Here is a 1,153,433-nt window from a genome sequence, read left to right on the forward strand (position 1 = left end):
TATACTTACATGATAGAAGAATACGTTGTATTTGTGGTTTAGGAGTTCGATAGCCGTGTGAATGTCGAACATGAAGAATTTGGGTATCTTTGCAAGGATTAGCCTAAATAGTCCAAGCCGTTATGATTTACTTTGTTTTTCTCATCTTAGAAATGGACATTAAATTTAATTAATGACCACAAAAATAATATAGAAATACTTACCATGAAATAGTATTATTGTAAACGTCATGTCAAAATTGAAAACAAAGCCATGTCTGCTACAGTTACATATAAATTGTACGTATTAAATTTCACCGTAGCCCAGTTTGCCGTCAGCCTTATTATCGGAAAGAGATTACTGTATACTATACGGTCTGATCTGATTTTGACAAAACTCATGAATTCAAGAATGAAAACCTAACCTAACATAACGTAATCTAACCTAACCTAACAAATGATCCAGAATATCGGCTATTTTCCAAAGCTGTTTACCGCTAGCCTGTAAACCGACAAGAACCGTGATTTATTTAGACATCGATTTAATCTCAGTATTATACGGCCCAAAAAGGTTGGACGGTATTTAATATACGACCATATTATATTTCCGATACAAAATTCCATAGTGTAGTGTGACGGCGAACTGCATACGTACAAATTCCCGGACACTTTCTGTTACATCAGATGTCCGTAGTTATAGCACCTTTTCGCATTATTATTTTATCATTAACATTCTATAGTAAAATATATTCTATTCGTTTTCAAAATTGTTTGTAATTGACTCGTAATTTTGCAGAAATTTGAACATTTTTACAAAGTATTTATTAGCTTGTATTCTTGTTTGTCCTGTGGTTGTTTGTCCAGTACAAATCTTGCAATCGATTTTTAACTAACTTTCCGACTAGATTGACATTTGAAACTTTTAGAATGTATCAGAACACGATGCCAATGCATTCTTTTAATACTTTTAGCCGTCTTAAGCAGAATTGAATTCATTTTCAGTTAATTCTCTTTGGTATGGAAAATTATTTCAGAAACATCCGTAAAAAGTAAAAGATTATTATTGGTTGCTAAGAGGGTGGTCATAGCAAGTAAATTATTAATATATACGTGCGTTACTATGGAAATCAAAATGAAATGTCAAAATAATATTTCAGTATTCTATATTTGTTTGATTTTTATTTACTTCATATCAAGTACAAGTTTGAGCATATTGAGCATAATAATTCAACAGAAAATTTAAAAACGTTGTATTTAAAAAGTTCCTTTGATCTTGTAATTATTTGTTCTGTATTCTCTTATTCAAAATAATAAAATTACAATTAAGTAATTATTTCTATTATAAAATGGGGTGTAATAATGGAACATGATTTTACATGTCTGAAAGTATCCAATTGTCGACAGATCACCGATTAAAACTATTTCAAACTATATCTCAAAATATTATTTAACTAAATATAACATCTCTCGGAGACTTCAGTGTGGCGTTGCTATAAAGAGAAGACTACGCGAGACTGTTTTGCCGTCGTTTGCAACTTGACACCAAATGAAGTGAAGAGTTAACAAATGGACTGGTCGGAGTACTCAGTCATACGAACCGAACCGTTTATTGCCTCGGAGAAAATGTAGAAACAGAGGTGTCTTGAGTTTCATATTTACTCACTCGGATAAAATTAGTTGACGTTAATGCCATACTTAACTATCGTGCAGATATCATTTTTTTTTTATTATAAAAATAAATTTAGTTTCCAAATAATGTTATCTTTCAATAAAGAATAAGAATTTAGGGTATTTTTGAGAGAATAATCTAAAGAATCTGTAGACGCTGTAGAAAATATTCATATGTCATTGTGATGCTCAATCATAGAGGTATTAAAAATAAATGCCCAATCTTTTTTAAATAAAGAAATCAATACCTCATGATCGCATAAGACATATTAATACTATCCAAAAGTATTATAGTACACGTTGCCGTTTTAAAATTGAGTATGTTAAAATTAAAAGTGCTTCTCTCCAAATGTTCAAATCAGATCAAGTAACCAATAAAACTTATACTGTACGTAAAAACCCCTTAAAATTGTGTAATTATTTTTATACGCATATCTTAATGTGTAAGTGGTATAATAAATAAGCCGTTTTCCCGATAAGCCGATATCCATGGTTATAGTACTATTTGAAAATATTATTTTATCAACGCATGCATTACACATTTAATTTAATTTTAAACAGTAAAATATATTTGGTAAACCTTCTATTATAGTTTGCAATTTGCAATTAATTTTAGAAAAAATATAACATTTTGTAAACTGTCTCGTATATTATTTATTAAGTAAGTATATAATTTTTTTTATCTCGATATCAACTAATCTTTATATACCTAAGCCACAGTCTACGAGCATTGAAAATATATGAATGTAAAAATTCACGTTTCACGGTGTTTTAAATAATAAGTATTTCTCATCTAATAAATCCAAACTTATCATGGGTTCGTTTTTGTGTAAATATTTTAACTAGTCAATATTTTATTTTATAGTACGTAAGCTATTGTAAAGCTCTCCGCACATTACGATGACTAGAGATTACCACAAATACCAGGAAGTCATTATATGTGTATTCAGATGAAACGTTGGCTATACCGATCGTGGTCCGTGCATCTCTTTGCCACCAGACAAACGAGCGTGTCACCCCACTTGATGTCCGCATACTCAAATCTTTCCTGCATAGAACATAAAACTTGCAATTCTATTGTTTTTGGTAATATATAGTCTGTCTATCTGCGGGGAGTCTAACATATAAAAAGTGTCCAATTATATTTCGTAACGAATTATTTTACGTATCATAATTTGATAAACATATAGATCATACTTTGTAAATTACACTTTATAATATGGTACCTACTTATATTATTTAGATATAAAGGTACTTTGGGTATGTGATTTGCGGCAGGGTGAGCTCGGCAGCTGTCACCGTGAGATATCGGGAATCGTTTTATTATCGTTTCCCTCGAGAGCGATCATTTGGAAAAGTCACGAGTTTTACAATACCAACTGGATTCTGTGCACGCATGCACGTTCGCGTCATATGCCAACATACTGTCGCAGTATTTGCAACATCGTCTGATTCATGTTATATTCGCAAACACAAGTAAAATTTTATCACTGTAATATGACTCATAGATGAAAAGAAATCACAATGCAATATAATCATACGCAGTGGCGGCTCTAGCATATTTTAGTAAGTGGGGTCAGATGGGGTGAAATATATAATACTTATAGGCCACGGATTCCAATTTCGCACGAACCACAAGGAAAACAAAACAGTCTTTTTAAGGATACACTTGCAGTCGACCACGTTTTTTTAGTAAATCATTCCGATTTAAATATTTTTTTTTTTTTGGTTTCACTAGTTCATACACAATAACTAAATCACTAGGTTGGTGAGGTCCTAATCGTTTCATTTCTAGTTTATCTTCAAATGTCAATGTACTGAACTTATATTTCAATAAATAATCCACCTCATTCATCATAGTACCTACTTAATATTATTTATCAAAATTATTTTACTAACGTGACTATCTACAAATAGTACTTCACAATACATATAGAGAGTGTATAGCTATTAACAAATATAATTTAAAACTTATTTTAATAGATGAATGACCGTTGATCACTATTCACTGACGTCTGACTGGCAAACTAAAACAACTTGTGACAGGATATGCCCCGACCAACAAGATAATATAATAATAAAATGTACGTCAACTTTTACCTAGGTACTAACATTTATGCAGGGGTGGGTATAATGAATCGCATCCCCGGACCACCACCAATACATGTAAAGCTAAACGTGTATATGACGTGCTTAATGTTCTACACAGTTATAGCGATAGAGAATTTTGAGAATCATAACTGACAATCGCATATAGCGTCTCATAATTGCTTTGCTAGCATAAATATTTGCTTTGATTTGAACGGGTACGTCTCAGAAGGTCCCGGCCACAGGGAACTCGGTTCTCAGAAGTCACAATCCGACATTATCATTGTACGTATAACTGCTATGTAGGTAGACTGAAGCATTAACAGGGTTGCGCTAAGAAACAAGAATCAAGGATGGGTAAACGGTACAAATAAAATTCATAATTAATTTATACTTAACAAAGTCAATGTATTGTGGCAGGCATGTGTAACATGAATATTTAATTGAATATTAATTAAAGAATGATGGGGGGGACTGTCCCCTTGGTCTCTTAAGGTAGAGCCGCCCCTGATCATACGTATCTACTCTTGTAAATATTTATAATAATTTATTATTTACATTACAATCTAAACGTAGGTGTTTTCTAATGTATGTGGCGAAAACTAATTTTAAGGCGATTATTTAGACTTTAGAGCATGGGTGGCCAACCTTTTAAGCAGCCGAGCCAGATTCTAAAAATGAGATTTCTTCCCGGGCCGCACAACCTATTTTTTTATTATACAAAACAAAAACGAAATATATATTATATATATTAATAAAATAAAACAAAAATGAGAATCAAACATATTTATTAGATTAGACTTTTTTTAAATTCAATTTGAACAAAATAATATAAAAATAAATCCAGGATATTTCTACTTGTCCAAATATGTTTTGTAAAACTCTTCCAAACCAACCTGATGGAGTTTCCCCTTTAACTGTTCATCGCAACATATTTCACTATGTTTCAATAGCGTTACAAATGCAGAAAAAGCACATCTGGAGCCAATATCGAATCTCAATTTGTGAAATTAGCACAAGCGGCAGCATTATTTGATATAATTTTTATTTTCTCACTGCTCCACGGACCACAAGTTGACACCCAGTGGGCCGCGAGTTGGCCAACCATGCTTTAGACTTTAGAGCCTACTTTAATGCTAATAAATTCCGTCCGTTACCTTGGAGTACCGTGCGGATAGGGAATCCAATCCCGAGCCAAAATTATGATCCCGGGATTTCGGGATTACAATTTGACAATCCCGGGATTAGCATTTTTCCATAGTTAATATATTTTTTTTATATTTAAAAAATAACATTGATAAAATCAGTCAAAAATATATCTAGTATAATTTATACTATTTAAGACATTTTTATTGTTAAAATTGTGTACGTTTAATCTTGAAAATACATAAGTTTAATGCAGTAAATAATATTGTAATATAAATAATAATATTAATTTAATATGAGATTGCTGTTTCTGATAGTAAAGACCGAATGAATGGGTTAGCGAGATTTAAAATAGTAAAGCAAATCGTGGTGTATGGCCTTTCCGCTTCATAAATCTAATTAGTCAGCCAAATATGAAACTGCCGTAAAGCGTATGAGATAACGGTGGAATTACTTTGTTAAAAGTGCAAAGCATTGTTTTTTCCAATCTTTCTCATTTTTATTAATTTATGTGAAATAATAAAATGAATCGGCAACTTACATATGGGTATAAATCAAACTTCATTCAAACTCAGTTTAATTCTAATTTAGTTATTTGTTATCAAAAGTATTTTTTCTGTTATATTTTCGTTTTTATTTTATTTTCCATAAAAATTGATAAAAAAATCAATCCCGAAATCTTCGGGATTATGTTTACCAATCCCGGGATTCATAGGTATCGAAAATAGCTCGGTATCCCAGGATTGGAATCCCTACGTGCGGATTATCTTTAAAATTATCAACATGGCATTAAAACCTAATTGTAATCATATGAGTATTTCTATACATTTTTACAACTTACAATTCGCAATACTATCATGATCTCATTATTTTCATATCTTTTTCTCACAATTAAGTACTTATATCTCTTATTGTCGTATATATATTTAGATCTATCTCTTTTGTTTTTAATGGACTGTGACGCTCTGTTTGCAATGTGCATTTATGTTAGGTAAATGAAATCTGGCGGATATCTATAAATTATTATGTATTATATATTGACAGAATTTGAAAGTAATAATAATAACATTTTACTTAGATGCAATATTGACGATTCTAGAAATAGATGCACATGAATATAACGAAGTGCAAAGTAACTGAAATATTTGCAGTTTAATGGGTTAGGTAGCATAATGTGACGTCATTACAGTAACAGGAGTAAAAATTAAAAATAAATTTTATATTAAATTATATCAGTAACCAACTAACAGAGGTATATCAACATAATATACAACAGATACTCATGCATTTGAAGGCTGTAATAATACACACGTAAATTTATCATGTTTTGTATAGAATATCGTCTATCGAAAAATTATCGAAACAGATTGTATCTGATACGAATTATTTTAAGATGCGAAGGTAAATATCGAGGGTACTAAACCGAAAAGCGTTATATACGTTCAGGTAAATAATATTTATTTATGGATAGGTATAAATTATACAATACCTGGTTTTTAGTAAAAAATAACACAAATATCTTTTTTCAAATGACGTTCTTGTAAAAATATCAATAATCACTAATTTGGTTCGGCACTGCCTTGAAGATTGAATGATTGAAGAAATAATATATTATTACACTGAAAGAAGAGAAGAAATCTATGAAATATGTCTTTAATACTTATATAGGTATATTGATACTAATGAATTGTTATCGGCGGATGATATTATGCAGCGGCGATTTTTTTTTTATGCAAATGATGCAACCAATTCGTCAAATAATTTAAAAATGGGCCTCTAAACAGTTTAAAGTCAAAGTTTAAAAAAAATACGTATTTAGTTATAATAAATTCATGTTTTTTTTTTTTTTTAATTATTTTATAATACTTAGATTTCACAGAACAAACTATCAACTATCATTCAAGAATGTAAAAATGGTGACGTCTCGTGGGAGTAGGATGATCATGCGTTGCTAACAAACTGCAAATTAAGGCAGAGATTGCGAATATTATAATCATACTAACTACAAATTATTTGATGTGGACCGTGGACCTATTTTTCCATGTTTGTATAAATTTTACAAAATAAAAATAAGCTCATGGCTCATGGATTAAATTGGAAAATTAAAATTCGATTGTTATTATTTATCCTAGACGGCCTCAAAACAGTGCGTCGGGTTTCTACGTTACTAAGCGCGTAATTGTGATAATGACACCCTGAATAAAATATCATGAAGGAAAACTTATTTGAAATAAATACTTGTATCCATTTGCAAGGTAATGTAACATGATCAAAATCGATAGGCATCCATTAAGACCCCAGAAACATCTGGAATTACCGCAATAATCGTTCCATTCCCTCCCCATGATATTTAATACAATTTCAATTTTCCCTCAATATTTAAAACATCATTTCGCGGCGCGGCGGCTCCCAGGGAAATGCTCGCAGAAAACAATATATTTGCATACAATCTCCCAGTCCGTCTTGGCACTTAGTGTTTAAAATTTAAATCTATTTAATTCATAATTCCCACCATCCATTTCCTTTCCCGTCAAACTGTTTGAAGTTTGTCTCGCTTCGTGGACCGTACATTGTTTGAAATTTACTTTGAAGCCAGTGTTTGACTTGTTTCATAAAGAAGTGTGTCTATTATCTGTTAGGTTTATCTTTGGATCATTTGGAATTGGAATTGCTATATTGTATAAAATACCGGTTATATAAGTATACACAAATGTAGGTGCACATAATAACCGGTTATAAACATAGTTTTATATCGGTAATAGTTATCGGTTATAGTTTAAATAATTCGAATAATGAGGAAAAACAAGATACAATTAAAATTCAAATAAAAATTGAATTAGTAACCTTCGTTTTTACTTTATATGTTTCTTGATTATAATTCTTAGAGGACTTTTCCAACCTGTATTCATAAAATATCAAATACAGCTCCATTTTGTTCGTTTGATAAATTTAAACTAAAAGGTTATTGCAAAATTGTTTATTATTCTCATGTTTTATATTTTTACGACTGAAAGCATTTTTTTTAAATAATTTTAATGACATTTTATTTTGCTACTCGTTTTTTCTAAATAAAATATTCTACTTGCAGTCATAAATGTGCTTACGGTTTTTTCAAATATATTAAAATGGCGGAATATAGAGTTTTCCGACTTTGAAATTAACAACCTCATAATATATAAAATGATAATGACCCGACGTAAAATAAAAAAAAAAAATCATAATATATAAAACAGTATTAGGTTTATTATATTTTATTACTCGAACCCATTATGAAAAATCCACGTGGATTTACTTAACTTATAAATAATATTGAATACGCACTTGAATCCTATGTATTCTGAGCAGCGCAATTGATATTTATTTAAAAATATATATTATAATATAATTTTACTTAGATATAATTATTTAACTATTTTTTTTGTTTGTAAATATAATTGTGTACGTAGTATTTCGAGCATATCTAGGTATGTCATAAAATATATTCGTAATGTTTACATAACGTATAACCGATTTTTATGAAAACCGAAAACCGGTCGAGATTTCCTTTAAATTAAGCTATCGTACTTATAACAAACTAACGTGTTTGAACAGACGAGGTCAAGAACATGATCTGATTTAATTAGTCTAAAATGAATTATTCTCTAAATGTTAATTGGTATGCATAGTTGTAGTGATTTCAATTAATAAAAAAAATTAATCAACTCTCTGAGAACAATGCATAAATTACAATAAATAAATTAAATTTGATTAGATTTTGTTTGCATTCCAAAGACATACCTACACATAGTTTTATTTAAATACGTAAAGATTTTATTAGTGTATTAATGTCAACATTATTTTTTGAACTATTCAACGTAGCGAATTTTATATTTAATAAGTTGACATTTTTGAGAAATTAACATGTTAGTATTTATATAATTAAAAAAAGAATCCTACAACTAAAAACATGTTTCGTAGAGTTCAAACACTTAGTAAATTCAAACTGTGTATTGTTTAATTTTCAATACTATATTAGAGATATGCTAATAATGAAAATATTACTAAGTAAAGATATGTTTAGAAACATGAATGAACATAATAATAATTAGAGTATCGGTCAATCTTCTTCTTTTGTGACGACAGGTTGTAGAGTACAACACAGAAATCAAACCTCATACACCAATATACGCGCAGAATATCTCTCGATGCGGTCGTTATTTTGTTATTATTAATAATATTGTCAAGTTTAATTTTTCTTCTATAATAATGGTTTGGCAATCATTTTACTGGCAAAAATGCTGCCGAAACTGAGAGATTTAAATAATATATTATATTCCATTTGGCGGCAATAAATAAATTAATGTCGTTCGTCAAATTTTTTCAACACACCACCACAACAAATGGTTAAAGCCAAAGTAGGTATACCTCTAATAACCTTAAAAATACCAAACATTCTGTGGCTTTTAGTCAATATACTATAATGCAAAGTGATATTTTTCATCAGAAGAATTTTAACTTTTAATACGACCGAGAAAAATAATAATCTATATAATAGCACGATTTGGCCCCTCCGACTTGAATGTGTCAATTAGACCACAATGGCTATCTGAGCATACATATGAATAAAATGCGTGAAGAAATACAATACGTACCTACTGATTTGATAATTATACATTAGGACATCAGGTTCTAATATAGTTTTTAGTGATTTTCGGAAACTATTGGTATATTTTATTCTTCTTCTTATTGTGCCATCCCCTAGCGGAGGTCGGCCACCATTAAGGCGATCTTATGTTTGTCGTCTGCTACCCGGAACAGTTCAGTGGAGCTGCACTCGTACCAATCACGGAGGTTCTTAAGCCACGAAATGCGGCGCCGTCCTCTGCTACGCTTCCCATTGATATCCTTGAGTTGGGAAATGCTGTATTTTTGTCCTCTAATAATGTGGCATATTATATGGTATATTTTATATTGGATTGATATCAACTTACTGTTTCCTACTGCGTGGATTTCATTGATCTGCGCGATGCTTAGATGTCCAGTTTTCCACCATCTAGTCAATACCGGTCAGTCGGCAGCGCCTTATCGTCCTAGACCCTAATCACCATACAGCAGTAGGTAAATACAGTCACAGTTTTTACTCATATTATAATATTTGATTATATTAATGGGGTTTTGTTATTTTATTTTTATAATAATTGGTTATTTCACTTACTTGGCCGTAGTTGGTAGTATAGGTAAATCGTTTTACAGTGGCACCATGGGTACGGCAAATGCGGCTTGCAGTTGTAGTGGTATTGTTTGCTAGCATTGAAACAGGCATTGTCGCAAGCAATTCAATACACGCGCGAATCGCCTATGGTGCCACTGTAGAATGATTAACCTATACCTGGAAGTAGTTTTAGTAAATTAGTTTATTTTTCTGTTTCTTGTATTTGTTTTTTTTATATATATAAGTAATACAATTAGTATTTACAATAAAACTTGAGAAGCATTGGAAGTCGAATGATTTCAATATGAGAAATGCCATAAACTTCTCCCTCCTCCATTAGGGAAAATTCTAAAGCAACCCTTTTAAGATCTCCTTTGGTGGGGTCAAAGTCATCTTACCAAGTTCCAATGTCTGGAAATGTTAAGTCTACGAGAACTTCTACGAGTGCAATATTAACACTTGTAAGATTTCTGCATCAAAAGTTAGCCTAGCAGGACAAACGAGGGATTATTAATTAGTACGAATTATTTTGAGTCGATTTATATAAGTGAAGTACCTAATAATAATAAATACGTCCATGAACGCACAATATAATATTATCTGATTGTGTTGGTAATTAGAAATAACCGAATGATATGATTTCCTATTGTTATAACTTGCAGTACAGTAAGAATGCTGGTACAATTTTGACTATTAGTTTATAAATGACTTGTCCATATTGTGATGGAAACACTTTGAAACAGTGTGTCATATCATTAACGACTACCCAATACTATAAAACGAGCTATTTGTAGACAAAATTACTATACTGACCTCCAAACACGTACCTACTAAACAACAAAAAATATAGAAACATTGCACAGAATATCTATTTTGGCTATTCAAGAAAATATAGAAATAATGATATTACTCTAGCAACTTTTGATGACAATATAGTGATTAATTGAATATTTCTAGAGATGCTCCCGTATTTAGAGCATCCCTTTGATGGCAATTTTTTCAAATTTATTTATTACAAAACATACATATATATTAGATATAGTTAAATACATATTTGCATAGATAGGTACCTACAAAATTTGCGAGAAATACCAAGATTTTGGTATGATTTATTTATTTGCTAACACTGGTAAAGCCTCAATTACATTGAGCTTCTTTACGAGCTGTTTATTGGCGAATTTATAATCTGCCTGTAATGTCGCCCAGTGTAATCATCGAATAAGCTAACATGTTCGATGATTACACTGGGCGACATTACAGGCAGATTATAAATTCGCCAACAAACAGCTCGTAAACAAGCTCAATGTAATTGACGCTTAAGGAAGCAGACGAGAGTACGCGATGTGATAGAGGTCGCTAAGCAGATGAAATATCAATGTGCTGCATATGCTGCTCGGCGACTGGACAACGCTGGACAAATTCCATCAAACAGTGGTACCCTAGTGGCACTAAACGTCCACAGGGACGCCGTAAAACCCGATTGATGGACGAACTCATAAAATTCGGTGGAATTACGTGAGAGCGAAGAACTAAGGACTGAAAAGAGTAGAGATAGCTGGAGGAGGCTTTCATCCAGAACTGGATCGACCCCGGCTGATGATAATGATCAAAGAATGTTGCTATTGACAGGTAGTACCTACATCTGTATTTTATTAAGTATTATTATTACATTACTAATTATTCAAAGATCCCGACAGGTCTTATATATTTCAAAATAAAGCTTTTACTAAGCTATGAAGATAACTATGCATAAAAGTATTTATATGAATTGTATTTAATATTTTATATGAATATAATATTATTATGAAAAATATAAGAGTAAGATTGTGTAGGTACACAAAAACAATACACCAAGAAATAAGTGAAGAGTTAGAGAAATATCCACTTTGAAGTAGGCAAAAGCTCTTTGTTTCAGTGTAAATCTCCCTAATTCCTCTTGCCAGTCAATTATCCCCGTTTAAATCCAATTGTAATGCACAAACATAGCGGCCGCCACCACCGAGCACCCTTCCGCCCTCCCAGCGTCTAAGCCACCCACCCCGAGAGGCCAACGTCTTTCTGTGATCTGTAACAAAGCAAGGGTTGTTTTAAGATAACACATTAACACTGATTTTATTCAACTCCTTCATTCCATTTAGTACAATAATAAATGGCTCAATAAAACGCGTTGGGGCTGACGGAAGGCATTACTTCTGTTTCGCGGATTTCAATGATGTAAAGAAACATCAAAGTCCATTTTTAATTTTAAAATGCCATAAAATTATTCATCGTTATATTATAATTCTTGTATTAATTTATTTATGACCATGTTTTAGTTGTAAAGTTTCTAAAATAATGTAGTCCATTTTATAATTAAATTGATGGGTGGTGATTATTATTATTACCTATAGTCTATACCAAATTACGTTAAATACTTATATATACATATTTAAGCTTAGATAATCTAGAGTGTTTTTGACTTCGGTTATAATAATATATTGACGATTTTTTTAAATTCATAATGGCTTACCAAGCAATAAAGGTCAACAAGACCATTTCCAAATATAATATGCAATAGTGACAAAATAGTATTCAATTAAATTACGGTATGATGGTTCCAATAACAGGCAGGCACACCTTTTGATTCATATCAAGAATTATAGGTATCTATATTGATTATATTTTTAATGGCTGGAAATTATTATGATATTTAATTGAAGTGATTTTATTAAACATCAATCATAAATAATAAAGGTTGAATAACAATTGGTGCTCAGAAAATAAATTTCTTAAAATTTGCAGATGATACGACGCTAATTGCTGTTGATGAACGAGAACTTTTAGAGTTGCTACACCGGGTAGAGGAATACAATCACAGATACGGCCTCTTTATTAATTTGAATATGACCAAAAAACTTTTCGATCAGGCTAATCTTCTACAAGCAGCAAGAATACTCCAAAATCTAAAAACAGTAGACGTGTGTGTATATCTTAAATCGACAATTAGTGGAAAAAGCGGATGTGAAGCAGAGATAAGAGGGCTGTGGGCAAGGAAGCGGAAAGTAATTGATGCGAAATGTGTTATTGGCATCAAATGCTTCTTATTTCTTAGACAGAGCATAAAACGAACCAGTACGAACGTAGGATACCAAACCAACCCGCCCGCACCACACTCTTTCTTAAAATCAACCCAATCACGAGGCCCCACGTTTGTGTTTGAAGCATTAATCAGAAATAGTTACAAGAGACTAAGGTTGCCACGCGGTCAAGTATGCTTCGACTGAGTTAAAATTGATTTTTAAAAATAAGAATGCCCATGGATGAAAGGATTACAGAGAATTAATAAAAAATAAAAGTAACACAAAACAAAGCTATATGAAGAGATCTTCACGTGTGCAGTAGGTTTTTAACTTTAAAGAAAATAAAATTGGCCTTTATTGGAACTAGGTCGGATGACGTCTTTATAGTTCCAACCGCTGTTTTGACTGACTTGAGCAACTCGTCAATCGTCCAGACACTCCAGATAGAGGAACATATTTATGGCTTAGTTATGGGGCAATTTTCAACTTCTCAAATCTTAATCTACATCTACTATATATTTATTATAAAAAAGATTATATAGATACTACAAAAAAATTCTGTCAAGGCTTTGTTACAGAAGGTTTTGGATTCTAGAAAACAGCCATGTGGCGTAACCCTACTATCGTCAATATTAAAAAGTATCAATTTGGGGGAAATTACTTTAATTTTATCTGTATTGAGAGTATTTACATATTATTCAACAACTCAATTTCAAACGAATGATTATGTAGGTGAATATGTATGTTTAAGAATGTATCGTCTCTGTTCTGGCAGAATACACTAACTGGGGAATACTAGTTTTGAGTAATTTGACTTTGAAGTTGTTAAAATGTCTGAAATGGTCTATCATGTGAGTTTATCAAGTAATTGTAAAAAGGATGACTTTAAAATAAAGACTGTTTATTTATTAAGAAGGTTTCCAGACGGTAAAGTTTGAAATAAGGAACATTTTGGTATAACTAACTCAATATGTCATTTTTCGAAATAGTGTCTTCTGCCAGAACAGTGACGGTATATTGTATATTATTATAATATTATATATTATAAAAATATCTATGGGGCAGGGATCAATAATATCTTTAATACCAATACCAAGTAAAAGTAAACATTTTGAAAAGCGAACATTTTTATTAACATCTAAACAAAAGATTTAAAATTTTCTTGCGGTCATCTGAAACAGTTGTTTTCATATTATAGTGTGGCATACTGATAATAAAAATATCCGAAACATTTCGTTTTTTAGGTCACTATGAGGTTCCCGAAACCGCAAAGTGGTACCTGCAGTAATTGGTTGAGAACCTTTTTATTAGTGCCATTATAAAACCAACTAATAAAAAAGGTAGGCTATTTTTTTTATTTTTATCGACTATCGATTTTTCGCTCGATCGCAAGGAGCGCCTTTCTCAAAATGAGACGCCTCCTTAGCAATCGAGATCTTAACCTACGTCTGAGACTGCGTATGGTACGATGTTATGTGCTCTCAATTCTTGTCTATGGTATGGAAGTATGGATGCTAAACCAAGAGATGTCACGGAGACTTGAAGCTTTCGAGATGTGGCTGTATAGACGCATCCTCAAAATTCCTTGGACTGACCGGGTGACAAATGTTGAAGTTCTCAATCGAATGGGGAAGGACCGAGAAGTTCTACGTAGTATCAAAACCAGGAAACTACAATACCTCGGCCACATTATGAGAGGACAAAAATACAGCATTCCCCAACTTGTCATTCAAGAATGGGAAACGTAGCAGAGGACGGCGCCGCATTTCGTGGCTTAAGAACCTCCGTGATTGGTACGAGTGCAGCTCCACTGAACTGTTCCGGGTAGCAGACGACAAAGATAAGATCGCCTTGATGGTGGCCGACCTCCGCTAGGGGGTGGCACAATAAGAAGAAGATCGATTTTTATGTGTTAGGTGCTTTAAAAATATTATTAAGAGGACGTTCTACAGAATTGGCCTTGAGAATTGAAAATATGATTTTTTAACATGTGGTCCATAATATCTGGTCTACTAGTTAATATAAAAAGGTCCTGTCAAAGTTGTTTGTGTTAATAAATTTGCTCTGTGACTGATCCGACTCATATTTCACATTTATTTCATCAGGGCTGTCGAAGACATAAATCATAATATATATTTATAATTTTAAATTTTTATTTATAATATATATTATTTAAGTTTTGTGCATCTAATGCCGGGTCCACACTGGCAACAAGTTAATTTGCTGGCAACCTCGTTAGATTTTACGATAATTATTGTAAAATTTCTTAAGCAATTATGGTAAGTATCGTAAAATTTAATGAGGTTGCCAGCAACTTGTTGCCAGTGTGGAAATGGCTTAATATCCACTGTAGTTCACGTAGTGGCATGGACCTGGGGTTAGCTAATTCAGGAAGTCAACACCCATGATAGAATTTTTTTCCAGTTTTGGTTGCATTATATTCCAAAACTCTTCTGTAAAAATCGTTTCCGAGTTTATAAATGGAAATTTCTCGGTGTACATAGTAAACAAACCTACGAATAAAAAAAGACAAAAAGGAACATACTGATTCATCGCAGTAAAATCTGGTAATCAAATTCGCCATTTTGAAAAGCGACGATTTTGCGTAAACAAATATCACGTGGTCTGTACGTGTGCGGCAAACTTCGAATGTGTTTGTAATTTTGTGCAAAGTGCGAATGTAATGTTTTCAAATAATTGATATGGATTAATTATACCATCGTATTATTACTCTACTATTACTCGAAATCATAAACATACTATAATAGTATTTGAGTATCAACCTATGTTCAATTTGAATTGGGTTATAATAATAATATACCCGTATATATATCAATAGTATGTTTGCTACAAAATCCACCCAAGTTATCAGTACGTACTTGCACAGGTTTGATTAAAAACTATGATGAAATTAACATTTAAAAAATATGAATGCTTAATATTATTTTGACAGCCCTGTTTTCTGATCGGCTTCATCTCGCAGGTGTTCATAAAATAATAATAATTCTCCGCGCGGCAGAAATTATCAGTAATAATAATAATATTTCTTGAAATAAAATCTCCGATGATTAGTGATTTTTGCGAAAAGATCGATTTAAATTGACGTAGTTACGACGCCGAGGTCCTTTTTATACTGAATTATATTTGAACGGCGGGCTCTTCAGCGGGCCCTTAATCGTGCTAAAATGATACAGAATGTTTTAAATACAATTCTTGAAGTCCACCAGAAAGTTTCTCCATCCTGTCTCCACTTTTCAATTACTTTGGCGGACCATCCTCAAATCCCACACGGCGCATTTCAGTCTTGATCGTTTCTTTCTGTAAATGGATGCGTACATAGCCCACCTTACTGGTAGCTCCTGCAGCATACCATATACGTGGCCGATTTATCACAGTCATTGAATTTATACACCTACAATTCAAATGGTAATTTTTTTTATTCGATATATCGAATTTACAAAATAATAAACTTAGCATGAATCAATATTAACTATGTCATCAATAATGGACTGTTACAAGAAAAAAATTGTAAATATTTTTTGAGTTTATAAATGTGACAAGCAATGGAATTAAAACTGAAATATGTAATAATATCTTTTGTAAGATTAAAAGCTGGGAGAATCATAATAAAAACTTATATACTACCTACAACTTTAATTAAAGCCAGGTAGGTACTTTGTTTCTCAGGTTTTCGTGTAGGTACACATCAATGGCGTGCGGTATCTTTAGAGATCAGGCATGCTCTTAAAAAGCACACACATATTATTATAAAAATAACATGTAATTAATAAATAATAGTATTTTGAGATACCCATAACATTTTTTTATCACGCTAGATGTTCCAATTTTGAAAAAAAAAATCTACTGAATACTCGATAACTGATTTTCAGAACGAATTAATGTAATGATGATGTCATTATATCCTCATTAAATTATACATGGACAACGCTATCTTAAACATATAATGAGCTACTGTTTGCAAAGCACGAAGAAGGTACTACCAAATAGCATAATTATCCCACATAAAAAAACACATTTACTATCATAGTGAGCAGTACCTGGAGCAGTATTGGTTTTATGAATACTTATGCTTTCATAATATTATCTTGGAAATATTAAGCCATGCGCCGTATTCACGGCATCTATGGACCGCACGCCACTGGCACTAACACACACATATAATTTTACATAGTGTATCATAGAATCTGAAATAAGAAAAAATAAATTATATCAGCATTTTATTTCCAAAATCAGAGTACCTTTATCCCAAGGTGTTTAAAATTTCATTATTATGTTAAATGTTTTAGTTTCACTTGCATATCTTATAATATATATATCAATATAAAAATATAACTTTTTGTGGAATAGTAATTTTTAATATAGGATAGTCATTTAGCGAATATAAGTTTATTTAAAAATAGTTACAAAGTTAAATAATATATTATATTATGTAGACTTCACGTTCGCATATTTTACTTGGAAGCTAATTTACCCAATTTGGTCACCAGTGTAATATTGTATTAGTTCAATCGTCCACAAGTTATAATATTGGGATCTTGTTATTAGCAAATAAAAATTTCATTTTTATTATTTTGGTAAAGTTCGGTTATGAGGAATACAGCGGTAAACACATTTTGAAAATAACCGATATACTTACTGGATTATTTGTTAGGTCAACCTAACCAAACCTAACCTAACCCAACCTAACCTAACCTAAACTAACCCAAACTAACAAATAATCCAGTATATCGGGTATTTTCAAAATGTGTTTTCCGCTGTATTCCTCATAAACGAACTGTACCATTAATTTTTGTCAGATTTAATGAGCGAGTCAGGATAAGTAAGTTACAGTCCATACAGGCATGAATATAAAAAAAATGTTTGGGGAGGTCCATTTTGAAAATATGTCCATACTTAATTATGTTTACCTATTGAACTTTAAGGTGGCGGCAGGGGGCGGGGTTAATAAAATAGCAGATATCACTGACATGCCTCATATCCAGACACTCCGCATTTTGAATGTGTTAACCTACGAGTTATTGTGAGCTGTCGCACCCACAAGTGCCTATTAAATGCGCTTATCTTAACGATCATAATTAATAGAATTTGTTAGTGTCCATTTGTGTCGTCGGCGCTGTTTAGTCTTTTAGACACGCCGCATCGGAATATTATAGAACACATTGGATGCCCAGATAATTAATTGAACCAATTCACATGTGCCACGGTTCTTTAAGTGGCCATAGGCCTTGTGTGACTTAGAATGCCTAATGAGAAGGCTGTTTGATAGTCAAACTATACGGGACATAATTCTCAGTCATGAGGTCCTGACGAAGAAGAAGGATAACTAATATGGGATTTACCTAAATATTTTGTATCATTTTTGCGTTTCTAGGAAATTTTATGCTCAAAACAATTGAGCAAATAAATGGATCATAATAATTTCACACTTAGATGTACGTGTATAATATATTAATGCAAAATCATACCTAATCATTTTCGTGTGTATAAGTAAATCATTGTAATATAAAATAAAGTTATTCTTGGCTGGTGTAACTTAAAAAAATCATCCCACTATTGTTCCTAAAACGTTAACACAAATAACCGTCCATTACAATCTCTCAAATTACTGTTTTGGAAAACGTTCACTTTTTATAATTCTAACTATTAAACTAAATGAATAGATTCTCTCGTCATTATTATTTTTGAACCCTTGTGAATCGGTCGGTCGCATCGTGTTGAAAAAAAGGTTTCTTGGCTTATTTATAGCAATCATCTCGGAAAGAGTTTCGATACAATTTTCGGGCATCAAATAGGTTCGATTTGAGTATTTCAATACGTTTGACTGCAGTTTTTTTAAATGTTAAAGTAACATTATAATTATTCACAATACAATAACATGGTGACTAAACTAGTCCATCATACGGCGTAGACTTAGTGGTTTTTGTAATGCAGTGACTTTTGCATACTGAATACACACAGGTTTTAGAATGTAAGATTCTTTATTTTAAGAATTAATAATTACAAGATAAAAAGAACTTTTTATATACAACGTTGTTAAATTTTCTGTTGAATCATATAAAAATCAAAATCAAATCAAAAAAATTGAACTTGATAGAAATAATGCTGAAATGTCATATTGATTTCCATAGTAACGCACGTAGGTATATATTAATATTAATAATTTAGTTGCTAGGACCCACTTAGCAACCAATAATAATTTTACTTTTTACGGATTTATTCCGAAATAACCTTTCATACAAAACCGAATTAACTGAAAATGAAATCAACTCTACTTCAAGATGGCTAAAAGTATTAAAAAAATGCATTGGCATCGTGTTCTGATTGATATATTCTAAAAGTTTCAAATGTTTAGCTAGTTGGGAAGTTAGTTAAAAATCGTTTGCAAGATTTGTACCGGACAAACAACCACCGGACAAATAAGAATACGAGCTAAGAAAAACGTTGTAAAATAACAGTATTGAACACATTATAATTATTATAATGCATATCCATGGCCGACTGCGTAATTCAAAAATCTCTTTACCGAGCTCTCTCTTTCTCCTCCTCTCTCCTGTCTCCAATCGGTCACGCTCAGCCTCTCTGCGTGCTTATTGATGTTATCCGCCAGTCTTCTCCAGGGGAGGACCCAAGGGCCGAGTGGCTATAGGAGTTCCTCCATAAACTTTAGAGAGTTCTAGATCCATCGCATCTAACAACGTCACCGACCCACCTTTATCTTCACACACCCAAGACATTGAGTATATTGGGCTTCAATTGTTCGCAGAGCTCAGCATCTGTAAGGATCTTTTATTTTCCTTAATCGGTCCTAGTGTTCTTCGAAGATTTTATATTTTAATACTTGGATAGCCTTCTCTTGTTTCTTCGTTAGGCTCCAAGTTTCACACCAATGCAGAGCGATTGGTTTCAAGTAGAGATTGTAATACCGAATGAAAATGTCAATACCGGTTTTACGGTATTTCTTATTGAATACCGGTATTAATACCGGTATTTCTTGAACATTAAAAACAGAACGAGGTTCTTATCAATGAATATAGCTGTTAAAATCTTTTGAAAATATTATTTTATAGCAAAAACCTACATACTTACCTACATTTATTATGTTGACATTTAAAAATATGTATTGATCATAATTGCTAACATAATTTTCTACAACTAATTTGAATATATTGATAATTTTAACTAAAGCCCTAAAAAGTTCATCTAGTACAAATAAGTCCAGCTGCAGGAAAAGCTTCTTAAATTCAACACTTGTACAGTCATCAATAATTATAGAATAATTGAACGTTTTTGTCACGGATGTTTTTTATTTGGAAATAATATTATGATAATTCATTGCGACAATTACTTACATAAATATATTTGATGAAATTTGTTTTATTATTTTTTCACCTCTGTTGGATTCACTCAATATATTTGCACGTTAGCAGCACATAACTTATAATTCATTTACAAAAACGTAAACGAATGTGGTTTCTTAATACCGAAAATTCCGGTATTTCGGTATTGATAAATACTGGAATACCGGTTTTGAAATACCGGTATTGCAATCCCTAGTTTCACGGTCATTTTGTATATCGGGAATTTTGTCTTTTTCGACAATAGTTTGGACCTGAATAGATTCATTAGTGCGAAAAACTCTACATTTCCACTCTTGAGTCTCAAGATTCATCTTGATCTTTTGGGAGATGTTGATTTTCAAGTACCTACTTACATAACCAAAATAAATATTTATTAATTTGTAAAACTATACGATTAAGCACAAATAATTTTCTTATTGAATGTAGTTTTATATAGTGGGTATCTACTTAATGATTTCTTATGCAAGTGAACCGTTTGATGTGATCAAGTCTAGGCGTGAACATGTTTTATTGCCCCTAATCACTCTTACATTGACGATAAGTTATTTCAACAAGAAACTGTTGCAAAACTCACTAAATGTTACCTTCCACGCAACGCATACCGATATTATAATGATAAAACATTCTCACTCGGTTAAACTGCATTTAGATGGATTGCGAATAGTAACTAAATACCCGCAAGCGACGATCTATCACTTCGATTATCAAGTACCTCGTTGTAGACAACACTGATCGCGAGGATAGAATAAATGAGTCGCTTAGAATCATAGCTCATATATTCCAAAAATCGAGTTTTTAGATAATCGCAAAAAACCACCAGAGCACTATTTTTTGTAATAAGAAGAAAAGTATTGAACTCCCTTGAATATTAATGAGTGAGTGAGTCGGTTTACATTATTAAAAATATATATATAATACTCTTAAGGTTACGGGAAACTGTGTATATATATGAGTTATGATCACAAGGTGTAGGAATAATGTGACTTGATTCCAAGCTACACAAATATTAATACATGTAGATTGTAGATGCATCATATTTTTTATACAAATTTGATAGGAATGATTGGATTTTTGAAGAAAACTAATTATTGTAGGACATTCTGTCATTTTTTATTTTGTTCTCACATACTTATTAGCAGTAATTTTAAATTATTGTATTCTAATTAATATTAGATCATTGTCCTAATGTGACTCCACACACTGAATTGTATTGATATCACATTTTTATGATCAAATTCTTGGATTCTTCTGATTGACAACGATTTGCAAAGATTGCCTCCTTTCTGGTGTATACATAAGGGATTTAAAGGCATTCCACTCGCCTTATATCTGAAACCAAAATAAAACAAACCAACTTAATAAACCTTTAGAAGTATTTACCCTTTATTGTGGAACAAAAGGAATACGTAGATACATACTAAAATATAATTAGCTCTTGGAAAAAATAAGTCTCACTCATTGCAAAGTTTATTTTGATTTCAATTTTTTTAACTCAATGGAATCTTTTATAGGTATTCATGGTTATAATTAATATATCATTAAAGCACTGAGCTGAATTTATTTGACAGTGTCATTGTGCAAAGTAATAAAATAACTAATAATAGGTACATACCAAAGTATTTTAACATAATATTATAACTTCAATCAATATGTATACTAGTTGAAAACAATTTTTACAAACTCATGTGAGTCATGTCATGTCAAACAATAGAGCCTATAGATCCAGAGCAAATTGGCTGGCAACAGCCAATGACAAATTCTTTAAAAGGCTTAATTAAGTTACTAAGACTGCTAAGAATAATTATTAAACTTTATATTTTATACAGAAGGTATAAGTAATGACGAAACACAAGTTATTATCAATAGAAATTCAATATCACATTTTGGTACTGACCTGTCAGTCTTGGCTTATTTTTCTTCCAGTTTCATGTACTTTCCTCACTTTCTTACGATTCCACCTGTGACTGGGGATACACTTATATACATATTGAATAATTCTTTATTATTTTTCAACTTTTCAACTTTTAACAAATGACGTCGAAATTATCAAAAACAATGATTACATAAGTTAACAGGAACTTCTTTTTGAGATGCGAAATCCGCCATGACACTTTAAGGAATAGAGTTCCCTGATTGGTTAGAAAGGCCTTGGAGTCAAAACTCACATTATTCTTTGAAGTATGTGAGTTTTGACCCCAACAGTGAACTTTGTCAACGATTTTCACATAGTTTAAAGTGATTTTTGATACTCAACTATTTTCTGAATATAGATTAATGCATTTAGAATCACTTGGCATACTTAACTCAAAAACGACAAAATTGCAAAATGTGAGTTATGATTCTAAGCGACTCAAATATATTATACCAGATTTGAATCTATGTTCCAGATTCAAATTATTTTTTATTTTTATTGGAATTTGTAAGTATGTTTTTATTTTGTGGTGTTAACTGATTTGGTAGAAATACATTCTATTAATAAACTACTTATTTATTTTTATTCAACAAATAATTTACAATATTTCAGAATGTAACATTATTTATTTAACATAATTCTCAGACAACTGTACTAGAAAAAATCTTTTAAAATAATACGATACCACGCGCGAATTGAACTCGTGCTTTAACAATTGAGTACGTCATATCTAATTACGGGAAAATTAAATAGTAGTTGTTAAATTTTTGAAGCGCTTCACAAAATGTGCTATTTTGGCAGTCGTTTTTAATACACTATTTATTTTGTTCAACGAATAATTCACAAGATTTGAGAATGTAACAACATTAAAACTTCATGAATTCGTCAAAAATCTCTAAATTACAGCATAGAAAACTTAATAAATTAAATGTTAATAATAAATATGACCATAAAATATATGTACCTAATAATAACATTTTATAAAGTTTATCTATGACTCAAAATAAAAAATATTATTCTTTTTAATGTTTTCAGATACCTACATATTTATTAATTAATACAATTGAATTTGTAAATTATAAAAAAAATATCTCAAATTCCTAGCATCGTATTTTTCCGCTAGGTGCCTCTGGTAGGTATAGACATCACCTTAAACAAATGGTTTAACCAATTGAATTTCGAATACAAGATTAGCTACATTACTATTTTGATGTGTAAACAACAAACCTACCGAGGTCGCCATTATCTTTTGTGAATTTAATTATTACACTGACACAATAACATCACGTTGATGGATTATACGCATCGTCAGTTGCCTGGACAATATGCTAATAGGCTATATTAAAATTTGCTACCTATTTACATTGTTACAATGTAAATTTTATAGGCAAGGACCACGGCGAGTCTCAAGATATTCTCCGAAGAAATTTCCATTTGATGAAGGTACTACGTTAGCGGTAATATCAAGAGCGAGCGAGACGGTGGCGATATTATTATTTACATTTTCCAGCATAAATCATTCCGGCGAGTGAGACAGCAAGCTTTCACCTGAGTTGTATACCGGTACTTGCATTTCCACGTGAATTATTGCCACGTTAATTACGTAACTTTACATGCGACGATGCTCACAATTAAACTTCCATTCCGCCAAACCTTACTTGCCTATGTGTCTCTTTATTAAAATATTCCTAGTAATAAGTCAGTCTTTTTATTGAAATATTGCCAGTAAATTTATCTGTCTCCCCATTTACCTTTCTAAGTTATTCGTGTATCGCGCAATATCATTTATATTATATACCTTTAAAATGCTCACGTCAGCTTTGTTTACTCATGTCGGGGTCATCACTAAAGAGATGATGAGGTGTGGAGATAAATTCGTAGTTGCTTGGAAGTTTCGAGGAGAGAGTTTATTTATCGATACAAGAATAAATAAATACAATGATAAAAATGACAGTGTGGTGTTATGCGACTGATATCATCGAGAGCTTAATAGGACTACGAGATTGGGCTCGAGTGAATGACGATGTACTGTGTCGAGTAACCAGACTCGTGATGAGTAATGAGCCGAGTGACGAGTTATGGATCGTCCTTGCTATTTATAAAAATGCAGTCCAGTCATTACAAGATACATTTTTTCAATTAAACAAATCATAATGGACACTATTGATCTATGTTATGATTGAGGAAATATTGACAAACGCTTCCGTCACTTTGTTTTGTTTTGACAACTAAACAAAAAATATTGAAATGTGTCACACTTGTGATGATCATAGTGGTATGATCGCTATATACTTAATAAATGAGTAAAAGTAAATTACCGTTTATGGTATGGTTTATCGTATGCTCAAATAACGTTATTTTTTTCAAAAAACGTCATTTCGTCATTTTTGGTAATCAAAATTTTGGCAAAACTATGAAGACTGCACAATATAAATTTAATATTTCTACATTGATGAGAATATTTTCGATCCTAATAAAATCATATGGGCCTCGACAGATTTTTATTTTTACGAGAAATGGATGTTAGCCAATTACTCAACGTATTAGGTTACAAATTGAAAAACAATATGTGTATTCTGCAAGAACCAGGATTCGAACCTGGGACACGACATTATAAACCGAAGCATTGATGGTTAATATAAAATTGAGTTCTAATTGATTTTATTTGGGTTATTTTTTTGCTACCCGGGTTTTGTCTATCGTTATCTTCAAGCACTGTGTGCACTCACCAATGACAAATGCACACTGACACAATAACCTCTTGTTTATATAACAAATAAATATAATAAAATAATGTGAAAACCTTATAACTAATAAAAAAGTTAGTATGAAACTAATATTGGAAAAAGTGTTTAGAAATACCCAAGTGGGTACATTGAAGTGTATAGATAATATTATAATATGCAATTTACTTCAATTGCGCGTGTGAAGGTGTTTTAAGACTAACTTTGTAAGACGACTTAAATACTCTTCTTACATGCCAAGGTGTTAATTATTGCAGTTTTCATATCCCTTACCAGAAGACAACACCGTGCATTTCTTCGGAATTTATTGCTCTGCAAGATTAATTTCATTATAACTACTGCGATATTAAATGTCTCATTTTAACAAACGCAGAAGAATTATTGCAAAATTTTCCAAACACACACAATCATGCCTACGCATACATAGACATAGTATCTGTATAATATACATTCCGAGAAAATATAACCACTTCTCAACGTGAGGTATTTTAACGAACGTTCTCAACATTTTTTGTTTTATATTTATATAAACTATTTTACTCATATTATACCTATTATATAGAATGAGCAAAATAAGGATATATTCCAAATTGATAACTATTTTTATTGATAATTATTACAATAAATAATAACTATTTTGTAATTACAGAACGTTTTTAATTTAAAAAATAATAATTGGTCACTATTTAATAATTCCTTCAAAACCAATCCACCCAAACTACACTCAGAGTATTACGGGGACCTAGGTTTGATGTGAAGCATCAGCAATTGTTGGTAAAGATATTATCACTATTTTTAGCAAAGCATTATTTGTAATTAAAAATAAAATTACGAGTAGCTTAACGTAGCTTGAAATGTTGGGCATAACGTGAAAAGACAACAAACTGGATATTGTGGCAGACAAGATTATGCGATGTGATAGATGTTGCCAAGCATATGAAAGGCTGGAGATATCGCTTGGCGATTGGACAAATGCCGCCACACAGAGGTACCAAGGGGCAGTAAATGACTACAGGAATTCCCTAAAACTCGTTGGATCGAGGCTCTCATTAAGTTCGGTAGATATAGGTACGTGATATCAAAGAATTAGAGACCGAAAAGAATGCAAAGATATATGGGAGGCCTTCATCGAGCAGTGCATCAATAATGACATGTAATATTTAATTAACCAATCAACGGTTACAATCTGAATTGTTTTGTTAATTATTTATATCTTAAACGATGGCCGAGCGCGTAACGTGTCGGTCTGTAATGTCGTGAGTCTCAGGTTTGAATCAAGGTTTGGTGAAAAAATTCACACGTTGTCTTTCATGTGTGTTTAGACCATTGGGTGTTTAGATGCTAAGAAATCTAAAAATAACAAATAGACCGTTCGCAAATACCAACAAATTGGGAAATACTGAGTTTCACACCCCCTTACTTGAACATGGGGATATTTTCAGCACATAGTATTTTCATTAAAGGTGACACATGTAGTGAGTTAATATAAGGCACATAAATATCGAAACGCTTACCTCTGGATGTTTCAGTACCTTCGTATTATTATTATTTGGTATGTAAGGTGTGTTTCAAACAAGGGGATTCACCGTACAGGGGTATATCTATGACTTACTTACCTGTTATATTATGATGTGTAGTAGGAAATTAAAAATTGCAGTCTTTACTTAAATTATCTATGCAATCAATGCTTTTACTTATTCTATGCAATATAATAATACAGAAATGATTACTTTACAATCTTTTATAAAGAAGAATTATGGATCTGTAAAGGTATTTGTTTACTATATGCTGGGTCGTATTTACGCATGCATTGTTATTGGGTTCATTCATCATTGCCAACTCAACGTGTTTCTTGCTAGATCTAGCGTTTTTTAATAGGAATCTGCTTTAAAAAAATATATCTGGCATATTGCTTTCAATCTAGCGTTTTATTACCCCGGAAATAGCTTAAAACTTCTCAAAATAACATACAAAATGATTATTTTTTAGCTGCATTAAGGGGGCACATGCTCATCGTACGTTAAAATGGAGCTTTTATGCTATTTTCAAAGCATGATCCTGGACATTCCTTAAACGTTGTAGATAATCTATTTACATAATTTTGAAGCTTTATTATTCTTTAAATTTATTTTAAACATTTGATGACTGCATAAAGTACTTTTATTACATAAAATAGTATTCTTTAAACCTCTCGATCAAATGTTTTAGAATATAGTCATATTTCAGTACGTCCATGTGAAGTGGTGTTAAGATTTTTTTATATTTATTAATTTTTAAAGTTGAATTTTGAGTAAATTTAATGTTTCTTTCTGTCTTATTTTGTTACACTATCCAGTATATATTTGTGAATGATGGTTGGCAACACTGCTTGTGTTAATAATTAGACGCCAGGTTGTTTTTTTTATTACAGCGACACTATATTTTTTTTAGTAGTCCTCCTGCTTTTTTGCTGTATAATCGTACGTTTTTGAAACATAAATGTTCTGGCTGATTTGAAAAAATGATGATTCTACGTTTAAGCTTCTTAAGTCTGTCCGACCCTACAGTTGGGCCAGTCGGCCATTGCGACTTGGTATCTTTGAGGGACAAAAAGTTTGCGGCATTTAAGCGCGAGCGAGAAGGTCTATTCTCGACGACGTTGACCATAATTATTTACATCAAAATAGTAACCACGCACACCAACCAAGGTCTTGAAAAGTTGCTCCTGAGAGAATATTGGACAGTGTTTTACGTTCGTTGTGGCATGGTATATGCCTGCATAACGGATGTGTGGACGTGGCGGGTGATGGACTGAAACAAAAGTGTCTTAATGTCTAAACTGTACGGTAGATTCTGATAAACAAGTTTGTGTCTAGTGAGCATTTATTCCGATGGCTTATGTTTTTAATTGATTGCAATAATAGTATATTTTTATTGACGAAAGTTACCATATTATTTTGTCAAATTATTAATTACACTATTAATTTATCTACACGTGGGACAGCGGCTACGATTGCCTCAAGTATTTTTATTTTTTAGACCCCAAAAATTATGCGCTAAAGTCTTTTTAGCTCATTGGTGAATCTGGGCTGAGATATACAGAGACAATTAATATAAAGAGACAACAACAGAAATTGGATGTTTTATATGATAATTTAAAGCTGAAAAAAAACAAACATTAAATACAACGTACCACGTTTCTAGGTTTTGTTAGGTTTAAGTGATTTTTTTTAAAATAACTACGCACAACTACAAATATATATTATTCGAATGCATAAAAGTGGCCAAGAGTACATATTGAAGGAATGTGGTCTATGGTAAGTAGATAATTGAAAAAAAAGTCCTAGGGCATCCATATTTATGTGACATGTAATTTACTGAACATAAAACATTATATTTTTTTATATAAGGCATATTTAATTAAAATAAATATTTTATTAACGAATTCTACAAATTAGTATGTGGGACTTATTGTCTGCTAAGTTAACCAACTGTGCGCAAAATAACATTGCCAATACGGAAAGATATGTCGGCATTAAGTATTACCCAATTCATATAATGAAGTAGACAGGCGGCTCTCGTGGTGCAGTGCCTAAGGCACTGGCTTTCCACCCGACATTTCTCTGTTCGATTCCCGGTGAGGATTGTTCAAAATTACTAACAGTTCTACCTTGTATGAAAAAACATGGGTACGGATATTAAATTTAAAAAAAAAATGAAGTAGACAGTTCACATATTTCAAGTATCAAAGTAAGTAAGTATCAAAAATCATAAAAAAAAACTTTGGATTATACCAAGCCTTCGATGCAAGTGTTAGTAGAAGATTCTTTTGAGTTGTGTATAGTATAATATATATATATATATATATATATACATACTAATATATATGAATCATAAATTTGAGATGGGTAGCTATGTTGCTTTGAGAATAAATATATGTATGTTCATTTTATATTTATAAAGAATGAAGGCTATAAATAATCGCTTGGTGTGAAGTTTTCACTACTGACGTATATTTTGAGAAGTAATGAATTCGGTAAATACGCGAGGTCAAACACATTAAAAACATCAATGAAATGTTTTGATAATAATTAAACTTTAATAGTATAATTCATTGTCTTCGGTTACTTACCCCTAATAATTATAAAGAGACAGTTTCTTGGTAAGTACCTACCCAGTTTGGCATTAAGTCTATTTCTCCCGGAGCAAATATCTATATCACTCTACACGTAGATACTAATAGTACAGCGACAACATATCGGATCAGAGAGAGTTTGTGTAGTCGCACACCGTTTTCTCACGGCAATAATTCACATTGCAGACATAATTGGAATTTTCCCATCACTCTGTGTGACTAACATCCTCATTCTTCGTTTCCTCACACCTCAAACGGTATGTTTTGGTATGTTTAATTCCTCGTAGATTCGAATAATTCAGCACTATGTTTGTAATTAAATTATTTTTTTATTTAAAATACACAAGATTTAAAAATTTGAATACACATTTCCACTACACACATTATTATAATACCACCTCAAATATATATGTCTAACAGAAAAAATATACCGCATTGAACCTGTAGGTATATATTTAGTAATATAAAGTCAAACCGTTATAAAATCATATAGTAGGTACCTAACTACATAATAACAAAACAGTTAAATATTTGAAATTTATTAAACCTGTGGTTACGGAGTAAAAGTAAGTCAGTTTGCAACTGAGATAATCGATTTTGAAATATATCACAGTTTTAAAAAATAAATACCTACTCTTGCTCAGAGGTTAATTATTATTGGTGTTTTTTTTTTATTTATTTCATATTATTTATTTATAATTAAGTTTTTGATTTTGTGTTTTATTCTATGTTATAAATAAGTAATTCTACAGTTTTAAAATGATTTTCTCAATCTAAGTTATTTCTAAAAATTATAATATTTAATTATTTGGCTGAGATGTGACAAAATCATACACAAAAAAAGCACAACTATTTACACGTCATATTGACATTAAAATATTAATTTTGTAAAAAACGCGACTTTATAACTTTTACCCCTTTACCACAGAAACGTAGAAAACTTATGATGTATTTAGTTGCCTATATTTTATTTAGTATAATGGAGTCGAAAGCGTTGTAAATATTTTTTTTTCTTTTATTTCATTTTGTGTTTTTATCCTAATCACAAATATTTAGGTACATTTAGTCGATAACTTGCTTTACAAATTATTTATAATCGCACATTCTGTTGAGTGACCACTTAAAAGAATGTCAATTTATAACGTCTTCATATTTAATTGAAATAATATTTTATTACAAAATAAAAAATATGAAGCTCTCAGATAGTGTACGTTTTAATAATAATTCACAAGAAACACAATTGGTTAGTAACTTTATATTTAAAATCATTAGATGGGAAATAAAATATGTGAGTTTGGAATCCACTAGAAGGGTTTATAAAATTATGTTTTCTCTAAAATAAGAATAACACATTCTTAAAATTTGTGTACATTCAGACTTTAATAAAAAAAATAATTCAATCAACGGTAAGCTACTATTTTGATTTGTGTAGTAATAAAAATGACTATTTCACATAACACATTTTTATAGCGTTAGATTTTAATCATTTTTCTAAAATGTATTCTACTTCTTCTTTTAAGTAATTGTAATAAATTATACGTAGAGAATTAATAACTTTATGCAATAATTTTATTGTTAAAATAATATAAATGAGCTACGTCAAAAATTCAAATACAGTTTGATATAACTACTAAACTTGTATTCCTTATAACAATAGCAAAGTGAAACCAATTATTATTCTAATCAATATACTAAAATAGATAGGCGACTTTTATTTAACGAAGCTCTTACCGACCTGTCATATTGTATATGCTTCCAAGCTTACGTATAGCGGCTTCGTAGAGCGCTACGTCGCTACGGCGTAGCGCTAGTATATGCAGTTCGTTGTGTAATGCCACCATACTTCCCGTCCTCTTCCCTTCTCCGCCGACCAGCTTCCGTTCATCTTCGACTAATCGCTTTAGCAAAAATAGTTAATTTACTTTTCACCGGCGGCTGTCGCACAGGTATTTCTACCGTACACACCTGAGAAAATACACAGACGGTTAAAATTTTTATCGCTTAATATATTTCTCATTGGATATTAAATTAGATTTATATTAAATTTCATTATAATATATTTATTGATGATACACAATTCTCATATTGCGATAAACAAAATTAGTAGAAAAAAAATATGGTTTTTTTTTGGTTTTAGTTTTAGATTTATAAATGTTTATGCTACATCTCTATACAAGAAGCTTTGGTATAAGTCCGAAAACTAAGCAGGAACAGCGGTAATTATCATAGCTGATTTTGGCAAAATTCATGAGTTCAAGAATGTTAACCTAACCTAACCTAATTTAATAAATAATCCAGTATATCGATTGTTTTCAAAATTTGTTTAACGCTGGCTTCCACTAAATATACAAGAACTGATAGTTTTTATTATTAAATCGTGCCATTAAGCCTAGTTATAATAATTATCATCAGTATTTTGAAAATTCAACAAAAGTAGTTGAGATAGTATGTTGAGACTAAAATTTGGAGAGATTCTGGCATCAGCTAAGAGTGAAGGTAAGTACTGTTGCCATGGTAATAATAGTGGCAAAAGGTGCCTGTTGAAAGTAGGAGGGCTGTGGGTAGGTAACTTAAAGAAAGTCATAGGACAGTCATATTTGCAGGACTTGAATTAAGTTTTTTTTCATCATCAGTATTTTACTGAACTAAAAATATTATATTCACGAAAAAAGACAACAGGCACTAAATTAGATTTAGGCTAGAAAAATTCAACTGTCTAGAGTTCAGCGTTTTGTCGAAGGGACCGTTTTGCGCGAAAAAATAATGAATATATACAAAAGACATAAGAAAGAGAAAGAAATAGGCTTTTGTATCTATAGCGTCAGGTTTTCACATTGTGTGCGTGTGTTTTTTACAATATATTATGTCTAATCGTTTGTATGACGTGTTATATACTTGTACCAAGTTAGTTGAAGCCTTTATTAGATTGTGTTATAGTTCGTATGTTCGTATAGTAGCCGATTCAAAATGTAACTTCCCGAGGCTTGTTTTTTTGGGCTAAGAGAGTATGTTGCGATCTCGGCCAAATAGTTAGAAATCAATTCTATAACCGTGTATAATTGTCATATAAACGTATTTTAATTCACATTAGTATCAAAATACATGTATTTGGTCAGGCCCAACTGCAAGTAAAGTATACGTTGTCAATTACTTACCCCTCAAATAATAACTGCACCCAGATTTCTGTCATTCTTCGTGAACTACCGTAAGTTCCAGTACCACAATATTTATTATTAGTACCTTGATTTAAACTATAAATGCTGGTAAGTAAGCAATATTAATTAAATTGGAGAAATACTTCAGTTAGGTACATCAGTTGCATGACTATTAGTAAATTTCGTCGTGATTAGGTAGGTTGTTGCTGGATAAATTATTAAAGCACATTGTTTCCGTAGATAAATAAGGATCTCTTCTAAATTGTAGACTGCAGTATGTAAGCATACCTAAGATAAAGTCAGTTGGATAAAGAATGTTATATTCAGAAGAATTATTATTCATTGAATAAAAAAATGGTAAAAAATGTTTATTAAACAGAAACACTCCAAACATACTCAAAATAAATCACAGTGGCATCCTGAAATTCGCAAATCGTTGCTGTAAAAATGACCATTCGATATGACATGCCATTAAATTTGTTTACGCTTCTTTAAACAGCAAGTCCCATCGAAACTCGGACCGGCATTTCATATTAAAGTCAATAGCCTAAGGGTGTTTTTATACATATGTCAATAAAATCCACCCCATCCGTGCGGCGATATGTAAACCCAATATCCATTGAAATCCACTCACAATTCCATTTCGATACAGGACATAGGTACAGCGTACAAACTTACGTACCTTTTCACGATCACGCCGGTGGCGGCGGGTCAATGGTATACATCTGTAAACTTCACTGATTGTAAAACTTTAAAATAAAACGAAATTACAAAAAATAACATTTTCATATTAAAATCATTTTTTTCCGCCATTATCTACTTACATTATAAGACCATTTTATTTGCGGACAGTTTCGCTAAGATATAAATTATAAAAGATAACATGATTGCGTGTATTTGTAGCGATCATGCTACTCTGCATTAAATTAGTGACACACTTTAATATGTAGGTTTTGTTATTAAAACAAAACATTAGCAATAATAATTGTCAGCATTTCCTCAATCATAACTAGATCAGTAGTATCTGTTTTTGATTGAGAATTACAACAATATCTATTGTACTATATGTACTGCATTACTATAAATAAGAAGAACAATCTATGAATCCTCACTCAATTCATCGAGTCCGTTACAAGACGTGGGTACTGCTATTGTCACGAGTTCTTCAATCGACATATTACATCCGTTACAGTGATGCCAACCGTATTATAATTATAGTACAATACTATAATTTTGATTCCGCAAAAAATTTAAAATACTACAATTTTACGCCAAATATACCAAAATACTATAATTTTAAAGGATTCAAGACGAAAAATGTTCCTGTACTATATATTTTTCCGAAATACTATAGTTTTTACGCCTTTGTACTATAATCAGCATATATAAAGATGGCAACACTGATCCGTTATTCCATTCGAATTTTTCGATAATATCGATCAGATAAGTACATCTTTACCTCTAGATTATAATCTCACATCATTATCCTTATTATTGTATTCAGTGTAATCTTGTAACAACTAATAAACTTTCATCTCAACAACCAGGCAACAACGACCTTTACTACCAATACATCATCAAATCTCGAAACATTTGTACATGAGTTCTAAGAATGCGACTCATTAAATTCAACTTGCATTACATTGATATATGAAGCCTAGACTAATTATTAATATTATATTGATTTAACTGTTGTTATCATGATACAAATCGATTATAAAATAATTAATTGCGTAAACCATACACACTAAGTTTATATTTTATATTATGTCATCTTCATTGTCAAGTGGGTTCAATGTACAGTTAGGTGACGGCCTCGGTATGTATTTAGTTATTCCAAAAAAATGTTACGGACGTGGAATGTTCCAACAATTTCCGTATGGTCCTTTGTCTCAAGGTGTGTAGTGGTTAATAACCAAGCGAGTTCGAATAAATACTGATTTCACTTCATGGGAATTTTAAAGTAATGATTTTATTCAGTTTCAGATTCGAAATTTAGACATCTCTAAAATATTGTGATTGGTTGTGTTTCTATAATATATTCAAGTAATTGTCATATTTAGGTTTCCACAATACAGAGCGGTTTATTTAATATTAAAAATATTGACACTGTTAACAATAATTAGATATATTATATTATTTAATAATAAAAATATCTAGACATTCAAAAATATTTGACAAGCGTTTGGTGGTTTGCGGGGGTGAGATATTCACGACCCTTTCACACTGGACACGATCATCATTCTAGGACCTGAAGCGAAATGTCAATTGATTGTCAATAAGTTGATTTGGGGAACCAACTCCATCCATTGGATACAAGCCCTTCCAAAGAACACTGCATAGTGTACATACCTACTTATTTGAACAGTTTATAAAAAAAGATTAAGGAACACATTTCACGTCTTTTAGAGAGATATATGAAATTTTAATTAATATTATCTTCTTCTTATTTCGGTCCATTTTTGAAGGTTATCGACCAAATTGCAGTACATCTCTCTATCCAAGATCAGTCGTATCCAATCACCAATACTTTAGAGTTTGGACATTGGATCACTTACCTAATATTATATTGGTCTTTTTGTGTCGAAGATATTAATTAAATAAATTAATACCAGATTATTGCATAATATGTAGCTTGCTGTGATTATTATACTTACTTAACCATCCGATATCAGTATAAGCCAAACACAGGGTCGTGGTATTTCCTTCGGTCCATCACCACTTTCTGCACCTCTTGCCATGCGTGAAGATGACGAAGTGCATATTAATTTTAATATTTTCAGTTTAATGGGCTGGGTAACCCAAGGTGACATTGCAGTAGCGGTATTTTTAAATAATCCACTTCAGTGTTTAAATCAGGGCGAGTAGTTGCAGTTTCATATTTGAAGTTATTCCGTTGTTTTGCAAATACCCAGTGGGCAGTGCATCGAAAATTTTATTCATATTTTATGCCCTTCATCCCTTTTATGCGGATTTTATAGGATTCGAGCCATTCGTATAACTAGTAAAAAAATACGAAAAATCACTACCTACATACAATAAAATTTCCCTCAATATACAAAAGAGTATTTCATTTTACACAAAACCAACCCCAACCAAGGAAGGAGTAGATATGGCGGAATCCGCGAAACGGCCGTAACATACCGATTTAGTCGATGGAATTAAATGAAAATTCCACGATTTATGTTATTTTATTTGGCTTTGATGTTGTGGGTGAGGTTTAGTGGTATTTTTTTAATATCATATCCTCTATGAACATGTACCAGTTCTGTATTATCCCAATTTCTCATAATGTTATTACGTATCATCATTTATTACAATGCATAAAAAATAATATGTTTACTTTATCTATAGTATAGTATAAGATTTAGGACGATTGGGTGCCACTCATTGGGCGACAGGACGACATCCGGGCGCCGCGTATTGAATATAATGCGAGAAAAAATACTCATACACTACGTCTTGAACCATTAAGTCTAAGCATGCCTATATTATTATCGTGCTATCCGCTATTGAAGGTTGATAATCATTAGGGCAGTATTTGCTATATTTTTTGCTACCCGGAATAGATCGGTGAAGAAGCACTAATACCAATTACGGAGGAGGTTCTTAACCGACGAAATGTCATGTCAGATGACATCCTACGTAATCTTATTTATAATTTTAAGCAATTGTTAATCTAATCAAGATTCTGATGTTTTATAGTATTTAAAAACTTTTGTAGGTATGTAGACAATCAATAAGATACATACGTGTAAGTAAGCTTCTAAGATTCATCATGCGACAAGCCAAACCATTCAAGAATCCAAATGTCATACGTACATTCTACGTCTCGTTAGTGGGTAGTATTCTTGAATATGGGTCTATTATCTGGAATCATTATGAAGTTTCCTACAAACTTATTTTTGAGAGCGTCTAGAAGAAATTTCTTCAATGTCTTAAAAATATATAATTATTTTCCCATAAATAATTAGTCAAACGATTTTACTTTCCGACTGCCTTTCTACAAAGCATGCTCACTTTTCACTCTCTTGAATCTCGTAGGTCACTTTTGCTCTTGAGACATTTTTTCCTGTTATCACAAGAGATGGTTTCCAATCCTGGCGTCATAAAGAATTTAAATGTATATGCGCCTGTCAATCACCTACGTGGTCAAGGCCATGACCTATTTTGGGTTAGAACTGTTTCCGCAAGTAAAGCCTATCAGAAAACACTAGTGAGGGGTGAGAGACTAAGAAATACGCTCCCTAAAGACATAGATATTTTCAATGATGGGCTGTGCATTTTGTCTTTGAAACTTAATTTAAATGTTTTTTTTCTTCTCTCTTGCGAGAGTAATATTTGTTATAATGCAAATCTCATGTTGTAAACGTCCTGAACGTTTCTTAAATAAATAAAAAAATCTCAGATTTTCAGAGTACACGTGTGTCTCATGTTACAAATATGTTTGGAACTTAAAATGATTTCCAGGTAATTTACTTGTTCAGCTTAGAATCCTTTTCTCGGTTTCACTTTTAATATATTTTAGGATGTATCAAAGAAAAATATGTTGATGATAAATAAAATAAACATTGTTACGATTTAAAATTGATTTTTAATTTTTGTCTTTTCATCTACGATACAAGGCACACACACATAATTTATTTACATTGAAGAAATAAAAACCTTGCTGAGATAGATACATAATAATTTAAAAAATAAAACAATCATGAAGCGTCTCACAATAACTTTAAAGCAAATATTCATGACGGGAAATATTACAAACGAAATAATATTATTCATGATTCACGCGATTCGGAACACATTTTATTTTGCACAATTTCAGCACGATATTTTCTAAGTACGCAATACCATTAAAAATTAAAATTTATTACCTACGAATTTAGAAGAAAACATATATAATTAACTTTCATTCGTAAACCTCATTCACACTGATCGATCCTAAGACATATAACAACTATTCAATTGATATCGGTAGTGTGGTTTAGGATATCACTTATTTAAAAATCTATATTATATTTTATTACTGATTACATAATTTGATCATTATGATAGAAGTAGTTGTTCTTCAATTTTAGACATTGATTGCATAATAAAAGTAGCTAAATGATTCAGTTAAAATGGTTTCAATGTCATTTCTAAATTATTACAATTTCGCTAATTGCAATTTACTGTGTCTACTCTACCATTCATTATAATAAAGTACAATATTAAATCAGTCAATGCTGCGAGTTCATTGTTTATTAAACTAAAAAAACACCTTTGAAAAAATTTCATTTCACTTCTTCCTGCATTGCTTAATTAAATAAACAATTCCAATCAGTTTTACACAATTTCCGTCCACTAAAACCGAAAGAGTTATTACAATTAATAATGACAATGCGATTAAATTATTTATTTGTGCAATTTTTACGATACGATACAGTAAAGTAAAATTAATAAGACATATTTGTCTACTGTAATTTTGTGACAATTAGTTAGGATTGCACAGTTAATATTTTATATTAATATTTATATCGATAAGAATCGATATAAAAAAACTCTTCATTAAACTATCAATATACCTAATCGTATACAAAAAATATATTGATTATCAACAATACATTGATAGGATAATGGAAATATTATATCTATATGTTTCGTATCATATATAATTTATCAATTGTTAGTAGCGATGAATTGTAAAAAATATCAAAAATTCGCCTGCGGCGCAATTACTTATTGCAATAAAAAATATTACATTAATTTCTTTAACATAGAATTTTGAAACCATATTTGTAGGTTATGTATTTCTAAGAATTTATTTGGCGTTTACTATAATATAATACTGAATTATACTAAGTTTGTTTTGTATGCAGTACAAAATTTCAATGCAAAAGTGTTTTTTTAGCGTTTCAACTCAGTAATGGCAACATCGAATGACTCACGTCTATAATAATAATGCTTTACAAACTATATATGGCATAGACAAATGAATCATGGATATAAGAAATTATGATAGTAGTAATTACACTTGTGTTTTATTCATTTTATTCACAATATCCTAACAATAATAATTTGTACAGTCAACATATTATTCACTAATTTATATCGCAATTATTTAGTTCTACTACCAAAAAGATGGTAAATATTATTTTTAATCTTCACTTTTATATCAAAAGATTCATTTTTTTTAATCAAGTGGAAGAAAATTGTTTTTTTTTCATTGTCTTTCATCATTCAATGACACATTTTATAATTATTATTTTCGTATTTGTTGCAAGCACTTGACAATATTTCTTTAAAACTCATATCATGCTAAAGAATTCAATTTAGATTTTTTTAACAATACAATAATAGTTAATGACTGACCCAATATTGTTTCATTTTTCGATTTTATTTTAAATTGAAACAACTATCGACTCGGTCATAGGTAGGTACTTGATACAAAAGATAAATACATACATAAATTTTAAATAAAAAAAATATAAATAAATACTTGGCTTTTGGATGAACTTTTTATAAGAATATGCGTTTAAAAGCAGTCTTATACTTTTATGTATTATAAATAAAATATATTTGAATTAAAATATCTAAACATTTTTTATCAATATATTATTTTGAAATGACGACATTAAATTTAATTTTAAAAGGTACCTTTCTAACACTTTTGCAGTGATATGTCTTTTAGTTTTGCAGGTAAGTATTAAAAAATAATGTATGAAACTTCAAAAAACAAAACTTTCATTGAAATTACTTATATAAAAATAAAACATTATGACATTCAATCATCCTCGAGTTGGGGTGTTATGAAATTAGTAACAATTTTAAACAGCTATAACTCAGCAACTAATTAATTAATGGACAGTAACAAATGATATATTCTTGGAGATTCAAATATCCAAAAGTGTCAATATGGTACAAGGCTAATTAATGTCCACAAAGTGCGGGGCGCGTAGGGAGGGGACGTACCTACGATTATTTTGAAAATTGCTTTCTATTTAGGACTTAGGTTAATTCAAAGTTTATGTAATAGTATAATAAATAATGCTTGGTACCTATTTCAATTATATTTCATGAATGTGTATATACGTTTTCAATCGATCTAATATTGTTGTGATTGATTTTTTTTTATGAAGACAAGTAAATGAATATTGAATATTCGTTTCGCTTTCCTCTCTTTTTCTTTTAAACGATATTATAAATAATTTTATATGATCGAATTATTTTTGTAAATACTGCGATTGAAAATATATTAAAGTTAAAATCATATTATGTTTATAAAAAATCGTGAATAACTGATGTAAAAGGTAAATATATAGAATAATACTACTTCAAATTTGTACAATTTATGATAAAAATATTCGGTATACCTATTGAAATTCAATATCATCATTTCATTAAAATTACCTACAAATACATGACAATGAACCACTAAGCAACTTCATTCGGAGCGATGAAAAAGTTTAATAATCGTACGAATATGTTGATATAATATTAATTCAGCTAATTGAATACAAATCTCATGAGAGAGAAAACGAATACATTGAAATGAATATTTACAAGATGTTCATATTACTAATTGTCTAATAATAATAATACACATTTCGCGAATTTGCTCACACGTTTTCCCTTTTCAAGACGATGGGGCTAAAACTTCACAAGGATATCATAAGAGACGTCGTTGTATTGTATTTCAAAACTGCTTAGAATTATATTTTATTTCTATCTAAGATTTAAATTTATGAAAAATAATTATAAACAAAATCACAGTAAAATTAGTTTACGTGAATATCAGTGGCGAGCGGTCCATATATGTGGCGCATACTTAATAAGTATTTCAAGCTATAAATTTATTGACATACTAGCTACTCGGTATTGCTCCCTATGGGATCAAACGTGAGGTTGCTATTCGATAGTATCTTACAATTTCTCATTACTTTAAGACAGCAACGTCAAAGTATACTTTAATTTGAAACCAATGACAATTTTTTTTGAAAAAATGTCATCAATATATAATAGAAATTTCAAAATACATGATTTATAAGAAGCATGCCCGATCTCATTTGACACCGCACGCCATTGGTGAATATATACAAAATACTACGAGAAGAAATTTGTACAAATTTAATTAAATAACTATAAACAAAAAAAAATACACGTAGTTTTATATTATATTTTATTATTGAATGTATTTTTAGTGAATAAACTCAAAACCCATGGAATCTCATGAACTATTTAGTCATTCTATCGTGTGTATTTTTTTTAAATAACTTTGGTCAGGATTTTCGATAATAGAAAAAAAAATATAATTTCGTTTTATAGTACCATGTAATTGGTCGATTTCTGAGATAAATTTTATTTTTCGACCAATGCTAGATTGAATGCTATTGTCACGCTGCTGGAATCACTCGCACATCAACAACAATGTTTGTCATTCAAACAACGTGACGCATTTTAGCAAAGCACGATGGGCAATTATACGTGAATCACATTGATTTTAACTACTTCCGTTAAAAATCGATGTTTTTTTCAGAAATCACGCCGAATGGCCAATGACGTTTGAATTTAATTCGACAAATCACGTAGCTGCCCTAACAATACCTTGAAGGTTTGACCAATTGAGAGAAGTTATTGATTGGCTATTAGGAGATAGGTTTCTCTCTATAGTTATAAAAATAGTTTAAGAGATTCCCAGTGAATGAAAAAGTGTGTCTTTTGATCCTGTTAAATGCCATTTTAATTTAATGCAAAATACGCCTATTATGTAATCTTTTTTTTTATTTAGTACTACACACAAGATTTGATAATATTGTTGGTACATATTTTTTATTATAGAAAATACATAATATTAAAAAAAAACTCGGAAATACACATCTTAGAAAAAAAATGAGTAGGTATCACTACAATTGTTGCAATTGTACCATAGGTAAAGTTGCTCATCTTTCGATTGGCGGAATTTTAAGTACTTCAGATACACCAAGTTATTTCCTACTTTTCCTACTTACTTTTTTCTAAGATTTTTTTGATAGGTATAGTTCTAAGGTCAATCAAAATTATGTATTTTCAATTTGAAATGTGAGATCACATAAGTTTTAAATGTGAGGTCTATGTAAGAAGGGACGTATTTATACATAATTGAAAAATTGTCAGCGTACATTTCAGATTACCCATTATTTACTGAAAAAAAAATGACTGTGGTACTAATTTGGCAGTCTTTCAATTTACATTTATGTAATCTTAAAGAATGTAATGAACATATTGAATTTTGCCTTGTTTATTTTTTTTTGTACACCGGTATTCGTTAAAATTAATATGTATGATGAAATATCTAAGCAGTTTGAATTACAAGTACTAAGTTATTAGAGAAAAAACCTTATGTGTTCTATTCCCTTAATGTCATCGAAGATTTAAGTCTGAAACTGTCACGCAAACACGAAAAGTGTCACCAGAATCGATATAGATCACGATACGCATCGACTCGAGAATGGCGGAGGTGTCCTCAGTTGGGCGCCTCTCTGAACTCAGGTTTGACGCTGATGAGAGGCTTCCTGGGCGATTCGGGCGCGGGGGGGTGATGATCAATCGTACCCCCCTGGTGGGTGGGGGCGTTGGGCTGGGCGGGGGCGCGCGGGGGGCTCCCCGCGTCCCTGGGTGCCGCGAGCTAAGTGGCGCTGCTGAACAGTACGGAGCTTTTGTAGTAGCCCGCGCGGTCTCCCAGCGGCGATTTCACGTCGCGTTCCATTGCCTGCGCACGAGACTTTCGCTCCAGCTCGATCTCTTGCGCCAAGGATTCTGTTGGCAAACAAAAAAAAACAAATAAGTTATACTGTAATATACAAACACCATTTTACATAACATTTTTATGCGATAACAAACGACTGTTTGTCCAACATTATTATTTTGCTCCACGATAGAAGAAAAGTCAGGGTATACAACATTAATGTGAACAGGTTTAACTCCCCTTTGGGTGTGGTTAAACGTGGTATGATTGTCGACTGTGGAAAATGTAGGATTAACTAAAGGATATGTTATTTTCAATAATTAAGGCAGTCTCATAATAATATGCATTACAGTTTGTCACGTGAGATTTATTTGGTAAATGGAAATTTTGGCATAATAGTATGCATTTTGGTACAATTATTTAATAATTTATGACTGTTTTAACTGTTTCAAGGATAAATTAAAAATATTTTGACGGATTGATTACATCATCTGCGTCAAATGAAATTGCTGGTACTGATATCGAGGTGGTATTGGGCTGATATTGAGAAAACGATTTTTTTTCGCTTCGGTACATGTTCAAACACGCGCGTTAACATGATCTTAATTTTATAGGCGTATTTAAAAAAATACTACCTTATTCTTAGGTCAATAATTATTATAAAACAATCATTATTCATAGGATGTTTATCACATTTGAATGTTCAAAGACATAGCTTATAATCAGTATCTTTAGAATTATCTTCAACTGTGTAAATTGTGCCCATTTTTTGAATAATACAATGCCTAATTCTTGTCAAATTTGGAATCACAGAGATTATAAAATATAATTTTTTTATCGTAAATATTTCACCATAATGTTAACATTAATTTTACTAATGGTTTTATAAATGCGTTTAAAAATTAATAAAACTAAAAATCTTAACATCACTGCACATGAATGTACTAAAATATGACTATATTCTAAAACATTTGATCGAGAGGTTTAAAAGAATACAATTTTATGTAATAAAAATATTTTATGCGTCATCAAATGTTTAAAATAAATATAAGGGATAATAAGGCTTCAAAATTATAAAAGTAGATTATCTACAACGCTTATGGAATATTCAGGATTATGCTCTGAAAATACCATAAAAGCTCCATTTTGATCTACGTGGCGCACGTCAGCCCTTAAAAATGTATCCCCTTTTGTGCTAACTTGATAATTTAATAATTAAAAATAATAAGAACTTATCTTTGCTAAAATTCTGTTAGAAAAACTTCCTTTTGTGGTTGTTTTTTGAGTATAAATTGTATTTTTTTAAAACGACGAATTACTACAATTTTCCTAAAAAAAATAGGAGGTTGTTTATTTAAATATTCATCTATGTCCTTGTACAAGTTTTCAAAACGGTCATAAGTTTTTTAATAACATTTCGCAAACGCAAATAAGCTATGTTTTGAAAGCATGCAAATATATTTCAGGCATATTCTACATCGCGAGAGAGAATAAATGACGATATTGAAAAAGTTGTCTTCGAGCAAAGGTTTATTAGGTATGCCAAAGACACGAAAGCAACATCCGCGGTGTTGTTTACGACTTTCCAGGCAACAACTTTAAAATTAAACACGACCCCAATACGAGGACAGGTAATAGAAATGTAAAAGAAAAATATATATTAAACGGCTGAAGGCTAGGGAAAACTTTGTTTCTCAAATTTAAATTGCAAGACTCTTCTGCGTCCCTTGTGAAGCAAAGGGGGTGAATATTATAATTTCGCAGCAAGCAGGCAATAAATACGAGGAAAAAACATTAAGATACACAAAGAAAAAGATCATTTTATTCCGATTGAGTTGTAACATACAAAGGGGCAATTTTGACGTTCAAAAGGTAAGCGCAAATCTTGTCAAAACGACTCCAAGTTGCCTTTTACTGAGAATTGCTCAAAGGTTTTCTCATTTGTTCAGCTATTTCACAATTATTATTATATTACATTACATATAATACTTAGCGGAATATAGTATCATAGACAATTCCTGGAAATAAGTTAACTATTTATATGTAAGTTTTTTTTTCTAACAGTAAAAAAGTCTCTTTGATTGCATATTTGATGGACCTAGTAAACCATTAACAATATTTCTAGCAAGGTTTCCAGCCAATATCTACTGTTACTTAATCATTAAATAAACATTTATCTGTATATTACTCACACACACGAGCGCTTCGAAAAGTATGTTGACAGGTGGCACTGCCATCTGGGAATATTTATACTCATCGAATAAATATTTATCTCTCTACTAATTTAAAATGGATGTACCTATTATCATCTAGTTTTTAACATTGTTTAAATTAAATGTTACCATCAGTAGTTATCATATATATATATATATGTGTATATTTTTGTCTTTATTCAATAAATATTGCAAAATTTTAATCAATTGGCATATGTTTTTTCTACACTGAAATAATATTGTATTATATTCTACTGTATATACCAATATCTTATATATTTTGATTTGATATTCAAATTTGAGTAACAAAAAAATAATGAATTGCGCTTACAGCAAGTTCCAACTAATATGACAATATTTTTGTTTATACTACCTATAAGTAAACAGTAAAAATAAAAGTTTTAGTGAAAAAACTAATTGGCCTATATACCTATTAAAGTATTAACGAAATACAATCTTGATATATATAAAAATAATACAAATTTATTCAAAAGAGAATCAAAAACAGAGGTATGAACGAAAACGAGAATCGTTATAAAAAAAACATAAAAATGTTTCGCTTTTGTACTAAATTGTAAATTGTAATAAGCAGCCATCGTAGCGTGAAATTGAATAAAGTTCTGCAAAGCAAGACGACGACGCTGGTTCAGCGCCTGGCTAAGAAGGTCTAAGAGGTGGGGGGGAGGGTTTGAAAGCCGACTAGGGCGCAAACTCCCCTGTCACCGTGATACAGTAATTTTTTTTGCATCGAGGTACACATTTTTCTTCTTCTAAAAAAGCCGATTTAAAAGAAACACCATTATCAATTCAATTTTTGGTGTAGAAACGCCTGGCGATTGTCTGCGAATGAATAATACGACAGTAAGTTTTGTTTTTATTTGATCGTTGCAGAAGGAATAATCGAAAGCTTCTTTCAATATAAAATATCATCACGATGCCAAGTTGATAACACCTAATTTATTTAATTATTACATTAGCACTTTAAAATAAATAATAAGATAATAAACGTTTTAAATGTTAAAAATTGACAACACTTACATCCATATCCCGCCCATGACCCGAACCTTCTATTACTACGTAAAAAACGCCAATGTACAGTAATGCAATCTTTAATTTATATTATATCGAAAAGTAAATCGAAAATACTCATGATTTTTACATTCTATCTAGAAACTCTCCACGAGGAATATATTAACGAAGGTTTCAGATCGATGGCGTTATTAAAAAAAATAGTTTTTTTGACAAAGATTAAGAACCGGACCGCCCCCAAATTTGAATATAACATATTTTCAACTGTGTTTTTAATTATATGGGAACATTGAGCGTGATGACAATACTTAACCGTAGGGCATTGTCAATTTTCCTTAAGTGCAAAAATATGTAGGTACCTCTTATGTATTATGTGGATAATATTTATAGGATAGGAATTAATTTTGTTTATAATAGAATCGTCATCTTGAAGAAATTAATCGAAAGATTTTACTATTATCGATGGAAATTTAAGACCCATTAAGTGCCTGAAGCGGAAATAGTGAGTGTCTTTGTTGTCAATCGTTCTCACTTTCAGCTGTCATTTATTACTGGAACCACCCATAATACCAAAACTTCCATGTCAATGAAATTAAATGGTAGAAAATAATATGTGTTAAATTTATTGTAGATCTTTATGAATATTATGTATGTACTTACTTGTATATATTGCAAGTTATAGATCGCATAAGCGTAGACTTACAGGGTTTGTTCTTTAGTAACTACTAATTAAATCTTTTATTGTGTGGAAGAATATTCCCAAAAAATAAAACACGGAACTATATTTTCATATATTATTCATGTTCAACTGGCTCTGCTAATTCATGTTTAATGATGGAATAAAAAGGTGAAAAAATAATTCATTTGTTTTAAAACAAATGAAAATGCAGTAAACTGCATTACCGATCGAGCTTTTATTTATTATTTTCGCCAATTGATGTCACTTTGTGCGTAATATACCGTGATTTGTTGAATGTTAGGCATCACGTGACAGTCCACAAAATATACCTATGAGTAAGGTTGCAAATAAAAGTACGCGATGTAATAGCGATCGCCATTGTGATGAAATGACAATGTAGGTACCTATCGGACGTGTCTCTTGGCAAGTAGATAACCGTTGAAAAAATATAGTCATTCAATAGGACGTACTTAACGATCGCAAGTCTGGCCTTAAACCATGCGATAGAAGTAAACGGAAGAGGATAACGAGGGAGGAGTTGAGTGGTAGAAACTGAAGAAAAACTTCATCCATATAATGGATGAAAATATAATATATAAAAATTGGATTAATAAGATAATATGCATAAATGGTGTCAGATATTTGTCATATTTTTACTTTGCTGTGAGAGAAAAAGAAAATCACTTATCCAACGATAACGTCTACCGTTACAGCGATATGTACTCGCGTACTTGTATAATATCACGAAACAAACAAACATGGGGGTGACAATAATTCGAAACGTCACCAAATTCGTTCTGTGTCTAGCGCCTCTGGCGGTGAGGAGGCGAAATGCAAACGAGATATTTGAGCTAAAACACTTTATACAATAAACAACAAGAAATTCTGGAAAGGTTTCCAACACTTTGCTCGTAAACGTTAAGCGCGGCTCTCAAAAGAACACGGGGAATATTTTGCTGATGTTTTTAAATACATATTATATATATATATGATATATTATATAAGTATATCGTATATATTTTTTATATAAAACTTCATAAGTAGTGTTTATAAGATCATGTGAACAAGTGCAGGTCTAACCGAAATAATTAAAATATTTATACCTGTCACCTTGATGAGTTTTCGTTCAAATAATATGATATCAAAGATTTTTCATATAAAATAATATGTAAACATGTTGTATCCTTAACAAAATCAATGAAATATTTTCGAGTTTAATGTACCTACCTAACTAAATGATACTTTTATATTATATAATATTATTCGAAATTAGCCAAACTAGTTTACTAAGTTTGTATGAAAAATACTTCGCTTTTATAATATGCTCAGGATTATATTTTCATTGAAGAAGATTTTACTCAATATATTAGGTAATTGTTGAATATAATATAATAAATAATTTAACAAAAAAAACGAAGTAGGTATGATAGGCTGTAGTTTATATTAAGTCTCCGTACAGTATTGATTTACTAATGTACTTACACTATAATGAAGTCTGTATGGTAATGGGTTCGAATCCTGTATCTGACAGTGACGCTATAATAAGTATGTTAATTTATAAATATGTATTTTTAAGCGCAATATATTATGTTGAGTGGGTGGTCAATAACAAATTCTCGGAAAACCAACTAAATAAAATATAATTTAATATTATCAGTAACAGACTTATAGAGCATCGATATACGTAAAATAATGCAATGCTTGGCGTAATATATATACATACAGATGCGCTGGGTTGTAATAAATTTATACATAAATTACGTACCGAAAAATTATCATACTAAATTGGCAAATAAAATTGCAGTAGCGTTCGAGAGCTTTTTATTATAAGCTTTCAAACATGTAATTAAAAATTAGATAATTTTACCATATTTCATAATTTTAAAATATTATTCTCCATTGATGTCAGTAGTACTATCTCATTATTATTATTATTATATTTTTAAGACTTGTGAATAAGATTGATAAGTAGATAACTTCCAAAAGTAACTTTTAGCCAGTATAAGATGCCTCTTCGGAAGGCAAGATTCATATAGGATCGTAGAAGAAATTAAGTTTTTTTTTATGTATTTTACATTGCTATCGTAATTTTAACGAAAATAATATAATCCTGACAAAATGAGTTCGACTCGCGTCCCCTGTTTCGGGAGAGGGCGGGTACCCTAAGTGGTGCATCCACCCCGTAAGCGATTCGGAATTATGAACAGTCGAGTTGAAATAAGATTTAATATACACACAGCCCCCAATGTAAATGCAAATAGACACCGCTTGCTTTCGTGCCTATTATTTGCGAGGAGAGGCAGAGGAACGAGATGAGTGAAACCAAGGACGTGAGACAGACACCACGGTCTACTTCATTTAAGGGTTCGCGGTGAGGATGACCACGGCGCGATTTACTGGCAACACCGGTTAGAATAATTTATATTATACAATAGTGCCAGAAAATCTTTAGCTATAATTGAGGTGATGTGGGTTAAAAGAGAACAGACTACAAGTACCTATATGTGAAATAATAGTTCAAATTCAAGTTTATTTATTTATATACCTAATAAACGTGACAAATTACAAATTAAAAACATTCAGGACATGACATAAAAATATTTAAATAAACATACAGGGTAATAAGAATAAAAAAAGTAAATATAAGTACACCAGGTGAACTAAGTATACCTACTTTTATCTCAAAAGCTTATAAAACAGCGTTCATCTAAATTGACCTCACGTTAGTGGAATATATCAATATTCAAAGCGACATTTAAAAAAAGATTGTTAAGGTTAAAATAATAATTAATCCATAATAATTATATTTTAAAAACGATCAAAAATGGGTTCATCAAAATCGATATCAAAATTATCTGCATTATATTATAAAATATTCTTACAATCCACGGATAATAAACATAATAATAGACAAAATATTGTCTTAAGTACTTATATCGTAATAATATCAAACTAAGAATAATAATAATACTCACGTCATGATAATAGTGAGTGAATATTTACTTTATATATAAAGTTTAAATATGTTGTGTAACAACAGGATAATAGCGTTAAACATAATAAAGTTCCAAATAAACTGATAATTACTATTACATCCTATTCTACAATAATTTGCTAAATGGTGCGTTCCAAGAACGCCGAAGCTAATAGACCACAATCGCACTGCCAAAACGGTCTAATGGCCACCCTATTCACGGCTACGGAGAGTGAAATGCCATTATCTTTGGCGGGATTATCACCGCGGGGCATCACAATTAAATGTACGGCTTGAATGAAGGCTGTGTTGGTCTAATATGCAATATTGCTATCCTACCACAAATACTAACGAAACATATCGTGTACGTACGATGCTAGAAGATATTGAATGATCTATACTTCTCGATGCTCAGTTTTAATTCAATAATAAAGTGGTACTAAAAGGCTGTACTCAGTGCAGTCAATCTAATCGCCCACCACTATTTAATATGAACCTTATAATTTTGTCTTTAAATAAATATTTGAGCGATGCAGTATTTAGACACTTAAAATAAGATTATAATATATTATTTGATATCTAAATAACTCACTACGCATAAAAGACCTTTAACTAGTATATTTTGTGCCTATCAAGTTATAGATAATATATGAATATATTACCATAAACTAAACGCTTAAAAAAATTAATAAGATTATATGTGTTCTTCTTTTATGCCATTGGCTACTGACCTAAATTCTGCAGTTGTGGTTAATGCACATATTATATTATATTGTTATATATATATAATATATATAATATATATTTCAGAAATGTAAAAACAAGAAAATGTAAATGCCAAATTACTAGATCTCAGTAGGTAAATAAATAATATAGTTATATAAACATATACATGTTAATTATATTATTAAATCATAAGATTTAGCTCTTCAGTATGACCCAGTCGTGTAAGTATATATTTGACAAAAAAAAATAGTGAACCATTTTACGTTGATTTTAATAAATAATGTTTGAAATAGAATGTATATATTATATTTCTTTCTAGTAATGTGTCTATTGGCATGTTCAATACCTCTGTTAATACACTCAAGCACTACCATCTGCATAGAGTAATAATATATATATATTTATTTGAAAGTTTATTGTTTATTCTCTACTTATTTTGTGGGTACTGTATTCATGTACCTATGGTTTTTTTAACATTATTATAAGTTTATGTATGTAATTCTCATTTATACTTATATGAATCTATATAAATTGTGATTTTAAAGTGCATTTTTTGTTTATAAAAAAATTAATAATATAATTTATATTGTAACAAAATTATTCATCAAAACACATTGGTCAAAACACAACCATTCATTAATTATTACTTCTCTACTTAAGACTGCGTATGGTAGGATTAGTATTAACTCCACAAGGATTTTGGCACAAACACAATTCTAAATCCTCATTCAGAGTTATTATCAATTCATTCGGATTAAATTGCCAAGGTCTGAAATCGTGTAGGCCGTTTGGTGAGTTATGTTGCAAATAATAGATGGAACAGTGGTCGCAAGGCGGATAAATAATTTTAGTACTGGCGTCGCGAAGGAAACTGCGTCGGTTTATGTTGAGATTCACGAGTATGCCTTTTGAATTATGAAGTGCAAGGTATTATTCTAGATTAGAAGAGAGCGACATTTTGTATAAAAAAATAATGAAACTATTCCGTACCTAACAAAAACTGATGCACTTTTGAAAAGTTTGTTGATTTTACCACGTTTTTATTAGCTCGTATTCTTGTTTGTCCAGTATAATTTTTTTCTTGTTTGTCCAATTCTTGCAATCGATTTTTAACCGGTTAAGTGCCCAAAGCGTCTTTGGACGCCCTAATTACACCAATTCTTATGTTAATTACTATCAATTAACTAATTGCGGCATAGAAAGGATTAACTAACTTTCCGACTAGATAGACATTTGAAACTTTTAGAATATATCAGAACACGAGGCCAATGCATTCTTTTAATACTTTTAGCGATCTTTAAGTAGAATTGAATTCATTTTCAGTTGATTCTGTTTTGTATGAAAAGTTATTTCGGAAGAAATCCGTAAAAAGTAAAACACTACTATTGGTTGCTAGGGGTCTGGAGTCCTAGCAACTAAATTATTAATATATACGTGCGTTACTATGAAAGTCAAAATGAAATGTCAAAATGACATTTCAGTATTCTATATTTATTTAGTATTTCTATCAAGTACAAAAAAAGTATTTATTAATAGGTACATAGACTTGTCAAGTTTATATGATTCAACAGAATTAAAAACGTGGTATATAAAAAGTTTTTTATCTTGTCATTATTTTATTACGACGTTTTTATTAGCTCGTATTCTTGTGTGTCCAGTCCTAGCAACTAAATTATTAATATATACACGTGCGTTACTATGGAAATCAATATGAAATGTCAAAATGACATTTCAGTATTTTATTTATGTAAGTATTCAATATTTCTATCAAGTACAAAAAATGTATTTATTAATACATAGAATTGTCAAGTTTATATGATTCAACAGGAAATATAAAAACGTGGTATATAAAAAGTTCTTTTTATCTTGTAATTATTTATCATTATATTAATAATAGTTTCAGTATATATAATAATATAATTATTTTTAATACTGTGAAGGGCAAGGGATTGAAAATTAGAAAAAAATGTATTAAGAGTAATACCATCAATAATTAACAACATTTTACATCAAAATTACTCCCACCCCAAACGATTTTAATCAAATTAACCCATTAAAAAATCCCAACCCTCGACTCAATTGCAACTTGAAAATTTTATCAGATATCTTTTTCTTACATTACATACTACTATATTATACATTGCATATTGTTTTCCACACCACTGCCAACAAAAAGAATAAGTAAATTAAAAGGTTAAATTTAGTAGTCATAATTGATAACTCAGGCACAGTGCACTCTTACCAATGACAAATGCACACTGACACGTCGTGATCCCTCTTCAGATTCATCACTTTCAACTCCTCAGTCCTTTGTTCTGTTATTGAAGATTTTTATGTTATATACTCTTTCTTTAATACTTTGGACGCGGAAGACGCACACGGCGCGTAATGACCAGGCGGCCGATCGATGTAATTAACGTGCATTTTACAGGGGGCAATTAAAATCTCATTATCTATTCAGCAGCGAATGCGTTAAGCACCAAGGAGCATGGTTGCTACATTAATCCCGTAGAGCTTCGTTTTAGGACAAGGAAATGTGGCATTAAAATCTTTGAATTATTCTGACACGTTTATAGCGTATTATAAGGCGGTAGTGCACAAATGGGATGAATCACACATGACATGTGTAGATGGGTAATTCAGATCATAGAGACATATTACAGGTAATTCTCGTTGATATAATAAATTTAATAAAAAATACACAATTAATACAATAAAAAAACTATCGTAAAAACTTAAATCAATTAGGATTTAAATTCCTTCATTTATCTTCAGTATTGGTGTTTATAATATGTTGTAAATATCAATTAATGATAGATAATCGTACACTTTATAAATATTAAGCAAATATAGTTAAAGTTTTTAATGTATTTAAAAAAATCATATGTACGCATGTATACCTATACTTACGCCAATAAAAGGTTTAACAATTAATTTAATTTAATCATTTTGGATTTTAACCATTTCAAAAAAATCAATCGCATCCAAAAGGTCTGTATGATATCTATTAGTGAGTGGCCGTAGCGGTCTGGTGTCTGTCGAAGGGTCGAGCTTTTCAATCGGATTGTGAAGCCTTATTTGTCACGCTACGGCGAATGGAAAAATAAAACCCGACAGTGCCTTGTTCTCGGAAAGATATCCTTGATAGAGTGCTGGTGTATGCAAACCGTTTACTGCGTCACAATGAAATAGTTTATCGGGCCACTTGAATTGTTTACAAATCGTTTCAATGATACTCAAAATGCACTGTGGCTACTGTGCGGCTCGGCGTCATTACTAAAGTAAGATTACAATTTTAAAATAAATTAATATAATTTAATTATTATACTTAAAAAAAAAACGTGCACATTCTAGGGCAGATAGAACAATATTATTATATAAGCAGGAATCCATAGACGGGAAGCGTAGATTCGGGTCACTGTTTTTTCAAATTACTTAATAATAATAATAACCATTTTTATACAATATGTATTATCTAAGTATCCTAAACGCTTTTATCTTAATTTCTTTTTGTGCGCAATTTTTGTTTATATATTATTATGAAATATTATTCAAATTTCAAATTCCAAATTCACACTAATTTATTTACATAGTATTTAAGTGAAATTTACAAATTAAAAATTCAAGACGTGCACAATATGACATAAAAAATCAATGAAATAGAAACAGTTTAGGTAAAAAGTAAAATACAAAACATATAAAAAGGTAGTTACATGGAAGTAAGCCGAATGAGCAAACTAGACCCTAATTTAAGAACTTATAAAACAACGTCTACCTATAAATACTCATCCTTACGTAAGTGGAATATATCAATATCCGAAGCAATTTGGTTGGACAGAGTTATTGCTCTTCCAATTGGTATCACCAAGTATAGGTTAGTTCTGCATCTTGGGAGAACAAAAATAACTTTAGCTCCCAATTTCTAAGAGTGACCAGATACACAATTATTATACTATGGTATATTGCTATATATTAATTAATTTATAATGAATGCTATTTACCTAAAAATACGATGATGAAAAAACGAGAATTAGCTTTGTTCTGTGTCAGTGTGTGTTTGATGAGTGCGCATAGTACCAGAAGATGATGAAAGGCGAAACAAAGTTACTTAAACGCAACAGTACCAAACTTGAATCAATTAGAGTAGGTAATTAAATGTAATACCTCACTATTTAGGTATATGAATTTATAAATATTTGATCCAATTTATGATATTTGATAACGTTACACTATACATTAGGAAGCCGATTTACCGAAAACTGCTTGAAATCCATAAATATATACTAAAAATGAATTTTAAATATAAACGATGGTAGGTATAATGAATAGGAAGTTTATGATAAATATTTTATAATCTTATTCCTCGTAACTTCACCATGAATTGAATTCTTTCAAATCATGCATCTACCTATCCATATAAATACCCGATTAAAAAAAAGCGAATGATCTCAACAATGTGTTAACAGCTTAGATGTGGGACAGTGGAATCAATTTGCCGACAGGGAACAGTGGCAAAATAAATGAAAACCAATTCGGTAGGCAGTCAAAAGCTTTGATTGGAAGCGGGATACGATCACACGAGTACGATTATATCTCGGTCTGCCACACAATGGTGAGAGCTTTTAAGTTTCGTAAAAGAGATGCAACAATGCGACGATCTTGAACGCAGCGAGGCCTTGGGGTTCAAATCGATCCAAGCCATTATCGAAGCCTTACTGACTATTATTAGTGATTTGTCAGGGTAAATCTGGCGTCAACTGCAATCTGAATTATTCAAAAAATGGTTATTTAAAATTATATTGTAATAATTTACGTAGTAAATTCATTTTAATAATATTAATCTAATTTTATATAATAATCATTTGTGATGTCTAATATGATTGTTGCACATGTTTTACTACAAAAAACATGTGAAATGAATGAGTGGCAATCGATATTTTTAAAAAAAAAGTTCACTATCATATCGTTTATTTATATATGAAAACGTGAATATATTTTGATGATACTGTTGTAGTAAGGATGTAGCATATTTTTGTGTTATTTTATTGGTTAGACTTATGAGGAATATTTTAATTTAAACACTTATAACAGACCATGCACCCAAATTAAAGTATTATAGTGGGAGTGGATAAAACACAACAAGGCTTTGAAAAAATCATAAATGTATTGTAGTCTCACCTGGATTCGAATCTGGAACCCGGAAGAGAAACCAAATCATTACGTATTAGTTAATATTAACAGGGGCACTTATACAGCTGAAAAGTATAGAAGAGGTTATCAAAGTATGCACCCCACGATACTGGATTCCATGAGCAAATTCCGCGGTCAGATATTCTAAAATTTTAATTATTATAGCCAATCTTATCATGGTCACAATTATTATAATTTCGTATTCTACAGTGGTTCTTTTCTTGTATTAAATTTAAACATATTATACTTATAGTATATGTAATACAAATAAAACGTTTGACAGAAAATATGTGAAAACATTGTCTAAACTTTGATTCTAAGATTTCAGGAATATCACTCGTTCCACTAATTTTAGAACACAATGAAAAATATCGACATAAGAACACTAAAGGTGCGGTGAATCAAAAATATTGAAAAGCGCTGATGTATAAATTTTTGTAAATAATGTTTTTAATAAAAAAAAAAATACTTTAAATACTGATGATTGATAATCTAAAAAACCTCCCCAACGCTTGGGTGAATAATAAAATTATTTCATCTAACATTAAATCTGTAGTAAAATAATATTTCACCATTTTGTATGTGGTATAAAAGTAACAATAATTACCTGCATCTGTTGCAGAGATAAACAGAAGGTGGGGGAGATGCGCTTTATATCCATTCTTTCTCGTCAACTTTTTAATGCACCTTCTTCGTCCGCCGTGTTTCAAAATTTTATTACAGAACCATGACAGTAAATTTTCAACACAGCTATGCTGTTGTATACAAAATAACACTAAAAAGTTTATTAGTTTGCCATTATTGATCTTTCATGCATCAAAAATGCATAGGTTGATTGTTATTGTCGATTTTTTTTGCAATGAATTGGCATTCCAGTTTATAAAAAAAATACACTAAAGATACAGTAGCCAGTTAATTTAGTTTTTTTTGTACCTATTTTATATGAATTTAATAAGCGTAGGTATATATTTTAAAGTCTTATATTAATATTATAATATAAACGGATTGTTATCAATCGATTAGGTATATATTATTAATTGTATTAAGTAAAGCATATTATGCCTAGTAGGGGAGATATCATGGTTTCAAAGCAGGTGATTGTGTCACTGAATATGATTAGTTTTATTGTACGGCTTATAACATTGTGTAGCTAAAAATCCATGGTATCTAAACAGTAATATTAATGTAGTGCTGAATAAAAAGCCCCGTAGCATTTAATATTTATAATATTTTAGATACCCTCTCCCCAAATTAAAGTGTTGTATTTTATGAAATTTAGAACAACGTCAGTCAAAAGTTAGCCATGTGGTCAGTGGATCAACATACGATGAGAGTGAATGGTCAAATTGTCAACAAATACTTACAACTTTTCCGATACTCATTTCAGAATTGAACTGTTGGGTTAGAATATACCTATGTAAGTTCCCGATTTGTTTCCTAAGTTAAAAATAGCAACAGGAAAATTTTCTATATTCACATGGTTCAACATTATTATGTGTAACGTAATATTGATTATAACTATTTGAAGAAGTGCCCGAGTGTTCACCGGGCGCACTCCAACACCACTACATCACGGTATATTAGATGCACTAGCCCACCATAGAGCAAAGGTAGTTCATTACGATGATTGGCTAGTGAGTGATAAATTTACCAACACGTTAAAGGTCATAATAGATTTTTTTTTTAAATTATTAATGTGTATTCTATTTTCATGACGTAGACCCAACACGGTGGGAAAATGGCTTATAACAAAACCTCGTTCAATACACAAAATATAATAATACTGTATATTATGTTATACCTTGAAGCCCAATTGTAATGTAGGTATATGTTTATTTATATTGTGTAAAAATTCAAATGAATATTATAGTAACAATGCACAACTGAAAATGTTCTAAATTTAAAAAAATATGTTTATTACTTTACAGAAAAAATCGCGACAGCTTTATTAAAAATGACCGATACGTATTTCTAGTTATTTTCTCCGCTTTTTTTCTTTTTGGCAGGCAGCAAAAAAAACGTCTTGTCTCCCTCGAACGAAAAAAATCCCTGCTTTCTGGCAAGCTCAATTATCCCCAACGGACGGCGGATTAAATTCGGCATTTTATAAATTCCTTGTTTTTGATCGCTTTCGTCTGGTAAATATGTGTGGAGGGCATTTGCCAATCATCTGGATGCTCTGGGACCCTCGCAAGTCTAGCCGTGGTTCAATTATAACCCTGAAATCAATTTCAACTTACCGAGCTATAAAATGAGCACTTTTCGCCGCCCAGCCGTGTTTCTGAACGGGCGGTTACTTGGTGTATAAGTGAGCAACTAGCATTTAAAGCCATTTTCAGACACAGAGACTTATGGACATAATATTATATCGATTGGGTTATGAAAACGTTTTCTAGTTTATGAGACCATCGTCAATTCACACTTCGGTACACCATTTCCTAAAATCCTTTAACATTAGATTTAGATATACAGAAGAACGGTTTAAGCTCGTCAAGACGCATGGTGATTGTAGGGCGACTAACGAAATTCATTCCCTTAACTGTGTAATACAACTCCTGCCCTCACACCATTTTTGGTGACGCATGCATTACTACATGAAACTTTAATCTGTTATATTATATTATTATACAATGTCATATAGCGGTGGCGAAGGGTGGAGGTAGGCTGTTAAGCTTCGCCATAAATAGTGAACACTAAACTTTCTCATTCATACGTATTTGTTTTTATTGAAATAAAATTACACTTTCCAAACGGTGTTGGTTAGTTTTTAAAATGCAATTAAACCCTGCGAAATCCAAGCCGTAATTAATAGATAATAGTAAAAAAAATACTCGTCTATCTATGAAATATCAAAACTATGCAAATAAATCATACACAACTTTGGATATTTTATAGATAGAATAATATTTTTGGTTTAGGCAGGGCTTAATGAATTTAAAAAATAAACAACAATATGTGTAATAATGTGTATTCTTAATCCAACGAAAACAATTTTGTCGTATCGCCCAAAGTATACCAAAACTATTATGGGTTTGGTTTAGGTAGGGTTTAATTGATTTTTAAGAACTAACGAACACCAACTGTAAATTCGAGTGCTTAAAGTCAGACAACGTTATCTACAAAAAAGTTTTTTTTTTTTTTTTTGAGATAACGTTATTTTACATTTACGGCTAAATGATAGGCAAACAACGTTATGTCAATCTTTTCTAATTTCTTATTAAATCGTCAGTAAAGTTTAACGCTAATTACATAAGTTACCCTTGTTTTCATATTTTTTTAAAACTATCCCTATAAATTTTAACATCATCATAAGCAAGATAAATATACAATACACAATAAAATATAAAATATTAACATTAGGTTTTAAATAAACATTTCCCTTGTTAAGTTACAAGAATCTAAAATAACGATTTTTGGCTCTCCTGTAAAGTTGCACTTTTGTAGATAGTGTTGTTTGACACTAAGCCCTCGAATTGTGGTCTTAGTTCAATAAAAAAAATAATACCAACGTATTACTAACACAGTTTAATGTGCACTATTTATGGCGGATCTTAACAGCCTACCTTCACCCTTCTCTACTGCCATATAGTTATTGTGATATCTTGAATAGTTTTTAAATTACTTCTAAATTCATTTCACTAGTAATAACATCTCTTACGTACCGCAAAAATATGCATTTAGACTGTTATATGTCAAAAACTAAATACTTATAAATGTATACAATTTGTATTTAGAAATGAACAAGTCTTGCGCAATGTAATTCCATCACCGTCACTAAAAGTACCGTATTGCCTACGATAATGAATATAATATAAAAAGAAAAATAATTTTCATTGGTAAACCTGTTATAATATTATGTAGGTACTGCGGTACAAAAATGTATGGTAAGTTACATTTTGGTCATACCACAGAAAAAAAATCAATGCATACCTAATTGTTTTGTAAAACTCACTGGCAGCAAATAATTAGAGATGAAGAAGAGTAAAAAGAGCTAAGGGAGGCATGGAGATTGATAATGAAGGTTATTATTGTGGCTTTATTGCTTTTGACATTACCTAATATTATATCGAAATGCAAAAACAATCATTAGATATTTTTCTTGAATTCAATTTAATGAATATTTTATAATATTCGTTATAATTTTACATCACGTTCCTTTAAAAGGACTATGAGCAAGCATTTACGATGTATGAGCCCATAGAGGTTTACTTATATATCTAGTCTTTTTCTCTCTCTATATGGGATCTGTATGAGAAACGAATGAAATTTTTAATAAAATTCCTGAGATCTGTGTATGTGTATAATATGTACGTAATGAAAATATGTTTGAACGTTTTATGGATTAGGGGAATTATAATATTTTCATAAGCAAAAAATATGGAACTTTAATAGTATTTTATAATATGTTATATTCATGTAGCAATGTGAAATGTTTGATTTACTTTTAATAATAGTAGTATAAGAACACATATCAGTGAAGGTTATATGAATAGTATTTGAGAATAAATAGAACGTTACCATTTTAACTGTGCTTAAATTTAATATTATGAAAAAAAATATTACGACTGTAATATTTGAATGATTATTTATTAAGTGCCAGTGGTGATTTTTGGTATCCCCATACTACCTAATAGTTCCTTTCAAACTAAACCGCCCCACATCACACTCGGTCTTAATCGAGCGTATTACGAGGCCCTACGTTTGGGTGTGAAGCGCCAGCAGTTGTTTGTGCCTGGGAATGTCTCACGCACTCAAGTGTACTTTGACTGAGTTTATTAATATATAATTTAATAATAGTGAGAGGAGCACGGGGAATTAATAAAAATAAATGATTTTAAATAATTTACATAATTATACTAAATGTAAAAACAAAGAAAGATTTGGAAGCCGTCTTGTGAAACAAAATCTTTGTAATAAATAGTCCTTAGATATTTAAAACTATTAGTTATGCTGCCAGGATTGAAAAGAAAATTATGACAATACTAAATACCTATGCATATATATTGGTACTTTCCATGAAGTAATCGACTCATCTGTTTCATGGAAAACCTCCCAAGTAATTTTCTATTTAGGATATTCAAGTGTGACAACGTCACTATGTTATACTCGTAGTTGGAAAAACTAAATCTGCATACATGTTAACACGAAGACGTAGTTTCAAAATCACTCGATAGTTCATAATATGTAAGAATCAATGACGTCGTAATTTAATGTTCTCACCTGAATAATTTTGCCAGAAAGCAGCCCCCGTCGTCATAAGGTCCAGGGTTGTTGCGGGGTAGTTCCATTGTTTGTCCGCGTGGACAGGTACCGCGGGCGGGGGAGCGCCTTCTCGGGGCGCAGCGCACGAGGGGGGACTCCCGGGTCTTGCGCCCCCGCCACCACCCCCTACGCTGACGCCGTTGCCCCCTCCGGGCTGAGCCGCCTGCTGGCCCTCGCCGCAACTGCCCGTCTCGCGCTGGTTCGATGACTCTGAACTGCTTATCGTATCTGATTGGAAAAGAAGAAAAATATTATTGAATTAAATTCCCTTTAAAAAATCACTATGAGTATATTATATTATGAGTTGCAAGTAATTCCAGGTGTAATATGAATAAAAGACCAATATAGCATGGAGTACATTTGGGCGCCTGAATAGTATCGTCAAAAGTGGCCTTTTATTGAGTCTTAAGCGTTAAGTGTTAAACCAATGTGTGCTACCAACGCTCACGTATGCATGTGAAACATGAACTTTTAATGTTAGAAAATTACGACTTGTGGAACGTGGCATGGAACGGTGTACGATGGTTATAACGCGTAAATATCACAGAATAAACCAATGTGTAAGGAAGCAGACAAGAGTACGTGATATGGTAGGTGTTGCTAAGCAAATGGCAATGTGCTGGACATATCGCTCGGCGAATGGACAACCTCTGGTCTACTTAACTGTGTGGACAGATGAACTCATAAATGTCTGTGGATGTATATTACAGCAAAGAATTAAGGAACTAGAAAAGTGGATGAAACTAGAGGAGGCCTTCATCCATCAGTCGATCGTCCCTGACTGATGATGACATTTTGTACGATTGAAAATGATTTGATGATTCCTAGCATTCTTTATTATCTTATAGGTAATTTTACATTTACCAAAAAATGAAACCTTAAATTTTCATAGGTTTTCTGCGCATTTACAATACTTATATATTATATAATAGTTTTTTTAAAGCAAAGACGGCCAACTGAAACAGATGAAAATAGCATTGCTGTCATTCAACTTTTTTTATACCATGTCCGATCGTAAGAAGATCATATGGCACTCCGCAGAGTGAAAGTTGTATAACCGGTTTTTGTTTTTACAAAAAAATGGATGTCAGCCCCTTGCTCAACATATGGATCTAATACACATTGTAAGACAATATGTGAATTTTCCAGAAATGTATTCAAACCTGGGACCCATGACATTATAAGCCTAACGCGTAACAACATCGTGGGTGTCAAACGTATTTTAACGAAGCACGAAAAAGATTTATTCGAAAATTTTAAAATATAAATTCTGATCATCTGAATGATTTCATTAATTATTAATACCTACATATTGTGGAAATAATACTTTTATATGATATGTAAGACATTTTTCTTGGTATTGGTCAAACAACATCACCAACGGTATAGGGGAATTGTCTGTTATTTTACATGAAACACGTTCATATAATTATATGTAGACGTTACATAGCATAAAGTTTATAATAATTTAGATTTTTCTTCGAAATATACCTGAATGAGTTTTCCACTTTGTAAATAATGTTTTTTATTTATATAGTATTTTTTACAAAGGCTTTTTTATATTTATTGTTATTTAAATGTATTATATATATATATATATATATATATATATATAATATGTATATATTATTTCCTTACAGGATTTTCTTATGCGAGACAATTGAAATGTTACGCATTATGGAATAAATCTTCCTACACGTTTTGTAAATTTAAATGTAATTGAAGGCAATTATTATTCAGGTGGAATCAATTTTCCGGAAAATTTCTCTCAAATTGCAAACGACCGCGAATTAAAATAATGATAATGGTACTCGGGAGCAGTAGGGCATAGTTCTTAGTGCTAAGCACAGGTGTCTATGGCAGAACATAATATATTTATATAATAATAGCTGACGCAGGCCTTGCATAATGTCAGTACTGCGAATCTATCAGTAAGTTGGTAACAAACATGGGTAGTGATTTAGCCGTCGACATGTGGGATCAGATTTTAAACCCATTTGGAACCGAATACTGCATTAGATAATATTTTTAAAATTAATAGGAGATTGTTTGTAGCGAATATGGAATTGGTCCTTAATACTAAATATTCAAATTACGGGAGAAATTTCCAGTGAAAAAAATCATATAAAATGCGTGTAATAATAGAAAATTGATACGCCTTATAAAAATCTATGGTACTGTTCTGAGAAATTTAAATGGGGAGTGGATTAGTTTGTCATCTGCTGAGTTATGTTTGAGATAATACTATTTGGCATGAAAATACTTATATTAGAAAATCAATTGTTTACATGAAACATTTTATTCCTTACTTTTTATACTTACTAATAAATATCTATTATTATAACAAAAATCCACCATTCTTATTTACGTTTTAACGTGATAAAATTATTGCATATTACCATGTTTGTAAAATATCAATCTTAATTAGTAACCGTACTACTATTTTAAATATTTTGTTTAACAAAAAGTTACCAGTAATTGGTACTGTTCCCTTACTATTGACAATGTAATGTATTATTGATAAGAGGTTTGAACTATACTATAATATATACCAACATAAATATAATAATATAATATATATATATATATATTACACACATTTAAGTTTGTAACTAAATAAACTATATAAGTAATATTTACTTGATTTATAAGTATAAAAGAATTACGCGATGACATATAGAATAATAATTCTCGGTGTATCATTCTGACAAAATAAATAAAGCTTAAAACATCTTCCTAAGGACAGATTTTTGAATATTCAAAAACAATAAACGAATTGTTTTTTTAAGAGTGAATTTTAAGAGTGAAGTAAGAGTACTTAAATTAACATACTACAACGATGTGGTTTGGAATCTAATCAAATATATAATTGTTATGGAAATTACATTTTTTTTTACCAAAATAATGCTCATTTTAGATTATAAGTAATAATTACGCGGCTTATTAAATAATTTAATGTTTATTCTATATTGATTATCTCGCATTGAAAGGGTTTAATCCTGAGACGTTCATCATCTTAAAGAGAAGGGGGTAAGGCACCCGGGGCTCTCGGGTTAATGATTGGCATTCACTGCACAACTTATGGAAATGTCTTAAACAGGCGTTTCAGCGACGGGTTCGAAATCTCGATTAGAAATGCATTAAAATTTAAGAACACGTCTGCATTTACTCCAATTATTAATAATACGTAGATGTATGTACAAAAGTAGGTACACCTCATAATTTCCTTTTTTAATTATAGTCAAAAAAACATTAAGAGTATTATCAAATGATAATAATAAGAATTTAATAATGTCATAAGACACATAAGACTCGTAAGTCATAATAAGCATTAAACATTCTGTAGATTTATATAAATTAAACTATCTGAAAAATGATACATCTGACATATCTTTTACACCCATAGTGTCAATATAACAGTTCTTTCAGTCCTGGTAAATATTTAATTTAAGCGCCCACGGTGGCCGCGTGGCTTAAGCGTTGTACTATTACGACGTGGGTCCCAGATTCAAATCCTGGGTCTGGTAAGTACACATATTGTTTTTCAATTTGTGCGTCAAAAAAGTCAGGGCATGGACCTAATAGGTTGAGCAAGTGGCTGACATCCATTTCTCGTAAAAAAATAAAATCTGTTAATACAAACCTCTACTCTATGGAGGCCCATATGATCATATTAGGATCGGAAAAGGTCGGAAAAAAAAATAATATTCATTATTAACATCAACCAGGATCGATTCATCGCTAAATGAATGACTCCCCTATCTCCTTCTACTCTTATTGGTCAATAGTTCTTCTGCCTCGTATATTAAATTTATGAATTCGTTTGAGTTTTTTGCAGCGTATATGTGGTCATTTACTACCAATTGGGGACCGAATTAATGGTACAGAGATTCTCCACTTACCGATAGACATATCAAAACTATTGCAATTTCATCTGCATAGATATTTGATATTATTTTCTGTATGTTTTACAAAAAATCATATCCTACACGTTTGTGTAGGTTAGATTTATTTAAATATGTACATAACAAATATAAATACAAATGCGTTATCTGATCTATATAAACTGTTTATACTAATAAATATGTACCTAAGATTTCTCCCGTGACAATGCGCAGAACCTCTGCGGGCGCACCGGAAGCCTTGAGGGCCTCTTCAATCTTTGTTCTTCGCTTCATTTCCGCTTCCAGTTGTTCCTGTGCACGTTGCCGCGCTCGTCGTTCTTTCTTTAATCTCTTCTGGTATATCACTGAAAATAAGAAGAAAGAAATCGATTAATTTAAAAAAAAAACAATGTTCTCTATATCACAGGGTCAACGGTAAAGTGGATTGAATTATTATGTATTTATGAAGAACGGTTTGGGACTATGCACCTAAACCATGAGATAATCGAAATGTATCAAACACACATTTTAAAACATAAAGTGTATTTTTTTCCAGTAACCCACAGTTTTAAAAGTAGAGACGATGTTCCAAAAACACCACAAAACCACGGGTATCTCGCATAGACCTACATATTTATAACTTTATTCATATGACATAATAATAACTAAATAGCAGTGAGATGTGGTGATTTTAACTTGTAGAGATTCTGTCACTATTTGCTACAATATAGTATCTACTTTGGGTTTGTAACTAATTGAATATTGGCTAGCGGCCAATTAAGTAATACGTATTGCAGAGTGGTAGCTTTTCTATGTTCTAATAGTATTTATGTAATTTTAATAACGTGGAATATTTTTAGAAAAAGTTAGTAAAAAAAAGTAAAATAGTTAAAATGCTTATTATTTTATAACTATCAAACAGTCAATAGATATAGTTTATTTTTTTTTATTTTACTGTTACAATACAGGGTCAAAAAAATTTGGTTTTAGGTGGACGAAGAACCTAAACGTTAAAATCATATTGCTGTGACAAAAATGCGTATGAGTATTTAGATGTGTTTTTTTAAATACGTACGGCATAACAAAGTGCTTACATTTCGACCAAGTAGTAAGTACCCTACAATTATTGAGAATTATATATACCAGAATTATATCACCAGATTAGAACGATTCACTTTTATGTAGATCCCTCCGGTAATAATCTAAATAATGTTTTGTAGGGTCACAACTTTATATGAGATCGATATTGAAAATAATAGACAGTAAGTGATTACTTTTTATTTAAATCTCTAATTTATTGTTGTCTCGCTTGAAGGGTTAAAAGGACTGATGATAATATTATACTAGAATATGAATAGACTTGTTTCTATTCAATCATATTTAAAAAGTTCTCGGAACGCATTTGCTACCAAATCAAACTGACAATACGTTTCATTGATTATCGATTCTCTTTTTTATAACTGCATTGTCTTGAATATAATATTAATTTGTTCATATTTAAATTACACCGTATTATACGAGCTGTTAATCACGCTTCAACAAAAGAGTCGAAACAATAGTAATCCCGAAATGATTTGATTCTTTCTAGGAGCGTGATCCTTTATGTAAGCAAACAAGCCGACTCCTCGATTCGTTTGAACATTTCAAATAATCAAAGTGAACCGAAACAATACTCTTTCATATTGAGTGAGTGGACTGTTCTTCGATTGAAAGCAAAGCACCACATTTTTTTACTCAACACTAGTAATGCGCAGAGGTGACAGGTGAGTAGTAAAATATCTTTAATGAGAATAACTGTAGGTACCTAGTCTTACCCAAGTATTTATTGATAACTGGACATAGTCACGATTCGAGCGTTAGGTTACTAGGCACTTCATTTACAGTAGGATCTGACTAAACACATTTATATTGATACTAATTTTATGATAGCTATGGAATTGTTTCTTTACCTTATTGGTGGGGCTAGAGATAACACACTCTCTGTATCCGAAATAAAAACATGCTTATTTTTCAGGTAGGTAGAAGACAACGCATCTTGCTAAAATGGCGTCAATTTTAAACAAAATTATGATAAATGATGGTTACAATACCTACGTACAGTTCTATAGTGTCAAAAAATACATAGTAGGTATTTAAAAAAAATCGATACTCCATAATACTTGTATAAAATATAATCATAGTAAAAGTTGTATTAAATTCTACGGATGAGTTTATAACCTGTATCAAAATAGCAATCGACTAATAAACCAACCCGTAAATTTGAATAAAATTAATATTATTATATTCTAAAATGTCAATCAACATACTTGAATAAATAAATTAAACCAATGAGTTATGGTCAAATGCAGAGATGCTGGCATTAAGTTAGCCTTAACTAATAAGTAGGTAGGCACCTATACTAAAATGAAGCTTTATTTTCTCACTTCCACTAACTCACCAACTTCCCTGTCGTTGACGTAAAATATATTGTAGATGAATTCAAATAAATCGCAATTTATTTTTATAAGTATATATAAATTGACTAATTTAAAAATATCAATTTTACAGTTATTTTGATATATAGAACAGCCATCGACCGGGGATCCTCCTAAAAGCTCTAAACAATATGCGTTCTTATCTCTAAGTAACTGTCAAAAATGGCAATGCTATATTGGGTGTAGTTATTTTTTAAACTTTGCATCTGATGTTAGTAATTTAAAAAGAGTATGGAGCACGATGACCGCGCAGCTTAAGTGTCGGCCTATAATTTCGTTGGTCTCAGGCTCGAATCCTGGGTCTGGCAGGTATACATATTGATTTTCAATTCGTGTATGAGTTAGAGTATGGACCTAATAGGTTGAGCAAGTGGCTGACATCCATTTCTCGTAAAAACAAAATTTGTTAATACCCTCTACTCTGTGGAAGCCCATTATGATCTAAGGATCTTATTCTTAGGATCGGAAATGGTCGAATATAATATACCTATTGAAATTAAAGTTAGAGAAATAGTTGAAGGCGATGTGTTATTTTTTTAAATCGCAAAAAACCATACACCACTGGCATAATATACATTACCAAAAGAAGAGAAATAACGCAAATCGTAAATAAAAGCAAAAATAAGCCGCGAAAGCTAATATGTGGTGAGGGAAAAAAACTAATAACATCCCAGCGCATCGTTTGGCGGCGGCTTACAATATAAAATATAATATCTATCCACCTCAAAGTGGTATGCGGGAGTTCCCCCAAATATTGACTCTGAGAAACAATGGGCAAAGGCAAGATGCACCGCTCTTCGGATGCTGTGAACTTTTTTAATCTGGCCGGCATCGGGTGCAGAAACCGTGACTTCGCATATTGTCATGGAGTCGATTGGCAGACGGTTTTAATGTTTGGAACATAACGCGGGTGCCCAGACACAGGTGTATGACAAGATAAGCATGACTGGAGTTGTCTAACCAATGCTATGATGAAATAATAATAATTACGAATACATTTTATGTTACCTGTGGTATTCAAAACGATACCTTTATCTTTACCTTTAGATAGAGACTTGTGTAAAATCATACACTGTGCAAGGAAACAAATAGGTACCCTATTTTAGTAGAATTAATTCAATAAACAACATTATACTATTTAGAAAAATATATAAAACATACTTATTAATTAATAAATCTAACATTAATACTATCGATTGAAAGTACCTGATGGAATTTAAATTTAAATTCTAATGTATTTAAGTGTTGTACTATTCCATTTGAGTCATTTTTTGCGACCCGGGTTTTGCTTTTCGGCATCTTCAGGCACTATGTGCACTCACCAAAAGGTAAATATATACTGACAATGAAACCAATTAATTCTAACTTATATTTATTGTGATCTTTGACTTCATAGGTGAGTGATAAAGTTTTTACCTACTTTATTGTATTAATTTATTATACAAATTAGAATTAATTGTATTCTTTTTCAGTGTGTATATTTACCTTTTAGTGAGTTCACAAAGTGCTTGAAAATGCCGAAAGGCGAAACCCGGGTCACAAAAACGACTCAAATGGAATAGTACAAAACTTAAATCCATTAGAATTTTATTAAATTTATAATTATTTTTCTACAAAACTATCATTTTTTTCTTTATTATTTCCTTATATCGAATAATAGGTAATTAATTGGTATTACAATAATACTGAGAGTAGATAGGTCCTCAAAACGTAGGTACATATTTTTTAGGATACCATGCATAAAAACGTTATACATAAGTATACGAAGGGTGCCGTTAAATAAAAAAAAAATACAATCACTGATCTATTTAATAACAATATTACATTAAAAGAGAAAAAAATCCAGCTGTAAATCTCTAATCGAAATAGCATGTCTTGAACGAAAACGGATCTACGGTTTCCATTTAATAAAATCATACATCATAAAATAAGGCAAAGAAATAAAAAGCCGTAATAGATATTTCTAAGGGCTCCGACAGTGTTCAGAATGGACCCCTATCGTCTTATGACGGTGGGGGTCCAATATTATGAGGTCTGCGATTGCTGTCTGCCATAGTTATCGTTAAGGATTCGCGATTGTAGTTTTTATATTGTAAACAATGCTTAGAAAAAAATGTTCATTGAAGCTTTTTTCATTCGTTTGACTAATTAGAGAGCTTTCAATTCACATTTTTTATACTTTATTTAATTCTAATAGATACACTTTTCTAACTAGTTAATAGTTAATCCTATTCCATATTACAATAGCCTTTGCAACTGTGAATTCTACTACTAACACCATCATTGCATGTTGTCATCAGACACGGTAGATGCACTGCTGGATGAAAACGTCTCTTCGCTCTCTTCACTCGTTCCTTAGTTATTTGCTGCCATATCAGTCGAACTAAATGAGTTCATCAAACTACAAGGTTTTAAGGCATTACTGTATGACTACATTTCAGTTGTCTACTCAACGAACGTCATGTCATTAGTTTGGCGACTTCTATCGTATCGCGTATTCTTATCTGCTTCATTGCTTCAGGAGTATATATTGTTCGGACACTTTAAATTTTAGGCACAATAGGGGTTATTTTTGGCGACTTCTATCGTATCGCGTATTGTTATCTGCTTCATTGCTTCGGGAGTATATATTGTTCGGACGGTTATAATGCAGAAAAGTTTGAATTAGGAATATTATTAACAATAAATTATTCACAAAATCAGGCCATACGGGAAAAGTTTAAATATACAACTAAATAAAATTAAAACTAAGCGGTACCTATTTTGAAGTTGAATAGCAAAATAAATTCACATAAACAAAAACAGACACGCGCGCATTCCGTCCGCCATCGGTCATTATGGAAATATTACAATTATTACCCCTTCCCTTTCTCCGGTTCGCCGCCCCACGTGGGAGGGACGCCCTTGCACCCCTGGCCTTTTCCACCTCACCTTCCTCTCGGCAGTGGCATGGCCCGTCGATCAACCATCAATCCAAAAAAAGTGCTGCCATCTTGTGGGCAGAAAGAAAGCGAAGAGGTGCGGGAGGGCCGGGGCAACCTGAGACAGGTGGCAACCTCCTTATCTAGATCCTTCCGTCCTTCACTCGCGAACGCAGCGCCCGCCGGCGTGTCGGGTGCTTATTCAGGGATCGTGAAACTTTTTCATAGCCATTATTATACTTCAAATAAAATTACTGATACGGTGATAATACATAAGCAATAAGAATTAGAAATATCTGATAATACACTAACGCTGAGACCTTATTTCGTTGGTTGGTTCTATAGATGATTGCTTGACTTTATTTGGTAAAAATTTTTGCTTTTATGTATGACCCTTTTTTCAGTAGAAATGTAGGTACATTCATGGAGTTACTGCCAAAAGTTGGTCTCGTCTCGAAATCATGATAAGTTGTTTGAAGTTTGGTATGTCCTCTAAAATCAGGCATAATGATAATTTCTTTGTTCTTTATGTGCATGTTCTATATATCAGATGACCTTGATATTTTTCTAGAGTACATATTTATATATATATATATATATATACATAATCTGTTATTGACTCTAAATACCTAAATTATTGATTTAGTATTTTTTACAGCTAGCCCACGATATTTACTCGTAAATAGACGAAATACGACAAAAAATCAATACACAAAACACAATAATATTATGCTACGTTAAAATTGCATTATAAAGATTTAAATATCTGTATAATATGCATGATCTATCTTTAATAATATACGACTGTGAAGTACTTATTACCGATTGATTGGTATTTAACAACTTCAATTATTTTCAGTTGAGGGTGTATCAATCAATGCGGTAACGTTCAATCGATGAGGACACAATATTATGTTATGCATATATTTTTTTTACACCAAAACGGACGAGTGAGTGATTATGTATTTGGTTTTATTAATTAATTATTATATAAGTCTGACAACTCAATTACGATATAATATCATACCTACGCCGTTTTTTAAAGTGCATTTACGTTTCCATTTAAGAAAAAAGGTGGTTGACCAATGATTGTTTCGTTTAATTTTTATTGGAATCCTGTTGTTTGGCGTGTGTGTATGGAGTGGTCAGAAAGGGAGAGCGTTTTACAGTTCGCTGTTTGAGTTTCTCGTATTACTCACTTCAACTCGAATGTTTTGATTTGACTTGCCGATTGGATGCTGACGCGTCACGGCATTTTCAGGGCGTTACACTCATTTATTATAAAAAGCGTGTACCTATACTCAATTAGTGCATGTATTAATAGTGTCAATATAAGAGCAACGCTACATACAGGTTGTGATGTGACGTAGAAAAACATCCTTCTTTGCGGAACGTATATAGTGTTGTCACCATCAAGGCCACATTACGAATTTGAAGTAATTTATAATTATAACGTTGACAATTTCAAAACTATTAAAGATATCGAAATTAGTAATGTGGTGTTATGTAGATAAGATATTGTTTCTTCTCTCTCACATTGTTTTAATTTAATATAAATGTAATAATAAATGTAGAAACCCATTATTGGTCCTTGTATATTATGTAAAATGTTGTAATATGTACTTGAAATGTCGACTGTTAGGTTTCCCAAATAAAAAAAAATAAATAAAAAAAAAAAATAAGAAATACAAATAAGTTATATAATAATAAATTGTTTATCGCAAACGGTGCAAAGGAGTGGATTATGTTACATGATTGAGAGCATAAATGTCATCAGTCGCCCAACAATCACAGAAAGTTACACCCCCACCATGTATCCCAACAGAATTAGTGACTAGTGAAACAATTTATCTTGACAATATGTAATAATGTTAACTTACCTAATATAAGATAATGCATTTATAAGTAAACCAATTGTACTTATAAATAAATTTATTGGCAACTATTAAATTTGTTCTTTGTTCAAAATAATCGTATGCAGTAAAAAATATTTAATCGCTATAAAAAAAATCCTAATAAAAATATCCTCAATATCACTTGTCGCACAGTCATGTGGTTGATAGAGAACCCGTCCCTGAAACCGTAGGTCTAAGTTTGGATCTACGTCATGTTTTTTCAATGAGTGTTTGATATAGTGTACAAACTCAATAAGTTAGACGAATGGTCAAGAACCCCTTATTCACTCTTTCGAGGCCCATATGTAATAATTAAAAAGGGTAATAAAATATAACATTTTTTTGTGAATTTATTGTATAATAAATAACTCCATAAATTCTGTTTTTCCGCAAATTTGAGGAAGATGCTTGGTTTATCAGACTTGTACATGCAAATTGAGTTTAGTAAACATTTCACAGTGAAAAAAGTCGACTTTGTTACAATTCATTTTTCATTTCGCTCTCCCCCCTTATTTCGTTGCGTTACTAGCCAAAAAGAACACAATAGAAAAATTTCTTCAGGGCATATATAACCCGCACCTACTCTGAATTATTTCCACAAGGCGGGATTCATATTGTTATGAAAACGGTTTTTAAAAATATATGAAAACTCCACTATAAACTGTATTATTGATATAGTCGTGGAAATACTTACTAACTATTACGTACAACTAAAAACCTATTACGTAGATACACCATATATTTTCATCAAGCTAGATGACGATAAAATAATGTTCTCATAATTACTAGGTATATTCTGTTGCATTTAGGTATGAACATTAAACCAAGAGATGTCACATAGAGATCGATATGTTGCTGTATTCAAAATTCATAGGACTGACAGGGTGACAAAATAATGTTGACATTCTTAAACATATTGGAGAAGACCTTTAAGTTGTGCGTAGTAAATACCTCGATTACATTAAAAGTGGATAAAAGTAAAGAATTTCCAAACTCGTTTTCAAAGGGAAGATTAAAGGTATACGTGGAAAATGATGATGCTGGGCTAAGAACATCTATTTACCACACTATTTCGTGGTGCAAACAATAGAGCGAAGATTGCTCTGATGGTGGCTGACTTCCTATGAGGATGACAGGAGAAAAAGAAGAACTTTTAAAAATGACAACCCTTTGAATAATAATATGTTGGTTATATTTTATTTATCTTACTTGTTTGTATAATTATTATATTAAAACAGAAATTTTCAATTGATAACGATTTCAATTCTAATATTTTTATTAATTCATACAAATTTACATACTTATTCTAATTATTGATAATTACCTAACACACATGGTTAGATCTTGTGCATTTTGCACCGTATATATATATGGTTCCTAATGGATCGTCCAAGAGAGCAATGTCGAAAGATCATACTGCGCGACGGCAAAAATAAACTACGGCCAAGTTTCAATTGTAGGGATTTTCACGTTCTCTTTCTTGTTGACTCCTGGCATATGCCGTGAATGGTACAATACGAATTAAGTTTCATGATTAATTTGAGAAAGTCATCAAAATAACAACGGTTAGTGCATACCCTTAAAAATGCAATGAAATTATATTTTATTAGAATTTAATGTTTTATTACAGTGAACTTATAGTGTGACCGACCAAAATCATTCGCGCGATAGACCCGTCGATACTACTTCATCATAATAATATCTCATAGTAGTTTTCTATATCATTGAATTTTTCAAAGCAAACGTACAAGTAAAAACCACCGCACACCATTGGAGGGAGAGTTATGAACCCAGGAATCATCACGAGTCTCTGATGATGATTATTGTAAATAAATCATCCCTTATACAAAATAAAAGATTCAGTTGTCTCTCTGTATCCTTATGAATTCATCCTGTGCAAAAGGAAGAAAAACGTTTCTTTTGCCTAACTCGCCCCGTCTCCTGCCCGCGGCTGCCGCCCCCCAAGCATTCTTCCCAGGCATATAATAAGATGGAGAGCAAATTTTCATCGGGTAATATTTACAAAAAGGATTTGCGAAATGGAATGAAAGATCGTTTTCATTTTTTATGCCCGTTCTTTATCTGCTCTATGTTGTTCCCTTTCATTCTATGCCACCGCCATTGGCCCATGGGAAGGGATTTTTTTTTAAAGAGAGTGAGTAGGTTTTGCCTATACTGGCTTTTCCACGAGCATGGTTTGAGAAATATTAATATGAGAAAAGGTTTATTGTGACCGATCCACATACATATTTACCTGGTGTGCTCGTATTCACTGATTGAAATAAATTTAAATACGACATTAACTTCTATTTTCATCGAACAATATGAACTTTTCAATTATTTATTCATATTCAACATTAAGATTTAAAGAATGGAGCATTATTTGAAGAACAAATATACATATATTAGAATAGAAGAGAGCGCCCGTCGTAGTTCAGTGAGTAAAGCGAATTTCTTTCATGCGAGGACTCCGGATTCAATTCAGAGTGAGGTCACAATATTTATGTATTTTTCTCAAACCCTGGGTGTTTATGATTATTTTACTTATATTACTGAATAGTGTCATCAGGTATCATGGCCTGTTGTTGTGTTAAGATTATGTAGGTATATATATATATTATTTATTTTAATTTTATAATCCGGACCGAATGAGATTCGAACACTGAACAACTAATTGATCGCCAGTTATGTAGTTTTACCAATTAACCTCTCGACTAATAAAGATAAAATAAAACCACTGAGAGTATTTTCAAATTTTGAGATATATGGCTACCATTTTAGTTATTTAAATCAAAGATTTTTATAGTTAAATATTATTTTTATATATAAAGATTTGACAGAGTAAAGAGTAAGTATTATAGGTACTTAATATACAATTTTATATATAATGATTCGTATTTTTGCGTATGTTACTTGACATAAAAAAAAGAAAACTGAAGAAAAATTTCAATATTAATATTAATAGATAATATGAAGACTTATGTTATTATAATTGACGTCTAATTATGCATGGACAAAATAATGAGACGTGAATGATTTCCACCTTTTATGATATTGTAAAAAAAAGTAGGTCGAAGAAATAATTATTCTTTACGTGAGTAAAGAAATTGAATGTACTTAGATTATGACAGTTGCTTAGATAAAATAATCGGTAACTATTAGGAATTACCCACAACATAACATTTGGTTATTTTTTTTAAATATAATTCTGTTAAAAAATATATGAATACATAACCGGTAAATGGGAATCGCATACCCTTCTGTTAAGCAAGAAGCTACCAGTATTTTATACTGAGCTACCGTCTGGGGGTTGTAAATTCGATTCCTTTCCAATGATGATTTTTATTTAATGTCAGACAAGAGGGAGGAGGTATCGAGTGACGCAGTAATGGGAACAATGACAATGGGAGGACATCTTGTGTGGGCAAAGCCTCTTCAACTAAAATAATAATATTTTTGTCCTTTTGATCAGGCTCGCATTTCAAAGTGAATATGTTAATAATTCGTATATTATTTTTGAAATAAGAATTACGTTTTTGATTCATGGAATTTACGTACACTCTATATTATTTTCTCTATATTTTAATGATACAACACTATTTTGATCCAATATTTTCCAAACCGGAATCTAAAAATACGCAATTATTTGAACAATTTAGGCATATTATATAGTTAATAATATCACGTTGTGATTTGAACAAGAATACTTAAATAGATTTAAAAAAAAATACATATCAGCGATATTTCAAATTCCATTTTTTTAATATCTTTTCAAATTATTGGTATTTTACAACATGTCTATCGAATGAAATAATAACAATATACGTAAGTCTGTGTTCTATATTAAAAAAATATATTAAAATCGTTAGCCACATATAGGTACCTTGTTACTAGGCCCGTTAAAATATAACTATTGGTTACAACTAGGTTTCTCTTTATTTCTTTATTCAATAAATTTTAATAATTTCACACATCATCCATCATATTCGATCCTAAAAGAACAATAATATTGTGTGCACAGAGTAGAGGTTGTATTATTTTTTTTACGAGAAATGGATATTACACTCTTGTTCAAGTGATTAGATTTAAATACACATTGAAAAAACAACGCGCAAATTTGCCAGACCTGGTATTCAAAACCGGAATCCACGACATTATAAACCGACAAAATAAATAATATATAATATTTAATAATGTATAATAATTCATCATAGAGTATACGTCATTTAAAACACCTCATAACTATTTTTGATTAGATTGAGCGTAATTATTTTGTATATGCAGATTAAAATGTAACTATGTAATACTTTGTTTGGTCCATGGCCAGCAAATGATGACTGTACTTCTACGCGGTGTTGGTGTTTCTTTTATCTAATGTTTATTGTATCTTTATGTCAATGACATTAATATGGACGAAGCATCTAGAAAATAAAATGACACTCACTTTGTGTCGGGTCTGCCGGATGGCGAAATTCATATTTTAATATCGGTATCCTACGCTCAAACGAACATTCTGCTTGCAAGCGGTCTGGCGACACCGCTGGGTTTGCCCATACAAAATTTCTGACTGTCAGGTTTCAACTCCACCGTTATTGTTGTATTACAAAATGCCAATGTGCTTAGTTAAAAATTGTAAAAAAAATCTACTAAGCACTCCAAGAAAGATGGGATATCACTTTTCATGTGTTAGTATTATTTATTATTGATAAAATGCCATTTTAAGATATTGATGAATGTTTATTTAATGCAATTGAATGACAGAAACCATTGGACAGACGCGTGTGATGCGCTGGGCTCACATGCGTCTAATCTCCGAGAAGTCGTAAGTAACCTGGAATCTGTTTCTAACGTAATGAGTAATGACACTAATACGCCATTACAATAAAGGTTATATTACTATAAATTCTCGAAGCTTGTATCGCATAATGGAAACGGATACGTCATATGGTCACGTGACGTCTACCTATACATCTGAAAATGATTTTCATGCACAATTTCTCGTGCGCGCCGATATGAAGTGAGTTGTCCATTTAATATGTCATTGCTTTATGTATTGAATAAGTTGTAAGTGGAGAATTATTATGGACTCCACTATTCCAAGAAATGTCAATACAAATATATTTATTTTAGAGCGTTTTAGTAGGTGATATTTTCAAATATAGTCACAAGAAAATTGATGTAAATAAATGGTAAATGATGGTACCTATGACTATAAGTATAGGTTATAAAAAGCACCCGTTGGGTTTTCAATGTTTTTGTATATGTAGTTATAAGCGATGGTAGTGCCCAAATATACTTAAGCGTACGGAATATAATCATGTGTTTTGTGGATAAAAAGCAAAAATCCAAACACATTCCGCGTTAATGGCATTTCAATATCAGAAAAAGCTTTGAACGGAAAACAAGCTTTTCGCTTTACGGTAAGATCGAGGCATATTTTTATACGCTAAACCGCAGAAAAAATATACAGGTTGTTATGTTACCAACCAAAATAAAGGCATAATTTTATTACAGAATGTATTCTTATAAATGTAACATATAAATATTTTGTGCAAAAAAAATGTTTTTATAAAAATAAAAAAACACAAGGAAAAGTCTAAATATATTAATATGTAGGAATATTATTAAAATATATATAATTTTTCACATATTTTGTTGATATAACTACCGCAATCAAATATTACTTTGAAATAATCGATATTTTGCCGAATTTTAGGGGTACACTGATATGACCACGTTACAAAATTTCGAGTTCGTGATCGGACTCAATGGTACTTAGTGATCTACGTAGTCACAAAGAAGCGCTTTATGTGGCTTGCGCATGTGTTCCGGATATCGTAAGATATTCAAATACTCTGTACCATGTAGCACAGCCGAAAGGATTCCGTCGTCGTGGTTTACCTCATTCTTTAGCGGTGACTCAAGTCACCGCTCGACATTACTATGAAAGATTATGAACATACATACTCGTAACTTAAAAATACCTCAGATATAATAAGTCAATAATAACGCAATTTTCATGTTCGTTTCATGTTAGACCTACTAGTTAAAATTATCGCAAATAAGTATGAGGCTCGTAACTTAATTGGTTGAAACATATTGGAGCGATACCAGTGGATTATACGGGCTCAAATCTCGTCGAGCATCGTTTGTGATTTTTTTATCTAGTGGGTACCTATATATCTGAGGTATTTTCAAGTTATGTATGTTCAATATATGGAATGTCACATTCTCAAATCTTGTGAAATATTCGTTGAATTAAAGAAATGGTTTATTAAAGAATATGAATTATTTAGCATAATTGAGTAGGACGTACTCATATTTTTTAATGTGATTCGTATCATTTCTATTATATTAGCTGCAAAATATTTGTTAATAAAATGTCAATGTTTTGAATAAGAAATATTTAATATTTTGTTCACTCTGTAGGCGAGTGTAAAAACGTTCGTCCCCCACCGAGAACTTCCCTTACATGAGCGCCTCCATTGACATTGAGCTTTTATGACGCGCGCCGGCATCGAATCAATCGACAGTCGTCACCGATTTAGATAAAAGCCCGCGCATAAAGATAAATAAACCAGAAAAATAGCGAATGCAACATATTCTCCGGTTCGGCTCCTTCCACTCCAAAAGCGCGGGAAATCGCTTCCTCCGCTCTGCGAAATGCTTTCTCAAAATGTGGAGAGGTGATGGTTATTTTTTATCTATCATTCCATTTTTGGGCGGGGAGTTGGTCTCTCGGTGGATCTGGGGCAGTATCGGCAGTTATTGTTTTATTTGCTAACCAACGTTAATAAATAAATTTGATTGATTTACCAAGTAGTTATATCCCACCACTGTTTTTATTAATTATGATAACCAGCGAAAGTTATATTATAAAGGTTTTAGGAAACAATCTTTCATTTGATCAAAAGTAATGATTTTTATTTGATTATTATAATAGTAATAACGTTACCAATACCAGATTATATTATACAAACAAGTGCTCAGAAAATGTATTTAATTTTTTTAATTTACAAAAAAATATTTATTATATGGCCAAGTAATTAGTTTTACTCAACTTAATATATTTTTGTCAATATATTTTAATGTATTTTTTTTACAAAATATAATATTTTCTTTATTTAAAAATAACTATAACATCTTACACAAAGCCGGTATTTTAATTTATAAAATGAACAAAAAATAATTTTGTTAATTTAATATTTTAAAGTGACTAAGATATTGAATTTAAATGTAGGAATTTACTAGTAATAGAAAATAGAGCTTTTAAAATAATACAAACTATATCCAATATTTATTTTAATTATTTAATATAGAAAAATTATCATTATAATCTTATAAATCAATATAATTATAGTACTACCTGTAATATTATTGACATGATAATGCAAATAATGTCAGTAAAACTAAAAAAATAGTTATTACAAAATCTAAAATACTTTGAAATGGGGTTGAATTTAGCGCCATTACAATATTTATTGCTAAGTTACAAATTAAAAGAAAATAAAGTCGTATATATCAGTTGTGCACAAGAATCTTATTTTAAATAAACTGCATCATAATATTAAAAAATCCGGTAAAAATGTGAGCAATGGATAAAATAGTATATTCAAGAAAAGCTCGTGTTACGATAATACCCCTCCCCTGACATGACGCCATTTCATGGATATCAATAGATTTTTAATGGGTCACCAGATATGATATCTGCTTAATGGTAACGCAGTTATACTAAGTCATATGTTTAGTGACATGACATAAATATTTTTTATTTGACATACGGTGAATGGTTTTTCTTATTTTGGGGGAATGGAATAAGCACATTTACAGCCATGATATTTTCTGTGTGTTACAATGATATTTGATATCTATTGGTTGTAAGCAAATCTTTACACTTGGATAAATATATGGGTTTTGTGATAGATAACGAACATTCATTTTATTCATTATATCGTCAAATTTTGTAAAAGCGTATATTTTATGGGTAGCTATGAATATTAAGCAGAGTTATAATCATGATAACATAAAGTTAATCCACATCTTTCTTGATTTATCTCCAGGTCACTTCTCCTGATGGAAATTTGGTCAGTGCGAGTTGAGAGATTTTATGCATTTTTTCAACCTAATATTCTGCTAATATCTTCTTCGTTCTGGATTTTGTATTGTATATAAAAAATACTTTTTGAGACAGTGTTTTCATGATTATTAAACACAATTACCTCGTAATTTTGGAAGGTCTAAAACATTCAGATCTCAGTTACTGTATCATTTCCAGTTATAATAAATTTGTTCAAATTTTATTTACCAGCCATTGACTACTTAAATAAAAAGGACTCCAATAACGATTTTTTTTTACAGAAAACTATTGTTTTTTTTTTAATTAATAAATATGAATATTCAAAATGAAATCCTGCGATAACAGTCCATATTAAAAATTCGCTTTCATATTAATACTGTATTATTATTGTCCTATCATTGAAATGTGTTCTCACCTTTTTGGTTAAATAATACCACCATCTATATCGGATTTTGAATGTGGTTAAAAAATATAATACTATAACTCATATTTTACAATAAGTCAACGTATTACAAATTCGTGTTCACATCTTTGACCTTTTTTTCTAATTTTATTATATATATATATAGCAATATTACCTGCACATTTAAATTAATTAGTGAAAATTAATACTTATACCTACATAATGTTTATAAAAAAACTGTGTTATAAATCATAAAATACCACTGATATTAAAAATCATATGTCAATAAATATAATTTTATTTTCCTATCTTATTTACTGACATAAAACGATGATAATAAATACCACAATTTGCAAAGAATATAAGTAGTACCTATATTTTATATTACAATGTAATTGAGAAAATCTAATTTTAATAGAGTATTAAGGTAGTTTTTTTTAATATAGAAGTAGATTATGTTAAGTTGGGTCACGTTGAAATATTTGAAATTATATTTTACGTAAGAACAATACATTTGTTTGCTGCGTGATTTTCTACCCATAAAATATGGATATTATTACATGACATTAAAGATGTGTTGGTACGTGTGTGTGTGTGAGTGGTTCGATTATTTTTTTATCAGTGTTACGCCAGTCGCGTCATAAATACCGTCATTTGGGAGAAGGAAACAACAAATCCCTCGGATCGTGTTTTATTGCGCGAAAACTCACAGATATTCCCGTTTTCCTGCGATAGCGCACTTCTTTGCTTCTTTACGCTCTTGCTATATTAAAGTCAACGCTACAAAACTTGAGCTGTGATAGAAAACTAAAATACTAAGAGCCACCTGAGAATAACAATATAGATTAACTTGGCAATAAACACACCATCCAGAATCGATGATTTATCTCAACTTACTTAGGCGTGTTTTGACCGTGGTTTATTCTGGACCACTGCCTTTTCCCATAGATTTACTACCTGATATAGTATGATGTATTATTATATATGGATACTGTAGTCAACGCAATCTAAGTTGCCGATATTGACTTAGTATAGATAGGCACGTTTCTTAAGGAATTATGCTCCCAAGTATGGTTCTGTGCAACTATTCTGTACACAAGGCTGCTATCGGCGGCTATCAAGGGTACTTTACATATTTATATATTGAGGCGGTTAATTGTTATAATAAGTTAACCGTCTAAACTGTGAAAAAAGTGATGTGTTTTAACAGCATCTCTCTTGGCTGTGTTAACTTTTAAAGCTAGATAGACAGTTTTGACAGCTTAGGCGGCTAACTTATTGTAACTATTAGAATACCTAAATACATAAATATGATAAGCTACTCTCGATAGCCGCCGATGACAGCATTGTGTATGAATAGATTTATGTATCGCACTTTAAGTTTGGGATAGATATACATAATATTATGTAATTACAACAAACTAGATATAGCCTTATCAATTGCTATCACTATATCAGACGATTCATATATTCCATATGAACGTTTTTAATACGGTTGAATTCGTAGCGATAATTTGTTTTATTACGTTACAGTATTGAAACACGACATGATCTTTAGCAGTAATGAATTATGACATGTTACGCATTTTTGTAAACGTTCATCTAAATATTCAAATTTAGCTGCCAATTTTATTTAAAGCGCATAATTATATACTTGAATTCAATATTCGTAATAAAAGACGTTTTTGTGCGATCGACTTTTATTTTAAAATTAGACAAATGGCCTTGTTGCAATAGCTATAGGTATGAACACTCGACAAACCTAACATAAAAAGTGGTTCTTTATATTTATATCTTGTCAATGTGTAATCGATGAACATATACCTAAAAATTTTGATCACATTTGGGACTTATTATTTTTTGTTATATCATGCCTTATTTCGTATTTTTCTACATTAATAATTAACTAAAAATTGGTTTCGTCTTGAAGAAATTTTCAATAAGTGGTAAAAATCATTCGAGGAACGTATTCCAATGTTTTATGACCATATTATCGGTAATACATTTTGTATATTGTTCACAATAATTTTTTTCAAGAATATAAACAATATTATAGAATGTTAGTTTATTTGTATTGAAAACACTACTAGACAAAATTTAAAAAAATTCAGAAAGTGTAGTTAGAAATAATTCACGTAGAAGAAATAGCATTAGAATAGTGTAATGAAGAAAAAAATATATGCAGTATCACAAAATCAGTATAAAAAGTAAATAGGTAGGTACAAAAATTATAAAAAATCTACAAAATTATAAAGCATGAGAGCACACCGAATGAGCTAAGTGAACCCTTTTTAAGAATATATAAATATATATAATAGCCCAAGCTGGAAACAATGTAAGTTCAAATCCCACTTCGTCAAAAAAATCTAATTATGAATACATTACACAAATATATAGTTTTCAATCGCTCTCCCGTAGTGATAAGAGTAAAAGTCAGTTCAACCAAGCCACTGGTTTTTAGCGTAGGTACGTATGTTTAATATTTCGCAAACAATTCTTTGTTAAGTTGAAACATTGTTTCATATAACAACGGCAGCATTTCGATTTCGCTAAACATTGTTTCAATGCGTGCTTATTATTTATATGTGGGTGGGTAATATATTGCTCATAAAATATGGTGCTAATTAACGAAAACACTGCATGAATATTATTCTAGAACAAACAATCTATCGACGTGTAATATTTTTAATAGTTTTAAGTATTTACAACGTGCCATAGCATTAATTGTCTATTATAACTGTATTTTCTCTCTAATGAATGGGTTATTTCATACAAATAGACATTGAAGATAACTTTTTTTAGGAAAATGAAGCTAAAAAGGACTACTATGGTGTAATAGCTTAACTATTAATATGCGCAGTTGCGATTTTTTCCTGTGCGCAGGATGTAGGCGATAGTTATCTGTTAACGGTTACTTGACTTTGGCTATGTTTGATTCGCATCGCCATGGCAACGCTTGCACTGTCTTTTGTTTCCTACCCAGATTATTGGAAACTACTGGTAATGCGGTTCATACGCTTGTTGATTTTATTTCAAACTTAAATGTTCCGCATACCAGTGGGTCGATTCTATACAATGATGTTAATATAATATCATTGATTATATACACAAGGCGGCTATCGATGGTAGTTTACCATATTTATTTATTGAGGTATTATCATTATTACAATAAATTAGCCGTCTAAACTGTCAAAACTGTCTATCTCGCTATAAAAGTTAACACAGCCAATAAAGGACCTGATAAAACATAGCACTTTTTGACAGTTCAGACGGTTAACTTATTATAACAACTAACTGCCTCAATACAAAAATATGATAAACTACCGTCGATAACCGCCGATACCGCCTTGTGTGAATAATTTATAATATATGGGCCTCTACAGAATAGTGGTTGTATTAATAGATTTGTATTCTTTATAAGAAATGGATGTTGATGACTTGCTCAACCAAGTATGTCCGTACTCTGGGTTTAGAAAAACATTGAAAAACAACATGAGAACTTGTTAGTTATTATAAGCCTGACGCATAACCACTCGCCCATCATTAACGTGCCCGGTATCGGTAGAAATGTGTCGTCTAATGGGTAAACAGCACTATTTTTTTAAGTATCTAGCTGTCAAAAATTAATATTATTTTAACAGTATAGGTATACAAAATAAAGTAATGCTTATAAGTTTTATGTTGCGTTTATACTAGAATAAAAACATTTAAACTTCGTGGTATCTAAAATAAATAAAGCTCCGGCTAATTGTGTAATGAATAATATATTTTTTAGATGTGGGTATATTGAGTGAGTTACTAGTTACATATACACATGGGTTTCAATCAAGGGTTTCTATTTAAGAGCGTCTATGAAGTGAATTTATATTTGTAATAAATATATCAGACAATGAACGAAGGAGAAATTTCATATCTTCAGAGAGATAGTTGCCCGGCAAAGAACATAAATGTTCAGAAAGCTTAGAGAGCTTTAGCTATATACGTGCACTTGGTCCGATTATTGCCATAACATATCTATAAAAATTCTTCATAAAAATCTGAAGGGTGCCCTGAGAAAGACTGCACATAATATAACGTACGTTATTTATATGTATTATTACTATTTTTACCATTACATTATCAAAATAAAATTTTACATACATTCAACATTAAACGTGCTTGTCAATAAGTCAAGCGAAGTTAGTTAAATAATAAGTCGAAGAGTCCGTTACTACTTAAATGTTTTTTATTCGATAGTAAAACTTTTACCATTTTAACAATAATTGATATTATTTGTCAAGCTGTAATTTGCAACGGATATTTTTTGAATAAAAACCTTCTGGGAAACCAAGAACAAGTATTTATTATACACAATTAAAATATACCTCAGATACATATAGCATTAGAAATAATTTTGAAACAAAATACCTACATGGCGCCGGACAGAACTCGAACCAGAATTCATCTGATTCGTGACACGTGAAAAAAAATATTCATATATAGAACATATCCAGAAATATTCTTTTTAATACAACAGACCATGAACCCCAATAAAAGTACTGTAGCTAAACAATAATATAAGTGAAACAATCATAAACTCCCAAGCTTTAAGAAAGTCATATAAATCTTTTGTGATCTCACCGGAAATCGAAACCAGTGCCCCCGGATGAAAGTTACCCACCTTACCCACCAGTGCCATATTTTTTTAAAGATTTTTTCTATTAAGCTTATGTAGGTACCTTTCTAAAGTGTTAATAATCAATATGGAAAATTTCCAGAGTTTTATTTTTGCCCCTCCAATTGGAATAACCTCTTGGTCATCAACTTTGGAGCCACACGAAAAGCATTTTAAAGTAATAATTTTCTGCTATATTTGCTATAAATATAATTAATATATTCTGAAAAACTATTAAAATAATATCATCTTTCTCTGTTAGTAATTCTACTCCAAGTCAATTCAATATTAAATTGACATATGACAAACACGCCATGAAAATGTAAGCAAAAAATACGAATACACTTATATCTTTATTTTATTTTAAATGCGGACCACCCATTTCATATTTAATATTTATATTAATTTTATAATCTCATCGTATATATTTAGCACGAGCCAAAAATGATACGAAGAAATAAACCAATACTTTTAATGAGCTTAAAGTTTTTTGTGAATGGAATAATAGCTTATTTTATTGTAAAGCTCATAATACATTGTTTTACCTCAGTTAGCTTTACCAACTGTTGTAAAGTAAAGATTAGCACTTTACCCACCAGTGCCATATTTTTTTCAAGATTTTTTTCTATTAAGCTTATGTAGGTACCTTTCTAAAGTGTTAATAATCAATATGGAAAATTATTACATTTTCAAATCTTGTGAATTAGTTATTGAACACCTACTAATATTAAATTAAATTAAATTATTAATATTGTTATACAGTTCAATATTCAATTTGACAGTTATCTTCAATAAAATTAACAATAATATAAATTCTTATTTTTCTCCTTTTAAACAAGTTTTTAATTGAATCCATATTTTGAATATAATAAAGTAGTCCAAAGATTTTTATTACATATTATGTCTATTATAAAAATTAACGAGAGAATAATGATTAAGACACTTACTAAAAACAATATTATAATAATATGTTTTACTGTATTGTACATACTTTTGTTTAGTTTTTTGTGGAAAATGTTGGGAGTTTTTTGGTTTTTAATTCACGTGAAGTGATTTTTCCGATCACCCGTTCAAAGTGATCTATCGCTTAAGAGCACCATCTCTTAAGACGTATTGCCTGCAAAGAGTCGTCTCACTATTGTTTCTTTACTTCGTCTTGCTTTGTCATAAAACAGGGAAACGATGTCGCTGCATATAAAAAGGCGTTCGGAAATGATGATTGAAATAATAAATCTTTATTGTGACATAAGATCCCAAATAGATAATATCATAGGAAAACTTATGACGACATATTCGAACGGCGCGAAGCTTTATTCTCTTTGCTTTGGATATTGTTGATTTAGTTTCTAATAAGTAAAACCGATATAACATGGCGAGAAAATTTAATCATAGCCCACATAATTTTGGCAATTTGGTATTGAGGCTGTTAGTTTCAAAGTCAGTGACTTTCATATTCCGCTATTTTGAGATAATCGCAAAAAAACCACCAAGTCGGTAAATAGCAGTAGTGAAGGTCGGCTGTTAAGATTCGACATAAATAGTGCACACTAAGCTTTGTCAGTCATACTTATTTGCTTTCATTGAACTAATAATACAATTTGCAGATGGTGATGACTAAACCAAACCATAATCGATAAAAAGTATTCTTTTATCTATAAACTATCTAAAATAATGTATGGGTTAATGGCATAATTTCAAATATTTCATAGACAAATGAATATTTTTTGACTATTATCTACTATGGTTTAAATTAGGCGGGGTTAAATTGAATTTTAAAAACAAACAAACACTGTCTACATATTCTAGCATGAGTTCAATGAAAACAAATACGTTTGACTGACAAAGTTTAGTATGCACTATTTATGTCGAATCTTAACAGCCCACCTCCACCCTTCACCATTGGAAAATAGAATATTTTTTACAAACATAATAATATTAGTACCTAAGTATACAATTAGAAAATGTGAATCGCGAAATAAAGTATGTATTTTAAATTCATAAAAAAAACATGTAATTTTTTTTAAATGAGTTTACAATACATCTTCGGCTTAATTCTATTTAAAATAAAAACAGATCTTAATGAAAAATTACTTACAGAATCAAAATCAAGACAAATATGAAAATAAGTAAAAATGGAGGTTACCGACTTTACAATTGATGGCTCTATTATTATTAGTGTGGATTAATAAAAAATATAAACTATCATTGTAGGTACATTAGTAAATTTATAATCTATTCATATACTGCCTATTTACAAAAATAATAAATATTATTAACTCAACATACACAACGATTTTTTTTAATAAAGTGATCATGACTATTGTTATTATATTGAGATATAGTAATATTCGCTTTGATACAATAATCATCTGAAGTACAAAGTTTTTTATAATGTCACTTAGTGGGTTTTAATTTTTAAATGACAATATTAGGTATATACAGACTAAGAACGCGTAGGTGTTTGAGAGGTTTCAAGGTTAATCGGAGTCAAAAAAGTTGTCACTGTCAAACGAGGTATTAATAAGTCGAAGAATGATGTTATATAGTTCACTGACCATCGTATCAAACCTTACAAAATTACACTTTTAAATATATACATTATGAGAATATAATAATAAGTTTCATAATATATTTTTTTAAATTTGAAATCAATAAAGACTAACAAGACAATTAAAAACTAATGCTATGATTTGTTTATTTACTTTATTGAATCCTAACTCAACATTTTACTTTATACTCGTAGAATCGTTTCCAATTTTACACTATTATAATATGCATTCTTCAATTTCAATGTTTCATTCTCATTCTAATAATTCAAACATTGGCATGTTCTACAGCATGCAAATAAATAACATTACAAATGACCTTTTAAATACAGTACTAACTGTTACTGTATTTTAAAAAAATATAAATGTAATTATTTGTTTATTTTTTACGTATATTTAAGCTCATTGTAATATTTTATTTAAATTTCAAATTATTCTTTTTATACACTTTTATTTACAGTTATATTATAATGATTATCTATCGCTTGTTTATATTCGTGGGGTTAATGCCTCTAAATCATGTTATGGAGTAATTGAAATTTGAAGTTTGAGATGCCTTCTAAAATCGGGCATAATGCTAATTTCTCTGTGTATTTTCTATATTTTTGATGACCTTGATTTTTTTTCTAGCATACCTACATATTTATATATATAGACACAAACCCCGTTGTTGACTATAAATGCCTACATTATTGACTTACCAACTTTTGGCAGCAATATGTATGTATTTTCATTTTGAACTAAAAATTTATTCTAATATGCATTCACCATTCATAATCAAATAAAAAAAATCAGGATAATATTTAATATTCAGAAATAAAGATCCTTATAATATGTTTTTTTTTATTTAAACAAATAAAGTCACTTTATATTATTAAAATTATAATACCCAAGTAGTGTATTATTTAATTAATAAATTACACCTACATATTTTTTGAATATTAGAGTCTGATACACTGGTGTATTTTTTTTTCTTCTAAGATATGCGAGGAGAATATATTTATGTGGCTTCCCGGTCACAAATGACAGTTGTTGATCAAGTCAGAAGTATGTGTGCGGCTCGTGATATTCGATACAGACAAAACACAATACCTGTCACGGAATGGACTCCGTCTTGTAATATTATGTTGTTCACATCGCAGATAGAATTTCGATAAACAACACGGCGTATGATGCATAGCACCATATTGCATATTTCGCAGCGCAAACAGGCGTAACCACGCTACTTTGGGGTTTGAGAAGCAGATTCAGATTCGACGCTCGTATACAGTGTAATTTTGGAACAAAATAAACGAATCATTGACAGGTGGTAAGCTACCGTGATTTAAAACAACCACTCACCTTTATAACACGTTATATCTTATAATTTATAACTATTATTAAGTATATTAACAAAACCCATATTGGGTGTTGAAAAATAATTTACATTTTAGTATCTAAGTATAAGAATAAAGATATTTTGATTGACTGTATAGTGAGACCTACAAGGTTATTTTACGTTTATGTTATCACATTTTATACTTAGTGATTATGACTACGATGCAATTATAATAACTGCCTAATCACTACAACATAATCACAGTGATACGAATACCATAACACACACGTTTCAACATACTGTGTTATGATAATATTCCTTGAATTTATTTGATAACTGAGGATATATACTAATTAACTCGTATTTACTTGTTTACAACTATTAAAGTAGTTCTGCGTGAATTAAACTTGCTGGGATTGTGGCTGTATAGAGAGTTACAATGGTGGATGGTAGTGTTAGTTATTTATTATCTTCAAAATATGCAATGCGATAAACTGTTCGCATTAAATTAAGATTTTTGATTGCATATTCCGTTCAAATTATTGCCATTTATTTCAATATGTAACAGTCATTATTTTCTATAAATAGTTTACCATAATATGGTATATTATTGCATTCGAAGTGTGAACGATAACTGTCACTAAGTTTATAGTGTCGTGTCACAGTCTGGCTCTAGTGGGCCTTGGATTGTAGGAAGGATCATGTACTTCCCTCACTTTATATATTAATATACATTCAATGTTCTTCTTTATTTCTTGGTGCTGTAAACTAATGACGATTTATTGTCTCCGAAGCCTCATTATTTTTATACAATATTAATGGCGCAATCACTTAATATCTTCCTGAGTTTTACTTTTGCCCCTCCAATTGGAATAACCTCTTGGTCATCAACTTTGGAGCCACACGAAAAGCATTTTAAAGTATATAAGGTTCAGCTATATTTGCTATAAATATAATTAATATATTCTAAAAACTAATAAAATAATATCATCTTTCTCTGTTAGTAATTCTACTTTAAGTCAGTTTAATATTGAATTGACATGTGACAAACACGCCATGAAAATGTGAGCAAAAAATACGAATACACTTTATAGGTATATATCTTTATTTTATTTTAAATGCGGACCACCCATTTTATATTTAATATCTGTATTAATTTTATAATCTCATCGTATTTATTTAAGTTTTTTTAGCACGAGCCAAAAATGATACGAAATAATAAAACAATACTTTTAATGAGCTTAAAGTTTTTTGCGAATGGAATAATAGCTTATTTTATTGTAAAGCTCATAATATATTGTTTTACCTCAGTAAGCTTTACCAACTGTTGTAAAGTAAGGATTTATTATCATTTTTGATAGTGTTTGCCTAAAATTCTGAATATTAAAATTGAATATAGGTATTACATGACATATACAAGAAGAGTTAATTAAGTATGATAAAACGAAATATTTTTATATACAGAAAAAAATGATATGGTAATACAAGTAGATGTGTTCAGCCTAGTCAAGGTTAATAAATAATATGTGGACAAAAGGGGTAAAAATAAAAGTACTATTTTATATAATATGTAATTTAGATTATCTTAGAAATATACATATTAGATACTTATTTAATAAGAAAGTATTGCTAGGTAGCTGGATAAATGTTTTATTTTAAATTATGCATATTCAATAACGAATGCTACATTTTGAAATCGTGTGAGTAATTTATTGATTTAAAAAAATAGTTGAATAGAATGCATTACATATTGAATGCACATATAAAACCTTTAGACACTTGTATCAATGTGCTAATTTGTGAAGTGAACGCAACTTTTTTGTTGAATATCGTTTATATTCGTAAAGTATGTTGACAATCTTCATTATGGACTATATAAATGCAGCTAATCTAAGCAAATACTGTACTGTAATACAGTAAAAGATTTGTATGTTTTAAACAATGAATTTATTACTTAGTGTTCACTACGTCATAATATTATTATATAGTATGACTTGATAAAAGTTCAACACGTCAAGTACCTAATGCTGAGTATATATAATATATGTGATATAGTCAACCCCTTTACGTTAGTATAAGTTACTTAGTAGTATTATTCGGCAAATATTTTATGGAATTATGTGGTAATAAATAACAATTAACCAATAGAGAGAGTTTGATGAAGCTTTCGTCTAGCAGTGTATTGAAACAGGCTGATGATGACTAGTATAAAATATTAATATAGGTATAAGCACAATATTTTCATTTAATAAAAAATAAACTTCACTCTACTTAAAGTACGCGAGGTTGTAAAGATGGTAGGCGATATTAATTAGACTTTTTCCATGAAAAGCTCGATTGTACGTGCGGCATGGAAGCAAGTTTGCGGAGGGGCGAAGGGTAAAAAGCTCTCAAATTTCATGCGACCACCGCCGCGTGGTCGCTTGTTTCAGGAAGCACACTTCATTAAGTAATTAATACAGAATGTAACCCATCATAAGAATAATGCATCGCAACAAAGGACATTAAGACGTGAACACGATATGTTGTGTCGTTTTATTTTAGTGTTTTAATTTTTGTTTAAAACTGTGCGTATTTTTATTAATTACTTTGCGATGTATAAATTCCAATATTTTCCTACTAATGACAACTATTTTACAATATTTTTGACAGAATTAATATGTTTCGTAAATTTATATGAATATTTATTTAGTTTTAATAATTGCTGTACCAGTTTCGAAGTTAATACTTAATAATATCATGTCTTTCTATCACGAAATTACAATGCTTTCGAGGCAGTATTAGCGCATCATGAAGATAATAATATCTTGGGCTAATCACATTACCAATGAGGTGGAGCAAAATAATTTAATAAATCAAGAGCACTAATAGCTTTTATCAAGTGCAGGAATGCAGCATACTTCGTTCATATTTTCCGCAATGAGAAGAATAATAATTAAACTTCAAAAGTAGGAGTAAATATTATTTACTCCAACTCATAATGCAGGGGAAGAGAGAAAGCAGCAGAAGCGTAGGTAAAAATGATTCTATTGATTACACAACCCTTGTAACTAGCTCAATATCCAATACCTTGGAGATCTAATATGATTAATTCAGGATAGGGTGTTGTATTGCAAGTTGCTTGCAAACCTTCGGAAAATGACGGCGCCAAAAGACGAAGAAGAATTAAGTAGTAGATACCTACATTATGTGCACGCGTGATAGATGAGTAGTATTATCTGCTTAGTAAGTCATGTGTCTTTTTTTTGAATCCCATTTGTGACACAACATTGAATTGGAAACAATAAACTAATATGTTGATAAAATGGTTGACATTCATAACTCGTAAAAACTGTTCTTAAAAGAAATCACTTGGTGAGGCGATTGAAAATATATTTGTATAAATATGGGTATATAATAATATAGTTTATTTTTAATCTTGCAAGAACACTATAAAAGTTAAAATAATTGTCGTTTGAAATATACGAAGGACTTCTATAATAATTTTAAATATAAGCCTAGCTTCAATCCAGTTAAATAACATTGTAATGTTCTATTTTTTTTTATTAATATAATATTATAAGAGGTCATATTAATGTTGGTACCACGCATATTAATTTTTAAGAGAAGATTAATAAGTCATTGAACATATTAACATCGATGGATATTGTTTCACTGTATTTGACATCAACAGACGCATTATTACCGAGGAAATAAAATAACAAAGAAATAAACCCCGTCCTTAAAGTTTATAAGAACATTTGAAATTTGATACATTTATTAAACCAGTCACCTGTGGTTATCTGGCAGTCAGTCATGTAAGAAAAATGTCTTATTTAATATTATCTACATGCAATACAGACGTAAAATTTAAACCGATTATTGGTTGAATGCATTTTATTCTGATTATCAAAAAGAGAATTTTGACAAATCCTTTGTGTAGGATGCGACTGCTAACATGAAAATATGAGTATGCGTGGGTGCTCTAAAATTAAGATAAAAAAAGAAATTTCTTATTAATTAGTATTTTTTACATATACTTTGTGAACATTACAAATTATTAATTTAAGACGTTCACAACATGACATTTAGAAACAAAGAAATATTATTAAAACAGTATTATAAAAAAAATAGATCAATATTAATAAGTTATTGAACAGTAGAAAAATATAAATAAAAAAAATATAAATAAGATAATATAAGGAAGTAAACAGAATGAGCTAAGCAGACCTAGCTAAGAATCAGCCAATTACTATTGATTTGTAATTCGTACATAATCAAATTATATTCCTTATTCAGTTATTACTCATATTAATATTTTAATACCACCTTCTATGATATATGTCACTTTTAATTTTGATTTGTTTACATCTGCATGGGCTTTCGATCGATTGATACATATTATTTTACAATGAGTAAACACATTAAAACTATCGACTGTATACTTCTATGCATTCTTCTATCAATATATTATGTTGATTAATACATAATGTGTACTAATGTTTATTTACAGTTTTAAATATAAGTTTTCATTACATTACTAGTAAGTGTTCTTAAAAGATACTAATGCATACTTCATTTTATAAACTTTACAATGTTTAAATTGACACAAGTATTTAAGTTAATGGAAGTATATATTTAATGCCATTCGGTTAATTTTAAAGCTCATTAAAGCGCACAATAAAAGATTAAATTCGATTTAAATCATTAAAATGTTTGTCCGAGAAGAGCTGTCAAAGCCTTCTAGATGCGCTCTACACTGTTGATTGCATTTTACCTGTTCAAACACTACCCGTCTACCGGACGAAGGTAAAATACGTCGCGCAATATAAAAAAGCTCTCTCTCATTATTTCGTAATTAACAATATGCGGACATAATGCTCAGCGATAAGACTTAAATTTAAAATGAAAATAGAAACATAAATAGCTCACGAAGGGGTGGATGTAAATGAAAAGGATGAAGTATAGACAAATAGACTGTCGCACATTCAAATAGAACAATAAGACTTCACTATGTAGGTATTCATTATATTTCAAAATTATAACATTGTATATAAATCTTGAAATAATAAAAAAATATGCTGCAATAAATAAATTCAAGAATTCGAAAATGAAAAATTTAATCGATTTATAAATTTGTGATCACAAATTTTCAATTTTTAAGTTTTGTAGTTATACAGATGTAAAATGGTTTATATTTATTTTAATATGATAAATATTTGGTACTGTTCGGTTATTAGGAATACAGCGGAAAACACATTTTGAAAATACCCGATATACTGGATTATTTGTTAGTTTGGGTTAGTTTAGGTTAGGTTAGGATGGGTTAGGTTGGGTTAGGTTAGGTTAGGTTAGGTTTGGTCAGGTTAACCTAACAAATAATCTAGTTTATCGGCTATTTTCAAAATGTGTTTTCCGCTGTATTCCTGATAACCGAACAGTACCAAATATTTTCCAAATTAATATTATTGATTAGATAAGCTCAATTATTTACGACAATTTTTTTTTGCCACACAGCTCTTATGGAGGAATTCAGTATAATATAGAAAATTATTGGTATTTGCGGGTTAGAGAACTGTCGAAGAAGAGCTCGTGTAGATGAACAATAAGTATTGCCCCAGGTGTTTGATGAACAAGGGTGATGTATGCAGTTGAATGGCAAAAAAAGCTAAGGACGTGGAGAAGACTGTTCAACGGCCGAATCATCAAGGTTACAATACATGTCCCAAGAAAAAGAGGAACACAATATAATATATTTTATTGAGTATGGAATATAATGCATTTTGTTTTTTCATTCTAGGTATATCTTTTCATCTAGTACAATTACTAATGAGCCGGGCGAATTGCTAAGTTTTCCTAATAAAAAGTCTGCCAAAGAAACATCCCCCCTGTGAAAATCCATATTATTCTGTATTTAGTTTTGAACATGGTAATTTATTTTTAATTTTATAATGTGCTTTTAAATTAAAAATATCATCCTAAGATATAAATGTGTTACTTTATTTTTTATTTAATTGTAACAAATAAATATATAACTGAATATAATATAAGAAAGTTCAGGCCAAATTGTCATGTTTTGAGTAAAAGCTCACAGAATGAGAGATATGTCGTCAGAGTAAAATTAACATTTGCACTGACAGACATTCAAAGAAAACAGTCATACCGTTCAGTTGCTGTACAAACATTTCTTACGTCGTTTCTGACTAAATAACATGGAATGATTCGTCCTGGAATGCGGAATGTCAAATAAACGAGACTGGAAGTCATTAGCGAAGGCAAACATGGAGGAAAAAATACTGGCGAGCCTCTTTTCAGTAAGGACGCAGGCATTTGTTCACCATTATGCGTCGCGGCGCCACTATTTGTATGGGAAGTTAAACGAGCGCCAGTTAGCCATGGAATAGAGATGCAGATGAGGTTTTGCCATGGTAAATACGCTCAGACAAATACGGTGCGGTGCGGTGATGTTTCTCAAAACTGCAAACATTTCAAATATAAATATTCAACTTTCATAATCTTATACTTAACCGAAAAATTATGATCATATTCACAAAGTAATACATCTAAATTATTTAAATCTACTTTGTTATGGAAAAAAACGTGAAGTCAAAACAATATATTTAAATGCAATGCCACAAAGTAACTTAGTATACCCATTTTATGATCAAAACAGTACATTTTAAATTAATAATATTTTTTAGTTGGGATGCGATTGTCCCTACTTCACAGACATTGAATTAAACTTTTAATTTATGATTTTATAACAATTCTATAAAAGGCGATTTTACAATCCTACTTTCTCATTTTTGCAGGCATATAACAAATTATTGAATATACGAGGAGGGTATTTTCAAAGTGAACTTATTCTACTACAACAAAATTTTTGGCAAATACCAAAAAACTGATTACATGTGGTGTTAACTAACACCGTGTTGAAATAGATTATTCTACTGGATTTAATGCTTTTAAATTCTTCTATACAAAAAATACTTATTCAAAATTGTATCCTTTAAATTCTGGCATTCATTTTCGTCAAGTAGCGCAATATGTTCACTTTGAAAATACATCTCTCATATTCTTTTTAATACTGTAATAGGCCATGAGGCTCAGTGACAGCAGTGTAGTGAAATAGTAGTAATATAGGTGAAACAATTATAAATACTGAGGCTTTGAGAAAATCACATAAATATATTATTGTGATCTCACCTGGAAACAAACACGGAGCCCGCGAATGCACTGTACTACGATAGTTGATTATGAGTTCTGTGACATAACATGTAATATAAATAGGTATCTACATGTTGTCGTAGTTAAAAATTATAAAGTCTGAATATTCAGATTAGCGACAGAAAGTCAACTTAAACGAGATTTTTATTTAAAAAATGGAAAAATATTTAAATCAGAATTTGATGCTACATTTATATTGAAGATAACATTTATTTTATAACGCTTTAAATTAAAACTTAGCCTATTTTGTAATGTATTTTTTGTATATCATTAGAAATAGATACTTTAAAGGCAATACAAGATAATATCACAAATCAAAATCTGTTTCTAATGCATAGTTGTGAATCTGATTTCGAAATACGCTATTATGTATATTTTTTATTGTACCAAAATAATTGACTGAGAAACACTGTTTCCTCGGGATCGTCTTTTCATTGTCTCATGATGGTATGTTGGCTTCAGCCTGAAGCCCACGGAATAGTGCCTGCCTCGTCCTCGTCTATATTATAAGTCGAGTTTTTGTTTAGCAGATTCTATAGAGGGGTTGATTAAAGGAGATAGAAAAATTAACAGTGAAGATGAGCCTACTTGACAAATCCACTTGGGAATAAGGGAGGGTATATAAAGCTCCAATTGGAGTATCACCCGGAACGAGTTGCTCGAAAAAGAGTATATGAGTACGTATGTAAATGAAGGGACATTGAAAGGTAATATTGCATTTTTGTAAAGTTTATAATAATAACAACTTGTTTATACCTACATAATTAATTTTCAAGGTATTTTTTACATCTTTATATTCATCTACCTCTAAGGTATGAAAATAAAATATATACTTAGGTATTACTGAATACAATAAAAGTACTTTCATAATTTTAATAAATTTATAACAATTGTGGTTTTGTAGATAAATATAATTATAGTTAGGTAATATATAAATTTTGAATTAAATAAAGATCGTTATTTAGTTACTTATTTTCTAACTTAAACATGTTCTAAGTGAGAACTCTGACATATTTGCTAATATAATATATATCACTTATAACTATCTCAACATCGAGAAAATTAGCTATTTTATCTCAAACCGTATCCTAATTATATGTACTAACTTGTCATTGATGATGCCAATTGGTAAAGTAATAGTTATGTACAACCAAATTTCTTCGACTGTAGATAAATTTCGATAACACAACGGTGAATTCAGGTGAACGGTGTTTGAGTCATTAATGCTGAAGAGGCGATCTCAATCTGTATCAGCGTGTTTATATCAGTTTGGTGGATGGCAAAAGTAATATAAAAATAAGGACTACCATCTTCGATTCAGAAAAGTAGATCGCATAGAATATAAAACTGTATTGTATGAAAAAAATATTGAAATCAAGTTAAATAAATAATTCAATCAAGCGGTGACGCAGACAGTATAAAAAGATTGCAAATCAAAACAGCTATTGCTGTGCTTAAAACACACATCATATTGTGGTTTATTGAATGGGTAGATTTTTCCAAGGTGATCTCCAAACCCTGTCAGCGTGTCGTCTCAGCCACTGAGTGTAGGTTATTCAATCATGGGTAAACTTTTGTATAATAAAGATATTACATAAATATTATCGCCAGACACTGTTTGGTTTTAGCTGTAAATTAGTTTAATAGTGAAAATATATTATGTTGGAGAATTTAAAGTTTGCGGTAGGTAGGTACGAGTTTTATTAGACTGTGAAGGTAAGTAAGTCCTAATAATTTATAATAATTTAACTATTAATCCAAGGATCAATTTGTAAATCCAGTCCACGTAAGGGTTCAATTTCGTAGCATGTGGTGTGTTGTGTTTTCAGTTTCTATAACAATTTACGTGCTTTAATGTTCCCACACATTGTTCTGTGTGTAACATAAATAAGGTGGCCGGTCTGAATATGATTATGCCCACGTAACGCAACAACGGTATGCAAATAGTTTCGCAGAAGTGAAATCTTCCTTTAATCTTATAACAAATCTGTGTCTAAATGACCGTACACGCCGCCACTGTTACCTCGTGCCTAATAAAAAGGGTTTTAAGTCAGTGCCGTATAAAAATTAAAAAGTATCAATAATTATAAGAATTCAATCTATAGTCTAAATGTTATTTGGTGAAATGCTATAAAGATTTGATGGAAATTGAATTGGTTTAAATGAACCAGGTTTTGTATTTCCCGAGAAAATCTCAATCTCGAAATTCGGAATTTTCAGAAAAGAATTCTTGAGATATCGATAAAATTAAAAAAAACCTGTAAAAATCTTAAAATCAGTGTAAAAACAGACAAATTCCAAAAATATATGATTTTTTTTATTTAAGTAAGAAAAAAAATAGAAGGAAAACAAAAATAATTCAAAACAAAACTTATTAAAATAGAATTTCAAAAAACACAGACTGTCAATGGCTGCGTTTGATAATCGCGTACGCTTTTGAAACACAAAATTCCCTGATGTTGAAAAATTGCGCTCATTTTGAGTCGACTTTGGCATAATTGTTTTAAATGCCCCGATCAGTCTTCCAACGTTTGTATTTTCTGTCCACTTTTTTCATATATAAAAATCGTTTTTTCAATTAATATTTGATAATAAAGAAATCCCGAATCCCGAGAAAAGATTCTCGAGATCCGGGATTTCCCGAAATGTTAAAAATTTAAATTCTCGAGATTCGGGATAGAGAATCTCGAAAATATCTCGATGATTCCCGTCGGGAAGTCCTTAAGTAGTCTTTTTGCTAAATGTTATTTAGATACCTGCAGATAAATTAAAACTCGTATAATTAAAATCATATGTTTTCTAAAATGTATCTAAGACGTCTTTTAAATATCTCATTTAAAACGTTTAGCACATAGCACACGTCACTGTGCTAAGTTTCTATTAGGAGGGCCAACCCTCACATTTGAATATCCTAAAACAATAAGGGTAGGGAAAGGTGAATACGTCCAAACTATCCTGTATATGGGGGGGCCGTTAAGTCCAAGAAAAGTTTAGTGTTGGCCGGTTTCTTACTGGGACGGTTATTATGCAAAATCCAATCCCACTGATGTTGTCTATGCACATATTGCAGAAAATTAGTTTTGAGAAAGGGGTTATAAGAACGATTTAGGCATGCTGACGAATGCAATATTTAGATATTAAGAAATACATTTAGAGACGTTGTGCTGTGAAGACATTCTATGATAGTGTATTATTAATTAATTTATCATATAACACAAACGTCGTTACTGTCACTTATCTGATTTTTTTTTATACATATTACCATTAAAAAGATTTACTGGTAATTTTGTGATTAATTAATATTGTACATGTATATTAACGTATTTACAATGCGTTACGTGATTGTACCACACTAATATTCGCCAGATATGTATATCCATTCTCAAAGCTCAAAAGTTAAGACCCTTAGGCCACGTTTCATAGTCATACATTAGCATAGGTACAGCTTGAGACCTGCAGCGATGCTATAAAAGCAATCTACGCATTGCAATTTTCACCAATGGACCAAAATAAATGGCACATTCTATTTTGAATAAAATAAAAATTAAATTACTAGTTATTAGGGAGTAAGTCAAAATAAAATTCGTTGTAAACCGGATGCAATCTATAAAGAAGTATTGTTGCGCGGATACTAATCGGGTTATATTTTTATATTTTAAATATATATATCCTTTTTAACACTCCATTAAAGTTAATGGCTCCACCAAACCACACCCGCCCCGCATTACACCCGGTCTTAATCGAGCATATCACGGGACTCTACGTTTGATGTGAAGCATCATTTTTTTTATGACTGAGAATGTATCAGGAGCAGTTACCCAAGACTAAGGTCGCCATGCATTCAAATGTGTTTTGACTTTATTTACATGACTTTAAGTTAAGGTACCCATGGGAGAGATGAGCACGTAGAGGCAATATTAAAAATTGTAGTGAGTAACAAATAGGTTACGAAGCCCAATGATAGAAGTGTTGTTAGTAATAAAAAACTTAGACTTAAATGTATTGTGACCTCACCAGGTATTGAACCGGCAGCCCCCGGATGAAAGGCCAGTGCCGTAAGCCCTTGGCTAACTTGCAACAAACGTGTGTTGTAATCATAATAGGTTTAAGATTTAATACCTACTCAATATTCTTCTAATGATTCTGGAGACTTTCGGGAGAATAATTATTTATTTTGTTAACCAAAATAAATCATTAATATTGTTATCACTATAAGCGACAATAATGCGTAGTTTGTATTTTTATAAGTGAATAATAGTTATGATTAATTATTATCTAGTATTAGACATAGATGCAGCTATGAGAAAGGCGTGTACCTACTATTTGGTCCAAAAACTAATATAAAATCTCCTTTGTAAGTATGCGAGTGTTTCAAATGATTTCAACTCTTCCCAAGTCCACGGACGTGGCCTGAAAGTCGTTAGGGCAGAGACGGCGAAGGGTGGGAGGCTGGGTGTTGGGCTCGAAAGACAAAGGGTGGCAATATTCGGCAGTTTGTATGTATATGAGCGGTCGTAAGCAAGCAATCTAACCAGATGCACAGCTGGCCTTTACGTTCATTAAGATGCTTTATGTATTTACCTTGTAGGTAAGCCCGAGCGGCGGGATGCTTCTTAATTTCTGCGCAACACATTGTTATATGTTGTCGGGGGTGATTCTATTGCCTCAATTAAGGTTCTATATCACTTCCGTAACTGAATTTATAATGCGTTTAATACCGTTCGGCCATTCAGGGCCGGTCGGGTGGACACGATGCCTCCCCGCTGTAGGCAATGAGATTATGTTTTAGACATCAAGACTAATTTCATATCTATATATATCTACCTACTGTATAAATTATCATTGTATGATAAAAAATATTTAAATTTTTGAAACAAATAAGAATGCCGACGTTTTAGTGAATTATCAAATAAATATCAGAGCATGAATGGATTATAATTAATTTAAACATTAGCCTAAGTAACCATTTTATAGCGTCGGTATTATAGGTAAGTATATACAGGCTCCATTTTTCTAGAATAAGGTTTTATTAAATACCACTGTAATTTTCTAATTTTATGATTACATTGAAAAAAATCAAAATGATATTACCTATCTACGATTTTACGTAATTTTTTAATTTTTTATGTTCATTAAGTTTAACCTTCCTCTTACTGTGCTCATAAATTTGGTTTGTCTTGTGCCGTCACATTGCGTTACCGTACTCGTAAGATATTACAGTAAATGTTGAAAATTAAATATTTGCTATCTGTTTTGTTAATCATGCTAGGAATAGCTATAATTCATATCAACTAAAATACTAAATATTAAAAAAAATCTGATTCAACGTTATAAAACCAGAAAAATTAACCAAAATTTTTGAGTCCAGAAAAGTTATAATATTAGATGCTAAATTATTTTTTTTAAGAAACTATAGGTAGTGTTATAAAATTACATTATAAAATAATTGTTATCTGCGAATAAGTTAAAACAAGTTTTAACAGTAATACAAATTAATGTATTTTTAATTTGTAATCACTTGAAATATAACTAAGAGTTCAACTACTATTCGCAAAGTGAATTATCGGGATCGTATAAAATAACTTTATTTTTAATTTTTATTTGTATCGTTTTTTTTTATTTAGCAAATCTAATTATTAAGGTACATTAATGAAGTTATGGAAAACAATGTAGGCACGCTACAGAGAACGGCATAATGAATTTATTTCAATCCAATAAGGTGAAAGAAAACCATGCTGATTGAATTTGCGAGGGGGTCGGTCGGACGCAGGACAAAAGAGCAAACAACAAAGATGTAATCGAAAACGATGAGAATTAAATTCCATAGTCAAATTATACCGCGCCGAAAGAAAAACAACAAGTAATTAAGAGATACAGACGAAGCCGCCTGGGCTAGCTATACTCTGACACCTTCAAGATAGAACATTTTCATTAGCGTATAAAGATGAGTAGAATACGGCGTTACAAATGAAATAGAATACGGCATACCCAATTTATCCCAGAGGTATTAAATAATTAAATTATTAAACACTAGAGTCTGGCGTTAAGAAATTGTAAGACATTAAAACACAGATGTACCTCAATTTATATGGTATAAATTCTAAATACATAATAGTAAAGATATTAAATCATTGCTATACGTTTAAGGTATCACTTTTTAAGACATTTTTGGCCATTGGTATTTGTGCCTGAATATTGTTTCTATAATATAATATCATAAGACTTAATAATATTTCCTATTTAGAATTGTAGTAAGTGTATAATGTATAATACCAAAACATCTTCAATTAATTCGTAATACTAAAAACATACATTTAATAATACCTCACAGGAAAAATAGGCTGCATATGATAGTACTGATTATAGGATTATACTTTATAAGCTATTAGTCCAGTCAATGAGTGCTCAAAAGAAGGATGTAGAGTGCATGGAATATGCGAGAATTTTTGACTTAGGAAGATAGCGCTACAATCTAGGCTCTTTCAATTTTTCTCATACACAATTTGGTTATACAGATGTTTCATTATTTTTGTCTTTATGCTTCCATTATGAAGCATTTTTGCACATATATAATACAATTATGATTTTTGTTCAATTATTCATATATCAATATGAAATGACCCATAATCTGATTAAAATAAATAATAATTAATTATTATAATCATATTGTAACATTACACGCAAACAAAAACTGTGTATTTATTTATTATTACTATATTTGAAAAGTTCGTATTTCAAATCTTTATCATTGAAAATAAGATTTTTTACTCTCATAATGTATTGTATATTTAGAAATTTAACGTATATTTAAAAAACAGGTGATTCAGTTATTCGAAAATAACTATCCCTTACAAAATGATGCGAGATGTAAATATGTGTATAAAGATTCCAAGGCTTACTTCTTTTGCGGTATCACTTTTATCCTGTGTTCATAATGAAATCTACCTTTTTATTTACCTAGAGAGCAAGACTTAGTAAAAGAAGATGGAGAGAGGGGGTACTTAAGTAAATGCAATGATGATTATGAATTTACTTAACAAAGTGACGGCTAGAGACGGCGGGGAATAGAAACCTCTACCCTCTGCTAAAGCAACTTTCTTTGATAATTATTATTGCGTAAATAGAGGAGTTTTGCAATTGGATTGAAATAATTTATAATAGATTAAATTTGAAATTACGAGAAAATTTTTTAAAATAAATTATTTACTCATAATTGAATAAATTGTTTACCTACCTACTTAAGAGCCGTATAAAAATGTGAAAATTTAAGCTAACTTTGCGAGCAAAGCCGGGACAAACTCTAGAAATAAATAATTTCCAAAAATTTGTACCATGTGATATTATATCGGAAAAGATGACCGTATAGTATAAAGATCAAATTCATGCCTAAATGAAACAGTTGAAAAATACGTAGATAATAAAAACCACCGACATACAATGGAAAGACAGCTTAAATTAGATAGGTAAGTAAATTAGAAAACAATAATACATATTGAAAGTATATATTTATATAAAATTCTGAATAATCTAAAAAAATAGTAAGTAGTTGTTCGTATGTATTAGGTCATATCTATTAAATACCTGATAAAATAACAACGTTATTATCATATACTTCACACCAATCAATTTAGAATTAATGTGATTATTGAATTTAATGAAATTGTAAAATTACTGTGTGCAACGGTTCACGAACGAGTATTTTTTTTGTTCTCAATGCTATACGACCACTCATGATGAATGGTGCTACGGCGAAACGTAATACGTACAATTTACATGAAACTATAAGAAATTTGTATTATATCAATATAATTCTAATAATCATCTTAACTCATCCATGAAAATGACATTTTAGCTGCACATAATAAATAATAATCATATAATTATTGATACCAAAAAAGGATTATTATTTTAAGCGTCCTACTAAAAGTGAGAAAAATATCATATTTTATTTCATACTATTTATTTTTTATTTTGTCAACACATATATTATTATACATTTAATTTAATATGAAAAGTCAAAAGTCAGTTTTTTTTTTGAACATATTTTTTCATATTATCACGTTTAAGTGAACAGTACTCTATATTATATAATATACATTCTGAGTAGATATATCGTAGATAGATTATAGATATTAATTTAACTTTGCGAAAACTGAATGTTGCTATTTATACCAGGTCTATCGTAGGTAGACAATTTAATTATTGCACTTCTCTGCATACATAAATTATTATGCATTCAATCACTAAAGATCTCTTTAATAATTATTGTGTAAAATTTCGAATGAACTTCACATCGAAATAAGTTACAAAAGAAAACGAAGGTAAAGTGGGGTGGTCAGAAGCAGGGAGGCTTTTGAGCGCTTTTCCGTCACAACCATCTGCGCTCTTTCAAAATTATTTTCTCCAAACACAAAAAATATAAAAACGCAAACACTCGCATAGACTAAGGGGCAATGATTGATATGGCAGAGTGCGCCATAGGGTGTAGTATATTTTTTATTAAATCAGTCTAAATTAAAACTAAATTTAAAGTGTTATATATAATTGTATTAACGGTATTCTAGCGTCGATCCAAAAACGCCTTAACAATAATTAATTGTTTTCATAATTCGATATGCTGGTTTTATGTTTTAGTACCTATTTAAATTATTGGAGTTATACTTCTTTTGGCGCGTTTGGGAAAACAGATCAGAGTGTATTTTTGGCATGTGACGAAGTTGCGCGCGCCGATGTAATAAGTTTGGCGTGTGACGGAAGCCGCTCGCGCTGATATAACACGTAATTTATTATTATGATTATATTCATTTCGGTCTCAGGGATACATGCGCATGCACATAGTGTCATTTAGTTAACAGTTCAATACAACCAAGTAAACAGCACGTGTTATAAGCATAAGCAACATTGTGTTATAATAAATATAGGTATATATTTATAAATAAATTTCTGGAGACTAACATTCTACACTGTTAATTTATATTCATAAAACTTTTTTTATATTGGAGTGTATATTTATTTTTCATTGTAAAGATTGTGTATCAAGATATGAGGCTTAAGAAGATTTATGTAAGTATTATTTATGAGTAAAATTATATGTCAATAAATTAATTAATTTTGTGAATGTTGAATTGGTAAATAATTCAAAAAATATATTACAATTTGATTTTTTATTAATTCATCATGGGCACTTCTGAATCGGTTATAACCGCTGTATGGCAAAGATGAGTTTTGGTCCAATACAATAATTAACTTACAACTATTATCATGTGCTATATATGAGACACAGATGAATCGCGTACGTTTTCATCAACCTAATCCACTGTAATAGACTCAGGTAACGTCTTATTTTGTTTTGTTACGCCAAAGAAGTATAACTTCTAACGCGCGTACATAGCAGTACATAGCAGTATCCATCCTCTCTCACTAATATATTAGGTATGACAATGTATTAAAACTGCACGCCTATGTAAAAAGTATTCCAAATTTATATATGAATGAGTGTGAATAACTTTTATGTTTCTTATTTTTTACTCCACCCTCGCGCGCACCCTCTCATGATGTTACACCTCATTTAAATTGTTCCAGCATCGCATTGGAAACTCGACGCTTCACAGTGAGAGAAATTTGAGCTGTATCAGTACTGTACTGACAAATACACTCATACAAGTGCGGACTGGCTAATCGCTAACAAAGAAAATATTTCGTTTGAAGGGATAATGGACTCGGCTTTTATTTTAAATGAACGCAGTTTAAACGCTTTTTGCATAATTGACTTCGTCCAAGAATGTTTTTTGTTTCTCTTTGTTATAGTGATTTTTATTTGAATACATATTATATTTTGTATTTGATGTATAATGTGTTCTTGAAAAGTTTTCAAAGGTTTTATTTTACGTAGGTAGCTAAAAGCAAACGTAGGATTTGTAATAATCTGTCAATTAATTAAATGTCAACCATGTAACGTACAAAAGTTCCATCATACAAAATAAAAGTATTTTAGGATTTACTTTATTTTATTATACACAAATTAATAAAACAAAACAACTACCTATCTAACGATTCAGCTTTCTATATTGATATTTAAAAAAAACAATCAAAAACATTGTAATAAATAATATACACTACATACTAATATAGTTTATTTTATAGACACATGGAATGAAAAATCTGTAGAAAACCGTACGATTTTCATGGATTCTAAAATAGTAAACTAAATGCAGAATCAAAACAAATACTTTAAATAAACTAAATATTTAATTTAAAATAATCAAATTAAATACTTATAATAGTAAATGCAGATTTTTTTACGTAAATAAAAAATAATAGCAATAATTACAAGATAAAAAGAACTTGTTATATACCACGTTTTTAAATTTTCTGTTGAATCATATAAACTTGACAATTTTATGTTTTAAAAATTTAGGACAAATAAGGCAATTGTTAACAAATTATTTTTTTGCTATTTTGCAACAAACAAACAAAATAAAGAATACTGAAATGTCATTTTGATTTCCATAGTAACGCACGTATATATTATAATTTAGTTGCTAGGACCGCGACCTTAGCAACCAATAATAGTGGATTGGATTACGGATTTCTTCCGAAATAAATTTTCATACAAAACAGGATTAACTGAAAATGAATTAAATTCTGCTTAAAGATGGCCAAAAGTATTAAAATAATGCATTGGCATCGTGTTCTGAAATATTCTAAAAGTTTAAAATGTCTAGCTAGTCGGGAAGTTAGTTAAAAATTGATTGCAAGATTTGTACTGAATAAACAACCACAAGACTAACAAGAATACTAGCTAATAAAATCGTTGTAAAATATTACACATTTATAATAGTTTTGCGTTTAGCTATGTAATTGTTTTTTTTTTTAATATTTCTTATATTATAATAAAAACAACACGCGAATATATCATAAGGCAAACATTCAAAATAGTAGATCATTGTTTCATTGATAAGTCACGTGAAAACGTTAATAGTTTAAAATTTATTATCAATTTCGACCATGTCCGATCCTAATAGGATCATATGGGCCTCCACAGAGTAGAGGTTTGTATTAACAGATTTTGTTTTTACGAGAAATGGATGTCAGCCACTTGCTCAACCTATTAGGTCCATACCCTGACAAACACAAATTGAAAAACAATATGTGTACTTGCCAGACCCAGGATTCGAACCTGGGACCCACGGCTTTATAGTCCAACGCTTATGCCGCGCGGCCACCGTTAAAACAAAATTAGTGGTAAGGTTATATTTTTTTTCTTATTTTTGTTTTGGGAACCCGTAGAGAATATTGTGAAACCCTATGGCTATTTTTGCTTCACTATCTGTCATACTTTTATATCCATTATGGGAGCGTATATCATGGCATAACGAACTTTAAGCGCATTAAAAAATTGTGTCCCCAACCTCCCAAGATCTTTTATAATTTTATCGATTATCGTTAAGCTTTGATTAAGAGACTTTCTTACTTGCTCTAAGACGTGAAAGGTGAGAAATTTTACCCCGCATTAACAAGACATACACTTGTATAGACTGTGTAGAATAGGGTTACTTGACTGGTAACGTTGGCAACATCTTAGCCAATAAAACGCCAAAGCACTGATTAAACGTGTCCAGTTAGCGCCCACACTACCCAACTCCCCCAATGACTTTCCACACTAAATTAGAAACACAATACAACGGCGACTTCACAAAGAGGTGGCAATCAATTCGGTTTAGACTAGAACAGAAGGAGCGGTAATGTAACACCGCGCCTCTCCTCAAATACGCCAGCCTTTGACATGGTCAATCTCGAGGCGGGCCGGTCCGAAGGAAGTTGGTGCGTGATTAAAGAGAATGGATGGAGTGGAGGTATTGGAGCGGTCATCGCCACCCGGACGCCTTGGAGACGACGCCTGTCACCTGCCACCTACTCAGTGACACACCGTTAATTATCTCAAGAATACAAACACGGTGAGTTATATCAAAGTTTAGAGCAAAACTCTCAGTCAACAGAAACATAAAATACTACGTTCAAAACAATACAGTCTGGTATTTAAAAAAATTGCTTTACAATAAAATATTATGTGGTTAAATAATATATCTTTCAGAAATATGATACTTGATGGCAAAAAATCATTGTTTAATTATTTAATTCTAATAAATAACACAGTTTTTATAATACATTGTAGAGAAAAAAATTAGGATAAAGTACAAATGTTATTTTTACGTAAAAAAATCTAGTCGGTTTCGTTCCCTCGGTTATATATTATATTAAAATTCATACATATTATTAGTTTTGAGTGAATCAAGAATAAACTTCGAATTGATGTTGCATTTGCCAACGTCTAGAGTAATACTTTATATCCATTTAAGAAACAACACGAGGAAGAATATGTATGTGACACCGATGTTTTAGCACAAGATAGAATTTATATCTTACCGATGAATATAATATAATGGAATCCATTCCGTTACTTGCATGATAATAAAAAAACCTAATTTAGTAGATTTAAACATCTGTTTCATGTTGAACTGAAAATCATAGAGATTTTTTTGCATGACGATATGAAGTAGGTGTAAACTAGGAACCATATTTTATAAATATGTATTTTAAATCATAGAATGTGGTCTGCAAACGCCACTAGATTTACATACGACTGTAATATTGTAAGATTAAACATGAATCGTGCAAAGGGTCTCGGGCCCTTAAACTAGTCGATCTATACCTATCCTATGTCTTAAAAGAGCGACAGAATAGAGTGTGATGAAAACTTAGTGGCAGTTAAAGGGGTAACTATGAATTTTTTTATTTAACACATAGTATAATTACGTAGAAGCCCGAGCCATTGACAAGTTTAGAGACTCAATTTATAAAGACAAATATAATAATAATTATTTGGGCAGGATTTTTTTTATAGATTGATTGATTTTTTTAATATTTTTATGATGAAGTAACTCCCCCATCTGCTTCATAATAAACCGTAACTGCCAATACTGCCCCCATAATAAAAAAGGCAGCTATTTGCCAAAGTCACATTTTGAGATAATGAGACATTCACGTTTTTTCAACTTTTCTTAAGAAATTTTTCAATAATGTTGATGAATCTTTTGATTTATGGTATAAGCAAAAACCAGTTGTGTTTTTGCTTAAGAATCCTGTTATACTGTCTTCTTCTTTAGAATAAATAACTCATACTGTTATCGTGAAAAAAAAAACAAAAAACAATAATATGTCGACTTTTATACGAGCATTATCTGTACACTAACTCAATTTGTGATTTTTGTCGAAAAGCTGCCTTTTTCCTTATGGGGGTAGAATAGGTGACAATACATAATAAAATAACACAATGTGTAATTATTATACAAAACAAAGTGAATTATATATTAAATTATATTAGGGAAGTAAAATGATAATAATAATATATGCAGGTAGAGTAAAGTGAACTTAAAAGCTTTACTGGGAAATAGTAAAATTTAATTTACTTAACTAATTCTTTTAATAATTAGGCAATTATTTTTTAAGTGTTTATTTTATACGGTTTAATGCAATATTTTGAGAAATCTTAACGACTCTTGACTAACGAAGTTGAACGCCCTATAAATAGTCCTCGGTTTCACATCGAATAAATGCGTAAATAAAACAAATTTTAGCACCGTATTTAATAAACAAACCAATATTAACAACTTGAGATATATGTAAACACGGAGAGGTGTGTGGTCCTTGTAAATGGATTTTATCATTTTCATTGTTTCACTTACACGAAGAGACTTTACGGTTTATGAAGAATTTTACCTGAGATACCTATTCGCATATGAAAACCGCGTCGAACGAAATAACACAGACTACATTATTAAATAAAAACATATCTTATATTTTTTTAAACATAAAATAGTTGTAATAATCAAATCGTACATACGTACGGTATTTTTTTCTAGTTATATGATATATGGGCTGATGAAGCTGAAATGCGAAAACAGGATAACTAAAATCAATGGAACACAAACATGGACCCTCCAAACTAACCGCCCCGCATCATACTCGGTCTTAGTAGAGCGTATCAAGAAGTCATATATTTGGATGTAAGGCATCAGAACCTAATTGTTTTCGCGTATAAAACTGTCATAAATTAGAATTTCAGTTCTATCTTTATTCAGTAGATATTGGTAAGGCTACTGATGTTACCAATAGCATACATAATTTTGAAAAACACTTTCTGAGAGAATATATTATAACCAATAGAAAAAATCTTTTTTTTTTGAAAAAAGTAAGCCACCCCGGCCGGGAATCGAACTCTGCATCTTCCTGGTTTACGCCCTTGTCCGTCGCATTTACCAATATGCTACGCAGTGACATACTAATTGCGACAAATTTTATCTATTGGCCTTTCAAATACCCACTCATCAGCGTTCTTCGAAATCAAGCTACTTTGGCAATCGGTTTTTGTTTTTATTAATTAAAGTAGATACCTATTACTTCAATTACTAACCGACGTCGTGGATTTCTCCAATATTTTTTATGATGTAACTTACATGCACCTGCTAATAATTTATAATTAACTATTTCTTTTATTCAACGAATAATTCACAAGATTTAAGAATGTACCATTCTGATTATTGAACATACATAATTTTGAAAAACACTTTCTGAGAGAATATATTGTAACCAATAGAAAAAATCTTTTTTTTTTTAAAAAACCTATAACATTAATATACCTATAACATTAATATACATATAACATCAATATTCGTTCCAGCTAAATCCTTGTTATAAGGCCGTCATAAGTCAGTTTCGGCTTAATACCTGAAGGTGGTAAACTATTTAGTGGACGTTATTACCTTATCCAGTCATTGATAGGTATTCAGTTTTTTAAGAAATGTTATGTTCATAATTTTTTTAATTTACGAAGTATAGCGGAAATAGCGTGTTTAATATTGATATGAGGCTTTGGGTTCTAAGTTCATCAGCTCGTTGAAATTCATCTGTGAATCTGCAACAATCATACTGTTTATTTATTGTTGAAAATATAAACCGATAATTAAAGTAAAATAAAAGGAAATTCAGAAGCAATTAACGAGCAATCCGTTTTACTGCTTATAAAATAATATGTCAGACGTTTCTCCGCGGGATATATGCGCATAGCCACTGAGATCTCTGAGAGATTTTACGGCGGCTGAATCGACATTTCTCGTTTATACAAAATAATTACATTGTGGTTTATTTTATGATTCCAGCACTGAACTAACATGACCTACAAATTTATAGCGTTTTTAAAGAACAGTGCTTAATCTCAACTTATTGATGTAAGACAGATTTTTTTCAAAATCTTTTCATGATTAAATAAATATTATTAAATATTAATATAGATTGTGCTGATATGATCTATTTCCGGAATCATAAGGAAAAGATTAATTGGTACTGTTCGGTTATACGGAATACAGCGGAAAACGCATTTTGAAAATAGCCGATAAACTGGATTATTTGTTAGGTTAACCTAACCAAACCTAACCTAACCTAACCTAACCCAACCTAACCTAACCTAAACTAACCCAAACTTACAAATAATCCAGTTTATCGGCTATTTTCAAAATGCGTTTTTCGCTGTATTCCGTATAACCGAACAGTACCGATTAATTTTATTATTATTATTTATATAGGTATTATTAAAAATAGCTAAATCAACGTTCGGCAGATGTAGATGACCAAAACAAACATGGATTCACCAAACCATGCTACCCTGCATTACATCCGTCTTTAATCGAGCGTATCACAAGGTCCTACATTTGGTCTAACTAAACCATCAGCAGATTTTTTATGCCTGGGAATATCTCAGGAGCCAACGATTGAAGCCATCACGCACTCAAGTGTGCTATGGCTGAGTTTAAATTGAACGTATTTATGCAGAATGTAGCCAGTCCACAATAATGTCGAGCTGAGATAATGGCACTTTAGCAATAACATGGTATTAAAAATGTATGTAAAATGTTAAATTTAAAATTGTAAATAGTATTTTATTTCAAGAATATTTTTTGCGGCTTGGCTATTTTCAACAGAACGTGGAGAAAACCTTCTCGCATCTGATCTATATCATATCATTTTTTTATTTTTTGTGGACTGGCTATTTTCTGCATAACTATGTCCAATTGACTTCATTCATCAATAAAATGGGAGAGAGGAAAATGGAGAATTAACAAAAATAAAAACTATAAGTATAAAAACCATCCAAAACAAAGCTAATTCAAAAGTGATGAAAAATATACCTATTATGTAAAGCGATATATACGTCCATAATGAAACGCTGACATTTTTTTTAAATGCACTAAAAGTGGCCTCTGTGGCGAATAAATCTGATGGCCTGGTGGGTCCAACAGCTGGTTGGAGCATGAAAGGTGGAAGGAGCTAAGGGAAGCCTTCATTCAGCAATGAATCAGCCCCGACTGATAATGATGATGATATTAAATGTATTTTGACTGTAAAATTAATGATATTTTCCATACAGAATCAGCACTAGGTAAACTAAATTTAAGTTGTCAATATTAATATTTTACGTAGTCTGAGAAATAATATTACATGCTGATTTTATACGTTATGCATTATTATTATTATTATTAAAGTAGATATTAACTTATTGAAACAATTTTTGACTCCTCTAAATTGTAAAGTAAAAAATCTTCAAAGTCAAACTGATCTGACACAAAAGAAAAATGTAAATAGTTAAATAGACCATATTTTAAACATCAACTACATACAGCTACGTCCATAGACAAAAGTGCTGCCCTTAAACAAGCCAGGTATTCCAACTCATATTATTTTTTTAATTATCAATAAATTTTGTGGCTACTTACCTATTTGATTATGTATTTTCGGCATCTTAAACAGACAAATACACCATAAATCTTAAATTGAAATTACTGAAAATTAGAGCATTTCCACGAAATTTAGGTACTTTCAAATAGTGGTGATTTTAGGTACGTGGAGGTATGTGGCACTGACACGTTTGGATGCACCCTTGTGAAAGTATTACGATATAATAATAGTAAAGTTTATTTAAACTAAAATATCGATACTTTATAATGAAGTGACTACATCGATTGTTTCAAGATAAAAACCGCCACTGCTATCAAAAGCTGTAATATTTTATTTGTTTCTTCATTCATCGCCGTTTATAATGGCAACGCATGACCTGCCTACTCACACGAGGCGTCACTTGACTACTACTCAAGACTGTATTTACTGCACATTTGAAATGAAACATAGTATGCGAATGTATGAGAATGCATTGCAGGCGAAATGCCGCGCCAATTCGTGGACAAACTATTTATTAGTTTACGTTATCATAAAAGCTGCGGCCGTATTGTGATATATTTTGTTTTCTTTTGGATATTCAACGGAAAACAATAAAGTGCTTTACACGACAGCTGGTATATGCATTCGATTATAAATTTCCTTGTGCGCAATAAATGGCTTGCTAATGCAAAATGTCGATCAACTATCTATATAAAACTATAAACGCCAAATAAGTATTATGTCTCTGACTAGAGTTTTAACAAAAGAGTATTATGTACTTACACATTATTTAATATTATAACTTTGTTAAATCAATATTTCAAGTATACTTTTATAATGGAATATGGGTATATATTATAATAAAAAATAGATAAGTATACTTATAATTATTTTTTTATAAATAATTCTAAGTACCTATCACAATATTTTTTCAAAGAAATTCTTAGTTTTTCTAATTGAAAATGAATTAACAAATAATTGTAAATTGCAAAGATGAGATGAAGTAAAATTTTTTGGCTAGGTTAGGTGTTGAAACACCTAAGTTGCATCGCGTAACAAAGGATTCACAAATTTAATGTATTTGATGTAATATCAGAAAGATTACGATTAAGGAGACATCGGAAAATGCAGTCTCTTGGTTTTATCAAGATCCATCATGGGGTTGTTGTATCGCGTACTTATAATATATATAAACTACAAATATCGTAAAAATCTTGAGTTAATAAAAATTAAAATTATTTTTAAAATTTGCTAGGTACTATTTTATACACGAATAAATCATTGAATAATTTCACATTTATTTGAATAATATTCTATAGGTACGTAAATAGTTTGTATGCTAAATTTGATATTAACCTGTCGCTTTTTAAAGTTCGTTGAAACAATGCGTTAAATACACAATACAAAAATTACTCTAAAGCGAAAACAAAGCATCACGAATATATTGCAAAAGCGAAAATTCCAATAAGCCATAATCAAATGACTGTTGGCTTTATTTGCGATGAAATAACAATTAATAAAGTGAAATTTTCCGACTGCACGCTCTGACACCAAATCAGATTACATTACCGTCATTTTAACTTTTCCATTTTCAATGGAAAAAGCACAATAATTCACATTGGTTTTAATGGATGTGCCAACCCCAACACGTTCAACAACAGATGTAAATATGAACGCAAATTGAAGGGTTTATTCTGTTAATAAAACACCATTATAATAATTGCTATATTTGTTTCGTACGAGAGTATAGTAAATTCTTATCATACAACTAATTTTGTTACTTTCAATATGTCAAATGTTTCAAATAAATTTAACACGAGAATTTTTATTATTCATTTAAATAATTTTACGACAAATAAAAGTAAACTATAAACTATAATGCTCAAATTATACCTTCTTGAACTCAAATTCATATTTTATGTAAATAATTTCAAGAAGTACCTGTTGTTGAACTTGTTATATAAGATAAGATACGTCAGTAAGTATTTCTTTTTTATGATGATTATGTCGTTTGTAGGTAACACCATTAAAAACGGATACAACCGAAATATATATAAAATGTAAAACTAAATCTATAGAATTTAATATTATTCATAGTTAGTTGAACTATTTTTTTTTTAATATTTTATGAACAATATACACAACTTGATAATGTAAAATTTGTTATTGACATCATGTGACATCAGAAACATACCTAAATATTAGATATTTATTATAATAATTATGTAGATATAGTTCATGTTTATAATATTATCCAATTCCAAAAAGAAAGTCTAAAAACAAATGCTATCAAAATTTGTTATTTACTGGTAGTAAAAGTATAAACCTTTACTCGAAAAGATACGTAGGTATGTCATATATTATTCTAAAATAATATGAATGCAAAGCGAAATGACCTGTTTAAACTGATGTGTTCCTGTTTCTGGCATTGATATTAGTTTACAATATTTTTTATCCATTAATCATGCTTCCTTGATATTAATGTTGTCCACAATATTGTCAGACAATGATTTTATTTTTTAAAGCCTTAAAATTCGATAAAGGCTTCAAACATTTTCGCCCCTAATTGAATCGCTTAATCACATTAGTTTTATTTTGCGTACAATAATTGTATCGCAATAGATCAAAGCCTAAATTTTCCTTTGCCGCCCTTTCGGCATTGCCGTCAAAGAAATAATAATAATAAAGAGTTTTTATTTTATTTGTGTTCGAATATTAGCTTTCCGAGCATTTCACTCTTTCGTGTCGGAACATTGGCGGTGACAGGTACGGCGACAAAAATTTTATCAAAATTACAGGTGACATCGCTAGACACCGGCCGTCCTTTGGCTATTATTTTGAAAGCTCTGTTAAACAGAGTTCTAAAAGCTCAAAAGCTTTCAAATCCCTCAAACAAACGGTGTAGGGAATCACAGCATTGTGAACACGAATGTGAGTGTTTTTAACTCAGCGGTTTGATCTCACCTTTTTATTCGTGTATTTTTTAAATTATTTAATAAGAAAAATGAATTCACACAAAACGCACACGTTATTTTACATGTCATTAATAATGTCATTGATATAAAAAAAAAATTGTCATGCTTAAAAATAAGAATTAAAAAATAATAAAAACATGTGCACAAAGTGACATAGGAACGGAAAATAAATAGCTTCTTAGCTACGAGAATTATTTAACATTATCTCTAGATGGTGAATCACTAAAAAAATATCAAAATACTATACATACCAACAATTAATAAATATGTCAATTTGGCTACACCCACGGTTTTCAAGTTGGTAGAGCGGTCATCTATTTAGCCGTGAATCGAGGATTATGAGTTCGATCCTACGACTGGATAAAACAATGCATGTTTTTTGTAATGCGTTTTTGATCCAGCACAAGCTGCAATGGGTTGAGAAAATGGATAACAACCATTCCTCCACCAATTCGTCGGATGGCTTATGCTCCGAATATGGTAATTTATTCTTTATTAATTATAATAGAAAATTATCAAATAATAGCTGAAATACCCGGTTTTGGAGGGAATAATTATATTTCTCAATATAAAAATAACTGTATTGCTCACAGTGTGTTAAAGTTTTGATAGCAGTAAAAGTCAAATAAAAGAAAACTGCATTAAAATTGAATTTAAAATGAACACACTTTATCTCAATCTATGGTAAAAATAAAAATTGGAAAGAACTAACAAACCTACTTTGTATTATAATATATGTGTGAGGTCCATAGATAGGTACTATGGATGCAGATCCTGTCTAAAATACTCTAAATAACATTGTATAATATTGATACGATTATGTTTTTATTAACTGTACAATTATTTATGTGATAAGAAAGAAAAAAACACAGTACCAGTGTAAAGTATTATACTTATTGTTTCAAGATTCGATTTATTACATAATTCCTGGTGGCCGAAGAAGAAAATAATATTGAAGGTATTATATTATATACTAATATATATTTTTTGAGAGCATAGCTACTAACAAAAGTCACCACACGCCATTGGTAGGTAGATAATATCGTGCACGTGTGTTAAGAAAAACAAGTTTCATGTAAATTGATATAGGAGGTATTATCAATGTTAAAATGAATGAGTTGTTATTTAATTCCCTGTTTCGTTATGATTTCCTTTGTTGCGTATGTGTTTTGGTAAAATTTAATGATAAAATAAATTCACATTCCACAAACATACGCATAAAGCACAAAAGGCTTTAGAGTCTTATTTGTAACTCATAAAGTTACATAAAGATATTCGAATATTTCACGTAGGTAGTTACGTTTCATTCCCAAACTAACAGTTCGGCTCAAAATTAATTTAATACATAATATAAAACATGTACATAATATATTAATTAACAAATCTTTAATAATAATAATAATCATTACATGATTACTTATTGCGTCCAGTAAATACAATTTTTATAAAAATAATTAGTAACAATAACTTAGTTCTTCCATTTTGATATTGCAAATTCATATATTTTAAATAACGTCTACTATTTATAGGTAAGTACCACAGAACAGATAATAGATAGAATACCGATAGGCTATATTCAATACGCCGCATGTTGATGCCGGGTTTTGAATGTGTGAGTGTCCTACGAAAATGAAGCACGCATTATGCACGTGCAATAGTGTGTGTAATACATCAACATTAAAGGAGCGTACATGCATACTCCGAGAGCAGTTTTCAGTATTCGACGTAAAATGTATTATTGACACGTGTGTAAGTTTAACCCGTTATATATTTCAGTTCCCATTATTTCTGAGTTCTCTGGTAAGTACCTATATTAATAAATTACTAATTAAATAAATATTTTTTCATGAAACTTATTAAATAGAAAAGGCAAGAACTTTTAAAGCTTTATTGGTTTAATTTATCTATATAAATATAAACTTAATTTCTAAGCTTAAAAAGTTTAAACTAGGTCCACATAATAATTGAATACATTTAGACTTTTTATATTATAATACTTGATAGTAATTTTAGAAGGATTTAGTAAACTAGAAAAAAAATGCTATGCTTTGGCAGCAATGAAACAAGAATGCGTAAACAAGGTAAGTGAATTAATATACACGTGTGATGTACCTATTCTTATTTTTTGTTTGTGATTTTTTATCTAAATATTGTATAAAATTTTGATTTACACACATAACATGGAAATTTTTATTCCAGTAAATAACTGAAACGTGTGATGTCTGCTGTAAATGAATCTGAAGTGCTAAATAACTGGTAACCAACTAAACCATTTGCCTTAGTAATCGTTCTCTTAAACTTGGGTTACGTCTTTATAGCAGAATGTATTTTTTTTCTTTAGAAAGCATAAAGTTTTTATCATCAGGGCCTCATGCCTGAGGATTGTGACTCGAAAGAGTTTTATTTATTTATTTATTGTTTCTGATAATCCGTGCATTTATATGCCCTAAATTCAAAGGCATTGCCATTAATATATAAATACAATCACCCATATTAGGTACAGGTGATTTAACAAATGGGACCACGTGACAACAATGTCTATATTAATTTTCATACTTAATTTATTAACGGCGAAGCGTGGATATTATGGAATTATTATGTTTGGATGATTCTTCAGTAATTTCAAGCTGTCATTACAAATTCAACTTAAATAAATCTTTATTTATTTCTTTCAAGAACTTTCAATATACTATTTGATTGATTGAATTGAATTTTAAGGCGAGTTGTTTATTGAGTAGTTGTGTATGTTTATTTTTAAATGACTTTGTATGCATGTCGGCGATGAATTGTTGTTGCACACACTTGATGGGCCTCAAAGACTGTTTAAGTAATGGATAGGACCGGAAACACGGAACAACTAATCAAATCCCCCTCCGTATTCCCGGAAGATTTGTTCCTTGAGTTTGCGGTTGGTTAAATGTAATCACAATTGAATTCATAAGATATTCGTGGAACGATGGAGAGAGGTTTGCAGATGAACGGAGCGGGGGATATGTCTTCAGGCGTTTTAACCGATATTGATTAATGAACAGAAAAAAGAAAAATCATTGCTTCAGACTTTTCAATCCAGACTTTTAACATACATAATTCAGACATTTTATTATATGAATTCACATAATATATACATACTATCACCAGTAACAAAAATACATGATACAAGTGCAGTGTAAAAATGAAAATTATATTTTACCAACTTATCAAAATATTATATTCATTTTAATGTTTGATATAAGACATATTAATATGTTTATTGTCAAATATCACGTAAAAAAACATGTTCAAGAAATTCTGAATAAGTATTGTAATAAAATAACTATTTAAACGACATTTTTAAATATTTGTCTATTGAGCAGGACCAGGAAACTGGCTTACCCTACTGGGTGTGGGTCTAGGACGATTTGGCACCGGGACAACTGGACGCCACGGAATTCGAAAAAAAATAGACGTTTGGTACTTATAGGTACTTATTTATTTAATATTATCATTCATATTTAAATGATTATATTATGATTTAATAGTTGGCGAGATTGTAAATATGCAGACGTAAATAATGATTTTTATTTTATATAAAGCCTTAAGCATGGTAATTCTCAATCCGCAATAAAGAATACATTATGTTAAGAGTAAAATGAATTAAAACTACTAAGTAGTAGATAGGAACTGATTAAAATACCTCGTCTATGTTCTGTATACGTGTCTACGACAGTGAGGTGTCCAATTGTCCGGAGTACAGTCGTCCCATTACCACGGGATGTAGTATAACATGCTAAATATCTCGAGTGTAGAAAATTTTGAGATAAACCTAAACAAAGTGTCAAAGAATATGCTATTTTCAATAGTGAATAATAATAAGTATTTTAGTTTGTCACGTTAATTGTAATGTGCTTTCAATTTTTGCGAACAGTCGACGCGGTTTTTTTACGTGTGTTTATGGCAGTCAGGCCATAAACTACCCTGCTTCAGAACTTTGGTCCATGGCGATGGGTTTTACATTTATATTTATCAATCAATTCAGTAAGCAGGGCGTATCGTTATGATAAGATAGTGGTGATTATTTTATTAATGTATATTTTAATCGTTATCACTTACTCCGCATGTATACATTGTGGTAATACGACCTTGTTGATCACAGCAAAATATCAATCGATATACTATGTGTGGGTATGTGTTTTATATAATAATATATAATACATATTGTATGTAAATATTAAACAAAAATATCAGTCAATATGGATTTTATGAAAAACTTGTACTGATATTATACCTAAGAATAATAGTTTACACAAAAATAACGCTTTTCTGAGAATCAGTTATTTTTATAACGCGTATAAAAAGAGGTGGGGATGTTTTTTTTACTGGGGACTCAGAATTTAAATTTTCATTTCCGGTTATATTATAAGATAACAGAATATATGAGTTCCGATAATTGTAGTTATTGTGTAGCATATATATATTGAACAACAATATTTGGAAAAAGCTGATAATAAGACTAGTCTCTGCAGTGTCTCGCTCATTCTAGTTTACTCAGTGGTAGAATATTGAGCAGCAATTTGTTCATAAGAACACAGCGTCGTTGTTCTTCAAGTTCTCCAGTTCAAAATATGGAGATCGATTTGATGAATGGTAACGTTCAGAGAAAATGGCACATGAAGTCGAAGAGTGGTTTTACTACAACGCAGTCTTCTAACGGATTTAAAATGAAATTGTCACAGTGACATCGCCTGTAGAGATTTTTTAAAGAAATAAATTTCATCAGGTTGTAAAGGTGTAGAAAAGGGGTAGAATATCAGTGTCTCTAAAGCCAATGTTATTTGATAAGGAACGAGGCTTCATTAGGTGATTCTTTAGAAACTGTTCATCATTAAAATATATTGTATTGTCCCATAAAATAGGTAAATCAATTAGTTAAAATATTAACCTAAGGTTAATATCAAGAATTAATACAATTCGTACGTACTATTAAAATCATTAGTGTAGAATTTTGATATCTATTTTTTCTATTATATAGACAATTTCAACACTATGTAGCGATTTTAATTTAAACCATGGTGTATTTAATTCAAATGGATTTAAATTTTGTAAAATTCCATTTGAGTATGGTATTTGGTATTCCATGGTGTATTTGTTTGTAACGAGGGCGATTTGAAAACGATTCGTATAAGACACCAATAATTATCACATAATAGTAGTACTTCTTAGAAGATTGAAATTACAGGTCAAATAATAAAAAAATAAATATAATATTTTTCCACTATCAGTGAAAATTATCTACCTAAGCGGACGAAACCAGTTTTAAGCAATGTGTTTGGATTACAAAAACACAGGATTTATGATTGTAAGATTTTTTTTATTTAATATACAAAATTTGGAACAACCTCAAAAAGATATCTTTTCAAAGTTTTTTTTAATATAAAATGGGGATAAAATCCATATCAAATACCGTTCAGGTGTTATTCTTTACCAATAAGGCTAACGCTGTAGTGCAAATAATATAATATATTATATTATATAACGTGTCTTATTTTATTTGATTATAATTACATGTACCGCCGACAGTTAAATGTGAGTTTACATTTTGCTACCTAAGAATATCCATATCTAAGATTTTGATACAATCGATACAAGACGTAATATTTATTTATCAAGTTCAACAACTTTACCAAAAGTTCGATGGGTATTTACAAATCTAGCGAATCATATTATTAAGGTGGTAGCTGTTACATTAGAGAAGTAGAACACGTTTCACCTCAAGAATCCGGTAACTCACATTGAATTCGAGTATATTTACGATGTTTCATATTCCATAAAAAATATATATATATATTTGTAACTGTTGAAAATAAAATATTTACCGTGAGTTTTTATTTTAATCATAAATTATTGTTTTGGGATACCGTGTTTGTACCACGAATGGAAGCATTATGTCAAACGTAGTATAGTCAAATCTCAACTCCGGTTCGTCTTGCGGTCGACGAGGAAGTTTGCTAACAGATCTCCTCTTCTTCCCTCTCATCCTCCAACCCTCGGACGCATTACGTCTCGATCATTTATGTATTATTTAGCGAGTACTAAGAATATGTAATCGTATTTACCGCCCCCAACCCCCACAGCCCTCGAAACTTTGCCAAATTGTTGTGAGCCTTAAATATAATTTGATATGTAGTGGGTACAATGTGAGGAGGATTTTAATAAGTAAAGATGCTTGCTTACATATTACGTTTGTTGTACTTGAAACACAACCCTTAAAATATATTATTTTGGTTTCTTGGAACAACTAAATTAACAAACTGAAAGGAACAAATACTCTCACAGTTTTATATAATTGTAAACAGAATATTATAAAAAAAAATATTACATTGAAGTAAGTAGAAATAAATAAAATTGGAGACACATCTTTTTGTTTCCATTGGTTAGCTTATAAATAAAAAAATATTTAATAATCATGAAAATTAGGCAATTTTTTTACTACAAAATTTGTAGGTACAACTTATATGGCTTTTATAGTCTTACAGTGCTCCGAATAAGTAAGTTGTCTATCAAAAAACGTGTTTTTAACGGTGCTATCAATCGAAATCCTTCCGATAGTATGCAAAAAATATGGGGGTAATCGATTTACTTTTAGAGATATTTTGACTCATTTAAAAAAAAACAAATGCATTCGTCTAGCAAATATTAAATAAGCACCTACTATAAACCACACCCAATCAATTCTAACACCCACAGTTTTAATATACCTCTACAATTTCGTTTTTTGTTACCAATTTTTTATTATTTTAGTAAATATCATTGATTTTACTTATTATATTTTTAAATTTAATTAACTTTTAGTTATTTAGAAAGAAACACATTTTTATATTTTTTTAAATGAAACAGTGGTTATTTTAATTATTCGAAAATCCTCATAAACTTATCTCATATAAAATCTTGGAAGATATCTTGAACTGAGTGATTTCTAACCACACATCTTTAACTTGCCAGTTGAGTAAGGAGTTCCTAACCGAATAAGTCACCGACCCAAATCCTAATTCACATACTTACATAGACGATGATAATATTTTCATAAATTTAAATAATACAAGTGAGTATTCATAATTATTGGTGTAAACAGATGTTTTCATTACAAGTATTCATATTTTATTGTAAAAAAATTGAAAGTGGTATTTAGAGGTGTGTCGTAGATATATTTTTTCAATTGAACGCATAATCTAATTTTGATAATATAATACCGGTAAAGTGTGAGGCTACGATGCGTAAAATATTATTATTTGAAAAGTCCCCACCCCACTGCGACCGCTTTTGACCGCCATTTTTGTATTTTTTCCGGCACTAAAAACTATCGAGGCATGCCTTGGCGTGGTCATGAATTCAATTCGCTGGTCACAAATTGCCTTTTTTCATAAAATAATAAACCCTTCCCGAAATACGAATCTACAAATATCTAGCATGGTGGTTCCCCGGACCCAATGCTAAAATATTGGCACTTAATGAACCGTGATTAATCGTGCTGTACATCTACTTCCACTTCCACTTGCAGACATCTACCGGGGAATAATTCTTTTAATGCTAGTGGAGCGATATTGTCCATCCCTCTTGCTTCCAGTGGCGTAGTAAGGGGTGTTCGGTTAAAATTGTTTAGGTTCCATAAAAAATATATTACAAACTTTTTTTTGACACACAAATCTTAACTGATTTGCCACAAGAAATTTCTTATAACAGTACAATCCAAACGCATCTTTGTTGCATGTTGACTTTAAAGTTATAATTTTTTTACCATGTTAGATCATAAGAAGTTAATTTGGGCATCCACAGAGTTGAGTTGTATTAACATATTTTACGAGAAATCAATAAATGGATAGCTCAACATATTATAATATCCAATATTCATTCTCTGGATCCAAATACACATTAAAAAAACAGACCCGTGATTAGAACCACCCACAACACAAGGTTATTATTTAGTACCTACTTAATAATTATTTCATCATCTATTCAGATATATTGAACACATATCTATATGAGCAATATATCTTCTTCCATACTTTAGGATTAGGTAATCCAAGTTTTATGGGGCACGTAGGTTCTATTAATAATCTAAAAGGTTAACTTCAAAATTTCTTGAGAAAGAATTATCCTTACAAGCAGTTTTTTCATCATGTAATTACAAAACATATGTTACCTACTTAAAAAGTTTGAAACCCCTATACCGTAACGGGAAGAAAAATTAAAAGCACTATCTTACATGAAAGCATGATAAAACTTAGTATTTATAATTGAAATACTATATAATTTGGTATAATTCCGTTCCGTAATAGTATAATATTAATAATATAGATTTTTTTAGTCGACAATTATTTTGGTTAAAACACCATTATCAAGATTGTAAGAATAAATGATTTGTCCTTGTTTAAGTATTTTACTTGGACTAAGAGACAAGGTCTTCTTTATTATTCAATTTAGTAATTATATATTTAAAAAAAAAATACTAAATTTCCGCTAACATTATTAACGTAAGTAATTGAATTTAAATATAAGTTATTATTTATTGCTGTCTGTCAGAATTGGTTATATTTCATGTCCTTAGGCATTTCTTGAGATTCGTAAATTATTAGAATAAAACCTAAACTAGATAGAATTAATACTGGCAAGCCGGATCAACTTAAACAGATTTTAAATTATTATAAGTATCTGTAGAAAGTATTTAAACATAATAAAATAGCAATGTATGCATTTTAGCTTTGGATATTATTGTACCTAGTTATAATTGCATTGATTGCATGGTGATTAAATTTAAAAGTGACGAAATTAAGATCGTAATGCCAATGTATGTAAAAAATCGTTATGCTCTTTTTTGTGTATTGTAAATTTTGTCACATGTAAGCAAAATAAATATATATTTTAATTTATAAAAAATAATTAAATTGTGAAAATAATTTTTAATTCTCAAGTGAAATTTCTTATTCAAAATATCGAATACACTTAATACATTATCGTTAACTTAATTATACATTTAATTATAATGTAAAATAAATTAAGAAAAAGATACACAAATTAACTTCTAAGCAAGACGATTTTAAAAACTCTGATTTATTTCAAACCCGATTATCTCAGCTTTAACCAAACTGAATTATTTACCCCGAAACTACAAATTAATGTTAATATTGAACCGAATATATTTTTAATGTTAAACAAAGTAAACAATTCACACAACAGTAATATTATGCACCTATTGTTTGCCTCATTATTAAAAAAAATATATATAATACTATTCTCAGCTAATAATGCTCGATTGTAGAATATTATTCCATACAAGTATACCTAACTATTATTGTATCACCATATTATTTATTTAAAAAAATATTTTTGGTTACCTACGGCACTGCATATTTCTAACGAGTCACAACCCGCCACGCTACACTTCACCGAAATATCCGGTGGCCAACAAAATATTCTAGCAGTAAGTTGCCCATTCAAATTTCCCAAGCCTTTGAGGCTTTGTGGGCTAATTTTTAACTACGCCAATAGTTTTTGTGTTGAGGAATCGACGGGCTTTAGACATCATGCAAATTTAGTTTCCACAAAATAAACTGTAATAAATCTAAATAATATATTATATTCCTATTAGAAAGTAGCAGGTAAAGAAACAGCTAAAAAATTTAAAACGATACGTTGAAGCATTGTTGTGAGAATTTATTTTTTACAATTGCATTTCTTAATACTTTTAATTCATATTTAAAATATTAAAAATAAAATAAACAATCTTAATAATTATGACTAGACGACGCGTATTCGATAATTATTAACAGCTTGTGAAACCAACAGATTTCCATGACACGTAGATGAAAATGCGTTGATATAGCTCAATGCTAGGTGTTTATCAATATAGTAAAAGTGTCAGGGAGTAGATAATATACCAGAAAAAATACTAAGAGTCCACATTTGAAGCGATGAAAGGTTATTAGTAGTAACCTGGATAAATGCATCAGTCAGTGTCTGTCACCTGCTAGATTTTGTTAACTCTGACCTCTCATGCCGCCTTAAAAATCAATAATGAATCATTATGGACATTTTTACTGATTCTGGATCAAACATCCAAATCAGATCCAAAGTATGTGATTTTTTCCAGATGCAGAATTAAAACCAATATCCAACCACAAATACGTACAGTATAGTAAGTTTATTACATCGAAGTAACGAATAAATTAAAATAAACCGAATGAAAAAAACCCAATCAAATGTTTACATTAAAAAAAGTTACAATGTTTTATAACGTATTCATGCATATAATATTACGAGTATATTTTATAATAAAAAATTGACCTCAAGGTAAATGTCGATCATTGTTTTGTTCGTTTTCTAAGCAAAGCCAAAGCAATATTGCCATTACTAATCTGAAGCATGGTTGCATTGAAAATAAAGAAAAATAAAAATATATACTTGCAGGATTTGAGGCGTGCGAAATTGTATAAATTGAGGTTGATTTCATTTTATAGGGAATTCTTTACCCGATCCACCTTGCTTTATATGGATGGGGTGTTTCTTGGATACATTATGTATATATTAAACCAATACTCCGTGAATATTCTTTGGAGAGGTTAAATTGTATTATTCATAATCGTAATGCATAATTGAATTTGTTTATGTATGTTAAAAAAGAGTAGGTAGTCGACGTTTTATAATAATGAAGTAAGTAAGTAATAAGAGTGATTATTTTATGATTGAATTTATAATAATTATTAATTTTTAGATACATAAGTAGGTAAATATTTCATTATTTCAATAGCTTTATTATTGGTTGTGTATTCATTATATATTTTATATCTTATAAATAAAATATTATTTATATTTTATTATGGTATATAAGTGCCATTATGAATTTATTGTACATGATGGAGGTAAATGGTTTTTTTTTGTAAAAAAACATAATACTTTGTGCTGCAATTGGTGAGAAAAAAAAGATCTATGGTTCGAGTCCCGTTTGTTGGGTGAATTAAAATACGTATCTGGATCCACTATGAATATTCTGTAATGTTCTTCTATTGCTAAATATGTAAAAAAAAAAAACATGAAAAAGTCTGATAAATCACCTTCCGCATTGTGGAAGGGGGATCTGATTTTAGTCAATTTTGTGTGCGGTAGTTTTCCACGAAGCAAAAATTAAACATTATAAGGGGGTCTCCAGACCCATCAAAGAACCTACTCAAAACTATTACTCAGTATTGTATCAACATGCATACTCAGTCCGCACTCAATATTGATTTTTAATGTAAAAAGTAAAAATTTATTAAACTCACATAATTTGATTAACTTTGAAAAAAAAAACGACGTCAGGTGGGACTCGAAACCACATCCATTAAATTACGGCCAATGTGCTTGATGAATTGAGTCACCTGCGTCCAATGTAATTACGACGAAATTAACTAGTACCCATTTGAATTACTTGTTATGTGCACTCCGAACTACATCTGTAAGTGAGTCAACCTTATCGTTTAATTTGACTCTGGCTGGAAACAGAATTCATTGGTTTACTTTTTGCCAGGGTTAATCTTGTTTAATGAATTTTGGTTTGTTTTATCATTGCAAATTCCTGAAAGTCCAGACATATAAAAGTCACGCACTCATTACTCAAGCCACTCTCTCGTTGGACTTCAAACTAGTAATACTCTTATTTATAATATTTTAACTTTATATAAATATAAAATTATTTTGTAATAATTTTATTATGTTGTAAAGAAAGTGGATAATAAATGGACAATATAATATATTATTTAATATCTGCAACCTATAACAAACTAAAGCATTCACAAATTGAATAATAAAAATAGTTCATAGTTATATTGTTGTTCATCAGTACAAACTGTGTTCACTTATTAACTAGTTATCGATAAAATTAATATTAGTAGAGAAAGGAGATAGGGAAAAGTTTGTTGTTTGGTACTAAACAAATTTTGACCAGATAATCGAGTTAAGTAACATAATCATTGAAAGTATCGAACACTTTGAAGGTAATCACCACACTTCATACAACACGTCTCGCCCAAATAATTATCGGACAGACAAAACACGATGGGCTGCCTAAATATTCATTTGACCGTATGTTTACCGAATAAATGTAAATGAACATACCTACCTCATAGTTTTATGAACAGCCGTGGGCGATCACGCTGTCAATGAAGCGTGGCCGAGAGCACTCCCCTAATAAGGGGAAGTTTGGGCGCTCAACCCCTTTTGGCTTCTCGCAAAATCAATGAACTTGATTTTGTTGCCACTCACTGATTTTTTAGGGTATATTTTTCACTTCGCTTTCCGTGTTATGTTTTTTTTATAAGCTATTGTGACAGTGTTCGAATACTGAGCTTTCAATACATATTACAATGATAGTAGATTGTGTAATCTCTTAATAAAAATTAGCAAATTTACTACCCTAATTTTCCGTTTCATTAACTTTTTACACAGTGTTGATTTTGTATGCGATGTACATATACAAAATTCAACTATTCCAGCCTATATAAAATGACTTACATTTTCACGAAAAAAATATAGAGAAATTAAAAACGTATGTAGGTGCCTATATAGTATTATTAATTATCAGTTGTAAAATATATACAATTCAAAATATGTTTGTTTGATTGCCTTTTCTAATAGACTCCAACTAACATCTATCTACATATAAAATATACAAATTGTGTTTGTTCTAATTACTTTTCCTGCCAATTCCAATTTAAATTTTTTAGGAAAGATTAAGATAAAGTTTGCATATTTTGGATTCGCTTTTAATTTAATGATCTTTTATTTAACGTAATTGTCAGAATTATTTTCATTTTGTCGTGTTATAGGCCTAGACATAGATTTTTTAATATAATACGTATAATACAAATAGGGTGTGTTGACTTTTGATAGTGGGGGTGTTTTTACTGCTTTCTAAATAATATTATCTACTAATGGTATTTTGTAATTAGTAAAAATAATAAATGGCCAATGAAGTAGTACGGTTTGTGTTATTACAAAGTGGTTGCTTTTCTGTATTCTAAAAATATTTATGTAAAATGTATAAGAATCGAATATTTAGAAGAAGTGTTACAACAAATGATTACATAATATTATTAGATTATTTTTGAGGATGATTGTCATCTACTGTATTCACCGTACGTCACTGGTACCCATATAAACTTTGCCCTTCATTAATAATTTAAATCCACGACAGTATAATATTAATTACTAAGTAAAATCTTTTTTATACAAATGACGAATATGTATTATCGAACAACTTGCTTGATATTTATTTATATAAATACGAATAAATTATTTTAAATTTATAATAGTATAAGATTATTATTTTTTTAACAACGTTATCACTGAAGAACTGGAAATATTTGATATAATTTCTAAATGATTGACACTACTTACTATTTAGCTCTCACAGTACTTTAGAATTTAGACGACGATAATAATATGTAACATTATAACTACTGCAATGAGATAATTTTGAAGAGCAATGTGAGATAATGATATGATGAATTAATTATTAACATAAGAATCAAAGATAAACTTAGCTAAGCGGTTTATGAAATCATTCAAACATATACCGATTAAGATATCGCAGACTCTCGGAAAAGGGAGCAAAGTATTAATATGATAAGTTTGTATGAACGGAGTGCCGACATTATGGATGACTAGGTGCAGATTATTTTTATGTGACTGGACCACAGATGAAAATAAACAATATTTAAAGGATTGATTTGTATTTGTGAAAACGCGCGTACCTTCTGCGTAGTTCTAATTATAAAAACATTATTTAAAAATCGAATACAATAATTACAAAACAAATTAAGAGTGTTATTGCCAGCTAAAAATAATGATTAATTAAAATAATTTTGCAAACCTTGTAAAAGATATATTGGAAGGTTTTAAAAGAAATTCTGACTATTTAATTAATTTCAGTAATAATTATTGATTGGGAAATATTACTTTTGTATAAGCAATACATTTTACTTGGCTAGTAGTAAAATAATGGTGATGGGGTTAGGTACAAACTTTATAATGGGAATTTAGACAATCTTTTTCTGTATTTGACATGAAGTTTCTAAATTATACCTATATGCCATGCCATGCTAGCATAAAGTTCCTAACAATTATCAAGACATTAGATATTTTTAAATGTAACAATGGTTTAATAATAGCATTTTACTAGAAAAAAAAACATTTTATATAATAGATGTCTTATAACTTCTTTTGTATCATTTTATATTTAGAATTCGACCTAATAGCAAATCGATGGTCAAACATTGACACCTCGTATCTGACAATCAATACTTTTGACAGGAGGTAATTAAAATATTATACAAAAACTATTAAATGATATTAAATAAAAAACAAAAATACATTTACTGCAAAAATAATTTAGTTTATTTTTAATATAACTATATTTTTGTTTTTATTTATTATCATTTAATAGTTTATGTAAGTATAACATTTTAACTACCCCCTATCAAAAAATATTGAATGTCAGATACGAGCTGTCAATGTTAGAACAACGAAGTGTCAGATATCAAAACTAGAGTGAAATATAAATATCATTTTCCATTGTTTTGTTTATTTGATATTATTATATTTACTATAAATTTTTGATCACAGTTAATTTTCAAATTTTCTTATATTTAAACATAACTCTTTCATATTTGCTTCTATTACAGGTACTACTAGATTTAATAATGCAATAACTATTTATAAATTAATGTTAACATCATTACTTCTACTGGAAATCTATTCATAGTTCTTAAATGTAAGATTTTGATATTATATTATATATAGCATATTTTTATATTAGCATATTTTTCCAGTGTTTATAAAACAATATTCAAAAGTCCTATTCAGAGGTACATTAAAAAAGATTTCCTAATCTTTAAATAACAATACGTAATGAAAAACTGTAATAAAGTTTTATTAGTAAAAACTTTTAATTGCCAGCCAAGTTGAATTACCATCAAATGCTTCAGACCTCTCCACAAATCCTGGGTGGCTGATAGCGCAAACCAGATGAGCATCCGTACCTTCGGATTAGCGTATCTTGGGTTCAGATCGGTGGCCAGTCTACTTATGTCGGCGCTACGAGATCCCGACCGAATGAAGATATATGCGACCGAGGATAAATAGTGGGTGCATTTTATTTGTTTTTTTTTTTATCTCGCGTCCTACAGTCACTGTCCTCTAACTGCGGTGCAGTCAAGCGATAAAACTGCATATATATATAACTAATATTGTATTAAAATATATCGATGTATTACGACAAACAAACTAGATCCTGATTTGCAAATAAAGATAGTCCATTCGTATAAAAAACATATGGTTCAGTATCTATAGAGACTGTTCGCGCGATAATTTATGGGATAGAATATTTAATTGTATTAATCGATCTCCAAGTGATATCAAGTTTTATGATTTGATTGATTGTTTGTTTTATGATTAAAGAAATGTCATAAAAACTTCCGATTCATATATGGCAAAAAATTGAATTAAAGCGTATATGCGCTAAACAATATTTTATAGTATCGCGTTTAAGCATTTTGACGATATATATAATATATATAATATACTTCTCAAAGACAAAAGTGATGAGGAACTGTTTTTAGGACCCTGCGATTATCTGTATTAATGGCACCGAATTCGAGCAAGTCAGCAGCTACGTCTATCTCGGACACCAGGTGTCCATAGACGGAAGCATGCACGATGAAATTGCTCGAAGAACAAATCTGGGATGGAGTGCTTTCGGACGTCTGAATAGTATCTTCAAGAGTGACCTACCATTGTGTCTTAAGCGTAGGGTGTTCGACCAATGTGTGCTACCCGTGTTCACGTATGGATGCGAGACGTGGACCCTCAACACGAGATATGTCCAAAGGCTAAGAGTCGCACAGCGAGGCATGGAGAGGTGTATGTTGGGCATCACGCGAAAGGACCGTTAGAGAAACGAATGGGTTAGGAAGCAGACAGGAGTACGCGATGTAATAGACGTTGCCAAAAGCTGAAATGGAGATGGGCGGGGCACATTGCTCGCCGAAAGGACGGCCGCTGGACAAATGCCGTCATCCAGTGGTACCCAAGGGGCACTAAACGGCCACAGGGTCGCCCTTAAAGTCGCTGAATTGACGAACTGGTAAAGTTCGGCGGAAATACGTGGCAGCGAACGACAAAGGACCGAGAGAGTTGGAAGAAGCTTGGGGAGGCCTTCATCCAGCAGTGCATTGACCCCGGCTGATGATGATGATATTATATACTAGGCTTATAATATAATATAATAGTGGAGCTCCATAGCTGCACCCTCTGCCATAGTTCCTAACCTACCCCCACTTTACGCAAAAATGACGACACATACGAAAAGTAGATTAACGATATCATTATTATTTTTAAATCTTAGACAGAATATGGAGACTACATGTTTTTAGTACCGGACTGCCCCCATACTTTCATAGAATATGTTGTCACTGCATTGTACCAAATACCTGGATATATTAGGCAAAAATAGAGCAGACAGAAAATCATAACAGAACAATTTTTCAGATTTAAAATTATATTTTTTTTATAATTAATTGGATACTCATTTGACGCATCTAGTTGGTAGGTCGAAATTATTTTTCAAAACAACACTTTAAACACATTTTAATGCTCAAGTTTTACTATCTAGCTGCAGAATTTTACAAAGTTTTGCAATATCAATTTAATTAGACGATTTTGATCTAAAAATATGCTTACGTGCCTGTATATTTTATTTAATATCTTTTAATTGAAATACAGCCCCTCCTAAAAAAAGTGTATGGTACGTAATACAGTAACGTCAAGTGAAATTTTCCAAAACACACCTATGTGTACAATATTGTGATTATCTGCAATCTAGAAAAGCTGCTTGGTAGTCAAGATGCGATCTGGTGAGGCGCGAGGCGGCGCCGACAATTGGAATTCCTAGCATTCTGACCACACTGAAGAATTCGCCTGACCGCAAAGCCCAAGACGTGATCGTGCTCCACATTATTTACGTACTTATTACTACACTTCTTAGGAAACCATTAACACACCGTCCGCAAAAAGGACGATAGTTTATTAAATGTATTGTATTTTATCATAACTCATAACAAATTAACACTAATAATATTATTTCTAATGAATAATCATTGATATTAATAATACACTTTGGATACAATAAAAAAATAATGCAGTTACATTATTCTATAGTGTTGTATAGCCTGCTCAGTTAAGTCATACATTTGAACAACTGCCAAACTGCTTTGGCACACCAAGCATTAACATAACAATAATTCTAATGGATTTTAGTTTTGTACTATTCCATGAGTCGTTTTAGCGACCCGGGTTTAGCCTTTCGGCATCTTCAGATACTGTGTACAATCACCAAAAGTAAAATACACTCTTACAACGAATAATATTAACTCTTACTTATAAAACAAATCAATACTTACTTAGAATAAAGTAGATAAAAACGTTATAATAAGTCAAGAATCACAATAAAAAAATGAATATTATAAAAAAGTAGGTTCCTATCATGTAAGAATATTAATTGTTTAACTAATAACTTTTAAAGACTAAATCATAGTTATATCTCATTAGTTAACTCCATTAATTCCCAATACGTTACCATTGTTCCCAGAATGGACGATTTTATACTTCTTCAGTGTATTATTTTTATTGCTCATAATTACTAATGATCTATTATTAGGTTTTGACGATGTATATACGCATATAGAGTAATAATTAAAAATAAAAAAAATATATATAACATGAGATCCTATGTATGCATATTCAGAGTTAGCCATTCTACATAACACGCCGCATATAGGTAGCTATAGGCGCTACATTGGTAGAACTATTAAAAATTAATTGAATATGAATGTCTCTGTTAGTCTTTTATTAATTAATGTAATATGAAATACTTTCGGTAATTAAGATTTATTTTAACTATTCGGTACTGATAAAAAGTCTACCTTCTGTCAGATTATAATACCTATATCGCCGCATCACCTCGCCGACCGTCGGTAAATTGAAAATTAAGTACCTAGTGAAGTAGTATGTACAAAGTCGATACAATCAATTTACTATTCAATTATATACCAAGAAGAATCTGATAATTTTTTAAAGATTTTTTTGTATTATAATAGTGAAAAATATTAATACTTACTGTGATATGGATTTCTTACAATATTGTTAATGGTAGCTTAGGTATATAAATATATAGGTGTAAAATAGACAAGGAAGTAATGGGGATATACACGAGGTGTTTCTGGTCTGTGAATCCAATATCTGGCACTAATTACAGTCTCTGCCGGGAGGTCTTATTAACGGAGGGTAAATTGTATCGAGATTTGCCCAAGACGCGGAATCAGCACAAATGTAATAATTATTACCCCCTTGCAGAATAAGATTATTATTGTCTGTCTATTGTAATACACTGTGGAAATTGATACTGTCGAATATAATATTATTATGTGATTGTATTACCGAATAGCAATCAAATAATTACTTAATGTAACATAATCAAAGTATCAAAGCAATTAGTATAGTAGATTATTTTGGTTTCATGTTGTTTTACAGTAATCAAAAATCCATGAAAATGTTAGGTGTACATTTTATGTTAATATTAGCAAGGCTTGGCTACTTCCAGCATTCCAAATTTAATGATGCATAAAATAATAGTGCGCATTAATACAATGTAAAGTTCAATTATTTCAAAAAGTATATCGACGAGACCCATATTTCTTTTTTCATTTCTATCTAGAAACTGTCAATGAAGAATCTAATTATGAAGATTTTGGGAGACTCCATGATTGTATTACCGGACCACCCCCATTAAAGCAATATGTATACCAAGTCTCTTGGAATATGGGAAATAGTTGAAAATTATGCGTGACAGGAAATTAAAAAAAAAACAGTAAAACGTTGCAGATTATATCTCATATCTTTACAATTAAAGACAATATTGTTTTTTTATTCGGATCACTATTTAATGAGGAGTCATTCAGATAATAATATAATAGAGGAAACTCTAATCTCTCTACGTTATTAGAATTGTTGAAAGAAATACTACAAGAAAAACTAGAATTTATTATTCTGGTTGCTATGGATACATATTGTTATTCAAATCTCACGGTAAAATAGTTGGTTTTGAATTCCGCGACAAGTACCTATTTCAAAATTCATTTTTAATGAAGAGTGAATAGAAAAAAACATTTTTTACAAAAAGTAAATCAATATATTAACCTAAACTCCATGGACGCCCATTTAATTGCTTTAGACCTTATGGGTTTAAAAATGTACTTTGGATGTATACTCGACGTAAGTACTGTACCTGAGCTTTATTACACAGAACAGTTTTAATATACTTAATTGTATTTTTCGTAATAATACACCGAATTGGATTCCAACCTACTTTGTACGCTTTTGACGCATTTAAATACTTACTTCTTTACTTCTGAGCATGTCTTTAATATTGTATTTATAATAATATACTTAAAATAAATCCGTTATTAATAATATATACATAATATCTTTTTGTTTTTTTGATTCAATGAAAATCTTTATGATAAATTACAAAATGGTAAAATTATTGCAAAACAAGATGAGTGTATTAAAAACGTACTGCTAACATTGTAAGTTTTATTCCCACTAAAGCGAAGAATAATATCTTTTTTCGTCGCAGAGTGTGAGATAAAGGGCTCGATCGATAAAGTATTTTCTGCATACTTACTTATGATAGTCGTCTTAGGTTGACTGACGCTTTTTATTATAACATAAATAAAAAATCAGAAAAAAATATATTTTATGAGCTTTCAGTAGTAGCTTTTTGTATAAATAAACAAAGACCAAAGCCTACTTGTAATTCACTGTTGGTAACGGATATAAATTGTTATCAATTTTTAATTCAAAGTCGCAATTTACGGTGTCGTTAACTTGGAAATATACGAGACATTTTGGCCCGTCGTAGGTAAAGGGCGATCCGCGAGAGCTGGACTCTCATGTCGTATAATATATTATCAAACCTGAATTGATTTGAAGGCACTGTAATAATAGTCTAAACCTAAACCAGTGTATTTAGTCCTTGGTAACTTTGTGACAGACTGCATAATCAGCCTTTCACGATACACAAAAATTGGTAAACACACTATACCTACTATCGAGACTCGGTATTATATTATTTATAATAATGCAATTGGAGTATCTATAAATATCTATTTGTTAAGTTTTTTTTTAAGTATTTTTTTATATTTTTTATTCTATGACGATTATAACCACTCATTTGTTTTACTCTTTAGCTTTAACTATAATTAATATTTGATTGAATTTGATTTTATTATGCTTTTTGTATCCACTTGTTATTAGGACCATCACATATTCTTTAATTTTATATTCTTACTGAAATTATTCATATGTGATTGATTCTGTTGATTGATATAATTAAATAAATATACTCATAGAAAAACTCAAAAACAACTTCTTTGACATTGTTTTCTTATAAAGTTTGAAGAAAGGGTAGATTACTATTTTTTATCATAGCAAACTTTTACAATAAATATTTATTCGCTATTTGAACACTCTATTGTCACATATTGAATCAAAACACACAATAAATTTGACAAATGAGAGATTCGAACCCATTTTCAACTGCTTCAGACGTTGACGATCTATTACTACGCCACTTGGTAGATATTATTATGAATATTATATTATAATATGAATCTGAAATTCTGTATGTGTAAGGTAATTTAAAATTCATTTATTAATATAGATACCACATCTTTTAAAGATTGAACAGATTGAACAAGATATGACATAAGCCATAAAGTAAGATAGTGATAACAATGATATGATAACATTTGCCGATCTTCTAACCGGTATTCTGGCTGCAAATTTTTCACAAAAATTACCACTCTCCTCTCATAATGCAGATGTGGTACTTATGAGATTTTATTAGCCCTTTTTGTTTCTTCGACATTGTAAAAACTTTTGATGCATTCTGCAGAGATATTTGAATTTTTATATCCAGTGTAATTAAAATTTTATTACGGCAGGTGAGCAGAAATGAAAATGAAAGACGTTTGCGGTGTAAAAATGGCATGCGCTTTTTTTACAGAGTTACTAAGTTGAAAGTTTTCATTGAATCAACATAATATATCGCATCTAAAATTTAAAAGGATTTTTTTGAGAATTTACTACGTATTAAATTCTCTTATATTCATTTTGTTGAAATTAATTCTATGGAAATGCTTCACAAAAATATGTAAGGCTTGAAAATACGGCTATTTTTTTTTCTTATTTAGTAGACTGATTCAATTATTATTACATAAATCATCTTAAAGAATATATTGACTCATTCGAAGAACCTCCGTGATTTTTACTAGTGCATCTCCACTGCACTGTTCTGGTTAGCATTTATTATGACAAAGCTAGGATCGCCCTGATGGTGGCCGAACTCCAGCCTCTAGGGGATGGCACAATAAGAAGAAGAAGATCAAAATTCATAATAAATGTTGTATTTATTACAAAGTCAAACTTATTAAATTAGAGGTACAATATGTCTATTTTCACAGTTTATGTTGATACGTCATATTTATTTAAGTAATGTGTACTCAATTGACTATAAATAGGCCGACACGTTAGAGCTCGTTCACCGTGGGCATTCAAGATCGTGTCCGAAAATCTGTACGTATGCAGTTCGCCGTATCCTTCACCGTGAAATATTGTATCGGAAATATATGGCCGTATATTAAAGTCCGTCCAATCTCTTTGGGTTGTACTGACATAAAATTCATCTCTAAATAAAACACGGTTCTTGTCGGTTTACACTTTATAGGAAACTAGCAGCAAACCAATTTTGGAAATAGCCGATATACCTACTAAATTATTTGTCAGATTAGGTTTTCATTCTTGAATTCACAAATTTCGCTAAAATCAGCTATGCTAATTGAATTAATTTTCATATTGAATCCAATAAAATTGGAGACCGTATAGTATACGGTCATCTCTTTCCGATAAGAAAGCTCAAGGCGAACTGTGCCACGGTGAAATTTTTTACGTACAATTTACATGTAGCCAATAAAAAACACCTTGTTTGATTTTTAAATATGTATCAGGGCAGAATGATAATTGCGAGGAGATGCTCAACACAATTCGAATGTAGCGTGTCTAACTAATGGTAATGCCAATTGTATTTTATTTCGAATCTTTCATATTCTATTATGTTTTATTATTTTTAAGTACAAATAATATCTAGGTACTTGATATTTATGTGCACTTGGAAAATATCCAATATACTGGATTGTTTGTTAGGTTAAGTTAGGTAAGGCTAGGATTTCATTCTTGAATCCATGAATTCTGCAAAAATCAGCTATGAAAATTGAATTAATGTTCACATTGAATCTAATAACATTGGAGACCGTATAGTAAAGCTCACGGCGAACTGTGCCACGGTGAAATGTTTTACGTACAATTAACATGTTACCATTGAAAATAGGTTTGAAGATTTTTGGCTATCAACTTACATATTACTTTGATGTGTGAAAGTGATGAATTATTGTACAATTATTATTTGATTGAAACCATGATTATTTACCAAAGATGCAACTTACCATGACGAGATAAAATAAATATAACAATAAAAATTATTACATAGTAGTTCTAATATACCTAAACGTATATACCATATCACAAATATAATATATTATACACACATAGGTATATATCACAAAACTATTATTGTATAATATAGGTATGTATACCTATTTCTATTACTATGGCATAGCACTATCTCCTTTGTTCCGTCCAAGTACCAGAGTATAATAGTGATGAGGATATATGCATTAGACCACAGATCGTGCACAACAATAACACTCCAGCATGAAAACAATCGCTGGCTGACCAGACGCAGTGCGAATGGGAATGATTATCGGATTTGAATTCGATTCTACGGCATTATTTCGGTGCATGATTCACTGTGCAATGCAACCCCCTTCATAACAATATTGACAGCGTAATAGGATCGGTTGTTACCACCACAGTTAGTCGGGGATGCGGCGCACAACGCAATCGTTGGTAATTATCTATCATCTGACACATTGGTCTACCATCTGAGTGTTAGTACGGAGCGTAAGTGCATTATTTTGATTTTGGGGAAGCTTCTGTCATGATGATACAACGTTAAAGGGTTCATTTGAAAAAATACACTATCCAGGATGAAAAAGTAAAATGAGGAAACCATCAATTGACATACTACATCATTTAGGTGTTTGATTTATATATTTTAAAAGCCTGCCATTTTAGGCCGTGGTTAATATAAGTATTCAGTTTACCGATCATGATTATACCTTAACATCGTTTATTTTTTATTTATTTTTTATTTAGTATGCAGTTATTAAATTCCCAATAGGTTACAAAGTTCAGTTATTTACTAATCATAACAATTTAATCTGCTTACTGAATGTATTAATAGTGAGTATTTATTGTATCCGCTTTATTTTTTATCCTTTTAATAGTAATAATAAGATTACTTAGTAGATAAGTAAATGCGCATAGTACTCGAAGATGTCAAAAAGTCAGACATGTATCGCACAAAACGACTCAAATGGAATTATAAAACTTTAAAACAATTGGAATTTTGTTTAATATTTGCCATATTCCAAGCTTCATGCAACTATTTGGATGTGTTATTTTAAGTAAGTTTCAATAGTTTGGGCAAGAAAAACAAAGAGGTGCTAAGCGAAGGAGCAATAAGGAAATATGTGCCATATTATAAACATTGCCAGTGATAGCAAATGTAGACAATAAACGGATTAGCCCTGACTAATTTCTGCGTACAGTTATACCTACATCGGATTTAATAATAAAACGGAGTCACTCCATATTAAATCTCATATATTTATTTTAACTTTTAAACTGGATGACGTATATTAACAAAAAAATAACAAAAATAGAAGAATACTTAATGGAATTTATATCCAAAATTGGCCAATACTTCCGTAATGATTGTTTTACGCGACCAGCGTTTTTTTTTTACCATCTTTTGACTATATACCTAATTATAAATGACAAAATATAATACTATTGATGTCAGGAACCAGCTGTTAGTGAATACAAATGAAGATAAGTAGTGGAAGACCGAGTATCGTGGAGTTCAAGAATTAAGGATGCTGTGTTTTGATTTGAGCTGTATCATCATCAAATAAGAATAGCAATTGAAAAAATAATATTTTTTTCAAAATGCTAGGTGGAAATAATTAAGATTGTTTGTGAAATTATTTCAACATTTTCACTATTGCATGGCTGATTACTTTAAAAAGGGGGCTTCATACTTCGGTCCGGATTATAATACATACCAATTAAAAGGGGCATGTCAAAGTATTATATTTTATCTATGTAGATAATACCATCAGTTTGAAACGAAAATCAAAGTGAATTGTATACGGGTACTAGCAGTGAATTTTATTTATTCGTTTCCAACACTTTCTTATTGATCATAATCATAAAAGTAATTTGTAAATACTGACTTATTAAAACAATACATTTCTTAATACAATTTCAACTCAATAAATTGAGTTGAGGCTTAAAAATAGGTGTCATAATAATTATTTCGTTCTAAAAATATTATTAAATTCACCAAAAATCAACGTTTCCATTGGACCTGACATATATCACAATGACTGCATAGATCCAAAACACCTCACATCTTTATCACACTCCTGAGTAATATAGATGGATAGAGTATCTGCAAACGTCATCGATTGTTATATAAAGACAACAAATTGAAAGTGAAGCACGATAAAAAAGAAGAATCAATTTTATAATAATAATATTATCTATAATTCCATATGATCACTTTGGAATAGGTACTGCGAAACTCTAGAATATTCTTCTCCAATTCTCCCTATCATCTGTAAATCTTATTGTAGAAGCTATCGGTTTTATTGTGACTTTTTTCACTTGCATTATTTCAACTTATTTGTATTTGTCTTCCGCTTCTTTTAACAGGTGCTATCTTGAGAAAAGTTAATATTTTGATTGCATACTTACCATACAAATTCGTAAGTATATTAAACATAAATTTTAATGTCTTTTCAATATAAATAAACTCGATTAATATGCTAAAGTATTTTCCAGAATCGATCTATACTATTCTATCCCATATGATTAATTCAATGATATACGTATGATTAAATAATAGAATAATTAATATTCTCAATTTTATAATGAATATAGCCCCTTTACGAGCTTGATTATAAGCATATAAGCAATGACATAAATATCATACAGAGAGTTGTTTGGTATACCATTATTACATTCATTCAACTAGATGTTAAGTTAAGGCGGTTACTAAAACTGCGATAACATTTTATAGACCGCGTGCACTCTGGTTGGTCACTTTATTGACCAGTTATTCTGAAGCCAGCAATATATTTAATTAATATATTGAATGCCAATAAAAGTATATCAAAATGTTTTAAAATATTTATATTCCTACCTATTAAATTCTTAAATTAAAATACAAATTTACAATTTTTTATTTATTTTCCGTCGGAAAATAATAGATTGATTAATAACAAAGTCATCGGAACGGTCGATGAAAGATAATTTCATACCAAATTTGATGCTCTTAATATTTGTTATTGATCATTTTTTATACATACGTGCAAAAATATGAATATCAGCTGTTAATAATTTGTTACTAAACTATTCATTGTGATAATCTAAATCTACAAGAAACTCAGACGTCAAACCCATATTTGTCATTCAGAGCTTACCTAAAAGATCCTGGTTAAATCCAATTAATTTATTATATTAAATTTCTTATATGAGTAGGTTAAACGTAAATGAGTTTCTCCTCATCACTTCTACATTAAGATATGACAAAAAAAAATATGACACAGTTTTGACAGCTGTTTAGATACATTTTATACTGAGCTACTTTGAACATTGATTAAATTCAAAATAATGTTGTTATTTAATCTAATTTTAACATATCAAGGAATGACTGTTGTGAATTTCGAAAACCTTTTTTCTTTTAACCCACTCAATTCATATTGTATTGGCATCTTCAGAGCAATCTTATATTATAGAAGAGAGTAGGTATACAGTTAGTAAAAAGATACGAGCTTCATATATTGTATGCGAGATTATTAAGCTATGTTTACTAGCAAATGCAATTTAATACGAAAATATCTACTATAGTATTTACAAATTACCATGCAACTGATACATATTGACATGTAAATATTGATTACTCAATATTAATAGGTAAATATTATTCTCTTGTTTCAAAGCTAGTCTTGTCAAGACTTCGAAAGCTTTTGTTGGGGCGCTTTTGAGCTTTCGTTGTTTTCCGTTCTAGAAGCGCTGCGCTGGCGTACGATGTTTGTGCAGCAGATAGCATTGCAGCGATATCAATGCAATTTGTATTATGAATGCATATTTGGTTTATTGCCGTTGATTAGCTTTCCCCGGACGATTGGCCGGCTAGATTGATTGTTATTGGCCCGCTATCGTTTTAATTGAGAACATCGTTGTGGGCATGGACGGTCATATCGAATAAATCGCGACCACAATATAATCTGTTCATATATATACTCGTCGTAACATTTCCATATGCTATCTTGCTTTACGCTCACTACTAATGTCACAGCTACGTTTTAAGCTATAAATTAAATCGCTGTTAGTGTTTCAATATAAAACAATGTATGTACACATTTCTACATATATTTAAATTGTATTGATAATATTATTATAATAGAAATCTTCAATATAGGCGAATATATTATGTATTCTACGGAGTTTTTTAAACTAAGATTGGTCATTAGTTTGTCAAGGAAGAAGCGTTTCAAACAAAGACATAAATTGATTGAAAGAAATTTGATTTTCATCCAGAAAACATGATTTTAAATCAAATTTACTACTGCCTTAATATTTACACCGTGCCATAGTGCCTAGACATACTGATAGGAAAATAAAACGTTAGGTTACGAAATATTTTAACATTAATTTATAATATAGGAGTATTTCAAAATTAATACATAACGCAACCTACCGAGTATGACAAAATATAATATGTATGTTACATAGGTTTCTGATTCTTATAAATATATCTATGTATATATTTTGTATTATAAGCAGACATGTTATTGTGTGCATCATTTATGGCACTAAAACCCTTCCGCGTTAAAAGTGTCCTTCAAATACTTCCCCCATCTATCTAGTCCGCCTTCGATGCAGGTGATCGGGAATCTCTGCTATTTTTGCCACGATAAAGTATGTACTACAGTTCCTGACCGACCATGGTGACTTCGCGGCCAAACTAAACGATTTTTGTTTAATAGAACATGGGGCATCAAAATACTGAACACGTCCGATACTACTGACTATTAAATTTTAATTAATTATATATATTTTACAACGTTTTTATTAGCTCGTATTCTTGTTTGTCCAGTACAAATCTTGCAATCAATTTTTTACTAACATCCCGACTAGCTAAACATTTGAAACTTTTAGAATATATCAGAACACGATGGCAATGCATTCTTTTATTACTTTTGGCCATCTTTAAGCATAACTGAATTCATTTTCAGTTAATTCTGTTTTGTATGGAAAGCTATTTCAGAAAAATCCGTAAAAAGTAAAAGACTATTATTGGTGGTCCCAGCAACTAAATTATTAATATATACGTGCGTTACTATGGAAATCAAAATGAAATGTCAAAATGACATTTCAGTATTCTATGTTTGTTTGTTTTATATTTACTTCATATCAAGTACCTACAAGTAATAATAATAACATAATAATTCAACAGAAAATTTAAAAAAGTTTTTTTTATCTTGTAATTATTTTTAATTCAGGTGAGTGTAAAAGTATATGTATTACTTTGATTTATTATAATATATTGTTATATAAGATGCAAGAATGTATATTGTTTTAATTTTAATATTGTTAACTATGTATGTATAGGTCAATATGATATAAAATTGCATGTTAAATAACAATACATTTATTAAATTATATAACCGTGGAGTTTTAATCTTTAAAAAATCATATTGTTAATTTATGCATAAGTAGAAAATAAGGTACTTAACCATGTTGTTAAAAGTACCAATCATTCAATTGAAGAGTGCATGTAATTGATAGAAAATCTGAATATTCTTTGCACGAAGGAGATCGTCTAGCGAAGTCTTATTTTAATATTGTTATTAATTATTATGAAGAGTATGTTTATATGTTCAGAGATGGCCAATTAATTTATATGTTAGTTTCTCACAGAGTCGCGGAGGTTGACGTGTAGACAGAATAATTACTGCAGCTATTTTGCATTCGAAGACGGAAAAATGTCAGCCCATGCGGTTTGTGCAAATAAAACTGTGCACCTCCCATGGTGAGTTTGTACACATCGCATTAATCATGCTAGTCTAAAAAGCTCAATGGCGTACTTGGTACCCGATACTATTATAATGTTGTATTTGGTCACTTTGTATTATTATGTGTTTTCTTGAATGAAACAGACTCATAAAAATATTCCGTTCGAATATCTGAAGTTATTGAATTGTATTTTATTAATATATTATTAAAAAAATGGGTACTGTTCGGTTATGAGGAATACAGCGGAAAACACATTTTTAAAATACCCGATATACTGGATTATTTGTTAGGTTAACCTAACCAAACCTAACCTAACCCAACCTAACCTAAACGAACCCAAACTAGCAAATAATCCAGCATATCGGGTATTTTCAAAATGTGTTTTCCGCTGTATTCCTCATAACTGAACAGTACCAAAAAATGTAACTGACAACATCAACACTATAATATTCTTGTATAAACGAGAAAAAAATGGTTGTTTTATATTTGAGTCGCTTAGAGTCATAACTCACATTTTGAAATTTTGATATTTTTGAGTTAATGTGTTAAGTGATTCTCAATGCATTAATCTATTTATAATGAAAAATAGTTGGACATCAAAAGTCACTTTAAACCACGTGAAAATCATTGACAAAGTTGACTGTTGGTGTCATAGCTTTAAAATGCATAATTAAATACATAATTTTCAATGAATAATAACCTAACCTAATCTAACCAAACAGATAGTTCTATTTCTCATAGTGTGCTGTATGTCTGCAACCTTACTTATACATTTTTTAAAAAATGTAATTCGGCTCACTCACTTATTAATTCAAGGGAGTTCAATACTTTTCTTCTGATTACAAAAAACAGTGCTCTGGTGGTTTTTACGATTATCTTGAAACTCGATTTTTGGACTATGTGAGTTATGACATATTTGATTCACCGTCGAAAATAAATTTCGTGTTTATAAGTATGAAATACCTACTGTAAAAAGGTTTATTGTACGACGCAACGATGTTTCAAAAAGATTTGATGAGTGGTATCGGAATTAATATTATAATCATTCAGTGATTGTAAATATGTTCTTGTTGGACTTAAAATACACTGACTCTCAAATACAAAAATATAATACAATTAGTGGTATGTTTATTTATTTTTTTGATTTAATAATTATTGTTTTGACCCTTTATTCGTGTACGTTACTGGAGTCAATTACTTGAAGACAGTGAAGAACGGCAAGTGAATAATATTATTTCATATATTTAATGAACTTGTACCATCGCTAAACTCTCTTACCCGCTCACTTATAATGAAGATGTATTATCATTTAGGAAAACGACAGACAATAATTTGTTTCAAAAAGCAAAAAGTTATTGACCGTGTCAGGTTAATTATTGGCAGATTTAAATCTTGTTTACTCACTAAATGAATACGTGTTCCCACAGTACTGTTAACCGGGTACTGCTCAATGCTCGTATAAAATAATATATCAATCATTTAGCTGTATTACTATTAATAATTATTCATTATGAATTTAATAATCAATTCTGAAATACAACTTCATCAATTAATTTATGCGCATTTTTTATAATAACATTTCATATTAAGTATTTGCTTTATTTTTTTTTTGCTAACCAAAATCCATTTTTTTGATAACGTCATTTTTAACATAATTCCAAAATTAATAACACTAAAATATACTTAGATAATTTGAATTAACTTGTAGTATGTATTAATGATTAGTTTGGGATTAATCTAGTTTGATGACTTAACTTTAATATAATCGTGTCCGGAAACTTGTACTTATGCAATTCGCCGTTTCACATTTGACCGGAAATATATGGCCGTATAAAAAAGACCATCCGATTTCTTTGGGTCATATAGTACTGACATAAAATTCATGTCTAAATAAAACATGGTTCTTGTCGGTTTACACTTTACAGGAAGCCAGCAGCAAACTTCTAAATTTTTTAAAATAGCCAATATACTGGAATATTTGTTAGGCGAGGTTAGGTTAGGTTAGGTTTTCATTCTTGAATTTGAATTTTGCTAAGATCAGCTTCATAGCTGATAGCTGAGGATACATAACATACTGTTACATAAATTGAATTAATGTTTATATTCATTCTAATAAAATTGGAGACCGTATAATATATTTCTCATGTTGTGTACGTCTTGAATTTAGATTTATGTCCACAATGTTTTGTTTTCTTAAATAAATACATATATGGTCATCTCTTTCCAATAAGAAAGCTTACGGCGAACTGTGCCACAGTGAAATATTTTACGTACAATTATTTACATGTAATCAAATATAATATGTGATGTTATTATATTCAATTAAGAATGTTGCATTTATAAATTGTTCATTAAATTAGATTGATTTAACAGAATTTGAGATAATCACATAAATATATTGTGTCCGCATCGAGGAGTCCTTGAATGAATGTTCAGTGCCTTACACACTGGACTACTTACTATTTAGTAAGTAAACGTTAGTTATTCTAAAAATAATACTTTATCATTCGAAAAAATATTATCAATTTTTCAACGGATGCCATACAAAAACACCGTATCAATTATATTCCGCCCAATGCTGACAAATCCATGAATGATTTATTCACCAATAGTCCGCTGGCCGCAGCAAAAAAAGCTGTCGAACAAAAAATAACCTACAGTAAAAGCTCCGACGCAATAAACAGGCGTTTAAGGGGGAAACTTTTGGGCGAGCTTTCGCGACAGTTTATAACAGTGGGCGTGAAAAGTCATTGGTTTCGACACTTCGATATCATCAATCGTTCGCCGAGTGTTGTTTTGTTTAGGAATATATTGCTAAACAATGAAGTGGATACGTCGATGAAAAATAGCTCTTTTGAATATCCGTCGAAATTTGCATTTGATACTAATCGATGCAACAATGTGTGTGAAATTTATGCAAAATAAAATGAAACTTGTTTTTAATATAGTGTATAATATGTGACTGTAACTATCACCACAGTCACCATGAGTTTTAACTTAACGTATAGAATAATTTATTTATTAATAGTTTGAGGCTCAACATTGAATTGAAATACTTTAGTGTACATATAATGCAATGCTGTTAAATATGGCAGTCACACATTTCAGGATTGAAACAGATACCTATATCAATATTATTTAAAGCAAAATCTAAAGAAGAAAGAAAGAGAGAGAGAGAGCAAAATTATACATATTGAGACAGTTGATAATAATCAAAAAAACTGTTTCTTCACTTTTGACAAAATATGCGAATGATAGTTACATGTAAACTGTACGTAAAAAATTTCACCATGGTACAGTTCACAGTGAGCTTTCTTATCGGAAAGAGATGACCGTATACTATACGGTCTCCAATTTTATTAAATTACATATGAATATTAATTCAATTTTCATTGCTGATTTTGGCAAAATTCATAAATTCACGCATGAAAACCTAACCTAACAAATATGCCAGTATATCGGCTATTTTCAAAATGTGTTTGCTGCTGGCTTTCTGTACAGTGTAAACCAACAATAACCGTGTTTTATTTAGACATGAATTTTATGTCAGTACTATATGACCCAAAGAATTTGGACGGTCTTTAATATACGGTCATATATTTCTGATACAACATTTCACAGTGAAGTGTGATACGGTGAACTGCATACGTAAGTTTCCGGACAAGTTTCATATACATGTTTATCATTCATAAATAATAGTTAGCAACGACAAAGTATGCAAAGAAATGATAAAGTACATGTTGGAATTCAAATGTATCGTCTGCGGTCAATTTTCCGCGCGGACAATTTTCCTTGAATTGTTATTATCAAATAGAATTTAATTATTTTTAAAATATTTTTTCTACAAATAATTACGTTTCCGAATGAATTGCTTACCTTTTTTAATTACAACGGCCCGTCGCTTTGTCAAATTAATGATCGTAATAATCCACGCGTAAATATATAATGATGTCGTAGTAACCGATACTTTTTCGTGTCAAAGTAAAATGACATTTAATTACTATTTAAAATAACCTTTTCTTCGAGGTGCGGTATAACCGATATAATTATATTGAATCTATGCAACACACGAACAGTATTTGTGTGAGTGATTGAGTGTATGTAGATGTATATTGTATCATGTTCATTTGTTTGTGTTTTATTATAGAGTGAATATTTAAGTATGTTGATTTTTGATTGTAGTAATGTGTGCTTATTTATTTGAATGTGTGGGTTTATGTAGGGGGTGGTATACCAGCACAATAACGTATGAATGCTATAAACGTTATTCGATACGAAAACAAACAATGAACCATTAGTGCGCTACGACTGTCATTTGGTTTTTATAATAATAACTGCAAGTATTGACGCCATCTTTTGGAATAATAAGGGAAGAAATTCTTCAATGTGTACGTTTAAATATCGAACATACATTTTTGATACTTGACTTAAATGATACTTAGGAAAATAGTCAAAATACTGAACAGGAAAAAATGAATTGTCTCGAGACGTACATTCACGACGCCCAAGTTTTTGTGTTTTTCTGCAAATCGGCAATTACATTTTTATCAGTGAATGATTCAAATTGACAGCATTATTCACAGAAAACTTGTTTTTTTCAAACGGTTATATTGGTAACCTATCTTTAAACCAACGAAAGTGTTAACCCTAAAAAGTTGATAGGTACTAAAAACTTGGTAGGTAACTTTGCAAGTTTCATTAATAATTGGTTTTTTTTTTAATTATAAACAAACAAACGTTAGATTGCATAAAAACAGACAGATTTTCATTATAAATAATTTGGACTTAACTGATATTGGGACTTGTAAATATAATATACTTAAACAATGATTTCTTTAACGCAATTTATATACTTACCATATATTATATTTGATGAAAGTGTTCGCAGAGTAAAGCTGGACTGTAATGCTTTAGGCCGCCTGAATAATGTCTTTATAAATGACCTCCCACTGTGTCTAAAGCGCAAATTGTTCAACCAGTGTGTGCTTCCCGTAATCAAATATGTGTGTGAAATATGAACCTTATGTAAAATAGAGATCCATAAACTTAGAGTAGCACAGCGTGTTATGGAGAGGTGCATGCTGGGCGTACCGCAAAACGACAAAAAGCGGAAAGATTGGACAAGAAAACAAACAAAGGTTTGCGATGTAAAAGAGTTCGTTAAAAACCTCAATTAAAAATGGGCTGGACACATATCTCGAAGAGGGGAAAATCCTTGGACAAATCTAGTCATCCAGTGGTACTGAAACAAAGGTACAAAACTTCCGCAAGGTATCGGATCAGGATAAGGCCGCTGGATCGATGAAGTGGTTAAGTTCTGCGAATGTGACCGTGACAGGACCGAGAGAAGTGGAATCAGCTTGGAGAAGCCTTCATTCAGCAGTGGATAGATTTAGGCTGATGATGATGATAATACATAAGTATTAAGTATGCTAATACCCAGAAACGTCCCTAGACAAAATGCCGCCCCTAGTCAGCGCCAAAATGCCGTCCCATTTTTTTATACAGTATTTTTTATCATCCTTCCATGACTCCAATATCTAAGAAAAGTGTTCTACGGGATACATTACTAACAAAATATATACCATCCAATCTAATTTAAATGCCATCTCTACTTGTCCTCAATTGACAATATAGTCAGTCCACGGTTTCAGATACATTTAAAAATATACCTGACAACTTTCAAAACTCGCGAGTGACTGGAAAAAATATTTGGATAAAGGTAAGTATGTAAAGTCTCAAACATTATAATATAGTATGTACCTACACCTACCTATAGTTCAAATATAATTTGCAAATCTGCACGTGTCATTGCTGGTCATAAAGGACGTGACGTCCAAGGACAATGAAAGTAAACTAGACACCGTGAACCCGACAAAAAAATTACAGTCCTCTTAAGCTTGTTATGTTATGTTAATTAATAAATTTTGTTTCCTACCAGTGAGCTGAATTTTTTAACGGAGATATATTTCCATTATTACTAAGTTTATGTACCAATTTCTATATTATATACCTAATGATTCTCGTCTATTTGCCGCCCTCAAGCGATGCTCAATCTACCTACCTTCACAGGACGTCACTGCTAATATCTACTGAAGTATTTTTTTATATTCGTCAAATTTAAATTTAGTTCAGTGGCAGAATGAGAAATGATAATCAACCGGTATCACATTCGTGCGTAGGGAGGGTATTCAACAATTATTTTGATACCCAACACCTCTTTTGTGTCCCTATGCCCGCTCTTCTCTATTTAGAGCGTTTCTATGCAAATGGAAGGGGATTCCCGAATTAGCCAATGAGTCATATTATTTTCGCAAATCATTATCTGTAACAAAGCTATATCATGATACGTTTCAATTCAATCATGTGTCACACTTTTTGCTGGGTATTGGGGATGTTTTCAATTTGAACAGTGGGTAATAAACAATATTTAAAGTACGTATTTTAACTAAAAATAAAACACTCAAATTTTCCAATGCCTGGGAAATTCTTTATTTATAATATATTTACGGTTTTTTCATATTATGTTAATTTAGTATATAAACAGTAGGTAAGGAACTTATAGACCTTACCATCCGTACTCGTAACAAAGATAGTTTGAACCTGGAATATCTCACTTATTACACAAAGAATTTTCTTACATATATAATATGTAAGTACTGAAATTGTGTTTTCAATTGTACTGATTTTGTACTGTAGGAATTATCTCATTATGTATGTATGTATCTAGCAGTGGCACGCGGTATATATACGCTGTAGATGCAGAGTACAATGTAAAATTACTATTTAAATAATATCTAATTTATTATTGTGCAATTATTTTTTTAAATTATACTTACTTTACTAAGTATATATTTTTTCGTCACCCATTGCGGCCGTGGCCGCGCGGCTTAAGCGTTGGACTATCACGCCGTGGGTCCCAGGTTCGAATCCTGGGTCTGGCAAGTACACATATTGTTTATCAATTTGTGAGTGAGTCAGGGTATGGACCTAATAGGCTTAGCAAGTGGCTGACATCCATTTCTCGTAAAAAACAAAATTTGTTAATACAAACCTCTACTCTGTGGAGGCCCATATGATCCTATTAGGATCGGACATGTTCAAAAAAAAATATTTTTCCATCCATAGTGCACTATAGTGAGTCGAGTATTAATTAGTAGTGATTGTCAGTTGTACAGTACCTAAACACCCGCGATAGGCTTAGCGGCTTACGCGTCGGCTTACAATGTCGTAAGTCCCACGTTAAAATCCTGGATCTGGCAAATAAATTAATATACATATTGTTTTAATATGTTGAGCAAATGGCTAACATCCATTTCTCCTAAAAAACAAAAATCTGTTAATACAAATTTAATCTTCACTATGTGGCGGCCCATATGATCCTATTAGGATCGGACATGGTTAAAAGAAGAAAAAAAAGATGAAACGTTAATAATTTTGTAGGTATTCGTATTTTCCATATGTACTTGTTTTTATATTAATTACGTAGTTACGTCATTATAATAATTACGATTTTGTCCTAATAGATATTTTTATTACATTTTATTTAAATTAATTCTTTTTAATCTAATTAAATTTTAATCTAATTAAATAAATCATTTTATTTAATTTAAATTAAATTAAAAACAATTAATTTTAAAACACAATATTTATTTCATAAAATGTCTGTTTACTCGTCCAAATTTACGAAAAATGAATTACTACCTAATAAATATACGAATCAAGGATTAAAAGTGAAATAATATTAAGTATTAATTACATTTACACTATTTCGCGCAAGTTATAGAGCCACGTACTGATACTAAACTTATATTGGTATTCGATTTAGAAACTACGTTCGGTGAAATATAATTTATGGCATATCTTCATTTAATACCGACATTAAGCAAAAACAGTTCAAATGGTATAACATTTCGAAAAGCGACAATCATAAAGTTATCCCGTCGTCTCAGACAATATGGCTGACATTTGATTAAAGGTCAGAGCAACCCTTCAAGCAGATAGTCTGGTATATTGCCATCTTTAATGGCCTCCTTGTAGTTATTTCTTGTCGAAACGCAGTGAAGTCGACAAACCATTGGTGGAATATTAATCAATTCTCAGCAGATACCACCCAGTCGCCTCGTCGCAAGGATTACGTAGTTTGTGAGCTTTCGAACAAATTCCAGAATTTTCTTAACGGCCCACGTACTCGTCGTAGGTCAAAATTGAGTTTTTATTGTATTTTCAAACCATGATCCTGGACACTCTTTAAACGTTGTAGATAATCTATTTATATAATTTTGAAGCCTTATTATCCTTTATAGTTATTTTAAACATTTGATGACTGCATAAAGTATTTTTGTTACATAAAATAGTATTCTTATAAACCTCTCGCTCTAATGTTTTAGAATATAGTCATATTTCGGTACATAACTGTGCAGTGGTGTTAAGATTTTTTACGTTTATTAATATTTAAACGTATTTATAAAACCATTATTATAATTTATTTCGAGATAATTTTTGTAAAATATTCACGATAAAAAATTATATTGATAATCTCTGTGATCCCAAATTTGACAAGAATTAGGCATTTTATTATTCAAAAAATCGGCAAGATTAACACATTTGAAGATGATTCTAAAGATATTTATTATAAGTTATGTCTTTGACCATTCAAGTGTGATAAACATCTTATGAATAATGATTGCTTTATAATAATTATTGACCTAAGAATAAGGTAGTGTTTTTTTGAAATACGCCATTTCTTTTGTCATTCCCCAGTGGTTAAGCTACAACATACGGCCGTAGCCATAAATTGACAAACTATAATTAAAGTAGGTAGTAAAATGATATTGACGCGCGTGTTTGAACATGTACCGTTTTAAAAAAATAAAAATAAAATCGGTTAGGTACATGTTCAATCACGCGCGTTAACATAATTTTACTTCCTACTTTAATTATAGTTTGTCAATTTATGGCTACGGCCGTATGTTGTAGCTTAACCACTGGGGAATGACAAAAGAAATGGAGTATTTCAAAAAAACACTACCTTATTCTTAGGTCAATAATTAATTTAAAGCAATCATTATTCATAAGATGTTTATCACACTTAAATAGTCAAAAACATAGCTTGTAATAAGTATCTTTAGAATCATCTTCAAATGTGTTAATCTTGCCGATTTTTTGAATAATAAAATGCCTAATTCTTGTCAAATTTGGGATCACAGAGATTATCAATATAATTTTTTATCGTGAATATTTTACAAAAATTATGTCGTAATAAATTATACTAATGGTTTCATAAATGCGTTTAGAAATTAATAAACGTAAAAAATCTTAACACCACTGCACAGTTATGTACCGAAATATGACTATATTCTAAAACATTAGAGCGAGAGGTTTAAAAGAATACTATTTAATGTAACAAAAATACTTTATGCAGTCATCAAATGTTTAAAATAACTATAAAGGATAATAAGGCTTCAAAATTATATAAATAGATTATCTACAACGTTTAAGGAGTGTCCAAGATCATGGTTTGAAAATACAATAAAAACTCAATTTTGACCTTCGACGAGCATGTCCCCCGTGCAGTTGTAGGTTAGACGGTTATAGGACGTATAAATCTGACTCACAGACTGGTTTTGAGTCCTCGCATTACAATAAAAAAACGGTAAATAATATCACAACTAAAAATAATTATTATTAAAAAAAATAGTGACACATAATAGTATTATAATGTTTGAGGCTTTCACGGTTGTTTTTTATCGTAATAGATTATATGATGACATCATCTCTTGATAATGGCCACTGCAGCGAGCCCGAAATGTCGAGGAAAGTAGGAAGAAATACACACGGTGAAAACCCAAAAATCTATTACCATAATAGTATTAGTGGTTTATTTTGTTTTTGTACAAATATCTAGATATATATGTATATTATTATGTTTGAGTAGTTTTGTTATTTTCAAGATTTTTTATGCTTTGGGTAATATATCATTATACTCAATGTAGGTATTATAAATATGCATCTTTTGAAGATTTTGCTATATTTTGACTATATTATAACTGTTTGATAGTTTTATCTGTTTCGAGGCCCCCTTTTATATTTTCAGATGAATCGATTGCGTTATTTGCGTCAAAGAAATCACCGCTGTTTATATGATTGTACTCTAGTTGTTTTATCAGTAAAACTAATATGAACCCGATAGAAATAGTGACATATAATAAAAATGTACCTATTTACCAGTCAATGAACAAACATTTAGTATCGTTGATCCCCTGCTGGATCCACTGTTGGATCCACTAACTCCTTTCACTCTTCTCGTTCCTTAAATCTTCTCTATCACTTAAATCTACCGATCATTATTATACGTAAATATAAATCATCTATTGTTGGAAGTTGAAATTGAGCTAGTCGAAATAAAAATTAATAATCATAATATGTCAAATATTGCTTTTTCACTACTTATTAAACACACATACCACGAGGCACAACTACAGTACCGAATGAACCACGTTTCAGAAACACTCAAACATAATAAAATCACCGTGTCTTTTGCCTTTTGTGACTTCGCTGGGAATCGAATCCAGAAAACCCCTATATGAGAAGTCAGTGTCTTGCGTATTGGACTTTGAACGGTGCCATACTGGTAAATCTATAGCAATGTATTTATATTCTAATATACTTTCAATGTAACGTCTCCGTAAAAAAGATGCGTAATATTATATATTATTAGAATTTCAAAACATTTCTCGAATTTTTTTATTAAAATAGCGGTATAATATAATATTCTAAAATTCATTTATAAATAACAAAAAATGTACAATATATTTCATGTTGATTCCATTGTAATATGTAGATGTATAAGATCTGTTGGTTATTATTATTTTGATAGGCCTGTTTTTCTGTTCCTATAAAATAGTGTAAACAAACTTGTAAACTTTAAACAAGTGAACCTAAATAAAACATACCGATATTTGTAAATTTAAAAAGGAAAACAATAGAAAAACTTACCTCGCATCTTTTGTTCATCAACAAGCTGCCTTTCCAATGTGTCCTTTACTTCTCTCTCCCTCAGGACATCCATTTTAAGTTCAGCTGAAACAAGAAACAAAACAAAAATGTCATAAAGAATTCAAAAATAAACCCAAAACAATACATCTATCAAAATCGTTACCTTTAAATAATACAATACGCGTTGAATTAATATCTCGAATGAAAGCTTTCAACATTGTATCGTTCATTTCAAATAATGCCCTCTTATATCACAAGAGTAAGCAAAGATGTTGATATGAGTATTGAAGTGTATTTACGTTTACAGTTTGAATGAGACTATTCAACAAGCTTCTAAGACGTAAGTGTTTGTTATTATTACAAACGATTCATACTCAAATTAAATCTAAAGGGTACTCAATAGGAGTGTAAATAGTCTGCGGTATTATTGTAATATCAATAAACTGAAGCGAAAAGTAATCAATCACCAGTTCATTTTGCTAAATGGTATGTAAACTTTTTAACACTTTGGATACATAGTTTCACTGGAATAAGCACACGTAAAAATAATTTAGTTTGTGTACTGTTTATTTTATAATTTATTGTAATACTTATACTATGTACTTAATACTAATATTATTTGGTGTATAGGTATAACACTTATTTCTTTTCAGAATCGATTAATCGACTCATCGTAATTTTTTTTTACGTGCGGTAAACAAATTTTCTTAATAGAGTAATTCTCCGTGATACGTAATAAAAGCACCAAAGTATCAGGGCAGAATAATATGCGACGAGATACTCAACTCAATTCGAATGTGTGTCGAGCCACACCGGGCGACTCTGGTCGCGAGACCAGTCGCGCAACTGGTCTTTTCGAGCGATTTACTCGGGCGACTTGCCGGCGACCAGAGAGGCAGCCAATAATAATAATAATAATTAATGTACACGCAAGTATGCAAAAATACGTTCTATCCGCAGCGTGGATGCCGGCGACTGGTCGCCCAGTGTAGCAGCGCTCAATACATAGTTATATGTTTTCATACATCGCTACCGATCGCCCGACCAGAGAGACCAGAGAGACCGGGAGACCAGACCAAGCGCACGAACGAGATTTTACTGGTCGCCCGACTTTATTGCTTGCGCGACTACTGGGCGACCAGGTGTGGCATGCTCCATATAACTGCATGCATCGGTCTGGTCTCGGCGACTGGTCTCGAGACCAGAGTCGCCCGGTGTGGCTCGACACTAAGTGTGTCTAACTGACGGTAATGCAATGTATTTTATTTCGAATCTTTTATAATTGTGTTTTATTATTTTTAAGTTCAATCACCTGCTTGATATTTATGTGCACCGGATACATTTACAGACGTTTCAAATTTGAATAAAATGAAATGATCTAGAATAAATTTACGGATTTTTATGTGTTATAGAAAAAAAAATCTTTAGCACCGTTTGCCATCCCAGAACTCACAGCAATAAACCGTGAAAACCATGCGTGTCCTGCACGCTGAAATATGTTATTTAATCAAAATGTTCACAAAATATTAATGTAAGTTACTAAGTCTCTGCCACTTTGAGGCTAGGTTAAATAATAATTATAGATTAATGACACTTTTAGGTCTTATTTATATGTCGTGTTTTAAGCTTAAAATGACGATAATAATTAATACTTTTTATACACATTATACAAAATCACATTACGTCTATATTGAAATTCAAAAAAGATGCAAGTACTCTGTAAGAGATGATTTTGTTTCGTTATAATTTTAAATGATCAGTTAGGTTAGGTTAGGTTAAATCCTACACGCTACAAGATAACGCGGTATCTAGATCGGGTTAATTCGGCTCCCGGTACATACCCGTTCGCTAACCGAGCTGCATCTTACAAAGTGAAACTATATTACAGACTTGTACCTTCTGTTTGAGAAAATTAAGTGTTCACAACTCCTTTTGTTCCTCGATGAACAATTCAAAGACAACTCACGCACGCACTTTAGTTTAATGTGGGTCTCGCAAGCCAAATGATAGCCGCTCTCTCGGATCTTTGCTACGACTTAATTCAATTAATCTGATTCCATCATTCAGCTGCGAACTTGTGAATACGCCCTAGGAAATTACAAAGGTGACGTTTATGTGCTGCTGTAATTTCGGAGATACGATACTATTCGAGAAGAGTCTGATGTAATGTATTTTAATGTGAGTTTAATGTTTGCTTCTTATTGCATTATAGTGAAATAATTGTATTAATTACCTACTAGTATAATGACATTATAACTCTAGTTAAATAATATTATAAAATGACAATATAAGACTGTTATTCTTTTGCAAAAAAATGACTATAAGATTCATGTTATAACAATTGAAAAAAAAACGTAAAATAAAGTTCTTCTTCTGTGACTATGTGCATTCTTAGTTTGAGCATATTATGGATATTACAGGCCACCTTCAAGAATCCCTGTCACTTGCCGGTCAATATTTAGCGGTCTTTCAGGATATCGGAATCCGGTTGTCTTGAATAACAGGCAAACTAAGTTGAAATTCTCTTGAGGCACCCACACCACGTGGCCGAGCTAAGGTCAGTGTCATATCGTTTCTCTATGTGTGGTGACAGGATACTTGGTCCGCTCTCTAATCTTCCCATTACTTCAAAAAGCCATGCAAGTATCAAGTATCCGCCGTAAAGATCTGTTCTTGATGTCCAGTATACGGCAGCTCTGGTGTCACATGGTTCGCTACCGTAAAACAGTACCGTAAGAATGCAAACTTTGAATAAAGAAAGAGTTATACTATCATAAATACAGTTAAAATTAAACAAAGGGTGGACAAGATTCATAGTTCAATATAGTAATGGGTTCTTATGCGGGGATTTTGAGGTGATTCCTGGTAAAATCAGTGTAATTTTCTCAAACATGGATGTTTCTGCTCTTGTTCCACCATAATTAATATTACATACTACCTAGACATCTCAAATTTGGCCTTTCTATGACGTGTCGTAGTGTGGAGTTTTGAAAAAGATTTTTGGACTCAGCCAGGAAAAAATACACAATGATGAATCTACCTACTGCGACTTGATCACATACTAAATGTAAGAGACAGTCGGCATGGTAAGCCTACGCGAGGCTTAGAGGGACACACCTATAAAAAAATACAACAACAGACGGCGTTAATGGGCGCGCAGGCTTAACGTTACTTGTTATGGAAAATTACTTATATTCAATAAAATCGTCAGTGTTCTTTATTTGAAATGAATAAAAAAGCGTAAAAACCTTGTGTTAACTTAAAAAATGACATTTAGTTAAAAACAATATTAACTCAATTTAAATTCAAGCATATTATAATATTATTAAATATAAAAGATAGTCCGAGAATATAATCTTATTTTTTATAGTTATATAAAGGTTAATAGTAAAATTAAAACAGTAAGAAAATCCTATGACATCAGCTAGCTACTCCGTTGCCGAATTCTATGCAAATTGGCTCGGCAATTCCGCGTTTCTTACGTAACAATGCCAAATAATCGTCGCTTGAATAAATTCGCCATATTGTATTAGTGAAAATAACGCTTTGACCCCCGCTGGGACTCATAATACACCCCCCATCTTTCCGTAGCCAGGACCCCTTGGTTAATCGTAGAAATCTACGTCGCGGATTGACATAAGTAAAGTTGTAATGTACCTACCTCTACCTACCTAATGTTCTATGTGCAATGTTCGCTCTCTTGTTACCTTAATTGCCAATGAGACGAAGAAAGGTATGGGGGCATTGGGTGTATAGATGGTCCAATAGGTCGTGGTAGTTGATAATACTGAACTCAACAATGCCGAGATATTGTATCATAATTCTACGGTTTCGAGTAGGTAGTAGAAGTTTAAAATTGTAATCTGTTTTATTTTGATTAAGACCTAATTATATGTAGGTTATTATTTTACTTGCTTTTTATGCAGTGACCGTGTGTTCTACATTTGTCTTTCTTCGATAGAGAAAGAAGAATACACGGCGACAGCTCAAAAATCAAATGCAACAAATTTATTTAATCTCTCAATCCGTAATTCGAAAATGTGTGAGTTGTAAAACATACTATTATCAAGTTCAAAATAATACAAATATTAAAAAAAGTTTTTACTGTAAACCTCTATTAAGAAAACGTAATTTAAATCTAAACTAGTTGAGAATATAATACAAGAAATAGGTACTTACGTAATAAATTAATGTTGTTGACTGAGAGTACTTTGTATTATTTTATTTTATGGACAGGGTTTCCGTGTTCAGACACTATACTTATTCATTTATGTTATAATATTATACAACTGGTAATAGTGAATTTTGCATGTAGTTTCCCATTGACGAAACTCGGGTCCATGAAAACTATTCAAACCAAATAGTACAAAAATTTAAATATTTAGATTATAACATACTAAATTCACAATATAATTCAATCAAAACCGGTATTGGTTTCATCTGCAAAATTAAGCATTATCAACAATATCATGGATGGTGAATTATGTACGTACCTACGTACTATTTAGCTATACAATATAATAGACGATTTCACCAGGAATATCACTTTTCTATCAGTTGAATTGTATTGACTGTACTTAGATTTTAACGTATGTACTAGCTACATAATTATGCCCCACGTCTTTTCTTTTTCGTACAAGGTGGTTGTTAGTAGTTTTAAATAATCACAAATACCTAGGCTTTGAGAAAATCACACAAATATATTGTGTCCTCACCGGGAATCGAACCCAGAGCTCCCGGATAGAAGGCCAGCGCATTACGCACTGCACCACGATAGCCGCCTACACGAATATATGTTATAGCTGATTAAGACTAAGCTATCATTTTTAACCTCTATTGATAATCATTTATTGTGAATATCAATTAAAATTTCTAGATTCAATACTAAAAAAGCTACAAAATATATTTAAGTAAGATGTATCATTATCTAAAAACATAACGTTGAATTTTAATACGTGTTATTTTGAAGCCCACAAAATTAATTAAAAATGTAATTGCATATTAAATTCTAATATATAAGTCAATAAAAGAATCATGCTATCATTTAATATAAAATCATTAATATGCATAACTTGTATCATTGACCTGAACCGATCAGCATTGATTACGTACGTGTTTTTGAAACATGTTTTTCAACAATAAGTGTGCGGTAATTATTATTATAATGTATAAAACACCTGTTATTATAATATCATATTTTTTTATATTCAGAATTGAATAATTATATCGTGAAATTATCTTGATATAATGACGCATCGATTTTATTAAAATGTAAGGTGTTTGCTCATTTATGCTATTGGCTGATTCGGATGGTAATCATTTTGTATTCTTTGTAATATTATAATATATACGTATATGCAGAGGCATTAAATAACTATTAGTACCTACATCTCGATGGGCTAGTGCACATAATATAATATGTATAGTTTTTACTCATATTGAGTGATTATATGCAAAACACAAATCTGTGCAACACAGTTATACTATAAAAAATAAATTAATATTTTCCCGATATAACTTATTTCTGGAATGTTCAACTTTAATATTTCAATAAAAAGGGTTCATATCATAACACTATTGTGTAAATATATCTGTAGAGAATGAAAAATATAATTAAAAAATATATTTATTACTTATTAGCAGTGTCGTCCTGTGGAAGTAAGTGCGTCTTGCATTGCCTAGGGGCATCACAATCTTTGAGACGAAATATATCGTGAGGAATGTGATATTTTAAGAGTATATTTCTTGAGGATGACATTTTTTAGCCTGCGGTGCTTATAAAGTAATAAACTATGTTGCTCAATCATAGATGAACATGTTTGCCGAAATTTTTAAAAGATGTTTTCTGAATTTATAAGTTTATAACCTAGAAGGCATAAAATAAATATGGGTCACAGGTACGTATTGTGTACAAACAATTCTAACCAAACTGTCCTACCATCTATTTTTTTTTTCAAAAACAAAGTACCATGCTGAAACCATGTCAATAGCATGGTAAAAATTGTGATTTTTTCAATCGATTTATGATTCGGGTTTGGTTCTAATACCTACAAGTGACCTCATATTAATACCCACTTCATTAATATTAGCACCTTGAGTCGTCTGCCAAGACTCGTTAGTGAAACAACATTGTGCACGTTCCATTGCGAATGCGACTCAATTCAGGCTGTATCTCAGGGTTGAGATCTGAGCTTAAAGCCCGAACGAATAATGCGACCTTTTATCTGGTTGCGATATCTCTGGCGACGGTGGGACAGGATTCGCGGCATATTGTTTTGTGCTTCACGACATTTGAATTTAAACGATCGCAGGGAGCAAAGTTGTAGGGTATGAAATGGCTACGTGGGGTATATGTGACTTACATAAGTGAAAATATCTGGCTTTTACTAATAAATTCGACTAATATCACCAACACAGATAAGTTTGACTATAAAATGAATATTAATAAATCGTATATTATAAAGTATCAAATTTAATGTAATGCTTCAATATTCAATAATTTTCAATGAGGATGAATAATTATTAACAAGTCAGCTTAGGTTAGGGTAATAAACATGTGACAAGGAATAGTAATAGCCATTCGCTTAAAGCACTAGGTATTTGAGATGCATCATAGATCATAACTATTGACTCAGGAATCCGTTGAAAAACCTAGACGTCCTCTGATGTGGTATCCCATTGTCCTATATTCACGCAACCAAGCCATATTAATGTCATGTCTATCAATTTATATCAAACGCACATTTTAAAATTAGTGGCTAAATTTATCAGGGGGTTTGAACCTCGAACTTATGTTTTATGAGAGACACTCTACCACTACTCCCATATAATATAAATATAACATCTAAAGCTCTATATTAATATGTATTCAAATTTATTATATAAAACATTCATAAAGTAATTTAAATATTTTATTGAAGTAAATAATTAATTATAAAAACTGTTATCATAAAAATATTAAGTTAGTCGGTATGAACAAAATTATGGTCTCTTAAATGCCGTCAAAACCATGGATTTTATTGTAAAACAACCCAGATTGATTGCTCTTTATTATTTTAATTTTCCAATTTTTTTGATCTTGTAATTTTCAATAATATGTTGATTCGATGTTAATTCTCGAAATATTAAATGTGTGAAATCTACATTACGAATAAGAGGCGCCATTCCCCATTCCCATTGTTACCCCCGCAGACCTATCAGGGGTAACCTCGACAGGAGACCAGATGCTTAATTGGCGATTTATAAGCCATTCTTACACGACCCGAGATGATATAATGTTACGGCTTATTGCGCCATTAGATAAATTATATTAGGACACCAATCATTTTATAATTCCGGTCCCGATTTAAACATTATTCGAAACATCGATGAGTGCCTTTTATTGATAGCCGATACGTTTTTTTTGTCAATATACAATCAAGATGTTTCTATACCTGGGGCCAATTTTAGAACCGTTTAAATGAATCTTCCTCCAATACGATTATTAAGAGTTAATATTAGAAAATTGCCAATCGATTATTGATCTATCGTTTCCTATATACTTTGGTCTTTTATACAACGTATTTCATGCATTAGACTATGACTTCCTCATCATTAATGGAGATTTTATTTATTATTGATAAATTTACTGCATTAAATACAAACAGTGTAAAAGGTAATTCAAGGATAATTGTATTGTTTCACTTAGTATTATAGCTAAAGTTAGGTTAGGTTATATTTCTAAATAAATTATGGTTAAGTATCTAAATAATATTATAACTTTGAGATGTAATAATAATGTATTGGCATAAAATGTAAACATAAAACCATTTAATACCCTAAAAAACAGAATTAAAAGAAGGTATGTATAAATACTTTGATCATTGTATTTGTCTTGTTTATACAGCTGAAGGAATACGATTAGATTCAATTGAATTAATCTTACGAAGAAATACAATCAAACTCACAATGAGATCAAACTACCAATTCATCTGAAAAAGGTAAACCCCCACTTTTTTCTTTTACATTGATTATTTCATCGTTTCTTAAAGAATTTTATTACTAATATTGTATTGTTTTCCATTTTTTTTACAACATGCATCTAATCATCAACAAACCAAGCATATAATATATTATATTCTACTATGGTACTATCAATAACTATAAATTAATGAGTGCTGTCATAAAATTGTGTAATAGTTAATAATTAAAATAGTTATGCATGCTGAATACAATTTAATTTTTATTAGTATGTGTATTTAATATCACTTCATCGAATTGTTAAAACCTCCTGTGTTTTTTATATATTCTGCTAATTAACCTAATTATAATGGTAAATTATCAGAATATTTAAAAATATATATTTTGACAAACATTCTCACTAAAGAGGTTTTCACAAATTGATGTTGGAATACTAAAAACACATATGCTACAAAATGTCAAAAACAGTCTAAAAATATATAAAAATACCATACAAAGTTTGCATAAATTGTGTGTTGAATAATTAATATGAAAAGACAATTAATAAATAATACATTTAATACGGTAACTTACTGACGGTCAGAGTGACGTGAATTATATTGATATTAATTTGTCTTTCAATAATCATTGAATATGAGATAGAAGATCTATTGCGCTGTATCACAAAATTTCAAAGGTAATAAAACTTTGTATGTGTCTATACTATTTTCAAGTTGTGTAATTTTAAAGAAGCAAACCCATACATAAGGATTTTTCATTAAAAAAAAACATTAGAAAATTTACCCACCTATGGGACCAATTTTACAATTTCTCAAATGAACGATGATTTTTTCTAAAAGCTTATAATACTATATTTTATAAAAGTAAGAAGAATAAAGCTCAGTCTTCAATTTGAAAATTTGTATAAATGTATCCGGAGAGTATGCTAATAATGTAGGGTAATTATTCAACAGTGTGCGGGCAATAAGACAGGGGGAATTTCCTTTGCTTACAACTGCGTTATGATAATATAATATTTCCTGTTGTTTCATTCGGGAGCTTTTTTTCACTTTATGAATTTATGTTACTCGGGGGTAACATGAAAAGCTATTACGGCTTGCGCACTTAAAATCCGAGAAGGAATAATTCCTTTCTTAACACTTAGACATATTTCAAAAAGTTATTTATTGTTATTGCATTTCTTTGTTTTCATTCAGCGCGGAATTTTGCGCGTAAATTATTGCATGGATTAAAAAGAAACTTAGGAAATATCCTGCAATTAAATAATTACATTACAATTATTACTACTACACTCTAACTATTTTTTTATTATTTAAATTATTATATTATAAAAAATACTTTAGCCACATTATTATCACAGTGTATCTACGTATTTATTATTAAAAAGCAAAGATAGACGATTTAAGTTAATTTAAATATGTTTTCGTTAAATCGATATATTTATTATAAATAGTATTGATAAATCAAAATTAAAATACATACATTTTACATTTTAAACATCATTGTTGTAAATAAAAACTTTTATATTTGGTATAATAATATCATTGTCGACTAAACGACTTGTTGTGGAATTTTATTAGCTTATCAATTATTGGACTCAACTCCATTTTTTGAACATAATATGTGATAATGATATTTGTGATAAAGGTCACTTAGCGGATTAAATGGCAATGTGCTAGAAAAATCCCGTCATACAGTGTCACGCAAGGAGCACTAAACGCCCACAATCCCTAAAATTCGCTAAATAGGCGATTTTACAAAATTAAGGGACTGAAAAAAGTGGAGGACGTTAGGGGAAACCTTCATTCAATGATGGATCAACCAGCACTGATGATATCTCAATAGTGATTTTTATTTTATTTAATATGATATTATTGGTATTTTTTACATACCTACTACAAATAATAATAGAATAACATTCAACAAATTTATCTTTTTAAGTCGAATACTATTTTAGTAAGAAATATTTATCGACTAATTTACCAAACTTGTGTAATATATTATTGATATTATACGGTCAGGTGAGTCATATCTTACTTAACATGTTTTACAATTTGTTTATTAAGTCATAAAGATTAAGTATATATTGGTATCATTGTGGTTTTCCATTTACAAATATTGATATTTTTATACAAACTTAATTTGAAATACCAACATAGATACGAGTATTATAAGTATTATAAAACCATGTCAAGCAAATCCTTTCCTACGTAAAAAAACAGAGTAGGTGTTCCATGTTCAGAGATTGCTTTTCCTAGTCGTCAAATCCCAAATCCTATTGCTTTTGCGAGATAATAAGATGTTCTGGAAGAATAATAATCTCGTAATCTCCTTATTTCACCAGCGAGCAGATATCATTTGCCTACTGGGATGTGTAACTCGAAAGAATCTACGAAATGATCCTTACTTTACATAGTGCACAGATGAACGGGAAATTGGTTTGAGGACGAACAGAATAACTTTAGAAAATAATGTAACATATATTTTTTTATTATTAAAGTGACTGGTTTTATATATTTTGGGTGTATAGACGTATGTTTAAAATATTGCGGAAAGACAAGGTAGGAACGATAATAAATAGCACTGCAAATTAGGGTATTTTAGATACGTGATTCATAATGAAAAATACTTCTTATCACAAAGGGGAAAATTCCTGAAAAAGGACGTTTGGTAAAAGGCGAATATCATGCCAAGAATCTAACGACACGATTTCGTAGGTAGTGATTACTTTAAAGATTGCAAGTTTTGTTAATATAACGACTTGTGAAAAGGGCTGCATCTAGCAGTAGATAGAAAACGGAAGAAGAGGAATCAAATTGATGTCCAGTAAGTAACTCTTCAAATTAATTATAAAGGATTTTTGAAAAGTCAACTTTGGTTATATGCAAGATAATGATATACATATTATAAAATTTGAACGTAGCTTTACCGTTATTATACCTATTGGTCATATTAATAAAATATTAAGCATTTAAATTTTTGCATTTGTTTGGTTTTGATCTAAAATAGAAAACCCTTGATAAAAAACAAGAATCTATGAATGTCAGTAACATTCAGTATGATTATTGTTAACGTACCTACTTATGTGGAAATATTTTTGCACTATAATAGTTCCTTGGCTATTGTTTTGTGCCCACAATAATCCCCTCACCACTGGAATCGTATAAAAATAAGATTTAAAAAAACACCCCAACAATAATTTCCCTCCTCCCCTACGCGCACCTACAACAGTTAGTAAGAAAACTTTGCATGCCACTTTCACCCCCAAGTAAACCGCGGATGGATCTTTTTACGGATGCCCCGGTTCAAAATCTGTCCTCCCTTGACTTGAGAATAGGGCTCGGATTGAAGACGGACCTGCCGGTATAGAACAATGGTTACTGTTTATTTTGTATTGCTACTATTTACTCACATTACCATAGAAAATATTTTCCTGATACTCATAAAAATACAATAATTGATATTCATTTTTCTCCAAAATGTGTGTTGAGCATCATTTAAATGTATAAAACAATTAAAAATCAATTCAGTTATAATCTTAGTAAAATTATATAATATTTACCTATATATTAAAACGTGGAAATAACTAAAATATAAATAAGATATATTCATAATAATATGAGACATATATTTCCAAAACCCGATCTAACCCGGTACGGACGTCTACATACGGTAACAATTTATCCAAAAATATGTACTTTGTGTAATGTCATACTATTATATTAATGTAATGATATATAAATTCCAAAACCAGATAAAGTATACAAAATAATGTTTAAAAATAATTACAAGATAAAAAGAAATTTTTATACACAGCGTTTTTAAATTTTCTGTTGAATCATATAGACTAGCTTAAACGATCAAAAAAAATGTACTTGATGGTAATAATACTGAAATGTCATTTTGACAATCATATTGATATCCATAGTAACGCACGTATATATTAATTATTTAGTTCCTAGGACCCCAGACCCCTTAGCAACCAATAATAGTGGATTGGATTACGGATTTCTTCCGAAATAACTTTTCATATAAAACAGAATTATCTGAAAATGAATTCAATTCTACTTACAGATGGCTAAAAGTATTAAAAAATACATTAGCATCGTTTTCTGATATAATCTCAAAAGTTTCATATGTCTAGCTAGTCGGAAAGTTAGTTAAAAATCGATTGCAAGATTTCTACCGGACAAAGAACCACCGGACAAATAAGAATACGAGCTAAGAAAAACGTTGTAATAATATATATTGGTATTTGGAAATAAACATCTAATATTTTGTGTTTTAGAGAATCATTGGAATATTTCGTTGTCTAGTTTTATGGTATCGTAAATGACAACCCAAAAATGCATTATAATACTGTTATAGATAGAGGTTAATGATGCTTTTTTTTAGTTATAAAAATACTAAAAAACGTACAAAATAATTAACCTACTCCGCTCAAATCATCAATCAGAATCCACTTAAAAACGGTTAAACCAAATATCGTGTAAGTTTTATTTAAGATATAATATTAAGTCATAATTTTAGTGTGTCATTACGACAGTATGAGTTTATTGTAGCTTTTGAGAGATCCCATTTCGACCACTGCCTGGAAATCGCTTCCTCGTGAGCCTCAGCCGAGGACTTGGCGAAATTGAGGCCATCATCCTGCATAGAGAACTAGGCATAATAATAAAAGGCGAGGCGCGAGTATTAGGTGCCTCCGTCGTTTTAAAAATGAAAACTATAACAGTAAAGTTAAATGGTACTACGGCGGTTTGGCGGCTTGTTTTAAATATTTAACGCGGTTCGCGGGAGGCGGCGCGAAAGCCTTCCCCGTGTGATTGTTTTCATTTTAAATCTGGCTTGTTTCATAGTAAAATTAAAATAAATTCAAATTAGGTTTATTCAATCTAAAAAAATATTCAGCGTGAGACAAATTTAAAAAAAAATATTCAAAGACCAAACATATACCAACAACAGGTACAAAATAATACCATTATTTTTTTGGTTACTATGTAAATTGTTAAACTTTTCCGTGAGGTGTCTTACTGGAAAGAGATGGTCTTATAGCACTGGCATAAAAAAATTCGCGTTTTTCTTGGAGCATTGCAGACAGTAATGTTTCAATTTTATTAAATTCAATAAGGGCACTAATTTGATGTTTGATACTTACAAGCACCAACCAGAATTTTATATAAATTATATTATAATTATTGTATTTTTAATTTACTTACCTACCTATTTTATTCTGTCTTTTATTTGAATTCAGCAGTTTTTATTTCGAATTTCGTTTTTATTTAGTTATGAATATAATCTCAATATTATTCGACAATATATTATCGATAGAACATTTCACAGTGAACTGTGTCCAACTGCATATATTATATAAAATTTCGGATACGACTTTCTCTTCAGAAACACGACCAAAGGCATTGTGCTTTTTTCAATATGTACAGTCCTAAAGATGACGAAGATGAAATGATATTTTATTTCTGTATCAAATAATACTTAATACAATATAACACATCACAAATTACTATATTATTATGTAAAATTTTCATATACTGAATAATATATGAACATTCAAACAGAGTGGCAAAATCAACTGCCAGTTTTACGAGGAATAGTTTTGTATTATTTCATAGTAATTGGATTAACCATCCGGGTTTCACCTTTTCACATCTTCGGACTTAATCGTTGATATCTATTGTATTTAGCCAAATATTTATAGTAAAGTTTACTACTGTTTATATAATTACTAAGTTAAGTAGGTTGGTATCAAAAAAATCGTAATAGTTACATTATTATAATATACAGTCTCGAAAATAATATTATAATGAATTCCTTATTACTTAAATTAAGGTTGGTACTCTCTGTAAAATTAACTATAATAATTTGCTGTTAAATACAATTTTAATATAATAATAAACCGTAGGTTGGTACATTGTTTAATAAATAAATTATAACCACAAAAGGATACATATAATATATATTATTAAATAATAATATGATTAGGACGCACGCTGTGTATTCATTTTAGACATTATTAAAATAATGTCTAAAATTTTTAATTTTTTTAAGAATATTTTTTTCTATCAGTGTTTTGAATTTATTCTTCCTTTTCTTATTTTTTCTAAGATTCTCTGGGTGTAAGGATTGAATGAATAGATAATAAATAAATATAACAACAAAATAGTCTCTTGGGACATCGTTTTATTGTAGATTTCATAATAATATACTCCGTCTAGACCAGATAAAGTGATTAAATTAATATAATTTGAATATTAGATCATATCATTAGCGAGCGACATTATACATAATTTAAAACTATGTATGATTGATAATACCAAACACAATAATGCATTGAATTTTTTATTACTATGGTAGTAATAATATAATAATGATTATTATGAATCCATAAATTCTACCAGTCGTATTATCACAATGGTACGTACAATAAAAGTAAATCACTGTGCCGTGAGTTAATACTTAATGCGTTTTTTAAAAACTTTTTTTAATTACGCAAAGTGTGGAATAAAAAATAAAAAAAACCCACGCAGGTGAAATGTAATTTTTCCCGGGGGGGTCGCGGGTGGGGCGCGGGCACATAATGAAATTTTTACACTTGTCTTAATATTTCAGGTTTATCGCGAAAAAAGCAATTTAATTTATGCCACTTAAGGGTGGCTTCGTAATAACATCTTGTTTGGTAAAGGGAAATCGCGTCGACGTATATACGCGCGGTCTACGAGAATATTCATATGATATGCATATCAAATGCGGTTACTGCATATTCGCATAATGCGAATGAAAGAAACGCCCACCGGGTGAGACGAGTTATGCTCGCCTTTATAATAATACTACGCCGCTGCTCTTTATTACACATAATAAAGGAAAACCTGTCACAATCACTGAAATTTTCTTCCATTTCATTATCAAAGGATAATCGATTTGAATAAAACTACAACGATTTTAGGATTTCAACAATACGTTCTTTAGAAAAAACAAAAACATGGGTACAATGTATATAGAAAATTAGCCTAAAACCAATTGTATTAATTATAATAATTCTGTATGAGTCCAAAACGATCTCGACTTTTTCGGATGTTACCGATTGATAGTTGTCTTAAATATCATATTAACCGTGACTGTATGACAGCTTGATAAACGCTTACATGTAAATTGTACGTATTAAATTTCGCCGTGAGTTTTCGTATCGGAAAAACATGATTGATTCAATATGAACATTAATTTCAATTTCCATAGTTGATTTTGGCAAAAATTATGAATTCAAGAATGAAAACCCAAACTAACCTATTCTAATCTAATCTAACCCAACCTAATCTAACAAATAATCCAGTATATCGGCTATTTTTGAAAATTGTTTGCCGCTGGCTTCCTATAAACCGACAAGAACCGTGTTTTATTTAGACATGAATTTTATCTCAGTACTATACGATCCAAAGAGGTTGGACGGTCGTCAACATTCAACCTAACAAAATAGTAAATGTTTATATATACTTACACTATTCATCTTGAATTAATCATAGTTCGATTTAAATTGTAAACATTTTTCTTTCTATAAAAATAACTACTATTCTTTAATAAATTTCAGTTATAACAGGATACTTGTCGGCTTGTCAAAATAGCAAGGCTCTTGTTTTATCAACGTTATTTTCTTTTTACGACGCCACAATGAAAATTGGAAACCGTTTATATGTATGTGTACTTACTTACACATACAAATAAGTACGTCGTAAGTATACAGTGTCATTAAAATCATTGTAATTCAAAGGAAGGACACATGATAATCATTCATATTTTATGAGACTATGTTGAGTATTTTTCTTCGTATATATATACATATATATATATATAATATATAAGACTACAATTTACATAATTAAATTCAATAGGTCAAACATTTTAAACTGATATATTTTATAAAATAGCAAAATTACAGTTTTCTCTCTTACAGTAGACTATTTTTTAAAGATTTAATAATCAATATCATCTATTTTAATTAGGCAGAGTTTTATTTTTGCAACCACTTATTTTTTTCAGATTGTAGTGATATATGTAGATACTTATTTGAAACTGGCTAAAATTAAAAAATACTTTAAGTTAAAACAAATATTGACAAAAATATAAGTCTTCAGATTAATGCCACTTTTTAGCAGCGTTTGAAGATTGAATGGCACTATAATAGCAGTATATAGGCTATACTATAATTAATTCTGGTCACATCTGAGTAATATTCATCGCAATCGATTGTTTTTAACATAAAAGATCAGATCGATAGTATAAGGCTTATTACCTACGTAAAATTGAGAAATAGCTACATCATAAAAGAAGATTATTGACAACGCTGGTTGGGAGCACACGTGCAGTGCCATTTTGAAGAAAAGTAGAAGCCTTGTGGATTTTATGTGTTGATCCAGAGTTCTGATGACAGGACATGATCATTGGTATCTACGTAAATACTACTTAAGAAGGCCGGGAAACACCCAAGGTTGCGGGGTTACATGTAAATTGTACTTATTACATTTTGCCGTAACACAGTTTACCGTGAGCAGTCTTACCGTAAACAGATTCCCGTATAGCATTGCAGACAGTACTGTTACAATTTTATTAGATTCAATAATTATTAAAGGACAATAACTTGATATTTATTGGTATCAAATGTTGAAATGTTGAAAAAAAAGGCCGTCATTTGATATGTAATTGATTCGAGAACCTATCAGAGTTTTATTTAAAATATATTGTTTGATTGTAACTACCTATATCTAATTTAATTAATTATTTTAATTACCTACCTATTTTCTTCTGTCTTTCCCTTGTATTTCGGTAGTTTTAATTACGTATTTTAAGTAGTTTATTTAGGCAAGAAATTGATTTCAATATTATACAGCTCTGTATTTTCGATACAACATCTAACGATGAACTGTGTTACGGCCAACTGCATACGTACAAATTTCCGGACACGAGGTTGGGGAGCCAAATATACGATGATATTATAAAAGACGTAGTTAAAATAACTATTATAGTTTATCAGTTACCAATTATTTAAATATAGTTAGTTATCTATCTATTTAAAAATCTTCTAAAAATAACTTAAAGCCAAGGTACACGCTAAAATTATTCCAGAATCGTCCTTTTAATGAGACAATACGCACGTAAAGATCCTGTGCGATACGGTTTCAGTGTACGAAGAGATAACTTTATTTTATTTATAAGTGCTGGTCGAAGATCGCCAGGTGAGATAAGATTACGGCAAGATGCAATATCTCACGTGGAATTAAGAGGGAACCAGTGCAAGGTAATTTTGCATACGCCTTTGTGGTGAATCCCTTTCAAGGTGCATGCCCGTTCATTGTTTGTTAAGTAATATTGTATTTATTCTCTTACTGATAACAGTGATACTAATCGTGTATCTATTCTATTTGGTAAATGAATTCTCAAAATGTGGTTCGTCTTAAAAAATATATTTTATATATAATATATATAATATATAGATGTAAGATAAGATTGAACGTCAAATCAGAAAGATCCAAACTGCAGAAGAAGTCAAACGCTCGCGTATACCTGCAGAACAATACTGAATTCCAAAATGAACTCAAAAATGCACTATCGGCTTTCTTAGATGAGAACGAAACCGTTTCCCTATCCAACGCGGAGGATATAACGATTATTATTCTACAATGTGCAGAAAAAACAGGCGTAAAAAGCTCAAAAGTTACACCTTCCACCAAGCTTTCGAAGGCAACATTGAATCTTATGGAGCAGAGAAGGAAAACCAAGAGCGATAGACAGGCACAAAACGATATGGAGTTTTCATCACTTTGCAAAACCCTCCGAAGGAAGATTAGAGAAGACCTTCGTAAATTCAATGTAAACCTCATACAAGCAATTGTGAAAGCAGGCAGAAGTCTAAACAAAAACAAGCAATGCTTGTCGATAGGAAAACGTCAAATCACAGCACTAAAAGCAAAAGATGGTTCTATCGTCAGAAATTGGGAACACTTGTTAAGCCGAGTTGAAGAGTTCTACAGCGATCTCTACAGTGATGACACTGACAATACGACTATAGACTTAGATCTTCAGAGAAATGGTAATTCGGAAGACCATACTCCCGAAATTACATCCTGGGAAGTAACCCATGCTTTAAATTACATGAAAAGTGGGAAAGCCCCCGGGGAAGACGGTTTAACGATAGATATCCTCAAAAAAGCAGGAAAGGATGCAAATGAAGTACTTGCACAATTGTTCACAGCCTGCATATGCAAAGAGGATGTCCCAGAGGTATGGAAAAATGCCAGCATTGTCATTCTTTACAAAAAAGGTGACAGAGAAGACCTAGCAAATTATCGTCCAATAAGTCTACTCCCTATTCTCTACAAGACGTTCACAAAAATTCTCCCAAACCGTCTGCAAAATGTACTAGACGAGAACCAACCGAGAGAACAAGCCGGATTTAGAGGAGGATACAGCACTATGGACCATATCCAAGTCGTCAGAGAAATCATAGAGCGGTACCAGGAATACAAACTGCCACTATGCATGGGTTTTATAGACTATGAGAAGGCGTTTGATTCGATAAAGAAATGTTCAATACTCGACGCACTCAGAAAACAAGGAATCCCTGGACGCTATATAAATATTTTCAATAATATATACAGTAGCGCAACAGCATCTGTAAATCTCCATAAACCATCGCGCAGATTTCCTATCAGCAAAGGAGTCCGACAAGGTGATACAATCTCACCTAAACTATTTACAGCTACCCTTGAAGACTTATTCAGGCAACTTGACTGGAATGACAAAGGGATCCCCATAAATGGAGAATACCTGAGTCATCTGCGCTTTGCCGATGACATAGTAATTTTCTCGCAAGACTCAGAAGACCTCCAAAGCAGAATGCAGGAACTCGCTGAAGTAAGCAACAAAGTAGGTTTGAAAATAAATGTAACAAAGACGAAAGTCATGTTCAACTGCTTTGCAGGCCAAAAAGAGATCCTCATCAATGGCACTCAGCTCGAACAGGTGAAAAGCTACATCTATCTGGGACAACAAGTATCTATAGATGGATGTATATTTGATGAAATTGTTCGCAGAGTAAAGCTAGGCTGGAGTGCTTTTGGCCGCCTGAATAATGTCTTCAAAAGTGACCTTCCACTGTGCCTAAAGCGCAAAGTGTTCAACCAGTGTGTGCTTCCCGTGATGACATATGCGTGTGAAACATGGACCCTAAGTAAAAGAGAGATCCAGAAACATAGGCATAGGCAAGGCATAGGCAAGGCATAACGCGAAAGGACAAAAAGAGGAATGAGTGGATAAGGAAGCAGACAAGGGTTTGCGATGTAATAGAGTTTATTAAAAGCCTTAAATGGAGATGGGCTGGACACATAGCTCGAAGAAGAGACAATCGTTGGACAAATCTAGTCATCCAGTGGTATCCAAGAAGTACAAAACGTCCACAAGGTAGACCTAGAGGCCGCTGGATCGATGAAATGATAAAGTTCTGCGGAAGTACGTGGCAACGCAATGCACAGGACCGAGAGAAGTGGAAGCAACTTGAAGAGGCCTTCATCCAGCAGTGGATAGATTCAGGCTGATGATGATGATGATGAATATCACTTATTTTTATTACAAGTCGTATCACTTTATTTAAGACATCGCGAATGTAGCTAGCCCAGTCAAAAATGAAAATAAATTTAAGAATGAACATTTAAAAACTATAATAATATAGTTAAGTAAACAATTTTTAAATTGATACTTTTCAATTCATCGTAAAAATCTTTTAAAAAAAAATATATTTTTGTCCAAATTCACTATCGTCGGCTACGACGAACATTTTCAACTGATTGATTACTAATTTAATAACTTTGTCAATATTTATGGCATGTCTCATGCAATACATGCATACAAAACAGTAAGTGATCCTTTCCCTTATGGGGCGAGAGCATGGCGATCTCAGTCTTGGGTAACTGCTCCTGAGACATTTCCAGTCATTAAAAAAAATGATGCTTCATACCAAACGTAGGGTGCCGTAATACGCCGGATTAAGACTGGGTGTGGTTTTCTGGGGTCACTTACTTCAATGCCCAGACACATAAAATGAGTATATTGGTCTGGATAAGTCAAAAATAGTCTGAAATTACTAAAAAAATATTTATCTCGCATTTCTACCTCTCGATAATGTAAAATTTTGTAATGATTTGGACTCAAACATAATAAATGGTATTGATGTTTTAATAATACTAATTGTTTAGTTTAATGTTATTCACTAAAGATATTAATTAATTAATATTATCATTGTAGATAATTTTAAAATATTCATAGTTCAAGATAAAGCCATGATTTAATTAGTTTATTTTAAATATGGAACAACTAGGCAACCGCATTTTATATAAGTTAGTTCTTGTAATTTCTATATTTCTTAATAATGTACTTATTGTGATGCAAAATGTACTTTAATGCTTTATTGCCTTATGTATTATACTCTTTATTTAATATTTATTTATAATGAGTGTATATAAGTGGTGTTTACTTTTTGTTATATTAATTCAATGTAAGAAAGTCGTGCAATACTGGACAATGGTAAATAAGCTGTTTAACAAAAGAACGGACACTGCATACTTTGTGTATAACAAGTACCTAACTTTAAGATAAATATCATTTGGCGATGTTACATATTCAAGTTTGCTGATACTATCAAACAGAAATTTAATGTGGGCAGAACAAGCTTCTGTTTAAAGTAATTTCGTACCAACATAATAATATGTAGATAATATTATGCTCAAGACTATTACAGAAATAATACTTTTTACTATGACTATTGTACCTTTAAATACAAAAGTACTAGGAAACCTTAGAAAATATACTCATAATGAGTCTCTATCATATTCGCGTAATTATGAAGATAGTAACGAATAAATACTTATTAGGCGTCATCCATAGACGATGTCATGCTTAAGAGCGGTTTGATATAATGTGATGCTTTGTACCAATTTACGCACGTTATTTAGGTAAAAATATACAGGCATTCACAATATGCTTTACAAGTAATAGTTAGTAATTATTCACGCATTCATTGGGTTCTTGCACTGAATCAAATAATTCACATTGAAGAACAACAAGTAGTTTGTAATCGGTTACGGGTTCGAACCCGTAACCCACGGATATGTCAATGTGGGTAAATGAATTTAGACAGGGGGCAAAATATTTTGTGAATATTTTAATGAAATTTGACGCATCGCACGTATTACAAGAATCTACGATTTAGGGCATTTAGGAAAGTAAGTAACATGAAGATACAATGACTGGCCTAATAATTATTGTTAGAATATATTGCAGAAATTTAAACACACAGGTTGAATTAGCAAAAATGTATTTGTATACCTTATTTTTGGCATTATCATTTTAGTCATAAGTAAGTAAAATATTAACAAAAAGTACCTACATAGTAAAGTGATTCATATTATGTTCAATAAATAGCTAGTATTTTTCAATTTTACTCTATCTATTTCCACAATTAATTAAATCGCAAACACTTTTCACTGTATAACATAAATTTTGTAGTTATTTTTCCATACAATATATTTTTTTTTAAATCTGCACACAGCTTCATTGGTTTGACGGGTTCAGCCAATAATGAACAATTTAAAGCAAACTCAATCAATTCATTCATTTTATGTGTAAAAGCGAAATAAGATGTGTTAATCTTATTTGGTATAAATAATTGATTTTAATAAAGAATTAACAATTACTATCATTATATGATTGTGTGTTAATCGCATTGAGTGAAAATCGCAAGAAAAGCTGTGGACAATTAACTGGCATAATATTATATACTACATACATATTTAAATTTAAAAATGCACCAGAGAAGAACAAATACAAAAGAAGATTGTATACTATTTATATCATGTATTATAAATACGAGGCACTTGTGTGTTATAGGATATAATAATACACCCTCTTATAAGAAAACGAAACCAGGAGAAATGCTATAGAGGCGTATAAAATAAAACAATATGAGGGTTAGTGGAGCACATCCCTCTTGAGTGAGGGTGGGAAAGAAGGATTGGGATCAGCAGTACTTATAACACAAACAACCCCGGGAATAGGATGGCTTCAGGGAAATGGTGAAATGTCAGAATTTTACTTGGTGGTTTTAAATTCATACACGCCACGCGCAATCAAAATTCAATTATGATACTATATTATGAGAAATATTATGATGAATATATACGCGCAGTATCTATTGAACCAAAATATTTTAATAAAAATTAAGAGATTGTGACTACTTCTTCATCTATCCTTTAAAAATATCAAAGTTTTACAATATGGTTTATCAAACGAACAAACAGAAGAGGCCATATTACTTAGACGTTAACCATTAACCCTATATTATGTTTCCTATTATAGTAATAATACCTATATATATTTAGTATTTCGTGGATTAAGAACCTCTGTGATTGGTACGTGTGCAGATCTACTGAACTGTTTCCGGTACCAAATAATAGAGCAGAGATCAAGCTGATGTTGATACGATAAGAATACTGCGCGTATATTAATTTTGATAAAAATGATTTCCTTGGAATTAATTATATTATATTGAAATACAATAATATGCGGTGGAATTTTTACTATATCTTCATATTGTTTGTATGTTATTGTTATTTGGATATCGAAGTTATATGTTTGTTATACAATAAAACATTATTGATAATATCTTCACGAATTATTCCCTGAATATAGGTTTTAAGTGAATGACAAAAAATACAAAAATCATTTTTCTAGTGTAATATAAATTGTCATTTATCTAAGATTATCATAATCGTCAGCACTGCAACCCTCATCCAGATCTACTGCAAGCTACCTCTACAGTCATAGTCTCAGAGAAACTGTATCTCATTCTACACCCTAGATAAGTCTATTTGGTAGTTGGGTATCTTGCATCCTTGTGATCATTACGTATAAGACTTATTTTATATGAAATTTTTTGTATAATCAGCCTTCAGACGGTCGAAAATAGTTTTTTTAAATGTCAGTATTAAATCAGTACTCGGATAAGTTGACTGTCTCAATATTTCGATAAAACTTATTTCCATACCAATGTTTACTACCACCTTTAGAACTATATATACCTAACCCCTTTTACGATTACTTCCTACCACCTACTCTAAAATTGGGCCTCTGGCAATGCGCCACCCGATTTCAACCCCCGACGATATCTTTTAATACCCCCTTCATACTACATTCCACAGTTATGCCTCCCAAATTACAAGATTAATTTCTTTTCGCATCAATAATTTAATGAATTCAGATCTGTAGCTAAAGGGCATGTTTCAAAGACGGCGCGTAACTTATTTATAAACTCTCGAATTTACATTTAATAGTTGGAATAATAAAATAATATCGCTTTCGATGTAATTATTATAATTATTAAAAAACAAAGTCTGAATAATTTATGCCGCAAAGTTTGTATATTTCAGAAACAAAATATGAAGATCGTTACACAATTATATGAAAGTACTGCCTACATACACAAATATTTATACTCTCACTCGTATAATATTGTTTTAAAATATTTATAATTTATATAACTTTATATTACAGATAAAAAGTAAGATTTCAATTTTATATATTATATTTAAGACTGGTGGAGTAACTGAGTCATATTGTGCAGATAATGGAACGAATGATTGTAATATGATGCTTGGTTGTTAATATACTATTTGCTAAACCACCAATTAGGACGTAAGATAGATAAAATCAAGAATAACATCCAAACATACATATTATTATTATATTGACTGAAAAAAACACCATGCTAATTTCACTCAACCGTTCAGTGCACTATCGACTGTTTATAAGACATTTTATAATTTCAAACATACGTAACCACTAACTAGTGATGGTTTAAGAACCTACGTGGACATCTAATAGCCTGAAATATGTGGTACCATTCTCGAAAAAAAAATCTTATGCGCTAAGTTATCTATCAGCTATTTTTACATCAAACTTTGCTACTATAATTACACGGTCAGAAAATACAAAATTGTGTACTCTCTGAAAAACTACTGCTTCATGTAAAATCGTCAATGAGAATATTAATTATTTTTAGAAACAATCACTGATATAGTAGATATATTTTGTTTATTGCACCTGATGGAGGAAGTTTTTGAAAAACGCCAAGATCCGCCAAGGATTGTAGTGCCATAAATAATGATGAATTGTGTCGCTAGATTTCAAAATCAGCCAAGTCCATAATAGATGAATAGGAGAAAAAGAGCTTTTTTATATTTATTATATTAGTTATATTATATTTAAAATTAATAAATTCCACATTTTGATAATGCAGAAATGTTGGAAAGCAGTAGTTCTTCAGCAATTCACAAAAAAGTCAAAAATACCTAAAGGTGGACTTGGCTGATTTTGAAATGTAGTGACACAATTATTGTAGAGGAAAGATAATAAAGTAAAATATAACTAACAAAATATTAAAGTGATTGTTGTTTTTAATACAAGATATGTATTTCCATAAAGTATTAACAGTAGAAAATGTATAATATACAAAATGATTTACTTACAATATCAGTACGTACTGCACTGATTTAACTATAATATACATCCATTATTGATATGATCCAATATTAATGATTATATTATTATTGTAATGTACTTCTATTTTTTTGTGGGTGTTTAAGTTATAAATTAAAAAAAACCCGTTGCATATTATTTGAATCAAATAATATTAATATATATCTAGCAATAGATAAGGTTCACCAACTACGCCAATGTTTATTTTAATGTACGGGGGCAAAGACGCGCATATCTGTTGAATAGGGCACAATGTTATCATAACTAAAACTATAATGTTTGCCTTTTGAACCGTAAAATATTGCATGCGTATTAATAGCTCGAATTACAAAAACATATTTCCCTGAATACTTACTTGTCCAATTCAATTTTATCTAGGATGTACAAATTCAATTTTGAATATAATATTATATTGTAAGGTAATGTATGTAATTTATTTATTATTTTTTTGAAAATCTATTTCCAGTGAAATTATTTCGTTACCAGTAGTATAGTGGAGCGCATCGGAAAACAGTAATAAATATTGTATTATACACAATAATTTAAACGTGGAAAATGAAGAAAAAATTTTAATACGTGTAATGATTCCAATAAACTGTACTTGTGAATGCAAAAATAGCGATTAAATAGTATATTCATGAAGTGATTACGAAAAAAATTAAATTATAGTCTTTGTTCCTTCAAGGGCTTTACCGAATTTGATCATTCACACTCATCTTACGTTACTACACTGACCACAAGGCTAACTTCTGACCAATTTCATTCTAAAATTCATAAACAAAACATTCTATGATAGGTAGGATATTACTAAAATATTATAATTAATAAACGCTCCAGGACTTTTTTTATTTAACACCATACTGTTATTTATTATCTTATTTAAAAGATAGTTGAAAATTATTAGCTTTTCATAAAAAGTCAATTGTTGAATTTTACCTAATAAAATGATCAACCACTAACTCAGCATTATATACATTTTAATAGTGACTGCGGGAATTGGCAGGATACAATATTATCTAAGTGCACTCTTAAATAATAATGCGATAGCTTAAGAGAATATTAATAATAATAATATGTTCCTTGAATGAAAATACGATTAAAATAATTGTAATATGCTCACAATAAGACCCTTCAAATTATCATATTTCTTAACTAAAACATTGTAGGAACGGTACGGCAGTGGCGAAGGGTGAAGGTAGGCTGTTAAGATCCGCCATAAATATTGAACAATAAACTTTGTCAGTCATACATACTTGTTTTCATTGAAATAAGACTACATTTTACAGATGGTGTTGGTTAGTTTTCAAAATTCAATTAAACCCTGCGAAAACCAAGCCATAATAGATAATAGTCAAAAAATACTCGTATATCTATAAAATATCTAAAATTATGCAATTAAATCATATATAAATTTTGACATTTTATAGATAAAATAATAATTTTTATCTATTATAGTTTGGTTTAGGCATAGCTTGATGAATTTAAAAAATGAACCAACAATATGTGTAATACGTATTCTTAATCTAACGAAAACAAATAAGTGAAAAAATGTGCACAATTTTGTCATATCGCCTAAAATATACCAAAAAAAATAAAACCAAATACATTTGACTGAAAAAGGTTAATGTGCACTATTTATGGCGGATCTTAGCAGCCTACCTCCACCCTTCGCCATTGCGGTACGGTATATTTGATTATTTTGCCTGTAGATGTCACAATTTATTTATAAATAATATTGACGAAATTATAATACTGAATAATTACATCACAATAATAATAATACGCAAATGTAGAAGCATTTTAATCAAGGCGACAACCAAAATTGAACTTTTGGACTACCTTTACATTATTTGGATCACCAGAGCGTTATTTCGAATGTAGAAGTATTGTGAGGAAGAAAAACATAAAATAAAGCTTTTAATTCCTCCAAATTCCGCAGTGACGTAGAAGAATTTATATCGAAGTTGTAGGTACCACATAAAATTTGAATTCAGATGATTGTGTAATAGTTTTTCAGACGAATCGTTTTTAGTTACCTGGGTTTCGTCATTCAAAGTCTTCAAGCTTTATTATGTAAGTTTGTATCGTAATTTTACAACTGTCAGAGATAAATGGTCCTTACTGTTTATATACCTACTTACTCATTTTAAACCGGTCTCACCTAATAGTAATAGAAGACAATTTGGTACAAGTCTGTGTACTGTTGGCCAGGCAGGAACAGCGGCAATTTCGGCAAAATCCACGAATTCAAGAATAATAACCTTACATAACCTAACAAATAATCCAGTATATTATCGACTATTTTCAAACTTTATTTACCGCTGGTTTCCATTAAAAGGACAAGAATCGGCAATTATAACAATTTCATTACCTCAGAGCCAGTATATCTCAAGACCGATTTTGCGAAAACGAATTAATAGATTTTATATCTGAATTATCGTACTTTGCAGAACCCATTCCCATTTTGAGTAGGTAAATTAATAAAAGGAAATCATACATTAAGGGTTTGAGAAATCGGTACTAGTCGGTTATCCTGGATACAGCGGCAAACACATTTTGAAAATAACCGATATACTGGATTATTTGTTAGGATAACGATAACCTAACCTAAACTAACAAATAATCCAGTATTTCAGCTATTTTCAAAATGTGTTTGCCGCTGTATCCAGGATAAATGAATGGAACCGAGAAATCATAAATTGACTTTTTCCGTAAGTATTCTTTTTTGACTCGCTCTAAAGAACAGATTTTATAAATTATTCATAGTAATGCGATTAACGCTATGACAGCATACAACATACAACACGTCATTGTATACTATGCAATATACATAATATGTTACGTGCTATCATTGGTGAATGTCATTTAGCTTGTATACGTGTATCATGCTGTATACACTCAGTTTTAATAATTACTATTCTTATCAATGTTTTGTGTATTTGCCGTGTTCAAATATCACTTTCCGAGATTAGGCATGTGTTTTAATTGTAGCTGACTCTTATTGTGAAGTGGCCTTTTCGCTTTAACTGATAAAAACATTATTTCCCGAATAAATAACGTACAGAATAGACACATAGTCATATATTTTTATTTACTTGGTTACTTTTCGTTTTTCTCTTCCTCGCATATTCGTGCCATAGAGTGGTTTTTCGACAGGTAAAAGAGGAGTATAAATATGTTGTTTATAAAATATCAATAAATTTAAATAATGTAGAAATCAAACAATTATATTTTATGACAATTAGTGTACAATGAATATATATATATTAAAAATAGTTTCATAAGACTACTGTAATGTAGTATAATATTATGTGTATCAGTTTAAATCATTTTTTCTAACCAAAACATCGCTATGTTATGCGAACTATGTTACAGATATATTATTTTATTAATGCTTATAATATATATTTGAAATAACTTGTTATTTTGTCATTACAAGTTGACTAACTCAATCACTCTTCAACCATCTCCATTTTGTATAGATAAATTATATGTATAAAAATTTTTGAACACTATTTTTGGACAAAAATACGTATACATTTATTTGTAACGTGAATTTGAGTATTTCTAGTCTAAAAATTCTTAAATATATCTAATTCTGAATTTAGATGACGTTATACATTTTGTATAGCAGTATATTATGTAATATATATAATAAAATTTTCACATCGTAAATTATAAAAAATATATGTATATAATATATACTTTGTCGCGTAGTGGTCTGTATACTTATGGAAAGTTGTGTAATTATGATCAGAGAAAAAGGGGGTGCAAATAGTATGGAGTAACGAATAGACGATGGGGTATGACCACATAATAATATTATAAGAGTTAGTATTAGATACTTTGCCATTTTTAATAGGTACCTAATACGATGTTACTTTTTGAACGATCTGCTTGACACTTAATCCGTAGCCATGATATTTTTTCAAAACATACTCTTAATTATTAATCTAAATAACATGTTTCAATAATATTATGTTTTAAAACTAGTTACGATATTTCACTGTGTATCCGTATTATATGAAGCATAATCCAAATACTTTAGACATGATCCACTTATATGTTAAGCTGTGGTATTGGAATTAGATAAAATTGAGTAATGCAACCTGCAAATGAACATATGACTGATTGTAATGGTGTTTGGAGAGGATCAATAACAAGATAGTGGGACTTATTATTAGAAGCACTGAGAATGATAGGCAAATGGAAATCGGAGAGTTTTATTTGACTACGGATTAATACTACTTTGGCAACGATGATTGTTTATTTTTTTTATGACAGCAGATTATGTTTTTAGTCGCTAAGTTACTGGCATATCAATAGTGAACAAACAATATGAAATGACACCTAATTTTACTTTTTATTATTTAATAAACGTATATTAATTTCTATTGTATTTAAATGGTAAAATCTTTGCTTATCTAACCGGTTTTCACGGATTCAAATACTGTAACTGGTAAATTGAAAATATTTACATCCGAGTGTGCACCGAATAGGTTTAGTAAATAGTTAACAAACATTTATACTAAAAATATGTTTAATAACCTCTTCAAGAGGTAGTCGGGATCCAGTCTAGAACGTAGGTCGTAGAGCTTCTTAAAAAAATCGTTTTAATTATAATTAAACTACCAACGGCTATTGCACCGGTTTTTTTAAATCACCAGAGTCTAATTTGAACACCCGTGTACTAGGTAATGTATTTTATCAAAGTTTAAAGCTTAATATTTTTTCCCCATGGATACCAGGCCATAATATTCGATCAGCCCAACTGAGGATCAGACAGATATCAGTAGATCTTTCGGTTCTTGTCTATTTAGTGGAAGCCAGCGCCATCAGGTTAGGTTACCATTTACTTGAATTAATGAATTTTGCAAAAATCGGCCATGAACATTGCCACTGTTCTCGTCCAGCGTCCAGTAAACAGACTTGTACCGATCTTTTTATTTAACTACTAATTTATTTGGTTATATCCGGAGAATTTGACTGGCATACTACGATTCACGATATAATCATATGTGAGATATTACGAGGCCGTGGTGGCAGACCTCGAAGGACAATATAATATAGAGCTATAGAATTTAGTACTTAAACAAAAGTATATTATAATGATCACTCCAGAGTTTAGGACATACTTAGTACATACCTATACCTACATGTATTTTTTAAGCTGTCAACGATCCATTATAGAATGACACGTAGGGAAAAAATCTCCATTTTGCATGACTTTTAAAGTACGGCCATTGCAATGCGTCATAGGAAATGCATAGCTGTTGATACTTATCGCCCATATAAATACTAAAAATGTCCTGATGAATACAGAAAGCTTACGACAGGACGTAAAACGTAGTGAAAATAATATCCTAGCACATAAATAAAAACACATTGCTCAGGGAAAAAATTCGTCCCTCATGGGTTGAAGCACAGAGTAGAATCGAGAATATTGTTTTAATTCTCGATATAAGAGTATAATATTGATCACATGAAGAATTTGTCGATAAAAACCACTAATGAGGCAAAATGCAGTCAGTGATTATCTAGTTACTAGAGACATCTAGTGACAAAATATAAAGCATGCAGTTTAATAAAATTTACTTGCATGCATAAATTAATATATCAATTTACTATCAGAATATATATTGTATGACAATTCTTATTTTAAAAAAATAGTTTAACATGAGTTGTCTCTAATGGGTAAAAGATATTTAAAAATAATTTAAAGTCATTTATTTCATTTCAACTAAGAAATAATAATGTGTACCTATAACGTGACATATTTTTTATTTCAATCGAATTGGGTTTCGATATTGTGATCACACTAAATATTTTCATAATTATTATAGGTAGGTAGGTATTTGTCTTGAGTTTAAAAATTCGTATTTGTATAAATATAATATTGTCAATTATAATACTAGTCCATAAAGCACCAAATGTTCAAAACTGCCGTTCCTCTCGTACTGAGCAGTATTACTATCGCAATGATCGGTCATCAGTAGAGTAAAACTAACCTGTCTCACGTATTATAATCATTCATCAAAAGAAAACTAAATTAATGACACTTGAAAGGTATTAAATATTTCACTTATTGGTTTCATAACCTATGTGAAACTGGTGTGAATAATATACTCTTTAATCAAACTGTAATTAACTTGGAATAATAATTGTATGATATTATATTACTTTATACTATACGTGATTTTTCATGATATTAATATAAAAGACTATGGCTATACTCTCAAATTTGTTGAATGTAATATAACAATTATAATGTACCTATATCTATCTTTAATATGATGTTAAAATAAGATACTTTGGTATGATAAATTTATTTGAAATGAATTGATACGACTTTCTTAAAATATATAATATTATTCATGGATGGCTGAAGGACGATTTAGTGCCGGGACAACTTGGCGCCAAGCAATCGAATTAAATTCGAAAATATATAGACGTTCGTGAATTAAAGGTAATTTAATTGTGCATATGTAAATAATGATTTAATTGTGCATAATGTTTATGTTACAATGAGAAGAGTGTTCTTCTATTTTTATATAAAGCCTCAGGCATGGTAATTCTCAATCCGTAATAAAAAAAACATTAGGTATTTTAAGAGCAAACTGAGTTAAAACCACTAAGTAGTAGACAGAAACTGATTAAAATACCTCGTCTGCTTTCTGTATAAAATCGTAACGAACGTTAAGATATTTATTTCATTCGACAGTGCTGTGCTCAATTATTTTTCTGACACCCAGTCGTCCCATTCCCTCTTGAATACATCTTAAATATCGAACAAAATATTATTGTTCGACATACAGTAAGGTACACTTGCTTTTCCCTCCACCACCCGCCAAGTCTCCACGTTATGCAGGCGTATACCGTGGCGTAACGAACGTTAGGCGCTCTTCAAATTTGTGACGAAAGTGTCCCAGGAGCAACTTCCCAAGACCTTGGTTGGCGTGCAATAGTGTGCGTGATCCCTCCTTCGATATAATGTATAACAGTCAATTCTCGATGAGAAAAGACCTTCTGGCTCACAGTAAAATGCCGCAAACTTTTTAAAAGCTTAAGTATACAATAAAAAATAATTAGTCGGTTACAATATTTACAATAATTAGTGCTTACAAGACGGATTCATTCCATTGTATTATTATACAGTTAATGTGCCTCACTTGTACTATAATAATGTTATCTTTTATCTATGCGGTATATTATTGCATGTGTGACACGGTCCAGCCCTGCTTTCAGATGGCGATCGCGTTTGACGTAGTGAAAATATGACAAGTGACTATTTACCCTCGAGTCGCGGACAAAAATGGCGGGGCGGTCCGTTCAAATAAAAACACATTTACGGTGCAAATAAAAGATCGCTATCGGGTTATCGCAGAATGAATGAATGCCGTAGGAGGAGGCTTCATACTCCGGTGACATAATGCACTGCAAACAGAGAGAGGGACGAGGACACACGCGTGTCCATGCATACATATGCCGTGTGTCTACGAGGTTGCTAACACCTATTTCATCTATGTCATTTATATGAGATTTTTATTTCAGCTTTTGTGTATGATATATAAATAAGAATAGGTACATAGTATATATATATATATTTTAATTTTAAGAGTGATCTCCGTACTATTCCTGAAAATAACATATGTGCAAAATATGTTCATAGAATTCAAAAGAGGTTCAAAAACTAATATGCTCTAGGTATCCTATCTAATTCCAACAAACTTTAACTAATGGCTCTTACAATACTCTCTGAAGTGCTTTCCACATTGAGTTATTATTGACAATCGGTTTTGGTATTTTAAATCAAAGTAGGTATTAATTACTTAAGTTACTAAACGAAGTCACGGAGAACTCCAAGATTTTTTTCCTGTAATGTAGATACTTGTTAATAAAAACGCCAATCCCGAGAAATGCAGGTTCGATTCCTGCTGGGTGTCGTATTTTTTCAAAAAAGATTTTATCTATTGGTTATGTATTTTCTCAGAAGTGTTTTCAAAATTACGTATGTTAAATATAAAAATGTTACATTCTTAAATCTTATGAATTCTTCGTTGGATAAAAAATAGTTAATTATATCAGTAACAGATTAACATATCCATTATATTGTAATAGTTTTCGCAACATCCTACAGATGCGTTGGGTCGTATATTTACTATCAATACTCATGTGTTCAAAGGCTGCAATAATTTATATATATATATTCTTACCTAAATTTATCTTTTGTATAGAATAAAACGTAGCATTTAAATAGGTTTCGGATTCATCTGCAGTACCTGCACCGTTTTCCGAATGATACCACACGTGAGTTTTAGTTCATCAGACGATACTTATATATACTTATATATATAAAGTAAGTATATATAGGGACCGAGGTATAAATACTAAACTAAACTCAAAATATTACGAGGAATTAAGAATATTCCGATGATTCCAAAACCTGCAAATATAGCGCTGATTAAATTATAGATGACGATTTGATGGTGTGTATCCGTTTGCGTCGTCTAGCTGTACCATTGATACAACGATAGTAATGGCCAATACGTCAACCGGAACAGTTTATAAAAGTTTAGAAAATATAAATAAACTCATTTTTATACACATGACAAAACCTTGTAAGTCTTTCAAAAATCCTAAAAATTAAAATTAAAACCTCGTAAGCCTTTTTTAAGCATAACTAACCATTTTTTGAAAATCTTCACATCAAGAGATTCACGACAATTATATAAGAATGAGAAACATATTTTCATTATATTTTTGTCTTTGAAATACTGTTTTTATTACATATTTTCCTTCACCTCAACATTCCTCTCAAACAGACTTACGAGGTTTTAATAGTAAGGTGACGAAATATTATATTAGTATATTGGCATTTAGTATAATAGAATCATTGCGTGAGCTGGTATTGACAACTAGATATAGGTGGTATATGGTAGCTTTAGGTATCATTAGTTGCTACATGCAAATACTTAAGTAGCGCTTTTAGACATGTATCTTTGATACACATAGAATTTTAATCCATTTAAGACAAGATTCGACAAAAACACTTAAGTTGCTTGCTTGCTCGCAGCTAATATTCTTTGCAAATCGTACACACCATTGTCTCTTTTCAGGGCAATGAATTTAAATCGACGACCGGTTAAAAAGATATCGGTGTGACTTTGAGAACGTTTAATTTATATTGACCACCGACCACTTATCACGTGGTCGTACAGTTTACGAAACACGAGCGGATATATTATTATATTTCTTCATAAATTATTTGATATTAAACCTACAGCTGATTCACTACATACAACGTGGAGGGATAGAGTCCAGCCGGATTTGAAGACCTTAAGAAGCTAAGAGCGGTGGAAGCAGCCTTCGACCGACCTAGATAGAGGCGAATTCAAGAAGAAGCTAAGATCTATATACGGTTGTAGAAACTAATAATTATGTGTCATAGTCAGCTAGTTGGTTTAACATACAAATAAAAATATATTTTTATCATAATAAAAATGAAGCACTATAATGTTGAATATAGAATGAATAACTTGTTTTTTTTTCAGTATACCTACCTAAAATCTATAGCGTAAAAATAACATAGATAAATACCTACTCTTACTAAATTATAACCTGTTATTATAAAAATTAATGACAAAATAAAAATTATCGTTTTAACAGTTAAATAACCTCACCGATAGGGTTTTAAACTATACTCATTCATACAAATTAAAGCCAGTTTAAGACTTGCTAACCCTTTATCAAACATTGAAAACCAATATACGAGTGTAGTAATATGCGATGGGAAGTTTTAACACCAGACCTCTATAATTATAAAAAGTAATTTAATTAAATGAATGCCTAGGATAAATTGTTAATTTTCTGTCTTCCAGAGTCCAGAATTTTCCAAACCTTGAACAGTTCACAAATCCTGAAATATTAACGGAACACCTTATTTATTTTTTAGGGTACCTAGGTAAATAATACATATTCATTTTTTTAATAAATGAGAAAAAGCAATAATTATTTATTATGTAATTATTTTTAAAACATAACAATTTAAGTGAATGAAGTTCTTTACAAAGTCAAATATGTTTGAATTTGTTGCAGCCATTGATAAATAAATAATTATAAGATAAAAAGAACTTTTTATATACAACGTTTTTAAATTTTCTGTTTAATCATATGAACTTGACTTGAAAAAATTGTCCTTGATAGAAATAATACTGAAATGTCATTTTGACATGTCATATTGATTTACATAGTAATGCACGTATATATTAATAATCTAGCATCCAATAATGGTGTCGAAATAACTTTTTATACAAAACAGAATTAACTGAAAATGAACTACTTCATTACTTTACTTAAAGATGGCTAAAAGTATTAAAAAAATGCATTGGCATCGTGTTCTGATATATTCTAAAAGTTTCAAATGCCTAGCTAGTTGGGAAGTTAGTTAAAAATCGATTGCAAGATTTGTGCCGGACAAAATAAGAATACGAGCTAAGAAAAACGTTGTAATATAATATAAATAGTTGCAGCATACAAAATCATTCCAGGTTTTCGCGGAACACCTATTCACGAAACCCTGTTCTAGATGAATGTTTTTTTGTGATAATTTTGTTTTTGTTGTGTGTAATATTTACCTACGGACTTGAAAATTAAATTTATGATTTTTAACAAATACTAATTCTTTACGCAAACAGTGCATATGTTATTATTCTGCCCTCTTTAATCTGTTGTATTATTAACTGAATCAGTAGGTACGTATACGCAATGTTCCATTATATGGTCAAATAATACTCGTTCTAATAAATAATAATGCACAAAAAACTTTCTTACCTTGTAAAAAAAAGATGATAATATATTCGGCATTATTTTTATCAAGCAAATATCTCTATAACTTTCTTTAAATTTTAGAACTGTTTATATATTTTTTTCCATCACTATTATACATACAGATTTGTACCTATGTTGATTTCATTGATATCTGAAAGTTCTTACGGTAAACTCACATTAAAAATTCAATCAGTATTTTAAAACTGGATACTTTTATTTGTTTTCACAATAGTTTAATTTATTTATGTATTTTGTATTTCTTGCTTCCATAATAAAATCAATATGCTTTTGATTGTCTTGATAAAGCAATGGGACAATCGTAAAATCCTGCTAATAAATTAATAATATACGAACGTGCAGATAAACTAGGCGCCGAGGTGTTACAGGTGCAAAACTAAGTGGTCCCCTACCAGTGCGAGCAATAAACCACCTGAGAGAGCATTCCGTGGTACTTTTTGCAACAAACATTTTATATAGAGGCAGATAATGTTCGGACCAAAACGAGAACTGAGACAATACTGTGCTTACAAAGAAATCACAGTAAGTATATTCGAATTCTTTCGTTTGTTGAAAAAAATGCTTTTGTTTTTGCTAAGTGCAACATAATAATATTATCTAAAGTCTACATTGACTGGATTATATATTTGAATTATATTAAAAATATAGATATTATTATCTAAAAATAGACACTTTTTATTCATAGTATTTTTCAGGCATTCAGAAAGTACAATTCTCCGTCCCTTGCTAATCCTAATAAAATGCAATCAATCCCACAAAATTACTTTATAAAAATTAAAGTTCCATACATAATGGAATTTCAGAGTTGTAAAGCAAACATAAACAAACGATTTACCAGCCTAACTATCATAAACACAAGTTTATAAATATAGGTACCTATTTGAAAATTAATACTATCTAAATATTCTGCAAAGAGAATTTTAAAAGCGATATATCTTCATAGTTATAATAATAATAATATGTTTTAAGACTAGTAAATATACAAATTGAGAATAGCCTTATATTCATAATATGAACGTATATAGGTAGGTAATATAATCAAATGTATATTATAATGAGATGCGTCGAAAATTTAAATGTTCATACCGCATCGATCAGATTGTTCTTGAAATCGCCAACTTGTGTTTTTTTATTCAAAACTTTGATTTGCATACCCATAACGATTTCATCGAAATCAAACCATAATCGCCAGCATGTTTTGTAATTTAATATGATATTATGTTAAAGTTTCTTTCTTTTAAATAAAAATGCCCAGGGCTTTTTAGCGTTGTACGGACACATATTGATGAGGGGGGTTTTAAAATGATGGACAGCGATCCTGATGTTTTTATAAAATCATCATGTTTTAAATCATTTTTCAAACATACTTTATTATTTTTTATAATCATGACTATTTAATCAATAATTATAATAAAAATCATATACCTAATTGAAAAAATATGTTAAAAATTGTTATACAATTTTTGTTGAAATACATCCATTATAAATATCTAGTGACATAGATAAAAAAAATACTATCAAAAAATTAAATATGAATGAAGGAGGCAACCTATTTCCCAGAAAATATTGCCTCCTTAACAATATAGAACTTTATATAGTTCCTTAGTGTTTTACCTTATTAATACCTTTATATTATAACAGTGATAGTTAAGGCATTCAAAATATGGCTATAAAGACATATGCAACATCTCTTTATTACAAATAGAAAACTATACAAACTCAGTAAAATTATAGGAGGAATAAGCAGCATTCCTAGTTGATTATCAATTGCAAAGATCATAAATAATAATCTTTGTAATCACCACGAGTGCCTAAAGCTCCACCAAACTATTCCGCGCAGTCAATAAAACGAAAATTATCTTAATATTGAAAAAGTCCGTAAATGTGATCAAGAATTCTAATTCTAAAAATATATTCAATTTCTTACGGCCCTTTTAAATACTAAGTGAATCCCTCTGCTACGCGTATATTATTAGATACGCACCCATATACATACATATCTTCTTCTTCCCTCAACTTAAAATGAATATATTTTACTTATGCCTTGGGGGCAAATGAATTATCAATATTGCGATATTCATTCACTTTTTATCTCTTTAAATATTGAGACGGTAAAACTCTTCTAAATAATAATATAACGTCATTTAAAATGAAGCCTCAGATGTAGTAATATAAAACCTAATAGGTACGTTATATCGACCGATGAAAATGATTATAGTCAGATTGAAACCATAAGATTTAACAAAAAAATGAGATTATAATATTTATTAAAATAAGACTGAGACTATAATAAACATATGCAGGAAATTTTTAATTCCAAAATATTTTATTTGCGAATAAATTGGATATTTACTGGTTATTTTGCATATTAATTAACTCATAAAAAAACAGTAGCACAAGTTTTGAACATTTTAAATTTATGATAACATTTCAAAACGTCTTCAAATAAATCTTCATGTTAATAATTAACAGCTTCCTGTATTTTCTAGGCAAATTGTATTATCATTTTTGTGACGAAATTATCAACAACGTATTTTGTTATGAATCAAAAAATAAAACTAAGGAGGCATAATTTTATTTGTTCTCTGAACATAGTAATAATATGGTGAACGTAAAATATCAGTATCAAATATCCTACGCAATAATGCAAAGTAATTAAAAAATCTTAACTAAAACACCACATTTTTTATCACTGTGTAATGAGATGCTAATTCTTCTTAATGAGTTTGTTTGAACACACTTAATTGTGACAGAATCAACAAACTAATTTTGGCTGATTTTAGTCAAAAAATATAAAAAAATATTATTAACGTTAAAAAAATAACTTTAAAGTAAACATGTATTGCGTTAATTGCGTAGGTAATAAATTATTTAATTGGATAAATACTCCACATACGGAGTACTCAGTGGAATAAAACAGGACTTAATAGCTACCTCTACAGTCTACATATTATCACATAATATTTAACTGAGTTTCTATGTCATTTTCACTGACTAAAAAAACACTAATGATCTTGATAAAGCGTATACACGTACCTCAGTACATAGTTATTTCCATGCCTTCAATCTCTTTTCGCTTATTTATTATTTAAACTAAACTATCTAAATAATAATCTGTATATTGCATAGTATTATTGCTGACTTCATGATTAGGTACTTATAAAATATCAATACCCAAACTTCTCCAAAACAATTCAGGATTTCAATGTGTTGATTTAATAATGCCATTCGACGGATAAAGGTATTTTCTTTTTAATTCAACAATAAATAATAATAAAAAAAAAAACTCTTCAACGTGTCATAAAATCGAATAACCTTTTCTGGAATTAATCATTAATTCGATTATAAACGGAAATGTCTGTGTTGATTATTTTTTTTAACTGTAAAATTGCATTGCGCTTTACAAAGTTCATTTGAACTAAATAAAAAATAAACACATTTACCTAAAAAAATCTTAAAAAGGGTTTAACATTGAAATGAGAAATTGTGCAAACTTTTCAAACGCCATATTATTATCGTAATAGATTCTTGGGTTTCCACCGCGTGTACTTCTTCCTTCAGGCCATTATTGAGAGATATGTGTTATGTTGAAATGTAGTGTAGGTGTATGAACGCCATACTATTATCGTAGAACAAGGTATTTTGAGTAGTTTTCCTATAGAAATCGGATATGGATATGTTAATGCTTCTGAAAACAAACAGATATATACTAAATAACGTCCTTTACAGGTAGATATTTAAAGCGGTATCAGAAAAAACTTGAATAGTACAATTTTTGAGAGTAGTTTCCGTGATGCTGACTTTTTTTCACCTGCGGTGCTAAATAAGTACCTTTGCATTCTTTAAACGTAAACCTATTTATATTTCAAGTCTTCAATGAATTACTCTACATAATATTATAATATGCGTATATTTAAAAAAAAGTCAACATAACGTCAAAATCTAATATAAAAATATGTAACTATATATAATTCCACACAAAATGTATTGGTCTCTAACTTTTATAACCTGTCAAAGGTGTACAACTTTTTTTTAAAACATAATAACTTAGGTAAGTAGTACTGAAAGATACAAATATAAGATTATATATCTTTTATACTGATATGGATATCTACGTCAGAATATTTTGCTTATATTTATTACAACTAAACTGTAGTAATTTTTTTATAGTATTTAAGCCAATGTTAATCAAATACATTAGAAACGAAAACACGTAATTTACTATAAATATTGAATTCTTAAAAAATTGGATTTAAAAAAAAACGCCTAAAATAATGAATTTCATTAATACATTCAAATATAAAATGTTAGGGGTAGTATTTTTCATCTTATTAGGGGTATACATTTGTCTAGGGACGTCACTGGATATACCTATGTGGAGTAGTTACATATTTACTTTTTTATTAGAAAAGTTATCAAACACAATGTCGTTAGAAGACGCTTAGATAAATTCATTTGAATATTATGTACACCTTCAACCGAAATTGCAAAGAAAAGTAACTTTTGCGTTCATATCTCATGTAAAATTTTGAAGATTGCGCCGGAATTACTGCTAACATTTAATCGGTCTTTCACTCTTGTATTGTACGCTTGGGTATCGTACAGAACGATAAAAACGCACGTTTAACACATTAGAGAACATACCGTGAAAACATATCCATTCAAAATTGTGTAATATATTAAATATACTTAGTGTTATATATTTTATATTAGTTTAATTATTTAAAATTATTATGTTTGCATATTTAAATATATCAGCTTGCATGTTAACTAGAAAAATAATCATTCATTTTCTATATTTAATTGACAATTATTATTTTATGATTTTACCGAGGGTTTGACTGCAACTCACTGTCATATCGCCTTTTCTCGACGGAAGAGTGTCAATCTCTTCCGTCTTACCCATCGCCAGGGCACTTTTCAATTCATCGACATTCTCAAAGATATCCGCAATTCGCAGCTGTACTCTGTGTCGTTCATATTTAGGGCATTGCATTGCTATATGTACATTGTCCTTCAAAGTATCACATTCATCGCAGAGCTATGAATCGCTTCTTCCCATGAGTACATCACATTGTTTACCTATTATGTGTCCTGTTCTTAGCCTCAGTATCAGCCTAAGCTCATTTCTCTTCAAATGAGATTCTACAAACCAGGGTACCAAACGTGGGGATCGTAGAATGGACTGACTCTATTTCCCTTTTTCTAGGGATACACTGTGGTGAAAATCTATCCACACGTGTTGGAACATTTTCTTTGTGGTCTCATTCTAGTACAGGTTTTCTGGTATATTTTGGAACTAATTTGTAAGAATATTGACGTGTCACCCAGTTGCTAAAGACGTATTTAAGATAATATGGAAAGAAGAGAAGGTAAACATTATAAGATCAGACTATAATAGTCAAGAGCTTTGTCTTCTCTTTCTTTACCAAAAAGTCTAATCGTATAAGATCTAACTTTTACCTATCAAAGTTCTAAAAACCTAATTCAAAAAAACTTGTTTGACCAATTGAAAGTGATCAAAACTGACACATTTATTCCTTGAATCAATGATTTGATATCTTTGAAAAATTAAACGATTTTTTTACTTAAATCTCTCATTACCGCAAATAAACTGTTTGTTTGTTTTATACAATAGAAACTTTGAGAATCTCCAGACGTCGGATATCTTTTTCCTATAATAACACAAAATGTAAAATTTCCAGGATACGTAATAGTATAAAATACACTTTAAGAAATGCTAGAATATATTATATATTATGTATGATTGCACACATACGTTTTTAAAATATTTAAAGCTACATAACAAAATTGCGATAGAGCAAACTTCTTCATTGTGCGTGTTGCATATTTATAAGAAAAGTATAAGAAAATTTTACTTTTTATCAGAAATTATTTACTGGAAATTGGATATGAGGGTCCATTTATCCTACAGGTAAAGGTATTAGTTTTACGAAGATAGCGGCACTATGAACACCGTGTTGCCAAAGTTACGGTTTTTGCTAATTAAAAAAAAACGTTCAATTATATAAGTAACTACAACTTAATTATATCATTATAATATTAAAACAAAACTGTAAAATATAAAACAAACAAACATACTAAAAATGATTAATTTATTATTACCAAAAAAAGTATTTACGGTTCGCGATGTGTTAGTAAGATTGCCCGACCGAGACAGAATGCGTTTCATCAACTGGCTTGAAGAGGTATTGATGTCTACTAACCCGGGGGTATAATTACCGACCTCTTTACATCTCACTCTCGTCTGTAGATTCAGTGTATTCCTTGGATATGTCCGTCCCCCTCGCGGTGTAGTTGAATTAGGATAATAGCTGAGATTACAATCTTCCAAATTACATCACCGGCATACACCCGTAGTATATTGATAGATTTGGTAATCAATTCGAGGGCAATTAACTTGAAATGTAATATTGGTTGAATATTTTGATCCGTAAACGTCGGCTGAATATGTATTTTTTTTATAATACTCAATCATAATAATATTACGTTATAAATATTATTAAACATCGAAATCGAATGACCTAATCGGTGTATGTATATTATTGCTTTTATAATAATAAATACTTAGTAATTATTATTATAATGACTAATGAAAGACTGTAAACAAATTTAATTGCAACATATTATTCATTCTCAAATAAATCCAGTGCGTATGACTCAATTAACATTATAACATAACAATTTTATATTAGGGGGTGCTTTAACCAATTTTTTGCCAAATTTGCCAAAAGCCAATAAAAGTACACATTATTTCTTCTCTATCTAATTGCATAGGAAAAATATGTGAGTCGCTTAGAATCATAACTCACATATTGCAATTTTGTCGTTTTTTAGTTAAATATGCCAAGTGATTCTAAATGAATTAATCTATATACCGAAAAATAGTTGGGTATTAAAAGTCAATTTAAACCATGTGAAAATCGTTGACAAAGTTCATTGTTGGTGTAATATGTCGTATATTTCAAAGAATAGAGTTTTGTCACCAACGCCTTCCTAACCAATCGGGGAGCTCTATTTCTCATAGTATGCTGTATGTCTGCAACGTTAGGAGTATTAGGTATACTTATATATTTTTAAAAAAAAGTTATTCGACTCTCTCACTCATTAATATTCTAGGGAGTTCAATACTGTTCTTCTAATTACAAAAAATAGTGCTCTGTTGGTTATTAGCGATTATCTCAAAACTTGATTTTTGGAATATGTGAGTTATGATTCTAAGCGACTCATGTAATGATCCATAATAAGGTCTTATAAAATCAGCCAGCATTATACACAAAATAATATAGAAAACGAGTATTTACAAAAATACAAATGAAATGTCAACATGTTTAAATTTTTTTTTGTTTCTTGGCAATTATTGGAAGCCAGCGGAAAACAAATTGTGAAAATAGCCGATATACCCACTGGATTATTTGTTAGGTTAGGTTATGTTTAATATATTATATTAGTTTAGGTTAGGTTAGGTAATCATTCTTGAATTTACCTATTTTGTCGAAATCAGCTATTAAAATTGTCGCTGTTCCCGGCTGAATTCCAGTAAACAGACTTGTACATTTATTTTGCTTAGTGACGTCCCTAGATAAACTGCCGCCTCTAGGCAGCGTCATAATGCCGCCCTATTTTTGTATACAATATTTTTAACACCCGTATTCGTGTCGTTTCTGGTCACCAATGACGTCGAAGGGCAACGGAAGTAAACTAGACATCGCGAACCTGACTAAAAAATTCCAGTCTCGTTAAACCTTTTATGTTAATTAATACATTTTGTTTCCAACAAGTGAGCTGAATTTATTAAAAGAAAGATATTCTCGTTATTAAGTACTCAGTTTTGGTAGCTATTTCTATATATACCTAATGATTCTCCTCGATTTGCCGCCCTCAGAGTAACTGCCGCCTCCAAGCAACGCTCAATCTGCTTACCCCCACGGGACGTCACTGATTTTGCTTATTGAAAAAACGGTTTGTCGGCTAATAAGAATAAATACAGTCAGATAAAAAAAAAATAGCGTCGTAACCATTAATTTATATTTGAAACGAAAAATAACATTTACCACTAATATAAAATTGTTGACTTATCGGGTTATGAAAATAGAAGCCTCAAATCTTGCAATTATTTAATAATTTCTTACAAATATTCTTAAGACTTTAAAAATGCCGAGAGAAAATTAATAACTGTTAGTTTTTTACAAGTCAATCAAGTGAATCATCTAGGGTTATAACGACTTAATAGAAAACTATCAATGGTTACCGGGGTCAAAAATACAATTTATTAAAATAATCAAGCCGAATTTACGTTATTCAGACAAACGCACATAAAAGCAACTGATGGAATGTTTTCACAAACATACATATGAGAAAAAAGTTAAATCAAGTGAGATTTGATCTTACACAGGAAAACCGGTAGCGTAACGGATAGAAGCACTTACCCGGACTGTGAAAGGTGTTAGTTCAAATCTCGCTAGGTAAAACTTTTTTCTAATGTTTTTTGTTATAGGAACTTTTTTGTAATTTAAAAATATATGAATTTCTTTTAAAACTCTTACTCAACATATAAAGTAATAAAAAATACAGTGACTATGTAAACAGTAGGTACTGCAATATTCATCAAAAAATTATATAAAAATATTTATGAATTCTGATACAAGAAAATATGGTATCATTTTTAAACTATTATAATGGAGTTTAAAAAAGGAAACGTCGATTCAACTAATAAAACTGCCTTTATTTAATGTTAAAATATATATCGTCACCTCAATACAACAACTAGATAACTTGATTTTTACTGTTTTTGAAATAGCTTTTGACTACATTTATTTCTCTACAAAATAAAACTAGATAGTCAGAAGTTAATGGGAACTGAATTAATTTTGTGTAAAAAATATTAGATAACTTTAAAACCATAAATGTATTAAATAAATAAAATAATATATCTACAATATTTTTTTCATACAATTGAACATTATTTAATTATTCCCAATTAGACAAGCACAATTTTTCATTTTTATTTTAAATAATAATTATAGCCTAGATTTCTGTTAATCGAGTAAATTTTAAATTTCATTTTACCAACAATGACCAAATGAGTTATCTAGTTGTAGTATTGAGGTGACGATATATATTATAAATAGGTATATGTTTAGATAAGTATAATTTTAGAATATATTTTAGATGGCAGTCTAATAAAATTAGTTATAACATCATAATTATAGTTCTAACCACTAGTTTTTGTAACTAATGCATTCCCAGTAGAATGTCATAGTTCACAAAGCATTCGGTAAGAGGTAGCAAACGCGGCGTTTGAAAAGTTAGTTTGGCGACAAGCATGAACAGCGAAATGTCGGCGGAAATTTCTTGCCGACGGCGATGAATCGCAAACATTCCCCGTTTTCAGTTTTGACTTCATACCTATTTGTATCTCTAACGAGAGCATGCCTTTAGCGAGTTTGGTTTGAAAGAAAAGTTTATCTTCCGTTCAAAACATAGCTTAAAAAATCAATGATTTTCTACATTTCAAAAGTTTTTTTAACTACTTGCAATAAACGGTAGTATAAAATAAATTTTAAATTTTCACTCGAACTAAGACTCAAATAATATAGGTGTGTTCAATAGTAATTTCTATATTATAACGTATATTATATACGGATATGGAAAGTTTATCAAATAAGCCTCAATGATTACTATTGATAGACCATGATAACCAGTGGCGTGCGGTTCATAGATGCTGTAGATGCAAAGCACACCCAAAAATATTAGATAAAATAGTGTATTTTGATAATATTATATATTTTTTTGCAATGGAGTAGTATGCCAATTATATTTAATAAGTGTAAAACTTACACCTCGTTTTGAGATTCAATTAATTTATAAACTTTAATTAGATGTAGGTACATAATATAATAGGTACCTATATTTTTTTTCAACAGCATGCCCACAATCAAAATCATTGCATCCACTGATGATGACCAACTCAATAGAATACAATGCAAAAAAAAAATATTAATACCTTAATTAGCTAATTAAATTATTATTTTCGTTTAAAAGCTGTAAATAAAATAGACTGTCATGGCGTCGAGATTACCGTGACGAGAGATGATTATTATCTATTCACTCAACTCCACTGGGATCTTGCATTGGATAGAACACTCATTCGGAAACAACATGTGAACGATGTCATATGAGCGATTTAAGTCTGTGTTTTTATAGGTGGATGACTTGGCTACTACTGCACTGCATGCATTAAATAGTTTATATAATTTCGTCATGTAACCAGAAGGGAAGTCCTATTGTCGATAGAGATAACCAGGTGAAACTAGGAGCTTTTCTATGCATTCAACCACGCGGTCAATACAATATATTATGTAAGTATATTATAGAAACATAATATATAACGATATGAGCTTTTTGAGAAATATAATTACGGTACTAATCAGAAAGGAAAACAACAATATACTTAATGATAATTGATTTGAAATGAATAAGTATGATGTATTAATAAATTAATAGTGCCATAATTATATTTTAACTTAGACCACCAAGTAACTAAGTGCGCCCAATCAGCTCACAAAAGTATCCTCACTCAAAAGCAATTATTGAGATATCAAAACGGTGGTGGACGCATTCGATAAACGTTTCGAATTAGGATCATTGCAGTTTTTCGAATAAGTCACGGAGGTAGGTAACTCATTAGGGTTGCAAACAGCTATCAAGCATGTTTGTATTCTATATAAATACCATAAAAATATAATTGGAAGAAATATATTTTACATAATATATAATGAAATTAAATACCTATATACCATCAAACATTCTGAATCAATCCACAACTGCATGAAAGCTTGCGTATCAAAGCTGATTCCACATTTCTCGGTTCTATACGACATATTACCGCATACTTTTTTATCGATCAGGCGGCTTTTGGGTGAAGCTTTCAGTCGTGCTCTTTCTCTTGAGTACGACTGGCTTCTTCTTCAAACTCAATTTCAATTAAATGTTTTTAGCAAATTCTATGCTAATAATAATATATGGAATGATCATATTTTGTCAATATTGTATAATATTAATGTTATTAGAATTGATAGTACTGTTTTAAGAAATTGATAAAAATGATTTGATGATTTGGTACTATATACCTACCTACCACAATGTTATCCATTTTTAAATGGTGTTTATTAGTATTTATATAATTGACTATGTACTTTTAATTTAAAAGGCTATTTTGTTTCAGTCATATATACAAAATCATCCTACTTCGAATAAAAAAAATGTAAATTTTAAGATTTCAATAGTACTACCATACACATTGTAGGTTATTGCGTGATTATTAATCGATTTCAATTAAAATATATTTACAAAAATATACGATGTTACTAATATGCGATACAAAGTTTTCTAAATTTTTTAAATATGAATGAGCAAGATACATATTTCGAAGTATAGACTAGAAAAACTTAGTGATCCAAAAACCAAGACGAGACCAAGTGATAACTGAATCGATGAAAGAGTTAAGCTATATAGATATGGGTACGTGGAAACACTACACACATAACGGAAAGGAATATAATCAGCTTGGAGACGCCTGCATTGATTAGTGCAATGATTCGGACTGTTAATATTTACATGAATATGTAATCTGAGATTATAATAGTAGGAACATAATCACGGGCTTGCGAAAATTACATATATGTACTGTGATCTTACCAGGAATTGAACTCGGAATTCCTGTTCACAAGAGATTACGAGCTACCAAATTTTATTAAAAAAAAATTAGAAACATCAATAATTGACAGCCCTGTGAAATTTGTGACGCGAATAGATTGATATAGTATGAAAGGCAACGGTGGCAGGGTGGTGAAGAGGAAGGGGGAGGCATGCCATTTCATAAGAAAACATCATCTGCGGAAACGTGTCATTGAAACGATCTCGATCTACGGATCATTCAAGACCAGAAAGTCTTAAGACGGAGACCGACTCCTCAGACATGGGTCCGTTTCGGTCCTGAGCTGCGTCAGTTCGGTTGAGTTATGACCCCCAGAGCCTGTGATTACGCGCGATTCGAACGGGACAGCATAATTGTTTAATTGATATCGCGATGTTATTTATTTTCATGATTTCCTCGAGTTTTGCACGAGTGGATTTGTATGAGCGTGTGTAAAGATTCAGTAAAGAAACTAGAGATATAACCATTTTAAAATAGCAATTATCTAAAGATTTTATTGTCCATAGATACTTGAAGCTAAGATTTTGGTGGAAAAAATGCGTGATAAATAATAACATGGAATTTTTCACACGTAAATATTTTTTTACAGTAAGAAAAGTGCAACACAAATTTATACAATAACAATATTATTTTCTGGCTATATAAGTTATAAATGACAACATGCAGCGGACTGACTTTACAAAACTTAAGGAAAACATACACACGTCCATGATTGCCTGCATACCTTTACGTGTAATTTTGAACTTTTACACTCGGTTGTACAAATGGCGGCAAAATACAATAGGTAACATTGAAAGAGCCTAAATAAGATTGATATAAATTTCAATAGAAATAATGCATCAGCAATTGGTACATATTTGTTTTATTTTTTTCCTACCATGTCCGATCCTAATAGGATCATATGGGCCTCCACAGAGTAGAGGTTTGTATTAACAGATTTTGTTTTTTACGATAAATGGAGGTCAGCAACTTGCTCAACCTATTAGGTCCATACCCTGACTCACACACAAATTGAAAAACAATATATATACTTTCCAGACCCAGGATTCGAATCTGAGACCCACGGCGTGATAGTCCAACGCTTAAGCCGGGCGGCCACCGTGGGTGTATGGGGTATACTACCTATTAAAAAAAGTTGTTCAGTATTTACCATTCAACTTTGAACTGGAAAATTTAGTAAACTATATACCTACTTATATACATACCCAATGTTTGTATAAATAAATATTTATAAGATATTTAGGTACTTTAGAGGTCATTTAAAAAATATTTTATGTTCAACAGATTAATTAAGTACTTGAAAATATGTAAACCAAAAGAAAAAATCTTTTTTTTTTAATACGACGCCCAGGAATCGAACCTGTGTCCCTCGGGATTCGCGCCCACGCACATCGACCACAGTGCTATAGGGACCCTATCTAATTGCATTTTTTTAAATAATGGCATTGTAAAATGCTCTCTGAAGCGCTTTCGAAATTGAGTTATTGGCAATCGGCTTTTGTATTTAAAATCAAAGTAGGTATTAATTACCTTTGAAAACTAACCAGCGTAATTATCAAAATTATCGTTCATTAATATTATAATTGTTCAATAAAAAGAATATTACATTCTTAAATCTTCGTTGAATAAAAAAATAGTTAATTTGATTGATTTTACTTTTTTTACGAAAAATTCCGTATTTTCTTATATTATCGGTGGTACCCATTTTCTATAGTTTAAACTTTAAGCACAGCATATGTTAAGTATTTGAAATCACTTAATAAGTAAATTTACTAAGTAAAACGTGTGAGAAGGTACGTTTTTTTGTGTTATGCCAATAATGCATGTTTCGTGAATGAAACTTTATCACGTATAGTATTTGCCATAAGCCGTGCGGACGGGCTTTATTATGATTTCGTGGTAAATATGGATGAAAAGAAATGCAAGGTGGATGGATTCCTGTATGAATTATTATCTAGAAATAAATGCATTTTACTTCGTAGGCAATACCAATTCAATCAATTTTACCTTCGTTCAGTAAACAAAGACAGTACCTACATGGGGATAATTTACAAGACCTTCCACTTGAATATATTTGTTTACACATGTACGTAGGTTTATTATTTAATACTCGCAATGAAATGAAAAAAAATGATAAATTCTCGTTATCATTATTAAAAATTATCCATTTGATTTGGTAAAACAAAATCTAAAATAAATACTACGCAATAATAAATTTTGTCTTCACTGAATTTTATTTGACGCAGATGACGTATTCGTCCGTTAGAAGATATTAAAGGGGGCCTTGAAACAGTTCAAACCAGTAACCGGCAAACTTACAATAATCATAAAAATATACCAAATTTTATAATAATTATGCCTATATATTTAGGTAGCTCCCAAAGCATAATAAAGTCACTGCTATTATTAAGTTTTTATAACTGTTCTTCAATAATTATTACTTTCAGTTCAATATGATTCTCGGATAAAGTTGAGATTTTTATTAGGTATATTGGTAATTGAAATTAAGGTTTTTATTGAATTTTTATGGTAAATCCCTAAGCCCACTACTGCTAACAGTGCAAACATCAATACAAAATAAAAGAATCATGTACGTTTTATGATTGTAAATAAGATGACATTTAATTTTATTGTTGAAAATCTTAATTAATATTAAAATATTATTTATCAACATTCTACAGGCGTATTCATCTTGCTATTTATATTATGACGATGAATAAAAATTTACGTGCGATTATTTCAGTATGTAGAATACCTAAATCGAATAAAGAGATAAAACATAATTACACTATTGTTTTATTTCAGTTAAATGTTAAGGTGCAATTACACTGTGCTAAGTTAAGATGACAAAGTGGATTTGAAAAGTTATTCCGCAAAATAAGAAACATTATTGTTTACCCGGCAGTAATAATAATTCTCCGCATAAACATAAACAAACTTGCGAGAAATTTGCTGTTGCTGAGAGATCACTAACTAAATATCCCATTGTTAATGCTCGCTTACATTATTTATTCCCAGCATCTGAGCAGAACGCGAACGAAACGTGCGCCAATCTGAGGATTAAATGGCTCGTATTTGCTTTACTCTAATGACGATATCTTATACACTCAGGTAAAATCACAAAATGAGAGCTTTTAACTTGTGAGTTATGTTTTAAGTTTTATAATTATAATATCTTTTAGAAGATCGAACTAATAGATTTATAAAAGCAGTGACTATAAACATACAACATAACCGTGAAGTTGGATAGTTTTGACAGACGATGCAATAAGCTTTTCGACATTCGGAAATAATATTTATAAAAATAATTAGATTCTCCCTTTGTAATTCGTATGCACTAAAAGAAATCGCATCTGCGCAAGTTCAGGGTTAAATTGTTCATAGCATTAAGTAATTTCAAAAAACAATTTGTACAATTAGTTAAGTATCTGCATTTATAGACTTGAGATACATTAAGAACTAGCAGTGGTTATTCAAATAGTAGTTTTCAGTATAAAACACAAATAAAAATAAAGACAATTCGCTCAACTTGAGGTAGAACGTAGAATGTTGTCACATCCCTGTGATAGTGTAGGCGACTTATTTAGGTGTTGATATCGTTACTTTCAAATTAATATAACGCCTTTCCAAAGAATATATCCTTCCTCTTCGTAGTATTGAGGATACTATAAAATTTAAATCGAGGTTTCCATACTTGATAATATAAAGATGAATATATTCAAACTATATTTTGTAGCTACTTAATCACATGACCGGTAAATATTTCATTATATAATTTTAACATTAATTTTACTAATGGTTTTATAAATGCGTTTAAAAATTAATAAATCTAAAAAATCTTAACACTACTGCACATGGATGTACTGAAATATGACTATATACTAAAACATTAGATCGAGAGGTTTAAAACAATACTATTTTATGTAATTAGAATACTTGTGCAGTCATCAAATGTTTAAAATAAATATAAAGGATAATAAGGATTCAAAATTATATAAATAAATTATCTACAACGTTTAAGGAATGTTCAGGCTAATACTTTGAAAATGCCATGAAATCTCCATTTTGACATTCGTTGGGAATGTGGGCTCTTAAGGGTTAATACCAAAAAAGGAGGCTTACTCTAGTTATATAGACCGGTGAAACCCGATGATATGAGGAGATGCATTTAAATTGATTCACAATCATCAGCGATGATGCATGTGACATAATTATTTAAGTTAATGGTAGAAACAGTGTTTTAATTTTAAGTCGGAGAACCCAAGTTTTAAAATAAATTACTTTTGCTCCTATAGTATGTAATACTATTGAACTACGATTTGAAATAATCTTTAAATAGACACTTCACTAAAACTAAATTACTGTTTTTTTACTTAGCAGGGTATTATAGTAGGTATGTGTTGTATATTTAAAGCTTAACTTAATCTTCTAAAATTGAATTACATGAATAGTTCTATTTTTTGACTTTAACTAATAAAATTATGCCATAAAAATATTTAATTCAGTTGAAAGGTTACTGGTTAAAGCTTTCAAATACGTGGCACTAGTTATTCTCCGATAATAATTATAAATTTCTACAATGAACTTCTGATGTTATTTGATAATATAATAATAGATATGTACATATTTCAATGCCTAGCTATATTTTATTTAAAAAAAATACTATTTTAATGCTAAAAATATAATATGATTCATTTAATGTTTTCATGATACTTATTCAAAATGATTGTAATGCAATTATCTCGCAATTTATTGGTTGTTAGCACAATCTGCACAATAACCGGAAATTTAAACTGACAAATTGGTTTTTACAACGAAGTTCTTGCATGTAAATACCAAATTAATTGATAGACCATTATTACAGATGAAGAATGACGTGGAAATCTTTCAATAAAAATAGTTATTACAAGTGATAAACAATGACATGCATAATAAGAGTGTAGGTATATGTAGTGATAAAAATATTTTACAAAATTTATTTTAATTATCAGAAATATTGTGACATTTCTATAAGATCCATAACAATTAGAAAAAGAACAATTATAAAAAAAAAGAATTTATTTATAAGTCTAGAAAAGTAGTTATTTTAGTATCAGTGTGGAAGTAAATAATAATAATCACAAGATAAAAAAAACTTTTTATATACTTACAACGATTTTAAATTTTCTGTTGAATCATATAAACTTGACTTGACTAGCTTAAACGATCAAAAAAATTTGTACTTGATAGAAATACTGAATAATGAAATGTCATTTCATATTGATTTTCATAGTAATGCACTATATATTAATATTTTAGTTGCTAGGACCTCCTAGCAACCAATAATGGTATCGAAATTAGTTTTCATACAAAACAGAATTAACTAAAAATTAATTAAATAAAAGTTTCAAATAACTAGCTAGTCAGGAAGTTAGTTAAAAATCGATTGCAAGATTTGTACCGGACAAACAACCACCGGACAAATAAGAATACGAGCTAATAAAAACGTTCTAAAATTGAATCAGAGATATGAATTTGAATTTTATAATTTTATATTGAGAGTGGTAAGATGTAGTATATTATATAACGGCAAATTTGGCCCACGGTGGCCGCGCGGCATAAGCGTTTTACTATCATTCCGTGGGTCCCAGGTTCGAATCCTGGGTTTGGCAAGTACACATATTATTGTTTTTCAATATGTGTGTGGGTCAGGGTACGGACCTAATAGGTTGAGCAAGTGGCTGACATCCATTTCTCGTAAAAATGAAATCTATTAATACAAACCTCTACTCTGTGGCGGCCCATATGATCCTATTAGGATCGGACATGGTCGAAGAATTTGGCAAATATTTATTTATAAGGTAGCCAGACTCAAGTACCTACTCAATCAATAAGAATTAACAAACCGTAAACTATACAATATATCAATATACTTTAATGATTTAATGAACATAGTATCGTTTTAAACAAGAGTATCCAGAATAAGGTTTTGTTTATAAGTTCAAAGGGTCGATAAGGGTCTCCGCACACTTGTAAACTGTTTTATTCAACATTAAGTTTTCTTATTCGATGTATTGTTTCAATTTTATTGTCCGCGTTTGGACGTTTTTATTATTTTTTCGGCCCAGTCTTACTCATTGTGGCCACAGACAGGTCTCATTTATTTTTATAGCTGCACAAAGTGGTTACTATGTTGCATACGGAGTAATAAATGCACAGAAGGGTAATTAAAAAGGGGGCATTTTTATTGATATATCAGAATCATAAAAAAATCTCTTAATGTTAAAAGTTTTCATTTGGTTTATAATTTATATTATATTATAGTTCATCACCCATGGCCGATATACTACTGGATGAAGGTCACCCCTAGCTTGCTCCATTCTAATCAGTTACTAGTTCTTTGCTGCCACGTACATCTACCGAACTTTATGAGTTCGTCTATCCAGTGGGTTTTAGGGCGTCTCTGTTGTTATTTTTCGTTTAGTGCAACTTGGATACCACTGCATAACGGTCATTATCCTTCCCATTGTCATTTAATCTTATTAGCAACGTCATAATATCTAGTACTCTTTTTTACCTCCTTATCCATTGGTTTATTTAGTAGTCCTTCCGCGTTATGCCCAACTTGCACTTTTTCATGCCATGTTACAATATTCGTATTTTTTTTAATACTCTTCCATTACGAGTCCATGTTTCATAAGCATACGTGAGCACTGGCATCACGGATTATTTGAACACTTTACGCTTAAGACACAATGGAAGGTCACTTTTGAAGATACATACTATTAGGCGCCAATATGCACTTCATGCTAGTTTGGTTCTGCGAGCAATCCCGTATTATATACTATCATCTAAGATCGACGTAGTTGTTGTTTCGTTCAATTAATGAGGATGACTTTTTGTTCAGCAAAGCAAAGCAGTTTGTCATTACTGTTATATTCGAAATATTTATCTTTGAACCCAATATTTTAAGGCTTTCATTTGCAAGCTTCTGAATACAATTTTTAAGGGATTCGGATTTATTTATTCGTTCAAAAAACTATAATAATGTCTGCAAAGTGCATGTAAGTGAGGTATTTGCCGTTGATGTCGAGTAAACTGTTTTTCCAGATGTATTCCACTGAATAGATCTTTCAGAGTAATGGTGGATAATTCTGATGAGGTAGTATCACTCTTGCTAATAGAAAACCTGATAAAGCAATACGCTGGCTGTTGCATCACACTATAATATGTCATTCAGGATGTTTACATATTATATATACAATAATGTACTATCTTCTAATAAATCTATGCAGTATTATAAATATGTATAATTAGAATTATATGCAATAATATTATTTTTTCCAATTCAATTCTGTGTGAAATATAAAAATAAGTCGTTGAAATGTGGGACGCACTCGATTTAGTTGTGGACGGGGCAGTTGTAAATTTGTATCTGGTACTATTGAATATGAGGCAGAGGGCAATAAAGGAGTGAATATTGCTCCTTCGGTTAATTGGTCAAACCTCTTTTATTGGTCTGCCATCGCGATACTTTAACTTAATGCTTTTTATTTATTTTATGTATTTTCCAATTATTTTTTACTGCACTAATGGCTATAAGCAGTGCCAACTTTGTGGCTGGATTCACTTTGCAATCAATTTATATCATCTACCAATATATATTTGCATGGAATCACACATTAACAATTTCAATCATATCGAATTCTTTTGTTTAAAGATATAAAATATAGCAATAATGCAATTAAACAAAATACTTACACTGTTTTTATTAGAATATAAATTAGGTATGACGGTAAACACATTGATTCAAAACAACAAAAGCCGATGGTCAAAAATAACGCAATTTGTGAAGTGCTTCAATGAGTCTTTTCTATACACAAGGTGGCTATCGACGGTAGTTTAGCATATAAATGTATTGAAATAGTATAACTGTTATAATAAGTTAGCTATCTGAACTGTCTATTTCGATCTAAAAGTTAACACAGCCAGGAGAGGGGCTGTTAAAACATAGCACTCTTTGACAGCATAGACGGTTAACTTATTATAATAACTAACCACCTCAATACATACCTATGATGAAATACCGTTGATAGTCGCCGATAACCACCTTGTGTATAGAATAAACCCACAGATGTATGATTAATAGATAATTTCGTCGTAATTAGGTAGATCGTTGTACCTCGATTGGTAACGCATATTAGCGCGAGTCCAGTAGATGCGGATTCGATTCTCGCCCGGTTTCGTATTTTTTAAAGATTTGTTCTAGTAGGTTAAACAAAATACATTAAAAATATAGTAAATATTAATATTTTAATGAATTTCGCAAGCGGTGTGTATCAACTGCTTTTTGTGTTCGTTGTTCGTTTCGTGCTGAAGAGAATAGGATAATGCTTTATATCAAAAGGATTTACATTTTCGACGTATTTGAAAGAATATGAATGTACTAAGGTACTATTTTGATCAAATAAATGAGTTTCAAAGTAAATTATTTCTATAAAGAACTGTAATTAAAATATTTGCTTTAGTAAAAATATGATAAAAATATAAAATACGAATCGAAAAAACAAAGATATAAAATACAACTATATTTACTTTCAATTGATATGAGTTTAACATACCTACTTTTAATAGTAAACTTGATAATCAATAAATGCAGAAATTGTAGAATATAATATAATAAAGGTAGATACTTTAATAACATAATTATTAACAATTTTGTCTACCAAAATTGTAACGTGAAGGTAGACAACTGTATTTATAACTATCCATAAATATAGTAGGTATTTATTTTATTTTGGAAAAACTGCAGAAAATGCAATTATCTTAATTTACTTACAGTTAAATAGTAGAAATAAACACAAAAACATTAAATTAATATCAAATAAATGATTATTAATTTCACAGAGTTTTATTTGAAGATTGTTAAGGAATGTAGAAAGTAGCAAACAAGACATTATAAATCTTCCTAAAATACAGCATTTAGCAATCAGCGATAACTCGATTCGTAAAGTGGCATTAGATTTAGGTACAATTAACTTTCAATTACGGAGCCATGACCCGACTATTGATTCTGTTAATTGCAAGCTGTCAATACAGATTTCTTCAGTGATAAATCGCTGTAAAACTGGACAGTTTTAATCACGCATTCGATTACTTTTGTGGTTATATACGTATTGGTAAGTCTATTTCCGGTTCAACAAAAAAAATATATGACGAATGATGTAAAAAGTTTCTTTTTTTGAAAAAAATATCTGAATGTATATAAAGATCGACAGTAAGTAATTATACATTATGGAATTTTAATTAAGGTACTATATTAATTACTATTATAAAAATCTCTTCGGAAGAGATAACTTTCTCTGATTACAAATCGCACATATCGGAATCAATTTAATAAGTAAAAAAAATATAAATATATTAAATTTATAGTTATCACATTCAAAAATATAGGTAATAAAAATAACTGGGTCAGTAACTTAGTGGTGTAAGCTCTCGCCCAGTAAACAAGCGACGTGTATTAAAATCTCATTGGGGGTTTAAAGGGTTTAAAGTTTTTTTTCAATGAAAATGTTTAGCAATCGAAAAATCTTGTTTATTCAGGCCCTACCGAAAATAATAAAATTTTATAATAATATTGCTTATAGGTATACAATGCATCAAAAGACTTGTGCTATAATGAGCCAGCTTCAACAATACAATGGAGAATTGGTGAGAAATTAAGATAATATAATGGAGGATTCGAACGGGGTGGCCAAGAGTATTAGAAATACCTACTTGACAGACGAGTGGAATCAGAAGAGCGACCGGATTCAGTTAAATGCGGAAAGCATAAAAAAGAGATTTGGAAATCTTATAGTTAGAAATGGACATTTGCAGAAATAAAAAAAGAGATCATTGCAGGACATTAAAAACACGAATTAGATACCTAACAAGTGGCAAATTTGGTGACGTAGCGGCCCGACACACATAATTTAACAATTGTATGACTGATTTGAATTATTTCAAGGGCCCCTTTTAAATTTACTGGCGAATCGATTGGGTCATCTACGTTAAAGAACACCGCTGTGCCAACCTGATTATCGTCTACGCTCTACGTCTTGCTTGGTGATGCGTTTGAATAATGTATGATATTCATGTGACAGGGATAAATTGCACAATATACTAATTTCATAGTGAGATCAATTTCACTATCACTCTTATCACTTTTTATTACAATTTAAAAAAAATTGAGATAAAATTTAAACTCTTTTTTGCCAGCATAATTATTTTAGTAATTTAAAATTAAATATTATCACGTTACAATAATATTATTTCTCTAAGTATCACGAAGTAGAGATACGTGAAATCAAAATGTTACACATATAAATAACGGTGCAAAATTGATTTATTTTTTATTAAATTCCAAGAATTAGTACAAAATCGTGCATATTCACAGCTGCGTTGTCCAGTCGATAAAAGGATCAATTGATAAAAATAAGTTAATAAATTCAAGGTAAAGACATAAAATGCAACAATGTTAGTTAATTGTATTCGAGTCCGTGTTCATTTTTTATTGCCGGCAATATTTTAGTGCTCGTTTATCTCCGATTTAATGCGTCGGATTGCCAAAGAGACAATTATTATTGTGTATTTTAACCATTTATTATCGATAAATCAACAATAAAATACACATTTTGTATCTCTTGCATACTTCAATTCACTTTATGTGTTGGGAAATATTGAATAATATGTATTCACCACCGCACACCCATAGATAATAATTCTCCTTATATAGTACCTATTAATATTTTTATCACAGTAGGTATTAACAATCAATATAGTGCAAAACTTAACTTAACTACAGGAGGTGCTTTATGGCAAAAACCATAGCTCTAAATTAAAATGACTACTCTCCTAACATCACCTAACATATTGAGATATGCATATAAAATAATTACACAGCGTTGACAGGTTTTTAGGTTCATTATAAATTTTATTGCATTATATTATGAATGTAATATACTGAGATATTTAATCTATTGTTTAAATTGTAAATAAAAACTTTATTTGTCTTAATTTGAACTACAAAGAGTAGCTCTTTTGCTTTTAATCCACTCATTCAACCCAAAGACAATTAACTGTATATAGAGCGAATTTAGTGTACCTACCTATGAGATAATCAAATAATGAGAAAAGCTAGTATAGTAACTTCTGCCTCGAGTAGAGAATATGGAAAGCAATTAACACACCGCGAATTGTTGTGCAATGGCACATACAAAATTGTAAATGTCTCATCAGTGGTAGTTTTAGGTACGTGAAGGCCTAGCGGGTTGATAGATTTGGAGGCATTCTTACAAAACTTTTATTATGCAATTGGATTGAGTTTAGTTGAAAATTTCCCTATGAGGCGGGTGAAACCGGTCCAGATATAATTAATAAATGTGGAATAAGGACTATATAAATTTGCGTTTTATTAAATTAAATAGATAATTATTACGTATATAATATTTTTTTACACTTTATGGCCCTCGTACAATATATTATTAATTATGTAATTTTCTCAAAATCTGGATATTTGTGATTGTTTGACTTATACTGCTAACTACACTACTGTTTCATGAAACCACTGTCATTGGGCCCAATGGCTTGTTGTGGTGTTTAATAAAAGAAGAAAAATAAAAGAATAATAAATGCCTTTTTGATGTGTTCCACTTAGATTGTGAATAATTTTGACGATCTGACGAAGTGACGTCTGCTGACTTAGAAATTTGTGGTGTGTGTTTATCTTAGTTAACTGGTGAATCCGCTATACCGGACCACTTTCTGGGACCATGTTTTTTTTGTTAAGAAATACGATATAATATTAAGTAATACGGCATAAAGTTTTAACAATATAGTAAAAATGAAACACTCACCCTTCTCGTAACTGATCTGTCGCTCCTGCTGGCGCGCATTGTCTGCAGCCACCTTGAGGAGTCCTTGGATGTTTCGGAGGAGCGTCTCTGTCGAGCAGGCTACGGCGTCATTTGGCGTCGCTCCTGCCCCACTGCCGGGGACCCCGACGCCACCGACGCTGACGCCCAGCGACGAGTAATTCAGGGCATGTGACGGTGAAGGGGTACCACCTCCCATGTCATGTTCGCCGTCACTCAGGTCTGGAAAAAAAATATAGCAATTCTTATACAGGTATGTATATGTATATTTGTAATTGAACTATCTTGTTTTACCGTACATTCATTTTAAGATCATTGATTTCAATATATAGATTGATTTACAGAATATCAATTAGATACGACAGCCTATCATAGATTATTAGTGCGCTAATCTGCTCCAAAGTAGCAGAGAAGTTGCTGATTACAAACATGCGATTTAGGGTCGTGGATATAAATCCGTATTATTTATTTATATATTATTATGCTATAAATTTAAATATGGCTATTATACAAAATTTTGACATTAAAATAACTGACCATTAGAGTACTGGAGACTGTCAACATGTCACTATATCAGCATACAATGAGGTATTTTTGATCCTGACCACATTACTAAAATTAGGGATTTTAAGATGACCCAATAAAGATAAACCAATAAAACATATAGCTACTATATAGCGCAGAGAGGATGCAAATTATCTGAACTATATTCTCTATTTATATAGGATAGTAGAGAATAATATTATTACCTATTGACGGAGCAAACTCGCACGTGGTTCCGTATCTAATTATTCGTTCTTGACATAATACGAATGGGGTCAAATACGAAGGAAGGTATTATATTGCGTTCAATCATTGATGGAATACGTCACCAAAAGAATATATGAATTATGTACACTGTACTGTAAGCATTTGTAAACCTTAATTAATATACAACTTACAACAATATATAATTAACAACATTTCATTTGCAATGTCAAAAAAGAAATAAGATACCAAGCAGAGATGATTTTAATGTTAAACTTTACAAGTTGTTCAATGCTATGCAATCTGCATAATAATTATTATTCCATACAGTTATTAAAAACAATTCCAATCATCGAATGAATACCACGCAATCAAGATTTTACATAAAGCGATACAACCAATCACAAGTAACGAATAATATTTCATGACCATTTATAGCAGAACGATTTTCTTTATCATGAAACTCGATGAAACAATTATCAATATTTTATTTTAGTTATGTAAATATATTTATCAAGAGTTATTGTAGTTAAAATTCTTATTTACCTTAATTAAAGCCAGAAAAAAAAGTTTCAAAATATATGAATTTATCTAATATATCGTAAGTATAATGAAAATGAAAAAATGTCACACCTACATAAAACAAAGTAAACAGTAAACAAAACTTAACGGAAACATGATGGAAGCAATAAAATTATAAATGCACACAAGGATTGAGTAAAGTTGAAGTATGTCTGATTACGGATAGTAAATTATCATCAAACAGTTTCTACTATTATGAATTAAACTAAAAGCTTACATAACACTAGGGATTGTAATACCGAATGAAAATGTCAATGCCGGTTTTTCAGTATTTCTTATTGAATACCGGTATTTTTTAAACATTAAAAAAACAAAAGTAGGTGCTTATCAATAAATGTAGCTATTTAAAGCTTTTTAAAATATTATTTTATAGCAAAAATCTACATACCTACATTTATTATGTTGACATTTAAAATATGTGTTGATCATGTTTTTAGAACTAGTGATTTTTCCGAATAATTTAAATATGTTAATAATTTTAACTAAAGCCCTCAAAAATTCATCAAGTGAAAATAAGTCTCGGCTGCGGGAAAAGCTTCTTAAATTCAAAGCGTGTACAGTCATCAATAATTATAGAATAATTGAACATTTTTGTGACGGATGTTTTCTATTTCGAAATAATATTATGATAATTCATCGCGACAATTACTTATATAAATATATGTGATGAAATTTGTTTTATTATTTTTTCACCTCTTTTGGACTCAGTATATTTGCATTTTAGCAGCACATAACTTATAATTCATTTTCAAAAACGTAAACGAGTGTGCTTTCTTAATACCGAAAATTCCGGTATTTTAGATTTTTAAAACCGGTATTTCGGTATTTATCAATACCGAAATACCGGTATTGCAATTCCTACATAGCACATATTAATATTTATTATATTTTACATTTACTTGGCATTGACAACATACAAACACATTTTATATGTGTTTCGCTGACATAAAAAGCTTTACAATAGTACCAAAATAATATGACGTGTGAGTAAAAGTTTATATAGGTAATCATTTTAATGTAATTTTAATATAAATGCTGTGACATGGCGGATAGAAAAAGAGTTACAGAGAGAAATGTTGAAGTCATAATAAATGGAATATGGAAAGTTTTGTTTTCGGATCAATTATAGGGATTGCAATACCGGCATTCTGAAAACTGGGATTCCGGTATTCATCGATTCCGTAAAGCCGGTATTTTCGATATTATGATTGAAAAACCTATATCTAACATGACACATGTGAAATAGTAATTATTTAAAAAAACCTCATTTTTTTGAGCTGAAATGCTCCTGACAAAGAATTTGTACGGAATTCGCTCGGAATTCAAATTCGAAGAGCTACGGTTTCTAGGCAAAATATTATTTTGTGCCAACAAGTTGACAGCATCGAGAAAAAATGAGGATGCCGTAAAAGCATAGTTTTAACAAATTAATACAAGTATTAATAGTGGTATTTACGTTTTTATTTGGTATTGCAATTCCTTATAAAATATGATTTAAAATATTGTTTAATTAATGTATTATTGCTATTCATATTTTTGTTTAAAAACGTACGTTAAAGTGCCCACCACCACCCGTCATATATACACAACCGTGGATATGCACGGCCGCTTTCTATGACGCTTTAAACGTGTCTGAAAGAAGTGATTTTAAGTGCTCATTCCGTCCCGAGACGGAGCCGCACGGGACTGATGCTGCAACCATGCACCGTAGTGCTTAAAGAAGAAAGTTAAGAAAGAAAATGTTTGTTTTTTGGACTGGCTCTGCTGTCCGCTGACGTTAAGCGCTTTGTGTACCCGCATACTGAGTGTCACGAATTGAAATGGATGAGTCTACAGAAGAGTCGGGACTATCCCGCTCCCCATACGATGCTGCAAATTTCTCAAATGCCGCAAAGTTGGCCTCGGTTTCTGTACGGTGGTAGACATATTTTTATTATATATCATGGATTATCAAGTAAATGCTGATTCTTTAGAAGATGATGGATATTCTTTAAAAACGCGCAAATTAGGCAATATATATTATACATAATTAAGACAAAATAGTGGAAAAAATCATAACATTAAGGTGAATCCATATATTTGTGTATGTACTTAGTTTATATTGAAATTCGATACAGGTACTAATGAATACACGACCTTACCTGAGATTTATGGCGCATTAAACATACGAAACTTGTATCATTTTCACTATTGCACATTACATGCATATTGCGTGGTGCTGGATTATGAACGAATGTTTTTATCGAAGGCAGTGCGGCGTGCTAACAGAGTTTATCCATTATTTATTGCAGGGAATTGAAAGAAAAAAGGCGAATGAACAAGGCACGGGAATGAGAAATATCTCAACGCAATGAAATGTTACCCTCGCGGTTTATCGGTTTTGAATTTGTTCACGTCGATTGTTTTGTGTATCAAAGAACCGCGCAAACGCATTTGTATCGTGTTTTCCAACATTAAAAATAATATAACATGTGAATTAATATTATTTTACATCTAAATATGAACAAAAACTGCATATTTTTTAACTATACAATAAGTTGTTGCTTGGCTTGATAAAAAGATGCTTGAAAAGTCGTATTCTATATATAAGCAGCATTTTTTGACCGTGTTCGATCCTAAATAGATCATAATATAGGGCTCCCGGTGGAAGTTTTTGTATTAACGGATTTTTGTTTTTACAAGAAATGGATGTTAGCCACTTGATCAATCTATTAGGTTCATACTCAGACTCCAAACACAAATTTAAAAACAATATATTATGTAATTACCAGATCCTGGATTCGAACCTGGGACATTATAAGCTGACGCATTAGCCACTAGGCTATCTTGGGTGTAACAATACCATAAATAAACATTTTTTTTATTCAAAGAATAATTCACAAGACTTAAGTATTAACATTATTTTATTGAACATACTTAATATTTGTAAACACTTCTGAGACATTGATAACCACTAGAAAAAAATATGCTTGCTTAAATTACGACACGTAACAGGATTCGAACCTGCATCCCCCAGGATTCGCGCCTACTACTAGCAAGTGCAAGTACTTTCATAATGTATAAATATTTGATTTATTTACGCTATATGAGTAAGATGGATACATCCCTGAATGGTGTCTGCAGAATACTAACGGGATGCTTGAAACCGACTCATAGCGAGAAAATACACATCCTGGCCACCGGATGTCCACACAGAAGTAGCCGCTGTACATCGCACATCCCAAATGCTCAATGAAAGATATCTACTATTATGAACATACACCGGTGGAATCACGTCTAAAATCTAGAAAGGCTTTCATAGGTCATCCAAGGAGATTTCGGTGATTTTAAACTCAATTGAGAATTTTCACTGTATTCATAAATCGAAATGAAAGTGTCAGATAATCAAAAAAAGTGGCGTTTATCCGCAATGTCGGTACAATATTTTGAGCTTTAAACGTTATAATAAAAGTATGCTTAAATATAGTGCAACTACTTAGCTTTAAAATTGCGCATATTGCGATTTCTTCTACTGCGCAGGAATTAAATATGTTAAAATTAATAATAATTGTTACCGTTATTATTTTCGACTACTTAACTCTTATATAAAACCGGCTGCGTCGTTTTATTTTGCTTGGCGTCGCTCTAACTACGTCATATTTTCTGTCAAAACTATCAAACTTCACGCTTACGAAGTATGTTTATAACATTATCCTTATTATATTTCATTTATGAAAATGTTCCATTAAGCTGTTGTTATTTAACCTGTAATTCGTACTATAAAATAATGTACAGGTAAATACTAATTACTGACATTTTTATTGTTTAAGCCGAATAAAGCTAATAGGATTTCAGAAGCAAATAGCTTCTAGGCGCTTTAAGCTTTAATGACAGGCGTATCAATAATAATATTGTGTATCGTTTACCTGACTAAGGTTATAAACGTTATTATCACAACACAGGTATTTTGTTATCAAGGCTATATTAATTCAGCACAGTTGATTACATTTGGAGTAATATCGGTGAGTTTTCACGCTAACAGTATGGACCGGTCACGACCTGCCCCAGCTTTAGTTTGCTTGGAACTGAGTGATCGTACACACATGGCTTCATTATTTTACTTATAATTAATAATATATTATTTAACATAAATTAATTAAAATTACATAAATAGTTAACACTCACATATTTACAACCTAATAAAAAATACTTATAATGTTTAATATATGCTCTTTTTAGTTTGATTTCATTAGTTGTTTGAACAATAAATAATTACAAGATAAAAAGAACTTTTTATATACAACGTTTTTAAATTTTCTGTCGAATTATTATGCTCAATATGCTCAAACTTGTATTTAATAGGAAGTAAATAAAAAAAAAACAAACAAACAAATATATAATACTGAAATGTCATTGTGATTTCCATAGTAACGCACGTATATATTAATAATTTTGTTACTAGGACCACTCACTTAGCATCCAATAATAGTGGATTCGATTACGGATTTCTTCCAAAATAACTTTTCATACAAAACAGATTTAACTGAAAATGAATTCAATTCTACTTAAAGATGGCTATAAGTATTAAAAGAATGCATTGGCATCGTGTTCTGATATATTCTAAAAGTTTCAAATGTCTAGCTAGCCGGGAAGTTAGTTAAAAATCGAATGCAAGATTTGTACCGTATAAACAACCACCGGACAAATAAGAATACAACCTATATAAAAACGTTGTAAAATATGAATGTCCATACATTGTTTATTTGAGAAAAACATCAATGAAAGAACTAACTAAATTTTATTTATGAATTAAAGAGGAAGTAATAGTATAATAAAAATAACTACTTTAATAGCATAATAATTTGAATTTATCATATGAAACCAATAATCACTTACAACCGATATAATACACTAAACTATAGTATTTTAAGCATTATTTTACAAGTTACTACCTACTAGGTACTATAGTTAGTTAGATTGTAAGAGAATCATATTGTCCTTCACAGAGTAGAGGTTGTATTAACAAATTTTGTTTTTAAATAGGTCCGTTTTTGGGTCCAAAAATGCATTGAAAAACAACATGAGAATTTCCTAGATACGAGATTTAAAACCAACGACATTATAAATCAACACGTTACCTATAGGCTATCATGGGTTTTAACAAGTATTTATAACATTTGGTTATTTACAACGTTAACTATTAATTATATTTTTTTATTCAAGACTGAAAATAACCAACACTTAATTTTTTCGCAATCTGTATTGAAAAAATATTATTTTAAAAAAATCACAAAAGCTTAGATACCAATTTTAAAAAAAAAATTGAAATATATATTGCAAAGAGTAGAATTCAAGCACGCTTAATTTGTTTGCTGGGCAAGTATAACCGATTTAGTAAACATTGGATTTTTACTGTTTAACTAATATTCACGAACTTTTGCACATGTTAAAAAAAACTCTAGGTATTCAACTAAAAGTAGGTAGTTCTATCTACTAATAAATTTTATTATTTATATTGACAGACTTTTACACATTCATCCTTTTATAGACGGACGGAGTGTCATTATTTGAAAATAATTAAATATAATTATTAGAGTAATGATATTTCTATAAACCTATATGTTTTTAAATAATTTAATAATAACGTTTTTATTTTGAAAGTAAAACCTTTATGTTGTCTAGATTTTTTTTATACGGCGAAAAGTTTTACCATCGCTGCGCTGCCTCTTAATCCGAAGATATTCTCATTCGGCAGTGGTAAGCAGTCCATCAGCTGGCGACTTCCACGCAAAGACTCGGCCAGGAACCGAACCGTGTACCTACCCCTCGAATTAATTACCCACGAATCCGTATTTAATTGTTTGCAAGGCGAACAAAGTTATGAAATGGAAGTGTTCTCCACGGTAATAAATAAATAAAACTCAAATACAAATAATAACATTGAATGCAATATCGCGGATGAAAGGGCTACCTACTTGAGTACGGAGAGGGATTCAATTTTTGTATTTAGAGGTTTGGATACATGAAACAATTGAATATATTGACACTTCTAATATATTGAGAACAGTGCGATATAAACCGTGTGAAATTATTGATTATTTATACTAACCAAATACAGTAGCTAGAACATATATACAATTAGGATGTAGTAATTTATCCCTAATGAAAAATTGCAGAAAAAAATCGCGTGAACATAATTATTTATTTATGTTCCGGATATCGATTCTACATAATATCTACGTATTAGTAAATAGAAAAATTATGTAAAATAATTGGTTCGTTTTGTATATATTCAGTAATTTATTATCAATTTTACCACGTTTTTATTAGCTCGTATTCTTGTTTATCCAGTACAAATTTTTTCTTGTTTGTTCGAGATTTGTATTGGACGATTGAAGATTTTCAACTAACTTCCCGATTAGCTAGACATTTAAAACTTTTAGAATATATCAGAACACGACGACAATGCATTCTTTTAATACTTTTAGCTATCTTTATGCAGAATTGAATTCATTTTCAGTTAATTCTGTTTTGTATGTTTCGGAAGAAATTCGTAAAAAGTAAAACACTATTATTGGTTGCTAAGGGGGTCCTAGAAACTAAATTATTAATATATACGTGCGTTACTATGGAAATCAATATGAAATGTCAAAATGACATTTCAGTATTCTATATTTATTCAGTATTTATATCAAGTACAAAAAAAGTATTTATTAATACATAGAATTGTCAAGTTTATATGATTCAACAGAAAATTTAAAAACGTGGTATATAAAAAGTTCTTTTTATCTTATAATTATTATGTAATAATCTCAATAATAAACAGTTGTAGGTATATGATTATATACTTGAGAGTTTGTAACGATTTGTAAAATAGGAACCTTAGAACCGAGGTTTTCCCTAAAATAAGGAAATGGTGGTAGAGTCTACGAATATGCACCCATAAGTTCAGAGACGGAGGCTTCAACTACTCCCCCGTGGGGATGTAATATCTACATATTATTATTCATATGTTGTTATATATATAATGTATTTAATTTAATTATAGCATTTAACTTGAATTATATTTAGGTATATTTATAAACTTCTTCTACTGATTCAGAATAGTTATTAAGCATTGACAAGGATGATCATTATTAACAGACGTAATAAACTAGATATAAATATGAAATGTTGTTAGTAGGGATAATAATCACGTATTGTTATGTGTGGCAATTTTTCATGTTACAAACAAAAGTCTTGTTGATTTTCTCGTGTTGCCATCATGCGAATTATCGGTTTCCTTGAAAATCAATTACAATGTAATCGATTTCTTCTCGTTGGACCGAATAAGCGATTAATATTGATGCTGGCAACTCAAATGTTGTTGTGAATCCCTTCGCGAGACATGCGCTTTGAACTCACGTGCCATATATCAGAGGCATAATATCCAATGAACACGCGTACCCAACAGTATCCATATAGTTGTACAACTTTTCTCCGTGTATTATTATCGAATTATAACGACTCATAAACATATTTGGATAATAATACCATTTCGTTCTGACCCTTCGTAATCAAAAATATATTGACTGTGTTTTTATCAAGCCTGGACTTTCATAAAGTTTTACTTTATTACACCTTTAAAACTAAAAAAAAGCTTCGCTGAAATAACTCAGAAAGCTGTATTATTATAATTTGTATTACACATGTAGAATAATTATAAATTTCTTGAATGTAAATTATTTTTATCCCATAACTGCTTTTAAATCCAACATATTTTAGTCAACACAGGTAGCTAGTTGGATAATTTTAGCATTATTTTTATAATAAATTATATATTAACCTCTTAACAATAATAATTTTAGGTCGCAAGATGATTATATATTTGATATAAACTAGTATTTTATCTGTAATAATATAGTAATAAGTAGGTCCTAGTTTTTTATATATCTCTTACAAATTTCATCATTTATCAAGAACGTTTAAAACATTTAACGAATAATTACCAATTGTTCACCTAACTAACTATTGAGAAATAATAAGATTTATGATAGAAAAACAAAAGGAAACAGCCTTATTATTTAATTATAATTATTTTTTGAACAAAGATTTAGTCCATGCTTTTCCATCTTAGGTCAAACGAGTCAGAAAATTACAAAATTGATAGAGCACATTTACAGCAATGGAAGTCTTACTCTGTAGACATATTTTTCTAATATTATTTAAGTTACTGAGGTGTTAAATAAACTATCGTTAAGTTTTTAATAAGTATGTCTATATTATTGACTTATTATATTCACTATTAACTGCAAGCTTAAAAGCTTTATTTTCAAAAGCATTCTACCATTATGACTATATTATATCGAAACAGTAACTTGAACGAGTAGCGATCAGTCTCACGTCACAGCCATTCTTAAATGATTGCTTCACCAGACATGCAAGATGACTTTTGACTTCATTTCCTTCAAAGTATTATCGACATACTCATTTCAGGGTAAATGTGACGTTTACCATATTATTAATAAGTGATTGAAGTTTCTAAGGTGTGATAATAAGCTAAATATCTCTTATAATAAATATACTCTATAATATAAATAATTAAGCTAAAACCTACTAAGTTTTTCTTTTATAAAGCCTTTTTGCCTACTTTTCGTATTCCTAGAGACTTAAAATTCGGTACACACGTGCTAATGAGATCATAACATTACAATGCCTAATTAAAATATCTATATACAACGTTTTTAATTCTTAATTGCTAATTATCATTTACAAATATATTCCTCATAGACGGTTTCGAGATGAAAATATATAAAAGGTTAATGTCATCGAGAGAAAGGAATTGTACTAAAGATGGGCAAAGGTAGGGCCTCACTAGTCGTTATAAAGAAAATCATTCCAGTAATAATTATTAATAAAGCAATGACCAATCAAAAATATTCGAATAAGTACCTATATAAATTATTTTTTTTGCATAATGTATTTATTATTCGATATAAATGTGTGTCGAAATTACAAAACTTTTCATAGATTGCAATGTCTATAAAACTTAAATAAAAAAAGTGGCATATATTATTATCTCTAATTTTAAATACAAATATCTTGCAACGGTATTTTCATATAAGTAACTATTGAGAAAATATTTAACCTTGCATGATAAGATCCAGCGCTACAAACGAAATATGATTTTATCAAAGTTAATTTCAGTTATAAAAATATATAGATGATTTTATCACAATAACATAGGTAAGTAAGAATTAACAATGTATATTATTTATATAAAATCGTGAATCGTTTTACTGATACGAGAAAAACATCTTTCCCAAACATTTATAACATTCACAATTAGTATCGTACGTTGGTAAACTTCTAAGTCGACGCACAGTTCACATTATATCAGTTAATTTTGAATATCTACTTATATATTTTGACTAACGTTAATAATCATTATTGTAAATAATTTGAATTAGGTAAGTATGTATAAAAGACGAAAATTTAACAAGTATTTTATTTTAGTTTTTTGGTTATTTTTGATTTTCTCATTAGTTAACTTCATTAAATTCCCAATACTTTGCCATTATTTCCCAATATTGACGATTTGTACGCCTGATGAATGTATTCTTAGTGATTAGGTATCTAATGATCTATTAGATACAGGTTTTTACCTACTTTATTGTATTAATTTATTATACAAGTTAGAATTAACTGTATTCATTGTCATTGTGTATTTACCATTGGTGACTGCGTATAGTGCCTGAAGATGCTGAAAGGTGAAACCCGGATTGCAAAGAACGACTCAAGTGGAACAGTACAAAACTTAAATCCTTTAGAATTTTAAAAACTGTGTGGACTTCTTTTACGTTATTTTAATAACACTAAAACAATGTATTATATAGGTACCCTTTTTACGACCGTATGATTGTAGTATTTTTTCTCACCGCGTATTGGGCCCCTCACAAAACGGTACTCGCTGTCGAATCGAGGTGCTATTTTTTGAATAATTTCTATTTGAAAAGCCTCAAATAACTTGTAATACAACATTATGATGCCTATAAACTATTAATTATGGCTACTCAATTTTTTAATGGGAGTTTCTTTCACGCGGTATGGAATTTTGAAATAAATTCACTGTTATACGAATTATATACTGCGTTGTGTTTGTAGGTATATGATTTTCGGGTAAAAAATCACACGCGTGGTTCGAAATGAAATTGTTGAGTTTATTCGTTAATTTTTTAACGTGTTTTATAAAAAACAGTGGCTTGCCTAGTTTTCAGTTATTTTCACGGTGATATTCGATAATTTGATGTGTTTTTTTCTTACTCTTATACCTACAATAATAATTACAAAATAAAAATAACTTTTTATATACAACGTTTTTAAATTTTTTGTTGAATAATATAAACTCGACTTGACTAGTTAAACGATCAAAAAAAATTGTACTTGATAGAAATACTGAATAATGAAATGCCATTTCATATTGATTTCCATAGTAAAGCACGTATATATTATTTAATAATTTAGTTGCTAGGACCCCCTAGTAACCAATAATGGTATCGAAATAACTTTTCATACAAAACAGAATTAACTAAAAATGAATTCAATTCTACTTAAAGATGGCTAAAAGTATTAAAAAATGCATTGGCGTTGTGTTCTGATATATTCTAAAAGTTTCAAATGTCTAACTAGTCGGGAAGTTAGTTAAAAATCGATTGCAAGATTTGTACCGGACAAATAAGAATACGACCTAAGAAAAACGTTGTATAAAATATATAATGTTCATAATATGTATTATTTAATTAGTATTGACGAGTGCAAGGCCCACTATATGCAAGTCGTGGCACAATAATGTAAACTTATATGGTAGTACTTTGATCATATTTAGAATCTAATATAGTATTTTTTTTGTAGAAAATGATGATTGTTACACATTGATATACATCGTAATAATTTAATCACTAATCTTTATTTATTGCACACAGGTTATTGCATTGCATTCAAATATTATCAATAACTAGCACTACCATTGTAATTCTCAATTCAGTGTCATGGGCTGAATATAGTGGGCCTAAAGATGAGGTTGGAGTGTCCTATTCTAAAGTTGTGGAGCATACTAAAATAATATTGTATATTATTTAATGTGTTTTAGGATTCATAGTATGGTATAATAAACTGAGTAAGTAAATAGCTAGTAACTACCTATATCTAAAAAAACTGTTTGGGAGACAGTCAAGATTTATATCGGATTGTAGAACGAATGAAAAGATGCAATGGAGATTGAATGTGATATTTAAAATAAGACAGTAATTGACATATCTTTGCCAAATATGCAAATTTTCCTAAACATGATAAATCGAATTATTAATGAATTTATTAATTAATTAATACATTTTACGAAAAAACTATAACATATTTTCACCACTACAATAATTGAGACCGCGCCACTGTCAAATAAAATTTGACACAAAAATTTAGGTGTATAATTACAAAATTAGAGGGGCACAAAAAATTTTGATTAAAAAAATAATTCGTATTTTTACGCCATTAATCATTGAGAAATAAATCGTAAGTTGATACTAATATTAAAATTTGGACTCGCCCACACAACTTCCGATCCATTTATGTAATTTTCATACACCGCGGGCAAGCCGGTGTCACACATTGATCGCAATATTGTCTTATATTACATTTTATATTTATTTTAAACAGCACTATGTTAAAACCGATTCCCAATCGAATAAATACAGATTAAAAAAATTACCAAACTTATTGTGCAGAAATAGTAATCGGATAGATGTGCCATTATCTCTCGGAGAGGGAAGCAGCTCATATTATACAGATTGGAAAAATCGTTAATAATTAATTTTAGTACCTACTAAATGTGATACAGTAATATAAAGGTTCACCAAATTTTACAAAATTTACACATTACTAACAATTGGATCAGTAGTTTATTTAGGTGATGTTTTTGTTAGATAAAGGTAAGCGACTGGTTGATATTTAAAAAATGCACCCAAACACTCACTGTCAATGTGATTTTTTTTGAAAATTTGTATTAAAATTAGTCGTTCTTAGTTTATTCTCCATAGAACAGCGTTAGTGTTATATGAAAATTTACGAAAGCAATTTTCTTGTGACGTAAATTACACTTTTGTATGGAAAATACATAGTATATTATACTTTTCGAGGTTGTATGTAAATTAGTGGTCAAGGTCTTTATACAAGAAGGTTTTTTGCAAATTATTTTACTACAATACTATTTCTGTGACATGTTAATTTGTCGCGTTATTATTTCAATAATATATTCCTATTTATCGATGATAATATATTAATTTTTTTATATTTATGGCAATTAAATGTTTAATAAACACTTGTATTATAAATTACTCTTTACAGGTCGATGTAAACGTTAACTTATTATTTACACTGGTGTGCAATCAGCTTAATGCAATTTAATTATAAACATATAATAAAATATATTTTTCACTTTAACAGTACAACATGACATGATATGAAATGACTATAGTGTAGTCGTAATGACATGATTTTACAATAGTAACAGTGAAACAATCAATGAAGTAGCTAGCCTTTAAAAAATAATTTATTTAAAAAAATATGTAATATAATTGATTCAGAAACCATTGCTTTACCCGTTGGACTACGACGGTTTAATTGTTTTGTTTGTAGAATTTTTTTAGCAGCAACGTTAATATTATTCACTATCACTATATTAAAACAATATAATATATTGCTTTATCTACAATATGCATAACGCACATTCTCATTCTAATCGAATCCTCATAAAAGAGATTTTAAGGTATTTCCACTTTCTATTGGTTATAATATTACTATTATTATCTGTTTGGATCGGATACAATAAAAAAAAGGTCACACATTATAAAAACACATTCAAGTAATAGTGTACATCCAGCCGCTACTTGATGATATTAGTTGTGGCCCATCCTTTTAATAATATCATTTACGATGCATAATGACTGTGGCAATGTAGTGGAATTATAAATGAGAGCGATTTGCCTTTATTAAAATACTGCGCGTACACGTTTTCTTCCGAAGCTTGCATACAAACTGCAGTAAGAAATTATGCACCGACCATACAGCAGAATGATTATTTTGTATTGATAATAATATCATCTTCAAAAATTGCTGTAAATAGGCCGAAAATTAAGAATTTTTAGTAAGTTTTGTTATATATTTATATCTTTATGATGACAAATCTTTTTCCATGAACTTAATATTTATTTAATAATATCGTCACCCCAATACTACAACTAGATAACTTGATTTTCACTGTTTTTGAGAGAGCTATTGAATATGATTCTACATTTCCTTTTCTACAAAATGATAAAACTAGGCAAGTCAGAAGTTAATGCAAACTGTAATAATTTTGTGTTTGAAAATATTAGATAACTTTTAAGCAATTAATTCATGAAATAAATAAATTAATATATTCATCTAATAATTGTTGGATTAAGGTTGTTAATATAGGTCAAAAAAGATGCAACCACTAGCCAAAGTAGTTAAGGCAGCTTAAAACATATAACTGAAAGGACTCGCATCAGAAATGCATTTCATTTTTATAAAGGATTTCATCAAACAGTAGATTTATTTAGGCTAATGATATTGAAGAAGATGACGATTATCATAATATTATACAATTATTAATCATTATAATTATAATATCACATGAATCTACATATCGATACCACATTAATTAAATTAATTAGTTAATTAAAAACACTAAATCATACAATATATCGATACAGTATTTCAATAGGGTAAAAACTCAAAAAACTTTGTTCCAAGATAATTACATTTGAATCTTTTTTGATTTTGAGGAAAATGTAAGTTTTTTTATTTAGTTTAGTGGAATTCACAAATGCAAAATGAAATTTTACAATTTAATAAGGAATTAACTCAGAAATTCCCGTATATAATTGAATTAATGATTCATCTCAGAGAGGGTTTTTCGATTTTATGACACATTGAAGAAATTTTTAACTCTTTTTTTTACTGAATAATTGAATAAACCAAAAGCATTCCTAGTTCCTAGTAAAATATATAATTATTGTAGAAGATGAGATAAATACGTCAAATGATCTCCATTAGCTTTACGTGTCATGGGACAATATATATATTTTAACCTTTGTTAGTTTTTTGAATAGAGTAAAGTTTTGTGTCGGTCCAGATCCCACGTCTCTGCTCAACCTGCAATCTATCAAGAGTTCTAGGTACACGTCCATAATAGCGGCCGTGCTAGGTAATTATTGAAATGCTTACGGTTCGAGGTGAAATTATTTATTTATATATTATTAGCGAGTGTTATGACAGACCATTAGAGGGGACGTGACGCGTCGGAAGTTGGCCCTTGTGAAATAAAAGCTCTCAGAAGAATGTTCTTGGCGGAATTATAGCCGTTTATATAGATAATGATTGCATTATAGCAAGCTTCAGAGACGTGAAAATACTTTTCAATCTAATCGAAGCTTTTTGATGTGTTTAAAGCTTAAATTATATAGACACCTACTATTAATATTATGAAATACATTTGCTAAAAATATATGATTAGTGTTGGAAATAGAATATTACGTTAATATTTTTATAATATGTATATATACAACGTAAATATGAATCCATGGGTTGCTGGTTCATAGAATAAAGGTTAATGTTTCTTTCAATTTGTATTTGATCAAGTGCAAGGATCCAACTCCTAGTAAAAAACCTGTTAATACATCTTCCATTCTAGGGAGATGGGTCCACATGCTCAGATTAGGATCGAACAAGGCAATTTACTATTTTTAATAGTTCCATTTAATTTCGAGCTTCAATATAAATAAAAAAGATTTCAAAAAGTTACACATATTTTTATTTTTTATAAAAATTGATGCTTTTTGAGATCAATATAAAAAACCTTAAGACTATGAATTTCTCAAACTTGATTTATTAAATTGTAATAATAAACAAGACCACAAAATAATATGTAATAATAAGATCATTTAACTAAGATTTTATAACGTTTTTTTTTTTACTTTAAATAAAAAATATTTTTCTTTGCAATTTTTAGATACCTACATATTTATTTACTTATTTAATAATTAAACGCTTTAAAATGTAAATTCTCAATTTTTTTGCAAGCTTAGATTTTTCCGCTAGATGCCTCTGGTAGGTATAGTATTCACTTTAAGCACTGAATTAAAGCTACTCAGCTCGTTTTTATAATTTCATATGCTGCTTATATGTCATTGTTTCTTTTCCTTTTTGTAATTTTAAGTTATTGTATTTTGTTATAAGTAGATATATTATATTTTACCTACCTGTAATATTTTTATTATTATTGTATACGCTATGTTTTACTGTTGTGTTTAACATTATATTTTATTTCATGTACCTAAGTGTCGTTTTTAAATAACGTACAATAAATACGAGGTTTCAGCCACACTTTGGGTGGGTAAAGGTAGGGATTGCAATACCGAATGAAAATATCACTACCGGTTTTTCGGTATTTCTTATTGAATGCCGGTATTCGTTAAAATATAAGTACTTATCGTTAAATATATATGCTATTACAATATCTTTAAAAACATAATTAAAAAAAACCTACCTGCCTACATTTATTATGGTGACATTTAAAAATATTTATTAATCACAATATTGTAGAATTGGTGATTTTTACAAATAATTTTAATATATTGATAATTTTAACTAAAACCATCAAAAAGGCTAGTTCATTAAGTGTAAATAAGCACGGATACAAGAAAAGCTTCTTCAATTCAACACTTGTACAATCATCAATAATGTAATTATAGAATAATTGAACATTTGTCACAGGTGTTTTTTTTTATTTCGAAATAATATCAGTACCTATGTTAATTTATCGAGACAATTTTATAAATGGTTATATTATTTAATGAATTGCGTTTTATTGTTATCTTCACCATGTTGGATTCAGGCAATATTTTGCATTTTATTAGCACATAACTTATACACTCAATTGAATAAGAAATACAGTACAAAATAATGAAGACATAAAATTAAATTCATCGTCAAAAACGTAAACGAGTGTGGTTTCTTAATACCGAAAATTTCGGTATTTTGGATTTTTAAAACCGGTATTTCGGTCTTGATAAATACTGGAATACCAATTTTGAAATACCGATATTGCAATCCCTAGGTAAAGGTTACATATGTTGAATGAAGCCAAAAATGTATTAATCTATGGTTTGTTTACCGTGATACCGACCATCGTGGTCGTCCTTATCGTCATGGTCGTCCACCTCGCTGGCATTGTCGTTGTCGCTGAGGTTGTCCCTCTCGAGTTCGTCAAGGTCCCTGGCGTCCGCCACAGACGCTGCGGAGCCTTCACTTCGTGAGGGTGACACTCCGCCCGGTCCTCCCCCGCCCACCGAGGCGGCACCGCCCGTCCCTCCTCCCACCCCTGACTTTGACAGGTTCAATACTGGGCTGTGACCATTTGATGACCCTGAGAAGAAGGAAAAGATACAAAATCAGTATAATATTATCACATTTTTTTAAAAATAAAATTCATACAGTTTATAATACAATAAAAGTGTCATTTATTTTAATGGTACCTTAAAATTGAACGACTCTACGATTATGGATAAAGCCAAATAGTTTGAACTATATATACTATAAGTTATTCTGACAAAATCTGATTTAATACCTAATCTACCTATGTATGTATAATAATATATGGTAGTGATAGTATTATAGCTGTAAGATGGTGCTAATATTATTGATGAAATAATTTTAAATTTTTTGTTCACATAATATTCCAATAGTCACTAAAATAATACAGATGTAGGTACTTTCTAATTACTAACGATACAGTTTGCACAAATTTGATCAACATATAGGTACAATTAGCAATGTACTCACCTGTCTCTCATATTTGTTCATTATAATATAATAAAACGACATAGAAGTTAATAATGTAAAATATGAAATTTGCCATATGTAAAAAAGACGATTGCACTTTTTACAACATACAATAATGATAATAATAATAACACAATAATGACTTTTCTTTAATCAATCAAATATGACTAAGCTTTATTGTAAAGTGAAGACTCCTACATCGTACAAATGTATAAATTTAATGTCCACACAACTCGTCGGCGAATTTAAATGATATGAGTTATATTAATTAAAACAAGACCGATTTCATCTAGTTTAATAAGACGTTCACAGGAAATATACACTATCTACAATAATATAGCTGTTTATGTAATAATAATAATAAAAAACATTTATTAAGGGCGTAATCACTATGCAATTAAAATACAATATTGTCAAAACATGTCAACTAAATTAACCTAGCTTAGATAATCTATAAGTAGTAAAGTACTTTAAGCTATATAAAACGAGTAATTATATATTAACAAAAAAATATTAGTTATCTATTATCTAGTGACAAAATTGGAAAATATGCTGAAAGATAGTAGGTCTTGCTAGATTTTTGTACATTCAGAGATTATTAAGAAGTGTAAAACAACGGGTGGGAGTAGACCAAAATTTGAATCAGATAGTGGACAAAGATGATAATTATATCCTTGTGGTAAAGTGTGAGGATTATTTATACTCTAACGAATTTAGTAAGAAGCAAATGAAAACGTGAAAAATATTGCCATTCGTTGTTTTAATGAGATTTAAAAACCGTAAATAAGTATCTAAGTACCAAATAAAAAAAATATAGTAAATTAAAACTAACTAAAACTAAAAATAAGTAATAAAAAAGTTAAATGGAATACAGATTACGTAATCTGAAGAACAAATATGTATGCTAAAAGTATTGTTACTTTTGTCAAATAAACAAATACTTATTTTAAACGCAGCATAATTGAGATTCGCATGATTCACATAACCTACATTTTATTCGCTCAATCCTCTTGGTAGTCGCTCTGAATCAAGCCTAAATAGAGAAAAAACAGGACACTAATATTAATACCAGACGTGGTATAACCAGCTATGCTCTGTAACTACTCCACCTCGGCTCAAATAAAATAATACTTACGTAATGTCATTAATGTTTTCCAAAATGATATGGAATAGTAAGTTATTATAATGAACATTCTTAATCAAAACACAATGAGTGCTGACCAGATAATTACTAATTAATTACCACATTTAAATAGCATGATAAATATATCAAATGGCCACCTAATCGTTACGCGCCTAGCGCTTCTTTGGCACTGAAAGACTTTTAAATAAAATTATGGTATAGTGGCATTTTACTATTCTTGAAAATTGAAATTATTTTATTTGCGTAATAAAATATACTTACCTTGATACTTTTTTCATCTAAGTCTAAGTGTTAACACTTCAATCTGTCTGAAAAAATACGTGCATAGATATGTTGTGTTGTTTGTGACCACATGGGGAATCGAACCCTTGAGAGTCATTAACGTTTTACACGATTTCAATATTATATTAATTATTATAATCGTAAATACATAATGTGTTACCAAATAAATATTGCCAAATTAAACGTGGACGAAGTGTTTGCGTCCAGCGTTAATTAAGCCACCTCAATCTATTCCGCACAAAATAAAATACGACGGACGTTTGTTATTTTTTTGTTAATTAACTAATTGGAAGGCTCGAGATAGAGTGAGAGGGAGGAGTCGTTTTGCAAAATAATATATTCATCGGTGGGGTTAAAGCGCACACAGAAAGAATAATGGGGTAATATCTCCGTTTGAAATGCGAACACATCGCAAACAGGCCGGGACCATAACAGTGGTTGCCTCGGTATGGAAACAAGCTAACCTATGGCCAAAGTCAATGTTGCCCGTAATTAATATTGACTGACACAATACGAAATGAACTTTGAACGCAATATAAATTTCACTGACCCCCCAAGTATGTACCTACCTAAATGAGTTACTCTAAATTAAAAACCATACTGTATCTATTTACTTTTATTAAAAGCATCTTTCATCATTTGCATTATTTTATTTTTATTAAAATATTAGCTGAAGTATGTGGTTGTGGTTTACAATCGTTGGACAGTCGTCTGTTTTTTTTCTTTTCTTTTTTTAAATTCAATTTTTTAGACATGAAAAATATATATTGAAAAAAATATAGAATAATAAAGAGTTTAAAGTCAGATTTTTTTTCGGATTTCTATCTGGAAATTGACCATTACGCATATATAGGTGATTGATTGTTTAGATTGATAGCATCATTAGCGTTAGTTTTTTGTATGAATTAGTTTGAATTTGTATGAATGTATTTGAAGATGAATTTAAATTGATAGCAATAAAGTAACATCACAAACGTAAATAGACAGACAGCCCAATACTATTATTTAGTATAAATAGTACAGAATATTAAATTAAAACAATATATTGGTTAAGGGTACGTTTTGTAATTTTAATTTTAAATCTAATTCATTTGAGTTTAGTAATGTTACATTTGAATCATTATTAGCGACCCAGATTTAGCCCCTCGCCATCTTCAGGCGCTATATGCCTATGGCATATAATATATAGCTGACATAGGTTATAGTTAATCACTGCTTATATGCCAAATTACCACATTAAAATGATCGTGAAAAGGTATCATTTGTAAGTAAAGAGATACCCAGACACTGGGGAAATTTGTTACGTTATTCACAGCATTGGAATATCTCTGACATTCACATTCATTATTTGACATGCATACGTGAGTACATTTTATGTTTTAGTTATAATAAGAGGTCATTTTTTAGGTTACGATTCTGGATATCAAATACGGAATGCAACATCCATCAATATAGGCACATGTTTGTTTTCCCGGTCGATTTAAATACATTGATATTAGATAGGGATCGTTTTTGTATCGGCAAAGCAGTTTATCATTACAGTTATCTTCGACTTAAACCTACTTTACGGTTTTCATTGCATCCTGTCCCAGAGGTCGCTCGAATATTTTGCAAATATCAAAATTTATTATGTGTACCACCATTAATAAAAATTCACCTGTTCTTCTGGTCAAATCGCCTGAATAGTTCTTCTAGGGTAGCAGTGGATAGTTTGGGTAAGACCGTGTCGCCTTGCCGAACATCTTTACCAATAAGAAACATGCAAACAGCTTACGTTTTCTCAGATATATTTAATTGTTAATTTAATTATAACGAATACAGGACGTTTACTGTTAGTTTTATTATATCTACGATCACAAGGAATACAAAATATTGATTCAAAATTTACGCCTATAACGCATTTATTGGGTATTAGTATGTTTTGTGATTAAGCACTGGGAAATTCACAACAGCTGTTGGCAGTATTGGTTTTGTGGTAAGGATTTATGAGGAAATCTACTGGAGTATTATAATCATACGTGCCTGTACCTGACGAATGGCGGACCTTGAGGAGACGAGGGTGGTTGTCAGTCATGATCGGAAGGAGTGGTGATCTGTAGTAGCTGCTTATCCCTGGATGGGAAAGCGAGAAATACGTTGTACTGACATACCTATTAAATAATAGCAATCTTTGGGAATAGACACGACGTGTCAAAAACGATACATTTACAGGAAAAGGGAAAGAAAAATATAAATTATTCGAATCTTTTGCACTGCAATGGAAAGTAATATGGATTTATTACTTACATATTAAACAATTTTTCTGTAAAACGACAAAGTCTTATATTCTGTTTTTTATTAATTTTCAATATTAAATTGTCATTTTTTTAATTGATCTGAGCCTCCTTGCGATAAGTTTTCTTATCATATTTTTGATTTACGCAGTATTAATTTAAGCCACTTATCCAAAAACTCATTAAAAAACAACATGTAAATTTGTCAGATCTGCCTTAAGACTTTAGAAACCGATCATCTGTGTATACATACATAACAATAAAGCTATATATTAAAGACGAGTCAATAGATTTTTTTCTACTTCTGAAAGAGACATGTCACGTTTATTTGATAAAATCTTTTTTTCTGTATTTAAGATTATCACCGTGTATTGTTTCATTTTGTTCCTACATTGATACTTCGGTCTCGTTGCAGAGACCATTCTCAAATGATAATATATTTTATCTTGTAAGTATGGCATCGGCAATGATTCCTAGACGCCGAAGAAAGAAGGGAAAAAGCACACAGTCAATGTAAAATATCCATAGGTATTTAAAAAAAATAATTGAAAAGATTAATACGTAAGGCCTCGGTGGCAGCGTTTTATAGTGCTGAGCGAGCAGCGTGCATATTGTGGACACAATATGCACACCGCAAAAGTTCTACAAAACGCTGCCACTGAGGCCTTATAGTAAAAATTATTTTGTTTAGTATGAAAAATAACTGTATACCAAAGAATACAAAGTGAATAAATAAACCAAATTCTATAATAACTTATATTCTAGAAACTACACTTTATTTTCAATTTCGAACGTCTAAAATTTTATTATAGCCTTCGACATAAACATAGCATTACACTATTATAGTAATAAATAATATAGTATATGTATAATACGAATACCTTAATAACATATTATGTTTATTGAAAGAGACTAGATTGAAATATATTAATTATATGTAACCCTTTTACATTTATTATTTAGAACAAGACTGTTAAATTATGTGTGATTTTGGCGTAGGGGCGTGGACCGCAGTAATCCATTGCAAAAATCGTAGACCCTCTATTTATTTTGGCTAACCGAAACGGTCAGATACGGATCGTTTACATTTATCACTACAACTGAAAGAACGTACATTAAATGGACATCTAGTAAATGTAATATTATACAATATGAAGTAATTGTGAATGAATATTGTACACAATACAAAAGATGTTATTAATATTATTATAGTTTTTACCATTAGAGTTGAGTGAAATATTCTTTTGTTTTTTGTTTTTGTAAATGCCTACCGTTAGGTATATTTTAAAAGAAATTAATATCATATAGTTCGGAATATCGTGTAAAATATATAATTATTAGCTTACAACATCTAATTACTTAATATATTTAAAAACCTATTTTATTAGGTGTGTTTAAATTATTACATTCATCCATAATGTTGTGTTAGTTATTGATAGTTATATTTAAAATAGGTAATACTAAAATAACAATGATCGACCGATTAATCGGTTAATACCTTTTTTAAGTATACTTACACATTATACATAATTTTGAAAAACCGCAGAAACATATATTTTAGAAAGGGTGAAAGAAAATAATTATGTATTCTTTTGGTTCGATTGAATGCTCTTAAGCAATTCATAGGTGTGTCATTTTTATGAATCATTTTTAATAGACAAATTCCAGTCCAAAACGGTTAAAAAAAAGCTAAAAGGTATGTTTTTTACATTTTTCAAAATTATATAGGTATATTCAATAACAAAAATTACACATAATTAAATTTTGTTTATATTCAGAGTCAAATAACAAATAATTTAATTAATACGCATATCATGTTTATTATAATGTAGTTTTATTTACCATTTTGTGATCCTTCTCTTGTTTTGTTATCCAAAGCCATGGCTCTATCAATATCGCCTCGTTCGTCTCGCATTCTGAAACAAAAAGAAAAACAAAGTTATTAGTTACCATAATAAAATATACTTAATCAATAATACATTTCCAACGGAAACGTAGCAAACTTTTCCATTACATCAAAGCCTCCCTTAATGACTGCATTTACACAAACATATTGCATAAGATAGAAAGTCGGAAAGAAAAGCGGTGAAAATTCTTCGGGAAATGAAGAATTATGGTTTTGAATCAGGGAGCAGATGCGCGAGCGGGGAAAACATTCAGTTCTAGAATACTAAAGCAGCCTAGAAAGCATTTCCTCCGCTTTCCGTACAGAGCTTTCGCGACAGCCTCCCGACCATTAAATAAATCCTGTTATGATTGCAAGTCTGTACTTTTAACGACTAAATGCTTTTAGTCTCCAGCGGCGATGAAAAATTTCTTATTTACCTGTGAGCTCTGCAAACCGCTGAGTTTTATAACGGCATAAATCAATGCGATGCGATAAGCGACGCTTGCAAATTGCAACTAAATAAATATATTCATTGCAAAGTGACAGAATTATAATCAAATATAACATGTAGCTAAAAGTGGATACTTACACAAAGAAAGTTGCTATCCGATATGTAAAATGACGTATGATTATATACTTTACTATTAATTATTTTACTATCAACTAGTTTTGACTTCATCATAAAATATACCAGATAAGTATATAGCGTATTAAATTGATTGTAATACGCGTTTTTTCCGTAGTATTTTTGTGTCTCTGAATTTGTTGTGCGTCTTATAATAGTAGACAAAAAACAATATGATATAGGAAATTGAAGAGGTTTTAGACTCTAGTGGTGATTATTACAAATTAAAAAGTATAATATAAACAATGTAATTGTTTTATTTAAATCTGTGTTGTAGAGTGTACATAATTTAATATTGCTTCATTATTAGTATTTAAAAATAAGGGTGGATGTTATAAATAGTAGGGGCGTCTTACAAATTAATAAGTATCATAGTATGATCTATGCATGTTGTAATAATGGTCTTGTTTACTTAATTTTAATTGTGCATTATAATGATTCGTAACGTAATACATAATAGAAAAATTAAATATTTAGAACATCTCTATATAAAAAAAACTAAAGAAAATGCCAATATTAAATAAGTTTTCAAACAGCCAAGTATATACTCGTATTAATGTGGCATGACTAAAAAAGTAGGTTTTTGAGCTAAGAAAAATGTTAATTATTTAAAAACATAGAAAATCATTAGAAAAAAATTAAGTTGCCATAAATACATCACCGTAGTAGGCAATTTTTATTATTTTGGTAATTGAAATTAAATAGTATTGTCAAAAAAGGTTATGATCATTTTGTAAATATATTGGTTATACCTACCTACTCGTACGAAATATTTTTATACTTTTCATTTCAATACAAACGACTAGCATACCAATAGGTATACAATTTAATAATTCTTCCGAAATTGTTTCATGTCGGCAACCACGGGGCACTTTGATGTAGCGAGTAACGCACCCCGCGAGCAAGGGTGGGCGCCACTTAAAGTTGCAACCACCCTCCCCTGGAACTGCCTCCAGGAAGGGTTAAGATTCGCGTGCGGTCCATGAAATGTATGTGTAACCTTCGCTTCCGCAAAATAATTTATATTCAAATACGCAGCCACTGACAACTTGATTATGATGTCTGATATAATTTATTTTTACGGGGGGATGCCTCGTATCTAAGGTTAGAATAAAGGATGGTTCTCAAAGTAAATTCCAAGCAAAAGTCAATAGTAAAGTAGAAGAGTTTATACCTATTTTGTAATGAAAATGTCATATAAACTAGATAGTAATATCAACCAAACACGAGTACATTGTAAGTAAGAATCCCACAGGTCATACAAAACAATTAATTGTAGTTATATTTTCTTTTTTCAACAGGCCTGTTAACGAAATTATGTGAAAAGGATAACATAGCAAATTATTATATAATTTCATTATTTACATCTAGTATAAAATAAATAATTACAAGATAAAAGGAACTTTTTATATATCACGCCTTTAAATTTTCTGTTGAATCATATAAACTTGACAATTCTATGTACCTATTATTAAAAAGTTTGTCATTTTGACATTTCATATTGATTTCTATAGTAACGCACGTATATATTAATAATTAAGTTGCTAGGACCCCCTTAACAACTAACAATAATAACTTTCAATACAAAACAGAATTAACTGAAAATGAATTGAATTGTACTTAAAGATGGCTAAAAGTATTAAAAGAATGCATTGGCATCGTGTTCTCATATATTCAAAAAGTTTCAAATGTATATCTAGTCGGGAAGTTAGTTAAACATCGATTGCAAGATTTGTACTAGATAAACAACCACCCGACAAACAAGAATACGACCTAATAAAAACGTTGTAAAATAATTATTTAAAAAAAATAATATACCCACATATATACTATCACAAGTACTTTTTATTACAATTTTTAAAATCTTTGGGTTTCATCGGCCCGTACCGAGGCAATAGAAGACTTTTTGGGGAGGTTGCTCTGTTCGCGGCGATCTTTGTGAAAGCGGAGAGCGGAGACGAAATTTGCATTACATAGTTGAAATTTATTTCCATTATTCAACGGTTTCAGTTGGAGACCAGACACCACAACTGAACATTTACCGCTTTCTATCTGATGTGCCAATTTACATTTAGACAACTCGAATGAATAATAACATCTTTTATATTTAATAGTAGGTACAGGATAAGAAATAAAATTAGTTATTAACCCATTCAATTTAATTACATCAAACCAATTCTATTCGCTGTAGTATTTAAAAGTAAACTAAAATTCAAATATATTAATAAATTGTAAATATTAAAGTAAGCTAGAAAAAAATACCTGATGGCGGTACTACCATTCTTGAATGTACTGCAACATAAATAGTTTTGATTAATATAACATTAATTTAGAACTTATTACTGCTTTTCCATCAGTCTGCTACAAAGTAATTGTAATGTCGTTTAAGGCTATACGTTGAGGCATGGTCTAAAAAGATCGTGACTAGGCGATGCACGGATTGTGCAAATGACGCAAGCAGATCGAAAAATAATTTGTCATAAAAATTCAACACGCGTCCATTTAATGTTATGTTATTGTTATATTAGTAATAATAATAGTATATTAATTGACATGTTTTCTTTTTCAAGTAAATGGGTAACGTTTTTTAGTCATCTTTACACGATTTAAGAATATATTCCTCCGATGCCATCACAAAACAAATTGACGTGCTTACACCACGACTGTCAGTCTCCGATTGGCGACGAGTGAAAAATTTCGTTCCATCTACTGTTGAAAATTATTTGCCGTTTCACTTATGTATGCTCTTAATACTTTATATATACCCAATACGCTAGTACTGCACTGAAAGTGGTTAAGTACATGTAAATTGTACGTAAAACATTTCACCGTGGCACAGTTCGCCGTGAGCTTTCTATCTAGAAAGAGATGACCGTATACCGTACGGTCACCAATTTTATTAGATTCAATATGAACGTTAATTCAATTTTCATGGTCGATTTTGGCAAAATTCACGAATTCAAGAATAAAAACCTAACTAAACCTAACATAACTTAACTTTACATAACTTAACCTAACCTAACCTAACCTAAGAGAGCCTAACACATAATCCAGTATATCTGGTATTTTCAAAATTTGTTTGCTGCTGGCTTACTGTAAACCGACAAGAACCGTGTTTTATTTAGACATTAATTTTATGTCAGGACTATACGACCCAAAGAGGTTTGATGGTCTTTAATATACGGCTATATATTTCCGATAAAACATTTCACAGTGAAGTGTGATACGGCGAACTGCATACGTACAAGTTTCCGGACACGACTGAAAGTATCTGTCAAACTATTATGAGAGTATCCGATTATCTGTTTTCTTTCACGATACTATTACAATAAATAATTTCTTTATTTTTGTGTCAGTTTGTTGCTCAAATTTGGAATTTTGACTTACGTGTATCTTATACTCAAATTAATCCGTTTTCTCCATCTCATACAAATCTACATTGGTTTTTTCTCATACATTATAGATAAATCAAGATAAATAATATAAACTAATACAATGTACTGTATAAGAATGTCTCCAACAACTGAAAAAAATTGGATGAAAATTTGTAAAGAACAGGATATAAAATCTAAGAAGATTGTATACTTTGGTCATATTTACTGCAATGATCAATATGATTTACTTTAGCTTGTAATACAAGGAAAAGTAGAAGGATAGAACAGAAAATAGTTCTCATGGATACGTAACTTCTATTTGTGACTCAATGTAGATACAAAGTGTCGGTGATCTGATGACTGATATTAATTGTACTAAAATGTATTGTTCTTATTAAGACGGTACCAAAAGAAATGTTTGTAATGATTTTTTTTAATTTTATTATTCTGCTTAAGGCCTACTGTAAAAAAGCAGAAGAAAACTCTTTCTTCCACCTGCAACGGCTGAAATCAGCACAACTATCATCAGAGGGGCGACAACCCGGTTTGGGTCTTGGCCTCCTATCATCACAAATCATCGGAAATCAGCACAACCATAAACTTTAAATCTCTATTATGCGACTGATATTATCAGATTTAACAACAAAATAAAATCATTTGCGTTGGGGATGTTGGGGTGGATATTTCCTATGCATAACTTTACTGTAAATCTATAAACTGCTCCATATCTTGCAATCTTGGAGACAGATCGAACGTTGACTTCAAATATATCATAAATCAAACATATTTGTTTTCCCTAATCAAACCACTTAATTAATCCAATGAAATTCTGCCAAAATTTAACAGCGATCCCGATAAAATAATGAAGATTTATTATTGAAAAACATTACACTGTGTTTTTTTTAAGTATGGTAGATTTAAAATTGTTAAATCAAATTGTATTATTACTTAATGGATCAAATAGAACGATACAAAAAACGCGCGATGACGTTTCTAATATGAGGCCATTTATCGCCAGAGATTGCTTTTCCTGTGAACGAGATGCATCAATCAAATTGAAGAAGTATTTTTCCATATCCGTCGAATGGAATAAAATTGTTCCCAGTCGATAGCAACAATATAATAGACACAGAATCCACTTAGACCTGAATAGGATCACTTTGCAGTAAGAGAATCATTAATCAAAAACACACTTAGCAGACACCAACTACCGAATTCGGCTGTTGTAACAATAACAATCCGGGATTTTTTTTTTGAATATTTGAATGCAGAGGTGAGCAACGCGCAATTTCGAGATAATTATAAAAGATATCAAAATTCATTTGTGCAACTCACACAACTCACACAACACACCCCACACAACACTCAGTATTAATCGAGCGTATCACGAGCCCCTATATTTGGATTTGAAACATCGGCAGTTTTTCACACCTGGGAATAATCTTAAGGTCTAAAACTGAGGACGCCACTTGCTCAAGTATGGTTTGACTGGGTTTAAATGAATTAAATGATAGTTAAGCCATAAAAATCAAGAAACACAAAGCCCGCCCGAATTTTCTCAGTATTATTATTACCAATTTTGAAAACGCGTTTCGTTTATGTAACAAACGTCATTACATGCAGATATAATAGCACCTATTCACGTGCATGGATTTACTTGAAACAATAGTGTTTATTTTAAACTATCGCGATAATAACTCTCTTTAATATCATTCTTCAATAGTAAGCGAGACGCGATGTTATCGTTGTATGGTCCTTTTTAACAGATCGTAATAATCGGTTAACCTTAAAATGAGTCTCTGCTCGGTTTAGTTCATTTTTTACAAGTGTTTGCCACTATCATTCTACTGTAGCGCAGATTGTCGCGTGAAAATTCAGAAGCTTCTGATTTTTTTACATGCATGCAATCTTGCATTTGCACGATAATACGTATTTACACGTGTAATTTTAGTTAGCAGTATATCCATGCACGTGTAAACGGGGTATAAACATTAGGCCCGTTTCAGACGGGACACCGGTGTCGCGCTCGATATACTATAGGAGGTCTTTGTATTCGAATAAAAGGGCCTTTGTATTAAGTTTATGAACGCCCCAGATCTAATGAGTCAACGCGTGTCGGTACACTTTTCCGTCGGCCGCCAATACAGTTGTTTTTATTAACGCAGCCAGTTTTATGTTCTAATTTATAACGCGAAATTATGCGTTGACTCATTAGCTCTGGGTGTTCATAAAAATAATACATTGGTCCCTTTATTCGAATACAAAGGCCTCCTATATTATATCGAGCGCGACACCGGTGTCCTGTCTGAAACAAGCCTTAGTTACAGTAGTTTTACTCTTTACCTAACTTGTCACGGTGGTCGCAATTAAAAACTACTATATAGCAATTAAAACCGCGTCAATGACTTACAATAAACTAAAATGTATTTTTTTATAAGACAATAGTTCTGAATCTCTGCTACATTCTTAATAGGAATGAATAGAAATTCGGTAGTGATCTCAGCACGTCTCCGTGGAAGACATTGGAACATAAATACCGCAGACGTTGGTAGCGGTAGCCCGCTAGTATCGCATTGTTATCGAGCGCGAGGAAAACGCATTGTATCAATCAATGTAAATTGAAATGCCTTTGTGCCACAATGCGAGCTATCGCATCGACAAAGAAAGACATCCCGCTGTTTGGCAACTTGTTGGATTCAACTTTTTGCCCTATCACGATTGGAGGAAGAATCACTTTTTTATTACTCCTCTTCACTGTTTCGTTCATAGTATCATTGATATATATGTGAGAAAAGCGATGATTGTTTCATGCGTTTCTGTGAATCGCTGTCAAATAAAATATGATAGATGGCTTTGATTGATAGATAAAAAACGTATTACAATAGATAATACTCTCAATATTGTAACGTTGTAGTTTAATTATTGATATTGCACGGATAAAGAAACATTGATTAATGTTTTTGTAGTAATATAAATACCGATTAGAAACCGCAAATCAATGATTTCCTGTACCTATGTAGTTAATTTAAAGAAAGTAACAACATCGAAATTCATAAAATAATGTATTTTTTAATAACTGTCAATAATTCTTAGTTAAAAAACATTGTAATAATTAAAATAATAGTGCATGGATTTACTATCACTATGATAACTGTTTATACGTAAAAGTGCTGAATGTCTCGCCAATCTCATTCTTCAAGAGCAAGCAAGACGTTATGTTGTCATTTTATGGTGCTATTTGACAGGCCGTGAAAATTAGTAAACGTCAAAATAAGTCTCTGCGTGGTGTAGTTCGTTTTTTTCCGGTAGGGTTGCCACTATCGTTCTACTTCGCAGGCGCAGATATCGCACAGTTCAATTGTCGCATAAAAATTCAGAAGCTTCTGAACTTTTTTGATTCATGCATGCAATCTTGCAACTTATTATGTACGTTTTATTATTACCGCCGCGATAATACGCACTGTCAGCAGTAAATCCATACACGTGTAAACGGGGTATTATAATAATTATTATGATAAAATAAATCCTTCTTTCGTAGCAGGTTAATTTAATGATTTTAGGTAGTAAACCCTATTGTAACCTAACCTGACATAATTCTATAAGTATATTTGAGGGATTTTGTTTTAATGTCATTTAACTTTTGTTGGTTTCAGTCAATTCAATATATTTGCGTTTTGGCAGTATAAAATCTACTACATTTAATATAGAATACTTATAATTATAAGCAATGAAAAAAATACATTCAATTAATTTTCGAAAAATATAAACTTCTATGCTTTCTTAATACTGAAAATACCGGTTTTTTTAATTTTTGAAACCGGTATTGTGGTATAGAATAATAATTGAATACCGGTTTCGAAATACCGTTATTACAATCCTTATTCGCAATAAATGAAGATGTTAAATTTGACTTTTCGTTCACATTAATTAACGTATTAACCAGGGAACTTAGAAATAATGGGAACTGAAATACCTAACGGGTAAGCAGAAGATCTGATCTCCAACTGATCTCGAGTAAGGAAGAATACGGAATTAATTTTAACAAATGTCAAGAATACGTTATACGTCTATACTGAATTAACCGGTCTATGCATTTACGCTCATTTAATGTTGGTGTATTACACACACTATTGCATTTTTCCATATGAAATAATCATCATTTTTTAAACAACGAGTGATCGAAATTGATAGTTTCGTGCCACGGTTTAAATATAGTGGGCCATGGGTAGAGACATATTGTAATATACTGTTCAATATATACTAGATTCGTGTATCAGACAACCGAATCAGTCGGTTGTAAGTAGAATATAATACGTTGTATAAAGTAATTGAGAACACAGTCAAAATTATTATCCGAATGATTACATGACGTAGTAATATTTAATCATCTCTCCTTTCCCTTTCTCTGCACGTCAAAACTGTTCAACACAGGAGGAGTGTGTTTTTGAAGCCAATCAAACAACACTTCGCTCGATACTTAGTACGTATCAGGGCCCCAGTAGTTGTGAAAGCATTCAACTATTATAACATTGAAGTGCCTTAAGATTCATCAAACATCTTAGGATGCACTTGTGTTTTAATATATTGTTAGTTTTGACAGGATTCGAGTAAAGATCATATTTGTATTCTCATACCACCATACTTAGCATATTATTCATAACATTTGTATAATATTATAAACGTCAAGAAGTTAGCAGTATATCTATGCATAAGTACACATAAAAAACGTTTTTCAAAACTTCCCTCTATATTATGTTACTATAATTTGAAATTCTGAATGTTCCAATTTTTAAAAACATTATTTTTAAGTCGATGACAGATAAACAAAACAAAAGAAAATCGCTAACATTTGCATTACGCATTGAAAAATAGTTAGTTATTTATTAAATTATACGTGCTTATTATAATAATATATTATGGTGTTTCCTTAAAATAATGAAGAACATTTTGCAAGGCATGGGTATGTACATAATACTTTTACATACGCAACACATCTTCCTTGGCAGTAGTAAAAAAAAGATAATATCAACTCTATTGGGAGATTTTATGTAATCTTTTCTTCGAATTACGTTTTAATGCTGTAGATTACAGTATAAATTTCTTTTTTTAGTAAATAAATAGATATTTCTTCGTACATCTTTCACCTAGATATTAAATAGTAGAAAAGTATTTCAATGCTATCAACTGAGCTATTTGGAGGAATTTAAATTTAAATCATAATTGTTATTTGTATGTACTAATATTCCTTTTCAATATTTTTAGCGGCCATGATTTGGCATGGAATCATCTTCAGACTGTGTATATTCATATTATATCAAATATAATATAGTTATGTTAGGTAAACGTATTAAGTATATAAATAAAAATTGGAGCTCCTATAGTGGCACTAGGTAAATATTTACTATCAGCTCAAAAATTAAATCATATCATTAAAAAGAAAAGCAGTTTTGAATAAGACGCCTGTCAGAATATAATATATCAAAATAATAAACGTACAATAAATAAATGCTTGCTATAAATAATATTAGTATGTGATTTTGGTTTCACGGTTTGTGTAAAAGAATACATTTTTTTTTAAATTATTATAACCCACTTTACTTTCGGGTACATAATATCTACTTGTATCTACTATCAAATTGATTATTTTTGGTAAATAAATCAGTACCAGTTGTTTTGGATAAATTTAGTAGGTGGCCAAAAAGACTATTGAGATCTCTAGATTTGGGAGAATCATCCCCGTGTATATAGGTAGTGCTGAAGGGTGAAATTGAGTGCTACTGTAGGCACTAGAGGGTAAATAAAGTCATTGGCGTAGTGATAAACAAATAAATAATAATAATATGTTGTTAGATGATCAGATTTATAAAATTAATATTTAAAATTCCTATTTTGTTATGTACCTACTTCGTGTAATATTATTATTTTAGTCTAAATTGATGTAACCTAGGATAGTAAAATATAATTCTTGAATTAATACAACTCTCGATCCACTTTCAAGGACTAACTATGTCATTATGCAAAATAAATGACCTACATAGTATGCATATTGAGAGACTTATTAAGTTACATGTCCATTATAATAAAATTATAATAGAAAAAAAATACGTTAACACCCAGGCCTGAACAAAAACGATGCATGAGTGCGAGTGAGAAAGTATTGGGCACCCTTATAATCTCTGCGACACGCGCTAGAAATAGAATAGAAATAGATAGAATAGCGTCTACATATTTTAGAGTCAGTTTCCAAAAGTATCGCTAGCAAATCGTGGTGAATCGCTTCACGTAGCATCGATAATCTGCGAGTTCGTGTTGCTAAATTTGCTATTTTTTGTGTTAAACACAAAGTCAGTGGTATATATTTTTAGTTAATTAAGTAGGAAAGGTGGTTCTGCGTGTTGTATTAAAATATGGTAGCCGTACTGATAAGCAAGAAGATGGTATTACGTTTCATAGGTAAGTTGATACATGTTCGTGACAATTTATTTGTATATTATTATTTATTTTAATATCAGTGACCTAGTGTTTCTATAAAATAACTTAAATTATGGATATCTTTACCTAATGGTTTCATTTTGGCCGCTTAAAAATACTATATAACGTAAAAAAATAGAAAATTATATTTTAATTCTGAGCGTCCAGTGCGAGCACTTTGGGCGAGCACTAGCGAAATGGTCTATGGTCTCGAACATTTGTAGGCGAATGCGTTTGCTCGCCCACAAACCAAACGCACGGCACGTAGCTTCATTTAGCAATGCAACGGGTGGTGTCTAGATGTATCTATAGTCTATGGTTAACATCTATATACATGACAGGTATTTTGATATTTTTTTGTTCACTGTTAATAGGTACTTGATGAAAAGATTATAAATCACACTGCAAAATTTCAGTTATATTCTATTAATCGTACTTATTTACATGACGGTCTTATTTATAATAATATAATATTTGTGGAGAAAAGTGCGATAATAAATAAAACATAACTGAAATGCATTTTTTTTTAAATATCAATAAAAGTTATTGTTGATATGTAAATTATCATTCAATCATAATTGTGACGCCACTGAAAATTATCTGAAGAGGGTAGACGTGGATTGAACATTCGAAATCGTGAAAGCTTCTGATTGAATTTGATAACTCATAAGTTTTTCACTTATGATGAAATTTATTAGTTATCCAGGTGATGGTGGAATTGATAGTATCTACTAATATATAAATACTACATAAATTATAATATAATATGTATCAAATGACATATTGTAAAGTAATGACAATAATACTAGCATAACACTACACATCTCACTATTAGATAATATATATATAGTTATTCATTGGCATCGTCTATAGATATCTTAAATTTATTAACCATGATATATTATATCAATATAAATATGGACAAACGAATTTCCGATAACTGTAGTAATAAATTAATTCAAATTTTTGGTACAAGTCTGTTTACTGGAAGCCAGGCGGGAACAACGGCAATTTTCATGACCGATTTTGGCAAAATTCATGAATTCAAGAATGATACTTAACCTAACCTAATAAAACCTAAAAAATAATCCAGTATATAGGCTATTTTCAAAATTTGTTTACCGATGGCTTCCAATAAATAAACAAAAACCAATTTTTTCTATCTACGAATAATGCATAGTAATAATTTTGGAGTATTTTTTTATTCAATAACAAAATGCCATCAATCAAAATGTATTAGAGACTTCAGTGACCACCTATTTTTAAAATTCTTGCTATACCAGCAATGACAGGGTTTACATACCCATATCTTCCGTATGTATTTCAATTCTGTGGCAACACTCGAAAATTGTTTTGTACGAAAGTCAACACCGTTGACAAAATAATACGCAGAATATGTAACCGTCACTTACTTTCAAAGAAAACGACCAAAAAACGGCCTAAAAATACCTCTGGGGTTACTAATCGAATAAAAATATCAGTAGGGGTTGGAGAGAAGAAAAGAAAAAATACGGAGGGTGGGATTCGAACTGGCAACCCCTCAAATCTACTGTCAATATATTTCCGAAACCCATAAGCCAGTTTGAGTTCTTTTTCACGCCGGAAAATGCAAGATCCATCTTCCGCGGTGACAGCTATATCGAGTTAAGTATTGGAACTTTTTGCGGCTAAATGACACAGCTGAATAAGGGGCCAATTTAATTTAAGAATAAATTACGATGAAAAAATAAGAGCTTTTGCGTGTAAGTCACATCGACAATTTACTACCAAAAGCTTAGTTATTGAATATCATTGAAAGCCGTTTTTACTGTGTATTTTTAATCACTCGTCGAGTATTTTATTTTTATCGCGTGATTTTATTATATTAACAAGGTTATTATTCAACGACACATTTTGATACTAATGTAAATTAATACGGCCATAGCGTACATTTATTTAAATTTAAATGAAATAATTACAAGATAAAAATAAGTTTTTATATACCACGTTTTTAAATTGTCTGTTGAATCATATAAACTTGACAATTCTATATATTAATAATGTAGGACAACTAAGGAAATTGTCAACAAATCATTTTTTTGCTATTTTGCAACAAACAAACAAATATAGAATACTGAAATGTCATTTTGATTTCCATAGTAACGCACGTATATATTAATAATTTACTTGCTAGGACCACCCCTTTAGCAACCAATAATGGTGGATTGGATTATAAATTTCTTCTGAAATAACTTTTCATACAAAACAGAATTAACTGAAAATAAATTCAATTCTACTTAAAGATGGCTAAAGTATTAAAAAAATGCATGATTCAATGCAATGCATGTTCTGATATGTTCTAAAAGTTTCAAATGTCTAGCTAGTCGGGAAGTTAGTTAAAAATCAATTGCAAGATTTGTACTGGATAAACAACCACCGGACAAACAAGAATACGAGCTAAGAAAAACGTGGTAAAATGATTGCCAACTATTTATATATTTAAATCCGTATTGTAATTAAAATTATCCAAAAGCAGCTGAACTTATTTGGTGGTTTGAAAAAAAACAAAAATAAAATTTATTACCTACCGTAAAAAATTCAACTACTGGCGAGCGAGTAAGGCCAAGATAGTATTTCTACATACACTAAAAACATAGTAAATTAGTATATACAGAGGCAGATACTATTGTAAGATTGGGTATAATATCTCGATTGGAACCATTATCCCAACAAGTCACTAGTATCATAATAATTGAATGGCTCTGCATTTTAAGCATATCCATACAACCATCTTGCTTAAATTCACAATCTTAAAAAAACTATTTGCTACTTGTTACTATATACATAATATAACCATATAATTATATAACATACACGTTTGTTATTTATAATGGTACCTGCGCTGTTGAAAGAAATTAATTATCAACACATATTACAAGATAAATAACATACAAGAGAAATTATAAGTTTGTTTTTAAATATATTGACACATGGTACTTTATTACAGTTTTAAGAAAAGCATCGAGTCATGAACTGACTGGTAACACCATAAAAGAAATTTTGCTTAAAAAAAAGTAAAATCAAGACCTGTGAACCTTTGAAATAACATACAATATGTGCAATATAAGGCTATCAGCTGCTCTAACTTGATCAAAATGAAATTACGTCTGAAGCCTAATATGCATCATATCTCATATAACACCAATATGTGATGAGCTGATGATACAATGCCATAGTTAATATCAATAAAATTTAAGGCAGTTACAGATATAAGTATCTACTTACTAGATTTTGTATAATTAAAATAAAAATTATATACCAGTTATAGATATTATTGATATAAATATAAATATTTAACTGATATTTTGATTTGAATATATCATTTTAATATACGTCTAATATATAATATTACTATTTTAATATTATTATTTTCTTCTTTGTTTTGTATTCGATAATTAAAGTTTATAATTATGTACAATAATTACTAGAGAATTACATATATATTATATGCATATGGGTAAGGAAACCTATCTCATATAAAATACTTTCGTAATACTGGAAAGTTTTCCGAACCATTTTCCACTGCAGACAGGAATAAGAAACCCTAGCAAACGCACACTAACAAGGCGCAAGGCAAGAAAGTAGCGAAATAGTAGGAACGCATATTGTAGTCGGTAATATAGAAATCTCCGTATCCGGAGCACAATGCGAAATTGCCCCGCCAAAGGAAACCACAATGCCTCAAAAGTAGCATACATTTCTAATAAGACCAGACCTGACTCTTTCATACTGCAATATACCAACCCGCCCCCGTTCCACGTTCAAACGCCGAAATTAAATCTTGAATGAAATTTGAAACTTTATTTCACATAATAATGGCGTATACTGATATACGGTATGTTCTCTTTTATATTACGAGTACCATCGTAGAGTAATGATGATACATTGCAATGTATAGATTCTGAAGTAGAACTAGCCATAATCTGGCATTGTGAACTATTTATGAAAATTTATCAAATTTTACGAAGTATATATAAATATCAAAAACGTTGTTCATTAATAGCTGTAAATATATAATATTATATTTAATAATAATTGATTAAAAGTCCAACGTTTGCATCCATAAAAGTCTTATTCAAATCAAGAATTTATGATTTTTAATAACAAATTACTATTATAATAATATTATATTATAAGATACACAACAACTTGTTACTTTACCAAATTATACTTAATATATTTTTAGTCTACTTCTTACCGTGCCATCCAATATCGGAGGCCAGCCAATATCAGGACGAACTTTGCTCTATCATCAGCTGTTACCCAAAGAAGCTGTATTCAACCGTTGATCATTTTTGAATGCTGTACTTCTCTCATAACATGGCTAAGGTACCTACTGTAATTTTCTGTTTTTTATACTAAGCAGAACTTCTCGCTTCTCTTCCATTCATTTGAGGATGTCATTCGTCACCCTGTGGGTTCAGAGAATTTTGAAAATATAGTCACATCTCAAAAGCCTCAACTCCCCCTGACGTCTCCTGGTTAAGTGTCTATATTTTCAGTAAGTCATGTGTGTATTATTATTATTTTTAAAATATATTGAAAAAATTATATATTAATATTGAAAAAAGTTTATAATATCATCAAATCGCATAACAAACTTTGTTTTGACATTGGTTAATATGTGTAAAATCTACCTAAAATGAACGGTTTAATGTTTGATCAAAATACAATATTATTTAAAACATATGTATTTTGTTTATTTACCATTCATAAAGAGTAAAGCTTGCTTTTAGTTGTATTATGTTGTAAATTGGTAAATGATAAACTATGTAGTTAAATAAAAATGGTTATGAATACAAACACCTCATTTCTATCTTACCGTGACTGAAGAAAGTGAGGTTATGAAATGAGTTTGACAAATATGTGTAGTATCAATACTATCAATCTGTATATAGTAGACAACGACAAGTCCTTTATATACAGAATTCTATTCGGTCGACACAGCGTAATATTCATTGATAAATGCATTGCTTTGGTATACATTTTCAAATTGGTTATATCTCTTTTTAAACATTTTTTTTTACACCTACATAATGTAAATTTAATTACTATTGCATTAATAAGTGATTAGATAGTATGTTTACCCGCTTATATACGTACTTTTTATTTGAAAAATAAATATATATATACAATTAAGTATATAGTACATATATTAAATAAAACTCCCTGTATTTCAAGAAAATTCTTCCCAGACACAAAGCTCCGTTGTACGATGATGATTTAAAGATAGCATTCTATCGCGAACAATAGGAGTTCTGCCAGCATGAGACGCCGAACGTCTATCCCTCTCTATGGCACAGCGAATGAATCACAATGAAAAGAGACAATACAACTCAATGTGCTCGGATTCAAAACAGTAGTGCAAGTTAGAAAAGTTTTCTTTGCATTATCTGCACATGGTTTTATTAGGGAAGTTGTGAAACCTCCAACTTCTGTGATAACATTACTCACCTTGTATGTAAACGCCTATGTATGTATGTGTTTGTATTTTACATTTTAAATTTATATTATTATAAATTTTAATTTGATTAAATGTAGGTAAAAATAACACATTTGTGAATACTGATGACATACGTAAATAACTATTTCATTAGTATAAAATAACGTGATGTACACCAGAAAATCTACACCAGTGTGATAATATTGAAAATAAATATCGATTTTTCTAAAGTAGCAACTACCTACCGTCAACGTAAGCAGAACAATTAATTGTCCCATTTGAATTCTTAAAAAATATCTTTATTGTTTTACAGATTATAGATCAGACCTGCAACTAGCAGATGTCTTTGAGAACGTGGATGAACTCAAATCTACTCTGGCATGGGGACGACGGAAGGCCAACTATAATCTGGCCGCGGCACTCAATAGCAAGCTACTAGGGTAGTGCTTGTTATCGATTATCTTCGAATGAAATACGGTAACCTGTATACAGTAAATGCAGATTTTTGAGTACTTATATTTTTGTTCAAATTAATTTAAGTATTAATATTTGTTTCAATATAAAATAATTCTCATTTCCGATAAACAATTTACCATATTGTTTTAGAACTTAGAACAATAACTAATACTATGATCGTACGTACGTACGAAGTTGCATGCCACGGCCAGACTATAGTAAGCCTTGGGAATGACAATATTGTAAAGATTAAAAGGATAATTGGAGACGAAATCTAAATAACGGAATCCTCACAGTCAAAGTCACGGTAAAATTTTAAATAAAGTCTAATTAAAATAATCAAATTAGTTGTGATCAATACAGCGTGGAATGCATATTAAATTGCTTAACAGGATACTTGTTGCTAGTTATTACTTTTGAATTAATGTATTTTATTGACCAAAGCTCACTGCAACTTAAATCATGTTTTATGAATTCAAGAATGCCGAGCTTAATGATTATGTAAAACGATCCACTTGTCAGTAAGGACTTGTTACCATATCAATCATCTGTATCATTAGTATGGAACTTGAAAATATTGTATCAAATGATTTAATAGATGAGCTTTGAATCAAATAGCAAGAAATATTGTAGTGCTTTAGACACCGCTTCGTTATGTGAATATGTCTCACTTTTTATTAAGATTAATAATCGTTATAATTAATGCATCATTTTTTTTATTATGGTATATATCATAAATGAAAAATTTTATGATATAATTTTTGTTCTTATTCTGATTATTGTAGGTATTTATCATTAACCAACAAATTATTTTACTTATTCAGTAAACCTATCGAACTGTCAAATTAAAGCTTAATTTCCACCTAGATTTGTAATTAAACTTAATTATAAATATCAAACTGAAAGTATCGTAATTAAAAATCTAGAAACCAAAAAAAGAAGGCAAACTAACTATTGAGTAGTTTGTCCTGAGACACATTCTAAACATTTGTCACAACTATTTTTTTGCCACAGAATACACCCAATTAAGTCTGTGTGTGTCACTATTGAGGCTAGTTAGTGGGCATTCTTATGTTCAAATTACATTGGCAGATTGCGTCTGGCCCGATCGTCTGGCACGATTGTCAAAATCTATTATGTATGGTTTTCCGGGATCGTGATCGATCGCGAGCAAATTAGAACCAATCCTAATTCCATCTATTACGATTCACGAAGAATGAAGTGAAGATTGCCGAGAACGTACAAAAATATTCGGACCTACCACCCGCTTGCGAGGTTAGGTTTGACAGCTGAGTTTTGATGTCAAATTGCGAGGGAAAACTGTTCAGTGTAGCCACCAATCTAACGAAGAAATAGTTTTCGGTCAATATATATTTAATAGGTAATACCAACACTGTGTTTATTTTAAACCAATCAAAAGCTAGGACCAACGCGATCGAATCGTGTAACTGCTTATAATGTAAAGACGTTAGTCACGACGGTCGGCGTGGATCGTTAGATCTGGTTGGATTTGTGCGTCTGCCAATTAATTAAGCTTTTATATTGTCAAATATTCTTTCACCATGTTTTTAGGCACATATCGTAATTAGCTTAGACTATAGATACATCATTAGGTATGTCAAAACAGAACATTTTCAAAAAATGCAATATTTAAGATTTATCAACCGCTTGATACTCGTACGCTTAAACATTTTTTGTTTTTGTTTTTAAAATTGCAGTTGGTTTACTTATGAATATAATTAAAAAAAGAATTGACTCCCTACTTCAGGCACAATACGTCTTGTAGGTAATCTCATACATACATTACATTTGTCTGGCTTTTAAATACCAATGGATTGTCTCTTACTAATGCGGTATAGTTATCTGCCGATGCATTAAGCTTAGTGGGTACCTACAATGATAATAAAAGTAATTTCATAACAATCAATCACTAGGTCTAATTATGAGTCTTGGGTAATTAACAAACAGATTTGAGAAATAATTAGAATTTTATTTTAATTTCAATGTTTATTTCATTCTTAAAACTCATCGAAATGATTGATTCTCTCACTAACTTGTTATCTAAAACAGACTCATATTTCGGGCTTATCTAGGAGTCATCTCTGTATCAAAATGCTCTAAGTGATAATAATCAATCATCGTTTCAAGTCCAATAAAAGAGCTCACTCGGCGATGGTTATGAATATTTTAGACATGTTATTTTGATAACTAGAGTAGGTAACAAATTAAACCAGAACTACTTGCATGATAACAGTTAATAATTATTTTGGCAAAACTTTAAGTTATTTTGTTAATTGCAGTTTTATTAATAATTATATAATATGTTACTTTATTTTCGTTTAGATTTTTGGGATTTAATAAATTTTAATATGTTATACCAATGTATTTATTATTCAAATAAATAGGTAATCAATGTAAAAACCAATATAGGCATCATAACATTTCGACTGCTTAATCTGCAAACCGGCTAACACCATTTCGGTGAATTGTTCAGGAAGGAGAAAAAACTTAATAATTTAGTAGGATTTTAGAGCGAGTGGTTTAAAAGAATACTATTTTATGTAATAAAAATACTTTATGCAGTGATCAAATGTTTAAAATAAATATAAAGGATAATAAGGCTTTAAAATTATATAAATAGATTATCTACAACGCTTAAGGAATGTCCAGGGTTATGCTCTGAAAATACCATAAAAGCTCAATTTTGACCTACGCTGAGCATGTGGGCCTTTAAGTATATCTTCATAAAATCATAATATTTAAACATAATCGTTCTAAAACTTGAATTATTTTATTCTTTTATATATATGGCTATCAAAAATGAACAGATAAGCAAAATAAAATCGTCCCCACCATTTGTCATTTTGAAAAAAGAACGCGGGCCCGCGATATATCTCATTATAAGTACTGCCAGGCATCACCGCCAGATGGTGCAAATGAAAAAAATCATTTTAAAGTAAGTACATTGTACAACATGGTAACCCAGGTTCCCAAGACGAGAAAGAAGGAAAGAGTGCCAATGACAAATAGCTATTTAACTCGCGCCGACGTACGTGCATTACGCGGAATAAAAGTGAGAAATTTGTACTGCTTAGTGGCAAAAAAGTGGGGGAGCCATAGACAGCCGAATAAAAATAAAAAAGCGGAATAACATGATGACTCCTGTACAGAGAGACGATCATTTGTAAGCGGGAAAATACAGTAATACTTTCGGGAAGTAACAGCTTTCCGGCCGTATTACGTGACAAGATTCTTTTACGTTACCTAGTCTATGATATTTATTTCTTTCACTGTATGCGTTGTTGTTTATAAAATATATTTTGAAAATGTTTCCATGTAAGCCGGGTCTCACATATAATAAACTTGTATCGACTGCAACAAGTTGAATATGTCGATGTAATTTTGTTGGTATTCACAAAATAGGTACATGTAACAGAATGGACCTCTGCATACTGCTGGAATGTGACATTTTAGTTTGGAAAAAATACAGCTGTACTCTCAAACAGTAGTGGTTTTGGGTACGTGGCGGTCTGTGCTACTGACAAGTTTGGAGGCACACTTGAATTTTGTACGTGTCGATAAACCGTCATTACAATATATATTGCAATTTAACATTAAGTTATATTGTATTTTTAATGCTTTAATTATTATTTAAATTAAGATGTCGATACATTCTAATGAACCGACTGCATTGTCTGCTTCATAGAAAACTGTAACTGCTCTCAAAAGTTGTAATATTTGTATATTTCTTTCAACATTTTTCGACTTTTATAATATTCCGTCCTGTGCAACGCATGACCTGCCTATTACCAGGGAGTGCCACTGTATGATGAAAATAAAATTGTAAAAATTGAAATATTAAATATCCATAATTGGAGTTAACAACATCATAGTATAATCAGTTGCACGGCTCATTTCCCTCATTAAATTACGGAGAAGCAGTAAAAATTAAACTGTCGCCATTTAATTCCGTGGAAATGTTTGAAAATGGCAACACAGTAAGTTGGTAATAATTACCAACTAATATTTACGTCAAAAACTCAATACATTAAAAATAATCAACAATAGACATATTATTTTATAAAATAAGTAGTTTTTTCTAGTTTTATTCGAGTTTAAAAATTTAATTTCTATTTTTAAACCAAGAAAAACTGCAATGGTATTTTTTATAAAACTAACGATCCTATTCTGTCATTATTTAAAAAAATATAATTGACCAAATGAAAGAGTTTATAAAATTATGTAAAATCGTATATGATAAAAAATGAACCGTATGATAAAACTACTAATTTAAATATAGGTACTTATAGTTGTTTCTTTAAATATATTTTTAATATAATTATAAATATATCTATTTTCAGTCTTCCTGGTCTGTTTATTTTATCGTGTAATATAGTCTCCTAAGAGAAAATAAGCGACACGCAAAAGGTAGGTGGGGGAGGGGGCTAGAAGAAAGAACGCGAAAAGACAGTTATTTAAATTTGAATAATATAATATGGAAAAAATTACATCACTTAATGCCCCAATAAAAGTACACTAAGCGCAGAGGGAGAGGGGAGGAATATTGTTCATGGAAAAGTCAAGAATAAGACTGAAAGGGAAGATTTAGAAACGTGGACTGGAATACAGAATCTGGGGAGGACTTTTCATTTTTTCTCGTATGTACCCAATGCCTTTGCGGCTGTCATTAGTTGGTCTTCAGGGGATGAATATTACTGCAATGAAGAACAGATTCTAAAAAAATAAGTGCCGAAGTTTTTTTTTATTTTTCTTAATATTTTCTACATCAAACGCCGAGGGCGGACAATTTTATGAATATAATTATTTTATGTTATAAAATGATATAAACTATCTATAAGTGTCGTAAATATGAGTAAGTATAATTTCTTTAAATGTCTAAAATTGTCATCTTTTAACAAAATAATAATTTGAATCAAATGATTTTTTTATTACTTCTTGTTAATTTACACTAAGCGAGATAGATTAGTAAAACTAAAATATATTTTATTACAGAATTTGTCTCATTTTAATAAGATGGACAATTTTAATCTCAATCTTTAAAAAATCTAAATCTACATCCAATATATGCATGTTGACTGTAGGTGGGTATTATAAACACTTGATTGTAATGAGCTATCTACCACCTGATATTCAAATAAAGCAAGTTATTACTGTTATTAGAAATAACATGTCATAAAACATAATTAATAATGAATCAAGATATTCTGATATTTGGAAAAAAAATAATAGCAGTTTTTTCGTCTCCCAGATGTCAATATGTAAGCACCTCGCAATCGGGATATTAAAATATGTGTACATATTTCATTGCACACCCTCTTCTAATGTTTATTTATATTAAAAAAATGTCTATAATAACAACACTGGGTTAATAAATTATTTAAATCTATTAAACTTTTTAACATAGATAGTGAGAACCAGCTCCTGTGGGGAAGTATGCATACTTAAGTAATGACTGTCAATGTGTAAGAAGGTTTACCATTGTTATTTACAATCTGTCAACACATTTATAAACAATTCGCCTTCTCAATAAATTCTTGTTTTCTCTCACGAAGAGAAGAGGTTGTAAACAACGTGTCATTTTAATATTTTATGTTTCAATCTTTATTTTTAATTTTAATTACTAATAAGTTGGTTATGTTCAACTATACAAAACTAATTTTATTTTGCCGACCAGTAAGTGACTTCATTTTGATGCACTATGGTCGGCAGTTCCCTACTATCCGACGGGTCTGATATTGTATCAGCTGTCATCGACATGCTATTTTGGCTATAGCGAGTTGACAGGTTACGAACCTGAAAACGAGATATACCATAAGAAAAAAACTCCTTGTTCCGAAATCCCGTATAATCCTATACGCCTTTAATAATCCTAATACATTCATATTTCCCACTCATAAATTCAACTCAACACACTCCACTTCTTCTAAATATAACACGAAAGATTTTCCCATGTTGTAAAAAGATTACATGGAATTTTAATAATTTCAGTGCGCTTATAAATATGCCTGATTCTTATTTAGAAAAAATACTTTTACTTATTTAAAAATTCAAATAGAAATATACTCATTCATTAAATATAAATTCAATTACAATATGAGTTGAATACAGATGAATATGAATAAATAATAGCGTTATTATTATTTCGCTCACTTTAGTATGCAGACGTGTTTTTAATTTGCCATACACGTGGCGATTTTATATTATAATATTATCAATGAAGTAAATTTAATGAAATCGTAAAGTTCGATTATAATAAATAAAGTAATTACGTTGGCTACTTGATTATATTTTAGTCACACGATTTTATAAGAACAAAAGGACCAATATTTGAAAAATGTTAATTTACTTTAAATAATAAGTATATAAGTAATAAATAAATATATAATGTATATTAAATCATAAGAATCCCAATTCACCTAAGTGCAATATTAATTTTATTAAATATGTAAGTACCTTTAATTAAACCGCTCGAGAATAATATCGTTGAGAATTTATTTCATCCAAATATCCCTCTACGTGTGTGTTCAAGTTGAAGTATCTACTTTTAGTTGAACGATTCTCAAATCAGTAACCTGTCAAAATATTTACTTTAAGACAGTACCTACCTACCTAATACTTAACAGCGAGAACAACATTGACATGGTCAATCAATGTTACGAAACTAGTAAATATTGTTAAATCTAATGATTTCATTGTAATAATATTGTTAATTTATTTTGTATTGAATGTAAGTCGTTTTTATTATATATAAATATTTAAAAAATGTTCTTATATTTTATATAATATTATTTTTATTATAAGCATGTGGATTAAACATAACTATTTTTGAATTTAGAATATCCTTGCCATTGTTAATTTTACCACGATAGCCGCGTGGCTTAAGCGTCGTCCTATCTATAGCGTTGTGGGTCCCAGGTTCGAATCCTGGGTCTGGCAAGTACAAGTACACATGTTATTTTTCAATTTGTGTATGAGTCAGAGTATGGACCTAATAGGTTGATCAAGTGGCTGACATCCATTTCTCGTAAAAAAAAATCTATTTACTACAAACCTCCACTCTATGGAGTCACATATGCTCCTATTAGGATCGGACATGGTCAAGAGAGAGATATTGTATTTAATTATTATTCATGTCTTATATAATTGATTGTTTGTTATAATATCAGTAAGTTAAGTGGGCAATTTCAATCTAATCGGAAAACACTAGTCATGATCGTTATTAAAGTATATGGATAAGTAGATACTGAGTGTACCTGTTTTTTTTCAATGTTTTTTTTTTCAATGTTAATATAAAATGTTTATATTTACAAATAACATTGATAAAATCAGTCAAAAATAAATCTAGTATAATTTATACTATTTAAGACATTTATTGTTAATATTGTATACGTTCAATCTTGTAAATACATAAGTTAATTGGAGTAAATAATATTGTAATATAAATAATAATATGAATTTAATATGAGATTGCTGTTTCTTATAGTAAAGACTTAATGAATGGGTTAGTGAGATTAAAAAAAAAATAGTGAAGCAAATCATCCTGTACTTATGGCCTTTCCGCTTCACAATTAGTCAGCCAAATATGAAACTGCCGTAAAACGTATGAGATCATGGTGAAATAATTACTTTGTTAATAGTGCGAAGGATTGTTTTTTTCCAATCTTTCTCATTTTTATTAATTTATGTGAAAAAATAAAATGAATCGGTAACTTACACATGGGTATAAATCAAACTTCATTCAAACTCAGTTTATTTCTAATGTTGTTATTTGTTTTTAAAAGTATTTTTTCTGTTATATCTTCGTTATTATTTTATTTTCCATAAAAATTGATAAAAAAATCAATCCCGAAAGTTTTAGGATTATGTTTATCAATCCAAGGATTCATAGGTATCCAAAATAGCTCGGGATCCCGGGATGCCGGAATTCGGGATCCAGGGATTGGAATCCCTATACGTAAGTATATAAATAAGGTGAATTAAAATAATGTAAGTATCTCTACGAGGAAAATTTACAAAGTTTAAATTAAAATGTTATGTTTCACGAGAAATGGTTGATATCCAAATTCATTCGCTGTATATTCTATGGACCAAAAAGACATTTAAAGAACAATATGTTATTTTGTTTCCAAGCCAACAATAAATACACGGAATCAAAAGCAGACATTTTTCAATAATATACCGTGGGCGTAAATAATAAGTCAATAAGTCACATTTCTATTGACTTGATTACAACCACTACAATATCCTTCATCATTATTGGCTGTGTACTTTGGTGTAGTCTTAGAAACTTGGATGTCTTGATGCACCTGCTGATTTGATACACGATAAAATAATAAAAACCATAAACTCCAAATAATAATTTACCTAGTAAAAATAATCCTAATGTATATTTCCCTATTCAATTATTATTAAAAAATACAGTGATCACATATTATATTATCAGTGGTTTATTTTTGTGTACAAGTACGTAACTGTTTGAGTGATCATTGATGTTATTTGTTATGATTTAGGTAATATTTTGTACTGTTTTTTTTGTTGTTGAGAAAAATACATTTTTGAATGCATTTCTAATTTGAACTATTTCAAGACCCCTTTTAAATTTCGACAAATCGATTGCGCTGCAATCGCCGCCGCTCGACGAAGTATCCAAAATATTTTTACGAGAAAGTTGTGCCGTTGTTAATTACCATATTCTCTTCAAACATAGATTGAAAAAAAAAACTTGTGAATTCGCAAGATGCAAGATTCATCAACATGATCTATGGTCTACCATTTTCAAAGATATTAACTATTTAATTTGAATTGATTTGACGTGATTGAAGTACCTTCTTTTTCTTTTAAACAAAATAAAAACCTAAAAATTAATCTCATCTTTATCAAAGTATCTAAAACGAATGCATAAAAATAGATCAAAAAGTCTCGTGCGTGTAATACTTAGTCAGAGTGCCATTCCGCATAAAGCACAAATAATTCCTAAGTATGATAGCGGTGGTTGGTGCATTTACATATTCCAACAAAAAAGCTCCCGCTGTCCAGTCAGCAAGTTTTTGAGTGGATTTGGCACGGTCGGTAGGCTTCAAAAGTTTGCCTCAGTGGCGGTGGATTAATATTTACCATCGCCGATATTCAGAACATGTTATATATTAAATAACACTGTTTTGATAATTATTTTATTTTATTTTATCATGTAGGTATTTCACTTGCATTATTTATGTTCAATCAAACCGGTCAAACAATTATTAAATTATTCAATAATCTTATAAAGGTATTTGTCACTAATTACCAAAGTATAAAATATTACTCAAAGCATAACAGAATCCCTACAACCAACATCAACTTTATTATTAATGTGGTTAAATAATACTTTCATTTTAAAATTCAATTAAGAGTTTGTTTTATTACCTATATTCATTGTGGTAACAAAATTACTTACTGATGTGATTAAAACTTTTTTAATAAAATGAACAGGTTGTGAAGAAATACTTCATAAGATTAAGAATGTTATACTATCGGTAGCATTTGGGGCGGCCGCCGCTGACAAAAATGCGGAATTTTAAGATTATTTAAAACGGATTGGTACTTAGCATAGTAAAACTATAAAGTGCACGCTCTCTTATGTTGCGAGTAGGTACTCTTAAAAAGAAATTATGTAAACTGTCAGAATATTCCTGAATTTATTTCTTGTGTTTTTTGCTGATTCGTAAAGAAAAACTAACCGTTTTAGGACGATGCGAATTTGAATATTTCTCATATAAAACGTAATAGCTCTTCTGCGTTTAATTTTATTTTATATATGAACGAATGAGTAACACCCACACAATGTTTGTATGTAGATACGGTTCCTGATGACACACATCAATAACTTATGTAAATTAAAAAATAAGCAATTTGATATATATTTTACTATAATTATTAGTTATAATATTTTGTATCATCATTATACGTATTACTGTATTTTTTAATACATGACAGTTAAAACTATTAGTACCTAAGACAGATGAAGATGTTTAATGGAAGCTCGATATCTTTGATAGAAATATATTGAGAATAGTCGGGAGTCATATGCCATAATACATAATAAATACAAATTATAAAAAAAATATTTAATTACAAATCACAACCAATAAATATAATAAGAAAGTAGGATGTGCTCATGTAGATATACAAGTAAATTGATAAATACAATTATAAATTTAACCTCTTTAATACGTTTACAAACATGATATGGTAAATAAAAAATAAATCCACCTTTATGGTGCCATCAAATAATTTAATCGCACGATACGCTGTGTATGAATAAAACATCACATCCGTCCTGCAACGGGGTATCATGAAGACCGTAGAGTTACGAGAGATATTGGTGGGAACATTAATATTTGCCAGTATATACGGATTGTAAATGAACCCACGAAGTAAAAAGAAATGCTTTAAAAGAGCAATCACTCTTCGGATGGACAATGATTGCATTGATAGCATACCCAGAAGAAAAAGGTATGTACCTGGAAAAGTGCGTAGGGTATATGGGGTAAATACAGAAGTCAATGGACACCTGGTAATTTTTATTAACGAGCTGCCATTTAGATGAAGAATAATACACCCAATTATTTGCAAACACGTTCAATCACTCGATTTGAAAATAAACTGTTTTTAAAATTCCTAATACTGAATGCGTAGTGTAAAGCTCCTTCAATCTAGGGTGCAAATTCTTTAGTATAATATGATTGGACATTACGTTAAAAATACTATAATTAAGACATATTTTACAATGGATTAAAATAGTATCATGTTATATAATGCTTCTTTATTCCTATTATAATGAGCTTTGACGCTCTTGTAAATTTAATATTATCATAAAAACGGTCATCAAAAAAATCAGTTTCACCGTCAACAATTTTCTACCGTCCCAACTAGAATAAGATTAATTAGATAACGAATAACGCCAAGAAACCTCCGAACGTCTCGCTCTTTCTCGTCGGAAATGAAACGAGACGTTATCGTACTATTTGTTAGGTGAGCAAGTGGAAAGGTATCCTCCCAAATGTCCCGTGAAATGGGCGTGTTGACTTCTCGCGCCGTGTACAATTTGTAGCGACAAAATGGGGAAATTAGCGACGAGATGACAAATGAGGCCCGCTGCTAACAGCCTCTCCGGCTAGCACGTGTTCGGCGATATCTTCAGTGATATAATTCGAATTATTTCGGAATGAAGATTCTTGGAATAAATCCAGTGACAGCGTCTTGATTGAGCGCCCCAAATTACGCATATCCAAAACACCGCGCCGCCTTTTGAACTATTTTCTAATTATAAGTGCTAGTTTACGTAGGTATTACACAATTCAGTGACTTTAGTAATAAGTACCTATATAGACTTATCAATATAATGATAAGTATAACGAAGTTAATTTATACTAACTCATTTAGATCAACATGTTATCGAATTAAAACTCATTTACCTACCATCATTGCTGACAATAATGTTATTATACTTTCAAAAACACTAGGCTCAATTCAAGCATTAAATTTCGGGAAAATATGTAGATTGTAGATATTATATGCACAACAAACAACACTTTAAAACAAATTTATAATAAAATAATATGTTTGTTGTATCTATAATTTTAAACTTTTTTCTGTATGTACCTTCTTTACGTTAGGCAATTTGTCAGTGCCGACTCTTTCACATGTTCTCACATTCCAATTATAAGGGATTTTAGAAGTCGTTTATATGCAGTAATTGAATATAAATGATGCAATTTGATGACTAATGTAATAAATAAGGGAAAATTTCAACCTATGACGATGACGTTGTTATTCTTCTTTTTAACGATGATGACGTGTTTACATTTCTTTTATTATTACTTAGTATAAAAAATATCTTAATCTTGATTTAATTTGTTCTACGCTCTTTATCGCTAAGCGTAAACCAATATTATATTTCTCAACTTTTTTTTTACCATGTCCAACCCTTAGAAGATCATAATATAGGCATCCACATATTTTTTACGAGAAATGGATGTTAGGCACTTTCTCAATCCTGGGACCCTACGACATTAAAATCCGATGCGTTAGCTGCTCGGCCATCGCCGGCGTTCTTTTCTAACTGATAAACTTTAAAGTTTCAGATATTTTTAGTGCTAACATTAAATTGGTTTTTGTTTTTGTTTTATTTAACCCATGATGGCCGCGCGGTTTAAGCATCGGCATATGGCGTCGGTCCCAGGTTCCAATCATGGGTCTAGCAAGTATACAATAATATATTGTTTTTCAATTTGTGTATGAGTCAGAGTAAGGACCTAATAGGTTCAGCAAGTGGTTAACATAAATTTCTCGTAAAAAAACAAAATTTGTTAATACAAACCTCCACTCTGTGGAAGCCCATATTATAATCGTATTAGGATCTATATGGTCGAAGAAGTATGCACTTATGTAATTAACTACGTTATATATATGGTTGTTGTTTTAATTAAACAACTGAAAAACAATTATGTCATTACTATTTATATATTGTGGTAGGTACAACTCACAGATCGCTTGTTACTGCGTATTATACAAGAAAACAAATTGTCTTCGTTTAAATAAAATAAATAAGTATCGGGGGAAAATACTACCTACTATCGTCCCCTGTTCACTTGCTAAAATTGGCATGACAAACGTCACAGCAAGCAAAACGGAATGAAGGGACAACAGAGCGTCTCATCCTTCCGCCGAGTGGCTGGAGCGATTGTTTTGCGCGGTCACAAATCATATTTAGTGACGTGCTGCGAAACTCGAGAGTCAAAAGATTGATGACGATAAAAAGGAGAAGTCGCGTAAATGTGTTGGCGGCGCTACGGACTGCGAAAAGGAAGAGATTTGCTAAGTGGTGGGAAATCTGCAAAAAAGAATTCAACACTTTCAACGCAGTTGCGAATACTGCTCGATGGACAGAGGTTTACGATTATAACAAGCGAAAAAGATAATGAATATTCTAAGACTATAGGATTTTTAGCACTTCAGTTTAAAAAATTGGTTTTTAAGGATAGTTCCCAATAAATAATATTGTTCAATAAGGATTAAATTATACTTAATTATAATTAAAATATATATAGGTAGATATATATAATTAATAATAATGATAAGTTTAGAATTATTGTAATTTAAAATTGTATAAGTAATTATTATTAGTTAACATAGAATTAATATGAAAAATTAGTGATAATAAAGATTTTCTTTTTTTATTTATTTCATTAAACGATTATAAAAAAAATCATTCAACCTTAAGGGGGAGAGGCACGCCAGCAGAAAACCTAGCGGAAAAATTCGAAGCTTGCAATGTGAGATTTTTTTTTTGATAATTTACAATTTCAACTATATTAATTAATTAATATGTATCTGAAAACATTAAAAAGATTTTTTATTTTTTTTTTAAATTTAAAGATAAACTTAAAATTGTAAAAAAAGTAATAAAATTTGAATTCGTTGCAGGGTCACATCTTATTATTATATTATATTCTATGGTCATATTTATTATTAAAATTTAGTTTATTTAGTTTTCAATTTTTTGTCGTTTAGATTTTTGACTAATTCATCGTTTTAATATTTTTTATATTTATTTTAAAAAACAGTTTTTAGATACATATTAATTAATTAATACAGTTGAAATTGTAAATTATCAAAAAACTCAAATTGCAAGATTCGAAATTTTCCGCTAGGTTCTCCGCTGGCGTGCCTCTCCCCCTTAAATGGTATCAATCATTGATTTGAAATTTTCATTTTTTTTATTAATTTCCTATTTTTTAACATAATAAGAACACATAGGAATATGATTTGTATCTTAGGTATATTGTAAAAATATAAGATTATTTTCTATCGTTCGCTTTAGACCTTTATTTTTCTAATGGATTTAATTTTGTACTATTCCATTTGAGTCGTATTTTGCGACCTGGGTTTCGACTTTCAACATCTTCGGGCACTATGTGCACTCACCAAAAGGTTAATACACACTGACAATGAATACAATTAATTCTAACTATCACCCACCTCTTGAGTCAACAAATTGTGAATAGTTGAAGTGTTTGTTTTTAATTAAAAATTTCTCAGCTTACGTCCAATAATTCTTTGCTGTTATAAAAATTAGTTTAAATTTAAAATACCTACTCGCCTATTTTCTGCAAAATTACCTTTCTCCCTGCCGAAGATTGAAATTTTGATAAATATAACATTTCGTTACCTAGGTATAAATTACACCTATATTATGATGTAGCACACTATTAAATTATTTATTTATTCCAAACATAGAGTTGATTGAAATACTTCCGAGCAATATACACATCAAAATCTCAATTATATTCGTGATTACTGATTATATTATAAAAAAAATATATCTCACATTCCACATACAATATTGATAATACACTCCATCCCATTACGATGAATAATATCCATCTGGCTATTTTGAATGAATGGTAATTAGTACTTCAATCAAACGACTTGGCTATATATATGTATACCTATTGCATGTTATACAAATCGCACGCGTCATTTTGACGAGTGATTATTTTTCCATCAGAGATCGTGTTTTTAGTCCCTGGTCTGAAGGAGTACCAGGGCGGTGTGATGCTGGAGGGGTGACGAGGAGACGCTGCGAACAGATGCGGGGGGCCAAAGAGATGAGTTAATATCAAAATTTTAGGAGGGATGGCCATTAATCATTCGTTTGCAGAAAACTTATTTGAAAATGTCGTTCTGTGTCACCTTGGACACGCGCGGCCGAATTTGTGTAATTCAACAAAACAAATACTTAAATTAAAATATTTTAAATGATTTATAACTATCTTATAATTTATATAACTGCGGTGTACATTAACATACTTTTTATCTTAAATGAACTGACCTATCATATTTTTAAAACTGTTCATTGAATGCCAGTAGGAACACGATTTTTTTTCATATTAACGAAATACGATAATGACAATTCTAAAAAATACAGCAGTGGTGAGCAACTAACGGCTTACGAACGTTTTTAAAAATAATAATATATCGAAGGATGCTCAAGATTTTATTGCTTTGTAATACAATAGATTTTTATAATTATATGTAAGTATCTATGTAAATGCACCCATAAAAAGTTTTTAGTATTTAATTTAGCAATCGTAAAAAGAAAAGTTTCTCTTTGCTACAGTACAGTATCACGGTTACAAAATTTTTAGGTACAAATATTTAGTGTATACAATACTTATGACAAGTTATGACAATTAATTGAAAAAAAAATAATTGAAAATTATTGACATATCAATCAATTAGTATATTGGGTATATTACGTAATGTTAACGTCGTCAATTCACGGCTAAATTAAGATCGCCCCAATCATTATCCACTTTTCTTGGTCAATGTAAGTTACAATGCTACGCAATTCTAAAAAATGTCACTATTACATAAATTTAATACTCTAGCCTATCTATTGTATATTACTGGATGGCTGTATTTGACCAGCGATTGTCGTTTCTTAGAGTGATATATAATAATATATACCCGATTTATTACCATTGAATTTGTTGTTAAACTATATCAACTTACATACTCTTGTACGTTTTCGGTTTATTACGCGTTATGCCCAACATGCTCTTTTCTCGGTGTTTGCGACTATATTTATCAATAGTCTTTATTTTTGTTGTAGTATTGGGTTATTTTATGGTGGCATTATATTTTAATAAAAATGGTCAGCTAACTTCAATAGTCCCGATAAAAATTTAATATTGTTTCAATTTTTATTGACATTCTGATCTTTAAACTATGTTTAATATTCACTTAGTGATTATTAATGGCCATTCTGTATGATCTAATCTCGAAAGAATCGATTATGTGATTTAAAGTCGCGTAAAAAATGAAAGTCCCAACAAGGATCGTAAACCAAAAATCTTACCGTTATCAAAAATACATATTTATTTTAATAGGCAGAAGGTATGAAATATATTATTTAATCATAAGAGGGTGAGCGATAACACATTTTTTTTTTATTATTAAAAATTCTATTATGTACGTAAAACATTGTCACTATGAAGCCTAATTTTGAGTTTAATAAAATAAATTACTAATAAAATTTAAATTAAACGATATTTTAAACGATAACGTCATAAAAAAGCCAACACATAGTAAAAAAAAAATGATCACTATATTTATAACATGTAATGAGAGAAAAAATACTTTATTCAATTTTCATCAGTTACAACAAATTGTGCAGTTTTAACATTGACAAGTTAGATCAAAGAGTGTAATTCTTTGTTACCCAAAATTATACTTCGCTGCACATACCAAAAATTGAAATATTAAGATTTTATTTTCAAAACTAAATTAACTAAAATAATAAATCGCCCTAAAAATATGTGCAAACGTAGTATGTTGAACTGTAATCATTCATTGCTCATTAAATCAATCAGTGTAGTTATAATAAAATGACAAGTTTAATATTAAGTTCCAATTTAAATGAAACCCAACAACCAAGACGTATTAACAGATTAAAGATTTTATCTTTGCATTGCATCCCAAGACCGATTATGTTCAGTCCATGGTACTGCATTATGAATTACGATGCTAGTGCTAATTATTGATTATCTTTGAATGCAATGCGGTAACATGTTCGCAATAAATCAAGATTTTTGATTACATATTTCATTAAAATTATTATGTACTATATATTTCAATAAGCTACAATCGTTATTTTATACAATCAGTCTGAGACTTTTACGGTTGTTTTTTTATCGTAATAGATTCTTGGGTTTCCACCACGTGTACTTCTTCCTTCTTTCTTCGACATTTCAGGGTCGTTGCAGAGGCTATTCATCTTATCTTTTGATAATATACAACGAACCCAAAACATCAAGGAAAAAAGGAATAAGCATACGCAGTAGAAACCCAAGAAGCTATTACGATAGTTAACTATATTGTATAACAATCAATAACTAGCATCAACATCAAAGTTTACAGTTTCTTGTCACTGTAGTGGGCTTTGATTGAATCCATATAATAATGAAATTGAGACATTGTTTGATTCTATACCAAATTTATATTAATGGTATGATTATAATATTAATAGTAAATGCCTTTCACTAAAGAACATCACTATTATTTTACCACGTTTTTCTTAGCTCGTATTCTTGTTTGTCCGGTGGTTGTTTGTCCATTACAAATCTTGCAATCGATTTTTAACTAACTTCCCGACAAGCTGGACATTTGAAACTTTTAGAATATATCAAAAACGATGCCAATGCATTCTTTTAATACTTTTAGCCATCTTTAAGTAGAATTGAATTCATTTTCAGTTAATTCTGTTTTCCACGAAAAGTTATTTCGGAAGAAATCCGTAATTCAATCCACTATTATTAGTTGCTAAGGGAGTGGTCCTAGCAACTAAATTATTAATATATACGTGCGTTACTATGGAAATCAATATGAAATGTCAAAATGACATTTCAGTATTCTATAATAATATTTATTCAGTACCAATTTCTATCAAGTACAAAAAAAGTATTTATTAATAAACAGAATTGTCAAGTTTATAGGATTCAACAGAAAATTTAATAACGTGGCATATAAAAAGTTCTTTATATCTTGTATTTATTTATAATCATCACATAATAAATAATATTAGTATTTTTAAATGCATCCATTATGATTATGTGATTTTAATCGCTCTCTTTTTGTGTGATGTGCAATATTTAAACATGTTTACGGTATAAAATAAATACGCTTTTTGCAAAATGAGCGAGTCAGATAAAACGGGCCTTAGATGAATCCCTAATATGACATTTTTTATGAAACCCATACCCCTGTGTTGTACAAAGCGAGACTTTACCGCAGTGCTAATGACATTATATTTCATAATACCAGTTGAAAGATAAGAAGCCAGATCGCTGGGAATAATAATGACACCTACAATGTTCACTTCTACAATCGCTGAGCAAAGTATGTAAAAACATTAACAATTCATAAATTATTTTCAAGTTAGAATGAGAAATATGCTTTTCATGTATATCCAAATGGGTAAATATGACGTGTTTACTGAAAAGAAAATGGTATATTTATTGTAGTATTACTTAAAAAATAATTTGAAGATCAGATAATAATTTTATTAATTAAAAACTAAAAAAAAATCATTGTGTTTAAAAATATTAATAACTAATCTAATTAACTTTCTAGGGCCTAGGTAGGCAATAAATGCACCTATCAGAAAAAATACAAAGCTTACAATTTGAGTGTTAAATAAGAGTATTTAAATTTATCAATATTCAATTTGTAGGTATCCAAAACATTACATATAAAAATATTTTTTATTTAATATCAAATATAAACTTTTAAAAAATTTAAAAAAAAAACGTTATAAAATGACGTGAATTCGTTAAAGGATCCCATCTTATTATAAGATATTACTTAAGTAATTGTTATATTGATCATTAAAATTTAATTTATTAAGTTTCTTCTAACGCAGCGAAAATATTATTGAATGATATATAGTTATATAATATACTTATTTTATATTTATTTGTTAAAAAATGTGTTAAAACTGATGTAACCAGGAGCCGATAAGATTTTTCTTTTTTCCACAAAATTTGTATACCTAAATTAAGGTGAATTCTAAGTAATAATTAATATAATAAGTATAAAAAGTCGATTATTTTCGAGAACCTACCTAAATGCGTATGTAATATAATATGAAATTTGCCCCTGCGCTGTATAACCTCTCAGTAGGAACATACATAGCTACTATTCGAAATTAAATTTCGAATCAACTAATCCCGAAAGGCGTTCCAAATACGAACGCAGACTTTTTTCCCGCCTGAAAATGACATCCGGATGAAAGATGATGACAAAATAACGAGGTGTTGCTTGTAGGAAAGGGGCGGAAGGAGTGAAACAGGCGTTGGGAGGAAGGGGGTGCCCTCTGAGGCGATGACTTTTAAGTTTTTTAGGCATGTAACCAAAAAATGTTGTATCATGTTAAAATATTAACGAAATATTTTAATCTGGCTAGAAAAAAACACATTTTAAACAAGCCCGTTTGTTGTTATCATTGTGTATATCGTGTTTATGATTTTTACATATTATAATGTATATAATATAATACAGAGTGCCTCAAAACTCTGTTTACTCATATTAGTTTCTGTAATGAGTAGTTGTTTGTTAAACAATAAGCATTTTATAGTAAACAATTTTGTTTGTGTACTTAATCGATATTTCTTTTAAAAATCTGACATAAAATACATCGTGGGTATTGTGTAATAATTTATATACACAATTAAATATCTATCTATCTATGATTTCCTATTGATATGGTTAACGGTGTTAGCCGAATGGTAATGTAACCACTAAGTCGTGTGTCTGTTTTTTTTTCAATGTATGTTTGGACCCTGAGTATAGACCTAATAAGTTAAGCAAGTGGCTAACATCCATCTCTAGTTATAAAAGATGTTACAAAACTTGTATAAACCTGCCAAGATCCACATCAAATTGTAGAGCAAATGAAATAAATTATTATTTTTCACTTTACTTTTAAGAAAAATGAATATTATGCATTCCACGAACAACCAGTCAACCTAGGACCAAAGATATCTAAAATCATTTTATGTCTAGATCAACTATAATTTATAATCATTATTGTAATACATATGGAAAGGAGAGAATAAAAACAAAGTTATGGAGTACTTACTGACTAAAAATATGTCTCAAAATTAAAACAGTGTCATCGGTAAATAACCAGTTAATTAATAATTATTGTTTGCAAGTAATAATACACATAATTTTTAAATAAATGTTCAATTATAATATTAATTTTTGTAAATATCTCATAGTTACACGTATGGTTTTTATATTATGATAGATGTGTTTTGAAAATCATCTTATATCATAAAACATTATTAGCTGTTACAGATAATACCTTTTAGCTCAAAATTTTATAAATACTTTATTACCACAACTGGTAGGTATAATAGCTTCACAAGCAAAGTCAAAATTATAATTTTATCCCGTTATAATCATTAATCATACATGTTTTTTTTAATATACCAAGATACGTAGTAAGTAAAAACTGTATTGATAAGTAATTGATTCTAAAAAAACTAAAGTTTACGAACAGGATGTATTAGAATATAAATATGTATTATATTGATATGTTTAGTTTTAGTTTATTACTTGCGTGCAGAGTTAGAATAATTTGCGTGGCTTAAGTGTGATTAAAAAAAGAATGATTACAGTAATTGCAATAAATTTATTATGTTTATGGAATGTTTACACAAGTCACGTTATGACCATGTTTGTGAAAGTAATGATTTTCTCTGCGAAACATATCAAACATAATATTTACCACAATACATCGTTGGCTAAACTATAACGCCGCGTATCTCATTAATTGAATTTTTTTAGGAAAAACAAAAACATATTATCATAAGTTTTGTTTTTATTTAATATTATTTAATTAAATATTGAGGGCAAAGACCGTCAAAAAGTTATCGCCCGAACTAAAACTATGCTTTACAAGACATTTATAAGACATGAACTTATATACGTTTTGGAAACTTACTAATGCAAAATCTCTAAAAAAAATTTGAAGCAATTTTAATTCGATGTCAGTTCCATTCTTGAATATAACAAAAATTATACAGAGTGTTATGTCAACACGTGTTAAATAAGCAATTTTCTTTTGAATAAGAAGGAGCAGGGATCGATTAAAAATATGACAAATTTCAGTATGCCGATTGCGTGGACTGGCATAGTAGTATGCAGAAACAACCGCTATGAAAAAAATATGTTCTTAACAATAATTATTATAACTTATCATATATCGCAGATTAGCCTAAATTTCATGGCTAACTATTTCCTAGTATTTCTGTATATATGTATTTACTATATCTATGTATTAGAATAAATCTGAAAATACAATATGCAAAGTACGTGCTCATAAGTAATACGTGGTTATTAAGTTACTGTGATGATTATTTTACCTTTAATAAAAATGTGCTTGTTATTTTTAATTCATCGTCTCATTAAATCTAAAATAAAAACCAGACATTTCTTGTCACGTAGACGTAAAATAATAACCGCAAACGCAGACAATCATTCATTTTGGATTTAAAACAAAAACAGAGAGAGAGATGGAAAAACAAATGAGTGCACAATTGAAACTAATGATGTGAAAGCTTCAAAAGCTGGAGAAAACGTGATCGTAGCACGGCAGTGCTACGCCGTAGCAGTGAGCGTCCCGGCGTCCGTGGACGCGCATAATATTACGGAAGATCATTTCAGTGGTGTCGTTGACATTGAAGATCGACGGGATGAAAACAAAATAATGTACTTCAAAAGTTTATCTATACTGGTGCCTTATTAAAATTGAACGAAATAGTTACAAAATATAATTGGACAAACTTCCAAGAGTTTAAAAATAATTGTACGTTATTTTTTGGCTAGTTAAAAATATTTATTCCAAAAATGGAGAATACAATGAAAATTATATAACTAGTTTAAATAAATGCAATGTTGTCATACTAATTCCAGTTACATTTAATAAAAGTGGAATCAGTACAATAAAATTTTGTTTTATTTAAATTAATAATACAATGCATTTTCACCATGAATTGACAGTCACAACCAGTACGAGGGAAAATTTCTCAGCTTTTAAAAAGTTTGCGGCATTTTACGGCGAGCGAGAAAATCTCATCAAAAATTGTAATACATTATATTGAATACTCACAGACACACTCTAGTGCACGCCAACCAAGGTCTTGGGAAGTTGCTCCTGGGACACTTTAGACACAAATTTGAAGAGCGTTTGACATTCGTTACGCTACAGTATACGCCTGCATAACTGGTGTGGAGACGTGGCGGGTGATGGAGGGAAAAGCAAGTTACAACCATAAAAGAAATGAAATAATGATAAGCAAGGTAATTGTTCCTGATATCGAATGTATTGTAAATTTGAATGAATATGCATAATATACTCCCTAGGTACAGATATATTTATTCTTTACAATATTTTTTGAATGACTTGTCAAAGGTTATGTAGTTTAACAAAATACTTTGGTCTACAATAATTATATTTTTCTGCACAACCTAGACTTGCATAAAATACAGTTTTAATTTACGAAACACTTATATACATCGTTCTTCAACCATTTTATAGTTTTATCTATACATAATCTATGAATACAAAATTTCGGAAAAATAAAATGATCAACATATAAAATATTATTCTATAAAATAGTACCTAAGAAGCAGTGCGGACGCCACTGTACGGTTTGCAAAGCGAAAGCCAAATGAATGATTCGCAAAGGATATGAATAATGAAAGAGTGGCAGAAGGCACAGCCTGGTGAGAGGATGAGTAAATAAAAACGAAAAAAATGATAAAAAGATTAACAGCAAAGACACCACGGTGCAGCATAATGGGGGATCATTTATCTAAATATTTCCCGCCTATTTAGACGTGCCACCCCGCCGGAGTTTTAAGAAAACATTAGTTACTTTCGTGAAAAGAAGTCATTATAAAAATCCGAATATAATTTTAATTCCATTACGTTTTTTAGAATAAACACAAAAAAAAGAGATTTAAATAATACAGCTATAAATAACTTAATCATATTGTACCATAACTTCTTGAGAACGCTACTTACCTATATATCGAATCGATGGACTATTTATTGTAAGCACTCACATCCATTTATTATAATATAACTATCTCTATGATCTTAAATATTCCTCAAGTCATCGTATAATCTTGTATTACATGTTGATATTTTTATCAACCAACCCTACTATTCATTATATTTTATTGAGAATATTTGAATCAAACATTTTCAGTATCAGTCATCTACAACCTTAAACCAGTGCTAGTAACTGGTTACATGTAAGCATGTATAGCACAGTCCGCTGTGAGCAGTCTTTTTGCAAAAAGATGACCGTATAATATACGGTCTCCAATTTTATTAGATTCAATGTGAACATTAATTCAATTTTCATGGCTGATTTTGTCAAAATTCATGAATTCAAAAATGAAAACCTAACTTAACCTAACCTAAAAAATAGTCCAGTATATCGACTATTCTCAAAATTTGTTTGCTGCTGGCTTCCGGCAAAGTGTAAACCAACAACAATCGTGTTTTATTTAGACATGAATTTATTTCAGTACTATACGATCCAAAGAGGTTGGACCGTCTTTAATATACGGCCATATATTTCTGATACAACATTTCACGGTGAAGTGCGATACGGCAAACTGCATACGTATGTTTCCGGACACGCTAGTAACTACCAGGAGTTTTTATTCAGAGTCACCTTTTATAAACTTTTGCAATTTGCTTTTTTCAATGATTTTTTTTTTATAATAATTTCTTCTTTTTTCTTCGTAATCCATGCACATATATTATATAGTTGTATTGAAGAAAGGGTAGGCATATAACACTCGGTCACGTGACACCGCACCGAGTAAGAATGAATTACTTTACCACAGGGCATCAATAGAAAAGGGGAAATGGAGTAAGTCCATTCTACCATCCCCACGTTTGGTGAACTGGTTTCTAGAGTCTCCTATGAAGAGAAATGAACTTAAGCTGATACTGAGGCTAAGAACAGGACACACAATGGATAAAAGATTTGATGACATCATGGAAAGAAGCGATTCGCAGCTCTGCGATGAATTTGATATTTTGGACGACATTGTACATGTAGCAGGTCAATGCTCGAAATATGAACGACACTGAGTATAACTGCGAATTGCGGATATCTTTGAGAATCTCGACGAATTGACAGGTGCCCTGGCGGTGGGTAAGACAGAAGAGCTTGAAAAAATTGTAAAGTTCTTTAACAAAATTGGAGTGAGGGCCTGATCGGCGGATCCTCTTCCAGATGAGAAGAGGCGATATGTCAGCGAGTCGCAGTCAAAGCCTCAATAAAATCTTTAAAAAATTTATATAATAGATTACAATTCATTTTTAAAACAATCAACTAGATAATATTCGCTGCACTACCTACAATAAATTTTAACAGAGTTTAACCAATATAAAATATTTTGATTTTGAACTGTTACGCGGTAAAATTTCTTAGCAAAATTCTATTTAATACTAGTACTAGGACTAGTACACCGCATATGAAAATGTAAATCTAATAAAATCGTCGTGCATAAGTCGACAGAGCAAGACGACCAACGGTCCTTCGGCCATTCGGAGAGGCGAATCTCATTAATTCGTGCCGTGTTATCCTGCCTCCTTCCCGCCCTTCATAAGGCTTTCTCTGTTTTGTTTTGACACGGGATTAATTAATTTCCATCTATGCTAAATTCAAATCGGCGTCCCGGAGCCAGCGTCGCGACGCCCGGAGGCATCTCTCGCGACGAATGTTGTGACGTCGGTGACACTTATGAGTAAACCGCCAAGCGATCTTAATTACATTTTAAACGATTATTTATTGTTGTTTTCTATTATAAAGTACTGTATCTTTCTCAAAGGAATTTGACACTTTTTAATATAAAACTTTAAAACATTATCAAATAGGTAGGTACTTGAACCTATGTATCATCAATGAAATACTTTTCCACCATTTTTATAAATCCCTCAATATTTAAATTTACATTTTAATATTTCCAGTATCTGTAATAATAACATATCATTGTAAGTGTAACAATCATACCACTCAGCATTAAATGAGTGACGCACTTTAATATATACGTTTTGTTGTCAAAACAAAACAATAGAGCGACAATGAACTCAGCATTTCCTCAATCATAACTATATCAGAAAGATTTGTATAATTTGTTAATTGCGACAATACCTCTTGTGATATTACTATATTTTTATAATTTGGAAGGATACTCAATGAATCCTTACTCACTCGTCGATTCCTCGACGCACTACTATTGTTACGAGTCCTTCACTCGATATAGTCATTCATCATTTTAGTCGAATTAAGTCTTTCAGTTTTTATTAATATAATCAATCTCTCGATCACATCGTCGATCTCACCAGTACATCAGTATAAAGTATTATTATATTCTTGCATTTATCAATATACTCTCTTTTCACAACATCCAAGGAACAACGACTTTATCTCTTCCACCTTCATCTACTGCAAAAGTAAAGAAATAAAAAAAAATCAAAACAATATAAGGAGCGTAACATAGCATAGAAAAGATTATGTTGGACATAACACGGAAAGACCAAAAGAGTAAAAAATGGGTAAATAGTAATTCATAATTACCTACGCAAAAGTAACAAAAGCATGGCCCCCACAAAGAGGGGGCTGACAGGGCTCTAGCCTGGGGGCCCGGGCTTAGAGAGGGCCCGGCCTGGCCAGTTAAGTGAAATATACATACATATCAAATTTGCTTTAATAGTAAAAAAGTCGCGTGCGGCGCTATTATATAAAGAATATTTACATAATATGAAATTAAATTTGATATGATATTATGAAGATTGATAAAGTTAAATGATAATTCATGTGTAGAATTTTATTTTATAATTATTTTTAGTGTTTCCTGACTATAAAAATGGCTATTTATCCAACATGTCGAAAGATTACTTAACCATCATACAGGGAGTAGCAATTAATGCATTATAATTTATGATTCTGAGTGCCTACAACTTATTTATTTAAAATTACGAAAATCGCTAAAAATACACGAAACATCCTTAATTTGACCTCAAATAACATTGGGGTTCCGTGGAATACCATTTAGGGAACCCTAATGTAAAAAATCACACTGCCCTTCACCTTAGCGATAGGTAGGGGGGCGACCAAACATCCTGGTCTGGGGGCCCGCTTCCGGATGTGGGGGCCATAACATAATAATGGGGAACAGAAGTTACCAAGATGATGAAATGACGATAAATCGTACTTGTTATCGGCGAGTGGATAACCACTAGATAATTGCAGTTATATAGTCGAATCCAAGGAGAACTGCACAACAACAAGGCCGTCCTAAAACCCACTTGGTTCAATGTACTTCGGCGAAATTACGTGTCAGGAACCAAGATTGGTGAAATGAGCTGACACCGTCATCAACCCCAGCTGATGATGATGATGATTATGATATCATACAAGGCTGGACATCCGCAAATAAAATAATGGTTTAATGATGAGTTAATATTGGAATCAATAGCTTAAGTATAGAACTGAATATTATCTGATAATAATTAAGGTTACATTCAATTTCGCAGTAGTACAGTTCACCGTTAGCTGTTTTCTTAGAAAGAGATGGCCGTATAGCATTGATATAAAATAAATACTCATTGTTAGTGGAACATTACAGATAGTAATGTTACAATTTTATTTGATTTAATAAGAATATTAATTTGATATTGATTTGGACAACTTGATATCATTTACGACCACCTACCAAAATTTTATATAAATTACATGATACGACTGTATAATAATAATTTACTTAATTATCTATTTTCTTCAATCGTTTCTTTGTATTTCGTTGGTTTTTATTGCGTATTTTTGCGGCCAACTGCGTATAAATACGTATAAATTTCCTGACAAAAATAATTAAAATTATGAGATAATATTTCGGAAACTGCAGACTATAATTATCACCACTATATATGTTTTAGATGTACGATTACTTAGGTATAAGCTATGAAATTCTCGATTCGACAATCCTCATATCATGTGGAGTTAGCACGCGCGGAAATGGTGAGATAAAGTGTTGGGGCTTCCCCGTCAGGCAAATGACTAACGGTCCCGTCAGAGCGATGTGTGGCCGACCAGAAAGCGGCGGCCCATCCACCCTGCACCTATCCTACCCCATGCCCATGTATTCATGTATCAACGTCAAGTTTCGTACGTCACGATTGGCCGTGGTACTGTTTCCGAAACTGTGATTTCCGGGACCTCATACATTATTTGCAGTGAACTGTATCGGTATGAGTTAATAATAAATTTCCATCTTATTTATTTTATTTAATCATAAAATCAATGAAACAATAATTTTTCAGTGTGATAACTGATAACTATCTAAGAAATCGTGAAATCACCTTTTTGTTCTGCCAAAATCAACGCTCAAAGTTGGAAACTTTACGAACTGGAAAGCTCGATATTTATTTATGTAATTTTATACATAAATTATAGAAAAATAAGTGTACTACATAGTTTTTTTGTTATAATACATCTACCTTACTCAGACGGTCAAATGGAATAACATTTTTTAAACATGTGGTATGAAAGGTATGCAAATATTGTCATTATCGCAGGCAAAAAATGGGCTTTACGATTGATATTTCATGAATATATTCCCCATGAATTATCATTTTAAGCTTAATATATATTTATATTACAGTAGATGTAAAAAATATGATTCTTGTACTTTTGAAGAATTCACGAACCAAAACGCTATATTTAATTTTTTCACGAGGTGGGAAAATCTCGGATATTTCATGAACCAGAGCCGTGTTCCAGTGCTCTCCGGTTCATTTCAAGCCCTGGTATTCTTACATATGCGTGAATTTTGATATATATTCTTTTATATTTTATTAAAATAGAGAATATTTAATTCCCCCGATAGACTTTTCACTGTTTCTGCTATATCAATTACTATTCTAGATCTTAACGGTATGATCTTTTTACTGTATCTGTTCTAAAAACATCCGAATGACATATTTATACAATATTTCACTATGCACAATTTGTTAAAATAAATTGAAATATAAAGTATATTAACCTTTCTAACATTATGATTATAGTATTACTAAAACTCTTACAATCAAGCTAAGCTTTCATCAAGTAAGCAAAGTTATATAGGTCAAAATACGTGTGTGGTTTATTATGTCATTACCAGTATCTATATTCACATAACTATTTTTTACATTCAAAAATATTTATCAACTTAAACATTTGGTATCATTGGCATACACTTTAATTGCGTGGAATTACGTCGGTCCATGCCGGGGCAGATTTCGGATCGCGAAGGATTACCGTCGGATAGGCGTCGCTCCCTGCCACACCACGACTCGGGCGTCCCGACGTCCAAGGGGGGCGTCCAATTTACGTACAGTAAATCTACCAAGCGATGTGTTAACGATACGAATGCACAATAAAAATATTGAACATGTTACAATTTTAAAAGGAGTTTATTCCAATCATTGTTTTATCTCCAGCACCTCTACTTAAGAGTATTTGGACCTTTGTCATACACACAGTGATTTTTTAACAGAATTTGAGAACATACTCAGTAATTTGGGTAGGTATTATAATATATCTGCAAGATAGGCACTTTGGTCAATAGCTTAGCAGTCAGAGCAGTCAGTCACAAGGCAAGAAAATATAAGTGTTTTAATCTCGTTCCGTCCCGGGTTTTTTTTTTTAAATCGTTCCTTTTAGATAAAAACCAAATAACCCTTATTAATCAACGGATAGTAATGAACTATTTCTTTTAAAGGATCATAACATTTTTCCTAACTGTATGTAAATGGCACTACAGCGGTTTTTTAAGATCTCATTATTATTTAATATATTGCTTTACTTTAGTACAATTTTATACGGCAACAGACCACATAATATGATTTGGAATAATTGAAGTATTTTTTTGCGTTATACCTATACAGTCTTAATAATTGCTTTTCTTCAGTTCTAAACAGTGTATTGAAAAACTTCTTCGAAATTATTGAGAATAAATAAATTATGTAAGTATATAAAACCAATTATTCATAATTCAATATTTAGACGAATACTAAAAAACTTTTTCAATATTTTTATAGTCTATTATTATTACCGCAGGTACATCTTATTAAATTCTACAATAAACGGCTGATTTTTAAATTTAAAGACTATGACGTCGCCTCGATAATGTCAAAATATTATTATCAACTAAATGATAAAATCAATTATATTCAATTCTTGAGATTGATTTATTAGACGATAGATATTAAGGTTATTACACCCATATCATGATAAATGGCTAGCATCTATTCCTTGTAAAAATAAAAATCTTTTAATACAGCCTTCACACTGTTACGTAGACGACTATATTAATTTACTTCACTTTGAATCGGGCATGGTGATTAACTTTTACTATTTTCGAAACATTACTGTAGAGAAGACAATTTTCTTTGACGCAACTGATGCAACCGATTCATCATAAAATTTCAAAAGGGGGCCTCAAAACAGTTAAAACCAGTTATACTAAAATCTATAGATGCACATTTCTCACAAATGTATGACTATATTTAATTAATAATCTCGATTTTGATTTCACTTTCGATAAACACTAGGCAGATTGTGCGTTGCTAAAAGACAAATAAATTAAATCAAAGATTGCTTATATTATAATATGTACCTAAATATTTTGTAAATAATAATAATAATAAATTGTAATTTTTAATCGTAAGGGCCTCACAATCTGTCAATGGGTTGTAACTTTACGTCACTAAACGCGCCAATGTGAGAATCATGACTCTTTATGTAAGTAGAACTCACTTATATTGGTGTATTCTTGTTAATGATGTGACAATCATACTACGTATAGATTAATAAACCAACATGTAAAATTTATTATAATTTATATTATCGTTTTGTAATATGACTGTAATTTGTATATAAGTTTTTTGATGATTGCTTGTTGTGTTAAACTTTCATATTATCATAAAAGTCGTTCCGACGTACTATATCAAAAAGTCGCCAGGACAAAATGATACCGTTTTAATCGTTGGCGGATTAATACTGTTAGCAATATTTTCGGGATTTCGCTTCAATTGGATGATGATTTATTTGTCTTTACTCTTCGGCCGGTCGGCTGTGGGTATTAACGTCCACGTACGTACATTTTTTCCGTTGTTTTGCATCCAATTCGATGACTTGATTTATGCTTCGATCGGGCTTGTTACACCTGTCACTTTTTGTTTATCGCGCTTAAAGCAATCATAAATCTCAATTCGAGAATACGTGTGTACGACTTACAATTTTTCATGGGTGATTTTAAACGCAACACTTTACGCTTTATACCTACCTGCACGACGTAAAAAAGCCGTTGTGATTGTAATATTATTGGTGTTTATTAGTATAAACACTATGCCGCATTTTATTTTAAAAATATATACGTACGTAATAAAGCACGTATTAGAAAAAACCTAATCTTTATAATATTTTAAGTATCTAAGTATATTATTACGTTTATTAATGTTATGCCTGAAAATAAAATTATAGAATCATTGGTTATATTTTAATATTGATAAAAAGATGTTAGAAAATATATCGAGTGTGTTAATAATGAAACCGTGCAATATTACATCAGAATATTAATAGCCTAAAGAGAAGTTAAAAACCTGAAAACCCTCGCGATGTTGTATCGGCTCAAAGATTATAGGGGGCGAGGAAGAGTTCCCTCCAGATGGACGGACCAAATCAAAAAAGGCTATAGCTTTCACATTGAAGAAAATCCTGTATGACACTGAATGACAATAGGAGTAGGAGTAGAGTAAAACTATGTGGAAGGTTATGATTGACAGTTATGAGATCCCGATGTATCCAAAAAAATATTTAAAATTGCTTGCAGCAATTTCAATTCGACGTGTGTTTCTTTTGTATGTAAAAGAAAATTAGTGGTCTTTTTTGCCTCATCTCTACAAAAAATGATTTTTTTGAAATCATTGATTTTGTTATGTTATATTATATTCTTCAATAACTACCCTGAATAAAAACAGTTGTAACCTCATCACAGAATAACGCTTTTAAAACACTGGAGATGACATTGGAAATAATCTTAACTCATATTACATAACTAAATTTCCCTTAAGTCCCTATAGAGTATAGACCCTTTAGCTTAATAGGTGTCTACCCTCTATATATATAATATATGAGTTGCATTAAAATGTAGAACTATCCATATATAATTTTTAAAGTTACAAATGAAAAACGCTATGTGTGTTTTCGTGCCTAAGTATTTTCATCATTTTCATCATTATTAAAATAACCGATTTTCGTGAGAGTTAATAAAATATTAGATTAAACAATTATTATTTTACTACTTACTTACTTATTTAATCTCTTAAAAATACACTTTACACCTTTGAGCCCAAAATTTTGAGGTAAGAAGATAAACGTTGACCGCTGCAGAAATAAAATGCGGTAGGTATTTAAATTTATATATTCTACGGCAGGAATTTCCTAAAAAATAATCTCATTTATTTGAGCAATAAGTTCGAAAAACGTACCCAGAAGTTAATTAATTATAATGAAATAAAATATACACGTTATTATATAATGTTAAGGATATAAGGCAGGTAGGTATAAAGGCACTACGTGGCTACTTAAAGGTATAAAAATCTCTATAAGCATTCTACATAAATTACATTTGCGTTTTTTTTATTTGAATTCATTAATGAATTCGTTAGGGAAATTAATTAAGCATTTCCTTAGTTAAATAAAGCTTACCTTTCAAGGTGTTTGACTATGTCTTCATAAGCCGCCCTGCAATTCTCCCAAATTCCGGACCTGCCAAAGTCAAAAGGTTTATGTTTAATTGGAAAATCATTTTCACTTTTCTTCTCCCAAATGAAACAGTTTCCCGTTTCTGTGTTCGTTCAATGTAAAAAAAAGAAATATAAATCCCCTTATACGGATTCCGCCTTTGCATCTCAATTTTATTTTAAATAGCTGCCGCCTTTCTGGGTGTAAATTAGATTTGTGCCGTAAAAATACTTTTATCAAACGTAAATAACCATTTAAAATGTTCTCTCGTTTCTTTCAAAGAAATGGGAAATTAAAGCTTCACACTGGAAAAAATGTAATAGCTGGGGAAAGAAAATTAGCCAGTGTTCATTTACGTTACGAAAATGTGAAAAATTTATTTCGATGTAGGTATCAACTTTTGTTTATGTTTGCTTTCATCGTTATCATTCGTTACGATACGTAATTGCTCATTTTGTCATATATTTACTTAAGAAAATTAATTATACTTATTTTTAAAAATGTAGTTAGGTACTTACATATTAATTTTAAATCATTATTGTTGAGTGCTATTATGTTAATATTTGACTTCATTGAATGATGTAAAAACAGTTTAACACTTCATAGCGATTTCAAAACGTTTTGAATATGTTTGAATTGCTAGTCATAAAAATAATAGTAATCTGTGCATTAGAATATTGAAAAATAGCGGCTGTTAACTGAAGTTAATACATTTAACAAAAGTTTATTTGCGCAATAACTACACATAATAATAATTAATGGAATCGACTACTTAGATGAATTAAAAATTCTGTTCAAACGCCTACGGTTTTTGACAAATACGAGAGAATAAAATGCAATAAAATAATCTACAATGCGAAATGACTTGCAGATGCAATATTATTATATACTTGTATAGAGGATGTAATTTTGGAAATCTTTGATTTTGAGACATTTGTATGTATAAAATACACTAAAACAAACAAAAACTTCGCTGGCTTTTATTTAAAACAAATATTTTTAGTGTTTTAGATATCTGTATAAAATTGTTTCAAATTGAGAGCTTTTATTTTTTCGCTAAGTGCCACGAGTAGGTACGTAGCGCATTCACCTTGACTAAAAAAATATTAATTGTTTTTACTTAAATGACACATGTACAAGGTTGGACAAAAAATACATACACGTGCTTCCAAAATAATACAACCTACGCGTAAGTATGTATTTGTGAAAAAAATATTAACCAAATTTATTTTATCAGCACGCCTGAATGGAGTTCATTGTAATCCGTAACCAGAATTTAATACATCTAGATACGTTTTGTATTAGGATTTGTAAATTTTCCAGTCTCCGATAAATTTGTTTGTGACTCAAAGGCACGATCGCTTGCTCGCTGCGCTTTCAATTAATATGCAAATCTCTTTGCCGCTTATTAGAGTTTATGTGTGCAATCCACCCCACTACGTGCGATGCTCTTTTCATCCCCGATCAAAACAACCTCTTCTAAGGGGGTGACAATTGCCTCAACAGTAAATGCTCTCGTAAGTATGATTGGAAATTATATCGCCGATAGAATGACACAAAAGATTTTAAATACATGCATGACGACCGGTGTATTGTAGTGGCACTGGAGCGCGCTGGGTCGGCGACCCAACACTTTTTTACCTGGCTTAATTTGTAGCAAACATCATACTATTATCGCAACTGTTTTATTAATGTATTATGTATGAATTTTAATAGGTACAATTTTAGATTCAATCAAATAATCATTTCCATTAATTCGTGGAAAACTGGAACGAGGAACATATTAGTGAATGTTTCAGATCGACACGTCGTGATCTTTTTGCACCCATGAGGTGTGTACAGCTCCTCAATATACCTTAACCTCCAAATGTTACTTTAGTGAACAGCCCCAAAGTTTCTTTATAAATATATCTAAAGTTCTCTCATCCTGTTTGCTGAGTATCGAGAATTTTTATCCATGCGTTAATACCGGGCACAGGAGGGTTTTGGTTTTTCTTGAGAGTGCTTTGTTATTTAAAAGCTTTTGGCGATGATCATCCGGCGTTTTATTTTGTCTCTCATGTTGTCGAGTGGTAACGTATCGGCTTCTAAAGTCAAAGGTTTTCAGTTTAAATCCTGGATCTGGCAAAATCACTATTCAGATTGAGTAACATCTATTTCTTGTAAAAACAAATACTATCTATCACAAATCCTCTCCGTAAGGTCAATTACAATTTAAAATAAAATACATATCTCATTTTAATCGGTTTTAATTGAAATGTGCTAATAAAATGTGTTTAATATACTCATATAATATCAGTTACTCATTACCCAATTATATTATAGTTAAATTGCTATTTTATAACTGTAAGTCAATGAATTCGACATAAGTGGGCTATTTCACAAACGTGTCACCGACAGTCATGTAAGTAATGTATTTGTACGACTTCCTCAAACGAAGAACTTCATATTCTTGATTGCTAATCCTCTTAAGAGTCAAACGTAGTCGTTTATGTGGCCTCTAACCTAAGACTGACTTCTAAACTTCGACCGGGATTAAGGAATTAGAGTCAATAATACGACTCCACAGAGAAAGCAACGGATATAATATTATATATTGAGTATCTAAATTATTGTAGTTTACATAACCACCGTGGCTTTAAATAAATTAATATAGTAATCTTTTTGAGACGGCATTCACCTAACTCAGCATTAAAATATTAGAAAATCAATATTAATATCTACGTACGTGTATACTAGTGGCGTGTGATAACTTTTACTTGTAAGGATACTGTTAGGTTCTATTTTCTACATAGAAACTACTTGAATATTATCTGGCAGCCGATAAAGTAGTATGAGCTGTAATAATACTGCAGAGTGGTTGATTTTCTATTTTCTAAAAATATTTATGTAATATTAATAGCGTAAAAATTGACAATACGTAAATTTAAATGGGAATGAGACAACTGGGCGCCAGGACAATTGACAGCCGCACTGTCGAATGAAATAAGTATACATTCTATTAGATTTAAGTTTTATACTATTCCATTTAAGTCGTGTTTTTGCGAGCCGGGTTTCGCCTTTTGGCATCTTCAGGTACTATGTGCACTCGCCAAAAGATAAATACACACTTACAAAGAATACAATTAATTCTTACTTATAGTAAGGACTTTATCACCCACCTACATACTTTTTACTACTTACCCGTTGAGCATCGTGTTTAAAATAAACTAGGAGATACATATTTCAATAAATATATAAATTGTTTATTTACATTAAATTTTTATAGTATATCAAATAAATATAAATGATTTAATTTAAAAATCTTTTCAATATAGTTGTCACGCACGCCGTAGGTCCACCATCACTGATATATAGCAATCAACCTGTATTTATTAGAAATATTTATTTTTTTAGTTTTTATATTCTTCATAATACTAATTATTTATAATATTACCTCCAATCATTGATACCTTTATATCTAATTAGTATACCTTCCTCAATGTCACTTTGCATGATTTCCGATTTGAAATGCTACGTTAAAATAAAGCTACGGGCATTCTACTTAATAAGTCGATTTTAACTAGTAGTTCTTAGATGAAATACTTATCAAATTGCATTAATTTTGGCTAGCGGTTTTTGTGTTCTAAATCAAGGTATCAAATAACGGCCCACATGCTCAACGTATGTGAAAATGGAGCTTTTATGCTATTTTCAAAGCATGATCCTAGACATTCCTTAAACGTTGTAGATAATCTATTTACATTATTTTAAAGCCTTATTATCCTTTATATTTATTTTAAACATTTGATGACTGCATAAAGTATTTGTATTACATAAAATAGTATTCTTATAAACCTCTCGCTCTAATGTTTTAGAATATTATAGTCATATTTCAGTACGTCCATGTGAAGTGGTGTTAAGATTTTTTTAATTTTATTAATTTTTAAAAGCATTTATAAAACCATTAGTAAATTTTATGTCGACATTATTATTTACAATAATAATCTCTGTGATCCCAAATTGGACAAGAATTAGGAATTTTATTATTCAAAAAATGGGCAAGATTTAGGTACCCCACATTGTCCCCCCTTAAGTGCCCTTATTACTAACCCACGCTCGGATCACTGCAACTTTTAGTTATAACGTACTTGCACTTGCTAACAATGTAATAAACCATTTCTTTTATACAACGAATAATTACTGATATAATAGACATTCTCAAATCTTATGAATTATTCGTTAAATAAAAGAAATTTTGTATTGAATAGGTATATAAAAAAAGTATTATAAACATTAATAGGCTCAATAGATCATTAAAAGATTTACCTATTGCTGGAAATGTTGTAAGAAAAAACCTCAAATGGTTTATATTATTTGTTTTAGTGTTTTTTGATGCCTAGTTTCTGCTTGTATATTTTTTTTTTGAATCATCAATAACCATGTCCTTGCTTTTTTTTCGTACAAGGTGGTTGTTAGTAATTTTGAACAATCACAAACACCCAGGCTTTGAGAAAAACACATAAGTGTTTTTGTCATGACCGAGAATCGAACCCAGAACTCTCGGGTGGAAGGCCAGCGCCTTACCCACTGCACCACGAGAGCCGCCCTGCTTGTATATTAACAAACATAGCATTTAAAATATAAGTATAAATATAAATTTTCGAAGTGTCATTTCTTACTGACTTTATCTGCAAAGAAGCACTAATAAAACAGAGTTTTTTTGTAATAAAAATTCTAATAATAGGCACCAATTATAATAATAATAATAAATTGAATGTTGTTCCTAATTGATAATTTGGTAATTGTGCCGCAGAGGTGGACACGAGCTTTTATAATTTCTTTTTTACGAAAACAGTTTATTTCATGTAGACAATTATAATAAATACCTTTTTCTTTCGCGTCATCGCGCATCGGCTTTTCGATCCAATAATTGTTTATTGAAAATTTGAAATTTTCATACATTTTGGTACACCATTATCACAAACTAAGATTATATGAGGTAATATTAGGGTGGGGTAGGTTAGATTAGGTTAGGTTGTGTTAGGTTAGGTTAGGTTTAGTTTGGTCAAAAAAGAAAGTTGTAAAATCTCATGTCCACTTCTGCGGCACATTTACCGATAATTTTCTCTTCAATTATAGCCGCTAGAATGCCACTAATCATTACAAACATATGTTTGACATACAAGCAGAAAAAGTTTCATCATCGCTGTTACAGATAGTGTTGCTATTGTAAATAAAACAATAAATCATACGCCCATTTTAATGAGAATAATACTTCAAATAATATAATTATAAAATTGTCACCGTTTGCCGACTTTCGACGATTTTTCACAGGCTTTTGAGATAAGAATGTTTCTCACTGTAAAAATAATGGATACCTAAGTATGTAATGTCACACGCATGTCTTCTAGACATTAATCCCATTATATGATAAACACTTTGTATCTATCTGCTTATTTTTTCACGCATTTTTTATTACAACGATTTATGTTGTAAAGTAAAGACCGGCTGTAATCTTTTGTAAACGTTATGCATAATCTAATTAACGAGAGGGTTTGATATAGCAAGTCAATTAAATTGCGGTTATATTCATAAATTACAATATCTGATAACTATTGAATTCTGGATATGACTGGTTAATAAATACATTGATAGACTATAACGACTATAAACCAGAAGTATATATGACGAGATTGCTCGAAGAACTAATCTCCTATATAGCGTAATCGAACGCTTGAATAGTATCTTCTAAAGCTAAAGTGATAATAGCGCTTAAAGAGTGTATAGGTACAACAAATAAATTATATCATTACCAACGTATACGTCATGACCGTTGTGTCTAAGGAAAACAGACGTGAGATGCGGAAAACCACAAAACAAATCAATTTATAAAAATCGACTCAAGCATACGCGATGTGATTAAAATCAACAAACAGATATGTCATTCGATTACATGTAAATTGTACGTAAAACATTTCATCGTGACACAGTTCTCCGTAAGCTTTCTTATCGGAAAAAGATGACCGTATACTATACGGTTTCCAATTTTATTAGATTCAATTTTCATAGCTGATCTTGGCAAAATTCATGAATTCAAGAATGAAAACCTAACCTAACTAATAATCCTGTATATAGGCTATTTTCAACATTTTTTTGCTGCTGGCTTCCTGTAAAGTGTAAACCGAACAAAAAATCGTGGTTTATTTAGACATGAATTTTATGTCAGTACTATACGAACCAAAGACGTTGAACGGTTTTTAATATACGGCCATATATTTCAATACAACATTTCACGGTGAAGTGTGATACGGCAAACTGCATACGTATAAGTTTCCGGACACGATGACATTCGGCGTCTTTACGATACTGAGTTTACTTACTATGCACAAGAATTTCCATATGGAAGACTCAATTTATTTCAAAGTACACTCTGCATTCGTCATACGTGTATTAGATACATGAATCCTTCTTATAAAATCGCTCTTAATAAATGGAAAATGTTGGAATAACTCAACATAGTGTGAAAAGGTGTATGTTGCATATAACACCGAAAGACTGCGCCACACATATGAAACCTAACCCAACATAAACCCCGCAAAATTGACGAATTTATTGATTTCTGCGGAATTTAGTCGCAGCAAATAGTTAACTAGATCCCTGGAGGAGTGAAATTACATAAACAAAGCTTTCGTCCATCGTTAGATCGACCGCAGTTGATGATGATTTTAATGGTGACTTCAATATTATTTGAATATAGATATTTTATCGAATAAATGAAACACACATACTGCATAACAAACTTTGATATAGCTATCAGTTTGAAAATTTATTCAGGATGATCTAATTATGTATTTTTCATAATAATTAAACTACTTACATTGAGCACAAAACCACATTATAGAACGAAGAACCTATTGTTAAGATTCAATTGAACGTGGCTCATAAGTGTGAATAAGTTCCCGACCCCTGAATTATATTTGGCTTAGATTATTTATGAAAAAATAGATCCATCAATACTCATTAATAAGATATTTTCAAACATGTTCAATTCCAGTTCTATGATATATTTTTTAACTGCGATTAAATTTAATGCAGTGATAATTTGAAATAAAATACTACATTTCTGAGAACAAATAAATTGGAGATAGTTATTTTCTAAAATCACCTCTTGAAATATGATAATATAATATATTATGTTACCTTGCAAGTGCTTCCATGTTGGGCATGTTCGGCTGTCCCTTGATGATGGATCCGTCGGGTCTTGGCAGGGCATGAGGGGGCATTCCTGGCGACAGGAGTCCATGCGGTGCGTGCATGAAGCCCATGTGACCGAGGTGTGTGGGGGGTGCGTTATATCCGTTTGCCAGCAGAGGTGATTTTTCCAGTCGTGAGATATCGGCTGTAAAAAAAGGAGAAGAAATATTAGGAATTATTATCGAGACTGATACAGTTTCAGGACGTGAACGCACATATTACCATAATGATCGTAAACTGTAATTGAACATTAAGATGTATGGGATAATGCAGAACTGTGTTACTAAACAAATATGAAAATTAATATAAAAGCCTCATCATTATTTGGATGAACAATCCTTATTAAGTAACAATACAATAAAGCGTCAAAGTGGGCTGTCATTTTCTTTTTATTTGCAAACAATCTTGTCAATACTAAGGTTATTATTTGGTCTTCCATTACTATTTTAAACCTCTTAATTCTCTCTAATTTGTATGAAATGTTTTAAAACAAAACGTTCTAATGGTTATCGTCAGCTCGTATAGTTATTAAGCTCAACTGGTCTCTTGAGAGGTGCTTGAAAACAGATTTTCACAAGTAAGTTTATATGTGTCACTTTAGATGTTTTTAAATCGCGATAAGTTTTACTTTTATAATAATGAATATCATGTTTAAATATTTGTTTTATAAATATGAATGATTAAGTATACTGTGATAAGTTATGCTTGTGTATTAATAGTTATTTTAAGTAACTTTATGTTCTGGCGTAAGATAAAAATAAATGGGAAAATCTGCCACAAATTCCTTGCTTACAGCAGCTTTGCAACCTAACTGAAAAACAGTAGTTCTAACTGAATTCTATAAAGTGTTTGATATTTACACATTTTAGTATTATTATTTGCCAAGAATATCCAAAATTAAATTTAACGTTTTGCTAACGGTTTCAAACCCCAAAATAAATGTAAACAAGAATGCTACAGCAATGCTAAATTGTACAATTAATTGTAATCGGATTCCTACCATTGTAAGTTTACATGGCTGAATAGCATACGACCCGTATCCAGGTTACTATGACAAAATGGCGTAATTGAAGTTGTATCGAAAAATGATCATGTATGGGGTTAAATTGTTCAGAATGTCATATTCAGCGTCTCAAAAGTTTATAAGCAAGAGTTATCTCTTAATGAAGATAAAACTCTTTTTAATTAGTGAAAAATATAAATGATAAAAAAATGATATATTGCATACACTCTCCAATACATAACCTCAATGCAAAATTGCAGAATTGGTTAAAGACATCTGCAGAGTAACATGTTTCCTTTATTTTTATTGCTTCAAAATAACACGAATATCACGCGAAGCAATTCGATAAACAAGGCGGTTATCTACAATAATTTTTAACCGCACTGTATCTTGCTTAATTATAATCGGATGCATTTTGAATCAATTAAGACGTGTTAACTGTGTTACTCGACGGTAAACGAGGTCATTGGCGGGTATATTAAAAAAAATATCACGCCCAACAGTTAACTTCCCAGGGTAATTAACTACCTGCCTGAATACGACATACAAATATTTATATGTCTTTTCTGTAAAAGCCACCCCTATTTTATTGAGGATATATTTTATATTTAAACACATACTAATGGCGGTGACTCCATACTAGACGATTATTTGGAGCCTACCTTAATAAATAGGTAGGTACATTAATATTATTAAATCTTAATTATTAACGAAGAATGGCAAAGACTCAATAGCAAACGCTTATTCAACTTTAATTAAATATTGTTTACTTTGATATTAATTCTAATATCCAATTTATATTTTTTGTATGTACACATTTCTACTGTTTAATAACTTACTATCTATCTCTATACTGATCTATCTCTTTTTTATGTAATACTGTTTTATATTTCTTTGTTTCTAAATGTCATGTTGTGAACGTCTTAAACTTATAATTTGTGATGTCTACAATATGTTAAAAATAAATAAATTGAATTGAATTGAAATGAAATGAATTGATTTCCAAAGAAATTATTTGACTACCAGAATTTATCAACCACTTAAATGTGATTAGCGGTAGAAGAAATAATAGTGAAATCTCGATTATCGCAGCCTTTCCACTTAAAAACATAGAAATTGTGTCTAAACTCGCAACGCAAAATCATTTTTATTTTTATGACTGGGAATGTCTCAGGAGCAGTTACCCAAGACTAAGGTCGCCATGCACTCAAATTTGCTTTGACTGAATTTACATGACTTTAAGACACACATTGACTGCTGACTAGATAATTACTTTTTAATTACCACATTTAAATAGCATGCTGCTAATTATATCGAATGGCCACCTAATCGTTTCACGCTGGGCGCGTCTTTAGCAATATTAAAATTACTATACATTTACTGACTCATACAGAATATGATTGTATGGCCTTTTAATGTTATGTCAGTGGTTGAAACCAATAAAAGTTTAATATTGCCTTACTGTAAAGTTACAAATTGTCACTTACACTGTTTTGGCTTAGCAGTCTCGTAATGTAAGTATATAAAGACAGTGGTAGACCTTTACCGCAAAATGACCCGCTCGCTTGACCCCTTCGCCAAATACTAACTCCGTATGAAATTATTTACCGCATATTTATTCAGCGGTGTTAATTCGTGCCTAATCTTTGCGTTTAAAACAATAACACCGACCACAATTTGCATAGGTTTCCGGCCTGCGGGTGCGGAGTTTGGGGGGTTACGCCGGTACCTACACCGGGGTGGGAAGTGTTAAGGGGAAGCCGCGGCTGCCCCAAGCTCTGGACAAATAGCGCTATCTTTATATGTGCCTTGACCCTTTCGCTACCGAGAGCTTAGTCAATAAACCAAGACAAGTTGTTGCATTAATAAAAAGCGGTCTAATTATATATATGTAGGTAGTTGGTGCGATTGCTAGAATAATGTAAATCGTATTAAGAAAAATGACTAGTTAAAAACAGTAATATAAAGCAATATAAAAGAAGAGGCCAGCCTAAAATTTGCTGGCTAGATGAAGTTACCGTATGCTTGGGGATATCAAATTGGAAAGCAGCCACTTTCCATAGGGATGGGTTGAGAAAGTTATTGAAAGAAGCCAGTTCCCACCGCGGATTATCGTGTTCCTGGTAGCTATGATATGACTCAAAACCTTTCAACTGTTATATTAAAATTAACATTTGTACTTAGACAAATGTTCGCTAATAAATAAACTAATTTAAAATAAAATGCAAATAATGGACTGTGGTTTTTTTTATGTTTTTAATTACCACGTTTGCTCCAGCGGAATATAGGTAATATAAGCAAATGAATATTATATCAACATATTTTTAAGATAATTAGTAATTTATTAGACAACTAGCTAAGTAATTGGGCCCTTACTCTGACACATTGGACATTAATTTAACATGTGATTTTGATCATACAGGATTACACCACACACCCACGGTTTCATCCATTCATTCATAGACCCTGTCCAGCGTCCAAAATTTAGCGTTTTTATTGCCAGATCTAGCATTTTTTAATATGCATCTAACTTACAAAATTTCCATCTGGAAAATGGCATTATATCTAGCGTTTTCGACACCGCAAACAGTTTTCAATTTCTCGTAATAAACCTATAATATTACTCCAGATTGAAAATCATCATGCTGGTCTTATGTAATTTATATTGTCTTACTAGGAAAAATACTACGTGGCAGTGTCACCTACCAACAGACAAATATATATTATTAAACAGACATCTTATAATTAATATTCTAAATGTTATAATATTAATACTATCGACCGAAGGTACTTGATGGAATTTGAATTTAAATTCTAATGAATTCAAGTTTTGAACTATTCCATTTGAGTCGTTTTAGATGCCGAAAGGTGAATCCCGGGTGGCAAAAACGACTCAAATGGAATAGTACAAAACTTAAATCCGTTAGAATCTGAATGTTACATACAAAATGACCGCCAAATTTTTTACCTGCATCCATTTTAAATTTTGTGACCTATTTTATTAGTTGTAAAGTACTAAATTATTCTTGAATCATTGTTTTTTTTTATATGGAGACATGTATATTATATTTAAAGAAAAACTAAAAAATTGCACCTATACGTAACGATAGAAAGTTATAACCATGGAATGCAATTATTATGAATGTACTCACATATTATTGTGAAATGTGTCGGTTATATAAATACAAGCCTCATCAGTATTTTTTGTTTTATTTCCTCATTTTTTTTCAAAACCACAGAGAAATATCTCAAATTCCTGCGGTCGCGGACGTTAATAGGATAAACGCCTAGGCATTTACCGGTGGGCAGTTTCCCCTACACGGTACATTGCACAATGACCATTGACTTACGGGACGCTCAGTTGACTTGGATTTCAACCACAATAAACACAAATACACAGAATATCACGGGTACGCATTCATTCCTTGTGATAGATACTTCTCCAGCATCAAAATTATATCCATTCCAGTGATTCGGCCGAATAGAATTTCCACTTTCGTGAGATGAGTTTAACTGAACGATGTGATATAAATTCTTTAAGTAATCTACTTACTTGGCTCACTCGGTGTACTTCACTATATATTAGAAAATTAATCCTACTTACGACTGATCAAACTTGGTCAATTTTTAATTTATAACACATAGACACAAAATACATTAATTCTTGTTCCATTATACTAAGAGGACAAAAGCAGGTACAGTATTCCCTAACTTGTCATTCAAGGAAAGATCAATGGTAAGCGTAGCAGAGGACGGCGCCGCATTTCGTGGCTTGAGAATCTCCGTGATTGGTACGAGAGCAGCTCCACTGAACTGTTCCGGGTAACAGATGACAAATCTGAGATCGCCTTGATGGTGGCCAACCTCCGCTAGGGGATGGCACAATAAGAAGAAGGTAAAAATATGGTCAAACCCTTATTAATAAGTAAAATAGATTTAAATTCTAGTGGATTTAAGTTTTGTACTATTCCATTTGAATCGTTTTTGCTGTGTGTTTGCCTTTGGTGAGTATACACAGCGCCTGAAGATGCTGAAAAGCGAAACTCGGGTCGCAAAAAACGACTCAAATGGAATAGTACAAAATTTAAATCCATTAGAATTTAAATTCAAATTCCATCAAGTACATTCGGTCGATAGTATTAATATCAAAATAGATTTTTTTAATTTCGAGTTTTATTCTTCGTATTGCGAATAATATGTATGTATGTCAAATAGATTCCCGAAGAATTAAAATGTACACTCATTAAATTAAAATTAAATAACGTAACAATGATAATTGTAGCGGGTCTACCTGTCACTCTTATGATAATATGAATTAGTTTTAATTTAATGAACGACACTGGTATCAAGAGATTACGGATTAAGCGAAAATAAACAAATTGATTCAATGAATTAATGACCGAGTCAGTGACTCTTGTAATGCGGGCGTTGAGACGAAACCCAGCGAAACCCACCTTGTAAAATTATTATTGTATTGCAGCACTTATTCAATTATACGAGAAGGGATTTAATTGAAAAGGGATGGAGGAATGACCAGCACGTGACGTTGATTCGATTCGGATCTTTTGATTTATGAGTCAGTAAATGTTTTATCTCGTAAAACAGACGGGAATCAAAAAGGTTTTAGAATTGATACCCAGTATTATTATTTGAATTGTGGATTATTTGCAGAAGATACTTACTTGTTATATTAGAAATAAACAGAATTTTTTTATTTTGTTTAGCCGTTTTTCTTATCAGTTAAGTAGACCAATACAGTAATTACTCTAATCCTAATATAATACGTACCTATCTAATTGTTATCATTTTACAATATCCTAATTTTCCTGCTGTTCATTTATTACATTGTGAGTAAGAAATTATTGGAATAAATTATTTATGATTAGCGTCATAATAAAGTTAGTAGACCAAATGTCTCTAAATCTATATGTGCATATTTGAATCACAAATCTGAAAGAATATTGTTTTCCAATATGAGTTTGATTTAGAGAAAGAACCCAAGCGGTCGGAAAAATAGCCAACAACTATGACAAGTATGAAAAAACTGTTAATATAACCTTATGTCATTTTCTAAACGGATGCCAAAGTTCATAACTCTGTGGCTAGAGGCAGCGGTGATTTTTTTATGCAAATAACGCAAATTTTCTCACAGATATTTTAAAAGGGAACCTCGAAACAGTTTAAAACACTAACACAATTATAAAATTATCTCAACATCTTAAAAATGATCAGACAGTGCATTGGATCTCTACGTCAATAAATCTGTCACTGGTTACTAGTGGCTATAGGACTATAGGACTAGAGTATTCACCCGTAAAACAAAATATTTGTGTTAAAATTCCACCCCGTTCAATTTTCTTCTGCAATTTTTCTGATAGATGTGTTCAAATGTTATTATATGTATTATGTATTGTCTAAAAGATTTTTATAGGGTAGTAACTAAGAAGGAACTCAGAACTCTCAGAGCTGTAAGCAAAGAAGATGACACATAGAAATAGTATAAATCCATTGAGCAGACCATGTTTTATGTATGAATTAAAAATTAAAGACACCCAGTCATTAAAGAGGGTCCTTTGGACAAGATCTAAAGGCCTAAACCGTGATGGCCGGTCTGTGTAAAAAGAAGCATTGGTACAAGTCGGTTACGCGGCAAACAAATATTGAAAATAGCCGATATACTGGATTATTTTTTAGGTTCGGTTAGTTTATGTTAGGTTAGGTTTTCATTTTTGAATTCATGAATTTTGCCAAAATCGGTTATGACATTATGCGATTCCCGCCTGGCTTCCACATAACCGACTTGTACCAAGGCACTTAATAGCTGATGTTAAAGAGGTAGATGGAACGGATAGATATAGGGTTTCGAAGACGTTTCCTGGAGACAGCCAAACTCCTCCATACGAAGAAGGTGATAAGATCAATGCATTAAAATACAAAAATTATTATTAATATTAATGTCACAAAAGTCAAAGATAGCTGTTAATTTGTTGTAAACATTCCAGGTATTTTTAAATACACGCAAATATTGCTTTTATGCTCATTCAAAGAAAGATAATAAAAATCCTCGTAAAGACACGAGTAACCACGTATAGGGCGTAAATCTATCGTCACATATAAAATGTCTGCCTGTAAGGTGTCTCACCTTTTTTAGTATACGTACAAACATAACGGTACCTACTTATTGATATAACTACCTACTTAAACTTTGATTGGCTTTTATTAATTTAACTACACATCCTATATTAATAAAATGTCTGCAAATTATATTTAATTAATTTAGTATAAAACGTGCATACATAATATAATAAATTGATTGGTTTGTAGGTATACTGAGAGGGGAGCATATCGCGGAATGGTAATAAACACGTTTAAAGTAAAGATATCAGCTGCGAAGATGATTATATTTTAAAGCCTATCTTAATAAAATATATTTTTTTATTACAGCACACAAGTAGTAACATACTACTATAATTGATATGTACCTAATAGTTGTTGCAATATATCTGCCTATAAATGCGCTACGTCATATGTTTACGACAAATACTCGTGCGTTCAAAGGCTGTAATAAGCAGTACATAAATGTATCACGTTTTTGTATATAATATCGTGACATCTACCGGAAAATTGCATTAAAGTTGAAAGCTTTTTATTATCAGACTTAAATTGAAAATTAGATACTTTCCAAAAAAAGTTTATTTCTACGCCGTTACAATACAATACAATTTAATTTTAGTTAATTTTAAAAATAAAATTTAAATTTTAGTTCTTATCTATTCAGTGGAAGTCAGCGGCAAACAATTTTTGAAAATAGCCCATAAGTATATAATATATACTGGATTATTTGTTTGGTTAGGTTCGGTTAGGTTATCATCCTTGAATTCATGAATTTTTACGAAATCGGCTATAAAAATTGCCACTGTTCTCGCCTGGCTTCCAGTCAACAGACTTGTCCTGAAATTTTATCCATTTTTTTTCAGTAAGTATTTAATTAAATTAAAAAAAAAAATAACTAAAACGTTATATTTCTCTACGTCTTCGTCTACATATCATGAGTATACATACCAATTCATCGGTGGTAATTATCATATTATTAAGTTAGTAGTCATTAACTGACAAGTACCAACATAAGCGCCATTCCCCTTAACCAATCTACTTTCAAAAATCACTCTTCGTCACTGCAACACTAAACAATATAATAAATATCAATACACTTTCCTCGTCGCATACGCCAGTATCTAATTTCGAACGAATTCATAAAATTAGCTTCGGGTAATGTGTATCATTACTCACAAATGACACAAAAGGAGGTACGGGCAATCAAACAATTATCAATCCTCTAATTCCATACAATCAGGTAGACAACAAATGTTCCTCCGCAAAAGGAATGTTTGAATAATGGAAAGACAGAATATTATGGCAACACGTACCTATTATTTATTTATTTATAGCGGAATAAAAACGTTTCAAAGGATACAGATTGACCAAAATGGGGTGGGCGATTAAATGGAACTATTAAACCAACTGTAATCATGTTACCTGAGATTTTTGATTCAGCGGTAGAAATATTCGGTTTTCGATTCATATTATTATCATTCAATTTTAATCAAATATGTTTCGTTTTTATTTGTGCTAACTTGAGGATTACATGTCGATTGTACGTAAAATAATTCACCGTGGCACAGTTCGCCGTGAGCTTTCTTATCAGAAAGATAGGGAATGGGACAACTGGACTCCGGACAATTGGACGCCGCACTGTCTTAGACACGTATACAGAACGTAGACGACGTATTTTAATCAGTTTCTATCTACTACTTAGTAGTTTTAATTCAACATAATGTATTCTTTATTGCGGATTGAGAATTACCAAGCCTAAGGCTTTATATAAAATAAAAAACTCTTTTTTCGTTGGAACTTAAACATATGCACGATTAAATCATTATTTACGTCTGCATATTTACATTCTCATCAACTATTACATCATAATATAATCATTCAAATATAAATAATAATATTAAATATTTTTTTAAATTACCTATAAGTACCTAACGTCTATTTATTTTCGAATTCCGTGGCGTCCAGTTGTCCGGTGCCAAATCGTCCTAGACCCAAAAGAGATGACCGTATACTATACGGTCTCCAAGTTTATTAGATTCATGAAAATTAATCCAATTTTCATAGCTGATTTTGCCAAAATTAATGAATTCGAGAATGAAAACCTAACCTAACAAATAATCCAGTATATCGGTAATTTTCAAAACTTGTTTGCTTCTGGCTTCTTGTAAAGTGTAAACCGACAAGAACCGTATTTTATTTAGACATGCATTTTATGTCAGTACTATACGACCCAAAGAGGTTGACGGTCTTTAATATAAGGCCATATATTTCCGATACAACACGGTGAAGTGTGTGTGATACGGCGAACTGCATACGTACAAGTTTCCGGACGAGAGTTGATAAAATCAATGTACTTACAAACAATGTAATAATTTCTTGTTTGTGAATTAATTATATTATTATTATATAATAATATATTATATTCTTGTCATCACAATCAACTGTGTAATATACCTATTAACTTCATCATTGTCCAGGATCGATTTCCAGTGAGATAATAATATATATATATATATATCATAATTATTATGATCATATCAGGATAGGACAAGGTCAAAAGAAAAAAAAATGTATTGAAAAATATATATTTCATTGCTAATTAGGTAGTACCTAAGTAGAAATAAAATAGTGCCAAGTTGCTGTTTCTAAAAATTGCAATCATCCCCTGCAATTGTTTAAAACCACACTTTTCAATAGTCGACGAAAAATGGGTGAAAAAATTAATATTTTTTTACAAACAAGTTTCAATAAATTCTATGGTATATCACTTCTGTACATATTATACGCTGCAACTGGACGTATTATCTCTAATATTATAACAGTATCAAAATAAGCGATGATAATCTTCCACATTAGCAGAAGAAAGAAAAGGAAGATGATTCAAAAGCGAAAAAATGATTAAAAAACGAACAATCACAACAAAAAGATATAAAAATTAAATGTCGAAATTGTTACCTTTTATTCGAAAATAATGTGTGCCTTTTAAAATAAATACATAATTACACGTGGCTGTGCGTCGAGTGGATGGAGCTTTGAATGATACGGCGCGGCGCAGCGCCACGGTGCGCCAGACGCGCCCGACCGCAGCCTACTCGTTAACACCTTAAAAACTTTTATCAGCTATTAAAAAGCTCCGAAAAAGCTCTGACACACGACTACTAGAAAACAGCGATATATGGTTGGTTACATCTTTCCTTTTTCTTGATGTCATCATCATGAATTTGAGGCGATCTACTTTCGGATGAAAGAGTAATAGAACACATTGGTTTAACATTTTATTGATTTAGTTTTATTTATCTCTACTGAATTAAAATAAAAAGAAAACACCACATGTAGTATATTCTACTTAATATATTATTTACCGAATAAATAGGACATTCTTAATAATGGATCTCTACTTAGTTTAAAACTGATGTCTCATATTGACTTTATATAATTATGCATATAAATAATAGTACTTATATATTACAGTGTAACCGAGGGCCGAGCGGTAACCTGTCAACCTATAAAGTCATGGGTTTTGGGTTCGAATACCTGCTCTGGCAAATTAACATATTGTTATTTTGTCAATGTGTGTTTGTACCTAAAACATATACCTAATAACTTGATCAAGTGACTAATATCCATTCAACGTAAAAACAAAACTCTGTTAATACAACTTTCACACAATGGAAGCCTATATGTGTTAATAGTACGTAACACGTGATTTTTTCTTGCAACACATTTTCAGTGCATAATAACTTGCAGCTATGTTAACCATAAACTTTAAAAATCGTTTTTTAATCTATCTCATAAGTTAAGGCTCTTTTTTTTTAAAACATATATTTTTTCAAACATTACTGAGAGATAAATTATTTTTTTCACACGACCCATTCAATCTAATCTTCTGAATAAAAAATCTAAGGTTATGTTATATGCTTTTTGCATATTAATTAATATGATTTGATAAAATTCAAAATATACACCACAGTACAAAAATATAATGTCAGGAATGCTACAGTTTGTTTTACATTGTTTTATTTTTACGTGAAGTGGCGAGACTGAACATGTTAAGTGCTTTGGGAGATATACCTAGAAGCAGATGTCTGTAAGATTGCTAATGCCAAAAAGGACGATTGAGTTGCGCCCAATGATATCAATGGTGTAAAAGGATCGTTTCTACGATTTGTATTATTTTAAGAGATTATTAATGAAGATTTATGACTTTGATTGCTTTGATAGTTGGTTTCTAACGAAGAAACATTTGGAGTCTGTGGTTTTAAAATGTGTATTTGTGATCAATCCATAATATGTCGGAAATGCATTATTATTATTTATTTAATTTCGAAAATTTTATTTGATTTGTTTTATTTACTGATAAGACAATAATTGATTATTAATAAATCGAAATATTGGTTACTAGCTTTTACATTATTTCCATAGGAAGGCTATAAAGATTTTTTTAAACTGTGGAAAATACGAAGATAAAAATATCTTAATATCACAATCTAAGAAAGACATCTCATTAATATGTAATGTAGGTTTATAAGCTGTAATCTGTGGCTAATTAATAGTTACTGTTAAATTGTTAATTTCGATATAGGTATTAGATAATATAGGTTAAGCTAGTGAACTCATTAGGCAATCCAAACTATTGGATGTATAATAGCTTATTTAAATTTGATTGTCATCTTTACAACATTTATTATTGCAATTTCTTTTTTCAGCTTAATTTAAGTTAATGAAAAAAATCAGTATTACACTTATCATAAAGTGATAAAAAAAACGCAGTTAGTTTTATTCATAGTTATAATATCATAATAGCAATATAAAGCAATTAATATTTACACATTGCAGTTAAAATTGGATTAAAATTTTTCTGAAAATGGCAATTATACGTAAATAATTGTTATTGTCCACAAAAACCGAACGGCTTACGTCTTGGGTTTCAGGTTCAAATCCTGGGTCTCACCAATACACATATTGTTTTACAATTTATCTTTGAGTCAGAGTATGGACCCAATAGGTTGAGCAAGTGACTAACATACATTTCTCGTAAAAACAAAAATCTGTTAAGGCTATATTTCAGTTGAGGCATGGTTTAAAAAGATCGTGGCTAGGCGATGCGCGGATTGTGCAAATGACGCGTGCCGAAAGAAATATAATTTGTCATAAAAATAATAATAGTATATTCATTGACTTGTTTTCTTTTTTAAGTACGTATGTAAAGTTTTTTAGTCATCTTTACAATATTTAAGAATATTTTCATACGATGCCATGACAAAAAAAATCAACATGCGGACACCTCGACTGTCTGTCTCCGATTGGCGACTAGTGAGAAATTTTGTCGCACCTACTGTTGAAAATTATTTGCCTTTTCACTGAAGTACGCTCTTAATACAAACCTCCACTCTGCGACTCTGTAGAGCCCCATATAATCTTCTTAGGAATGGACATGATCAAAATAATTGTAAACTAGGCAATAAATATTGTGTTTCAAAGTTTTTTAACATTGCTCCTTTAGACATTTACAATGTTGGTATACCTAAATAATATATAACTAATAAATATATTATTGGAAATTTGATTCGATATTAAGGTGCAGAGTGCTTCTTTTTGCAATATCAATTACGAGCTATATTGTATTACATTATTGTCAGAAGCTGTACGAAATAAATAGTTGGTGTCATACCACGCAGACAACGTTTTAAAAGGATATAAAATCAAATTGATCGCTGCATTTTTGGCTATAAAGTTTCCGATATACGATACAGTTTTCGACGGACAGGGCCATAAAAGTTTAGACTGTAAATTACTGTTGTACGATTCTAACGAGAACGATTTTTTGCATGTTGAAATATTTCGGAAGCTAAAACAAAGACAAAAAAATATTTTTATGTAGCTATAAATCCTAGTCTATTATTATAAATGTCTTGTTGTTATTCATTCCCATGAAAAAAAGTCTTTATAATGAGCCTTCCTGAAAGATAAATCTGTATGCTGCTTCAACTAAAGTAATAATGCCTAATTTTACTTAGGTTTTTACCTTCTTTTATTGTATTAATTTTCTATATCATCGATAATAAACTGTACCTATTGCCAGTGTATATTTCAGTGGTGAGGGGTGGAGATGGGCTGTTAATATTCGACCTAAATAGTATATACAAAATTTTGTCAGTCATATTTATTTGTTTAAATTGAACTAGAATACAATTTCCAGATGGTGTTGGTTAGTTTTTTTAAATTAAATTAAACCCTACCTAAATCAAATTATATAGTTTATTGTTGTTTTTATTTAATAAAACGCAATTTTTTCGTAGTACTTATTCCACTTTTAATCAATAGATTAGGACCGGTTTCGTCCGCCTCAGAGGGACATTTTCAATTTGAGTTCCCTCTGAGGCGGACGAAACCGGTCCTAATCTATTGATTAAAAGTGGAATAAGTACTACAAAAAAATTGCGTTTTATTAAATAAAAACAACAATACAATGCAAATCCACCATGAATTGACAGTTAACAAAATAAAAGAAATTATATAGTTTAGGTATGCTATGGGTGATCCAACAAAAATAGTGCACAATTTTTCAGTCATACTTTTTGTTTTCATTGAATTCAGAATTTATATTACAGATGGTGTTGGTAAGTTTTAAAAAAAATCATTAAGCCCTTCCTACGCCAAACCATAATTGATAAAAATATTCTTATATCTATAAAATATCTAAAATGATATATAGAACTATGGTTTAATCGCATAATTTTAGATATTTTATAGATAAACGAATATTTTTGACTATTATCTCATATGGCTTCGATAAATAAGGGTTTATTTGAATTTTAAAAACTAACAAACACTATCTATACACTGTAGCCTTAGTTCAATGAAAACAAATACGTTTGACTGATATAGTTTAATATTCACTATTAATGTCAGATCCTAACAGCCTACCTCCACCCTTCGCCGCTGGTGTATTTGCCGATTAGGCGAGTGCACATCGTGCCTAAAGATACCGAAATACAAAACCCGTGTCGCAAAATAATACATTAATGGAATAGTACAAAGCTCAAATTAATAAGAATGTAAATTTAAATTCCATCAAAAACGGTTGAAAGTATTATTTTAGTTTATTTTTTTACTTGCCATAATAAGTTAAGCTTAAAAGAATAAACACAGTATATTTATATAAATGGTAGAATAACTTTACTTAAAATAACAACTACTATTAATAATAATTATCAGAGGGAATAATTAATTATTCTATTAAATTCTTATAATAAGAAAATGTCCAGGATACGTTTTTTTTTTAATCTTTGTGTTTTTCTTCTTTAGATTCATCATAATATTATGGACTCTACGTTGTAAGCTGCTCGATACGATTCTAGACCGAGTTCTGTAAATTAATAGATACGAAAATTAATAACAATATAATATTGGCGACAAACTGGTAAGATTTAGTTAGAATGAAAAATAATTTATGACAAGTTACAGCTTTTATGATATTAGTGAAGTTCACACAAAATATGAAATACAATGATTTATTTATTTCAAAATATCCACTTTATTACGTCCCCCGTAGATAATTCCCCGAAGACGATAATCGCGAATTAAAATTAATCTACTTGAATTTGCATATCCTTTCGGCTCTATCATTAGTCAAACGTCAAAGTTGTTGATTAAACATCGTAAATCCGACTGCCCTCCACGTAATAAATTAGCAGCGATCCATTCTGGAAACTTCTTCGCGAAATTAGAAGCTGCATATTGCAGTGACATGGCCTGACTTACAGACAGGTAAGGGGCTGAGTCTGCGCTTTGACAACCTGCAATTATGAGGGACCGGTGTGCGGAGGTTCATTCGCTGAAGCTATTCTGCTACACGATCCGTTCATTCAAATGATCCTAGTGTTTGGGTCATATTGAATGCAGTAAAAACTGTGAAATTTTAAACGCAAAATGCAGATTTATTACCACGTTTTTATCAGCTCGTATTCTTGTTTGTCCGGTACAGATTTTTTCTTGATATTTAACTAACTTCCCGACTAGCTAGACATTTGAAAGAACTTTTAAAATATGTCAGAACACGACGACAATGTATTCTTTTAATACTTTTGGCCATCTTTAAGCAGAATTGAATTCATTTTCAGTTAATTCAGTTTTGTATGTTTCGGAAAAAATCGTTAAAAGTAATATTTACTACTCACTATTATTGGTTGCTAAGTGGGTCCTAGCAACTAAATGATTAATATATACGTGCGTTACTATGGAAATCAATATGAAATGTCAAAATGACATTTCTGTATTCTATAATATTTATTCAGTATTTCTATCAATTACAAAAAAAAGTTTGTATTAAAACATAGAATTGTCAAGTTTATATAATTCAACAGAAAAATTAAAAACGTGGTATATAAAATGTTCTTTTTATCTTGTAATTATTATTTTTATTATTATATCATTGACCAACTAATTACTAAGTAAGTAGGTAGTCAATATTATTGCTAACGTAAATTCAAAATAAATAAAAATTGCTCCTAATACATTAAGTATATTGTGTATGCCGTGAAAATAAAATTAATAAATTTTCTTATATGTTAATATAAATATACCAATAACTGTGGAGATATTTTTGACAGAAAACATGACGTATACGGAGCCTTCATGTAAGAGCAGTCGGAAATAGGTACTATCAGTAATAATCATTAAATTTTCCCTATGTAATTCGTGAGTACTAGAAGAAATTGAAATATGTGCAAGTACCACTATTACACCTATACGTTCTTGTAACGTATTCATGCAAAATTTTAATATACCATTTATTATACATACCCAATATGAATCTTGACCTACCCCAATAAATGCATTTACTTCTCTCTCTTCGTTGGAATTTTGTTCTACTATCTGAATGCTGTACCTTATTCTACGCAATCTAACTACCATATTATGTTAGGTCAATTGACCCTTATTTTATCTTCCTGTTTATATAAATTATCTTTCATCCCTGAAAGAAGTCATCCCATTTAAAACGTTTTTCTTGGCTCGTATTCTTATTTGTCCGGTGGTTCTTTGTCCGGAACAAATCTTGCAATCGATTTTTAACCAATCTCCCGACTAGCTAGACATTTAAACTTTTAGAATATATCACAACACGATGCCAATGCATTTTTAATACTTTCAGCCATCTTTAAGTAGAATTGAATTCATTTTCAGTTAATTCTGTTTTGTATGAAAAGTTATTTCGGAAGAAATCCGTAATCCAATCCACTATTATTGGTTGCGAGGAGTCTGGGGTCCTATCAACTAAATTATTAATATATACCTACGTGCGTTACTATGGAAATCAATATGAAATAAAATGACATTTTAGTATTATTTCTAGCTAGTATATTTTTTTTGGTCGTTTAAGCTAGTCAAGTCAATTTAATATGATTCAACAGAAAATTTAAAAACGTTGTACTTATATAAAAAGTTCTTTTATGTTGTAATTATTTACATGTTATATGATAAAAATATCAGTGGATCGTGGTTGTACCTTGTTTATTACACAGCTTCTTCATACAAAGCTCTAAAAGCACTTTTTAATATATTGTTTATTTAAAAAATATCTAGCTTTCACTCAAGTAAGATCAGTACTTAGGTTTAAAGAAAGTTTAACCGAGCTTTATTTCATACTTTTGTTTAACTTACATTTTTTTATATAGATATATTATAATATAACTTATATAAATACTATATATATCATATTAACGTAATACAATTTTATATAATATACTATAATATATAACGATCTACTAATTAGTATGACAAATTGTGGTAAATTTTAAGTAACTTAATTTTAAATGAATTTGTAAAATAAAATAAGAAAAACTCACTACTAATGATTCTTTGGCAGTGTCGGATGTTGTCACCTCGCGGCATCTTCAAACATTAGTAACCGTTACTGGTTGAAAAGATTCACAATAGACCACTTGTTAATTAACAATTATTTATGCAATAATAGGAAGCGCCAGATAGAGGAAACCGTTTGTCTTTAATTAATTGTTACTATTTTAGCGGTAGCTTTGATCATCACTGTGAAAAATAGCCATTGAAACTATTTGGGTATGACGTTGACTGAAAAAAGGTATTTCTCAATTGATTTTAAACTAAAAAAATAACTACACTCAAGCATTAATCAATGCAACATTTTTTGTACAATTACTTTATCATTTTATATTTTTATTGTGACATTAAATTTGCTAATTATATTTTTTAAAAAAAATGATAACGTATTTCAATAACGATATCATATTATTGTATTTTATAATAAATAATACACTTTGAAAGTGCTTATAAACATATTAGTTGTGCACTCTATGAAACGATGATGTTCAGGATAATTCATATTATTTAAAAGAAAATGTTATTTTAATTAACTAGTATATCTTGACTTGAAACAATTAATGAATAAAATTTTGACGTACCTGTGTAAGTTCTTTGCATGTCTTCGAGTGATAATGAAATGAATACCCAATGCTTATTCACTGAAGGAAATGAATTAAAGAAGAATTACTTATTCATAACCTACTTAAATCAATTATTTAAAAATTATATTCAGAAGTGTTCAACAAGACATCCATAAAAATATTAAAATATTTACTTATGTAGACTTTTTTTAAATAAACATAAGATAAATTTAAAATTTACTACATTTATTATAAATAATATACTAACGACAAACTAATGTACCTACTCATATAGAAAAAATATTAATATTTAAATATGCTAAAATACTTCTAATTAGAGTCCAAGATTTATAAGATTTTGAATTGCTGGATGACAACAATTACATGCCGATTCTAGTCTTTCATTATATTGCTAACATAAATTTACTTTCTTATTGATACAATTTTATTATTAGCATTTATTTTCTACATCTCTACAACGGGAGACTGTTTACCTCTAACACATATATTTTCGATGACTAGAATAATTTAACAATTGCCTCTTCTTTGAATTATGCCTCAATTTTAATTTAATGTTGTGAGCAAACAGCATATTGCACTAATTTGATCCATGATTTTTCTCGTTTTCTGTCCATATGCAGTTTACTAGTATGCACTTTTTAATTTTATACTGTGTTTCTCTAAGAATCTGGGTAACTTTTTTACTGAGGCTTCAAGTATACATTCAATAATAAAGGCAGTAAGAAAATAGTTTATATTTTAACAGATCAAGACATAGTATTGTTTCTATTAATTATAATTTTCGTAAATTAAAATTAATCAAATCATTTGCTATTCTCAGCTCACTGTGTTTTCTGGGTATTGATTTCTCAGAATTTGGGACCAGGCAAAATGTTTATTATAGACCTAATTTTAGACACTTATAATACTAATTAAAAAATATATAATATTAATATTTGTCTATTAGCAACCAACTCCTTGTTATAAAACCTTCAGAAGCCGGCTCCGGCGTAATCACTAAAATAGCATCAACTTAGCGGATGTTAGTACCCACACACCGGCTAAACAGGTTGTTTTTTGAATACTTGCACGTATTTGTACCGTTCAGGCAGTAATAATTCAAATGAAAGCACAAATTAGGCAAAGTTGAAGAATGAAACCGCAAAGTCGAATCCGTCCACAGTCGGTTATTACCGATCTCATGTTAGCAAGTAGTAAGCTCTCAGTACTTACTACTGCAACACTTGTTGATACTTAAACGTTTGTTCAAGTTTACCCTTTCTGCGTCAGAATAATTTCATTTGCAACAGAAAAAAGTTAAATCGACTAAAATCGTTTCTCAATTGCCATTAAGTTTTCAGTCATTCGAAATTCTACTTTCGCTTTAATTTTAAATGTACAGTAGTCTATCCATGTAATAATAATATTATATATCTATACTAAATTAAACCTTAATAATAGTGTGATAACTGAAATTTTATTATTTAAACTATTAATTATAATGTATGTATAAAATAGAATTCTGTCATGTAAATTGATTTATAACTAGGACTGATATACGATACGAGTATATTTATTATTTAATATGAACGCCAGTGTGAATATGATTTTTATTAAACGTTTAAATGAAAATTATCTATCAAAGTGATTACCTATAAAAAATATTACATTGATATATAATTTATTAATAATTTTATTAAAACCTGATATCAGCTATAATTAAAATATCGTTCAGTTTAATTCATTAGAAAATTGATCGCTTTTTCATAATATGAATTAGGTATCTTACTTACCTCAGGGAGTGTAGTTACTACTAATAATTTTACATGAATCTCAGACGGATCAATGAGCACTCACCCAAACAATTAAAGATATGAATTCGATTCGAACTTCGTCTTATTTTGTTATAATATGTTTCTCAAAATATGATTTCAAAAAATAACAAAATAACATTCTTACATCTTGTGTATATTTAGTATTAAATAATAAAAAAAAATATTACCCCCAAAAATTTTGAAATATAATTATTATATTTATATAGGTAAATATCATTTTTTCTTGATTGAATGGACGTTGACATGGCCAACTGTAAAATTTACAGAACATAAATAGTAATAAATATGTTCCTGTTCCAAAACATACATTGTTATTTTGTAATTATAATCATTATGAACAACATTGAAGTAATTATAATATCACTAACGGGTAACAGGGAGCTATATTAAGTACATAATTTGTAGTTGATGAATCACCAATCTATATTTTTTTTTTGTCTAAATCTATGAATTTTTAATTGATTGTCGACAAAATCACTCAAGTACTTGCGTAAATACGGAAGTATAATTATTACTTTTCGTTATTTTTAGTATTTTTGATCATCTGCTTTGGAAGGGTTAATAATAATATGCACCTCTGGCAGTAGAATGTGATGAAGGCGGTAAGGCATCACCCTTTACCCCTCCGCTCCTCAGCCCTGAATAACAAATTAAATTTATGACAGGGGAATTATGAATGTTCCTTTTCTCTGTTTATAATAATTACTTTAAATATGCAGTTGTTTCTGAATACGTGGCAGTCTGCTTGAGACTGACTGCAAACAGCAAAATGCAAGTCGATTCGCTATTTCAATATTATTAATGTCGCTTTGTTTTTCATTTATACACGTGTGCTTTGTCAACAAGTTTGACCTTTGAAACCATACTTGAAAGTATCTAACATAATGATTATAATTAGCATTTTTGTTTAACATTTTGTAGACAATTTATAACACACTTGTTACGTAGTACCAATTATTATCATTATCCGTTAAATGAATAAACGCAGTTACCATAAAAACTAACAGTTAACTTTTGTACAATGTATGTTGAGGTAATTTATTCATAGAAATGGAAATATTTACATATGGTAAGTAGTAGATATCTACTTTAATATAATTTTAAACCGTATAAGAGAATACTTCTTAGTATAGTTTTATGCAGGAGGGCTCTCACTTGTACATATATAGGTACTGTAAAGTATAAAGAAATTTGAGTTTATCTAATATACTTATTACATAGACACATATACTTTTATTATTGTTAACTTTCCTAATGAATGTCACTATTTATAATAATAAAAAAAACAATATCATAATATCTATATTTTAATATCTATCTCTAATCATTAATAAAAAGTATTATAATCAATGAGCTTTGAATATAACTAGATAGAGCTTTTCGAACTTGTAATACAACACTTGATAACAATTTCTTAATGTTTTAAATCCTTAAAATGTTATATTCCGTAAGTCGCCACACTTAAAGGTGGTAGCTATAAATAAATACAATATGATATATCGTTATTGCGTAATAATAACGACTATATAGTCGACCGTTCCGAAGATGTGTTCATAACCCGAAATAGTTGTCAGCGTAAATAACTCAATTACAGTAGAATTAACAAAAATAATTTTGGTTCAATTTAAAGTTATATCATTTAATAAAGTATATTATTGAATGTTTGGGTGGATCTAAAATTGTGTTTGCCAATAGTGATTTATAGTTTACTATTGTATGAAGCTGTAATGTAAAATTAACTGTGCATAATTCAATTATTAATATTACTAACCCTTTTTCTGACTCACTTTCATATATTTATGCTCCATCTTTAAAAACAATTGTCACTTAAACGTCATTTATTATAATACTATAGTAATCGTATACATTCAAAGCTCTGTATGGACAATAAAGAGGCGTGAGGCAAAAGCGCAGACATTGAAAGTTATATAAGGGTAGTAACTTTGGCGTTGATTGCCCCTCGCGAGCTTTCAAATAAGACTCTCGACTCAAATGACCGCAGTTGGTGCTGTTATGAGCTCATCCACTTTTCATATGGATGCTAAAATTAAGAACCCCCAAATGGGGTTCATTATATTTCACCCATACAGTGGTGTGCTGATAAGATTTTCGATAACATGGAAAATCAAAATATAAGTAGAATTTTCCCCCTGATAAAATATGAAATACATTCAGTCATAGCAATTTTTATACTAAATTATACTGTATAATCATTTTCAATCTAACCTAACATAACTCAACAGGTAAAATACAATTAACAATTGATAATTGTCGAATAATGCCTGTTTTAACAGGCCATATCCTCTAGGTAGGTGACTGATGGGTTCCGAAAACAATATCACACACTTGGACAGCTATATAAGTATGCTTGTGTAGATAATGATAATATTATATTGCTAGTGATTAATAGATGATACTATATAAATTTTGAAAGCTCACGGAAGATATAGAATTTTGTGATGAAATTAAAATTCTATATTTTTACATAATCAGGTACATTGACAAAAATGCTTAATTTACAGTAGGTACCTGTCTACCTAACTATATATTATTATATCTGCAATGTAGCGTAGAAAATAGAGGTTTTCATTTTTTTCTCAGGTTAATTGTAAAATGATCGTTTAATTTGGTTAAGAAACGTGCACTGATTTGATAATTGTCAGATAGATGGTGCTTTTAATATTCATATTATAGAATATACTCACAATTATTGTTCCATGATTACATAATATAGAAACAACTATAATATTATATTTTGTATTTGAGAAGGTATTTATTATTCTAAATGGTAAGTAATTAAGAAAATATTTTTTTATGGTAAACTTTATTGGTAAACTTATTGATAAAAATAAGTCTTAAATATATGATTTCTGTTAATGAATTGTATTTAAATCACCTGTCAATACATTATCGTACTTCACTGTTATCACCACCGGTTTCTATTTTGGGGTTACGGGTCTGCAGTTTGTGATCCAAGGTACTTAAGCTCCCCGTTTGACTTTTCCTTGCGGGATTTATTCGCAATAACATCGTTTTTATGTCTTTGTCGCATTTGGCCGCGAAAACATTTAACATCGTGGCGACATTAACACCCAAACCAAACTAACAGGCGTTCTGTCTCTGATTTGGGAATGCTGTTTACTAAAAAGATTACGTTATTTAAGCCAACATATTATTGATAAATTTTAATTTAATTATTGGTAAAATAAGCACGTTGATTGTTGTTCATATAAAATGCAAGCTATACAAATAAATAAGAACATAATTACCACTTACACTTATGCTCTACCTGCCTATATTTTATCGCAATGAAATATACAAGATATATTATATTATGAATGCTGAATATACTTATATGAAGTTTGAATGACGAATCTTCTGAATTCACTTATTATTCTTCAAGGTGTATTTAGACCAAAAGTATGGATCTAAGAGGTTGAGCAAGTGACTAATATCGGCTATTTCTTATAAAAAAAACTGTTAATACAACATCTATATGGAAGTCAATATGATTCTTTTAGGATCGAACATGGTAATATTTTTCAAAATTATGTTTTGAAAAATCTTGTCTATAAAAATTCATTTATAAATAATTAAATTAAAATTGATTAAAAAGTGCAACGACATTATATTCACAATCTATATTATTAATATCATTACCATCAAATTATAAAGCTCGCCGTAAACACTTGGCGGAATTTGAATACTCTCAAATAACATATTTATTAGCAATATTTTCATGAGTCATAATAAATCAATAAATAGGTAAGAACACTCACCCAGGTAGTGAAAGATGTATGTCCGAAGCCCTATTGAATAAAAATAATTGAATGAACAATATAACAATCATTAATAATATTGACTGACGTTTTGGCCAAGTGGTCAGTTTATAAAGTCGTGAATCTCGGGTTGGAATCCCAAGTCTGGCAAATTTACATGTTGTTTTTAATATGTATTTGGACCTAATAGTTTGAGCAAGTGGCTGACATCCATCTCTCGTAAAACAAGAAAAATGTAAAAAACCCTCTTTGTGAGGTGACCAAGAAAACATAGGATTGAAGAACAAATTTATAATTAATTCCCTATTATCGATTGAGAGAAGTTGGTGATCAAAAATACATCGATTATACTTAGACTGCTAAGTCTAACTTAACATGACTTTTAATATTATTAAATATTTTTAAAAAAAATCCGAAAGCTTTATTAAAGCTTTTACTTAGCTGATGTAGCAGCTTGATAAAAGTTTGGGGACGAATGCAAGACGGTTGCAATAAAATATTAAGTGCCAAGTAAATGTCATCTGAAATGAGTCGTTTCATCGTCGCAGAGTATTTCCGGTATTCACCCATCGCGAAGGCAAAGTTCATTTAGTTCGGCTAGGTGAAATGAAGTTTGTCAAGTATTAAACTGTATCCAACTAAGGCAATTAAGTTTATTGCCTCTTTCCACATTGCAATACGCTTCATTTTGCAAAAGCAGTTTGTAACAAAAAGAATATATCGTGCATATATATCATAGCATAGTAACAGTATAAATCTAAAATAAGTCTGATACGAATCATTAACTTTAATATCAATAGTAATATGACACTAGCATTAAAAATCACGCTTGGGAAATGTATAATATTACTCCCACTATAAGTATAATAGTATCAAACAACTAAAAATACAACCAAACAAAATCTACTTACGAAAATGTGAGACTTACGTCCATATTATAAGTTATTCTAATACACCTTTCAAGACATTACATACTTATATAGCCAACATTTTTTCTTTGATGCATGATTATAATTCATTAGTTGAAAGTAAACTTGAGAGTTGGTCGAAAAGCACCACGTCAATTGAAGTACGGTCTTATAGATTTCATAAAAAATGTTTATAAGTTTACTTGAGTGGATACTACCCGTAGCGTTATTCGACTGACTTTATCTTAAGGTTGCTAACATTGTATGATGTATAAGTAGTTAGAATATTTTGGCTACTTGAATGTATTTTTGTGTTATCTACTGGTTAATAATATAATATAAGAAATCAGAATGATCCATATTTACAGAACTAATCTTCTATTAGTGATGCTAATTGGCATACATGAAATTCAACGCATTCGAATGACATTGTATTATTATAATATTAATGTAATATTAATTATTAGTCGTTACAATACAATTATAAAATAATAAGATGGAACATTACTACATGATTAAATTGACTCCAGTAATAGATTAATAAATTTTACTGATATTTTTCATTACAATGAATAGGCATGTAAGTATTTAAATATATTAAAAACATAGGTTCTTCATTAAAAAAATACACAATGGTATTATGACCGAATCAAAGCTTGATTCAATGTAAATACAAAGATTTTTTTAAAGTTCAAAAAAAATCGTTCTTTAATTTAAAAAAATACAGTAACACTAAGAATTATTAAAAACTCTGCTTTCAAAGAAAACGTATTAAACCAAATTATAATGATAAAAATAATTACAAATAATATGAATACATTCAATGAATGCACGTTTTAAACAGTTCTTGTTTAATTAGAGAAAACCGCATATACCTAAACCAATTATTAACTGCGTCCACAAAAAAAATATTTATTATACATACATACGTGGTGTTAAAATAAATCGTAATATAATATTATGTCCTTAAACAGGACAGGCTGTATAACCTGTCAGGTCATATCTGCAGTTGTTGAATGAAGTCGAGTGTAAACGGAACAAGAGCCCACACACACACACTCGAGAAGAAGACTGCCTACGTTTTCATTTTCGGTTTATAATAATATTCGATTGTGTTCGGAACAAGTCAACTGTCAAAAGCGAGAAACGAAAATGTTATTTTTAAAAAATCATCCTTTTACAAATCATATTCGATCATCGTCAAATTATATGATCAACCAACAAAAAATCGGATACAGATATTATAACTTGTGTGCATCCACGATTGGTATTGAGTCGGAAATATAAGGCATAATGGTACTGAGAAATATTGACATCTCTTTTTATTTAATGTATAAGACACTGTTTTAAAAGGACATACCTTTTTTCTTAGTACTGTCTAATAAATTGTGTTTTTTTCGTTGAAATAAAATATCTGAACTATAACGTATGTTATAAAATACACTTATTTTTCAGCTACCTACTATCATATTGTATCTCATATCGGGGTTACTGCCAAAAGTCTCTAAATCATGTTGTGGCGTAATTATTGCAATTTGAAGTTTAACGTGTCCTCTAAAATCAGGCATAATGATAATTTCTGTTGATTGAATCGAATTCGTTCATATTTATAATATAATATGTATAAACAGAATGTGTTGTTAACCCTAAATAACTCAATTATTTATTAAACCGGATTTTTAATATGTCTACGTATTATAATGTCCACATTCATCTATTTACGAAAGAAAGTTTAATATGAACAGACCCAGAATTCTATGAGTACTATGAAATTAATAATATGTGAATGTGAACGCCAGTCGCCATGGACCAAAGCAGGATTCAAGACTCAGCAGGACTAAACTATTTAGAATAACATATACCTATTAGTTTATCCCATATTTTAAAAATAAAATCACGTTCAGCTTCACTCAGAAAGCAAGCCACTTCCCATTATGTTTATATTCCCTGTTCCATGCATTGTTTTTATTAACATTAAGTATTCAAAAAAACAAAACAATAAAATCACATCTTGAGGCATTATTCAAATATGAAATAGTTTAAAACTTTATATCGGCTATAACTAGACGTATAACGTAATGATAGGGTGCAACAGATATTTATTTATTTCGAATGGCTGTCGACTGGCACGCTTTTGATGTCTTAGATAATACTTAAAGAAACTAATTCTTTTATTTCTCTATCAAATTATATTTTCGAATGCTATTCGGAATTGTTATTAATGACAGTTATTCAAATTGTGGCTATGCAAAAGCCTATTTGAATTCCAAAATACCAATAATACGATTAACACAAAATGATACACACAATGAACGCTTTAGGCCAAATAAAATCATTCAGGTATTCGTTTAAATTCATAGTTTACATCTAGGGCTACCCCATCATTCTGATGCATGATTAAATTTAATAGTGTTTTTGTAACTATTAATGTGTATTAAAATAAATTAAAATGAACAATAATAATAATTAGCAGACATATTCAGTGGCTTGGTGATAAATAAATAGCACTGGTCCTCAGTTTTCAAAAATTCCTAATTATTCCCTCCCCCCCCTTCTTACGTCGCCTCTTTTTTATCGATATTATTTATTATCGATACACAGAAAATCAATGCAATGGGGTGATACAGATCAATGTGTGTGTCTCTGATAATTACCTTAGGAATCGAGGGTATCCGTTGTTTGTTCTCCCACGGCGCAGAACTAACCTACCATTAGTAATGCCAATTGGGAGAGCAATAACCATGTTTAATGATATCGCTTCGGATATTGATATATTCCACTTACGTGAGGGTGCATTTAGGTGGACGTTGTTTTATAAGTTTTTAAGATAGAGTCTATCAAAATTCACTCTGTGTGCTTTCATCTACTTTTATTTGGTTATTTTTCTTATTTTATTTTATTTCTTTTCTTATTGTATTACTTATTGTATTATTAACTCACACTTCTCTGTATTTTTATTTTTTTTAAATTATTAACACTTATTTTATGTCATTTCGTGAACGCTTTGAATTATAATTTGTTATGTTCATTATATGTAAAATATATAATTTTGATTTGATTTATATACATTTTCCCTTAATTCCCATCCTCACGTGTTTAAGCCTTGTTTGCCGATTTCCTATTAAGTTAAGCTTCAGTCAATAAAATAAAGAAAATCTACGCAGAGTATAGACGGTCCAAAATAATTGGTGTGCCGTTAGAATTTTGAATTAAAAACTGCGAAACGTTTTCGTGAAACTAAATTACATATTATGATAAAGAATAATATTTTATTTGTATAAGACCGAAATTCTAAAAAAAAATATTGAAACTCCCGAAAACATCAGCAAAGTAATGTTTGACTAAACCACCATAACGTCAAGCAATACCATAGTTGTATCTTAAAAAAATCAATATTTTAGCAGATGGATACCTAGTGCCACCAATGTAGATGAATTTTAAACTTATTTTATAATAATATGTTGCTACAATTTTCTCAAATTGTATGTCATTGATTAAAATTAGATCACATTAAAATACAGAAATAACTTGAATTTGTGATATATTTTACATTTGTTTTATCAATTTATAAATATTCAACAATTTGTACAGCAAAATAAAACTAAGGACGATGACGGAATTTATGTTTCCACCCCGGTATATCATATCAAAGAAATCTACTCCATGCAGCATGATCAGAGATAGGTACATAACGTGGTACTAGAGTGTGAATAATGGCGTAACGATATTTTTAGCAATAATAATATGTTTTAATTAATATCATTTATTGGTATAGGTTTATGAATTAAATCAATATACATTGTTAATAATTAAATTATTATTTTTGGAAACCCTGCATTAAATTTATACATAGTAAAGAAAATAAATACTGTATACAAATGGTTTATGTGTGTGTGTGTGTCAAAATCCCGGCATTCCTATTTCCACCGAAATATTCCAGCGGCAGTCGGAGCCAAACGTTCGTCCCCGCGATGACACCGATATTGAAATTATCAAAATAACTGGCCCGAATGCTCGGCATACCGATGTTTCGTAAATTACAGTACTGGAATTAATACAAAAGGCAAAAGTTACGGCGGGGTGAGACGGAAAATTGCCTTTTACCCCGCGGCCATTGCCCGCCCATTGACGTTTGATGACATACCAGCTGATAATATGTCATAACGTTATATAATTTTACAATTTTGTCATATTTGATGTTTTCGACAAGCGACAAAACGTTTATAAGCTTTTCATATCGACGGTTTTATTATTATGAAATAATGAATTTAATTTGGAAGAAAATTTTGACAGTTTAAATCTAGGGAAGGTTTCAATAAGTAATAAATTGGCACAGTCAATAATAATGAACGAAAATGGTACCATGTGAACTGTAAAGGTTCTCTATTCCTTAATTAGAATGTGCGATGAATTTGAAAACTATACTGTATTATTTAACATAAGGTTACCAAATCTTTTTCCATTTCCAATCAACATTTAATATAGTATCAAATGAGTACCTATTATATTTTTAATGTTCCTGTATTTCTGTTATCACCCCATTAAGAAACTATGAAAACAAACGAGCTCTGTTTAAATGGCTAGGTACTTAACTTACAGAAAAGGCGAGACATTCTTCATTATTATCATCATCATAAGCTCCATCAATCCATTGATGGATGAAGGCCACCACTAGCTCTATCCAATCTTCTCAGTCCCTAGTTCTTTGCTGCAATGTACATCCACCAAACTTTATGAGTTTGTCTATGGGCGTTTAGTGCCTCTTGGGTACCACTATATGACGGAATTTGTCTAGCTCATTACTATTTAATCAAATTAGCGACCTCTATCATAACGCGTACTCTCTGCTTTCTTATTCATTGGTTTATTTTGTGATCTTTACGCGTTATGCCCAACATGCACCTTTTCATTCGTTGCGCTACTCAAAATGTTTGGATGTCTCCTACATTAAGATTTCGTGTGTCACATGCATACGTGAGCGATGGTAGCACACATTGGTTGAATACTTTACGCTTAAAACAAAATGGGAGGCCACTTTTGAAGATAAGGAAGATAAAGAAGACTAGGAAAGCAATCTCGTCATACATAACACATTCTTTAAGCGTCAATTACATTGAGCTTCTTTACGAGCTGTTTGTTGGCGATTTTACAGGCAGATTATAAATTCGCCAACAAACAGCTCGTAAAGAAGCTCAATGTAATTGACGCATTATTATAAACTCTAGTAATTATTTTAAAAATAAAAAATGAAAATTCATCACTTTTGGCAAATATAAATATGTATATTTTTTAAGTTAATAATATTATTGATACGGTTTTGATTTTTTTAATGACATACTTACATAGGTTCTGCATTATTTCTCAATTAATAAATAAAAAGATTTTTTGTAGTAGGTATAATCAAACAAAAATCAAAATTGCGTTTAAACTGGTTTATGGGATTCAGTATACCTAATTAATATGATTTTAAAATGCAACTCTTCAAAACAAATAGTATTTCAATTAAAAATACTATTTTTTTTGTTTTAAACCAGTCACTTTTTATATAAATCTACATATAACATAATTATTATTAGTTATGTACATCTAAGGGATTTATTATGATAGTATAGGTATGAGAAATAATTACAAAAATAATCAATTCATCATGCTTTCTGACAGATTTAATACATTTGCAATTAGACAATAATTTATCATACATTTCAAAAGAAGATGGCTGTATCCGAAAATCAAAAATGTGCCGCGTCTAAAGTATAACGCCTCAAGTCAAATAAAACCGATCGTTTCAAAACATAAATGGCCGTCCAAGTTCCAATAAAACCCTTCATCAATCGTCTTTGATATAAGCAAACGGGCACGTTCTAAAGGAAGGTAGACTGCATTTTACGAAATGATTCCAATAAACATCAAAAAAATATATCTACAGCAGACAAATGTTTAACTATTTAAACTCTTTTAAAATATTACTAAAATACATTCATTATATTCTATTATTTTATATAATTAAAATTGTTTTGTAACTGAAATATAAATTTATAAGATATACAGTTAAAAGAAAATGATTGCGTGACCGGAATCTTTAGGAAATACGGTATGTATTACAAATAAATTGGTCAAATTAAATAAAAGAAAGAATAACACACTCAAAAATAATGTGGATACTTTATGTGTTTCTCTACTCACTCTCTCGATACGAGGGGGAACAATTTCGGATAATCATTTCAAATTGGAAGAAAGATGGCCAACATTAAACATTAGTCGATCGAAAACATCTAACACTAGTTTACTAAAGTTGCAGACAATCGACATAATTTATAATATTATAAAATTATCTTGAGAGATATTTTCATTGACAGTAACAAGCAAGTTAAAGTAAATTTCAACCAAAAATCTTGGAGTGATCCATGACGTCGGTAGTAATTAAAGTAATACCTACTTTCAATTAAAATACAAAAGCCAATCGCCAATAGTAGCTCAATTTGGAAAGCGCTTCAGAGAGTATTAAAAGCCATTAGTTAAAATTTGTCGCAATTAAGTATGGCGCCTTTAGCATAGTAGACTATGTGCATGGGCGCGAAACCCGAGAGATACAGACATACAGGTAATATATTTTCTCAAACGTTTTTCAAAATTATATATGTATGTTCAACTATTTTTTTCATGAATAATTGATTTAAATCTATGGCTGGTTTTATCTGAATTTGATTCAAAGTATGGGCTAAATAGTTTGAGCGAATGTCTAGTAGCCAATTTTATAATACTTATTATTATACTTATAATTTTTAATACGACAAAAATAAAATCTAGAGAAATTCTCACACCGCCTAGGAATCAAGTGGTTAATTACGTAATGCCTATTGTTAATACCCAAGGTGGTCGCCAATATTAACGAGATTTATAAATGGTAACAAAATTGCAATGGTTTTTAACCCAATGATTTTTTTTCTATTAGATAAGTATGTTTCTGAGGTGTTACAAAATAAATTCTTACCTACGTTACTTGCAAAAAATGACTTTTAAAAGTGAGTAAGCTATAAATATCATAGTGCATAAGTATATAGGTTCTTGTCAGTTATAAATACTTACAAAATATATGATATTACAACTAAACTGGTGAGCACTAATAAATGTTAAAGAATAATGATATCTTAGAATTAAAAAATAGATAGTATTAGTTAGTTTTTAAAATTTGATTTAATTCTGAATAAAAATCTTTTTTGAAATGATCTAATTTAAAATTATTTTCTTGAAGGTTAATTTTCGAGAAGTCTTCAAACTCTAATGCAATTAGCTGATTTGTTACGATACTTTGCCAGTAGATATCACGATATGCAATACAAAAACATGATACATTGATGCACTGATTATTACAACCTTTGAACGCATAAAATAATAATAAATGCAGTGCATATTATGTACTTAGATAAATTGTAAAAACAATTATTACCTACTTTACATTACATATCCATACATATTATGTTAGTCTGTTACTGATAACATAAAAATTAAGTACCTAAGTCTTCGCTACTGATAATGACGTGTACATATTTAAAAAAATATAAAAGCTTCTTTAAAAATAATAGAATACTTGTTATTAATCAAAAACTTTTTCATGTTTATTTAATTACACTTTCTACTCATCCCCACTACATCATTAAAATAATTACGATAATAAAGAATTAAAATCATTAATTTAAAAAAGTCGCTTCTTACGAAATAGTTTAATTAAAAATAATTACACGGTCATATTTTTTTAAATTTCAATTCAATTTAATATCCCAAAACCTGTTGAATCACAAGGTTCTATTCCAGAAATTGACCGCAACATCGTGTGGGCCATCAAAGAGATAATATAAGAATCTATACACCTTACATTACAAAAAAAAACGATCCTGTCATTCTTTTCACGTCACGTTCCAACTATCAATTTTGAATTAGCCAAATTGCTATGATTTCGATCATCTCTCAAACGGTCCGAGCATTATATTTTTGTGCCCCAAAGGAATGCTGTTGTACCATAAGTATAAAACGGTAGGTTTAATAAATTTATCTGTAGATAAGAACTTTTTTGTCTAAGAATATGAAAAAATATGGATATATCATTTTTTCTAGTGTTTTTTCGCAGTAGCGTATTTAGTGGCGTTGAGACTCGACCGATTTTGAGTCCTCTACGATATAATTTTCATCTTTCAACATCTACGAAACTACTATTAAAGATGTAGAAGATATATATCATATTTGTAATGTTTATCTTAATTTGCTGTCCTTTAGCTACGCAAGATCTGTCAACACTAATGGGACGTCACTGATTTTAACATTGTTGAATGATAGTTTGTGATAGTGTTTGGAGGCTCACTTTTAAATTTTCTGACAAATCGATTGCGTCATTTGCGTCAAAGAAAATTGACGCAGAAAGTCTGATTTAATCGGAACCTTAAAATAGGCTAATGTATAGTTTAATGTTATATATATTAAAATTAGTTGTAAATTCTTAATTACTTTAATATATGAATGACATTTCATATATTAAAGTAATTATTAATAATAATAATTATAATAATATAAATAGATATATTATACCATTATCTTAGTATGTATTAATTTTAAATCGTGCTATTTTTTATTTATCATATGCTGCATGGGACAGTTTGGTGGATAAGTCACGAAATGTGGTGCCTTCCTTCGATTGGTCTATCATTGATTTTCCTTAGATAATGAGTTATGAAATACTGTATTTGTTTTCTCTCATGTGACCAAGATATTATAGTATTCTGGCTTTGATACCACGCTGAACTTCTTGATCGTTTACAATTCGTATGATGACGTGAAAATTTTGCTGAAGAATTTATTACAAATATTGTTTAAGCATGTTAAAATAAAATATATGACCTGGAAGGATTCTGATTGACTTAAATGTAGGTTCTCATAAGTACTCATAAGTACCTAAGATAATTATTTTAGTTATATATTTGTTATTTATCAATATTTTTTCTAATTCAATCGACTTAATTGAAATACGAGTAGTATTAATTACGCTCTGCAAAATGTTTTTCGACTAAATTTCTATTCGATCTCATTGCATTTCTATCATATATTGTAATTAGTATGATTTGAAACAATTTACTGAACACATTCAAGGGATTAGTGTTCGATAGTGGAGAACCATTTCGATTAAAATCTACTAATAGAGAAGGCAAAGAACTGCCGTGAACTGTAAACTCGGTCGCACATTGAAAATCATGGTCAAAATCTTGGGATATAGCCATAAATGAAAATCGGTTGAAATGTTTTTTTTTTTTAGAATTATTACTAACCATGTCCTTGTTTTTTCATACAAGGTGGTTGTTAGTAATTTTGAACAATCACAATCACCCAGGCTTTGAGAAAAACACATAAATGTTTTTGTCATGACCGGGAATCGAACCCTCGGGAACTCTCGGGTGGAAGGCCAGCGCCTTACCCACTGCACCACGAGAGCCGCCTTGGTTGAAATGTTGCGATAATTATCTTCCATCTGCAGAAGTTAAGGCATTCCGGGACAGGAATGTTACGCAGCTATCCAAAACAAATGAAAAAAATAGTTTCTGCCGATGTGCCGATGCATGTCGAGTGAAATTTGTTGCTTGGGACACCAGCTTTTATTTTTTCAAACAAAAATGTCGCATTCGAGCAATGTGCGGAGTTACATTAAGTTAAATGTTTTTTGTGAATAACAGCATCGAAATATTCGACGTCTTGTAGTCGAGACAACTTAAGATGTGCGATCCGGATAAAGCCGAGGATTAAGGAAACGACGATGATGGTAATGTAATTTTAATTAGGTATACGTAAGTATTGAGAGTAAGTAATTATATATTTTGATGTCCACATCATAAATGAAACTATGATGAAAAAAGAACCTAAATGAAATGACCATTAGAATTTCTCTTTGTAAAAGGTGGTTTAAAATGAAAATATTTACAGTATGTCGTGTTTACGTTCACAGTGGCTGTTCACAAGTGTGCGTACACTGCACAGGTATTTGTTCGATATGCAAATTGTGTTTAATTAATTTTATTGTACCGGTTATTGTGTTTGTGAGTGTGTGTGTGAGATAGGGCTATGGAATAATTATTATTTTCTTTTTTTGCATAAATAAAACATGTTAAATATCCATACTCAATTCAAGTTTCGCTTGACGGGGTTTTTTAATTGCTACAAATTAATATGATTACACCTGTTAGGATAATTCGAAGCTAAAGTAGATATTCATAATCAGGTATTAGTCATTTAAATTTATTATTAAAATACCGCCGAATTTTATAATCCGGGTAAAAGTAATAATTAAAAATTTGGAATTTAATCAACTTTAAAAATAGCTCTACAAGTCTATGGAATACAAATATACAATAATTAATTTCAATACGCTACAATACAGGAAAGTTCTTCTAGTAGACGAGTCGTAGACTTCTTGACTTTAAAGCTGTGGGTCGCGGGTTTGAATCCCTTATCTAATACCACTCATTAAGATTCACACCTGACTGTTGATCAAATAATGGTATTGTCATACAGAAAAATAATTCGTTATTTATAATATTATACTTTAAATAGAATCCTTATTCGTATTATTCAAATTACAGAATACAAATTTATTTACATTAAAAAATATGCCAATGGTTTGCAAATCTTATTAACTAACCGTGACCTACCTGTATAACAAAATACATTACCGTCTCACCTACTCGTAGTTTGGTATAGAGGAGAGAATTTTTGTGAATTCATAAATAGTACATATTAACTAGTGTACGTGTTTAAATAATTGAATTGCTATTCATTCATTGATCACAATGCCAAAATAATTGATTACGAAATCACTGAAAACAAATTATAGAAACTTACGTTCCGGAATATTATTATTCGGAATATTACTTACATATCAATTTATTTATTACTACATAATTATATATCAATACTAGTGAATATCATTTTCATCTAATTTTATGCAAGTTAATCAAGCAAAGAAGCTTATCAGTACCTATAGCAAAGAGTGGAAAGTTATAAAACGTATACTCTGGTCATTTTATGTAATTGTCTCTATAATCCTATGTGAATCTGGGCTGCCTCGCAAAGAGGTTTGTAACAGAATTTTGTTTTACCGAAACACACATTGAAAAAAAAACATGAGAATTTTCCAGACCAGGGATTTGAATCCGAGATCCACGACTTTATAAACAGATACATGAAATTTACCATTTAATTTGTAATTATAAAAATTGTTATAGCGATACTTTATTTCGTCTTAATTATCTTTCATACGTACAAGATTATTTTCCACTATATAGGCAGGCGATAAAATCTAACTTAATCAAATATTTCACTTCAATGATTCACGTTTGTTGACTAAGCTATAATTATCAACACCGTTAGATTAATGTTTAATAGGTAGTATCTTCCATAACTTTCTTCTTCTTTATAATAATGTTTCATGTCATGTTGTGAACGTCTTAAACTTATAAGTTGTAATGTCCACAATATGTTATAAAAATTAATTGAATTGTTCTATATACAGTCAATACTTTTTAATAGAGCCTAAAAGACGATAGAATTTTGGAAAACTGTACATGACAGCTCGTGAAGAATTTACTCAATTATCAATATACGCATTTATATTGAAAACATTTTAAAAATATATTATTTAGGTCTTTTTCCTATCACAGACAAAGTTATGATCAAATAATTACCACTAAAAGTTTAATTCGAGCATTTAATTGTGTAAATAAATATTCGTACAAATTACCGCTCAGCGAAAGGCTTTCCAATTAGAATTACAATCATTCTCATTTTACTATTCTGCCATATGTATTACTTAAAAATGTTTTCGATCATAATATTCTCGTACAATGTTCATCTAGTCACTCAATATGACGTGAATATGCACCTCGTTAAGATTAACTCTGGATTTCAAACAATATACTTAATAACTTATTTCGAGTTGAATGCCACTGTAAACCGGTTCGAAGCTCACGGGAGGTTCCCCATTCACAGCTTGTTGTGTTTCAATAGTGCAATTAATTTTTATATCATTCGCTTCCTTTTTGCATGTTTAATTGTCGGATTGCAAATTATACATGCCGCCGGAGAAATGTTCATATGCAACAAATGCGAGGTCGGTATAATTCGACTTGCCGGTAATCCGTTGTGGTATGTTTCTGCATATTATTCTGACCTTTTCCGGTGAGAAAGTTTTCATATTGCATTCATCATCTTAGTGGTTATATTCATCCACCAAATTTAGTCTCTAATTTGTAATCACCGATTAATCAATTATACATGTAGGCAGTGGTGTATCCAGGAGTGGGCGAGATGTACAGCCACCCCGGGCGCATCTCGAATTGTGTTGAACAATCCAAAAATAAAAATTAATATTTTTTATACCTATGGCGAGAACAATAATTAGTGACAATTATTGAGTAATCAAAATCACTGAATAATGAAACGTTTTTCAGAAAAATATTAATAAACAAAGTAAGTTACTAATTGCAAAATTTTGAACTTATCGATGAAAAAGTGACGGTAATAACAAAATTGCAATTAAAGATATTAGCAGTGCTTCTCAAACTGGGGTGTGCTCAATTAATATTTTCGTTATTTTTTTTTCAAAATCCGCAGAAAATTATATAACACAACACCAAATAATAAATTATAAATCAGATTTTTATCTCAATATTAGTCTCGTTTTGTATTTTAATCCATTTTTATAATTAAAATTTTCTATTAATAGTAGCTTTTGAACTTAATATTTATATATATATATTATAAAACCGGGCGGTAAAGCACCTTAGTATTCCCCTCCATATAGATATTTCATGTACTATGTATGTTTCTCATTCTTCAAGAGTAAGCGAGACGCGATGTTGTCATATTGTAGTACTATTTGACAGGTTGTGAAAATCGGTTGACGTCAAAATGAGTCTGCGCGGTGTAGTTAATTTTTTTACCAGCAAGTAGGCGCAGATATCGAACAATCCCAACCGTCGCGTGAAAATTCAGAAGCTTCCGAACTTTTTTGCTTCATGCATGCAATCTTGCAACTTGCATGATAATATATTTTTACATGTGTATTTTCTTGTTATGGCCGCGATAATACATACTGTCCGCAGTAAATCTATGCACGTGTAAACAAGGTATTATTACGTAAAATATTATTGTTTGCCGTATTTTAGAGTTTAGTTCATTAGATTAAATATTTAAATTTAAGAACGCTAGATTATAATAAGTTGAAGGTAAACCAGACTACTACGAGTAGCTTCAAAAATACAGAAGGAAATGGCAAGTGTGCTCATTGCGTCGGTTTGGTGTGCCAGTGCTTATCGGGTTGACCTCGTAAAATCCATTATTCCCCAATTTGCCAAAGAATTTTAGTGTTATATTTTCTTGGATTATTTTGCCAGAATTGAAATAATATGACAAAAACGGCCTTTGCTTGCCGTTTATATACCATTTTAGAAATAATTCTATCGTAGAATCGTCAATTTTTATGAGTTTTAGTAAGTATAATTAAATCTTTCCCTACCCGTTACCGAAATCACTTACACCACTGCTACCGGTGTGGCGTTGCATTTCGCTTTTGACGTTTTCGCGTAATTAGGATAAGTAAACATGTGCATAACACGTTAGTTAAGAAGATGCAACACAACACAACATACGAATTGCAACGTCGGATTATTATACTCATGTACTCAATCAGTCGCACTCCTCTTGTCGTTAAGTACAATGTGATTAACCTAGGCTCGTTGGCAACCTGCAGAATGTAGATTTTAAAAACGCGACAGGTAAGAAATAACTATAATATTTATAACACTCCGTGTTTAATATTTATACTAACAATAAAATTAAAGTATTTGTATATCGCACACTGAGATCAAAAAATGACTTATGAATGCAGTTTGATAGAAAAAAATCTATTTTTAATACTATATGGCATTAACTGCTACTTGGAAGCAGTGACCTCCTACACAATTGTATTCATGGTAATTTAAAATTTAAATTTAGAGTTATATAGAAGCATAATCTTACATGAAGCCCTTTTGCCTAAATAATATTTCATCTTTGGTACAATATTTATTGTGCTAGACTGCCGTATTTTTCAGCAGTCTACTGCAATTAATTAAATTGTAGTTAATTATTAAACATTCAAACTCAATTTACTCAAGATCATGTTATTTGCAGTTACGACCCTATAGATCTCAGTGTGCGATATGATTTCAAAATATTCTGTGATACCTAAATATAAAATACCTACAGTTTTTTTTTAATATTTGCTTTTTTCTATTTCTTTATGATTCAAAAATTACTAAAAATTACAATTAAATTGATAAAACCTCAGAGTAATAATATAAAGAGAGTTTTATTATTATTAACTTAACTATTAAACTTTATACCATCATGTTGCTTCTCAGTATAACTACCAAATTTAAACACAATATAGTTAAACATATTTTATACTAAATTAACTAAAAATAATGACCACTAACTTTATATTTATCATAAAAACAATAAATTTCAGCAACACGTGTTCGCAGTTTTTAAATTTACGTAATCATTCAAATCAATATTTACCGACGACGTTTCCAAAAAATATTTAATTCAGCCGTAGAAATTCTATCTTACTCTGACGCATCTAATCATAAGCGTGCCAAATGCTTTCTCATTCGCACTTATGGTTAATTTTTTCAGGCCTTAGATAAAACTAACTCAAATAGTTTATTAAAAATATGAATATTAATAAGACCTCAAAAATATATATTATATGGCTCAATTTCATCACCGTTAAAATTGCATTAAATTCGTGTAGTACATAATTATACTATCCACATGTACAGGAAATAAAGCCACGTAATATGACATGACGTATAATTGCATTCGCAGGTACAAATGAAGAATGTTAAATTATTTTAATGTATAATTATTAGTATAAATGATACTCAATGACTTTACATGCAAACAGTAAATTGTACATATTTGATAATAATTTCACCTCAGTGCCAAAAAGTCAATAGCAAAGCACTGCATATTAACAATCATAATATAATTGAGAATATTTATTAACCACTTCAATGAGATAATTAGCGGTGGGAAAAAAACTATGTTATTGATTATTAGGCAGTGATATATGCATAATTAAATTGAATCTCTCGATTATCCGGGTTTTTAAGACGCGATTAAAAAATTAAAAAATACTACAATGGCGTCATAGATAATATTTTATGGGTGAAATAATGGCATTGCAGAAAATATAACTGCATGATTGTAAAATATTAAGTGTACCTATGTATATGAATATTAATCTGTTATAGGAGTCCGATAGCAGTATTATTTTTCTAGTGGTAACTTTTGGTTTGAGACTTGGGTGTTTATTTAACTATAATTTTTAATATAATAAATGACATTAATATGTAATCAAAAAATAAGTAAGTCAATAAATACTAAGTAGATTATTTAATGCAATTTTTTAATCAAATGATCTCAGAAGGCTGTTTTGATACAGCCTATCAACGGGCACTTTTCGGCACTGCTATAATTATATTTGCATTATATTTTTTGTTTTGTTTAATTAATTCAGTACATTTTTATTAAGCACGCCTTACTTCTATTATGATATCTTATACCTATCTTCATTAACATATTGGGTTTAACTTAACGAAAGTATGTATTGTCAAAGAAATAAAAAATCATAATAACATTGTGAAACAACAGCGAACTATGATAATCAAAAGTAAAGTTATATTTACACTCGTTCAAAATAGACCAATAACTTATTTAATTTATGCACAAGCATCCACAATACTCAGAATTGTACCTTTCTAATAACTTTGTAATGAAACTCAAACAAATACAATAGGTAGGTAACTTAAATATTTATATCGAATTTTGAATGAATATAATTATTATTATACTGTATGTTCCTAGGTATTATCTCCGTCAGACTAAGAAGATCAGTGACGTCCCTAACCAAAGCGACAGACTTTGAAGAGCATCCCATTTTATTTTTATCTGAAATTGAATGCAAAATTGTTACTTAAGTGCACACCTATATATTTTATAATCGTAAATAGACAAATGCAACAGAAATCTTGAAAAAAATACTTACATAATAATATACTGAGGATTAGAGCATTTTTACGAAATCTACTTCAAACAGTATTTCTAAGTATTTTTATGTACATTGAGGTCTGCAGCGCTGACAAAATTGGAGCCCCTCCTTGTGCGTGTCTTATCTAAAGTGTTCTTACTTTCTAACGAAGCTGCCGCATCGTCCGATTCATATAAAACTGCAAATGCTTTCAAACGTCACTGATGGAGAAAATAGAAAAAGCTAACAGCCCATGTTGATTAAATCAGATTTTTTTCACACAGTTTGTTACAACAGTTACTACGACTCCGCCTATGAATGTTTGATACCAAACCGATCCGATTGCATTCATAATATTTTAGCCATATACTGGTAGTAGCACTATCCTCCCGAATAGCTAACGTTACGCGGTATAGATTGAGCGATCGCCGATCTAAACGCTTTCTGCTTGCAATGCTGTTTCATTTGATTTATTGGAGTTGAGTAGGTATATTATTTTATAATAAACAATTTTATAAACTTTAAAAAAAAAATATATGGTATCCCACAGCCTGTGGATAAATTCATCAAATAAAAATACGTAAGACTTTAATAGTTTCTGTTAGTTTTATTATTACCTCTAAAAAAATAAAGGTGTGATAAATATTTAGAGTAACTCACTACATTATTAACATTTACATAAACATTTCATGTTAATTTTTAATTTTTCAGACAATGAATGTAAACATTCCACTCTAAATGTATCCCAAACACGAGAGTGTTAAAACAGGTACACACTCATAATATGTATGGATCTTTGACGTAAAGTTTACTTTACAGCAAATTGTATTTTCTCCCATCAACAATGGGAGTATTCACAGTGGCGTGTAGGGTCAAATATTACATTATTTTATAAGTCATTTTCTAACAAAATAAAAAAAATACGCGGGTGTAATATTATTAGTAGTAGGCATACACGAAAAATATTGTGTTCTATCATAGTTCACATCAAGACCAAAATAAGAATGCATGTACACATTTACATTCGGTACATTAAGTATTATGAAAGAGTGACGTTACTTTATTTCACAATTACTCTTTGAAAATATTGGATAGTTTTTTTGTACATATTTATTGTAATTCTAGTAAAACCCCTTAATTTATAGACAAGAGCCGTACGTGAGAGGGTCAATGTGCATAAGTGCACATTTTTGGTACGTTTAAATTAATGAAAATGTTACTCCTTTAATTGCTGATGAAAATAAGATAAAATTCTAATTTATCCAATTATGGTTTAGGGATCATTTAAAATTTAAATAATCTCGATGTACCCAGTGCTCATAACCTACGAATTGAAAATCATTGATATAATAATATATATATATATAATATATAAATCTTATTAGTCAAATTTTATTACAAAAAAAAAACTGACAAACGTCAGTTATTTTCTTCTCACTGCCTAACTTGATAATAGGCATTCGATAATGAGGATTCAATAATAAAAATCATCTGTAATAACCAATTCCATTGAGTAGTCAAACATACGTACACAGTACAATATTAATTTACCTGAAGTATGTAAGAATTTAAAATTAAACTCTTTCAAAAGGATACGCACTGTGATTTCTTACTTACTATAAACCATTAAGAGTTTTTTTTTTAAATTGGTTATTTAAATCGTATCATTCATTGAATAAATTTTATATCTAAACAGTTTTATAATTTGTCATTTTTATAGAAAAATGAAATATTTTGAATATTAATAATTGTATTATTTTTGTAGATAAGTAATTTTATTTGATTATAATATTACTACGTGCGCGACTGATTCTTAACAAGCGTCCAGCGGCAGGTACGAGAGGTGGGCCAGTATAGAATAACACAAAGTATTATTTGTTTTGGTCTGTTAGTGTTCGGAGTCCCCGCAGGAAAGCCTGTTATGAGGGGGAGCCCCCGGGGCGCCTGGTCACCTCTGACCCATATTAACTCTCGCCCGGGACTTCGGGAATCAGTTCTCAGGAATATTATTGATATATTCATATCAGCAGTGGTGTGGCTTATTGTATGCAATCGATAAGACGAAATATTTTAATTAATAAATATCTACAATTAAGGCAACATTCTGTACGTATATAAACCTAACAATAATAATCCCAAAGTGAAAATAATTTTTAACATATTATACTATACCTAGGTAACTATTATTATGATCTTCCCACCAATACAAGTCTTCAATATTATACTCCTTTTGTATAATGACGGCTAATGTGTTTCATAGCGCTGTCTATCGTACGGTTAACATATTATATTTGACTAAGCTATAGAGATTGATGTATTTGATTGAAATATTGAATATGCATTATTATTTTAAAATGGGAAGTTATTTCTCCTTCCTAGTTACTTGAATATATTGTATATATTAATATGTAGATGAAACATAGAATGTAGATGTATACATAGTTCCTTTACTTATAATTAGTTGACATAAAATTATGTTCAACTGCAAATGACTACTTGTAAAGTAGTCTGTGATTCTAAAAGATAGATCGAAAAAGTAAATGTTAGGAAGATAAAATAATATGAGACATTTAAATATCATTGAATAAATAGTTACAGCTTATTTACAGCAAACATAATGATAGTCATATTAATTGGTTATCAAAATATTATCATATAAGTAAGATATAAATTTTTCTCTATATATTTAATAAATTAAATATTATTACATACTAGATTAGATACCAATATATATCACGATCGAAGGAACTTTTTATTTATAGTTTATAAATAACCAGGTTGATCTTAGTTGTAATATATTGCCATTTTTTTAATTTATATAATAATAAATTATAATCATAGATTGATACGTCACTGTTTTTATTTCATAAAAAAAATCAGGCGCCATTTCCACACATGTAATAGTAATAAATAATCAATCGTAGAAACTGTGATGGGCATTTGTTTTAAGGCTTAATTATTTATTCTTTATTTAACTGTCAGTCATATTTTAATTGTTCAATCAGTTATATTGATTAGTTGAAATATAATTAGTTTTATAATAAGTACATACTTAAATATTTTTTGTTGCTCTTCGGAAGATACAATTGTAATTATATGGTTATGCCGTTTTTACTAGTATTAAAGTACTTATTAATACTTAAGATCTCATGTACGTACGGTTTTGCATCCAATTGTGTTACACCTTTTCGCTATCTTGTATTTTTACCATAATTAATCAATTTGCCATTTGTCATTTTTGGGACTGTGCATTTTTTACAGGAAATATGCAATCATTATAATAATTTGTAATACAAATGAGATAGTGCATAGCTATTGCATATCCGGTTTTTAACTAAATTGCGGTTATTGATATCTGTACAATACTGTTAAAATTGTATACATTCGTATTTCAGAAGTATTATCTCATTCAAATATGTTTTAATATGTCATAAAACATATTTGAATGAGCAATCTGAAAAACAGACAGCAATGGATATAGACAGGTACAATATAATATATATACTTTAATTGATCAATGTATTGATAATATAATTTAATGAATACAGTATCACGAAAATAAATATTTTACTAGAATTTAGAATTTTACTAGATAATTAAATGTATGGCAGAGTAAACTGGCGGCCTATTCTAACAAAGCACTAATAAAAAAGAGCTAATTGTGATAAATATATTATTTTTATCACTTCACGTATTCTGGCTGTTAATTATGTAAAAAAGTTATCCGTCTGTACTGTCAAAAGGTGATATCTTTTCACAGCCCCTCTCTTGGCCATGCTAACTTTGAAAACGAGACAGAGTACGTCAATTTTACATATTAAGAATTGAGATGCAAGACCGACTGTTTTGCTGCAATCGCAATGGCATGACTAATAAAATTGTAGGTTATGTTATGTTGTGTTGACGTGCCAATACAAAATTCTTGTGTTCGGCTCATTAGCGACTGGATGGCGCTGGTTCGGCTTTATGCGCTTTTGTTCGGCAGCACGAACATATCCGAATTTGACCGAGATGTCTACAAACTTTAATTTTCGCGGTATTACGAATTAATTCCATGTTAATTTGGAACAATGATAATAACGGAAACGTGGTAAAGTGATAAATTTAAGAATAGACCTACTGGTGTACCCATATATGAAACTTTAATACTTTTTTTTCATTTCTTTTGTCAATTCATGGTGGAACTGCATTGTATTGTTGTTTTTATTTAATAAAACGCAATTTTTTTATAGTACTTATTCCACTTTAATTAATATATTAGGACCGGTTTCGTCCGCCTCAGTGGGACATTTTCAACTCAGATGAAAAGAAGCATCTCCTTTTTTCCGAACACAATACGTGAAAGTCTTTGAATTTAAATGAAAAATAATTAATCCATAATCTCTCGCGCCATTTGAAATGTAAACAAAAACAATCACAAAGCAAACATTCGCTAACAAAAGGTAGAGCAGAAACCCACAAATCCGTAAGTACCTCAGCAGGTACCAAATACCAACCCCGTCGACCCGTTCAAAGTGCCTCCGCCAATGTTCACATCGCTTCCTTTATCCTAATCACAACTGTATAATATAAACCTTTAATTACTATCAACACAACGTTTCTTCATTCACACAGTGGAGCTATGGCACCGGAAAGGAAAAGGGTAAACTCTCTTCCCGCTTCCCCCATCCGTTCAAAAAAGGATTACAAGTCACCCCTGCGCCCTGCGGTGGGTGGTGGTGGAGGCTGTTGAAGAATATTGCCAAATTTGTGACGTCATATTTTTACAGAAACATCAGTCACAGATAATTTATTTTCTTGTGTTTATCGATCGTGTAAATTCGAAAACACAGTTAATTATATACTTTTAAAATACACAAATTACATAAGTACCGCTCTACGATCTTAAGAAAAGTCTATACATACTTATTCCTTTTCTATTAATTATCTCACTATATTCATTGTGTCGGTATATTTCATGACATACTGCGAACGTCTTAAACTTGAAATTTGTAATGTTTAATTGTGTAAATAATTACAAAATAAACATCGTCACATTTATGCAATAATAGCTAAATTCAGATTCAACTAAATTAATTTAATATTAAGATATTACAGCCACTTAAAAATTTAACAATTATTATAAGGGTGAGGGAAAGATGTAGAAGAATGAATCCACAAATACCACGTAATTTGTGTCAATATAACAGAAAAGTTTGCAAACCATGAAAATACTAGGAATTGTGGCCACTCTGTAAAGATAGAGAGTATGTTCCTATATTTAAAACGAAGATTGTATCGTTTATCTGAAAAAAATAATCTTTTGGATTTGTAACGTTTAATTGGTGATATTGGTAAAGAACCCATATAAAAATTACTAAATGCCAAGGAAAGATAGATAAAATATATAAAGAATTAAATTTTTATCAAAATAATTTTATTCTGATGTAATTTAACTACTTACCAATTCTTTTCTTAACTGAATAACTACCCAAACCCTAATTTGACTGAATCGTTCATAATTCCTTTAAAAATAACCCTTTTGTGCGATGGTAGTAAAAAACACCCCAATTTACCCACTCCCGAAATGAGCGTTATCTAAGCCCCCTTCCCCTAACCTCTACTGTCATCGTTTCGTCAAAAGGTGGAATTCAAATATTTACAAATCAATTTCGTAGTAGTATTATTATTGCGAGGCGGATAGAAGAAAGTAATTCTTGTCTTCCGTTTTTTGAACCCGAATTCAATTAAATTACTGTTTGTTTATTTAGTAGATATATCTACCGAATATATATGTTAATTTTAATAATACGAGACAAGAAATATAATAATTGTAATGGCATGGTGAGCTTTTTATTGATTAAATCAAACAGTTAACTTTGTCCAAAATCTTTTATAGTTTTTTTTTATTTTAAACACCACCAATATCTTATGTATAAGTAAACACTTTTAAAAATAACTGTCTAGTAACAATGTTACTTTTATTAAAAAATATATTTTAAAATATATAGGTATTCTGTTACACGTATAAACTTAAGAATGTGGCAATAGTTATTGAAATTATAAGTAAATCATTCTGCAGTGTCACCATGGGCGATTGGCAGGTGTGTTGGTATCATCTGATACAATACCTGTTTCAATACTAGCAAGCAACATCGATACAACTGCGAATCGCTTTTATCCTACCTACCCATGGTGCCACTGTGGAATAATGTACATATACCCACAATATTTGAGTCAGTATTTTGATTGTTTAAAACACTTTCTCTTCAAGCTAAAATCATGTATGCAAATCCAACTTTTTTTAGTTGCGTATTAAAATGACATGAACAATTATTGTTATAAACTACACAATTGACTGATAAAATTCATTTTGAATACCCAAAGTGGCCATTAATATAGAGCGGCCGTTTTTGAAGCTGAGAAGGAACACGGGGACTACCCCATGGTATTAGATCCAACGGATTGAGAAAATGGCAAACAACCATTTTTCATAAAAAGTCTGTTAATAAACTGCTCTGTGTGCAGGCCTATAAAATTTCACTTATGAGCAAACAAGCACTGTACCTTTTAACTAAAATTGGCAATATTAAAAGTCTGAAACAATTTATTAACCACTGAGTATTAATTAATTCCATAAATTTTTCACAGTGTCAAAATGTAAATAATATGTGAAGCCGACTGTGGTTCGAATTTGACAAAAAATTAATTTAATATTGTTTTTTTTTCAATATGTTTTTGATCGACAGTGAGGACCCATTATGTTGAATAAAACTATTCCTCGTAAAACTCGCAGCGAGCTAAAAAGTTTATGAACGTAAAATTGCGTAGTTCTGGACGAATGTCTGCTGAAACCCAGTTATCGATGCCTCTTTTTTCAACTGTCTCAATGACCTTGAAGATACGACCGATGTAATGTTGATATTTACCATCATGCAATTTTTTTGTCTACACATATTTTTTTACATGTATTTTTTGTTTCGCTATATTCTAATGGGACTCGTTTAAACGATTATGGTTGGTGTCTTACCTCGCAGTATACAAAGGCGTAGTTCTACGTCAAAGTTATTCTATTGGATCCTCTACTATGCTGAGATGTATATATGTATTTTTCTTCAAAAAATAATAAATTATATTTTATTTTACTTTCCATACTTATATAATTTAGAATGCTCGAATAAATTCTATATTAAAAATAACTTACACGTATAAAATTAATGTATTTTCTTATAAATTTAATATTATATTTAAATGTTAATCATTATTATATATTCTTGCAATAACAATATTATGCTATTGTGTATTATTATTCTACGGGAGTGTGTAAGTACAAACAAAAGTTGAACCGTGCATAATCCTCGCTTATTATAAGGTGCCTCGCACACCTACATTTGAACAAATATTTAATACATTTGATTCCCTTATAATTCGAAGTATCAACCCGCCTGAGAGCCTCGCACCCCCTCCTGCCCCCCATTTAAATTAGAAATAAACAAACCTTCACCGCAGGCTGACGGGACGGGAAATAATCACCGAAACACAGGCGGGCACAATTTCATTCTGAATCTACACAAATGTACTGTGTACCTAAATAATATTATAATATGCACGTAGAGCACGCACTTTGTAAATAATTATCAAAAAAAGAGACTCTTCTTAAATCCACACAAATATTTATTTTAAATCTAGTATTGAGTATCTATAAATATATAATATAAATGTCAAAATAATTTGTTTGATTTTCTTTTCCTAGTTGGCCTCAACTGACATCTAGGACATACAAAATAATTACAAGATAAAAAAGAACTTTTTATATATCACGTTTTTAAATTTTCTGTTAAATCATATAAACTTGTCAATTCTATGTATTAATAAATAGTTTTTTTGTACTTGATAGAAATACTGAATAAATATAGAATACTGAAATGTCATTTTGACAAATCATATTGATTTCCATAGTAACGCATGTATATATTAATAATTTAGTTGATAGGACTGAACACACAAGAAAAAATTTATACTGGACTAACAAGAATATGAGCTAATAAAAACGTGGTAAAATACAAAGTTCGTTGTTCAAATTAACTTTAATGCAAATTCCAATTTCGAATTTTCACGACCGTTCAAGATAAAGTTTGCATAATATTTTGGATTCGATTTTAATTTGATGCTCTTTTGTCTCTGTCTGTTGCTGTCAGGATTATTTTGATTTTGTTAGTTTGTATTTATTTGAATATGCATTATTTTTTCTCCATCACTAATTTATAATTTTCACAATTTTTCATTCATCCCCTTATCAAGTATGTGAAACATAATCAACTCGATAAATGCCTGGAAAATTTAATAACAGGTATAAAACCCTTACAATCCCCATCAATCGAGAGTTTATTATATTCAAATACGGAGTCGTCGCGTACAAACAGGCGGAGACAAGAAGAAAATAACGCGATATAATAACATGGCGTCAGTTGTACAAATGCATGGAAGAGGAAATAGAGTGATTAAATAGAGCTCAGGAGAAGACGAGGAGTAATCAATCATAGTCACGTGGGCGGACGGTGGGGGCGCATCCGCCCTTCTTTGCACCCGCCCGCTTCAAGGGAGCAATTAGAATCATGATCTCGCATAACTATCTGCGACGGAGTATCACTGTAGTCGATATGAAAGACAACGCAATGGCTTGGCTCATTATACTTATTTTAGATATCAAGTTGTATCATGAATAGACTATGAATTTGTTTAAGATGTTAAATTCAATCAAAGAAAATGATACAAACAATAATTGAAGAAAAAATAATTCAGTGTAATATATTTAAAATATCAGTGATGGCGAACCTATAGCACGCGAAATGATTGTCCATGGCACGCAAATGTTTCAAATTAAAGAGAATTTTTATTTATGTAATAAAATAATTTTAAAATTTTAATGGGCAAACGAAAACGACGAAATTTATACATTATTATAGGCAGATACTCTTCATGAATAAGTATTACGTTTAATTTAAATTGCATAGGTCGATCCTTAGGTTATATGCGTCACAGATAATATTATCGCACTGACCTCATCAGGCGACGGGGGAAATCGCGCCGCGAACCTCTAATTTTGACCGATTTATAATCATTTTACAATGTTTGAGACACTGCAGAGAGAGAATGCCTCATCTGATCGGAACAATTTTGGCGTTAATTTGTGAGTAAAGAACCAAATAATTATTGAATAATAATCAAGAACCCAATTGTAATTTTTGAACTTTTTTAATATAATTCTTATTAGAATTTTTCCCTGTGGAAAACTACTCGGCACGTCAAACAATTAAAAAAAATATTAGGGAAAGTTTGGCATGCGTACGTTAAAAAGGTTCGCTAACCCTGATATAGATAAATGGATCACTACACAAATCTCCCGCTATTCGAATTTCGAATTGACCTCATCATAGTATAAAAAAATATTCCAAAAAAATAAATACGCATGCAGCGGTCTTACTCAACAAACATTTTACACGGGTAGATATTTTATAAATATTTTGCAAACATAATTTGAAACCCTCAGTAATTTAGAATACCTATTAAATATAATATAAATATTTTTATCAAATGTGATTTAAAGCCACAACTGTCCCAATCCGGGTGGTATACTTAACAAAGTAAGCTATCGATTTATGCAAGTTCACAAAATTATGCCACTGAGGTATTTTTAAAATTTCACCATTGCAAACTCAAGTCTCATACAATACAAATATGTTTCTAAAAATCTAACGGTGTTTTACCAATATGTTCCAAATTATACATATTCAAAAAGTCATAGAAGTATTTTATGTGAATTTTTTTTTAAATTTAGCTGTCATTCTTATTGTAAAAGTTGCACATTAGCTTGCGATTCGATGGACCTAAACTCAAATCCTAAATTATTTAGAAATATAACATATAGTTTCCACTCTCAAACCCTTAAAAGAGAAAATATTTTTTTATTGTTTTAAAAGAATGTCTAGTGTTCACCAAGTAGATGAATTTATAATATACAGCTTTTCACGACGTGGGTTATTTACTACCAATTAATTAATAAAAAGTTTAATTACATTTCATTCCATGACTTTATTAATGTATTCGCAAAATTTTGATCATTACGTCTAAAAAATATATAGCCATTTTTACAGTACTTAATATAAAAATATGTTGATTCCTTATTTAAGGAGGCGGTATCGTAGTTTTATCACATTGGTGGTTATATCATTTTATATGGTTTACACTGCGTACAATTCGATATATAAAGTGGCGGCTGACTTACCTCCAAGATGTCCATTCTCGTACGGTGAGTACTCTCCATTCTCGAGCCTGTGCTTCTTGAAGGGATGACCAGCGGGAAGGTGGGCGGCTGCCAACGAGAGACCAAGAGATGCGCGCTTCGGAGGGCGACCCGGCCTGGAGCTGCGGAATAGTAGAGAGTTACTGTGGTTAGAGACACACCGGTGTTAGTACTACAAGGAGGGTGACTCTTTTAATGGATGACTTAATTAGGGGTAGGTATGGTATTAAAAACATAATAAAAACACTATTTAATCGAAGTATATGCGGTATAATTGCATTACCTTATTATATACTTTGACTTCAGATTTGTTGGTTAGAATAAAATTAATGATGAGCATTGTTGAGTTGTATTGATTTAAATGAAGTCTATGTGCGGTAAGTAAGTATAATAATTCATACATTATTAGAAAAAACCTTATGAAAAATTATGGTGCCGGATAGGACCATCGAAATCTGGCTAATATACTTTACTTTTGGATGGAGTATGATATCATTATATCCGTATCAATAATTAATCTCTAAAAAGTTGATAAACATAATATAACGCATGCAATGATCACAGAATATGTCGCATTCATTTGATTTGAAAATCAGCGAATATTGAGTATCGAGACGTAAAAATAGGTAATTTAGGTATTTCAAATTTGGAATATCTGGCATGATAATAATTGATAAATAATATATCAGGATATAATCTTTACGATGTACAAATATTATATATATTATTTATAGTAGCCGATTAGACGTCTTAATTAATATAGAAATACTATAGTATGCATTTTACATTGATTCAATTGTATTATACCCGTTAGTAAGAATTATCATTCGTTATACAGGGTTATTTACAAACGAAAATAATATACAATATATGGAATACGTTCGAAAAGCTTTTATCAAAGATATAGGATAGATAACTACTTATGACATTTCAACTACGTTTCAATTTTCATTACTAAGATGTGATTTTACTGTGACTGGGTCTATTCTTGTGAACTCATTAAAATAAAACCTGAATGTTTTTTTTTTTCAAATCTAATGACAATGGTGCCACTATGACAACATAAACTACAAACAATTCACACCCCAAAGAGTAATGCGTCTTTTCTTTGTATATTATGAAGGAAAACGATTTAAGTTGACCTCAATGTTGTCACATTACGTGAGAGAGTACACTCTCCCCGATTTCTTGCGTGATTTATATCTCAGGAAGACAAGTTATACTCCTATTCACTATAAAAGAGCTATCGTCTAACTAACTACTACACTACAGTGGTGAACACGTGGAAACAATTATTAATATAACGTTGAAATTTTGCGTTCACTTATTTATTTACAAGAATTTATTAGGTCATAAATAAATTTAATAAGTGATAGGAACCATAAAATAATCTATCGTGTATACATTTAAATAAGCAGTAATATCTGTTTAAGTGCATTAAAATCTCACGATTATTCAAGCCTAATTGACGACTTTAAAATCTAAAATATGACGATGATGACGTTAAAAGCAAGCTGTCATAAAAATATTAATTTATAAAAAAATACTTAAAATTTTACATTAATATTATAAAACATTAAACAACCACTAAAATGGGTGCATAAATATTAAGTAGGTACCTAGGCATCCTAGGCACTTATATTTTCAATCTATGTTTTTTGATTGTTTTAACGTTTAAATAGTTGAAATTTATCTTATATAATATTATGTATATTTTAAAGAAGCAGTGACTATTATTAATACAATTTCATAGTTCAATTAGTAAAACATAGCTCAACTTCCGTGAAAACAATTTGATATATACATGGTATCACAGGGTCACCCCGAGAGGAAACTCTAATGTAATGAGACAATATATATCATCTTTAGACTGCACGCAAACTAATATGATATATTATGTTATTCAATTATAGATAATTCGATTGCAGCTATAAGTATTATTTTATATTACATATTTCTAAATGTTGTCGATATCTTTTAAAAATACGTATGTAAAAACAAATCCCATTGACTGGCAGACAAGAGACTATATTATTATAGTCAGTTCGTGACATGTGCTAATTATTGATCATACTCCGAGTGCAGTAAGCTGTGACTATAAAATGGTTGTTATTTTTATATTACACAATACAAAATATACAATCAAAAATCTTCATTTACTGCAAACAGGTTGTTTAATTGCATTCTAAAATAATCAATACCCAACACTACCATATTAGGAATTGCTGGCACATGTCGATTTTACTGGTGTGTTTTTCATATACGATTCTCGAAATTGGCTTTAATTTTATGGTAAACTGTTTTGAACCATTTCTGTATGGAAGCAATCTACCTGTTTATTTAACTTAATCTGATTACTATAATTTATGTTTACCTATATCTTCTTATTATATTTAAATAAAAAACATTAAGTATATTAAAAAAACTTAACCTTCTGGAAATGGTTATATTATATCGTCACCTCAATACTACAAATAGATAACTCTGATTTGGTCATTGTTGGGAAAATTAAATTTAAACTTTACTTGATTAACATAAATCTAGGCTATATTGAGTATTTAAAATAAAGAAGGAAAATTGTGCTTTTCTAATGGGAACAAACAAAATATTGTTCAATTGTATGAAAAATATTGTAGACAGATGTATTATTTTATTTATTTAATGAATTAATGGTTTTAAAGTTATCTAATATTTTCTAACAAAAAATTAATATAGTTCCCATTATCTTCAGACTTACCTAGTTTTATATTTTTGTGGAGAAGGAAATGTGGAATCATATTCAATAGCTATCTCTACAATAGTGAAAATCAAGTTATCTAGTTGTAGTATTGAGGTGACGATATTATATCAATGCAATGAATACAGAAAGAAATTTATCTGTTCAGTAGGTAAATAAATAAATTTATTAGGCACTTATTAAAAAGTATATTTATCTAACATTGATATAATCATACTTTCCATGTATTTGACTGCATTAATCTGATTGTAATTATTAATAACTTAAAGAAAATTCTGCACGCGTCAAACACGCAAGTCATTACCAAAACAATCAAACCATTCAACACACACTTTTTTCAATAAACAACAAGACTTTTTTTCATTAAAGTCTCACGAACTAACGGACAATGGACACGATATTATTTTTTTCTTTATATAAAACGTGTGCAAAGAAGATTTAGTGAGGTGGCATACATCAGTTAAGTTGGCGCACGCGACTTGAGAATGAATGGCCCGTGGTTTGGTTGAAACCTATAGACACAATACCCATATGGTGACGGAAACCCAGCCATTATTTGTTCCTAGAAAACTGAGCTAAAAACAGTTCTTTTATATAACAAAATATTTTTGGAAGCCTTATTTTTTGGAATTAAATCAACCGGAATACAAGAAATCATTGTTGTCCTTCGAAAAAGTATCAATACATCTTGTTTTGCGAGTGAAGATTATTTTTTTCAGTGCGTGAAAGAAAAAGAAAAATATATTTTTAAATCACAGTAATTCAGGAGAGCTTAATGAAGCTTTCTTTGTGAAATTTACTAATTCTGAATTCAAAAACGTTGATTTTACTCGTTCGAAATATCATGTACGCATCATAAATCATTATTGTTAATTTGGTTGGTATATTATTCAACTTGAATCTCAATTTATAATACTTATCTTTGTCTCTTTTCCTTTATCCATATTATGAATATGAATCATTTCCATTATCAGATTTTATAACTTTACATCCCTTCTTAAAGCACAAACAGAACTATTAATAATAATAACAATAATATTTTTAATCTATTCTATTAAATGTAATTTATACAAACTTGCATCCATTTTTATTTGAAAGTAAATTATATTTTAATTTAGGTACCTACTAATATCCGATAAGTATTGAGTTATTTAAAGTGTTTTATAAATTTTATAAAACCCATTAAATAAGTGTTTCTAATATCCAAGTAAAATAAAAATGTTCAAACAACAATTAAAATTGTAACGTTTAAAATATTATCGTCAGAGTAATTATGTAGACAGGTACAGTTTTTTTTAAGAAAAAAGTCCATAATTATATCACACCTTCAAATAGGTTGCGTGTAATTGTGCCAAAAACGCAGCGATGTCACTACTATAATTATTTCGACGCTTCATACCAACGCCTCTCTTGGCGTCGTTGCGTACTCCACCGGATATGAAATAGTGAGACAAGCAATGAGTTTAATTCAGCCGTAAATTTACGCGACCCTTAGACTAGCGGTTGATCTCCCTTCGTACCGTACAGCCGGGAATAGTAAACTTAAATAGATTAATATTATAAAGATGGTATTATCTCAGTAAAATATTTTTCATATTACTATAGATAAACTAATAAGGAGACACAAAAATAGATTAAAATGTCTATGGACTATCAAAAATTTGTCAATTTAAAAATTATAGTTTTCACAAACAAAACACCACAATGGTATCAATTTAGATCTCTAGAATAATCCAATCGGGTTGTTGTTTTTATTTAATAAAACGCAATTTTTTTGTAGTACTTATTCCACTTTTATATAATAGATTAGGACCGGTTTCGTCCGCCTCAGAGGGACATTTTCAACCAATCCAATCCAATCGGGCCTTATTTATATTAGTGATGTCATAAGACTTGATATCAAAATTATTTTACAAAGTAGTGACCATATTACTTGACGTTTTTCGATTGACACATTTTTTTAATTATTAATGCGAGTTAACTCGTCAAAGCATCTATGTTGCGTCAGGCCATGGACGAGTTAACTCGTGCATTCTTGTAAACGTCATATTTTCTAAATAAACTATTTATGTATATTGTCTAAACAATATTTATCATTTTAGTGTATGTACCATGTTGGTTTGGTAAGTTTTCACAAATATTTATCATTCTGGTACTATTTTATATTTTTAAGGAATAAATTTTATTCCAAAATAGTTGGCCTACGAGTGTCCACCTAGTAAACATTGGCTGGCAATGATGAGGATTTTAATGATTGATTTTAACTGATTTTAATGAACAAAACTCATAAGCACAAAGTCGCAAACACAAATGAATTAAATATCCTGATTCTCTTAACATAAAAAATAAATAAAAATAAATAGTTCATTCCAACAAAAATAATACAATTTTTATGACAAGAAGCGACACGTACTACGAATACTAGTCATATATAGTCAATTTTATTATTGACATTTCCCGTCAAGTATTTTTGTGATATTGTTCCGGTACATTTCGTCAATCACAATGCTCAGGCCGCCATCGTCAGATATCCGATTACGTTTCAACCCCATTTCTTTTTATGGTGTTATGGGAGGAAGATCCATTACTGCGAATGTATGTTTGACTTCGCTCAGTCAATAGGGCGGCGGAATGGTCAGGATGACCAACGCCTTTTCACTCTGCCGTTCCCTGTATATTTCTTGCTATCCTTACGTATTCTTTGTCAAGATTGCAACATTAAGTATGCATTGTAGGAGAAATCTATACAAATGTGAAATAAATCGATTGATAACTTCAACCTGGAGCATATTATAATATGCATAAGTTATGTGAATTAAATTGGTTGTTTTAAATCACTCAACCAATATTAAATTTAGAGCACTGGTTATTAGTGCAGCACACACGACCTAATAATAGCTACCGTTGTTGCTAAATTGTAAAGGATGTAAAGATATAGTATAATGGGTTAGAATGTGAAAAGTCACCCTATTTTTTATTTGAAATAATACTATATAGTATATGTTGTTTTCTAGATATATTATTGCGTTTATTAAAAAATATTTTTCATCTTACTATTATGATAAGTTTTTATTGTTTGATTAAATTGCTGTGCTTTTACAATTTAATATCAATTAGTATTATTCTACTCTGGTCATAATGGAAATACTTTACGGTCAATTTATTTATTTATTATATACTATTTTTCATCATTCTATACTCATACTAAATTGAAAATTTATCTTATAACTAAACCAAAGTTTCAGCTATTTTACTAAATTAAATCATTTTACCATCAAATACTACAATTTATTTGAAAACTAGTAAGCAATACTGCTTCACGTGAAAACGTGTAAAATTATTATAAAATTTTAAATAAAAACATCTACATACTAAGAATAAGATAATACAAAAATATTAATTATTAAATATGAAAATGGTGGAAATAACCAATTATATATTTTTCTTGATTTATCTATCTGTTTGTCTGTCTGTAACGCATAAGAGAAAACGAAAATACATTTAGATGTGTAGGAGAGAGCAAGGCGTGGAAAATACGTATTATGAGGGAAAGCATACACATAATTCTAATTTTGAAAAATAAACTGACAAAACTGACAAATAAATGAATTGCTTATTTCAATCAGGTCGTAAAATAATACAAATGACAAGACACTCTCGTAATAGTTTGGCAGATGATTTAATGAAGAAAACCATCAGCTAAGCGTCACCGCTTTATAAATAAATGAGTTCGAACCACATCTAAGAATGTTAATGTTGACAGGTGATACTGCCACCAGGTTACTTTTTATAGTTAGAATTGAAATAATATCGTTGTAGTTTATTTTTTTTTAATGCTACGTTTTTTAGTGGAAGGCGAGTTGAATAAATAACATTTTATCATATTATGGTTTTATCCATGAATACATTTTTAAAAATTGATACATTTTTTTTAATTTAACGCTTTTTAATACCCTAGCTTACTTTATATCAATTCATTATGAATTAATTGGTTAAATTCTTATCAATAATTATAATGATAAATTGTGTATTTAGCAAATAAAACCGTAGCATAGTAATAGAGATAGAACAATGCCAATTTCCCAAATAGAGGAGGTATTTTGATTGTAACTGACACCGTATTATGGTATTGCGTTTGAATATTTGTTCAACCATATCAATCGGTCATCCCATAATAGTGGAGTCAATATAGAGTCCAATATTTTGGCTCCATATTTAGTTACACCCGAACTATTAGTTCCACCATACATGGAAATATTTATCATGAGTTCTCTAATAAATATTTGAGAAAGATATTGAAACGATTTCACAAGGCGAGGACGGCACTATCGCCAATTATTGTTGTAGAATAATCCCTCTGTTATCGTACACGTGAACCAGGGTATATTCCGTTGGGCAGACTATATCTTAAAAATGAAGGATATCAAAAGAAGCTAGCAAAAGAAAAGAAAAATGAAAATGAGTATTTAGAAACCGATGCTGCCTTATTTAGACTGTGAAGAATGACGAATAGCATCCCTGAAACTAAAACATCGGATATGTTTACTGTAGAGTGGAGACAACATTATCTACATTTGGATGTAGTGTGATGAATGAATGATTACATTATAACAAATATACGTTTAGGTACCTAGATATTTTATCATATTAGTTCAAATAATTTGGGCTATATCTATAATAAATCATGTAATATTTTATATTAGAACTTTTTATGGCGATTCCAATATAATTTAAAAAATTTTCGACAAATTAATATTATGTACTATGTAATAATACAATGTGGACTAACCAGAAAATAAATCTCGCATTACAAGTGTGACAAATTATTCTGCAATTCAAACTGACTTGAACCCAATGTAAATATAGCCATGTTTTCAGGCTAACTTTCATAGAAGAAAATGGTCTTCAAAAGTCTTTGGATAATCATACTAATATTATTTAATATATATCTATACTGGTAGTGCCAATAATTAAGTTGATATTATTGTATAACTAAGTGATAGACTAATTCTAAAAAACATAGTGTCTAATATTCTAGATAGAATAAAGTATTTAGAAGTACACAGTATTTCGTAATATTTTTTGCGAACAAAATTGTATCTTTATGTTTCCTTATTGTCGGGATTCATATTGTTATATGTAGGTAATATAGGGAATTTTATAAATATAAATAAATACTAGAAACATCAAATTCGTCAATGTATGTTTATTGATTGGCCGTATCATTGGTAAGGTACTTACATACTTATATGCTTTTCATGCCTACCATACAAACTATGTTATGCGAGGGGAAATAATTATTATATTAGATTGCTAACGGCGTAATTCCATTTAATTTAATGATATTATTAAAAATCGATATTGAATAAATAATTGAATTAACTTAACGTAATTATTATTGTATCAGAATTAATTGATTAAATTATTTGCTAAGTAATTGTAGTGAAATGCAAACATCTCAGCTCGCGTCTTCCAAAGAAACAAACCATATACATCAGTTAAGTTGAATTTCTTCATAGAATGAAGTTAAAAAATCCACAACTACTGTCCAACAAAAATTTTTAGGCACAAGCCGGAAGTCGCTGTCATCGACTAAATAGGAGGAGTCTTAGTAGTTCACAGTTTTAACACGTGAACAACTCGTCGCTAACCGGAAGGCGCTATAATCAAAGTGTGGTTTAAAATGGGAGGAGCTTGTTAGTTCACAGTTTTAACACATAGCCAAGAAGATATTGTCCGACAGTACTAACGCCATCCGTATGATTGAGTAAAGACACCTTTTCACACTGTCGCTTTATACCTAGATGGTATCTTTACTGTATTGCTGTTCTAGTGATCATTTTTAATATTTGCTGAATAAAAAACAAAATATATTAACAATACCTACATCACTATAACAACACGCGATCAGTATGCATTTTTTTATTTGATAATATCAAATATTTATTCAATATACATATATGGATTTATTATATTGGTTAACTACAGTGATGTCAGTGATGAAAATAATATTTTCTATAATAACTAGATATCTACATTTGGGAAAATAATACTCAAGTCGTACCGAGATGTTTAACGCTATTTGACATCAACGTGGGGGGAGAAGAGGAAAAGTAGAAACTCGGCGTAATCTCCGGAAAACACACCCCGAACGGCAATAAAAGCTTTTGCTAATAAAAAGAATTAAATAAATAAATAACCGACCGACCGGAAAAATGACGCACGTTACGCACACCTCACATGTCTCTATGGTGGCGTACAGACAGTGGCGTATCAGAATTACAATAAAATTTTACGTGCGTAATATTCATGTAGTTATCAAACATAAATAATTAAGTCGGACTGTAAATAAAGTGAGATTGCTTTAAGCTCGTCACTCACATGAGCAATGATCTTAAATTTGGAGTAAATCAACGAATTCATAATAATATTTTATCTGAAACCACTAATTAAAATGACATCAGCATATAAGATAGTATAAGAATTAGATTGTGAAATAAATCGTTTTCTCGAAACTCGATTCAATATAAATATTTAAAAAAAAAATCAAGCTTTTACAATTATTCATATTTATTTAATGTGTGAAGTTTTTGTATTCTTCTGTGTTTTATTAATTAAATTAAAAATACATTAAAATTATGAAAAATTAAAAAACTTCTCAAAAAAATCATAGAGAGAACTATTAACTATATACCAAACTATGGTGAAGTAAAAACTTAAAAATTGACATACTTTGGTTGCATCACATGGCATTCCAAAACATTTCACAAACAGGAAAAATATAATCAAAATCATCGCCAACGTGCCAACGGTAATGATTATGGAATAGAAAAAAAGAAAAATATTCATGTAATATAATTTACCTAATAGTAAGATTTACGTGTTAAAGTTGAATGAATGAATAATTAAAAATTGTTTTTTTATGTTAGTTACTTATTTAAAATACTTTGAAATCTTTGCTTTAGTTCTTGTTTTCTGACTTTCTGGTACTTATTACTACACTATTTCTTTAATTTACCATGTCAGTCATTTCCATTCCTTAAGCATAAACATTTTAAAAAAATAGTGTGTATCTAAATCGGCCTAATCTTCTACTGATTTTAAAAAATCCGCATAATTAGACACAAAATATTAAATACTTATTACTCTGACATTACTATTTACAATACCCTCGGCAAAGTTGCTTACGTGCGCCACTTTTGTGACCATAATAAAAACGAAAATAAAGTGTTAGGCCGTAATAGGAGACGACAAGCAGTTTTGTTTTATGTGTCTGGGTTATGGGAGAGGGATTTCCCACTCTCGGCAGCGAGGGGCTGAGGGGAATATCCCGGGTCCAGAAAATGATGGATATGACATTTTTATTCAGTATCATTTTAAAAAGAAAGTTAAGTAAAATAAAATTTCATCTTTCATCAGTCATCACACTTATTTAATGATACAATGAAATGTTATCGTGTATTCAAGTAGGTAGCGGTTAATATATCATGATTATTTAAATAAATATACCTATATCTATTTTCATAGTTTAGGCAATGCATAGTTCGTATATATGTTAAGCAAGTAGGTATCTAAGTAGAATGTTTTTATTAAGATTGAATATTAATTTAAAATTAAATATATATTTAAAATCATTGTTAAATTCTTCTGATAAAACATCTTTACTATGCTAATAACAGAGTCAAATAAAACTAAGTAGATATTATGTGAGTTGCATTCCTTATGTTACGTAAACTTTATACGATAATGAATCAAATTTCGTGATCCACTCAAATCATATTCGAAATATTGAGAACGTACCCAATCTATAAATGGCCAATCAGTTTAATATAACGAACATCTCTTATAGTGTACAATATTGCGTTTCGAAATAAAACATTGCATTACGAAAGAACGAAAATAGATATAGGGCGGAGGCCGTACATCATTCATTTTCCTTCAAGGTTCCGTGACGCGGGATATATTTTCATTTCCTTTTCCGTTTCGGAAATATTTATAGGAAATAAAAAAAATGGCATTAGATGATATTAGATTGGATTGAGACGTCACGCTTGATGGGGAGACTGAATATTAGCTATATAGTGTGGGGCAATTTAAAATCACGACTTACATACCTACATACGAATACGATCAGTATTTTTTTTACAACATAGCTTGAAAAAAACATGGCAGATAATTGAATCGTCAAGATTAATAGTAATTTCATACGTAACGGAATTTATATATTCATTTTTTCATCTGCTTTGATTTAAATATGTTAAACTTATTAGGTACATAATATATTCAATTTAGTATGGTAAGTTGTAGACTTATTATCATTGTATATGTACGTATTTATAACACTTTAATATGTGTATGTATTCATATTTGAAGTGTCACTGTGTGTTCTTCCTTATTGAAGTTGGAAGTTGGATTCCTCGTTGAAGAGGCCATTCTCAAGAGATAATTGAAGCATACCATTACGCCACTCTAAGTGTATCGAAAAGGGTTTTATTTAGGTTATCCGCTGATACAAATCACCAGCCTTGTATGCTTGACTACTCAAACGCCTGTTTGCTCTTCCACCATAGGAAATGTAGGAGCCAGCCGGTGAGGTATGCTTGCGAGGGAGGGCTATATAGAAGGTGTCGGCTTTATTTTACAGCGATAATACATTCATATATTCTGACACCCTTCCATCGCCAACAGATGTTTTAATATAGCTTACATAATTTTAAACAAAATAAAAAAATACATAGTAGGTATTACCATAAAATACTAGAATAACATTATCAAATGGGACTTGAACCCAATGACATCGGTGGAGAGCTTTATTGTTAAGTTACCAAAATAACTAGGTATTAATAACGCAAAAACTTAATAAGTATTTGATGTATTACATAAAATTCAAAGTATTTTTTATTGTTAAATCTTTAGAATATTTGATTTTCTTCATTTGGCTTTACAATTATTCAATGTGGATCTTGGTCACCTCGCATTTAATGATTTTTTACGAGAAATAGACGTTAGCCACTTAATCAACTTGCAATGGGTCCAAACACATATTTAAAAGTGTAAATTAGCCAGACCCACGATTCCTTCCAGAGACTTCTTTAACTAATATTTAATCACTCATCTATCGCAGGTTTATACATATATATTCATATTTTCTCAATAAAGTCGTCCTTAGAAACAATATAAGTAACAAAGTAATCTTATATTTGATATAATCCAAATCTAAAAATAAAGGTTTAGTTTCGGTTTATTACTGCCATACCATTTATTAGATGGGTAGTTTGTATCTAAAACATAGTAATAGTCCGAGTGTTTTATAGCGAGGGCTTATTCTCAATGGGAAAGGTTTCATGTCTTAAAAAAGCTCTTTATTGTAAACATTCTCAAGGGATCATTCATAAATGCCAGCGTTTTTCAAAACTATGTTTACGTCTTATTTGTATATGAAACGGTTGCATGTTTATTTTTCCGTATTTAATTTACTCAAGCGAATCTTATCCCTTAACCCATTACGGTCCGTAAAATTTGATATTGAAACCGAACTAAAAAAAATACGGAAATATAAGATATCTATATTATGAACATTATTTGAGCTATCTGTTTTCAAAAACTAATATTTCACCAAATTATGTAATATCTGTGGTAAACGACGTTTATGCGTATTGTCCGACAACAAGAATCAGCGGTAACAGGAAGTCGCTGTAGTTGCATATAGAAGACTATTCAGTGGCGTACCTGTCATGGCGGCAACGCATGCTAAAGGCGTGTTCAAATAACGTATCGGATCTTCTTTTAGATGCGACTCTTATTCTTCTTCGCAATAAACTAATAGTTTACTAATGATAATTCTAGCATCACTATCGTTTTAGACATATTTTTATTATAAAAAGCTTCAAATTACGTAAATTGATAGATCCGTTCATCGCGGGTACGTAATATGAAATGATAAATTTGGGGGCATTCCTCATTTGAAAACGGAAGTAGGATTAGCTCCACTGAAGGGGATTTTTAGTTCACAGTTTTAACACGTGGACAAGAAGAATTGTATTTTCAATTTAGAACAGTATGCCAAGTATTTTAATTAGTTGATATACCTACCTTTAATTCCAATAAGTATAATTAGTAATAAATTTTGACATAACAATAATTGTTAATATCTTTTTAATTTATCAGTTTCTGATTTCAGAAGCTGTATAATTAATTACGTATTGTGTAAACAATATGAATTTCTATGTTATTTATTTTTTTAATTAACGATTTTAAGCTATCTACTTACGCAATACATGATATCAATAATTAGTATGTATTTACGTAGACCAATATTAAATACGTCAGGGTTTTAACATGTTTAAACACTAAAAAATAATGAATTCTATTCCAATAACTAAACAACTCAATAAATTATATTATGCAGTACAGTAATTTTATGTTTTATGATATGTTTGAAAAAGTAATCGGAGATAAAATCGTGGAATGAAAATCTGACGTTGAAGCCAGATGATTGCCGTTTGTTTACTTATGAAAGGTTTACAGAAAGAAATTAAAACATATAATGGTCGTACATAAGCATTTTATTTTAAGATAAACACTGTAAAAATTACATTTGTAAAATAATCGACTACAGTTTCGTTTATTTAAAGTATAGTAACTATGAAATATGCTTATACGGATGTAGCGTTGCTTTGAAATATTGGGTCCCAATGAAAAAATCATGCAATTTCCCACCTGTATTTGAAACAACGTCATAAATCTAATTTGAGCAATTTTTAGGTCATTCTTCCAAATCTTTCTTTGACAAGTTTATCCGTCCATTTTTTTTCTATCCAAAGTCAATATAGAGAGTTTTTTAATTTTTTTCTGCCTGCCTGAGATTTAAGATCCCTAGTCCAGCTGTGCCCTAATGCTATGCATCGTCTCCGGAAACTTGTACGTATGCAGTTCGCCGTATCATACTTCACCGTGAAATGTTGTATCGGAAATATATATCCTTATAATAAAGACCATCCTACCTCTTTGGGTCGTATAGTACTGACATAAAATTCATGTCTAAATAAAACACAGTAGCAAACAAATTTTGAAAATAGCCGTTATACTGGATTATTTGTTAGGTTAGGTTATGTTTTCATTCTTGAATTCATTAATTTTGTCAAAATCAGCTACGAAAATTGAATTAATGTTCATATTATTGATTAAAATTGGAGACCGTATAGTATTACATGTAACCGCTATGCATACTCTCACAATGAGATTCTCAATGAGAACTCTCTATTGAATACAGGTAGTATGTATCCAAAACCTACTATTGTAATTATGATGATAGGTACTTTCAAACATTTTTATAGTTAACATTTTTTTAATAATTACTAGTGACGACTTCTGTGGGTAATAAAAATACAAGTGCATTAAAATAAGAAAGAGGAGTTGTTCGACCCAATTTTTAATATGGCTCATAAAATTTACAATGCTTGCATAATAAAGATGCAAAATCAAGTTTTTTGGCTACTTGTGTTTAATCGTAAAAAATAATTATATCGCTTCCATCTTTCGTACAAGTCTAAATATTGTATAGGTATAACAATACAGTAACAATACTTTAATTTATCTCACGGATGATGCATATATACGACAAGTAAAGTAATCATAATTGGTGTGGTTTAATTCGCAATCAGGCTACTGGTGTGATGGTATCTATTGTTATGGAACAGAATGTCTTTGCATCTAACTTCATTGACACCAGTGCAGAGTTAAAGAGTATAAGATATTATATTATATCCCTTATAATCGGTTGGCCTTGATCCTTTTCTTGATTAAAAATATGAAAGAAGTTAGTTAGTTCTTCTCCTCTTTTGAAGCCAATATAGATGTTAAAATCAATGACAGTAAGTAAATAAAAATGGAAGGTAAATTAATTATCATCTGCTATCAATGAAAAGAAACCTGCAGGTGCGGTACGATTTTTATTAATAACTGATACAAATTTAAAGTAATAGACAAGAAAACTCAGTACATGAATATTTATTACATTGTTCTAAGTTCTAACATAATCATGAAACGCTAGAGCATCCATGATACATTACGGAAAACTAGTCGCAAAGAATTATGAACTTTGGTTTTGAATCCAAGTGAGGTGGGTGGTTAAATTACATTTATATAATACAAAATATGTACATCGTAGATGTGCATCCCTAATTTAGAGTGCAATTATTAGTTAATGAATAAAGCATAAGTATTCTAGATATTTTGATAATGAATGCATTTTTTTTAAATAATAACTATTACAAGAATATTCTAGAGAGAATTCGTAGATACCTAAAATGGAACTAAACTAAATTAACGGAATATCATCCTTGTTACCAGACCTCGAAATGACTGGAGTGTACCGGAACGCAGTTTCGATTCATGGAATCCCCAAGTTTCGCAAAAAAATCTAAATTAACAATCTAAACTAGGTTGGTCGTATAAAAAAAATCTAACACACTTTTTTTTTATAAAATATACATCAAATTATAAAAACAGTACTTATTTATAAAATATTCCAAATCAAGCGCTGATTGTTATTGAATTTAGTATTAAAGTATAAAAATAAGAATAGATAATATTATGGAAAAACAAATTTTAATATGATAACAGGATAGGTATTTTTTTTACTAATATACTAGTAACATGAATTAAAATTTAAGTATTTTACAGTAGATGGTAAAATTATCTATAAAATATCGACATTAACTGCAATTATGACTATCATTGCACAAATTGAAATTGTGAATCCACCATGCATTGTTAGACGGGAAGAGTATTATAGAATGAATGCACATAGTCAATAACTTTGATCATATTCAATGAGCATAACAAATAATCATGGTATCTCTTTGCCTTACTAACAGAACAAACTAACTATTAATACTACAATCTATTTTATCACAGTTCACGTTTTATTGGTTTAAAACACGAGAATGCCACAGAAACAATAATCAGCCTAGGTACATAATAATAGCACAAGCATTTCATTTCAAATTGCATGGTATGTCGTAGATTGTGTGGGAACATATTACATAGTATTATTATCAACGTATGATGCATCATTGTCTATTTGATTTATTTACACATTGCATGAAAACAAATGACATATAAGCCTGATAAATAATTATTAAGTAATGTAATATCATTTGGTTTTATTATTACGAATGTTTAAGTACTGGAAGAATTTTACTAATTTAATATATCTTAATAATAATATTATCTACCTACTTCGGAAATAAAATTTTACTACGAATTGTGGCACTTATTTCTATGATCTACACCAGGGATGGCGAACCTTTTGACGTACGCGTGCCAAAATTTCCCAAATAATATTTTTCGACTGTCTGACGTGCCAAGCAGTTTTTCGATGAACTTTTTCGCATCAATTGGTAAAAATAATATGAAAAACCGAAGAAACTACGCATGGCTATGTCGTTATTATTTTTTTAATATTATATAGGTATAAGTAAGTAGTTATATTATATTTATTTTATTATGTGTAAAAAATTTAAAAAAAAAACATGCAAAATAGTAATTTCTTTTCTCTTAAAAATTATTCGCGTGCCATAGGTTCGCCATTCCTGATCTACACATTATTGGATATATTAGGTAGGTACTAGGACATTTCCATATCGTCACTCACTCACTCATATACTTTGTACAATGTGCACTTAAAACTGTGAGGGTATTATATGTCATTATCTATACATCAAAATAAAATATTTCATTTATTTGACAAATTAAAAAAACATAATATATACCTGCATATTATATAATATTTTAAATACTACACCAGGCAATGAAGCCCAAAAAATGTAGTTAGTAACAGAATTGGAATAATCACAAACATTCAGACTGAGAAAATCACACTAATAATTATAACTTCATCAGGAATCAAAGTTGGGGCCCCACGAATGACAGGCGCTAAATCTAGATAAACGCATGTTGCAATGTCGATCGGACACATTCGGATATTTAAAATACATTTGTATGACGTAGTTGGTATGCTTATAACGTATTGATTATAGGTATTCGGTATGACGTACAATCATAAATATCCATAAGAAATACTAAATAACTTATTAGTTCAAATGAAATAATACATATTGTATTAACCACAATATATTAAAGTTGCTTTATGACATGTGTTTCGCTGACATTACCGTCATTATCAAGAATAAAGACCACCGAATCTCTTGTAAAGATAAAAAATACATAAAATATAGTTAGGTAGATTATGTTAGATTAAAACTGTCAATTTATTCTTCGTGAAAAGCTATGAAAATAAATATTATTGAAATAAAATAATAATGTCTACAACTGATTGTTTTTTCTTTTATTCTCAGCTGATGATTTCTTATGATAAAATTAATTTGCAATCTCAGTTTGAGTGAATATGTTTCAATATGAATGAATGCTCGCGTGTTAATCCATGCCTTTATCTCTTTGTATATTCCAAATACACTGCATTTTCTCTTACTAAGTAAACACCAACATAGTATACTATTGTCTTTAACCTACTGCAATGTATATACTTATTAATGTTTCATATGAGATATAGTTCATTGAGTAAGAATACACGTTAAAATTACAAATAACAATTCATCTAAATCCAAGAATATTATTTCATTATTGCCATACAATGTAGGTTATTTCATAATACAGTATTTATAATTGTTATTATTGATATGGGTATTATATTTATTTAAGTTTAACCTAACATTTATTAATTAGATTCATATTGATTTTAATGTATATACATGACTATTGAATTCAAATATTTATTTGTAAATATTTATAATTAATATTTATGAGAATAAGAAGACGTTTAATTTTTTATAATAAATAAATGGGTATCTTCATTAATGTTATTTAAAAGATAATAATTATCGCATTTTAGGTAGCAACTACAAATCATTTTATGAGTTGGTAAAATGATCATTTAAATATTTTTTTTAAAGAAAGAAGTTTCAAGTAATAAATAAATATTTATTCATACGATGAAAATAGATAGAATACAGTAATAAAAAATGTCTTTGCTATGAATACTTACCTATTTTACCCATTATTCTTAATTTTCGAACCATTTAGAGCAATCTTTTAAAAACAATCAACGGTCAGTCAAACTATTTACTGATTTTACTTAGAATTGTATTTAGATAACTGTGGACTTTAGTAATTAAGGATGTTTTACTTATTGGTAGGTATATTGTGTTAGCTTTTTCGTAATCCAAACTATTAAAAAATATAATGTCAGTACTCGCTTTCAGTTTTTATCCTTGGTTTATACTAAAGAAAAAATAAACATTCTTTTTTCACATAATTTTTATAAGCATAATGACTCCTTTAACGAGACCTGCATATTACACCACAATAATAAAACTGCACCAGTCATATTAATAATAACAACCCTTATGGAAGTAATCACTTAACATTGTTTACCATAGTGAGAAATCAGCTTGGACGCGGAAAACTGCTTTGGTGGCAGAAAATCACATGATCAATTATTATATTATTTATGCACAGAATACGTGAGATCGGTTATTTAAGTATGTATGTTGACCTTTCACTACACTGCTTATAAAGTATTTTCTTAATCTGACTAGATATAGAATTAATCACATAATAAAATAATGTGTATTAAATAATTATAATTATTGGTGATAGTTATGTGCTACTCGTACCATACCAAAACCAAGCAGTGTATTTTTTTTTACTTTTACACCGACGATACAAATTTTAAATATATTTTTGGAGAGAAATTAACATGATTTTTGAAGATCTTATCTTAATAAATATTAGGCTTATTGATTTTTTTTTTAAAAAAAGAAGAAACAATAAAAATTTTATTGATAATTAAGCCTTTAAGGCCTAGCAAAAAATTGGGCAATAAAATAACCGCTTGTTTGTTCCTGCTAGATATTGATAATTAATATTATAAAAATGTACGTCGATATTTACTTTTAATATTGATAACAATGCTATTTGCATACATTTCACTGCGTTTGATTGTTTTTATACAATAAAACATTCTTTTAAATACTTTATCATAAAAAGAAATGAAATTCAAAAAACCATGACTACGCATTTAACAAGCGCCATTATTATTAAAAATGAATAATTTCATAATAGATTAAATGATAATACATCTTTATTGTTATTCATTTTTTTTTTGAAAATCTATTTCTGCAATCATCATGACGATTTATGACAATTGCCGTTTTATTTGATACCAAACATCGAAAAATTCAATGGCTTAAATATCAGTCATCAATAATAAATAATATATAAAAAAAACTCTCAAATGACTTCTATCGATCATTCAACACGAAACGTATGACACTTCAAAAAGCTTTGTGCATTGTTGATCACGATAAAAAAGCTCATTCCAATCAGAGGGGTAAAATATAATAAACATATATGAGTTTTGCACAATGACTGGGCAATAACATGCAACTACCGTTATGTGGCATTATTTTTTTATTCCCAGATGATATGCATTTTTTTAATGCTGGTTATATAAATTATATTACTTATGCTATTTATCAATAACTAAATTACTTTTATGTAGTTATGTACATAATGATTATCGCATAAATATTAATTAAGGAACTAAATTTTCAATCCATTAAAACAATATTTAATGTTATCCCATTTTTTTTAAATATATATTTACCAGTGACGTGAAATTATTAGATGCAGAAAATGCGTTGCATCCCCAAAATAATATGGACTATATTGTGCAATACGAGTACTTTACAAATATCATAGATCTACCACTCCGCAATACCACTGCCTCGACATATCGACCGCCTTCCAAAATTCAATAAATACATAACACTAAGCCGGCTCGCACATAAAAACTCGTCCGTCTGCATCGTGTCGAATACGTCGATGTAACGTCATCGTTATTCACAAAACACACGTTGCCAAATGGAGCTCCGCAGATTGGTCGAATGCGCCTTTTTAGTTTGAAAAAAACATCTAGTGCTACACATACATACACTACAGCATACACACACTTACGAATTGGTCATTCCTATATCGGCTCGCTGATCGCCGCACTCAAATATATAAGTATACGTTTTGAGCGACTAGGCCTGACTGTCGCTAGGTAGATGTGCGTGGTCTTCGTATGCAACATCGGAGCGACGTTCCTAGAAGGTTTGATCTATTGATATGCGGGAGACGAGATGACTTTAGGTGTGAGAGCCGACTAAGTAGTACCCAGTTGATATGCAGCAAATAGTGGCTATGCGTAGGTATGACTACATTTTTTTTAGTAACATCCATACAAGAAAGTCACCACTCGCCACTGATGTCTACTCAATTAGTAGATAGGTACCTTATACAATTGTAAAATTATACAAAATCAGTACATATTATGATACAATAAATTTGATTATCCTAGAATTTTTAGAAACACTATTAAAACATTTTTTTTTGAGAATTCCTCTTTTGAGCCGCAGTAAATAACTATTAAGTCTCTGTTATTGATGTAAGTAATAATAATAACTTAGTAAAATGCTATAAAATATACCTATGAACCGATTTAGTTAAATTTAGCTTTTGAGGCAGTGCAACTCCCCCCCCCCCCCCTAACCCCCAGTTGACTGATGGTGCCGTTTACTCCCATCTCTGTGAGCGTTATTTGCTTTATTGTATCATCTTTTTTGCTTTATTAAACCTCCAAGCAAGTGAAAAGCCTCTCCGTCCGCACTCGTTTGTATACAAAATAAACCTATTTTACTTTATTATTAGCAATATCTTTGCATAGAATTCATATAAAAAAGTTCTGTTGCTTCTGCTCTGCAAACAGCGCTTCTCAACTCTTTTGATTATCTTAAATATTAATTAGCTCATGTTTAACAATTAGTTCCTATTATAAGTATAATGAATATTCTTATATTGATTTATTGAAATACCTATCTACTCTATTGCCCATTACCTATACTTGCAATCAATCACCTACTGGATTTGTAACAATGGCCAACCATGTCACATGGTGTTTAACTGTCAATATTTCAGTTGTAAGTATGGTGAGATATCTCACCCGAAATCATTTTTTGAACATTTTTACGATCGTAAATGGACTTTAGATTTATAGATTTTAACAAAATATTGATTCATATTTTAACCACAGTCTCAATTAAATATTTTACCACTGACTCGTAAATTTCTTTAAACAAAAACCTTTTTTTTTATTGGTAAAAACATACATTATAATATTAATTGTTTTCGAATTAATTAATCAAAGAATATAGGTACATAATATTTTTCAGTATTTAAATATTGTTCTAGTAAGTATAATATGTATACTGATTTAGAATTTCAAAAATTTTATTTGTAATTTTGAAAAAGAGCAAGTATATAATGGTTACCTACAAAAAATAATTTTATTGATAATATCAGTTATATTTTGGGTTATTTTTTCAAGACAAAGCGAGCTCCATAAGTGTTTTTTATAACATTATTTCTTTATCAATATCTGTTTCAAAAACTTTTGAATATCAGAATATATGGACAAAACAGTTCAATAATATAAATTGTTAAACATACCTACTCTATACGCAATTAGTGAGATTAATTAATTTTGTTAATAGAAAATCAGAGAACATTTTGTTAATAATTATTACCATCTTACTTTTTTGGTCTCTTTTGATTTATTATACTGTAAAAGAAGTGAAAGGGCAAAGTACCTACCATTGCGATACTTAATTTATCACAAAATCACTAAACAGTTATGTATTAATTTGAAAGCATTAATGATTTTTTTAAATTTTCATTTTGTGTGGCAGAAAATCACAGATTCAGAACCTCTGATGAACTTTTGAATAAGCGCAAAGTTTGGCAATTAACTTTGGACAAGGTGTGCCGTGTATCGAGCTTTTGTTTCCAACCTTACAGCGCAGCCTCCGCTTCGTTTTGTTTTCTTCTTCAACAATATAACGATCAAACTTTTTCTTCTTTGCAATAAAAAATTCTCCTTCAACTTGATGAATTCGGCGAAACAAATACTCTGGAGAAAAAATCTACCATACGCAATAAGTAGTATGTACAATGAAGACACTGACAAAAATACTTTATAATTAATTACAATGTTATTTATATAACAAAATATGTTTTATAACAGAAAGTGAAAGACTTGAATTCAAATTCCAACTTTTACGAGCTTACTTACGAGCTATTATAAATTATATTTTTTCTACAATTTTACAATAATTGACTGGGCTATTTTATTGGTAAAATATTTAAAAGTTTATCACAAGCTAATTCACAAACTCAATACAAGGTGTTTATTGCAATATTTCATTTCACCGAATTTTAAATGCGTTACGGTAGATTCAAAAAGGTACTAAGTAACAAACAAAAGGGTGAATCGTAATAAGCAGCTTCCATCGATGCAGACAATTTGCCCTCGAGGGACACTTCCAGGTAATTAGCGCTGTTCATTTCTTAATTTCAATATTTAATTACTACTGCTGCTGCCTTTTTTAAATTACCTGATGCTACCTACCTCGGCGCGCGCGATACTCCAATAACTTCCCCAGCAGTTATATTATTTCATATTGAATCGACAAAGAAAAAACTAAAAAGGTTGTAAGTAACAATTTAATTTACGACTTACGACTCCTTTGCATACGTAAATTATTACACACTTCCTATCTGTATTGATATCTACCCATTTAATTAAATAATAAGAATTGATATTATATTATAAAATATGTCGATCAGCCCCATATATATACACAAAAAACTTGTAATTTCAAAAAAAATATCCATAATAATTAATTATTGATTTTTTAAAGAGGTGGGAAGGGGTGCAGTTGACAAAATACACGCCCGGACTTTTCCGGATACGTACCCCATACCCAGACACTCCGTTTTTTATTATAGTGCTAAACATGTAGCATCCAGTTATAACTACAGGTGCTCATTTGCGATCTATTGTGACCTGTCGCATCCACAAGTGGTTATCGAATGTGCGTGGCCTAACGATTATAATTATGTATTAGAATTGTTAGTGTCCGCTTGTGTTGTCCGCTCAGTATTGTCTTCTAGATATGCCGCGTCAGAATATTATAGGCAACATTGGATGTCCCAAATGAGTACACCAATTTATGAATGCCACGGGTCGTCCACTGTCCAGGCCTTGCGTGTTGTAGAATATAGAATTCTTAGACTTTTTTATAAGAATAGGTAAATTATCTTCTTCGCTCCTAAGCGGAGAGTTCGTGCCTCCACAAAATTGACGTTATATTAACAGACTTTTTACGACGAACAGTTAACTATCCGCCCAAACCATTGAGACCTTAGTGCAAGGCTCAAATGCAACAAAAAAAAACATGCGTTTTATACATACATAGTATGCATACAGATACACACTAGGACTAGAGCGTTGGTTAATTACACTGCTATTTAACTTCATTATTAATATAATTTTATTATTAATACAACAATTAAGATTTGACGCCATTTTCTGTCCAAAAATGTAGTATTCAAGATGAGAAAACGTATAATGAATGCCATGCGCTTTCAGTGGAAATCTGTAATTTAAACATATCAATTATTATTAGGTAATGACTAGGCTAGAGTACCTTAAACAAAATAGGTAAATAAATACCTACGTTTGTTTCAAAAATTAAAACTTTTAAATTAATTAAAATTATATTCAATTGACGTTATAACGTTTCCAAAATGATATTCGTCCATCTTTTAATGGTCCATTATGGGGTCTGATTCTTCAAAGATTGCGTTGAGATAATTATGTGAACTGAATACCTTAATATTATTATCCCGCGCAGAAGTTATGATTTCGCTTTTGTTTGTGACGTCATTGAAATCACAATAATGAAAGAAGGATCTATGGGGGGCATATTTGAAACCTGAGTAATACTTATTATTATTTTGTTACGAGCAGACGGCGTATGTCCTGTTTCTCTTTTGTGCAAAAGGGATTCGCGAAGTTCGTCCGCGGACAACTCGAACACGGAAAATATCAAAATAAGTAATAATATAAGTAACATAATATTGTCTTCCTTCAACGACGTCAATTAAAAAATATCTACATTATTATATATTTCATTACGCAATACCTGTGATTGGTTTTTATAACTTAAGTTAGTAGATAATAAATGCAATTAATAATTTTATTATAAGTAGGTAATATCAAGTAAGTAATTAAAAAAATGTCCTTTTATATGCATGATTCATTCATTTACTTTCAAATTTTTTTATAATAGTGAATTGAACAATAATAGTGAACCCATAACCCATAGTGAACAATATTTAATTACCACATTTAAATAACATGCAAATTATATATATGGGCACCTGATAGGCAACGCGCCAATTGGATTGGACGTAGCAGATGGGTAGTGTAGATGTGTGTAGTTTTTTTTTTTTAATTATTAATAACCATGTCCTTGCTTTTTCGTACAAGGTGGTTGTTAGTAATTTTGAACAATCACAAACACCCAGGCTTTGAGAAAAACACATAAATATTATGTCCTCACGAGGAATCGAACCCAGAACTCTCAGGTGGAAGGCCAGCGCTTTATGGACTGCACTGCGAGAGCCGCCGATGTATGTAGTTACATTGCACACAGTACATAATATGGTTTTAATTTGTTATTGAGTCAATAATAAACTGATTCAATACTGACTGATTAATTACAATAACACGGTCACTGCTAAAAAATACTCCTGGCGTGTATCATGATAATTAATCAATATGGAAATTAACTCGTCAGCAGTGAAAGTATCTCATGGCGCGTCTTTAGCGGTGAAAGACTTCAATAAAACAATTAACAAAATATAATGATTTATCTTAACCTTTCAATACAGTGGTTCCTAATGACATTAAAATTAAACTGTCATTTTGTGAGCATTGACAAAATCCGTTTTTGTTTGGGCACTGAAGAATATTACGCGATGATATATTATATAACATATTCACAGGATAGTTGTAATAACGGTAAGAAAATTCTCTCAGTTGCCTATGTCCAGCTATTAAAGGGTACACCGAAAAATTAATCAAAATAATAAATTTCGTTGCACAGAAGGCAATCGAAAAATAAACATAATTCAGATAACATATTTCATAATATTTTAAAAGACGAATTGTCGCCAAGTAAAAACGTCTTTTCGCTGACTAGAAGGGGTTGCGTAAGTACTTGCACGAAGAAAATTGAATGTTGTGCCTTTGATGATTTATTAATTCACTGGACTTTAACTCGAGTTGCAGGCTACATTTACACCACAGTTAATAGTTATTACTCAATGCAAAACCGACTGGCGACTGGCGACTGGCGACTGGCGACTGGCGACTGCCAACTCTGAAATTCTATCAAATTTCGTCAATATGAAACTCTAACCTACAATTTACATGTCAATAGTATTGATTTATTCAATTAATTATTTGACATGCAATAAATTTCTATCTCAAACTGGATAATGTTTGCAATTAATATTAATAGTGTACATTACGTTATATTTATTATCAAACTTCAAAATATTGATATGGCTTTAATTTATATACACATATTAAAGCTCGCGTCACTATGACGTCCAACCGCTGCTACATACCGCAGTACCTGGTGGGTGGGCTTATATAATATTTAGTTATGAAAAAATAATTTGTGATCTTTCCTCATTATACTCAACATGCATTTTTTCTAACCACGTTACACAACTTGCAATTTTTGGTTTGCTCTTACATTAAAAATCCATATTTCAAACGCATAAATGAGCACTTATAGCACATATTGAACAAACACTTTACGCATAAGACACAGTGGCAGATAAGAGTACGTGTAAGTACTACAGTAAGTGGTTGAAACGTCGCTCAGCGAGTGGATAACCACTGGACAGACCCTAAAACACGCTGGATAGACTAACTCATAAAGTTCGGTGGATGTATGTGACTGTGAAGAACTAGATACCGAGAAGAGTGGAGGGAGCTATAGGAAGACCTTCATCCAGCAGTGGACCGACCCCGGCTGATGATAATTATTATTATGATGCTTCGGTCCAAATCTTTGATATACCCAATGTGTAAGATACTGGCTTCTAATACCAGGATTTCAGGTTTGATACCTCGTGAGAGTCGTGAGGTCACAACACATTCTCAACCTAGGGTGATTTCTTGATTGTGTCACTACCACTACTACATTACTATAATTGGGCCTCATATCCTGATGGTTTGAAGGTATATCAATGTTTTGGGGTAAATAATCGTATTATCTTTTATTATTACGTAGAGTGCATTATTTTTTCTTGACTAAATTACCATTCAAGAAATCTCACGCCTCGTAAACCACGCTTAAATAAAATGTTTTCATACCAAATAAATGTGTCGAATAAAGAGTAAAAAAGGTGTGTCTAATATATTAATAATAACACGTTACGGCAAGAAAACAAAAAAATACTGTTAATACTCAGACAATTTAATCTCTGATATTTGAATATTCTAATGAATAAATTGTTTATAGCGTACTATCTTTTCACATGGGTTTTTTAACTTTACACGTGTAACTTTGTGTATATTTTTTTTATCTCCGAAATACTAAAAACTGATATTACACCGTGTGACGGAGACAACCCTTTGAGTGCGGATACACACGTGACCTGCACGTGGCTAAAGCGCACGTAAACACCCGATAGCTCCACTGTGAAAAATATACTTTACAATCTTCACACATTGACAGTTACATATTATTTAAATTTGATACATACACAAAAAGATGCTTTGCAGTATTCTGTATAATTTTATTTTAAAATCGTAATATTAGGTAAGTACCTATGTTTCTTTAAACTGCATGATTATTAAATATTCTATTATATATCACGAAAAAAAATGGGTCAAAATACAACTAAAAGCTTGTAATTTGGCGGTTTTAATGATAAAGTATACCTAATAGAATCGCCTATATTTTCATATATAAGGGTATTTGACTATCTATTTAACTGTAATTTCGAAATTTACCAGCCATCTCTTTTCCATAAATGTTGGTTCACTCATCATTGAATCATCTACAACTATATTAGTGATACGTAGATATTTTTTGTACGTATTATTATTTAAATTACTTTTTGAATGAAATACGTATCGTATATAAAATTTATAATGCTGTCCATATGTAACATACTTTGCTTTTCCCTCCACGACACCTGTTATGAAGGCGTATACCGTGGCGTAACTAACGTCAGGCATATTTCAAAATGGTACCGAAAGTGTTCCAAGAATAACTTCCCATAACTTTGATTGGGTTGATTCCTACATTGATTGTATTACGGTCAATTATCGATGAGAAAAGACCTTCTCGCTCGCCATACAATGCGACATATGGGAACACAGAGGATGTGATTAGCATCCTGCAATTCGCCAATTAGCAAGTCGTATTATATTATTTTTTTAAATACCGTGTAAAGTATTACTTGGTAAACGCTAAATCCATTCAAAGGATAATATGACTAAAGGATGACTTAACAACTCTACCTTAGCTCTTGAAAAATAAATCAATTCAATAAATATTTATCCCAGCACAAAATCACTATAATAATCTTATTAGTCAATAAAAAATGGTAATAAATCACATAATATCGTGTATTTTACCACGTTTTTATTAAATCGTATTCTTGTTTGTCCAGTACAATTTTTTTCTTGTTTGTCCAATAAAAATCTTGTAATCGATTTTTAACTAATTTCCCGACTACCTAGATATTTGAAACTTTTAGAATATATCAGAACACGATGACAATGCATTCTTTTAATACTTTTAGCCATCTTTAAGCAGAATTGAATTCATTTTCAGTTAATGCTGTTTTGTATGGAAAGTTATTTCGGAAAAAAATCATAAAAAGTGAAACACTATTTATTATTGGTTGCTAAGGAGGTGCTAGCAACTAAATTATTAATATATACGTGCGTTACTATGGAAATCAATATGAAATGTCAAAATGACATTTCAGTATTCTATATTTATTCAGTATTTCTATCAAGTACAAAAAAAGTATTTAGTAATACATAGAATTATCAAGTTTATATTATGATTCAACAGAAAATTTGAAAACGTGGTATATAAAAATTTCTTTTTATCTTGAAATTATTTACACCTCAAACGTTCGCATCGCCTGATCACTTTGTGACTAGTGTACATCATTAAAATGTAATATAAATACATTAGTTCAAAAAAACTTAGATATTTAACTATAAATATTATATACCTATAGATACTTATACAAAATACGAAATATTAGTTTTCTTTATCATGCTTATCTGGAGATTGCGTTAGATTCTAGTGAACAAAATATAATGATTTTATAAATTTAGCAATTGATATAAAAGTTAAATTGTTAAACCACTAATTTCACTATTGAATTCTAAAGTATCTGGATTGAGACAACGTAAATTTATCTATCAAAAATCATTAATGAAATATTTTTTACTAAAGCGACAGTTGAAATACGACTACAACAACAGTAGGTAAACCGCAAAAACATCAAAAGGAATCAATATTCCGTTACATTTCGGGAAACCCCTTATTGACAGGAAAATCATTCAAACTGTCATAACAAAAACAAAAGCACTCATTCATTGCATTCATTCAAATTTCGAACGCCGGCCGCTCGAAATTCGAATTTCAAAAGGCATTTTCAATCGAATGCGATGTGAAATTTTACATTATTTACAACTGATCTGTCAGTCGACGGCGCGGCGTGGCGCTGACAGGCGAGTCCGTTTGCGTATTCCGCCCCCTGACGTAACTGGACTGTGTCCATCTAGTTCTACTAATATTTATAGCAGGTGTACTCACAAACTACTCACTTTCCGTAAAAGATAATTCTCCGTCAAATTTTCGATTTAACTGATTTTTTTTATTTTTTGAAACGTTTTTACCGTTTATTATAATTTCAGATCAGATATCTTCATCTTATTAGTATGCAAATAGTATATAACTATTTAAAGAACTTAAACATAAAACCTAAAATTCAATAAATAGTTCATAATTATGGTACATGGGTACACGTTTAATATATACCTACAATTAGTCGCAAACCCCACTTGAAGCGGTACATTTGTTGTGGATGGTGAAGACGCAAACTAGAATTATTATCTTATTCTGTTTACTGTTACTTATTGAATTTTACTAATAAACTTTCAATATCATTGCTATTGATAATAATTGTAGAATAGACAGAAAAACGTAGGTACTATAAAGCCACTCGTTGTGGGTTCAAATCACGCCCCGTCAGTGTTGTTAGGCTGATGTTTGCTTTTATAATAATTATAGTCAACTGACAATATTCATTATTTTAATAAACACTGATAACACGAAACAAATGTAGTGTGTTTTTGTCGAAATACAATATTAATTAATAGTTTGCGGTAGCAAAAAATTAAGTAAGAACATACGGAAGACTATTTAGTTACCAACCATGGCAATGCATATACATTTTGGTTTACTTATAATTTTTAACGTATGTTATGAACCCATCAAAGCAAAATGTCGAAACGATCTGTTTGGTTCCTAAATCAATAGGTAGTAGTTTTAGGCACAAAGTTCCCGACGCCATAACAGGGTTGCCCTCTAATCAACCATTGACAGTTAAAAATATAGCAATAGTTATGTTTTCAATAATAAATTTCTATTCATTTTTATATTGAGATTGTAAAAATATGCATTTTTTTTAATTTTCTCATAATTTCTGACATGCGAAGCTATTCTATACACTAGGCGGCTATAGGCGGATATCTACGGTAGTTTATCATATTTATGTATTGAGGAGTTATTTATTACAATAAGTTAACTGTCTACTCTAAACTATCAAAAAGTGCTATGTTTTAACAAGCCCTCTCTTGGCTATGTTAACTTTTAGAGGGAGATAGACAGTTTTGACAGTTTAGACGGTTTTTTTTTTAATTATTAATAACCATATCCTTGCTTTATCGTACAAGATGGTTGTTAGTTATTTTGAACAATCACAAACACCCAGGCTCTGAGAAAAACACATAAATATTGTGTCCTCACCGGGAATCGAACCCAAAACAATCGGGTGGAAGGCTAACGCCTTACGCACTGCACACAAGAGCCGGCTCAGTTTAGACGGTTAACTTATTGTAACAATTATAATACCTCAATACATAAATGTGATAAAGTGATAATAGTCATCACTTTAGTTGTCGATAGCCGCCATGTGTATAGAATATACCCACTGAATCATTATTTTATGTAATTATTGTTAGATATTGGTTGACAAATATTTAATTAAGACGGTCACCGTGAGTTGTTGAGTCTGCAAGTCTGCCAGTATAAATGATTATTATACCAATGATTTGATGGTGCACGGGTTGAAAGTCTCTGGTGTAAAGTAACCTCTCGCAGCAAAGGTGGTCGGTGTGCGGTGCTCAGTCGCCGCGAGTGCCAAATGAAACGCAATTATGACGTGTTGATTAATTCCTTTGTGCCGGACGCCGGACGTGATTGTGACCGGCCGGCTGGGATGGCCGGCACCGCTTGTCCGGCCGGATTCTGTAAGCCCTGCGTTTGAGCCCTTCCCTCACTCGCAACGATCGAAGGGTTGTTTGTGATTGTGCATAATATGTTATCACGACTGAAAAGGCTATACCTACCTATATATATATATATATATATATTTGAATCTAACAGTAAACGGAAGGTATAATATTATGTTATACCTACGAAAATAACAGTAGGTACCTAAATGAATACTTTTATTATAATTATTTAATAAAAATAAAATACCCCTACTTAGTGTACAATACTTGTTCAACATAATTTAATAATAACCAGTGGGTCTATTCCATACACAAGGTGGCAATCGGCAGCTATTGGCGGTAGTTTATCATATTTATGTATTGAGGAGATTAATTCTTACAATAATTAAACCGTCTAAACACTCTAAACTGTCAAAAAGTGCTATGTTTTAACAGCCCCTCTCTTGGCTGTATTAACTTTTAGAGCGAGATAAATAGTTTTGACAGTTTAGACTGCTAACTTATTGTAACAATTATTATAATATATCAATACATAAATAAGTATAGAAAACTAGCATCGATAGCCGCCAATAGTCACCTTGTGTATATAATATATCTACAGGACAGGTTTTATTCACCATAATAATGAATTCTCTAATGATATAAAAAATATTCTTTTAATTTCTTGGTCAATATAATATGAAAAATATTTATTGATGACATAAATTTATTAAATGCATGTAGGTATCCAAAAATTTCTGTTTGCAAATAATTCACTTACATAATATACATAACATCGTCTTATTATATAGATATCTTTGAGAATGTGTACGAATTGAAAGGTGCCCTGGCGGTGGGTAAGACGGAAGAGCTTGGCGAAATTGTAAAGTTCTTTAACAGAATTGGAGCAGGGCTCGAAATGGACTGGAGCGCACTGGAGAGGATTCGTAAAATCCCCAAAATTATTGCTCCGTGTTGTACAACATATTAATTTGTCCGTATGAGCTAGATATGCATATACCTAATATAAAAATCTAACACAGTTTGTTTTATATAAAATACCCATACAATTAGATAACTAAGTACGTTAATATTTTGTATAATAATCGAGCACTCCGGTTCGTAAAATATTCCAATTCGAAGGTTTAATTGGAGTGAGGACCTGATCGGTGGATCCCCTTCTAGAAGAGAAGAGGAGATATGACAGCGAGTCGCAGTCAAAGCCTCGGTAAGATCATAAACAAAATCTTTTAAAGCTAGAATTATTAAAGGTTAGCAACAATGATTATTTGTTAAAACTTTTTTCATCCCTGTTTTAAGAACTGTATCATAACATACGCCGTTTGATCATTCCGAAATGAAAGTTCTGCGACCATTTGGCGTCCAACCCTCTCTCTCTTTTCAGTGAGAATTAACTTTTGTAAATGACGTCAAAGGTAAGAGAGTTGTCAGCTACCTATAAAACGTACTTGCATATGAACAAACGGAAGTCGGTATTTATATTATTATATTGGGGGTGCGTCATTGTAGGCGGACACGTTTGCCGAAACGCCAATAATTAGTCACCTGTCTTGAACAGGTTACAACGTCGAATAACACGAGAGATGTTTCATTATAAGTGATTTACACATGACAATATGCGGATAAATCGATTAATATCGTTTAAAATCTATAAAACGCCAGTCCAAAAACACAAATGAACTCCTTTTCGTCCTAAGTTTATATTAATAGATACCATTTGAATGATTTATTCATTCAATCTAATAGAATAAAGCAATATCAAGTCATTCAATGTTATTATTAAATTTCCGAATTGACAAAATTTTTCAAACTTACCATTTATCTTTTCAAACAACTAGTTTATTTGTAAGATAAATTCAAGATTCGAAGGAGACTTTAGCTAGAATACACCCCTTAACTATATTCGATAAAGCTGTGCATGTGGACAGCTCAATGAGGTCACCTTTGCCTCAACTGCGCGCGAGAAGTGACACTCGGCGATTACATATGGATGGCTCAATGAGGTCACACGTACCTGAAATGCACGCGAGTTTTTACGCGCGATTAAAATTGCTCCATCTGGACAATAAGGTCTTTATGATCACAAATTTTTACTTTTGTTTTGTTTCATTAGATCTTGTTTTTACTATTTCATTATTTATGTTGAATTAGTCTCTTCAAATAATAGAGAGCGAATAATTATTAAACAACTATCCAACCACAATAATTACTTTTTATGCACAAAAAATAAGCATTTCTGTTTAAATAATCTAAATTAAACAATGACTGTTCGATTTAAAACTTTCGTGATGTTTTTTGTTCAGGTAAGTACCTAATAGTGTTTCTTATATTCAATTAAAACCGATCTGACTTCAGAGCAACAGTTTTTGCAAATAATAAATTTAAAATGATTACAGTTCAACAATTACGTTATTTTTTAATGTTGGTATTATAATTTCAATCTTCTATGGTAAGTGGGAAAAAATATCGATTCTACAAATAAACCGCTATATTTTGCCTACGCAGAAATTTAATAATACTCATCAATCGGTGATGATCTAAGCGTCAATAAGGTATTCATTTACAAAATACGTCACGTCACGTATAATATTTAATTAACTTATCAGGAAATGTCATTCCCAAATAATTTCAAATATTACTGTACAATGTACATAACAATATTATACAGTTTTAAACATAGAGATTGAGACTATTGTCAGAAAAGTTTAATGAGGTTTAATAATATGTATTTTAAGGGGGATCATATTTCGGTATGGTCCCAATACTTAAGCTCGATTTGATATAAATAAAAAGGATTTCAAGTTATACACATTTCAATTTTTTAGAAAAATCGATGTCTTTTAAAATAGATATAAAAAATATTAAAACTATGAATTAGTCAAAAATCTAAACGGCGAAAATTTGAAAACTTAAAATAAACTAAATTTTAATAATAAATATACTTAACCATAAAAATAATGTAATAATAACGAAAGTTATGTACCAAATATGTGACAAATTCACATTTTTTTACAATAATTGTAAGTTTATCTTTGACCAAAAAAAATCTTTTTAATGTTTTCAGATACATATTTATTAATTAATACAGTTGAAATTGTAAATTATCAAAAAAAAATCTCAAATTGCAAGCTTCGTATTTTTCCGCGAGGTTCTCTGTTAGCATATGATCCCCTTAACTGCGTTTTTAATTAATTATTTTCGTCGTTATCACTCAAATGATCACCGATCGTGATTTTTCAAGAATACATACAGCAAAATTCTGGATCAGTTTTCTCCCGGGAATACAGTATTACTGAAATACCTAACGGGTGTGGAGTAACAGGTAACCGATATCAAGTATGGAAGAATATGGGTTAAACTTAAACATGTGTCAAAAATACGTCATTCCATGATTGCCCGTCGTTCTAACAACTGCTCTCGGCTTATGCACTGACGCTCATTTAATATTGGTGTATCTGAACGTTGCAACACACATTATAATGTGTGTTTCATTTTCGTAGTACACTCACACATTGAAAACACTGATTCAAAATGTAAGAATTGTAAAATGTATTCAAGGGGCACTAAACACCCACAGAAATGCTCTAAAACCCGCTGGATAGACGAGCTCATAAAGATCTGTGGATGTACCTACGTGGTAGCGAAGAATTAGCGACCGAAAAGAGTGGAGAGAGCTAGGAGAGGCATTCATCCAGTAGTGAATCGACCCCGGCTGGTGTTGATAATGATGGCGTGTTATTTAAATATTGTACTGAGTAAAAATGTTTTTAGTTTCGAGTTATTAGGTATTACTTACCCACTTTATTGTGATTTTATAAACGATGGCATGTTTTGATATTAGACGACTCATTTAAATTACGCTGTCGGTCCGGGTCACGAGTAGAAAACGTAAAAACAATTAGTGAGATCGTTCATTTCATTCCAACTGTCTAACTTTTTTTCTCCCATATCTCCGGTCCCTAAAGAGAAAAAAATCTCCAGTATTTGGTTGAGGTGTAAAAAAGGTAAGATTTGCCCATGACAGGGCGCGGGACGAGGCGGGATACCCGAATCTGGCGCCTGCCTACCTTTGTACTGCACGCGCACCTCTGCTCCGAAAAAGAATTATTATTATTCGTTGTGGAATAAAAAAATAAATAAAAAATAAAAAGAAGACAAAAAACGCATTTTCATTTTCGATTCTCATTCCGTCCAATTTCGATTCTAATTAACTACGCGCATCGACGTTTCACCATCGATTTCAAAGACCCGCCATTCATTTTGCTGCTATCGATCCACTATGCTCGTGTGTTTGTTTGTTTTATTAAATCTTAATAAAGGATAAAAACTTATTTAAACATCACTAATATGTTGAACAATTTCTATTTTTTTTTAAGTTATTCGTTACAATAATTTTGTGCATATTATACAATGCATCGCTAGAGAGCTTACCAGTGATGTCCTTAAGAGCATACTTCAGTAAAACGGGAAATAATTTTCAACTAAAGGTGCGACGAAATTTCGGACTAGGTGCCAATCGGAGAGCAATATTAGAGTTGTGAACACGTCAATTTGTTTTGTGATGGCGTCGGGGGAATTAATTAAAGTCGTGTAAAGATGACTAAAAAACGTTACCCATTTACTTGAAAAAAGAAAATATGTCAATGAATATATTATTACTAATAGAACAATAAACATAACATTAAATGGACGCATGTTGAAGTTTAATGACAAATTATGTTTTGTTCTGCAATCTTCGCGTCGCGTAGTCACGATCGTTTTAGACCGTGCCCCAGCTGAAGTATAGCCTTAAGCAGACTTAAAATGCCTTCCGATTCAATTCCACATTTAACATAGGTAGGTATTTTCTTTAGATATCAGACAAATACACCAAAGTTCTTTAAATTGGCAAGCATACTATCTTCAGAAAAATAGTGCGTTTCTACCGAACCTACTGTCAAACAGCGGTGGTTTTAGGTACGTTGCACTGATAGGTTTAAAGGTACCCTAGTAAAAAAAATATCTGCGCAATTAACCGCCATTACAACATGTAAACAATATTACAACTAAATAATTGTGTTGGCGACCGCATAATATTATGATTATTAAAAAACCGCCACTGCTCTCAAAAGTTATAATATTTGTACACGTTATTTCATTCGCCGCCCTTTAGGTATAATGTGACACCTCTAAGCAACGCATGGACTGCCTAACATTAGTCATAAATTATATTTTGTCAAAAAATAGCATTAATGTTTGATTATTTAGAATATTATATTCAGCGTCCTAAAAGTTTACCAATCAGCAAAGTTGACTAAATAACAACTTTAATTAACTATTTATGACAAAACCAATAGAATTATCATTTAAAATAAAATTGCTCTCATATAAAGTTTCAAATGTTGATGTTTTTGTTTTACTTAATAATAATTCAAAAATCCAAAATGATCGATTATTATTTTTTTTACATTTTGCTTCACATGAATCATATTATCAAAAATGTGCATTTTTTTAATAAAAAATAAAAATTGTCGTATTTTATTTTTTGGTTGTAACTGTGTATTCTTCTTTTTCTTACTTTTACCGTGTTTCGGTGCCAATGCAGATGTCATTCTCAAGAGATAACGAGAAAGAACTAGACTGAAATATCTTAGTATGAAGGAGTAAAAGAAGGAGAGATACACAGTGACAGCCCAAAAATATAATACAATAACAAATAACTAGAAATTTTACGAGAAAAACATAAAAAATAATTAAATCTTGAAATAGTTATAATATCGCAGTCTGTAAAAACAATAATTATATTTCTATGCAGGACATGGAAGTACAACATGGCATTTTTTGCAGTTAGGTAATTATTGATAAATCTGTACCTACATGAAAGCCAGTGTACCTAATATCGAAAAAGAATACTTTCTCGTATCAATTTTTAATTTACGGCTTCAAAGTTTCATGATTCTGTTATGAAACATCGTCAACTGACACAAAATATACAATATTGCATATATTTATACTAAAAAAATTTAAAAGCAAATGATTTATTGAAATACGGACAATAATTAAAATACATTCTCTTTTCAAATATTACTTTTATTATTTAATATAATGTCATTTTTGACAGTTAACACCATTAATAAAGATATGAATAAATATAAAATTGGCCATGAAAGGTATACAACATGTACGTATATAAAAATATAGTATGTTCACCAATCATGCTTTAATTTAATACAAGGAGTTTATAATCCACCAAAAGACTAAGTTAGATGTAAGTATTTTATTTCTTCATCTTAATCTCTAGGTCGGTTAAATCGGCACCTGGTAAAACACAGTTAACTAGGAAGCTAGGCGATAGATATGCGTTCTCTTTTTACTGTTTATTTTATTATTTAAGCTACGATAGTTATCTTTCAATTTAAAACCGACACATGGTTCCGATTTGAAAAAAGCATTCTGTCTAATGTTAATACCTACTGCACGCTCTCTGAATACCGCATAAATCATACATTAAAATCACACGGCAGAGTCTTAAAAACCAGCACCCCAATATAAATATGTTAATAAAGATTGTGAGGAAACATCAAAAATATTAACTATACATATCTCACTGATAACGTAATATTATAAAATAATAAAAACAAAGAATGCTTACAAGTGTATTTTCTTTATAAGACTTGTGTATTTATTTATTAATACAGTGTGATATTATGTAGGGTTGTACATCCACGTGTAGTGTACCTAAAGGTCAAAAATTTAAATTTTTGGGTATATTTGAGAAATTAGCCTTGGACCATAATATGTAGACTTTGTAAGAAAGAATTGACCTCGATACATTAAACCACCATAAAATATAGGTTTTATATTATAAGATGGCAAAAACAGAATGCAAAACACAGCACTTTCTTCAATCTTCTTTCAGTCAATTATATTTTAGGTAGAAACTAAATAAGTAACTTTGTTGAGGAAATTAGACGTAGCAATGACGTAAGTATTGACAAAAGAATAATTTCAATATATGACTTCACTTCATCTGCATTATAATTTAATCTATATTAAATAGGTACAAGTAAGATGAAAGATGTAGTTAGATGAAGGGTTTATTTTAAATCAAAACTAATATATCTGACAGAAATATTTAAGGCTATACCTCAGCTGAGGCATGGTCTAAAAAGATCGTGACTAGGCGATGCGCGGATTGCGGGTCGCGGGTGCAAATGACGCGAACCGAACGAAATATAATTTGTAATAAAAATTCAACATGCGTCTTTTTTATGTTATGTATATTAGAATTCGTAATAATAATAGTATATTCATTGACATGTTTTCTTTTTCAAGTACTACGACTATCCCTCTCCGAATGGCCTTAATGTGTTTCACCTATGTACGCTCTTAATGCGCTTGTCTACTTTGGCGAAGATAGGCAGTTTGACGTAAGTATCACAGTTCACCGTGAGCTGTTTTTTCCGGAATCAGATGACCGTATAGCATTGATATCAATTTAGTATAGCATTTTACAAGCACCTACTTTCGAATCATTCATAATTCCATATCAATATATAGGTACAATATACTGTAGAAAGACAGTGTTTTTGGTTTTAGTGAAATTGTTGTAGCAGAACCCAAGTATTAAACTACCTTTTCTACTATATTATGTAAAATTATGGGACTAAGTATATTTAGAGATTATGTCAAAACAATCGAATAATTTTATATAATATACCTTAGTGTCTTTTTGTTTAGCAGGGTAGTATAATTTATTGTATTTCTATTTTACATACCTACCTATTTCCCTTGTATTACGTATTTTTATGTGTTTTATTTAAACATAAATTTGATCTCAATTCTATATGATCATATTATGTTTAGTACACTAGACACGCAACTAGTAGATGTGGATAGATATTGTGAAATATAATAATATTAATTTATTATTTATTTTTAATTCAATGAAAGATTTGAAGTAAAAATTGAATAATTCGTTAATGAATGAGAACCTAAGTTAGAGCAGCACGGTTGAATATATGTTACTAAATTAATGTAAAAGAGTCCCAACATCTGGAAATGAACACTAGTCCAAATATGTGCACCGATATGGTTTGTTATGATAATATTTCATAAAACGATTAAATATTAAAGTGTTGACTGACATATACCATTCTCATAGGAGGCAAATGTTTCTAACATTAAAACGAAAGAAAACATTCATTGGAAACTTAAACAAATTTTAATAATTTATGTAAATAAATTCACTTAAACATGCGTCCGAGAAGAGTATTTATCAAAACAATCGTTTCATAATAATTCATAATTGCTTAAAAATCCGTGTATTTATTGACTCATACGAATTCTGTTGTTGGGAAGATGAAACACATTTCACAGAAGAAATTAACAACGAAAATATCAAGTGGATGATTATTTTTCTTTCCCGTTTCACTTCAATTCATAATGATTTTTTTAAAAGAGTAATTTAAAAATCAAATGGCAGCATCGAAAAACTCTGTTAAAAATATTATTATTTTATATTAAATAATCACAAGATAAAAAGAACTTTTTATAATATACTTACAACGTTTTTAAATTTTCTGTTGAATCATATAAACTTGACTTGACTAGCTTAAACGATCAAAAAAAATGTACTTGATAGAAAAAATACTGAAACATCATATTGATTTCCATAGTAACGCATTAATAATTTAGTTGCTAGGACCCCAAATCCCTAGCAACCAATAATGGTGTCAAAATAACTTTTCATACAAAACAGAATTAACTGAAAATTAATCCAATTCTCCTTAAAGATGGCTAAAAGTATTTTAAAAATGCATTGGCTAACTGAAAATGAATTCAATTCTCCTTAAAGATGGCTAAAAGTATTTAAAATATGCATTGGCATCGTGTTCTGATATATTCTAAAAGTTTCAAATGTCTAGCTAGTCGGAAAGTTAGTTAAAAATCAATTGCAAGATTTGTACCGGACAAAGAACCACCGGACAAATAAGAATACGAGCTAAGAAAAACGTTCTAAAATAAAACAGGAGTCGTCATTTACCTACTTGCATTATAATGATTAGGTATATTTTTACAACTTACTGTTATTAGTTCAATGTAGAGCATTTCTATCTCACCGCAACCCTAGCAAATAAATAATAGAGCATACTTCTGAATCTTACTGCGAACGAATCTGCAATACGAAATGATTTATTGTACTTACCTGTTTTCATTTTATTATTTTCTTATTTCTGAATTTTGGCCGCCTTGGCCGAATGAATTTAACATATTTATACAATAAATGAGTATTTTTTGTCGTGTCAGAGTGGAGTCACTACATAAAATGCAAGAAACACAAAGCGCGTAGTATGTCCTCAATTATTTACTCTTTATTTACTCTTATTATCTACTTTAATGTATATTAGGATACAGACGTAGCCATTGAAAATAACATAAGTACCTAATATTCTTTACATTCGAAAAATAAACTTTATTACAGGCTCGCCCAAAAAGCAACCCATTTGCCATCATTTTTGTATTCCTTGATTTAAATAATCATCAAAGCAAAAAGTCAAATGACTTGATGCTAGCCATTTTCATTTAATTGTTGATGAAACTTTGCTGCTTCCTTTGAGATTCTTTCATTACTAAATTAATATTATTCGAATTCTGATCTTGTATTGAAACATTTTAGACTTCTTTGTAAATGGTAACTGACAGAGCTTTAAATAAACACACGAAATAGACATGCAAGTGACATGCGATATAAACAAAGGCTTATTATGTAAATGGGGTGCTAACAAACTTTTGTTTATATTTATGTTTTTTTCCCACGGAGATATATATTATGTAATTTTTCGAGCATAAATAAATTTAAAGTTCTTTTATTTTTTTATTTTGTTCACGATGGCAAGTGAGCTTATTTATTTGTTTCATTTCAAACATATTATTTCATGTTTTGTTTTTCAAAATACATCAATAGGATTATCTTTGCAACTATTTTGAAGCAACAAAACCTAAATAAGCGAAATGAATGATGAACTTCATTGATATAATATTATTAATCGCATACAAAATTCTTGGATTTTACATTGGTAATAATTTTACATATTATGTGTTACCATATTTTCTACTAATCAGAGGTTACGGTTATAATGGTTATATCAACAGACTATTCAACGAGTAATTATAGTTAACATTTTCCTGACCCGTAGGATTCTTGCTGTGGATCAAACGCACAAGACCACAATGCTGTAATTATTACCTTATGATCACGTCACGTACTGTCACGTGCTGGTATAGCTACAAATTTAGTCTATGGTTTCGTTATTCAGCAAAATATTTTAAATGATCACTATCTCTATAAATTCAATGATTGAGAGTGTCAACTCTATTGTATTAGTACTTTGAATCATTATTCATTATTCATGCTAATTTCAATTAATTTTAACAGTTTCTACGTGTTTGAACGTTAAAATTACTTGCGAAATTGCATCCATAGATAATATTTTAAACAGAACCCAACCTGCAGACTATAGATAATAATTTAGTAGAAATTCATAGAGAAAACCACTAAAAACAAAGAACACGCGATTTTGACACGAGTCGAAAATGTGTAGGCATGCAGGTGTCGATACAGCGCGGGACATGTGAGGTGAGCCCATTGGTGTTCTGGTGATTTCAGCAGATTTTGCTAGCTGACAATGTTCGTTTAATGATTCAAAATGTGCTACGGGACGGGAACATCAGTTTGATAACATTTGAAATACCAATAAAAACGACATTACACACTTTATTCCCGTAGTGGCAGCTTACTGTGACAGCACATAACGTGATCATAATATATTTGAGCCTCAAGACGCACTATTCGAATCAACTAAACACGACTTTAAAGGAAGACAATTTGTCATCACTTCACCAAATTAAAATCGAATATATGCGAACTGTTGTAAAACTTCAATATTGGAGGAAACAAGATAAATACTTTGTATTTAGTTTATGTATATTTATAGATAAATAGATAGTATGAAATATATCAAATAATAGAAATTAAAAAAATACGTATGAAACTGATCATATAAGTACTTTTTTATATAAAGCAAAACTGTACTATTTTAATCTACCTACAAACATGCCAACTAGAAAGATAGGAACACATTCTCTTCCGGTAGGTAGTCCACAATCACCAACAATGGCTCATTTGTATGGAGATAACTGAGTACAAAGAAAATGCAGATATCTACATTAAACATCCTGCCCAAGATTAGTGACTCCTGCTTTTAAATCAAACAGAAGTATTTGGAGAGTAAATAGTGACATATAATCGTCTTCTGTATCACCCGCTTTGCTACTTTACATGAGTGGGAACTTAAAAATCTCATCGCGACATTGTCAAAAACAGGTAAAATTAAGAAATTTCGTGAACAATAATAATACTAGAATTTATAATTGTACGATTCTCATTCTTATCTCTCGGTTTATTATAATTTATGCTCTGTAAATGTTGCCTTAAGCACTATATTCCATTGCCTACCTGTAATTTACATATTAATAATATTAAATAGGTAGATAGTTTATTTTCAGGTTGTAAATGCATTCATTAAATGTGTCGTTTTAGTCAATACCCCACGGATCAACTTAATATGTTTTTTTTTTAAATACGTAGACAATATCTACTCAAGATATAATAATTATGTATTCAACAACATCTTAGATCAGTACCGAGAACCGATATTATCAGTCATTTTTAATTAATGATTAATTAATAAATTAAATTAATGACATTTTCACTATTTACAATGAAATACTAATTAAAGATAGTTTAGTTACGCATATGAGTTGTAAATTGGCCTGTATGTACAATACATAATTTTATTATATAATTATTTCTAACCTAAAGTAACCTTATCTAGTAATAGTTGATCAAATAGTTTAAATTCAATACTCATAAATAATTCAATCATTAAAATCTGTTTCCTCATCACCAAACTTCTATTAAAATAGCTAAAAACTTCAATTAAAACTATAACTAAAATTACATGAGAACTAGTTTCTCATTTATACAATTATATTTGTTTATTGAATCAATATTAAGTAGAATTATTATCTCAGAATAACTACATTAAGAATATGAGAAATTTTTAATTTAAAACAATTATATTATAAACACATCGTAAATACGTTATCGCAATAAATCGGTGTCGACTACATATTAAATACTACATGTTTATGGGTACACGATAAATATATAGAAAATGCATTAACAGTTTAAATACGCATATATTCTGTATACTTTGCTTTGTTAATTAAAAATGAAAAACTGATTTAATTTTCATTAGCAGAGTTTAAGCTTTTCATTTTAATTAATCCATGTCAATCGAAAAAACCTTTTTATCAAGAACTCATAAAACATAGTAAAACTATACCTGTAGGTGTATTATACTCAAAATTATCAATTTTGCCTTCATTCAATAGTTACAGAGTGTCGCTCAAGAGGGTAGCAATGGCAATACCATTTTCTTCCGCTGATAGGAGATTGTTTAATTCATACTTTATTGGGCATATCTTGCAAGGAAATGTGTATTATATGCTTTACTTACTTACACACTTTATTATCAGAAAATACACAATATTACAATATTGTTTCAAATACACAATTATTCAATCGATTTTACGTATTATACATTGACTAACGACCAGGTACTAGCCATGGAAATCGAGTCACAAGTGACTCGGAAACTTTCGTTCAATTATAAGTAATGTTTTCTTCTGACTGGTTAGTTTATTTAAGTCAGTTGGTATCATGAACGCATTACACAATTGCATTTTAAAAAACGACTCTTTTTTAAATCTTCATTCATGATGTCTCACTATTCGTAAAGAAACAATCATTGCATCAAGTCATGAACTATATAGGAACTTACTAATGACATCATAAATCTATATAATTGCTTTCGCATAAAAGCTGGCGACTGTTACACAGGCAGCCTCTGACTCCGACTATAGAAACATAACTTTTTATCAATGACGTCAAGACGCAATTGCGTTAAAAGTAGTACATGCCATCGGCATGGTCGTAGAACGGTTCGTCCTATTTGAAATTCGATAATTTTGAACATATTGCACTATCCGCTTTTTTTTTCAAATGGGACGAGCCGTTCTACGACCATGCCGATGGCATGGTACAATTGTTGCATTTTCAATCAATCCCTGATTCGGTGTTGGTTGTATTGAAGAACTCATAACAATTTTTGGTGGGTTATAAGAAAAAAAATTAAAACCCAAATAAAAAAAAATTTACCACTAATATCGCCTAGCAACATCGAGATTATATATCTTTGTGATCCCTAGAACCTATTCCAATTGTCAGAATGTGTTCCGCATATTATGTATACGAAAAGTCTATGGGATCCTGCACTACAATCAACGGGTAGGCTTTCACTCATGTAGTTTGAATCAATCGTACATGAACGTATGTATCGATATATTATAATACTGTAAAACACAATTAATTACGTTAGTAAATATTTGACATTTAAAAAACTAAGACACGCAGTTCGGGGTTAAAATATTAAATTTAAATAAGAATATTTTATTATATCATATTGTACTTCACTGTATAATGCTTGTATAGGAATTATTATGTTCTCAGGCAGACAAGAGAGCTGATATAAGCAAAGAAAATAAACAGTGGAAACGCGGAACACGAGTAGTCTATTTAGAAAAGAACTTTTTTTCTTCTGTAAACAAATATGATACATAGCCACTTGCGGTTGAGACTTGTTAAAGAATTACTCAATTCAAAGCTTATCTTTTAATTACGCATTAGTACTACAAATACGGGAAAGTACTGAAATGAAAATCATATTATAGGTATTATATAAAAATTATTTCGTTTATATTTTTTTACCACGTTCGATCCTAAAAAGAACATATTAATTTAGGCGATACTCCGGGTCCAACACACACTTTTAAAAACAAGGTGTTTTTTTACGGATACGGGATTCGAGCCTACGACATTATAAGCCTAACCCGTAACCGCTTATTCCACGAACGAGACCCCGGTTTCGCCTTTCGGTATTAAATGATCGCGAAAACATAATTATGAAGTAAATAAGTACCTACCTAATTAGTATAAAATCTGAAGTGTTCAAAATTTTGAATGTTTGGAAATATTGTAGAATATCAAAACCCACTGTTAATAAAAGAGTCATAAAAATGGCCATTTAAATACAAAATCCATCTAGTACCCCCCCCCTCCCTCCCCAGTCGATAGGATTATTTTTTGTATTTGATTTTCTTTGAATTTTAGGTAAATCTTCTCTTTTTACAACGTTTTTATTAGGTCGTATTCTTATTGTCCGGTGGTTGTTTATCCGGTACAAATTTTGCAATCGATTTTTAACTAACTTTCCGACTAGCTAGACATTTGAAACTTTTAGAATATATCAGAACACGATGCCAATGCATTTTTTTAATACTTTTAGACATCTTTAAGTAGAATTGATTTCATTTTCAGTTAATTCTGTTTTGTATGAAAAGTTATTTCGGAAGAAATCCGTAATCCAATCCACTATTATTGGTTGCTAAGGGTCTGGGGTCCTAGCAGCTAAATTATTAATATATACGTGCGTTACTATGGAAATCAATATGAATGTCAAAATGACATTTCAGTATTATTTAGTACAAAAATTTTTGATCGTTTAAGCTAGTTAAGTCAAGTTTATATGATTCAACAGAAAATTTAAAAACGTTGTAATATAAAAAGTTATTTTTATCTTGTAATTATTATAAATACAGGTATGTATTACTAATTAAATTACAAATAAATTGTCTTTAAATTCCATAGCTACCTACTGAGCTTATGCACATAATATTATTAAGCCCGTTATTGATTAAATAATAATTGATTAATTGAGAATGCTATATAATACGTATTATTGTGTTATATTTTAAATTACATAATACCTTTCCGTTAATAATTGGTAATTAATACAATTGAAGAGACTATTATTATATTATACCAATCATTTGACTTTAACTAAGAAGTATATAATTTACTACTTTATAAGATTAAAGGTGTAATTTTATTTTCTAATGAATGGATAGTAGTTATGTATGGGACGTTAATTATGCTGGGGTCATACAATAATGTTATTATTGTCAAAACCGCTTCGCACAATGACACCGGTGCAGTTAGTGAGTGCAACATGTTGCCCCGATAGCCAAAATTTCCATAACTTTCCAAGCACCTTTAATTTATTTCGCACATAATATATCAATGAAGTTAATATACCGCAGTATATATCAAATCATATTACCGGAATATCAAATGAGGAGATATTAATATGTAGTGCCAATAAATGCCGCAATTAGTTAATTGATGGTAATTAACATAAGAATTGGTGTAATTAGGGCGTCCAAAGACGCTTTGGGCACTTAACCGGTTAAGCCAAGACAACTTACAGCATTTATCAAGTGGAAAACGTTACATACTTAGGTCATAATTATTTCCGCATTATAATTAGTATACTTAACTCCAGATTACCATGCAGCGAACTGTATAAATAAGTGATTATATTGGCTACGCAACATTCGTAAATGATTAGCCCAGGATAGGGAGAGGTACTGTAATTTGGTAGCCAACCTTGGCCCTCTGATGTATAAGGCTTTGACTTTTCATCCAATCATTCCTGACTTGATTGCCGATGAGGTAACAACACAATACATCTACGTTCCGTAATTTTATATTCTCCTGTTTTACTACCTACTAAATACTACACTATGTATTTACTCTCATTATACTTCATGAACTTTTAGATAGTATTAACCTATAAACAATAGTGTATTTTATTTTTATCCAGTTTTATAATAATATATAGTGTGTGAATAAAGCCAGCTGAATATGCTAAAAGACGAAAATAAGTTGTAAATGGGGTCAATAAAAATATGGAAAATAATATTATACTTAATAATATGTTTACCAAATTTGACTGTAATAGAGAGAATATTATTTTGTTTCTTTTATTATATTTTAGTGTGATTGCAACATTGTCCAGTGTAAATTTTACACTAAAAAATGATATGGTTAATATTATTTGTAATAAAAATTATGCCACTTGAGAAGCATTGTTAAGCTACCAAATGCATTAGGTGCATTAAACTGCAGTCTGCATTCATATATAATATGCAAGTACATGGTTATTAAACGGAAAGCGGTCCACTGTGCAACTAGCGACTCGTATGATTATGTATGTGTGCTTTTGTGGTTGCAGTGAAAAGCGATGCGCCCCATTTTCATTGCAGGTAATAAGAATAATAACTATTATAATATAGAAGATACATTTACTATAATACAAATTATAGATCATATAAATAAATAAAACCAAAAACGTTTTTTTATGTGACTATAAGCTAAGAGATGTCTTTTATCGTTGAATCCCTAGATATCATTCCTGTCCCAGATTTAAGTTAAAAGTTGTGATATATATATATTATATATATTATTATTTTAAATAAAATAAAAACACACCCTAATACGTCACAATCATGTATTATGACTTTTCGTTGTTCATTGATTCCGTGTCTAACTTCATAATAAATTTGCAGTATCTATTTTTAATTCTGCATGATGAGGAAAAATGAGATATTTATAGAAACTTTATATAAGAATCTTTCGTCACGACTAAGATGAAGATACGATAGTGGACCTAGCTTAAACACGTGTTATGGATGCGTAAAAAGAGTCTTAAATTAGGGCTGCCAGTTACTGCCACTACATACTATCCATTTGTTGTTTTTGGGCCGAAAAAGCATGTCGCAATCTCAGCCAATAAGTTTTAATAAAATAAATTGCATTACCTATATATTTACCATATAAATGTGCTTTTATGTAAATTAGTGTCAAAATAAACGTGTTTGGTTGAACCAGACCGCAAAAGAAGTGGCAGTTTCCTGCCATTACCCTTAAAATACTGTAAACTCCAGTTTCGCAATATGTGTGGAAATTCTCCAATTTGAAATTGACATTCTAATACGTATAACTGTTCCAGATTGCACGAACGATATACGATAACGATGAACGATAAACAAACACTCGGTGTACAATAAATAAATACATTAGTTTTTATATATGCCGTTTCTATTGTACGGTGTCAGTCTAGTCATTGCAAGTAGATTGGTAGAAAATCACAGACCGCTCGCTTCATCAATTGACCGCAAACCGCACTAGCACGCGTCACACTCCCGTCACTTTACCGCAGGGGAATATGATGCCTACACTCAGTTTACCTGTCAGCTAACTTCATAATATACATTCTTAGTACTGAAGACAATACAGTAATTATCGATTATAATAAATAACATATCGATACAAACAACTGAAAATTACCATTTTCACTCAATCGTGGATAGGGACGTCAAAGAAATATTGATCATATTATTTAAGCGATACTTTCTTATGATACAATAACAATACCTGGTTTCGATATATTTTCTTTCGATATAACGGTACCACCCACATAGCTGAACTAATAATTCATAAACAATAATCTATTAACTCAACGTACATCCATGCACTAGGGGTGCATGTTTAGAGCAAAAAGTATGAAAATAATTTGAAAAATTCTAAAAATTGATTTATTTTTAAACAGAGAATTTCTTAAAATTTCATTCAATTATTATTGTTCAGATCTTGAAGATAAATTTTGCTTTTAAAATTTGTTTATATAAATATCTATAAGTACAACATAATATGAAGCAGTGGCGATAGGTGGAGGTAGGCTGTGAAGATAAGATATAAACGGTGCAAACTAAACTGTGTCAGTCAAACGTATTTGTGTGTATTGAACTAAGACTACAATATTTAGATAGTGTTTGTTATCGTAAATTTTTCAATAATACTCTGCCTAATCCAAGCCATAGGTAGATAATAGTAAAAAAATATTCGTTTATGTATAAAATATCTAAAATTATGCCATTTAACCATACATAATTTTAGATATTTTATAGATAGAAGAATATTTTTTATCGATTATGGTTTGGTTTGAAGGCTTAATGAATTAAAAAAAACTAACCAACACTATCTGTAATATATATTATTAATTCAATGAAAATAAATAAGTATGACAGAAAAAGTGCGCCCATTTTGGCATGGTTTAATTGAATTTTAAAAACTTAAAAACCAACCATTAACATTTTCAAATTGTATTCTTAGTTCAATGAAAAGAAATAAGTATGTCTGAAAAAGTATATTGTGCACTACTTAATATGTCGAATCTTAACAGCTCGCCACTGATATGAAGTATATAGTATATTCTGTACTAATTGATGACGTCCTTCTAAAACGGACAAAACTGGTTCTGATTATTATTAAAACTAAGTAGAATAAATACTACATAAATGTATTCTGTTTTATTTCAATTGATTACTAAAAGAAATCAATGAATAAAGACACAGACAATTACGTAGTGATTGAGTTTTCAAAGCTTTTGTTGGCGATTTTTCCGTTTACTAAATAACCACACAGTGCAAACAAATTATTAACTTATATTACACCGGTCTCGATATATTGTAACCCCTTTGTTGTAAACCAATTTAAACTGAATATCACCACCCAAAGACTATCCCATTTTCCATGCATCAAACAACCACGATAGCTGCTCGTCAAATAGCATTATTGGCATGTACTCTTGCAGTGTACCGAGGACATAATATTCCATACTGTCATATTGTGTGGTGGCTAATTGGGCATTCTCTCCGCGCGCAATAATAATTGCATTAAGTAATTACAATCGCACAACAATTAGTATGTAGGCAATATTGGGCATCGGAATTCGTTTGTGGGACCAAAATGCATTTGTTAGTGCCTTGTCGTGTCTGCCCGATCAACTGTAGAGGCGGTTTGCGTGCATCTAAAGTGCCGGTATGTTGCAACAATGCAATTATTGGGTATATATGTTAATGCAGTTATATCAATTGAAAGCAAACTTTAGATAATATTGCTAGTCATAATTTAGGAAACGGTAAATTACAAATATAACCAAGATATAAATAATACATAACTATCCCAAATATTACATAAATAATTACAAGATAAAAAGAACTTTTTATATACCACGTTTTTAAATTTTCTGTTGAATCATATAAACTTGACAATTCTATGTATTAATAATTTAGGACAAATAAGGCAATTTGTCAACAAATCATTTTTTTGCTATTTTGCAACAAACAAACAAATATAGAATACTGAAATGTCATTTTGATTTCCATAGTAACGCACGTATATATTAATAATTTAGTTACTAGGACCACCCACTTAGCAACCAATAATAGTGGATTGGATTACGGATTTCTTCCTAAATATCTTTTCATACTAAACAGAATTAACTGAAAATGAATTTAATTCTACTAAAAGATGGCTAAAGTAATAAAAAATGCATTGGCATGGTGTTCTGATATATTCGAAAAGTTTCAAATGTCTAGCTAGTCGGGAAGTTAGTTAAAAATCGATTGCAAGATTTGTACTGGATAAACAACCATCGGACAAACAAGAATACGAGCTAAGAAAAATGTGGTAACAAATATGTTTTTATAACAACACTGATGGATTAACACTAAACTATATCTAATTAGAAAAAAAATATTGATTACAAATAAGACACAATAAAATACAACGATTCGACTAATGCTAATATAATATATATACATTAAAAATAAAATAGACTAATATGAGTACCTACCTAACTACATCTTAAATTATTATTATTCCTATCTCAATAAAGAATTTTTGATGTTATCTCTGACCTTAGTAGTAAGTAGCTAATTGACAGAGCAGTAACTGTGTTCAACGAAAATTAATTCGAATATTATTATATTACACTTGCGTGAGAGCGAGTTTATGTAAATGTTTTTTGTACTTATATATTTTTAAATGGAGTCTACTTAGCTCACTTTGTATATTTAGGCACTCTTCTTATGACGCTATTTATTTGTTTAAATATTTATCAGTATTTATAATGGTAAAATGATGTATTTAAAATTATTAAGAACATAATATAGTTATTGGATAATATTATTGAATATTAAAAAATGTTAAGCACTCCCCGTTTTCACAGAATCAGTTCACATTCAAAGTGCCCTGATTACACTTTGATATAGTCACGTATGTTGTAGATAGAGCAGTGCAATTTGGACGTGTGCCCATGAAACCGACAATTAAGTGAAATGTCACCCAGCCAATTGAATATAAGGGATGACTAGCTAGTTATGTCAACTAAAGCTCTGTACATGTAAACCCCCACTGTTGGGCTAACTGTGCAGTTTGATAGTAAATAGAAATTCAATTAACTATCATATGTTTACTTGTTTATTATGTTATATTCCACGTAGATCAAAATGTATTTGATATGAAATTTTATTAAGTAAATGATTATAAATTATATAATATTATCACAGTTAGTGCGTTTATCACGACAGCCAACTAATCATATTACGAGTATATTATAAATAAATGTAGCCGCTTTTTATATTTTCACGACTCAATTCATATGGGCTATGGTGCGATCGTCGCATAGAAGATGTTTGCTGTATTGTAATATAATAATTTACTTACATGGTGGGTATATACTAAATAATTACAAGATAAAAATAACTTTTCTGTTCAATTATTATGCTCAATATACTCAAACTTGTACTTGATATGATGTAAATAAAAAACACACAAATATATAATACTGAAATGTCATTTTGATTTCCATAGTAACGCACGTATATATTAATAATTTAGTTGCTAGGACCACCCACTTAGCAACCAATAATAGTGGATTGAATTACGGATATCTTCCGAAATAATTTTTCATACAAAACAGAATTAACTGAAAATGAATTCAATTCTATTTAAAGATAGCTAAAAGTATTAAAAGAATGCATTGGCATCGTGTTCTGATACATTCTAAAAGTTTCAAATGTGCAACTAGTCGGAAAGTTAGTTAAAAATTGATTGCAAGATTTGTATTGGATAAACAACCACCGGACAAAAAAGAATACGAGCTAATAAAAACGTTGTAATAATAAAAAATGACTTAACCTACAATACAATTCGAACAAAATACTGTTTATTGTAAATGTCCTGTATCTATTCTACTGACGTGTTCACTTCAATATTGAGATTGCAGGTGACAGAAAGTATCAATTGATTGTATTAATTAATACTATAGACTAAGATTAATTAATTTTAAATTAAATTTATAGGTAATTTATAAAGTTAACATTTTCTCGAATGGCGAATGATGAAGGTAACTATAGGAAACCATGGCTCATTTTGAGTTGTTGCGGCTTGACTATAAAATATTATATTTCAAAGCGGTTCTGATTATATTATGAAATACTTGTTACATTGTTACAATGAAATAATGTGACAGCTTGTTAGATTTATCATAAATACAATTTTCTTGCTTTCAATCAAACATTTAAAAATTGACACGAAAATAATGACGCTCATCATCACGTGTATGACAATGAAAACACATCATTTCCTCTTCAAACAAAACAATTTTACTGGCTGAGTAAACAAACACACCTAGCAGCGTACGTGTTTTTCAATTTCAATGCTGTTTACAGTTCACGCCTTCGTATTCAAACCAACTGAGGGCAAACGTAAAACTTTGTATTGTTTTCTAATGGCAACTTCCAAATCAGTCCAACTCACCATCTCTTACCCTCTCACACATACACATTCCACAAAACCAACACTTCATATCGATTAAAGCCATAATAAAATTTCAATCGAAAAGAGACATTTCAATGCGACAAAACAAGACAGGAAATAAATACGTATTGCGTGATGCGGTATTACGAATGAAGTCTGTTTGGTTGTAGCTTTTTAGAGAGGGATGGAGAGTAAGCAATCACAAATAGGCAACCCCTAAATGCTTATGTGAATTTAAGCGTCACGGTATTGTGAACAGGAAATCAAAAAGGGACAGACAATAATAACAGAACACTGAGTAAATTTATTAATGGACGGGTAGCGAAATGACTAAGTAAATGCTTTATGCGATGTACACCCCCACAATAGGTCGATTGAAACACATGGCATATGGTTTTGTTAATAGTGTATGGAGAAAGAACACAATGAGCGGAAATAGTTTCAATCATTTCATTGTATTCAAATCAATATATTATGAAAATATTGCGAATATATTATAAGCGCTCCAGCCTTAATTGCAAATAATAATTCTGTATTTGAAAATAACTTTTATAATTTACTCTGTCGTAATTCATGATGATATATAAAATGTATTTATCACTAGGTTAAGTATTCACCATATATGAAACACATGACGGAAAACCATTAAATACATTTTATAATACCCACGGCCTAGTGGTTACCAGTGTATGCTCGAATCCCGGGTCTAGAAAATTCACATGTTGTTTCTAAATGTTTTTGGACGTAATAAGTTGAGTAAGTGGCTAACATTCACCCTGTTGAGAATAGTAAAAAAATGCATTTAATAAATCACAATATTGAATACGTAATACTTATGCCACATAATGTAACAATGATCAGTACCGGTTTCGTACATGTCAATGAGATATTCACAACGGGTTTAATTATACAACTTCAGATTAAGTTAAATAAACAGATGGAGTGTTTATATACAGAAATACTGCAAAATAATTTGTCATGGAATTTTAGACAATTCCTAGAATCAATAAATGGTACTGCCTACTTTTCCATTTCATCAAAATATACACGACGTTTCTTCCTACGAATTGCCAATCAGTACATATTCTATACTAAAAGGTACCTCATTTTAAAGCGATCCGGACTTCGATACAACTTTACTGCAACAATGTCTTTCTACCAATAATTGACAGTCAATATCATTAAAGTATGTAGGTAATTAACTTTGAACGGTATTTTATATAGAAACTACAGCAAAACGTATATTCAGGGGAAAATGTCTGAAAAACGAGGTCATAGCAGAAAAATTATCTGGTTCAATATTATCAGAGACTGATTGTAGATCAGCACTACATCCATGCTCATAGCAGCGATGACTAAAATCATCGCAGACGTCTGATAATGGAAAAAATATGAGAGTCCATGTTTCCTTTTCGTATGTATATTCTAATTAATTTCGTATAATATTCAACACATTATTCAAATTCAAATTTTCTAATTCAGTTACAATTTTATTGTATCAAGTAAAAGCTTTAAAATTTACTATTCTGTGATGTCACAATCATTTTGGGTGAGGCCTGTATTTAAACTTTCATCGAGGAATATTTAAAATAAAAAAGTCACATGCGTATCGAGATGTGTTTTCCACCCTTTGAGCCCTCGCGCGACACGTAACACAATATTGGGTCACCCTCCACCACCCCCACCCCCATCTTTCTCTTTCTGTGCGGGTTCGTGTGTGTTGATTGCCTTTGTCTACCTTCCAAAAAGCTTTCAGCGTTTCATCAAGACGAAGCTTTATATCAGGGGAGAAGCAAGCCTGTAATTATTATTATGATTCCATACATTTTCACGATTTGTTTGTCACACAAGTAGCTAACATAATGTCTTTCAGGGTAAGAATACGTATTCATCAGGTTTTCTTTGTCAATGTAATTATCAAGATTTTCATTGCTTTAATTCTGTTTGTTATTGTTAATTATTTCCAAACTACTAATTCTGAAATTCTGATACAATACATTATCAAGGATTCTTAATCTACTAGGAGACTTTTTAGTAAAAATCTTGCAAGATTTTGATATAATCAATCACATTATCCTGTTTAAAAAACTATAACTAATTAAAATATTATTTTGGTTCTTGTCTATTTAAGGGAAGCCAGCAGCAAACATACGTATTTTGAAAGTAGCCGATATACTGGATTATTTTATTTTATTAGGTTAGGTTAAGTTAGCTTATGTTAGGTTAGGTTAGGTTAGGTTTTCATACTTGAATTCATGATTTTTGCGAAAATTGGCTATACAAATTAGCGCGATTCCCGCTTAGCTTCCATTAAACCGACTTGTACCATTATTTTTTTTTATTAATTAATGCACAAGAGATTTATTCATGCTAAATTTTTGTCATTGAAAGTGCATGGTTTTAAAATAGGTACACCAGAAAAAATGAACATTAATAATAAGTCAAAGAAGTAGAGCTCTGACCCGGAGAGTGAAAGATGTACAGGTCGAGTCCCACTTGATCTACCTTATTCTAAGAGTTTTCTGAGATTTTTTTAAAATTATTTATTTACAATTGACTGAGTTGTATAGATCGAATTCTCAGGTTATACGAAAGTTATTTAAGAAATCGTCAACACTATATTGCAGTGTGTGAATTCTATCAATCACAGATGTTTAACATATTAAATTATGGTATTCTACAGGGCTCAAACTTGGAGCCATCGTTGTTGAAGTTTTTTTATAAATATAAATAAACAGCAATTGATTTACTCAACTTTGTTCTTTACAACAGGCAACGTGGCTTAATTAATACAGTACTGTAGTAGTAGTAGTTAAATAATCACAACGCAGAATCAATTGCGCAGTGGTTGTGAAGCAACTGCATGTAAATCCGTCACTTTGTCATATAGTAACAAACCTTAAAAATATGCCTTTTTTACTACCACAGAGTAAGAAATCAAATACAGAAAAAATCTTACTTATTGCTATATATTTAACATTAATTGACCTTTTGTCTCACAGTGAAAATATTCATAAGGGGACCTCCAAGCCCAGCACCACTAATGGTGTGGTGACTTCAACGGGAATCGAACCTAGAATGACCACATTCTGCATTATGAATCAATTGATCGAAGAGTTAAGGGAAAATAAAGTTATAATTTTTAAATAATATATAAATTGCAACGATAAATATGTTGAAAAGATAATAATTAATTAATAATTGGGTGGGTAATGATTTGCTACTTTTAATAATAACTCTGTGTGCAATGATTGAATTTTCGTTTACGTGGGAGAACTCCATTATAATGGTTTTGAAACAAAGTTATTTTCGTTAATTGAAAATAATTTTGTTTCAAAACCACTGTGTGTATGAAAATTCTCAATTCATAGGGAATAATACACATACAATAAGTACTCGTCCCTATACAAGAGTGTTCCATACTCCATTTCATAAATTCATTAAGTTGCCTCTATGATTGCAGTAGAAGCATGTAAAATATTAGCGGAACTAAAGCGCTAGCACATACGAGTGAGCCCGTCCTATCATTCATTCAATTACAAATACCAGGACCACTCTTCGTTTCCTTTTGAACGTGACACCATCAAAATTTACTTGGCACTTGCGCGTTGGTTACATGTAAATATTGTAAATTATACGTATTACATTTCCCCGTAGCACAATTCGCCGTGAGCTTCCTTATCGGAAATAATGAGTATTGGCGTATACTACATGGTCTCCAATTTTATTAGATTCAATATGAACATTACCTAATTCAATTTTCATAGCCGATTTTGGCAAAATTCATGAATTCAAGAATGAAAACCTAATCTAACCTAACCGAACCTAACGTAACCTAACTTAACATAACCTAACCTTATCTTACGAATAATCTAGTATATCGGCTAATTTCAAATTTTGTTTGCCCCTGGCTTTCTGTAAACTGAGAAGAATGGTGTTTTATTTAGACAGGAAATTTATCTCAGTACAATACGACCCAAATAGTTTGGACGGTCTTTAATATACGATAATATATTTCCGATACAACATTTTACGATGAAGTGTGATACGGCAACCTGCAAACTTACAAATTTCCGAACACGTTGCGCGTTATAGTAAAAATTTCACGAATATTTAGATAATAATACGATCTTAAATCATATATTGGGATAAAACTTATATAACAAATAAAAAAACACAAGCGAGAATCGTCTTTTTATACCTATAATACCATTATAACATTTAACTGTTTATATAACCATTCCTTTTATTTATGCACTTAGTAGATATTAGATTAAATACATAAGTTATTATAATTTTCTGGGACTAAAATGCAAAATTCCCTCTGCTAAAGTTTACCAGTCAGTGACACTATATTTAGCTAAAAATAAATATTAAAAAATAATTAAATTATTTCGAAGCAGCCACGCACAAAGAAAAATGATTCGGGGTCTTTTTTGAAAAAAATATTCATAATATTTTTTTATTGATTTTTAAGGCGGAAAATGTCAAGCCATTAGCCAATATATTTACCCCGTCTACCTACTACTTGTTGCTTCTAGTCACTTCGACAGTAAAATGTACCGCACTTTTAAAAGTATGTTCCGCTTACCCAGACACTCCTCACTTTGAGTCTAGCAATACACCTGGTCTGCAGGTACAACTGGTGTTTGTTTACCTACGAGTTATTGCAAACTGTCGTATTCAAAAGTGGTTTTGAATAATACGCGTGGCTTAACGGTTATAATCATTATGATCGTTTGTGTCATCCACGCTGTCTTGTCTTTTAGACATACCGCATGGGATTATTAGCCAGCCAAATCATTTGGGCCACGATCGTCAGTCACAAGGTGCTGGTGATTATAAAGAAGAAGTAATATTCCATTTATCTAAATCATTTGTTATTTCCATTCCTTGTGTGCACGCGTATTTTGAAATGATATATTACATATGATAGTATACTCAAATGAAAACTAAATATTTGCATTTAAATGTACCTATTCAATAATACATTTTAATTACATGGAAAGTTTTCATAAGTGTGTATTCGGTATTATGAGATATTCCGTTACCAAGGATCGTATAATTAACCCTCCGTTTCCAACTTTTCATTTCACATTTCAAATAAATTAATTTACAACTGTTAACAGAGAGAAGGATCTGTAAAGGGTTGAGTGGTTCCTCTTTAATGAAAATATTAAAATGAGATATATCTTTCGTGGGATAGACTTTCTTGCTAATTTTATAGTAAATAATAGGGAGTGTTGAAAGAGGTGTTTTGCTTTGAATTCGTCGTCTTAACACCGCGTGAAAAACTTAATTAGAAATATACCAACTATACTTCCATCTACCAGTGACATCCTGTATACATAGGCAGAACATGCACTGCTTAGTTAGAGGATGCTGTAAATAAAGCAAGGAAAGAGAATAAAACAACTTTTTTTGACAGTAGATTTCAGGGAATATTTATATTTGATCCTGCTTCATTAAACTGTGGCTTTTTTAAACATCGGTAGACGTTTATATCACAACATTTTAAAATATATATTACATAATAATATATTCAGTTGATATTTAATAAAGATACAATTTTAGACTAAAAATGGAAGTAGGTACCTACCTGGCATTTTGTCAAATGCTACATAAGGGAAACATTTTACCAACGGATGTCACTAGATCTAATAATTCAATTTATAACTTAAGAGAATATTGAAAATTACATATTTCAGATGTTCACAATATGTCATCAAAAATACAAAGGAAAATAAATAACAAGATAAAAAGAACTTTTTATATAAGTACAACGTTTTTACATGTTCTGTTGAATCATATAAACTTGACTTGACTAGCTTAAACGATCAAAAAAAATTGTAATTGATAGAAATAATACTGCCATATTGATTTCCATAATAACGCATGTATATATTAATAATTTAGTTGCTAGGACCACAGACCCCTAGCAACCAATAATGGTGCCGAAATAACTTTTTATACAAAACAGAATTAACTGAAAATGAATTCAATTCTACTTAAATATGGCTAAAAGTATTAACAAATGCATTGGCATCGTGTTCTGATAATATATTCTAAAAGTTTCAAATGTCTAGCTAGTCGGGAAGTTAGTTAAAAATCGATTGCAAGATTTGTACCAGACAAACAACTACCGGACAAATAAGAATACGAGCTAAACGAATAAAAAACGTTGTAAAAATAAAGAACAGTGTCGATAAATATATATATATATATATTATGTGCAATGAAGTGCGCCAAGTAACCTAAAGAGACCCTATTTTTACTCTACTGTATATTATGTAATGTGTATGATAGTAATGTAAATATATTTTGCACACATATGTACAAGTTATAATAAATGAACCTGTTCATAGAATGTATGCTAACTGTAAAAGTATGTTGCAAAACGTCAAGTATAAGATTTAAAAAATCATTCTTGTTGTTGCATGTAGAGAATGCATTCTATCATTACTGATGATTGATAGAATAATAAAGAGATCTCGTTCGAAGCATATCCAAGATTCGATTCTGTTATGTTACTCGCTACAAAAACCATAGATAATAATATTATTTGTATAACGCTGAAAGAGTGATGCCGACAGCCAAAAGGTAAAACACAAATGAAATAATCTCAAATAGAATTTGTCCACGAAGTGACCGGATCCGAATCTCATTCAATCGTCGAATCAAAAAAGGAGCGAATCGAATCCGTCGGTCAAATCAAATAAGCATCATTATAGTATTAAAATATTCCGAACCCAAGCGGTTAACTCCTACTTAGGTACTACCTACTTTCACGTTTTTCGTTCAATCGCTCAGTTAACGCAATTACTACCTATTCGCTACGCAAATACGTACCGTTCGATTTGTTCATTTATTTCATTGTAAGCATTCAAGTTTTTATTTGAAATACGAGATGTTATACAAATAAGTACCATTATGATTCGTTACACTGAATGAGTTAAAATTTAAAATACGTGTTGAACGTCTACTATATAACTACTTTTTATATGATTAGTAAATACCTACACACCAATTCTTTTTCATACAATTAAATGAGCAGAAACATACATCACTAAAGAAAAAACTAACCATTTAAACATAGGTAAATATGTATAATGAGATAACTGTGTATTTTTTTAAAAAAGCACCTCCAACTAATTGAATAGATGTGACATTAAATTAATCTACTAATACACTAATACATTTTTTTTAGAATTATTAATAGCCATGTCCTTGCTTTTTCGTACAAGGTGGTTTGTTAGTAATTTTGAACAATCACAAACACCCAGGGTTTGAGAAATACACATAAATATTGTGTGTCCTGACCGGGAATCGAACCTAGGAACTCTCGGGTGGAAGGCAAGCGCCTTACGCACTGCACCATGAGAGCCGCCACACTAATACATAATACATTTATATTGATGGTTTAAAACACAAATATTTTATTTTCAAAAAAGGTATTTGAGAAGTATTGTATTATTTGAAAACTTACAAAATTCACAGATTTTATAAAAAGCATGCAAAACTGGACAGTTGGCATAATTATGTGGTATTTACAATATCTACAGATTAACCTATTGATAGGTATGGATTTAGTATGGATGTTAATAATTATTATTCTTATATGTTGTTATTTAAGTAGACTACTTAACTATGAAAGTAATGTGTTTTAATGAACTAACTCTCGACAAATGAAATACAGTTTGAGGAAATATAAGTTTCAATATAATTACATACTTAACTATTTTATAATATTAATTTACATAAATTATATCTCAAATTTATTACGTTTCCAATACTTCGATCTGTCTTGGGATGAATTAAAAAAGCTGACAATACCTAGTATTTAAAATAATGTAGACATTGTTTTAAAACCATTATAATGGAGTTATTCCACGTCAACCAGTTTAATTAAAATATTTTCAATTATTTTCATAATTCTATTGTTTTTCACTAAAATTTCTAAAATTCAGAATCAACTAAAGTTTATTAAAAAACATAACGTACTTAAATAATTTAAAATTCATTAACCCATATTACAGAGAATTATAATATTTGAAATGAGTCATCTTTAAAGACTTTTTTCCCGAGATTCTTACATTTCTTTCACAATATAATAACACTTTCAAAATTGTTGCCCACACAATGTGTACAAAAAAGTTATCCATCGAATACGTAACTTCTAAAGTGTTTGTCAAACTGATATCGGTGACTGATCAATAAATTATTCTTGTCTTCGTATTTTAAGGGGATTGGTTTAAGTATTTACAGTATGGAATTCAAATAATGACATCCAAAGAATGTATAAGTAAGTCAGAAGGATATGTAAATGCTCTACTTTGACGTAACTCAGTGTTAAATCTGTAAGCATGTCGTTCATCACAATATAAGCATCCAACTCAACATATCTTGCATGCCGTTAATAAGTGGCCGTGAAACTGTGGGACAATATTATAATATCTGAATACTTTGTATCAGATAAGAACGACGACAGAAATAACATATAATAAATTATATACGGTTGAAAAGGAAATATATATAGGTTCGCAATATTAGATTATTAAAACCGTTATAAGAGATGTAGAGTGGTGCAGCGTAGAAAAACAAAGCTAATAGAAATTTCCTAATATTTTTTTTTGGATCGAACAAACACAACTGTCGCTTGTATCATTGTATCGCTGTATCATTGACGTACCGTATGGATGAAGCATAAAAGTATTTAAATATTGCCAAGCTTACCAAGCCGCTTATATTTTAATCTGCCAGAATCAATTTTCAAACTTCATTTATCTATATTATTATTGTTTTATTTATCTACAACGTGTTTTAATTTTATCGCCAGAAGTTCATTATATAAATAATTACATTGTATGTACTCAAATTTATTGACTACAAAAGTCTATATATAAAACAGCGCGTAAAGAAAAAGAGAATGTATGATTTTATTTTAACGGATGCTTTAGGACAGGGGAGGGCAAACTGCGGCCCGCGGACCGCATGTGGCCCGCCGGGTATTTTTTTGCGGCCCGCCATCATTAATTGTACTTCTGATTACGAATAACTTTTTTTATAATTTTTAAAAAAATATTGACGATAAATTAAAATTTGAAGAATTTGTTGTTTCGTAAATGTATTATCTCAGTACGTCTTCCTTGCGTCTTGTCTCACACTATGTAACCACTATTTTCTACGTTGAACATCGATTTCAATAGATATTGATAGTGTACCGACAGAGCTACAACTTGAGATTATTGATCTGCAGTGTGACACTATTTAAGAGAATTGCATCGTCGTGAAGAAATCTCCAAATTTTACAATGCCCTTAATTCAGACAAATTCGACCAACTTAAAGATTATACAAGAAAAATGTTCGTTATTTTTGGATCAATTTATATATGTGAACAAACATTTTCGATCATGAACCTCAATAAAAATTCTTTACGATCAAATATCTCCGATGCCCATTTACAAGCAGTTTTGAGAATATCAACTACAAAATTAACACCTGAATTTAAAAAAATGTACAACAGTTTCATTCTTCTCATTAATTTTTTTGAAATGTTTATTTTTCGTGATAATAAATAGTGTATATCTAAAAATGGTATTTTACTTGCGGCCCGCCGCTCATTTAGAATTCTTGAATTTGGCCCTCCATCCAAAAAGTTTGCCCCCCCCTGCTTTAGGATATTGTTTTAAACAATTAAATTTCATAAAATCGGCGACGTTATGATAACTGGTCTATTAGAATATTTAAAAAAATTTATATTGTTATTTTTTCAAAACTACAGAGCTTTTAAAAGCTCGCGCGAGTTTGCATGCAAAAGTTCAAACGCCTCTGCGGGAGAATGATGTCGAGCCTCATCGCCCGAAGGGGTGTCAGCCTCCGCGATTGTATTCGTCTGTGCGAGATCAGTCTGCGCGAGCCGACAAATCGAGCAGATAATGGAAATGAACTTTGATAAATAATTGTCGCCGTACCAAGCCAACTTCCCAATGTATCCATCTAGATGCCGAGCTTAGTACACTCCTGCCAGCTAATCGCGGCTTACAACTTAAGCGGAATAATTAAACGAATCATCGGTTTTTGCGTTCACGTTAAAACGCTAAAGCAGAGAATAGATATCGACACCAGAGATTTATATTTATTCCGTGTTATTTGGAATTTAGTTCTTGTTTAATCGAGGCGATATTTCAAAGTCGTAGGGCAGAGAGAGGCGCGTGCGAGTGGTAGGAATTGATTTATTTCAGGAATTTTCGCATTAACAGCGGGGCTACGGGGATTCTACTCGCCTACCTTCTTATATTGAAATAAACACTCCCTTACATAATAACACAAAATATCCATTTTTAATTTAACAGTGATAATAATAACGTATTAAAAAATCACTTACAACATAATCTTCTGGGGATTGTAACTATTCCAAAACAGGGTAAAGCATTAGTATGTGAATAATTAAAAATAAAAACAAAATTTGAAATACAAATAAATAAAGAAAACAACAATAAAGTCATTAAAATATTACTTACAAGTGTAATATTACAAGAGTACATAAACATACGTACTTAAAAACTAGTTAAATATTTATATTTTAATATATTCAAAAAATATAATGTTATAAATGAATCAATTCGTCATTATTCAATATGATTAAAAATATTAAATTGTATTTTATGTTTGCCAGAAAAATTAAAATATTATTTTGGAATTTTTACAAAAAAAAGATTTTTTAGTACTACAATAAAGGTAAAATAGGTAATAACAAGTAAGAAGAATAATTCATTTGGGCGAATCTACTTATAAATTAAAAATAAATCAATTGAGTTTTCATTTTATATAAGGATATAACAAAAATATCGTATGATTGTGAAGATTTATGAAGATTTGGTGTTAGATTATAGTAAATAGGTATCTCTATTATAAATCCAGTAGCCACAGATTGCAAGAAAGAAGACACTTTACACTTGAAAAGCGATCTCAATGGAGGCTTGAAAAAAAACAAAAGATCCTGTGACATTGATCGAAAAGATATGACGGTGCCCTCATCCGCCTCACGTGGCCGAAAGCTTTGTTTAAATATCATGGAGTTTAATTAAAGGAACTTCTTTCTTTTGCAATTGACAGAGCTTTTGTTTCTGTGTGAACTCTGCCGATTCAAAAGTGATAACTTGACAGATCAGTGCGTGCCTACTACACAGATTTTTTGTCTTTCTAAAGCTTTGTTGTAAGAACACCACCATTTGATTGGACTAAAATTAAAAGCTTTTTTTTATAAACGTCTTATACTGTTTAAAATATACTACCAATCAAAATTAGAACCTAATTATTTTTCTTTTTTTCAATGACTTCGTTTCATTTTAAAAAAAATAGAAGTTATGGTAATTTTATAAAATCACAAAAATAATATTTCTAGTGATTATATATTTCTTACAGGTGTTTTCAAAGTTCTATAAAGAATGTTACATTCTTAAATTTTGTGAATTATTTATGGAATAAAAATATAGTTTATTAATGAATTAATGTCCAATGCTGGTTATTAACGTATATCCGTATATTTGTTTATAGTTGCCAGGCACTGCTCCCTATGGGAGAAAACGGGAAGTGGGATGAGACTTGCTGTTTTTTGTTTTATTAGTGCATACAAGTGGAATATTATTATCATATTCTATCACCATTAAAAACGATGAATGGAATGAGTATCGAAATAATTTTGAAAATAGAATATCCGGCGTAGCAAAAGAAGTAAGTAGGTTAACATTATAGGTAGGTCAACATTATAGCATTATAAAAAATATATCTGAAAATACACATTACGATTTTAATATAGGTAGGTGGTGTATGGTTATAACATTAAATTACCTAATATAATATGCTTTTAAAATACTAATCGTATATATACGTACTTATTGATAAGCGAAATCCAAAGAAGTGTAAAAAGCTTGTTATAGGTCTGTTACCGAAAGTTGAGGCAATCACAGATACGAAAGATTTTGTATATTGGTGTATTTTTGAAAAATACAGTATTCTTTTACAGGCTGTTCCTTTTTTGATTAGCTCGATTTTTTTCCTAAATCAAAACAAAGAATCTCCTTCTTTAAAAGTCGATTTAAAAATTTGAAACAATGTTTGTAAACAATGCGTCTTTGTGAGTATTAATTGTGGTCGCCTCAACTTTCGGTAACAGACATATGCTTAATACATCTGTGTAGTAACATTTTTTCAGGACATAATGAATTTAAATGCGAATGACAGAAATACCGTTGTCATTTTGTTTTTCAAAACTTTCAAAACAAGTTTCTGCTATAAAAATTGTATTTCAAAATTAGAACACTGCACATCTTAAGCTTAATTGTATGTATAATATAAACTTTAATGAGATGAATCATTTTAAGAATTCCGAGTATGCTAAAAAGTGTAGTATGTTTATAAATATATTATTCAATATTAATAATATGTGGTTTACAAATAAAAGCATAATTTATGAATTTCAACCCCTGTTAAGACAATTACTATTTATTTTGTAAATAGTATAAAGAAGAAACCAAATTCTAACGTTAAACGCATAAAAGATTCGTTTCATTATTAAACAGAGGTGGAAAGGAGTTTGAACAAAATTTGTGTCCGCAATTAAGACCGAAAGTGCATCATATTCATAATTTATAATATTTAAGTACAGAGGGGGGCGTCTTTAGATGTAACATTCAACAGAGGGGTAAAGGTTTACGATATTAAATTTTCTACTATGAAATAGATAACTAGCAAACGATGCATAATTTAATGTATATATTATACTAATCTAATGCGTATATTTTTAATCATAAGTATTTTTGAAATTACCTATATTTTCACAATAATTAATCTCATCCTGGTGAGCGTTTAGGTTAGGTATATGAATACTAGTGAATTTCATCGTAATTAGATATGACGTAGATGGCTCAATTAGTAACATTGGCATTAACGGCCCATATGCCCAACGTAGGTCAAAATGGAAGATTTATGGTATTTTCAAAGCATTCGACTGAACATTCCTTAAACGTTGTAGATAATCTATTTATATAATTTTGAAGCCTAATTATCTTTATGTTTATTTTAAACATTTTGATGACTGCATAAAGTATTTTTATTACATAAAATAGTATTTTTTAAACCTCACAATCTAATGTTTTAAATATATTCATATTTCAGTTCATCCATGTGCAGTGGTGTTAAGATTTTTTTGATTTATTAATTTTTAAACGCATTTATAAAACCATTAGTAAAATTTATGTTGAAATTATTATAGTGAAATATTTACGATAAAAAGTTATATTTATAATCTCTGTGATCACAAATTTGACAAAAATTAGGCATTTTATTATTCATAAAATGGGCAAGATTACCACATTTGAAGATAATTCTAAAGATACTGATTATAAGCTATGTTTTTGACCATTGAAATGTGATAAAACTTCTTACGAATAATAATTGTTTTATAATAATAATTATTGACCTAAGAATAAGGTAGTATTTTTTTTGAAATACGCCAGGTACTATATTAGTACTTATAAATAAAATGTTTGTAATTAAGTTATGTATATAACATTATATGTATACCTACTAATTATTTATATTTAATGAAATATATACATATATTATTATAAAATACATCTAAGTATTACGTTTCACAGCAGAGTATAAACATTTTAAATTAATTTTCTACTGATACTGACATTTTAAGTGCGAAGGAACATAAAATAAACAGTTTTAATAAATAATGAGCCAACTAAGAGAGACGGTGATTGCGTTTTATTGACTGCAAAAGTTGCAATAATTTTATATGGTGCAATCGAGAGATGCGTTAGTATCAGGTGTGAAATGAGCCTGACGTTACGCTGACGACATTAAAAAGGCGCTGTGGGATGACGTAAGTTGACGCAAATGCCGCAGTCACACGATTGGGTACCTACCCTTCGGTTAACTCTCTCCCTAACCACAAACAAGCCTTGGAGAAATAACATTTTCACTGTCATGATTTATTCGGAACGTAATTAAAATTGTTCGCGAATGGTGGAAACATCGCGAAATGGGAGCAGGTGTAATGTAGACCCGATTTAACTCATTTACTTGTTTCGGTCAAAAAAAAAAGTTTCAAACGATCGTTTGTAATAATTTTAACTGCTTTTTATGATAAACGAGTTTTAGGTACAATATCTAATTTACAATATCAATGTACCTATTGTTAAAAACGCCATTTAAAACATACATTCGTATGCAAGTACCTCATGAGACCCATCGCAATCTAGTCAGATAATTCTATCAATAAAGCTACACATCCAATAATTATTGCGTATCATGCAAAGTTTTCCTTATAATAATGAATTCATTATTGAGGTATTCTTTTAAATATCATTAATATTGGCAACAGATTTTTATAATTATTTTAAGTGCATTCTATATTATATCATATAAATGCTTGTTATATTCTCTATAATATGCTATATTATATCATATATGCTTGTGTTATATGATATATTATAGCATAGAATTATCATATTATATCATATATGAAGCAAGTAATGCAACTCGTCAATATAGTTAGTTACACTAATTGAAATCATAAGAAAGTTATACTTATGTCTGTAAATTTTACGTTATGAATACTACCAATATTGACGAATACAATCTCGATTATATCTTGGAAATTTCCTTGTCTAGTATAACTAATAAAAGTATATTATGGATACAATAAGACTTTGTTAATAAAAATAAAAATGGTTTTATGACGAGAAATAATAATAAAAAATATCATAAGAAAGTTTCGTGTTAGTAACTGACAATTCTTTGTAGCAAGATAATTTATTGTGGCTGTGAATTTGATGGAAAAAATATTCAATTTAAGAACGATCAGTGCATCTATTCTATACACAAGGCTGCTATCGGCGGCTATCGAAGGCTATCGAGGGCAGTTTATCATATTTATGTATTGAGACGGCCGATAATCGCCGATAGCAGCCTTGTATGTAGAATAGATGCGCAGGACCGGTTTCATCCACGTTAGTAGATACATCAGTTTAGAATGCCCTATTAAAGTGTAAAAAAATTCATCCCCCAGAAGTTGTATTAATATATCCATTGCATGCAAGCACACAATGATAAAAATAACATATGAATTTGCCATTACTACATAATAATGTTACCTATTATAGTGTTTTATTTTAATTGATAAAATACGTTTACTATTATAGATATTTGATAATATTTAGACGTTTGACAACTTTAAATATTTATTTGTATTTTACTTATATTCATTCAAAACAAATTATAAATGTATATGTAATTTTCTACTTTGAAATATCATTTAATTATTAATATGTACAAAAAAATCAGCTTGTTTTAAATAACTTATTTACAAAGAAACAGATAAGCGGCAGAGAGAAAAAATATATAAACCCAAAGGAGGCAAATTGAAAATTTAATTTGGCTAAAAAAGTAATCAATCATAACCGTCCGTATCATTGGTTGTGTACCTAAGCTTAGATGTCCCAAAGAGGCCCACCCTCCCCCATCCGCTAGGTCCAGTCAACTGCAGACACCTTTTTCATTTACTTGTTTTATTCAGACCAGTGACAGAATTATCATAATGGGAATATTTAAAATGCTATATCTGCTCAATTTTATCAATACGACCCAGTGAATAAAACTGTCATTATAAAAATATCATTAAGAAACTTTGTAGTAAAAATTAAATTGGCAAACTTACTGTATCAAAATTTATTTATTACTATTCGCACCGTGAGTGTAAAATCATAATTAGTGAAAATTACATATTTTGAAGACATAAGGGTTTAACACTTTAAATATTTTATTTAGACAATAAAAAATAATTTCTAAAATAAAATGACAATACTTAGTTGTTTTATATGTACATGAATTTTCATACTGTTGCATATTGTAAGTTATCCAATAATTTCTATTTAAGCACTATGTTTCTCACAGTCCGATTTATCAGTAAAATAAACTCGTTTGCGAAATAGTTTTGTAAGAGTCTCATAATTTAATAGGAATTAATATGGGATGACAGAACTATTATATATATTATATTTGAGTAGGTATGTAATAGTATTATATGTCACGGTGAAATATTAGGCTTTCGAGGTATATTAGTTAAGTACCTTAATTTTTAAGCACGGTTATCTGAGTTGCTTGGAGTCATAACTCAAATACTCCAAAAACATCAGAGAAAATTATTGAACTCCTTCCTTGAATATTAATGAATAAGTGAGTTGGTTTATATTTTTAAATATTTTTTATTATGATACTCCCAAGGCTACAGACACACAGTACGCTATAGGAAAAAGAGCTCCCTGATTCTTAAGAAAAGCCATGGTGACAGAACTCACATTATTCATTAAAAAAATGTGAGTTATGACACCAACAGTCAACTTTGTCAATGATTTTCAGATGCTTTAAAGTGACTTTTTATATCGATCTTTATAAAGATTAATGCCTCTAAAATTAGGTATTTGGCATATTTAACTCAAAAATGAAAAAAATGCCAAATGTGAGTTATGACTCTAGGCAACTCATCTGTAGATATTAATATGTTTACGAATGAAGAAAATTTGTATATGCATATAAGCAGGGTCGTTTAGGACATTCATTTATTTTTTAGTATGCTGCGTTTATTACAAAATGAGTGGTAATAATATTATCTTGTTGGTAATTTTTTGTAAGCACTCCACTGAATTCGGTATAAGTATGCCTACCTACAGACAGCGAAAACGACTCCGCATCAAATTAAAAAAGAAAAATAAAAATCCCTAAATTAGAATTCTTAATATCCCTACCCTAATTAATAGCGGAACCATAATCCACGGTCTACCTTACAATGAAGCGGCTACGCAACGCGCCGCAGTATCGACTGCGTACAAAACGAGAGCGAAACTTGTGCTCGAGACCGAAGACGTCATGTTTTAATGAGAAATAAAACCCAAGAAAGAAAAATATAACTTTCTCGGGGAGGAATATTGAATGGTATCCAAGTAATAAAAAAGTCAAAGTCATTTGAACATTTTTTCTGTAATAACGCAAATGAGAATCCAGAGCTAATAATTAAAAAATATATACAAGAGAGTGGGCGGGGGAAAAGTTTTGAATTTAATAGATAAATTAAGAAATGTCACTGGAGGTACACTTTCTGTTAGCTTTAAATGATTTATTTGCGGGGGGATTAAAAAGGAATTTGTTTTAAAGGGACCAATAAGAAGTGCGGTATTTCAACTATGTATCTATTTAGATTGGTATTTATTTCAATTAATTGAAGAGGGAAAAAACCAAATTTGTTCCTAAAGTTTACTCGTGAAGACTTCTTTTGATTGCATTAAGTTTTAAACTTATGCACTAGCATTAACCTCATTTATTAATTAATCACTGAGAATGTCCTTTATTTCGCTCTGGCTGTTTTTAAGTTATATGGTCTGAATTATAAATTTTATTTTATTTTTTGGTATCAATACAATATCATAGCTAATTATGCTAAAATATTGTATTGTCGGCCTTTTAAAATAGTCATAACAATTTACATTCAATGATTAAACCAGGGAACTCAGAAATGGGAACTGGAATACCTAACGGGTGTGGAGGAACAAATAAACTGATGTCGACTGTGGAAGAATATAGGATAAACTTAAACACGTGTAAAAAATATGCTTGTCTTTAGTTCTGACAATTGCTCTCGTTTTATGCACTGACGCTCATTCAATATTGGTGTTATTAATACTATCGACCGAAGGTACTTGATGGAATTCTAATTTAAATTCGAATGGATTTAAGTGTGTATTTGCCTTTGGAGTACCTGAAGATGCCGAAAGGCAAAACCCGGGTCGCAAAAGACAACTCAAATGGAATAGTACAAAACTTAAATCCATTAGAATTGTATTGTATATTTGTATAATATTGGTATATTTGAATGTTGCAACACACACTATTTCACGTCTATAATGTGTGGTTCATTTTCGTAGCTCGTAGTTTCGTCCTCACACGTTCAAACCCCTGCGTTAAAATTTAGTGTATTGAGGAACAGCCTACCGGAATTAAACTTTACTAACCATAATAAACATTTGAATACATATCTATTATTATAAAAGTACCTACAGTTACTAATGTATGACATCTACTATATATCTACTAATTTAAAATAAAAAAACTTCATTCTGTCGAGAAATCCATACCAAAGTAGTTTTTCTGTAATTTACCAAAACTTTGACATGTTTTTAAAGTATGTTATTCAATGATATAAACAACAATGGTGAAAAATGACAGTTATTAGATTAAGCACATCAAAAGCTCGCTTCCGTGAGCTTTCACTATTGCGTAGCACTAACTCGTAGACAATTTCGTACCTCGACGCTACCTAATCCGTCTGAATTCATCAGCCTATAAAAGATGCATCGACGGGGGTGCTTAGTCTAACTGGTCCATAGCCCAAGCGGAGGCCACACGTGAAAAGAGCCATTATGCCTAATCCTCATAGCCAAAGTTTGTTAGTTGCCTTGGGGTTGCGAGAAGACTCCAATGCTATCCGCATTGACGTCAATAGAGAGATAACTTCTCGAACTTTTATAAAAATATAAATAAAATTCATTTAATGGAAGATGAAACTTTGAACTTTATATTTGAAAAAAATATTTATTTATTTTACTTATATCAATTAAGAAATAAACATTATTTTTTAAATACAGAATTTGTCACAGTCTTAAAAACCTATCATCTATTAGAACCAAGCCACTTGGGGTAGTGGCTCATAAAGCACTTTTTTTTAATTCAAATTTCAACCAATGCAAGATATTTTGTAATTTTCTTCTAATATGTACGTTTCTGAAGCTGTTACAAGTTATATATGAAAGTTTTATCTAGAATCTTAATTGACCAAAACTACTCAGCTGCTAAACGTTAACAATAGCTGTTATGAAAGATACTAAAGTATTTTAACAATTTGCTGATGAGCAAAAACTTTTTAATCATAATTTCAGACGGAACTTACCATCAAAATAAATTATGTAATTTTATTTCAAACTCAATGGACAGTGAAACAATTCGAAGAATTTACAAATATATCAGTATGACACAAAAATTAAAGTTACTAGATTAGTAAAGCTAACTTTTTCCTGTATATATATTTGTGTACAGTTTTAATACAATCACATACTTAATAATGATTAACATGAGTCTCAATTCAGGCGTGAGGCAATATTCTTCTTTCTTTACTTAAAATCTATTTTGGAGTTTTAAAATATCCTGAGAGAGCATACCTCAACGTTTCTGAATCACCCTTTCCACCTTTTATTATGACTATTTCGTCTGACGCAAACGTCTCGTCCTATTAAGGGCGGCGTGGTTAAATGCTCCCTTAAAAACGAGCCCCCATTGTCCGTGTTATTATTGCAGCGAGTTTGCACGAAAGGAATGAATAAAAGTACCCACATACCTTCTTTTACACCCGCACTTAGTAAACTTTTCGAATGATATCGACGCGTATCAAAAAAGGGACATTTACTTTAAGAAACGAATTATATTATGTATTTAAATAAACTACACTAATTTATTTTAATCAGGTCATAACGAAATATAAGCTTACTGAACTTTTAATCGGCGTTATTTCATTATCATTCATATATTTTACAGAACCAAGAGTATTATTTGATTCTTTTTTGTCATGAGAATTAAATTTGAAGAGTTGACATTTTATAAATACAAAATATATTGAATTATTTTATATTTTGTAGATACATTATTATACTTTTAAATAAGTATCATAATAAATGTATTTTATATATTATTTAAAAAAATATTAAATAATTTACTTCTTACATGGTTTCTCGATTAAATTTATGCATAAGCACATGGTAATAATATTTGATACCTTCGTAAATAGCAATTTCATTTTATTAATAAGGTACTTACTAAACATGACCAAAAAATGAATAAATAATCCAACCCTTATATTATTAGATGTGTGTAAGTACCTTTGCAATTATTTTATATTTTGTAAACTAAAACGTTCGATTGTTATTTTTAATTAAACGGAACCTTTTATTGTTTGTATTGCCTGTACCAGACAGGTTCAACAAAAACAGAAAATCCGAGGTGTGTGAATTTCGCATAAAACTTTAAAACATTCACGAGTTGTGAGTAGGTGCTCAGCTTTTGAAGCATTTAAGTAGTTTCACATTGAAAATCTAACACGCTCGGATTAAAATCAAAGAGCGTAATTTTAAAATCAATTTATACCCCATTCAACGCCTAAAAGCATGTTTCTTCTACAAAAGGATCCTTCCATTTATAAAATATACTGAAAAAACATGGAATAATAATTGTCATCGCTTCTACGAAGCTTATTTGTGAGAGAAGATTAAGTATGAAAAAAAAAGTTTAAAAATAAATAAATCTAGTTTTTTTAACCTAAAAATTGTACTAGATAAATAACGACACATTAGTGAAGTAAATAAAAAAAAATACCGATCGACAATATTATTTTCCTGAAATTTTAATTTTTTTATCCATGTTATATTAAAACACAATAATCCAGTAGCGTGCGATGCATATATGCTGTGGATGTGGCGCATGCCTTAATTATTCCAACATATTCATATTATAAGTACCTACTCATGAAACTAATACATAAACTTAATGACATACTAAGTGCCCAACACTGCTCCTTATATGAGCAATTTAGTACAATACATTTACAGTAATTTGGAAATATGTCATCAGAGTTAATAAACTAAATATAAAATGTTGTCAAAAAAAGTATTTTTAAGTATCCGAAAATACCCCTTTTTAGGAATATGCTTTGAAAGAGCATGCCTGGTCTCAAGAGACATCGAACGCCATTTTTCCATATAATTATTATGCACATCTATAATATAGGTGGTAGTACTTAACGATTTTTTGTGATTCTATTGTTTTTAATAAATAAATTATCACCGAAAAATCATTAGTTATACAGAGTCATAGTGATTAAAATTAAACCGTCTGTCGTACAGTTTTTTGGACACAAACAACAGTTAGTATAGTGAATGTACTTATGTATTAAAAGAAATATTGATAAATAGTGAATAGTGAATACGTAAGTATATTATCACCGTAGAACTTTATGACGGAGCTTTCTTATTTCCATGGTTTATACAAATATAAAAAGATCTGAGAAAATTATTTTATGGTAACCTTAAGTACCTTAGCGACTCTCGTGGTGCAGTGCATAAGGCGCTGGTCTTCCACCCAAGAGTTCTGGGTTCAATTTCTGGTGAGGACACAATAGTGTTTGTGATTGTTCAAAATTACTAACAACCACCTTGTACGAAAAAGCAAGGACATGGTTATTAATAATTCAAATTTTAAAAAAAACTTTACTAGGTTTAACTTTATTATGTTGAAATTTATAAATATGTATAGATCATAATATTGTAGAACTGCTGACTTTTACAAAATACTATAAGTCCGAGTGCAGGAAGATATCTCTCAAATTCAACGCATGTTGGATGTACTATCAACATGCGATCAATAGTTATAAAATAATTTGAAATATTCGCCACGAATGACTTGACAATTTTATATTTGAAGAACTTGTGTTAGTTTCAGTCAATATATTTTCGTTTTGGCATCATAAAACTTATACACTAAATTTAATATTCAATTATATAGTAGTAATTAATCAAAATCTAACATTAAATTCATTTTCGAAAAATATGTATAAACGTGTATGTTTTCTTAATACCGAAAATATCTGTATTTTGGATTTTTGAAATCAGTATTTCGGTATCATTAAATAATTGAATACCGATTTTGAAATACCGGTATTGCAATCCCCAGTTTACATATGATCATCTAATAGTTGTGATTTTTGAATGAATGTGAAACTTAAGAATTTTACTATAAATAGTTATAAATGTATATCAGACAACCTTGTTAGCAAAAGAAGGTAATTTCGTATCCAAAATTGATCATGTCTTTTTATCAACAACAAAAAAAACTGAAGACGCACGATAAACTTGACCGCAGAGGTGTTGAGCGTAATCCATCACTTCGGAACAAAGCAGAGGCAGTTATATCCAGCATTCATACAAAACAAAGCTGAAATGTGTAACATTTTTTTTTCTGTCCCATCGCGCTTATTTTCGTCTTCCCTTATCGAACCTTCGATCTGGACGAGTCGTTATTACTACACGGCGGCTGGAAGGCGGAAACTGATCAATCTATTTCATTTTAAACATCGACAACAAAATATGTTTTATATAATCAAGATTATCGATTCACTTTAACACTTCGTATCGACTGATTTCAAATGTCACCATTGAAAGAGGTGAGACAGATTTTATAAACAAAACCAGTTGTGTGTTGAATTCACGCCTTCCTCAATAAAATATAAATATTCATTGATACAGCTATTAAGTAAAATATTCTTTTTTTATCAAGTGACCTAACTTATAACAAGTTTTATCCAAATATCTCTAAAAAATAACTAATTCCAACCAAGATTAATACCTACATATAACAGTATTGTTTAGAGAAGTAAATTATCAATATTACTCTAAGTGGAGCATATTACCTATAGACATTCACAGAGTTGAAGTTAGATTAACTGACATTATTTACCAGGAATGGATCTTATCTATTTGCTAAAATCACTGGACTCTTACTATGACGTATGAAACTTCGATACTAGGAATTAGAACCGTTCATTTATTTTTACGAGAATAGATGTTTGCCACTTGCCTAAACTATTAGGACCAATATATCCGGGATTTTAACCCGGTATTCTCGGTATTATTTATAAGCCAACGTAAATGTAAAATTTATTTTATATTATTATAAATAAACCACGATATGTTACTAATTCCACTTTCCAATTCGCTTTCGTCCGTTTCATATGAACATTGTCAACAGGTACAGAATACACAATAATACGTATACAAATGCATAAAGTGAATATTAATATTTCAATAATTATAAATAATTATGATATTTTATAGTAAGATAAAAATAATTAATTTTAAATAACTTGCTACGGTATTGTTTTAAAAAAAAAGTTCAAACAGGACAAACGGAATACTTATTACTATTATATTGATAATATTGTTAACATTCATCTTGGGCCTACACCACGAATTACATAAAAATTAAGCCAATACCCTAGAAAATATCGTCTGTTCTGGCAGAACACACTAACTGGAGAATACTAGTTTTGAGTAATTTGACTTCAAAGTTGTTAAAATGTTTGAAATAATGGTCTATCATGTGAGTTTATTATCGTAAAAAGGATGACTTTAAAATAAAGACTGTTTATTTATTAAGAAGGTTTCCAGACTGTAAATTTTGAAATAAGGAACATTTTGGTACTAGCTCAATATGTCATTTTTTAGAATTAGTGTTTTCTGCCAGAACAGTGACGATATACTAGACATTATATTCCACTTACGTGAGGGTGAATTTAGGTGGACGTTATTTTATAAGTTTTTAAGATAGGGTCTATCGATAGTTCACCCTGTGTGCTTTCATCTACTTGTACTTTTGTTGCTTATTTTATTTTATTTCTATTCTTATTTTGTTTCTTATTTTATTACTTATTGTATTATTAAGTCACGACTCTCTGTGCTTTTATTTTAAAAATTGTTAACACTTATTTTATGTCATGTCGTGTACGCTTTGAATTTATAATTTGTTATGTTCATTATATTATGTAAAATAAATAAATTTGATTTTAAAATCTCATACTTTTCATAAAATACTTACGCAGCCTGCAAAAATTGATTAAGTGTTCTGTAGATCAAAATTAAACTCTATTCTGCATCGTTTATTTAATGATAAGTTTCCCTCAATTTTATTCTATTAATATATTATTATAGGAAAAATGTTATTACTTTATATGTAACTGTGTAGATACTAATTACAGATTAATTTATTCGTATTTCCCTTTTATGTTTTCCGCCCCAGTATTAATTGGTGTACGCTTTATCGGAAATAATACAGAATAGTATTGATAAATATTCATAATAACGCAATAAAACGTCAGACAAAAACGTATTCGTACGGCTACCTGTGTGTTTTGATTAATCTCCACCACTCGAACAAAAGCAATAAAAACAGGTAAATGATTTGTTCGCCAACCAGCTAAGCCACCTAAACACAGAAACACTTCAATAAATTTCCAATATTATAACAATTTCCTATTGCTAATCAGCTTCTGATAATAATACAAAATATGACTAACGATTCTATCATCATTTAATAATAATATGTATTCTAAGCACTTTATGAGGGTAGGTATTAGTTGCAAAGTCCGTTACTTTCGCTTTTTTCTATCGTGTCTTAAATTAAAATACAATATGACATAATTTCATAAAACTAAAATTATCTGTGAGTTTTCAAAAAATGCGTGACAGTGTAAAAACTGTATTAGAAATAATTTTTTAAAATCTTTACAAAAATCTAATTCATTTTTTATAACTATAATTTAATTTAATTATATTTAACAAGAGCCAAAATTATCAGTTTAAGATGATACATCAGTGAAACGGCAAATAATTTTCAACTATAGGCGCGACGAAATTTTGGACTCGCTGCCATTCGGAGAGAGAACGTCGAGCTGGAAACACGTCAATTTGTTTCGTTATGGCGACGGGCGTATTAATTCTTAAATCGTCTAAAGATGACTAAAAACGTTACCTATTTACTTTTAAAAGAAAACATGCCAATGAATATATTATTATTGTTACTGATAGAACAATAAACAGAACATTAAATGGACACATGTTGGATTTATATGACAAATTATATTTCGTTTGACATGCGTCATTTGCACCCGCAATCCGCGCATCGATCTCAGCGATCTTTTTAGACCGTGCCTCAACTGAGGTATAACCTTAAGAGACTCGAGCTTAGACTTTTGAAATCTTCAATGTAGGCATTCAAAGAAAAATGTTTAAATATACTGTGTTCTTATTATATCTAAAAATCGAAAAAATATCAGAATTTCCCAGATAATAAATAACTACTCACTGTTCCTAGATTAACAAAATTATATTTACATTTATTAAGCGCCTTCAATCGATATTATTAATTTATTTTTAATATCTTAATCATTATATATATTTTTTATGTTTATATAATGTGGCGTCTTTCCGTGCTGTTTTACATATTATTATCGTGTAGCTGATCGGACGAAAACAAACATATAACTTCTAAAGGTTAGGTACATATTTGAGGAATTTTGAAGTCGTATCAGAATCATTTACGATGAACACGTAGCAGAATGTCCACTTCAGAACCAAAGGATCAAGGATTCGAACTTCATATCTGGCAAATTAACACTTTATCTACATCAAGTATCTACTAATATATAGCTATATATATATTATAGAACGCCACGTTGACGGAAGTGATAGGTAAATATGGGTATGAGTCTTTGGATTCAGATCGTGTACCTACATAATATGTTGAGCAAATAATGGCTAACAAAACAACTATTATCGTATATATGTATGGCATTCGAGATCTTCAATCGGTTGTAGATTTGATTAAAATAACGAAATGTATTGTGTTGTAAACATGTATTGTATTGTGGGAGATATCACAAAATAATATAAAACATGTAAATTATGATCATTTTTTAATATCACTTATTTATTACCACCCAGTGCATGAAGTGCGAACAAATACCACCTGTTTTAGTCCCTTCGTGAGAGGGAGAAAAGAGTGAGGAGAGAGTAAAATTGCTCAAATAACACATTCATTATGAACAATTTCAATAAACATCGTGACCCTTTGAAGAGGCACTCTTGTAGTATTTAATAACGAAAACTTGACTGCACTCCGCACAATGAGAGGTATATTATTTCGATATCACCTGACTGCTTCCCAGGTTCGACTCGTATATTTATTCATTAGTGAAACATTTTTAGACGCTATCACAATAATATGAGGCAGCGGTAAACAACATTGTAATATCACGCGAAATATAATCGAATAAATTATTATTTAATATTTGTTATGAAAAGATCATAAATCAAATGCCGATTGGATGGAAAGAACTAATGGATCCTTATAGGATCCGTTACGAGGCTTGCAAAAGATCAAAGTTTATTTAATTGATATGCATTTCCAGTTCTATAATAATATGTCTTAAAAAGGAAATATTCTATCTGCAATAATAAGTAGGTATTTATCTGTTTTTGCTGACTTTGTAAATATTTTAAATGCAAATTTATGTAGATCACTGGCTTTGCAACTACTGCCCGTATAATATGTCGGCTAAAATGGAGGAACTATTATAGGATATTGGACAGACTTGTTAGTATAATACTAACAAGATCCAACCTTCAGTTAGGCCGACTGTCAATTACGACCAGTATCTGAAATTGTTTATCAATTAACACACTTGTGACATTATAGGTAGAAAGTCTCTTGCCATTTAGACTCAACACAAGTAACAATAGAAATCTGTTTGTTATTATAGAAATTAAATGTATTTGTTTAGCGTTTTTTAGCCAGTTTGCACATCAAAACTCATCTCGTCTGCAAATTGTCGAATACGTCGATGTGACGTCATCATTATTCACAAAACACACATTGCCAAATGTAGCTACGCAGATTGGTCAAATGCTACTTTTTAGTTTGAAAAAAAAATATCTAGTGCTGCTATCAACAAATCGCATGCATTTCCGGATGCCAGTTGAAGACGCCAGAACGCATACACACACCTAGGAATTGGTCATTCACATACCGGCTCGCCGGTCGCCGCATCCAAATTTACCTATATACGTTTTGAGAGGTTACGCGCGACTGTTGCTAGGTAGATCTGCGCGGTCTTCATATGCAACACCGGATCGATGTTTCTAGAAGATTTTTTTTATGGCTGTGCGGCAGACGAGGCGAGTTTAGATGTATTTTAGATGCTGCCGTCTTCGTCTTTCGTATATCCCTCTCACCGTACCTTCCAAGTCACTTACGCTAAGTAATTAATTGCTATAGATCTACCATCATAAATTGGCATTTCAGCGAGGGCGCTAGTATGACACTGAGAATATTACCATAACTAACAAAAAAAATGTTAATTTATAATTTTTTATTGGTAGTAGATTTCTGTACAAATATTATGCAATCCATAATTCGAGAAACATGTTGTAAAATTAAATGGCATTTGTAACAAATTTATCCTCGATAGACAATTTTAGTTTCAAATTTGACCGGCTGCAAACTTACGATGGTAGATCTTTAGTAGATAAACTAAATGCTCCAATAATTACCATCGAAAAACTTATGTCACCATATAAAATCTCTGGTGAAATAACTCTTGCGAATCCATTAAAATGTGTGCGTTTTGATAAAATGTTTTTGATCCCCTTTACAAAGGGTTCTCGGACTCATTCATGTTGTAAAATTTACAACGCCGGTAAGTTACAAACCTCAATAATAATAATATTTTCCTCCTTTTGATTCGTCTCGATTTTTAATTGGTCCATAATGTAATAGTACGGATTGGACGGCCAATAATACCTGCTTACTGTGAGAGAATCACATCATTCCATGTCAGAGGGACAGGTGAGTTGGTTTATTATATCTTCTTTGAAGTCGGAGGATACCGTGATACAATAAACATCGACTGCCGGACCTTATAATAAATAGACGATGCAATGTTGTTTAATGCCTATGATAAAATCTAGCCCAGTTTATGACGTGAGTGTCATACAAGACGTTTCTTTTCATACAGTGCTTGAAATGTTCTGAAAAAATATTCAGGATCAAACTTTAAGCCCGGTAATTTAAAATTTATCAAAGAACTGAGCGTATTACCTTTAAATAATCTATTATTATCACCTAAATGTAAGATAACAGTTCAACAAGTTTATTCAACGCAGCTCTATATTATACCTTTTATTTTATGAAATCATGTGATTTTTTTTTCTCAATATTTTATTATATTTTTTTATAGTTTTTCAGTACTATCACTGTCTCTCTCTCTATTACTACTATGATAATAATATTAAAGGTAAGAACATATTATTCTACTACTAGTCTTTTTGAATGTAATACAAATAAATAATAACCCATGGAAAGGTTACACTGAAAATATTGATTTTATTACTTTACTGATGTAAACAATGCATTAAAAATACGTAGCTGAAGAAAAATATTAGCTACCGAAATTAATTATATAAAAACTAAAAGTCTATAATTTATTGAGTTCAAGTAGGTAATCAAAAGTTTAAAAAAATAAGGCAGTGATTTGTACCTTATTTTATTAATAAACTATTTTCATATTCTACGAATAATTCACAATATTTAAGAATGTAACATTATTTTATCGAACATACGTAATTTGAAAATACTAGAGAAATATATAACTACCTACTAGAAACAGCCAAAAGGATACGGACCTGCGCACCTCCGGATTTGCGCCCATGTGCCTGACCACTATGCTATAAATACGTTTCCTATCTAATTGGGACAAAATTTAGGATATAATTAGACTCTTTATGAATAATATTATAGAAGCATTTGCATAACAATGTATGTAATTGAAATTCTATCATTCCGATCTTCGACATTTTCCATGTGAAGCACTGGAAAGCAGATTCATCGAGCACCTTTCAAAATAATGTTCGATTGTTTTAATTATTATTCAAAGGAAAAAAATAACACCCCCAATGTTTTAATTTGAAGAATTAATTATTACAGAGTAATCAAACAAGGTGATTTTAATTAGTGAACAAGGATAAATGAGAATAATTTTAATGGGATTATGATTATGACCAAATATTTTTTTTAAATACAGATACATTTATTTTAATAAATTGTTTTTTGTTTATTTTAAAATTTTGTAAATATTCACTATAATATTAATTATATATATATTCCTACTAGGTACCTATACATTAATATAATGAATATTTACATTCGCAAATAAGGATTAGGAATGTATTAAAAATATTAGATAATTAAAATCCCATACCGCGAGGGAATTGTTAATAAGAGCGATAACACACTGATAAAATCGATCGATTTTAGTTTAGCGTAATATAAAATATCAATTAATTTTAGTTCAGAAGCAGCTGCTTATACCGGGTGTTTACAACAACTATAGTAAATGACCAATATTATATTATAATATAATATCTTCTTATTTTATTTGTTATACAACATAGTATTCGTTACTATTATATTTTTTGTTTGTTATTATACTTAGATACCTAATCTTTTTAACTATCTACTGTGTATGTATATAGATTCAAATCCCGGTCGGTATATTTTTTTCCCAATAGGTGTTCCAAATTATTTATATCGATACATTGGTAATTAGTTCTATAAGGAAATAACTCAAATATAAGGTTCTAAGTCTAATATAATGGCGTTTGAAAATTTTGCACAATTCTCATTAATTCAATGTTTGAGCCTTGATTTTTAAGTTTATGTGTTTATTTACTTAGCAATAAAATTTTACAGTTTAATAAACATAATCAATCCAGACATTTCCGTTTAGAATTTTAAATTACCTACTGATTAATTCCAGAAAGGGTTATTCGATTTTATGACCCGTTGAAGAAATTTTTATATCGATATGAACAATTCTAAAACCTATTTAACAAAAAAATAGTAAGCTTAAAATAATACAAAGTGCATGTATAGAACTTAATTTTATACAACAGCGACGCAGGTGCTTATATTATAAATAACTACTACTCATCTATGGTGAATGTTTGATTAAAAATCACGTAGGTAATATATTTTTTTTTAATAAGCCATGCTGTAGCATGGTACAATGATTATAAAAACGATAGAGCACGCCTGAGAAAAAAAACTAGTAAATATATTATACTTAGCAGGTTTGTAAATTGTAAATATGTTACCTATAAATATCTAATATATGTATATGTATGTTATTTATGGTGTTATTTCAATAAAAATTTCTTCAATATTTCAGTTAGTACCTAAAAAATTTAATACTGTCGTCATTTCAAATGGTAGATGTTTTGCGAGCTTTTGACAGATCAAAAAAACCCACTTGAATTTTTAAACCCAACTATTTCTGTTGGGTTTCCAAAGAGGGTGAGAGTTTTGAATACAATTTATTTACGTTACAATGTAAAGCAGAATAATTAAAGCAGTTTTTTATTGCAATATCATCATTGGTTCATTTTTTATTATTAGCAACATCTGCAGAAAAACATTAATGTATCTATAAATAAACTGTTCAAAAATATTTAGAAACGTAAGTTCTTCCTTATAAAAAAAAAACAATTATACTCACACTAAAATACGAAGAGAAATAAAACAGTATTGTAAAATTGACAACTAATAGTTATATTGTAATTTTTAAAACCATTTCGACCGATTTTCTTTTTGATATCTTCAGAATTTACAATCAATACAAAGTTATATTCATATTTTATGCAAGAAATTTAAAACCATATTTGTGTGAAAATTATTGTGGAAAATTGAAGATTATAAATATGTTCGTAATAATTAATTATTTAATAATTTGATTGTTACTAATTTTCTCGATGATAAAAACATTTGTATGTGGATAGGTACCCTAGGTGTTGACTGATTTTGAGACCTTCTGCGTTAGAAATTAAACCTAGTGACGTTTAGTAAAAAGTATACAGATATAAATTTCGATTTTTAAAATTTAAATTTACAAAGTAAGTTTTATTCCATTTCATTGATTTATAATATAAAAATATTGACGTACATTCACGTACGTATGTTTCATGCGTTAAATATTTTAATATATTAAATGAAAAATTTGGGGACTCCCATATAAAATATTTATTATAAGTGTAAAAATTACAGTAATAAAACTATTATGGGAAGATATATTCTCAGATACTAAGTGTTTCCTGCGCTTTAAGAAAAACCGCCGATATTTATATAATAATTTAATCTAAAATTCAACCGATAAAAATACCGAAAGTTGTCATACATTATTAACGAATGAGTATTATTTTAATGGGTCTACATATTTTAGATAATTCATGCATTAAATAATAATTTTGCAACCATGAATATTTTAATACACTTAACAAAGTATAGAATACAGTGGTTGTATGAAATGGCCGTGGCGTGTCGCCAGTGGATGCTTGGAAATTGAATATTCATACTCAAATACAAAATGTAATCCAGAACATTGTTGCGAGAACACTACGATACTCGTGCATTATATTATTTGGCAACACGCGCAGTGCCGTGTTCAAAACATAGACAAGATTTTTTTTCAGATACTAAAACAATGATTTAAGTTGACAAAATTGTCAAAAGGCTGTAGAATAAATTCGACATTTCTGTCAATTATGTATACAATAGCCGTACATGTTACACTAATGTGGTTGTATTTTATTCCAAAGTGAGGCTTTTATCCTTTCCCTATAAAATCGATAAAGCAAACTTCAGTTGTAATAATTGTATGTGGAAGAAAGCAACAACAAGTACCTAAGTTAAAGTGATGTAAGTATTTCAATATTTCTAGGGTTTATCTCTATATAAAGTTTCCTTCGATATATTTGGTATACACACATTTTTGAAGTTATTCTTCTTTTGGGGCGTTTGGTAGAGAGTGAAATAATTGAGAGCTGCACGCGCACACCGTTACGAAAGTGCGCGACAGTATAAAGTTAGCTTCGAATCAGTCAGCTGTATACAAACGCAAGTTTGATAGTAGAATTGTTCCGTTGCCTAGGCAATGAATTTATTATTTTCGGCCATTTGCAATTCCTTACGTAAACAAACGATTAAACGTCAGAGTGACAGTTGTTACTTTAAAAATAAAAACAACGAGAACTAATTATATAATTTAGTAAAGTGTATAGAAATAAAAGAACGGCGCTCCAATAAGCGGCATTTTTTCTTGAGTGTGTTATTTAACAATATAATTAAAAGCTAGTCGAAGAATTTAGTTTATCACAAGTTTTGTTTTTGTTTTGTTACGCCAAAGAAATATAACTTCTAACGCGCGTACATAAGTACATACCCCGATTTTTTTTATAGAAAGAAAGGCAACGCTAAATATATTTTGAAATATTGACAAAATGGATTTTTATCGACTAGACAGGCTAATACCGTGCAAATAAAATTTCTAATTGGTGTAATAACAAATAATTGACTGATATCGTAATACTCTCGAGAGAAAAAAACACCCCCTCCCTTGAATATGCACATGTGAAACAAAATATTAGAATATTCGAAAAGTTAAAGCACGTGTATACATAATGCGATACGCGACAAGCGAGAGATAACGCGGCGGGACTTTATAGTTATTGATATTATTATTTTGGGTGCTAAGTGGGCAAAGCGCCGCTCGGTGTATTGCCGCCTTCCATTTGGCAGCTGATGCCAGGCTCCGGCGCAACAAGGAACCAACTTACTGCTAACTGCCGAACAGAAGAGACAAATTTCTATCCTTGTATTACACGTTTTATGTCTTTGCTCTCTAAAGCGAGATTTATAATTTATGGCCAGGGTTCTCAAACATCTTTATAGTTTTTCTTTCACTATTTTACTAAAAATGAATTATATCGATTACTGAATACTTTTTGTTAAATAATTATTAAAAATAAGAATAAATATTATTTACCAATGAAATATTGCATATATATTAGGAATTTTATCGTTTGTTGTATATTATATTATTCAATGCACAAACAAGAGACATGTTTTTTTTTCATTCTTAAACGACTTTGTAGAAAAGGGTTAATAAAAAATCTTACACTAATAATTTATTAGTCAATCACGACTATTCAATATAATATTAGGATCCATTTAAGAAATAATATTATAAACAATAATATTGTCTAATAGAAGTATTTTCGTATAAAAAACTACTATTTCAAAAACGAAGAAAAATTATTCAAACCACTTACTGTCACCATTTTCTCACAACAGTGTACCTACCATAGATTTTTGTAAATCGTGCAAGTTACTTAATACCATCAGTAGCGATCTTCCATTAATCCTTTCCACGTGGACAGAACACCTGTTGTACACTAATTAATTGACCATTCCATATAATTATCATGTTATTTAAATGCGGTAATTAAAAAATAATTAAATGCTCCGCAGTCAACAAGTAAATCGGATAAAAAAATATGAGCATTTTCACAATCTGAATGTAAAAATCAATGGATTTCTTTTATTTCTCTCGAATTATTCAAAATGTATTTATTTTTGCAATTCAATGGCTAATAATCGCATAGTCAAAAAAACCTGTCAGCGTCTCGAGGTTACACGTATCTAAAACTATCACAAGTGTTTTACAATCTCTTTGTTGGATGACACTGTATCCTTTCTTAGAATGATTAAGTATCCACTATTCAGAATTAGGCAACTACTGTCCCATAATCGGACAGTCCTTTTACTCAATTTAATGATAGAACCTACCGCTAAATAACAGATTTGAATCATTTCGCACTTTCCATTAACAGTAAAAATAAATATGTTAGTACTTTATTTTTTAGTTTTTTAAAAACAGGTGATGCCGTGACAAAATTTTGAGCACCGCGCATTTATGATATCACTCAGCGGGCACTCTTCCAACTTCCATATTCAAACGAGTGTAAAGCGGGGACAAAATAACAACGCGAATAGTAGAATAGATTGCGAGAGCTTTACGTCTAACGTTACAGAACGCAAGCCTAAGTTTCCAGTGTCACGATAATCCCGATAATGTATAAAAAATAACTGAAAATGAATATCGTATAAAGATAAGCTTTTCGTATACTCTCATGGTGTCAACATTAAAAAACTTATTTTATTGTTACAAAATCACTGATTGACAAGGATAGATTCTAGTTTATTTAAGTTTCATCATTGAAACAATAATTACATTTTGCCATCTAGGTTATTTCAAATTTAAATAGCTACACGTTCATAAACAAAATTTAAATGACGTTAACCTTACAAATTATTAGTAAACGAGGTTTACAGTATAACAGAAAAAGGGTTTCACGTCATGTATTTGTCCAATTTTAGGAATTTAGAAAATAACATCTATCAAACTCACAATCACGCCTGTGAATTATTATAGCATAGAGCATTTAATTGTACGTTATGTTTAAATTTCCAAATAAACTTGTAAATAAGGAGGCAGATAAGACTATGCGATGTTATAGATGTCGCTTGGTGAGTGAATAACCTTTGACAAAAACAGTCATATTGTAGCACCAAATGGCCACCGGAGCGCACTGAACCAAACTGACCAATTCCAGAATATGTACGTAGCAGGAAAGAAGACGAAATCTAGCATGAAGGAGCTACGAGAAGGCTTTCATCCAACAGAAGATCGATCCCGGCTGATGATGATTAAATAAGACATACCTACTGTTTTTTTTTTCACAGCAGATTGTATTAACTAATGTTTTGTCGTCTGAAAAAAAATATTTATTTGTACCGTATAATAATGTCTACATTTTGGGGTTTTCCATTACCATATCCCATTTCGTTTATAGGGCTGTAGTCACAACCACTCACCGAGTAACATTTTTTTAAACCACAGATGGCGCATCAAATATTAAAATTTGAAATAAGTCGCTCGGAAAATGGTTAAGTGTTTCCACGAAGCTTGCACTAAGCGATAATCTGTTCTTATCTGACGACACGCGCATCTGGGTGCCACTAAAATACAATTGCTAACGATTTTAAGGAATTTAAGGAGTTTGTCTGTTTTTTTTATTGTAAAAGTACTATATTGTATTTTTTTTAGAATTATTAATAACCATGTCCTTGCTTTTTCGTACAAGGTGGTTGTTAGTAATTTTGGACAATCACAAACACCCAGGCTTTGAGAAAAACACATAAATATCGTGTCCTCACCGGGAATCGAACCCAGAACTCTCGGGCGGAAGGACAGTGCCTTATCCACTGCACCACAAGAGCCGCCCTACTACATTGTATTGTATCTAGATACATTATATTATTAAACATACATAATTTGAAAACACCTCAGAAACATACCAATTATAAAATTCTTTGAAAAAAATACAACGCCAAGCGGGACTTGAACAAATATTTTTAGAATTCCGGGTAATGTGCTTTACCAATTGATCCACCTGCGTTCTACCTACTTACGACAAAATAACTAATAAGTAGTATCAACAACTTTAATTTTGCTATGTCCACTCATGTTTATAAATACAATATTGAATTAGAATATAAATCAAGCGGTGTTTTTATAAATATATACTTAATTTAAAACTGAGTAGTGAAAAAGTGATAATATTATGGAAGCGACACGTATTGAAAGGGCCTAGCAGTAGATTGATCCAAACTGATAGTTATGATATTGTAAAAACATTATAATGTACCTTATTATAAGCAAGGTCTAAAACGATCGTGACTACGCAACGCGAAGATTATGCAAACAACGCGTGCAGCACAAAACATAATTTGTCATAAAAATTCAACTTGTGTCCATTTAATGTTATGTTTATTGTTATATTAGTATTAATAATAATATATTCATTGACATGTTTTCTTTTTCAAGTATTTGGAAAACGTTTTTTAGTAATATTTACACGACTTAAAAATTAATTCCCCCGACGCCATCACAAAACAAATTGATGCGTTCACAGCTCGACTTTCGCTCTCCGATTGGCAGCGAGTCCGAAATTTCGTCGCACCTATAATTGAAAATTATTTGCCGTTTCACTGAAGTATGCTCTTAAGTTACAAAAAATAATAATATGTTAACATACCTAGATACTTGTATCTAATTAGTTAGGGTAGTATCAATGACAAACACGTAAAATTAACAATTAAGAATAATGTTGGTTTACTCCTTAATCTCCCAGTTAAAGAAATAAATGCTTTCTTCCGTTTTATTTTTGTAATTCTCCCCAAAGTTGTATCATCAAATTAAAAACGCAAACTTTTCTTTTAGTGGGTAATGGAGAGATTGACGTAGATAAATACGCTTACACATCCATTCAGTACAAAGTAGAGAAAGAGGCATTTTTCCTGTTCATTAAATTTTTCCTTCCGCCCCCGTGCTAATTTTCGTGGAATTCACGCCCTCTCTTGCAAATTTGTGGATCTCTTACAATAAGGCGTACCAAATATTTACAATAGCAGACTATCTTCTATATATCTTCAAAATATGACTACTAAATGTAATATTATGATTTGTATAATTTAATAAACGTTTCCGAATAGTAATATGTATACTAGCATATACTAATATATTATCTAATACGTACCTAATTTAGGTTGGATTAGTTAATAATATAATATGCAAATTTTTGTATACCTACTTACATTTTTTTTGGAATAACAATTCAAATTGATAGTGCTTAAATTTATTAATTATGTATTACAGTATTATAGATTTTCATCAGTTAAATATTAGGTATACATATTAGACATGCATATTTGCGAAAATTGTTCGTTTATAGTACAAAATTCAATTGATTAGAATTTTAATTCACTTAATTATGACTTTTGACTTGCCTTGATTTCTTTCAATATCTTTTTCTTTTAAGGCTATACTTCAGTTGAGGCATGGTCTAAAAAGATCGTGGATAGGCGATGCGAGGATTGTGCAAATGACGCGTGCCGAACGAAATATAATTTGTCATAAAAATCCAACATGCGTCCATTTAATGTTATGTTTATTGTTATATTACTAATAATAATGGTATATTCATTGACATTTTTTCTTTTTTAAGTACATACGTAAAGTTTTTTAGCCATCTTTACATGATTTAAAATTATTTTCATCCGACGCCATGACAAAACAAATCGACCTGCGGACACCTCGACGCTCGGTCTCCGATTGGCGACTAATGAGAAATTTCTTCGCACCGACTGTTGAAAATTATTTGCCATTTCACTGAAGTACCTACGCTCTTAACACACCATGACTATATGACCGTAACAGAATTATTTTATTACTACCGGTAAAATGAATTTATTGGGTATTAGAAGTATTTACAGATAGTATTTCGAAAGCAACAGCAAACGAAAAAATGTGATAGTGCTGTCTTATGCCATGTCCTGTGACACACCGCGACTGCATGTGGACAGCTCAATGAGGTCACATCTAAATCGATCACGCGCGAGCAGTGGCGCGCGGCGATTACATGTGGACGGCTCGATGAGGCCACATATATCTGAAGTGTGCGCGAGTTTTTACGCGCCAGTCAAAACGCGCCAAGTGGACATGGCCTTAATAATAAATATCATTATGACTTAATATCTTCCGCAATAATAATTATATTTTAGCGTTATCCAGATTCGAAGATATCGGGGGCCGCACGAAGGTCGCCCTACAATATAATCAATAGGTACGTATTAGGATTAATAGATGATGACACTAATAGTTAGCATTATTTTTTAATTCCATAATATTTTACAAAATGAGCGTAGATTTACATCATATTAGTATGTGATTCCGATGATAGAAAATTTAAATGCTGCTGTAATTATATCATAAGCAAACTAGGATATTGTTTTTTTTTATTGTCAATTCGTAACGAAACATTATTGCCAAATAATAATTACAAATTCATTCCGGTTTGGTGTAAAAAAAAAAGTGAACGTATGCCACTGTATTTGGATGGAGTCCAGTATGACTCGGCATTTGTAAAACAGAAAGAGAAAAATCTCAATCGCCGAGATTGTATCTCGTGAATTAAATAACTAACGGAGGGTTGCGAGGGGTTCCGGCCCCCCGCCACGTCCCATGTCCGGGATCAGAAAAAATGCGAAAATATTTCCGGGGCTACTTTTTTAATTAATCCAGCATCAACCCCTGATGCAGTCATACTGGCATTCGTACGTTTGGCGGATATCGACGCCGAAAGGAAATCATGAAAATATTTCTTTCCTCCCCTTTCCAATGTGATTGAGACGTTATTGATAAGAAAATATTTAAATATAAATTTTTCATTTCTCCCTTTTTGTCTTATTTCTCAAAACCTGGTAAAAACAGCAGTCATGATATACCTATAGTATTTCATTCTAAGTAGATTTATAGAGAACAAAGATTGCGAATCTAAAGTATTACTATTAAAAATATATTGGTACAAGTCGGTTATGGGGTAGCCAGCGGCAAACACATTTTGAAAATAGCCGATATACTGGATTATTTGTTAGGTTGGGTTAGTTTAGGTTAGGTTAAGTTAGGTTAGGTTAGGTTAGGTTTTCATTAATAAAATTCATGAATTTTGCCAAAATCAGCTATGACAATTAGTGCGGTTCCCGCCTGGCTTCCCCATAACCGACTTGTACCAATATATTTTTAATAAAAACCATTATTCAAATAACTTTCCATATCCGTATTATGGCAATATGAAATCATAAAATTAAAAGTTTTTAAGCTTGGAAACATCATTTTTGACTTACCACTCACTCAAGATAATAATTAAAATTACCTATACACTTTAATTACTCAAAATATATTTTAGTTGTCACACCACGAAGAAGTGTGGTAGCCTTGGCAATGGTGTGTCAAGAAAAATATATCTACGTTTTTACAACTTTGTTTTACATTATTTACAATGTATTTTCATCTTGATCAGTCTAGCAAATACAGATCAGTGGTGTAAATATGTTTCTTAATATAAATTATCTAATTGAATTTTACATTACCTTGTTTTAATTTATGTAAAGAAGCATTATTTGCTTCACAGGTTTGTATGGGTGCAGTGTATCTAATATTGTTAAATCAACAGATAAAGAAGCAGGGGTACTAAACAAACGGGAGTGGTTCTTAATCCAATTACACAAAGTAATATCAAGCGTCTGGGGATACAACCCCCACCCCTCCCCCGCAGTTGATGCCTGAGCGGGAACTTCATCGGAGGTATCAATTTCAGAATAACATTAGTCATTGTCTGCAAAATGCCTATTCTATTTCTTTCGCTCATTTCTCTTTCCGGTCTGTCTTCGCTTGTCTTGTCTATTTGTATGTTACGTCCACACTGGCGCAATATCTCTACGACAAAAATATTGCGTCAATACCTAGTGGTTATTGCAAAGCTCGACAGTAGAGTAGCTGGTACAATACTTGTCTATAAAACCGTTAGTGCAGCTGAAGAAATAACATATTACCGGCAAAAATACATGTTTTTCAATCTGTTTGATGCTGAATAAAGCTCCATCAGATTCTGCTAATATTGCCATTCAGCGATTCATCATGAAACGTTTTATTAAAATTGTCTCTAATTTTTTTGAGATAATATATCTGCTCCACTAAGAAGAGACGTAGTAATTAAAAAAAATGACTTACATAATATGGGAATAGTTTTTCAAACTTTTGAATGTTTCAATAGTCCTAGATTATAATAAGGTAGCTCGATTATTAAAAATTTCCACTTTTGAGCTTTGAAAATCGATGTCTCCGATGGATCTTAGGGATATATTATTAGTACAACCCGCGTTATAAATACTCTAGTTTGTGAGTGGCTACAGCAGTCTTCGTTGATTGAGTAATTATAAAGAGACGCTTCACGTGGTTGGTACCCTTGCGGCATTACCTCAAGGGTTCCATCGCCATTGCCGAACCTCCTTCACCTTGCAGCGGTACTGTAAAAGAGATGTACGCGCTGTAGGTATCTTTTAGCGATGGGCCAATGGAAGTGGCGTGACCTTGTGCTTACCCTGTAGTAAAGAAACTAATTAAGATCTTTGAGGAAGGCACTTTTTGTTAATTATTCATGTCAATAATATTTAATACTTAGTACATTTTCATTTGTAATACCTACATACCGATTTCTTTATCACAGACAATTAGGTACAAAAGTACGTATTTGTGATTAAATAAAGTATAATGAAGAAGTTATGTAATACATAACTTAAAAACACTTTGTTTACATAATTAATTCGTTAATATTTTCTATAAGCTGTATAACATTTGTATCAGAAACTGGATAGCCAATAAATAATGTTCACAGTCATCCAGTAAAACTCATGAAAGACCGATGAGCCACCTAGAACCCACTGGATTGATACATCTAATTATGCAATTAGCAATGAATAGCCAATCCAATAAATACTTTATAATTATGATGAATATGTTTAATATCCAATGATAATTAAAAAATATATATATATTATATAAATTGACTACGATGTAGGTATATTTTAACAGTAATAATGTAACTAAGCTTCATGTTTAAATGTTGACATTAACGGAAATGGCGTGTTATGTTCATAAAACAAAACAATCATCATTTATAAAAAAGAACACATAATATTATTGTTTTACTGGCAACTATGTAATATTGCGCGGGTCGAAACAGTGCACAATTCCCCTCTGTGGCGCTTTAGAAGACAAATTATAATGGTAATAATAAAACATCCGGCGGAGTCGATAACTCGTGATAAAATTTCAATTTTCTTCTTGTTTGGGTTCAGAGCACTAGTGCGTAGGTACGTATAGGTTTTTCCCGCCTCGATATTATTATACTGCCTTTCCTATTGTCTATTGCTTTCCCTAATTCAATGAAGCCTATAGGAAATGTGGAATTTTGTTTTGTATTGGAACAACATTATAGGGAAATCCTCGCGGGAATCCCCAGGGAAGTAATATTTGTATTATTATGCTATATTGAATATTTTCTAGAATTGATCAGGTTTGTGATTGAATAGAATGACCAGTTGGGAAATCGCTTTTCAATACCAAGTAGGTATAGTATATTTTTACTTTTTGTTCTTCTGGCAACAGTGCGAATATTCATATTATCCTAGAGTCGTACAAGAATCTCTTGAGATCGTGTTCTGTATTACCCATACACCCGCGACTCGGACATACTGTACACATGCCTCAATCCTCTTAGAGATATCGCTTTTTGCACAAAATTAATTAGATTTGGCTTACCCTTCCAGGTGAGGTATAAACAAGATTCAGATTTCAAATGTGGAACACGTGTTAAAGCGCTGGCTAGACGCTCATGCTTTATGACAAGCTTATTTTCGCAAACCGGTTTGTATCGGGAAGCCCGTGTGTATGGACGGGAAAACTGAAGCTCGCGCAAATCTAAAAGCGCTGTTAAAGTCTATAACGCGCTTGCAAGTCGCTGCCGTCTAGCCGATGCATTAAGATTACAATATTTTAACAATTACGTCTGTATTATAATATGCATTAAAATTTGTCAAACAAACGAAACGCGCATTCAGTATCTGATGACAATCAGCGCGCTTTATGTCCTTTGGTTTAAATTAATCGAACCTCAACGACTGGCTTCAACATTTCTAATTTATTAAACTACTCTGTGGTCTGGCGATACCACCACCACCACTTTACTAGCATTAACTTTATTATAGGAGTTTTAAAATATATATACGTGAGGTTAGAAGTAGGTATATTATACATTAACGTTTTTTATGATTGGTATCGGAAATATCTAACTATAATGAAATACGACGATGAAGAATAAAATTAAAATAAAACGTAATGAATAATAAAAAATATTTATTTAAGTATATTGATTATAATGTGGTTTATATGGCTATTAAAAAGGAAGGTAGTTATAGGGTTGTATTATATTGATACAATTATTTTATTATAAGTAGGAATAATTTCATATTGCAAACAAACAAGGTACTAACATACAATTACGCACATAAATTTATTCCACTGTTATAAGGGCATTAAAATCTATTCAAAAGTTTACGTGAAACGTTTTGCAAACATATTTTTTCCGCAATAAAAGGCCTTATAAAACATTTGACTCTGTTTTCCCCTACGCGCAATCGGCGTAACATAAAAAGCGCAATTTGACAAGGAAAATTACCCTAAACCGATGGGGGACATTTTGCGAGAGTCACTTTTCCCACCGGAAAAGCTGATGATTCGCTATTTTTTTTATTTTCAATGTGAAATTCAATATGATAAATGGCTCGGTGACAAGTTGGTACTTCGTTTTTTTGTCTTTGTATTTTCCAACGTAATAAGCAGTAGAGCATATCAATAGCATGTCTATTTAAAGACAATATTACAAAAAACTTTTGTTATGGTGTGGACGCTGAATCATAGTGATAGCATCTCTCCGAAGGTCAGGGGTTCAAATTCCGTTTTTTTTTTTATAAAAATCAATAAGCATTTTTATTTACTTTATATTTACTTAATTTGGGCTCGATATATTATGTACAAATAAAATGTATTGTGATTGTGCAATTCTGTATACTAAATAGTCTCTAGCTACAAGAGAAATGTGAGAAAAATCTGTTGACAGCTTCAAAAGAGATTATAAAGTTATGACATTTATAAATTTAAAGATTATAATATTTTCATGCATATTATTAATTTATGTCTTTGAGATGTGGTGTTGGCAACAGGTTGGTGACAGAACACATGACAAACCATTTAATCATCCAGAGAGTACAGATAAAGGAACTGCTCTCGACAAAATGTCTGAGACGCATTCTGCAGTTTTTTGGACATATTATCTGGCGCGGACCGGACAACTTGGAGAGACTGGTGGTTTTGGTTGGCCTCCAAGGAAGGCAACGCAGAGGAAGAGCGTCTGCGCGCTGGAGCGATCAAGTGAAAAAGCTGACTGTGGGCACCATTCATTCTGCCCAGAGAGAAGCGGAAGATCGAGAAGGATGGCAAAATTAAAAAGTGGTCACGATCCTCAGCTATGAGTGGACGACCGAGAAGAGAAGAGATTATCGACACGACACTTATGCAACCACCTAATAATAGTTCTCATATATCAGTAATGAGTAAAGATATCACTTATTATAGAAATTTTTAGTTTTATGGTTTCCAAGTTTCCATATAAATAAGGTTTTTGAAAAGACGTTTATATTTATTTTTTTATAATTTTCTACAACCACTACTTAGAGAATGAATGGTCAACAATTAAATCTATGCAAAAAGTCTTTGTATAAATACGAAGCTGTTGGGAATGGTATTTTTTAATGCGTATTTAATCCAAAGCAGAGCGGGTCTCAATATGTTGGGCGAATGACTATAATCACTACATTATTTTTTTGTTATTTAAATAAAGTTATTATTTTATATATTTAAATGTTTATGGAAATGCTATTGGTCTTAATTATTTTGTTCTTTTTGTTATTGATTGTATAATATACCTAATAATTATCAGATAATGATTACTGTTTAAACTGCCTTTTATCTATATTTGTAAGTGACTTAAATTCATATAATTTAAAAATACATAAAATATAATTATTACTAATAGATTGTTTTGTTGCAATGGTCAATGGTCATAATATAATAGATACTCAATAATTAGTAAATAGAAAAAAATCCCTACCTAATGATTATTTTACGCTTATAAGTCGTTTATACATACCATCATAATATTATGATAATATCATTATCATCACACAGTAGGGACTAGACTAGATACTTGCGTCTTACACGCAATGCGAGTCATAGTCAGTCACGTTGTTTGCTTTCCAGAATCAAAACGCGAGAATATTAAATTTGCTACCGGAAATAATCCGAAACGATTGTCTCACATTAATTCAAACGCATACAGATAATTACGTGTTTCACCTACATCTATTATAAACGCTGTACAACCAACGACTTTCAAAATGTATTATAATAATTTCATTTGAATTTTATTACCATAACGATATACTATTGTTATTTTTTTGTCTACTGTGTAAGTACAATGTATATCATCGCCGTTCAGAGGTTAAAGTCACTATTGGAAAATATACTTTTTAATATATCGATATTTTTTTAATAAAATATAATATTAGTGTAAACATGTAAGCAACAAAAAATGTAAACGTCAAATAAATGATATTTCACACAAAATCAAATTCTCAAAACAATGTTTTTGGTAATACATACTGACTTTTTTCTTTGCGTACAAAATGAAAAATGAACAATATTCATTTTTAAATTAATTTACAGAAATGATTTTTAGTTTCCTACTTGGCGGCTCTCGTATTCCAGTGCGACTTTCGTCTGTTGGCTCCGGGTTCGATTCCCGGCGAGGTTAAAACATACTTATGTAATTTTCTCAAGGTCTGGGTGTTTGTGATTGCTTCACTTATATTAATTACTACACTACTGTCATCGGTCCTCATGGTATAACAAGTATATTGTAATTTAATATTTCATTTTAGATCAATGTGATATTAAAAATAATAATAAACTCAAAAAAAATGTTTTAACAGAAGATTAGTGTTTATTATGATTTTTTTTTCATCGATTCGCTTTTCTACTTCGTGTTGGTTATTATCACGTTAAACGCATGTTTCTACATATTTTCAAAAAAAAGATGTACTTACTTACTTTTTTATACCTACGTTTTTGACCCGCAAATCTACGTTTTCTTTTTTAAATATATTTATTGAGTTATACGCCAACCTAGTAACTTAAAAAAACAAAGATTTAAATAACAAACATTGACACGAGAATTGTGTAAATAATAAGTACAATAAAAATATAATGTACTTAATATTAATTTTATGTTATGTTTTTGTAAAATATATTTCGAAAAATAGTAAATAAATAAATGCTCATAATATTGGTAATAAATTTTATAAGTTATAATAATTATTATAAAAAATCTGAAATCAAATTAAACCTCACTCAGATAGAGAACCATCGTGTTAAATTCACTAATGCAAACAAAGTAGATAATATTGTATAGACAAACTAACATAACATACTTTGCACGCAATAAAATCAGACGCACTTCAGTTTCTCGCTCAGAACAAGAATGCACCTCGTATAATAATAATTCGTAGGTAGGTGAATAAATATAGGTTGACGCATAGAAACGTATAATAGCACAGAACAGAGGTTGTTTCCAAACGGAGGGAGGGATAAAAGCTCCCTCATACAGTCACAGCTAGATTTACAGATCTGTTTAGCTTTGTATTCCTGTACGTTAACTGGGTCTCGCTGTTCAAAAGCATACTATTTTTTACAACGTTTTTCTTAGCTCGTATTCTTATTTGTCCGGTGGTTCTTTGCCTGGTACAAATCTTGCAATCGATTTTTAACTAACTTCCCGACTAGCTAGACATTTGAAACTTTTAGAATATATCACAACACGATTACGACACTTTAAGTAGAATTGAATTCATTTTCAGTTAATTCTGTTTTGTATGAAAAGTTATTTCGACACCATTATTGGTTGCTCTGGGGTCCTAGAAACTACATTATTAATATATACGTGCGTTACTATGGAAATCAATATGACATTTCAGTATTATTTCTATCATCTACAAATTTATTTGATCGTTTAAGCTAGTCAAGTCAAGTTTATATGATTCAACAGAAAATTTAAAAACGTTCTTTTTATCTTGTAATTATTTTAAATACGTTTGCATTAATACTACAATATCATTCAAGCGGCATCAAGTTAACAATGACAAAAAAGATTTGGTTTTTGTCGGTTTACAGAAAACCAGCAGCAAACAAATTATGAAAATAGCCGATATACCTACTGAATTATTTGTAAGGTTAGGTTTTCATTCTTGAATTCATAATTGTTTCTAAAATCGGCTATGAAAATTAGTGCGGTTCCCGCCTGGTTTCCTGTAAACCGACTTGTACCAAAGATTTAAAACAATATTGGTCGTAATCATAGTTTTCAAATTTCGAAGATTAAATTCGCAATATATTATTATGTGAAACCCTTCACAACCATTTATTTTTATTTTTAAAATGATATATTTATCTGTATTAATTGTGGTAACCCTACAGATAGGTGCTTAGTGGTTTGCTATTATTATAATCATATTTTTACGGATTGCTGATTTCCTAACGGCGTGATTGTAATTTTAAATTGAATAAGAATATTATGATACTTGTATACCTAATCTCTGTTTTTTATATCAAACAGTCAGTATTAATAATTTAAATCTACAATGCAAAGTCAGTTAATTTTGATTAAAGCTTCTTTTAACATATTTTTGATTGGTAAAGGTCGTCGGATATTAAAGTATCTTTTAAATTACCTAAAATTAGGAGAAAATATATTGTCCATAATAACACACATCTAGATCAATCATGTTTACAAAAAAATAAATCTATTATTATTTAATAGATATCCATTTCACAATAGTTTAATAAATATGAAGTCCTTAAGTTATTTCTTAAGTTAATATCTATTTTGGTAACCATGCAATTACCAATCTTAATAGTGGTGTGATAGCTTAAATAGCTATCGATTAAAAACTAATTTGATGACTTTAATTTAATGGCATTATATCATATCATTATCTATTTCAATCATTTTAAAGATTAATAAATCTTGGATTTGGATAGTAATAATTTATATGGCTTGAACAAGGAAATTGGTTTTATTATAAGTTGTCAATATTTAAGTGTTTTCAGATTTAGCTTCCATTCTGGGCAGTGTTAACCTGTGTGTCCCTGATAACCATCTTAGAAAAAGAGACCATCAGTTGTTTATTCTCCCAAGGTGCAGAACCAACCTGCCACTGGTAATGCCAATTGGGAGGGCGATAACTATGTTCAACGAAATTGCTTCGGGTGTTGATATATTCCACCTACGTGAGAATGAGTTTAGGTGGACGTTGTTTTATAAATTCTTAAAATAGGGTCTGCTTAACTCATCCGGTGTACTTCCTTGTACCTATCTAATTTATCTACTCATCTATCTATTTTTTTATGTAATACTGTTATATTTATAAATATTTGTTTCTAAATGTCATGTTGTGAACGTCTTAAACTTATAATTTGTAATGTCTACAATACGTTAAAAAAAATTAAATTGAAGAAAGAAAAAAAACAAGAAATATGTCATTTAAAAATTGCACAGATGTATAGTAGTGAACACCTTGAGATATTTTATTAAAATATCAAGTATACTATACGTTCTGATTACTTATAGTTATTTGGTTTTTTTCTGTTGGCTATACAGTGTGTCATGAAAAAGTTTTTTGACAGATTTTTTACGAGAAATGGTTGTTAGCAACGTCTTGCTCCTAACCTAAGCTAACCTAACAAATAATCAACTATATAGGATATTTAAAAAAAAATGCTGCTGGCTTCCACTAAATAAACAAGAATCTATTATTATTATAAAATGTTTCATTTTTATATGAAAAGTTAATAGTGATATGTTAAATGAATGTGTCCGTCCATTTCGACAGATCCAGAGGATTCCACTTGTTGCTGACGAGGGGCATTCCCGTCCTGCTACCTCAATCCCTCGAAACCTCTACAGCAACCCCTCCAACCCCCCAATCCCCATAGATCACTACCTCCGGAGCTTTCCACCGGTGCGCTGCGTGACTATTGTACCTATATCATTTACTCAACAAACGGATGTAATGATAATTTAAGGGAATGGAACTGCCGCGTTCAAATGCATTTCGAGCCAAAAGCGAGGGAAATTTCAATGACTTAATTCATTTCGGTTGCCTCCAATTAGCTAGCGAACATGTGTTTACATTTCTAATGAAATTTGGATGATTGTAATTAATTGGTCGCGGTGATTTAATGTAGCGTGAATTTTGAATACATTGGAATTGTTGCGAGAGTTTTAATGCACCTATGTAATATTAATACCTACTATTTTTGTTTGTATTAAATCATATTGTGATAGTTTGTACGATCATTATTAATAATACGTACGAACATCTGCTAAATTGGGGGGTAATTCCGGTATTAGGCTAAAACTGGCATTTGACGGTCATATATAACAAAATTGCCTACATAACAGACAAACAAAAATATATAATATAAATGTCTAAAATGAACTATAAGGTCTGTAACTAACATTTTACCTGGTTTCATATGCCGAGAAATCGACGCCGTGCACTGCGTATAGCAAATGAGGGTAATCAGACATCATCCCTTCTAAGGTTAGTCGCTTGATTCTAATTCTCAAAAATAACATTGATAATTAATAGATGAAATACTATAACTGAACGCTGTCTGTCTTTATCTTTAAAATATAAACTATTCTCTATATAAGATAATGACTACTTGATTCTTTACCTCCATAATTAACCGTGTCCGGAAACTTGTACGTATGCAGTACGCCGTATCCACAGAACAGATTATTATCCCTGGCAGTATCACATTTTTCCGCGAAATGTTGTATCGGAAATTTATGGCCGTATATTAAAGACCATCCAACCTTGTTGGGTCGTATAGTACTGGTACTGACATAAAATTTATGTCTAAATACTCTGAAACAAAACACGGTTCTTGTCGGTTTACACTTAACATGAAACATGCAGCAAACAAATTTTGAAAACACCCGACATACTGGATTAATTGTTAGCTTAGGTTAGATTTTCATTTTTGAATTCATGAATTTTGCTAAGAAAGTTGAATTAATGTCCATATTGAATCTATTAAAATAAGAGACTGTATAGTATACGGTCATCTCTTTCCGATAAGAAAGCTCACGGCGAACTGTGCCACGATGAAATGTTTTACGTACAATTTACATGTAACCATAATTCGAGGGCTTAGTGTCAAACAACACTATCTACAAAAGTGCAACTTTACAGGAGAGCCAAAAATCGTTATTTTAGATTCTTGTAACTCAACAAGGTAAATGTTTATTTAAAACCTAATGTTAATATTTTCTAATTTATTTTGTATTGTACATATATCTTGCTTATGATGATGTTAAAATTTATAGGGATAGTTTTTAAAAAATATGAAAACAAGGGTAACTTATGTAGTTAGCGTTAAACTTTCTGACGATTTAATAAGAAATTAGAAAAGATTGACATAACGTTGTTTGACTATCATGTAGTCGTAAATGTAAAATAACGTTATCTCAAAAAAAAAAAAAAAACACTTTTTTGTAGATAACGTTGTCTGACTTTAAGCACTCGAATTAACATTACGTAATAACAGGATTTTATTATTTTTTAAATTGTTAATAAAATAAATAAAAACATTTTTGCGATTTTATATACTAAGCAATATTATAGACACACATAAACCTCATTTTCAATTAAAATAATAATTTAAATATATAAATTAGTTACAGGTAGATATAATAATAACTGGTAGTCGTAATGCTCTTATATGTTTAGATGACCTTTCGTCATTTACATAATATAATGTATTTTGAAAAATACTGTAGGTATGTTTAAAGTCTTGCTGTTTCAAAGGCTGTTTTCAATGAACAGAAATAAATGCATGTATTATTTTTTAATGCGAAGGGCGTAAAAATCTTTCAGGGCAGAAGCGGGTCGGCTCAGTGCCTAGTGAACTATCGCGACATCGCATTAGGTAGGCGGCGCCCTACAGCAACTACAGGCTCTGATCAAAGCGCGTGAAGTGTCCCGGGCTGACATTGAACCACTCCCGCCCATGGCAAGCGGGGCGGAAGTCATGCGGAGCAGCATTTTTAGGGCGGAAAATCGAGATGCGTACTCTATCCGCTAATTCGAATCAACTCGGGAGTTTTAACGCTCAATGATTTGCAGCTTTTTTGTTGTTGGTCAAACTCAAACGTATTTAAAAATAAACTACTTGGAAATTTACATATTATAGGTATTAAGTATCTACCTGTGTTTTGCTCATAACTATACCTCGATTCTAAAAATAGAGTATTCTTAGGAAACTCGGTGTACTTTTTTGAACTTCTATAGACGTATAATTATATTTTCACTGCTTTTGTATGTTCATACCAAGTTTTCTTTTCATATTTTCATTTTTATCGCTTTTATTACTCTTTTTTCCCCCTTTATAATAATCTTTCATGTCATGTTGTGACTTGTGAACATCTTAAACTTATAATTTGTAATATCCACAATATGTTAAAAAAATAATTGAATCGAATTAAATCAAACAAATAACTCAATGAATGTTCTCTCTAACAATGCTAAAAATAATATTAATTATAAAAATATTATCAATAATTAGGAAATTATTTAGAAACACCTAAGGCCGACTATATTCATGCAGTCCAACTGAATTGCGAATCACGGCGATAGTGCAAGCTATTGATTATCTTTGAATACAAAGCGGTAACGTTTTATTGCCTCATTTTCTATAAAAACTTTACAATGTTGCATTCGAAGTAAGTATGGGAAATAACTAGCACCATCATCGAATTGTATAGTTTAGTGTCACAGTTTAACTATAGTGAGCCTTGGAAAACACCTCAAACATATGCATATTAGAAAAAAATCTTAAAAATTATGATACCGGAAAGGACTCAAACTCGTATACATCAGATTTCAGTCAGTGTGCTTTAACAATTTAGCAACCTGCATCTTACCTAATTACGATAAAATTAACCAATATTCATGCAACTGAAGCGCTTTTCAAATGTTGCTAATATTTGTGACTGATTTTTGTGATCTCTTCAAATTTTAATATTAACGTAGGTACATACTTAATATTAATGTATTTTAAAATTTTATTAATTAGTTACTTACAATTTTTTTGTAATATTTCATATTTGATTTATTAGTGTATATAAAGAAGTCCTAAGTATATTATTTACAAAAGATAAAGTTTTATTAAATAATGTTTGAAGGTTAAAATTTGCTAGATATAAGACTTTCTAATTAGATAGGTAGTCCTTCAAAATTACCTAGTTTATTTAACAAAATCACAATGAAAATTAATTCCATTGTACCTCTATATATTTTATATAGGTAGGTACTTACACTTACACCATGAAAGAAAATTACTGAAAGCTAACAAATACTAAAATATATATACCTACGTATATTTTATTGTAGATAGCATTCGTACAAAATAGATATTTCAACTATCAAACATTTTAAAATATAAAAGAAGAGCTCACCTTCAAAGCACAAAAATAGGATTGTAACTCTAACAAAACTAATTGGGGTTTACTTTACACAAATATCTAATCGTAAATACTTTAAAATATTTGAACCGGAAAATGAATAGTCACATAAGTAGAACACGCTTGAACTTGAAACAATGACAGATAAGAAGAATTCGTTAAAAGGACACAGAAGTCCTTTGTAAGTTCAGATTCCGACTCATATAACCCACTACTTAATCCTTGCAGTCGTAATAGGATAAAAACCATGCTTCAAAAAGCTGAGTGGATGTAAAGCTATCGTTTATCTGCTTTTAAAACACGAGAATAAACTCAATTTATGTACTTAAATATACCTGCTCGAGTCATTTTTAAATATATTTATTTATACGTGTGATTTTTTTGTTTTATATCTCTATATATATAAAAATCTCGTGTCACGATGTTTGTGGTCGCACTCCTCCGAAATGGCTCGACCGATTTATATGAATTTTTTTATGTATATTTGTTAGGTATGAGAATAGGTCAACAAGTATATTTCATACCGCTAGGTGATTAGGATATCTCTATCCAGAAAAAAATTTCTTTTATTTTTTTGAAAATTTCTTTTTGTATTTTTTTTTATTATTTGGCATCAAAAAATACCTACAACCCCAAATTTTTACTCTCCTACCGTTAACCTCCCATTTTTTAATCGCGATTTTATTATTTTTGTATGAACAGATTTAACCATCGTTCGTATTTCAAACAGAACGAAATTATTTATGTTGTTGAATGACAGATGGCGCTACGTCCGAGAATAATTCAAAAGAAGCGTCACGTCATTTTGACATTTCACTCGGCATATCACAACGCAGTGCGTGCAAAATTTTGTACGATTTATTTTAATTTATCTATTTTTGTGTGCGTGTATTGTGCACAATGCCAGCAAAACGCAAGGGGGCCATTTGGGCCGTCGAACGAATAAAGCAACAAACATGCAAAATAGTAGAGCAGAAAGAACAGACGAACAAATCCAACAAGATAACAAAAACGTGCGTGTGAGCATGTCGCAATTACTTGCATCTCAATCACAAGAGGCACGAGCTGAACGAAATCAACAACGACAATTGGAACGGAGCCAAGCGCGCCGGTTCGTAGTTAACACACCCAGAGCAAATGACCAACAACGCCAACAAGTACATCGAGAATTTACATCTGCTTCGTTCCTTAGTCTCGCATTCGAGTACGAGCCAGATATTGAATATTCCGCTCATCCGAAAGTGTTGATTGGTGCTATGGACAAAGAATGTCCTCATTGTCATGCGCTCAAATTCAAACATGAATCAGCCAGGATGTGTTGCACATCAGGAAAAGTGCAACTACCAGAAATTGAGATACCACCAGAACCATTGAACGGCTTGCTCATCGGCACCGTTCCAGATTCAAACCTGTTCCTGAAGTCCATTCGCACATTCAATTCATGCTTCCAAATGACTTCGTTCGGAGCAACATAAATAGTTCACAATACTACGGCAAATGGTCAACAATTCCATTCTACGTTCAAAATCAAAGGCCAAGTATACCACGAAGTAGGCTCATTGCTGCCAATGCCAAACGAACCACATACATTTTTACAAATCTACTTCATGGGCGGTGAGGACATCAATCATGTGGATGCACGTTGCGGCTACAATAACCTCAATTCGCCTTATGCCAGGCGCATCGTCGGCAAACTGGACGCCCTATTGAATGAGCACAATGAATTATTGAAATTCTTCAAAGCACACATGCACGAATTGCAAAGTGACAATCACGCTATTGTCATCAATCCTGATAAAACACCAGCTGGAGAGCATGTGCGTCGATTAAATTCGCCTGTTGTTGACGACATTGCTGGAATCATGGTTGGCGACCGCACATCGACGCGAGAAATTGTGATTCGAAGAAGTACAATAATATGGAGTTCATCGCTGACACACACCGTTCATACGACGCTCTCCAATATCCGCTAATTTTCTGGAAGGGACAAGACGTTTATTGCATAAACATTAATCAACGAGATCCTGTCACAGATAATTCATTCATTATGAACATCATTACTCATTTTGAATTGAGAAAATGAATGGTAGGTGTTTTTTTGTTTTTATCGGCCGTCATCGTCTACAACGCTCCATTCCTCTTTCTGTCATAGATCCCATCCCCACACACTTACGATACATTCGTTATTTTTTATTTAACCACCAAAATATTCACTATAAATAATTTATATGGCAGAACAACGTTTGCCGGGTCAGCTAGTACCTTATATATTACATAATATTAAAGGTTAATTAATATTCAAAAAGTTTATCATATTAGCATTCATTTTAACTAAATATAATAGATAAGTGTATTAATCAAACTCAGATACTGGCAATGCCTACTCTTTGGAGGGTGTTTTTCGAAATATAACATTTAAAAATAGTCAAAGACTATATTTGAACTCATAAATACAGATAAATACAACAAAATTCTAAAATTCTGCGAAGGATCAGAAAATTTCTGCGAAACCTACATTCAAAATGTGGTGGTTTTAGATAGATACGTGGACATTTGACAAGTTTGGAGACACCAATCGTGTATTCAAACTAAGATTACCTAAATAGTTTTTAACAAAACGACCGCACCATCAGCTGCATACTACCAAACGCCCACGCGCGTATATGCACCATGCGAAAACTACCCCAGCTTTCAAATGCTGTAGGTACCTAATGATCGTAGTCGTTCCTTCATTTAACAACCCTAAGCAATACATGGTCTATATATCCTAACGGGACGTCACTAAACGGGTGTGTAATTGGGATTCGAAATCCGGTTTATTTGTTTATCGCGAAATACTGTTTTTTGTACGAAATTTATCAAAACTTATTACTATTCATAATAAGTACTTAGGTACCTAATAATAATTATATATTACGATTATCTTGACCGTGGTTTTAATTTTTTAATCTTTCAAAAATTTCTGTTTAATTTAAAGTAAGTATTTTAATTTCTTTTTTTTAAGATAGGCAACTATTTTACATAACTATAAAAAAGTGTATCTATATGTTCTTATGAATACCGTAGATACCTAGTACAGAACAATGAGTTGATACACATGTTCTCTAATGTCGGGATTGTGATCTAAATTGATAATTGTAATATCAGGATTGAAAATTTTGTCCGAGATTGTAATCTAAATAAATAAAAAAAAAAATTAATACTTACGCAAAAAGCTATGATATTCAAAGAAACATAATATACCTACACATTTATATTACGTTTAAAATACCATAACGTTGATCTATATAAAATTGTCCAACAACCACTTAAGAACTCACAGATGTGATGTTACAAGGGATGGTTGTCCTAAATATGAAAATCGATTACAAGTACTCAGGCAACCCTAAGTTATTTCAACCCATATGATGCTAGCAGATATTTTTTAGGCGTACACAATCTGCACCCTTACCTCTCTCTTCCCCCGATATCAGTTCTACTTGCCTTCCTACTAAAGGTGGGGGTGGTAAAATAACAAAACCACCCTCACTGAGCACTTCAAACTGTCTATAAGTAATACACCAATTTCAGTACGTAACAACGCAAGCTTTAATCGGAACCATAATGATTTTATTATTTATTTAAAATTTAAAGGACGTTTTATTATTTTTATTAAATAATTTGAATGACATGAATCAATTTAAATTTAAAAATAATGTTGAATTATTAATATACGTAAATAATGTTTATAATTTTACATAATTTCGAATTTTTATTATTTTATATCTTGGGAAAAATAAATTGTCTTATTATCCTATTCTCGTTATCATAAATGAACTACATAGTATTTATTTATATGAATCGTAAAACATATCATAGACTCGTAGTTCAATGCGTAAAGCATTGGCCTTTCATTGGGGTGCTCCGCGTTTTTTCCCGGTGAGGTCACAATGCATCTATATGATTTTCTTAAGCTCTGGGTGTGTGTCATTCTTTCACATATATAACTAATTACAACTACTGTCATTGAACCTTGCCTGTTGTAGTTTTAAAAAGAAATAAAATGCTTCATAAACAACGCGTCATTCTTATAACCATTTTTTTTTTATATTAGATAACAATACTTTATAGGTTCCTCACAATAGGTATAACAAATAAATACGTACAATAATCATCTTCCTAATCTATGTTATGAATCATTTTGAAAGAAAAAAATCTATGGTATAATATGTTAATAATTGAAGGTATTATTTAAAAATATATTTGGAAACAAACTCTCTTCATTTTCAAACCTAAAAATTGAAACGAATTCGTTGATAGCTTTATTAAAATAGTTATTAAATTATGCATAGATTAATTAAATTAGAATCTAAATATGTACAATCCATAATGAATTCTGATAGGTTTGCTTTTCTAGGTCTCATATTTGATAAGGAAAGATACATTAAATACTTGTAGATGAAAGATTTGAAATACATCTGCCACTCACTGCATACAAAAAAGCTCAAACGCCTCCGAAAAGAAGATTGCTTTGTAGAAGTAATTCTAAAAGATAATAATAGAGGATTACGTCGCAACAGTTTTCAGCCGACTGATTTCGTCTGAATGATTTTTAAAAGCTCACGTGAGAATCATTCGTAAGTTTTAAGAGCTTTTTCGATCCGCATTATTTCTTTAATACGTTCAGATACCTACTCTTGTAATTGATATATTATAATAAAATATCTTACATACTGCATGATAATAATTAAATAAATAATGCATATTATGTTACGTATGGTATAGTTTACTCTTCCGTTCTTTTGGGTATGACTATTATTTAATTTAATCGTAGTTATAAATCTAATAGATGCAGACTCTAGTCCTGTCCGGTACCGTATTTTAAATCGAATATGAATGTTTTGACATGTTTCCTATTTTTTATGTTCAAAGTAAAATCTGTTTGCAATATAGGTACATGGTTATATTTTAGAATATCTACACATTTCGAATGTTGTAATGTTCATAATAACCGTCAATTGACAAAATGTAAAAGTGAAAATGGAATGAATGCTATGCTGATGATAACCAAACAGTACCCAAAAATGTTGTGGTATGGAATTACTCTTAAAGATTCAAAAGACGATGACGTAAAATGACTTTATCATTTACTAATCCAAGTCTGCTTCAACCAAATCAACTGCAACTAATTTTCAATAATCTTGAATGACATTGCATTTCTAATTTGAAGTAGCTCGTCAACAGTTTATTACATGTCATAATAACTGATACATTCATTATCTGCACATAACGATTGAAAGGTTGTTCTCTAAAGAAACATGTTGTTTTCATTCATAAAAAAATGAATCAATCTGTTACAATATAATATTGTGTCATTCATTATTTTATTGTTGTGAATAAGTTTGTTCGAATTGTTGCCCAAGTATTTTTGAACAAAGACGAACACGAAGCTACGAAAGCTAGCATTACAATTTTATTTTGAAGTGTTGTTCGGTGGTTATGTAAAAAGCATTCGAAGTCACATTAAAAGTCCTTTTGTGTGAATCAAAATAGTGTCATTGTTATCTGAAATCTCGATCGCAGTGACAGTCAGAGGCGTATTAAACATGTACAGTTAAATTAATAGTCTTGCATTTTTATATTTAATTCGCAAAACAATCAAAAAGTAGAAAAACGATAAAATAAAACTAACAACTATTATACTTCAGAAAAAAACTATTAAAAAATTATAATATATCTACCTAATTTCATCGTAGAACTTTTGTCAAGATTATGATGTGTAAATAAAAATTATATTAATTATTAATTAATTTTAAAGAATTATTAAATATAATATATAAGACTGGCTGTGCAAAAGACATCTGGCTATATAATCAAAAGAGATAAAATCAATATTGACAGATTCATTCTAAGTGAAAACATCGATGGACGATTAAATGATACCCACAAGCCAAACCAGTCCTATACTGTGGTAGTGTAGTAGATACGAGACTGGTTTGGTTGGCGGGTATTATCGTATATTTGGTCTTAATTGGGCATATCCCTAGGCACCACAGGTGATGTAAAGTCTGTTATTTGAGACTAAAAAGAGCAGAAGATGTAATTGACAACACAATTATTGACAATTAACTATTTCTTTTATTCAATGAATAATTCACAAGATTTAAGAATATATCATTCTGATTATTGAACATATATAATTTAGAAAAACACTTTATGAGAGAGTATATTATAACCAATAGAAAAAATCTTTTTTGAAAAAAGTAAGCCACCCCGGCCGGGAATCGAACCCTGCATCTCCACGGGTTTACGCCCCATTCCGTCGCATTTAACCTACATGCTACGGCGTGACATACTAATTGCGACAAATTTTTAACTATTGGTCACCTTTAATACCTACTCATCAGCGCTCTTCCAAATCAAGCAACTTTGGCAATCGATTTTTGTTTCTTAAATCAAAGTAGGTAACTATTTACTATTACTTTGATTACTAACCGACGTCGTGGAATTTTTCCAATATTTTTTAGATGTAATTACTTGCACTTGCTAATAATTTATAATTAACTATTTCTTTTATTCAATAAATATTAAAAATTAATAATATTATATTAAAATTAAAAAATATAATATTAAAAAAAAATGACAGTAAAATTTTAGTCTGTCCTAAAGTTTAATCTGTCAGAATCATACCATTTTTTTATTCATTCCCAACAAACAGATGAATACAGATAAAAACTGCGAAAAAAATTAGCTCTATCTGTATTGTAATTTCCAAACTGCGTTAATTTGTATAAGTACGTCATTATATTGTTTATTATTTTCTTTTATTGGTCCTAAATCCAACACTGTTCAAAGGATACCACTTAAAGCACGCTCCAAATCTGGATTTGGAATGAATGTTTTTTTCACGACATGGACACCGTTCAGTGGCGTACTTAGATGTTTTTGTCAAAACTGTACGCAATTCAATGCGGACAAAGGTAAGAGTGAAAGGTTATTCGCATCAAGTGAGAACTGTGGCCCTATTTAGGATGATACTTTTCTGGACAGAAAATGTCAATATTTTTTAATATTTTTATTTTAATGCAAATATAATGCATTTTTACATTTTCTTGAAATGTGATCTAAATTTATTTATATTATTTATTGATATTTTCAGCATCAGGAAATTAAGGTTTCTAATAAATATTGTTAGTGTTATACCTCAAGCCAAAGATATTGTTTTATTAATATTGAAGTTGATCATTATTTTCAAAAAGTTACTTTGTTATGATAAATATAATATTTTTCAAGATTATTGTGTGACTAGACGTTGACTAAATAATAATTTATTTGTTATAAATAATGATCGTTGTATGATCTTTATGTGAAATAAATGATTAATTAACTGGATCCAATGAGATTATGATAGTCACAATAAAACCTCTTTACAAACTTTGCTAGAACTAGATTTGTTTAAAACCCCCAGATAGTGTTTTTATCATTAATTATTTGCAAAAATGACAAGCGGTTCACTAATTTAACACATAGATATAATTACTTACCTGAAAAGTCAAAGATGTAAGTTATAATCCTACTCAGTCAAAATGTTCTAATATGTATTTTTCTGGTGTTTTTTTTATTGTGTAGGTATCTTTGATTACAATAGTTATATTGTATTGTTATACCTATTTACCTAAGTATATTTAGTATGTATGTTTTTATATATTATATTAACACTACAATAGACCATAATGCCCATTGACTGTAGTATAGTTAGTAATATAAGCGAAATAATCACAAACAATAAGACTATAGAGAAAATCACACAAATATATTGTGACCTCACCTTGAATCGAACCCGAAGCTTCCCCCCAGATGAAAGGCCAGCACTTTACGCACTTTATATTTGAATATATTACATCCTATTTTTTTTTTAATATATAAAAATATCTTTGATTTAAATTAAAAATTCGATATTGTGATTGAGTTGCATATCCCTGTTTTTGACACGCTGTCGGAAGGGCTTTGCTACTTGCAATGTATGGGGCTCCGCCACCGCGGGGGCCTCCCGTTGAATGCGTCAACGTGCCCAAAGAGGCGTGAAATCCTCCGCCGTTGTTCAACGTGAGCCAATGAACAGTTTCCACGATCTCTCTACCTTTAAACCTGAAAACTGAAATTTAAATTTGAAATCGGCTTATGGAGCATTTGTAAAATGCAGGCATGCATCTGTCAGCTGCTACATAATTGGCAACTATTATAATAAATCTGTTTTATTATACTTATCTATTTACTATTTTTAAGTATTATACAATAATGCTGATTTAACCGTTACGAATTTCCGTTAGTTAAATTTTCAGATATTTTGGATCGGGGCTTTGACAAAAAAAAATACTGTAAGTACCCACAAAAACGATAAATAAATATTACTATGGAATAATAATACTACGATTTTAAGGAATATGAATAAATATTCTGTGTTGATTATACTAAACAGCTAACACCTACCTATACTCTACGGATAATGGTTAAAACAATCACGGTTATTTTTATTATCGTAATTGATTTTTGAATTGTCACCATGTGTTCTTCCTCCTTCTTTCCTTGACTTTTCATGCTCGTTTCAGTGGCAATTAATATGAGAAACTAGATATCTCATACACATGGCCTTTGCAACAAACTCGTATCGTCGAGGATAAAAGAATGAAGAGCACGCGGTGACTACCCAAAAATCCATAACAACTATCCATAAATAATTAATATTATTAAGTCATAACTTTCATTTGATTCTGCCATGTTAAAGTGCAAATTTTAGCAGAAATATATTAAACAGACGCATTATTAAAATAGATTACACTATTATATAGTCATGAATGCATACTTGCAATATTAATCATTATTGCAGCGTAGATATAAATGTTTTTTAGCCACATTCAATTGTATTTAACTGTTTAGAAACAAATGAAAGTTGTAGATTTTTATGAGCCGAATCGTTTGTGAGGGATTGATACCAGTTTGTTAATAAACCAATGCCTCTAACATATTACATTACTTGATCATATAAACTGAGCGTTATTGTATTGTACTATTTCTATAAATATAGAAAAGTTATTATACTTTCATATTGATAAGCAAATATTTATAGTTTGAATTTAGTGTTCTAATTATTTCGCTTACGGATACCAAATACTTATTATCTATGTATAAAAAAACACGTAAAACGATATCATTATGCAACATGCAAGGAAGGGGAACAATGCACATGAAAATTCTATTATAATAATCTAATAAAAATAATGAAAATAAAAAAGTAAATTCGGGGTGTACCCTGGATTGCAACACTTTTTCTTAGTTTGTTATAAGATGTTTACATATCTACTTATCAAATACAATATGAAAATTATTAATTAATTTTAATCCAGAGTGTATACACTTCACTGGTAAAAAAATCTATTATCAATAATTATTATTGGTCTCAATAATAATAAAAAAATGTGAATTTTTTGAAAATAAAACATTTATTGTTTTTGTCGTCTTTTTAAAAAGTCTATATTGTTGTTGTTTTAAAATTTCTGAATAAACACAAAATACAATTTGGACAAAAACAAAAATAATTGTACGAATGAAACACAGAAAATCACTTTACAAGTGAAAGTTTGTTATATCCAGTTTTATTCAAAAATACAAATTAATATTATATATAGTATCCAATTTAATAAAGCCTTTTAGTAATATTCAGTTTTATTTGTTTATTTGTAACGTATAAGTGGATAAGTAAGATATTATTTTAATTTTATAAATCTACCTACAATTGTATTTTTAAATATTTTTAGCTTTATATTGGTTTGTTAAATTAATACGCAAATATTTTTGGTGGTAATATTTTCAGATATAAACACTAAACAGATAACATTGGTCTATTTTTTTAATAAGTTGCAACTGTATTATTTAATAATAAATTTAATAAGTAATTAGAGTGACTGGATATATCAAACATTACACAAGTAAAAATGACGCATCTACAAGCTTTTCAAAAGACGGTCGGCAATTAGCGGACTCTGGAGGCCTGATTGGGCATTGTCCGCTAACTCCGTATATGTTTTGTAGTTAGCATAATAAACCTGAGACTCTAGCTAGGAGATATCTGTTGGATAAGTCCAGTTGGAGCGATGCACACCCAGGATATACCCCAGTCGCGCGATTCCCTCGGATCTACTCGTGAGACCTCGGCTAGGATCGGTTACGCCGCGGGGGGAGGGTGGGGGTTAGTTCATACCTGTCGGGCGCTTTCATAGACAGGCACCTGAAAAAGAAAGAAATTCGAACCAATTCGTTGAAAATTTAATTTTCAGCAATATCGCTAAACCTCTATTTCTTAACGAGATTTTTTTTCAAAAATTTTCAAAAGTTTTAGACTTTTTGGTTTTTATTGCAATAAATAGTAAATATCTAATACTACAAAACTTCTTTCAAATTCTGCAACAATATTATTTTACCCTCTTGAATATTATATTAAAAAATCATAGTCTTTTTTTAATTTACTACAAATATCTGCAATGAATAATTAATAACGAAGTTAATTTCTGTTTAATATTCTACAACATCATTGACTATATGAACATATATTATGATTTAATTAAAAACGTTAAACACGTTATTAACGGTTATTTTTTAATTGATTTACAGGTTAAAACTTGCAATAAAAATCAGAAAGTCTTTTGGGGAAGTTATTTCTGTAATGACAATTGGGCGGTGCCTGACTGGATATGAATTGGCGCCCCAGGTGATGGATGAATGGCATCTATTTCACTACGGTATCATTCATAAGTGGATATTACTACAAAACATCTGAAAATATCATAACAAGAATATATTATGGTTAATAAGTCATATTTATATCTAGTTAGTTGATTATCATGCGGATCAGAATGCAAAGACAAGATTTAAAATATAGCATTAAAAGGAATTAGTAGTAAAAAATATGTAATTGTGCAAATTAACAATAGTTGGTCGGGGTACCAATGCATGACACAGTTTTGAAAGACAGCTTTACTTTTACAACGTTTAGTCTCTCATATTCTTACATAATTAAAATTTTAAATCAAGTTAAATATGTAATTTTAATTACCCATAAATTATTTGATAACTTGAAGGTAGATCGGGCTTCTAGGTTCAAGAACAAAAACAAAGTAACGAATGCGACCATTGCATGGCTTTAATGTCAACTTGGAATTGTCAGTGCTTTTCGGGATGATTGAAAAAAAATATTTAAATATTTTTACTTTTATTATCTTAAGTGTAATACAATTTCAAGTTAAATGTAGTCCTATAACGGCATTATTGTTTTGGATAATGTCGTAAGGCTAAACCGATGTTCTTGTTGTATAAAATGTTAAAAAATACTAAAAATAAAAATATATTGACACTATTAAAGAGCGTTGGTTGTAATCTTTCAACTATCACGTCTTTATATCAATAAATGACAATCAAAAATCTTGTATTAATTATTAATATTATATATTTTGTATCATATTAGATTTAATTAAATGAGCTTTGAATATCAACTGCACAATAAGTACCTACATATTATATTTATCTCATGGCAGTAAAATTATATTACTTACTACCTATTGAAAAATACTCCTTTTAACCAAAAATGCTTCAGGAGTAATATAAACCATCTTGTTTTCCAAGAATTGTCATATAGACAAGAACCCTTACAATATTTTTACTGCAGCAAAATGTTTATCACTTTTTCAAATCTTTTGTCCTGTTTATTCAATTTATTGCCAAGAACGTATGTGAAACAAAAGAAACTGTTTATGAATTGGGTAAAGTATATAATTTTTGTTATATTCAATGTGTTATAAAATGTCATAAAATATATACTACGCATATTAACTGAATTAAGAAAAATAATATATACATCGCATGAAAACAGTTGGCTGTAAATAATAACAATAAATTGCTATTCAATTTGAGCATTTGTGCTGATGCGTTTACAAAGGTCATAGTATTTATTTTACGAATTAAAAAATATTCTCCGAAAAACAGCTAGCCTCACAGGGGCACTATAGTATAATTTTTACCTACTGACGCCTGTATCTATATTGCCATTAACATCGACAAACAGTCGGCACTAATCAATTATGTACCGTTAAATTTTACCTGTAAAAATACGATTTTTTGAAACAAGTCTGTATACTGGAAGCCAGACGGAAACACCGACAATTTTCATGGCTGATTTTGGCAAAATTCATGAATTCAAGAATGATAAACAAACCTAACCTAACAAATAATCTATTATACCGGCTATTTTCAAAATCTGTTTACCGCTGGCTTCCATTAAACAGACAAAAACCCATTTTTTTAAATATTATTATTTATCTATTTCATTATTAAAATAAAAACTTATGATACAAAATCTTTAAATTTTTAAGTATTTCATTGGTAACAAGTTGAATCTCAGACATGTATGAAAATAACTACCTAAGAATCAATGTTATATGGAATTATGTAGCAATAAAAGGCTTTGTATAGAAGAAGGAAACGATCATTCAGATGCCTTCATGGACTCAAACAATACATACGTATCAAATTTCCGAAAATAAAAAAATATATATATTTCATACATTCCCATTTTACAATACTATAAAAAATATAATTTAATACAGGTAATTATTATTGTAGTAGCGTAAGGAATAGTTTTCATATATTATGTTCCACGTAAATATTATGCTATATAGATGTAGCCGGAATTATTATATGCAGAATCGATCAGCTATTGTCAGTAGTCACACAAACATAGAATATATCCAAAGGGGGACCAGCAATTAAGATATTGCGGCGAACAATAAATGGAAGCTTTTGACCCCCCGTAAAAAAATGAAATATCCATTCGCGTTATGGATTGAAAAAACAACACGCGATATAAGTAAAGTTACGTGTACACAAATACAGAATTGCTGGTTAAAAAAACACGTATAATAGCATCAACTGTCAGAGAGGAAGATCGCTTTGTTTGAAAATAAAATAAACCAATTCAAAAAAAGTGCAAAGCCATACCGAATAAAAAAAATAACGGATGGTGATTATGTTGTCTATGGTAACGCAGTAGTGATCTTTGTTGTTTCGTCGATAAAAATACGTTTGACACTGTTTGTATAAAAAGTATGATTGATTGTGCTTTGTGCTACATAAAATGGTAGATTTCAAACATCACACTTATAATAGTATTATGCATTATTGTAAATAATGTAAATATAACATTTTTATTTCAACTGTTCCCATTGCAACTTCTGCGTAATTGCATAATGAATAAGACAATAATGTAGATATTACTGTATATATTATTACAACACTAACAATAAATGTATTAAGATTAAAACACAATTAATAGTGAATAATATAAACCTTATTATTTAATAAATTTTAAATATAAGCTCTGTATTATAATAATTACTTTTTATTTGCTCAATATTTATTGCATTAAATAAAAGTCGTGCAGTTTTTATTAATCAATAATTAAATAATAATGCTACGACCTTCTGTTCTTCTGTTACACAAATTTATTAGTCAAGGCATATGCAATGAATAAAACTAATAAAAAGTTAATCTACAACGATGACATATTTACAGTGGCCTTTTTTAAAATTTAAAACGTCTTTAAACTCTGTCGTGGTTCTTAATTATTATATTAATAAAAACAGATTACTTTTTTGAATTGGTAACATGTAAATAATTGAACATTTCGCCGTAGCATAGTTCACCGTGAGCTATCTTGCCGGAAAGTCTGGTCTTACGTCATACTATATAATTATATTTTTAATTTATTTACCTACATATTTTCTTCTGCCTATCCATTATCAGTGGTTTTATTACGTATTTTGTAAGTGTTATTATTTAGATATGAATTCTCAATAGTATACGGTGATGTATTTCCGATACAACAGCTCACTATGAAGATCAACTCCATATCTTCAAATTTCCGGACACGTTTTGAATTGCCATCGGGTATCACAGATGTATGCAGTTTTGGCCTTTCTTCAGTATACATTGTCGCTAGACACCATCGCATACATTAATTGAATTCAATCTCGAATCACAATTGAGTGGTTCATAAGCCCTTACAGAATAAATTAAATGTACTAAACATAACACTTCAGAATTGCAATCATATCCTGAATTAGAAATACTCAAATAATTATGTTTGAACTTAGTTTACTCAAAACTAACCTGAATGGACTTGGTTCACTTGGCTTATGAACCACTTAATTAACTCCAAACTACATACAAGTATTTTTAACATCTGATAGCATTTTATTGCACGGGGATTTTTTTGATAGGGAGTCTTCAAACCCGTCAACACCGCCTCAAACTGTATTATATTTATCTTTGTATATTATCACAAAAATGTGCTCTGATTATTATAGTTGAGTTTAGAGTTTTCGATAAAGATTTGTTTTTTTAAATGTTTATTTTTATTTTAAATTATGTTTTTTTTTTCAAAAAAAATGGCACTAATTGACATTATGCATATTTACAATTATTTTATTATATTCAAATGGAAAACAATGAGTATAATATAGTGAAAAAAAGTATTGCGTATGTAAGCATAATTAAAAACATAAAATATCTCATTTACCAATAATGTATAAGTAATATTGAAAAAAACGAGTTAATAACTTTTGGCCAAAAATAATTTATTAATATATACGTATTTTCCATCCGGTAACGAATAATTTCAAAAATTATTATGTTTTGTTTGTAGAATTCTTCCTAATACGAAGATAAACAGAGTGATCGCGATGAGTAAAAGATATCATTTATCTTGTTCATCAATACGCCCCAATGTCCGAATGAAACAGAACTAACCGACAAATGGGCAACCAATTCTTTGATTGCATACTAATGATATATTGCCTCGGTATGCCAACTTAGTCAATATTTTATTATTAATAATATTCATTATTATAAGTAAAATTTACTCGCAGAATGTGTTAAGTCAATTTAATTAATGCTCAACCTTATAAATGTACGTATGTGTTTATTATTAAATATAACTGAATTAAGATTTGATTTGAATTATATGTCTATATATAAATAATAATATGTATACTAGAAAAAATGTTCAAGGTCATCCGATATATAGAACATGCACGTAAAGCACAAAGAAATTAGCAATATGTCTGATTTTAGAAGGCATATCAAACTTAAATACTCCATAACATGACTTCGAGACTTACCAACTTTTGGCAGTATTATACGCACTATCTGCATTCTAATGTCCAATGGCGGGTTCATGGACGTGAATGCCCGTGGCACTGACCGATTCTGAGGCCCCGCGATAAAAAATAAAATGAAAAACAATCAAAATATCAATGCATATCTTTCTAGAATCACACCATTTCACTAAATACAATATTATAAAATGACAGTAATGATACAATATATTGATGATAAAATATTATTGGTTATTTTTTGTGTACGAGTGCGTATATTATGTTTTAAAGTATATTTGTTGACGCCAACGATGAGCGAGCGGTGACGTGTCGTCCTATAATGGCGTGGATACTGGGTTCGAATCCCGGTTCTGGAAAATATTCACATATTGTTTTTCAATGTGTGTTTGGACCCATAGTATGAACATAATACGATAATAAGCAAGTGGCTAACAAGAATTTCTAGTAATTGTATCTTTTTAGCATTGAACATTGTAAAAATATATATACTATTGTATAATATATCTACTATATAATACTCAATTTGTGAAGATATATAATCTGTTTATTAGTATGCTCCTACAACGTAGAAGAATAATAGATTTAAAGATTTTGAATATTTGAAACTAGGCCATAGGTAGTGACTTCGGACATTACCTCGATGGAAGCAAATCGTCAGCTGAATGCAGAACTATTCTAACACATCAGAGCTCGAAATGAAAAAGTTTACGAACCGGAGCGCTCGACAGTTTTCTGAAGATATTTCCATAGTTATTAATTTTTATGGGTATTTCATAAAAATAAGTGTGTTAGATTTTCTATTTTTGGCCTATCTGGTTCAAGTGGTCAAATTATTTTTTCCACGAGACGGAGCGATAATTTTACCGATTTCACGAACAGGAACGGCGCTCCTGTCCATTTCGAGCCCTGTAACACATACCTATTTGAAATATTTTTGAAGGTAGTTCTTTGAAACAACCTACTCAAGTGATTTATTATTTGCACAGTTAAATGAATACATGATAATATTTTAGTAGGTCTAATGATGGAAATGATGATGCTGAGGGAGCCACATAGAGTTGAAGCGCCAGAAAGAAGAAGAAGAAGAGGCTTCTTACTTTACTTTTAAGTTTTTGAGTGTATTATTTTTAAGGCAACTAGGTCCCTTAATAATAGTTTATTTTGAGTGCCTATATTTTAATATAGGTAGGTACATTATAATATAGAATTATTTAAAATTATAAAAATATGTTTAAATTGCTAAATAAACTTATGTTGAAGTATGTTATATAATATATACCAATTAGGTACAATGTTATTATATACCTAAATAAAATTACATGAATAACTGCGAACTTAATAAAACGAACGTATTTAATAAGATTGAGCTTACCCTATCTGACTATTACAAATCTATTTCTGAAGTAGTGGTAACATAATGTTTTGTGAAAGGCCATTCCAATGATAATTTATCATTCGGTCATAATAAGTTGCTATCCCTAACGCCAGTGGTCGGTAGTGAATACGTCCAAATGAATTAAAGTAAAATAATGCATAGATGTGTTATAATCTTTTATATTATTGTCTTTTTTCGTTTCAACAAATTTCAAATTACAAAAACAAATTAATCCGAAGACATAGTCGCAGTGACACCGAGCGAGAGAAAGCAATATTGTTGATATAATTGCAGTTGATAATAGTAACCGTAACAATAATCACAATTGCCCTGCCTAATTCTTGCGCAATAAAAGACATTGGATCTGCGCATGTTCAAGGTTAAATTGTTTGATAATAGTAGGTAATAGTAGTTATTTAAGTCGTATTTTACATGAGCAGGTGATCGCTTCGTTAGAAACTAATCTTAAAAATATACTTTTTTTTACAAAATGTGTAAAAAATTCATCAAGGAATTGAAATTTCTGGTATTGGTCGTATGGGGTTACATGTAAATTATAAACAATAGAGGCTTATACACAATATTGCAATGGTTGTACGTAGGTATACATAATGGCCGTGAACATGTACTCAAATAATTTTAGCATAATTAAATAGCATCAGCATAAGTTGTCCGCTGACTGAGGGCGCCACATGCTAACATTTGACATAGCATGCAATACTTTTTATACTGCGTTGAGCTTAGTTTTAAATTCGAACACCGGACGATTTATGGTGGTATAAAAAGGAATAAATTATTGTCGTATTTAATTTTATAGTTTCAATATTCACTGAATATTGAAATTATATAAAAATATACGATATTTTTTTATAGATGCAGATGTTTGTACAAATTATCGTTCAGTGAAATTCTCGACAAATAATGGGCAATCTGGCCAAAAAGCTATTCCGCCATATTGTGTTATTTCAATACATATTCACAGCCATAATGTATACACACATACAAATTACCGGATACAGTAGTAAGAAAATATAGGCACCTATCTAATAATGTAGGTACGGCTACCAATTGTTCAGCGCAAAATCAAAGGCTCCCACCTATATCATTGTAGATGTGAATGAAATGTTTATCTACCTGTATTTTGTTGACCGATACCGTATTTCTAATTTAAATTTCAAAAGGGCAAAATTAGTTCTTTTTTGCGCAGACGCGTGGGACCCCGCTGAGAGAAACAAATAACTTTTACAGATTTTGGTCGGCAATTATTTATTTTTCTTTTTTAAACCGTATTCATATTGAAATACTGTTTTCAACAAGAGAAATTAACCACAATAAACTTCATGCAGTAGGTATATATTGTTATCTATATAATAAACCAGATTAGTACTATCGGTTATAACTCGTCTCAAGAACTGTCAAGAAATTATTAGAAACTCTTTTTTCTTAGTGTTTTTTTAGTAAATTTTTGAGACGTGAATTTGACCTTGAGATTTTTATTGGACAACAATTCCTCAGACGTTACCACGAGTATAAACGATGAATCAGAAAAAAATATTGATAATACATATTTCTCTCCTGTGAAACACTAAAAAAATAATTCTCGAGAAATAACTAAATCAATCTTCATTTTTCGAGAACCAAGTATTCTTTAATTCTCGAATCGAAAACAGTCGAGAAATCATAATATGCTCTCGTTAATACCAAATTAATTGAAAACCATTTCATATAATGAGATAAAATTATTCAGTTAACATTGCATTATGGTAATATTGTATGATAAAAAATATATTTAATATGTATCAGATCAGGTCAGAGCTAATTATTAAAAGACAGAATGACGTTAAAAATTGTATGCAACTATTCAAAATCAATAAATCATTTTTTCTATGACTGCAGATAATAACAGGGCGCACCTAAACGGTTATCTATTTCCTGTTTCTAATGAATTTATTTTGACTTGCACAATAGAATTCAGTAGATTTAATTAAGATAGTTTATAGATAAAGTCGATTTAAAATGTAACGTTTTAGGTAAAACCAAATAGAAATTTATATTGAACACATTTTTTTTAAATAAGTCAAAACTAATGACGACTAAGAAATTCAAAGTGAAACAAAAAGAATAAAAAACATCCAATTGTAAGACAATGATAAATGCATATATGTTGGTCACCATCATAAATAGTTAGATTTTATAGAATTATTATAGGTAGTGATATTTATAGTCATTTAATTCAGAATTAATAAACAATGATCTAGTGAAATTAATAATTATTAACTTAGTACAAATTTATTTGATTTTTTTTTGACACTATCTATACAAGAATAAAATACAAATAAAGCATCTCGAGAATATCAAGAAATTAAAAAACAACTCTCGAACTATGGAAAATCAAATTATAATTAATTTTAGAATTCCCGGATCTTTCGAAAATAAATCTTAAACTCTTTATCTAATCAACATTAAAATATTCATTAGGTAAATTGTAATCTTATTATTACAATTATTGATATTTAATATTAGGCATTAAAGTATTAGTGCCCACAGTGCTATATATAGATATTTTTTGCACTAATAAACACAGGATACTATATTATAATACTTTTTCAATAATAGCATTGCCGATAATTTCATGTGGGAATAAAAAACGGCTGCATATTATCAATTTGCATTTGCAACACCGTAACTGCAATATTCAATTGTAATGTGTCGGGCATTAAAACTAATGTCTAGTAGCTACTTAATAGACGATGCAAAAATAAGCAGAGGAGTGCATTGGATTTTTTTTCGGCATGTATATTTTTCTTCAACAATCGATTATTTAATTTAATAACTTGCAGTTAATCGATTTCGTTCAACCATTTAGATGACTAGTGATTGATAATATCTAGTAGTGTATGAAACACAAGTCGTAAATATAAATACCTCATTGAAAATTTAACATAGACAAAAAAACTACATTTTATTTAAATATCACGATATATCTTTGTTTACTTTACTATATTTGCTTGATTTTTAGAATGAATTAAAAATGTAAAGTCAAATTATTCAAATTATCCAAGCGAAGGTTTCCAAATTCTTATTATTAAACTTTGTGTGTGTGAAAATAAATGGTCAACACAAAAATACTGTTTTGTAACATCATAGTAATAATAAATAATTTCCTTCAATATTTACTGTCTGTACCTACCTCGTCATAGTTTTTTTGTTTTAAAAAATAGTTTGTGAATATGTATGTGTGGTCAATTGTCTAGATAAGTGTATTAGTTATGGACATATTTTATTATAATAATATAATGTAGCACTTCCAATTTTATTTTACTTAGTTATATTTATTTACATTCGACTCGAGATTTCGTAACTATTATTAATGTACCTATGTCCCCGAAACTGTGGACAAAAAAAACACAGTAAAACTTCTGTAGGTACGGCCCTGGTAATAATAGACGACGATGCAATTAATAAATTGACGGCCAGACGGCAATTTGTGTGTCAACGTTACATGGAGCAAGTCCTGGACTCAGTTGGTGATGATGATCTGACGATGGGGGAGGGGTGTGAATGAGGAGCAGACGTGGGACGCCGGAAGACAAGGCTGGAAGTGAGCGCTTTTTTATTATTATTTTATTATTGCGGGCTTCCGTTCGTCTGTCTGTCTACCTTACCTTTTTGCATGCCAGCCAATGTATCAATTAATAAAATATAAGTAATTTGATCGTATCTCCACGCTATGAAATGCTCTGTAATTGCCATCAATTTAGCAATCAAGGGTTTAAAAAATCAATATTCCTTCTAAAAATATGTTTATTTATTTATTGAAAACATGATAACATAAGAAATTTTCTTTTTATACCTAATATACTTGAATATTTTTTTTAAATATAATTAAGTACTATTTTTTATAATAAGGTTAAAGAATGTAACATTTTTATTGAATTTACATATTTAAACATACTAGATATATACCTAATAAAAAATGTTGTAAGCTGAGTAAAGTGTTGTCAAATCGTCGTGATTAATGAATACACCGATAGCTTAAAATGGTGCAATACCCGAACGCGATTGATGTGGATTCAATAACCGTTCTCTGTAAGCTTTTTTTCTAGCGTGTATGTATCTGATGTGTTATAAAAAATACGTGCATTCACAATTTATGTTTAAATCTACTGAAGAAAATAATATAGTCATAGTCATTACAAACTATTCCCTGCCTATTGCCTTCTAACGCTGCTACTTTACGGTAATGAGTCTTGGCATCTTACAAAGATTCAAACAACCGTATTTTGAACATTGATAACAGATATTTTTGGAGGATACTGGGTGCCTGGTGGTATAACTTTAGAAGTAACAAAGGGACAAGAGACCGGACCATTTGAGAGAATTTCAACCTAGCTGCATGTTCTTCAAGTCAACCGGATTCCGTTCGCTAAATACCTTCCACAGTATATACAGCGAATCTAAGGGACGCTAACATAACTTGGTAAGTTCCAAGAAGAGTAACTAGTGACAGGGATTCTTGGAGGTACTGTGTGGTGTCCATATGCTCTAACTGCTATATTCCTATATACTGCTAGTATTCTAACCTTATGCCACACTTAAGAATAGACATTGTTATTAAGTTACTAACTTATGCATTTGAAATCATAAGTCATGTAGGTATGATCCAATTTGCATTCCTCTCGTCTTCCAGCCACAATATGTACATTAAAAAACTGCCAATCAAATAGCGTTTTAAAATCATTATGATCCCATGACGTTCTGACGGTCATACGTTTTGGAACTTATACGGAAAACAATAATATTATAATATAAAATTTATAATATGTAAATATCAGTGGCGAAGGGTGGAGGTAGACTGGTAATATTCGACAGAAATAGTGCACGCCAAACTTTATCAGTCATACGTATTTGTTTATATTGAACTAGGACTACAATGTACAGATGGTGTTGGTTAGTTTTTAAAAATCAATTAAACTCTGCCTAAGCCAAACCTTAATAGTTTTGGTATGTTGTGGACGATCAGACTAAATAGTGCACAACTTTTCATGCATACTTATTTGTTTTCATTGAACTAACAAAACACATTATACATTGTGTTGGTTAGTTTTATAAAATTTATTAAACCCTGCCTCAACCAAACCACAATACTTAGATAATTCTATCCATAATATATCCAAAATTATGTATGATTTAATTGCATAATTTAGATATTTTATATATAAATGAACACTGTTTGGCTATTATCTATTATGGAATTGTGGCTTCTTTTTCGCAGGGTTTAATTGACTTTTAAAAACTAACTAACAGCATCTGTAAATTAATTGTAGTCTTAGTTCAATGAAAATAAATACGTATTACTGACAAATTTTAGTGTGCTTTATTTAAGTCGGATCTTAACAGCCTACCTCTACTCTTCACCACTGGTAGATATAATAAATAATTTGTGTGGTGGAAACATCTCACAGTTAGATTTTAATTAAAGCATTTTCGAGCTCTCTTATCACATACCTGTTTTACCTGAACGTACAACCAATGCGTATTAACCTAAAATACCAAATACTAGGTAAACGTACGTCGCAATGTTTACCCTACAAAAATAAACATTCTCAAATATTCACGAGCCCTCTTCCCGTCTTGACTAATGACGTTTAATAGTTCATATTTTTGGTGAATTAATTTGCGAGTTACAAGATTTCGGGATTCGTGGCCCCCAGGCGCGGAGACGTGGAACGGGGGTGATGGTGCCCGATTCGGTGAGAACCCGCCCTCAGTCTTGGGCGTCGAGAGGGGCGGCAAACCCCCTAAGTGTGGAGGAAGGGTGGATTATGAAGGAAAACACCCGATGTAACTTGATATTATAACATTTCTGCTACCAGTCGTTGTTACTCTGAGACTTATTCTGCAACTTTGATTCGCGGTGATGTATGAATGAATTTCTACTATTTAAATTCTGAAAACGACGATTTATTATTATCATAAAAAATATTTTTTTGAAAATTGAATGAAATATTTTTAATACAATTAACGAAGATGTCTGTAAAATCTATTAATACAGATTAGGTGTATGTCATCGTCTATTAAGCTGAACACGCAATATTTTATCCAATGTGTTACTTACTCTGTCAAGAATCTCAACTTTCTGTGTCATATCTTCGTTACTCCTTAATCCGAAAAACGAAGATACAACTGGAAAGACGCTAAATACTATCTACAATTCTACAGGGTATATGCGGTGGATCTATTGGACGCTAGCATGACCTTGGAAAACTTAACAAGACTGGCAAACAATAAAATCAGGGAACTCAGAAATAATGGGAACTGAAATACATAACGGGTACGGCGATAGCAGGTAACCACAGAACAGATAATAAATAGAATACCAATAGGCTATATTCAATACGCCACATGGTGAAGCAGGCTTTTGAATGTGTGAGTGTCCTACGAAAATGAAGCACGCATTATGCACGTGCAATAGTGTGTGTAATACACCAACATTAAATGAGCGTAAATGCATAAACCGAGAGCAGTTTTCAGTACTCGACGTTAAACGTATTCTAGACACATATGTAAGTTTAACCCGGATTCATCCTTACTCGAGTCGGTTACCTGCTATCGCCTTACCCGTTGTGTATTTCAGTTCCCATTATTTCTGAGTTCCCTGCAGGTAACCGACTCGAGTAAGGAATAATCCGGCTTAAACTTACACACGTGTCAAGAATACGTTTTACGTCGAATACTGAAAACTGCTCTCGGTTTATGCATTTACGCCCATTTAATGTTGGTGTATTACACACACTATTGCACGTGCATAATGCGTGCTTCATTTTCATAGGACACTCACACATTCAAAACCCTACGTCGAGATGCGGCGTATTGAATATAGCCAATCGGTATTCTATTTATTATCTGTTCTGTGAATAAAATGTATTCTCAAAGTTACCACGTGCTCGACGTGCTACACATAGACATTGCGTACATAGACAAAGAAAAAAGAACAAAAACATACTTATATTTTTGTGTTCACATATTAGTTATTAGTATATGATTATACAATATTAAATTAAATGAGTGTATTTTAATACTTTAGAGATATCGTTTAAAAACCTTTCTACGTGTAACATGTAATTCCAACGGTAAGGTAACTGTTCTACCTGCATTTTTATATATTTCAACTAACAACGATTTTAAAATATTATGTTATGAAAACACTTCATACACAAATCATAATAATAACAATATGTTTTACTCATTCATAAACTCAGGCGATATAAACATTTTTTTTAAAATATAGTATTATAACAATAATGTTATAAAAAGTTATAACTAACTTCCGCTAATCTGTACTTTGTCGACAAAATAACTAAAAATCAACCATAGTCGTCACATAAGTCTTTCAATTAAATTGCACCATTCTGTGTATCGGATGAGTGATAATTCGTATCTATAATATAAGGTAACTATTATTGTAGACATAAACCAATAAATCATCATTTTTTTATTAAAGTATTAGTTTGTTTAGTAAATAGCATACTTCAGTGAAACGGCAAATATTTTTTAACTATAGGTGCGACGAAATTTTGGACTAGCTGGCAATCGGAGAGCGACAGTCGAGCTGTGAACATGTCAATTTGTTTTGTGATGGCGACGAGGGTATTAATTCTTAAATCGTGTAAAGATGACTAAAAAACGTTACCCATTTACTTTAAAAAGAAAACATGTCAATGAATATATTATTATTTTTACTAATAGAACAATAAACAGAACATTATGTTGGATTTATATGAAAAATTATATTTCATTCGGCACGCGTCATTTGCACAATTCGTGCATCGCCTAGCCACGATCTTTTTAGATCATGCCTCAACTGAGGTAGGTATAGCCTTAAAAAATGTTCAATTTAGTATGACTTATAATATAATATTGCAAAAAAAAGTCTTATTAAGTATCAGCATAATTGTCTCTTTATGAAATATAATCCTCTTTGTTATTACCATTAATAGGACAGAAGCAAAAGTCTTGTACATTTGAAATGTAAGGAAGGAGACGAGGTCTTGAGTTGCTTGTTATAAGCATGTTAATTAGAACGGGCTGAATCAAATTCTCCCATCCCATTTTCTCTGGGGAACCCCTACACCCCCACGAATATTATTTGTTTGCTCTCCCTCTACACGCCAAATAACTTAAATAAACCTTTGCAATTCTTTAATAGGACAAATTTACTACAAAAATATCTTATATATAGCTCTAATTATATGATAACTGACAAAATATATACGATTAATTTAATTATAAGACAAAATATATAACGATGCATTAAAGTGTGTTAGTAGGGTGTAATGATACCATTGACATTGCAGGTGACAGAATTAGAAAATATTTAATTAATTTTTAAGTGTTCAAAATTGGTTAAAATAAAAATTACGTAATGGGAAGTGGACATTTATTTAAATATCATAACCACAAAAATACGAATATGTAAATAACTCAATATGATTAATTATCTCTCTATATCTAACACACAGTTGCGCGTCGGCCTATAACGTCTCGGGACCCAGGCTCGAATCCTGAGTCCGGCAAATACTCATATTGTTTTTCAAATTGTGTATGAGTCAGACTATGGACCTAATAGGTTGAGCAAGTGGCTGACATCCATTTTCCGTAAAAACAAAATCTGTCAATACAAACGTCCACTCTGTGGTGGCCCATATTACCTTATCGAAGGCCAAATTAAAAATTAAAAAATCAAATATTAATATATTTTTGAATTATTTACCAACTCAACATTCACAAAATTTATTTATTTATTGATATATAATTTTACTCATAAATAATACTTACATAAATATAGCCTCAAATATTGATACACAATCTTTACAATGAAAAATAAATATACACTCCAATATAAATTAACAGTGTAGAATGTTAGTCTCCAGAAATTTGTTTATAAACATATAATATATGTATATTATGACACAATATTGGTTGTTTATAACACGTGCTCTTTACTTGGTTGTATTGAACGACTGACTAAATGACACTATGCTCATGCGCACGTACCCTTGAGACCGAAATGAATATAATCATAATAATAAATTATGTGGTACATCGGCGCGCGTAACTTCGTCACACGCCAAAAATACACTCTGATCTGTTTTCCCAAACGCGCCAAAAGAAGGATAACTTCAAAAATATTTGGATCTTAATCTTATAGGTAAGTATACTTAACAATTTATATTTACTCAAATTTAATTACGTCACATTAAAAATGTTCCAGTAAATTCCGTCACTAAATTTCACTACATAATTATTATATACATCGACAACATAATATTATTTAAATCATTTTTTCCGCACCAGTATTATACATGTAAACCCATACAGTATTAATAAACAGTCTTTCAAAGACCTGATTTGTGTCTGTTCGCTCAACGCCGTTGACCTATTTCATGCATAAAAATACATATGTTTTTTAGAAATAAATAAAAAGTATGTGAAAATATAGCAAATTTTAGGAGGCACGTATTTAGTCAATACAATTTGAATTTATAACTAAGTTAATTTGTGTATATAATAATATCTTCTACCTAAGTATTATTTCCATATATTTGATACCGCATGTGAAATCAAATCCATATTTAAAGTACTTCCAAAAGCTGCAAGCTTAAATCGTAACACAATCATGAATATTTAATTCATTTGTACTTTTGCTAAGGGAGTCAAAATCTAGTTAACGTTTTGTTCCGTAGGGCGTAGAGTAAAGTTGCTAATCTACGCCGGCGTAGGCCGTAGAACCGGTAGAACGCCATTTATAAGTAATCACTGCCGAGCTGTACATTTGACTAGCAATAATGATATAAATTGAAGTTAGTTCATCAGTCTGCATGGGCTGGGGTTATTTATTTACCTCTTGTGAGATTGAGTTTTGAATTTTTGATTGTGTAGCCGTCTTTGCAGGCTCTGAGATACTAAGTTTGACTTCGACGAGACCGTCTCTAACACCAAAGGTTAGAAAATTTCCAAAGCTTGTCACTTTGTTGCTTAATATTTTTTTTATAATTTTAATTTTTAATGCATTTTATTTTAACAATAAAATTGTTAGTATATTGAACCTATAGTCTCTAACTGTAATAATATCGTCACCTCAATACTACAACTTGATTTTCACTGTTTTTAAGATAGCTATTAAATATGATTCTACATTTCTTTCTCTACAAAATGATAAAACTAGGTAAGTCAGAAGTTAATGGGAACTGTATTAATTTTGTGTTTGAAAATATTAGATAACTTTACAACCAAAAAATTATATATCTACAATATTTTTTCATATAATTAAACATTATTTAATTGTTCCCTATTAATAAGACAAGCATAATTTTCCATTTTTATTTTAAATAGTAAACCTACATTTATGTTAATCAATTAAAGTTTAAATTTAATTTTCCTATCAATGACCAAATCGATACGATTAGTGGGATCAGTTAGTCATCTCCTATCGGTGCCAATATAAATAGGATTGACAAAAAAATAGTAGAGACTGGACATGGACAGTATATACATAGAATTTAGGTAGTAGTTATTTTTTTACGTTATATTGATTAATTTGTCATACATTAAATGTTAGCGATTCGAATCTTTATAATTATTTGTCATTTCATGTTGGTAATTGTTTCTGGATATCATCCCCTTAAGCCCCTAAGCTAGAACCTCCACTAATACCTGTCCTACTAATACGCCCACGATGACAGACTGGTAATGTGTCGGCTAATAATTCGAATTCGAATCATGGATTTTTAAAATGAACATGTTGTTTTTTCAATGTGTGTTTGAACCCAGAGTATAAACTTTATATGTTGATAAAAATGGCTAACAACCATTTGTCGTAAAAACATTTTTAATACAAACTCCACCTGTAATAATACGCTATTGGTGACGAAAACTCTAAGGTAAGCGATTACACAGGGAACCAAAATATAATGGAAAGTGTGTTACCTTCAGGGTGTGGTTGTAAGAAACGATGATTCTGGAGTGTGGTGAAATATGAGATAACCTTAAACACGTGTGTAAGAATATTATGTTATTTTCAAACAATCAAAACTTATATTTTAATATTCTTATTAAAAGATACTTGTCTTTATAATTATTTATATTCGATGTTTATCCTTCAATTAGCTACGTTAATTAATTCGAATTAGAACAAATGTATTTTCAGTGATTTATTTACCCTTTTCACATCAAAAGATTGCTGTGAATTGCGTAATTACTTTGCATTAACTTAACCCTTTCCATTCGTTTGCCGTTTGTAGGCAGGCCGGCCCGAGTTTAAGTTATTATAACACGACAAAGAATTATCGTTGCTGAATCGTTAAAGCCTTTTTCAAAATAATCCCGCGAAGGGATTATTTCTCTCTCACTCTTTTTGAAAATCGCAAAATGAGTTTGGCTATTTTCTCCGTCTCAGACATTGTTCTATACTTGCCTCTAATAAGTATGTCTACCTCGCCTCCATTTGTTTCATTCCAAACAAATTGTTATTTTTAAGTATTTAATAAGCCGCCTATTTGTCGGCTACCCACTCCTTAAATGTCTTACTTTGTTGTGCTGGACGGGTTATTATTTTTTCTCGACTGCAAAGAACACAAACAGTTTTAAATCAAAGGATTACGAATAAAAATCTCGGGAGGTTGAATTATAATCCACTTCTAACTTTGGGATTATATCTTAAAAATAGCCATTTTAAACAAATAAAAAAAACTCTAATTATTTTTCTTATGTAAACCATAATATTATGTTATAAATTTGTGATAATATTTTAGTAATTCCAGATAACTGTTACAAACAGCGGCGATTTTTTTTGACGCAGATGACGCAATCGATTTAAAATGGGATTAGTTCAAACCGGTCATAGAATTATTAAATTATACGAAAACTTCTAAAAGATTCGTTTTCTCACTAATTGAGTATAAATATTACCAAAATCATCCCTTCAACAAACACCAAAAGGGCTTATAACATAACTAATTAAACAGATGTGTCTGTACACAAACAATAAACAATTTTATTGATATATTATGTGCCATCTTCAATAATAATTACTTTCAGTTACATGGTGCAATTCTAGGAAATAAATTGACATTATTTTTAATAGGTACTTAGTTTAGTAGTTTAAATTTCAATCTCAAAATGAGTCAGTGCCCCAGGCCTACAAGGTAACAACATGGTCAAGATTTGTGACCTACAAAATAGAAAAATTGATTCCAAAAAAGTTAAGTATGTTCAATACTTATAATGTAATAGGAAAAATAGCGAGTCATTTAAAAATGATATTATATAATAAATATATTTATTTTTTATTTATTTATTTATTTAGAAAAAGAGTATTACGTCATTACAGCGATTGGCCAATGCACCATAATACATAATAAATACAAAATTATAAAAAATATCTGAATTACAAATAACAACTAATATAACAAGAAAGTAGCAAAGACAGCATGTGTTTATGTAAATATTAAAGAAACATGATAATATATAACATTATAAATTTAACCTATTTAACACGTCTACAAACATTATATAGTTGATAAAAAATAAATCAACCTTTATGGTGCCATCAAATAAGTTAATCGCACGATACGATACACAGCATCATGAAACATAACATCTGTCCTGCGACGAGGTATCTTGAAGACCGTAGAGTTACGAGTGATATTGGTGGGAACATGAAAATTAATAATATGTTATAACACCGTGTATTTTATTTTAACAGCTTTTCATCTGTCATTGACTTCGAAATAATGTTTTTAAAATTGGAACTGAGCAATTTGCGTGCGAATTTCTGGCTTCATTTGTTGGGCAGTATAAAATGATATTTGAATCCGGGTGCTTTACGACAGTAATCTGCATCTGTTAGAGATAAAGCAATTTCATGCTTATTGTAAATCTACATTCGAATTAAATGCTTGATGATGATTAGTCTTGAACAAATAACCCTTTATTTTATTGGTACACTTCCCCGAAGCGGAAAATGAATACAACAAAATTCGGCTAAAACATTTGTTTATATTGTCTCGCCCCGGGGTGGGCGCCATCTCGATATTGTTTTACGATATGTTTGTTTTTACAAACTCAATTATTATTACCATTCTGAGCGCTACGCTCTGCAACAATCTCATGTTAATTGTTTTATTGGGCGATTTTCAATTCCTAAATGAAATGTTAATCGCTTTTATGGAAGGGGGTGCCCAGTCGACATACAAATCCGGGCGCCCTTTTATGCCGTTTGATATGCTATTTTTTGTTGAAATCATTTTATAAACATCAGCATTTTATGAAAACTGAACTGAAACCAATAAAACTTTATTCAGACCAATAAACTGTATGCTTTTATGAAAACTAGAAACTACCTTTAATCACATATATCATTGGTATTCAAACTGTTCGCCGCGGTACCCTGAGGCGCCGTAAAAAGTTTAAAAATATTAAAAAAAAAAAAAAAAAAAAAAAAACTATACAACATGTTAATAGATGCCATTGTTTCACCAGTTTGTGGCCTCCAATGCTTCCTTTCATAATATACCCATAATTATTTTTAGATTGTATTTCAACAGTTAGATAAAATGATTTTTTTTACATTGATTCGAGATATAAGAGAAATGATGGTTACTGCTAGGACCGCATTTACCACAGGGTTAAATAACTTTAAAGTCTAGGCCGCCATATTGAAAGGGGCTCCGAAGTCTGAAAAAATAAATTTGAAAATAGACAGATAAATCAACATCTCCTGAGCAAATAAATTTGTAGAAACGAAAAGTATGGAGCTTATTGTATTCACCCTGGATCCCTTTATAAGAGGTCATGCCTTGCTTGGAGACGGAAAATTAAGGAAGTAATGCAAATAATATATCTTTTGAGAGTAGGTACAATCCGTTCAGTCGACATTTTTTCCGAATCTACTTAAGCGTGTCACTTAGCCTAGTTATGTCACTGGGTAGGCGTGTACTGCTTGATTAAAAACTGCGTGTGGTACCTACACACAGCATGCTCACCCATATTGATAGGGCGCTATTAGAAAATATTTAGACACTAAGGGCGCCTCGAGATGAAAAAGTTTGATAACCACTGATATAAATCAACCTTTTACTAAATTTAAATCAATTGATGACAGTTAACAGTCGCTCTATTTACATACCGTTTATTTCATATAATATACTGTTGTAGTACCTACTGAATAATATTGACAGCTGTTAATACCAATAAATAATTGAAAGTCTATAATATTATAACCAATTCTCCATAAGGTATTTATTTAAATATAAATAATTACAAATAAAAATAATTTTTTTATATACCACGTTTTTAAATTTTCTGTTGAATCATATAAACTTGACAATTCTATGTATTAATAAATATAGAATACTGAAATGTCATTTTGACATTTCATATTGATTTCCATAGTAGCGCACGTATATATTAATAATTAAGTTGCTAGGACCCACTTAGCAACCAATAATAGTGAGTAGTAAATATTACTTTTAACGTTTTTTCCGAAACAAACAAAACAGAATTAACGGAAAATGAATTAAACTCTGCTTAAAGATGGCCAAAAGTATTTAAAAAAAATGCATTCCCGTCGTGTTCTGATATATTCTAAAAGTTTCAAATGTCTAGCTAGTTGTAAAGTTAGTTAAAAATCTTGGACAAACAAGAAAAAATCTGTACGGGACAAACAAGAATACGAAGTAATAAAAACATGGTAAAATATATATAAACAATTGTTTATTTTAATGTTACACATATTAAATCATATCTTATAATTTTACGCGTCAATATTAATTCTCCACAGTTCACAGTTTTACTTATTGAGCAGTCGAAATTGTCCACTTATTACCTATTTCTTATCTTTATGGTGTCGACAGAATAATTACAGTATTTAAATCAAATGTCTGCAACAATGAAAACGTCAACGTTTTTAGTTGTAAAATAGTCCATGAAAGTAATCACTAATAACACATTGTTATACTTATCTACTTATTCTACCTTCAAACAACATTAATAATAATAATCAATGGTGATTTTTAAGAAATATACCTACGTATACCTACTAGGTACATATATCAAAATGAACAAATAGTTTAATTTTAATTTAATTTATTTCCTTATTAAAAATACCTCACGATATGTGGGTCACTCAATCACTCATACTATTCTCACAAATACGCCCACGGTGACCGAATGGTTACTGCATTTTCTGGAAAAATTCACATGTTGTTTTTCAATATGTGTTTGAAGTGAACATGAGTATGAACCATTAAGTTGAACAATAGGCTGACATCTATTTCTAGTAAAACTATTTAAATTTCTTATATAACATCCACTCTGTGGAAGTCTATAATATGTATTATGATCTTCTTAAAATCCAACATGGTTTATAAAAAAATAACCACGAAGTGTATCTACAGGTACCTAACATAGCTCTTATTTTCTTAAAATTTAAATTAATTGACATATTATTCAAATCTTGAACATATGTGTCGCTTGATTTCAAAATCAGCCAAGTCCACCTTTAGGTATTTTTGACTTTTTTATGAATTGCCGAAGAACTACTACTTTCTAATATTTCTGCATTATCGGAATGTGAAACTTATTATATTTAAATATTCTATACTCGAAATAATATAAACTTTCACCCTTGTGACTGTGTACTTGAGAAAACAAAAAGCTGTTTTTCTCCTATTCATCCATTATGAACTTGGCTGATTTTGAAATCTAGCAACATATATATAACTTGAAAACACCTCAGATAACCTATACCTAGTAGAAAAAATCACATTTGAAAAAAATACGACGCCTGATGGGATTTGAACCCGGATATCCACTGGTATCGCGCTAATCTGTTTTCGATCACTAACTCCAATCAAGAATTGTTCCTTCGATATTTTCTAATACTATTTGATTACAGTGAATTTTAGAATTTAGAACACTTTAAAAATTTTAATATAGTAAGTTTCATAAAATCTATTTCGCAAACAGATGTAATAATTTGACTGGAGGGCATATATTATATTATAGGCCTGCAATTTTCTTGAATAATTTAATATTTTGCAGTCGTTGATAAAATCAATTCTTCTTGTAAATGCGCAACAAAAATCTTAATCAGAAAAGCCATGAAACACCATTATGGTAATGGTAAATATTTACAGACGAGAAAACAGCAATGCACTGAAACATTTGCGTAGAGTTGTGTACTTTCGCGAACGGCTATCACGGCATCGATACGACCTACTAAGTATCTCCTTTTTACTATACTTACCTATCTACTTTCTACTTTAACTGCTATAATTTAAAACGAATTAATAGAACTTAATGCTATATTCTAAAAGTTCCGGCCCATATTCCGCATATTAAATGATTCCGAAATGCCATATTTTTTAAGTTAGTTAGTGTATAGTAGTTAGATTGTACAAAATAATGTACATACTCAAAATTTGATTCGTCAATAATTAAATGTTCTTGAGTGTGGCCATATTGGGTTACAGTTAAAATAATTCAGCATTCCATAAAAAATATTTCCCACCCTTAGTTTAAAGTTTAAACTATAACCGTGTGAGTCGATATTTTGAGTTTTTTTATATTACGACATTTCAAAATATATTTAGTGATATTACATTGACAGCCATATAAACGTTAATACGATTTGGCGCATTACTATAATTGGCGATTACAAACAAAATAGTCGATTTCAATATATGGTCATACGTAATGATTATTTAGGTACGTATTAACGCTATTAACTGGTACTTGTTTGCGATTTTTTGTGACTTAATTATGTAGATACCTGTTTTAATAAAAAAAACATGTATTATGCTTATAACACTAATTTGAGTAATCGATTGCAATTTTATCTCGCCGCAGACCTGGGATAACATATATCTTTCAAAATAATCACATTTAAATTTATTTATTAGATGTTCTGCAGAAAATATGCTATTAAAAAGATCTACTTTTTGCATTTCAGTAGAGCTTTTTCTTAATATATTATATTTTAACATTTGGATATATATTACTTAGGTAGAAAGCTAACGCAAAACGACCCGAATCTCGAAATTGCTTATCAAGGGAACACAATTAAACTGGCAAAGAAATGAAATGGCATGCAATAAACTCGAATAAACGATCACGAATCAAACCTGAAGACTGCAAAAGTTTAATTTTATAAAAGCGCAATCATTTCAACCGGATGCTTTTAAAACTATCCCTGAGGAGCTTTTCAAACGCCACGCAATGTGAGCTACCTTACTAATACTCAGTTGTGGTGAATTTATGGCAAGAATAAAATAATAGCTAGGTAACTCTTGAGTTGAATAAACAAACAAAAAATAATTTTAAAAAAAATGCAAATTAACTTTTGAAGAGATTCAGCGATTACTCAATGGTGGCTAACGCGTCAGCTTATAATGTCAGGGTTCCCTAGTTTGGCAAATTCATATGTCATTTTTTTAACCAGATTATGCACATAATATGTTGAGAAAGTAGCTAAAATCAATTTCCATACCCATATTAGAGATATAGAGACATATACAGACCCAAATTATTATGATCGTCATAAAATCAGAGATGGTGAAATAACTAATTTAACAATGCGTTTATCAGTAGATATGTAGGTACAAATATTTTACTCACATGGTGAGTTTTATCAAGTATATTTTTAAATAACTATATTTTACACTTTTAAGCGAAGATTATAGGACTTTACATAGTGTTAATTATATTAATCAACGTTTTTACGGTAGACATAAAGATCTATTCATACCGACGGTTTCAGAGTCGGACACTTTACCAACACTAGCATTGTGTAGCGAAAACAAAATAAATAAAGGTTATATTATTATTACATATATTATATCGATAGCCTGTAAACTATTGCAATGATAGGTAAGTACTTAGTATACATTGTTTCACATTATAATATTAAATATCATTGATAATAATATAAATTTTGTACTGTTCAGAAAGAAAAACGTGTAATTACTTTGTATTTCCACATTTCAAAAAAACATAAACCTTGTAAGTCAGCAAAGCTAGCATAATAGTATATATAGTAATTATTTAAATAATAATTTATTTATCTGCCTATATACACTTTAGGTATATAATTAAATTCAAAACGCACTGATAATTACTACATTTGTAGAACTAAATTAGAGAAAAAAGAAATCTGGGTACAACTTTCTTTGTTTAATGCAGCCCTGGTAAATATACATTAATACCTTAGTATTTCAAAATAAAAATTTTATGTCGAGGGGTGTCAACTAATTTTTACATAAGATCTAATTGGAGAAGAGGTCCTCCGCGATCTACTTTTTCTGAAATTAAGGACATATATACCTATATAAGTATAGTATATAATAGATATATTTTTAAACCAAAATAAAATCTCACTAAGAAAATTAAATTGTACATAGAAAATTGCGCTGTACATAGAAAAATTTTATTTACTGTAGTTGCATTATTTTGAATACCTACATAAAGTTTATTTTGAGCTTCAGGCTGCTACAGAGTTTGAATAATTATTTATCCTACATTGTAAGGTGTCTAAAATGTTTGTATAATTATTGCGAGTGTAATTACGCAAACCATTTCTCAAACATGATTCTAAATGTTCGTCCGTTAAAGTTGTTCTGTACTTTGATTTTATATTTCTTATTTTCGAAGTATGTCGAATCAAATCAGGCGTACCAATTTTCAGCAATTTTTAATAGATTTAAATACTTATCTTGTGGTAAATATTTCCAAAATTTATCTTCAAAAGCTCTTGCTTTAATGTAAACATCATTTTGCAGCCTAATATTATTTCCTCTTCAAGTTTCAACATATTCATATATAAATGGTGATAGAATTAGATAATTTAAAAAATTGATAATATAATTAATATATCATTATGTATACTAAATAAAATCCCGTTATACTTCCAATTTATGAGTAAATAAATTAAATATTTTTGACGATCGACCAAAAATCATTTCGCGATCAACCTTATTGACACTCCTAAGATAGATAACGCAAAATGTATGCAGTAACAGATTACTTGTGATTCATACTAAACTACCAAAGCAATTACCTCTACTCACATATCCATGAGTTGGCTATCACTTTTCTAGTAGCTGTTTGATGTAGGAACGGACAGAAGAACATGAAGGAAGAGATAGACATTTACACACGTTCGTTTCTCTTTCTTGGCTGCATTGTGAACATTCTGCATAAAGAATAATATTATGTACCTACTCATGGTTGTTACCTGCATTTTCATTACATGTTGCTCTGTCATACTTTAAAAGCTTGACGTGGTATTTTTGATAATGGTGAAAATAATATTACGTAAACAATTACACTTTTTGTAAATATTATTTCAATTTTCTCAAATTTTCTGTAATTTAGAAATAATATCAACACAATATTTTTTTTCAATTGATTTCTACAACGTTTTTATTAGCTCGTATTCTTATTTGTCCGGTGGTTGTTTATCCAGTACAAATCTTGCAATCGTTTTCTAACTAACTTCCCGCCTAGCTAGACATTTTAAACTTTTAGAATATATCAAAACACGATGCCAATGCATTCTTTTAATACGTTTAGCCATATTTAAGTAGAATTGAATTCATTTTCAGTTAATTCTGTTTTGTATGAAAAGTTATTTCGGAAGAAATTCGTAATCCAATCCGCTATTATTGGTTGCTAAGTGGGTGGTCCTAGCAACTATATTATTAATATATACGTGCGTTACTATGGAAATCAAAATGACATTTCAGTATTCTATATTTGTTTGTTTGTTTGTTTGTTTTTATTTACATCATATCAAGTACAAGTTTGAGCATATTGAGCATAATAATTCAACAGCAAATTTAAAAACGTTGTACATAAAAAGTTATTTTTATCTTGTAATTATTTGTTTTTGTAGTCACTAGATGAGCAATTCGTATAAAACATGATAATAACTTAAGTCTCTATAGGTATATACAATAATTACTTTTATAGTCATATAATTATTGTTTTTAGGCCATTAAAATAGTTGAGTTAAATAATAATAAATGAAATAGTTCAAAATATCGAGTGAAAACATTTAAGTAAGTACCAAATTACACTGTTTCAAAGTATAATTCTGCATTACAGTAAAATCAGTGAACTCAGTCAAAGCCCACTTGAGGGCGTGGCGACCTCAATCTTGATTATCTGCTCCTGAGACATTACCAGTGCGGAAAACTGCTGATGCTTCACATCCAAACGTAGGGTTTAGTGATACGCTCGATCAAGACCGAGTATGGTGCTAGGTGGATTGGTTTAGAGGGTTTTGTGTTGTTTCAAAGTATAATTTTACTAAATACTTGGTAAGTATTTGAATACATAAATGATTTTAAAATAGTCTTTAATTATTTTTTTTTCTATTCTTATTTATATTCTATTATTTTTTATACTCGAGTAGTTATATCAATAAATAGCTGATATTAAAATTGTTTAATCTTAATAATATGACTTCATTGCACATTTTTATTTCAAGACCCATCTAATAACTAAATACTTAGGTGCTATTTAACGTTAGAATTCAATCTCTTATAAATCGCTATGAAATGTGTGCCTACTTATAAAACATTCAATATTCGCATACATACACGTTAGTAGTAGGTAGCATCGGGGGTCACTCACACGTGTTAAACTTGATAACTCGTATTGCATTTTGCCGCCTTTTCTATCAAACGCACGAGTAGATGCCAAACTAAATGCCATGTATGGGAATATAAAAGAGGTGAGCGTTAACTATAAATTTCAAATATCTCACTGATACCAATATATTTTAATAAACCAAAAAAGTAACATTGATATATTATTATTACATGCGGTCTTTAAAAAGGCGTCATCATAAACGATCATTTGAAATATTATTAAATATATGAGCGGCTTTTAAAATCCATTTTATTGAATTGAGTATTACTTCACATACTATAATTGATTAGAAAATTTATAATAAGAGCTTAGTATCTACTACTACCTAGTTTTTGCCTTTTTGTATCTACAAGTTATATTAAATTGTTCTCATTCTCAATCCAAGATATCCGGACGCCCCCGTGAAAACTCGCAAAAAAACCGCCACCGTCCTGATTATAATACGCACATAATATTGTGTTATGTAAATATTGCCTGACACTGAGGCCATTCCTCAGTATCTAAACGAATTATATGAATTAGCCATATTGGATTCATCGTATTAAAAATATTATTTTAAAGTTTAAAACACATAGTGAAAAGCGGCAGTCATTAACATTCCAATAATTAAAGATAATAATGAAAAAATCGAATACTTCACCACCCTTTAAATTCTGCGGCTCTCCTGTAATGCACATATTGCACATTTTGATGGGATGGCCTTGTTTGTAGTCACATAATGTAATGTATAATTTATAGGTAGGTACCAATAATAATTACACGTGGGCAATTGCTTTGTCACTGTAAATAATTTTCTTTTTACAAACTGTCTATTAGATAGATTGAACTTTCAAACTTTAGTTATACCAGACTTGTACCTACATACTACCGAACATCGATATAATATACTTCACCGACGCCTAAATTTCAAACCAACTTCTATAGGATAGCAAAATAATCCTCAGTCAAAAGGATTCATTTTGTAAGATGCCTTGAAACCAACAAAATAGTGTTCAAAAGATTTTGTTTTGCTGAATATGTAGCATTCACTTGTTATGAGTATATTTTTTACCTGCTTACTTCACATCCTGGGAGTATTACCTTTGCATTCAAATAGTGACTTAATGAAACGTTTCATACGTTGATGAACCAGCGCTTCTCCAAAAGTTATTACAATGTTAGTCATATTTAAAAATTGAAGATAAAAAATTAATATAAATTCTAAAGTTACCTTCAAAATATTAGTTCATAAAAATCATACAGTATTATTTTATTTAAGAAAATTTCAATTAACCCTATTGAACTTTGTAATTAACGATTCTAATATTTCTAATAGGTATAACAAACCATATTTTCTTATTATCAAATATAACATTTCAATTCGACATGTTGACAGTTCAAATAAAATAAATGTAAGACACCGTGTTGTTTCATGAGTTAGTATATTAGTTCCTCACAGTTTTGTTTAAATGCTATTATTGTCAAACCTTTGTTACATAATCGTGCATTACAATACTTTAAGTAAGTACGACTAATATTAAATGGTCACAACATTATAATAATTGATTTGAAAGGTTAAATTTGATAATCAACACAACAAAAACATCCACAGTATTAAAAATAGTATATTAATCAAAACTGTAATCTCGGCCCACACACTTATCGCAACTTTTGCATAAGCGCAACGGGTTGTAGTAACCTGCGGCAATTTACGAGAAAATGTGGTTACTTGCAATATTGACCGCAAGTTACCACAGCCTCTTGAAAGCTTCAGCGTTTATATGACATCTTTCAGTGCGTGTATGAGTCGATCTTTAAATACAATCGCAATTAAATAATATTTTTGTCAAAATTTCTTTAAAAGCTCTCGAAAAGTTTCACAAACCAGCGCAGTATGGCCGACGCGATGATAAAAGCAACAAATTTACATGCTCGCATATAAAATGAAACACGAGCGAATCAAAAAGGCAAAAGTCACGCGATTAAGCCTCCCCGCGGCCGAAGCTTTTTGCGCAATGGAAGGGGTATTACTATTGGCTCACGGGGTGTGCAGCCACCACCCCTTTTACCTGTGAGTACCTAGTTACCTGGCGGGCCACTTCACTTTACCCAATATTTTACTAAGCATACCTATCGGTTACCTACTCTATCACCATTTATTAATTAGTATTTTTATAATTGAATCTACTATGCAAGAGTGAATATGTAATTGTATACAATAAAGTTTAGTTCTAAAATCTAAACCACTTAAGATACATTCAAAACATAATAATATATGATTTAACATTAACAAACTTACTTTTTCCTAAAAGAAAAACGATCCTTACTCGTTTTTATTTGGTTTAATTCAAATAATTGCTTAGTTTCTAAATTACTCAGTTGGTATGTATATAATTCGATTATTACTATAAGTAACTGTCTTACTTTAGATCATTTCTAAAACTACCTACTTAATAAATTATCGAAGTTTATATTTTAATCCCATTTTAGATCCATGAAAAATTAACTTAAGTATATATTTTTAAACTATGTAGATGTAAGACATTTTTTGTTTTGTTCTAATATTTAAAAATTCAATTACATTAGAAGAGAGATTAACGCACATTTAAAAAATTAATTAAGACTTACCTATTTATTTCAGGATACTTGATACATTTCAATAAAAGCGTAATGGAAAATGTTCAAATAATTATAAGCATGTGAGGTACTGATTTCTTTCAGTTGTTATTAATATATCAATAGTTATTTAGAGGAAAGTTTGCAAAAGGAAAATAATTTTCTTTAAACGTGAAAAATGATCGCGTCTGTTATTACTTCTCCATGAAATATAAATGGCGAAATTTTCAGGGGAAATTGTATTTTAAGTTATGTCTTACTTAATTCCAGGTTGCATATAGTTATTTATGTTGTTTACCATTCTGACAGACGTCTGCAATAAAGAGCCGGACCATTATGTATTGCCCTCGCAAGGGTCTGCGTGCAGGCGAGAATTTCCACCATTATTTGTGTATGAAATGTACGAATTACGTAGCGTGAGACCGTTACCCTCAAATGCTTAAAAATAGAGAACTTCCAATTTTTCAAAATACTCAATACGATTTAAATTATTGATTACTTATAGGTACTCCGCCAACCCATCATCACCATATAAAAGTGGTTCCTATGAGAGATATCTACACTTGGCAAGGAGAGACAGTTTGATCACAGATTCGATGGAGAAAATAATACTATTCAATATATTTATAACAAAATACACCATAAGAAATGATCGAAGAAATGAATGAACAGTACCAAATGATCTTCTACTAATATTTAGGTAGATAGCAGTGACGTGCAGTGGTGCTTTTATGGAAACCTCACATTTACTATGGACGTTTTTTTAAGGACTACTTACTCTACGTGATGCTAAGTAATAGAAAATTTGCGCCGGCTGAAAAAAATGTTTTATTGAAAACAATTCGTCTACCCGCATCGGGTATTTTAAACTCGACCTGAGCCTATGAAACCAACTTGCAAAAACTCTGAAAAATTCTTTGTAGGGCAACGCTGTGCTGATTCTGATGAATATGCCTATATTGAAATTAAATGTTGTATTTTGAGATACCTTTGGCATTTTTTGTCATGTCGGATATTTAAATTTTAGAATACATTATTTCTATTGACTAACCGATGACATATTTTCAAAACAAATGAATGTATTAGCGAAATCGCTTAAATAATAAGTAAACAAATATTTAAAAAAAAAAATGTTTTCACACCATGAAAAAGATACCATCAAATAGCAAGTCTCATACTACAGTACATTTGCTCTCATAGGGAGCAGTGTTGGGTATTTAGTATTTTATTGAAGTTATACTATCATATGAATATTTTAGAATAATTAAGGCACGTGCCGCATCTATGGACAGCAAGCCACTGGTAGGTACTGTGGCCAATAAAAACCCCAGTTCTCGAAAAATCGATGTTTATTTAAATAACATAACACAATACCAAATACATTAAAACCATAAAATATACTTAAAATATAAATAACACTTGTGAGTAAAAAATAATTAAAACTCATTTTTCGTATTCTGACGCTAGGGCCTCTAATTGCAGGATGATCTCACTCAACTGCAGAATTAATAAAGAAGATTTGTTTTGTATGAATTTATTTATTATCTTTGAGAAAACAGCCGTAATTTTACCTTTAATTAATACAAAACATAATATATAACTGCATGTTTTTTTATTACATACATATTTAAAATTTATTCGTGGACCGACAGTGTAGAGAAACAGTATTCAGGAATTATTAGTTCTCATGAGTTTATACAAATTATCATTTTATTACTGACACAATAATTATTTCAATGAAATAAACTCATTGAATACGCACTGTTATATCATAATTATGCAACTTCAGTGATTTATCATCAGATAAAAAAGCATCACATACAAAACATCTTGTTTGTAAAATGGTGTTTATTATGTTGTAAAAGTATCATTATCTAAAAATATTAAAGTTTTAATATCTCATTGTCTTTTAGTTAGTACCTAGTCAAATATATACCTTTGCATTTTATCCATTTAGACTTATTATTCGAGGTAACTAAATTAAAAAATACAAAAAAATTGTAGTTGTTTAACTTACTTTAAAATTTAACTTAACCTTGCATAATCCAAGCCATAATATATAATAGTTTAAAAAAACATTCGTTTATATATAAAATCTCTAAAAGAATGAGATTAAACAATACATGAAGCGCCTAGTTTCAAAAGCCCCTAAAACGGTTGGGTATGCTTTTCAAATGCCGCTTAAATGGAAAGCCACAATACTCTTTAGAATGTAACAAATTAAATAATAAATACATAAAGTTCACAGATTTAATAGATATGATTTTTTTCATTTTTCTCAAAACTACCTAAAATCGTTTTTCTCATTTTTCTCAGAACTACCTAAAATCGTTTTAGGGGCTTTTGAAACTAGGCGCTTCACATAATGTTTGATGTATTATAGATAGAAGATTATTTTTATCGATAATGGCTTGGTTTAGTCAGGGCTTAACGAATTAAAAACAACTAACCAACACCATCTGTAGTATGTATATATTCTTAATTCAATGAATTCAAATAAGTATGACTTAAAAAGTGTGCACAATTTTTGTCGGATCGTCCATAGCATACCAATATTATTTTGGTTTGGTTCGGCAGGGTTTAATTGAATTTCAAAAATTAACCAGCACTATCTGAAAATTGTGTTCTTAGTTCAATGAAAACAAACAAGTATGACTGAAAAAAATTAGTGTGCACTATTTATTTCGAATCTCAACAGCCTGCCTCCACTCCTCCACTCGCTACTGCAATGTATTATCTTATTAATTGAAAAATTCCATTACGGTTTGACATTGGTTAATGTTATTTGAAGTTTTTAATAAATATAGTGGTTCTAATAAGTATATATATTTTTTAAATAATATTAATAGTAAGACCCGCCCGTCTACTGGCAATACTCTGACCAAAAGTAGATTAAAATCAATGTTTTATAAATGAATTTAAAATCCAGTTATATTGTATCAAATGTAATTTGTATGTATTGTTTATCTCGTATTTCTATTTCTAGATATCTCTTATGCACATTACAATCTCCCTTGATAAAAATTTCCCTTCCGAGTAAGCCTGATATTTATTTCTATCGCATTCATCAAAAACATAGAATTTTTCAAATTTCTTTTTTCATAGCAAAATAACTCACCAAAAATATTTCGAGCGGCAGTTGTAATTAATCAAATTCTTAAATTTTAAATTCGGAATGGAATACCTAGGTAGGCAGAGAGTGCGATTGTGGCTTAGAATTAACCCTTTCATTTTTCAAAACAAAAGCCCTCGACTATTACAACCCACCTTGAAGTATTTGAAGGGGTGGAAAAATATTTTACAACACGGGCAGTTAATTGCATAGACACCTCACGTCAGTGCGAAAAAATCTTAATTAGATTCTTTTTCCAGCAAGAGATACTTAATTTCTCGCATAGTTTTTTTTTTAATTTAATACATCTTTGGTGAGTAGTTACCGTCATTTCTTTACATCTAATATAACACCTTTACACTTTATATACTTATTATTAATGCAATTATAAACGTAATGTCCTTATATAAAATAAGTACCAAACGGTGTTGAAACTAGATTAAATTAAACCCCTCTATAAAATTGTAAATTTCGACCGTATTTCTAGTTATTGCTTATAATTCGAATGGAATACAGTTAACTGTTTGTAGGAAATGAGTATTATTTCCAATTGAAAAAATAGTAATCCGTTAACTAGTAAAAACGAAATATGTAATCTAAAATTGCCATTTAGGGTATTGCAAACAATTTACTGCATTGCATTCATATCGTAATTTTCAATTCAGTGCCATGGTCTGAACATAGACGGCCTTGATTTTGGGTGCAAATTATGAAAAGATTTGCATAAAATGTCTGAAAACATTATTTTTATACAATATACACAACATTTTCAGAACGACAAATTTTCTTCACATAAGCAGCCGCTTTCTCAGCCTCAAAGCCCGTGGCCTCTACTAATTTGCAACCTTCGAATACAGCCACTCTAGCAGTACGGTGAATCCATCCCTCCTCATACTAGAACAAGAATATTTTTTTTCATCGCAAATTAGAGACTTATTGAATTATGAAGAATGATCGAAATCAGTAGTGTAGCTAGAAAATTGGCACCCTGAGCAAAACTAGATAGACGTATGACATCAGAAAAGGTGCTCGTCCGAATTGGAGAAAGACACATTACCCGATTCAACGGTAATAAAAGATACAAACATATTATACCTGTTTGAAGAAAATACGTTTTAAAAAATTAGATAAAAAATCTTAAATAAGGTAAATAAGTAACAATGTTCGATTCTAATCAGAACATATGTATTTCAATAACCAAACTGTAAACAATAAATTATCGAATAATTTCGTCAGCTGTTATTAATTCCATTTTCATTCAATAGATAAATTTCTTTATAACTAACTACATTAGACAAATAAACTACAATTCTTATAACATTTAATTAAATAACTGAGTTCTTGTAAGGAAATAGGTACGATATCGCGAACAACAATCGATTGAAAATTCAACAATCATCATTTCTCCGTTTGTTTAAAACGTTGGCCCAAAAAACGGTAGTCCCTTTGTTAATTACATCGCCTTTTACGAATCGATTTATATTATTCTATCACTAAGATAAGAGCTATTTTGTACGTATTTTTATTTAAGTTAACATTTTTAAAATAAATTAAAATTTTATGTTAACACCGTTTAACATTAAGATTTCTTTGAACAAAATAATTTCTATATTTTAATATAAATGGTGAAGTCTTTACTGAGCCTTTTTTAAAGAGGCACCTAGCGGAAAAAGACGAAGCTTGCAATTTGAAACATTTTTTTGATAATTTACAATTTCAACTGTATTAATGAATAAATATGTATCTGAAAACATTAAAAAGTCAAAGATAAACTTACAATTGTGAAAAATGTAATAAAATGTGAATTTGTTGAATCGGACCGCACCCTATTGTGACATAATATATTTTAAGTTCATATTTATTATTAAAATTTAGTTTATTAAGTTTTCTAAGCATTACTTAAGAGATTTTTGACTAATTCATAGTTTTAATATTTTTTATATCTATTTTAAAAAACATCGATTTTTATAAAAAATTAAAATGTGTATAACTTGAAATCCTTTTTATTTATATCATATTATATTTATTTATGGTCCCAATATTGAAGCTCCGCTAGGTGCCTCTTTAAAAACGGCTCAGTAAAGGCTTCACCTTATTTTGCGGGTGCATAGTATAGTATGATACTCCACCAAAATTTCATCAAAAAATAGAGGAGATGGTATGAACAATTGTCAGTAATATAATATGTACTCTTCATTGTGAACATTGTACTACTATTGAGTCCATTCTCAGTAGGTTTGAAAAACACAAAATGATTTAGGTGCATACATCCATTTTTAAATTTGGAACTAAAAACACCGTGTTTCATTCAGGTAAGTGAAACATTTTCTAAAACTCTGTCAATTGTATGGAAATATTGTTATTTATCTGATGTTTCATATCAGGATTTTTCTCTAATAAAATTATACCCCTCATTAGGCACATTGATCAATAGGTTATAACGCTAGGCGTTATCAAAAAATGTGAGAGGAAACTTGACATATTTGATAAGAAAAAGTTTTAGAAAGTGATAGTAGGAAGATTATAATTCGTACTGTAAAAAAGAACAACGACAAAAATAGCCTATTCGTCCATAAACAATATTGAAAAAAAAATTGCGGCGATGACAGGACAAATCATTTGACATTTAAATGTTGCCATATAACTAAAAATGTCATTGTTTGTATCAAGAAAGTAGGGAATAATATCTTCCAATCTTGGCAATAATCTGACAATATTTCGATAACAACACAATCGTGGCCATCAAGCGTCAAATTAAACTTGTCGCATTATAATATTATTTGTTACATTAACATTTAATTGTATTAGAAAAATAGCTCGTCTGTTGTGAAAATGCGTATGACGTGAGCTTAAATGTATGGCACGGCTACATTGAAAGCAGACAACGGCCGACAAAAAACTAATATTGCCACGATAACAATAATCTCTTTTGAATAAAAAGAACTAATATTAAATGTAGCAGATCACCATGATGGGGCAACAATGGAAAGGATCGCATCCTACCAATGTACAACGTTAATAAACAGGGCACCCAACAAATATCTATACCTCTTATTTATTCAGCAAAAACATTTACAAATATCACAATTTATTTTGTCACATTCAACATTTTATACTTATTTTATTTAAACACATCATGTATTATCAATATTAAAATTTAAGACACACAATGGGGGATTTAGATTTAAAAATAACAGGATATAATTAAACTGCAAAGTAACGATATAATTTAATAACGTGTTTAACAATAATAGTTCACTAGTGAAGTGAACTGAAGATTGTGTAACTAAGCGAATGGCCGCCAAAACGCAGTTATCGAGTCCTATATTCCAACACCCGTATCGACGACCTTGAGACTTCAACCGGTTTAAATCTGATAATTACCGTAATGTGATTCATTTATCTACATTCTACACAGTGGAAATGTTTGTTTTACCATATTTATTTATTTACCAGACACAGGATTCTAGCCTGGAACCATCGACATTATAAGCCGACGCTTAAACTGCTTTGTAATCGTAAGCGTTTGTGTTTGGAGTCAGAGTATGGACCTTATTGGTTCAGCAAGTGGCTAACATCCATTTCTTGTAAAAAAAATCCACTCTGTGGAGGCCCATATGATTCTCTAAGGATGGACCATGGTGAAGTAGTGGTATATTTATTTATTTAAAAGCTTATTATAGTATGTAAAACTGTTTTTAAACATCATTGCTGAGCGATTAGTGATCTACCTTGCCGTATCCAAAAACGTAGTTTTACGTCGAAAATAAAGCGATAAAAAATTAAAAACAAAATACACAACACATTTCTGAAAATGTTTTCGTCTCTAGACTGATCTAGTCTAGTCTAGTCTTAAGACACTAATATGAAAGCAAGAAGCATTTCACAGCGCAAATACACCGATTAAACCTACCTAGATAACTGTTATTTTAACTTCAAACATATTTTCGGGGAAAATTTTACATACTTATTTATTTACAAGTTATATTATTTTTCTTGAACACCCTGCACGTAGGTATGTATGTGTTATTTTTTACCAGATTGCAATATACCACTGTATTACATCTGATATTACATTATATGAAATCATAACCTGAATAGAACCAATAATAGATTTTGAAAAGCGTTTTGTATCATCACCTTGTTCCTTTTTTACTGGTGCTATACTTTTTTAGATAGTTACTTTTGTAATAAATGATGTTTATTTAACCTTATAAAAATAATATTTTCAAATTATTTTACCATCTACAGAAAATTGAGTAAAATAAAAACTAAACACGTCAAAATATTTTTCTTTCTGCTTAAGTGATATTCTTAATAAAATATAATATCTGCCAATTTACAAATACTTATATATCTATACTTACGTATTATTTACGTACTAGTATTTATTTGATAATAAAGTTTTCCGATCAAAATACTTATATTTACAAGGTACCTATATACTTATTAATCATAGCTATAAGACGAATACCGGAATCATATATTTAACCAACCGTAATTAAGTGAAGCTTTTATATTTCCGTTTCCAAAAAAAAATCAAATTTTATGTTCAAGTTTTATAACCAGTGGAGTACCAAATTTGGTTAGTTTGTCAGACTGTAGAAGAATAATATTCTTTTCACGGATCTTTAAATTCAGCAGATAAATTGAGAAAAAAGTAATAATGATTATTATCAAGAGACATAATAGAAAGTATGTAAGTACTTTTCAAACTTATCGAATTTTGAATTTCTTTTTTTATACTTATACTTTTTGTAAATATAAAATAAAATCATAAAAAATCTTTACTTTACGATTGCGTTTTAATCTCAGTACGACTTTGGCAAATAAATCTCAGCAACGCTTACAACAAAGTAATGAAAAATGATTTTTAGCTAATCTAATTATCAGCCTTACTAATTTTTTCTCAATATTCTCAATATTATATATCATAATATTACTATATTAGTGCACATAATAATATAGACACAATTTTACGCTGAATGCTGAAAAATTTTACCCGTAAATAAAATAGAATAAAATTATTTATGACCCTCCCCGAAAAAAATACAGTGTCTCTCATGATCTCTGGTAAAATTATTATGAATCCAGTGGTGCGCCTATAAGACCCATATAATATTTATCTTCATTGTTGCACACTATTATATTATTTAATATCCACGTAAGTGGCGGGGCGAGGGTTCGGTTCTCGATTGCTTTACTTATTTCTGCGTACAGTGATACAACAAAACAGGACAACTACTACAGTAGCCATATTTGAAAATGTTTTTTCACATGCTTGCAGTTTTCGCTGTTTCTCAATCATTCATAATACATATATCATACTATATGTATACTTACTTATATGTATATAAAATATAATATGTATATGTGTGTGGAAATATATTATATTTTAAATAATTATCTCATTGTCCGTATGCATCAAAAAAATAGTGCAGCATGATTTTTTATTATTAAAATATAACTGAGGAAATTAATCAAAAATTTAGCCGGCTGCACTCCTAATTGGTCATATATTCATCTAAAGTTGCATATTTTTTTCAAGGAATGTGTTTAATCGAATGCATAAATATCCACCAATCCTCGTACTTACAATGGTTCTTGACTATGACAAATTTTCTAAAATTATAAATATAGGTTCATACATAATAATAAAATTTGCGACTTCACAATATGAGGTTAACCTCATGCTCTACCAGCTGAGCTCACCGGGCAGTTATTATAAGGGATGAGTTAAACCAACTACAATACTACAGTACATATAGTATAACCTGTATGCATATGTTAAATGGCCATAAGAGTATAAGCCATAAAGTTGGTTTTATAAAAACTAAATATTTTTTTCAAGTTAATATTCATTTTTTTAAAATAAAAAATAACTGTTGTAAAAAAGTGTTATAAATAGTCAAATCTCTCCAAGAAACCAAACAAAAAAATACGGATTAAGTATAATAATAAATCTTCTTATACTGTTAAGTCTGCACATGGTATGGATGTTGTTTCTTATACTGTTGTGCTCAACTATGGTTTTGACCCAGGGGCGGCAGGTTATATGAAAGTATGGTGAAGTCGGCTAGTATGGCGAAAAAGTATGGTGGGGTGGGCTGGTAATCAATTTGTGGCAAAATTTGAATGTTAACATTATAATATATGGGTACATTATAATGACCAAAGAAAATCCTCTGTGATGCCTTGATTTTTTTTTATTGCGTCGCTATTTTTCGTAAGTTATCGGCTATTGTTGGCCTGTTTCATTCAGCTGTATGAAAAAGCCGATTCCTTGCCCCTCTTTTAATTTATTACCTCTATGGTTTTGACATTCTCTACACGGATTTAAGCTTTACCGTTTGATAGCAAGTACCATAATACATCTTATTATAACTTTGCATTATATTATTTTAATTAATTATATACTATCAAAACCATTTGTCATATTATAATAAAATATTATAAAAACCTACCCCACCACCATCACCAAATTACCGGAGCGGACATTCCATATTCCTATTAATACCTACCACATAAAATAGAAAGTTAATATAGAGGTTTACATAAAAATGTTTGTAATTGTAATCAAGTAATAATTGAGAAACGAGACGTCATAAAATTAAAATTCTTTACACGGAAGAAGATAATTTTTAAAACAAATATTACACAAGTTTTCACAAGCGCTGATTGAATATCCCCGTCTCTTTCCGCCACGCGCGTTATCATATTTACATTTTTATTTCAATATTTACTTCCCCCCGCCGTTTTTTAAAGTCCTTCCCTTTGTATAAACGCCTCCAGTCTGATGGAAAAAATCAAATTGTATCAACTATGCGAACAATAATATCATATAATAATGGGTAGGTTCCTCTGAAATTGAATAACAGTATGAATTGCTAAAAACTAGAAGCTCCGCGTATCATAATTATTATTTGAAACTAAAATGTGGGGTTCCCGTTGAACGTCAATATTACACTGAAGATTGAAATATATTAACATTTTCAATTAAATACTTAGATACATTATGTTATATTATATGTATAGGTACTTAATTCAAGCTTTTGTAGGTACCTATCAGAACTCGAATTGAATCGATTGGATTCCAGTGAATGTCCTTTTGTATAATATAATGAAGATTTGTTGTTTAGAAAACTATTGATTTACGAAGCGTAGCAGAGGACGGCGCCGCATTTCGTGGCTTAAGAACCTCCGTGATTGGTATGAGTCCAGCTCCACTGAACTGTTCCGGGTAGCAGACGACAAAGATAAGATCGCCTTGATGGTGGCCGACCTCCGCTAGGGGATGGCACAATAAGAATTATTGATTTACTAATGGAATAATATAGTACCTAAGCATTGATCAATGACAGTAAGTATCATAAACATGAGTATGCCAATACAATTATTGTCATTCTTCTGTAAACAAATAAATACATGTGAATATAGTTGGAAAATCAATACTACATTGTAGGTAATGTATGGTTGAAAAATAAAATCTATCTACTCTGCAGGAAGGATGCATATTGCAAATTCATATCTTTGACCCATTCTGCTAATATGCTGCTCAATATGTTTGTTAGGCTGAGTTCTTGTTATAAAGACAATGGGGTACGTTAATAAATAATACGGTAATTGAATAGTATATATTTAAAATAAAAACGTATTACTGTATTGCATCGTTTATAATAATAATATGAAGCCTCCGATTAAAACACACACCCTTATTTTTAAATATTTATCAATAATAACAATAAAATCAACAATCATTAAATCATAAAAACTTTATTGCGAAGATGGAAGTCATGCGATGACAATAAAATGCAGTAGGTATAGTATGTATAGCATTTAATTGTCTATAATATCACCATCGGAGTCTAAAACTTCTTCAATTTCAGTTACGTATTTGACATCAATTAGGTACCTATATGTAATATTTTAACATGTTAAGTAGGAAAAATCGTTAAGTAATACTAATTATAACGTTGGTTCCTTGGATGTAATTTATTTAACAAAAATAGGACAGTATAATTTGAATATTTTGTGACGTTCTTTATTTAAATGTTTTAATCTGTTCTAAATTCAAAATATTTAAATTTAAAAAATGTTGCACGTTAGTGAAAACAAGTATATTATATTTTTAGACGCACCCCGAGTATTCTGGTAGGTAAACCAATATGGAATAGGTACAGTATTTCTGATCAAAATAATACATAAAAAATTTACAAATTTCAATAGTGACTTCGTCATTTTAGTATTAATTAAATTTTGTTTATAATTTTATTAATTTTAATAAAAGAGCACTCTCTCTAACTGTACACAAATACCAACGAAGTAAAAATATAAACATTATATTTTTTATATGAATACATTAGGCAAATGTCATGATTGACCGATCAAAAATACAATTAACCATTAAAGGTCGAGCACCGCTATGATTTTTTTTCTTTTAAAATCAATATGGTACAGGCAGAGTGTGTCACGTTTATTATAATTTTGGAGAGTATGGAGACGTTATGCTTAATCAGGCCCGTTACCATAACACCTACACCTCTAGCATCAGAAATCACGATGGTAAAGGTGAAAAATGCAATTAAAAGTGACGCAGATGAAACGAGAGGAGTTTTTGACCCTCTCGGGTCGGACAGAAGTGTGTGGGGCTGCAGCTTGCGAGTGCCGACATCATTGGCAGCACAGCGACGTGCTTATTATCTTTGAGAAAAATATTCAATTCAAGACCTAAAGTTATAGAATAATCAAATTATGATAAGTAAACCCTATCCGTTTACATATAAAAATGTAGAAGCAATAATTACAGTTTGTTAATTACATCCGGTATTAATTAGGGAGGTTGGTACTTAGTCCTACTTATGTTGGTTACATGTAAATTGTACGTAAAACATTTTACTGAAGCACAGTCCGCCATGAACTTTCTTACCGGAAAGAGATGACCATATACTATACGCATATGGTCTCCAATTTTATTAGACTCAATATGAACATTAATTCAATTTTCGTAGCTGATTTTGACAAAATTCGTGAATTCGAGAATGAAAACCTAACCTAACAAATAATCTAGTATATCTATCGGCTATTTTCTAAATTTGTTTGCTGCTAGCTTCCTGTAAAATGTAAACCGACAAGAACCGTGTTTAAGTAATAATATTTTATATCAGTAGGTACTATACGACCCAAAGAGGTTGGACGGTCTTTGATATGCGGCCATATATTTCCGATATAACATTTCACGGTGAAGTGTGATACGGCGAACTGCATACGTACAAGTTTTCGGACACGGCACTGACGCTCATTCAATATATTTGAACGTTGCAACACACACTATTGCATGTCTATAATGTGTATTTCATTGGACACTCACGCATTCAAAACCTTAATCTGAATTATATTTATTAATCTGTTCTGTCGTTGTAAAATTAAGAAGTACCTAGGTAATACAATAATATTTAAATATTATTTATTATATGTCTTGTTTATCTAAATATTATTTATATCTACGCATTATAGTATTAAAAAATAAAATTATGATGCAGCTAATTTGTTTAATTTGAGACTATGTCAACTACCTATATGATTTCGTATCCATCCATTTATGTATGATATATACTTATATACATATAAAGTATATACTAAAGTAATTTCTTGCCGTCAAGTCACCAAATTTATACAATTAATTATACTAAATAGTATAGAACAACCACTGTGTGTGTAAAAATATTAAGACGATGTTAATAAAATTATTGTCTTATAATCAGAATCACATTTTTGTGAGCGCAGCCATTCTTGTTGAAACGAAACAATCATCGCCCTGCCATTAAACAGGGCCCCATCTTTGACCTATGGCAATGCCCCCCTACACCACTGATCACTGGCACTACATAACATCTCCGACTAATGGTATTATTAAAACGTCTTCCTAATTACACCTTACATCAATCAGATACGAAATGTTCCATTCCAGCCTTTTGTTTGGCATTCGAAATCAAATATATACGAAATCGCTGCCGCCAGATCTGATTTTAGATTGTCAGGTTGGTAGATGCAGGATTCGGAAAGTTACGATTCATTTGAATAGCTGACTTGTAATACTATTCAAACAATTCGTGGTATACGTCTCTCACAGCCGCCATTATCAGACTCTATTGATTGACTTAATTAATTACGATTTTTTTTTATCTCGCAATGAATGTTAAAATGCGTCAGGCATTATGTTAATCTAAGATAGAATATTGCGCAGGGCATTACAGCATTCAATATTACAAACATTGTATTCTTCTTCAACACTCTATTCCTTACTATTAAAGCATCTCCACCTTTCACAATAGTTTAGATCCTTTCCTATTATTTGCCACGTTCAAAAGAAATTGGGGAATTGGACGATTCGGCTCCATTGACTAGACACAATTTGTGGAATATTTTTTTTATTTCTAACTAAATAATATTATTATACAATACCGCTGTAGTTTAGTACAAAATTAAAATGTGATAGCAAAACATGAATAGTCGTTGTGCCAAACATAAATCTCGCTTTATGATAGGTAGATCGTATAATATTTGACTAACTTGAATCGTCCTAGATTCGAAAATTTACCTCCACAGACAATAATTATTGAGCGCATACGAAAAACTAAAGTATATTATACTCATTTATTGATTTATTTTTTCATTTTATGATTGCGACATTATTTAGAAATTCGAATAATTTATAATTCTGAAAGAGACACTTAAATTTGTTTTATTAAAAGTTATTTTTTTCAAACAAAAACACGAAAATTGTTTTGTAATATTATAGTGATTAATATTTTCATGCAATATTGTTTCGAGTAGTAAACACAAAACAGTAAAAAATAAATTAGTATCAAAATATTTATATTGCAATCACTTTTTTTGTCATATAGCTAAGTGTAGATTTTGGATAAATTCTTTTCAATTAGTTTTTCAAAACATAATTTTATTTAAGATTTAGCATTGATTTGATTGAATATTTTCTGCAACTTCTTGGTATTAAATTCTCCCACATTAGGATCATCATAGAGAGATGATGGGCGCTTATGCATGACATTGGGGGGCGGTGGGGTTCAGTATCGGCGGGCGGTTGATCTGTGATGACTGCGATAATGACAGGGCGGCGTCCGCCTATCGAGGGGTGCCTCCGCCTAACCAGAACAATATTCAAATTTATGATGTTCACAAAGGAAAATACTTGCTTGTGCAGAAAGAACGTGAGATTGGCATACCATACAGTAAATTAAACGGGTGATATAATACTCGTAAACACACGTAGATAAATATAAAATTCTATGGTAATATTATATTATCAACATTTTATGTAAGTGTAGAAAAGTATATACATAATTCTACTTTATTTCTTTTAAATAAATAAAATTTACCATTTTATATAAAGTTTAAAGCTCTTATATGTATATAATTATATAGGAAATTAGAAATTAGGTATACCTATATTATTCGGTTAGGTATATTAATATAAAGTACACCCAGGGAACTTAAAAATAATGGGAACTTAAATACCTAACGGGTGTGGAGTAACAGGCAACCGATCTCGAGTGTGGAAGAATGTGGGATAAACCTAAGTACGTGTCAATAAAACGCTTGTCTTTCGTTCTGAAAACTGCTCTCGGTTTATGCACTGACCCTTAGTCAATACTTATGTATTTGAAGGTTGCAACACACACTATTGCATGTCTATAATGTGTGGTTCATTTTCATAGGACACTCACACATTTAAAACCCTGCGTCAAAATGTAGTGTATTGGGGTATAGCCTATCGGAATTATATTTATTAATTTGTTATGTCAGTACACCTTCTTAAAACATATAATATTTACTAGCTAGACTATATATTATACTATAGTCAATAACGCAATTTACTCATTTATATAGCGATCTATATGGATACAACACTAGGTTAACGATTATATGCAAGCAATCGCACGAAACTGTGAATTTCGATCGTAGTGCTAGTTATTGCCGATACTTTGAATATAAAAAAATGGTATTACATTAATTATTATGATCGAAATATGTAATCGAAAATCTTCATACTGTGAACAGAGGTATGTATGTATCCAGCACTCAAAAATATCAAGAAGGTAATTGTATATAAAAAAAAATAAAGAGAGTTACAAAATTGCATTCAAAGATACCCAATAATTAACACTACCATCGGAACTCGCCATTTAATGACGCACCCTGATTAATAGAGAATTGGTACAACACCAAGATAAAACAATCTATACGAAGCTATTCTATACACAATGCGACTATCGACGGTAGTTATGTATCGAGACGGTTGATTGTTACAATAAGTTAACAATCTAAACTTAGATTAGAATAGCCCCACAGGCTTAATCGTATTTTTCAAAATAAGGTTATTGTTAAATAATTGTTTGCTCCGACTATTAGCCATTGATATATTTATATTATTGTATATTTATGATACAACAAAAAAAACTCCATGGTTGCAATCCTACGCTTCCTTTATCGTAAACTGGCATATATAATATACTATATTATAAGTTATAAGTATACATACACAACCGAAATTAATAAAGTAGGTACTATACCTACTCGATAGCATATTCCACGCTATCAATCAATAAACGAACATAAAGATTTTACATGGCTAATAACCAAAGGCAATATGGCAACACTCGACGGTATGCCGATATTATTCCGCGGCATTTTTCTTTCATGTATCACCTTAACGGTACATGAACTGGTGATTTCAATAAGTAATAAAAAAGCCTAATTTATGATGGGCATGTTCACCTCTTCACAAAAATTTACATACGCCACTGAACACCAAAGATACAGTGATTTCAGTGATAGTCTTATAGATTTGGGTGATAAAAAATAACAAAATTGTTTTACATAGATTATTTTTACAACATGTGAGTCCATAGAGAAGAAGGCTTTTTGTTATTAGATTTAACATGAGATAATTAATACACACTATGAAGCATTAATGCACCCATCCTTTTCATTTTCATTACACCACCATTGATTATTTTTCATTAAACTATTTAAAAGTTTATTATTATCAATTACAGATTTACATTATTTTAAAATTATTTATTTTACTAATAAATTAATTACATATTTAACTGTATATATAGTGTATGTGTATACAAATAGTTATAAAAGTAAACAGGAACACCATAAAAAGGTACGCCGAATGAGTTAGGTAGGCCCTATTTAAAAAATATATATGAAATACCGTGTAGGTACCTAAACTCATTGTCATGCACGTGGAATATATCAATATACGAATCAATTTGGTAGAACACAGGTATTGCTCTTCTAACTTGCATTACCGATAGCAGGTTACTTCTGTACCTTGGGAGAACAAACAACCAATTTTCTCAATTTCGAAAATAGTTATCAGGGATACAAGAATGACAAGGTTTTCATATTTTAATCCGCGTAGGTAGGTACCTATAAGTCGGAAAATACATGGTCAAATATTCATTATCTATCGTTTTTACTACAGTATTAAAGCAGACGTAAGAGAAAGTCAGTTAGATAAAGCCACGGATAGTATCCATAAAACTTCAAGTAAAGGAGTCTCAATTGTTTTAACCCTCTCCAACTATTCCCTAATAACCCCAATCTCTCGCCGACTTTGAACCAAATACCTAACTTGTAATACAATAACATCTATTCAATGAATTTTTCAATATCAGGGAATTGTTTTATATCTAATAAATTATAATACGAGTACATGAATTATATGATGTGCAATGCTTCCGTTCAGGCAGGTTTGTAAAAAAATCTATCAAGGAACTTCTTTAGGAAAATAGCCAAATACCACATCGAATTGTAAATAATATATTGAAAAAAAGAATACAATGATTATCTACACAAATAAAGTATAATATTTAATATAATATAAACGCAGTATAAATCTCCATTTTATGTAGAATATTTTTTAATATTTCAATCTTTACAGGAACATTGAAATGTTTCATAGATGATAATATGTCGAGTATTAAAAAAAAACAATAATTGTAATAAGTTGTAAGCAAACATCTTCCTACATCCTAAAATCCGCAAAGTCGATAAAATTATTAAGTTCAGCGGACATACAAAGCAACGAATAACTAGGAATCGAAAGAAATGCAAGTAGCTAGAAGAGACCTACATTCAACAGTGGCTCGATCCTGACTGACGATGATGTCAATAAAATAACCAACTTACTGTAAGTACCTACCATTTATAGCACATAACTGTAATAACTTTGTTATTTATTTTATTCGTTACGATTTCTTTCAGGCCGATGGTCTTTTGTTGAATTGGACGTGCGCCCGACATCACGGCGCACGAGTGTATTAATTATTTATTAAAACAAAAAACAGAAAAAATGTTAAAAGCAACAAAAAATCCGAAAGATGAACTCAAAGAGGCAAAGCGTGCTGTAAGGTGAATCGCCTTAGTAATCTCATATCATTTTTTGATTGCATAATCCTAATTGATTTTCGTCATACAATGTAGATAACATAATATTATATATCAGCAAGTTTATGATGAAGGCTTTTCAACTATCTTAATTTCAATAATTTATATTTAACATTTTTTAAATATTTTTTGAATTACCTAAATAAAATTAATATTAACATGATTTTAATAGCTGAAATAATTTATTTTAAATAACAATCGTCACATCATCTTTATTGGGTATAAAATACATTTTCAATAATTTATGATCAGTCAGTAAAGATGAGTGAAGATGAGAATGGTCCGGGAAATTTTCTAATTAATCAACCAAAATATTGCAACATTTTGTTATAAAAAACTAAATAAATTTTATTGACGAATAATGAACATCTCGGAGTGTGCTAAAAATGTGATAAACACAGCACAAAACGGCAAGAAAAATAATTGCATAAGAGCTCTTTCAACAGTTTAAAACTTATATGGTAATATTATGATATTTGGGATCTATATAATTTGAATGTTTGATAAAAATATTTAATAAAAAAAATGTGACTAGTCCAGTGGCGCACCCAGGGGGTGGGCCAGGGGGCCCTGGCACCCCCCAAAATAAAAATTATCAAAATGTAATTCACCAGCACATTTATAGAAAAATTTCTTAGATTTTAATTTCTCACACAAAAATTTCGAAAATGTCGGGGTTTTTTATAAACCCAATCCCTAATGGAACTGTCAAAAAATTCTCGGTGTCCACTCGAATTCCAGAATGGTGTACACCGAGTACAATAGACAAAAGACCGATAAACGAGAAATTAGGCTGTATTGTGTTGAAGAGGTTTGTGCATAAGTTAAATGCAATAATACTTTTTTTTGTCCATTGTCAATTAATATTTTGGAACCTCAATATTAAAAAATCGACAATAAAAATTCGGCGAAAAGAACGACTAAAACCACCACAGTCGGCGGTCGTGTAAATCAAAAGAACATTTTTTTTCGGTGGAATTTGGCATACATATTGTAGCTCTTGAGTCTAGACCAGTGCTTCTCAAATTTTTTCATACCACGGGCCCCCGAAATTAGAAAATAAAAATTCAAGGCTCACCTCCCCAAAATTTTTTGTCTTTAGTGACCAACAGTCAATGGCGCACCCAGGGGGGGGGGGGCAAGGGGCCCTGGCACCCCCATTTTAAAACATTTTAAACTTTTACCAAGCTTTAACAAACCCCCGTTTTAAACATTGAAATTGAAAGCCAATAAACTATACCTTTGGGCTTAGACAAATAAAAATTTCTTAGATTTTAATTTCTAACACAAAATTTCGAAATACTAATGTCGGGTTTTTTTAGAAACCCAATCCCTAATGGAACTGTCAAAAAATTCTCCGTGTCCACCCGAATTCCGGAGTGGTGTAGGTCATAGCTTGGGAGGGCTGACAGGGCTCTAGCCTGGGGGCCCGGCGTGTCGGGTTGACCAGATAAGTGAGATAAACACACATCATAAATTAACTTTAATAGTAAAAAAAGTCGCCTGCTATTATTCTTCATGGCCATGACCATTTTCAATTACTTATATAATTGTGCAATATATTTTTTGATTATTATGTGTCGATACTCGACAGCTCCATTATTAAAGTAGATGTATTAAAAATCGCCAATAATTCACCGTATAAGTACCCTTAATTTGAACTAAAACACAATTTGGAAAACGTTAATTTAGTGTTTCACACTGCCTTTAATCTTAGCGGTAGGTAGGGGGGGCCGCCAAATATCCTAGCCTGAGGGCCCGTTTCAGGATGTTAGCGATAAACGAGAAATTAGGCTGTGAAGAAGAAAAAGAGCCTATGGGACTAATTTACATTCTCCTCCTTGGCCCCCCCCCAATATTATATCCTGGGTGCGCCACTGGACTAGTCAGTCTACCAAGTTTTTCCTGTCGGTGTCCTATCGGGTCAATCCACCGCTGTATATAATACTTTTAAATTCGACAACTATGATTCGCTTATATCTATCGAATATTATGACGCTAATAAAGATAAAATAAAAGAATTTACCAGTATGTATATTAATTGAATTGGGAACCACTGCTCTACTTCAGAGACGTAGTAATTTTATTTAAATTAATCTTACCATAATAATATGTGAAGTAAACTGTTTAAACAATGTTGAATTTAGCATAAAACCAGTTAACTCTGAGTAAGTACTTATTTAGTTCCTAGATTTCGAGGCAAACATTTTGAACTCGCGTCCGACGTTATATCTGAAACTTTGATTAAAAGTTAAACGCGTTTTGCTACGAACGAAACCATCCATCGCGTTATTGTTTGGCGAAGTCTTAAAATATCTTCAGAATCAATATTTAACATTATTTAAAGCCGACCTAACTTTCTATTCAGCTCATATCAAACTACCACAGCACGTATCTAATCTATATGAATGCCTATGTTATATTTACCAAAAGATTCATTTAAATATTATTTCTAAATATAGAAAAGAAACTAACTATGAACTTTTCATCCATCACTTAATTAATGGCTAATAGTTACCGAGATCAAACGAGTTCTTTTAAACTACTTAATAAATTAATAAAATTAATAATAAAATAAGACGTATCCTTGCAGCGTGGTATGCGGAGTGGTCAGTATAAATGTAGTGAGATATTGTATCTATCTGTATCCAAAAAATCTTTACATACTGTTTTATGTTTCTCTATTTCATAGTTGTTGTTATTTACTTACATGAACTTTTTTGAATATTTATTTATTTATTTAAAAAAGACACGTTGAGTACATAACAAATTATTATTTGAGGACGTTCACAACATGACATTTACAACATGCATAGACTAGCCGCACAAATCATGACGAATATTAATGTGTCTATATTATCTAAACTTTATGTACCTATAGTAAATTAACATTTCCTTTCTTTGACAAAAACATATGACACAGTACAATGTAGAAATATGTTAATATATCATTTATGCAGGAGCGCTCACTGGAGAGGGGATATTGGGTTTGGACCCCCCCCCCCCAAGGAAAAAAATATGTATTGTAAAAAGTATGTGAATTGAATATTATTTATTCTTCTTCTTCGTCAGGACCTCGTGACGTGATTGAGGATCGTGACCCAGATGATTTGGTGTCAAACAGTCTTCTTATTGAGTTGGCCCCGCGAGAAAAAATCTACCCCTGTAAATGCTCCCTGCTAGATTTCGAACAACCCGCCCCCTCCTGCCGCATTCATAAATCAATAATAAATTATTAATGACATTTTTTTCGAAATCTTAGTTGCTACCCATTCGCCAACTAAACACATAATTATATTTATGTATTTAAAAAACAATATTTTTCTCCCAGTTGAATCTGCGACCCAATATGTAATAAGAAACGGGCCCTTATTATAAATAGTATCTAGTCAATTTCATTATAAACCTAATACAAATACACCAAATTATTGAAGGTGAGATTTTAATACTTTAAAGAAATAATACATACCTACATTATCCAGCCAAATAATCAACCAAATGTAAATGCTACTTTTGTCCATCTCCTTTGTCCAATAAATCCCCATATTCATCGTAGTTGTACAACAGTAGCAAAACCACACACAGCTGAAATACTGAATACGTACCTATAGTACCCACAGACTCCCCCTACGATACATCCGTCCAAGTGCACCGAAGAGATTACAAGGATATTGACATTAAAATAGGAGTACAAAAATGTAGGACACCGCCGGTCGATATCATGACGGTAAAGTACAGCGTACGCAGTAGGTACCTATATACATAGGTACTGACACACAACCCAAACAGATGCGCTATACGCGGGATGATTTTTACGAGGGCAATATTGGTCGCTGGTACAAAAACTTAAAAGTACTCTAATGTTGTTAAGGTCATATGCACAGAACAGATTAATAAATATAATTCCGATAGGCTATTTTTATACCAATACAGTAAATTTTGACAGAGGGTTTTGAATGAGTGAGTGTCCTTCGAAAATGAACCATGCATTATAGACGTGCAATAGTGTGTATAATACGCCAATATTAAATGAGTATCAATACATAAACTGAGAGCAGTTGTCAGTATTCGACGTATGACGTATTCTTGACACGTGTTTAGATTTATCCCATATTCTTCCTTACTCGAGATCGGTTGCCTGCTTCTCCTTACCCGTTAGGTATTTCAGTTCCCATTATTTCTGAGTTCCGTGCTATACAATACACAACATTTTGAGATAAATATGAGTGTCCTACGAAACTGAAACACACATTATAGACGTGCAATAGCGTATATTGCTATCTTCTAATACACCAATATTGAACACACAATACACAGCCGTTATATATATTTCAGTTTTCATTAATTCTGTGTTCCTTGGCCATAATATGCTTTTCGAGCGGATACCACATAGCGTAGGTATAACGAGTGACTCACATGATCTTTCTTCCGAACTAAATTCCGAAGAAAGTACTCAAAAGAAAATTAAAAAATGTCTACTATAACTATAATACTGTCAACTATGCATTAGGTTCAAGATTAGTTGGTTTTAATTACATATGATTCAAATTCAAAGACGTAGACGTTATCGTCAATTGCCACATATTAATTTCACATTATTACGAACGATTTATGATTCTTGGATATCCCCCCCCCCCCATTTATTTTATGCCTCAACCACATACAATGTGTATAATATAATATGTGCGATGTACGAATAACAGTAACGACGAATCAACAATCTAGCTAGTCTCGTAAAGATAATTTAAATACAATAACTTTTAAAATAAAATATCATGAAAAATTAAGAAAAATTAAAATGAATTTGACAAAATAAACATTTATTCGATACAGAAAAATATGAAGGGTTTTGAAAATGCTCTAGAACCCAATTAGTCCGCTGGCCTATTTACGTTTGTAAAATATAACACAAGTTGTTATTATATGGGTTTTAACACCGCAAAAATCCTACAATGTATACGGTGCAGATAGTGGGGGAGATATCAACGAAGAGTGTTTCCATGGGGAAGTGAGACCCTCGTTTAGTAGGACGCTACGTAAGTTCTACAGTCCTACCAAAATAGTACGCAGCTTGTAATTAAAGGTGAGATATCTTTATTTGACCTTGAAAAGCTATTCAAATTGAATCAAGTGAAATTCAAACCTAGACATATTTTCAAAATTTTAGGTAGGTATTCATAAAGCCAGTGATGGTTTTAGATGCTAGATGTGCCAACTATTTGATATACCCCCTATCGAACATTTGACTAAACTGACAAAATAACTTGCAATATTGAAGAAAATTAACGATAACTATTCGCCCCCCCCCCCCCCAATAGTGTGAAAAGTGCACTACACAAGAGCGGCCGAGCTCCTTTCTATTTTGTTTCATTGAATGAATTAAAATATACTCTAGTAAACTTTATCTTTCATCAATGTTAATATTGTCATTTTTCAACTGATAACATTAATAGTTGGGTAGGAATGTAAAATTTTCATAGATGTAATAATGGTGTAAGCACTGTTTTAGAATTTTTATAATATTATAAAATATGTAAGCATTAAAAGTAGGCAATAGATATTTATAAATAATTTTCGCTCTAATACCTATAAGTATCTGATTATGATTATTATCTTGTGGTAGGTAGGTACCTAATTTATAAATTAGTCAGAAATATTAAACATTCATAAAATATTTGCAATCGGAACGTCAGCAAAAACAATTCATTATGATGTAAATATACTTTTTTAAAAGATGCTTGTTTAGATGCGTTCCTTGTTACCGCATCCGTCTAATTTATGGCATACTCACAAATCTCGAGAAATAAAATATGGCCAGGTAAATTACCCACCTGTACCGCCCAAATGAATTCACTGAAGGAGCCTCGTCCCATTTATTTGTATTGCTGGATTTTAGGGTGTGTAAAAAAATCCAAAAAAGTGTTGAGTCGACTCTGTGTCTTCGTTAAAAGACTTTACGATGCATTTAAAGCATACACATAAAATAAAGGTTCGCTACAATTTAACCCAGTTTCGTATTGTATTATTATTAAAATATAATATTGTCCAAACGCGTCTACAACGAAAAGAATTTAAAACGTATGTATTTTCAATATACGATGGGTTGATATTTTTTTTCTAAAACTAATCGTGGTTTTTCAACGATCATAATTTGTAGTTTAAATTTACCAAAGTATGTCGAAAGGTTTGCATTTAATTTAACTGTTTGACATTAATTACAAAACTGTATGTAGGTACATTATATACTACCTACCAATGGCGAAGGGAGTTAGGCTGTTTAGATATTTCATAAATAGTGCACACTAAATTTTAGATAATTTATAGATAAACGAATATTTTTTGACTATTATCTACTATGGCCTGGCTGAGGCAGGGTTTAATTGATTTTTTAAAACTAACTTACACTATCTGCAAAATGTAGTCTTAGTTGAATAAAAACAAAAACGTAGGACTGACAAAGTTTAGTGTGCACTATTTATGTCGGATCTTAACAGCCTGCCTCCACCCTTCGCCACTGCTGCCTACCTGAAACATTAATATTAACTTCATACAAATTAGTTACCTACTCATGTTATAAAAAATCTTATGTCTATAAACTGAACCGATTCCCCAAGACTATGTACTATAAGAGCCATTAGTTAAAATTTGTCGTAATTAAGTATGGTACCTTTAGCATAGTGATCTATGCGCGTGGACGCGAAACCCGAGAGATGCAGGTTCGATCCCTGTGGGTTGTCTTACTTTTATCAAAAAGATTTTTTCTATTGGTTATTATATATTTTCTCAGAAGTGTTCTCAAAATTATGTAGGTATGTTCAACAATTAGAATGTTACATTCTTAAATCTTGTAAATTATTCGTTGAATAAAGAAAATTAATTAATTAAAAAATATATATCTATAAGTATCTACGTACCGATTTTTCAACAGTATCTATCTACCTTTAATCCTATATTTTTTTTACGTAAAGCATTATTTGCTTTAATTATATGAATTTCATTCAAAGTGATTGTATGCAACTCGTTCAAATAATAATCAATCACGGTGCAAGGAGTAATAAAATAATATAGTATACTTAATTAAAATTGTTCTAAGTATATTCTCCTAAATGAATCGTGAATAATAAAGTCGTTCACTACATTATCATATGACTTAATATAAAAATAGAAATTCATGTAACCAACAGTGGCATTAAATCACACGTAAAAGAATTATTAAGTCGTTATTAAAGAGATTGAGCGGGAAATTCGGGTTTCCGTTATACGGGAGAATTATGAGCGTACTGAACCTTACTTCTGGCCCCTAAGAGGTAAAATTTCGTACTTCCCAAAACCAACATATTCTACAGTAGAGGCGAAACACAAAATTGTGTAAGTAGTTGTTCTCTTTTGCCATTATTACTCATTTGTATAGATTTATTTCTTATTTCTTCAGTCTTCAGTGACTAATTTTTACTGCCTAACTATGATGACTCTCAAGCGATACCTGCATGCCGCCATTTGCATAGCTGGTAACCCATAGCGTTACTAAGCTCGGTTAGTCCATTGTGTAACCGACCTGCCTCTTCACAATTAATAACAAACTCATTATTATTAAAAACGTTTCCATTTATTTATGGGATAATACTCATTTTTTACTTGCACTTGATATATTTCTCATTATTTTATAATAATAGTAAATCATAAATAGAATTAAATTATATTCTTTATCTGTGCAAATATTAAAAAAATATTATCCCGTTTTAAAAATATTTTAAAGTATGGTTCTGCTAAATTTTAAATTCGCCGTTATTTCGTATCAAATCAATATTAGCAGAAATCTATGTCACTATTGTTCCTATTACGAACTAAGTATATTTAATATATATATATAATTATAAGTATATCTAAAATTTATTGTAAAAGTTATCCAATCAATTATGTGAAGATGTATGTGGGTAAGTGTATAAGGGCAATAAATATCACCAGATTACCAAAATCTGGCGTGTAAAATTGACAGTATACCCGAATTATTACTAATCACTGTCTTATCATTGTATATTTTTCTCATAACTAGAAAACCTGGTCGTCGCGTCATAGCGTCGTGGGTCCTAGATTTGAATCCTGAGTCTACACATATTGTTTTTCAATTTGTATATGAGTCAGAGTATAGACCTAATAGATTGACCAAGTGGCTGACATCTATTTCTAGTAAAAACAAATTCTGTTAATACAAACCTCCACCCTTTGGAGGCCCATATGATCTTAGATCGGACATGGTCGGTCGAAAAAACCTGGTACTAAAATGGTAAAAAATGTAATAACTCAAAAACCTAAATTTGTAAGAGAGTACACTTTACCTCTGAGCTCCTAGTTTATTCTTTTTATTTCCATAAGAAAATAATAATAAAAGAACGATCGTATAAATATAAATACATTCGTAGAGGTAGGTATTCTTTCATTTCAATTCCTTCTGAGTTGGCATTTATGAAACAATAAAATTGTGAGGGGGTGTGCCGGGTTATGAGTTATTAGGACATGCCGTGTGCGTAATGATTTACGACAGTGCTTGTTCAATTTGTGATCGCAATTCTATGAATAACTCATTCCTACTTGTATTATTTTATTATTATTAATTAGAATGTATCATCTATCTCTAATTGAGCGTATCCGACAATTCGTACATATGCAGTTGACCGTATGAGAGTTAACCGTTAGCTGTTGTATTATAGATAGATGGCCGTATAGTATTAAAATCAAATTTCTGTCGGAATAAAACATTGAAAAATACGTAATATTATAACCATCGGAATTAATACAAGAGAACGACACATGAAAATCGATAGGTAAGTAAATTAAAAATACAATCATTTAATATGCACAGTTCACATAAAACCCTAAAAAAGATACCTGACGTGTAATTTTTTGACGTAAATATCCCGCGATTTTGAAGTTAGTATTAGTGGATATAGTGAGATTCAAAACACGCGTCTTTCGCTTTCCCAGGTATTTCCAAATAACTATGATTCTGAGAATTCCATTAAATATCGTCCAAAGATGGCTACCATCTTATATAAATATTATTGCATCAATGTATGTAACCCCACGATAGCCGAGCGACTTCCGCGTCGGCTTATAATGTCGTGAGCTCTAGGTTCGAATCCTGAGTCTGGCAAATACACATATGTCACATGTACACAGAGTATGGACCTAATTGGTTAAGCAAGAGGCCAACATCAATTTCTCGTAAAAACAAAATCTGTTAATACAAACCTCCACTCTGTGGAGGCCGCCCATATGATCCTTTTTGGATCGGACATGGTCAAAAGAAGAATAAAAGAAAGAAGTATGTAATAATAATTACTAAATTTTGGTACTTTTGGATCGGACGTACCCACTTTCGAATAAAAATAAATTACTCTTATTGTAAAACTTAGAAGGTAAAATTAATATATCGGATTGCGCAGGCAATCACTATTTTAATGATACTTCTGTGCAAAGATTAGGTAATAATAAAATTGTATTTAATTAAATAAATTAAATTATCGTGAGTTGAGAGCCACTGACATGGGTGAAATTGTTTTATGGAGACCTTACGCAAATGAACAAATGACTACCTAGTTTACTTCCTTTATAGAAAAGTATTATTGAGAACAAAGTAAGTAAGTGGACATATTTTCTTTGGTAAAAACAACTCGTAGAATAATTTGTTATGTGTGCCTAATGAATAATCTAGGGTTATTTGATTGAACTTTTATTCAAAACGAAGGTAAAAATAAAATAATTAATAGTCAACAAAAGAAATCTCTAATTTTATTTCAGTAAAGTGTTTTCAGTAAACTTTTAAACACTATATTTGTATACGGTTTGATTAGTTCTTCGTAAGCGAATACCTACATTTTTAGGCAGTTGTCCCTTCCCCATTGCATTAAAAAATACATCGTGAAAGATTTACGACTAAAAATTGAAATGTTTCGCGGGCTGGTAGACCTAAACTAGTTCGAAGTCGTTTGTATTTTTTTTTTGCATTATATGAGCACACTACACAACTGCAAGGTGCGAGCGATGACCCACCAATCAATTAATATTTCTGGATACCAGCCGGACACCTGATGCTATTATTACTACCTTCAAAATTGCAAACTGGTGATATTAGAAGAAAGAGTTCATTGACAACATTTTTAATTGTTTTTTTTTACATACATAATTATCATTTTTGAAAACGTACACGTTTCATGTGTTGTGTAACATACAGTTAAATTCGTAGTTATATATATATTTTCCAAATAAACGCACAATAAGCTGTTCTATATTCAATATTTTCATACAACACAGCTAGAGTAAAACTGTAATAAGTATAGTATAATAAGTAAAAAAAAATTTTTTTTATAAAACTGAGAAAGAAAATAAAAAATTAGACAAGAATAGCTTTAGTTAGTCAGTGTCTTATGGAAAAAAACACAGGACAGTGATGTTTTCATTTTTTTATGGTATAAGTTCAATGACATTATTGTTAGTGAAGCTAAAATCTTTGGATTGGATTATGTCAAAACTATGATTTTTCACATACTACAGTCTGGTTCCAGGGCGGCGATATTCAAGATATACCGATATGCTCGAATGTCAACCACAAGCAAATGTTAAAAAGCGGGCATGTCGGCAGGAATATGTGCATATTATGTTATCATATTTGTTTACTATAATAATATATAAGATATATAAAATCTTATTTAGGGGTTTGGGTCGAAATCCCGACGGCCGAAATCCCGAAAAATAAGAAAAATACAAACAGTATCTAATAATAGCGCAAATTTTACAAGAGAGACAAAAAACCATTTTTTTGTGGAAAAGTGCAAATTTTTACAGGAGAGACAAAAACCCATTTGTTCTACAAAAAAATAGGTATTTTTTGTCTCTCTTGTAAAATTTGCGCAATTCAAGATAAGTGTTAAGATTGCGCAATTATTACCGTTTTCATTTTTTTATTTTTCGGGATTTCGGCCTTTGGGATTCCGGTCATTCGGGATTTCAGCATTCGGGATTTCGGCAGTCGGGATTTCAATCGGCACCCCTTATTTAGATTATTTCATAGTCAGAGTATGGACCTAATAGGTCGAGCAAGTGGCTAATATCCATTTCTAGTAAAAATAAAAATCTGTTAATATAAACCACCACTCTGTGGAGGCCCATATTATGGAAAATTATCCTATTAGGATCGGACATGGTCAAAATAAGAATTTTTTTTGTTGATATTTCGATAATATATGTGATTTGACCGTATTTTACATATCTAACAATGACTTACAACCAATCCATGTAAATCAGTCCATTAGAACACTTTCACCCTGTTCAAGGTTTAGTATAAATATGTAAATGTTTAGTTATTTTCAAACAACAATTTTAATAAGTAAATTGTCGTAAATTATTGCGATTCGCAACAGTACTTCGCACTTCAGAAAAAAAACACATTCTATTATAATGAGCAAAGTATTTTTTTAATGTTTGGTTATGAACTGAAGCAATCATAAATAACATGAAATTTGAATTCAGAGTTAAAAACATAATTAATGTTTAATCCGTATTACTTTAATAAGTAGTGATAAGTTCAAAAACATTGAACTAGAAATAAATAAAATTAATCTTTATTATTCACGAAAACCCTGCCAAAATAAAAGTAATACATCATGCTTCCAATCTTATGAGAAATCAAAGAAGTTGTAATGAATAAATTTACAATAATACTTACATCACTTAATTGCTGAGCATGTAAGTAAAATGTGTACTTAGATTATTTATATCCGCGTAGAATTTAAATATAATCATAGTGATAATATTATACTCTCATACAGAATATTTAAACAGTAACATTATTATTTCTTGTCTTTTATTTTGTTGTCTTTTCGTGTTGTGTTTTTATTGTCTTTTATGTCAAAACGGTCGTTTCTGGATCTAAAAACCTCCCCCTGCAGTTAATTAAAACGCGCCAATAATTAGTGTGTATTCGATATCGCGTGGAGTATCATTAACATTAAAATGCCTAAACCTTTGCGGAAGTAGACGAAGGACATTATTTTGAATGTAAAAGTATTGAAAGGATGAGAAATAGAAAAGAAAGTTTTTATCAATTGTGCCAGAGATAAAGAAGTATCTGCTATGACAGGTGAAAACTTAAAAATCACGTGACGTAATAGTATCAGCGCGCAAAAACCACGTCAACGTCACAGCTTTGCATGCGCAGTGACGTCAAAGACTTAATATAGAAGTTGGTCTATACTTAAGAATACAAGTAAGAAAAACTTGTAATGATACAGTAGCAAATGCTTTTAATTCAGTACCTAGTATTTATAAAAAAAATCATATAGGATGTGAATAATTATTGATGTCTTTACTTTATTTTCTATCGTATGGTGCCTCAAAAAATATATATAAGACCTCGGCCCCTATAGAATATAGAGTATTAATCAAAATTTTGATCAGATTTTTGTTTATGACTTAATGACGGTCAGACAATAAATGTTTTCAAATTTATTCCAATATTGAATGCGCGTTTCGTTTCCGTGACAATTTTTAATGCATACAGTAATATAGGCAGTTTATCCCATAGTTATCCACAGGTACCTAGTCAAGAATTAAATACTATTACTATCACACAAAGAAGGTAAAAAAAAATCCCATTATTTCTGTGTTCCTTGATTGATACAGTAAAAATATTGTACACAATATCCAACTAGGTTGTTTGAGAAGATATTTTTTTATTCAAATACCTACATAATGTCCATTTTTCACCTTTGATTTTTAATCGATTTGAACCTGTCCTGATTTTGAGAAACAATACATAACATTTGTGCAGTAAATAAATCATAAATATATTATGTATTTTCTCAGCAGAGGCCTTCATTTAAGAGTGCTGTTACCAATAGAGGAAAATTAAAAAGCCATGATTGCATGCTTATAGTTACCTGCCATACAAAGATAAAAATATTTAATTAACACTAACGTTTCTTCGATTGCCTCTTCCATCATGGGGTGTATCACAATGGTACACATAAATTTTATTGCCACCATCAACGATGAAACGTAATAATTAGAACCCGTAACTGTTTGCCTCCAATTTGTTGATCCGTACACAGTTCGTACCCGATTTTAATACTTATACTTTTTAAATTGTATTACAGTGTATAAACTTTTTTATTAAAATTCTGTCTAATTTTAAATGACTGGCTTGAAATCAGTTTTGTCAAATTATTGGACCAAGTTTAATTTATAACTTAACTCATTTATTTGAACACCTTTTCTCTTCTAATATCAATCACTCATAAAAATAATGTGAAAACGGAATTATAACAATTAATATTATGTGTAATAATTGAATCCAAACCTCAAAACAAAACAAAAGCCATCTACTACAAAATGAAGGGTTCCACGCTTCGTCTGAAATGGAAATTGTGAGTAACAGAAAATATTAATAAAAACTAGAACGAGACGTAACAATACAAGAATAGGACAATTCAAGAAAAGTCTCTACGATTATATTATGACGCCTTCATCTAGTAATGATTTTACAGATGTTAGTTGAAATGCAAAAGATAGTAAAGTGTAAATATTTGTTCAAAATATAATCTTCAAACTCGTAGATGTATTACGAAAGGTGGTGTCTATCGAAAATTAATAAAATTTAGCTCTTCATAATAATTAAGATACTAGTCACAATTATATGATATATTTTTGTGTTCGTGTGGTGAACTGTTTTAAAACGAATTAACAATACTGCAGGTGAACAGGTGCCTTGAATAGAACCACAGGTGAGCCAGTGTGAACTTGTTACCGACAATACGAATTCATAAGTGGCATGCTAGCTGTGCGATGCTCCTACTCTGTATTTCTACTCACCTGATAGCAAGCCAGTTCCACGTTAATTGAAAGCCGATTGATTTACAGCTGCAGTGATAATTGAAACAATTAGCCGATCGATTTATCATTGATATTAACCACGGACTTATATTATTTTATAAAGTGCTTATTGGAAATAGGTTTTTTTAATTTCAAATTGTGTCAGATAGAAGGTAGAAGTATTTAATCGTTTACGTATTTACACGTATCATTTTATGAATAATAACAAATGTATATCAATGAATTGGTGTCGTGTTATTGATACTAGGAGAGTTAATAGTTAATCACTATTATATCTAATAATATGTAAAATAATATTGTAAGAAATTTGCGTCAAAGCGATATATCTATCGTTAACAACCTAGAACTTAAGAGGTATTTTTATTATTACAACGTTTTTCTTAGCTAGTATTCTTATTTGTCTGGTGGTTCTTTGTCCGGTACAAATCTTGCAATCGATTTTTAACTAACTTCCCGACTAGCTAGACATTTGAAACTTTTAGAATATATCAGAACACGATGCCAATGCATTTTTTAATACTTTTAGCCAGCTTTAAGTAGAATTTAATTAATTTTTAGTTAATTCTGTTTTTTATGAAAAGTTATTTCGACACCATTATTGTTGCTAAGGGGTCTGGGGTCCTAGCAACTAAATTATTAATATATACGTGCGTTACTATGGAAATCAATATGACATGTCAAAATGACATTTCAGTATTATTTCTATAAAGTACATTTTTTTAATCGTTTAAGCTAGTCAAGTCAAGTTTACAGCGCTCGAAATGGAAAAGTTTACGAACCGGAGCGCTCGACAAATTTTCTGAAGATATTTACATAGTCATCGAATCGTATGTGTATTTTATGAAAATAAGTGTGTCAGATTTTATATTCAATGGCCTATCTAGCTCAGACGGTCAACATATTTTTTCCACGAGACGGAGCGATAACTTTACAAATTTCACGAGCCGGAACGGCGCTCCGGTGCGTTCCGTTCCATTTCGAGCCCTGCAAGTTTATATAATTCAACAAAAAATTTAAAAACGTATATAAAAAGTTCTTTTTATCTTGTAATTATAATATTAGTATACATATATAAATTATATGTGGTTATACTGTTAATATTATAAAATAAATTCGTAGTTTTTTTTATGAAAGATTTCAGGTAACCATTAATTAAATTATTTAGACACCTAATTAGCTCATGACATCTACGCATAAAAAAATGTTGTAAGTATATTTTATTGTTTCCTGAATAAAAATACGTAGATATATTTTGTGCTGTATCCAAAATCCAAATATGATGTTAACTGTCTACAATTGCTATTATTTATTATAAGCAGTACGAAAAGAGTTTATATTTAACTCAAATTATTGTTCTTTTACAAACGAGTAATGTTTTATTTTAAAATACTGGGTGAAACAAGAAAACAATTTATCGAGCAATTGTTACATTATATTTGTATAATGGCACGTTGCAAAACCTTCCATGTTTTTGCATCGCTCATTTGAGCAGGGCGTGCTGCGTAGTTTCTTCGGACCCATCAATGACACACAGTTAGGGTAGAGATGAATAAACAGAACGAATGTTTTTGCACATCGTACAGCCCATCGAATTGGACCTCCTAAATTGTTAGGCAATGTATACAGAATGGACGAGCTATGCATAACAAAGAAACTGACATTCGGAAAGCCGAAAGGAAAACAAAGACTAGTCGACTTCGCTTAAGATGCAGGGATTTAAAGACTTTAGGCGCCCTAAACTGGATGGAGTCAGATGCTAGACAAATAGGATTGTAATACCAGGAAGAAAATAAGGTTGCAAAATCACAGACAGCAAATCAAAATGACATATTCCGAAATAGTTCTTGCCAAGAACCGGTGCCCTTGAACACATCAATGACCGGTACATCCTCAATTTTATGACAGCGTATTCTCATTAGCTTGGTCGATAAAATAAATACTTTATATAATATATATATACTATTTGAAACTAAACAGAATGCAGATTTCAACGAAATTTTTACTGATTTCAATCTGTGATATCTCAATCTCAACGATACTGTCCCCGTGGTCGACCCTAGAGACGAGACTTGGCGATGTATTATGAGAAGTGGCTCGATTTTGAACTTCTTATTTAAGCTTATGCTGGGTGCAAAAATAACCTAGTCGTAATAATGATTTGGAAATGTTTTATAAGAAATTTTGTTTTCTTAATTTCACCTTGACATAATATTGATTAAAATTGTATAATTTTAAATATAATTATGATAACTGTTTTTCAAGATAGGTTTATTTTTATGTCGGTATCCATAAACGAACTGTTTCAGTAAAATCTGAAGTTGTAGGTAACAAGGCGAACCATGTGACTCGCACGAAAGAACACACTCGTTCGTTAGAAATCTTGGAACGCAAACATTTTATGATTGTTTTGTGTTGTGTTATTTTATTTCCCCAAAAATCATAAACAACCGTAGAACTAGTTCACTCATAATTCATACAAACAATAAAATATACGATAATTTATGTATGAGAATAAATTTTAAAATTTAATGTGATTCAAGTAACTACCTGTATCATAGTTAGAAATGATAAATATCTAAATAGGCGAATAAATTTATTTCAGATTGAATCAAAGATTTTATGTTGGAATCTTAGATTATTCATTAAAATAGGACGTAGGTATCAAGACAATCATTATTACATAATGAAACAAACTGCATATTAAACAAGTGTGTGTGTTTTTTTTTTTATTATTAGATTCAGTGATTTCCAACTTTTTTGTTTGACGCATCCCTTGAAACATGTTTTAAAATTAAATCTTGCAGAACCAATGACATTAATGTCATTGCGCAGAGCCCATATCTAGCAGAGACATACAACTAGCTTAACCGTGCAGTATATCACCGCCAGTAATAACAAATACTTGTAAAAAATTAATACCTATATTCAAACAGTATTTTTTATTGTTTATATTTGCAATAGTTGTTTTAACATATTTCCACATTGTCTAAAACTAATAGGCCAACTAATAGGCCAATAAAACAATCTAAATAATAAATACCTAATTGTATGTAAATGTTTAAATTTAATCAAGGTACTGTGCTGTAAGTGCGTAGTAGGCGGTGATGTTTATTACTGACAACTGCCATCCTCAATGATATACACTTTCCTTGCATTACATTATAATATAATATATTATACATATAATATAATATAATAAACCCATATTTATATGGATACGGATTGAGTTAAGATATGCGTAAATAAACAATCAATCGGCTGGTTAACAATAATGTAAAAAAATATGTCATATACCTATATATGTTTTTTACCATGTCCAATCTTAATAAGATCATAATAATATAGGCCTGTACCTACAAAGTGGATGTTTATATTAAATGATTTTTATTTTACGAGAAATGGATATTAGACACTTGCATGACATATTAGAGCAATACTCTTACACAAACAAATTAAAAAATAATATGTATATTTTCCAGACCCAGGAATCGAACCTGGGACCTACGACATTATAGGCCGACGCTTAAGCCGCTCGGCCATCGTGGTCGTGAAATAATAGATAAGTAACAAAATATAAAAAAATTGAATCATTCCAAAAATATTTTAACATATTTATGTTTTCAAACTATGTTTTGGGACGGTGTAATTCAGTATTTTATTAATAATTCTGCAATAATTTACAATACTTATAAGTTAAATTAAAAATAATTCAAAATTAAATGTACGTAAGTAATAACTAAACGGTAGATTGTTAGAACAAGGTTCGTCTACCTATCACGCCGTGGTTTTTAATTGCTTCGGTTTCAGATCTATCATAACTCTAAAAAAAGAGGGTTCTCCGTATGTAATTTTTTTGTCAAGTTATACAAATATAACTTACAACCGGATAGCAATGCACGTCTTAATAATATTCAATGTCTCATAGTTATGCGCTTGCCCGAGTCTCCCCTTATCGCATATTAAATCTACGCCTAATTATACCCTAGCCAGTTATATATTTTACCATTCCACGTTAAATTATTTGCAATATGATAAACATGACACTGATTAACTATTTAAAAATATTACCACAAAAATTACAATGCTACGCGTTTTTCTTTCTGGCAATTAAATCTTTACAGATGGAAACGTAACGATTAATATTGGCGCCCACTATCAACTATTTTATTTTCTATGCGCAATGAATAGTAATTTTTATCGTTCACGATGTTTCATAAAACATTTCTAAAACTTCGGATTTTATTACGTATTGTATTTGATAATGATAATCGTAATCACTATAAATATGCCACTGCAATATTACAGTAATAATCACGTATAATATTTTATGCCTTAATACACAATACAATAATTTGAATAATAATTATTGCTAATTAGTAGGCATCTACCTTAGTAATAACTCTAATAAAATTCAAACTAAAAAACTGTTTCCCAAACTTACAATATCTAGTAACCTTTAACAAAAACGGGCTCCAAACTTTTTCGTGTCGCGACTACCTTTCTTTATTACATCTACGACTCCGCCACATTTACATAAGACAAATAAAACGCGTTAAAAATAAAACTTACATCTATTTTTACATATCGTCACGTCAATACTACAACTAGATAACTTAATTTTCACTGTTTTTGAGATAGCTAATGAATATGATTCTACATTTAGTTCTCCACAAAATGATAAAACTAGATCAGAAGTTAATGGGAACTGTATTAATTTTGTTAATTAATATTAGATAACTTTAAAACCATAAATGCATTAAATAAATAAAATAATACCTATATCTACAATATTTTTACATAAAATTGAACATTATTTAATTGTTCCCATTTAAACAAGCACAATTTTCCATTTGTATTTCAAATAATAATTATAGCCTAGGCCCTAGATGTATGTCAAGTGAAGTTTAAATTTCATTTTCCCAATAATGACCAAATCAGAGTTATCTAGTTATAGTATTGAGTTGAGTATTGACTATATAAATTTTTGGTCAGATTTTTTCTATCTCGTAGTATTTTCTTCATATGAATTTTAATTAATTATCACATATTATTTATTTACCCAAGCTTAAGCGTCGGGTTATGGTTATAATGTCGTGGGTCCCAAGTTCGAATTCTGGGTCTGGTAAATATACATAAGTCAGAGTAAGGATCTAATAAGTTAAGCAAGTGGCTAACATCCATTTCTCGTAAAAATATAATCTTTTAATACAACATCCACTCTGTGGAGGCCCATATGACCCTCTACAGATCGAACATGGTGAAGTAGTAGTATTTATTTACTTGTATCAGTCTTAATTTTTTCACTGTTATAAATATTTTACTTAGTAGTTTTAGTTTTTCATAGTTAAATGGCTGTTTTTTTTGTGGATAATTAATTATTGTATAGTGCAACTCTATTGATTGTATACTTAAGTAGTTGGCGACCCCCTCATAGTTGCGACTACTAGGTTAGGAATCTATGGCTTAGAGATCTGAGATATAGACTTTACTCACCTCAACCACTTTTGATAACAAGTCAATTGATAAATTTGTCTTTGACAAATCAAATACTTTTACAAAAAAAAAAGTTCAACCTCGTATCCCAATATTTAATGTTACACCAGACGTACGGGTAGCACAGTTTGGAAAGCACTGCATACAATAAAAATAAAACAACATTCTTACTTAATTATTTCACTTGAAATATTGCTAGAAAATCTATGAAAGTACCTATCTATTTACCTGGCATACTTTAATCTACTCTGTGTAGTATAAATAAATTGTTTTTAGTATAGCAGAATGGTAGGTGGGTCGACATTTTAATTCTATTGAATGGGTAATATAAAAAACATACGTTGCTTTTTTCAGTCATATAGGCTAGAATGCTCGCCTTTTGATGTATGGTTCTTTAAGTTCGAATCCCTTAACTGGGTCACCTACACGTGTAGTTCTATCAATTAATGCTGTGTATGTTTGGATTCAATGCATGGGCCTGGTGGGTTAAACGAATAACTATCAACCAATACTCGTAAAGATAATTGTGTAAATATACCAATATAGTAATATCTATCGGCAGAAAATAAAACTAATGATCTCGGGCGACAATAAAAACATATTAGTACTTATTTTTCTACATATTACTACTTTAACTAGACGTAGTCCATCCGCAATTGATGTAAAACTAATTAAATTTATTTAGTTATTTTATAAGATTGCAGTTTGAAGTATATGTATGTGTATCGTGATAGAGACAACAAGTAAAATAATAAAGTCAACATAAACGTACGTTGATCAGTGTATAGGTATCAGCCAGTAATCGGTTAAAACAGATACACTCTGCTTTAAGATGTTTTTTTTATAATTTAATCGCGTTAATTTGTGCACTGTACAATTAAACAGTTGACATACCTACCTATTAAATAAAAATAAAAATATTTTTTAATGTAGCATTATCCAGCTACGGTAGCCACGCATAAACAAATACAGGCGGCTAGCGAAGAGATATGAATCAATGAAAATAAAACGCAATTTGTCATGTGAACATTGTTCGCTTCAAGTAATTCCATTACTCTTTTTGGGACAAGTGGCAGTATTTTATGTATATATTCATAAACAGTGAAGACTATACTTTTAATGCAAACATAATTAGCTGATATTGTGCATTTCAATTTATTTGAAATAGCTTATTTACCTTTCCCACTCCAGATGCAATTTTATTAAATAAGCAAGATTCTTAGATTTAACTAAGCTCTGAAAAACTTCATCTTCATCCAATTCATCATAAATAGACAGAAAAATTACATTTTACAAGCTCTCATGACACCCACATTGTTTATAATATAGGGTTTTTAAATTCGTAGCAATCAATAGACAAAAAAACGTTTTCTGACATTAGAGAAACTGTCATAAATGTGGTTTGTATATCTACTACTGACAGAAAATGGGATAGGTATCTACATATTCGTGTTTTTTAAATCTTCTATAAAATTAGTGGCTAGTATGCAAGTGACAGCTTTTGTGACATTCTTTTGTTTTTCTTTTAAATCTTGCATAAAATTAATGTACCTACCTATATCAAAATAATTCGTTTTGAATTTGGAATGGTTACATACAAAGAAACATAATATATCGAAAAACACCCATTAGGTACTCGTTTAATTATGATAGTTTGATATTATATTCCTAATATAAATAAATAGATAGTTTTACTCTGTCATGATTAATCATATAATTTGTTAGTATGTCTATGCGGAAAGAACATCATTAGCAGAGTGGTCAAAAAAGATACATGTTCCTATATCATAATAAAAAGTAAATAAAAAATAACTTAACAAGTTAATCTTCTAATTATTATCCACTCGTACATTCCAACTAATTAATTAAAATATTAATTAGTATTGAAGTATTATTGCCAGTGAGTTATTAACATATATCCTTTCATACTAGAGGTGCTTAGAATTACGGTATCAATTTGATTTAAAATTGTATAAGTATTGACTCAGTAAACAAAAAAGGAAGTAACTGTTAGGAATAAAATATTTCTAATATATATGGAGAGCATACCTACATACACATTATTAGGTAGATACTTAATTCCAAATTTATATCGAGCATCTACCTTCTGAAGCGCTTCGATAAATTATCTAGCAATATTCTATAAAGAGACGTCATACCTTGGTCGATTTTTATCGATTAGTTCATACGAGGCTTTATTGAGCTGTCAACGGTCAAAAATCAATATTCTACGTGTTCGCATCATAACAACGGCCCTGTAACACTTTGCGGTCCAGTCTTTCAACATTTTATTTTATACACAAACAAATTAGCCCCCGGCACACCAACGATTTTTAGTATGTGACGCTGACCGACAGCTTAACACATTAATGACAAATAAGTATGTCGTAAGTGCATACTATTTATTCCATCCTGCAAAAGTTATAATAACCTGCTAATATTTGGTCGTCTACTGAGGGGATTAAAATTCTCAATATTCTCCCATGAAATTATCAAATACCTACCTACAATGCAATTAAAAATTCATTAAATATCTAGGTACATACTAATGTACACTATCGTCTTTTTTCACGGGTAAATAGATTATCACATGATAATTAATATAACATATTATCAACCCACAGTGTTAACTTTTTTTTAATTTCAAGATAATAATAACCTACTGAGGGTAGGTACCTTAGTATAAGTACAGTAAAATATGTTACCTACATTGAATTTCGTGTCAAACCTATTTATTTTTTCACAAGATTATCAAAACTACGCCGTGAAAACGGACATAACTATTGATGCCATGCGTTACGAAATTGATCCCGACTGGTCAAAAATGCATTTAGGTAGGTACCTACATAATATTTAATCCATTGCAAAGATCTAACGAGTTGAGGAAATGGCTTACAATCTATCCTCTTAAAAATCTGTTCCTCCACTATGTAGAGGTGTATGTGCTCCGCTTAGGAACGAACATGGTTTTACTTTTTTTTCTGTATGTAGTATAGTTTAAAAAAAATAGCTGCATTCATAAAATTACTTATTACCTACGGGTAGCTCTGTCATAAATTCTGAAAATATATTTATTAACCTGATCACAATATGGGCCTCTACGGAGTAGGGGTTGTATTACCTAGCATATTTATGTTTTTACGAGAAATTAATGTTAGCCACATGCTCAACATATTATTAGGTTCATACTCTGTCCAAATACACATTGAAAAACAACATGTGGTTTTTTTGCCAGACCCGCTTCTCCCGTGATACGCCCGATTACGACCGGCTGTGGTGCGGGGTGGATGTAGTTTTGTGGGGTCATTGATTTCAATATTTCCGGGGATGCTCCCTATCTACAGCATCTATACTAGACTGCACGCCACTGGACACTGGTATATATATTTTGTATATGATAATATTATCTAATTGAAATCTGTTATTTATAGTATTAAATCATACACATGCGGTTCTCTATCACTGATGTTAGGATGAAGATGTATGAAGTGGTGAGTCCATAACCAATCGACTAGTTTTCTAATCGCGAACATTTAATATGAAATTGTTATGAGATGTTATCAGTTATCAACGAAAATCAATTAAGCGTACTAAACAATAATGAGTCATATCGTGTGGGATGTACCTAATTGAGAGATTTTTTTAGCCAAACAAAAACGTTTCACTATTAAATCAATAAAATATCTAGCTGTAGATACCTACTTTCTATATAAAAACGTGATAAAACATGATTATTAGGTATCAAGTATTTTTTAATAAGTTCTTTTAACGATTTTTTTCAGTTTATTAGTACGAAACTGAATATAAGTATTTAATGTACCTATTTTTTATATTTTATGTATATTATACTGTATTTTTTATATCACTGTGATGCTGAATGCAGAACTGCAGAGTTTTTTTAAACAGCCTACTTCAGTTATTTATTATTTATATAGACTAGTCAGTGTATGCACCATTTTTTTCATCAATAATCCTACTAAAATTGGATGCATACATTTATTCATAAAAATAAATAACTTAGTGAGTTGTTTTAAAGAACTCTTTCGTAAAAAAAAAATTTAGGTACCTAAGTTAGAATAGTTCTGCATTCAGTTATTATGTTAGTTGCTTAGTCGGCAAATCATTTATTTTACCGTGGGAAAAAAGTACTGATTTGAATTAATAACCTACTATTTCCACTCACCATATTAGTGACCCAACTCCAATACAGTAGCATACGCATACACCGTGGCGTAACGTTCGTTAATCGCTCTTTATTTAGGCAATGTTTTTAAAACTTGTATGCCTTGGCATTGACCTGCACTAGAGTATGCGTACTTAATTCATATTTCAATTCAATCGGTTGTGATCGAGCTTTTTGGTTGTGATTTTGACAAACAACATGGAAATCGAATTCCCGATCCATTGATTCAGACACGTGCCTAAATTCAGTCAATTGTTTTAGGGATGTGTACAGTAGATTTTAAACTAGATACGAACAATCGGTATACTCGTACCTACTTGCTAAAAAATAATGAGTCAAATAAAAACAATCAATCGAGGAAAATGACGCAGGTGCATATTACATAACAAAGTAACCAAGGTAGGTCAATCGACGATGAAATTGAGAGTTTCTCTTACTTTTGAACTGTTTTCAAAATTTTGTAAAATAAATGAGGTAAGTATTGTTCTCCAATTTTATCAAGGATTATTATGATTATTAATGTTTTAAAATGGTCTTTAAAGTGCAAGAAAATGGTTAAAAATTCTACTCAAATTAGACAAGATGCTACAAAAATAATAACAATCTTGGTGTATTCTGGAATGGAATTCAATTTTAGGAATAAAATAACTCATTTTTATCTCCTGTCAATTTATATAATAGGTACTTACAGAAAAATCATGCATGAAACATCATACAATTTTTATTTATTTATTTATCCCGTAGCCCAAATTTGACAGTGCGTAGCATCTCTCGCGCGCGTCCTAGAGTAACATTCCCGCCCAGGCGTAGAGCCGCGTAGTATTAGAATTATTAGAGAGTGCACCGCCCCAACCAGAAATAGCATTCACAGATACAGACGGAGAACAGTCACACTCGTCGCAATACGATTGCGCGGATCCGAATGAATGAATGAATGGGTGGACGAATGCTTTTGGACGGGGGGCCGGGCAGGGGGAGACGAGAGGGGCTCGGGCGTCTGGCAGGCGTCTGCCTCAGCCGAGGGGAATTCCTGACGATTTTACGATTGTCGCACTGTCTGTCTCTCCTTCCATTTCGAATGAATGAATTGTATCCGGACTTGTTGCATCGGAATGTTTCGGGAGTTGCTCGTTTCTACGAATCGTATTGTGGAGCTTTCTTACTGGCGCCAGAGCTTTTTGTGCTTTCTATAAAAATACAATATATGCGCCGTGTCTAGTATGCAAATTCTAATAGGTCCCTAATAATGCCATATTATTGAAAATATTGTTTGATTTCTTGGTTTCTCTTAAAATAAAAACTTACTAAATACAAAGTCAAAAATTGCCAGAGTATGTAATTTATTAAAGAGCTTTATTAGTTACCTACTAATCTTCCTCTGTAAAGGCGCACATCAAAGCAATATTATGCTTTAAGACCACTGCCCGAAACATCTAATCATGGTGTCTTGGCGTATGAGAGATTTTTCTTGAACTGTGTTGCTATCTTTCAAAGTTCTTCTTGTATGAGAGCTTTCAGTTTTCTTTAGATGCGTATATAAAGAGTATTTAAACGATATTTTATAAAAAAATCCTTAGATAATAAATATGTTTCGTGCTCACTTTATATAAAAATATTTGCCAAAGTAAACGTTTGTTTCATCAGACAATAAAATGCGAATTACCTAACTCTCTCTCTCGTTACTATTTCACTATTAGGCGACCTCTCAGGTCGACAGCGACCGTTTTAGATTTAAATTTGTCGACATAGCGGAGGGTTATCCGCCCCAGCGACCCTGCAACTCCGCAGCCCTCTTTGGAGGGACGGGTCCCCTAAGAGGGACACCTGTAGACATACAGTCAGATAAATCTTTTCCAAACGTCGTTCCAAACAAATGAAGATAGGTGCAACCGTTTGTCGCCAATAAAAAGAACGAATAAATTGCAAAACGATTTATGACAAAAGGGTTTATTTTCTATGTACCTATACCATTAGTAATAATTGCATAGAAAGGTTTGTTTTCAAATCTAACCAATTAACAACTGAATTCTTAATACTACAGAACGCCTTCAAACGTTCTATTGCTTATTAATTATTTGTGAATAATAATATCGTTTACTTTGTACCTAAAATTATATTTCACAGTAGTATAAGTATGGACCTAATAAGTAAGTAACTATATGATTAATATGATTGTATGTAAGTCATAGAGCATTATCAAAACTGGCATAGCAAAATAAATTTGATATATTGTTGCAACTCAAATATCTATTCCCGAAAAAAAATATGTCGTGGAATTAAATAGAATAATTATTATTATAGTGCCCCTTTTAAATTAAAGTAGGTATCTACATCCCTTTATTGAAGCAACGTTCACAATAATAATAACGAAAGTATAAAATGGGTATAGGTATGTGTATTTCATTTTTAGTGGGTTGGTAGGTACTTAGGTACCATCACGCTACACCAAGTAGGGATACTTATATAGGTATACCTACATATATTATTATCTTGCCAAATATATTTAAGAATCAATATTATATCGGTAAGTAGGTAATAGGTATGTAAGTACAATAATTATACAAGTTTTCTAGCAATATAATATAGTAATATAAGTAGTAACTCGTAATATTATCACTATATCATTTTGCTATCATGTGACGATTAATCATTACATCTATTTATGGAAAAAAATCTAGGACTAGCGCATCCTCTTTTATGTTATTAATAAAATGCTCCGTACCAACGATATAATAATTACGATCAGTTGAAGTCACATAGATAGGATCAAAACAAAGTAATAATAATAAACAAGTAAGACAACCATTGTTTTCTATTTTTTGAAGTTATAAAACCTTATAGTGTTAAACAAGTCAATCTTATTTTTTATAAACAATAGGAATTACGTGAATTCTCACTGCGTGAAGATGCGTGTAAGTTATTGTTAATTCGCTAAGTGATTATGCATGCAGCTTATAGTCTTATTAATGCTAGTAACATACTATTTTTTATTTAAAAAAAAACCTACAGGCTTAGTCGCAATACAAAAGGTGTTGATTGTTTCTACAGTCTCCATACTGAGTTTTTTTTTTTGCTTTAACTGTCTGTGGTTATCTAATTATTTGTAATTATAACAACGGGTTATCTTGATTCAGCCATTGAAACTAATTTTAATCTTAAACGTTGTAAATGTACCTAGATACATATTATTATAATCAAATAAACGGTTGTTTTCTTTATAATATTGATAATAACAAAACTATTTTATATTCCGGTACATAATACACAAAGTTAAAAACGTAGTAGGCGAATTTTTTCTATTCTTAATAAAATCAACAGAGTTTTTAAAAACATAATTTAAAAAGTAGGTATCATGGATTGAGGTAGGTAAGTACAGCGGCGATTTTTGTTTGATGCATATGACGCAATTTATCGGAAGATTTAAAAGGGGGTATCAAAACATTACAAATCAAACCTGCATTAAATTATTCCAATATCTTAAAAATATACACAATTATCACCATTAATCGCATCAAAGAAACATATTATTATAACATAACTACTCAAAAGATATTTAGGTACTTGTACACAAAAATAAACTAAGTACTAATTAATATTTGTATAATGTCATCACCGTCATCGTTAATAATAATTATTTTTGGCTATAGGATTTTATTCTTGGAAAGAACCTACCTATATTCATATTTTTTACTAAGTACCTACGTTGGTATCGAATCTTTTTATGTTATTTTTTGTTGTGGGTTATATTACCTTCACATGCCTTAAACCTAAACTGGGTTAGTTCAAAATAATATGAATTTTTTTTCAAACAGGAAATAAATGCATCTATCTTAAGAGACGTATTTGAATTAAGTTTCAATTGACGACTACTCTTTTAATTATTAATTTTAATAATTTAGCATGGGATAACGTAAGAAAATATCAAAAAAATAACCGTTAGCTATTAAGTATTATCACATAAAAAAGTTTATGACGTGTTCTGCGTTGTTTTTACTTTAAAGCTCGTAAGTATTAAAAACAAAGAATAAAGAGTTTTATTCAGATATATAGGTAGCTAACCTTAGATAAAAATTAAAAAGAGAAGGATCATTACATTTGCTTCATATTGTAATACCGTTGAAATGAGTAGGTATTTACAAAAATTAAAATTCCCCAACTGTGTAAAATCGGAAAACTTAGATAGTTAATATTATCATATTGTATGTAGGTAGGTACCAACTTACTTACGTAGGTACATAGTTTATTCTAGAAACATATGCACCGTTATTCCCATCAAACCACATACGTATAGGTAAGTAAGTTCCTGATTATAAGCACAATTTAGAAGGTATAATAAATCTATATATATAAATTAAACATTGGTATTATTTTATTTTACTATTATTTACATTTTTTCCTACGTTGATATTTTTGATGTATGAATATTTTCTCAAGATTGGCGCCACTTTCTTTTAGAGTTATAAAATAATCTAAACAAACAACGAACTAAAACCAATTTTTAGCCAACGCACATGTGAAATGAACGATGTACGTAAGAATTAATTCAACCAAAAATATTCACAGCATTCATCTGGCACATAAAAAATAATATAAATAAGAACTACGTATGTCTTGACACCTAGATTTTATTACTAATCATAATTACTTAAGATAATTTATTTTATAATCGGAGATTTCACAAAACTAACGACTGAAACGTCTGGTCTGTAAACACACAATAAAACCGGTAAAAAATGATCGTAAAGTCTGGAGATTCAAATCGGATTTTCCAGAGGAATTATTATTATTGCTCGAGGAACAAACTCTAAGTAGGTATCAAATGCGGCGAAGCGGTTTTGCGCCTCATCTACCAAAATATGTTAAAGCTTTAAGCTTGGCGCCTTCTCTAGGTACCTAACTACGTAATACTACAAATAATAATTAGGTTAATTTATCTAAGGATAATAATTATAATTATCTAAATCTACAGTTTGTAGTAAAAATTGGCACTTACCTAGATAAAATTTTATAGTCATTTTTTTATTAGACACGTTTGACCACTAAGTGAAAATCATAGTATTTAATCTATTAATAAGTAATAACTCACAAACATTCACAATGATACAACAAATAAAGAAGTTTGATAACTGCCACCAAAACCTCGAAATAGAATAAGTAGGTACGTTAAACAATTTTTTAACAATCAATAATATTTATATTGTACAATTTTCTTTGGCAGAGTTTTAATTTATTAAACAAAGCAACATTGCCTTAATTACACAAATATTGATTACGAATATCGTTATAAAATAATATTATTTTATGTACCTTAACCTACTTGCTTATAGGTAGGTACCTATCTAAGTTAATTTATATGTTTTAAGTTTGCGTTAAAAAGGCTATCTCTTAATTTAACGAATAATTCACAAGATTTGGGAATGTAACATTCTTAATTGAACATACGTATTTCGGAAATCCTTTAAAATATTGCGTTAAATAAATTGTACTTCAACTAAGTGAATATCTACGTCAATATTTTATTACAACGTTTATATTAAGTCGTATTCTTATTTGTCCGGTGGTTGTTTATCCGGTACAAATCTTGCAATCGATTTTTAATTAACTTCCCGACTAGTTAGACATTCGAAAATTTTAGAATTCACAGAACAAGATGCCAATGCATTTTTTTAATACTTTTAGCCATCTTTAAGTAAAATTGAATTCATTTTCAGTTAATTCTGTTTTGTATGACAAGTTATTTCGGAAGAAATTCGTAATCCAATCCACTATTATTGGCTGCTAGGGCTGGGGTCCTAGCAACTAACTTATTAATATATACGTGCATTAGGTACTATGGAAATCAATATGAATGGCAAAATGACATTTCAGTATTATTTCTATCAAATACAATTTTTTTGATCGTTTAAGCTAGTCAAGTCAAGTTTATATGATTCAACAGAAAATTTAAAAACGTTGTCTATAAAAAGTTCTTTTTATATTGTAATTATTTATTTATTAAATAGGTGCAGTTTAATAATAATCTAATAGGAAAGTAATATCATTAGGAGAAAAATAATATAATATTATAAAAAGTGTTAACTGTATAAAGTAAAATGGTGAAGTACAAAAAGTTTGTACTTTGAAATACAGACAGGTGTAAAGGAATATGGTAATTACCTACTAGCAAATAAATAATAATTATTTTGTACCTACAAATAAAAAAAACAAAACAAAACTATTTCAATGACTATTTTAATACACGGATAATAATTAATACCTTGCAATCATTTACACAGGTGGTTAAAGCATCCAGTTGCTTTGCAGGTAATAAATTGCCGGACTGCAACAAAGAATCAGTTTTAGTGAAGATAGAGGTAACACCTCTTTCCGAACAGCTAGGAGTCGTTACTCCGATGAAACAATCAAGTCAGCAAGTGAGATAAACTGCCTCTATAAACCGAATTTGTGATCCCTTCTCTCCGGGACAACGTATTTGGGAAATAGCTTGATTTTCTAGAATAAATTCCTGGTGGTAAAGATTTAAGACAGCCTGCAGTAATCGTCAGCTGAATGCAGAACTATTATTTTAACTCATATTTGAAATATTTTAGAGAAGTCTTCTTTAAAACATATTATTAAGTTGTGTATTATTATTTATATAGCCACATTAATGCATGCATCATTATTTTCATCAATAGTCTTACTAAAATATGTAAATAATAAATACATTTAAATGTACAAATAATAAATAACTTAAGTAAGTGCCTAGATTGTTTCAAAGAACTTCCTTTTAAAATATTATATCAACTAATGTGAGTTATAATAATTCTGCATTCAGTTGACGAGTTGAAGAGAAAAGAAGATAATATTGGCCTATCAAAAGGAGAAATGTTAAACAATTAAAAAAAACATAATAACCCACATATTTATCTTCTTATTATTTATTGACTTTAGCAATTAATTCAACAAAAAGTAGATTTTAGCACGTGGAGACTTGATGCGCTGACAGGTATGGAGACCCGCCTTTCGAAAAAAAATACGTGTGCGGATTGAAAAAACTATACAACTTGTCTAATATGTTGGTGTCTACCTTCATAATGATGAAACGATGACCTCGTCTGCTTCGTTAAAACTACCATTGGGTGTAAAAAAAACTTGAGACATATCCTATACCGGTAGAATGGATAACATAACAGTTGATAAGAACCTATCTAGTACCTAGCAATTTTAGCTTTATTTATATTGATAATCACTAATTTAATATCTAATATTTTCATTTTAGTAAAATATGGATAAGTAGGTACATACTTATTATATAGGTAGGTACCCACAATAGATTCAAGATTGGAATATAGATAGGTAGGTACACCGATAATAAAAAAGTATTTATTGCAGTTTTGGCATGTCTCAATATAAAAAAATGTACCAACAGTCAGTCATCAATAATAGATTTAATTCATAAAAAATATCGATAAAACAGCTGTATGTATTTAGTTTCAATGAATGTTAAATTAAAAATACATATTTTTCACAATCTTTAGAGTAAAAAATCAATCTAAATATTTTTTAAACTTTGCTTAATGCCGGTAATTTTTTAAAAGGGGCCTCCAAACATGTCAATGCTTCGAGAATCTTTGTATCTATAACCGCTATTACCTGAATTATGTACCTACATTTTTAATTGTTTATCATTTTACATTATAATATGAGGTAACTAGATCGGTGGCTTCTCTATGATTTTATCTCAAAAGAAAAAAATATTTATCGTAATAAAAAAGCAAGTACCTAAAACCATATAAAAAAATCCTGCGTATATGAAAATTTTCGTTAGATACTTAAAAGAAAATTTTACGGTCTCACTACTGGCTTCATTATTACCTATTATCCAAAATTTATAATGTAAAACTTGCAAAAGATCAAGGTTATACCCCGCGTACCTTCAGTAATAGTAAGTCAATATTTAGTTAGCGAATATTATGCAAAATAAACAAACAACTTATTCCACCCCATCTTTGGTCACGATCTTCTACTGGAAATGTGTACAGATATTATATTCCAAGGGATGAAACGGAGCCGTCGGAAAGTGACTCGTTGATTCGATCCACGGGTCGCGTCCAGACCCATGGCTCCTCTGCGGTAATCCAATACTTTGTGATTTATCATCACAGTTAGGCAATTAGTGAAACGGGTAATGTGTTTTGTTTTATTGCACGGGCCGGCGAGATGAGACGGATCGATCTCGGCTGTTTGTTTGGGTACAGCTCACCCTCGGTCGACACTACTCACAACTACTTTGAATATTTATTCGAGTTGATTTTGGTTTATTGGGATTCGGGATCGAAGTGTTGTGATTTACAACGTTAAATATTATTTGAGATATCGAAACACGTTTCTATCACAGGAGTATTTCTGTCTCGTATTATGAATATTGGGCTGTCAATAATTTAATAACTAGGTAACTATATAAATATCTAACTATCCGCAGAAACAAAGTAAAATATTTTCCGACAGATTCTATTCATCTATTAGGTGTACATTACATTAGAAAATAATAATTTCAAACAATGGTTTAACACATTAGTTCGGTCTATACCTATAAGTAAGGGTATTTAATTTTATGATATATATGTATAGGTAAGTATATACGTTAAGTTTGTTAAGGCTTGTACCAACGTAGGTATAAATACTACAGATAAAAATACCTATATTAGATATTATTTATTATACAATAATTTTAATTGAGGTAATATACAGACGTCTTCTGTTACCAAACAGTTTCAATTTGATTATTTTTCAGAAATTTAACAGCCAAGTCAAGCCATATTAACAAATTGTAGGTATATGTTGTCATCTCGAGTCCAGACAATACTTAAGGTTTAGACTTTCGAATTCCGATAGGCTATAACCCAATAGGTACACTACATTTTTACGCAGGATTTTTAATGTGTGAGTTTCCTGCGAAAATGAACCACACATTATAGTGTGTGTGTCGCTATTTCAAATACACCAATGTTGAATGAGCGCCAGTACATAAAACGGGAGTAGTTAGCAGTCAGAACGAAATACAGGCGTATTCTTAACATGTGTTTTAATACGTTTATCCCTTATTCTTCCACACTCGAGATTGATTTCCTATTTCTCCTCACCCGTTAGAAATTTTAATTGCCATTATTTCTGATTTCTAATAGCTTCTTAAAAAGTTAAGAGATAGATTTTTTTAATAAATTAGAATTAAAATGAGAAGGTAGGTACCTACCTAAATTAGATGTAGGAAAATATTTGTTTTCCAAACAGAGACGAAATTATTTAAATAATACATATGTACTTGCTTAGTTATCTATCTTTATTAACCTTTTGTATAAAATAGAAATAATATAAAGCAGGTAGGTGTCTAACTTTATAAGTCTCTTTAACTCTATAAGTAACTAGATAAGTAGATACTCTGTTTACCTCTGTACCTACAGATTAAACTTGTTACACAATTATTGTATCAAAATTTAACGGCAATTTCCGTAAACACAATCGTACGTGGGTATCTAAATACCTACTCACGCAAAGTGCTTAGCTTCTTATTATATTCTAATGGATTGGGTAAATAATATCAAACATTACTCTATCCAAATTAAATGGTAATAACCACATTTACACAAAACCAAGCCATGAAATTTGATAATAACTATTGGGAACATTGCTGTATCGATTTTGTGTCAATCACTTTTCAAGGGCATTAACCTTTTGTTGAAGTAGATAACATTAGTAGGCGTTCATTATTAAAATTAATTATTTGCTTTTAGTGAATCTATAAGAGGGAATAGGTTAGAGATATAATTAGCATAATATTTACTTATACTTACTCAAGTTACAATTATTGAAGAAAAGGTTCTAAGTAAGAAAAATTAGATATCGTCCTTCATAACAGCATTTATAAAATATCATTAATTGTGAAACAATCAACACAAATGTTTATTAATATAATTTCTTTCCAATATAAACAGTAAGCAATATACCTAATTATTATTTGATTAATAATTTTATATTGAATAATTATTTTAGGTAGGTACCTACCAACCTAATAAGGCTCTAAAATGCTCACTTGTGAGGTAATGTTTTTTTTTAATAATATACCTAGTATCTCAAAATAATAAACCTAGTATGAGAAAAATAAAAAAGTATCCAAAACGAGACAATTGTAATCGATTGATAATAATTATTTTTATTCACCAAGTACATAATATTCAAGCCTTTTCCATTTGATTGTTCTATCTATAATTTCCAGGACGCAGAATTATTACAAAACTCTTTTGCCTATTCAAATGTCTAAATGTGTAGATACCCTCCGTAGCAAAGGGTAGTTTTTAATATACTTACCTAAATCAGTTTATGTTAATATACCTAGTAATATGTATTTACTAATGACAGATAGATAGACGATATCTAGATTGGTAACGAATATTTATTTTTAGTATGTATCTAGGTATAAACATCTACATTAATGATAAACTCAAAGATATAAATATACTTAAACTAGAATATTTTCTAAATATCTCATGTAAACAATAAACAACAATTTTCTACACGCAGTGGTCCAGATTTGGACGCGTTGTTATAATCTATAATGAATTAGACCTTTTTTCTACCCCAAAGAACACGAAATCAATGCGTCTGACGTTTATCATTCCGAAGGTAGGTAACTTGAAACGAATCAAATCCCCGAGAGAGGTAGGTAAGCCGTAATGGATATTTTTTACCTGTCGGCGAATGCGCTCGGCCCGAGATACAATATCATTTATTTATTTATAACAAATTAACTAACACAATAAATAATAACGATTGGGCACAATGATAAAACTTGCCAGATAATCTGTGATTAAAATAGGAACTATTTTTAATGAAACGATATCAGTTTCATTATTAGGTAGGTACCTATCTTTTGCACTTCAATGACTTCAAATTTTAATGTCTTATAAAATATTTAAGTACTTAGGATAGATATATCACATTATTATTTCAGTATATTTAGATTAAAAGACGCTGTAATATAATGGATAATATATTATCTACAGATGGATTGGTAAAATATTTTTTAATATTGACATTTATCTTGTTTAGTACTTCTTTTAACTTTAACGCGTCAACAAATATTATAATTTAAGTAATAATTGTGTACAAAACGTAAACAATATTTTAGTGTGAGTGTAATTCATATTGGTTTTAATACCACCTTTCACTATAGATAATAATTTTAATGAAGGAACTTTACTGGATATAATTATTCATTTTATATTCATACTAACAATTTTTTGTTTAGTTTTATGTTATCAAAGACAAGCTGGTTGTTTTGAGTAACAATGGCACTTAATATGCAAGATATACTGACTGAGCTGAGGCGTAAGGCTCTGTTGAAATAAATTAGGCCTACTACTACACGTCACATAGGCTCGCAGCATTATATTTGCATGTAACGACCGACATAAAAAATAATGGTTTTTAATTTTTCTCCAGCCGGCATTCTTAGATTGCGAACCGGCGGTAAAAATGAGTTTTTAAAAATGCATGTCGCGAAAGGGCGCCGAGGAAGCAATTAAACCGCGGCCCGTGGATCTGTTTTATTAACGGCGCGCCCCTAATCGCGTTTCTTCAACCCTTTAGCGGGAGGACGTTTTATATTTTAATGTTTAATCCGATCCCGGGATTTCTGGAAGCCTGCGAAACTGCGGGAGGGGTCGACGTCCCTCAGGTGCCCACGGGGAGCGACTTGCCCTACTATAAACGAACCAAACAAGACAATTAACGCCTCTATTGTTTTGTATATGTTACACGACACTTTGATCAATCTCGTTTCTATAAGAAACGCCAACACTATTTTTATAAGAACGCTCGATAGACGCAATGATCAATCGGTGTATTTATCACGGCCTTTGTGAGTAGGTAAATAAACATGTCAACACAGTGACCGATCGAACAGAACATTTTCACATGGAGGGCCATATCGGGAACATTGACAACAATTTTCATGAGATACAAGCAATCTAAAGGCTGTAGGGCGGCGCGACGGGCGCGCACGTACCTGGCGGTGGTGCAATCCCGGTACAGCACGTCGAAGTCCTTGCAAGAGAGCAGCTTGCAGCGGTTGACGCCCGGCTGGATCGCTCCCAGCCCTCGAAGGATGCGGACCTGCTCCACGTTGCACACCAGGGGCACGATATCGAGGCGCTTCAGCTTGGTGTAGACGGTATGCAGACCGCCCACCAGATGCTTGAGGAACAGTTCGAAAGCCTGCGGCAAGCACAGCATCGTTTCACCTTGTATTATGAAGGCGGCGACCTTCTGGCCACGATAGTCCACCAGTTTGCACTCGTTGGCGGCGGGATCGGATGAGGATATTGGCGGTGGACTGTTGTAGGACCTCGGAGGGCCGTGGTGATGGGCGGCCGCCATCAGCTCCAGAGGAGACGCATGGTGCATCATCTGGAGGGATCCCAGCAGGCCGAGGCCGGGGGGCGGAAGGTGAGGAAGGCGCGGAGGCATGAGTTGTGGCGCGGGCGGCGGACTCAGCGGCAGCAACGGCGCCAGCGGAGACCTCCGAGGAGGAGAACGCGACCCGCTCCTGTCGCTGCCCGTCGAAACGGAATCCACGGCGGACTCCATCGGAACTGAAATCGTCTGATAAATCGATCGACACGTCGCGCGATTTGCGACTGAGAGCTACGGAGCTCTTGTACTCGCCGCTCGCGACTGCAGCCTGCGCCGCTCGCGATTCTAATAAATAAAAAGAGCGGCTGTCTGTTCGCGGCGGGAACGGCCGGACGAAACGGCGGTGGCGCGTCACGCGCAGCGGCGACGCCATTGGGCGGCGGGTCTTGCGCCGGCGCGCCATTGGGCGGCCTCCGCGCTCGCCCCGCCTTTTTTCCTTGCGCTCTGCCCTCGCCGCCGAAAGAAGTGATGTTATTTCTTTTATGATTGTCCGGGCGGGCGCGCCGCCCTTCTCTCCCGACGCCCCCCGACGGACGCCGACAAACTCGGCCTGTGACGTATTGATAAAGAATGTCACCCGACAATCAATATTCGGAGACTTGCAGCGGACGCACTCCACCGTTCCAATTCGCACACCTTCTCAAGCATCTCAATCCAAAGCTCCTCTCATTCCATCACTCTTATACAAATCGTACCTATAGTAGATACCAAATGAATGAAAAATATACAATAAGTTATAATACTCAATATTAGGTTGACATCTTCAAAATTAAAAATATAAATAAATAAAAGTAGTTTAGGTAGCTACCTAGCATACCTGTAGGTACCTCAGTGGCGAAGGATGGAGGTAGGCTGTTAAAATCCGATATAAATAGTACACACTTAACTTTCGCAGTCATATCTACTTAGGTATTTGTTTTCATTGCACTAAGAATACAATTTGCAAATAGTGTTGGTAAGTTTTTACAAATTAATTTTAACCCAGTCTAATCAAACCACAAGTAGGTACTAATAGATAACAAAATATTCTTATATCTATAAAATATCTAAAATTATGCCATTAAACCATACCTACATAATTTTAGATAAGTATTTTATAAATTAATAGACGAATATTTTTGGACTATTAGGTAGGTAGGTAGGTACCTACCTAAGAACCTATGGCTCGGTTTACGCAGGGCTCAATTGAATTTTAAAAACTAACTGACGCTATCTGCGATTTGTAGTCTAAGTTTAATGACAACATAATATACATGACTGATAACGTTTAGTGTGCACTATTTATTTCTGATCTTAACACCTCACCTCTACCCTTCGCCACTGGTATCTACCTAAGTAGGTAGGTACCTACCTATGGAAGTATCTACATATTTTATTGTTTTTCGTGTACTTAAGTAGATAGTAGGTACCTAGGTGTGTACCTACCCAGGTTTGACTTTCGATAATTATTGGACTCCGGGTCCGATCCCGGTAAGATACCAATACTTAGACAGGTAGGTACCTAACTATGTGATTTTCTCGAATTCGGGTGATTGTGATTGTTTTACTCTTATGACTACCTAACTATATTACTGTTTCACTACACTACTGTCATTGGGCCGCATGGGCTGTTGTAGTATAGGTACTTATAAAATATATACCTACCTACTTTAATATAAAATATATTATCTAAGTACCTATATTATCTATATCTAAGTATTACGTATAAAAAACCAATATATCCACAATTTCCATCACTTTTAGAACACGTATTTATCATACAACATGGACCTGTCTATCAACCTACATAGATAGGTACCTACCTTTATTTTGTTCAAAATTTTAAATTATAAGAACGCAGAAAGTTAATGACCTACCTACCTAGTTATCTATTAGGTATGCGAAAATGAAACTGAAGAATGAATTCTAAGGCTAATGATTAAAGTAAGTACCTACCTAGCTGGAATTAATTTCTCATTGTAGATTGATTTCTAGAAAACTTCACACTGTTACCACTGTTAGGTACCTACCTATCGGCCGCATTGATCAAAAACCACAAACATTAACTCATTACAAAATTAGGTCACTCAGTCAATTGGCAACTTCTTAAATTACCTACTAAATGTGCAGATATTAGGTACTTACCTAGTAAGTAAGTAAGATAATTCCAGATAGGTAAGTAGGTTTTTATTAGAATTTATTATGAATGTGTGGAATATTACCTATTAGTTACATTAGTCGGTGAGTAGGTTTTGAATACGAAACATAGTCGACTTTTACCAAAACCAAAAATATTAATACTTATTACAATTCAAATGTAGTGATTTGATATATATGTACCTACATCCCTACCTATTATATACAATATACTTAAATATAGCTTTTTGAAAGGATATAGAAAGGCAGCCAAATACACCAACGATTTATAATATTTAGATGAATAATCACAATAATCATGTTGAACCTAAATCAATACTGAAACGTCAACAAAACTGCCAACAAAGGTGAGTATACACAACAATTATTCGTTAATACGCGCAATTTTTCAATGCACCTATATATGTAGGTAAAGTAGGTATAATGGCAACCAAATAGGTAAATACGTTAAATAATTGGCATCAAGTATTGTCATACTAAAACCTCATAAGAGTGTCTGGACCCTGGACATGAAAATGTTTTTCTGAAAATCTGTCATCCAGTTATTCAGTAGAAATAATGTAGGTACCCACTGGTGTGATAAAAAGAATATTGTAAGTACCTATCTCAAAATACCACCAGTGATTTCGATTTATCTAGGTACCTACCTATATAATTTTGAAGAGCAAGCTCGACATCAAAAGCTACCGCACGCCATTGTTATCTACGTATCTACCTAGTAGGTACGATTTGTAATAAAAATATTTAGCAAAAAAAAATGCATTTGTTATTTATTTGTCGATCGGGCCAGTTCGCCCCTGAATATAAATGTAATTAGCTACCTGCATAATATTATGCCCTTTTAAATAATTTTGTAATTAACGTGTTAATTTGTATTTGAAAAGTAATAAGCAAAAACACAAATTTGTGCGGCCCGTATGCATTGGGTTATGCAATATCTAAGTATCACTTTATATATAAATTCAATTTAAAAAACTGAAAACAAATAGGTAAATTTGTAATTAAATATAGATACCTACGCGTCTACGTATTCATATAAAATCTCCAAAACTACAACGCGTTCGTAACTATGTGCGTATTCCAACGTGAAACGAAATCGATATGGCGTTGCAACGAAATCAGCTGACTGATATTACTAAGTACATAAATACCTATCTAAGTAGGTAGGTACCTACGTAGGTTAAAGATAGGTAGGTACATACTTACCTCAATTTTGGCCCATATTAATATCGCTTTCCATAATGTCTATCGAGCGATCAGGTGTTCACAACATTTTCGATGATATTTTTTTACCACAGTACACAATTTTTACTGCCATATTTATAACATGGATCCTAGGTAAGTTCCTACTTAGTTGTAGATATTATTATCTTGATGACTTTGAAATGACCGACAATTAGTATTATTATATAGTACGTTCACGTTACAGTGACGTTGTATCTTGTATCGTAGGTAGCTATCTGTAGGTCCGTAGTCTACCTATATCCAGTGTGATATAATTTTGAACAGTGGCGGTTTTAACTTTGAAAAATATATTTTAAAAAATCAGTTAAGAATGATTCAATTGCATTTATTTTCTTTACACAAACATATTAACGACGTACCTACCTACGTATTTATTTTTATTTTTATTTGTTTGCCTTTTATGACAAGTTTGGAGGATTACTTTGTAATTTTACCCCGTGTGATTTAGCTGCTACTAAATGTTAAAAAGGTAACCTTACCAATAACCTAACTAAATTGAGCTGCAAGGATTTCTTTACACCAAAATTACTCAGAGTGTACCTAGGTATAACGTGATCCGATAGGTAGGTACGTACGTATCCGTTTAAAATTGATTAAAAAACAAGGTCACTACGCGAATACCTAATGAGCTCTATTAAAGAAACCCGTTAGAAAATTTGATGAAAAAATCACGGTTCCATTGCTCCCGACTGAGAAAAAGTCAAAACTACATAGGTACATACCTAACCACTTCTTAGCAGGATTTTAATAAAAAATAATGATATTCCAAATTTTAAATTAAAAAAAAACATTATCAGACCTACATAATATCTATTGTAAAAACAAAAAATTCAAATGGTATAAGTATAGCTATTTTTTTAAAACGAATAGCAACTAGCTTAGTAACCAATAAAATATGCCTATAGATGGGGAACAATCATATAATTTATCAACAAAAAAAAACATCCATTTGCTGTGCTTTTACGAAACAATTATCAATATTTTTTGTAGACTAGTTAGGATTATTTAGGAAGGCATTATTTATATTTATTATATAACCACCTACTATTGATTAATTACCTAATCAAAAAAACATGTGAAAGTGTCTATTATTAGCATGGACCCCACAAGGGCTCTAACTTGGGGGCCCGGCATGGCGAGTCGACCAAATAAGTGAGATAAACACAAATTCGCTCTAATAGTAAAAAAAAGTCGCCTGCGTTGCTAATTTACGTTAATAATGGTCATATTTTAAAATATGTGGTTATGCGATGCAATTTTTAATCGTGTCATTACCCGCATTAGTTACCAACTGCATTTGCCCGCTTCAGGATGTGGGGACCATGATTACTTACTAGATACCTACTATTGAATAAAAAAAACCAGTTCAATTATTTTTTTATACAACATTAATTAATAATATTATTCTACATACCTATGCGGCTAAAATTTAGTTTATCTAGTTATTCGTGGCTAGTTCACATCGTATTTCAATATATTGTGTTTGGTCCCTGGGCATGAATCTAATAAATTGAGTAAGTGACAATATCTACTTTTCGTAAAAAAAAATCTGGCATGTAATTGTCGGAGAGAATCCTATAAGTTTGCAAAACCCTGATGTACCTAGGTATGTATACTACAATACTAACACGGAAAACAAACAGTTGAATCTCTGAACAAATTTATGACACAATCTAAATTTATCACATTGTTAAAAACTTACTCGGCGGCATCAAAAACCAATGGTTACTTAATACAAAAAATATACACAATGTAGTTATATCATAACAATGTGTGTGCTGAAAGGATGGGTAGGTTGGGAATGTTTACCTATATAAACGGACAGGTTGATGTTGGAGTGATGAACTTTCGATGACCGACAAAATTGATGTTTTTGGGACAAGCTGCACTTTCGCGCGCTCCCTACGCTGGCGTAGCCGCGTAGACAACAGCTGACTACGAACGTAGCACTCACGGCATTCATTAATCCAAAATGATATGGTTTTATAGATTTAAGGTGGAATACGGTTTTGTGTGTGTGTTTATCTTTCGGTGTTTACGATAACGTTGCATTAAGGCAATAATTAGATGAATGTAACGTAGTAACAGGTGGGAACCCATGTTTCTAAACAATCTGACGGAATACTCTATAAGTAGGTACATATACAATTAAGAATGTCACAGTTTGATTGAAAATATATCACCAAGTGCACGTAATTCAAGGTCAATAGTTACCTACATTGATTCAAAGAAATATAAAAGATGATTACCGATATTAACGCAATAAAATAACCCTTTAGTTGCATAGGTATTATTAACAAATGTAGTGAATGCCACATTAGCTTAAAGCTTAAATGATAAAATGCAGTGCCTGCAATGCGAAGATTATGCATTGGTTAAAGTACCATTCTGTACTAATGGTTGTCTGAGCTTATATTTAATAAGTAGTACCTTAGTACCTATATGTAGCTACTTTAAGTACTTACTTAACTACCTAATAATGTAAGTACCTTTATATCTAACTACGTAATTTGATGGTATGTGAGGTATTAGGTACCTACAACAAAATATGTAGGTAGGTTCATATATATATTTAAAAAGGATGCTAAGTACCCACATATTTAAATAGTATGCACAGCGGAGGTTCTACAACTTAACAAATCTTATTATGACATATTATTATTTTGTGGTCATGTTTAGATATTATTAAAATTGAGGTTATCAAATTTTCCCTAATGTGTACTTACATAAGATAATAATATTTTGACTAATTCACAATATTGTTGTTTTCTATGTTTATTTAAAAAAAAAAAAAAAAAACATCGAGTTCCATAAAAATGAAAATGTGTTTAACATAAAATCCTCCCGTTTTATATCAAATCTAACATCAACGACCATACCGAAATTAGATTTGCTATAAATAAAAATCATTTTAATCCAAGATTAGTATTTTTCCGCTAGGTGCCTCTGGTAGGTTGCAGTATTCACCTTGATAACTAAACGAAACCTCTAACTTCGGGCATCACACTTCTTATTTATTTTACAAGATCTTCTTATCAATGCCACGTCATCAATTTAATACATCGCTGCATTTGTATGCCTATATTTAAATGCCATGTTAGTAGACAGGTCGGGAGTAGGTAAATAATCTCACACACTTGTTGGCGTAAAGTCGCATCAGAAGCTACGCTGCGAGCGAGCCATATTGATCTCAGACGGTCAGTGATTTCGCATCGCCGTCTGCGTTACGGGCCTCAGGCAAGGTTGGGAAGATAATCCAGGGATATTGAACCATCGAACAAAAGTAATTGTTTATACTTATTTCGTAATATAATAGAGATATAGACAGTGACGGATTTACTTTTGAAAGGGCTCTAGTTGAATAATTTTAATTAGGTACAACATGTGAATTTTATTAGTCGAATAATAGAATGATTCCATTGATGAATACCTAGTGCTAAATTATTGGGTATATTTAATGGTAGTTTTTTCTATTATATATAGCAGGGATGGCGAACCTATGGCACGCGAATGTTTTGTATTGAAGAGAAAAAAATAGATAAGTATATATTAAGTATAATTCATAAGATATATTTTTTACAAAATCTTTTACAAATACCTACCTAAATATATATTTTATAATATTAAAAATACGTATTTTATTAGGTTTTTAATAATACTTTTATCAAAAATATTTATCAATCGATGCGCAAACGGAAATGACGAAATTCATGCATAAATGACAGATCGCATTGTATAAAAAATAGCAGGCAGCTTATATTCTTGAAGAATAAGCATTATAATTAATTTTAATTGCATAGATGGGTCCTTAAGTTTTATGGGTCACACATAATAATATTATAGCACTGACCTCATCAGGCGGCGGGGTAAACCGTGTCGCGAACCTCTGATTTTGATCGATTTACAATCATTTTACAATGTTTGAGACCACTGTCGCGAGGGGATGGCTCATCTGATCCGAGAAACTATTTTTTCATTTTTCTCCTGCTTGAACTACTTGAAAAACTGCTCGGCACGTCAGAGAGTCAAAAAATAATATTTGGGAAATTTTAGCACGTGTACGTAAAAGTCGCTTCGTCTGACAATCGCGTACGCTTTTGAGACACAAAATTCCCTGATGTTGCAAAAATTGGGCTCATTTTGAGTCGACGTTGGCTTAATTATTGTGATGCCCCTTCAGTCTTTGAACGTTTTGTGTTTCCTGTCCACTTTTTTCAGAAAGAAAATCCTTTTTTCAATTAATATTTGATAATAAAGAAATTCCGAATCGCGAAAGAGAGAAAAAGTTCCTATCTACCTGATAAGGTGCTTTCTTTTTTTAGCATACTGACCCAACTTTGTATCTCTAGCTAGAGACTTTTTTGTAGGGACTTTCTCTTCTGATACTTATTCGGATATGGACTAAGCGTCCAGCAGCAGAGATAAAGTATTTTTTCGTTATTTGTTTAGTTTGATAATTTGTGTCTTTAATACGTAATGTGTCTGAATAAACAAAGGTGATGCCCCCAAATACCATGTTTGTACTTTATAATTTCCCATGTTATCTCCAAAAATGTTTCTAACTTAGGTACCTGCTACTGCTTCTGTACTATAACTTAACTACCTACTGTCTTGGCAAAAGAATACCGTCACTCCACCCTCCTCCGGCTTCTTTAAAGAGTACCGGGGAGGAAAGGAAATCTGAAATCGAATATGATTCGGTTCAGCTGTTCAGTTTCATCAAGTTTGGTTTCGGTTCTTTAAAACAGCAATAGGTAGGTACTTAAATGATCCTAAAATTTACGTAATTTTATTGTTAAAGGTATGGTACTTGCTATTATTCTTTTTTAGAGAGCCTTCCTAGTCCCGGGCTTCCATGATGTGTCAAGGTAGTATAATGTGTTTTGTTATCCATCAATGTTACGCTTATGTCAGGTTTGTTACCACTGACTAATCGGTATAGTGCAAGACGCATACCTACGCAAATAATATTGTGCCAATACAAAGATTTGGCTGTGGAATCTAGTCAAATTGCACTCACTTCACCTTCGCCAATTTAAATAAATTAACTGCCTCTATGTCTCACAAGAGGACCCATAAAATGGTTATGGGAGGTCATTCAGTTTAAAAAATATAGGTAATTTACATATGTACCTATATGAATAAATATTCAACCCCCCCCCCCCAACCATCCCATAGACATAGCTACTGAACTCCCTAGTCCCTACATACAATAGTTAGGTATTTATTGAACACCATTGTATCTTATATCCGCCCTAAAATTATACGGAAGATACGTAAAACAAATTACTTATTTTTAAATTGTTTATATAAGTTTCATTGGTTAGCTTAGCTTAATATATTATTATTGAAGCTAAAAACAATAATAGTACGTACCAGTACCTATTATAAGTATTATTTTTTTTATAAAAATATGTCGCTCAGAGCTATCTATCGGCAGTCAGTATAAGTACAATCGCCTCGGGCGTAATTTATTTTCATAAAAAAACTGAAACCACAATCCCTCTAGCGGAGAAAACTTTAAGCACAAAGCAAACTTTCTTATAATGTAAATTGTACCGCTAAACTGCTTAAATAAGTTTACATAGTTATTTTATTATATTATGTATTTTGTAGTTAGATATTTTTTTCTTTCTGTTATTAAATTTTTCTGTACATATTCCTGCCTCAGATTAGATTTTATTTTGAGGAGTTTTAGATACAACTAAATATTAGGTATATTGAAATAATAATTACTAATTACTCAAAAACCAGTAAAATGAGTAGGTATCTACATATTATAATAATACTAGGTATAAGTATTAATTAATATGACGAACTCATACAGTTCGGTGGATGTGCGTGGATAAAAGTGGAATGAGCTAGGGGTGGCGTTCATCCAGCAGTGGATCGACCCCGGCTGATGATGATAAATTAATATTTTATAATAAATGACAACTGCTATACCTACTAATGTGGATTAAAAAAACATTTAGCGACAATGAAAAAGGTAGAATTTGGTGTAGGTAAGTATATTTTAATTTATTATTTCAAAGATAAAATATACAATTTAAAAACATTATAAAACGTGCTTTAATATAAAGTCTATTTTTTTCTATATTATGTTATCTTAAAAATGTAGTTTGATAAGTTCTTCCAAAGACCATATGAAAATTATTGAAGTTAGTTTAAATTTAATTTAAAAAACATGGCTTTTTATAATTTTACTTGAAATCTTTTTTAGTTATATCGAACGGATTTTCGGTATTCTGACCTTACTGAACTCATATTGTGCCTACAGCTTTTAACAAATGTGTGTTAGCAGTGCTCATGTGTTTATGTGAAACATAGACCCCTAATGTAATATAAATCCAAAAACGTTGCATATAAAGGTGCACGTTGGACATAACAAATACCACAAAATAAATTATGGAAAATAAGGCAGATAAGAGTACCCACGCCATATGATAAAGGTCTCTAAACTGATGAAATGACAATATGCCAGACCTCTAGACAAATGTAGTGTACAGTGGTACCAAAATAGTAGATACTAAACGGCCACATTGTGTCCTAGAACCCGCTGAATTATTGACAGGCCAGGATCTTTGGCGGACCCACCTACCTATCGCTGAGGATAAGGGCAGTGTGGTGCTCTAAAGTAGTGTTTCCTAAATTATACACGGCAGTTATCATTTAAATATATCAATCATCATATAGGTATCACATCAAATTGCAACGCACAACCACTTATTTATTAGCCCTGTTTTTTACTATTAATAAAATAATGTGAAAAGTGCACAAACTAACCAAGAACTCAGTAAATAGATTTTTGGTGCTTCAATATATCTGACGCAGAATCATTTAAAGTGGAAACATGGCGAACTTATTTTTTTGTAATTTTTAATTCCAAAGTTCCAATTTTTTATGAATGCCTTCACTTTGTCTTTTTAAATCAGTGAATACATTAGTGGTCCTTGCATTGATTTATTCATTCATTTTTTTCTATTTCAACCAAATAGACAAGTTTAACAACAAAATTATCGTTCCTAAACAAATTTGCCTAAAATTTCAAGATTATGATTTGACCATTTTATTTCATTTTTTTCACGAGATAGCCAGCCAGCAAGTGAGGTATTATAAAATTAGACTCCATATTTCCAGACAGGTTTGCAAACAACCTTTTATAGGACTGTTTTTTAATGTAGTTCATAACTAGCGGCCGTTTTATAAACTATGCATTTTCAAACTGCAAACCTGTGGCTACATTAATTGTGTTAAGCTTTTCTCGCCTCCCTTTGCAACACTCCGCGCCTCCCAGTTTAGAAAACGCTGAATTACAGTATCAATACTACAATACTGAATCTGCGCCATCTGATCATGGTGATATACGAGTAACATAAACTGAAAATTGTTTAAATTGCGTAACTTCTAAAAAGTCACAAGTTTTAATGTAGGTACCTACTTAGTAGGAGTTATCCGGTGTTATATGCACGTTCATAAAACAGTCGAAAAATAAAGCTGGTGATGATGGCAATGCTTATTTGGCAAATGGCTTTAATTTTCAGCTGACATGTTTTGATTGTCTTAAAATAAATTCCCAAAGGTGCCTCCAATGCCCATTTCATTTCGAAAAATAATAATTGATTGTGCAATTATCATGTTGATGGTTTGTTTTATTTCGCTATATTTGTCTTAAACAGAATTGTGGGAAGGCAGTCGTTTCGTTAGGTTACTTTTGTATCGTTTCAATTTTAATTTATCTACAATATAAAAAAATATAATATGATTCTCTTTTTTTATTTCTTGAATTCATTTTTGCTAAAAAAATACATTATCGAAGCATTTATATTTAAGTACTTAATATTATATTGTACAGAAAATTTGGCTTTCTTGTACCTTTGCAATAATAAATACATAATAATATACTAGGTTGCCTTGTGTTATTATTTAAGCTATAGGACGTCGAAGATCGCGTTGTGGGTCCCAGGGTTGAATCATGCGTATGGAGAATACACAACGTTTTTTCATATTGTGTTTGGAGTTAGAGTATGGACATAACAGGTTGAGCAAGTGGCTAACATCCATTTCTCATAAAATAAAAATCTGTCAATACAACTTACACTCTGTGGAGGTCTATATTATGATCCTCTCAAGATCGAACATGGTGCAGTAAGTAAGCAGTAAGTAAGTATAGAATATGTGCACTTCTTCATAATTACTATTAACGTACAAATTAAGGAAGGGCGTAATATTACTGTCGGTAAGTAGTGACAAAATACTAAGCATGCATTTTTTATAATTGACATTAAAATTTAATATTATTAATATTACATATTAGATTTACTTACCATTAAAACCCCTATTCGTTTTTCATTGACCAGCTTCCTGATTGTACCTACTACATATCAACAAAAAGTTGTATGATTAATTTTATCATAAAGTTTACCTAGTTTAATTGAATTGTTTAATTTTTTTGAAGACTATGAAGAGATTTTTGAATAATTCTTAGTTTTAATGTATTTTGTTTTTATTTTAAAAATATCGGTTTAAAAAAATGTGTAGGTAGGTAAATACTAAATATAAATATTTTAAATTTATATCGAATAAGCATTGGTAGGTCTAGTTTAAATCCTCTACAAAGCTTTCTAGTGCAAACTATGTTACAACGTGTAGTGGATACGCATTTTGTCACCATATGAGAGAATGAATGAATTATTACCACGTTTTCTTAGCTCGCATTCTTGTTTGTCCGCTGGTTTTTTATCCTGTACAAATCTTGCAATCGATTTTTAACTAACTTCCCGACTAGCTAGACATTTTAAACTTTTAGAATATATCAGAACACGATAACAATGCATTATTTTAATACTTTTAGCATTTAAATAGAATTGAATTCATTTTCAGTTAATTCTGTTTTGTATGAAAAGTTATTTCGGAAGAAATCCGTAATCCAATCCACTATTATTGGTTGCTAAGGAGGTGGTCTTAGCAACTAAATTATTAATATATACGTGCGTTACTATGGAAATCAAAATGACATTTCAGTATTCTATATTTGTTTGTTTGATGCAAAATAGCAAAAAAATGATTTTTTGACAATTGCCTTATTTGTCCTAAATTATAATTACATAGAATTGTCAAGTTTATATGATTCAACAGAAAATTTAAAAACGCGGTAAGTATATAAAATGTTATTTTTATATTGTAATTATTTATACTATAGGTAGGTAGGTATTTAGTATATTGAAAGCAAAATTATTTCAAATAATGAAGACATAGTTGAAATTGAAAGACATATCTACCTATTGGGAAACATTACTATTAGAACAATAATAATTACAAGATAAAAAGAACTTTTTATGTACAACTTTTTTAAATTTTCTGTTGAATCATATAAACTTGACTTGACTAGCTTAAACGATCAAAAAAATGATAAAAATAATACTGAAATGTCATTTTGACACTCATTTTTATTTCTATAGTAACGCACGTATATATTAATATTTAGTTGTTAGGACCCTAGCAACCAGTAATAGTGGAAAGTAAAGATTTGTAACGGACAAATAAGAATACGACCTAATAATAACGTTGTAAAAAATAACGTTTTTTTCTGCTGATTTTCTTTTTTAATTTATAATTATTATTGCTATCTATGTACTTGAACAATTAATTGATAATAATACCTACAATTATTCTTATTTGAGTATTATATGAGTTTTTGTTTCCCAAACTTTCGTTGCGTTTTTACCATTTGAAACTAACCGCCATTTAGTTTGTATACAAACCAACGTCATAAAAATATTCCAATTAAAAACGAATCGTATGAAGGCAGGTCCGCGAAACCACTTTAGTTGCATTTCTGGAGCCAATTAAAGAATTCAAATTTCAAAACCAATAAAATATTCCTTCACGGTCCGAGAACGTGTCCATTTTTCAAGCCCTCCGTAAGTAATGTCTCTATCCACGTTCTCGGGACATTAGGATGCACACCTCATTTATATATATGATTTATACCCTAACAAAATTGACATATTTATGAAGCTTTGTAAATATTGTGTATTTCTTAATTGAAAGAGAGTCGTTGAAATTGCATTTGGTTCTGAAACATAATCGCCTTTATTTATTTGCCCATCTGTGATGACGACTTATTTATAATGTCTTCTGTCTTCATTCTTTTCAACTGCATAATAGCGCCTGTACACGTGCATGGATTTAGTACTTGCAGCAATAGTGTATATTTTAAACTATCGCGATAATAACTACTGTTTACACGTAAAAGTGCTAACTGCCAATCTCATTCTTCAAGAGTAGGTAAGCGAGACGCAATGTTGTCATTGTATGGTACTGTTTAACCAGTCATAAAAATCGGTTGGCCTCAAAATGATTCTCTGCGCGGTGTTGCTCGTTTTTTTCCCGGCAGGTCCTATCGTTCTACGGCGCAGGCGCAGATATCGAACAAAACCCAACTGTGTGAAAATTCAGAAGCTTCCGAATTTTTTTGGTTCATGCATGCAACCTTGCAACTTGTAGGATAATTCATGCATGGCCCCTACATCCTGAAACGGACCCCCAGGCTAGAATCTTTGACGCCCCCCCTACTGATCGCAATGGTTAATGAAAGACAATATGATTATCTACATTTGAGTTTTCCAAATAATTGTGTTCGAGGTAAAATTAAGGGTATTCAGTGTATTTTTTAGCAATTTTAGCGAATATCGACAAATAATAATAAAGACAATGCATTGCACAATCAAATATTTTTAAATGTTAATAATATAAATGAAAGAGATATATTTTTCTTTTACTGCAATATTGCGTTGTCTGTTTATCTCACTTGGCTGATTGATCCGCCAAGCCAGGCCCCCAGGCTAGAGCCCTGCCAGTCCTCGCCTTTTGGGGGCCATGAATACATGTTTACACATCCATTTCCTTGTTATGGTCGCGATAATAGGTACGTAATTTCAGCAGTAAATCCATGCACGTGTAAACGGGGTATTAGCATAGAATAGATCATAAATTAATGATCGGATGATAAATTCTGAAGCTGTTAGTCGCGGGTTCGAATTCCAGTTTCGCAGTTTGCGTGCGTTTAGTTGTTCAGTGTGGTATTTCTCGTAAAAAAGTGTCTTCTCTCAAGGTGACCAAGAACCAAATAAAATATTACTTACTTACTTCACCATGTTCAATCCTGAGAGGATGATAATATGGACCTCCACAGAGTGAAGGTTGTATTAAAAGGTTTTATTTTTACGAGAAATGGATGTTAATTACTTGCTCAACCTATTAGGTACATACTCTGACTCATACACAAATTGAAAACAATATATTGTGTACTTGTCAGACCCAGGATTTGAACTCGGGTCCTACCATAGCGTTATAGGCCGACGTGGGCGTATTATTGTATGTACCAATAACTAAATGTTCTCCAAAAAAATCGCATTTGGTACGACTGCAATGGTACCTAGGTACAAATGGTAGCCCAACCCAATGATTGGTGGTTTGAGACAGAACGTGGGCGTTTTTTGTTTTTCGTTTTATCGTCACACACTTACCAGATTCACTCTACAGCCGAAATTAGTATACGGTGCGTAAAAAAGTTTCAGTTCAAAAGACAACTTATTAAGAACTTTTCATTAAAAGTTTTGTCAGTGTGTATCTAGTCTGTATAATGATGATATTATATCGGGTTTTGTCTTTATTATTTTGAAATCATTTTTAGCACCTCCACATTAATAAAGTGCAATATATGCATTGCCAGTGCCGTAGGTGCAGTGTTCGTTAAAAATGGGGCCATAAGTCAGGGTTGGTAGCAGCGACCTGTCGCCTGCGGTCGCAGCCAACAATGCATGAGTGCTCTATCTGCTACCATCCTGTTTTAATAGTCATTGTTAGTACGCCACTGTAAAATCGCGTTGCAACTGAATTACTAGCGAAAGAATACAGTAGGTTTATTGGTTTTAACTTGTATATTGTATATTTATTATTTTTTGAAAAAATATTTAAGAAAAGACTGAAATTCCTACTGTTTTTATTAATACTTATAGTTCGCGCTCGCATAGCACCCACTACACGTTACGACAAAAAGTCTGAATTTTCAAGTTATTCAACGCAGGGACGGTTTGGACATGATGATACTATACCAGAAATAGGTATAATATTTTAATTTAATTTAATAGATGATTCCACGAAGGAATCAGGATCAGTCCGACTAACCTACCTGCATACGATGTTGCAAATTTCTTAATGAAGACGATGTAACTTTACCTTAGTGGAAGGGGAGATGGGATAGATTACAGTGATGTCGAGAATTCTTTGCATATCGGTAGGTATACCATGGCGACGACAATGTTGAAGATTATAAAAATTTAGAATAAAATAAAAAGTTCCTCTTTTGTCGCGTGTCGCATGTTTAAAAATTGATATTAACTAAGCTTTTAAATATACCTATGACACAATAACTAATACCTAAATATTCAAATGGATTTTAGATAGAAACAATTGATATATTGTAAACTATCGACCAGTGGCAAAGGGTGGAGGTAGGCTGTTAAGATCCGAATTCATTGAATGAAGACTAGATACAAATTGTAGATAGTGTTGGTAAGTTTTTAAAATTCAATGAAACCCAGCGTCACCAAGCATTAATAGATAAATAGTCAAAAAATATTCATCTATCTATAAAATATATAAAATTACGCATATTAAATCATCCATATTTTTATATTTTTTATCTATTATCATTTGGTTTAAGAATGGTAAGGCCAATGAATTTTAAAAAACTAACCAACGCTATCTGTACCTAATATGACTCTTAATTCAACGATAACAAATAAATCTGAAAAAGTGTGCACTATTTATGTTGGATCTTAAAATCCTACCTCCGCCCCTCGCACTGCTCATCTCATTTACTCATTTGTACCGACTATTTTAAAATTACATACAATTGTTATATTAACTTATATATTTTTAAATAGACTTAATCTCCACAGAATTGTCCACTTTGTCTTAAATTTAAATCAATGTCGTCGTGTTAAGCAAGGTCAGGTATATCAATTTTATTTTAACATCTTCGCTGCAAATATGACTTCAAGACATCGAAGACAGGCAGTCGCCCACGAACGAATTTCGTTCAATAAATTGTAAATTTTGAAAATGTAGGTACTTCTGTTTGACCTTACACCTTATGTCTGCTACTATTTTCTTGTCAAGACAACATTATATTAACATGAGAACACACTGCTATGTGATATTGATTAACCAACCACTAAAACGAGTTTTAAATATCTGCCCACACAATTAAATTGGTACCAACCTCTAAATATTTAGGTGCCTACTAATAACAAAAAGGTACCCAATGTGGAGTTGTAGTAGGTTTAGATTGGTTTGGTGTAGTGTGGTTGATTCAGCAATGACATATAGATGACAGGGCAGCTGGACGATTTCCAACTCGGTGCCAGTAAAGTGAATGAAATGCGTGAAAGAATACACTGACGATAGGTACTATTTGAAACAGCTACTCCAAAAAATCTACCCTTAAATATGCCAGGGTGGGCGACTCTGAAGCCGTGTAATAATATTATGTATCAGCAGCGCTCGAAATGGAAAAATTTACGAACCGGAGCGCTCGACAGTTTTCTGAAGATTTTTACATAGTAAAGTTATCAAAGTTTATGTGTTTTTTTTCATAAAAATAAGTGTGTTCGATTTTCTATTATATGGCCTATCCAGCTCAGACGGTCAAATTATTTATTCCACGAGACAGCGATAATTTTACCGATTTCACGAACAGGAACGGCGCTCCGGTGCGTTCCCGTCCATTTCGAGCCCTGGTAATCAGTAAAGTTAAATCACGATTTCCGATCCAAAAATGCATCTCCACATATGGAGAACTGCAAGATTTGTTAGATATACCTACAAGCAATTTCATATTGATTAAAAAATATGTAAACTATACAAAATACAAACACCCACATTCTTGCTCACAAATCATCACAATATTATATCAAACACTCTCCCCCCGTCAAGGGACCTCAAAACGCATAATATGACGTGTACCACAGTGTGGAATAATAAAATTAACCCAACAGGTAGTGAGTTTTTCACTATTCTTTCGTATTCAGAAAACCAAAGTTAACCAAATTAAAGGAAAGCATTACAGGCACATATTCGGGGAATGGGACGACTGGCCTCCGGACAATTGGACGCCGCACTGTCGTAGACACGTGTAGACGAGGTATTTTAATCAGTTTCTATCTACTACTTAGTAGTTTGAATTCATTTTACTCTTAACATAATGTATTCTTTATTTCGGATTGAGAATTACCATGCCTAAGGCTTTATATTAAACAAAAAACTCTTTTTTCGTTGGAACTTAAACATATGCACGATTAAATCATTATTTACGTCTGCATATTTACATTCTCACCAACTATTAAATCATAATATAATCATTTCAATATAAATAATAATATTACATATTTTTTTAAAGTACCTATAAGTACCTAACGTCTATTTATTTTCGAATTCCGTGGCGTCCAGTTGTCCGGTGCCAAATCGTCCTAGACCCCATATTCGTAGGCTCTAAATATAAAGTCTAAATGATAAACTATGAAAGAAAACAGCGCTACGGGCAATTGTTTTCAGTGTGTTGAACATTCAAATTAATTTTCCTCCCAATTCCAATTTTGAATTTCCACGACAAGAATTTTAATATTTGGATTCGACTTTAATTCGATGTTCTTTTGTTTGGCTTAGCTGTCAGAATTATTTTCATTCGGACATATTATTGTACGACTAGCCACTCGTATTTATTATTGTTGTGTTAAATAAGATAAATGTTTATTGATCAGTGGAACGACCTCGTGCTTCGTTGGGTACTTCAGCAAGTTACTTATAAAATAAACATATTATCTACTTGTAGTGATAACTGATGATAACATAAGCGGTATGTATATAATATTTCATTTTGTTCATAATATAATAATATTACAATAATACCAAAACAGTGGTAAATATCGCTGGGCAATAAATCTTGACACCTGCTCCCGCTCCCACTTTCGATTTCAAAATCTATTCATCATCTATTTATTGCACGCGAGATAAATTTATTGCCCTTTGCTGAGTCCGACACTTTAAAAACTGGATTACCAGACATTTTTAACCTGGTCACTTTCAAAATATACCTACATTATTCTGTACCCGTGACTTTCAATCTTCAGTTAGTGAAATATTTTATGTATTTAGAATACAATACCTAGTTTAGTAAACATCAGTAGCGAAGGGTGGAGGTAGCCTGTTAAGATCCTTCATAAATAGTGCACATTAATCTTTGTTAGTCATACGTATTTGTTTTTATTGAACTAAGACTGCAATTTATAGATGGTGTTGGTTAGTTTTCAAAAATCAATTATACCTTGCCTAAACCAAAACAATATAATTTTGGTATACTTTGGGCAATACGACAAAATTTTGCACATTTTTTCATTCATACTTATTTGTTTTCGTTGGATTAAGAATACATATTTTACACATATTGTTGGTTCATTTTTTTAAATTCATTAAGCACTGCCTAAACTAAACTATAATAGATAAAAATATTATTATATCTATAAAATATCCAAAGTTATGTATGATTTAATTACTTACACAATTTTAGATATTTATATATTATCTATGGCTTGGTTTTATCTATATATATATATATATATATATATATATATATATATATAATCGATTATAATAATATTATTCTATTTATAAATTATCCAAATTTATGTATGATTTAATGGCATAATTTTAGATATATTTTATAGATATACGACTTTTTTTACTATTATATATTATGGTTTGGTTTCGCAGGGTTTAATTTAATTTTAAAAACTAACCAACACCACCTGTAAATTGTAGTCTTATTTCAATGAAAACAAATACGTATGGCTGACAAAGTTTAGTGTGAACTATTTATGATAGATCTTAATAGCCTACCTCCACCCTTCGCCACTTGTAAACATATTATATTACAAGTAGGCATACTATGTACCTTAATTCTAAGCAATGTGGTTATTAGTGTATGTGATCTTCATTCTTACTTCGTCCTTTTTTTACATGCCCTAAGGTCTGAAGTTTAAATTAAATGGAACTGCAGCAGTCAGGCGAATGGTTAACGACTACCTATCACCTAATGTTGCGTATACACTATGGACACACATGGAACACATAATATGGTAATTTACTTTTATTTTATTAATAACAGAAATTATCACAGTCGGATGATGTTTTTATTCAAATCCATTTAATTTGATATACCTACCTAGTACCTATATTATTATCGATTAATTTAATAAAACGCTAAATTTTTAGTAGTTATTCCAGTTTTAATAAATAAATCTGGACCGGTTTCATCTGCCTTAGAGGGACATTTTCAACTAAATGAATTTATTTTTTTAAAGTGGAATACTATATAAATAATATATTATACTATATAAAAAAACTGCTAAAAAAATTTTCGTTTTATTAAATTAATCAATAATACAATGCAGTTCCATGAATTGACAGTTAACACAATAAAAGAAACTACCTATAGGTATTAATAAATACTGGAAATAATGGAAACTCTATTATTTGAGCTTTGACAATTTACATCCTTAATAATTCCCAAATTTCGATGTCAAATGTTGTGTTTATTTCAAAAATCCGGTAAGTCCGGGTCTAATTTTAGCAAGGCCCGATCGGAGTATGTGCGCTATGCCCATTTATATATTATTTACTCTTCCAAAAATGTATGCCTATCAAAGTGAACAGTTTATTTAAAAAAAAAAACGAATAAAATATTATTGATAAATTGTTTAAAAATAACTGTTGTATTTTAATCAATAAATATACCAACAAAATTAAGAACATTAATAATAAAAAAATGCTATCCATTCAAAAAATTCATTAGAAAAATATCCCTTCAAATTGTATAACTTTATTACTCGGTTAATTTTCTGGCGCCATTTTCTTTATAAATAATTATTACATTTTGCAGAAAAATTGTATACCTATTGTAATCACATGTACAGCACCTGCTGACCCATTTTATTGAAACGATAAAGTCACACAGTGTACAACTTCAGACAGTTGTTATCTCAAGGTGCAGAACTAACCTGCCATTGGTAATGACAATTGGGCGAGCAATGGCTGTGTTCAACCAAATCTATTTGGATATCGATATATTCCATTTACGTGAAGGTAAGTTTAGGTGAACGTTGTTTTATAAATTCCATGTCTAATTTCTCACAATAGGTACTATGTAATAATCTATAACTTCAAAAATAAGCCAAAAACATGGTTACGTGTAAATTGTACGTAACACTCGTTATTCATGGAGCATCGCAGATAATAATATTCCTTCAAGAATGAAAACCTCACCTAACCTAACCTAACCTAACTTAATTTAACCTAACCTAATATATAATCCAGAATATCGGCTATTTTCAAAATTTGTTTGCCGCTGGCTTCCTGTAAACCGACAAGAACCTTGTTTTTTATTTAGACATGAATTTTTATCTCAGTACTATACGACCCAAAGAAGTCGGACGGTTAATATACGACCATAATATATTTCCGATACAACATTTTCATGGTGAAGTGTGGATACGGCGAACTGCATATGTACAAATTTCTGGGCACGCAAAAAACATACCAAAAATAATCATGACAGCTAAAAGTCTAAAAATGTCGATTTAGCTTATATTTGACAGGCAAAAGGTTAATATCGTGTAGGTACCGAATACAAATAATCATAGTGTTCTAATTTTAAAATACGATAGAGTGGAAATAAGAAACTACCTATCGTTAAAACCATCCATATGTCGTCTTGAACACACAAATACGCGGTTTAACGCAAATATTAAATATTGGACTTATCTGCATTTGGAAATGGACGCCTGAAATCAGAACTCACAAAATATACCGGTGCGTTTTGAAAAACCCTTCAACGAGTCTCCTCTTTTCGAGTTCATTCATTATGCACGTGTTTTGCGTTTTGCACGATTCATAACACAGATAAAATCTGAGTCAGGGGTGCCGACGTTATGTTGACATTGAATTTTAAAATGCATTTTCATCTCATAAAAATATTAAATACTTATTAAATTAAAATATGGTATTTCATGCAGCCCATTGACTTATGTATAGGTCATTAATGCGACTATATTATATATATTTATTATATATAGATATTATTGCTTGAATAATATTAATTTATAATAATGGAATATAATATAATAATATATCAGTAGCGATGTCTCCATACTAGGCGATTATTATTAAAGCCTACCTTCTAAGAAAACTGATACAGAGTACCTCCGCTACACGGAAGTACATTGAAACATGTATATGTCTGAGAGCGAATAAAGACACATATCCACATTCCAATGTACTTCCATGTAGCGGAGGTACCTACACAGCATTTACCCAATAACCAAATATTTTGTTCAAACTTGATTTTTTTTTACCGAGTCTCTTTAAAGGTTATCGACCACAGATGTAGATAGTGTTTGTTACTTTTTAAAATTCAATTAAACCCTAAATCCAAATAATGTCAAAAATTATTAATTTATTTATTAAAAAGGTATCTAAAATTATGCCACAATTTTAGATATTTTCTAAAATGAAATATAAAAATAATTTAAGAAATACATAGGTATTATTAATAATAAAAATATATAAGTAATATATTCATATTACATCAATCAATGTTTTTTTATCGTCAGTAATTGTTTAATCTAAGCAGGTCTTGATGAATTAAAATACATATTAATAAAATCTTATTTAGGCATGATCACAATATTTAAGCTCGATTTGATATAAATAAAAAGGATTTTAAGTTATATACATTTATATTTTTTGTAAAAATCAATGTTTTTTTTAAATATATATAAAAATATTAAGACTATGAATTAGTCAAAAATCTAAACATTGAAAAATTGAAAACTTAATAAACTAAATTTTAATAATAAATATAACCATAAAAGTAATGTAATAATAACGTAACCTATGTACCAAATACGTGACAAATTCACATTTTTTTACAATTGTAAGTTTATTTTTGAGTTAAAAAAAAAATCTTTTTAATGTTTTCAGATAAATATCTATTAATTAATACAGTGGAAACTGTAAATTATCAAAAAGAATTCTCAAATTGCAAGCCTCGTATTTTCCGCTAGGTTATCTGTTGGCATGTAGGATCCCCCTTCATGATTATTGAAGTGTACATTTTTTATGAAAATATATAATTTTTACTCATCGCTCAAATTTATATTGTCAATAAGCTATTGGAATTTTGTCGATTTAGTATGTCGTTGACATTAGTGTTTACCTAATACCTATGCATCAGTAGTAATGTCGTATTATCTTCTTATTTCCCGTAAGTATACCCGACATTTGTGCTCTGTTCCTATAATCTCCACAGCCTACCTATTTCCAAAACCAAAAGTCACCCTTTGCCACTGTAATATTATATTATAATATATATATATATATACCTACATACCAGGCAACACAAAATGGTAAGTAAAAAGCGAGTCTGTAAGTTGATTTAAATCCTAATTAAGTTTGAAAAATATGGGATAAACATTAACATATTTACGTATGTATCATAATAATATGAATTAAAATTTGTCACGTAAACAAAACGCGCGTTCAGTATTTTTTTGTCTAGTTTGTTTTCATCTGAGGTGTTTCCATTTTCAGTATGTTTTAATATGTGTGTTGGCATTAGCATTAAATTTGGCGCATATATTTTAAAAAGAAACCATTGCCAGGTAGGATAGCCAATCCTTGGAATCTCTCGCACAATCACATTACGCGAACTGCTCCATTCATTTTATATGAGCGGACATTGCCCGAAACAAAATAAATACACATTTCCATTTATTGTTCAAACCGCCTCGGGACATCGCGTCGGTCTGGACTGTTGAAATTATTAATCGCTTGACGCCCCCTCCCTCCACCCACCCTGTATCATCCTCGGCATGGAGAAGGGTAGTGCTGCCAGATTGGCGTTAAAATAATATTGTCATAATTAATTTAAATCATCATTTATACCTAACAAATTTCACTTTTCTATTCTTATGTTAGCCTATTTTTACCACTAGAACTATAGAACTACACCTAGAACTTAATTAAGTCTAATTTCTTATTTTTTTAATTTCTCGAAATCAAGAATATTTTCTATCTTGAAAATTGTTTTTTTTATTTTTTTTTATTTAATTTTAATCGACATTACTACGCAATTACATCTTATTGCCGAATATTTTTTCCATATCCGAAATTCAATTCAGAATCAAGCTTTTTTTACCGGAAATTCCGGTTGTGATCGGCAACTTAGGGACTCCACGCAATACCGGGTCTAGGACGATTCGGCGCCGAGACAAATGGGCGCCACGCAATCGAATGAAATTTGAAAATAAATAGACGTTCGTGAATTATAGGTTCTTTTAAATATATATTTAATAATATTATTAATAATATTTAAATTATTATATTATTATTTAATACTTGATTACAATTGCAAATATGCACACGTAAATAATGATTTAATTGTGCATATGTTTAAGTTCCAACAAGAAGAGAGTTCTTTTATTTTTATGTTTTTATGTTCCTATTGCTCTACTGCGCAGGCGCAGATCGAAAATAATCTTACTTGCGCGTTGAATTCGGAACCTTCAAAACTTTTTTGATTCATGCACGCAATCTTTCCAACTGCGGGACATGTTTCCCCGTACATTTTCTTACTGTGCACAGTACATCTATGCACGTGTAAATGGGGTATTATAATCTTCTGCAAGTAGGTATTAAATAATTTTAAATTAAGAACAATAAAATATCTTTGGTCAATATCAAATCATGGGTTGCCATTGCAGTTATAATGTCAAATGAACATTTCAGAAGATTAGAAAATAATGTAGGCACAACAGTTAGCCATTATTCATTTTTTTTACTGTAAACTTCTACATAAATGACTGAATTGCAAAATGGAAGGCAATCAAGTATATCTATATTAAATCTGAGTCACTATTCAATGTTTAATCAACTTTGATTTTTAATATATTTTTATAATTTTCAAAATTTTCATATAATCTCTATATTTGACGAGTTGTCGTTGCAATATTATTCAATTCAATTCAATTTATTTATTTTTTGACATATTGTAGATATTACAAATTATAAGTTTAAGACGTTCACAACATGACATTTAAAAACAAAGAAATATAATAGAGTATTACATAAAAAAGAAATAGATCAGAATAGACAAATTATATAGTATGTTATTAAACAGTAGAAATGTTTACATACCAAAAATATTAATTAGATAGGTACAAGGAATTACACCGGATGAGTTAAGCAGACCCTATTTTAAGAATTTATAAAACAACGTCCACCTATACTCATCTCACGTAAGTGGAATATATCAACACTTGAAGCAATTTCGTTGAATATAGTTATCGCCCTCCCAATTGGCATTACCAGTGGTAGGTTGGTTCTGCACCTTATGAGAATAAACAGCTGATGCTCTATATTTCTAAGATAGTTATCAGGGACACACAGGTCAACACTGCCCAGAATGGCAGAGTTCTCATTTAACCTCGTAGGTATAAGTCGAAAAAATACGTAGCTAAATAAAGATTTCTTCTAAATTGCAGACTGCAGTATGTAAGCATGCCTAAGAGAAAGTCAGTTGGATAAAGCCACGGATAGTATCCATACAACCTCAAGTAAAGGTGTCTCAAGAATTTCTTCTGAACCCATATCACAGGTTTTTTACATTATAATTTCATTAATAATCCGATTAAATAATCCTGCAATATTCTTTTTCGAAGAATAGTAAGCTAGCAATTATTCAAATAATTCAATGTAATTTAAAAATCTGATTATTATTTTGATTCCAGCTGGCAACACGAAATTAACAGCGTGCAATCGAAAAAGGGTGTTCCACCACGTGGTATTTAACGATTCAAAATCAACATAATTATGAATTCCCCAGCATAATATTGATAATCAATTTATGGTACCCACAATGAAAATACTATCACGATACTCTACTGTTTGGTTACATTAAAAAATGTATTAGCTGATTACTTTATCAAAATGTAGGTTTATTATCTTAATTAAGTATATCATTAACGTTACATTTCCATAAAAAAAGTGTCCCTAACCATGTCCGATCCTAATAAGATCGTATGGGCCTCCACAGAGTGAAGGTTTGTGTCAACTGATTTTGTTTTTACGAGAAATGGATGTCAGCCACTTGCTCAACCTATTTGGTCCATACTCTGACTCGTACACAAATTGGAAAACAATATGAGTGTATTTGCCAGACCCAGGATTTGAACCTGGGACCCATGACGATATAGGCCGATGCTTGAGCCGCACGTCCATCGTGGGTGTATCCATTTGATATGTAGGGATATATTTTAGAATATACTAGATTCTAGAGCAGTGTCTGCCAAACTGTGTGCCGTGAAACACTGTGTCACGAGAGGAAAAATGTGCCCACCACTTGTATGTTGATCAAAATCAGTTGGAAACTTGACAAATAGTATCTAGAGTTATCTAACTGTATATTTATATAACTTATCTCAGAGCTCCAAATAGACCATAGCATAGTTCCTGTACGATAAATCTTCGAGATCACTGCCCAATTTAATGAAAAAAATATTCCATTCCGGTTCGTAAATTATTATTAACCAAAATTCACTAACTTTTACATAATACAATTCGCTTATTTTTATATAATATAAACAAAATTAGGTAAATATGTTATTATTCTCTAAAAATTATTGAGCACTCCGGCACGTAAAATTTTCCATTTCGAGCAATGACTTATATATATATCGATAACTCTCCCGTCTTGGATACTAGATCATTCACGAGATCAAGTAATTTCTGCCAGTCTTACTCACTTTTACAAGAAATTGCTCTGCAACGGATAGATCACTCTTCAAGGCCCGCTAGTCAAGCTGTGTCACAAAACTGTAAATTTCGATGTAGTGCCAATTATTTTTCGTACTTCGAACGCAATATGGTAAACGGTTTGTAGAAAATGATGTTTGTTGCATATTGAAATCAATGGTAATAATTTGAACAAAACATGTAATCAAAAATCTTTATTTATTGCGAACAGATTATAGAATTGCATTCAAAATAATAAATAACCATCATAATTTGCAATTTAGTGTCATGGTCTGAATATAGTCGGCCTTGAACGCGTGACGTTGTACGTGGTATCGAAAAATAAATGACCAAGAAAAGTGGAAGGAGCTGGGGGAGGCGCTTCATCCAGCAATGGGTCAACCCCCGGTTTATGTTGATAATGATACTAACATGGTCAGTTCCTGACAATTCCTTGTGAACCTGTCGCAAATTCTACACTTTTAAAGTTACTATCACAATAATGTTACTTGGTAATATATAAATGCAGGGCTCGAAATGGACCGAAACGCACCGGAGCGCCGTTCAGGTTTATAAAATACCCAAAATTATTGCTCCATCTCGTGGAAAAAATAATTTGACCGTCTCAGCTAGATATGCCATATACAAAAATCTAAAACACTTTTTTTATAAAATTCATATAAATTAGATAACTTTACTATGTTGATATTTTCGTAAAATTATCAAGCGCTCGGGTTCATAAAATTTTCCATTTCGAGCGCTGTATAAATGTACATGAAAAACGCCGGTAAATTTATCAACATCATTACAGTCCAATAATAAGCCAATGTCATTAAACTTTATATTGCTAAATAAACACAACGTAATAAATAGATTGGACCATTTCATAATATTTAATGTTTGCATATTGCCCTCGAAACAATAATCGCTGCGACTGCAATGGGACAAAATTGTAACCATTTAATTAACAGAATAAATATCAGTCGTATGGTAGAATTATTATGGATTATAACTAAATAACGATACGGTTCAAGTGTGCTATTTTTGTGGATTTTTTTACACAAAGATTTTCCATAGATATAGTCGCTTCTCCAATTTTCCTAAAACTACGAGTAAATTGCATACTACAATTTAAAAATACCATTAATAATATCACCCAGTACTGAGAAAAATTTATTTATTATAATGTCTAACGCACGTGTTGACAAAATATTATTTTGCTATAATTAAACCATTGTAACCACGTATACATCATTATTAAACGAACTATTTGTGTATTCTCAATTTTAGAAGTAAGATGTATAGTAAGTAGGTACCTACTATTATCATTTCTTATTATATTTATATTGTGATCATTAAATTAACATAGATCCGCATCAGTGACATCCTTGGGAAAAATGCCGCCCTTAAGCAGACGTAATGCCGTCCTATCTAATTTTTAATTTCAAATTGCTTTGAAAATTTGTTGGGTAAGTACAGAAAAATACACAAAAAACGTTAAATTTACATATTTTCAAACATGGTGGTTTTAAGTACGTGGAGATCTGCGGCGCTGACAAATTTGGAGGCACGCTTGTGAAAATTTTGCCTGAACAATAAATCGCCATTATAAGCGACTGCATCATCTGCTACGTGGAAAATTGCCACTACTCTCAATGGGTAATTGTAATATTTGTATATTTTGTTCCTTTATTATCCGTTTTTTATAATATGCCTGCAGCGTATGACCTGCCTACTCCCACGGAATTCACTGTAACTCTGTCGTAATTTAGAGGAACGTGTATGTGCGAAAGTGAAAGGGTTGTCCATGTATTCGTAATGCTACGGTAAGATATTTGAAGATTGCGCCTCATACTTTAGTTAAATTAAACTACGAAGCAATTGTTTTAAAAAATGTTACCTCCTGATCTAACGTTTATCTATACAAACACAAAATTACTATAAATGAGTATTTTGAAAAATATAATACATTATTTATACACAGTGACGTCCCGAGACAAAATGCCGCCCCTAGGCAGTGCCAAAATGTCGCCACATTTTTTATACAGTTCTTTTGATGATCCTTTCATCCTTTCAAATATCTAAGAAATGTGTTGTATATCCACATTTACTAACAAAATACAGGTATACGACTAATTCTAATTTAGATGTCATCTGTGCTTCAATAGACAATAATGCGAGTCTATGGTTTCAGATAGGTACATTTAAAAATACACCTGACAACTTCCAAAACTCGCAAGTGACTGGCAAACATATTTGGATACATTTTAAATTAGGTAAGTATGCACGTATCATTGCTGTTCACCAAGAACGTGACGTCCAAGGACAACGCAAGTAAACAAGACATCGCGAACCTGACAAAAAAATTAAGTTCTGTTAAAACTTGTATAGTAAGTACCTAATTAACATATTTTGTTTCCAATCAGTGATCTGATTTTTTTAATGGAAAGATGTTTCCGTTATTACTAGGTTTAGGTAGCTGTCTATGTATACCTAATGATTCTCCTCGATTTGCCGCCCTTTAGGTAACTGCCGCCTGTAAGTGATGCTCAATCTGCCTACCCCCACGAGACGTCACTGTTTGTACAATAATAGTTTTTTTTTTAATATAAATAATTACTTTCAGAATTTGATACAATAGATTTGTGAAAAAAACTAGGTCTTCAGAATGTTATTGTTTTTTTTTATTCATGCTTCGTATAACTACATAGTTTTTCATTTTAACCGTATTCTCACTTTCATATGGCTCATCAAATGCATTTAATCAAATTGGAAAACGCATTTTCAAGCAGAGGCTGTTTATGATCGCGATTCAGAAAATTCATAAAAGGTGAGCGTAATCTCAAAATAATAATATGTATGTATACGATAAATATCAATTGGAACACACACTTATTGTAATACAATAGAACCTCGATATAACGGACTTCGGATATAGCGAATAAAATAATATCTGGTCAAATGTGATAATTGTTAAAAACATCCTGTTAATGTTATACATGTTTATATCCTAGTGTCACCGCTTGTAAACAATGTTCTGCGCATGATAAGCACATTTATTTATTTATATTAAATTTAATAGCAGCTGTTTAAAATCACATAATATTATTTTCAATCTTTTTAACTTCACTCGCCTTGTTTTGTGCCATTTATTTTCATAACAAAAAAACGCATTCGGAAACTCTAATTTTATATAACGAAATTTCTTTTCTAACCTTTGCTATGTATTATGGTATATTGGCCAAGCACAGTTATGCTATGTTGTTAATAAATAAAGCATATATTATGTTTTAGATAATACAATCCACACCACATACCTACCCACCTATTTTACTTACTAACTTTAAGTAGGTACCAGTTGGTCTATTCTATACAAGAGGCGGCTATCGACGGTATGTTATCATATTTATTCATAGAGACGGTTAAATGTTACAATAAATTAACCGTCAAACTGTCAAAAAGTGCTGTATTTTAGCAGCCCCTCTCTTGGCTGTGTTAACTTTTAGATCGAGACAGTTTTGACATTTTAGACGACTAACGTATAGTAACAATTAAAAATACCTCAATACGTACATATGATAAACTGTCATCTATAGCCGCCGACAGCCGCCTTGTGTATAGAATTCACCCACATGTGCATATTTAATAATTTATGATTTTGCCATAATTATATAATTCCTACGTTGATTGTGGCAATATCCTAAAAACTGGTAAAAACTAGTAAAAATAAAAATATTTAACTAACGTACATACTTAGTAACAAATAAATACTAAGTTTACATAATATTTAAATCAATGCTTAATTGTAATAAACATCTTTCTAATTTTTAATTAATTGTATTGTTTTAGCTCTCACCTTTCAATAAACAACCACTGCACCCTTTCTAGTTGCATATCATTGCACCGCATTGCATTCACCCTCACGTGAAGAGAGGGACCACTGTACATACCTACCCTTCAATGCATATTAGCGAATGCATTCGAATACCAAGTAGAAGATAATAGGAGAATATATTTAAAAATAAAAATTCTTTATGAAGTTACGTTAAAAAATCACACTTGTTACCAAATAATTAATGAGACTTGTGATCTGGTGAGTTTTGAACTTTGAATTTAATCCCACTATTCCCACTTAAAATTTTCACTGGACTATAGTTATACATTATGTTTACAATAAATAATAGGTAACTACATTTAATAATAAATACACACGTGGTTAAGTGTGGGTGTAAGCTGTGAAGATCTGACATAAATAGTGCACACTAAACTTTGTTAGTCATAGATCATGAATACAATATATTGGGTAAATAGTTTACAACCTATTCCTTAATATAACTTTCTAATCATATGATTCTCCATCTTAAAAAGAGTAATTTACTTTCTTCTTTTTTAAATAATGATAATATCCACCTCACATTTTTCACTATGGATAATATTATGTTCATACAAATTATTAATTCTAGTCTATTACAAACAAAAGATCGTTGTGGGAAAGCCATAATTACATAATTGGGTTTTGTAGAGCTTTCGATTTTGATTCTCTATAGAATAATAATAATAATAATATGCAATATTGAGCGTTCGCGCATTGTTCAAAGGTGCACTCAGTGACAAAGTGCAAGCGTAGGTATTGCGTACCTACCTCCCAATGTGTAGCTGTTGCAGCTTGCATCGAGGAAAGTTTCAATACTATGAAAATCAGGTTAATGTTATATATATATTTTTTCGACCATGTCCGATCTTAATACGATCATATGGGCCTCCACAGGGTAGAGGTTTGTATTAACAGATTTTGTTTTTTACGAGAAATATATGTCAGCAACTTGCTCAACCTATTAGGTCCATACCCTAACTCACACACAAATTGAAAAAAAATATGTGTACTTGCCAGACCCAGGATTCGAAGCTGAGACCCACGGCGTGATAGTCCAACGCTTAAGCCGTGCGGCCACCGTGGGTGTTATATTATAAATAATGTTATATTATGTTTAATCAAACTTTTCTCGCTAAAATACGTACCCGTCATATATTTTGTATGAATGTATACCTATTTGGTAAGTACCTTTAAATATATTAAATATTATTAATTTATGGATTAATTTAATATTTTCTTTTACGCACAATAATAATATTTACCGAAAATATATGAATACCTATATCATATTTTCTTTAAACATTTTAATTGTAGGAAGGTGGTAAATTCATTTTTGTGACACATCTGAAACACACATATAAAAATAATAATGTTTTATTGTACCAAATGTGACGTGTACCCATATCTATTGCATTTTGAGTGCTGTGCTTTACCGTTTAAGCTACCTATTCCCTCATTAATTACGATGGTGCAATAACTTTGTGCAATCAAATCGCTTTAGATAATGATGTATTCCACTTACATGAGAGTGAGTTTACAAGGATGTTGTTTTTTAAATCTTTAAAACAGGTTGTACTTCCATACATATTTTTTCATCTTATTACTATATATACTTTATTTAAATACGGTTAATACATGCTTATGTGATGTTGTAAACGCTTTGAATTTGTAAAATGTGTAAAATAAATTGAATGGCAAATTTTCCCAACATCAAGAAACTGACATTACATTTCAAATTTAGTTACTAATGTTTTAATATTACAAATAGAGAAGGCAATTATGTAATCATCGCCATTTTTTGGCACTACAACCCTTGGTGCATATTGGTCTCCTCCAGAAATATTCTATATCCCGAAGGTTCTTGTACCACCACATTCCAATTGCATCCTAAAATCCTCTTGGTAAAAGTATTCAACAGTCAGCACTCTCAAGTAGAAAAAATGTAAGAGTTCATTGAAATATGTATTTAAATTAATATAAACTAAAAATATACCGCAGTGCAAAGAAATAAATACTAATTCAAATTATTCAAATCAAAAGTTTAACCATTAATAGATGGCGCAAGCTTTAAGCTCCCGTTGGGCGCCGGGACGTCAGTCGTTTTCGCCAGCAGTCACCGTCGCGTCGGCACTACACACAACTTGTTTTGAATGTTTGTTTCTAATGTTTGCACAATCATATTGGTCGTGGTGTTGTTTATCAAATGTTGACCGCCGACCGCGGCAACTGCAGTCAATGCTATTTCACGTCAACGAGCAGCCGGCGCTTGCCACCAAGCATCTACCTGCCTGGAACTCCACGCCACACAGCAACCTTGTTTTGAGTGCATCGCGAGAGGTACGCTGCAACTGCATTTCGTGAAAGAGGGTGCGTTTGTGTGGAGGGCGCAGCTAATTTCGATGGGATAATATTCAAGAGACTAACTGCATTACATTTTATGCTATATAAACTTTTTCATTCTTAAATTATAACGATTTCAATTTATAATAATATTATATTGTCTGAATTGTATACAAATTAGAGAATTAAAGAAGAAAAAAGAAATTTGAAAATAAGTACACCGGTGTACATTTATATTAAACTGAGGTCAAAATTAATACAATTAGTTTTTAATTATACGATACAAAAATGACTATTCGTTCTGAAATCGATGTTGAATTTGTACAGCAATTGATGCAAAATTTAAAAATAGCCTGTTTAGATGATTTGTCATGATTGAAGAACTGAATCATTTTTCATTGAAAACACCTCCATTTCATGCTTTTCAAAAACGATTATGTTCCATTTTTGATAACACAACATTATTGATAACAGAATGTTTTTAATATCAGAATAACTTTGATGATCTGCTATTGACAATACGATCTCTGTACGTTATTGTTTATAAAAGTAGAATAGTAGAAAAGTAGAAGTAGGAAGTAGTAGAATTAGCAGAAATGTGCGCAATGTTGAAAGCTTTACAATTATTATAGTGTTTGAGACTTTTACAGTTGTTTTATATCATAAAAAAATTTGGCTGTCATCTCTTCTTTGCCGAGGGCAGTCTTGAGTATGGCCTCTGCAAAGCCCGAACCGACGAATAAAGAAGGAAGCACACACTATGACACCCCATAAATCTTTTATGCTTTATTAATACTAAAACTACAATAAAAAAACTATTTTTGAGCCTCTGGTGCTCCCGAAAACTCATCTATACCAAATTTGGGGTTTTACCCCGTGATCTCCAACCCCTGCATTATATCGATATTAAACCTGATATTAAATCTGACTTTAAAAACTGTTACCTATTTAATTCTTTTTATTAGTAATGTTGACTTTAAATACTCAACACGTACCTATCTAAATACATTTAAAAAAATACCTTTACTATGGGTTTTTGGGAATCAAGTTTTATCATTAAAATGTAGTTTGATAAGTTCGGTAGTAGGTTACAAAGCAATTTATGAAAAAATCACAGTTTTAACTATTTTTCTGATTTAAAAGAAAAAACCATATGTTAATGATGAAATAATCATCATAAAATTCGATAAAGGTATGAAGGTAGGAAATTTATATTTTTTTAACTTTCGGTTTATTATTTATTTATAAATAATATATTTTAATTTTCTTAGATGTGTGTTGATTATATAAAATGAAACTTATCGGCGAAATGTATTAAATTGCAGATTTTGCTAAAAACGTTAATCTTATACACATAATTCAATTGTTATGATATTAGACTTATAAAGCATATTTTGGCAATCGGAATTAATGTGATTGACATTTTTAATAAACCATAATTTGAAATTCTCTAAATTTGTAATTCTTTCAAATTATACGTCTACAAAACTAATCATCACACGTTCACGCAAATGCCATATAAGCAAATAATTATACAATCTTATTAATATTCAGATTAAATTGTTCACAGTGACTTTCATTATTGGACCCTAATAAAATATTGCTAGCGTGCATATTATTGAAAATCAATAGTAGGCATTTTGCCACCACGGAATCATTACACGCATCATAATCACATGTGATTTTCCCGCGCAAACCAATAAAAGATGTTTGCACCGCCATAATCCCGGATAACGGGGCACATTATGCGACAAATATGGACATTTATTTTAGCTGTTATATTTGCTATTCTCTATGTAAATTACCTATCATAGTTACTATGGATACCGAGTAAATAAGTTACGTAACTATTCTTTACCAAACGGCTCTCAAAGAATTAAACGATGCATGCGTTGGTACTTACTCGTATTTTCTTCTGTATATAAAATACTCTGTCCTGTCAGCAAATATTATTGCATGTAGCAACACTTACTTTAATGAATGAGAAAAATCATAAGATTATCAAGCAATTGTTTGTATCGAAAAACAAGAATGAATCTTTAATCTTTCCAGAGGTGTATTTCCGTAAGTATTAACTAAATATTGTATCGATTTCTCGTCGAGTTATAAAATGGTCAGAGTATATTTAAAAGCCATGTCCAACGAAATATGAAGTTGGTGAATACACAAAAAAATGGATTGAAACATTGAGTACCTCTACTTGCATCAGCAATTGGTGGCCTCAACAGAACAGCATTTCTGCAACTTCTTGCGATTTATGGTACTACTGTTTGTCGTGTACGCGGTCGCTAAAGAGAATGGGTCGACTTGCCAACACAATCCTGACGCCAACACAACTGGGTGACAGCCATTCTGACACCGTTAAAGATTAATGAAATACGTGAAGAAGTACACGTATATTACTAATTAAAAGTCAATTAGTCAACAGAAATCTAAAACTTTACTTATACCTACCAGAAAATCATTGAAATATACAACAATTAATATTATTATAGTTTTCTTCAATATTACTTAATATATTATACACGATTTTTAAATACCCGAGAAAACATATACCTATTAGAAAAAAGGTTAGACCAAATAACACTCAAACCTCACATCTTTTCACTGTTTGCGTGACAACTTTGTCCCTTGAGATATCAGTCCCATGGCCCCCACAAGGGAAGGGCTGACAGAGCTCTAGTTTAGGGGCCCGGGCTCATACTGGCCCGGCGTGGCTGGTAGACCAAACACGTGAACATCAGAAATTTTCTCTAATATTAAAAAAAATCGCCTGCGGGGAAATTTTGCTTAAAAAAAATTTACATTTTAATATGTCTATAATAATATATAATATGTAATATGGGGGCCCGCTTCAGGGTTTGGGGGCCGTGATCAGGGAATGGGACGACTAGACTCCGGACAATTGGACGCCACACTGTTGTAGACACGTATACAGAACGTAGACGAGGTATTTTAATCAGTTTCTATCTACTACTTAGTAGTTTTAATTCATTTTACTCTTAAAATATTGTATTCTTTATTGCGGATTGAGAATTACCATGCCTAAGGCATAAAGCCCACCAAAGCGGCGCTCGGTGCGCTCTCTACGAAGTAGGCCCCCTCCTACCCGCGCATTTCCCTTCACCTATGTAATAAGGGGCTCAAGGAGCACAAAATAATTATTATTATCAGCGTCTCTCATAACAAAGCAATAAAAATATTATTAAATTTCTCGGGGCTTGTAATTAATATTCACGATGACACCATTCTACCAGCGAAATATTGGACACGCAATAACTAAACAAAGAGTTCACTGTTATTAAATAATGCCTTCTCGCCCGTCTATCGACGACGTTTCCAGGAGCGTGATTTTGTTTGTCGTGTTCAATTAATGGATTACGTTGTATTTTCATTAATTCGTGCCGCTGAAAAGCCACACAACGATGACTCATGGGGCGGGCGGGCACAATGCGTCGTCAAATCCAGTGTGCGCTGGCGTATTTGATTACGTTGTATTTTCGATGATTCACATAGAATATGCGCGAGTGCCCCGAAGCTCGCTTTAGTGGACTTAATGCCTAAGGCTTTATATAAAATAAAAAACTCTCTTTTCGTTGAAACTTAAACATATGCACGATTAAATCATTATTTACGTCTGCATATTTACATTCTCAGCAACTATTAAATCATAATATAATCATTTAAATATAAATAATAATATTACATATTTACATATACCTATAAGTACCTAACGTCTATTTATTTTCGAATTCCGTGGCGTCCAGTTGTCCGGTGCCAAATCGTCCTAGACCCCCGTGATCAGTCCACTTATTACTCATGCGAATTAAATAACATTTATTTACTTATTAATTAGCTACCGCTGTCATAGTTTAGGGATTGGTCTTAAATCCTTTCAAATTCTTCATTACTATACCTTTAAAATCCCACTGTTTTAATCTGGTGTACTTCTAAATTATTATTGCATACATGGAAGAGTGGACTACATTGACAATGTCGATTTAAACTAAGCCATAATTACAAATCGCTAGTCCATTATGAGTCGGTAGTGTTTTGGCATGGCGGTCATTTCCACATTCATAATGGCCACAATGCTTCCCATTCAACAACTCTACCTATTCATTTTGAAATAAATCCACGAACGTTTATGCCCGCCATACAAACAGCCGTTTCAAATTCTAATTATGCAGCGTTTTGGTGGATTTAGGCTGAATGCAAGAAAATTCATCGATTGTTTAGGACTTTGTTATACACACAACGGAATTATTGAAAACATGGTTGTATTGTCTAATTAAAGCGTAGTACAGACATAAACACAGGTTTAAATAATTACAAGATAAAAATAACTTTTTATATACAACGTTTTTAAATTTTCAGTTGAATCACATAAACTTGACTTGACTAGCTTAAACGATCAAAAAAATTTGTACTTAATAGAGATAATACTGAAATGTCATTTTGACATTTCATATTGATTTCCATAGTAACGCACGTATATATTAATAATTTAGTTGCTAGGACCCCAGACCCATAGCAACCAATAATAGTGGATTGGATTACGGATTTCTTCCGAGATAACTTTTCATACAAAACAGAATTAACTGAAAATGAATTTAATTCTACTTAAAGATGGCTAAAAGTAGAATGTATTGGCATCGTGTTCTGATATATTCTAAAAGTTTCAAATGTCTAGCTACTCAGGAAGTTAGTTAAAAATCGATTGCAAGATTTGTACTGAATAAACAACCACCGTACAAATAAGAATACGAGCTAATAAAAACGTTGTAAAACATAAATGAACCTTTCATCAATCAAATTACCATGTTACATTAATTACATGGGCCTCTACACAGAGTAAACTTGAATCAACATACTTTTAAAAAGTACCACAAAGCTAAATCAAGATTACAGAGGATCACACCATTTATAATAGAAAATCATATACAATAGGTATTTAAAATAATTGTATAAGTATTAATATTGAACAGACTTAAACATAAGGGGGGAGGTTTTCGGGTCCGAACTCCGAACCCATCTCAAAAACGAATAAAATTCAAATTATTTACGTGAATGGAATAATAGTCATTTTTCATCAGGACCTTGTGACTGAGGATGTAACCCGGATGATTTAGCTGTCGAACAGCCAAAGAGTTGACCCCACTCCTCTCTGTATTCTACTACACACAAACCCCTTGTCAATAGAATTATCCGTGGCACTCATGAATTTGTAAAATCTAAAAGCCAAGATTGTGCGGACAACACAAACGGCCACTAACTATGCTAATAATTATAATTTATATGTCACGCGCGTTTGATAACTACCTGTAAATGTGACATGTCGCTATAGTCCGTAGTTATAGTTGCAGGTCAAGAGTTCATATCTTGAGTCAAATCGCGAAGTATCTGGGTATGGTGTATATACCCGGAAAATTTCTGGGGTCAGCGGGATGAATGCTGAAGTTACCGGCACTTGCTAGATTTTATAATCTCCGCCCCCTCCCACCACCTTAAAAAGATCAATAACGAATAATGTATTATTGACAATATTTAAAATTGACCTACCCCTTACCATTTTTCTGTATCCGCACCTGATATAAAGATATAAATTAAAAAAAGAAAATGAAGAAGTACTCATTATGAAACAATGCAGGGTTACATGAAGAGGTTAAAGGCAAAAGGTTTTCTCTCCATTTTTTTAAATTCCCAACAATCACAGCCATTTTTTTTAAATTGAATCAATGGTCAAAGTAGCTCATTATATTATATTAAAATATTATAATAAAACTTTAAATGTAGACACCTAAAAACCTGTCAAATGTTTCATTATTTTTATGCACATATCTCAGTGTATAAATAATGGAGATATTAGGCCTTTTGCTTTTAACCTACTGAAAATAATACATATCGATTTTCTGTAGCATATTTTAACTTCACACCTGATTAAAATAATATTATAGTAATTTGTCAGATGATTAGAAAAATATTTAATAATTTAAACGACCGGGGTGTTTTATTTTAATATAATATTTACTTGCTATTTGTATACAATATGTTAGTACTAGTATCATCTTAACATTCTTAACTTGAAAATTAATGGTCAGGTGTACTACATGTTCTAAAAATGGGAAAATAATCTTTGAGAAGACAAAAAATATCAATATAAATATGTTGTGTTACCTACTATAAAATACCTTAGGTACTATTACGGTTGTATAAATTGAATAACAAATCAATTTCAACAATTTTAACAGTCAATTCTTTAAATTAATTATTACCAATGGCATTATTAATGGACAACGCACTCAATACAGTAGCTAGCAAGTAAATTCGTTGTAATACATTACAATAAAGGTGATATTACTATAAATTCACGATGCTTTTTGTCGGGTCTGCCGAATGATTCGGTTCGAACGAGTTCGCTCAAATGGACATTGACACTAGAAACACCGTTCTAACGCCATTACAATAAAGGTGATATTGATATAAATTATCGATGCGTGATATTGCATAATGGACATTGCGTGACGTCTACCTATACATGTGCGAATGTCGCTATGCGCGAATTTACTTGCTAGCTACTGTATTGAGTGCGTTGTCCATTAATAATGTCATTATTTAGCACAGATTATGCTATTCGGCAGACCCCACAAAAAAGTGAGTGTCATTTTTTTCCAGATGCTTCGTCCATATGTATGTCATTGATTTACTCATAAAAATAATTATTCTTGAAATTACTTATATGAAAACTTATTTATCGTTCGCTGAAAATGTCCAGTTCAGTTTTCCGGTATGAATTCGAGTTACCTCACTATTCTAGTACGTTATTATTATATTACGTATATCCATCTATCTATAATATAATATGTAGGTTTCCAAGTATGATCGCAGCCGAGCGCTCGGAATGATGGCAAAATCAAAGTCCGCAGTACAATCTAATTATCTGCATCTAACTCGCCAGTGATACTCAACAATTCACAAAAGAAAGTAGATGGCTATTTTTTAAACTTATATTAATATTAAAAATACTTCAATCAAACACTAATTATTTTTTTGACAAATTCAAATTATCGAAAATTGAAGAGAATTATTCTCTGTCCAATACAAGTATTGCACATGGGAGATATTTAATAAAATTTTACTATTATAAGGCAATAAATAATAGGTAGGTACATATGAATAAATACATCTTATTTTTATATTCATGATTGTAATATTTTACCACGTTTATATTAGCTCGTATTCTTGTTCGTCCGGTACAGATTTTTTCTTGTGTGTCCAGTATAAATTTTTTCTTGTTTGTCCAATCTTGCAATCGATTTTTAACTAACTTCCCGACTAGCTAAACATTTGAAACTTTTAAATTATATGTGCATATATATGAACAATGCATTCTTTTAATACTTTTAGCCATCTTTAAAAATAATTGAATTCATTTTCAGTTAATTCTGTTTTGTATGGAAAGTTATTTCGGAAAAAAATTCGTTGCTAAGGGGGTCCTAGCAACTAAATTATTTATATATGCGTGCTTTACTATGGAAATCAATATAAAATGTCAAAATGACATTTCAGTATTCTATATTATTTATTAATACATAGAATTGTCAAGTTTATATGATTCAACAAAAGATTTAAAAACGTGGTATATAAAAAGTTCTTTTTATCTTATAATTATTTATATTATATTTACTTACTAATAGATACTGCACATGAAGAATACTATAATACAATATCTACTCACAGACATCCTAATCTACTTTTTTTGGTTTTGGCAAAGTTTAACAGTCAAGTTTCTCATCGCATCTTAAATTCAATATCTAAAAAATATTATCTTGCAAACCATTTTCAATGACTGATAAAAAAAAATTAAAACACCTCACATATAAGTACCTACCATAAAAAAATCTCGAACCTGCATCCATTGAATTCGCGCCAATGTACTTTGAGTCATTTGCGTCTTACATATTTACGACGAAAGTACCACACATCTGGAGTGCTTCAGTAGGTCATTCTAGTACGCAGGTATATTATACCTGACATATTTTAAATAATGAATGTTCAATAAATAATGTTACATTCTCAAATGTTGTAAATTATTCGTTGAATTAAAAAAAATATTAACTTACAAAAAGATTATAATAAAAGTATTGTAAGAGTATGGAATCCACGATATGAAAATTTTATTAAAATTCTAATTGGGATTCTATTTAAAGCATCTTTGTTAAGAATTATCAACAATATATTATTTTTAATAATTATTTATTTCAACTTGAGAATCCTAGTTCCAGAGGAACCGTTTCACAGGCTACGATCTCTGTAGTCGTGCTCGATCTATACAAACTGCAGGATAGCATCCGCGCGGAGTCTGCCGGCTGATGAAGCATTACCAAAACAATAACGCTCCCAACAATGGGTCCTGGCCTCCGCCGACGCAGACCAAAGTGCAGGCGCCCACTGCTGCCTGTTTCCATATGCACACCGGATCCTTTGCCGGCCGCTCGCCCTCCAAATTTATTCAGATAAACACTTTGAATTATCTCATAGCGGCTGCACGGTGTGGCGAAAGTCGCTTCAGGGAAATAATGGCCGTATTAACAACATAGATAATGATAATTTACGCTTGACCTGATTTAAGTATTTCGTTTGTAACAGTTTTGAAAGTATAATAGATTTTCTGCTGTTTTTTTTTGTTTTGTTTTTTATACACTCCTTTTATAACATTATAGTTAAAAACGGCAATTTAAATATGATTTCATTTTATTACGTTTCCTATAGATCAGCGTTCCGCGAGTATTTCTAGTTGTGTAAGATGACTTTAATATGACTTTTAAAAGAGATTTAAGAAAATTGGCGAAAATTTTTCAATCACACACAAAACTGTGCTAGACGAAGCAGTCCAAATTATTATTTTTTATTAAATTTCCATCATTACAATCATGAGTATTTATAACTATATATTAATATGATGATATGGGTACTTAATTATCACTCAGTTCTGATTTGGCATTCAGAAGTCAGGTATTTATGATCCTATGAAGTTAAGTCCTCGTTAGAATGCTTTATCATTGAATTACTTTTACCGACTTATTCAAAAAAAAAGTATGTTCATCACTCCAAGGAAAAAATCACAAGTAGACTTTCAGCTGTGGAGAAAAATAGGACTGCTTTCCAATATTTTTTTGAATGATCCGAACGTAAACTTGAGGAAGAAAATTCGCATATCATTCATATAATATACCTACAAAGTTAAAATATTCGAAGAATTACTCTTATTTTATACAAAATGTAATAGTTTCAATGGCAATAATTAATTATTGAGAATCGCTGCCATGTACATTTTGACAGGATTTTATCCGATCATTACTTGAATTATTATTTGTTGTAAATACTCCAAAGTTTTGCTATACTTTTTATTACTTGGAAATGTATATTAGACTCAAAACTAACGTCTTATCTAAAAACTAACTTCTTATCTTATGAAATCTTCACTTTATTGACTGCTGCCCAGAATGGTTCGGTAGAGCAATACTTATAAACCACAATTACTTTCAGTAGATGCGAATAATTAAGGTAATAAAATACGATTTTGGATACGTACGTTGACTCACAAATGCTGTATTTACGATTTAAACGTTTTATTTGTGCAACAGTGCAATATTTTGTCTATGTTATCTTCTACGATGAGACTGAAATGGTCATAGATGACAGAATTCAAACCCTTTTTTTGTAGGTAACAAACGACATAGATATTTTTCATATAATATAAAGCTACAATATTTACTGATAATAAGTATGACATAATGAAGTATTACCGACTATACTCAGTAATATATAACTAGTTAACTGTGTCATGCAAGTTATTTAAAAAAAATCAAAAGCTTGCTTATAAAATAATAACAGATATTCACTGTCTTGCTGTATTGAGTTTTCAATATTTCGTTACCTAAGAAATGCAAAGATGTATTTTTATGAAAAACATGTATATTAATAAAATTATCTTATAATTTACATGTTGTCCATTTAATTACCGCAATACGTAAATTACTCTCTTTCAAGGAAGATGTAATTATTCTATCCATTAATATTATACAATGTTAACGTACCAATATTTTTTTATAAAAATAAATTCGGTTGCAAATTCGCACATCAGGTAGCTTGTGGTTGATCCCCATTGTGCCAGGGTAATTAATGTCAGAATCAATAGCAGTATAATGCATCTAGTCACTAGTGAACACTGCATGGTATCCTAAGCGTAAGAGGCAAATGCTTATTAGCCTCTTAACTAGAGCACACGAATAGGTGGAAACTTCACGGGAATATTCAGTGGTGGCATGGATAAATAAATTCATGCAAAATATTATGAATTTATTTGTCATCAAAATTAAGTATAAATGGATTTATATGATGTTTTTGAATTGTGCGGTTTTCATCATTGTTGGAAATTTATATTACAAAAGAATTTTTCATGACAAAATTTGCCAAGAACCATGTTTAGCATTATTAAAGAAAAAATTGTCTTGTTCCTCGATTTCAGGAAATTTAAATTTCTTTCTATTATTATTCTATTCTTTTCCCAATAGATTATGATTTAAAACTAGTCCCAATAGGGCCAATAATTGGGCTATATGTGTCATAAAATTAATAGAAAATCTATTGACGAATACTTTTTTTCATTAGTTTTTAAACTAATGTTTATATCCATATTTTTATAAAAAAAAAAAAAACTTCACTTAGGCTCTATATTATGTACTTACATTATTTACATTACAATAATCTGTCATTTAAGTTTGCAACGACTTTTCGTCTATTTCCCGTATAACATTAGACTTGAAATATGGTACGCAGGTACTAATACAGTCACTTTATTATATTATATTAAAATTTGGGTGGCAGTTCAGTGCTTCAACCATAGGGTCTTCATAATACTTCTATACTTATATCGTTATCTTTCAGAAAATATTTTTTAATATCGATCTGAAATCTTCACCTATAAATTCCTCGCGGTTATTTTTCATTGTCAGATTTTTGATAAATGCATATTTATATTACACAACTGTATATCAAATTTATTAAAGAAAACGCCTTATCTATGAAGTCGGCGTATTTTTAATGTATTCATCATTTATATAAAATGTATCTTAATCTTGATGATAATTTATTATGAAATCATAATTGTATCTATCGATTCAATGAGTAAACGAGTCGAAGTATGAACGGATCAAATCAAAAATGACATCGGTTTCCAACTAACACAGGCCCTGAGTAGTGCTGAATGCGGGAGGAATAAAATCAAGCCGTGGAGAAAGCTGCGATCATCAGCCATGAGAATAAATAAGAAAATTATCCTCTTCTTAATCCTTCACTATCTACTTGCCGCCACTGCCTCATATAGTCCCGAACCCGAACGTTTGTCCCGGCAGAACAATATCGGCGGGTCAGGTTTATGCGAGTAAGCACAGAGCACCTCCAATCAATGCTTCTCTGCACACACTCACTCGTCGCTCATTGTTCGCTAGACTGACCCACGGATGCGTCCTAGCTACTAAAATGCTACTGCGACATAGACCATAGACATCAGTATCGTACCGTGTGAACTGGACTATGGAAATTGAAGTAAACTATTTTGGTGTGTTCCATTTTCAAAAAATATATGTACTTATACTTATTTACGTTATTTCCCAGCAGTAATTTTGAGGTAGGTATAATAGTTGCATGTTCATGATTAACAGCTTCACCTGTGCTGATCTGATGATATGTTTTGCAATAGTTAGGTTGTTTTTTTATACATTTTCATTGTTTCCACCATGCTATTAAAAAAACATTAAATTCATTTTTTTTATTTATATATATTATGATTAGTGATCTTTACAAATTATAGATATAAGATGTTTACAACATGACATTAAAAAACTAAGATACGTAATATAAAACCATTACATTATAACATAACAGTATTACAAAAAGATTCAATCAAGGGCTGAGAAGAGCTTTATTATTATCCTTAAGGGATGTTATCGGCTATCTACGTTATTAACACTAAATATACATATTTTTGAAATAGATAAAGGGTAAAAAAATAATAACTTTTGAAATATTGAAATATCTAACAAAAAATATAGTTTAATATTATTATTTAAATTTTAGTAAAACGTAATATTATGTATTATACATTTTAATGATAGACTGAGAGAGAAAAAATATTTCATTGAAAATATTGAAATTTATTCAGAATTTTTGTTTAGTTTATTTGTATCCATTGTTGGTACGGAATATTTTTATCAATGTCCGGGGCGTTTTTGTCCAGGTGTATTTGCCCTCTTACTTTTGAAGGTTACTGGTTATCTCCTAAATGGCATATACCTACCTAGAGATAATCAGATTGATTTATTATTAAGAATGTAACCTCTGCAAAATGATAATATAAATCATATTTAATTCAACAGGTTGGTATATTAGTCGATAGCTATTTCTCATAAAGACGAGGTCTAAGGTGTGACAACCGAAATAGTTATAAACTAATAAAGCCCTGTATTATTTAATACAATCATTTTGTAAATTAGAACCAAATAAATACGAATAATTCAAAGTAGCATAGTGGTCTATGTGCGTGGGCGCGATACCCGAGAGATGCAGGTTAGATTCAAAAAGATTTTTTCTATTCGTCATAATATATTTTCTCAGAAGTGGTTTCAGAATTATGTATTTTCAATAATTAGGTAGAATGTTACATTCTTAAATCATGTAAATTATTCATTGAATAAAAAAACTGATAGTTAAAGCTAACGTTAAATAATAGTGAATAGTTAACGTAAACTAATAGTTAATGGTTAACTATAATAGTTACATAATTAAAAATTATTAGCAAGTTCAAGTAAGTTACAACAAAAAAAACCGTAATTTTCGTGACGTCGGTTAGTAGTAATACTTACTTTGTTTCAAAATACTAAAGCCGATCGCCAATAGTAGCTCAATTTGGAAAGCGTTTCAGTGAATATTAAAAGCCATTAGTTAAAATTTGTTGCAATTAAGTTTGGCTCCTTTAGCATAGTGGTTTATGTGAGTGGGCGCGATACCCGAGAGATGCAATTTAAAAGATTTTTTTCTATTGGTTATGTTATAATATATTTTCTCAGAAGTGTGTCCAGAATAATTATGTATATTCAAAGACTAACTCAATTAATAATGTAAACTCTCACTACATCTTTTGGTGTGTGGCTAATAATGCAGAAACGTTCAGTAGCTGGTAACAGGATGTTCCCGTGAGCAGGCTATGATCGCCCACCCATCATGGCTTAGCGAACATAACAATGTAGTTGTAGGCTGTCGAGAAATCAATTGTATGCCACCATTTGATGAAGACGTAATCTATTTGCGTCCAGTAGGACTAATAATGTAGTATCCATACCAATGACTAGTTGACCGCACCTTTTAATTATATCGGTACCCTTTCTTCTCAACTGATACAACTTCCCTTATAATACAGCCTTTATTTAAGTATACTGATTACTGATGTAATATATTGTTTCCTTATACGACCCCTACTAATTTCGTGTCCGGAAACTTGTACGTATGCAGTTAGCCGTATCACACTTTGCCTTGAAATGTTGTATCGGAAATATATGGCCGTTTATTAAAGACCGTTCAACCTCTTTGGGGCGTATAATACTGACATAAAATTCATGTCTAAATAAAATACGGTTCTTGTCGGTTTACACTTTACAGGAAGCCAGCAGCAAACAAATTTTGAAAATAGCCGATATACTGGATTATTTCTTAGGTTAGGTAAAAACGGGGCCCTACTCCTGTTACAATAAGTAAGAACATGCTTTGGATTTCTATAATATTATGTAATCACTGTAATGTTCTGTTTCTTCTATTTTCGACCTTCGACTATTTCGACTTCAATCGACGCAATAAGAACTTACTATTAATAATAATAAAAATTGCAGTTTTAAAATTCCGTTATAAAATTGTTTGTACCTACTCATTACCAAGTAGCAATGTATATATTTTTTGTATGTTCTCTTAAAAGGGGCGGTTATGTCAAATGTTTTATTGCATTAGTACCAATGAATGAAAAGTATAAGCCCGGATGATGGATCGCTTTCATTTAAAGCTCGGTGTCTGACAGTCTCTCAATATTTCGCGTCACGTCACGTTCGAATAGATTGATTGAAACTAAACTTATTTGCTTTTAGGTCTCACTTTCGTTGATACATTTAACGTATTTTTTGTGCGAAAAAATAATAGTGTCTACTGTATACCGCTGATTTATTTTTACAGCTGATATTTCGAAAGGTTGAATATTGAAGCTAAAAGGGAAAAACCTTTTATTACGTGTGGTGCATCTACTAATCTCGCTAATTTGTAGCACAAAATTTCACTTCTAATGGATGCAAGCTCTGTACTATTCCATTTAAGTCGTTTTTTGCGACCCGGGTTTCGCCTTTCGGCATCTTCAGGCGTCGTGTACACTCACCAAAGGCAAACACACACTGACAACGAACACCCTTAACTCTACCTTATATAGTAAAACAATACAATAAAGTAGGTAAAAACTCCATTACCTACCTATTTAGTCAGAAATTACAACAAAAAGTACAATAAACAAATTATGAATAGCTGAAGTGTCAGTAAAAAACCCAATTAGTAAAAACCCTATCTTATTAATAACAATACACTGGACAGCATATTATTATAATAAATCGTCAAACCTAATAATAGGTCAAAATTCTTTAAAACAATAAAAAATACTACACTCAAGAGGTGTAAATCGTCAATTCTAAGAAAAATAATTAATCGAGTTAACTAATGAGATGTCTATAATAATACTACTTACAAGGTACCTACTTTTATTTTTATAACATTATTTTTTAACAAAAACAAAATTATACATATTGGAAAATTCCAATTTAACGGTAAATGTTATAAACAAATTTCAGGCCTGGCAATGGGAAATTGTCTGTCTCCTTTGTTAGCAGAGTTATATATGGACTTTTTAGAATCTATTATATTCGAAAACAAAACTAAAACCAGAGATATCATATATTGGTTTCGGTATGTAGATGATATACTTTGTTTGTTTAATGGTACAGATAGACAACTGACCAAATTCCATAAGTTTTTAAATTCACTAGATGATAATATTAAATTTACATTAGAAGTAGGTGTTAAGAAAATTAATTTTCTAGACCTAAATATTAACATAGAAAAGAACATACATGAGTTCAACATTTATAGAAAACCGGCATATTCGGATTGCATTATACATAGTTCCTCGAATCATCCACCTGCATATAAACTAGCCGCATTTCATTCAGATATACATAGACTTGTAACTGTGCCCTTAAGTGAAACAAATTTTCAAAACGAACTTTCAACGATTAAACAAATTGCTATTAACAACGGTTATGAGGAGTCTCTTATAGACAAACTTTTAATAAAAAAGAAAATAAAATTAGTATCTAAATTATTATATAAAGGTATAGAACCTACCATACCGGTCATTGCTAATCATTGGTGTAGATTAAGTTATATAGGTAAAACCAGTGAAAAAGTTATAAAACATCTGTCCAAAAATAATGTCAAACCGGCATTTTATTGTAATAACACAGTTGGTAGATTATTAATAAATAATAAAGACTCCATAGAGATTAAAAATAAACCCGGTATTTACAAATTAGACTGTAACAACTGTCCTAAATTTTACATTGGGAAAACTACGAGGAGCCTAAATATTAGAATTTCAGAACATTTAGCAGCCCAAAGATTGGAGAAGGATACTTCAACGTTTGCTAACCACTTATTAAATGAAAAACACACGTTTGACATTGAAAAGGGTGCAAAACTACTTCACAGTCATACGGGTGATTATAAATTATTCTACCAAGAAATATTAGAAATAAATAGAGCACAGTTGCAGAGCTTACCTATATTGAACGATCAACTCAGCTTTCCTAGTAGCCCTTTGTTATATCCTATAATATGATGTTTTACATATGAGACTATATTATGGTCAATTGTATTGACACACAATTTATAAATGTTTGTATGAGATTATATATATTTGTATGAGAGTCTAGGGATGAGGATTTAGGTATGCATAATTGTATAATATATATATATATTATATTAGGTGAGTTATATATTATGTATAATTTTGTTTTTGTTAAAAAATAATGTTATAAAAATAAAAGTAGGTACCTTGTAAGTAGTATTATTATAGACATCTCATTAGTTAACTCGATTAATTATTTTTCTTAGAATTGACGATTTACACCTCTTGAGTGTAGTATTTTTTATTGTTATAAAGAATTTTGACCTATTATTAGGTTTGACGATTTATTATAATAATATGCTGTCCAGTGTATTGTTATTAATAAGATAGGGTTTTTACTAATTGGGTTTTTTACTGACACTTCAGCTATTCATAATTTGTTTATTGTACTTTTTGTTGTAATTTCTGACTAAATAGGTAGGTAATGGAGTTTTTACCTACTTTATTGTATTGTTTTACTATATAAGGTAGAGTTAAGGGTGTTCGTTGTCAGTGTGTGTTTGCCTTTGGTGAGTGTACACGACGCCTGAAGATGCCGAAAGGCGAAACCCGGGTCGCAAAAAACGACTTAAATGGAATAGTACAGAGCTTGAATCCATTAGAATTTAAATTCAAATTCCATCAAGTACCTTCGGTCGAAAGTATTAATATTACAAAATTTCACGAAAAATAAACGAATGTCAAACCTCGGCAGAAAGTCCCGACAAGTTTCTACTGTATACAGTGGTATACAGTGACAAGTAGAGTTTCCGACACAGGACTCACTCATGCGAAAGTAAAATTAAATTACTTGTAAATTATGATGAAATTAGCCGCACAACGATCGAAATAGTGTCGCAAAAGTAAACTTGTAAAAGTATTAATCTACGCCACAGGTTTCCAACCCATGGGTCACCGACTACTTTTAAAATCAAATAAAATGTAATACCTAAGTATATTAATACTTTTTTTAAATTCTTTTAATTTGTTGCATCAATAATAAAAAAGTACACTGATAGAATTGTGTGTCAATAGTTAACTACTTTTAATATATGTAGTTAATATTTTATGCTGAAAAAATGCAGAAACAAATTGTAAACTATAGTAATTTTTGTTCTGAAAAGGAAAATTTAGGCCACTGTATTGGACATTTTATAAACCTTATTGGACAAAACTGATATGCCGCTATCTTATCGCAAAATCTTTCTTATATGTTTCCTTGTTTATTGGTTTTTGGGGAGGAAGAAATAAAAGTAATTACTGAAACCTTACCAAACTGAAATTAAGTGGTTATGTATCAATATTTTACCATATTACCGTTAAGAGAAAATTTTAAATCATACGAATACATTTTCATCGTGGTATTTTCTCGTATTCTAAAATCCAAGACCCTAAAAAATGTACCTAATATTAAAAGAAATGTTACGGTTGCTAAATTCACGTGCAAACATAGATAGGCAAATGATTGATAGATAAGTGTAAATGATAATCATATTTTTTATTGTCGTCTCACTAGATGAATAATCCCCTTTATACTCATTAGGCGGGGATCGCAGGTTAGTGGTTACATGTAAATTGTACCTAAAACATTTCACCGTGGCACAGTTTGCCGTGAGCTTTCTTATCGGAAAGAGATGGCCGTATACTATACGGTCTCCAATTTTATTAGATTCAATATGAAGATTAATTTAATTTTCAAAGCTGATTTTGGCAAAATTCATGAAATCAAGAATGAAAACCTAACCTAACCCTAACTTAACTTAACAGATAATCCAGGATATCGGCGATTTTCAAAATTTGTTTGCTGCTGGCTTCCTGTAAATCGCCAAGACCCGTGTTTTATTTAGACATGAATTTTATGTCAGTACTAAACGACCCAAAGAGGTTGGACGGTCTTTAATTTACTGCCATACATTTCCGAGATAACTTTTTACGGTGAAGTGTGATACGGTGAACTGCAAACGTTCAAGTTTCCAGACACGCAAGTTAGTTGGCTACGAAAATGGGATTACCGTTACGACAAGAAAAAGTTTAGGAACCATAGTTAAATTATATACTATGGTCTGGAAACAGGAATCAAAATCAAGACGTTAAAGTAACGAACCACTGCTAAACCGTATCATGTCTTCAAACACGAAAAACAGTAAGTACCTACTTATTAAAATTAAATAAAAATCGTTTTTTTCCCTTAAATATTAATAATGGATTATTTAAAAATACGACCTTATTTATAGAATCTATAAAACAATTACTTATGCAGAATCTACAAACGCATATTTTACTTTAAATTCGATTTACTTAACATGACGTTTATCTATGCATTTGATTCATTACGTTTCAATCGTCAGCTCCTCAAGTATGTATGCACAGATTCATAACAAAAATGGAATCCCCACCCTTGCAGCTACTATAAGTCGGTTTCTTCCATCTTATACACTATACAGGGTGTTGACAGGCGGAAGAGCGTCGGGGAGCTGTCAAACTATGATTTATGTCGTCCGACTAAAATGCACAGACGATTTTTTGCAGCCCAAACACCGCGCACCGTGTCTTGGCATATTTTACCCGCCAATTTGAATACGGCACTGCAAACGGAGACGAATTCCCCTCAATATGGCTCTCATGACACCTTAGCTTTGTAACCATAATACCAATAAATATGCCATACAGAGTGTTGCAAAATATTGCTAATTTATTTTTATGTAGGTAGGTACATATTCACAATTATTATCTTTATTAAATTTAAATCCATTTATTTTTACAAGTTCAATACGTTAACAATTACATGGTTCTTTTAATCTTAGATCAAACACCTATAATATATAAACATATTGATCATTGATTATACAACTCCGGTACATCATTATGATGCACCATTATGATAATATGTTTGAAGTAATTTTAGTATTTTCAAATGGCAACACTTAAATTTAATATACCATCCGACTCGGAAATGTCCAAACATCAGTGCCTACAATTTCTTTGCCTCATTAGCTACTGAGAATGGTGATCACTAAATTACTGACGTTGCCAACAATCTCCCACCATCTGTAGCAAAGCCTGAAATGGTAAATTTTACAAACCGGAGCGCTTGATAATTTTCCGAAAATATGAACATATTTATTTATGTACCTAAGTATATTTTATAAAAAATAAATATGTTAAGTATTTTTTATATGTCCTATCTACCGCAGGCGGTCAAATTATTTTTCCGCAAGATTGGGCGATAATCTAGTTTTATGAACCGAAGCTGTGTCCCATTGCACTTCGGTCTATTTCGAGCCCTGATTCTGCAGTGGTATTGTTGCTTCAACATTGTTAATTCAGTCGCTTGTAGAATAATTTCGCTCGATCAGTCGCACACCCTCGCAACCGCATTCGAATTATGAGCAATAACTAGCACTACAATCGAAGTTTACAGTATCGTATCACGGGTTGACAATAGTGGGCCTTGATTATTTATTACACATAATTAAATACCTAACCTAACCTAAAAGCGTATCTTATATAATTATTTTTTAATAAATTGCATAAGAATTGTATGTATATGTTATGGAATTAATTACTAATTAATTATTAATCATTAATGAATTACTAATTAAAATATATACCTACTTTGAAAAATCGACTGCAATACAAAGTGTATTGTTAATATAATAGTATGCTTCAAATACTTCAATTGATCACAGACCACTGGAACATTTATCTAGTTTGGTATGGCAGGGTTTAATTGAATTTTAAATACTAACAAATACCATCTACAATTTGTTTTCTTAGTTCAATAAAAACAATAAAGACAAAGTTTAGTATGAGCTATTTTTGTCGGATCTCCACAGCCTACCTCCGCCCTTCGCCACTGCGTACTTGAACATAACACGTTCTTCAAATTCATCTTCTTATTCATTAGTAAACTGAATTTTGTATAAGATATAGATTGCTTTACAATCACATAGTTATGTATTTTTATTTTGACCATGTTCAATCATAAGAAGATCATAACATGGGTCTCTACGAGGTTTGTATTAATAGATTTATATTTTTACGAGAAATGGATATTAGCCACTTGTTCAATCTATTAGATCCATAATTTGACTTCAATCAAAATATGTGTATTTGCCAGACCCAGGATTCGAACCCGGGACACATGCCCATTATAAGCCGCTCGGCTATCGTGTGTACTATTTTTTTCGGATCTCCACAGCCTACGTCCACCCTTCGCCACTGCAGTACCGAAATATAACAAGTATTGCCATTTTATTCATTAGTAAATTGAGCCCATTGAGAGAAAATAACAGTCCCACGATGGTCGCGTGGCTTAAGCGTCGGCTTATAGTGTCGTGGGCCCCAGGTTCGAATCCTGGGTCTGAAAAATACACATATTGTTTTTCAATTTGTGATTGAGTCAGAGTATGGACTTAATAGGTTGAGCAAGTGGCTGACATAGATTTCTCGTAAAAACAAAATCTGTTAATACAAACCTCCACTCTGTGGAGGCCGCCCATATGATCCTTTTTGGATCGGACATAGTCAAAAGAAGTGAGTATGTCCTAAGTTATTCCAAAATTGTGGTATTTTGGATTGGACGTACTTTCGAATAAAAATAAATTACGCTTATTCTAAAAATTAGAACGTAAAATTAATATATCGGATTGCGCAGGCAAACTTATTAGGATCGGACATGGTCGGGAAAAAAATTGAGTTATGTGTAAGATGCAGAGTTTTACATCTGTTTTAGATAAATCCTGACAAGACCGTTTCCATAAAAATGTTTTTTAAAAATTATTGGTTTGATTTAAAGATTCTACGTCTTTAAAGCGGTTGTTAAAACATTCAACTTCATATGAGGGATGACTACGTATTCAATAATTTGAAAAATCAAATCGTTCCCCTTTTCAAAATTCTGCAGATATTCACACACTGACATAAAGTTTGATTGATGCGCTGTGAGCCGAACCGAAAAATACAATGCAACTATCCACACAGCCATAATAATGGCGGCGATATGAGGCGAATCTATCGCTGAGAGAAGTTTGCCGGTGACAGCGCGTGCCTTGACACCCGAATCTAGAATCAGCGGACGGTCGCGTCATATTTTCTTTGCGACAGAAAAAAACATATCAAATGCAAAACGGGGAAATCGTTCGCTTCTCAATGGCTGAGCTATAATACAAATATTACATGTATTTTTCTATTTTTTCCCTAGCCTTTCTTCCACAGAACAGATAATAAATGTAATACCGATAGGCTATATTCAATACGCCGCATGTTGATGCAGGCTTTTGAATGTGTGAGTGTCCTACGAAAATGAAGCACGCATTATGCACGTGCAATAGTGTGTGTAATACACCAACATTAAATGAGCGTAAATGCATAAACCGAGAGCAGATTTCAGTATTCGACGTACAACGTATTCTTGACACGTGTGTAAGTTTAACCCGGAGTCTTCCTTACTCGAGTCGGTTACCTGCTATCGCCTTTCCCGTTAAGTATTTCAGTTCACATTATTTCTGAGTTCCCTGCTTTCTTCTAAATGAAATCTGGTGAGATTGAGATAGACCTGGGTTTCCTGGCTATACTTCTATATAATATTCTTCTATATAATAACTTCTATAAAATATAATATAATTATACTTTTATGGTTTTAACTACTTATTGTAATTACATCAATGCCCATAGTGGACAGTAATAAAATATAAATGAAATGACATATTGCTTACATTAGTGACTCTCAATTTTTTTTCATTTCTCGGTGCCCTTGGCGTTTAAAATTTCAAATAATAAAAAAATCCGCCCAGAATTGAGAACTAAACTGTCGCTTTTCCTTATTTTTTTTCTCAGTGCTTTCTCAGGCACGGGTTTTGAATACCACTACTTTAGATCATTGCTGACTCATTTTGCGATTGTATGCGTTTGTATGTAGTTATAAAGTAAATTAAATTGCAATTCGCGATAATGTTTTAAGCTATTCTGCTAATGTGTCCATTTTAATACTTAATATATAAAGGACCTGATTTCTTGTTTTTTTACGAGAAATAGATGATAGCCACTTGCTAAACCTAATAGATCCTCTCTGTTTCAAGTACACATAGAAAAACAACATGTGAATTTGCCAGATCTGGGATTCGAACCCTGGTCGCATGTTATTATAAGCCGACGCGGTAACCGCTCGGCCATCGTGGGCATGAATAACCCTGTAGAGGCCCATTTATGATCTTTAGGATGTAGAAATATCCTCATATAAGTCAAATATCATTATACTTACTTACTGTAAGTATATTTAAATAGTACATACTTACGTTGGTTATTAGAAAAAAATTAAAATGACTCGATACCTACTTTGAAATAGATAATATAATATATTTTTACTATGTAGGTATACCTAACTATTTTCGAAATCCACCTACTTAAAATTATATCATAATATACTATTTCTATAATATAGGTTCTTACAAGTAAATCCCTGAACTGACAATAATTTTAGCTTTCAAATATATGTTTTTTTTATAATCAATCACCGTCGCTAATGAAAACATTTTTTTTAAATCTAACATTTCAAATGAATGTCATCGATCAACTTTTTGACAGTTGATATTTTCAATCAGTTGTATAAAAAGATATTTACGGTAAATTCCGACATATTGCATATGTTTACAGTTGAAGACTATTACATATTATTGATATACGAATATACCGACATAGCATCTCGGCACCTTGGGCAGTAGGGCCAGTATGTACTCTTAACTATTCAGCGAGGCTTCAAATATGTAATATGGTCGACATATACATGACCGGTAATTCTTGATAATATTGAAATATATGTCCACTGTCCTTGATAACTATGTATTTAAAAAGTAAGGACCACAGAACAGATAATAAATAGAATGCCGATAGGCCATATTCAATACGCCGCATATTGATGCAGGGTTTTTGAATGTGTGAGTGTCATACGAAAATGAAGCACGCATTATGCACGTGCAATAGTTTGTGTTATACACCAACATTAAATGAGCGTAAATGCATAAACCGACAGCAGTTTTCAGTATTCGACGTACAACGCATTCTTGACACGTGATTCTTCCTTACCTGAGTCGGTTACCTGCTATCGCCTTACCCGTTAGATATTTCAGTTCCCATTATTTCTGAGTTCCCTGGTAAGGACCATGAGTTGTTTTTTTTCGCATTGCGAGGGCGATAACAGTGCTTAACCATAACGCTTCGGATATTAATATATTCCATTTCCATAAAGTAAGTTTATATGAAAGTTGTATACAACAATAATTTCACCTAGTTCCATATTTTAAGATTTTTTATGTATTTTTCTTATTGCGCTGTTTTTTTATATTAATCATGTAAATATATCATGTTATTATTGTGTACGTATTGGATTTATAGTATCAAATTAAATATAATATAGAGATTTCCACCCAGTACACAGCATTAGAGATCGGACCGCCTTCGAAAATATCCAGTTCCCAAACTTTTCGTGCGATGGAACACTTTGTGAATCCTGAAATTTTAACGGAAAACCTTGTTTATTTCATAGGGTAGATAAATAATACACAATCATGTTTATAACTTACTAAAGTGTTTTAACAATCTCTATATCGCATACCTTCATTTTTTCATTATGCCGCATTTACACGTGACGATTATTGTTGTTCAACTTTTTATTGAATGTTGAAAAAAATATAAGAATATTCGTCGACTCAAAATAAATGATGATTATATCGTTATATCGTTATATCTTAATCGATTATAAGTAGAAAAGTCAACTTCATTCAATTCAGCTTACAGGTTGATCAACTGGTTAATGTGATTCATATGTATCAATTTATTTCCAACTGCCATTCAACAGAGAGTTGAACGACAAATATCGACACGTGGGAACAAGGGATTAAACATTATTTCATTTTTTTTATCTGCTAGTAGAGTTGCTACTTCATAACTTTGCATTCACGCTCTAGAATGAAAATATTTTTTAACATAATATTTATATTATTATGTATTTATTTTCTTATAACTACATCTTATTATACTAATACAAGTGAATATCATTAATTTAATCTAATTTTATGCGAGGTAATCAGACAAAGAGGCGTATCAGTGTAGTAAAAGTTCAAAAAAAGTGCAAAGTTATAAAACGTATACTCTACCTATTTCTCCTGTGCTACCTAGGTACCTAATCTATGTTTTTGAACCTGTCTTTTATTGGAGGCTTCGCACGCATATATTATGACCATACGACATACGTATATTGTTTGAGAGCCCTATACATAAGCGCGAAAGACAAAACCGCGATTATTTTCCTGAATACACCTCTAAAACTAAAAAAACAGGAGCTGACTCGGTTTCAATAATAAATAATAATAGATAATTCATGCGCGTTACGCCTCACACCAATATAAGCCACTCCAGCCGTCAAAATATCATGCCTCCGTATCATTCTTTAGCATACATAAGAAACGGGGCGCGTGGGGGCGTCAGATAAAAACCTATTTTATTTATTATTGGTTTTTCGCGACCCCGGCGACAGTTTTCATCTGCCTCTGGGGGTGACACCAGGCCCGGAATAATTTCGATTTTATTTTTAATTTAAGTATATTTTCTTCCCTTACGGAAATTTGATTGCGTTGATTTGGACAATATATTTGGCTATTTGGATATTTAATTTATACATTTATAAGCAATCACGAACATACATAACTTAGAAAAGCATAAAAAACATACAATACCTACTTATTACATACAACATCTCAGGAAACGACGTATGTTGTAGCCACTGAGATACACACTTAATATTATATACCAACCCATGCTCCTTCTTTGAGAATTTGTGATATGTTTCTAAGACCTTTCAAATTGTGGGTCTTTCAGAAATTGATGTTTTCTATTAGAGAGAGAAATTGTTACAGAACACCACTGACACGAATCTTTGTAACTACCTATAGCTAAGATTAAAGGTAGTCTGATACTCCACAGTAGCGTTTTCCAAATGGTGTTTGAGGTGAAATTAATGATATTCAATGTTTTTAGCAATTTTAATACATCCACTTGATTTATGGTTAGTTGTCAAGTAAGGAATAAAATGTATTGTTAAGTATTGACACACAATAATCAAAAATTGCATCCCACAATTACATATCTTTAAATTTTAATAGACTACCCTCCACGTAACCTTGTCATTGTACACAGTGACAAGGATTTGTGTGTATACGCAACCGTATAAATGTATTAGTAAAAGCCGGACACTCGATTGGTTTACACACGTACGCCTTATAATTGTATTAGTAAATTCCAAGCACTCGATTGGTTTATTCATGTTTTCATTCAAAAACATCTATTCCAAATGGCAAGGTTACGTGACGGAGACTCTACCCTTGAAGTAAAATAGCACCATAGGCGACTTTTTTTACTATTACAGGAAATTTTTAATGTGTGTTTATCTCACTTATCTGGTTGACCTGCCACGCCGGTCCAGCCTGAGTCTGGGCTCCCAGACTAGAGCCTTGACAGTCCCATCTTAGTAGGAGCCATTATATCTACAGGAAAAATTATAAAATACAGCATAATTATTACAAAAAAAGTTAACTACTATTATAGATCCACCTGTATAAGTTTTGGGCGTCACATTCTAGCATTTGACACATCATTCAATACTTTTTATACTATGATGAGTTTAGTTCTAAATTCGAACACCTGACGTTTTATGATGGTATATGTCACCACCTACCTATAGGTAGGTGCCTTCGCACAATAAATTGATTAGTAATAAGCCGACATGTAAACCTGATCTCTAACTATACGGCTTAGTAAAACGCCTAAAAACGCTTCCTTGTCGAATCACATATAAATTGTTTATCTGTTCACAGGTTTTTACGCTACCCGTTCGGTATGTAAACGTATCGAACGGGGCATCGATTGCTACGAGCAGGGTAATGCAGTGTGAAAGAATGATGGATGTAAAATTGCCTTGTTCTGTACAATAAAAAAACCTGTGACGATGTTATTATAAAATGTTAGATATAAATGTATTATGTAACTGTATATTAGTATAAAAGGGGAAGAATGATTGTTAAATATAAAGAGACGAATGCAGTAGCGAGAGATTATTATAAGAGTGTAACATATTTAATATATTTTGTAATAGTATGAAAGAAGAAGAATAACTGTTAACATAAAGAAGAAGAACGCGGTAGCGAGTGATTAGTATTAAAAGTGTATATAATTAATTAATATGTCATGTGGAACACACTAATCGAATAGTATTTCGATCCGTAAACTCATTAATAGCAAACTAATAATTATAGAATCAATTATCCGCGAGTGGCAACACTTAAAATTATAACGCAGCAACACCTACCAACGCGTTGGTATGGGTGTGCCTCTGTGCGTGTATACGAAAATGTTACCGGCTAAAAAGTATCCGGCGCACAGATTAACTCAGAAAATAACGCCTTAAAGTCTCTAGAATTCAACTTTTCGGAAATATTATTTCATTATTGTGTCCCTAATTAGGGTATTTATCGTCTGTAATATAAAGCATGAGGAAATTCACATATTTAAGAAAGAGTAAATTCTTGATAGCAACAGACGGGAGCTTCGCCGATTTCTAATAAAATAAATTAAAATCACGACCTTTATGCAGCTGTGCGGTGTAAAGACAGCGGCTAAAAATAAGGCAATGCGGGGGAAATATCGCCGATCGATATACTCTTCGACATTGAATTGCGAATTACCTCTATGAAGAAGTAGTATTTTGCTATTTTTCGGAAATAGTAAAATATTATTTCGTATTACTATATAAGACATAGTTTTAAGATTAAACTGTTATTATTATAAATGTAATATTGTAAAAGGTAAAGGCAACAGACAGGTTTTACGTCGTAAAATCACAAATGTTTATGTGAAGGTCGATGGATAATGATTACAGGGCCTATTATTATGTCAATAGGTACCTAGTAAGTAGTTGTAAATGCATGTAATTTAAACGCTAATCAAATCGTGCGTTTACTCCTGGCATAAGACTAAAACCGCGAGTTTATGCCGGAGATAGCTATTTAAATGCTCTAAATAAATTCATATAAAATCCATAGAATTAGATAGACGATATTTTATAACGTCAATATATCCATCCACGTGCACAGAATATATTATCTCTTGATACTTGGTCCTTCTGACAATCCAGTAAATTCTTATTAAATAAACAAGAGATATTACGCAGTACGAAATTAACGGACATAGTAGAATCTTTGGTCACCCCTTCTCAAACTCTTTGGACCAATTAGAATAAGGGAGGCTGCTATAAAAGAGGGCGCATCCGAGAGATTTTTATCAGTCTACCGGATCCTCCCTCGGGAACAAGTCTCATCTCTACTAGCAGCCTCTCTTCAAACACTCTGGACCAGTTTCACCAGTTTTCGCCGCGCATCTCTTCGCTTCTTGAACGCCGAAGTACTCCCCGGGGAGAGTTTCACATCCCGTTTACCTACGGGTGGGAAACATCTCTCGCGTTCGCAGTCATCGGTCGTCACGTATTCCTGTCTGCCGCCTTCACCTACATTTGGCCTGTAAAATTATTTACTAGACGCTACATACAAGGAAATAAAACCAAGTCATTACCGACTTTTTCAAAAGGAAACATCGTTATTATTAATAACCCCTCCACCGACTGAGCTAGGAAAATACATCAACGAAGTGCGCAGTGGCGTATCGTTGAGGGGGTGTTGTTAATTTGGCGCCAAACGTTTACGGGCTCAGAAAAAGCTTCTTTTTCTCGAATCCACGACCGGACGACAGACACGAGGAATATATATATATATATTTCATATATATATTATATATATGAGAACTAGATCGCAGACAAAGGACCCACACACATCTAGCGAAGAGATGGCGGACCCTCCACTGATGGAGCCGATCCAGAGGAATGAGGAGATGGAAGAAGGTATACAAATACCTGAGCGCAGTATACCAGCGTTCGTGAGGAGCCCGGGCACGGAGTCATCTTTACCAAGCATTACTCAGGAGACTAGGACCGGGGAATTTCCAAAATACAAGGAATGGATGCATAAACCTGAACTAGAGGTGACGTTCAGCGGAGCACCTCAGCACAGAGTAGCCGAATTTCTTGAGGAGTGCGAGAAATATTACGCAGCCGCCAGGAGCCCGTCACTAAACTGGACGCGACTCGCTATACGCCAGCTCCGAGGTGAAGCCAAGACCTGGAGCATGAAAGTAGATCCCGAAGACGACTGGGAGTCCTTCAAAAGCCGGATGACCCGGTTCTTTGAATCTTCCACAAGACGACGAGTACAGGAAAGCGAGCTTAAAACTCGCCGACAGAAACCTGACGAGGACGTATTTCCGTTCTTGCTGAACAAGAAAGCGCTCGCCAAAGTTTTGATGCCGACTACGGGTGGAGAAGAATTGGCGGAGATTTTCTTCGACCTTCTTAACCCTCACGACCAGCTTCGAGTGGGCCAGAGTGGCTGGAAATCACTAGACGGACTGCTGGAGGTGGCCAAACGCGTTCGACCGATGGCACCAGACTACCTGCCTCCAGTACCGCTGTCACATATTCAGAGGCCAGCAACTAAAAGAGACTGCGCGTGCCACTGTACGTGCCAGCCGCCACCACGCGAAATAAACTATTCCACGAGGGAAACGCGCCCAGAAAACGTAGACCGGCATAGACCGCAGATGGAAGAAAACCTCACAGATAGAACACCGGCCGGAGCCTATGTTGGCCGAGGTGGATATTTCGTAAATCGAGGTAACTTCCGTGGTAGAGGCCGTGGCGACTACCGAGGGAACTGGCGCGGGGATTACAACCGACCGGAATATCAAGAAAGGACGACAACGGCTGAGAACGTCCAGAGGGAGCAATGAAGAGGACTTGCAGGAGCTAGACGTCACCCACGGCTCGACGGTGATGACTGGGGATCTGCAAGTGCCAGACATCATGGTGCTAAAAGTGGGAACATTCTTCCAATGTCCTTGAATACTAGTGTTAAGTGCGGAAGGCAGGACGTTCTTCTAACGGCTGACAACAGTGAATATGTGAAACCTCCTCAAGGTAATAAGAAAGATTATGTTAGTAAACAGTTTTACGTTCCATATAAATGTATAACTTCGCCTAACGACGCCGAAACAAATGGTGCTACCCAGATAAAAATACCTACTACGGGTATTACGTCAAAACGACGAAAAGTATTTGGCTCGGCGTTGTTAGGTGAAATAATTAGTAACGAACGTGGAAGACGTAAAACTATGGTAAAATCCGAGGAAAGAAAGGTGAAGAATGATTGGAAACAAGTTTTATCTACAAACAGAGAACATCTCTACGGCGCAGCTCATCCAGAGATCTCACAAAACCAAACCGTAAGTAAATATTTAGCTGACTCTGGCAAAATTATTAATTACCCGGCTCTTAAAGCACCCGTCAATTATCTCAAAGGCCAAAGTAATAAATTAACGTCAAATATTAACGTCAGGCCAGACGCAAAATTTTGTTGTTTAAATTCTTGTTATAAAGGCATCGATCCTATTAATAATAAAAACCAACCTTTTTTTAAAAATATTAACGTACTATATCAATATAACATTAATCAAGACTCTATTATGTTAAAGAACAAAGTAAATAGGGTATCTGAATTAAATAATAACATGTATATCGAAGCTGATATAAATAATACGGCAAGTGCGAAAACTCGGTTAGAAATATTGAGAAACAGTGGAATACCGGCAAACGCCGCGCGAGTTTCTAAAAATAGCTCGACAAAAACACGTGCTAACACGACCCAACCGGCCAGCCGTATAAATAATATCCAACCGTATAAACAAAAAGAAACTAACGTTTATTCATCCGATTTAACTAGAAATAATCAACCAAGCGTGATAAATAAATTAATTATCACCAACGATAACGCGAATGATAATAACTTAAGAAGAAAGAAAAATATAAAACCGAAATTACCATGTAAAAATAAAACTAAATTGTTGCCCGCACAAGATGGGGTTGATTTTAAAAAGGATTACAACAATGATAGTGATAAAATATATCTACCCAGTAAAAGTGTGAAAAATAATTGTGAAAGTTTGATATTAAATAAAAATAGGTATAATAATAGTGTTAAATATAAAAATATTATAGATAAAGTGAATAGTGTGGAACTTAATGGTGATTTGAAGTATGTAGTGTCGGATAACGTGACTTCTGCAGGAGCATACTTATCTGGGGGGGGAGTAAACTCACAGGTAAATGTGAAACCTCTCCTTAGATTACCCCTGCGCATTGATGGAGTAACCGGGAGTTACGAAGCTGTTATCGACACCGGAGCTACACGGACCCTAGTCCGAAGAGACTTAGTGTGTCCACCATATAAAGTTAAGGGAATGTCTCAAGACCTGGTCACTGCCAATGGAGAAACTTTACGCACCGGGGGCGAAGTATTTATTCGCGGATATTTGCGCGATAGTCCGGTGGAACTGAACGCTCTCGCGTTTGACGGTTTAAGCGTGGACTTGCTACTGGGCTTGGACTTCTTGAGTCAACAAGAAGCGGTCATTGATCTGAAAAGGCGCTGCATGCACTTCGGTGACAAGAAGAGGCAAACCATTCATTGTCAAACCACTAAACCGCATCGATCATGCGGACCCATAACGTTGGCAGAATTAAATCCGGGGATCCCTGAAGCAGCACGCATCTCTCTGACCAAGGTCATGAAGGACTTCGAAGACAGATTCGCTGATTCAGGCCCTCCAAGTAGAACCAGCGAACTTAAAATCTTTTTAAAAGATAAAGTACCTTTTCGATTGATGCCGTATAAACACTCGGAAGCCAAAAGAAAACAAATACAGGAAGACGTCGAGCAAATGCTCGCTGATGGTGTGATCGAGCCGAGCACCTCCAGCTATAGTTCTCCTGTAGTCTTAGTGGCCAAGAAGGACGGATCATCTCGATTTTGTATCGATTTTAGAAAACTTAACAGCAAAACCATAGAGGAAGCAGCGACTCTCCCACTGATACTAGACACCTTGAAGGACCTCGGCACGGCGACCATCTTCTCCAGCCTGGATTTGGTTTCTGGGTACTGGCAGGTCTTGCTGCATAAGGACACGAAGCCGCTGACTGCCTTTGCCACCGCTGATGGCAGCAGTTACCAGTTTCGTGTTCTTCCATTTGGCTTGAAAAACGGAGTGACGCATTTTCAAAAACTGATGTCCCAAGAAGTTCTTGTGGGTTTGATCAATAAATTTTGCATGGTGTACTTAGATGACATCATCATCTATAGTAAAACGTGGGAGGACCATGCAAATCACTTGAGATTAGTGTTCGAGAGGTTACAATACCACGGCCTACGAGTTGCGCCGGCGAAATGTCGAATTGGATGTCGCGAGGTGGACTATTTGGGCCACCGTATTACTGCCACCGGCAACGAACCCCAGCTACATCACCTTCAAGAGGTAGAAGCAGCTGCTCAACCAACAACCCGAAAGGAGGTGCGTAGTTTCCTTGGGTTATGTAATTGGCTTCGCGAATACATTCATCGTTTTGCAGAAATGGCCGTTCCATTAACACGCTTACTGCGTACCACAGTTCGGTTTCGATGGACAGATGAGGCCACAGAAGCCTTTGAACTAATAAAAAAGGCACTGAAACAACCTCTGCGACTTGCACGACCGGATTTCGAACGACCTTTCTGCCTGCAAACCGACGCTTCGGGCCATGGAATTGCGGCGGTGCTCTTTCAAAAGAAAGATAGCGGAGGCCGAGATGTTATAGCATATGCGAGCAGACGAGTTAACGACGCCGAAAGCCGGTATCACAGCAATGAGCTGGAAACCTTGGCCGCAGTATGGGGAATCACTAAATACCGGGGGTACCTCGAAGATAGAAGGTTCACCCTTATTACCGACAACCAAGCGTTAACTTGGCTTAATACAGCGAAGCATCAAAAAGGCAAACTTGCTAGGTGGGGAATGCTCTTGAGTGAGTTCAACTTTGACACAGAGCATTGCCCCGGATCAGAAAATCACCTAGCCGATCATCTTTCGCGGTTTCCCCAAGAACCCGCCGGTGATAATAAAAATCCTGATGAGGAACACGAACGAATGGCCGCTCCTATACGCAGACCAAAACCAGTAACGGCCATGTTGCTAACTACCGTAGCACTAAGGCAAAGGGTTATCGAACGTCAGCGAACTGACCCGATAACCAGAGGACTAATGCAACAAATTCGCTCCAACGACGGTTCGAATAGAGGACTTACAGGATTAGCTATTAGAAACGGGTCGTTGGTACGAATAGGCAGCGGGCAGAACTTACAACTCGTAGTACCCGCCTCGTTAACTAAAGAGGTACTAAAAACTTTTCATGACGAAAATGGGCACCCAGGTGCTTCAGAAACCGACTACGCGATTCGTGAGGGATTCGCCTGGCATAAGAGACGAAGTGAGGTAGAAACTTATGTCCGGGCCTGTAGCATTTGCGCCACTCGAAAACGAGGCGCCCTACAGCCCAAAGCCGCCCAAACGACTCACGTAGAGGCCAAAAGGCCATGGGAAATTCTCGCTCTCGATATTATGGGACCTTACCCTACGTCGAGAAAAAAAGAATCGCTTCCTACTAGTTGTAATAGACCTATTTTCAAGATGGACGGAAGCTTTTCCGATGAGATCAGCTGTAGTGGGTAATATTATACCCTTGATCCATGATAATATTATCCTACGCTACGGTAGCCCAAGGGCAATCTTATCAGATAATGGAACCCAGTTCAATCACCCGGCCTGGATTGCGGCACTTGAACGCTGGGATTCCTTGCAATGGAATACGTCCATATGGATGCCTCGAGAAAACCCCACGGAAAGAAGAAATCAAGAAATTAAGAAAGGGTTACGTATTAGGTTGGCCGGTTTGGAACAAAATACATGGGATGAACATGTCACCGAAATTTTAGGCGATCTTAGACGCCGAAAAAACGCAGCTACGGGTTTTTCCCCAGCTGAAGTATTATGGGGGCAGAAAGTAAGTACGCCGGGCTACTGGTCGAACCCTCTGCGGGATATCGACAGTTATGAGGTAGCGCGAGATAGAACCGAGATGAATACGGCAGTGTTGGCCAACCAAGCAAGGTACGTGGAACAGCGTCGGCAAGAACGTGGACCCGAACCACCCACATACGGGGTTGGGGACTCCGTTTTTACAAGGGAATTCCCGAAGAAACGACCTGGTGCGTGTGCCGGCTTTGATCCTAAATGGAGCGGCCCGCATCGGATCATTTGGAAGGTCAGCGACGTAATGTTCTACGTAGATCGCCGTGGACGACCGTACAAATTCCACATCGATCATATCAGAAAGTATTACCCTCCAATGGAAGAGGAAGTTACCGAAGACAGGGATGACGAGGATGACAATAATGATGCAGGACGGATGGAAGCCATACTCGCAGAACCCAGTGCTTTAGACGGCGACCCCGCACAACTTGCGATACCGGAGGAGGTGGAGCGGGGTAGTATACGACCCCAAACCCCGTCACCGCGACGTGAGGAATCTGAAGACGAGTTGCCCTTAGCACAAGTTAAGGAAAGGATATGGAAAAAGATGCGCCCTCTCAAAATACTTCCCTGTATCTGCGAGGAGACTATGCCCTCAACTAGTTCGACACAAGTATCGATACCCGAAACAATTATCACCATAGGAGTAGATGTGGCCACACCTATTCCTATGAACGTGTATAATAACCGAAAGAAAGTTAACGAAAGAATAAATAACAAACGGTTAGCGGAGGGCACACAACCCCGTAAGGCTGGCACTCGGAGGAGTCGACGATTGCAATTAATAAAACTCTCTACCGAGCTGCAGTCAGACCAGTGAATTATAAATTGTCAATTGTAACTGTAAACTATAAACGAAAACGAAAATGTATATGGACCCAGATAAAAAAAAAACAAATATTATATGTGTATGATGGTTAAACAAGGAAGGTATAGGCGGCCGATGAGGTCAGGCTGTACATGTCAGCTTTCATCGGAGGGGGCGAATTGTCACCACCTACCTGTAGGTAGGTGCCTTCGCACAATAAATTGATTAGTAATAAGCCGACATGTAAACCTGATCTCTAACTATACGGCTTAGTAAAACGCCTAAAAACGCTTCCTTGTCGAATCACATATAAATTGTTTATCTGTTCACAGGTTTTTACGCTACCCGTTCGGTATGTAAACGTATCGAACGGGGCATCGATTGCTACGAGCAGGGTAATGCAGTGTGAAAGAATGATGGATGTAAAATTGCCTTGTTCTGTACAATAAAAAAACCTGTGACGATGTTATTATAAAATGTTAGATATAAATGTATTATGTAACTGTATATTAGTATAAAAGGGGAAGAATGATTGTTAAATATAAAGAGACGAATGCAGTAGCGAGAGATTATTATAAGAGTGTAACATATTTAATATATTTTGTAATAGTATGAAAGAAGAAGAATAACTGTTAACATAAAGAAGAAGAACGCGGTAGCGAGTGATTAGTATTAAAAGTGTATATAATTAATTAATATGTCATGTGGAACACACTAATCGAATAGTATTTCGATCCGTAAACTCATTAATAGCAAACTAATAATTATAGAATCAATTATCCGCGAGTGGCAACACTTAAAATTATAACGCAGCAACACCTACCAACGCGTTGGTATGGGTGTGCCTCTGTGCGTGTATACGAAAATGTTACCGGCTAAAAAGTATCCGGCGCACAGATTAACTCAGAAAATAACGCCTTAAAGTCTCTAGAATTCAACTTTTCGGAAATATTATTTCATTATTGTGTTCCTAATTAGGGTATTTATCGTCTGTAATATAAAGCATGAGGAAATTCACATATTTAAGAAAGAGTAAATTCTTGATAGCAACAGACGGGAGCTTGACTTTGGATCATCCTTCAGTGGTTATGGGGCTCACTGCGTTAAGCATTATCCCCTTCGTCTCTATTTTTTGGTCGCTGGTGAAGGTTTCTCTGATTTTACGTGTGCGATTTTACTCCGGGACTTGAGGAGACCCGTTTATTTCGGGGTCTTGAGGAGACCCGTTCGAGTCTTGAGGAGACTCGGGTGAGGTTATTTGATCCTCTATATGGCAAGGGGTGTTGTTTAATAAAGATTTAAATTTTAAACTCTTAGATGAGAAGGTTTTCAACTAATGATAGATATAAGTTTTTTTTAAGCATTCACAATCGAGCCCCCGCCCGGACCCCCGTCACTACCGCCCGAGTTTCCGCCCATCAGTCGATCATCAACCGCCAAAGGCCAGCGGCGGTATTGCCTTTTTGCTTGGAGACGTCAGAGGAGGAGGAGTTTGGGTGTAGCATCGGGACATCTGAATCATGCACGGGGCGGAGTTCATCGTTGTGAGTATTTCTAATAAAATAACTGCTTGCTTGGGGTAATGGCAATGTTTAACTGGGGCGCCGACTCAAATGGGAGTCATCCCCGTTATCTCTAGTTACTGTCGTTGTGATTGCCTTAGGGTATTTTTGTACCGCTTCTGAGTTCGTTGGGCCTCGGTGGCTTCGCGACCGGACCGAGGCCCAATTTGTGGTCTCGATTAAGTGGTCTCTATTGGTTTAAGGAAAAGTTGCTGGCGCATTCTCACTTCTGCCGTCCGTCGATTGTCGTCCGTTTTCAGCACCTACGCGTTTGGGTGTCTGTCCTCTTCGTTGTCGTCGTCTTCGCCTCTCGGTAGGCTGGTTTCTTCTGCGGTCTTGTGTCGCAGGAGTTCAGGGTCTCGGCTAAAGGATGATTGATGCAATTCCCTCGAGTAGCAATTTATCTTTTTTGCTTAGCCCTTTGTCTGTGTGGTTTGGTATTTATTATTTTTTAATACCTAGGGTGGGTGGGTTCTGAGACTTGCACTTAAGTCAAGTGACAGACTGACCACCATCTTTTTTTATTTATTTTATACTCGAGGGAAGTTCGATCTCCAGGTGTCACAATGGGGTCCCGATTGCGGTCGCTAAGAAAGAATGGAAGGTCTGCAGGGAAGTAAGGATGTGGGTAGCTAGGGGGGCATCAGTAGAAGAACCTTTCTTGGCCGGTCAAATTCTGTCTGTGCGTGTATGTCGTATTGTAATAGGTGTGAAATTGTCGTGTTGGGATGGTTCGAGATGGAGCTGTAGAATTGCTTCGTGAGCTTGAGGATATGGGTTTGGAGGGTTTCCATGTTAAGATCGCTGTGTAGTGTTGTGTTCCTGACGAACCAGGGAGCATTGGTGATAGCTCGTAGTGTTTTGTTCTGTGTGATTTGTAGCTGGTTTAGATACTTGAGACCTGCGTATGCCCAGACGGGGCATGCGTAAGTCATGATCGGTCTGACTATGGCTGTGTATAATAGCAGCTTGCTGCGATAGGCAAGCTTGCTCCTATGTCCTATCATCGGTGTGAGCATGGCTAATACTGTGTTGGCTTGGCGTTTTTTATCGCAAATGTGTTCGAAAAATGTGAGTCTTCTGTCTAGCGTAAGACCTAGGTATTTGACCGAGTCGGTCCAAGGGATTTTAGTCTTGTTCATAACCAGGTGATCTATGGTGCGCTTTCGCTTTGCATGGCGGCGCGCGAAGTAAACGGCTTTGCTTTTATCTGCATTTATTTTTATACGCCATTTATCGCACCAGGTGGAAACCTGGTCGGCCGACCTTTGGACTAACTCTGTTGCTCTGTTTCTGTTTATGGATTTGGACAGGATGGCTGTGTCGTCAGCATATTGTGCTAATATGCAAGAATCTGCTGATGTATCTACTGGTATTGGGATATCCCGAGTGTATAGGTTATACAGGGTCGGGGCAAGCACGGAGCCTTGAGGGACTCCGGCCGTTGCTGGTCTGATAGAGGATTTTGCTCCATACAGTTTGACTGCGAAGCGTCTATTGGTGAGGAAAGAATTCAGTATCCTGATTGTTGGCTGATCTATTTCGGCCTCTGATAGCTTTACTACGAGTCCTTCGACCCAAACTTTATCAAAAGCTTTGGCTATGTCTAAGAACAAGCCAACAGTGTAAGTGTGGTGATTAAAACCGTCTGTAATGTATTCAGTGACACGTAGCAACTGGTGATTAGTGGCGTGACCGGCCCTAAATCCATGTTGCTCGTCCGGTATGAGTTTTTTCTCAAAGATAGTGATTTGAAGTCTGGAGTTTATGATTCTTTCGAGAATTTTGCTCATCGTAGGGAGGAGACTTATCGGCCTATGGTTCTCAGGTAAGGTGTGGTTTTTACCTGGTTTTGGAAATAGGATAATATCTGCTAGTTTCCAATCGTCTGGGAAGTATTGTGATTCTAAACAGGCATTGATGATCCCTGTTAAGGCTAATACTCCTTTTTCTGGTAATTTTTTTAAGGTGAGGTTACTCACCCCGTCATTGCCTGGCGCTTTGCGATTTTTAAGTCGCTTAATTAAATATTCAACCTCTTGAGTGGTGGTTGGTAATATCGGTGTGGGTGGAGGATCTATCCTGTCGTGAATTATTGCGCTGGCCCTGTCCATAACTGAATTTACGTGACGGGTGATGTGTCTGTTATTGTAGTCTATGTCATTAGGTGTGAATTGACCTTGGAGGCTGTCCGCAAAAACCTCGAGTTTCTCCTCTGTGGTATATACTGTCTTAGTATGACCTTTCAGGGGGTTGATCGGGCACTTTGGCCTTCTCAGGGCCTTAGAGACCTTCCAGTAGGGGTCGCTACCCTTAGTTAATTCTATGAGTTTGTTGTTCCAGTTATCCTGGGCGTGTTCTCTATTAAGTTTCCTAACGCTACTCCTAAGTTTTTTAAACTTGGCAACAGAGGGTTCATCTCCCAATATTTGGGCGATCTTCCTAGCGCGGTTTTTCTCTGTGATTTTTAATCTAGTGGCTTTAGGTATATCTAATCTATGCAATTCAGCCGGGCTGATTGGTGTTGAGGCGGCTTTGACTGCCTCTTGTATTGAGGTCGTCAAGTCCCTCACTGCGGAGTCTATTTTAGTAGTGGATGTGAGATCTGATGCTAGAGTGTGGTGTTCCTCCAGATGAATTCCGAAGTCCTCCCAAGATACTTTATATCTTGAGGTGTTCGGTGGCGTAACTAATGGATCTAACGGGTCCCCGAGGAACATTAATACCGGTTTGTGATCTGAATTTAATTCGTCAACCGTGCGAATAATGGGAAAAAAGTTTGTATTACGGAGGATGGCGAAGTCTATAATGCTAGGTCTCCCATGTACAGGGAACATGGTTGGCGTGAGAGGTGCTGCTATGACTGATTGAGTGTCCTGAGTGAACTGTAGTAATAACTCACCACGGGGTGTCGATTTGTAGTTGTTCCAAGCAGGATGCTTGGCGTTGAAATCGCCCGCTATTATTGTGGGAGTATCATTGATGGTGTCCAGAAGACTATCGTAATCTAACCTGGTTGGTGCCTGCTGGGGTCGGATGTAAATAGATGTGAATTTAACTAAGCCGTAATTCTTAGTTGTTACTAGTATCGAGGTTGATTCTATAGCCTGACGAGTGGCGCGCGCGGGTGGCTGAGAGTGTATTGAACAGTGCTCGATAGTTGATTTTACGAGGATGGCTGTTCCGCCACCTTTGGTTAGTCTGTCGTTCCTGTGTATAGTGTAGTTAGGTATGTTAAATCGATGAGAAGGTTTGAGCCACGTTTCATTGATAAGTAAGATATCAATGTCATGCTCTTCAAGGAAGTGTCGGATTTCGTGTTTGTCTGTGAGGAGTGAAGCTCGTGCGTTCCAAAACGCTGTCTGTAGTGACGTAGGTTTGATTTTAGCGGCCATATTGGGTTCTTGGGTAAGTCGCTAGGACAGAGTGGACCTGGTCCATCAGGGCCTTCATCGCATGGCTCAGCTCCAATAAATGTTGGGCCTGCGAGTGTTCCTGATGGGTTGTGGAGGTGGAAGGGTAGTGTGGGTGTGTTTTTTCCGCGACCTTGGAGGCGGGTTGTGACGGCATCTTCTTCGGGCCAGAGGGTGCCTGATTGAAGGTGTTCCGGTTCATCGCCCATGCATTGGGCGTTGGGAGTAATGGGGCGCGTGTTTGTGGCTCTGGGTTGTGATGGGGGGCGCTCCTTGTGTTACCTGGTCGGTATGCGCATCCTCTGAAGTTTGCGGGGTGCGGCCCCCTGCAGTTTGCACAGGTGGCCGGCCCCATTTGTCGTGTGTGAGTGCAAGTGTTTGTAAGGTGTCCTTCGCCGCAGCGGACGCACCTGGGATCTCCGTGGCAGTTCTTTTGGGAGTGGCCAAATCTTTGGCAGCGGTGGCACTGTCCGGCTGAGGCTTTTCTATTTAATGGTTCTAATTTAATTCGCAGGTTTAAGAAGTTTCCCATGTTGTAGATTTCTCTGCCTTTGTCTGTTTTCTCGATGTCTAGTAGGACCAGAGGCATGGGGAGTCGGTTCGAGTTTTTTCTCATGCGATGTACTTTTTGAATTGGGAAGCCTTGGTCTGAGAGTTCTTTTGTTATTTCTTCTTCGGTATATTCAACTGGGATATTCCTCATGACTACCTTGAGTACTTTTTCTGACGCAAGGTCGTATGTGTTATATTTTATATTCGCAGTCTGTAGTAGGTCTTGTGCTTTTCTGTAGCATGTAATGGAGGGGAACGTGACTTTTATTCCTTCGCGTTGATTGACTCCTTCCACAATCTTTAGTCCCGCGCGGAACATGTCAGCAGTTAGTCTCTTGAAATCCGCCTTGTTGTGCAGTATAATTGGCGGTATTGCTGGTGTTTTGGAGATCGTGGCAGGATCGGGGGATTTAGGGCTTGATGCTGTACTGGATGGAAGAGATGGCGAGACGGTCGGTAGGTCGGTTTTGGTTTTCTTCATGGGGGGGGTCTCTTGGCTTTTGGGTTCTTGGGGCGAGGGCCGCGGGGAGTTTGGTGTGTTGCTCCTGTTTGCGTTGTGGGCCCTGGCTTTTGCCTTTCTATCCTTCTTGTTGGTTACTGGGGGATATGTCTGTGATTTTGGGGTCGATTGGTTCGACGGGATCGGGGACTCAACATCATTTTCGTTGATTGTGCTTAAGATGTTGCTGGTCGGTTGGCGTATTGTGCTGGATAGGCTCGATGCGGAGGAATCTAGTAGTTCACATTCGTCATCTTCTGGGCTGGAGTCTGGATCTGGGGCGATGGTCCATTGTGAGGCTGGGATCTGTTGGCTGGGCGGTGGTTGTTGCTTAGTCCTTGAGCTGCTCCGAGTTTGGACTCGGGACGTGGTTGGTGTCGATGTGACTGCCACTGCTGGGGTGTCGGTGGTTAGATAAGCGGTTGCGTTCTTCAGGGTCTCATCATATAGTTCCTTCATCGCAGGGTCCTGATGAATAGAGGGTGGCGGTGCCTTGGTTAATAATCGCAGAAATGCTGAGATTAGTAAGTTGGCAGATATTTCGTTGGGGGGTGCCATTGTTAAGCGGAACAGCAAATGTTATGTGGGGTAAGTTTGAGCTATCTATTCTATAACTGGCGTATTTAAATTTATAACTGGCGTATTTAAATTTATTTTGATTTTATAGTGATGGTAAGGAGAGTCAAATTATAATATGTGAGAGAAAGAGAAGAAAAAAAAAAAAAAAAAAAATTCATGTATTTATGGAGGTATACACAGCAGGTCACCGATCGATACTGACGGTGAGTCTTTGTATATTCCAGCGTATTTAGGGGTTTAGTTAATATATATTTTAAAAAGTGAGGGCTGGCTAAGTATGATAGATGTAATTTAAATTTAATATTAATATATAAAGGCAGGTTGGTAGTTAATAGAGTGCAAGTTTTTAAGGGAATCGTATAGAATAATGGAGTATGATTATTACTGAGATATAATGTTTTAGTAGTGAGAAGAAGCTGTCAAAGTCACAATAAGTAGGTAATTAAGAAAGGATTTTATAATAGGTATATAATCGGTAGAATATAATATTTTAATAGTGAGATCAGAGGCTGCAAGGATATAATTAGTAAGCTAAGATGGGATTTTATGCACAAGTATGATAGATGCAATTTAGATTTAAAATATAAAAGTAGTTAGTTATAAGACTGCAAGTTAAGGTTTGATATAGGAGAGAAAAATTATGATAAGATAGCAGATGATAGGTAAAGAAATTGTTATTTGCAGAGAATTGTTATATATGGTAGGTTGTTGCTCAATACTAGCAGCAAGATTCCATATAGTGTACTGTAGTTTAGGTTATCAATAGTTGTCAGTATCACAGCTATAAGTAATTAGTGAAGATTTTTAGTAAGTGGCTATCATGTAGGTTAAGTAGGTAGTTAAAGAGTGCGAGTTAATGGTAGAAGAGAGATAAAGTAAGATGGAAAAAATATGTTATCTGTAGCCCGGTTCTGTGCATAGGTATGATAGATGCAATTTATATTTAAATTTAAGATTTTAAGTAGGTGGGTATCATGTAGTCAAGTGGGCAGTAAAAATTAAGTAAGGTAAGTAAAAAGAGAAAAAGTGAAAAGATTGTTATCTGTAGCCCGGTTCCTTGGGCGCGGTGATCCGGCGGTCGCCTTGAAGCACGTTTCACTGACCGAACTGTACCGAATGGGAGCGATGTCGAACTATGCGATCCGGGTCGTCGATATCACGTATAAGATGAGATTGAAGGCTCGAATCGCGCACGACACCACACTGAACCGAACAGAACCGTCAGCGCTTGTGCCTCTCGGTTACACCTGATTCACGGCACTTGGGGAACAGACGAAGGCACTGGTCCACAGTATCACTATTCACGGGATGGTAGGTAGGTAGGTAGGTCAGTAGGTATGATGATGATGGGCGTATGTAGGTTGGTGAGAGAGAGAGCAATTCAAGTCTGTTTCGAAACGTATCGTTTCTCCACTATGAAAGCCCTGGTGAAGATTCTAGGTTGATCGGCTGTCGGCGATTATCTTGATAAAGACTGTTCGACGGCAGGTGGATGGCTGCTAGAGATCCTCAAGCTGGCGATAATAGCGGTGAATCGATGGATATCTTGGTGTCCAGTGCGTATTCAGGATCAAATTATTCTTTGCAGAAATAAATTCGATGCGCAAGCTGAATCGGAGTGGAGAGCAGAGATGTTATCGGATCGAGTGTCAGTCGAGAAGTGTTGTAATAAAATAAATTAAAATCACGACCTTTATGCAGCTGTGCGGTGTAAAGACAGCGGCTAAAAATAAGGCAATGCGGGGGAAATATCGCCGATCGATATACTCTTCGACATTGAATTGCGAATTACCTCTATGAAGAAGTAGTATTTTGCTATTTTTCGGAAATAGTAAAATATTATTTCGTATTACTATATAAGACGTAGTTTTAAGATTAAACTGTTATTATTATAAATGTAATATTGTAAAAGGTAAAGGCAACAGACAGGTTTTACGTCGTAAAATCACAAATGTTTATGTGAAGGTCGATGGATAATGATTACAGGGCCTATTATTATGTCAATAGGTACCTAGTAAGTAGTTGTAAATGCATGTAATTTAAACGCTAATCAAATCGTGCGTTTACTCCTGGCATAAGACTAAAACCGCGAGTTTATGCCGGAGATAGCTATTTAAATGCTCTAAATAAATTCATATAAAATCCATAGAATTAGATAGACGATATTTTATAACGTCAATATATCCATCCACGTGCACAGAATATATTATCTCTTGATACTTGGTCCTTCTGACAATCCAGTAAATTCTTATTAAATAAACAAGAGATATTACGCAGTACGAAATTAACGGACATAGTAGAATCTTTGGTCACCCCTTCTCAAACTCTTTGGACCAATTAGAATAAGGGAGGCTGCTATAAAAGAGGGCGCATCCGAGAGATTTTTATCAGTCTACCGGATCCTCCCTCGGGAACAAGTCTCATCTCTACTAGCAGCCTCTCTTCAAACACTCTGGACCAGTTTCACCAGTTTTCGCCGCGCATCTCTTCGCTTCTTGAACGCCGAAGTACTCCCCGGGGAGAGTTTCACATCCCGTTTACCTACGGGTGGGAAACATCTCTCGCGTTCGCAGTCATCGGTCGTCACGTATTCCTGTCTGCCGCCTTCACCTACATTTGGCCTGTAAAATTATTTACTAGACGCTACATACAAGGAAATAAAACCAAGTCATTACCGACTTTTTCAAAAGGAAACATCGTTATTATTAATAACCCCTCCACCGACTGAGCTAGGAAAATACATCAACGAAGTGCGCAGTGGCGTATCGTTGAGGGGGTGTTGTTATATACCTATCTATATTTATAACACCATGAGAAGCTAGCATAATCCCCGAAATGGGATAATTTATTGGATGTTAGTAAGTATTTATTCATATAAAATAGAGTATAAATTGTCTTGAATATGTGCTAATCCAACATAAAATCCAAATGTTCACGTCTCTATAGTTAAAATGATATTCAAATAACTGCTATCTTTTATGCATATTATTTGCATATCCCATTTCTTTTTTTTTTGGCTGCGAAATATTAGACTATACGCATACATCGATATGCCACAGGGCGTTGTATCACGAACCATCTGGCATCCGGCCCTGCCAACAATCATTCATCCTCGCGCGCGAATATTATATTTGTGCGGGCGATAACGCGCGAAATAAACATCCGCGCAAACGGTGGAAAACTCCAATAATTTTTCTTTCTTGTATGTTGGTAGGTATGTTTACCCTTCGAACATTCCCGCCTTTGAAATGACGTGAGTGAATCAGGATGGAAAACTGAAGGGAAAAAATGAGGAAAAGCAAACACTGTTGTATTTTACAAGTAGGTAGCTATCTTAGCTTTCGTATATATATTTTTTTCTTTTTTGTTATAAGATTTTTTAGATATTTGTGTTTCATCCATTGAGTTAAAATTATTAATATATTATTATGCACAGACACAAAGTTTGTTTGAGTCTTAAAATTAAAATAAAAAAATCCATAATCCACTTTTAACGACATAATATTTCGTAATTATTATGCAGGTAAGTATATTGGTTTATTGCAGCCGAACTACGTTAAAATTTTCCACTGGAACCAAACTAGAAATCGAGCTTTTGAAAAAATTGGAAAACCAGGTGGTGCACATCACGAAAGATGGCACTTTACAAAAAGCTTACTATCTAAATGGTAATGGTTGTACAACATTCAACTCGATGCGGAATGACTGGGACTTACGACTGTAATTAATTCAAATCAAATGCCACCTATCCGACACTTGCATTCAGATTCGCTTGCTTATTTGAAATTACCAATTTATTTATTTTCCACAATATAATGAACATAACATATACAAATTTAAGGCGTTCAAAAAATAAGTATTAACAACACTTATGGGTAATATGAGTATTTTTGTAAAGTACATGACTAAGTGGACCCTAAAACTTAACTCATAAAAACTTATAAGACATCGTCCACCTGAACCCATCATCACGTAAGTAAAATATATAAATACCCAAAGCAATTTAATTGAACACAGATATTGTTCTCCCAATTGGCATTACCAATGGCAGGCTATTTATGCACTTTGGGAGAAAAAACAACATACGCTCCCGATTTCGAAGATAATTATCAGGGATACACAAGTCAATACTACCAAGAATGGCAGAGTATCCATTTACACCGCGTTTAATTTGAAAAAACTTTATGGCTAAATCTATGTCTATTTTCATATTCTTTAAACTACAGTATATAAGTAAACCTAAAAGAAAGTCGGTCGAACAGAGCAACGGATAATATCTATACGGCCTACAGTAAATGAGTTTCAATAATTTCTTTAAAACCCTCTCCATCATAAGGCCGTACTTCAGCTGATGCGCCGCCCAGGCAATAAACCCACTCTGGAGTCTACTTCTAATTTAGGAAATATAAAGATCTTTTAATACAGTAACATCCGAAAAGACCCGACAAGTACGCAACGATAAAGCCAAAAATTTGTAGCGCCTAGTTACAAAATATACCTAGTAACCATTTGGCTACTAAATCTGTCAAATGTAATTCCATGATCCCTTATCGATGATATTTACGATAGCGAGTCATGTCACCTTATAAAGGTATAATTAACTTATTAATTAATGATTTATAAAAAAACTGTATAACTACATTTTAATTACGAAACTAACCATACAATATTTAAAAATATTAATATGAAATGATTCAATGAACACACATTTCTATTCAATTCTGATGTCTACAATAAATCCACATTTTCACTGCACTTCGTCTCGTATTAAATTAATATAGTAGATAAATACTCAGAACTACTATATTTTTTCAAATGTATTTAATACATTCCATATATTCGGTTAAAGTTCATATCTCTAAACATACTCTATTAGTGATTCAGATATAGAATAGATCTAAACTATTGAAACCCCTTTTTTCATTTCTAATTCACACATTTAAAGTCTGTCTGTCGGCGTCGCCCAGCAAACAAACGCGTGAAAAGGGTGTTCTTAATCTTTCATACAGCATTATTTGGAGGTTTTGCGCAAACAAGTCGAGTAAAGCACATTATTTTTACATCAAACGACTGGCTACGGCTAGCAGGCAAATATCAAAGAGGCAAAGAAGTCGAGAATAATCATTGCACTCAAGCAGAGATTTTCAACGTATTCAAAAAATAATACCTGTATTATGATAATACCTATATCAACTTCACTTCAACATAATCGCTTGAAAAAAAATATACTGCCTGGTGGGGCTCAAACCAGCTTTTAGCCACCTGCACTCCACCAAATTACGACTTAAATAACTACTAATAGTCTTGCTACGTAATCGTTTATCAAATTTCGAATTGATGACAGGCTTTTGTGAACTAAATCAAAGTATCAATAATAACAGATAGGTATACCTTGTGGCACAGCCTCAAGGGTTCCGTCGCCGTGACCGGCCCCCTTCACTCTGCAGCGGTGCTACAAGAGCGACATGGCGGGAGGCACAAGAGTTGGCGATGGACCGAGGGATGAAGCGCGAACTTGTACTTGTCATATGCCCCAATATTGGGACGTGACAGGGTGGAAGATGAAGAAGATACCTTAATTCCTAGCCGACATAATGAGACTTTTTTACTTTCCTCTTATACAGTCTTATACAGTCTTACTTCTTATACAGTCTTTGACTTTATTCAACTGACTTTCTCTTAAGTATGCTTAAGAATGTAAATACGCTAGCAGATACCTACATATCTATATTATTTGTCCCTGATAAATATTGTTCTACCAAGGTGCAGAAATAACCTGCCATTGGGAATAACTCCATTCAACCAAATCACTTCGGACATTTATATACCTATTCTATAAATGATTTATATGTCTAAGTGAGATATATGATATGTCTATCTCACTTATCTGGTCGACCCGTCATGCCGGACCATCAGAATAGAACCATGCCTTCTCCCTAGTAGGGCCCAGGCTGCAGGTTTTGTGTATAGCAATCTCTCACATTAAAAATTATTTTTACCAGTCAAAATAAATGTTAAATAATTGATTATAATTTGGAACGCTGGAACGAAAAATATTTCTACATATTATAATAAATTTCAGTTGCATCTGATAACGAAAATACTTCCATATAACAAGTAGATAACTACATATTTATTTCCACAGTCAATTTCCTAGACTATAATTGACAACGCCTTTGCCATGTAGCCAAGTGTGTTAGCAAACGTTTACCAAGCTCTGTCAGTACCCGGCTGCAACTCGCGTTAGAAATATTTTCCCACTTTCGTACATGATGATAAAAGTGAAGCTTTTCATAATGTTCAGAGAGAGAAGTAACCGCAGTTTTTCCTTTGAGTGCCAACGGGGGCGGGGTTTCCCGGTGGAAAGCCGAGACTGTGTTCATACTTCACACCTCGGTGCCGCCCTTTCTGCAACACCTTTGCCAACATACCCATTCAGACTGCAAAGAATGGTATATTCCAATAATATTAGGTGTCACATTAAATTAAACAATGCAAGTTTTATTAATTATAGGTTATAACGATTACAAAATCATAATTTTTAAAATGATCTTATCTCTCGGTAATCACCACAGCCATATATATCATATCATTTCTTCGACATGAGCTTCACTCTCACTCACTATATACGATATGCAGATGATACTGTGCTGATTGCTGATAGTTTAAAAAGTTTACATCAACTGGTAGAAAAGGTTAATGAGGTCAGTAATTCTTATGGTTTAAAAATGAACCTTGAGAAAACAAAACTATTACTAGTATCAAAAACAGCGACACCAGACACCAACACAAATTTTGTCATTAACAGCGAACCAATCGAACGTGTGACCCATTATAAATATTTAGGTACATGGGTCAATGAGAAATGGGACCAGTCTCAGGAAATAAAAACTAGAATTGAGATCGCAAGGAGCGCCTTTCTCAAAATGAGACGCCTCCATAGCAATCGAGATCTTAACCTAGGTCTGAGACTGCGTATGGTACGTTGTTATGTGCTCTCAATTCTTTTCTATGGTATTGAAGCATGGACGCTAAACTAAGAGATGTCACGGAGACTTGAAGCTTTCGAGATGTGGCTGTATAGACGCATTCTCAAAATTCCTTGGCCTTACCGGGTGACAAATGTTGAAGTTCTTAATCGAATGGGGAAGGACCGAGAAGTTCTACGTAGTATCAAAACCAGAAAACTACAATATGAGAGGACAAAAATACAGCATTCCCCAACTCTTCATTCAAGGAAAGATCAATGGGAAGCGTAGCAGAGGACGGCGCCGCATTTCGTGGCTTAAGAACCTCCGTGATAGGTACGAGTGCAGCTCCACCGAACTGTTCCGGGTAACAGATGACAAAGATAAGATCGCCTTGATGGTGGCCGACCTCCGCTAGGGGATGACACAATAAGAAGAAGAGCTTCACTCACTTGATGAGCTTTGTCAAGTACATAATATGTACTTATTATTCCAAGCTTTTTCGGTACCGACCATTATGATTTGATAGAAAATGTATCAATTCAGAATATGTAGATACTACAATGCAACTTCTCTATCAAGTCCCTTCTGGAACTGAAACCATCCCCCGTATTTACTTTCATATTATTACATTCTCCGAGCACAAAATCCAGTGTATGCTCGATATTGCGTGGAGTTTTCTTTACATTTAAATTCCTAAACCTTTGCGAAAGCAGATAAAGAGCATTATTTTAGATGTACTAGAATTTTGAGGAGAAGCAGAAAAGAAAATTTTTAATTCCTCTCAATATTGCCAAAATAATATCTACTATAGCAAGTCAACAGGCAAATAGCACATGACGTAATAGCAGCAGCATGCATAAACCACATAACGTAATAGTATAAGCGCATGCCAGTGGCGAAGGCTCCATACTAAGCGATTATTTAAAGCTTACCTTCTATTTTCAAGTATTTAATTTAAATAAATAAATATCTATATTGTAGGACATTGTAGGTTATAATAAAAATATTGATTGCCATCTATCGTCGTTATTTATAAGTAGAGCGTTTAATTTAGTCAAGTTTCGAATCAAAAATAAATGACGGAACGTCACAACGTGAGTGCTATTTTTAGAATTATTTTAACGATAATCCAAGCCGAATTTTCTACCGCAATTCAGTTGCCAACTTCATTCACGTCTGCGTTTTTGTTCCTGACTCGGAAGCGTAAGCAGACAAGCTTATGCGCAATGTTGATTTGTTTATTGTCTATGCTTATCTTTAAAAGCAAATAATAAATAATAAGGATGATTAAAAAAAAAGAACTATTGTGTTCGATCACATATAATTTATAAATTGTTATTAAAAATAAATATTGTATTAATTCGCGATTATTATTTAGGTTACTTCAGTCATAGACAAACATAACATGCTATTCACAGTTCATGTCTTTTTGACATTTCAAAGCGGTGATAAAGGTTTATTTTATAATACAAAATTCAATGTGTTACTGTGTTTTGAATGTGGATAAATTATCTCATATTGTACCGAAATCATTCGCCAGTGCTTTAAATATATAAGTATTTATTAAATTCTGTAGTGTCCCGATGGAAAATGTGCGAACGATTGCATTTAAAAATTATCAAAGCTTGACCTTCCATGGGTTCATTTAGATTTGAATACAGCAAAAAAACTTATATTAGACATTTTCACAACAATTTATATGATAAATATTTGTTTTTAACTGGCAGTTATACATTAAACAAACTTTTTTGTTGGCGATGCGTATTTTTTGGTAAAGAAAAGTATGCGTGGAATTCTACTGCCATAAGCGATTTAAATAATTTGACAAATTCAGCGGTGAAACCTATGACCAGTGTGTCGTTGTCATTAGTGTGCACCTATTCATCAGTAGTAATATCGTAAGTATTATCTTCTTATTTCCCGTAAGTTACCTGACAAGTGTGCTCTTTTTCTCTGATCTCCACAGCTTACCTCTTTACAAAAGTCACCCTTCGCCACTGGCGCATGCAGACCTGTGACGTAGAAGACTTGATATAGAAGTTGGTATTTTTATATGGTACATAACGCAACATTTTTTTTAACTTTAACGCTATGTTTTCACTCAGACATCATCGTGTTAGCTCATTTCTTCATATTCGCTCACAGGTGGAGCACGTGGATACGGAGTTATTTAAAATAGCATGATGAGTTTCTTTAACGATTAAGAATAATATATTGCTAGCATTATATCATACCAGAACACTTTTACATAGTATTCAAGTAGAGACGTTGGTACGTATAATTACGTTACTTGACGCATTCCAGATGTGGAGCTGGTGGAGGACGCTCCGCACTCCATAGACAAATATCTTTGTACTGGAAGAGCTTGACATCAAAGACGCGTTCTCCAATTCTTCGGCCACGTGATAAGAAGAGATCCGAATATCTCTTGAGAAAATAGTGATCTTTGAAAGCCTCGAAACCTTCCAGATGGAGCGACACCATCAAGAAAGCAATTGAATCAACAATAAGTCAAGTGCAAGATTGCCCTAGATGGAATAACAAAGCTTTTAATATCAGTGTTCACCATCCTCAGTAATGATACGAAGGATATGAATGATGAATATTAATAGAATCGGTCAAACACATGAATTATCACTTATATGCAATTTAGGTTTTGTACCACATTCAAACGCATTTTACAATACAATAAACGGATACCTATAAATACGTTAGGAGAATAGTAGAAAAGTGTTCTAAAGATATGAATGCGTATTTGCAAAAAAATATATTATTGCAATGTAGGTAGATTTCATTTTATAATCATATTCATCTGTTTACAAAATAATTAGATTTGTGTGAGCAATTCTTCAACTGTTGCGTACATACCACATAAGTGTGAAGTTCGATAGTTTTGACGGATAATATGACGCAGTTAGAGGGACGCCGAGTGAGAGAAAACTATCTATTAGGCTTCGTGTAAGAGCGATCGGAAATAATAATGGTAACAATAATAAAATTTAACCTACGTAATTCATGCGCACTAGAAGAAATCGTAAGCTGCGCAATTACGAGGTTAAGTTGTTCCACTATAATATTACCTAAAGCGTCAATGATATTGAGCTACTTTATGAGCTTCTTGTTGGCGAATTTACAATCTGCTTGTAAACTCGCCCAGTGTCATCATCGAACTAGCTAACAAGCAGATTATAAACAATGTACCGAGAAAAGTTGAAAGCCGGTCAACTTTACGCGCTACACGCTGGCGTGTGGGCCTACTGCGTCTGCGCAGTAGAGTGATGGTAGCGACCCCCCGGTAAAAAAAACGAACTACTCAATACGTACTGTCAAATTAGTACCAAAAATTACGGTTTCAACTCGCTAGCTTGTTGGCTTCTGAGCGAGTGGAAAGTTTTGTGTGTCATCATCACAATCGCACTAGCTAATTCGCCCGCTTTTAAATTCGCCAACAAGCAGCTCGTAAAGTGGCTCATTGACGCTTAAATAAATACTCGCTAGTGATTTCCCTCCTCTTGGGGACAAATCACGAGAAAAAAATGCACAGAATTTACTCATGAATACAGCGAGAGGCCCAATAATAAAATGAAATCTTATATTTTACGACTAGAATAAAAGTCAAATTTTCAAAAGTTTCATCCCTGATTTAATGCGAAATCTATTCAGCATCGAAAATAATACCACTAAAGCGTGGCTAGGTACCGTAAAAATGACACACTACCCCTCTATTGAGCATATTTCGTATGAGGGAGGAACCAACCCCTGCTTGTAAATCAACCCTTTTCAGTAAATCTATACCAAATATCGTACTCCATAGTTTTAGTATATGAGAGAACGCACAAAATATAGTAAAATGAAATATGAACTAGGAAGACAAAAAGGATATAATATATTTTCGTTATAACTTCTGACAATAAAAATATTTAATTATTGTGTGATTGGACGATATTAGAGTTTTTGATCACAATGAGCCAAGTTAAAAAAAAACGTGCTTCATTTTTTTAACGGCACCACTAGGTCTATTTTATACATAAGGCCAGTGGCGCACCCAGGATTTAATATTGGGGGGGGGGGCAAGGAGGAGAATGTAAATTAATCCCGAATTAATCCCGGGATCCCGGGATCCCGAGCTATTTTCGATACCTATGAATCCCGGGATTGATAAACATAATCCCGGGATTTCGGGATTGATTTTTTTATCAATTTTTATGGAAAATATAACAGAAAAAATACTTTTAATACAAAATAACTACATTAGAAATAAACTGAGTTTGAATGAAGTTTGATGTGTAGGTTGCCGATTCATTTTATTTTTTCACATAGATTATTAAAAATGAGAAAGATTGGTAAAAAAACAATGCTTCGCACTTTTAACAAAGTAATTCCACCATGATATCATACGTTTTACGGCAGTTTCATATTTGGCTGACTAATTAGATTTATGAAGCGGAAAGGCCATAAGTACGCCATGATTATTTGCTTTACTATTTTAAATCTCGCTGATCTATTCATTTTGTCTTTACTATCAGAAATAGCAATCTCATATTAAATTCACATTATTATTTATAATATAACAATATTATTTACTCCATTAAACTTGTGTATTTCCAAGATTTAACGTATACAATATTAACAATAAATGTCTTAAATAGTATAAATTATACTAGATTTATTTTTGACAGATTTTTTCAATGTTATTTGTAAATATAAAAATTTTATATTAACAATGGAAATAAATCCCAATCCCGGGATTGTCAAATTGTAGTCCCGAAATCCCGGGATCAGAATTTTGGCTCGGGATTGGATTCCCTAGCGTTGAGTGAGTATTATAATATTGTGTTGGTTTTTATTTTAATTACTTAAAACAGTATCTGTCCATGAATAACACTGGACATACGTAGGTACATAAGAAAAAAATATGTGTACTAAGTATTTTAAATGTAATTTCAAATATTATGTAATCTATGTAGGTAGGTACCTACCTATTGTGTGTTAATTTAAGTTGAAATATTTTTAATACACGTCGTTATCCAGCGGATTGTTAGATGCCATTTATATGTATTAATATTATCTATTGAGTACCACTAATGATTTATTTATAAGCAAAACTTTGTCACCATAACAAATTAGAATTTAGGACGTTCACAACATGACATTTAAATTGGTAAAGAACTGGTTCTATTCAAACAAGTTAAATAAAAATACGTATCTAAGCATGTTAAACAATAAAATAAAATTTAAAAAAACAAAATACACAACACATCATTGAAAATTTAGGTAGTTATATGTCTCTGGGGAGAGCATTGATTAGTCTCGCAGCGCTCGCTAATGTTGCCTGATAATACTGACACGAGGAAACAGTTCTGATCTAGAAGAAGTCTTAGTTGGGACCTTATATGTAATTAACGGGTCCACCTAACCTCAAATTCTTTATAACGTCATCATTGGAAAGCAACCCAAATGTCTTAAGAGCAGAATCAGGATAAGGAGTTTTAAGCTGAGAAAGAGTCCATCGACGATCTGATGGAATCTTTCCATCTCAATTTCTTCAGTCCTCACCGCTGTATTCAAATCATAAATAGTTCTTAGAAGCATTCAAGCAGTCTCCACCCTTGCCATTTTTATATCACTTACCCACTTTAAGAGAAACACTCTCTCTTTGGCATTTTCATTCAAATAAATAAACCGTGGCTCGTGATTACACTGCTCAGTGTTATCCCCTTTCGCATAAAGAGGCAGTCTCGGAGATCCTAATAATTCAAGAACATATTCCCGTCTAATGCCGATTATTGCTCGCTTATCGGCGTTTCTACGGCCCATATTTTTTAGAATTACTGCTCGAAAAATATCGGGAAGCAAAAGGGTAAGTGGCCTTTATATACGAGTGCATAATATAATATCTGCGTAAATATGTTTCTCGAAAGGTTTTTGTCACATATTTTAATGCGGGTTAGCCTGGGCCTTAAGGGAGAGTTTTTATTTCTAAAAAACGCACTTAGGCGATTTAACGGCCTTAATCTGATCGTAATTTCACTTTTATCGATATAAAGACATTTTGGACCACTAACTTCGTGGAAATCAGAATAATAGAGAAAGCTTACTATTTTAAAATTTAAATAGATATTGTGGTATAGATATCAGATATTTATCTTTACCATTCCAGTTTTAGCCAAAATTCAGTACTTATGTAATGTATTATATGTACTTACACAAACCGACTATCTGTATCACAATATCTTAATGCTGTAAAAAATACTGTAAATCCATATAGAGTAAGTAGCAGTGGCGGGGGATGGAGGTAGGCTGTTAAGATTCGACATAAATAGTCCACACTAAACTTTGTCAGTCATACGTATTTGAATTCATTGAACAAAAAATACAATTTGCAGATGGCGTTGGTTAGGTTTTAAAATGTAATTAAACCCTGTTTACACCAAGTCGTAATAGTTTAGGTACGCTAAGAGCGATCCGACAAAAAGGTTGCATACTTTTTCAGTCATACTTATTTATTTTCGTTGAAATAAGAATACACATTACAGGTGATGTTGGTTAGCTTTTTAAAATTCATTCCTTGGCTCTACACCACACTATAATTAATTGATTTAAAAAAATCTTATATCTATAAAATATCTGAAATTATGTATGATTTATTGGCATAATTTTAGATATTTTATAGATAAACGAATATTTTATAACTATTATCTACTATGGCTTGTATTAGACAGGGTTTAATTTATTTTTAAAAAGTAACAAACACTATGTACAAATTGTAGTCTTAGTTCAATGAAAACAAATACGTTTGACCGATAAAGTTTAGTGTGCACTATTTAGGTATGTCAGATCCTTATAGCCTACCTCCACCCTTCGCCACTGATAGGTAGGTATATTATCATATTCAAATACAACGTTTTAAACCTATCTATTCCAGTATAGTGTAGTCTATTACGTGCATGTCAATCTCGTCGATCGCGAGATGGATATTGGTCGAACGCACTGTAAGGCACAAGGAATTGAGTCCTAGAAGTGTAAAAAGTGTGTATAGGTAAATCATTCTACAGTGGCACCATAGGCGATTCGCGCGTGTATTGAATTGCTTGCGACAATGCCTGTTTCAATGCTAGCTAACAATACCACTACAACTGCAAGCCGCATTTGCCGTACCCATGGTGCCACTGTAAAACGATTTACCTATACCTGAGGTGGACCTACATTTAGATCTAATATAATATGATTTTATTGTGACTATGAAGAGGAGCCTCGTCGTATTACTTAATTCATATTGCATTATGCACGTTTGCCGCAGGAGTGAGAAAAAGAGAAGTGGTCAATCCCGCATTTTAAACTAATGTGTAGTTTTCTCTTACTGACGCGCAATAGACGCATAACAATTTGACGACGAGTGCAATGATTATCTGAAAACAGGTCAAAACATATAGTAGGTACCTATATATACGCCGACTGGGAAAATGAGTTATGGTAAAATAGTAGGCGTAGGAGGTAAAAGTTCTTATTTGCAATTGGTAATAATTAGATTCGTGTTAAATTCCTATGCTAAAAATGTATGTACTAAATCTTAATTTCGCCGTCAGTGTTTCTCACTGAGTAAGTACTAAATGATACCGCTGACGGCCTGTAAAAAATGTCAACACCAACATTATAACTACTCCAATATTAACACCAATACGCTCAATCCTAAATATTTGTAATTTTTTTATTACGTTGGTAGGAAAATCTGGATCGAATGAAATGGTCAAGTTCCGTGAGAGTACATGGCAACGGCACGTTACACAAAATAGAGGAATGGAATCAATCACCATGGAGAGGCATTCATCCATCAGTCGATTGATCCAGGTGATAAAGACGATTAAATGACTTAAGCCATCGGATTTTTCATGTGCTCGTGAATAACGAAGCAACCGTGATATCCGGTCCTTCCATAATAATATGTCATCATGCAAACTATACAAGAGTTTGTAAACTTTTTCTGTTCAACAAATGCACGCGCACAATCATTTGTTTAATATTCAATGCACATCTATGTCTGCAAATAATGCTATTAACTGAAATGTACTTTAAACATTCCACATGATACAAATGGATGCGCTTTAATCAAAGCAAGATTCCCAAGAAGACCACGCGTCGCTACTTCTGATGAAATCATTTCTTTTTAAACCCAAATATGACCGCACTAGCTTATTTTATCAATGATTTACATTTACAGCAGAATAAAAAAAATCTTGTATCTTTAGTTAGAGTATCTTGTCACAAAAGCTAAATTAGATAGGTAATATTTAAATGTCTGCTGTGATACCAACGGGAATGTCAAATTTAATTGTAAACCTTACAATTTTAGTATTTAAGGCTTATTTTGCCAATATATGCACATATACATTAACTTATTGAGTAAATCTGAAATAAATATTATGGTGAAATGTCATTGTAGATGTTTGAAGTTATCTTCAAATGAACTTGCAATTTATAAGTCGCATGTAGTTAACTTGGCCAGCCGACCAGCGCATCTATTTTATACACAATATGTACTACTATAGACAGCTATCGAGGATAGTTTTTCATATTATGTTTGTATCAAAGTATTATAATTGTTACAATAAGTTAGCCGTCTAAAAACAGTCAAAACTCTCTATCTCGCTCTAAAATTTAGCACACCCAAGAGAGGTGCTGTTAAAAACATAGCACTTATTGTAACAATTACAATTTATTGTAATATTGTTACAATAAGTGCTAATACTTCGATACAAAACTACCCTCGATAGCAGTCTTGTGTATAGAATAGATGCGTAGAAGTATTTTTTTCGGTTCCATTTCATACAGTTAAGCTCCATCTCTACAGAGTATAGAAAAAGGTTTTTTCTAAAAATTTGTATTTAATCATTATTTAATGTTTGTTTTACAATGTTTATTTATTAACATACATATTATGTATGTTGGTCTGGGCGAGGCATGAAATAAACAAAGCAATTGTACACTTGTACAGTATTCTGGAATTGAAATATTCTTGTACGGGCGGTTAATTTTCCGTGAAACCACAGCGAGGTACGTAGGAAACCATAAGTGATAGTTGACTCGAATCCTTGCGGGTAATAAAAGCATCCGATAAAAATGATATATACGACCGCGGCTCCCGTGTTCTGGATCGGTCTTCGGGAACGAGACCGAAAGGTGAACAACGTTAAAAATATATCACATTGAATGGGCAATATTAGCAATTTATTTGGATAAGCCCCTGGTTAAATCATAATGTTTTCATATCCAGTTCGCGTCCGAAAAGGAAAAAATACATTGAACGGTCGCTTATCTATGTATGGATTCATTGTGCCCATCTATTTTTTAGCGAGGCACTTGTGTTTTACGATAAACAAGAGTACTGTTTTTAGTAAAAGTGGAAACAAATTCGGAATACATATTAAAAGCTTTCTCGATCGAAAGGTTTTATTTCTATGGATAAAAAAGCTTTACCATGATAATTTTATCTTCTTCGTATATTATGTATAAAGCTCCAAATTTTCACATTTAAAATAAATGTTATCTATAAAGGATATCTCAGTTTCCGATGCTCTGTAGTTGTTCGATATTCAAATTATATTTTAATTTTGTATTACGTTCAACTACTACTCGTAAGTTTGTTTTTTTTTATATGGATACATATTTGATTTATAAACACAGAACTGTGTTTATGGTTGTTTATGGTTGTTTATTGTTTTAATAGTATATGATAGTATGGCTATACCTACCTATTACTTTGCAACTGCTATGTATATTGTGGACAAACTTAACACAGTATGCGAGGTATGATTATTCAATTGAGCAATTATTTGTTAACTGCTTGATTGAAAGGTTTAATATCGACTAAGATCGTTATTTCTATTTCATATCGATAGATGTTACTATAGCTCTAATGTAAAACTTTTTGAAAATAACGCTCTTGCAATAATTCATCACGAGTAAGTCAAGTAATCAAGTAGCATCGGTGGAGTGATGAGGTGAGGATATAAGGTTGTTGCACTTAGATCCAACCGCTGTCTATTTCATTTATTTGAAAAAAATCAAATAGAATCAATCTATTTGTTCATTCCGTATACTTCTCGCGGATGATGTTTCGAACTATCTACAGTATAAATTAAAAATAATATAAACGAATAAGTTAATATTTTTATAATGATATCCTATCTACGTTTCCTATGTACCTATATAAATCGTTACATCGTTTGAATGCATGGATTTATTTGGAAAATTAAAATTCTACAGCTAGTTTTTCATCGTAGAGGCTTCAAAATCAGTCAATGCGTCGAACATCTGCGTCACTAAATATGCCACGAAGGCTATACCATGAGACTATTTCAAAAATAGAAATACATTTTTGTATTATTATAAAAATACATCAAAGAAATTTATTCTATGTCGAACAAATAATTGCATATTCAAACTATCTGTATTCTATAAAAGTGAAAATATTTATGTTATAAATAAAAATATACACTATTTCTCATATAATATGTTTTTATATTACTCATTGGAAACTATTTTTTTAAAACGGTAATCTGGTATCAACATGGCAGTTAAATTGATAAATTAGAATTAAATCTACGCTATGTCAAATATATAATTTTCCCGCCGAATAGACTAAAAAGTTTTATCAACAACAACAAAAGGTACATTTAGAACCATAGACAATCCTTGGAGGGCTATTTTATTTTCCACCTTGCGAGTATTATTTGCTGTGCTTTTTTGCCTAAAATGGTGTCATAAAGGTGCAGAATATTTTAGCTGTAACTTTTTTATTATAACTCACATGGGGCATCGAATGGAAGGGTTTTTAGAAAGGGAAGACCACTCTTCCAGTAATATATGCCGGGCTTTTTTGACAAGCCGGCCCAATGTGTTTTCCAGTGGGGTATAATAAAAGACACCAAGGCAAAAGCTATTTTTTCAATGTATGAAAATAATTATTGAACCAAATATTAATTTATTCACACTATATGGTTACCATTGTTTTTTTTGTGACCCCACAGCTTATAGTGGACCTTGATCGCCCTAAGCAGACTACTCCATGCTCGGTCTTCTGATCTTCTCCAAAATTGTCGTCCCCCAATCCTGACAATATCATGAAACCATCAAAGTGATTTTCCCATACTCAGCATAACTTTACTGTATTTTTATGTGTTCTAAATAATGTCAACATCCGTAGACATGCATTCATACATATTTTATTATGGGAATATTATAATCTTCAATTATATGATTAATCAAGAATAAAAATGTTCACAAAATAAACGAAAGGCGTGTGAATTTTATTAGTGGTTCGCTTTTAGTTTTCAATGAAAGCAGCCAATACCAACACCAACCTACGGATCCAAGGCCCACTATATTCAGGCTGTGACACGAACCTGTACACATCGATCGTAGTGCTAGTTATTGCTCATACTTCGAATGCAATAATATAATAAACTGTTTGTAGAAAAGGAATATTGTTGCATGTTCAAATAAATGATAATAATTTGTACGAAATATTTAATCGAGAATTTTCATTTATCGCGCACAGGTTACCGCATTGCATTCGAAGATAATCAATAACTAGCACTACAATGATGATTCTCAATTCAGTGCCACGACCAGAATATAGTCGACTTTATACAGAGCCAAGCGTCAGTCTTGCTACAGAGCATTGGATCGGAGCTCCGAGCAGTGTATCTATAGTCTATGAGCAATGGGGTTTTGTACGGAACATTTTACTAATCCAGATTTTCGACTATTTTTCGTCTAAAATAAAATTAATTTGAATTTTGTTTCATCGTCAGTATTTTACTGATACAATTTAATTACTGAACAAAAAATATTATATTTTATTTTTTAAATACTTACCTAAGATATTTCATTTAAAAAAGACAACATGCCCTAAAATATATATGTTTTTTAAAACATATAAGATTGAAAAAGCATTTATTAGTCGTTTCATAATATAATGTAGTATGTAGGATACAGTGTTCTAAGATCTCAAGAACAAACACTATTAAATTTTATACCACACCTCTGTTTGCATCTGATAGAAGATTCTATAGACATAGATACAGTATATCAATTTGTACGTGAATCCTAAATTTAATACATAGAGACGAATAGCTATGTTGTTATTTTTTTACCTTTCAAATATCTTTAGGTTTTTTAAATTTATATTTCTCAGATATGCTTTAAATATGGAGTCTTCGCCACTAATATCTCTCCACACCTGTCTGTCCTGTATGGTTGTTCTCCAGTCTTTACTATTTGCAAACGACACACTCTAATTAGGACTTCCAATTCTAAAACATATAATAAAATAGATAAAACTAAACGAAGGCACAATAGAGCTATGGAACCACAGATGCACAACATCCGCCACAGGATCAATAACGCAGAAATTTATTCCAAACATAAACTCTGTCATCACTCTTGCCAGGAACATAAAAATATCACACGAACTCACACATATACTAAGAGTCCACGGAGCGATGCGAGTTTATCTAAAAAGATTTAAATTGAGGGATGATGACTGTTGTCCATGTGACGGCAACACATCTCAAACTGTGTGGCATGTCATCAACGACTGCCCTATACTAGAAAGGGAACGATGGACTCTCAGGACTCGGTGTAGATAGCATAATCAAGAAATTGACTTCAAAAAGCCTCACGAAGTACTAAGCAATAGAACAACACCAGAACACTACATAAAATATTTAATCCTGGCCATAAAGAAAATTAAAGATATAAATGGAGGAACCTAATTAGCCTCACACCAATGCAACTAACCCATCCAACCACCTTGTACGAAAAAGCAAGGGCATGGTTATTAATATATATTAATAATAAAAAAAAACATATAATAAAAATATATTCGTTCTTATTTACATTTTCGTGATATGATATGTTTAGGTACTGTGGCTACATATGGGTACTGATAATTTCATTGTTCTGGTTCATTGCAACTGCTGAAAATCGTTGTACCGCCACTGCCTTTAGCCACTTTGCCTGAAGTTTCTTTGTCCTTTTTTAACGACTTTTTTTCTTGCGTAGTCCTCTAGGGGGGCTTTTTAGGTGAGTTTTACTTTTTAAATCGGCAAAGTAATGCCCTTTCTTTGGAAAACTTGTTTTATGATGCTTATATCGAATGTTTTATTAATACTTTTCATTTAGATCCACCTTCTAGCTGAAACAATAAAAAAACAAAATACTCACTCTAGTGTGATACCTATAAGTATGTATAGTTAATTGTTATTTTTTGGATAAATATATTATTGTAAACATTATTTTCAATTCTTCTTCCTAAGAGAAGAAAAGTCGTGAAATGTAAACGCATTTTTTACGCTAAAACCGGGTTGCGTCGCTAATAATAGGTACCCTACATATTATATTGTAGTGATATTCGTAAGAAATTTACAAGAAAATATTAATTTTGTTAAAAAAAATGTAGGCGCCTTTAGACAAATGAGCCGCGGAAAGTGTTGCCCTTCAAAATAAAATTCAGCCGACATCAACGTTGTTTCTTCTATGTTTGTAAAATCCATTTTCTCTCAGAGCCTGCAGTAAACATCGTACAAAACTATCAAACAGAAATGTTTTCCGTGTTCCTATATTATTGCCCCCACTGGGATAGGTGCTTGGTGCTTACTATCGGCATTATTTATCCGTGGGTTTTTTAGATATTATGTAAGTGTGATAATAACCAGATACCTAGTGATCTATTTTATCAGCTCTACTACCTTTGGATACTCATGTCAGTCGTGTTAAAATCGTGGTTAAAAAAGTGAATGTCTTCTCTCAATACAAATTAATAACAAATATTCACGACTGGTACGAGGATAGTTTAATTTGGGAATAAGGAACGGGAACCAGTAATAACTTAAACATATATATACCTAGCACCATGACCCCCACAAAGGGGGCTGAAAGGGCTCTAGCCTGGGGGCCCGGGCTCAGGACGGGCCCGGCGTGGCGAGTCAACCAGATAAAGTGGTATAAAAACACATCACAAATCCTCTCTAATACTAAAAAAAGTCGCCTGCGGCGCTATTTTCTTTCAATAGTGTTATTATTTAAAATGTACGATACAATTTTTATTTGTGTATACTACAATTCGTTGGTTAATTGGTTAATTTTCATAGGGCACTCACACATCCAAAACCCTGCATCAAAATGTGGTGTATTGGGGAATAGCCTATCGGAATTCTAATCTCGAATCTCTGATTTCTCTGATCTATCTCTCGTGGTTCCAATAAAAGTTGAAAACCTTCAGGAATAAATACAATTATTTTAATTCATAATTATAATTTCCACTTCGAGGGTCTAGGATCATAAGTGCGAAACTACAAAAACACTGTACTGAGATAAATGGGAAAATAGGGTAAAATAGTTTGTATTGTTAAAAAAAACAATTTCACACTGTAAAAATACAAAAATAATAAATTAAAGCTGTTGTAACATATTCATAAGAGTAATGTAGAGCATCAATATCGTCATTTTAGACATTAGTTAGATTGGAAAAAATAAAATATAATTAATGGGAGACATTCGCCCTTTTGTCTCAAAATATTTTCAAATAAGGTTACTGGTAAATATTTGTTCTTAATACAATATAGATAAAACAAAACATAGGTGAAATATCTTTCATCAAATTCTATTCCTAAATCTAACTATATAGGTACATAATTTTGTTATGCATCTTCTTCATCCATGTTTTCCTAATTATTTTCAAGATTTGACAACTTTATAGAATTGTAAAAATAATGATATTGTTCCTGAATAATGTCCATTGATATCTTTTTCGCAGTGAGGGAAAGTGCTGCGTTATATTTAGGCTGGAGTCGAAAAGGTGATTAATTATTCTGGTTTCTCTTCGTATGACTTGGAGCATTTTGAATGACTCGTCAAATCCATATTTTCCCCATCCGTATCAATCCATATGAATCGTATAACACTTTCTCCATCCGCAACAATCTTCTTATTCTTTAATATGCATTTTTGTAATTCAAAAAAATCAAGAAAATCTTGTTGATCCATTTCAGTTACATTGTATTTTTTGTGTGCCATCTGAACAGCAGAGTACCATGCGGATGGATGGTATTTATATCCAAATGCTTTAGTTTTCGATTCTCGCATGAACGGAATCTCATTTCATTTGCGAGTGCCCGGATTCAAAGAACATTTGATTAACTATCGGAATTTTTGGAAATGACTATGTTTTACAATGAACATCTTGTATGGCACCATCCGGTCTTTGTTTTTCAATATCGCCTAAAGACCAATATGAATTCAACATTGTCTGCCGTACTGTTTCGGTAAAATTCTCATTGCACTTTCTGGGACATTTAAAACAGTCTTTGGGCTTTAAATAACTTCCTTCAATTTGCTTACCTGTAACTAAAACATATGACTCCCCTAATCCGTTTTGTCTATTAGTTATATGTTTATTTCTTTTCCATTCCTAGGGTTTAGCAATACGTTTTCGTTTACTGTTCAACTCATCAATCCTAATTAAATTTAAAGTGGCGTGTCGCTATCTCAAAAATGTTGAAAAACACTAGCATTCGTATAGTAAGTATACAGTTTACTGACATCTAGTTCAATATTCATAAACTGGTTCTTCATAAGAGAATGAGCGGGTCATTTTTAAGGTTATTGTATATAGCTCATACTATTGTCTGCTAGATGGCGTTACTATCCATATTGTAGTAGGTTATTTTTTAGTCTCTGGTAGGTACTATTGATAATAAAAATAATAATATGATACTAACCTACGAGATGTTGACCAGTAACCTACATACATTTGATTTCCTTCATACAATTGCATAATAATAATGTATACAGGACCGTCTCTAGGTGCTGGCGAATAGGGCGATCGCTGGACGCCGAGGGGCTGCAGGAGCATAGATAGGTAGCTCCAAAATGATGCCAGTGGGTCTATCACCCAGCATTTTATTTTCGTTTATAAAATAATTACCTATATAATTAAATGTGTTGCACACCTACATATTTTGAAAAATCTCAATTTTTGCGCCCCCGAAATATTTTGTTTCAGGGAAAGGAGGGGACTGTTCGCGCAAAATTGACCCACTGGATCCTAATCAGATTCCTTAAGACAGGGGTTGCGAACCTATGGCACGCGTGCCACTAGTGGAACGCGAGATGAATTTGCACGGCACGCGAACGAAAACCAATAAAAAGTTTTAATAATGACGACATAGCCATGCGCTTTTCCTTCTATTTGTAATATTATTTTTACCAATCTTATCGACGTGCAGATCGCATTGTGCAAAAAATAGCAGGCAAAAAACGAGCCGACTGTGAAATTTTTTGCAACGTCCTGCGGCTCCCGTCAGTATTATTTTCCTAAATAAACGAGCCGACTGCGAAAAATTGAGCAACCTGTGGCCCGCGACGAAAATATTTTCCTAATAAAAACGAGCCAACTGTTTGGCACGTCAGACAGTCGAAAAATATTTTTTGGGAAATTTTGGCACGCGTATGTAAAAAAGATTGCCACTCTGCCTTTAGGTTGATCAGTCAAATTTAGCATACCTACTCTAATCGAAAAGGAAATAATAAGAATGTTGTATAAAGTTTTATAACAATCTAGGTACCTAGGAGTTATGTAGAGAAAGTATTATTTTTTAAATCCTTGAACTTTGAACGAAACTTTTGTCTATGGTTGAATTTTGATAAGGAAATACTGGTAACCCTATACTTGTGACGCAGTTCAGAGTATTGTCTCTTGAAAGTTACTGTCATGGTTGTGTTTACCTCTCGAAAATCATCTAGTTTGTTGTTTATTTACATTTTTCCAAGATTATTGTGCAATACCTCATCTTGAGAATAATATATTTACATCATTCGTGCATATCCTTGGCCTAATAGCGATATGTTATTGCCCATTTGAAGTATTTGGAAAATCTGCAATAACAAAATAAACTTCTAATAATGGATGAAACAGAGGAGCATGGACGGGTAATTAAGAATTTACTTATGCACTTGCATATTTCATAATCATTACAACGGGTTATGGTAATACACGCTTATCATTTTTATTGTTTTTTTTTAATCTGTCACTTCTTGATATTGTGTTTATCGATGAGTAATCAATCACATGGTATTTTCAATGATTTCTCGGAAATAATTCGCTGCTTCGTTGTTAATTATTAACAGTATGTACGTATTGTTGATATAAATAGGTAGGTAGATTAAATAATTTAAATATTCCTTTGGTATGCTATTTTTGTTAAACCAAGGAATATTTACTTATATTTTTAACTGGAATCCGAGTACAACAATGTTCTTGAAAATCTTTCCTTGTTCAATATAAGTCATAACATTATCAATCAATACACACTGTTGATTGCGGTCAAAATACATTTTTTTTCAATTTATAAATCATTCGGGGGCTTAGGATCACAGGGGCCTATCTACAATATAAGTAGTCCTCCCAAATCTTTGATGCTATTTAAGCAGTTCTCGAAATGGACTTTCTTCCTAATGAGATATTCCTCCATTGAATAATAAACAATATGTATTATTTGTACTGCAATAATCTAAATGTACCAAAAATAAAACTATCCTGTCAATTGATTCGTGTCATACTGAGAAAAAATCTATTCTACTGAAAAACTATGATTCTATCCGAACTACCTACTACATAAAGTAATTAGCATACCAAGTCAATAGGTTTCATGGTGATTAGACTTTTTTATCATTTTATCTTGACTTATTTCTATTAGATTAAGACGCTAAGCGACCTGCAAGGTCTAACGAGGCAGCTGGCTCTGCTAGTATGAAATTATTGTTCATCATGTAATGGCAGTTCCACAAACGTTTTTTGTGAGAAAATTGGTCATCGTAGAAATATTTAATATAGGTAATATACTAAGTAATATAGTATTATGTAGGTCAGCACATTGAAAGATTTCGACTTGTTTACTCATGTTATAATGCATGGATGAAATACTGTTGATTGTGATTTTTGAGATCGTTCAATGGACTGGTTGTCACAGATGAGCCAGTGTTGCCAAATATAGTTCATCGATTAATATTCCAAAACATAAAATATAATTTATCAGACAAGAGAAAACATTAAAAATATGTACAATCAAGCAAGTTAATGAATGCCTATGAGTAGAACCGATCTGTGAAAAAAATACGGCAGCTCATTTCCCAATCGTTGCATCTCTGCATTAGACATTTGCATGCAAGAAGTTGACTTGAAACATGCCATCTTTTTGCATTTCACTAAAGTTTCCGCTTAACAGTGTGAACCGTTAAACACTCACTGCACCAAAGGTACCCTACTGTAGATAAATCATTCTTCAGTGGCGCCATGGGAACAGCGAAAGCAATCAATACCAATACACTTACAAATCACCCATTGTGCCACTGTAGAATGATTCCAGTATACCATACTACTACCATTGTAATAAATGAGTTACAGGCAATTGGTCAATTAGAATTACATAACACCAGCAGTAAATTTATTTGATTTGGAATATTAAATTTCGGTACTGTTCGGTTATACGGAATACAGCGGAAAACACATTTTAAAAATACCCGATATACTGGATTATTTGTTAGTTTGGGTTAGCTTAGGTTAGGTTAAACTAACAAATAATCCAGTTTATCGGCTATTTTCAAAATGTGTTTTCCGCTGTATTCCGTATAACCGAACAGTACCTAAATTTCATTTATGACGTGCGTTGTTTTGTTATGATATGACTACGTAATGACTAATTATATACATATCTATAGTATGACCTCTGTATTTAGAAGGAATGTGAAAACAAATATTCTCAAAATTAATGTAAAGCGTGTTGGTATTATCGATCACTTTTATTTGTCATTAGGTTGCGGCAGAACACCTGCCCCCAAAGTCATGAATTGCAGGCTCTAACCCAAATATTTTTTTAATCTGTATTTGATCCAGAGCAAGATTCCAAAATGTTTTGTTTGAATGGCTAAAAAACTATTCCCATAAGAAACAATGTGTTTATAATATAATATCCACTGTACTCGGTCAAATTTTTGGAGCGATGGTTATTTAATTATTTTTTATTCGTCCTACTGGGAGCAGTAAATATTATTGAATCTTTGAAATCATACAATTAATAGCGAATGCAAATATTAATTTTTTTTTTTTGAACATGACACGCAGGTCAAGGTTTTGTTGCATTGAAACAAGGTTCTGCTCATTGGTCTGTAGCCTTATAAAGAGGCTCCTATACACCCTCTCTGTGAATTAACTGCTTTATATAGATCTTGATTCAGATAATTTTGATGAAAGTGTCGCAAATTTGAGTATGCTAGCTTGACAGTATAATAAAATTTTGTCTGGTGGCGTGTACTGGGTTAAAATTGATATGTTTACATGTCATTAGACGCTTTATTCTTTATGTTGCCATCCAATATTCCTCACCCTCTTTCCCAACACTTAATTTTATCTCCGCCTTCAGTTTGGATCTAAGTCCTACAAACACAACCTTGAGCGGTTACTGTGATAACACACATTTTATATTAAATTTGTCTCATATTTTTCATACATCTAATTTTTCAACTTTAGATGAATTGGCGAATTTCAATCAAATTGCCGTTCACCACTATGACGAGGCGAGGCTATCCTAAGATATCACTTTATGACATGTATTCAGGCAGTTAATTATCATAAAAAGGCTGTGTTAACTTTTATTTAGAGCGAGATAGAGTATGTCAATTACATATTGAAAATTGGGATGCAAGATGCGACTATTTTGAAAAATAATCTACGTCACGGGTCACGGCCGCCACCTCGATTTATAGTTCTCCTAATATTTTTTTTAATACATATTGCAATGACATGACTAATAAAATAAATTATGTTGATGTTTTCAATTCTTGTTAGACGTTTCATTATCAAATTTCGGGGTTAGGGTGGAAAAATTATAAAGACGCCTGCACGAGCATACTTGAATTTGACGCTAATAAAGTTGTGATTATATTATGCTGCACGTCGCGTACTATCACGTGACGTCACAGTAAGCTGCCGCTGCAGGAAAAGAATGTGTAATGTCGTTTTTCTTGGTGTTTAAAATGTTATCAGACTGATGCTCCCATCCTGTAACACATTTAAACGAACATTGTCAGTTAGCAAAATCTGCCAAAATCACCAAAGCAACAATGAGGTCACCTCACGTTGTATCGTGTTGCATCGACACCTGCATGACTCAATGAACGTTTTTTATCATTTTCTACATGCCTACACATTTTCGACTCATGTCAAAACCGCGTGTTTTTTGCTTTTAGCGGTTGGCATTATGTATTTTCTATAAGAATGTTGTCTATTATATCGAGGGTATACTGACAGAATGCATTATTTCAGTTTTTGCTGTTTTTCTTATTTAAATGCCAACATGTATACAATTTTACACTCTACGTCCTGGTAAAACACACAAAGGCCTATAGGATATAATAGTGAGAAAATAGAAACATTATTAAATCATATTGCTATTTTTTTATTCTGATAGAAAGCATGATAATGACCTAATGCGTTCTGCGTATACAAAATACAGGACTTGTAACATGTCACATATTGTGTTTGCCATAAAGGTTAGTCTTTATAATGTAGAAAAAATGTTTTTAAATCATAAAAAAATCTACATGGGAGAATGCTTTGAAAAAAAAATTAAAGTCCTTTTTGCGATTATCTCAGAACTTGTTTTAATGAGTTAATGCTTTCTGCCAGTATACCCTCGATATATGGTCTGCAGGCTGGGTTCTGTTCAAAATATTATCTATGGATGTAATATCGCAAGTGATTTTAACGTACGCACGGGTAGAAACTTAAAATTAGTCGAAATTAGCATGAATATTGAATAATAATTCAAAATACACATTAGAGTTGGCACTCTCCATCATAGAATTTACAGAGATGGTGATCGTTCATAATATTTTGCAAAATGACGAAACCATAGACTAAATTTGTAGCTGTGACAGTACGCGACGTGCATCTCAATATCATCACAACTTATGAGACGTATTTCACACAACGGGCGTATCAACTCAAATTTTCGCGATGCTACGAATTACCAATTATGATAGATAACCACCGTGTGTATGGAATTGCTTCCGTGTTAATTTGGACCAATAAAACTAACAGAAAAGTGTTAAGAGTTAAGAATAGCTCTGCTGATCTAAATTATAAAATAGGTTGCTGCTACATACAGATTCATCTTACTTCAGTTTAACATAGCATAACAGTTTAACTCGCAATACCTGATGTTTACTCAATTTACTTGATACTAAACCAGTACAATAACTGTGTCAGATTATTAGTTTTACCTTGAGCACGAATGGATATAACAATAGTATTGTCATCCAACACTAATTATTGGCTCTGTCATTAAATAATAATGCTGTGGAGATCGCTGACAGATTTAATTACGCATACATATTTACTACTGTAGGATAATGAGAATATTGACAAACGTATTTAAGAGAAAACTTGAGTGAAACACAATAATTGGTGGGTTATATGGTTCTATTTTTCATAGCTAACATCTTCTTTCATTTTTTTGACCATGTCCGATCCTAATAGGATCATAGTTATGGGCCTTCACATAGTGGAGGTTTATTTGTTTGTTGTACAGTTTACGAGAAATGGATGTAAGCCACTTGCTCAACCTATTAGGTATTTCCCAGACCCAGGATTCAAACCTGGGACCCACGACATTATGAGCCGACGGGTAATAAAACAAAATAAGATTCTTTCAAGAGATACAGTGGAACCCCGACTTAACGTGCCCGGAAATCATGTTTTCATCGCTATTTGTGTGTAGTTTCTGCAGACCCGTTTCATTTTAGTACAATTATTTCCCAGTTTTACATTTTTATTTCTTCCAATTTACATTTGAAATATTCAAAATCCAATTATAACTACATACTTATTGAAATTTTTTTATACATCGTAATAATATCGTAATAATATTGAACTGATATATATAACTATTTTTTTTTTGATTCGCTTTGATATAATACATAAATTATTGCAATATTCTGGGATTTTAGTATTACGGAATGAAAAATTATCATACGCACCGCCTCTCCTATTTTCGTTAGTGACATTTGGCGAAAAAAAAATGCTGGATGTCACTCAGCCTCAAATTTTTCCACACGTTTCATTGTGATTATAATTGTATATTTACAAAAACTCTATGCATGCACTCAAAAAAAATACATTCTAATCAATATTTTTCCCAGTAAGGAAATAATGATAAAAAACAATGATGACTTTAAATTTAGTAAGTACATAAAAAAATTAACGTTTATGAAATCATATTATATCTTTTTTGTTTTTTGTTTCAGGAGATCTTCATTCAAGATGGGATTCTTTTGGTTTCGGCGTCAACGAGTCACTCGATGGATACGAATACAAGCGGCTCTCTTTCCATCGTTCAGTTACCGAATGGAAAATATTCCGTCGAATGGAAACCAAATGATTTAATAATGGTTGAGGCCGAAGCACAAGAAGACCATGAATGGGCAGTTGTGGATACAATAGGTATTTAACAAAGCAATTGGGAGTAATATGAACTTTTTATATTATAACACTGAATAGCGATATGAAAACATCTTACAGAAAAATTAATATTCTTTGCATTTGTATAGAATTTTATATTTTAAAAAAATTCAGGGTCTGTTGATGTTTTGCTTTTTATAATTTCCATCGTTTTTCATCTCAATCAGAGGTTCCCAAATGTGCGCCCCATGCGATGTAAATATGTTAAAAATGAGACATTGATAATTAAATTTTAATAAAAAAAAACCACTATAAAATGTGATTTTTCTTCTTATGCGATGATATAAGTGGAACGGATCACTACTTAAAAACACATAAAATGACACATACTGGTAAAAAAAACAATTTAAATTTGATATTTGTTCTTTTATAATATGCATCAAGTGAGAGTGAGCAAGATGTAGTTTTAAACAATGTCAGTCATGAACATGATTATTGATTTTTCTATATGGACGACAATCCAATAAATATTACAAGACTTGGTATTATCAATAAATACAAATGGTAATATTATGTATTGTATGATTATTTATCTATGCACTTGTAATTTCCTTACAGGACGACGCACAAGGACATTCAGCGGGAGTAACACAAATACGGACTCTCAGGCCAATTCTCGTATCATTGAATTCCGTTTTGATGATTTGGAGTGTTACAAAATCACCTGCAAGAACCGTCAAATAACTTTCATAAAAAAGACTGGAGCCGAGTGCGCCACGTTCTATTTCCCAAACTCAAATGCCGACACGTTTGCACAAAATATTAAAGCGTATTGCAACACTGTCAGGAGCCGCCATGATAAAAACACTTTTATCTTCACCCAGCCGACCGCAGAGATGCAAGTACTGAACAAGTCATTGGCCGAGTTGGAATTATTTCAAGACAACACTGACGATATAGCGTGGCGTTCGGTTGGAAACATTGTTAGTAATTTTAAAAAACGACCTTACGAGGCTGCCATGGAAGCATTTGCTAAATTATCAGAAATAGGTAAGCATGTACTCTAATCGCAGTAATCTTTTAAATCTCTAACAACATATTTCAATAAATTTTTTCATTGTTAATTCTTGATGGAACGACATGTTATTAGAAATAACAAATACGTGTTTGTTTGTTAATGTTTTATTATAATTTTATTAGTACCTACTCATTCCACAATTATTATAATACGAGGGTGGGTCAATAAGTCCTTAGAAAAGCCGACAGGTGGCGCGACTAGTACTGCAAGCGGTTTGTTTTCATGCAGCGGCACTACTGATTCAGTATGCTGCGAAGTTTCAATCAGATTGGTCGGGTTGTTGTGTGTTTCTCGTACATTTAAAAAAAAAAATTGCTTGTGGAAAATGGAAAAATGGAAAATGGAGAAAATTGAGTTTAGAGTTGTTATTAAACATTTTAATATAAAAGGGTTAACAGCAAAGGAAATAAAAAATGAGTTGGATTTAGTTCACGGCATATCTGCTCCTTCACTTGCAACTATTTATAACTGGTTAAATGAATTTAAACGTGGTCGTACATCAACAAAGGATGAACCACGCTCAGGACGTCCTGTAGAGGTGACTACACCAGAAATGATCAATAAAATCCACGATATGGTGTTAAGTGACCGAAGATTAAAGTTGAGTGAGATAATTGAGGTTACAGGGATCTCAAAAGGTAGCGTCATTTCTATTTTACATGACAAATTGGGCATGAAAAATATTTCTGCAAGATGGGTGCCGCGTTTGCTCACAGTCGACAATAAACGCAGTAGGGTGGTGGCCTCTAAAGCCCTGTTGTCGCTCATGCAACGCAATCCGGATGAATTTTTTCGTCGCTTTGTGACTGTAGATGAAACATGGATACACCACTATACTCCTGAGACGAAAGAACAGTCAAAGCAGTGGATTGCGAAGGCAAACCATGTCCAAAGAAGGCGAAAACCGTTAAATCAGCTGGTAAGGTTATGGCTACTGTATTTTGGGATGCACGTGAAATTATTTTCGTTGACTATTTGGAAAAAGGAAAAACAATAACAGGGGATTATTATGCATCTTTATTGGACCAGCTAAAAAACAAAATTGAAGAAAAACGGCCTCATTTAAACAGGAAAAAAATCCTCTTTCATCAGGACAATGCCCGTGTTCACACATGTTTACGATCAATGGCTAAAATTGAAGAATTGAAGTTCGAATTGGTCGACCACCCACCGTATTCGCCAGATTTAGCCCCCAGTGACTTTTTCCTTTTCCCAAACTTAAAAAAATGGCTAAGTGGACAACGTTTTTTTCGAATGAAGAAGTCATCGATCGGACAAATGCTTATTTTGAGGACCTTCCGAAAACTTATTTTTCTGACGGTTTAAAAAAAATTGAGAAACGTCTAACCAAGTGTATTGAGCTCCAAGGAAATTATGTTGAGAAATAAAAAAAAAATACAAAAATAAAACCTGTTTTAATGCTTTTTTCTAAGGAATTATTGACCCACCCTCGTATCACCCCATGTACACAGACAGAAAATGGTTTGGGGGGTCCATTTTGAAAAAAGATCCATAATATTTTTTTATTGATATTTAAAGTTAAGGGATCAGGCAGGGCTCGAAATGGACCGGAACGCACCGGAGCGCCGTTCCAGTTCGTGAAATCTGTAAAGTTATCGCTCCGTCTCACGGACAAAATAATTTGACCGTCTGAGCTAGATATGCCATAGAAAGATATAACAAAAAATCTAACACAGTTTATGTTTATAAAATACACATAAAATTTGACAACCTTGTTAATATCCTCAGAAAATTTTCGAGCGCTCCGGTTCGTAAACTTTTCCATTTCGAGCGCTGGGTTCAGGGTTAACAAAATCTACCAGGTGCCACTGACTTCCACATTTATTCCGCCTATTAATTTTAGCTTCTTGTCGCTTCAACTGTAACTTCGTACCTTTCCGGGTACATTCCCCATACCCAGACCCTCTACGCTTTGGGTCTAGCGATAAACACCTGACTAAGTATAACTAAGGGTGTTCACCCACGAGTTATTATAAAAGTGATTATCGAATGCGCATGGCTTAAGGGTCATGATTATTAGGATCGTTAGTGTCCGTTTGTGTCATTTGTACTATCTTGTCTTTTGGACGAATTATTAAAGTAAACATTAGATACCACAAATAGTTGCACCGTTTTATGAGTGCCTCAGGTCTTCCAGTGGTCACAGCTTGCGTGTTGTGTAATGACAAGAGGAGTAGGGCCAAATCATCTATGTCACGATCCTCAGAGATCATGAGGAAGAAGAAGAAGTAATATTATCCCATTTAGCTAAATAATTTGTATATTTTTCGCTTCTGTATTACACCCAAGACCGAATTCATTCGGTTTCAATGGATATTTTCAAATGGTTAAAACAGTTTTTACAATATGACATTTATATAATTTCTGCTGACACATGGAACACACATAAATATGGTTTAATCAGGATAAATCAATCAAATCCAAAGTCTACACAGGAAACTTAATTTCACAATCTATTAAAAAGGGTGATTAACTTACTATAACCACAGGAATGAGTAATTTTGTCAATATATTCTACTGACAGGAGTCATTATTGAATATCTTCTGATTTTTTCGTGATTTATTTTATTGCAGTATATTACAGTCCCGACTACCCAAATGAGGATGTTGCCGACCTGTTATCCAAGAGTGTAGGACCTACAGATTGCAATACCTCATCAGCTCAAAATTCTGATGAATACGAAGTTGTCAACAAAGTGCCGGCTCTGCCACCACGACCCAGCATACCAAGGTTATTTGAATACATATATGATAGAATCGCACTCATTAATCGCAATAAACCCAACCCTTGGGTTATCTAGAATGACCCTGTACTACGGAGATATCATTTACTTTATAAAATTTTACCTATCAGCGAAATGAATATATTGACCAAGAACTATAACTTGAGACGCGGCAGTAGTATCACGATGAGAGTATTGCCGGTGTATTGCGAGCTATTAGTATTATTAGTTATGGTAGTTGGTCTCTAACTGCGCTACGCAGGCGTCGACTGCATTATAATTGAAATAAATTCTAACTTGTATCTCACGTTTTAAAATCAGCAATACAAGAGGTTAAAGTTGGGTTTCTTGTTTGACATTAGATATGAAATTTTTTTATTTTTACCAGTAGAGGTGTCCAGTGTTTGCTGTCATATTGACAGTTCTTAGTTTCTTTACCTTGCAATTTCTAAAAATGCATTTCAGAAAACAATTCAACATAATGTGTCTATTCGTGGAAATCATTTGATAATATACAGAGAATCTTAATTTTCTGGACTAATTAGGGATGAAGGTAGTACGGATAATGAGAAATGGATTGTTGGGAAAAGAAAAGTACATTTTGTGTGAACAATTTTTATTGATAATATTATATACATAAACCTTCAATTTAAATTATTTTTTTTAGTAAAAAAATTAATTACTTAGGTACCTATTGATTTTTGCTTAAAGGTCCTTTTCGAAGCTGCCAAATCACGAATACTTTTAAGACATATTAGTTGTCTTGAATTACATTCTTCTATGCATTGAAAAGCTTCAGAATGTGTAGAACCAATATTTCCCCCCTTGGCAATCCGCTCTTTGTCTTCTTGATCTTGTTCTTCTGAGGCAGATATATCCATTTTGTCTTTTGTTGATAGTACAACACGTTTTCTTTTTGATGGCATATCAAAAATATTCAAAATAAATATTTAAATTGCTACAATAAACGTTTTAGAAAACTAACTAGTGTTTGTTTTGAATAATCCGGATAATCGAGGTTCCACTGTATCCCCGAAGTTGCATTATCTGATGTCATAGACAATAAATGTTTTACTTGTTGGGATATGCACCCCCGAAAATTTGCAATCCATTCTCAGACACTATGATTGACATCTATATTTCATTAAAAAAATCTTATTCTTCAATCAACTGCGATACTATTTTACCTCATTAGATTATAACTCAAGTATATTGATGATTTCAAAAATAATCTTCCATGTATCATGCAAAACTGCAATACATGGAATGACTTTATTATGTATTGTGTCTAGTTTGTAAACATTTTTAAAGATTTTTTATGATATTTCAGAGGCACGCCGTTAGGTGCTGATATATGGGAAGAATTAAAAGACTCTGAAGGACGAATACAAGAGTCAGAAGGTGCTAGGCATATTATATTTAGAGGGGTAAATATGTTTTCAATTATTTATTTAATATTATTTTATTGTTAATATTTAAACTTCAGTTCATCACAAAACCGTGTTGAATGCTGGTAGCTATATCTTATTTGATAAACAGTGTGGTGAACATAGCAGGCTCACTCATCCCACTAAATTGTTACATAAATGCTTTTAGGGTGCTGTAAAATGAAGTTTGATACCCACTGATATACTATTACATAATATTAGGTACCTACAGTAAAACCCTGTTAATTCGAAATTGACAGGACAGAATATCGAAAAAAAAAATCGAATTACGAAATACAAATGTATGACAAAAAACAAAAAAAGTTTTTTCTTTGTTCCAATTTTGTAACATTGTTTGAAATCACTACAAATAGCTGATTTTATGAATTTTCGCAAAAATTTCAATTTACAGTGAAATTCTAATTAACCGTGTTCATACTTTTTTATGAAGGTTTAACTGTACTTGTAATTCTTAATTCATTAATTTTTTAGTTATTTTGGTGTCTGTTTTCAGGGTGTGCAACCATCACTTAGAATAGAAGTATGGAAATACTTGCTGAACTTTATCCCTTGGAATATGACAAATACCGAACGCAGTGTCTTACAAAAGCAAAAATTACGAGAATATTACACGATGAAGCAACAATGGAAGTCTATAACCTCAGCCCAGGAAGCGAGGTTCACCGACTTTCATGAAAGGAAAAGTCTAGTCGAGAAAGATGTGAATCGAACAGATAGGACAAACCCATACTACGCAAACGATAACAATCCAAATCTCACAACTCTCTTCGATATTCTTATGACATATGTCATGTATAACTTTGATTTGGGATATGTACAAGGCATGAGCGATTTGCTATCACCAATTTTATGTTTGTTAGATAATGAAGTTGATGCATTTTGGTGCTTTGTTGGCTTTATGGACAAAGTGGTATGTGTATTCATTACTTGTTTATTTTATTCTCATTGACATAATTGTAAAAATCATCTGTACATCTGAAGTTTGTATAAATAGTCGAGACACATTGGTTATTTTCGGAAACAGATCGGCTTGGTGGGTGAAATGAAAGTATGTTAATGAAAAAAAAGAAACAGGAAATATTCATACACAAAAATACATCAATAAGAAAAACAATGAAAAAAACACTATAAATATATTCACCTTTGTTAATTAAATAATCTAAGTAGTATGAAACATTATCCATTAAAATTAATCATATCAGTCACTCACTCTCATCTCAATCTCATCTCATCACAATCACTTTCAGTAATCCGCCACCCCAAAAACCAGACAAGTGTCCAATTAGTGAAAGCGGCGGATTATAGTGCGTACATACAAAATATGGTAAAGAAAACAAGTATTTCTTAAAAATAGTTTTTTTGAGAAATTTGTACTAGCAAATTACGTAAAAGTATTTACTAAATTATACATATTTATACTAAGTATATTAACTAAATATTAAACACTAAATCACTTGACACAACCAGTTGTTCAGTGAGGCAGATATTCTTGAATGGCTTATTGTGTGTCCCAGTTGCACTGGAGCACGGAATACTTTCCTCCCTGGTACATTACTTTCTTCGCGATGAATGTGCGTGTTACGAAGGAGAAGTTTCCAAAATAAACCTGTCTATCTGCGTTGTATACTTGTACACGGCGACTACTGAATTTGACAATCGAATACTGGCGAATTATAGAGCTTGATTTTGTTCTTTCAACTAGTAAAAATAACGGCGGAATATAGTAGTTGTCGGATAATCGAGTGGCGGATTACTGAGAGTGTACTGTTTTATCATATTATTCTAATTCTATATAATAAATTTCAAAAATAATTTAATTACCTTCCTAGCTTCTCACAATACATCATAATATCAATAACTACATATTGTGTATTTAGTGATATAAAATAACATTGAGTAAATATAAAATTATCAGTTTCAATGAAATCAATGGACATTAACAGCTACTTATTTTATAAAACTCTTCTCATTGTTTATTTATAGCACCTAAGCAATCAATTATGAGTTATTACAATATCTTTATAATTATTGTAATATTGTCTTTTATTTTAATTAAAATGTCTTTCTGCCAAGAATCAATGGATAACACCATTTAAGTGACATATGTACAACCTTTTTAAAGGATATGATTATATCTAGTGAGTTGTCACTGTCACACGTATCAACCACTTTATAGGAAGGATATACCCCACCAATGCCCGGAGATTACCGAATATAGCTGATACATCTCAACTAAATAATTCCGCTTTACTATAAACAAAATATTCTAAAAATGAATATTGTTTTATAGCTGTTTATCAGATTTGTTCTTTAGTGATATAGTTTTTATTATTTTCAGCAAAACAACTTCGATAGCGACCAAGAGAATATGAAATTTCAATTACAGCGTGTCCATCAATTGTTGTCTTTCACAAATCCAGATCTAGCCAGCTATCTCACTCAACACGAATCAGGCAACATGTACTTCTGCTTCAGGTGGCTTCTGGTTTTATTCAAAAGAGAATTTTCACAATCAGACATAATGAGGTAAGTTATTTAAATTGAATTAATTATTACGAACAAAATCCTTTCTTAACAATCAGTAAATCATCAGAATGAAGAAACGTTTGCCAGCCTCTGGACCTATCTCCATCTATCCATGATATAGGCGCCATTAATAATTGTGATGACTAACCGCACCATAAACAAAAATATGTGAAACAAAGCTTTTCGGTTGATTGGCATCATACTAAATCTTATCAGTGGTACTTCAGTGAAGTATTTCAAAAAACATAAAATTTTATTGTCCAATACCATTCCTGGATATCATTGGCGAATGGTGTAGGTAAACTGTGGAGATTCGACATAAATAGTGCACACTAAACTTTGTCGGTCATTATTTGTTTTCATTGAACTCTCTGGAACGGTTTTTTGTTCTTTACCATTCATATAATATATGATATTGTCGTTAGCATTAGCTATTATGTATGTCTTTGTCTTTCAATATCTTTTTCTTCTGATTCCTCCCCACACACTGACATTTAGAATCAATCATTTTTCATAGATACACCTGATGATCTCTGAACATTTTAATTATTTTACCAAATCGGGATTTTTACCTTGTGAAATAAAAAAAAATCGGGATTTAGGTGCAAAAAACGGGACAACCTAAAAAACGCATAATTTAATATTTCTAATGTTTATTTCTAGGTAAAATATCAATCATAAATGACCCATTAAAAACTTCAAAACTCTTAACTATCAAAATAATAATATTAAATAACATTTTTTCCTGACACTGACAAGATTTTACTTCCTGAAGAGTTTCTTTCTGCTGCTGTAATTTATTGGTAAAATTCAGGATATGAGTATATCATGTTGAATTGAACAAATAATTCCGATTTAACTCAACAGAACATCTGTTTCTTGCATCTGAAAATATGTTGTGCATCACGCATCCATCGTATTCTTTTGTCTTAACCTAAACATCTTATTTGTATTTGTTGGATAATCACAATTTTTGCTTAAAAAGCGGAACATCTGGCAACGCTGTTCTGTACGCTCTTTTTACCTCTAATATTATTAATCTAATTATTTTATTTTTACAGGTTATGGGAAGTACTTTGGACAGGATTACCATGTCCGAATTTCCATCTATTAATATCTGTGGCAATCCTAGACACAGAAAAAGACACGTTAATGAGTAGGGGATATGGATTTACCGAAATACTGAAGGTATGTATCTATTTTTACATTTATGTATCAAAATTTTCAATACAATGTTGTTTCCTATGATGTGATGACATGTTGTATTCATTTCAACTATATTTAATGCTAATGGACAGTTGTGAATGTTACAAAGTAGACACAACAAGCTTGTCACATGTTAACACAAAGAAAATTTTATTACATGTGTGTGTTCAATCCATTCTAATAAATGCATAAGCAGTTTTCAAAGTATGCACCGCAACCTATACGTTCCGCAGGCTATTTTGAAAAAATAATAACTCCAGACAATTTTAATTCAATGCACAGTCAGCATTTTGAGTCTGTTATGGGCAAAATTTTGCTTAGGTAGCTGTGTCTTGATTGGTCAACAATACTCTCACCCTTGTCATTTTTAGGATTCGATGAATGAATTTTTATACACTAAGGGCACCATGAAATGAAAAACTGCTAGAATTTTAATCAATGAATCTGTTAGACCCAGCCTTCACATCTTGCATAGTTATTAATTTAATTTAGATTGCAATAACATCATTGATTTTCCCTTTTTTTCAGCATGTAAACGACCTCTCTATGCAGATAGATCTACACTACATTCTAAGCAAAGCAGAAGGCATATATTATCAAGTCACTCAATCTTCACATCTCAGCGACCCAATACGTATTATTTTGGGCATGAAGCCCGTAAAACAACCCGAGAGTGACAAAAACGCCTCCGATACTGAAACTGAAATTGTAAACGGAAAGAATGAGGTGGTCGTCTCAGCAAATGGAATATCCCTGCAACAAGACCTCGAAGAAGTTTCCTATCAAAAGTCAATTGACATGAATTATTTGTGAACTCGGATTCTAAATATTTAATCTTTTCATATTAAATTGTCATGAATTCATCATTGTACATAAGCACAATATTTTATATTCATATTCAAAGATATTATAATCAGTGTAGGCAAACTGATCTGTGAAATGTGTTTGGTTTCTGGTCGACTCTTCATTGCAATAAGTAAAATATAATATGTTGTACAAAAAATAGCATTAGAATCTTGATGATATTATGATATTCGCAGTACGACAACTGACCACTTAATAATGTCATTTATTCAATAATAATTTTATTGCACAATATTTTGAATGTGGTATTGGGTTTTATATACATATTATAATAATATAATGTCACTACATCCTGCAAGATAAAATGCTTAATGGTTGGGTCTAGGACGATTTGGCGCCTCCAACTAGATGACAAACAAATGCACAAAAAACTATATATATGTTACTGTGGTTCAATGCAGTATTGGAATGTGAAAGCACACCATCGACATGAGTCTTTGCAGCAACCATATACCTCGCTTTATTATAAGTACGTATTTTATATTGAATTTGCATGTCTACTTGCTGTTTCAAGACGTTATGTACGGTTACATGTAAATTGTACGTAAAACATTTCACTGTGGCACAGTTCGCCGTGAGCTTTCTATCGGAAAGAGATAACCACATACTTATACGGTCTCCAATTTTATTAGATTCTATATTAGTTCAATTTTCATAGCTGATTGACAAAATTCGAAAATGAAAACCTATCCTAACCTAACAAATAATCCAATATACTGGCTATTTTCAAAATTTGTTTGCTGCTGGCTTCCTGTAAACCTGTAGTGTAAACCGACAAGAACCGTCCGTGTTTTGATTACACATGAATATGTCAGTACTATACGACCCAAAGAGGTTGGACTGTCTTTAATATACGGCCATATATTTCCGATACAACATTTCACGGTGAAGTGTAATACGGCAGACTGCATACGTACAAGTTTCTGGATACGGTTACGTACATGTATTTATTCCCGCATGTCATTCATGTGTGCAGGACTATTGTCCTGGGATCAAGTCAACGGCGTCAAATCGTCTCATCTCCTTATTTTTGTCACCTTCAGTTAAATTTTATTTGCTCTAAGGATGTTTTCTTTTATAAAGCGTGTTCGCCATCATTAAAATTACAACTCCTAGTTTTATGGTTTGCTCTGTCTTCAGCATGTATATGCAGCAGTTATAATGGTGTGAATAACGAATCTCTATGCTTGCAAGTCGGGCTGATATCCGTTGTAGGTAAACCACTTAGAGTTGAAAAGAAGAAAGGTATTACAAGCATTATAGTTTTCAAACCAATGCCCTCTTTTTTAACACTCCCGTTACTGTAATCTCACCTTAGGTTACCCAGCCCAATAAACTGCAAATATTTCAATTAATATACTCTTTGTGATCTTCATATTTCTGCTATTCCTAGAATCATCAATATTACATCTAATTAAAATGTTATTGCCTTCAAAATCGATAGCATTACCCAGTAAATACATATAATTGTTAGATATCCGTCAGATTTAATTTACCTGTCATAAATAATTATAAATGCACATTGCAAACAGTGGTATCGCATTCCATTACTAACAAAAGAGATAGATCTAAAAGTATATGCGACAAAGAGTCATACTCAATTATGAGAAAGAGATATGAAAATAACGGGTGAAATCAATGTAGTATTATGACTGATTGATTATAATTATGTTTTGATGCCTTTTTCATCATTTTATAGATAAAATAAATATGATGAAACCTTATTAGACTTATTTATCTTGCGAAAATAGGCATTTCCCTTTTACCTACTGTAATATTGTCAATCTCGTATGGTAACCCAAGGTGACATCACCGGAACGGATGGAATTTATTAGCATTGTAAAGGGAAAGTTAAATATGTCTTAATCTACCACAATTAGCCAATACTTAGATGTCAACTGATTTTATCTGCCAAATTCAAACGTCATAGATAGACCAGGGGTTTAACTATAATATTTTATTATAATATATTATCGTAGATTGTTTTGTCAAAAATTTTGATTTTCAGGTGAGTATTTTCTATTGTATTTTGTTATTTCAACATTGTAGCTATATTATATTATCAGCCTTTTCTTTTACTGTAAATATTAGCATAACTTGAAAATTTTAATTGCCAACGTTGCCAACTCAATTCCTATATAAACAAAATATAATATTGTTTTTTATTTTTTTTTAAATTCATATAAGATTGAATATAACGTTTATATCGATCACTCTATTTCCTTTTGTGCAATGTCACATTGTCTTACAGCCTAATTACATTTATTCTGTTAGTATCTATTAATTTGTTATTTATATATGTCATAAACAATATTTCATTCACAGACAATATGTAAAAATAGAACACCAAAACAATTGCACTTTTTTGGGAATATGTGTAGACTGCAGAACTGTTGTTTATTAAATTTGTGTGATTAAGAAATTTAAACATAATTTTTCAGTGCGTCAATTTGAACATATATTTCTTTTATTTAGTTATACAATATTATGTTGTAGGATTAGTGATGATTCTTGTCTTTTTAGTTATTAAGTGTTTAAATTTATTCTATTGTTGCATGAAAATACTATAAACCAGCCATTATGCTGTTTTACAGTGAAGGTGAAAATAAAAATACGTACCTTTAGTTAATGCCCATGGCAAGAAGTAAACTGATTTCTAATGATTAATCAAATTTATCCTATGGACTCTCTTATACTTATTTAGGTACATTAAGAAATTACTTTGTTGATTATGTAGTATTATGTCAGTTTTGAATAGAATATTTTCATTTTAACTATCCATTCTGTATGTTTTATAAATCAATTTCACACATTTTTTATTGAGATTAAATTTTGTATTTTCTTTAAAGTTAATTACGGTGTAATTGTAAAATAGTGGCATAGTTCGTATGTATTGAAATCTTCTTGCAAAGAAAGTGCACTTATTTTGTGAATATTTGGATGCCAATGCAGCTTTAAAATTTATGACTATATATTTTATAATAAATAAATTGTTTTGAATTAATACTCTGTTTCATTACCTTCTTTAACCTTATCACTGCCAACCAATTTTCACTAGGTGAACATTTGTATGCCAGCTATTTTCGGAATAAAATGAATCCATTAAAAAATATGAAATAGGAACGGAATGATAAATATTTGTGAAAATATAGCAACACAACATGTTAATCAAGTTTATCGTGAATATTTTCACACTAAAATGACAAATATTGTTTAGAAAATATACACAGAATGTTTATTCAGAAGTTATGGACGTTTACAAGAACCCGCGAATATATTCGTCCATGACCTGACGCGACATACATGCTTTGGCGATTTAATTCGTACGTGGCACGGATCAGGTTAAACTACTACATATACGTGCCCTAAATATAATGCTTGAAGCTTTCACTGTTGTTTGTTTACTTTTTTGGTATATGGCAGGGATGGGCATGCATGAGGTCAACGAGAGCCACACTCTGGATTTTCATATATATAAAGAGCCACACCATAGTCACGTCACGATCTTGGGGAAAGAAAATACTAATATTTTTATCAAGAGATAGGGAGCCGCACTTAAACCAATGATTTGCATGCAATGCCGCATTTGCCCACTTCTGGTATATGGCCTTGTTGCTAAGGCCCTATTATGAGGTCACTCAAGAGAAAAGAAAATCTCTTTTGTGAATGGCCTCTGCAAAGACAACGTCAAGAGACGAAACCACAGTGACACCTCAAATACAATTCTCTTTATATTCTTTGCCTCGTTACTGAGAATGGTGATCAGTGATCACTGTTAGAGTTACGGGTGTTGCCAACAATCTCTTTCCATCTAGACTCAGATCCTATGTTGATCTTGTTGCTTCAGTCATTAATTCAGTCACTTTTTTAATGATGTCAGTCCATTTGAAAGGTCGCAACCTCTACTTTCCATTCTGCTAGGATTTCTTCTTACCATGAGACCAAAGAATTGGAGAATGTTTTTCTTGTAGTTGACTGAGACATTCTTTGATGCCAAGCACATCCAGTATAGAGACATTTGTATGCCTGGCTATCTATGGAATGCAAGTCATCATTTTTATTACCGTCTAATTATCATTATACTGCTGTTACATAATTATTTGCAACCATTGCCATATTTATTTGTATGACAATAATAAATGTCTACAAAGTAGTAAATTCACTTACTTTACATACATTTTTTTAAAAGTTTATATGAAATTCGAAAGTCAGAACCATGGTAAATAATTGTTACCGCCTAAAGCATGGCATCCTTCGAGGACCCAAGGCCATGAGGCCTGAATCATCATTGGGCGGATTCATGCAAACATGAGTAGATCAACTACTAGACAGAAAATTCTAGCCCGTAAGCTTAGAAGTGTGAAAATTTATAGTCACCCTTTTGCAAGTTCTACAAAATTTAATAGAATCATTCTAGCCCTTAATATAAATAAAATCCTGCATTTTTTTATACCTACATTAATTCTATAAGCAAGCCAAGTAAAACCTAGCGTCATTATAAATTTTATACTTAGTCAATTTTAAAAATACCTACAAGCAAGCTGTAATTTGAAAGCCAATAAATAGCAAACGATTTTGTAGTTACCTATATAACTTAAAACAATCGTCAGCACAACACCTTAGATGCCAAAAATAATATTTATTAATATCATTTTTTAATATTATTACCTACATTAGCCTTCATCCAATTTTGACCAATATTAAAATTCGTACACTTACCTATATAAATATTGGAAGCAAAGCTCCCAGCCATACAATGTACCTAATACCTAGAATACCTAGTATATTTTTAGTCTTAACTCTAAACTGATTTGAGATAATTTTGTAAAAATATGTCTGTGTTCATTTTGTAGGTCAGATATTTCAAAATATGTACCTATCACGCAAAGAAATGCAATAATAATAATCCCAACAAATGCACACTCCCTTTCAAAGCATGTAAGTTGAGTCGGGGTAAGTGTAACTTTGGGGTAAGTGTAGCTACTAAGATATCTCAGTATCTACTACAAATTGGACGATGCCATCTATGGAAAGGTGATTGCAAAGTCACCGATTTATAAAAATAATCAGAAATTGTGTCGATACTATGTTTTTTGAAGTGATTACATGGATTATTCCCCAGACGACAATTTGAAGTCGACGAGTGAGATGGTAGCTGTCACTAAACTATTTTTTAAAACATGGAAATCTGCACATTATGGTTGTAAAATTTGGTTCAGTAGGTATATGTGTTTTGATACCCTGCTTCATGTGTTGTTATCGTTTTACTTATTGATAAGCATTTTGAAGCTTTAATCGAGTAGACATACTTTCCCCATATATTTTCTATGAATTCGCATAGTCAATATTTTAACTAGTGATGGGACACGACGCATTATTTATATTGATCGAAAAAATGTTCACAATTGAAATAAAATGGTTATAATTTTATTGTTATAGTTTTATGTTAGCTAAGTAGGTAGGTACTCGGAAGAGTGCATGTGTTTCAACTTAATACACAATTTTTTAAAATAAGTGCTTATCTAACATGTGATAATAATTGAAGATCTTGGCATAAAAACAGCAAATGTCACAAAGGTCATTTTTTTCAGGAGAGGGTAAAAACATAATATCTTGGTTGTCAAACACATTTTTAATAATTTGACAATGAAGATTCATGGAGGAGCCTTATATGCACTGTATGTATGTAAATAAAATATCAAATTGATGTTTGTTAAATAGATATTTAAAAAGAAATGAATGTGACATTTGCTGTTTTTACACAATTTTTGGACCTTTGTCGTTTTTATAACAAAATTGAAAACATGGAAAAGCAAATAGTATGAATAAAATTATAATTTTATTAAATAAAACAAAAAATATATATTTCTGTTATTTTTTAATCATAATACTACATTTAAGAAGGTTTTGACACATCATAACCAATTATTAAGCTACGTACTTACATGTTTTAAAAAAATCTTCAATTAAATATTTAAAATAAAATCAATCATGTGCATATTACTACTGATTAGTCTTGATCACTCACACCTTCACTGTCTTCTTCAACGTTATCATTTGTATCATTGTCACACGGCAAATTTTCATAAAATGATGCATTTATTGGATTTTGTAAATACTTAGTTAATTTTAAAATATCTTTTTTCTTTGCGCCTTTCAATGGAATTAAGCCATCATATGCTGGCTTAAATGCAATCGTGACTGGCATTTGATGTCTTTTCACTATATTGAATCTATCCCACAGTCCAGAGAAACTGAGATGTTTGCAAAGCACTTCTCCCTTACAATCCTTGTCTATTTTGTACATTCTAACTTGCCTAAGATGAAAATCTCTGCCGAAGGATGACTTAAAGTAAGGCTTTAACGTATCTTTAATATTTAAAAAATCTTTTTGCTCCGGTTTCTCCAGAATAAAGGGCCCAGGAGTTTTTCTGGCATCCAATACAACTTTATCCCAATCCTCTGGCACGTCTGCAAGGATTGTTTTCCTTGCACTGCTGAACAAATGAAAGTCAGCGTCATTTGGTAAAAATGTGTGCCCTCTGATAGGAAATATATGGATGACTCGTTCAATTTTTTTTAATACATGTACCACCATATACCAAAACCAAATCATAACAAAATTTTTGTTTTGTCCAGCACATCCGTCACTCAAAATATACAATGTTTTCGTGCCTGCTGGCAGATGGTGGTTTATGTAATGTAGTAACAAAGATGTTACATCATTTTGACCTCGTTTGGCGAATCCTTCATGATACGTGTACATATATACATCATTTCTGGCTAGGTCATGTATCCCAAAAATGTAATACCATAGCTGTCTGGAATAAAATACCGCATTTGTTACCATATTCGGTAAAGGCAAATTTTGCATAAAATCAAACGATATGACTGTGGTATCACTTGAACCACTTGCGAGTTCTTTTAATCTTCGCTTCGTTGTAGTAAACTGTTGTGCTTTAGCCAGGTGAAGTTGATAATCTATCTCAATCTTACGTTTTTCATCTTCAGAGAGATCGGGTAATTTCAGTTTGGTTGTAACTGAATCACAGTATGAACACGTATCGCTTCGAGGAGCTCCAAATGACAAATTATATCTAGTTGTAAATACTCTGTAGTATGTGTCATAGTTTAGTTGAAGCCTGTATTTACTTAAAAACATCTCGTGCATTTTCATAATAGTCAAATTTTCCGGAAGATACCTAACATTCTTATTTTTCGCGAAAGAATAATGACTTTGACGTGCCTTAAATGATTGTATATGAATGTGAATCAACTGAATCACTGATTCAGGCACTGCTCTTGGGCGATTTGGATGCTTTCCTCGTTTGTCCATAGGAGCCGAACCCGAAAATGTGATGTTGTCTTGAATACGTCGCAGCCGGGAATGCGTAATACCATGTATTGCCACAAATGCCTTCATACAGACTTCTTCGTTAATACCATCAGATGTAGATCGTATCTAAAGTAAATAAAGAGAAAAAATAATTAGTTTTTCAAACACATTATCATTAGGTATAATAGGTGTAATGCCTAATTTGAATGTACATTTTTTATTAATTCAATGAATACTCACTTTATATTTATATGATGCTGAATGCTTGAATATACCATGATCATTGACATCATTTATTATTATCGGAGTATTTTTTCTCGGACGTCTTCTCTTGATCGGTACTACTTCTATACATCCAGATATATAGCCATCTTGTTGATTTTTAGAATCCATTTCATAAAAATTCTCAAATATTTCTTTCCGTAAATCTTCATTTATTTTTGTAAAACAATGAAACCTCTTGCACCTGGAAACATAATAATCAATTAAGTACAATCCTACATAATATACTTTATTACAATCATACATACATTTACATAAAACAACATAGTAAATACAATGCTTTGCATTCGAAAGAAGTCATAACTTCAAAGTAATCACAGCCATTGTGAACTAAATTTAATCACACAAACTATTCAGCATGGTAAATATTTTAGTACGTATTAATAATGTATAAGTTTTTAATTGAATATATGTTATGAATACATAATTATTCCTACCTGCAATCTTCACCGATAACTTTTTTTGAGAGTCGTTTCCCAACATGATTGACATGATCACTTCCCTTTATTTTGGCGGTTTTTATTAATGTTTGCTTGGTTTTATTAACTTTTCTCTTACGAGGCGTTTCGGATGTCTGTATCCTATTACATTCCATGATAAAATATACAAACAATCGTTAAGGAACTTCATAAAATGGCAATGCCAATGACTGAACGAATGAAAGATAATTTTGACAGGTCAGGCACTAACAAGTATGGAATGTATACTAACCTATCTATGATACTAACGCCTAACGCCGCCTGGTGATAAAAGTGTGGAACTACTGGACCTTTGTTGTTTTCAAACAAAATTCCTTGGACTATTGCTGTTTTTAGAAAAGTGGCATATTTTTGAGAGCGGATTTGAGGGACTTACGATTTTTTTAAAAAATATATCTTTGCACAGTTGTATGTAACCATACACAGGGAATATAGAAATGCAATAAAATGAAAATGGAAAAAAGTGGACATTTGATGTTTTTATGTAAATATGTAAATATAAACGAAAGGAGCTTACGACCAAGGAAAATTACAAAAAACAGTTGAATGTGTAAAAAACAGGATATGTCATATGAATAATAATGTATAATCATGTTTACGAAAGAAGAGAAGACAGTTTTAGCAAAAGTACAATATTACCCAAAGAGATTGAAACATCTTTTGCAGAAAATTTGCATACGTTGGAAAAGCATGTCTCACAAAAAAAGTAGTCCTCAAATCAATTGGACAGTATATTCAAGAAAATAATATTAACACACCATTTAAAAACGAAGTACCCGGAGACAATTGGTTTATAGGTTTTATTAAAAGAAATAAGTTATTATTTAAAGATGATGGTTACTTAAACCCTAACGGCTAAAATTATTAAACATGGAACATGCTTTGCCCATTGATTCTCTGAATGCTGGTTGTCCAAATTCGAATGAAAATAAAATAAATTGCGGGGCGCGGGTAACACGTCATTCCCGAAGCGCCGTTCGCGGTCGACCAGTGTTGCCAACTAAAATTTTCAAAGTTCAGTAGATTTTTTGATTTTTTTCTTCAAAATATCAGTAGATTGAGAAAAATGTATGAAATTCAACGATTGTGTTTGGTGAAAGCGTGCATATTGACATAATCTCACAAGTGTCTTTTCAAAAATCATGTAAAAAGTGACTTTTATTCATCACAAATATCATAATTTCTTCTTTTCCTGACAAACATTTCAGTAGATCTACTGAAATTTCAGTATACATGGCAACACTGCGGTCGACTGAAGCCACTCCAGCCCGCGCCGCGCTACTTTCGTGACTTTACTTTTTGTTTTCGTTACCGCCGCCTGTGCGATGTTTTCGTAACGAATCTGCCCGGGTGGTCAAAACAAAAGCATGTTCCATACCAAAAACCGCAAGCCATAGAATATGTACGCAAAAAAGTTTGCGATCCTTTTGTAATCAATTGGTACTATAACTTGTCTTATTAAACAGTACAATCATCAACCTGAACTTAAAGGATTGTCTACAATGGATATATTATAATGTTGACTGTCAACTTGATATAACAAGTTTTTCCCATGATCCTTCAAAAAGTAAACTCGTTAGTGTCATCGGATTTCCGTCAACTACCTACGTTAATTAATAAAAAATACGTTTTTCTTTCAGGACATCACTAGCGCTTCATACATTAGTATGACACACTTACCCCAAAAAAAATGTTTTAGTCCATTTTGTTGAAATTCTAAATGAAATTTTACCTTTCTATGCATATAATACGTCATGGTTTTGAAGTACTTTGGGAATAAAGATGAATTTAGTTACACTTACCCCAATATTTCAAAAAATATTAAAATGTCGTATTATAGTAAGATATACAGTGGGTTCCTTCTGTACATATTAATTGTAATGCTTTTGTAGATCCTACGGTAAAGTTTTCAACTGTTTAAAACACGCCTATTCATCATGAACCAGGTTGAAATTCATCTCATTGAATTATATGTCACACTTACCCCGACTCACCTTATCTGGAAAAGGTCTGGTTGTATATTTCTGTGGGCAGAAATTCTCAGTAATATGAGACCCAATGTACATACAAGCCAGGTAGGTACATAGGGTGTGAAGGCTGTCTTTGTGTCATTTTTCAGTGATAGAATTGTGAATTATTTGTTGTGTACTAGTGTACTTATTATATTCTTTATTTTTGTTAACTGTTTCATACGCTGTAAATTTACTGTAAATGTATTCCGAACAATAAAACGCCCTGTTTTCGCCCATAATTCCGCGTTGTCAATCAACAAGCATGTCCCCGAAAGAAGAAGCCAGCAGACGGTCACCCTGACTTTACATCATCCCGGGGGGGGATCTAGCGCCTCCTACGCCCCCCCCCCCCCCTCCTTTCAGAGGTGACATTTGGTGCCCAACATGGGGCATACGCCTTCTGATCATGATCGTCTACGATTAGGAGGTAGGCGGATATTTTTTCGCCCGAATCCAAGCCCTGAGAAGCGATTAATTGACAACCGGAAGAGAGGGCGGCGCGTGAAATCATCTGAAACAGTACAGCGTCCAGAGAATCGACCTCTGGTGGCACTCAACTAGCAAGCAAGCAGAATCATCAAGCCTTCAAGATGCCGCCTGTCATGGATCCGGAAACTATCGCCGGCCGACTCATTGCGCATCATCAATAATCACGCACGAGGATGCCGCCGAATAACAGCACGCCAGACCACTCACATTGCAAAACCAAGAACTGTCGATGTTTTCCTGACCAGCTGAATCATCAGTCGACCTGGCCCACGGACGGATACGTCGAGGTAGTTCCTGGATCCAATTGTCTGCGAGCCTTGGAATCAGCCCTGGCCCAGACACGCAACACCAAAGTGCGTAGTCCACGCCACCGGTATGTCATCTACTACACTTTGGAAGAGTCAAGCAGCCTTCTTCAGTAGAGAAAAGCAGCCTTCAGCAGCAAAGCGAGTAGCCTAGCAGCATCTTCAACCAGCCGTAGCATATCGTCTTAGGTTAGGTAGTTTTAAATAGTGTTTTATGTTTGAATGTGGTGTAAAGTCAGTTTAACTATACAACATTTTAGCGTCAGTTTATACCTAGTAACCTAAGCCTGTGTAAAAAAACTTCAGCCTGTGTCAATTACGTGTTAGCATAGTTTTTTTTCCATGTAAAATTGCCTCTCTCAGTGTGTGTAACTGGAGGCATGGCAAGCAAGCAAGCAATCAGAAAGTGGTCACGTGGTATGCATCTAGGTGAAAGGTCGTTTGATCTTCGGACCGGCGTTGTTGGACAGGCTGGGCGCGACGCCCTCCTCTCTCAGCATCCTTACGGTAGGCCCGGAAAACTGTGGAACCAGTGACCGCGAGGCGTCAAAGTGCTGTATTCACATTTTGACTGGCCAGCGACGGTTCGGGGGGGTTTCGATCCTCACAGGAGATGCAACCACCCACATATCAAGCCGCCGCATTGTCCAGTTACACACGCTAAAAACTTTGTATCGTGGTCGATCTTAATCAGCCCAATTACGATTCAGGGCCTTTCCCAGAGAGGCGGTTTGTTACCGCCTAAAGACCTTGCATGTCACGGAATGGGACAGAAAGAAAAGAATATATTTTTTATTTTTCAATACAATCTCCTCGGACATGAATACACTTCTTAAATCTATCGATCAATTTTTCTAAGCCTTCATAAAAATAATTTTCTGATTTGCCTTTAAAATGCTCGTTTACGGCTGCCTGTAGAGATTCATCACCAACAAAATGTTTTCCACGTAAGTCATTCTTCAAATTTGGAAACAGGTAATAATCACTAGGTGCCAGATCAAGACTTTAAAAGGTGGGTGAGGCAATTCCTGGAAGCCGCATTATTTCATAGCAGTCATTGGAATTCGAGTCTTGTGTACAGGTGCGTTGTCATGAAGTACGAACACGCTTTTGGTTAATTTGCCCCTCCTTATTATACTTAAATAGATTATTTAAAGTGACTTAGAGCGTAGTACTGTCCTGTGATATTGGTGCCTTTTGGTTTTTAATCTATTAACAGGATTCCTTGTGAATCCCAAAACACTGTTGCCATCACCTTCCCAGCCGATGGTACGACCTTATACTTCTTGAGGGCTGAACCACACTTTTTATGCCACTGCATGGTCTTCTGTTTTAATTCAGGGTCATAATGATGAACCCACGTTTCATGTCCCGTAACAATTTTGTTGATAAATTCCTATTAATTGACGCCAGACAGCTTTAAAAACTGCTTAGAACATTCCAAATAGTAACTTTTTTGATGTGGCATTAGCATTCGTGGCATCCATCTTGCGCTTACCTTTAACATTTCAAGATTTTCGTGTATAATTATGGAAATTGTTGTTTTGGATAGATTGAATCTTTGTGCGATTTCGATTAGTTTTAGCCGATCATTTTCCATAAGGGCAGGGCAATTTCAATTTTTAATACCATTTTAAGTGTAGTGACGTCACTTGGCCTTCCATAACCGTCATCATCTTCTAATGACTCTCTACTGTGTTTAAATAAACGTGACCTTACATACTTATTGTTGATATATAGCCGTCTAATATAATAACATAACTAAATATTATAAGTAATAATATAAGAATATTATTAATACGTTTAACTACGGCACTGGCTGTCCGCCAATGCTAAATACTAATTAATACTAATTACAGTTAAATGTTCACTTGAGTGTCCGGCGTGACATTAGTGTATAATCGAAGGTCTATTGTAACGGTCGCATAATCAATGTAATCTATTACTCTGTACATTATTATTCATGATGATGATAATAACAAAGTTAATCATATGAAGAAAACCATGTTCATAATTTAACATCCTCTAAACGATCCATTATTCCCAACATGGTAGCAGAACGTGGTTGAAATATAAAACTAGTGCAACGTGGTTGAAATATAAAACTAGTGCAACGTGGTTGAAATATAAAACAAGTGCAACGTGGTTTAAAACGTAAAACCAGTGCTCCGTAAATTGTACCGCGGGTTCCCGGTAACAATAATAAAAGTGCGATCACAGCGGATCAGAAAACCGACCGCTTAATTAAGTGAAACGCAGTGGCGGCGTAAGGCTGCAAAATAATTCAATAAAAAAAGAAAAATAAATAAATAATAAATAAAATTATTATTACGAAAATGGCAAATCTAACGAAGATCACAGAGGTAAATATACCAATCTTCGAAGGAAGGAATTACAACAGCTGGAAATACAGGTTGCTGAACATTCTAGAATACAACGAGTGTCAAGCGCCAGCAATCCGAACAATGGAAACAACAGAAAAATATGCGGAATGGAAAAAACTAGATTTAAAAGCCAAAACCATTCTAATTATTGCAGTTTCCGATAGCCAATTAGAATTTATCAAGAACTGCGACACGACATTGACAATGCTGAAAAAACTAGATGAAATACACTCAACGAAATCAACGCCGATGCAGATAATCTGCAGGTCAAAAATCGAGGAAATTAAAATGAAAAACTATGCAACAGTCGATGATTTCTTCTTAGACTTCCAGAAAACCTGCAATGAATATGTAAATGCAGGTGGTACTCTTCAACAAGAAGAGCAGATAAGATATTTAATAAAGGCACTACCGTTAAGCTATAGTGCGATAGGTGATTTCATTGACATAGTTCCGACGGAAAAACAAACAATGTAATATGTAAAATCGAAAATCAAGGAAAAAAGCCTAACAAACACGGAAAATCCACAAAAGACGAATGTCAGCAAGTTCAATACGAAAACAAAAACAAAAGGCCTGTGCTATATATGTAATAAGCAAGGACACAAGCAGCAACAGTGTTGGTTCGCAAATCAAACCGACAATCTACAGCAGGGATATGGGCCCAGCACCAGAAACAGCGGCAATACATCACAACAGCCGACGAACAAAAACAATTACGAGAAATTTGGATATCACAGAGGCAGAGGCACCAGATACCAGCGAGGCGGCAGCCAAGGCAGAGGCATCGAGCAGCAGCAACAACAACAAAACTTGAAGACGTGGGCTCTTCAAGTTAATCATCATAAACTCAGTGCTCATCATAAACTGCAGTGAAGAAACAAGTGAGAGTGAAATAAAGTGGCTACTCGATAGCGGGTGCACAGATCACCTAGTGAAAAGTTTGGAAATTTTACAAAAAACTCTAAACACATTGAAATAATTCAATTTCATTATGTAAACGAACATTACCAAAACAAGACGATTGACATAGTAAAAGTTGATTCAAAAAATAATATAGCGGACATCTTTACCAAAGCATTGGATAAAACGAGCTTCCTGGAAAATCGTCAAAGACTGAAGTTAATCTAATGTACAGATACAAAAGTAATTAAACGGCTAAGAGGCGTGTTGATATATAGCCGTCTAATATAATAACATAACTAAATATTATAAGTAATAATATAAGAATATTATTAATACGTTTAACTACGGCACTGGCTGTCCGCCAATGCTAAATACTAATTAATACTAATTACAGTTAAATGTTTACTTGAGTGTCCGGCGTGACATTAGTGTATAATCGAAGGTCTATTGTAACGGTCGCATAATCAATGTAATCTATTACTCTGTACATTATTATTCATGATGATGATAATAATAAAGTTAATCATATGAAGAAAACCATGTTCATAATTTAACATCCTCTAAACGATCCATTATTCCCAACACTTATTATATTGCTTTTTTTAATGTTATGGAGCATCTGGGCTATGCCCTTAATCTCCTTCATTTATGTAGTCTGGACGGTAATTAACCTTGTGGCTTGGTTTAATTTATATATCTACCTACATAGTAAAAAGAAAAAAAAAGAAAATTATGTCTCGGGTGTCAACGAGAACACACCAGATTCAGTGTCTCTAGTCGATTGCGATAATCACGTTTGTAAGTGGTGAGTCTGGAAAGAAAACATGTCAGTCGCTAGAGTGATAGAAACTGATGTGAGGGAAACTATGGTGGCCGATTCGATAGTATTGCCCCCGGCCTCCTGTTGACGTAGTCTGGATTCTTTGGATGGTAGTTTAGTAGATTACCTTCTAATGCTCGCGTTGGAATGACCAATCATGGAAGTAAAGAATTTCTTCGACAACTTACAGTGATATGGTCGTGGATGGGTTCGATTTGGAGATCTAAACGTGACCATTTGTAAATTATGGTTTTACCACAACATGGACTGGACATAAACTTATTTTTTTATTTCGTTTTGGATGGTTTCTACACCTTCTCCCTGTTTTGTGAGGAATTTAATTAAGTACTGCACGAAGCTCAACATAGGTAGGTAATATGACATTTTTTAAATTATCATACACTTTCATTTTTGTTCTTTTGAATATTGGAGGCGATTTAATGGCACAATCAACTTGAAATTGCGCAAGTAAGGTGAGTCGGGGTAAGTGTGACATATAATTCAATGAGATGAATTTCAACCTGGTTCATAATGAATAGGTGTGTTTTAAACAGTTGAAAACTTTACCATGGGATCTAAAAAAGCATTACAATTAATATGTACAGAAGGAACCCACTGTATATCTTACTATAATACGACATTTTAATATTTTTTAGTCGCTAGTCAGTTTGTTACACTTACCCCAATATTGGGGTAAGTGTAACTAAATTCATCTTTATTCCAAAAGTAGTTCAAAACCATAACGTATTACATGCATAGAAAGGTAATATTTCATTTAATGGATATTGAGTCTTGAATTAAAACTACAGTAGGTATATAATTTCAACAAATATGGACTAAAACATTTTTTTTGTGGTAAGTGTGTCATACTAATGTATTAAGCGCTAGTGATGTCCCGAAACAAAAACGACGTATTTTTTTATTAACTAACGTATCCTTGTTGACGGAAATCCGATTTAACGAGTTTACTTTTTGAAGGATCATGGGAAAAACTTTTTATGTCAACTTTATATATCCTTTGTGGACAATCTCTTAAATTCAAGTTGATGATTGTACTGTTTAATAAGACAAGTTATAGTACCAATTGATTATAAAAGGATCGCAAACTTTTTTGCGTACATATTATATGGCTTGCGGTTTTTGGCGTAGAACATGCTTTTGTTTTGACCACCCGGGCGGATTCGTTACGAAAACATCGCACAGGCGGCGGTAACGAAAACAAAATTATAAAGTCATGAAAGTAGCGCGGCGCGGGCCGGAGTGCGCTAGTGATGTCTTGAAAGAAAAACGTATTTTTTATTAATTAACGTAGGTAGTTGACGGAAATCCGATGACACTAACGAGTTTACTTTTTGAAGGATCATGGGAAAAACTTGTTATGTCAAGTTGACAGTCAACATTATATATCCATTGTAGACAATCCTTTAAGTTCAGGTTGATGATTGTACTGTTTAATAAGACAAGTTATAGTACCAATTGATTACAAAAGGATCGCAAACTTTTTTGCGTACATATTCTATGGCTTGCGGTTTTTGGCATGGAACATGCTTTTGTTTTGACCACCCGGGCAGATTCGTTACGAAAACATCGCACAGGCGGCGGTAACGAAAACAAAATTATAAAGTCATGAAAGTAGCGCGGCGCGGGCCGGAGTGGCTTCAGTCGGCCGCGCAGTGTTGCCATGTCTACTGAAATTTCAGTAGATCTACTGAAATTTTTGTCTGGAAAAGAAGAAATTATGATATTTGTGATGAATAAAAGTCACTTTTTACATGATTTTTTAAAGACACTTGTAAGATTATGTCAATATGCACGCTTCACCAAACACAATCGTTGAATTTCTTACATTTTTGTCAATCTACTGATATTTTGAAGAAAAAATCAAAAAATCTACTGAATTTTGAAAATTTTAGTTGGCAACACTGCGGCCGCGGACGGCGCTTGGGGAATGACGTGTGACCCGCGCCCCGCAATTTATTTTATTTTCCTTAGAATTTGGACAACCAGCATTGAGAGAATCAGTGGGCAAAGCATGTTACATGTTTAATAATTTTAGCCGTCAGGATTTAAGTAACCATCATATTTAAATGATAACTTATTTCTTTTAATGAAACCTAAACCAATTGTGTGCGGGTACTTCGTTTCTAAACGGTGGGTTAATATTATTTTCTTGAATATACTGTCCAATTAATTCGAGGACTACTTTTTTGTGAGACATGCTTTTCCATCGTATGCAAAGGTTTTGCCAAAGATGTTTCAATCTCTTTGGGTAATATTGTACTTCTGCTAAAACTGTCTTCTCTTCTTTCGTAAACATAAGCAATAATTGTAGATCGTGGATCCCGTATTTTCTCGCAGCTTCATATCCTGTCAATAGATTGTTTTTTTACACATTCAACTGTTTTTTGTAATTTTCCTTGGTCGTAAGCTCCTTTATCTGTCTTTCGTTTATATGTACATGTGGAAAAAACGCACATTAATAATTATCACAATATGTTAGATAAGCACTTATTTTAAAAAAACAAACACACTTAAATAAACACACTTAATTAAATACACTTAAATTGAAACACATGCACTCTTCCGAGTACCTACTTAGCTAACATAAAACAATAATAATAAAATTATAAACATTTTTTTTTCAATTACGAACATTTTTTCGATCGATATAAATAATGCGTCGTGTCCCATCACTAGTTAAAATAATGACTATGCGAATTGATAGAAAATATATGGGGGAAGTGTGACACAAAACAAAGGTGCACTTACCCCACGCGTTTACTTTCGTGGGGAAAGTGTGTCTACTCGATTAAAGCTTTAAAATGCTTATCGATAAGTAAAACAATAACAACACGTGAAGTAGGTTATCAAAACACATATACTCAGCAAATTTTACAACCACAATGTACAGATTTGTGTTTTAAAAAATAGTTTAGTAACAGCTACCATCTCACTCGACTTCAAAATATCGTCTGGAGAATAATCTATGTAGTCACCTCAAAAAACATGGTATCGACACCATTTCTGGTTATTTTTATAAATCAGTGACTTTGCTATCACCTTTCCATAGATGGCATCATCCAATTTGTGGTAGATACTGAGATATCTTAGTAGCTACACTTACCCCGATTCACCTTACACCTAAAAAGATTACCAAATAATAATAAATACCTAATCTCTTTGTTTTAACCCCAATATTTGCTACGTTCACCACCGTACCGCGAACTTATGAAACTCCTTTCGTATTTAACAAAAAAATCTTACTTACAGTCCTACAAACCAGGGCTCGAAATGGACCGGAGCGCCGTTCCGGTTCGTGACATCGATAAAATTATCGCTCCGTCTCGTGGAAAAAATATTTTGACCGTCTGAGCTAATAGGCCGTATAATAGAAAATGTAACACATTTATTTTTATGAAGTACATATAAAATTTGATAACTATGTAAATATCTTCAGCAAATTGTTGAGCGCTCCGGTTCGTTAACTTTTCCATTTCGAGCGCTGCTACAAACTTATCTAAAGAACGGTCAAAAATGGAACTACGAACTACCATATGGATGCCATTATGAAAACGTCATTCGAATGTCACGACTCTTGATTGGGTAGTTTTCGATAGTTGCTCCCTCATCCATTCTTAAGATAAGTTTGTAGGTCTGTACTTACTTATTTTTATATAGGGTGAATGCTATAGTAATGGGACATTTAAAGAAATAACTTTTTTTACAAGTGTATAAGCCAAAGAATATTAGCCTCTAGGGAACATATCTGATATGTAAAGATGCGGAATTGAATGAATTTTAAGAAAATGGATGTTAAAATAATATAACCAAAAGCATTTATTAGAAATTTTTATTCTTCGAAAAAAAATGAGAAAACATAGTAATGGGACGCCAGTGGTACAGTTATGGGACACAGCATTTAAATCAAACTACAGATTAGTTTAAATACCTAAAGTCTTAGCCTTAAATAAATCTTGAAGGCTATACCTAAATACATAATTAAATTTTTCACACTTACAAAAATAAAACACATTTGATGACAAAAATTATAAATAACCTATAGTATGTTGTAGAATCGAAACACAATAAAAAAAATTGTTTTAGTAATGGGACAGTACAGTGTTATAGTAATTGGACACCCGATCAATAACTGAACGCAAAGAGCTAATCAACTGAAATTTTGTAAATAAGCTAATAATAAATAAGCACGAACCATTAAAGTCCACAAAAATTCATTACTTAATATTAAATAAATTTAAACAAACACGGTAATCGGACAGGCTGTCCAATTACTAAAAAATATTAAAATCTGTTCTAGTAATTGGACACACTTACCTTTAGGGTTATTTTTCGAGCTGATAAGTAAATTTTAATGTATATAGATATTTCGTAGTCCCTCGCACTTCCCTGAGAAGTTTCTTCCTGAAATTCACAAAACATGTATTAAAAAAATGCCACCGAAAGATCACCGTTCCTTAAAGGAAATGATAGGTACAAACGCGTGTTTTTGCGATTTTGTGGTGACTTCAACTAAGAATTATATTTTGTAAGTAGAGCCAACTAGCGACGGAAAAATACAAATGCAGTCATATAAAGAGGAAATGACAGAATAGATCTGTTTCCTTCACACTTACAGAAATGCTTAGCTAATCTTATTTTGGGAGTTTAAAGTTGAGGTGTCCCATAGCTAATCCTGTCCCATTACTATAGCAGTCACCGTAGGTAATACCTACATGAAAATATTAGGTACATGAATGTTATCGTGGGCTCTAATTCTTAAAAATTTATATTTCGAGCGCTGCTGAAAATACTATTATTCTAAACCGCAAGGATATAATATGACATAGACATATTTAAATACATAGGTACCTACCTACTGTCGAACAACATCTTCTTGGCTACCTACGTGTTAAAACTGTGAACTAACAAGATCCTCCCATTTTTAACCGCACTTCCACTGTAAACTAACAAGCTCCTCCCATTGAGTCGACGACAGTGCCTTCCGACTTGTGCCTAAATCTTTTTGTTGGACAGCACCTACTTTGGTAGGTATCTATTTAAATATATTTTTTCAAGCAATAAAAATTATTGGATAATATCTGTACCTCAGTGGCAGACGGATGCAAATGCCAAATACCCAATTGTTCAGGAGAGCCAAAAAACAATTTTTATTTTAAACGAATATTCATAACTTCTAAGAAAATATACATAGAATGATCATTATTTTTTTTATTCTAATTCAATTAAAGTACTTCTGGAATATGTAAGAAACTAATAAAAAAATAAATATAATACAATTTTATATCTAAAAAAAATAAAATAAAAAACGTAGTGTGGATTTGCATCCTTCTGCCTCTAAAGATATTTTGTTAAATGTGGATTTGTATCTTATTTACCTAGCCAAAATAAAACAAATTATAAGTTAAAAAAAATATAGGTATAAATATAACAAAGCAAAACACATTTTTTTTTTTTAATTTTATTATGAATTCATCACCATCACCAGCCTGAATCTATTCACTGCTGGATGAAGGCCTCGCTAATCTCCAAGTTGATTCCACTTCTCTCGTCCCTGTGCATTGCGTTGCCAAGTTTTTGGATACCACTGGATGCATAAATTTGTCCAACGATTGTTCTTTCTTCGACCTATGTGTCCAGCCCATTTCCAATTGAGGTTATTAGCAAACTCTATCACATCATTAATCCTTGTCTGTTCCCTTATTCACTCATTCTTCTTTTTGTCCGTTTGCGTTATGCCCAGCATGCACCTTTCCATTCCACGTTGTGCTACTCTAAGTTTCTGTAACTCTCTTTTACTTAGGGTCCATGTTTCACACGCATGTGATTACGGAAAGTACACACTGGTTGAACACTTTGCACTTTAGGCACAGTGGGAGGTCATTTTTGAAGAAATTATTCAGGCGGCCAAAAGCACTCCAGCCTAGCTTTACTCTGCGAACAATTTCATCAAATATACATCCATCTATAGACACTTGTTGTGCCAGATAGATGTAGTTTTTCACCTGTTCGAGCTGAATGCCATTGATGAGGATCTCTTTTCGGCCCGCAAAGCAGTTGAACATGACTTTCTTCTTTGACACATTTATTTTCAAGACTATTTTGTTGCTTACTCCAGCGAGTTCCTGCATTCTGCTTTGGAAGTCTTCTGAGTCTTGCAAACTACTATTTATTGTCATCGGCAAAGCGCAGATGACTCACGTATTCTCCATTTATGGGAACCCGCGTGGTTCCAGTCAAGTTCTCTAAATAAGTCTTCAAGTGTAGCTGTAAATAGTTTAGGTGAGATTGTATCACCTTGTCGGACTCCTTTGCTGATAGGAAATGCGCGATGGCTTATGGAGATGTTGTTGCGCTACTGTATATATTATTGGAAATATTTAAATAGCGCCCGGGGATTCCTTGATTTCTGAGTGCATCGAGTATTGAAAATTTCTTTATGGAATTGAACCCTTTCTCATAGTCTATAAAACCCATAGATAGCGGCAGCTTATATTCCTGTTACCGCTCTGATTTCTCTGATGACATGGATATGGTCCATAGTGCTGTATCCTCCTCTAAAGCTCGTTCTCCTGGCTGGTTCTCGTCTAGTACATATTGCAGACGGTTTGAGAGAATTTTATCTTAGTGGATTATTGGATTTGCATCCTTCTGCCTCTAAGGTAGGTATGGCACTTGCATCTTTATTCTATGCATATCTTGGACTAGGACTTTCATCTCTCTCCCTCTAATAAATAAAGCCTTTAGCATGACGATTCTTTAAAAAAATCATTTTCCCAAAAATTGGAGTTGCATCCGTCTGCCTCTGAGGTACAGATATTATTTTGACGAAAAGAGCTTTTGTAAGTGAGGAAAATATATTTAAATGTATGGCAATTCAAGCTATGTATACAATCTGCATTAGAGACCATAAACACAAACTACATTGACGTTTCTACGGATTTTTAACATTTTTCGTGAATTCACTTAATTCAATTCCTTCACAATTTAATTTCAATATTATTGCATTACGATGGCATTTTCCAATGTAAATTACTTACAGTAATGATAAACATCGTATTAATAAATTTCAAGACTTACACAGTATAATATAATTCGGAGAAATACGATATGCATTATTATTTCATATGAAATGGATTTTGAAAATATTTGCCGCTGTTGTTTGTCAAAAAATAAAAATCTCAAAAGTCTCTACAGCTCTTTGGGGGTTGGGGATAAGAGAGAAATAATCACCAATGTCTTGCAGTCTTTCTTTAATCTAAAGGTACGTATTTATCCTATCACAGAGTCTTTTACTGTCCGAAATGTGTACATGAATTTCCTCTTCAAAGGATAAATAATTGTGAATATAAAAATCATAATTCACCTCAATAATAGTTTCAATAGCTTAATGCTACAGGTAAAATGGTAAAGATACAGTATTCCATATCGTCAAAACAACCTTGATAAATACCCTGTACTTAATTCACATTTTAAAATGTACTAATCACACTAAACCACGCCAGTTTATGCGATATAAAACCATACAAATTATATTTATTCATGACAGAATCATATGGGACAATGGCGGTGGCCTGAATTTATCTATTGTGATCTAAAACATAACAATCAGTTTGAAAACCCACTGCATGCGGCTTTGCGCCATGGGTTTTCATTTGTGTAGGGGTTTAAAAAGAAGGCTGTGTTAGGACAATGGAGCAAGATTGTTTATGGAAAAATCCACCTACTGCCACCTACCACTTGTTTCTGTCATCGTATTTATTTTTCATGAAAAACATTGTATACTTAATAATAACTTTTCATTGTCTTTCATAGATTGTATTTTTTTTAATGATATGGAATACTGTATCTCTACCATAAATTTTGCTAATATATCCCTTTATTTTACACCTAGGTTCAAACAAATGATGGATTTCCTCAAAACATTTGTGAAAATTGCTGTAAATTTCTCCATGAGACTGTAACATTTCGAAGCGTGATTGAGAAGTCAAAATCAATCCTCGAACAATACGTCGAAGTTAATAATGCTGCCGAATCTGGTGGACACGAATCTGACAACAATAGTGGTGCCGATTTATCAGACTTTGCATCGAATATGGAAGAAGAACAATCATCCAGCAGTGAATCAGAATATTTCAATCAAAAATCTAGCACTTCGCAAGATCGAAAAAATAAAAAGAATACAGCACAGTCAACAAGTAAAGATGGCAAAAACACGTTATTTTGCACGGAATGCGATTTAAAATTTGTTATAACACAAGACCTCTACGATCACGCATGTAGAGTGCATCCTAAATCTCAATCGTCAGGAAGACCATGCGATTTTTGTAATGAGAAGTTTGAAGATTTTAAATCTCTACTTGTGCACAGAAAAAAACATATTACTCCATTCGTCTGTGAATTCTGTTGGCAAGGATACATCAATTCTACTGATCTCCATGCACATATACATACGTGTATCAAATCGAAACGTGCTGAAGACGGTAGTTACATAAAACCTGAAGAAGTTCCACCAGAAAAAGTCACATCGCAATGTCATTTCTGTGGAAAATCTTATCCACTTGGATATATAAAGATTCATATGTTGATTCACAACGAAGGGAAGTATAAATGTAAATTTTGCGATAAGACATTTAAACAACCCTGCGGCTTAAATTCTCACATTGTATGTATGCACAAAAGAAATAGGATTCACAAGTGCACTGTATGTGATGCTGTTTTCACCACGTCTAGTTCTAAGAGTGCCCATATTAGAAGTATTCACTTCAAAGAAAAAAAGCACGTCTGCCGTACCTGCGGCAAGGCGTTCTTTAGTAATTCGAGTCTCGTCAAGCACATGGGCACGCATGGAGATGCCAGAATATTTTCATGTGATATATGTGGGAAAATATTTGACTTAAAAAGCGGATTGAATATACATCTTAAAACACACAACATCGTTAGGTGAATATTTGTTTGTTCAAGGCAGTTATAGGTATAATATGGTTTTAGCAACTTTAGCTGATGTCACTCAATCTACTATAATATAACTCTGTTACGGAGCAAATTAAAAGTAAATGCTTTTGCTATTTCCATTTTACCCCATTAGTAACTGAATGTGGGATTTCTTAATTATGAAAACTTACCAATATAAATCAGATATAACTTTTGAAATGGGTATGCCCATCGCCCATTACGATGGCTCAACGCAACTACAAGTTGCAGAGTGTAACAATCTAGGTGAACATCCGGAACAGTTCGAATATGGGGGGTATTATGAAGAGGTGTCGTACGCCGTCCAGTTTCAGTTCTTTGATCGCGCCATGGATTGATGAGTATGCGATACCTCCACATCTCTCCGTGATAAAAATGTTCACTTAGACTTTTTGCAATTTGTGATTGCATCTAATCATTGCAATGGGCGGTGTGCCCAGTATGGAAATTCCATCTTCATCTTCATCAGGTGTACGAAATCAATCATGCATCTAGGTTCATTAGATGTTAAGTTCTCAGGAAACAGCGAGGCTATGTCATGCACTTCAACTTTTCCAGTGGCATGACCACTCAAAACAAAATGCGATGTGATGTAATACTGCAGAGCCCATTGGGTATGGCAGAGTGGAAGGGACACGCAAAGCGCTCAGTTTATGCCGCTAGGGTGTGGTTTAAGCGGTGATGCCACTCAGGCTATTTGACAAATTTTTTTATTAGGTATTGGTCCGATCAAATCGATTCTTCGTGGTTAGTTTACTGATGAAAATGTTGCCGAAAACAAAATATGCTGTTGATCTATTTTCTGGATTACGAAAGGCAAATATTTCACTATTTCGCCACTAACACGGACAGCACGGGAACAATTTTAAAGGTACAACAGGCCATGAAGCCCAATAATAGTAGTGTAGTAGTACCAGTGAAAAAATTACAGAAACAGCCTGGGTTTGAGAAAATCACAGATATAGTGTGTGACCTCATTGGGATTGAACCTGGAACCCCCAGGTAAGACGTCAGTGCCTTAGTGCAAGAACATAGTGGTCGGGAAGGCGGCGGCGCGGGAGCGGCATACGCAACTCAAACTTATACCCCTGTGTGAAATGTTTGTAGACAGTTGTCTTTTTTTGTGCATTTCGCACACGGTTATACTTTGAGTTGTACACGCCGCAGCCGTCCCACTACCCGCCCGTCCCTGTGGCCAAGCGCTTACGCTTTGGATTGTGAGGATTGCCTCAACCTTCTAAACCCTCGCAAATTCTGCAACTTGCCATGCTGCCTCTTGCGGATTTTCTCATTTAGGATCGTTACATGATTGAAGTCAACTTTTGCCTTTACAAAAAAAATGAAATAACGATTAGGGAGTAATGTACATATCTGCAAGCTACGGAGTCATATAATCCAGATTAGGTGATAGGTATCGGATAAACAACTCTTTGTATGATATTCCATATGAAGTAGATGTTCAGTTTTTATAGAAACAATATGTGGGTATAAAAGATTATAGGTAGTAAAAATTTGATACCTTTACCTCAAAACATTACGAATTCCCTTGAACATACGATAACAAAAGGTTAGTGTGTTGAACAAACTGATATTCACCTAACGATTTGCATGTGACAATTCTGTCGAAGGTAGTGCATTTTATTACTATGTATTATTGAAGTAGATGGTATTGAACTATAAAATTGGTAATTACTAATGATATTAATTTCGTAGTTTTATAACTTGTATTTAGGAAAATAAAATTTATGCTTAAATGAGTTTCATTTTTCACTACATCAGTGAGATCTATGAAGAGAAGATAAAAGTTTTGACTATTTTGGAATATTATATACCTATCATAGGTTGGCGAACTCTTTTGGCTATTACTCAATCTATAAAATATGTGTAATATAAGTATGTATAAAAGCAAGAACTAATTTAATTGAAAATTCATTCAGGTTTGGAAAAATGGTTTTATTTTAACATGAATATCAAAGACCCCGAGACTGATATTTATGTTAACATAATCATTGTTAAGCTGTTAAATGTTCAATGTTACAAACGGGGCCGCATCAAGTGCAGTCGCCGTCCGGGTGTCAACCCAAATTTTGCCACCACGAATATACAAATATTTTAAAAATAGAAAAACTTCGTAATTTTAATTAATTTAATTTTAGTCGATTATCGTTTTTAAGTACTTTCCTGTAGAGATACAAATTTGCTGTTTTTACACAACAAAGCTAGTGGGGTACATATTGTATTTTCATTAAAATCTCGATTTCGCCCTTTTTACAAAACACCGACGATATTTAGGCTGGAGTCGAAAAGATGAATGGTAAGTTCTGGATCCTCTTCATATGCTTGGAGCATTTTGGATGGCTCGTCAAACCCATATTTAAAAAAGATGATGTCTGGATTGCCCTTTCTATATTGAAACCATTTAATCTTCAACCAATTAACATTTTCTCTGTCCGTATCAATCTTCTTATTGTCATGTGCTTTTTGTAATCCAGAAAATCTTGTTGATTTATCTTAATCAGTGTATTTTTTATGTGCCATCTGAACAGCAGAGTAACATGCGGATGGATGGTATATATCCAAATACTTAGTTTGGTTTTCGATTCTCGCATGAACGGAATCGCATTCCATTTCCGAGTGGCCGGATTCAAAGAACATCATTTGATTAATTGCCGGAATATCTAAATTGCGTACTGCATGCATAAACATTGTATATTTCGGTTTTGGCCACTGGTATCAGAAAAAAAATTCCATTTACCGTCTGAATATTTTTTCAGATAGTCAAAAATGCAAGAACCTACTTCTATAGACCCTCATTTGGCAGTTTCTTCATGCCACATGTAGCATGAAGCTTTCCCTGACTTAGCATCATACACTGTTAAGTTATATATGTCGAAATACTAATCGAAAAGAGCTTTAGCATTAGTCTTTGGACAATTAATAGCAAACTGCTTGTTAATCAAACTCAGCTAAATGACAATTATTTTGTAAAGCCTCAGCTTTCATATCATTTTTACAACATTTTTATTAGGTCGTATTCTTATTTGTCCGGTACAAATCTTGCAATCGATTTTTAATTAACTTCCCGACTAGTTATACATTTGAAACTTTCAGAATATATCAGAACACAATGCCAATATATTTTTTTAATACTTTTAGCCATCTTTAAGTAGAATTAAATTCATTTTCATTTAATTCTGTTTTGTATGAAAAGTTATTTCGGAAGAAATCCGTTATCCAATCCACTATTATTGGTTGCTAGGAAATTATTAATATATACGTGCGTTATTATGGAAATCAATATGAGTGTCAAAATGAGATTTCAGTATTATTTCTATCAAATACAATTTTTTTTTGATTGTTTAAGCTAGTCAAGTCAAGTTTATATGATTCAACTGAAAATTTTAAAACATTGTATGTAAAAAGTTCTTTTTATCTTGTAATTATTCTTATTTCTTGCCATACTTGAATACTTATAACAAGTATCACACCAATCAGTTTTGGGGATATGAAATGATAAATTAAAATTTTGATTAAAAATCTGACGGTACAACCAGTGGCGACTTGTCCATACGCACTGCGGAACTGCAGCACCCCCAAGCAAATTGAGATGTGGAAATGAGGAAAGAAATATAAGCAATTTATTTTAATTACTTGTTAATATAATTTATATTTAATTTTGTTGTTCATCGTAAAATATAATCCAAATAAACATTTTTTTTATTTTTAATCAACCGCAGCACCCCAGATATCTTATCCACGAGCCGCCACTGGGTATAATCATATTGTTGCTGGCAATATATTGTTTTCCTGACAGTTTTCAACATATAAATCATACATAATACGTATATTGAGTTCACTAGACAAAAACTCCTTCGATGAACCCTTTCTAGGATAGTGTGATCGCATTTTTGGGAATGAATCAATTACAATACATTCTTTGGCATCATTTGGTCTTTTTACTCCAGGTGGGTGATGACCTCGTTTATCGTGTGATACAAAACTATGTTTATCTTCTTTAGAAATGATTGTTCGAATAAATTTATCTGAAATGCAAACGTTGCCAAAAAAAAGCTATAACACACTATAAATCAATATGTTAGAGAATGAACCACGGAAGTCACGTTTGGACTTTTGTTCAGGAGAGTGCTTTTAGTGTAGGTTAAATGTTTGAAACTATAACTTTTTAAAGTACTATAGTAATTAGGGTCTGTAAACGGTTTTATTCATAATTAAATTTATTTTTGACCATAGTATAGATAGAAATACCAAATTATTTAGAATTAATAAATTAATGGACTTCCGTGTTTTAATACACGGAAGTCCATATAGGTAGGTAAAAATTATTTTTATTTCCTGTGCATCATATTATTAATAAATATTTTATTATAAATACACAAAATATTTCAGTAAGTCTAAATATGAAAAGGAATTATATATTTTTTAATTTACATAAGTACAAGATTATTTGAAATTTATTATTGCTCTAGAAAAAAATCAACGCAATGAGAATTATTCCTGGCCATTCTCCGGGACATCAGCTGATGAGGAATTATGTGGAATTCTATCATAAAATTGTTAACTCAAGTCGGTTCGACCTTCAGTTGGACCGGTCTGCCATTGCGACTTGGTATCTACGGGGGAAAATTTGTCAGCTTTAAAAAGTTTGCGGCGTTTTACGGCGAGCGAGAAGGTCGGAGGCCCACAGTTTGGAAATCTTCATCGGAGAACTTCGCCTTATAACGTAGATAACCAGCGCTATCTTAAGATATAAATAAAAAAGTGCCATCAATATTCTTTTTTCGAGCCACAAAATGAGCTGAAGATGATGCATGCAAAGAGCAATAATTGTTTATATCATTTAACTCCATGTTAATAACTTTAAAAGGCTTGTTTCTTTTACATGTCCCTACAAACTGAACCCAATCCCATGGAGTAACAATCTGCATACCGTTCAGTATCTTTTTTGACGTTCTGTTATAGAGTGGTCAGTGTCTATCTCCATGTGTGTATGGCCACGTAATAGGAATTTGTGATTTATGATTTTAAGCGTAGGAATGGTTTTCAGAAACCAGGTAAATGAAAAAACAATCATGATATTCCTATTTTGGCCAGGGCAATTAATTATCATACCAAATCGTCAGCTCTTCAAATATTTGCTAAAATATTGCTAAATGCCCATTTCATCAAGCAGCAGCCGATCTTATTGTCACCCCTTCACTTTTTATTTCATCCACATCAGTGTTGTGTCTCACTCACCACTTGCATCATCGTAAATTGTAAAATTCAGAGTCCACAATTTTCTCAGATGGAAACTATATGGAGTAGGTAAACACTTCTCCAAGTCAACCATTATTCCTTTCATACTGGTAATTTTTTCTGTTGCAAGAGTTTTATCAATCTTATTTAATTGCAGCTGCTTCCTGTATGTGGTCTTCCAAAAGGTGTCTTTGAATTTCTTTTTCTTCAAAAGAAATATTGACATCTTTAAGGCTCATCTTAGGGCTATCGCAGGCGTCACAGGTATCATTGTTTGGCAAATCAAACCCGAATAAAATTTTTATTTTATTTAATTGCAAATCCATTTTGAATAGGTATATGGCGATAGAGCCACAATTTTGGGTTCATTCATGTGGTTATATTCTTTGAAGAATAAATCAAACATTTTTATAATACTTGTTTATGTATAACTAGCTGTATCACCCGGCGCTGCCTGGGAGTTACGTAGAGTGCAATGGATTGAATTTAAAAAAGTAAAAAAATATAATATTTTAGATTTTTAATTTTTTGTACATTTATTGAGTTTAAATATCTAAAAAAGTAGTACAAATTCTATTTATTATTATAAATTTGTCCCCGTGGTGTAACGGGTTAAAACTGAAATTCGAGACCCCGACCACGCACTCCGGCTCTGATGCGTCCCCGGGGTGCAACGGGTTAAAACTGAAATTCGGGACTCCGACCACGCACTCCGGCTCTGATGCCACTACATACAATTATTGTCCGTGAGTGAAGCATTCCGATCTACGCGTAACACGTCGCCCGCGCCAACCTGGCGGTGATTAGTTTTTCTAATCTAACTTTGCCATTTGACCTCCGATCAAGCTGAAATAAACGCCAATATTTTTTAAATGTACACATTCTACCGACATTTTCAATAAAAAATGGGGGTTGCAGCATTAACTTCCGCGTTTCAAGACCTTGTACGCGGCGACTTTTTTTCCACAAAAACCGTAAAACTGTCCCCGGGTTGCAACGGGTTAAATCTGAAATTTGAGACCACGACCACGCACTCCGGCTCGTCAGCCCCCGTCTACTGTCCAAATTTTGTCGAAATCCGGCTGCGCGTGTGGATTTTTGCGAAGAAAAATGAAAATTATGATAATACGTACCTACCTAACGTTTGTTGGACTTCCGTGTTTATGGAATTATAATGGTTAATTAACATTTTTCTTAGAGCATAAACATCGTAAAAAGGACACCCGTTGTTTATGCACTAAAGTGAATTAGACTTCAGTGATTTTTTAATTAGCTATATCGGTTAATATACTACTTATGGACTTCAGTGTTTCGTTCATTTGTGTAATGAAATAAAAGAAAATTTTCTGCATAAGTATTTAACTCAGAAACGGTAAAAACTGGACTTCCGCGGTTTATCCTCTAATGTACAGAAATATTTCTCATCATTCTTCACTAAAAAAGGTTTGTTCGTTTTAGCCCTTCTTGATAACACGTTTGAAGTTCGTGAACTTACTTTAGCACCAGTTTCAATCAATGTTCTCAAGTAAAGTGTTTGTTTTTCAATATCACGTAAATACCAATATGAATTGAATATGGTGTCTTACAGTTTCGGTAAAATTCTCATTGTACTTTCTGGGACATTTAGAACAGTCTTTGGGCTTAAGATATCTTCCTTCAATTTGCGTCCGTGTAACTGAAACATGACTCCGTTTTTTCTATTATTTAGACCAATGATACTCAACCTTTTTTTTCTTCGGGCCAAATACATATATTTGTAAAGTAACGCGAGCCGCATCACTACTGGTGTGACGAAAAAAATCATGAAACCCTCCATTTTTTACAAAACATTTGAGATTTTAAAAATTATTCGTGTGCAATAGTAACACTCTTATACCAGATCTGATGTGGACCATAACGACAATCCTCTTCGGGTGTCACTATCTGTGCGTCAAAGTCGAAACGAATCTCAAGATATATGAAATTCCTGATAGTAAATGTGTTTCGGGCCGCACATAAAATTTTAAAGGGCCGCAGGTTGAGTATCGCTGATTTAGACGTATATTTCATTTCCATTCCTGAGGCTTTGTAAAGTTTCTTTGTAGTTTAGCACTTCAATTTTAATAAAGACCCCTCAATGTCACAGTTTTCCAACAACAGATTCGTCTATATCTTTGGAATAGAAAAATGATTTCGCCGACCTGTGCAAACAAAGTGACGCGACTGAAAAGACTGAGCATCGACCGACCTGTGCGAACACAGCGACGCGACTGACGGGTCTGTATATATGATAAACAATTCTACGAAAGCGAAATGAAAAATATTCAACAATAATGGTCAATCGGGATAATATTTGTGATCGGACCATAATATTTAGATGATAAGATCGAGGAATGGTTAATGCAAGATTATTTAATATTGTTCTTATGGGTGTTTGGAAGGACTTTCAAAAATGAACGATCCATGCAGGAAAACGATTTATGTGAGAACGGTAGATCGGGGTTCCACTGTGTGACTTTTTCAAACGATTGATGAAAAAAAGACATGTGTCTTTGCAAATAATATTTTAATGTGAATACCACTTTTCGATTGACACAAGTATGTAAGTACTTATTACTAGATATTACTGATGTAGTTTTACACAAATAAGTAATTAAGATCTTTCTGAAATATTTTGTTGTATAGAATTAACAGCTTGTTACACTAGTTCAATTTTAAAGGAATGTTGGGCCACATCACTGGTTTATTCAGATCCATAAAACGATCAAAATTTAGTTGCACCATTGTCTCGAAACCATCTATATTCTTGGATGATTCACCATAAAGTAACTCGATTTCTTTCCTCCTTTTATTATCAATCATTTCGCGAGGCACGTTAACTTCTTCCGTGTTCGCCGTTTCCATCTGTTCTTCTTCTGCTAGTCTATTTTTATCTCGTTCCTGTCTATGCGCTGCACTCTTTTGAAGAAATGCTAGCACGTCATCACTGAAGTGGATTTCTGATTCTTCTGAATCACTTTCGCTATAATTATCTCGTTCTTCATGTTCACTGTGACTTTCTTCACCGCTGTATTGTTGATTAGGATGATTTTTTATGTTGACAGTTTCGTGTGATTTGGACTTGCACATGCTCTCGATTACACTGTGCAAAACTTTATTTTCATAGTTCAAAGCTTCGGCTTTGGATTTCCAATAAGCTATTTCATGTTTATACTGCCAAGATAAAATATTAGAGCGATATTGTTCCCATTCATAATTATTAACGGGCATAGTAACTTCTCTCCTAACCTCCACAGGGGAACTTTCCAATTTTCCAACGGTCAATTTACAAAACAGACTTTTGCTTTTCAATTTAATTTTTTTAAGTTTTCTTTTCATCAGACGCCTCTTATTTCTTCGACGGTGTTTTTCTGATTTACTTTTAACTATTTGCGTTTTATAGTGATTTTGACATTGCGGTTTACTAGAAATTTCAGACATTTTTACGTGATTAGGGCAAGCTGTGAAAAGTATTGATCACAATTATTTCTGAGTACCCTGGTATTGATACTTTTTGACCGATACTTTTCTTTCGATTGCGATTTTTTTACAAAATAAATCTCTCTCGGACAAGTATCATTATTTTGATACCTACACTTGTCTTGTATCATCATCAGCCGGGGTCAATCCACTGCTGGGTGAAGGCCTCCCCAAGTTTCCTCCAACTCTCTCGGTCCTGTGTCGTTCGCTGCCACGTATTTCCACCGAACTTTATCAGTTCGTCAATCCAGCGGCTTTTAGGGCGACCCTGTGGCCGTTTCGTGCCCCTTGGGTACCATTGGATGACGGCATTTGTCCAGCGGCCGTCCTTTCGACGAGCAATGTGTTCCGTCAATCTCCATTTCAGCTGTTTGGCAACGTCTATTGGGATGTAGTCGGGCTCAGCGACATAAGACGACAAGGAGACTTGTCTTGTATAATATTATAACAATACTTTTTGACAGCTGATACTTGGATATCAATACTTTAAAAAAAATTATTGGTATCGATAATTTTTCTTTCGAACGGCCCTATACGCGATGCTGCCAGTGGACACAGAATTTTTCCAGATGCTACAATGACTTGACGATACCAATGATACTTGAATAATAAAATAGATTTTCAAATTTAATCTACCTAATTGTCATGAATTTACAAAACAAAAATCGTGATAGTGATGATTTGCACCAATCACGAAAAAGTAGCGTTTTAAATTACTTAATAGGTACCTATACATTATAATATTGAAGCGATAAAAAAATAAATAATGTCTTCTTAACTTCTACTGTGTCCATGTTTCACTCCCTAGGTAAAAGATATGGCTACCATGCCATGCAAAGATTTGCTATTCAGAGTTAATAAATTTGGTACCTAGCTAATCTATTTTCTACCAACACACGTCATAATAATGTTAACTACATCCTAGAGAAAATGACTGCAATCAAATTAAACTACCTACGAGAAGTAGTAAGTTACTCTCATGGCATAATATGGCGCCCACATCCCGAAGGCCCTCCATTTTTATCACCAAGGTTAAGGGCAGTGTGATGCTCTACCGTAGTGTTTCCCAAATTTGCACATTGCACACATAATTAAAAAAAAATAATATCCTCAAAGTAGCAGCTGACATTTTTACTATTATAGCAAATTTGTGATGCGTGTTTATCTCACTTAACTGGTCGACCCGCCATGCCAGGCTTGAGCCTTGTCTGACCTCCCTTGTGGGAGTCATACTCATGGGTATGATATTAATATTTTATTTCAAAATTTATTATTTTCTTGACAATATTGTATAAAAAATATAAATCATATTTTTTTTAAAGAAAAATTTTCATTGTTTCATTTTATGCGGAATTCGCTTAATTGGGCCTAAGTGCCAGAATCCCGATGTGTCCTAATTAAAGAAGAATCAGCTGTATTACAAATATAAACTGAAATAAAAATATTTTTACAAAAATTGTTGGTATTGAAAAAATGTGTGTATTGGTAAATTTAAACATAAAAATCAAATTTTTATCAATCGTTTATTTCATACTAAAAATGTATTACTTACATAATATTTTAGCTTAACATTTAAGACACCATGGATATTTTTCCGACTATCTAGGAAAAACAATATTGAGCCGTCCCCGGAAAAGTAGCGTTCACGTTAAATTGTTAGTTTGAGATAATAATGATTATACAAGACACACCACTTCAAAAATCATACTTATTGAATGTCGTAGGTTCTTAACCTTTAAGTCTGGTCACACATCTTGATTGGAACACGATGATGTAATTTTGTTGTCATTCACAAAATACAGTATGTAACTTAATGTACTGTCACACATAGCATCGGTGCGATCTGCTTGTTTCATGTAACAAATTTCACTTGACATGGCGTGCAGGTAGAATAACAAAATGTCTCATTGGCACATGTGTAGAAGCTGTTTATTCATTCATTTCGGCTAGCCGCGAGAGATCACTGTCCTGGCATGGCCTCGCTTGTGTGCAAGAAAGATAGTTGCTACATTATGCCCGTATCCCAGTCAAGACGATTTTCAATGTGCAACCAGACTTAGGTCCATAACCCAGATTAGGATGTTCTAGAAAAAAAGTTCCATCTCCAAAATAAACGGAGCGTTTTTAATCTTTCCTGCCAAAAAAATAATCCTCAATACCATCGAAATATAGTTGAAAATGGTCTGTGTTCCACTCAATATGCCAATTATTGTTGCAATTTTTGATTGCGACCAAAGGTTAGTCATGAAGTTTCACTGCCAAATTGTATTCAGGATTAAATAATGTGGAGACAAATAATGTAAATTGATTTACCAAAAAGTACTGTTATCACGATAACACCATTTTTTCAGAGAATGGCTCAACTGTAGTCATCTTAATTTCATAATCATTTTTGAAAAGCTTATAAATAAACTTAAAGAAAAATGTAAATTATTGAGATTTCTTACAAATACAGTTCATAAAGACATAGAGTGAAGTTGACTTGAAAGTTTTTGTTTACCATTTGTAAGCATTTATTAAATAATTAAAATTCATACAAATTTTAAGCAGATAACAGAGTACACTGGTCGATGTGTAATCCTACCCAAATAATGTATTCCAAAAATATCAATAATTCAATAATTAGATGCACAAAACGTTTTTTTTAATATTTCACCTTACACAATGGGTGGATAACAATTGTATCGGTTGATATTCTGGTAAAAAAGATGATTCACCACTTCTACTCTACGACACCCACAATGTGAACAGTGGGTAAACAGACATTTTCGGTTGTTGGCCATTTATTTGCTCAACTCGTTCGATCCATGTTCTGGATGTGAACAAAAGTTTTGATTGTAAAAACTATGAAAGCAAATTGGCCCAGCCATGAGATTCAAACTTAGCACTCACCAATCAGGAGCTGAGCGAGCTCCTTACTATCCAAGATAGGCGCACATTGTCAAAATATAATTAGTAAAACCTGCTAAGATGCTCCAATCCAATAATGATAATACCCAATATCAGTTTTGAAACAAAGTTTTTTTATAAGGATACCAGAGTAAAAATATGGAGTGCATATCCCATACTCAAGAGATAGCCAGAGTTTATTATTGGTGACCATGTTTATATCGTTCCTTTCGCATCAGCTTGTTTCGCTTAGACTAGCTTACATCATCCATGCAAACTAGTGAACCTCGTGTTTACTGTAGTTTGGGTTATACTACCATAATTTTCGGGTTACTAATGTTGACAGTTGTTAGACTACAAATTCGAATTTATCGTTGGATCGTAACTTGAAAATTGCAGAATTACCAAAAAGTTCTGAAATCCAATATATTAAATGAATTAATATCATCCAAGGTTTTATGAGAATAGCCGATCTTCTCCATGAGTTGTCATATGTTTTCTCAAAGATGAACGTTCACAGAATGATTTCCCACATGTGGCGCAGACATGCTTCTTTTCTTTGAAGTGGAACTTCCGAATGTGAGCGCTCCGACCTCCGGACACGGAGAAAACTGCATCGCACATTCCACACTTGTGCGTTTTAGTTTTTTTGTGGACGCATACAATATGAGAGTTTAAGCTGCAAGGTTGCTTAAATGTTTTGTCACAGAATTTACATTTATATTTTCCTTCGCCGTGAATTAACATGTGAACTTTAATATATCCGGGTGGATAAGACTTACCACAGAAATGACATTGAGATGTAGCGTTTTTTGGTGGGATTTTTTTGATTCTTCTGTAATAGCTAACCCGTTTCGTTGATTTGTAACAGGTCAGCATGTGCTCACTCAGTTCATTAGCGGTATTGAATTCTTCCATGCAGTAATCGCAAACATGAGGGTTAATATGTTTTTTTCGGTGTACAAGTAGCGTTTTAAAGTCTGCAAATTTACCATTGCAGTAATTGCATGGTCTGCCTGTGTTTTGCGGTTTGGGATGCATTATACAAGTGTGATCATAGAGACTTTGTGAAGTGAAAAAATTCATATCACATTCTGTGCAAAACAGAACATTCTTTCCACTGGAGGATTGTGAGTCTCGTCTTGGAAGTTTGTTTTTCTTGTCTTCATCTGTCGGTAAGGGCTGGGCTTCAGGAGCTTTCTTATTTGGGTTTTCCCATTGACTATAAAGTTCTAACATTCTATCATTTTCGGATTTGACATCATTTTCATTTTCGCTGTTATTGTGGTCAGAATCAAAGTCAAAGGAGTCATCAATGCCATTACCAGTATCGACGTTGCTGACTTCAGAAAATTCATCGAGAATGGATTTAGATTTCTCAACTAAACATTTAAAGGTGAATGTTGTTTGGAGAGATTTACAGCAGGACACACAAATATTCTGAGGATATCCATCACCCGCTCGTACCTGTGGAAAAATTATATAAATAAAGTTCCCGATAAAAGGTAAATACATTCTATAATGGGCGAACTTATGAGTATAACTCCATTTTTGGTCACTTTACGATAAGTGTGAAAAAACATTCTAAATATAAGAACGTATCAGTGGCATCGACAGTATAAGTCACAGGTAGTCTACAAAAATAAAAATTAATTTATGCGTCTATTAGACTAACTTATAACTGAAATGTATGTTACGTGTCCATAAGTATTAAGTGTGTACTTAAACTCTTAAACCACAGCAAAATACAATGATTTGCGACAAACCGATCGGTTTTATCAGTATAACCTGTACTAATCTTTTGGAGAATATAAACTTTATTGGTATAAAAATGACTACAGAAATTAACTTTGTAACTTTGTTTTTGCTCTTCTGGAAAATCATCTTTTCGGACTTATATGTACTCATAAGTCCGCCCATCATAGATATATTAATTATAATCATATCATAAGTAATATGGCAACAGCTAGACAAAGATTGGGTACCGAAAAAGAAGTTATACCAGAAAATAAAATCACAGAATTCTTTTTTTCCCCGACCATGTCCGACCCTAATAAGATTATATGGGCCTCCAGGTTTGTTTTGACAGATTTTGTTTTTACGAGAAATGTATGTCAGCCACCCAGCTCAACCTATTAGGTCCATACTCTGACTCATACACAAATTGAAAAACAATATGTGTACTTGCCAGACCCAGGATTCAAACCTGGGACCCACAACGCTATAGGCCAAATAATAATAAAAATCAAAGTGAAACCGGCAAGGCATCGATCACAACGTAACAGCCTCGGGGGAAAGCATATAAGTTGCAAGACTACAATATGATGTGCTCTGTGGTCTGAATCTCATCACTCTCACAAAGTGGAGACTTTTTCAAGCCCCATTTATGAATCATAAGTATAAGCAAATTAATTGAATAGATTCGGTTCAGTCATATGCAATATTTACATAGAAATCTAATTAGGTATTAACGATAAATGTTATGATTAACTGATATAGCATTTATTTGCTAGAATTTCGTTTTACACGAGTATAATATTAATTATACAAATTAGATTTATTTAGTCAATATCTATAGTAGACTTCCGATTATCCGGGCTAATGGTGAGGAGCGGCAGCACGGATAAATGAAAAACACGGACAATTATTTTAACATATTGTTTAATACTCATTATTTATTAAGAAAAAGTGTGATTTTGGTTCGTTTGCAGGAACCTTTTAATGATTTTCTAACAGATATTATAAGAGATATTATATCCCATATCGTGCACTGATAATCCGCACATGGATAATTGGGAGTTTAATGTATTTGATTGTCACTAGATTACCATTAGTGGAAAAGACTGATGTGAAGCAGAGATAAGAAGGCGGATACAGATTGCAAAAAATGCGGTTTTAGCACTATATGAAAGAATTGGGGAATTACAATTGCCCCGAAAATGATGTTTGTACAAACACTAGTGTTCTCCAGGGAACTCTGATATAATGGGAACTGAAATAAGTACCTAACGGGTGTGGAGTAACAGGCAACCGTTCTTGAGAGTGGATAAACTTAAACACGTGTCAAGAATACACTTGTCCTTATTTCTGACAACTGCTCTCGGTTTATGCACTGACGATCATTCAATTTTGGTGTATTTGACAGTTGCAACACACACTATTGCACGTCTATAAGGTGTGGTTCATTTTCGTAGGACACTCACACATTCAAAGCCCTGCGTCAAAATGTATTGTATATAGCCTATAGGAATTCTATTTATAAATCTGTTCTATGGTGTTTTCCACATTTTTGTATGGTGTCGAGTCATGAATACTGAGGGTAAGGGAGAGGAAGGCAATTGATGCCTTCGAAATGTGGTGTTGGCGCAGAATGATTTGTATTTCTTGGACAGAGCACAGGACAAACCAGTCAAAAGATAAAGGAACCTGGAAAGGCCATGATAGCTTGGAGGATAGTATGGTGTATTATACATGTTTTTTCGTATTACATTTTGGTGGAACTTCATGATTCCCAAGTGAACCGAGCTCATGATCATTGATGTTTTAGTTAAATGAATTGTATGCGGTATCACCGGACTCGAGCACAGTTCATGTTATTATCCATTTCCCAGAATATGAATAAGTTATATTTACCTCTATATCAAAGCAGTATTGTAAGATATTGGGGACAATTTCCTTTTTATCTCCAATTTTTAAAGGGGTATAAAGATTTTTGAGTTCCGAAGCTTTCGAAAGACAACACCGACAAATACTTTCGTAATCCATATTAGTGCAACAGTTTTATCGGTGGTACCTATTATTCAAAGAGCGGTAAACATATCTCTGAGGGCCACTATAAATGAAACTTGACATGTAAATACAATATTCCATACAAATTATTTAAAGGTATTGTTCACAAATTCGTTTTATTTCACGAAATTCCAAATCTGAATGGAGCTTTTTGAGTTGTCAAAATATTGACGATGCCGATTGCCATGTACAATAATAAAATTACCTTAATAAAATTTAATTAGAGAACTGTGCACAGATGGTTGCATAAATTTTTTATAATTTGTAGAGATAAGGGAAAATTTTCTCTTTTTCTTCTTCCACGGCGCTACATCCGGGGTGGGATTTGGTCTCCTCCACAACCGCTCTCCACTCACTCCGGTCTCTCGCCACACTTCTCCAGTTACCGGGTCTTCCTATATGAAGCCAGTCCACTTTACGGCGTCAGCCCATCTCCTTCTTGGACGGCCTCTGGGTCTCTTCCGTTGGGGTAGCCACTTCGTCATGATCTTTGGCGCTCTAACTTCAGGCATTCTCTCCACATGTACCACCCATTACAGTATCTTATGATTGTTTGCTGTTCCATCAGCTCTTCCAACTCGTGGTTCATTTTTATTCTGTAGTTCCCATTTTCCAACGTGGGTCCAAAGATTTTGCGGAGTATTTTGCGCTCGAAGACAGCTAATTTGTTTTCCTCGTTTTGAGTTAAGCACCAAGTCTCACAGCCATAAGTGACCACTGGCCTTATAATTGTTTTATATATTAGAAGTTTACTTCTTCGGCCTAGAATTTTCGACCCCACCAGTCGCTTGCAGGCATGCCAGCATTTATTCCTGGAGATTAGGCGGATTTTTATCTCCTCTGCTGTCTTATTTTGGGTATTTAGGCTCCGGATACGTGAACTTGCCCACCCCTTCATATGCATGCTGTCCTATGTCTATATTCTGCAGCGGTACTTGATCGCGTGTGCTGACCATATACTTAGTTTTTGACTGGTTTATATGCAGCCCAGCGTTTTCTGCTTTTATTTTCATAGTGTCACCATGATCGATCATCCTCTGTTTGGATCTGCTTGTAATTACTATGTCGTCAGCATAAGCGCACATCTGCGTTGCATTGTTATATACCCATCCTCTTATGTTGGTTTCACGACCTATGGATTCCACCACAAGGTTAAATACCATAGTGGATAGCGCATCCCCTTGTCTCACACCTGATTCAATTTTGAAGCTTTCAGTTTGCTCATTTTGCACACTGACAACTGATTGAGTATCTGTCAGTGTGGTCTTTATTAGCCTTACTAGTTTTAAGGGAATTCCGAGTATTTTTAAGCCGGCGCTCCATTGGCACGCAAGTCAGACGATTTACAGTCTTCGGACTTTTTTTTCGCGTGGAGCACCCCAGGTCTGCGGACTTTTTAATCCGCAGACCAGGCTCGTTGGATTTCAAACATGTTTGATATTTTACCTCCGAGTTGCCAGACTTCGTCCGTCGATCGCAATGCAAATTCGATTTGACATTAATACGCCATCATTCGGACCGCAAAAAAATCTGTAATTGTTTTAAACATTTTCATTGATTTATTTGTTAATTTACACATTATAAAATGAGAGATTTACCAATTATTTTTTTATTTGTATTTATGAAATTCATAAAAGAAAACGTAAATCTTGTGTTGTTTTCACTGCTATATTATTTTACGCAAGTCTACATATAAATAACACAAAATTATAGGGTTATCAGAAGACATTACGATAATCGCAATTTTTGACTTTTGACAGCTCGACTTTTTTATTCGTTCATTGATCGGTAGCAGGGCATAGACAAATCGGACGATTTATTGTCCTCGGACTTTTGGCTCGCCAATGGAGCGCTTTAGGCTTTGCAGCATCTTATCCCTATTCACGCTGTCGAAAGCTTGTTTAAAATCAATAAACAGGTGGTGGAGTGTCAGGTTGTATTCGTGCGCTTTCTCCATAGTTTGCCTCATGAGATGTATGTGATCTATAGTGAATCTATTTGGTCGGAAGCCGCACTGGTATTCTCCCAGGATTTCCTCACCATAGATCATTAACCTGCTGTACAGTACAGATGAGAAAACTTTATAAGCTGCGTTTAGAATTGTGATCCCTTTGTAGTTATCGCACATTGTTTTTTCTCACTTTTTCAGAATAGGCACTATTATTCCCATCTTCCATTCCTCAGGTAAAATTTCTTTTTCCCAAATATTGAGAATAATTATCTTGTGGATATTTGCTTCCAGAGTTGGGCCACCACTCTATATCAGCTCGGCTATTATCCTGTTGGTTCCAGGTGCTTTATTGTTTTTCAGCGTTCTTAATGCTCTTCTTACTTCAGGCAGAGTAGGCTCATTAATAAATTCCTCAGCAGTGTGGTACAATACTCATTCCTATATATTATCCTCATGATCATTACTATAAGCCTGATTTAAAAGTGTTGTGAAATAGCCTTTCCATCTTTCCATAATGTCCTCCTTTTCGATCAGCATTTGTCCTTCACTATCCTTACAGGAGTTTAATCTGGGTTGATAGGATTAAGCGAAAATTTAGTATTTGGAATACAAACTTAGGATAGGGTTTCCTCTTTCTTCTCCGCGTGAGGTTATATTCTACCAATTTATTTTCCTTTTTCTTGTCGTTGGTCATTCCTCCGTTTTTATTTACTGGTCATACCCGCGCCGTCCATTTTTTATGTATGGAAATTGGGACCCCTTTGTCTTCATTCTGGATTTGACTTTCTTATTGTTTACACGTTGCGTTTGACAGTTCATTCAAACTATCAAAACAATTATCTTGGACGAACGTTAAGTGATAGTTAAGTGAACGTTAAGTGATCAATGATTATGGCGCAACATCTGAATGACCGTGAGGAGGAAATTCTAAAAGCATGGACACCAGACGGCGAAGCAGAACTGCTACAGGAGGAAAAGTTCAACGTACGAGCGTCGATTAAGATGCTGAGGTTTGAGGTATCCTCGTTACGTACCTTATTTCAGCAGGGGGACCGGCAAGGAGTGGCACAACGCCCAAAAAACAATTTTTGGCGGCCCCTACGGTCGTAGAGTTAGGTCTAAATGACAAGTTGCATCGGTGCGACCACTCGTCATCAGCCAACCATCTGACGGAGAGGACCATCGCGGCCCTCCAGAATGCGATGTTTTCCCAACGGGACAGCTTCTGAAAGGGTAGTTCTCAATCGGAGGTACAGGCTCCACCAGGGATCCGTACTCTAAGCGGAGGTGACCGCATCTGGACGACCATTGAAGTTAATCCCTCCAAACCAAAACCCGCCACGCACCACACCCGGTCTTAATCGGGCGTATCACGTGGCCCTACATTGGCGATGTGAAGCATCTAGTTAAGTTTTAGGCCGGGAATGCCCTAGGAGGAGATACCCAGGACTAAGGTTGCTACGCTCAGAGTGAGCTCTGACTGAGTTTAAAGTTACTTTCTAATGCAAAGTGCTGGTGAGAGAAGAGCACAGGGAAATTATGAAAATAAAAATGATTCTAGTGTATATAAAACAAAATAATGAAGCTAATCATACGGACAGCAAAAATTATGTGAAGAGATCTTCACGCCCGCAGTAAGACGCCGCAATTTTTTTAAATGCAAGATAATTGGCCTTAGTAGCAACCAAGTCGGACAACCCGATGGGCCCAACAGCTGGTTGGACCGATCTGAGCATCTCCTCCCGTTCGGAGCACATTCTAAGACATTCACAGAGGATGTGGTTGGCATCCTGAATCTCCCCTCCGCATGGACATGTCGGACGGCTTACAAGTCCAAGCTCAAAGAGCTTGCCAGCGAACCCACCGTGTCCAGTCACAAATTGACTGGTGTGATGGTCAGGAGTCAGATATTTGGTTATCTCCAATCGCCATTCAATATTTGGAAAAAACATATATGTGTGCCGGCCCCCTTGGTTGATTCATCCCACCGTCGCTGCCAGGTCTTCAACGCTGCGTCAAGCGTCATGAGACGTATTGTCCGCTTTAACGAGGTTACTTTTTCAGCAACAAGCCGAGGAGGCGGGGACGCCCAATCTGGACGACCAACAACATTGGGGGCCGCCTAAGAGACTTTCGGGGAGTCTGGATGGCGTAGTGTACCCCCCCCCCCCCAACATTGGTAAAAATAATAGCCGTAGCCCGCATACCTCCTTTTGTGCGGACACCACCATTGGTAAGACCTTCTTTACTTTTACGGAAAGCAAACGCAACAATCAGCAGAGGTCACTCTCAAGATCGAGGACTTAAAGAACTCAGGGGTTCTAGAAGAAGCGGGTCCAACCCCCAGTATTCTCTCAACCCTGTTTCTGATCAAGAAAGAAGACGGGACCCTATGCCCTGTTTTCAACCGAAAGCGTTTTAATGCGTTCCTACAGCCAAAGCCATTAAAACTAATTCACCATTACGAGGTTCCAGCCGTCTTACAAACAGAAGACTGGCTAGTAATAATAGATCTAAGCCAAGCGTACCTCCAGGTACCCATGGCTTTTCAAAATTGTCGATTCGTTCGACTAGCCTACCAAGGGGAGCTCCTATAATTCACGTGTCTCCCGTTCGTGCTGTCAGCCGCTCCGATTATGTTGGCATCCCTGACCAATTGGGTCTCCGAACGCCTACGAAAGAATGGTTGAGAATATTCACTTACCTAGACGACTTCTTAGTAGCCAACCAATCCGAGAAACAGTCTCGGTTCAGGTGGAATACAGGATTACCTTCCTACAGTCTTTAGGGTGGTTAATAAATATTAAAAGATCCTGTCTGAACCCAAGCCAACAATGAGGGTCCATGGGCATCACGTGGGACACACACAACAAGCGGAGGTTTCTGTCGCTGGAGAAGTGTGTAGCACTCCGTCACCTTCTGCTAATGCAGGTACAAAAAGGCAGTTGGTCCCTCAGACAGGCACATATCCAATCCCTTCTGGGGCGACTCAACTTCACATCCTACCTCCAAGAGGAAGGTTGCATTGCCGACGGCTACAAAGCTCCAGTCATCAATATTGTCGAGGTCCCATTCTCGCCAATAGGAGGAGATACCCAGGACTAAGGTTGCTACGCTCAGAGTGAGCTCTGACTGAGTTTAAAGTTACTTTCTAATGCAAAGTGCTGGTGAGAGAAGAGCACAGGGAAATTATGAAAATAAAAATGATTCTAGTGTATATAAAACAAAATAATGAAGTTAATCATACGGACAGCAAAAATTATGTGAAGAGATCTTCACGCCCGCAGTAAGACGCCGCAATTTTTTTAAATGCAAGATAATTGGCCTTAGTAGCAACCAAGTCGGACAACCCGATGGGCCCAACAGCTGGTTGGACCGATCTGAGCATCTCCTCCCGTTCGGAGCACATTCTAAGACATTCACAGAGGATGTGGTTGGCATCCTGAATCTCCCCTCCGCATGGACATGTTGGACGGCTTACAAGTCCAAGCTCAAAGAGCTTGCCAGCGAACCCACCGTGTCCAGTCACAAATTGACTGGTGTGATGGTCAGGAGTCAGATATTTGGTTATCTCCAATCGCCATTTAATATTTGGAAAAAACATATATGTGTGCCGGCCCCCTTGGTTGATTCATCCCACCGTCGCTGCCAGGTCTTCAACGCTGCGTCAAGCGTCATGAGACGTATTGTCCGCTTTAACGAGGTTACTTTTTCAGCAACAAGCCGAGGAGGCGGGGACGCCCAATCTGGACGACCAACAACATTGGGGGCCGCCTAAGAGACTTTCGGGGAGTCTGGATGGCGTAGTGTACCCCCCCCCCAACATTGGTAAAAATAATAGCCGTAGCCCGCATACCTCCTTTTGTGCGGACACCACCATTGGTAAGACCTTCTTTACTTTTACGGAAAGCAAACGCAACAATCAGCAGAGGTCACTCTCAAGATCGAGGACTTAAAGAACTCAGGGGTTCTAGAAGAAGCGGGTCCAACCCCCAGTATTCTCTCAACCCTGTTTCTGATCAAGAAAGAAGACGGGACCCTATGCCCTGTTTTCAACCGAAAGCGTTTTAATGCGTTCCTACAGCCAAAGCCATTAAAACTAATTCACCATTACGAGGTTCCAGCCGTCTTACAAACAGAAGACTGGCTAGTAATAATAGATCTAAGCCAAGCGTACCTCCAGGTACCCATGGCTTTTCAAAATTGTCGATTCGTTCGACTAGCCTACCAAGGGGAGCTCCTATAATTCACGTGTCTCCCGTTCGTGCTGTCAGCCGCTCCGATTATGTTGGCATCCCTGACCAATTGGGTCTCCGAACGCCTACGAAAGAATGGTTGAGAATATTCACTTACCTAGACGACTTCTTAGTAGCCAACCAATCCGAGAAACAGTCTCGGTTCAGGTGGAATACAGGATTACCTTCCTACAGTCTTTAGGGTGGTTAATAAATATTAAAAGATCCTGTCTGAACCCAAGCCAACAATGAGGGTCCATGGGCATCACGTGGGACACACACAACAAGCGGAGGTTTCTGTCGCTGGAGAAGTGTGTAGCACTCCGTCACCTTCTGCTAATGCAGGTACAAAAAGGCAGTTGGTCCCTCAGACAGGCACATATCCAATCCCTTCTGGGGCGACTCAACTTCACATCCTACCTCCAAGAGGAAGGTTGCATTGCCGACGGCTACAAAGCTCCAGTCATCAATATTGTCGAGGTCCCATTCTCGCCAATAGGCGATAATCCCACCACAGGCTTAACAGGACATCATGTGGTGGCTCCAGGTGATAGGCTCCTCAGAGTTAACACACAGAACGACATTCAATCACTTCCTGATGACAGACGCAGCCGACACATTCTAGGGAGCCCAACTGAATGAACACCACCTATCAGGTACGTGGGAACAAGACCAGTTAGCATGGTATGGCATTCCAACAGGAAGGAAATGTTTGCAATTCAATCTCGGGTACAATCAATCATAGGATCAGATCTGCTTCTGCAGACAGACAACAAAACAGTGGTGGCATACATCAACAACGAGGGCGGCACAAAATCTGTCACCCTCCTAAACCTATGCCGACAGATACTAGTATTTACCAGTCGAGCCAATATCACGTTTACTGCACAATACTTCCGCAGAAATTACAACTGCGTGGCAGATCATCTCTCCCGCAGACAACTCATTCCCGAATTGCACCTCATCAACACCGCAACCACCCCCCTGTTTCAAAGATGGGGTGATCCCGACTCCCGAGGTGGTTTTATTCACAAGCGAATCAGCACATGTCATTGCAACGTATGTGTCACGAGACATTACAGACAGTGGCGCGCTGTTTCACGACGCCTTCAGCCGAGTGTAGGACTTCAGACTGGCGTGGATATTTCCCCCACCAAACATACTTTCACGAGTCCTAGCGCACCTGAACTCAGCAAAAGAGAAGTACTTACTAGTGGCACCGAGCTGGAAACAATGCTTTTTGGGAGTGGACTTACGAAAAAGGGCAATAGTACCTCCTTATACAGTGCCTCACCTACATACGACACTAGTAGGTATGGAGACCAACCGTCCACCTCCAAGGACCCAGGACCTGTCCCTTTGACTATGGATAATTTCGGGTGGGGTGAAATAACATCAAATTTAATGGTGGAAGAAATGGTACTCCTTACTTCCAGATGGCGGCCTTCGACTCTAAAAACTTACAAACCAGCTTGGAACAAATGGAAGACAATGACATGGTGTAAGCATGAACCTAATGGATCATAATAGCCCTCAACCAATGGAATTGGCCAGATACCTAGGCTACTTGCACAACATGGAGGGTTTGTCGTACAACACCATCCTGGTGCATAAGTCAGCCATAGCCACATTTTGCAAACCAATTATCATTGTAGATATCAGCATCAACGTGGTAGTACAACACAATATGTTACAGGCAATTTCGGTACATAAAACGAAACCCGTCAAACCACCGGTTCGGGATCCAGGACGAGTGGTAGATCATCTTAGAAAAACAACACCGGTGGAGTACAACCTATTCGAAATTTCTCGCAGGACAGCTACCTACTTGGCTGCTTCTCGCATCGGGACGAAGGGTTCATGACCTCACACTACTTAGTAATAGTAGACAATGGATTAGTGGATAAAAGTGACCACACAATTGTATGGCCAATGTTTGGCGCAAATGCCGCCAAGCATCGTCAATCGGCATGGAAGCTAAGCGCTTCCACGTGTCAAAACATCGACCCAGTATTCTGGTTACGGAAACTCGTCTGCATGTCAAACCCAAGGAGAGAGGAAGATGTGGATATTTCGGAAGTATTTATATCTTCAAGAGGACCACCAAAACCAGCCACCAGGACAGTTATAGGGAAAATGGATAAGGTCAGAACTGTTGGAAGCAGGGGTACAAGAACCACCAGGCAGTGTCCGCTCAGTGGTGGCTTCCTTAAACTGTAAATATACCCAATAGGTGATATTATCTTAAAGAGAGGTAACTGGCGTAGTGAGTCGATATTTCAGGACAACTACCAGAGAACGATGGACACACCACCATCAGAAGGGGAAAGACCCCATTAACTTCTCTATTCAACCATATACATTGCAAGTCACGATGGTCTATACCTCGTCAATGAATCATTGTTACATACAGGAATTTGGCATACCCAACACCAGGTGATAACAAACAGATATCTCAAGGACTTCAAAGTCAAATTCGAATAATGAAAGGAGTTTTACCTACCAATAAAACTCTTATTATTCATGTTGACTTTGAAGTCCAGGTAACTTCTACCTGGTTCCTTGAGTCATATCATAATGAAGACAAAGGGGTCCCAAACTCCATACATAAAAAATGGACGCGGGTGTATGACCAGTAAATAAAAACGGAGGAATGACCAACGACAAGAAAAAGGAAAAATAAATTGGTAGAAAATAACCTCACGCGGAGAAGAAAGAGCAAACCCTATCTTAAGGACTTCAAAGTCAACATGAATAATAAGAGTTTTATTGGTAGGTAAAACTCCTTTCATTTTGTAGCTTTATTTGAATTTCAATATGTAGTGGTTTTTTTTCAAATTTCAATAATTCATAGACAATATCTGATATCTGGCAATCTTGACAGAAGAAAACATTCTGCATACAGGAGCAAATCTGTCAGGGATATCGAAAACATTGGCAAAGTTATTTTTATTAAATAAGTCAAAATGCCTAAAGTCCAACCGAGGGATATTTCTATCCTTCTGCAAGAATTCAGAAATTTCTTACTTGGCGTAAGCAAACTTCGTTGTTATTACTTTTCTAATTACGTAATCGACAAGCAGGTTATATTGACATCTTACTGACGTTTCTAAATTATATTTTTATTATAAATTTCAGAGGAAGCACACCTTAGCTGTCCGTTTCGAACAATTTGTTTCTCCCCGAACGCAGCCTCCACCTCAGATTCCTGACGGACCTGCACACAAGTAAATTGATAGAAATATTTAATAATAAACCTTATAGTAAGTACACACGCACGTTCTTGCTCGATGGTTTTACGCTGATTCCAACATGTCTCAACATGTGTACCATCTGACTTGATGGTTTTTTGTTCAACATCAAACAAATTGCGCTATCCGAAGAAGATTGTGGGTCTGTAATTCGTGCGCGATGTAAATTGAGTGATGGAGTGAGGACGCACTGGCAAGGCTAGTGTGGCCTCGCTCTCACTCGTGGTCGAAGTCGTGGCGGTGCGACGATGGCCTCACAGCGTCTTGTGTCGATTTACTCGACTGTGTGGACGCAACAACGAGCATGCTTCCAAGTCAGCATGCTTGATCGAGCAAAACCGTCGAGCAAGAACGTGCGTGGGTACTAGACTTTACATAGAGTGTTTCATTCTAGAACAGTCAGTGGTTCTCACGTGAATTTTAACTGTGGCCGCACAATTGACATTGACAGTTCTATCGAAACGTCTGGTGGCCGCACAAAATTTCACTTTTATTGTGATTGAAAAAAATAAAGCTAAATTTTATTTAATTACTAAATTTATGCAAAACAAGTCTTTCATAAAAGACATTTGGACATTTTAGTACTTATCTATTTATTTAAAAATAATGCAAATGGAAATACCTCAATACTCCTTTTTTCCAATGCGAGCCGATTGGCTGCTTCCAAGTTTACATCTGTCAACTGGCTTCGATATTTGTCATTTATGAAGTGCATTACACTGAACGATTTTTCACAGTATACAGTAGTAGAATAAATCGACAATACTAATAAAGCAATTGTTGTCAATTCTTTGAATTGACTTGATTCTTAGTCAACGTATAACCTCCACCAAAATTTTTCAACTGTGGTATTATTAAAATTATTATATTTTTATTATATGGACTATTTCACACATGATCTCATCACAAGAACACATTATGGATCATTTGATCGTGAAAAAAAAATTAAGACAAGGAATGTGTTTGTGTATTCAACCAATTTTATAATTTTATAAATAAATTTTTGAAATATTATTCTGTAAAATGCTGGTGACTGCAGCAAAATTGTCTGATGGCCGCATGCGGCCACCAGAGCCGCACATGAGAACCACTGTTCTAGAACAGTGTGTTAGGTAATAATAATTAGTAAGGTGAACATGACTATTTCTGTAAAATGTTTATTCATATCTTTTCAGGGCTTCAGCAAATTATTACTATGCTCGTGATGCAAGAAGGGAAGTCAAACCTCCAATTGATGTTACAACTAAACTCTTACAAACAAGCGCAAAGAAAGGGTAAAGGATAGAATAATGTAATATTATGTTCATTTTTTGAAATATGATTGTGTGCTCAGACAATAGTGATTATCCAAAATTGGATTAAAAGCAATCGCAGAAGCTGGGAGAGAGTATCAGATCATGCTTTATGGGGACGAAACATATGAGGGGTATAGAAGCAAAGGCAGCTTTCTACCAAAACAGTGTTTTGGAGAAAAGGCTAAAAAACTAATTTAAGGCAGATAAGTTTAATGCAGAACTTTTTGTTTTTTTTTTTCAATGTAGAAATAAAGTTAAAAAGATAATCTGTATAATAAAAATCAGTATTTTCGCTACACTTATTAAGATATTTTAATTATAAAAGTCAATATTGCTACAATTGCTTCCAAATATGTAAGATTGCTGTGTTTGCGTCTAACTATTTGAAACTTTGCTGTGTTTGCTCCCAAATTGTACCGAGCGGCCATTTTGTCACGTGACTTTTTTGTATAAGAATAACATTGAATATAGAAGAATGCAGCCTTTGCTTCTAATGTGAATTTTTTAAAGTAATTTTTGTATGAAAGAATGCAAGGTTTGCGCCTCAAATATTGTTTTACCATGTGCATAATGAGCAGCTCTGTATTTCTGCATTCATAGGATATTTTGCCAATTTTTCCAAGATTGCTGCCTTTGCTTCTATACCCCTCATATTACAGTGAAACCCCGATTTTATGTTGTTGAAGGGACTGAAAACAAAACGTATATTGTAAACACCACAATTCATCTTTTCGAAAATGTTCTTTTTCTTTCGAATCGGCAATGTTTTTCTTTGGTGAGACATTATTAAATGGGTGTAAACAAAAACAAAAAAAACTACTAAACAATAAACTTAAATAAATAATCACAACCAAATAATGTAACCTTTGTCTTCAGCACTGATAGGGCACTGTGGCCATGACGTCTATAAATAGAATGCACACGTGACCGGAAATAATTTCAATGATATCATGCATTGAATTAATTAGATTTTAAATTTTTATAAATAAATTTGAAAATTTCAGACGTTGATTGCAGGAAGTAAAAACTTAAAACTGGGAATTAAATATGTACTGAAATGAAATAGGACTGGAGAATCTACAAGAAAATAGCGGCAAATAAGAATTCTGGGCACGTAAAATCAGTGTTCACTGTATTAAGATGTTCGGAACTCAAATTGGGCTAGTGTTCTGACGAATTATAATTTAACAGATTACTTAAGGCTACAGCTGCTATTTATTCAAAGATAATTCTGAATAATTCAACCAGTGTAAAATGGTAATCTAATAAGTGGATGCTAACCATAAAAAATCAATAGGCACTTAGGGATTGCAATACCGAATGATAATTCTTGTACCGGTATTTCCTATTGAATACCAGTATTAATAAATGTATCCATATAGGCACTGGTGTATATATCTGGTCTAATGGCTGAAGTAATGAAGTTGTACTACTACATTGACAACTGATTTTCTTGTGTAATAAGTGAGTAGTGCCTGAAGATGCTGAAAGGCGACACCAGGATTGCTAATAATGATTTAAATGGAACCGTATAAAATTTGGATACATTAAAATTTGAAAGAATTAGTCGTGTAAATGAGATTTGATTATTTCAGATATTTTTCTATGAACAATGAAATACGATAGAAACCCAAGTCTACTTTGGTCATACTTAAAAATGATGCCTAAAGTAGACATGAATGTCTGTTTTGTGAATAGGAACAATATCTGAAATAATCAAACATTTCATTGTCACTGCATACTTCTTTTTATTGTAGCGGGTTTTCAATTTCACCGGTAATAATTAATTTAGTATTTTAACAACTTTTGCGCAATATATTTACCAGTTATGTTCACGAGGTGCCATTTGTGACCCTCGGGGTGTTTATCGGTGTTGCGCTTTTAAGCTTTTCAAGAATTAAAAATGTTTTGAAGTGAAAATGAAGTGACTAGAATTTAGTATACCTACTCATAATTTATGCATGTACAATAATTAGATTTTTAACTGATTATAATATTATGACTTGATTTGATTGTTTTTTTTTTTTGAAACTAAAATAAAAGAATTGCTTGTATGTTTTCGTTTACAATAAAAACTAATATAAGTTATTCAATGATTCATTTCAGAGAGCCTGCAGTTCCTGCAAACAAGAGGGCAACACCCGGAACCGTTTTCCATTATGATCATCACTATTGAGAAGAAGAAATATCATCATTAGACTATTTAAATTTTGCTTAATTTATTTTATGCTATCTCTTTCTGGTAAAATTTCTCTGATGTCATTTTAGTGGATTAAAATATTTAGTTGTTTATGTACATATTGAAATAATAAAAAGATTTTATTTATTGATGTATTTTTATTCCTATCGTTTTCCAAATTGTTAATATCGATTGAAAATGAATTCTATCTTTGTGTCAGTTTTAAAAATATCGTAGGTTGGTATATTATTATATAGGTGGAAATAGTGCCAGGTTTATGGATGTGGAGGCACAAGGTTCTGACTGGTTTTGATGATAAAAAATAAAAACCATATATTCCAACGTACAAAGTAAAAATGTCAGGTCTAGGACGATTTGGCATCAGGACAACTAGGCGCTATGCAACCGAATGAAATTCAACAAAAAATAGACGTTCCTGAATTATAGGTGCTTTAAAAATATTTATTTAATAATTCGTGAGAATTTAAATATGCACATGTAAATAGTGATTTAATTGTGCATATGTTTAAGTTCCAAGAAGAAGAGATTTCTTTTATTTTTATATAAAGTGTCAGGCATAATAATTCTCAATTTGCAATAAAAAACATGATGGGAGCAAAATAAATTAAATCTACTAGGTATGTAGTAGAGATATAGAAACTTATTAAACTTCCTCATCTACTTTCATCATCAAATCATAACGAACGTCTATTTATTTCATTCGACAGTGCAGCGCCCACTTGTCCTAGCGTCCAGTTGTCCCAGTGCCAAAATGTCGATGTATCTCTTTCATGCAATCACATCCTGTAAGTAAAATGTATTATTATTGAAGATGACGGATCATTTGTGTGCTTAGTGACGTAGAGGCACGACGCACTGACCGATCACATTAAAATAAGATTTATTTTATGATTTGTGTATAATTAAATAATTGTATCACTGATCTTAAATTTTTAAAAGGCCCCTTTTAAAATCTGGTTTGGGTAATGTTGTGTAGTCAATTTGTAGGAAGTACACATCTTTTTTTTAAGATATTGGTAAAATTCACTAGGAATTTTTTTTTGTAAATTTTACCATTTAATACCATTAACAATATATTTTGGGGTAATACCCTAAAGAGTTCCCTGTCTCGTGTTATAGAGATATAAAATGTACCTATAAGGGCAGCTTGAGATGTTAGTCTATAGTATATAGATGTTACTATCTATTTAGCAGTGGCGCACCCAGGGGTGGGGGGGGGGGAAGGGGCCCTGGCAGCCCCCAAACATGAAAATTATCAGAATGATTTTAAACATTGAAATTGAAACGCAATAAACTATACCTTGGGCTTAGACAAATAAAAACACAGCAAAAAAATGATTTGTAATTATTCTCCAGCACCCTTTTTAGAAAAATTTCTTAGATTTTAATTTCTAACACAAAAATTTCGAAACACTAATGTGGGGTTTTTTTAGAATCCCAATCCCTAATGGAACTGTCAAAGAATTCTAAGTGTCCACCCGAATTCCGGAGTGGTGTAGGTCATGGCTGTGGAGGGCTGACATGGCTCTAGCCTGTGGGCCCAGGCTGTGGGGGGCCCGGCGTGTCGGGTTGACCAGATAAGTGAGATAAACACACATCATAAATTAGCTTTAATAGTAAAAAAAAGTATTATATACGCTATTATACTTCATGACCATGAACATTTTAAATTATATAATTGTGCAATATATTTTCTGATTATTATGTGTCGATACTCAACAGCTCCATTATTAAAGTAGATGTATTAAAATCGCCAATAATTCACTGTATAAGTACCCTTTTGAACTAAAACAATTTGAAAAACGTTAATGTAGTGTTTCACACTGCCTTTAATCTTAGCGGTAGGTAGGGGGCCAGCCAAATATCTTAGCCTGAGGGGCCGTTTCAGGATGTGGAGACCATGGTGTAGGTACACCGAGTGCAATAGACAAAATACCGATAAACGAGAAATTAGGCAGTGTTGTGTTGAGTAGGTTTGTGTAATAGTTAAATGCAATACTTAATACTTTTTTTTGTCCATTTTCAATCAATATTTTGGAACTTCAATAAAAAAACCAAAAATCGACGATAAACATTCAGCGAAAAGAACGACTACAGTCGGTGGTGGTGTAAATCAAAAGAACATTTTTTTTCAGTGGAATTCGGCATAAATATTGTAGCTCTCTAGAGCCTCTAGACCAAGCGGGTAGCACAGCCAATGACATTAAATGGACAACTCACTTCATACCCGGCGCGCACGAGAAATTGTGCATGAAAGTCATTCACAGATGTATAGGTAGATGTCACGTGACCATATGACGTATCCGTTTCCATTATGCGATACAAGCTTCGAGAATTTATAGTAATATAACCTTTATTGTAATGGCGTATTAGTGTCATGACTCATTGCGTTAGAAACAGATTCTCGGTAACTTATGACTTCTCGGAGATTAGACGCAAGTGAGCCCAGCGAATCACAGGCGACTGACTGTCCAATGGTTCCTGTCATTCAATTGCATTGAATAAACATTCATCAATATCTTAAAATGGCATTTTATAAATAATAAATAATACTAACACATGAAAAGTGATATCCCATCTTTCTTGGAGTGTTTAGTAGATTTTTTTACAATTTTTAACTAGGCACATTGGCATTTTGTAACACAATAATAACGGTGGAGTCGAAACCTGACAGTCAGAAATTTTGTATGGGCAGACCCAGCGGTGTCGCCAGATCGCTTGCAAGCAGAATGTTCATTTGAGCGTAGGATACCGATATTAATATATGAATTTCGCCATCCGGCAGACCCGACACAAAGTGAGTGTCATTTTATTTTCTAGATGCTTCGTCCATATTAATGTCATTGAGCACAGCCGATAATATTTGAGTAATGTTTTAGCATACTAGGTGCACATGTCCAGCATGGTCGCTGTAAGTCACTTCCAATCCGCCAGTCGCTGATGACACGCTCAACGGTTACCGCCACTATGCCTCCAATTTAGTAAAAACTAGGAGAAACTGTAAAAATATACCGCCGTGTATTGTGAAAATATGTAAAAATAATTATATAAAGAAGAAAAAGAGCCTATGAGACTAATTTATATTCTCCTACTTGCCCCCCCCAATATTAAATCCTGAGTGCACCACTGCTAGTTAGTACCTATCTAGTAGAAGTAAATTCTAGAATGAACAATAATATTATATTATGTACGCAGGCGCGCACACAGAAAAATGATATGGGGATGGGGGTCCATTTTGAAAATATATCCATAATATGGTAATTTATAACTTAAATTAACAAAATTTATTCATATTTATTTATATATTAATTCGGAATTCTATTTATTTATCTGTTCTATGGTCTCAATAGTAGTTTCATGAAATAATACATATTGTAATGTTTCTACAACATTTCAAGAAAAACCAATTTGTCTCAAGGGTTTGTTTCCCGGACAATAAAAAATGCGCCTATGGTGCAATTTTCTTCCATGTTATTATATATTTTAATAAAAAATAATTCTTCCGTGATCCAAAACTACCCTCATCACATATCGATCTTGCCAAGTCGCTACACACTATAATTTAAATCTGTATTATAGGTATATTTATTTTTGAGGTGCGGAGGGCGGCAATTTTGGCTCTGGATGTCTCGGTCGAATATTAGCCCTGTCGCACATACAAACTCGTTTCGACTGTAACATGCCAAATTTGTCGATGTGATTTTGTTGTTATTCACAAAACACACGTACTTTTATTTACTTCCGCACACAGCGTCGGTGCAATATTTTTGGTAGAAAATAAACATGAGCTGTCGCATGCAACACATTTCACTCGACACAGGCATCATGTAGAATAGCAAAACGCAACGGCACATGCGCAGATGCTGCGCTTTGTGGTTAACCATTCGTTTCGGTTGACCGCGTGACGTCATAATCCCGGCGTGGTCCCGTCTGTGCATATCTAACAGTTTTGATTCATGGCCTTGTCGCAGTCGAAATGATTGCCTATGTAAGACCAGAATAAGTATAAACGCCCGAGTTGGTGAGCACTGACACGTCAGTTTACTGTGAGTTGTAATAATTACGATAAGACGCTACAACTGACTTGAACAGGCGTTCTGGATGCCGCTAGTGAATGCGACACACTTGTGGCACAGATTCCATCGTTATCTCCGATCCTCCTTCACCTTGCAGTGGTGCTACATATGCGATCTACGCAGATCACATACTATGGTATGCGGTGTGGTACATGACGATAAAGTCAAGGATGTCGCGCGACATTGTGTTTCGATGTTGGACTGTGATAGATTGAAGTAAATAAGTAAGCCTAGCCGATATCACAATTTGCGATAAGTACCTATTTAATTCTATTATTTTCGGTACAAATCGGTTGTGGGGAAGCCAGCGGCAAACACATTTAGAAAATAGCCGATATAGGTACTGGATTATTTGTAAGGTTGGGTTAGTTTAGGTTAGGTTAAGATAGGTGAGGTAAGGTTAGGTTTTCATTCTTGAATTCATGAATTTTGCCAAAATCGGCTATGACAATAAGCGCGGTTCCCGCCTGGTTTCCCCATAACCGACTTGTACCTTATTTTTTATATCGTTTTGTTTATTTACGCCCAAGGATCTATACAAAATAGATATTATTTTACTCACAACCTATGCATCATTAAATATAATAATATATTCAAACGAAATAACTGTTACTCGTGGCAATTGTTGAAATACAACCCTGCTCCATGGCACACACACACACATCCACACATTCGCGGAGTGGCCGCCAGAGGAAAGACTGAACTCATTGGAATGTTTCTTTTACTCGAAAACTATGATCAGTGCGTAAGAGAATATCTTTCCCCGGGCTGCGGTTTTCAAGATACATGCTTGGTTTCGGTTCACTCACCACTGGGTTTCTGAAATTGATCGATTTAATGAACAACATTGTGTTGACTATGCAGTACCTACGTCTTACAAACGCATACTATGTGTTAAATTCCTATTTACCAAAGTTATGTATTGTTAAATAATGAAACAATCAATGGCCTATCTATGCCCTACCTTAGTGGCGCACCCAGGGATGGAGGGGGGCAAGGGGCCATGGCATCCCCCAAACATGAAAATTATCAGAATGATTTTAAACATTGAAATTGAAAGCCAATAAACTATACCTTGGGCTTAGACAAATAAAAACACGGCAAAAAAAATGATTTGTAATTCTCCAGCACCCTTTTTAGAAAAATTTTTAACACAAAAATTTCGAAACAGTAATGTCGGGTTATTTTAGAAACCCAATCCCTAATGGAACTGTCAAAAAATTCTCGGTGTCCACCCGAATTCCGGAGTGGTGTAGGTCATGGCTGGAGAGGTCTGACAGGGCTCTAGCCTGGGGGCCCAGGCTGTGGGGGCTCGTTGTGTCGGGTTGACCAGATAAGTGAGATAAACACACATCATAAATTAGCTTTAATAGTAAAAAAAGTCGCCTGCGGCGTTGTTATACTTCATGGCCATGAACATTTTCAATTATATAATTGTGCAATATATTTTCTGATTATTATGTGTCGACACTGTCTCGACAGCTCCATTATTAAAGTAAATGTATTAAAATTGCCAATAATTCACTGTATAAGTACCCTTTTGAACTAAAGCACAAATTGAAAAACGCTAATGCAGTGTTACACACTGCCTTTAATCTTAGCGGTAGGTAATAATCCCTGATAATAAAGCCAAATATCATAGCCTGAGGGGCCGTTTCAGGATGTGGAGGCCATGGTGTAGGTATACCGAGTGCGATAGACAAAATACCGATGAACGAGAAATTAGGCAGTGTTGTGTTGAGTAGGTTTGTGTAATAGTTAAATCCAATAATACTTTTTTTTTACCATTTTCAATCAATATTAAAAACCAAAAATCGACGATAAACATTCGGCGAAAAGAACGGTGGTAGTGTAAATCAAAAGAACATTTTTTTCAGTAGAATTCGCCACAAATATTGTAGCTCTCTAGACCAAGCGGGTAGCACAGTCGATATTATTTGAGTAATGTTTTAGCATACTAGGTGCACATGTCCAGCATGGTCGCTGTAAGTCACTTCCAATCCGCCAGTCGCTGATGACACGCTCAACGGTTACCGCCACTATGCCTCCAATTTAATAAAAACTAGGAGAAACTGTACAAATATACCGCCGTGTATTGTGAAAATATGTAAAAATATCGTTAAAAAAAAATCGGTTAGGTACATGTTCAAAAACGCGCGTTACCATAATCTTACTCCCTACTTCATTTATCGTTTGTCACTTTATGGCTACGGCCGTATGTTATAGCGTAGCCACTGGTAATGCCAATAGAAATGGCGTATTTCAAAAAAATACTACCTTATTATTAGGTTAATAATTATTATAAAGCAAACATTATTCCTAGAATGTTTATCACATTTGAATGGTCAAAGACATAGCTTATAATCAGTATCTTTAAAATTATCTTTAAATGTGTAAATCTTGCCCATTTTTTGAATAATAAAATGCCTAATTCTTGTCAAATTTAGGATCACAGAGATTATCAATATACTTTTTTATTGTAAATATTTCACTATAATAATGTAGACATAAATTTTACTAATGGTTTTATAAATGCGTTTAAAAATTAATAAATATAAAAAATCTTAACACCACTTCACATGGACGTACTGAAATATGACTATATTCTAAAACATTAGAGCGAGAGGTTTAAAAGAATACTATTTTATGTAATAAAAATACTTTATGCAGTCATTAAATGTTTAAAATAAATATAAAGGATAATAAGGCTTCAAAATTATATAAATATACTATCTACAACGTTTAAGGAATGTCCAGGGTTATGCTCTGAAAATACCATAAAAGCTCCATTTTGACCTACGCTGAGCATGTGGGCCGTTGATGCGTTCAATAAAACAAAGTACAGACCCACTTACATTAATATCTAGTAAAAAATCAATCAACCTATCTCTTTTCTTAACCAAAACTAGTAATTATTTTTAATAATGAAGACGACACAGTGATGGCCGAATAAAATCGTATCTTATGTTTTCGCATATATTTGAATGGTTATGTTAGAGACAGTTGAGTATTATTTTATAATTAAGTAGATACCAACCAATCTGTGAGAAATATCTACGTAGGTATCTTTTTTAAAAATTACGTATATTTTAATATTTGTATGACCGTTTTTAACTATTAAGATCTCCTTTTAAATATGACAATGAATCAATAATTGAGTTTTCTGCGTCAACGAAGATGTTGCACCACTGTTTGTAGGTGTAAAAAGGATGGGGAGCATTGGTCTATTCAGTGGCGCACCCAGGATTTATTTGGGGGGGGGGGGCAAGTAGGAGGGTTGAATATAGTTTTCATGCAAATGAAAAAAAAACATTTAGTAAGATTTCAAAATTTTATTTACATGTTATTTAAATGTGGTAATTAAAAAGTAATTATCTAGTCAGCAGTCAATGTGTTTCTCTCTGTGTATAGTAAAGGCCAGTCCATTTAATCTTGACTACGTCATGGTATGTCACCTTATGTATGTCACCATGTACACCTTATACCTATATGTTTGTTTTATGTATGTTTTTAAAAGGCGTAATGTTAAAAATGATCTTTCACTGACGCATGTTGTGACGGAAAGTATTTAAAAAGATGTTGGGGTAAATCGTTTTGTCGCATTTTGATATGGCATCAACCAACAACATTTCTGTATTTGTTTTATCGAACTTTTCTTACCATAATTTCAATTCGGCATTTAAAATTGCAAGATTTGTAGAAGGCATATCACGGTCATAAAATTCGCACAGCTCACGAAATTCTTGCAATCCACTTTCTGTCGGAGCATCTTTTCCGTTTGGTAGAAGAGTTATAAACTGCTTCAGTACTTCGCGATGTCGCATGAAACGTTCATTGAGCTGATTTAATATTTCGTCAATAAATGGAACAAAGACAGTTCTTCTGAAATACTGTTCTACTGAATCAGCTGGAACATTACACCTCAATGTTTGTTTCGATGTAGTTCGCGGCTTTTTTATTTCAACATTAAAGTTATTGGCTTTTGCACACGCTTCATCGCAATTGCCAATTTCAAACTGTGTGATGCACAATGAACATATAAAACTTGTGGATATATGGCGGATACCTATATGAGATCGGACACTATTAAACTTTCCGCTCATTCGTGTGGCACCGTCTTAACCTTATCCATGTTAATATGACAATTCGATTCCATAATTATAGAAACTTTACAATATTTTGTCAGATAAGCTTTCTCCTGCGGTGCTTGTTACAGGAACAAATTAAACGAATTGTTCAAAAATTTTGTTGTTATTTTCATCGTCTATTTGTATCTAATACACAAAGAAAATTGTTGCGTTGTCGAAATGTCACAAGCTCCGTTGGCAAGGATTGAAAAACTATTAAACTAAAATTTTTCTTTTATTAAATTGGAGGCATAGTGATGGTAACCGTTGAGCGTGTCATCAGCGACTGGCGGATTGTAAGTGACTAACAGCAGCCATGCTGAACATGTGCGCCTAGCATTCTAAATCATTACTCAAATAATATCGGCTGTGCTACCCGCTTGGTCTAGAGCAGTGGTTCTTAACATATTCGAAGTCACTGTGTACTTTTGATCATAAGAAAAAAAAGCGGTGCACCAAAATCAAAGGTCAGAAAACAAAGAAAAATATGCGGACATAATTTTTATTACAAATTAAACAGATTTCACAACAGTCAAAAAAAATATTAAAGAAAAGATATATACATATATGGAAAAACTGTAACTAAAATTACCCTTAACAAAATGGAATTTATTTGATTTGAAAGTCAATAAAATTAATGTCATACCTGAGCTCGTCGGATTTTGCAGATTTCAGAATGATTAAGCCTTCAATTCTTCATCTAAAATTATAAGACTTTCTAGTTTTTTAGTTTTTATATTAGTTATTGTTGAGAAACCGAGCACAAATATGATGTTGAAAACTGTTGCAAGATTTTCAGTGCCCTCATGTATAAACCTGGATATTCATCTTGGGCAGAAATCCAAAGTTCCTCCATAGTTATTTCAAAAAATTTATTTTCAGAGTACGATTCGTTGACAAGGTGACCAATTCTTCTTCTTCTATTGGTCCGAAAATTCAAAACTCGATGTATCAATCGTAGCAAATAAATTTCGTATCCAGTCATAATTTTCTATATTAATTAAGGAAAGAAAATAATGTGCAATCTTTTCTTTCAATAAAGTGAAATGTTGGGTTATAGCGGAAATAATTCCCACGGCAATATTTTCGTGCAGTGAAGGAAACATATCTACTTTATTTTGCCCTAATATTAGATTTTTCCAAAGAGCTATTTTTTTCGAAATTCTGTCAATTTGTCAGTAGATTTCAAAAAATATTCGTCTTTTCCTTGAATGCTTGTGTTAATGTTATTTAAGTACTTAATTAAAAATATGCCATTTTAGCTCACCAATTATCATCATTATGAAGACGTTTTACAAAATCATCCATACTTTGTTATCCATCCTTAATTTTGGAAAAAAGATTAACGATTCATTCTTAAGTTCTATGAATTGGAATACAATTTTACCTCTAGATAACCACCTCACTTCAGTGTGAAAAAGCAAACATTCGTACTTAGCTTCCATAGAAATGCAAAGTTTTTTTTAAAAAATGCCTGTTTTTAAAGGTCTGGATTTGATGAAATTTACCATATTGGTCTAGTACAGGTTTTAGCACTGCGGTAATGTTTTCGAAACTATAGATTCCCTGTGTAAAAAAAACAGTGCGTAGATATAATAATATTAGGGTTTCTTGTCTTTGCGAGGGTAACAAATCCTTTAAATGAGCCTACCATTAACGGAGCATCATCCATACAAATTCCTCCATGATATTTTAGATTGTTCTAAATATGAAGAAATATAATGAAAAACATCTTGTCATGTCGTACGCTCAGCGACTTCTTTGCAGCATAGATATCGATCCACTATTTTGTTTTCATTTATGAAACGACAACTTGTGTACCAACCGGTAGACGCGTGCGATCGATTCGGCAACGTCGAAATCACATTAGATCTTTCGTCGGCTTTCATAATTTCACGAAGGACTTTTTCGGTTTACGATATTTCGCGTTTTCTGCTTTTATCATTACTTCGCGGTGCACTTGCAACAAGCCAGTGGTGCACCGGTTAAGAACCACTGGTCTAGAGCCACAATATTTATGCTGAATTCCACCGAAAAAAATTACATGAATGAAATGAAACCACCGACTGTGGTGGGCATGGCCCCCACATCATGAATGTTTGGCTGGCACCCTTACCTATCACCGGGGTTAGGGGCAATGTGATGTTCTACAGTAGTGTTCCCAAATGGTATTCCGTGGGTTTATCTATATTTTTAAACAATTCCCTTGAATTTTTGATTTGTCGGACCTCATTTCATATTATCGATCGTTATCATAATATGAACCACTGGTCGCGAGCCCCTCTTGTGGTAGCCAAGTAGCATTCGACCCTTCGATATTGGATAAATAACCATTTTTATTTTTCTAGAAACACTAAAAATAATTGTAATATAAAATGATACACGTGAATTATTATCATGTACGTATATCATTTTTTCATCATACTACATATTTTTTATGTTAATTTTGATGAAAGTAGTATAGCACCACATTTTTTTATAATATAACAAATTTCTGGTGTGTGTTTATCTCACAATTAGATGAGCCGCCACGCCGGGCCCTCTTAAGCCCGGGCCCCCAGGCTTTAGCCCTGTCAGCCCATGGTGGCCATGTCAGCCATGGACCATGGTGGTGGGTGTAGTCGTTCTTTTCGCCGAATTTTTATCGTCGTTTTTAGGTTTTTTAATAGTGAAGTTCCAAAATATTAATTGAAAATGGAAAAAAAAGTATTATTGCATTTAACTTATAGGTACGCAAACCTACCCAACAGAACACAGCCTAATTTCTCGTTTATCGGACCTTTGTCTATTGCACTCGGTGTACACCACTACAAAATTCGGGTGGACACCGAGAATTTTTTGACATTTCCATTAGAGATTGGGTTTTTAAAAAAACCCGACATTAGTGTTTGCCGTGTTATTATTTGTCTAACTCTAATCTATTGGGTTTCAATTTCAATATTTTTGGGGGGGGGCAGGGACCTTTGCCCCCCTCCCTGGGTGCGCCACTCGGTCTATTGATTTAAAAATTAATAATATATGGATAAAATACATTGCAATTGAATCAGTAGGTAGGTATAGGGCATAGGCAACCAAGTCTACTTCATATTTCATGTGGATCACTAGTATATTGTTTTCTTAGTAGAAATTAATTCACTCATATATTCATAATTATTATTAAATAATGCCATTTAGCTACATATTCTGCGTAGGTATACATACCTACTGCATTTTTTAACGGGCCTGCACTATGGGTTTCAATTTTTCCCGTGCGTTCACATCACTTTGATGCGTACGAAAATATATAATGAATGTTAATCAGTTGCGAATGTTTTTATACTACTGTAGTTATTACAATACATTTTGATATTATATACCTACAATTGTAAATTGTGAGGGTATGTATTTACTAATGTAAGTATAAAAACGGGGATTATACATAAGTAAGTAATATTAAATTTACGATATGCCTATCTATGTATTTTATATTCAATATAAGACCAAGGGTTTGAAGCCAGATTAGTTTATTATTTTATGAAGGTCAATCCAAAAACACAAGAAACACAAAGCGCGTCGAGTGTATTCCCAATATTGAATGCCCTTTTTGTTTACGTGACAAACTGTAATGCATAATATTATAATGAATGTAACATATTGTTTAATTCCCATATTTCTCCAAGCTCAAGATTTGAAACTTGTTACAGCCTCACCTAGAAGGCAATCCACTTCCCTTATTTATGTGTTACTTGGTGCCAAATAAATGAATGGAAGGCAAGGAGACATCTTAAAATATAATGGGTAGGTAGTAGGTACCTACCTAGGTACCTAATGATTTTGCATACAATTTGGAATCAACGTAGAGAGGGGTAGCATTTTAATTCTCTTCAAGGGTGTTTATCTAGGTGTATAACTCATAAAATTTATATTGAAATATATTTTTTCGAACGTAATTTTCAAGAGCAATCTCATATTCTGCCGCAGGATGCTTAATCAATATGTGATTCCAGTGCTCACGGATGCTTATGAAATTTGGTGTCTTAGTAACAGAGAAATCCATTAAATAATATGTATGGCCGGACATCTGGTTCGCAGACAGGATGGCAGGATGAATGCGATAATCTAGTGGTACCTATTCGAGGGATGTAAGAGGCCCTTGTAGTCCAGTGCTAGTGCATAAAGCTCTGGCCTTTCATCCGAAGGCTTCGGGCTCAATTCCGGTGAGGTCAAAAGATAATATTATTTATGTAATTTTCTCAAAGTCTGGGTGTTTGTGATTAGGTATTTCACTTACATTACTGATTACACAACTATTTCACTACACTACTGTTATTGAACCTCACGGCCTGTTGTGGTGTTAAAAAAATGACAGAAAGGCCGTCTCAAGGTAGATTGGATTGACAAGCTATTAAGGTACAGCGTAATTACGTGGCTGCGAAGAATAAGGAAATGAAAAGAGTTTAAGGAGGTCTTCATCCAGCATTAGATTAACCCAGTCGTTACTTTAGGTGACCTAGCCTCTTTTATTGCAAATATTTCAGTTAATATGCACTTCGTCATCTTCATATTTTAGCTATTCTTAGAATCATAACTATAATATATAATTAAAATAGGTATATTATATAAAATTAAAATGTTATTATTTAAAAAATCGTTGTCATTATCCAGTAAATACATATAGTTAATTGATAGATATCCGTCAGATTTCAGTTGGGTTTATGACCGGGATACTTATAGGCTGCAATATTGTATGGAAATAGTCGTATGATTATGATATTAAGTTTTGATGCCCTTTTGATGGTTTTATGGATAAAACAATGGCAAATAATGACGAAAAAACCTTATTAGACTTGTGTATGTTGCCAAAATAAGTTTTTAACTCTTACCTACAGTAATATTTAATATCGTACGGTAACCGATAGTGATATCACTGGGACGGATGGATTTTTTAGGATCGTAAAGGAAAGGTTAAAAACAAGCTGATGATATTTTTCTAATTTGTTGTGATTATTTTCCACAGGCGCTTTTTGATCGATTAGGCAAGTAGCTATCTAGGTAGGTATTTCATCAAAATTATTATAATTTCTGTTGATTTGCATGAAGTCAAAAAGGTCCATTGAGACGATCGCTGGAGGCACATGCCTATCCCGGCTGGCCAGAGTTCCGGCTGAAACCTTCCGCGGACATTTCAGGAGGCGAGTTTCCGCGAAGGAATCGCTCGCGGACGCATGCCTGTGTGCCGCATAGTGCAAACTCAGAATTCGAAGTTCCCGCGCATGTGCTCCGCGCGACCCAAACAAGCCATGGTGGGGGGCAAGAGGCGGCCAGCACCGGTCGGGCGGAGGGTAACCTGTTCTGCTGCCTCCGCCGCCGCCCGCCCGTAAAGTTTGGCTCGCAGTTTAGCTGGAATGCTCGCATGAGGCGCGCGCCCGTACGACGCTCGACACAGCGGACTTAGCAGTATTGCGATCGCGGGTTCAACGCCTCAAAAATTCAATTTACTGTGTACAATAAAATATATCCCGGTGATTAAGTTTGTGCGTTTCGTTGTATGTTGTTGATCGTCGCGTGTGATTATTAAGTAGTGACATTTTTGTGAAAGAAATCGCTGGTGGTGATACTGTTGTAAAAGGTACGAATGGTGTGGCGCCCGATCGCGGTGCGCACTCCGAGGAGATCCCGCACGCGTAGTTGTTACCAGATCTGGCTCCATAGAAATCAGAATCTCGGGCTTTCATTTAGTGAATTCCACTCGAAACAAAACACATTTCTGTATAAAACACACACTAAACTATAACATTGCCATCATAACATTGTAATAAGCATCTTACACATTCAATATGTTGTTGATGTTATTTCGTTTAACACGATGTTGCTCTACATACATTTTTTAACAATTAATAATTATTTATTACTCCTTACTAAAGAATTGTATTTGAAGTTAGTTGAGATTATTCATAATAAATAATACAGAAGTTTATAGTTACCTACTTGGTATCTACATACTGAAACTAGATTCATATACTATAATCGTACTTATCTAAAATTATCGAATCTAAAATAGTTTTTGATAAAACCTGAATACAATAATTAACAAATAATTAATGATTGAAATCAGTTTTGACGTATTATGTTTAGTCACCTTAAAACATATTTCGATGTTTAGTACAATATTCTGAATATTGTAATAGTATTAATTATTATTTAGATTTTGGAATGTCTATATTATATTTTGAAATAAATATATTGGAAAATAATATTGTTCACTATCAAATATGATAGAGAACTATTGAAAAGATGAATATTATGAAATATTCATCCTCTTGTAGTCTAGTAGATAACTAATTACAAGCTTAACATTATTGTTTAATGAATTAGTGTTATATTAATATTGGTGTCCTTCGATAGGGAGCCAAAACTTGTCCCAAGATTAAATTAAAATTCGAAATACTTAATTGACATCAATTTAAAACAAAACGTGTAGGATACACATTATGTACATATTTATATGTGTTAGAATTAGGTAGGTAGGTATATGAGTAGTCGTTCTTATTAATTTTTAAATTCATTTGTTTTGATTATTAAGTAGTACCTAGTTATCGACCTAACAAAAAAAAAATGTAGAATTAAATATAAGTGACTATTTCAGTATTTTCAATGATATGATCTGGTAACACTACGCGGTGGGTAGCAAGAAAAGCTCAAAGTGCTGATTTGTCTCCCCGTTACATCAACAAAGGATTAAAAATGTGTGTGATCTGTTTGATACCTGTTGATTGGAGGTGATTGTAGTGTGTGACACCTCCGCAATCCACTGCGGTGGAGGCGGCATAGGTATTACGTTCGGATACCCGCGGGATCATGCGGGTCGTGGTGCCTAGTATCCGTCAAAGTGGTTTTGCACAATGTTAAATCGCTCAAGACGCTGTGTTTTCTTAATATATCTAACATTATGATTCTTGAATACTGGGGATATGTGAACTTTAATCTGTTGTTATGTTATCTTTACTATTTGATTCCCACAATTCTATAATATTCTGTAGAGGTGGCAAACAGTCACTATAAGTATCTGACCAAGCAATATTAAGGAATATGGGGATGATGAATAAGAACAAGGGTGATGAGTTGAAATGACAATATTCAAATAGGGTTGCGTGTGACAATGAAATTACCCGTTTATTCTTCCCTAACATAGGAATACCCACATTAATATAATTATAATAGGTAGGTACGAGGGTGGGTCAATAATTCCTTAGAAAAAAGCATTAAAACAGTTTTTATTTTTGTATTTTTTTTTTATTTCTCAACATAATCTCCTTGGAGCTCAATACACTTGGTTAGACGTTTCTCAATTTTTTTTAAACCGTCAGAAAAATAAGTTTTCGGAAGGTCCTCAAAATAAGCATTTGTCCGATCGATGACTTCTTCATTTGAAAAAAAACGTTGTCCACTTAGCCATTTTTTTAAGTTTGGGAAAAGGAAAAAGTCACTGGGGGCTAAATCTGGCGAATACGGTGGGTGGTCGACCAATTCGAACTTCAATTCTTCAATTTTAGCCATTGATCGTAAACATGTGTGAACACGGGCATTGTCCTGATGAAAGAGGATTTTTTTCCTGTTTAAATGAGGCCGTTTTTCTTCAATTTTGTTTTTTAGCTGGTCCAATAAAGATGCATAATAATCCCCTGTTATTGTTTTTCCTTTTTCCAAATAGTCAACGAAAATAATTTCACGTGCATCCCAAAATACAGTAGCCATAACCTTACCAGCTGATTTTACGGTTTTCACCTTCTTTGGACATGGTTTGCCTTCGCAATCCACTGCTTTGACTGTTCTTTCGTCTCGGGAGTATAGTGGTGTATCCATGTTTCATCTACAGTCACAAAGCGACGAAAAAATTCATCCGGATTGCGTTGCATGAGCGACAACAGGGCTTTAGAGGCCACCACCCTATTGCGTTTATTGTCGACTGTGAGCAAACGCGGCACCCATCTTGCAGAAATATTTATATATTATATTCATGCCCAATTTGTCATGTAAAATAGAAATGACGCTACCTTTTGAGATCCCTGTAACCTCAATTATCTCACTCAACTTTAATCTTCGGTCACTTAACACCATATCGTGGATTTTATTGATCATTTCTGGTGTAGTCACCTCTACAAGACGTCCTGAGCGTGGTTCATCCTTTGTTGATGTACGACCACGTTTAAATTCATTTAACCAGTTATAAATAGTTGCAAGTGAAGGAGCAGATATGCCGTGAACTAAATCCAACTCATTTTTTATTTCCTTTGCTGTTAACCCTTTTATATTAAAATGTTTAATAACAGCTCTAAACTCAATTTTCTCCATTTTTCCATTTTCCACAAGCAATTTTTTTTTTTAAATGTACGAGAAACACACAACAACCCGACCAATCTGATTGAAACTTCGCAGCATACTGAATCGGTAGTGCCGCTGCATGAAAACAAACCGCTTACAGTACTAGTCGCGCCACCTGTCGGCTTTTCTAAGGACTTATTGACCCACCCTCGTATATTGAATATTTAGTGGACTGATTTTAAGGTCCATAGTAGATCTAGATACCTAATACATGTGTGCGTTTGAAGTTTTTTGCACTTTTTACTACACTGATACGCCTATTGACTATATGCCTGATTACCTCACATAAAATTAGATCAAATGATATTATAAATTTGTATTAATATATGTAGTAATAAATAAATAGACAAGATATGTAAAAATATATATTTTAGAACATGTTACTTTATTTTAAAACAAAAATAATTATCATTGAAGATGGCACATATTATAAGTGTTTTTTTGCACAAGAACTCTTTTATGTTAGTTGTAGGGATTTTTTTGTGCTTCGGGTAATATTTTATAGCCAATTTATGAAAAATACGCATAGTTTTAAGTTTTGGTATAATTTAATGTAGGTATATATGATTGATTTGAACTATTTCGAGGCCTCCTTTTAAGTCTTCTGACTTTTCTATTGTGTAATCTGCATAGAAATCGCCGCAGTGAATAATATCAATCAAAACATCGTTTAGACTTTAAAATATTGCAAAGGAAATAATGCATTCATTATTAGCTTTGAATACGTTTAATATGGGTACATAGGTATGTAAATTATATTTAAGTATAAAAAAACGAGTAGGTATATATATTTTTTTTTTTTTTTTTTTTAACCATGTCCGATCCTAATAGGATCATATGGGCCTCCACAGAGTAGAGGTTTGTAATAACAGATTTTTTTTTACGAGAAATGGATGTCAGCCACTTGCTCAACCTATTAGGTCCATACCCTGACTCACACACATATTGAAAAACAATATGTGTACTTGCCAGACCCAGGATTCGAACCTGGGACCCACGGCATGATAGTCCAACGCTTATGCCGCGCGGCCACCGTGGGCGTCATACCAACCTATAAAAAGGCGAAAACTTAGATACCTATAGTTTTTCCTTTTACTGAGTACAAAGTTACCTACCTACTTATTTACTTAACATAGATATTGCTCATTCTTAGTATGGATTGAATAAAATACATAACAATTGCAGTAGATACTTACCTGAAAGGTTTATTTGAAGTTGTTAGGTAAAATACAATATTATAATGATGCTTATAAATTAATATAAATCATATGGCAGGAGTTTCAAAATTCGATGTAAACGAGTATTTATTCCAGTAAATCGTAGAATTGGTATAAAATTTCCAAAAACTTACATATTATAAAGTTTTATGGCAGGTAGGTATAATAAAAGTGAATAAAAAATAATTTGGGTGGATAATAATTATTAAAAAATATATATTTACTTGGAACGTAAAACCTAGTAGATTTTAATACGAGTAGCATTGAATTATTTGATCGAATACGATTTTTTGAGAGCAGATGCTTTTTCTACTTCAGATAAAACAGTGGGGGTAGTTGAAAATATCAGAATATTTTACATAATAGCAAAATTAATTGTAATTTATCTACAATTTTTAATAATAAAAATTTAATAAAAATATTATAGTGTTTACCTATGTAGGTATATATTTCTGACAAGAATAAGAAGAATATAAGCAAAGTAAGCATTGTACGGTATAATAACGGAAAGACATATTTAAAATTAATTAGCCCGAAATACCTAACTGTACGCGTTTATTTTATTAGTTATCAGTAATTTATTAAGCAAAGTGTAGATTTTTCACACGGTTATATTTGTATAGTAAAGATGCAATGTCAATAGTCGATTAATATAAAATCAAATATTAGTATTGTGAATTTATTTGAACAAAAAGTGAACATAATTTTTATAAAAAAAAAACAAATAGGTACATTTGATAAGCATCTAGGTATATAAATAAAAATTTACACATATCCTGACATCTTTCGGAGAATTAAGAGAATAATTAATTATAAATTAGTGCCTGTAGGTAGATATCTACTAAAATAAACAAAAAAATAATAGAAGATTTGCCACGTGAAAATAAATATATTCTCTTTAACAATGTAATTTTTGATTCTTAAAAAATGATGTGTTGTGTTACAATTTAATATGTGTAGGTATATTATCAAAGCCGAGTATGTCTTAATATAAAATAAAATTAACAATCACGATCGCAAAAAAAGAAAATCGAAAATTGCATGGTATCTGACGCTACAGTCCAAGTTTGGGCCGTTTCTTTTTTTCATCCCCGACGGATATCTAATCTGTAATTAAAAGCAGAGGTAGAGCATTAAAAAAGGCACATTATGCGTTGCCTTTACTGATCTATATATAAACGGACTGAAGACCGATGAACTTGTGGTAGATGTCAGTGGTGAACAACAAGTCAAGAATTAATTAAATAAAGTGCACAAATAACGTGAAAAGTTTAATCATTTCAAAATAATAAAATGTAAGAAACGTTTAATAGATAGCATTTTTTTTACTAGAAAAAAATCGGTATTGTTTGAAATTTAATAAAAAATACCTATATTAATTTAAAACTATGAATTAAGTAGGTTTTTAACAATTTCTCGTAAACCTTCTATAGACAGAAAATCATCATAAAGCTTATGTAGTTAACTTCAACGGACTCTCGTTTTATTATAGTTTGTCTTTTTAACAATCTTATTTTAAGTTTATTTTTGAATTGTGTTAGATAAATTAGGCAATTAAAACACTTTAAATTTAAACGATAATTGATTTGTGAATTGTATTAAATTGCATGATTCGTGGTTACATTACCTACTAAATTTCCATAGTAGAACTACAATTAAATTTATTGAATATTTCACAATAAAATTCCATTTATAAGTATACTATATTTTCATTAAAGTAGATAGTAAATTATCCATGTATAATTTATTTATGTAAAATACAGGTTGATTAAGATGCAAATAGATAGGTCTGCTTTCAGAGCTTCTAATACATTTATAAACATGATGTTTCTTGAAAACCCTCTTCAGTTAATTCATAAGCTATCAATTCCATTCTTTTAGAAAAATAACATCCGATATAGATTGAAAATTCAGTAACTTTTAGCATGATACCTATTGGCACGGTTGTACGACGTTTTATCTCTTTAAAAAATAAAATAATAGCTTTAATTGGCTTGAATTTGATTCATTAATAGTATTTAGGTATATACACACTCTATCGGTTAACTACTACATAATATATGAGAAGATTATGCAAATTATGACAAGTTGTTGATTGAATCATATGAATATACTTAAAAAACAATGAGTTTTGTTTACAACATAACGAATTCGATATATAAAATAAATTGGATATCATACAAAATAAAATGTACAACAATGATATAAAACTGACTGAAATACTTAGTAAATTAATTAATATTGCAGGATTTGTCAAATTTGTGCGGGGAATGATTTCGGCCGCCGCTGTTTTTAGAGGCATTGCAATTTTTCCGCGATCACGACTGTTGCATACTGCGGCCAAAGAATCGGCGAGCCATCCGCAATTTACAACTTAATCCGATATTGAACATTACTTCTGGTTATGTCCGGCGGTCGCATACTCAGATATGATCACTGTTTCGGGGTCGATGCCGATTCATACTGCTACCGAGGTTCATATCCGTCACGTTTATACAAAAGACAATAATGCATACCTACCTAATTTAAAATAAAACACGACATTAACCCTTTAACTGTTTCATTGCGTGAAATATTCCCATTGTACTATCTAACATATTGTTGTGTTATAATATAACTTCATTATCTATGGCTAGACACCAAAAATTCAAAAATCTAATTTAATTGTAAATATAACAGACTAATTAATTCGATCTTTACCGATATTTTTCATAATCTATTTTGAGAAAGATGTAAAGTATTGTACTGATTTCAGAACCTATTTAGTTCTTGTATATTACTTATATTATTACATGAATATTATCAATACAATTCGTCTTTCATACAATGCTTATTATCTTCCTGACTGAAAAGATATACCTAGCATAATATTTTATCCTGTTGTACATTATACAACAAAATAAAACTATACAAATTTAAATATCAAACGAATGAAATAAACAAAGAAATCAGTGAGGATAATATAATAATAATGTAAACATACATAATTTTACAAGAAAAGTAAACCGACTATTGAAATTATCACAGATATTTTTCTATAATTTAAAAAAGCTATCACAATTATCATTGTTTGTAAATAAATTTTGTAATGATAAAGTTGTAAAAATCATATATATTATTAGATTCTTCTGCTAGAGCTAGACTATTAGTCCAGTCAATCTGTACTTTATGGTTGCAAAAGGTCGGGTAGAAGATTTTTTTTTTTTAATTTGTATATATGGTAATGAGTGATAAGAAAACGAATTTTGCCAATTCGGATGACTTCGGCACAACTTTTGGCGGGCAAAAAACCGCAAAATTTTGGGTGTTTTTTTGGTTTTTCGCTTATATCTCAAAAACGGTTGGTCGTAGAAAAATATTGTTTTACATAGAATTAAAGCTTATTAAATTTCCTAAAAATATTTATATAAAACGTTTTTTTATATCTTTAACCGTTTATGAGATATTTGCTGTTGAAAACACGCGTTTTAGTAAAAATCAAACTTTAATGAGAAGAAATACTAATCTAAACTTAAGATCTTACAAATAAAGTATATTCATAGTTTTAGTAATGATTGAAAAACAAATGTTAATATGTACAGAATAATAATATTCACCAAATATCTTAACTTTTTAACCATTTCTGCCGCTTTGGTGAGGTGGAGTAGGCAAAGGTTTTACGTCGTCAAAGTCTTGCAATGCAGCTCCCATGTCGGGATCATTATCCTACAAAACTATATAGGTATATTCCGTTAATTTGAAAAGAATGGAGAGATATTATATATATATATATTAATTTCATATCATCCATTACCTGTTCATTACTGGGAAGTTCTGCTTGAATATAAAAGTCATCTTCTTCAGCGTCCTCTTCCTCCAATCCAGAAATATCTGCTACATTTTCACAATTTACTCCACTGCAGTTCTTTCAAATTGACGAACAGTTCATCGCTGATTTTCGACAGGTACATGCTTTACTGCACCCCTTCTTGCATGCACAAGAAAGTACTTTCAGTATTTTTTTAGGCGCTGGATCTTTAATGATCTCCACGGGTATTAGGCCATTGCTGGTTCGCTGCCACCCCCAATATTCTGGTTTTTTAACATTGCCAAGCCAAGTTTGCATTTGGTAGTAGGATCTTAAGTGAATGGTGTCGCGCTGCGTCTCGAGTTGGTGGTAGTCTTGAAAGATTAAATTTAATCTGTTTGTCCGATTTCATGAATAGCCGATAACGCAGTGTCCAGTGTTTCTTCAGGTCTACAGGCATCACTGTACAACCTCATAAGTACCTGTTCTCCTGCTACAGCTATTTCATCAGTGCTGGCATCTGGATTGTTGAATACTGTGACCACTTCCTTCAACTGAATATTCTTCTCCAAAATACCACACAATTTAATCTTTCCATGGCCAAATAGAGAGGATGTTGTATCACACCCACTGAACGCGTGTGTGAAAAGAATGGTACGTGCGTCATATTTAAACGATTTTGTCGAGAACAACACATCTGGTTTACTTCCCTTTCCAGGTTTTCGAAAGAATAAGTTGTTCAAGAATTGTCTTCTTGCCGACATCAGTACAAGAAGGTCAATATCTTCACCTATTATTACTATGCTTTTAAATTCATTTGATTTTGAAATGGCAGTAGTTACAATTAAAACATCGGCATCCTCTTCTGCCTGGTTCACTTTTATGCCAACCCGTGAGAAATGTGTTTTAAGTAGTGTTATCAAGTGATTTTTATTACTTCCGATGCTCAAAAAAAGTTCCTGGTCCACCTGATTGACAGTTTCATTGAAACATAATTTCAGGGCATGGTTTTAAATTTATACGGCGTAATCTTTCTACAAACTTTGTCCCACTGGATGCAGCATTGGATGGATATCCGTCAAATACAACTTCAATTTGTAACTTATAATGTTTTGTCAAATAATCCGAATACATCTTCGCAATGTCATCAAAGCATGAATTTCGGGGCCAAACTACTTTATGTATGAGATGTCCTCCGTCAACCACAATAAACTGATTGTTAATGTTGGTGCTGTGAGTCTCAATGCTGGTGAAAGTAGAAATTAGAATGTGGCCCTTTCTACCACTCCCACTAACTCTCCCCCCATCCCCACGCACCATCTGGAACATTGCGCCCATTGACAATAAAGACTAGTTTGTAAACCCAAACAAATTAACTAATTAATAAATCCCAAATATTTTTTTTAATAGGTAACTAATATTTTATTGTTATATAAGTAGGTACCCTAATAATTTCAATTCTTAATAATTTTAATATTACTGACCATATTTTGAATCAGAAAGATATTCTTAAACCAATAAAAGGTAATTATAGGATAATTTCAAATAACAATAACAAAATATTTAATATCAATAGCATATTAACTGAAAAACCCCAGCGAAATTAATGGACTTTATCTAACTAGTCACTCCATTACCTGTGGCCCAAATTCCATGAATGTAATAAACCCACCATTACCTACCCAACCTATTTATTAAATGTAAAAATAAAATAATAATATTGAAATATAAGGTAGTGAACTTTGTTTTTCGTGTCCTGAACATTTCACATATTGTTGCTTTGGACAATATAATCCTAGAGCGACGATATACTGTTTTCAACAGCAAGTATCTCATAAACGGTCAGAGATAGAAAAAAATGTTTTGTATAAACATTTTAGGAAATCTAATAAACTTTAATTTTGTATATAACAATATTTTTGCTACGACCAACCATTTTTGAGATATAACCGAAAAACCAAAAAAACACCCAAAATTTTGATAAAACGCGTGTTTTCAACAGAAAATATCTCATAAACAGTTAAAGATAGGAAAAAACGTGTAATATAAATATTTTTAAGAAATTTAATAAGCTTTAATTCTATGTAAAACAATATTTTTCTACGACCAACCGTTTTTGAGATATAAGCGAAAAACCAAAAAAACACCCAAAATTTTGCGGTTTTTTGCCCGCCAAAAGTTGTGCCAAAGTCATCCGAATTGGCAAAACTCGTTTTCTTGTCACTCATAACCATATAAACAAATTAAAAAAAAAAATCTTCTACCCGACCTTTTGCAACCATAACGTATTTTTCGGTCTAATTTGACTGGACTATATCTACAATGAGAATATTTTCCATATTTATTTTATAGAAGTGAATACTATTAGACTCGATCACATACCTTTAACTTTAAAGGTTATGTCATTTCTTTCACCATGTCTATGACTTTGATTTATTCTATGGCACCTTGACTCCGAGTCTTAAACGTCAGACATAATAATGAGAAAGCTCTTCATTGCGCAACATAACACTTGTAATAAACTTATTTATTCACACATTACCAGGGATGGTGCTATATTTTACAAGAATATTTAAAACTAAGCTTTTTAGTTTAAAAAATCTGCACATTGTTATAAGTCCGATTTTGTGTAAAATGAGTTAAGTACATACCTACAGATTTTGAAACTAAATCTATCATATCTTTTAGAGCTAATTCACCTTTTAAGATTATTCAAAATATACAGGTATAATTTTCAAAATAACAACGTGGTCATTTCATTAAATGTTTGTCCAAAAGTCTTATATATATATTTACTTAAATACTTACTCCACCTACTAGAGGAAAAATACTAAACTTGCAATTTTTCGACAATTAATATTTTAATTAATGAATACATAAGTATATTAAAATATTAACATTAAAATTAGTTTTTATTTAAAGTCAGGGATAAACTTAAACTCTAAATAAAAAGTGAGTTTTTTAAGGAATTATTAAAATTTTGTTTAGTTTTATTTTCTATATTGTATGGAAAAGATTTTTGACTAATTCATGGTTTTAAAAAATACAGATTTAAAAATAAAAGTAAAAATGTGTATAATTTGAAATCCTTTCTATTTATATTGTATAGAGTTATATTATGACTCAGTTATGATATTCAACGTTAAATTAAATTCAATTTAGGTATGCTATGTCGATGCCAAAATAGAAAATTGAAGCAAGAATCTTTTATTAATTTAATTCTAGTCTAGACACAATATTTGGTAAAATATTAATACAAAATTTATATCTGCCTTAGAAGATAAGTTTTTTTTAAAGATTGATCTAATCTACAACGAAAAAAGCAAAATCGTATTCTTCTAAATAAAAAATATCCACAGGTGTAAAAAAACGGAATAAAGCAACGTCATATTAATATCCTGTGTGTTAGCTATCAAAATTTTCATCGCATTAAATCCTTTTGTGAAATAAAACTTCTGATTGAATATTTTATGAGAGCCTCCATACCTGGTGTGATTAGTAAGATAACGTTTTGTTATCATAATACTTGAATACTGTATACATTTTGTTTTAATAGTAAAATAATAATAAAAGCGTCTGAAATATATTACATAATAAGTTTTTAATGAAACAAAATCGATTATGGATACGCAACATTTCTACAAGTGACAGCAATATCATTATTAATAGAACCTTGTGTTACCAGGTTACAGAGTGAAATATTAGTAATAATTTATAATAATCAAATACATAATATATCGATATAAATTTAGATTGAGTGACGTCCCAGGGTATGCAGGTTATACGTTGCTTAGGGGTTGTAAATGAAGGAATAAATACGATCATCACAGATTTTGGAAGCAGTTGTAGTTTTCTGTGATGCGGACGATGCGATTGATTCGTTAGAAAGTACCAACATCTTAGTTTTAAATTTAAAACATCACAAGGGTGATTTTATACTTGATACGCCTCAAACCTCTACGTGCTTAAAATCACCGCTGTTTGAGAGTAGATATCGTGGAAATGCTCTAATACTAAGTAGATTATATGTACTTATGTAATTTAATATTTCAATTGTCTGTTTATGATATGATATATAGGTATATACCTAATAATTTCGTATACAATTTGACACTAAAATGAATGGGGATGGCATTTAATGTCTGCCTAAGGGCGGTGCTTTGCCTAGGAACGTCACTGTAAGTAATAAGATATTTTTACTGCAAAGGTATTTACTCTTATTGTAACTAAATGCGAATCAGAAATTTACTGCTTTCATTTTATATTTTTAATAAGAAGAACATTAATTCCACGAATTTTAAAGATTATCCATGCTTTATAGTCAAGTTTTGAATATTTAAATGCGTATGATGAATTATTGTTGTCATATAAACCTCAGTTATGGTATTATTAATAATAATATAATCGATAAATCTATTAAATTCACGTTTTAGTACGATGTCAAATTGATTTATTTAAAATCAAATTAATATTTTTTATCAATAATTAATCAAAATACATATACTAAATAGATAAATGTTAGATTATTTTATTAACTCATCTAAGTACTAAACTTAATAAATAACTGGCATATTACTGATACGTGTATTTTAATTTTGCACTATTCGTTAAAAGTTTTTGTTTTACTAAAATAAATATCAAAATCTGATCCTGCATCTTATTGTGCCATCCCCTAGCGGAGATCGGTCACCATCAGGGCGATCTTAACCCTGTTATCTTCTAAGCTTACCATCAATCTTTTCTTGGATGTAAAGTTGGAGAATGGTGTACTTTCGTCCTCTAATAATATGGCCGAGGTACTGCAGTTTTCTGGTTTTGATACTATGTAGAACTTATCGACCCTTTCCCGTTCGATTGAGAACTTCAACATTTATCACCCGGTTAGTCCAAGGAATTTTGAGGATGCGTCTATACAGCCACATCTCGAAAGCTTTAACTTTCTGTGACATATCTTGGTTTAGCGTCCATACTTACATAACAACGTACCTACCAAATAATGCAGTATCAGACCTTAAGGAGGCGTCTCATTTTGAGAAAGGCACTCCTTTCCTCCTCCGATCTCAATTCTAGTTTTTATTTTCTGAAACTGGTTCCATTTCTCATTGGCCCATGTTCCTAAATATTTATAATAGGTCACACGTTCAATTAGTTCGCTGTTAATGACAAAACTTGTGTTGGTGTCGGGTGTCACTATTTTTGAGACTGACAATATCACTGGCAACTAAATTATTGCCGTCTTCCTTATTAGCCGTTTATATAAATATAACATTTTTACTTATATGACTAATTCGTTTATAGCCAAAACTAAAGAGCAACGGTCGTTTTCATATATGAGATAAAAAAAATAAAAAATAAACTAATGAAAAATTCCTCCATCTTAATTTATCGTTCGATTTAATTTATGCATAATTTGATGTTATTTTTTAAAATTTATTTTGTTGTTAACCTAACTAGTGCTGGGCCGATAGTAATCTGCATGGTAAATAGATTAGCATTTTTTTTCCAGTCCTTAATGTTTATTTTTATTCGATTGACCATAACACCACTGCTACATGTCAAAATAATGCGGCCATACAACTTAGGATTTATATTATTATATAAGAAATCTATGTTTTGAACATTCATTCTTAAGCGACTGAAAACGATTCAGCAATTTTATCATTTTTTTTTTAAAAGTAGAATATTTTATTGTCTATCTTTATTAAGTGACTGTAAATTATTCTAAAATTTGATACAAATAAGGCAAGAAACAAGTATAATAAATAAGCTGATAGCGAGAGAACGATTGTTTTATAAAAGCGTAATATATTATTTTTAATAATACAAGTCACGTCGCGATGGTCAAAATATTGTTTTAAAATATTTTTCATTGTAAAATAGTACTTATCATAAAATAAAAGTGATGAATAAATGGATCGCTACCACATTTACATCAAATTTAATATCTAATAATATTAATTTGTTTAAAGTAACATTGGTAAGTGACATCTTTAAGCGGGACACTTCGTTTGGAACAATATTTGAATACGGAATATATTTGAATAGAATATTTTAACTGGGTTGACAAAGTTAAAATAGAGTTTTAATTATTTCATTAATTTATTAAGAGGAACTTGCATCTTAAAGTTAAATAAACTACAAAAAATACTATCAAAGATATACTTAATAAAGATTAAAGTAAAATAAAGTAATAAAAGACAACTTGAATACTCGACACTTCATTACTTTATTGTAGCTAAAGTGCTTGAATGGATGTTATGAAATGTGTCAATGGACGAACTAATTACAAAGATAACGAATCAATGAAACTGAAAAATTAAATTATATTTTATTTAAGCGCAGTACCTACATACTTTTCCATTTGTATCTTTTTAGAGAACTGCGTTTCGCTTACGGACCAATAGGAAATGTACGACTAATACGGAATATAGTGATTAACTAGGTATTTAGGATTTAAAAGTATAGAATAGACTTAAACAAGTAGGTATTAAAGAAAAATGCTTAAATAATACTAATTTTCATTCTAATATATTTTGATTATATATAATAATAATAGCGCATGTTTTTTCTTTGGTCATTTGTCTGGAATTGGAAAATCACGTTCCATGACCACCTCCGATCTTATAATAGAAATTAATACATTAATTTCAACCATAGCATTTTTTAATAAGAAAAAAGGATATTTAGATAATAATTACAAGATAAAAAGAACTTTTTATATACCACGTTTTTAAATTTTCTGTTAAATCATAATATTATAAACTTGTCAATTATATGTATTAATAATTTAGGACAAATAAGGCAATTGTCAACAAATCATTTTTTTGCTATTTTGCAACAAACAAACAAATATAGAATACTGAAATGTCATTTTGATTTCCAAAGTAACGCACGTATATATTAATAATTTAGTTGCTAGGACCACCCTCTTAGCAACCAATAATAGTGGATTGGATTACGGATTTCTTCCGAAATAACTTTTCATACGAAACAGAATTAACTGAAAATGAATTAAATTCTACCTAAAGATGGCTAAAAGTATTTAAAGAATGCATTGGCATCGTGTTCTGGTATATTCTAAAAGTTTCAAATGTCTAGCTATTCGGGAAGTTAGCTACAAATCTATTGCAAGATTTGTACTGAATAAACAACCACCGGACAAACAAAAATACGAGCTAAGAAAAACGTGATAAAAATGTATTAAACTGTTATAAAATACGAAACGCAAAATGTTATAATTTATCCGGAATTATTACTATATTATATTAGATGATAATTAAATATGTAATATGCATTTTTACAAAATAACAATTTGAAAAAGTGCTATATGGATATCACTGATGTACCAAATATGGCTTTATTCTTAATTTTAACACGACGACGTTTTGAATAATACTCTTTTATGGTAGGTATTAATAGTATATCTTCTGTGATCATTAAATGACTTTTCTATTTCTAAGATGAAAAAATACTAGAAAATATCATAATGACATAAACGTGTGTCCTACAAACTTTACAGATTATCTATGTTAAGCTCGCAAAGACACACCAAATTATTCATTTTCGACCTTCACACAGTACTCTTAATAATACTCTGTTCTGAGATTGTGAAAATATATTATATTCCTAAGTAAAATAATTGATTCGGGCATTGGTAAATTAACGTATAAATATTCAGACTTATCTATATGCGTTATCTTAAAATAATATATTGAATTCTATATGAAAAATTTAAAAGATACAGAAAAAAGAAAAACCAAAAAAAAGTTTTTATTACTTATAAAAATATATGAAATTCTTTGCTTCAAAATAATTGTATACTCGAGTGTGGCAGACTGTTTGATGGCGTCCCCAGGAAAATAAAGTGTAATTTACGATCAAGATGTCCATACTCTGATTCTAAATACACAATTAACGATCTCGAGGGACATTTTTGGAACGTTATTGCAATACCTTTTGCAAATTACTTCACCGAGCCTTAAACTAAAAAAGCATCTTTTGGGATTATGAGGGGGAAAAAAACGAGTAAGATCTTGTCGTGAAATGATTTTAATCGCAAAATTGATAACCTTTTATTATAATATACCCACAGTCGCATTAAATTTGTTAAATTCAATACTAATATGTAAATTCGATTGCTTTTTATTTTATTTTCAGACTCTTTTGCAATAATATTATTTAATGTTCTAGATTTGATACTTTAGAAATATATTTTGGAATATTAATTGACCTGTTAAAATTAATTTGAAATCATTTAGATAATATGTAGGTACATTTATAATATTATATAAATTGGTGAAAACGTGATATTATTTTTATTGAATACATTATATAAAAGTAAATATTAATACTTTCAATAATATCGACTGAAGGTACTTAATGGAATTTGAATTTAAATTCTAATGGATTTAAGTTTTGTACTATTCCATTTGAGTCATTTTTTGCGACCCGGGATTCATTAAATAGTAATAATAATAATAATAAAGGAATAAAAGTAAATGTTTTGTCGATAATTACTAATTAAATAGTTTAGGTTTGAATCCTGGGTCTGGTAAGTACACGTCAAATATTGTTTTTCAATTTGTGTATGAGACATAGTATGGGCCTAATAGGTTGAGCAAGTAAGTGGCTGACGTCCATTTCTCGTAAATACAAAATCTGTTAAAACAAACCTCCACTCTGTCGAGGCCCATATGATCTTATCAGGATCGGGCATGGTTGGGAATTAGTGAAGCCTTTTATGTGTGGTAAATATAGGTATTTTACTGGTAGAATGAATTAGCCGATCCGAAAATTTAAGAACAAAAACACACTGTAGAACACGGTTAGTCTCGAACCATCAACTATTTGATTGACCATTGATGGTTTGGCAAATATAAGTATAATTATAAATATTTGACAATTTGGACAAGGTGCGCTTTGATTTTAAGTCGGCCGCCTAACCGCGTGAATTGCTCGACTCTGATGACGAGAATTCTTTGTATAGTTGTCATAAATTTTTGATTATGATATAATAAAGAGCAAAACAAACGTTTCGCTTCTGCCACTTAACATACTCTATATATTTTATATATTATATTTTATTATAAAAATGATTTGAAAAAGAATTTTAATTTGAATAAAAAATCTGACGTAACTATAAAAGAGGATAATAAAACATGAATATGGGAGAATATTGACACGGTCATTGTAAGCAGGTAAGATAATATACATCATCATATTTTTTTGTTGAAAACTAAAACAGGGTTTGGTCTTGGAGATCATTATTTTCGGTCTATAATATGTATGAAGCGTCCCTCAAAAATATCGAACGCGTACCCCTTGTTATAGATAGGACCTACCCAAGTATTTTACCTTTGCTGTAATGAAAAAATCTCGGACGGGCTAGAAGGTTTACCTACCTGTGATGCCACATATAATATGGCCGGCGTATTATACGTCTTTGCGTGACTAGTGAGATATCACCAGAATTCTTTCGAAATATATAGATACAAGTTTCGCCGGTAATAAATACTATAATACCGGAATAAATGGATAACATACAGTAGTAAGCATAACTGGATAGCGATATATGCGATAGATATGGATTTATATATATTATCTAGCAATATATTAAAAGTTAACATGATAACATGTGGTATGTAAACCTTTAAACCAAATTTAATATAATAATAGACAAAGATATTCGTTTCTGTAGCTTTAATCAATTTTTAAAATTAGTAGATGAGATAAAACATTAAATCCGACTATGGTGACTGCTATTAGTTATTGGACACTTAAGGAAAATACTTTCTTAACCATGGATAATGCATAAACAAATTGGGTATGTAGAAAAATGGAATTTAATGGGTTTCAAAGAACAGTCTCGCAAAAACAATGATTGCTCTATGGATACATAAAGCCCTCTAATTTAAGATTTGATTATTGTTAGAATTATTAGAATATTAAAATAGTGAGTGATACCTATGAGAATAATAATTATTAGAGATATACTGTGTAATCATCAAAACAATATTATATTATATTTTCAAATTGTAATATTAACTTAAAATAATTACAAGATAAAAAGAACTTTTTATATACAACGTTTTTAAATTTTCTGTTCAACTATTATGCTCAATATGCTAAAACTTGTACTTGATATGAAGTAAATAAAAAACAAACAAACAAACAAATATAGAATACTAAAATATCATTTTGATTTCCATAGTGACGCACGTATATATTAATAATTTAGTTGCTAGGACCACCCCCTTAGCAACCAATAATAGAAATTAATACATTAATTTCGACCGTAGCATTTTTTAATAAGAAAGAATGGATATTTAGATAATAATTACAAGATAAAAAGAACTTTTTATGTACCACGTTTTTAAATTTTCGGTTAAATCCTATTATAAACTTGACAATTCTATGTAATAATAATTTAGGACAAATAAGGCAATTGTCAACAAATCATTTTTTTGCTATTTTGCAACAAACAAACAAATATAGAATACTGAAATGTCATTTTGATTTCCACAGTAACGCACGTATATATTAATAATTTAGTTGCTAGGACCACCCCCTTAGCAACCAATAATAATGGATTGGATTACGGATTTCTTCCGTAATAACTTTTTATACAAAACAGAATTAACTGAAAATGAATTCAATTCTGCTGAAAGAAGGCTAAAAGTATTAAGGATTCATTGGCATCGTGTTCTGATATATTCTAAAAGTCTCAAATGTCTAGCTAATCGGGAAGTTAGTTAAAAATCGATTGCAAGATTTGTACTGGATAAACAACCACCGGACAAATAAGAATACGAGCTAATAAAAATGTTGTAATAAGCAACACCTATATATTTTGAATACCCTTAAAGATAATAATGATCGGAAAATAATGAAGAGCTTCATTGATCATATTTTGTGAATCGCGCAATACATCTAATAACTGCTCGAGAGATTACCTGTCGCAGGCAATTTGAAATCCTTCAAAACGACCAGTTGGATTATAAAGGTAGTTATGTATTCTATGAAGGTATTTTTGAGACTTTTATCCACAAATACAAATGGGAAAAATCCAAAACTAGAAAATGATATACCTAATACTATTAATATTGTATGCGCAATTTACTAGTGATGTGGTTATAATATTAATTTATTATAATAATGATATTTTTAAAAACATTCTTTTAGCTAAGTACTGTTTTTACTTTTGTAACTAAATAGAAAATGACATCTATTGGACTGCCCCACCCCTATTTGATGGAAATTGAATTTATAGATGACAGTTTGTATTATTTTATGGGAATCGGTTTAAGCAACCAGGTTTTTACACAACTTAATCTGATTTATATGGCATAGTTAAAAATTCTCATCATATAGAAGTTAAATTTGTAAATTGACTCCACAAGATACTTAATAAGTTGGTAAGTCTTGAAATCGTGTTATGGAGTAATTGCAATCTGAAGTTTGACATGCTTTCAGCAATCAAGGATAATGCTAATTTCTTTGAGCTTTATGTGTATGTTCTATATAATATATTGGATAACTCTGAATTTTTATTCTAGCATACATATTTATAAATATGTAGATACATAATCAATTTATTGTTAACGTTACTCTAAATAGATAAATTATTATCGACTTACCAACTTTTGTCAGCAACCCATGATATACGTATCGCATGCTGAGTGCAAGACTGTTTTAAATATAAAACATTGAGATAAGGTTTTCAAAATTTTCACTAAAACTCAAAGCATATTGAATTATTAAAAATATTGTTTTTATAATGGTTTTAAGAATACTATGTGCAGTCATCACATTTTAATGGATTTTTCACTTCTGTTTCGCAAAAGTAGCCCATTATAAAAACGATAGTCTAGTTCTCTTTTGATTGTAAAATGATAACTAAAAATGTATCAAATTCTTAACCCAAAAAAGATATTGTGATAGTATTATACTCATTACAATTATTATGTAGGGAATTCAGTTTTTATTTATAATATATATCTTCAGAAAATTGATTTCAGAATAGAGAAACTACTCAATTTTCTTTATGAAACATAGTTCAGACTAATATTCACATTCCCGCAAATAAATTAAACATTAGTTTGTGAATTTTTGCTGCTACACAAATGCACGTGAACAATGATTCATTTTAAACGCATGTCCATAGAGTCAAAATTGTAAAAAAAAAAACATACAAAATTCGATGAAATAATAAAAAGTCTCCCAAATATAACCACACTTGCTTGTCTGTCAGTAAATTTGTACACATTTTTCACCTGTGGCGAAATAGAAAAAAATACATTGTCAATTGACTAAAAGTATTTAAATGTTCGTATACATACAGTATTTATTTATTTACAGACATTATATTTATGTATGTTGGTCTGGGCATAGACTAGGGAGGCTATAATATATTATTAACACATTAAAGATTTTACAATAAACTTTTAAATGTACGTAGGTATTTGATTAGTTATATTATTGTTTAAATATTAACTAACAGCTGTTTTTCAAATTAAAAATCCTAAAACACAATAAAATTACAACTGGTATAAGTAGAAATAATGATGATTCTATATCATCATATAATATTACTTTTTAATAGTTCACCGGATTCCGAAAACCCTCGTGTTTTATACCAACAAAAAATCACCCCGCCGTAGGGTGCGATTTTGAAAGCATTATCAAAGTTCATAGAACATCAATCAATAATGCAGGGATGACTTTTCCTTGTTTCATATTCCGCACCGTGATAATGACGGAAATGCCAAATTTAGTCGTTATTCGGGAGACCGTATGTAAGTTGTAAGTGCAGACTGGCGCCGAAGCCTTCGGGCGCTTTTATGCCTTTCATGCCAGCTAGTTTCACGGCCGGTGCTACCTGCGAAACAATAATAATCCATGCGATCATATTGCATTGTTACGTAACTGCGTCCATGTTATTTAACGTTCATAACATACGCGCCCGGTGCATTCATTGTCGCTACAGTAACCTTACTTCGATTTTTTTAAACGTATTATTGGTATATTGTAGACCACGTGTGCGATGTTAATCTATATACATATATACCTATATAATATAAATCAGTGGCGAAGGGTGGAAGTAAATTTCCCACATAAATTTTTCACTCTACTTTGTCAGTCATATTTGTTTTCATTGAACTAAGAATACAATTTGCAGATGGTGCTGGTTACTTTTTAAAATTTAATTAAGCTCTGCCTAAATTAAACCCTAATATGTAGTTTAGGTATGCTATGGGCAATCCGATAAGAAAAAGTGCACACTTTTTCAGTAAAACTTATTTGTTTTCGTTGAATTAAGAATACATGGCGTTGGTTAGTTTTTTTCAAATACAATAAACCCTGCCTAAACTAAACAATAATAGATAAAAATGTTCTTCTACCTATAAAATATCTAAAATTATGCTATTAAACCATACATAATTTTAGATATTTTTTCTACGACTGTATTGATAACATATGCGTTCAAATCAGTAATTGAGAATTTATTTCCATATCATGACCGATAGTTATTATAGAAAAGAAAACGCAATTTTAGAAAACTTCGAAAATATACATTATTAAACAAAAATTTGAACCGAGTAGGACTCGAACTCACGTCTTTCACTTTTTGGGTGAGTGCTTTTACCTCTAAATAAGCTATCGAACGGTCTATGATTTATGCGAATTAATTCTTATATACGTTTAACATCAACCGGGGTCAATCCACCACTGCATATTCTAGCCTCCTTATCGGTCCCTAGTTATTCGCTTCCACGTATACCCCCCAAACATTTGTATATTCGACGGGTTTAAGGGCGTCCCTGTAGTCGTTTAGTGCTCCTTGTGTACCACTGTATGATACCATTTATCCGTCAATTGTGCATTCACTAAGCGACATGCCTGCCAATTACCATTTTATCTACTTATCGACTTCTATCACATCGTGTAATTTTGTCTGCTTCTATATTAATTATTTCTTTTGTGGTCATTCCGTTTTAAGCCCAACATGCACCTATTCATGCCACATTGCGCTAATAATAATGGTATAACACTTAAGACACAATGGGAGGTGACTTTTGAAGATATTATTCAGGCATCCAAATGCACTTCATACCAGAATTATTCTGCGTCTAATCTCGTTAAAATTCTTCTATGTGGGCACACTTCAGGAAAAATCTTCTAATCTGTATTTTAGAAAAATTATATTCGCAACAACATTTACAATGCCAATTTATTTTTTAATAATAATTAGTTATAATTCACTGTAATGCTATTTTCTTCTCGTTTATTAGCTTCGCGCTAGTTTAATAATTGATGAGTGACTACCTTTATCATTAAACTTCTATTCAATGTGAAACGCAATCAACCACCTACAATATTCAATAAATTTAATAAAACCACGATGTTTTATAGACTTTAATAGTAGAATGCTACTCACTGCTAACTGCATTTCTTTATATTCACAAAAACGCCAGTCATTTATTACTGTTCTTATAATGCCAACATCTAATAAGCATGAAACGTCATTATAGGAGATTCACACGATTTATCTTCATCTGATCACGTCCATTTACAAGACAAAAGTAAACATACAATCGTAGTTTTTATCTGGAATCTACTTTGCCAATAATAGTGCCTCCCATGTTCAGCGTATGCCCTGCAAACGAGTTAATGGGCAAATGCAAAAAAACTAACAAGTGTAAAAGCGTTATTTGCGGCCCTTTGTATTGAAACAGGACTTATGGAAGTCTTCGTCTGTCACCTGACAGGTAGAAAAGTATGTTTGACTTTAAATAGAAAGCAATTGAATTTACTCCCAAATAAAGGAATGCTTTTAACTCGGTTCTTCACGCTTTAGCTGTCGTTTATTTAGACTTCGATTGTATTGGAGTTGTAAATGGATATTTAAATATACACACATATATATATTAAAATGTGTACATATTATGATTTTCATGTACCCTGTTAACGTTATAATAATATTAGGTACATGTATAAAATATTCGAATGCTTTCTATTATAATAAAATTTAATTGTATGAAAACTAATAGGTATAAATGGAAATAAAAAAAAGCTAGAAAGTATAATATCTGTTAATACAAACCTCTACTCTGTGGAGGCCCATATATGATCCTATTAGGATCGGACATGGTCGAAAAAAAATAGTTTATATTAATGGATTGAGGTCAAACTGTAAAAAAAAGACAACATAATAATGGGGCTTAATACTAGAAGTGCCTATGATAAAAATGCATATGGCATTTACGTTGTAGAACTTCATTATAATGGTTTTAAAAATATTTTTTTTTCTTGTTAATTTTACCATTCCGAGTTATTTAATATGTTGAAAGCTATTTTGGACTATGAGTCCACCTACAGAACGACACTAATTATTTAACTTAGTATCATTATGAAAATTAATTAATAACCCGAATCAGCTGTCAACAAAATAACTTAATTATCGTAGAATTAACATAAAAACAATTGTCAGATAGTATTTGGTAATAAGGTTTAATCACAAAATTTGGTAGCAGGAGCTTAGTTAGTTAAAAAATAGAAATCTTCAAATAGGCATTCAGTTATAATATAAAACATTAATTATTATTAACTTTTATATACAATTTTTAAAGCCCATCGATGCAGTGGCGTAAAACAGATACTATTGTATAAGTAATGTTTTAATATGATATAATAGTTTAATATAAACGTGTATTATACAATTATCTCGTGTAGGAAAAGTAGTTTTAAGTAGTGTAGCGAATACCTGACACCTTTGACTTTAATTATTGTCCTTAGATCAACAGCCCCTCGTCCTCGCGCGATGTCAGTGATGTGAAGTCGCGATAGCTCCACATGTGATCGATCTCGCCTTTGCTTATTCTGAAATCAACGCGCGGACAGTTTATTTTATGTTGCCAACACGTTTATTCGGTTCGTTTCCTTCAGTAGTTGGCTTTGACGGACAGGTGTGAGTGGGTCCTAATAAGGGCCCAGTGCTAGGTTTTTTCTTAAAACATTTTATTTTAATTTATTTATAAAAAGGCAATTACACGGTAGAACTCAATGATGATAATAGGTAGTTGAAAAAGGATATTATTTACTTATTATATTATTGTGAAAGAAACAAAGTATTCAGCAATTATTTTAAACAAATGCTTAAATAACTCGTATACCTACTTATTACTACTATTTTATATATACAAAAAGAGAATATATATTATCAAAGGAGCTTCTCTACATTACTAACACATTGTGATATTCGCATTAAAATAATGACATAATTCTGAGAGGTTTTACGGTACATTATAAGTTATAGGTAGGTATTGAACTACTTTGACCATTGATTAGAAATAACTTTGTCATTTAGTCTAATTATAATATTTCAGAGAGTGACTATTGTGAATTTAAAAAATGGAGAGAATTCCTTTTGCTATCAACCTACTCAATATAAATTATTATTTCATGCTTATGAAACAATTCCTTACTATTATAAGGGAACCACCGTTAAAAATATATGTACGCATAATTAAATAACATTGTACTGTACTGTATATTCATTTATTTTGAGAATAAATTGTTTATAGGGTAGGTATTCAGTAGAAATAATATATTTCCAAATTTGAATATACGCGTGACAAAAAATACACATAAATAAATATGTCTTAGTATCCTTTTTAATTCTATAAATATGATACTAATCTACTTAAATTAAGTTTCGTGCTCTATTTTTATAACTTGCAACATTTGAATAAAAGAAGTGAATATTTTTTAGATAAGTAACAATTTATTAAACATTCAGTCAAAATCCCTATTTTCAAGGTGGTCAACAATTTTTTTGTTGAGTATCGGTGATTTCATCATTATTTTAATGTATCTAACTACTAACGACTGTGATTTTAAAACAATTATTATTGTTGTAAAAGTAAAAGTGTTCTTAAATAATGGGCACTTCTTGTATTTTTTTTCCATTCTCTTTATTTAGAACAAAATTAAACTTGTATCAGTGGATTAATTACTTCTGCATTATCTACGTTGAAACTTTGCTAAGTATTATACCTAAGTAAACTAATTACATCTTTCAAATTCGTTTCATAAAAAAGCCAATAAAATATGTCTTAATAATTGTTTCGTTGAGTTAATTACTTCCAACATTCTCTTAGCGGTTGTTATCGTATTTCTAAATGCGTAATTGATTGTAATAAATAAGAAGTTTTTTATAATATACACAGTTGATAGAGCATAATTGTTTATAAAACGGAAACGATATCAATAATGACCAGGTAAATGTAAGCTTACATACGTCCTAATTTGACCGAGATTCTCCCAGTTTAACGATGGGTTTCGAAGTCCTGTGGGTCTATTCTATACTTATCGACCGCTAAAGTGATAAAGTGATAAATATTATCAAACTTAGGGTAGGTTTGTATCAAAATATTAGCACTTATTGTAACAATTACACGAAGCTGGTTTTTATTGTTGCAATAAGTGCTATATTTTAACAGCACCTATCTTGCTGCTGTTAAAATATGGCACTTATTGCAACAATAAAAACCAGCTTCGTGTAATTGTTACAATAAGTGCTAATATTTTGATACAAACCTACCATAAGTTTGATACTATTTATCACTTTAGTGTTCGATTAGTATAGAATAGACCCACTAGTCCGTTTATAATTTTGTCCCGGTTTATAAAAACACAGTAGGTACATATTTTTTATCCTCACGTAAGAGATCGATGATTTGAGACATAAAACGGCATTTATTTTTTAAACTATATAGGTACTTGAATATTACATAGATAGTAATTATATATTATAATTAGCCAAGTTTATTGCCTTTTATAGATGACGTCACGTCGTTAGTCACCGTACAAAGATGTAGAGTTTTCAATAATTAGTTAGGTAATAACTAAAATGCCAAAAAGAAAATGACTTTAAAACGTTTAAGTATAATAAGAAAAAATATGAATGGACAAAATCAAATGATTAGTGTCTAATTTAGACCATAAAATGGTTTCAGTATTTAAATTTTATTTTATTTTGTCCCGGTTAGGAAAAAATAATTATGGTAAACCAATGTATTTACCATACTGTGTGGAATTAACTTTGAATTAGGTACGAAAATAATATCACTATTTTTCTGATAACGATAATGATGAAAATAACAAGTTTATTTTGACGCATAGACAAGCATGAAAACTTTTTGCTATAATATCGATCTGTTGTCTACCTACATAGAGCCGGATTTACCCGTGTAGGTCCCCCCAAAAATTAAAGCTGTCTAACTATTAAAATATATTAATTATTGAAAATAATAGGTACCCTTATTGCTTTTTATTAAACTAAATTCAATCACAATCAAAATCCAGTATATTTAAAGATTTCAAATTCTATCGTAAGTAATATAATTATGATCGATCTACAAATGGTGTTAGTATTTTTAATTCGAGACAATCTGCAATAAGACGTTTATCCATCGCAATCAATATATTTAGAACTTCTTCAGCCATATAGAAAATCTGGACCTATACCTACCTACCTTTTTATGTCACGAATAAAGCTTGGTTACAGAAAATTAATTTCCTGTAATTATTAAGCCTTTAAAATATTTCTTTGCGTAGTTCAATTAATCAAATGATGATCCAACTACATTTTTACTACGGAACTGAATACTTATGTATTGTATCAATCTGGTATCAAACAAACACACATTTTTTGTAACTGGCTCATACCTATATATTAAGAAATTTATTTTAAAATTGCGTATTTACCAGCTTATGTATTTTTTTATTACTGGTAAAATATACATTATGGGTATATGTTGATGAATTTAATATGCACAATAATATTAATTTGTTGCAGAGAAGTAAAGTTACATAAAATTTTTCTGATTTTATATTACTTGGTGGTACTGATAATCAATAAAGTAAATAACTATATTTCGATTCTTATTAATGTACCTACATAGTTTATATGAACAAATTTTGAGTTTTTATATGTATAATAAATACTAATTATGTTTTCTTAATTTCAGATAAGTGGACTGACAATGAATCCCGAACAGAGGTCGCAGCGGTGATAGCGCCCCAGAGCGGGAGCTGGTAAAGATGGGCGCCGCCCACTTTGTGACGGCGCTCCTGCTTTTGTGTTGGGGCGGTGGCGGTAACGGAGGCTTCGCGGAGTACGTCAGAGAACTGGAAGTCTCCGAAGGAGCTCCTCAGGGCACCCGAGTCGGATATATCGGCGACGGAGAGCACGCCGCCCACAGCGGTCCACCATATTTGATTGTCCCCGTGCCTGGCAGCGCGGTAGATTCAGACTTAGCCATCGACCAGACTACTGGAGAGATCAGAACTAAAGTCCCACTGGACAGAGAAACTCGATCTTCTTACTCCTTAGTTGCGATTCCTCTCAGTGGCGATAACGTTAAAGTTGTCGTCAGGGTACAGGATGAAAATGATAACGCTCCAACATTCCCTTCACCCGTTATGAATATTGAATTCCCTGAAAATACGCCACGTGACGTTAAAAGAACTTTAAACCCTGCGAGAGATGCTGATCTCGGTTCATACAATACGCAGAGGTATAATATCGTTTCGGGAAATACCAACAACGCTTTTAGATTATCCTCGCATCGGGAGCGAGATGGCGTTTTATATTTAGACTTACAGATAAACGGTTTTTTGGATAGGGAAACAACTTCAGCTTATAGTCTGGTAATCGAAGCGCTAGACGGTGGAAGTCCACCACTGAGAGGGCGCATGACTGTGAATATCACCATTCAAGACGTGAATGATAATCAGCCTATTTTTAACCAGAGTAGTTATTCAGCAACTATACCAGAAAATGCTACAGTAGGAACTAGCGTACTGAGAGTGTTTGCCACAGATGCCGATTCGGGAGTGAATGGCCAAGTGGAATACACTATAAATCGTCGGCAGAGTGACCGCGCAGAAATGTTCCGAATAGACCCAGAAACGGGAGCAATTGTTGTAAATAAAACTCTTGACTTTGAGACTAAGGAACTACACGAACTCGTCGTAGTGGCTAGGGATCACGGACTCCAGCCTCTGGAAACAACTGCTTTTGTCTCGATCAGAGTCACAGATGTCAATGATAATCAGCCGACGATAAATGTTATTTTCCTAAGTGACGATGCGACGCCTAAGATTTCAGAGTCGGCTCAGCCTGGCGAATTCGTCGCCAGGATTTCAGTGAACGACCCCGATTCGAAAGCCGAATATTCCAATGTTAACGTGACGTTATCCGGAGGGGACGGCAGGTTCGGATTGACCACTCGTGATAATATTATTTACCTAGTGATAGTGTCGCTCCCTCTGGATCGCGAAGTGCAACCGACTTATACCCTGAACGTGGTGGCGACGGACACGGGGTCACCGCCGCTGCACGCGTCTCGGACGATCCGGTTACAAGTGACGGACGTGAACGACAACGCGCCAGAGTTTTCGCGAAGTGTTTACCACGCGAGTGTTCCGGAGGTGGCCGAACCTGGCACCTCCGTAGTGCGCGTTCAAGCGGTGGACAGAGACGAGGGGGCCAATTCCGCGCTGATGTATTCATTGGAAGAGCCGGAAGGTCATGCGCACGTGCGATGGTTTGCGATAGATCCGAGGTCCGGGTTAGTGACGACCCGGGCGAGGGTAGACTGCGAGACGGAAGCTGCTCCGCGGCTGACCGTGATCGCTCGCGACGGCGGCCATCCTCCTCTCTCGTCTTCCGCCACAATCCTCGTTACGATCCATGACGTCAACGATAATGAGCCAATCTTCGATCAATCTTTCTACAATGTGTCTGTTCCGGAAAACGAGGCACGCGGACGCTGCATTTTAAAGGTAAGACTAAATTAAATATATAACCAATATTAAGTATGTAGCATGTAAGTTATGTGGGTGTAAATGACATTGAACATTGATACCTAAGTTTTTTTATTTGTGTTCTTATTTTGAACCCGTTAATGACAACAATATGTCTTGTAAAAAGTCAATGTTTACTATTGTAGCAAACCTACCTTATTTTGCTACTGATAATTTATTGGCACTTCATTTTCAATTGCGTTAAATCTACAATACTGGCAAGAGTAATTTATTTATAAAATGGTAGATGTCGACATACTAATTAGAATATGATATAATACAGCGACTAACGTTTTAAAAAAGATTTAATAAGTTTTTAAATTAATTAAAACGTTTAACAGAATCGATAATAATAATAATATGTTATACCTAGTTACACTTTTTTTACTTTCATGTTGTATTAAAAAATTGATTTGTCTTGTAGTGTTAGTTTCGTAGGAATAAATAAACTATTAAAAAAACATATCAGAAATACCTTTCAGTCCAGAGTCGCTTGTATTAAATACTATTATGAACTGTTTCAATACAATGATCTCTATTAATCATCTTCAAGTAAATCCCAAACAGTCGTAAGTACGCAAATAAGCGCATTCCAAGCCGAACCATTATTATTTAGACTTATTTCAATTGCAAATAGATTTTTCAGATAATTTAAAATCCATAAGCAGAATAAGACTAAAATGTGCCCGGCAAGCTAATCTACTTTTAATGCCGTGCGATGGAATTTATAGTGTGAAAATGCAAATAATCCCGACAGACGAATAGAGCCGAAGTAAGCCGATTGCATCGGTGTAAAAATATATGTATGCCAACAAGGATAGTCATAACTCATATCAGTGGCGTGTATAGAATATTGATTCATAAGTTTAATGACATTTAAATTGCGCTTTATAAGAAAACAACTACAACAAAAATACATAAATCTTCATCTCGGTCGTTTCTTTTCGGCTAAATATCATGATAATTCTGACAATCAGTCATATTTTGACTTTCTAGCATTTATGGTTTTCTGCTACTCTCAAGTAAACGCTGTCCCCAGGAAACTGGTCAACTTTGAAAAGCACAACAATCACTTTTATAAATGTTCAAATAACACCAATTAACTTTATAATAATTTTTAATTTAAACAATTGTCAAATAGCTCAGTATAAAATAATGGCACTTATAATGTACCTACCTAAAAACTCTTCAAAACTGTGTTATTAATTATACCTATGTACATATCTCAGTGTCTAAGTGATGGACAGTAGGTAATCCCTTTGCTTTTGACCTATTCAATTGATGTTAAAGAATTCTTAAATCAGGGACTCGCAGATACACTTTAACTATTATCAAAGAGTTGCCCGACAATATACAAAATAGTTTGAGTGAGAAGTCGTCAAAGGTTGAATTAAATATACTGCATTGTTGTATTAATTTAATAAAACGCATTTTTTATTGTAGTATTTATTCCACTTTTAATCAATAAATTAGGACCGATTTCGTCCGCCTCAAAGGAAATTGAGTTGAAAATGTCCCTCTGAGGCGGACAAAATCGGTCCTAATTTATTGATTAAAAGTGGAATAAGTACCACAAATTTAAAAAAAAAGTTTTATTAAATTAAAACAACAATACAATGCAGTTCCGCCATGAATTAGCAGTTAACAAAATTAAAGAAATTAAAAATACTGCCATAATTATTGATTTGATAGTATTATTGACATTAATTAGGTACCTACATATAATTTAAATTTTAATAGAAAAGTCTCAAAATATGACAAATAAATATCATTAATCTCATTAAGTGCATTATCCCAATCGCATTAAAAATTGATGTATTTTCTTAGATGTAATATGTACGTTTGGAACTAGGGTCGCATTAAAATCAATAAAAATGTTTAATACTTACTATTATTTGAAAGGAAATGAATTTGTAATATGCATTGAACAAGTGGGTGATTAATACACATGTATCTGCCCACTGTATGTTATCGTGTTTTCTTCATTATTTCGTATTACGTTAAGTCGGGGATGATACCCATGGACCCTTTATGTAGAACCACTTCTTACGTAGACCATAATATGTATGTGTCATATTATTATTTTCATTTCCATCCCCTCTTTTCAGAATACCGAACAGAAAATCCTTGTATAAAAGTGTGATATGTTGCATGTTGAAGTGGACGTCGTAGTTCAATATTTATTATATCCTTCGTATGTCTAGAAAAAATCTAGAATAACTGAATTACCCCTTAGGACTAGTAAGATTAGTTTTAACAGTAGATATCGGTGATCGTATTAATCATTCGTTGGTTTGTGTGTAAGCGTACGCCACTTTGTACAGTACTCGCCTGGGCTGATGATTGACAGATCACGGTGCTGGAGGACGAGGGAGGGGGAGACGCGAAGAGTTGCGGAGACGGAGAGGCGCGTGGCGGTGGGTGGGAGGGGGTCCAGCCCCGCCGCCGGCCCTGTCCAAATGATAAATGAGGTTTTTCTTTCCGCTCCATTGCCGAGCTGTTGTTCCATCAGGGAGCCGCCCGGTACGCTAGCCCTCCAAGCCCCCAATACGTAAACCTCATTCCGGCCCTGGATTTTAATTACATTTTTGTTGGATGTGTAATCATATTTATGAGACTAGGCTGTATGTGTGAAAACCTTTGATTTAATTAATACATGCATAATACGCATATTATCAACAAATGCTTAATCAATACGATATATTGGTGTATCTGTCAGATTCCTAACCAATAAATACATCACAAAGACTTTGGACCATAGCTAAAGGAATTTGTATAACATTTTAGTGCTACAAAACTTAATGGCGATTCCTCAACGTATTAGTATGGTTGAATATGTAGCAGTTTCCTTATTGTCTACATATAACAACGTTTTGTTGTGATTGGTCATCTAAATATTATAAATATTAATTTTTCTCTATTTGGATGCCAGACTACATATGGGTGGCTCACAATAATTATGGATCAAGTCCAATTTTTATAAAATTCGAATTTTTTGTTTCAGGGACTAGATAAAACAGGTTTCTATATTGTGTGTTATTATCTTTTTATTTTCTGCATAAAATGACAATACTAGTATTGATAAGACATCAAATTTATTGTGAATCATGTCCATTTTGACAGTTCCTTCAGCAGTATAAAAAGGTATTTGCTAATATTAATAAAGCTTGAATATACTTTATACTTCGACTATTTCCAGGATCCATTTTGATTTAATTGATCCATAATTATTATGAACCACCCATATTTGTGATAATTGACGCAGTTATAGGTATAGTTATATTATAGTGTTAATGTATTGGTTTTGGTAGAAATAGTTAATATATCTACTTCGGCCTCGTATTCAATACTGCTTTTAAAAATAATGTTCTAGTTATGTGTCTCCAGCAATTCGTGTGATCCGAATTATTACTAAGTACCTACCTATCATTTAAATGTATTATCTTATATTGCAACAATTTTTTAGTTAATTTGAATTGAAACTAAAGCTTGAGATGTTATTTATTGAATTCATTTGGCCGACAGTCTCCCAACAATCTGCATTTTTATTTGATTTTGATTAAAGTTCAATTTGTAAATTAAATTTCGAACGCACTGTTTGAAAAAGGAACGCGTGGAATTCCAGACACCTGAATCACTGCACATTTGAAATCGGAACACAGACAGGAATGGTCAAGCATTCAAATTTCCATTTCCATTCGTTCGATTTGAATAATTGAAACAGAAGTATTCGAACCGTCTTCGTGTTTCGCTGACCGTTGCATAACTACCACAGACAATTCGCACCCAAAAATTTTGCGTGACTGTCTGAGTACATAAATAGGCTGTCCAGTTCATAGTTTTGAGTTTATTTTTTTGAAAATAAAACAAAATATTCGAACTGCCGCTATTCATTTCTTGTTTTGAAAGATTGAAGAAAAGCATAATATTTATTTTATTTTTGAAGTAACCGATTACTAGTTACGTACTGAAACAAGTCAGTGAATTAAGTTTTAAAATAATTTCAATACTTTATTTTAAAATTATATATTCTTAAGTTAGTGTGCTTTAGTGCAGTAGTATAGTGAAACAGTAGTACATAGTTATATAGTTAGTTGTAGAAATTAAACAATTACAAGCACTCAAGGTTTGAGAAAACCACATGAATATATTGTGACCTCACCGGAAATCAAAACAGGAGCCACCGGATGAAAGGCCAGCGCCTTACTACGAGGGGCATCTTATTTATAGTCTTAAGATACATATATTCGTGTATAATTAATTATAGGTAAATAATGTCTAACTATCTCTCCCAACACAAATGTTTATGCACAATTATTTGTTTGAAACTAATGCACGTCCACACCTACAAGTATTGTCACCAAATTACATGTAATTTAGACATCCTACATTGTACATATTTGCTTTAATTAAAGCAACATTTGACAAGATCACGCGTCGCTACTTCCGATGAAACTCTGGTCACACCTGTTTGCCGAGATTTTTACATATGCTTACAATCCCCGACGGAATAAAAAAACATGGATATTTCTTTACTTAATATATTTAAAATGCTCTTACTTATATCATAAATTAAAAGATAAAATATGGCGTATGTGTCGATATAGCCGAACACTCAGTAGATATATATTATATGTGTTTAATTAACTATTTTTATCCAACGAATAATTCACAAGATTTTAGAATGTAACATTCTAATTATTGAACATACATAATTATTTAAATAATACTAAACATAATAGTACAATAATAGCAATAAAACAGATACCATAAGAGAAATATATGATATAATTATAACCAATAGAAAAAAACTTTTTTGAAAAAAGGAAAACACCCAGCAGGAATCGAAACTGCATCTATCGGGTTTCGCACCCATGCACATATAGCACTATGCTCTTGGCGCCATAATTAATTACGACAAATTTTAACTAATGGCTCTTAATACTCTTTGAAGCGCTTTTCGAGAGCTGCGGGTTCGATTACTGCTAGGTGTCTTACTTTTTTCAAAAAAGATTTTTTCTATTGGTTATAATATATTTTCTCAGAAGCGTTTTGTGTTGTTGTATGTTGTATGAGCTATTGTGCGTAATTTTGTGTCAATTGCACTTTCGAAAGACAGGCCAAGCAAAGTGACTAAATAGAACACAATGTTAATTTATTCACGGACAGATGTATCTTGGCTTGTACTAGGCATAACAGACGCGGTATGGCTTATGTGCCGATGCAACCGAATACTTAGTTAGGTATATGCGACCTAAGTACGTACCTATTGTGTGTAATTTTTTCGCGATCGGTCCAGCGGGCATCCGAAAGACGTGAGACGGGCCAAACAAATTAAACATCGACCGCTCCGCCGACGAATAAATCGCAAATTACAATCTAAATTGAAAATTAACCACGCGGATGTGCTGCGGACCGCACCCCCGCTCCCCTCCCCACTCCTGCCGCGGCGTCTCTCCCCTTCGGAGAGATAAGTTCGCAGTAAATCCAAGCCACTGACACTTTTGTCGATTCCCTTTGTGTTCTCGCGGTGGTGGTTTCGGCTTGGCTGTCATTATTGCATACACGGCTAGATGAATGCCTTTATGCATGGCAAAAATCAGTATATGGAGATCAATGTTTCCCGGGAAATAAAGTAGTAATTCGATATATAAATTAATTTAGTTTTGGAATCAAAAACATTACTAAGTTTGATTCATAGGTGGCGTCAGAATTACTTGAAATTATTGCTTTGTCATCCCGTGATACAATATGAGATATCAATTTAATTTAATATTATTTTATACGAAAATAATAAAACTATTAGATTCATTTATTTGATTTTGGCATATTACTAAATTTGATTCATATACTTAATATGGCATCAATTTTTCTTAAATATTTGTTTACACGTCTTCATATTTTATAACATTTTTTATTACTTACAAAGATATTAGCTTTATTGAAAGAAGTACAAAACATCCTCAGTTACATAGGTATCATATGCAAGAAAGACATTCGATAGTTTAATGGATAAATCACTCGCCTGGCAAACGAATGTTGTGTATTTATATTGTATCCCATTTGGTCCAAGATTTTTCAGGTATTTTTATAACACGTCACGTTTTTGAGACTATTTCAAGATAAGACTATATATTATAATAATATAGACTATTTTCAATGAGCATTTTAATAATACGGAACATAGTAATTAGAATTGCATTACATTTTGTCCGTTATTTAGATTAAATTGTACAAAAACAATAATAATATATGTAAATACATTTTAGTTGTCATTATTCAAAATTCATTATTTTCAAATCCAATATTCTTCTTGAAGTTAGAGTTTAATAATATTCTTCTTGAGTTACATAGTTTAAGTAACCATTGATTTTTCTCATGCAATGATATATTTCATATCTAATTAATAATGCATTCTACTCACCAAAATAAATAATAGTGTCTGGTGAAATATATATGATACTGATGACATACAAGATATGACCTTAGCCATATGTTTTATATAGATACCATATATCAGTATTTAGAGAATTATTTTTACATTTTCATGCGTGATTAAAACCGATAAAACCATCACAGTAAATCATCAAAATACGGTATCAGCCACCTACACTCGCGTTGATTTGATGCCATAAACTAGCACAATCTCTTAAAAATCATAGACTGAGAAATCATAGACAATATATATCGGAAAGGTTCCACACAATGTGGTATGTAGAACATTGCCTACGTGAAGGTGATGGCGGTCGCCTGGAGCGAAGTTATTCTACAACGTCGCCTCGAAAAAGCGTTATTTTATTACGCGGGAAGCGGTGAAATTGAGTTTGTAGACCTCCCGTGAAACGTCTACGTCAAAAGACGCAGTTATTTGCTGTATTTACGTCAAAATGTCAAAGAAAATAATACAAAAATGTCCACGGCTTGGCGGCAAAAAACTATCATTCGATTTGTAGCGGTTTTCCTCTCCATTACACTAAGTGTTAAGTACGTCTTTTTGTGATCTAACACACCAACTCTAACTGATCGTGTATACAGATATACTTTGAATTGATTTTTGTGACCATATATAATTTTATATCTTAATAAATTGTTATTTTACGACCAATAAAAATGCAAACAGAGACTGGTTAGCCCAGGGAAGACATTCTTCACGATTGCAATAGGACGCAGCATATTTTCTAAATGCAACAAAATTGGCCTTTGTGGCGACCAAGTCGGACGGTCCGATGGGCCCAACAGTTGGTTGAACTGTCTTGAGAACCGGCTACGTTACGTACTGCTTTCGCTATAATCAATAACTAGGACTACAATCGTAGGAACCCCGACAAAACTGCCCGGACACTGCCGCCAAACCAAATCCGCCCGTACCAGTGCTCGTCAGTACCGCCCGGACAATTTCGCTTACATAAACCGCCCGCAAAAATACAAAACACAAATTAAGTATCAATAGAAATTTACATACTTACGATAATCAGTGTAATTTGAGATTTAATCCGTTGCAGCTGTTGGTAGAGTAATAACTTAAAATCATCAGCTTTTAACACTTAGTAGTTAATAAAAAAAAAATTGCCGATGATACGTGTTTAATCCAATGCAGCTGCATAGCTCATACCTGAGTTCCCTAATTAAATACCTATAATATCTATGAAATCCCGCGAGAAATGCTGATAAAGAGTCATAGAGTATATTATATACAAATATGAAATGCAATTTATTTTCCTTGTTCCCCAACTTTTTTTAGTTTTGGCGGTAATGTCTGGGCGGAAATGTCCGGGTGGTTTTGTCGGGACCTCACAATCGTAATTCGTAATTTAATGCCACAGCCTGGATATGGTCGGCCTTGTTACAGATACTATCTAATAACTACGCATGTGAGGTATTTAAAAATATGGTCAGTAAATGGTTGTCATAATTTAAATCAAAGTAATAAATAACTATTACTAACTTTGCTTCATAGTTCAAAGTTATTCATGTAGAATATTTTTAGTGTCACACTTTATCTAAATTTTATTTCAGGAAAAAAATACAATCGTGGAGTTAAAAGTTGCACTAAGTATAAAAAATATCTTATATTTCATAAATAAATTATTATTTCGCCAGATATTCATAATCATCAAAGTCATATAACGCTAACAGATTTAACGTGTTCAGAAAGAGTGGGCGTCGTTCTCAGCTGTCACTTTGAAAGTGCGTTATCTAAGGACGGCATCGTTTCGGGGACCAATCTTCGATGAGCGTCTTTTCTCGGGACGCGCGTGCGCAAATGACTACAGAAAATCTTTTAATTGTGATTATTGTTCTCACTGTAAGGATTGAGCTTCGGAGTGTTGCACAAAATGCCACCACGGAAGAATGCATCTTGTCTGTTGTGCCAAAGTGGACGATGTCGTAGGTCGTAGAGGAAACACATTATTTTTTTAACAGTGAAAATTGTTGAAAAACTAATCTATACAATACAAAAACCTACACGCAATCTATTCTTTATTTAAAATTAAAAAAAACAAATGTTAGCAATGAAAATTGAAATATTTATAAATTACCATAAACAATTTTTGAAACACGTTGGCATGGAGGTATCTATAATACTTACATAGGTAAGTAAAGATTATTAAGGGTTGTTGTTTATATAGGTCGTAATATACACATGGTTAAAATAAAAGCTGAAAAAACTGTTACTATGTTACAATGATAAAAATGCAGATTCATTTGTGTTCTAAGATTTATTTGCCAAAAAATCATCATTTTTAGTGTACCAAGCGTATATTTTTTCGAAAAGCGTATTGTACCTATTTAAAAAAAAATCACAAAAAACGTATATACAGTATGGTAAATTGTAACCAAATGTCGAAACATGTATTGAATGCAGTAGAAATTTTTCAATATGCTGTGACACGTGTTATTATTTTTCTATAGTTGTCAATTCAACGATATTAAAAACGTTTTGGAATCGCCATCAAGTGTTGTAATACAAAAAGTTCTGCTTTAAAGTCGAAAGTCTTTAGAATAGGTACTCATCATTATTTATTGTATTTAATGGTCATCAACATTTATTTTGGATCAGGTGTTATAACACACGTTAAAAACATAATACGATCGTAATTCAACTCTCGTGGATAGAATTTCATTAGCGTTGACAGTTCTATAGCGGTCTGCTGTGATTTAAATTGGCTTTTCCGACGATATTCTATTTTCAAACATGTTCGATTTTCAAACATGACGCACTTGCTGTAGCGTAAATTATCGCTGTTCCTAGTTTAGCATAGAATGTCGTTACTCCTGTACAAACACAAAATTATTCTATACATTCCTATTTGCATAGATAAAGATACTCACAGAATCAAAAGAAGCAATTCAAATGTATTAGTAAAATGGAGAGTGTTAGGTTTGTTTTAACCAAAATATATTCAAGTAGGAGTTTGAAAAATTCACAGTAATGAATTTTTACGGAAATGTAAAGATGGTTTTATAATCTTTATGTTAATGAAATAGTAAATATTTTTAATGCTACTAATAAAACAGTTATTAAAATACCTGTATTAAAATTCAATTTTAAGGTAATGTTCATTTTAAATTCAAGTAAACCAGCTATAATTTTTACACGATGCTAGTATTAATTACACGAGAACCGTCCGGTATGCCCACCACTAGAGAAAGCAGTATAAATCATAGGGATAACAAACCTTGTATTTTATTATTTTTATGATAATAAAACTGAAGACTTTTTAGTTTAGATATTTATACATGTTAACAGTTTTTTTTTTAAATACAAACAATGATTTGACAATTTTTGATTAATCAGTCTGTTTATTTTTGCAAGATTTAAGAAGTCTTTTTGATTGAATGTTTCTTACACTATTACTAAAACATCAGGTTTAATTGACGATCACTGTGTAATATTTATATTGTTATTTAAGTTCTTGCTTCTGTTGAGTCTATATGAGAACAAACACATATTTCTTTCTATTTCTATAACATGTAAAATTACCGCACAAAAAGGCATTACTGGTAAATCGGTAAAAATATTAGGTAAATTTTGGTTTACCGGTAATGAAAAACGATGTTAATAATATTAAGATTATGGGTACCTATCTGTTAATTTTTTTCGGAAGAAAATTTTTAATAAGATTCGAAAAAATCCGTGAGATTAATATAAATTGACTTCATGAAATCTTAACGTAAAATAATGAAAAATTTGATGGAAATTAGAAATTTCATTGATAATTCTTAGATGATGACTAAGTTAGATATTTAACTCGTTTTAGAATCCAGTGTACACGTAAAGCAAAAGTTTAAGGCAAATAAATACTCTACTACCTTGTCGATACAGTTATTAAAATATGATAATTAAATTACCAAAATACGGTTATTAAATTTAGTTATATTAACCGATAAACCGGTTTACAGAAAATCGATAATTCATGTAATATTTCTCTCCCGTATGGTGATTTTTATTGCAAGTCTAATAACTAAGATATGTTATTGAAGGAATTGTTATACAGAGCTCCTCGTATGTTAATCATGGAGCCCAGGTTACAATTGCCAATAAAAAACGTAACAAATGTACACTGTCATATGTTTATGGCATGTAAAGCGATGTTTTATATTGGCAAATGTTTAATACCGCTGCGCAAGAGTGTCACATTGACACCTCTCGACGATGCTCCATTACTCACGAGTCGCCGTTAGATAAATCGCGAATTAGATGAAAACCGCACAGCGTATTGCGTTTCATGATAGCTAACTAATCCACCACTAAAGTATTATTTGACCTGGCGCTGACAACGCCATGTCCAAACTGTGTGCTATGCAATGTCAGCTTGAGATGCGTGGATGCCCAAGACGTAAAGTTCTTTTGAGGCACAATAAGCCGGCCAAAGTTTTGAAAAGATATTATAGAACAAGAAACCACATAGTTTGCTTCATTTAAAACTACCAGTACTCTAAAACAATCTAATATTATTAATTGTCTTGTCCGTTGAACTCAGAAATATTGGGAACTGTATCGGATAAGGAGTAGCAGGTACCTACAGACCTACAAACTTATCTTAAGAATAAGAATGGATGGGGGAGCCATCGTCGAAAACTACCCAGTCAAGACTCGCAGCTGGACAGATTCTGACATTAGAATGATGTTTTCAAAATTGCGGCCATATGGTAGTTCGTAGTTCCATTTTTGACCGTTCCTTTAGATAAGTTTGTAGGACCAGTAGCGGCTCAACGACTTTCTACGTGGGTTTAATTATTGGGGATTAATTATTAAATATACATACCTACTTACTCTCTCATATTATACATTATGTACCAAACTACATATAATAATATAATTTTATTAATGAAGAAATCAGTAATTTTTCAGAATAAATAATATGATTATTTGAGTCGTCACCTAATCACATCTGAAAAGCGTACTTGAAAATAATAACTTAATTTACGATAAAAATTATTATACACCTAACATCATCAGTTTTGAACCGACATACAGCGAATCTTTATAATCACTTAGGGGTTATTTGATTCGCTCCTCAGTATACTTATACTAACGCTAATGCATTCACATCCTTTGTAGAACGAGATTTGTACCGCAGTGACGGGATGGGACTGAGTGACTAAATATCTCTACAAACTTGCGACGGGTTTAGATGGATAAAATAAATTAAATAGTTCATTTCATTATTTAGTTAAGTAGGTATATTATGACAATAATAAAAATATCGGGCATGTATTTTTGACATGATAACTATGTGGGGATGTTCCCTACGAACCCTTAAAGTAGAGCCGCCCCTGTGTAGGACTGTAGCCGATCTCAAGTGAAGAATACGCCATACGTCGAATATTGACAACTGCTCATGGTTTATGCATTGACGCTTATTTAATATTGGTGTATTACACAAACTATTGCACGTGCATTATGCGTGTTTCATTTTTTAGGACACACGCACATTCAAAATATAGTGTAGTGAATATTGCCTATCGTTCTGTGTTCGCCGCCATTAATAATATTCAACGCATCATCTGCCTACCCTCACAAAACGTCACTACTTATATTTTTATATTTTACATATGTACACAGTTTTAAATAAATATGCATAATATTTTAAGCTGTTGAAAACTGCAATTTATAATAATTAGTTTCGTATATTTAAATAGTGAATTAAACACTATCAACTATGTTTAGATTTAGAATGTACAATATTGACCCACTTTTTACGATCCTTAGGTTACAAACTAATATATTCAGTATGTTTAAATAATATATTTATTGATGATATACGATTGCACGCTGCATATAAATTAACACCATTCAAATAAAATAAACATTAAAATACTTTAGAAAGCAAATCCATTAATAAATACGTCAATGCCAAGAGTGTATAGTGAAGATACGTCAACAGTGTTATAACTTAGATTGCTGTGAAAAAAAAAAATAAGTAGACATGATAGGTACAATAATATTAATTTTCTAAAACGAAATGTATCCTTGGAATTGACACAATCATGCCAACGGGCTACTTTAATACCAAAAGCCGTACCAGTTAACACCTGTAAGACATTAAAGATAAATAATATATTCTGCATATTTATTATGTTAACAAGATACAGCAAAAAATAACTGCATACAATTGCATTTATTCTAATCGGATTTGATTAATAATAAATATACGTTTCACAAAACTAATTCAATTGCGACATTTAAAAAAAGTGTAATTAAAGTGTTTATTATAGATTAGCCGAGAGAAACTGTCAGTTGCTTGCATCATTAAAATAATAATAAAAAAATAATAATTGGTATTGAAAATAAAGTAAACTTTAATGATTAATGACGTGCTAGATAAAATGCATTTCAATATAGATTATAATTTCTGATATATGCATTATAAAGCTCGTAATTATAAAGTATTAAAGCTACCAGTACTAATCACTAGTCACTACCTACTCAGCAATTCTTTTCATGAATTGTAAAAATATTTTAAATAAGACTTATTATTATTATTATTATTATACCGATATTACGTAATGAGATTGCATCGTGAAAAACTGTAGATAGATATCTATAAACAATGTAAAATTATTGTCCTTACTTTTTTCAAAAAAGATTTTTTCTATTGGCTATATTATTTTCTCATGAGTGTTTTCAAAATTATGTCTGTTCAAAAATTAGAATGGTACATTCTTAAAATCTTATGAATTATTCGTTGAATAAAAGAAATGGTTAATTAAAATTATTAACAAGTTCAAGTAAGTTACAACAGAAAATATTGGAGTGATCCGTGACGTCGGTTAGTAATTAAAGTAATAAATAATTTAATTTATAATACAAAACCGATTGCCTACCGTAACTCAATTTGGAGAGCGCATATGAGTAGGTATTAAAAAGGCCAATAGTTAAAGTTTGTCGCAATTAAGCATGGCAGTCGTAGCATAGTGGTAATACACAAGGCGCGATACCCAAGATACGCAGGTTCGTTTCCTACCGGGTGTCTTACTTTTTTCAAAAAAGATTTTTTCTATTGGCTATATTTTCTCATGAGTGTTTTCAGAGTTATGTATTTTATATTCAGTAAACTGCATTATAAGTCTATTATTTTTTATTATTAAATTATATTGCGTAGAAATACTATAAAATTAATAAAACACTCTATTTTCAAAGTATGTTTTTGAAGCTACCAATTTATACTACAGCATCTTCAAGTGTACACCTAGCCATGGTACAATGTTTTTACTTATAAGTCATTTTGTAATGTTATTCTCTATGGCAGTGGGTAGCACCTAATCACCGTGAACATTCAGCGTTCCGTTGCAATACAGCCTTCGCAGCTGATGTGATATTGTATAACTTACGCTGACAGTCTATGGTCATCGGTACGAACCTGTCCCATAATACAAGAGTGAGTCGATCGTCGCATTCCTCGGCACTCTCGGCTTGAAATGTTCTTTTTTGGATAACGATAAACTTCAAAACGGAGTCCAATACTAATAAGTATAGATTAAATGCGCCGTCTACTGTGCATGAGATAATACAAGGGTTTGCGATTCAGAAATGGATAAGTGACTTTAAATTTGTTATGCAAGGTGAGTAAAAAATCGCATACCCGTGTCACATAAATAAAGCTTATTTGTTTGAAAATGATTCTAAGTACGGTAGGCTTTTATTAATTCAATTAACGTCCATTATTTGTACTACATTTTTATTTTCTATAATGTAATGTGTATTTGGTTGAGTGTGAAGACTTAATTCTTCTTCTTTCGACCATGTCTGATCCTAATAGGATCTATAGGCCTTCACAGAGTAGAGGTTTGTTTTGACAGATTTTGTTTTTTACGAGAAATGGATGTCACCCACTTGCTCAACCTATTAGGTCCATACCCTGACACCCACAAATTGGAAAACAATATGTGTACTTGCCAGACCCAGGATTCGAACCTGGGACCCACGGCGTTATAGTCCAATGCTTAAGCAGCGCAGCCACCGTGAGTTGTGTGAAAAGATAACAACTATTCTTCCTAAAAAGTCTATTAATATCCATTCTGTAGAGTCTCAGGAGTGGAAGTTTTAATTAGACTTTCTGTTTTACTACAATTTTTGAGTCACTGACGTTAAAAATCGTTTTAACCATATCTGGCCTACACACGGCAGTAGCTTAGTTAGTTTCCAATATTATTATTATTAAAGTTTTTAAAAATATGTAATATTCATTATTATATAAGACACAAAAGAGAGACTGTGTGGGGGTGGTGAAGTATGGGTAATAAAATAATAATTGGATATTATTCCTCGGTTATTGTTGGATTGTCATGAAAAGGTTGAAAAGCTATTGACGTGAATATTTTCAATTTGTAATATATATTTTTTAATTTAATATGGTAACAGAATCAATCAAATAAGAATATAACATATGAGAAATAAAATAAAAGAATACCTGATGGTCCTAATAACAGGCGGACACAGAAAGCACAATTAAATTGAATTAATTTAAATATTACTTAAATACAGTTATGAAACATAATATTATATTGAAGGAACCTATTAGAAATGATTAAAAGACAAAAAACATATTCTAATACTTATAAGATAGTGCAAAATAAAATATTACTTTGCCCTGCAAATGACATGATTTTATTAATCGTAATATTCACATAAATGATACTCCTTGTCAAAACAGTATAAATTAAAATTGTAGAACAAATAAATTTGTCGAATTTTAATTACAGATCACTTTTCAACTTTGGCTGGTTTCTATTTATAAGTACTTAATATAATAAATATATACAAAACAGTATGAAAATTTATATGTATAATAAAATAATGCAGTTTTTGCCAGAATAAAGAATAATTATTTTTAATGGGTTTAATTAATCAGTCTCACCCAATTCTGTTGTTGGCCCTGAAAATATATCTCGGATTAATAATATGCAGTAGATACATATATAATGATCTGATAAATAGTTTTTATTTCCTCTATTTTAATATCATATATTATATTTATACAGTTATGTTTTTCCACACATAATATAAAGTAATCTTTTAAAAAATAATTAGTAAAACAAATTTAATACATAACTCTTTATTTTTTATTGAGAAGGTAATTATTTAATTAATGTTAGTATTTGTACACTCTTAATTTATTTGTACAAATTGTTTATTTCTGATAAATCTATATAAGTCGATGTTTGTCAAAACATTTTTCGACCATCTTTAAATAATAATAGGTAGATAAGTAAATTGTCATTTTGTAACTTAAAAATTAGTGTGGAATATACATTTGTTGTTAAAACCACTAATGTGACAATTTTATAAAAACATTTTTATTCAAATGTTTATATTAGACTATAATGTTTACTAAAATCCTCAATAGTCTATATATAGGTACTAAAAAATAATCAATTATAGTACACTCCTGTTTAACATGTCTCATTTTAATTATACTGTAATTATAATACCTCTAATATCCGTAGCCATTACACTCGAGTTATCATAAACACTCGATGATAATAAGCCCCAATTATTCTCTGTTTTAGATATCTATTTAGACAAATCAAGTTATCTAAAGATTCTCAAAAAATCTACCCTTATTTTTGTCCTTATAAAGCTTTTTTTTGTTTCTATTAAAAAATAAATTTGTCACATCGGGGGTTCTAACAACTCAATGAGTGGTAAATAATAACTAGTTTTACGTTGACTTATGTTGTTTTACTCATTTTTTATAATTTGTGATTATTGTCCCTAACAAAGTTTTATTTTTACAAAGTGTTCTTCTATCAAGTTGAAATTCAATCGGAATTATCATTCAGGTAACCTATAATAATATATTGAATAGGTTTATAAAAAAATCGACTACAAATATTCACAATTAATATATCACGAATTAAAAATAAACCCGACTTTACCTCAAAGTTGTATTATTATTCGTATAAGAAAATTATGATGCTCTTCTAAATTGACATGCCGGTATTCAACATTTTATTCGAGAAAAAAATAATAATGAGAATAAATTCGACACGTTCTACAACTGAATGTTTGTTTATGTAAATTCGAGTCTTGTCGTGATCTTGTATGCTGTTTATTCATTCGTATCCGGGGAAATTGCCAACTGACTGTCTTTTTTATGTTATTTAATAGGCGCTCAGAGGAAACTTCTTGCAGTCATTTCAGTTAGCATTTTTATCGAGTTATTTTATACAATAACTGCTACAAATTTCACATTCATGCTTGTAGCTCAGATATTTAACTCTTTTTATATATTATAATATATCGTTAGCGTATCACTTAGAATGCTCTGTAGATTTGTGAGGTTCGGTTTTACTTAAATGAACCACACTTTTTATTCAATTAAATTAAATATTGCCCAATGCGTCATAACCACAAAATGAGTCTGCTGCAGAATACAAAATACAACGTCATCTACAAATACTCTGCAAGAATTAACGTTAAAATAATCATTAAAGACTGAATCATAGTGATAGAATGTACAACTAATGAGGAAATCATATTTATATGAATCAAAGTTTGTATATAATCAGTAAATCGACTTCAAAATGAAATAATAATATGTGATTGTAATTTTTAAATTCTAACTGTTTTACCATCATAATAATATTATAAATTAGGTATTGTTAAAATAAAATATATAAAATTTTCAAGTTTATTAGTGTATTTAATGAATAAAAGCATAGAACTCAGGTCAAATCATTCTAATTAAATATATTGCATGTAATCAAATATTAGGAAAAAAATGGTAATATTTTATCACATTAAATATTTACCCAATTGAATTCTTTTTCATACCTACTTAAATACGTATGTGGTGATATGAAGACTTTTTTTTCTTCAATTTACACTTAAATTAGACATGTACTATTTTAATTACCAGTCCATTAATTCTTTTATTGTATGAAAATACTCATAAGGTATGTTTTAGAAGATTGTTTTTCATATGTTCTACTAATGTTTAAATGAAAATCAATTTTAAGTCAAATACCGGAGGTATTTGATACTTAGTTGATAATGTTTCTTGTAAGTATATATATATATAGCTATTATTCCGAATATTTCATCTGTAATTACAAATAAACTGCAAAATGTTTATTTTTTATGGCTCTAACGCAGGGGTGGGCAAACTTTTTGGCTGGAGGGCCAAATTCAATTCATTTTTTTAAATTCATGTCTTAATTTTGTAGTTGATATTCTCAAAACTGCTTGTAAATGGGCATCGGAGATATTTGATCGTAAAGATTTTTTATTGAGGTTCATGATCGAAAATGTTTGTTCACATAATATATAGGTTGATCCAAAAATAACGAACGTTTTTCTTGCATAATCTTTACGTTGGTCGAATTTGTCTGAATTAAGGGCATTGTAAAATTTGAAGATTTCTTCACAACGATGCAATTCTCTTAAATTAGTGTCACACTACAGATCAATAATTTCAAGTTGTAGCTCTGTCGGTACACTATCAACAAATGGATCGCGTACTATTGCTAAACAAATTTTAATCTGTTGTCAATATTTTTTTTTAAATATATAAAAAAGTTATTCGTTATCAGAAGTACAATTAATGATATCGGGCCGCAAAAAAATACCCGGCGGGCCGCAGTTTGCCCCCCCCTACTCTAACGGAAGTAGATGATAATTGGATAAAAACAGATGAATTTTTAACCAATGTCATAGTGAACACCATGATTAAGAATTATACGCTCGCTTTCCAGCCGAACAGTGAGGAATATGACTGTAGCAATGACTCCATTTTTGGCACGAAACCATATAAAGTAGAAATTATATTTCAATGATTAAATTTTAAGTGTTTTTTTCTTACATGTGTTTCATCTTCTCCGCGAAAGAAATAACTGTTATCAATTTGTTAGTAGTTTTCAATTGATTTTTTAATGGGTCCGTAGAAAATTTTATTCAATATATAAACACATGTTACTTACACCTGACGGATAATTTCCACTACGCTTATTTTTTTGTTCGAATGTATTAATTTATTAAGAGAAAATATTGTACTAGTCTATCAAATGAACGCGCTAGTTGAAATATACCACAGCTACTATTCAAAATTACTAAATTGGCCAGTAATAAATAAGAACGCCTTAAATATAATTACGTACTACAAAATAAATAAAAATAATTTGATTATATATAGCTACAATCTATGAACTACTTAGAATAAACCTACTTTTCAATATAAATTAATTCATTTGCAATATTGTAGAAGTTGTATAAACCAATTAGGCAAACATAGTAAAAACCTTGACATAGCAATTCCTATATATTTTATTAAATAATTATTCGATTGATAATAGAATCAAGCAATAAATAAGTTTAATAAAGACATCTGAATAATTGATCTACATTTATTTTAGACGACCAATTTAAATTTATTAATAACATTTGAATTTATTTTGTATAATCCTACTTTATTTATTCAATTAAGTTTAAGACGTTCACAATATGACACTTAGAAACAAAGATATATAAATATAATAGTATTACGTAAAAAAAGAGATACATCAGTAGACAAATTAGATAGGTACAAGGAAGTACACCGGATGAGTTAAGCAGACCCTATTTTAAGAGTTTATAAAACAACGTTCACCTAAACTCATTCTCACGTAGGTGGAATATATCAACACCCGAATCAATTTCGTTGAACATAGTTATCGCCTTCCCAATTGGCGTTACCAGTGGCAGGTTGGTTCTGCACCTTGGGAGAATAAACAACTGATGGTCTTATACGATAAAATATTAACTGTTAAATAATAAAAAAAATACATAGGCATTAGTTATAGAGGTCATATGACAATGGCAGAAATCGGTGTTATTTATTTGTTAAGTTTATTAAATTACATTTTTTCATCACTATGTTGGATATTATTAGTACGGTCCTCCAGAGAATAGGGGTTGTATCTTGTTCATCTTATTAGGTGCAACAATATTTGAGTTTCCCCGATCGGGGATTCAGAATTAGGAATTAGACAGGATTAATTTGATCATCATTGCAGTTGCTATTGTTTATCGTATTTAAATCAAGTTTATTACATCATGTTCTCTCACTCAGTGCCCCTCAGACTATATCTCGTTTTGTGTCAAAACTATTGCGTCACACGGTAATCTAGTATGTTTATAATAATTTCATTAAACTATTGTAGCATCTTATCTTGAAATAATAGCAAAATGAAATAATTTAAAAATAATAACACTAATTTTAAAGTAACATAATAATATAATTATATAAGATAGACGATTTTATAATTTCTGTTCCTGTTTTAACCAACAAGGCCCAATATAATCAGGGCGTGACACGTAACTGTAATTTTTGATCATAGTGCTAGTTCAACTTCGAATGCAGTATGTTAAACTGTTTCTAGAAAATGATGATTGTTTTATATTGAAATAAATTGGAATAAGTCAATTGATTTGAATGAAATACACAATCAAAAATCTTCATTTATCGAGAAAAAAATACGGCATTGAATTTGAAAATAATCAACAATTAGCAGTATTAGCACCACCATATTAACTATCAATTCAGTGCCCCAGCCTATCTTTAGTTGGTTGTTGGTTGTTTAAATAATGATAAATTATACGGATAGCGTATAAGTAAAAACCCACCCACGGTGGCCGCGCGGCTTAAGCGTTGTACTATAACGCCGCGTGTTCCAGGTTTGAACCCTGGGTCTGGTAAGTACACATATTGCTTTTCAATTTGTGTGTGAGTCAGGGTATGGACCTAATTGGTTGAGCAAGTGGCTGACATCCATTTCTCGTAAAAACAAAATCTGTTAATACAAACCTCTACTCTGTGGAGGCCCATATGATCCTATTAGAATTGGACATGATCGAAAAAAAAATTAGTAAAAATAATTAATAAGTACAAAGTCGTTAATTTAATGTAACAATTTTGGTTCTTTTGTAATCAAAATTTCTCTCTTAGCGTTAAATACGAAATTTTATAAATAATACTAATAATTTACGTAAGAATGTTTATAATTATTGTTTGAATTAATATTATTGTAATTTATTGAGTGATATGTTTAAAAAAAAAAAACAATAATTTAATTACAATGATTCCAAAGGAGATCTTAAATATTATTAATGTTTTAACATGTTTCTATTTTACTTTCTAAATTATGAATTCAGTGGATAAATAATTGTACTGAACAGTTACAGATGCTTGATTAAATTCATGTCACGTACAAAAATATTCCAAACAGCTTGCTTCAGTACAAAATTAATGGACATCCACTTTAAAATACATAGTATGTGTACAATTCAATCGTGAAGATTATGAAAGTTTTGGAAAAAATGTTAAATCCGTTTGATTTATCGATTTTTTAAAATCCATTAATTACTATTGCGTGGGCTTATACTGTGCCGATTTTTTGGCATGACACTAAGCTATCAGACACCTTGTGTATTATTCTAAATAACAAAATGAAAACATATTTTATTTAGTTGTATTACCCGCTTTAGAAAGCTTAAGTAAGACGATTTGATATATGGTGTTTACTCATCGAAATAAATCTCATTTCATTGTGTAATTTATACTGATGTGTGAACGTTTGAGCCAATAATATAATTTAAATGTTTAAACCTGTTATTTATATGATATAAAAATGTTCCTAACTATTTATAAATCTTGCTAACATATTATATTGATAAGATAAAATATACCGTTATTGAATGTGATTTTTATTTTAAGTATGAGCCTTTGTAGTAAGAATATGTAGGTAGGTACATCTATTACTTATAAAAAAATATTGTGATATAATAATCATGCATTTTTGGTTATATATAATATGTAAGTTAGTAGACGTTATATTGTACTAAAGGTAATATACTAAATAAAAATGGGTTTTAATCGGGTTTTAGCTGTTACCGTGCGTTGAAGTCTGATTTTTATTTTCACAATAATGTTACGGTCTACGAATATTATTAGTACAAATAATTACAAGATAAAAAGAACTTTTTATATACCACGTTTTTAAATTGTCTGTTGAATCATATAAACTTGACAATTCTATGTATTAATAAAAACTTTTGATTGTACTTGATAGAAATATTGAATAAATATTATAGAATATTGAAATGTCACTTTGACATTTCATATTGATTTCCATAGCAACGCACGTATTTGCTAGAACCCCCTTAGCAACCGACAATAATATATTTCCATACAAAACAGAATTAACTGAAAATTAATTCAATTCTGCTTAAAAAGAGCTGAAAGTATTTAAAAAATGCATTGTCGTCGTGTTCTGATATATTCTAAAGGTTTCAAATGTCTAGCTAGTCGGAAAGTTAGTTAAAAATCTTCAATCGTCCAATACAAATCTGGGACAAACAAGAAAAAAAAATGTACCGAACAAACAAGAATACGAGCTAATAAAAACGTGGTAAAATAGAACAATGAATAGGACAATTAAGAAGATAAAAATTTTAATTCATTGAAGAATTCTACAAAATATACAAATGAAATTATATGTATTATGGTCCTCCACAGAGTGCAGGATATATTAACACTATTAACAAATTTTTGTTTTTACGAGAGATCGTACTTGATCGATCTACTACACTCATACTCTGGGTCCAATTACAATTACAAAAAATAACATGTGAATTTATCAGACCGGCATTTGAATTCAGGACCCCCAATATTATAAGCCGACATGTTACTGCTCGGCCATCGAGGGCGAAGTTAAAGTAAAACCTTAATGTTTAAGTATTAGTATAGTAACATATATCGACAGAAAATATAACTAATGATCTCAGTCGACAATGAAGTACTCGTCACAAAAACAGTTTACATAAACTGACGTTATATAATAATATATAGATTATAATGTGTAGTCGATATCAAACCTTTCAATCAAGCAATTCACAAATAAGCAAACCTTGCATACTGTGTTTATCCGCATTACACATAAAACTACCAAAATAATAAAGCCATAGTATCATTTAAAATTAAAATATATATCAAACAATAAACAAGCAGTTCTGTGTATATTAATAAAATATGTATCCATATAAAAAAAATGGTGTGAGTACTTATGTACGCGACTTCTTTGGCGTAACAAAACAAAAACAAAACTTGTGACAAACTAGATTCTTTGACTAGCTCTTAATTAATTATCTTGTTAAATTACACACTCAAGCAAAATGACAGCTTATTAGAACGCCGTTGGTTTATTTCTATACACTTTAACTTATATTACTAAATTATATAATGGTTTCTTGTTGTTTTTATTTTTAAAGTACCAACTGTCAGTCTGACGTTTAATTGTGTGTTTACGTGAGGAATTGCAAATGGCCAACAATAATAAATTCGCTGCCTAGGCAACGGAACAATTATAAACTATTATATTATACTGGTATAATCGTCACGATTGCAGTATCATACTGCGGTGTAAAAGTAGTGCGTTCGGCTGATAACCGAACAATCGGTGGCTCGAATCCATTCGAGTGCGTTTTTTTTCGTGTGAAAAAATACATTATGTGTTACATGTTACACGCTAAAAATACACTCTGATCTGATTTGCCAAACGCGATAAAAGAAGTATAACTTCAAAAATTAAGCTTAGTAGTTGGACGTAATACAAAATTAAAATATAATTAAAATAACGAACAACTAACATAGGAAAACTTAATAAACGCGTTTATTTCAGAGACTTTCGAAACGAGGGTTATTGCGTATTGGTTATTAATTCTAGAGATAATTATTATCATGAAAAGGCAAGCTAAGTTCCACATTAATTGAATTAATATTTGTTTAGTGGAACATCATTTTAATGGTTTTGTAAAAATGTTCGTTATTTACACTGTACAATTCTGCTTATAGCTAAATAACTAAAATGGAAACATGCTCCTAACATAAATAATTGTCTCGTATAAATTTGAAAGTAATGTTAAAATATTTCAAATAATAATCCGTTTTACCTTGGTTAGTCACTTTTAAATTTGCGATACAGAAGTAATCCTCAAGACATTCCACATTATGGCGCGTTCTTATACAGTTGGAGTATTCTGTAGATTGCCTGTATCTCAATACATTTAAAGGGGAATCGACGGGAAATTTACAAGTGTAATAATTTAACTGCAAATGCGCGCTTCGGTCCGATTCCGCAGTACATTTTCACGACCACCGTCGTTTCAATAATGTTGCAGTACACCTACTAATCCAATGTGAAAACTGGTTTTACTATTTGAATATTATACGAAAACCCTTCACCAACAAACTATTCAGCACGCATTATATTATATTGCAGTAAATAAACGGTTTTATGATTATTGAGTAGCTGTATTATCTAATTTTAAATTCAATTAGGTACGTTTACTTTGAAAAATATATTAAGTAAAAAAAACATTTCACTTAAGTTAATATCGAGTTTTTTGAAACTTTGTTTTGTCATAATTATTGGTTTAAGTAACGGGGGTTTTATATTTGCCTATGGTGTATACTTATATAAACTCTTCTTAATAGTTCTAGCGTATCCTAAGTTTAATTACTTAGTTTTGAAATAATGCGATAAAAACATTGAATGGATGTGATGTTGTTACATTTGGGATAGTAGAATTTCGGGTGACCAAAATTTTAATACCTATAACTGTATATTTAAAATATACGACGCCTTCTGAAGAGACAATAATACGTCACATGTTTCAAATGATTCGGTAGATGTTAATTATTATTGTTACCTATTTGACTACTTATTATGAAAGGGAATAGGTTTTATTTATTCTTATAAAATGCTATATTCCATTGTAAAATTGGTAACTAAATCGCAGTTGTTACGTTTTCCTTCCTTATATAAGATATAAGATAAAAAGCCAGTCATTATAGATCGAGGGTTTTGCTGTTATTTTAGTTTATGATTTAATGAGGGGAAAGCCATTAAATGCAAGGAATACATGGTATTCGGTGAACTGTAATAATTGACCTTGATGGAATGATTGTGATGGTGGATGTGGATGCTGGGAGGGGAGGGTAACGTCAGGATGCCAGGCACTAACCTTATTAATTGCTGTTGAGGCGCGGTATTATTTTTTGTGTTTACTTTTGATGAACGATATGATAAATGAGGTTGATGAATGACGAGAGCCGGTATCACGGCTTGCCGGGTATTCATAATTGTCGTTTGGACGACGGTCACACTATATAAAGCTTACCCGGCCGTGGTCCACGAATTACTTCTGAATCAGTCTGTATGCGCTTTATGCTTTACTTGTGACGGTCTAGCTGTAACAAGCATCGAACGCGCCCGCTGTCTTCATGTAACTTGAGGTAACTTGATGACCCGTAACTGAGTTACACCTGAACTTGTGACAATAACTGGGGATTTGAGGTAGGGGGGATGAAAGCGATCACAATTATTGGCCTAACCAGTAATATTTGCAGAATATCCGCAAATATTACCAGTATCAATACGTGCTACTTTTACATGTTAACCTTTAATTTATATTATTATAATATACCTAAGTGTAAATATCGAAAATAAAATATTCTTTGAGGAGTATTCAAATATATTCCATATTTCTTCAAACTTCGTTCTTATAATTACACCTATAAGGTAACGCATTTTCAATTATTATTATTAATATTATGTTCCCTGATTTCGCCTTACCTTCAAATCATCAATATCAGATAATTTATGATGTCCTATTAAATATCATACTTCCTCTATTTTTTTTCTATATAATGAGTTGCAATGTTATATTAATTTTTTCAATGCAAAAAAATGCATAAAAATCATTCAGTTTTTACTATAAAATATAATACCTAACTAATGTAGTAGTAGACAAAAAATATGAAAGCCAAAAGTTATCTATAAGCTTTCACGAATGTATTATTATTGGTTCTTAGATTAATCAGTCACTGTTAAAAAGTCCAAGGATCATTACGTTTATTATTCTGTTTATAACAGCTGGCTATATATACGTTTCAAATTATATATATATATATATATATGTAATGGATAAACATGTATAAAAACCGATACCTCTTTAATCAAATGTTGCTGAAATAGTGTTGAATTCACGCCCCAAGATTTCACTTTTGTATAATAGTGAAAGGTGTTAATTAGAAATTCGAAATAAATTAATTATTGATTTGCACAAGAATTTTTAGATATATTTTTTCGTGTTGGATACTTTTAACATGTTATTTATAAGAATCGCATGATATGTTAGCTGTCTTCTACACTTTACATAAATAATTGCAGCCTCGAAAGAAATATTCCTAATAAATGCAACCGTGTCAATCGGTGACCTCACACCTTATTTAATACCATTAAGAAAGTCATGATTTGCTTAAACTAATTTATAATAATTTTTAAAATCTTAATTTTTACGTTAACGTATTAATAATAATATCTTAATGTGTCAATATACAGAGACAGTTATGTTTAAATTTATTTATATTCGAGGCTATTAGTTTCAAAGTTGGTAACCTCCATTTTTACTTAAATATTTCTGACTCTGGTTGTAAGTTTGTAAGTAATTTTCCATCATAATTGTGTATCTTTTAAAAATATCAAACTCAGTACTTAGGCTTATTAGTTAAATATAATTAAATATGAGGTTGATTGCAAAGTCATTTAAGTCGTAATTTTTTTGTTTTAAGAATGACTTTAATATATTTTTTAGTAATTTTAATGACGTTAGGGACATTTCCTTTTCCTATTTACCCTTTTCTAATTGTCTACTAATATTTTTACAAAAAGAAAATATCCCAGTTGCCGTTTTTAATTTTCTTGACGGTTTTTTGCTGAGATTATATAAAAATGGTGTAATATGAAAGTTACAGACTTTGGTACATTTATGTTTTATCGCTAGTATTATTGCTCAAAATATACACTCAAATATATGAAATTTAATAATTTGAAGTATTACAACAATCTCAAAATATTTATTATTTCAATATTAGAGATAATCGATATGTACTATTGTCTACTTATGATATTAAGAAACCCTTATTTTTATAGGGATGAAGCTGAAACATGACAAAAAGACCAATATTTTTCATAAAATCTCTGAAATGAGAGAGTACTCATATTACGATAATTTAAATGGCACTTACCTACGTCAAATTGGAGTATGGTAAATGGTAAACCCACAGAAAGATCCACTTAGAAAAAGATTTCACATATTTTTGTACTATTTATATTGAAAACAATATAACGAAAATGATACAAAGTTATTTATAAATATGGATATATCCTCCTAACTTATCAATGCATATTATTAATATGGTAATACTTCAATATAAATTGGCTTTAGAATTGTTTGTGCACTGGTTGTTCTTGATCATCGTAGTTTGTACATGTACTATATTTTATAGAGTTTCTTTTGTGAATAGGTATCTATCTACCTATTTATTTTCAACAAAATTTCTCTATCTATGGGGACATATTTTGTATTATAAAGTATTGCAAATAAGATATTTTCTGTTCCTTAAATATTTTTAAGTAGGTATAAAAACAGTTTCAGGAGAGAAAGAAAGCTCCATTATTTACGAGCAATAAGAATGAATGTGCTTACTGAACATATTAATGTATCTAATATAACACTTCAAATATTCACTATTTGTTTTTATACTTGATCCTTTACTTAGTACGTAATAACGTTTTATCTTTTTATAGTGTATTAATTTATTATATACTTAAACAAGAATTAACTGTATTCATTGTCAGAATGCGTTTACAATTACCCGGGTCACTAAAAACTACTCAAATGAAAGAATACAAAACTCGAATGAATTATAAAGAATTAATTATCCATATATTTTTTATCAATTTCATATTCTTACTAATATATTGTTATCAAGTCTCTTTTTTAATATTTCTACAATAGTATTAATTTGTGTAGAAGAAATATTTGTAGACATACAAATATTTACTTAAATTAAATATACCAACATGACAGTAAAATAATAAAAAAGCTTTACGCACAAATAGGAGAGACGCAACCAGTTAGTCATAAATCTACGCAAGTTGCACATATTTCCACTCGATAATGCGAACACGAGTGCCGAGTTTATAATATGGAAACGCCATTTGCTAATATCTGAGACACGATCTTATTCAACCAACCTCCCCAAGGAGAGCCATATTACTGTTTTGTCAACATATTTCACTGCACTCATGCTTTTTATGTGTGTTTGTTGTTGCTGCAACATATTGGATACTTGTTGGGTGTGTGCATTTAATTATTTATGGGACTGCTTTTGAAATAGGCTATCTATTCCAAGACCTATATTTCATTATTATTCATTGTGTTTATTTGAGTGTAAATAAAATAAAAACAAACCGATTTTAATTTTAATTTGTTGATATTGTATTTTCATTCACCTTTATAGTTTAAAATTTCGCAATCAAAGTAATCATTATACAAGAAATGAAAATATAAATAATATTTAATTCTACAGGTTTTTTCGATATCTATTTCGGTTATAACAACATTAACAAGACTATATATAGACTATAGACAAGATAGTCTTGATAATGGTGTTACAACAGAAATAGCTATCGACAAAACCCTTTTTAAAAAACCCGTAGAATTTAATATTATTTATATTTTCATTTCTTGAAAATGGAATTCTACCAAGTAAATGCTAACTCAATTAATAATCATTATACATTACACACATAGTTTGAATTTGATACAAGAAAAAATCTTTTTGAAAAAAAAGACGCCCAGCGTGGCTCTAACACGCATCCACTGGATTCGTGCCAATGTGCTTTACCAATCAAGCCATCTGTGTTTTATCTAATTACGATGGAATTAACTGGTAGTTCAAATTGCATTATTGTTTGGCAATCTTTTTGTGTACTTCAATGTAAATCAAAGTATCGTTTACCTAAATACTAACCAATATATGTTAAATCTATTAATATATATCTTCTTCTTTTCTTTCGACCATGTCCGATCCTAATAAGATCATATGGGTCTCCACAGAGTAGAGGTTTGTATTGACAGATTTTGTTTTTTACGAGAAATGGATGTCAGCCACTTGCTCAACCTATTAGGTCCATACCCTGACACCCATAAATTGAAAAACAATACATGTGTACTTGCCAGACCCAGGATTCGAACCTGGGACCCACGGCGTTATAGTCCAACGCTTAAGCCGCGCGGCCACCGTGGGCATAATATATATCTATGAATATAATAACTAAGCAATCTTAGCCGTCTCCAGACGTATTTCGGTTTAGGTTCATCTACGTCAAAGCAATATGAAACCTTATTGGCTGAAAACTGTTCCATACTAATCGGTTGACACCTCATTTGCTGCATACACGGAGACCAATGAACGGCACCGAATGCTTTATGAACTGTCAGAAATTATAAAATAATAGTTATAATTAAATCTGTATAAATATAGCTAAATACCTATCCTATATTATGATAAATAGGTAAAAAGATAGTTTATAACGCGAGATGTTTACCGTAAATGTTTTGTGGAAATAAAATGTATTAGTAAAATTAAACACAAAAATATAGTAGCAGTTTCATTCATTTTAATATTACTCAGTAAGTACCAGTTTTGTATATTCTTTACCAGTTAACTTTGTTTCTTTAAAGCGGACGAAACCTGTACTGACTAATATTGAAATTTGTGGAAGTAGTATAGCATATTGTGTTTTATTGAATTAATTATAAAAAGTTTTGTATATATTATTCGAAATTTATATGACAATTTTAGATACACGTAGGTAATTAATAATAATAGATAATATGTAATTGTCATAAAAATGATAATATATCCATAATAAAATTCCTTGAACGTAAAATAACCTCAATAAATTTCATTTGGGTGACGTATTAAGTTATAAGTTGGCTAGCCTTGATATTTTATGTGCGATGTCAACATTACAGGCGTATGGACAAAGATTTACAATACAATAAATAGCGAAACCACTGTGTGGTTGTGAATGGTCTCTTCCCGAGAAACGAAACAAATTCGTTTGATTGTACTGCGTGTAACAATACGTTTTCGTTATAAGCGTAATGATAAGTACCGCAGTGTATGTGATTTTGCCGTTAGAATCGTTAACGCCCGTGATCTTATACCCAGAACCGGATTATTAAGAACTCATCGCCCTTAGCTATAAATATTTTGAGATAACTGAAGGTATTTTGCAGCTTAGACACGTAGTATAAGCCCTCGTGCGTTGTAAAACACTTTTATCTTTTCATTTATTTCAAAAAGCAATTCATTACATATATAATGTATGCCCTTTTAGATATAAAAAAAACGTAACACTCTATTTCAATAAGTTATTCACTAATTCTTGATAGAAAGACAGTATTTAGGTATATATTAAATTATTCCTTATATTTTATTGTATGAATGAAATTGTATAATAAAACTTGCAGTTCTCTGCACTTGACAAAATGTGCTGACAAAATAGTTTTTTTATTCACAGGTTCCGCAGTTAATTTATAATAATATTAAACATTAAATGAGATCGACTAGAACAGTAATAATATGTAAATTAAAGGGTTGCTAAGGCAAGATGCATTTAAGGATTATGACTCTTAAATTATTCTTAATTAAAATACATAACATTGAAATATATTAGAAAACATACATCTAAAGATAAAAATTATACCAATTGGGACCCAGTTTTTAATAGTTTAAAACCAAAACAGTTATTCTATGTATATATATATATATATATATAATTATTATATGTATATTTTTTGATGTATTTTAAAAATATATAATAGGTTTATTAATTAAAACATTCTACAATAATATACAGTATCTACATAATTCAGATAACTAAAAACCGATCAGCATCAGTTTCATCTGCCTTGAAGGATATTATCAATTAATAACGTAGTTTGATGAATTGGTTAAGTTGATAACATCCTTGTAATAAACCGAACAATATCGGTTCTGAATGTAATTAAATTATTTGGATTTAAGCACCGTGATTATTTATACTCTGTTTAATGTTATTTCACATTACCCTTATATGGTTTTGTATTATTTTCTTCGTGTGATTTTACTCAAAATGCATTCAGATAATGTGATCAAAATTGCCAAGCAGGATATATTATTATCTTATAACGTTGGGTCCATTGAAGCAATGTATACGTGGTAAATATACTATGAGCAAGCAGTAAGTAGGTAAAAACTTAAGTAATAAAAGAGACAAAAATTATTTGTTAGTAGGAGGTACTCGTACATAAAAATAACATTAATATTGTTTTATGAAGACACTAATTTTTTCAAATAATGTAAGTTGTACTTGATCTTACTTGTTCATTTCAATGTTTAACGTTGTTTAACGTTATTTATATTGGGTCATTATCAGCTTGGATCTATCTGCTGTTTCTAAGGCTTCTCTAACCTGGTTCTAGTACTCTTAGTACTGTGCGTTGCGTTGTACTTAATGTAACACAATGCAACTATTTTGCCAATCTAGCGAACGCTAGGTCTACGTTTCGGACGTTTTCAAAACCTTCTGGACCACTGAATGACTTTTGACTCTTTTTTGAGCTATTTTACTAAACTCTATTACAATGCAAACTCTTGGTTGTGATTTTATGCAATCATTTCATTGTTTTTCTCTCTATAATACTACTCTAAACTCAGTCGCACATCGTTTAGACGGCTAAATTATTATAAACAATTATAATACCTCAATACATAAATATGATAAATCACGAATAAACCCACAGGATTTATTTACAATTAATACTAAATGCTAATAATGAAATTAAAATAGACCTACAATATTTAATACATATTATTATATTGGATACTAATTTTATTTCCATTGATCAAAATAAAAAAAATAATACATGTTACTGTATTTTTTGTTGGGTAACTATTTTTTTTAAAACTACTTTATCGTCGTGTTCAAATTACAGTAAGTATTTATTACTTACAAAAATTACAACTGTAACTTGTAATTTATATGTAAAGAAAAGTATTGATTTAGTTGTTAATTATTGGTATATTCAGGTCAAATCGACGTACGAATCGGTAATCTAAAATTTATTTGAACGAGTCCAACGTAAAGAGTAAACATATAATCAAATTTTATTTTTCATAACTCTCAATGTCTCTTTCGGAAATAAATGAGAACGGAGATTTCGCAATAAAATTTTAGACTGTCGACGTTTTCAATGCTATAATCAGTTATGATTTATAAAATTTTTGGAGGTGTTGATACCCCACATAAATAATTATTACTTGTAGGCACCTGGAGATGCTATTGATATATCTGTATGATGTATTACAGACTAAATGTGAATTTATATATTCATAAATGTGGCATTGTGAAATTTTAAATGTTATAAATAGGCAACATTCACAATAAAATTTCTCCATAATTTATACAAAGTTGTATTTGTTTAGTTATGATTAATATTACGCACCTATAAATTAAATTAACGTGACTTTGGATATTAAAAATAAATTAATATAGGATTAAAAAGCTGATAACCCACATCACTACTAAATGATTGCAGAATAATTTTCTGAATGATTGTTTTTAAAAGCTATAGGTACATTCAATTAAATTGTTCGTAAAACAAAGCTGGCCTCAAGTGCTTCTGCCTCCCTGCCTAATGTTTTTTTACCGTATGTAATTAATGATACAGAGACTAAGCCGTGACGCACATCTAAACACATATTGACTGCAACACGGCGAGTATTTCAATGTGATTTTGTTGTTATTTACAAAATGCATGTCATTTAATGTAGGTACATCAAAGCACAGCTTAAATGCGGTAGTTTAGCATAAAAAAAATAGCTGGTGTCGCATGCGTGCGGCTATCTGTCCTGGCAAAGCCTCGCCTATGCGCACGGAGTAAAGTTGCCACATTATGCCCAGTTTTGATTTATGACTAAATTTCAGTTGAAACGATTTTCAGTTTTTACTAGCACATCGAAACTCAATACATAAATATAATAAAATACCGTCGATAGCCGCCGATAGCCGCCGATAGCCGCCTTGTGTATAGAATAGACCAACTTATTTTTTTTCATCATACTAATTATTAGCCTGGGGTCGATACACTGTTGGATGAAGGCCTCCCCTAGCCTCCCCTAGCCCCCTCTACTCTTCTCTATCTCTAGTTATAATATGTTGCCACGTACATCAGCCGAACTTTATGAGTTCGTCTATCCAGTAGGTTTTAGGGCTTCCCTAGTTTCACACATTATACAAATATAATAAGGTAAGTATATATTATTTATGCATATATTTTGAGCAAATTATGCTGTCCACTGTTACATTGATAAAGTGGACATTGTTATAAAATCTTATGATCATCGCTTCGAAATGCGAATATTATTTTCTATTACACAAATCCAATAATTTTTCCATCTACTGGTTTGAGTTACACTTTTCTTACACTCGTTTGAAACTCTGTTTTAGTTTAACTTAATATCATTATATATGTAGGTAATTAATGTTATTGATAAATATTCACTAGGCCGATGTCACTTTCAACTATTTATTCACATCGGACTTTTGCGACAAGAGCAACGATTTACGACTCATCAATGCACTGCTTATAGACGACATATCAATCGATATATTTATATATTTTAGTTGTGTAAATAATAAAACATGATTATTATTCTTTCTTTTTGACATTTTTATCAATAATATAATTTAATTCTACATTATATGGCGCTATACTGCATAATATAATGTTTTAGTTTGTTCAATGAATAAATGAATATTAAATTTATTACATTTTTGAAAAAAAAAGAATTCTATCATCTTTAGATACATATATTATATGTAGTAATAATTCGTTTGAAGGTAGAAATTCTATCTCCTATTGCTCATACAGTATTGACCGCAATAAGATAAACATAATTAATGTCCTTCTAATTGCTATGCGTCTCACTCACCGCAGAACCATTTGTAATAGTCGCGATATATGAACACGATATCTCGCATGTCATACAATATAAATGTTATGCTTCGCCTTAATTAGCGTCCTCCTTAGTGCGGCCCTGCCCTTCATTCCGCGGCGTCTCCGGGCGTGATTTCGCTCGATAAATCATTATGACAGTTATCATCAACGCAGCACTTCAATCATCCAATTCCATCTCTCGGTTGTTCCAGGCTTCACTACTCTTCTAACAGTCCGTGACAGATGGTCTGGCTAACACAGAAATAAACAAGCACAGTAATGCTTTTAGCCGGTGCTAACACTTCCAATACTTACCTAAAGTCATTAGCGCGTATGTACTTATACTATGATTTAATTTTATGGCATACTAAGCCATGATTTTTTTTATTCGTAATGACCAGTGTATATCTACTAGACGTAATGTACCGCGCAGATATTTATAAATATCTATTCATGTGTATACTTGTCGTGACGTCACGGAAGACAACGTTTGACAGTTTGATCCTAGTATAATTATGAGCAACGCATCATAAATCGCCATGTGACAATTAGTTCTTACGACGCCGTGTGAAATAGCTACCAAAATTGACATTTCAGTAAGTATCCTACCCATGGCCCCCACACGGGGGGGGCTGTCAGGGCTCTAGCCTAGGAGCCCCTAGGGCCCGGTGTGACGAGCCGACCATACCGAGATAAATCCAGATCACAAATTTGCTCTAATGGTAAAATAGGTCGCCTGCGGCGCTATTTTCCTATAATAATATTAATAATTAAGACTGTTAAATTGTACGATGCAATTTTTTACTGTGTGCCGATACTCAACAACTCCATAATTCAAATGGATGTAAGTACATATTAAAAATATAAAAAAATGCTAAAGATACACCATTAAATTTGGATAACGCTACTGCAGCGCGCCACACTGACTTTACCCTTAGCGATAGGTAGGGGGGCCGCCAAACATCCTATCCTGGGGACACGATGTGGGGCCCATGATCTTACCTCTATTATAGATTTCTATAAATATCTATTCGCGTGCATGCTTATCGTAACGTCACTTAGGACACCGTTTTACAATCTCATCCTAATATAATATTATTATGATACATTGTCACGTGACAGTTTGCTCTTATGACGTCATGCGCAATAGCGGCCAAAACTTTAATTTGAAGATCATACCTGAAGTAGATTTAATTATATGTCGTACTATGAGGAAATCGATTCTTTTGACAAATTGAGTCTAATATTATGTGCAACGCGTCATACATCGTCATGTGACAGTTAGCTCTTATGACGTTATGCGTAATAGTGACACAAACTGACATTTTCAGTATCATACCTTTAGTTTTAGTAGATATAATCATCTTGGGTAATAATTTTATGAAGATAATATTCCCTCTCTTATCGATGGTATTTGAGGTTTCCTGGAATCAAATAAGTGGATTCATGGGGGTTGGTATTTCTTGCAGTGTCTTCTACTAAAGGGTGCAAAAAAAGTATTTGATAATTTTGACAAATTATTCAATTCTTTTTTGGGACTAAAACAAGATGTCAAAAATTTGATTTTTGAAGATTTTATTCTTATTCTTCCAAAACAAGGTCATGTGGATAAATAAAATTTATCGAATTTACTTGCATTCTATATGTGCTATATGAGTTTTTCTTCCTATAGTGTATCGGTAGACTTCTTGAAATACAATATTTATATTACTTATTGATAGTTTTTCTTTATAAATGACATTTTATATGATTTGTTTTTATATTTATTACGTAGTGTTTCTTTTCATATAATGATAAGGACATATTTATATGGACACTGCCGATCAACGTGGAAGTTATACATAATGTATTGATTTTAATGGTATCATACAGTAAATCAAACGAAAGCAATTAAAAAGGTACAGTTATTTGCTATAAAATCAGTTGTATATCTTCAAATTGACACGAAAAAACTTGTGCTATGTGGAACTATTAATTTGGACCACCCAGTAAAACACATAAAAAGACATGTTTTTTTAAGTAGGTACTAAACCATTTAACCTAATATTGCAAATTTATTTAAAAGTTCTGTTAGATGTGTAAAAAAAATATTTAAAATAATCAAAAAATACGTAATGTCAAAGATGTACATTTTTAATTTGTAGATAATTTTACAAATTTAAATATTATGTCATTTTCTACCAATCGGTGATTTCATATAAGTATGTATAAATATATCACCATAGAATCTACACTACAAGTAAAGACCGAGATACACGACTCGCAAAGCATGGTCGATATAGAACAGAAATACTTTTAATTTCATACAATAGACTGTTTTGCAGCTAGTGTGTCTCGACCCTTACTGCTGATTTTATTCTCTCACGGGTCTCAGTTTATCTAGAAATTTAACTTCACGGTGCGACAAACCAGCTGCAGAATAATCTCATAACATAACTAAGTTAACACATAAATTATTTTCCCAGCAGTGAAAACATTGATAAATTTTGGCAACCATTTGAGCATTAAATTTAGTTATTAAACTGCTGTATTCGCTAGATATTTGATTGATTTGAATTAAGAATGTTTATAAACATCATATTATGATAAAATGAAATAATGACTTATTATTATTATCGTAAACAAAATGGCAACAAGTTGTTTTTCCACGTGGCTAAATTAATACTGCATCATAAAAACGCTATATAACCGATTAAGATTTTAACTCAGATCAGATCTTTTACTTTGTTTGTGAGTCGCTTATTATTTAATCTCATAACTAAGCTACCTAAAAATAGACGATCGATGTTGAATCTTATAAGCCTACCTCTACCCTTCGCCACTGCCGGGCACTATGGCAAGTCTATCAATGAATACAGTTTTAAATGTGTAATTGCTATCCAAGCTTTACAGTAACAATGAATGCGTACAATAAAATAATTATTCTTTATTGTTGCTGGCTACACAGTACCGGAATTATTAATAATAAATGCATACTCTGAGTGGTGAAAAATTGTTAAAAAGTATTATACAAAGTAACGGTTCCAAACGACATAATGGGAATAATTTCGAATTGGAATGGTTAATTTGAAATTTATTAGGCTTAATCCAGCGGCAAAAACAAAGTACTTTTTTTCTTGTTGGAGAGATGTATATTGCAAAAACGAACGAAGAGTATTGCAGTGTGCGTAACCTGACCAATGAAAAAAAATAGCCATATTCGTCTACTAGCTCAGCAGTGACTGGCATAACTCATAAGTTTTTTGCTACTCTTTGTTGAGAATTTCAATCAAACTGCTTCGGTAACTTACGTAGGTATGTGTGGAAATGGTAGCCTTAATGATATTGCTTAAAAATGTTAGTGTTGTTAGGATCAATATTTTGCATTGTGATGATTATTTTTGGTGAAATTGTGAACATTTTATTAACAGTGGTCAAATTATTAGCGAAATGCAACTTAAAATATGTACAAGCAAAAATAAAATATATTTCGTAATTCTGATAATACTGTGTACTTGAATGTTAAGACATCGCCGATTGATTGAAAATTAAACAATAATTGATTAATTTGACAGCTGCTGTCACTTTTGTTTCTCAATTCTGCCATTATTTTAAGGTAAGTATAAATAGTTACTGTATTGTAGATTTTAGCCAAATAAAATTAAGCTACATGTAAGTAAGATAAAGCATCTGACCCTTAGATAATAAAATTTTATTTCGTGGTTTAACAAAAAAAGAAAATGTTGTCAATTTGAACTGAATTTATCGTACCAACCTCTTGAGACTAGAATATTGTAGAATCAACTGAAAAAAAAACATATTTAAGTGCAGTTAAAGCTATCCAAAATACTCTTTAAATCTTCATCATGTATTGTGTCTTAAACACAGACAATTAAATCGATTACCATCAGCAGTTGTAGAGTGAGGTTTGGATGATTACTCATTTTTTATAACAAATATTCTTATTTCTACGAGATAATATTATTCAATAGTAAATAAAACAATAGTCTTGCTTATCACATTACATTCCCATGGATTTAAATGCCTGTTTCAGCATAGTTTTGCTCGTAAAATTGCCACCTCTAAAACAACGAAGGAAATAAAATGCGAATAAAAAAAATCGGCAAATCATAAGACAATAAAAATATGCTAAGATAATTATGAGAAATCCGCACGCGGCTAAATGGGTACCTAACAATTTTCTTTAGGCTTGGGAAAATTGCAATCTATGTACAATCTGCTTCATTTGAAATTCGTACAAAATAGTGATGATTTTTTGATAACAAAATTTATTTAAAAAATTAAAGTTCTCGTTAAAAGGAATTTCGTGATTTATTATTGTAAAAAACTAACCCAACCTAACCATTTACTTTAGGCTTTGGAAAATAATAATACGAGGGTGGGTCAATAAGTCCTTAGAAAAGCCGACAGGTGGCGCGACTAGTACTGTAAGCGGTTTGTTTTCATGCAGCGGCACTACCGATTCAGTATGCTGCGAAGTTTCAATCAGATTGGTCGGGTTGTTGTGTGTTTTTCGTACATTTAAAAAAAAAATTTGCTTGTGGAAAATGGAAAAATGGAAAATGGAGAAAATTGAGTTTAGAGCTGTTATTAAACATTTTAATATAAAAGGGTTAACAGCAAAGGAAATAAAAAATGAGTTGGATTTAGTTCACGGCATATCTGCTCCTTCACTTGCAACTATTTATAACTGGTTAAATGAATTTAAACGTGGTCGTACATCAACAAAGGATGAACTACGCTCAGGACGTCCTGTAGAGGTGACTACACCAGAAATGATCAATAAAATCCACGATATGGTGTTAAGTGACCGAAGATTAAAGTTGAGTGAGATAATTGAGGTTACAGGGATCTCAAAAGGTAGCGTCATTTCTATTTTACATGACAAATTGGGCATGAAAAAAATTTCTGCAAGATGGGTGCCGCCTTTGCTCACAGTCGACAATAAACGCAATAGGGTGGTGGCCTCTAAAGCCCTGTTGTCGCTCATGCAACGCAATCCGGATGAATTTTTTCATCGCTTTGTGACTGTAGATGAAACATGGATACACCACTATACTCCCGAGACGAAAGAACAGTCAAAGCAGTGGATTGCGAAGACAAACCATGTCCAAAGAAGGCGAAAACCGTAAAATCAGCTGGTAAGGTTATGGCTACTGTATTTTGGGATGCACGTGAAATTATTTTCGTTGACTATTTGGAAAAAGGAAAAACAATAACAGGGGATTATTATGCATCTTTATTGGACCAGCTAAAAAACGAAATTGAAGAAAAATGGCCTCATTTAAACAGGAAAAAAATCCTCTTTCATCAGGACAATGCCCGTGTTCACACATGTTTACGATCAATGGCTAAAATTGAAGAATTGAAGTTCGAATTGGTCGACCACCCACCGTATTCGCCAGATTTATCCCCCAGTGACTTTTTCCTTTTCCCAAACTTAAAAAAATGGCTAAGTGGACAACGTTTTTTTTCAAATGAAGAAGTCATCGATCGGACAAATGCTTATTTTGAGGACCTTCCGAAAACTTATTTTTCTGACGGTTTAAAAAAAATTGAGAAACGTCTAACCAAGTGTATTGAGCTCCAAGGAGATTTGTTGAGAAATAAAAAAAAAATACAAAAATAAAAACTGTTTTAATGCTTTTTTCTAAGGAATTATTGACCCACCCTCGTATATGTGCAATATTTCTCCTTTGAATTTCCTAAAAAAATACTGTACAATAAAAAGTAAATAACGAAATTTTATATAAGAAATATTATTTATATATTTGAAGTATATCATAATCAAAAATATTGATATACACCTTATTCTATTTGGTGATAACTTCACACTATTACTACATTTATTTGCCAATTTAAATGACAAATAAAAAGACAATCTGTCAGGATGAGTAGATAAATAGCCAATACCACTACACTTTGGCATTATTATGCAGTTAAATAACAAGCATTGCGTGAGTAATCAGAGTGACAATTTTGCAATGTTAATATTAAATTTGTGGAGTTTACCAACTTAACAATGCTTGATGCGTTTGCTAAATAATTTCAAATGTCATAACGGAAATAACATATAAGGCTCCTTCAATTTATAGTTCAAATTTTTTGATCTTAATGGTTAAACAAGTAGGTATGGTTTCCCATGTTTTTTTTGTTATATTTGGCATTTTAATAGATCATGTCTGTGTATTTAGAAAATGAAATGTAAATACCAACACATGTTCAGTTAATCTTGATGCTGTATTCCATTTGCCCCGACACTGTGTGATGAAGCAAAATAATCATTATGAAATAACAAACAGTTTCTTGAACCAGAGATACAAAGCACAATGTCGTTTTTCTAATTTACATTTTATCATCGGCCGATCTGAGATTACGAAAAATAATGTCAAATGATATTTTACTTGAAATTCATAACGATGTATCCAGTTCTCAGGTGAGTCGTCCAAATTAAAATATTACCACGCCTGAAATATAAAATTAATCGTAGAATTATATTTGATATCCCCCGTCGAAATGAGAAGCCTCCTTATCAATCGAGACCTTAGTTGAGGCTTTTGAAATGTGGCTGTGTAGTAGTCGCGAAGGGTGGAGGTAGGCTGTTAAGATTCGACATAAATAGTGGACGCTAAACTTTGTCAGTTATACTTATTTGATTTAATTGAACTAAGAATACAATTTGCACATGGTGCTAGTTATTTTAAAAAAAAATAAACCCTGCCTAAACCAAACCATAATAGTTTAGGTATGTCATGGGCGATTCGACAAAAATATTGCACACCTGTTCAGTCATATTTATTTGTTTTTGTCGTATTAAAATTACATACCTTTTACTTATAGGGTTGGCTAGCTTTTTAAAATTCATTTAGCAATATTTTTTGACTATTATTTATTATGGCTTGGTTTTGCAGGGTTTAATTGAGTTTTAAAAACTAACAAACTCTATCTACATATTGTAGTCTTAGTTCAACTCTTCAGCACTGATGTATAAATATATGCATCATCAAAATTCTTTGGAATGACCGTATCACAAATTTTGACCTTCTCAAATGAATGGGAAAGGAATGAAGAGTTCTAAATAGTATAAATACAAAGAAAACTACCATGGTTAAATTATGAGAGAACAGAAGTACAGCATTCCACAACTTGTTATTAGCAGGTGATAGAGAAAATAAATATCACCCTGATTTTAGGGGATGCAACGACAAGAAGAAGTCGATAGCATAAATTCATTGCATTTTATTGTATTGTTTAATGTTAATAAATTACTTCACACTACGTATTTAACGTGTCCTAAATTTCACCGATGCCATACCCTTTTTACAATAATTGTATTGCATCTTGGGATACTAAGTCTTAGCCTATGCAATGCCTTGCAAACTTTTTAAATGCAGTTAATATCTCGGTAAGAGTTAAAGAAATATAAGATAACGTTAGTACTAGGTATTGCAATATCGGTATTCTTGGATTTATCGATACCGTAAAACCGGTTTTAAATATTAAAAATATATTTCCTTTTTGGAAAACGAATTTAATATTTGCAATGTATTTTATTAAAATCAAAACGTAGTTCTATAATTTATCACCTGTATATATTTTCAAACGTCAACAGAATATTAGAACAGGGTACTTAGATACATGTCCTATAATATTATTATCTAATATAAAAGTTTTCAAGATTTTTTTATAGGTATACTTATTGAGAGATACTTTCATTTTTTCTATATGCTTTAAAGAATACCGGTATTAATACCGGTATTCAATATGAAATACCGAAATATCACTATTGATAGATTGACAAACATACTTATTATAATAAAAATATTTTATTTTATGATACTATTTAAAAAAGGGTATTTAAGGGCGATAACAGCACCTTCATTGTTATTACTTTTTTTGAGATTTGATGGGCGAGTTGAGCCAAGTTACCGATTGTATGATGTTGTCAACTTATGTTTTTAAATATTTAAAAGTCTAAACACATTATGAAATAATTGTAAACATATCAAACATTTGTATTTTACAACTTCAATTTAGTTTGTCATAATATTATTCTACATAGAAACGTGAGTGATTAATCGATATATACAAATTGTGCTCGAAACGTTTGAATGAAATAAATGTATTTATTATAATTATTTAGTGCCAAGCGTTGGGTGTATAATAAACACTGATTTATAATTACATTTATCGTATTAACATTAGGCAAGATTTGAATTTTGATGACTTAGATAGTGGGTGATGTAAAAATATAAGATAGTTCTCAAAAAACGGATCAGCTATAGTTTAATCTCTATGGAGTCGTTTTTTTATAATATATGCAATATGAATAAATTAATGAATCAATGACAGATACACACACGGAGATATATTCTTGTGAGTGTGTGCGTTAACACACATAAAAATCGTATCGCCGTTATGAATATGATTTAATACGTCTGTTATTTGAATATTCGTTGTGACAATAACCGGTTCCGGTAATTTGAAAGTTTGTAATCGATAATTAAATGCGTTTTAATGTAATTTTAAAGTGACATTTCTCAGATTTATAATTTAATCAGGCGACGTATAAAGTTTCACGTAATTATAATCGATATCTGTTGACAACACGGTTTAAGAAATTTGTACGTATCGGACAAGTTGGGCGCGACTGTCAAAGAATGGTTTTTTTCTCGTGATTAGATTTTGATTTGATGTTTGAACTGGATGTCGGTCAATAAAGGCCCACCCACATTAAGGTGCATGTCGCGGACTCTCACGTGAACTTACGGCGATAAAAATGTCTATGGTTTCGTCATTTTGCAGAATATTTTGAACGTGCACCATCTCGTAAATTCACTGAATAATGACACTGATGAAAAGTGTCTACTAAAATGTATTAGTAGTTTCAATTATTATTAATTATTCATGTTAATTTCAATTATTTTAACAGTTGCTACATGTGCGTACGTTTAAATACATGCGGGATGACATTCATAGATAATAGAACACAGCCTGCAGACAATAGATAATAGACAACATTCTCATAGAAATACATGGTTCCAACTGCTAAAAATAAAAAAGAACGTCAGTTTGACAGTTTGACGTGACAGATGAAAAGTACAGGCATGTGGAATATGATAAAACGTTCAAAACGTCATGCAGGTGCAGATGCAGTGAAGTTCATTTGCGCTCATTTTTGTTTTAATGATTACGGCATATTTTGCCAACTGACAATGCTCGTTTAAAGGTTCTAAATGTGCTACGGGATGTGAGCATCAGTCTGATAAGATTTTAAACACCAAGAACAACGACATTGCACACTTTTTTCCCCGTAGCGGCTGCCCGTGACAGCAGGCGACAAGCACCGTGACATGCACCTCAATGTGGGTGGGCCTTAACTAACACCCATTGATTTTTTATTGGCCAATAATTGAAAATAATAGATAAGTATTTATGCAACGAATCACGTCTGTATTACCAGATTATTATCATATTTAACTGATTTAAATTTTCTGATATAATATATTGCTGACCCAATATGTTAGAATTGAATTTTTTTTTTTATATATTATTAATATGAAAATTATGATGGGTTTAAAGATCGTTCGAAATAGTATCAATGTAATTAAGGTGTGAAAAATAATTTCTTGAGTAAATTTAGTACAATGATACATATTATTATGTTTTAGTTATTTTGAAGAGATGCTTTATGCTATTTTATAAATTAATGTATCAATTTTTAAATTTAAATAGTCTTATATAAGTGGATAAATATCCATACAACAAACTCAGTAAAAAATGACCTGAGCTGATTTAACGACTCAATAACTAACTATACATATTATTGTGTTTTATTGTTATTAGTGTACTGCCCTGCTAAGTAAAAGGACAGTTTTTTGATTTTAGTAAAATGAGAACTCAAGTTTTAAAGTAAAATTTCTTTTATATTATATAGAAAATTATTGGATTGTTTTGACATAATCTCTAAATATATAGTGTATATTTAGATATAAAGTCAAAATAATTCAATAATTTTATATAATATAAGAGAAAATGTGGTTTAAAACCTGGTTTCTCATTTTATCACAACCAAAAAACACTGTATTTAGCAGGGCAGTATAATGCATATATTATACCAATAATTAACACCACTAAAGAAACTATAAAGTAAATAAAATTGTAGCAATCATACTACTCAGCATTGAATGAATGACATATTTTAATATGTAGGTTTGTCGTTACAAAAAAAAAACAGAACAATAATAATTGTCAGCATTTCCTCTATCATACCTTAGATCAGTAGTGTTTGATTTGATTGTTTTAGGTAGACAATCTATGAATCCACTACTACTACTATTAGTACACCTCTAAAAAGTTATGGTCAAAAATCTGGAATTAAAATATACGGTAATGACGTTTATTTTTCATCTGTTGTTAATTACTATACTATATAGTCAACTATCTACACATTATAACGTTTCATCAGAATATCTCACAAATGTCTATATAATATTTGAGTTTAAAAAAAACGATGCGAAATAGAATTTACAATGTACAAACAGATTTGTACATTGCGTTTTATTATTACTATATGAAACGGTTTCATAATACTGTACCTACTGCGTTATAATAATGTCTATTCAATATTTTAATTTGACCGCCCAATCGATGTTTTATTTTGTTATTCATGCTTTCTTTTTTCCCCGCTTGTCCATCAATGACTTTCCCTTTCTATCGCTTGTCAGTCATTCCATTTACGTGTCTAAATAAATTCAACCGATAACTATTGGCTAAGCTTTGGCTGATAAATTCAATTACTACATTTGACGACTAGAATATTTTTTAATTCAAACTTTAGCCGTGACAGATTTGTATATAACCTTGTTGACTTTGATGTTTCAAGTACACGCCTTCACAAAAATCTATATTGACGACTAATTAGTTATACATAAAAAGACTATACTTTCAAAGTTGCCTCATACCGTTGAGACGTATTAATATTTTATAGTTTTTTTCTTTCTTTAATGGTGTTAACTGTCAATGATTGGCGGAAAGAAATTATATTAATTGAAACATAACACAATAATATAATAAATAATCCCCCATCGTTGAATAATAATCAGCACCCATTTTTTCATAATTATAGGAGATATTTATACTTACAAATTTTAAAAGTAAAAATATTTAAATCCTAGAAATTCTCTGTTCAAAAATAAATCAATTAAATTTACCTACTCTCTATCAAATGTGAACGTAGAAGAAAACAATGCTGTATTTAATTGCTTAAGAATTGCCACCGGATCGTTCCGGGTAGCATATTATGAGCAAACATCACCATGATGGTGGCCAACCTCCGATAGGGGATGGCACGAGTAGAATATGAATATTATATTGTTGTAAAATGGAGTTGTACGAAATACACATTTCTCTTGATTTGTCTATATATCTGTCTGTAATGCACGAGAGAAAAAACATAAGTATGTAAATGTGTAGGAGAGTGCTAGACAGAGAGAAGATGTTTTAAAAGATATAAAATGAGAGAAAACACACGTAAAATCAAATTCTAAATTTAAAAATAAACTGATACACTAAGTAACAAAGTTATCGTTTATTTTAGTCGGGTTGTGAAAAAAACAAATGATAGGATACCCATAAAATAATTTGACAAATGCTTACAGTGAAGTATTAGCATGTCGAGAATGTATAAATGATATTACAATTAATTTGTGGCAGATTGATGCTTAGGAAAAATGATACATATATCTCTGAAAATGTCAATTGATAATAAGCTCGATTCAAACTGAAGTAATTTTTGGAGTGCGTAAATCGAGTGAAAAAAAGTGGCGTTTAGATAAAAAAAATGAAGTAGAACTATCAGCTAAGGCATCGCGTCAGCGCTTGATAACTGAACGAGTTCGAGCCACGGCTATGAATGTTGACAGGTGGCATTGTCACATTGAAATATTGGATGCTAAATAAAAAAAACCCCATGCGCCACTGTATGTATGTAATAACTTTATGCGGTACTTTTTTAAAAAGCTAATAGGACAGCATCCACATTTATAATTAATTAATTGACAGTCTTTTGATCAGTCTTTGTCAACGACAAACACTTATAAAGAAATGTTAAATTTTTTTTCGTCTCAGCAAACAACCGAATCGATAAGTTTCTGTCAGTCTTATTTATACGTCCAATCACTAATCCCATAGAGAGATTGGCACACAAAAGTCTTCATTGTGTGCGCATGTCGATGTTAAAAAAGCCGCCCGTAATACATATCACGTTTTTTTGCACAAAAACCTCCGATGCCTTTCGCTGTAAAACGGCTAATCTGATTTTGTATCTGATCAGGTACGAGCGGATAATCGTTTATATATAAAATATGGATCAAAGCACCGTTAGGACTGGTATGCAGATACCCGCTGCCGTACGTAGGCAAGCCGAACACATAAAAGCCCTGCCGGTCGTTATTCTATACTAGTTTTTTCAATATTGTTACCAAGCCGATGCAAAGGTTCAGTCTTGGACTTGGAGATTGTTGCTGCTTTGGATACAGTTGAATGGATGAGATGATAGGTGGAGATAAGAACCGAGAGAGTATCCTGGTTTTCCAAGTCTTGTTTTCCGGTGCTATACCATTGTCATGTTTAATGTCTTGAATTTTTCGCATACCTATTATGAATGGTACTCCATAACTCTATGTAAATCTTGTACACACATTAATATTATATTATTATTGTTTCCAGAACTTAATATGAACACTTATATGATCTAAGATAACATAACACTGTTAGTATAATTCATAAACTGACTTTCTGTACACCAATAATTATTTCAATATAAGTATTATTCTTATATATTTTTATACGTATAGGGAGCTTTTTATACCTTGCAGTTTTTTGAAAGTTTCAACGTTTATACGACAATACTTTACTATAAAACCGACTTACTTACTTACGTACTTAAACTTTTCTTATATACATACCATTTAGGTATATGGCTGACTGCACAACCGTTTTCCAGGAATCTCTATCCCGAGGTCTCTCTCTCTCCAGTCAATTCTACTCAAAAATTATTGGCTGATAAAAAGGAATTTTGTTACTTAGTAATATATCCATGAAATTGGCGTTAAAATAAAAATGATTAATATGTTATTTTTATTCAATGTGAGAATGTAAAAATCTTTATTTTGAATATACTAAATTTGAAAACATTTTGGCACAAATCCAGTGTACGCGGGCTTGAGTCCCATCAGGCATCGTATTTTTTTCTAGTGGATATAATAACTAGTGTTTTTAAGTTATACATGTATAAAAAAAGTGTCTAATTAATTTTATTCAACGGAGTTAAATTAAAATTTATACAATGATAATATTACATTCAATCGAATGCACTCCAATATTTTATTAAATATAATGTGTTACACATAGATTATTATTGCATTTCGATTTTACCATTATTATCGAAGTGACAATGCAGAAGTTTTGTCTATGGCCAATAGTCTATTGTCACGGCTGCCAACTTATTTTTAGATAAGTAAGGCTGTCTTAAAATTAATTATTATACAAGAAATTAATTATTTCGAAAAAGAACAGTGATTGACCATTGCAACATATTAGATATTAAATTCGAAGTAGGCAATAATTATTATGATAAATAGTACCATAGAAAACATGCATTAAATAAGAAAAGAAATCAAATTTTAAATTTAAAATTATTATAAAACAAAAAATATTTTTTGTGATTTAATAAATCTACATAGTTTAATCATGAACAGGATCGGATTCATCATTTTACACTGACATTACCAATTGATCAGGAGGATGTCGGTTGGTAAAATGTTTTGGGCAAAAAAACTGTGGATTGAATACTTTAAATATTTTTTTTATTTAATTAGCATGAAAGTTTATTAGAAGAGAGGAAATAAAATGCTCCATAATAACTTACTTCGTTCTAAGAACTAAAACATATATATTTTTAGACTATGTCTAAATTATATACGTATACTTATTAAATGATCAAATGTATTGATCGATATAGAACATATTTATTTAAAATGACTTACAGTTTAAAAGTGGGTAACTACTATATATTAAATTAATAATTGGTACAATTCTTCGTACCTATATCAGACACGATTAATAAATAAATAATTATACCTAACGTTCTATAAAAAAACTAAATTGTTTTATGTTTTAATGTCAGTATTGATTAGCTGGTGAAGAACGGTGCAAGGCCTTCATAAAAAAACAGATAGACCGAAGAAACTAGTATAGGAATTTACAGTTATTAAACATTGAAATATTCATGATAATAAGAGCTCATTCTATCAAAGTGCAATTACAATATGGTCAGTTCTTTGCTCTTACCTGTGTTTTCTATCCACGTACTAGTGATTAATGTTATCTATTATACTTCATTATCTGAGATCAGTTATTATTCAAACGCTGTTATACTAAACCAGCTGCTCTTCACTTTGGAATTCATACGAAGGAAACTTTTATTTATCGAAAACTAACAAATTACCTTATTATTATATATAAATATAACAACTAGAAAATTATAATTTAAGTTTTGTCAATTGTTATATCAGTTTGAAATGTCATTATCATTATTTACTACATAATCAATACTTGTGATTAATTTTTAATTTATGAAATATACTAACAATGTGAATTGTATCGCAGCCTGCGGCGATTGTTTGAATTATTTCACTGGTTGCTAATGTACTATTTTATGTTATCAATTCAATGCTAAATGTGGTATGAATCTACTCCTAGAATATTATATCGTGACGTTAATTGAATTAGACAATAAAACTAGTGTAGAAATATTAAAAAATATTGTTTTTAATAATAAAATAATATTTTTTTTATCAGATACAAATCTCTTCATTTTAATATTTTTCACTGTCAAGGAGAAGAGCTTCTATTTAAAATGTTCAATATTCGACTGTACAAAGGAAAAATGGCGTAAGCCGCGGTTTTTTCAAAATTGGTTTTATTGCATAATAACGTGGTATAAGACTAAATATTTAATATACATTGTGTCCAAAGGATGTCAGCTGCAAATGCCGATTTATTATCTAAATTAAGCGAGCAATTTCAATAAAAAAGAAGGAAGTGACGTGAGAAAAATGACTTCACTATCATTTTTTTTTTAATTAATTCAATAATGAATACCAGATTAAGGCTATAAAAATCAAATTATCAATTATCATGCACTTCAAGGTTATGTCTATTTTTTTATTTTAACTTTGGCAGAAAACTATAATAAAAACGTTTTTGTGCCTCCTGTAATATTTTAATTGTTTGGATTACGCCCTTTTTTATATTGTTATATATCCAGTTATCATTAAATTTGCACGGTTGAAGGTATTGAGACACCTTTATCGTCATTCCTTAGATCGGACCATCGACTATACGACTTCCCTCATTTGCTTTGGATCCACGACATTTATGTTAACGAAAAGTCTATTGAAACACTCATTTTAACTTCTGGATATGTGACCAAAGAACCGCAGAAGTCATTGGAGACAATTATTAAGAGTCCATATTTCACATGTATACATGAGCATTGGTAGTATACTTGAGACAAAATAGTAGGTCACTTATGAAGATACTATTCAGAATCCCAAATGCAGTCCATGCTAGTTTGATTCTTTGGGAAATCCTGTCATACATACCACCGTAGTTGTTGACTTAATCGATTTGAGTGCCATTAATGAAGATAGCTTTTGGATCAGCATTATTTTTATCTTCGAAATATTTATCTTTAACCCTACGTTGCTGCTTTAATTTACAAGCTCCTGTAATCATTTAATAACCTAATCTAATTATTAATCAACGCTGGAGTAATACGGATTTTTTTTTAAATCCTTAATAAATACGACTATAAGGAAACAGTTTCATATTGACTATTCATTCATGCAAATGTATTAATGATGTATCAATAACAGTAAAGCTTTAGATTTCATAATAAAACAGTATGAAATGATAATTATATTACACTTTTTGCTTTTTATTAAGCTTGAGTTATTATAGTGATTATCCTGGTAGCGAATTTGAAGTTTTGTGAAAAATACACTTATGTATCTGCGGATTGCCATTATGTACGGCAATTATTTTTAATGATTAAACGTAATAAAAAAATATCATTATTAAAAAGTTAATACAATAATTTTGACTACGTATGTTGCTCTTGCTACTTTTGTCGACGATAAAATAATTCTTTTCCCACATTAAATTGAGCAAAATATGTTATTGAAAACAGAAAAAAACCACTTAGTCTTAACCGCTTCAGTAAGGCATCTAAATTCATGTAAGACAATTAGATATTAATGTACCTATTTGTGTTTTTCATGAATGCGCTGTTAATTTATACCAACTGCCTTTTCGCTTGAAGCAGACACTGTCAACATTTTATTTTATCACTATTGATTTTTTCTTTGACAACAAAATATTTTATAAAAAGTAGAAAGTTTTAATGTACCCGGCAATGACATTATTAATGGACAATGCACTCAATACAGTAGCTAGCAAGTAAATTCAAGCATAGCCACATTTGCACATGTATATGTAGACGTCACGCAATTCCCATTATGCGATATCACGCATCGCGAATTTATAGCAATATCACCTTTATTGTGATGGCGTTAGAACAGTGTTTCTAGTGTCAATGTTCATTTGAGCGAACCCGTTCGAACCAAACCATTTGGCAGACCCGACAAAAAGCATCGGGAATTTATAACAATATCACCTTTATTGTAATGGCGTTAAAACAGATTATGCCATTCGGCAGACCCGACAAAAAAGTGAGTGTCATTTTTTTTCCAGATGCTTCGTCCATATTAATGTCATTGGTACCCGGTACTTAATAATACGCTTCTGATCAATGGAAAATGGGACCAAATCTCTCTGGCTAAATAAAAGCCTTTTTTTCAATGATCATCACAGCATTTTTTATTTATTGTAAAAAAAACTAAGTTTGTGTAGTTTTAGCTTTTCTTAAGCATATTTTGCCATACATATTTCAGCAATCGAGTTCAGTATTTGCGACCAAGAATTCTACTCTACCGTATTTATCAACATTTATGTATATTTTAATGCAATATTGCGAGTAAAACAAAATAAATAATTTTTTATGGCATTGTTTTTGCCGTACAAAATAATAGGTTAGTTCTTATTATTTAATATGATCTACCACCAAAAGATACTGTACGCGCATTCACAGATAACAGATTTAAATATTTTTACTGAATAATTCAATAAATTGACGTATTGAAACGTCTTAAGTACCTTTAGTATGTTTTTTTTATAAGACCGGTATAATATTGTGAAATCTATCTATGAAAAGTAGATTTTTTAAATGCAATATATTTAAGAGTCGTTGTTTGTTATCTAATTAATATTAGAACATGGGGTACTTATAAATAAATATAGTCAAATTCATAATTTAAATCAACAAAAATGGTTTCTATGTGTGAAATGCGTAAGTTTTTCAAAATTTTCTAGTGTAATAAAATGAGTGATTGTTCATAATGAATTTTGAAGAGTATATTTGACCGCGAGCCTCAGCTACTCCACGGCTGGCCAAAAACTTCTTTTAATATATATCTTCGAATGCAGCGTTGGCCGTCACGACTTTTTAACTAACATTGATTAAAAAAATTGCTGTGTTCGTTTTGTATAACACTTTCGAACACACTCCGATAGATTTATTTACTTCCCAGTCGCGATATCATTTCATCTAATGACGTGCCACAATTTCAGAAGGCTTAAGAGGCATGCACACTCTACCACTTAGCAAAACCTACGTTGTTTCCTTTTATTAATTATTAAAATTCGTATAACTATGAAATATTTTTTTTTTGTAATTTAATTGGATATGATCAATATAGTCAAATTCATAATTTAAATCAACAAAAATGGTTTCTATGTGTGAAATGCGTAAGTTTTTCAAAATTTTCTAGTGTAATAAAATGAGTGATTGTTCATAATGAATTTTGAAGAGTATATTTGACCGCGAGCCTCAGCTACTCCACGGCTGGCCAAAAACTTCTTTTAATATATATCTTCGAATGCAGCGTTGGCCGTCACGACTTTTTAACTAACATTGATTAAAAAAATTGCTGTGTTCGTTTTGTATAACACTTTCGAACACACTCCGATAGATTTATTTACTTCCCAGTCGCGATATCATTTCATCTAATGACGTGCCACAATTTCAGAAGGCTTAAGAGGCATGCACACTCTACCACTTAGCAAAACCTACGTGGTTTCCTTTTGTTAATTATTAAAATTCGTATAACTATGAAATATTTTTTTTTTGTAATTTAATTGATCATATCCGACCGGCTGAAAATCAACATGGAAACTTGTATTGTCATAAATATGACGTATCTACGTACTAGTTACTGATATATAAGTTCACATCTCTCTGTTTAGCAATTGAAGTGTACGTAGCATTTAATGGTTGCTTGTTTATCTTTGTTTTTCATGGTCCACGTGTACTGAAATCAAAACATTCACCTATATAAAAATATAACTATAACTGTTTGTGACAGGATATTATACCACTTCAATTATTTAACATAATTCAACAAATATATCAAACCAGCTATATTTAAAATATTATTCATAAAAATCGCATATGAATGTAAACAATCATTTACAGCTGACATATTTCAATGTGTCAACAATTAAAAAATAAATTTGTTTATAACTACCAATTCAATTACAATAAAAACATACTTTGAAAACACCTTGTGAGGTGCAACGCCGGGGTCTAATCGAATTCCGGTTAATGTGCTTTACCAATTTGATTCAAGTTATCTAATATGTTAAATAAAGTATCTTACATTATAAAATTTTGTAAATTTTTCGTCGAATATAAAAAATAGTTTACAATAAAAACGTTGTAAAATCGTAACCAAGGTTGTATAGTCAAAATTATTTGGTTATACACCTACTCATAATAATAAAATAGTTTAAAATAAAAGACAATATATTATATATAATATATATATATATATATGATATATATATATATATATAATATATAAACCTGTATCAGGTATGAAATTTTGCATAGTCATCGAATGGCAATAACAATTTAAACTGTGCAGACGAGGCTTTAGTCCTCGTCTCGAATGATTGTATCTGTACCAGAGCATATGTGGGACTGCCCGGTGAATAAATAGCCTTGATTCCTATGCAACTTTTTGCCCGCGTAGTAGATATATACCATTAGAGGTAGGACGGACACCACTGGACGAACGGAATGAGTATTATATACTATGACGCTTTGATTGAAATGAGCTATCAGCATCATCATCATTGATTTTATAGCCTTGAGAGGGTTTAGCATCTTCTAACCAGAAGCTTGGAGCAAGCGAATCTATCAAAAGAATTCAAATGATGCTTTAACTAATACTATTATAAGTAAGTTGTTGTATTAATTGTTTTCAGGAGTAAATTAAAGGAATGAATATAGGAATACAGAATATTAGCTATTTGAAACAGTGAAATTATGAATTTCGATCGTTGTTAATGCTTTTACTAATTAAAAGCGTAATACAAAAACATACTTAGAAGCGTAATTCCTAAAGATATCTTTAGGAATCTAATAAGCCCACGGTGGCCGAGCGGCTTATTATGTCGTGGATCCTAGGTTTAAATCATGTGACTATACAATACAAGTATTGTTTTTCAATTTGTGTTTGGAGTTAGAGCATGGAACTAATAGGGTTTGCAAGTGGATAACATCCATTTCTTGTAAAAACAAAAATTAGTTAATAAAACCCCAATTATGTGTAGGCCCATATGTTCATATTAAGTACTATTAGGATCGATTGTAGTTAAAATAAAAAAAGAAGATTCCATTGACACTAATCGTATTAATATTGAAAATAGGGAACACAGAATACATGAGAACTGAAATACCTAACGGGTATGGAGTAACAGGCAACCGATCTCGAGCGTGGAAGAATATGTGACAAACTTAAACATGTGTCAAGAATACATCATTCTAAACTTTCCTTCGTTTTGATAGCTGCTCTCGGTTTATGCACTGATGATCATTCAATATTGGTGTATTCGAAGGTTGAAACATACTCTATAGCACTTGTTTCATTTTTGTAGGATACTCACACATTCAAAGCCCTGCGTCAAAATGTAGTGTATTAAGGTATAGCCTATCTGAGTTATTTTTATTAATCTGCTCTGTGATTGAAAAGTATATCATGACAATTTAAGGAGATGAAGTTTAAATATGCCTTGAACGAATCCTTGCTTTGAATAATTGACAAATTTAAAAAAAATACCATTCATAGCAGACCTCATATTCGTACTTGCCCTTATGACTGGGATCATTATGTCACTATGTACTCTTATGCCATGTATATTATATCATAATAATATAAGCATTTACCTTAGGCGAAACTACTATTCTTTATTTGAAAATATTGTGTAGTCAATTCGAGGAAGTTATACATTCGTAGATATATTTCGTAAGTTACAAAACGAATTTATTACAATTTTACGATATTTACTTATATATCAGTTAGGGTTAATGAATTAGCAAAATAAGTATCTACCAAAATCAATGATTCATAAAATTGCTAAGTTTACTAGCAAACTATTCAATAAATTTCTTTTCTTTATTGCAATTTTTCCATAGAGAAACGCTTTATATTATTTAACAATTTACGACTTTATTTCACCTAACACTGTTTTCTTATCGTATTTTTATTTATGACTCCTTTCTATAGCATACTCAATAAATCTATTATCAGTCAATTTATTCGTTAAAAGCTATACATTAAAATAAATAATCCTAAATCTTTAAAGAAATAAAATATGGCTAAATAGTTTAAGAATGTATTTGGATATAAAAAAATGAATTGCAGAAGGTCATTTTGATAAAACTTAAAACAGGTTTAAACTTTTATAAACAATGCATTTATTTTATTACTATTTGATAGTAATATAATATATTATATTATCAACGAGCTAAAATACGTAATAAAAGGAAAGAATGAGTCACCAAAAAGCACTGTTTTTGCGTACATTATATAATATAGGAGCATAAAATAAGAAAAATATTTTCATACGTTTCAAAGATTGAATTTGTGTCTTCATTGAAACAAAATAATTATTTTTCTTCCAGGAAATCTTTACTTATTCTAATTAGTTATAAGTGAGATTTATAAGCGATGATTTTATTGGGTTTGACGATTGAACTTGAATATTAATAATATATTCATAATAGATAATATGTTGGTGGGAAATATTTAGGCTGATTGATAAACAATGAAAATGCCTATTAATTAGAGACAAATATTGAACATATTTTTTAATAATTTTGCATGTTTTTTTGATGATTTTTTACGTATAGATCTTAAATCAAAAAAAACATACTTCTAATCTTATTACGGTGGCCGAGCGGCTTAAGTATCGGCTTATAAGGTCGTGGGTCTCAGGTAAAACTCCTGGGTCTGGCAAATACAAATTTTGTTTTTTTAATTTGTATTTGGAGTTAGAGTATGGACCTAACACCCATTTCTTATAAAAAGAATATGTGGATGTCCATATGATCCTCTCATGATTGAACATGCTGAAGTAAGTAAGTAATTAGTCTTCGAAAAGGTTAAGGTTAAAAGCTGACAAAATGTTATGTATTTTATTATACAGCTGTCAAAAAATCTTTAAAAATTGGTGAAAATAATACAAATATAGTGTATAACTGTTAGTAGCTGATATGTTTATCTTTATAAATTTAGAACTATCATTTGATTTGTTTTATTAATAGCTTTTATTTTCTGATAAATGTTCCACAGATACCGTTATGAATCAATGTAGCTGTCGATAGGAAAGTAAATTTGGTTCTAAAAAATATATATGTTTCACTCAACACCTGTGTGTATTTATAACATATAGTCAGTTGCATAATATTCTACCAAAACTTGCTTACGTATAATTCTAATTCACACGGTAATCAGTGCATTTCTTTTAATACTTTATTAGTTTGCGTCCGTGTATAAACGTATTCAAATTATAATGATATTATAAAAGTTAAAGTGTACCGACCAGCGTTGCCATAAATCAAAAGATTAATTTATATCAGCCGACTTCTGAATTTCAATACAGTTTTTTTCGTTGCATACAAATAAGTCTACGGTTGCATATGCGAGTCCGTATGAAATGAATTGATTTTAGATATACAGGTCAGTCAAAAATGAAAATGCAAATAGCTGTTAATTGCAGGCACATAAAACATGTTATGGCAGTGATAACATTCGTTTGCTTGTTTGATTATTTTATTTATGTTGATATGTGAGATTAATATTAATTATCAACAATCTGTGAAATTGATGAATTCAAAAGCTAATACTGGGTAAGATAAAATAAAAAAATATATAAACATATCAAAGATTAAACAGTAAAAATTATATGTATAAAATCTCAATATTGTTCATTAAGTAGGCATCTCATTATGAAATTACAAGTATATTCTTAGATATTATGACTAAGGATTGAAGCTGATGGTTTTCTTCACGGCTCAGCTCTATCCCTTTCGGCATTCAGCTGTACGTAGGACCTATATCAATGGAAAACCCGTAAAAATCTTAATTTGATCCATTTATCTTAGGGCAGCTTTTTCTTATCCTTTCCAATACTTTAACTTACCAAATACTACGTGTTTTACCAGTTTATCATTCTCCTTCCAGACGATATGATTACATAATTTGGAATTAGCTGATTCTGAAATCTTTGGTTCTTTTCACTATCCACAAAACTCTCAGCATCCATTCTCCAGCACCACATTTTAGATATGTATAACGTTGGTCTTTATCGTCTAAGTCTCAGAACCATATACTATACAAATTGGGAGATGATATATAAACGCAGTTTATTAGTTTTGTTGATATTTTTGCTATTAAAAAATGGTTAAAACATTTTTTCCAATGCTATTCATTTTTTGATTTATTATTCTCGCGTCCATTAACGACTATTATAGTCACTCTGTATATGCAACTCGAGTTGCGCATCCAAATGCGCGACACAAGTTTAAATCTCGCTGAGATAGTAAGATCGTATTTTTTTCTCTATTAATATAAGTATTAGTAACCAACGGTTTAACTGAATATTAATAACATTTTTTTTGTAAAAAGTCTTATAATATAATATTACAATGTAAATTTCAATATTATGCTCTGCATATATCAGGTCATTCATTGATATCCTAGTTCTATAAGAAAACACCTAAATAAATCAAAGTTTTGAGTTAATGACTTCATTCAACGTAGAAAGAGTCAAAAAGAAATCTTGATTGTATCGTAAAATTTAATAATCTATTCTAGGATAAATAAGTATTTTATTTCTCTACAGAAATGTTTATGTTGGTTCCTTATTCACCTGTACAACTTTATCGGGCATTGTTAAATTCTATTAAGATAAATAAAAAAAGTCACATTTCTTTTAAAAATCATGGGTTTTTAAGCCTGTAATTAAAATTAGTCCAAATACCATTCTTTTAGAACAAAGTTTTATACTTAATTATGAGTAAACTATGTAGGTTCTGTTTTGACTTAAGGTACATAGTAAAAAGGTTCTGTTTATTCAAGTATTTTTTTATTTTACAGGACATGTATTATAAATATTGTAATCATAATGATTTTAATATTTTCTATGAGACAGAAAACGATAAAAATGTATTCCATATAATATTATGACATTCAAGATTCACTGTCATATTATGATTTTGAATTATTTAAGTAATACTATTCGGGAGCTTTTATGTCTCCTAACCAAACTCACTCTTGAATGTGCACTAGGATATATTTTTTCCAAGTAAGGTCAACTGTTATTCTAAGTTTTAGCATGATTTTGTATGTACACTGTATAATGTCATGGAAGTTCAGCACAAGTGAGGTGACGACGCGTGGGAGTATTCTGTCAATATTTCTTGCATACAATTCCTCTAACAAGTAATGCTACAATGTCGCTTTCAATATACTTTTGAAGTTTTTGCATTGCACTATAGAGATGGGCAATATAGAACTTCTCATTGTGCTAAGACAATAAAAACAACTAACAATATCAACATTTTGGACAATTCAAAAAATATTTTTGCTCTCTCAAGGTTAGATGTAAATTTCGACATATCACAGTTTACTGTGAGATTTCGTACCATAATAAGATTGTCATATAGAAGAAATGAAAATATAAATAATACTAAATTCCACAGGTTTTTTAAAAAGGTTTTGTCGATAGCTATTTCGGTTGTATTGTTATTTATATTTTAATTTCTTGTAAAATGGAATTTTACCAAGTAAATGCTAATTCAATTAATTAATTTTCATATAGCATTGAAAAAAAAAATGATGCATTGTTCATGAAACATTGCAAAAAGAAATGTTCCAATTTTATTCAATAAGAACATTAATTTAATATTTATAGGAATCAAAATATAAAGATAATAACGCTGTTATTATTAGAAGATATATACGATAATGATATTTACAAACACTTCCCAGAATATGATTGTATTTATAATTAATCTATTTTCTCATGTCTTCTATTTTTTAGTGTTTTATTATTTAGACATGAGTTTGACACAGCCTACGGTTTCCGGTACAATAGCTCACAGTAAACTTTGAATTTTCTGGACTCGCAATGACAGTAAGCTAGACAGCAGCCATGGTAAAATTTCAAACCTTCTTGTTTCAAAAAACATTTACCTTTGACAAAAAGCCTCCTTTTACCACCACATTACCGAACTCTATAACATAATATAATATACGAATTACTTGTTTATATTATTAACAGAAAAGCATATTTTTTACAATGTTTTTATTAGGTCATATTCTTGTTTGTCCGGTAGTTGTTTATCCAGTACAAATCTTGCAATAGATTTTTAACTAACTTCCCGACTAGCTAGACATTTGAAACTTTTAGAATATATCAGAACACGATGCCAATGCATTCTTTTAATACTTTTAGCCATCTTTAAGTAGAATTGAATTCATTTTCAGTTAATTCTATTTTGTATGAAAAGTTATTTCGGAAGAAAACCGTAAAAAGTAAAACACCATTATTGGTTGCTAGGGGTCTGGGGTCCTAGCAACTAAATTATTAATATATACGTGTGTTACTATGGAAATCAATATGAAATGTCAAAATGACATTTCAGTAATCTATATTTATTCAGTATTTCTATCAAGTACAATTTTTTTTGATCGTTTAAGCTAGTCAAGTCAAGTTTATATGATTCAACAGAAAATTTAAGAACGTTGTATATAAAAAGTTCTTTTTATCTTGTAATTATTTTGGTAAAATATTACCATGTATGCGTTCAAACCAGGAACGAATAATGAGTTGGATATTATGCAACCGCACATCACTATGGTGCATATTTCCTTACGTTGGTACATTCTCTTGGCTGTCTAGAACCTACCTGAAGAGAAATCGATTCGTAAATCATTTGAACGAATCCACACCTATGCCACACTTGAGAATATTTACTGCCCCGATATTAAATCAACACACCAGTCACACACATCATAGTAGTATTTTAGTATTACACTCTCATTTATAACTCCGCACTGTTTTTACGAAACCAGTTGGATACAATAAATAGTCAAAGTGTCGGAGTAATAATTCACACCTTTCTTTTACTGTAATTGCAAATTCTTCCAGCTGGTGTGTAAATAAATAACTCTAATTCACGTAGAAGACGAATCTGTTTTTTCCAATTCTAGAAATGGATATCTATCTACGTTTAATGAATATGTTTATATTTTCCCAAAAAATGAGCCTTAAATCGCCACCTGAAAGCAACAAACTACGTTAAGTGGGATAAGTAAAAATTGTAATTCGGAGGCAAAGATATTATTAATGGACAACGCACTCAGTACAGTAGCTAGCAAGTAAATCCGCGCATAGCGAAATTCGCACATGTATAGGTAGACGTCACGTGATAAAATTTCGCAATTTCCATTATGCGATATCACACATCGGGAATTTATAGCAATATCACGTCTATTGTAATGACGTTAGAACAGTGTTTCTAGTATCAATGTTTATTTGAGCGAGCGATATTGGCATTAAAATATAAATTATGCCATTCGGCAGACCCGACAAAAGGCATCGGGAATTTATAGCAATATAACCTTTATTGTAATGGCGTTAGAACATATTATGCCATTCGGCAGACCCGATAAAAAAGTGAGTTTCATTTTTTTCCCAGATGTTTCGTCCATATTAATGTCACTGTTTGGAGGTAATTGAACTTGAATGTTTGTTTCATAAAAATCAAGTCGTTAACTGTAAAATAAATAAATTTGAATTACGCAATGAAAAATTGTTAAGCATTGAATTACTTATACTTTAATATTATATTTTGTGGTGATTCCTTAAAATAATAGGGAATATATTGCAAAGCATAAAAAAGATTAATTGAATGACTTAGAAGACATTCTGACCGATTAAATAACTTTATTAATTATTATTGATTAAATTCGAAACACATCTTCCTTGGTAGTGGTAAAAAAATGACAGGATAGTATCAATTTTACAGTGGAACTTTAGGCAATCATTTTCTGTTATTTAACACGAGACACGTTTCTAAACAGTTATATATCCAGAGATATAGTTTTTAGTAGTTAAATATAATTTAGAAACTATTTAGTATCTCCTTGAATGAAATATTCACCTAGTTTACTATTAATTAATTATCCATAACATTAAATTCAATCTTTAATACATTATATACAATTACAATAAAATTTACACATTACATTACAATTACACATTCTGAATAGTAATTGGTTATTAGTACCTATTTATTAACATAATTATTTTTATATTCATTAATTTACATGAGTCGGTGCAAAAAGTTTTGTTGTTTTCCTTGATTTAAAAATATCTTTATTTGAACGTATCGTTAATTGCATTTTTTTTATAATTATTATGGTTGATTAATTCTGAGATTTATTAGTCAAGGACTATTTCGGTAATGTCATGCCGTATATGACTCGGATGCATTTTAAGTATATAAAAAAGGTTACATTAAAAAAAATCGTGGATGTGCACACGTTGTGTTGTTATTTAAAATAAAAACAAAACATATATTTCGTTATTTTTTCATTCTGAATTTTTCATATTTCGAAATCGGTCTTGAAATAAATAAAAAAATGAAAAAATAGTACAAAAACTAAAAAATAATAACAAACAAAATATTTTTTATGTTATTGTTAAATACCATGTCTATCCACCATGTCATACCAGTGAAAAAAATATAATTATAAACTTTCATTTTGTACGACGATATATCGTTTGTGAAATCAGGAAAAAAGCAATTCCGCTATAATAACTTCCATAAAACAAGTTGTAGGTACGTACAATCACATAAATAAAACTGTTTTTTGAAAAAAAATACGATCGACTAAGGGTGGTTGATAGTGATGCATTTTACTTGATTTATTTAAACAGGTAGACACTGTAAGTACTTATTTTAATAAACATATATACATTTTTTAAACATTTGTATAAAATAACAGAAGGTATATATTATTGACTATAATAATTTTAACTATCTACAGTAAAGTTTTCCGACCATGTCCGATTCTAATAGGATCATATGGGCCTCCACAGATTTTTTTTACGAGAAATGGATGTCAGCCACTTGCTCAACCTATTAGGTCCAACAACATTCTATGTATCCACAATATGTAAAAAATAAATAAATTGATATTTAATTTAATTAAATTGACTGATAATCAAATGATAACCTAATAAAATTTTATGATATTGTTTACATATTATCATTTCTATTAAATAAGATTAGCCCAAAATGGCATATGGCAGTGATCTACATTCTTTTTTTGGTATTTTTAATTAATATACGCCACTGATGGTATATGTTGTCAAAGAAGATTTTGAAAAATGTCCGTTCCCAACAGACACGCGCTTCAGAGTGAGTAAGTTATTAACTGCATATTTTATTTCCAACATAGCACATAATAAAGCCATTCTAAGTATTGAGGTATCATAATAAGCTGATGCTGGATTCGAAGCCATGACTTTTGGCTTCAGAAACGGACATTCTGACACTTGTTCACGTATCTTAGAATTACCTACTAAAATTTAAAATATATACTTAATCTCAATGAATTCAATCAAAGTGGTTATTTTCTTGGAGTTTGATTAAATCGACATCTGTTAAAGTATCAGTTTGACAGGAGAACACTGTAAAAATACGCAATTTTTGATTGTTCCTATAACATGCAATTATTATACACGAATAAAACTGTGATAAATATATTTCTAACTACAAAAAACGTTATTCTCAATATGTTATTTTATTATTTAGTAAATTGGTCAATCTAAAGTCAATTTATACTTAACGTAAAATTAGTTATATTTTACTTATGCAGTATTATGTATCAATTTTAATAATTTTTTTGTACTTATGTTATTTTAGTTCAAGCAATAGCAAACAACAACCGACATATTATTTTAATATTATGTAGTACGCGAATACCAAAGATTTATTGCCACTCAACTTTTACAATTTGGACTATATTTAACAAAACAAAACCCGTAATAGAGACGTAAATTTTACTATCAAAGCAAGAAATGTAGATAATCGTACCGAAACATGCGATATTCATGTAATGTGTACATATCGACTGTGGAAAGGAAAAGGGGCGTAAGCCTCAGTTTTTGCAAAGTGGGTTTTATTTGTTATTAGCAAAGTATTCAACTCAATACATGGTATGCCCAAAGGATTTAAGCTGCAAATGACGAATTATTATGAAAATTTAGCTTTTAGTTTTTAGAAATGAAGGGCGTGTGAATTTTACGTCCAGGAAAAGGGGCTCAAACCACGTTAATGACATTATAAGTCGTTTAAGCAATCTTTTGTGGTAAGGAAAAGGGCGGTAAGCAACTTAATCCGTAAATGTATGAGGATAATGGCAGTTTTACTAAACGCTGACCGCCGGCTGGCTCAGGTATGAACCATAATGAAGATTAAGCCACCTAATAGTTTCGCTCGCTCGTTTGACAGTCCAACACGTTTTTCGACACTCTCTCCATTAAAATTCATTTAAAGTATACTAATCCAGTGAAAATGGCAATAGAAAGAAGTTAAAATATTCTTAAAATGTGTGGTGTTAACATGGATGGAATAAACAACACAAAGAAAAATGGTAAGACCTTAAAATTACGCCTTGAAATTTTTATGCCGCACAAGTGAAGCGTCATCATTAATTCTCTGTAAATTGTTATAAAACATTATGTTACAACTTATATTGTGTCTTAATCATTGGTTAATGATCTCTTGTTCATATTAGATGATAAAATTAATAAAATATTTGCTATATTTACTTCAAACACCGCCGTGCGGTTTATAGGTTATGTGACATGTCAAACACAATTTTAAACTGAACTTGGTCCTATGTACGCTTATATTTACGATTAAAATCATTTTAATGGACAAAAATTATAATTATGCACCGTATTATTTATAGTAATAACATAAATCTCGAGTAAAATGCGTTTTGTTTTAATTTGTTGTCAATAGCCACTGATCAAAGTGACAAGTGATTGTCAAGAACCAAATACATCCGCAAATATTGGTTATTTGTTATAATTATTGTAAATAACTAAGATTAGCTTGAATCAATATACTATGTCTATCTATATATAATAAAATATTTGCTATATTTACTATTATCATTATTACTATTATGTAATGATTATGTGTCATTTATGGTTTAATAAAATACTTTTTTTCTGAAAATAATAAATTATGATTGTTCTAATTTTAAACATAATATAATTAAACCATAGGAAATGAAAAAATATTAAATAAACACCTAGTGAAACACTATAAAGAAATACATTCCCATGAATTTAATTAAAAATAAGTGTGAAAAAAGGCTATTTGCTGCGTAAGTCCACTGTATTTTATGAATACGACATTTGAAATTGGTAAGGAAAAAGGATGTTACCATCATTTTTATCGGTTTTTCTCTAATAACTTACGTAATTAATGTCAGATTGGGAAAATAATACACCAAATTATTAATCATTATGCACTTTAAGTCTGTGTATATTTTTTATTTTGATTTTGACAGAAAATCATTGAAAAAACGTTTTTTGCTCCTCCTGTAAAATTTGCTTTGTGTGGATTACGCCCTTTTTCCTTTTTACAGTCGATATAATATAGAGATATTAGTCCATGTTGTTTTAATTTATAGATTCACATTATGCCTGTATTTTTTACAATTCCTTCATTCACAACATTGATAATAATATGTAGTTAAAACACGAACAATACATCGAAACTTGACGATATTTATAGCATGTAATTAATATTAAATGTGAAATAACAAGTAGAGTCAGAAGTTATAACAGACTGTAGACTGGAAGCAAAAAATATGACGAATCTGGCGCAAACGATGTGTTTTTTTACGATATTTTGAAGAACTACTGCTTCAAATTTTATCAGTAGATATTTTTTGTGTTTTTTCTTATATTACCGATGATGTAATCCAGTTTTTTATTATTTTAAAACAACTAAGTGTGAAAAGGTAGATATATTATATCAACTGATCGAGATTTAAAAGAATATTCTTTATTTCTTAATCGTGCAGTCAGGTAAATGTGGTCTATTTTTTATTGGCTATTTAATCCGATGTAGATCTTGTGAGCCTCACAAGTTATACTTCTTTTGGCGCGTTTGGGAAATCAGATCAGAGTGTATTTTTGGCGTGTGACATGTAACACATAATTTATTTTTTCACACGAAAAAAAATGCACTCGATTGGATTCGAACCACCGACTGTTCGGTTATCAGCCGAACGCACTACTTTTACGCCACAGTATGATACTGCAATCGTAACGATTATACAGTATAATATTATAGTTGAGAATAATTCCGTTGCCTAGGCAGCGAATATTATTGTCGGCCATTTGCAATTCCTTACGTAAACAAACGATTAATTGTCAGTGACAGTTGGTACTTTAAAAATAAAAACAACGAGAAACCATTATATAATTTAGTAATATAAGTTAAAGTGTATAGAAATAAACCAACGGCGTTCCGATAAGCTGTCCCTTTTCTTGAGTGTGTAATTTAACAAGATAATTAGAGCTAGTCAAAGAATCTAGTTTATCACAAGTTTTGTTTTTGTTTTGTTACGCCAAAGAAGTATAACTTCTAACGCGCGTACATAAGTACACACACCGATTTTTTATGATACATAATAGATGTTTGCCACTTGTCCAATGTTTTATGTCTTAATATACGTTGAAAAATAGTGTGTGAATTTGCCAGACTTTGAAGTCTATACGATGCCTCTCATCCACGACGGGCGTGTGTTACATATGCCCGAAATATGTAAGTTGAAATTAGTTTAATCGATTATAATCCAAAATTATTGTTTAAGCAGGGAATCTATCATCCCCTATCAGAGGGAAGTTGGTCAACAACAGGGTGATATTTGATCACGGAGGTTCTTAAGTCATGAAAAGTGGTGTCGTCCTCTGCTATGTTTTACGTTGATTTTTCCTGTGATAACGACTTCAAATTCAATACTGTTCCTTTTTTACTCATAATCTGTCTCAGATAGTATAATTTTTGTTTGATAACGTCTATGTTTGTCATTTTGTTAGTAGAAGGAATTTTGAGAAGATGTTAATATAACCGCCTTTTAAAGCATATAATGATACAAGTATTATAATAGTATCTTCGACGGGTGTTGATCCACTACTGGATAAAGGTTTATTGCTGATTTCACTTTTCTCGGTCTTTAGTTATTTTTGTAGATTAACCTGGTTTTAAGGTGAATCTGTGGTCATTTGGTGTCCCTTATAAGTATTAAATAATACGTTTATAACGATTTCATTAGTCTTAAAAATCTGAGAAGATTGCGTTGCGTATTATTAAAGTTAGATCCGGCGTATGTTAAATTTGTTTTTTTGACATTTGAAACATTCAGAATATATCAGAACACCATGCCAATGCATTCTTTTAATACTTTTAGTCATCTTTAAATAGAATTGAATTCATTTTCAGTTAATTCTGTTTTGTATGAAAATTTATTTCGGAAGAAATCCGTAAACCAATCCAGTATTATTGGTCGCTAAAGGGGTGGTCCTAGAAACTAAATTATTAATATATACGTGCGGTACTATGGAAATTAAAATGACATTTCAGTATTCTATATTTATTTGTTTATTTGTTACAAAATAGCAAAAAATTATTTGTTAACAATTGCCTTATTTGTACTAAATTATTAATACATAGAATTGTCAAGTTTATATGATTTAACAGTAAATTTATAAATGTGGTATATAAAAAGTTCTTTTTATCTTGTAATTATTGTACTGATCTATTCTTGATTTTTTGTGACAATTAATAGTAGGTACCTATATATTATATAGATATAGTCAAACAGCTGATGCGTTGCATATATAAAAGTCACCTTTTTATATAATTATTATTACCGTAAATAAAATATAATATACATATTAAATAGTCTTGACTTATAATTCTAGCATATCTTTATTTTGTGTCATAGGATTATGTTTATATGCAAAAAAATCCGGTTAACTATGGGATTATTATTCATTATTGTTATTAATAAAAAATATTTTTTTTTGTAAATTCATAGAAGAACATAATATAGACGTAAAAATTGTCCGTTGTTTGCTAAAATTATTTCTTATAAAAATAAATCCTAAGAATATTATTGGTCCTCGAAATGGTAATTAATTTATATGTAAAACCCGCAAAAGTTATTTAAATCCGTGAATTATGACTATCAATCGTATGGCCAAATAACAGGCATATAATTATTGTATTGGACAGTTCTGTAAATAAGGCGTATTCAATTAAGTGGCAGTCATTCGGACGATAGATTAACAAGATAACACATCTGATTTACCACACACTTATTTAAAATAATGCAACGTTTTCGTCGCTGATTTACCATATATTCAAATATACTAATCTTCATTAAAACGGTCGATTCCTGTCACACCGCAAAATTTACATATTATTCAGTATAAGAGTCAGATAAATACTGAACTTTTGAACCCATTCAGGGCTTTTGGCGATATTAATATATTTAACTAAAAAGCAGAATACACTTTAATTAAATCTGCACCTGAGAGCCAATGGATCGTATGCCCAAAAACACTTTCAGGAAAACTGGCTTTGAAGCATATAATTTTTGTTTTTATTCAAATTAATATACAAGTTTAAAAAAAAACTCTCTTTATTGAAAACCACTTGAAAGAAAGAGTCTGTGAAAAATGCAAACATCGTTTATGAATCATAGTTAAATTATGTTTATTATCCCGGTTTTAAATTAAAAAATATAGTCACTATTACTGACGAATTTACGAAATACATAACATTTTAATGGATAATAAGCTTGGGTTGGTAGCTTAATTACTAAGGCACTCACCGGGAATGCGAAATATGTAGATTCGAATCACACTCGATGACCGATGCAATATTTTTTAACGAAATTATCTAATATGTATTCATTTGATGCTGTTTTGCTGATGTAATTTATTTGTTTTTTAATGATATTTAATTATTTTTAATTCGTTTGGGATTTATTTGTTACCGATTTATAATATTTGAACGCTGCAGTCAAAAACTGAAGCATAAAAACAAAACTAATCATATATGATCGCTATCAAACTTTTTAAGATACAACTGCCATGTAAAAGCCTCCCCTAGTTCCCTAAACACTTCTTGGTACATAGTTCTTCACTGCTACGTACCTAAATCAAGTGAACTTTATAAATTCGTCTATTCAGCGAGTTTAAAAGCGTAACCGTGGTCGTTTAGTGCCCATTGGGTGCCACTGCATGAGGACATTTGTTTATTCGCGGAGTGACTAGCCAATCCATTTCATGGATTTACTGACCTCTATCACATCGCCTATTCTTGTCTGCTTTCTTATCCTTAAGTTTATTTGGTGATATTTGGCCAAAATGCACCTTTCCATGCCATGTTGCGTAATGAGTAAGTACTTATATAATAAATATTAATATATACTATGTAATGAGATGAAATACTACATTAATACATTTATATAAATTCATAACAATTTTTTTCTTTTGTTTTCAGGTAAACAGTTCATGCATTCACACTAAATGTACCAGTAGTTGAATTTTTTGGAATTTTGGTAAGTTATTTTTAAGTTAAAGTAATAGTGGCGGTAAAGCTGCCATAAGGTATTATTATTTTTAATAAAAACTTGACAAATGGACAATAAAAATGTCATTCATCGATTGGGAAGTATGGTTTACTATATTTTATAGTATTGAGTTGCAAAGTTTGATAAAAAATCATAAGTACCGAATAGTATTATAATCACTATTATATTATATAATAAAATCACAGTGAATATATGTTTCTACTTTGTTTAGTAATTGAACAAAATAATAGTCTTGTTCTCGTAACAAATTTTGTTACAAGTCGGTTTATGTGAAGCCAGGCGGGAATTGCGCTAATTATTATAGCCAATTTTGGAACATCTAACTTTGGAATCTAACAATTAGTAATCCAGTATATCGGCTATTTTCAAAATTTGTTTACCGCTGGCTTCTTATAAACCGACAATAACCCAAATTTTGAATTAAGAAAGTGTGTTTGGTTCTATGATACACGAAGATTTTTTACTGTCTTGCAAAAAGGTTCACAAAGAGAAGCTTTTGTCAACGATTTACTCATCTTATCAAATCCATGCTCTGAATTCTAACACAACTTGTATAAATATCTTGTGAATTTACCAGATAAGAACTTCAAATACTCGACCGGTTTCAGAAGCAGACATTTCACTCGTTTATTATACGTGCAAGAAATCATGTCATTATTTAATTAAGATTTAAATATTTAAAATATAAACATGCGTGCATTGAAAATAACAAAACTTTACAGAACAATGGATAGGTAAATAATTGCAAAGGAATTTGTGATGGTATGTGAACATTTACCGCAGACGAAGGAAATGTAAAATAATAAACGTGCTGCAATCAGGTATTCGAGGTCTACCAATAAGTTAAAGGCTTAATAACACTCAGCCACACATTATTATATTCAAATATTTGGATCCGACCAGATCGCGTGGGCAGACTTACCGATGTTATTGATGACATTGCAGCGAGAGAGATGCATTTCCATGTATTATTTTACAGTCGCTGTTAATTATCGTCTTACCAAATTGATTTAAACAAATAAACAAAACATCGCACGCCTCCAACTAATTTAATCAACCAAGAGTTCATTTTGATTATAATCATCATCTCAAAGAGAAGACTTTGTGCAAAATCTTACACTAGATACATAGATGCTGTAGATATGGAAAATCCTCAGAAATAATCGATTAGCTACTAAATAATATAAACTAATACTATGAGAAAAGACACATCGCGTTTTCTACAATTATTTTTTCTACAAAAAAGACTAGTCATAATGTTACGATAATGCCAATGAGTGAAGTTTAATCACAATTTTAATTACTCTATGGTTTAAATTTAATAGGAAAGTGGCAACAAATATAGAAAATCTGTATTCGTAATAAATTAATGTAATCAATATAAAAAACCTCAAATGAGAAATTCTCTAACATACTGAATAATGAGAAATTAAATAAGCTACATTATTAAAATGGATACATAGTTTATTCGTTTTTATATTATATTAAAAATAATTTATTCGTGTAGCGTGTAAGTTTAATTTCCGCAAACATCTTTCCAAATTTAAAATACATTTTAGTGGTAAATTTCACTTACTATAAAAAACAAAATGCAAGGTATGTATTACTAAGATAATGAGTTTAATAATAATATGTAGATTACATTAAATTTTAAGCACAATGTCGTGTAGTAAATGAGATGTAAACTGTTTCACAAATGTGGAGCGTTCATTTTACAAAATGTTTGTATTTTTAATTGCCGCAATATAATAATAAAAATAAAATAGATTTCACGTGAAAAATGCACTACGCGAAGCAATAAGTTGTATCAGATCACAGGCTTTCCCTTCACACTAACTCGCTGTAGTAATTTATTATATTTCAACAAAGGGAGTAGAGCTTCGCTGAAATAAAATGTTGTATTATTTAAAATAGCACATTAGCCTATAAAATTATTATTTGTGTTGTAAAAAAAAAATCCCTTTAGTGAGATTTCAAAAGTCTTATTTCCACGCATTGACACAGATATTTCTCGAGAAAAGACGTTCCTTTGCAGTAATTAGCAGCATTTCATTTGACACAGTGTAGACTCGAGACATTTATAGCGTAACTTAAGAGAGTTTTTCTCTATATGTTGTATAATAGAAAAACGGTAAATAATTAATTAATTTAATCCAAAATATTTACATATAAATACATAACTTTGAAGGAGCATCATAATATGATCAGTAAATAGTTATTTCTAAGGCATTTTCTAAGTTAACTATTTTTAATTAAAACAATCCTACATTATTAAAATTGTTAATTTATTTAAAAAAAAAACACCTAAAATTAACGTGAAAAGTACTCTGATTGGTAGCTAAATAATTAGTAAACTACAAGCCTGACATGCTCGATTTGAGTTCAAATCTCACTCAGCTCAGGGTTTACAATTTTTTTCCTAATATGTAGGTGGTAGGTTTAACTGTAAAATTACACTGCCTTATATAAGCTTACATTTCTCAGCTTTGAGTTTAGGCACAGAAAAATTAATCAACGTGATTTATGAAAAAATGATTATATATAAATTAATAAAGTCAAGTTTTTAATCTAGTCAAAATCTCCTTCCAGTCATAATTTTTTGCATTTTTTTCACATTATTTTTATTCTAAACATGTTGGTAATAGGTACTCCTCGACTATTGACAATGATACTTATTATTATAATTATTAAGATTAGAAACAAAAGAAAACATAACTCAACTTTTCTAAATCATATTTTTTACATTTCCTTTAACACGGCTCCAACTACAGTCATTTATTCTACCTGTTGAAGGGAATCTCTAACCACTCACCACTCACCTATAAGCAAAATACATCGTTAATGATACGGTTACGAGAGGTGGATATCGCTTAGGTACTGTCATCTTCCACATGTTCAGTTTATTGAATGTGACGTATGAACACTATTAGATATAAGAAATTACCGGTGACAAAGTGAAACGAGCGAAAGACAACCGAGACTTTAGACAAGAAACAATCGTTTTATCAACTTATTCTTGCCGGTACATTGCATTATTAAAAAATAACATAGATTTTTTTCTACCAGAACACTACAATTATTTACAATTACATGCTTCTTGTTGGCAATCATTGAAATAAAATAAATTATTTTTAACTGATCTGATCTCTAAACAACTGATTTTTTATACCAAAAGAAACATTGCCTCTACTGTCATTAAATTAAAATATACATGCAGTAAACCTTAAAAAATAGGAACGCCAAAATCAGTATAATGTATATATATATATATATATGCACTATCAATTAAATAAAGTTATGATCACCGTTTTTAGTCTACAAGCAAAATCAGGTCTTGACATCCTCCAGAGACTTTCGTCATCCGAACGATTCATCTTCAAATTTCCTGTGTCGGAGTCCAGCCATTTCAGTCTCCAAGGTGCAATTTTTCTTTTAAGCTCAGAGTACACGTATTCTGTCATGCTAATAGTACCTTAGTCAGGCCATCACACGTTATTTTAAACTTCAATGGTAGTGCTAATTATTGCCCATACTTCGAACGTAATATTGTAAACTGTTTGTATGCATATACAAGGTAATAATTTGAACGAAATATATAATCTAAAATATTCATTTATTGCAAACAGATAATCAATAACTAGCACTACCATTATAATTCGCAATTTAGTGTTACAGCTTGAATATAGACGGTGCTGTGTCACTGTAATTATATCTCGACGTAAAAATGTATTCTCTCCAATCATATATCAATTTTATTCATAGATATTCGTTTATATATGATTTAATTATAGATGGAACAATGTACAATGTATTATTCTAATAAATTAATATGAATACTCATTGAAAAATGAATATATCAAGAAATAAGTGATTTTAAAATTAGGGAGCTAAGTCATTCAAATCGTAGGTATCGTTTTAATTATCAATACATATATATATTTTTTTCATTTGAAATGTCGTTGACATCTCAATTAATTATTAACAACCGGATATGTTGAAATAGAGGAATTATCATATATTAAATATGGCCAAATCTGATATGGTAAAACCGGCTTATGTCTATTGAGAGAGAAAAAAACAGAAAATATTACAAATATGAGCATTTCCCATCAAACTGCTTGGTATTTAAGGAAGATCATTACGTATTTGAAGCATTTTATCTTCCTGAAACATCAGGAATTTAATACAAATTCTTTCCATCAGTATTGTAAACAATGTACGTGCTTGAGTCACATGAAGCTCTTTCCAATCATCAATCATATTATTATATATTTAGGTATTCTATACTAATGCCCACTTCCAAGAAGATTTGATCAGCCAATATTATAGCTATTTATAATATTAAAAGATTTAATATTTCACAATAATTAAGTCTGCCGATTTTGACAATATAAGTGAGTTTGATTTAAACATAATATATATAAGATAATCTATTTCCTTGAAGATTTATTCAAAACACGTTCTGAAGATAATATCAATCACCAATTAAATTTATACATATGCTGATATACATCAAATATAAATATTGAGAATGATAAAAAAATATTTAGCTAAGAGCAATTCCCTTACCAAATAGATGACAATATTGCCATAACGAAGAAATTGTTTTGACAGCTGAAATAATAAATGTAACATATTTTGACAACTTTTATTTAATTGCATAAATAATTTCAAAATTATTTATGCAATATTAAATAGATTTCTACTAAATAAATTATCACTCTATTATTAAAATATTTAATTTAATATAAATTGATTTACAGCATTCAAAATCTCGTCATACGCATATATTCTATACACAAGTCTGCTATCGGTGGATATCGGAAAGGTAGTAGGTTAATTGTTACAATAATTTAACCGTCTGAATTTTCAAAAAGTGCTATGTTTTAACAGCACCCTCTTTCAGAGCGAGATTGACAGTTTAGATGGCCAACTTATTGTAAAAATAAACTACCCTCGATAACCGCCGATAGCAGCCTTGTCTATAGAATAAATGTGATAGAATAGTTAAAATGCATCAAAATATACTTGAAAAAGAGTAATGCCGCCACTTCTAAAATTGACCGATTTATAAATCTCTCAGTGCACTTCTATATAATTTATTAGTGTAAGTACATAAAAATGTATACATTGTCTATGGTAAGACAGCAGACAAAAAAGATCACGTCAAACTTTATTTATTTGATTTTGTGATCATCAATCTATTTCTGTTGAATTTGTAATTGGTACGAGTATAATGATAACAAGAGTTTTATTATTCAATGCAGTATCAATATATGTCACTTTCAATTTCTCTGTTTATTTTATTTTGGTTCAAGTATTCTTTTTTTTTAAAAGGTTTACATTGTATTCAATTGCTTAATTAAAAAATCACAACACTCTTCATGGGAAAAGAAGATTTCTAACTTGCCATTAGACTCATTTACTTCATTAGTAGTTATCATTTTATTTCAACAGGTTTAATAAAACATTTAATTTATTTATGGTTTACAGTCCATCACAGTTTTTTGGCCGTGTATAAATACCAAAAGAGTTTTTTTCGAAGATGAATATGTAAATGGTTTTCGATAAAAAGTGCTTCAAGAATAACAATATAACATGTTTACAACTGCCAAATTATCATTTATTCTCCCATCGCATTTAAATCTACACAACATTTTGTCTTTAAGTCATCAAAAATAGATATTTTTATTCATTCACATTGTTTTTTTACATTATTATTAAATTAAGCGGGAATATTTATTAAGATTTTTATATTCTCAATTATTATTATTCATGAAATTTATTATGTTCGATTTAAAGTATAGTTATTTTGTATGAATCAGTATAGAATTTATAGAAAACTATACGCTATAACAGAGTAGAGTAGATAGTTATTTTATTTATTTATCGTCAAATTATTTGTGAATAGCCCACAACTTAGTCCATCTGAAATACTGACATAGATTGATTTGATTATTTTTTTTTCAAATCAATAATGCGATGATGGACAACGGTTGGACTTAGGTGGGTGCCTGTCTACCATAACCTCACCACACCACCCCACCGCTGCTATCTGATCACTTTACTTACTCGTGGTAAATGGTTGCATGTGCGTTATTTTAGAAAAGTTTTATTATTGCACTTCGGAACCTTTTGAGATATCAAGACAAAGGTCTACTAAATAAGTACCAATAATAATGTATGCTGTAAAAGTTTAATTAATATAAGTTTAGTTATTTTTAAATTACAACTACTTAAATAAATACAGCCAAAAAAAAAATAGTTGCTTAGTTAGAAAAATAATTATGACGAAATTGCAGACATACATATACGTTAATTTTTTTATTAGTCAGAATATAATATATTCCGTTAGAAAATGGTTCCTTAATAAGTAATAATTACTCATTATATTCAATTTATCGTCGCCTGAATCAATACTGATAGTCAATACAAATATAAAATTATCACCAATATGTGGAAAAGAAGAAATGGAAAGATTTTTTTAATGGCAATATTTATCTATGATCATATCCGGACATTTAATTATACGTGTGGATAAATTCAAAAGACCAAAATAAACTATTAGGTACATAAGTACTTGGTTTCTGTCCATGATATCGAAAAACAATTATTTTTCAATTGTAAATTTCGTCGAGCAAAGTTACGCTAACGAATCAATCTATTCTAGAATGGGTAGGTATATATATGTGTAATAAGTGTTTTTATTTCGTAGACGTATAATGTCTAAGTACGGAAAAGTTTCTTGAATAATAAAGACGTTTGTTAGACACACGGAATTTCAAATCAGTTTCCTTGACTTTAATTACCCTTCACTTTAGATTATTGAATAATACAAATTGGTTTATGATAAAACTTTACTTTTAGCAATCACACAACCTGCGTCCATTAGCGGCAAAACATCCTTTCTGATTAACTTGTATCAGTTTGATTTATGCAATCCGCCGATGGACTTGCGCACGTCTAGGAATACATTAAGGCAACTTCATACAAATGTGCTCTTGTTATAATTAATTTGTTTTTAAAACAAAATCTGAGAATTCACGCGGTTTTATCTCGCTAAGTTGTTATTTATTCATCGTGTTTCCTACAAATTATCGGTGAATAGAATTAAAATTAAGGCATTCCGGGCCATATTTACTTGATTGAAATTGACAATGTATCGCAAATCGCATAAATTATAAAATTATTTGATTTTTTAACTAAACGGCTACCTATTTATTATTTAAGTAATATACGATATAACACTAAAACAAGATGGCATTTGTATATTTTGAATAAAATTAATTTTATTATCTCATAAGTAGGAAGGTAATACCAACACAGTTATAATATAGAAACTTTTTTAAACATATATATTAGAAAAAAACGTATTTTTTAAAAAAAACTGAACGGAATGGGAGAAGGTTTTATTTCGAATCACAATGGGTACGAAAAAATATCAATCTTTCTGCATATTTAACTCATTATTTGATAGCATTGATGGATTTTTTTCTATAAAGTCACATAGTGGAAGCCAGTGGCAAACAAATTTTGAAAATAGCCGATATACCTACTGGATTATTTGTTAGGTTAGGTTATAATTCTTAAATTTTGCCGAAATCAGCATTAAAAATTAACGCTGTTACCACCTGGGTTTCAGTAAACAAACTTGTACCTTCTTTTATTTTGTTAACTGTCAATTCATGGTGGAACTGCATTGTATTGTTGTTTTTATTTAATAAAACGCAATTTTTTTTATAGTACTTATTCCACTTTAATTAATATGTCCCATGAAAATGTCCCACTGAGGCGGACGAAACCGGTCCTAATATATTAATTAAAGTGGAATAAGTACTAAAAAAAAAGCGTTTTATTAAATAAAAACAACAAACTTGTACCTATTAATGTTTACCTTATAGATGTAGAAATATATATTTTTACTGAAATAATAATAAATAAATATTCTAAATAAAGTAAATTAAACTGTACGTCATTGTTGTGTGAAGGTAAGAAAATTGGTGTAACACAATACACACTTGTCATGAATTTTGTCACTCAGTTAAAATTTTTGAAAGTTAGTTGTATTGTGATTGTTTTAGAGACTGGTTTATAGTCCAAAACTAGTGTCTATAATCTATATAAATAATTCGAATATAACAGAATTATCAAAATAACTTTGTTTTCAAAATTTGAAAGAAACTACATTAATAGCTCTTATTCATCTATGGCAGTGATTGAATTTAACATGCTTGCATTTGCTTATTTTTTTTATTGCATATAGTGCATAGAGTGCCAGGATTAGCGGCAAAAATATATATGTATTACAAGTTGTTAGTATCAATAGTTTGGTTCATTTATATTCCCCCGGCAAATGTTTATGACTTTTGTTACTGTATGACAATATGTGTTTTAGTGCTCGGACAAGGGGAGGCCGGGTTTGTTGGCATCATCGTAAACCTCTTGGCTGCGATTGTCAGGCGGCGTGGACTACCAGTTCCTCGCGACAGCTTTCCACCGCGGTCCACCGTATAAATCACGGCCCCGCCGCTCGCCGCGCTTTGCCGCTAACGCACGGCGAAACTTTTTTGCCGGCTAATGCCCGTTTATAAATAGTTGTATCATCAATCGGAGATTTCTTAGCTGCTATCATGTCACAGACCGGCGCGACTTCCACGCGAGATGACTTTGCCAACTGCAAACACACGCACTTGGTATTACTATTCATAGTGCATGGGTAAATGATAATGAAAATACTACTCACCATTACATATTGCCATGTTAATATCTTTAATAAAAAAAACTATATTTATATATGCACATATATACAAATATCAGTTGCCTAGAGTCATAACTCACATATTCTAAAAATTGAGTTCTGAGAAAGAAAAACCAGAGCACTGTTTTTTGTAACTACACGAAAAGTATTGATCTCCCTTGAACTAATTTAAAAAATTCGTATTTTTTTTTCAAATATGATTTTCAAGTTATGTATGTTCAATATATGGAATGTTACATTCTCAAAATCTTGTGAATTATTCATTGAATAAAAAAATGGTTTATTAAAAATTGTTAGCAAGTTCAAGTAGACTAAAATATTTTGCGAGAGCCGGGCGTCGGTTAGTAATTAAGGCAATTAATATTCTTTAATTTAATATACAAAAACCGATAGTCAATAATAAAGCAATTTGATAAGCGTTTCATGTATGACCTACTAGTTTAAATTGTCGTAATTAGATAAGAAACTCGTAGCATAATTGGTTAATGCACAGATTGGCGTACCACCAATGATTATACGGTTTCAAACCCGTCGAGTTTTGTATTTTTTTCTAGTGGGTATTTTCAAGTTATGTATTTTCATACAACTGTGACACAATAATAATCATGTACCTATCTATTTTCTGAATTTAAAGAATATCTATCTGTATGATGCTATACAAGTATGATCACATCTTCTGTAGCTAATATTTTTACTATTGATATATTAAGCGTAATGACGAATTAAATCGAACTAAGAAACTGGAGAAAATTAAATGATAGATTATATCCAAGAATTCTAGCATGATCGCGTAAAACTGATACTCAGTAGTTCCAAAGGATGCAACTCACTATACGACTAATAGAGAAACGTCTAGTTTCGCTTTCATTTGTGTCAACAACTAATAATTTTCAACAAGCCTTATGTTGTTTTCTCTGATACATTCATGAGATGCATGGATAAATTTCTCCCAGTATTAAGTGGGGGGGGGGGGGGGGGGGGTAAAAACCAAACAAAATACAAAACATCCTTGTCGTAAATGCTCGCAGCCTCGGAAATGGCCGCAGCGTTTTTACGATCATGAAAAGTTAATTATAACTTTTCAACGTATGTCGTACACTAGCTTGAATACTTATATTCCAAAAATGGTATAGGCGATTACAATTTGCCATGCAGGCCAGTAATTAAATGAGATTTTTCACCTTTTAATGCTTGCGTGTTTTTTTAATTATATTTCGAATTAATACTACGTACCTACCATTCATTTGTACTGGCATATTTTTTGTTATTGTGCGACTGTGTGTTTTTACATATCAATACTGCTAAGCTAATTTATTAGTCATTAGTTACAATTTCCAATTTTACACGAGCACAATTTAAAAACAAAAGAAATAATTCTCGCGTGGACACCCACGATAACCGCGTGGCTTAAGCGTCAGTGGCCCCAGGTTCGAATCCTGGGTCTGACAAGTACATGTATTTTTTTCCAATTTGTGTATGAGTCAGAGTATGGACCTAGTAGGTTTAGCAAGTGGCTAACATCCATTTCTCGTAAAAACAAAATCTGTTAATACAAACCTCCACTTTGTGGAGACCCATATGATCCTATTAGGATCGGACATGGTTGGTCGTCAATTCTTGCCGACGCACTTTTCGATAAAGAAGATATTCTAAATAATCCAACTCGATAAATAACTAATTTGCACCATAACGCCTTAACTTTACTCTTCCTGTGACTGAAGCAAACTAGTAAGTATATTAATTATCTTGTTGCATTGTTATCAACGACAAACGAAGATCGCCTCTATAGATGATATTAATACGAGGTTTTGAGAGAAAATGATTAACACAACTAAATCCAGATTTAACTGGATAAGATTTAGAGAAATACAAAAATACAAGAACATATAAATTAGCTTTCTTCCAGAGTTTTAAAAATTTACATACTCGCTGTTACATTTTCCAGCTCTATGATACTTCATCAAAAGGATCAAAAGTATTCATATCAAATGGGTCTATCAGCTAATATGGTATATTTATAGATTACATGTAAGTTGTACATATGCAGTTCATCGTAGGACACTTCTTATTCGTGCGCCGCAGTACGTGAAACATGAGTTAGTATAATATTTTATTAAATGACGAGTTCTTCGTTGAACATTTCACCGTGGAATACATTTGTACGTATCTACAAAATGCGGCGATGGTTTACAAATAGTACTGTTCCAATTAGATTAACCCTAACCTAACCTAGTAAAGACATCTCCACATGTTGTAGCATACGTACAAATATACTCCACGGTGAAATGTTCAACGAAGAACTCGTCATTTGATTAAATGTTACACGAACTCATGTTTCACGTACTGCGGCGCACGAATAAGTGTCTTGCGGTGAACTGTTTACGTAAATATTTTCGGATACGATATTTATATCTATCATAATATCATTGAATTAGTAAATCTCCATAAAAATGTTTAAAATACTTAATATACACAAACAAACATCTTGTAGTTTAATATCGATAATCACTAATTATTAAATTTATTATATATACGTTATATTATCTCATGAAAATAGCTATTCCAATTTATTCTGCTACTTCAAGGAAAGAAGGAGAATAAAAAATAAAATACGATAATAGCCCAAAAATCAAATACAATAACAACAAAGAGCGCAATGCAGAATCATTTTTCTAAGTCGCACTTGGTAATAAATACCTTACAGAGTTACTAATTTACCTACTTATACTTAGTTAGACCTGCCTTCCCTGTATTTTAAATGGCTTCGTTCTGGGCCACTGCCTTTTACCGTTGATTTACTTACCTATATTATCTATGGATACAATAGGAGACCCAATCTGAGATGTCATTATCGGAATTCTCAAGATAGTTGCATATCTTAAGGAGGTATGCCTCTAAATATGGTTATGCATCACCCTCTAACTGTGGAAGTTTCAAACAATATAGTATAATTTTAAAAGTACATTTTCTCTCTTATATTTAAGGAAATTGTTTTCATTGTGTATATAGGCATCGCTCGGTATATATTTCAATTTACGGTAAGTATCTATTCTGATGAAAAAAATAGCCTTATAAAGGAAAAGTAGCTTTATAAAAAAATAAAAATATCACACATGATATACTTAATACTTCTTCTTCTTCCACCCTGTCACGTCCCAACATTGGGGCATAGGGCAAGCACAAGTTGGCGCCACTTCCTTCGGTCCATCGCCAACTCTTGCGCCTCCCGCCATGTCAGACCTACAGCACGTAGATCGCTTTTTTAGCATCGCTGCAGGGTGAGGGAGGGCCGGCCACGGTGTCAGAACCCTTGAGGCTGTGCCACAAGGGTACGAAGTGTCGCACTCTTTGGTAGCATCCGGAATACGTGTCCCAGCCACGTAAAGCGTCTCTTAATGATCATCTCAATCACAGAAGGCTGATGTGTCTGCTCACGAACTCAGGTGTTTGTAACGCGGTCGTACCAATGTACCCCTAAGATTCGGCGGAGACATCGATTCTCAAAGCCGAGACTCTTGAAGTTTGGTACGATGCCATGTCTCACAGCCATACAGGAGCACATATAGCACGCACGCGTTATTAAACAAACGACATTTGGTCCTCACAGAATACAGCTTTGACCTCCATACAATTAGAATTAAATGATTAAATCACCCATATAAGGATTTAGTAGCCGTATTTGGGAATGGGTTAGGTTAGGTGAATAAACAATATAAATCTTGCAATATATTTTCCTATATAGCTTTTAATAATCACATTATGGACCCATCTTGAAATACGATTAGTAAAGAGATATATTACAATAGTAGGTAGCATACTAACGTTCGTTGAACAATAACATCTTTCATTATAGAAATGTTTTTGAGTTTATAATATAACTTTATGAACAATAGAAATAGATCGGCAATGATTGTGTAATGTGTCTTTTTATTAAGTCTTTTGTAGGCTGCCCATTATACGATATTATTGCTAGCTTATTAAACGTTAAAACAAGTGCATTAAGCCTTGAATGAACACACAATCTAACCAGATTTTATCTCCAGGTTGCGAATAGTTTCTGACATTTTATCATTATAGGTTATCGATTGCAGTTTCTCGCGGCCAGAAAGGAAATCGTTCGATCAGTGAAAGTAATTACAGAGAAGCAATTTAAGAGTTAACATATTATACAAATGATTGACACTAATTGAATGAAAATTGTGCGGAAAAAGTTCGCTGTATTCGATTCAAAATTGTAATAAATATTTACCAGTGGCTGGATGGTGGAGTGTGCAGCTTATGCGACGGTATCGAGGCGCAAAACATGATCTAGGCATGCTCGCCTTAAATGGAGATTTTCCGCCAATCTCGCTCGTTCTTTCTCTTTCTATGCGGCATTATTATCATCCCGACAAGTATACTTATACATATATAACATAATTGTATATGTCATAGTAAGATATGTGATTTGTGCGTGCTACTCAACCAGAAGAATACCGGTATTTATTATTAATAATTACTGGTGTATTTTATTATTGTCATTTATCTTGTGTTTCTTTATACTATAAGAAAGTTTTGATTGCCAGACGACTATAAATATGATTTTACTAATAAAATACTTAATTATAATTAAATATGAAATTTATATTTAATATTGTCATATTATTATTTTCCACGAATGAAAAGATAATAATAAACAAAATACAAACAAAAAATAATCTTTAATTATTAACAATAAAATTAAAGTATCTGTAATGTCAAAATAACTCATATTTAATCATCATTTGACTGTATCTAAAATACTTGACAAATAAATGATAGTATTTTAATTGTTAAAAGTCTATTTAATTATAACTCAAAAATTAACCGACCAATATTGATGAAACTTACACAGCTAATAGAATAAATTACTGATTATATATCAGAGTTTCATAATTCTAAACCCTTTAGAGCGCTTAGAAGATAAACCTAAAAATAATGTTTTTGAGACAATTCATCACAGGAAAGTAATGTGTTAATATAGCAGCGGTGGAATGGTGAGGTGTGGGTAAAGCAGCTTGCACCCGGACCCAATTGTTGTCTCTCGTTGATTTAAAAAACGCGAATGTAATCAGTCTACTTTTAATTTCCGTATTTCACGCGGAAAAAGTCACGGGCTGTCGCTAGTTACACATAATTAAAGATAAGTAAAAGACAGCATCAAAGAAAATTGATAATGTGTCACTTTATTTTTGATTACATTGTAATAATATTCTATTCGAAGTCGTTAGTATGACGAATGATTTTATTATGAATATCTTGTAATACAATAATTACCAGTAGTTTATTAGAGGTGGTACATTTTGAAACTAGTACTTAACTATTGTAACTTTCCGTATTATATATTCGTGAAATATTGCTTGTGCAATGTTCTAATGAAATCGATATAATTATTTTAATACTGCATGTTTTTTAACGTTTATTAAATATTCATTTCTATGTTATTCCTGATCGAAAGAGTGTTATGAAATAGAAATTTAGTAGTGATTAAAAATAAATCTTGTAGACCTAAAACCTCTTTGGCGATCGATTAGTTATACCTGTTCTTATAAAACGTGTCTCATTGATTAATAAGTGGCTGCCTCTATATTAATTTAATTGCTAGAAGCTGATAAAATGGATTAAGCTATCATCGTCTGATGCTTACGTAACAACCGATATAGTATTATGTAATGTTACTGCGTTATAAATAGGTACATACACATTTAGATTGTATTTCTTAAAATAAACCATTTATACCTGTCGTCTTTTACGATAAACAATATGAAATCATCATTCTATTGATGTATCTAAATTTAATTACTCAACAACGTATTTAACTTAAATTACGTTTTTTTTACTATGAGATTAAATACCTATACATAATATACAACATTTGAGATAAGATTATAAATTAATTAAAAATACATAATTCGAAATAAACTTTAATTTAAATCTATCTTTGTACTTGTTAATATGTATTAACTTCATGTTTTTTTAATATACAATATTTATTGTAATGCAACATTCCTGTATGGTCAAATCCCTTTATATATTACATTAATTTATTACAATAGCTAATAAAATATGTTTATCACTTGGTTACACATAAAAAAATACAACACGTGATTTGCTCACATGGTGAGCTTTTTTATTATTTGTGTTATAATAGTATGAAGTAACCGATAGATAAAAAGTCAAAATTATTATTTTAATTTCTAAGATGTTCATAGAATCTTATTATACCTTTTTTTTTGATCAATTATGTATTTAGTCATTGACTTTACCCATTGAATTATTAGCCTGTATCATTATATGTTGAAAAACAACATTTACTATTTGCGAAAGGCGGGATTCACCCCAAGAACGATCGACATCAGAGACAGTCGCTTCATCAGGTTCATAGCGGAACAGGATATTGATACCTAAGCCTAATAAAATAAGGGATTTCACTACACAGGTTTACATGAGAATCCTTAACCTTTCTAAAGTACCTTCTTTATTGTGACGAAATGAAATTTAGAGATAATATTTGAACACATAGAGACGAATGAAAATGTATCTACACTAGTTCAGTTAGTAAAACAAGTGAAGATAAGCGCTAAATCTAGACATATTTATTGGCAGAAGAATCTGTATCATTGATTGTACCAAGGTACCAAATCAATTTTTCAGACAGCATGCAATGAATAAGATAGATATTAAAATATATAAGTTCTGATGAGAACACATAAAGAAGAAGAATGGTTTCACACGAATATATGAAATTGTTTTTTTTCTTATTTTTCTTTCTCCTGTCTGTCCGCGTTATAATGTCTCAACGTTAACTAATAATTAATCATTACAAATAGTGGACAACTTATAGCCTCATTTCCTTTGTTTTTGTGTTCTCTTGAAAATATATATTTTAATGAAACCTTCTAAACATACGAACATGTTAGAAAAAAAGTAGGACTAAGTGGAATTTGAACTCACGCCATTCATTTACCGAATAATTGCTATTACCATGTATAGTTGAAGCTACTGAATATGTCATCATTGTCGTATGAGATATTTTAAATTCTGCTAAGAAAAAAGGTTAAAACCTAAAAGGTTATTTAAATTTAAATCAAATATATGATTTATAACTGGTGTCAAGAGTTATCTAAATTTTAGTTATTTTATAGAAAACGATTATTTTTATAATTAGGTACTTTTACAAATGACATATTTACGTAAAATATACAATAGTATTTGCGTGAAAGTACATAAAATATTTTGATAGAAAGCTGCAAAAAACTGAATCGTAAAAAAGTGATCTAAAAATGTCATCTGAGGTATTTTAAATTTTGCTAAGAAAAGGTTACTTACCAGGTTATTCATATTTAAATCAACTATATGATTTATAACTGGTGTCAAGAGTTATCTAAATTTTATTTATTTTATAGAAAACGATATTTTTTTTTATAATAAAGCACTTTTACAAATGACATACTTACGTGAAATATATAATATTATTTGCGTGAAAGTACATAAGATATTTTGCTAGAAAGCTGCTAGAAACTGAATCGTAAAAAAAGTTTATTTATTGTTACTTAGCGCAAAATTCTGACAAAGTTTATTGCTCGGATAAAAATGAAACAATAATGTATGTAGGTACTCGGGTTTTACTATTTCGAATACATACTTACGCTTTTTAAGCTGATAGTCGGCCATGGTAATAATAATTGTAGAGGTGGTTTTTTAATGGATACCTCAACCGACTGACATTTGTAATGCGGCGGTTCCATACAAAGAGGTAGCCATCTGATGATAAATCGATTTGATTATTCGGCTATCACAAATTTTTAAGTTGTGAATGCAAGTTGAGAGAGCGACCATCTCAGATTGCGTACTTGGCCCGAGCAAGGTGTTCGCAGAACGATTTACCTATTACCTTATATAATATTTTTTTTTCTAGGATTATCTGAGGTAATACACATGAGAAAACATATAATTGTATAAGAGAAAGAGTGAGACAAGGAGAAGACAGAAGACATATTAATACAAATTCTAAATTTGAAAAATTGTAGAAATCTTTTATTTTAATTAGGTCAAGAAAAAAACAAATGACACTCGCATTCATAATAGTTTGACAGATGCGTGCAGTACGGTAAAAGCATATCAAGAAATTAGTGTGTTATATAAAGGATTTTAGGATTATTATAATAAGTATAATATAGTGCTTTAATCTACAACATACATAATAAATCAAAATATAGAAACATTATGGATGAAGAAGAACCATCAACTAAACGTCGCCGCTTGACAAATGAACACGTTCAGTGATCTAAAAGTCTACAAAGACTCCAGCAGACTGATGCAGCAGCTCACAAACGAATAATTGAATCTGAAACACTAGAAAACATACAGTAAGACAGGACATAACATAAAGGAACGTCGTTATCGGATAAAAGTGAGGAAGACAGGAAAAATACGTATGAGAATGTTATATTGTTGAATGAAATATTTAATACACCTAGCTTAGAAACATCTTAGAAGTAGATATATCTATTAGAAAAAAATTAAATAGGGTGCCGGTAAAATGATTTACCAATTTAGTCATTTTGCAGCCTACCTAATTACAGCGAAAATAACTGCCATGCAACTGAGGCTTGTTTGAATTGAGATAATTACTAATTCTAATAGGTATGTTTCAGAAAAATGCTTAAAATTCAATAAGGGTGTTTATATCTGTATTAACAACAGCGTTTCTCAATTTATTTTAGAGGCGGTCAATATAATGGAGCTTCTTAAATATTATGACGGCGTACACACACATAAAATGCGGAAAACGAATTTCTGTTGAGGACCTTTTCTTTGTTGCCGTATGAAGGAAACTTTATAAAACTTTCTTATATATGTATATTAAATATTGTAAAACAGCGATACTGTGTGATGGAATTTATAGAAAAAATGTGTTTTTATATCTCTTCCAGTTTGAAATGGATCAAAGCGTCACGACGAGGAAAGGGAACCTTGTTTTTTTTTTACGAGAAATGAATGTTAGCAATTGTCTAAGCTTATAAAGTCCCCGCTTTGTGTCTAAAAATGCATAAAAAATAATATTTAATTTGCCAGATAGGAAATTCAAACCTGAGATCCACGACTTCATAAGCGGACATGCCACTCATGGAGGAGTGATAAACTGTCATGGATAGTTATACGCTGAATCTAAAGAATATTTTATAAGAATATGTAGATTACGGTTGTATGTAAATTGTACATATAACAGTTCACCGTGAAGAGATGGCCGTAAAGTATTGTTACCAAAATTATACGCGTTATGTGTAAAGCATTGCAGACAGTTGTTCCAATTTTATTTCATAATAATTTTGATGGGTAATGATTTGATACCTACGAGAATCTACATGTTAACCTACTTTTGAATCATTGATTATTTTATATACAAACATATATTATATCTACATGATTTTATTTGCAATTTACTTACCAAACTATTATATTTTGTCTTTTTCTTGTAATTCGATATATTTTATTAAATATTTTTAAGTGTTTCATTTAGATATGAATTTGATCTTAATGCTATACGGTCGGTAATTTTCGATAAATATCACGGTGATCTATAATATGGCCAACCGGATACGTAAAAGTTTCCGGATACTGTCGATAAGATATGATACAGAGCATCGACTTGATAGGTTTAGTGAATGACTATTAACAACAGAACAGATCAATAAATAGAATTCAGATAGGCCATAACTACATTTTGACTTTGCAATAGTGTATGTAGCAATCTAAATATACTTACCAATATTGAATGAGCGTCAGTGAATAAACCGAGAGCAGTTGTCAGAACGAAGGACAAGCGTGTTTCAGCATTTAAGTTTATCCCATATTCTTCCACACTCGAAATCGGTTGCCTGTTACTCCATACTCGTTAGGTATTTCAGTTTCCATTATTTGAGTTTCCTGGTAGATAGCATTATTAGGAGAGTATCGTGAAACAGGGGTCGTCTAATGACGGCATTACGAATCAAGTAATTAAATAAAATTTCTTCTAGTATAAATTGTAAACTTTTTAAAATAAGTCAATATCTTATTCTTAATAAACTATTTATTTTTATTCAACAAATAAAACACAAAATTTGAGAATGTAATATTCTATTACTTGATTACTATTACCTTCAACTATTAACCATTTCTCGTAAAAAACTCAGCTAAGAAAGAGAAATAAATTCAGCGCTGTAGAGAAAAAGAAAAATGTCGTTTCTTTCTTATAACCTTGTAGAGTTTAAAAAGAACATTAAATTAATTGTAGCATTGCTATGCTGGCTAATTTAGTCGTGCGGTTGTTTTTATTATTGATTCAGTTTACAACTGTAAGAAAATTTCAAATATAATGCACGTCGTCTATTGCAACATCACGTATATCGATATGTGTTGAACTTCTCAGAATGCGAAAGCAACTCCAATTTTATGTTATCTAATTATATATATTTGAGTTATATCTCCCTTGTTATAGAACATTTCCATACCAATAGTATGAGGAGCATAAATAGATACACGCATTCGAAAGATATTACAATAATACAGATGTATACAGTCAACATTGATAGAAGTGAATGAATACTATTTTTTTATTATAAATATATATACATTATATTAGCGGCGAAGGGTGGAGGTAGACTGTTAAGATCCGTCATAAATAGTGCAGACTAAACTTTGTCAGTTGTACATATTTGTTTTCATAGAACTAATAATACTTTGTATAGATTGTGTTGGATAGTTTTTAAAATTTAATTAAGCCATGCGAAAACCAAGCCGTAATAGATAATATTAAAAAATACTCAATCAATCTATAAAATATCTAAAATTATGCCAATAAGTCATAAATTATTGTGGATATTTTAAAGATAGAATCATATTTTTTATTTATTTATTGTAGTTTGGTTTAGGCAGGGCTTGATGAATTTAAAAAATAACCAGCAATACGTGTAATAATATGTATCCTTAATCTAACGAAAACAAATAAAAGTATGAATAAAATTGTGTGCACAATTTTTTTGTGTCGCCCAAAGTATACCAAAACTAGTATGGTTGGTTTAGGCAGGATTTATATGATTTTTAAAAACTTACTAACACCATCTGTAAATAATTGTAGTTTTAGTTCAATGCATATACTGCACTTATATAATACGCTGCTTTGCTGAACCAAAAGTAGTGTACATCAATGGCACTCAAATCGAGCGGGACAACAAAAATGTCAATTGACGGCGGGGTATGTATGACGATATTGCTCGCAGAACCAAACTGGCAGAGAGTACAATTGGGTGCCTAAATAGTAGGTATCTTCAAAAGTGACCTTCCATTGTCTCTTACCAATGTGTACTACTAACGCTCATGTATGTATGTGAAACTCTGAGTACTTATTGTAATATAGGTCTCTAAGTAAATGAAATGGACAACCGCTGTCATACAGTGGTACCCTAAAGGGCACTAAACACCCACAGAGAAACCCTAAATCCCGCTGGATTTGGATTTACGTGGCAGCAAAGACATAGGGACCGATAAGAGTGGAGGGAGAAAGAGGAGACCTTTATCATCTAGCAATGGATCGATCCCGGCTGATAATAATGATGATATATATTCTTTTTAGCACTACAAAAGGTCTAATGACAATAGTGTAGTAATAGCTGGGTAGTAACAGAAGTGAAACAATCACAAACACACAGGCTTTCAGAAAATCACTCTGCAATGTATATGTGATACATTTTTTGTATAATGTATCCAGTCAAATCTTTGTCAATCAAACGATATTAAAAAGTTGAACGATGATGTAGAATAATAAACTTCACATTATTATAAAAAGTTCAATCGAGTTATTCCTCTTTTAATTAATCTCTTCGATATACTTAATATAAAGGCACCTAAGGTAGATAGTATCAATTAAAACACATGTGTTTATCGAACATCGTGGAATTCAGTATTTTTTACGAGATGTATATTTCAATGACAGATAGAAAAAAAAACTCGTTTCTATTGGTGTTTATTTCCGAGAAATTGAAACTGCATAATATTTTTTTTCCACTCAAGCGATTGATAGGCAGGTATCCAGAACACCTTTATTACAATGCCAAATAAATTAGATTGTATTATTTAACCGATTTAATAACACTTATCGGGTATCTAACACTTTACATAGTATTCATTGCGTAGATTAAATTGTGATATATTGGTCTTATCACCAAATTCTATTACCTACTTATATAATACGTCAAAATATGTTTGTTTGATTTCCTTTTCCTACAAATCCCAATTTTAAAATTTGATGACAGATCAAAATAAAGTTTGTATATTATTTTGGATTCGATAATTTGATATTCTTTTCTTTGAATCTGTTGTCAGAATAATTTTTAATTTGACATAGTGTGTGTCTATACTGTCTATATACAGATATTTTAATATTGAAAAATGTAATTATTATTGTTTTTTTATAGGTCTCTTACCGAAAGTTGAGGCGACCAGAATAATCACATATATGCATTGTTTACAAACAGGTTGTTTGAAATTTTTAAATCAACTTTTAAAAAAGGAGATTCTTTGTTTTGATTTAGGAAAATAAATCGAAAGGAACAGCCTGTAAAAGAATACTGTATTCTTGAAAAATACACCAATACAAACAATCTTTCGTATCTGTGATCACCTCAACTTTCGGTAATAGACCTATAAGTAAGATGAATGTATTGCGCAGTGCCTGAAAATGCTGAAAGGCGAAACCCGGGTCCAAAAAACGACCTAAGTGAGATAGTACAAAACTTAAATCCATTAGAATTTAAATTAAAATTCTATCAAGTGCCTTCGGTCGATAGTATTAATATTATTAATTTATTTAGTTAAAAAAGCTGAAGATTACATGAAAAAGTATACCAAATGAGTTAAGTAGAATCTATTAAAAATATATATATATAAAACAGCGTCCACCTAAACTCATTCTCGCGCAAGTGGAATATATCAATATCCGAAGCGATTTTGTTAAACATAGTAATTGGTATTACAAATAGCAGGTTAGTTTCGCACCATGGGAGAATAAAACAATTCGAAACCTTTGACTAAGGTACAATAAATTTAACCTCTGCCTCACGATGAGTAGCTTAAAACGTTACTATGTTATGATAACCATGGTACTAAATAGTTACCTATATGTTAATATGTGGAATAACAAAAATATTGGTTTACTGGGCATATTTATGGCCGAATGATCTACCTACCTAGGATGAATATTATTCTTTACAGTGAGGCTTATTCAATTATTTTGTTACAAAAAAATAATGATTAATATAACTGGGTACTATAAATATATAACTAGCACACGGACTCATATTAATTTTTGATCTATTTTTGGAATGTTCCTTTTACTGATGATTTGATATAAAGTGGTGGTTACAATATTCATATTATAATGTGCATTAATGGCCTTGCTATAGTTTTAATTCGTTAAAAATGCTTCGCGAATCACTTTTGGCACGGTTAAAAAAGTATTCAATATTTTAACGCGGATGTCGGACACATTTTACGGCTTGTCATTTTTTTGCACAACCAAATTTGTTTGTCCACGGGCAGAATAAAACATTCAGGAGTGTTATTGATTTTGCATCTATTATCAGGTCGTTTGAATGGTCAAAATAATAAAATCGCTCTTAAGTTTATTTATTCGTTCTTAGTTTTTTTTTTTTTGATACACTGCTACAACAATGGTGAGAAAGTATTTTTTGTATATCTACAGTTGTTAGTTATATTATCAATATTTTATTTATTCCGAAATAAAACATCGACATATTAAAAAGGAAAATATAAATACATAACTATATACATCTTGATAGTGATTGATAAAGAAAAGAAACATAACAGTAATATTATGAGATCTACCTACACACCAGTATTTAATAACTTACTTAGTCAAAGGGTGATTTGTACAATGTTTTTATTAGCTCCTATTTTTGTTTGTACGGTGGTTGTTTGTCCAGTACAAATCTTGCAATCGATTTTTATCGATCGACATTTGAAACTTTTAGAATATATCAGAACACGAGCCAGTGCATTATTTTAATAATGTTAGCCATCTTTAAGCAGAATTGAATTCATTTTCAGTTAATTCTGTTTTGTATGGAAAGTTATTTCAGAACAATCCGTAAAAAGTAAAAGACTATTATTAGTTGCTAAGTGGGTCCTAGCAACTAAATTATTAATATATACGTGCGTTACTATGGAAATCAAAATTAAGTGTCAAAATGACATTTCAGTATTCTATATTTGTTTGTTTGTTTTTTATTTACTTCATATGAAGTACAAGTTTGAGTATATTGAGCATACTAATTCAGAAAATTTAAAAACGTTGTATATAAAAAGTTCTTTATATCCTGTAATTATTATATGCACTTCTTATTGATTCTAATAAACATTTAGTTATTTATATAGTCACTTTAGTAGTACTGACTGTCAATTCTTGATTAGACACTATTATTTAAATTTAAACACAATAATATGTAGTGTGTATTAATGACTAATAATAACTAATGACAATTAGTTTTGTTATTATTACGCCAAATTTGTTAGTATGGATAGCTGTAAGATTGCATATTTTCTAGCAGTTAAGAATGACCCACTGAATTAGACAGAATTAATTTTGATCATTAAACAATGTTGAATAATCTTTGTATTTTATTTTAATTTATTGGCACCAACATCGTCTTTATACTGTCCCTGATTATGTGTAAAATTGACAAACAAAACGATTATCACACATTCTAATAGAGTTTTATAAGTAAACACTAATTTTAATAGCAGCTTTGACTCCAAAAAATATCTTTTTATTGCAGTTTTATAATCTGAATATTAATTATTATCAAAGTTATGATGAAATTTTTCCCACTTCAATGTCAGTTAAATATATACTTTTAAATTACATAGATGAAGATATCATTGACCAATTTATGAAGGTTTTTAAACAGAAAAATATTTCTATAGTATAATGATGGATAGAACGTTCGCTCAGAGGCATTTTTTTTTTGATCCAGATGACGCAAAAGATTTGCCAGATGATTCAAAAGAGGGCCTCTTAACAGTTCATATACATATCAAATTATAATAAAATTTTGAAAAGATGCGTAAGTATTTTCTATATTTTTTTATAAAATGTATTTATAGATAATAAATGAATAAAATAAATAAATCACTATGTGTGATCACTTTTAGTTACAGGATGTGATTTTAGGAAAGAGATACATTTATTATATTTATAGATATTTTTACTAGGTACGTTCGTAGTTGGAATTTAAGAGTTTTATTTTATTTTTTACAGAAGGGTGCCTCAAAAATCAGTCAGTGCCTTGGGTAATCCGTATAGTACGGGGTTGAAATTCACATTTTGTTTGCATCCAGAGATGATTAATAACAATCTAAAACTATTCATTGGAACAGCAATTTTGTTTAAATAACTTTATTCTTTAGATATCTATATTATGGTTTCCGTTGCAGAGGAAATAGAAAATAATAGCAATTCGCTTTTGATTCAGGGGCGTTGATAAGTAATTTAAAAAAGTTCATTATATCGAATTGTCTATTCCTTCTTGGGGTCCTATTCTTCTGCCATTTTGTAATTCGTGCAGCAATGACCGTTCAATCTTGCCTCTCGAATAGATATATGATCAGCTGTAATTTTTACTGGCGACTCTTGCATTCATCTTAGGCAATAAAGAAATTAATTGAAATCGACGCTTCGTGCTACAAGCGAATGGCAAACGCGGAGCCATATACTGATTTACCGTTAACCATCTGCATTTTTTTTACATCACTCTTTTACAATTAGGTGTTTTCGATCGAAAACTGTATTTCTTACAGCGGAAGGTATCTAAATTATCTAAAAATTGAACTCGCAGCTTAAATTTTACATTATACATGAACACTGCTTGGTATTACACTATTAATTATTTTAGTCGGCTTAAAAAAGTCTATTACGAAATTATTAGTTTATGTGTTTAATCTTCTTCTTCTTTCACCCCGTCACGACCCAATATTGGGGCATAGGGCAAGCACAAGTTCGTGCCACTTCCCTCGGTCCATCGCCAACTCTTGCGCCTCCCGCCATGTCAGACCTGCAGCACGTAGGTGGCTCCTGTAACACCGCAGCCACGGTGACGGAACCCTTGATGCTGTGCCACAAGGGTCACAAGTGCCACAAGTGTCGCACTCTTTGACGGTTTCCGGAATATGTGTCGCAGCTACGTAAAGCGTCTCTTCGTGATAACCTTAATCACCGAAGGCTGCTGTGTCTAGTATAATGATGGTTTTTACTTAATATTCTTGAATTTTTCCTCTAAAAAAAATTTATGCGTACTTATACCTACGTACGTACTTAACCGATAATAAATCTTACCTATGTATATATAACGATGTTATTAAAATTAGATAATGTAGTTATAACATAATATAATTTAAGATAGGTCGAAAATAACCGATAGTTAATATTAGTTGACCGTATCGATAGCCCAAAATAGCTGTTAACGTACATAACTAAACACATTAGAATTAACCACGAAAATTTCGGTTCAAATAATGAATATACTAAGTACATTATATTAGTTATGTATTTAATAAAAATACACAAATATTATTTTTGGAGGTATAGTAATTAGATTTGGAAGGGGGTTCCGTATATCAAAAGATTAGAGTAGGGAGATTCCAATAATAAAACATTGTAGAGGATTTGAGTATTTTATTGAAAATAAAGACAATTACAGCTTTAGTAGTACAATATTCGTAGAAAACGGATTATTAACGCTGTATTATGGAGTGATATCTTTTTTTACAGTAGTTTCTCTCCCACAAGTTCACATTTGCTTCAAACCCAGCGTGTGATGGAAGGTATAGCCTGTTTTATCGAAATTGGACAACCACGTTATAGTAATGAATTTGAAGGTACTTTATTTGACCGCCAAACTTTGATAGTCTATCCGAAGGAAGATGGTATTTTGCGAGCAAATATTATTATGTATGCGATGAAACATAATACAATCGCTTCTCATCTCATATTGAATCATATTAAATAATAAATTACATTCCCGTAATTATGTAAGAATGTATTCGTATTATTCAATATTACAGCTAGAGCGGCCATTGATTCTTATTCATTTTCACCGTACCATCTTGAATATACAGTGGAATATAAATCTTGTCTTAGAGATCTCTCTATACATTAACTATAAACTATCACGTCTATAGAAATAATAAATACTCACTCCTCTCTATTCTCCGGGTCGAACAAAGCTTTTTCGTTTGCTACGGGGAACTTACTTTTGTTTTTATAAAACTTTCTGACGTTTACTCGCTATGATTAATGATCTTTAAAATTGGTTTGGTCAATCAAATGAGCGAGAAGCACATTAAATGAGTTTCTCTCTACATGAAATGTTTTAAATATATTAGAATCGAATGTGTTTTATAATATGTACATTCACAATATAGGAGCAATGTATTTTAAATTTAATACTGGGCACACAAATATGGTAGTGTTTTTTTTTTAGAAAATTATCTAATGGAATACGAAATTCAATCTAAAAATTGTGAATATTAAATTAATATTAATTGCAGAAATCGCCATTCATTATTCTTTACATACATTGAAATTATTCATTAATTATTTTAGTGTAGATAAATAATGCATTTATGTACGTACAGTCATAAATCATAAAATACATTAATTTTGAAAATTTTCAATTAAAGGCACTTTTACTTACCGAAATTAGGCAAACAAGGATATATTATTACACTAAAACAGCAAGCACAATTTTAATTAAAAGTTTTATGAATATAATATTTACCTTTACAAAATTATGTATTATGAAATAAAATTAAATGGTGAATAGTGGCTAAAAATTCATTTTATTACCCCGTAAACAAGACGGAATGAATTTAAATGATCGGATTGCACTTCACCAAACACTTTGTATGTGGCGGTCAAATTAGAAACTCTCTCTGCAGAAAAAAATTATAAAGAATAACGACATCGTACCTATACAATGATTCAGTGTTACGGAATTTAGATTTTTTTTTTCAATCAAATATAAAGCATTATTTTCCACCCTTTAGTAATTTATTGATAGTACATTGTTATGTTTACTAGTATTTTGTATAAAATCCAATCGATATATAAATAATAAATAAATCACCATAAAATTTAATACGTTATATGCATTTTGTGATGAAAATTCCTGATATTTACTACATCAATCTTTATCGAGTTTTTGTTGTGAAAATTCACACTTAAAAGATAAATAAGTATTGTTTTAAAAATATACCTACATGAAACGGCAGAAAATATACACTAATATATGAAAATATACGCTGACAATGAAGTTGCGAATTAACTCACTTATACTCGTAGCTTGACGGCGTATACAAACTTGATAAGTGGTTAAAAACCCTTAGTTTGTATAACTTTACTGTATCAATGTTGTAGCAAAAATATGTTCATCAGTCACCCTGTTTATGTTTACGTTATTTCAAAATATGCGGTAACAAAATAATAATGAATGAAAATAAGTTTTGTTTTATTTATTTATTTATTTATTTAACAAAACAAAACAATATGGGCATAAAAATCAAAATTCAAGACGTTCACATCATGAGATTTACATTATAACAAATATTACTCTCATAAGAGAGAAGAAGAAAAAAATATAAAAAAAACATAAACAATAAAATAATAATTGAATTCTTTAGAACGCCAGGATTGGAAACCACCCCTAGTGATAGCAGGCAAAAATGAGCCATTGTCTTGTAGAAAGGCAGTTGGAAAGTCATCATTTGACGAATTATTAAAAGGAAAATAATTATATGTCTTAAAATAAAGACATTCAAGAAAAATTTCTTCTTGACGCGCTTTTAAAATAAGCATATAGGAAACTTCATAAGGACTCCAGATAGTGGACCCTTTAGAGTTTTGACCTTTTGTATTAAAATTATTATCTTCTTAAATATTTTACGATGATTTCCTAGTCGTTGTTTATAAAGAAATTATGACTACTGCACTGGCAAAAACACTAAGCAGTCTTTGCAAATATAATAGGCACTAAAATTATCAAGGTGACTCCAAGCAGCCAATTGTTATTTGAACGTTTTTGGAATATAAACGGTTAGAATTACTGTACGAAGGTATTTAAATGAATAATTTATATATTTTAATGTTTTATTATGGTGAAAACATCACATTGTCTCCGACACAATGGTGGTAGTAATTTAGGTAACTTGAAGGTTTAAACTTAAAGAATTTAGTCACCTGTTTAAAAAAATATTAGTCACGACAAATATTATATTGTTAATAATTTATTTCTATCTATTATATTTGCAAAGAAAACATCTTCGTGCGTAACAGTAAATAATGAAATATTTTATGTACAACCAAACATGTTGAAGAAGATCGTCTTGTATAGAGATGGAGTCGAAGGAAAAACGAACACTGAAACCACTTATTCTCTTAAAAAGTCTCAGGATTACCTTCCTTATTTTCTTATTCTTCTTATACTTACTTATTTAAAACTGAAAATGCCTTCAGTGATTTTTATAAGAAATCTTTGAAACTATACAATGTAGGTACTATATTGTATCGTTGTGTCCTTAGTATAATGTGTTTATCTACCAATCAGGATTTGATAACTTTATTAGATATAATAACACGGATGCTTTAACCAAATAACGATCACTGGGTCACTTTGATTAAAAATAGTAATTTGTAGAATTAGGCTGTATAGAAAATAATTTTCAGTGTCCCTAAAATTCGTCAGCAAAAACTATTCAATAATGAAATTACAATTATTTTTTGGAAATGAGTTAGAGAAAATCTAATAAAATCTTGATTTAAAATTACTCTCATATAAATTTTGGTTTTGCAATCTCAATAATATAATATAATGAATGACACAAAGGGAAACAGGACTTTATTTGAATTTAAGACTTCATTTTATACAAAGCCAAATATATCTTAAATTAGTTTATGATTTTGAAGCATTGGCTATTAACATTATCATCGGAACGTATCAATCCACTAGGTCAGGTACTAAATGATTACACATACATTATATAACAAAAGTAACTACATAATGTACTATTTAAATATAAACTTTGACATTTATTCGATTGTTTATTAATATAACCTCTTGTATGTATAATAATATTTAAAAGCATATTTTTAAATACAATTCCGATATTAATAATAGCTGGTAACACATTATTTACTGCCTTCTGCATCAGCAATCATGGAGAGATGTTTTTTTTATCACATAACTACCTATGTATATATTTTTGTTAACCAATCCCAACGGAAATTCATAATTTGCCAAGAATGTAAGCAAAAAAATAATTAGAAATTCGATTGACTCAAGCTAGAAGTTCACGATTCATATATTCGCATAACGAGTGTGCACCTATTGACAGGTCGGTAACTGTAAAACATGAAGTTCCTGCAAGCACCTTCTGTCAACGGCGAGGATAGCTTATTTTTAAATAAAAAAAAAACATTTGATTTATGATATGAGCTGAAAAATTTCGTTAAATAATTGACCGGTGCCACTCAGTGTGAGCTCTTAACTGACAAGCGAATTAAAACTTAGCTCATACATTCTTTGATTATATCATAAGTATTTTAAAAATAAATACCAATAATTTGTACTTGTAATAATTCAAATAATTGTGATTCAAAATCTAATATTGACAGTCAAGTAATTTTACCATGACTTTGAATATTGATTAATAATACAAAATGTGGGTTTCATTTCTTATTAACTAAGATTTCTTTTTGAGAATATAATGATTATACTATGAATAAACAACCCATTGTGAAGGAGTGGCAGAGTATCTGTATGTATATCATGGGATGCCACCAAAAGTTTGTAAGTCGATAATTATGTATTTAGAGTTAACAACGGATTATGTCTATATATTATAAATATGTACGCTAGAATAAAAATTCAGGGTTATCCGATATATTATAGAACATGCAAATAAAGCACATAGAAATTAGCTTTATGCCTAATTTTAGAGGGAATGTTAAACTACAAACTACAATTACTCCATAACATGATTTCGAGACTTACCAACTTTTGGCAGTGACTTAGTGCAGCTAGAAGCTCATGCTTTACCGAAAACTTACCTGCAAAAACCGGCTTGTATCAGGAAGCCCGCGTATATGGACGGAAAAACTGTAGCTCGCGCAAACCGAAAAGCGCTCTGTAAAAGTATTCCGTATTGTAATTGAAAATAATACGGATTAGAATCTATGATCTGGAAAAATACACATGCTATGTGATTAATCAAGAGTATAGGAACGATCTAATTGATGAGGAGAATAAGAACAACCATTCTCCATAATAATATACTGTCAGTTATTTCAAACTTACATAGGATCTTATGCAAACATTTACTCTCTTACACTAGTTATATTGTTAATTAAATAATATTCAATATACGATATTACAGATGCGAGAAGAATAAACAGCCCGGGAATCGGAGAAATTTTATACGTTTCAGATTGAATATAACAAAACTTAAGTAAAATCCAATTTGCATTATTTTATTACTATACTATCACTTAAGATTATGCGGCTCGTGCACCTAATCAAATTGGTTATACAGTTGACCAATGAAAACCCTCAGGGTTCGAGCTTTCACAGTTTCTGAGGAAAATGACCAAGTGCCGTAACGTCAGCAAAACTCTCGACTCGAATATTAGAATAACGACGTCGGCATATCGACGAGTCGCTATCTATCGGCGGCCGGCTAACTGTAAACCCCTTGTCAATTTGCGCGCGCATTACAAATTCAGTGGCGGAGAGCATGGTTCTCAGGATAGATAATCTTACCTTCGCTGGACTGTAGGTACTTAAATTACCTGTAAAGCTGTATTCGCCGTACAAGAGCTTTGAAAGCTAACATGCTTGCTTTGATAAAGCTTTTTATTAAAGCCGTTAAATCAGCAAGTTTTCTCAATGCGTATTATTTTATTTTTAGATGAAAGGCCATGCTTAAAAATATTACTTTGCCACAGTTAGATTATATTAAACTGATAACCTAACGTTTGAGTATGATTGAATTGGTTAGAATTTGTAAAAAATTAAACATTATCATTTAATGCGCTGACTGCTTTGTTTGTAAATGAGTAAGAAAAATAAATGATGTCATAATTTAAAAAAACCTTATTATTCTAAAATCTAAAAAAAATCGGAACGTATACGTTTTGTATCAGTGATCTTGTCCATTAAGCTAACGATTCGTCTATAACTCATGTGAATAAATCATAATAACTGCGTTTCTGACTTTCTTTAAATTCCGCCAATTGAAAGTTAATCAATTTTGTAATTAATCTAAGTTTTTATAATACTAAGAAGAACGCACGTAACATATTATAGATAAACTTCTTAGGCTTTTCTAAATTAATTGTATTTAATGAAAAATCTTGCATTATTGAATATTGGAAATTATTTATTGAATAAACATATCATTTAAATATTTCATTATGTCTCATTGTACTGGTATTAATTGTTACTCTGGTATTCGAATCATGGGTCTGACCAACAGGTACACATATTGTTTTTTAATTTGTGTTTGGAGTCAAAGTATGGACCACGTTGAGCAAGCGGCTAACATTCATTTCTCTTAAAACATAAACTGTTAATATAACCTGCATCTTATGGAGGTCCATGTGATCCTCTCGGGATCGAACATGGTAAAGTAAGTAGGTATTAAATTTAATTAAAAAAACTGCTATGTAAATAGGTAAATTTTGTCGACTTCTAATTAATATATGAAAAAGAGGTTTTATCCTAATTTTAGACATAGGTAAATACGACTAAGTAACTTGTATTTTTTTTTAATTCAACATTATTTTTCTGCAACCTTTAAATCAATACATAATTAGTACAAAAATACATTGGATAAATGTCGCGATCGGCGCCGGGTTCGACCGTATTGAAATGCGCAAACCAAACCTGTCATTTAATTAACGACAAGATACTGGGAGGATTTCTTCATTTAAAGTAAGGTAGTCACTTATATGTTGGTAATGTTTAAGCATTAAATCGTTCAGGTAAATTACTGGACATAAATTAACATTGTAATGTAAGGTACGCTAACTGTTTATTCGCTTGTTTAAAACAAAAGTTTTATTTTAACTACTATTTAGATAAATAGAAAAGATTCCAAATTTAAAAATAAGATATTATTTGTTTTATAAATAGTTTGGAATCAAATATATATTTATCAAAAATCTAGCGTGTATTTCAACTATATATATAGAGTTTTATTAGATCGTTTTTCAGTGGGATATGTAATCGGTTATTTGCTTGATCCGTTGGATTATTGATCTCTTACTACACAAAAACTTATCGTTGTGATTATAATCCTCGTTTGAATAATTTGAAGTGAATAATGCTATCTACTACGTTGCATTGTGTGTGAAATAAATAATATTACTAGGTTTAAGACGAGTTTAAATCTAATACTTACATAATAATAATAATCATATTATGATATACGTTATTAATCGAGTAAGTAGTTATTTTTTGATCCAATTTATAATATTATGCATACAAGCAAATTTACTAATTACTCGTGATTATGATAGAATTCATTTATGAAGTTTTTTAATTATAATAAAAAAAATATCGGTTTGTTTACTTATGTACGCGCGTTAGAAGTTATACTTCTTTGGCGTAACAAAACAAAAACAAAACTAGTGATAACCTAGATTATTCGACTAGCTCTTAATTATCTTGTTAAATTACACACTCAAGAAAAAGAACCGCTTATTGGAACGCCGTTGATTTATTTCTATACACTTTAACTTATATTACTAAATTATATACTGGTTTTTTGTTGTTTTTATTTTTAAAGTACCAAATGTCAATATGACGTTTAATCATTTGTTTACGTTAAGGAATTGCAAATGGCCGACAATAATAAATTCGTTTCCTAGGCAACGGTACAATTCTTCGTACATATAATAATAAATTCGCTGCCTAGGCAACGGAATAAACTATAGTATTATACTATATAATCGTCACGATTGCTTTATCATACTGTGGCGTAAAGGCAGTGCGTTCGGCTGATAACCGAACAATCGTGGTTCGAATCCAATCGAGTGCGATTTTTTTCGTGTGAAAAAATAAATTATGTGTTACATGTCACACGCCAAAAATACACTCTGATCTGATTTTCTGAACGTTATTTCAAAACTATTTTTAAAAAAAATTATCTTTTAAACAACATAGTCATTTATTATGATGAAATTATAATAATGTCTTTTTCGTACCGAATTATATTTTCAGTCGATAGATTCTATATTATTGTTTAAAATCATGTGATATTTTTTAATAGATGTTTGATTCAAAGAAAGGATCGAATGGATTTTGAAAATTACTAATAACAATTCCTCGTTAGAAACTATGTTGATATAACATCCACAGTGTGAAAGTCCAATGATTCAATTCAAAGTGAAAATTATCATGCTATTTTTGGTAATTATACATTAAAAACATAATAGAAGATTAACTTAAAACTTTACGACTAAGTTTTTAATTGCTTCATGTTTCAGTGACCAATTAATTCTAGACCATGTTACTTCGCGGGTGTAAGCGAGCCTTATGGTGGCCGCTAAGGTGATTCGAGGAAAGGCTGTTATAGGGTAGATAATATAAGACGCGTCGCACGGCCTGGCCAGCTCACTGGAAGGTTAATGGCGTATCTGAGCCTATATTAGCGTATCTGTCAGCGAAGATCGCCCGAGAAGATCGAAGCCGAGGCACTGTGGTATGTGTCTACAGCAGCCGGAATAAAGGAGCGCTCGGAGAACAATATTTTCCTTTGCTACTAAAAATAAGACAGCGTTTACTAATCGAAAAATAGTATTTTCAAGTGGATATATCTAATTGTGAATATGAAGTATTATACGATAGATATATGTAATAAAAAATCTAATAGAGAGTCGAATATATAAAAATGGATTGAAAGTATTTGGATAAAAATAAATCATTAAATGCAGTCTATTTAATGATATTATTCTTCTTTTGGTGCCATCTTGACCAACTTGCAATACATCTCTCTATCAGTAGCGAAGGGTGGAGGTAGGCTGTCAAGATCCGCCATAAAAAAGTGTACATTAAACTTTGTTAGTCATACATATTTGTTTTTATTAAACTAAGACTACAATTATTTACAGATGGAATCGGTTAGTTTTTAAAAATAACTGAAATTACCCTGTCTATACCAAATCGTAATAGTTCTGGTATATTTTGGGAGATACGATAAAATTGTGCAAACTTATTCATTCATACTTATTTGTTTTCATTGGATTTAGAATACATAATATTACACATATTGTTGGTCCATTTTTTAACATTTTTTAAGCCCTGCCTAAACCAAACTTAAATAGATAAACATATTATTCTATCTATAAAATATTCAAAGTTGTGTATGATTTAATTACATAAATTGATGAAATATGAGTATTTTTGACTATTATCTATTATGGCTTGGTTACGCAGGGTTTAATTGAATTTGAAAAACTAACCAACACCATCTGTAAATTGTAGCTTATTTTTAATGAAAAAAAATATATAGTATGACTGACAAAGTTAAGTGTGCACCATGTATGATGGTTTTTGAAAGTCTACCGCTACCCTTCGCCAATGCTCTCTATCCTGAGTCAGTCGTATCAGATACTGAATGCCTTGGACTTAACTACTTATAGAGGTTGCGTAGTCAAAACTTTATCTGCGCTTGATGGTAACTATAAGTTATTTTTTGTCTTATTGGCTTGTCTTAAAACCTTTTTGTTAGTAATATGAACAGCCCATGATATCTTCATGGTACGTCAGCCACATATTGAAAGCCTCCAGTTTGATTATTGTTCATTCTTTTAACATCCAAGCTTCGTTTTCCGTCGACGCCCTCATAATCTAGTGCGTCAAGTGCTAGGCTAGCTTTTCCGGGAGCTCATGACCTGTTATAGTATTAAAAAAGAATACATATATGTATGTAAGTTTAAGTTGATATACCAGTGGGTATGATATTTATACTATCTGATCACCATCCACTGGGTGACCAGAGTAATATCTCGATTGCAGAAGTGACGTTTAAAACTATTACATATATCAATTTCCCAATAAGGTAATAGTCGTGCTATGATATATATAATCAAATTTTATTCAGATCTTTATTGTTGACAGAATTTTAGCCACATATTAAGTACCTAATATTCAGTTGACCTTCCAAAGTAATTAAGGATAAGTTTAGTCGAAAAAAAAGTATTTTGGACTAGGATTCTGTTACATGCCTTTATGTACATTAATCAAACAGTAGGTAGTACTACGAATAATTTCAGTCTTTTACCAAAAAAAATGTATCTAGTTGTAGCAGTGTAGCTTTATATTTCTAAAGACAGTAGTTTTATGCAGAAGCTTTAACAGAGGCATTTAGAGGGTGCAGTGCCCGTAATGGTTTCAATCAGTAGCGTACCAAAATATAATGAGTATTATATCAGTACCAAAAAGAAACACATAAATTAAATCGAGTATTTTTTATATTATACGTTCTCGTTCAGTTAATAGTTACCTTACAAAATAAACTAAACAATTTTTTCACTCGGCGTGTTTTTGTTTTTATTTAATTTCAGTTAATTGTTTTTGTATGTGATTTTAACTACCCCCTGTCAAAAATGTTGAATGTCATATATGAGGTGTCAATGTTAGACCATCGTTATTACTACATTATGACTTATTTATGCATAATGTTGAATATTTTAGCTGCCAAAGTTGCGAGAAATATGGTACTGAAGGTTATCTCTAAAGAAGACATATTTTGAGAAAAGGCTATTAAAAACTTCTGATTCTGGCTAATATCACATGTCAATGTTTTATAAAAGTTAAATCGTCATCTTTGTTAAAAGTGCTGGAAGTTACAGCGTTTTTAAATGTAACTCATTTGCTTCAGTTATTTATTTATTTAGAAAAAGAGTATTATGGCATTACAGCGATTGGCCAATGCGCCATAATACATAATAAATACAAAATTTTAAAAATGTCTTAATTACAAATAACAACTAATATAACAAGATTGTAAATGAACCCACGAATAACTTAATATATAAAAATATTATCGACATACTTAGAGCGGCGTTTGCATTCATACACTACACTTACAGTACACTTCAATACACTATATCATGAGATTGATATGATATGATTCATTTAAGGTGCCTATTAATAATAATAAGCGAAAATAATTTGATAAAGCCCTTCTAGCAGAGTTTTTGTCAAATTCTTCAGTTGAATACGCCATTGCATTTGTCTGCATTGTGCGCGTGTAGCGTCCACGCATTTGCATATTATCTGTATCTGTCGCCGCGTTGTGCTCGCTTTCCTTACTAAACCAGCACCAAGCCCACGACAAAACACTTTTGTTCTTATTTATCTTGGAGACATTCGGAGCAGTCGACAAAGTCGCGTATGACCGCTATTTACTGCTGGAAAAACTTCACCTTTTTATTAACTTATACTTTCGTCATTTCAATTGTCTAATTCAAAATTTTTTGTCGAAAAACATTAATTTGTATTAATTAAAACAAAATACAATACATACTAGGTGGTAGATGCCTACTTATTTTATACAATTTAATAACGCGTCAGCTTATAATGTCGTGGCTCCCAGGTTCAAAGGGTTCATGGGTTTGGTAAATACAAAAATTGAAACAGTAAAACAATAAAATAAAAACCTCCACTCTGTGGATATGATATCATTAGAATTGGACATTGGTCAAAAGAAAAAAATATAAACGATGGGTTTCGTTTGTGTTACTGGAACGTTTTGAACTAATACTAAATAATATATTCGTATAGCCATTTAACAGTAAAAATATTGAAAAATAAACGATGGCCGCGGGACTTAAGCATCGGTCTAGCGTCGTGGGTCTCAGGTTCGAATCCTGGGTCTGGCAAATACATATATTGTTTTTAATTTGTGTTTGAGTCAGAGTATGGATCAAATAGGTTGAGCAAGTGGCTGATATCAATTTCTCGTAAAAACAAAATCTGTTAATACAAACCTCCACCCTGTGGAGGCCCATATGATTTTATTTTGATCGGACATGGTCAAAAAAAAGATTTTACACTAAAAATATTGAAAGATAAACATTATTTTTCGAAATCATGAACAAACTAAATATAATGTATAAGAAAGTTTTGTGTTCAAAATATTGTATTTAAGTATATTAAAGAAGGAATGTACTTAGTTAATTAACAAAAGTGCCTTGATAGTTTTATAATTAATTTATAATATTATAAAGCATAAAAGGGTCAATCAATCAAAACTAATTTGTTTTTAATAAGTACCTAAGAATTAACACAATTGTCTATGTAAAAACCAACAATATAATAACCATTTTTTCAATACTAAAAATAATTAACAGTAATTTCAATGATTGCCTAGTTTAATATTTTATTAATTTTGTTTGTATTTGGGTACTTTAAAATAATTAAAACACAGTATTATTTTTGTATTTGTTTAGCTACCCAAATATGCTACCAGATTTTTTTATTATTTTATCGTATATTTATTCCAGAGATCGGCTGTATATTTTACTACAAGAAAGCATTTTTATTATTTTCATACAATAAAAAAATAAATAAAAGCCGTATCTATCTACAGCATGCCAAAGTTTAATTGACTTACATGCGTGCTCAAAATTACTACCAACAACCTGCTTCTTAATAGCAACCGATCTTGGATTCGAAAATTTAAATTTCACTCGCCATATTAAGAAGAATACATCAACATAAAAGTAGTAGGTAGCCCACAAAAATAAAGCTATAATTGATCACACTGCTACAAAGCTTTCATTGCCTATTTTGGACATAATTTCTGGCACTACGCGCTTAGAATATCTTAATTATTAAATTAGGTAGGAACCTACGTAACTATGTACAAAATAATAGAATTACATTGAATGAATTAGCAAGTTCATTCTAAAAAAACATTATTGCAGACCAATTGCAATTAGAAATTTTCTGAAAATAATTTTCCTGCGACAACGTTTTTCTTTTACTATCCTTTTCAAAGTTTCGAAAAGCGACTTTTTTTGTTAAAAAAGCTCTCGTAATTTTATAACGAGGTATATTAATAATTATTAGTCTACTGACGAAGATTAGGTATGTCTGTAGGTATGTATATATATATATTGTATATCCGCAACTTAAATTTGACATTTTAAATTAAAATGTGTGCTAGTTGTAAGACGTTTTATGTCTTATGTTTTACTTTCTTAGTAGATGAATGAATTAAATCATGATACCTACAACATATTACTATTCATTTTAATTTTTAAAATTAATTTTAATAATTCGACAATATTCATTTAAGACGAAACCAGTCCTGATTGATGATTAAATTGTATATGTGAAGTATGTTATACCTATTACGTTTTATTTCAATTAACATGTTGTCTTTCTACCAATAATAATATTTACCGATAATAACATTAAAATTTTTAATTATATTTTTCGATAAATAATACACACCATTCATTATTGAATATCTCATCTCGTTCAGTAGGTACTAATATTCTTCAATTATGTTTTTGAGGTGTTCAATACAATTAACGTCATTACATTTTCACACTAGGTACATATGGTTTTAGACAATGAATAAATTTATCTAAATGTACATAGTCTATGTGTTAATATTTATTAGTAGGTACCTATTATAGATAGTATGATTAAGTATCTACCTACATAGATAATCTGCATAGTAGGTATACACAGTGATAACAATAAACAGAGTAAAACAAACAAGTAGGTATAGTAAATAAATATTATATAATATACAATTCTAAATACCCTAAGTGTCCTCTAATACATAAAAATATCTCCTTCAATTCTCTGGATACCTGAAAAAGTATTACCTTGTTCGACTTATTTATAGGTACCTATGCTTTAAATAATTAATAGTAAAATGATATTTATTGTTATTTCATATAATATATAATAATAATCTATATATATTTTAATATAATATTATACTTACACTATTATTTTTTTGTATCATGCATGTATGCATGTACATATCTACTAATCACTCAAGTTTTTCTCAACTGCTAATGGTGGTGGGTTTGACGAGTTACCGCTCGTCGATGTCACCTTGCTTAGCTCTCGGGTGATGAAAAAGTTACTTCATACCAGCTCATCATGCGTGACATATTTTTTATCCACCCAATCGTTAATAAAATCTTACATACACATAGAGATAATTCAATGGAATTCTATATTGACACATTGTCATGCAGGTATGTCCATTTATATATTATGTATTCGTCATTCGACATACCGGCAAGCAAATAAGAAAGTGATAGGTTTTTAAGATGACTGAAGAGTTGACATATCAAATGGAATAAGTATATGCATAATGCTCGAGTATCATAATCCGTACATTACTTTAGTTTTCCCGAATCTACTCCTACACACTTTACTCTTTCGTATACAGATTAAAATACTTTAGGTAGTTTTGAGATAATGTATTGGATGGTGTGGTGTACCTATCGGGTTTCTTATATTTGAATCAATTAATTATAAATCACAGTTGTATTTTTCCAGTCACAATAATATGTGGTCTCTCATATTCTATTATTTTTCGTTAATCCTACTTATTATTATATGATGGTTGGTAGAGGTTAGTAGTGAATAAGTCTATATCAAAAGACCATACAAATTGAGCTTTGGATTCCACATTTATCGTGTATAATTACTATAAGCCGGTTGCCACATAAAAAACCGGAAAGCATTTTAGCATTGATGTACGTATGTCTGTTATCATCCGTTTCGAGCGGTATATTTACTGAACTTTAAACTTGACGAATCGCTTCCTTACGATGATGGTCCATGGTGAATGATTCACGCCCAAAGTGTAAGTATGGCGAGCTGCGACCGTTGCCACTTTGCGCGGTGGAGTAATAAAGGCCAACATTTACGAATAAAGCGAGAGTCCATCTTCAATACGGCGGCGGTGTCTCAGGAATCCGACTACATTTGTCAGGTGCGAACGGGAGGCCCTATTAACATTCCCTTTGGCGGGAGCGGGACGCCGCTATCCGCGCTCTTTCATTTTTTTTCGCGGCCCGAAACAAATATATATATCCACCGTTAGAGGGAGAGAGACGGCGAAATCCGAATCTGGATTCCTGGTGATGCGGAGAAAAACACGGGCTTATTTGAATACCGTGTTTTCGAAACGGCGGAAATGCTAGGGAACGTCGCGGGCGTTAGGGCGTTCTGGTTGTGGTGAGGTGGAAGGCTCGCGAGTTGTTTGAGGGAGAGGGGGTGGGCGGGGGGAAGCAGTTGCGGCCATTGGCGCGATACTGGAGTTCTCAACTGATGGTATTTTGGTTTTTCTTGAAACTATGCCGCGATTTGATTGACACAAATCACAATTATTTTGAATGGGAGTATTTTTATTCCAATTTATAACATTTTTCATTGTCATTTAAATGTCATTTTAATCACTAGGTACTCGATAATAATAATATATTGCAATAATAACCTAAGCATCTATCAAAAATAAAAGTAGGATATCAATTATTTTTATATAGGTACTTACATAAATTGTTTTTCTACCAAGAATTGTACAGCTAACACCATACTGATTATTTAATTTTAGATACTTTATTATTATAAGCCGAGAGATATAATATAACAAATAAAGTTGATGTAGATTGTAGATAATAGGTAGTCATTGACGGTTTTCCATAAAGCAAATAAGGTGGACGCTTGCTTTATCAGTAAGTACGAACTTCCTAAAAGGATGAATATTAATAGTACAAAATAATCAAGTTGTAAAAAATTTTGACAACATAACTTAGTTTAATCTGTCAAGGTTTTGGGTTTATGCGTACATAAAACAACTCCATCCCTGCTTATAGTATTTATTTGACTATTATCCACTGTATATTTTTTCGGCATTTCGATATATAGGTAATTTCAAATATTAGATTTAGGTATACACTCCATAGATTATTTGAGATATTGGTATATCTACATTCTACATAGTTTCAGTTTTCAAGGCTTACGTATTAATTAAAAACTAAGAGGAGATGGTAGTACATACTTATTGTATTTTATTTTAATTAATATTATGTATTTACAGCAAAAATTAACAGTTACTACTACCATACAAGATATTAAATAAAAGTTCTCGTGTATTTTTAGCACAATATATTATTTATTTTTATTATCGGAGGCATTACAGAATAAATTGTCGAATACTGACAATATTATGTTATCTTGAGACCCATTTAAAGCACAATGGTAACCTACGTATTGTATTGGTTTATTTTATAAAAAGCTCTAGAGTCGAAAGAAAGCTCAGTATAGAACTTTTAATATCACAATACGCGAATTTTTAAAAAAATTAGAACAGTATTTTTATTAAGGTAATAGATAAAAATATATCTTACTTATAACGATTGGTAACCACGCTCTCGTGGCTAAGATGTCTTTCGCCGCAATGTTGCCAGATCTGTTGGCAGTGTTGCTACTTTCCTATAGGTAGGGCGAGGGGGAGGATAAAGAATAAGAGGAGGGTGAGGGGGGCTAACTAACTCTTCGCGCCGACGCCGCCCGAATTGAGCCCGTTGAAATTCCTTGCATGGCACGCCGGTACAATTACATGTATACACTACGCGGGGAGCAATAGGGTTGCCAGATAGAGAAAATCAATAACAATATTAATAATAATACACACCAATATTTCGGGCGTAGGTACACTCCTTTAAAATAGGCCCTTCTAAGTGTATTAGAATATTATTAATTATGTTATGTAGTGAGATAATCTACGATTGCGAGCGCAGTTTACTTAACAATTATTTTAGTTACCAATGTATACTTTAACATTTATATATGCAGAAGATACATTGATTTATGGTTATTTATTTGGATTAATCAAACAGGCAATATCAAAACTAAACAAACATTAACAAGCTATTAACAAATTCTTTCTGTTGTATGATTAATTTTAGTTATTTGGTCACAATCTTTGCGTCTTTGTTAATGGGGTAATGTAAAATACAGCTATTCATCATTATCACTAACGTAAAAATCTGTATGTGAAAGGAAAAAGCGCTACTTCTTAAAAAATTAAAAATAATTTGAATATGCTTATATAAATAATTTATGAATAAATGAGAAAAATGATCGAATCAAATGCATCTGAATTACTAAATTCTCATACAAAATGATTTAAAAATCAACTTTCTTTTGGCAGACACAAAATAAAGTGAATAAAGACTTTTTATTAACTTATTTTATACATTTTCGTTAATATTATATATTTAATACCGAATTTATTTCGTACGCATTTTTACTGGTTGCGGTCTAAAAGTTATACCAAATTAAAACTTATTAAATTAGAATTTAATTTTATAGTATTATAATTTTAATTATAGGTACTAAAATAGTTGTTTCAGTTGACCACACCAATGGATGTCTAAAAAAATAAATAATTTGTCCAATTTACTGTATTAATTAATATTTTTTAAGTGATATTTGGCAACCCTGTTTCTTCGATAATAATTGATTGGGCCGGTCCCTTTCTAACGCAGGGCCCGTCCTTTTATTTGGGGCCGAATTCGACCGCTCCTGTTGGCGTGGACAGCGAAAGATGACGCCGCTTCTGTGCGCATACTCACAACACAATGCACATTAACCCCACCACACATAAATACACCTTTTGGTAAACCGGATGGAAGCTTATCTCTTCCGGTAGGTACGTGAAAGTAAACAATGAGATTAAGGGTGATATTAAGAAAAGTTATAATCAAGAGTATCCATTCACGTTTATGTTATAAGGTTGTAGATAAATTCAAATTTAAACATTATTTTCACAGCGTCGATATGATAGTACAAAATTCCAAGAAATATTATCTTCCGATCCGACTATCTTCTTTATTTTAATCAATCATAAGTGAAATCGAACAGGCACGCATTTAATTAATCAATTAAAATTTTAAAGAGTCGTTGCCTGCTCAAAAACAATTTATATATTTTTTTACAATTAGCTGCTTATTAATAAAACTTAATAAACCTTAAAATGTGAGTGAAGCATTTTAAAATATATAATATTTTTAGACCGTAAGAATTTATACACTTGTCGCTTAGAAATATCTTACTCAGGGAACTCAGAAATAATGGGAACTGAAATACATAACGGGTAAGGCGATAGCAGGTAACCGACTCGAGTAAGGATGAATCCGTGTTAAACTTACACACGTGTCAAGAATACGTTTTACCTCGAATACTGAAAACTGCTCTCGGCTTATGCATTTACGCTCATTTAATGTTGGTGTATTACACACACTATTGCACGTGCATAATGCGTGCTTAATTTTCGTAGGACGCTCACACATTCAAAAGCCTGCATCGACATGCGGCATATTGAATAAGGCCTATCGGTATTCTATTTATTATCTGTTCTGTGATCTTACTTTTATATGTGTCTACTACCTAACCTGCAAATGCATAATGTCATACAAAATGATCTTATATATTATAATTCAGTATAGCCTTGAGTTTGACTATGATAATTATGCATTGTTAGGTATGGTTTATATATGATGAATATGGCTTGCCATGGTTCCTAGTTAATGGCCAATATCATTTGCTATGAATAACATTTTTGTGATTGTTCATTTAAATTATATATTGGTGATATATTCAGATGGTTTAGCTGAATACGTAAATCTGTCTAACATGTGAATAATTAAGGCCCTGTCTACTCCTACTATCTGTCGAGTGATGAAAGTTATCTTCAACGTCTTTATTTAAAATTTTATTTTACATAGATACATTGTAAAGTATGTTAAACAAATAGTATAAAATACAAGTACCTCTTTAGATATTGAACGATAGGTTTTACATATTTTATGGAATCCATGTTTGTTTCATTGAAAGGGTACATTCAACGGATGAGATTATATTATTTTGAAAGCTTCTTTCCATTAGGAGGAAGGATCTAATAGGTCTGTGTTTATTCCCAAGTAACAGTCCCCGCTTCTATGGGAGAATAATATGTACACGGAGGTGCAAATTGGTCGTCAAATCAACACAATAAACATAACCCCTATGCCTTTCAAAGCTGGCGACATGTGAACTTGTTTGTATGTAGAAAAGCTACCGGTCGTGGCTCAGTTACCACGAAAGCTCTCGCCTATGGTCAGTTCAATCAAGTGTGCAGTAAAGTTTAAGCTTTAGTACCGGATATATGCGTCAACAAATATTTTATGTGTTTGTAATTTAATGTGATTTTTAAATTGAACGTGCTGCAAAGCTGTGACTATTATTTAAATATTTAACAATATTTTCTACCATAGGTCATTTTAATATATTTGGTAATATAAATCAATGAGAATGTATTACTCAATTTTTTTGTATAAATAACAATGCTTATTAATAAAATATTATATAATTTGAGACAAATATAAAAATAAGTTTCTAATACCATCAAATGAATACATAATATTATTATCATCAACTCACATTTTTATTAAACTAGAATAATTTTGGCTTAGGAAGTTGTAAGTTTTACACTGCTTACTAAAACACTAAAAAAATTGTATTTTAGGCAAGTTTACAAGATTTTTTAATAACCAATTTTTAAAAAAGCATTTGGGAATCCTCTTATAAGCTAATGCGATCAGTCCTAAATATTGTAAAATGACTCGTGTGGATCATCGTCATCACAATTATCACCAACTTATTCTTGCTCCACTGATAGTTGAAGACCTCTCCTTGCGGTCTCCAATATTCTAGGTCCTTGGTCTCTTATTTCCATTTTCATCCTTTATACTAGATTATTCATCAATCCAATGGGCTTTTAGTCACAATTAACGTATTTTAATATCTTTTTGGAACCAGTGGGTGATGAGATTTGTCCAGCGATAATCAATTCTTCGAGTGATGGGATCTGGCCATCTTTCTATTTTAAAAAATCAGATACCCTTGTTTACCATTCTCTTACTTACCTATATTTTTTGACACCTGCACGTCATTTTTATTATACTAATATATATTATTAAAATAATTAATAAATAAATAATATTTATATCAGTGGCGTGCGGTGCAAAAATACTATGGATGCGTCACATGCTTTAATAATACAATTATTCCTATATTTTCATATTATTCTATATTATATTCCTTTTTAATCCTACAATAGATCACACCGTATTGGTATAAACATAAAATTTCAGTATTATAAGATAAACAATTACACACATCCTGGTATTAAGAAAATCACATAAAAATAATGTGACCTCACCGGGAATAGAACCTAGAGTTATAAAGGCTGTCATGTATACCATACATCTCACCATATCATGTTGTTTTTTTTTAAATCATTATTTAAATTTAACAGCTTGAAAGTGAATTAAGTATGTACTTAGAGTATATTGTGGTTTATTATAATTAGTTAATAAAAAGTTCGTATTTAATGATTTTATTATTATATTTATTATAGAAATATGAGCAATTCTATGTCTAATACTTTGGAGCTTTTTAACTCATAATTTCCCAATATGGAATTGATATTATTAGTTTAATAGGGCAGTACATACGTATAATAATTTTTATACGTATTATAAATTTGATGATAAAAAATACTGACACACAAGAATAATAAAAAAAACAGCGTGCATCCAGCAGCGATTTTTGCAGATGACGCAATTGTATTGTCAGATGTTTTAAAAGGGAGCCTTGAAACAGTTGGGTCTATAAACTCAAACAAACACGCTTTTGTACACAAAAGATAAACCACTGATATTATTAGATATGTCTTAGCACTGCCATCTTCAATAATATGTACCTAATAATATTTTATTTACAGCATGTGATTCTGGAAAAAAGATACATTGACATTTTAAAAGGTTCCAAGGAACACAAAATTAATGGGAACTGGCTTATCCTACTGGGTATGGTATAACAAGCTACGGATCTCTAGTATGGAATACTATGGCATAAACTTAAACACTTGTTAGAGAATATGTTATATTCAATAGTTACGTATGCATTAAAGTTTGTCACGTGTAATGTGCTATCAATATTTGGAGACATTCAGCGCACTTTTTTTTAACTTGGGTTCTATGGCCTGACCATTATAAAGTACCCTGCTTCAAAACCTTCGAGCATGGCGATGCGTTTTACATTTTTATTTATGAAACTATTCTGTGGAACACACTTTCAACCTAAGTCCTAAAGAAAACAAGAATTAAAAAGTTGAAGTACAGTGGAAGATGAAGTGATCAAAAATGTAGACATTGCTTTGGAGATAGTAACATTTATATCTTATATATTATAACGTTATTGCCAGAATATCTAAAACTATTATCAGTTGTGGTTGATTGATCCACTGACAGAAGGCCTTCCCATTGCTCTTTATACTCTTATCGGTCCTTATTTCTCTGCTGCCACGTAGTAGAGGCTTTGGGAGACTTTGGGAGAGAAACATACAGTTTTTTTATGGTGAAGGGCCTCAAAATTAGTCGTTGCCTTGAACATCCTGTCATATATTGGCTTTAATGGGGGTTAAGGAAGGATGGGATCAGGAACGGGATAGGGGATGTAGGGATATAGGATAGGGATAGGATAGGGATATGTTGGGGATAAGCATGAGACTCGGGGAAATAGGATGCAGGGTCGTGGATGGTTTGACTTATTACCTCTAAGACCTCAGTTACCTGTCCGGTTACTATACTCATTCGTGTAGGTTCCTAGATTAATAAAAAGGCATAATAAATGGGATAAATATAAATATCTCGGTTTGAGCGCCACTCTATGTTGATGCATAGAGACAATAGTGATAAGGAAAATTAAATGAAAAGCAAGTAGAGAAATTTCAACAATTGTATATTAATAAATAAGATAACTTGCGGGCTACAGTGTATAAAAATGTATAATTACTTAAGTGAATCACGAGCACCTAAAGCGATACAATATTTAATTAAATAAGAACAAAAACCCAAAAGCTAATTCGAAACAAAGACTAGTTCCGGTGGACCGTAACATAAATGAACAATAAATACCAATTATACAAAAGGCTCTCCAGCCTTTTCGCTGCCCTCGATTCCTTCCAGGACGGAATCGAGGAGTGCGTCTTCAAACGTGTGGGGACCGTGGAGTTCCTCCGATCTCCTGGCGTGGGGGGACGTCCTTCGGATGACCATCGTCCACGTCTCCAAAACGTCAGGAAATCGAAAGCCCTGTGCCCAGGGTCCGAGGCTCGGAACTGGCCAAGACGTCTGCTTCCTTCGAACGATCAAGACTGAGAGATCGACTCCCGCTTCACCTTTGTGTAAAAAACCCGCTATCTCCTATAGCGCCGGAAATAGTGTCACGAACTCCGTACAAACTATCCCGTGCGCAGGCGCGATCCGGTCGTACTTTTGCGTAGTGTTGCCCTCGTAAAGACTTCCTTGACTTAGTGTGTTATGTTATAAAATAACATGACATTACCTCCAACCTCGGTAAGAGAAGGACAAGCCATAGCGAGGACTTCGACTGTCAACTTCTCGGGGGGGTCTTCTGATAGCATCAATCCTCCCAGGGGTTGGGCATCATGGACGGCATGCTTAGAGATAGCGCGGCTACAGGCGAAGCGAAGGAGACATATAGATGAAATTTCCACTCTGTTATTTGGTGACAGAGGGAGAGGCTTATGAAGAATCCAGAAAACGAAGAAGATTATTTGCTGAAGAGTGAAGAGCTGGGAGAGGTCACGTAGATTTACCCTACCTAACCGGTCCACCAATAATTTATAAATTTTAAAAAAGATCTAATAAATATAAAAACACCTAAGCTCGTGTATATAGAAATATATAAAATATTATAATTTATCACAGATAATTCACAACATAACAAATAGTGGGGATTCAACCCAGCAGTGTAAAACTGCAATATTTAGAATATATAAAAATTGATTTAGATAAAGCTTCCAAAAAGATAGGAAGAGTTGTATAATAATTATTAGTTTGAAAAGATTTGATATCAGTATAAAAAATTGAAATAATAGCCAAAAAATTTACATAAATGCACCTCAGATAATAATAATATAAAATGGTATAATAAATTAATATATTGTATATAAATGAATTAATATTTTGGTTCAAGAAATTTAATTCAATTCATTAAATTGATAAAATTGCAGAGATAGTATAATATAATAAAGTAATTAATAGAAATTAAAATTGCTTCCATAATTTGAGTAATAATATAAGCATTGAGTAATTAAGTTGAAAATAATAATAGATCAATGAATGATTTAATAGATTGATTTCGAATAATATTAAGTTATTGAAAAAAAGATGAACCTTTAATAGTTGGCAAAAGTTATAAAGTGCACAAAGCAAAAAAATATAAATTCTCAATCGTATATGCCGTGGTTTTTGGCAAGTATACATAATAAAAAATAATAAATACAATAAATTCGCCAACTTGGTTCGAACTAATAATATAATAATTAATAAACAATGAGTGCCAGTTTGCTTTTGCGTGAGGGCGTATCTGTCGGAAAGTAATAAATACTGTGCGTCAAGCACCGTCCGAATATTTAAAAAGAGCATTACTAAAATATACTACTTTCAGATGTCTAATCTGAATAAAAATAACAGTGTGGCTAACAACCAACAGCTGTGATGTGGATTCTCTGTTAAGCCTGAAAGAACAAATGACGTGTGATGGACCTCCAAGCCATGGTCCGGATCCCAAGCAGCGCTCCCCCAAATAAAATAACGCGAACAAGGAGGAAACTAAGCTAGAAAAGAATTCCTAGTACAAAATATATCATTAAAATTAATCATCGATTTTAGTATACTACGTTAAAGTCTACAATGGTGTAGCAAGATATCGTCCGTTCCAGAATATACGGCTCTGCTTCAAACTACTCTAAAACCTCGCGATAGCAAAACTAGCCATATCCCTTTCATACACACTTAAAGCTAACTACTTAAAATACTCCGCCGCAGATTCTGGACCAACTCAATCCCGCCAAACCCGAGACGCCATCTCGAGACAACTCCCTCCTTGCTGTTTGAGCTCCATCAAGAAGAGAACTGATCCGGATGAGCTAGAAAACGAAGTTAAGGAAGCACCACACGAAAACCAGGCAACGACGAGGAAACCATGAACACATCGGAAGCTAAATGTAATTAAAGAACAACATGGTTCGCAACTGGTCCGACATTCAAGTTGGGGCTGCAAAAATAAAAAATGAAAGGCTAAAGAGATCGTATAATAACGTCCACTTTCTTCCCTCAAGGAATTTTGATAAGTAGGTTGATTTCCTTCATACAGTCCAGGCCGCTGCACAACATCATCAGTGTTGACAGACGATCGCTTCTATTATTTGCATCACGCCTGCCAACTCACCACCATAAACATCAGAGTGCGGTGGAATCCACACAATCAGCGGCAGATTCCAACGCCAAAAAGAGAGGGGACTAACGGGACCGTCTTCAGCACCGATAGTTCAACCCAAATACCAAGAGGGTTGACTGCTAGAGAAAAAAAATCAGACGCGTCCGAGGAACATCTTCGGCACCCCGGATCACTAAAACACACCGGACAGTAGTGAGACACCTTCAGTTCCCACGACTTCCAAGGAGCTAGCAGCCAACAAATAATAATAAAATCTCCCCGCAACCTGTACCGACAAAGATACATTGAACAGAACAAGTATAACCAATCACTACAATCAATAAAAAAAATATATTATAAAAATAGCAAACAAAACCGTCACGCAAAAACAAGTACAAAGGCAACTGGTATAAATAAAGATCACACGATCACCAGCGCGATGTACTTAATTAGACAATTGTAGGTAATTTTAAATATAGATATTATATCACTAGGTAACTAAACTGACAGGCCCTTCCAAACGCTAAGACAGCGGTTGCGTCTTCCGGGAACACCATAACTCTCATCCTGGCACTATGGTAGTATTTAGAACTATGCTTGTTTACCAAAAGTTGGTCCAGATGCTGAATGTGTGGTATTAATTGAGTAGGCCTCCTTCCCGAAAGGTCTGCAACCACCACCTTTGCGATGGACGTTCACCGGAACAAGGGTGTATTGCCATGTGCAGGAAAGAAGTCAGTAACTGAAATAGTTTACCATAGGTGAGTAAAAATTCACAAAGAAATTGAAATAAAGAAATATAGAATTTTATAATAGAAAATATTACTCAATGACATAATATATGTATAAAATTTGCGATAATTAATTCGATAAAAAGAAAATCAATCCAAAAAAGAAGCTTGTAAAAGAGCAAAAATAATAATTATAATTTATAAATATCTGAGGTGTGTAATAGACAAAAGACCAAACAGTACAAAATTCCTTCACAAAAAAAATTGAATATTAATAAATAGGCATTATTAAAATGCGGCCCTGACAAAATTCCAAAATAATTTGTTGAGTGTGACTAGCACGGAAACACACCTTTCCATAATAACAAAAGAAAAAATCTCTGACATTGTGTGTCATACTGAATGAAGGTTTGACAACTCCTAAAAGTTTCAAACATAGTTGATAATAAATAAAATATCAGCATTTTTAAAAAATATTTGCCCAGTAAAATAAGCACGCTGAACAAGCAAAAAAAATAATCAATTATTAAATTCAAGTTAAATTGAAAGAAAAAATAATTTAGTTAGTTCCAATGTAAATGTAATTAAATATCAATTCAAGATTGTATTTGAAAGAAAAATATTTTAATACTCAAAGAAAATTTTTTTTTTTTAAATATCAATGAAAGAGAATATTCAAAATTAAAATGTACTCTAAATGCATATATGGAAGTTTTAAATAATAATTATTTATTTATATAAAAAAATTGCAAAATCAAAAAGAATGTAATTAATAATTTAAGTGAAAGTAAATTGAATGTTTATGAATAATAAATAGCGGAGGGCTAGGATTTTAAAAGAGAAAAAAAGAATTTAAAAATATTAATTAATGTTAGCTTATATGCTTTTTTTAAAAAATTAGGAGAGGACGGAAAGTTGCATATAGTTGAGTGAAAGCATCTAGAATGAAATCAAAAAGCTTTAAAAAAAAATTTGTCTTTAAATTAGAAAGGATTGACAGGAGAGAAAAAATTAAATTGATTCAAAAAAATATGTAGACGGAAGTTTTATATAGGAATTAAGAAGGAAAATTTTATTAAAAATATTCACCTGTAAAAATAATTATTTATGTATAATAAATAATCATTCTTACGAAAGAACAGAATCTTGAAATTAAATATTTCAAATAAATTCTATGAAGGTGTCATCTAGCGACCGCAAATGTAAGCGCGCTTGACGTTTAACGTAAACAGAAATCAATTTGAAATATGAATATTGAATAGGAATTAAAAATGACTAAATTTATTTCAATGAACGAAAGATTACTTCAATTTTATCAATAATGAACGCGAGATGAATAATTTCAATTGTCTACATTATAAAAAGAACAGATTTGAAAAACTAATATCGAACTGTCAAACTAGTAAAAAAAACAATGTAAAAACATATTATCCGAAATAAATGTAATCTACCGTCGCAAATAATTAATTGTAATAGCAAAATAAAATGAATAGAAAGTTAATAATTAAGAAGAAATGAATTCAGAATAATTTAGTGTCAAATTTTAACAAGAATGTAAATATATCACTCAAATAATCGATGACGGCTCGACTGTCGACTAAATAGTGGAATAACCCGATAATGATTTTATTCGAGATATAGAAATTATTAATTATTCACAATATAGAAATGGAACGAAAAGACCTTTTGTAAAATCCATTCCATAATAAGGTTCATCCTGCTGTCCAATTGATTTGGTGTTACATCCACTTAGTATGTTTCAATCCAATGGTTCTATCAAATTTGAGGTTAATAACTCTTGTCATCCAGTAGGTATATAAATGTTCATGTCGATCTCGTCCAAGTTTGACATCCTTCCTTCTCCTTTGAACTTTATTAAATCACTTTTAGCACCATACTAAACATAAAACAAACTTTTTGCTGAAACAATCAATGGTTAACACAAATTCCGATGCCCAAATATTGACATTTCCATACCAATAATGTGGGTATCACATAAATTATAGAAGAAATATGTATTGATGATAAATGTGCAAATTGTATTTCAAAATTAGGTGTAAACCATATATAACACTCTTAATATTAATTTGCGAAGGAATAATTGTAACTTACAACACAAAATTAAATAAATTCCACAAGGACAATGATAAAATTGACGTATTGATCTCTATCATTTAGATCGCCATTCTGCGCATACCGCATAGACTAGTCCGACGTCTGTTGCAAGTACCGCGTAAGTCAATAAAAGACTATATAAATATAAGAAAAATATAACACACATAGTTACGACCACCGAACCAGAAAATTTTAAGAAAAATATTACGCAAATAATACGTTTTAATTTGTCATTAATTAATTTATAAGTTTAATAAGTACTATTGATAAAAAAAATATCAAAATGCGTCTAAAATCACGCCGTGCGGATTCGCTTGCAACTCCACGACGGTAAACCAAAAAATTTAAAAGTGAGCCGGCAAAAATCGGTATAATTAGAACTAATGACTCTGAAAACAAAATACCGTTACGGTAACAATTATTGTATGAAATCGTGACTAGCAAAATTTAAAGTTTTATAATCGGAACAAATAAAATTTAGCAAATTAGGACAAAATAACGAACGAGTTCATAATCCGAAACAAATAACTGCGAGTCTTTAAGAGGTAAGTCATCGTGTTTTGGAAAAGAAATATTCAAAAAGAAACACGATGCTTGTTGGGTGCCAATGTCATATTAAAGGATTTTATGTCGGGGTTTAGGAAGGATGGGATCAGGAACGGGATAGGGGATGTAGGGATATAGGATAGGGATAGGATAGGGATATGTTGGGGATAAGCATGAGACTCGGGGAAATAGGATGCAGGGTCGTGGATGGTTTGACTTATTACCTCTAAGACCTCAGTTACCTGTCCGGTTACTATACTCATTCGTGTAGGTTCCTAGATTAATAAAAAGGCATAATAAATGGGATAAATATAAATATCTCGGTTTGAGCGCCACTCTATGTTGATGCATAGAGACAATAGTGATAAGGAAAATTAAATGAAAAGCAAGTAGAGAAATTTCAACAATTGTATATTAATAAATAAGATAACTTGCGGGCTACAGTGTATAAAAATGTATAATTACTTAAGTGAATCACGAGCACCTAAAGCGATACAATATTTAATTAAATAAGAACAAAAACCCAAAAGCTAATTCGAAACAAAGACTAGTTCCGGTGGACCGTAACATAAATGAACAATAAATACCAATTATACAAAAGGCTCTCCAGCCTTTTCGCTGCCCTCGATTCCTTCCAGGACGGAATCGAGGAGTGCGTCTTCAAACGTGTGGGGACCGTGGAGTTCCTCCGATCTCCTGGCGTGGGGGGACGTCCTTCGGATGACCATCGTCCACGTCTCCAAAACGTCAGGAAATCGAAAGCCCTGTGCCCAGGGTCCGAGGCTCGGAACTGGCCAAGACGTCTGCTTCCTTCGAACGATCAAGACTGAGAGATCGACTCCCGCTTCACCTTTGTGTAAAAAACCCGCTATCTCCTATAGCGCCGGAAATAGTGTCACGAACTCCGTACAAACTATCCCGTGCGCAGGCGCGATCCGGTCGTACTTTTGCGTAGTGTTGCCCTCGTAAAGACTTCCTTGACTTAGTGTGTTATGTTATAAAATAACATGACATTCCATATCCTTAAACCCACCACTGGGTACTTCACAATCTATAATGTTGCGCTAATAATGCGTCATGAAATTAAATAATAATATAAATAATGTATTCACTACAAGAATATAATAATTATTATCATTGATGATAATTCAGTAATATTATAAGTAAATAAGTAGATAAATATGAATACAGCGTTTATGTGCATTGTTGCAATAACTCAAATCTGGCAAGGATGATATTTCAAAGTGTTTTTATTCCTCCTGCTGCATAGCGATGATTGTTTTACTGGGATTTTCAACGTAACAATTTACTATTTACAAAGTAGAACGATGACTAGACAGAATGCCTACTGCCTGTGCCGTGTGAACCATATGTACACTCTTTGTACTGGGTAAAGAGTTTTTGAACTTCCTGATGGAAATTTTAAAATAATTAAAATGCTTTATAGTAATTTAAGCTCAGTTATTGTTATAAGAGTGTGACTAGTTGATTTACGATATTAATAATTATGTCATGATGGTATTTGAAGTAAAGGCTTTTAAATTAACCTAAGTGAATGAAAATGCATAGGTACCCATTCAATTAATTTGAAATTGTAATAGTATTTAAACACAGAGTGAATTTTTAATTTAAAACTACTTAAATAAAATGAGTCATCCAGTTATGTCAGTATAGATCTTAAAGCCACTGAATTAACGATATAATTTAGTTCTTAATTTTATCGAATATATTGAGATAAATAAATAATATGGATATTTCAAGTCTGTAGAAAATAATCGGTCTCGTAAAATAAATAATTTTTTTTTTAACTACGGCACTGTTGTACGAAGGGTAGAAGATAGATTAATATAATACAATATCTATTTTTAGCATGATTTGAGAGTTGCAAAGGTTTAGTTTGTGTTTTTGAAAGTGAGTATCTTATGGATATTTTAAAGATGGGTTCATTGCTCAAAAGAGCTGTCAATTACAATATAATATTCTGGTGTTAGTTTATCTGTCTGTATCTTTGTAACGCATGTTAGAATACATATGTAAATATGCAGGAGAAAACGAGATATGGAAAAGACTTATCAAAATGGATACCGTGAGAGAAAACATACACTTAACACGAAAATTCCAAATTTGAACAAAAAACTGACACGCAAATAAAATATGGCGTAAAGGGAAAGAAATTAATCATACGTAAGATATTCTCATAATAATTTGACAGACCCTTATGGCGCAATACTAGCATATCGAGTATATTGGTATATAGGTATTAAAGATAATGTAATGGAAAAGTATAAAGAAGTAAATGATGTTGGGATACGAAAATGGCTCAAAATGTTATTTTATGTTGACAGGTGGTACTACCACCTGGTATTTTTTCTAGTAGTATTAGTGAAAAAAAACTTTGTGCTAGAGTTATATTAAATACTATTACGATAAAATTATTGAAATGGAATTTGGCGTGTGATTTTTTTTCTCAGCATATCTATTATTTAATAAAATATACTTTACGTATACAGTGTGTACCAAGCAGATAGTAATTGTCTAGATTTAATTGAGTGGTAACATTTTAATTAAAGAACTTGATGATGTGATGATGTTAACGGGTAAAAATTTTCATGCGTCTTTACATACAAAAAGAATATTGTTATCAGAGTTGAAACAACGGTTAGGTATGTCTGTCAGTGGTTTTTAAGTAAATTTGAATAACCGTCATTTTCAATTAAAAAATATAGCGCAGTGGCATTCGTCAAAAACAATGTTCAATTAGGCAGCCGTCGCTTTGCGATATTTAAATTTATCGTGTTTACAATGAGATGAAAAAATCCCATGCCAAAAGCCTCGTGTGAACATTAATCAATTCAATTTTCCCATACACAAAAGTACGTGGAAAGTTCCACTGAACAAGATTTATGGTTCAATACGAGTTGGCGTTTTCCGGACTTTTTGATATAAAATGCAAAGAAACGAGACCTCGCCACGAAGAAACACGCTGTGTGAGGGGAACAGAAATACTAAGATAGGATGCTGGTTTTAACACTTAAAGATCAGATTTTATAAAGACAAAACATTTTATTGTCGTTCTAATTTTAAACTCATCTTTAAATATACATAATATTATGTTCAAATTTCAAAAAATAAAAACAAATGCTAAAAAAATATTCATAAACTTATAAATATTTTCATTTATGACGTTTTATGGGTTCAATAATCTATACAAATCAGATATATTTTTGATAGATTGATTGAAAATTTATAGTCGGTTGTTAGGTATGTTTATTACTAACTATTATTGTGTATTCTCGTTATGGATTCTAGCTCTTTCATCAACGATCTAGCATCTCTGTTTGTAATTAACTGAATAAACACAGTAAACTATCGTTATTTTTTGACACGATTTTTCGACATACTTAGAGCGGCGTTTGTATTCAAATATCTAACAAAAACATATATTTTTATTTATTGAGAATGAGCACTCAAATTATACCAAAATATTAATGAAAGAATGAGAATGAAGAATAATTATTTTACCATGATACTAAAAAAATCAATAATATGAACATTTTTTTAAATTGAATAAGTCTCTTAATAGATTTTATTGGGAATCGTTTGTCAATCATTATTATGCTCAATCTATTATCTAGTTAGATTATAGAATGTAGAAGCTATAAAACCAGAAACACATTGAAACTAAATTGTTACGTAAATTTGTTATACGTTGGATTTGCAATAGCAACTCACTACATAGTTTGAAAACAGTTATTTTGACAATTTTGTCTATTGTATTACAATAATTGTTACACCAAAAAACAAAAACAGTATATTTTACTTTAACCATAAATATTTCGGCTTGGCATTATTCTTCTTGTGTTTTCTTTTCTCAATGTTCTTTGTGGAAAATTGTTTATTTTGAGAGTTTTGCTAACCGTATGAGATTGATATAACTTTTACTAGCATTTTTATTCATTTAAATAAATCCACTAATTATTATCAAATTCAGAGATTATAAAATAGTAGTTATTAATTGATTATACTTTAATAGACAACTTCTATCATTTTAAACTCCCAAATTATTCAATACAAAACGACTTTTGTTCATATGCTTTAAATGCGTATCGTACATATTTAAATGATTCTTATATGCCGTGAATAACAAGTAATTAATATATTTATTTTATATAAGTATGTATGATATTAATCTGTTAATATACATAATAAATTGATTATTTCATAATAAAATGTGCGCGAGGGGTTATCATTTCGATGATAGAGAGAGAGAGCGCGCAATATCTTTTGTGCTCCAGCTTTTGAGATGCTGGACACAGTAGCGCCGCCCGAGGGTCGCTTACTATCGAATCTATCACGATAATATTATATCGCATCGCAGTGGCGTTCGTACGCGGCTCCAATTTACACGCGCATAAATATTTTCCGCTCGATTTTTACGGGCGCACTTTTTGCTTACGCTCATATTTTTGGTAATACTCACATTTTATCACCATCTTGAGTGCTTTCATAAAAAAATGTTACATACTGTTAATATAATATTGTATGTGAAAATATTTTTGAAAGATTACGATTTCATGAACGATTCGTCGTATCCGCATTCAATATTTCTGAGAGTTTATATTTTAATAAATTTGTACTTGTTACTGTATGAAAATGTAGGACTTTAAGAATCACTGTCATTTTTACAGCGTTACAACGTTTTTGTTAGGTCGTATTCTTATTTTTATCCAGTACAAATCTTGCAATCGATTTTTAACTAACTTTCCGATTAGCTAGATATTTGAAACTTTTAAAATATATCAAAACACGATGCCAATGGATTTTTTTAAATACTTTTAGCCATCTTTAAGTAGATTTCAATTCATTTTCAGTTAATTCTGTTTTGTATGAAAAGTTATTTCGGAAGAAATCCGTAATCCAATCCACTATTATTGGTTGAGGGGTTTGGGGTCCTAGCAAACTAAATTATTAAAATTTACGTGCGTTACTACGGAAATCAATATGACATGTCAAAATGACATTTCAGTATTATTTCTATCAATTACAATTTTTTTTTTGATCGTTTAAGCTAGTCAAGTCAAGTTTATATGATTCAAAAGAAAATTTAAAAACGTTGTTTATAAAAAGTTCTTTTTATCTTGTAATTATTTAATTTATCATTATTTTTTGATGTACTAATTTGTATATGTCCTCTTATTTGGTGAATCTAGCTAACTCTATATATTTATACATATAATTGCAAGCATTTCACTATCTGTATGATGCATCACTGACATTTAATATACCAATCTGTCTCCTATAACAACACCTTGTTTATATCTGCCTTCAATAGTTTGATTGAGCTCCAACGGATGTAAACTCAGAGTATTAATACAAAGAGTGAGGGTATTGTCCGGATATATAAAACATTTCTTTACGTATGATGCACGTTAGAACCTCAATGTATTATTATGAACTTACCTTTGAAACGTAAGCTTTAACATAACTGCAAAATCTAAACACAATACAGTTAACCATATTTTCTACTAAAATATTTCGCATAAAAAACTATATATTTCAGTAACACTTTCTCCTAGTTTTTCCCTAAAGTCAAACCAATATTTACCGGCACTTCTAGCTTTACTAAGTCGATTATTCATGTGTCGTCTATATTACTCTTACAAATATTGCTGAGAATATACGTATGTCGAATGCTTTCTCACTCATACTTACAGTTATTTTTTGCTCAGACCTTGTGTGTAAATGATTTTAACATTATTCTCTACTCTATAATAAACTATTATTTTTTTAACATATCTTTTACAATTTTGGTAAGTACTCTAATTTCTCAATTATTTCATGGCGTGCAAACATTTTTTTCTTATTTATCACAACCTGTGGTTATACTGAAAATATGTCGCGTCTATATGATTTGAAAGTTTTATATTATAAAAAAACATCTATAGAATACTAATACATAAAAATTTCATGAAATTATTCTAAAATAGTAGCATTTTCATCAATTACCAGCTCTTGTATAACAATGGATAGGTATATTAAAATAGTTTATAACAATCATTTTCTGTTATTACTATTTGTTTATTATTATGAACCGGTGTGGTGGCTACAAACATTGTTACGCGTATTAATAGCGTATGAATTTGACCCACTTAACAGGATTAAAATCCGTGACCCACCGATGATCAACAATTATTAACTAAGTAATATTTCTTGATATATTAGTGTCTCGATAAACTAAAATTTTGTCAGATATTATCACATGAGAGTCAGTTATCATTAATAAAAATAATTAAATTGGTATTAAAATAACAGTAAAAAAGTAGGAAAGGCTATCTTCTAAGTTTATAAAATGTTACACATCCTTTTCTACCATTTATCATAGTTTGTCTCCTACATACCAATTTGATATGATTTAACACGGGTTAATATTGCACGTGTGAAAATTGCAGGTGCGCGAGGGATGTATAATCAAATTTAACATCACAATCACGAGTAATAAAGAGAAATCAAACCACGTATACCTACAATAAAATTACGCGCTCATTGATAGTTAGTTTTTGTATTTTAGAAAAGATTTCCTGTTATGATAAAATATACATACAATAAGAAGATCTACTTTTTCATAATATCATACATGAGCTTCAGATCTTTTTTTTTACTTTATTTGTTGTAATTTTGATGTTAAGCAATGTCAATTTGGCTCATTACAGTAGAATTATATACTTGCTGATGTGTCGATTGAATGGAAAAACCTACTTAATTCATCTTAACTTTAGTTGAGTAGATCAACAATTAAAATTTAATTTCATGAATGAAAATCATTAAGTATACTTGTAAATTGTCTCTTCTCATTTTAAATAAGTATCTAGTCATCGTAGTAATTCTGTATGGACATTCTGATGTACCAATTTTATTATTAGAGTCACAGAAAGATCTTCATAAAAAGCTACAAGTATAACTTTGAAAGCTTTTCTCATTCGGTACGGTACGATATACGCCCAGTGTGATGTTAACACTATGTAGAAAGGTTTCTGATCCCTACTCATGCATATAAACAGCTTATAACAATAAAGTCTTATCAAAGTGCCAATAAGGAAATTCAGATCAATATTTGCTGGCGTACGTAGGCACAATAAGAGTTATTATTTTTATTCCGATAAATACTTTAAGACCATAATAACATATGTACCAGCTTACCTACACTTTAGTTAGTACCTAAGTATGAGAGTCAAAAAAACATCAACATTTTTCTCCACCCCTTTATTCACTGACTTAATGATATGACAACGGCAATGATTGGGCACACACAAACAAATATTTATAAGATTGGACCGCTGATATCACATAAAACTTTTATTATGTAAATATATAGTATGACAGCAAATGGTCGATTTTTTGATGACTATTCATCATAATGTCAATGTGGATTCATTCATAGACAAATGTCGGTCTCTTTAGCTGATTTAATTCCTCTTGGTCCTGTTCATTACAACGTTATGTACATTCAGAGAACATAAATAGCTAATCGATCAGTAGCTTAACTCTTGGGTAACACTGAATGACTAGATTTGTCTGGCGACTGTCTCACTTTAAGGATATAAATTCTATTTCTAGATACTCATTTAAAATGTTATATGATACTGTGATGGCAGACAGTTATAAGTGCGATTTTTTTTAAATTTTTACGTTTTCTTCATTAATATGTTCCAAATTGTACTTTCTTTGATGTGGCAAAATATTAGAGCTGCAACTTTATTGATCACAGAGTAATGTTAAAAGATATCTACATCAGACCAAATGTAAAATAAACTTACTTTAAAAGTTTATTTTGATAAAGTTCCGAGTGTTTTGGAATAAAGTAATGGTGGAGGGTAGGAGAAGCTTTGTAGAAAGGGTTTATCTCGATTACACAACCTTCGTAATATCCAAGACGATGGGATCTGATACGACTGGTCCAGGGTAAGGATGCGTACTGTAAGTTGGTTACCAATCTTCAGTAGAAAGATGGCACCAAAATAAGAAGAAGACAATTTGGAAATATTTGAAAAAAAAAATGTTTGTAAGTAACATAAAATATTGTGGTATTACTAATGGCGTAAAAGTAAAAATAATTGTTGATTCTGCAATTATGAATGTCTAAATTAATAATAATTCAAGCTAATTATTTATCTGATGCAAAGACATTGCGATGTTGGAATACCATGGGATCAGGTACAGCGTGAGATTCTCTCGTGTGTACCATCGCTAATAATGGCCAGAATGCCGAGAGATGTTCCCTATAGTTAGGCAATGATAATAATCCAAATTTGATTCCGAAATATAATTTCAACTTTATAATTCCTACTCGCTTTTATACGAATGATGCACTTACCTGGCCGTAATGACTCTTCGCATCCCCACCTCGCCCCGCTCCCCGCAATAAAATGAGGCCGCTTCCCCTCACCCTAGCCATCCAGAGCCACATATTACTTATTATCTATACAACTTATGAGTGAGGAGCTATGAGAAAAATATTAAATAGCCTTTTTGTATACGTCAGTAAATATACGTGGCGTGCGGTCCATAGATAATATAGAACATGGCCCCCACATCTTAAAGCGGGCCCCCAAGCTAAATTCTTCGGCGGTCCCCCCTACCTATCGATAATTTAAAGTCAGTGTGACGATCTACAGTTGTGTAATACAAATAGTGTAATTTAAGGTAGGTATTTTATAGCGATTTTTGTATTTTTAATACACCCATTTGAATTGTGGAGTTGTCGAATATCGACAAACAATAATTGAAAATTGCATCGCACAAGTACATATTTTGAAACGTTAGTATGCTTGAAGTGAAATAGTACCGCAGGCGATATTTTTTTTACTAATAATGCAATTTTGTGATGTGTGTTTATCTCACTTGGCTGGTAGGTCCGTCACGCCGGGCCCACAAGCTAGAGCCCTGTCAGCCCCCCCTTGTAGGGGCCATAGTGTAGAGTATAGATGCTCCTCATCCCCGGATATTATTGATAGGCACAGTGTTAATTAAAATAAAACACAATATGTAGTTGTATAGTAACTACATATTAATCAAATCGTAAGATTATACTATATTAATCAAAAGGACTACTGGTCCATTAATTAAATTAGCTTTGTCGAGAACTTCACAGTTATTATGTTTATGACATTAATTATTTGCCAATTTTCAAGGCGTCTAAAAAGAAAATCTTCTACGATGAGTAAATAAGCAGCTACTAATAATACGATACTTCGGCATTATTATTTAGTTGAAAATCATGTAAAATTTGTATATAACCGTAAAATACACAACTTACATAAAAATGGACGTTATTATGTACATATGTAAGAAAATCGGAAAGGAAATTGAAAGATCTTAATATTTTTGTAGAGTTTACCAACATAACAATGTTTCATGCGCTTGTAAAATAATTTAAAATGTCATAACAGGAATAACGTACAGGACTCCTTCTTTTTATGATCAAAAGTATTTGTGTAAGACTGATTAAAGCTCGTCTACCTTGTTATAATTAATATTTGATTGAAAATATCATCATTCAACTCTTACAAATCAATATCAATATTTTTATATCCATTAAGTTAAGAAGTACGCGTCCGTGTGAATGAACGACAGAGAATCAAAGAATAATTTTTATTTCTTTGTGTATGGATTGATTGAAATGCTTACTTTTTATGTGTACCGACATATTTTACCAAACTGCAGTTATCTTAACAACATTTGAACAATTGATTGACTTTTATAAATTACGAGTTTTTTGTGAGTCACAAAATAAATAGTGATTGATGTGTGTATTTTTTTGAAAACATAATTTTAACTAACTGTTTTTTAAATCTATATCTCCATACCGTCGCCGACACCCTGCCGCCATACGAGTAAATGTGAATAATTTTAACTGAAGTAAAATATTGACGTATTATTTAGTATTTTTATCTTGGTAACAGTATTGTTTAGTATGTTAATTCTATATCTGTGTGGTGTTTCAGGCAATAAGCCCATCATCCTAGCGATTTAAATATAACACAAATTTAAATAGCGAACGTTTAGGTTACACAAACTAGGTATGTCATGAAATAAGTATATTCTGTTAAATTCGTTTGCTTTCCCCTTGCACACAACAGTGGGGTAGTCTATGAAACTTGATTTAATTCCCAGTTACTGCAGTTCTAAAGTATATTCAGGCGAAGGGATATTTTCAGATAATTTCAGAACAGCCGAATGTTCCAATTTTTAAATACATTATGCAAAAAACAATATAGTGTTACTGTCATCAGTTGATAATTGAATTAGGTATTGAAGATGGTCTTAAAATAATGGGGAGCAATGGAAAAGGTTCCATTCGATAGAAAATTCTCACACCACATCACATTTGCTCCGATAAGAAGCAGTATCGGGCAACTAATATGTGATTAAATTTATTAATTGGTTTTATGGATATACTATAATATACGGCTCTCGCTCTATAATGCATAAGGCACTGGGTTCTTATCCCCGGACTCCGGGTTCGATCCCGGTGAGGTTAGACTACATTTATGTCATTTTATTAATGACTGTGTATTTGTGTTGTGATTGTTTGACTTCTACTATTATAATACTGATTCACTACTCTACTGTCATTAAGTTACATGACTGGTTGTAATGTTGAAAAGAATAATAATATAAACATCTTGGGATAATTAAGGCATGCGCCGCATTCACAGCATCAATACACCGCACTCCACTGATACATATATATATTTATTTATTAATTATTATTATCATGTTCGATAATGTGTTTCAAAAAATCTATGAAAATACCAATTACAATTTTAATACCTATACCTGTGTAATTACAGTGATTAGTTTTAGAACACAATGATATCATTTGCATAGGCATTTAAAAAGTTTGAGCATATGAGCTTGTCTCTAAAATCATTGGTTGTTAAAGAGTGAACGATACAAGATGAGTGAGTGGGCTAGTTATTGGCAGCCTCCATACATGTCCCTACCCTGATGCCGAACACCGACACCTAATGATTGCTTTTTTGTTTTTGTTTTTATTTGCAACTGGCGTCACGATGCGGCTATTTAAACTAGGCATTTTAAAGTAGGTAGTATTTAAGTAGTCGATTTTTTCATCACCTTTTTTATGTGCATTCGAACTCCTCGCCATGTAAATAGGTACATAACAAGAATTAATTAGATAGGCAACTAAGTATATTTTTAACATATGCAACGCTCAGTTGTAAAACGAATCAAGTTTAGCACATTCTGTTAGGTTAGAATAACTATTTCTTCTTTATCCATGTTCCGTAACATTGAGAATCGTAACTACTTATAATTTCTTAATAAACTATTTCTTTTATTCAATGAATAAGACACAACACAACATTATAACGCAATTTGATATAACAACTGTTAGTTAAAATTGTCGTGATTCAATAAAATTCCCGTAGCTTAATTGGAAAAGCGTACTGCTTCGAATCTAGCAAATACAGGTTCAAGTCGCGTCGGGTGTCGTATTTTTTTTTTTACAAAATGATATTTTCTAGTGTGCATAAGCATGAGATGTTTTCAAATTATGTATATTAAAATTTCTTAGTTATATATTAGGTATGTTCAACGTATCGATCGCATTATAGGCTCATAGAAAATAAATACAATGTAAAAAGTCTGTACTTACGCGTATTGAGATATTAACGAGGAAGCAATAATTATTCCTATTTTTATTTCTTTAACCAGCTTATTCAAATGTATCACAATGAATCACGTGTGACGTCATTGTATCACTTGATTCGCATTGCATCACTCACGACTTATCGCAAAAGTGAGAAAAAGAATGTACGTAATGTTCACACTTTGAACTGAGCCGTAGTTCTTCTTACCGTCGCGCAGTAGGCTTTTTGCATAGTAGGAGAATAGTTTCATGTCGGCCCTCGTATTCCAATGGGTATGGCGCTGATTTTTCATCGTATTGTATCACTCACAACCTGCCGTAGAAGTGTGAATAATATAGGATGTAATCTCCACGCTTTAAACTGAGACGTAGTTTCCCGTGCCGTCGCGCAGTAGGTTCTTTGCACAGTTTGATAATAATTACATGTCAGCCCTCTTAGTCCACTGCACAAAAACTGTCTTAATATAGTGTATATGTGCCGACTTTTCATTCAGGGGCTTCGGGTTTGATTCTCAGTGAGGTCACAATATATTTATGTAATTTTCCCAGTCTGGGTGTATTACTAACTATACTTCTTTCATTCGGTATCATGACCTATTACAGTGCTCAAAAACATATTATAAGTATATTTATATCTATGACGAGTGCCCAAAAGAATATCAAATCTAATTATTTTCAAAACGAATGGGAAATTGAGATTTTCTCAATTGATGGTGAAAGATATGTGTTGTTTAATTTGTAACGCCTTATTATCCTCAGCCAAATATAATACGTATATTTAAACTTAAGACAGTTTTGATATCGGATAGTATTTATAACATCCTACTTGAACTTGGACATTATATATATTATCATATATATATTTAGCGATCCCTGTCGGTTCTACAGTCCGTCTTGCTGACGGTATTGAGAGAATCGTAGCGTATATAAACGGATCAATGTCACAATTTATAATTATTTTTATTACACAAAGAAAGCATCACGAAATACAGCCTTTCTATTTTATTTCTAATCCATTTTTATCTTTGTCACTTGTTCGTAGCGGACTTTTAATCAGATAATCCAACACAATCAAAATATTAAGCCGTACCACTTTCATAAAACTGGGACAGCAGTTGAGTCTGTTATTAAAATTATTATGATAAACAAAAATAAATTCCTACAACATTTGACACTGTAAATATTATTTGTATACAATATATTGGTTGGTGATGTGAATTCGTTGGCGGGTTTAGGGACTGATTTTGAGTCCCCCAAGATAAAACATAATTAAGCACCATGAATTTTAATTACCAACGTGCATACGAAAAATATCAATGTAGGTATCTCTTTTCTAGAATTACATCTTATAGGTAAATAAATAAGTGGTTAATTTGTTACGCATCTGCATGTATGGTTATGTTATGGGCCTTTTTGATGTTAGATTAGGATATTTTGTTATGCCTTGGTTAAATATTTGATACCTACTTAAATTTAGAGATATACGTATCTTTTTTAAATTTCAGTTAGGTATTTTATAATTGTGTGATATGAACTGGAAAAGGAAATCAGCGCTGGGTGAATGTCAGATATAACGTAGATGAGCCTCAACATAACTAAACAAATAAGCAATTGCGAGTTCATGACATAATACATGTCATCAAACGTCTAAGTTACCAGTGAGGTAATAATTGCATGATTTTTAGTAAAATAATATCACTGAGTTACATCTAAGAGGCATTAAAATCATTAAATGGCTACATGGTCATCATGAAAATTTTCGGTTGACTAATTAATAAAACTCATCGGAAATACGTTGCGGAAACAAGCTAGTTTCAATTGAGCTTTATTAACAAATGTCAAATTATACAGTGGTTTTTAGAGATGATACACAGTTAAAAATATTCGAGACTGACAGAAAGTACAAATTCTCTTATTGATTGGTAGTTTATTTAAAGTATAATGTGTATGATAATATATAATTTAATTAAAAATAATTTAACAGTTCTTTGTTTAAAAGTATTATTTTTGGAAAGGCGAAACCGGTTATGGTTATGTAAAATACATTCATTGATATTGAATATTAGATAATACTTGTTTAATACTGTCTAATCTACCATAATAAATGTGATAAAAGCCACAACTACTGATAATCCATATTTCAATATTTAGTGAGAACTATTTATGAAAGAAATTTTGTAATTTTTTGTACCTATTTATTTATTCTTATATTTTTCTTATTTATACATTAAATGATTAATATAACTGTACAAAAATATACATTATTAGTGAATAAGCACACAGAAACAAACTGAATTATGGATAGTTCTACATTTGATTTTGTGAATCTCGGTTATCATACAATAACGTCTATCACTATATACAGTGGTGGTCATTTACAAGTATAACTGAACCAACCGATGCGATATTTTTGTTTATATTATAAAGTGTATACTTTCATTTATGTTACAAAAATAATATTATAAACAAATTACCAATATTGATAAATTATTCATCCGTACCAACTAAGGCATATATCAGTTTTTATTATAATGCAGTTACAAATAATTTATTTAAATGAAAAAAAGTTTAATTAATTAATTATAATAATAATGGTTTGATTAAAATAACAAAACCCTTTGATAATGTCGTATCCGTCACACCATTATGTAAAGTGGGTACCAATATAATAAAAGACATTCAAACATTTTTCACACCTAATGATAATATGATCCGTGTTTAAAAAAATAAGTGGGCTTTGTTATTTCCTAAAAATATTAAATTACATATTCAATTAAATCAAACCTCGCCGGCGGATTAAAACAACGATCAACTTATGCAAATTTATATTAAAGTGATTATATTTTAAATATATTAGGAATGTTTAATTACGAAATGGAATATTTTATTAATAATAAACTGTCGTGTTTTCAAAAATTTTCTTATTAATTTAAATATCTTCGTCTTTGTTAAGATATTTAACGTTGATTATTTCAACTATCAAACATCACTTTATATGTTAAATTAATATGGAATTAGGTTTGAATGAGTTTATTGGTCGACACGACAGTTTTTTGGCAACAATAAAATAAATAATACATAATAAATAAACTGAGATGGTTTTAGTTTTTTGTTGTTATTTGTATAAATTTTAGATGAAAATATTGACAGGTGTTTCTATTAAGAACTCCGTTGCATTTTAGTTATCTAGATATGGTTGTAAAAATGGGGTTTTGTTGGAAACAACTATCAACACCACCAACTCAAAATATTGAATTAACAAGTTTGTTACAAAATTATTGTATATAAAAATAATATAATACAATATAAAGTGTAAGTGTAATCACTCAAAATATTTTTTGGGTAATAATATTACTGAATATACATAATTTTCAAAATACTTCTGAGAAAATATATTATAACCAATAGAAAAAACCAGTATCTCTCGGGTTTCGTGCCAATGCATATAGACCACTATGCTAGAGGCGCCATACTTAATTGCGACAAATTTTAACTACTTGTTATTAATACTCTCTGAAGCGCTTTCCAAATTGAGCTACTATTCAATTGGTGATCGGCTTTTGTATTTTAAATTAGAGTCGATATTACTTTAATTACTAACCGATGTCACAGATCACTCCAAGATTTTTTGTTGTAACTTGAACCTCTTGAACTTGATAAAAAAAAAATAATTAACTATTTTTTTTATTCAACGAATAATTCACAAGATTTAAGAATGTAACATTCTAAAAAATATGTATGTTAAATAATAATTAGAATGTCACATTGTTAAATCTTGTGAATTATTCGTTGATTAAAAAATAGTTAACTGTAATAATATTACATATAATATTTAAAAAAAATACATTCCTTCCATCGTATTAATTTTTTATTCATAGATCAAGTTAAAGACATTACTAGTATACCTTAAGTAAGTATAATGATTTTATTGATTGAGGTCGTGTATTTGTACCTACAACACATCAATAACAAAACTCATAACTATCGAAAATACACCGTGAAATATTGATGCTGTAATAAACGTATGATTTCATATGAATTGTGTAAGTATTCAATTATTATATTATGAAAAGGTACAGGAATAATTGGGTTAAATTAAAAGCCTGAAGTTGTCGACAGAAACTATTTAGACATAAAATTAGTATTTTTGTTAAATAAAAATTGATTTTATGTAGTCATTTTTAAATCTAGCAGAGTGCATTATAATGTTGATTGGTGAACGTATTAGTAATGTTTTTGAATACGCTATAATCTTCTTGCATTGTCTATTATATCTCGTAACAAATTTGTTTCTGTAGAGATTCTTCCCACAGTCTCATATCAGATACCAGAGTAGCACTTGTCGGTTATAAAACATCAAGAAAGACTAGTACTCTCTATTATGCGTACGGTAGTTGGTACACCGTAGCGATAAGTAGGACGGAGAAATTTTTCATTTCGATACATTTCATTGTTCTAAGCTTCTTTTAAATCTCTTTAGAATACGGTCTATTAAATTGTAATCTTCCTTGTGATAACTCAACCAATATATAACCACATAGTGATTGTCATAATAGAGTTTTAAAAGAAATATTTTTACTTCTTCTTCGGCCATATCCGCCTCTTAGCTGAAGCATATGGACATCACACGGCGCCTCCATGAATCCCTGTCGTTAGCCAGTCTTCTTGCGTCATACCATCATAACGTATCTCCGCCGTATACACTCTATAGATAGTATTTAGCGGTATTCCTGGACGCCAGGATCCGGTTGGCATAAAAAACAGGCAAGCCATCTTAAGATTCACTCTCAGCGTAATGAGATGCTGCTTAGTGCGTTTTGTTACTTACTCGTTAGTTCTAAAGTCATACACCGCATACCCAGTATCCGTCGCAAACATGTATTCTCAAAGCTCACCATATGATTCTTCTGAGCCTTCCGTAAGGTGCCATGATTTGCTACAGTAAAAGACCGCCCACGATGGCCGCACGGCTTAAGTATCTGTCTATAGCGTCGTGGGTCCCAGGTTCGAATCCTGGATCTGACAAGTGCACATATTGTTTTTCAATTTGTGTATGAGTCAGAGTATGGACCTAATAGGTTGAGCAAGTGGCTGACATCCATTTCTCGTATTAACAAAATCTGTTAATACAAACCTCCACTCTGTGGAGGCCAATGAATAATGTCATTGGTGGAGGCCCATATTATGATCTATTAGGATTAGACATGATCGAGAAGGAGCACTGTCAGAATGCAAACGTCGAATAGGCGGCATTTGGTTTTGACTGAGTTATCTTTACTAGCCTAGACATAAATCGCTTTTAAAAAAATAAATAATATAAATTTAAAAGATGCTTTAAATTATTATTTTTAGCGTTAAAAAATCAGTGTGATTTTTCTTTACCGTTATTTATATATTACCAATTTACGTAAATATTTCCAGTTTTAAGGCAATAATCTGATGCATATATAATGATTTATTTGTGTACCTTTATTGATAAATATCGCGACTTAACAAAACGGTTTATGTGAAAATAAAGTGATTAAAAACTCGATTTTCAGGCAAAATAATAATTAAACTTTAACCTCTGGAGCATGCTATAGAAATGCATAGACAGAATTGAATAAAATTTCACGTATTTAAATTATAATGGAAATTCAAGTGATTATCTTCTCCATAGCTATAAACAACCTATCACATCCTTGTATTATCTTGTGATAAATCTACTTAGTTGCAACGTATTAATCCATTTAAATGAATTCAAGAAATAAAGTTATTCGAAAATATAGGAATTGGGCTGATAGAAGTTCTTTCTACCATGTTTATTGCATAACTGAATACATATTATTTTAAATAATAATTTTCAAGTGTTTAGATGTTCTAGCTATTATTTAGTTCAATGTAGGCTAATACAAGCACTTGGATGAAGTATTTAGCAAATAATATTTTGTAGTAAATTTATTCAGATATCTTATTGTAAATATTTATAAAAAAACCTAGCTCTTTGGGCTATTTCCTTATGATTTGATACCAAGCTTACAAAGGAAACAACTTGTAAAGACATAATAAAATATTTAAAACAATTAATAATAAAATTGTAGATATAGTTTAATTGAGGTTGGTATTAAAACATAGATAGTGAGCATATATTTAAAAACATCAAACGATTTTTTTGTAAATATTCTCTTAATAAATTATTTGTAACAGAAATAAGCTTATAATAAAATAATTATAATATTTAAATGTTACGTTTGTTATAGAGTTGTTTATCAATAAGAATATACATACTCGTACATACGTGTAAAATATTTTTTTAAGAATATTAATCACAATATTTTAACATTGTAATATTTATTTGAATTCGGTATTGTTAAACTAATTAATAAAAGTAAACATTATGAAAACCTATTTTATTTCACCTTGGCCAAAACTATCGCTAGTGGTCAAATAGATATTCTATTATAGATAAAATACTATTTATATGGGAATAAAATTTATAATAACAGAATACATATTATTATATTGTATATTCGAAAAGCTCCTGTTCATTAAAATTTGATATAGTAGCCATATTTATTCGTGTTGTTTGATCATTATTGAGACAAAAACACGCCACTAGTATTAGGCTCATTACTGAAGACAACTTTGTGTGAAATTATACAGGTACACAGTCACGGCATCAATGGTGAGTGATTTTGGCTTTATATTTTGGACAATAGATAATATATAATGTACTAGGTGGAGTAGCTTAATTTTGTTGTAGATTTTACGATGTCGTTTTAGCGGATAGACGTGACGTAAAAAAACTAGAATAAGATATATATATGATTTCAGTGATTTTCCTACGCCCCGATTACCTGCTGAAACGACCTTACAATCGTCATGAATAAAATAATGTAGCTACTCTACCTTGCACAGACACGCATACAATGTAGGAAGGGTTTGTGTCCGGACATTTCCCCCTAGAAACAAAAAATATAAATTATTAAGGTTAATGGAATATTTCTTATTTTTGGCCAGGACCTAAGTGATTTAGCTGTCGAACAGTATTTTCAACGGGTTGGCCTTAATCCTCTCGGCATTCTACGACTATGGCCACTGAAAGAGCCATGGCACTCATGATTGGTGCATATAAAGCTTGCTTAAATAATCTGTGCTGATGACACAAACGATTCTGATAATAATTATTACCATTATAGGTAATGCGCATTCGATACTACTTTTGGATACGACTTGTCGTAATGTTGGTGAGCACTCTTAGTTATTCCTGAAATCCGGGTTTTTATTATTTGGTTCAAAGTGCGGAGTATCTGGGCATGGAGAATGTACGCGGATGAAGCGATGAGAATATAGGCATTGTAAATGTGGAAATCAATGGCGCCTGCTAGATATTATTAATCTCATGCCGTGCTAAAGTAAATAATATTATAATAGATATTTTTTTCGAAATGGACCCATCTCACCAAACCATTTTTCTGTGTGTGCGCCTGAGCTAGTTCGATAGATATTTTATTGTCAAAATATGAAGCCAAAATGACTCACCAATGATAAGCTTCCATTAGCGTGACTGCGAATATCATTTCACACAGAGTCGTCTTTAGTAATGAGCCTAATACAAATGGCGTGTTTTTGAGTCAATAATAGCCATCATGCGGCATCTCATCCGGCGATTAGATTCGGTGGTCCAGATTGGTCGATACGCCATCGGCAACAATGGTCGATTGCGGCGGAGGGCGCAGCAGGGTTTTGACCTTGCATTTGTCGATCTTGATATAGCGTCGTGGTGTCACTGATCTTTATTCAAGGAATAGTGTTACGGAACACGGCCGCGATATTACGATCTGATAACGCTTTTATATGTCAAATCTATTATCGTGCCGTACTGTCAATCTAAACTGACGCGAAGCTGTAAGGAACTGTGAATTTACATGGTGGTAACTAAGGAGGTCATTTATTTATATATACCCAATATATGTAAATTTTCAATTTCACCCTTAAAAACATATAAATATTTTGGGTACAAGTCGATTATGGGGAAGCCAGGCGGGAACCGCGCTAATTGTCATAGCCGACTTTAGGAAAATTCATGAATTCTAGAATGAAAATTTAACCTAACCTAACCTAACCTAAACTAACCCAACCTAACAAATAATCTAGTATATCGGCTATTTTCAAAATGTGTTTGCCGCTGACTTCCCATAACTGACATTTACCATATGTGTACAACACTTAAATCAATTTGAATTTAAATTAAAATTACATCGAGTATCATTAGTTTTAATTTTTCACAAAACGTTAGTTTTGATTTGTAGCTTTGAAGCACCAGACCACCGTCAAATTTTAATTGCGCAGAACAGATTAATACATATAATTCAGATAGGCTATAACTCCAATACACTATATTTGACGTAGGGTTTTGAATGTGTGAGTGTCCTACGAAAATGAAACAAACATTAGGTATAGATAATAGTGTGTGTTGCAACCTTCATTGTATGAGAGTCAGTGCATAAACCGAAAGCAGTTGTCAGAACGAAGGATAAGTTTAGATTCACGTATTCTTGATACGTGTTTAAGTTTATACTATATTCTTCCACACTCTAGATCGGTTGCCTGTTACTCCACACCCGTTAGGTATTTTAGTTCCCATTAATAATTCTATGTTCCCTGTTTAATTGAATAAATTACAAACTATTTAGTTGCAATCCAGAATAATTAAACTAACATATTTTAATATAAATGGTTTTGAAACAAAGTTATTTTTGTTGATTCTATTTTAATATTGAATCATTTACGTTTACAGGTAGTTTGTTTTATAAACCCTTTATATGAACGATCGACTATAATAATGATAATACTATACGTTATAACCCGATGCACTATCAATGTAAATGACTTAATTATACCATTATAATAGAGTTTTACCACGTAAACGCCAGCTTTATTAATATATTATAATTTAGCCTTAGTATAAAGTAAGTAAATAAAAGTATATAAGTCCAACTAGTTCTTGTTTTATTATTCATACTAAGGCATTAACAGCGTTCGATATACCGATGTTATATAAGAGAGGTCGATTATGTAGACGCCTTGAAATCTGCAAGATGACACTTGCAGCACTTTAGACGGTTAATATGGTTGATCTTTTTCACAGCGTGATATCGAAACATTTTCATACTTGTCTTTATTGAAACAAATTATTATTTGTCCTTGGATTGTAGATTTGGATGGTGTTTAAGATGGTATCTGTTGCTGACTTCTCGCTATATAATATTTTACAATACAATAATGAAACTAGTATTGGCTAGATACATCTTTCATATATTAATACATACATTTTTTTTGATCTAGTTTCGCTCAATCAATAAGCATTTTCATTTGATGGAATTTTAAATGAGTATTTTATATTATAACATGTAGGTATCTTTTAAAGTAATCTTGTTCACTTCTTGCTACAATAATGAGAAAAATATGTAATATATTTTTTCATTGTCTCTACTACTCGATGTAGATCTTGGCAGCCTATCAAATATGTTTCTTAAGGTTAATTCTCAGCCTACTAGAATGTATAGCAGAAAAAAATACGTATCTTACAAATTCAAACAATTTATTAAAAATTTGAATTTTAAAGTTTTTTATGATTAAAACGTAGGTATCCAACTATCTATGTATATAACGCCCACGATGTACTTATAATGTCATTTGCCAGACCCAGGTTTAATTTCTGTGTCTGGAAACTACACGTCACATTATTTCTCTATGAATGTTTGGAGTATGGATCTAATACGATGAGCAAGTGGTCACAAAAACAAAAATCTGTTGATACAAACCTCCACTCTATGACACTGTGGAGGCCCATATGACCTTCGTGTGGTTATGTAGACATGGTTAATGATAAACTTACAAAAAAAATGATAATATAGGAGTCTTTTATACCATTATTAATATTACCTACTATTAGGTCATTTGACGCATTTGTGCATTTGCCGAACGAATAAACTGTGGTTAAGTTGGTAACGTGCACAGATATTAACATCAATACGTTGTTATTTCCGATTTCCTAACGTAAACAATGGCTGCCACTTTTTAATATGCAATGTTTTATGATATTAATTACTTACTCGCTTGCAGTAATAAATAATTTTACAGGATTTTTAAATTAAATAATTAGGCCAAAGTGTAACATTATTGGCTACTTATCTATTCATCGTAATTAAGGATCCCGAGCTATTTTCGATACCTATGAATCCTGGGATTGATAAACATAATCCCGGGATTTCGGGATTGATTTTTTTATCAATTTTTATGGAAAATATAACAGAAAAAATACTTTTAATAAAAAATAACTACATTAGAAATAAACTGAGTTTGAATGAAGTTTGATTTATACCCATGTGTAGGTTGCCGATTCATTTTATTTTTTCACATAGATTATTAAAAATGAGAAAGATTGGAAAAAAAACAATGCATCGCACTTTTAACAAAGTAATTCCACCATGATATCATACGTTTTACAACAGTTTCATATTTGGCTGCCTAATTAGATTTATGAAGCAGAAAGGCCATAAGTACGCCATGATTATTTGCTTTACTATTTTAAATCTTGCTAATCCATTCATTAAGTTTTTACTATCAGAGTCAATCTCATATTAAATTCACATTATTATTTATATTACAATATTATTTACTCAATTAAACTTGTGTATTTCCAAGATTGAACGTATACAATATTAACAATAAATGTCTTAAATAGTATAAATTATACTAGATTTATTTTTGACCGATTTTATCAATGTTATTTGTAAATATAAAAAAAATATATTAACAATGGAAAAAAATGTCAATCCCGGGACCAGTCCCGGGATCCCGGGATTGTCAAATTGTAATCCCGAAATCCCGGGATCAGAATTTTGGCTCGGGACTGGATTCCCTAATCGTAATGTATTATATTTTCATACGTCCTGCAAATTGGAAAATAAATGTCATATTAGAAGTGTAAAGTTATCTTCAACTGAATCTTCAATATAAAGACACTTTTAAACGACCTAATCAGTAGACCAGAGGTTCCTTTTTGCTTCACTTTCGTATGTTTAGACTTCATTTATACATGATAAGATTTTCTTCAATATCTTTGCTTACTGTATAGAATGTGAATTCGTTAATGGATCTCATCATATTATTAACACATAATATGTTATGTTATATCTATCATTAAAGTGTGGTATAATAAGTTTTCTCTTATGTAGCAAAAATAGTTTTTAATAACTTTTAGTTCATTTAAAAAAAAAAAACTTCGATGTGAACTGAACAAAATACACTTAATTAGTAATTTTGAGTTTCATACAAATGTTTGTGCACGTGTATTGATTCTATAGTGGCAAAAGTTTACAAGTAAAATTATAGGTATACCTTATTTGCGGTACCAATTCGTCTTTTATAGACTTTATGCATCATTTACCTCCCTTAAATACTTATAACGTGTTTAATTTCTTATGTTTGTTTTTATATTATTAATATGCATTGATCCAAAAATGATTGATCTTATTGACGAATCATTCCTTTTAAAAGACTCGTTTAAAATTTATATGAAATAAGAATATCAATACACCTACTCAGATATTAAATACAAATAGTTATAATGTGATTCATATATTTCGTTATGTTGAAGATGATTATCAATATTAATGATTCTTCTTTTGCTAAGAATTTTATTTTACCATTGTGATTTATATCAGTGATATACACCAGACATTTAAGTATGATTGAACTAATAGCTTAAGGAATGACCAACTTATATATTCACATCTAATATTATTAAGAGAAGCATTTTAAATGCTATGTTATCGTAGATAAAACTGTTTTTTTTCTTTATCGCGAACACTAAAAGATATTCATTAGAAAACACAGATTATCAGTTTAAACTTTTTGCTGCTTAGTGTTTATATTAATATTTAGTTAATTAAAAATATTACTCTTCAACGAGTTTAATATTATCAATAAGATTGTGAAGTATTTTAAACTGATTAAGGCCTCTCTGATTACATCATATTTTTATAATTAATTTAAAAAAATACAGATCAACGGCAAGCGTAGACGCCGCATTGAACCTCCGTGATTTCTACGAGTGCAGCATCACCGAACTGTTTCGGATGGGTAGTAGATGTCAGATGATAAGGCAATGATAACCTAATGGAGGCTGACCTCCTCTGGGAGATGGTAGAAGAATAATAGTTTATAAATCAGTATTTTTTATATTTAACACTAAAAGAGACCGCGAGACCCAATACAGTGGAAGCACTTAGGCCTGAGAAAATTGCAAATATATATTATTGTGACCTTATCGAGAATGTAACTTATACGGGAAGGGGGTCACATTGGACTACATGGGTATGGTTAAAAATTAACATTACCTATATGAAAACTCGGAAATCAGAAAATGAAAAGTTTCAAAGCTTAATAATTAATATCTTTGCTAGCTAAATCGTAGAAAGTACTTGTGTCATCATCGTATATTAGGAGTTATCTTTGTTAAATATATATATACTTGTGTGTCGACTATATAATATGAAGTATTGCTGTGACATTTATATTCAAATCTGATTTATCACGAGAAATTAATTAGCTTTAAATTTTATGATTATGATTGTTAAGAAAAACACTACAATATTATAAGTATAATATTTTGTTAATATTATATCATCGTGCATACCAAGAAGAGTGGAATTAGCTATGGAGAGGCTTTCATCCAGCAGTGCATCAACACCGACTGAAGATGATGATTATAATTATAATATACATGTAATTTTATGTATCTAATTAATAAAGTTAATTACCACATTCGCTTCTGACCAGAGCATATTATGAATTTATACAGCTTAGTGGTGTATTAATTCTCATTGCTGCCCATATACAAATCCAGAAATGTCCACAGAAAAACTAAGAACCGGCTCTATAAAACCGTCATACGCACAGTCGTTGCATATGGGTGCGAGTCATGGACGCTAAATTTAATATGAAAGCAGCTGAAATAGTGGACTGTTTTGAGAGAAAGATCCTGAGGCGGATATACTGACCCATGAATGATGGTGGGGAGTGGAGAATTAGGTACAACACGGAACTATACCACTTATACCAAGATTCAAAATTCTCCACCTTCATAAAACTCCAGAGGCTAAACTGGGCAGGCCATGTCCAGCTCATCTTCAAAGGAAACCCAGGGGGGAAAAAGCCAGTGGGAAAGCCACGCAAACGATGGGGTGACAACATTACAAAAGATGCCAACCAACTGCTAAAAATCATGAACTGGAAAAGACGTGCGGAGGACCGTTCCGGCTGGAGGACGGTGGTGGAGGAGGCCAGGGCTCGACATAAGCTGTAGCGCCATCGAAGAAGAAGAAGTGGTATATTAACCGACTTTTAGAGGTGGTTATATTTATGACTACGACTATTTTAAGGTATTTGCATAACCTATTGGATCAGATGGACACTGATAAACAAGATTTGTTGTACGTTGACTTCAGATATTATGGTATTAAATGTAGACTGATATTTTGCTTTACGCTTTATTACATACTATTAATAATTGATGTGTGTTATATTTGATACCGTTTAATTTTAATATAATATTTTTAAACTACTAATTGTTCTCTTAATGCAGTCTAGACATAATAAAAACTCAGTGTAATATACGACATGGTTGCGATGAAGTAATCTTTCTACAATAGATGCCAACAAAAAACACAAACTCAATCAAAATCGAGCATTAAACTTTAATACAAAAACAAGAATAATTAGCCGTTCGATTATTAGTAGGTATCTATCTATCCACTACCTGAGCGCAACGCAATCAAGATTTTATCACGGGCGATTCCTCGAGTTTAATAGTAAAAATTTACTAAAATATAGAAAACTATAATCATTTTTATTATTACGCCGTCACGAGAGTGATTACGCCGTGTGTTCGAGCAGTGCTCCTCGCATGCCACGGGCTTGTAAAAATATAAAGAAAAAAAAGTTGCGCCACGAATTTACGGCCGAAATAGTGTATGAAATAGAAATGCGATACAGTGAACTGGTATTCCGGTTTCGTGGCCAAAACCTAAGATTATCGTTCAGATTTCGAACGCGTTCGATTGGGCACAAAAGAATGTGTATCTATACACTACGTAATGGGGCTTTGGTTGAATGCAACATATTATTATGACAATATTTAATTTTGATAAAAAATCTACCGGTTTGGCTCGAAAGAACTCAATTTATCTCATCAATTTATAAATATATACCTCGGTAATATTCGATATTTTTTGTTGTGTAAGATAGTGTACATCCAAAATGATCTTTATATTCATACAGCTAAAAGTAATAACACAATAAATCAGTGGCGAAGGGTAGAGGTAGGCTGGTAAGATCTGATATAAATAGTACACACTAAACTTTGTCAGTCATACGTATTTGTTTTCATATAACTAAAATTACTATATAATATAATAGTATTCGGTTATGGGGAAGCCAGGCGGGAACCGCGCTAATTGTCATATCCGATTTTGGCAAAATTCATGAATTCAAGAATGAAAAACTAACCTAACCTACCCAAACCTATTTATTTACCTTTTATTACCTTTCAATTACCACATTTAAATAACACGTTAATTATATCTAATAGCCAACAACTCCAAACGCGCCAGTCACGGTGTTAGCACTAACCTAAACTAACCCAACCTAACAAATAATCCAGTATATCAGCTATTTTCAAAATGTGTTTGCCGCTGGCTTCCCCATAACCAACTTGTATCGTTTTTTTTTTTAATTTAATTCAATTCTGCCTAATGCAAGCCATAGTTGATGACAGTCAAAAAATATTCGTTTATCTATAAAATATCTAAAATTATGATATTAAACCATACATAATTTTAGATGTTGTTTAGATAGAACAATATTTTTTTTATCAATTATTATGGTTTAAAATAAGCAGGGCTTAATAAATTTTAAAAACTAACCAACACCGTCTGTAATATGTACATATTCTTAATTCAACAAAAATAAATAAGTATGACTGAAAAAGTGTGCACTATTTTTGTCAGATCGCTCATAGCATACCTAATTAATTATTATGGTTTTTTTGGCAGATATTATTATAAAATATGGTTTACAAATAGTCTCGATGTATGTTTAAATTTAAAGGGATACGAAATATAAAATGTATGTACAAAAGGAAACACGACTTTACTGGTTTAACGAAGCATTAGTTTAAAAACACTTTAAACCGCAAATAGTAATACCGTTTCGGTAAACTTTAAAGGGTTTGGTCCAGTATATAAACCATAATGTAACTACCGAACCACACTAGCTTTTTTAAACACAGTAATTTTGCAGGTATACAACAAAAGCTCTCTGGGCAGAATTCTCTCTAAGATACAGGTAGTAAACAAGGTAGGGTAAAAGGTAATTACGAGCTTTCAGTTTTTCATTTTCAATATGCTTCGATGGGTTATACAATATTGGCTTAGTGAGGCGTATATTCGAGTTTATATTTAGTAAGTATTGATATACTTACATATTTTTATTTTATACTAAATTTACTGAATACTTAAATAAATTTAGCCAACACCTTATTTTCTTATATAATTGTATAATCATGTTAAAAATATTATTTAGTTTGATTAACTACAAAGCCTTTTTATTGGTACCATTTGACATATCTCAGGATAATGTAAATGTATGGATTAATTCGCATTTATCTTATAGCCAGTGTTTCCCAATCATAAAATTTAAAAAATAGGAAGAATATCTGTCTCTATTTTATAAACGCATTAAATTGTTGTTTATATTTTTGACAAGTTGCTCATGTGAGAGGACTTTTTCGGCAATTTCAGTAATAAAAATGAAATAGATAAACCGGATGGCTGTCAATGCAACGTTCCATCTTTCCGAAATAATACTGAAGCCACGATTGTCAACTACATGAGTATTATAGCAAAGGTATAGGTATCTAGATAAAAAAAATATTGCTTTTTCAAAAAGTTCAATATTAGATTTATAGAAGTAAGATTAAAAAATATTTTCTTAGGTAATATTTCTTTTCTTATCACCGATCCGTAGGTATAAAAATATTGGGGGACACTGTTATGGACGAATGATGTAGTTTCAATTATAAGGGAAATCATCCGTGCAGTGAGAGATGTCAGTTAATTTTTTTCTAGAATCTCTAATAGGTAATAATGTATAATTATTTTAAATCAATGGTATCTGATAATCATTTAAAATATATTCAATGACCGTTTTGTAAGTTAAAATATTCAATGAATGAATAAAAATGGATAAAAATTACTAAGAAAGATTCATATAAAAGAATATTGACAGTAAATATTTATCATCTGAGGGTGCTTAGCCTCTCAGAGCGGGTGAGTGAGATGGACAATATTATTGCATACTTCTCACTCGCTCCCTCTAAGCCTCTGGCGTGGTAAGGTATTTGGAGTAGCGATATTTCAAATAAGTATAGGTGAGAGATTCTACAACTCAGGTGCGTAAAATAGCTCACCATTATTATGTAAGTATTATATTATTATTCTCTTTTTGGCAATTGAGAACAATATTGTTTTTTGTAACGTTTACATTGCAGTTAGTTTATATTGTAATTAGGTAGAGCGACGTTTGCATTCATACACTTCAATAAATTATATTTTGATAATGGCCTCTGCAACGAGTCCAAAACGGTTACATGTAAATTGTACGTAAAATATATCGGCTATATTCAAAATTAGTTTGCTGCTGGCTTCCTATAAAGTGTAAATCGACAAGAATCGTGTTGTATTTAGACATGAATTTTATATCAGTACTATACGACCCAAAGAAGTTAGACGGTCTTTAATATACGGCCATATATTTTCGATACAACATTTCACGGTGAAGTGTGAAACGGCGAACTGTATACGCACAAGTAGAGAAGTACAAAAGTACAAAAGAAGGAGGAAGAGTCTACCTACGGTGACAACTCAAAATATAAATACGATTACAAATAATGGCAAAAGTAATAGTCAACAGATTGTTGCTTTTTATAATACAATATCAGTTGTTTTTAAATTGATATTAAAATTCAAACTTTTAGATTAAACGTATGTATTTAAATGTCTTACGAACGATATGTGTACTGTATTGCATTTTATTTGTATAAGCTCGAGCAAGTATGTGGTCGCAGCCATAATTTATTCTGGATCGGAATCGTTTCCTCGTGTCAAGCCTATCAGGCACCCTTTGCGAGGGGTGCAAGATTACTAAATGCGCTCTCTAAAGACTTAGACATTTTCAATGATGTACTTTGCATTTTGTTTTTGAAACTTTATTTTTCTGTATAAAATTGTATGTTTTTTGTTTTTTGTTTTCAAAATTTTATTTTTCTGTATTAAATTATACTTAAGTATGTTTTGATTTTATTTTTTCTATTATTATTACTATTTTCTATATTCTCTTCTTCTCTCTTGTGAGGGTAATATCTGTTATAATGTAAATCTCATGTTGTGTACGTCTTGAATTTAGATTTGTTATGTCCACAATGTTTTGTATTCTTAAATAAATAAATAAAGTCCATATTATATTTTCGAATGTAAGTCCTTACATTATATTTTTTCAAGCTTTCATTATGAAAATATGGAAATGATATTGTACCATTATAGAACTTTTCTAAGGTTCATTTTAATTGATGGATATCAAGGGGCTCCATTAATTACAACGATTGGCAGCTTGTGAGTTATAAGGTGGTTCGCTGGATAGTAGATCTCTGCTTCAGCTGTTGGATGTAAGAGTCGTTCTCGGATCTGTTATCACGTGACCTACAATATAACATCTCTGCATGTGTGCATGGAAACGCGTGTCCATGTGTTTGCGGAAGTGGTATGTGTGAAAGGATTGAGATACAGATTGTTCGATCTTGAAATACCACTTCCTTATCCTAACATTCATACAAAATTGGTTAGGTATCATATTAAATTTGTATTCATACATTTTGCTTTATTTTATTTTATTATTATTTGATAATGACAGTTTTTCCATTCATTTAAAATACAAATACGCCTACATGTTATTAGAAAGAACAAAAAACTCTTTGAAATATTTAGTTATAAATTTATTCGTATGTATTCTACAAAATATGAATATATCCATAATTTAATGCGAGCATTATCAATCAGTCTTGAATCTATATTTCTGATAGTTATGTTATGAATGGAGAAATACAATACCTACGTGTATCAGTATACATTATTAATATATGGGATATTGATTTTTGTACATATAGTACATATTTTAAATTATGCTAAATATTTATTTTATTGCTTACATACCTATTACATTACATTTAGACGTCTATAGATAACTAATAAATTATATAGCGAAAAAATATTAATAATAATAAAAGAGTAAAACAAAATATTAAACGATATATAAAATAATTTATTATAAAGCCACTTATATACTTATAAGTATATAAAATTCAGTCCCCTGGATACCTCAACAGTACCTACATTACCTCTTTGGATTTCTATGCTTATTCCCTGTGTCATGTACTCAGTTGGACGGCACTCATCTGTTTTACCAGTCAAGCGACGACCAATCTCAACCACCGTCAATAATTGCTATTTTATTATTAGATATATTATGTATAATATTATACTTTCACATGAAACCCATTAATACTTGAAATTAAACTATTATTATTTAATATATATATTAAGGAAATAGTTATTATTTTCAAAATTATGTTTATAAATTTAATGCAAATGTAATTCACATACAAATCAGCTATAATTTGTTGATTTTTTTTCTGATCTGATCTATTTATTATTGGAAGTTTTAAAAATAATCACTCCTAACGAATTTAAAAAGTAGAGTCTATTTTAGCTCTCCTAAAAATACTATTAATGGTTTATTTATACTCTTAACGTCGCTCGTCGTAGTATAATTATTCGTAATTTTATTTGTATACCATAGAATAGATAAACAATGGTAAACATTCATCGAAGTCTTAAATAAATTATAAAGTTAAAAGTAGTATAGACAAAATAAAAATATTTGACAAATTGTATGTGAATATTAAACTTTTTTAACAAGTAATTTATAGTAATTAATTATTTTTTAAACAGAAATCTTTTATACGTAGATTCTCTCGCTTTGTCCGTCGCTGTATTCTTCTTGTATATTATGGCTGTATTTATCTTCGGATACATAATGATAATTTTCAATAATAAACTTTATTGCCTCCATATCTGTTGGTTGAATATAATAATAATAATTGCATTACTCGGTCAATATAACCTCGCGATTGCCATAATATTATAAAAGTAATCACCTCTCGTACAAAATTATTTATAACTCTATCCGGTCAAAGGAATAGTAATACCATTATAATAATTTCGGTATATTATAATATTAAACCACATAACGGTGATGGTTAGGCGCGCGTACAGAGGGGGTTTCTCGGTTCTGGACCGCCCCCAAAGAAGAAAAAATAATACAAACTATTTACTTAGTGCGATGATATTAAAATATTTGTTTAGTTTTAATACTGCGACAACACGGTAGAGCACGGCGCAGACGACACAAACGGACGCTGACGGTTCTAATACCAAACAATGAAGGTTAGGTAACGCCTTAATCATCAAATCAAACATTTTCTATACAATATTTTAATGTCAGTTTCATTTTTTTGTTCTAATAGTTTGGCCATTGATATTTACGTTATTGATTTTTTTTAATACTTAATTTATATTATATTGTATAATTAATATTTTTTTATCTAATTGTAATGACTATTTTATTTAACTATATTTTTATTACATACTGATAGCTTGTGTTATTTATTTACCCACATGTGATAATGTTTTTCGATTTTACCTTTAATTCTTACTGATTTTATTATAATAATAGTTCATTCATATAATTTGCCAATTTTATCTCATGCGCCAATTGTAAGGAAATCATGAATGAACTAACTATAGTTTTTTTTTAAATACATTTAATTAGGTACAGGAGCTTCAGTATTATAGATATTCGGATAATCGCGATTATTGTTTCTGAAAGATAAACATATTATGCCTATTATAACAATTGTCCTAAGTGGTTTATACGTACAGGCTCATATGTTGGTATTCGTGTATCTACTGGCATTTGTCCAAGATGCGAGTTACACTTTGCATTCAAAGTGAGAGTGATGAAATAGATAAGTTATTTCTGTCTCATGATCAAAAAAACCTTCAAACGGATTGAATGACGGATTATTCATAAACCCATCCAGGTATTCTGAATGTGTTTATTTACTTAGTTTATATTAATTCAAAAGTACACTGTTTAAACTATTTTAACAAAATGAGTTTAATTTGGTTAAAATATATTACAGTATTACCATTACGGAAAATAAAATAACTTTAACTTACTTTTAAACGTAATATACGAATCATTATATAACATAGAATACATAAATGTCTTCTTAAGAGGTCGTTTGTTAATAGTACGAGTATGTATTTTTCTGATTATATAATTAAGGTGACCATATAAGGGACGTATTATTGATTATATGGAAATTTTCCTGGTGTAGCAGAAGTGTCGTTAATTTTCATTTAAAAAGTTATATTATTTTTGCAAAAATCTCTTCTTAAAAGTTTTAACTCTAGATCCAACTCAATCCAGAATGAAAGACGACTACTTTTTTTACCTTTTCTCAAAATAAAAATGAATAAACCGATAACCGTTGATCATAGAATAACTCCAAGGTTTTTGACAATGATAGTTTAATATTTTTATGAATATTGTCGTGTCAAATCTTTTTTTAAACACTATATTAATGACCTTCCCTTGAGGATCTTTGCCATCACTCAAAAGGCTTTGCTAATAAATCGTTTTTATAAGAAATTTAACTTAAAATTGAGTCAGCTACTTGCTCAAACTAGTACTGTATCAAACTCAACACAGTATTAAATCCATTCTATGAGTCCAAAAATAACAAATAAATTAATTTAAACCTGTCTTCATAAGCAGATACGTTACTACTTGTCTATCGCAGACGCATATTTGAATCATCTTCTTCTTTTTTTTTCACCCTGTAACACCCCAGTATTGGAGCATAGGAAAAGCACAAGTTCGCGCTTGGTCCATCGCCAACTTTTGCATCTTCCGCCATACCAGACCTGTATCTTGGTAAATTCATATTGTCTTTTATTGTTAATAATTATATAAATATATTTGACTTGTTAAATCTATCATGTTACTGTATACAGTAATTTTGAATAACGATTAGACTTTCACTGAAATCTATCTTGGTTCTTCGCTGCCAGAATTTTTTTCATGGTTTTAATGTCTAATGATATTTTTATTGTATAATATAATAGAATTTCTAATAATAAACGGTTTCAATTGGTCTTCCTATTTTCTAATAGGTAATATGTTGTATTATTTCGTAAGCATATATTAATGTATCCTAATTTTATCATTTAGCATGAAAATTGAGCTATAATTTACACTGCAAACAAATAATAAAATTCTGGGTGAATCTTAATCATCAGATACCATTTTCTTACACTCATCTCTAAACATTATACCGAGTCATAAGCGAAAGAAAAAATATTAATATTCGCTTTTCGTTTTTAATTTTTCGCCTCCATATTTCAAGTTATATGACCACTACGGAGGAAATGGATCAAGATATGAGTAGTTATAAAACGTTAAAGTATTTTGAATTTAATGGTGTGAACGCTGTAAAAATATAATTACTGACGTCTGCTGCTATTAATTTAATGCGTTTAATAAGTTTTCTCTCTCACTGTGGAATAAAAAGTCATATAGATTTATTTATACGTAAATTAGGCTTTTTTCATTGACATTTTCATATAAGTAATATTTATTACACCGATAAAACTTGACGATTATCACAAGAATTTCTGGCCATATTCCATAAAGCACACAAATATTATAATACATTTAACAGATGACCATTTTTCCATTATATGGAGTATTTTTCTTACAGATTATCTAGAAACAAAATAGTTTTATTCTATAAATTTAATATTACACAAGCTTGTTTATTAAACATATATAATTTGGAAAACGTCAGTACTATATATATGTATAGTTATATATATATAGAAAAATATACCTTTGGACAATATTAATAATATCACTGTACATGAATAGTTAACCTTTCAATACAGCCATTAGTCAAGCTAAATTTTTACTTTACTTTAAAACTGATTTTTACAACATCTTTTGTAATTTTGAATCAAGATTTAAAAAAAAATATAATATAGTCTTGATTGATCGATAAAATTTTATTATTATTTAATCATTTATAATCATAAATAAATAAACTTGTTTATTCTATATTCATTATTTCTATTCTATATTCATGTCATGATTATGAAGTCACCTTATGCATTTTAAGTATATAATAAACGTTGGTACATAAAATGGAAATTAATATTTTAGGGCTGCATTTATTGTTTGCTTAATATAGTTCTGTATTTGAGTGGTGACGATATTATATTTGATCATGAAAGATACCATTTGTATATTATGAGGATAAGATATTTTTAAAAACTACCACAGTTTATCTATCACCCAATATTTAACGAAACATCTTTCGGTCACTCATAGTAAAATACACATTTTTAAATTTACAATGTATGGTCAGCAAATCAAAAGTCATAAAATAATTGTTATATCCGGAGAATAAATTGTAATGAATTACCACAAAGTAAATGCTGAATATCTTGAAAAAATAAGTACCTAAGTTATTGTATAGTTTAGTTGTAAGAGTATAAATTAACGAAGGTGGTTTTTTTTTATTTTAAAGTAACTTTTCGCTTCACTAAAATAAGAATACGTGCCATATAATTTTTGATACATTGTCGTAGCGATGAAGCATCAAAAAACCGTACACGCCATGATGCCGACGTTTACAGCGTTATTAACGAATCTCCAAGGCGTAACGCATATTTTTACATTGTAACTCACACACAAGTCAAACTTAAACTATATTTAATTGCTTTTGTGAAAATATACGTGTGCTTAAAAAACAGAATGTTTGTTAAGATAATGTTATAAAGTACGTACTTAAATTTATATGACGCTCAATTAAAAGTGTTTCAATTAGTTCGCTTGATAACAATATATCAAATACAAAAAAGCTCTACAACATTCTTCAATAATCTATCTCCACATAAGTTAAAAATAGTCGTGTAAAAATGGTCAATACCTGACTGTTTTATGATATACTGTGTAATATGGTAAGCTAGATATATACCGAATAAATATGGCAGGATATTCCGTGTTTATTTTTTGACATCTACTGCGCATCTACGTCACGTGGAGACCCAATTTTTGCTAGTGCTCAGGAATTTTCATCTGCAAATAACTGCGTCGCATATTTCACATTGCAAAATTAAATTCGCACTTGACTAGCTGTAATAGCAGCCAGTGTCACGGAATACGTTTGCTCCGTTTGATGTTATTTTATTTTTTTACTATTGCCATAATATGATTATTATTATGTATATTTTCTTGATTTAATATATTATAATTAAATTGTCACTTTTCTATTTTACATTTGACAACAAAATTTTTGTTTAGTCAGTGCGCCAGGAATATTTTAGAAGGAAAATGCATGATACTGTGTATTCCATATACCTATTGTGGCAAACTAATACCTCAATTGTGCCAACAATGACGCTAGAGTCATCGCTATAGATACTTGCAGGACGTCGTTTCAGAATTATCAGGATTCTTAAAGAAGGCTAGGACTTATTAAGTCATTATGGAGATAGTGATTATGTATAAAATTAAAATAGATTAATTGTATTCATAATGGTGTTAACTATCAATTATTATTCTTAGCGAAAAAACATTGTAGATATTAATACAAATAAATCATAATACGTATTGCTATGACATTATTTATCATCAATCAGTTGACAATATCCCATTCAAGCTAAATACTGCATATTGTATTTTATTTTATTTAATACGTGAATTAATTCCAGTTAAAAATAAACTCATTGATAAAAAAAATATTTAAGCAGAATTAGTTACTTGCTCGATAGTAGACAGGTAATCTTAAAATCAGAAAAATGATAAATTAAAAACTCTATTGCTAATTTTCAGTTCTGAATAAGAGGTAAAAATAAAGTGATATATGTGAGAATTAACAAAAGGTTTATTCTCCAACACAGTACGTAATATTTTAATTGCCTTTTTTGAATATATACATATGCATGATTCTCCGGAGCAGGCAATATTTAATAAAATGCGATTAGTTTTAATGTAATTATTTTTTAACCATTTCTTGGATGATGAAGATCTCTCTTAGCTCCTTCCACTTTTATCGGTTCGTAGTCTTTTTCTAGTAAAATAAATCTAATAAAATTGGAGACTATAGTATACGAACTGTGATACGGTGAAATATTTTACGTACAATTTACATGTAACTGATATTTGACCAGTGATTGTTCACAATTTAAATATTTTCTTACTTAAAAAGTAAATGATATTATATATTTTGTGATGATAACATTTAATGTACCAAATTAAATAAAATATTATTATAACTGTTAGACTTATCATTTTATTTTTCTTTTGTTTCAGGTATGAATCGTAACCATAATTATGTATTACAATTAAATCAACATCCTACACGACAATTAAAAATGTAAGTTACACCAATTCTTCTTATTATTAGATATATATTACTAAACACATTCCCGGATACGACGTCTATAGATGTCGCAAAGTGTGATATGACAGAACGTCTATAGACGTCCTGTACTGTACAACGTAATACGAAACGACGTGTATTTATAGAAGTCATATTTTGGATTAAAACACTATGTTCCCAATCTACTTGTGTCACGGTGCAAACATATTTCCATTTGATAGTGTCGTATCTTAAGACTTAACTCATTTCTATATAATATCTAAATCGAAAATTTAAAATTTTTTTTTTTAATATGTGTCATATCACTGACATGTATTAGCTAACATATTGTGTCCACGAATGTTAAGTTAAGTGTTAAGTCTATAAACTATTTTGTAACATCGGGCAGGAATCTTTATTTCTTCTTCTAGTGGTTTCGCTCCCATCCCATGTTGGATAACTTCATCGACTCTTTGTCGTTGGTGCAGCTATTCTGAATAGTGATTCTGTGCCATTCTCGGAGAGTATTGGCTTCTTTTTCTTATACCGATACTCCAATGTTGTCTTGGTTTCAAGTAAGAGAATCTATATTATAGGACACTTCTCTTACCTGAACAAAGATGCGTTGAACTATCAAAAATTATATTTTGTGTTTATTTTATTTGCTATTATGACTATAAATTAGCTTTTTTTAGTGAAAATACTTTAATTACGCGTGAAATTTTATTTAATGGGAATCAATATGAATTGTAAATTAAAACCAAGGGGGTTGCTATAGTGAGAATAGTGCATTGCGCCTTTTTTGGCACACTTGCAGTATTAGTCAGTAGAGAGAGAGTGGCTAATAGCGTATTGCAGACCAATGACCTATCAGTTATTTGCTACGGTTTGAATGAGGCGTACTAATATCAATTTTCCAGATATTTATTAGACTTGCAATCGATGACTTGCGTATCATATTTTAGTTATCGTACACCGATAATTTTATTTAAAAATACGAATATAATTTTTTAATGAAATGTATAAGAATATTTAACACTATATGATTATTACACTTTCCCATTTGTTATTGTTATATCATTGGCAAGTTATGGTACTTTAACAAGTGATTATTGAGATATATTATAATCAACTAACCACGAAATTACAAGTAACCAATGCCTAAATCAAGTACACAACGAATTAAAAATGGCGCGACCAGATTCGTAAAACTCACAATCAATATGCGTATCTCCATATACAATTTTTTTCTTATTATAAATAATAAATATATTACTGAATAAAAGAACAAAAAGTTTATTTAACATTTTTCTATCTACCTAATTTATACATAATATAAAATACGCTATTATATTAGTAATTATAAACTTAGCTTGTCGGAATATCATAGGATAACGCGGTTTAGTATTATTGCAATATATTATGGTGAAGTTATTATATACATACATTATAATAAAAGTACAGTTTGTTCTTCTACTAAGGCAGTACAACTTACTGCCTTAGTCGAGACATAATAGATAACTTCATGGTTAATTTAAATTAAATTCAAAATTAATGTGCATCAACAAATAGTATTTTTCCGATGAATTCGATATTAAAATGCGATAATATAGAAAATTAATAAAACAAAGTTTAATGTAGTTTACTGTGGCAACCAGTTTCATTGGTATCTACTATTCATTATATCATTCAATCCACACTAGTTTTAAAAGGCTATGTTTTTTCACTTGTAGAATTTCAAATACAAACGATCAAATACTTCATTCTTGGAAGGTTATTATATTCAGTGATAATTATACAAAATCAAATCATGTTCATAGAAACCAAACTGTGGCTAGTTTCTTATGTTGTATTTGAGTTCACAAAATGCAGGGCCGTATCTATAACGCTAATCGCCATAAATTTACTAGTTTATTATAATAATATGTACTATTTAAATGCAAAGAAGTAGGTACTATAATCATTTGATTTTATTAAGTTTTAACATGTTTTTCTTTTAATATAAATTTCAAATAGCATTAGGTACGTGAGTAACAAAAATTTTGAAGGAGGCGATAACCCACACTGGGTTATTAGGTTACTACTAAAAGCAAAAATACGTTACCAAAGTATAACGTCAAAATATGTCAGCATTGAATTTTAAATTGTAATTTACCTATAATGTCATTGTACCTAATACATTCATATTCAGTTAACATTATTTTTAATAGTTACCAATTTCTATTACAATAAAATCTTTCTGAAATCGATATCACATATTGGAATTTAAAAAAAGGTTCAAATGATTTCAGAAAAAGCTAAAACGTGGTATATATTCCTACAGTAGTGATCATGGCCCCCACATCTTGAAGCGGGCTCCCAGGCCAGGATCTTGGGCGGCCCTTCTACCTATCGCTATGGTTAAACGCAGTCTAACGCTCTCCAGTATTGTTTTTCAAATGGTGTTCGAAGTCAAATAAAATTCAGTGTAAGTTAGCGATTTTTTAACACATCGAATTATGGAGTTATCAAGTATTATTCAACACGTCCCAATAATCATATATTTTAAAATGGTAACAACTCCGAAGTAAACTAGCGACTTTTGGCGACGAACTAAAGACTTTTTTCTATTAGAGCAAATTTAAGATGTGTATTTATCTCATTTATCTGGTCGAGCCGCCACGCCGGGCCCTCCTGAGCCCGGGCCCTTAGGCTAGAGCCCTGTCAGCCCCCCCCCTTGTAGGGGCCATGGTAGTGATCCATATTACGTATACTGTGCCAGTACATAAATGATTTTTCAGCCGAGGGTTCCGGATTTGATTCTTGGTTAAGTCACAGTATATTATGTGATTTAATCAAAGCCTGAGTATTTGTGATTGTTTTATAACTCACCGACAAGCAAGATTTTTGCAGAATAAAAACGTTTTGGTACAAGAATTGTAGAGACTGGTTTAAGCTCAATTCACATCGTATTAGCAGTAGGTAATAGTTAGAGAAAATATGATTCTAATCATCGTCGATAACGGATGCAGAAGTGTTACAGCAATGCAATGTTAACAGAAATTCAAGATATATGTTGATATTTGGATGTTTTCCATGTTTGTAAAGTTAACTGATGATTATTTTAATAATAAATTTGAAATGATTTACGCGCGTTTTTTTATGTGGATTAAATAAATATATATATACAAAATATATGCAAGACCGGAATTTTGTCCACTGATATAATTTTTTAATAAATTTATATAAAATGATTATTTATTACTTACATTATTATTTATAACATTATTAGTTAGTACATAAAACATTAATATACTGTGATGTGTGTAACCAGAAAATAAAATTTAATTACGTTAAACAGTTGCGTGAGTAGTATCAGGAAACAGATTAAGAACAAAAGGCATTATTCAACAATATCAAAGGGCTCCTGTTTGCTGAATAAGTGTATTATTGTTATTACGTCCATATCAGGTCGTTATCTGTACAAGGTGAACTGATTTTTTGTCAAAATCTACTGAAAATTTAAATTTTTACTTGGCAACACTTTAGTGTTAGTCGCTAAACTGAGTTCAGTCCTGGCAACATGTATTATAATTCGGTAATACTCTTTTTGGAGATTTAGTGATCGAACAAACTGCACTGTTGGCATTGGTGGGGCAATAAAGATTTGGAATTTATATTGAGCAAACCAACTTTATTGCCATCGATTGGCCGGCCAAATGGCTCGAAGACAGGCTTGCGTTTTATTGCCCTCATCATCAACGATTACGAAGTGCTTTTATATGAAACGACATATACATTCAACCATCAACTTGATTTAACACCGATCTTTTACATAGACTTGATGTTTGATTGATAGCTTACGTATTGACAAACACTAAAAATCGAGCTTTTAATGTTTCTCGTATGTTTTAGTTCATGTAATGACGACTGAAATATACGGATTCTCAATACTTTTACAAATGTTTATCGAGCCACTCATAATAAATAATTATATAATATACTCATATTATTATTCAATGAATAATAATTTACAACGATTTGAGAATCTAACAATCTTTATTGAACATACATAAATTTGTGATTCGGAGAGATTAAGGTAAGTACCTACCTACAGTTTATTGATATTTTGATAACACAAGAGTTGATTGCCAATATTACGCAATTTTAGAAGCGCACATGTTGTATGAATATTAGTTAATTTCGTTGTAATTGCGACCAATTGATAAACTTTATTTACACCTACTATTATCTAAAACATACGACTAGGCGGCTTTCGTGGTGCAGTACGTAAGACGCTGGCCTTCCACCCGAGAGTTCTGGGTTTGATTCCCAGTGAAGACATAATATATTTATCTGATTTTCTCAAAGCCTGGGTGTTTGTGGTTGTTCAAAATTACTAACAATCACGCTGTACGAAAAAGCAAGGACATGGTTATTAATAATTAAAAAAAATACATACCACTAATATTAATATATAATAGCAAAATTATATAAGTACTTACACTTACTGCAGTAGGCATATTATAGTTTATTAATTTTTTGACAATACATTATAAATAAATCACTATTATTTAGGTATTTATTAGAAAGTCTTTTCAGACATTTACTATTTTTATTCTTTTAACATTTGCCTCATTAAATTACCGAATAAATAACTTCAACTTACCATGCTCCACCATCGGAGCATAATGCCTTTTTTCTATATATCTGCCCATATATCTGTCAACTTTGTAGACCAATATTGTGCATTATAAAAAGTATATGGATTTTAGTTTTCTTGAAACCGTGAAATATAAAAGATTCTATTCTTACACGATCAGACTATTTTCAGAGAATTTTCTGTTAAGATCATCATGTCGACGTATTCCTTCATAACAATAATTATTGTTTGGATGTTATTCAATACTTGTATTGTAAAAATATGAATATAAAACAAAAATATTGTAAATGTTTACAGCGACTCATCGACCAAAAATAACCTCCAATATTAAGGCTTTTTTAGTCTAGCCACCAAGCTGTAGCCATTTAAAATTTATTATTAATAACATTGTGTAATACAACTTATGTCATGAGCCAACCAGGAAGAGCATTGAAACGAATGATTCGCTAGCTGTCTGAATAGTTGCATGGAATAGTCGATAATTATGATTTTGTTGGTCACTACGGTCGGCGTGAGTCTGAGAGTCGCTAAACCTTTCCAGAAGTTTGAGCATTCACACAAGCTTTTTTTGCTCTAGCGTCACGTTTTTCACCTATTACCATAGCAACCATATGCTACACAAATTGTTCTAGTAACATAGTTTCCATTGAGAAAGGGTCATTCATGATGACATAATATTGTTCTGGAAGAACGCGTATTGTTGCATTTTTTGATTATAAATTCATCAACAGCAGAGCTATTCTAACATACCAACAACATAATTCCAAAATCAATAAAAATGATAAATAAGTTGTATCGTATTCAAACAGTTAATTATCCCGGGATATGAACTGTCACATTCATGACTGTGTTAACTATTTTAGAGTAAGATAGAGTACGACAATTACATTTCTAAAATTAATACCTATTAACATTGCGCGACACTAGCACCTCTCGTGTATTTAAGTACTACTGCAACTTATTTTTTAAATACGTCTTACTGCAATGGCAATGTCATACGTGACACCAAACATCCGATTTGAATCCCCAATTTGATTGCGTTGCCAAGAAGTATCGTAGATAACCGCTTTTTTAAATATAATTGCCCCAAGTGATATCCGTGGTATTGTGAATCAAGAAAAATATGTTACCGTGACAATTAATTAGAACAGCTCTTCTGGACCGAGAATCAATTAAATCTAAATAAATATATTTGTTTGAGCCAATTAATATCCTGCCATGCCTGTAAAGCCATCCTAACTTGCATACAGGAGTGATTCATAATATATTTTTTTACGTAGATCAATGCAATTCAGACAGTGTAACATATTAGATAGTTAACTAAACATCACCTACTCAAATGTAAAGCGTAACGTTAACCAACCAACATTAAATTTAAAAGTGTAAAATAAATTTTAAACGATGTATGACATAATATTATACAAACGACTACAATCAACTTCTGGTTTAATTATATTTAACTAACAACCTGAGCTGGATTTGATATTGTATGATGTTACATTTAGCGAAGATAATGTGTGGGGATGTTTTGAGTAGAGAGTTTATTTGTCATTAAAAGAATACATAAATACAATGATAAAAGTGACAGAGTAATGTTATAATCGCGTGTATGGATGTACTGATGATCATGGCTCTCACATCCTAAAGCGGGCCCCCAGGTTAGAATCATTGCCCCCCCCACCTATCGCAAACGTTAATTAAAAACAGTGTGATCATCTACATTTGCATGTTTCAAATAGTGTTGCAGATAAAATTAAGGGTATTCAGTGTATTTTTTAGTGATTTTTGTTATTTTTAAATGCACTCACTTGAATTATAGAGTTGGGTTAACAATAATCAAAAATTGGATTCGCAGGTGACATTTTTGTACGTTTACTGCAATTTTGTGATGTGTGTTTATCTCGCTTGGTTGGTCAATCCGCTAAGCCGGGCCCCCAGGCTAGAGCCCTGTCAGTCCCCCCTTGTGGGGGCCATGCCGATGATATTATCTATATTATTGAACTGACTGGCGGTGTATCGAGATGTTAATATAACCGAGAGACTGGACTCGATGTGAGTGGGGATTTATGGATTGTCCTTACTATTTATAAAAAATATTACAAGAGAAATTGTCGCAATTAACAAATTATAATAAACCCTATTGGTACTTATAGATTATTATTAAAGAAATGTTGAAAATGAAATAAAGTATGCTTGCTACATACTCGTACATATGGTATAAAAGTACTTACAGAATCAGTAAAAATATTAAATAAAAAAAAAGATTATATTCAATTATGGTTTATTGCATAGGGAAAAATCAGTTAAAGGAGTCTTCAATCCTGTCAGAACCTTGGATTTTCAGATAACTAAAATCACTGCTGATTGTTACGTACCTACATTAATAATGATTACATTATACCTAGGTATATATACTTTTTTTCAAATAAATTATAATATTGTGAAGTACCATTTCGCATAGTATGTAAATATTATACCAAAGTCAAATCAGTGGACAGGTGTAGAGCTCTATTTGTAACGTGTACTGCTTTTGTTATTCCGGACGAATAATAATAAATCATAATTGGCTTGATCGCGTTACAGAAAAAATAGTTTTTTATGTCCCATCGGAATATTCATACCTGGCCAAAGGTTTTTTCCACCTAAGGCTTTTATTTTCATTGCGGTAAATGTCAATGTAATTACTTTTGATTCGTTCTCAAAGTTAGGCCAATGAACTGTGGTCACAAAATTATTGCCAAGCTCTTCGATTGCACGTGAGAAACTTTGGAAATCATTTTTGGACGTCTAATAATCACAGATAATGGTTAAAAAAATTACCTAAAATCTAATTCCTTTCAAGAAAATTCAAAATATTTTTTTTATAAATAACTCATTTTATTGAATCATCGCAGATGACCTAATCAATTCACATAATATTGAAAAGGGGGCCTCGAAACAGCTTGAAACAATTATTAAAATATACCAAAATCATCAAAAGATAAGTATTTCTCACAAAATAGGTATTATCATCATTGCAAAATCCCTGCAACCTGCAACTTGCATCAAATGGGTTTATAAAATAAACACTCAAACAAATATCAATGTACTTATAGAAAGTAAAATGAACCTCTTATATTATAATCTGTCATCACTGTTATCTTCACTAATAATTATTTTTAGTTACAGTATGTGATTACAGGAAAAATATACATTGATATTTTTACTAGGTAGTTGGAATTTAAAGTTTTGATTCCATTTTTTATCATTTAGATTTTAGGGCCTCAAAATCAGTTAGTGCCCCAAAAATTTGCAGTATTGAGTACCTATTTATACGAATATCATGATATGTGTCGCTAGATTTCAAAATCCAGTAATCCATAATGGATGAATATGAGAAAACAGCTTTTTGTTTTCTCTAGTACACAGTCACAAGGGTGAAAGTTTACATTATTTCGAGCATAGAACATTTAAAAATTAATAAGTTTCATATTTCGATAATACAGAAATGTTAGAAAGCAGTAGATCTTCAGCAATTCACAAAAAAGTAAAAAATACCTAAAGGTGGACTTGGCTGATTTTGAAATCTAGCGACATATATACGTAAATACAGAAACTTAAAGTGTCATAGTCGATTTATGGAGAGATACATGTTGGGTATGATACCTACATAAGGTAAAACAATTAAATTATTTAATAAAGGAACAAACAATGCAAAGTAATAGAGTTTGAAAAATACCGTTATTTGAAGTGGAAATACACGTAATTTGAAGAGACGCTGAAAAAAATCTAGTAATCCAGTGACAGTGGCTACCAAGAGGCCAAACCTAAACGACATTTATTAAGTTCTATGAAAGCTTGGAGAGGTTTTTATCTAGAAATTAATTTAGGTAAACTATCGATGATGATGATTAGTGGATATTTTAAGTAATTAGCTGTAGATATTAAGTTCAATGAGTTGATTCGTCGCAATTATATTATTCATACAAGATTTTCTATTTTTTGACGGTTTATATTTTATTCTATCAAAGATTAAAAAGATATAGATGAATGAAATTGCAATAAGTTGCAAGCTGTTTGGATTATCATAGGCTAAGTATTAAGTAGTTTTTTGCGCTATGTAATTGCTTTTATGCTACATGCAGAGTTACTCTAAGGTGTGTCTCACCTAATACTAATTGGCGACAAATTGACGGCTTCAATCGCTTTACGAATCGTTAAAAACTGTGTACCTATTCATCAAACCCATACGAATTTAACTAAGAGCATATACTATATTGTAGTTCAACGTTTTATAAATATAAAAATACCATCAATCGGTGGAACAAATGCAACGTAAGTGAACGCTAAACTAAAATATTAATGAAATTATGAAGCACACCGGTTATACGTGACAACGCAATATGTCCCAGAATAGTGGGATAAAGAAGCTTGTTATACTATAGCAATACGTTATCCTCAGCTAATAATAATTTGACGAATGATACATTGGCTTATATTATATAAATATATTTATTTTCCTGGAAAAATATAAATAGGAATATAGATGTCTTAAATCTGTTGCATTGTTTTTAATTTTGTTCATAATGGAAATGTTAGTAGGTATATATTACATAAAAGTTATACAAAACAGTATAGCCAAGTCTCTATCTAATTACTTGTGTAAGATCAAAACACGATCCACGCGAATTGGCTTAGTGTAGATTTTGTTTCAATTGATTCTTTAGTAGTCTTATTATAATATACCCAAGCACACGTTTATTCTATTTTATCGATTATAGATTGATTTTAAAATATCTTACGCATTACATTACAATTCAAAACATATTGGGGAAGATATTATCTGATTCAATTTGAGATAGTGAGAAGATGAGAGTTATATAATTATTTACGTCTATTAATTTCCAGTTTTATTTTTAAATGTATCATTTTGTTGTAAAAATAACATTTGCATTCTTTCCATGCATAAAAATGTATGTATTTAAAAAATTAAATCTAAATTATAAAATATGTATTTTTTTATGAGCAGCCAAGTACATACCAATTAATGTAGGAAGGGATTTAATTATAGTTAATTATCTATATGAGTACCCATTTTTTTAACGACATTCTTCATAATCTCATATTATGTTATTTTAATTTTACACGGATTGGTGTTTCTTTATGTTGGTATATTAAACACTATCATCCATAATAGATGATTTTGATAGAAAATTAGTCTGTCTTTAACCCCTAATTTAAACTAAATTCAGCCCATTAAATACACAACTTTAATCGATAAATGTCTAGAATTCTATAGACGTGAGTTTAAAATCCATTCTGTATATTTTTATATGCTTTCAAATTATCTGTATTTAGCAGTTTTTTACCATTATTTATTCAAATTTTAGTTCACACTACATAGTCTAAATATATAAATTCATCAAGTATGAATATTATGCATTTTATATTATCAAAGTTAAATAAAGGTTATGGTAACTTTTCACTAATTTAAATATATAATAAAAAGCTATCACTCAATTTTCCTAAGTTGTTTTAAACTATAGAATAACTTGAATTTATAATATGCATCTTTATAGTGCTTTCCGCTTATTTTAACAGCCCCGTATCAGGTTGCGGAGGATTATTTAGATTACATAAATTCCTCCGCTCTCTGAAGGCGAGCGCAGTGGACGACATAGGTGGAAACTTTTACTCGAACTCTCTTCATAGTGGGCTTAGTGAAATATCAAATCATTACACAAAGGTATAAGCTTTCACGCCAGTCGATTATCATTAAATTTACCGCGATACAAAAGGACAGACATAATCGTGTTGTTTTAGAAACCCGAGTGCTTTTTTGTATTTCATGCAATAGGTACTCACAAGTGTGATTTTACTAAATACTAGATAACTTAATTTTGAATATTTTTATGACTTAATATATCGAGCCTATTCATTACCAATATAGTGAGAAATAATTCTTAAACACGATATTGTACTATATCTACCTATATAATATTGTCACATCAATACTACAATAATTATTAGATAACTTGATTTTTTACTGTTTTTGATTTAGCTATTGAATATGATTCTACATTATTTCCTTCTCTACAAAATGATAAAACTAGGTAAGTCAGAAGTTAATGGAAACTGTACAAATTTTGTGTTTGAAAATATTAGATAACTTAAAAACCATAAATACATTAAATAAATAAAATAATATATCTATAATACTTTTTCATACAATTGAGCATTATTTATTTTTTCCTAGTTAGACAAGCACAGTTTTATATTTTTATTTTAAATAATAATTTTAGTCTAGATTTATGATAATCAAGTCAAGCTTAAATTTAATTTTCCCAATAATGACCAAATCAGAGTTATCTAGTTGAAGTATTGAGTTGTTAAAACCTCCGATGTGACTAAGTTAAAATTTTATAGTAGATACAAAAAAACTGTTTTATAAACCAAAAAATGAACTTGTAAATCTAATACTAACTCAATTTTTCTAATTATCAGATGGCGGGGGATTTGTAATTATAGAGTATTTATATAACTGCGTAATTATAGATATAACAATCGTATTAAATTAAAATGAAACATATTTTTAAATCGGAGGTGTCTATAAATATTTTTTTAAATTTTGGTGGTACCTACCTATTTATAAAATTTACGATTTTACTAAACTCTGCGGTGTATAGGTAGGTACATGAGTAAAATACGTCATACCTTTTTCACTATATACGAGGGTGGGTCAATAAGTCCTTAGAAAAGCCGACAGGTGGCGCGACTAGTACTGTAAGCGGTTTGTTTTCATGCAGCGGCACTACCGATTCAGTATGCTGCGAAGTTTCAATCAGATTGGTCGGGTAGTTGTGTGTTTCTCGTACATTTAAAAAAAAAATTTGCTTGTGGAAAATGGAAAAATGGAAAATGGAGAAAATTGGGTTTAGAGCTGTTATTAAACATTTTAATATAAAAGGGTTAACAGCAAAGGAAATAAAAAATGAGTTGGATTTAGTTCACGGCATATCTGCTCCTTCACTTGCAACTATTTATAACTGGTTAAATGAATTTAAACGTGGTCGTACATCAACAAAGGATGAACCACGCTCAGGACGTCCTGTAGAGGTGACTACACCAGAAATGATCAATAAAATCCACGATATGGTGTTAAGTGACCGAAGATTAAAGTTGAGTGAGATAATTGAGGTTACAGGGATCTCAAAAGGTAGCGTCATTTCTATTTTACATGACAAATTGGGCATGAAAAATATTTCTGCAAGATGGGTGCCGCGTTTGCTCACAGTCGACAATAAACGCAATAGGGTGGTGGCCTCTAAAGCCCTGTTGTCGCTCATGCAACGCAATCCGGATGAATTTTTTCGTCGCTTTCTGACTGTAGATGAAACATGGATACACCACTATACTCCAAAAGTCAAAGCAGTGGATTGCGAAGGCAAACCATGTCCAAAGAAGGCGAAAACCGTAAAATCAGCTGGTAAGGTTATGGCTACTGTATTTTGGGATGCACGTGAAATTATTTTCGTTGACTATTTGGAAAAAGGAAAAACAATAACAGGGGATTATTATGCATCTTTATTGGACCAGCTAAAAAACAAAATTGAAGAAAAACGGCCTCATTTAAACAGGAAAAAAATCCTCTTTCATCAGGACAATGCCCGTGTTCACACATGTTTACGATCAATGGCTAAAATTGAAGAATTGAAGTTCGAATTGGTCGACCACCCACCGTATTCGCCAGATTTAACCCCCAGTGACTTTTTCCTTTTCCCAAACTTAAAAAAATGGCTAAGTGGACAACGTTTTTTTTTCAAATGAAGAAGTCATCGATCGGACAAATGCTTATTTTGAGGACCTTCCGAAAACTTATTTTTCTGACGGTTTAAAAAAAATTGAGAAACGTCTAACCAAGTGTATTGAGCTCCAAGGAGATTATGTTGAGAAATAAAAAAAAAATACAAAAATAAAAACTGTTTTAATGCTTTTTTCTAAGGAATTATTGACCCACCCTCGTACCTTACCAACAAATAGTAATTTAGTCAGAAAATAACTCTTGACTTTGGGATGCTGAAGATTACATTCTAAATAATAATATTATTTAGAATGTAATCTTCAGCATATTATGTTAACCCCATACATAACTCATTTTACATAACGGCTTTTAGGTTTAGCACCCTCGGTTTAATGCCCACGGATTCCAGTGATGACGACCAAACCAATAGAATTTATATAAAGAGCTTATTATGTAGTATCCACTATTAATTAGTACAGTTCTCTCGGCTTAATCTTCAAGTAAACGGGTCAAACAAAATAAATTATAATATGTCACAACGATTATACTCAAACGCATGGTCGATAGCGAAACCTTACACAGATGATATTATTTTAGAATAATAATTCCTATTTTTTGGTTTTCTTTTTAAAGAAAATATATTATACAATCACACACATAAGTATTTATATACATAATATTATGCCTTGAATCAATTGTTTGTATATAGTATTAAATGTGTCTTTTTATGCAAAAGTGAATGAGATCATACAAAAATAAAACGAGGAAAAATACGTTGCGAATATCAATATAATATTATAATATTTTGTTCACTATTATATCCATGTTCGAATGGAGATATTATTTTTGTTCCTTGGCTTAGGCATTAATAATGATCTCGGACGTCTGAGCTTTGGATTACGCATTCCTGTCCCGTTCTCAGCAATTTTTAGTTTATTTTTTGCATTGATAGCTGCTGCCAGGTCTGTAAGGAAATTTTCATACGTGTACTTATTACCATAATGCCTGTCCTTTAATCGTCTCACCAGAATTATTACTTTTTTTTAATGTACTCTCCTATTACCCATAAGCAAGATACCTACTATTTGTTTTTGCACAAATAAGTATTTACATTGATGGGAATTCGAATTAACTTGTTGATTTAAACTTGAATAAAGTAGAAACAAGCAGGTTAAATCTACTATAGATAGAATATTTCAAATGCTGTCTAACTAAGTCGAGCTAAATAAATTAGGAACTCTGGATGGTGTTAGTTAAGTTATACACATGGTTCTGCATCGCTCTCATAGATTATATAGCGTTTTTTTATTGATATTTTTTTTTATCTTACAAAAGTAAATACTTTAATTACAATTAAACATTGTTAACAGTTTTCAATACATTTTGCAATTTTGTGAAAATAGTTTTTTCGTATTTTGAGAAACATAATATAGTTTGAAATAGTTAATAAAACTTTTTCACTTGATATTCACCACATAACGATTGCTATACGTCACGTGTTTCACTCATATAGTAAGCTATACCAAGTATGAGTACCGATGAAATAGGTATCCTAAACATCAAATAATAAACTTATTTTATTAACATGAATTATCAATTACCACTAAGTTAACGCCGAATTCTCTAAAAAGAAAAAATATAACTTTCTATTTTTAGTTCTGTTTTTGTCAAGAATTTGTCAAACTGTTAATAGATATGATATATCATGGACATATTTGAATATGGTAACTACTTTGTTATTTCTTAGACTCATTTGTTATGTTCAACATTATAAACAGCTAATCTAAACACATGTTTACCATAAGAATCGGTGATAAACTTGGTAATAAAACGGGTGAACGCAGATATGTCATAGAATATTTACGAGAATCGTCTTTCTAAGTAAAGATTTCCTTTTATGATTGCTTCCGAGGTAGATAAGTAGCGAGTACCAGAGGTGAACCTCACCGGACCGGCTAGTGGGTAAACGTTGCAATTAAATTCATAGTAGCTCAGAATTCAAAATGTACATACTCTTTCTTTTTATCGGGTATATATATATATATATATAATATCACTTCAGTATTGACTGAAATTGACAAAAAATCAAGGTGTAGAGTTGTAGATAGTAGGTTTGTCAAAAACCTAATATCAATATTATCAGGAGAAAATGTTAATTACATATTTCCTGTTTTATACTTTCAGTGTATTAATTGAGGTAGTAAATGAAGTTTATATTAGTAATTATAAACTTAGCTTGTAGGAATATCATAGGATAAGGCGGTTTAGTATTGCAATATATTATGGTGAAGTTATTACGTACATATATTACAATAAAAGTACAGTTTGTTCATCTACTAAGGCAGTATGCCGATAATATAATAAATAACTTCATGGTTAATTCAAATTTAATTAAAAATTAATGTGCATTAACAAAACGTATTTTTTCCGATGAATTCATAATTAAAATGCCATATTATAGAAAAATAATAAAACAAAGTTTAACGTAGACTCAACCAGTTTAATTGGTATCCACTATTTATTATATCATTCAATCTACAATAGTTTTAAATGAAAATTTCTTACTTGTAGAATTTCAAATACAAACGAATAAATACTTTATTCTTGGAAGTATTTTATTTCGTGATAATTATACTAAATTTTACTTAAATTTTTATACTGCCTATAAGTTTTTAAATAAAGCTTTTCAAAAAGAAAGTCAAATTTATGCCTTCTTATCTTACACTCCGTGTCCGGAAATTTGTACGTATGCAGTTCGCCGTATCACACTCCATCGTGAAATGTTGTATCGGAAATATATGGTCGTATATTAAAGACCGTCCAACCTCTTTGGGTAGTATAGTACTGAGATTTAATCATATCTAAATAAAACACGGTTCTTGTCGGTTTACAGGAATCTAGCGGTAAATAAATTTTTAAAATAGCCGATATACCTACTGGATTATTTGTTAGGTTAGGTTAAGATCTAATAAAATTGAAAGATTATTGTCTACAATGCTCAAAGAACAACGCATAATTTTTTCATCTCGTTTCTATAGAGATGTATAGTATACGTCGTATAGGATGCGTCATCTCACGGCTAACGGCGAACTGTGCTACGGTGAAATGTAATACCCACAATTTACACGTAACCCTTACACTCATAATATGCAGCTTTTTACGGAGATACGGTAAATATATCAAGTTGTTTTATCAACTCGGTCATTCGTTATCAGTAAGAGATAGTAATATTCAGATATAAGAGATGTCTTATTAAATTTATTTGACGGAAATAGTTTACATTTAATCAGCCATCATCGATTGAAAACACGATAGGTTATCATTTCTTAGATAATAGTCTGACAAGTCGAAGAACTTTCTTGGGATTATTCCCATGTTCAATTATTAATTTCGACCGCTAATGACTCTTTAGTTCTCTTATAACCAGTTGTCTTACGAAAACCATGTAACACTCCGACATCGTAGTGATTACTTTGTTTTAAGTATAGTTATCAGGCATTTTTTCCGGCGTAGTATAGACTTTTTTGTTCGCTAAGAAATCAAGTTGTGATCAGATTGCATCTCGGCTAGTCGAGCCAACCGGAAAACAGGGGACGCCTTGTAATTAAGGCACTCTCAAGCGCGTGTCTGTTGGGAACGGACATTTTTCAAAATCCTCTTTGACAACATATACCATCAGTGGCGTATATTAATTAAAAATACAGAAACAAGAATGTAGATCACTGCCATATGCCAGTTTGGGCTAATCTTCTTTAATAGCAATGAAAATATGTAAACAATATCATACAATTTTATTAGGTTATCATTTGATTATCAGACATTCTCAAAGAAAATAAGAAGCAAAACACTTATAAAGTCCACATTTTGGGCAGACAAATTAATTAAATTAAATTTCAATTTATTTATTTTTTACATATTGTGGATACATAGTATGTTGTTGGACATAATAGGTTGAGTAAGTGACTGACATCCATTTCTCGTAAAAAAAAAAAAATCTGTTAATACAAACCTCCTCTCTGTTGAGGCCCTTATGATCCTATTAGGATCGGATATGGTCGAGAATGTTGTTAACAATAGTTTATAATAATATTACATCAAAGATGTTGAAGATAAACTTCTTGTTTACCTATATGTATTAAAAGTTTGGTACACTGGGATCACTAATTTTCATACAAACCCTCATATCTATATTTTATATTTTTATATTACCATTTGATTATGTTTATAACACCAAAATTAAAAGCAATAAGATATTAACGCAGAACCAAAAAATAGATCTACGATGTCGAAATCGGCGATCAACATAGTTTAATTATTAAAAAAAATCTTAAATTTTAAATTTTCCCGAAAGTAAAAGGCAGTAAATCACTCAAGTACATTTCCGTCAAGCTAAAACTATTTTCAGCAAATTCAAGTTTCAAGAACTGTGCTTTAGATATTATATTCTAGTTTGTATCTATAATGCTACGACGTTACGATTGTTATTTAGTTTTAAGTTGTCTCTGAAATATATATCAATGGTAGAAGTATCGTAAAATAAAATTTAATATCATTATTAATGTGTATTGCCATCAACAAGCATCGATAAATGGCTTAATGAAGGCAAAACGTAATAAAATCGCACTTGATTTTTTTTTTGCTTCGTATTATTAGTAATGTCAGCTTTTATAGTAAGACGTTAATTTAAGTAGGTGTATTGATAACGAAATAATAATTTTACACAGTAACTGTACTATTTTATTGCCAGAATATTCATATGGCTAATTTGCACCAATGGTAATTATTAATTAATAATCACGTTATTTGACACACATTATTAGGTAGGTAAAGCATTATAATATAACGTAATTATTCGTTGTTGCATTACTATACTATTCATAGATTGCGACTGCATTAACAACAGTGACATCCAGTGATGGTAAGCAGGCCATGCATTGTATAGTGGCGGCGAATGAAAAAATGAATACGAATATTACATGTTTTTGCAGTTTTCCATAAAGCAGAAAGTATGAAGATCTTAGTTTAAAATAAATCGAAGCATAAAAGATGCTGACAACACAAATATTGTCGTGTTATAATAACCAACTGTAATATATATTATAATGGCTATTTATTGCATAGGCAACATTTTCAAGAGTGCTTCCAAACCTGTTTAAGTTTTGTTCAAATGTGTCGCTAGATTTCAAAATCAGCCAAGTCCATAATAGATGAATAGGAGAAAAACAGCTTTTTGTTTTCTCAAATACACAGTCACAAGGGTGAAAGTTTATATTATTTCGAGTATAGAATATTTAAAATTAATAAATTCCACATTTTGATAATGCAGAAATGTTAGAAAGCAGTAGTTCTTCAGTAATTCACAAAAAAGTAAAAAATACCTAAAGGTGGACTTGGTTGATTTTGAAATGTAGCGACACAAATGATCTAATTCTTAGTAGATGTTGTGTATGTCAATTTGAAAAAAATCATGATCAAAATTTGATCAAAAATGAAAGGAGCGGTATTCCAAATCTGATTAAGGGTGGCACTCTGCCTAGAGACGTCTCTGATTAACAATTATGTCTTTATAGTGATCTCTCCTCTTTTCCGCCTGTTTGACTGAAGGTATCGAAATACCCATAGCGTGCTTCCCTGGTTGAAACATCAAGTAAATGATATCCCTCTTCTGCAATAACCCTACATGTCTTCGTTAGACATTAACCTCACTAAATCATCGTTGTTTTTAACTTAAGTTAAAATTTAAGTACTAACTGTTCAATACGTGTCTAATCCAGAGACAGGACTTATTGATTTGAGCAAGTAATCTTTGTAAAAAGTCTATTATAAAACATAATGGATATATGAAAAATTTCGTTGAGGAATTTTATTTGTCATAAAAATAGAAACAGGTTGAAATTTATTCCTCAGTCGTGTTGTACGAAAATTAGTCTCAGTTGTAAACTGTTGTAATAATTATGTAAATGTGACCTGTTACAAAAATGTATGGCGCCGTCACTGTAACGAACCCTCAATAGATTAATAAATAATCTTCCCACACCAAAAGAACGAGATCATACAAGTTTCATTAAAAACGTAATATTTATTGGCGTAGTTTTTTTTATAGTTGAATTCCTATTTACTTTACCGGTCCGACCACCACTCCTAAGTCTCATAGAATATTCATACAAATTGTACAGAATTAACTGTAACTCTATAAGCGTCAAACTGGTAAGTAAGTAAGCTTTGCGAAGGTAATTAAAGCTATCGCTGATTTTTATCTGAAGGTTTCTCTAAACATATTTAAATTGAAAGTAAAATTAAGATTTACTCAAAAATTCATGTAATTCATACAATATTTCATAACCTATTTCAAAGTAAATTTAATAAAAAATATAACTGATTAAAGTTTTATACTCTCTATTTTATATAATTTGTGTGATCAAATCTTCAGGCACTGTGCGTGCTGGCCAATAGTAAATGCATATTGGCACAGAACACAGTAAATGCTTGTTGATATATATAATACTACAATAAAAGATCGTCAACATATTTTAACAAAGTAAAATACCAAATATAGCATCTAGTGTAGGAAATTTTAGTTGGTTGGGAATAGTGTAATATAATAGATAATCACTGATAACACATTAGCAGGCTTATTAAAATGCCATTACCTACTAATAAATATTTTTGATGTCCGATCCTAAGAAGGTCGTAAGGACCTTCACAGAGTGAAGGTTGTATTTACAGATTTTTGTTTTTATGAGAAGTGGATGTCAGCCACTTGCTTAACATATTCGATCCATACTCTGGGTTCAAAAACATATTGAAAAACAACATGTGATAATGGAACTAGCTAAAATATTGGAAACGTAATAAAATTAAGTTAGTAATGAGATATTAAATATATTAAAAAAATGGTTGTATAATCATAATCCATAGTAGGTAAAGAGAATATATACATAAAATAATATGGTACACAATACTGAGCTTTAAGTAGACTTATACAAAATATTTCACATTTAGTTTTAAAATACTAATTATTTTTACTATAGACTAAAGGAGACACAGAATAATAATTGATATAGGTACTTTTTATTTTGTCCTTAATGAGATTGCAAGCATTTTAATAATACCTATATTTGACAAATACTGCTTCTTGAAAACGGAAAGCTAAAAATATCTCTGTAAAAGTTGTTTTAGTAATATTTTTAAACGATTTAGGGGTACTGCTTTCCATGTTTAATGTTCTCAATTTTGAAAGTGAACTTTTAAATATTTCGCGTGTCATTTTGTAAGGACAAGAAAATTATGACATGTAGTATGTAACTGTTAGCGGTAATTTAAAATATTACGAAACCTGTAGACATGTAACCGATATATTCTCAGTTGAAATAACCTCTGTCCATAATACATCAATGTAAAATTATATGAGACATCTTATATTATTTAGTTTTTATTAATACGGAGAAACAAATAATGTGCAGAAGGTTTAATTTGTAGTGTTCCAATATGAAACTCTATACTGGACTTACATATAAAATGAAAAAAAGTGTTACTATCATTTATAGGTATTTAGAATTAATTCATTACAAATTGAAAAAATAGTGAGTGTTGATTTAGTAATTTAGTATATGTATTAATTAGGTAATAAGTACCTATTTGAATTATGTTGATATGTCCTAAGATGAGCTTTTAAGCTAGTATAATATTCCTTTAACAATATTGCGCTAAATGAGATCGAATAATAAATCTTGAATTTTAAATTCACTTACATATTCGTGTGAAATTTCGTATTATCTTTTTAATATCACATTAAATACCATATTAATTTTACATACAAAATATATATTATGGTACCATAGTGATATATCTCAACGATTCATTAGTAGTTGTACTATCCTTTTAATGTTTAAAAGGACGTTATCGCTCATTTTTTTTAATTTTATGAAATATATTCTATAATTTGAGATGGGTACATAGATTATAGCAACATTTAAATTTGTATGGTTTTGTTTTTAATTGTATTTTCTTTTATTGATCGTATTGAATTGCAATAATATAACCATTTTTAATAGCTGAAAACCTTTTTATTGCAATATTGAAAATATCGACAATTATGTTTAGTATTATTTTAATATTAAATTTATTAAATCATTAAATTTAATACATTTTGTCAGGTTTTGGAAGTTGTATGTCAGTACTTACATATTATTGTGTGAAAATATAAATGTATTATTTATAAAAAAAAAAATCATAATCGGGACGCTCCTTTTTTATAATATATAACTTATATATTGTATTTGAAGTGTTACTAAATTTTCTGCAACGAATTGATATCAACATATAACTTATAAATACCTTAATTAATAATTAAAAACAAAGCTTAAATTTAATAGAGCTTTAATAAAACTAACAACATCAACTAATTGCCCATAAAAATAGTATGAGACGTAACTATACTTTTATTGAATATCGTAAAATTACTTGTAGAATACACGGCAGGTACATAAAGCTCGTTAATAATTAATAATTTAATTAGTTCGTTTAGTAACTATACATGGATTTGTTTCAATTTTATGTTATTGATCTTCTTCGTTGGTCATATCCGCCCCTTAGTTGGAGCATATAGATCACGTTGTTACTACAAGAATCTACCTCTGAATCATTCCTGGTCATTCCAGCTACCATATATCCGCCGTATATACTCAATAGATAGTATTTAGCGGCCTTCCAGGACGCCGAAATTTGGTTGGCTTTAAGAACGGGTAACCCAGGTTGAGGTTCTCTTCTGGCATCCGCAGCACGTAGCCAAGCGAGGTCCAACGTCGGCGTTCACTCTCAGCGTGGTGATTATATATACGAGTATGAAAATATGATAAAAAATTCACTAAACAACTAATACCTACTTAATACAATTTCTTTTTGGAATTATCGAATAACTGTTAAGTAAATAAAATAACGAAAGCTCTGACTGAACACGTACGAGCTTTCAAAGTGCGACATATCAAAAGTTCGCCTTGTAAGTCGAAGATAAATAAAAACTGAATTTAAATACTTAAAGAACACATCGATCGTGATATTTCGTTTAATTTGATCTCGCCCAGGGCCAGATAGCAATAACACCGCGGCGCAGTGGCGGCTCGTAAACAATCGACAGTCGTTTGGAATTGATGTTACTTACTGGATCAATTCTGATAACGGTTCGTCAAGAATATAGGTAGTAGGTAACTTGTATGATATTTTGTAAGTATATAATCGTGCATACCATTAAAGTACAATAAACCTGTAGGTACCCATAGATTTTCTTAATCGTTAAATACTCCACATTGTATGTCGTCGTTTGATCTAGGTAATAAATATATGGAAAAAAAACACTGAGAGTAGGCCAATAATTGATTAAATATAACCAACATAAATACAGAATAACAGAGTGCGCGCAAAGTATTGAATGATTTTATATTATTATGATTTTAATATTAATAATATTTAATTCCACAGATTATTTTTGTTAATCGATAGCTAATTTAGACTAGGAATCTATGTAGGTACTATAACACTATTACAAAATATTGCTGGAATGTAATGAATAGTTTGAACATAAAACAATCTTAATAGTTCGTATAAATTTTTGACGTCTGCAATCAACAACACAAACATAGACCCCCACCCCATACCACACTAGGTCCTAATCGAGCGTATCACGAGGCCCTATGTTTACGCCTGGGAATGTCTTTGGAACATACCCAAATCTCTCAAGTGAGCTTTGACTGAGTTTACTGAAAGATGCAATTTAATATAAAAAAGTACCTTGGGAGAGAAAGGCAAGGAGACAACAGAAATAAATGAATTTAATGATATATAAGAAAAAAACAATGGTAAAATAATACGGACAAACAAAACTATGTGAAGAGATCTTCACGTCCGTAATAAGAAGCAGCATTTTGAAATATGCAATAAAATTGGCCTTTGTAGCAACCAAGCGGACGGCCCGATGGGTCCAACGGCTGGTTGGACAGGCTAAGCATTTCTTCCCTCTCGGACATTTCCAGAATATGTGGTTTGCATCCTGTAGTTCTCTGCCACATGGATAAGTTGGCCTGGTTACAAGTCCAAGCTCATGGTTGACAGCGAATCCACCATGGCCTGTCAAAAACTGTCTGGTGTAATGGTCAGGAGTCAATTAGGTTACCTACCTATGTGTGCCTGCCCTTGGTAGAAATATCCCACTTTCGCTGCCTGGTCTTCGACGTAACATATTCATATGTCAAAGAAAGAAACATAACCGTCTAATTTTAATAATTATATAAAATTAATAAATACAAACCCTTTTTCATGAACCGCCACTGTTCGGACTGTTACATTTTGTGTCTGTTTATGAATTACTCAAACCTTTCACCTTCAGCGGCGTGTAGTATATTTTTGAACACATTTCGAACAGGGAGGGTCACGAAATAATCAAATAAGTGAAATCGATTAAACGTAATTTGCCATGCACTCTTTCCATTGTGATTTGCGAACGCTGCACACGACAATTCAAATTGTTTATGTTACACATGCAGGAATAATTGAGCCCGCGAAAGGTAATCACATTTTTTATTCGTACCGATATAATTGCATATTTAATTTTCGTGCCAAGTCACCGCGGAAATGTGTTCGATAAACGAAACCAAGTGACGGCGAAAAGTCATCTCGACTGGATATGAAAGTTTACCTTTCAAAAAAAATACGATTACAATAATAGTCTTAAAAATATTTTCAGTAGGCACCTAATAAGAAATTGATTATTTTGTATACAATTTTAATGATCACTTATTATGTTGATATTTAGAAAGTTTCAATTCAATAGCCTTATTACAAAAAAATGTGTTCGACTTTATAAAGTTTTTTATTACACGTAAGAAAAAATTAAACTCTAACACAACCTTTAAGTCAATTATTAAAAACCTATTGTATTCAATAGCGTTATGATAGCACCAAGTTCATACAATTTCATGTTTTCTACATATATAATATATTTTTTATTTAGAAAATGTTTTATTAAATTTTTAGTACATGTAAGTACATTAAAACTAAAATATGCAGAGATCCTGATGTCTGCTATGAACTAAATTAAGTATCTATTATTGGTTCGATTCACACCACAAAAGCAGCAGATTTAAAAAAAAAAAAATGATGTATGAATATTATCAAATTTCGTCGTAATTATGTAGCTCGCAGGTGGATCTATGATAAAGCACATTGGCGCAAATCCCATGGATGCGGGTTTGACTCCCACTCGGTGTCGTATTTTGTTTCAAAGATTTTTTTCTAATATATTGTATTAAATATGGGGTGTTTTCAAAATATATAGTATCAATGTAAATTTATTACAATATTTAATGTAATACAGCTAAACCAATACTCCTGGCTAAATTACGGGTGTTTATAGCAACACACTATACATAAATGTAATTGAAATTGATGTTATGATTTAATTAAAATGTGTAATGTTTAATTCGATGGTCATAAGTTAGCACCTCATTTATCTGACATTCAACATTTTCGATAGGGGGAATTAAAATGTTATTGAAAATCAGGTAACCAAATTAAACAAAAACAAAAATACAGTTACGTTAAAAAAAACAAAATTATTTTTGCAGTAAGCGTATTTCTGTTTTTATTTAATTTCATTTCAATAGTTTTTCTATAATATTTTAACTCCCCGTTTTCAAAAATGTTGAATGTCAGATACGAGGTGTCAACTTATGACATCAATATATACAAATGTAATATTTATCCCATGTATCATAGTGAGTGTAAATGGTATAAGTAAATTTATCAGAATTTAGATAAATTCACATGTAGTTGAAAATTACCAACCCTTACGGAGCTCGATGAGATTGCAATGTCCTGGAATCGAGGACCTCGTGGCGAATGTCTCCATCGTGACTTGGCGCAATTCCATCGTCTTTTTGACGACCCGTGACTATCCTCTGTCCGCCTGTCCTTCCTATTAAACCCAATCTTACCTGGCAGGGGTAGCACGACAAAAAATAGCTTTTCACGATATCAATGATAGATTAACGAATGCATGAGAAAACCATTATCGCATTGTTGAGTTTAAGTAATCGATGAAACGGGTAGACTACTCAAAAATTGTGTAATATTGTATGCATGGTTAATTGTACTATGTTATATTATTTAAAACAATATAAAGATTTATAAGAAATACCACAACTACTAATATATTACCGGAATCCATAAAAAAACGATACTTGATTATAAATATAAAATATTATTATATTTATTTAAGACTAAATTTATTATAGGTACAAGATATAAGTATGTTAAATCATTATTATTGAAAAGCAAATTTAAGAATGTCAAATTTATATTACACTATTATTATTATATTACTACACAAAGCTGCTATCGACGGCTATCGGAAGCTATCGAGGGTAGTTAATCATATTTATGTATTGAGGCGGTTAATTGTTACAATAAGTCAACCGTCTGAACCTTAAAGTAATGATATTAGTCTGGACAGATTTTAGTTACCCCATCTCCACCTGCCATGTATATGAGGTTTGTGCAGGGCCACCTTCCATGACGCTATAAACGTGTCAGAATGAAAAGATTTTAGTGCCAAACTTCCGTGTCCCAAAACAATACTGTACGGGACTGATGTAGCAACCATGCACCACCTTCGTGCTCAAAGAAAGAGTTCTCTCTGCCGTCACTTATCTTTATTGACATAAAGTTTCATATTCTGTACCCGTATACTAAAACCCTGCTATGTTTAACAGCAGCTCTCTTGGTTGTGTTAACTTTTAGAGCAAGATCGACAGTTTTGTCTGTTTAAACGGCCAACTTATTATAACAATTATAATACAATACACAAATATGATAAACTATTCTTGATAGCCGCCGATAGCGGCTGATAGCAGCATTGTGTATAAAATAGATGAGTTGGTATCTTTACTATATTAATAAAATAGCACTAGTTACAAAAATAATAAGTTAAATTGAGCAAAACCAAGTATAAACTTGTTATTGGATATTACATTAAAAAAACATGTGTATGAATAATAAAATTGTAGAAAAAAAGTATAAAAAAATAACTAACATAATTAAGTATTTGTTATTTCTATTACAATGTCCTTCCATCTATTAAAACAGTGAAAAAATTAAATGATATAACAATGTTGCTAAAATGACAGTTTTTCGTCTATAAATTAAAATTAATACGTTTCAAACGATTCGGTGTTTAATAAAGTTATATTTCCTTTACAACAAGTTAAAAACAGAGTGACAATATATTCCATATGGCAATAAGAAAAAATCAATGATATTTAAGGTTTAATATACACAAGTGTTGTAGTAGCAGCCCTACTTTAGATACCAAATCCGATCTCTTCCGACACACTTGCGATTACAAAGGATCGATCTCTTCGATTGAAATAGATAAAAGCGAAGGATCCTTTTTGGAAGTTTTCATTGATTTCACACAAAAGCTCGGGATCCAGACATCTTAGAATCTAGACTAGTTGACTTACAGTAGCGTTCAACAAGTCTCATTGAGTGTAAAATCAATATAAAAAGAAAACAGTCAATCACTCAGGAAGCTTTTATCAGTTATGGAATACATAACGACTTGCTAACGGAATTTATAATAATATTATATTGATGATAATAAGAGCTTTTTTTACATCATATTATTATTTTATAATGATTATTTTTATCTTTTTATTGTTTTACTAATAATCATCAGGCTAAATTTAAAATTTAAAAAACTATTTGATTCTCAATAATTCGTACAGTACAATTTCATTGTCTGTTATTTACACAGAACAGATAATAAATAGAATTTCGATAGGATATATACCAATACAGTTAAGTTTGACGGAGGGTTTTGAATGTGTGAGTGTCCTACGAAAATGAACCACGCATTATAGACGTGCAATATTGTGTGTAATACACCAATATTAAATGAGCATCAATACATAAACCGAGAGCAGTTGTTAGTAGATATTCGAAGTATGACGTATTCTTGAGACGTGTTTAAATTTATCCCGTATTCTTCCTTATTCGAGATCGGTTGCCTGCTTTTGCTTACCCGTTAGGTATTTCAGTTCCTATTATTTCTGAGTTCCTTGGTTATTTAAAATGTTGATAAATATTTAGGTCATAGTCTAGGATGAGTGTAATTTGTTATACACTTTTAATGGACTCTTAATATAAGAGAAATCCAAAAATTATGAGAAGCAATATGGCGTGGAAAGGTAGATAGATCACAACGCAAAAAGATCACATATATCAATGGATGAGGAACCAGACAGTAAGCAGAAACTTAAATAACAATAGGCTGGACATGTAGACAACCGCTGGACAAATACCATCATACAGTGATACCCAAGGAGAACCAAACATTCAAAGGGACCTAAAACCCACTGAATAGACATACGTGGCAGCAAAAAACTAGGGGCCAAGAATAGTAGAGGGAGTTAGGAGAGGATAGCAGCAGTGGATTGACTCCGACTAACGATGATGGTGATGAAACGTATAATAAAAAATAAATACATTTTATAATTAATATTATATTGAATTGGTACCACGGCAAACTATGAATCTATTGAAAAGATTATTATAAGATTGTATAACTGTTTCACCAGAATTTAATGAGTTCAACGTTTTGAAACCACTGCTTAGGATGCTACTATTTTTCATAGACCGCCGAGTGTTAAAGGAAAAAGAATCGAATAACTTCAGAAGGTTGTTTATTTGTATTACATTCAAAGCACTTCTGATTCAATTGTATCGTTTACGTTTTCGAGTGTTGTTACTTCCATTCGAATTTATTTGTATAAAATGCACGATCTCTGTCAAAGTCAAGTGGGTTTATATCAACTTGTTGAATAGAAATTGCTGTATGACTCGAATATTAAACGCGTTTAATAATTAGTTAGGTACTATTGAAATATGATTGAATAACATTATTAATTAAAAACTTTTAAATCATAAACTTTTGTAAAAAGCTTAATTTTTTTAACACCGTATTATTAATATATTATGTATTGATAGTTCTTAGTCCCGGCACTCCAAAAAAGGACGGGAGAAGGTGGAGTATCAATATATCTTTGCCATGACAGTTTACAAACGTTTTAAAGGTACGGGTTATTATAAAGTGAAAACACAGTATTTGTCGTTATTAATTATTGAGTAAAATAGATTACTTACGTCAAATAACACTTATCGTCAAAGTCTGAACGGCAAATAAAAGCATACCTACCGAAATGCTTGATAAAGTAAGTCAGTTTATTCTACGTTAAACACGCAAAGGCTCCCAGCTTCCGAAAGGGATAAGGATGGAGCATCATAATAAAGGAAGAAAGCACGTCACTTTGTCACGTTTGACTATTTAAACTGGCTAAAACTAAAATCTTATTGTCGCGGCACCCTGATGTCATTATTTAGTGTTAATATATATTATATTATGTGTTTACCATTAACGACAAAAAACAGTAGGCATAATAATAATAAGTAATAGATAAATTAACTATTTATTAAAATTAAATGAAGTTAAACATATTGAATAAGTTGAATAAAAAAACAGTTAATTAAATTATTAGCAATTGCAAATACATTATCCCTAAAATTTTGAGAGATCCTGGCACCGTTTAGTAATTATACTTTATTTTAAAACACAAAAGCCGATTGCCAAAAATTAACGCAATTTTTAAAGCGCTTTAAGATAAAACTACTTTTTAATTTCGTCGTAACCTAAGTCATAGTTAAACCTTAACATAGAATATCTACAAATTACCCCTTGGTATCAGTTATATTATGTTTATTATAGTAATATTAGTAAATAATATTACAGTGTGTATTAAAGACGACAGCCTTTTAATGAGACTCATCATCATTTGTAAACACGACTCTAGTTATAATAGAAAAATTGAAACAACACAACATTAGAGTCTGAATAGGCCAATTGAGTCAAACTGTGGAGTGTTGACACAAGCCGCTAGGAAGTCGGCAGTTATTCTGCGATCGTTTCCTCCGAGGCTGCCTTTCATATGCTAATAAGCGCATCGACTGAAACAGCTACTAATATCTAATATGCGGTGGTCCCAAGACCTGGTCCTTGACATATTATAATTAAATTAGGGTGACCATTTATACAATTGTATATTAATTCTAAATAATTTAGGTTTTGTACTATTCTATTCGAGTCATTTTTCTCTACCAGGGTTTCGTCTTTCGGCATCTTCTGGTTCAATGCGTTGGAATCAATTGAATTTTTATTATTTATTTATTAAAAAAAAAAAAAAACATTGTGGACATAAAAAATAACATTCAGAAAGTTCACAACATGAAATTTAAATTGAAAGAAAGCTGGTTCTAATCAATCAAATTAAATAAAAATACATTGGTACCTGTCTAATATATTAAATCAATTATGTTTTATTCAACGAATAAGACACAAGATTTGAGAATGTAACATTCTATATATAATTCAAATCAAATCAAATCAAATCAAATTTATTTATTTTAGATATAATGAACATGACAAATTACCATTTCAAAGCATTCACGGTATGACATAAAATTAAGTATTAACAAATTTTTAAATAAAAATACAGAGAAATGTGACTTAATAATACAATAAGTAATAAAAAAATAAATAAAATAAGTAAAGAAATAAATAAAGTAACAAAAATAAAAGTAGATGGAAGCACACAGGGTGAACTATCGATAGACCCTATCTTAAAAACCTCCACCAATGACCACCTAAATTCACCTCACGTAAGTGGAATATATCAATATCCTTAGCGATTTCATTAAACATGGTTATTGTGATGGTACTCACATGAGAGAAGAATAAATAAATAAAAAAAACATAAAAATAAATTATATTATTTAAATTGAACGTAGATATTACATTTTGCATTAGCACTGTTCACAGTGACCTATCTTACAGGAAAAATCCAAAATTACGCATTGTTCGCGTTGCTTTGCAGACAGAAATGTTCCAATTTTGATACAATAAGAATATTTATTTGATATTGATTGTTATAAAATATCTAACAACAACGCTGTCATTATTATCAGATTTTGATAGATACGACTTGATACTTACGAGAACCTACCAGAATTTTTTATAAAGTTCGCAATATGATTGTGGGTATTTGTAATTTACTTACATACATATTTTCTTCTGTCTTTACCTTGTATTCCGATGAGTTTTTTTTACGAATTTTTAATTGTTTTATTTAGAGATAAATTTGATCTTAATGTGCTATACGACTATACATTCTCGATTCATCTTCTCACGGTGAAGTGTAATATTTTATCCATCTGTACACAATTTTTTGGACACGATTAAAATAAACACATCCATACAAAATGAAAATACCTATTAAATACGTAGCCCTGCATATTTTGTAAAGATGGTTTCTATACCTAGAAACAGTACTTTTGCCTTTCTTTTTGAGTATCACTGAATATGTAAAATAAAAATGGTCACATCAAAAGGACAACACAGTTGTTAATTCATAGACACTAGACTACATCTACATACGATGCATCTGCGCAAATAGACAACAAGTTGTCGATGCCAGCACGTGTGATAAAAATAGTTTATGGAAATGTATTCCAAATTTGAAAATATTTTTTGAACGCTGTATTTAACATAATAAATGAATACAATGATTGATAATTTCATGTTTTGTGGTTGACTTAAAATAATCAAAATATAATATTAAGTATGACATTATAGATTAAGAAGAAACTTTGCTTTTTTCTATTTTATAGTGTATTTATTTACAATCGTGTTTTAATTGAAACTTATTAATCAAAATGGTTTGTAATAACATTATATTTCCTGAAAATAAACGAGAAAAAATATATTTACTGTAATATAAGTTATATCAATATACATTTGATTGAAATTTGTTGCAAAATATTATGGTATAACATGACTTTATCATGATTTTTCTACGAATATTACTATTATAAGATTATAAATATTGGATTTTGAAAGCAATCTGTTATTATTTAATATCTATTATTAAATAATATAAAAAATCTAATATCAAACATTTACAGTGTCTATATTATCCACAAGTACCTCATAGCCAGTGTGCCGTATGTACATTTTTCAGTAAATGAATTAGGTACCTTATGAGATGAGTATTATTCATAATAGATACCTGAAATTTCTAAAACCAAATTTCGTATGCACCAAGTCAATACTGACAATTAACAAAACTTAAATTACATTTTCCTATTATTAATTAATCATTTATTAATTAATAACTAAATTTCATTGTTATTGTTCATCTTAAAACACACAGGCTCTCAGTATTTTAGTTGTAATCAACATAGTAAAGAGTGCTCTTTCCAAAATGAAACACCTCTTAGCAATCGACACCTTAACCTAGATCTGAGGTATATTCTCTCAATCCTGTTCTATGATATTGAGGTATGAACGCTAAACCAGGAGATGTCACGGAGAGTTGAGGTTTTCGAGATGTAGCTGTATAGACGCATCGTCAAAATTCCTTAGGCTGGCAGTTTGGCAAATGTTGTCTTCCTCAAATGGATGAGATAGGACCGGAAAACTAGAAAACTACAATACCTCTACCACATTATGAGAGGAGAAAGGTATATATAGCATTTTATAGATTGTTATCCAAGGATATAACGCGTGCAACTCTATGAATCTGTTCCGGGTCTGATAATAGAGTAAATATTGTCTTGATAGTGGCCGATCCACGTTAAGGGATGATACAATAAGAAAAAGAATATATTATTTGATAACTATAACATGCAATTATTGGAATGCGAGCAATTTATCGACACAGTTCAAAGTGTACAAGGGAACAATAATTATAAGTATATATATATAAGATACCTACATTAGTCACGTGTTGTTAATTTGTAACAATAATAAATGTGAGATATTATTATTTAAATAATATAAATATATATTTATATGATGTTTCTTCTTTAAAAAAATGAGGTTTCTTTTTTAGTTGAAGCCTCCTTTGCCGGCCTTTGTATCGCTGCATTCTTATGATTATTTATTAGGCGCACATAAAATATATTGAAAACATTTATAAGCAAAACATTTGTGACGTTTACGACTACGATGATATTAGCTATTACATAATTATACTGTTCCGTTATAATTTATTCAATGATTTAATAATAAACGTTTATTTTATAGCCGGCCAAAGTCTGTTCGATGGTACATTATTGGAGAGAAATTCCCAATATGGCAAAAATGCTTGGAATTTGAATTAATGTTCATATATTCTATGATAAATTTACAAATTCTATAAGATTTTTAAAATTCCTAATAAATTCATTATCTACGCATTTTTATTATATTTAATATAATATTATAACACAACGCGGTTCATGTTGGGCATATCTCGTATGGTTCATAAAATATATGAATACGTAGGGGAATAAAAACGTGGCTATTATTACACAATGCAAAGTGGAGATATGTAGGTCGCCTCGCTTTGAGGATAGATCATTGCTGAACAAATAACATCAGCGAACATAATATGTTCCGAAAGTCCGCTAAATCAATGAAGTATGTAATCAAGTCCAACAATTGGGTGGTAACACTTGTAACGATTGGTGTTTTTTAGCCCGCTCCACAAGCAGGCTTCCTATAAATACTTTAATAAAAAGTAGCGCTACTTTTCTGGGCTCACGCGTATGCCGGCGGTTTTTAGGAAAAAAACTACTAAGAACCCAGAAGAGTGGAAAAGGGTAGGGTAGAAATTCATACAGTGGTAGAAGAAGAGTAGCTAAGAAGAAAAAATAATTATAAGGTACTTTAATTTATCATATATTAAATTATGGAAATTATTTGAAATTGATAATCACTGTTTTCTAATAAGTTGACTAGAGAACGAATAAAAATATATTATTACACCTAAATATGTCATATTTAGAAAATAACCCCAGCTTATAATTAAAACTGTATAGATAGGTACACAGATAATTTTATTGCAAGATTTAAAGATAAAAAAATACCTTTCATAAAACTATACCAGTTTTCGTATATGTACACACATAAAATATGTACCGGACTTCTAAAAGAATGCCTTTTTTGCGTGTTTATTTTAACAAGACGACTTTTTTTGGCTCTTTCATTTGAGAGAGGTTCCAAATGCTGCGGTGTAAGGTATTAGACATTCAAATACCTCTCCTTCTTCATTATTTTCCCATTGAAAGGCTGTAAAAACACACGAGAAAAACAGGACCGATCGAGGCGTTGATGTTTCACACGGAATTCGAAAATAAAATAGAACGATAAGCAGCCTTTATCGGAATTATTTATATTCATTTATAAATACTACTTATTTATTGTTAAGTATTGTTTAATATGTATATTTTTTTTAAATTAACTTTGCTTAGTTTTTTGAGGGATGAATTTATTAAGATACTGTATTATGAATTAGCATTTACATTAAACTTCATAAGTTAACTTTTCTGTCTATACTTAGTCGATTACCACACGTTTAGCAAAACTATTTGATTTTATGGTAGTACTTTACTTACAGAAAGATCCGAGATTTTCTTTCATCTCTTCTTGGTTATACTCTCATGAATTTTTGCCTTTGGTCATGCTTTGAGCGACCAAGGCTTTCCATCTCTATCAATCTTTCGCTTGTCTCAGGGCAGAATGAATGGTGCCTCAAGTCAACTCCTTCACTTCGTTGCTCCATCGCGCCGACGCTCTTCCTCTGCTTTGCCTTCACCCACCCAAAACCACCAGTCTCTCCAGGTTGTCCGGTCCGCGTCGGAAAATATGTCCAAAACAGCAGAATGCGTGTTAGACATATTGTCGAGAGCCATTCCTTTATCTGCAGTCTCTGGATGATTAACTGCTTCGTCCTGTGCTCTGTTCAAGAAATACGAAGCATTCAGCGCCAAAACCACATTAATTGCTTTCCGTTCATTTGTCTTATTCATTGCATAAAAAATTATACATGTTTTTTTTAATAAATAGATATAATTTTTGCCAGAAATGATGATGTTTTGATAGCTTCTCGTATTTTCTGACATTTTCCAATGATTTAATTAATAACTATGCATATTTGGTAAATATATTTAATTATATAAACCGTTAATTTTTGTAAGGTCAATGTATGCATTAAGAGGTTTTAATCGGGGATAATTCTTTATTAATTTGAAACTTTTCCGTTAAATAAATAATTATTAATGCCCAATTTTAATAAAACTATGTATAGTTATATGTTGTTTTTACATGAATCATATGGTAATTGAATTTTTGGAAATTCTCACTAACTAATAATTCACGACTAACCAAGCCTCATTTGCTTAAATATTATAATAATCTATGTACGTATTACAAACTCAAAATAATAATAAAGTTATGTATAAACAGTCAACAAGTTTCAAATAACGATTAAAGTTTTATTTTAAAATTATTTACAGCAATTTCGATATCAAAATTGCCACAAAATAGACGCATTTGCTTAGGTGTTATCGGTAAATAAAATTTAACTATCAGCTTAAATTAAATCCTTTAGATCAGGGGTGCCCAACCCAAATCGTTTGGTAGGCCAAACAAAATAATACTGATCTTACGTAAGCTACGCATATAAAAGAAATGCAAAAAAGCACTTTTTAAAAATATTTTATTACCTTATATTTAATGTGACACTTGTTTTTGTATATTGTTTGATATCTTTTTTGGTAATTTAGCCGACGCGCATCGTAGTTGATTGGTAGTGTTTTCATCGAGCAACCTACTGCGACACTTCGTGTTTACTACATTTAATTTCGAAAAGAACGATTCGCAACGATATGTGTCGTTAGATTTCAAAATCAGCCAAGTTCATAATAGATGAATAGGAGAAAAACAGCTTTTTGTTTTCTCAAATACACAGTCACAAGGGTGAAAGTTTATATTATTTCGAGTATAGAATATTTAAAATTAATAAATTTCACATTTTGATAATGCAGAAATGTTAGAAAGCAGTAGTTCTTCAACAATTCACAAAAAAGTCAAAAATACCTACAGGTGGACTTGGCTGATTTTGAAATGTAATGACACATATGTAGTCCCAAATGCTTGCTGTATTGCACATTGCCAGTAATTTTAATTTTGGACATATATCTTCGACGATATATTTCTGATAAAACTCAAGCTTATTTCTTTCGTACATGCACTTTAACTCTATGCTTGATTGCAGTTCTACTAGTTCCATTTGTAAATTTGGTGGCGCTGATTCCACCTCCACGTTAAATGGAATTAAGAATATTATGAACATGTCCTCATACTTTTGCATAAGTGCGAATCTTGTATCGAAATCTTTAATTAATTTTGTGACTTCATTAGAGTATTTAAAAAAATCTTTACGGTCACTATTTAGTACGGACTACACTATTTAGTGTGGAACCGGCATAAGCATAAAAACAGGTACTAGCACGCAGCACAACAAGAAAGTTCTAACTTCACAAAATATAATATAAATGTGGTAAATTTACTAGATTTTTTAAATATAGAAAGCTGAAAACTTCAATTAGGCCGCGGGTTGGGCATGCCTCCTTTAGATATACGAATTGGCTTTTTATTCATAAAATATTTAATTATTATACCAATGCGTATCTCGACTTTTACATTGCATTACCTCCTGTCTATTATTAATTGCATTTTACCATCTCCGATAATCTTTTTAATTAATAGTGCACCATGTTATTATCAGAATGTGAATTACATTTATTAGTTTTTATGTTTTCAGTTTCATATAAATATTGCATTAGTGAAATAATTATTAGATCTCATTTTAGATTTGAAATGTGAAGCTTAAAATTATATTTTAATGAGCAGTCATATCTAGTATTTTTGCAGCTAATCTAATCTAATCTTTGTAAGTTATCCATAGATACATAATCGTACAGGTTGTGAATATTTTAGATTTTTTTATTAATGTAGTAAGGAAAAAAAATGTTGTTATTTTGAAGCTACAGCTATTAAATACATGTATGAGAAACATAGGTATAATATTTTTATAATTATTTTATTGAACTTTTCTAAAAAAAATAGGATATGTACATATTTTAATTTTTATCTATATTATTATGACTATACTAAAGGAAGATTCCTTGTAAATTAAAAAGGCTTAACACAATTTAAATTCCAGAAAAATACATATTATCAGTAATAAGGTATGGGTTTTTTTTTTACAAAAACTAGTCATAATTTATTTATAATAAATTTAAGTTTTGTACTATTCCATTAGTTGTCGTTTTCTGTGACCCGGGTTTCGTCTTTCGGAATTTTCAGGCACTATGTGCCCTTACCTAAAGGCAAATATACACTGACAGCGAATATAGTTAACTCTAACTTATATCACAAATTATTACAATAATGTAGGTAAAAAAATTATCACCTACCTATTAAGACAAGGTGAAAAGTCAAGGTTTTGACGATTTATATGCTTATCGAGTGTATTATTAGTGATAGGGGTTTTTGACAAACACTTTAACTATTCATAATTTGTTTGTTATATTATTTTTTATAAATTTTATAAATTCAAATTCCATCAATTACCCTCGGTCGAGAGTATTAATATTAATTTATTAAACTGTTACGTATAATATATAGAAGAATATCTATAACACCTCCGAAAAAATATTCATTAGCATTTACTAATAAAATTATAGTATACAATATTATTCTTTAATTATACATGTTGTTTCATTAGTAGATAAGAATTTCTGTTATTTCGACTAATATCAATACTTGTATATGCTTTAAAATATAACCTATAGAATGAAACGGGATCATCTCTATTTTTTAAATTATTATTTACCATTTGGCTACATCTCCATAGATAAAAACTACTGAATCGGGACGATGTAATGGCATCATTGTTAGATCGAATGTTTATGGTTGTATTGCAGGCCCCGTGTTCCTGTTGCCGGCCGGTCCTGTTTCATTATTATTATTTCAGCCAGTCGGCAAACTTGATATTTATACGCGCATTCATTATTTAAAACGTACGCGCGGTGAAATCCGATGCAAATGGGAAAAGGCTTAAGACTTTGCGAGAGAGGGATGTAGGACGGAGGACCGCATGTCCATTCAATCGCCCAAGGGCGTAGAGTGCAATAATTTTAATTCATTAAAAATACGCAATTTACAATAATTATATAGTCACTAAATAATCATTAATTGAAACATTAATAAATAATATTCATTTTTACAACATATTTTAAAGTATTGTTTTACTAATTACTGGATACACACAAACATATTTGATATTAAACCTTGATGGAATATATTAATTTACAGTAGGTAAGCGGAAAATTTTTATGTCGATGTCAAAAGGTTGGATGTAACTTTTTAGCACCAACGTTAATTTGTGCAACTGTAATTCTCGGCTATATATATCGATACACCAGTTCAATAGGGGAACAACTCAAAATTTAAAGGTTTTGAGTTAAGAATGCCATTTGATGAAGAAAGGTCTTCTCTTTATAAATCAGCAAAAAAAATAATTAAAAATTTCTTCAATGTGTCATAAAATCGAATAATCCTTTCTAAGATTAATCAGTAATTCCATTATATACTCAAATTTATTTGTTATTCGTTATTAAAATGTACAATTTCATTGTGCATTGATGAATTCCACTAAATAAAATACAAAAAAATATACACTTTAATCGAAATCATGGCTTTAAAATTAAAATAAGAATTACTGCAAAAAATTCAAACGCCAATATCTCGGAACAAGGTTTTATGAGTTGTTCCCCTATTGAACTGGTGTATCGATATATATAAGACTTAAAGGTATTTAGGTGAGGTGACATGCGAAAAATATGAACCATAAATAAAATAGAGGTTCAAAAGTTAAAAGTAGCCCAGCGTGATTTGGATAAGTGTATTTCGTGGCTATTACAAATGCACAAACAATTTTTAAAAAAATGGAGAAATTACATTTTATATTTATTTTGATGTAGGTATTTGTAATACACATACACACAGACACTCACACACTTCCTCGGTATCTGCGTATTGCCACCTGCTAATTTTTTTCTAGTTTATATATAAAACAGTTTATATTGCATAAAACGGCATTTATTGAAATAGCTTTGAGTCGTTTATCCAGATTTATAATCGTTTAATAATTATATTGGAAACGTTTCATCAACAATAAAATGGCTCAAATACGAGATAATGCTAGAAAAATATAGTCATCTAGTTTTATCCAAGATGTAGAAAATATACGAAAACTATACACAAAGGCTGGTGTTTTAATAATACAGTTTAGTCATGAAAAATACACGGCAATATTGTAAAGCAAAAACAATGGAATTACCTTGCAAAGGTTTTATCAAGCAATAGAAAATATTTATTTAAAAAATGTAGAAGTTATAGATTTAGAGTTATATTGAAGTTAATAACCCCACCAAACCACAACCGCCCCGCACCACTCCCGGTCTTAATCGGGCGTATCACGGGAAGGACCCTGCGTTTGTGTGCAGCATCAAATTTTTATGATTGGGAATGTCTCAGGAGCAATTACTCAAGTGAGGTTTGACTGAGTTTACTGATTTTACTCTAATGTAAATTGCCGGGGGAGAAAATTAACAAAAAGAAAATAAATTAAAAAATATATATAACAGAAAACGGCAGATGTACAGTTACAAATTTGCTCGAAGATTGATTGTTAACCATTCGATCACTATGTAGGGGTATATATCCTGATCTAGTCATATATACATTTACAAAAAGCTGCCATACACAAACAGAGTATACTTAATATGATGTTGTACAAGTGTTGAACTATGTAACATACTAATTTTATAATTTCTGTCGATGGGAATATACTTTTACTGAGTATTAAGCGTATAAATCTATACTTGCATATTTGTTGTGAATAAAACAACCATTGTATCTCTTGAAGCGAATGAAAGGTACAACTTACTCATGTCTGCTTCACAGTTATTAAAATCAGATTCACGAAATAAAATGACGTTTGAATCAGGATGACAGTGCAATAGGCATAACGCAACTCCGCCCCTGTAAAATCCACCCGATGCAACGACTGTGTTTTATTGAAGCGTTGCAAACAATATATTTTCTTCTTATACCAGAGTATTCCAACGTGGTTTAATTAAAATCAAAAGTATGCGTGGTCAATTAGGTATATCTCTAAATTTATAATAATTATTAGTTATTTACCACTCCTCATTTACTTATCGTCGCTTTAGATTGGTTTGTCGAATAGACCAAATGACAAATCTACAGGAGATGAAAAACAAATATCATTATCCTATATTTAAATATATGGAGGTATTTAAATGGTTGGTTTTACAGCATATGAGTGCTGTTTTCATTATAAATCAATTTAAAGAAAAAGATGATTCTCGTCCATTTAGATACAAAAAACCATTTTGCATTGAAAGGTCGATTTCGACAAAAACGGATATTCGACAAACCAATCCTATAGCGACTTTATCTTGTGGAGTTATTTTCATATTCTAATAAAATAATTGAATTAGGCAAATGTGTATTATATACGAGTAAATATTACAATAACGAACGTTTTTAATATCACATTTTCGTCAAAATGGAGTTAACGTTGGGAAATTATTTGTTTTCAATAGTTTTACTATATTATTTATATTGCTTATAAATAAACCAAAAATAATATTATAAAGCTTGGTGTATTTAATATATTTAAAATTTGAAAAGATTTCGAATATACTTAATGGAAAAAATATGTATGTTAAATATAAATAATTTGACATTTAAAAATATTTTGAATTATTCGTCGAATGAAATGAATAGTTAATGAAATTATAAGAATAAAATTTCGAGTGATCCGGAAGTCAGTTAGTACGTTGATTTAAAAGACAAAAGACGGTAGCCAAAATTAACGCAATTTGATAATAATTTCGATACGTAAAACCTGCTACTTAATTTCGTCGAATGAAAATAATCTAACATTTTAAATTTAATTTAAACCCATTGAGTGTAGATATATAATAATATATGCACTTAAATTGCTGATTATTACATGGAAAAATATTTAGCATAATTTTATCTAAATACTTATATTATACTACATGATTGTATTTCTAATTTAATTAAGTACCTATGTATTTTGAATTTGATCTCAATCTCAATCATCATAGGTACACATCCCAGACATGAGGTAATAATTGTGCTGAATTCAAAATTCGAATATAACGGTTTAAGCTTTATTTACATAATTACTTTAATTCGAGTAAAAACTGTATTAGCTGTATAAGTAACCTATTAGCATTTTTCTTAATTCTTAAATCGCTATTAAAGTAAATAATAATTATTATTGAAAGCCCCTGCCGTTGAACTTTGAAAGTTGTCACTGGTTTACCGAAGACGTCAGAGTGGGTACATGTCTCTGTGAACATTGAGATATGTGAGCCCTTTTCTACGGCAGAGTTTTCGGTTAGCCACACCAACACCTGCCGTCCGCAAAAGTGTTGAGAATAGAGGCCAAATGGCACAATCATCCTCCCCATACAACCTGAGCTTTTTTCCCGCGGCTCGGCTTTCATACGAAAAAAAGTGTTATCATAAAAAGCGTTTAGACTGACGGTCTTCACGCCATGACTACATTATTGTGTCGTCGGATTTTTTTACGACTTCGCGCACAATGACCGAGTGTGATTTATTGAAAAATAATAAACACACCATACTGACAGTTTATTATCCGTATTTAAAGCCACCAGATCAATATTTGGTTTAAATGTTCACTTAACAGCCGCGCATCAATCATTTTGAGAATATTTAAAGGTTTTAACGCTACACAACAAACAACATTAAAATTAAATAATATACAATGGAAAAAAAACAGTATTCTCCTGTTATAAATAAAATTGAAAAATCAACTTGGTTTGACAAGTTATTATTATTAAGTCACACTATTTTACAGTAGAATGGCATAACAATATTACGGTATACAAGATTGTGCATATTGTGATCATTCATAAGTTTAATTCGATAAAAATATAACCGATTTCAAGTAAAACACATTTTTACGTTATATAAAATAGTTTTTTTTTTTTTAAATATACACAAAAGTAAGTTAAATATAGTTAAAAGTTAACTGAAAGTTAAGTAGACACTAATACTATCGACTGAGGGTACTTGATAGAATTAGAATTAAAATTCTCTTAGACTATAGATACATCATACATAAAATTCTAAATAATTTAAGTTTTATACTATGCCAATTGAATCATTTTTTATATGACCCGGGTTTCACTTTTCGGTATCATCAGGCACTGGAGGCGTATAGTATCTGAAGATGCCTAAAGCCCTCAAAGCTAATCCTAGGTCACAAAAATGACGCAAATTAGTAAAATTCTAAAAAAATCTGTATAACACATTCAATATATTATACTCGTATTATCAATCTATCAAACAAAAAAATCATCTGATTTTTACTTAGCAGTAGTTTATTTTCGATTGCTTTTTTCATGATTTTCAATTTGTTTGGAGTAATTAAAACACGTGTAGATTGTATTAAATTGCATTTTTCGTATTCAACTACTATAAGTTTCTAGTTTACTCACCCTTCAACCAAAAATTCAGAATAATTTGAATAAAGTATTCTGAAATTTTATAAATAAACACAGTCTTTATTTATAAAATTGGTTTTTACTTGATATTCATCGTACTATATATAAAGATATTGTGGTACTGTTCGGTTAAAGCGGATACAGTGGAAAACGCATTTTGAAAATAGCTGATAAAATGGATTATTTGTTAGGTTAACCTAACCAAACCTAACCTAACCTAACCTAACCTAACCCAACTTAACCTAACCTAAACTAACCCAAATTAACAAATAATCCAGTTTATCGGCTATTTTCAAAATGCGTTTTCCGCTGTATCCGCTTTAACCGAACAGTACCGATATTGTTTCCATGACACTTGTGAATACCAAGTAACAAGCTACTTTATACATAATCGTGAGTCTCAATAAAATACCTATAGATTATTTTCAGTTTATTTAAGATATTATTTCTATAAATAAACTTTCTCATTTCTCCAAAGTATCTAAAACTCTTTTATAGTCTATATATATACCTATATAATGTGTAGAATGTAGATTATATTAAACGTATATGTTCTTAATATATAATATTGTGTGTCACGGTGAAAATGTTTCTCTCATAAAACAATAATTCAACATACTGCATTTATGGAATGTGAAAATTGCATATTAGTTTGACAGCGTGCGCCGTTCTGAATTTATTAATTAACAACCACCGAGGCTTACGCACGATTATGATTCTAAAGAACTATGTTAATACGTAAGTAATTCAAAATATTCCAGCGAAAACTTAATTGGTAGTTAATTGTAACCTAGGAGTTGTGGAATTTACGTAATTATATTTGCAAAAAACATTATACGTGAGTGAAAATAATACGCATTTTTTCTTCGTGTGTGTTCTGTATGTTTTTATATGAAGATCTCTTCTTTGCGTTACTGTTTTATAAAGCTTTAATTAATTGCAATGTCTCTGTAAATAATATGAAGACTCGTCAACTATTTTAAATAGTAGAAAGCAGTTTTATGTGTAAACAACATTTTTAAATTCTTTAAAGCGGAAATGAGCGTTTAAAACTAAACGCCTACATGGAACATAAAATGATAATATTGAACGCAAAATACTATTGCGAGTGTAGGGTAGGGCTTGCAATACCGGAGGGAATTAATTATTAGCACCGGTTTATTGCATAGTATTTAATCAATAATCTATGTTATTGTAAACAGTCTTAAATTCATTATAAAATTACATTATTAATGCACTATTTATTACAAAATTATATATTAGTCGCAATCAATCCATTACTGATTTAAAAAAATCTAATCTCCTTACCTTTCGTATTTCTTCTGAACTTCATCCCTCGTTTTACATCGGCCTTGTAATAGTTTAGCTTCTAGCATCCCCTTGAGTACCATTGTATCCACGTTGGTCATGAGCCTATACTCTAGTCCTGGTCTAGAGCGGCCGTCTATGTATAAATAATATGAACCCACAGATCGCGTCTCTAAACCAGTGGCTAGTAAAAAAAATGCATAAAGTTTTTCTATATATTCCATGCAAGAACCCAAATGGGTGGGGAAAATAAAAATAATCTACTGTGCGGAGGCCCATGTGCTCTGCTTTGAAGCGAACATGGTAATTTACTTAGAATTGCATGACAAATTATTTATCCAGCAGATATAATTATCCAGTTTCTGAGTGATATATTCAACCTATTGCAATTTCGTTGTACTATACATAATTTTTTTATCTCTTTTAAATCAAGAGTAAAAGTTTGTTTGTTCAAATAATCTTTCCTGCCAATTCCAAATTTGAATTTACTCGACAGATAAAGGTTGCATATTTTAGATTGACTTGGCTGTCAGAATTATTTTCATTTTGACATATTGTATGCCTAGATACATATAAATTTAAATATTGAATAGTGTAATCATTATTATTTTTGAAGTAAATTAAATGTATATTGATCAATGAACCAACCTCTTGCAAAGCTGGGTACTTCAGTTAGTTATATATACATATTATATAATATACATAGGTACGTAGATTTTAATGAAATTATTATCTTCATTCATTTTTATAATATCCATCTACCCTTTTCTTGATTTACACAAACTTTAATATAATTATAAACTACTAAATTAATTTTTATTAAAAATATAATTTCTTAATTCTAATAATTTTTATTCTGTTTTTTTATTTGATAATCCCGGTGCTGTAATCCCTCGTTGAATTTTGTTTATTAATGTAAGGTAGTTTGAAAAATAATATAAAATCACAAGCATCAGGTTTCTTGATAAAAATCTTAAAATACAGTATTTTAATACCTAAGGCCAATACAAATACCTGAGTTGGTCTAACGAAAACTTTCATAAACATTTTGCGACCATTTCGCGACGCGAAATAACGATGAAATTTGTTTTGAACCTAAAACCCAAAAAATAAAGATACAAAAGTACGAATAAGTCACAAAAATACGTTTTTATTCAACGTGTTCCTCTTGAATCCCTCCGTTTATGGCAGAAGTAGCCAACCAATGCACGAGACATGAATCTTAAAAATCATCATTAGACATTTCCCTAAAGAATTTGGACTCTAGATAGCAGACATCTTATACACATTGCGTATTACGATTTTTTAAGGCTATTTGATTTTCGAATCCAACAATAAAATTATACCTACGTATAGTAAAGTTGTATTGCTAACAAGTTCATTATTTTATTTTTCTTCTATTTATAGCCCAAAAATACAATAGCGTGTCGAGTTCTGGTTTGAAGTTTGTTGTTTTTATTAAAAAATATATATAAAAAGCTACGTAGAGTTTTTTCGGTTTTTATGTGATCGTTTATCATAAAAATAAAGGTCAATATATTGTTTTTGGCTGCAAACATATAATTGAAGAAGGAAAATTTTCACAGTTATTTCTAGTAAAATGGTATATTCAAATGTCTGATTTGTTACGGTAATATCTGAGATAGGTGAAATGTTAAATTGAAGTTTAATTTAATTATATATTATCTATTCCAATTAAATCTAATGTTAAAATTATTTTGGAAATATTTGCGCATAAAATTAAAATTAATTTAATCAACTATTTTATAGTGGAATGTCTATTAAATGAACCTGTAATGCAAAGTAACTTGTAAATAACTTAATTAGTTGAGCATATGTCTTTTTTTTGCTTCAATTTCATACATTAAGGCTCCATCTCTATAAAAGAAGGCTATTTCAATATATCATATAGCATATAGATTTATTGATTATTAGGTATACTATGTACTTGAAAATAAGCTGGCAGTTTCATTGAGCTCAAATTTGTTTAACATATATAATTTTGAAAAACACTTTCTGAGAAAATATATTATTACCAATAGAAAAAATCTTTTTGAAAAAAGTAAGACACCCCGGCAAGGAATCGAACCCTGCATCTCCTGGGTTTACGTTCCGTCCGTGCATTACCTCTATGCAATAAGGTGACATACTAATTGCGACAAACTTTAACTATTGGCCTTTTTAATACCCACTCATCAGCGTTCTTCTAAATCAAGCTACTTTGGCAATCGCTTTTTGTTTATTTAATCAAAGTAGATACCTATTACTTCAATTACTAACCGACGTCATGGATCAGAAAGTGTTTTTCAAAATTATGTATGTTCAATAATTAGAATGGTATATTCTTAAATCTTGTGAATTATTTGTTGAATAAAAAAAAATAGTTAATTCAAAATTGTTTATTTGTATATTCAAAGATTGCTGTTAATAATAATATATTATAATAGAAAAAAACACAGGTTATCATAATGTTACATACAAAGTATATAGATTATCTAGGCTAAGCTCGCAAAGATATCCCAAATTCAGCATTTTCGATCTTCACATAGAATTCCGACCATTAATGCCTATAGATATATTTATTTGTCCGATTGGCAGATATTAACATTTTCCATTAGTTTTCCACCGCTGACATAAAGGGCGTACAAAAAACCAAGAGCGGGGTAGTAAATAAATAAGTGCAAAAAGAACAATGACAGAAATAACACGGGGCCACTGAAACGGCGTGCGAGAGGGATGCGACATGCCCGCGGCCGAGAGCGCGAACGAGAGAAGGATATGCCGAAAATGTCACATCCATAACGATGTTATACTAGCGAACTCTCTGTGAAGTATCCACGGAAGACTCGTGATATGCATTTATTATTAAAATTAAATACACAGAAAAATTTCAAGACATTAAAACTTGTAGAATACCAAAGCATATTTTTATAAATCGTATAATGTATGCAGGTAAATTTCCATTAACTATAGTAAAACGTATATACACAAAAGGTTTACTATGGTATTCATTATTCTATATTTCATTTTAAGTGTTACTGATTTATATAATTATATGAAATTGTGTTATTCCAATTTCAAATTGTTCCTAATATTAACATTTTATTAATTATTTTTATTTTCTTTTTGTTACAGGTAAGCCTTTCAAATATATATAATAAATATATAAGTAAACGCCACCATTTAGTAAGTACTCATGTCTGATACATAATTCATTTGATAAAAAAAATAATACTTAAGTAACTCCAAGTATGTATATAAATATCTCATTTTGGGGTTTTTTAACCAATGCAATGTAAATATTCAATATTTTGTAATTAGTAAGTAGTATAACATATAGAACATTTAGTGTTCACCAAAAAAATGGATGACCAAGATTGACTTGTTAGTTAAAAGTGAACCTCTATATTATATTATAATTATTTTTATTTACCACTGAATAGATTAACGATTATTTAAGTATGTTGAAATATATATATTTTAAATCTCAAAAAATATAAATACTTAAAAATATCGTAGAAAAAAAGAGTAATACCAAGTGGTTCCTACACCTCAAATTACTAATTACTAATCGAATTACTAACAATTTGGTAAGTAGGTGTTGCCTACCAGTGTAGTCATAATATAAAGCATCGTAAAATAGTCACCCATGTCATTACAGGTAAATTTTTGAAGTTATACTTCTTTAGGCGCGTTTGGAAAATCAGATCGGAGTGTATTTTTGGCGTGTGACATGTAACAATATGATTGGATTCGAACTACCGATTGTTCGGTTATCAGCCGAACGCACTACTATTACGCCACAGTATGATACTAAAATCGTGACAATTATACAGTATATTATTATAGTTTAGAATTGTCCCATTGCCTAGGCAGCGAATTTATTATTGTCGGTCATTTACGATTCCTTACGTAAACAAACTATTAAACGTCATAGTGGCAGTTGTTACTTTAAAATAAAAACAACGATAAATAATTGTATAATTTAGTAATATAAGTTAAAGTGTATAGAAATAAACCAACGGCGTTTCAATAAGTGGTCCTTTTTCATGAGTGTGTAATTTAACAAGATAATTAAGAGCTAGTCGAAGAATCTATGTTATCACAAGTTTTGTTTTTGTTTTGTTACGCCAAAGAAGTATAACTTCTAACGCGCGTACATAAGTACACACACCGATTTTTTGATTGATAACTCAATAATAATTAAATTGAACATGGTAAGTGTAATATAATAATTAATACAGGACGTCTATGGCTAGCGAGCAGGCTTGTCCTGAACGGCAAACGGAGTGCACAATTTACGGTCTCCGATACAAATCTCCTCTTTTCGTCGGCGGGACGAGGACACCTGGATAAGGGGGGTGCAGGGGAAGGGCGTCACTCCCGCCCAACCCTCTGACTTCCGCTTACGTCTTGTCTCTTCCAATATTCTCACGAGACATGCGCTCTAGGGTAGAGTGAAGAAAAATCTCAATTTACCTAACCATATTGTTTTAGCAACTGCTGTGATATTATGTGTTTTTTTGATAACATTGCACACCTAGATTGTACGTATTGTAATATAAGGGTGTCCCAAATAAATATACATACTGTAATAATAAATTTAGCTTACGAATTAAATGTATACATTTTATTGGGACACACAGTAGGTATATATATATCTCAGTAGCGAAGGGTGGAGGTAGGCTGTTAAGATCCGACATAAATAGTACACAACAAATTTTGTCAGTCATACATATTTGTTTTCATTGAACTAAGACTACAATTTATTGATGGTATTGGATAGTTTTTAAATCTTAATCAAACCCTGCGTAACCAAGCCAGACTAGATAATAATCAAAACATATTCGTATATTTATAAAATATCTAAAATTATGTCATTTATTTATACTTAATTTTAGATATTTTATAGATGGAAGAATATTTTTTATCAATTATGGTTTGGTAAAGCCAAGATACCAAAACTGTTTGATTTAGTTTGGGCATGGTTTGATATATTTTTAAAAACTAACCAATACCACCTGTAAATTCTCGTCTTGGCTCAATAATAACAAATACACGTGACTGACATAGTTTTGTGTTCACAATGTATGTCAGATCTTAACAGCCTACCTCCACCCTTTGCCACTGATATATCTATATATCTGGGTTATATTAAATTTGTTATGAATATATTTTTATTATCGTATGCTCTTTTAAGCAGAGTAGGCAAATGAAAAATGGAGAAAATTGCGACAGGAAGCCAGGATTCATTTTGGGTTATCAAACTCCTTATGAGTGATGATACATTTTTTTTACCATATTCAATCATATGAAGATCAAATTTACAGAGTGGAGGTTGTATTAACAGATTTCTGTTTTTACAAGAAATGGATATTAACCACTTGCATAACCACGTGAATATATGACTAATAAAAAAGTAACCATTTTCGCTCCTAAGTGAAACATTTTGTATTTAACTTATTGGATGATTATGTTAACAGGTAATTTTACTGTACTTTAGAAATAAAATTACACATAAAAAAGTATACTATCGACCAAGAGTACTTTTTAATCGTTTTAAGTTTTGTACTATTTTATCACCCGATTTTTGTCTGTCTGCATATTTGGACACAATACACACAAATAAATATAATATCGATATTTTACTCTTCTTAATATATTAAAATTAATAAATATATTAAAAAATCGTAAAAACATTATTATTAATTAAAAACGAAATGTGTTTGGAAATATCGAATATTACTCATAAAATTAGATAATGGACATATCGATAATATAATGTAACCCTGATTCGAGCCTGTGTTTCCCAAATACGCAGTGCGCAGTGTCTGCACCCGTCGACAGTACAATGATCCAAGCTAAGCGGGCCGATAAGATAATAATCCCATCCCGTCTCGCGATATTCAAATTCCGCCCGTCCCGGTATGCGGCGAGCCGGTTCTGCTATTCCTTCATTTACCGCCTACTATATTAGTGTCCTTTGCGAGGATAAAGACAGTCTTGTACATTAGGTCTGTCCAACTTCAAATAAGCTGTGATCTACTATCCAATATCAAAACTGGCAGTCATCTCCGATATTCTATCCTTGTCATTCTTCAACTTGAACAAACATTTATTTGGCTTTTACTGTCACAAAGATATTCTCAATTTTCCATTCGTCGTGTAATGAATGAATAAATAAGTTTTGGTCTTTTTGGACACTCATTACACTCACCGTCAAATAATTCTGACACTGTATAAAGAGCCTACTGTGCGACGGTAGGATAAACTACGCCTCAGTTTAAAAGCGCCGAGAAAGTTTTAGTAATGAGTTTTCAGCATATTACAATGTAGCGATCTTTGCAGTTCAAAGCATGTAAGGCATTACTTTCTCATTTGAGACTCCGGGTTTAATTCATTGGGTCTAATAGCCTGTTATAATATTAAAAATAAAAACAAATCTAATTTTCATCCAACTTTTCAAAGTATGAATTCCAACATGATCTCCCCGTCTGATGACATCCTCAACTTGGATGTGTCCGCATTTCTAGACTACACATCATACATTTAATTTGTGCGTTGTCTACTTTAACACAATCTCATGGTTATATACATAATAATTAGGATTAAAAGACATGTTTGATAGATACGCATCTTATGCCTTAATTGTTCCAAACAATATTTTGAGATGGATACAGTTTTATTTAATTGCTATTTATGTTGTACAGTAGGTAGGTACCTATGTATATTGTATACTATAATATTAAGTAAGTATATTATTATATATCTTTGACGGAAATAGGTTGTTCGCCATTGCTGTTATTCTCTGTATAGAAAAGGACATAAAGTAATAATAATGTCTACATAATAATATAGGTTATAATAATTAATGTGTTAATATGTTTTTGTTACATAATAAATTCCTATGTACGTATAAGTAATTTAATTATCATGGTCGTTTGTTTAGACTAATTATAAAATTGCAGTGACTGTATATATGTGGTTTATAGTTTACCCTTTCGTAAGTTCAATCTAGGCAAAAAACACACCATATATATATAATTCCATCACAGAAAACCTGGACTGGAATGAGGCTATAAAGAAAATGGGCCAAAGTATGTGGATAGATTTTCACCATAGGGCATCATTAGAGAAGGTGAATGGAGTAAGTCTATTCTACCATCACGACGAGAGGTGCCCTGGTTTGTAGAGTCTTCTTTGACGAAGAATGAGCTTAAATTAATACTGAGGCTAAGAAGAGGGCACACAATGGACAAAAGATTTGATGTCCTCATGGGAAGAAGCAAATCGCAGCTCTGCGATGAATGTCATGTTTTAGAGGACATTGTACATATAGCACTACAATGCCCTAAATATTAACTTCACAGAGTACAACTACGAATTGCGGATGTCTATGAGAATGTCGACGAATTGAAGGGTGTCCTGGCGGTGGGTAAGTCGGAAGAGCTAGGCAAAATTGTAAAGTTATTTAACAGAATAGGAGTGAGGACCTGATCGACGGATCCCCTTCTAGAAGAAAAGAGGCGATATGACAGCAAGTCGCAGTCAAAGCCTCAGTAAAATCCTAAGAAAATATATATATGATTCCATTAAGTATATTATAATGTATATTAAATAATATTGTATAAAGTTTGATACCGAATATCAAAATTCAAGTCTCTAAAATCAATCGTATCTGTAGATACAAAACTCTTATCAATAATTATAATAAGATAAATGATTGTAATAATCTTTTTATTGAAGTATTATCATATATTTGATTCTGTCAATACCTTATTATCATTTGTGTCCAAAATGCTTAATTTGCATAATCAAAACATGACGACATGATGTAATAACACCGATCAATGATTGTGAGCTTTGTACCTTCGAAGCGGCATAAATCTATTGACATTCCGATTGAGAGAGAAAAAACTCTGTTTACCAATAACATTGTAGCGATATTATCTACGTCAAAGAAAGTGAATGCTGTGTGTTTTGTAACTTTCTTGCTGCGACTATTTTTTACCAAACACCATACTGACTATTGCCTGACAGTATTATCTGCTAGTTTAATCAATAGTTGGTATTAATTGACATGGTTTCAAATAGTTGTTTTACCTGGAATACGTTTCGTCAATTTCTTATCAATATATTGTGAGATTATTTATATAAACATGTGTAATATTAATCGAATAATTTATTCGAAAGATAATGTAAATTATAAATTAAACCTACCCATATGGTTTTAATTACATTATTTAACAAAATATTGAGCTGTCATTTAGATATTATTTTTCCGTCATAATTATAAATAACAATTTTCTAATAATTGAATAATTTAAAGAGTGTCTTTAGAAGAATATAAAATTTGTATTTAAAAAAAAACGGTGCGTCTACTTATGTACGCGCGTTAGAAGTTATACTTCTTTGGCGTAACAAAACAAAAACAAAACTTGTGATAACCTAGGTTCTTCGACTAGCTCTTAATTATCTTGTTAAATTACACACTCAAGAAAAAAGGCCGCTTACTGGAGCGCCGTTGGTTTATTTCTATAAACTCTAACTTATATTACTAAATTATATAATTATTTATCGTTGTTTTTATTTTTAATACTTTGGACGCGGAAGACGCACACGGTGCGTAATGACCAGGCGGCCAATCGATGTAATTAACGTGCATTTTAAAGGGGGCAATTAAAATCTCATTATCTATTCAGCAGCGAAAGCGTTAAAGTAACAACTGTCACTCTGACGTTTAATCGTTTGTTTACGAAAGGAATTGCAAATGGCTGACAATAGACGGAACAATTATACTATCAAACTAGCGTTTGTATACAGCTGACTGATTCGCAGCTAACTTCATACTGTCACGCATTTTCGTAACGGTGTGTGCGCGCAGCTCTCAATTTCACTCTCTACCAAACGCCCCAAAAGAAGTATAACTTCAATAAATGCAGATATATTCAAATTTGCTTATTTCCATTATTACATGATAATTGAATTAAATTGAATAATTTTTATCCAATACCTACTGAATGTAAACAAGATTTAGATAGGGTTATAAAATTGTTATCACGTTGGAGAACTCCATTATACTGGTTTTGAAATGAAATTATTTTTGTTGTTTTTGCTTTAATTGAGTCGTCTATGTTGACAGCTGTTTCGGATTAGAAAATCCATCTTCGAAACTTCGATTCATGTAATGAATAAATAATAAAATATACCCCCAGAAATAATCAAACAATTAAAAACTGCAGTAAAACATCAATGAAAATAACACAAAAATTAACCATTGTGTAATGGTGCGATTGACGTTCAAGAAAGCATCTCTATATCTACATGTATATGCCTATATAAGCCTAAATATATTATAAAATTATAACTGAAAAGATATGACTACGGTTTATTGTTAGATTATCTGTCATTTCGTAATGCAGCTGATTTGTTTGAAACAAACTTCACATTGTAAAAAACGCCAATTTAAAAACAATAATTTTAGATTTACTCAATCAGTTCATTCCTTATATTATTAAATGTGCTGATATTGTTGAATTTAACTAAGAATTTGATACTTTTTAATAATGCTTGGATAGTAGACGAATATTATATTTTTTGAACAATCACGTAAAATAGTAAAAACAGTAGGTCATTATAACAAATCGTCAAAAGAGCCTGACATCTTCAAATCTGCTAACATACAGAATATCTATTCATTTTATATTATTATCAATTCGATCACACCACAAAACATTCATAAAATGTCTTCTAGATGTATTTTAAATACTTTGAAATATACTTGCGTTGTTCTTGAATACATGCATCTAATTATGCGTGACTTTCTCATGACTTAAAAAGAGCATCGGCATTTTACCGAGCGACGGTTTCTTATTGAAAAAGAATTGCTAACTTGATTATGCCCCTTTTCTCGAATTTGCTCGTTTAAATACCATATTATTACCGTTGGCAAAGCATGCATCACAATTATCACAAATAAATTGTCAGCATTTACATTTTTGGTTTTGCCGGGCTGAGCCGAAAGCCTGTAGGAGATGCCAAAATATCTCCCAAGTATTGCGAATTAAAAAGGACAGCAAAGAGAACGTATATGTATAGATACTCGGTGTTCTACATATATATATATTGCGGCTTCAGTAAAAACGGTCAGATATACATTGCGCACGTATATAAACATTTTGTATTTTTGGCGCGTTCTGTATTTTTGACTTAGTTTTATGGAGAGCACTTTGAATATCAATGTCTTTCTGAGAATAAAATACCCTGACTATTCCGGCATTACTTGCTATTATACCTACTGACATAGCTAGATGCAATTCCTGTGGTCCAATGCGTGAGACATTACCCGCTCATACTGAAATTTTTGTCTTCGATCCCGGTGATGTTACAATATAACTATTTGATCTTATTAAGCGTGGGTATTTCTGTGGATTCAAAGATCTTATACTCATTAGCCATATTTACTCAATTTATAATCTTTTTCATTAAACATATATTGTATACGAAAATCTTCTTCTTCGTTGTACCGACTGATACCTGAGTGCCGTCTCCTCAAAGAAGTTAAGCAATCTCCACCTTTGAGACAGCTCTTCGGAATAGCGATATTATGTTCTTAGAAACCGTGTATTAAAATTCTTCAGTCAGGATATTCTTCTTCTACTTATTTATTTTCTATATTATGATACGAGTAACTTGTGTGTTGAGATCAAACTAATGTCTAAATAAAACAGTTAATAAGAATACAACGGTAAAAGGTAGGTAAGTAAATTAGAAAGATAATTATAATGTATATCATCATCATCATCAGCCGGGGTCAATCCACTGCTGGATGAAGGCCTCCCCAAGCTTTCTCCAACTCTCTCGGTCCTGTGTCGTTCGCTGCCACGTATTTCCGCCAAACTTTACCAGTTCGTCAATCCAGCGGCTTTTAGGGCGACCCTGTGGCCGTTTCGTACCCCTTGGGTACCACTGGATGACGGCATTTGTCCAGCGGCCGTCCTTTCGGCGAGCAATGTGTCCCGCCCATCTCCATTTCAGCTGTTTGGCAACGTCTATTACATCGCGTACTCTTGTCTGCTTCCTAACCCATTCGTTCCTCTTACGGTCCTTTCGCGTGATGCTCAACATGCACCTCTCCATGCCTCGCTGTGTGATTCTTAGCCTTTGGACATCTCTCGTGTTGAGGGTCCACGTCTCGCAGCCATACGTGAGCACGGGTAGCACACATTGGTTGAACACCTTACGCTTAAGACATAATGGTAGGTCACTCTTGAAGATAATATTCAGACGTCCGAAAGCACTCCATCCGAGCTTTGTTCTTCGAGCAATTTCATCGTGCATGCTTCCGTCTATGGACACCTGCTGTCCGAGATAGACGTAGCTGCTGACTTGCTCGAGTTGGGTGCCAGAAATACAGATAATCGCAGGGTCCGAAATACAGTTCCTCATCACTTTTGTCTTTGAGACATTTATCTTTAGACCGACCGTTTGACTGACATCCGCGAGTTCTTGCATTCTACTTTGGAGGTCTTTCGGCTCTTGTGAAAGTATAACAATATCATCTGCAAAGCGCAGGTGACTGAGGTGCTCCCCATTAATTGGAACACCTTTTTCCTCCCAATCAAGTTTCCTAAATAAGTCCTCAAGAGTAGCGGTGAATAGTTTAGGTGAAATGGTATCACCTTGCCGGACACCTTTGTTAATGGGGAATTTACACGACCGTTTGTGGAGTTTCACGCATGCTGTGGCATCACTGTATATACTGTTCAATATGTTTACCATGTATATATGTATGTATTAATATGTCTACCAGGAATACAAACTGCCATTATATCTTGGTTTTATAGACTATGAAAAGGCGTTTGATTCCATCAAAAAATTCTCAATTATAGACGCCCTTAGCAACCAAGGAATTTCCAGGCGCTACATAAACATAATGTATATACTTATATAAAATTCCTAATTTTTAAAAAATAAGCTAGCAAGTAGGTGCTCATAAGTATCAAGTCGTGCCTTATCAAATATCTGATAAATTTGGATATATTGACTGTAATGCTTTACAAACAACGCGTCATTTTTTTGATCTGAATGTTTTATGGCCATTTCATTAATGTACAATTTACACGTAACCAAATTGTGGTGAAAATTTTCACCTCAAATGACGTATCTTGAATATTTAAATATTTGAAGATAATTTTAGGTAAAATAAAAACATATCACGATAAAAAAAATGTCATTCCATCTTTGATCGATTCGAACTAAAATATATAATATGTATATATAATTAATGCAGTTTTATAAGACATTTATGTGATTTTATAAAAGTTTTTTCATTTCTATCATTAATAATAAAATTATAATATTGTTTCATTGTTGAAGTGCTAAAAAACTGTTTGAAAACTGAACTATGGCTGTTGATTTTATTTTAAGTAATTTTAGAAGGTAGTATTTTTAGATTTTTGTTAAAATTGTGTAGGTATATTTAATTATAGCATATTATGTAGTCAAGATTTTAGACAAATATTTAATCAGGAATTAGGTTGAGGGTACTTTCATAACAACACCTCGATGGTGAGTTGTACTTGTACCTATCCTATAGGTGTAAGATAAATATTTCATTTGATACGCATTGCCCATGAAATCTGTCCGCGAGTCCTGCCCTTCCTTGTTACAATTCAGGTCCGCGTACAAGATTACAGTAACAGAGTTTCAACAGGGCATCGCCAAGCTTTGGTTTTCGTGTAGTCACAGTGAGTGACAACACTATGCAGACATGTTGCCATTTTGTTTTAAAACAACGTTTTAAATTTTGGCAAACAGCCAACGATACATACTTGCACATACTTATGCAGCTATTTATTTTGGGTATTTTGTGTTAACCATTAAGTTGGTTATATATTCAACATAATGAAAACTAATATATGCCTATATCGTCTCTGTTCTGGCAGAACACACTAACTGGAGAATACTAGTTTTGAGTAATTTGACTTTGAAGTTGTTAAAATGTTTGAAATGGTCTATCATGTGAGTTTATTAAGTAATCGTAAAAAGGATGACTTTAAAATAAAAACTGTTTATTAAGAAGGTTTCCAGACGGTAAAGTTTGAAATAAGGAACATTTTGGTATAACTAACTCAATATGTCATTTTTTCGAATTAGTGTCTTCTGCCAGAACAGTGACGATATATATTATTGGCATATATGGGTACTGTCATGTGTTCATAATTTTATTTTACGTTGACTACAGTCTTAAATATATGATAACATGTATCGATGGAAAGGATACCACCCAATAACAAAGTCCCACGTGATACCACATTTGCTCCCATCAGGAGCAGTGTCGAGCATCTAGTATGACATACAATTTATTTGTTAGTTTTATGGATACTTATACTACCATATGAATATATTGAAATAATGAAGGTATGCGCCACATTCACAGCATCTATGGGCCGCTCACCACTAGCTCATTATATTATGTAATTTATTAAATATGGTTAAAATCATCAATCACACAATACGCAAAAAATAATTTTAAAAGATTATGTATGTATAGTTTATGATCATGTTTTATAAAGTTATTAAACCACATTTCTATAGTTGATTACATTATTTTCTAGACAGTCCGTATATACGCATCAATACGTATATGTTATCAAAAATGACCCTCCACTGTGCCTAAAGCGCAAAGTGTTCAACCAGTGTGTGCTTCCCGTGATTAGATATGCGTGTGAAACATGGACCCTAAGTAAAAGTGAGATCCAGAAACTTTGAGTAGCACAACGTGGTATGGAGAGGCGCATACTGTGCATAACGCGAAAGAACAAAAAGAGGATGAGTGGATAAGGAAGCAGACAAGGGTTTACGATGTAATAGAGTTTATTAAAAGCCTTAAATAGAGATCGGCTGGACACATAGTTCGAAGAAGAGACAATCGTTGGACAAATCTAGTCATCCAGTGGTATCCAAGAAGTACAAAACGTCCGCAAGGTAGACCTAGAAGCCGCTTGATCGATGAAATGATAAAGTTCTGCGGAAGTACATGGCAACGCAATGCACAGGACCAAGAGAAGTGGAAGCAGCTTGAAGAGGCCTTCATCAAGCAGTGGATAGATTCAGGCTGATGATGATGATAGGTAAATCATTCTATGGTGGCACTATGGGAGATTCATATAAATGTATTTGTATTTTTTACTGTAATGTCGGATTTAATACTAGCAAATATTACCGACGCAACTGCAAATTGATTTTATCATACCAACGGGATGACACTGTGGAATTATTTAACTTAAAAAGACATGATAATTATATATAATGTGGAAAATTATTCAATGAATATTGATATGTTATATATCCGGCTGTACGTTAGTGGGCAATAAATGATCTTTCCACGGATATTAAATAACTTAATTTCATGCTTCAGGCATCTCTCTACAAGATGGCATCATTAGTTTAAGTGGATTTATATGGTAATTACTTGTAGATTCTCTTTAAAATTTCTGTAAGTATTAAGTGAATTACAGCGAAATATTTTAACCAATTAAAAAATACCACCATGTGATGCATATTATGAGAATACTGCCAATACTAGATAATAAATAAATCAGATAATAAATTAAATAATACGATGTTACATTTTATTTACAATAAGGAATATAATGTAAGACAAAAACAATATTTTCCATGGTATACAGTTTAAGTCAGACTTTATTTTATCGAATGACAATAAATACTGTCATTTTATCTTACACAAACTTCTTCGAAAACAACAAGTTTGTCCAATGAGATGCAAAAATATATGCATAAATCGTATTTCCTGCCTCACGGAGCCTGTGTGTTCCCCAAAAGCTCTCGCACGCATTTCACTGTCACTTCCATTGGCCACCGCTGTCCAAAAGTGCAGCCGAAAAGCTCAAGTCAAAGACCGTTCATTGTGTGCATAGTGCGTGCGTACAGACTACAGACTCACTGAATACGCCAGAGTTTCCCATTTCATCGTTTGCAGATTGGTATGGGAAAATAATTTACCTGCGCACAAAATATTTCAGAACATAATAAATAATAACAATTTCATTCTACCAAATTGATCAATAAATCATCTATCACTATAAATACTACTCTTATAAGATTATACAAGTGTTCAAAATTAAATTGATTTTATTTGAAGCATTAGTTTAACTTAATAGTCATATTCATTTTCACATCAATAAAATGTAAAAAAAGAAACATCCACTCAACAGATCAATAATATAGAAATACAAAAATCTGTCGCCATTGACCGGGGTTTAAAGCCCGCCTGAATTTTCTCAAATATCATCATTATTAAATGCGCGTTTCGTTTACGTGACAAACGTTAATACATATTATGATACAGACGAAACTATTGAAAATAATATATTCTTTAACATGTGTTAAGGTATGTTTCACAATTCTCCATACTCGCCCAGAAGGCAACCCACATTATATTTGTATTCCATGAAAGCACCTAATTGAAAAATTAGGTTATGTTTTCTGTTTATTATGGTTTATTGATTTTATGAACAAAAATTTTACATTTCCAATAAGCACGTGTAGTAGAACCGAATGTATTTTCTAAAATTTCAGCGTTTATTTGATTTTATCTCAATTAGTGGCTATACAATACAGTATTCAATATATGCACCACAAAACAAATAAATAATATATGTATTACACAATATATTAGACACAAAGTAAACTTTGTAGAGTTTGAGAAAGGCTGGATATACTATAGTATAGAATATAGAGTGTATAGACTATACAGTGTCTTGTGGTTTGCCCTGCCGACTGTCACCCTCGCCTGTCCAAAGCAATGAGATCGGAGAAGAGCTTTTTCAGCAATGAGAGAAAGGGTCGAGCTTTTTGCACATTTTTATGCCGCCGGTTCGGAAAACTTGCTGAGCGGGCCTTTGAAAATAAGGATCGAAATCCTCGGTGACAATGTGGAGCCCTGCTTAAGGGGCCCCCTTGTCTCGTCAGTTAACTCCGCGTCTCCGCGCGCATTCTTTGTGATTTTTTTCGTGTTTTTTTTATTTTGTCTTCTTTCTTTTCGGCCGCATTTCGGTTCGTATTTCTGCATCGACTTCTATTATCATTTTAAGTATCGGTCTTTTTTGCGATTGTTTATGCTTTTTGTCGCAGTTTCGCGCGGAAAATGTCCGCCGATCGCGCCTTTTATGAAATGAATCATTTTTGTCGTCATGCGGGTAAAAAACAGGTTTTTTCTTCCGCCAAAAGTCAGTTTTTTAGAAAATAAAAGTTTATCATGATATCTTTCCTGAATCACTATTAGATATATTATTTTTCGACATATTATACATTTATAAATCAACGTTTTCATATTATATTTTAGTTTTATAATTAGGTATTATTTGAAATGCAAAAGAACTAGTAAAATAAAAATTAAAGCTACCTTACTGTACTAAAAAACGATATTAAATTCCTAAATTGTAAGATTATTTAAAAAATCATAAAACCTAGAGTGAAAAAATGTATATCTCTCTTTACTATTTTCATTTAAATAAATATTACTATCATTTATCGTTACTAACATCATATTACTAGCAAACATATATTTACTTAATTCCATTGTTTATGTGTAATGAAATTTTAATAGATTTACTGAATATATTAGTAATATACTAAATAGGTAAAGCTAACTAGCAGAATAGGTAGTAAATATATTTACAGACACTAGTATGTTTATATATTTATTTCTTTACTTAGTAAAAAGGTTTTCACAATATGTAGTTAATTATAATAGTCTGTTATATAATCGAGAATTAACTGTATTCTGTATCAGAGTGCATTTTTTATCAGATGCCGAAAGTCGAAACCAAAATGACGCAAATGGAATATAATATATGATATCTATTATTGCATTACATACATAAAGCAAGTTGTGTAATTGATTCAGTAATACCAATTGTCAAAAGTCGCATAAGCCAAATCACTTAGGCGTACCACGTTAATCCTTAATATTATATGTTATTACTATGCGAATCATTTTTTTTTGTATTCGGCTATCGTCATTACTGTGTTTACATAATTCGGGATTTTAACAAATATTTATTGGAAACTAATGCAAATTTTACGTGTTATATGTTTTTATTGATTAAATTAAATGATATTGACAATCAATAATGACATTTAAATTCAAATTATCGATTCATAGATGCTACTAAATGACGCACTGCTTAGATGTGTTTAATTTTCATTGGCAGGTCATATTTAAAACGTAACTGTTTAACAAGGTGAAACCAATATTTTTAGAAAATATTGCAAAACATAATTGTCTGAGCAACACTAATTGAAGAGAAATCGAAATTATATTATTTTAATAAAGAAATCCTCGCTATATCTAACAAAATCATTGCATTCGTATATTAACTATCATTCAAATTTGTTTCAAAAAAGGTAAACCACTTTGCACTTTATTAGGTCCATTCATACTCTGACTCATAGACAAATTGAAAAATAATAATATATATTTTACCAGACCCAGGATTCGAACCTGAAACTAACGACATTATAAGCCGCTCTGCGTGGATTCTTATATTACCCTATCATTAAATTTGTTTCAAACAAAGAAAACCACTTTGTAAGAAAAAAATGGCTTGTAACAAATTAGTATTTAGAAATTCTCCTCTATGAGGAAGCTTAGGTACCTACTCTGTCTAATGCCGTGTCCTCAGTGGCAACAAGTTGCTGGCAACTTCATTAAATTTCACGATACTTATGAAAATTTGTTTGACCAAAAATTATTTTAATCGAAATTTAATGAGGTTGCCAGCAACTTGTTGCCGATGTGGACTCGGATTAATAATAACAAAGGTACCTAATCTTATAGTAGGTTAGCTGGTAAAGCTGCCATTTTTGAAGCCGTTTAAAAATGCATGCTGGTTTGATGAATTTAAAATAACTAAATGAAAAATTCAAGTCCCAATCTGAAAGTAGTCACTGCTGTTTTATAAATATTTATAAATATAATAAATAATTTATTTGATTACAACTTAATACAAAATTACCTTGAAGTCATGTCAAGGCATAGCAATACTTGTATCATTTTTGGGGATTTCCTCAACCAATGTAATGAATACACCCACGGTGGCCGCGAGTCTTAAGCGTTGGATTATAACCCAGGTTCGAATCCTGGGTCTGGCAAGTACACATATTTTTTTTCAATTTGTGTGAGTCAGGGTATGGACCTAATAGGTTAGCAAGTAGTTGACATCAATTTATCGTAAAAACAAAATCTGTTAATACAAAACCTCTACTCTGTGGAGGCCCATATGATCCTATTAGGATCGGACATGTCAACAAAAATTATGTATTGATGTGATTTGTCATTATATTGATAAAAATATCTGTTATTTATAACCTTGAAACTATTGAAGCTTCCTCGGCTTAGGAGAAAAGATGGTTATTTACATGTCATCTGTTATGCATATGAATAAATCGTATTCGAAGAGGCAAAGCTCATCCCGATGAATCTATGATATACCAATACCTGCATTGCAAACACCGACATCACATCACTCCTTTATTTTCTTTCCTTAATTTAATTTATTACGGTTTCAGGGGCCACTTACCCGGCCGTCCGAATTTATATCCGCGGCTCTTTGCCCAAAAATAACGTAACAGACTTTTGAATGGGCCAGAATCGAAATGTCCAATTAATTAAGCTATTGATTTGTAGTTTATCTGATCTGCAAAAGGCTTCGTGTATTTGTTCTCGGTTCGAAAATTCAACGAACGGAAAAATACAAAGGTAACTTTTAAACAGGCGGAGTTTTAAACATACGTCCCGACTTTTGGGAAAGGGTTTCTTTATTTGCGTTGTTTTCGGAAAAATAAATTAGCACTCGGAAAATGTTTGACAACCGATGACTCTGGAAGAATTAATACACACACAGCGTATTTAGAGCCATCTGAAAGTCACGCGATTGATAAGATGACTTATTAATGGACACACCATGTGACAATATAAAAAAAACTCGTAAACTCTGGTTAAAGACATCTAGTTTTTAACATACAAATATTATTCTCAATAGCTACTAACAATTAAGGATATAAATTTGAATTAAAATTTCAATTGATTTATGTTTTGTACTGTTCCATTTCAATAGTATTATTTTTACGATATTTAAAACAATGTAAAAAGGTTGACAATTCAAAAATGCCTTTTTTGCGATTTTTAATGTAGTATATAATAAGTTAAGTAGTCAGCTGTAAACAATTATAATCCATATCAGCTGTATTCCACGTGTATACTATTTATCACGTGCGAATGTGCATCGTACTTGAAGATACCGAAAGGCGTCACTAAAAATAATTAAAAAATAACAGTATAAAACTTATAAATTGTATTTCATTATTTCGTAAACTTATGTATACGGATGAATATGGATAAAAATTAGCCCTACATAAATTGCAATAAGTGTCGTCAGTCATTACCCATTTAGCTCAGTAATGCTCCATTCTGATAACACATCTGCAGCTAATTGTATTGAAATAAATAATATTTATATATATGTGTAAGTACATCAGTGCCGAAGAGTGGAGGTAGGCTGTGAAGATCCGACATAAATAGTGTATATTAATCTTTGTCAGTCAAACGTATTTTTTCATTCATCGAACTAAGACTAAAATGTGTAGATAGTCTTTGATGCTTTTTTTAAAATTCAATTAAACTCTGCCTAATCCAAGGTATGGTAGATAATAATCAAAAAATATTCGTTTATCTGCGAAATATCTAAAATGATGTCATTAAACCATTATTAATTTTAAATATTTTATAGGTAGAGTAATATTTTTATCGATTATGGTTTGGTTTAAAAAAATATTAATGAATTTAAAAAAACTAACCAACACCATCTGTAATATAATATATTCTTAATTCAACGAAAATAAATAAGTCTGCACTATTTTTGTCGGAACGCTAATAGCATACTTAAACAATTATGGTATGGTTTAAGCAGGGTTTAATTGAATTTTAAAAACTAGCTAGCACCGTCTGAAATATGTATTATTAGTTCAATGAAAACAAATAAGTATGACTGACAAAGCTTACTGTGCACTGTTTATATCAAATCTTAACAGCCTACCTCCACCCCTCGCCAATGATCTACATTGTTGAAGAATGAACTTATACATACAATGCAAAGTGGGTGATTATTGCGAATTTAATGTGTTTTAAACTTTAATATTGAGATTGAATACGCGAGAGTGTATCTAAATAAGGCAATTATTTGTTACAATTTTATTTTTACGCATAGGTACGCACGACATAATGCATCAGAAAAAATACGACACATAAAAATGATTGTATTTATGGAGTGAACATAAAAAGAGTGTATATGTATTTATATTTTATACATACATACTTACATAATACATACTTTCACTGCTTTCATTCTTTATTAAATTATTCAATTAAATATTCAATTAAATATTTTATACCAAACCGGCTTATTATAATATGTTATTTCGTCTAATAAAAGTATAGTCATTTGAAAAAATGTAGAAAAACTAACCTCGTCATAATGAAAATACCTAGAATAAATAAATTTTGATGATTTTTGTCCACAGCTTTGCCTTAAGCATACCCTCCCATTGAAATTCATTCGACATGTAAACGACTTGCTTGCAATTTAGATAATATGTAAATAAGAATGACCAAAACAGAAGGTATTTATTCGTGACCATCTATATATTTCAAGATACTTTTATTTTGACCATTTATTTCGTTCGATGATTGTAAACTTTGCCGCCATGATGATTTTAAATATTATTCATTGAAAGTTCATCTGTATATGTATTTATATTGCTTTGAAACTTTGGAATTAATACTCAATTAATATTCTATATTATGTACGTCAGAAATATATTTCTTCATCCTATTTTAAAGCATAATAATTTCTTTATTCTTCTCATATGATCTCTTATCGGAGATTAATGAACATCAGAGTAATATTTTCTATATCCTAAGTTAATTAAAACCGTTCCGTGAAGATACAATTTGTAATAATCACTGAGGTTTATAAACTACAAAATTAGGTGTCTTTTTCTGTTACGTTTTTCATTTTTTCTTGGATAATGTTGCATTTTTGTCCACGCATAATTGGCTGGTGTACTGTCGTTTTCTGTTGTGGATACTGCAAAGAAAATTTCGGTCATTTTCCATTCGATTCCTAATCGAGAAAAAGATGTCTACTAATACGTATGTAAATTAATTTAAATTAGCAAATGAAAAAACAACTAACCAATTCAAAGGATTTCGTGTTCACTTATAAGTAAAACAACTTTGTATTTGACCCCATGAATTTATTTTTACCACACATGTTTCGTTTTTATAACAGATAATATGATTTATCAGTAGTACCAATATTTTATATTTTAGTTTATTTAAAAATACTTTATAGGTATATGCTGTCTTTTATTATTTTAATAATTCACATAATATGTACCTACTTAGTACTTTATTCCACACAATTGAAAAATATGAATTCCCAATCATTACTAAATTGTATGGAATAAGTACTACATATTTATAGTGTTTTATTGTTAATAATTATATAAAAATATTGCAATAATGAAGAAAGAGAGAGAAACACCAAGAAGTAAGTAGCCATTGACGGATTAAATTAGCAAAGTATATGAAAAGTTAAATAACACCATGCTGTATACGGTCAGTCTGCCAGATTCCTCTCAAAAATATTCTTGCGTAAACAGATAAATACAGATGAAATTAAAAGAAACATGAACTCGACCTGCATTGCAATAAAGTCAGATGTTTTTGTCCGTAGTACCTACTGAGTTTTCTGTTCAGATTTGTATGGAATAGAGTATCAAGTAGATATATGTATATAATAAATACTACAGTAAGATTATAAATTATACTATACGGAATTATTATGTTTATGTATTTTGTGTTTCTAATAAGGTTTAAATATTATGGTTTTATTTCAATTTTAAATTAAATATTCTCCTAACAATATTAAAATTTTATTAAATGTGTTGTTTCTTTTTTCTTACAGGTAAGCCTTCAACTATCTGAACTTCGTAAATGAAAAATTCAAGTATCTGAAAGTAATAACTGCTGTTTTGTAAGTATTTATATTTAATTATCTTGAAGTAGTGTCAAGGCATAGCAATACTTATATAACTTTGAGGGTTTCTTTAACCAATATACTGAAGATATTTAATTTTGTGTTTATACCAATTTTATATTCGGTTTTATATTGTATGTAATGGTGTCTTATGTAGGTATATTTCAAGGTTAACAACCAATTACAGTAACATGGTTTACGATTATTCTTTACCATAATAGAAAATATTTCATTCCTGTCGCATTTTACTGAAAATAACTATTCACCATATAGCAAGTGTTATTTTAGATTCGAAGAAATACGGTATATTAGCGAATTGCCTGTCTACATTTTCAAACAAACAGTCGTGCCATCAAAATAATATATTGCCGCGTGGACATATGGTACTCAGGTTCACCTCTCTCCTGGGCGGATCGCAAAGGCGGTACCTCTTTCGGTGCATGATGATTAATTAGCCTCACTTCACACAGTGATTAGAGTTTCCGCATAACATGCCACTCAAAACAGAACTGCGAGCAACAATGGTCGACCGAATCTAACACTTCAACATTGTCGGGTGCCCATACAACACTAGAGTACTTCGTACATTATTCGCCATGCAAGATTCATTGCATTTATTTAATTTTTACTTATTCAATTTCCAACGATAATATCAAATAGTTATTTCTTTAAATGCTGGTTACCTGATGCAGATATATTGCTGTTACCATCATGGATATTTAACTTATACATCTCATTGATTTACCAATACATGTACACATAAAATAAATAGTTAAAATATATATAATTTATTTAAAAATATGTATCACATTCTAATTAATTAAAAAAAATTACATTTATTCTATAAATTAAGAGTATGTAGCCATTGTTAATTCTTACTTGAGTATATTATTTATTCGAAAAAAAAAGTTTTATTAACACATGTATTTCGTCACCAAGCTGTTAAACGTCCATTGTGCCAATGCTATAAATTATTTATATACATATTGATAATTTGTTGATAGAGAGTACTAAGCAACTGAGCTAGATATGTCGCTCGGCGAGTGGACAACTGCTGAACAAATTCGTCATACAGCGGTACCCAAAGGGCACTAAACGTCCACAGGGATACCCTTAAGCCCGCTGGATAGACTAACTCATAAAATTTAATGGATGTAGCTAGGGGAGGTCAGAGGAGGCTTTCATCCAGCAGTTGATCGATCCCGGCTGATGATAAATGTCTATTTAGATATAGAAAATAATATGGCTTAATTCTTAAATCATATTGATCGGAAATTAATGTTGCGAATTCGAGTCCCATCCGGCAATTTATTTTTCTAATTGACGTATTTTCGAATCATGTATGTTCAATAAAGAAAATTACATATTTAAATCTTTTGAATTATTCAATGAATGAAATATAGTTTAATTTAAAATTAGATCGGTGCTATTGCAAACACCCGAAAATGATGAGCCTTTAACTAACTGGTTTTTAGATTAATCAAGTTATTCACAAAAAACAAAGTATCCCTTCTTGTCAATTTGTGTCTTTTGTAGAATTATAGAATATAAAAATGTTGATACATCAAAGATTTTAACAACTCAATAACGATATTATAATTTATGTTAATTCATTATGAATATCGATCGATACCCAACTTCTATAGGGAAATAATTCAAATTTTCAAGGTTTTGAGTTAATAATGCCATTCGATGTATAAAAGTTTTTAACAAAAAAATAGTCAAAAATTTCTTCAATTGGTCATAAAATCAAATATGTAACCTTTTCTGGGATTAATCATTAATTAAATTATAAACGGAAGTCTTTGGGTTGATTATTTATTGTGCATTGCTAAGTTCATTTGAACTAAATTAAAAATAAACACATATCTAAAATATCAATTGAAATGAGAATTTGTGCAAAATGTTCAAACGCCATTATCTTAGACTCACTGTATTTTGAGTTTTTTCCGTATTTGGATATACTATTATGTATTACTTTTATATCTCTCAAGTTGCAAATAATGAATGAATTAGAGATAGTTTAATCGTTCAAAGAATGTAAAGAATGAATTTAATATTATGAAGTCAAATTTAATAATGACAATTTGTTAAACTAATAAATTTTAAAGCATGGGTATCATAAAATACTGGTTGATTTACAAACAAAGATAAAAAAAATACTCCTTTTGTAAGAAAGTTCACTGAACCATCACCAAATTATTATTTTTAGATAAATTAATCAGATAATCACTCTCAAAGGTTTTCTTAAGAAATTAATGCACGGTATCTTTGAAAAAAAGAAGTCACACGTTCTCACCTAACTTTTCTATTAATTACTCTGACATTTAATTAATTAGCTGTTTGCGTGCTTATTATAAACGCTGGAGAGGAATATTTTTAATATATATTAGTCTCATATGCGGAATGTCGGCCGCTATGGTAAGTCTTTGCTAAAATTAATTTTATTCCCGGCTTGAACACCGGCTACAGTTTTATATTCGACTTTTGTGGCAACATTATTTAAGATTATGTAGATTGTAGAATATTTCTGTGTCTCAAAAAGAAATGACAACATAAAATTGTGATGTTTCAGTCCTACAAACTTATTTAAAGAACCGTCAACAATGGAACTACGAACTACCATATAGAAGCCATTTTGAAAACGTCATTCGAATATCAGATTCTGTCCAGTTGCGAATCTTGATTAGATATAGATTGGGGTCTGTTCATTATGGCATTTAAAAGGGTATTAATACTATGTTAGCACGTTGAAGATTTTATCAAAATTATATTATATTAGAAATGAGAAATATACTATAAGTATGTATTTATTAATGGTAATTGAAAGATTCAAATTCAAATTTATTTTTACATACGGTTAACATTATAAATTTAAGACGTTCACAACATGACATTTAAAAACAAAGAAATAGTATTAAACAGTGTAAAGAAGAAATAAATATATGCAGTACCTACCTATCACAAAAACAGTATGAAAACTAAAGTAAAAAGTACAAAAATTATAAAGTATAAAGCATGGAAGCACACCAAATGACCAAAGTGGGCCGTGTTCTAAGAATTTATAAAATAACGCCCACCTTTATCTACCCATCCTCACGTAGGTGGAATATATCAACATCCGAAGAGATTCGGTTGAACAGAGTTATTGCACTCCCAATTGGCATCACCAATATCAGGTTAGTTCTGCACTTTGGGAGAACAAACAACTGATATTCCCGATTTCTAAGATAGTGGACAGGGATCAGGGACATACAAGTCAATACCACTAAGAATGGCAGAGTTCTCATTTACACGACGTATAAGTCGAAAAAAAGATACTTAAACCACGATGGATGAGTCATTGAGTATCCACTTTTGATGATATCAGTGTCGGGTTTGAATCCCCCCTCTGCTGAATTCCTAATAATATGAATACTGTTGACCGACGATACTTTATTTAATTTGAATTCAAATTCTAATTAATTTACATTTTCTATTTTTCCTTTTGAGTCATTTTTTGCGATTTGGGTTTTGCCTTTCTGATTCTTCAAATGCTATACGCACACACCAATGGTAATAGCATAGGTACTGACTATAATTAATAGTGAGTATCTAATTATCTACTTCGGGATTTTCGAAGTAATATTGATCCGTTACTTTGTAGGTAATAAGGTTTTTACTTTCTTTTATTGTACAATTAACTACCTATATTCTGATGTGTTTCAAAATAACGTATGTTCTATAAAAATATTACATTCTCAAATCCTGTGTATTCGTATAAGAAAAACATTTTTATCATTTTATTTATAATACTTTTATTTAAAATGTCTTAAAATACATTCTTAATACGTAGATAACCATCGTTTGTGTAGATAACCCTATATACGTATTTATATTTTTTTTTCTTTCTTGGTAGATAGAAAGCGTATTTTGATGTAATTACAGAATGCTGTAATGAATTTATGTGTAATTTGTAATTGCATGTTATATTGAAGCCGATTTATTTAACTAGGTTAACTGCCTATACAGTTCTAGATTTTTTTAGTTTTCAACTCTTTATTATTGTTGAATTCATAATTTATCAAAACTCATTGAAATTTTTGACAATGTCCGCTTTATAGCTTGACAGAGCACACAGAAATATGACCAAAAAATATCACACACGCCGCAAAGCCTCCTTCGCGAAATGATTATAATTGATTATTCTTACTGTTTATATAATAAATAAAAATAATTTCCCGCATTCTTCGCGAATTTTTGGCAGAGGGACGGCCATTGCTGGGTCGGCGTGCGGAATTTGAGGCCCGCAAGGAATCGAAATGTGCGCCGCAAGATTTATGCAGATTATTCGAGGATTCTACTCGTTGATATGTGGATTTATTTATATTCTTTTGTGCCGTTTAAAAGCGCCCACCATTTAAAAAAAGTCGCATTACTGGACCTGTTAATCAGAGCTGGATTAAGAATGATTTGTTTTCAATAACGTTTTAAAATAGAAACACACTGATTTATGCTATTTTTTTAAAGGGACGTGTTTTTATGACAAAAAATAAGTTTTTTAATGATAAATTATACAATAAACGTACAATTTAAATGTACACTAAATTTGATTCAAAATTAAAAAAGATAGTCGCAAATATAAACGGAATTTGAAATGACACCTCAGCGCCAGCCCTGATTTCTCACTATGTTAAATAATAATCACAGTGTAAATATTATGATGTTTGCTAATAATATGTATGTTTATATTATGTTTATGATTCAAAATAACCTTAGAAAAAAAATATCCCAATCTGAGGAGAATGCTTTGCTGTATAAGATACCGATCAGTGAGTGGCAAAGGGTTGAGGTAGGCTGTGTAGATCTGAGTAAAAGAGTATAGGTACAGTATATACTAAATTTTGTCAGTTATACTTATTTGTTTTTATTGAACTAAGAATGTAAATTGCAGATAGTATTAGATAATTTTTAAAATTTAATTACTAAACTCTACTAAATTCAACAATAAACTATACTATTTTATGGTGTCAGTATATTTTCTCTCTTCTTGCTCTTATCTTCATGGCTGAGGATCGTGAGCACCTTTGAATTTTGCCATCCTTTGAGCGACGAAGACTTTCCATCTCTCTCGATCTTTCGCTTTTCTCAGGGCAGAATGAATGGTGCCCCAGTCAGCCCCTTCACTTGGTCGCTCCAGCACGCTTACGTTCTTTCTCTGCTTTACCTTCCCCGGAGGCCATCCAAAACCACCAGTCCTGTGGTCATTAAATGTTAATTTCTATAACGAGGAAAGACAAGTTATCATAATGACACACTTGTACGTTTCCTACAAAATCTACAGATTATCTAGACTAAGCTTGCAAAGAAACCCAAAATTATTAATTTTCGACCTTTACACAGCACTCCGACTCTTAAACAAAATTAAAACTTATAGCTAAACGCTTAAAAAAATATTTTTTATTTCTAATAATAAATTGTGTCATCAAAAATTAACAGCAAAACAATGGATAATAGTCTCCTTGTTTATTTCTTTCAACTATCACGTTTCTACACCAAGATATAACAGTAAAGAAAATAAATGAATAATTGGTATTATTTATGATTAACAACGTTATTGTTTACCACACGACGACATGTCTCTTTTCGAGCATGCTACAGAAGTATAAAAATCCTCAGACGATTATTTTCAATGTAACGTTATCGCAATCATCAGACGCATATACATGTGCCACGTAAAATGGTACAAGTTAGCGCTGGATCACGGAATAAAATGCTACGTGTTAGCACGGGATCATGGAATACACATTACGTAGGTATATATTTGAAGCAAATAATATATACGTATGCTTACAAGCTACACAGTGACGCTTTTCTCGCCACGAAATGGTCCATTCGTGTGTCAAACGGCCTCTGAATAAAATATCGCAAATTATTATCAACCATTCAAATTTGGATTTAAATTTTGAATAAAATTAGCAAATATATTTACTTGGAAATAATTTTAACATATGTATTATTGAATAAGTAATTAGTAACGCATGTACATGTAACCAAAGAGAATGTTATAAAATTATCTAACAGTGAATTTATCCAATTATAATAACATAATATCATTGATTATGGGTAATTTTAAAATGATATTTATTTTTATTCATGTACTCTTAATACGTGACTACGTGAGTATATTATTTTTCTGAAAATATAACTCTTGAAAAGCTCTCACAAAATACCATACCCAACTCTAGGTAGAATTTCCATAGATTTTTGACCCATATTAATTGCGTAATAAATATTTTTTAAAGGTACCAATTTACCGAATGTTTAAAATAACTTAATTTAGGTTTGAGTTTCTCTTGATTTTAATATTTTTCAAAAATATAAAAAGGTTTTTGAAATTGTGTATATTAATTGTACATATGCCATGTTTTTGAATCTTTTACTTAATATGATAATTTTTACAAATATTTACGTTGAATGAATTAAATACATGATATTATACTGACTTGCTTCACGAAAAAAAAACACAACATATAAAATTAATACTTATTTAGTTGTCTCTTGATCATTCATCAAATTTAAAATAAAATATTTCCATCAAATTACGAAATATACATTCGACGTTTATTGTTAGTATTTTAAAACCAACATGACAGTACTTGAACCCGCATACTTTATTTGCAAAACAAACGCATTTACCATTCAATTTAAATGGATTTAAATAACATTGGCATATCAATATTAGTATTTCATCTCAAAAGAAGGAAAGAGTACTCAATCACAGATCAAAACCTGCGGGTTCGATTACTGTTTATAGCAAATATTATAAAAGGAATTATCAATAAAATTCACTCTATAAATTATTTGACGAAAAACCTTTGTGTTTTTTTTTTTACAAAATAAAACATTTTTTTATATTAACATAAGTATATTGATGGCTTAGAGCTAAAATATTGTATCTCCAGTTTTGGTCGAAAATGAGTTAAGTACTGAAATGTACCAAATATAGCCTATATTTTTATATGTTAAAATATTGCATCTTCTAAACCCACCATTTCAAAGATACATAAGTACCTATTTTTATATCACAAAATCTAATTTTCCAAGGTTTGCAAACTTTCAATTGCAGTTTTCTCAATATTATGATTTATGGAGATACAATATTTTAATTCTAAGCTGTCGATATATACTATAGATATATTCTATGATAGAGCAAACTAAACTACAGTGGCATAACTATACATATTGGGTATTAATAAAATACATAATCAAACAATCATAATTACTTGGATAACTAAAGTTATATTGTTAATTTAGTATCTATGTAACAAATTAGTAATTATAATATTATGTGACAGCATCTCTTGTGGTTCAGTGCGTAAGGCGCTGACCTTCCATCCGGGAGCTCTGGGTTCGATTCCCGATGAGTACATAATGTATTTATGTGATATTCTCAAAGCCTGTGTGTTTATGATTGTTCAAAATTACTAACAACCACCTTGTACGAAAAACCAAGGACATGGTTAATATAAATATAAAATATATTATGTGAAAATAATTGTATATTTACCATAGGTAAGTGAACCCACGATGGCCACGTAGTAGCGTATCAGCGTCTAATATCACGGTTTCATGTTTCTAATCCCAGGTCAATTATAAAAATAAAAGTTCTTTTTTAATGTGTGTTTGGATCCAGAGTATTGCCCAAATAGGTTAAGCAAGTAGCTAAAATATATGTTTTCATAAAAAAAGTCTCCCTGTAGATCATATATTTGGTATCATATTAGGTTCCTATTAGCTTCAAACATTTAATATAAGAGTGTATCTTGCTCAAAGTTGCATAAAAACCGAACTCTGGCATATAAAAACGATTCAAATCAATTAGCTACCACTTAACACAATTAGAATTTAAATTCAAATTTTATCAAGTACTTTTGAGGAGATTCAAAGTTTACTCTCATTAAGTAATTTATGATAACTTATATGACACGTATTAAATTTGTGATGAATAACAAAGGATGAACTCAATCTATTAATTTATCAATTACCTAGCCTCAGACGATAGTATTCTTTTATAAGTAAATTACTGAGATTTAGGATTTCTTTTTATGCTAGGTTCCAATAGTGTCATTTTTTTACGACTGATTTTTTAAATGAGTTAATTTTATTACACAATAACAATTGTTATCTTTGCATATTTAAAAAAAATCGAATTGATAAATAAATAAAGAATTATTTTATTTAATCTAAAAAAATCTGATATACCAGTTAATGGAATACGTTTAGATATATCGTCAGGATGTAAACTCCCATATACCACAAAGACGAAGTCATCAATGGCTATTTGTTTTTTTAATAGTATCAGATAGTATTTTTTTATCGTGATATAGCGTCTTTAGGTAGTCTGTAGAGGAAGTTTATACCATTATTGGGGTCAAATGCGTCAAGCAGCTATGTTGCTTGAATGTGCAAATTTTAGATGCTAGCTAGTATTGTATCTTGATGTGGATACAGCGTGGCGTAGAAATTACATTACAAATTATATTACTCTTTTATATATATATATATATATTTTAAATAATATTTATAATAAATTTTGCAATGACTACTACTAGTACTTCAATCAAATTACACATAAAAGTTGCATTATTATAATGTGATATAATTTTATTAGGCAATTGATGTAAACACTAATATTTTAATTATTAGATACATCAAATAATGCCGATTATGGTATATTTTTCAACACACACTAATATCTATAGAAAATTGATGACAACTTATGTGTATATGGATCACGCAACATTTTTCATCAATGAAAATAAGCTTTAAAAATTTTCATTTTTTTACAATAATAATATCAATTATTCAAATAATAGGACAAAGAAAATGGTAGGTATACTTTATTTTCATAATTTAATAATGACCATAACCAGAAGTGATTTGGTTGAGCATAACTAATGATACTGTTAAAAAATAGTTCAATTTAAATTACCTTGCTGTACAGAATTATGTATATCTTAATCTAAAAAAATGGATAAAGAAGATTGCTAGTATTATTAAATATAAAGACTATCGTTTATAGTGCATAATGTAGCTTTACTCGTTTATCATCGATAATAAAACTTTTTATAAATATATATATTTTATAAATAATTTTTGAAAGACAACGCTATCCTTTCTTTCACACTCTGTACTGGTTGGTAGTTTATTGTAATGCCTTTATGTTTGAAGTTACGAGTATTGGAACGGCATTCTGAATTGATGCAGCTTTTAAAGCTACATTTTATTTGCTTGTAAAGTTTAGAATGAGCTTGAGAGCAATTTTCATAAAGCACAAACGTACGTGCAAGTAGTTCCTAGTTTCTTAGTGTTACAGGTTGTGTAATTTAATTATGCTTTTACTTAAACAAAATATTATTATCTTGTCGTAGGTTGGCAATCTAAAAAATGATCTTAAGAGGCATTATATTGATATAATTTAGCATAATATATAAATATACATTCTTAATTAGTTTAGCCTATCACATCCTAACCGTCGAATAAAAACCAAATAAAATAAATATCACTTTCCTTAGATCATCGCTGCGTATTTATAATTTTATAATGTTTACGCTGCATCTTATAAATTTATCCTGAAGGATGTTTCAAAGGACCAAATTAATATAGGCACATACTACCAGGAAAACAAAAATTAGTGTTACCATATTTATTGCGTTGACTACTTATGTACATATAATTCATAATATAAGGTTAATAAATATCATCTCTAATACTCTCAATCCACTTATGGGTGAAGGCCTTTCTTTGCTGCATGCATTTTCTAGATTATTAGTCTTTCATTTCCACGTTTTCCCTCTAATATTGATTACCTCATTGATTCAGCAGTCACTAGATTGCCGGAAGTATTATTTTATGTATCTTTTGGGGCCCGTTGAGTGAAATTACCCAGTCATTGAAAAATTCAGATTTTTTAATACCTGTGGTTTTTTACGTACGGAAAACATTACTTTATTATTTTTACTATAATAAATAACTATAAAATTTGTAATATGCTATTTTACTTTTTTTCCGACCTGGATTATGTCACTTGGCATCTTTGGGTACTATGTGCATCACATCATGTACACTCACTAATGGAAAATACACTCCGACGTATAAAGAAGTAAGTAGAAAATCTGAATTTATATAGGTACCCACAGTTAATAAATATAATTGTATACATAAGTTAATAGTATTTATTTGATTTATTTTTTGAGTCAGTTGTACGTTTGACACCCTTTCGCCGCGGAGCATTTAATTACTATTTAATTACCACATTTAAATAACATGCTAATTGTATCGAACGGCCAACTAATGAGGGCATAACAGCTGTGCTGTCAGCGGTGAAAAGGTTAGAGTGAAAAGATGTCGAAAGGCAATACAATACCCAATTCACAAAAACAATTTAAATGTAAAAAATGAAAAACTTAAATAATATTAGAATGGAATAATAAAGTTTTATTAGAAACGATTTTTTAAATACTGGCTACGTACATTAAATGACAGTTATTACAAAATGTAACATTACAATAAATCAACATACTTTTAACATGTATTACAATGATGCATTTAATATGTATGTACAGTCCAGGTGAGTATATTGAGCAAATCAATTGCCAAGAAGGTGTCCATTAAATTGCCGTAAAATGGCTATCGCAAAACAATCACGAAGGTATTATAAAATGGCTACCGAACTTAGTTCAACATTTAACACATCTCCCTTTTAGCGTTCGCTAATCTCAGGAATAATAATTAGCAAGCTCCTTCCTTACAAGCTACATTGACGTTGCATCTCGTTCAATGTGTATACTTTATCACCGTTAAAAAGCTTAAGAGTATTCAACTGGCAGCTTTATACGTATTTACCAATGATGTCGAAGAAAAATGTTCTTTAATACAAATAGAGCTTTTATATACAAAAAAGACGAAGCAGGAAAAGGGTTATTAATACTAATCGTTAAATTAGCTGCAAGTTGATTCGCATTGCAAATAAAAAGTTTCATACTAATGCTCTGAGATTTATTTGACAGGACGACACTAAAATAACAATGCATCGCATTCATGTTACAAATTATTAGAATAAATCATAATTATTTAGAGTTTAAACTTTTGGAGAACACTTATAAAAAATTCAAATAACATTGTGAATTTAAATAAATAAAATAAGTTCTACAGAAATTTATTAACCAATATAGAACCAATTATCTTTTATATAATTCAACATTATGACCATTCTAATAAGTTATATACTTAATTAGTATATCACAAGTTATATGTTCTCTTTCCATGGCAGTTAATTTTATAGTATAAACGGTATTTTTAACCGTGTCCGAAACTTGTACGTATCACACTTCACCGTGAAATGTTGTATCGGAAATATATGGCTGTATCAACCTATTTGGGTCGTATAGTACTGACATAAAATTCAAGTCTAAATAAAACACGGTTCTTGTCGGTTTACACTTTACAAGAAGCCCCAAAAAAAAAATTGAAAATAGCCGATATACTAGATTATTTGTTAAGGTTATGTTATTAGCTATGAAAATTGAATTAACGTTCATACTGAACTATGCCTCGATGAAATTTTTTACGTACAATATACATGTAATCATTTTTAACATATATAATTATCAATTTTTATTATTTTTAATTCTAGAGTGTATTTGAAAAATGAATTTATATTCAAAATAATCTTAAATTCTTTGGATAACATGCTGGAGAATGCTGTACTTTTACCAAGTTACTTTAGTTTTCTATTTTGATACTACGTATAATTAAGGATATGTATATATAGTCACATCTCGCAAGCCTCAACTCCGTGGCATATTCTAGTTTAACGTCCATATCTCCATACTATACAAATTATTGAAATAACAATCTTTGTTATATTATATCATAAAATATTTATATTGTTTAAATCGTTGTTATTCTACACATATATAGTGATACTGATATGAAAATTATTACTACGAATAAAAGGAATATTTATTTCATGTTTTTTTTTTAATTGTTATAATTCATTCATTCACTTGTATGAAAGCAGGGTGTAAAACACAATAAAGAAATATTCACAAAACATAATAACGCCGGGTACCAACACAAAATAAAATCGTCAGAAATAGTTCTAACTGGCAAGGTATTAGTAGAAAAATTCAATTATTTAGTATGTAAATATCATATTAGTTATAATAAAGGAGGTTAGATTCGCATAGGATATTCTATATTAATACTCTGTATCTTAAATGTATTATCTCGTAACTATAGTGTTTTGAATGACATGAAAATTAGTTTAAGTATTTCATTGATCCAAAGGAAAACTTGAGATGTGTATTTTCTACCATCGATCGCCGAACCTACGGGCAATAGATTGCGTGTGCTATACGTATATATTTACAACGCAAATGAAACAAGTCGCCATCAAAATAATAACCAGTAACATGAAATGTAAACAGTGTCACATTTGCAGAATTGAAATCAACAATTTAAAATAGATTTATCTACAAAAATACAAAATATCAGCATGAATACCAAATTGATAAAAATATATTAGGTACCTATTCATTGTAACTCTATTTTTTATTATATTATCTGTCTTTTCTTAGTATATATTATTTTATTTTTCATTTTATTATAAGTATACGGTAGTATCTAAACCCATGTGTTTTTATCTTTTAATCATTTTAAATAGCTTTCTTTAATGTACGAGTATTTTCCATAATTGTAATTATTTTTCGATTTAATTATGCTCTCTGTATCAGTTTGTTATTGTTTCTTTATTTTATGTTAGTTCTTATAGTGAATTTATCCTGTTGGTTGACCTAAATAAATTTAAAAAAAATCGTTTTTTTAAAGCTTCCACTTTTTATAGAAAAACTCGTTGGTATTAATATAAATGCGATGTTTTTGGAGAGAGCAAGCTTGTTTGTGGGCGAATTACCCATGGATCGTGCATACCAGGCCAGATTCTGCCAATTCCAATGTCTCTTGCTCAGACAGTTGGGTGCGTGTTATTTGTATCTAACACGCCACTTTTCCCGTTAGAGGTCGTGTCGTGCGATCGGCTTTTTGTTTGAATCTTTAAAAATCTCCTCCGCGGAAGGAGGTATCTACGGACCGTTATTATTTGTTGCCAGTTACCACCGTTGACGTAATGGCGGACCATTTCCGTAACTTTTTACAATTTGATGAATGAACGAATCTATCAGTTTCCATAGGTCACTTTTGGAAAACTTCTAAACAAAAGTACAAAAGTAAAACATAGTATGTATTTTACCAGTTATTACAAATACAAATAAAAATACCGAAAAGCAAAAGTATGACAAGTAACAAGTCAAGTTACGACATATAGTATCCACATAATATAGGTTAGGTACATGTAAATTGTATGTAAAACATTTCACTGTGCCACAGTTCGCCGTGAGCTTTCTATCGGATAGAGATGACCGTATGCTATACGGTATCCAATTTTATTAGCTTCAATATCAATTCAATTTTCATAGCTGATTTTGGCAAAATTCAATAATGAAAACCTAACCTAACCTAACAAATAATCCAGTATATCGGCTATTTTTACAATTCGTTTGCTGGCTTTCCGTAAAGCGTAAACTGACAAGAACCGTGTTTTATTTAGATATTTATTTTATGTCAGTAATATACGATCCAAAGAGGTTAGATGGTCTTTTAATATACTGCCATATATTTTCGATGCAACATTTCACGGTGAAGTGTGATATGGCAAACTGCATACGTACAAGTTTCCAAACACGATAGTATGTAGCCAGGACGCAAACCGTTTTTTTTTAATAATAACATAATTAATACTCATTTTCTACGTATGCTGTTTTCGTGAATTTGATAATATTTATGATTTGATATCGATGGGTAAATACCCACGGTGGCCGCATGGTTTAAACGTTGGACTGTCACGCCACTCTGTGGAGGCCCATATGATCCTATTAGGATCAGACATGGTCGAAAAAAAACTACTTATCATCCAAGAATAAATTTAATAAACATCAATTTACTATATTCATTTTCTTCTTCTTCCACTCTTGCGTGAGTCAACAATATATATGCATTATAATTAATCAATATCAGTAGGTACACTTTTATACTTTATTGGTTATCCAATTTATTTGAAATTGTGAATTCAATAATGCCTGCCAAAAGAGTGTAAGTGACAATTTGCAGCTTTCCATGTGAGACAATTTGAAATAAGAGTTTTATTGGTTTTTACATACATAAATTCGTCACTAGCCAACCAAAAGAATAGTTATAACATCGTCATATAATAACGCTGAAGATAACAATCAGAAAAATCTACACATAATAATAATTATTTTTAGTAAAATTTTCACTTAATCAAGGCTTTTAAAAAGATTGAAAGATGCAATGAAATCCGTAACCTTGTCACTTTGTATATTGGTACGTTTTAAATTACTATTTTTATTATCAATACGTAAAAGTTTATTAATAAAATTAATTAGTATAAATAATGTAATGTCCTATATCTATACATTAATTGCACTTGACACTTAGGTATCTTAAAAAGTTCGTAATGTGTCATAATCATACTACATTATACAGTTTATACTGAAGCTATATTTTTCCCTCGAGCAAAGTATGTACACTTATTATTATTAATTAGATATTAAAAATCATTATATGTTTAAGTTATTTTCAACATTAAATAAAGCATGTTAGTCGTGTACGTGAGGTATCATTCTCTATACCAGCCAGTGGTTGATAAACTTGTAGCGGAAAACCTTTCGTCGACTATCGCGTAAAATGTAAAATTAAAACTGGTAGTTTTTTTTGTGAATTCATGCAAACAGAACTATTTGATATACAACTATAACGTATGCTATTGTGTAATAAAATAGATGGGGATATTAGTTTCTCTCTCTTTCTCTTTCGCTTTTACTCTCACTTGATAATATTTGACATGTCTAAAAAACTGACGACGTCTCACGTAATATATTTTCACCTCGTAATACGTCATATTAATCCATTGGAGCCGCTGTTACAGGTTGTAGGACATGGTGAAAATCAAATATTTTTAATCATACATATCTTGATTTTTTTAAATGTAAAATTACTTAATAATAGATGTAGTTATCATTTTATGAAATTAGTTATATAGAGTCCGATATATTTTTTAAGAATTAAGTATTTGATTTATAAAATTTATTTTTATTTAAATTTGTCAAAATCAGTATAGTATCAGGTATGAGGTGTTTGAGTGAGTAAAAAAGATGTAGTTCCCTTCCATCTTTTAAATATCTTAAAGAGTGTTATATTTAGCTCCAATTTTAGTAAATATTTATTTTATCATTTACTTATATCATAGACTTTTTACCTTTGTCATAGTACGATGTGGGTTATATTAAGTTTTTGATGTTATGAAAAATGCATTTATGTGATCTGTCATTCCAGTATGGCATTAGGTAAAAAACGAATATCCAAGGACATTTTAATAGAATATCCTTATAAGCATTCTAAACCATTCCTAATCATTAATAAATTACGTGGAATAATTATTATATAATACTACAATATTTTTATAGCAAGTATTGCCAATTAAGATCATTAAAGTCATTGATTACATGGTTCGAAACATGAAAAATTGAAATTTAAGTATATACAAGTGGCTAATTGCGGGACCTGATTTTTGAAGTTGCCGACCACCCTGCACTGTACTATGATATTTTATGGACAAATGTATTTGTACAAGGTCGTAAAAAGTAGTACTTTGAGTTTTGCAAAGACGATTACATTTTTCATGACGCGGGTAAATTTTATAGACGACTTTTTTATTAATTAATCCTTGCAAAGTATTTCAATATTAACTGCATCCTTAAAGGCTAATGACGTTGGCCTGTAAGTTTTTAATGGGTAATTTTAAAGTTTCAGAAGCCAAAAACGATAAACTGATTTGCTTAGAATTCCTACGAAGAATGTTTTGTATATTATATTTTTATTGGATACAAAAATACAACAAAGTATTTTATACTTATTTCTCTATATAAAACATTTGAAATAATCACAGACTTGCAATATAGGATAAGCTTTTAGATAAATTCTTTGATGCGTATATAATTTTTGAGCAATTGGTTTTGTTCATTATACAACCTATCAGTATTAAGCGGTAAATAGCCAATAAAAGGTTAGAATAAAATTTTTTGCAGCCGATAAAGTTTTAAATTAATTCGTACAAGTTGTGTACTATTCCATTTGAGTTATTTTTTGCAACCCAGGTTTTGCCTTTTGGAATTTTCAGGCACTGTGCACGATCACTAATGGTAAATCCATACTGACTATGAATACAGTTAAAATTCTTATTTATATAAAAAAAAATATACTTACAATAAAAAAACGTAATATTATTTATTACCCACTAAGTAAGACAGCAAATATAAAAACTAAGTTTGAAATTCAAAGTGTTCGAAAAAACCCGTAGTAGATATATTTTATATTCACTAATAATTAATTCATTTAATATAATTCGCATTAAATTATCATTACTCATAAATAATGAAACTATAATAATATAACGTATTGGTAATGTTTTATATTGTCAAGTGAGTCCTAGCTGAAAGTTTACCGAAAGTGACCGAGCTTTAATGTAATTTTAGAATGAAAACTTATTTATGTAATATGTTCCAATGCCTAACGTTAAAATATTATGTCCCGAATATTAAAAACATATATTGTTAACTAAGAAGTAAGTTTTCAGTTATCTTTATAGAGTCTTAATACGTATTTATCAAATATAATTCTATGGTGGAATTAGAATATGTTTGTTAGATTGTAGTGCATTCATATAAGAGTGAGTAAAAACTAATGATGATTAGGCGAATGTAAAGTAAAGCAATGTTCACACATCACGGTATCCCGCGGTGTATTTCCATATTAGGCTCGCAGGCCGGTTGCTTAATGCGACAATATTGTCGGAGGGATTCGCGTCTTATTGCCGTGTTGCGCCGTGCCGCTTGCGTGTCTAGTGTCTGCTTCTATTCCTCGAGATCTGCCTTGTGTTCCTCTTTCACGAGCTCTCTTTGACCATAACAATATAACGACATCGTTAACCCATTGAGTACAAAAGTAAAATTTATGCAAAGCTTCGAAATTGAAAGTGAATTGTAGTCCATATGAAGGATGTGAATGTAGCTTTCGATTATATTTTTAGATTTTTGTTATCTGGTTAAAAAAAAACACAGCGTTCATTTTAATTGAGTGGCGAAACGTCTGCTTCATTTCGTTTTAAAGTGTGTTTGGGTCAAGAAAGTTTAATACACAGTTAATAATTAATAATCATAGACTTTTTATTGAATAAATATAATATAAATACTACCATATATTAATAAATAATTGGATTAATACAAAATATATTCCTAAAAATAATAATTTTAAAATAATTAGATTAAAAAATTATCACTCATCGTAAGAGTATTTACTTATGTGGTAAAATGTTATAAGAAAAATTTAATATTCGAATTTTTGTATTGTAATAATCTAAGAAAACAGTTAAACATCAATTAGGTAAAATTCTTCAGATTTAAAAAAAAAATCTGTTATGTTTGCGGCAGATAATTAGCAAGTAATGTAAAAACATAGCCCAATAGCGCCCGAGCCCAAATGTGCATGGATTTATTGCCTCCAATAGTGTGTATTTTACACTATTGCGATAATAATACTGTTTACACGTAAAAGTGCTGACTCTTACCAATCTCATGCTTCAAGCATACACGAGACGCGATGTTATTTTATGGTGCTATTTGACAAGTTCACAATAATCCGTACTGTCGGCAGTAAATCCATGCACGTGTAAACTTAGTACAACTATAGAAATATACGAAAGCAATCCACAACAAGTATTACAAAAATAAAATAAGTCAACCATACGATATAAAGCATCATAAAATACTAAATATATCATACTATGGAGTCTACTAGTTACAATATTATTATATTAAAATTGTACGCAGAAAATATAATTGGTCCGGGTTCGATTCACAAAAAATAAATTTTGTTATTTTCCCTTAATTTAAAATGTTAAATTGAAATAAAAAAATATTTATTTATTTGAAAACAGGTCAGAATGGCCTAATTAGAATTTAATACATAGCATGAAAAGTATCAGGAGACTATGTTAGCATCTAGGTGTTCCATGGCAGCTTCAGAATCGAGAGCGTGAATTTTCCTCTCCTGTTTCACTCCTCCCACACTCCCCGCCCGCCTGGCCTTTTGACATTATTACCTGCTCTTTGCTTATTAGGCATTATTTCACGCGGCCGGGTGCCGACGTCATTAGAACCTCTTCGCTGTTCTGTGTTCCCAGGCGGCAGAAGGCACTCTATGGGATAAAAAAAATGTACTGCCCTAAACTGCTGCAAGAGGTGGCTTTAAGATTTCCTAGTGATGGGCAATTTAACCAATTTAAGTTATTAAATTAATTAACATTGTCTATTTATCTGGTACAACTATATGTACCTAATACGAATACTGTGTTGTAAGTTTATTCTTTATGCTAGTATCCACTAAACTATTTTAAATATAAATTATGTTATTTTATTTGAGAGCTAATCAATATTATCTAGCGCTGAAAATAATCTGTACCTACTTGACTTATCACTCTAATAAAAATCGATATGATCAAGAGATTGATTATATTATTGAACCGATAGACTTAATAAGAGTGGAACTTCAATTGTCTATGTCAAGCGAAGGACTCGTGACAATAGAAGTGCGTCTCGTAACGGACTCGATGAGTAAGTGACGATTCTTGCATTGTCTTTCCAATTTATACAAATGCAGTACATATATTACAATAAATATTGTCGCAATTAACAAAATATCATAACAGACCATACTGATCTAGTTATGATTTGAAGAAATGCTCACAGTCATTATCGCTCTATTGTGACAACAAAACATACCTATTAAAGTGTGTCACTCATTTAATGCTGAGTGGTATGACAAGTGTATAGTTGATGTTGGCTTCATTCGATTTAGATTTAGTTTAATTAACGTAGTTTTCATCAAAAATATGTAACAATTGGTTGAGATAAAATCTAAAAAAATAACTATTCTTAATTTGATATCAACTGATAAATAAATACAGGTAGAAATGTAAACACACAAATGCTACATTATGCTGCATTAAGAATTAGTTTTAATTATAAAAATCTATAATATTATCATTCTTTAAAGTTATTTCGGTGAAAATAGGATACAAATCAAATTGCAGTATTTTAAACACGTCATTATAATACTTTTCCCATCTCTATGGGATGCCTACAATAATACGCTCGATGGAGCGGAATGCCAAAGTTTGTAATGTCGATGCGACCCATCGACGTTTCAAATTTCTTCCTAGAAATCAAATCTTCGATGGCTCAAAGAAAAATATGTTATACTTTATAGTTCATCTAATTAGACACCATATTAAGTATCCTTTTGTGTAGTGTGCAGCGAGCAATCATATCAAATTAATACATAACAAACTGCATTATTACTTTCATGTTTTATTTATATTATAATAATATATTTTTACTATTCAAATTCAATTAAAATAGCTACCATTTTAGAGATAATTAATTGTCTACTATAAAAGTTGTTAAAAGCTCGTTTATAGAAACATTATTATCTGAGAATATAATTCAAAAGAAACCTTAACTAAAGTAATTTTAAATTGTTGGTATTAACAATACTCATAAGAATGCATATTTTACCAGGTTTTTCTTAGCTTGTATTCTTGTTTGTCCGGTGGTTGTTTATCTTGTACAAATCTTGCAATCGATTTTTAACTAATTTCCCGACTAGCTAGACATTTGAAACTTTTAGAATATATCAGAACACGATGCCAATGCATTCTTTTAATACTTTTAGCCATCTTTAAGTAGAATTGAATTTATTTTCAGTTAATTCTGTTTTGTTTGAAAAGTTATTTCGGAAGACATCCGTAATCCAATCCACTAATATTGGTTGCTAAGAAGGTGGTCCTAGCAACTAAATTATTAATATATTCTTTCGTTACTATGGACATCAAAATGACATTTCAGTGTTCTATATTTGTTTGTTTGTTACAAAATAGCAAAAAAAAATGGTTTGTTGACAATTACCTTATTTGTCCTAAATTATTAATACATAGAATTGTCAAGTTTATAATATGATTCAACAGAAAATTTAAGAACGTGGTATATAAAAAGTTCGGTACTGTTCGGTTATCAGGAATACAGCGGAAAACACATTTTGAAAATACCCGAGATACTCGATTATTTGTTAGTTTGGGTTAGTTTAGGTTAAGTTAGGTTGGGTTAGGTTAGGTTAGTTTAGGTTAACCTAACAAATAATCCAGTTTATCGGCTATTTTCAAAATGTGTTTGCCGCTGTATTCCTGATAACCGAACAGTACCAAAAGTTCTTTTTATCTTCTAATTATTATCATATCAGTTGAGATTTTACTGTTAAGCTAACATTACTTGTTTTTATTATTAATAAATTCATGTGTAATATGTTTTATTTTAATTAATAATAATTTCTTTACACTAAATATAAAACATTTCCGATTCGTTATTCTCAACAACAATATAATATATATTATATATCTATAATATCTCCAACATAATCAGCCTGGATCAATCCATTGCTAGATGAAGAATTTTTCTAACTTTAACATTTATGCTACCACGTAATTCTACCAAAATGTATGAATTTTAATACAACTTTTATCAAGCTTGGCAACTCAGCACCATGCCGCTGGTATTACAACGCGTAAATATTGATTCGCACGACTTTTTATAGTTAAGTATTTACGACAAAGTTGATACGTGGTAAATTTATATAGCATTTTACAAAGTAAGTAGTACAACCACTAAATAAAGCTTCCAATCACACTATGGTAGATAAATTATAGCTCCATTATCGCAGGATGACCTCGGTATCGAAGATATTTTATAAAATAATCTTTGTAAAGCTTTATTCAATATTAAATTCTACCTAGGCAGCGCATTAAGCGTATTAACCAGACATTAAATAATTACATTTACCACACAGTGCAATATTGCTCGCTGAAAATAATAATGTCGATAAACACATTTCAGTACCGTTTCAGTTACGTGTCGGTACCATAATTTAAGTACACAGTGATAGTTTTCCTATGCAATAGTAGTGCACTGGTAGTGATAAACGTTCTGTCTGTCATTTATTAGAGCAGAAAACGTTGTGATTAATATATTATTTGACAACGAAGAAGGCATAATTTATATTTTATTTCCAATCTGGTAATAAATGGAAATTAATTTAAGCATATGACGATTGCCTGGACCTTTTTTTTGTCAAACGTTAGAATAACGCAAATTATGGATAATTTAAAAATTAATTAAACAAAATGAAAAATCACCAGCAATATGTATGTAATATTGAAATAAAAAACTAAACATGATGAAAACATTGGCACCTTTGTCTCAAATGTCACAATTGTCCACTTTACTTAGTCGTGATGAATTGTTGCAATCAAAATGTTTAATTATTTTAGAACTTGTTAAACTTGTTGGAACTGGAACTGGAAACTGGAACTTTTAGAAATGTTTTAACATATAAGAATAAAGCGTTATAAGTTTTGTAACAACAATGTAGCGTGCAATCTGTGCAAGTTTCAGTTTTTTTTTAAATTATTATTGTATGTAACGGAATAAATAAAAATTGTACTTAGATATTGTGAGAATAATATATAAATCTCATCAAATGGCAAATATTTCTGGATCATAGGCTGACCATTTTTTTTATTCATGGAAATGGAACGGTTTGGTAGAAATTTACGCGTTGTATTTCTCTTTTTCCATTTACTTTTGATTACCGTATTTGAAATAGGAAAGTCTCAGGTTGTCACTAGTGTCAATTATTTTCATTAAATTTCATCAGATATTGCACTTACCGCAGTGACGCCATCGTTATTTACTACTGAACCGGTGCGGTACTGAAATGTAAAAATCAAACATTATACTTTATTTTGTGTGGTAGGTTTTAATGTGAGAAACACCAGCCATGCACTTAAGCACACTTTTGTTGCGCTGTAATAAGATCCATTAAAATATCTCGGTGGCAACATTAGGTGAGAGAGAGTAAATAATAAAGAATGCCGGTGCGAGCGGCGCAGGAGCGAGGCCTGACCGCGCTGAGCCAACCAATCAAACAGTGATCATAGGTTTGGCCTTATTATAAAAAGGGAAACAAATTACCTATTTCGCGGTGCGCGTATATTTTATTTTCTTTGCATGATGGCAACACCAACATGTTGTTGTGAGCTTTTATGCCAGTGGCGTAATAACCAATAAAATATATTTGTATTTTGATCATTATAAATTAAAGAAAATTCTGCACGTTATGCACTAAATTAAATCTCTATCTTAGAACCAGTGTGTCGTATGTACGATTTTACAAACAAAAAATTAAGTAGAGATTTTGTACTTCAAGTATCATATTTTAGAGCTAATTTAGCATAAGTCTATATATCATAACATAATATACAATACACTGGGTACTGGCTTCAGAAATAAAACAAAATATGTAGTAAATATTAGCAGGAATCTAATAAACACAGTTTCGGTTCCCGCATAGTGTCATATATTTTTCAAAGTTTTTTTCGGTATGTATGTTTAATGGAATTGAACCGCCTAGAAGAATAAAATGGATTTTGCACCCACTATTTATATCCGTTTTTCTATATACTTATAATGATTTACAGCCAGGAATTAACAGTAAAAAACTTTATAGTGAAATGTCATGTATCATAATCAACAAGGACGAATCGATTATTGGTTGAAGAACTCGTCAAACTGATTCCATTTATTTCGATAATATGCGTCGCTTTAAATTTACCACATCCTTTTGCAGAACGTTTTTAAACGTTTGTCATTAATTATCTATGTCTATTTTTAAACTTTAATCTTGTTATTAGTTGGTTGAATGAAAAAAATGTTACTTATATAACAAATTACGTGGTACTTACATAGGATAAAAAAATAAAATATTCAACCAACATTATTAAAAGGCTATTTAATTCAATGACTCAAAATGTATATAAAATTAAGGTACATCACTGTTATGTGCATTATAGTCTATGGCGTATACTTAATCGGAACGAAAGTTGCGATGAAAAACAAAATATATGATAAAGCAGATTTTGTAATTACCGATATATTATATGTAAGTAAATAGGTACTGTACTGGCATTATATTATCGAGGTGAAATCATTTGAACCGATTTAGTTGTTGCTAACTATCATGGATGCTCTTTTGAGATGATTGATGTGTTCTACAAGACATAAAAAACACTGATATTATTTTGATATTTGGTTACATTAAACTTAGATTGAATCGTTACAGACCTCATGGTTTAATTTAATTACTCATTTGGATCGGATGTTGATCATCAAACGAATTTCATAGATAATTACATATTTATTCAATGGAGCATATTTCTCTTCACGAAAAAAAAATATTGCAACCTGTTTAACTCGTACAAAAAGGAAACTACCAAGTAAAGATTTATAAATATTACTTTGGTTTGATGTGTATATTATTATCAATAGTCTACCATTTTAATATACATATATATGTTTGAAGTTGTTTCAGTCAACCGTTGGTTACAATTATTTTGATAAATAAGCAAAACATAACTTACAAAACCAGAAGAAGCCTGGATTTATTTACTACATGGTTATATTATGTTTTACGGCTATTTTTCTAACACGGTGAGCTTTATCAAGTATGACTATGTCCCACCCCTTTTATTTTTCTATCTTGGAATTTTAGGAACTATCCCGTTTCCCTTTTCCATATTACATCTCATTTTTATCTTCACTATACGATATTGAAAATTATAAAATTACCTAAACATAAATATACATTCCGATATTTATACTTACTTGATAAAGCTTACCAAGTGAGTGAAACACGTGTCGTAAAAGAATCTTTATGTGATTAATACCAAGCGATAATATCATTGAATAACTTATCACAATGAATCTCTTAAAAGTTTTTTATAACCATATCACACCTAGTGTGAGGCTTGATAGTTTTGACAGAAAACTTACTTTGGCATCTCCTGTGCACTAGAAGAAACGTCGTCTACGCATATTCCAGGTTAATTTAATTATTATTTTACTATAATAAAATTCAAGCTAAATTATGTCAACGCACGGTAAAACATAAAACCTGAAATTCGTAGCTCTGTTCATTATCTCGAAGGCTAGCCTATTTATATGTCGAATAAGTAGCTAACAAGCGCAGGAATTCACGGAATAAAATACTAGAGAGAAGAGACCTTGCTCGCGGGACTATTACGGTCTTGCTCGAGATAAAGGCAATGCAGCCTCTTATCGATGGTACAGGATTGCATTAGACGCCTTACGCCATTGCTTTGCCCCTGATATTCCCACTATAGGTTCAACTTGTACATTCTCAGAACAAAAGAGAATTTAAATTTCGATCACAGGCTTTATTGATACGCTTAATAAAATCATAATATTCATCATTTTAATATATCTACTTATGGAAACGTTATTTCAATTATCTAATCTATTGTTGTGATATTTCAATATAATTGACTTTCTGTTGATTTAAATTTTCTACAAAACACTGTGATCATTTCAATAATAATTATTATAATATTGCATAATATTGTATTTATATTTCAAACATAGATTGTCGATACAACGTTTTCATACACATTAAACTAATGCTTCAGAAAATATGACATGCTTTCCTTTAACGGCATGTGAAAGATCAGAAGTAATTCGCGGTTTCAAGTTTTCATCTTCATTTATGTTGACATACATTTTAGGGTGCATATCTCTCTCCACTCATTATTTAAGGCTTTTATTAGAGTACACTACTATGTATAAATTATTGTAATATTTTAATATAGAATCATGGCAGAATTTAATATAATATAAACAGCCTTATCGTGCGGCTTCTTGCCCGTGGGACCCACGTCAATATTTATGGACCAGATATGAGTGCCACTTGATTATTTATATGATTTTCACCAAAATTAAAAGATATTTTCTCTTAACTATCCCTCACATATACCGTGACATAATTAATTAAACTTTTCTTGGCTCCCATCAAAGTTGTGTCTGTGTTTATCCGATGACCATTCAGGACTCTCCAAAATCATGTTTTTAAAAAGCATGCAATAAAGGATTCAAGATTCATAGTTTAGCTAATATTAATATTACTTTGATTAAGCCGATATGATGAGAGACCTTCTCTGTCACCATAAGTATGACTAATTTGATATGGATAATTTCCCCCTATAGAAAACAGATTGAAAACTAACACACTATATTATCAGGACTATACGTATTATAAAACAATTACATAATACACTGAAAAAACCTCCCAAAGTTCCTTTATAAAATTAGTACCTAATCCTATCAGTTTTTTATCACTGCCAAAAAAATGACTTCCGTAAGTAAAAGTATTATTTTCACAATTATTGATAATTTATAATTAGTAAAGTCATCCAAACCGCTAGAATAATTTTTAAAATCTTGCAATAAGTTTTTTGCATGTTTTAAAAATGGATTATTTCAAGAAACCATCATAATAAATATTATAATTTGCATATATTATATTATAATTTAATTTATTATTGTTTCAGTGTGCAATGTAAATACTACCAAAGCTATTCACATTTGTTTTTTTCATCTGTTAACGTTGTTAACGACTTCAAAATAATGTTCTTAATATTGGAACTGCGTAGAAAACCTGTGGGCATTTCAAGCGTATTTTTTGAAAAATTTTATATTATGTAAGTATGTATGCGAATAGAAAATACTTACTAATTCGTTTCGACAACGTGGTGTGTTAGGTATATTGAATCAAAAACTGATGCTTTAGTTCTACGACTGTCTTCTAGCGGTTAATACTGATGATGATGATCAGACAATGGCCAAAAAAGTAAGGTCATTCGAGGATTCAAATTAATCTGATATAAAGTGCCGAGTCGAGAAGTTCCGTTCGGGATTGTTCCCCCTCGTCCCCCTCGCCCCGTTCCCTCCGCCCTCAGCGTATGAATATTCAAATGACGCCTCCCGCTCCGGTAAAAATAATTAAAAAATGCAAATTTATCTCACGACGCTCTCTGGGTACGTCTGTCTCTTTTGTTGTCGGCGGGATCGCCTCGCCGCGTCCCTCTCGGGCGTGCCGTACCCCGCGCGCCGCCCCGCTGTATAATTAAATAGATAAATTTAAAAGATTATTATTTATACGCTGGAGTGGGCGTAGCTCGTCTCGTAACGAATTTCGGGGCAAGAAGCGAGCTCAGGCAATATGCGCGGTGGCCTCTACATTGCCCCGCACCTCGTGTTACCCCTGCGCCCAGCGTAGAAGCGTAGACCGCAGGGATAGTCATTTATTGGGTTGCCATAATACACTGCCGTCTAGAGACACAATACGAGAAAGATAGATGAATCTTTTCTATAATCTAATGATGAATCTCTAGAAAAATATATGACAATTATAATGACTTATATCGTAATTGGAATACCGCGAATGAACGATTTAAATAAATATGTTTTTCTGTATTATCTTAAAAAACAAAATGATTTAATTTTTGTATTTTTATTTAAAACTGAACTCTACCTATATTTCAATAAGGGCGATCGTTATAGATTTTTGTCAGGTATAATATGTCACAACGTTTTCAAGAAAAAATACCTACATACATTTGTGTTTAGATATTGTATGGAATGGTGTATCCAGTATTAATGATGTTTGCTCCTTAGAACCTCCAACAATCGTATTAGACTACCACCGTACATTCTTCATCTTTTGTTCCTTTATAATATATAAGTCGACTTGAAGCGGTCAATATTGTCTACAGTCCGGATTGTAGTACCAGAGAAAATTAAGAAGTAGAATTAATCGTGAGAAATATTTAATTTAATATAAGCGATTGGGAGCCTCTGGTGAAGAGGGGCCCACCCGATTATTACTCTCTCTCTAAAGTCAAATCAAAAGATCGTAATTAAACATAGACTTGGGTCGTCGGCCATACATACGCGCCCAAACATTTAACAAAATTACGATGTCAGATAAACAATGTGCACGTATAAAACTTAAAACATAGTAATTAAAAATCGCCATCAACGTTATCGAAGTCATTATGATGATTGCTATTTTGCGCGCCAGACGAGATGAATATGGTCAACCATGAGACTTACATCAGCATTAATAAATAATTGAAATTATTATTATTTACACAGATTGATTGATTGATTAGCCATCGTAAAAATAGCACGAAAGCTTTGAAGTTTGTAGACGAGTCGTTAAATTTCAAAACTCTTTTACAGGTATTCGGCACACTAAAATATAATATGCTGTTATAATAAAAATACAGAACTTCAGACCCCAAAAAAGTACCCATTAGAAAAATCTATTTTTTTCCCGCTGGAATTGGATTTGAACTTATTATATCTTTCACTTGTAATAGTTGAAAGCTCTTACGCTATGAGTCGCCAGAATTAATCCTAACAACCACGAGGTGTTTCAAAATCCGCCAATGGAACTGGAATCACCTTTGTAATTATTAAACGTAATTATATTACTTACATGATTATAGATGGCGCTAGGTGTCAAACTTAGTAATACACTAATTTTTAAAGTGACACATATAATATTATTATATGTGTCACTTTAAAAAAACTCACACACATACTGAACGAAAACATCTTCTTGGCTACGCTTCCAGGCGCTGTTGTTTACTAAATGGGAAGGAGCTTACAATGGAATTGCGGTTAAAAATAGGCGTAGCATGTTAGTTCACAGTTTTAACACGTAGCCAAGAAAATTTTTTCGTACAGTACATATTATTATTGTGTATAATGTATATTATTCAGTGTTGAATATTTTTTTTATTTTTACAACATTTTTTTCTTTCCTTCTACTACCTGCAACGTATCCACACTCGTTATGCGGGCGTAAACGGTGGCATAAAAAACGTTTGGCATCCTTCAAAATTATTCTGAGATTATCCCATGAGCAACTTCCCATGGCTCTAATTAGCGTTCACTAGAGTGTGCGTGACTCTTATTCTGGATTAATCTACTACGGCAAGCGAGGGATCTTTTTATTGACGCCATTCAAAAAGTTTTGTTAAACTTTTGTTCACCTAAGTCTATGAAACATTTTCAACTGCTCGTTGACGATTTTTCTGCTTGTAATGAAAATACTTAGAGTTTCTTTACCCTCCAGTCTATTTGACCTAAATTAAGTATTTCAATAAACATTCCACCATAGGTATGTAAGAAAAATACAGTTTTAAATCAGTAACTATTCTCAATTTACTTTTATATTCGACACAGGGATTATATAAGTACATAGACGCTAAAGTGAATTGATCAGATGGATACTCCAATCTCAGAGAAATTAATACTATAGAGACTAAAGAGTGTATGCGGATGTTTTATATGCGTATGACACATTTACCTATAAAACCTTGTACCATCACCTTGATTTTCTAAATGGCTATTCAATTTTAGTACAATATAGTTGATATTCTAAATTAACTAAAAATATTTTTCACTGACGTTATATTTGCAACAAAACTATATATTATTTTAGTAACACGTACGTTCTCGCAGTGTTTGCCCTAACCGTATACATCATACTAATATTTACTTGCTTTACGTGCCTAACCTAAACCTAACTCATTCAATTATGTATCTTCTATCTTTACGCGTACGTAATACCTACTTTCTCCTTCGCACTTATGGATAGTTTTTATTCAGGCCTTACTTCAGGTAATAATAGTGTTTCGTTAATTTGATTATCCGTGTATTGTAATATGTTTTTGATAGATCGGTGCGTAAATATTACATACCAAAGATTATTTTGACAGAATAGCTAAAATATTTAAATTTTATTATCATTCGCGAGTTATATTCAAGAAAAACCAGCTTGATTAGTTCCATATGAATCCGTTGACAAGTTTTCAAAACAATGTCTGCAATTTACGATCATCTACATAAATCTTAGATATTTAGAATAATGTAGTATTAACCGTGAGTCAGGAAGTGATTCAGCAGTACATTTTTTAATTCACTAACAAAGTATTGATGGTAAAAAAAATACCGATATGAATATTAAACATTTTTATAGATACAATTGTGAGTATCGAGCGATGTCTCAAAATTTACTGTTAATTAATTTTCACCGTGAAATATTTAACTGCTTAATAGGTCAAATGATTTATGGAAATAATAACTAATCTTGTATTATTAATTATTTATTTTATGCTACATTATTAGAACAGAGCCAGCACTAGATTCCACCATATTTTCTATACGTCCTGATCCTTTTTTAATATTATAATCATAATATCATAGATATTATTATTAATATATATATATATATCAGTTCCTGAAAAAAAAAGTATCTACAACACTTACCATTTTCTTCATAACACAGTTATTTAATTTAAAATGGATATGTAATCAGTTCGTCTATATTCATATATTAACAAATGGATAATGAATTAGTGACGAATTTATTTATTGTCTTGACTGAAAAACTCTCCGATTCAGATTTTCTGTATTTGTCTATAATAATAAAATAATATGGTCTCATAAATTTGTAAATAGTATTTGGCATTTTAGTTTACTAATATACTGCCTTACTAAGTAAAAAGACAGTGCTTTTGGTTTTATTGAAGTGAGAACCAAAGTTTTAAACTAAATTTTCTCTTATATTATGTAAAATTATTGGACTGTTTTGACATAATCTCTAAGTATACAATGTTTATTTAGAGATAACGTCAAAAAATCCTTACATACTATAAGAGAAAAAGTAATTTTAAACTTGGGTTTTCATTTCTCTAAAACCAAAAAGACTGTCTTTTTACTTAGCAGGACAGTATAACAATGCATGAGTTAACAATTCAACAATGTCATTCCATTACAGCCGAGTAAAATAACCGAAAAATGTTTAGTACTTATTAAGTATATCAATTTTTGATCACATAATGTTTTAAAATTCAGTCAACTGTTAAAAAAGGACAAAAAACATTCAATTGTGACTTATTTTTCCTACTTGATAAAATGTCAGACAATTCTGGTGATATAAAATAATACATCTTACATATTACTATCAATACTGGGTCATTCACTAATTTACACAGTTTTCACCATTTTCTTAACCAGAAACAATGCTCGGCTAGTTCTCTAGTATATCCGATGCATTACATGACTATTTTAATATATAGAAATATGCTGGGCTCAAAAAATCCTTCTTTCAGTACCTCACATTTCCATTTTTGATAACGTCTTCAGAGAATATAATATAATTATTATAATATATTACAGAAAATATACAGAAGGGATAAATTATATTAATAAGTATATTGAAGGAAACTATGCTTTGAATAAGATTGTTCCTGTTCAAATTGATTTAAAGTAAACACCATCTAAGGAAGGCGTCTAATAATTACAAAAATTGAAAAGTTCACACACAATCCAATATTAATGGTAAAGTACCATAGTTTCTTATTTTATAGCATTTTATTTTCAAAATAGATTAAAATAACAATATTTCTATTAGCTAATAAACTACCTATTTATAATAAATTTATGGAAAATAAAGTTAGACAAAATATTATACACATTTATTTATATCGTTAGATTATGTTAGGTTTGGTTACAAACATTTTTTTGTATAATTTTGGCGCATTTTAGAAGAAAGTAATAGATACTTTCGTCATATTGTGGAAAATTGCACATCGAATATTTTTGCAAATTTATTTGATATATTTTGAACATATGTGTGACTTTCCTGTCTTCGTTATTAGATGCTTATCTCAAATACATAATGAAGTTATGTAAAATACAAATATAATATTTTTTGAATTATAAAAATGGTACATGGAGTAATCACTCACTTGCGTGAATGAGCGGTCATTGAAGCCGCGGTACAGCCCACAGGAATTTGAAATGGCTTTGGCTTGCCGTTATTCAATCAAATTCTACTGTTTAATTATATTAGCCAAGGATCGATTATTTTCCCGCCTAATACGAGCACTGCTCAGCAATCAATGATCGGGTGGAGTAGACATATCTTTATGAACACATTGTTTCAAAACTGAGCAAAAAGTTGTCTATGAAACTAATGCTTACCAATTTCGCCAGTTGAATCAATTATATATTTATATACAGATTGTCTATTGTTCGTCAACTACGACAAGCTTTGTTTAATGTTAACATAAGTAATTCTAACTTACCTTGTAATAATTAGTATGATATATATTTCTTCACCACACATTTAATAACTCACTCACTTCTTTTAAACGCGCCATTTCCAACATATTCTGTAATCGACCTTCATTGTAACTAATATAAGTAATATATATTTTTCTCTATTATTTTTATTGTTCTTTCTTACACTGATACATATCAATAATATTATATCATTAAATATATTTTTAATCCAATGCTTCTTCTTAACATAGTTTTACTATCATGTTAGGTTAGGTTATTATATTATTTGGAAACTCGACGTGTTACTTACAATACTTTTGGATTGTATTTATAATAACCGTTAAAAATATCAATTGGTTAAAGAAATAAAAACATATTTTTAGTCTCGGTATTTATTATCTCGTATGGCGGTAGGTTGACTATGGACATAACTATGAAAAGCACTTTATATTATAGCTTTAATGTGTGGAACTTTTGTTAATGATTGACACCACATTTCTACGTGAAAATTTATACCGCGGAACTGAAAGAAAACGAATATAAATATTGGTTTAATTATGTCATTATTTACTTATTACTTTAAACATATATCAATATACTTTTAACAAAACATTATTTTGTATCATACTATATAATATAAGGTTAAGCGAGGATTTATTTACGTATGCCATATTATATAATTAAATATATTATACTATATATAAATTGTCATTTTTGCTCGTAAGCAGAGCATATAGGCTTATGAGTATGACTATCTTCTAGGAATGATTGTTAGCTATTCGCTAAATGCATTGCGTTTATTGTCTGGATTAAACACACATTGAAAGAAACAAAATTGAAATGTTTTCTGATTCGGACCCACAACTTCAAATACACTAAACGTGATTTTATAAATTTCGTTCAGGGTTTTTCCAAACACCAATACAAAATATTTTTTGTATGGAATGCTAATTCTTGGGAGATATATTGTTTCATAGAAAGTGATTAGTGATGTAAGAAAAAATATAATCTTGATTTTTGCAAAGGAAACCACAATAGCCTAGAGGCATTTAATGCTCCTAATAGTATAAACACGAGCTATTTATAAAACGTAAACCGTTTAACATAGCTTTATTTTAACAGCTATTTAAAATTATTGATAACATTATAAAGTAAGAGAAAAAAACTGATAAATATAATATAATATTATAGATTTATGTTATGTAATATCACCATTGCAGAAAAAGATAAATATTTTTTGTTGCGGTTAACATTTTTAATGTGTGAGGATAACTATTTATTTAAGCATCTGTTTTAAATTCAGTATAAAGCAACGATAAAATTGGTTCGTCTATAGCATTGTATGGAGAAATCAATCGCACCCCAACTTGTAATACCTGTGACGACTGAATGTAAAAAATTCAATTGGTTTTAAAGCTGGAGTAATCAACCATGTTAATTTTGTACTCTTAAATTGTTTTTTTTTTTAATTATTTTATAAAATAAATTATGTATAAATATAAAATGAATTGTTTTTTAAAATTAGAATGCTATCGATTGATTCACTCGTACGGTGGTTATACGTAGAAGAGAATAACGAAATAAGTTTAGAAACAACTTTGACTCTATTAATTGAGTCAGCCTTAAAAAACAACTCGTATAATCTAATATAATTTATATTATCATTTTGATCTCGAAGAACAAAGCTGGGATGGAGTGCTTTCAGACGTCTGAATAGTATCTCCAAGAGTGACCTACCATTATGTCTTAAGCGTAGGATGTTCAACCAATATGTGCTACCCGTGCTCACGTATGGCTGCGAGACGTCGACCCTCAACACGAGAGATGTCTAAAGGCTAAGAGTCACACAGCGAGGCGTGGAGAGGTGTATGTTGGGCATCACGCGAAAGGACCGTAAGAGAAACGAATGGGTTAGGAAGCAGACAAGAGTACGCGATGTAATAGACGTTACCAAACAGCTGAAATGGAGATGGGCGGGGCACATTGCTCGCCGAAAGGATGGCCGCTGGACAAATACCGTCATCCAGTGGTACCCAAGGGGCACAAAACGGCCACAGGGTCGCCCTAAAAGCCGCTGGATTGACGAAGTGGTAAAGTTCGGCGGAAATACGTGGCAGCGAACTAAACAGGACCAAGAGAGTTGGAAAAAGCTTGGGGAGGCCATCATTCAGCAGTGGATTGACCCCGGCTGATGATGATGATATTATCATTTTGTAACTGTGGCTTTTTTACTTAAAGTATTTTTACCTGCTGTTGTGTGAGATGGTTTCCTTCTTGATATTCTGAAAAAAATAATATACTTACAATTATCTGCGAGGTTACAACGATGACTTATCCTAAATCAAAATGTTTTCCTTCTGTTAGGCCTAGAGATTAGTCAATGCGCTCCTTAGACACATTCTTTGTGATTCAGTAAAAAAAGCTATTATGACAGTTTGAGGTTAATATGTCTTACATATACATTTAGACATAATAATATGATAATATGAACAATATTATTGTTATAAACATTCAGCTGTACCTACTATTGTATGGTTCATTTAAACTAATTAATTATATTCAATATTTTTTTTTGAATATTTATTAAAAAAGGTTTACTACCAATCTCTTGAAATACCTTGCCCACCTTTCCATCAATGTGGCTCATTTTGTTGTGTAGTTTTTAACAAACAATCGAGGGCAGGTAGAAAAAGGCGTGGATCCGAGTCCTTTGGACCTTTCAGGGCAGCTAGACCCCTCAGGATGGGTACCTTGTAATTCCTTGTAACCATTTTTTAGAATCTGAACAATTTATTATGTCATTTGTTCAGTCTATTCATAATAATTTGAGATAAAAAAAACAGATTTTTGGCGGCATAAGTGGATCGTGTCTAGCCCTAACAATTTAAAAGTAATTTGTACAATAAATTTTTATTCACATGGTTTTGCATTATTTTGACATAGAAATAGTAGATTTGTTTGGTTATACTTATATACGTTCCCACGGTGGCCGCGCGGCTTAAGCGTTGGACTATCACGCCGTGGGTCCCAGGTTCGAATCCTGGGCCTGGCAAGTACAGAATATATTGTTTTTCAATTTGTGTCTATCAGGGTATTATGGACCTAATAGGTTGAGCAAGTGGCTGACATCCATTTCTCGTAAAAAACAAAATCTGTTAATACAAAACCTCTACTCTTTGGAGGCCCATGTGATCCTATTAGGATCGGACATGGTCGAAAGAAGATACTTATATAAAAAATATAGTATTTTAAAAATAATACATAAATTATCTAAATATATTTGGAACTCGAAGTAGAATATTAATATTCATTATAACTTCATTATAAAAATAAATAATAATTTCACAATATTTATATTATGCTATGGATTTAGTATATTATGATCGATGATAATAAAATGCACCATCATTTTTTACAGATATCTTAAAATCCATGTTATTTTACACACAGTGTAGAATATAGTATGACAGTAACAAAAATCCGAAATAAACATAATGTGTAACCGTATGAAACATACGTATTAGAAAATATTAATACAGAGAAGGACTTGAACTAATATCAATTAATTAAGCCATTCATTCCATACCTAATCACGATCACGGTGATATTAAGTAATAACCATGCGAATGAAGCAATATCAAATTTCGATAAAGTTGACTGGAATCGAATAGATGCGTGCTCAACTCTCGTTCCGCAAGTAGCAATATTATTTCAAAACATTATTTTATAATAGGTAGGTATTTTTCTGTGGTGTAATAACAAATGCAAGAACCTTAAATTTTGTGATTTATTTAATATTAATAATTGAAATCAAAAATAGTTAAAAAGCTATAAGTCATGCCAAAATAGATTACATTCAAAAGATATGTGTCCGAGTCACACAGCATTTAGGGAGGAACTCATTCTATTATTAAATTTTCGGTACTCTCTATTCAACAAGACTTGACCTCAGTCCCGTTTTAAATGTTATTGATAAGTCGATGTTATCAGGAAGGAAGTTTGCGAGAAACAAAACAGCATACGTCATTTCGAAAGCAGCGTGCAACAGTAGACGAACAAAAACCGTTCGTCTTTTTCAATTTGTACTCGAATCTTTTTATGTGAGTTCAATTCGCAGTGGGGTAGGAACCATTGTTATTAAATCAATTCAACTTTTATTTGGTTAATTCTTCTAAATAATAATAGTGTGAAGTGTGTATGATACTTAAGACTATTTTAAAAATATTTTAAAACAATGAAAATGATTATTATACTTTTCAACTGCAGGCTGTCTGAAATAAACACATTTTAAGGTTATACATTTTGTATCCGGAAATTTATACGTATGCAGTTCGCCGTATCACACTTCACTTTGTTTAAATAAAACACGGTTCTTGTCATTGCTTGCAGTCAGAATAAATTACATTTTGTTGTTTTTTCGATCTGGTTCTGTTTATATTATATAGGTTTCCGTTAGTGACTTCAGGCATCTATTTCAGGTTTTAGATTTGGTATCAATAAATCATCAGTAGGGGTCGATCCACTGCTGGATGTGAGCCTCCTCTAGCTATCGACACTCTTCTCGGCCTCTAGTTCTATTCTGCCGCGTACATCCACCGTACTTTATGAGTTCGTCTATCCAGCGGGTTTTAGGTCATCATTGTGGGTATTTAGTCCCCCTCAGGTATCTAGACCCATTGATATTTAATATGCTTATCGATCTCTACAACATCGCGCACTTTTATCTGCTTCCTTATCTACTAGTTTATTTTGTGATCTTTACGCGTTATGCCAAACATGCACCTTTCCATGCTACGTTGCGCTATTTGTAATTTTTGGATTTCTCTTACATTAAAAGTCCATGTTTCACATGCATTCGTGAGCGTTGGTAGCATACATTGGATGAACACACACTTAAGACATAATGGGAGGTCACCTTTGAAGATCTCTGGCGCCCAAATACACTCCATGATAATTTTTTTACTGCGAGAAAATTATAACATAATATGTATATTTGATATATTTATCGTCATCGTCACCTCAATATTATAACTAGATAACTTGATATTCATTATTTTTGAGATGGCTATTGAATATGATTCAAAATTTCCTTATCCACAAAATGATAAAACAAGGAAGTAATAAGCAAAGAAATAAGTCAAAAGTTAATGGGAACTGTATTAATTTTGTGTTTGAAAATATTAGATAACTTAAAAACCATAAATGAATTAAATAAATAAAATAATATACTTATCTAAAATATTTTTTCATACAGTTGAATATTATTTAATTGTTCTCAATTAAACAAGCAATAATACCATGTTTATTTTAAATAACAATTATAGCCTAGATTTATGTTAATCAAGTAAAGTTTAAATTTCATTTTCTCAAGAATGACCAAATCAAAGTTATCTAGTTGTAGTATTGAGGTGACGATATAGAACTTGTTGATTTTGGTTTATATGAATGCATTTCTACAGCTGCATTAAATTAAATTTAATTTCTATTTTTTTTATCATAATATCACGTTATTATTGTATTTTTATTTGGTTTTGATATCTACGTCTCTGTGAACTGCAAGACGCCAATGATAAATCCGAATAATAATAATACGAAAAATAATAACAATAATAGCAACAGCTCTGACTCGGCTCGACTTCTTTCAACGTCTCACATTTTTCTTGCGGCAATAAAAATCGACCATCGCATTGTAGTCCTTGGTATAAAACTTAAGCTATCGTCAAACAATAAATGAATTAATTACATTATGAAAGATTAATTATTAATATAATTACAATAAGGTTCAAGCGCCACAAAAGCTAATCCACAGAGCATTCTGAAATACCATCCATAAGATCTGTTTGTTTTAATATTATTAATAACCATGTCCTTGCTTTTTCGAACAAGGTAGTTGTTAGTAATTTAGAACACTTACATTATACACATGCTTTGAGAAAATCACATACTTAAATATATTGTGTCCTCACCGGGATCGAACCAAGTAGGCCAGCGCCTTACGCACTGCACCACGAGAACCACCCACACTTACTAATTATGGCAGTTGGTTACAAAGTAAGATAAGAAACGTTTTAAATACACACTATGTCAGCATGAAGTTTTATAGTTTTGACAGAAAACAAGATATAAAATTCCCTGCTCTCACATAGTTTCCAATTATGATATTTTGGAAAATATGAATTTATATGCATCCGTCTTTTGGGTGAAAACTGTTTATCAGACTCCACCATCGAAGGATGTGCAGTTTGTCAATACATTCCCTTAAAACGTAGACATTTTCAGTGATGCCCTGTGTATTTTGTATTTAAAATCCTACTTTATTGTTCAATTTATTTTAATTTATTTTTTGTTATCTTTATTCTAAATATCATGTAAATTAATAATTGTCTTAAATTAATGTCTTACATTAACATGTCTTAAATTAATAATTTGTTATATACTCAATATAGTTTTGTTTAATAAATAAATAATCCGAGTGGCGCCGAGCAATATAAATCGATGCAATAAGCTTGATGTAATTGTAAATGAAAGTCGAAAATAGCAAGCGTTACAATAATCACATTTTCCCTGCCTAAATACTGTACAATAGAAGAAATCTCACCTGTGTATGTTCATAGTTATCTTTTTTCCCAATATAATAGTGTATATTATTTTCATAAATAATGATCTATACAGCGTGAAGGCCCTTTTTATGTTATGAATGATGTAAATAAGCCACACCAACCTTTACTTTTACCCCACTAACAAAACACTTAACATTATATTTGAAAGATAGTAAGTATATTATACTCATTTATTTGTCTTCAAAAACTTGTTAACTTTTTAAAATTAAAAAGTATTTTGTAAAATCGTGGAACTTTAGATAAATTCAAATAATATATATTATATGGCATAATTTATTTGATTACGTGACAGCTTATAAATACTTAAAAAAATAAACATTTCGCATACATTATTTTCTTTCGTTATATCTGTAATCTTTTTACTTGAATCACGTTTTTTATAGTACACATTTAATGAAAAGTGAGTGAGTGTAAAATACGGTTTTCTAAAAACCACAAATTTGGCATTAAGGCCCTTATTTATTGCACGTCTTGTGTGTAAATGTAAATGTATGAGTGTATATATAATATATATTTTTTTTTAAATATGTGTTTTGTTTTCCCGTACGCAATTATGACGCTTAAGTATTTTGGGTAAAATAAATTAACAATTAATAAGTAATCTTATAATATAGTGATGAAATGTTATTACACCAGGGTACTTATAAAGTTTACCATCAGCTTGTAGGTAATTATAAACGGGAATAACGGTTTATTTATGAATGACGGATAATTGTTTTTTTGTATGTCGTAATGCAAATGAACATTGTTAAACATACACGTCACTTGGATGGTTAGCCTGTGGCCAATGTTTATATTACATATTAAATTAATTATTTTTTAATAATTAATTACGCCAAGGCACAGTAATATATAAACATAACAGCGTTAATAACTTTTCAATTTATTAAAGTTTAATATCACAAAGTGTATCAATTTGCAAAGAATTAGCAGCAACGTTTAGTTATGAATATAAGACAAATACTAAGAGTGTTTTAAAACGTAAAATTTTTCTGTAAGTCCATATTTAGTTAGTAGATTTAGCGTTCACCAGTTAGTGATAGATTTTGTTTATTTATAAAATTTAATTAACTTGGTTTAGAATTATATTACGAGACATGTTTCGGTTACATAGTACCTAACTAATTTTAAGTATAAGTAAAACTAAAATTGAACATGTTATATTATAATTATATTATTCTTAACTATACTATGTGGGAGTGGGAGAAGCTTTTCACACTTCAATATTTGACAAAGCTCATCATGTAAACGACACGTGTCATGGAAATGTTTATGTATTCTGTGTTTTTTCAAATTTATTCTATAGGTAATTAATATCATTATTTTTAATTATATAAACTGAAGAAACTAATAATCAGTAAAAGTGAATTATCATTTTTCTCATTACCATCATTCTCTTAAGTAGAGCATATGTGACAGTGTATGGTTGTTAACCGATCGCTGAACTCACTGGGCTTATTACCACTGACGTTCCTAGGCAAAGTGCTGCCGTTAAGCAGACTTAAAATGCCATCCCCATTCATTTTTTTGTTACAATTTTTCTGCAAATTGTATAACTATTTTATTATTTATTTTCGGCTACCTGAAATAGACAAATATGTACACGCAAAATCTTCAAATTAACAAACACACCCTACTAATATTTAGAGCATTTCCGCAAAACCTTCTCTTAAACTGTGATAGTTTTGTTTTATCTGTGGCGCTGACAGGTTTGGAGACACACTTGTGAAACATTTTACTGAGAGATTAATCGCCATTACGATAATATGTATTACAATAGTTATTAACTTTAAGTTGTAGATGCATTCTAATGAAGTGACAACTGACAACATCGTCTGCTTCATGAAAAATCGTCAATTTCTGTAAAATTTGATATTTGTATTTTTCTTTTTATAATATACTGCCCCTATGCAACGCATGGCCTGCCTACCCGCACAAGACGTCATTAGTTCTTGCAATTAATCAATATGTGATTTAATAAACAGCCACTCAACCAACTCGGCTACCACTTGTGAGGAGTATAACTTAGCCCTTTGTTAAACATACGTTTTCGTAATATTTCACTACTGCTGAGTTATAAGATTTTTAATAAACTTAATATACTGATGAACTAACTATAAGAACAGAAGGTTATATTATTGTTTCGATAATCTCCTTTCGTTGAACTTCTTCCTGCTGTATGAATAGGATGGAAACGTAACAGGGATCCAACTGAAAGTCTCTACAACCACAACCGACCGCAGCCTGTGCCTTGGTCAGTTCGAAAGCCTTCGGTACATAATAAAACAAAGTGCTCGCTGATGGGCCGCGTAATTGAGGTCTCCTTACAATGGACGAGGATTATTTGAAATGCACTCAGAGAGTTCAATTTACCTTCATAAAAGTTGCGACATAGAAGCTATAACTGAAGGTGTTGAGTAAGTAAAACATTGTTCATCGTCTACAGACAGATATAAAATACTATTCACTATAACAAGATGACTTTCTTGTATTGTTGTATTTATTTTTTCAACATAAATATATACATTAAGACTCAATGCGTTTTATTATTACAACAGTGCTGCCAATGTAAGGATAAAGTCTCTTATATAATAATCCTACAATACATCTGCCGATGAAACCAAATAATACGTAATTATTTGAGAAATATTTTTTTCCTAACCATATACCTCGTAGTCGATATCTTATTAACGTTCTTCACTTCTTGTAAATATAATTGACATATCATATCCATTATATAATATAAAAAACGTATAATAATAAACATACATATTATTTTATAAAACTATTGCACAATAAATATATTACAATATTATTGAATATTAATTGTTGAAGTAATAACTATTAAAGACTGATATTATAGCTGTTATATTATATCGTTAGCTAACTCCATCGATTTTACACCTCTTGAGTGTAGTATTTTTATTGTTTTAAGTACTAATGATCTATTAGGTTTGACGATTTATTATACGCTTATCGAGTGTATTATTATTGATAAGGTATGGGGTTTTAGAATTAATTTATCACCCTATCTCATGTAGAGCTACTTTGCTACTTTTTTTTATTATATTTATAATCAAATAGTTTCTAAAATACTTTATAGTATTAAACAAAGACGGTGAAGATAACATATTATTATATGTTATTGATGCATATGTAATGAAATTGAAGCTGAAAAGGGTTTATGATAATAATTAAATTAGCTGCAGGTTGCAGATACATTTGTGGATAATATTGCTCGCATTTATAGAAAAACCTAAGGATTTAATACAATATCGTATTATTTAATGAGTCAAATCTATAATTTATTAAAATGTGCAGCATTTTCCATGATTAATAGTGATATTTGAATTTTATCTGGGTGGAACTATTACATCTTATTTTAGCTACAAATGATATGCCAAACATACTTTATAACAAAATGTCAAAACAGACTGATACATCAATGTACAGACTTTAAAATTTTTACAAATCAACTGAAATTACCAATAATGTTGTAATATAAAATGTTTATATTATGATACCTTCAAGAGGCCCTTTAAAATTAACCGATTTCCGGAAAGTTATAATCGTTCATAAATACTGTGGTTAGAAGGGTTTTGTTACAATCTACTATTACTGTTCTAAGAAATTTCTATAAACTACATATAATAATGTGAGATTTTCCCCCTTCCGATGGTTTCCTGTTGTAAACTATAATAGGATAAAATAAAATCGAAGCTGGCTACTATAAATTACGTGGTAGGTATACCTATTTTTTTATACTTTTTCCTTTCCCTCCTAGGCTGTTTTTTAAGTAAATAAAAAATGTATAAATAATAAAATATAATAATTATTCAAATTAAATATTTATTGTTTGGTAATGCAATATTTTTCTGTCAAAAAATAGCAGTAAAAATTATCATTTATTATTATGATCCTAGACGGGTATTGGCCTCTTTCAAAAACTTCTTCCATACTGGACTATCCTGAGCCAACACTCTCCACTTGCTTTACATTCCAGTCCAGCCATCTCAATTTCGGCCATCCAGGTCTTCTCTTTCCCTCGGGGATTGCGTACATAGCTTGCCTTGCTGGTATATCCTCTAGTATTCTATGCACGCTTCTAATCCAGCGCAGTCTCTGAATATTCATAATGATGCTACGTGATCTTTTTGTTTTTATAAAGTATTTACAAATCCTTATTATACATTGACCTCCAAATGCCACTTTCTTGAACAGTTTCAAGGATTTTTCTGAAAACTATTCTCTTAAAAATATCCATATTTCTTTCATCTTGTTTGCCGAATGGTCAGTATTCTGATCCATATGTTAATACTGGGCATAGGAGAGTTAACTGTAAAAATATTAAATAATTTAACATTATTTTTGTTATACATTGCAATAAGAATTGATTTCCTGCGGATGTAATAGTTTTGAAATGACTACGCAACGGTAGTGGTCAATGGTGGCCTTTAGTTGTGTTGAAATTATCAAAAAATCCAGCCACAATTTGATGTACATAAGAGCGAGCTTTTTCGATTCCGGCCTCCTCGCGAGAGCTTTTATGGCGTCCAAATAGTGTGGCTAATGCGGTGCGGTGTAATTTGGGCTAGGCGGAGGGTCGCGGGCCGCGGCGAGGGCGGGGGGACGTAATCACAGGTTGTGGAAGGCCGGTGTCATTCGCCGCTGCCGACCGACGCCACTTCTCGTCTCCAGCAGACGGACCATCATCATAGTCCCACTTACTTGTCTTTCTGCGATCGGTTCTATTAACATAGTAGCGTTTTGAAATTTTGGGATAGGAGTATTATAATAGTGTATCCAAACGAAAAATTCCATCAAATGTTCACGACGTCTATATTATATATATCAATATGACATTATTCATAATGTCACATTGATTTATTTATTACCGTTACATACAAGTTGCCTACAATTGAAAACACAACGACAAGAAATCTTATGGTTAAAATTCTTATATTTTATATTAACAGGATAAACCAAAAAATACGTATAAAGATACTGCACATCCTGCCTGCGGATTTTTTTTTTTTTTGGGAGTTAACTGAACAAATCATGTTTTGCGGACTTGTCAATTTCTTAATATATTGTTAGTTTTGGACACAGTTAAGATATACTATTGATAGTTTAGAAAAATTAACTACGTAACATTTTATAGAATTGATTAATCGCCGATTACCTAGAACCTTCTTTCGTTAAAATATTCGACGCCTTATATATGTGTTAATATTTGAGACATAGCAACCAAACTTGACAGTCATGTTGGGTTTATTAAACAATAGCATCCCTCATTATTTGAAAGTTGCACGTTGGGCATTGGCCGTTTCAATCGATATTTTATGGGACACTTTTCAATTGCCTCATATATTCAATACACTTATGTTTCGTTTATTAGCAAGTCAATACCGCTTATATTCTGTCTAAATCTCGGTCAATAATACAGTTCAATACTGTCCGATAACAAGATTTCGTCGATAACAGGAAGTCGCTGTAGTCGCATATACATATAATACTTCTCAGTGACCTACCTATCATGGCAGCAACGCGTGTTTAAATAATGTATCGGCTCTCTTCTTAGATGCGACTCCTTTTCTTCTTTGCAATAAGCCAAAAGTTTATTATTAATAATTCTTACATCACTCCTGATCGTTTTAGACATATTTTTATTATAAAAAGCATCAAATTATATAAATTGATAGATTCTTACACCACAGAAGCGTAAAATGAAATGATAGATTTGGTGGCGTTTTTCATTTGAAAACGGAAGTGCGATTAACTGCACATGAGGGGCTTGTTAGTTCACAGTTTTAACACGTGAACAAGAAGTTATTATTCGAAAATATATAATAATATTATTATGGTTTTTTTCAGGAATCATTATTACTTTATTCGTGGTTATTATTGGTAAAAATATATTTATGTCTAGAAATAATAACTGTTTCTAAATGACTTTTACGAGAAGTTTTTTGTTTTTAAATCAGTTTAACTGTTAATAATTTTCGTATTATTATTCACAATGTATTAAAATTCTTGAATGTCTATATAACAATGCGAAAAACACTTTGCTCAACAAACCAACGTCATAATTAGTATCAAATTGACCCATGAGTCTGGCAGTCGGACTGATAAAAACAATGATGTTTTTCTTTTAATATCACGAGAATTCCACGGGCTTTTTTTACTGGCTCCGTGTACTTATGTCTCTCCAAGCGTAAAACATTTTTATTTCGGATGCAATCGTACCATTGCGGTTAGTGTAACAATTCGGCTATAAACATTTTATCGTCAGATTTGGACAGGAAATATCGGTTTTTATGAATCAATCTTTCATCTCAATATTGAAACAAAATGTAATGAACAGTAATATCAAAAAAGATTGGTGTAATAATAAGGCTGGTACCAATACCAAAGAATCTTTTAAGGGCTGCCAATAAGAAATATATTACACAGGTACTGTACTTTACTGATTTGGGGTACAATATTTGCTAGATTTATTAACAATAATCATCTTTGAAGGGGTGCAGATAAAATACAGTCTTAAGATCATCGATATGAGATGAACTCGTCAGAATTTTAACCATATGTGTTAGAGGTATGGTGACAGACTGGTTTGCAGCATAACTGGCAAAAGATGAAGAAAGAAAACACCCGCATGGTGGATTAATTAAATCAAGAATGCGACACAATCAACCTGATCAGCTGAATCAATATACAATTGGAGAAGAATTGTGAACGAAGTAGGAACAGTTCGTAAAGACCACGATCGTCAGCAATGAGGCAACAATTAAGAAAAAAGATGCTTTAAATCTTTGGTTTTAAGAAAATGTATTAGGATGTATGTAAGTTAAAAATTATGTAAATAAAAAAGCTTCAATACTACCAAACTGATTATATTACATTTTCATTGTGGTACTTCTTCAAAATTTCGATATACCAACTCAAGGTCAACCTTTGAGATGAGTTGAGGACTAACTGAAGGACTAGATTTATGCCGATTTCTATTAAATATATGGTTGCACATGACCTTTATTCATGATTGTTATCTTATCTAGTTATTTGTCAACTTGCAGTTTTTCCAACATGCATTTTCGGCTTTTGTATTTTAAATTAAAGTAGGTATTAAATAAATAGCATTGTGATCGATGTGCGTGGGCGCGAATCTCGAGAGACGCAGGTTTGATTCCTGCTGGGTGTCGTATTTCTTCAAAATAGTTTTTTTCTATTGGTTATATATTCTCTCAGAAGTGTTTTCAAAATTATGTATCTACAAGATTAAAATGTTTTACACTCTTTTATTCAAGATATTTATTTAGATTTTTACGGCACGCTTCAAAATGATAACTTAATTTGTTTGCCGATACATATAAATATAATATTGTTGAGTTCAAATACCTTACGATATTATTTATTTGTAATGTTGTCTGGAACTGACTGAGTTTTTTTGCCTTCAATTTAAGATTATTCATAGTATCGAATATACATTAGCAATGTAACGTGATTCATAAAAATTTTATTAGGCATCATTATAAACATAATTGTACAGCAAATACCAAATTCGTAGAGCTTTAAAATAATACTTGTACCAATAATTGCACCCGTGAGTATTTCAATCGTTAGGTTTTTTTTATTGCGCTGTACAATAAAAATATAAAACAAAAAAAAAACTATTAAATGTCTGTGTTTGTATGAATGTTCGATAGATCAATGACATTTTTATACTTTGTTGAAAGCACGAATTACGAAATCACATTGTTAATAAATTTGTTAAATAAACAAAATTTGTTTCGACATTGGCGTGTTGGGAGAACAATGTTCTTACCTGTTCCGTGTTACCATATTTTTTCTTGTGTATTTGGACCTCAGAAAAACAAGAGTCATCGGTTAACAAAGGTCTCTGATATGAGGAGTCATTATAAGCATATATTTTTTGAAAGCGCCTTTTAGATCCGACGGGCGGATTCTGCAGCGATAATAAAATAAATTGGGTTCGAGCTGGAATTTGACAAATTACTGAAAAAAACACACGTTCCTATTTTTATATACTTGGTCGGTCTACCCTTTTGTCTACTGCCGCTGTTTGATTCTTTGGTTGAATTACTTTTTAATAATTTACTGAAATATTACATACAATACAGTCTTCACATTATTATCTATGGTCAATATTATAAAATGTATATTGTAGCGCCCATATCGTTTTGGAAAATAGCTACGTTATTCATATATATTAACTATTAGTGCCGATGAGTGGAGGTTGGCTGTTAAGATTCGACATAAATAATTCACACTAAACTTTGTCGGTCATACTTATTTGTTTTCATTGAACTAATAATCCAATTTCCAGATGGTGCTGGCTTATTTTTAATATTCAATTAATCCCTGCCTAAGCTAAACCATAATAGTTCAGGTATGCTATGAGGGAGCCGACAAAAATAGTGCACACTTTTTCAGTCATACTTATTTGTTTTCGTTGGATTAAGAATACAATATAATATTACAAATGATGTTGGTTAGTTATTCAAAATTAATTAAGTCCTGCTTATACCAGATCATAACCGATAAAAACTATTTTTCTTATCTATGAAATATCTAAAATGGTGTATGGTTTAATGACATGATTTTAGATATTTTTTAGATAAACGAATATTTTTTCACTACACTTGCTTTTAGGTTATGCAGGGCTTAAACAAAACAACAAATACTTTTTACACATTGTAGTCTTAGTTCAATGAAAACAAATACGTTTGACTGACAAAGTTTAGTGTGCACTACTCATGTTGGAACTTAAGAGTCTGCCTCCATCTTTCACCACTGTTATCCATAGTTAAAGTCATACACTGTTCGGTTCATGAAACCCTCAAAATTATCGCAAGTGGAAAAATTAATTTGACCATCTGATCCAGATAGGTCATATAAAAAATCTAACATACGTACTTATTTTTATAAAATATACATAAAATTAGATAACTATGTAATATTTTCGGAAAATTATTGAGCGATCCGGTTCGTAAGTACCTAATGATGAAAAGTTTAGTATTATTATAAATCGACTTATAATTATTATAACTTTTGTGTTTTATAAATAGGATGTTTGGAAACATTTACATTATTATTCAGTATGAATCTTGCCGGCCTTCGAAGATTTTTTTCTAAGAAATGGTTGTTACCTATTCGCTGGCCCAATTAGATACATACTGTTTAGTATATGTACAAATGTTAAAAAAACAGAATACAAATTTGGTAAACGTAGGATTTGAACCCGCATACCACAGCGTTAATTTTGCCTTACATACTTTGAAAACACCTCAGAGAAATATATAACTGTTAAAAAAAAAAATACAACACTCAGCAGGGTTCGAAATCGTAACCAATTAAGCAATGTGTGTCCTATCTAATTACGACGAAATTAACTAGCAGTTTTTTACACCTCGAAATAGTGGCCACTCATGAAAGTAGATGCTAGTCTTCAAAGTATAATAATATTTCAAAATATTATTTACGTCACATATAAAACTAATATACCTAAACACATTAACAATGATGATAAAAAAACTTACAAAAATAACTTTTTGTCCTGAAAATATTGTCATATTTTATTCGGCGGTTCTCAGAACATAATTTTGTTCGTGATATTTGAAATAAACCGCAAAAAGAGATATGCAATTATATATAAAAAAAATAATTATGGTCTTACTCAGGAAACTCCGCGCTAAACAATTTTATAACGACGAAATATTTATTTAATACTGTGTCATTAGGTTTAATACTATTTTGCCTTCCACGTATTTCAATTCCCTCAGCTTGCCTATCTACCTATCTATCCATCGTACATAATAAGAAACATTTTTTTAAAATCTTTTAAACCGATTTACATTTTCATTTATTTTGAGTGCTTCTGTTTGAATATAATATTATTAATGTTAAAATAACAACTGATTATACTTTACATTCTAATTTTATATTGTATTTAAGTATTCAATTAAAAACAGATTAATATTTAAATTAATTCTTGCAACTATCAAAAAAAATACATCATGCTGATTTATATAAATAGTAAACAGTATTTAATTAGAATATTTAATAATAGATTACACTTTCCGACTATTAATAATTGTGACAATAGAAATAGATGAGTAAATAATATTATATTATGATTGTTTTTATGCCAAAATTTATAATATATACTGTAAAAATATATATTATGTTCAACATTCCTGATACTTGTATCACTTAAAAATGAACTGTCGAGTAATTTATTGCTTTTGATTTTTCTACTTCTATTCTAGTTGGTTATGTGTACTTTCTATATATGCTATATATACGTTTGATTCATGAAGAGAGGTGAACGATGCTACATATATTTATATTAAAAAAAATACAGGTGTTATTCCTCATTTTCATACCATACATCATATGTGGCGTGCATACAAGAATTATGCGTACTTTAAACAGGAACATATTTCAAGGATTTTTGTAAGAAAACCATCTAGAATCTAGAAAAAGATTCAACATCTTTAGCCTAGCTACTATACGTTTGTAATATATGTATTACAAAAAGTCAAATCTTTATTCTATACCATATGTCCGCGATACAAATTTTGTTTTCCAACTACTGGCATAATGCAAAGACTAATTTTCTTCTTCACTAGAATGTACATCGCCATCTAATTCCACCACTTTCCATAATCTTCCCAGTCGACTGGAAATACAGGTGTCCTTTGAGTTTATATAGACACTTTGAATGTTGAACATTCATAACTTGAAAATACCTCAGATATATACCCACTAGAAAAAAATATATTTGAAAAAAATACAAAACTCGATGGGATTTGAACCCGTATAACCATTAGTGTCGCGTCAATCTGTGCAATCTGTACTATGGATTTACCGGGCGTCGGTTAGTAATTAAGGTAATTAATATTCCTTGATTTAATTCACAAAAATCGATAGACAATAATAACGCAATTTGATAAGCATTTCATGTATAACATACTAGTTTAAATTGTCGTTATTACATAGAGAAGGCTCGTAGCATAATTGGTTAATGCCCGGATTGGCGCTACACCAATGCTTATACGGGTTCAAATCCTATCGAGTTTCGTATTTTTTTCAAATATAATTTTATCTAGTGAGTATAGATCTGAGATATTTTCAAGTCATGTATGTTCAATATAACATGGAATGTTACATTCTCAAAATCTTGTGAATTATTTATTTGAATATAAGAAATGGTTTATTAAAAACTTTGAATATTGTTTGATAACGAGATTCTTGTAATTTAAGTATTTTTTTTTTTTAATATTTAATATTTAATTAAAATACTGTGTTAACTTCTCGTGAACTCCGTTTTATATTATGACTATTGCGTGTATACGTAGAGCGAGCGACATTGCACTGCTATGCCTTCACACGGCGTGGGAGACGCCATTTTTATGAATAATAAGATAATAATTTATCTCTCACGTATTCAGTTGTCTAATAAAATGCAATAAAAGCAAATATTAAAAGTGAAAGGGTGTGAAAATTTGTCATGTTAACATCGCCTAAATGGGTGTGAAGTTGACAGATGGATCCGAATTTTTCTTATGTCATCGGATTGGCTCCGCAATATTATTATATAAATCAGAAGTCAATGTAAAGATTTTTTTGCGAGATGAATATAAAAAATAACTGTACAACAGAGTCAGAAAGCTTTCTGTTTGTTTTGACTGAAATTAAGTTAAGTACAGATTCTATCTTTTAAGATAATTCACAGGGTTACATATAAGTTGTACGTATGCAGTTCATCGTGGGACACTTATTCGTGCGCCGTAGTACGTTAAACATGAGTTCGTATAACATTTTATCAAATGACGAGTTCTTCGTTGAACATTTCACCGTGGAATACAAACAGGAATACATAGTTTGCAAACAGTACTGTTCCAATTAGATTAACCCTAACCTTACCTAACCTAGTAAAGATATCCTCACATGTTGTAGCATACGTACAAATATACTCCACGGTGAAATGTTCAACGAAGAACTCGTCATTTGATTAAATGATACACGAACTCGTGTTTCACGTACTGCGGCGCACGATTAAGTGTCCTGCGGTGAACTGTTTACATAAAAATTTCCGGATAAGAATTCACAGATCTTTCAGAAAAATTGTGACATGTTAATCGCTCTTAAAGACGACAATGTCTTTTAAATGTCCTATATCTAATATTTTCAGCAATCTTTATATTTCGCCATCTTCATAATTGAAGAAATTGAGAAACCCGTAGTATCCTTCATCCAGTTAGTTAGTGTTAGACCAACTTTTCTTCCTTTTCTTTTTTTGTGTCAACAACTTCCAATGTGACTTTTCAAATTAATGTTTTTCCTTCTGGCTATGTCGTCAAAGAACTGCAGAAATATCTGGATACATATTTAAAAGAGCCAGTGCTTCACGTTTATTTTTTCAGAATATACATATCATTTGTTATCTTTTCTCTCCATGTAACCCGTATCATACCCCCTAATATCAAGCTATCAATATCAAAGACTCGATTTTCTGTATGTATTTGGATCTATTACCTGTTTGTTTGTGACGCTCTTTTATTACCAATATTAAAACCTTCATTCCGTATTACCACTATTGACAATCTAATATAACTTTAATTCATTATTAAATACAAAATCTATAATCTAGCAAAAGTAGCCCGCACGTTTTGAAGCTAATCGTATATACCGTTGTTTCAATTGTATTACTGTACTCAATGAAATGTTACACGGCTCACTTATTGAAAACAATAATAAATATTTGCCGGTTGTTGCCTATTCTGAATCTAATCATTTTTTCTTGCTCGCACTGTATTTTTATTTCTAAAGACGACCAATAACGTTGCTTTATAATTTATATTAAAACTATCCAATAGTCACGAAATGATAAATGGTATACCGCTGATGCAAAAGTATAAATGTAAGAATTTACGCAGTCGCTATAACGTTTTAACTAACCAATTTTGGTGTAATAAATCAAAGTTAAACGTCATATTTATTTATTGTCAGTTCTGTGCTAAGATTGTAAGGATTTCTTTTTCGAGTGCAAGAATAGAGCTTTAAAAGTAATATTTTTAATGTACTATAAACCACTTCGATCAAACTAAAATAAACGATTGCAACATAAATACACATTACCTGCGTAGTTTTCACTGGTATTTCTACTAAATTTTACTGAAGATATTCGTAAAACCATTCCATTAATGAATATGTTATAAGTAATATCCATAATATATGTTTTTCTTCTAAGTAGTTGTAAGGTAGTAGATATTTTTTTAAATATTTTGGCTCTAATCAGTTCCGGTGTGTCTACAATAATGTATGATTGATTTTCTCTTCTAAGTCATTATATATAGATACTATTGTAGATATAGATACTATAGTATATAGTATACTGCCATACACCATCAGAATGTCATTTTACATATTAGGTCAAAATATCTATAAAATTCTTCATAAAAATTACCCTTATTCTAATAAACTAACTTAAGCTGGCGTTCCAGTCCGGTCAGTAGACCATTACACAGCCATTCTACAGAAAGAATCTCTATTCCGAGCTTTCTCTCTCATTCGGGCAGTTATACTCAGCTTATCTCCTACGAGGGCGGCCCAGAGACCGAGTGCGGAGTATCTAATGGGGTTCCTTTATAAACCTTATCTATATAATAAAGATGTAATATATTTTAGTTTCCTACCATCAACTATATTTACAATAAAATTTAGTAACCACATTAGTAGAATGTAGTGACAATGCTGTACATTTATAAACGCATATTTTAAACAATGACCTGTATAAGTATTGTTCACAAAAAAATAATGAAATTGTAAAAACACACCCTGGCAGGTCCAGTGGTCTATGAGCAGGGCTTTTCATGCTGTTAATTTTATTTGTAATATGCTGTATCTAACTTATACGCCCATGAATCTTACAAAATTATTATTTTTGGATAGGTACAATTTTGAAAAAATATAACTGTTATCATTTTGTCTTTAATAAGTCCCGGTTTAAATTTCACAATAAAAATAATATTGTCTTTATGATATTTCTGCAGAATTTTGTGGGTACATTACACGGCGATAAAGATTATTTTATTTCTCGGTCTCTGTGTTTTGCAAGGCACCAACCGCAAAAGGGAATATTGAAGAGATCGCAATAAAATCACAGTACTGCAACAGCAGAAACTTTGTTATAGTTTTTTTTTTACAAATCTTTTGATGAAGTATCATTTAATTTTGTATCTAATATTTCATTAATATACTATCATAATATAACGGTTATTTACAATTAATTATTAATTACCATCCATATTGACTGAAAACTGTGCTAAACGGAAATGGTCTTTTATTATTATTAACTATAGTAGTGTAAATTCTAATATATTATATTCTTATTTATAAAATAAGCTCGTCTCTTTCTGTAAGTAAAATGCTACATAAAATCTGAATAAGATAGGTCGTATCTAAACTTGATACCTAATAGTGTGACAGCCAAAATACGGTTAAACTAAAAACCTAATTTGCTGAGTTTATTAGAATCAATAATGCTGGTTATAAGAACAAATCAGACGACTCTATATTATAATATCCTATAACTATATGACAATAATCACAAAAGATTTTTTCAAATTTAGTGGATTACATCATTATTGCTTAATTTTTATAAACGTTAAATTAGGTACCTAATCAATATTGTTGCCAGTCACTTTTTATAGTGATGTTTTCAATTGGAGTGAAGATGTAACAATAGTTGTTTTGGGTGCGATATCATACATTGAGCTGGTATCTCGCAAGCTGCACGTATCTTTCTCAGTTACCGACTCCTCGGAACCGCAAAAACGCATCAAAAAATATTTTTTCCAACCGCCTCAAAACAACTTCTTTGACATGCAAGCTAAGATTTTTTACCACGATTTTTTCCGCACACCAATTACATGTATTAGAGAAGTTAATAAGGCTGAGATCATTCGAATATATAAAAGTTTATGTCCGAATCAAAATCACTGTTATTTGATGATTGTTTTTGATGTGGTCTTTTTTCTGGAAGGAAATTATCATTCGAAATATTTTTGGTAACCTACAAATGTCATTGCGAACAAAAAGCCTAGACTCCGACATTGTAAACAAACTAATACGATTGTATCAAATAATAATTGTTTTTAAACCCCCTCACAGTTTCTTTAAAATCTATTCATATTATTATATAAAATTCTTCTTTTTGAAAATACATAATTTTGAAATACTTGAGAATACGGTTCATGCGAATTAAATTAAATATATACATGCTCTCAGGTATTAAAATCTTCGTCATGGTAGAGTGGCTGGCTTTATAATTAAACAGAGGTATTTATTAGGTATGTATATATTATATTTAATTCTGATTAATAGGCAAGCCAATAGCATACTGGAACAGTCACCCGAGTCTAGTGAAATAATAATAGTAGGTATATAATAATATATTTATTTGTTATTGTTTTTGTGTTAATGTTTTGATTATGTAGCTAATATTTGAAAATTATTTCAACCGCATTTAGCATTACGCATAACCGAAAGCTTAGCAACATTTACGAGCTTTTTATACGCAAGCGGTCAATGTGTGTGATTGTGATTGCACGAATAATTATTAAGGAAAACGTCTGTTGTAATTCTGGCCTATTCGTAAATGAGTGGCACCTTCAGCCCTGGGGTGGAGTATTGAAATTCACCAAGCATTTTTTACATAATATGTATAACATTTTATTTGTCAAATATTTTAATAGACCATTTACCATTTCATTATAATATATTATATGTTTCCATCTCTCATTATGATTTTGTTTTATCAAAACTTTGACGTGATACCTGCAGCGCGTAGATCTCTTTTGTAGCACTGTTACAGAGTACAGAATATCGCACGCTCTGGCAACACGTCATGTCCAAGTCACGTGCAGGGCCCGTTTGTGATTACATGATTGACGTTTCAACTCACGAACTCGAGTGTTTTTAACGCGGCCAAACTAGTAGCGTCAATGTATAAAAATATAATCTAAGGCCTCATAGTTTGATAAATGAATCCGAATGATTTAATTGTTTCACTGTAGTTTTAAGTTAAGCAATGATAATTCATTAGTTTAATAGATTATTTCAAGCCTTATCAACTGAACATATCAACATGATAGCTGTAGAACCTTACTTAAGATTATTTTGAGTTTGCGTTAAACTTTAATTGGTTATTAGAAATACAGCAATAGTAAAGTTTTTCAGGAGTTTTTATTCCTTGATCATTTACACTATATAAAATTATCATAATTTCTTAGCTATAAGTTGCACCCTTTATGTTTTCTCATTCGTATAACGTTTACTATAGAATAAACCAGTAAATTTTTTTTTAAAACAGTTTTATTGTGTATATTGCAAAGCTCAAATCTGGCTGATTATTTTAGATGTATTTAAATGGACATCTACTTGACTCCACCCCAAGCAACAATGTGTCGATCGCATGACACGTTGCAATAAAATCTCTTGCTGAATGAATCCGCGAAATAGTTGACCACCACTCTGCCACTGGCTGTTTTCTGTTTTGATGAACCACGAACAACTAACATCCATCTGGGAGGATATGGAATTAGAAACAGGGCCGGCGCTGATATCATATTATTTCGATATATTTTTTAATTTTTTATTATCGATATCATAATTTTTTTTTCCTTAGATAACTTCAGACATATTCCAACACAAATATTTCTGTCGTTCATTAGTATTTAGTATAAAAATACCATTATATCTAATCTTTGTTATTTAGTAGACATAACGTACAATATTCAACCATTTCAAAATTGTTATAAAGTATCTTTTAAATTCATAATAAGTATAATAATTATTATACCTACCTATATAATATGACTAGGAATTTGAATATGTTTCTTCATTTATGTCGTTGAAAAATATTGGGATTTGAAAAAAAAATCCAAAAAAAATATAGGATGTTGGTAACAATATTTTTTTTCTTTTTAAACAGTTTAATTTTGTGACCATACTGAATATAGATTTGTTATAAATAAAATGGATTTCAATTTAAGCATATATATATATTTATTTTTTATAAAAATCAATGTTTTTTAAAATACCTCAATATAAAAATCATTATAACCATGAATTAGTCAAAAATCTTTTCCATACATTAGAGAAAATTAATAGGTAATAATAAGATTCGACCCTTTTACAGATTACATGTTTTTTTTAATTGTGAGTTTATCTTTGACTGTAATAAAAAAATATTTTTCTTTTTAATGTTTTTAGTTGCCTTTAAAATGTAAATTATCAAAAAAAATACGCTCCAAATTTTTCTGCTAGATAGCTCTGGTAGGTAAAGTATTCAAATTTAGAATGAACTTATGAAAGACGAAAATAGAAGCCTGCACGCGGCCCTGATTAGAAACCACCAAACGCAAACCCTTCAACACAACGGCAGCTGAAATTGCCCGACAAGGCATATTACCATTATTAGCCGTCGGCCCTCTTGCCCTTCCCTTCCTCCGCAACCACTGACCATCCTGCCAGAACTCTCGTCTTCCTCCGTCCAAAAGGGCATACTTGCCGAAATCAAGGATAGCATTAAAAACTTTATTGTCCTACTGCCTGCTGTAGAAATTGAAGAAATTTCATATTTTATTGGTCTTCTTCCACGGTCCATCAGCTGGTATATTTTATATTACCGACGTACATTGCTATAGTTTATTGCTAGTAGTATAATAGTATTGGCAATACATGTCTTAAGAAAAATTGTACAAGTCGAATTATAATACCAATGAAACAAACAGATAGTCATTATTATCACAGGTAAATTTTAAATATACGTTAGAAGACATCCCAGAGAAATATTATTATAACCACTAGAAAAATCTTTTTGAAAAAAAAACGACTAATAATTAACTAGTGTTTTTACAATATTCTCTCTTAAGCCCTTTTTAAATTGTGTTATTATTTGGCAGTCGGCTTTTGTATTTTAATAATTACTATTATTTTAAGATATTTGATGTTAAGGGGAAGGCTTTTCCTATCACAGGCACCTAGTGAAAAAATACGAAGCTTGCAATTTGAGACATTTTTTTTAATAATTTATAATTTCATTTGTAGTAAAGGATTTCAAGTTAAACACATTTACATTTTTTATAAAAATCGATGTTTTTTTTTTTAAATAAATATAAAAAATATTAAAACTATGAATTAGTCAAAATATGTAAGTATGAAAAAAAATTTAAAACTTAAACTAAATTTTAATATTAAATATGAGCATAAAATATAATGTAATAATAACGTAACTGAGTACGTAAATATGTAACAAATTCACATTTTTTTACAATTAAGTATATCTTTGACTCAAAATTAAAAATATTTGTCTTTTTAATGTTTTCAGATACATATGTATTAATTACTATAGTTGAAATTGTAAATTATCAAAAAAATGTCCCAAATTGCAAGCTTTGTATTTTTCCGCTAGGTGCCTCTGCTAGGTAGAAGCCTCCCCCTTAAACCTGTATTTTAAGTAGATGCCAAAACTATGAATTTGCATTTATGGTCCTTTTGCAGTCGGTGGGCGAGTATTGATTTTCGGAAATTGCTTAAATTATTATCAAAATTATTTCATAGTAATTTTGTATATATACAATACATCTGTTCATATAACTTAATCTAAAGTTTTTTTTTTAAATAACTACTTACCACGGATATTCATACTAAGATAAGTGACAAAAAAAATGTTTAATAATTTTATTTTGCTTCCCAAACCATCGATTATTTATTATTATATACTTACAATGTTTTATGAAATATTAAATTTTTATTGCGGTTACCGCTGCATTGGTAGACCGAGGCGGCCAGTCGTGAAATTAGGCGGACGATCCGCGTGATTACACAGCGCTATCTTACAGCGGTGAAGCACGCATTACCAACACTACGACCAGGTCTTGACTCCGACCATGGATAACAAGGAACTATTCTATCAGTTTTCTATTTAATAGTACATAAATACCATCGAATAATAAGATATTATAATGATAATTGCCGGGTAAAGCTTCTCGACGGTACAAAACACAGGAAGATTTTCTTTGACGCAGATAACGCAAACGATTCATGTACGTATTTAAAAGGAGTCTCGAAACAGTTCAAACCAGTATAAAATTACTAAATTATACTAAAATCTTCAAAAGATGTGTATTTCTTACAAATTGAGTATAAAACATTGCTCAAAGCTTAACTCAAACAGAACAAGTAATTAATTTTCTCAATAATAATTAATTTTGATTTAAGGATGCCATTTCTGGTGTTTATTGTATTTTTTATCGTGGAAGGTCTCAAAATCTGTCAGTGCGTAGGCTCTTTATGTCTCTAATCCCGCCACTGACTAAGTGTGGTGGTCAATATTTAATTATCTTTATACTTGATTCCATAATATTGTACAAAAACACTAATAAAACCAGTTGTTATGCGTCTATTACATTGAGCTACTTTACGAGCTGCTTGTTGGCGAATTTACAATCTGCCAGTAAAGTCGCCCAGTGTAGTCATCGAACAAGCTAACAAGCAAATTGTAAACACTCTACCGAGAAAAGTTGGAAGCCGGTCAACTTTACACGCTACACGCCGGCTTGTGGGCTACTGCGTCTGCGCAGTAGAGCGCAGTAGCAACCTCCCGGTAAAAAAAACGAACTACGTTCTGTCAAAATAGTCGCTGCTTGTGGCTTCTCAGCGAATGGAAAGTTTTGTGTGTCATCATCATAATCGCAGTAGCTGAATCGCCCAAGTCCGAGTAGCTCAATGTAATTGACGCTTTACACAATGTATCATACTTCGATGATATTTGCGATTTCTATTGTAATATTATTAAGATTGTCATGTAAACATCTTCCTAATATTTTTTCAATTAATTAGTTGACGACTGGTTATGACAAATATGACATTTTACAATACCATGTTGATGTTTAGCATGTTGCCACATGACATATCGACTGTTTAATCTGCAAATCGGCTAATTCCATTTTGACAAATTGTTCAGGATGGAGGAAAAACCTAATAATTTAACTATCGAGCGGTATTTAACAATTCCAAAAATACACTTTTTACAAATTAGCTGCACTGTGTATTAATACACTATTTTAGCACGCTTTTATAAAGAAAATGTATATAAAGAGCGGAGTTGTTCCATTTACGATATTGAAAATTTGGCACCTGCAGTTGACTGTTCTATATGAAGAACGATAACGCATAATATATTTATAGATTTAGGAGTTTGAAATTTTGTGGGAGCATAGAAAGTATGCTTCATAACAAAATGCCATCAAAATCTCATTTTCGGTCAAAGGTGTAGTTAACTGGTTTGCAAATTAAGCAGTCGATATTCTATGGGCCTGAGTAGGCCACATATGTGCTCCAGATGAGAAATACACGAGTGCTACCACAAAGATAGATAAACGATTATAGTAACGCCACCACTGCTTAAAGAAACTTTATAAGTCTCATAAAGAAAATAAATAAAGTTTATTAAAGTTTGGCTATAATCAGTTCTCTCTAAAATATGTTTCTCTGATAATTAATATACAACTTTAAAGTCATTATACCTATTTTACCACGTTTTTATTAGCTCGTATTCTTGTTTGTCCACTAATTGTTTTTTCTTGTTTGTTCAATTCAAATCTTTTTATATAACTAACTTCCCGACTAGCTACACATTTGAAACTTTTAGAATATATCATAACGCGATGACAATGCATTCTTTTAATACTTTTAGCCATCTTTAAGCAGAATTGAATTTATTTTCAGTTAATTCTGTTTTGTATGGAAAGTTATTTCGGAAAAAATCCGTAAAAAGTAAAACACTATTATTTACTATTAACATATTAAACACTAAGGGGGTCCTAGCAACTAAATTATTAATATATACGTGCGTTACTATGGAAATCAATATGAAAATGTCAAAATGACATTTCATTATTCTATATTTATTCAGTATTTCTATCAAATACAAAAAAAGTATTTATTAATACATAGAATTGTCAAGTTTATAAGATTTAATAAAAAATTTAAAAACGTGTTATATAAAAAGTTCTTTTTATCTTGTAATTATTTCTATAATATGCATTTATAATAAATTGTTGAATAATGTCCGTATCCCAGAGCCAGTTTGTCTCAAAAGTTTATTAAATGTTTTGAATATTGTAATTTTGCGTTGGAATGGATCATATTTGATTTTCAGATAATCTAAGTACGGTCACCTTACCGTGCTATTTTTCCTTGCTAATATATCATAGATTTAATTTTTGACAGCCTCATTAGCATACGTGTCAAGAAGTCATCGGTTTGTCAGCCCGTTCTTTTGTTGCGACGTTGAGTAACAAATAATATAATAAAAAAATGTTTATAAGAAAAATAAACGTGGTCAGTCATGTGTTAAGTGCGTCACATTTCGTCGGGATAGTCTGCCGAAATTAATAATCATCATTAAAATAATTGTGTATTTATTTATTATGTAATAATGGATAAAATATTATTTTCTGATAAATTCTTTAATAGAGCAATTAGAGTACTATCCATTTTACCTCATGAATTGTCTTTCTATTAATTACAGCGAACAACTTCTTTTCTTCTTCTTTATGGATCACCGATGTATGTGAGCGAAAATTCTGATATTATTTAGATTTACCTATCAAGCAATATTTTTATGGAGAGAGGTACCTACTACCTTCGTTTTTTGATGCCTCCTGGATGCATTTTATCATTGAAGTGCGCGAATGCATTACATAGGTACCTACAATTTTTATTCACAGAGTAATTTCATCATAATATATACCTCTACAAACATTTGTTATTCAAGATAATCGCAGTCACTGACCAGTTTAATCAAAGTGTTAATTATGAGTAGGTACTTATCACTTTAAGGTCAGTCAATTAGGAAACGATTACTTTTGCCTTAGAGATATCTGTACTTAAATCCACTTTATTTCATTAATTTGCATTTCTGCATCCTATCCTGAAGTTATATAGTAACCATAAGCCTGCTCTCACATCTATCTAGCGACAGTCGCACGTAACCTTCGAAACGTATAGATATTTGGATGCGGCGATCGGCAGCCGGTATAAGAATAACCAATTTGTAAGTGTTTGTATGCGTCCTGGTTCGACACGAGTTTTGATGTGAGAGCCGGGTAATGCGTGCATGCCTAAATAACAGAACAAAATAATGTATTCAGTTGTTCAAAAATAAATCTTCGTTTGGGTCTCCTAAGAGTAGTGATTTTAAACGTATTATTCATTTAATTTTACACCTAGATTTATGCCAACTATTTCTCATTAAATATATTTATAATTACTAAGATATTAGATTATCATCAATTAAAATATATCGTTATTTATGAGATACATATTTAAATAATCACACGTAATAAGTATTATCAATATCCAGTTAATTAGTCACTACACTATATTATTTTAACTGCCTATATAGTCTGTACGTAACTGACTTCTTTCGAGCGTAACTATTACAGAATGCATTTTCAAGATTACGTGCACTAAGTATAAAACGTCGCATGCATCATTGTCGCAGGCTGTTGCATTTGAGCAAGCCAGCCTTAAGTCACTTAAGTGCCAACAAGATTGATGCAGTAATATATTTAGCGATCCAGGGAAGTGTTGTCTTAATTAATATCGCCATCAATGTGCTGGCACTGATGGCTAAAACTTCCCTTCCCTTTTTATATTACACCGCATGGCTACTCTAAAAAAACACTCCGGTGTAAAATAAGCTTGCAGCTTTCTTTGTTCAATCATAATAGCTATTTATTACGTATAGTGCACTGTTATTTAGTACGTGATCGGATTAATCAAATTGTGTTACGTTAATTAAATTATCATTTGTAATTTGATTAGTGATAGCTTTAAATCGTATCCAGAAATTTGTACGTAAACAGTTCACCGCAGGACACTTAATCGTGCGCCGCAGTACGTGAAACACTAGTTCGTGTAATATTTAATCAAATGACGAGTTCTTCGTTGAACATTTCACCGTGGAGTATATTTGTACGTTTGCTACAACATGTGAAGATGTCTTTACTAGGTTAGGCTAGGTTAGGGTTAATCCAATTGGAACAGTACTATTTGCAAACTATCGCCGCATTTTGTAAGATACGTATAAATGTATTCCACGGTGAAATGTTCAATGAAGAACTCGTCATTTGATAAAATGTTATACGAACTCATGTTTCACGTACTAATAAGTGTCCCATGATGAACTGCATACGTACAACTTACATGTAACCACTTTAAATAACACATTCCATTTTTCTTTAACTAGAATGAACAGCGTACCCGTGGTTTAAAAAGGGGACAAACCAGACTAATATGATAGAGTTGCCAAAAACAGTTAAATTAAGTTGAGAATCATAAATTAAACAAGAGCCAATCGCAAGATAAATATAATCATCCGGTAGTACCCAAGGGATCCAGCTATAAATTTTTCCAGGCAAAGCATATAATTTTCATGGTATATTGGTGCGTTAAATATTTGTACATATATATAAAATAACGTAAGCTGAATTAAGTTGAATAGATCAAAGATAGGTACATAATATCTGGACAATAATTATTTGGTACCTATACTACACTGCTAAATAAAAAGACAATCCAATAATTCTACATAATATAATAGAAAAGATAGCTTAAAACTTGAGTTCACTAAAACCAAAAACACTGTATTATTACTTAGTAAGGAAATATACTTAGTAATGGAAAAAAGGTATGTATTATATTTTTGAGAAATTTGAGGTAAAGGAAAGCGTTACATAAGTGAATTTAAATATTTTATTATAGGGTCACGAATCTGTTATATGTTATCTAAATAAACTAGGCTCCAAAGTCTACTTAGGCGATTCGGTGTGCTTAGGTGTACGTTATGATTTTTGTAAGGGTAGGTATATTATTTTTATAATGTTACTTATTTCTTTGTTTTTATACCATAATATGTTGAATATGTTGATTTTTTTTTATTTGTAAAGTAAACTATATGTAAATTTTAATTATAATATACCTATCCAATTAAAAAAAACTATACTGTAAGTTAAATCAATTAAATATGTGGAAGTAAGTTAAAAATCTTCTTAACTATTGAGTTTTCACGTCATATAATTTATTTACCTACCTAGTTAATATTTTTAATATAGGAATACATAACATACTTCGAAAATTACATAATAGATTACATAGTCATATTTTTCTTGCATAATTTACCCATATGTGATTATGTTTTCATCGAAGCACCTATTTTATGTCTGTTATTGAAAAAGAAACGATGAATAAAAAGGACGTGCATTAGATTCAAAATAAGTATAGGAAAGGAATTCACGTTGAATTTTAGAACTGGTAGGATACCCCAGGTAATAATAATAAGTGAAGCACATTTACATGGCCAAGTGGGACCTCAGCTCGAATTTTATATGGAGCGCGTGTTTTTTTTTGTTGTTGATGTTGATTATTTTTGTTACTTTTGTTCCACCGGCCCAGACTGGATGTGTGACCACGATGAAATGTGGACCCTATTCTCGCCGGGTCACTACGGATTAAAAAAAATCGTCCATTTTTCATTCACCGCGTTCGAATTATCAATTTCAGATCAGTGTTTTTTTCTTGAGTTTTTATTAACCGTCCCGTTACTGGAGTGTTACATTAGGTTACCCAGCCTATTAAACTGTAAATATTTGTTGTCATCTTCATATTTCGGCTATTCCTAAAAGCAAAACTATAACATCTAATTAAAATGTTATCATTTAAAAAATGGATGGCATTATCCAGTAAATACATATCATTGTTAGATATCCATCAGATTTAATTTACTATTATAAATTATAAATGCACATTGCAAACAGAGCATTCCATTACGAACAAAAGAGATAAATCTAAAAATATATGTGACAAAGAGAGACACACTCAATTGTGCGAAATAGGTATGAAAATTAGGCGTGAGGTCAAGATAGATTTATAAGTTTTAGATTAAGACGGTAATAATGTATTGAAATAATTTTTTTAAAAACAAATTTTTGATCATTTTATAGATAAAACAAATAGCAAATAGTGATGATGGAACCTCATTAAATAATTTATGTCGTCGAAATAGGCGTTTTCCTTTTACCTGTTATAATATTCTCAATCTAGTACGGTAACCCAATGTGACATCACCGCAACGTGCTAAATTTATCAGCATCGTAAAAGGAAGGTTAAAGAGATGTTTTGAATGCACGTCCAACCTGAAAACACGTATATATATATTATGTCTGTCATTTTTTCCTTAATTAATACTTCATACTAATATTTGTTTATTTTTTGGTGTGAATATTATACTAATTTATGACATTATATTATTAAACTCATGCACCCCATATCATTGATTTTAACCCGAGGTAGTATAATATGTAATTTAATTACTTATGTCCTGGAAAGATGTTTGGATTATTCGCAATACTACCAGTATTCATTTAACATAGAAGAAGTCTTAATTTAATACTTACACTTTTAAAATTTTGAATTCATTTATTTACATGAATGAACATTAGATATTACAAGTTTAAAACGTTGACAACATGATATTACGAAATATATTATACGGAAAAAAATCGCGGTGATAAAATTCGCTGCGTGTGAATTGATAAATATTAATCGCAAACAATAAACTCTTATGTGGTAAACACTGCATAATGAGACGATCCTACGAGACCTACTGATTCATTCCATCCCCTTCTTTTTGACATATTATATACCTACAGTCTATGAATATAATACATAGAGTGATTATGTTTAATGTCAACTTTATATTAATGTTTTTTCTTTTCTTTTTCAGGTAACAGATCCACCAATGTCTTCGGTACATATCAGTTTATGTACTTATACATAATTTTAAGCGTTTAGAAAATGACGCAGGTAAGTGATTTTTTTTCTATAGGTAGGCACTATTAATGTATATTATTTATATAATGCAAAACATTTTCACTCAAAATGCATACCTTGTTATTTTATTTCAGTGGGTTATTCTCGTGGAATATTTTTATTAGGGCAGCAATTCTCAACCTTTTCATAAATACGTATCTCCAAAATCGAAATACAAAAAAATCAGCACCACCAACAATAATATATTTTGTAGGCAAATATATGGTCAGGACTGTTATTATATATATATTTTTATTTCATTAAAATATATATATAATATGAGTAGCTTAATATCAAAGTAGGCCAAACGCCATTTACAAAATTTTACAGGAGACTAACAAACATGTGTGAAAAGTGTCCGTTTTTCATATAACATACCAACTTTAAACTCAAAAATCTCAATGAAAACTACCGTTTTTGATACTTTTTGATTTTTTAAAAGAGCATTACTTGCATTTGGCCTACTTTGATATCAAGCTACTCATATAATAATCAATAAACATTGGCAAATATGATTAACAAAATAATTATTGTTAATTACCTATTCAATTTCATTGTCGCCCTTGTTTAGCAGAAATTAGTTTTTTTTATATCGGTCTATTTCTCCACTTTGGGTATATATTATATTATTTGTCTTGATTTATCTATAACGCACAATAATGGATAAGGTGAAAGAGAAAATACAGATAAACGCAATTTCTAAATTTAAAAAATTAGTTGACACAATAATGAAGAAATCCTGTATTATAATCGGGTCGTGAGCAAAAATAAATGATCGTATACACTTGTGGTAGTTTGACAGAAACAGAGACTAAAAATGTTGACAGATGACACTGCTACCTGATAATTGTCTCTAGTTTAAATATAAATTAGGCTCCAAGTCGATTTCCTTATATTTTATTATTTTTTATTATAATAAAGAATTGAAGAAAATCCTGCTACACATAAGTTCATAGGTAGAATAAAATCTCACTAAAATGTATTTCTTTAATTTCTGAATTAACGTTAACATGTTTAGTCGCTTACAGAATTTTTAAATATATATTACCGACTACGAGTTAACTCTCGCGTGCAACTGTTTGAAAACCGTTGAAGTAGGACATTAAAATATATTTCAAATTCGCATGTTATGGTAATATTCGATAGATCATATAATTATTCCACGCGTTTTGTTATCCTCAATAAATACAATACAACAATGAAGTCTTTAACGCCTCCGTTTCATTGACTTCTGTTCTATGTTTACTAATATTGCTGCAATGAATTGTTATTTTTATATTGATCAAACACGCAAGTAGTTTTTTTCTTTGCATTGAAATACATGCATATTGTATTTTATACTATATCACCATAATCAATTGGAGTCTAATCATTAGTACATGAAGACCTTCTCTCCCCTTTTCGAATTGCCTCATCCTTTATTGTCAGTCTGTGAAGTCTTTATATCTGTCAACACAGCGAATTTTTATGGTGGCCTCGTGTAAATGTGCACTTTACAGTATCATTTTGATAGTATTTGCCTATCTTTTTGAGAGATGTATACAGCCTATGGCATGATAGATTGTTACTTATTATTTAGTTTACCATATATAAGTTGCTCGCAGAAGAGAATAACTTTGTAGCGCATTTGGGCGTATGAATAGTATCTCTAAGAGTGAACTCACGTTGTTTCTGAAGCATATACTGTTCAACCAATGTGATCTACTAGTGCTAACGTATGCAAATAAAATATGAATAACAATGTAAGAGTAATCAAAAAATTACGAGTAGCTAGCGTGGTATGAAAAGACCACAAACCAATGGATAAGAGGGCAGATGGTCACAAAGCAGATGCAATAGTAATGGGACGGACAAATTCCGCTATTATGATACTCATGGGGCACTAATCGACCACAAGGATGCCCTAAAACCCTCTGGATAGACGAATTCATATAGTTTGCTGGAAGTATGTACGTGGTAGCAAAGAACTAGGAGAGGCTTTAATCTAGCAGTGAATATACCCCGACTGATAATGATAATTTAGTTTACAAGTGTCATTTATATAAATTAGAATATAATATATAGTAGCGCAACGTGGCATAGAGATAATTTGGCATAACGCGTAAAGATTACAAAGGAAACCAATGGATAAGGAAGCAGACAAGAGTACGCGATGTAATAGACGTCGCTAAGCAGATGAAATGGATATATAGCTCGGCGATTAGACAACCGCTGAATAGACGAACTCATAAAGTATCAAAGAACTAGGGACCGAGAATAGTGGAGGGAGATAGGGGAGGCCTTCATCCAACAATGGATCGACCCCGGCTGATGATAATGATAATATATTATATTGAGCTGACAATGCAATACTAAATACTAAAAAACGAATAGCACCAGGTAATAACGATGGAAATTTTTTTACACATAAAGTGTTGAATGTATAGATTATATTGTTTTGTTGGCACACTCGTATCTACGTATTTACGTTCGTGTAAAGTCATGTCTACTTTTCCACTTTAATGACAAGTGCTTTCACCGTTCGTCGTTAGACTATCGTTAGAATTTTACGTGCGACTTCCTTAACTATTACTTCCACAGTATTATATTTAAAGTATTGTACGAAGAATTTAACGACATGTCAATAATGTTTCTTTCTCGTACCTAAGGCCGTCTAAAGAGTATCGACAATTATTGTCTTTCGGTACGATACCAGCAGCTATTGATATATTTTATCAGTTTCGACTATTTAAATGCTACCCGCTGATTACCACGTATCAGAGTATTTTAAATATTTTATGGATTATTTTCATCGTATTTGTTTTGTTCTAAATAAAACATATAAGTACTTATTAATGTGAAGTAGAAAGTATTTTGTTTTATTATTCTTAGTGCGTTGTTTACCAATAAATAATATATCAAATAAATACACTATTCTGAAGTTAATAAATTGTCAGTTTTTCTGAGTCGATGTGTCAAAAATAATCAACCACTGCAGTATGATCAGTAACACAAACTATTCTTTAATACACAAAGCAATAAATATGTTCGGTAAAATGGGGTGGGATTAAATCAATTGGTTTGCCTAATTAATATTTTTTTTAAATAGTCATCCCTCACGACTATTTAAATTTAGTAGTTACTATTACATATTTTTATATATTGAAAGGCTTTAAAACTGTAATTCGATTCGATACAAATGCCTACCAAGCAATCCTACTCATACCTATCAATGCTTTAGTAGTATTATAGAAAATATAAAGTTAGAAGGTTGGTTCTCGTGCCATGTGATAAACACACAAAAATATAGTGTTATATAACGTTTCAAATCACACATGCGATTTTCCTAAAAAGGGATTAACGTGCTCATAATATATTTCATTTTAAATTCTAGCCTTAAACTTTATTATTACCACGTTTTTTATAGCTCGTATTCTTGTTTGTCTGGTGGTTGTTTATCCAGTACAAATCGTGCAATCAATTTTTAACTAACTTCCCGACTAGCTAGACATTTGAAACTTTTAGAATATATCAGAACACGATGCCAATGCATTCTTTTAATACGTTTAGCCATCTTTAAGTAGAATTGAATTCATTTTCAGTTAATTTTATTTTGCATGAAAAGTTATTTCGGAAGAAATCCGTAATCCAATCCACTATTATTGGTTGCTAAGGTGGTGGTCTTAGCAACTAAATTATTAATATATACGTGCGTTACTATGGAAATCAAAATGACATTTCACTATTCTATATTTGTTTGTTTGTTGCAAAATAGCAAAAAAATGATTTGTTGACAATTGCCTTATTTGTCCTAAGTTATTAATACATAGAATTATCAAGTTTATATTATTATGATTCAACAGAAAATTTAAAAACGTGGTACTTAGATAAAAGTTTTTTTTTATCTTGTAATTATTGTTTAACTAATTACAAATAAAATTACCAGTTTTCTGTGATAATGCATTTTTCTAGTAGAATTAATAATAAGACAGAATGTAGTATTATTTGACGCTCGATAAAGATGCATTGACATTTTCATTGAGTAAAGAAAATTGGCTACACTCTTTACTTTAATGACTGCCCTGTACATGCGTTGACTTTAAAATGCTTTCATTAACAATATTAATATTCGTTGATACTTTGCTTATGGCGTCTTTGTTAAGTAGTGTGTTTAAACCTAATTGCTACTATATTGAATTTTTAGATCATTTTTGTCTGTTAATAGACACTAAAATATTTTATTGAAATATAACTGTTGGATAAAAATATTTAAACACTTTATAAATAAATTATACTTTTTTTAAATATAACGTAGGAATGCTTAATTTAAAGTTATATTTATAACATTGTTCTATATTTTTTAAACATAATACCTATCGTATAATTTGAAAACCTTAAAAATGTTAACCACTTTCAATTCATGGTGAAAATGCATTGTATTTATTAAAATAAAACACAATTTACTATGTGTGCATAAAATAGAACTAAAGTAGTAGACGAACAATTGTATATATTATATTGTAATAAATTCTTTATGACTAGATTCATCAGTAAGTTATTTAATTTATTTGTATTAATCATTCCGTGGCACAGACAAGTTAAAGTTTTGCTATATACGGTAAATATAAAAACGTCTCTATGTAGATGTCGTTACAATTATAACATATTAGATTATTCAAATTAAATTATTTTTACATAATATAGAACGTTACATATTAAGAGTACAAGACGTTCACAATAATATGTCAAGAAAAAATCAAGAAGGAGAATAATATTATTATATATAAATATTACTGTCCAGTATAATAAAATACTGTTTTTAACTGAATATAAAATGTTATACTGAATTAGACAGGTGGGCATGGTTAATTACATACTAATTTACTATCCATAACTAAAACGTGTCAGCCTATAATGTTATGGATCCTGGGTTCGAATTCCTGTATGGACCTTATAGGTTAAGCAAGTACCTAGTTAATATCAATTTCTTGTAAAAAAAAAAAAACAAAAAAAAAATATTTATACAACTTCCACTCTCTGGAGGCCCTTCTGATGTTCTTAGGATCGGATATGGAAAAGGTATATATATCATAAATTATGTACCTACTTTAAAAACTTAATTCATGAAAATGTTATTATTTTATTATTTCACTATAGGTATATACAGGATATAATTCAAATATGGTTCAATGTCCTGAACGTACAGAAATCGTGGCCCAGCATATAATGTGCTCAATAAATAATCATTTGATCTTAATACAAAAATTAAAACAAAAAATGTTTCTTTTTTATAAAGTACCTTTTAAAGCTTTTAATACACGCATCCGCGGGTACTATATTTTCATTTGAGCTTTTTGATATTATTTAATTCTTAGTACCTCCCCCCATTCCCGTTAACCTCCGCCCCTGCCTCACTTCCTCAACATTTGCCAATAATCTGTAATGGGTTTTCACATTGCGTTACGCCCAATACTCTTTCCCTGCTATTCTTTGATAACTCTGATAATCTCTCGCTCGGCAGCGGCGCGGAGTGGAAATTACACATCGTAAAATGTAATATATATTTTGAGAATTTTTAATTTTGATAATATTAAAGTACGCCGTGTCTTATCGCGTGTTGCTTGCTTAATTGTAAATATTTGATACAGCGAACATTAATTTTGCAATATTACATCATGTACTTACATATTTCACTATCAACATTGTTTCTTTTGGGATTGGCCACAGTGATTAGCGATTAATGAAAATTTTGCTTTATATATATTATGTAGTCTTTGATCCATTTATAACGGCAAATTTAATTATTTAAAACTTGGTATAAGATAATATACCATCATGAATCGTTGGGTGTACGAATTTCGAACTAAGCTTATCACAATATAAAAAGTACTGCATGATATGTCAAATGTTAGCATGTGGCTCCCTCACTCAGCGGACAACTTATATTGGTGGATCCATACCTACATATTACTTTCCACAACTTTTATGGAGTTTTTTAGTTTTGTCAATCCAAATTATTTGTAATAGTGATATATACTATGAAATATATACACAATTTATCGGTAGGTATATCTTCTAAAATTCATAAATCCTATTTTAGAAAAAAAAGATATATTTATTGTTAGTATAGTACCTACCTATTATCAAATATCACCTATAATATTTTTTTAATCAATTAAAATCTAACAGGGACATCATGAACTCATAGAACGAATAAAATAAAAAACTTGCAAGTACCAGATCGCATTGTCATGTTTATATATTTTTTCTTTATCAATTTATTTTTTTTATTTTGAAAATCCATTCAATACTAAAATTGGACGATATTTCTGTATCCTGATTTTTTAAAGATATACAAGGTTTGCAGGTAGGATAAAGCTATAGAACGATGCGTTGCAATTTATTTTCTCAATTTTCAAGGAAAAAATTTTATAATGAAAAAAAATATCAAACATTATTTATATCAAATATTTTTAACATATTTATATAAACGGTACAAGTTTATTCTCGGTGGTCAAGTGCCATAAAATAATTTATACTCTATAGCGCAAATTATAATATTAACATATTATTATAGAATAAGATAATATCTGCTATTTTTTTTTTAATTCATGTGATAGTAATAAATTGATTTATCAATCGGTATTTAATACAATAATATATTATAATAATATGACAGTCTGAAATAATAGTTTCTAATTAAACACATATAATTTATTATAACTGATTTATGCACAAAAACTCGCTAGTTATTATCAATTTATATTGTTTCTTGTTGTACAAGTTTCAAAACAATTAACAATTAAAAATATATACTTACCTATGGAAAATTCATAATTTCGTTTTGAGACATTATAAATGTACAAACAAAGAATCTACAGATTCAAACGTATTTGAGAGCTTTCAATAAATTAGTGTTTGGATGTACGAGATAGATAATACTAAATAATATTTGTGATTGTTTTTTTCTCGTTATAATTATGAAAAGACATATTTATACATTCTTTTATAGTTACATATTCAAAATCTTTCATTATTTTTCGTACCACGTAATTATTATCTATGCATGCAAGTATTTATTTACATTATAAGTGTTTCAATTTTGGGATTAGGCTATTTTTCACTGATATAATATTACCACCTGTGATTACATGTGACTCGTATCATTTACATAGTAAAATGTATCAAGTATATGTTTGAGTTTGTATTCTGTAATTATCGCAAATCTCATTATAAAAAAAACTATATTCTATGAATTATGGACAGCTGGTAAATTTCCAAAATAATTCGTTCGCAGTGTGAAAGATTAATTAAGTTTTAAAATGTTGTTACTTATAATGGTCATTATGGTTATTTTCGATGAGGTTGTTTACAATATATGACAATTTGTAGGCATAAAAGACATAAGTACATCAATTTTCCCTTGCGAAAATATGTTTCAGATTGATACTGTATACTTTTTAAATAGTTTCGTTCTAAATACCAAGTGATTATATAAAACAGATAATCATGCATATTGCCTTTTGACACAGTGGCAAACTTTTAACATATGACGGTCGTAGGCCTCTAGGGGGCACTCTTGGGGCACTGCCAATGCCACCGAGCGTAGTTGGCGTGTGTAGACCCTCGCGCCGGTCCCTCCCCCCGCCATCTATTAATGCGATCGCGCGCAAGCAGTTTAATTAACGTCGGCAGGCTCGATTATAAGTGCCGTGGCAGCCTTATTGCGGAAGCAGGGAGGCTTACCAGACAACGCCTCGTCCAATCGCCTCTTCGCATTACCTGCAAAAAAGACATGGCTGACTCAGGTGTACGTGTGTAGGTACTCAAATTTGCCATCGTTTGTCTATGGCTCATTACAATGAAGTTTCAAAACTCATTGCTGCCAGACGTCATAACATACCCAAGCTATCAATACTAAAGTTTCGCCTATACGGCAGATAGTAACTAGATGACGTGAAACGTTTGAAACTATAGTGAGAAAAATAATACTTTCAAAAGAATATCATAAATCAATATAAAATAATAAACACAATTTTAAAACACCTCAGATGTGTACCTACTACATAAAATCTTCGATTAAAATACTATACCCTACTGGACTGGAATTACCTAACGGGTAAGGTGAAGCAGGCAACCGATCTCAAGTAAGGAAGAATACGAGTAAATTTAAGCACGTGTCAATAATACATCCTACGTCGAATACTGACAACTGCTCTCGGTTTATGAATTGACGCTCATTTATTATTGTTGTATTACACACACTATTGCACGTCTATAATGCGTGGTTAATTTTCGTAGGATACTCACACATTCAAAACCCTGTGTCAAAATTTACTGTGTTGGTTTATAGTCTATCGGAATTCTATTTATTATATGTTGTGTGTGCATTACCAAGTGACCCACGTAGATAATAATAATGAAATTAAGCAGTAATTTTAAACTTAAATTTTTTGGCAATCGATTTTTATGTTTTAAATCAACGTACCAATTACATTAATTACTAATCGGTGTCAGGATCTCTCCAATTTTTCATTATAACGTACTTGCACTTGCTAGTGTTACATTCTTAAATTTTGTGAATAATTATTCGTTATTAAAAGCATAATAGTATATTGATTGAGACTATATTATTATGTTTGGTTTACCACTCTAAACACCGGTAAATGATTTATTAATATAGTGTGTCAATAACAAGTTACAATTCAATGTATCAGTTTGGTTTTTGGACAGTGGTTTCCCAACGAGGTTATAATATATAGATGTGATTTTCTCAATCTTAAATATTGCATTGCTGTAATAAAATTGTAGCCCTAGTAGCCCGTTTTAGTATTAAAAATTATCATCATTTATTTATGGTTCATGGAAATTGTTTTTCAGTAAGCAATAACAACAGTTTACTTTTGTAAAATGAGGCTTCGTTTTTGGATACAGTAATGACTGTATATAACGAATCATATCTGTATTGTGTCACATGACATTTAGTAAATTATACTTAGTTTATTTAAAAAAAAAATAGCGGATGAAACAACTGTTTTCGTGATAGTAAATTATGATTGAGGTCTATACAGTTGCTATCATAAATAAAATTGTATTAATGGTGAAAGTCGGGTTACATATTTAGAAAATGTATTTTCTAGCATTTGATTTACTGAAAATTGAAAATTTAATAATAATTCATTTACCTACTCTGTGGAATTCTGTATTCGCAGTTACTGTCAACTGATTGCATTAGAGACCTCTACAATAAAAACTAAACTTATCAAGCATTTGTTACAGTTAGTTTAATTACATTTTATTGATATGCATAAACAGGTGAACGTATGTAAGTACCTATGTGTTGTTTTTATAATTGAATAGGCAAATTTGAAACTTTGAAACAAAGTTTGCAAAACATACACATGTAGAATAAGCCGACACTAAGTATTAAAACTACAGGAATAGAATTTATTGTGATTTATTATATTGAAACTTTCTGATGAATTAAACGCATTTTACACTTCAATGAAAAGCGCCACTGCATGTATTGTTGTACATTTATATTTGAAACATATTTTTGATACCGTTGTTTCCATAACTGTGCACAGTGCATACAGCTATTTTAATAATAATTGTATAGTAAACTACTATTTAGACAGGAAGTTTTATACACAATTATTAGTAAGGTAAAAAATCACTGTAATTTTGTAAAGAATACATTGCCCCTAGAAATACAGTTGCCGGCCGAGTGTACAGTAGTTTCTCACAAAAACAACAAAATCTGAACGTAAAGTTCAAACTTCTGGAGTAATAATGCCAATATTTAAAATGTCGTTAAAGCTTCATTCGATATGAAAAGACTGCCTTCTAGGAAACGTGCGTATTTCGATGCAATTTGCGCTACGTTTAAAATAATTAAATCGACGTTAAGGCATTTTCTTGCTGAGTTTTCCAGTAGTTCGAATCATAGTATTTTAAGTAAGCATGTTTAATCTACTTCAGTGTACACGACTTTAAGAAAGTGTGTTATTCTATTTCATCCCAACTATTATAATGTCATTTTCTGTAGCTAAATATTTTCTCCTCAATCTTAGCTCATTTAATTAATAATGAAGAATATGATACCAAACCAAACAGTATAATATTACTTTCATTAAGCTTTTAGCCGAAAGCTCTTTCAGTTGTCACACGACTAGTAAAATTATTTCAGATATGTTGAAAAGTATATTAACATAATTAGTCATTTAGGGTAACATTGGACAAAACCTAAACAAATGCATTTTCATTTTTTTCTCCTGACCGGTAATAGGGAGCATTCTGACAATTATTGTATAGGACAACACCAATCTATCTCTTTATTTGGTTAACATAATATACCGCATTTACATTAGTAACATAATTATTGTGTGTTAGAATTGATGAGTTTCCAAATTCTCAGACATTTTATATTACAATTTAAAATCACATTATGCAGAATTAATATCATTAATCCAACCCTATTCGACAATACATTTATCAATTATAATCAAATTAAAATACTTTTGAAAAACCTCAGATACATAATAATATATTATATTAGAAAAAAATAAGGCAAAATAGCATTAGTACAGTAAAAGACATCAGTTCGAATCGTCTCCGCCAAACTTTTTTCTAGGATATTTGTAATCGGCGGAGCGTAAGTGCCAAGTGGTGTCCTATCGGTTGGTGTAAATAGAGATGGGATTGACAAAAAATATTAGATATGGATAAATGCAATACTTAATAATATTACTAAATAATAAAGTTGATTTAATGTTTTTATAGATCAATAAGATATAAAATGAATTTAGGTAGGTAGCTACATATTTAATTCATTTCTACGGTATATTGATGTGTTTGTAATACAATAAATATGTCGTAATAGCATCAGTAACACTGATGCTATATTTTCTTTGATCGTTTTCGTTTAATTGTTACTGGGTATGATCCTCTTGAGCCACAAAGTTCCATCAATGTTGGTCCAGAAGTTTTAAAAATTAAAATTGAGCAAACAGACATTCACACATGTATAAGTAACACAACAATAATATGAAGTGGGTTTCCTTCTGGGTGAGGCTGAAACAAGGTTTAATTTTGGATCAACTTAAACACGTCGTTTTGTAGGGCAGTACATCATAAAGCAAATCTCGCTTCAAATTCTTGGTCTATAATATTGACTGGAGTAAAATTTTTATTTATTAATCTGTTTTATGGTTAAGGCACTTATTCCTGTTATGAGTGTCATGTCATAAAGTTCAGTCGGTGGGCTGTTCAATAAAAACGTAAGTAGGTGTTAATTTCGAGTTTATGTTTGAACTTACCAATGACTTATTCCATCAGTAAAACGTCAAATAATAAATACTGTATGCATTCTAGCACAATGAATAAAATATTCTGTCAATTTGTTGTGTCATGAACAATTGTTATTGATGGTAGAGCAACGACCATACAGACATGTCTTATGGGTTACACATACTTTGACGTATCAGTGATGTATCAGTGGTTAGCAACACAATAATATTATTATATATTATTCAAAAATTATTTTATAGAAACACTTACAAATCTTATTATCGTACCATCCCTTAATGAAGGTCGAACACCATCAAGGCGATCTTTTTTTATGAACTCGAAACAGTTTGATGGAACTGCATTATACCAATCAAGAGGTTCTTCAGCCACTAAATGCGGTGTTGTCCTCTCTACGCTTAACGTTGATCTTTCCTTGGATGACAATTTGGGGAATGCTGTACTTTTGTCATCTCGTAATATTGACGAGGCTCTGTAGTTTTCTAGTTTTGATACTACTGAAGTCCGAGAAATTTTGAGGATGCGTTTATACAGTTAAATCTCTAAAGCCTCAATTCTCTGTGACATCTCCTGATTTAGCGTCCATGCATCCATAATACAATCCATAGAAATGGACTGAGAGAACATAACAGCAAACCATACGCAGTCTCAGACTTATGCTAATTAAGGTCTCGATTGCTAAGGAGGCGTATAATTTTGAGAAACGCACTCTTTACGATCTCAATTATTATAGTCTTCATTTCCTGATACTGGTCGCATTTCTCATTGACCCATGATCCACTTAAACATGTTTAGATATAATTATATTACTACTTATTCCATAATTATTATATTACACCCATGATCGGTTTCGTCCTGATAGATATTTTCAATTGGTAACCACGTACACCATTAATCCTTTCTTAGATTGATCTTAGATATAATCAGTAAAATATTGTTATTTTGTCTTATAATGTGGTCAAAGTATTGTAGTTTTTAGTTTTAATAGGTACCTACTACAAAAAATCTCTCGATGCTTTGTTGTACATCGATATACAATATGTTGTCCTATAGTCACATACGTATTACATTTCTATCACTGTGAGCTGTTTTACCGAAATGCTATGGCCGTATAACATTGAGATAATAAAAATAAACATTGCAGACAGTAATTTTCCAGTTTTATTAGATACAATAGAGAAATTAATTTGTTATTAAGTAGGATTTGATACTTACGTGCACCTACCAACATGTTATATACTTAAATAAATACAACATGCTTATATCCTTAATTTACTTAATTTGCATACCTCCTTTCTTCTGTCTTTCCTTGTATTATGGTAGTTTTTATTGCGTATTTTTTATGTATGCATGTAGGTAATTATCTCAATACTATACAACCAACTATTTCCGATACAAAAATTCATGATGAACTATACAGCCAACTGCATATGTGCAGTCTTATTAGTATGGATGTCTCAGGCAGCCATTTTTAGAAATGCTAGAAAACTCTAACATAATATTATTATTATGATTGTGCATGAAATTAAAATACCTGTAACTCATTTCATATGTTCATTTTAGAAAATTAAGCCGTATATGATCTGATCTTATTACCAACGACGTTAAACATAATTTTAATGTGTCAACTATTTTTTATTCTCGCATATTTTAAAATACAGCCAATCTAAAAAATAATAATATATTATGAGAGAGTATTTTTCAAGTTTAACCTTATTTTAATACCATAAATCATGTAAGAATATAATATTTTGGTATTAATTATGTTTTTTTTCTATATGGGCAGGTGTTTTTGATTTGTAAAGTAATATATAAAAATATATGTTATTGTAATTTCTTAACCAATAAAAACTTCTCTGGCAAACCCTGTATAGTAAAATAATGAGATTGATAAATTGCAAAGATTATTATTGGTGTATTTTATTATTTTTAATTAAGGCGATGGTTGCTAATCACTGTCCGCTTTGGGCGTAATGTAAGTACCGTATTTTTTTTACGAAAAGTCATTTATCGGACCTAACACATTGGATGGTCCATTGTGTCTATCCAGCGGTACATAAATAAATACAAAATCATTCGGGTATAGCGGGCACATAGCAACACATATGTCGAGGAGTATTTTTTAATTAAAACGATGTGCGCATGACTTTTAATTATCATTTTTTTGCGTGGGCATTTATGATCGAGAAATGAAAATTAACAACGGGGAAAAAGAACACTTTGCACGGCCACGAATGCTCATGCTTCAATATTAAGCATTCAAGTGAATTAATACTAAGCTTATCTGCAACAATGTATCCAATCGATGATATTAGTAAACTTCTATATATTTCATCATTGAACTGTTAAAATCTCCAATCTGCCAAAATGTTAACTGTACAGAATAGCATACAATTGAAGATAGACTTGAATTTTTAAAATCTAAATTAAATCAGTCAATAATTTGAGGTCATAAGAATCCAAGGCTAAATTGTGATTTACGATGGTAGTGCTAATTATTTATTAAATTCGAATGTAATGCGGTAACATGTTTACAATAAATGAAGATTTTTAAATTTCTTTGCGGTAACATTTTCTGAAACAGTTTACCATATTGGAGGTTACGTATAGGCAATAACTAGCACTACCATTGAACAGTTTCTTGTCACGGCTTGACTATAGTAGATCTGGTGATGAGCTCGTCATCATCGATAATAGCTCCAAAATCAGGTATTGCGATCTTACTAAGACGAGATATGTTAAATCAGCGATTTTATTCATATTTCATGACTAAAATATATTATGGATATCGCCGTTGAACCGATTTGAAGAAACTGACTTTTAAATTGTTTTAATTAATGAATATGTACGTATCTAAAAACACTCAAAAGAAAAATATATATAAAACTTTTAAAAGAGCGTTCATTTTATTTTTATATTTTATAATATATTATAAATCTTTCATATTACTCATATCAATTAGATTTAGCTTATTATGTTTCTTCGAAAGAAATCTTCGTTTAATTATATTTAAAAAAATAAAAATGTGAATAACCTAGAAGCATTTTCATTTGTATCAAATCGAATTTCAATGTTATTTATTATGACCATATCAAAACATATGCAAAAGTGTACCCTTGATCTAAAGAACAATAAATTAATAATGCGATAATATTGTGAAGACGTGAAAATAATAATTAACAAATGAAAAATAATATGCAATGATTTTCGTATTTTTCCAAATAATATATTTATAAAATATACCATAGTTATAAATACAAAATAGTTCGTGAAAGTAGTCGATTTGATAAAATTTTTTTACAGTTGTTCTAATGTTTTTAACAAGAACGTGATAAATGTTCTACTTTAGACTTTAAAGTCTCTAATTTGATAGATTTGTCGGCTCTAATTTGACCGAAAATTTAGATATTTAGTTTAACCACCTGTTTCACTTAGGCTGCAATTTTAAATTGTTTCTTTTGTTTGACTTCGAATTATTTTAATTTGCTCGCCTGAAATGTTTCTCAAAAGTGCATTTGATAAATTATAGAGTTGCGTTTTCCAGTTGTTCTAAAACTAGCGTACGAAATATTATATAGGTATCTACGCTTTTTATATACAATTTTTAGTAAGTCAATTGTTTTTCATTTTCATTGATTAGACACATTCGAACTTTGAAAACTGACTATAATTAAATGTATATAAAGCGATTTCAATATTTTTAGCACATACCTATCTATTATTCATAATTTTTAAAACATTCCATAATGGTCAAATGGAATCCCAACAATGTGAAAATATCTTAACAGATTTGCTTAAGTACCTAGGCTAATTCTTATTATTAAGAGAATCTTATTATTTATATTTATACCGTGGGTACAAATGGACTCGAATCAGTTGTATTTTGTTACTTGTACAGAGTTTGTATTTCTATTTCTATTCATTTTACTTATTCAGTCAACCACTTCCAGCACTCATTAATCATTTTGTAGGCCATTCAATCACCAATATCGTGGTCTTTCTGCAATAGGTTGTCTATATAAACCATTAAATATGAAGTTTATGTTTATCCATACGTGCCATGTAGCTGGCCTATCGTAAATATTGAGTTTTAATAAATCTGATGAATTCAGGCTATAAATAACATATAAATAAATAGTGGCATCACAAGATGTCATCCTCGCAGATTGGGTCATAGATTTGTGAAGCTACAGGTGTTGCGTTTCTGTGGACTACTGACAGTTATATATAGGCAGACTTTTGCATTCCGAGATAATTAAGGGTATAAGGTATAACCAACAATATTTTGTTGTATCCGGAAGTAGTTATAAAATAATAATAATACTATTTTTTTAAATCTTTAATGTTTGTTAATGTTGTACGCGCTCTTTTTTTGTCTTTTAGATATGCTGCATCGGAATATAAAAGCAAACATTGGATGCCCTAGATAGTTTCACCAATTTATGAGTGCAATAGGTCTTCCAGTGACCACCGGTTTTGGGTGTCATAGAATGCCAATAGAAGTGGCGCCAAGCCGTCCATAAGCTGTTCGATAGTTAAATCATCCAGGTCACAATCGTCAGTCATGAGGTCTTGACGAAGTTATATTCCAGTTACCAAAAATAATTTGCATTTTTACCGTTTATAGAGAGGTTCGGACCTTATACCTCCCCATTTTTGTGTGTACGCCTAAAATAGAATGATCTTACGTAGAATATAAATATTGAAACACGATATTTTTCTATTGATCAACTACAACTACCTATATCAATCAATGAATGTTATCGACTTTACAACTTTATTGACTTCCGATTTTAACGAAATTGTACTAGCAAAAATAGAATAGAGACCACCACGCACCACCGTTTGACATAACGTGGCAAAGTATATGTTGTTGAAGTGTGTGGGACTCGTTGTGTCACGCTTTTTAAACTTTTCAATGGGAAGTGATGTTCTCACAATGCGGGGATTCTCAGAATTTATCATTTTTCCGGGATAGCTGTGAAGGCTAATGGTTTGTTCTTTTCACGGTGAATTTTTTTAGAATAATCTTCCCTCTTTTCGAAACCATTACAACCTTTTGTTAGAAATTTTATTGTAAAAAATGTTTTAATCATTTTCTTATACACTCATCTGTTGACAATTGAAACACCCAATTGAAACTTAGTCGCAAAATAATGCCATGATAATTTAGCGATAAATCTATTTAAATTAGATTACAAAAGAGAATAAATGTATTACATATTATGTATGTTAAACGGAAATATAATCTGTCGAAAATAAAAAGTACGTCATCCTACGAACAAAAACAATCTCTCAATGATTTAAGTACATGAACTAACGTTGTACACTAATAAAATTATTTAATATTTTAATTGAACTAAAATTTACGTTGTACATCTTCATGTAGGTATAATGGTATTCAAAAAATACTCCAGAAATTCTGACCATCGAGCGTTTACAGTAAAATTTACAAGATCGAATTTGTTAGTCATTTTATTTTTAAACAATACTTTTGACCAAGGGTACTTGATGAAATTTGAATTTGGAAGATACAGCAGTAGGTCAACTAGTCATTAATGATATGAAGGCTTTACAACTGTGCTATATTTATTTATATACTACAAATACTTTAAAAAATATATATTTTCGCCTTAACTTGGTAATAAGGTTTTCACTTTATTATTGTATTAATGTGTTATGTATGTGAGAGTAATTAACTATATTCATTGTCAGTGTGCATTTGCCATTAGTGAGCTGAGGTGCGCATAGTGTCCGAAGAAGCTAATACGGCTTAAATGGAATAGTACAAAACTTAAATCAATGATTAACATTCCAGTTATTTGTATTTATGTTTAAGTATTTCTTACAGTTGTTATGAACGTACATATATATTTTTTTACAAATTTTAAAGATATATGCAATTAATTTCACGTAAACTTAGTAGTATAAAATATAAATTGAATAATAACTTTATATTGACTTATACAATATTACGATTTACTCCACATCCATAATACAATAATTACAAGATAAAAAGAACTTTTTATATACCACGTTTTGAAATTTTCTGTTGAATCATATAAACTTGACAATTCTATGTATTAATAATTTAGGACAAGTAAGGCAATTGTCAACATATCATTTTTTTGGCATTTTGCAACATACAAACAAATATTGAATACTGAAATGTCATTTTGATTTCCATAATAACGCACGTATATATTAATAATTTAGTGGCTATGACCACCCCCTTAGCAACCAATAATAGTGGATTGGATTACGGATTTCTTCCGAAATAACTTTTCATACAAAACAGAATTAACTGAAAATGAATTCAATTCTACTTAAAGATGGCTAAAAGTATTAAAAGAATGCATTGGCATCGTATTCTGATATATTCTAAAAGTTTCAAATGTCTAGCTAGTTGGGAAGTTCGTTAAAAATTGATTGCAAGATTTGTACGGGATAAACAACCACCGGACAAACAAGAATACGAGCTAATAAAAACGTTGTAAAATATGTAGGTATTAGATTAGAGTAGATGATGCGTAGGTACAAAGAGATTCTCTTGACTACAAAACTTCTATAAGTACGTGGTTTTACGTTTAACAATGTATCGGTGATATAATACAAATGGCCAAAGATAGAAATTTGCAATTTAATAACCAACTTTTTATAGAAAATGGCAACAAATAATATATTATCTAATAAAAGAAAATTACACAAATATCTTTTTTTAGTAATTGACTACTTTGGTTACTACTTATGATTTACCATCAATTTCAAGTTATTATTTACTCCAATACTCTATATTCTCATATATGGATACTATCGAATTTAATATAACCTGCGAAATCAACTCAGAGATGGGTTTGGAAGTACAAGGCTTTAAATATATAGTAAAAATATTTAAATCACTGAACAGATATAAATAGAATTCCGATAGGCTATATTCAATACGCTACATTTTAATGCAGGGTTTTAAATGTGTGAATATTCTGCGAAAATGAAGCACGCATTGTGCACGTGCAATAGTGTGCGTAATACACCAATATTAAATGAGCGTCAATGCATAAACTGAGAGTAGTATTGTCAGTATTCGACATGTATGACGTATTCTTGACACGTGTTTAAGTTTATCCCGCATTATTCCTTACTCGAGACCGGTTACATGCTGCTCCTTATCCGTTAGGTATTTCTGATCCTATTATTTCTGGGTTCACTGATTTAAATAACCTAGTAAATAGTCGTACTAGAAATGTTTACAATAAAATACTTACAGACGATTTTAAAAAGGTAAAAAATTAGTTAGTAAGTATTTATATTAAAATCAGTGTTCAAAAAATATAATAAGATTAGGAAAATCTTTATTGATCAGTTAATGTATTACAGTCTCAATGACTCTTTATGTTACCGTGTTTTATATGTAGGTTTTCAGGTATATGAAATGAGATTCATTATATTGTTAATTGTGTACATTTAGCATACTTGTTTTCCATCTTATTAAATTATCACAAATAATTGCATTCGATCGATAATGAAGAAAATTATAATATAAAGTGATTCATCACGGAATAAACGAAAAACGACATGGCTAAATACTATTAAACAGGTTTCTAGTCCAGAGTCTAGACACCTACATACAAGATTGGCAAGCTTCTGATAATTTCAATTTGTAACGAATAAAAAAATGGTGGTTAACTTGCACTTGATTGGTGCATTTAAAATGAGCCTTCTTAATTGAAATCCCATTATGGCCGTTGTCATTATGTTATCACTTAAAATAAAATTAATAGCATATGATAATTTGCAAAAAGGTCTACGATATGCTTACATACTGGCAGTCATTTTGGGGCGGTTTCTAAAATGACGTAGTCAGATAATCGTGATGATAGAGCTATGGTTTAAGTTATAAAAAATATATCCTATATATATCTACATTACAATGTATTACAATATATATCAGTCTAGTAACACTATTCTATAATCTGATGTCGATATGTTTAAAGTTTAAATGTATACGTAAAATTTATGATAATTGAGTGTATACACTTTTTACACAAGTTTAATAAATTAATATGTCTTATTTTCTTTTGAAGATATTCAGCGTTTAATTGGTAGTAATTCGTGGTAATTTATAAAATGCGTTATCGCTTGATATCCACCACATATATTCAGTCACGTTTTTCGCTCATATGGTGAAATCTTCAAGTACTGTACTACTGTAGTATTGATACCTACTACCACGTGCCAATGAAACAATTTTCAGATTAATTAGTATGGTTATTACACCGTTATCAAGACTGGGAGATATTTACTTTATTTGTTTATATTAATGATAAATTAATAGTTAATGGAGGACCGATAGTATTGAGTAGGTTAAAAGCAAAGTGATTTCTTTTCATTTTAGAAATTCACAAGAACCACCCTTTGAAAATATTCAAAACAAAACTAAATAAGATAGTTATATTTAATTAATAGTAAAAGAAGCTCAGTACACTATATTTATATAATATTATTTACCATATAGGTAATATAAATAAACACTTTTCAGAACTGTGTCATTATTTTGATGCACATATCTCAATATTTAAGTAATGGAGAGAAGCTTTTTTGCTTTTCACCTAGGTACTTACTCATATTTGTTTGCAATAATGGACATACCTATACATCGTTACTTTATTGAAAACAAAAATCATCAGCACAGTGAAAGGTGTCAGTTAAGTTCCGCTCCAATTTATTCCTAAGGTTTTACTAGTAAGTAGAGTTTCTGGGGATTTTTAAAACTAAGTATTTTTCTATAACATATAGCTTCACATATAAATACAGAAGAGGTCACGAGCTTTTTATAATGAAGAAACTTTCTAAGACGTGATGATGTTATCAATACAATTTATTTATAAGTATTATGAGACATAGGTATAGCATTCAAATATTATATTATAACAGGACAGTGGCGGGTTTTATATAACGCAAATGACGGAATAAATTCGTCATAATATTTAAAACGGGGCCTCTAACATAGAATACATTATTAATGTATAACAAAATCTTAAATGTATCTACCTTATTTAGTCAAATAAAAATATATCAACTAGATTGGTAGGTAGTAGATTTTGAGTAATAATTATTAGACATTAAATACCTATGTAAACAGTGAAAAGTTATGTATTTATTTATTCATTCTGCGCATACAAATATGAAGGAAGGAAGAGATTTTTTTTATATTTTTTATAAATATATTAGTTCGGTACCCTATGTATTTATGTAAGTAGTTTGATTGTATGTGTATGCGGTGTACTTATTTTAACTACTATAGATGTACAATTGTATTTTCACTGCGTTTGAATGTTTATATTTTCATTTTTATCCCTTTTATTACTTTTCTTTTCTTTCTTCTTTATAATACTGTTTCATGTCATGTTGTGAACGTTTTAAACTTATAATATCCACAATATGTAAAATAAATAAATTGAATAATGTTTGTATTTTAATATTTTTAAGTTGTAGAAAAATAGTCTATTTACGAAAAAGCAATGAAAATACAAATAAAAAATATTTGGAATTTATGGTGTTTATATTTTTTTAATCGTGGGGGGCTTAAAATCAGTCAGTGCGTCGGGCCTCCACCACTCTAAATACGCTACTGTAAGAGTGCGTTGAAAGTTGTTGGTCTTTTTCTGTGACATGTTTCTCTATTATCATGTATGTCAATATCTTTAGAATAACCATACTTTTTAATGTTGAAAATATTATCTTCATACTTACTGAAATAATATGTACTACATAAAATTGTTACATCTACGCTCAAGGCATGTGAGTTTTACTACATTGCAGTTTCAAGCCGATCCGCTTTGACAATGTATAATTATTATTTCAGTTAATAATAATGCTATGCATACAACGGGTAAGTCATTTGTTAGCCCTGCCCACAGAAAATACCATATCTAAGGACAACTTTTCGCATGATTAATATAATGTTAATTTATCAATTTCCTAACGTACGCTGTTAAAGTATTTAATAATTTATTATTTATTTAAATCAGGTATACGTTTAGTCTTAGTGATTAGCTTATTAATATATTAGTAAACATATCTAGTTTCAGTTGATCCAAAAAAATGGATGCCTACCCTCAATTAGTATATAAATATCTAATTAAATGTGTCATTTATTTAAGCAAACATATTAAGTCGTTGATTATACTAGTATCAGCTTAAAATGCCAATATACACGCACTTTACTGTTAATTCCATCTACATATTGCCAGTTTTAAATTATGCATAGGGAACATAAAAATAATGTGTGCGATTGTAAGATAAAACGATTCTCGAGTGGGGAAAAATATAGGATAAACTTAACCAAGTGTTATAGATTTATTTACGTATGTTTTGCATTTCTTGCGCTTATGGCTTGCCTCTCATTAAGTCAATAATCAAAACTGTCGTCAAAGTATTGATCTATGGTGATAGACTTTTGCATTTCTATCTTATTAATCTATTCTATAGTTGTCCATATCCAGGAAAATCTGACCCATTACCATGTCATCTAACACATAGCATACCTATATACTCTTATCCACCTCCTTATTAATTTTATTACAATATTAATAAGTTGGTACAGCCAAATATGTATTTTCAAACTCACATAATATTATGACTGTATTTGAGAAAAAGTGTATATAACTCTTTCGAAAAAAAATCAATTTAAAGATCGCTATAAATGGTTAATGTTATAATGAACTTATGGCCTTATAGTTGTAAATAAGGATGTTAAATCGAATACAAATGTATTGATACTTATGGGTATCGATTTCAATTAATGAACTTTAATAAACCATTTCTTTTATTCAACGAATAATTCACAAGATTTGAGAATGTAACATTTCATTATATTGAACAAACATAACTTGTTGTTGTTAGCAAGCATTGTTAGCAAGTTCAAGTAGACGTTAGAACTAAATATTTGGCGATAGTCGGACGTCGGTTAGCAATTAAGGTAAATAATATTCCTTGATTTAAAATTCAAAACCTGATAGACAATAATAATGCAATTTGATAAGCATTTCATGTAGTACCTACTAGTTAAAATTATTGCAATTAGGTATGAGGCTCGTAACTTAATTGGTTAAAGCATATTGTCACGATACCAGTGGATAAACGGGTTCAAATCCTGTCGAGCATCATATCTAATGATATTTGTCTGCGAGAACTTTTCCATAAAAAATGCAAAATATCGCTATCGGTTCGAAAGAAAAGTAAGTATATATTTTTCAAAATAACGATTTATTTTTGACACACATTTTGTTGTACAAACTTCAGTTTCTGTACAAATCTATATTAATTAATTAATTTTTGGTAAAATCTGACTTAAGATTCACTGGGTTTGAGCTACGGATGTGTTTTGTTATTTCATTATATCGTACACTATTTGACAAAATGACAGTTTTGACTAAACTTATGAATTACAAAATATGGAGAATTAGTTGAAGTAGTAGTTTCTGAGCATCGCTGTACTATTTTTTTGAAATATATTTTTACATAATATTTCAGATACATTTATATGACATCAACATGAATATCAAAGAAGTACAATTATTTTAGTGCAATACTACACTTTATTACATAAATTGATTTAATTTAAATATGGGAGGGAATTTAAGGTGGTTTTTTATAATTTTAGATAAAATTTTAATTTTTTTAAATTTATTTACATAATAATAATATATAAATACTTTACATATAATTACTTTTTTATTGGTATTCAACATTATTATCCAAACAGCTTTTTGTCAAATAGTGTTCTCTTTTACTGAGGCAGCGATGTATATAGTACTTTTAATTAAACTATCTTTTTAAATAATAATGATGTATCGAAGGTTAAAGGAAGGATTCAGAAGTCTTATAAAACCTGATTACAACCACGGTTAACGTTTGCAAGTCACTTGAAATTAAATGAAGCGCCTAGTTTCAAATCCCCCTAAAACGGTTATTGATTTTTTTTTTTGAGTTAGATATGTATTTAAATATATATTTTGGTTACGTATTTGGTGACTTTAAAAAACGTCAAAAACCGTCAATATGTATAATCAAAAAATTAGGGTAAATTTCAAAACCCGCTAAAATGGATTGGTGTGTTTTTCAAATACCCCTAAAATGGATAAGCCTAAATACTCTTTAGAATGTATCTACGAATTAAATAATAAATACTCACAGATTTAATAGATATGAACATTATATAATTTAGAAAAACACTTCCTGAGAGAGTATATTATAACCAATAGAAAAAATCTTTTTTGAAAAAAGTAAGCCACCCGGCCGGGAATCGAACCCTGCATTTCCACGGGTAAACGCCCCAATCGTCGCATTTATCAAATATGCTACGATGTGACATACTAATAGCGACACATTTTAGCTATTGGTCATTTTAATACCTACTCATTGGCGCTCTTCGAAATCAAGCTACTTTGGCAATCGATTTTTGTTTATTAAATCAAAGTAGGTAACTATTTACTATTACTTTTGATTACTAACCGATGTCGTGGAATTTCTCCGAATTATTCGTTTGAATATAAGAAATAGTTAATTATAATAGATATGAGTTTTTTTCATTTTTTTCAGAACTACCTAAAACCGTTTTAGGGAGTTTTGAAACTAGGCGCTTCAAATTGCCGAGGTCAAGCTTCTTAAAGCATTTTTTTTTCAACATAATAATAATAATATCATTTTATTACATATAATAAAGTAAAATGTATATTATATATTATTAGTATGTGGAGGATATTTGGGGCCTGCGCATGTGCTCGGCCGCCGAGTGGGTGGGTCCCGGAGGCCGGGTTACGCTCGCTCCGAATAATTACATTTCAGAGTTATGGGCCCGATCGGAATGCAATCTGTAGCGGGGCGGGAGGTGGAGTAGCGCGCGGGAGGGACAGCGGGGCGAAGGGGGGAGGGCTTTCACAACAGCCTCACACACGTGTCAATCTGGATAGATGCTCGGTTTGAGGAGTCCGGCATTAGAGAGATCAGTGAAAGTCGACGTCGGTTTGGGACTGACGACTCTTAAAAGAATAAGGACACTCCAAAGAGAATAGAACTACCTCAAATTACGTTCACTGTATTTGTTACAATATTAAATTTCGTATAAACACAGTTAAAAATTACATCAATATTTATTTCGATATAATTTTATAATTACCCTTACTATAGTAGGTGAATTAAAAATTACTATACTATTCGCTGTCTTTAGTTATATAAGCATTACCGAACAATTATTAGATAGGTATAACCTATTTTCTGCAAGCTCCAAGTTTCCTTGTCAAGCTCTAGTTTTTATCGACAACACAAACACGCCCTCCAAACCAAACCCGCCTAACACCACACTCGGTCTTAATCGAGCCTATTACGAGGCACTACGTTTGATGGAAGTATCTGTACAGTTGTTTACTCCTTGTATTGTCTAAAGAGCAGATACCCACGCTCTAAATGAGCTCTGACTAAGTTCACTGATGTTACTCTAATTCAAAGTGCCGGGAAGAAAAAAGGCACAGGGAACTAACAAAAAAGAAAATGAATTTGAATGAAAAAACGAAGCTATGTCAAGAGATCTTCATGCCGCAATATTTTTAAATACAAGATAATTGGCCTTTTAAGCTTTTAAAGTGGACGACCCGATGGGCCTAACAGCTGACATTCCCAGAGATATGGTTTGCATTCTGTTTTTCTCCGCCGCATTAGTTGTTTTAATATAATCGTCGTCATCAGTCGGGATCGATCCACTGATAAACGAAGGCCTTCTCTAGCTCTCTTCACTCTTTTCAGCTATTAATTCTTCGTTTCCATGTGCATTCGCCTAACTTTATGACTTCGTCTATGCAACGGGTTTTCAAGCATCCCTGTGAACGTTTAGAGAGCGCTTTATGACGGAATATTATAAGTATTCAGAGAAAAAATATTTATCATACTATAGAAAGCCCATTCAAGCATTACAAAGAGATATCAAAATTCCTTTTAATTATTAGGAACTTGCTGGCATCTATAATTTAGGAACATGGCTCATGTAAATAATTTCTTGAATATGTATAAGTATTATTATTAAGTCATCCAAACGGTCAGAATGTCTCCTAAAACCCACCGATAAATATTTTTTATGCTTTTCAAAACGTTCCCCATTATTTTCTTCTTCCGACCATGTCCAATCCTAATAGGATCATATAGGCCTCCACAGAGTGGAGGTTTTGTATTGACAGATTTTGTTTTTTTTTTACGAGAAATGGATGTCAGCCACATGCTCAACCTATTAGGTCCATATTCTGATTCATACACAGATTGAAAAAACAATATTTGTGTACTTGCCAGACCCAGGATTCGAACCTGGGACTCACGACGCAATAGGCCAACGCTTAAGCCGCGCGGCCATCGTGGGGGCTATTTTAAGGAACGACAACAAAATTGAATATCTACGTATAATTTAATTAACCATTTTCAATGCACAGTATTAATGAAAGTTACACTTTTATAATTTATTTTATTTATCTGTCATCGTCTTCAAAATAATGTTTTTAAAATTGGAACTGGCTTCAGTTCTAAAATTTCCGGCGCAATGATTAAAAAAAATATATTTTAAATAGTCTATTAAGCTTTATAAGTGAATGCGTAGGTAAGTACAGTTAAGACTTTGGATGTCCATAGGGAAGTAATTCATTAAATTCCTTTGTGTAGCTTGTAACACATACTCCTTGAACACCCATTTGCTTTAAATGCATTTATGGTATCAACTTTAATTTTATTTGTGATCAATGTATATTATGAGAAAATTGAAGATACTGGCATCCGAAGGGCGAGTCTCAGGTATACGATAGCAGAGGCTGATATCAACCGGCCTCCACATCGCGCACCGCCCATAAGATTGCTTATTGGCAAGCATGCGAGCTTTCGTCTTGTAAATTTGTATTGGATTTTTCAGTACTTGCTTAATGCACGTTGTATTACACGCATTAAAAGCTCACCGTCCCGATTATAAGAAAGAGTATTCAGATTAACGCCGATTTTCAGTTATATTATTCTCGGGCGAGCCCCTCCTATCGATTTGAAGTGGGAATCGATTTATTTTAAGATGAATCGTTTCACCTTGCAATATGTCAAGTGAATGATACTCATGCGTTCCTTCGCACCAGTGACTATACATGTAACGATCACTGTAAATATTTTCAACGGCGATTTTCTTTGACGCAATCGATTTGTCAGAAAAGTTGAAAGGGGGCCTCCAAACCAATCATGGAATTATTGAATTATATTTTTTTTTAAATATACATATTTCTCAGAAATTTAGAGGTTTTGTAGATTTTACAGAACTAACACTCAACTATCATTCAACAATGATAAAATTACTGACGTCTCGTAGGAATTATTCAGATGATGCATTACTATGACATAGTAAATTAAGGCAAAATTTGCGAATATTATATACCTTTGACAGTAGAATTTTTCAGGAGGAGAATTTGATTAAATGCGATTAAAACATGTTTGTATAAATATACAAAAAAATACATCGTTCAAACACATTGATTTATTTGGAAAATTAAAATTAGATTGTTATTTTTTTTTTATTAGGGGGGCCTCAAAATCAAGTCAGTCATCGGGCATCTACAAAACGGAGCGCGCCACTGTATATAATAAATAATAATTATTCTAAGTATTTATCTCGATTATGATGTGTGTGGAAAGACATCGTAGTAATAAAAATAAAACACAACCTTCTAATTTGTGATGATTTATTGAATATTAATATTTATCTTATACTGTTCAGTACCTTAATACGATTATACTATTATTATTTCTAAAAACGTAGGCTAATTTTATTGGTTTAGTTTTGAACAGAGGATTTCTTAGAATTTTATTTATTTAACATATTCAATATATCTCCGTTCATAGGTTCAAGCACTGCAGTAAATGAACTTTTTGTTGTTGTGTAGTCAACTTGTTTTTTTTTTATTTTATGTTCATGTCATTTCCTTTTTTTTTCAAATGATACCTTGATTTTTTGTTTATATATTATATTTTATCTAATAGTATAATAACCCTGTGGAACCCTAATTTTACGTGACATAATTCACGTTTTCTTACTATTTACGTGTGGTTTCTGTAATTCTGTTTCACTTTAATATATTATGTAATATCCTGCAATTTACATATTATAAAATTATATTTTCTTGTTCATCTACTCATTGCTATGGATAGTGATCACGTTAAAATTCTCTCTTCTGCCTCACTCAGGGTAAAGTAAAGGCTGCTCCAGTAAACTTCTTCACTTGATCGCTACAGCTCCTCGACGCTCTTCCTCTGCTTCGCCTTCCCTGGAGACTACCCAACACCACTCTTCTCTCCAGGTTATTTGGTCCGCGTCGAACAATATGCAATCTTGTTGAGAGCCGTTCCTTTATAGTCTCTGAATAATTGACTGGTTCGTCCTGTGCTCTATCCAAAGAAATACGAAGCATTCGGTGCCAACACCACATTAAGAAGGCATCAATTGCCTTCCACTGCATTGCCTTTAGCTTCCATGAGTCGACATAGTACAAAAAAATGGAAAACTGTTTACACGAGCATCATTTTCGTGGCAATTGAAATTCACCAACCCTTCCATGAGAATGTGATGACTTCCACGGTGTGGTATCGTAGCTTTCGCAATCTATGTGCACCTTATTATTTCTGCTTCGCATCCGCTTTTTCCACTAATGATCGATCCTAGATTTATTAAAAAATTTAAAATAATTTATTTTCTTCTTCTTATTGTGCCATCCCCTAGCGGAGGTCGGCCACCATCAAGGCGATCTTATATCTGTCGTCTCCTACCCGGAACAGTTCGGTGGAGCTGCACTCGTACCAATCACGGAGGCTCTTAAGCCACGAAATGCGGCGCCGTCCTCTGCTACGCTTCCCATTGATCTTTCCTTGAATGACAAGTTGGGGAATGCTGTATTTTTATCCTCTCATAATGTGGCCGAGGTATTGTAGTGTCCTGGGTTTGATACTACGTAGAACTTCTCGGTCTTTCCCCATTCGATTGAGAACTTTAACATTTGTCACCCGGTCAGTCCAAGGAATTTTGAGGATGCGTCTATACAGCCACATCTCGAAAGCTTCAATTATCCGTGACATCTCTTGGTTTAGCGTCTCTTGGCTTAGCGTCCATACTTTCATAATTTATTTTAACAGATTCAATTAAATGCATGGTAATTATTAAAATGAATATTGTTGTTTAGGCACACGTGTACGTTTTTATTTATGGAGAAGTCTGCAGTACCCAAGGCCAAGGTTACACAACACGATTGGTAGGTGATCTTTAATTTTTAGTAACAATTGTCTTTATTTTACTGACGTACTGAATTAATTTAAAACATAACCAAAACAAAAAGTACCGATGTCACAAAAGAAACATGATAATAAACATTAAAAACCTAATTAACCTCATTGTTTTTAATCAAAGACCGTCGAATGCCGAATAGGTCAAAGACACCCGAGATTGATTTGGTTTTTTCTGCCTTCTTCTGTTTGTTATGTATTAACGGAACTGTTTTAAAAGTTTTTGCGATCGGAATCAGATTTGTTGAGTCACGGAGACAGGGTGAGACTGTCTCTACTCGCACAAAATAATTCATCATTCGACTCTCCGTGATAAATATAATTTAAATATGAATGTGTCACGGGCCGCGGAATGATACACACAAATGAAACGGACCGCTCTCGACTTTATATTGTAAAATATCTTGGCGTTAGTTGATATTTCACCTTTCTCAGAAACGGCGACTTCTATGAAACTGAAATAATTAAATATAATATCTGATAGGTACTATATTATAGTCAATAGTGTAACTACGTTCAATGCTAGTACAACACAAATTGTATTCGATTTATTTAGGTATCACAACAGATTTATTTTATAAGATAGAACGACTGTGGAAAGGAAAAAGGGCGTAATCCACACAAATCAAATTTTACAGGAGGCACGACAACGTTTTTGTTATGGTTTTCGGTTAAAGTTAAAATACAAAATAGACATAACCTTAAAGTGCATGACAATTAATAATTTGGTTTTTATATTCCTAATCTATCTTAATTATTGAGTTGATTAAAACAATTTATAAAAGTTGTTTTTTGCATCTCACTTTTTTTTAATTGCTAGCTAAATTTAGATAATAAATCACCATTTGAAACAACGTACTCGTATATTTAGAAGTGGACAACGTTATTATGCAATAAAACATATTATGAAAAAAATGAGCGTTACACCCTTTTCCCTTTCTAAGGTTGAAATGCAAAATACAGTCGCCATAGACCATGGCTTTGGTGACAGTTTTGATTTATCACTTAATGAGTGATACGACAAGGAAATACAAAAATAAAAATATGTGATAATAATATCGTAATTTTTGAGTAGTTGCATCAGTTATAATTATTAAAAAATAGTCTAAATTCAATAAGATAACATTGAAGTGAATCCTTAATTAAATAATTAATTTCATTCATATAACGATCGTTTTACTTTTTTACAATTTATAATTCTAAAAGTAAACAATCCTAGTTACTTGTCTCGAAGCTCTATACTATAATACTCGTATAATAGTAATGTAGCAGCAGGTGATAACAGAAACACCTAATCTTGAGTAAATCATGAATATGTATTGTAACCTAACTATATTATATTGGATTATATTGGAATCTAACCCGGAAGCCTCGGTATAAAAAGATAGTGCCATACACATTGGACTACGTGTATCACAATAAGCTTGGATTAAACTGAATTCGTTTTAATTTTGAAGTAAATAATTACTTTTATTATCGATGAAATAGCTCTATCGTTTCAAAGCTTAACCATAAATAAGTATCGAAGTATATTGGTTAATTATTGTATATAATGTATAAGTATGTATTAAAGTTAGTATTGTAGTATATGGCATGGGAGGTTGTATCAGTTACCATATAAAGTGTTCAGTCACTTGTGAAAGTCAACTCATAGTGTGCAAGAACGTATAAATACTACTATAAATAAATAAACAACATGTTTTGCGAATATCTTTAGAGTCTAAAATAAGGTAGTGTCAGTAAAACAGATGCTGAAAGCGTTTATCGCCAAGGACATTCGCGAGACTCGGTTTTATGTTACCTACGGGAAGCATTATTCACAAATTGGCGAACATAATATATTATTTTCTTATTCACAGCTTACTTACACTTTCCAGTTAAAATTGATTAAACTTTATTGAATAACTATGTTTATATATTATTATTACAGTTGAATCAAGGTCTCCAATCTAATTGCATTATTTGCAAAAATGCATTGCCATGAATGTACCAACTTGCGTTTCTTTCTTGTATGCACTGCCAAAAGAAGGTCTCTCTAATCTGATAACGTCCTAGTCAGTTTTTGCATTGAGTTTCTATAAATGCATTTATTTTTACTTATTATTATCATATCGCTATCATTATCAGCCTTGATCAATCCGCTTCTGAATGTCCAAGTCCAAGTTGATTCCATGTCTTTTGATGATGTAAAATGCATCACCTGCTATATTTCCACACTCGTGATGAGTAGGTTTAACGTGTCGTAACAAACGTTAGACGTCTTTCCAATACCTCACAATACTAGGCTGGTGTGGATTGGAGTACGCGTAATTATTATTCACTTTTCAGAGAACGAGTGTCCAGTGAAAATTCATTGGCAGATTTCAAGATAAAAACAAGTGCGTATGGCATATGAAGTATATTGAACAAATAAATATCTATTCATCACGCAGTAATACTTGATTAGACGACCTCAGTGGGTAGGACACGGGCAGGACTTTTAAATAACGGCGATATGTACAGATTGGTTACATGTAAATTGTACGTATTACTTTTCATCGTAGCACAGTTTGCAGGGAGCTTTCTTATCGGAAAGATATGACCGTATACTATACGGTCACCTCTATAGCACCGAGATGAAAACATTACTCGTTGTTCGTAGAGCATCGTAGACAATAATGTTCCTGCAAGAATGAAAACCCAACCTAACTTAACTTAATCTCACCTAACAAATAATCCAGTATATCGGCTATTTTCAAAAATTGTTTTATTTAGAAAGAAATTTTATCTCAGTACTATACGACCCAAAGACGTTGGATGGTCTTTAATATACGACCATATATTTCCGATTTTACGCGCCTCCAAGATGATGATTATTATAATATATGTGTCCATATGTAGGTACATGAATGTTATACGCATCACCGTCATCTTAAAATGTTACTATTTTTAGTTACAGGGTGTGTTTCAAGGAAAGAAAAACATTGATCTTTATTAGTCAGTGTCATAGTATGTATAAGTCCCTAAACCCACCAATGCATCATTATTATTAACTAGAATCTAGATTTCATAAAATATTGAGTAATAAATCACCATCCTCTGCTTTATGCATTGTTGTTTAATGTGAGCTCAGTGTATAAATTAACTTTATATTGAAGTCAGTAATATAATATGGTTACAAATTTAATAACGAACCTACTTCACGTCTCTAGATACCTTACTCCAAGTACACAGAATGTTGTCAACTTTGACTTTTGACAATGGCGACAAGCGCTTTAAAATGGAAACAATACGGAAAAGAGCCGTTTTATGTGCTAGCCGTTATTATTTAAGAAACTTTTCTATTTATTGTGATTGTACGCAATAAATTCAATGTGCCTTGACAGAATTCAGCGTGCAATTTTCAACTGGTAGCCCAGAGCAACCTGTGTGTCTCAAAGCGGGTAATAATTCTCGGCGACGCTTGCATATATCACGTTTTATTCGTAATTTATAGATTTCTCGATCAATTATTATTATAAAATAATGCAATCATTGTTATATTTTATACATCTAACTAAATTAAACATTGAAGTTATTTATTTTTACAATAATATATTCACTCAAACTGCTACCGGCTATTTTAAAATAGCTACAAATAATAATAACACAAGAAAGTATCATTAAAATTATTATACGCATAATAAATTATTATAACATTTACTTTAGCATTAATTATCACAATGTCTACTAACTTTAATATGAGCAATAGAGTAACATAACACATGAGAAACAATATCAGTATTGTGTTGTAACATCAGAACTACTTTATATACCTACTATTAGTTATCGCTCATGATTTCACGCACGTGAAATACGTAAAAAAACGTAAATATTCGCAATGAAGAAAAATACACTGATTCATAATATATTGTGAACTTTGCTAGGAACACTTTACCATCATGTCACATAATCTCATCCGTTATAACAAGTACATTCATTAATAAAAACTATTAATATGCAAAATATTGAGTCAATAATTGCCTGTCATTTTCAGCTAAATACGTTACTCAAAAACGTGTAAGCTTGAAAAAAATAATAAAACGTTCTATCACGCACCAGGTTAGTGATGTGGCATGATATGCGTAAGGTGACTTTACAGTGGTTCTGATACATTTTGGTAGATTTTGCTGACACTGTTTTTGGTTCAAAATGTACTACGGGATGAGAGCAACTGTCTGATAATATTTCAAATACAAAGTAAAACGACTTTTACCACTTTTTTTCCGTGATTCGAGCTTAACGTGAACTCAGGTGCGCTCACGTGATGTAACGTGCGTTTCTCAGACAGGCCTTGCATATGCAAGTGCATTATTTTTCAGATCTAGATGTAGTTCATAATGTGGATGTTTGATTAAAATTGGTACAGTTCTTGTTTTTGGTTTATTACAGATTAGGCAGACAGACCAAGTTTTTATTAGTTAAGATAATATTTATACTACTTACAAAATAATATATTGTATTATATAATTAGTACCTAACTTATACGTTATTTTACATTAAAATGTATTCTTTTCAAAGAAATCAGAATTTATTTAGTAACTGATATGTTTTTAAAATTGTTGATATCAACTTGATATTCGCCACATTTCATTTATACAAATGTTTTATTTACATAGTGAATTTTTAATCATGTATCTTGGTACCTGATATATAGTACAATGTGAACAAAATACGCAGAGTATAAAAGAATGTGATCATTCCATAATATAATAAATAAATTTCAAGTGTAACAACAATATTAACAAACTGCTCTCAGTTATCACTCGTCACGCATCCAAACCATCGTAAAAATGAATACACACCCAATACATATTGCATAAATCGCGATCCACAGTGTAAACGTGTAATAAAAGGACAGAGTGTCGAGCTACAGCTAATAAATTCAGGAAAACAGACTGGCAAAACAGAGCTAAACAACGGACTATTGCTTACATCGCCAGCTTTTCATTATTTGTTTCTAGTTTTAAGTTAAAGTTTAATATACAACACGAGCATCTTATACTGAGGACATAAACACTTAATGAACATTAATTTTAAATCTCATAGTAAAACATAATAATTTATTATAATACCTGTGCAAAAGTTATATTAGAGGATATAGAAGAAGGGTTTCTTCAACATTTTTGTACATAATAATATGTGATACTTAACAAGAACACCTAAAACTATGAATACTATTTAATAATTTTGAATATAAAATTTTACACTTTCAGCTTCGGAATATAGTTCAAGCATGAGTGAGAAAGCCATACGCAGATATAGTATTCGCAAAGGATTTACAAGACGTTGCTCAAAAGATACAAAAAACATATGTTAATGCACTGCCCATGTTAGGAATATCGAAATAATGACATATTTGCCTTTCGCTATCTTGGAGAGTATTGTTTTTCAATTTCATCTGGAAACTGTTCAGAAAAAATCGATTGGCAAATATTTTAAGATCGATAGTACCAACAAAAAATATAGATATGAAAATAAGTGGCCTTGGTAGTGTTATCTCCAAATCAAACATCTAAGTGTGAAAACTGGATGATCCACGATTTTCTTTCTCCTAAATTGATATCAATAGCAATTTCATTATTATAATATCTAGATTCTAGAAGATAATATACAGGATACAAAATTTTCTGAGTCCAAAAGTAGATGAGAAAGATTTTTTGGAACGATTAAGTATAATCTTCCCAGGCCATCCCAAGACCCGTTAGCGCCTTCCAGGACCCCAGAATCAGGTTGGCTTGAAGAACAGGCAAGCCAGGTTAAAATTCTCTTGATACATACCCAGCACACGGTCAAGCCAGGTCCAACATAGCCTCTTCACTATCACCGCATACTCGTATCCACCGCAAGTATTCTCGAAGCTCGAAGCTCAGTATACGATTGGTCTGAGCTTTTTTTAGGTGTCATGACTCGTAAAGCAGCACATTCAGAATGAAAAAGTCAAATAGAGCGACATTTATTTCATACATACAGTTGCAAACTACGAAAGCACAAAATTCATCTATACCTGTCGTATAATGAGTGATAAATTGAATCATATATAGTAGTATCAAGAATGAAAAATATCCAATTTGATTTGCTATAAATTATGCACTTCTTTATTTTTCAGGTGACTTTACCCCTGATTTATGTTTTAAATAATAGCCCATAAAAGTAATTCTCCATAATTTACTTTCGCACATTTTGCCTCGCCAAATCGCATTCTACAGTCGGTTAGCCAAATCATAAATTGTGAACCAATTAATTGGGCCATACCGTGACTTACCTGTTTGAAAAACGTCATTCAATAAATAAACAATAGGCGTATTTACTATATACAGCTGTAGGTGATAGTTTATATCGTAGTGAAATATGTAAGGTGTCATTTTTACGTGTTTACGCGTAATATTTATTCGAACATACAATTGTTAGGATTTTTTTCTTCTTACAATACAACATTATTTTTTCTCATAGTTACAAAGACAAAAAAGAGACTTTCTTATAAAATTGAATTAGATTTATGATGGTACTTAAATGTACAATACGATAATAAAATTAAGTAGAATGGTAACAAAAACTGTACTGGAAAACATTACTTTAGTTAGTGACGTCCCTGGGTAAAGTGTCAAATAGCAGCACCCATATTGTGTGTGTCAATGTCTATATAAATTCTTACCATACTCAATTTTACTATTTTAATGGATAAATACAATGAACATTTATATATCCAATATAATTGAATGTGAGCAGAAGTCGCGAGCGCCGCAGGCAACAGAATCTAGTCTTAATAGAATATATTCTAAAAAGCTGTGTTTTTTTTGTGATTTTACCGAGACTTTGACTGCGACTCGCTGTCATATCGCCTCTTCTCTTCTAAAAAGGGATCCGTCGATCAGGTCCTCACTCCTATTCTGCTAAATAACTTTACAATTTTGCCTAGCTCTTCCATCTTACCCACCGCCAGGATAACCTTCAATTCGTCGATATTCTCATAGATATCCGCAATTCGCAGCTGTACTCTGTGAAGTTCATTTTTTGGGCATTGGGGTGCTATATGTACAATGTCCTATAAAACATGTTGCAATTCGCTTCTTCCCATGAGGACATCAAATCTTTTGCCCATTGTGTGCCCTGTTCTTAGCCTCAGTATTAACTTAAACTCATTCCTCGTCAAAGAAGACTCTACAAACCAGGGCACCTCTCGTGGTGATGGTAGAATAGACTTACTCCATTTCCTCATTTCTAATGATGCCCTATGGTGAAAATCTATCCACATACTTTGGCCCATTTTCTTTATAGCCTCATTTCAGTCCAGGTTTTCTGGTATCCACTGATATGGTACCCCTGAATGGCCAGCTTAAAAAGCTGTGTTATTCAAATTCCTTTCTTAATTTGCGTACTTTGGAATTTCCGCCCTTAATCAATGCTTGATCTGCCTGCTCACATGGGCAGTCACTATTTGCACTTAACATATTTTGATTAATATAAATATTATAGATATAGGTAATATTGTAGTATCTGACATAATGTAAACTGTTAAGATCTTGAAGTGAGAACAGATCTAACAGGCTACCTATACAAGATTAATGAGATAGTCAAGTTTAAATACGTCTTAACAAAACACTAAAGACCAAGAACAGTGGAGACGACAGGGAGAGGATTTCATCAACTAATGTATATAGAAAGGCAGAGATGATGATGATTAATTGTATATCTTCTGTTGGGGTCTTATTTAAGCTGCATACCACATATTCTGGCAAAAGTTCTTGTAAATCAAAATCCTCTCACGACTTGTTCACTGAGCACATTCATATTAACAAGTGTTTCTCTATCTCAAAACACGATCGTTTTGTTTTCGCCTCGAATCACGCCACAGTAATTCACCACTCGCATATTCCTAGCAAATGAACCTTTTCTTATTTGTGTCCTATCAAAAATGAGTAGTGTACCGGACCGTCGAGTTATTGTAAATAACTTAGGAAAACTTACGTAGGTACCCAAAGTAAAACGCTGCCTCAACCGCGTGTACATTACTTAAATCAAAGACATTGGACGCCTGTCTTTACCACTTTGGTTCTATACACATATATTCGCCTTTTACACCTTTGCATCAATTTTAAATATTTATATGCACATTAAAGTTTGCGAGTATGTTTTGTTTCAACGCAAAAAGTTTCAAACCTGATACCACTTGCAAATCTGGTGTGTACTAATAATATAAAACAGGGCTACTAACACACGTAATTATAAGGTCTTTTTGAAATAATGAATGCTTCATACCAGTCTTTTGAAACATATTATATTTGAATCAAGGCCTGAAAAAAAACGAAATATAAGTGCAAATGAGAAAGCATTCAGCACGCTTATGTCTACGTAATATGCGTTAGAATATTACAATTTCTACGGCTGAATTAAATATTTTTTGAAAACATCGCCGGTAAATATGATTAAATTCACTTAAAAACTGCGAGCACGTGTCGCTGAAAATTATTGTTTTTGTGTTAAATATAAAGTTAGTGGTTATTATTTTTAATTAATTTAGTAGAAAATATATTTAAATATGTTGTTTTTAAATTTGGTAACCGTACTGAGAAGCAACATGATGGTATGACGTTTCATAGTTAACTCAATAATAATAAAATTGAGGTGCAACTGTGCGTTATATGCGAGAAACACGGCTTCATTTTGCCGAACAATAGCCACTCTCTTTATATTATTACTCCGAGATTTGACTTATTAATATTATTTTTTGAAAGCATATTTATAGATTTAAAATTGTAAGCGATCTTAAAATAAAAACAAGAAAGTTCGCATACTTTGGCCACATCATGCGACATCCCGAGAGGAATAAACTTTTGAATCTTATCTGTGGAAGGAATATCCCCGGTAAGCGAGGCCCTTGTAGAATAATAACATCCTGGCTCAAGAACCTTAGAGACTGGTTTGAATTCAGCACTTTATCACTATTTGGAACAGCGATGGCCAAATAAAAAATGGCTAAAATCATTGTCTATGTCCGGTGAAGAATACGACATGAAAAGAAGAAGAAAATGAGCTAAAATTTTAAAGCTGATAAATATTAAATAAATAAATAGTTTAGTTTCTTTGGTAATGCCTCAAGGAATCCATGTACTTATCATTGAATTTTATAGAAGCTTTAAACAATATGATAAATCAACTGCTCGTTATTATAAAGTCATTAAAAAGGCGCCAAAGTTACTATAATTCGTGTTGTCAATAATAAAAATAGAAGCTACTTGAAGGTATCTTTTATCAATCAATCTAGTATCAATTCACTTATATTATTTGATGCGTATCCGTACTTGAATACCTCTGCTCAAACATATGGGGCGATGTAGACGCGGCGGGATATGATCCCGAGACCTCGCCACGGTCTGAGTGCATCATAGATTTATTTTGATGTATGGAGAATATTTTAATTTTAATTATGCTGTAAGTACTGCATAGTATGTAGTGGCCTCGCATAGAATACATCGCGAGACTTTTTACATAGCTTTTACAAGAGCTTTTAGATGCCGTACATAATGATATAGACGCCGGCATTTTAATATATTCGTAAATTATTACAATTACCTACCTAATTATTTATCAGTTAACTAGTAACAACTACTGAATTTATTGCTTGATAGTAATTTTCTCATAATATATTGTGTTGGTACTTTTTTATTATAAATAGTGTACATCATCCAGTGGCGAACAGTGGAGGTAGGCTGTTAAGATCCGACTTAATATAGACACTAAATAGTGCATGCTAAATTTTATCAGTCATACGTTTTTGTTTACCGCAGTTTTTATTGCAATTTCACCTGTCAACATTCTTATCGATGCCCTCAATGTGTTCAATATGTTCAATGCTCATACATTGTGTGAAAGAGAGTGTGTGTATTTGTGTAGTGTAGTGTGCTATGTTGTGCTGCGTTACAGACAGATACATCAAAATAAATATATAATGTAATCAGTCACCACTGTTTGTGTAATGATATATTTATTGTCATTGCTTTATGGTGGAGGTAGAAAATGGGCAATATATTGTAAGAAAGAAAACCTATATTTTATCATGATCTCTATATATATTAGTATGTGTGCATCGTTACAAATACTTGCAATAATATAGTTTCAACTGTAAGTGGAAAAATTGAGGAACATCAAACAGTGAATATTGTATTTTTTATTGCATGGTTTATCATTGTGAATGAGTCAAGTAAACAACCAAATAAATTGCACCACGAAATGGTATTTTGAAGAATTTATTTTTAGTATTCGTAATAACCATACGTTAAACGGCATTTCGCTGTTACAAAAACATTTTATTTTATTGTCTCAAATGGTTTTCTATTGAAAAAGAATTCATTCCTTCGGCGGGATATGACCCATGACCCGAATCGCATTAGTATTGAACACGGTGTCTCGTGACAACTGATTCATCTGACCATCTAATCGAATGGAATATCCTATACATGCAAATGCGAGAGACAAGTACGGCCTGCGAGACTTCGGCGAAGTAAGGTGGCTTTCCTTATTTGCATTTCACTCTTTGTTCACGGGCAAATAGTCACCGACGATATCTACGTACGGCCATTTTCAACGGCTATTTACAAAGATTACCCATAGAGTAATGTGCCCTCGAATTTTATGTTGAAAATGTGCACTATAAAATAATATGGCTATAAAATAGCTAGAAATCAAAAGAAATATAGTTTCTAGATACATGATAAACTTTATAAAAGCTGCATTCATACATACTTATGTGTTTTTCCAGTTTTACTTTATACTGAAAAAAGCTCATTTATTTATAAAATGGGCATATTTTATCATAATATGTAATATGGTGAGCTTTATTGAATATGTCAAAATTTGCGTATGACTTTATTCTATAATGTTATAATGAGCATGAAAATGAGCATGAACAGATGTAATTTTGATAAAAAGGATCGTTGATAAAATTCCAAGTTAAAATTGAGTAGAGGAAAATTTGTCAGAAGTGGGAAGCAATTAGGTTTTAATTTGTTATTACGCTGAAACTCTTGAAAAAAATAATAATTCCAGTGTTCTCACAAATTTTATTTAGTGTTTTATCCCAATTACGATGTGTGTGTTAATCAATTTCTCTGTGCGTTCCCTTTTTTATTGTTTTTTTTTTTGTTTTAAATTTGCGCGTACTTTATGTCTTGTAAATTGTACGTATACATTATGGCCGTAAACAATTATTCAAACAACAGATGGCAAAATACCTTGTTGGATCCTAAATTAATCATAATACAAAGAGTAAAGGTTAATATATTTAAAAAAAAATGTTTTTACGATAAATGGTCGCTTGCTTACCTAATCTATAAGTACCATACTTTGAGTTCAAATACGCATTGAAAAATAAAATGTGAATTTGTCATACCCAGAATTCGAACCCACGATATTATAGGCCGACACGTTACCGCTCGGCCGTAGTGGGCATACAATATTATCATAATATATTTACACCCACGATGGCCGCGCGGCTTAAGCGTTGGCCTATTGCGTCGTGGGTCCCAGGTTCGAATCCTGGGTCTGGAAAATACACATATTGTTTTTCAATTTGTGTATGTCTCAGAGTATGGACCTAATAGGTTGAGCAAGTGGCTGACATCCATTTCTCGTAAAAACAAAATCTGTCAATACAAACCTCCATTCTGTGGAGTCTCATATGATCCTATTGGGATCGGACATGGTAGAAAGAAGAAATAAGAAATTCATATATATTTTAACAACCATGTCCTTGCTTTTTCGTATAAGGTGGTTGTTAGTAATTTTTAAAAAATACAAATACCCAGACTTTGAGAAAATCATATAAATATTGTGTCCTCACCGGAAATCGAACCCAGAACCACGAGAGCCGCCTTATATATATATAATTAATTATAATTGCTTATATTAATGAATATAAGCAATTATGTATAATATATATAAGCAATTATGAATATAAGCAATTTATATTATCTATATAAAGAGTCATCGCTTACTTTTACAACGAATATTTCTATTTCTATTTCGTTGGCCAAAGCATCTGTGTTGTTTCAACAATTTGTATGTATTTTAAAATAATAACGTTCAATGTGACTTTTCGATTTTCTATCATTTAAAACTGTATTATTAAAAATAATACTGATGATTTATAATAAGAATACATTAATTTGTTTCACGATGAGCGTATCTTAAAATGGCACGCATTTTATTATTTTTATCTCTCGACATAATTAAATAATAAAATATAATTAAATTTCTGTTTCTAAAAAGTAATCTTTTATTAATTTAAGTTATAATAAAGTATTATATTGTAACTGCTTATAAGTATTTTTATTGTTTTAAAAGCACCTCTTCTATGAGAGAGAAGAATGAAATAGTAAGGTGTCACCTTAACCGAACGCGAAGTTACACGTTCTCCATTTGAACCAAGATTAAGTTCACCGGGAAATTAGCATTAGTCGTGACTGCGGCACTACCAGTTTGCTGGCAGCCATTCGCACTCAGACCTCTCCTTTGATATCACTGCCATTTATTTTTATTTGTTTGTTTTTGTGGTTAAATGTTTTCTTCGTGTGTGATTCTGAATGTTATTCTGTATTGGTGCTTTTTTCCACGTCTACAGTTCCACACAATTTACACGTGCCTAAATTTGTACTTATCTACATTATTAAAAATAACCAATAACATATCGATACAATTCGGTTAATATTTTTTTATACACTGTTCGTTATCAAGTTAATTAAATTAGAACTGTAATATATAGACTAGCTGCCCAGTACTACTGCCCATGGGAGCATGTGGTGAGTGTTGTGAGATTTGTCATTAGTTAGTAAAAATAAAATAGTATTGTAGAAATTCTAAAATTATAATATTATTATCATATTATATCACTATAAATAATTAATTTGTAAATAATTTACTAGTATTTAGCTTGCCTATTCCACGTGAAAGCTTTTTTGATGCGCAATTCATAGATAATCGTACAATGCTCGAGCAGAATGAAATACAATCGTTGTCATCATAAATCGATAAATAACATATGTTTTAGGAAAATGGCTCTCTGACTTAAAAACTAAACTGTATTTATTTGAAATATCTCTCTGTGATCGAGAAATGTCATATAAATATAGATTATAGTATGCAATGACATAAAATATTATGTTATTTTTTTAAATTCTTGTTTTTTTTTTAAATTATTCCGAATAATGAATTTTAAAAATGGATTAACGGAACTGGAAGTGATTACATAATATAAATAATGGGAAATACTCCTTATGATTATAATTTAGTATGATTTTAAAATACGCTTTTTGTCTGCATATTATAAATGTATTAAATTAAAGGCATAAATTCACTCCATAATCATTTCTATCACTATCAATATATTTATTATTTGTAAATTCACACAACAATTTAAAATTTAAATTCAGTGACATATAATTAACCGATATAATTACAAAACAACAAAATATTACTGACCACTTATTTTCGTTGAACAATATTATAATGAGTTAATTTTCAATGTATTGTTCAACATTATATATTTTTGTCATTTAGTTTGTGGATCTACACCGAGTGGAGATTGTATTAACAGATTTTAGTTTTTTAAGATAACCGAATGTTAGCCATTTGTTGAAAAAATTAAGTACATAATACTCTATCTCCAAGTACAAATTAAAAAAAATAACATGTATTTTTGGCCAGGGATTTGAATCCGGGACCCACGACATTATAAGCCAACATGTGACCGCTCGGACATCGTGGATCATCATAGTCTAAATTCTATAATTCTACTGCTTAAGTACACCTCGTTTCAAATGTTTTATATATACTCAAATATGTAATTGAAATTAAAAATCTATTGTGCAAGCTTTAATAGGGCCCAATCGGTTCATTCGCCCTAAAACCGGATATGTGTAAAAGATTTGCAAAAAAATGGGAAATACTATTTGAACTCTCAATAAGTATTATATTATATAATCTTATATTATAATATAACATAATATAAGAAACTGTATTATAGTTTCTCTGGTGAATTATTTATGCCTAAAACTACCTAGCTATCGTATTTAATCATCATTGTAATATATCGTATAAGTTAGTATAAGTTAAAAGTCTTTATGATTTTAGCTTTATATAAATTATACATAAAATGTGTTTTTTTAAACAGAGAATTCTGGTAAGTACTAAACAGATGACATCATTTCTATAAATAGACAAACAGGTCAAATAACTCTGCAAAAGATTTAGCGTCATGATTAGATTTTTCATAAAACAACTTTGAAACCTATTACAGCGACTTCTTTAATTTCAAAGTCAATTCATCTCCATCTCCATTCTCCCTCTCGGAGACTGCTAAAGTAATTTTTGCAAGACGTGATGCAGACCAGAGCGGCTGCATCAGATACCAGACGCTGATAAGGGAATCGTCGATTCCAATTTGGTCCGTCTCTCTTCGTTTGAAGGCCATCCAAGTCGTTAGCACCCTCGCCGGTCGAGACACTGCTATTGCTGCTTCTTAGTAGTTACTTCACGGAGCTTTAATTAAAGCTCAGAAACCCGTAGACCATAGTAGAACTTTAAAAGTTCATTTTGTACAATGTTTTATGAAAGAATATTTTTATTTTCTCTGATCGTGCTTTGAATTTTGTCTTGAAATTATATTAATAATATTAGTAATATAATAATTATATTAAGTAATTATTATTGGAGTGAATATTGAAAATAATACAAATAAAAACTTTCAAGAAATTTATAGGTTCCTAAGTTTTAACTAAAATTTCGTTTTCAGTACTGTAACGGGAACATAACCACACTTAACCTGGCGTCTTTTTTAAGATATTTTTTGTATGAGTGAGAAAAATAAGGTACCTAGTTTAATATAATAATAGACAGTTAAGGTAGTAAGGTCGGACTATTATGATATTATGCAAAACTTAATCAATATTTTCATTTACTTTATAATTTTTTTCAGCACTAAGAATTATCTGAAAACGTACTTTTTCTAAAATAAGCTTCGCAACTATGTCACATGGAAATATAAAGATATTGCTAATGACAATTAAAACCAACCAAGACAAAATTGTGACAGTGGTTCTCAACATTTTTTTAAAATTAAAATTGTCTTTTAGGTAGGTACCTAATTATTTCTGTAATATTTAAACTTGAAGGGTTGAAAAATGTTTTTATTGTATCAATTCGATTGTATATTACATTACATATTTGTCTTGATTTATGTGTCGGTCTGTATGTCACTCTGTCTGTAAGAGTATGTATCTTGCGCGATCGCATACATAGAACACCCGCTTTGCACCCCTCTCATGCGCACTGCCTTCTTAACCGATTCCAATAAAACTCACCTAAAATGTACTGGATTTATTGTAATAGATTTTTAAATCGAGCAATTTTACCATTCGTTGCTTTTCTAATGATATTATTCTTAGCTAAATAATATTATTGAGCTCATCAACAATAATGTTGACAGGTGACACTTCCACCTGGTATTTTTTTGGTAAGAAAATAATTATAATAAATTATAAAACATGTCATGGGTACTTAGAATAAGAATGTTTTAATGCTATCGTCGCTTATGTATTTTGAAGACAATCAATATTCATTTCATTGTCGCAATCAAAAATCCCGATCGCGATTAAAACATGTTCGCACCGAACGTTCATCGCGAGCAGAATATCATCCACAGAGTGTTTCTTTTCTCTTTGAAATTATCTTACGCTCGTGTTCCTACCAGGCAACTCAACTCGGGAACGTGACAATGTAATAATTCCACGGACGGACACACCGCTCGGTCATTCCATCCCTGTCGCGCCCGTCCGTCCGCGAATATTTCATCTCGCTTTTCCGATGCTTCACTGGATGACAATGAAATTTATCGTTCTGCCAGGGTACTGTGCCACGCTGAGTGAAGCTGTGTATTATGTTATGCATTTTAATATGCGATTGTATTATTATATACTCAGAGTGTTCGACATCTTATATCGTACCGCCAATTAGCCAATACCTTCAAACACCTTGTATGTTTTCTAGGAATAGTAAACATTTTTTTCTTATATATTTAATATAGTTTGAATAATTGGGGTGATGTTTTTGGAGGAGAAAGACGGGTTGGAGGTTACTCTAGTAAATTGAGGAGAGCGTTTATTTACTGATAAATAAATAATTCAATGGCAAGTGTGAAGTTAACCGTGCAAAGTAAAACGCGGTGAGATATGTTCAATCCGAGACGTTACGGTTGAGACTACTGCATTTGATCTGAGGCATGTTGGTAAAGTGCCATCGTTCGAGGCGTGCTATATCCCATCAAATGTGACCCGGTATTTATTTTAATTAACCCTTGATAAATTGCAGAAAGCTATTAGTGATGTAGGTGATAATTGGCTAACATTCTGAATGTCGCCTTGCTGCTACCTCGCAGCGTTTAGCTGACAAGGCTTAGGGTTGTCGACCCTCACTGACGTAATATGCCACACTTGCAGAATGTATTGACCGTAGATGAAGTGATATGCGATAATTGGGCAAGTTGTTGTAATCACGGAGCATTTGCTGACACGGCCTGGGGTTGTTAACCGTCACAAAAAAAAATATTGATTAATACTTATTTGAGACTTACACGATAGCTATCGGGTAGACATGGGGAGGCCTTTATCCACCAGTGAATCGACCCCGGCTGATAATGATTTTAGATATAAAGATTAGCCGTACTAAAACTAGATTTCCAAATTCCCAGAAGGCAAGCTGCACATACCTGGCAGCAATAACAATACAATGGACTTAGATAATACCTATCCATTGCCTGGGTCTTTGGATTAAGCCTGTTGCTGGGCAGGTCTTTTACACTTGTCTGGTCTATATCTGCCTAGATTCCGATCCCTTCTTAGATTCATCACTTTCAGCTCCTGACTCCTCTGTTTCGGCAGAGTTTCAGTACATGGGTACAGAGGACTTCATGTCATTAAAGATAAATGACGGCGAAGCAAGTCAAGATTCTTTCTTATTTTCTAAAACTCTTTCTATAAGCACCAAGATGCATGGTTACTAGTTGCTACATTAGTCCCGTGCAGATTCGTTTCGGGATAAGGAAATGTGGCACAAAAATCTTTTCATTCTAACACGATTATAGTGTCATGGAAGGTGGCCGTGCACAAATCACGGCTGTATGTATGTACATGATGAGTGGAGATGGGGTAACTCAAATCATGATAATAATATTGTATACACCGTATTGGACCCGTTCTATATTGAATCTTAACAGATATCGGCTCATACAGGCGTATCAATAAATACAACAGTATAAGTACTACTATTTTATCAACACACTACTATTACGCTCCTGTATCGGAGCACAATGCAACCACAAGATTGCGCCACTTCTCTAGGTCCAAGTTCTTCCCACATCTTCAGTTCACAAACACAAGATGAAAATAATATCAAAGCTCATCATTTCCAGGATTCTCGATTTTCAGATTTCGGAATTAAACAGTCAAATCCGATCCCGCAAATTTATATTATGTATTATATTTATTATGAGTTATGAAGAAAAATAACGAACTGAATATTATTGCCGCTGATTTAAAAAAATAATTGGTACTGTTCGGTTATGAGGAATACAGCGGAAAACACATTTTGAAAATACCCGATATACTGGATTATTTGTTAGTTTGGGTTAGTTTAGGTTAGATTAGGTTGGGTTTGGTTAGGTTAACCTAACAAATACTCCAGTTTATCGGCTATTTTCAAAATGTGTTTGCCGCTGTATTCCTGATAACCGAACAGTACCAAATAATTCATGTGGAAACATACAAATTTACAAAAATACTTATCCAAAAGGCAGATCTCCTTTTTGCTCTCCTGAAGAATAATTCTTTTCCTTTCGCACAAAGATATCATTATGAGTAATGTGCAGTCCAGGTGTCTTGTTAGGTCTAAGGTAACGTTACTGACCAAACAAACAATCAATAAATTTTACACTGAATGTTCAGTGGTTATTACTTAGGTCAGTCTGTCGTATATATTCAAATGACATAATCGTTTTACATATTATATATTTATATCACGAACGTTTGACTTAAGTATTATTTATATGCCTGCTTTAAAATGTAAAAAAGTCTATTTTCACCTACGCTGACTGTGAAACTCATAAAAAACGCTATAACTATACGTGTGTTAAAAGTTTGATTGATTCCATTTTAATAAATTACAATGAAAACAACCAGCGCTTATCTCGCCCGGCTTGTGTGTAAATGTGAAAACACATTTTGATGTCCTGAGTGCGAATACATAAATTACGAGAGTTAAGTCAAAAATAAAGAGTCATTTTAAAGTGATGATCGTTTGATTTGAATCATTAATGTCAACATTCCAGATAAATCGAATTGACCGATCAAACAACTTAATAATACCTTTATTAGCATAATGCGCTGAGACCGTGTCGAGGGCGTCTGACTTAACATATTATAGAGAGGCTTACATTGGCGCACTGAACTGCCGCTATACAACTACATATAACATCAAATTTATTAGATTATTAAAAGTTATTAGTTGACTTATGTATAAACTAACTAAGCCATTACATGTGTCAGTCAGTGGCGAAGGGTGAAGATAGGCTATTACTATATAGTGCACAACTAAACTCTGTGAGTCATACGTATTCTATTTCATTGAATAATGGCCGCAATTTACAGATGGTGTTTGTTAGCTTTTACTGGCCACGGTGGGTTCGCTGGCAAGCTCTTTGAGCTTGGATTTGCAAGCCGTCCGACATGTCTATCCAGAGGGGAAATACAAGATGCCAACCACATCCTCTGGGAATATCTGAGTATGTGCTCCGAATGGCAGGAGATGCTCAGGTAGGTCCAACCAGCTGTTGGGCCCATCGGGCCGTCCAACTTGGTTGCTACTAATGCCAATTATCTTGCATTTAAAAAAATTGCGGCGTCTTACTGCGGGCGTGAAGATCTTTTTACATAATCTTTGCTGTCCGTATGATTAGCTTCATTTTCTTTGTTATATATACCTTTAATTCATTTTCTTTTTCGTAATTTCTATGTGATTTTCTCTTCGTGGCCCTTTACATTAGAGTAAATTCTTTAAACTCAGTCAGAGCCCACCTTGAGCGTAGCAACCTCAGTCTTGGTTATTTTCTTCCAGGGCATTTCCAGGCTAAATTGAAATAGATGCTTCACATCGTCATTGTAGGGTCCCGTGATACGCTCAATTAAGACCGAGTGTGGTGCGGGGCGGGTTGTGCTTTGGAGGGATTAACTTCAATGTTAGTTTATTTATAAATTCAATTAAACCCTGCCTAATCCAAACCATAATAGATAATAGTAAAAAATATTCGTTTATCTATAAAATATCTAAAGTTATTCATTGAACCATACTTCATTTTAGATATTTTATGGACAAAAGAATATTTTTTATCGAGTATGGTTTGGTTGGAGAGGGCTTAATGAATTAAAAAAAAAACTAACCAATACCACGTATAACACGCATTCTTATTTCAACGAAAAGAAATAAGTATGTATGAAAAAGTGTGCACTATTTTGTCGGATCGCCCATAGCATACCAAAATTATTATGGTTTCAGTTATGCAGATCTTAATTGATTTCTTAAAACTAACCAACAGATAATAAATATTCAGTATACAGGTGGGTACTTAGGTACTTTTATATTGAAAAAAGTCATTGAGTATAGCTAACTACATTACTCAGTTATAGTATGTTAGTTTAATTAATTTTCTTAAATAAGACGTTTAAAGAAAGGTTTGTGTAATTAATTAAGCTATCAATTTTGTTTTTATTTTCACATTTTTTCTACAGGTATACCAAGCACTACACTGCTGTCAATAATAATAGTGCAGATAATATTATAAGAAAACTCGTCTAAATTATAGCACATTTTACTTGATTGAGTAGTCAAACGACAATTCTTCGATTCTTTAAATACCCAGCAATGAATTCTCTCTTAAGTCACAATTTATTGAGGTATGATTAACGTATATTACACAACTTAACTACTCAATAGCATCGTAATTTATTACTCTATGCCTAGCAGAAATGTGGCATATCAAAGGTGAAAAATCTTATTTCAACCACAACATGGAGTTAGCATTTTTTTATAATGCCTCTCATAAAATTATGTTCGTGCACACACTCTGGGAAATCTATAACAAGACAACAGGTTTTGTTGTTTCATAAATACAATACAATATATTTTTTAAGGCTTTGCAAACATATTTTTTGCAAAGTCAAATATGCCAACTTTTCGAGTAATTTTCAGGTTTTCATTATTGTTATATATAGTTCATAAAATTTTCCTTAGTACCTATTCCCCGCATACAATTATTGTTCAGCTTACGTAGTATACTTTTACTATGACAAGTATATTATGTTACAACATTTTTCGTTTTAGTTTATATAATATTATACTGATTGAGAGAATTTAAGGGAGGGGGTAAGAATAAGGTTATATGACGTGAAAAATGGAAGGCCGATAAAATTTTCCAAGTTATAATTGGTTAGATGAACTAATTTGTGAATTATCTATTTCATATTATTATCTTTATGTATGGTATATTTGATAAATTTTAAAAATAGCTAGTGATTTTGGATTAGCTGCGTTGGAAATTGAATTAAATTTCTAATTACTAAAAGCTTCCTATTTTTTATGTAAATCGATTCTTATTGATTCGGCATTTCGGCATTTCAAATCTTCCATTTGTATAAATTGCGCATAATGACATGTATAGAACCTGAGGATGCCGAAAGATGAAACTTGAGTGACTCAAACCGATTTAAATATTCCTTATCTTTTATTAATTAGTCTAGTAACTTTCTTACTGATTTTTTATATATTTTTAATTTCTTTACTAATTATTTTCTTTTCTTTTTTCCAGGTATGTACCAGTCTTAAATGATGTTTTATAGCAGAAAAAAACTATGGAAGACGAATTTATTTAGTAAGTTAATTAAATTGGATAATAATATAGGTACGTAAACTTATAATTTTATATTTTTAAATGCTTATCAAAAGAAATGAGTTAGAATTGAAAAAAATTGAAAGTGAATGAATAGCAAATGAATGCTGTCTTCATATACCTTGTTCTGGTACATTACATAGTTAATTACTATTTGTATATAAAAAAATACAGCGAAACAAATTACCAACAGTAAATTTTATATTGCTGTTAAGTAAAACAAGTTATCCATATTATGTATTGTTAATTTAATTTAATAATCCTATTAAAATGCAATTACTCATAAATAGTGAAACTAACTAAAATATTGAAAACCTAATAAAATTACACAATAAGGCACATCACTAAAATATATTAGAAAAGTAAAAACAAATACATAGGTATAATCCATAAGAGGAAAAGCAAATGTCATAAATTGTCAGGTTTTAAGGATGAAAATCAATACAAAATCAGTAGAATAAGTAAATATGAATTATTGTATTTTTTTTATCTGATTAAAATATCTTTCTATCATCCAACAACCCATGTCTTAAGCAGTGGAGAAGGGTAACTTTTGAAACGAGGTAGACTGTCGAGATCAGAGAAAAAGAAAACACTTGTCAGGTATAGGTACTTACGGGAAATAAGAAGATAATACGATATTATTACTGAATAGGTACACACTAATTCAATTCAATTCAATTCAATTTTTTTTAACATATTGAGGACATTACAAATTATAAGTTTAAGACGTTCACAACATGACATTTAGAAATAAAGATATATAAAAATAACAGTATTACATAAAAAAAATAGATAGATGAGTAAGATAAATTAGATAGGTACAAGGAAGTACACCGGATGAGTTAAGCTGACTCTATTTTAAGAATTTATAAAACAACGTCCACCTAAACTCATTCTCACGTAGGTGGAATATATCAACACCCGAAGCAATTTCGTTGAACATAGTTATCGCCCTCCCAATTGGCATTACCAGTGGCAGGTTGGTTCTATGACATTGACACACTAATTCGATGAAATTTCAATAACTCTGTGACGACATAAAATTGAGCGATAAGTTAAAATTAGTTACCTATGTATTTTACATTTATACACATCAAAAATTATAAATGTAGAATCATATGCAATAGCTATCACAAATACAGTGAAAATCAAGTTATCTAGTTGTAGTATTGATGTGACGATATTATGTAGTTGCTTGAAATTTGTGGCAACCCTAGCAATTTATAATATTCTTATGTAGTTGTTACTCCATAGGTACCTACTGTGTACGTTTCTGGGAACGTACCTATCCGAATACACATTATATTATTATTATCGTGAACTCGTATTATGAGTATGTAATATAAGATATAAGGCATACGCGAAAGTAATTATCCGGGCGGGTAAATTATTCCAGCGATGGCCGACATGTTTAAAAGTGGAGAAAAAGAACGAAGCGAGGGACACCGTGCCCCCCGTTTCGTATCTCATCGTCGGCAGGAAGCGCGGACGATATTCGTCCCTGCGACGCTTCGCCCGAAGGCTCACAATTCGGCGGCAGAACGGGCGCAATTATGCGGTCGGTGTAACAAGCAGCGGCTTTCAACTGGCCTTACGTGATAGATGACGTCTCGCCAAAGGTTTTCTTAAAAAAATCGTTAAACTAGTTCCTTAAAAAAAATTAAACATTCGACACAATTTGACTAACTTTTGAATTATTGACAAAAATTTAATCGGCCAATTACCTTCCGTATTTATATAAAATAAGAACAAATTTATCATCGTCAAAAATAATTGTTCTTTATTCGAATCGAACATCAATCTTTTATATATATATATATTATATTAGAGTAGGTAGGTATACGTTTTATAACTTTGCACTTTTTACTACACTGATACGTTTATTTGCCTGATTACTTCGCATGAAATAATTATATCAAATGATATTCACTTGTATTAATATAATAATATGTAATAATAAATAAATACGATACCTATGTAAAAAATATTTTTAGAATATATTACATCAATTTCATCCTAGAGCCGGAGTGATGAAGTTATGAAGCATTGTACTCTTCTTCATTAATTGAGGCAGCATTAGGTAGATAACGAGTAATATTTCCATCTTTCGACATTAAATTTAAGTTATTTATGTTGACATCTGTTTCGGGTTATAATAATAATATTAATTATATATTCTTTACAACAGGCCAAGAGATCCAATGATAGTAGTGTATTTAGTAATAGAAGCATAACAATCACAAACACTCAGTTTTTGAAAAAATCACATAAATATATTGTGATCTCAAAGGGAATCAAACAGGGAACCTAACGGGTAAGGAATAGCAGGTAACCAATCTCGAGTAAGAAAGAAACCGGGATAAATTTAAACACGTGTCAAGAATACAACATACGTCAAATAATGACAACTGCTCTCGGTTTATGCATTGGCGTTCATTTAATATTGGTATATTACACACACTATTGCACGTGCATAATGCGTGTTTCATTTTCGTAGGACACTCACACATTCAAAACCCTGCATCAAAATGTATCGTATATAAGTATAGCCTATCGGAATTTTATTTATTATCTGTTCTGTGGTAGATAACACTAGTAATATTAACAACTTACAACATTGAATTAAAGTTATTTATATTGACATCTGTTTCGGGTTATGATGATAATATTTAACTCATTTCGTGCGTCCAACGCAACTATTGCGTTGCCCATTACCTGGCCATTAGATATAATTAGCATGCTATTTAAATGCGGTATTTAAATAGTAATTACAGGTCCGCAGTGAATGAGTTAAAGTATAGTAAATGTATATTCTTTAAAACGCTGTAACAGACCAAGATGCCCAGTGTTTATTTAGTAATCCAGACTTTGAAAAAAAAATCACAGAAATATATTGTGACCTCAAAGGGATTTAATCCGGAATTCCCGGATGAAAGGCCAGTGTCTTACGCATTAAGCCACAATGGATGATGATTATGAGTACGATTTCAGTTAAAAAAAATAACAAGTGATTTTTGGTCAATGTTTATGAACTACCCGGAAAACATAAACGATGAACAGTATAAATTTAAATTGTATGGCTAATGCAACTACGATACCATTTCTATGATATAAATGAGAGGTATTACAAAATCACTTCGGTTTTATGATGTAATAGCAACTAATTACAGTACATTTCATTCCAAATGATGCCTTGACAGCCGCTGTAAGAGTGTAAGTGTGTATGTGTATGTCGTAGTGCGTTTGTGACGTGTTATTAACACGATTACTCGCGGCCAACCGGAGTGGCCGTACACCAAACCGCCCCGCCTTTTCCGCGAACATTTTTCATATCTTCGCGATACGGAGAAGCGACGTACGACGCCCCGAAACTGAGGCGTCGCGACGTCCAAGTTTGCCACCCAAGAACGTCAACGGCGCATTCGAGGCGAACTTCACTAGTACACTCTCAGTAATCCGCTACCCAAAAAAAGACAAGTGTCCAATCAGTGATTCGGAATAGACGGATTATAGTGCATACATACAAAATATGGTAAAAATTAAAAGAGGTATTTCGTAAAAATAGTTTTTTGCAAGCAAATTACGGTTTTATTATTACATAATTAAAATCAAGTATTTACTAAATTATACATATTTGTAAACTAAGTTCATCAACTAAATATTAAGCAGTAAATCACTTGACACAACCAATTGTTCAGTTCAGTGAGGGAGATATTCTTGAATGGCTTAGGATTCATGGCTTTCCTTATGACCAAAACATTAATTTTGTGTGTCCCGGTTGCATTGGAGCACGGCATTACTTTCCTCCCTGGTACATTACTCTCTTCGCAATGAACGTACGTTTTACAAAGGAGAAGTTTCCAAAATAAACCCGTCTCATCTGCGTTGTATACTTGTAGGTACGCGGCGGACTACTGAATTTGACAACCGAATACCGGCGAATTATAGAGCTCGATTTTTTGCTTACAACTAGTAAAAATAACGGTGGATTATAGTAATCGAGCGGCGTATTACTGAGAGTGTACTGTATTTAGATTGGCAAAACTGTATTATCAATAAAAACTATATTATTACCCCATTTACACTTGTATGTATTTACTGTTGACAGTAAGTATTATCACGTCCATAACAAAAAAACGTATGGGTAATTATTATCCTGCAGTTGCAAGCTTGCATGCATGAATCAAAAAAATTTGAAAGCTTCTGTATTTTCATGCGACAGTAGGGATTTTTTCGATCTGCGCCTACGCAGTAGAACGATAATGGCGAACCTGTCGGCAAAAAATCGAACTACATATACTCATTTAGAGGTTAACCGATTTTCACTACTTGTCAAATAGTATTATAAAATGACAACATCACGTCTCGCTTACTCTTATAAGTTATTAATTACTCTAATAATTATTGTCACGATAGTTTAAAATACGCACTAAACTAAGTAAATCTATGCACGTGTAGAGACGCTATATGGCTTCAAATTGGTAGGTACTTATTAGATTCATAAAGAGCTGTGTATTATGTCATAGCTATAAGAGCTTTCAGCTTCTGAGTGAAGAGAAACTGTTTTGACCGCACATAAAAAAACTGGGATATTTGACGTTGTTTTTGTGAATCTAATGCAATGACATATTAAATGGACGACTCACTTCATACCCAGCGCGCACGAGAAATTTTGCATGAAAGTCATTCACAGATGTATAGGTAGATGTCACGTGACCATTGACGTATCCGTTTCCATTATGCGATAAACGCTTCGAGAATTTATAGTAATATAACCTTTATTGTAATGGCGTATTAGTGTCATGACTCATTGCGTTAGAAACAGATTCTCGGTTACTTACGACTTCTCGGAGATTAGACGCAAGTGATCCCAGCGAATCACAGGCGACTGACTGTCCAATGGTTCCTGTCATTCAATTGCATTGAATAAACATTCATCAATATCTTAAAATGGCATTTTATAAATAATAAATAATACTAACACATGCAAAGTGATATCCCATCTTTCTTGGAGTGTTTAGTAGATTTTTTTACAATTTTTAACTAGGCACATTGGCATTTTGTAACACAATAATAACGGTGGAGTCGAAACCTGCCAGTCAGAAATTTTGTATGGGCAGACCCAGCGGTGTCACCAGACCGCTTGCAAGCAGAATGTTCATTTGAGCGTAGGATACCGATATTAAAATATGAATTTCGCCATCCGGCAGACCCGACACAAGGTGAGTGTCATTTTATTTTCTAGATGCTTCGTCCATATTAATGTCATTGATCTAATGCAACAATTTTGAGTTCGATGTAAGTGCTTGCAACATTATATATTATTTTATATTATCCATAGTCGATTTTGTTGGCGCATAGTCGCGTGCAGCCAGAAAACCTCGTGTCGGTACGCCATGACATTAGTTGACTAGAATTGTCCAGCGATTATATTTTCTTCAATTAGATCACCTTTCTATTTCCATATAACATTTTATAATTCAAACTTTTTTTTTAAATATGCTTAAAAATATGATTATATACTGTTATGGAATGGCGGAATCATTTCCATATAAACACCTTTTATATTTAAACTGACACAAGCTAATTAATATAATATATATAGCAGATTACATTTTAGGCAATAATTTGTTACAATATGGTTTGATACAGTGAAGGCAGTCGATGCGTCTTTCCCTAAAGTTGAATTTAAACTGAATTGAAAAACTATTTTGATTGAGTCGCTATATTATAAAACATATATTGATATTATGTATGGGATTCTCAGACAACAATATACGTTGGAAGGAAGTTTGCGATCAATAAGCGATGAATGAAATCGTTATCAAACGCATTGCGAGACATTCATTGTATTGCTTATTAGCAGTTGTTAAGAATAATATAAAGATATGCTCAAATTGCGGAGCTATAACAATACTTCCAACTAACTTATTGATAGGTAGGTTTATCATATATTATGCATCGTCTTTAATATAAGCAAGTACGTATATATTTGTACGTGTATACGTATTATATCTTTGAACATGTACCTAACCGATTTTTTTCTAAACGGTACATGTCCAAACACGCGCGTTAATATCATTTTACTCCCACTTTAATAATAGTTTGTCAATTTATTGCTACGGCCGTATGTTGTAGCTTAACCACTGGGGAATACCAAAAGAAATGGCGTATTTAAAAAAAACAATACCTTATTCTTAGGTCAATAATTGTTATAAAGCAATCATTATTCGTAGGATGTTTATCACACTTAAATGGTCAAAGACATAGCTTATAATGAGTATCTTTAGAATTATATTCAAATGTGTTAATCTTGCCTATTTTTTTAATAATAAAATGCCTAAATCTTGTCAAATTTGGGATCACAGAGATTATCAATATAATTTTTTATCGTAAATATTTCACTATAATAATGTCGATATAAATTATACTGATGGTTTTATAAATGCGTTTAAAAATTAGTAAATGTAAAAAATCTTAACACCACTGCACATGCATGTACTGAAATATGACTATATTATAAAACATTAGAGCGAGAGGTTTAAAAGAATACTATTTTTTGTAATAAAAATACTTTATGCAGTCATCAAATGTTTAAAATAAATATAACGGATAATAAGGCTTCAAAATTATATAAATAGATTATCTACAACGTTTAAGGTATGTCCAGGATCATGCTTTGAAAATAGAAAAAAAGCTCCATTTTGACCTACGCTGAGCATGTGCATAAGTAGTTAAAATAATCGTTAAATATTTTAGAGTGTAATGACATAATTTTAAGAACTCAATCATTTCACGTCGGCATTTTTATATAGTATATTGTATTAATTATTCACTACGTAATGCGTATAATAAATACTGTCGATGAAACACAACTAAGCATTTTTTCATGTTTTAACCCTCATTTACCACACACGGAGTTAAACCTTTCCCACAATACGTTGTGTTTGTTTACTCAATGCAAAGAAGTTTCATTACACTGACGTTAATTTAGATAGGTAATGCTTGGCAAACAAAAACGTATATTTTTGTACAAAAATAGTAATAATATGATGTCTTCAGAAGTACAAATCTGGGCTATATTATTTATTTGTTCAACGATGCATGATAATTTGTTCTCAGAAGAAAGTCAGTCAGGCATTATTGAATGAAGGCCAAAGGGACTTCAAACAGCCATTCGAAGTGATATTCTTTTAGTTATTACCAAGTGACTACATAATATATTATTTAATAGATTTAGCATTTACATGATGGCAATACCTACATTATAAGTTATAAAATTTATTTATCACTACTTGGCTTTCACCATATATGACATGACGAGCTTTTTTCAAGATAAACTTAATAATATGTTTAAAGTAGGTAAACATGCAATAAACTTATTGCAAAAAATATATAAGTAACTACATGTTAACGGTGATCTATTGAATTATGAGTATTTTCTGTGGAATTAAAGCTGGAACCCCTAAATGAGAAGCCAGTTATTTGCGCATTTAATGCAAGGGATGTCGGCGATTAATCTGGAAATGGTATTTTATTTATTAGTTAACACTCTTTTCCAAAAAATCAAAACTAATTTCTCTCTTCTTAGTCGTTCCTTCATAACTGAGGATCATGGCCACTTTGAAATTCTGACACTTTTTGAGTGACCAAGAGTTTCCACCCCTTTCAATCCTCTATTTCTCTCAGGGCAGAGTGTAAGCTACCCCCAGTCAAATCCTTCACTTAGTCACTCCGTCAACATTCTTTCTCTGATTTGCCTTCCCTGGAAGCTACCCAAAATCACCAGTCTCTCCAGGTTATCCGGTCCGCGCAAAACAATAAAAAACTAATTTACAAATAATTAAAATACTATGACAACATATTATAATGACCAAGTATTTCGCGTCCTTAGCTGTTATAAGACGTCACTTCAGAGTTGGAAGAACCAATCTTATCTATAGCTTGTGAGTTATTCAGCATTGAAAATAGCAAACGAGACAATTCTGATTGACAATGACTGTGTACCACGATACTCATGGAATATTTAAAATAATTATTTTATTGCACCAAAAACAGTCGTCATTGCCTGGGATATCATTACATTCAAAGAACACGACGGCAAATTAACGTTTTTGTGAAGCTCTCTGGTGGCTGGATGAGTGCCTTCCGCGGTCGCCTGGTCTCCACAGATGACCGCTTTTGGTAATAATGTCCATATAATAATAATTTCCTTCGTTATTATTTTCTGGCTGCAATCTGCGGTTGACACGCACGATGTCTACTGCTAATGGCGGCACGCACGCCCCCTCTCCTCCTCCCTCGTTCAAAACCAAATCCGAAATGCCTCCGTGTGGTTTATGTTTCCGCCTGTATAGCATTAATCCACGTAAATGTGACGAGCTTTCGTGATGTCTTGTTTAATGGAAAAAAGCTCGACCGCCTACAGAAAACTTTCATATTTGTAGAAAAGCATTTCAACAGCTTTTATTTGGTAATACATTACATCCAGGGATGTAGTACTAAATAAAATATTGTAAGATGGTAATTTTTAAACATCATAACCTCCCCCCCCAGGCTTCCATTCCTCATTTTTTCTAAAGCACATGTTTTAATATTTTATTTGACAAAAAAACCAAAGCGACGGGATGAAAATAATCACTTAGGAATTGAACTAACAAATCGATCATCTCCCATTTTACGTGTACCAAATTAAAATGACAGCGATATAAGTTTCATTATTCACCTGATTTAATACTTTTGACAGTAGCTAATATTCATGAAAAATGTTTGGAGAATAGTGTCCTAGCGCTTACTCGGCGCGCACTGTCCCCACACTCCCCACTACACCATGATTATGCCATCCCACTATAATAGACGGCGATTTGTTTAGAAGTAAAATTTATTTAATAACCATTTTTTCGGTGCGTAATGCGATTGACAGCAACGATATCTCTATTGTTTTTGATTTCAAAATAATGTTTTTAAAATTGGAACTGCTCGGATGACCCGTACGCATTTCAGGCGGCACTTTTTAAAATATGTAAAATTATTATATTTAATAATATATTCAATCAAACTCGTAAAAATTATAGTAGTCCAACGGAAACAATGATAGAGTCAATAGTCAATTGACGACACATTTCGTCGTGACTAGGGAATCCAATCCCGAGCCAAAATTCTGATCCCGCGATATCGGGATTACAATTTGACAATCCCGGGATTGGCATTTTTTCCATTGTTAATACAAAATTTTTATATTTACAAATAACATTGATAAAATCGGTCACAAATAAATCTAGTCTAATTTATACTATTTAAGACATTTATTGTTAATATTGTATACGTTCACTCTTGGAAATACATAAGTTTAATGGAGTAAATAATATTGAAATACAAATAATAATGTGAATTTAATATGAGATTGCTGTTTCTGATAGTAAAGATTTAATGAATAGGTAAGCGATGTTTAAAATAGTAAAGCAAATCATGGTGTGGTGGCCTTTCCGCTTTATAAATCGAATTAGTAAGCCAAATATGAAACTGTTGTAAAACGTATGAGATCATGGTGGAATTACTTTGTTAATAGTGCAAAGCATTGTTTTTATCCAATCTTTCTCATTTTTATTAATTTATGTGAAAAAAATAAGATAAATCGGCAACTTACACATGGGTTTAAACCAAACTTCATTCAAACTCAGTTTATTTCTAATATAGCTATTTGTTATTAAAAGTTTGTTTTCTGTTATATTTTCGTTTTTATTTTATTTTCCATAAAAATTTATCAAAATCAATCATCAAAAAATAAATCCCGAAAATTTCGGGATTATGTTTATCAATCCCGGGATTGACATGTATCGAAAATAGTTCGAGATCCCGGGATTGGAATCCCTAGTCGTGACTGACTGAAGATCGCAAATCTTTTAGAATCGAGTTATTTACGAGATTTAATTAAATTGACTCATTAAACTCATGATGAATCTTCATCGGTGATCGCATTTCCGATAAAGTTCAGGTCTTTCGCTACTTTCGCACACGTCAAAAACGGGTTTGGTAATATTACTATTGGCAGGAATGCAACCAATTTCCCTGATAAGCAAACATCCGTTCCTACAAATCGGAGTGTTGCGGCTAAACTATCAATGATAATAGATTTACGATATTACAAATCTAACTGTTACTAAATTCGATCATATATCACTCATATCAGTGTTGGTTTATTAGCTATGTCAATAATTATACTCTCATAAAAATTCTCTCTCAATAAAATAGTTCCAAATACATATTTTATCATTAATAATAGATTCAGTGGCGAGGGGTGAATGTAGGCTGTTAAGATTCGATATTATTGGATACGAAACGTTGTCAGTCATACTTATTAATTGTTTTTATTAGACTAATAATACAATTTGCAGATGGTGCTGGTTAGTTTTAAAATTTTAATTAATCCCTGCCTAAGCCAAATCATAATAGTTTACGTATGCGATCTGACAAAATGGTGCATATTTTTTTCAGTCATACTTATTTGTTATCGTTAAATTAAGAATACATATTACTGTTGGTTAGTTTTTTTTTTAATTTTTTAAGCGCCTAACCAAACCATAATCGATAAAAATATTTATCTATCTATAAAATATTTAAAATGATGTATGGTATAACGACATCATTTAAAATATTTCATAGACAAACTAAAAATTTATATAAATGACTCAAATAGTTTGACCGGTGCAGAGAGAACAGCCACTGGTCGAAAGTTAGTTATTTCAGATACCGAATCATTTTTATGCACCGGTCGTATACGAGTTAAGCTCCAACAATCAGGGGAGGTAGATTTACTTAAACATAGATTGAAAATATACAACAAAGGATCACTTAAAAGTTTTTTGCATCATTTCAATAGCCATGTAGGACCTACTTAGTATTTCGCATATAGTCTAGAGAAAGCATATTTCATATCTGACTCATCCAAAGGACCAATATTTAGTATGGGCCAAGAAGACGAAAATTATTTAGGTTATGGTTGAAGTTTTGGTGGAATCGTGGAATAAACTGACCTAAAATATTCAGCAAACCCGTCAGCGATGGATTTATCTTTTATATTTTAATCAAGTGAAATTATTATTTTTATGTTATAGTTTATTTAATTAAAACATTGTTTGAAAAACTTTGTTATTTTATGATTTTAATAAGGCAGTGAGTTTGGTAATGAATAAAATTATGTTTTATTAATGACATATTATATATTATATATAAGATTTCGTAATGTCATTTATAAGAAAACATCGTCCAAGCACCTAGAATACCTGTGTATTCTAAACATACTATGGATGTCTGTAAGTACTTAGCAGTTACTCATACATTTTTACTTTCAATCAGCTATCTCAGTGGGTTTAATAAATTACAAACATGCTCGATCGGTTACACAAGTGATTCGGCGAATCAGATTTTCGCACAGTGATAAACACGATTGCCTCGGAACGAATTCATTACGCAACCAAGCCACTGGATGCTAACTAAGCCTTAGAATCGAACTGAATACTAAAATTACGTGACTGTTCGGTGTCTAAGTATAGCCGGTGACAAAAATCATAATATTACGTGCTTTTCTGAATAGAGTGGCGTCCGAATAGTTTAGCGACCTTTGGTATCTACCTTTACTCAACTTAATTAAATTACTCAACGATACTATGCGACGCGAGGATTGTGCTAATGACGCGTGCCGAACGGAATATGATTTGTCATAAAAATTCAACATGCGTCCATTCAGTGTTATGTTTATTATTATATTAGTAATAATATTAATATATTCATTGACATGTTTTCTTTTTCGAGTACAGGCATAACGTTTTTTTAGTCATCTTTACACGATATAAGAATATATTCTTACGACGCCATCACAAAAAAAAATCGACGTGCTCTCGCCTCGAATGCCGCTCGGCGATTGGCGACGAAGCGAAATTTTGTCCCACCTATTGTTGAAAATTATTCGCCGTTTCATGTATGGATGCTCTTAACGATTAGGAAGATACTCAGCTCTAAGTTTAAAGAGGACAGTTGAAGCTTTCGAGCTGTGTATATAGACGTATCTAACAGAGTTACAAATGTTGATGTCCTCAAACGAATGAAAAAGACCGCAAAGTTTTTCGTAGAGTCTAAGTTCTAAACCATAAAAATACATTACCTTATGTCACATTATAAGAGGACAAAGATACAATATTCCCAAATGCGTTATCCAAAGAAATATCAACGGTAAACGTACCAGAAAAAATACCGGATATCGTAGCTTGAAAACCTCAGTGATTTGTATGAGTTTACCTCCACTTAACTGTTCCGGGTAGCAGATGAAAAGGCAGAGATTGTCCTGATGGTAGCCGACTTCCGATAGGGGATGGGACGATAAGAAGAATAGTATTGCAGATATAACTGTATTAATTGTCGATATAATTGTAATAATTTATTATATAATTTAGAATTAACTGTTTTCGTTGTCAGTGTGTATTTACCAGTGTGTATTTACCAAATACATTAGAATTTAAAATCAAATTTCATTAGTACCCTCGGTCGATATTATTAATATTGTAAATATAAGAACTGCTTAACCAGTTTTTCATCAATAACTGAAAAATATCACTATTAAATTTAGTCAAATGACTACAAATTGTAATCTTCGTACAGTCTGTTTCTCGTAACATTATTTAAAATAAATATAAATTTTCTATAATATCGCCCTTTAACTAAAATTCAATTCAGGTTTACTGGTATATTATATATTTTACCGATGAATCTGTTTCTGATTTTAGTAAAATTTATATTTTTAGATTTATTTATATTAAAATGCCTTTGAAAAATTAATAAAATATAGACGTACATCAGTTCCAACGAGAATAAGATTTGCTATTAAAATATCAAATGGTTTCACACTTAAAGCAATTGTTACGTGGAATATTTTTTATGCCGCATTGATCAAAATATGCCATGAAAACGCCAATGGCACAGCTTATAAATTCACTGATAGAAATCACACTTGAAACAACTTTCCTGCACGGAGAGTGCGCATTTTGATAATTTTAGTAGGCATTCAGAGTGTTTTCAATACCTGTGCACAGGCATATTACATAATATACTTTAAAGCTCATTTAATGTTTATTTATATACGCTATACAAGCCCATAAAAGAATATATGGCATATAACGATGACAGCTTATTATTTTAACGTATTGATAGTTTTTCCTAAGTATATCTATTTATTTATTAAAATGATTGGCCTTTATCAAACAATTATATTATAAATTAAATGTCTATTTTTTATAAAAAAAACATATTTAATGTTTAACCTATTGTTTGATCCCATGACCAGACTGAATCTTCTAACATTAGTCTTTCATTTTATGGACGAGTGATCTAATTACTAAACTACTGAACCAACTACCAACCTAGTAGGCATAATACATGATAATTATTTAGTATGTCTGATGTGTTTCCAAATTTTGTCACCAGATTTTTTTCCACGATTCGCGTATTTTCTTAATTCTTTTCCAATTTGTATATTTTTAGTATGAACTGCTACACTAATAATTTTTATATATATTTGGTCCGAAAATATTATGCAAATAACTAACTGCTAAGTATATACTTAAAGTGATTAGTAGTAACCAACTGAAAACATTTTCGTTCTTTTTGATACATAGTTTTTAATGTGTGTAAATAATAGTTAGGTCAAATAGTGTAAAAACATTTATGTTTAGATATATATGTACATATATAAAATCATATTATCACAGAATATTAATAATATAGACATATTATTTAATATCGTCGCTTGAATGTACTAGTATGTGCTATATTCAGTATTAAAAATCATTCTTTAATTAGATAGTAAATAAATTAATGACTTCATTCGTTAAATAATAACTATTTTATAATCCATAGTTAACGTAGCTTTATGCTATCTTAATAAACACTTAAATAAAATCGTACAATAATTTTAAAATACCATCAATTGATTTCTTTGGAAATACTATAAATGGCTTAAGATTTAATAGTCAATTAATTTGAGTAACGGCTGTATAAATTTATAAATATAAAAGATTCGTCAGGTAGGTAACTACATACTGTACTATTACATCGTTTTGCCAGCACAACTTTCTAATACACCTGTTTATTGTTGAGTCTCTGATCGCAACTATTCTGTGACGTGCATTCATTTTCATTGCGGCATAAGAATTTACTCAACACCAATTAATTTTCTGAAAGCTTTAGTAGTTTACAAAAAAAAAATATCACTCACTATATATATAAAAAAATGTTTTGATGGTATGGTATGCATTATCTCTTAATAGTTTGTATTAATTACTTCATTATTCACAATACTGTGAGATGAGATTGGAAAATAATCAATGTAACATATTATAAAGAATACAGTTGATATAATCTTCAAGTTACAAGAAGTTGATATTTTTAAGGAAAAATAATGTGTAGTGGAGAGTAATTAATAATCTTCATTCCTAATTATTGACGGAACTACATATTATTATAAATAACTACTTAACACTTTTGATTGTTTTTTTTGTACCCAATATCACTAAATTTCTATCAATATTTGAGCGGTTTCGTCCTGAATGTTGTTAATTAAAGCGTTTTTTTTTTATTAAATTATGTTGGTATCTACTCATACACGATAAAGCTCACCATGTAAATAAAATACGTATTTCAAAATAAGTTTTACGTGATAGATAATACCACCAAATTGAATTATGAAAAGCTTTAACAGTCATTTTACAGAGCTTATTTGCATGCAATTGTATGACAGTATATTAAATATTTTTTCAACGATAATTATCAGTAATTTTTCGTATTATATAAACTTTAAATGATTATAGAATTACACTTTTTTTAATAATAAATAAATGCGAACAAACCATTTATTTTAAATTATTGATAAATAATAAAAACAATTATGGAAACTGGAAATACATTTTTCAGCAAATTACATTTTATTATATTTTATAATTATGATGGTAGACAATTGAACGTACTGCCTTATTACTGAGTAACTTTTCATGACATTTCTTCCTATACAGCTTGTAAATGTTTACTCCTGGATGTATGTTTCTTCCATTTCCTCCATTGCTTCTGACCATAAGCCTTACTTTTCTGACATCATCCATACATCCATTTAGAAGGGGCCAATATCATATTCAAGAACCTCCCTTCAAAAATCTTTCATTTATTCAAGCTCAATCATTTTACTGGCTTAATCAGCTCACTGCCATTAATATATTATCATGTATAACAATGTTTAAAAAATATATTCCATGACAATATAATATGTATTGTTATATTAGTTAGGTATCTATCAATGAAAGTGATGAACTTTTCATGAAATCTTTAAAATTATAAAACAGACTTTTCCACGTGCAAAAATTATCAATTATTGTTCTTACAAAAACAAGCTTTACAACTTACTACTATGAAATTTTATTGTAAAATATGGGCTTATCTGCGTTTGATACTTATACTTAACCAAGCAATTTATAATATACTAATATCATGCAATGTGGTACGCCTATGGCGTTAGTCCACCAAGGAAATAGTTAAATGTCTTGCATTAAAAACGATGAACATTATATTCCCATAAATTGTCTAGTTGCAATGCGTTTCTATGAGAATTAGACTAGTCAACACAATTGACTATGGGAATATATTATTATAATCTGAAATCATGTACACGTTATGAATCATATCAGATTTTTGCAATATTTAATTAACTGCTTGAGGAAGCCGTTATTGTTTTACTAGAATAGAATGCATTCACTTTAATAGTTTAATAGATACGATGCAAATAACACACGTATTATGTTTGTAATATAAAGTCATTGTGTAATCAATATATAATAATAAAAAATATTATTTTTAACACTGCAACCGGCCATCGGGCCCAATGACAGTAATGTCATGATATAATAGTGACACAAACACACAGGCTTTGAGAAAGTCACAAATATATTGTGACAGCGCCTTACGCACTGAACTACAAGAGCTTACATCCAAAATATTTATATTTTTAAACTCCCGTAGTGGATGACATTCATATCGGTCGAGGGCTCTAATTCCGAGCCTTTTGTATTTCTTACGATTTATAGCCTCAGTAATAAACCTAGCCTAAAAACCTTGGTCCATGGCGACCGGCTATTATATTGATATTCATGTTAATCTGTTATGAAGTATCATTACTCTACTTTTCCAGATAATGTAATTTTAACATTGCAACATTATCGCTCATTTTTCGCGTGTTGCTTAAAGGAGGGTTGGAGTTCTGCGCATCTATTATCTTCACAAGACTGCTATCCGCAGCTATCGAGGATAGTTTTTCATATGTTTGTATTGAAGTATTATAATTGTTCAAATAAGTTAGCCATCTAAACAGTCAAAACTGTATATCTCGCTCTAAAATTTAACACACTTAAGAGAAGTGCTGTTAAAACATAGCACTTATTGTAACGATTACAACTAATTTATTGTAATTGTTACAATATACATACAAAACTACCTTCGATAGCTGCCTATAGCTGCCGATAGCAGTATTGTGTATAGACGCGCTGGTTAGGCTGCGAAAGCATCCAGGTGCCAGCAATATATATATATATAATATAAAGCAATTTTTATCAGGCAGTTAAACAAAATTCTATAAAGGGATCTTCTGTTTCCAAGATCAAAGATCTGAGATAATTTTATTATGGTTAGAGTACCAACAAATGACTGACAGTAAAATCAATAAATTAAACTGTTTGTGTACATTTTGAGCGTGTTTGGACTGTAAAGCAATATTACCTATGTTTTCCGTGACTTTCCAATGAACTTTGTTGAAAATATTTCACAATACGATCGCACGATGAAATGAGAAAGGCAATCACATAATTTCATTTGTACACTCAACGTGGGCAAAAGGTCCGCAAAGGGTAAGAAGGTGTGTTTGCAGGCTTCAAGCGTAGGAAAAACTAATGGCACTATAAGCAAATAACTTAATAATTAATGGACGCCAGTTATTCTATAATACAGTGGTCTATTGGTCTCTCGTGGCGTGTCGGAAATGTGAGACGGTATTTTGATCTGTGGCATTTGTTCTGGGGGTCAAATAAGTACAAGCTCATATAAATACTATAATATATTACGTGAATAATATCAAACCTTTTGTACTATAAATTTACATTTAATATTCTTGTGATTATTGAATTATCTATATTATGTTCTTCGTTGGTACCTCGTGAATGCGGATCATTACGGATGATTTCATCCAGGCATTTCAACAGCCGGTATACAATGCCTGACAGTGGAAAACCCATAGCATTCTTGATTCGGTTCGTCTATCTTTATGAAACTCTTTCTCGTACTCCCAATTTCAATCTCTCCTGAGATTCATCACAAGAATACTCACCGAGGATATACTCTATGAATTAAAAATGAAAGAGTAGGTTTAAATAAAATTATAGACTAACTTTAAAAAACATGACGTGTAAAGACAGATATTTCCCATTACAGAAGTTGATAATTGTTTGATATATACATTAAATTATGAAACTATTGAACAACATGTTAGCTCCTCAATATTTAGCTAAATTCTAACTCGTATTATAAAAGTACTCTCTAAATTATTATGTTTTTTATGGTACGGAATTATTTCCAGTTTTCTCTGTCAATCTTTTGTCCCAGTTATTTTATTTTAAGATATTACTTACAAGCTCTACATCTCGCGTTCGCGATCTTTTAGATTCGTATCTTGTATTTTTTTTTTTGAATAATATGAATAAATAATTAAACTAAATTTAATTAAAAATATATCATAATCACCAGCGGTTTCTACTTTCATATTATATTCCGATTGCAAAATTTCTAAATAAATAACCTTGCATATTTCATTCATTGACTGATTGAATTAGAAAATATCTTTCGTTGGGTTGTTATTTACTATACCTGTGACCTCGTACACGATGTTTAAAATACGATTTAGAATAATTTATATTGGTCTGTCGATACAGTCAATAATAATTTCTCTAGTCAACGTAACAAAAAAACACTTTATGACTAGCAATTGTCGTAAATACTTCGTTGCTATTTATAATAAAATATCATTCAAATTTTGAAACAAACGGCATTTATGATGAGCCGAAAAATGTTGTGCCTAAGTTAGCTTTCTCCTATAATATTTAATTGTTCAACCTATATTCAATCAATAAATACCACGAAAATAAAGATTTATTGGATATCCGCACCCGTAGTGATTTCAAAATTTTAAACATACAGAAATAAGAAGATAACACCTAAATAATGATGACCGATTATCATCATTGGTATTAGCTTTGATTAATCCCTGCTGCGGCTCGAAGTGCAAATTCCACAGGGTGGGGATGTGCTCCCTGAACTCGAGGGGAATATCGTCGAAAAATAAGTCGCTGAAGTATCTGCTTCTAGGATCCTGGGAGAACTCTGAAATGCAGAAAAACGCTCACCTACTGTTGGATTAAGGTTTCTAAGTTGACATTCCTCTTCGTTATTTGCATTGTGTGCCACACCACTTAACTATGTCGTTGATAAAGCGGTCTCTAAGTCTATATTTTGGACGTTTTGCATATTTATTTACATTTACAACACTGCAAAAGGCCATGGGGTTCAATAACAGTGTAATTAGGAATAGAAGTGAAACAATCACAAACGCTCAGAATTTGATAAATTAACATATCGCAACCTCACTGGGAATTGAAACTTGTAGCCACTGGATTAACGACCAGCGCATTCCGTACTGGACTACGAGGCCCGCCGTATCTTTTGAATACCACTAGGAGGCAAGAGTTATCCAGCGATTTTCTCTTGATATCATGCCCATTTATATAATATAAGGTTTTAGAAGACTATAATATGACTTCGTATTCACACGTTTGTTCTATTATCAAATTAATTATGTACATATATGTTTGGCATTACGGTTTTTGCCCAGTATGCATCAGCCATACCACGCTGATTAGAGTCCCATAGTTGCCTTTATATGACATAATAGGACTATTGATGAAAAAATTATGCATAAATTTGTCTATATAAATAATAAATAACTTAAATAGGACGATTAAAAGAACACTTTTGTAAAATATTTCAAATATGAGTTAGAATAGTTCTGAATTCAGCTGACGATCGTGGATGTTATCTTCTCAAGTGCCGCGTACATAGTGTCTTACGGATAATTTACTAAAATTACAATAATATAATGTAGGTAAGTATGTATAATATTAATATACCTACATATTAAAAACCTTTTGGCTTAGTAAGCAAAGATTTTTGAAACATATTATATAATATAACTGATATACATAGTAAAGAATGTCTTCAACGATTTCCACAATTATTTGGTCACATAACCAAAAGGGAAAACGATAATTTTGGAGACTCATCGCCAGTGTAAAAGTCAAGTGTCTATAGCTGATTAGTCTTAATAAACTAAGATTAGTATTATCGTGTATGTGTATATTACATTACGTCAATCATAATTAATTCATTAATAAGTATAGAAAATCTAGTACTACGCGTGGTGTAATTTTATGAATGAAACAAGATTAGAACAATTTCCTTTTACGATAACATTACACAACAGCTGTTTTTCCTCACTTTCCAATTTAAGAAATGTCTTGGTTTTTTTTTATCTTAATGCGGAAAAAACATCACTGTTGACAGATTTAGTGCAGTGGCTAAAAATACGTTTTCCCACCGCATTAGCTTTGATGCAACTTCATTGCGTTTGCGTACATATTTGGAAATTAAAACCTATTACACTATCGTTCGCTCGAGACATACAGTCGTAAAAGCTTGTTTCTTGGGCACAAATTAATTTTATTACGTTGGTTACTAGTGTTTACTAATACTACCGGTTACAACTGCTAACACACCAAAGATTACTACTTACTATAGTTACTACTATTATTTGTGCTCAAGTGGTCAAATCAAACGAAACACACATAATCTTTAGATGGACTAACATATAAGTATTATGTTCATTAAAACATAATTATATTAAGGTGAAGCCTTTACTCAGCCTTTCTAAAAGATGCACCGGAAAAAATACGAAGCTTCTTGCAATTTGAGATATTTTTGGATAATTTACAATTTCAACTGTATTAATTAATAAATATGTATCTGAAAACATGAAAAAGAAAAATATTTTTTATTTTAAGTCAAAGATAAACTTACAATTGTAAAAAATGTAATAAAATGTGAATTTGTTGAATCGGACCGCATCTAATTATTACATATATTTTATGGTCATATTTATTATTAAAATTTAGTTTATTAAGTTTTCTAAGTATAAGCGGATAATTTTTTAAATACTAGTACTTACAATAACAAAAGACACGTCTATTGTATTAATGTCTCGAGTACAATTTTAGTAAGACATATCCCTTAGCCGGTCAGACTTTTGTTATTACCAATATAATATAAATAATTATAGGCAATAATGCTCGAGTTTTTATTGAATGCGTTAAAATACTATTTGTTTAACTTTTGTTAACAATTAAATAAAACCATGTAACCTAGAATAATTTGCTGTACGTACGACATCACTAAGGTTAAAAATGTCAATCAGTTATTAAAATATAATATTAACTGTGTACCAAACATAAATTAATTTTGCTGAGTTGTGTGAGTCGTTGTATCTATCAGATCGTCAGTCTAGTTTATCCCGGCTTGAAATTCTCGTTTATGCAAATTACAATTACGTTTTTTTTCTGTAAATTTACGAAGATCAGTATTTTTTCATATAGCGAATTAGTTTCTGTAATGTCACGCATATCCTGTTGATAAGAGGTTCAATACTTAAGAAATGGCACATCTCGAGAAGTAAAAAATATATTTAATAAAAACTAATACATCTGGATTAACTGTGCTGTTAAGTTTAGAGATGTCAAAAAAGCTTTTCTACTGTTAGATACAAATCGAAAGTTAAAAATAAGTATGATTATAATGAACAAAATTCATTTTAGCTACTGAATGAGATTATTTTCAACTGTATCATAATTGTTGATCATCGAACTGATGAAATAGGGATCCAAGTTTATGTTATATCACGGTTTGACTAGGCTGCTACAATTAGTTCAAAATTAGTAATTAATGATTTGATCTTATTAGAATACTTTATTGGATTCATTTATTAGACAATTGTATGAACAGGTATTTAACATACCGATGGCCTAATGTTTATATCCCTTAAATAGTAAGTGACTATTTACAAATCGTCACTGTAGGATTGGTTTGTCGAATAGACCAAATGTCAAAAGTTCAGGAGAAGAAAAACAAATTTGATTATCCCATATTTAAATATATGAAGGTATTTAAATTGTCGTTTTAACAGCATATGAATGCTGTTTTCATTACAAAGCAATTTAAAGAAAAGGATGGTTCTGGTCCATTAGATACAAAAAAGTCATTCTGCATTAAAAGGTCGATTTCGACAAAAACGGATATTCGACGAATCAATCCTATAGCGACGAAATTGTGCAGGAAGCTAAAAAAACTTAATATTTAATATCCCTTATCTGACTGTTAATAGCACACACATGTTGTAACTACATAGCATGCCAATAACCCGTAACGTAAAAAGTGGTAAAGCACATAACATGTAATATAATGATAAATAATGATAAAATGTGATATATTTATATAAAGATAAACATCCAAATTTGTTATATTACTTACTGTTTTATCTTTTAAATAATTATAAAGTGACATTTTGAAGTTGAATTCAACACACGTCATGCAATACGCTTGACAGCTTAGAGGTAAGATACGGGCTATTACAAGTTTATTCCTGCAATGTTCAGATACGGGAAATTACTAAAATGGCTGTATCATTTTTTGTTAAAAAAACTACAGATTTTTAAGGAATTTCGCAGTCGTTGGGCAGCATTTTTGTTGTTTTTAGTACGTCAAAAAGTCATTTTTGTCATATAGGTCAGACACGGGGTTAAAACGGCGCCAATTTCAGATCAAACAAAAATCAGATCAGCTCTGCTTTCGTCAATTATTAATCAAGGTTACAATAATCTATCGGTTCACACGTCTTATTGTAGTATTATTACGATGGTAACAATATGTAATAAAGTTTGTATGTGAACTTGTTCTTATTGTGTTGATGGAGTCGATCGCTCTTTGGTCGGTGCGACTTGTCACCACGATCAACGCCCGTCGCCCAAGAGTAACAAATGTCCCCGACGCGATCTCACGTCAAATTCGGACACGCCTGTCGTTGCGAGCGCCGAGAGTTTGTTTTGGACTTTCGTCTCGATATTCATTTAATTAGACGCGGAGCATTTGAAGTAAGGAAGTAATGACAGAGATCTGGTGTGTTAGATAACGCCGGACGGTGATGCGCTTACGTTAACGGTATCCACACTATGGCCGCGGCGTGTCGGCGAACTGGTTTCTCGCTTATTTATCAATCGCCGTTCGATAACCGAGCATTCGTGGCTATACAATCAAAACCTATTAAACCACAGTTTTGAGTAAATTATATTAAATTAAAACACCATCTCGAACGACAAACTCTTATTGTAAAATTTGTCTAATTTTCGCATTTTATGTTATCAGTGGGACTCTTTGGAGGACGCCTTCACCCGAAGAGGGGTTCTTACAAACCAACAAATTAATTACATATCACTGTTTAATTTATAAACATTATCTAATAGTATTATATACAAAATAAAAAATCATAGTATATATATATGTATATATTACACAAAAATATAAAAAAAATAATAAAAATTAATATTATATAAACTAAAAAATAAGTAGATAATACAATCATAGATAGATATATATATACATAACAGATATATTCATAGGTTATATATATATATTATATATTCATACTCTCACAAGACCCGAAAGACCTCCAAGGTAGAATGCAAGAACTCGCGGATGTCAGTCAAACAGTCGGTCTAAAGATAAATGTCTCAAAGACAAAAGTGATGAGGAACTATTTTTCGGACCCTGCGATTATCTGTATTTCTGGCACCCAACTCGAGCAAGTCAGCAGCTACGTCTATCTCGGACAGCAGGTGTCTATAGACGGAAGCATGCACGATGAAATTGCTCGAAGAACAAAGCTGGGATGGAGTGCTTTCGGACGTCTGAATATTATCTTCAAGAGTGACCTACCATTATGTCTTAAGCGTAGGGTGTTCAACCAATGTGTGCTACCCGTGCTCACGTATGGCTGCGAGACGTGGACCCTCAACACGAGAGATGTCCAAAGGCTAAGAGTCACACAGCGAGGCATGGAGAGGTGCATGTTGGGCATCACGCGAAAGGACCGTAAGAGGAACGAATGGGTTAGGAAGCAGACAAGAGTACGCGATGTAATAGACGTTGCCAAACAGCTGAAATGGATATGGGCGGGGCACATTGCTCGCCGAAAGGACGGCCGCTGGACAAATGCTGTCATCCAGTGGTACCCAAGGGGTACGAAACGGCCACAGGGTCGCCCTAAAAGCCGCTGGATTGACGAACTGGTAAAGTTCGGCGGAAATACGTGGCAGCGAACGACACAGGACCGAGAGAGTTGGAGAAAGCTTGGGGAGGCCTTCATCCAGCAGTGGATTGACCCCAGCTGATGATGATGATGATGATATATTCATTAGATATAGTCAATTAACTGTCATTTACTTTTGTTTGTAAGAAATAAAAAGGCTTTTTTTATTTATTTTATGTTATCAGTTATCTTTTTAATCTTGAGAATGGAGAACGGGCGTTGATAATAGCTTGTATTCACCAATACACAGTCGTATCAAGTAACGTTTTTTGACTAATTCTAAATTTATTATTTGGGGTATTGAAATTGACAACTGTTTTGGGTTACAAAATCATCCTCAAAAATATCATATTTTATACATTGGAATACCACCAAGTTAATTCCAATACCCATGTTTGGAGACCCTGCCCGACCCTAATAAGATCATAATATGGGCCTCCACGAATAACTTACGACGCATTCCTGTACAAGGTTTGTTAATACTTCCACATTAATTATCCATATTCTTATTGTTCAAGGGGACATTTATTTTTAATGGATCAAAAGGTGACAAAATTAAATCATTCAGTAATATACTTAATGATTTGCCTTTGGCAAAGTCTAAAAATATCTAGTTTGAGTAAATATGATTGACTTTTTGAGGAAAAAATATAACATATTTTTACTAAAAATTCTTCTGTATCTATCGTTATGTTTGTAAAAAAGAGTTACTTTTATCACATGTCATAATACCTATTTACATGATATGTATGAGTTATTCATTAAGATGAGACTAATATTCAGTTCAATTTAGTTAAAAAAATAAAGTAACTCTATTTTGAAGAAAAGTTGACTTAACAATTTGTGAAAAAAATGTAATTTATTGTGTTGTGATTATATGACGTCGCATAACTTCTTGTCAGAAAAGTTTACGGTCAAATCGCCTCTTTAATGTTAACTTCACGAGCTTAATACCATTTCAAGCATCTCATATAGTACACATTTGCCATATATCTGCTCGTAATGCGGTATTTAGCGTGTACCCAGAACTTAAAATTGACAGCTTGGATGTGAAAGTTTCTGATAATAAGTTATATCGACAACCTCCCTCTTCGCTGATCTGTACTTCTCTGCGAGATTATGAGATGTATTTAATTGAAATTTTCTACCGATATGAAAATCATGATAACATAGTTATTAACTTGCACATTGATTAAATATAAACAAATTGACATCTAATGGTAACTGGGTTCTTACTATCTTCTGACATTTATAATACCTACTTCAAATATCTACACAACTTAAGTTGTTGTGCTGGGGTCCTGTAATTGTTTAATTAAATCGTCCTGTCTTGAGATTTCTCCATTTAATCGTTCAGGACTTTTTCATTTATTTTCTCAATTCAATATTGTATTTTTTTATAATGTAGTAACGTGCAGAAACGAAGTGTCTCGTGGAAGAATTGAGACCCAAAAAAATATTCCACACATTAACAATCAAACTCACAGAACTGAAAACGATGGAAAAATATGGCATTCATATAAATGAAAGGTACACACTAATACATTAATGACAACCTTTTTAGGTACGAAATCGCTGAAATTTAAAAAGCTAAAATTGGGTCTTCTTGTCATGCCATTCCCTGGAAAGATCGGCGACCATCACTTGTACCCATCACGGAAGTTCTTAACCCACGGCAGTAAAATTGGGTAATGAAATACTACAGAAAAAAATTTGTTTAAAAAGTGACTAATTTATGATACAACTATGGATATTGGTGGTATGGTATTGAATATACTCTTTTCAATATTCGAAATTGTTCGTTTTCAATAATAATTATCACGTGAAATAAACGTATATTTTACGAAAGCGAGTGTGAAATCGCTATTTAATGTGATAATTGTCCGCTAGATGGTGTCATTGATTGTCATACAAAATGTATTCTTGATTATCCAATTATAATATCATATTAGATAATCATATCTAAATATATTATATCTAAACTATATTATAGTTATTGGTCTTGATTTAATTAATCATTAATCAGTCTGCCTGAAAAGTCGCTGTAGGTCGCTTAGCAGATAAAATGACAATGGGCTTACATGTCGCTCGGGCAACCGCTGGATAAATTTTGTCATCCAGTAGTAACCAAGGGGCAATAAAGGGATGTGGCAGCGAAGAACTAGGGACCAAGAAGAGTATAAGGAGGTAAGGGAAACATTAATACTGCAGTGTATTGACCCCAACTGATGATAAAAACATGTTATAAAAAAACGAATTAATCTTCATTTAAAAGATCATAAATAAAAGTTTACATCTGCCATCTTTCTAGGTCTCAAATTGTTTCTAATGCTACCAATTCAACTAACCATACTCACTTAAAAAGCGTCGAGTATAGTACAAAAATCTCATATGATTCCTTCTAGTTATAGTTATTTGATTATGTTGGTTTATAGATGATTGTACCATTACTGAGTAGTTGGTTTCTTCCGGGATGGCTATCTACTTATAATCATCGATATGATTTAATGTCCACGCTACGTCCGATCAATATTGATCTGATATAAAAAAAACTCGCTAGTTGTATCGATCTAATGTAATATAATAACAGTACGAAGGCTGTATCGTACCGTTTCTTTTAACTTATGGTATTTGTATAGTTATTACGTAGCTTTTAATTAAAATACGTATACTTCATTTTATAAACAGAAATGTTCAATCACTTCGATGTTTACTTCTTGGGAAGCTAAGTTATATTACTGATGAACATATCTACAGTATTAAGTCAATTAAAAAGTTAGTGAAATTTACGCTAAAGTTCACTAACTGTTCATGAAAAACTAAAATTTAGTAACACAACACGTTCACAGATCCAAACTGTTATGCAGACTAGAGTGCTGAAAATCAGTTTAATCATAAAATTTGAATATTTCGATAATTTCAATAAGGAAACAATTCAAAATTTCAAGGCTTTGAGTTAATAATGCAATTTAACGTAGAAGGGTCTTTTCTTTATAATTCAACAATTTAAAAAGTGTCAAATTTCTTCAATGTGTCATAAAATCGAAAAACCCTATCTGAGATTAATCATTAATTCAGTTATATACTGGAATTTCTAGATTAAGTCCTTATTAAACTGTAAATTTTTATTGTGTATTGCTAAATTCCACTAAATTGAATATAAAAAAACATACATTTACCTCAAAAAGGCTTTAAAATTATAATGAGAATTTCTGCAAAAAAATCAAATATTTATCATGGAACAAGGTTCTTTTGAGTTGTTTCCCGTATCGATTTGTTGAAACACAAGAAGTGTAATTATTTTTATCTCTTCTAAGCCTTATATTAATTAACAAAGATCTAAACCATTTGATTATAGAAAAACAAGGATAAGTAATCAGATAGAAAAGATTGCTTGAAACGATTATATTTATCTATTCACCAAGTGTTACTGACAAATCATAAAATATCTTAACCTGTAATAGTTAGGTTCTGTGAGATTACGTGGAAATACACGTAACTGAGGGAAATGGAATCAGCTTGAAGATATATTTATCAAAGCTAATAATTACAGTTATATCCTATTTTTAAGCGCATTTTCTCTAACATATTAAGGGTCGAAATCTACAAGAAACGATCATCCAATACAAAAAATCTTACATAAAATAATATTTAGGTTCTATGAAAGTATTTGGTAATGCACGTAACTGAGGGGAAAGGAATCAGCTTGAAGATACATTTATCAAGGCTAATAATTACAGTAATATCCTATTTTTAAGCGCAATTTCTCTAACATATTAAGGGTTGAAATCTACAAGAAACGATCATCCAATACTACTGACAAAGTATAAAAAATCTTACATAATGTAATATTTAGGTTATATGAGAGTATGTGGTAATGCACGTAACTGAGGGGAATGGAATCAGCTTGAAGATACATTTATCAAGGCTAATAATTACAGTAATATCCTATTTTAAGCGCAATTTCTCTAACATATTAAAGGTTGAAATCTACAAGAAACGATCATCCAATACTACTGACAAAGTATAAAAAATCTTACATGATGTAATAGTTAGGTTCTATGAAAGTATGTAGTAATGCACGTAACTGAGGGGAATGGAATCGGCTTGAAGAGATATTTTTCAAGGCTAATAATTACAGTAATATTTTATTTTAAGCGCAATTTCTCTTACACACTAAGGGTTGAAATCTACAACGACAGTTATACTTATATTCGATATTGTATACTTCTTTACTATCTTACAATGATAATTATTAGAGTCTTAACGGTGTAGTCTCGATTAGAATTAAAAGAAGATATACTAGAACTAGAATATATGGTTTATATGTTAGATATCTACCTGAATAAAATATTTTTTTTTTGTAACACCTATGTTACTTGACTGTGGCGAATCCATAAAATAGCAGGCGAGAATATCTCGACAGCTGAAAGGCCACTCGCGAGATAGGAGAGAAGGCAAGGTGGCTAACTGACATTCGCCAGCTAAATGTACTTTGAACTGCTCGTAGCTGTGTTGTTTTGTGTGTCACCGCACTTTCGCGGTAATTTATTACGCGCCCGACTTACACGCTGCACTGCCTCCCGAAGCGACCCGCTTTAATCTTTTACACGAATAGATCGTTTACTATTTGGTTTTGTGTTTCAATATTTCATGATACTCATTACTTTCGCTTCCCAATGAATGATAGCATGTGTAGAACTGTAACATTGTTGAAATAAAACTTCTTTTACAATACAATATCCACAGTAATAACTTAAATATTAAGGCTATAACTTCTGCTGGGGCACGGTCTAAAACGATCGTGACTACGCGACGCGAAGATTGTGCAAATGATGCGTGCAGAATAAAACATAATTTGTCATAAAAAGTCAACATGCGTCCATTTAATGTTATGTTTATTGTTATATTACTAATAATAATAATGTATTCATTGACATGTTTTCTTTTTCAAGTAAATGGGTAACGTTTTTTAGTCATCTTTACATGATTTAAGAATTAATTCCCCCGTTGCCATCACAAAACAAATTGACATGTTTACAGCTCTACTTTCGCTCTCCGATTGCCAGCCAGTCCGAAATTTCGTCGCACCTATAGTTGAAAATTATTTGCCGTTTCACTGAAGTACCGTCTTAATAAAACTGAACAAAATATGGAGTACGTATTCTTAACATTGTTAAAAACATCTTGTTAACGTAAAAATATCCTGAGTATTATTAAATAATTATCTGATGTACTGGTAAATATCAGAAACGTGTGGTGACTTTTGATTGTTTGAATGCTGTTGAATGAAAAATATTATTTACTCTGTTATTTATCACTATAGAACAAAATAGACGAATCATAGTTTAGTCAAATTAACCATAAAATTGTACAATAAATACACAATGTTATTGCATAGTAGTATCGATTATAATAATATGATAATACCTCGTTTACACGTGCATGGATGTACTATGCACAGTAAGAAAATGTATGGGGAAACATGTATTATCCTGCAGTTGGCAAGATTGCGTGCATAAATCAAACAATATTAGAAGATTCCGAATTTCCAATGCGACAGTAAGATTATTTTCGATCTGTGCCTGCGCAGTAAAGCGATCGTAGCGAACCTGCCGGCAAAAAATCGAACTACTCATTTTGAGCTCCGATTTTCAATACGAACTGTCAGATAGTAGTATAAAATGACAACATCGCGCCTCGCTTACTCTTGAATAATGAAATTGGAGAGACAGTCAGCACTTTTACGTGTAAACAGTTATTGTCATGACAGTTTAAAATAAGCAGGCGCCATAATGCTCCGAATTTATAACATCTATGGACTGCTGCACAAAACTGCTGCCTACCTAAATAAATTTAGTAAATCTTAAATTTTAATTTAATTAATTGAATGTCTTATATATATTAGAAAAACCTAGGAAACAATTAATCTTGTTACATCCAATGCAGTGCTATCGAGTATACATTTAACTATTTAAATTAATGTAATATTATACTAACTTTAATTCTTAGAGGGCATCATTATCAGGGAATTAGCAGAAGATTTTTTCAATTCATTATTAAAGCCTTATAAATTTAAATAAAACTACGAGTTTTCGTCATTTATATTATTTACATAAAGAAACAGCTTTCCAAAATAGGCTAAAAGTTCTTTTATCAGGTGTGAAAAAGTGATGAGCTTAGAAAAGCTCATTTCTATCGGAAGCATTGATGTATAATGTGGAAGAAGGAAGTTCTCTACTTGATGACGACTAGGTAAACGTTTCTACTAGCCATTCCATTGTCAGTGATCTTTTAGGTCGAGTCCGGAAACTTGTACGTATGGAGTTTGCCGTATCACACTTCACCGTGAAATCTTGTATCGTAAATATATGGCCGAATATTAAAGACCGCCCAACCTCTTTGGGTCGTATAGTACTGACATAAAATTCATGTCTAAATAAAGCACGGTTCTTGTCGGTTTTCACTTTACAGGAAGCCAGCAGCAAACAAATTTTGAAAATAGCCGATAAACTGGATTATTTTTTAGGTTAGGTTAGGTTTTCATTCTTGAATTCATGAATTTTGCCAAAATCAGCCATGAAAATTGAATTAATGTTCATATTGAATCTAATAAAATTGGAGACCGTATAGTAAACAGTCATCTCTTTCCGATAAGAAAGCTCACGGCGAACTTGTGCCACGGTGAAATGTTTTACATACAATTTACATGTAACCCTTCTAGGTACATAGTTACGCTGACGATGTTACTCTTTAAGAAAAGATTTCATTCTTTCGCTATAAATAATATCAATATTTTTTTCCTCTCTTTCTTGCATGACATGCATAAAGCTTTACTAACAAGAAACAACTATTTGTTTTCACTTTACAAAATAACATCGTGACACTCACACGAATATGCGGTTGAAATACACCTGTCTACTAGATTCCTTTTTCTCCAATCTTCTACTACGAAACAGCACTAGCAAACATTATTTATATATGGTTGCAACTTCAATATAAATCGCTCTAATTCTTCTTGTCAAACCGACCAACGCGAGAGAGCAAGTCTCGGTGTTGTCACATAGAAGCGAAACCATTTTATTTTCCCACTGAAAACAAGCCACAGTAGTAATTCACTATTTTCCCCAACTTGTCGGATAATTGCACAAGTTTTGCGTGATAAATGAAATAGCGAAATCCCCGTATGGAATTTTCTATTATTATCTATCCGCGCATAACGGACCATAGCGTGCCGTGTCAGATTTTACTTTTACAAAAAACCTTGTCGTGATTTTGCCGGTACATGCCGATATTAAAATAATGATAATATTATTAAGCATGTGAAATTTATTGTTGTTTACTGTAAATGTAATTATTTCCTCAGACAAGATTTCTTTACTGCTACTTTGCCTGAAAAATACTTAAACGTCCTCAACCGTTTAAACACAAAACTAAGTATGTCGGCGACTTTATTAACAGTATGATACCTATGTATTATTGAGATAGTAAGAAATGCATTTCTCTAACTGAGACGTCTTTTTAGCAATATACACCTTAACCTAGATCTGAGACTTCGTATGGTTTGTTGTTATTTTCTCTCAATCATTTCCCAATGTATGAACGTATGGACGCTAAACATTACGGAGAGTCTGGGCTTTCTTTTTTGGGGAAAGGACCGAGAAGTTTTGCGTAGTATCAAAACCAGAAAACTACATTACAATGGTATACGCATATAGAGGACGAAGCCGCATTTCGTGCTCTAAGATTAAAAACGTCCGTAATTGGCACGAGCTTCATTGAACTATTCCAAGTAGGTAGCTGATGATAGAGCAAAGATCGCCCTGATGGTATCAAACTTCCGTTAGGGTATGTGTACTATAAAACGAAATATAATTTGAGCCATAATAAAATTATCAACCTAGAATGTTTAAATCAATCCAATGCGGGCTTCTAATGGAGCTGATTTTATTACTCTTGATGTTTTTTACATTGCGTTGATACAGTGACCTCTAGTTTTCTATATTTTTAAAGTTTTGGCTTTCTACCTTACATTATATGATGGCTGAATTTGTCCAACGATTGTCTCTTTTACTTTCTATATACCCTACCACTATAAAAGATATCAACTACAATCCAAACTTATTCTCACGCAAATCAATATATTGATATTTGAAGTAATCTGGCTGTACATAGCAATTGATTCATGTGACAAATTTCAGGTTATCATCACTAACGGCTAAAGTTTCCACACTTGCGTTTAGATTGCAGAAGAGATGTTTCATTTTTTCACTAGTATTTCTTGCACCTTCATATGCACACATTATTTCAGAGTGCCGTTAAAATATTAACTTAACTAAATTAACTAATTAAATTAAAATAACTAAAACTTAACTTAAATATTAACTAAAGGTTTTCAATGACGGTAATAATGTTATACCCCGTTTAGAGGTGCATGAATTTACTGCTTACATTGGGTATTATCGCGTACAGAACAAAAAAAAATGCACATGTAAACACGTATTATCGTGCAAATCGCAAGATTGCATGTATGGATCAAAAAAAGTTCAGCAGCTTTTGAATTTTCACGCGACAATTTGACTGTGCGATATCACCGCCTGTACAGTAAAACGTTAGTGCCAAACCTGCCGATAAAAAAATTAACCACACCACTCATTTTGAGGTTAACCAATTTTCACGACATATCAAATAGTACCATACAATGATAACATCGCGCCTTGCTTACGCTTGAAGATGAGATTGGCGAGACAGTCAGCACGTTTACGTCTAAACAGTTATTATCGCGACAGTTTAAAATGCATACTATTGGTCGAAGTAAATCCATGCACCTGTACAGGCTATATTATGGATGTATTATCAGTAAGTTGTTGAGTGACATATTTAATACAGTAAAACTTCATATCACTAAGTATAATAAAAATAAAATGATATTAATTATTGCAGAATTTAATTTCAAATTAAAATTAATGAATTAAGCAGTGGCAAGTACATTAAATGCTAAAAGGTTTGTTTCAGAATCTTTCAACAATAAATACTTACCTACTATATCATCATAGTGAAGGAAATATCCTCTTTTTATGCATATACCGTATTACATGATATAAAATCTTCATAAATTTATCTTTTTCCTATCAGCTATGGCAAATGGTTGGCATCAAATATATAATATAATTATACGAATGACTCTTGTATGGGTATTTGTGAAATAAGCTAGCGGACAGGTTGCTTATTGAATAATTAGGTATCTAGTACTAGTAAAGACAGGGGTAAACATCGTTTGATGGAAATTCGGTGAGTTTATACATAATATGTCGTCACCCTATTTCCATATTTTGACTTAATTTTCTTGATATTTATATACTATAATCTTTCTCAAAAACGTTTTATATCATTTCTTGTAAGAGCATTCATTTTATAAAATACGATAGACATTAATTATTAAACTGCGTAAAATATTTTATAAAAGTTAAGTGTAGCTGTCATCGGATTCCTGTAATCCAGAACTCAATTATAATATTATTTTTTAATTAATATTCATTTTCACGTAGAATGAGTCAGAACCTATATAAAATATGACTTCGTAATATTATGATATAGCGGATCCGCAATTTTTTGCAAAATTATTTCAACATATTATTTCACAGTGCACCGGTCAAAATAGCGGGTCATAATTGATATGAAATGTCACTCGGTTATAAGTTCCCGTTAAAAACACATCGCACCGAATTGTCATTATATTTATTATTTATATCGATTGTACCCTTGTAATTATTATTAAAACAGTAAATAAACTCTCGCCTCCTCTATCAACACGAACAACTACTACCGTATTTCATCTACAACACATATCCACCGCCGAAGTGGAATACTTACATAATAAGCTTTAAAAAATGGACGTTGGATGAAAATTGAATGGCGTGTATCATATTATATTACCTATTTTTCTATTTTTCGTATTTTACAATCAATACTGTTGTTGGTTCATTTCTAGTCATCTGACATTTTGAAACGACATCAATTGTTTAAAAAAAACAATTCTCACGACTTTAATTGTACAATAATTGGTAGTCCTCTCGGTTGTCAACCAAAAGTTTTTTTATACAAAAAAATAATTCAGAAGATTTGGAGAAATTCTGACGTCGGTCAGTAATTATTATAATTATTGCCTTGATTTAAGCCATAAAAGCTGATTTCCAAAAATTAGCTCATTAATTCTACCGCTCGAATAAAATAAAATCAATGTGTATATTACCCAGCCAAATCTATTCAAACCTTGTACTTTTGTATCAGTTAGTTTGTTTTTAAATTTAAACACTACCTAATTGTAATATAGGCCACGGAGCACTGCGAGGCTATCTAAAAAGATTTAAATTGAGGGACGATGACTCCTGTCTCAAACTGTGTGGCATGTCATCAACGACTGCTCAATACTAGAAAAGGAGCGATGGAATCTCAAAACTCTGTGTAGACAATATAATCATGAAATAATTGACCTCGACACCTCACGAAATACTAAACAATAAAACAACCCAAGAACACTACACAAAATATTTAATTCTGGTCGTAAAGAAAATTAAAGGGTACGAAAAAGTAAAGGCATGGTTATTAATTTTAAAAATTTGTGGAATATTTGTGGAAGGGTCTCGTATCCACTTTGTACCTTGATGGACTTACCGGTAGAAGGTCGTGTGGCTTTCAAAGTAGGGGGTCACCACTGTGGGGTTCGATTTGGGTCATCAATGTGGGGTTCGATTTGAGTTACCACTGTGGGAGTCGTCGACGTGTCGTAGGTCATGGTGTTGAGGATGACGATAAAGAAGTCGAAGATGGATGCAGGAGCGAGTTTTATTTACGGCATAACGTTCGGTACAATATTATGTTACAATACTAAATTTATGATACGGATCAGAGGTCCGCATCTTGGTACAATGAGATGTTGTGCGGGACGATACGGAGTTTGAGATAGTAACAGAACGGAAACGTATATTCGAGTGACATTTCCGATGAATTATTATTCGCTATTTATACAATTAAAATAATATTATTTTTATTGAAATATCGAGTAAGCTATTATCGGCGTTTGCGTTAATAGATAACTTACTAAGTGAAAAACGGATATGTGGAATTTATAATTGCGGTCAGCTCCTTACCGAGTTTACTATAATTTGACACTACGGAAAATAGATATTTACTTTGTAATTCTATATCTTTATATCTTATAGTATAGAATTTAGTTAGTCAACTGGTTGGCCCGCGGGCCGGAGTTTGTTCGTTTTCCCTAAGTAGAGTGCGAGGATAGCGGGGCATGCCGCTCCCCAAGACCGCGTGGGTACGAAATACACGGCCGGCAGTATGAAATATGCTAACATGCCAGATATGAGTCGTGCCACGTTATGCGGACATAAATAATATCTCTCGGAGAGATTTCTGGTGCGACGAGAATGAGATGTGGTGGCGGCTACTCATTTGGCAGCAGATTTGCGGTTGTATTTGTACGGCAAACCATTATCATATTGTAGTACATATAGGCACTTTACAATTATATCAAATAGTATTTCCATTTAGTCTACGTAAATGACATGTGATCAAAAAGCAATCATTATTAAATAAACCATTACTTTTATTCAACGAATAGTTCACAAGATTTTGAAAATGTAAGAAGGTAATTAATAAGTTTTCGAGATGTGACTGTATAGACGCATCCTCAATATTCCTTGGACTGACCGTGTTACAAATGTTGAAATTCTCAATCGAATGGGGAAGGACCGAGAAGTTCTGCGTAGTATCAAAACCAGGAAGCTACAGTACCTCGGCCACATTATGAGAGGACAAAAGTACAGCATCCCCCAACTTGTCATTCAAGGAAAGATCAATGGTAAGCGTAGCAGAGGACGGCGCCGCATTACGTGGCTTAACTCATTTAGCGCTGACAATGCGACTGGCGCGTGGTCATTAGATACTATTAACATGATAATTGCATGTGGTAATTAACTAGTAATTAACTGGTCAGCAGTGAATATGTTAAGAACCTCCGTACTGTTCCGGGTAGCAGACGACAAATCTAAGTTTGCTTTGATGGTGGCCGACCTCCGCTAGGGGATGGCACACTAAGAAGAAGATTTCATACACAAAAACCGATAGTCAACAATAACGAAATTTAATAAGCATTTCATGTATGACCTACTAGTTTAAATTGTCGTAATTAGATAAAAGGTTCGTAGCATAATTGGTTAATGCACAGTTGGCGCGGTGCCAGTGGATTATACGGGTCCATGTTCGGGTTCATGGAGAATAGACCAGAATAGAGACAACAACTGAAGAAGACCAGCATCTTTGTAAAACAGAATTATTTTCACCTGCTAAGTGGACAGTTTAATATACTGTATAATTCATACAAACACAATTCATTCGATTATAACTTAAATTCAGGATGTATCGCATAGTATTTGGGTTATGATATTCATTATACAATTGGAACATCACAAAAGTAGAAAATGATTTAATTTCACCAACAGTTCTAGTTTTAATGATAAATGGTGTTCATTATTCTCTATGCAAATTTTCTTCGCATAACTCTATCTTGCATGAATTTATGTGGCACACATTGATATCTTAACTCCATAATAACCGGCTTTGTAATAATAAATAGATTTATTAAAAACATTCAGGTATTTATAATTTATTTATAATAATACAGACATTTTTTCTTAATGCCTATATATACGACCTTGTCATTATATCAAATATGATGTTTTAATTACTTTTTTTCCCGCAAAGAACGATTTTTTCATATACAAGACAAATTATAACATGTATATAGACATATGTATCTTTGTAATAAACAATAAATTTTACACCAGGAAACAACACTAAATAATATATAAATACTTATTTTATATTATACATGTATCAATATAGAATAATTAATAAGTGCAATTTATATTATTAAACTTACCGACGCACGTTTGTCATACATTTTGTGAATTTGATTATTAAAAAAATCTAATTTATTAATGGTATTACAAATTACTACTTTAATTAGTTCTTAAATTTCGTAATTAATGAATACACGTCTTTAGCTTCCTACATAGCTTAATAAGACTGTATTGATTTGTTATTTTATTAAAGGTACGCCGTGGGAATCAGATATTATTTAATTGCAAATTTCGTTTCAATTAATATATTGTCAGTATGAATAATTTTTCTACTCTGTAATTTTTTTAACTTTTTTTTTAAATACAGTGTCAAATCCCTCCTCAGTATTATATTGTAGTATCTTTTTTGTATTGTAAACTATACACGTTTAATTATAGTCAAGCAACGCCGCTTGACATCACTTTATTTTGAATCTAAACTCATTAAAAAGTTGCAAAGTTAACAATTTCGAATAATAACTAAATTATATTTTTGCTGATAGCTTGTTATGTCAGTTACGCAATTTGTCCTACAGTTTTTGACGTATAGGAAATTGATTATAAATATTTGTATAAAAAATATAATAACACTCTCTAGATATGCAAATATAGTGGTATAAATATAATAAATTATCAAAGGTTTATTTTATATTAATAATTGTTTGAAGTAAGTACCGAATCATTTTATTATTTTACTGTCATGCTAAGTAAACAGACATTGTTTTTGATTTTAGTGAAATAGGAACCTTAGTTTTAAACTACATTTTCTCTAATTTAAGTAAAATTATTGTATGGTTTTGACATAAACTCTAAATACAACATAGTGTATAAACGCTCTTTATGTACTTAGCAGGGCTGTCTAAGTGTTGATTAGTCCAGCTGTTTATACATTTAGTGTCCATGAATCATATTAAACGTTTTTACACTGAGGATTTTTCTGGACTTTAGAATCGTCTCTAGTAAGATATATGAAAATTTTGTGATGGAAATTCTCTTTTATACTTTTTTAAGTACCTATAATATTGGATCTCATATAGACAAGTGAATCTCGTAACTTCATATTTGGCGAATCCTCTCACGACTTTATCGACTTTAGGAAATACACCTACTATTACTTGAATTCATACATTTCGAACACTTATTCAAATTTTAATAAAAATTCGGTGTGTGTACTTATGTACGCGCGTTAGAAGTTATACTTCTGTGGCGTAACAAAACTTGTGATAAACTAGATTCTTTGACTAGCTCTTAATTATCTTGTTAAATTACACACTCAAGAAAATGGACCGCTTATTGGAACGCCGTTGGTTTATTTCTAAACACTTTAATTTATATTACTAAATTATATAATGGTTTCTCGTTGTTTTTATTTTTAAAGTACTAACTGTCACTGACGTTTAATCGTCTGTTTACGTAAGGAATTGAACATGGCCGACAATAATAAATTCAACGCAATAAGGCAACGGAACAATTCTAAACTATAATATTATACCGTATAATCGTCACGATTGCAGTATCATACTGTGGCGTAAAGGTAGTGCGTTCGGCTGATAACCGAACAATCGGTGGTTCGAATCCAATCGAGTGCGTTTTTTTTTCGTGTGAAAAAATAAATTATGTGTTACATCTCACACGCAAAAATACACTCTGATCTGATTTTCTAAACGCGCCAAAAGAAGTATAACTTCAAAAAATTGTATCATAATATAGTATCTGCATCCCCTAGCCGCCAGCGGGTTGTACAAAACCAACGGTTTATTGAATGTCACAATCTGACCGCGAACGGGGATATGTAGCCAGTGGTTTTGTCACGTATCAGGGTAAACTCGTGTGTCCCCGAGGTAGAACAAAGCATCTTTATTTTCCGCAAACATCCAGCTGTCGAAGGTTTACAATACAATCATGTATGTACATTCTAATGATAGGGTTAACAACGTGAAATCCGTGTGCACTTGAAATTAAAATATCTAAAATAAATTAATAATGTGCATATACTAACTATCTTCCAGTTACTAACCGTTTTCTGGAAGTCCCATTTAGAAGATAAACTCAATTAGAGTATACATTTTATAATTTTGCACTTTTTACTATACTGATACGCCTCTTCTGGAATTCCGGATGCCGCCAAAGAGTGCGGCACTTTGTACCCTTGTGGCACAGCCTCAAGGGTTCCGTCGCCGTGGCCGGCCCTCCCTCACCTTGCAGCGGTGCTACAAGAGCGACCTACGTGCTGCAGGTCTGACATGGCGGGAGGCGCAAAAGTTGGCGATGGACCGAGGGAAGTGGCGCCAACAAGTGCTTGCCCTATACCCCAATGTTGGGACGTGACAGGGTGGAAGAAGAAGATACGCCTCTTTTCCTAATTACTTCGCATAAAATTAGATCACATTATATTCACTTGTATTCATATGTGTAGTAATAATTATTTAAATAAATAATATATATTCATCCTAGAGTTGGAGTGCAAAGTTATGAAGCATATACTGTACCAATTGTATACTAAAATATAATTCAGACATTCAATTGATAATGGGATATAATTCTATTCGTTATATATTTATTATTTTAATAATAATATCATTATTGGTAAAGATATAAACTTATTAAGTAAAAAGCGTTCAATATCACATATTATTAGTAGGAACTAGTATCTAACATACTCTATATTCAGATAAACGGCCCACGTGCTCGTCGTAGGTCAAAATTGAGTTTTTATTGTATTTTCAAACCATGATCCTGGACACTCCTTAAACGTTGTAGATAATCTATTTATATAATTTTGAAGCCTTATTATCCTTTATAGTTATTTTAAACATTTGATGACTGCATAAAGTATTTTTGTTACATAAAATAGTATTCTTTTAAACCTCTCGCTCTAATGTTTTAGAATATAGTCATATTTCGGTACATAACTGTGCAGTGGTGTTAAGATTTTTTACATTTATTAATTTTTAAACGCATTTATAAAACCATCAGTATAATTTATTACGAGATAATTTTTGTAAAATATTCACGATAAAAAATTATATTGATAATCTCTTTGATCCCAAATTTGACAAGAATTAGGCATTTTATTATTCAAAAAATCGGCAAGATTAACACATTTGAAGATGATTCTAAAGATACTTATTATAAGCTATGTCTTTGACCATTCAAGTGTGATAAACATCTTATGAATAATGATTGCTTTATAATAATTATTGACCTAAGAATAAGGTAGTGTTTTTTTGAAATACGCCATTTCTTTTGTCATTCCCCAGTGGTTAAGCTACAACATACGGCCGTAGCCATAAATTGACAAACTATAATTGAAGTTCTTCTTCTACGCCCTATTGGATTGCTGGACATCACTCTCTTTGCCGGTTCATTGTCATTCATACGGTGCAGATGACCTCGCAGTCTCCCAATCTTAATTGATTGAACTGCGCTGCAATCTTCGTACAGCCCGTAGAGCTCAGCATTATATCTTCTCCTCCAATTGGTGCCATCCCTGATCGGTCCATATAATTAAACGGCGGAGAAATTTTCTTTCAAAGATGTCCAGGGCTCGTTCATTTCGCAGAGTTAATGTCCAGGTTTCCGATGCGTAGGTGAGCACTGGCTTTACAAGTGTCTTGTAAAGAGTGCTTTTAGTTCGGCGAGATAGTATGCGGGACTTAAAATGTCTCAACAGACCAAAGTAGCATTTATTTGCAGACATGATTATCTTGTTAATTTCTTCTGTAATATCATTATGTCGAGTTACAAGAGATCCAAGGTATATGAAACCGTCGACCGTAACAAACTTGTATGTACCAATATCTAATATCTATTTTACGTTATTTTATTGCTTTCAACTGCTATTATATATTAGAAAATAAAAATAATGGATTCTATAATAACAAAAATGAAAGAAAATAAGTATATCATATTAATTGATCAGTTGGTTTGATCATTAAATTTGATAATGTCTTTCTAAGTGGACGAAACAAATCGTGGTATCTTTTCTGTATTAAATTTATTGAATGCTCTTGTGATTAACGATTACTTATTATAGAAACAAGTTAGTATTATAATTAAGAAATGCTTTTTATCATTGCAAAAATCAGTTACATACTTCCTAACTCAAAACTTGGAAACTTCCTACGGAATGATCATTAAATTTGTATTTTGTTATGACTCTATCATACTACTTTCATATATGTTTATAACGCAGTGTGAATTGAATAAAAAATTTTCCATATATTATTAGTGATTTTTGTATATACATATTCCAATAATTAAACTCAGACTGGACCAAATTATTGTCGGTAACCCTACAAGATTCTCAGCCATGCTTTTACTATATAAATTCTGCTACAATTCTGCTTGTGAGAAAATAGGTTCGATTCCTGAAGTAGCTTTTTGTGAACTTGAATGCGAAACTTTCAAAAGGAATGAGGAAGTTCCACCAACCATGTTTTATGCAGGGAAAGAAAACTCCACATTACTCAGTTACATAACTTTTATTAGCAACGGTGCTGTTAAATTATTTGCGTTTGAAACTTTCAGTGTCCGTCTTAAAACAATTGTACGTCTTAAACGGATAGATAACTCAGCGGTTGCAGGTAATATTCTGTTTTCGCTATTGTATTTCGTAATTTATGAGCTTTTGCGGGATAAAAAATATAATACATCGTTGGAAAATTAGTTTTCTTGTCTTAGCATTGTTTGCATTTATCATAAATCAACATGTGGCTGCTTCGTTTAACTTTACTTCAATATCATTCATAATACTTTTAAAAAGGTAGACATTGTTAATTAAACTGGTGTTAATGTTGTAGAACTATATTATAATTAGTAATGTAACAGTGGCAAAGACTTCATCAAGGCAATTATTTAAAGCCTACCTTCTTATAAAAATACTCTTTAATTACGAATTTAAATAATAGCTACATTATTTTATATTCTACAAAAAAATACAATTTTTAACGATTGTCAACTTGGATCAATCAGACGAATCGTAGTAATTCGACTAATACGAACGAAGCTATACAAACACAATCTAACAAAGCCAAAAGCTTCAAGTAATTTGGTACATTTCACGCATACAATACATATTAACGACTACGCATGTATTGTAAAAAAACACAAACACACAATGTCAAAATCTGAGGCTTTAGATATTTAAGCCTATTTTTTTTTGTATTATGTATTCATTCGCGCTGGACCTAATCAAAAGCCTTAAGCTTAGTGTTTTGTCTTTTTTGTGCAATATCTGTTATAAAAAGAAAAATATAATATTTTTGTTCAGTAAAATACTAAAGATAAAGTATCTCCTTTAAGTATAGCCATACAAGGTTTTTCTTTCAGTTACATTCCATAGTTTACCTACCTTCAACAGATACCGATATACATACACATAATATCGAAAATTATGTCGCTGTTATGTTTAAAGTATAAACAATCAAGAACTAGTACACTAGGGGGTAACAGTATAAAAGAAGCGATTAGTTAATTCAATTCTTGAATGACTATTGTAAAACATATTCACCATTAGCATTTCGTCGTTTCTATTTTTTTATCTATCGATAATTGTTGTCATTGTTGTTACAATTTTTTTGGTAGGTAAAAAAGGGACGATGGTAGAGGGAGTAAGGGTATTAGAATATTTAAGAACCCGGAAACTGATTATAATAATTTTCTTAATTCTATAATACTTGAGTTATCTATATTAGCGGCCAAAATATCGTTTATATTTTTTGATTGTGTGACGTAAGCATTTATTGATTGCGAAACAATCAATTCGTCTGTAATATAGTTTGTTCTCGCAAAAAAAATCTATCAAAATTATTCCTAAATGTTTATTTATAACAAAATTCGCGTTTTTTCCTTTCAACTAGTTTATTTTTCATCCCATATAGAATATTTTAATCAATAACAGTTGGAAAAACTGACTAGTCTGACGTGCGATTGTTTCCATAAACCATCTCCTGGATTTAATCATTGTTTTTTCACATATTGTACCCAAGTACAAAGATTCTTTATACAAAAAACTATTATACAATTAAAATCCAGTATTATAATTGTAATCATAATTATTATATTCAAGACATTTATATATTTATTAGATATGTATTACATTTTCTCCGCATTTATATATACCTACATAGTAGCCAATCAGACGTAATTCTTTTTTTCTAATCTGTATGGTTATCTCATTAATAACACTTCTCCACATTTAGATAACCGATCACTTAATCACATGTGAAGACAAGATAAAAGATATAACGTAACGGTATTGGTAAATAAGATGTCTGATGTATTGGAAATAAGGTTATTTTTTTCTAGAATATTCGACGGAAGTAATTTATATCTAAGATATAAAGTACCGCCTGAGATATATTATTTCTTTTAAAATCAGGGACTTCAACTATTCACACACTTCACACTACCTATGATATTTAAATTTATTAGTATGTTATGTATATTTAATTTCATAGTATATTAATTTATTTGATTTTATGAAGCTTTAAATATAGATTAAATGCATATAATAAGACATTACAACAATGATTATATTCATATACAAAATAGATTTTACTTAGTGGCAAATTTATAGTAATAATTGTGGCAATAAGTAAGCTTGGGTATTTATAATAACTAATCAAACTAAGGAAATAAACGAAAAAGTGTTAACTGACATGACTACGAATTGTAAAAATCAATTTAACATAGTTTTGAATGTTGTTTACTTGTTTCCAACAACGGAGAATTATATAGTTGTTTTACTTGGTTTTACGTAACATCCGTCGACATTTTATACATTAGGCCCTAACACTTTTTATTTTGTAAATTATGATTTTATTAATATGTCCTAGATGATAATAATAAAACAACGCCAGAGTAATTGAAAATTAACGCAATATGTCTTTTTAACGAAGTTCTATAAAATATAAGGCTAAAGCTCAATGACTTTCTATCCAAAGCTTTTACCCAGTAGGTGAAATGTCAATATAATTTATAAATATTGCTTAAGTACTTAAGATACTTACTGGAAAACATGTTTTTATATTACTCTGTACAAAAGGCCAAAGTTTATTTCATAATGAAACTTTTTGTTAAAACAATTTGCAAAGTGATTTTAACGCCACATAAATATTTGATAATCATGTGCAAACATTGACATTAGTGGAGTCATAAAAAAACAGATATGTAACCCTAATACTGGACACCGATATACAACGTTATAGTATACGTAGGTATGTATATTTAATGATCAACCAATAAAACAATAATTACTAACTTATTTATTTTAGTATTTAACAAAATTATAATGAAACGGCTAAATATTAAATATATTTTAATTAAGTATTTGATGAACAGTTTTCTTTTATTTACCATTCAATTTTAGAATATCTACACAATCCTTTTAACCACAAATGTGTGTTACTTAAGAGCATACTTCAGTGAAACGGCAAATAATTTTCAACTACAGCTATAGGTGCGGCGAAATTTTGGACTTGCTGGCAATCGGAGCGCGAAATTCGAGCAGTGAATACGTCAATTTGTTTCGTGATGGCGACGGGGGTATTAATTCTTAAATCGTGTAAAGATGACTAAAAAACGTTACCCATTTACTTGAAAAAGAAAACATGTCAATGATTATATTATTATTGTTACTAATATAACAATAAACAGAACATTAAATGGACGCATGTTTAATTTTTATGACAAATTATATTTCGTTCGGCACGCGTCATTTGCACAATCTTTGCGTCGCGTAGTCACCCCAGCTGAAATATAGCCTTAATAGCCTTATTACTGTGGTATTGTATTGTAAAATAAGTTTTATTTTGATAACAATGCTACAGTTCTACACATACTAGCTGAGGTATAGCCTTAAAATAACTAATACTAGGTAATTGTTAATTTAATAAAACGTTGTAATGGTTTCATTACATAACGGATTTTATGAAAATATATAGATTAGAGATGTATTCACAGATTTTTTTTATAAGAATTTATCATTGACCATCGACTTAGGTCCTTGAATTGTATTTGAGCACACGTATTGATTTTTATAAATTTTGTATTTAATAATTATGCTCGTCTAAGATAGAAAATGATTTAATTTTCTTTTTGACATAAACATTTTTTACGGGAAAACAGATTAGTAATATTACACGTTCTGTCATATTATATTGATGATAAATAAAATACAGACTTATAAGCATTTGTCTGAGGTGGTCTACATTGTTTTGGCCAATTATGTATTCGATAAAACAATCATTTGTGCTGTCAATCAGCTCACCTGTGTCCAGTTTCAATTATATCTAATATATGTATTATATAATTTGTACTTTCTTTATTACGGGAGAGTATATATTACATATATAGTATACATATATTTACCTATTTCACCGTGTTCTTGTGATACTTTGAGGCTAGTTTGCAAGTGAAATCTCGCGGAGACACTTACATATGCGGCGTTGTGAACGCGACCTTAGCCAGCCAGCCTCTGGGAAATTAGCATACAAAGTCTCAAGTCGTGACAGCGCGCTGTTGTGAACGGGCCCCAAAAATAAAAATAAACATGGGAACTCCTTCAATTCGTACAACAGACGGACTAACTACGTAGCTCTGGTGCCAATATTTAACGCCGGACCCATATCGAGAGCGGACGGCCTCGATCGACGCTTATGGCGAAAGTTCGATGAGATTTTCTGAACACCATGTGGTGATAATAGTATTTGAGGTACCATAGTAAGCATCACAAAATCTGATGTGTCCAATGCCCATATCAATTTGTTTATACTAAATTTGTATACCGAAACACCCAACAATTTAGTTTCTCTTGTATCTAGTATAAATTTTGATCCTTTTTATGATTGCTTCATACTTATACACCAATGATGAAAACCACACCTATGCAATGGCATCTATAAAACAAGAATGTGTCTCGTGTAAAATAGTATAAAAAGATTCTCTAAAGTCCCCCCCCCCCCCCCCATAAAGTTAGTAGGTACCTAACATCACAAATTTTTACCACTGCCAAGGTAAGTAAGTATCTTATGGAAGTATTTCCACAATTTATAATTAATAATATCATCCAAATGACCAGAATGTCGTCTAAAACCTTTCAATTAATTTTTTTATGCTGCGAAAAACATTCCTCTTTATTTTAAGGAACCGCCAAAATGTATAAAATAAGCGCAAAATTTTTTTAATATAATTTTTCAATGCGTAATGCGAATGACACTACTGTTTTTGTGCACTGTTCATCTGACGAAAATTTAAAAATAACGCCTTTTTTTATTGCAACTGCTTAGAAGACACAAATGCATGCCAGGCTTATTTTTTGGAAAATTGTAAAATTGTATATCTACCTACATAAGTATGGCTAATCAATGGCTTCATTTATAGGTTATATATAATTTTTGATTTTTTTTAGGCTATGTGTTTCTTTCACAATACGACAGTTTCTTGAAGAAAAAGATTTTGATTTTATAGTTAATTTGTATACACTGGTTTTTTACTTACATATTTGTAAAAAGGTGTGATTTATAACCTGAAATAACTTTAAAACATTTTAATTTTGTTATGTTCGTATATAGAATTAAGTATTTTACAACGTAAAGTAACTTTGTCTATTAACGGTGTCTGCCAAGCGATAAACAATAAATTTACTGATAAGTTGTCGGTGTTAAATAGGATTTGTAGAAATTTATCGACACACAGTGACATCTGCCATTGAAAATAGCCACTACAATATAATATTTAATAAAATTTACCCTTCAAATGCAAAATAACCAAGCTCGTGGTAGATTGAGTCTTTTAAAAACCACGATCTCTAACAGTATTTTTAATACCTGTATGATCACTACCGTAGTTTAACTTGTAAATGTGATTGAGTTAATGAACTTTGAATATTGCATCAAATTACATACGGTTGTAAAATAAAATAGTTCCGGGTAGTAAATACTTAATCAGATCAATGAAATATAATTGCTTATTGAACAGAGACCAAACTGCATACATTTGCAATAACTGATGGTAATAAAAAATATCACTCACAACGAACGAGTTAGAAATGAGTTGACAATGTTCAGTTGAACGTCAGTTCAATATTATCTACTTACATAGGCTGTGTTATGTTAATTTATGTTTCAAGTTAATTTTTTTGTTCGCTTATACTTATGTTTTGTTTTTTCTTGTTTCAGGTATGTTTCGCGCCTTCTGGGTGTTAAATATTTGGCAACAAAAAAATTCAAAATATTATATTTTGATGAAGCAAATAATGCACCGGCAGGGTAAGACTATTTTGATTTCTGATTTCTCATAAGTGAATTCTGTACGCATCTGGATTCTAAATTATTACGGATTAGGAAAATTATATCTTTAAACTTGTTTATAGAATCTATAATCTATATATAGCAGAGTGATTCCCAACCTCTCTCATTTTGCGGAACACCTTTTAAATCATATTTTTTTGTGGCACACTGAAAGAATACTTATACACATATTTATCACATTTTTAGACTTTTAAATTATAATACTTTGCCATTTTAATTTTTAAGAATGCCCAGCCAGAGGATACTATATTATAATAGATATTATATTAAAAATATACACCATTTAATGTCAATACGTCAACCCTTTTAGTGTGGAGTGAATCGGTAGCAAAAATTATATTCTGTACGCTGTCAAATTAAACGATGGCAAAACTCTTCCTTAATTACATAATACAGCTAGTTTTGCCAAATTATATTTATAGAATAATATTCCACAAAACAGTGAGTTTTTAATGTGTAGGTAATTTACCAGACAACAAATTCTAGACATGCTAAAAATGTAATATCGAGCAAGCACATTTTTTTACATTAAGAGCCATACATAAATGAAACGGCTAATAATTTTCAACAATAGGTGGAACAAAATTTCGCAGTCGTCGCCAATCGGAGACTGACAGTCGTGGTGTGAGCACGTCAATTTGTTTTGTGATGGCGTCGGAGGAATATATTCTTAAATCGTGTAAAGATGACTAAAAAACGTTCCTCATGTACTTGAAAAAGAAAACATGTCAATGAATATACTATTATTATTACGAATATAAATAATAAACAACATTAAAAGGACGCTTGTTGAATTTTTATGACAAATTATATTTGGTTCTGCACGCGTCATTTGCACAATCCGCGCATCGTCTAGTCACGATCTTTTTAGACCATGCCTAAGCTGAAGTATAGCTTTAACGAATACCGTAGAAAATTGCGCAGCAGGAGACTATTTTAATTTTATTTACACACAAGTTGAAGAAAAGTGTACGCAAATATTATTTATTAATATAGTTTAATAACTGTATTAATTACTGTTTGATTTAATTATGCTTTCTGCATCTGCATGTTATTGGAGCCATCATGTATTCTTTTATTTTATATATCATCATAATCATACTGTATTTTGAATTGATTCATCCTATTGCGTGACCTACATAAATTTAAAATTGGAATAGTGGAATTAAAACCTGTGCAACACTTTCCTAATCACTCGCAGTATTGTACAATAGTTGTGAATCACCGCTATAATTAGTAAGTATAATCATTAATATCATAAAATGAAATATAACCATGAAAATTGTAATGTTACCAAGTCGGAGACATTGTTGCAGTGTTAACGTACTGAAAAAAACTAATGGCGATTATTAATACTAAAAATATAAACGAACCAACATTTTAATGGATTATCCTGAATATTCCGTAATGCATTTTATTACTGCTGGAAAATATAAAAGTCTGGAATTATCCCTTCGCTATTTTTTGTTTGCTTAACATATTCGCGGATGTATTTAATAACTGATAGTAAGAAATTATCTTCGGTTAGTGAATCGTAAAAGCTTTGTCTGGATGTTTACTGAGTGGTGATTTATTTTACAGCCTCCAAGAAAGAATGCATCTTGGGATTTTTTTCCTTCGAAGTATTTTCCCTTGCGAAAACGCTGCGGCTGTTACGTCATTGTGAAAATATTATTCATCTCAGTAATGATACCATTATTAATTTTATTATTTTATCGCAAAAGGATTCTTGAACCTTACAAATAAATTTACTATCTACACTAATTAATAAAATTAGAACGTCTTTTTGTATAATATAATACTAATATTAATAAAACATTCACAGATTATATTGTTGATGATTAAGTAGATCTTCATATTTTTCTGATGCTCCAAATAACCTTCTTACATAGTAAGTCACTTTATTATTAACGGTGCTATCGAAGTGGTTCACGAAAATATGAACGTCGTCGACTTACTTTTTGAGGTAAATAACATTAAACATTTCATTACTCCATATCTCAAAAAAAAAATTTTTTTTAAGAAATCAACAATTTATAAAAATCACACCAAAGCGTCGGTACTTCAACTTGAAATAAAAAAACATTACAAAATAATTATTTCAATCTCTTTCTAAACGAAGTCAAAATTGAAATGAATATATTGTACGAAATAACTTTTCATACAAAACAGAATTAACTGAAAATGAATTCTACTTAAAGATGGCTAAAAGTATTAAAAAATGCATTGGCATCGTGTTCTGATATATTCTAAAAGTTTCAAATGTCTAGCTAGTCAGGAAGTTAGTTAAAATCGATTGCAAGATTTGTACCGGACAAATAAGAATACGAGCTAAGAAAAACGTTGTAATAAAATGGACTAAAGTTTGAACTATGAGGAACGCCAGAGTTTTTCAAAAATTCTGCAAGTCATTCTCATATTAATTATAAATATTTTTTTTAAATAAGCTATTTTCATTTAATACAGAGCAATGTCGAATAGCCCAATAAGACGTAAAAAAAATCAGGCCACAAATTCACTGGTTAGGTTAGGTTAGGTTAGATTATAGAATGTTAAGAACCACCCCGGCTGTCAAGTTTGTAGGAATGCTTGCTAAAAAAACAGTGTAATAAATACAACATTTTTTTTACACTCAGATTTTTCATACTTTTCGATTAAGTGACCACCCCATCTGCCCTATGTAAAACCGCCACTGTTTATTAATTATTTAATTTACCTTGCTTCACATAATACATTAATATACATGTTTATAATATTATTTTATGGCATACCAGAGAGTTTAATGGCCAACATAGCAGGACGTGATTCTGCAGTATTTGAAATAATTATCAATGGCTGTACAATATATTTATTTATTGACTATCAGTCCTTATTAATCGACTTCCATTCTACGAAAGAGTGTTAAAATATATTATTAAATCTTTTCAATGTTTTCAATTAGTATCTAAATATTTTACATAGATACAATTATGTAAGTATGTTATACACAATCCCTTTCATTGAATGCGTGCGGAGAAACTAGAGTCTATGTCTATAATATGTCTATGATATATAATTCGTTGGGTTACTGCCAAAAGTTAGTAAGTCTCGAAATCATGTTATGGAGTAATTGCAATTTGAAGTTTTACATACCTTTTAAAATCAGGCAAAATGCTAATTTCTTTGTGCTGTGTATAGATACATTATCCGCTGTTAACTCTAAATACCTAAATTATCGACTTACGAACTTTTGACAGCAACCACACGATATGTAAATAATTTAAATAAACATAATTTTGGAGACACATAAGAAACATAAGTACATATAAGAAAAAATCGGATTTTCCACACTACGGGATTACTTTCAATCTTTGGTTGGAATCACCTCCTCCGATTGCCATCTTGGATTTTATAGTGGCCTTCTTCAAAACTACAACTAGATACCTTACTTGATTTTCACCGTTTTTGAGATAGTTATTGAATATAATGCTACATTTCCTTCTCTACGAAATGATAAAACTAGGTAAGTCACAAGTTAATGGGAGCTGTATTTAATTTTGTGTTTGAAAATATTAGATAACCTTAGAACCATAAATTCATTAAATAAATAAAACAATATATCTACAATATTTATTCATATAATTTATGATTATTTAATTGTTTTCAATACTTAGACAAGCACAGTTTTGCATTTTTATTTTAATAATTATTATAGCCCAGATTTATGTTAAGGCTATAATACCTCAGTTGATGCGCGGATTGTGCAAATGACGCGTGCCGAACGAAATATAATTTGTCATATAAATCCAACATGCGTCCATTTAATGTTCTGTTTATTGTTCTATTAGTAACAATAACAATATATTCATTGACATGTCTTCTTTTTCAAGTAAATGGGTAACGTTTTTAGTCATCTCTACACGATTTAAGAATTAATACCCCCGTCGCCATCACGAAACAAATTTACGTCCTCACAGCTCGATGTTCGCTCTCCGATTGCCAGCGAGTCCAAAATTTCATCGCACCTATAGTTGAAAATTATTTGCCGTTTCACTGAAGTATCGTCTTAATCAAGTACAGTTTTAATTTCATTTTCCCATCAATGACTAAACCATAGTTATCTAGTTGTAGTAAGTATTGAGGTGACGATATTAGGTACATACAATCATTCATTAATACGAGCTGTCAGAATTATTGTGGTTTATTCAAATGATTACTTTAATGCATTTTTATTACAGCGTATAAACATAATTATAAGCTACGTATAATCTTAGAGAGTCTAAGCAGTATATATTTATGATATTTGACCACTCGATTTGATACTGAATGAAAAAAAGCAGACAATTTTTATCATCAAACAATTATTATTTAGCATTGATAAAAAGTCATAATTTTTGAGGTTCTTATATGAGAGTATACGACCAAACACAATTATGTACAATAAAATAAATTGCTTATTCGACAACACGTACAATAATTTTATTCATTCGCGTGTTGTTGGTCTGCAAATAATTTTTAAGACTATATTTGGGAGGTCTGTGGTCAATCTTTTTAGTAGGTAGGTAATATTTTGATAATTTCCGTGAGAAAGGCCATCAATAATTATACTATTTTTTACAAACACAAATAACTAAATATTCTGTAGTTTATATAGCCAGCATAAATACTATGAAAAATCTTTTATCAAATGTTTATAGCATTTTTTACAAGAATCTCTAAAGATATAATAAATACATTTATTTCAAAATACACAGAGTATTTCTCTAATATTCAGTATTCTCCTTTGAGGGTTAACTCTATTATTAAAAAATTATGTGGTTTGAATCTCTAGATATGAAAATGATTACCATGTACTTTTTTTACGGAAACAATGTCGTTATATGACACATTATATTATGGTAAAATAATAATCCTTATTTTTTATTTGCATTTTATTCATGTCGAAAAGAAATTATGACAAAAAAACTCTTTTAATACAATAGACATAATATTAAAACATCTCAGATGTCTCATCTCACCCACGGTGGCCGCGCGGCTTAAGCGTTGGACTATCACGCTGTGAGCCTCAGGTTGGAATCCTGGTCTGGCAAGTACACATATTGTTGTTCAATTTGTGTGTGAGTCAGGGTATGGACCTAATAGGTTGAGCAAGTGGCTGACATCCATTTCTCGTAAAAAACAAAATCTGTTTAACAAACCTCTACTCTGTGGAGGCCCATATGATCCTATTAGGATCGGACATGGTCGGGGATGTGTACGTAAGTAGGTACCTACTAGAAAAATTCTTTAAAAAAATATATGATTCCCGACGGGGCTTGAACCTCTAACCACCGTTTTCGAGTCAATGTGCTTAAAAAATTATGCTACGGACATCCTACTTAATCATGTCTAATTTAATTAGTAGTACTTAAATGAAATACTTATCAAATTGCGTTAATGTTAACTAGCGGGGTTGGTGTTTTATATTAAGATATTAATTGCCTTAATTACTAATCGACACCTAGATCACTATGAATTTTAGTTATAACGCACTTGCACTTGCTAATAATTCAATAAACCATTTGTTTTAGAATGTGAAATTTTCAAATCTTTGTTATCGTGTCATTCTGTTTGTATGCGTTAATCTATCATAAAAGTCATCATAAAAGTGTAATACCGGCCTATGAAAAAGAGAAGACTAGTTATTTAATACTCATATTTTCCGATGGATTGTACATATTCTTACAAGTATTTAATAGTTTACTTTTAATTTGAATATTGGCTATTTATTAGACCAAACGTGAAGTAGGATCAACAACCTATCGATTTTTTTCATTTTTCAATGAGTATGCGCATCTAAGCAGTCTTATTACTTATACATTCACATTGTTCATTATTGTCGCCATCACAGAATGTACACTAGGGTAACGTCGCTTTAAAAGATCTAGTGTAAGAAAATATATTTGGATCTCATTGGCTGGTGCGACCAACTGCCAATAATCGCGAATGGCATACTTCGCAGTATCCGAATTATCAAAATATCGGTACTATTTTGACGACATTAATAATTATGGGTTACATATAAGTCGTATGTATGCGGTTGACCGTAGATCACTCCTTCATAAATCGTTCTCCGTATAGCATTCAATCAAATGACGAGTAAGTTGTTCGTTGAACATTTCACTGTGGAGCATATTTGTACGTCTGCTACAAAATGCGGCGATAGTTTGCAAATAGTAACGTTTTAATTAAATTCAATACGAATTTAAGAGATGTCTTTATTGGTTTTAAATAATTTAATGATGAAACAACATAAATATATACGATATTAGTTGTAATTATAATTTAGTTACATACTTACCTATTTTCTTGCCTTGTCGATGATTTTATTACGTATTTTTAAATGTTTTCTTTTGACATGAATATTATAGGTTAACCGAAATAACAATATTTACTTCAACATAACCAATAGGTACTTACTTAACAGTATCCATTTCGTGAAAATATTTCATGTAGTTACCTAATTCGAACATTATTGTTTGCACACAACAGCTGTCTTATTTTGTAACATAGGTACGTACAATATAGTCTACGGTGAAATGTTTAACGAACAACTCGTCATTTGATTAAATGTTATACGAGCACATGTTTCAAGGACAACAGCTCACGAAGAAGTCAATTGTTCCGGACACGCTAATTATGACGCCAACAATAAAGAAAAATCTTTGAATCTCATGATATTTTTGCCTTCTTCTTGTTTACACGTTAACTGCGGCGACGTCATCTGCTCCGTTTATCATTGAGCTTTCATTGGGTAACAAAAATTAGTAAATATTGTACTTTTTACCGTTCATAATGTGGCCAAGGACCTACTGCAATCTTTGCGTTGTATACTTAAGCGAAAACAATTCGTTTATTTATATAGTCTTGATTGTGGTGTTACAAACGATATATCTTTATATTCTATATATTGATAATAATAACATGTAAGTATGAATTACATCATCATTTTGTAACTGTCAAATAATGGTTTTTCTTTGTTTTAATTTTTTAATTTTTTGAATTTTGAACATAAATTTAAAGCTACGGTTAGACGGTGTTTACTGTCTTCTGAAAGAGAAGTTATTTTAGATTTGTCAGGGATACAAGATATAGCGATGAATTAATATGTAGCCATAAAACTTCGATGAGGAGCGAATACGCATGAATGAATGTCACCCTGATGATGCACGCACAGTCGGCGGTGGGCATAACGCCATCACATATCGTGCGACACAATACAAATGGCTAATACGGCTCGTGTTTGTTTAACGAAACTGTGGTGCGTGTACCCGTCCCATTGTGTCCACAAGAAAATAAAAAATATATATTATTATTCAATGAATATATTTATGCGCCCACTTTTCCCACTTTGAATATTATGACGGGTCTGGGCTGGCAGGTGAATAGAATATATCCGTGTATGTGCTTTGTTTGCTTAGTATTTTTTTTCTTGCTAACCGTATAATCTAACTCAAAAAAGATTCCTTTAGAGCTTCACATTCAATACAATAAAATTTAAATAAAAAATATAACTGCATTTTACTATGTAGGTATTAATGCCATGATGGACAGGCTTTATGCAGCGGTTTTCAACCTTTTTATACTTGCGGACTGCTATTATTTAATAATTAACATTATTTATAGTACACACATTTTGAAAATAGTTTATATACTGGATTATTTGTTAGGTAAGGTTAGTTTAAGTTAGGTTAGGTTAGGTTTGGTTAGGTTTTCATTCTCGAATTCATGAATTTTCCCAAAATCGGCTATGACAATTATTAGCGGGGTTCCCACCTGGTTTCCCGATAACCAACTCGTACCTTAGCTTTTTTTTAAATTTAATTTTTATTTATTTAAGAAAGAAGAGTAGTATGGCTTTACATATATTGGACAATGTGCCATAATACATAAAAATATTTAATTACAAATAACAACAAATATAACAATAAAGTAGAAAAGAAAGTATGTTGTATATATTAAAGTAAAATGATAAAAATAGTTAAAAATTTAACCTATTTAACACATTCACGAATATTATATAGTTTTTAAAAAATATCAACCTTTATGGTGCCATCAAACAGGTTAATCGCACGATACACAGCATCATGAAATATCAAAGCCATCCGGTGATGGGGTATCATAAAGACTAAAGGGTTACGTGATATTGGTGGAAACATGAAAATTAATATTTGCCAATATAGATGGATTGTAAATGAAGCTACTAGGAAGTAAAAAGAAATGGTATAAAAGAGTAATCACCCTACGGGTGGACAAGGATTGCATTGATAGCATACCCAGAAGAAAACGAGTCGGGATTTTTTTTTTATCAAGAAAAGAATCCATATGCCTATAAGTAGAAAAATCTAAAAAATAATCTATAATGGACTCGATCAAAGGTTATTGTATGGGCTGACCTGTGATTACTCCAAATAATGCCGGCACACAAATGATATATGTGCCTATATCGATACCATATTTCAATAGAGAAACAACTCAAAAAACCTTGTTCCAAGAAAATGGCGTTTGAAATTATTGCAGAAAATCTCATTTTAGTTTTTGAAGCCTTGATTTTGAAGAAATAAGCATAAATTTAGTTTAGTGTCAATGAAATTTTACATTTCAGTATATAATTGAATTAATGATTAATCTCAGAAGGGTTGTTTTGAGTTGTTTCTTTATTGAATAATGTACGTAGCACTCGGACATTTTAAATGATCTTGAAACCCACATATTTGTAACAAGTGTTTAAAAATATACATAATTTGAAAACATCTCATGCATATACACATTAGAAAAAATCATTTTGTAGAAAGAAAAAAAAAATTGACACCTAACGGGACATGAACATGTATCCACTGGATTCTCGTCAGTATGCTTTTCCAATCTACGGGCATCTTAGTTAATTAAGACGGTTTTAACTACTAGTTGTTATATGAAATGCTTATAAAACTGCGTTATAATATTGGCTATGAGTTTTAGTATATTAAATTAAGGTAGATGTTTTCAAATTACGTATATTCAATATATCTAATATAAAATACATGTGTCTTATTCGTTGAATGAAAAAAATAGTGTATTAAGTATTTAAAAGCAATACCTACATATACATATTGGATTTATAAAGAAATTAATCGATTATAAATCTAACACAATGTTTATAATTTTCAGAATGCGGATGTTTGCTGTATTAATTACTATTAATAAAACGTAGTATTTAATCAGTATGTTGGTCGACAGAATTCATTACAGTTGATATTTGCAAATTATGATATAGGTACTAAATAATATATTATTCTTCGTATAAGTAGAAATGATAGATACTAAAATATAATATAACTAGCTACATATACACTACCAAGGTAGTAATGTCAGTAGAAAAGTAGGTATAAGCCTCAATTAATTCTCTTAATAGTACATACGCCTGTATTACCTGGGCTAGTACAAATTTAATACTGTATCCATAAACATTGTGCCTAGGCCTCCAGCATCGAGTGTCGTCCCTTTCCGTGTTAAGTTTCTAATTAATATTCAACGCGAGTGCTGTACGCCAGGTACCGACACATTAATACAATGTTACACAATATTATTAGCTCATACACGGGATACTTTGTGTTAACTATTGGTATTTGAGAAACAAACGCATGTCATTCAATGGATATACACAATTCTTCTCAACTGGAGTTATAATAAATTTATTTTTACTTACTAAATCCGTATATGGCGTGAATATGTTGATAAGTCTAAAAACATCAATTCTCAGGGCACATATTTTAGTTAGTTGAGAATTCACATACATTTTACTAAAATTTAAAACATACAAAAACATCTACTTCATCTGATTTACCACAGAAAACCAAGCGAACAGGGCTTGGAATGGAACACAGTGCACCAGAACGCGTTCCAGTTCATAAAATCTGTAAAATTATCGCTCCGTCTCGTGGAAAAAATAATTTGACCGTCTGAGCTAGATGGGTCATTTAAGAGCATACTTATTTTCAACTAAAGGTGCGACGAAATTTTGGACTCGCTGGCAACCGGAGAGCGAAAGTCGAGCTGTGAATAGTCAATTTCTTTCGTGATGGCGACGGGGGTATTAATTCTTAAATCGTGTAAAGATAACTAAAAAACGTTACCTACCCATTTACTTGAAAAAGAAAACATGTCAATGAATATATTATTATTGTTACTAATATAACAATAAACAGAACATTAAATGGACACATGTTGAATTTTTATGACAAATTATGTTTTGTTCTGCAGGCGTCGTTTGCACAATCTTTGCGTCGCGTAGTCACGATCGTTTTAGACCGTGCCCCAGCTGAAGTATAGCCTTAACAAAAAAACTAACATACATATTTTTATAAAATACACATTAAATTTGATAACTATGTTAATATCTTCAGAAACTTATCTAGCGCTCTGGTTCGCAAACTTTTCCATTTCGAGCACTGCAAACATACAAATAACTGCCATGAGAATTGGTGGCCTTAGACTTATCAACATTTTCACGCCATACATGGAAATAACAATATAGACTTTAAATTTTACAGAGTTTAACATTAGTCAGAGTGTCCACCTTTAGTTATAATATCGTGGGTTCAAATCCCGCGGCTGAATTGAATTCACATATACTTTTATTATTTATAAAAAAAACCACAAGGAAACATCAACGGGAAGCATAGCAGAGGACGACGTCACATTTTGTGGCGTAAGAACTTCCGTGATTAGTACGAGTGCAGTTCCACTAAACTATTCCGGGTAGCATATAATAAAGTAAAGATTGTTCTGATGATGGTAGACCTCTGTTAAGGGATGTGACAATATTAAAAAGATGGATAATTAAATATAATATTTGACTAAGGTACTAGGCGTTATTATTAGTGATGGTTCGCATGCATCATATACGGATCGGTAGCTCAATGGATAAGAGTACTCACCCCGATAGTGAAAGATGTAAGATTAGGTCCCACTCAGTAAAATTTTTTTTTAGGATTTTCAAAATTATTTCATATTTTAAAACTGTTTTAATGTTATTAAAATAACGACCCTAATAATATATTATCGTATGAAAATGAATTATGACTTAAGTCTCTCTTATACCATATAGATATTGTGTGTACAATGATATTCCCTATGTGCAACCAGTAAGCACTTAAAGGTTTCAGAGTCATTTCCTTAATGACACTCAAATCTTAATTACTGGAATTCACCATTACAAGGCATTTTCACCTCTTATTATCAGCTTTACTTTGCTTTTTACGACCTCAACAGGATATTATAGTATCAATAATAATAACACATTTTTATCCCGAGTAACCTTTTAATACGAACACCCCCTGTCGGCTGACAAAAATGTTATACTATACCATAAGTAATTATACTTATTTTATTGTAAAAACATATTTATATGCATACGTTTTCGTTATTCGTGCACTTATGATCATTATTGATTATCATATTCTGATTTCTTATAACAACAATAATTTTGTATAACCAAGTATTGCTATTAGAAAATTTCCCCTAAATTCAGGGATTATAAAAATTGTAATTCCATGATATCGGATTACAATGATGTTTAAGAAAAGTATGTATATATATTTTTAATCAAACTATTGTTTATTCATTATTTTGTTATATAGTTTTGTTTTATTTGATATCCGCGTAGTGACCATTTAAAAAAGCATAGATTACATCGATATGGTTTTTCACCAGTATGTATAGTTTAATGGATTTTCGAATATATTTTATTGTCACGCATTTATGTAAACAAACACAACAATTTAATTATTTTTCAACATTATTTGTATCATTGTATGTGTTTTAAGCATGGCCCCCATATCCTGAAGCGGCCCCCCTTATCTATCGCTTAGGATAAAAGCAGTGTGACACTCTACAGTAGCGTTGTTCAAATGGTGTATGCGGTAAAATTAATGTGTATACTTAGTGTTTTTTTTTAATACATTTTAATATATCCATTTGAATTATGGGGTTGTACACATAATTGTAAATAAAAACATTATTGAAGAAAAATAGCGTAATAATATATTTTTATTAGTAAAGCAAATTTGTGATGTGTATTTATCTCACTTATCTGGACGACTCGTCTCACCAGGCTCCTCCTGAGCCCGGGCCCCCAGGCTTGAGCCCTGTCAGCCCCCCCTTGTGGGGCCATGGTTTCAAGTGATGTTGCGTGATGCTTATATAATGACAAGCATAATTATTTATCTATGTTTCCATTTATATAATTTAAAAAAAAATACCATTTCTAACTAAATTTATGCATGGGTTACTAATAAATCATACGTTTCGATAAATGTACAGTAATCAATTATTGATATTCTTATAAATATAATGCTGTTCGTGAGTTATCAATGTTATCATTTTCTTCAAATAATTGACGATCATCAGTACATCACATATGACAAATTAAAAACATACCTACATATTCTGACCATGTCCGATCCTAATAAGATCATAATTTATGGACCTTCACAGAGTGAAGGTTTGTATTAACAGATTTTTGTTTTTGCGACAAATGAATGTCAGCCACTTGCTAAACCTATAGGTCCATACTCTGACTCATACATCAATTTAAAAAACGATATATGTATGTACACCCAGGATTTAAACCTGGGACCCACGACGCTATAGGCCGATGCTTAAGCCGCGCGGCCATCGCCATATAATTTTAAAAAAAAATCAAATATTTGCACTGAATGAGACTTGAATCCGTACCATCGAATTCCCGGCGGTGAGCTTTACCGATATAGCTACCAATACAATTATTAAAACTTCAGGTGTAATTTAATTTCTGAAGTTCAACCAAATTAATAGCATGTCATATTCATATTACGATATATAGATATAATTTCAAATTTTATATATTGTGAGCATATTGTAGATATAATTATTATCAGCGGGGGTCAATTCACAGCTGTCTAAAAGCCTCCCCTAGCTTCTTACATCCTTTTCAGTGTCTTCAACTGTCCTGCTACGTACATTTGCCAAACTTAATAAGTCCATCAGTCCAGTCAATTAAGGATGATCATAATATGTTAATTTAGTGCCATTACATGACTGCATTCGACATGTCCGGCCCATTGCCAAATTTCTATCACCCCATCGAGCATTCTTGTCTGCCTCCTTCTTAAATATGTTTATGTAATATTTTTTTTATTATTCATCATTTAGCCGCAAGCTATAGTTAATATTTTATTAATTTGTCTATTAAAATTAATATACTTTGCCGTTTAGTTGAGTCTAAATCAATTAATAAATATCTATTACAATTATTTTTTATTGATTATTAAAATAAAATCTGATCAAATAAATGTATGGTATAAAACTTACTATGTAATATAGTAGTAATATTTTTTTCTTTCAGTGCGGTCTTTTAGCCATAATATTTGCATTAAAAGGTGATAATTATTTATTGCACACCTGTACCAGATATAAACCTAATAATATCATATTATAGTCGTTGCATACTAGTAAAAGTTTACCCGTGATTGAAGAAGTTTCTAATTCATTAAAACGAACAGATAGGTATTCTAACCAGCCAGTAAAAAATAATTTATAATATAGAGTTTTAATAAAAATACGTCATGATATTGTGCACTATTCGGCGGTCATGTTCAAAGTTTGCTTGAAACAAATTCGCCTCGAGGGGTACTACATCAGCCTGCAAAAGTTGGATCCGTCTAATTTCATTACTATTTTCATGCCGGTGTTACCTACACTACCTTTTAATTGAATTTCCGGCAATATTATAAATTCTAAATTCATACTGGCAAGATTGCCAGTGTCTTACGATTAGAGAGTTTTTTTCTACTTTAAAATTGGTCATTTTTGTTGTTAGTTATACGCGCAATAACAATACGTCAACGAAAATACGATGGGATGTTCTTTATTTTGAGAATTAGTCATGTTTTATAGGCAGATAAATGTCATATTTTACACTTTATAATTACAGATGTTTTCTTTATGACCTTTTATTAATTAAACGTATTTTGATTTACTCAAACATATGAATAGCTTAAAGGTTTAACCACACATCAAATATATAATATACAACGCTATATTCTGCTACGCCATGTTTATGATTCATTTATTATTCAATTTAAATAAATAACGTATCAAAATAGTATTACTTTACTCCTACTGATTCTAATAATCAGATTTACAGAGAAAAAATAAAATTGTTATGTATAAAACAATCTTCTATTTTTCGCGAGGGAAATAATTATTGATAGGTATGATCTCTCCGCCAATATGCCGATTATAATTAAGAAAGTCTTTCTGGATGGTAGGATACTATTTGGTTTAAAGGAATTATAAGCCTGAAAAAAATTGGCAGCATACATGGTAGTGACTCATGAAATTAAAACACAGATTACAATACCGGAATTCAAATATCCCATAAATATATATATATATACTTCACTAACCTCTTCATCCATCGAGTTAAAAAGTAATCTTTTCAAATATTGAGGTAAGTACGGGAACATCAGTGATATGTTTATTAGTTGATTTCCTAAAGTCTTATTTTCTTTTTGATTTTTTAAGATATTTTTCTTGACCAGGGCCACTTTAAACCGTGTTATTACCTCCACCTTGTTTTCTCGTTATCCAGCCCAGGTGAGAACAGGATAGGTGTATTCGTTAGTTTTTATTATAGGTCGATTAATGAAACTTGAATAACTGCTAATTATATTATAGTTATTACTATAAATTGTACATATTATTATTATTAACCATTGTATTTTTATGATTCATAATTATGCAAATATAATATATTAAAGATTTTTTTCCAATTTATAATGTATACCTATATAATAACAGAAAACAGGGCTATATTACCAGTACTGGACGAACACTTAGAGGTGTCAGACGATCCAAAACACTACTAGTTTTTTCAATTTTTTTATTCAGCTTGCAAATACAGCTTTCAGTTGGGCGATGATTTCAGCCGAATTCTGACCTTAATTTTTATAGTATGACAGTCGAAAGTTTGCCAATTGCGTAGTATGATTTACGATTTGTATGCGTTGTCTGGTGGAAAACCGATACACTGTGTATAGTAGACTTTCAACTGTCAAAAAATACGCGCGAAATATTTGACAAGCATCAATTGACAGAATTGTGAATTTCGTACTAAGAGTTGGATAATCCTGTATATACAAAAAATGTTCAACTGTTCGAAATAGTTACTAGATATTGATACTTTAGCTTTGTATTTTATATATCATATATATCATCTAATTATTCTAATTCATTTATTTGTAATAAGCCATTTCTTTTATTCAACGAATAATTCACAAGATTTGAGAACATTCCTTATATTGAACACACATAATTTGAAAACACCTCAGATATACCCACTAGAAAAAAAAATTGAAAGAAATACGGACGTCGCTTAGTAATTAAGGTAATTAATATTACTTTATTTATATCACAAAAACCGATAGTCAATAATAACGCAATTTGATTCATGTAGGACCTACTAGTTTAAATTATCGCAATTAGGTATGAAGCTCGTAGCTTAATTGGTTAAAGCATATTGGCGCAATACCATTGGATATAAGGGTTCAAATTTCATTTATTTTGTCAAGTTATGTATCTTCATTTATTTTTGTTAAGTCTCCGTCCCTTTTACTCACATGGCACTTTTTTATTAAATTACGTATTTTATTAAACTCAGTCAAAGCTCATTTGAGAGCACTTGAGAAAGAAGAGTTGAGTATCTTCTCCTGAGATATTTCGTGATGTAAATAACTACTGTTGCTTTATATCTATGCGTAGAGCTTTGTGCTACGCTCGATTAAGACCGAGTGTGGTGCGGGGTGGTTTGGTTTGGAGGGTGAATGTTCGTGTTGTTCGAAAAAGTTTTTTTTTTTTAATTAAATTTAATACATATTATTATTAATCTCCAAACAATAGGGCAATGACTTTGTTATACATCATGTAACTTCTCACCTTTGCCGAGTCAGTCCGGCGGCGGCAATCTTGACCAGACAAGAGTGGGCTTTTTCGGGTTGGTGTCGCAGCACTCTTATCAGTCGACCCAAAGTGCTCGGACGTGTCGCGGCAAGATAACGCGGACGGCCGACCGACAAAACCCTCCTCCTCCTCACCATATTGGAGACGTCTCAATTCTCCATAGCAGGAAAGTCCTCTTCGGTTCGGCTGATATATGCTTTGAATCACGTTAAATACATAATTGTCGAGATAACGGCAAACTGTGAGTCAGATATCGTTGGTACTGGTATAATAGAAAACTCAGTGGTCATTGGTACTAGTATAATAGGGTATTTTTAAAGTGTTTCAAATTATATACATAATTAATAAAAACTATGTTACATTCTCAAATATTGTGAATTATTCGTTGAATAAAAAAATAATTTACGTTATAACTAATATTTGAAAAAATCATGACGTTAGTTAGTAATTAAGGCTATACTTCAGCTGGGGCACGGTCTAAAACGATTGTGACTACGCGACGCGAAGATTGTGGAAATGACGTGTGTAGAACAAAACATAATTTGTCATAAAAAGTCAACTTCCAAGTCCATTTAAACTTATGTTTATTGTTCTATTACTAATAATAATAATATATTCATTGACATGTTTTCTTTTTCAAGTAAATGGGTAACGTCTCTTAGTCATCTTTACACGATTTAAGAATTAATTCCCCCGTCGCCATCACAAAATAAATTGACGTATTCACAGCTCGACCTTCGCTCTCCGATTGCCAGCCAGTCAGAAATTTCGTCGCACCTATAGTTGAAAATTATTTGCCGTATCACTGAAGTACCGTCTCAATGTAATTGATTTAAGCCACAAAAGCCGATTGCCAAAAATTTTTGCAATTAGTTATGTGCTTCAAGATATAAAAATACTACTTAGTTGATTTCGTCGTAATTATATATTATGGCACACCTCGCTCAATTCGTAACGCACATTGGCGTGAATCCAACGGATACGGGTTTGAGTCGGGTATCGTATTTTTTTAGTAGATCTGAGGTGTTTATAAATTTTGTATATTCAATAAAAATACTTTAATTCAAAACACGTTAGTTAGGAATCAAAAGAATCGATTCAAAGTACAAATTCGATCGCTAGTATTAAGGAATTTTGATAATATCTATTATTTAATTTCGTTGTTATTATGAAATCTTTTCTTATCCAAATGAAAGTATAACATGAAGACTGATTTATGATTACAATTTTTTACCACCTGACCTTTAATTCATCCTATGGATAAAGGAATTATTTCATCAATGAAATGACATTATCGTACTGGTCTTAAAATCCTTGCTAACCAACAAAAATAAGATATTGGATGATTTACTGTTTACACGGTGTACCTTAGTGTTGGTCCAAAGTAAAAATTAAAACTCTTAAAATAATACTCTGCATTCTAAATCAGTATAATAGTATTTTAAATCGTAATAAAAATCTATTATTTCGATTATCAGTAGTGCCTTTTCCCCTCTCCATCATTTGGTTGGTTTATCAGGAGTTTACTGTACTTACTAGTAATTGCTTCAATTTCTTTTATCCGGACACATTTGTTTGTATTTACCAAACGGATACCGGCTAACGCTTAGATGCGAATGATTCAGGTAATCAATATAGCTTTTTTATACCTAGAAACAAATAAACTAAGCTTGATTACGTCAAATTGGACGTGTTTATTGCGTCGTGAGGAAGTTAGTCACTCTGAGATTGACGCGCGTATTAAGTCACGTCGAGAGGATGGGCCCTTGTTTTCCTTATCGGCTAATTAAGATATTTTTCTGTTCGTTGCTTTATACATTTTTTTTTCTTTTCTCGGAATGAAAATATACCTATTGGTCTAATACACGTGTAATTGACTTTTTATCTAGGCGGAGTGCTGTTTAATATAAGCTTTTAAAGAATACATACATTCTAACTGATTCTTCGGAAACGTTTTAAAATATCAACGTATAGATACATAAATAGTTTTTGAAGTAAGTATACATTAATATATAAAATTTACCGCTAGCCGAACAACTGTTTTCTTTCTATACTGGTGTTTTTAATTTAAATTATATAAATTTATTCGTAACATGAAAATTGTACATATTACATTTCACCGTAGCACCGGAAAGAGATAATTTTATTGTACAGCATTGAGATCTTAGAGCATTGCAAACGGTAATATTCAAATTCTATTAGAGTCAAATGATGCAATAATAAAATTAATTTGATAATGATTGGTATCAAATATCTGATAATAACACTGTCATTATTTTCAGATAATTGGTAAGTATGACTTAATAAGTACTTACGATTACCTACCAAAATTTTATATAAATTATACAATAAGGTTTTTATTTACAATTTACTTAGGTACCTACCTATTTTCTTCAGTCTTTCCCTTGTATTCCGAGAGTTTTTATTACATATTTTTAAGTGTTTTACTTAGACATGAATTTGATCTAAGTACTATATGGCCATTTATTCCGATACAACATTTTACAGCCAACTGTATATTATGTACAAATTTCAGGACCTGGTATGGTCCGCCTTTACGCGTTACGTTTAAAGTCATACCACCTTACCCCATAGCCAATAAACTTTTATAAACCTATGTAAAAATACAAAAAAAGATTAATATTATAAAAGCCATGATGCATATTTTTAATATTGAAGTAGAAGCGGAAAGGTTTGTTTATAAATACACATTTGTTATATATTATATAGCAAGCATATCTGCACTATGTACTTTATTTAGCACTTAATTACTGCTGATAATCGGTACCTCGATATACGATAATACGGTCTTCAACATAATAGAACATGGTATAAGTAGGTAGGTATATTCTGAAAAAATAGCAGTTTTTAAAGCATCTACTTCATTCAGCAACATGACAATGTTATTCGCCAGCCTCTGATGATGGATGGAGTACCACCTCGGCTTGGATAAGAGCCTCCAGGAGACACCATTAGTCCACCAACATATCTCACATGGCGAGCTAATTGCCGCAATCTCCTTTGACTTTCAGTGTCAACAAATAATAATTGATCACGATATAGCCATAACGCGACGAAAAGTTGCAGTAATTTATTTACCCTTATGTCTTTTATCTCATGGTATTTTATGTTTTGTCATATAGATTGTATTAGTATTAATTATTGTATTCCTTTCAAGTAATTTCTAAATAATTAAGCATTTAAATAATAATAATCTTAATGTAATTTCTAGCTATTCTTTTTTTGAAATTCAATAGAGAAGCTGAAGACGGAATGAGAACAAAATTATCCTGAATTTAGTACCATCAAATTTTAACAGTTTCACTGTGTATGCCAGTAGAAATACAATATACAGTGGAAGGATTGATAGGTTTAAATAGGATAAAGAAGAAAATATATCACAAATTCATCATGTAAACGAAAGTATAGTGTAGTGCATGGAATTCACGTGTTCCCGTTATTTACGCGTGGTTTCTGCAGACCCGTTTAATTTAGTACATTTAATTGCCAGTTTTACGTATTTATTTTTCGGAATTTACTTCTGAAATAGTTATTCAAAACTTATTGGATAGTACTTATGCAAAATTAAATTGAAAGTAGTATGTCTACTGCGCTCAAAATCAATGTTACACAACGCAATTGGCTATTTTTTTGTTTACGCCATCAGTTTAAATAATGTATCAGCAAAGAAAATCATTGTCAGTTCAAAAGAAAATGAATATTCTTGATAAGTCAAAAGTACACGTTGATATAATATATGCTCTAAACTAATTTTACATTTTGCCTTCATTTACATGTTTCGTCGTCTCTGGAAAAACGTAAAATGTCGTTTAACAAAGCAACTATTATGTATGTACATATACAATTATAAGAATGAAAGAAATCCTATAATTCTACCTCCCCAAGTTAATAAAATATTAGGTACATCTCTATTGTATTAAGTTTTGGTGGGATACTTAAATTACGATAGTTATCACCGATATGGAGCTTCCATATTTGAATTTCCCGCCGCTCCCAGTTACAATAATTTCGCCTACGCAAGCATATTAGGTAGAAAATAGTGGATAGTTGAGTCTAATGTTCGCCAAGGTATCTACTCCATTCTTCTGCCAAAGCTAAAATACCAGTTGTTTCTTGTCGACCCGCAAAAGAAAATTTACCGTGCAATGCAGTATACAACATTTAGATAAGTTCTCCGGTCTCTTAAATACTTTCCCTCTATTCTCAGTAAGTATATCAAATGCCTAAATCAAACACGTAAAAAAATCTTTTATCTACATTCGAAGCCTCACTAATATATAATATTAAAGTTACTGATTTCAATGATTAAATGAGCCGCAAGTAATTCAGATTCACAACTTTACCGTCCGATAATTATTTTCAAGGCTGCGGATAAACGTTTTTCGTTAGTTTTAGCCGACTCTCATATCAAAACTCGTCTCGCCTGCAGCAAATATATAGATGTGACGTCATCGTTATTCATAAAAGACACGTTGATAAATGGAGCTCCGCAGATTGGTCGAATGTGACTTTTTAGTTTGAAAAAAACATATATTGTTGCAATCGACAAGTTGCACGCTCCTCGGGCTGCGAGACGAAGATGCCAGATCTATACAAACACCTACAAATTGGTCATTATCGGCTCGCTGATCGCCGCATCCAAATATTTAAACGCTTCGAAGGTTACGTGCGAATTTGCGACTGTCTCTAGGTAAATGTGCACGGTCTTCATATGCAACACCGGATTGACGTTCTTGGAAGGTTTGATTTATGGCTGTGCGGCAGACGAGGGGGGTTTATGTGTGAGAACCAGCTTATGTACTAGCGTAAACGTTTTTATACAACAATAAGCATCATTATTTAGGATTTGTAGAATTTAGATGAACTATTACAAAAAACCGCAATTAATAATAATACATACCAAACTAAGTACAGTATAATAAAATGTCACAACAGAAGCCATCTTGTTTATGTCGAATAATTTAGAATATATTATTTTCTACTATGCATACCAATTATTCAGCTACACTATGAACAGGCTTTCTGGAATCAATTATTGTAATACAAAGGTTCAAACGAGTATGTATTGTTCTACTAGAGTCAAGATGGTTTAGTTAAAACTTGTTAATACTTCTGATAAACAAATAAATGAGTGGTTAAATTATGTTTCTTTGATGTTTATATAACAAGTTTGCATCAAATCGTTAGTTTTAAATAGCCAATAGGTAATATTAAATTGTCCCCAATTTTTACCCAAATTACTTGAGTAAACTAGCAGATTTAACGATTCTCACAGACACATCGAAATTTTGAATCTGTTGATAATTTCTGAACGCAAAATGAGTCAATACATGAAACGCACTATATTGTGTGCTAACAAGTAACTATGTTACCATTAGGTTTAACATAGCGTTAAGTAATCTCAAAAGATCACTGACCATATACCAGTGAGGTAGGGATGCTTTATATTTTATCTGAGTTCCAAACAAGTGATTATTTTCATTAACATCGTGAATTTCGTAAAAAGCACATGGGCGTGAATCCAGCGGTTACAGGCTCAAGTCCCGTTCGGGTGTCGTATTTTTTTCTAAATAAGATTTTTTCTATCGGACATATGCATGAGATATTTTCAAATATGGATAATCAATATATATAATGTCACATTCTCAAATCTTGTATCATATTCACTGAATAAAAAAAAACTTATTAAATCATTAGCAAGTCTAAGTTTGTTATAAAAACTAAAATAATGGAGTGATCCATGTCATCGGTTAGTAATTAAGGAATTAAAAAATTATACAAAATTATACAGAAACTGATAGCCAATATTGTAATGCAATTTAATAAGCATTTCATATTTAAAGACTGCTAGTTAAAATCGTTGTAATTAAGTAGGATGCTCGTAGCTCAATTGGAAAGGCATACTGATGCCAATCCACGACTACAGGTTTAAGTCCTGTCGGGTGTCGTTTTCTAGTAAATAGTAAGTACCTAACCAAAAAATAAACACATCGTTATTGTGGGTTGAATACATAAAAACTAATTACCATAATGTCATTTAAAGCTGCTTTAAGCTTTAGTAGTATGTATCAAGTGTTAACGCCATACCATCGACAAGTAAGCCAAATATAACAATAACAATCTAATAATGGTAAAGACTAAATAACGGTAACGAAAGCTCTCGCTAAAAGCTCGATTTGCATTCGCTACGGCCACACATATCGCGTAGGAGAGCGATGACGTCACTTACACAATGACTGTCATACACCATAATACCGGTCGTCAAAATATAAAACCCGCTATGAAAAAGCTTTCATAAAACTGGAAGGATTGTTTCTCGTTTACAGTTTAATATTTTTTTAATTTATATAACAACGCTGTTCACAACTTACCACTCACAGTGGTTCGAATCCTGTATCTAGTTGTAAGTAGAAAGTCACACTCTTTTCAATGCGGGTGTGATCCAGACACAAGTAGTCCAAACAGTTTGCCTGGTGTCCAAAGACTATTCCACGTGTAATCCTTTACTATATCTTCAATCTCTGGATGCCCAATGCTTCGCATAATGAATTTACTTAAATCGATTTATATATATATATATATTATAGATTCCAATGGCGAAGGGTAGAGGTAGGCTGTTAAGATCCGCCATAAATAGTGCACCCTAAGCTTTGGCAGTCATACGTATTTGTTTTCATTAAAATAATACTGCAATTTACAGAGGGAGTTGATTAGTTTTTTTTTTAAATTTAATTAAACCCTGCGAAACCAAGCTTCAAAATATACTAGTCCATATATAAAATATCTAAAATTATACAATTAAATCATACATAACTTTGGTGTAGGCAAGGCTTAATGGGTTTAAAAAAATGAACCAACAATATGTGTAATACTGTATTCTTAATTTAACGAAAACAAATAAGTATGAATGAAAAAGTGTGCAAAATTTTATCGTATCGCCCAAAGTATACCAAAACTATTATGGTTTGGTTAGGCGGGGCTTAATTAATTTTTACTACCTAAACTAACCAATACCATATGCAAATTGTAGTCTTAGTTCAATAAAAATAATTACGTATGACTAACAAAGTTTAATTTGCACTATTTATGGCGGATTTTACCTACGGATGGCTACATTCACCCTTCGCTACTGAGGATCAAGTTTCACTGATATTCAGATCCATGTGACAGCGCGATCACCCGCCTTGATATGATGAAGAGTCGCTTAATTATTAATCTTGCTGTAACTGTTTAGAAATTCTTTCCTTCTTTCTTACATATTATTATCAATGATCAATTTAATTATCAGCTTCACTCATTCTTCTCTATCAACACACTCCTCTTTTTACTTATTACAAAATAATTACCTACTGTTGATTTTAATTACTCTATCTGTGCAGGCTGGTGGTCACTTTAGTAAAAACACATTTTGCAAAGATGAATAGTAATATATTATTATTTATATTTATTAAAATTTAGTAAAAAATATTCATTATGTTTTGAAACAAGAGAATCTATGAGATTTATAAAGGGCTCGTGCTTAATTTGAAAATTTCCGTTAGATGCCATTGGAAGATTTACAAAGTTATGTACGGAACGATAAATATTTCTGAACGCGAGGCTAAACTACTGGCATACTTAATATGTACAGACCGAATAGTATGTATTTGGCTTTATAAGAAATTTCCATAAGTATTTTGATGTTATTTCTTAAATATTTTAAGCGACAATATTATGCAAATATTTTTACATTAAAAATAATTATGTACCTACACATTTTTGTCAAGAAATAATCATAAAGTAAATGAGCTATTAATTTTCACTTTAATATGTTTCACTTATGTACTGTTCAAAATACTTACCGGTATACTTTTTTGTCAATATCAAATTTTCAACAAATTATTGATGTAACATTAAATTCATATTACCATATCGACTTTGGAAAGGAAAAAGGGCGTAATCCACACAAATCAAATTTTACAGGAAGCACAAATACGTTTTTGTTATGGTTTTGGTCAAAGTTAAAATATAAAATATACGTACCTAACTTTGAAGTGTGTGCTAATTAATAATTTTGTTTTATTAATTATTGAGTTAATTTTAAAAAAATCCAACAAAGATGATGGTTAAGTCATTTTCCAACGTCACTTCCTTTTTTTTGTTTTAATTGCTACCTAATAAATGCTTTGTAGCTTATATCCTTTGGACACAACGTATATTTAGTTGTGTACAAAGTTATTATACATTAAAACCTATTTTGAAAAAAACTGAGGGTTACCCCCTTTTTCTTTTCTACAGTGGGTATTGATTCAATCTGAAAACATGGGCATTTTTCCGGCTTTTTATCTGTATACCTAATCACCATTTTTGTATTTCTTAACAAAAAGTATTTGGATTGCCAAGAATACACAGACATAGTATTTGTGTCTACCTAAGGATTTCATTCATAGAAAGAGAATTAATTAAAAATATTTTTTATAACTTTGTAAGATTAAGTTTTGTTTTAAATATCTGTGTGTTTATTTTTTTATTTTTTGCCCTTTCTAAATTTGATTGCACACTTTATTTTTTTCTTTTTGTTTAATTTTTTGCTAATTAATATTAGTGATTCAAGTATTGCAGATTTTCTTCGGAAAATTATTTGCAACTCTAATAAATAATTTTTATTAAGGCTCTATACATCAAAACTTGCAACTTATTGAAATAGGCCATGTGACCCAGGCGAGGGCGGACATATTACTATGTATCTTGTAATACGGTTGTTAAATTAATATTATGTATACGGCATATTATGAATATGTTGTTGATAGATACTGCCTTATAGCTATGAAATCAATAAACCTGCAATTTAATTTGCTAAGTAATATACCGTCAAGTTATCAATTACTATGTATATTAATCTAAGATGAAATTGCTTCTAATAAAATATTGTCACTATGAATTAAATACACTGCCTTGAAATCAGATACAGGGCAATAGGTTTGCTACGATCTGAAGTAAATTATCGTAGATAATAGTTTAAAATGGCGCTATTCAGTTAATAATTTAACGGCGTAGAGTGAAACCTGTCTAGTATGGAATCCCAAGAGGGAAATACCTCTTTCTCTCAGGCATGTTGCTGTCATACGCAGTGACATACGGTTAATTTGTAACAAACAAGTTACTTTAATAATATTAGAGCTTTCGAAGAAGGTAAGATCAAAACGAAATAGTGACCTGAAACGATGTTTAAATTAACATCTTAAAGCTTTAAGTGCCGACGAATGATTAATATTAGATTATTATAATTATGTCATTCTCAAAGAAATGTTGTTTTGTCTTTTTAATCATGCCACTTCTCTCCAAAACATTTCAGACTTGTCACTCGCATCCAGGACGTCGTCTTACTAATAATATTTACCAGTGGCGAAGGGTGGAGGTAGGCTGTTAATATACTACACAAACAGTGCACACTAAACTTTTTCAGTCATGTTTATTTGTTTTCATTTAATCATACAATGTTTAGATAGTGTTTATTAGTTTTTAAAACTCTTTCGAACCCTACCTAACCCAATCCATAGTACATAACAGTAAAAAAATATTCGTTTATCAGCTATAAAATATCTAAAATGATGCAATTAAATCATACACAACTATTATCTATTATAGTTTGGTTAAGCAGGGCTTAATACTAACTAAAACAAATTAGTATGAATGAAAAATTGAGCACAATTTTGTTGTATTGCCCAAAATATACGATATAATTATTTC

At 31.3% G+C, this 1,153,433-nt stretch overlaps 7 protein-coding genes and 1 long non-coding RNA gene across 13 annotated transcripts in view; 4 read left to right on the forward strand and 4 right to left on the reverse strand.

The window, feature by feature from the left end:
• Positions 1-41,702: 41,702 nt before the first annotated feature.
• Positions 41,703-539,527, reverse strand: dac (dachshund family transcription factor). 5 transcript variants are annotated; one of them, XM_085957377.1, is made up of 13 exons: positions 538,829-539,409; positions 455,976-456,002; positions 343,061-343,200; positions 292,572-292,770; positions 285,354-285,413; positions 237,494-237,567; positions 235,401-235,490; positions 231,297-231,536; positions 213,734-213,973; positions 154,721-154,804; positions 64,301-64,459; positions 60,169-60,438; positions 41,703-42,208 (listed from the first exon to the last, which is right to left on the reverse strand). In XM_085957377.1, exons 1-13 carry the CDS (start codon positions 539,407-539,409, stop codon positions 42,078-42,080), a joined length of 2,295 nt encoding a protein of 764 aa, XP_085813503.1. In that variant the 3' UTR covers positions 41,703-42,077. The 5 variants fall into 5 exon arrangements, with proteins under 5 accessions (XP_085813503.1, XP_085813495.1, XP_085813511.1 ...); XM_085957369.1 differs by having other exon boundaries at positions 231,285-231,536; XM_085957385.1 differs by lacking the exon at positions 455,976-456,002 and having other exon boundaries at positions 231,285-231,536; positions 538,829-539,447.
• Positions 539,528-635,955: 96,428 nt separating this feature from the next.
• Positions 635,956-653,735, forward strand: Tbc1d15-17 (TBC1 domain family member 15/17). The gene is made up of 9 exons (XM_085960233.1): positions 635,956-636,208; positions 641,582-641,777; positions 642,354-642,785; positions 645,409-645,565; positions 646,888-646,984; positions 647,499-647,915; positions 649,344-649,531; positions 650,593-650,719; positions 651,266-653,735. Exons 1-9 carry the CDS (start codon positions 636,182-636,184, stop codon positions 651,548-651,550), a joined length of 1,926 nt encoding a protein of 641 aa, XP_085816359.1. The 5' UTR covers positions 635,956-636,181; the 3' UTR covers positions 651,551-653,735.
• A 3,727-nt stretch (positions 653,736-657,462) lies between these two features.
• On the reverse strand, positions 657,463-659,927 carry LOC147078572 (uncharacterized). The gene is made up of 3 exons (XR_015071868.1): positions 659,657-659,927; positions 659,178-659,403; positions 657,463-659,063 (listed from the first exon to the last, which is right to left on the reverse strand). It is a non-coding gene; the product is annotated as an uncharacterized LOC147078572 (long non-coding RNA).
• A 13,624-nt stretch (positions 659,928-673,551) lies between these two features.
• On the forward strand, positions 673,552-677,357 carry LOC147078573 (uncharacterized). Its single transcript, XM_085960234.1, has 2 exons — positions 673,552-673,896; positions 674,527-677,357. The coding sequence occupies exons 1-2, from the start codon at positions 673,765-673,767 to the stop codon at positions 675,577-675,579; spliced, it is 1,185 nt and encodes a 394-aa protein (XP_085816360.1). The 5' UTR covers positions 673,552-673,764; the 3' UTR covers positions 675,580-677,357.
• Positions 677,358-683,389: 6,032 nt separating this feature from the next.
• LOC147078574 (uncharacterized) lies at positions 683,390-684,635 on the reverse strand. Its single transcript, XM_085957419.1, has one exon. The coding sequence runs from the start codon at positions 684,318-684,320 to the stop codon at positions 683,544-683,546; it is 777 nt and encodes a 258-aa protein (XP_085813545.1). The 5' UTR covers positions 684,321-684,635; the 3' UTR covers positions 683,390-683,543.
• Positions 684,636-685,864: 1,229 nt separating this feature from the next.
• Positions 685,865-691,222, reverse strand: LOC147078575 (uncharacterized). The gene is made up of 2 exons (XM_085960235.1): positions 690,882-691,222; positions 685,865-688,715 (listed from the first exon to the last, which is right to left on the reverse strand). Exons 1-2 carry the CDS (start codon positions 691,011-691,013, stop codon positions 687,705-687,707), a joined length of 1,143 nt encoding a protein of 380 aa, XP_085816361.1. The 5' UTR covers positions 691,014-691,222; the 3' UTR covers positions 685,865-687,704.
• Positions 691,223-700,096: 8,874 nt separating this feature from the next.
• LOC147078576 (NADH dehydrogenase [ubiquinone] 1 alpha subcomplex subunit 7-like) lies at positions 700,097-704,095 on the forward strand. Its single transcript, XM_085957432.1, has 4 exons — positions 700,097-700,255; positions 700,362-700,450; positions 701,650-701,748; positions 703,876-704,095. The coding sequence occupies exons 1-4, from the start codon at positions 700,190-700,192 to the stop codon at positions 703,943-703,945; spliced, it is 324 nt and encodes a 107-aa protein (XP_085813558.1). The 5' UTR covers positions 700,097-700,189; the 3' UTR covers positions 703,946-704,095.
• A 13,449-nt stretch (positions 704,096-717,544) lies between these two features.
• Positions 717,545-1,153,433, forward strand: part of LOC147078577 (protein dachsous-like) — a 470,273-nt gene continuing 34,384 nt past the window's right edge. Inside the window, exons 1-3 of one of the 2 annotated variants that reach the window (XM_085960237.1) lie at positions 717,545-717,780; positions 744,569-746,387; positions 1,031,185-1,031,440. In XM_085960237.1, coding sequence (XP_085816363.1) covers positions 744,642-746,387; positions 1,031,185-1,031,238 — 1,800 coding nt within the window. In that variant the 5' untranslated portion in view covers positions 717,545-717,780; positions 744,569-744,641 and the 3' untranslated portion in view covers positions 1,031,239-1,031,440. Of the gene's footprint in view, positions 717,781-744,568; positions 746,388-1,031,184; positions 1,031,441-1,153,433 lie in introns of those variants that run through there. The other variant, XM_085960238.1, reaches the window with a different exon arrangement.

The sequence above is a fragment of the Rhyacophila brunnea genome, unplaced genomic scaffold, assembly GCF_057557595.1.
Source record: "Rhyacophila brunnea isolate RB1 unplaced genomic scaffold, BYU_Rbru_1.0 scaffold_11, whole genome shotgun sequence".
NCBI lineage: Eukaryota > Metazoa > Arthropoda > Insecta > Trichoptera > Rhyacophilidae > Rhyacophila > Rhyacophila brunnea.

What these genes read in the sequence shown, in the direction of transcription:
- LOC147078576 (XM_085957432.1), top strand. Translation starts at nt 700,190, where the DNA reads ATGCCTAAAGTCCAACCGAGGGATATTTCTATCCTTCTGCAAGAATTC. An exon ending in TCAGAAATTTCTTACTTGGC is followed by an intron (nt 700,256 to 700,361) that starts GTAAGCAAACTT and finishes TATAAATTTCAG; the next exon opens with AGGAAGCACACCTTAGCTGT. An exon ending in CAAACAAGCGCAAAGAAAGG is followed by an intron (nt 701,749 to 703,875) that starts GTAAAGGATAGA and finishes GATTCATTTCAG; the next exon opens with AGAGCCTGCAGTTCCTGCAA.
- dac (XM_085957369.1), bottom strand. Translation starts at nt 539,409, where the DNA reads ATGGAGTCCGCCGTGGATTCCGTTTCGACGGGCAGCGACAGGAGCGGG. An exon ending in ATAGTCAAACACCTTGAAAG is followed by an intron (nt 237,568 to 285,353) that starts GTAAGCTTTATT and finishes TTTTTGTTTCAG; the next exon opens with AATGCGAGACGAACGAGGCG. An exon ending in TTTCTGGCAAAATTATTCAG is followed by an intron (nt 42,209 to 60,168) that starts GTGAGAACATTA and finishes GTTTGCCAACAG; the next exon opens with AATCCTTGGCGCAAGAGATC.
- LOC147078573 (XM_085960234.1), top strand. Translation starts at nt 673,765, where the DNA reads ATGGATTTTGAAAATATTTGCCGCTGTTGTTTGTCAAAAAATAAAAAT. An exon ending in AGTCTTTCTTTAATCTAAAG is followed by an intron (nt 673,897 to 674,526) that starts GTACGTATTTAT and finishes TTTTACACCTAG; the next exon opens with GTTCAAACAAATGATGGATT.
- LOC147078575 (XM_085960235.1), bottom strand. Translation starts at nt 691,013, where the DNA reads ATGGATTACGAAAGTATTTGTCGGTGTTGTCTTTCGAAAGCTTCGGAA. An exon ending in AATACTGCTTTGATATAGAG is followed by an intron (nt 688,716 to 690,881) that starts GTAAATATAACT and finishes ATTTTTCCACAG; the next exon opens with GTACGAGCGGGTGATGGATA.
- LOC147078574 (XM_085957419.1), bottom strand. Translation starts at nt 684,320, where the DNA reads ATGTCTGAAATTTCTAGTAAACCGCAATGTCAAAATCACTATAAAACG.
- Tbc1d15-17 (XM_085960233.1), top strand. Translation starts at nt 636,182, where the DNA reads ATGGATGAAACAGAGGAGCATGGACGG. An exon ending in GGCAGTTGTGGATACAATAG is followed by an intron (nt 641,778 to 642,353) that starts GTATTTAACAAA and finishes ATTTCCTTACAG; the next exon opens with GACGACGCACAAGGACATTC. An exon ending in GGCATATTATATTTAGAGGG is followed by an intron (nt 646,985 to 647,498) that starts GTAAATATGTTT and finishes GTCTGTTTTCAG; the next exon opens with GGTGTGCAACCATCACTTAG.